Genomic DNA, 1,153,433 nt, shown 5'->3' with positions numbered 1-1,153,433 from the left:
TATCTATGTAAAAATCATCCATGATTTCTATGTCCTGTGGCTCACAGAACTTAGAGTTGTTTTTCCTCTCACTGTCATCTATGCCCAGGGTTTGGTGGCAGTAATTTCTGCTTTGTATCCTTATCTAAATTATTTCTTCACTTTGGCTTTGTAAATATTTGACATGTATCACAACATCTTCCACCTATCCTCTGATTTCTATATTCCAAATTTCTGGCTGTACCATAAGATAGAAGCAAAGTGGCACTCATTCATTCAATCAGGAAAGAGAAACAATATCATGTCACTTATGTTTCCAATCAGCAGATCTCAGATTTCAAATTCTGAATATCAACTACTTTAAAGCAAATGAAAAGCAAAAACCATTGCTCACAGAAAATAATTTGAAATAATGACTACATTTGAGGACAAAAGAAATGTAATTGTCATGAGCAACTACATTAGCAACTAGAGGACCCAACCAAAATCAGGGTTCCATTGTGCTAGATGCTGCACAGACAACCAAAGGGCAAATTCTGGCACCACTGAATCAGAGATGGGTTTCAGAGATGAATACTTACTTCATCGAGATGCTTCAATGTTGATAAGCTTCACAATGAAGCAATTGCTAACAGTTATGCAGTAGCGATTGCCAATAAATATGCTTTATTGGAAGGCCAGTTGTCTAGGGTTACCATATTTCAACAATCAAAAAAGAGGACGGGAGGAGCCCCGCCCTAGCCCCGCCCCTGTCCTAGCCCCACCCCCGTCCTGTCCTAGCCCCGCCCCTTCCACTCCCTCCCACTTCCTGCCCCCTCAGAACCCCCAACCCTCCCCCCCACTCCTTGTCCCCTGACTGCCCCCCAGGACTCCACCCCCTCCCTAAGCCTCCCTGCCTCTTGTCCCCTGACTGCCTCCTCCTGAGACCTTCCCCACATCCTAACTGGCCCCCTAGGACCCTACCCCCCTACCTGTCCCCTGACTGCCCCAACCCTTATCCACACCCCCACCCCCTGACAGCCCCCCCCAGAACTCCTGACCCATCTAAACCCCTCTGCTCCCTGTCCCCTGACTGTCCCCTCCTGGGACCCCTGCTCCTAACTGCCCTCCAGAACCCCACCCCTACCTAAGCCTCCCTGTTCCTTATCCCCTAACTGCCCCTTCCTAAGACCCCTCTCCCGAACTGCCCCCCAGGACCCTACCCCCTACCTGTACCCTGACTGCCCAAAACCTTATCCACCCTCCCCCAGAAAGTCCGCCCCGAACTTTCCCCCCTCCCGCTCCTTGTCCCCTGACTGCCCCCTCCTGGGACCCCTGCTCCTAACTGCCCTCCAGAACCCCACCCCCTACCTAAGCCTTCCCATTCCTTGTCCCCTAACTGCCCCCTCCTGAGACCCCCCCACCTGTACCGACTGCCCAAAACCTTACACCCCCAACCCCCAGACAGCCCCCCCCCAAACTCCCTGACCCATTCAACCCTCCCCCCTGCTCCCTGTCTCTTGACTACCCCCCCCCGAACCTCCCTGCCGCTTCTCTGGCCCCCGGCCCCCTTACTGTGCTGCAGAGCAGCGCGCTCGGCAGCGGGGGAGGGCAGCAGGCTCGGAGCTCCAGACGAACGGCCGGCGATCTGTGAGTGCAGGGAGGGGGGGGGAGGGAGAGAGAGGAGGGGAGTGGTGTCAAGTTTCAGGAGGGAGGAGGGGGAAGTGCAAGCAGGGCTCTGGCTCTGGCTTTTGGAGCACCGGCTGCTTTGTAAGCGCGCGCACGCTCTGCATGGGAGGGGGGAGGAGGGGAAGTCCGGACATTGACAAATTCCCCCCGGACGCTATTTTTAACCCGAAAAAGCCGGACATGTCCGGGGGAATCCGGACGAATGGTAACCCTACAGTTGTCTACCATAAAGGAAGGTTTACAGCTCTGATGTCAAAGAAAGTAGAGCATGAGCTCAGTCATGAAGGAGGTTGAAAGATGAAATTTTGAGGGATCTAAAAACCCTAAATCCTCCCATATTGACTCTTGATGAAGGAAGAAGACTTGTAAAGGACCATTCAAGACGGAAGTCCATTCTACATCACACCACAGCTGCATTATAGCCAAGAGAAACTACTGCTGGGTATTCAATGGAATCAGGGCCTAACCCAAAGAACTTACTACCTAAATAAACAAGACAGTCAAATGGTGGGAGGGGAAATAGATAAAACTATTCATTGTGAAATATTCTTCCAGCTTTAATACATACACTGACATAAAGTCACCACAGTTATTTCATGTTCTACATAAAAAGAAAACCTGTAGAATCTCATATATCCATATGTGATAATTGTTGTAAATATTGACTTTAAAGAAGACTACTTTACTTGAGATTTCACTTTGCATACTTGTAACCAAAACCATTTCAGCGTTTGACAGAGACAATCTAGTGAACAAACATTTTCAAAGGGCATCAAAAGCAAATAATATTTTCAGTGATTTCTCGCAAGTTAATTTTATTAATAATTTTCAATTGTTTTTCTTTTGGGATAAGAGACCTTGAGAGACTAAGTTAAATTTGTAGTAAACTGATCTTGTGATTGGGCTACCATATGTAGCAAATCCATCTGAACATATTTCAAGAGCTTATTCTATAATCTGACTGGACTTCAGAGTTTTTATGGAGAAATATTATGCAAGCAGAGTGTAGAGTCCAATATTACATTAAATGCTTACATCATTATCCAGTGCTTTTAGGCAACAATAAGAAATAGGAGGCAAAGCAGAAAGTTACAAGCTGCATTTTATTGATCTTAGCTTGCTAGTTCAGTGGGTGTTAAATATCGCAGTGCAGAATCCATTTTACTGGACTCAGGTGGCAGTTACACTATTACTTTTCAAGGCAGTAATGAAAAACTCTGATTTAGCCATTGTCTGATATTAAAAATTATATTTGACTGCAGAGCTGGCATAATATAAATGTTCACTGGGTTTGCCAGAAACAAAGTGCACCAGCTCAAGATTTTGGTGTTAGTTCATGCTTTGTTATGTACATCTCTCTCCGACACTTGCTTGTCTTGACTGATACCAGGCCACATCCATACTTCAGCGAAAGTGGCATGGTATGACATGTAATCAGACTGGTTTTTTCAATGCTTTTAGACCAATTCAAGAAAAGATAATTACGATGAACTCTGTCACAGTCAGTCAGTGAACCGGCAAAAATATTGGTTTCTTATCAGAGCTACTCTTTAAATAAGGGTGGGAGGGATAGCTCAGTGGTTTGAGCATTGGCCTGCTAAACCCAGCATTGTGAGTTTAATCCTTGAGGGGGCCACTTAGGGATCTGGGGCAAAATCAGTATTTGGTCCTGCTAGTGAAGGCAGAGGGCTGGACTCAATGACCTTCCAGTTCTATGAGATAGGTATATCTCCATTTATTATTAAGAGTGGAGCAGGGGAACATTAGGGGACATTTCAGGGTGTTTTTTTTTTTTTTTAAAGAGAAGACTTTGCCTTCTAAGGGTGGCCTCTTCTACAAGTTTCACTGTATTGTATAATTCTGTCAGCAAAGCGTAAAGGAAAATATTCAGATTATTAACTATTCAAACCCATAGTCAAACTGTTATAATATTTGACTCCAGGAAAAAAACAGAACTTTTCAACATGCTTTAGCACTGAATTGCTATATAAAAAAAATAATTTATCCAAGATGTTTGTCAGGTGTGGAAAATGCAGAGCAAAGTTCACTAGTTACCCTAAGCTACAAGCAAAGCTAATGGCCCGTGTTCATGAACTTTCATGCCACAGTGAAAAATTATGATTTCTAACTAGAAAAGGTGAGATGACATGAGTGAATTTAGTATTGAAGAGTCTGAGCAGCATGCTCTGCCCTCCTACACCAGTATAATAGAAGCCTGCAGCATATAGGCACTTTTGTGGTCTAAAACAAGAATCTTGAAGGTAAAATTACCTTGATCTTGATAAACTGATGTAAGACATGGGGATGGGGGGGGGCTTAGGTAGCTCAGTGGCATTATCAGGTCACCTCTGAAGACCTGGGCTTAATTCGTGATTTAGGACACAAATTAAAATATGTTAGTGTCACACTCCTTGGGTCACTGACAGGAACCTCCTGCTGCTGTTAAATCTGCCGGGGCCCCTGCCCACATAAGTGAGAGTCTTATCAATACTAAACTGAGCCACAGAGTCTGTCTGCATTCAAAGGAGTTTGGGGCTCCTGGTTCCCCACTCCTCATGTCCTTTCAGAATAGTCCCCAATTCACTACCCCTGGGAAGGGTGGAGGGCTGTAGCGCAGAATGCTTAATGGCTCAATTTAGGGATTTGCCAAACCTTTCCTGTCTAGACAGTATACTGGGGCCAGCCACCTCTTTGAAGGCATGGGGAATTGGTGAATGACCTTCCTTAGGGCAGTTTCCCTGAATTTCTCCAGGAGTTCCTCTTGGGAGCTGTAGACCTACTGTCTGTTCCTTCCCAGAGCTGCTTACCAATTGCCTGGAACTTCCTGCTTTTAAATCCTTATTCCTCCCCTGTCAAGACTGGCATGGATGGAGAGGCAGGGCCAGTTTTGCCATAGCAGCTCTTTAACCTCTTTTTCTACACATCTCAGAACACTCCATCTCCCCCTCAGAATCAGGGTAAGAGTGAAAGAGTTGTGTGCAAGGGAAGTGTGATGAAGGGTACATTAGGGATGCCCCGGGAGCCTGTCAACTGACACTATGACCAGAACCCACAGTAGTTGTTCACATCCTTGTGGATGATAGACCAATAAAAATGGGCTGTACTTTGGTTGAAGGTTTTCCTTTCTCCCCAGGTGTCCTGTAGATCTGTCATGACTGGGACAGGGGTTATCTGACTTAGTGGTCGAAGCGGAAGGTGGGAGCCAAGAGGCAGGCTGGGTATGGATACCAGGAAACCAGAATCTGAGAGGCCAGAGAGCAGATCGAAAGTCAGGTGGCAGGCAGAGAGTCAGATTATGAGGAGATCAGAGTGTGAGACAGGCCAAAGGGTGGATTGGGAGTCAAGGTCAAGAGGAGGGCCAGGTTAGGACAGCAGGAGGTCAGAGTCAGGCAGTAGGAGCAGGTAGGACAAAGGAAGCAGTCCAAAGCAGGGAAAAACCCAGTTGCACAGACAACTTCCTGTTCATTTGCTTGGTTTAAATAGAAGCAGTCAACCAGTCAGAACCCTCAGGTTTTGCCAATTAGATCCCAGGACTGGAAATCATCTGCCAAGGTTGACTTCAAGTTGTGACAAGTGTTAGCAGCTCAGCAGGTGGTGGGTCTGAACATACTAATTCCTAAGAGCTCTCTAGACCAGGGTTTGAGACCTAAGGCTCCTGACAGCATGATACCTCACAGGTTAGCCCCACTACCTCCTTCCTATATATTGTGGGGACCAGAAATTAGGGCCTGACTTTGTTGATCTGTTTGTCTTGCTCAATGTGATGGATCCATTCACTCCAAAGATCAAAACAAGGCCACTGATTCAGTAGTTGGGGTTCCCACAGTTTGCCATTTTTATCAACATTTATTGGAGACCTGGCTAAGCAGGGGGTTGGCCCATTGTCCCCATACAAAGTCAGTACTTCAGGAAAGAATGTCACCTTCTATAAGGTTGTCAAGGCCTGAGAAGTTGGGTGGTGGGTTTCTGCACCCTGCAGAAACTTCCTCTGGGTCAGGTTATTAGCCTACCCCAACCAATTCACAATGGCCAGCTTTTGTCTCCAACTGCCTAGAGAGGTCATTTTTATGTTCTCCAGAAAGAACTACAAACCTCTAAGAAGTCCTTTAGGAGCCTCCAGTTGGTCTTCCCAGTGCATCTGACAGACTTCTGGATTTGTCTGAGAAAGTCCCTTCCTAGATTACTGCAGCTTCCCTGGGCCATTCCTCAACTCTGTTTCTTGGGGTCCTTGACACCCCTACATCTGACTCCAGAGTCCCACTTTGAGGTGGACTGTCTCCCCAACCCATCCAAGGTTCTGTTCAGTCAGGCCCTCCAGTTACCCATATACTACTTCCTGGTGTTGCTGGTGGGCAATCAGCAGTCATATAATTTTCCATGAGGCAGAACGCCTCCACCAGCATCCCTGTGAAATGCTTTAACACCCAGGCCTTTGCCCCAGAAGGTAGGATGTGAATGGATGATTCCACCAAAACAAATTCAGCTAGTCATATTCCTGTCCTGGCTTCTGGCATTAATCAGCACCAACATGATGTCTCAAGCACAGAGCCACCGCTCAGGGACGTGCTTCTGCAGGATACTTCTCCACTTGGAAGTGTCAGCAGTAGATTTCCACTGTAATATCCAAATAATCTAGGACAGACATTTTGACTTTCGGATAGTCCTGTGCAGCCATTGCATGTCATTCTTGATATATGCCTGGGCTTGTCCAATAAGGAAAGGAGCCATCAGGATGGACCCATGTTCCTGTGGCCACTAGGCTGCTTGAGCCACTTGTTCAAATATTACATGAAAGGGATTGGGGTCATTGTCCAGGCCCATTTCTTACCAATTTCACCAGTATGGATGGGGCTTCTGTCATTGGACTTGTCGGGCTCATTGGCATCCCCAGGGGTACTCTGGTTGTCTTTAAAAAAAAGAGACAAAATGTGTTGGACCATCTGCTGTTGTTGGTCTTGCTGTTATTTCCCTTCGCAGCTGTTGTTGTGGCATCTGTTCCTGCTGCTGCTTAGCTAATTGCTGTAGCAGCGGTTGTTGCTGTTGCTGCTGCTGCACGATTTGCTGCTGTTGATTTTCTGTCAGCCATTTCAGTAGCCTAAGTCCCTTTTGCTCAGACTGCCCATGAGTGTGAGTAACTTCTGTTCTATTCCCTCCCTCCCTTTACATCACACTTGATCGTATGCCCACATTCTCCACCATTTGTAAAACTCTTCAGGTCATTGATGGACACTTCCTACTATCTGGGCTCTGCTAAATCCACAGGGCACCCCTGCCCACATAAATGGGAGTCTTCTCAATACTAAAATGAGCCAAATAGTTTGAAGGAGATGGGGGTTCTTTCAGTACAGTCACAAATTCACTACCCTGGGATGAGTGGAGGGTTGTATCACAGAATGCTTTATAGCTCACCTTGGGGTTTGTCAAACCTTTCCTGCCCAGCCAGTACACTGGGGCCCACGGCCTCCTGGTAGGTGCAGGGAATTGGTGAATGACCTTGAAGGCAATTTCCCTGAGATTCTCCAGGAGTTCCTCTTGGGAGCTGTCCACTCTCCCACAGAGCTGCCCACCAACTGCCTTGAACTTTCTGCTTTCAAACCCTTATTCTTATCCCAACATGACTGACAGGATTAGAGGGGCGGGGCCAGCTTTGCCAACAACAGATCTTAACCCCTTTGTCACCAGTGGGGGGTTTATGCATCCCATCACAGTTGGTTTGATCATCTCCTCCATATCCCAAAACTACCACTGAATTGAGCATATCTGGCAGACTGTATTAAAGAAAAGGCCAGGACTGGAACAGCAGGGTTAGTACAGGTCAAAATTGAGGTGTTGATGTGACGAGATCGTGCAGTCACTGAAAGCATTAGATGTAATTCTTACCAGTGCTATTAGGTCACGATCTATAAAACCACTAAGCATTAATGCTCGTAATTGTATCAGATGTTTGGCTGCGTGTGTATTCTCTATGTGTGCTGTCCTGGCTCTGTGCAGACAGCTGGCATAACAGATCTCGATCGAACCACCCAATGACCACAAGATCTGTCAATTGGATCTTGTAGTCAATGGGATTAGGCTTAAAGCAAAATATGTACTCTCAGGTCCTTAGTCACTCTTTGGTAACTGACCTTCATTGTTTGCACAAAAGAAATGTTGTTTGTGTTTGTAGGTGGTATCGTTAGGACTTCAATTTCCAGAATCTCAGGACAAACATTAAAAATCATGATTTCCTCTCCCTAGCACTCTCTTCCCTTCTAGACCTCTTACCACCCATCTTCCTTCTGGCAAAGAGAAACATCAAGGAGGGTGATTTAATAATCTTATGTAATGTTTCTGTGCTAAACTTGTTCACATTCTCTTGCTATCTGTTATTTTGTAACTATTATTAAAAATGAGTAATGATTTACTATTTTTAAATCCATGGTTCTGATTCTACTGCCAATTGAAGTCGATTACCTTCCATGCGAGTAGGATCAGGCCCTACACTTGCATTTCTGGCAAAGGTTTTGCTCTTTAATGCACCAAAGGTCAAAGTACTCCAAGGAGAGGGACATGAGATGAATTTTCAATTATGTATATAGGAAGTGTTATGCAATATCAATATACAACTGCCTGCGAAAGTTCAATCAACTGACCTCCTATATGATTGGTGTGCTTATCTGTTGAAAGTCTGAAGGCAGATGGTTTGGCATTTTGTTTCCTTTGGTAAAAAACAAAATATATATATATTTATAAATATAAAATATATAATTAGTATCAGAGGGTCCTGTGGCACCTTTAAGACTAACAGAAGTATTGGGAGCATCAGCTTTCGTGGGTAAGAACCTCACTTCTTCAGATGCAAGTGAGGTTCTTACCCACGAAAGCTTATGCTCCCAATACTTCTGTTAGTCTTAAAGATGCCACAGGACCCTCTGTTGCTTTTTACAGATTCAGACTAACACGGCTACCCCTCTGATACTTGGTAATTAGTATGTGACAGTATTTTTGGTTATTTCTAAAAAGATGCTCTAAGAACACTTCAATGTGTTTTATGCTGTATATAGATAGCTAGATCCCAACTCTAGCCCTACAGGCAGACCCCTTAAAATCAATGACCTTTTCTTCCCTGGGGAGAAAGATGAGTTCTTAACTGGAAAGAGCGAGCTGGAAGAAAATCTTAGCGAATACAAGGCACTTTGTAGCTTTCATGTTGTTTCCAAGTTGAATTAAAGCCTGTAGTCTGGTTAGCTTACTTGAATTAAGAACACACTTTTGGGGACAAGGCCTTTGGGACTCTGCACAGAGGCAGGGGTCTACCAATGCAAATGCATTTGCAGAATTAGGCTCTTAAGCTCTGACTCTGCATTGAGATCCACACAGGTAAACCGGTGAGTTCAGGCACAACCCCACAGGAGTTAATGGGGCTTAATGTTTGAAGGGTCCCTATGCCTATGTGATCAATTTCAGAACTGGGGTTTAGGTTGTAAACATTTTAGGGCGGGATACTGTCTTCCGTGTCCAATACTATGCCAAGCACACTGTTGGCCCTTCAATAAATGGTATGATTAAGCAATATATTTAATACTAGATTGTTTTGGACAAAGACTAATGCTCCCATAACCTTTTAATCTAATATATATATTTAATTTACTAGAAGATAATTGTAAACTTATACCACTCCATTTATCATTTCTTTGATCTAATCTATAATCTTTCCTGCAGCCTTGGCCAATATTTCTGCTCAATTTACCTTTCACTTCAATTTTATTTGCTGGAAGAAAGATAATTTGACAATAATTTGATCTAAGTGGTTTTCTGCTTCCTGTCAATTACTGATCATGGTTTTCTGCCTAATTTAAATGAGTTATCAATTAAACTCATTATTTAATGCTTACCAGACAGTTCTGAACTCTCCATGTGGCTACTGCCACTTTAAATAATCCATTTAACATAAGATAATAGCACTATGTTGCTTTTGGGTACTTTGTAACATCGGCGTAGGTGTTATTTAAAATTAGATTTTTCATTTAGTTATCAAGGGAGACAGTGACTTCTTAATTGACAGTGATGAAATTTATGTATTCTGGAACTCTGACTGCAGAAAGTCATTGTGATTTTTTTAAATGACAGATACAAGTTTACCAGAATGTTGGGATAATGCAGAGTAAGATTATTAGCTAAAATATGCTGTTAAGAGATTGATTACTTCTTAATATCAGTATTACTTGGTTTCCAACCTACAAATATATAAATACAGCGTCACTGTTTATCAAATGACAGTTTCATCACATCTAGCAAAAGGTAAAGCAAAAGGTAAAAGCACATCCGGAGCCATGTTAAATTTTGTTTTAAAATCTGACGCCAGGTGAATGTCACATGGGTTAGGGTTTTGTTATAAACTTGAAGCGATCGTGGACCTTTCAAACAAACTTACTCTCTTCTACCACATGAACAACATACTAAGAACACCAAAGAGCTGCCACTTGCCCTACGGGGTGCAGGGGATGTCCTGTATTCTCCAACTGCCCTGAACATGCATAAGGGGTTATGGATCTTCTCTGTCCCAGCTCAATAAAACGAAGGACAGAAGGAAAGCCTCTCTGTTCTCACTACATGGTAAGGTACATTAGGCATGCTCTCTCTCAAAATAGACATGATGACATTAAAAATATGGCAGGATGCACTATTAAAATTAACATGAAAAGAGAACGGGTGAGTTATAGAGCCCTGTTTAAGCCCACAAAGTCAGGATTGACTAATTTAGCTTATTATTATGCATGATCAATTGAGTCAACAATAAACCATCCAAACACTGGGTAAAATGCAAAACAAGACCGTACACAAATATAGCTACTCATAGTAATTGTTGGGTTCAAACAAATAGGTCACTAAAAATAAAATGAAAAAAAAATCACTCATTCATCCAGACCATCTTAGCAACATTGGACAAGATTTTTAAGTTCCTATAAATGAAGCCCTCTCCCTTTCATTCATAATCAGGAATTTATTCCTAGGAAATATCAAAATGACTGTTGGTTGTTGATAAGAGCTGAGATTACTCAATTTGGACTGCTGTTGAGTGTCCTGATTTGAAATCCTACCAAGAGATATGTAATAATGTAAATATTGAAAACACGAGATCTTTATATTATTTACAAGTCAAATATTGTACTGTGAAATATGGATTCTAGACGACTCTTGAGACCTTTAACCATATTTGAGGAGTTGACCTAGGGGCAAGCTGGAACAAAACATTTAAATTTAAGGTATATACAATTTTGATTGAAAGAGATGTTCATAAGAAGACAACCCAGACAAAAAGATGGGAGAGGGATTTGGACAAATAAATTGATCTGGATGAGTCGGCCTCCCTGGGGAAGGGAATATACATCTCAATTTGTGTAGCTCCTAAAGAAGTTTAATAACTTTACAGTAGAACCTCAGAGTTACGAACACCTCAGGAATGGAGGTTGTTCGTAGCTCTGAACAAAATGTTATGGTTGTTCTTTCAAAAGTTTACAACTGAACTTTGACTTAATACAGCTTTGAAACTTTAGTATGCAGAAGAAAAATGATGCTTTCCTTTTTTTTTTTTTTTTTTTAGTAGTTTACGTTTAACACAGCACTGTACTGTATTTGCTTTCTTTTCTTTTTTTTTGGTCTCTGCTCCTGCCTGATTGCGTACTTCCAGTTCCAAAAGAGGTGTGTGGTTGACTGCTCAGTTCATAATTCTGGTGTTCTACTGTACTATACAGACTGCATTTGACTCCAATTATAATTCAACATATTTTTGCTCATAGGGAGGCGCTCTGTTGGAGAGATTGCAGGGAAAGGGGAACAAACTTGTATAAGTGGTGGTTGTGTCCAGCAGTTAGACAGTTTTGGAAGGAAATTAAAGAGATTCATCTTATGACAAAATGCAAGCTTCCTAGAGATCCCCCAACTTGCTTACTTAATGCTTCAGATAAGATCTACGCTTTACAGAGAATGCCAAATGAATTTCTTTTTTTATTATTGTTAGCAGCTAGACTTTGTACTGTTTAATAAAATTACTATATAGATGGCATATGACTACAGTTAAGATCCATCATATTTTTGCTAATAAGAAGGAGCTTTGTTGGAGAGATTGCACATTAGTGAAAAACTGTGAGTTCTCCTCCTTTGAAACTGTGGCATAGTAAAATATAGACTGTCCTTCTAACAGAAAAGCTTTCACATCAAGTATATTCACAAGGTAAGTGTCAAAAAAAGAGGATATGTATAAGTTTTGTCACTCTTTTTGGTGCACTCAGAGAAGTGCTCCCCAGCTAGAGAACCAAAATCTTTGACCAATCTTTGAATATTAACCTGATTCTGGATAAACAACATATAACATAGTAAGTTCAGGTAAAATTACAATACTTTAAGAAAAAAATTCCCCCAAAAAATACAAATGTAAGGAAGGTACCTCCAAGGTTTGCTGAAGAAGAAGAGTGACTGTTGACAGGAAGGGAGAAGGGCCAATTGGGAGGCTAAAGCACAGAGATGGGCTCAAGGCAGAGAGTTTGGCTCCAGACCCAAACTTTCCCATAGTTCAGAGACGTTCAGGGCTAGGTGTCAAGATCATGGGTGAAGATAAGACAGAACTAGTGGCAGGGGCTTGGGAGCAAGGAATCAAAGCCATGGGTCAAAGCAGGAGTCTGAAGGCAAGCCAAGGGTCAGAGCCAGAGATGGGGTCAGGAATTGTGCCAAGGGTCCAGGTATCAGGGTCAGTATTGCACTTGTGGGGTGACGGAAGGCCAATCAGGAGTCAGGATCCAAGTCAGAGACAAGGTCAATACCAGGAGTTCCAAAGCAAGGCAGTCATAGGATCCACATTGATGCCTGGACACTTGCTGGTATGCCCTATGGGCTTATATAGGATCAGGGAGCCAATCAGGAATCACTAAGATTGGTGTCAGTCAGATTACCTGAGGCAGAACTTCCCATGGCATGCAATCTAGGCAAATTGTGGGGCACAGGGAGTGGTCCAATTACAGCTGCTGCCGAGTAGCAGTGTGGGGATTTTGGTTGGCTGGTAGCCTCACAGGCCCGGATTCAAGTACTGCTGGTTCTTCCTGATTTATCTCACTAAATATATAGGGCCAGCCTCTGTGTTCAGATCTAAGTTCAGAACTGGATGTCCCCAAAGTTTGGGCGTGTTTAGATCCAGAGTTTTGGCTCATCTCTAGTGCCAACTTGACAAGAAGTCCGAGGGATGACATTTGCCTTCACCGTTCATATTGGGGTTCCCAATTGCTGAGATCACATTCACAATTAACCTCTAGCCCTGTGAGCTAAGCATGTGTGGGATCAAAGCTTAACCCAGATCTAATTACAACCAACAAAATATTGACTTACTGAAAAATGTGGTCTTTTCTACAGTTTTTAATATCTCATTATGATTTGACATGGATACTTCAGCTATGGAGAAATCATTCAGTAATGCTAAAACAGCATGAAATAGTACTAATCCAGGGAGATGTGTTATCTGGAAAGAATAAAGATACAATAGATACCCAGGTAAAAGTCTGCATTTTAATATCTTTCACATGGAGTCTCATCAAAAAATTCAATAATGCTCCAAATATTTCTTTGAGAATCAGAGTAGCATCTGTCCTTTTCTTTAGTATAGTTTTAAATGTTTAAAACTACATATGGCAATGCTAATAACAGGTCTAAAGGTAAATGTTGGACATTCATTACTCAGATGTGGAAGTGATTGCCTGGGGTTACCCCAAGTCTCTCCTTGTCTGCTATCCACTCTGTCATAGTAGCCATTGACGTGACAAAGACAAAAATGCAGCTAGAGAAGCAGATTACCTTTGCCTCTGTAGACCTGCCCTAATTTAGCAGGAAGAGAAAAAGACTGAGTTATCATAGGCACCACAGCACTTAGACGTTATACAGGTATATGGTTACTGCCACTGATATTGGTATAATCAGTGCCGTTGTTACATTTTCACATACTTTTATTGCTAATTGCACTATTCCCTTTTGCACATGTGTTTCAGGAAGATATTGGGTCAGATTCTGTTCTGAGTTAGTGGTAAAATTCTGGAGTAATTTTATTTACCCCCAATTTCCCTTATTAAAAATACTGAAGTACCCTGTGGCACTGATCCAAGATACTTGGAGAGGTTGGGGGGATGGGAGGTGTATGAAGGCCAAAAGTGGGGATTCAGGAAAGATTTATTTCAGGATAGGGTCCCCATTGAGTATGGGTTGTAGCTTCTTGATGATCTCCAAGCTCATCATCAGAAGCAAGCTCCCCTCAGACTAGGACGCACCAACTCAGAGTGGTACCAGACCCTGCTAGAAAAACAGTTCCAAAACCTGTAGACATAACAACCCCCACAACGCCCCCCTTTCAAGATCCATGGATCCTACACATGCCTATCACAACATATAGTTTATCTCATCTAGTGCACTAAATGTCCAAAAACTCTGTAGGTGAAACTAGACAATCACCATACTCTTGAATGAACTTGTGATGGAAAATTATAAGACAAAAACACCCCATCACCTGTGGGTGAACACTTTTCTCAAAGTGATCACTGTATATTCACCTATCAGCTCTCTTCCTCAAAGGAAACCTGCGCAACACTTTAAAAAGATGAGCCTCCTCAAGTGATCATAGACCACTACCAGGTAGCTTCATTGCCAAGTGACCTCTCCACTGGCAAACCAAGTTTTCCTGGATAGGAGCCAGACTTGTGTCTTGATGTGTTTGTTTTTGAATAGAGGCCCATCAACATTTAACCACCATATATTGTAACCGTTGGAATTTCAGTCCAACGTGGACATAAAAGACAACAGAGTAGGCAAAGGACTGCACATTCAAAATGGAGTTTGCAGGCTGATAAAGATACACAAAGAGCTCATATCTCACACAGAATTCATAAATTGTACAGATCCCCCAAATCACACAACCTAAAGATTCTCTTATCTATCTTGTAAATTCCAAAGGTAGAGTATAATGCTGCATATATTATATACCTTTGGAATTTACTATATAGATTATTCCGACAGCTGGTCAAAAATTTTCCAACGGAATCATTTTCTGTTGGGAAATTCCATTTTGTTGAAATCAAAACTTTCCACGAGAATGTGCTGACTTCAGTGAAATTTATTCTAAAAATGTTAGGGGTGGTTTCAAGATGTTTTTATTCAACTTCATTTTTAAAGTCAAGAGACAGAGTATCCTGGGTAAGCTGATCTTTGGCAAGATGTTTCTTTCTGAAGTTTGTTCTGGATTTCTCTGGGCTTAATGAAACAGACAGACAAAGTAACCAATTTATGATCAGCCATGATGCTATTTTAACACTGCAGTTGTCATTTACGTCTGTCAAAACCACACTTCAACATTTCACAAAACAAGTACATATGTATAGCCACAATCCTCTATTGCATGTGTTATGTTGGCAACATTTTTAATCTAGCAGTCAGTTTCAAATTGGTGCTGTAATTCCTACAGCAGAATGGCCACAGTACACTTTACCAAAACCTTTAATGCACAGTGCTGTATATTTCCTAATGACCTCTTCCTAAAGATTTGTTGAGCTGGCTGGTTGAAACACTGCCCAATGGACAGGCTGACATACTATGTAGTTGACTATTGGTGGACTTGTCCTTGGAGATGTGAAAAATCTCTCCAAGCCTTACCCCTTTGGGGTATGCATTACTCTTCTGCCAACATATTCGTAACAGTGTGAAATAGCTATTTACCAAAAGAAGAACCTGCAAGGAGGAGCAGAATAATGGAGGTCAGCCACCGGCCACCATTTGATGAATGCTTTGAAAGGGGTAAGGCTTGGAGAGATTTTTCACATCTCCAAGGACAAGTCCACCAATAGTCAACTACATAGTATGTCAGCCTGTCCATTGGGCAGTGTTTCAACCAGCCATTGCTGGTAACTATGTTTCCCTGGCAAAAAAAATCAATCTAGAATCTTTTGTGCTACGTTTTTATTCCAGGCCTGTGGAGCTGAGGGATTCATTACATATTGGCAATGTATCATCAGCCATTTTAGACAGAGTCACTTTCCTTGGAGCATCCGACCTATTTCCATTTGTGCTGCTGAAGACTGGCCATGTTCTTTCACATGCACAGCAACCTTTTCATTCTGGGGAGTTAACTTCTAATAACCATAAAGAGGGAACTGAGTGATTAAAAAGAGAAACTACTCCATCAGAAATGCTTTTGTTTCGGTCTTTTCAGCACTGAGGCTCTTTGTGTTAAAAGGCCCTGAAAACAAGTTCTGGTATTTTTCCTCTAAAATAGCATTTCAAAACTGGGAATACCATCTGTCCACCTTTAGACCCTCCTGCTGACTCCAGTGTAACAGATGGTACAAACAGCCTGGCTTATATTTGTTGGATCAATATAAGGGACAAAATACCCGCCAGATTGCTGATGACTTACATGTTGCATATTCTGGCAATAGATGGCTTAGCAACAGTGGCACTACCCTAAAGGGAAAATTACTGAGACAGATCATTTTCTGGGTTGTTTCAGTCAAACACTATAATGTGGTTTACATTTTTCCTTTTTGGCTTGGTGCATTTTCTTCCCTCCAAACCACATCTTCCTGCAGTTGAGATTACAGTAGGGTCAAGCCTCAATTCCTTCTGCTTTATCTCAGCTTCCTTCTATTGGACTCGGTATTTATTCTCCATCCCCAGAATGGATCTCATCTGCTACACTTTTAATCTTCTCTGTGACTCTATTTTGTGCAGACAGTTAGGAGCACACACTCAGTGATTCCCAGCCTCACTCATTCCTGACCCCACATTATTTCATCTAAGTATCTAAACAATAGACCTTGAATCCTTTCCTTGAGTCTATGTCATAGTGCTTGTGAAAGTGAAGCTGGGTTTTTCAGAGTGTTCAGGAATATAGCTGGCAGTTGAAAACACTATCCAGATTTAAGAATGCATCTTTCAGAGCTCAGGCAGGCTGATATCATTCCAGGAAAGTCAGAGATGTAACTGGTGAAAAGGAAGAACAGCAAAGGCGCATACGTTCTCACAAGTACTTTGCTGGCAGTGCATATTAATACAGCACAGAAGAAAAACATGGGAGAGACCAAGTTTCACCAATGACCAAACTAGAGCAATCACAGGAAAATAATGTGAGATACACCCATCTAACCCAGGGCTCAATCCTGCACAGTGTTGAGCACTGTCTGAAAGGTTGAGTGCTCTCAACTCTGATTAACTTCAAAGGGAGTTTGAGGTGTGTGGCAACCGATGGGACTGCATTCTTGATCAACATCCCCATTCTCGGTGCTCCAGAAGGTGGTAAAAAAGCCTCCCAATGTCCCTGAAACAAAATATTTCCGAAAACCTACATTTAACAATAATTTGCATTACAGTATGTCTGTCGACACATGCAAGAATTACCAGGGTTATATATCTAATCCTGGGGTGTCAGCCTTCAAGGTGTTCTCACACTCACACATACTGAAGTGGGCAGTGAACCCAAGACCTATATGAGAGAGACCACCTCTGATGTGGGGAACTGCCAGGCCATTGCTGCCTCTTCATTCCTGTATTGCAATGCAGTGGTATTGCAAGCTTCCTGCTGGTGACAGAGAATGCAGGGAACAGTGCAGCCCTGGATGGGGGCGGGGGGGGGGGACGGGGAGAGTGTGAATAGGAACATCGATACATACATACACACACACTTGTAGTGGCCATGAATAAATTTAGGCTTGTATTAGAAGGTGTCTAACCATCAGAGGAATGAGGTTCTGGAACAGCCTCACAACAGGAGGAATGGGGGCAAGCAACCTAACTTGTTTGAAAATGGAGCTTCATAAATCTGTGAACAGGATTATATAGAGGGGTTGCCTGTGATAGCAGGAACCAGATTCGATGATCCAGGACGTCCCTTTCAGTCCCATGTCCCTAGGTATCAGCAGCACAGGTGTTCTGAGGACAGCTTAGGGTGTGAAAAGAAAAAAAAGTAATAAATGGGTGATAGAGAGGTGGGAGAGAATGCAGGAAGAGAGCTAGATAGAACAGGAGAGAGAAGGCAGATGAGCTCCAGGGGAGAGAAAAGGAGAAGGGAGAACAGGGAAAGGAAGAGAACAGAGAGAAGTGATAAAAGAGAACTACAGACAGAACAGGGGAGAAGAAAGAAAAAAGTAGTAATGTGGGGGGGGGGGGGCAGAAAAGAAAAGCTATTAGACAAGAATGAAAAAATAAGACAGAGAAAAAGACACTAGAGAGAATGGACAAAAACAAATGAGATGCAGCAAACAAGACAGCACACGACAGAAGGACACATTTTGATGGTGGGGCAGGGACAGATGTCCCAATTGCCCCAGCAGAGAGGGGAGTTAATTGGACTTATTCTCCAAGATACTCTCCTGTCCAAGCACAGTGCCATCCCAAATTAAATCTATGGTGGGCAGTTGCTGATTAAAACATGTTTTCCCTCCAGTCTTTCCCCACTTGTTTCTTAAAATTAAAAATAAATGATTCTGCAATAGTGCCATGAGTGTGGTTCAATAGACACTAATCGAAGGGCCAACAGCATACTCATTGCCCAAAATGTTTAATTCTCCTCAACACTGTACAGTTTGCAGATGTATTTGTATTTTCTTTACCATTGTTTGATCCTGTTGACTTTGAGGAAGTCATTTGCAACAAGCAAGGGGGGAAATGTAATAGAAAGACCCTTCTCATCTTAATGAGCAGACTCCACCATCTGGACTTCCTGGACGATTCTGTGCTGTGACTTGTTATTTAGCTTAGACCAGACATCCAAAAAACAAATAAAAATATCAAGCCGAGAAGTTTCCTAGTAGTCTGAGCAGCTGTCCTGAATCATCACTGTGCAAGATGCTATAGTGAGCCCTGTCTGTGTGCTCAATAGATTGATCATATAGTCCAAGGGTTTGATTGTGCCATTTAGGCTCAACCCATGGAAGTTGTTACAAAGCTGCACAAGTCCATGGGGAACAGCACAAGCCATTCTGATTCATATCTGCCAGAACTCCTGGGTACCCAAGGGCAGAATGCCTTTTGGGGGGTGTAGCTTACCCTCCAATGTGACTGGCCAGCAGGCACGTAGGGGACATAGCTATGCCCTTCTCTTTCCTCATTCTGTCTGGATCACTATGGGTATGGCTCTATTTCAAGCTGGGGGCAGGTACTTCCCAGTTCAAGGAGACATACCCATGCTAGCTAGCTAGAATGTAGCCACGGTGTCAGGATAGGCTAGCCACGCCGAATGCAAGTCCCTCATAAATGCTAGGTACACAGTTCGGTGGCTAGCCCATCCCACAGCTTGCGCCACTGCAGCTATATTCAATTTGTAATAACATATAAGAACATAAGAACAGCCATACTGGGTCCATCTAGCCCAGTATCCTGTCTTCCGACAGTGGCCAATGACAGGTGCCCCGAGGAAATCAATGGAACAGGTAATCATCAAGTGATCCATCCCCTGTTGCCCATTCCCAGTGTCTGGCAAACAGAGGCTAGGGACACCACCCCTGCCCATCATGGCTAAATAGCCATTGATGGACCTACCTTCCATGAATTTATCTAGTTCTCTTTTGAACCCTGTTACAGTCTTGGCCTTCACAACATCCTCTGGCCACAGGTTGACTGTGTGTTGTGTGAAGAAATACTTCCTTTTGTTCATTTTAAACCTGCTGCCTATTCATTTCATTTGGTGACCCCTAGTTCTTGTGTTACAAAAAGGAGTAAATAACACTTCCTTATTTACTTTCTCCACACCAGATTTTATAGACCTCTATCATATCCCCCCTTAGTCATCTCATTTCCAAGCTGAAAAGTCCCAGTTTTATCAATCTCTCCTCATACAGAAGCTGTTCCATACCCTTAATCATTTTTGTTGCCCTTTCTGAATCTTTTCCAATTCCAATATATCTTTTTTTGAGATGAGGCGATCACATCTGCATGCAGTATTCAAGATGTGGGCATACCATGGATTTATATAGAGGCAATGTGATATTTTCTGTCTTATTATCTATCCCTTTCTTAACGATTCCCAATATTCCATTTGCTTTTTTGACCACCGCTGCACATTGAGTGGATGTTTTCAGAGAATTATCTGCAATGATGCCAAGATCTCTCTCGAGTGGTAACAGCTAATTTAGACCCCATCATTTTACATGATAGTTGAGGTTATGTTTTCCAATGTGCATTACTTTGCTTTTATCAACATTGAATTTCATCTGCCATTTTGTTGCCCAGTCACCCAGTTTTGAGAGATCCCTTTGTAGCTCTTCACAGTCTGCCGAGAACTTAATTATTTTGAGCAGTTTTGTTTCATCTGCAAATTTTGCCACCTCACTTTTTACAGCTCATTTATGAATATGTTGAATAGGACTGGGTCCCAGTACAGACCCCTGGGGGACACCACTACTTATCTCTCTCCATTCTGAAAACTCACCATTTATTCCTACCCTTTGTTTCCTATCTTTCAACCAGTTACCAGTCCATGAGAGGACCTTCCCTCTTATCCCATGAAAGCTTACTTTGCTTAAGAGCCTCTGGTGAAGGACCTTGTCAAAGGCTTTCTGAAAATCTAAAGTACACTATATGCACTGGTTCCCCCTTGTCCACATGCTTGTTTACCCCCTCAAAGAATTCTAGTGGTGAAGCATGATTTCCCTTTACAAAAACCATGTTGACTCTTCCCCAACAAATTATGTTCATCTATGTGTCTGACAATTCTGTTCTTTACTATAGTTTCAACCAATTTGCCCGGTACTGAAGTCAGGCTTACCGGCCTATAATTGCCGGGATCACCTCTGGAGCCCTTTTTAAAAGTTGGCATCACATTAGCTATCCTTAGGGTGACCAGACAGCAAGTGTGAAAAATCGGGACGGGGGTAGAGGGTAATAGGAGCTTATATAACAAAAAGATCCCAAAATTGGGACTGTCCCTATAAAATTGGGACATCTGGTCATTCTAACTATCCTCCAGTCATTTGGTACAGAAGCTCATTTAAATGATAGGTGAAAAACCAGTTAGTAGATCTGCAATTTCACATTTGAGCTCCTTCAGAACTCTTGGGTGAATACCATCTGGTCCTGGTTACTTATTACTGTTTAATTTATCAATCTGTTCCAAAACCTCATCTAATGACACCTCAAACTGGGACAGTTCCTGAGATGTCAGGCTCAGGTTTGGGAATCTCCCGCACATCCTCAGCTGTGAAGACCAATGCAAAGAATTCATTTTGGTTTCTCCAGAATTATTGTCCTTGAGTGCTCCTTTAGCATGTTGATCATCCAGTGGTCCCACTGGTTGTTTAGCAGGCTTCCTGCTTCTGATGTACTTAAAAAAAAATTGCTATTACTTTTTGAGTCTTTGGCTAGCTGTTCTTCAAATTTTTTTTTGATCTTCCTAATTATATTTTTACACTTCACTCACCAGAGTTCACCTTTCTATTTTCCTCACTAGGATTTAACTTCCACTTTTTAAAGGATGCCTTTTTGCCTCTTACTGCTTCTTTTACTTTGTTGTTTAGCCACGGTGGCATTTTTTGGTCCTCTTGCTAGGTTTTTTTATTTGGGGTATATATTTAAATTGAGCCTCTATTATGGTGTCTTTAAAAAGTTCCCATGCAGCTTGCAGGGATTTCACTTTTGGCACTGTATCTTTTAATTTCTCTTTAACTAACTTCCTCATTTTTCTGTAGTTCCCCTTTCTGACATTAAATGCTACCCTGTTGGGCTGCTGTGGTGTTATCCCCTCCACAGGGATTTTAAATTTAATTATATTATCGTCACTACATATATAGTATCGGTCCAGCTATATCCACTTCTTGGAATATAAGCACCTTTAGCATGCTAGCTTGATAAGACCTAGTTCCACTATGTGTCCTGGGAAACACACTCTCTGCTCCAAGTGTGGACATATGCTAGTTGCCCCCAGGCAAGTAGGGACAGAACACAGGGCTGCATTTGGGCCTGGCCCTTATGCAGACTATGAAAGTGGAGGAAGTTTCTTTTCCTCTGTGCAACCAGGGAAAGGCAGAATCTAATTGAGTTAGAGGGTGGGATTTGCTTTCAAAATTTTCTTGTGACTGGCTTTCACACTGGAGTAGGGCTTAGCTCTTGGATATCTGATAACTGGAGCTGGTTAAAAATTTTGATAGAACATTTTTCCTTTGGAAAATGCCAGTTAGTCAAAATCAGAACTGTCCCTGGGAACACAGAGATTTTGACAAAATTTCATAAAAAAAAAAAAAAAAAAAAAAGAAATGAAATGAAATGAAACTGTGATAGGGAGTTCAGAGGGTGAGATGGCCTAGTGATTAATGCACCCAACTTCCAGCCCTTTGCCTGTCGGGGCAGTAGAGGTACATATTCCTGAGCTTAAGCTGGGGGTCTTCAGCTTTCCACTTGCATTTGGGTCTAGGCCATTAAGGAGGTGTGGCAGGAGGACCCAACCCCTCCCCTCTCCAACAGTCCCAGCCCAGCAACACAGGTAGGGTCCTCCCTGAAGTGAGTCTAAGTTGCTTCCCTGGGCTACTTACTACCTATACATCCCTTCAGTTTGGGGTGTGACCTCTATAGTCCAAACAGTCAATCACCATACAACAAAAGAGTCCAAAGGAGCAGGGCCCTACAGGACCTATGAGTTCTCAAAGGGGGTGGTGGCTAGAGAAGGCATTGTCTGGGGGCCTTGCCTGCTCTGTGGTCACCTCTAAGGTTCAACCTTCTGACTGGCCTCTAGGAGAAGGATTCCTCTTTCCTACAGTCTGTCCACCACCGTTTGCCTGGGATTCTGAGCTCCCTTTTAACCCGCTCCTCCAGTTGGAGCAGTCAGCAGGCCTGCAGGGGCAGGGCTACCTGGACCCAGTATTGCCTTTCAACCCCTTCACTTCCAGTGTGGCGTTTGTATACCCCCATCACAGAAGCATATCAATAAAACTGAAATGTTCCATTTTTACCAAATTGAAACAGAACATTTCATGTTTGGGTTTCAAATTGACTTTGCTTCGTATTATAAATAATATAAAATTTAAAAAGTCAAAATCAGAACAAAATATTTCAGCTTTATCAAAACAAAGCATTTAGATAGACCAAACACTTTTTAAAAAAAAAAATTTTGCAAGGGAAATTTTTTGTTTGTTTGTTTTTGTTCTGATTAAGAATTAAAACAATTTAAAAATCATGGCATTTCCCATTAAATGGATATTCTGGTTCCCACACAGCTTTACTGATAACATTATTGATTGAGTACATCCAAATAGATATTGGCTTTCTGGGGAAGATTTCAGTGTTGCCAATTCTCACAATTTTGTGACAAGTCTCACGATCTCTGATGCTTGTTTTAAAACCCCGCCTACTGGAACCATGTGATCTAAAGAGAATCTCAGCTTTCATTTAATAAAAAGAGTAAATTTCTAGCCTTTGTGGTTGCAGAGCAAAGCTTGAAAAATTGACCCAAGTGCACCCAAAAAGCACAAAACCTGAAAAACAAATAACAAGAACCCAGAATTTATTGTTTTTAAAATGTCATGATTTTAAACCAATCTTATGGCTTTTTGTGACCTAACTCATGATTTTTGAATGCTTTGGGTTGGCAATAGTGTTAATTAGAGGTCATAACCCTGCCCAAGCTAGGAATGGGCAAAAGTGTTGATCCAGGCCAGGAAATAGATATTATAGTCCTACTCTCTAACAGTCTTTACACTCAGTTTTCAAGCCCAGGTGTATCACCACAGCTCCCTCCTTGCCATTTTGACATTCTGCAGTCTATGTCACACAAAAGCCTCCTAGCATAGCTGACAGCTTCTTCTCATTAGAGGTCTGCAATTGAAAACAATAGTAATTCTGTAGGCCACCATTACCATACACTGACAGCACTTTGAAGTGATATGTGCATGGCAGGGTGACCACCTTTGTTGGATGGAAATAAGGGAAAACCACATGAAAAATAAGGGACAATGCTTTATTTTAAGGGCATTTATAGGGAACTCTATTTCCCTTAGCTTATCATGTGTTTGTCTCTCAAGCATATATTTCTACTCCCCTCAAATATACAATTCAATTGCATAAGCTTCAATATAATGTTTAAAATGGTACTTATGATCAATTTTAATACATTTCAATAAATCTCAAAATAAGGGATGGGTGGTCACACTAAGGGACAAATCAATGAAGTAAGGGGCAGTCTCTTGAAATAAGGGACAGGTGATCATTGTGACACTCTGTACCTCAAAATAGCACTATGGAATCTCATATTCACCACCACGATATGATTATGATATGTTTTGTACAAAGCATGCCTTTGAGGTATCATTTAAATAGTCTTGTTCTGTTGAACATTGCCTTCCTGTTGAATTATGTGTGTTACCATTGTATCTGAAGTTATGAAGTTTTGCTATGTGTGTGTTACTGAAATATGTTGTGAAGTTGGGAGATGCCCACACCTGGCCTTTCACTGACAACAAAGGAGCAACTATCACTGGCCAGGCAGGCATTGATGGATCTTGCTAGCACCTGGAGAGAAAATATAAATGAGGGTCAATGATATCATCACTTGGCCTCTCTCCTCCCCCATCTCAACTCCTGGAAGATCATTTGGAAGACAAAGACTTTGAACTGGGGAAATTGGTCCCAGGCAGAGAAGGAAACTTCACCGGTGAAATAAGAATTGTAAACTGCCTGAAACATCCAAAGAGGTGAGAAACTACTTAATTCAAATCTTGCTTCAACTGTAGAATTTAGACTGTGATTTTATTTTTATTTCTTATGTAACCAACTTTGATATCTGTGCCTGCTACTTATAATCACTTAAAATCAATCTTTCTGAAGCTAATAAATCTGTCTTATATTTTATCTAAAATGGTGTGGTTTTGGTTGAAGTGCCTGGCGAATCTCAGCTGTTGTATGTCCACTACCCTTCATTGGAGTATCAAAGTAATTAAAGAGCTTGGACAGTACAGTGTAAGATTTCTGGAATGCAAGGCTGGGGTGATTTGCTGGTGCCTCTCTGTATAATTCATGAGTGGCTTAGAGAGCAGTTATTCAATTTAGCTGGGCCTGGGTCTCCACATGCTGATGGCTGAGTGAGCACAGTGCCTGGAGAGCTCTGCTGCTTGTCACTGGCATAGAATTGTGAGAGACAGCCCAGGCTGGAGAGTTAAGGGAGCACAGCAGTCCCACAGTTTCAGGTTTTACCCCGGCGATCCCATCAGAGTCACCCTAGAACATGGGCTCCTGCCCACATGGTGCCATGCGCTTAGTCAGCACTATCAGTCTCATTGTCATGTTCAAGGAAATAAAACTCAAAGACACACACCAAAAACATTTTATATGTATGGAATAGATGGTGTTAAGGATAAAATAAACGCAATCCATTCCAATTATATACTCAGTGATAATTAGGTTGTAATTTTTTTGTTTTGTGTTTGTATGGCACCTAGTACTATGCAGTTCTAGTCTGTGATTGGGGGTCTAAATGTTCCTGGAGTACAAATAAATAAATATTACACTCTATCTTCCCATTGACTTCAATATGAAACATGCACAAAACAGTGGCAGGATTAGGCCCTATGATAAATATTACTATGTCTGTTGGCTTCAGATACCTTTCCACCAATGAGTTTGAAACGAAGTCAGGTGTGTGGATAGGAGAAGACAGAATTCTGTAAAGCCAAAAAATAAATTTCTGAAATTATTTCACAGTAAAAAATGCTTATGTTCTTCCATTTTCTTCTTAAAGTCATTCTCTTGCTATTTAACAATGACCTGCAGTCTCTGTGCATGAAGCTTTAAACTTGAATTAAGACATTAGTTGGGGACTTCAATTAACCAGTATGGATTGTCTGCCCCTGGATCTGACCCCCTAGTAAAAATACTTTAAGGAAAAAAACACATCACATTGAGAAGGGGCTGCCCATTCAATCCCAAATGCCATCTGGGAACATAATGACTCAGTTCTTTCTGCCCTCACATTAATAGAGCAAGCTCACGTATTCTAAGAAGCACTTTAATTCCCTCTGATGTTTTCATTATGAATTCCTTTATGGCAGAACTCATTTGCAATAATGCATATGTAATTTTGGAAATGAAAAGGAAATTCTGTCACCTTCAGGACATTATTAACCTGCAGAAATGCTGAGCCACACATATAATTCAAAAGTGCTAGCACCAGCAAGCTCTCAAAACATTTAAAAAATAAAATGAGTAAATGAAATGAAATTATATGCAATAATTATTGCAAAATGCACTACAATGCTCTAAAAGAGAAGTTCCTTGAATTTAATAACTGTACAGGCTTTTGAAAGTTAGTTGTCTACACCATCTATATCCCTCCCCTTCCTCTCTTTCTTTACACCCCCATTATACTTTTCTTTGATTTACTGTGTTTATGATTGTCATAAACATACAGCAAAGGGTAGCATAAAATCCCTCTTTACCCTATAAAGGGTTAATTCCTCTTTTACCTGTAAAGGGTTAAGAAGCTCAGATAACCTGGTTGGCACCCGACCAAAAGGACCAATAAGGGGAGAAGATACTTTCAAATCTGTGGGGGAAGGTTCTTGTTTGTGTCTTTGCTTTGTTCTCTTGGAGTCAGCAAAGGAACCAGGGCAGGGTAAATACATCTCCCTAAGCCATATCTGGACTAAGCATCTAGTCTTGCAGAAATAGTAAGTAATAGCAAAGAAATGCGTTAGATTATCTTTTGTTTTAGCTTGTGAATTTTCCCTGTGCTAAGAGGGAGGTTTATCCCTGTTTTTGTAATTTTAAAGTTTTGCCTAGAAGGGAAATCCTCTGTGTTTGGAATCTTTTTGTTACCCTGTAAAGTTATCTTCCATCCTGATTTTACAGAGGTGATTCTTTTATCTTCTTTTTAAATAAACTTCTTTTAAGAACCTGATTGTTTTTCAGTGTCCTAAAGACCCAAGGGGGTTGATCTGTGCTCACTTTGTAACCAATTGGTTAGGATATTATTCTCAAGCCTCCCCAGGAAAGGGGGTGTAGGAGCTTGGGGGGATATTTTTGGGGGAGGTAGGACTCCAAGTGACCCTCCCTGAATGTTTGTTTAAATCACTTGGTGGTGGCAGCAATCAAGGACAAGGTGGAACTTGTGCCTTGGGAAAGTTTTAACCTAAGCTGGTAAAAATAAGCTTAGGGGGTCTTTCATGTGGGTCCCCACACCTGTACCCCAGAGTTCAGAGTGGGGAAGGAACCCTGACAATGGTCCATCAATTAGACTTGATATTTCTGGGCTGAACCATGAGAACTACTTTTACTAACATTTACCCATTTTGAGAGGCTCTCATGTATTTTGAAGCAAAAGATATGGTCAAAAATTATTTCTTGTTATGTAATGAGTCACTGACTCTGTGGTCTCTGGGCATGAATATGAAATAGTGCCTTAATGTCTCTTTGCAAAGGAATTGCTTATTGTATTTGGGTATGAGAGCGAGCCCTCGGGTTAAATTGTAGTTTTAGTAAAGAGGGATTTAGCCTGAAGGCAGTGGGCATGATTCCCCATTGCTTTGCAACTTAGTCATTTATATATGTGGAAAATGCTGCCAAATCAGGATTTTTCATTCACACCAATGGTTGCATTTTAGACCCATTTGAAACTAATGTCACTGATTAACAGGAAACAAAGCAGTAGAGAATCAAGCCAAAGCTCTTCAACTAACCAGAAGAGACAATGTTAAGGTCATTATTCTAATCTGTTGATAACATGCACACATTTGCTTTTCTTGGTGAAAATCAAGTGCATGCGTTATTCGGTGTCTTGAGGTGGCCCCTGTTCCACCAATAGGTGTTTATATATAAATAAGAATATAGGAATTGCCACAGTGGATCAGACATGTGGTCCATTTAGTCTAATATCCTGTCACTAACAGTGGTGAGCAGCAGACCTTTCAGAGGAAGGTGTAAGAAATTCCACAGCAGGAAAATGAAGGATAATCTGTCCCCCAATGAAAGGAAGAAATGTTAACCTAGAGGCCCAAGGTGTCAAACTGCTGCTTTTTGCCGTTGTATCAGTGTGAGCCAACTAGCTAGAGAGGGGGAAGTAGGTAAATAAGACTGAACAAAGAATAAAGGTTCTACTATTACTGCTGGAGCTGTTCAAGCAAAACAATATGGGGGAAAGCAAGCAGTCATCTTGACTGACCACATGCAAGCCTCCAGAAACAGCCTGTAGCATGCATCGAGGATCTATAACCAGCAGAGGGAGTTCAAGTGCAGCCATAGGAAGAATACTGCAACAGCCGGGGGAGAGAAAACAGGTGCAAACAGTGCACAGTAAAAACAAAAGGAAAAAAAGAATTTCCCTGTGGCTGAGATTATGTCCAGGGGCATGGATCCAACAACAATCCAACCTGATTGCCTTCTGTGATGAAATAACTGGCTCTGTGGATATGGTGAAAGCAGTGGATTTGATATATTTTGACTTTAGCAAAGCTTTTGATACGGTCTCCCACAGTATTCTTGCCAGCAAGTTAAAGAAGTATGGATTGGACGAATGGACTATAAGGTGGATAGAAAGCTAGCTAGATTGTCGGCCTCAATGGGTAGTGATCAACGGCTCGATGTCTAGTTGGCAGCCAGTATCAAGCGGAGTGGCCCAGGGGTCAGTCCTGGGGCTGGTTTTGTTCAACATCTTTATTAATGATCTGGATGATGGGATGAACTGCACCCTCAGTAAGTTAGCTGATGACACTAAGCTGGGGGGAGAGATAGATACGCTGGAGGGTAGGGATAGGGTCCAGAGTGACCTAGACAAATTGAAGGATTGGGCCAAAAGAAATCTGAGGTTCAACAAGGACAAGTGCAGAGTCCTGCACTTAGGAAGGAAGAATCCCATGCACCACTAAAGTCTGGGGACCGACTAGCTAAGGAGCAGTTCTGCAGAAAAGGACCTGGGGATTACAGTGGATGAGAAGCTGGATATGAGTCAGCAGTGTGCCCTTGTTGGCAAGAAGGCCAACGGCATACTGGGTTGTATTAGTAGGAGCATTGCCAGCAGATCGAGAGAAGTGATTATTCCCCTCTATTAGGCACTGGTGAGGCCACACCTGGAGTATTGCATCCAGTTTTGGTCCCCCACATTACAGAAGGGATGTGGGCAAACTGGAAAGAGTCCAGCGGAGGGCAACGAAAATGATTAGCAAGCTGAGTCACATGACTTACGAGGAAGGCTGAGGAAACTGGGGTTATTTTGTCTGCAGAAGAGAAGAGTGAGGGGGGATTTGATAGCAGCCTTCAATTACCTGAAGGGGGGTTCCAAAGAGGATGGAGCTAGGCTCTTCTCCATGGTGGCAGATGACAGAACAAGAAGCAATGGTCTCAAGTTGCAGTGGGGGAGATCCAGGTTGGATATTAAGAAACACTATTTCACTAGGAGGGTGGTGAAGCACTGGAAGGGGTACCTAGGGAGGTGGTGGAATCTCCATCATTAGAGGTTTTTAAGGCCCAGATGTCACAAAGCCCTGGCTGGGATGATTTAGTTGGTGTTGGTCCTGCTTTGAGCAGGTGCTTGGACTAGATGACCTCCTGAGGTCTCTTACAAACCCTAATCTTCTATGATTCTAAGAGAACAGTGAAATGGCAACTTCAGGCAATGTTGGTGAATTTCATGAAAACTATGAATCATGGGTGGTGAATCTTGAATGTTTGGGGCAATTTTTAGCTTGCAACTCCATTAAAACAAAGAGTTTTAACCAAAAGTGGTGGATCCAAAGGCATACAGGCTACTCCAACTGTGCCTGGAACGGCCAAGTACATCGACATTATTACAGCAATACAGGAACATATTTCTCCTACCCCACTGATGATAGTAGAACAATATCAGTTACATCAGTGACATCAGAAGAGTGGAAAGTTGGTAGCACCACTTGTTGCTACTCTAAGGAATTTTTCAGAGAAGTCTCCATTTCAACTAACATTATTTGTTTTTCCTAATGTGCACATAGACACATGCAATTCATTGTAATTTATTTATTGCTAGATAGTAAGTCTGTTATGAAAAGTGGTATTACCAAACATACAAGTATAACTCTTCACAGCAGATTTACTCAGCCCTGGCAAGCCTGGAGACAAATTAAGCCCTGGATGGGGGGTTGGGGGAGTCAGGGTGTCATAACTATAAAGGGAAGGGTAACAGCTGTCCTGTGTACAGTACTATAAAATCCCTCCTGGCCAGAGACTCCAAAATCCTTTTCCCTGTAAAGGGTTAAGAAGCTCAGGTAACCTGGCTGGCATCTGACCTAAAGGACCAATAAGGGGACAAGATACTTTCAAATCTTGGGGGGGGGAGGAAGGCTTTTGTTTGTGCTCTTTGTTTGGGAGTTCGTTCACTCTTGGGACCGAGAGGGACCAGACATCAGTCCAGGTTCTCCACATCTTTCTAAACAAGTCTCTCCTATTTCAAACTTGTAAGTAAATAGCCAGGCAAGGTGTCTTAGTTTTACTTTGTTTTCTCAACTTGTAAATGTACCTTTTACTAGAGTGTTTATCTTTGTTTGCTGTACTTTGAACCTAAGACTAGAGGGGAGTCCTCTGAGCTCTTTAAGTTTGATTACCCTGTAAAGTTATTTTCCATACTGATTTTACAGAGATGGTTTTTACCTTTTTCTTTAATTAAAAACCTTCTTATTACGAACCTGATTGATTTTTTCCTTGATTTAGATGCAAGGGGGTTGGATCTGTATTCACCAGGAGTTGGTGGGAGAAAGAAGGGGGGATGGTTAATTTCTCCTTGTTTTAAGATCCCAGGGGGGTTGGAACTGTATTCACCAGGAGTTGGTGGGAGGAAGGAGGGGAATGGTTAATTTCTCCTTGTTTTAAGATCCCAGGGGTTTGGATCTGTATTCACCAGGGAATTGGTAAAGGTCTCTCAAGGCTACCAGGGGAGGAAATTAGCCTTGGGATGGTGGCAGCAGACCAGAGCTAAGCTGGTAGGTTAAGCTTAGAAGTTTTCATGCAGGCCCCTACATTTGTACCCTAAAGTTCAAAGTGGGGATACAGCCTTGACACAGGGGAAGCAGCAAGGGGCTGGATCCTGAAACCTTGTGGTCAGAGCCCGAAGCCCTGCAGCTAAGGGACAGGGCCCAGGGACACACCCCGAAGCTGCACGGCCAGAGCCTGGAATCTGCCACCTCATCTCCAGAGTCCGGGGCTGTAGCCCAAACCCCCACCACCCCAGGGCTGGAGCCTAAAACTTGGGCATCAATGTTCCTGAAAAGGTGGGGAACTCACCAAGTACCTGTTCCTCCAGCATTGTGCCCCAGGTGTCTCCATAGTGGGGCAGGACCCAACCCCTGCTGGGGGCCCCAGCAACCAAGAAACCAACACCAAGGCGGTGCATCCAGGAGCAACAGGGAAGAGGGGCCCATTACTTTGTCCCCCTTCCCATCACAGCCCAGGAGGCTGTGGCTGCAAGAAAAGCCCCTGGTGGCCACATGCAGCCATGGTGCCTGCCTTTGAGAAATGCTGCATTAGGAGATGCCCTATGTGACCAATTTGTCTCTGGATTATGCAATGAACAGATCTGGATAAAGTTACTTACTGTATCAATGCTTACATTCCAAAAGGTTGAGGTGACCATTACCATGGAAACCAAAGAGCAGGAGTCTCTGGACTTTAACATGAATCAAGAAGTTCATCATCTAAACCAGTGAGACAGAGGACCACAGGAATGTAAGGAATTTTTGTGTGTCCATTATACACAAACTATGCACGCTGAGAAGGTTATTTGCAGGAAGTGCCAGAAGAAAGGACACATCACTGTGACCTGTCACACAGTTCAATGACCAGCAACATGGAGTAACCATACATCCAAGAAGACACCTATGAAGATTGAACCTGAGAAAGGACAGAAGTCAGGAATTCATAATGTGGAAAAAGACAATTATACTGTTCAAGACCTAGCTCTATATGGTGTTTTCAGAAGCTGGAGTCAGAGATGGCATCTGTGTCATACCCTTGCTTGAAGGAGTTCCAGCAAGAATGGAGATGGATACTGGAGCTGCTGCTTTACTGATTTCTGCATCTCCCTAGCACCAGATTTTGTCACAAATTCCTCTGGAAGAAACCTCTGGAAGAAACCATGCTATTGAAAACTTATACCAGAGAAAAGTTAGTTCCAAAAGGGATACGCCAGGTGAAAATTCAACTAGATGGAGAATCAGTCATTTTACCCTTGTATGTGATTGAAGGAAAGTATCCACCATTATTTGGAAGATCTTGGCTTGAGATGCCCAGGGTGAATTGGACCAAGATCATGATAATCACAAAGGCAACTCAAAATAGCCAAGAAATACTGGACAGACATTCCAAGGGTTTTTAAAAAGAACTTGGCCAGATAAGCAATGTGCTCACTAAGTCTGACAGTCAGCTGAAATATTGCAAATCCAGAGTCATGCCTTATAGTCGTAAGCCCCTGGTAGAAACTGATTTGGACCATTTTTGTGAACATCAGAGCCTTGTCACCAGTTTCACACAGTGAATGGGCTACATCCATTGTACCAGTGATCAAGAAGGATGGCTCAGTCCAAATATGTGGAGGTTTCAAAATGACACTGAATCCAGTTTTATGTGCACCAGTGTCCATTACCTCATATTGAATATATATGTTGCTTTTAGTGGGGGACAGTGTTTCAGTAAATTGGATTTATTTGCTCAATACATACCTAAAAATGGAGATTGATCTGATAACCAACAAATATCTCACAATCAACACACAAAGAGGCTTATTTTGTTATAACAGGTTGCCTTTCAGTATCACATTGGCACTGCCCTGTTCCTCAAAGCCATGGATGAGATTCTGAAGAGATTAGACTAGACTAGTGGTAGGCAACCTACGGGCTGCATGCGGCCCATCAGGGTAATCTGTTTGCAGCCACAAGACATTTTGCTGATGTTGACCGTCCGCAGGCGCATCTCCCAGTGGCCACGGTTCGTGGTTCCTGGCCAATGGGAGCTGCTGTGGGAAGTGGCGGGCTGCAGGGACATGCTGGCTGACACTTCCTGCAGCTCCCATTGGCCAGGAAGCGCGGCCACTGGGAGCTGCGGGGAGCCGTGCCTGCAGACAGTCAAAGTCAGCAAAATGTCTCACAGCCCGCAGTCAGATTACCCTGATGGGCTGCATGCGGCCCACGGGCCACAGATTGTCCATCATTGGACTAGATGGAGTTCAGTGCCATTTGGATGACATCCTTGTTACAGCAAAGTATCAAGATAATCTTCAAAGCTTGGTTGCTGCCTTGCAATGTTTGGAAGACCATGGACTGAGAATATATTAAAACAAAAGTGAGCATTTCAATTTTTCAGTTGAATACCTTGGGCATGTAATTAATGCCACAGGCTTAAGGAAATTGTCAGAGAAAGAGAAGGTGGTTCTTCAAGTGCCCCTGCAAGCGAACGTGTCACAATTATGTTCATTCTGAAGGCTGCTTAAATATTATGGTATATTTTTGCCCAATCTGGCTACAGTATTGGTATCTTTACATGAACTGTTACAAGCAAAGAAAACATGAAAATAGACTAGAGAGCGTGATTGTGCATTTAAAAAAAGCAAAGTAACTGTTGACATTGGCTGAAGTTCTTATACACTTTGATGCCTGACTACCATTGCAATTGGCTTGTGATGCTGCACACTATGTAGTGGGTGCAGTTCTTTCCCACATTTTTCCTGATGACATGGAGAAACCAATTGCCTTTGCTTCACAAATACTCACTGCCTCTGAGAAGAACTATGTGCAAACAGAGCAAGAAGTTCTCATTATCTTTGGAATTCAGAAATTCCATACCTATTTGTTTGGCAGACACTTTACCTTGCAGGCAGATCATTGACCGTTACTTTCAATTTTTGGACCAAAACATGGAATTCCATCATTAGCTGCTGCTCATGTGCAATGATGGGCATTGCTACTTTCAGCTCATTCCTCTACTATTCCATTCCATAAAGAGACTCAGCATGGCAATGCTGATGGACTGGCAGGCCTGTCTTGCCCAAGCTCCTGTCAGCCCAAAGAAACCTCAGACAAAGTGTTATATCTCAATGTGATGGATAGGTTACCCATAACTAACACAGACATCAACAAAAAAAACCTGCTCAGGGTGATGTGCTCTCTCTCTCATTGAGGGAATGGTTTTACAGGGCGAAGTGTTGGATCATAATCTCCACTTTACAGAATTCATCACATCACCATGAATTATCTGTGAATCATGGTTGCATCTAATGGGGAATCCGAGTGATCTTTCTGAAATCACTTCAATTTCCGGGTTTGGAAGTTCTTACCAAGATCATTTTGGCATTGTGCAGATGAAGACCATAGCCCAGAATCATGTCTGGGGATGGACAAAGTCATTGAGAGAAAGGCAAAGTGCTGTACTATATGTCATCAAAGTCAGCATGATCCTGGCCCACCTCACCTACATGCCTGGTCATGGCCTCAGACTCCTTGGACACATTCACATGGACTTTGCTGGACCTTTAGATAATTATGTTTTGGGTTGTATTCAATTCCTATTCAAAATGGCCAGAAGTTTTTGGAATGACCACTTGATAGCATTATACCTTGTTAGGTCAATTTGGCTTACTGTTACAGTTGATGACTGACAATGGACCTCAATTCTGTTCTGAAGAATTTCAGCAGTTCCTAGCTTCAAATGGAATTCAGCACATCTGCTCTGCTCCATACCAATGGACTAGCAGAATGCTTTGTACAAATGCTTAAGCATGCCTTAAGAGCTAACAAGTCTGTTTTGAGTCATCAGCAGAAATCGAACAATGTCTTGCTTGTGTACAGGAATACACTACATCTTACTACCCAGGAGTCACTTGCAAATCTTTTCTTGAAGTGATCTGTGTGTACCTGTTGGCACCTGCTATGTCCCAAGGTTGCCTTAGAAGAGCCAAATCTATGTAAAGTGATCAACAACGTTAGACTCGTCATCATTCTTTTCAAGTAGGAGACAACGTGGACTTGCAACTACAGTTGTGGAGTGAAATGGCTACCTGAAGAATTTATAAATGCACAGGACCTGTTTTGTTTATGGTAAAGCTATCCAATGGTGTTTTATAGAAATGACATATAGACCAGTTGCAGCCCTGACAAGTACTGGAGTCTGGGGATGTGCCCATAGGACTTCTGTTCCTCCAATCAAATCTCCTTCCATTACAACTCCTAATTTTGACAATTTGTTTACTCCTGGGGAAATTCTGCACCAAAATTTTAAAAATTCTGAGCGCAATATTTTCAAATTCTGCAAAATTCTGCATATTTTGTCAAAATAACATATCACACCAGTTTCAAAATAACAACATAATCACACCAGTTTCAATTATTTTTGGTAATTTATTTAAAAATACCTGTCAGCAAGTATGTCTAACAATACAGACAACAAAAAAGGTTTAAAAAAAATGTTTTTTGACAAATAATATGCCTAGTAAGGAATCTAATACAGAACTCTGAGTAATAATTCATTTAAACTAAATACAGAACCATATTTCCCATACCACCCCCTCCAGAAGCAGCACAAAGTGGGGGGGAGTCAGGGGTAACAGAGGAGCTGAGGGAGAGGGAAATAATTGCTGGGAAGGAGCCTGGGTGTGAACTTAGAGGGTTGTTGGGTGTGGTTGGGAAAAGTATGGAACAGGGTTTGGGGGGGGGGGTCAGGAAGGGAGGGTTAGGGAGCTTCCCTCATGCAGACCCTGGCTGACCCCTAGCCTTTCCTATTCAGTCATGTACATGTGTCCCTCCACCTTGACTCAGAAACCCACTCCCCCCATCCCCATGTGTCTCTTTGCCCCCACTCAGCCACTCCCTTGTCCCTATGTAGCCCTGTGCCTCTCTCTCCCCTGTGGCCCTTCCCCAGTGTGTCCTCCCCCAATAGCCCTTATGAGCCACTGTCTGACCCCACAGCACCTCGCGCTATCTGTCTCCCCATAGTGCCTGTCTCCTGACCTGGCCCTACAGCGCTGTGAAGACAACTCTGCAGGCTCTCTCTCTCTTCCCTAGCCGGCTGGGAGTGGCTGCTGTGTTCTACTGCCACAGTGCCCTCTGGTGGGGAAGAGGCAGAGCTGCAGCAACTTTTCAGCAGAAGTTTTTTTCTGCGCAAAAAATAAAAAATGTCTGCAGCTCATTAATTATGCATGCACACAGTGGCGCAGGATTCCCCCAGGAGTACTTGTTGGAAGAAACTTTGTTACCAGACCCAGTTGATTCTGTACCCCAATGTTCCCATTATCCAAGATACTACTGCACCATCATCACCACACTATCCCAAGAATGCAAAAACCAGTGTTTAGTTAGTGAGGTCCTAGTCCAGGGCAGAATAATCCTTTGCAATTTGACAGTCTGCTAGTCCACCCACAACTTTTAGTTAAGTTATACAGTGTTTTATGTTAGTCATGTAAATGATAATGTGTGTATATATTTGGGAAGTTTTTTAAAGTAGGGAGGAGACATGTAATGTCCTGTCCTTTTAAATGTTTGAGCACTCCTCAGTGCAAAGCCTCACCTTTGTGTTGGTTTCAGTTTTGCTGCTACAACAATAGAGTCTCCACAGCAGACAGCTATAATCCTATTAGCTCCCTCTAACTATCGATCCCCTTCTCTGCTGAGTCCAGCTATAACAATACCTTTCTGGTTCTGAATTTTACCTGGACCAACACAGTCCAATGGGGTGAGACAGAATCCTGAGACTAAGAATATGTTACCTGTCCTGACTGTTAATTAACAGTTTTAGCACACAAAAAATGCTGATTGGCTAACAATTGACGGGCAGGTTTGTGTAACAGTATCAGAGCCAGTTGTATTGTTACTGTTCTTTTGAACCCTTCTTTTCTTCCTGCTAAATAAATTCCTTGCCCTTTCTTGCTCTGTCTCAATATTTTTTTCTCTGATGCTGCTCTTTAGTTGTGCTTTAAATTTTACTCACTGGCAACTACTCTATGACAGCAGGCTTTTTTCTAAAGTGCACTTGCTTGTACCTGTCTCGGGGAGTTCCAGAGTGACCAAGGATCCTGTCCATTGGCTGCTGCAGTAACTCCAAGGAAGTGGACTAGCAACTGCCACCTGAAAGTGTCTTTGGAACTAATCCTCCCTATTCTTGAAATTGCTTGTAGTCATGATTTACTGGAAAGGTAACCAAGTGTGGGTACAGATGACTTCCCTAGCCTCGGAATCCATAGCCCAGTATGTATGGGGTTTCAGAATAATCAGTACAGCCATGAAGATCAACTGGCCCATGTCTAAGCCCACCTGGGATGTGTGTTGTCTCCAAATACATGAACTGGCACTGTGATGTCTCATATGGAGAAGTCAAAACCCACTTTAGAGGAACAGCAGTTAAGTTACAAAAGTGGGATGAGGCAACAAGACACAGAGAGGGGCACATGCAGACCAGCAAACAGTCAGAGAAAGTAGAGGCTGACCCTCTTTCCTCTCGTAATCTCAAGAATCAGCATCATCACTATTATTAATTATTTGTATTAACATAGCATCCAGGAGCCCTACCTATTGACTGTTTTGAAACTTTACTGTAGCCACAAAACAGGATAAAGCTTCTCCACCCCACCAACAGGTCTGATTCTCCATGGCCTCGCACCTTGCTTGGTCTTTTACCTGTGCAAAGTGGGTGTAAAATGCTATCATTTTGATTGAACAGAAGAATCAGACCTAAGATAAGTGTCACTTGGAGGGATCAGTTACTAAGGTAGTTCAGTCTCTGGTTCACTTGAACCTTGGTCTGTGCGGAGACTGCTTACAAGAGTGCCAGATCAGTACCAATGTGTTGTAGATAGCTATCCACTAGGAATTAAGATAACTATTCAAATAATTTCAGATAGTGCATATGAGTCACCACAATGTAAGGATTTTCACTCACTATTGACTCAATCTGAATTGAGGCTGGTGACTTAGAAGTCAAAGGCTCTGTTTTTGTTTATGTAACCCTTTTGCCAGGTGAAGTCATCAGCAACAGGGCCAGGTTCAATATCTAAGCAACACAAAACAGGCTCAAACTCCCACCCAGTAACCTGAGAAAATTACACACCACCCCCTGGGCTCCTCTAAGAGGCAATTCTTTCCCTCTCACAAGCACAGAGTCTGTGTGTAGAAAAGAAACTTTTTATTAAAAGGAGGGAAGTAACCTGGCATTAACTTGGGGAAACATTGCAATCAGGATTCATAAGCATAAAACCATGGGCAAAACACCCACCCCAGAGTATGTTGGGCAGTGTTTCTTTGGGTTCTTAAGTCCAACAACCAAAAGTTTCTTTAACGTGCTTCTCCCTCCACCACACCCCATTCACAGTTGTGTCCCTGGTCAGTGGAGACCCAGAGGGAAGAGAAGGCACCTTGCTCATTCCTCCAGCCACTCACTGCTCCACCAGCTGCTTGCTCCAGCTGCTCAGGGTCCCACCACTTACCACAGCTTTCATTGATTTCTGGTGTTAGTCAGGGAGCCTCTCTCATCAGAAACACCATCCCATAGCAGAACTAATGCTTAGACCTGGGCTTCAGTGATTTCAGTTCTACTGATCTGCAACACAAGACTCTCAACTGAGTCTTAATCAGCTCTGCTGTTACACAGTGGGTAGGGCAAAGGTCAAATGGAGTCTAGGATTCTTTGGCCAAGCCCACACCACCAGATACAAACACCCATCTCTATCCTCCCTACTGGGTTTTGGCACCCCTCGTCCCTGCTTAGCAAGCACAGTTCAGTTGAGAATGAACCCCTCAATCAGGGCATGCCAAGCACAGTTCTGCTGCCCTTGATTTACACAACAAGGATAACAAACCTTTATTACCCCTGCACCCAATAAGAAAGTGACTTGCAATCCAACATCCACCAAAAGTGATAATTTGGGCAAAGCAGCTCCATCCTGCTGCTCACCTAGGCAGAGTGGGTGTGTTCATGCAAACAAGGGGAGCTCCTGAAGTCCTCTTCCCCAGCTCATCACTAGATGTCAGGGAAGAGCTCATTCAGACCCTGCTTACATTTAAGAAATATTCAGAGCCTTCTGGCTCCATTTCCCCCACCTCCCACCCAATCTAAAAAATGTTATCCCTCTTTCCAATAGCATTTCTTGTCAGTGTCCGCTAAATAAATTATTGCATTTACCGTTAGGACTAGATTTGTGCTCCCCCACCCCTTCCTTCCTTTCAAGCACCAGCTTTAAACTGCTATGTCCTAGCTCTTTTTCCTGATATGAAATTGTAGTTTAGCTTTGACCATAACACTTGCTCATTTTGATATCTTCTTATGTTCTTTCCTCAAGTTCAGTCACTTATTAATCAGTCCATTCATTAAGGATCTTAGAGCCAACTGTGAAGTCAGCATTTTAAGGGTCAGTACATAGACACTTTAAAAGTTATTTATATAGAATATTCACTGCCAATTAGTTGCTTTAAGTGCTTGTGCTTTTAGTAAATAATGCTTTCTAGTAGTATGCTGCATCAAGGGGTACAAGATTTGCACAAATATGCCTTTTGATACATATAATTTATATTACACAGCTATAGGAAGTTGTACTTACTGGTAATGCAGTGGCTGTAGTACAGGAGAAAGTAGGATGCACAACAAATTACTGTCCATAAATGAAATGGAACTAATTATATTCAAGTTTCTGGTGGAGTGGAGATCACACAGTCCCTCATAGGCTATAACTAGCCTAATTTTGAACGCAATATTTTTCCCTTGTGCCTGCAAAGTCGCCTCCAACCCAGTGTTTTGGGTTGGGTTCCCGCTTCATCTCCCTAACCAGGGCTAAACCCTGGGATTTATTTCATTGCTGTTTTTGTTTCTTATTTATTGGGGGGATAGATTTTGTTTTGGGGGAAGGAGCAATGGGTTTGCCACTGATCTGCCATCATTTGTTGTTTTCTTCCTTATGGGCATCATAGGAGAAGTGGGCCTTGGAAACTAGTTTATTGACTAGATAAGGGAGGGCATTGCATGTAAAAGGGTGGTGTGCTGGGGGAAATAATGGAGGGGCAAGATCTTCCAAGTTTATATTTGCTTGGTGCCATTGGATCCGTGCAAAGAAAAAACTTAATCAAGAACTGGACCCATTTGTGTAGACATGCGTAGTAGTAAGGTCTGTAATCAGTTATTTGAACAGGAAAATTTAGGTGGTAAGAGTTAAAGTTTTGCGTTAAAAATGTGGGAAGTTGGAGACAATGCAGGGTGGTAGTTGGGGTGATATGTACTGTATCTGTTAAGGGGTATAAGGCTTCCAGGAAGCAGAAGGAAACACTGTGTCATTAGCATAGCAGGGGGACATAACAGTATGGAGTGCTGGCTGGAGGGAGGTGGAAATGGGAGCAGGGGTGTCTGATGGGATGAGGGAGACAGGATGGATGGCAGTGGAGGATGATGTTGAGCAGACAATAGAGGGTTTGCAGCAATCAGGGCTGGCTCTGGCTTTTTTGCCGCCCCAGGCAAAAAAGCCGCCGGCCGCCCGCCCCCAGGGAGGGCGGCCGGAGCCCCAGGGGGAGGGCGGCGGCCGGGGGGAGGGCGCCAGGGGGGAGGGCGGCCAGAGCACCGGGGGGAGGGCAGCGAGCCCGGCCGTGGCCCCGCTCTCCCTGGGGGCCGGAGCGCCGCGCCGCCCCCCTCCAGGTGCCGCCCCAAGCACAAGCTTGGTGGGCTGGTGCCTAGAGCCAGCCCTGGCAGCAATTGTAAGAGGGATGATACCTTTTGGGAGAAGCAGGGGAAGCTAGAAATATCAGGGAAGATGCGAGTCATGGGTAGGAGGTCATAGGAGGAGAGGAAAGAAGCTGGGAAATAAGCTCTATACCCCAGTGAATATTGAAAGCATTTCATCTGCAAAAATTAGTAAAATATTTTAACACTCCATGGATAATTCAGTTGTTCCGTGATTTATATTGTGCCAGATTTGCAGACTGATTGTGAGTAGTGTTCACAGCTGCCCAAGCACCTCCCACAGTAGGAGTCTCTGTGCTCCCTGTGTGGTGTATTGAGTGTTGGAATTGCAAGCTACCAATTTAAGAGTGGAGGGTTTTCCTTGCCCTCCGAGTAGACTAGCAGTCTCTGTAACAAAACATCATTGTGTCAGTCTGGAAAGAGCCAGCTTAAAGAAAGGTGGGGTGAGTTGTGCTTTGCTGCCTTGGGCACAGCCTGTTTCCTCTCTTTCTGTTATTGCAGTGTTTCCCAAACTTGGGATGCCGCTTGTTTAGGGAAAGCCCCTGGCGGGCCGGGCCGGTTTGTTTACCTGCCGCGTCCACAGGTCCGGCCGATCGTGGCTCCCACTGGCCATGGTTCACTGCTCCAGGCCAATGGGAGCTGCTGGAAGTGGCGCGGGCCGAGGGACGTACTGGCCGCCGCTTCCAGCGGCTCCCATTGGCCTGGAGCAGCGAACCGCGGCCAGTGGGAGCCGCGATCGGCCGGACCTGCAGACGCGGCAGGTAAACAAATCGGCCCACCAGAGGCTTTCCCTAAACAAGCGGAGTCCCAAGTTTGGGAAACACTGTGTTATTGGATTCTTGGGTGTTATCATTCTGAATTCTCAGCAATAAGGCAATTTTATACTGCCACCTTTCAGCAGGAGTATTTCTGTGGGTGTATGCAGTGAACATTACACCCAGGAGCACGGAGATTGCTTGCTCCTCCTCCCCAGAGGACCAAGTTACTGAAATAGGGACAGGGAGGAAGCAGGGCTGGCTCACCCAGGTGCAATCTACTAAATGCTAGTGGAAGTAGTAGATTACACACATCAAGTACATATATCAGTGGTCACCAAACTGTGGGGTACATGGAGGAACGTTCGGGAGTGGTGCACGGCAGGGTCTGGGCCAGCCCCATGGGGTGGAGAGGGAGCACCATGCTTCCAGGCCCATTCTGCCCCCAGACTAGCTCCACCTCCAGCCTAGCTTCTCTGCCAACCCCGTTCAGCCCACAGTCCTGCTCCACCTCCAGGCCTGGGACAGTCCCCATGGAGGGGAGGGAGGGCTATGCTTCCAACCGCCTCCACCCCCAACCCCATTCAGCCCCCAGTCCTCCTCCATCCCCAGGCCAGATCCATCCCCATCCCCAGTCCCACTCCACCTTCAACCATGCTCTGCCTGCAGCCCCAACTCTACTCCACCCCCTGCTCCATCCCCAGCCCAGCTCTGCCCTCATTCTCTCTCTGCTCCCAGCCCAGCTCTGCCCCCAGCTCCACCTTCAGCCCACACTCTTCTGCTGAGAAAGCTTTGGATGTCCAGTAATGGAGAGTGTGCATGGACAGATTCCATTACTGGTAAGGGGGGTGCAACTGGAAAAGTTTGCACACTACTGACAGAGCATATGGAGATATTATACCTGCTTAATGACAATATTTCCAGCACTCCTCCTAGGAGAGGGAGGCTCCAAACCATCCTCTTGACAGAGCAGGGGCCCCAATCTAGCCTTGGCAGCTAAATTCAATTATCAACAAGTGAAATACAAGGAGTTTAGTCCTGCTTCAAGAATACATCTGAAGGCAAATTTCAAGGTGGAGTTGCTACAGACACATCCATAATGAAGCACTTATCCAGCAGGCAAGCAACTACACACAAACAGCTGCTGCTTGTGACTGCAGAGCCCAAGCTGTAAACAGCACACAGCTTTCTTCATGGGGGGCTTACAATAAGTGCAGCAATTGGCTTTTTAGTTGGCGGGGGGGTGTCCTTTTTACATTATTCATAGCTGGAAATATCACTATTATAAAGGAATAAGTAGATCTAATCTAGGGTTACCATATTTTCATTTTAAAAAAGGAGGACACTCCACGGGGCCCGGGACCCAGGGCCCGCCCCAACTCCGCCCCGCCCCAACTCTGCCCCCTCCCCTGAATGCTCCGCCCCCTGCTCCTCCCCCTCCCCTGCTCCCCATGAATCAAATGTTCGCGGGAAGCCTGAAACAAACAGGGAGGCAACAGGTAAGCTGGGGCTGGGGCGGGGTGCGGCCGAGGGGCCCAGGCCAAGAGACTCTGGCCCCGGCGTTTCCCGCCTGGCTTGGCTCGGCTCGGGCCCTGGGGCGCCGGCCCCCGGCTGAGCACCGCCGTCCCCGGCTCCCGGCCCCCGGCCAAGCACCCCCAGCCCCCAGCCGAGCACCTCTGGCCCCGGGCCAGCACCAGCCCCCCGGCCCCCGGCTGAGCACCCCTGGGCCCGGGCCAGCGCCGGCCCCTGGCCCAACACCCCCGGCCGAGCACCGCCGGCCCCGGGCCACCGCCGGCCCCCGGCCCAACACCCCCGGCTGAGCACCGCTGGCCCCGGCCCCCGGCCGAGCACCCCCAGCCCCGGCCCGGCTCCCGGCCCCGCACCGCCGGCCCCAGCCAAGCACCCCCGGCTCCGCACTCCTGACCCCGGACCCCGGCCGAGCCCCACCGGGCCCTCCCTATTTTCCCGGACATGTCCGGCTTTTGGGGATTTCCCCCCGCACGGGGATTTGAGGCCCAAAAAGCCGGACATGTCCGGGAAAATCCAGACGTATGGTAACCCTATATCAGTAGCACATTCGCTGCTAGAACAAAAGGCTACCACAGGACAGTATGTAAAAAACTTGAGGCCGAAATTATTTGACAGCATCTCTTTCAGACAGGGTTCTGTTTTGTTTTTTTTAAGTTCAGCAGCTTAAGCATGTTTGCTATATACTGCCCATGTCATTTGGTAACTGTATTTCATGATCATTTCAGATCCATTAGGCGACTCAGAGTCAATTTACCAATTTCCTGTTTGACCAGTTGCATGACACAACTTCTTGGGACTTGTTTAAATAATTGGTGAAACCCGTTAAGGAGTTAATTATTTAAGGAAGAACACCTCTACATATGTATAGTGTTAAGTGCTTATTGTGTAGTGTTAGAAATCAGGTATTAAGCTAGCTAGTAGCATTTAACTGAGCTCATTTGGAGTAGGAGTTGGAGGTGAGTGGAGTAGAGTTAGCCAAGATTTCTGCTTGCATGACTGCTGAATATAATGCAAAGCAGTGAATATAATAAAGGCAGACTAGCCTGTAAGCTACACAGGTCAGCGCCCTCAAATTAAATAAGCAGAGTGAGGGGGTTTCAACTCTGCCAGTGCCCTGAGCTTCTTTGTAGGTGGGTGTAAGGCCTCACAGATCTATAACTCAGGTCTGTAGAGCTACCAGGCAGCTGGCATCTCCAGACTGCCACTCTACCTTCCCTTGGAGTGCTGTAGACTCTCCAGCCTTTTGGTCAGTTCATCCCCTCCCTACGGTGTTGTCTCTCAAGCAGCTCTTTAGTAGCTTTCAGGAATCATCTTTCTCCAGCCTGCTAACTCCTCTTGGGTAGATGCCCTGCCGCTTCTCAGCCCTTTAATCCTCCCGGCCATTGGGAGGCTTCCTATCAGCAGTGCCAGTTTTAACCCTTTGGTTGCTGGGACAGCCTGGAGTATATATTCCCCATGATTTTATAATATGTTTTTTCTATAATAAGCCTGGTGATTAGTTGTAATGGGGATGATAGTTTGAATATTACAACTATTATTCAGATCCTCTTATTAATAGAAGATGAGCAGACTTGGTCCTTAAATGTGTTCCAAAGACAAGAAGTTGGTGCGATACACTGAGCTGCACACAATCGAACAGATGTTAAGTATGGACTTCAGCAGAAACTCAGATTGAGAACACAGAAGCCTTTGATCAGCATATCAAAAGGCAATGATAATGAGTGTACTCGCTGCACTGCACTATACTTGATAACATCTGCTCCCTGGAAAGTCAAATCCATTAAGCAAAACCGCAACTGTAGTGCTAATTAAAACAAATGCTGTATAAGTAAGTGTCTCATTTTTTCCCCTGGTATATTAAACTAGTTCCAGTGCATCAGCAATTCTGCTCACAAGCATCTTAAGATTTCTTCTAATGGGTTGACCCAGGATTCTAGTAGTTAAATGTTGTTAAGCGTCTTGCACTCCAGGGCAGCTTGGGCTGGGCATGCTGCTGATACATTATGCTCAGTTTCAAGGCATGGGGGAGGAGAAAGGAGAAGAGCTGGAGGGGAAAAAATTCAGACAAATAGTTTATTCACCCCCAAAAAAAATAGTTTCAGTGAACCCAAACTATTTATAAATTTGACAAAAATTCACCAAAACAATATTTTGGGGACTTAGGTGCCAGAGGTGTAACAAACCTTGTGGATAGGGGGAAGTGGTAGATGTGGTATATCTTCACTTTAGTAAGGCTTTTGATACTATCTTGCATGACCCTCTCAAACAAGCTAGGGAAATACAACCTAGATGGAGCTACTATAAGGTGGAAGTATAACTGGTTGGAAAACCGTTCCCAGAGAGTAGTTATCAGTGGCTCACAATCATGCTGGAAGGGCATATTGAGTGGGGTCCTGCAGGGATCAGTTCTGGGTCTGGTGCTGTTCAATATCTTCATCAATTATTTTGATAATGGCATAGAGAGAACACTTATAAAGTTTCAGAGTAGCAGCCATGTTAGTCTGTATCCACAAAAAGAACAGGAGTACTTGTGGCACCTTAGAGACTAACAAATTTATTAGAGCATAAGCTTTCGTGGGCTACAGCCCACTTCTTTGGATGCATATTCTATATTCTATATCTATCCGAAGAAGTGGGCTGTAGCCCATGAAAGCTTATGCTCTAATAAATTTGTTAGTCTCTAAGGTGTCACAAGTACTCCTGTTCTTATAAAGTTTGTGGACGATACCAAGCTGGGAGGGGTTGCAAGTGCTTTGGAGAATAAAATTAAAATTCAAAATGGTTTGGACAAACTGGAGAAAAGATATGACGTAAATAGGATGAAATTAAATAAGGACAAATGCAAAGTTCTCCACTTAGGAAGGAACAATCAGTTGTACACATACAAAACAGGAAATGACTGCCTAGGAAGGAATACCGTGGAAAGGGATCTGGAAGTTCTAGCGGATCACAAGCTAAATGAGAGTCAACACTGTATCACTGTTGCAAAAAAAGCAAACATCATTCTGGAATGCATTAGTAGAAGTGTTGTAAGCAAGACACGAGAAGTAATTCTTCTTCTCTACTCTGCGCTGATTAGGCCTCAACTGGAGTATTGTGTCTAGTTGTGGGCACTACATTTCAGGAAAGATGTGGACGAACTGGAGAAAGTCCAAAAAAGAGCAACAAAAATTATTAAAAGGGTCTTGAAAATATGATCCATGAGGGAAGATTGAAAAAACCCAGTTTTTTCAGTCTGGAGAGGAGAAGACTGAGGCAGGACATAGCAGTTTTCAAATACATAAAAGGTTGTTACGAGGAGGAGGGAGAAAAATTGTTCTCCTTAACCTCCATGGATAGACAAGAAGCAATGGGCTTAAATTGGAGCAAGAGTGGTTTAGGTTGAAGATTAGGAAAAACTTCCTGTCAGGATGGTTAAGCACTGAAGTAAATTACCTAGGGAGGCTGTGGAATCTCCCTCATTGGAGATACCTGTCAGGGATGGTCTAGATAACATTTAGTCCTGCCATGAGTGCAGGGGACTGGACTAGACGACCTCACAAGGTCCCTTCCAGTGCTACGATTCTATGATTCACAAAATAGTCAGAGGAGGAGAAGTTGCTGTCTCTTTTACAACTGTTAGCCCAGAGCACTCACATGGGACATGAGACTGAACATCAATGCCCCTCTCTGCCTAATACGGAACAGGAATTTGAACTTGGGCAGCTGAATGCCATAGCTACTGGATACTGGGTATTCTGGGGGGAGAAGGGGTTGTTGAAAATGCTCCATTTTGTATAAAATACTTGACTAGTCATTGGTCTAAAGAATGATTTTATGGGCTGGTGAAGCAGGCATTCACCTGGCAAGTGGGAGACCCACATTTATGGCCCTGCTCCAATGACCATTTAATTTATACACATCTTATAAATATTTGGAAGTTGTATATTCATCCAAAACAATTTTACTGTTAACTCGTAATATTTAGTCTTATTTGGAGGTATTACCATTGATTTTCCTTGTCTTGACAATTGAAATTTCAGTATGGTATGTGCCCGGTCTTCCAACAGTTTCAGTGGCACTCACAGTGCTGAAGTTCAGGACCTTCAGCATGAATACAATGCACTGAGACAGTTCCCTCATGCTATTCTATGAAACTAATTTGTTCCTTAAGAACATAAGGATGGCCATACTGGGTCAGACCAAAGGTCCATCCAGCCCAGTATCCTGTCTGCCGACAGCGGCCAATGCCAGGTGGCCCAGAGAGAGTGAACCTAACAGGTAATGATCAAGTGATCTCTCTCCTGTCATCCATCTCCACCCTCTGACAAATAGAGGCTAGGGACACTATTCCTTACCCATCCTGGCTAATAGCCATTAATGGACTTAACCTCCATGAATTTATCTAGTTCTCTTTTAAACCCTGTTATAGTCCTAGCCTTCACAACCTCCTCAGGCAAGGAATTCCACAGGTTGACTGTATGCTGTGTGAAGAAGAACTTCATTTTTATTCGTTTTAAACCTTCTGCCCATTATTTCATTTGGTGGCCCCTAGTTCTTATATTATGGGAACAAGTAAATAACTTTTCCTTATTCACTTTCTCCATACCATTCATGATTTTATATACCTCTATCACATCCCCCCTTAGTCTTCTCTTTTCCAAGCTGAAAAGTTCTAGCCTCTAATCATATGAAATCCATTCCAAACCCCTAATCATTTTAGTTGCCCTTCTCTGAACCTTTTCTAATGCCAGTTATCTTTTTTGAGATGAGGAGACCACATCTGTACACAGTATTCAAGATGTGGGCATACCATGGATTTATATAAGAGCAATAAGATATTCTCCATCTTATTCTCTATCCCTTTTTTAATGATTCCTAACATCCTGTTTGCTTTTTTGACTGCCGCTGCACACTGCGTGGATGTCTTCAGAGAATTATCCATGATGACTCCAAGATCGCTTTCCTGATTAGTTGTAGCTAAATTATCCCCCATCATATTGTATGTATAGTTGGGGTTATTTTTTCCAGTGTGCATTACTTTACATTTATCCACATTAAATTTAATTTGCCATTTGGTTGCCCAATCATTTAGTTTTGTGAGATCTTTTTGAAGTTCTTCACAGTCTGCTTTGGTCTTAACTATCTTGAGCAGTTTGGTATGATCTGAAAACTTTGCCACCTCACTGTTTACCCCTTTCTCCAGATCATTTATGGATAAGTTAAATAGAATTGGTCCTAGGACTGACCCTCGGGGAACACTAGTTACCCCTCCCCATTCTGAAAATTTACCATTTATTCCTACCCTTCGTTCCCTGTCTTTTAACCAGTTCTCAATCCATGAAAGGATCTTCCCTCTTATCCCATGACAACTTAACTTACGTAAGAGCCTTTGGTGAGGGACTTGTCAAAGGCTTTCTGGAAATCCAAGTACACTATGTCGACTGGATCCCCCTTGTCCATGTTTGTTGACCCCCTCAAAGAACTCTAATAGATTAGTAAGACATGATTTCCCTTTACAGAAACCATGTTGACCTTTGCCCAACAATTTATGTTCTTCTATGTGTCTGACAATTTTATTCTTTACTATTGTTTCAACTAATTTGCCCGGTACTGACATTAGACTTACCAGTCTGTAATTGCCCGGATGTCTCTAGAGCCCTTTTTAAATATTGGCGTTACATTAGCTATCTTCCAATCATTGGGTACAGAACTATGTGCTGATGGAGGCTGTTTCTTTACTAAGATGGCTATGTCTTAAGTTAACATTTGTAGAGTTACTACACATATTCAAAAAAGAGAAGGATTCCTTCTACTCCTGTTTGAAATATGCATTCTCTCAATATGATACAAAACCAGTGAAATTCACTTCCCTCTTCACAATGAAATTGTGAGACAGGATATTTTGGAAGGGACACATGAAATTAAAATAAAAGGGGCAATTGCAATGGACATCTATTACAGAATCCCAGTACTGAATGAAATATTTTCGGACTATGTCTTGATCTTCTTGAACATACAGAATATGTTGCTTCTTGCATCTGAAGAAGTGAGGTTCTTAGCCATGAAAGCTTATGCTCCCAATACTTCTGTTAGTCTTAAAGGTGCCACAGGACCCTCTGTTGCTTTTTACAGATTCAGACTAACACGGCTACCCCGCTGATACAGAATAGTACACTTTTGGGCACGGGTGGCGGGCATCGCAGGCTGGGGAGACTGAACCTTATCCAGGCAGCAGAGAGGAGAAAGCAACCTGGATATGCTGTATCTATCCATCCATCCTGGGTTTCACCCCTGGACTGTAGTAAATCATTTAATTCAACAGCTCACAAAATCTTCCTTAAAAACAAAATTGGATGGTGTAGAATGATTGTCACTTATATTGAAAAGTGGCTGACAGATCATAAGGAATTACTATGTATTTATTTATACTGTGTTACCACCCAGAAGCCTCATTCAGGATTGAGGCCCCATCATGCTAAGTGCTGTGCACATACACAGAGAGAGAGAGAGAGAGAACGATGCAGTCTCTGCTGCAAGAAAAGGTAACGCATCTAGCTAGAGGCAGTTGTCCAAAAATATGTAAATTAAGTTTCAAATGTAAATTTTATACTTAGTTACAAATGAGGGGAAGAATATCAATGATTTTTGAAAGGTGGTAAGGGGAGATTAAATTTGTCAAGCAACGGTTTGATTCCTGTAAGACAATAATAGAAACAATTAAGAATAAAAAATGTATAAAACTATTTTTCAAAATGTACTTTAGAATGTGTGTGCTTGAAATTAAGACACATTTTAGATTATGGACACTTAAAACAAGGCTTTCAAGAGATATTATTGCTACTAACTTGATTCCAGAATTTCCATTTGTCCTTGTTGGCTGACTTCACACTCAATTCTTCACTTTCTAGTCTAGTTTCCTAATGATTTAAGTAACTTATGATGAAACCATAAGTTCTAAAGATCAAATATGCCATTTATTATAGTAGAAATGCTTTATATCTGGGTGATTGCTTTCTAATTGTTGCAAACAAGTTTCAGCTTTGAAAGCTTATTTTGAAATGGATTCATTGGTACTTAGATAAATTTTGCTCATTTAAAAAGATATGAGTTTGCGGATTATCTGGATAGCGTAACTTCAATAGTACACACCAGCATGGCACACCCAGTAAAGTATACGTCCAATAAAATGAAGGGAGAGCAGAAAAAAAATAAAAATCAAAACACTGAAGAAATTAAGCATAGCAGTTCTAATTCCCAATCTGCATTCTAAAGAAACTTTACAATAAGAACAAACTCCCCATAAAATAATACTAAACAGTAGTTTGCAAAATGGCCATGTGGAGGAGATCTGGATAAGACATGAAAAACAGCAGTATGAACACCACTAATTATTCATTTAGAGGCTGCAAATCAAGGCTTAGAAAATAAAAACTTCTCCTCAGGCTGCAGGATGAATTGGATTGACAGCAGAATAAAAAAAAAATGACATGGACAGCTCTGAAGCTGTCATTTCTGATTTAGCATTATGTATAATTATGATGAAACATTTTAAAAATATATATGTAGGCTTGAAGTCTTTGAATAATCACGTGTTCTCTAAAACTGGGTGACAACTATAGATGTATTTTTTTAAATCAGCTCTTATGGCTCTTATAAGTACTGTATCAACGATTTTTTTAAATTAGAAATTTTATTCAAAGCCCTTTCTCAAGCTATTACATGGAATTTAGAGGCATATGGAATTACAGAGTACAACAAAACAGACTATTACCTTATTTTAAGCTTACTATTTTAGAACTGCTACACTTCTGTCTCCTAACTTCACTGAAATCCATTATCGTCTCTTAGAGTAAAATTTTGCCTTCAGTTACGCCCATGCAGCTCAAATGAAGGCAAACATTTCTGAATGGTACAACTCGAGCTAAAATGAGACTCTTAAGCCATTGGAACTGTGGCTGAGTCAGAATTAACTGCAGGCAAAAACTTATTTAATTTGTCCTACAGTCAGGTAGTTATTGGTGCAATTAAGCAGATGTGTCTGTAAAGTAAAGCCAAGGAATATATACCAAATGGCCAAATTTATGCTTAGTGTAATTCCTTTGACTTCATTGGAATTATACCAGGCATAAATGGGGCCCAAAATCATCTGCTACACTTAGCACACAAATCCACTGCAGATGAGATTCCAAGCAGCCACCTCTCAAATCCCAATGCACTTTATCTTGATCTTCCTTTTGGATTGTTTTTTTTAATCTATAGCCCCACCCCTTTCCCACATATTAGACAATTTACACTCATTTATACCAATTTGTTGTAGAACTTACATCATTGTTCATGTCACCTCTGAACTTGCCTGACTTGCATCCTCTGGAGCCTGATAGATTTCAGTGGGCTGTAAATCAGAATATAAATTAGTTCATAGTTCACAATGGCTGAGCTAAGGAGATACAACATAGTTCTGTAAAAAAGGCTTTTGAGCTGAGAGATAATACTGTACAGCAGCAGAAAAAGCTCAAAGTTCTACTTTATACTGTGGTTTTGGTTTTAACTCTTCTCACAGCAAGAGCTCTTGTAGATTCACTGACTATTAAAAGCCCAATCACAGCTGGGCAGTGTCAGAGCAAAGTGGAGAAACTAATTATTCTCTTTTAAAGTGAGCTTATCGGAACTTAAAAGCTAAATTTGATAGCACTGGGCAAAAAAAATTCAGCTGAAATTTCCTGCCTACCCCCTCCCCCAAAAAAATAACAGATTCAGTGACATCTAAATATTTTGCACATTTATGCAGTTTTGTTGTAGCAATGTCACCCACCAACAGAAATTGGTCCAATACAAAATAATAATTAATAATAATATTTACCTCACCCATCTTTTCTCTCTTGCAAATTTATGTTGGTATCACCAAATTGTTAGTTTTGAAAAACACATTCCAAAAAGGTCCGTTTTGAAATTTTTGAAAGGAAACATTAAGATTTTTTGGTTCAAAACAACTTTTCACTTCAAATTTTCCTTTGATTCTAAAATTCAAAAATACTTAGAAATGCTCAAAAAAAAAATCAAACAAAAGTTTCATTTTGGGTCAAACATGATGTTTTATTTGACCCTAAATTAATTTTTAATTTTTTTTAAATTACCAGTGAAGCCAAAAAAAAAAACTTTAAAATTAAAAAGTTTAGTCCAACTCTAAAACTTGGTCAGTTCTTGGATAGGGACCTCCAAGTGGCACCGAAGTGCTCCAGGAAGTAGCATGGTTTAGTAAGTGGCACTTTTCCCTCCATTTCCACACTGAGCCACTGACCTTATTGCACTGGCGGCACTGTGCTGCTGAACATGTAGTCTTTCAGAGGAGGCATAAAAGTAAGGGCCTGACCATGTCTAGACATTAAGATTCATGTTTTTTTCCCTAAAAACTTGGATGTTAACCCCAATGTCCTGGCTAGATTACAACATGGGTGTGTGCATTTCTAAAACCTATCTAAAACTTCACCTGCAGTGTCAACGGGATATGTAATTGTATTTTACTCTATTCTAGATTTTTTTTTTTTTTTTTTTGCTGCTACACATTGTGAAACAGTTCCTAAGTTCCACCCTGGAGGTAGTTACATTGCAGTGTTGGTGACTTTATCTCATAGACGTAATTCACAGGGGGTACAGAGAGGTTTAAATAGGATCTCAAAGTTAATGTTTATAAAGACCTTAGATACAAAGGCCGCTACCAGAGCATGGTGTAGTATTATCAGTTTGATTATAAGGGCCCAGGCAAGACATGTGCATCCTGGAGATGGTGTTGATGGGGAAACTTTGGATTCCTCGACCTGGCGATGCTGTTCCAACAAGGATGACTTCTGGGAAGAGATGGGGGTCTGCCTAATCAAGAGGAGGAAAAGGCATCTTGCCAACCTAGTGAGGAGTGCTTTAAACTAGGTTCAAAGAGGGTAGATGATAAAAGCCTGTAGGTAGGTAGGTAGATAGATATTAAAAACAAAAACGCAACCTTAACAGAGAGCTAAATGTTGGGTGGGAGAAATGGAAAATTACTATACGAGCAACAAGACAGAAAATAGTGGGTGAATCTGCTCAACATTTTAGATGTCTATACACAAATGCAAGGAGTATTGGGAATAAACAAGAAAAACTGGGAGTATTAGCACAAACTAAATTATAATTTCATTGGCATCACAGAGACTTGATAAATCTCATGACTGGAATATTGGTATTGAGAGGTATAGCTTACTCAGTAAGGAAAGGCAGGGAGGAAAGGGAGGAGGTGTTGCATTGTACATGAAGAACAAACCCTTGTTCTGAGATCTATAAGTAGGCGAGTGGCAGACCAGTTGAAAGTCACTGGGTGAAGATAAAAGGAGGGGGGGGAAACAGGGGCTTTGTCATAGTAGGGGATCTTCCGTAGACCATAAAACTAGGAGGAGTTGGATGAGGCATTTCTAGAACTAAAAACTGAAATATCCAAAACAAGACCGAGTAATAATGGAGAACTTTAGCTACCCGGACATCTGCTGTAAAGGTAATACAGCAAAAGAAAAAAATGTCCACTATGTGCTTGCAATATATAAGGGATAACCTTTTGTTTCAGCAGGTGGAGGCAGTAACCACAGGGACAGCCATTTTAGACTTGATTCTGACTAGCAAGTAGGAATTGGTTGTGATTCTGAAGGCTGAGCCCAATTTGGGTGAAAGCCATCATGAATGGATAGATTTCATGACTCTAAGGAGAGAAAGGAGTAAGAGCAGCAGAATAAGGACAATGGACTTCAAAAAAAGGAGACTAAAAAAATTCATATAGAGATGGTAGGCAGGGTCCCAGGGTAAGAATATCAAAGGGAAAAGGGATTTCAGGAGAGCTGGAAGTTTCTCAAGAGACAATATTAAAGGCACTTTCCTTCCCGAGATGAAGGGAAGATAGGAAGAATAGTAATAGGCAAATATGGCTTCATCAGGAGTTTAATAACCTGAAAATCAAAAAGGAATCGAACAAAAAGTGGAAACATGGACAAACTGAAAGGTAAAGATAAATTGTAGCCAGATACTTAACACAATTAATATGAACAGCAAGGGGTAAGGATTGCAAGCCAAAATAGGGAAAGAACAGTGTGAGGTGGTATACGAACCCCACACTGGGCCCAAAGGAGTTAAAAGACAATACTGGGCCCAGGTACCCCGCCCCTCTGGGCCTGCTGAGCATGGTGTCTACTGGAGGAATAAGTTAAAAGGGAGCTAAGAAGCCCAGGCAACGGGTGGTGGATAGGCTACAGGAGAGGAATCATTCTTCAGAAAGCAAGACAGAGGGGCAAATCACAGAGCTTGTACAGTCAACAGGTAATGCTTTCTCTAGCCACCTCCCCCTCCCCCTCGAGCCAGCAGGTCCTGCAGGGCCCTGCTTCTTTGGGCTTTTTTTGTTGTTGTTATAGTCCAAACTGTCAATTACTTTACTACAAGGGCCATGTCCCAAACTGAAGCAACCTATTGGTAGAAAATAGCCCAGAGAGGTGAACTGGGGCTTACTGCAAAGAGGACCCTGCCTATGTTGCTTTCCACAGGGCCCTGGACTGGGACCTGGAGGAGAGGGAGGGCCCAAGACCCCCTACCACATCACTTAAGGGCCGAGGCCCAGATGCAGTTGGAAGGCTGAAGATTCCTGACAAAGTCAGGAACAGATATTGCTGCTGCCCTGACAAAAGGGCCAGAAGCCAAGTGCACCAACTACAAGGTTGTCCAGCCCTTCAATCCCCATATCACAGACAGGTTAAAGACTATTTAGGTAAGTTCCATGTATTCAAGTTAGCAAGGCCTGACAAAATTCATCCTACAGACTTACTGAAACAATCTTGGAACCATTAGTGATTATCTATGAGAATTCATGGAGGATGGGTGAAGTCCCAGAGGACTGGAAAAAGGGCAAACATGCCTATCTTCAAAAGGGGGAAAACGAGGACCTGAGGAATTACAAACATGTCAGCCTAACTTCAATACCTGGAAAGATACTGAAACAAATTATTAAGCAATCACTGTGTAAGCACTTAGAGGATAATAGGATTATCAAAGACAAAACACACCAAACCAAGCTAATTTCTTTCTTTAACACGCTTATTGGCCTACTGGATAATGGGGAAACATGATATATCTTGATTTTTAGTAACGCTTTTGACAAAATCCAATGTGAAATTCTCATAAGCAAACTAGGGAAAGGCTGTCTAGATGAAATTACTATGAGGTGGGTGCATAATTGGTTGAAAGTCCATACCAAAGAGTAGTTATCAATGTTTCGTTGTCAAAGTAGGGGGACCTATCTTGTGGCATCCTGCAGAGGTCTGTCGTGAATCCAGTACTATTCAATATTTCCATTAATGACTTAGATAATGGCGTGGAGAGTATGCTTACAAAACCGAGGATGGCACCAAGCTGGGAAGGGTTTCTAGAACTTTGGAGGAGAGGATTAGAATTCAAACTGAGCTTGGCCAATTAGAGAATTGGTCTAAAACAAACAAGATGGAATTCAATATAGACAAGTGCAAAAATACTACATTTAGGAATGAAAAAATCAAATCCACAAATACAAAATGGGGAGTAACTAGCTAGGCAGTTATTACTGCTGAAAAGGATCTGGGGTTACAGTGGATTACAAATTGAATGAGTCAACAATGTGATGCAGTTGTGTGGGGGGAAAAAGGCCAATATTCTTAGGTGTATTAACAGAAATCTTGCATGTAAGACGTGGGAAATAGTTTTCCCACTCTACTAGGCACAGGTGAGGCCTCAGCTGGAGTACTGTGTCCAGTTCTGGATGTCACACTAAGAAAGATGTGAACAAATTGGAGGGAGTCCAGAGGAGAGCCACAAAAGTGATAAAAGGTTTAGAGAAACTGACCTAAGAGGAAAGATTAAGGGAAATGGGCATGTTTATAATTATAAATGGAGATATCCCATCTCTGAGAACTGGAAGGGACCTTGAAAGGTCATCAAGTCCAGCCCCCTGCCTTCACTAGCAGGACCAAGTACTGATTTTGCGCCAGATCCTCAAGTGGCCCCCTCAAGGATTAAACTCACAACGCTAGGTTTAGCAGGCCAATGCTCAAACCACTGAGCTATCCCTCCCATGTTTAGTTTTGAGAAAAGATGACTGAGGAGGGACCTTATAGGAGTCTTATATAAGTACTTAAGAATGGCCATACTGGGTTGGACCATTGGTCCATCTAGCCCAGCATCCTGTCTTCTCACACTGACCACTGTCAGATGTTTCAAAGGGAATGAACAGAACAAGACAATTTATCAAGTGATCCATCCACTGTTGTCCACTCCCAGCTTCTGCCACTCAGAAGTTTAGGGACACCCTGGGAATGGGGTTGCAACCCTGACAATCTTGGCTAATAGCTATTGATGGACCTATCCTCCATGAACTTACCTAATTTTTTTTTGAACCCAGTTACACTTTTGGCCTTCACAACATCCCCTAGCAACATGTTCTACAGGTTGACTATGCATTGTGTTAAGAAGTACTTCCTTTTTTCGTTTATTTTAAACCTACTTCCTATTAATTTCATCAGGTGATCTCTGGTTCTTCTTATTTATGTGAAGGGATAAATAGCACTTCCTTATTCATTTTCTCCACACTATTCAGGATTTCATAAACTTCTGGCATAGCCCCCCTTAGTTGTCTCTTTTCTAAACTGAACAGTCCCAATCTTTTTATTCTCGCCTCAGATGGAAGCTGTTCTAGCCCTCTAATCATATTTGTTTCCCTTCTCTGCACCTTTTCCAATTCTAATATACCTTTTTTGAGCTGGAACAACCAAAACTGCACACTGTATTCAAGATGTGGCCCTACCATGGATTTATATAGTTGCATTATGCTAATTTTCGGTCTTACGTGAATATCATCTGTTCCTGGTGGCTTATTACTGTTTAATTTATCAATTTGTTCCGAACAGTCCTCTATTGACACTTCAGTCTAGGACAGTTCCTGAGATTTGTCACCTGAAAGAATGGCTCAGATGTGAGAATCTCTGTCATGCTGGAAAAAAAAAATTAAGCTTCTCTGCAAAGGCTGTGTATTCCTTTAGTGCTCCTTTTGCACCTTGATTGTCCAGTGGCCCCAGTGATTGCTATGCAAGGCTTCCTGCTTCTGATGGATTTACAAATATTGCTGTTAGTTTCTGTGAATTTTGCTAGTTGCTCTTCAAATTCTTTTTTGGCCTGCCTAATTATACTTTTACATTTGACTTCCCAGGTTTATATTTCTTCCTATTTTCCTCAGTAGGATATGACCTCCAATTTTTGAAAGATTTCTTTTTGTCTCTAGCCACCTCTTTTACTCTGTTTAGCCATATTGGTATTTTTTGGTCCCTTTACTGTTTTTCTTTAATTTCGGGTATACTTATAGTTGAAACTTTTTAAACAATACACTAATAGAAGTTTAAATGCATCTTGCAGGCATTTCACTATTGTGACTATTCCTTTTAATTTCCATTTAAGTAGCCGCTCATTTTTGTGTAGTTCCCTTTTTTGAAGTTAAATGCTACTGTGGTGGGTTTCTTTGGTACTTTTCCCCTTACAAGGATGTTAAATTTAACTACATTATGATGGTTACTATTACCAAGTGATTCAGCTATATTCACCTCTTGGACCAGATCCTGTTTGCCACACAGGGTTCCAGGACTAGCTGCTCCAAGTAGTAGTCATTAATGGTGTCTAGAAATTCTCTCTCTGCATCCCATCCTGAGGTGCAATGTTCCTAGTCACCACAGGGATAGTTGAGATCCCCCATTATTATTGGTTGTCTGTTTCCGTAGTCTCTGTAATCTCCCTGAGCATTTCATAATCACTCTCACCATCCTGGTCAGGTGGTTGTTAGAATAGCAGTAGGAATAGATTCATATTATTTCACCATGGAATTTCTGTCACCAGCATGTTAACCAGGGGCGGCTCTATGTATTTTGCCGCCACAAGCACGACAGTCAGGCGGCTTTAAGCGGCACGCCTGCGGGAGGTCCGCCGATCCTGCGGATTCGGTGTACCTGCCGCTGAATTGCTGCCGAAGCCGCGGGACCAGCGGACCTCCCCCAGTCATGCTGCCAAAGGCTCCCTGACTGCCACCCCCACAGCGACCAGTAGGCCGCCCCCTGCGGCTTGCCGCCCCAGGCACGCACTTGGTGCGCTGGTGCTGCCCTGGATGTTAACGAAGAATGGGTGACAGAGGAGATTCTGATTGCGCGGGGTATGTCTAATGAAATCTATTATGCTAATAGCTTATTTGACTCTAAATCACTGCAGTCAGCTGAGATCCTGGAATCCGGTGAGATCATGCAATGCTTCTGGAATCTAAGGAGGTCACCCTCTTCCACATTGAGAAGTCATTCCACTTGAGTATAAAGTTCGGTTCTGTTCTGAGCACTTTTCTCACCTATATGCAGTCTTATTTATACAGTTTAAATCCCGCCCCATTCTCTTCAAATTGGGTTCATACACCCTGTAGAAGTGGACAGAACAAAGTCTATGCACTAGGCCATTTTTTTTTAATGGATTTTTACCAAAAATTTCTTGGGTTTTATAGGTTTCAGAGTAGCAGCCGTGTTAGTCTGTATCCGCAAAAAGAAGAACAGGAGTACTTGTGGCACCTTAGAGACTAACAAATTTATTAGAAAAATCATCTTCTACTACATTGACTTACTTTGACAGAGAGCCCTGCATTTACACTTTGACTCATTTATTATTAACACAAACACATCAACCTAATGTAATGAATAGGGTTTTCTTAATGTAGTAATTTTCATGTACTGGAGTGGTCTAAAATTAGGATGAAAATTCGTAAAAATGAATAATAGCTTTTTATAAAACCCAAAAAGAAGAACAGGAGTACTTGTGGCACCTTAGAGACTAACAAATTTATTAGAGCATAAGCTTTCGTGGACTACAGCCAAAGTGGGCTGTAGTCCACGAAAGCTTATGCTCTAATAAATTTGTTAGTCTCTAAGGTGCCACAAGTACTCCTGTTCTTCTTTTTGGGTTTTATAAAAAGCTATTATTCATTTTTACGAATTTTCATCCTAATTTTAGACCACTCCAGTACATGAAAATTACTACATTAAGAAAACCCTATTCATTACATTAGGTTGATGTGTTTGTGTTAATAATAAATGAGTCAAAGTGTAAATGCAGGGCTCTCTGTCAAAGTAAGTCAATGTAGTAGAAGATGATTTTTTTTTTTAGGACTTGAGCACTAACGTACATGTGTGCCAGACCTGGCTCACAGCTCTGCAAGGAGAGGTTGTAGCTCAGTAACGTGCGCAGATCCCAGGGGAACTTCTCGAACCTGGGTCCAGACTCCAGAAGGAGAGATGGCAGCTCAGTAACCTGGGTGGCCCAGGTAACTGAGCTGCCATTTTTCCTTCTAGAGCAGGTTCAGAAGTGGATAAGGTGGAGGAGGCACCTTCTCCACTTCTGCTTCTGGGCCCGCTCCAGGCACAGTCTGCTTCAAAGAACCAGCACAAGGCCTGCTATTTATCAGGTAAGCCCTGGCAGAGAAAGGGAGATGGTTGCAGCACTTCCAAATTTTCCTGGAGGCAATTGGTATTGAAGAGAATCAGAATGGGTGCTACAGTGACATTGGAGATCTGCAATATGTTCCAATGGAAGCATGAAGAGGACTACCAACTGCTAGACAAAATATATATATATATATATATATATATATATATATATATATATATATATATATATATATATATATATATATATATATATGTCAGAAATTTCAAGAATACTTTGATCATGCAAAAAAAAAAAAAATAAGTCACTTGGGAGAGGGAGACATTTTCTTTATAAAGAAACCAAACTGTCAGGTTTGGTGACTGATCATTATGTTACAGAACGATATAACAAATCTAATGTGAATTTGAACTGTTAATAGATTAACTAAAAATTTAAAATTATTTTCTGATGGGTAACAAGCTGCAAAGATTGTGAAAAATGGACTTCACTTTGCATGACTAGTGAAAACTATGGTTCCCAAGCGAACATAAGAAGCGCAATGACTGAAGCATAAAGAGAAAACCAAGGTAAATAAGTGGCAGAGACCATATTACAACTACATTTATTTCAAGCCACTCACAGTATCATACCAAGATGTGCCACCAAAAAAGAAGTGGCTTATCATGCATGCCATTGAAAACAATCATTTCACTTAAATGTATTGCTGTGAGTTCAAACTGCAAAGAAATATGTGTAGCCCCGCTATTTTGGATGTTCCAGAGCAAAAGACCTGTTCTAACTCTGGGCTCTAACAGGCCTACCCCAACTGTGAGCTTAATTGATGAAAAGCGGATAAAGGTTCATGAATTGTCAGTGACCTATTTTAGATAAGGAGGAGACAGAAAGATCGAATAAATTTAAACACAGGATAACCTTGGGACTATGTTAAGATCATAACTGGTAAACAAGAGGGGTAAACAACCAGAAATCAATGGACCAGAATTGGTGCTTCAGAAATTAGACCTATTGGTAGGCAAAACAAAGAAAATGGATTGTTACATCCATCTTTCCTTTCTGGGGACCTTAAAAAAAAAAAAAAGACTTGGGAACACGGAGTGGGGGAGGATTTCCATTACCACTGTGACTGCCACTTCTAAGGGCTTTTTCATTGTGACACCCTGACCTTGGCACACAGTGGAAACACCTGGCTATCCCCCTGTGGAATCCTGCTCTGTCGTCCCCTTCCCATCCCCGACTGTCTTCCTCCTATCCTATCGCTCATCCTCTCAGGTTTGCGCCTGATCCGGAGACCAACTGCACAGCACTGGCATGAAGAAGTGAGATGGCCCATCCAACTCTGCATGGCCTCAGAGGGACCAGTGAGAGAGAGGAACCTAACCAGACAAACCAAATGACATCCTTGACCAGGGAGGTGAGCTGGAGTCCAGATTAACAGCTGCCATGGCCAACGTGCCAGCACAAAGCACATTCATGACTGATCAGCCACCCTGTATCCAGACAACAAAAGCATCAACAAAAGCTTACTTTCCCCACCATTTTCTATCCTCGCTCTTCTCCCCCTTGTGCCGGTCTGTTCTGTTAAATGCAGGAAAGTGGATATCATTCCCAACCCAAAAGTGAACAGCAGATCTAACCCTTTATTCACCACCAAGAAGGACTGCTTAGCAGTGTATGGGTAAGGAATGGTGTCCCTAGCCTCTGTTTATCAGAGGGTGGAGATGGATGGCAGGAGAGAGATCACTTGATCATTACCTGGTGGGTTCACTCCCTCTGGGGCACCTGGCATTGGCCACTGTCGGTAGACAGGATACTGGGCTGGCTGGACCTTTGGTCTGACCCAGTATGGCCATTCTTATGTTATCATAAAAACAGATTCTAACCAATGAGCTCTCGCTCTCTCTCTCTGAAAAGGGAACTTTGATAAGTTTTAATTAAGTTTGTTTTGCATAATCACTCAATTTGTTTCAACAGTTTTTGCCTAGTTTTGACTCTTCCTTTTGTGCATCTCAATCAATAAATTTCCAACCTGTGGCATGAATTTTCTCAAGTGTTTTCCGTGATACTAAGCAGGTCATGGTCTATGTACTCAAAGTCCAGAACCATCTTTAATTATTGTTCTACAGTGCCAGTGTCATGTTAGCATCTTTGACTCTCTGGCACATTTATTCCATCAAAATCGACACAGTGGAACCCTAAGATCCCAAAGGTCTGCCTACTCAGGTGTCTAAGACTTGAGCAGCCTGTGAGGAGTCTGATTGGCTTGGGAGAGCAACCAGCTGCAGTCCTGCACGTAGCTGGGACCGCCCAAACATTGGCAAAAATCAAAATTTTATCATGTAAAATTTAATATTTGTGGAAACTGCATTGTCAGTTGAAAGAACATTACCCATCAGCTATAGTTTTCAATATACAACACTACACCATTCTTACAAATGAGCAATGTCCTGGCTCCTTGTGTATGAATCTGTGAGCCTTTCAGGGGCTACCCCACGAAGGGAGTAAGGCTAGGGTGACCAGATGTCCCGATTTTATAGGGACAGTCCTGATTTTTGGGTCTCTCTCTTATATAGGCTCCTATTACCCCCCACCCCCTGTCCCGATTTTTCACATTTGCTGTCTGGTCACCCTAAATAAGGCACCCGATACTGCTTCAACTAAAGGAGCTCTCTTTTTGCTCAAGTGGTAGTCAGTGGTTTTGGAACTGAAGCACCAGGGTTCTAGTTCCAGCTTCCCAAAGAACCCTGTATATGAGTTTCCTAACTGCATCTGTCTGCATTCCATATTTATTACGACAGGCCAAAGTTTACTCTCAATATAATTCCCAGAAAATCTTGTAATCAGTTAATATTTTCATTCACTTCAAAAAAACAGTTAATATAAAATTTGATCTTGTATGAGCTCTGTGACAGCTCTAGCTTTGTGATTTAAAGCAGAGTTTTAGCATACCCGTTTCCCAAAGTCTTCTTGCTGTTGTATGATTTCTTTTGTTCTTGATCCAGTCAAAACAACACCCTTTGGATTCCAGAGCATAGTGGAGGTTGGGAAATATATTAAACTATTTTTAAACAAATGAAATACAGAAATATTTATATATATTTTGAAGGGACCTAACCTCATTTTTCCTACTTTCCAGAAACCCTCAATGATAGTGCAGTGTATAGAAATTGGGTAGTATCCTTTTAAATAATTTGTGAGCCCTCTAGTGGGCCTTATCATCTTCTATGTTTCAGAAGCCACCAGAGCCCTGCCAGAAAAGCAGTGTATATATGTAGCTAGGGCTTGCAAATTTTATGTAGTTTGTAAACAGTTATTTGGACTCTACTTTGCCCAGGTGGTCCCTTGATATTTTGCTTTGTGTGTAAAGCGAAGGACACAACACTTCTATTTGCTTGAAATAATGTTTAACCCCATGCTTTATGTCCAAAAATCCAAAGAAACAGAACTGCAGAAAGAAAATATTATATGTGGAAGTGCTTTTAAAGAAAAAAAGCTATGGTTTTCTGATGAGCTTAAAATCTAAAGACAGAGGGCATGGAGAAGAATATACACAGAGCCATCCCTAGGGTACAGCAAATTAGGGCAACTGCTTCAGGCCTCATGCTTTGGGGGGCTCCACGGACTGGCACGACTGGCCGGTGCGATCGGTTCCAAAAGTGACATTCATCTGTTCTGCCCCAGACCCCGCACCTCCCTAGCGATGGCCCGAGATATACAATTACACATGCGCGCTACATTAGAAGAACATAGTCAAGGTTACAAAGTCAAGCTCTCAAAAGTTAGGAAATCCCAGCACTAAAATTGCATATGCAACCTTATTTCAGTCCCCTTGAGTGTATGCATTATTATACAGTCTTTAAAATACAAATCCTAGCATTACAATTGTCTCCATGGAGGAGTTACAGGAGTTTCCTGCAGGATCTAAAGATCACTGGGGGGGAGGGAGAGGGAGGTAATTAATTGAAATCCCTAGGCAGGTGTCAAGTCTGAAGAAGCCTCATCTCCCTGGGTTAAAGTGTGTATACTAGTCTGATCTGGCTGGAGGAACCTGGCAAACAAAGAACTAAAAAAAAGGGATAAAAGTGACCAGCCTGGTGACAGCCTGGTACGCTAAGACCTGCAGATAAGCAGTTTGTTTTAAAGATATGTTCTCGCTAATGCTTTTGTTCTGTACAAATAATATTTTGCTTAATGAAGACTGGCTGGTCACAGGTTAGCCCTGTCATTGCCCGAGGAACAGGACAGCCAGTGGTGAACTAAATGCCAACTTACTAAATTCAGAGTAGTAGCCATGTTAGGTCTGTATCAGCAAAAAGAATGAGGAGTACTTGTGGCACCTTAGAGACTAACAAAAGCTTATGCTCAAATAGATGTGTCTCTAAGATGCCACAAGTACTCCTCGTTCTTTCAACTTACTAAAGTGACCACAGTGACTTGCCACCTAAATCCCTAGTCTAGAAGGAGAGTCTCAGGACTTTGCCCCAAAAAAGTTGATAGCTAGATGCCCAAGACTTGAGTGGGGAGCCCTCAGGGAGCCGACAAAGGGATCAGAAGTCCAATTATCTCAAGAACTGTGCTAGTCATTTAAAAACTTGGTAAAATACCATTCACAGTGGTACAGACTTTCAGATAATACAAATAAATGCTTTGAATTGCTAAATGAATATATTCCATTAATAAACGTACTGAATAGTATTCTACCGGCTGTCACACTGATGTACGTTGGATTGAAATGCTTTAATTACAGCCTTATCTTTTTCAGTAGGAAATTCAGATGTGTGAAATGAATCAGTGGTTCCAGCAGGGGGCTGGAGAAAGTAAAAGAAACAGAACTATAAGCTTGTACCATTTGGTTTTATATGGCATAAACCACTGAGCATTGACCTGGTGTAGTTATTTTACTACTGCTGCAATTCGAGAGAAAAAAAATAAATTTCAAGGTAATTGAACATTTAAGTATTTTTCAGGCAACATGCAGCTATTTACAGGAGCAGTTTGTCTGGGTATCACGGGGTTGTATATTTTTGTCTATTGGAATTGGGTTGTCTGCTTTTTTCAAACAAAGCACAAGTGGCTTGAGGGACCAGTTTAATTATTTTTGTATTTTATTTAACCAAATAGTCACAGTACTACTTAACAAAATTGCTAATTAGATCTTTTTTCCTTTGATGACAAATTTAGAGCATATCACTTGTCATTTTTCCTGTATTTATAGCAATATTGCTATTGTAGCTTGCCTATATACTGTAGGGCATGTTCTCAACAAACAAGACTCTTTGCACAAGGAAAATGAAGTAGTTGACAAGCATAAGAATGGTCTGTTTTATGGGTATTTTAATCATGCATCACATGAAAGTACAACTGCACAAGCATTTAAAAAAAAAAATCACTTGAAACTGAATGCCTGCCTGCTTTCAATCTCTAATTGCCACATATTTCCCTGCCTGAAAATTACGGAGGGCCACTGTATAAGGGCCAAATCCTCAGCTGGTGTAAATCAGTACAAGTCCAGATCTATGCCGATTTATAAGAGCTAAAGATCTGACCCAAATACTTTCTTCTGTAAAGAAAGAGGAGGGTGATAGCATCTTTGCCTTCCTCTCCCTTAACAGCAATCTGTTCTAATGCAAAGTTATTTTACTATAGCAGTAAAATGTTGGTATAAATGCAGAGCTCCTTCCATTTTAAACCAGCTTATTTTGCAAGGATGGAGGCAAAAAGTAAAGAAATCATATAAAGGAAATTAAAATTTCTGTTTTAGCTAGTGATACCTTGTTAAGGTTGCAGCACTGCAGTTGGCCAATTCCACCTGGAAGAAGGTGGCAGGTTTTCCACTCCAATCAGCATTGTTAGTTGCTAGGATGTTAAAGAAGAAAAATTCCAGGTAACTGCTATATATGAGTGTCTTTTATATAAGAGACACAATATGCAGGCAGAAGGGGTAAATGTGTGGTATTATCAGATAAATTGGAGAAAGAACATAAATGAATTATTCATGACAAAATGTAGTTGAACAATGGGTCTTCAAATTCATGTTGCTTTCTCCTATGGGTATAAAGAGATTAGTTTGTTTAAATGTGTGAAGTGTGGTTTCACAAGGTTTCTTAAGTAATTTTAAATACCTCTGCAACATTGGACTAAGGCAAATATTTCCCTTCAGAATGGTTCAGTGTTGAATCAATGGAGTTACGCTGATGAACCCTAGCTGAAAAGTTGCCTCACGTGCTCCTAAAAGATGTGGTTTATGATGCAATACCCAAGTGCAGTTTCAGCTACGGGTAGATAAAGTATTCTGTTTAATACCCAATCACTATGTTTTGATCATCACTCATAACAGGGCATCTTCTCATTAAACCCCTACAACATTAATGAACCAAATGCACAGAGGTTAACATAGACTTCCGTATTTTTGCCTCCAGGCATCATGAAAAGATCAAGCATCATTGTGTAAAAGCATGTGTGGGCAGCATGCCTTCTTCTAAGAGGATTCAGTGTCTGCATTTTCTTTCACCAAATGCCTTTTTCTCTATCTTTTCAGCACACCTCCTAAAAATAAATGTCTCCTGTTCATTATCCTGCTGTAAAAATGACAGTAATTCAGATTGTGACCGATATGGTCTTCATCAAAAATACAAGAGGACTTTCTGTATCAACTGCTTGTTATTACATGATGGTCTCAAGTGTATTAGAAGTTGCAAGTTTCATTTCTACAAATGTGATAAGTTCATTAAATATTCCAAAATTAAAATCCTCATACACAAGTCCTTCAATAGCCTCCTTTTCCCTTGATACTGCACACAATGTAGAAGACTTCAGAATAGCTCTTATTATAGCCTGTTTTCACACACACACACACACACACACACACACACACACCTTTCCAATACATTCTCCTGGGGGTAGATTTCAGCCCAAAAAGAGTCCGAAGAAAAAAAATCTTCAGTCCAATGCCATCCACTTCAATGGAGGTATGAACATCAAAGTCTATTTGGGAAATTTAAAATACTACAATTATTTAAAACAGACAGACAATGTCTTTAAAATAAACCCCAGAAAACTGCGGTTTTAAAAACCCTATTTATTGCCGCTAAGGCTGAATAGTAGAATTATGAAGTCAAATGCAAAAGTTAGGGTTCCAGCAACATCAACAACCAGTCTGGGGCCCATATGAATAAGTTTACAATCTTTGGCTTATACCAATCAATGTAATTCAAGGCAATGTGCCAGTTTACACCAACCAAGACTTGTGGCTATGGTGAGCAGTTGCTAGCTCAAGTGGTCTTGGGTGAGTCATTGCTCACCCATATGTAGTAAGGGAGTTGTAGTCTTGGCATAAACCAACCACTTTCAAAGATTCCAAGGACAGAAGGGACCATTGTGACCATCTAGTCTGAATAATAGAGGCCATAGAACTTCCCCAAAATAATTCCTAGAGCAGACCTTTTAGAAAAACATCCCATCTTGATCTAAAATTTGTAAGTGATAGAGAATCCACTACAACCCTTGGTAAACTGTTCCCAATGTTAATTGCTCTCACAGCTAAAAATTTACACCTAATATTACCAGTCTGAATTTGTCTAGCTTCAACTTCCAGCCATTGGTCAGTCAGTATTATATCTTTCTCTGCTAGACTGGAGAGCCCATTATTAAGTGTTTGTTCCTCATGTTGATACTTACAGACCAATCAACTCACACCTTAAACTTCTCTTCATTAATCTAACTAGATTTTGCTCCTTGAGTCTATCACTATAAAGCATATTTCTAATCCTTTAATCATTCTTGGGGCTCTTCTCTAAACTCTCTCCAATTAATCAACATCTTTCGTGAATTGTGGGCACCAGAACTGGACACCGTATTCCAGCAGTGATGGCACCAGTGCCAAACAGAGGTAAAATAGCCTCTCTGCTCCTACTTGAGATTCCCCTTTTATGCATCCCAGGATCTCATTAGCTCTTTTGGCCACTGTGAGCTCATGTTCAATTTATTATCCCCCACGATCCCCAAATCATTTTTCCAGAGTCACTGCATCCCAAGATAGAGTCCTGCATCCGGTAACAATTGCCTACATTCCTTGATCTATGCATTTACATTTAGCCATATTAAAAACACAGTTTGCTTGAACCCAGTTTACCAAGTGATCCAGATCACTCTGAATTAGTCACCTGTCCTCTTCATTATTTACCCTTCCCCCAATATTTGGGTCATCTGCAAACTGTTTTCTTCCACATCATTGTTAAAAATATTACATAGCATAGGGCTAAGCGCCAATCCCTGCTGGACCCCACTTGAAACACATCTGCTCAACAACAATTCCATTTCCACAACTATATTTTGAGACCTATAAATTAGCCAGTTTTTAATACATTGAATCTGTGTCATGTTAATTTTAGTTATTTTAATCAAAATGTCCCCTGATACCAAGCCAAACAATTTACAAAAGTCTATTATGTCAATACAGTTACCTTTATCAATCAAATTTGTAATCTCACTCAAAAATATATTGTATATCACAGGTTTCAGAGTAGCAGCCGTGTTAGTCTGTATCCGCAAAAAGAACAGGAGTACTTGTGGCACATTAGAGACTAACAAATTTGTTTGAGCATAAGCTTTCGTGGGCTACTTTCTACTTTCATGGAAGAAGTGGGCTGTAGCCCACGAAAGCGTATGCTCAAATACATTTGTTAGTCTCTAAGGTGCCACAAGTACTCCTGTTCTTTTTATTATATACCTCATTAGTTTGATGTGATCTATTTTCTATAAATCTATGTTGATTTGCATTAATTACATTACCCTCCTTTAATTCTTTATTAAATCAAGTCCCATGTGAGCCATTCCATTATCTTGCCCACGACTGATGTTTGGCTGACAGACCTATAATTACCCAGGTCATCCCATTTACCTTTTTTAAAAATTGGCACAACATTAGCTTTCTTCTTGTCTTCTGCAACTTCCCCAGTGCTCCAAGACTTATTGAAAATCAACATTAAAAGTCTAGTGGGTTCCTCAGCTAGCTCTTTTAATAGTCTTGGATGCAAGTTATCTAGACCTGCAGATTTTAAATGTCTTATATTAGCAGCTCCAGAGATAGACTCATAGACTTTAAGGTCAGAAGGGACCACTATGATCATCTGGTCTGACCCCCTGCATGCTGCAGGCCATAAAACCGTCCCTACCCCTTCCCTGGACTCTGCTGTTGAAGTCCCCAATCCTGTTTTTAGTGACTTCAATCGGCAGAGACCCTCCTGCTAGAGATCCCTGCCCCATACTGCGGAGGAAGGCGAAAAACCTCCAGAGGCTCAGCCAATCTGCCCTGGAGGAAAATTCCTTCCCGACCCCAAATGTGGCGATCAGTAAGACCCCGAGCATATAGGCAAGAGTCTCCAGCCCGACCCCGTTAGCCATTATACTATTTACCCACCATTGCTTGGCTTTCCTTGACTACTATGTTTTACCATTAAACCATTCCCTCCATAAACTTATCTAACTTTATCTTAAAACCAGACAGGTCCGTCGCCCCCACCGTTTCCCTCGGTAGGCCGTTCCAATATTTCACCCCTCTGACGGTCAGAAACCTTCGTCTAATTTCAAGTCAACTTCCCCACGGCCAGTTTGTATCCATTCGTTCTGGTATCCACGTTAGTACTAAGCTGGAATAATTCTTCTCCCTCCCTTGTATTAATCCCTCTAATATATTTAAAGATAGCAATCATATCCCCTCTCAGCCTTCGCTTTGTCAGACTAAACAACCCAAGCTCCTCTAGTCTCCTTTCGTACGACAGCTTTTCCATTCCTCTGATCATCCTAGTGGCCCTTCTCTGCACCCGTTCCAGTTTGAGTTCATCTTTTAAACATGGGAGACCAGAACTGCACACAGTACTCCAAATGAGGTCTCACCAGCGCCTTGTACAACGGAAGCAGGACCTCCTTATCCCTACTAGATATACCTCGCCTAATGCATCCCAAGACAGCATTGGCTTTTTTCACCGCCACGTCACATTGTCGACTCATAGTCATCCTGCGGTCTACAAGAACCCCTAGGTCCTTCTCCTCTTCCGTAACTTCTAACCAATGCGTCCCCATCTTGTAACTAAAATTGTTATTAGTCATCCCCAAATGCATCACCTTACACTTTTCACTATTAAATTTCATCTTATTTCTGATACTCCAATTCACAAGCTCATTCAAGTCTCTCTGCAGGATATCCCTGTCCTCCTCCGAATTTACAACGCCTCCCACCTTCGTATCATCCGCAAATTTTATCAGCCCACTCCTGCAATCGGTTCCGAGGTCAGTTATAAATAGATTAAATAAAATGGGTCCCAAAACCGAACCTTGAGGCACTCCACTAGTAACCTCCCTCCAACCTGACAGTTCACCCTTTAATACAACCCGCTGCATTCTCCCCAGTAACCAATTCCTTATCCACTTCTGGATTTTCATATCGATCCCCATGTTTTTCAGTTTAACCAATAATTCCTCATGGGGTACAGTATCAAACGCTTTACTGAAATCCAGGTATATTAGGTCCACCGCATTTCCCTTATCTAATAAATCCGTTACTTTCTCAAAGAAGGAGATCAGATTCGTTTGGCACGATCTGCCCTTCGTAAAACCATGTTGTAATTTATCGCAATTGCCACTACCCTCCAGGTCCTCCACTAGTTTCTCTTTCAGAATTTTCTCTAACACCTTGCACACTACAGATGTTAGACTAACAGGCCTGTAGTTACCCGGATCACTTTTTTTCCCTTTCTTGAAAATAGGAACCACATTAGCTATTCTCCAGTCTAACGGGACCACCCCCGAGTTTACAGATTCATTAAATATTATCGCTAACGGGCCTATTTCCCGCGCCAATTCCATCAATATTCTCGGATGTAGATCGTCCGGTCCTCCCGACTTAGCCCCATTAAGGCGTTCAAGTTTTGTTTCTACCTCGGATACGGTAATCCCCCATCCCGAGTGCCCCTCTATAGTGGTGCTAGTATCCCTAATACCTTCATTGGCCTCATTAAACACCGATGCAAAATATTCATTAAGATATTGCGCCATGCCTAGATTGTCTTTAATCTCCTCTCCGGCAATAGACTTCAGCGGTCCCACTTCTTCTTTCTTTGCTTTCTTCCTATTTATGTGGCTGTAAAACCTCTTACTATTGCTTTTAATTCCCCTCGCTAGGTCCAACTCTACACGGCCTTTGGCCTTTCTCACTCTATCTCTACATTCTCTGACTTCACTTAGGTACATTTCCTTACTGATCCCTCCCCTCTTCCACTCTTTAAACGCTTTCTGTTTTTTCCTAATCGCCCCTTTGAGTCGGTCGCTCATCCAGCTCGGTCTAAATCTCTTGCTTAGTAATCTTTTTCCCTTTTTTGGAATACAGGCCTCCGACAGCTCATGCATCTTTAACTTAAAGTAATCCCAGGCTTCTTCTGCTTTTAAATCCATTAATACGTTTGCCCAATCCACTTCCCTTACCAGTCCCCTTAGTTTGTTAAAATTGGCCTTTTTAAAATTATAAACCCTAGTCTTTGATTTAATTCTGTTACTCCTTCCATGTATTTTAAACCGAATTAGCTCATGATCACTGGAGCCCAAATTGTCCCCTACTACCACTTCCTCAACAAGGTCCTCACTACTTGCTAGAATCAAATCTAAAATGGCCTCCCCCCTCGTCGGTTCAGTTACCACTTGATGGAGGAATTGATCAGCAAGCACTTCTAGGAACATCTGAGCCCTGTTATTGCTACTAGCGTTTGTTCCCCAATCTATATCCGGGAAGTTAAAGTCCCCCATAATTACACAGTTTCTGTTAGTAATTACTTCTCTAAACACATTAAATAGTTCCTTATCCATATCCTGGGTCGATCCCGGCGGTCTATAGCACACTCCAAGCACTATCCCCGGAGAGGCTCTAGTAGTCCTATTACCCAGTGTGAGTATTGCCCAGACAGACTGTGTTATCTAATCCATCCACTATTATTTCTTTACAGTTTATTTCACTATTGACATACAAGGCCACCCCCCCACCTTTACCCTTGTTCCGGTCTTTCCTAAACAGCGCATACCCCTCCATACCTGTGTTCCAGTCGTGACTGCCATTCCACCACGTTTCCATTATTCCTACGATATCCGGTTTCAGTTCCTGGACCAAGAGCTCCAATTCCTCCATTTTGTTACCTAGGCTTCTGGCATTGGTGTATAAACACCCTAATGTATGTCGTTTAGCCCGTCTCCCATTAGCAGCACTATATGTTGCGGGCCTCCTTGTGTCCGTCCCCACTGTCCTTCCTATGTCCAATCTCATCTCCCCGGCTATGTCTCCTCTCCTTTTACTCACCTTTTCCATACTGGAATCTGGCGTGGAGATTAACTGTGCATCTCCCAACCGTCTCCCCAAACTTCCTAGTTTAAAGCTCTTTTGATTAGATGAGCCAACCTCCCTCCCAGAAGTCTATTTCCTTCCCTACTCAGGTGAAGCCCATCCCGCGAGAACAGGTGTCTGTCCCCGAAAGCCTCCCAGTGGCCATACATCCCAAAGCCCTCCTTATAGCACCACTCCCTTAGCCAACTATTTATTCTCACAATCCTATCAGCCCTTTGCTGCCCTTCCCTCGGAACGGGCAGAATCCCACTAAAGATAATCTGAGCCTCTATCTCCTTGAGCGTCTTCCCCAGCCTGGCATAATCTCCCCTGATCCTCTCTAATGAGAGCCTAGCCGTGTCATTCGTTCCCACATGAAGGATTATCAAGGGGTTCTTACCTGCTCCTTTTAGGATCCTTTTCAACCGCAGGTCCACATCACGTATCTTTGCGCCCGGGAGACAGCACACCCTTCTGTTCTCTGGGTCCGCCCTGGTCACAGGCCTGTCCAATCTCCTCAGTAAAGAGTCTCCAATCACATACACCTGCCGCCGCCTGGCAACAGTGCGATCTAGTAATCTAGTCTCTAATCCCTCTAGTCCTGACCTGTGCCTGTTCCTATCTTCCCTTATGCTCCCCCTTATGCCTTCCTGAATCCTCCCGGGGCCCAGAATTGGTGCTGTCTCCATCAACTCCTCCCCTCTCTCTCTTGGACTAGCTGCTCTTCTCTTCTTTCTCACCCTTCCACCTTCAGTCGCCACCTGCTGCCCCTCCACCTCGCTATCCAAACACTCGAACCTATTCCTGAGTTCTATTCCCCCCTCACTGGCCCTTCTTTTCCTTGGCCTACTTCTCACAGTCACATGCTTCCACCTCCCATGTTCTCCCCCCTCCATTCCCCTCTCACCGTCCTCTACCTCTGCCTCTACCTCCGCCACAGGGCATTCTCCTTCAGCCCCCCCTTGCCTTTCCTCCATCAGCTGCTCAAACCCCCGCCTAAACTCCACCAGGGTATCTACCTGCATCTGCAGCCCCTTAATCTTTTCCTCCAGTAACACTATCAGGCGACACTTCATACACACATACCTTTGTTCCAGGTCTCCTGCTAGGACTATATACATACCACAGCTCCCACATGTCGCCATCTGCATTCTGTCTGCTGCTGCTGCTTGGCTCATGGCTGCTGCGGTCTCTGCCCACGACACCTGGGGGAATGGAGCACAGAACGCACCGCGCCCTCCTGCCTCCCCCTGCAAACTCCCTCTCAAACTCCCCTGTTTGCTACCGCTGCTTGCAGCTGTACCGCTGCCTGGCTGGGCGGCCGCTTTTATGGGCCCCTTAATCAGCCAGGCCCCGCCCCCTACTCAGGGCTCGGCGTCCTTCCCAGCACCCAGCCCCTGCCGGCCCCTACAAACAAACACACAAGAACAACAAGGACAGATGCAAATACAGGTACCTTCTCCTCCAATGAGAACTCCCTCTCAAACTCCCCTGTTAGCCGCCCTGTTTGCTGCCGCTGATAGGAGTAGAATAGAAAGAGTGTATCACCACCATATGATGATCATCTTTATTTTCCCTAAATTACAGAACAGAAATATTCATTGATCACTTATAAATGATAATGCAGAAAAGACATAAGTCTACCATTTCCCTCTAGACATGAATCAGTATCACTCTCAGGATTCTTTTTGTTCCTAATATATTTGAAAAAGTCCTTTTTAATTGTCCTTACCTGTACCGGCCACAGACAACTTCTTCTGTCCCTTATCAATTTTCTGTAATTCCTAACCTCTGATTTACATTAATTACCATCAACTTCCCCCCCTCCCTTTTTTTTTTTTTTTTTTTTTTAATTTTTTACAGCTGCCTTTGTAACCTTTGGGTGGGCTAGAGTGCACTTCATTACCCTTCTCCAGTACCTAAAAAATAACCCAACTCCCTCAGAAAATTAGCTGGAGACCTAGAATTCAATCTCTAACAATTTTTTGCAAGGATTGCAGAGGGTCAACTTTCCCACATCCAAGTCCCAAAAGGAACTAAAGAAATAAATTTAATTAATAACTTTATAAAATATTATGATGAAGAAACATAATTAATAATTACGTAATGTTTACAATGTAACATGGCTATTTTATAATCCACTTACACAAATAAAGAAAATAAATTAAATCTAGACAGGTCAGTCCCCACAAAAACACAGTAAGAACAAACTCAGAGTTTCCAAAAGCTTAGGTTAAGTTCATCTGAGTCTCAGAGTCTTTGATCACCAAATCTATACAGTTTGCTGAGTCTAAAACAACATCTTCCCTCCACTTACTTGTAGGAATCTTCAGTTGGAATCCAGGTAGACTCTCATTGTTAGCCAGTTAACTATCTGATTAACTAACCACTCAGTTAAAGTATATAGATTTAAAAAAAAAAAACCTAACAAGAAAATACAAAACTGAGAATGGCAAAGTATAAATGACTCTTTCCCATACTACGTTTAAAGAAAAGTTTAACTCAGACTGGTTGAGACAATTTTTCTAAGACAGTTTGGCTAAAATCAAAATATTCAAAGTATACAATTAAAATAGAAGAAATTATTTTCCCTCCCCATTTTCCCTTTCTATAACTAACACTGCCCAGGCTTCCCTGTTAGAGGGTTAACAATATCACTAACCTGCTGCAAAATGCTTCAATTAGGGACAACAGCCAGCTTTCTACTCCTGGGCTCAGCTTTTCCCAACTCACACAGGGCACATGGCCCTTTGTAAAGCAACTGCCCTGACTGCTCACCTTCATGGAGTTAGCAACAGGGAACCTATAGGAGCAGACCCAAAACTACCACACCCAAAATCCAGAAGCTTCTGGATGTGGAAAGCTAAATCTGCCTAGCAACAATGACCCAGGCACAACTCACTCCAACCCCCACCCTTGGGTCTCTTAAAGAAATATTTCCCTATTAGGCACAAGGGTTACACCTTCACTTCCCCTCTAAATCAGGTTGGTTTTTTAACCAATATGTCCTTCTTCCTCAGCTGCAGGATTGTGGCTTTTTGAGCATCTAGTAGGGTGTTCTTAAATGATTGCCAATTATCACTCACATTTTCTCTGATTAAATTCTTTCACCCGGATGATTTGGCTCCTAATTGTTTTCAGCTTTATGAAATTGGCCCTATTAAAGCACCAATTATATACATAACTGGTCTGGATTTTATTCTGCTTGCACATTATAAATGTAATCAAGTCATGACTACTTGTACCTAAGCTACCATTAACTTTTAGTTCTGTGATCGGTTCCTCTTCACCTGTTAAGACAAGGTCAAATAAAGAATTCCCCTGTGTTGGCTGCAATATTTTTCGAGTTAGGAAACTCATCTATGATGTTTAGAAGTTCCAATGATATTTTAGTATTGGCGGCATGAGATTTTCAGCATATGTCACTCAAACTGAAGGCGCCCATCATCACAGCTTTTTTTCTTATACATTCGAGATAGGTGCCTAAGGAGGCAATTATCCTGTTCCCTAGTGTGATTTGATGGTCAATAGCAAACACCAACTAATATCTATCTTGTGCTTTATTTGTTAGGACACTGATCCATAAGCATTCAAGACCATTTTCTTCCAAGTTATCAGTGACTCAGAAATGCCATTTTTGACAGTGTACCACTTCCCCTCCTCTTTTGCCCACTCAGTCCTTCCTAAATAGGTTATAACCATTTATTTTAATATTCTAATCATGCATATCATCCCACCAGGTTTCAGTAATACCAACTAGCTCAAATTGATGATGATAAATGATCAATCCAATTCTTCTTGTTTGTTACCCAGCATTGATGTCTAGGTAAGGCTGCGTGTCTGTCATGGAAATCACAGACGTTACGGATTCTGAGTGACTCTGAGCCAGGAAGCCCCTTGGCCAGCAGCGGCAGCGGCGGTTTGGGTGTGTGGGAGGGGGCTCAGGGCTGGGGTAGGGTAGATGATTGGGGTGCAGGGTGGCACTTACCTGTGGGGGGTCCCCGGCTCCCACCAGCATAACCTTGCATTTCCTAGGCAGAGGAGCCAGGGGGTTTTGCATGCTACCCACGCCCACAGGCGCCACCCCGAAGCTTCCATTGGCTGTGGTTCCCAGCTGCCGCCCTGCAGCCAGAGACTCCACTGCCAGCCTCGTGCCTGGGGACTCCACTGCTGGCCCTGCGCCCAGGGTCCCGGCTGCTGACCCACGCCCAGCTCTGCTGCCACCCCACTCCCAGCTCTGCTGCTACTCTGTGTCCTTTGTTTCCTTGATTAATTTTGCTCTCAACAACTCGATTTTGTGCTGAGTATCTTCCCCCTTTTTATCCTCCCCTTTTGGAATTAATTGAACCCCCTTTTGATTACTGTAGCCAGCCTGTCACCAAGGAGATTGGTTCCCCTTCTACTGAAGTGGAGACTATACAAACTAGTCATCATTCTCTTTCCATAGAAGGTAGACCAATGTTCCACACCCTACACCACCTACCTAGCCAGCGTTTCACTTCCAGAATGTTCTGACTTCTGGCTTCCGTCACTCGAGGGTCAGGAAGGATCTCAGAGAAAATCTCTTGGACATGCTTCTTCTTCAGCATACTTCCAAGTTCCCTGAAGTCATCTATTATCTGTGAGATAACCCACATCACAGTATCACTGGGGCCAATATGAGCCATCACCAATGGATCCTGTCATGTTGACTTCAGAAGCCTGTCCAATCTTAAAGTGCCATCTCGTGTCTTGGCTCTGGGAATAAGCACACTGTTTTATAGTCTGTCTGTCCCTTGCAGAGTGTTCTTTTGATTCTTCTGAGTATTGAATCTCCGACAAAGGATTGTCTGTCTTCCTTGGACAGTTGGAGAATTATTTGCAGGGAAAGCTTTATTTTTCTTACATGTTGGGCAGAGCTATCATCCACACGTGTGTCCCAGGCATCTCTCCATTCCCTGGGACCTGCTGGATCTTGAGAGGTATCTTCCATAGTTCCCATGTTGAGGACTTGCTGTTGATTTTAAACTTCTAGCTGTCTGGAATTTCTTCTCTTCCCTCGGGTGGCCACAGCATTCCTATCCTCATTTGTCTCCAGCCATGTAGCATGTCACTGTGACCTCTTGCCTCTGCCAGTAATGAACCACCAGGACTCCTCTCTGACTTACTCTCTCTCCAAGTCCTTGGTGGCCAGTTCCATTCTTCCTTGAACCAGGGATATTGGTGTTTCCCAAACCTAGCTTTCTAGGACTTCCTCAGCTTCTCTGATTCTCAGTAGCATCTCAACTTGCCCCTCCAAAACAAGAATCTTTTCCTCCAGTACAGCTACCAACTTGCACTTCATGCACAGGAAATCCCTTCTGGATTTAGGTGGGAAAGAGAACATGGCACATCTGGTGCAGATCACCACCACTGTTCCATCTTGCTATCACGCATAGTGCTGTACCCGGAAGGAAGGCCTCTCACATGCCCTCTCTCTCAATTCCTTCTGAAATTCTCCTATTAGCTGCCTCTGTTCACAGCTCTAAAGCTCACCTAGCAAGTGACATTTTATACCAAGTCTTCCCTGCTTAGTTCAGCTCAGCTCCACCCCTCATCAACAGGAAGTGATTAAACACTCAGAGACTTCAGACAGCTGGGCATTGCACATATATGGTATTTTCTGTTCTGGTAAAATGTATACCTTAACGTATACAGACAGATTAATGTGCTGTTGGAACCTTGATTTTTTTCATTAGCTGAGTCTTGGCAATTTCAAACCATGCTATCTTTAATGTTGCATTTTGTTTGGAATGTTTCCATTTCTCACACACAAAACAAATCTTCCTCTACACATCAAGAGTAAAAACAAAGAGCAAAATAGATATGATTATCCCCCTCTTGGAACTGTTATATGAAGTGTTACCAAACTTCACACTCATCTGTTTTCAGTTGGCCTGCACTTGCTCAGAGCCTTTGATAGGGGTCATCATTTATACCTAGAGAGAAAAAACTAGCTCAGTTGTACAAAAAGGCTTCTCACTCCCATGCTTTAATTTGAACTTTTTCTCATCATAGATATATCTCCTTAGAAAGATATCCTCGGCCTAACCCAGCTGTAAGTGGTACCCAGGAATAAATAGATAAAAGTCACTTAAATTAGACCTTTATCTAGTGATACCAGCCAGTGTTTTCTGCATGAACGACCTCAGTAGGTGTACAAGGGCTGATGTAACAATCTTACCCTGGAAAGCTTTGTCAATGATCATTTAACTGAAATTGCTCCATGTTTAACAACCTGTTATTTTTATTATTATTATTTTAAGTTGTTTGTGAAGTATGCTAAAATAGGAGTATGACTGCTGTCCCCTGGGACGGTTGTGAGAATGTAGCATCTATTTCAAAGAGGCCAGCTATTGGATTATTGCAGTAATCCATAAATGGGACTACACCTGAAATGCATTCAGAAACTAAAGCAGTGACTAGAGCTGGTTGGAAAAATGTCAAATAAACTTCTTTTTGTCAGAATTTGCCAATTTGTTGAAACCAAAATGCTTCCAGGGACTATCAATTTGGACAAAACTCCACCAGAAACCAGGTAGGTTTCTGATAGAGCTATGCCTAACAGATAGGTTTCATACACTGCCTGGTTTCCTGCCAGTTCACTTGATGGGCTGCTGATAAGCCTGGGCTTCCAGGCTCCCAGATCCTCGGGAGGCTGGACTCCCGAGCTTTCAGGCTCTGAGGCCATCAGGTGGCCTGCCTCAGAGCTAGGGCTCAGTAGAGCTAGGCAGAGATCAATAATTGCATTTAATGGGGAATTTCTAAATTTTTGGTTTTTATTCCAAATCAAAACTAAATCAAATTTTGAAATCTCAAAACCCTCTGCAAAATGTAATTACTACTCTCTGCCCAGCCCTAGCAGCAACAAACGTGGCAGCCCACTGGTTAAAGAGTATAGCTCACCAGGAGCACATAACCCAGTGGTCCAGGAACTTCACTGGCTGACTGTTGGTTTTTGGACAGAATTTACAATTAGGTGCCCAACTGTTAGGCTCCAGCAGGGGGAGTTAAGTGATTTACTCACTTAGGCACCTAGGGGGCTTACAAAAGTGCCTACCTTCATTTTTAGGCACCTAATGACCTTTTTAAATCTGATGGCTGGTGGCCATTTGAGAGAATCCCTTTCCTTATGCCATACTCCAGCAGCTGAAGTCCAAGGCCGCCCGGGGGGTGGGGGGGCAAGTGGGGCAATTTGCCCCAGGCCCCGGGCCCCACAGGGGCCCCCACGAGAATGTCGGAGGTTCACCCCCTTGCCTCCGCCTTGCCCCATCCCCCAGCGCCTCAGCACGCCGCGTCCAGGAGCGGCCCTGGACAGCGCTGCAGTGGCGTGGCTCGGGCAGGGCCTGAGGTCCTCCCACTTGGAGCCGCGTGGTAAGGAGGCAGGGCTGTGAGCTCCGGGGGGGCCGAGCAGCAGGAGCTCCTGGATGCGGCACGCTGAGGCTCTGGGAGGAGCGGGTGTAAGCGGCATGGAAAGCCCCTCTGATCCGGGCACCCCCTGATCCCCAGCTCCAAGCCCAGTCCCTCTGAGCCAGGCACCCCCCAACCCCATCCCCATAACTGTGGGCTTGTGTTGTTGGGTGGGAATCCTTAATAGGGATTGTTTTTAAATAATTGTTCAGGCATCTAGAGTTGGGCATAACCCTAATTGTTTGGTATTTGAAACAAAAATCAAGTAAATATGCTAGTGATTAAAAATTTTGAATAAATATTCACATGGAGCATATACAGACGTTCAGAAAATGGTTTGACATTTGGTCTAACTGCTCATGCAATTTCCTCCAGCTGTGCATGCAACAATACTAGTAACTGGTGCATCTGCAAGTCCACTAATCCATACATATCATTCTAGAAAATGTACTGATCTACAGTTCTCCCCCATGTGAAATGTGAAGGAGCATAAATGAGGTGATGGCAAAAAAAAAGTGCAGTTACCAAGCTTCTTGGACTATTCCATAGGTTAAAAAAAATGAGGTGGAGGAGCCCTGGACCCAACCCATCCTCCTGGTATTATGCAGTGACAAGAGAAAGACAAGATTGGTGGAATTATTTGCTTTACTGATTTGGCACAATTTTGACTGAAGGGACTTGTGCATTCAGTGAGGTCAGCTCTGAGGGACAGCAATAGCTGGCAATTAAAAATGTGAAGGAAGGGGAATGGTTTTAAATGGAAACATCTGTGATGGATAAGTTGTGGATGTACTGAGGTTCCAGCACGTAACAGAGGCTGGGGCCTGTCTCCCACAGGTAGGAATAATAGGTCAAATTCATGCCTGCGGAAACTTCATTGACTTCAGGGGAGTTGTGCCAAGGATTACATTGGCTCAGTGAGTTAAGGAAAGGGGGGGAAAAGAGGATTTGCTTACCTTGTTTTGAGTGCCAAAAAACACACCGCTGCATGAAGGGGTGAGGAGTATGATGAAGTTTAAACAGCTCACAATGGGACTCTGGCCACACTAGGGAAGAGCAGGAGTGCTAGACTAATATTATCCCCAACAAGCAAGTGGGCAGGGAGAAGGAAGAGAGGGACAGGGAGTTAGAGGAACCCTTTTTCTGCATCCTCTCCTCACCAGCCAGAGTAGCTAGTAACATAAGAACATATTAGATCAGACCAATAGTCCATCTAGCCCAGTATCCTGTCTTCCCACAGTGGCCAATGCCAGGTGCTTCAGAGGGAATGACCAGAACAGGGTAATTATTGAGTCATTCGTCCCTTGGCAGTCAGAGGTTTAGGGACACCGCGGGAATGTAGTTGCATCCCTTACCATCTTGGCTAATAGCCATTGAGGACCCCAACCTCCATCAACTTATCTAATTCTTTTTTGAACCCAGTTACGCTTTTGGCCCTCACAACATCCCCTGACAACGTGTTCCACAGGTTGACTGAGTCTTGTGTGAAGAAGTACTTCCATTTGTTGGTTTTAAACCCGCTGCCTATTAATGTCATTGGGTAACCCCTGGTGAAGGGGTAAATAACACTTCCTTATTCACTTTCTTCACACCATTCATGATTTTATAGACGTCTATCATATCCCCCTTAGTCATCTCTTTTTCAAGCTGAAAAGTCCCAGTCTTTTTAATCTCTCCTCATATGAAAGTAGTTCCATACCCCTAATAGTTGTTGCCCTTGTCTATACCTTTTCCAATTCTAATATATCTTTTTTGCGATGGGGCAATCAGAACTGCACACAGTATTCAAGGTGTGGGGGTACCATGGATTTATATAGTGGCATTATGATATATTTTTTCTTATTATCTATCCCTTTCTTAATGGTCTAAATCTTAGCTTTTTTGACTGCCACTGCACAATGAACAGATGTTTTCAGATGACTATCCATGATGACTCCAAGATCTTTCTTGATCATCATTTTGTTGGGGAAATGTTTTTCTAATGTGCATTACTTTGCATTAATCAACATTCTATTTCATTTGCCATTTTGGGCCCAGTAACCCAGTTTTGTGAGATCCCTTTGTGACTCTTCACAGTCAGCTTTGGACTTACCTATCTTGAGTAATTTTGAATCATCTGCAAATTTTGCCACCTCACTGTTTACCCCTTTTTTCAGATCATTTATGGATATGTTGAACAGCACTGGTCCCAATACAGGTCCGTGGGGGACACCACTATTTACCGCTCTCCATTCTGAAAACTGATCATTTATTCATACCCTTTGTTTCCTCTCTTTTAACAAGTTAGTGATCCATGAGAGGATCTTCCCTCTTATCCCACAACTGCTTACTTTGCTTACAAGCCTTTGGTGAGAGACATGTCCACATGTTTGTTGACCTTCTCAACGAATTCTAATAGATGACAAAAGCCGGGGTGACTGTTCCCCAACAAATTGTGTTCATTTATGTGACTGGTATTTCTTTTCTTTACTAGATTCAACTAATTTGCCTGGTACAGAAGTTAGGCTTACTGGCCTGTACTGTAATTGCCAGGATCACCACTAAAATCTTTTAAAAAAATTGGTATCACATTAGCTATTCTCTAGTCAGCTGGAACAGAAGCTGATTTAAGTGATGTGTTACATACCACAGTTAGTAATTCTGGAATTTCATATTTTTCATATTTGAGTTCCTTGAGAACTCATATTTGGCTAATGGTTTCATATTTGAATACCTTCCCATGCAAGGGGAGAGTAAACCACTCCACCAAAAGAAGTGAAATAATTTACTTCTCCCTCAAACCCAGGATAGAATCATAGAATATCAAGGTTGGAAGGGACCTCAGGAGGTCATCTAGTCCAACCCCTGCTCAAAGCAGGACCAATCCCCAACTCCCCAACTAAATCATCCTAAAGCGGGGGAGAAATCATGACTGAGTCACAGTTAATTCTCTGGCCTGCTCTTGAAGCAGTACAACTATATTCCACGTCTGAGACACATTGTGAGGTTACAGTCTCTAGGCTATAATGTCTCACCCACCACTGCCAGTGCCCAACTGTACTAATCATTAGCCATTGCTCCATTCCTCAACCACAGCATCATAAGGTTAAAACAGACAAGGGAGAGTACTATATAAAGACAAGGTGCTGTGACCTGTTTAATACTTTGCTACTGGAGTGTCTTAAAATAAATGATGTAATCAAGCCATCTTTACTATACGCTATTTGAAAACAGAGGGAATCCATTTAAGGATTCCCTTAGGGTCAGGAATTACTCTATGAAGACATATAATGCTGTATTTGGTGGAAGGACTGGTATACAATAAAGTTTCTATCTTTAAAAATGTGTTGCCCCTTCAGGTCATGTATCTTGTTTGTCTTTGTTTTGGAGATTTGTTTTGTTGCTTTTTTATGTGAAGGGGTTGTTCTTCAGATCTGACGAGATCTGAAAAGCAATTTTTTTAATAAACGTTGGTTCCAAAATTAGTCTGAGGGTTCAGTTAACACCTACTAGCCTAGTACTTTGTGTTGAGAAATTCCATCTGGGGTAAGCAATAGGCACGAATGCCTTTGATTGCAGTTTGTGGGGAATGCTCAAAGTTGGGATAATCAACCTATTAGACATTAGGTTTACAGAATGGTAGAATGGGGACTTTAAGAAAGGGAGCTCAGAGAATCTACAGAGGATTCTATTTGAGGTTTAAGACAAAATGTCCAAGCCAAGGACACTGAAGAAGTGCAGGGAAGTGGCAAGGTGTCTGACATACTGGCAAGTCAAGAGTATAGAATGGAATGTAAGAAAGGAGAAAAGGACTGTCCCATGATGCAGCACCAGTGACAATTCACAGTGTGTCTGGAGACAGCACATCCCTGACATCTCGCTGCTAGAAGAAACAGCAAAGTTGACATGAAGTAGAATCCTGGCACCATGTGCCTGATCCAACTCCCATTAAAGGCAGTGGGAGGAATAGCTCTCCTACCAAATATGGTATATTTCACACAGTCCCACATCGTATTATTTGTGCATGCAAACAAATGACAATAGCTTCTCCCAGAAAGGAAGAGGATAAAAAAACAGTGTCAAAATCAGGTTGCTATGTGACATAGTAGTTGCCGCATGAGCGTCTGCCCTTATAGAAACACATTCAGGTCAGTGCCACAATTCGGGGATACCTTGTGAAGTAAGTGGCACAGATAGCAGTACATATGTCACATTTACCATGCAGGTTTAATAAAGTGGTTTTCATAGAGGTTGTACTTTGTTTTGAAGTTGTTCATTGAAGAGTTTAAATATGTACAGGGTGCCCAGGACTGTGAATCACATTGCTACCCTCCGGCCTCAAGCGAGAGGGAGAATTACTTCTGCTTAATGTGGCGTCATCTCCCTGACATCTCCAGTTAGCCACCCAAACAATCTGGGCTATGTCAGCTCTTACTTTGCCTTGTAGGTTAACAATAGGTGCATCCCAGTCCCTGACCCCTTTTGAAGTATCCCCCTATAGTATTCAGTCCTTACCCACTGAATACCCACAGTATTACCAGGAATGCTGTCCCCAAGGGAATAGTATACACACCAGCTTCAGTGCTTCAACTCAGGATCAGTTCCTTGTACAATACTACAGCACTGAGTTATATTTATAGTGAAAACAATTACAAATGTATTGTCAGAGATTAAGATTTAAGAGACAGTGAGTAATGACTCATAGACTTTTAGACAGAAGGGACCATCATGATCATCTAGTCTGATCTCCTGCACATTGCAAACTACAGAACCTCCTCAACCCACTCCTGTAATAGACGCATCACCTCTGGCTGAGTTACTGAAGTCCTCAAATCATAATTTAAAGACTTCAAGTTACAGAGAATTCACCATTAAAGATACCATTAAAGATAATGGAAATAGAAAGGCATGGTTCCTAGAGATTAAAGATAATGGAAAATCATGGCATGGTTCCTAGAGACTAAAGTTAACTTCTCAGCCCAAATGCCCTTTGCAGCATTTCCAACCAAGGCTGGTTGGGATCCTGTTTTCATGAATATAAATGTATTGTCCTTTTATATCCTGGGTGTCTTTTTTGCCTTCCCCTTAAATTCCCCATAGTTAATTGTCTGCCCCCAGAGACAGGATAAGCCCCTGTGGTTCAGTCTCCAGTGTCTTGTCTCCCTGTTGACTTTGTATGTAAATATGGCTTCCACTGGATGATTTTACAATGCTTAATTTACATGTGATCCAAGAAAAACAGGGAAATAAACATCCTTTGTCTGATCCCAGCCTGTTTGTCAACCCTGCCTTGATTCAGACTTTAGGACCATATTTTCATTATACAAACATAACTCAATGTGCAGTATCTGTCTATACAGTTCACAATGATATTAATGATCAGTGGGACCCTAGCTTTCATTTAAGCATTTAAGATCTCACATGAAATTCTTTATGGATAAATACTATGGAAGCAGTGTGCAGTGGGACCCTAGCTTTCATTTAAGCATTTAAGATCTCACATGAAATTCTTTATGGATAAATACTATGGAAGCAGTGTGCTAAGTTTAATGAATTTGTCAGGGCAGTTAGGAGTTACTGTTACAGAACAGTGAACCCTTTGCCAGCTGGCACCAATGGGCCTCTGTATCACAAATACATATATGGCAGATCAGATGGTTAGTGTCCACCCTGTCTACCCAGCCCCACCACCACCAATGTAATCATTTCCCCTTTAGATACTTCACAAAATTAGCAGAGCACACCCCTTAAACAAACAGTGTGTTGCTTGCAATGGTAAAAAGGGCTACCAAGTTAAGTTTTGCTGATACACTGATTTTATTATTAGCACTCCAAGCCTTACATTATATAGCTAAAATGCAAATTTAAAGGAAACAATTACCATAAGGATTCTGTTATTAAATGCAATCAACATTCAGTCAAATTAGCTTTATTGTAGGTTTCTATAAAGGCTAAAAGTTCAGAAAAGCTGCTTAGATATTGGTATTGAAATGAAGTGTGGCATCTATTCCAGCAGAATTTGAAAGTGACTGTAGAGGATCAGATGACGCAAGGATTTGGGAATTTGGATACAGCCTTTCGCCTCTCAGGTCATTGCAGTCTGATAGATGTTTCCGTCTGAGGGCTGCACAGTTGCCACACTTGTTAACAATCTCCATAGAGAGTCCAAAGAGTGAGTGGGAACAAAGACTATATTGATTTCCTAAAGGTGTTCCTCTTTCAGAACTGATTGCTGACATATTGCAGCCAGTTATAGGTGGAGGGATGATGTTGCAATACTTGAACAGTTGCTGCCTGTTCTGTCTATGTTCTCTAGCTAATTAGACTTCGTTCTCCAGGGCTGTCACAGGCAGGTACATTGTCTTTTTTTAAAAATTAGAATAAAAATCACGGCCATTCTTTACATTGCTTCAAAATTACACTATGCAAGTGTTGCTAGCATATGAAGGAACAGGCACTTCTGTATGCCTAATAGCAAGATGTCTTTCAACTTGTGTAGACCTAAAGCAGAATTTCTCCATGTTAAAATGAGGAAACCTAGCAGGAGAGATTAAAAAGCATCTATTTAGTAAGAAATACCAGGAGTCATCACCATCTGGCCAGATCCAATTATTATACAATCAAGGAATCTCCTGCTAGCAGCACGACAGGGAAAATTCTTAAGAGGGCCGCTCTTTACCATTTATAACTGCAGCAGGGAATAAGTATGATATATGATTGGCATTGTGCGCCAGATCCAGAAGTGCATACTTTGGTTTAGATACATTCATTATGCCAGGTCGAGAGAGATACATCTGTGTAGATTAACATACTTTAATGAAGAAAAACAGCAGATTTTTTTAGTTTGAGTAGGGTACATGAATCATACACAGCCAGGGCTGGTGCAAGGAAGTTTCACACCTTAGGCGAAACTTCCACCTTGCGCCCCCACCCCAAGCCCTGCAGCAGCTCCCCGCCCCCAACCCTGAGGCGCTCCCAGCCGCCCTGAGGCGCGCCCCCTGCGGCAGCTCCCCCCCGGGGGAGCCGTGTGGCAGCTCCCCACCCCAGCTCATCTCTGCTCCGCCTCTCCCCGAGCATGCTGCCCCCGCTCTAATTCTCCTCCCCTCCCAGGCTTGCGGCGCCAAACAGCTGATTAGCACCGCAAGCCTGGGAGGCGGGAGAAGTGGAGCAGCAACCGAGCACTCGGGGAGGGGGCGTAGGAACACTGTAAAAAAAAATTGGGGGCACCGCTTTTTGGCGCCCCCAAATCTTGGCGCCCTAGGCAACCGCCTAGTTTGCGTAAATGGTAGCACCAGCCCTGTACACAGCATTTTACCCCCTTTAAATTGATCACAAGAGCTCCTAATGCCAACTTTATTGTAAATTGTTTCTTTCAAACAGGAGGTGCTTCACTGTTTGTAGGAGTTTCCTCAAACAAACTTTAAAACATGAGTTGTGGCATGCTTGCCCTTCGACCCCATCCATTCCACGTGTATTTCAGAAACTCTTATTTTAATTCCATCCCATTAATATCAGACAAATTTTCATATGGAGCAGAATGGCTGCAAAAATACAGCGCTATGAAAATGTCTAGTTGTCAACATTTATCAGCATCTGGAGTGATAATTTTGGAAGCATAGGAACAGTAGACCCTCCTACTAACATATTTTCAGTGGCAGCTTGAGTGTGGATGGATAAGGAGAAAAGAATGACTGTTGCTCTTTACATTTCCAGAATATTTTTTATAAACTGAAGCTTGCAGAACAAAAAAGAAGAAGAAAGGCACAGTCCATCCCTATATATGATAACACATATCTCAAAACAACAGCTTATAGTGAAAGAGTCTCCTAGGAATAATTGTATTGGTACTACTACAAAACTGTAATAAACAGATTTGGAATAATTCATATTTTTTACATTAAGTGCTTCATCTAGCATCGTTTGATTGTGTCAACCTGATGTTGTAATTTGCTTAATAGATTTCATTCATTATGATATCAAGTTAAAAGCTTTCAAAGTTATAATCCTTTCCCATCTAGAAATACAGTGCCATGCACCCAACAGCAACCTTTCTAGCTATCATTCCTTCCCTCTCCAGACAGACATCACCTCTGCTGTAAAAGGCTGCTAGTATAGTAATACTGTTTCCTTCCCACTCATATAAACACTACATCTAGCAGCAGTGTTTTTGTCATAAGCTAATTGAATATGCAAAAAGCCAAAATTGCTTCAAATTGCCACCCCCATACTTTAACTGTTTCTTAAGGAGGCAAATTAAGGTCAAACAGATGAAATCCAGATGACTCAAAAGCAAATTGGAGCCAGAAGTATGACAGGTCATTGAATTTTAAATCCTCATCAGATTTTCCTAGAATTATAACAAGTTCTAGGAAAAGAGCTTGTTATAGTCAGTATGGTAGAATTTGATTTATATTACCAGCTGATATGCTAATAAATACAATTCAAAGGCTAAAATTTTCAAAAAACACCTGACTTAGGACCCTAAGTCTAATTGAAAATCAGCGGAACTTGGATGTTGTTGAAAATTTTGCCCAAAGTCTTTATTGGTGATCGATTTCATCATATCCTTGTGTGGTCCCCTGTATATCCACACTCTGCAGTTATAGCTGACTGGAGTTAGACTGCTCTTGGTCCCTGGGGATTCTACTGTGGAAAGATCTTTTTGCTCAAGATTTCTAAGTTGCCGAAGTCCCTTCCAAAAGCAGTTCACTGCAGTCGATTTGGAGACTACTGAAAGTTGTTATTTCAGTTAGCCTTTATTACTATTACACTTTTGTGTTCTTTCCCTTTGCTTTTATGTCTGCTGCACATCTGCTATAGGGTTTGACCTGCATTGTATTGCTATTTTAGCTTTTTTTTTCTTTAAATGTTTGGCAAAATTTTTATTGTAAAAGGCTTAGACACCATGCAATAGCCGCCTTGCTTGTGAAATATGAGGTGAGATATTATGTGGGAGAGCAATCGTAGGTTTGAAAACAGAATTGGACTCTGTTTCCTGGTAGTCTCCATTGGCCTAGGTAGGAGACATGATGTGGTGGGTAACTCATTCTCCTTTGGGAAGGATTATCATGGGCCCATTCATGTTTCTCCAAACCAATTGAAATGTCCTGAGAGATTGAGGATTGGTTCAATAATCTGGACTGCTGTTTGGGCCAGTTTTTTTTCCTGAACTGGTTCTGCCATCTCTGTGAGCCAGTCCTCAAACTAACAATTAAAAGGAATCCCAATAATATCCTTTGCTCACATTATGTTATTTGAAATTACAAACTATGGAGAGGAAAATGAAAATGCTTATCTCTGCCTCTACCTTCCTTAGACCAGGCACTCCTTCCTTATCACTTCCCTCTACAAGTATAGTAGGGCCTTAAAGAACAATAATTTAAAAAAAAGCACATCCTTCTCTTGCTAGGATTGAACATTCAGCTTTTCAGCCTCTTCCCACAAACTCTTTCTGCCCTTCACAAGACCTGGGCTAAATAGAAGCAAGTTGCTGTCTCTTCGCTACAGAGTCACACTGCTTTTGCACTTACATAATAGCCAAAGAAGTGTCACTTCTGCTGTCTCCAGACGACAGAGAAGAAGATGAATGGGATCAGGGTGAAATCTAGATGGGGTACGAAAAGAGAAGGATGGCATATGTCAAATAGGAAAAGGAGTGCAAAGACTTCAACATGGGTCAAGTAATGAAGTCTTGGGTATTTCCCTAAACTTTCTGAGATTCATGTGTGGGAGAAAAACAAAGAATCAAAGCCTTGATTGTTGGTTGGGAAAGGATTGCAAATACCAGAGCTGAGTGTCAAAGCTCTCAGAGATTACAGAGACTATCCGCTCAACAATCAATACATGTCTTGTTCTTCAGCAGCAGGGAAAGACAGAAAAAAATCAACTCTTATCCAGCTTCTCAGCACACATACAATTTCAGAAAATGCTACCCCTCAAAACGGGAAAATTATACTGAGAGAAATTATTTTTGATTCCACATTCCTTCTGTTAGCACAGTGTTTGAGTCTGACAGACAGCAGTAGCATGTTTGGACTAAAACACATATGTTAAATGGATCCCCAGAATCAATCCCCTATTCCATGTCACTGAGTAAGTCAAGGAGCAGAGCACACAGGTGAAATGTAGCTTAATCCTTCAGTATTTTCCCTCTTCTTTGGGAATTCTGGAATTCAAAGATATGGCAAATTGGGAGGTCAAAAATCTCAGAGTACAGCTGCCCTTCAAATAATTTGAAATCATGAGAAAAATGCTTTCACAAGCAACAGATCACATAGCTCAAGTAATTATTAATTGGAGATAGGAAAATGATTTAAAAAATATTCACATATTTCAATATATTTGTGTGTTATCCTCTTAACTGCATAAATTAGGTACATAAAAATATTGAATAACTTCCCTCTCTCTGTTTTGTAATATTTAAAATGTAAACTCTTTAGGGCAGGGAATTTGCCTTCTTGTGTTACTGGAAAGCACCTAGACATTGTGTACTGTATCCAAAACAAACACGTATGAAATAACAACAAAACTTGGGCCCTTAGGCCTTGTCTACACTACGAGAGTAGTTCGATTTTACTTAAATCGAATTTTTGGAATCGATATTGCAAAGTCGAACGTGTGTGTCCACACTAAGGACAGTAATTCGACTTTGTGAGTCCACACTAACGGGGAAAGCGTCGACATTGGAAGTGGTGCACTGTGGTCAGCTATCCCACAGTTCCCGGAGTCCCCGCTGCCCATTGGAATTCTGGGTGGAGCCGCAAATGCCTTCTGGGTAAAAAAAAGGTGTCCAGGGTGCTTTTGGGTAACTGTCGTCATCCGTCCATCACTCCCGCCCTCCCTCCCTGAAAGCGCCGGCGGGAAATCAGTTCGCGCACTTTTCTAGTCAGTGACAGCGCGGACGCCACAGCACTGCGAGCATGGAGCCTGCTGCAACCATCACTGCAGTTGTGGCCGCTCTCAACGCCTCGCAACTTATCATACACCTTTCCCTGAGGCAGATGCAGAAAAGTCAGGCGAGGAGGCTACGTCAACGCGGTGATGGCCTGAAGTCTGAGAGTAGCACAGACCTCTCAGAAAGCAGGGGACCCAGCGCCGAGAACATCACGGTGGCAATGGGTCATGTTGATGCCGTCGAAAGGAGATTCTGGGCACGGGAAACAAGCACTGAGTGGTGGGACCGCATAGTGCTGCAGGTCTGGGATGAATCCCAGTGGCTGCGAAACTTTCGCATGCGGAAGGGAACTTTCCTGGAACTTTGTGAGTTGCTGTCCCCTGCCCTGAAGCGCAATGACACCCGGATGCGAGCAGCCCTGACTGTCCAGAAGCGAGTGGCCATAGCCCTGTGGAAGCTTGCAACGCCAGACAGCTACCGGTCAGTCGCGAACCAGTTTGGGGTGGGCAAATCTACCGTGGGGGTTGTTGTGATGCAAGTAGCCAAGGCAATCGTTGATGTACTGCTGCCAAAGGTAGTGACCCTGGGAAACGTGGAGGCGATCATAGATGGCTTCGCAGCGATGGGATTCCCAAACTGCGGTGGGGCCATAGATGGAACTCACATCCCTATCCTGGCACCGGAACACCAGGCCAGCCAGTACATTAACAGAAAGGGCTACTTTTCCATGGTGCTGCAAGCACTGGTGGACCACAGGGGACGTTTTACCAACATCTACGTGGGATGGCCGGGCAAGGTTCATGATGCTCGTGTTTTCAGGAACTCTGGTCTGTTTAGACGGCTGCAGCAAGGTATTTACTTCCCGGACCACAAAATAACTCTTGGGGATGTGGAGATGCCTATAGTCATCCTCGGGGACCCAGCCTACCCGCTAATGCCCTGGCTCATGAAGCCCTATACTGGCGCCCTGGACACTGAAAAAGAACTCTTCAACTACCGGCTGAGCAAGTGCAGAATGGTGGTGGAGTGTGCTTTTGGCCGTCTCAAGGGGAGATGGAGAAGCTTACTGACTCGCTGTGATCTCAGCGAAACCAATATCCCCATTGTTATTGCAGCTTGCTGTGTGCTCCACAATCTCTGTGAGAGCAAGGGGGAGACCTTTATGGCGGGGTGGGAGGTTGAGGAAAATAGCCTGGCTGCTGATTACTCACAGCCAGACAGCCGGGCGATTAGAAGAGACCAGCGGGAAGCGCTGTGCATCCGGGAGGCTTTGAAAGCAAAGTTCCTGAGTGAGCAGGGTAACCTGTGACTTTAAAGTTTGTGTATTGAGAAGCTAAACCTGCCCCCATTTCTTTGCCCAGTTAATGTTGACTATCCTATCCAGTTACATACCCCCTTCACCCCACTTCCAACACACATTTCAAAATAAAAATAGTTCTACTTTGTTAAAGCACACCGTTTTCTTTAATACTGTATTCGCGGGAATTTTTTAAAACTGGGACGCAGACTGTGGTGCGGAGCGGGTGTACTGTAGTGGCGCGAATGCAGCTTCTAAACTCAAGGATTGACAGGCTCCGCTGCGGTGGGATGGTTGTTTCAACGGAGCCTGTCACCCCTCCTGATAGGGACTGTGTGTATGGGGGGGTCTATGTGACTTTGTGGCAGGGGGAGGACGGTTACAGATCCCCTGCTGTGTGGCTCTGTGATCCTGCCTAAGGACCGCCGCTTAAGATCTGTAACTGCCCTCCCCTGCCACAAAGTCACAGAGCAACCCACCCCCCACCACATAACATGAAAACAACCTCCCAGACTAACCAGGGTAACTAGTCACTGCATCACTGCACTATGTATGTGCCCTGCTGCTGTGCCTGCCCCCGACTATATACCCTGCCAAAGGTGACTGTCCTGTCGAATTACCAACCCCCTATCCCCCCCTCCTGCAAAAGAACATGATGGAAACAGTAGTTAACAGAAACGTATTTTTTATTATCAACCAAACATGGAACTGGGAAAGTGAAACTTGGACGGGGGCTTGTGTCAGGCGGGAAGGAAAGAACTTGTCAAATTTTGGGGAATGAGAGCCTTCTGCTGCTCGAGCTCTCTGCAGGGGTGGAGTGAGAGTTAGCAGGGACTCTGCCGCCTCTCCTTCTGTGCACTTTGGGTGAGGGGAGTATGGGACTTGGTGGCGGGGGAGGGCGGTTAGAGATGGACTGCAGCGGGGCTCTGTCCTCCTGCCTCCGTTCCTGCAGAACATCCACAAGGCGCCGGAGCGTGTCCGTTTGCTCCCTCATTAGTCCAAGCAGGGTTTGAGTCGCCTGCTGGTCTTCCTGACGCCACCTCTCCTCCCGATCCATGTTGGCTTGGTGCATTCGGGTCAAGTTCTCCCGCCACTGGGTCTGCTGTGCTGCCTGGGCTCTGGAGCAGGCTATAAGCTCCAAGAACATGTCCTCCCGTGTCCTCTTCTTCTTATGCCTAATCCGCGCTAGCCTCTGGGAGTGTGATGACAGGCTAGGTTGTGAGACAGTCGCAGATGGGGCTGTGGGAATGGGAAAAAGGGAGTGAATTCCTCAGAAAGATAAATGTAGTTGTGAACAAAGAACATAGTCTTTCTCTGTTAACAAGACCATGCACAGCACCTCTCACATGCGCACTCAGCACAAGGTCGAATTCTCGGCCTTCGCATTCAGTGCCTGGGGTCTTGCACAGCACATTTGAGAACCGTGTCAGGACAACGGAATTTCTGTTGCAGGCAGACATGGTAAGCCGTAGACTTGTGGCAGCTTAAAACTTTAATATTAGCAATGGCCTCATTTCACATTGAAATCAATGTCAGTCCCTGCTGCCAGCAATTCGGCAAGCAGGAAGTCTGCTCCTGTCCCACACCCTCGCGGCTGTCCCCGGGAACGATCCCTTTCGGCTGCCCCTCTCCCGCCTCCACCGCGTGGCTGCAAACCAGCGGTTACAGTTCTGTAAAGGAACGGCAAAGCAGTCCCAACACTAACATTCCCCTACCTCATTCAAAGCAGGTCATCATGAGCGACATCACCCTCATGAGGATCTCTGACAGCGAGAAAGAGAGAATGCTCCGGGAAAGCCTGCAAAGACCAGGGCCGTATGCCGCCATGCTGTGCAGAGCAATGATTCCAGAGTACTTGATAGTCTCGTGGCGTGGCAACGTGTCCTACTACGGAGGACCCAATAAGGCCGCTCTCCCCAAGAACCTAATGCAGCGGATTTCCAATTACCTCCAGGAGAGCTTCCTCGAGATGTCACAGGAGGATTTCTGCTCCATCCCCGGACATATAGACCGCATTTTACTGTAGCTGCTGTAGCAGTGACTAACCAGTAGAGCGGCTTGGGCAGGACAATCATGCAAAACCGGACATTGCTAGATTTTTTTTCAATAGTTGCACTGCCCATGACTGAACCGTTAAGCTAATCAAACTAATCATGAGAAACCCATTTTTTAAATTGTTAATATTCCTGTTCTGTTACAAATAAATGTTTAGATTTTTACAACACTTACTGGCTGATCCTTCCCCAGATTCTGTGTCCGGGGTAACGGCTGGGGAGGGTTGGTAGGGGATCTCTGTAAGGGTGATGAAGAGATCCTGGCTGTCGGGGAAATCAGCGTTGTGAGCGCTGTCGACTGCCTCGTCCTCCTCATCTCCTTCCTCATCTTCCCCGTCCGCTAACATGTCCGAGGATCCAGCCGTGGACACTATCCCATCCTCAGAGTCCACGGTCACTGGTGGGGTAGTGGTGGCGGCCGCACCGAGGATGGAATGCAGTGCCTCGTAGAAACGGGATGTCTGGGGATGGGATCCGGAGCGTCCGTTTGCCTCTTTGGTCTTCTGGTAGCCTTGTCTCAGCTCCTTGATTTTCACGCGGCACTGCGTTACATCCCGGCTGTATCCTCTCTCTGCCATGTCTTTAGAGATCTTCTCGTAGATCTTTGCATTCCGTCTTTTGGATCGCAGCTCGGAAAGCACGGACTCATCGCCCCACACAGCGATGAGATCCAAGACTTCCCGATCAGTCCATGCTGGGGCCCTCTTTCTATTCTGAGATTGCACGGCCATCACTGCTGGAGAGCTCTGCATCGTTGCCAGTGCTGCTGAGCTCGCCACGATGTCCAGACAGGAAATGAGATTCAAACTGGCCAGACAGGAAAAGGAATTCAAATTCAAATTTTCCCGGGGCTTTTCCTGTGTGGCAGTTCAGAGCATCCGAGCTCGTACTGCTGTCCAGAGCGTCAACAGAGTGGTGCACTGTGGGATAGCTCCCGGAGCTATTAGCGTCGATTTCCATCCACACCTAGCGTAATTCGACATGGCCATGTCGAATTTAGCGCTACTCCCCTCGTCGGGGAGGAGTACAGAAGTCGAATTAAAGAGACCTCTATGTCGAACTAAATACCTTTGCGGTGTGGACGGGTGCAGGGTTAATTCGATGTAACGGCGCTAACTTCGACATAAACGCCTAGTGTAGACCAGGCCTTAGAGGCCAGAGCTAATTACAACAATGCATTCTACTTTACTGTGGGGTGAAGATCAAGAACAGGGGGCTGCTCATTCTATGAGAAAAAATAGTGTTCAGAACCATTTTTCTCCATTGGAATTGATATGTCCCAGGTGGCAGGGTGCACAATTGATCTTTTGGTGCCTTCTGAAAAGGACCCTGCAGATCTGTCAGACACCCCTAATGGTATCCCTAGCTGGAAATCCTGCTGAACCGAACAGCAGCCGAAACTTTCGGGGGTTAATTCCCAGGTAGGGTTTGCAGTCAGTTCAGGAAGGTGGGGAGCTAGTGAAGTGCTGCTGAACCTATATGAGTTCAGTGCCTTAAAGGGAAGTAAGGTTACTCCCAGAGGTGAGGAGAAATGTAGTTATGTTGACCTGACCTGACCAGAAGAAAGGTGACAGGAAGCAAAGGAACTAACATATATTGTTTGTATGTTGTAGAGGTTTTGAGCTTACATAGAATATAAATTAGTAATTCTAGAGTTTAGTTTCCAAATCTACAATCTTTATAGAAACACATGATGTAACTAATCTGCAGCTAAATTATATTTCAATTTTTAAGTTTAAGTAAAATGTTTTGGGGGGTTTAAAAGACCTCCCCCTCTTTTACTTTGTAAGTCAAAGGAGACTTTTCTGCTGTGTGTTTTGCACCTGTCTGACACACTTTCACATGGAGTATGTGGAATATTTTAGACTAAAATATATATTGACACATTATAAAAAGTAGTTTTTTTTGTATAATGGAAAGTTTAACTCGACACATTATCTCAGTTCTACAAAGCTTTCATGCTCCCCAGAATCTCCATGGCCTCTGGTTGATGAGACAATATTGCAAACTAATTATACCTTGAAAATATTTATGTAATTTACTTAGAGGCAAAATCTGGAAAGATGACACAGAAGATAAAGAACTCATGGCTGGCATATTTGAAACTGTGTAATCCCCAACATCTCTTAAATCAATGGATAAGATTATTCAGCAATAAGAAATTCTCTAACAGCTGGGAGCTGTCTAAAAATACTGCATTTTCTTTGAGTGAACTGTCAAATTTGTAGAATTAATAAGACATGCTAGATGTATTTCTTTTAAGTCCTGGGCCAATTTAATAAACATTTGACACTGGTACTATTACCGGGTTTATTTTGTTTTACATTTGAGCTATTCTGAAGGAAGGCCTGTCTTGTGACTTTTCAGCTCATTGCAGTTCTTTACATTAATATCATGCAACTGACAGAAGGAACAAGAAACATTGGCTTTGCTTATTGCAGTTTGATGTTTCCTAGTCTCCATTGTTAGAGTAACAAACCTCAGTGTTTTGAAATTTGCATGCAATGGTTTATGGAATGTGGATCCTAACTGAATCCAAAACCTTGTTTGACTGCTTCTGCATAGATAGTTGTTTATCTTCCCTATTGCCATCTGTCATATTTTTGAGTCATAACATTTGGAGCCAGACTTGACTCCAAACTTTCCCAACCTTCACAGCTATTTGGATTCAGAATGCTTGCTCATGTTCCTGTGGAGTTCCGAATGCATAATGTGCTCACAGAATAATACTATGCCTGAAAAAGATTTTCAAATGAGCTTAACAAAGTCAAGTGCTCACATCCTAGTCAATGAGATTCGGAGTGTCTAAATCACTCAGACTCCTTTGAAAATCCCAACCGGGAAGCATAATGTGCATAAAAACAGTGCTACAGTCAGATGTTAGGCAAATATTTCCTTCTCATGCCTGGACATGATGATTAGTTCCTCCAGCACATCATCAGTTCCTTTACCATGTGTTGCTATAGCTGTGTTGGTCCCAGGATATTACTTCACCCGCCCTGTCTCTCTAAGTTCCTTCACCATGCCATTCATGTACATTTGCAATCCCTATTCAGCTGTTGTTTATCAAGACTAATGATGGGGTCCAGTCAGATACAAGAAAATAATTCCATGAAGGGTTTGCGTTGGCAGCCAGTTCTGGTTGAGGATAGCCTGTGAACCTCAAGATGGCGTTCTTTATTGGTTTAATGGCCAACGAGATACAGTCCCTAGAATAAACCATGAGGGTGAAGCAAAAATAAATATACATTGGTCTGAGGATAGTGGAGGAATTATAAAATCTTTCTTTATTTTACCACTATAGGCCTTAATTCAGAAAGCTAATTAAGCATGTGCCTGTCTTTAAGCATGTGTGGAGTCCACTGTCAGTGTCATCAGTACAACTGCTATACTTAAAGCGAGGCATATGCCTAAGCAGGGTCGGGCGCCAGGGTTTTGGCCGCCCCAAGCAGCCAAACAAAAAACAAAAAACAAAAAACAAAAAAGCCGCGATCGCAATTGTGATCACAATCTACAGCGGCAATTCGGCGGGAGGTCCAGGAGTGAGGGACCCTCTGCCAAATTGCCGCCGAACAGCTGGACGTGCCGCCCCTCTCGGAAGTGGCCGTCCCAAGCACCTGCTTGGTAAGCTGGTGCCTGGAGCCGGCCCTGTGCCTAAGTCACTATCTGTATAAGGGTCACACATATTCAGTGAAATGCACCAGTGCTCTGCCTGCAATTGGCCAGCATTGATGCACTGCTTCAAGCCTGTAAACATGGTGGCCTGAAGATATGATTGCTCTCTATAAATATATCAGAGGAATAAATACCAGGGAGGGAGAGGATTTATTTAAGCTCAGTACCAATGTGGACACAAGAACAAATGGATATAAACTGGCTACCAGGAAGTTTAGACTTGAAATTAGATGAAGGTTTCTAACCATCAGAGGAGTGAAGTTCTGGAACAGCCTTCCAAGGGGAGTAGTTGGAGCAAAAGACCTATCTGGCTTCAAGACTAAGCCTGATAAGTTTATGGAGGGGATGGTATAATGGGATAACCTAATTTTGGCAATTAATTCGTCTTTGACTACTAGCGGTAAATATGCCCAATGGCTTGTGATGCGATGTTAGATGGGGTGGGATCTGAGTTACTACAGAGAATTCTTTCCTGGCTGGTGAGTCTTGCCCACATGCTCAGGGTTTAGCTGATCACCATATTTGGGGTCGGGAAGGCATTTTCCTCCAGGGCAGATTGGCAGAAGCCCTGGGGGTTTTCACCTTCCTCTGCAGCGAGGGCACGGGTCACTTGCTGGAAGATTCTCTGCATCTTGAAGTCTTTAAACCATGATTTGAGGACTTCAATGTCTCAGACATAGGTTTGATACAGGAGTGGGTGCAGGGCCGGCGCAACCCAGCCTAGGGCGCTGCGATTTGGGGGGCAACCGCGGTGGTATTTCAAAAGCGGGACCTTTCGCCGCCTCTGTGGGGGGGCGACATTTCGGGGCTGGACCTTCTGCCGCCTAGGGTAGCGGAAAAGCTGGCGGCGCTCCTGAGTGGGTGGGTGAGATTCTGTGGCCTGCATTGTGCAGGAGGTCAGACTAGCTCGGGGGTGGGATAGCTCAGTGATTGGAGCATTGGCCTACTAAATCCAGGGTTGTGAGCTCAATCCTTGAAGAGGCCACTTAGGGATCTGGGGCAAAATCAGTAGTTGGTCCTGCTAGTGAAGGCAGGGGGCTGGACTCAATGACCTTTTGGGGTCCCTTCCAGTTCTATGAGATAGGTATGATCATAATGGTCCCTTCTGTTCTATGAAGAGTTCTCTATTGCCACCTGCTGGTGAAATGGGAGAAGAGCAGCCCAGGGCTGCTTTAAGGATAGCAGATGGGCATGGACTCGGGCTCCTTTGGGAAGGATGCACTCTTTTGGCATCTGTTGGAGAGCAAGGAGAATTTACTGAATGGGCCAGGCCTTATTTGCATTCTAGTTATGTGACATCTGGGGGCAGATTTAAAATGCAGTTAAATGTTGAGTTTGAGGGCAATAAAATTGTTTGTTGAGAAATACAAGGACAAGACATCAACACTGAGTGTGCCTGGGGTTACCCTGACTGAGACTGGCCCAGTTGGGTGAGGCAGCCTGGTCAGAGCTAAGGGACGGAGAGAGAGGAAAAAAGTTCCAACCTTCTGGTGAGAGTGCCTCTCTAGTGGTGAGCACTCTGCAAAGGGTCCTATACACCACTGGTACCTCTCTAAAGAACTGACTTGAGGCTGCTGCAGAATGGGGGATGGCCCAAAGCTGAGGGTGGCTCCAACGTCCCAGTGCTGAGCAGTATTGACAGTTTTGAGGCAAAGGATGGTGTGGAGCAGTGGTGGCTGGAGAAGAACTGAGGCATCCTGGGCAGAAGCCTACCTACATGACTCTGGTCTGGTGCAGACCTCACTACACAGCAATTAAAGATGAAATCACGCCAGCTGGCATAGGTGGTAGAGCCTGGAGGCAGCACTGACCTGCCAGCATCTTTGGACTTCTCCAACCCAGGATACCTAACAGTGAGTGGGGAACTGAGGAGGAGGGAAATGGCCAGATGCACCTGCCACTCACAGTTGCCAGGATGACTGAGGTTAGGACTATTGTTAAGATTCCCCTAGTGTGCAGAGTCTTACCTCATTGCATTTGTTGATTAACTACTGGTTTTCCCATGTTTATTCTGTTGACTCCTCCTTCCCTCCCAACTCCCCGAAATAGATTTCTCTTTGTTTTAAACCCCTCAACTCACTACTTGTGAATAGAGAAGAATTGCCCATTGGGGCACCTGTTACATAATAAGAACATAAGAATGGCCGTACCGGGTCAGACCAAAGGTCCATCTAGCCCAGTATCCTGTCTACCGACAGTGGCCAATGCCAGGTCCCCAGAGGGAGTGAACCTAACAGGCAATGATCAAGTGATCTCTCTCCTGCCATCCATCTCCCACCCTCCATAATGTGTTTGCCATGGTACTAAGCAGACAGAGGTCGCTGTATACCAAACTCTGGGTCCCGTTTAACACTGTTTAATATTGGACAGTGACTTGGTTATGTTAATAACTTTGGCCGATTTATTCCATCTAAATTAATAGAACACACCAAGGTGGTAGATATAGATTCCTAGATTTCTGGGTTGGGGCTCGAGTTACTTAAGACTTTAAGGAAAATCCTAGAAAACTGAACCCAGCCCTTTCTGCTGGTGCCAACACCTAGCAGAAGGGTTCCACTTAAACACCTTAAGATGGCATCAGCATGGATGTAAGCTGCAGAAGCAGCTGCTGCATCAAGGGAGAGACATGACAATGTCATTCTGTGGCCAGCTCAGTCTGTGTATACACAGCATGGAAGGGAGGGATGAGTCAACTGTGTGATCTCTTAAGTTTTAAATTAAAACTAAGAGCTCGTTAAATTGACACAAACGTTTTGTAAAACTCCCCCCACCCCGGGTGTATTTTTTGTCTTGCTCAAAATTTGAAATGTCAACAAAACAACTGAAGCATTGAATTTCGGCCAACTCTATTCCTAATCTGCCATATCTACTCGAAAAATGACAATTGTCTGGACGCAATCATGCAGAAATAAATCTAACAGCCTAACACTTCCAATCTCAATTTCTCTGTCTTTTTGGGGTCTATAATTTCAGTTTTCTAAAGATGTATTTTGTTAGCATGCACTGTAAAGAAATAGCGTGGGGAAAAACAGTATCATAGAAAAACAATAGGAGAAAAAAATCCCTGAAATATCTCATTTAACCTTCTTGATATCCTGAGAAGTTCTCCTAATGGTAGAAACAAAGGTGCTGACTTTCTGGTTTCCCTGGGGTGCTCGACCCCTGCTCTGCCCAGGTCCTGCCCCCACTGCACCTCTTCCCTCACCCTCACCCCGACTCTTCTTGCCTTGTTCCACCCCTGTGCTCCCCTCCAGCACCTCCTGAACGCCGCTGAACAGCTGATCACCAGCGGGTGGGAGGTTCTAAGGGGGAGGAGCTGATCTGTGGGGCCGCCGGTGGGTGCTGAGCACCCACTATTTTTTTCCTGTGGGTGCTCCAGCCCTGAAGCACCCACAGAGTCAGCGCCTATGGGTGGAAAGGGTTTGCAGCCAGATAGAGGGTTTAGTGCACAGATTAAAAGTTATCTGTAGTCTAGGGATCCTCAGGAAAACCAGCTCCAGACTTGTGAATCTTGGGCAAGACAAGCATCCCAGCTATGCCACAGCAGCATGGCTCATCCAGCTGGTTACCTGTGCAATAACGAGGCTGCTGTGTTCTAATGACATACATTATTGTTGATGTAAAAAGGCAGCATCGACCCAGATGGTAGGTTGAATTTTCAGAGCTTGTAATTAAAAAAACAAATACAAATCAAACTTAATCTGGAAGTTATTTACAGAGAATAAATATGGGGGAGGTTTTCAAAGGCACAAAAGGTAGGAATCAGGCCCTATTAAATTCACTGCCCTTTGAAGATCTTCCCTATTGAACCAAAACTGATCCTATTTTTCAAATAAAAGAAGAAAAACTGCTCTTGTGGCAATGTTTTTTACTCAGACCAAAGATAAACACACACTTTTTAAAAGTTCTTGAGTGTCTAGTTTCAGCTTCTGCCTAAACAGCAACACCTGGATATTTCTCAGAGTGGAAGATTTTTTCTAGGAATTTAGTGTTCTACCGGTATTTATCATAAAGCACAGAACAAATGTTGTTAACATTCACTTTGAGCAAAAGAACAGCTTCGATAGGGTCTTCACACATTCGACTTTTCTCTGCACTCCAAACACTGTTCATCACGCTCAGCACTTGTACCATGGCATTGCTAATTTCTGGTAAACACAGAACAAGTTCTTCTTGGTGCTGCAATACACCTTAAAGATTGAGAAGTTAATCATTGAAAAATGGCACTTTCAGGTGTCTCAAAAGTTGTTCTTTGGACACCAGGACATCCTAAGAAAAAGTGGAACTGACCTGGTAAAACCTGAAGATTAGAAATGTGAGCAACAAGGGTGATGTCGTGGTGGGAGTCTGCTATAGACCACCAGACCAGGGGGATTAGGCTTTCTTCCGGCAACTAACAGAAGTTACTAGATCATAGGCCCTGGTTCTCATCTTCAATCACCCCGATATCTGCTGGGAGAGCAATACAGTGGTGCACAGAAAATCCAGGAAGTTTTTGAAAAGTGTAGGGGATAATTTCCTGGTGCAAGTCCTGGAGGAACCAACTAAAGGCAGAGCTCTTCTTGACCTGCTGCTCACAAACAGGGAAGAATTAGTAGGGGAAGCAAAAGTGGATGGGAACCTGGGAGGCAGTGACCATGAGATGGTCAAGTTCAGGATCCTGACACAAGGAAGAAAGGAGAGCAGCAGAATACGTACCCTGGACTTCAGTAAAGCAGACTTTGACTCCCTCAGGGAACTGATGGGCAGGATCCCCTGGGAGAATAACATGAGGGGGAAAGGAGTCCAGGAGAGCTGGCTGTATTTTAAAGAATCCTTATTGAGGTTGCAGAAACAAATCATCCCGATGTGTAGAAAGAATAGTAAATATGGCAGGTGACCATCTTGGCTTGACAGTGAAATCCTTGCTGATCTTAAACATGAAAAAGAAGCTTACAAGAAGTGGAAGACTGGACAAATGACCAGGAAGGAGTATAAAAATATTGCTCGGGCATGCAGGAGTGAAATCAGGAAGGCCAAATCACACTTGGAGTTGCAGCTAGCAAGCAATGTTAAGAGTAACAAGAAGGGTTTCTTCAGGTATGTTAGCAACAAACTGAGAAAGTCAAGGAAAGTGCAGGCCCCTTACTGAATGAGGGAGGCAACCCAGTGACAGAGGATGTGGAAAAAGCTAATGTACTCTATGCTTTTTTTGCATTTGTCTTCACGAACAAGGTCAGTCCCCAGACTGCTGCACTGGGCAGCACAGCATAGGAAGGAGGTGACCAGCCCTCTGTGGAGAAAGAAGTGGTTCAGGACTATTTAGAAAAGCTGGACAAGCACAAGTCCATGGGGCCGGATGCGCTGCATCCAAGGATGCTAAAGGAGTTGGCGGATGTGATTGCAGAGCCATTGGCCACTATCTTTGAAAACTGGCGATCGGGGGAGGTCCCGGATGACTGGAAAAAGGCTAATGTAGTGCCCATCTTTTAAAAAGGGAAGAAAGAGGATCTGGGGAACTACAGGCCAAACAGCATCACCTCAGTCCCTGGAAAAATCATGGAGCAGGTCCTCAAGGAATCAATTCTGAAGCACTTAGAGGAGAGGAAAGTGATCAGGAACAGTCAGCACAGAGTCACCAAGGGCAAGTCATGCCTGACTAACCTAATTGTCTTCTATGATGGGATAACTGGCTCTGTGGATGAGGGGAAAGCAGTGGACATATTATTCCTTGACTTTAGCAAAGCTTTTGATACAGTCTCCCACAGTATTCTTCCAGCAAGTTAAAGAAATATGGGCTGGATGAATGGACTATAAGGTGGATAGAAAGCTGGCTAGATTGTCAGGCTCAATGGGTAGTGATCAATGGCTCCATGTCTAGTTGGCAGACGGTATCAAGCAGAGTGCCTCAAGGTTTGGTCCTAAGGCTGGTTTTGTTCAATATCTTCATTAATGATCTGGAGGATGGCGTGGACTGCACCCTCAGCAAGTTTGCAGATGACACTAAACTGGGAGGAGTGGTAGATACGCTGGAGGGTAGGGATAGGATACAGAGGGACCTAGACAAATTAGAGGATTGGGTCAAAAGAAATCTGATGAAGTTCAACAAGGACAAGTACAGAGTTCTGCACTTAGGACGGAAGAATCCCATGCACTGCTACAGACTAGGGACCGAATGGCTAGGCAGCAGTTCTACAGAAAAGGACCTAGCGGTTACAGTGGATGAGAAACTGGATATGAGTAAACAGTGTGCCCTTGTTGCCAAGAAGGCTAATGGCATTTTGGGCTGTATAAGTAGGAGCATTGCCAGCAGATCAAGGGACATGATCATTCCCTTCTATTCGACATTGGTGAGGCCTCATCTGGAGTATGTGTCCAGTTTTTGGCCCCACACTACAAGAAGGATGTGGAAAAATTGGAAAGAGGCCAGTGGAGGGCAACAAAAATGATTAGGGGGCCGGAGCACATGATTTATGGGGAGAGGCTGAGGGAACTGGGATTGTTTAGTCTGCAGAAGAGAAGAATGAGAGGGGATTTGATAACTGCTTTCATCTACCTAAAAGGGGGTTCTAGAGTGGGATGGGTCTAGACTGTTCTCAGTGGTAGCAAATGACAGAACAAGGAGTAATGGTCTCAAGGTGCAGTGGGGAAGGTTTAGGTTGGATATTAGGAAAAACTTTTTCACTAGGAGGGTGATAAGCACCAAATGGGTTACCTAGGGAGGTGGTGGAATCTCCTTCCTTAGAGGTTTTTAAGGTCAGGCTTGACAAATTATTGGCTGGAATTATTTAGTTGGGGATTGGTACTGCTTTAGCAGGGGGTTGGACTAGATGACCTGCTGAGATCCCTTCCAACTCTGATATTCTATGATTCTATGAAGAAGGGCTCTGCATAGCTCAAAAGCTTGTCTCTGTCACCAACAAAAGTTGGCCAATAACAGATATTACTTCACCAACCTTGTCTCCTTGGTAAAACTGGGGCATATGGTCACTTTAATAGAGGCCCCCAATGTGATTTTTCACAGCCACTTTTTAGAGTTGAACCTCACTTTGAACACTATTAGAAAACTAAAGATAGGCTCCAACTAAAACCTTTGGTGTTTTTGATAAAAACAGTACCTGGATCCAAACCATCCCTAATATTGCGAAATATAAACCTGGCCTCTTTGGATATGACGAGAGACCTGAGGCTGGGACTTAATGAAGCCCGCACTGAGCAGGAAGGCCAATTTCCTGCTAGACAAAGACTTTGGCTGTTATACTTAGTTTGTGTATTACTTTTATAAAAAAGGGCCATGTCGGTGTTCTACCTCCTGACAGATTTGAAGAAAGTCTTGTCTTGTAGCAAAAAAATGGCTTTCAGTTAATTGAAAATGGGAATTCTGGAGTTTTTCTAGTGCATTAGCACAGACTATATATGATTGTATCTGTTTTCTGTTTCTTAAAGCAGTGAGGGAAACATCAGTTGAGATTACAGAGATTAGATTGGTTAAAATGCATTATAGGGCACCAAAGATGAAATTTTGATTTCCCCTCACATCATATTGCACTCTGTTAGTCCAAGGAAACTACAAATATCCGTAATTAAAGTCTGCTTGGTGACATTTATGAGATTAAATATAGAAACATGAATTTAATGCTGGCACTGTGTTAGCAACAGCTCCTCAAATGACAGACATATACATCTCATTCTTAAGCTTTATAGTGCTGAGGTGTTCCTGGCCAGGGCCAGCACAACCCATTAGGTGACCTAGGCGGTCGCCTAGGGCACTACAATTTAGGGGGCGGCGACCACGGCGGTATTTCAGCGGCGGGACCTTCCGCCACCTAAGGCGGCAGAAAAGCTGGTGGCGCTCCTGTTCCTGGCACAACCTGCTCGTCACAGTTAAAAAAGAGAATTATCAGAGTGATATAAATAGGACCTCAATGGAAGGGAAGGGACCTGAATCAGTGCAGTTTTCTTTGTTACAATATGAAAAAAATCACCTAATAAATATTGCATTTCTGTAATAAGACGTGAGGAGAACACTAATGGGTCAATTCTGGATCCCTAATTAGGGTGAGTAGTGTGTGTTCACAAAAAAGAGTTTGACTGAAGGTGCGCACATATGCATCGGCCAGGTCCTTCCCTGGCCATGTCTCTCCCCTTTTCCCCCCGCCTGCCCCAAGCCACCTTTAAAGTAGGGTTTCTCCACTGTAGAGAGAGTTCTGCTGAAAAATTAATCCTACCCTGACTGGATTCTGCCAGGTCCTTCCCTCTCACGTAGGGCCTCATCCAAAGTCAGTGGGAGTCTTTCCAGTGACTTCTTCAATAGGCTTTCTATTAACCCCATAGGCCTTTGGGCCCAGAGACAGCACTCTGCAAAGTCTAGGGTATATTGGAATAAACTGATCCATAGAATGAAAACAGAACCCAAGAGACTTTGTATTGCACATTGTGTTCATATCATACATTTATTTCAGTGTTTGCTTTAAACAGTACATTAGAATTCAGATTTCTTAATTTATAAGGGACCATGACTATTAGCAGCTAGGATGGCTATGACCTTTAAGAAAATAGTACAGCAAATGTTACTGCCAAGAGCACACAGTTACTTTATGAACATAATCTTTAGGGAATAAAATAAAACAGGATCCTTACTTTAAGCGCTGTAAAAGGGCAACAAACACTGACCAGCACATTTTGTTCATATGAAAGATTCACATGTACTGAAAAACGCATGTTATGATGTGGCATAACTCATCTTACATATACTAGTGCTAGCTAACTACTGGAATGCAATGAGGAATCTTAAAGGAAATACTCTGTAGTTTCATCATAAAATGCTACAGCTCATGTCAAAGTTTGTATGGAATGAAAAAAATTAATATGAATGTTTTAACTGAAATTTAGTGTTTATGAAACTTGCTAGAAGCTAACATTTTCTATTTCTTCACAGGTCAGGTACTGAATAGGGAACAGGAGCACAAGTTTCCACCACACTGCCTTCTAAAATGCCCCCCACTCCTTGGCCTGCAGGGAATCTACTGTAAGAGATGGGTCATATACCTATGACATTTTCATATGACAATTTTCATATTCATTCAGTCCCTGGCCTCTCTGAAGTGGTTGCAAGCAGACATTCCAATTAGGATGACTGGATTTGTGATGTGTACATTGTTATGATATTGTGCAGGCAAGAACAAGGATCACACTGAAGTGTGCATGGAGTCAATGCAAGCCTGCTGCTTTATTAACTACCCAGAAATGGGGCTAGTCAGAAAAACTTTGATGGAACAGTTTTCCTTTTCAAATGCAGTTCTATCAAAATCGGAACACTTTGCAAAATCATGTCAATTTCACCATTTCATTTTAGAGAGAGAAAAAAAGGGTGGGGGGAAGCTCTGACAATGTCAGAATAACCCGTTTCTACATTATTGGAACTAAATGTTTTGATTTCTCCTTTTTAAACATCTTTGTTACAAAAAAATATTTTATATACTATATATTATAATATAAAACAAGTTGAAATTGCAATAAAATGTTTCAATTTTGTCAAAACTAAAAATTTAAATCAATCCAAAACACATTGGTCAGAATTTTATTTCATGGCAAATTCCAAATTTTTTGGATTTTATTCCTAATCAGAGCAAAACCAAGTTTCAACATCTCAGAAGCCTCTGAAATAGAATTTCCATTCTCTGCACCATTCTACCATAAGTAACATAGTAGGCTCCTCGCAGGTGTAGTGAGACCTACAGAAATAACTCTTACAGAAACTTTGGTGCAGCCACCTTCTGCGAGGTGCCTAATTCTTCAATAACTCCGTCCCTCTTTGCCGCTGTCATTAAGTGCCTTTGATGTCATTCTGTCCACACCTCCAACACAGCAGCTCGTCTGTGATAGGTCAGCCTGGCATCTCTTCAGGGAATACATTGCAGAAATTACTACATTTTCCAGGGATTTATAGGAGTCTGACTCTTTTTACCATAATTCCTTTAAGATCCTACAATCTGTTTCCAAACTTCACACAAACTATTGCTTCAGGAAGCAGTGCCAAAACTTCGGGGTAGGAAATTAGATCACAGTACAAGTGCAACACTTGAGTAGAGTGCGATGTGCAGACATGAGGTAGCTGGCCAGCATGGATGCACTGCTCACTTGCCCTTTACACCAGAGCTGTTCCATTAGTTCAGTTAGGAGCAGTATAATTCTCTACTACAGACATTTTAAATGGTCAAGGCCAGAGATTTGTATGCCCTAACTACTCTAGGAATTTCCCACTCTTGCTACTGCTGATTCAGCTCAACCAACAATAGCAACAGTGGAAGCATTACTGTAGACAAGATGCCATCAGCTACCAGTATTTAAAGCACCCTTGTCAAGTGGACCTGCTCTAAACTAGACCGCGTGGTGCTTAAAATGCCAGTACCCTCCTGGGGCCCTGGCTTCACTAGTCATCCCACTATTGTTATCGCTGGCAGGGTTGAATCAGAGCTGGCAATGACAACAAAAAAAGTCTCATGTAGACATGCTCAGAGATGGGGAACAGAGTGGTGACTGTGCATGTTTGAACAGAAGCAGTTAGACCTAGGTGAGGATAAAGGAAGAGCAGAGGGTTCTATATGTATGCACTGTCAGTAAGATAGTTTGTCCTTAGAAAAAGGTTTACTGTATCTTTTGTGATTACTAGAGCTGACCAAGAAACCAAAGATTTCCCCCAAGAAATATTGTATGAAAAAAAATTTTACTTCAAATTTTGGTTTTCCTGTGGAAAATTCCAAATCAAGGCAAAACAGAAGTTTTGGCTTGAATTGACACTTTGAAATGAAACAAATTTTTATTTCATTTCCATTTAGTGTCATTTCAGATTTTCTGTTTTTAAAAAACCCAACAAAATGGTATTTTATGTTGAAACTAAACCAAAAAAAAAAATCTCACTTCAAAATGTCAGTTTGAAACAAACTTTTGCTAGAAATTTCCTGTGGGAAAATTTTTAGTCAGAATTTACATTTTCCCACAAAAAAAACCTGGTTTCAACAAAACCATATTTTGGTGGGATAACTTTTCACATGACAAATTTAATTCGCTCCAGAATTTCATTGACCTCCATTATGCTATTTTTTCCTATGAAAACCCTCTTCTGCTAAATTTTAGGAAGAATATAAAAATTTTAAACAGATGGGTACTTTATTAATATAGTGCCTGGGTTCACTCATTTCTCTCATAACACAGAAATAATCCCCTTTAGTTTTATGCTACTTGACCACTGGAAATTATGTAGACAGACTATAATAATTACAAATTTCAGCCATTGAAATTAAGTATGTGGTTCTTTAAGACATAAAATATCCTTAAATTAGACCATACCCATGAAGTTTTGAGGGACTCTGAGGAGATGGTGTAAAATAAAGAGAGACTACAGTGACTGAAGTGCGGATTGGAGTCTGTGAAATGTACAAAATATTGCATTCTGCAGCGTACCTGGCATCTGAACACAAATGTGTGCGTCTGCTCACCACAGATTGTCGTAGCATAATGACATGGATTCTTTTTAAGCAATGGGAAGAGACTGTGATAAAAGATTTCCCTTATCAGCATTCATGTGTCTAATTACTTATTAAAAATTCTAGTTTGTAAACTCCAACTCTCTCACCAGAAATCACTGGCCATCTGTTGTTTTTAATGAGCTGCCAATGAAAACAATTTTGATCATTAATTGGACTTTAACATGTATATTTCTTACCAACTAACAAGTTAAGAATTCTGAGTCTTTGTCTATACATCATTGCTTATTCTTTGTATCTACATTAATCCAATTCACATATGAATTACTAAACATCTCAATCCCTCTAAATTATTCTCTTTTTCTCAGATTTGATCTTTTTTCTGTTCTCACATCCCTTCTCTAATTGCTGCCAATTCAGGGATTATTTTTAGGGAAGAACAAACAGTTTCTTTGAAAACAGCTTTGGATCACTAATGGAAGTATGTCCTAAGATGTGTAACCACTACTAACCTTCCCCACCTAAGAATGAGGAAATATAGGTGGATTTTCAGGCATATTCTGAAATGTTGGACTTCCTCAAAAAGAGGTTAGTATAATGGTATTAAATCTATATATTAACACTGGAGATAAGTACAATGTGTCACCGGGTATCTGTACCATGTATGAATGTTCTTGAGCAGCATGTATAGCATGACATTAATACTTTTATGAGATGTTCTACCCTTTATCTTCTCTTCAGAAGTAGTTTTCATCTTCGTATATGATAAAAAATTGGAATTACTGTCAGGATGTATGTAATTTTTGGTGCTTTTGCATAAAAAGGCCTGAAAGGGTTTGGCTTTGGTTGTTCTTGTTTTTCATTTTTAATAAAAAAGCACTTTTCCTGATTGATTTTTAATATTAGAAGCATTAGCTATATCAGTGGTCCGGGGTCCAGCAGTGGTCTACAGAACCCTTCCTGATAATCAGCAGAATGAAACATTTTGAGACCTAAACTCCTCCCCTTCTGTTTTCTGGAGGACTAGAGAACTGGAAAAGCAGTTCTCTCTATCCTCAATTGAAGGGGTGGACAAGCAAGACTTTAACCAGGAAAAACCTTTTTCCCAAGTGTGTCAAGAGTTTGAATTAACTAATTAGTACGGGGAAACCCATTCTACATAATGATAAAAATCCTTTCTTATCTCAGTTTTTCAGACTTCAATTTCTTGCCTCTTGTGGGATGAAATCCAGGTGCCGCTGAAGTTAAAGGGAGTTCTGCCATAGACTTTTATGAGGCCAGCATTTCATTTGCAGAATTGTGATTAGAGCTAGGGAAAGTTTCCAGCCAAAACATTTGGGGTGGGGTAGAAAATTTCAGATATGGGTCAATCAAAACACTTTGAAAGTTTGTGTCAATTTTGGTGAATTATTTTAGTCAAAAAACGAGTTTTTTTTCAGAAATGCCAACATTTTGACATTTGTGAAACAAACAGTTTTGACTTTTCTTTCTAGATCCACAAGGGGACTTAGGTGCCACTGGTATGCACAAAACCAAGCAGGTGGTGGGGTCCCCCTCTCCCCCCTCCCAGAGCCCAGTGATTAAGGCAGCCACCGGGTGGGGGAGACTCAAGTTTGAATCCCTCCTCTAGAACAGGCACTGGAACCCAGGTCTTCCCCCTCACCTTCCCCCACCCACTGGTTAGGCAAGTGACCCAATCATTGGGCCATAGGATGTAATGGGGTCATTCCTGACTCCTCCTCCATTTAGTGAATGCCAGTGGCACCTAAATCCCCTTATGACTCTAACCCTTTGCTTTTATTTTTTTTAAAGGATAAAAATGCCCCAGCACAAAACAAGACAGATATTCCACAGTGGGTCAAACAGTTCGTTTCATTTGATCCAAAACAATTTTTTCAACATTCAATTTGCCATAATTCCCCCAAAAGTTTTCCTAAAACATATTTTTAGATTTTTTTCAGAACTGCCAGTGAACTGAAAAATTAGTTATTCATACAGCTCTAGTCATAAGCCCACTTGTCATTCTGTCAATCCTAGAGGCCACCAACAAAAACAGACTAGGCAAGTCCTTATGAAACCAAAAATCAAACAACATTTGTTAAAAATGTTCAGGCTTTTCTATCCATGATCAAGAGAAAGAAAGTATAATCTGTAACGGTATATTGAGAACTACAATAAACTTTATTGATAAAGTACAAATTTCAAAAATATATGCTTCACAGGGCCGGCTCCAGGCACCAGCTTCTCAAGCAGGTGCTTGGGGCGGCCGCTCTGGAGAGGGGTGGCACATCCAGGTATTTGGCGGCAATTCGGGGGAGGGTCCCGCACTCCGCCTGGGAGTGAAGGACCTCCCGCCGAATTGCCGCCGCAGACCGCGATCCCAATCGCGGTTTTTTTTAGATCGCGATCACGGCTTTTTGTTTGTTTGTTTGTTTGTTTGTTTGTTTTGGCTGCTTGGGGCAGCCAAAACCCTGGAGCCGGCCCTGATGCTACAGAATGGAAGGCAGAAGAAGTCTGTACTGCATATGCGACAAATCATGCTCTCTTTAAGTCAATAGCAAACTCCCACTGACTTAAATGGAGCAGGATTGGCTTTATCTGTATACCTAATGCAAATGTCAATAGAAGAGGTGTGTGCATTGAAAATAGAATAAACCTACTAATCTACCTGACAGAAGGGTAAATAAATAACCTCCTTTTAATAAGATATCATGCCATGGGCAGCTGTATTAAATGTCAATCTATTCCATATTTGTATGGAATTCTATACTGAATTGCAAATTGTGTGCAATGTTGAGAATGCTACATTTTGACATAAGAAAAAATATTTTTCGGACAAAGATCGCTGTTTGATTAAAGTACATGGACTCCTAATGTTTGGCTCAGCAAGAAAATTCTTATCATGTACTTCAAAAATTGTTTAGCTAGACAGCTTGAACACTGATGTCACCAGTTCTTGACTATTGTTCAGCCATTGCTATTGAAAGCAAAACTATCTGAACTGTAGGAGTCTCCTAAAGACTTGTGTCTTCAAAGTTTCTTCTCCTGTATCCATTAACTCCTGCTCTAGTGCCTCACTCGTGTTATATTATGGTTCAATTTTAACCTACTAATTAAACAGATTAGAACAAACAAGTTATGTATCACACTGAAATAACACATACCTTTATGTTATTTCCTTTGTTTTATAAGTATTCAGTATGTTACACTTGTCTGTGTTACTTGCCTGCAGTAAATTTCAGGATATTACGTACAAAAAAAATTACTGTTTCCAAAGTATTTACTCAGACAATTCTGAAAAAGCCCTCAGGTTGATATGTTTAGTATTGCTGAGCAGGAAGCAGTTTTCCTATCCCATGAAACACTGTCAAGATTTCAAAAAGTTTTCCCATTCCACATCAGGACAAAACCAAGATCAAAACCTTTCAACATTTTTCATGAAGACCCAAAGAGAAAGAGAACAACCCCAGAATAAACAGTATATTTTTAGCAGTGAAGATATTTAACCATTGGAACAATTAACCAAGAGTCATGGTGGATTCTCCATCCCTGGCAATTTTTATATCAAGATTGGATATTTACCTCTCTGTGGGCAACTCTGAGCAGGGACGAGGGACCCCAACTCCAGGATACACTAACTCACTTATTACCCTTTTAACCCATAATTATGGCAATTCACTTAAACACATATACAATTTATTTACACCTAAACCATCTCTTTGGGAATTAAAGAACATGTCAAAGGATAAGCACAGCTTGGGTGAGGTTCAATGCAGCAGTCTCTAAAGTGCAATAAACTTTACCGTTACAAAAAATGTATGAGTCCAGTGTCCTCTTCCTGGACCTGCTGCTGTGATACTGCTGGTGTCGCTCCCCAAAGTTGGGTTTAGACTCTATGTGACAGAACCTGTTCTCCACCTACAGTTATGGCCCCCCTGAGCAGTGACGTCCCCCGCTGGGTCTGGCACTTCATGCCTTCCTGACTGGCGATGTCACCCTCTGAATCTGGCATTTCATGCCCCCTCGACAGACTTTGGGCATCCTGTTCCTCTCTCCCTGGACCAGCACACATGACCCTGCTGCAAGAGATGGAGACTCACCCTACCACTGTTGCTCTGATGCTGCTCCAGCGGCTACTCTGGCTCTGGGCTGCTGTGCATTCCCCAGCTCTGCTCTGGCAGCCCTAGCTCACATGGAGGACAGATCTGGGACTCTTGACACCCTCATTGGCCTGCCCACCCTGTGAAATCCTGATGACTTGGAGTGCTGGCCTCTAGACCTGTGAGTCCCCAGATTCTGACTCCTTCTCAGCCCTTCCACTTTCTCCTGGTAGTGGGAGAGGGGCAACGAAAAAAACAAACAAACACTAAACTTCAGCCAGGGGCCAACAGCCCCGTTGCACTCTCTTTCCCATTGAAAATTTTGCAGAAAATACTGATTTCTCACCAGACTATTACTGCAGATAACTGTTTCTAGAACAAACCCTGCTTTGTGCCAGTAGTACCTTATCGTGCAGGATATGCTCATTTTAGTTTCAGGACAGCAGGGTGAGAAATAGAGGCTTCTAGGAGTTCATAGTGGGGGTTCTTTGACATTCTGTTGGCTTTCGGTTTACAACTTGATAGAAAAATAGTTGATCTTTGTAATTCACAAAATTATCTTTATACAGCTTCAACTTTAATTTAGTTACACCCCTGCCTTTGTTGTATCACTGTTGTTTTGACTGTCCTCCATCTTTCTGAATTGCTTTTGAGGAGGAAAAAATTCAACTTAAAATTCCAACTTACTAATTAACTAAAGGATGTTACTGTATATAGACTGAGTGCTTCCAGTTTGGAACATTTCCCAAATAATCAATGTATTTCAGGAGTCCTGATTGGAATGGAAAATGGTTGTTGTAGTCAGCCTGTAGGGTCTTATTTTCAGAAATGCAGAGCACCTGCAACTCCATTTGCAGTCAATTCAAGCACCTCAGAAGATCAAGCCCTTGCTGTATCTCTATAATATCAGAGTCTAATAACATTTTTCTCATCTGGCTTAGTGTGTTCACAGGAGATATATTAAAGAAGAAGCTCTCAGACCAGAATGTTAGGAACATAGGATAGGTCCATCTAGTCCAGTATCTAGTCTTGGACAGTGGCCATCACCAGCGGCTTCAGAAGAAAGTGAAAAAAAACAATTTCAATAAAGTGATGTGAGGTAATCTGCCCCTCGTGAAGGTTTCATTCTAATTCCTAATAATTTTGGATCATTTTAAGATCTGAAAGATAAGCTTTTATCTGCATTCTATTATTCTTTTTGTTAGCATTAACTATTATAAGTCTGAGTATCAGAGGGGTAGCCTTGTTAGTCTGGATCTGTAAAAGCAGCAAAGAGTCCTGTGGCACCTTATAGACTAACAGACGTATTGGAGCATGAGCTTTCGTGGGTGAATACCCACTTCGTCGGATGCATCCGAAGAAGTGGGTATTCACCCACAAAAGCTCATGCTCCAATACATCTGTTAGTCTATAAGGTGCCACAGGACTCTTTACTATTATAACTCTGGATATTCTTGTTTCCCATATAAATGTTCAATCCCTTTTTGAATCTTCCTGGCCTCAATAACATCCTGTGGCAATGAGTTCCTCAGACTAATTATACATTGTGTGAAGAAAAGTATTTCCTTTTATCACTTTTGAATTTGCCATCTTACAATTTTATTGAATGTCCCCTTGTTCTTGTGTTACGATGCAGGGAGAACAAAAGCTGCTGATCTGCCTTCTCTATACCATTCATTATTTTAGAGATTTCCACCATCTCCCCTCTCATTCACCTATGATAAACAATTGTCATCTTTTCAGTCTCTTCATTTGAGAGATTGTCCATACCTGAAAGTATTCTCATCACCTTTCTCCGAACACTCTAATTCTGCAGTGTTGTTGTTGGGGTTTTTTGAGATGGGCTGACAGCACACAAATAAGGGTGTATAATGATTTGTATAATGACATAATATTTTCCATCTTGTTCCTAACGTGGTTGGTTTTTTGACCACAGAGACACACTGAATAGAGGCCTTCATTGAGCTATCTACTCTTTCCTGAGCTGATACAGTTCATTTGGAATCCTGGATGGTGCATAAGTAATTTACATTTTTCCTTCCAATGTGCATTACTTTTAATTTATTGGCACTGAACTTCATTTCCCATTGTATTGCCCACCCAGCTGGCTTTTCTAGGTCTCTCTGAAGTTCCTCACAGCCCTCGCTGGATATGACCAACCATAATAACTTTGTGTCATCTGCAAATTACTGACCTCCCTTTCCAGATCATTGATTATTAATGAACACCTGAACTAACATGGAACCTTGAGGCACCCCATCGTTAATCTTTTGCTATGACGGAAATTGACATGAGATGAAAGGTTAAGAGAAAAGAGGAGGTATCAGGGCGCTTTGGAAATAACTAGAATGTACAGCTTTAATAATTTTGATGATATTTTGGTGAGTGTTAAGTTATTTACATTTCAAAGACTGCCTTTAATAGAAGGCTTGGAAGGTGATACAAAAAGAATGTATGATCAGGACGGCCCAATTTGACAGAGGAATATCTAGTGAGCCCCACAGAGATCTGTGTGAGGTTCCCCCTTTATTCAATATTCCCACAAAGAAAAATATTCCTTAAACTTTCAAGTTGCTGAAGAGGAACACCTATCCAAAGCCATAAAAGCAAGTCAACCAAAGCAAGGAAATGTCCAGTTTAGATATCTCTGTAACATACCTCAGCTTGGATGTATAAACAGGGGAATATCAATTTAGAATGGAAAGGTTGTACTGACTCTATATTTGGTGCTCTTCAACCACTACCAGAATACTGGGTCCAGTTCTGGTGTCTACACATCAAGAAGGATGTTGGTAAATGAGAGAGGGTTCAGAGAAGAACCACAAGAATGATTTCAAAGATTGTAAAACATTTTATAGTTATAGAGTCAATGAACTCAATTTATTGAGCTGCACAAAGAGAAGGTTAAGGGGTGACTTAATCACAGTTTAGAAGTACCTACATGGAGAACAAAAATTTGATAATAGGCTCTTTTAACTAGCAATCAAAGGTCTAACAACATCCAATGGCTGAAAGTTGAAGCTAAACACATTCAGAGTGGAAATAAAGTGAGGATTTTTGATCACTGGAACCATTTACCAAGGATTGTGGTAGATTCTCCATCACTGGCAATTTTTAATTCAAGATTGGAATTTTTTGAAAGAAATATGCTCTAGTTCAAACAGGAGTTAATTCAGGGAAGTCCTATGACACAGGAGGTCAGACTAGAGGATCAATGTGTTCCTTTCTGGCCTTATAATATATGACTATATGAAATATAGCTTACTGAGAATTTTTTGTACATTTCTTTTCAATTTTTATCATTAACGTTTCTTCAAAAAAATGAATTTTCAGCCTATTTTGACTCCTTTGAGATGGTCACAAAACAGGAAATGTTATTTATTTTTTTCTGCAAAAGATTTCTCAGAATTTTGAAAATTCAGAAAATGTTTACCAGCTGTATACCAAACCCCACATATCACTTCCTCCTCTTTGAATAAGTCCCATACATTTTCATTATGTACAGCAATACAATATGCACACCATAGGTTTCTCAATTTCACAGAAACACAAAACCTTATCTCCAACCTCCTGCAACATTAACAGAGAGAGAGAGAGATGTGTGTTAGACATTCTTGCACCTCTGAAGGGCATAATGAATTATTTCTCCATGGGGAAATAGAAGGTTAGAGTTTATCATATTATCATTCAGGTCTTTGACTAATATTATTTTTGGGGTGCAGGAGGGGCAAGCCAGACTGCCTTACACCTCATTAACCAAGAGATTAACAAACAGGGGAGGGGAAAGATTAAAAAAAGAAGAGTTGCGTATATATAGCTTGGCACAGTGATGGCAAAAGAGAAAGGTGGAACAGGAGAAGAGTCTATAAACATCAGAAAGGAGCAACCACTGAGGAAAAGGAGAGTGGGAATGTGCCATCTCAGGAAGACATGAATTAAAAATAGGTCAAAAGATAAAAGTTTAAGAATACTTACCAAGTGGAATAGAGAGAGCGCATGAAGCAGTCACAAAATGACCACTTTAGGCTCCAGCTGCCAAATTTAAAGGGCCAACATGTTCTGCCCTGTCCTGTACACCCACAGAAAGACACCCAGGGGAAGTTTCCTATAAAAGGCAACTTTGCATTACAGAAGGTTAGTAAGGGCCGATAAGGTGGATACTGATATCCTTCTGCATTCAAACTATATTACAGGGAGGAGTTATTTAGTACAATAAAATTAGTCATAATAAGCTGACATTAAGCCAGGGAAAACTTTGGCTAAATATCAGAAAAAACATTCCTGTTAGCGAGGCCAATTCCATGGAATAATCTCCTGAGAGAAAGAGTGGAAGCCCCAATGGCACTTTTCAAACTAGACTGCGTGCAGTGAACTAACATTTTTACAGCAGGGAACAACTCTGTACTGGTGCAGAGAATGACAAGGTTGTCTAATAGATCTCTTCCAATGTTAAATTCTGTGATTAGATTCCTAGTGCCACAGCTTAAAACAGGATGTGCCCTAACATATCTGATACGCTCCAGAAAATTGATAATGGGCACACGTATCTAGTCAGAGATAGTTAATGTCATAACTTTTGTGTTGCTTATGCAGGCTGTAATTTACAAGCCAGATTGTATAGATGTGTAACACTGCTAAAGGGAATACTTTGGTTGAATCTGAAGGCAAATTAAGATTTCATTCTCTCTCAGCTCTGGGCCAGAACACTCCCCTGGGCTGTTGGCGAGCAGCATTCATTCCCTGCATCAATGAATATTTAATTTTATTTATACAAAACAGAACAGGTTCCACAGCAGAGACAGGGAGAGACTAACCCCAGAAATACCCCACAGGCCCGTGGTTAGGCCACACACTTAGGAGGTGGGAGACCTGCATTGGAGTCCTTGCTCCACATCAGGCAGAGTGGGGACATGAACCTGGGTCTTCCACTTCCTGGGTGAGTACACTGAGCACTGGGGAAATAAAGAGGACTCCTAATTTTTTGTAAGAAAGGGCTTAGGCACCTAACTCCAGAAAAGCGTTCACAGCTGTGAATCATGAGTGGAGTTAGGTGCCCAGCTCCCTTTGAGGGGCAGGGTTTAGGCCCCACCCCTCTCCTTGGTATTTCCTATTGGCTAACGTAGGCAGCTGTTCACTTTGTCTGCTGGTTTCTGTGAATCCCATTCTTAGATCCCTAACTGTCCCCATGCATTGTATAGGGAGCCTGGGTACCTGAACCAGGGCTGTGGATTCCACTAGGCAGCAGGGTCCCTAAAGTTACATTAAGAGAATATAAGTTATTACATTTCAATATAAACAAGAAACAAACTTCAAATTCTCTCTCTTTTCAAGACCCCGGCTAATTTTGCAAAGGAGACAACATGGTGACATTAAGATAGCCCAGTGAAATCAATATACAGCATCCTGCTTGGCCTTGCGTGTATGAATTGCTTTCATTTACAGTTTTAATTTCTTAGCAAAGGAGTCCTCCTAGGGCATTGCTAAAAGGAAAATCCACTCTTCAAGTCACTAAATCTATACCATTGCATTATTATAGACCTGTGTGGACACAAAATATCTCAAGAATGCTTTAGGGGATACGAGCTTCATTAGAAAGATAATCCACTTCAATATGATAAAACATAAGGTAGCTATTCTTTCTACCACAGCACAGATGAGGACTTTATTTTAAACCCATAGCAGATTGAATTTTTGCATGATGTTTTCTTTAAACTGCCTTGCTTAATCTAGAAATACATAAAAATACCCATCTGCCAGCTGTGCTAGTTTCAGCTGTAGCAAATTGATGATTAGTAGCCTCCTGACATAATTTTCTTCAAATGAAATAAAAATGACTGTCACAGGATTACAGCAGAGGGGAAAAATCCAAAGTTCATTATGTTTTGTCTTTTTTTATTTTACCCTTGAATTGTTTTGGTAATTAACAGGTGTGCTACAATTAAGTAGAATGCAAACATCAGTAGGGCAGATATTTAAAAGGCCATGTTTGCAAAGTTTCACACAAAAAACAGCACACCAACAACTCATTGTTAACATTTCAATCTAGTGAATTTGTAGGCAGATTCTGTTCTACTGCTACATAAAACGACTGGGCTCCATAGCAGGGTCTGGTCTCCTGATCCACAAGCTAGTGAAACAACAAAGAGTCTTTGTTGTTTTTGTAGATACAGACTAACACGGCTACCCCCTGATACTTGACAACAAGCTAGTGAAGTGTGTGTGTGACACATTAATGGTCCAATTCAGCCCCTGAATTTCAGTGAAGAGGCACCACTTACACTAGGGCTGATTTTGGTCCTCAGTTTGGAAGGGCACTTCAAGACTCCCCATTGTTGGTAGTGCTTGTTGAGTCACAGCAATGGATTGTCGATCCGCTTTTAAGGCAAGAGAGAAGGAGCATTCTTTTGTTTTCAAGGATTTACAGGTCCTTAAAATGTATCCATAGACCTAGTACAGCACAGGCAGTAGCAGTGCAGGCTTTCAGGTACACACGCGTGAACATACAACATACAACTGTAAATGTCCATTAGCAATAGCGCAGCCTCCATGCCTATTCAGTCCTTGGCCATTCTGCTAAGACTCCCAATAAAAGCACCAGTAGTGCTAACTCTGATGGTAGCTTTGTGATGTGGATGTTTGTCCATTAGGACTCAGGCCATTGGCTCATTTCACAAATCATCAAAAAATCATCGGCTAGTTTTTGGTTACTTATGCCATCGAACAGATCTGAGTCAGCAACCTTGAGCAGGAGCATAACAAGACAGAGAGTCTATCTCCTGAGGCATGCAGTAATCTGGGCAGAAGATCACTGAAATAACCTACTGCATTGTTGCTTTCAAAGGTACAGTTCCTACAGGTAACCTTTGATGTGACTGCTTTTTAGCACAGACCACACACACACAAAAAGAACATTAACTATATCCACTCTGAAAATTAAATGTGTGTCTTCATCAGGGCCCGTGCAAGGAAGTTTCGCGCCCTAGGCGAAACTTCCACCTTGCGCCCCCACCCCCAGCTAACCCCGCGGCAGCTAACCCAGCCCCCCACTCGGGGAGCCTGCCACCCCCCACCCCGCAGCAGCTACCCCCCCTCTGCAGCTAACCCCACCCGTGGAAGCTAACCCCGCCCGGGGAGCCCGCCTCCACGGCAGCTAACCCCGCCTGGGGAGACTCCCCCCCCCCCCAGCAGCTAACCCAGCCCCCCACCCAGGGAGCCCGCCTCCACGGCAGCTAACCCCACCCGGGGAGCCTGCCCCAGCTCACCTGAGCTCCGCTGAGCACGCCGGTGCCGCTCTAATTCTCCTCCCCTCCCAGGCTTGCGGCGCCAATTGGAGGAGACTTAGAGTGGAGATGATCTGGAGCGGGGATCAGTTCCCCTGTGCGCCCCCCCCCTTTACTGCAGGCGGCCTTCCCCGCGCCCCCCCGCCCCAGCTCACCTCCATTCCACCTCCTCGCCTGAGCGGGCTTTTAGGCGCCCCCAACCACTATGCGCCCTAGCTGGCCGCCTAGTTTGCCTAAATGGTTGCACCGGCCCTGGTCTTCATCCAGTACACAGAGATGCTTTTCTCCTTGTTATCTTCCCCCACCTTCAAAAACTGGCCATAGCTCTGTCCCAAACACATCAAGTTCCCTTTTGCCCAGGCCTGGCCACATGTTTTCAGGGGTGCTTTTACTGCGCTGTCTTCCTACACTGATCTTCCTCCTATGACTAAGAAAAACTAACGTGGCTCAGTGCTGACTAGCATATGTGCACTCACATATGATGATTTCAGCTCTGGGACTAGCATTTGTTGATTAACTTGTGCTGCAGACTCAAAAGAGGTATTAGAAGAAATCAAACCATAGGATCTCCTACTCCATCCATCTGTAACAATATTAGCAAAAGACTGGGCACAAGCAACTTGTCATGGTCTGTATAATCACACAGCTTCTCCTTCTAACCAGGTGGTGCCAGATACTGCCCTCTGCTATGTGGTGTGGGAGCAGAGTTACTGAAAAACCTGCACAAAGAGGTCGTGTAGTAAGGAAAGGTGGGTGCATAGAAGGTTTCCCCTTCTTCCCCGCCATGCAGTTGTCTCCAGTGAAATTGCAAGCTGAGCTCCACACAACCTGGGGCTGGTAAGCTGGATAGTGCTGTTCTGATGGAGCTTGTTTCCCTCTAAGCGCAGCAATATATTTAATAAATTACTGTTGCTCTTGCCGCAGTGGAGTTCCGGAGTCGACGGCAGAGCGATCGGGGATCGATTTTATCGCGTCTACACTAGACGCGATAAATCGATCCCCAATAGATCGATCACTACCCGTCAATCTGGCGGGTAGTGTAAATGTACCCTAAGGAGCAGAAAGTCTCTCTAAAGGACATTGAACCAGGTGACTGGTGTTGGAGGGGCTGCTCACCGAAGCTCATCAAGTTGAGAGTTGTGTTGCCAGTAGCAGTCATGCATGGGACCTGAGCCAGGAAAGTATGGTCAGGCTGAGAACCATGGCACTGAATGCTGTGGTTATTGTGAGTCTCTGCCTTCCATGGAAACTATCAGCTATCCCCCAACCATGGATAGTCTGCTCTGCTGCTAATCTCACTTCTAGAAGGTGAATGTCACAGTGTACCAGGTATATCCCAGATGCCTCAACAATCCCCTTTCATGCCTTCTCACACTTGAAGGGGAGCATACGGCCCCTAGTGAATAAGCCTCAATTAGGATGCATGAATGGGACCAGTAACACCTACAGTGTGCAGCATTATACACTGGTGGGCGAGGGGGGGAGAAAACTTGCAGATAGTGACACCCAAGGTTAAATAACCTGTAAAAACAAAGAAATAGATGGCATTCAGAGAAGACGGTTGAACCTGTTGTCCTTGCCAGGTCTGAGTCTTCTGCTTCATTGACTTGCATCTTTTCTCCTTTATCCTGCAGACAATTTTTTGTTCTTCATTTCTTTTATTACAATGTGGTTTCAAATCTGCAGTTTATTAAAATTATGCAAATCCCTCTTATTTAGACAACTAAAAGCTTGTGCAAAATGTACTCAGACACAGGGATGAATTCTGTCAAGGCAAAGGCAGTCTGCTGGGGGAAGGCTGCACAAACAAACAGGCAGGCACAGCAGGCCACAGAGGGCCAGAGCCCCAAAGCCTGTTGACACTCACTCAGGTGGAGGCTTGGCCAAAGTGTCTAAGGAAGGGGCTAAGCTAGGGCATCCTCTGAGCCTGGTTTATATAGAGCCCTCAGCTGAAATTAAAATGACTTTGCCCACTTGGAAGCATTTCCCTTGGGGTGCCCATGGATTAGGTGGCACAAGAAGGTGTAATTTTGACACTTTCTTTACCAATTTGGGTCAATCTGACCCAGTAACTATTAAAAGAAAGTTTTATCTATTCAGGGGTTCATTGCTCTAAATACAGCCATTAGTTATGATTTCCAAAAGTGACTAGGAAATTTGGGTGCCCAGCGTGAGACACCTTAAAGGGGCCTGGTTTTCAGACAGGAATGAGTATGCAGTGGCATTTCATTTTTAGCTTTTGCATTGGGAGAATAATCTGACATTTAATGTTGGTTTCTCTTCAATCGTTCAGTGTTTGGGCCCTAAGGAATGCATAATATTTGCTTAGACAACCCTGAGTTCGCAACCCAAAGTAAAAGGGCCAAAGCAAGTAAAGTTGCAGGATGCTAAAACCTGCTCAAACATATTCATGATGAATGAAGCCTCCTTGGGAATCCTGTTCCAGCTGAAGTCAATATGATTAACCCATACGAGTAAATTGATTAAAGGCCATACTGGTTAAAAAACTGACCTGGTTTAGAGGAGAAGTGAACACAGGCTACAAAAAAGTATTATATAAACACATGGAAGAAAGGGGAAGTTGATAGTAATGAATAAAAATCAGAAGCTAGAAAATTGTGGAAAATTGATGAGGGAAGCAAAGGGACAGTAGGAAAAATCTATGGCCAACAGAGATGAGGATAGTAAAGGAGTTTTTTAAGTTTAAACAAAAAGAATCCTAACAATGGTACTGGTTCATTACTAGATGGAAATGTTAGAATTATCAATAATAATACAGAAAAGACAGAAGTATTCAATAAATATTTCTGTTCTATCTTTGGAGTAAAAAAAAACAAATGATGTAATATTATCATATGATGATGACATTCTTTCCTTTCCACTAATGTCTTGGGAGGATGTTAAACAACAGCTACTAAAGTTCAAAGTTTTAAAAATCAGCGGCTCTTTTAATATTCTTCTATGCAAGTTTAGGAGCTTGCTGGACCATTAATGTTTATTTTCTATAAGTCTTTGACCACTGGGAAAGTTACATGAAACTGGAAGAAGGATAATGTTGTGGAAGTATTTTGAAAGGGTAAATGGGATGCCACAGGTCATTATAGGCCTGTCACTCTGACATCGATGACATTATCGGGCAAGATAATGAAACGGCTGATATGTGACTCAATAAAAATTTAAAGAAGGGAATATAATTATTGCCAATCAACATGGGTTTATGGAAAATAGATCCTGTCAAACTAACTTGATATTTTTATAAGACTACAAGTTTGGTTGATAAAGGTAATAGTGTTGATGTAATATAGTTAGACTTCTGGAAGACATTTGACTTGGTACTGCATGACATTTTGATTAAACAATTAGAATGATATAAAATTAATTTGGCACACAGTAAATAGATTACAACCTGGCTAACTGATAGGTCTCAAAATGTAATTGTAAATAGGAAATTATCATCTAGAGGGTCTGTTCTAGTGGGGTTCTGCAGAGATCAGTTCTTGGCCCTATGCTATTTAACATTTTTATCAATCACCTAGAAAAAATAAAATCACTGATAAAGTTTGTGGACAACACAAAAATTGGAGCAGTGGTAAATAATGAAGAGGACAGGTCACTGATCTGGATCGCTGGGGGCAAGAAAACTATGTTTTAATACCGTTAAGTGTAAATGAATACCTCTAGGAACAAAGAATGTAGGCCATATTTACAACATGGGGAACTCTATCTTGGGAAGCAGTGAATCTGAAAGAGATTTTGGGTTTGTGGTGGATAATCAGCCGAACATGAGTTCTCAGTGAGATGCTATGGCCAAAAGCGCTAATGTGACCTTTGGATGCAGAAACAAGGGAATCTCGAGTAAGAGTAGGGAGCTTATTTTACCTGAGTATTTGGCACTGATGCAATCACCACTGGGATACTGTGTCCAGTTCTGGTGTCCACAATTCAAGAAGGATACTGATAAATTGGAGAAGGTTCAGAGAAAAGATACAAGAATGTTTAAAGGATTATAAAACATGGCTTGAAGTGATAGACTCAAGGAGCTCAATTATTTAGCTTACCAAAAAAAATGCTAAAGGGTGATTTGGTCAATTTATGAATACCTACATGGAGCACAAATATTTTATAATGGGATCTTCACTCTAGCAGAGAAAAGTATAACATGATCCAGTGGCTGGAAGTTTTAGCTAGACAAACCAGACTGGAAATAAAGGCATACATTCTGAACCACTGGAACAATTTACAGAATGTTATGGTGGATTCTCCATCACTGGCACTTTTTAAATCAAGATTGGATGTTTTTCTTAAAAAGATCTGTTCTAGGAACTATTGGGGGCAGGGGGAGTTCTATGGCCGGTGCTATACAGGAGATCAGAGTAGGTGATCACAGTGGACCCTTCTGGCCTTGGAATCTATAAATTTATATTCAACAAGATTTGGCCCAGAATTTACACCATCCTGTCCATCTCTTTTTTAAGTATTATTGTTTCTCCTTATTATTGTTCTTCCCTATTTTAGTTCCCTTCTCATCTCCATGTTAATCTAGTAATTAAGCAATAGCATTGACCATTTAACGTATTAAAAATGTACAGTAAATAAAAATGCGAAAATATTAAGCTATATAATTGTTTAAATACATGTATATAATTATAGTGTACCTCCTAGGTAGCAAAAAAATGTACCAAATCTAATGTATAAGCTCTATTTATTTGTAAATCAACGTTTGAATGGTTATATCAACCAATGAGAATGTGTCTTTCTTTAGAAAATAACAGAAGTGCAAATGGAAGAGTTTATTAAAATCAATTGTTTAAATGAAGTCTTTCCATTTGGTGATTTAAATCAATCCACTCTGAAAGCAATAGGTATTGCCACCACCCACACTGTATCTTTCCTGTGGAAATGGTGTGGGGAAGGAAGAGGACTTGAATATCATGGCTATCAACTGGTACCTTCTATTATGATCATTAAATTTAGCTAAAAAATAAAGGTCACTATTGAGACCTGCACTAAGCTGATAGAATTTTACCTGTATTCTTCAGCCATATAATTCCTCTAGACTAGCTACGCTGTCCTGAGTATTTTGCCAGAATTTACATCCATTTCTCAAATTGCTGACCCTCTTAATGACCTGAAGCAAGTTCTAGTCATTGGAACTAACAGCAGGTCGATACAGGTATGTAACAGATATGTAACATATTCACTGTACACTTTTCATGCACAATGCATCCTGTTCTTGTATGGGGGAAGGTGGAGTATTGAGTTAGGAGGTAGTTTAGAAGGTAGTCAGTCCAATAATATTCATAGATTCATAGATTATAGGACTGGAAGGGACCTCGAGAGGTCATCGAGTCCAGTCCCCTGCCCGCATGGCAGGACCAAATACTGTCTAGACCATCCCTGATACACATTTATCTAACCCACTCTTAAATATCTCCAGAGACGGAGATTCCACAACCTCCCTAGGCAATTTGTTCCAGTGTTTAACCACCCTGACAGTTAGGAACTTTTTCCTAATGTCCAACCTAGACCTCCCTTGCTGCAGTTTAAACCCATTGTTTCTGGTTCTATCCTTAGAGGCTAAGGTGAACAAGTTCTCTCCCTCCTCCTTATGGCACCCTTTTAGATACCTGAAAACTGCTATCATGTCCCCTCTCAGTCTTCTCTTTTCCAAACTAAACAAACCCAGTTCTTTCAGCCTTCCTTCATAGGTCATGTTCTCAAGACCTTTAATCATTCTTGTTGCTCTTCTTTGGACCCTTTCCAATTTCTCCACATCTTTTTTAAAATGCGGCGCCCAGAACTGGACACAATACTCCAGCTGAGGCCTAACCAGAGCAGAGTAGAGCGGAAGAATGACTTCTCGTGTCTTGCTCACAACACACCTGTTAATGCATCCCAGAATCATGTTTGCTTTTTTTGCAACAGCATCACACTGTTGACTCATATTTAGCTTGTGGTCCACTATAACCCCTAGATCCCTTTCTGACGTACTCCTTCCTAGACAGTCTTTTCCCATTCTGTATGTGTGAAATTGATTTTTCCTTCCTAAGTGGAGCACTTTGCATTTGTCTTTGTTAAACTTCATCCTGTTTAACTCAGACCATTTCTCCAATTTGTCCAGATCATTTTGAATTATGACCCTGTCCTCCAAAGCAGTTGCAATCCCTCCCAGTTTGGTATCATCCGCAAACTTAATAAGCGTACTTTCTATGCCAATATCTAAGTCGTTGATGAAGATATTGAACAGAGCCGGTCCCAAAACAGACCCCTGCGGTACCCCACTCGTTATGCCTTTCCAGCAGGATTGGGAACCATTAATAACAACTCTCTGAGTACGGTTATCCAGCCAGTTATGCACCCACCTTACAGTAGCCCCATCTAATTTGTATTTGCCTAGTTTATCGATAAGAATATCATGCCAGACCGTATCAAATGCCTTACTAAAGTCTAGGTATACCACATCCACCGCTTCACCCTTATCCACAAGGCTTGTTATCCTATCAAAGAAAGCTATCAGATTGGTTTGACATGATTTGTTCTTCACAAATCCATGCTGGCTGTTCCCTATCACCTTACCACCTTCCAAGTGTTTGCAGATGATTTCCTTAATTACTTGCTCCATTATCTTCCCTGGCACAGAAGTTAAACTAACTGGTCTGTAGTTACCTGGGTTGTTTTTATTTCCCTTTTTATAGATGGGCACTATATTTGCCCTTTTCCAGTCTTCTGGAATCTCTCCCGTCTCCCATGACTTTCCAAAGATAATAGCTAGAGGCTCAGATACCTCCTCTATTAGCTCCTTGAGTATTCTAGGATGCATTTCATCAGGCCCGGGTGACTTGCAGGCATCTAACTTTTCTAAGTGATTTTTAACTTGTTCTTTTTTTATTTTATCCGCTAAACCTACCTCCTTCCCATTAGTATTCACTATGTTAGGCATTCCTTCAGACTTCTCGGTGAAGACCGAAACAAAGAAGTCATTAAGCATCTCTGCCATTTCCAAGTTTCCTGTTACTGTTTCTCCCTCTTCACTAAGCAGTGGGCCTACCCTGTCTTTGGTCTTCCTCTTGCTTCTAATGTATTGATAAAAAGTCTTCTTGTTTCCTTTTATTCCCGTAGCTAGTTTGAGCTCATTTTGAGCCTTTGCCGGAGTATTGTGTCCAGTTCTGGGCGCCGCATTTTAAAAAAGATGTGGAGAAATTGGAAAGGGTCCAAAGAAGAGCAACAAGAATGATTAAAGGTCTTGAGAACATGACCTATGAAGGAAGGCTGAAAGAATTGGGTTTGTTTAGTTTGGAAAAGAGAAGACTGAGAGGAGACATGATAGCAGTTTTCAGGTATCTAAAAGGGTGTCATAAGGAGGATGGAGAGAACTTGTTCACCTTAGCCTCTAAGGATAGAACCAGAAACAATGGGTTTAAACTGCAGCAAGGGAGGTCTAGGTTGGACATTAGGAAAAAGTTCCTAACTGTCAGGGTGGTTAAACACTGGAACAAATTGCCTAGGGAGGTTGTGGAATCTCCGTCTCTGGAGATATTTAAGAGTAGGTTAGATAAATGTCTATCAGGGATGGTCTAGACAGTATTTGGTCCTGCCATGCGGGCAGAGGACTAGACTCGATGACCTCTCGAGGTCCCTTCCAGTCCTATAATCTATGAATCTATGAATCTATGATTATTTGACACATTTCAAATTTTTTCTCTCCTTTTTTAATACTTGGACACCTATTCATTAGTCAAGATTGCTGAATAATTTCTGCAGGTAAGTCTTTGCCTATAACTTGTTCATGAGCAGTACATTGTAACATATGAAGTTTGTGCTTCTGAGACTGGACACATGGTCACATCTTGATTTTTTCAATCCAAAAAAGGAATTGGGTCAAAAACATCCACTTCACAAAAACATTCAACATTTGTGTTGATTGCAATGAGGAATGAAAAGAAGTTTCAAAACCTCAAAAGTTGTCATGAAATGTAATTGTCATTCTCTGATCAGCTCTAATTAAAGACCCACCTGTGGTCTAGTCTGTTCCCTCTCCCCCCCCCGACTCATTACAAGAAATCAGGCATTTTTCCTCCCTTCTTTTCTCTGCATCTCCCTCCTTCCACCTTATCATCTTTTTCCACATCCTGTGCTGCTCTTTTTTCAGAGCATTGGACCTGCAATGGCATCAAACCAGGTTCGTTGATTCATGCAAAATTGGCAGTCTCAATGGCTATTAAGTCAGGATTGCTGATCATGCCTGAGTCTGAGATCTAGCATTGAGGCTCTGTGCATCATAGTCTTCTGAGGAGTAGCTGTGGATATGCTAGCTATCTGATTGTTTGCTCTCTTGGTGTTGGTTCACATTTCTGATTTTTATTTCTTCCTTTTAAAAAGTGTGGTGGCAGATGGACAGTACTGTGTGTTGATCTCATTCAGTGGAGATAAGAGAGTGGGAAGACAGCAGATGCCAAGGAACAACTTATTTTTCCGGCACTAACAGGTACCGTTTAAAAGAACTAAAACCTCTTAACTTTTTTTAATAAATATATTGTATCGTTTTATGCAACCAGAAAAAAAGAGAAAAATGTCCAAAGCATCTTTACTGACAGTGAATTATTCAGAATTGTCCATGCCAGTTATATTTATCAATGCAGAGCGCCTACCATCTATCCATCTCTAGGAAGATTACATTACATTATTGATAGAACCTTCCACTAATACTTCCTGTACTATAATAAGTTTCAATTTTGAGTATCATATTTTCCCTGTATAAATCAACAATATCATAGTCATCAATTGTGACTTCACTAGCAGGTAAAAGTGAGTTCCCCTGCAGAATCTCTCTCCAGTCTAATGTGTAGCATCTTTACTCATTTGTCAATGACAAAACATGAAATAGCAGATGCCATGGTCTAGATGCCAGAATGATGCTATTCTCTCCATTGTTCTGTATTCATGATGTAATCAATAAGAACAAAATGTGTGCGGATGAATGCATTTTTAGATTTACTTTTGAGATAATCACAGGATGTGTGAACAATTCTGATTTAAGAAAATGTTTTTCTTTGTAAAAAAAAAAAAAAAGCAATATTTTAGTGACATAAATAATAATGCTTTAAAACTAATTTAGTTTGAATATGCTTTTACATTTGCATTTTTATATCATTATAACTAAGAGTCCAGTTATGACCTCAGATACAAGAAAAAAATACACCCATATATGTAGAAATAGATTTCAGTCCTATGAGGTTATTAGATTTAATGTCATGTTCTTTCTGTCTTGTCCTTCCTCCCCTATTAAGCTGAAGTTGATATAATGTAAGGGTTTGTGACTTATTCAGCCAGTTAATGATCAAACACTGTGTGAAGGCTGAACTATTTAACAAGTGTATATTTAATAAGAGTTTATTTGCAAATGTTAACACTGAAAAATCAACAACAATATCTGGATTTCAGAAGCAACTAAAAGCATATTTTTTGCCTTGAAATTGCTCAGTATAAATAAATCTGTTTCACATTCAGTAGAACCTCAGAGTTATAAACACCTCAGGAATGGAGGTTGTTCGTAACTCTGAAATGTTCATAACTCTGAACAAAATGTTATGATTGTTCTTTCAAAAGTTTACAACTGAACATTGACTTAATACAACTTTGAAACTTTACTATGTAGAAGAAAAATGCTGCTTTCCTTTTTTAGTAATTTATGTTTAACACAGTGCTGTACTGTATATGGGGTTTTGTTTGTTTGTTTGTTTTTTGTTGTTGTTTTTGTCCCTGCTACTACCTGATTGTGTACTTCCAGTTCCAAATGAGGTGTGTGGTTGACTGGTCAATTTGTAACTCTGGTGTTCGTAACTCTGAGGTTCTACTATACATAACAATTCAAGATTTTTAAACACAACCTGCAGCCAAAATGACATCTGGTGAAACGTGTTACTTAACCTTATAGAACAATGTCCTCTAGCAAAACATTGGGATGTATTAATCATTGCATATGTATCTTAAACTGAAAACTTACAAAAATAAGTACAAGTTTTCAGATAAAACACTGCAGGGTATATTAACACACTAAGCAATTCTCAAGTAATGTCAATACTACTTGTATAAGGTTACAGTTCAGATATATAACACTGTGATATCACTGGAGATATTTGACTTTTAAAATATTGTGCCATTTTGGTTTAGCTATCTCTACCTCCACACTGTTGTTGAATCTTTCACTTAGGGGAAATTTGCATACAATCCATGTAAACCTGGAAGATTTCCATGGACTTTAGTCCTACAATCAGGACTTTTCTTGGTGTACCCCATTTACACTTGCTAGTGTCCAAAATGACCTTGATGCAGAATGTGTTGCCTGGATCTCCAACACGTTCATTTAGGCCTCTGTTCAGCAAGATGTTTAATCGCATGCCTAGCTTTAAGCACATTAATATGCTTAATGTTGGGTACTTGCTTTAAGTACCTTGCTGTATTGGGTCCCTAAGAAGTATCTCTCTCCAGCATTTTTTTAATCTAAAAATTGAAATTGGAGTGAAAATAAACTTGATCATCTTTGTTTTCTAATAGTCCAGTCCCACTGTAAACATATCATGCAAGCATGGTCAATCATGAACCAGTCAACCCCCTCTAATCTTGCTACAACATAGTTTCATTGTTCTAATTTGCAACTGTCAGGTGAAGGAGATCAGTAGGTGACACTTGAGGAGTTCTCTTAGTTTAATTGTACTTTCTGAGGGCCAGACTGTGATACCCTTACTCGCTTTGAGTATAGTACCTTAACTCCTCAGATAGCTCCAGGAATAAGGTACTATTCATTGTGTATAAGGGTATCACAATATGGACCTGGAGGATTAGGATATGACCTCTTACCTGTTTCATAGATAAGGCTAGAAAGGACCACAATGATTATCTAGCCTGGCCTCCTGCATAACACAGGCCATAGAACTTCCCCCAAAAAATTCCCGTTTGAACTAGATTATGTCTTCTGGAAAAAAATATCAAATCTTGTTCTTAAAATGCCAGTGATGGAGAGACCACCACAACCCTTGGTAAATTATTCCAATGGTTAATCACCATCACTTAAGAATTTACACCTTATCTCCAGTTTGAATTTGTTTAACATCAATATCTAGCCATTGGATCTCTGTCTGCTAGAATGAAGAGCCAATTATCAAAGATTTGTTCCCCCCAAAGATCAGTCTATAAGATGTAGGCACTTATAGACTGATCAACTCACTCCTTATCTGTCTCTTTGTTAAAGACCCTGATGTAATCTTAGCTGCATGTCGTGCTAGGTAGACAAGGAGGGTGAGGTAATATCAGTTATTGGACCAACTTATGTTGGTAAGAGAGACAAGCTTTCAATGTGGTAGTTCCAGTAACCCGCATGTTAGAAAAATTTTGAATAATAGAATTCTGGTTTTATTTAGACTATAAGCTCTTTTGGGCAGGGAATATGTTTTATCTACATTCTGCAGGGCACCATGACCATTTAAGTTTTACAATATTATAAAAATAATTTTACTGAGACTATTTCACTAAAACATTGACTCAGGGATGAATTTAACCCAAACTTCATTTAGATCAGTGGAGTTATACCCAAGATGAAAGTGACCCAATTGTAAACATTTTCCCAATCTAAGATCCCTTTACTTTATTTGCATTGATTTCCTATATTTTGCAAAGTAGTGCACAGTTTGATACAAATATTATAAAAGATGAACCAGCATGGAGGATAAGCTTTAGTAGAGGAAAATAGTGGAAGCCATCTCTGGCAGTTAAAAATGAGGAAGCTAAATAATTGTTTCACCTCATGGGCAGTGAAAGTACTTGATTCAGATAACTGTCTAACGTCAGTGAAATTGGATTCAACATCTCTTCCAAGAAACAAGACAGTGGTAACTCTGCTGTAACACATGTTCTTAGACTGATCTCTGCAAGTTTGAAATAGGATATTGAGAATTGCCACATGTAAAGATAAATTATTTTTCAATCAGTCTTCTGTTTTCTATCACCTGTCTTAAGTAGGGGAACAAAAGCATTGGAGAGGGAAAGAGCTGCCTCATTTGAAATAAGCCTTTGCTTTGCTCTGTCTTGTATATGAGGGATTTAATCTGTTCCACTTAGGTTCTTATCGCATGCCTATCACAATGGTATCTGAGCACCATAAGATTAGAAATAATGGACATGCACATATTTTGGAACAGCTGGAGAAGAAGAGAGTAGTCAGGATCAACACAATGAATATATTGATTCTAAAAACTAATGTTGTGAACCAAAGTCCATTACTGGCAGTGGGAGATTCTCCACTGATTTCAGATCAGGCCTGAAGAGAATGATTGTAAGAATAAAAATGTTTTGCAAGACTCAAAGTACAACACAGGGAATCCAGTTTTGGATTGCTACTGTATTTTGATATATGAAGAATAATTGCACTTTACCGCTGAGTGTGGTTTTTAGAAAGAACAAACTGGTATGTCTGGGTACTGCTGTACTTTAATGAATAGAATCACATCTTCTCAGCTATGTCTCATGTGCCTATCAACTAGTTGAAAGTCCTCCTTTACCTCAAGAGCCTCAGCTTTTATAGTGGGGGGGGGGGAATCCCTGCTGACAGTGTGAGGTTATGAATGGCCATGTTATATAGCACCATTAAGTTCTCGGTGAATGTGTTCTCTTATTATAGTTATCTTTGTAACTTTTTTTCTTTTTAAGTGCATTTGAGAAACATTTAGATCTTTAAAGAGAATCTTCAGGCCCTATCATACTTATATTTGCAATATGAGAAAAATCAATGTGGATATTTATTTGTAGGAGACTGCAAAGGTTTGAGAATGCAGCTACATACACAAATAAGTCAGTGCTAACTGTCATTAGATACAATATATGATTTCACTGCAGAATTTCCCACCAGACTAACATGTAGCTTCTTTACCCATGGTCAATGAGCTCTGGATATGTGATGTCTGGTATCTGGGGAGTCAGAACATCTGAGCAGAGTGGTGGGGAGCAACTTGTCAAAACGGCTTTCCGTTAGAAAATGACATCTTGACAAAACCAATTTTTTTGTGAAATTGTGTCAGTTTTGACAATTTCCCACTACAAAATATTTTGAGATAAATATTTTTCCATTTCCAAAAACTGTTTTGATTCAGAATGAAAAATTTCAAAATATCCAAATTTGTTTCAACCATCTCTACATCTGAGGACTGCCTGCCCCTAAGTTCAGCCTGAGTGCATGGGGGACACCCTGAGATAGTTGATGTTTAATTTTGAGTTAAACATCAGAGAGCAATAGAAACAAGAAAGCCTTTATTTATCATTTATTCATCAACATACTTAAGCATGCACCTGACTTTAAGCATGGAAGGAGTCATGCTTAAATATCTTGTTGAATTAGAGTGTAATAATCCTCACTCGGGGTCTGGTTGGGGAGCGTGGCCTAGTGGTCACAGCCACAACCCCTGACTACCAAGGGGGTTGTGAGGAGAGAAGCCTGGTCCCTTCTACTCCACTGGGCTCCAACCCAGAGCCCTTTGGACTACCAATGGTCTGGCAACCAAGACTGCTTAAGGCTGTTCTCCCTGGGCCTTTTCCTCTCCCCCCGCCCTCCCCCGAGGGTCAGCTTAGTCCAAGACTTTCCCCTGTTGAGGAAGTCCAAACCAATATAAGTAAGAAGGGGTTACCAATGTCCAGGGTCCACTGGCTGGGAAGAGAGAGATACTTCCCTCTTTGATTGTCTCTGGAGTGGGTCCTCCCTTCCCTCAGGGAGAGCCCCTTTGAGCAGCTGTGTCAGAGCCTTTAAGCTTCCCTCTGCTCTGTGCTGCTGGAGCTGTTGGCAGCAGATCTCCTCACCTCCAGCTCTGCCACCCAAATGAGCTAATTCCCTGCCTTTTAATTCTTCCAGCAGATGGACCATTTGCTGCAGGTGTGGCAGGGCGAGGCTGGCTGAGTTCAAAATAATCTCTTAACCCCTTGTTGCCCTGTGTGGGGTTTGTACACCTCGTCATGTAAGGGTGATGAAAACTGTTTACATTAGATTATTAATACAGTAATATAAGTAAGGAGTGTGACGGGTTCAGTCACAGAGACCCCCTTGGGACTGTCATCTGACGTTCTGGAATTACCTCTGAGTCCATTTTCCCTGCCAGCTTGGGACTCCAGAACCCTGCTTTGTTGAGCCAGACACACTAGTCCACTGCAACACAGACCCAGGTCTGGTCCAGGCCCCAAAGCCTGCAGGCTTTACTGAGAATAGCTTAGCAGGTTACCTGCCTCCAGCACCCAGACACCCAGCTCCCAATGGGATCCAAACCTCAAATAAATCCGTTTTACTCTGTATAAAGCTTATACAGGGTAAACTCATAAATTGTCCGTCCTCTATCACACTGAGAGATATGCACAGCTGTTTGCTCCCCCAGGTATTAATCACTCACAAGTGATTTTATTAACTATAAAAAGTAGGATTTAAGTGGTTTCAAGTAATAACAGAACAAGTAAGCTATCAAGCAAAATAAAGCAAAAACACGCAAGTCTAAGCCTAATACAATAAGAAACTGATTACAGTTATATCTCACTCTCAGAGATGTTCCAATAAGCTTCTTTCGCAGACTAGACTCCTTCCTAGTCTGGGCCCAATCCTTTCCCCTGGTACAGTCCTTGTTAGCAGACATCTTAGGTGGAAACTAGGGGTGTTCTCATGACTGGGGACTGCAAAAAATGGCAGCCTCCTTTGTTCTCTTCCACCCCCTTTTATAGCTTTGGCACAAGGCGGGAATCTTTTGTCTCTCTGGATCCCCACCCCTCCTTCTAAATGGAAAAGCACCAGGTTTAAGATGGATTCCACCATTCTTCCTGGGCTGGCTTACACGAACACAGGAAGGCTTACAAGTAAACAGAGCCATTTACAACCAATTGTCCTAGTCAATGGGAGCCATCAAGATTGTTAACCACCATCAATGGCCCAAACTTTGCAAATTACAATAGGACCTCAGAGTTATACTTTATATTTCTACCTTCAGATACAAGAATGATACATACATACAAATATAATGAACACACTCAGTAGATTATAAGCTTTGTAATGATACCTTACAAGAGACCTTTTGCATAAAGCATATGCCAGTTACATCATATTTACACTCATACGCATATTTCCATAAAACATTATGGAGTGCAACATCACAAGGAGAATCTTATTCTATAAGGTGAAATTCACCCCATACAGAAAGCCACAGATCTCTGCAAAGATTAAACCAAAAGTATCACATCTAAAAGAGAGAACATTTTATAATGATAATTTTTCAATGCAATGACACATTTGCAGATTCTTCTTCAAGCTGACTATTTTTAATGTAAGGAATATTTACCCATCAAATGCGACAGGAAACAGAGTTTTAAAAATCCACAACTGATAATAGTATAGAACTTTGCCAAGAATGTCCTGGACTTGGTCCATCTTGTCTTCTGCTATTTAGTTTCCACTCTTCAAAACTGAGTTTAATTAACTTAATTTTAAAACAGCATTATACAGGTTTATTTGATTTCCTGCCTTTCTCTCTTGGCAAAAAAAAATTAAAAATGAACCAGCATTGATAAAGAGAGTATGTATATATAGTTGAAAAGAAAGCAGTACATCTGTCTCACTATATCACAATGGAATAATGCATGGCAGGCGGAAGAGTGGCCAATAAATAAAATATTAATTTGGACACAATGAAAAATGAGATAATAGTGAAGAAGGCAGCAATTTTACATAAATGAGTGTATTTCCCTAAACCCTCTTAAGGGATTTTAATCCCTCTTAGGGGATTCTGAGGAGAGGAAAGTGTTGAAGAATTTATTATTAAAGAGATATTTTTTATTTACACATCAGGAAGGGAGAAACCTTATAGATGGCAACAGGGCCGGCTCTGGCTTTTTGGCTGCCCCAAGCAAAAAAAAAAAAACACCCCGGCGCGGCCAGAGCCAGGGTGCAAGGGGACTCCCTGCGCTGCAGATGTGCCCCAACTAGCGGGGGGAGGGAGAGAGAGTGGGGGGGGAGAGAGAGAAGGGGGCGGCCACCTGGCCACACCGCCTGCTGGGAGGGCTCTGCGCCGCTCCGGTCGGCTGGGAGGGAAGGACGCAGGCTGCCCTGCCGGGGTTGCTGCAGGGCGTTCCTGTCCTCCATGCCATCGCCCCCTACAGGGCAGCCGGAGCGGAACACCACCAAAAAAAAAAAAAAAGCGGCCGTGCCGCCCTAGGATTGGGCGGAATGCCACCTCCTACAAGCTGCCGCCCCAAGCACCAGCTTGCTTGGCTGGTGCCTGGAGCCGGCCCTGGATGGCAAAAACCATTCAGGACCAGAAAACAAGAGGACTCAATCAATAACTAGGGTGAGATCTTCAATCAACATAGCTCCATTGTCTTCAGTATATTTACACCAGCTGATTATCTAGCCCCTAGTATATTGGTTTTAGTGGCAGGTGCTTACAAGATTAGAGGTCTTTAAAAATGTTCACCTTGCAAACCAGCCTGCAAACAAGTGATGGGGAAGTTAAGTAGATATTAGATTTTTATCTGCTTTTAAGAGGATCCTGTTCTGTAAATACAAAATTACTCAAGACAAAATGGTTGTAAGATAAACAATGCAGATTATCTGATTAGATAGCTCAAGTGATCCCATTAAAGCCTATAGCCAAGCATAGAGAAAAGAAGCTTTAATGGGTTTAACACAACATTAGAAGCAGAAGGTTCAATCCTGCAAGATGATCAACACCTTCAACTCCTATTAAAGGCAGCAAATTGAGAAAGCTTAGCAACTAGCAGGAAGATTGATTCCAGAAGGCAAAATTCTGCTCTCAGGTCTACTCAGCACCCTAAACTCAGATTTCATGCTCCCCACCTGCAGTCTTCAGTGGGAGTGTTGTGCATATAGGCAGATGAAAATATCAAAGGCTACGTATATGCTGTGAGCTAAGGGTTTGATTCCCCTCCTTATGTACACATATGCGTGCTAGTTCTCATCAAACTAGTGTGAGTATAATTAGCCATGTAGCCATGGTAGCATGGGTAGCAGCAGTTTCAAGCACATCTGTACTCAACACAGCGCAGTTGTGTCTCCTCTGCCAGTAGCCATCCTGCTACGGCTACACTGCTATTTATACTCAGGCTAGCTTGATGAAAGCTAGCGTGAGTATGCGTATGCAAGCAATGGAATCACACCCCTAGCTCATATTGTAGACATAGTCAAAGCTGAGGTCTGCTTGCTATTTTAGGTATTTCCAGGGCACAGTCACATCTAATACCTGCTAGGAGAATTTTGCCTTTACTAATGGATTCAACCTCAACACTACAGGCAGATGCACTCAGGGCTGGTCTACACTAGCCCTTTACAGAGCTGCGACATTCTCGCTCAAGGGTGAAAAAACACACTTGAGTGCAGCAAGTTTCAGCACTGTAAAGCACCAGTGTAGACAGTGCACCAGTGCTGGGAGCCGCACTCTGAGCACTGGTAGCTACTCCCCTCATGGAGGTGGGTTTTTTAGAGCTCTCTCCCAGTGCTGCACCGTGACTACACAGCCACGTTAAAGTGCTGCCGAGGCAGTTAAAAGAATTGCATATGAAGGAAACACACAAGCCCAGACCCTCAAAGGTAGTTAGGCACCCAAATACTTTTGAGGATCTGGGCCATCGTGGCAGAAACAATGATTGATAGCAACTGTGTGGAGGTCTAAATTGTCTTGCTTATATTGCTTGGGGCCAGGCTGTTCTAATCTTACCCAAGGAAATGGCATAGAAATTCTACTGCTCTACATTGCACCTGTCTGGCCATGGCCCCAAGGGCCCATTCAGCAGTTGGTGATCACTGGAGTAATACCCGGCCCCACACGTGAACCTCATTACATTCTTGAGTTTTAGCACCAAAGGAGCAGAGACGTGACGTGGGGCAGAGACAGCTCTACTGATAAATGTGAAAACATAACTCCTGAAAAGTGATGACCAACAGCTAATCTTGGTGACCAAAAAGGGAAAGAATAAGAGAATCAAGCTTATCTTGATTTTTAACTCATTCACCTGTAAAGGTAAAATGTGATACAAGAAAATTGAGAGTAAGAATGTACAGCATGAGGGAACAACAGTTAAAATTCTATTATTTACCCCTACCTTCTGAACACATTTATGCAGTGATGCTGCATTGTCAAAACTGGGGTTTATATGAAACCAGATAAATATGCATGGCTTTTTCTTTTCTGGTCATCAGATAAAACATAAGTTATAGCAAATAGCAGATCAGCTTGTTTTTAGACTATTAGGAGAGGAAATATACTCCCCAACTGAAATATAAATGCCAAGTTTTAGCAAAGAATGAATTTTACTAACAAGTAATAAACTCCAGAAAGAGGCAAATCAGCCCCCTCTCTATTTGATTTAAGATTATGTGTCTGGTGGCTGCTGATCATAATCTAAAATTTTCTTTTAATTGGTCCATTTATGCTTAGTTGTATTTTAACTTTATCTTTTGGGTTTTTTTTTTTTACAAGAAGTGTTTGCTGTTTAATGGTGTTTATTTTTTGTTCACATTTTGTTTAGCTAATCATCTGCAGTAGTCCATGCACCACTGAGACGTGCCTTTGCTTAGCTGCAGCAAATGGAGAAAAAAATATGTAACCCCCCCCTCCTGTTCACTGGCCCAGTATGAGGTTGTTCAAGATAGGGGAAGCTGCTTTGGAACTTTTTACAGAACTTTGGGAAACTGGGCCTGAGTCGCTTCTGTGTGCTCTGCGTTGTGTCAGTGTGTGTTCACCTCAGAACAGACCCACTGGGAACAAGGTTTTATTCTCTAAAGAACATGGAACAGGATTACAGTCCAGCAGCCTCCTCCCTGCTTGCCTGCTACGTGCTCCCAGCTCAGTCGGTGCTGAGACCTCCTGCTGGGGGGTGGGGGGAGCGCAGAGGGTACATCCTGGCAGGAACCAGGAAGTTCTCCCAACATGCCACAGTTTGTAGTCCACAACTTGTTGTTCCCAGAGCTGCTGTTGAAGCACACTGGACCTTGGACTACACTCTACCCACAATTATTGAAAGGGTGACCTTGTCTCTTTCCTTAGTCAAAAAGCTCGGGATGAATATCGCATGCCACCCCTTTTTTCAATGTTTCCAAGAGCTTCTTGCTGCATGTCACCCCACAGCAGTACTGGCCAAACCCCTGTCTCTGCTCCTCTTGCATCAGGCAGCCCACTCTTCCAAATCAAGCCGGACAGGTGCCCTTTGCTGTCTTGTTGAGTGCCAAGGAGCTGGTGAACTATCTCTGGGCACCTCTCCAATCTGGTCCCTCTCTGTCTGCCCTTCTCTAATCCAATTAGGTTCGTTCAGACTCTCCTCCATGATCCCCATGGTCTGGTCAGGCTCCTCCAGGTCAGAATATTGAGGATCTGAGTCAAAATGGTCTGGGTCTGGCAGCCTCTGCAAGACAGTACACCCCTTCCAGACATGCGTGGGTGGGTAGGGGAAGGTAGTAGGGGGGACATACATTTCTCCCCCTAGTGCAACTGAGTCAGCGTGGAGGGGAAAGTAGACTGTGTGCAGTATAGAGCTGATGCAGATTACTTCCCACCCTAGAGCAAGTGTCAGGAACCGTACTGAGATTCTCTGGGACACAAGCTGATTCTTGGTCAATTTCTAGAGCAGCACAGCTACGCACTGTCCCTTACTAAGGGCTTGTGGCTAAGCCATAATTTAGACTCGTATGATTCAAACCTGAACTACGTTAAGGCAGATTCTTTCAGAGACCATGTAACTGACACTCTGAACAAAGATAACCTATCTCTTGCCCTTTGATATAGGGATACAACCAAGTTGAATTCAATCAATCTTTTTTACAGTAAGCTGTAATTCATCACGCTCCAGCACTATGTGGAGCAGCCCTTGTCTACAGAGGTGAGAGGATGCCTGTTTGGCCATTCTGACACTAAAATTCTTCTCTAAAGAAGGTGATGATATTTTTAAATAAACTGATTTCTGTATTTATTCAAGAAATCATGAAAGTGATTTTTTTTAAAAGAATGAGTACAAGACTACTTAAAATCAGTGATGTACTTTTTTTCTGTTATTATTTATCTGTATTGCAGTAGTGCCTAGAGGTCCCAGGCTGGATCGAGGTCCTGCAATGCTGGGGGCTGTACAAACCCGTAGTAAATGTAGTAAGAGACATTGTCTTGCCTTCCTTTTCTTGCTGGAATAATTAATTCCATCAGTGACAAAAGGCAAGATTCTCATAAATTTATAGGGTCAGTGCTATCTTACTCCTTGAAAAACCGCATTCATTTAAACAAAATCCCCAGTGATTTCCAGAGCTTTCATATACAATTGTTTTTTTGCATGGATGGTTGGATAAGTGTGATACTGATAACAGGTGCATGTCCCGTGACGGTCTGGAACCTTATGCTTGTAAGTGCTGCATAGTGATGGTAAACCGGTAAAGCTAGGTGTGTTTGAGATAGAGGTGTGAGAAATATTTATAGGGAAATGCCAAACAACTCAAAAATTGTGTCCAGAAATAAAAAGAGGCTTAACGATAGCTAGCCTTAAAGCCATATTTTGGCACCTAAGTGCCTGCTCACCCAAAAGCTCCTACTGAACTCAGCAGGAGCTGCTAGAGGTTTAGCACTTTTTAAAACCAGGCCATGTTGTTAAGAAGCTAACTTTAGGCATCCATTTTTGAAAACCTTAATAACAGGTTAAAAAAATGGACTTTGTTATTCCCTCTCCAGAGATATGCTAATCTCAGAGTGTCCAAGAGTGCATTGCAACAAATGGCAAGGGAATGTGCTCAGTCAGACTGGCTTGATCCATGCGAGAAGATACAAACATCCTTGAGAACAGAACTCTAAGAGGGATGTCTGATGGAATCATGAAAGCAGTAGGTCCTTCAGCAAAGAGGACCACCCCATGTAAATCTCTTACTAGAGACATCATTGACAGAAACAAACAACATTATCACAAGCTCTATTAACAAGAAATCTCTTTCTGAGGCAGCGCTAACTGTGATCCTGAGGCACCAGACTATCAAAGACCTCAATATAGAATTATTTACAAATGATCTTAAAAATGCAATCACTTGTCTAGCACCAGGAAAGTCAACAGGGAAGGAAAGCATTCTTGCTGAAGTGTTGCAACAAGGAGAGGTTATGCTTAAACATCTCCACAATGTCTTGCTTGCCTTCTGGAGGGAAGGAGGAGTACCACAAGACATGAAGGATGCCAACATCGTAACATTGTATAAAAACAAAGGCGATTGGAGTGATTGCAACAACTGCAGAGGAATCTCTCCTCGGTGTTGCTGGCTAGGCTTTCACATGCATCATTCTCAAAAGACTGCAAGTTCTTGCTGAACATGTATACCCAGAAAGTCAGTGCAGCTTCCATTCCAGTAGATCAATTATCAACATGGTCTTCGCACTTATGGCAACTGCAAGAAAAGTGTCAAGGAAACAGGAAAAACCTCTTTATGTGGCCTTCATAATCTTACAAAGGCTTTTAGATCTGGTCAGCAGAAAGGGCCTTTTCCAGTTGCTAGAGAGAATTGGTCATCCCCGCAACCCCCAAGTTCTCCTCAGTCTGATTTGATCCTTCCATGATGACAAGTCAGCTACACTCCAGAATGATGGTGATCAGTCTGACAGCTTTGAAATCCATACTTGTGTTATACAGTGTTTTAGCACCAATACTCTTCAGTATATTCTTCTTTGTGCTGCTTCATCATGCTTTTCTCATCCAGTACCAAGGTTGTATATCTCCAAAATCAGATGGAAAACTTTTCAAAATTGCATATCTATGAGCAAAAAGTAAAAGCAACTACTTGCTGATAAGAGAACTTGTTTTTGACAATGACACGGTGCTCATTGCACACAATAAAGAGGAGTTTCTGCAATTTTCCAATAGCTTTGTTCTAGCTTGTGATCAATTTACATTAACAATCAGTCAAAAGAAGTCCATGATTTCAGTAGAAGGTGTGTTGACTGTACCAATATTTTTAATAGCTAGCACCATGCTAGAAGTTGTGCTCAAATTCTGCTATCTATGAGCAATGGTGTAAAACAAACTTGTCATCTAGAAATAAGTTAATTCTCTCATCAGAAAGGCAGCTACCAGTTTGACCAACTGACCAAGTGCCTTTAGGATAACAGGAAACTAACATTGAACACCAACAAGTGGGTCTACCAGATGTGCATTCTGAGCATGTTGCTGTATGGTGGCAAGACTGGACCACCTATAGCAGGCATAAGAGAAAGCTAAACACCTTCCACACTCATTGGCTTTACCGTATTTTAAATATGAATTGGGGATCAAAGTTCCTGATACCAAAAGCAAAACTGAGAAAGCAAAATTGCCAGGTCTAATCAGACATCTCCATTGGCCTGGTCATCTACACTGAATAGACAATGGATATATTGCAAAGGATCTTCTGTACAGACAATTTGTGGATGCTGCAAGGTCATTGGGCTGACCTAGGCTCAGGTTCAACAATGTTTGCAAGAGGGATCTGAACACATTCAACATCAACCCGACAAGCTGGGAAGATGCAGCTAGCAATAGGTCACACTGGAAAGCTTAATTGTGCCAGGAAGTCAAAGAGGCTGAAGAGTGGAAAGTGAAGAGAACAAAGAGAAAATGCACAAGGCCTCAAGCGCTAGTAGCATGCAGGCTTCATCTCTGACCCTGCCCCAAAGACTGTTGCTCAAGAATTTGACTTTTTAGATACTTGCAGTGCTTCAGCATGATACACAGTAATTGAACTGCTTTGGTGCTTACACCATCGTCTTTCGAGATGGACTATAGATACCTAAACATTAGCTTCTTTCCGAGAAAGGTTTTGCTAAGTATATTGAGTGAAAATGATATGGGCTGTCAACTAATTGCAGTTAACTCATGCCATTAACTCAAAAAAATTTATTGTGGTTAATATCACTGTTAAACAATACAATACCAATTAATTTATTAAATATTTTGGGTGTTTTTCTACATTTTCAAATATATTGATTTCAATTATAACACAGAATACAAAGTGTACAGTGCTCACTTTATATTATTTTTTATTACAAATACTTGCACTATAAAAGTGATAAAAGAAATGGTATTTTTCAATTCACCTCATAGAAGTACTGTAGTGCAATCTCTTTATGAGGAAAAATGCAACTTACAAATGCAGGTTTTTTTGTTACATAACTGCACTCAAAAACAAAACAATGTAAAACTTTAGAGCCTACAAGTCCTACTTCTTGTTCAGCCAATTGCTAAGAAAAACAAGTTTGTTTACAGGAGATAATGCTGCCCACTTCTTAATTACAGTGTAATCTGAATGTGAGAACAGGCGTTCTCATGGCACTGTTATAGCTGGCGTCACAAGATATTTATGTGCCAGATGCGCTAAAGATTCATATGCCTCTTCATGCTTCAATCATCATTCCGGAGGACATGCTTCCATGCTGATGATGCTTGTTTAAAAAAAAATGCATTAATTAAATTTGTGACTGAACTCCTTGGGGAAGAATTGTATGTCTCCTGCTCCATGGTTTTACCTGCATTCTGCCATATATTTCATGTTATAGCAGTCTTGGATGATGACCCAGCACATGTTGTTCATTTTAAGAACATTTTCACTGCAAATTTGACAAAATGCAAAGAAGATACCAATGTGAAATTTCTAAAGATAGCTACAGCACTCGACCCAAGATTTACGAATCTGAAGTGCTTTGCAAAATCTGAGAAGGACGGGGTGTGGATCATGCTTTCAGAAGACTTCAAAGAGCAACACTCTGATGCGGAAACTACAGAACCCAAACCACCGAAAAAGAAAATCAACCTTCTGCTGGTGGCATCTGACTCAGATGATGAAAATGAAAATGCATCGGTCTGCACTGCTTTGGATTGTTATCGAGCAGAACCTGTCATCAGCATGGACACATGTCCTCTGGAATGGTGATTGAAGCATCAAGGGATATATGAATCTTTAGCACATCCGGCATGTAAATATCTTGTGACGCCAACTACAACAGTGCCATGCAAATGCCTGTTCTCACTTTCAGGTGACATTGTAAACAAGAAGCGAGCAGCATTATCTCCTGCAAATGTGTCTGAGCAATTGGCTGAACAAAAAGTAGGACTGATTGGACTTGTAGGCCCTAACGTTTTACATTGTTTTATTTTTGAATGCAGAGGGTTTTTGTACATAAATCTACCTTTGTAAGTTCAACTTTCATAATAAAGAGACTGCACAACAGTACTTGTATTAGGTGAATTGAAAAAAACTATTTATTTTGTTTTTTATAGCGCAAATATTTGTAATAAAAAATAAATATAAAGAGAGCAATGTACACTTTGTATTCTGTGTTGTAATTGAAATCAATATATTTGAAAATGTAGAAAACATCAAAAAATATTTAAATAAATGGGAGTCTATTATTGCTTAACAGCACAATTAATTTTTTTATCACACGATTAATCATGATTAATTTTTTAATCACTTGACAGCCCTAAATATGACCCAATTTTGCAAGGAAACATCTTCATCTTAAAAACATTGAAGAAATCACTTCCCCCTTCCCCCCCCCCACTCTTTTCAATAGGAAAATAGTCAGTTTATAAAAAATTCACATTAAGAAGAGCGGCGAGTGAAATCATGCAATATAAAGCTGCACACGTTTTCAAATGAGATTTGAAACAGGGACACAGCCTTTGGATTTCACACAGTTTTAGTTAGAGGGTAGAAGTGACTTTTATCGTCAAAGAGACAAAATGAGTAACCAACGTTATTTGACAAACTTCTATTGGTGGAAGAGACAAGCTGTAGAGCTGCATGGAGTTCTCCTTCAGGCCTGGGACCACCAGAGCTGCAACACTTATCACACTAATTAATAAAAATGTAACAATGGCAACTTTCTCCTTGTGTATATAGGAATAAACCAACTGAATGGCTTTGCAGGGGGGCTTGTTTCAGTGTACTCTGTGAAGCACAATAGACACTGGTATGTAGTGAACCAGATAACCTCTAGATATATTGTACTGAATCTCTCACACACAAAGAAAAGCCAAAAAATAAATCACAGCTCTTATTTTTAGTTTCATCTTACACATTGTTTCTTTATAAAAAAGACCCTTACCACACACCAGTCATAAAGCAGCATCTAGGGATATGTTAGTTTGCTCTGAAGTGATGAATGGCTATTTCATAGGAAGGCTGGTTTGAGGTCCAGCAATCAATATAACAAGCACTAAGGTATGGTTCAGACAGCCACTCTGGCTCTTATCAGAGCTCGCAGACTATGATAACACAAAAACAATGATATCAGAGTAATAGCTGGCTGCCTCATCTTTCTTTAGTAGTGAATGCTGTCCTTCATCAGTGTCTCCACCTCATCAAGTGGTCATTTTAAGACTATGGTGGTAAGTACTCATCTTGTCTTTTACTTAAAGTGTACTGCAACAATTTTTTCTTAAAAGGATTTGCAGGAACAGAGCAAGAGGGATAAACTGTAGAACCCAATCTACTGAAATTGCTTCGAAATGGTTTAATACTACAGTGGCATCAAAGAAGTGGACTTTAAAATATTTCCTCCTGAGAACAAAGGAAAAAAATAGATGTAGCCAGAAGCCAAGGATAAACATAAGTGTTTTTTCAGTTTCCCCACCTTTCAAACAGGGATAACACTGCTCCCCTACCTTTGTAAAGTGCTTGGAGATCTACAGCTGGAAAAGTATTTATAAAAAGTATATTGTTATTATTAAGTATATTCTAAAAAGTGAAAGGCAACTGATGCTGTAAAACAAAAATATCTTCATAATAGAAAATTACACACAGCACTAAGAGAAGGACAAAAATCTAACTCAAAATAATGAAGGATTGTTCATTTTCCCCCTCTAGAGTTTCAGCATTCATGCAGCACAACCCTATTCCGTCCCCACACACAATCACTGACAGTTTTCCCCTTCCCACAGTTGCTTCCATCCTCTCCACAAAATCCCTGAAGCTTCCCCGGTCCAAATGTAGCTTCTCTACTTTGGCCAGCGGCCTGACCAGACAGCTCACTGCCCCGCCACAAAGTCACCATTAGAAGTCATGAGCCTGGTTTTGCCTTGATCGGTGCGTTCTGTGTTTATTTAATATGATGAATGTGAAGATTCTGTTCTATTTTCTGGTTCACCTTTCGCACTTGAACAATAGCCCTTGGTTTGTTTGTTCTGGAGAAACTGCTTATTTACAGATGGGGACACGCACCAGTAGAACAGTGCTTAGCAAAATGTGAGTCTAGGGCTATACTTATAAAGCTTCAGCTCATGCCAGGGATGTGGGTCTGGAGGAACCCACATGGTAGCAGGCCCAGAGGCATTCTGGTTGAGGAAGAAAACTCTGGTTGAGGGGGTGTAATCTCCCCTGTACCTCTCAGCTCTGCCAGTCAGTACACAATAGAAGTGGGGTTGTGAGCCTGTCCTCACACTGCCCTACCCCCTTTATTTACCCTAGTGGCAGAGCTAGACTCACACAGTCTTTGTGCTCTTTAGTAGACTTGCAGCATGCTCCTGTACAAGGCTGCCAGAGATGGGCCTAAGGCTCCTTGCATCCTCCCTCCTTCTACAGGGCCACCCAGCCAACAGGGTAGGGCTGACAGCAAAGCAAAGGTCCTGTCATGCTGCTGCACTGCACCACCAACACAGGTACATGGAGACTCATGTTGGGATCTCTGAATAGTCAGCGAATCTATGGGCAGCACTTGCAGAAGTGATTCCCTGTCCTCTTCTACCTGCCAGGTGGATCTGGCTGCAGATCTAGATATGTCATTGTGTTTCAGATCCACACATCCCAGCACATGGTAACAAACAGCCTGACTTTGGATTAGCTATCTTAAATATGTTTTTGTTACCTGGTGCCTTTTTGTGATCCCAAACAGACTGTTCTCTTTAGTTACCTCCTGTCAGGAATCAGAGCCTGCAGCAGAGCGAGGGCAGCCTCATCAGTGTAACTGGCCTGCAGCAGCTGCCTATTTAGCCACGCCACCTGACTGGCTGCAGAGGCCAACCGGCTAGCTCTGAAGCCAGCAGCAGCTCACTGGCTTCTCAACACTCCTGCCCACTATTTCGCCTGCTACCTTGTTCCTGCTGCTCCTGCCTTGCCTCTGTCCTGCCCCCGCCTTGAACCCCTTCTTGTCTGCTACCCTGCTCACTCCAATTCCTGGCTTCTGGTTTTGACCTTTGGCTCTGGCTCCTGACTACAGATTCCAGTTCAACCCTGGGCTGTGGTACCCAGTTTCTGCCTTCCGGTTTGACCCTTGGCTTTGGCTCCAGACAACTGATTACAGCTCTAACCCCAGCCACTAGGCCTGTTGCCCACTCTGGCCATAAGGCTAGACTACCCTCATCCCAGTCAGCTGACACCTCCCTTCCCTAGGTGTAGAGAGATTATATCATTTTTCTTGACACAAATAGACTCTGTGGCGCAGTTATATGTGTGATTAAATAACAGGGTTTGAAATAGTCCAGTACCAGGTGTAGTTATGGATCATGATACTAAATAGAAGGCCCAACCTAGCCAAATACCAAAACAGGCAAATATCACAGACTAGTGCAAGGTTGTCCATTGAAACCATATCATTGATACATAACACTTTTGTCCAATAGGACACACAACAACAGCATAACTAGTCTGCTTTCGTCAAACAAAAATAGAATTTATCCTATGGCTATTCCTATCACGTTTCGTAAACAAATATACAGGGTTTGTATTACCATCAAACATTGCCCAAAAGGATAAATCTGTGACTCCATAAACATAAACTAATGGTCACCGAAGGGCACTTCAGAACTATATAAGCCACATACCCAATCATAAAGGTAACAGGAAATTCCTATTTTTGATGATGTTGTCATGTAAATTTAGACACTGGTAAAGCAGGTGCCAGCTCTTGCCAAGGCTGTAGGTGTCTGTTGAGCACTGACGAATTCATAGCTGGAAACCAGAGCAGCTCACTTCTATGTTAGTATTGTTCAAGAGAGATGTTAGACTTGTAAGGATGTGTTTAGTCTCTATAAAATGCTTGGAAATTGAGGCATGCATTAATCTCACTTGTAATGTCTATTCCATGCTACAAGGTAAAATACCAATTTGTTTCATAATTGTAAAAATGCCTGCTCTGAATTTGTGAACTCAGATGGGAAGAGCTGGCTCTCCCCAGCCATCCAGGAGGTCTAGCAAAATTAATTGGGCCATTATAGGACTAAAGTTTTGTTAATTGCCCCATGGACCCATAGAGAAGTAGGTGTAGAAGGCCTTGTCCCATCAGTTTGAATGCTGGAGAAGGGAAATCAAAATGGCTAATGTGTAGATTTTTCATCTCTTTGCTGTTTGGACTCCTACAAGGGCTGGAGCTAAGAAACAGAAAGCAGAGATACCCAAGGTCAACCTGTTTTAAGCCCTAAAAAGACATTCAATGCTGACAGATTACTACATCTCTATCACCTGTTCGGATCACAGACAAACTCATTTGTGTATATATGCTTTCTTGCTTGCACCTGTAAATAACTCTCATATTTCTTTTTCCTAGTTAATAAACCTTTAGTTTATTGCAGGAGTAGCTACAGGCAGTGTCTTTGGTGTGACATCTAAGGCACAAATTGATCTGGGATAAGTGACTGGTCTTTTGGGACTGGAAGCAACCAGAATATTTTGTGATTTTTGTTGTAAGTGACCATTTATCACTGAGTCCAGCTTGCCTGGGTGGCAAGATAGGCTGGAGAGCCCAAGGGGACTGTCTGTGGCTCCCTGGTAAGACTGTTACAGTGATCTAGGAATTCACATTTGTTACTGGGTTGGTGAAATCTAATCTAAGTTTGTAGTATCTGCCCTGAGGTTGGCGCACTCGGTGGTGAGCTACTCCAGACAGCGTGACATAAGTATTCCCCACACATGCTGTCAGACAATGGTTCACAGACCAACAAGCTCAGTCAGCACTGCAATGAAGCATAAATATGTCATTGATGATCCACTAATTTTCATCTGTGTCGCTGGATGTTGTCTATATTGAAAGGTGACTCTTCAGACTTAGAGTCCTGATGTGAAGAACTTTGGTATTTTGTATTGTAGTTCAGAACGAGACATGTAGAAGCTCAAGTGAATATTTTACAAGCTGCCAACCCAATTTTGTGGGACCTTGGATGATATCTAACTACCCTCCAGGGAGTGTCTTCAATTAGTTTGCTCTACTTGATTGCTAAAGTTTAACATATGGTAAATCTATATGAGTCTCCACACCCGTAACTATCAAACTGCCTGTTTTCTTGCTAGCTGCAGAGGCTGTTAAAATCTTTTGCACAGGACAATTTTCACAAATTAAAAGACAATAGAATTTGTATAGGGCTGCTAAAGTAAATCCTGCTTTGGCCAGGCCATGCTACCTGTTTGAGATCCATTGAGGCAATGTGGCTAAACTGCACAAGTTCCAGCAATCTCCATCTGTATCACAGAGGCATCTGAGAAACCACTTTTTACATTTCTAGTGAGAGATGTCGATTTATTTGCTGCTTAGAGTGTCTCACATCTGCCCATAAATCCCACGTTCTCACGGAAGGATAGAGCCAGTTAGGACAGTGCAATAGAAACAGTGCCTTAGACAGTGTACTTCAAGTAAATATTCTGTACTTATGGGGAAAGTCAACTAAACTGCAACTAAGGATCTGCTGCTGTTTCTAGTTGCACAAACTGCAGTTTCTCAATTTCCAAGATTTTAAAGGTTCCTTTCTCTTGATCCACTGCACTTCCGCTGAAATGAACTGTTCATTTATGGCAATATTTTGCATGGCAGATTTCTAATACTATGTTCTTCTTGGGCTGGATCCAAAGCCTGTTGAAGTCAATGAAAGTGGCACCTATATATGGGAAAGGGAGCAGAATAGCAGATCTAAAGAGTGCATTTTGCGTTCAAATTTTATCCAGGTTCAGAAATAGTTGCCTCACTTGGTACTTGTAAAATTGCCTTGAATAGCCTGAGAGGTAGAATTAAATATTTAACATTCTTACACTTATTGTAGCTTTTTTAAAAAAACTAACACCAAAACTATTACTTCTTTACTCCTTGGTTGGCAGCAACAAAGCAAATGAATTAAGTGGGAGGGTGGAAAGCAATTCAGTAAAATGAGAAAGGTTTTAATCTTCTCAAATTGATTCTTTGATGTGGATAATTTTCAGGAGTGGGACCTTTTGTAGAGTAAAGGATCATGTGAAGTTTTATCCTTAGAGTAATCAAGCTTCGGTGAATCTTTTGAAGGAGAGAAAGTGTTAATAACAGCAAAGAGTGCAAAGCTGTTAGATCTGGAGGGCCAAGGTCTCCAGTGTATTGAAATAAGCAATGTGTGTCTGCAAATTGAAGCAAGGTAAAGGCAAACATTCCTAATGTACATTTCTTTAAGAGAAGATAAAGAGCATTGAATCAATAAATCACTGAAAAGATTGTTATTTTGTACAAGCTGAAGGTCGGCGCAGGTCATTCCCACTAACGCAAACAGATCTTGTTAATTTAATCCAACAGATTTGGCAGAGAAACTAAACAGGAATTTAATCAGCAGCAGAAGGTGGTGAACATTTCTGAAAATTGAACGATCATTGTACCAGACAGTAAACATCATTATACCGGGGTGGGAAAAGGAAAGGAAAAGTATCCCCCCTTTCATGCTCTTCATTAACTTAATCAAGCTCATAATAAATGATTAAAAACAAACTGTCTCCAGAAAAACACAAAACAATACATACAGGAGCAGCAAGGCAATAAATTAGGGCAACATTTATGCCAGCACTAAAATGCTCTCTTTACTATCCATTTCTTTTCTATTTTGCAGTTCTTTCCTTAAATTTGTCTCGCTGCAAAATGTAGGATCAGATGCATGATGTAATATTGCTATAACCCATGCTAGAAAGACATCAATTCGTTTTTTAACTTTTCTCAAGCCACAAAAAAAGGTGACAAATCAGACGCTTCCAGATGCTGACTAGCAAGTCAATGCCTTGATTGCTACAGCAATTGCCCCAGAAGGAAGTCTGGGATTTGAAGGGAAAGTGGTTGTTCAACACACTAGCTTTTTTGTTTTGGTTTGTTTATTTACAACACTGAAACTGCCACAAACCAACAGTGTTCTCATAATCTCTATCCCCGAAATGCTACTCCACAGACACTTCTACATTTTTTTCTTTCCTGTCCCACAAACTGAGTGAGGTATATTAAAAATTGCCAGTTTGTTGTGACATCATTTGTCAGAGAGATGAAATTTGAGACTTTTATTGTAGATGTAGGGAAAAAGACATATGGAACAATGTTCAACTCGCGTATTCTAGAAAGAGTTAAAGTCCAACTGTTCAGCATCTCCCATGTATATTTTTGATGGCAGATCCTCTCTGTGGTGAGAGATTAAATTATCTATCCATTAAATGGCATTTCAGAAATTGCTGAATTTACATTTGATACTAACCCAGTTCCAAATTGCCTACAGTGCTTTGGTCAAAACATTAATCTGACACATTAGAAAACAGACTATTTTTAGTCTGTAGAAGCAGAGAGCCTACCCTTTGCTACATTAGCGGATCAGCACACATTTAGGTGGTTTTGTTGTAGTTATTATTTAGATGAAAGCACTACCTTATAATACTTTTCCTGAATCCTTCAATAAGGAGCTCAGGCACTAGCTGAAATCTTCAGATTTTCCCCTCAATTACAATAAAGAGTGAAATTAGTAAAAGAAACCAAAGAAGAACAGTGTCAAACGTGTTCACTTGCTTTTGTAGGGTGAACAATTACCATAAACTGCAAATGTACACATCTGGATTAATCCTACATTCCTTGAACTCACACACCCACTGACTAAAGATCAGCATGAGCAATGCAGTTCTATAGGTTGCAACTCAAGTGCTTTCCTAGTTCAAGTTTATATGTGTTTCCATGAAGAAATGGTTAAGCCAGAGCCGAAAGGAAAAGAAACATTCTGAAATTGTTATGGAATGGAGTAGAAAGAGTGTTATCACCACCATATGCATAATCTGTTTTTCCCCAAATACAGAACAGTAATATTTATTTAACACTTATGACTTTTCTGCATTATTATTGATAATTCTACCATTTCTATCTAGTAATGAACTAATATAATTATTATGATTCTTTTTTTCCTAATATATTTTAAAGACTCTTTACTCCTTAGCTCTGCTGACTATTGATTTATTCCCAATTATCATTCACATTTTTCTGATTAAATTCTTCCTCACAGCTGATTTGGCTCATAATGGTTTTCAGCTTTCAGCTTAAAGCACCAATTATATCCTGTTTATTACTGGTCCAGATTTTAGTCTATTTCCACATTATAAATATGATCATGTCATGATCACTTGTACCTAGTGCTTCATTTGTGCCAGGGCTTGCCAGGGCTGACTCCTGGCACCTCTGGGCTTGCCGTGAAAGTAGTTATGAAAGTAAAAAAATTGCTTGAGCCACAGCATCTAATTACTTGAACTCTTTCGTTACAAATTAAGCTCTGTTTGTAGCTAAGGTACCACTAACTTTTAGTTCTGTAAAGACAAGGTCTAATATAGAATTCCCACATGTTAGTTCCTAACTTTTTGAGTTAAGAAACTGTCATCAGTAACATTTAGAAATTCCCAGGATGTTTTAGTACTGGCAGTGGAGACCTCCAGCATATGTCACTCAAATTGAAGGAGGCATAAACATACGATGAAGCAATCAGTCAGAAGGCACAAAGGGGAAACGAGTACTAAAGAAAAACTGCCATTACCACTGAAGTGGTTTTGTTTTAATTAACATGCATTCATTAGAGAATATTTACATATACAACATATACCGTATTACATTTACACTACATTTGCATCGGTAGCCCTAGAAAATGGGGCTAGAGAGGAATGTACTTTGCAATATCAAGAGTTAAAACAAGCAATTTGATCATTCAAACTAAATCCCTGGTTAAATGAAAACACACACAATGGTGAACAAAGATACCGTTGACATTTGATCAAGCAGTATGTAGCTTGGAGGACTTCAGAGATGGTTTGTTCCTCACTACAAGAGAAATTAGTAACAAAGGCCTTGTCTAGATTAGAAACTTCAATTATTTGTGATTTAGTCCATTGTTTTGCCCTGATTGAATCACCAACAATGCAGTGCATCCTTGAATCAGCTTAAATTTTGCCCAGAATTTCTAACCTTATTTGAGGGGTTGAGCTGTCAGAGATTATAGTTGTCTTAACTTGTGAACCTCCTTCAGTTCACCAACTAAGATACCCATGCTCTCTCCCTAAAGACTATGGGCACTTCCTGGCTTCCAGCTCCACTTCTCCCAAGGCATCCCCATCTGGCAAATCTGTCCGAGAATCTGATTCTGATAAACCATGGGATTTGCAGCTATCAAAGAACCTGTGTTTCACCAGCTGCTGGGAGAATTAGAAGTGGCCAGGAACATTTCAAGGGGACCATGGGCAAAAGGGACATTACTGAAGATATTAGGTAACCCACATCTTTCCCCACTATACTACTCAACTACCAAACCATAGGTGATTCACTAGCTGAGAACATGGGATGGATATTAGTAGAGGCACGAGGTATTTCAGAGGATGACAGCTCTCAGAGTGGACAGCCCACCATTTGTACCAGTGGAATGCATCCACACTGACACTCAGTGGATTGATTGAGTCTTAGTAGTTACAGGTTCAATGATTGCCCCTATAAACTCTGGGACTAACTTGCAATCATTGCCTTCTGGACAATCAGTTGTTGCACTTCCTGTGTAGATAGATGCAAGGTGCATCTCAATGAATTGGGTGGAAACACTTTTTACCATAGTAACTTCTCCAATGTAGCTGTGACTTTAAATTTAAACTGGGGTTTTCCAAAGGAGTCTAAGGGAGTTACGGATCTAGTTTCCACTGCATTGGAAGTTGGGTATCTAATTCCCTTACACTCCATTGGAAAATCCCAGCCTTAATTCAGGGTTGTGAGTTCAATCCTTGAGGGGGCCACTTAGGGATCTGGGGCAAAATCAGTACTTGGTCCTGCTAGTGAAGGCAGGGGGCTGGACTCAGGGGTCCCTTCTAGTTCTATGAGATAGGTATGTCTCAATACTTTGCTATCATGCCTTTCATTTCCACTTTTACTGGAACAATAGCATGTGTACAAATGAAAAATACTTTAACAAATCTGCTGCCACCTAGAAGTTCATGGTAACTCATCACATTGTACTGCTCACAACGGCCAAGTGACAGCTGGAATAGAATTCACATTTTTCTAGTCCAAAATAAAAAGGCACTTCCAAACTGAGCTCCAAGAAAATCTCCCTTGAGTGTCATAAGTTTAAGGGTTATGAAACGCAGCTTAGCAGTCCAGTAAAGGGCAACAGTACACTTAAATATTAGCCAATTCAGTATAGAAGGTTATACACTGCCCTGTTTACTGACAAAAGTTTGTCATAGGGAAGAAAAATTAGAAAGCTCAAATTTCAGATAAATGATCATACATAGATAAAAAAAATTGAGATCAGTGAAGAAGATATTTACACAGTCACAGCTTTTCACAAATATTTTAAAAGTGAATGAGATTTCCTAAATTAGCTTTTTGTACCCTTTGAAAATACTTTATCCTTAAATTGTAATAATTCTGTCAAATGCATTAGTGTTAAATTAGCTCTGCTCTAGGCGACTGTCAAAAAAGGTTCACTTTATGGTAAATTAGGCTTCCATACACCCCCCAAAAATTGTATTTCTTTGTTCTTGAACTGAAATGTTACTAAAATGCCTTAAAGTTCAAAACACTTTTGGGTGATAAATACTTTATATCTGATGATCTGTGAGAAAATGGGAAGTTGCTTAAAAAAAGTGATATAAAACAAACCCAACAAATTTGGGGGGGTATTTTTTTATATTGCTGATCTGTCATTTCTAGAATATTTGAAAGGTTTCAACATTTTATTTCTTTGAATCTGGCTTAGTAATAAATAGACAATATTAATCATTTTTAATGCAGTTTTATCCTATATCCCTCTCTTATGGATTTTTTTCTCAAAAATACTCCTAAATTTCAACAAATTATAGATACATTTTAAAATTATAGATACATTATTGTACAAACATTTCCAGACTGCAGATAATATTAGTTACAACACACACACTACATTTTACATCTTTTGTCCATCTTTTTTAGCTTATTCTCAACTATTCCTTATTTTTACCCATTCTGGTTTGTTTAATAATTTAGTTTCAGTGCTCATGACAGTGAATTTAGTGCTGGGTGATTTTCTTTGGTTCTAGAGACCTCTAGAAAGTCACTAATAATGCCTGATCAAATGCCCATTGAAGTCAATAGGAGTTCACATTTCAGTGGAAATTATTAGTTTTAGTAGTCTTTGGGTCAGACTTATAGAGAACAGCCACAGCATGGGCAACAATAGCACAAACTGCCACTTGTCCACCAGCATGACTCAGTCCCAACCTGGAGAGACCCAGGGCCGGCTCCAAGTTTTTTGCCGCCCCAAGCAAAAAAATTTCCTCACGCCACCCACTCGTCCCGCCCCAACTCCGCCCCTTTCCCGCCCCATTCCAACCCTTTCCCCAAATCCCCAGCCCCACCTCCTCCCCCAAGCACACCGCATTTCTCCTCCTAGCCCTGGGAGGGAGGAGGGAGAAGCGGAGCGGTGGCACGCTTGGGGGAGGAGGCGGAAGTGAGCTGGGGGGGAGCGGTTCCTCTCCTCCCCCCAGGGTTACTTCCTGCGGCCCTCCCCGCGCCCCCCACTGCTACAGCTCACCTCCACTCAGGGCCGGCTCCCGGCTTTTTGCACCCCAAGCAAAAAAAAAAAAAAGGAGCTGGAGTGCCGCCCCTTGGAAAGTGCCGCCCCAAACACATGCTTAGAGTGCTGGTGCCTAGAGCTGGCCCCGGAGGGACCCCATTTTGAGATACTCTGTCTCTATTCAGTCCTGGGCCTTTTGTTTATTTTCTCAGAGCCAGCGATATAGCTGTGGTTTTTCCTGGTATGTCTCACAAGTGAGTTTCTTCTTACAAATGACATGGAATTTATTTTAGCTTTATTTCCTGAAATAAAGAAAAACTACTGAAATAAGAAAAATTACAGAAATAATGAATTAACATGAAAATGAGCTTCTTCCCCTGATTTCTACAAAAGGCTCCCGTCCTGCTCCCATTGCTATTTTGAGGGAGTTTCCCCACTTGAATTGGGGAAGGGAGGCACTCAAAATTATGCCAGGCCCCTTATAGTGCAGCTAAAAATACAATGACCATGTCCCAAATAGCTTACAATCCAATGTCAGACAAAAGAGAGCAAGCACAGCAGAAGACTATGCAACTACCCACTTAATGAATGTGCATACCCTGGAAAGACCCTTTTCTAAATATATTAACAGAGTATCACTTCTTGTGGATGTTATGGTAGATGTGAATCTTGAGGAGGGATTGGATTAAGGAGAGGGTGATGGAATGCTCTCCTAGAACTGGTCCTCTGGGGCAGTGGTTCTCAAACAGGGGTACATGTACCCCTGGGGGTATACAGAGGTCTTCTAGAGGATATATCAACTCATCTAGATATTTGCCTAGTTTTACAACAAGCTACATAAAAAACGCTAGCAAAGTCAATACAAACTAAAATTTCATACAATGACTTGTTTATACTGCTCTAATACTATACACTGAAATGCAAGCACAATATTTATATTTCAATTGGTTTATTTTATAATTATATGGTAAAAATGAGAAAGTAAGCAATTTTGCAGTAATAGTGTGCAGTGACACTTGTATTTTTACGTCTGGTTTTGTAAGCAAGTAGTTTTTAAGTGAGGTGAAACTTGGGAGTACACAAGACAAATCAGACTCCTGAAAGGGGTACAGTAGTCTGGAAAGGTTGAGAGCCACTACTCTGGGGAATTACCTCCTGCTCATTCCTATCCCTCTGGAGCACACACAAGATAAGAGTCAAAGATACTTTTTGTAAAGCCTGATCGGCCTCTGCCCTGCTGATTTTATGCCTGGGGCTGATCCTTTACACAGCACCTAAGGACTTTGGGACACAGCCATCTTTGCACCCCCAACTTGCACTGTATGCTCTTTGGCCATCACCAGGGATCTGGTCCTTTTTATGATCTTCTTTAGTCCCCTGCCAGCATAGTTCCTAATTTGGGAAAAGCAGGACATCATTGAATAATCAGAGTTGACCTTACTAGGGTAAATAAATATCAAATACCCAGCTGGAAATGCACCTGAGTACACAGCACAGCAAATGTATTGTTAATAGTTGGTTATACAACTGTACATACTGAACACCAGCTAACACTTACAGTGGACATTTTTCAAAGTACTCTAGTCAGTAGAAACACCTACTACTGTTTTGTTTTTGCCAGGATTTAAGGAGACCTAGACAGCACAGCTCATGCATCATCTGTGATCTAAAGAGCCACTGGAGCTACAGCATGCTCTCCTTGTCTAGTAGAATCCCCTATACGGGGTGAAAGTGAACCAGTACGAGCCAGTACTGCGTACCGCTAAGAACCTGCACCAGCCCAAATGCAGCCCATATTAAAGCGCTGCCACGGCAGTGCTTTAATGTCCCTGCCCCTTTTGCCTCCCCTGTCGTCGGCCCTGCCGGTAGGGTCTGTACCAGAGAGCCACCAACAGGGAGGCAAAAGGGGCAGGGACATTAAAGCGCTGCCGTGGCAACACTTTAAGGACGGTCCTTTGCCGCAGCAGGACTTTAACGTTGCTGTGCCCACCCCCATCGGTGGCCCTACCAGCATGGCCACCAATGGGTGGGGACACAGCAACGTTAAAGTGCTGCCACGGCAAAGGACCCTGCAGTGCTTTAATGTCTCTGCCCCTTTTGCCCCCCCCTCTCGGCCGCTGATGGGCGGGGGGGAGCAAAGGGAGCAGTTGCCCCAGGACCGGAGATTTAAAAGGCCCCATGGCTCTGGACGCCGCTACACAGTGTCCAGAGCCCGGGGCCCTTTAAATCACCACTGGAGCCCCAGGTGGTGCAGGCCAGGCAGCCTGGAAGGGCTGGCTGGGGGATGCTGACCATCTGAACTCAGCAATACTCAAATGGGATCCCAAATGCCCTACTAAAGACTTTGTCCTCTTCCAGATGTAACAAACAAGTGATCTGTGTGGGACATGTATGTTTTCAATTTTGCACTTATCGTTAATTCTTCTACCAAACACTAAATTATATTCAATCTCAAATTTGTACTGCCTGAATTAAACAGTGTATTATATTAACAAAAATATTTCAGCTGCTACTTGTGATCCCTTTGTGGTATAATTACTGTTTCCCTAAAGGGGAAATTAATTGATCCTGTTAACAGAAGTATTTAGAAACAAATATATTTAAAAGTTCATGCATTCAACGTTCCTAATAATTCCCACAGAAGTTGGAGACATTAAAATACAGGACTGGACTGAGAACTGGGCCCAGTTAATTTCAGGATTGCAATACCCTCCATCCCCTGGTTTTATCAATTTGAACTCAACACTGTGGTGACCATGAGCATATGTTCAGGTGAACCTGGACCTCAGGGTGGAGGCCTCACCTTGATGAAGCCAACACCATCAACAGTGGGACTCAACAGTGACTACACAGGTCTTGCAAAGTTCATGATTCTGTATCTCTACATGAGTTTCTGCAGTTAAGTTTCTGGGGTGGGTTTTTTTTTATTCAAACCCTTCCTCCACTCCCAACCCAAAGGCATCAGACACAAAACTAGACCTTAAATATGCCAGGTCTATCTATTTGCATTTTCAAGCTTTGGTACATGCTGTCGATAAGGAACATATTGTTAAAAGAGCAGTTCTCACTTGATTCGCCATAAATATGTTGTAAACAAGTATCTATATATACAGGTAGAGACATTACAATGCACACCTTCTTGAAATAATTTTAGCTCTTTTAATTGGAAGCAAGATTACTATAAGCCAGCTAAAAAGGGTAAGGAAGGCAGATGCCACCAAAAACACACATGGGTCATCTTGATTCCAGTTAAAACGTGTAAAATTGCTTGAAAAAGGGTGCACGATATGGCATTCATACCTGATTGTCTATGCTTTATTAGCAGTGTTTGCATTACACTAATGCTTAAAAGATCCAATCAAGATTCAGGTGCTCTATAGACAAGTAAGAAAAAGACAATCTATGCCCTAGAAAACTCACCGTCCTGGTTTGTCTCAAGCTGAAACAGAATGACAAAACAAATAAACAGATGAGGTAACAGTGTTTTATGTGTTTTATACAATTAATTGTATTTTCAGCTTGCCACATGCCTAGCCAGCTTTCATCACACTGGTGATGTGCTTCAGCCACAAACTAGATCTCAGAATGAGTGAGATGTTTAAAACTAGACTGGGTAAAAACTTTAACCTTTAACCAGTTGCTTTCAGTGTATTCAACACCCTGAAAAAAGAATGGACTGGCAATCTCTGTCCTGGATCTGGCAATTGGATCCATACGGGCAGATCCTTGCATGCCTGTAGTGTCCCACTGATTTCAGTTAGGCTGTGTTGGTACAAGATACACTTTAGTTAGTGAGCCTGATTGCAGGCTCAGAGCCTGTGTCTGGAAATAAATTAGAGATGGGACTGAGGCACATGGTTTGGATCTGCATCATATTTTCGAATTTGGGGGTGCTCAGATTCAGGTTTTTGCTTCTATTCCATCTCTGGAATGACTGTCTCCAATCCAGATGAGGAACAGAGGTGTGAAAGGACAGGGAGCAAAGGGAAGAGGGGGGAAATGAAGATATGAGAAGGAAACGGAGGGCAAACGAGAAAAGAGAGAAACCGCAGCAACAAAGATGACAGAAAAGCAGAGAAAATCTAAAAATAGAAAGATAGAAGATTGAGAGAAGGAATGAACAAGAAAAGAAGTAGAAGAAAAGAATGAAAGTAAATACATGGAGGAGGAAACCGAAGAGATGGAGAATGGAAAGGAAGTGTGGAAAACAATTGGTTGAGATCATGCAGAGAGCCATCCCCATACAGAGGCATAGCAGTGGAGCAGTGGACAGGCTCCCCCAGGGCAGGGCAGCCACACATTGCCCCTCACTCTGGGCTGTGTCTAAATGGCAAAATTTACCTTTAGGTAATTAAAGTACATTTACAGCTCAGTGTGCATTTGCCCTTCTCCTTTTGCTACTGGGTCCTTGGTCTTTGCTAGTACATTTGAGTGTATGCAAGGTCAGTGAAGTTCTCTCCTTTCTTTCTATAACCTTTCTTTGGTTTATAGTTGCTTTGCTGTACTGTTCCTTTGATGTTCTTAGATGTAAAAATCCCACAGTAACATTTTACATGTCAGGGCACCTTTTGCTAGTGCAGATACCTCTCGGTTACACCAGCTATGGAGAGACCGATTACTGTCTCCTTTTCACACAGTTTACTATTATATCCAATATTTAACAAAGCCCAGCATTCCTTGATAGACAGCTCTTCAGTTTCCTTTTAATTTAACAGGCAGTACTTCAAAGGAGTCCTTTGAACCAGAAAAGGTGGATACACCTAACCCTTTTGCATACCTAAAAGGAAGTCAATGCTATGCATTCACCATACAGAATGCATTCTTCTCTGTTGTGAGCAAACACCTCTTTATGCCTATGGTCTTTCTGACTGCTAATCACTCTCCCTGCCTTTGTCTGAAGTGTTTTATTCAGGCTACTTTATTTTATCTGTACCTGGGTCATATTTAATCATGCTTTTGTTCTGGGTGTACTACATATTTAATTGTAAGGCCTCTGCTGTTCGCAGAGGTAGGCAGGCAGGCATGTCCCGTTCAATGAAATGAGGACAGTCAGAAGAGATGCCCACACACTCCAGAGACTTTTCTTTTGTTTGTTCCTATGTATTTGTTCTTGTCATCTAAAATCAAGGTCATTCTAATTGAAAGTACCTGTGTGCGCTGGTTGTATGGAAAAGCATAACACACACCAAGATCATCTGCAGTTTATCTATATCTAGTCTCTGCACCTGATGGCACTCAGTCTGTCAATGCTCTAAGGCTTTTATCATAACTAATTTCTATAAACCAAGTGCTGATCCTCCTTTACATAGAAGTAAGGGGCAAATAGGCCCATAATCCTGGATATGTGAAGTTCACACCAGCCTCACTGCCAAGTAGGGTCAAGCTAGTATATTCAGGATTGTGGAGCAGAGGATCCTGCGAGGAAGGGTGAAGTGCTCATGCCAATTCTATGTACGTTAGTCACTTTTCTGACAATAACTCCGGGCTTTTCAATGAAGCCCATCAGCACTTAGATACTACAGTGATTGGCTCTGTAGAAAAGCTGAAGTGAGACAAGTAGTCAGGCCCAGTGCACATTTAAAACATGATTTCCAGTTACCAATACCTTTTTAGAGATGAGCTAATGGCAGTGGATTTATCTGAATCCACTGGTGCTAGCAGGGGGTCTGGGAGGATGCCAAAGGTTAATGTCTTGAGGTCACCCTCTTAAGGTGAAAGCAGGCACCTCACTTACCTCCTCTGTCTTTCTCCTAGCAGTCACAACCCTGTGGTCTGGTTCTGGGGTACAGGGCAATGGGAGGTGGCGACATAAAGCAGTCCACACAAGAGAAAATATTTCCCTGACCCCCATCCTGGAGAGGGAAGCAGTCTCTCACGCTCTATAGGCAGTTGCATCATGATCATGGAACTGGAGCAGAGGACCCACAGAAGGACCGTTACAAACAGGACACCAGAAAAAAGACAATTAAGCTGAAATCAACTCAGTCACATGAGTTTAATGAAGTCCCACTTGTTCAACATTCAGTTTTATTCATTGCACATAAAACAGCAGTCTCAGGTCCCACTCCTCTGTGAGACCAAAAGTCAGAGCTTACTCCTTGGAGAATTTCAACCAAGAAAATCAGCCCAGTATTAATTTTTAGAATCCTTGCGGGCCCCCACCTTCTGCACTCAAAGTGCCAGAATCAGCCTTGACACCTGGGGTAGGCTAAACTGTGGTAAAAAGCCTGTATATAGTTGGAAACTGGTGGTGGGGACTTGATCACAAATAAAGAGCACAGGCATTGCACCAGCCTGAAGCCTCTCTAAGGAGGCTTATTCGACATTGGTGAGGCCTCATCTGGAATACTGTGTCCAGTTTTGGGCCCCACACTACAAGAAGGATGTGGAAAAATTGGAAAGAGTCCAGCGGAGGGCAACAAAAATGATTAGGGGTCTGGAGCACATGACTTATGAGGAGAGGCTGAGGGAACTGGGATTGTTTAGTCTCCAGAAGAGAAGAATGAGGGGGGATTTGATAGCAGCCTTCAACTACCTGAAGGGGGGTTCCAAAGAGGATGGAGCTCGGCTGTTCTCAGTGGTGGCAGACGACAGAACAAGGAGCAATGGTCTCAAGTTGCAGTGGGGGAGGTCCAGGTTGGATATCAGGAAAAACTATTTCACTAGGAGGGTGGTGAAACACTGGAATGCGTTACCTAGGGAGGTGGTGGAGTCTCCTTCCTTGGAGGTTTTTAAGGCCCGGCTTGACAAAGCCCTGGATGGGATGATTTAGCTGGGAATTGGTCCTGCTTTGAGCAGGGGGTTGGACTAGATGACCTCTTGAGGTCCCTTCCAACTCTGATATTCTATGATTCTATGATTCTATGAGAAGGGCTGAATCTGGAGGGGCGTGGTGTACACCCTGTTACATGTGGGGGCTTGTCCGGGATCTACAGAACCACCGCCAGGGCATGGCTACTTGAGGATGGAGGGAACCATGCAGTGGCTAGCTAAACAGCAAGAAGAGCTTCAGAAAACGCTGCAGGCCTTCCAGCCGTCCCACCAGGCGGAGTGGCTGGCCTTGCTTGCTTGGCAGGCCGAACAACAGAAGACCCTTCAGAACTTCATCAGGGAGCAGGCCAATGTACAGCAGCAGCTCCTGCACCAATTGGTGAGTCCCCCAGGCGGTGATGGCAGCCGCACGCCAGGGTTGGAACTCTGTAAGATGGGCCCTGACGCCTTCCTGTGTAGTTTGAGCAGGTGGCGACAGAAGCTGGATGGGACAAGGCGACCTTGGCCCTAAGACTGGCCCCCTATCTGGCTGGTGAGGCACAGGCTGCCTATATGGCCTTAGTGCAGTGGTTCTCAAACTTTTGTACTGATGACCCCTTTCACATAGCACGCCTCTGAGTGGGAACCTCGCCCACCCCCCTTATAAATTGAAAACACTTTTTTACATATTTAACACCATTATAAATGCTGGATGCAAAGCGGGGTTTGGGGTGGAGGCTGACAGCTCATGTCCCCCCATGTAATAACCTCATGACCCCCTGAGGGGTCCAGACCCCCAGTTTGGCCTGTTCATCCCTTAAGGCAGGGGTTCTCAAAGATTGATGCGGTGAAGGCAGCTGTCCTAGGCCTGGTCTACACTAGGGGGGGTGTCAATGTAAGATACACAACTTCAGCTATGGGAATACCATAGCTGAAGTCGAGATATCTTATACCGACTTACCTCCCATCCTCACGGTGCGAGATCGACGGCCGCGGCTCCCCCGTCGACTCCGCTACCGCCGCTCGCTCTGGTGGAGTTCCGGAGTCGACGGGGAGCGCGTTCGGGGATCGATATATCGCGTCTTAACGAGACACAATATATCAATTCCCGATAAATCAATCACTACCCGCCAATATGGAGGGTAGTCTGGACGTAGCCCTAGACTGGATGGGACTGTCTGCGGAAAAGTACAGACAGAAGTTTTGGGCGTCCCGGTAGACAGGGATTTTGCGGCCCCAAGCTTTTGCCCAGAAACCCACTGACTGGGCCACTTGGTGATTAAGGCCAGATACCCAGATGGTAGGAGAGATTATAGACAGGGTGATCCTGGAACAATTTGTGTAGGGCCTCCCGGAAAAAATGCGAGTCTGGGTCCAGTGGCACCAGCTGAATACGGTAGAGGCCGCGGTCAAATTGACCGAGGAATACACAGAGGCAGATGTTCCTCGAAAGGAGGATCGGACAGGTTGGGATCTGGACTCCCACAAACCCTCCAACCCCCTGGGAGAAGCCCACAGAAAAGAAAGGAGAACAAGGGAGCCCCTAGTCACCCAGGACAGTTGGTCTGCTGGCAATGTGGGCAGCCGGGACATAAACGCAGAGATTGCCCAGAAATGGAGTGTGGACTAGCTGAGGTTTGCAGTTGGACGACAGGTGGAGGGAGATAGCAGGGACAAGGACTGGCCACCATCCCCATGCGGGTGGGGAGGAAGCCCCAGAGGAACTTAGTGGACACTGCCTCGGCCCACTCCCTCATTCAGAGAGGGCTGGTGAAGCCCCAGTGGTTTATCCCCTGGGTAAGAATGATACTTGAGTGCATCCACAGGGATTGGAGGCCCTGCCCAGGAGGTCGGGGGCTGGTTTGCCTGGCAACCGGTGGGGGTGATAGAGGGGTTGCAGCACCCCGTAGGTGGGGAGTCCCGGCGATGCTTACCTGGGGCGGCTCCCAGGAAGCATCCGGCAGGTCCCTCTGGCTCCTAGGGTCAGATTGGGCGGGGGGGGGGGGGGAGCAGAGGGCTCTCTGCGTGCTGCCAGCGCCTGGAAGCCCGGTCCCGTTCCGCAGCTCCGGCAGCTCCCATTGGCGCTTTTCCCGGCCAATGGGAGCCACGGAGCTCGCACTTGTGGCAGGCGCAGCACGTGGAGACCTCTCGGCTGCCTCTGATCCTAGGAGCCGAGGGACCTGCTGCAGGAGGGGTGAGTAGGCGAGCGGGGCAGGGTAAAGAGGTGAGCAGTGAGCCAGCAGTGGGTGGGAGGGGTGAGTAGGCGAGTGGGGGGGAGTGGTGAAGAGGCGAGGGAGCCAGTGGCTGACTGGCGGGCGGGTGAGGAGGCAAGTGGCAGGCGGGGAGGGTGAAGAAGCGAGTGGGGGATGGTGAAGATGTGAGCAATGCAGGAGCAGCAGTGGGCGGGGAGGGTGAGGAGGCGGGCGGTGGGCGGGGAGGGTGAGGAGGGTGAGGAGGTGGGCAGCGAGGGAGCCAGTGGCTGGCTGGTGGGCAGGCGGGGAGGGTGAAGAGGGGAGCGGGGGGCGGTGAAGAGGCGAGCGGCGAGGGAGCCAGCAGGGGGTGGGAGGCTGAGGAGGTGGGCAGTGAGCCAGCGGCAGGCGGGGGGGGTGAAGAGGTGAGCAGTGAGGGAGCCAGTGACTGGCTGGCGGGCGTGTGAGGCGGGGAGAGCGAAGAGGCGAGCAGGGGGCGGTGAAGAGGCTAGCGGTGAGGGAGCCAGCAGAGGGCGGAAGGGTGGGAGGCAGGGAGGGTGAGGAGGCAGGCAGTGAGCCAGTGGCAGGCAGGGGGAGGTGAAAAGGCCAGCAGCGGGCAGCGGGGGTTGAAGAGGCAAGCGGCGAGGGAGCCAGCGGCAGGTGGGTGGGCAGGGGTGAGGAGGCAAGCGGTGAACCAGCGGCAGGCGGGGTTTCTCAGGGCAGGCATGGGGGTTTCTGGAAGGGGAGTGAGGAGGGGAGTGGCTGATTTTAAAGGGACAGTCCTGATATTTGGGGCTTTTTCTTATATACGTGCCTATTACCCCCCACCTCCTGTCCCAATTTTTCACACTTGCTATCTGGTCACTCTACCTGTATAGTTGGAAACTGTTGATGGGGACTTGATCACAAATAAAGAGCACAGGTTTTGCACCAGCCTGAAGTGTCTCTGAGTCTCTGAGAAGAGGGGGAGAAGGGCTAAATCTGGAGGGGCATGGCATACACCCCATTATAGGGCCCTATTGTGTTTATAGAAAGTCCAGCACAAACTGGGGGTCATGAGGTTATTATCTGGGGGATTGCAAGCTGTCAGCCTCCACCCAAACTCCACTTCACCTCCAGCATTTATAATAGTGTTAAATATAAAAAATACATTTTTAATTTATAAGGGGGGTCACACTCAGAGGCTTGCTGTGTGAAAGGGGTCACCACTACAAAAGTTTGAGAACCAGTGACATAGTGTCTTGTGTGGATATGTATGTGGGGGAGTTAGGCCCTTCCACTGTGACTGTCCTGGAGTCTTTAATTAAAGATTGTCATGTGATGAAACCTCCAGAAAAACATCCAATCAAAATTGGCAACCCCAGCTGTGACTACCCTCTATTTTTAGTGCCTAGCTCAGAAGGAGCTAGTGCGGGTATGTCTCCTTGAGCTGAGAATCATGCCCCCAGCTCGAAGTATAATAATAGCTACAGCAGGGGTCGGCAACCTTTCAGAAGTGGTGTGCTGAATCTTCATTTATTCACTCTAATTTAAGGTTTCGCGTGCCAGTAATACATTTTAACGTTTTTAGAAGGTCTCTTTCTATAAGTCTATAATATATAACTAAACAATTGTTGTATGTAAAGTAAACAAGGTTTTTAAAATGTTTAAGAAGCTTCATTTAAAACTAAATTAAAATGCAGAGCCCCCCAGACCGGTGGCCAGGACCCGGGCAGTGTGAGTGCCACTGAAAGTGAAACCCAGGTCTCCTGATTCCCAATTGTGGGCACCATTCCAGTAGACCACATTGTGGTGTGGGGGGTGATGCCGGCAGACCAGGTGCCAGTTCATGCCAAGGCCCCTAGGCCTCACTGAACACTGACAAATGCATAGGTGGAAACCAGTCTGGCTCACCTGTACAGTATTGTTAAAATCGGTATTAGATTTATAAAAATGTGTTTAGTGTTTAAACTGAAATGCTTGTCAGTTGTTGCATGTGTTAATCTTACTCATAATATCTGTATCCCACATTATAAGGTAAAATTAGGGTTACCATATGTCCTCTTTTTCCCGGACATGTCCGGCTTTTCGGCAGTCAAACCCCCGTTTTGGGGGAATTGCCAAAAAGCCAAACATGTCCGGGAAAATGGCAGCTCTGCTCCTCCCCGACTCTTCAGCTCTGTTTAAGAGCCGGGCTGCCCGAGCGCTACCGGCTTCGGGCAGCCCCCTTGCCTCCAGACCCCAGCCGCCGGGCGGGCACTTCCCCTCCCGGGCTCCGGCGGCGCAGGGTCCGGAGGCACGGGGGCTGCCCGAAGCTGGTAGCGCTCGGGCAGCCCAGCTCTTAAACAGAGCTGAAGAGTCGGGGAGGAGCAGTGCCGCCGCGGCTGGAGGCTCTGCTCCTCTTCGGCTCTGTTTAAGAGCCGGGCTGCCTGAGAGCTACCGGTTTCAGGCAGCCCCCGTGCCTCCAGACCCTGCACCGCCGGAGCCCGGGAGGGGAAGTGCCCGGCTGGGGGCGCAGGGTCTGGAGGCATAGGGGCTGCCCAAAGCCCAAGCGCTACCGGCTTCACGGTTTGCCGGGCAGCCTCCAGACCCTGCGCCCCCGGCTGGGCGCTTCCCCTCCCGGGCTCCAGCTGTGCTGGGGAAGCGCCGGCTGGGGGCGCAGGGTCTGGGGGCTGCCCGGCAAACCCTGAAGCTGGTAGCGCTGGGGCAGCCCTTTCCCCCTGGCTGGGAGTGGGAGGGAGGAGGGGGCGGAGTTAGGGCGGGGAAGGGGTGGAGTTGGGGCGGGGCTAGGGGTGGGGAAATGGGCGGGGCCAGGGCCCGTGGAGGGTCCTCTTTTTTTATTTATGAGATATGGTAACCCTAGTAAAATTTAAGTGTTTGCTCTGTAACTATAAAAGTATTCACTCGGAAACTGTAAACCCCCACAGTCAGGAGAGACGCATTACCGACTGCGAAATACTAGTTTACCACAAGAGAGGTCATCTATTCTCCAACAAAAGAAGGCCCATATATACCAGACAAGCCATTGTGGGACATCAGTGGACAAAAGACTTTGTTGATTGCTTCGTTCACAACAAAAAGCCATAAAACAGCTTCCCATCATTTTGCATGCAAGATATATGGGGCATATGACCACTACGAAGTTGGGCTTTTTCATTCTTAGATCTTGAGTGTTACAAGCCACAGCTGGTCACCACCTGAGACTAACAACCCCTTTCCTTGCTGTGGCTGAAAAGATTATTTACCCAGCACAATGGATGCTTTAAAACTCTGTATTCAAAGTCAAACACAGAGGCTGCCTAAGGACTTGGAAAGCCAATGCAACAGGGGGCAGCTCAGACTTAGTGCCTGGTGACGGCAGTGGTGGTGTGATTGGGCTCAGAAATTGCTGAGCTACTTTTTTAATCATAGCTTAGTGCTTGTGCAAATCACATCTGCAGCCAAGGCAGAGGACATTTTTTATCGCAGCACGTACCAAAGATTGGCTGTCAGGTAGTACCATATGCAGCACTAATACTAGAGAACAGATTTTAGTTTTAGGCAGATAAAATTTCAGCATTCCTGAGTTTTTATACTTTACTAACTTGTTGAGGTATATTTATTTCCTGTTAGCATCCTGCTGCTGTTATACAAACTCTTTGGATAGACAAACATGGCAGACTGTAAGGATGTTCAAATATTCTGGGCCTGATTCTCAGTTATAGTAAGATTCTCTTTTTATGCTATTCTACCAGTGTAAATGGCCTTAATGTGGGTGGAAAAAGAGCCCTGAAAATACTACCCCCACAGTGGCTGATATAGATCTAACATAAGGATTTAATGCCAGCCCTGTTCCCAGCCCCTCATGTAGAAGGTGGATTGGACACATGACTGGAGTGCACTGCACTACTGCTATTCTATGCTGCTCAAGGTCCTTGGAAAGCAGACCATAAATTAGGCTGCCTTAAATTACAATGGAGGTCGGGCAGGATCCTGCATGGCCTCACAATATAGGGAGCACAAAAGTGACTTAAAGCCACATTTGTCCCCTGTCTTTTCCTGCTCCATACTCAGGGAATCAGTTTCTTTATATCTGCAGTGATGGGATGTATATATCTATCATAGTTAGGTGATGAAAGGAGTAAAATCTGCAACAGGAGAAGCTGCCTTGGCCATCATTCACCTTCAGCTGGAGCTCATTAGCATCCTGTCATAAAAGTAGGATAGTTTAATGGCGGAAGACAGTGAGTTTCCAGAAAGGAAGAAGAGACCCCTTCTCCACCATAACCAAGCACACCCCTGAACTTTTCTGGGTCCTGAAGCAGAGGACAAGCGTTTGAGTGAACCTTGCTTGAGAGCATGTTTATCTATTCCACAGCGAGGCCTGAAATGCAGGGCAAATGCCTGACTGAGCCCTGCTAGAGGAGATTATACACTATGAAGCCTAGCCAAGCAAACGAAACCTCTCTTCATCCTCACCTGAAGTAGGTTAGATCCTGCTAGGCCATCAATCCTGTAAGACAGAGGCAAATGGTATGAGGTGTACAGAAACATGGGGGCCTGGGATGGCACATGGTGGAGGGGGATAGTGAACTGGGAGGAACATGGGCTGGATTAGGGTCTTGCAGTTGTGCTACCTGGTCTTGAAGTGGGGGAGAGGGCACTCTAGGTGTGTGTTGGGGGAGTTAAGGAGGCTTGGAAGCAGGTGCCAGGGATTGCAGGAGGCATGGATGAGACGGTAGGCGATTGGGTGGGGAATGGAGGGAAACACAGACTCTTACTGGTAAAGTTTAAATACTTTCCGTTTTCCAGCTTTTAAAAGTTTAAGTGGCTAAAGTTTATTTTGCCATCCACTTCCTACTACCCTTCTGCCCTATCCAGGTATAAAACTGTCCCATGCATCCTATTGACTTGATAAACCTACTAGAGAGAGCCCTGCTTTGGTAGGTGTTATGGTTCACACATAAGCTGTCCTGAGATCTCTCTCTGTAAACACTTCTTTCTAATGACAGGCTTGTGCCTCTCTGTAAGGTGTAGGTGCCAGGACCAGGGCATAGACAGTTTGACCTAATGGTGGTAGCTGAGCTGGGGTCTGAACATCAGGGACAGTAGTCGCTGAGCTGAAGTCAGAGGAATTGCAAGAGCCAGCTTCAGTAAGCAAGAGTTGGGGTTGTCAGGCTGGGGTCAGAGACCAGAGTTATTAGTATCCGCTGGAATCAGGAGGGAGGAATCAGGTCTGAGTCAGGCTGAAATCAGAGATAGTACCAAGCTGGAGTCGGAGTGAGGCTGGGACCAGAGCTCAGGAGACAAGGAAAAGTCTGTGTGGTTACCCAGACAACTTCCTGGGACAATTCCAGAGTTAAATATGGCACTTGGCCAATCAGAGCTGCAGGGTACTGTCACTCTGGCTCCCTTAGAAGGTACTTCGTGGGGCACCTACTCTCCATAGTGCTCCCTACCTGTAGCTCTGCGTGGCTGCCTGCTGGCACTGTCAGCTGCCCCAGGATCTACAGAACCACGCTCTAATGTGCAGACCCTTGCGCTCCATTCCATGATTCACCCATTTTTGACTGGACCACAAGATTACCTCACCCCTATTTCCCAACCATATTACCTTCAGCAAGTTTGGCCCCTGCAACAGAATTCTCTTCAGGAGCCAGGACCAGCTGGTGAACACATTGACAGGGAATAGCTTGTTCAAAATAGTATTATTTATGTATCCATGGGACCATCACAGAGAGAAAAGTGTTAAAAATTAGAAAAGCCTAAATGCATATTGTCTTACCTAAACTTAGCCTTTCCTTACCAGTAAGACACTTCCACTTAACGCAGGCTTCCTCCAAACACTCGGGTTCGGTGAGGAAGGTTGCAACTCTGCAACTGCTGCCTCTCTGAGTCTGACCTTCAGTTAGTGAGTATCTCCTCGGGACACAGGCTTTTATCCATTTCAAAGTCATCTGTTTGAAAGAGGCCACCTGAAGAGCTCCTAAGGTTTTGAGTGGGACTCCTGAACCTGACCAAACTGGTTTATGCCTTTTATCCAGAGGGGACAGAGAAAGCCATACAGGAGACTCCTGGTATTGTCCAGCTGAGAACCAGACAATTGAATTCTGTCCAACTATTGTTTAGATTGCTGCAGGTTTTAATCCTTGCTCACCTTTTAGCCAGCACTACAATAACTACTAAACCAACAAGTATACAAATAACATTCATAAAAATTAATGCAGATAATTCCCAACGTTCTTTACAAGAGGTCTCATCTGATCTGTCAGCACAGGGATTCCTCCTGCACCCTTTACACACCAATCCAATTTACACTTCTAGTGCTTGGTCAAAAACATCTTAGAAACTCCCAACAAAAAAAATCATCTTTAGAGTCCACTAGTTGCCTCGACATCTTTACAAAATTAAAGCTGCCCCCAGTGATCAATCTTGGAGATGTTTTAGGCAAGGATCTATACTTGCACATATATTTTGGTCATGCCCTATTGTTTCATGCTTTTGGGATGGCATTAGAACCAGAATTAACATGATTCTAGAGTTGTCACTTGACTTTTAGAGCAGATACATACTGTATGCAGCAAAGGGACGCTATTGCCTTGCCAAAAGGGATGGCTACATAAAGCTTTACTGGTTGCAGATTGTCAAATTTGCTACATAGGAACAGTAAATCCCCACCCAAGGCATGAAGACTGGCAGACCTGACTACAAAGAAAAGGAGCACATATAATAGATAGCAAGCTCCAGGAAACACTTGAGTCCATTTGGGACAGTTTCCTTGAATTGGTCAAGATCCCTCCCATAGGCCTACATGAAAGGTGGGAGATAAATCCATACTCTCCTTCCCCATCCCAGCTCCTTTTTGTCTCTTTCCCCCAGTCTTTCTTTCTTGACTTTAATTTCCTTTGTTGTTGCTGTTCACTATGTGTGATAAAAATCTGTGTGCTAGGGACATTGCTGTTAATATGTGAAAATCCAAGCACTGGGTAAATATCTTGCTCTTTTCTGATGTACAGCACTTTTGAACTTGTTTTATACAATGGCACCTAGAATTTATTTGGTTTGTTAAAAGACAACAGATTGAAAAGATTTAAGATATAAAAAAAAAAGTTGGCAAATCTCTGATACCAAGAGAGAGAAGTATACAAAGAATTTTTAATGAAAATACAACCCCAGAAGGATATGAACTCAATACCTTTGAAATACATGGCCGGCACTTTATCCGCTAGGATAAAAAGACTTTGGTTAACACTCATGGGAAGTTAAACATATTTTTTTGGCCACAGGGCCCAGATATCCATCTGTAAATTAAACAGAAATTGAAGCTTAACCTTAATCCCACAAAGTTTACAACTATTTATCCTGCCAAAACATACAGGTATATTTTGGGGAATATTAAGGGAGCAGAAGACTTGCTAGTGACTGATCAAAGGCCCAGAAGAGTCTGAAGTGATGTCAGACTCACACTTGGTAACTTTTGTACTCTCTTGTATGGCAGTGTGCAGTTTGAAAAGTCACTGGAAATTCTCTCATACAAGTAAGCACTGCTCTGCTTTGAATGTTAATTTTTCCTTTCTACGCCTTCAGGGCTCATCCTGCAGTCCTTACTCAGGCAAAATTCCTATTGGGGTCAATGGGAACTATCGGCGCACTGCGCCTCTCAAAATTATGCGAGATTACAATATGTTTAGCGAAGTATAATAAATGATAGTGATATAGACAAACAGGCCAATTTGTGTTTTTTACTTGTGTCTTCAGCTATTCATTTATTCCAGGTACGTGAATCTAACCATCAGTTAGGGCCTGCTTCTGAAAACACTAGCAGTCAATGAGAGTACTCGCTGTATTAAGTGCTGTGGAGCCCACTGAGGTCCATGAGAACCTTTCTAGTGTTGACTTGGGACCCAGGACCTCATCCTGGAAAGGATGAGACACAAACTTAGTTAATATAGTGTGTGTAAAATTGCTGTTAAATAATTGAGTGAAGCCCAGTATAGCTGAAATGCAAGTAGGGGAACAATTTGGATATTAATGTTAAAGTAGTTTGGTAACAAGCTAAGGCCCAGTTTAGCCTATGGTAGTTTAATAGTTTGAAGTGTTTTCGCCAAAGTAGCAAAGGAGTTAGCATGACTGTTTAATCTGAGGTTATAAACTATAGCAATATATTTCAATATGTAGCTTGCAATAAAAAAAGTACACCACAGAAGCACAAAATAATGGATTTGGGGGGATTTTTTTAGTATGTGTAACCATGAAGTCAACCACATTGGAAACAGTGGAAAATGTATTAACATAGTATTGGTATAAATAGCATATGTCAGCAATCAGAACCCTGAATATGGGTACCCGGAAATGGGTAAGAGAATAAGACCTAAGGGCGAAAACTGATGCATGAATGTTCACAAGTGGAACACCAGGAGTGATTGCATGGGCAGTAGCCCAAAATGTCAGCTCCTCTTGTGGTGTGCTCAACTGACTGTTTCTTCCATCTTTGTTTCTAATGGCCTGCATAAGGAATACATATACACAAGGTTGGAAGTATGTCAGTTCTTGAGGGACTGCTTTATCTTGTACCAGCCTAAAGCTGTAAGTATGCATGATCCAGGGGATTGTTTTGCTGTTTTTCAAACTCTTATTTTCCTATTATTTCAATTATATTTGCCTGTACTAAATAAAACTCAGAATCTCTGTGTGCACTTCACCAATCTCACTTTCTTAATTAACTCTAAGTAGTCACCTGAATAAGGAAACTGTTATTTGTGAACAATGTATTTGCATCCCAAACTAATCTGAGGCTACACTAGTGACTTCAGTGGACTTTGCATCAGGCCCTAACCCCAGCAGTACTGTGTTTGCACAATTGGGTCCTTAGCTTTTGCATATGAAGATAACTGGTTAAATTAATGTTCCCAAACAGTATAGAGTGGATAGCTGTATCTACTATGGTGGCTAAATGAGTCAGACTGAAGAGAGAGAAATTGAACAACTCCTGCTTTACATACAATGATTGATTAAGTGAGCTGACTACAGTGGCATTCACATGGTCACACATGAAAGATATATTTCTTTGACTCCTTAATTTCATGTGATTTTCCTCTGCTCCTGAGCCAGGGCCCCAGATGTCACGAGAGTGGTGTAACTGTCATGAAATTTTAAAAATAATAAATCTTGGGTTCTTTTTGTTGCCCTTCTGTTTTTCAAGCATGAAAGATTCATGTTTTCAAGCCTGTCTTTGCAACCATGAAGGCTAGAAACTTTTTTTTATTTTTTAATTAAAGCTGAGATTCTCACAAGACTCCAGGAGCTGGGGGGTCTGAGAAAAATCCCACATATCACAGGACTTAGGATAAAACTGCAAGAAGTAGCAACACTGTTATCTGTCATATTTCTGGAGGTGCCCTTCTCTATAGTTAGTAGAAGGTGCTTAATAGATCCCTTCTGAGGTCAAACATGCCTCTGCAAAACATGGACTAAGCTCTGTTTATTGTGAGTCCATATTATGCCATGTAAATGTTAGTGTTTAATGTTATTATCTGCTGTTTTATTTATATTGATTTGATAGTGCATAATAGAAACATAAGTTTTAAAAAATGAGGAAAACAGATTAGTATCATCAGCTGATCTTTTTATAACTATGGGCTACAATCAGATCCTCACAGACAGACATTTATGACTCAGATAGTCTCATGGGAGTCCAGGCTGTGTGTGGATCTGATTATAGTATCAAGGCCATAGGGTGAATCCTCACCCTAATCTGTTCCGCTTGTGCTTCAACCATTGCCTACTATGTGCAAACCTTTCTGGAAAAATAAAATGCCATGAGCAAAAGAAAATCAGCGCTTCTGATTCAATATTAGATCAGCTAACAGCCAGAGTTTCTATTCTGGAGGGTCTAATTGATCAAGCGGAAAAACTGAGGAAACAGCTAATAAGGGATGGTGTTATGGTTAATGAAAGTTATCTGCTTTCACTAATAAAATAACAAAGCATTACATTTCATTTATTTGGTTTTAAAAACAACAAACGATTGCCTCTATGAACCTTTAGAAATGCTTTCAGGAGCTGTGGGACCATTTAAAGTGGGAGGGCCATAGAACTGTCCACCTCCCCCCCCCAACCCTCCTCTTCCCCTCTCAGGTATCCCCTTCCCCAGCAGCCTGACTCCCCTGGCCCATGAGACCTTACATCCACTCCTTCCAAATTTGAGTGAGTGGCAGTGCAACCTGGCACATGGGATCTCAGTGCCACTCCAGTTTGGCCCCACCAAAAAGTAGTCAAGCCATGGCCCAGGTGTTTTCCCCCTCCCCCAGCTCCGCAGCCTATGCCTGAAATTAATTAAAAACAAAATGCAAAAGTAGTTACAGAGTCAAAACAGCAGCACATTTCTCCCTCATTGTCCCATACCAGTTCCTAGTCAGCACACATTATGAAGCAGAACCTTCCTCTTCTCACAAATTCCTACCAAACCAAACCAAAAATCCCTCCCTTTTCCATTGCCTCCACCTTTCCTAAGTATTCAGCCAAATAGAGAGACTTTTGTAGCATCCCCAGAAGATCAACTGACTCAGGCAATATCGGAGTCGGGGGTGGGAGGGGAAATGAATTCCAAAGCCAATGGGACCTCCTGGAGAATGTCCTGCCAACAGTCCCCTCTTTTATATCAAGCTTGAGTGCCTCCACTGACCTCAGGTATGTCAGTAGGACATGGGAGAATGTAGAAAAACAGATTCTGTGAAGAAAACACTAGTTACGGTGTAACAGGAGAATGCACAAGCTCCGTATCCAGCTGCTGCTGTCATGAGGCTCCAAATCCTTCGTTCTATAGGTTGAGAGTGACCCCTTCTACATAAAAAGATGTTTCCAAACCCCACAAAGGCAAATAACCCATCAAACAAGGTTGGGGCCCAACCTTCAAGGCCAAGGCTCCCCAGATGGGGACCATTGCAGCCCAAGGGGTGGGCAGCACTGGCTGAGGGAGGAGATGTAGACAGAGCATTCAGGGGACAGGGAATCAGTACATCCTAGTACAGAGCTCCCAGCACAACTTAAAACTGCCCTCTGCCTATGGAAACTATAAAGACGGGCAGGCAGCATTACCTACCTTCCCTTGGGATGAATCCCCCCCAACATAGGACCACAGGAGAATATAATTTATACCTCCTAACCCTGGCTCCGGTGAAATGTCTTTAAATCCTTGTTTCAGACTGATAAATGCTCCCAACATAAGCCTGGTTCAGAAGACAATGGGCAAGAAAATGTCCATCCTCAGAAGAGACCTGCCCACATTTCCATACAGAAGTGCTGAGCTAAGGCCCAGGTTAATCTTTAAGTTAGGGATGAGGCAATACAAGTCACTGCAGGGGGAAAGGAGTAGTCACAGTGGGCTGTCTGGGGAGAGAGGCTGAGGGATTTGGGAGGCTGGAAGAAGGGAAACTGGAAGACCAGTGGGTAGTCCGGTGATAGTAGTAAGATTATAACTGGGCACCCCCAAAATTGGTAACACAACATACATTGAATTATATTTTCAATACCTGGAATATCCAAAATGTCAAGTTCCAGGCCCCTGGCAATAACTGGCTGAACTCTGACTCCAGACTCCGAGTGTTCTCTGTAGTTCCCCAAGCAAACATCTGCACAAATAATCCTTCTGTGGAAAAAGGCAGCCTAAAGATGAAACACCAAATTTGCATTTTAATACCTTTAGCGCTTTTGTGACTATCCTGATTTTTGAAATTACATTTAAAACAGCAATAGAGAGGGAATAAAAAAACCATTAAAAGTATGTTAAATATGAAGACAATACCATATGCATTCTGTATTGCAATCACTTGTATAATCTTTCCTAATAAAAGGTCCTTACAGACCACTTAAAGAAATAGATATTGAAATAAGATTCTAAAGTCTCTTTACAGTGTTTTTATTTTTATATTCTCTCAGGAAACTTGCAGTATTTCTGGGAAAAAAAGCCATCAAGGTTGCAATGATGCAAATGAAAATAACTTCCTCTTCGTCCCAAGAGGTGCCTGAACGATTGGTATATTTACTTCTTTAGCTGGAACAAAACAACTTTCATTAATATTTCAACCTGCTGTTCTTGGGAACTTCAAAGAGCCACATCTTCAAAAGGGCATTCACATGTTTGCATGTGCACAGATGCAACTATGTATGTATGAAACCCTCCCAGAACTTTAGGAAAGGTGCCCCTACATGGTGCATTTCTACTGCCAAGATATTCAATACATTTACCCAGTGAAACATAATAATTATATATGGGTTGAACAGTTTTGCATTTTTGGAAAGTCCAAGTACCCACTCACTCATAAGCAGTGGATGCTTTGCTGTCTGTGCATTATGTACTGTGTCTGTCCACAGCAGTGATTCTCAACCTAGTTACCATTGTGGGCCACATCCAATACTACCTGTATGGCCCTGAATATGTCACATGGGCAGCAGCTGTGTGTTGATTGGCCCGCAAGCGGCCCATGGGCTCCGGGTTGAGAACCACTGATCCACAGCTACTGGTAGTGGTAGGATTCAGGCAGTTTGGACTACACACCATAGTCATACCACACCAGGCTGTGACCGCATCAGTTATCATAGCAGAGCAGGCTTGAGCTAGGACAGTACTTTGATAGGAAACCTTCAGAGAAAATCCACCATGGTCCAAATGTTCACAAATCAGTCCTCTCTCTGCCCCCCTTCCCCTGGCACAGCAGCAGGGGCACATCAGGGCTAAGTAGGGGCAGGGTGGTGACATTCCAGGGTGGAAAGAGAGCTTGACAACAGGCAGAGCTGGATTGCATTTCACTGAGCCTTAGCCAACAGAACATGTCTAGGTGACTGTTCTAGCCAGGGTAAGTTAGAATAATTATGTGGCTACTCTACCTTGTGCTGGGGGCTGGTTTGGCTGCTTGGGCATCTCAGGATCAGGGGAGCCTAAAGGAGCCTTAAGCCACCTTAGTCTCGCAATTGTACCCTACAATCTTTCAGGTGCTATTTGTCTCAGATGTATTTATTCTCTTGGCAAAAAGACACGCTTGTTTTCCACTTGAAAATTGTTTCTTCCATTAAACAATATGCTGCCTGTAGGTGTGTCAAATAAGAGAGATTCCTCAAGTAACAGTGCTCAAATGTCCGATGTCTACTTCTCACTGTCATTCATGTATACTTTGTGGTCTCTAAGTGCTTTCTTTCCACCAGCATAGCATTAATCATCCTGCCAGCTCCAGAATAATGTAACTAAACTTAGTTATTAAAATTCTGATAGTGAATTGTCATGTTATACAAAAAATATTCTTTAAGTACCAAAATTCATTTCAGAAATAAAAGCTCCTCAAAAGCTATTTTGTGATGAAACGCTGCAGCACTCCCAATTTCATTATGGATATATCCTTAACTACACCTATTCTTACTGTGGGGGTTTAATTGAAAATTGATTTCTCATAAAAAATATGGACTAGTTACATAAAAGGTTCCTTGGTGCACTAAACAATTAGTATGTTCAGGATAGCTCTTTCGAACAGCAGACTTCAACAGTGTCTTGATACATAAATCAGTGATACAGTCTAAAAACTAAGGATAGGAAGTGCTTTAAATGTTGTGCAGCTAAGTTGTTTTATATCTTGAAGAAAATGCATGTTACAGAGAATGCTGTGCTGTCACTTTAGAAATTGAATGTTCTTTTTGTCTGAGAGTTTACCCTCATCACACAGATTAAAAAAGAAGAAACTTTTTGATGGAAAGAAAGGTGAGGCCTACTTTAGGTTCTCAGCATGCACCCACATAGTGAGGCAACAGGGGCCAGAAGAAATTGGACAAAGTGCTCAGTAATTGTTTAAAGCATCATTAAATGTTAATAATGATGTTTGGGGGAAGTATGGAAGTCCCATTGGCAAGGGAGGAATCCAACTCAGATAAACTCTGCATGAAAGTATCTTTTTTTTTTTTTAATTATTAAATTATTGTAACTGGCAACTCTAAATTGTTCTTTTTCTATCCCCTTTTATGTTATTTTCTGGTTAAATGTTATTGGCTCCTAATTTCATTTTTTGCCCTCTTATAATGTAAAAGAGTTTCTGTGCAACTAATCTGAACATACTGTGAGCTCAACATGCACCGCTTACTGTTATTAGGTACTGCTGCAGATCAGGTCTGCTTTGGTGTAAGAGGGAAGGGGATGTTGTGTAAATGTTTTTTAGCTGTATTTGTTACATAATAGTTTTATATGGTTGTGCCAGTTTAAAATGGCTTGGGTTTTAGATTCATAGTTCTCTAGCAGTATAGAAATCGGCATAGCTTCATCATAGGGAAAACTAGAAAATATTCTCAGTATAGTTTGAGTGTGAAAGAAACACAGCATCAACTGCGCAAGAGGCCTGTTGAGAGCACATCAGAATCACAAGCTGAGTATCCATTTCTTCGCATACAGAAGGTGTGCGTGGGGAAGAGATTCAGGTTTCCAAAGATTCTGAACACTGATAGATGGAAACTTTAAAGGGAGCTGATGAAATGCTGAATAAATGGCTGTATTGTATCGTGATTTGTCCTCAGACAATTCAGTTGCTTATTAGGTTGATCATTTCCTGAGACTTTCAGCTACTGGTGCTGGCACTATAGGTGTGACAGCCAGGTGAACTTGGGTGCACTCCAAGGTAAAATATCTTGATCTGGAACTCGAACTGATCATGTTGTACGTTGAACTCTTTAATTGAAGGTGCAGTATTACATTGAGCCACTGGGTGCTCAGCCTTTTAGAAAATCCGGCCACTCATTTAGGATTTAGGAGCCTAACTTTAGGCTCCTGTTTTTGAAAATCTTTCTCTTACTATTTAAACAGAAGCTCAGGTGTCATCATCAGAACTGTAGGGACTATGATTTACAGGCAGATTTTCAAAGGTGCAGTGAGCAGTCAGGTACCTAATCCCCATTGAAATTCACTGGGATTTGTGCACCTAACTCCCTTAGGCTACTAAAAAACATCCCAGCCAACAGGGATAAAATGATCTTGAAGCACAGATGGAGATGGGATACTGGATGGGGAGAGCCAGGGTTCTGAGATGGTACTGAGCATTCTCTCTCTCGGGTGCTTGGCTGGCGGGTTCTTACTTACATGCTCAGTGTTTAACTGATCACCTTGTGTAGGGTCGGGAAGGAATATCCCCCCAGGTTAAATTGAAAGTGACCTTGGGGGGTGGGGGTTGCCCTTCCTCTGTAGTGAGTGGGTGCGGGTCACTTGTCCAGATTATCTGGGTCTATCTCACTGAATCATTTCCCTGCCATTGTGGGGGTCTTGGGCACAGGTGCTTCTTGGTCTCTCCTGGGCACAGAATAGTCTAGTCTCCTGTGGGCTGTGATACTTTGATCTAATTTCAGGTGTTGGTTGGTGTTGGTGGCCTGTGATATACAGGAGATCAGCTAGATGATCTGGTGGTCCTTCCTTCCATTAAACTCTATGACGCCTCCCTCACCCCAACAAATTCCCAGCATGTCTCTCCATGCCTCCAATACAGTGGCTCTCAACCTATTTACCATTGTGTGCTGCATATGCAGTTCTCTGTGTGTTTATGTGGGCCACATCCACAAAATATATATACTGCCTGCATGGCCTGAAAATGTCACATGGGTATAGGGGCTGACTCCATGGGTGCTTTGGGGCTGGAGCACCCGTGGACAAGAAATAGTGCGTGCTCAGCACCCACCAACCACAGCTGTTTGGCGGCGCTGCCAAACATCTGATCAGTGGCTACCACCAAACAGCTGTTTGGAGGCTCAGGGAGGGACTTGGGGGGAGGGACTTGCGGGGAGGGCAGAGAGCAGCAAGCAGGCAGGGGCCTCAGAGAAGCGGTGGAGGAGAGGCAGGCAGAGACAGAGAAAGGGCAGGGCCTCGGAGCAGAGCACCCCCGGGGGAAAACTAGAAGTCAGCACCTATATATATGGGCCACAGCTGTGTGCTGATTAGGCCGCAAGCGGCCCATGGGCTGCAGGTTGAGAACCACTGCTCCAATATATCCACTCATTCCCTCCCAAGACTCGCCTCTGTGCAGGAGCAAGCTCTATTGGGTTTATGCCAGTTGACACCTTCCCCTACGCCCATCCCAGCTTGTTAGTTAAAGCCAGAATCTGGCTCCTTTTCCTGCCTGAGCAACCCAGAGAAGATGAATCAGAAATGAGAATCTACCCCAAAAAGTACAAATGAAAAAGTGGTTACACAGGCTACACAAACTTACAAAGATTCTATCTTTCCCATATGTCATTCTATATAAACATTTCATGAAGATGTGCTTTGAATTTCTTCATTTCCTTCTACTGATTTCATCTGGACATCATTCTTCAGTCATTTGTAAATAATTTAATTTGCACAAATTAAGTAAGTAATTGCACATTTTATGAAAACTACACAGACATTCCAATTGGAATCATTGAGAAAAGGATAGATAAGACAGAAAATATCATATTGCCTCTATATAAATCCATGGTATGCCCACATCTTGAATACTGCGTGCAGATGTGTTCGGCCCATCTCAAAAAAGATATATTGGAATTGGAAACGGTTCAGAAAAGGGCAATAAAAATTATTAGGGGTATGGAACGGCTTTCATATGAGGAGAAATTAATAAGACTGGGACTTTTCAGTTTGGAAAAGAGACAACTAAGGGTAGATATGATATTGGTCTATAAAATCATGACTGGTGTGGAGAAAGTAAATAAGGAAGAATTATTTACTGCTTCTCATAAAACAAGGACTAGAGGTCACCAAATGAAATTAATAGGCAGCAGGTTTAAAACAAACAAAAGGAAGTATTTCTTTACACAACCCACAGTCAACCTGTGGAACCCTTTGCCAGAGGATGTTGTGAAGGCCAAGACTATAACAGGGTTAAAAAAGAACTAGATAAATCCATGGAGGATAGGTCCATCAATGGCTATTAGCCAGGATGGGCAGGGATGGTGTCCCTAGCCTCTGTTTGCCAGAATCTGGGAATGAGCGACAGGGAATGGATCATTTGATGATTACCTGTTCTGTTCATTCCCTCTGGGTAGGGTGACCAGACGTCCCGATTTTATCGGGACTGTCCCGATATTTGCTTGTTTGTCCCGCGTCCCGACCGATGTGCCTCCTTCCCCCATTGGCTCCCTCCCCAAATCCCCGCCCTGGCCCCGCCTCTTCCCAAGCACGTGGCATTCCTCCTCCCTCCCAGGCTTGCCGCTGTAATGGCGGCAAGCCTGGGAGGGAGGGGGTGGTGGTCGGCTTCCAGTTCCTGAAGCTGGTGAGTACAGGCACCGGGCGGGCAAGGGGGCTGTTCCCCCGGGAGGGAGATGGGGGACGCCGGGGCTCCGGACCTCGGCAGCAGCAGGGGAGAGTGGCTCGGGGCCGCACAAGTAGCTATGTAAAGTTTATCGGCTCGGGGTGGACTCCGGCCAGTCCTCACCCCTGTAGGGGGGTGGTGAGGAGCCGATTCCCCCCCTCCCCCTGGCTCCTCAGCTGAGCCCCCCCGTCTCCACCACCCCCTCCCTCCAGGCTTGCACCGGCATTACAGCTGCAAGCCTGGGAGGGAGGAGGAATGCCGCTCAGCTGAGGAGCCAGGACGAGGCGAGAGGGGGGACTCGGCTCCTTACCTGGCCTGTGGCGGCCAGTGAGACACGCTGGCGCAGGGCGGGGACGCTACCCCCCTACAGGGCAAGGCGAGGAGCCGGCCGGGGTCCCCCCCCCAGCCGATATTTACGTGGCCACTCACGCGGCCCTGAGCCGCTCTCCCCCGCCGCCGCTGGGGTCCAGAGCCCTGTACCTCTCCCACTCGGCTGCACTACAGCAGCTCCTTCCCCGCGGGGCGGCGGGACGCACCGCATGTGCCCGGGGACTGCTAATTCCCTCAGCACCTGCAAAACGGCTTTTTTTTTTTTTTTACTTTTTTTTTGGTGTTTTTTTTTTTTGCTCTCCCCCCCTCCCCCCCGTCCTGATATTTCATGTCAGTGATCTGGTCACCCTACCTCTGGGGCACCTGGCATTGGCATTGTCAGGAGACAGAATACTGGGCTAGATGGACCTTTGGTCTGACCCAATATGGCCGTTTTTATGCTGCATGAATAAAAAAATCTATAGTTTTGTATCTATGGAAAAACTAGAAATCCAAACCACAAAGGTAGCTCAATAGCTATTTCATTTCACCCAATTAGCATTTTCTACATTCAGAAAGAAATGTGGTCCAAGAAATCACACCTCTTGTTCATTTTCAATCAGCAGTTCGACTGGGGTTATTCTGGAATCCCATAGAGAAAATGAATTTCGTTAAATAATTGCACGGAAAACAGAGAAAACAAGAAAAGAGTTTCTCAATTCTCAGTGTTTGTGAAGTTGGAGGATTTACTCTTTGATGAGTTTGGGATCTAATCTGCCATCCATGACATGAGGCTAGCTACAAACATAGGTAACTGCTGCTAATTTTAATGGGAGTTCACCCACATAAATTGCCTAGATATCACTAAGAGGAAGAACCTCCTAAAGTGTAACATTATAATGAACTTGTAATGTTTATTTTTAACTTCCTATTCACACGAGGATATTTGTTATTTCCTTGAAACAAACACTCAATAGTGTCAATTGTATTAAATGTCTTTGAAGGAATTTCTGATTTGACAGTGAGTTGGTGAGTAGCATGGGATGAAGCTGAAGAAAAGAAAATTTAGCCTAGATACCAGGAATTATTTCCCAACAGACAGATCTATTATACTGTGGAACAGCTTCCCGAAGGAAACAGTGGAAGCCCCTTTGAGTGGATCATTTAAAACTGGCTGGGCAAAGTACTAAACAGAATAACACTGTACTGGTAAGTGATGGATGAGATTAACTTCAGAGTCTTTTTCATCTCTGGTTTCTATGGTATATATATTATTTTCTAATATTCATTATGTAAATATATTTTTCAGTGTGTGGTCCATCAAAAGATACTTGAAAGAATTTGAGTTAATTAAGGGGCTAGGGCCAGAAACAAACTTTGAAGGTTCACAAGAATGTTAGTTGAAAACATGTATTGTAGAGTTCATATTTCTGAAAGTCTAGAGGTGGAAGACATTTGAAAACGGAAGGAAGTCAAGGGCTGTTGTTAGTTTACACTTTCATTTTATTGTTGATTCTCAGGCAGCGCAAGGGTACTGAGAATAACAGAGAGGTTGTTTAGACCTGGAGTATATGAACTGGGAATGATGGATGAGCAATGCCTCCAGTGCTTCCGACTAGATAGGAAAGCCATCTTAAACCTCCATGACCTGTTCTCTGAATAGCAGGAGACTAGATCAAGACAAAGCCATTCCTCGTTTACAGAAAGTACTGCCTATCTGTTCTGTAGCAGGCTTTCACAAGCTAGTATAGTTACTTAAGAAAGTTAAGTGCATTAAGAGGTTTTACAGCAACATGAAACCAAACCAGGAACTTTTTAACAATAATATTCTTAGGCCACAGATGGATTTTTTTTTTAAATGTTCACTATTCAGAAGTACTTCTGTATATTTTCTGTGTATCTTGACTGCCACCTTTTGGTCAAAGGATATTGTTTTTAACAAGCACTTTTATTACAAAGAGATCTGACTTTCAGCACTCTAACAGGCAACAGTATATGCAATATGATAAAAATACAGTTTTACAGGATCAAAACTTTACAAAGATAAAATAGGAAAAGAAAAGGCACCAAAAAAGGACAGATGATAAAAAATAAATTGTTCTTGCTTTATCCTATATTCTTAATTCATAGACAGGTTCCTTACTGTTGATTCACACCCTTCTGAAATAATGAGATTAAAAATAGATGCATAAAGCTCCCATGGGTTTGTCACATTTGGAGCAGGAGTTCATTTGAGCTTTCCCCTTTAGAGCAATGTTTCCCTCTATTTTTTTTTTTTTTTTATAAATATGTTTTTTTCTGTGCTATCGTTTGCATTATTTGCTCTGTATACAGCACAATAGGATCCTGCTCCTTGATTGGGGTTCCTAGGCTTGCCTGCAGTACAAATAATACATTGTAATAATTGTTATTATTACGTTTATAATGTGATAGCATCAAAAAGCTGAGCAAGTTGGGGTTCCATTGTGCTAGGTGCTGTAGAGAGAGATAATAAACAATCATTCCTGACCAAAGAATATACAATTTCCAAAAATATCTAAACTCTTCTCAGTCCGAGAAACTTGTACCAATCAGCAGCATAGAAGGACTCCCCAGCAGCCAGAGAGCTGCAGGCAGCTCCCACATCTCCCTCCCATTAGTCACAGCTCAGGCAGCACATCATCAGAGACAGGGTTGGGCAGGCAGGGGTAATGGCTGCATGACCACCACATGCTCCAGTTATCTCCAGTTGGTGTATGGTTCTTAAGAGTCCCTCTCTAGCTGGCGCAAGTTAAAGCAGCCTCCAGGCTGTTCTACCCTGTGCTAGGGATGAGGCAGAGAATCAGGAGCTGTAACTAGCTCCCTGCCAGTCCTGTCCCCCAATCCTTCACTACCACCACTCACACAGTCTTCTGCCCCCAGCAGTCTCAATAGAAAATCTGCCCCATAAAGTCTAAATTGGTGTCATTTGTGTACTGAAGTGATGGAAGCAAGTGTAAGTTAAAGTAGGGGGCATGTTAGTTTAATGTCCACCTTATACATGGTAGAATATATGGCTGCTACATGACAAGACCCTCTGAATGCTGAAGGTAGTGCAGAATGTGACTGTTTACTTATTTAGCAGTGTATCACACACACAGCATCTGGTATCAGAGTTTTGTAATCTTGCCAGTGCCTCTCTGCATGAGTGCAAGGGGTTGATTTGAACCTAGAAAGCCCTGACAGAGGAAAGGCATTGCATGGAGAGGTAAAGGGGCAGTACAGTGCTGCTCCTGAGGGTGGGCCTATTACCCCTCGCTGCTGGCAACGGATACAAACTGAGATGCTGCAAATTTGCTTTTCTAGGGACACTTGTGCCCCAGTGCTGAAACTTCTGTGGCAGGCTTATTGTTTAGCACATGCCCCTAGTCTGCCCATCCGGGCAAGTGCAGCATTTGGCAGGCGCAAGTCAGGGGCAGATATTTGCGAAGTCTCAGTGGATACAACAGGTTTGATCCTGCGAGTGCAAACCCCCAAGTTAGAACTCTGACACTATTACCCATATTGTTTTGGAGAATTTGGGGTGCCGCTGCCCAGGATGTTCCTTTTATCTGAATAAACAGGGCTTCAGACTTCTAGGGTCAGAAAACTTGCAATAAACTCACTTTAAAATCTAGTTACACACTTTGTCAGAAATTCCTCTGGTTGCCCAAACTCTGCCATTTCTTGATGTAGATCACAGTATGTAGCTCTAACCTACTACTGAATGTGTTTGGTATATAAATGGTGTGTGAAAAGAATCAATGACTTTAAAATAAAACTATATAACCTCAATGGTAATATCAGTTCCCTCCAGTACTTATTTCAGCTTGCTGCCTCCTGCCTGTTGCTTCATGGTATGTTTATGCCTCCATTACAGAGTCCTTAATTACAGAGATTTTATTACTTAATTCAAAAAGTTTATTACTTCAGGAAGTAAAAAGCATTTAAAATAAGTGTGTAATGCTGTTCCACTTTACTCAGTTAGTTTATAAGGATATAAATGTTTTCTCTGTGCTTTTTGTCTTGCTGGCTATGGCTTAACCCATTTCTGTAAGTAAAACAAATGTAGATTTATAATAAAAACCCTAATAGGCAGGCCTTTTCTTTTGCAGTCTCATTCAATTCTGTGCCGTAGTTATATCAGTGACCACAAGCTGGGCTCACCTATGATATGTAGCTTCAGACAAGAGCTAGTCCCAAGCCTTGCACTGACCTTTCCTTCTGAGCTACACTTTTGGTGCATGAGTCTCCTCTCATTTAGGGCCAGATACAAAGTCCATTGAAGTCAGCCGAAAAACTCTCTCTGACTTCAATTACTTTCAACCAGGCTCTGACACCTGTGAAAACAATGTGCTGCTCTAGTGCAGTGGTTCTCAAACTAGGGCCGCCGCTTGTTCAGGGAAAGCCCCCGGCTGGCCGGTCTGGTTTGTTTACCTGCCGCGTCCGCAGGTTTGGCCAATCATGGCTCCCACTGGCCGCGGTTCACAGCTCCAGGCCAATGAGAATCATTACTCTAGTGTAAAACTGGTGTAAATGAGTGGAGAACTAGGCCCTTGTTTCTCTCTTGTTGGGCTGCTTAATCATAACTATGTAACACTTGGAGCATTCTCTTTAGGAAAATGAACACTCTTCATCATAGACAGTCAGCTGTGATGTAGAGTGAGTCTCCAAGATCAGGTGCTGTCGGCTCACCTATTGAAATACTCAAAATGGCAGCCTGGGTCGGGTGTGTTGAAGGCTGCATAGCCATAACTGGGGTCAAGCTGCAAAGCCAGGGCATGGAGCGATGACTATGCACTGGCATCACAGCTGATCAGAAAAAAAGAGAAATAGGAGGACAAAGGAAGAAGAGATGGCAAGAGAAGCTGAACAGTCGGAGTAGGGAGGTTATATTACTACGCGTGTGATTGCTATTGGAATACTGTGTCCAGTTCTGGTGTCAACAATTCAAGTATGATGTTAATAATTCCCAGCTGAGTAAAAGGTTACAGATCGGATCAGGAGATGAAATTAAGAGCAAAAGTAGAGAGCAGTTAACTTTTTTTTTCCCCCAAATAGGACAAAATACCTATCAAGTCTTCACCTAAAACTATATACATACTCTTCTAATATTACCACTCCTCATAAGTAATGTTCTGTAACTGGGAATGGGAGAGGGAATCCTCAAACTGAGGGGAGATGGTACACCTCTACCCCGATATAATGCAACCCGATAGAACACGAATTCAGATATAACGCGGTAAAGCAGCGCTCCGGGGGGGCGGGGCTGCGCACTCCGGTGGATCTAAGCAAGTTCAATAGAACGCAATTTCACCTATAACGCAGTAAGATTTTTTGGCTCCCGAGGACAGCATTATATCGAGGTAGAGGTGTATATGCGATTGCACATGGGAGGAGATGTGTTCACCAGAGAACCTCCCTATTAAGATGTGGTCTGCAGTGCACTATGAAATCTTGAGAACCCCTGCAGTAAATGAAAGAGGTATAAAATATTTAGAACCAGAGTATGGATTGGACTTCCTTCTAGGGATGAAAATGGAAAGTGGCTCTATTAAAGGTTGAAAGTAAAGTGAAGGGTATTATTATACAATACAATGAGACCAGGCTTAAATTAATGATTATGGCAGGCCAAATTTAAAGGACCTCAAAGGAAAGTTTTTCATTGTGGAATGTTTCAGTATCATACATTTACTAAATTTTCTGCCAGCTTAGCAAAGAATTTTAACAAGTGGTCAACTCCTGGGGCTAGATTTTGCTCTCACTTATACGTGGCTGAATCAGGAGTAATTCCAGCAAAATCACTGGTATGAAACAGGTATTAGCAAGATTGAGTCCGGCCCCTGGTCAGCACTGAACAATCTGTCATCGCCATCATTCACTTTTTTAAATTACTATATATAAGCCAAGCACTTCTAGTGTTTCAACCCAGTCTAATCTATTCTACACCACTGGCTCTAATCTATACCCAAAAGGCATTGTAGCTTCACTTATTATTTCTGATTACATATGTACCTACATTTTAGTGGAGGAGAGGAACTCTTATATAAGAAAACATTGTTTCTTTTTCTCTCCTGTGATTTCAGTTGTATCTTAATTTTTTCCTTATTATAATTGTATGCATATTTAACGTTGCTACAGTATGTGACTCATTTATGAAAACCATTGCCACTTATAAATTTTCTATGTAAACTTGAATTTGAAATGACTGTATTGCCTGAAGAATTTGTTCCATCGCCATTTTACCACGCTCTAGTGATCTGTGAAATACTTCATCTCCCTTCCTTTCAAAGGCATTGTATAAAGATGACCTGCTGCTCTTTCATAGGCTGAGATAATCAGAAAAAGGCAGCATTTATTTCTCCATCCCTAAAAGCCAGTGTACAAGAGATCTCAACTTCCTTCAGCCACCAACTCTTACCTCATCCCATTGAATCTTCTTTATTTTAAAAATAGTCATTTTGTCCCTCTCTATTTTCAGGCAAATCAAAGCTGTCATGTAATGCATGATGATGATGAGTCAATCATTGTCACTCCAACTATACACTATGGGCTAGATCCACAACGGGATTTAGGCACCTAACTGCCACTTTAGGCACTTAGTACAAAATTTAGATCCTCAAAACCCCAGTTTAGCTGACTCCTAACCCTGTAAGAATCTAAGTTTCTGCCTACAAAAGTCCCTAAGGAGCATCAAAATCTGCCACTGAGCATGTGCACATCTGCCTAAGTCCTGACGTCTGGTGCCTTCCTCAGGCCTAAGCCTGAGGGGGTCTTCAAACTAGGCGTTCCCCACAAATTTCACCTGTGGGGCCTGAACAGGCCTCACTCAAAACACAGCCACATCTAACCTTTATCCCAGTAGTTAGATCATTCACCCAGGATGTGGAACACCCAGGTTTAAATGCCCCTTCTGCATGATTTGTATCCTGTAACAAGATGAGCTGCCCCTTTAAGGACCAGGAAGCCCGGGCTGGCCAACTCTGTTTAATTATCTGCACCCTGCCACACTTTTGCTGAATGTAGAACTTAAAAAGAGAGGAAAGCTAGCAGTCAGGGAATGAGCTGAGTAGCTGAGTTCCAGGAGTGGAGCTAACTCCCATGGTGGGCCCCAAGGAGAGAGTCGGACTGGGGCCAGTGTTCCATGAGGACCCCAGGAGAGGTGAGAGGCTCAAGCCAGGAGAGGAGCAAGAGAGGCTCCAGTGATTTTTGTTTGTCATTTTGAGCTATACTGAGGGGCCCTGGGAACTGCTACTCTGGAACGAAGAGTGCGAATTTTGTTGAGTTCTGTGGTGAGTTGGAAGGAGTTTGCTGCTGGCCTGGGAGGAGCCAGGTAAAAGACCTTTGAAGAGGCCAGTTGGGAGAAGCCAGCTTAGGACCTGTCCAGTTACAACCAGACTCCAATACCCCAGAAGCGGATTGAACTTTTAAGTGACCTGGCTGGAGGGCTAAGCGATGGAAGACTCAAATGGAGATGACTAATAGGAGGCAACCAAGGGGAAGGCCGTGCAACCAGACACAAGGGGGTGCTCCCTCCCACACACACCAAGTGAGTTGCTTCTAGGAACATGGGGCTCAGAATGGGGAGGGACCTTATTAAAAACCCAGATCAGAGAAAAAGTGTCCCAACCACTGGGCTGTGGGATATTCTAGAGTGGGTCATCCCTCAATCTCTCCTACTGAAACTATTCCACTTTATATAAATAATTAAGCAGTCATGGGAACTTGGGTCTCCCACCTCCCAGAGAGTTCTTGAGCCACTGAGTTATAGAGTCGTTCTTACGTTTTCTCTGGTCCCATGAATATTTAATTATTTATACAAAGTGAAATGGATTCAACAGAAGAGATTGAGAGAATTCCACCCCTGTGGTGAAGACACTGTCCTGAGAGGTTGGAGATGTGTGTTCAAATCCCTGTTCCAAATCAGGCAGAGATGGGGATTTGAACATGAGTCTCCCACATCCTGTCTGAGTGCTCCAACCACTAACTACGGATTTGAAAGGGTCACCAATGCCACCATTTTTTGTGAGAAAGAGCTTAGGCATCTGTCATAACTATAAAGGGAAGGGTAACAGCTGTCCTGTGTACAGTACTGTAAAATCCCTCCTGGCCAGAGACTCCAAAATCCTTTTCCCTGTAAAGGGTTAAGAAGCTCAGGTAACCTGGCTGGCATCTGACCCAAAGGACCAATAAGGGGACAAGATACTTTCAAATCTTGGGGGGGGGGGAGGCTTTTGTTTGTGCTCTTTGTTTTGGGAAGTCGTTTGCTCTTGGGACTGAGAGGGACCAGACATCAATCCAGGTTCTCCACATCTTTCTAAACAAGTCTCTCATATTTCAAACTTGTAAGTAAACAGCCAGGCAAGGCGTTTTTATCTTTGTTTTCTCAACTTGTAAATGTAACTTTTACTAGAGTGTTTATCTCTGTCTGCTGTACTTTGAATCTGAGGCTAGAGGGGGGTCCTCTGAGCTCTTTAAGTTTGATTACCCTATAAAGTTATTTTCCATACTGATTTTACAGAGATGATTTTTACCTTTTTTCTTTAATTAAAAGTCTTCTTCTTAAGAACCTGATTGATTTTTTCCTCGTTTGTAGATCCAAGGGGGTTGGATCTGTATTCACCAGGAGTTGGTGGAAGGAAGGAGGGGGGATGGTTAATTTCTCCTTGTTTTAAGATCCAAGGGGGTTGGAACTGTATTCACCAGGAGTTGGTGGAAGGAAGGAGGGGGGATGGTTCATTTCTCCCTGCTTTAAGACCAAGGGGTTTGGATCTGTATTCACCAGGGAACTGGTGAAGAGTTTCTCAAGGCTACCCAGGGAAGGGAATTAGCTTTGGGATGGTGGCAGCGGACCAGATCTAAGCTGGTAGTTAAGCTTAGAAGTTTTCATGCAGGCCCCCACATTTGTACCCTAAAGTTCAGAGTGGGGAAGCAGCCTTGGCAGCATCTAACTCCAGAAGCGGTTTCTTGGCTGTGAATCCTGAACAGAAATAGGTACCTAGGTCCCTTTGAAGAGTAGGACTTCGGCAACACCCCTCTTCTCAGCATTTCCTTTTGGCTAGTTTAGGTGGCTTCTGCAATCAATGTGCTGGCTTCTGTTAATCCCTTACCCTAGGCATCTAACTCTCCCCGTGCATTGTATGAGGAGTCTGGAGACCTAACTCAGGGATGTGGATACCATTAAGTGGTAGAGCACTAAACATCAGACCTTGCAATGTTGAGCCCAAGTCCCCCTTTGTGGATATAGCCCAGTGGGCCAGATTCCACTATGTGTTCTGGACTCTTTGCAACATTCTAGTGGTACAAATCAGCCCCATCTAGCCAGCAGAGAATTTCTTTGGCATGAAGGGGCTCTCTGTTGGTGCACATCACCTACACCCAGCCCCAGCTCACCAGAGGAGGTGATGAAACATGGCTATCTCCAGCTGCAGATAGAATTGCCACTTGTCTCACTTTTCCCTGGGACAGTCCCTACCCTGAAAGGGCTGTCCCAAGCCCTCTCATGGTTGCATTGCAGAAGTGACAAAGCAGAATAGAGAGGAGACACAGGGTATGTCTACACTGGAGCTGTAGTGTAATTTCCAGCTCAGATAGACGTACCTGTGCTAGCTCTGTTTGAGCTTGCTCCCTAAAAGTAAGTGTAGCCGCAGCTATGCGGGCAGCTGGACACACTAACTACCCAAGTACAATCCTCTTCAAGACATAGGTACATACTTGGGTGGCTTGCACTGCTGTGGCTACACCACTATTTTTAGTGTGCTATATCAATCAGAGCTAGCACACATATGTCTACTTGAGCTGGAAATTACACCTTGAGCTCCAGTGTAGACATACACAGAATGAGCCTTCCCTATCCATATGCCTTTTGATCTAGGTGAACTGGACTGGGAGCCCAGAGTCCATAATTTCTGGTCTAATTGCATCCCTGATAGTGTTACTATTTCTGTGCACTTCCATGCCTTTATTACTCACTCACTCATTTTACAAATAAGGCAAATGAAAGATTGTGCACGTTCATTTCTGGCAGAGTGGGGAAGAGAACCCAGCTGTCTAATATGACAGAACCAAGTCTCACTTAGGGTATGTCTTCACTACCTGCCGGATCAGCAGGCAGTGATTGATCTAGCGGGGATCGATTTATCGCGTCTAGTCTAGACGCGATAAATTGACCCCCGCGCACTCTCCCATCGACTCCTGTACTTCACCGCCACGAGAGGCGCAGTTGGAGTCGACGGGGGTGCAGCAGCAGTCGACTCACCGCGGTGAAGATACCACGGTAAGTTGATCTAAGTACATCGACCTCAGCTACATTATTCATGTATGAATAGCTGAAATTGCGTAACTTAGTTTGATCCCCCAGTGTAGACCAGGGCTCAGGCACAATACCTTTCAGACTGAAAATGCTACACGTATGTGCCTGGGTGCCTTTCTGGTAGATTTTCTGTATCTGCTATGAGAAGTGGGCAAGCTTTTTGGCCCGAGGGCCACATTGGGATATGGAAATTGTATGGCAGGCCATGAATGCTCATGAAATTGGGGGTAGGAATGCAGAAGAAGGTGCAGGCTCCGACTGGGGGTGCGGAGCCAGAAATGAGGAGTTCAGAGTGCAGGAGGGGGCTCTGGGTTGGGGTGCGGGCTCTGGGGTGGGGCTAGGGAGTTGGGGTGCAGGAGTGGGCTCCAGGCTGGGACTGAGGGGTTCAGAGGGTGGGAGGGGGATCAGGGCTGGGGTACAGGGGAGGGGTGTGAGGGCTACAGCTGGGGGTGCAGGCTCTGGGGTGGGGCCGGGGATGAGGGTTTTGGGTTGCAGGAGGGTGGTCCGGGCTGGGATTGAAGGGTTCAGAGGGTGGGAGGGGGATGAGGGCTGTGGCAGGGGATTGGGGCACTGGTGGAGTCTCAGGGGTGCAGGCTCCAGGCAGCGCTTACCGCAAGCAGCTCCTGGAAGCATGTCCCTCCTCCGACTCTGAGGTGTGCTGCCCTGTCCACAGCTCCCCTGCAGCCGGGAACTGTGGCCAATGGGAGCTGCAGAGGTGGCGCCTGTGGACAGGGTAGAGCCACCTGCTGTGCTTCCACATATAACGTAGGAGCCAGAGGTGGTGGTCATGCCAGTTGTTTCCTGGGAGACGCGTGGAGCAGGGCAAGCACCCGACCCTGCTCCCTGGCTGGAGCTGAGGGACGGATTAGATGGTCTAATGGGCCAGATGTGGCCGCAGTTTACTCACCCCTGATAGATCACACTCCCCATCACAGCCAGGGACAGAACACAGGACCCTGACACTTGTCTCAAAACAGTTGTGTAACCCTCTGATAAATGTGTGTACATCCATATAAGGATAACACTATACTATTCCTACTAGTTACTTCTTTAGCTCAAGTGGTAGCAATCTGTGCTATTAATCTGCATGTCCTTGGTTCAAACACAGATAAAGAGCCAGTGGGGAAAAAATAGCATGTGATCATGTTATTAAAGACTCTACCATAATGCATATGCACAAAGGGGATTTTTTAAGGTTGCACAGGCAGTTTTAATTCCGGCATTTCCTAACCTTTCAGTACTGGACTGTGTAAACTTATCATTCTTTCACTATTTGATTTTTGGGTATTTTTGCATGTAATACACCCACCTTTGTCACCTCTTGTCCAGATTACAGTAATACAATATACCTGATCATGAAGCCATCAGCTCTTGGGAAACTCCAGCTATTACAGAATGTTGCATCTTCTTAGGAATATGTGATACTGCAAGCAAAGCAAACCTGTCTTCTACTCTCTACACTGGCTGCCATAGATCATTGAGTCAAATTCAAGGTTTCAGTTATTATCTTCAAGTCAAATCAGTATCTTAGATGTCTATAGACTAATGTGAGAAGTATGGGGAATAAGCAGGAAGAATTCGAAATGTTTGTAAAACATAACTATGACATAGTTGGCATCACAGAGACTTGGCGGGATGATATGCATGACTGGAATATTGGTATAGAAGGATACAGCTTGCTCAGGAAGGACAGGCAGAGGAAAAAGGGAGGAGGTGTTGCCTTGTATATTAAAAATGTACACACTTGGACTGAGGTTGAGATAGAAATAAGAGACAGACTTGTTGAAAGTCTCTGGGTAAGGATAAAAGGGGTAAAAAAAACAAGGCTGATGTCATGGTAGGGGTCTACTACAGACCACCAAACCAGGAAGAAGAGGTGGCTGAGGCTTTTTTTAAACAACTAACAAAATCATCCAAAGCACAGGACTTGGTGGTGATGGGGGACTTCAACTATGCAGACATCTGTTGGGGAAAATAACACAGCAAGGCACAGATTATCCAACAAATTCTTGGAATGTACTGGAGACAATTTTTTATTTCAGAAGGTTGAGAAAGCTAGTGGGGGAAGGCAGTTCTAGATTTCATTTTGACAAATAGGGAGGAACTGGTTGAGAATTTGAAAGTGGAAGGCAACTTGGGTGAAAGTGATCACGAAATGGTAGAGTTCATGATTCTACGGAATGGTAGGAGGGCGAACAGCACAATAAAGACAGTGGATTTCAAGAAGGCAGACTTTAGCAAACTCAGGGAGTTGATAGGTAAAATCCCATTGGAAGCAAGTCTAAGGGGGAAAACTATTGAAGACGGTTGGCAGTTTTTCAAAGAGACATTTTAAGGGCACAAGAGAAACCACTGCATAGGAAAGATAGGAAGTATGGCAAGAGACCACCCTGGCTTAACCAGGAGATCTTCAATGATCTAAAACTCAAAAAAGAGTCTTACAAAGTGGAAACTCGGTCAAATTACAAAGGATGAATATAAACAAATAAGTATGTAGGGACAAAATTAGAAAGGCCAATGCACAAAATGAGATCAAACTAGCTAGGGACATAAAAGAAAACAAGAAAACATTCTACAAATACATTAGAAGCAAGAGGAAAACCCAGGACAGAGTAGGCCCATTACTCAATGAGGGGGGAAAGACAATAACAGAAAAAGTGGAAGTAGCAGTGGTGCTTAATGACTTCTTTGTTTCGGTTTTCACCAAGAAAGTTGGTAGCTATTGGAGTCTAACATAGTGAATGCCAGTGAAAATGAGGTAGGATCAGAGGCTAAAATAGGGAAAGAACAAGTCAAAATTACTTAGACAAGTTAGATATCTTCAAATCACCAGGGCTTGATTAAATGCATCCTAGAATACTCAAGGAGCTGACTGAGGAGATATCTGAGCCATTAGCAATTATCTTTGAAAAGTCATGGAAGACGGGAGACATTCCAGAAGACCTGGAAAAGGAAAAATATAGTGCCCATCTATAAAAAGGGAAATAAGGACCAACCCGGGGTATTACAGACCAGTCAGCTTAACTTCTGGACCCGGAAAGATAATGTAGCAAATAATTAAGCAATCAATTTGCAAACACCTAGAAGATAATGAGGTGATAAATAACAGTCAGCATGGATATGTCAAGAACAAATCATGTCAAACCAACCTGATAGCTTTCTTTGACAGCCTTGTGGCTAGGGGGGAAATGGTAGATGTGGTATATCTTGACTTTAGTAAGGCTTTTGATACTGTTTCGCATGACCTTCTCATAAACAAACTAGGGAAATGCAACCTAGATGGAGCTAGTATAAGGTGGGTGCATAACTGGTTCCAAGAGAGTAGTTATCAGTGGTTCACAGTCATGCTGGAAGAGCATAACGAGTGGGGTCCCGCAGGGATTGGTTCTGGGTCCGGTTCTGTTCAATATCTTCATAAAGGATTTAGATAATGGCATAGAGAGTACACTTATAAAGTTTGCAGACGATACCAAGCTGGAAGGGGTTGCAAGTGCTTTGGAGGATAGGATTAAAATTCAAAATGATCTGGACAAACTGGAGAAATGATCTGAAGTAAATAGGATGAAATTCAATAAGGACAAATGCAAAGTACTCCACTTACGAAGGAACAATCAGTTGCACACATACAAAATGGGAAATGACTGCCTAGGAAGGAATACTGCAGAAAGGGATCTGGGGGTCATAGTGAATCACAAGGTAAATATGAGTCAACAGTGTAATGCTGTTGCAAAACAAAAGCAAACATCATTCTGGGATGTATTAGCAGGAGTATTGTAAGCATGACATGAGAAGTAATTTTTCCGCTCTACTCCGTGCTGATTAGGCCTCAACTGGAGTATTGTGTCCAGTTCTGGGCACCACATTTCAGGAAAGATGTGGACAAACTGGAGAAAGTCCGGAGAAGAGCAACAAAAATTATTAAAGATCTAGAAAATATGACCTATGAAGAAAGATTGAAAAAATTGGGTTTGTTTAGTCTGGAGAAGAGAAGACTGAGAGGGGACATGATAACAGTTTAGAAGTGCACAAAGGGTTGTTACAAGGAGGAGGAAGAAAAATTGTTCTTCTTAACCTCTGAGGACAGACAAGAAGCAATGGGCTTAAATTGCAGCAAGGGTGGTTTAGTTTGGACATTAGGAAAAACTTCCTAACTGTCAGAGTAGTTAAGCACTGAAATAAATTGCCTAGGGAGGTTGTGGAATCTCCATCATAGGGGATTTTTAAGAGCAGGTTGGACAAACACCTGACATGGATGGTATAGATAATACTTAGTACAGTCCCCTGCACTCAAGGCAGGACTAGATGACTTCTTGAGGTCTCTTCCAGTTCTATGATTCTGTGATTCAAAGCACTCTGGGCCCAGGATATCTAGAAGATTGCCTATTGCTCCACAACGAAGGCCCTGTCAAAAATTCTGCTCCTGAAGCTCATGAAACTTCCTACAATAAAAACAGGGCCCGCTCCAGGTTTTCTGCCGCCCCAGTGGCAAAAAAAAAAAAAAAAAAAGCCCGCGGCAGCGCAATCGCACCGCTCCACTCTTCGGTGGCAATTCGGCAGCAGGTCCTTTGTTCCAAGAGGGACTGAGGGACCAGCCGCTGAAGACCCGGATGTGCCGCCCCAAGAGTGGCCAGAGTGCCGCCCCTTGGTATTGGCTGCCCCAAGCACCTGCTTCTTTAGCTGGTGCCTAGAGCCATCCCTGAATAAAAATAAAACTCATCTGGAGGAGTCAGAGCTTTCTTGGGAGTTAGTCAAAGACTGTGAAACAAACTCCTGCAGGAACTAAGAGCTATCACAAACCTCATCACCTTCCCAGGGCCACACAGAGTGGGGGGGCAAGTGGGGCAATTTGCCCCAGGCCCCGGGCCCCGCATTGGCCCCCAAGAGAATTTCGGAGGCTCCCCCCCACCCCCACCTCCGCCTTTCCCCAACCCCCGGCACCTCAGCGCGCCGCGTCCAGGAGCGGCCCTGGACAGCGCTGCAGCAGCGTGGCTCAGGCGGGGCCTGAGGTCCTCCCGCTCGGAGCCACGTGGTAAGGGGGCGGTGCTGTGAGCTCCGGCGGGCCAAGTGGCAGGAGCTCCTGGACGCGGCTCGCTGAGACTCTGGGAGAGGGGGTAAGCGGCATGGTAAGCCCCTCAGAGCTGGGCACCCTCCAACCCACAGCTCTGAGCCCAGCCCCTCTGAGCCGGGCACTCCCCAACCCCCCCCCCCCAGCCCTGAATCCCAGCTCCGAGCCCAGCCCCTCTGAGCCAGGCACCCCCCGACCCAGAGCCCAGCTCCCCACCCAGCCCTGTGCAACAGTAGCGCCACCCCCAGGCAGCGACAGCCCATTGGCACCAACCATCACCATCACCCAGCAACAGCCCATTATGTAATTTCAAATGTATACATACCATTAAAGGATTTAATGTTTTTAAATAATGTATTTGGTGTATTTTCAAATTATTAAAAATTAATTTTTGAATGTATTTCACTGGTTATTTTTTACATTTCCAAATACATGTTACTACTTTTTTTTATGGAAGGGGCCCCCAAAATTGCTTTGCCCCAGGCCCCCTGAATCCTCTGGGCAGCCCTGCACCTTCCACTTCAAGAGCAAGGTGCATTTCTTCAACCTGTCCTTCTCTAATATAAACACCTAACAAAGAACATGGGGAAATAACGGCAACCCTAGCACCACTCTGCTGCACGTGTAATTTTCCCAGTGGAGAGAAGATGAGAGAACAAACCACATGTGACAGGTGATAGTCACCTCACTTAATGTTCAGATACTCTGGTGACAAGCGCCGTATAAGAACTTAGGTAGAATAAAATCCCCTTCCTAAATTAGCACCTCTTGGGAAACTGGATGCTTCAGCTCATTGCTAATGAGCTTGGCACCACTAGACCAGTCTGAATACAGTGAAGCTCATGTAGTGATTAGAAGTTTTTTTCCCCCCTCCAATCTAATGTCTGTTTGATGGCCTCTATATAAGATGAGTTTGGTGGGTCTCCATTCCAGCTCCCATATCACAAACTCACCATCACCCATCACACTATTTGGCAGACTCAGCGGAGAGGCCAAGAACTGCATGATCCATGAAGAATGAAGGACCCCTCCTACCTTGAGAGGTTCAGTTGCCACCTCTCAGATTAGAGTTGTGGTCTCACCTCATGCTTTTGGATACCCCTGATGCTAAAATATGGTGAAAATAGCAAGCCATTCCTAAACAGTGTAGTTTACCAGATAGCCCTAGCCAGGCAAGTTAGCAGAAGACAGGGGCAACAAACATTTTTAGAGTGGCTTCATAATTCCGGTACCTAAAGTCCTGTTTCCCTGACTCAATAGGAATCAAACAGCAGGAGACAGTTCCTTTCCCCCCATCCCACGTCTCTTTCAGCTAGCACTCTACCCAGAAGCACCCTTGCTTAGTTTTTCTCAGGATCATGCTACATGTGCATCTTTCACTGTCTTTGCTTGCTTGTTACCTTCACTATCTGCTGCTTCTCTCCTCCATCACAGAGGGGCTGGTCCCTTTAAGACCTGTGCATCTGGACTGATTACCTGCTGCCCAATAGGGTTACAGGAAGGCACCTGGACCTTGTAAAGGGGGACACAGCTGTTGCTAGCTGTTAGCAATTGCGGGCAGAAAATGTAGGGAGTAAGACAGTTCCTGAAAGGCCCTGAATCAGTAGGGAGAAGATATCAGGAGGGAAGGCCTGTGGAGAAGGCTAATCTTTAGGCTAGAGGTGCTGGGGGGAGAAGGAAGCTGTGTTCTTGGGGAGGAGGAGCTGGGCCTAGCTGAAAAGGGGATGAAGGCTTTCTAAGTTTGTTTTCTTTTGAAAGACTGTATAGGACTTAATAAATTGGACTCCAGAAAGGAAAATGTTTTGAATATCTGGCTTGCATGGACTTTTTAAGGGACTCTGAGTGGAAGGGAAACTGAGGCAGGTGCTCTTGAGCCAGGCTGGGCTAGAAGGGATTACTAGAGAGCAGGTACACCCTTTGACACCCCTGCATACAAACACACAGCTGTAATCAAATCAATCCTTCCACCCTGATGTTATTAGAATCCTGGGACACATCTTGGACTGCATGGTCTAGCCACTGCCCAGGTTTGCAAGCAGTCTAGCCCTTTGGTACTGGTTTTCCATTGTTTTACCTTTCACTAAACAAAAGGACACTTAATTGTTTCCTTGTTCAGCCTGAATGGAAGTTGGCTGTCATAATCAACAACTTCAATGAGATGGTATGATTATTACCTAACCCCCAGCTTAACAATATTAGTCATGTTATAAGTAACTTAGCAAATGTAGCCCAGATACCACTAAACTAGTCAATTAAGAATTTCTAATGAGAGTTTTGCCATTGATCTCTATGGAAGCATGACCGCCTTTGGACCTTAATATTTATATAATGACTGAGCCAGATCTCTACATATAACACTACCCTTAGCTGTCGCTGATTAAAGCAGTCTTGTGCTTCCCCTCATGTTCCTACCGCTAGATGTCACCCTGACAGAAATTTTTAAAGCGTGACAAAGAGCACGAAAGGAGAAGAAAATTATATCCACAGGCAATCTCTTATCTGCTGCCAGCCACATGGCACAGCGTGGACGAACTTGTGCTATGTAGATCTACACCAAATCAAAGGCGTGGAGTCAAGTACTTCGAATTAAACAACCAAATGAGGCTGAGTTACATTAGCAAACCTCCTCTAAACCCGAGTGCAGCCCGAGGCACAGGCGATTTACTCTGATAGCAAGTGCGAGAGGCGAATAACGTTTTGTATCAATGGCAGTAACTTCCCAAATGCCGATAAGATAATCCACAGTACTAGTGTGAACACAGTCCGGAGCTAGTGTTCTGAATGCATCTCCAAGGTGGGTCAACTTTGTCAGAATTGCCACAGGTAAAAGGGGCAAGATCAGGGCAGACTTTGGTCGTGAGGGTTACGTTAGTAGAGACAGGGCTGCAGAAGTGCTGTTTGTCAGCAAGAAGGAGACGGGTTTGGCTGGCAGCGGGGTTAGGGGAGGGAGCTCGGAATTGAATGTGCAATTGAGGTGAGGCATGTTATGCTCTCTATTTAGGCTGGGAAATTGGGGGGAGGGGGGAGTTAGGGCCCCAAACTGGCAGGATCTGGGGCGCTAGCTCCGGCTTTTTGTGCCACTGTTGCGCTAGGATGCAGTGGGATGTCTCGCCTTCGGTCTAAGCAGTACAATTTGCAGGGTGGGAGCCAAAAATATACCAGATCCATGGATTGGTGGTGGCACTGATATGCCAGGATGCGTTGGGCACTGAACGGCTTTGGGGTGAGAGGAGCAGCTACATGTGTCCCCTCTTCACACATTAGAATTTGAGGGTGGGGCCAAACGTGGTTGGATCCAGAAAACTCCAGCTGCCGGGTCCGGAGATTTCTGTACCGGGGCAGCATGGGCCTAGAGTTGTTTGGTGCAGAAGGCGCGGTGAAACCTGATCTCTAGTTAGCCCTAACAATTTGAGGGCTGTGTGGACGAAAATCAACAGGATTCTGGCAAATCCAGTTTTCACCCAGCCCCAGCGGAGACGAGGTGGAGCCGGATGGATGGATGCAGAAGGCGGAGCTGGAAGGAAGGAGGGAGGGACGATGGGCAGGCTGAAGTCTGGGCATCAGACTTGCAAGGTCGCGTGTGGGCTGCGCCAGCGCGCCTTGGAATCTCACCCTGTCCTGAGCCTGGAGACCTAAACCGAGGTAGAAAGTTTGTAAGTAACTTCAGTTTAATCTCTGCGTTTTCTAACAGCCCCGCGTTTTACGTTCACGCAGACAAATAGCAGCAATCGATTCGCTTTCTCCTGCCTTGCCCTGATTAATCAAATACTTACTGAGCCGAGCCACTGGTGGGCTCTCGGGAGATCCGTTACAACGGGAGCAGGAGGAGTCCTGGAGAGCAACCTCTAACTTCACTTCGCTCCGGAGTCCTCGCCCTCCCCCACTCCAGCGGCAAATTCAATTAGTACCTTCCTGCAACTGGTGACTCAGAAATCGCTGTAAGAACTAGTTTTACAGTCCACAAAGGGAGGGGAGTAAACCCCAGACTCAGGGTGACAAAGTCTTGTTTGGTTTAGTTTCCCAGGCTTTAATCTGAGCTGCCTGTACAGAAGTCGCCCGAGCCCTGGGGAAATGTTTCCAGACAAGGCTCCCGTTTGTAGTAAACAGCAGCTTATTCATATTTCCTGTGCCTGCGAGTCTGACTTCCACCCCGCTGGGTTGGTTGAGTGGAACAGACTTATGACTATTTCTGTGAAGACCAATGTTTGTTCACGGATTGTCATACATCCTCACCTGGGTCACTTTTTAGGGACAACGGCTCAAAACCTGGAGAAGATCTAATCCCATTCTGACTGTAGGGAGGAAACCCACAACAATACTTTAACTAGTCCAAATACTGTGTGTTTCTCAATAAATCTTCCACAAAGTTCAGAACGAAAGCTTTGTTAAATGCAAATGTGGAAAGTTCTTTTTTTAGAAACTGTGTGCATATGTCCAAACAATGCAGAGTTCTTTAAAAGAAAAACTTTTGGTTCTTGATACCTATGCTGTAATTTTGCAAATATAATAACAGGTTTTCAGATGTAACTCCCACAGTAGGTTCTAATCATGTTTATTATGTCTCTTCTCATAAGGCCAAGTCCTGCAGTCCTTACTCCGTAAATCTCCCATAGTCTTCATAGTAGCTTTTCCTGAGTGAGGGCTGCAGATTTTGGACCTTAGTTTATTTATTTAGCATAATTCTGAGTCAGCTTTTCATGTTACAAAATGGAATGGTCACATCAGAAGGAAAAATATCATTTAGTTTACCAGCTGAGCTCAAAGTGGACAGCAAACCTTGTATTCAACAGCGGGAGCTTGTCCCTTATAGTTTTAAATGATTTTATTGCTTCACTGTAGAAGGTGGGAAGTTGAGCTGACGTGCAGTGAGGAAAGGACTTACTACAACACTTTTTCATACAATAATAATTATGATCTACTTAGCCATAATTCTATTTAGCTATTTCCTCAACAGCTGGACTTTTAAATGTAATTTTCTTTGTCTCAGTGGGTGCACTGGTTGTGGCTGCTTCTTGCCAATTCATTTAGCATTTACCACAGAGTAGAATTATTAATGTCTCCTATTTTGGACCCTCCTAACCAATATCTTATTATTGGACATTCAGCAGATATTTTATTTCATTAATTCTGGCTCAAGAAAACAAGTGGATTTTCATGACCCATCCCCTATGATTCATTGTATGCAGCTCCACAGCTGAGACGTGTGTTGCATTGGATGAGAACATGCATTCATTCTCACAGTTTCTTTTTTCAGTGTTGCTTATTAGGAATGTTTTTATTTCCAGAAAACTGATAAATTGGCTTCTAATCATTACTTTTGCAACAACAGCTGTCATCCCAGCTGATAGCCATTATAGTGAATTTCACTCCATACTCCACAATATCACAAGCCTTTAATAGCAGGCAGGTATTGTTGGGATTCTCATCTCTAGAATGTGTAGTATCAGAATAAGAGCTGCATGTCTTAATGCATGAATATCACTTGCCCATCTATCTTTCCAATCCACATCATGCTCTTGGAAATCTGTGTGAAGTGGTACAAAAAAGGATTATTAGAATGGCAGCATTGAAACCAAGAGAAGATAGTGCTGCAGACCCTTTCCATTTTATCTCTTTCCCCAAACCTTGACCTCACTGTTATGGATTGACATGATCTTCGCAAGTCCATTCAACTTGCTCAGCTTTACCTATGCTGCCTTTAATGTCTCAGACAGAACTGAGTGGTCTCATGATCCTCATTCTGCCTAGGATCAGGAAAAAATGCAAGGAACTCCAGTTAGAGCCATGAGTGCCCCCAAGGAAGCATGCACCACTCTAAAGCCACAGTCTGAGTGTCACTTCCATAGGAGGCAAATGGTCCTGCAAACATATGGCAAATGAAAAATATGGTCATTTCTGCATTTCAGTAAAATAAGTGACAAAATTGCAGCAGTGCCTTTGAGCACTTGATGACTTACATCCTGTAGTTATTTTTCAGGGTTCCTCTGTAATGGAGAGCAGGATGGATCAGGATGAAGTTCAGAAACCGGAGCCTGGGAGAAATACGGGAAACCATAACGATTCGGTAACATCCATATAAAAAAAGCTCATATGCATCATGCAAATGTTTGATCTCGCACCTCGATTGTTCTAGAGAATTAACTGTTTCCATAACACGGGGATCTCATCAGCTCATCTTTAAGTCTTGTAACAATATTGTCATGAGGAGATAAAAAGATAAAGACATTTCATTCTGTGTAGTCAGAGACCATGCTTAAACACACAGTTTGGGCCAGTGGAGTAGCGGCACAGTTCAGAGCTACATAAGGAGTTTGAGTTGTGCTTACTAGCTGAACAAAGCCCAGTAGAAATTATTTTATTCCAGTAAGAAATCCCTGAACTCCCCCTTTAAAAGACAGTCTTTTTAAAGTAGTCATCTCACAATGAACATTATGTCTTCCTCACTGCCCCAAAAGAAAAGCACAAAAAAAATCTTTTCCAGCAGAAATTTGCCTCTGCAGGAGGAAGCTGAACTGGGAAGTGCTCTGCGACTGTGGGGCCTATTTCTGAACCTGCCTAAAGTCATGTATCTGGGCAGAGTTCCTCTGGGCCGTGTCCACTGGCTCCCTGGATGACTTTGAGAAGCAGTGGGCACAGTCCAGGGTTCTCTGCTCAGGGTCTGCCTCTGGCTCCCTGCTTTTAACCCTGTGACCCTCACTCCCTTGCCTGTTTTTTTTCATTTGTTCCCTCCCCCCCCCCCAAATCTTGATGCCTGGATCAAGTAGCTCCTCCCCTTAGGCTGGGGGGAAGGGCATTTAGATGTGGGCAGGCTTGTGCCAGCCCATCCCCCAGAGCCTCAGTAGGTGCTGAGTCACAGAACTAATTCCTTATCCTGAGGGTAGCTATCCCTTATCATTGAATTAGGCCTTTCAAACCACTTCTTCAAAAGGTTAGAACCTCTGGGCCAAGTTCACAGATGAATTTTAGTGCGTATAATTTACCCCATCTTCTGTCCTCTCCGCATGTATGTTACACAGTTCAGCCTGCCTCTGCTCACCCTCTAGAGCTGCTTACGGAATGTCTGCACTGCAATCCAAGATGCGATTGCAGCTCAGGCAGACGTAGCCGCGCTGGCTTTACTCACGCTGTCATTGCTAAAAGTATCAGTGTAGATGTGGCAGCATGGGCTAGTGATGGGAGTAGGTACTCAAGGACCCCAGCGGGCTTGTATATCCCGTGCTGAATCCTGAGCTGCTACGTCTACACTTATGTTTTTAGCCATGCTAGCTAGATTAAAGCTAGCATGGGTATGTCTACCTGAGCTAGAGTCACACCTCCGATTGCAGCGTAAGGTTACCCCTAGCCTGAGTGCATCTAATAGAGTCTGTCTTCACAGACAGACAAGCTGTGCTTTTACTGTGGCATAACTAGCATGTTAGCTGTCCTAGTGTAAAACCTACTGGAGACAAGGCATAAGGTAAACTAGGTCAAACCGCAGAGGAGGGCTGATTTCACCTCGCTGTCATGCAGTAACCATTGCGAGTACCTTGTCTCCACTTAGGATTTTACAGCGAGATTACTATGAACACTTGTTATCTCACTGTCAAAAACCCAAATACTATTCTGTCAGTGAAGACAAAGCCTTAGGGTATGCCTGCACTTCGAGCTGGGTGTGGAATTCCCAGCTCAACGAGACATACCCTCGCTAGCTCTGATGGAGCTAGCATGCTAAAAATAGAGTGTAGCTGTGGCGGCAGGAGGAGCTAGCTTCCCCAGGTATGTGCATGTGGTCTCGGACAGTTACATACTCAGGCTGGCTACCCTTCCTGCTGCTCAACCAATCCCTCACGCCACTGGGACTACCTTCTATTTTTAGCGTGCTTACTCAATCATAGCTAGCACAGGTATGTCTCCTTGAGCTGGAAATTACACTCCCAGCTTGAAGTGGAGACTCGCTCCCAATTACCAATGAGCTACATGCTGCCCCCTTTTGCACATCATCTCTGAATTGCCCCCTCTGACTTGTCATATGGAGCAGTTTGGTTCTTGAGAATGATGCTGGATGACAGCCCTGAACCTGCTTTGGGAGAATAGGCACTGACTCCATGGGTGCTCCGGGGCTGGAACACCCATGCTAAAAAATAGTGGGTGGTCAGCACCCACCAGCCAGCCGCCAGTCAGCTGCTCGGCGGGCCCCCTTCTCTCCCTGCTCTGCCTCTTCCCCCAGTGCCTGCTGCTGATCAGCTCTTCAGCGGCAGGCAGGAGGCGCTGGGGGGAAGGGGTCGGAGCAGGGTGGGAAGAGGTGGAGTGAAGGCAGGGCATGCTTGGGGGAGGGGGTGGAGAGGAGGCAGGAAGAGGCAGAGCAAGAGTGGGGCCATGGGGGAAGGAGCAGAGTGGGGGCAGGGACTCTGGGCGAAGCAGGGGTGAACCACCCACCCGGAAAGAAGAAAGTTAGCGCCTGTGTTTGGGAGTCCTCCAATGTCCTAATGTGAGGCAGATTTAGAACTTCCAAATTACAGTCGCTAATTATTTTTTCCCAAATCTAGTACAGAGACTTTTCTTCACTGAGTTCTGGACATATGTCAAGTTAGATGTCTTCAAACGGAACCATTTCTGCTTATTTGAAGCTTTATTTTATTTTTACAGGATTATGAAGGGAACACTCCTTTTGGATTGTGAAGAATAAATGCAATTCCTTACCCCCAGACAAACTTTTACCAGCATCCCATTATTGCATAGATATAAAAGGAAAACATAAATTCTAATCTGTTTCCCTCTCCAAGAGTTAATAACCACAGGACAATCTTTAAATTCACTGACTGTAATGCATGCTATAGTGTTATGCTGAAGTTCTGGCCTAATTCTGCTCCCACCAAAGTCAATGAGAGTTTTGTCACCAACTTCAGCAAGAGTCAATCAAGCCATGCCTACCTGGCAGAAGAAAATTAAATTTTGTAATTGAGATTATCTAATTTCACATCATTTGTGAAGGGGGAAATGAGGCAGAAAACTATTAGATCTTGTGTGTATCTGGTGAGGAAGAAGGGGACTCAAGCGTGGAGTGGGCTGATGTGTACTCCTAGCTCTCTGATTTCTACTGTCTGTGAACCATCAATCAAAAAAATTTCAATTTCTCCTGCAAATGCAGTTAAAATATCACTGGGTGACTAGAATGTTGTATTATACAATCTCTGGCTTCCATTGCCATGTGCGTTATTTGGGTTACATTATTAATCTGTGTCTTGAAATTTATTCCTCTTATCAGAAGAGGTCATAATGAAATCTTCTCTTGTGGTAGTTAACTTCCTGGAGTGAAAAATCTATTCAGAAGCCACCTTAGAGGATGAATAGGGAACCAGAAATCTAGATTTAAATTGCCTCAGCACAGATCAGCTAAGTACCTAAGTATTGGAGAGTTGAAACCTCACATGTTTGAGCTGTCTCGTCTTTGATAGCTATTATGTTACTGTTTTGTATAATGTAAGGGAAACATATGGTGAAAGGGCAATAATGCAGGAGTCTAACATGATTGATGGATTCTTTAATTTCCTCTTAAACTTGACATATTTTTTTTTCTTTTTATCCTTTTCAGAATACGGATTTGCAAGTCACCTACACCCACAAAGAGGTTGCGTTTTTTCATTTACATCAAACACATCATTTTGATGAGTTTGAATACCCTTCAGATCAATACTGCAAGCAAGATCTCTTCCCCAAATGGCACTTGCCACTGAAGATAGCATCTATAGCCTCATTGCTAATATTTATCTATACTTTTCTGAGAGATGTTGTCCACCCTTTTGTCACTACTAATGAAAACACTTTCTATAAAATTCCAATCCTGGTCATAAACAAAGTTTTACCAGTGGTTTCAATCACCCTTCTTGCACTGGTTTATTTACCAGGGATATTAGCTGCAGGTTTCCAGCTCCACTATGGGACCAAGTACAAACGATTTCCACAGTGGTTGAATGGGTGGATGTTATCAAGAAAGCAACTCGGCCTTCTCAGTTTTTTCTTTGCCTCAATGCATGCATGCTATAGTTTGTGCTACCCAATGAGGAGATCTTACAGATACAAGCTTTTGAACTGGGCGTACCAACAGGTATGATTGGGTCCAAATATCGAACTAAAACTTCTTTATTGACAGAGTTCTGATCTCACATCTACTCAACTCACGCAGAGAAGCCTGTGAGGAGAAAGATTTTCATTTGAATCTGAGCAGCTGCCACAAAGCTCTTTGTTTAAAAACCAATGGGCTGACCCACAAAGTATATATTGCTTCATTTAACAGGCCAGGGTATGTTAAAGTGAGAAAGCAGAATCTGATTGCTAAAGCCTGGAACTAAGAGTCCCGTCCTCCAGGTGTCAATCATGGGTCTGCCAATGAATCTGCATACTCTTGCTCAAGTCAGTTCCCCTGTGTGGGCTTGAGATTAGCCCTCCATAAAATAGCTACAATCATACCTGCCTCAGAGGTAATTTGTTGTTTGTAAAGTACTTTGAGATCCTCATCTGACTGTCTTCCTATCTATACAGCTCCTGTGCTAATCCCTGTGCCACCCTTTCCATGAGGCCCTGCCCTTGCCCCACCTCTTCCCACCTCTGCCCTGCCCATTCCAACCCCTTCCCCAAAGTCTCCGCCCCCTCCCTGCCCCCATTCCAACTCCTCCCCAAATCCCCAGCCCTGCCTCTTCCCCACCTCCTCCCCTGAGTGGGTGATGTTCCGCTCCTCCCCCCCCTCCCCGCCCCAGAGCATGCTAACGCCACCAAACAGCTGTTTGGCGACAGCCGGGCGGGAAACACTGGGAGTAGGCAGAGGAGTGGGGACACGACGTGCTGCGGGGGGGGGGGAAGAGGAAGAGGAGGTGGGGTGGGAGTGAGGGGAGCTTGGCTGCACTCACTAATTTTTCCCGGAGTCGGCTCCTATGAGCGTAGATGTGTTTGACTCAAAGAGGGTAGGGTGCTTTCAGCTTCTTGAGAATTCTGCACATGCACAAGCTCTTTGCTCCAGAATTTACAAAAAACTGGCCTGAATGGCCTGCTGGGAATTTCCCTGGCATTAGAGTAACCCCAGGTAGTGTAGTGCTGCTAAGCCACTCGCAGCCCACCCAGTATAGAGAGTGTCCTGGTGCCATGTCAGGCTAGAATGACTGTGACTGGAGCACACTGCATTGTGATGATCCCTACCTGATGCAATGGCCTCTTAAGGGCTGTTGCAGGCAGCCATAAATTAGAATAACGTGGAGGATCAAGGTCCTCTGAAGTCTAATCCTTTCCTCTGTACAGACCATTGTTTTCAGGGCAGCTCAGTGTAATTCTTAGAGCTAAATAGCTATCCTGGCAGGATAACAAAAAGTAATTGAGAATGCCTGCTGATTAGCCCCTTAAAATAGTCCAGGTTAATATATTTCCTGTTAGAATCTTCCAAATATGGTGTTTAGCTATAGGTAGAATTTTGTTTGTGAAAGAATAAAGATTCCCCTGCTGTGAAGTCAGGTTACGAAGGCTGCAGGAAAAGTCTCCTCTGGGTCAAGGCGTTTCTCAAGTCAGTAAACACTTCTCAATCTAGGTGATTTTCCTTCAGCATAGACTGATGCAACCTTTGTCATCAGAAGTAAATAACCTAACAGTTAAATGCAGAGACTCAGCTGTGTTCTCACTTGTAAGGCAAAAGCAAAAGAAAGAGAGTGAAAACAAAGTATTTCTCTTGGCTCATGGCTAAATGACTCTAATGTAAATAGCTACAATTCTTGGGAACAGCAAGGTCCTGTGTCAGTCTGTCACTTTAAATGTGATGTTATTTTGGCAGGTCAAGCAAAAAAAGGAAAATGCCTGGATTGAACATGATGTCTGGAGAATGGAGATTTATGTGTCTCTAGGGATTCTGGGACTAGCTCTGCTGGCCATACTGGCAGTAACATCAATTCCATCTGTCAGCCATTCTTTGACCTGGAGAGAGTTTCACTGTATTCAGGTACACATAAACATTACATGTGATCTGTGTGCTCTTGGAGGATTTTACATTATAAATTAAGATCAGCAGTAATAGCCTTTCTCTAAAATATCAGACCATACAGTGTTCATGGAAACCAGTCTGAAAATTTACTTGGTGTCCTTTGCCAATTGCTTTGCAACAAACATTCTACTTTATTTGGCAAAAAAAGATTGACATATGGATAGGCTACAGTGTTGTTGAGGATTAGAGATTGTTAATGACAAGGAGTATCCCCACACCTGTAGGACACTAGTTCAGAGGTCACCAACTTGACATTCTTGGTTATAAAAAATCAGATGGCTGTTCTATGACCTACTGCATGAGAAATGAGACTCTGGACTCAGTGCAGTCCATCACAAAAAACACCCCCACAATTTGCACCTTTGTTCGAGGCTTGATCATAAAGTCAGGTATTAGAAGGGTGTTAACATGAATACTTTTGAGTCCAGAACAGGATCAAGGTATGTTGGCAGGGCAGCGGAGATGCATTTGTACTGCCACATCCTAAATCAAACCATTAAGGCCAGATCCTTGGGACCAAGCCAACTTGCATTCAGTATAGGAGACAAGGTAGGGGGAAAGGCCGCCTTTCTGCTCCACTAATCCAGGGGCTGGCCACTGACAGTGATGGTCACTTTGGGATCATTCTATTGGCCAAGTATCATTGACATAAAAGGCATTTCAGAAATAACTTGGCCCATTCCTACTGGCCCAGACATGCCCTGATGTGCCTGAGCAGCACAAAGCAGATGGAAGAGAGGGCAAGGATCAGGTCCTTACCATAAACATAGGCTTTCACTCTTCCTCTCCAGCACAAAAGGTGTATTCAAAGCAAAGGAACCTAGTTGAAAAAGTAAGGGGTCAAATTCTGCTCATAGGGACACCCAATCAATCCTACATATGTACCAATCTCAGCATCCACATGTGCTTGCTTCAGCCACCTAGGCGTCAGTTTGAGGGGCTGGGGTTTTCCTCTAACTTACATTCTTATTAATTTTAAAAGACTCCCCTGAAGTCAGTGTAAAACTGGTTTAGGAGAGTGGTGAATCAGGCCCTGAGCACCTAAACATGAAAGTTTGATGACCTATTAAGCACTTTGCATTAGGTCATCAATGAGTATCTCCTGAGAGTGCTATGATGGGGGATCATATATACTGTAACTTGAGATGCAATCAGCTGTGGTGAAAATTCTCAGATGTATAGAGGGTAGCTGGGGGAAGATAGTGAAGAGGCGCCTCTACCTCACAATTTTGGCTATTCATATTAAAGTACTGGTATCCCTTTTTGACCCAACCAGTGAGCAAAGTTTCAGGCTCTAGAGGGTTGTTTTAGTAGAGGAGAAATCACAGATACTACAGTGTTTCTCTGATACAACTCTGTTAATTTCCAAAGAATGTACATAAAGTCCTGTTTCCCTGAACACAGCAGGAATCAAATAGCAGGAGACAGTTTTGTTTCTCAGTTCCAGCCAGCACTTAGCCCCAAAGCTCTCTCAAGGACACATTCCCAGACAGTGCTGGTTCTGGCTGTGCCCTTGGCCTTCTACTGCTTGTGTCTCAGCTTCTGTGTTGTTTTTTCTTCCCTCCTGCTTTTATCTCAGACACTCACATCTCCACTAAAACAATATCCAGTGAAACCCCTTCACCTATGTGGCTCTGTTTCTGACCTGTCTTGCATCTGCCTTTGTTTTGAGTGATGCTCGTAGTGTTTCAACATCTCAGTTCTCTAGAGGAGCTCAATAGCTTCTCATGCTGTCCTAAATGAAAGGGCAGCAGTTACGCCCACCTTCTTCTTCAACTAGGCGTCACCCAGCCCATACCAGCAGCAAGGTAAAGAAGTCCATCTAACCAGAAGAATAACACTAATATGCTAGATTAGTTTTGTAAACAAATAATTTATCAATCTGATTATGTGAAGGGATATCTAGAACCTGAAAGTGCAGTGTATGATTTCCCAGTGATTACTATGAAAAGTTACATTTAAAAAAAAAAAACAATTTTTGTTTTCTCGGTGTTGCTGCTAGTACTTTTTTCTCTTCGGGCCCGATCCTGAATTTCCTGAGCATCCTAAATCAAATCCAGATGTCAGTGGGAGTTATTTCTGCACTGAGCTCTTCTACAGTTATTAAATTGGGGTTGTTTTTTTGTTTGATGTTCCATGCTATGAAAAAAAAAAAACAGAAGTTCTTGACTGTAATAATTCGCTTTGCAAGAAATTAAAAAAAAATCTTACTTTGTACTTATAGAAATAAGAGGTGGAAAGACTTAACAAAACATCAAGTCACATCCATGCTCCTGCTAACGCAGGATAAAAATGGCATGTGGGGAACTAAACTGATATCAAGAATGGACCTATGTCTTCTGAGGAAAGTACGATTTGTATGTAGCACCATAGCCCACCCATCTCTCTTGACATCTCATTTATACTTCTGCTCTAGGGAAAAGTTGCAAAAATGTGCCCAAACTTTCTCCCATTAAAGTCGAGGAGAATTTTGCCACTACTTTGATGGGTTTAGGATTGAGCCCCTTAGTTACTGAATTAATGGTCTTTGATCTGATCTAAAGCCCAGTGACTTTTGTGGGTTATGCATCAAGCCCTTAGTGCTTACAACATCTGCCTAATAAAGTACATTTTTTACTGTTATTGGAAAAAAAATAAACTTGTGTTTTTTTCTCTTTCCAGAGCAAGATGGGGTATTTAGCTTTGCTGCTATGCACAATTCACGCATTGGTATTTGCCTGGAATAAATGGGTTGACGTAAACCAATTTGTGTGGTACACCCCCCCTACATTTATGATAGCCATTTTTCTTCCTATTATAGTCCTGCTTTGTAAAAGCGTCCTGCTTCTCCCATGCCTTAGGAAGAAGATCCAGAAGATCAGATGCGGTTGGGATGCTAACACAGAGATGAATAAAACACAGATGACTTCCAGACTGTAGATTGAATGAGTGTTTATCCTGCTGCCATGTATAGATTTAATGAGCTCTATGAAATGGTCACATGTTGGGTTTGTTTTTTTTTTTTGCATGCATTGGTTAAATACTTCTTTTGTATTTTTCATTTCCACTATTGTTTGGGGGTGTGGTATCTGTGTTCTTCTCTGACCTGATCTGGGCTAAGGGAGTACCCTTTACTGAGACAGTGGATTGAATTGGGGTCCTCAGGCATTCACTTATTTCTTTATTCTGAGTCTTATGCTGTTTAAAATCCAATTCTTCATTCCCATAAGTAATACTATCATCAGCCATAGGGAAAGGCAATCATAAATCAGTGCTTGATATGTTGATTACAGAAGGTCAATAAGATAACAATTTGAAAGAACCAGATCTGACTCTTATACTATAGAGGGTGTTTCCCAGTGCTTGCTATGTTTAAGGTAACATCTCACATTTTTTCCCCATTCCCTTTTTCCCCTCTTTTTTTATTTTTTTTTTTTCCTATTTGCTTCTTTCTTTCTTTCTTTCATGCTTTTGGCGGGAACAAGCACACACTTACACATGTGCTTAACTTAACTCACGTAAGTCCTCTCAGGGACTTCAGTGGGGCTGCTCACATGTAGGGTGACCAGATCACAACACTAAAATATCGGGACACATTGGGGGTGCCATCAGCCCAGCCCACAGTCCACCCCCGCTCCTCCCAGGCTCCGGCCCCACTCTGCCCCAGGTCCCACGCCCTTCCCGCTTGCCCCCCCCACCGTGCCCTTCCTCATCACCTGCTGGTTTGCTGCGTCCCTCCTCAGTCCCCCACCCACCGCTCACCTCCTCACCTAACCCGGCCGCCCGCCGCTTACTCGCTTCTTCACCCTCCCTGCCCACGCCTCCCCTCTTCACCCCCCCGCCCGCCACTCACCTCTCCGGCACCAACTTCCCCTCTGCCAGATGGGTGCTCGCCCACCACCCCGCCTCTTCCTGCCCAAGCATCCACCCTCGCTCCGCCCCCTTCCCCCAAGTCCCCGCCCTGCCCTGCTTCTTCTCCATCTCCTCCCCTGAGGGCGCCGCATCCCCGCCCTGCCTCCTTCCTCCTGGAAAGTGCTAAGTGCCGCGGTGGGAAGCGCTGGGAGGGGGGAAGGAGCAGGGATGTGGCACGCTGGGGGGAGAGAGGGAGGAGGAGGGGGGAGCTTGGCTGAAATTTTTCCCCATGGGTGCTCCAACCCTGGAACACCCACGGAGTCAGCACCACCCTCCCGCTCACCTCCTTACTGAATATCGGGACCAGGGCCGGCTCCAGGCACCAGCTAAAGAAGCAGGTGCTTGGGGCAGCCAATACCAGGGCAGCAGCAATTCGGTGGTGGGTCCCTCAGTCCCTCTCGGAGCAAAGGATCTGCCGCCAAATTGCCGTTGAAGAGTGGAGCGGCGCAATTGTGCTGCCGCAGCTTTTTTTTTTTTTTTTGCCGCTTGGGGCTGCAGAAAACCTGGAACCGGCCCTGATCGGGACAAATGGCGTCCTAATCGTACATTGATCGGACGCGGGACAAAGGGTTAGATATCGGGACATCTGGTCATCCTACTCACATGAGTAAAGTTAAGATCATGCATAAGTGTTTGCAGGATTGACCTTTACTCTGTACCCAAGGGTGATTTTATTTTTCAGTTAAGCCCTTTTAGACACTTCTGACCAAATAGGGTGGCGTGGGGGAGAAATGTCAGAGAATAAACAATGCTTTGAAACTTAGCATTGACATAGTCCTTATTGAGAATTTTGTTTAGATTGGGTGAGATCATTACTTTTTAAAATATGAAACCAACTCTGAATATACTTACTCTGCTTCTACTGAAATTTTAATCAAAGCTAATGAATCCTCACATTCTCTGTGATAGCAGCAGCTGATTGAATGATATTAGTTGAATAATTCACTTGACAAATGTCAGGATATTTTTCAAATAAATTATGCAGTGACTACTTTTTTCATTATTCACCCAGCGTTAGCTCCATCACTGCCACTCTCCTGTTTGGGCCGACTAGGGAGCCCAGAACTGGTGCTGATGATGCCAGGCTCCTGTTGGGACCAATGAAATAAGAGTTGTAATTGCTTCACTGGCCCACACACAACAGACACACAGCACGCACGTGGCAAAATGATCCCAAAAAACCCTCTACAAATCAGAAACAGGAGAAAATTGATGATTGGTAAAAAGGAATGGATCTAGTGTACATTATACATGGATCCAGTATACCTTAAAACTAATTAGTCCACTATACATTAATGGACCTAGCATACATAGCAAGACTAATGGACCAGTTAACGTTGCTGTAGGGACAGTATATTTTACATTTCCTGTCTTTTTGTAACTGTAGTCTACTACACTACTTAAATCTTGCATTAAGCATATTCATACGTTGCTTTAGTACAAAACATAAGGGAGTGGTTACCTCGATACTTCACTGACTAAAGAGAAAGTGGATAACACTGTTAGTGGCCATGACTGGTCTGTACTTGTGGTGTCTAAAACACAAATATATTTTAATATGTTCAGTGTTTCTAAACCCACTAGCCTCCTAGAATCTCATTGCCAAGCTGTCGTGTATAAAAGTCAGTAGTGCCAGATAGTGATGAATGTTGTCTAAGGAATTTAAACAAAGGACGCTAGTGTGCAATATGAGTCCAAGAACATTTCAGACTTATTTACTCTAGGAATAGGGCGCATGCAATTATCGGTACATTAACACTTGGAGTGCCATCACTAAAACAAATAAAATGAATGAGAGGATGTTATCATGGACATAGATTAGGAGCTACCAATGGCTCCTGGTATTTGTTTAATCAAAGTATTATCTGCACTCCATAGTAAGATGCTGTAAAATAGTTTACTAACAATGCTACAGAACTACACGAACCAGTTTACCAGATTAGATAACGGGTAGCAGAGTACTTTGAGTTCATCTCCTTCCTTTACTCAACAAACCAACTAGTATTTTTAATATAAAAAATGCTAATTTCCTCTCCCATTGTAGTGATGGGGGGTACGTGGAATCTAATTGCTTTTATATATTCAAGATGTAACCATAAAACCTGACCAAATTGAATGCCTAGGGCCAAGTTCAGTCATAGCACAGGTATAAATAGCAGTGTAGACAGTGAGACACAGCTTAGGTAAGTGGAGTGCCCTACATGCCTCACCCCCAGGCTATGTACCCTACACGGCTCTCTACTCACCCAAGCAGTCCCTCTCCTGGCTACACTGCTTTTTATAGTAGTGTAGTGTCCTCCTCCCTCCCTACTGGCGGAGACTTTCCCCACTGCAGTGAAAGACTGGGGCAGCAGGAAAAGGCTCCAGCAGCAGGAAAGGGAGTTACCGAAGCCTTTCACTGTGATGCGTAGCTACGCCTGTAGTGCCTGCCAAAAGTGTAGTCATAGACTTAGTAACACAGTGCAAGCCCCCCAGTGCACCATGTAATAGAAGGTAGTATTTGATCTTGAATGATTATCTATTAAACATCTTGTGCTCTTTGCAGGAGCAGCCCTGGTTTGCTTCTTCTTTAAAAGAATTTGGTTTGGAGCACTTTCCAGTTGTGTTGCATTCTGGATTAATTGTTTTACAGCTGACAGTGGAATCAGAACCTTTGACACAGAGTTGAAATAAACAGCTCTGAGGGTAACCAGGCATTGCGACACACAGATCTAAGCAGAACCTGACCCTTGATTGTTGAAAGCTACGGAGAGGAGATGGATTAAACGCATGCTTTAAAAAAGTCTTTTAAAGCAACCAGTGTGCTGTCTGTAAAAATGAAGAGCAACCTAATCATACAATTGTACACATGTAGTGAACAGAATTGCTCAGGGGATTAGTAATGGAGTTGAAAGCTTTTCACTTGTGTTATCTTAACCACACTTGAACTGGTAATGGTAAGCTCTATCAGTGCAAATTGGGGGTTTTCTTGTTCACACTTGGGGCTTGAACTGGTACAACTACATTAGTGACTGACTACAAAGTGAACTATCAATATAGACAAAGGGTTGCATTTTCAAATGCCTATGTGACATAAGCATCATCCACGAAAGCTTATGCTCCAATACATCTGTTAGTCTTAAAGGTGCCACAGGACTCTCTGTTGCTTTTTACAGATCCAGACTAACACGGCTACCCCTCTGATATGTGACTTAGAAGCCTAACTCCCATTTTTCAAAAGTGACTTAGGGCTAGATGCACGCTGGGATCTAGGTGTTGCAACACTCAGCATTACCACACTTAACTTTTAGGTACATACAAAATCATTGGGATTCACAAAGCCTAAGTTGAGTGCTCAGCCTTTCTAGGCAATGAATGGAGGAAGATAGGTGCCTAAGAATGTGATTCACAAAAGCCAGCATGCTAGGTGTCTCCCTGTCTAAGCTAGCCAATGGGAGGGGTGTGTTGTAAGCCACACCATTCTCCAGGAGTTCAATGCCTAACTCTGCGTGGGCTTCTCAGCTAGGAACCCACTTCTGGAGTGAAGCACCTATGGTATTTCTTGCAAGCAGCAGCTCCCTGCTTTTTAGTCCAGTGGTGAAGGTACCGATCTGAGATGTGGAAAACCCTGTAGTCAAGTCCTCCTGTTGTCTGAGAGAGAGAGAGAGAGGATTTGAATGGGAATCTGCTACCTCTCTGGTAAATGTCCTAATCACTGAGTTGTGGGATATTCCGAGGTGGAACTGCCTCAGTCTCTCCTGTGGAAGCTGTTCCACTGTGGAGAACTAGTTACAGAGTCATTGGCACAGGGGAACTGGATCCTGGTTCTTCCACATCCCGGGTGAGTGCTGGAACCACCAGGACTACAAGGTCCTTCTTGTGCAGGTTTGCACTCTCACTCTCTTTGGCCCAATCACTCTTTGTTTAGCCACAGTGGAACAGCTTCAACAGGAGAAATTGAGGAAGCCCCACCACACAATATCCCACAGCCCAGTGGTTAAAGCACTCACTGGAGAGGTAACAAATCTCTGTTCCAATCCCTTCTCTCTCTTAGGTGAGGGTGGACTTGAGGTGGAGGGTCTCCCACTGCCCAGGTGAGGACCATAAACTCTGGGCCAAAAGATATGAGGGAGGTCCTCCCCACCCAGCTTTTTTGTGTGGAATTAGGCAAAATTACAAAACCGGACCCTGCAGGCAGGTTAGATGGAGGAACACCTATCTTCCTCTGGTTTGTGAATTGCACTGGGGCTTTGGCATCCTAACTCCTATTTATTTCTTCATTATGCATGAAGAATACAGCATATCCTCCCCAAAATTACAACACTTAGGGCACAAGATGAATCTTCTGAGTCTTTACAAGTAAATGCATTAATTTGTTTCAGTTAAAATTAATTTTAAAACGGGTCTCAAGAAATTTAGCCCCCTGTGTCACACCATTTTTGTGTCTGCAATGATACTAGTATTGGAACAATACAAACCCTTCAAACTTGATTTCAATGGGAATTAGGTGCCTAAGCCCTTTGGAAAATCCCACTAGACACCTATCTGCTTGTTACATGCCTAAATACCTTTAAAATCTGGCCCTAAGTGTCTAAGCCATTTTAGAAAATGGGACCTATGCTCATAAGTCATTTTAGGTGCTTTTGAAATTTTTTCCAAGTCCTAAAAGTCATTCCTGAAGGGTCTTTGGTGATCCATAGGAAATTATCTTAGTGCAATTTCTGATGCACAGGTTCACATTACAAAGAGCACCAAAACACTTGGGACCACTGTTAGTAGAGAGGCCAATGATTGAATGGGCCTGAAAATTAAACTACTGTATCCATATTCTCCATGCCATCAAGAGTGATCCCTCCATTTCAGGTGTAATGTATATTAGTTGAGCAATGCAAGGGAACTTCTGTCCCTACTGTCCATATTCTGCAGATAAACAGACTAAAGGAGGACTTGCTCTGCAGGACATCAGACCAGGACATATCACAAGCACTACAGTCACTTCAGAAAGTGTTGAAGTAAATCCTTGAAAATGTGCATTTTTAATTATCTAGCTGTAATTTGTACAGCACTTCCGAGTTTATATTCATCCTTTTTAAAACAGTGGGGGAATTATCTTACATAAAACTACAGTTGGTATATCCTATTTTTAATCTCTAGGTTATAGCTTTGTAGAGGGTGAGACAGAATATAAAATGATTACAAGAGCTCTGAATCTGATTTTTCCAGCATGTATCCAGGTGCATTGTCAGTAAGCTACAATTAAGACCCACCTTAAGTATGTAAAGAAAATGAAGTTGTAGTGACAGTTTGTGTCTCTAATATATTATCACAAGGTGCGTTTGATATTCATATAGAGCAAGATTCTTAGCTGATGCAAATCAGAATAGCTCCACTGACTTCAATGTCTGAAATTGGTTGAAATCCTAGCTTAGGTTACAAGTATACATCAGTTTGATGGTTTCCGTCTATTGTAAAGGCAGAGGCTTATCTTTCTCACATCCCACCACATATACTGTGACATTTGAGCTCATCTGAGGGTTTGCTTTTTCTGACTGGCCAAAGGTAATAGCAGAAATGTACACTGGTAGCTGAAGTTTGCATAGCACCCATGAAAGCCATTCCTAGCTGTGGTCAGTTGCAACCCTTACGTTAATGAGCAACAAAGAAAAAACAAATTATAAACAGATTATTTCCTGGTTATTGTTTATTGTGCAAGATCCAGATTTTCTGTCTAACAGGAATCTTTAATTCAAAGGAGGGAAAGGATGATCCAGTGGTTAGGACATTGGCCTGGGACTCAGGATACCTTAGTTTAAGTTCCTCCTCTACCACAGTCTTCCTGGGAGACTTTGACTACCAGGGCCGGCTCCAGGGTTTTGGCCACCCCAAGCAGCCAAACAAAAACAAAAACAAAAACAAAAAGCCACGATCGTGATTGCGATCTGCAGCGGCAATTCAGCGGGAGGTCCTTTGCTCCGAGCAGGAGTGAGGGACCGTCCGCCGAATTGCCGCCGAACAGCTGGACGTGCCGCCCCTCTTCGAAGAGGCCGCCCCAAGCACCTGCTTGGTAAGCTGGTGCCTGGAGCCGGCCCTGTTGACTACATAACTTAATCTCTCTGGATGAGATTCACAAAGGTACTTAGGAGCCTAACTCCCATTCAGCTGTGTGACTCAGTTTCCCATTTGAAATATCAGACTAATAGCACGGCCTTACCTCACAGCAGTGTAATGAGGCTAAATACATTAGAGCTTGAGCGGTACTTGCAACAGTGATGGGAGTCATATGAATACCTTGGATAGACATTACATTACTTGGATAGAAAACATTACAGTATCTGATTCACTCACATGAGTGTTTTTTCTCCTGTTAGTACTATATATAATTCAATCCATACAATTATAACTAAAATCTGAATGCCACTTAGGCTCCCATGCATGTATTTCATTCAGTTTATATCCTTATGACTAGGGCCCTACCAAATTCACGGTCCATTTTGGTAATTTCACGGTCATAGGATTTTTAAAATTGTAAATTTTATTATTTCAGCTATTTAAATCTGTAATTTCACAGTGTTGTAATTTTAGGGGTACTGACCTATAAAGGAGTTGTGGGGAGGTTGTGGTACCTCTACCCTTACTTCTGCACTGCTGCTGGCGGTGGCACTGCCTTCAGAGCAGCTAGAGAGCAGAGGCTGCTGGCCGAGAGCCCAGCTCTGAAGGCAGAGCCGTCGTCAGTAGCAGCGCAGAAGTAAGGATGGCATGGTATGGTATTGCCACCCTTATTTCTGCACTGCTGCCTGCAGAGCTGGGCCCTCAGTCAGTAGCCACCACTCTCTGACTGCCCAGCTCTGAAGGCAACAGCGCAGAAGTAAGGTTGGCATAGTATGGTATTGCCACACTTACGTCTGTGCTGCTGCTGGTGGGGTGCTACCTTCAGAGCTGGGTGTCTGGCTAACAAATGCCGCTTTCCATCCTCCCAGATCTGAAGGCAGCTCAGAAATAAGGGTGGCAATATTGTGACCCCCCTAAAATAACCTTGTGACCCCCCTGCAACTCCCTTTTGGGTCAGGACCCCCAAGTTGAGAAAATCTGGTCTCCCCTGTGAAATCTTGCATCTGAAGAAGTGAAGTTCTTACCCACGAAAGCTTATGCTCCCAATACTTCTGTTAGTCTCAAAGGTGCCACAGGACCCTCTGTTGCTTCCTGTGAAATCTGTATAGTATAGAGTAAAAGCACACAAAAGAACAGATTTCACAGGGAGAGACCAGATTTCATGGTCCATGACACATTTTTCATGGCTGTGAATTTGGTAGGGCCCTACTTATGACATCTATCTACCTGATTTGTAGATATCAAGTGGACATGCAATTAGCTGTGTCTACAAAATTTCATGGAAAACACCAGAGGGCAGGTTGATGCCCCTTTAAAAATCAGACCTAAAATTCATTCATTAATTTCCCTGAAACCAAGTTTATTTATGTCTACTATATAAGAATTTTACACACATTTCTTCAACACTCTTGTTTTCTTCACTTATGGCTTGATCCCACTTCCAATGAAATCAAAGATAGCTTTTCCATTGACGTCAAAGAAGTAAGACCAAATCCTTTGCTTCTACAGCTGCCCCTGAATAGCAAATACTTCAATAGTGTTCTGTTTTTGAGTACATTAGGGCTTTTTAAATCCAAAGCTGGAGTTACTACTTTACCCCATTTCAATAGCAAGAGTGATATGATTGTGTTTTATTGCTTTGTTTATTATCCGGCGTCCTCAGTTTTTTACAAATCATCAGTCAAGGAATCCATAGAAAAAAAATATTAAAACAGATAGAAATGACTGACCTCAACATAATTGTGGGAATGACTGGCTTGGAAAATATTCTTAAAATGGTTTGTGCAGCTGATGACCTCACCTCTTATTTTCTCTTCTATTCTATTCTAAACATCCTTAGTTTTTCCACCACAATCCTTATCTTTGTTGCACCCACTCCTCTTTTATCCTTTTCTCTTATAGCCTTACCAACCCAATTTTTCTCTGCTCTCCCCTGTCCCCATTACCCACTTAGAAGCATTCATTCTCTTTTTCATCTCTTCCCTCTCTTCTTTCTGCCCATACCCTATTTATTTATTCAGTTGCATTTACTTTACCCAAGTCTTACTTCTGTAGTTCCCTCTGATTCTTTCCTCATAGCCTCTGTTTCCCATCTCCCAGGTTTTACATTTACATATTGTATTTACCACTGAAGATTAAGCTCCCAATTTGCCAAGTCAGCCTTCCACCAAGCAGTTGGTCTGTTTAGTTAGTGAGAGGAGGTCCTGTGTCCGTGATGCTGACTCAGGGGAGCCAGGGATTAGTGGATTTAACACAGAAGCAGCAGCAACTACAGTAAGAAAATTATGTATGGATCTACTACTGACTAGGCCAAGATCACTAGGTTCTCTTGGTGAAATCCTGGCCTTATTGAAGTCAATGGCAAAACTTCCATTGATTTTAATTGGGCTAGGATTTCACCCTCTGTGATTCCACTTAACTCATCTGTAAAATGTTTGTTATTATTATACTCGAATGAATGCTGTGGAGCTGAATTAATAAATATTTGTAAAATGCTTTGAGAGCCTCAAAATAAAGTTGTTCTACAGGGTCAGTACACAGTTGTGTCAATTTTTCAAAAATGAAATATTGTAGCTGCTTCCAATGCACCTGATACAACAGAAGAGGTTTTACCAGGAATGTTTTTGTGTATACTGTCCTTCAAGCAAGGAGGTAGAGGAAGCCCACCACCACCCCCGCGATCTAAAACTCAAAGTCATAGATCCTTCCTTGGATATGCACATGCAAGCCCAGTGAGGTCACTGGGATTACATCATTACTGAGAGGTGAATTTTTCCTTTAATTTCCTTTTTTGGTCTCAATATGAAAAAAGTGAAAAAGAAAAACTGGTGCTTGAAGTCTGTTTTGTTACACTGGAAGAACCAGAACTCACAGCCTTAGTCATGCATGAATTGTCATATTGGCTTCATCACTGGGATTATTCATCTGAACAAGAATTTCTCATATGAATATGTACTGCAGAGACTGGCCCTAATATTTGAAATGTGGGAAAACAATGACAAAAACTCAGCAGATGCTGGAACTTGAGGAAAGGACAAATGAGAAACATTGCTGTGTAAATGCAGGAAACTTATTTTGGATCTAAAATTTGGAGTACATTTGAGGAATGGTGAAATCTTTTCACAGTCCACTTACAGATCTTATCAGAAGAAATGTTCTGTGAGTCAGGGAATTCTTCTCTCACATCAACAATTTCCTCAAATCCTTGTATGGATAAAGAATAGGTTATTTCTGAAGCTTGGGAGAAATGAGTGATTGTTTTCCAGGGTAAATGGATTTATATACTCCTGAATATTGTTCATGCTTCACAAGCCTCTAAACATAAGCTGATTTCTCTTAAAATAGGTTGTTCTTATATTGGAGCAGATGTGGCTCTTTTGTTCCCTGATAAATCGTACAGAACATTGTTTTAAATGGGAAAAAATGTATTCTTTGATCACTGTTATACTAAATCATTTTAAGGTTTTGCTCCCCATGAAATGAAGGACAAAAAACCCAAATAAGGTATAGAAAGTGCATTAGATTCAGAAAAGCAATTATTAAGAACCTCAGTTTTACTCTCACTCCAGTATTGCTTTTTTATTGACTTTCTTTGGGCCTCATCCTGTAGTCCTTGCCAAGGCAAAATTCCCAGTAAAATCAATGGGATTTTTACCTAGATATGGGGGGACAACAGGATCAAGCTGTTTCTTGGCAATTATTCTCTTTTACAGTAAGCATGGTATTTCTGCTTTTTCTTAATGCATTTGTCTCTCCTTGGAAATATACTTTTCTGATATTTTGGATGGACTTTTCTGATGTTTGGATGTGACATAAAATACTTCTGTTTGGGCTTTGTATCACTAAATTCCTCAGTCCCAGCTGCTCCATACAAGTGGGTCTTTACATCCATGTAGAGCCCTATTGAAGTCAACAGGGCTGCACATGAGCACAAGGGTCCAGCTATGCAGAACAACTTGCAGGATCATGGCCTAGCTACTGTTGAAGCCTCAGTTTTCCAGTTTTTTGCAAATTTGCAGGGGCTTAATTTTCTGCTCATGGGTAGCCCCACTGAGCTCAGTGCATGTGTGTGTGTACAGTTAAGCACCTGCATAAGTATTTGCAGAATTGGGGTCAAAATTGGTATCCCATTTTGGATGTTCTGTTCCCCACATGTATATGTTTTCCTCTCATGGTTACCCCCGTGCTGTCAAACAGAGGGTATAGATGAATTGGTTTTCTTATTCTAGGAATGTTTCACTTAATTGATGTGCCAGTGTTATACTTAGATTAAATAAAAATATTAAAAATATACTAGCTGAGGGTGTAATGTGACAGTTATGGATATTCTACTTTTTGTCATATTTCTACATTTCCATGTCCATGCTGTTACAGACTACTTGATGTCTTCTTCTTCTTGTTCCCTTTCCACCTGCTCTTGTCAGTTGAATAGTTATTATTCTCAGCTCATAGTAGTTGCAAGACAGCCAGATTGCCTCTGCTGCTTCCCAAAGACACAAGTAGAATGAGGAAATCAGCAGAAGGATCCACTTAATATATACACAGCTTGTGATCTACAGCTTTTTGAACAAATTCAGACCCAGTGTGGGCAGCAAGAGAACTAGATACTTGCCCAGTAGGCTGGCCCTGGTATGGGCTGCAAGAGAGGTGCGGAAACCTGATCTGCTCCCTCTACCTGCTCTAGTGTTAAAGCATTTAGTAAAGTCTTCTTTCCCAGTGGAACAAGGGTACCCATACTGCACCTGGAACTCTGCATCTCTGTTTTTTGTTAAAAACCTGTCTAAAGGAACATTTTGCTCTGGATATAATGAGCTAAATTTTCAAAGCAAGCCAGGCAAATTTTCATCTGCAGTTCTGGATGCACAATCATTGTGGAAAGACTATAATTTTAGCATCTAATTTCTTGCTGGGTAGTTGCACATACCACTTGTGCCTGCAAATCATGTAGTTGGACACTGAAATTCTATTATTTGTGTCAAGAAACCATTCTGCATGCAAAAATTGTAGATGGAAATGAAGAGGTCACGTGAGGGCCTGTGTGTCTACCAAACGCTCAGATAGAGAGTGCAGGGATTGAAAACCTTTACTGCTTAAAGTTGAAACAGAAAAAGGAGCTCTCACCCTCCAGCAGAAAAGGAGGAGAAACTGTAGGGGAGCACTGTTTACTCAAGCCAGGGAGAGATCTCGCTCTCTCCACTCTTAGCAGAGGAGGAAGAACTGTGTTCTCCCTTTTTTTAACCCCAGATGAGATGAAAGGAGAAATTTTTGTCTTATCTCATCTCTGAATAATTAAAAGTGACCGGTAAAGGTTTAAAAAAAAAAAAAGTGGGGTAGGTGTGCCCTGTTTGCTTTTTTATAATGTACAAAGAGAGTTTGAAAGCTTCATTTGTTTATTTTAAGAATTTTTTTCTGCTTGTTTTTTATAGTAGAAATTTGGGTCTCATCTGGCCTGGAAGACTCTATAATGACTGAAGAACTAATGAAATGATGACATCACAAAAGAGTGAAATTGAAGCAATTGAGAGGTAAAAGGATTTTTTTAGTCAGACTGTTTAACACACTGGCCTGGATCCACAAAAGGACTTAGGCATTGTGACTTCTCATTAGCAAACTAGGGAAATGTGGTCTAAATGAAATTACTATATGGTTGGTGCATAACTGGTTGAAAGACCATACTCAGGATGTAGTTATCAATGTTTGCTGTCGAATTGGGGTGATGTATCTAGTAGGGTCCCAAAGGGGTCTGTCCTGGGTCTGGCATTATTCAATATTTTCATTAATGACTTGGATAACAGAGTGGAGAGTAGGCTTATAAAATCCGCTGATGGTACCAGGCTAGGTGGAGTTGCAAGCACTGTGGAGGACAGTATTAGAATTCAAAACAACCTTAGCAAATTGGAGAATTGGTCTGAAATTAACAAGATGAAATTCAATAAAGATAAGAACAAAGTACTACACTTGGGTAGGAAAATCAAATGCACAGATACAAAGTAGGGAATAACTGGCTATACAGTAGTACTGCTGAAAAGGATCTGGAAATTATAGTAGATCACAAATAGAATACTGTATATACTCGATCATAAGCTGGTTTTTATGACCCATTCATAAGCCGACCCTATAATTCAGGGGTCGGCAAACTTCGGCTCCCGGGCCATCAGGATAAGCCACTGGCGGGCCGAGATGGTTTGTTTACCTCAAGCGTCCACAGGCACAGAGGTAAATCTAAGTAAACAAAGTGTCCCGGTGCACCAGTGGCTTACCCTGATGGGCCGGGTGGGGGGAGAAGCTGGGGGTCAGGGGAGTAAGCCCTGTGACCACCCCCCACATGACCCCACCCCTAGCCCAGGACCCCCACATTCTCCCCATCCCATCCCTTCCCACCTTAGCTGAGGCAGGCCAGGTGAGGATGTCTCTGGCCTGGCCGGAGCTGCTCCGGCAGGTTGGGCAGCACGGCTGCAGCCTGCTCCGGTGGGCTGGGCCAGGCGGCATGGCCGCAGCTTGCTCCAGTGGGCCAGGCGGCACGGCCACAGCCCGCTCTGGGGTGCAGGGCTGAGTGGCACGGCTGCAGCTGCTTTGGAGGCTGTGGGGAGAGCAGCATGGCCAGCAGTGGAAAGACTCTGGCCCCGCCTCTTCCCTTCTCGGCTCTGCTGGCTGTGCTGCCTCTCCTTGCCCCCTCTGTTGGGGGGGGAGGGGCTGTGTCCCACCTCTCCCTCTCTATACCCGTTCATAAGCCGACCCCCTTCTCTGATGCTTCCCTTTTTTACTAAAAAAAATTCGGCTTATGAACAAATATATACGGTATGTCTACAAAGTGATGTAGTTGCAAAACAGACTAATATTATTCTGCGATGTATTAACAGGAGTGTCATGTGTAAGACATGGGTGGTAATTGTTCTGCTGTACTGGATACTGGTGAGGGCTCAGCTGGCATATTGTGTCTAGTGAGTCCAGAGGAGAGCAACAGAAATTATAAAAGGTTTAGAAAACCTGACCTTTGAGGAAAGGTTAAAAAAACAGAGCATGTTTAGACTTGAGAAACAAAAACTGAGGGGGGAATCTGATAACAGTCTTTATGTTAAGGGCTGTTATAAAGAGGATGGTGATCAGTTGTCCTGTGAAGGTACCGACAAGAGTTAAGGGCTTAATCTGCAGCAAGGAAGATTTAGTTAGACATTAGGAAAAACTTTCTAACTATATGGGCAGTTAAGCTCTGGAATAGGCTTCTAAGGGAAGTTGTGGAATCCATATTAGAGGTTTTTAGAACAGGTTAGAGTGACAAACACCTCTCGGGGCATGGTGTAGGTATACTTGGTCCTGCCCCAGCGAAGGGGACTGGATTTGATGACTTCTCAATGTCCTTTCCAGAGCTAACGTTTTTTTTGTTTTGTTTTTGTTTTTCAACCTATCAGGCCTTTTTTATCCACTATGAAGAATCAATAATGGGCACAAGTGCAATTTAAAAATAATCCTTTAACAGGCAGTCCTACTTTCCTTTACCAGGCAACCCTAAAGATGGTGGGGATCAGTTGGTGTGGAAGAGCCTGGTTTGGAGAGGCTGTATCTCTGTTGACCAGAACTCAAAACTGGCTGCCTTGAAAGCAGCACACCAAAAACTATTGTGTTTGATTTGTTACCCTGCTGGGAAGGGAAACTTTTTTGTGTTTGTTTTCACCACCCTGCCCAGGAGCTTTGTTTTCCCATGGCCAGAAGGAAAATCCAAAATTTCTCTTTCCCTTTGCCAACTGGGAGTTTCTTTGTTATAGTCCCTCCTTCCAAGGAAGAAATAAAAGTTTGTCTGGACCCTGTTTAAAAAAACAAACAAAAAAACCTTCCTGAAAGAAAAAAAGGTTCCTGTTTTCTTTACACTGACTGTTTAGTATTTTTTCCTTTAAAGTAACACCATCATTTTAAAACTCTTGTTTAAGGGCTTGTCTACATTTAAAATGCTACAGCAAGACAGCTGAAGTGCTTCAGTGTAGACACTACGTACCAGCGGGAGCAGCTATACCCAAAAAGGGGCAGCTAGGTCAACGGAAAAAATCTTCTGTTAATCTGGCACTGTCTACACAGGAATTTAGATCAGTTTATCCATGCCACTGTGGGGTGTGGATTTGTCACACACCTAACCGATGTAGTTAAACCAATCTAATTTTCTTGTCTAGACCAGGCCTAAATGTTTTACATGCTATTGTTACAGCTACACACTTTAAGGTTTATGTAATTGGACAGCTCTTGGTTTATTAAGTTTCACAGAATAGTCAGGGTCCAATTTTGCAATGAGCTTTGTGTGTGGACACACTGTTGCTCCCATGCACAGTTCACTGCAAAATCAGGACCTCCCTCTGCTTATGGGAGGGAACTGAACCCCATTCTCTTGAGTTACAAGATAGCACCCTAACTTCTGGGCCACCTTTCACCTCTTTCATTGTTTGAGTAGGTCTTTCACATAACAATGGGAGAGAGATTTAAAATATATATATATATGGAAATTGACACTGTAAATCCATAACAATCAGCAGGGAGACCTGCGGTCAGGTGTAGTACTTGAAACTACCTTTAACTCATTTTTTAAGATGACTAGATATCAAATTGATGGTGCCTTGTTAATGGGTTAGCAAATGGCTGTGACTCATCCTACAAGGCTATTTGAAAAGTTGTCATAATAGAGCTAAATTTCAGAAAATATATTCTATTCAGGGCCGGCTCCAGGCACCAGCTTCTCAAGCAGGTGCTTGGGGCGGCCGCTCCGGAGAGGGGCGGCAGGTCCAGGTATTCGGCGGCAATTCGGCAGACGGTCCCTCATTCCGCCAGGGAGCGAAGGACCTCCCGCCGAATTGCCGCCGCAGCTTTTTTTTGTTTTTTTGTTTTGGCTGCTTGGGGCGGCCAAAACCCTGGAGCCGGCCCTGATTCTATTACACAAATGATTGGATCATAGCCAGTTAATATAGTACAAGGAGAGTTAAAGGAATACAGTAAAAACAGGTTAAAGCAAAGGGTACTTGTACAGGTCAGCAGTTCAAGTACCCAAGAGATAAAAGTTCAGTGGTTCAAGGGTACTGAGGCCCACTCTTGTTTTCCTTGTTAATGAATGATCCTGTGAAGGTCACTTAAAACTTGTTTAATTGCCAACAACCAGAAAATGAAATCAGGGATACATATCAATATGAAAGAGCAAAGCAACTAAATTCACAACTGTGTTAGTAAGCTTGCCTTCTATTTATGCATTTGATATGTGCAATTAATTCTAGTAACATGTAAGATAATTAGATGAGAAAAAACAATGTAGCTGAGAGTACAGTAAATGACTTCAGTGGGAGTTTGCATGCATAAGGGCATACAAGATCAGGGCCTGAACTAGAACATCATGCAGTGCACAGACCAGAATGTGTGGGACTTAGAGAAGGCAAATTTAACCGGTGAACAATCATAAGGCAAAAAGCTGTGAAACAAGAGACAGCTGCAAATAAGATTTAGAGAGCAATACCTGAGCTGTCTGCTTAGAAAAAAAGAATTACTCTCCTTGCTACAGTATTTATCTAATGCAATATCCCCTAAAAGTTTGAATACGCTATGATAAGTATCACATTTTTTTTACTGTCATAGAACACATCTGAGGAGTAAAAAAATGCACAATACAGAAAAAATATCACAAGCATTCAGGTGTAGGATCTTCCTATGTATGTTGATATATTCTCAGTCTAAACTTTCGCTTCAAATAAGTTAAGTTTCTAGCCTGTGTGACTGTGATTAGCCTTCACCTTGTAAGCATATGCAGAGTTGTCATTTTGACAGGTGTGAATATCTCCCGTGACAAATTATGCCCATTTTAATGTAAATACTTTAAACAGCTAAGAGAATCCCAAGAACTAGCTGAAGCACCAGCTGCAATAAAACAGTATTAAAATATGTAAAGCTACTTATTTTGAGTTAGCATATAATTAAGAATAAATTTGTTGAATATTTGGAGCTGACATTTTAAAGACTCTAGATGTAGACTGCTATAGTTGAACTGGCTAAGGAAAAACAAACCAAGCATCTGAAAACATTCTGAACCCGTTCCAAACCAAAGGAGAACCATCTAGTAATTAAAACAGGGAATTAAAGGGCTGAATTTCTGGTCCTCACACTAAGTGGGGAAAATCATTTGGTGCCTGTTCCAAAGCCCATCTTTCCTTTGACTTCACTGAGTTCTAGATCAGGTAATAAGGTCCTGGGAGCTGAGAGTGCAGCAGCCTGGAGGATCAGGTTCTGAGTTTCTGTGCTTCAGTTTCCCCATATGCAAAATGGTTAGAAACATCTCCACCATGCACCGAGTTGTATTATTTAATGGTTGAAAAAGCTCTGAGTTTTTGTGATGAAAGGGTTTCTTAGATCTCTTTGCAAATCCCATATCATATTTGTTAGTATTCATGGGAACAAATGTTTGATGTGGTGATCAATATAACTCAGATTTTCTAAATAAAATAAATCCCTATACTCATGAACTACCCTGCAGTAAAAAATCACTCTATATAGTTAATTCATGAAAATATACACATTAAGAATTTCACTGAGCTGCCATAAGTAACTTTTTTTTTTAATCACTTATGTGTGTATTGGCTGTTTTCTGTTGGACCTAGTTGTGCCCATTTGTTGTTTAATCCCTGGCTGCTTTTGTAACATGCATGTTGAACACACAGAGCTAATAGCTGTCCTCTTTTACACTGATGTAACCATATTGCACAGATGTAATGGACAGAACTTGGCCCATAAATTAATATACATTAAAGGCCAAACTCTGCAGTTGTTACACAGGCAAACACCACATTGCCGTCAGTGGGGGATTCACCCAAGTAAGGCCTGCAGGTTTTGGCTCTTAGGCCTAGATCCTCAAAGGCGTTAGGCATCCAACTCCCACAGAAATCAAAGGGATTTAGGTGCCCAAATACCTTTCAGGACCAGTGCCTTAGAGTTTAGGTTTACTTTTTATAATAGTTCAGCCAAAGTGTGTGCTGACTTACACTTTATGTGACCCCAGTACAGGGAACAAATGAATCAAGGTACAATAATGTGACAGATATAAATTAAACCCAGGAGCCAAAATTCTCTGTGGGCACCCCCATCCAATCTGTGTGAAACCAGCGCGGGCTGCACTCAGTGCAGAATTCAGGCCTTTGGCGGGAATTTTTACCTCCTGATTTCCTACCATGCCACCGCTGACAATGGCTCAGTAAAGAAGAACAGGAATACTTGTGGCACCTTGGTAGATGTGCAGGTGAACGAGCCCCTGATGGTATGGCTGATGTGATTAGGTCCTATGATGATGTCACTTGAATAAATATGTGGACAGAGTTGGACTCTCAGAGTTGGTAAGACAACTCCCACCTGTTCATGCTCTCTGTATGTGTGTATATATCTCCTCAATATATTTTCCATTCTATGCATCCGAAGAAGTGGAAAATACAGTAGGAAGACACACACACACCATGAAAAAATGGGTGTTGCCAAGTGGGTTTTAGCCCACGAAAGCTTATGCTCTAATAAATTTGTTAGTCTCTAAGGTGCCACAAGTACCCCTCATTCTTTTTGCGGATACAGACTAACAGGCTGCTACTCTGAAATCGGTAAAGAAGCTGCATTTTTGAAACTAGTAACTAGAGGCCGGTGTGTCACACCGGCTCCTATTAAAGACAAATCAAGGCAAAAGCCGCTTCCTGCCGGGCCCAAATGCAGGGCCGAGTAGGAGGGGGGTTTCGAGTCACAGACAGCCCAGTGACCAGCCTCTGACGGTGAGCGGGGCTCTCTGGACCCGGGGTCTCGGATGTCTGTCCTCTGCATTAGCCGGGTCTCCGCGGCTGAGGAAGGGCTCCAGGCTTACAGACCACAAGGGGTTTGGGCTCAGGAGGAGTCACCGCTCCGGCGGAGAGGGAGGGCTGAAGTCCGGCCAGCAGCGACTGCTGCAGCCCCCTTGGCCTCCCTGCACACACACTGCTCCATCGCGCCGTGTCACTCCGCAGCCGCCCCCCGCCCTCTGCCTGTCGCGGCGGCTGTAGGAAGGAGCCGGAGCCGGGGCCGGGGCCGGGCCGGCCTGTGGTGAGCTCGGGCCCGGCCGCAGGGGGCGGGCTGGAGGAGCGGGAGAGGCGCCTCCCTCCACGGGCTGGGGACCGGAGTCCGGAGAGAGACGCGGCGCGGCTGCTGCGGGAGGCTCGTCCCGGGAGGTGAGCGGGTCCCGGGCGGGGCGGGAGGATGCATCCCCCCGCGCACGTCTCCGCGGTGGGCTGCACGGGGGAGAGGGGGGGTCTTCGGGCGAGCCTTGTCCTGACCGTGGGCCAGAGCCCTGCGGCCCCATTCATCCAGTGCCCCCTCTCCTCTCCATCGTCGGGCCGGGAGCATCCCGGGCTGGGCAGAGCAAGCGCCGGGGGGGCAGCGCCACAGACCTGCGCTGCTGGGGGCTTCAGCCCAGCGAGTGCGACTGGCTTCCAGCAACCCTTCAGCACAGCAGCGCCCTGCCAGGCCTGCTGTAGCTTGTCCCCCTACCCCCGAAGAAACGGCTAGGGGGGCGCATTCTGCACTGATCGTCAGCCTCTTTTTGCACGCACACCCTGCAGTTCAGTGGGGCACGCAGGGTGTAAAGTCAGCCCGGAACTGGACCCAGTGCATGTTATCGTGGGCAGGTCACATTTTGAAAAGCACCCCAAAGTCACTTTCAGTGTCAACTCTTGTCAGTGGGACTCCGGCTGGTAAGTGACTTTGGCGTGTTGGGAAATGTCCCCTGAGAAGGTAGGTACCAGGCCAAATTCTGCTCTGTTGCACATCAGTCATTTCTTCACTGACTTATTATGGTAGAAGCTAGAGGCCCCAACCAAGATCAGGGCCCCCATTGTGCTAGGCACTGTACAGATGAATAGTGAGAGATAGTCCCTGTCCCCAAAGAGTTTACAATCTAAAGAGACAAAGCATGGGAGAGGGGAGTGACCTAAATAGAGAAGTGACTTGTCCAAGGTCCTACAGTAGATCAACGGCAGAGGCAGGAATAGAATCTAGGGCTGGCCTACACGTAAAAATTAGGTCGACATAGTTACGTTGCTCAGGGATGTGAAAAATCCACTCCCCCCTGAACATCATCGCTGAGCCAACATAATCCCAGTGTAGTAGTTAGGGTTGATGGAAGAATGCTTCCATTGACCTAGCTAACATCACTCAGGGAGAGGGTGTACCTACAGCGACAGAAAAACCTCTTCTATTGGTGTAGGATGTGTCTACGCTACAGGTTTATGCCACCATACTAATTGCACCATAGCTATGCTGGTGCAGCCCCTATAGCGTAGACATAGGTTTCCTGGATCCCAGCCTAGTTCCCCAGCCTCTATGCCACATTGCCTTTCACATTACACCAGTGTAACTGAGAACAGACTTTGGCCCAGTTGTCTATGTGCAAGCTGGGAAACCACTGTGGATTCTTTTAAGATGAAAGGACTTAATTGTTAGAGAAGGTGTTTTAATTAATTACTTTACTTAAAAACAGGTTCATTGACTAGGAGCTTTTCTCTTTCTCATTTTTGCCTTTCAGTTTTTGACATTCTGTCTCATTTTTCTATGTTTCTATTGCTCTGTATTTTTTATTTTTTCTTCTCTTTCCCCTTATTTCTGTCTCTCTACCTTTCATCCTTTTGTGTTTCTTTCTTTTTACACGTTCCTAGAAGCTACAAGAGGAAAATTAAAAAGGAAACCATCATCTTGAAAAGCATATTTCTGACTGAAACATTTGTATTATCCGTAGTAAAAAGTAACACTCAAGATAACTATAAGTGAAATAAGTTGGCAAAAAACAAATATTTTTCACTTTTTTAGTTTGTGTACTTTGTCCATTTGACAACACTTTGTGTATAACCGGTTTCTCTTTTTCCCCTGTAAAGTCAGTCAGTCAGTGTCTCCCTGGCTGAACCAACCCTTATCAGCTTCAGTAGAGTAGCAGAATAAAATATTTATTTGATAGTATCCTGTTAACTATCAAATGACCTGTAGAACAGGGATTTAGAATTTACCATGCCAAACCATATCATTAGTCCATTAAGTCTGGCACATAGCGCCTTGCCCAAAAACAAACATAAGACCCCAAATGAACCAAAAACTAACCAACCAAAAATTCTATATTTAAGACACTTAGCTGGCTAGTTGTGCAGTGTAGAGAGATTCCTTCCTTCCTAATCTCCACAGGTGAATTATGACAGTGAAATATTATTAGGTGAAGCATGAGATATGTATTTACTTTCTCCTGATTGTATTGGCTCTGTCAGCACTGGTTCTCCACTTGTGAGGTAACTCCCTTCTCTTCATGTGTCAGTATAATAATGCCTACGTCTGTAATTTTCACTCCATATTTCTGAAGAAGTGGGTTTTGTACCCACGAAAGCTTATGCCCAAATAAATCTGTTAGGCTTTAAGGTGCCACCGGACTCCTTGTTGTTTTTGTGGTTACAAACTAACACAGCTACCCCCTGGTACTTTCTCTTGAGTGACTACACATTTTATTTTTTAAAATTCCATATAAAGATCCATCTGGCTGTCTTCCCAATTCTGCCAGTGCTGCGGAAAACAGGAAACCATTATTATGTATGGATGATTTTGAATGCTAGTTAATTTTGTGGAATTCTACTTGTATAACAGCTATGGGAGCTCCCTAAAGCCATCAAACCCTCTTGATCCTATCGCTTATTGGTAGCACCCAAGAAAACAGCTCAAGGAATGGTTTCAGAGCAGCAGCCATGTTCGTCTGAATCTAGCTCAAGGAATGTAGCTGTGGATGAAATAGTCCTTGTAAATTATTACTGGATGCCATAACCTTAGCTTAATGAGTATCTTAATACTTTGTACTCCACAACATTGCCTTAACGATATGTCAGTCTGTTTTTTTCCATGCTGTCTTCCAATCTGTAATTGTCAAAGCAGCTGGTGGTGGAATCTCTGAAGACAGCAATCTTGACATCACATCTGTTGAGTACTTGATTTGTGACATATGCCTTAACCTTACACAACAACGTCCCAGAGCACTCCAAAAGCAGACAATGTTGGATCAAAATTTCAGTGAAGTGCTGCTTGTATGTTAATAATGGGTTTTCACAAAGATAATCTTCCTTAGTTTGCAATGCAATTCAGCCACCAATATCCCCTCCTCCCAAATGCTAGTTGCAATGCAGTCACCTGCATCTCTTGATCCAGCATTTTTCAGTCCCATCCTAATTACTTGATCCTTGGTGCTTCCTAATACTTTCCTTAATTATCTGGCTTTTTTCCACATCCTTATTTCCATTCTCCCACTCACCAGGGGTCTCAGGAGCACAGGGTTTTGTCCCATGGTGGTTTTGCTACCGAAGAGTGTATGTGTCTATGGAATGAAAGTAGAATGGGCAAGTTGTCTTGCAGAGAAGCCATCACTGCATGTCCTTTCACAGCTCCCAGCTAGGGCCGGATGGGCATTTGCCTCTACTTGTGCTACCTGCTACTATAGCTGCAGTCAAAGTGAGGGGAGCATGGAAAGCGGAGATGTGTTCACACCCATCAGTCTCAAGGATGTTTGTGATCCAGGCAGTCACCAGCACTTCTCAGCATAACAATTGTCTTGGATTGTTCACTCGAGATTTTCAATACTGTTGTTAAATTTAAAATTGACTCAGGTGCATAGGCTTGAAGGAGATGCACTAAAATGAAGCTGTCACAGGTATTGCTCAGTAGCCTACAGGGACAGTTGAGTCAGTTCAATATATATATATATAGCTACAAAGGCAAGGATGCCTTTGAATGGTCTGTTTGAATGTTCCCTTTGTCATTAAGGGAGTCACCACAAGTAGTAACCATAGACCAATCCACAGCTATTGAGATGGGCCTTCTATACCACATAGAGGAAGCTGGAACAGTATTAGGTGAAAAAGGCCTGCTTAAATGATAACTAGTGTGGAACCTCTTTAAAAAAGAGTTATGGTCCCCTCTTTCATTAGAACAGTCTAGACCTTGCCCATACTGCTGCTTCCTAATGCAGTGAAAGAACCAGTCAGGATGGGGAAGGATAGTGTAATGGAGCACAATCCTGAACTGACAATGGTGTGCTCATATGGTGCCTTTTTGGAAGGAAACGGGCATAACTATATCTGCATAGACCTAAGAAGGTCAATGTAGCAATAAGGTAGAAAGGTATATTCTTCCCATCATAGAAGGTACAATCTCAGAGTGAAATGCTAAAAAGTGTCCATTCTCATTTGGGCATTCCAAAAAAAGTAGTCCATTCCATTTTTATGTGTACAGTATAACTTCCAGCCCCCATTTCCCACAAGAGAATAGACTGGTGGGGAGATGAAGTACAAATAGCTAAGGGTTTCAGAGTGGTAGCTGTGTTAGTCTGTATCAGCAAAAAAAACCGAATTTATTTGAGCGTAAACTTTCGTGGGCTAAAACCCACTTGGCAACACCCATTTTTTCATGGTGTGTGTGTGTGTCTTCCTACTGTATTTTCCACTGCATGCATCCGATGAAGTGGGTTTTAGCCCACGAAAGCTTATGCCCAAATAAATTTGTTAGTCCTCAAGGTGCCACAAGTACTCCTTGTTCTTTTTGCAAATGGCTAAGAGAATTCTTGAGCAAAAAGCCCATGTGTTAGTTCTCCTGACCATAGGGCAATCTTCATGTCAGGCACTGGAGTGAATCCACCTCAAGGTTTTTGGGTCCACATATCAGAGTGACATAGTTAATTTTGTAGGGAAATGTTTGTCCTTAGGGGCCCTGCTAAAAGGATATAAAACTGAGAGATTATTCAAGTGAATTCAACTGGACAATACCCTCTTCAAGTCCAAAAGATTTTCAGATCTGGATGAGTAGAGAAGTTGGTGTTTTGTCTAAATATGTTATTATTTGCTGTTAAATATTCTTGTTAAAGATTGCTCATCGGTGGGGAAAGGTAAGATGTGTACTGTTTCTTTAAATCTGTAACAGCTAGGTAGAGGGAGGTTTGTGAATGCTCTAAGTCAGTGATACTCAGACCTCAGTGGTTCAGGAGCCAAATTAGCAATCAACATTACCAAAGACCCACAGTAGTGTGAATTCACTGTTTCATTTACTATATATACATATAATTTTCACCAATTATTATTATTTTATCAACTATAATTGGTTAACAACATAGTAAAAGCATCCTGATTGGTTAATACCTTAAATTGGTTAATAATTACATCTTACATAATTTCATATGTGCTGCAAAAAGCTGCAGGAGACACATTAAAGAGACACTTGTGGCTCCCAAGCCTCAGTTTGAGTATCACTGCTCTAGGCAGAAGTTCTACACTGAAGGTAAGATAGAAGCTTTAGGGACAATACTGTTTTCCTCATTCTACTAAAGTTTCTTGTTCAGGGTTAGAAGAAAATGATTGTGATTTTTTTTTTTTTTTTTTTTTTTTGGCCGTTGTCACCTGACACTCATCATCTCTGAAAGATCAGGCCAAAACATGATGTTGAGAGCCAATGTAACCCTGCTTCAATGTTTCTTCCATTGTTACAGTGCTGAATGAAAGGGTAATACATAGAGCTGTAATGTTGAATCCTTTGGCTAGCCTTCTCATTCAGGGTAAGTAAAATATCATTAGTTAGTAAGAGGTTGTTTCTTTTTTTGTTAGATTTGAAGGGTGTAAGTGATATGATATTGCGCCTGGATTGCCGTACAACTAGATGTGATAGATTGAACAACAATACTGTTTCGCAATTCTTAGCTTGGCATGCACCCAGGACCAAGAATGATTTTGCAGATATTTTATCTGGATATAAGGTTGTAAGACACTGGCTTCAGAAAGTACAACTTGCCTAAACTGAGTTGTTGCATTTAGATTCATTAGCTAGATTTCATTCTTCTTTAGAAAAGTCTTAGACTGTAAGCTCTTTGTGGCAGGGGCTATCTTTGTTCTGTGTTTGGATAGAACCTAGCCCAATGGGGTCCTGGTCCATAACTAGGGCTCCTAGATATGGAGATATCAATACCATAATACCTGTGATACCTGTGATAATACCAATAATAACTATTTGTCTTGCACAGTGGAAAAAGAAATAGACGTATTAGGCTTCCAGGCTATTTAATTGTTTGTCTCTCTTGTCTTACAAATAGGCTACATTAGGTCCCCTGATTGTTCCAGTAGTACAATCATGAATGCTACTGTGAGATTTCATCATAAGTCAACACATGTAACAACTGTACTAATAACCAGGGGCGGCTCTATGTATTTTGCCGCCCCAAGCACGGCAGTGAGGCAGCCTTCGGCAGCATGCCTGCGGGAAGTCTGCCAGTCCCGCGCCTTTGGCGTACCCACCGCCGAATTGCCGCCGAGGCCGCGGGACCAGCGGACCTCCCACAGGCATGCCGCCGACGGCAGCTTGACTGTCACCCTCATGGCGACCGGCAGGCCGCCCCCTGCGGCTTGCCGCCACAGGCACGTGCTTGGTGCACTGGTGCCTGGAGCCGCCCCTGATAATAACATATTTCCACAAAGTTTTTGTACATAGCTCTCACGATAGTGATCCCAGAAAGAGTTATCATCCTAATTCTACAAAGGGTACAGAGTGATTAAGGTCAGCATTTTCAAACTTGTAAAAGCAGCAAAGAGTCCTGTGGCACCTTATAGACTAACAGACGTATTGGAGCATGAGCTTTCGTGGGTGAATACCCACTTCGTCGGATGCATGAAAGCTCATGCTCGAATAAGTCTGTTAGTCTATAAGGTGCCACAGGACTCTTTGCTGCTTTTACAGATCCAGACTAACATGGCTACCCCTCTGATTTTCAAACTTGTATCCCCCAAAGTCAGGAACTTAAAGCCATATTTAGGTGCCTGATTTTTCAGTGGGGGAGTCAACAGAATTCCTTGGAATTTACCCCAGAGTAACCTAGATCATGATGTGTAATCAAGAACAGAATATAGCCCATTGTCTCTCATTCATATGTGAAATCTCCCTTTGATCATTAAGCACTGGCCTCCTTGCGCTCTCCACTAAATCTCATAGGTGTTAGCCCAAAAGCCTTCTCCCCTACATTTTTTTTCCTATCTGGAACAGCATTCACATCTCTTCTGCATTGACTCCGCATCTTATTTCAAATACATTTGAAAATACATTTTTACTCTCTTGCCTGTACTTTTTAATTTCTTTCTTCTTTTCTCTCCATTGTTATTTATGTATGCAACCATATTACTTAACTGCTTAAAACATTTGTATTTCAGATTGTATCACTGTCACTATACAGATTAAAAGTGATTAGTGCATACTTTATAAAGAAGAGTAAATAGGTTAAATTAGACCCACCAAATTTGCTTTAGAGTGTGTTTTGATTACTCTAGTGTCTTGTAAAAATGTATAATGCTGCATATTTTCTTTTTGTTTTCTTTTAAAGGAAATCATTGTAAGCTTGGTGTCTTGAAAATATGGAATCAATCTCTATGATGGGAAGTCCTAAGAACCTCAATGAAACCTTCTTACCAAATGGTGTTAATGGTATCAAGGATGCCAGTAAGATCACAATAGGGATATTTGGAAGTGGAGACTTTGCCAAGTCCCTGACCATTAGGCTTATAAAATGTGGATATCATGTGGTCGTAGGAAGCAGAAACCCTAAATTTGCTGCTGAGTTCTTCCCACATGTGGTTGATGTTACTCACCATGAAGATGCTGTAGCAAAAACTAACATCATTTTTGTCGCCATACACAGAGAACATTATGCCTCTTTGTGGGACCTCAAGCATTTACTTATAGGTAAAATCCTTGTAGATGTTAGCAACAATATGAGGGTGAATCAGTATCCAGAATCCAATGCAGAGTATTTGGCCTCCCTGTTCCCAGATTCGCTGATTGTCAAAGGATTTAATGTCATCTCAGCCTGGGCACTGCAGTTAGGACCAAAGGATGCCAGCAGACAGGTATGCTTTGTGTTTGAGTTCATTTAGTGTGTGTGCAGAATGAAAACGCAGTAACTGTAATAACAGCAACTCCCTGGTATCAGCTGTCAGAACCAACACTTACTGTCTTTTTCCAAAAACATTATTTTTGTAATTTTTTCCCTAACACCAGAGGTGAAAGTAAGCTAGTATGGTCTGGTAGGGCATACCGGCAGGAGCCTGTACACAGCCGATCGTCCCGGCAGGGGGCAGCTTCCCTGGGCTGGCAATTTAAAAGGGGCCTGGGCTCCCGGCAGCTGCCCAAGCACCTGGCCCTTTAAATTGCCGCCAAAGCCCTGCTGCCAGAGCCTTGGGGCTCCTGGTCACTGCTACTGCTACAATGGGGCTCTGGTGGCGATTTAAAGGGCCCAGGGATTTAAAGGCCCCGCTCCTTCTGGTTGAGCCTTGCTGAGGTCCCCGGCCCAGCATACCGGTAAATCCCTTAAATTACTTTCGCCCCGCCTAACATCTAAACAAGGCTAGAAGCTGCGTTTCCTGCAGTGCTCTACTTTAGCTGTTAGTGATGGTATCAACTGTAGCAAGAGAAATTGTGGGAAATAAATTAATGATCTAATTTAAAACAATTTACTTTCAAGATGGCAGCTTGGATGTAACTAAAGGCATAGTTTGTTTTGTAGGCCTAGGTCTTCAACTGCCCTGAGCTCACACAGTTGACGTAAAGGAGGAAGGCAAAGGCAGCTCAAACCTACCTTTAGTCCTCCCCCAACCTTAGGGACCTTTCCACTAGCACAGGATCTCAAGAGCCCCTCATGCTCAGCTCCATCCCTAAATTGTCTCCCCAGAGTGCCTCCTGCGCAAAGTGGAGGAGCAGATAGGGGTTCAGCTGCTCGTTAAAGCCGCTTTAAGTTTTCTTTGCACTGCTGGAGTAGTGAAAAGGTGATTTTATAAGCAGGGGCAAAAATCTAGTCCTTGGAACCTTTGCTGGTTATGGTGCAACATGAGAAGTAACTAACCTAGCATGGCTCCCAGAGCCAAGGATGAGTTTCCAAATCTGGCATTTAGAAAACAACCATCTATTTATTTTTAAACTGAGTAAATTGATATGGAATCATATATAAAAAAATGGGACCCCCCTCACATACATCATTTTTACAGAGCCACTTTTCAAAGTGGAACTGTACTGTATGTCGTTATTTTATTAGACCTCAGTCAAGGTTGAACTCAAAGCTGATCATCAGTAGGTTAAAAAGATGATCAGATGCCCTGGTGATGGGCAAACTATATGACTGTAGGTAAAAAAGGAGCAAGATCTAGTACTTTGTTTAAATTGTGTAATAGCACTTTTTTTTTTTTTTTAAGTATAATGAAGTATCCCTTGGATCTTGCGTCTTTTTATTCCCCTTTAACATTCTGCTAAGCCATCTCTACTTTTTTCGGAACCTGAGCTGTCAAATGCAGCCCAAATTGTTGTACAAACTATGATTAGTTAAAAAACAGCGGTCAGGTGGGGTTCCTGCTTTTGTTTTTTGTTGTTGTTGCAGCTGTCCTGGTCCATTGGGCAAGTTTTCTATTAGGGCTGTCAATTAATCGCGGTTAACTCATGCAATTAACTCAAAAAATTAATCATGGTTACAAAAATGAATCGCAATTAATTGCAATTTTAATCACACTGTTAAACAATAGAATACCAATTGAAATTTATTAAATATTTTGGATGTTTTTCTACATTTTCAAACATTGATTTCAGTTACAACACAAAACACAAAGTGTACAGTGCTCACTTTATTATTTGTATTACAAATATTTGACCTCTAAAAATGATAAAAGTAGTAATATTTTTCAATTCATTTCATACAAGTACCGTAGTGAAATCTCTATCGTGAAAATGCAACTTACAAATGTAGGGTTTTTTTGTTTCATAACTGCATTCAAAACCAAAACAATGTAAAACTTTAGAACCTACAAGTCCACTCAGTCCTACTTCTTGCGCAGCCAATCACTAAGAGAAACAAGTTTGTTAACATTTATGTTAGATAATGCTTCCTGCTTCTTATTTACAATGTTACCTGAAAGTGAGAACAGACATTTGAATGGCACTTTTGTAGCCGGCGTTGTGAGGAATGTACGTGCCAGATATGCTAAACATTCGTATATCCCTTTATGCTTTGGCCACCATTCCAGGGACATGCTTCCATGCCGATGGCACTCGTTAAAAAAATAATGTGTTAATTAAATTTGTGACTGAACTCCTTTGGGGAGAATTGCATGTCTCCTGCTCTGTTTTTTTTATTCGCGTTCTTCCAAGTATTTCATGTTATAGCAGTCTCGGATGATGACCCAGCATGTTGTTCGTTTTAAGAACACTTTCACTGCAGATTTGACAAAATGCAAAGAAGGTACCATGTGAGATTTCAAAAGATAGCTACAGCACTCAACCCAAGATTTACGAATCTGAAGTGCTTTCCAAAATCTGAGAAGGACGGGGTGTGGATCATGTTTTCAGAAGTCTTAAAAGAGCAACACTCTGATGTGGAAACTACAGAACCTGAACCACCAAAAAAGAAAATCAACCTTCTGCTGGTGGCATCTGACTCAGATAATAAAAATGAACATATGTCGGTTCGCACTGCTTTGGATTGTTATTGAGCAGAACTCATCATCGGCATGGATGCATGTCCCCTGGAATGGTGGTTGAAGCATGAGGAGACATATGAATCTTTAGCACATTTGGCACGTAAATATCTTGCAGTGTCGGCTACAACAGTGCCATGTGAACACGTGTTCTCACTTTCAGGTGGCATTGTAAACAAGAAGCAGGAAGCATTATCTCCTGCAAATGTAAACAAACTTGTTTGTCTGAGTGATTGGCTGAACAAGAAGTAGAACCTAGTGGACTTGTAAACTCTAAAGTTTTACATTGTTTTATTTTTGAATGCAGTTATTTTTTTAACATAACTCTACATTTGTAAGTTCAACTTTCATGATAAAGAGATTGCACTATAGTACTTAAATAGTATTTTTCAATTCACTCAATATTTTATTTTTACAGTGCAAATATTTATAATAAAAATAAATATAAAGTGAGCACTGTACACTTTGTATTCTGTGTTTGTAATTGAAATCAATATATCTGAAAATGTGGAAAACATCCAAAAATATTATTATTAAATGATATTCTATTATTGTTTAACAGCATGATTAATCACAATTAATTTTTTTAATCAGGATTACTTTTTTAATTGCTTGACAGCCCTACTTTCTATATTTAAGTGGTTCATTCATTTTTAACATGATTTTAGCCATTGGCCCAAAGTTCATTCTAATCCTGTAGACATTTTAGTGTTGTGAATACCAGGCATCTTGAAACCAGTTTATATTAACTCAGATGATGTACAGTCTTTTTATTTGGTTACCTTGTTGTTTAATCATTTTTCATATTTCAATATTGACCTGAATTGTTCACAGGTTAATTTTTGTGGTTCAGTTGATGTGCTAGTGACAATGGCTAGTTTAGATCTTTGTACTGTGACATCTGCCTGGAGGCCTTGAAATTGTTGATTTCATCTTTAAAGGCATTTCTGTGACTAAAAAGAATTAATTTGACTTTTCCATCAGGTCTTTATATGCGGTAACAATGTTCAAGCTCGCCATCAAGTTATCGAACTTGCCCGACAGCTGAATTTTATTCCCATTGATTTGGGGGCATTGTCTTCTGCAAGGGAGATTGAAAACTTACCTCTGCGGCTGTTCACGTTGTGGAAAGGGCCGGTAGTAGTGGCTGTTAGTTTGGCCACCTTTTTCTTCATCTATTCTTTCATCAGAGATATAATACATCCATATGTGAGAAATCAGCAGAGCGACTTTTACAAGATTCCCATTGAGATTGTGAACAAGACTTTACCAGTTGTTGCTATTACTTTGTTGTCTCTGGTGTATTTATCAGGGCTCCTGGCGGCTGCTTATCAGCTTTATTATGGCACTAAGTATAGGCGACTTCCTCCCTGGCTGGAGAGTTGGTTGCAATGTAGGAAACAGCTGGGACTACTCAGTTTTTTCTTTGCTACCGTGCACGTGGCTTATAGTCTCTGCTTACCAATGAGGAGGTCTGAACGATACTTGTTTCTTAATATGGCTTATCAGCAGGTAAGGAACATACCATTTTTTATCTAATGACAGAAGAGAGAATCAGAATGCCTTGATTGTATTTATGTGACATATATCAGTGTCTTTGAATACCTTTTCAATGGAAAATCTTTGGGGCTACATTGTGACTGCCTATTGGTCAATAGGGAAAGAGGCTACAAGGAGCGCTCTACCTTGTGGCAAGCTTCAGATGGGGTCAACCACAATCAAGTCCCTCCAGTAGGGGGAGTCTAGCATTTGTTCCCTTTTTTATTCCCCACCGGGCATGAACATTACCCTAGAGAGGGTGGGGAAGAGGCAGGCCAATAGTAAAATCAGAAGAGCACTCTTCGTTTCTATCATCTTGGGATGTAAGGGCTGAATGATAATTCATAAGAAAGCTCAAAACATCTAGCAAGTTGTTTTCATCTCTCTAGTCCCAAAGGTTTTGGTGTGTGTATGTCATAAATGTAGATGTATGTTGTTGAAAAGGTTTTTACAGGTGGCAGCATTAATATACAAACTAGATTATACACAAGGACCACTCACTGCGTCACTGAAATGCAGACAGTTTTGGGTAGAGGTATGCCAGCTGTTTAATAGCATACCATAACACTACACAACCGTCTAGAACAGCAAAATCCTAAGCAAATATATGTTCCTTCTAGGGAAAATGAAGATGCTGTATCACTTCTCAAACTAGCGGTAAAAAAATATATTTTGTTTAGAAGAAATTCTTTGTTCCTCTACAGTTATTGGCAGGAGGCATTGACTCAGAGTTCTGAACAGCAGTTAGTATTTATATCCAAACAATCCTGGACAAAACAATCATCCTAGGCAGAAAGGTCTGCTTTTCCTAATCAAACTGTCAGTGAGGTGTCTGTTTGCCTCTTCTTCTACACTAGCATTTCATAAAGCAGGTTGGCCTTTCAGCATATGAAATCTGCAGAGCCAAGGGATGAGGCAGGAAGAAGCAGCAGCTAAGCAAATCAAGCCATAATAATGGAAAGAATAAAAGGGGATTGGATCAACAGTGTAGAAAGAAGGGTGAGCATGAAATATTGAAATCAGACAGCTGAAGAGCATGAATGAATCTATGACTGGCATTGTGACGGGGTCTGTCAGGTCATCTTTTCCCCTTGCAGGAGGGTTCAGTGTCTGACACTCCCCATTTAAGGAAAATCCACTCAGACTAGTGACCAGCAAGACAGTCCTCCAGAGGCTTAGAAGGGCTAGGAGGAAATACTGACCAATCAAGGCCCAGCAGGCCAATTAAGAAGGCTTGCCTCCTTTTGCTCATGAGCAAAGACTGGGACAGAGCAGGACCTCCTCAAGGTTCTCCCAGAACCTCGGCCAGAGCCTTGCCTTGAGCATATCAACAGAGCACTTGCATATGGGGGGAGTTTTTACTCTTTGTTTAAAGGCACAGACAGGCAAATCTTAAGTTGCTGTTTTGTTACTTGATTGTTCAGAGGCGCTCACGGCACAGGCTACCCTGCCCGAAGCTGGCAGCCAAATCTTGAAGACTTAGGTGGGAAGCGCCTGCAATATCACACATGGCCCTGATGTGGGGATTACAGTGCAGCTCTGCGTCCCACAGACATACACAAAATTCAGCCAGGAACCCTAATTGTTTAGGTTTACATACTTGTCAAAGGACCTGCTAGTACTTTTGTGAAGAAGTTCTCATATCTTCTATATTAATTTGAAAAATCTCACATGTCATCATCAATGGTGGCCCCTTGCAAGAACTGACATGTAATTACAGATTTGATAGACCCCAGGGAATTGGAAATTTGTGAGATCTAATTGAGTATACAAGTGACTTGACTGTTGAAGTGAATTGTTTCTTTCCTGTCATGAGGATGTCCAAGCTCATCCATCTTTTTTATGTCTTATGTTAATAACAGAAGAGACAGAGTAATTTAGGAGTCAGCACAAGGATTTGAAGCAATAGCAGGAAATAATGATAATTTATTTGTAAATTCAACAAAATAAAGAGAATTGCAGACCCACCCATTTTATAGTGTAGATCATAAATTGTTGATGCCTTAAAAAGTAGGTACTTTGTGTCGCAATGTGGAGAATCTCATCTGATTTCATGAGATAATTTCTATAAATAAGGAGTAGCTAGTACTTTAAGCTAATGCCTGTCCTTTTTCCACTGTTTCAACATATCTTTCAACCTAATATGCACCCAGAACCCACAGTGATGAAGCAAATAGCTTTTTCTCCAAGACATGAAGAAATCTCTAAAATATTTGACTACATTTTATATTTGTTTGTAATCTGTTTTCTTACAAAACTCAGACTGGAGACTATTACTCATCAAAAGAGCTTTTGTAAATAGTATTTAATATTCTGGAAAATAAAGGCCATCTTTTTTGCTGTCTCCTCAGGTTCATGCAAATGTGGAAAATTCTTGGAATGAGGAAGAAGTGTGGCGAATTGAAATGTATATCTCCTTTGGAATAATGAGTCTCGGCTTGCTTTCTTTGTTGGCAGTTACTTCCATCCCTTCAGTAAACAGTGCCTTAAACTGGAGGGAATTCAGTTTTATTCAGGTGTGTGTATGTGTGTTCTCTGGTTGTTTGTGTTAATAAGGGGTTTAATGGTTAATAAGAATGCATGGTCATTTTTATTTTGAACCACACTTTTGCTATAGGATGAAATAAGGTTTTTTTTCCCTCTCAATAGTAACTGTAAAAATGATACAACTTCTCACTCAACAGAGAGAGCCCCTCAGAGTTGGGCAGAAAATGATTTTCCTGTCCTCCTACTGTTTTCAGGAGTTAAAAATTTTCTCCTGTCTCAAATTGAGATGAGAAGTCAAAATCCTTAATATAACCTTATAACATAGGGTATAGATGTTAAGTGAGATTAATGCATGCAGCATGCTGCAAGCATTTCATAAAGTCTAAACACATTCTTATAACTCTAATATCTACTTAATAATACTAATACCCAGGTGAGCCAGACTGGTTTCCAGCTCTGCATTTGTCAGTATTCAGTGAAGCCTAAGGGCCTTCGCATGAGCTGGCACCTGGTCTGCCAGCATCACAGTGGGAACATGTCATGTTGTCCTTGTTGTCCTTCTTCCACTTCCATATACTTTATTTTTATTTGCGGTCCTCCGTACATCACAGCATATAGGGCCTTTGAAGGGCAAAGCATAGCTAGCTCCTAAATGCATTATACTCATGAAACTGGAAGTAAGAGACTGCATTTGCTATACATGTGGCATAAAGGAGACCTTTCATCCCCATCAGCAGACATTCCTGACTTGCAGAAGTCGCCATTTTAATAGTAATGCCACTGTCTGATGAGAGACAGACGGTGATGTCACTGGACCAACCCAGAACTGTCTGCCCTGAACTAGGAACTTCCATGCAGCAGCTGGGAAAATGCAGGCATGGCAGCCCAACATATGTGTAGATGACATAGAAGGATCAGAAAAACACTTAGGAATAAGCTGTGGTGAAGCACTTCATATACTTCCTGTGTGTAACACATCTTAAGTAGTACCGAAAGCTGATAGAGAAGCAAATAAACATAACCAGCAAGAAGCATTGAGACATACAAAAAGCACAAGTCCCAATTAATCACAGAAAGGTGTCAGCATGAAATGAAATTATTGTCACCTTTAAGCTGTGGTTATTGATTTGAAGTACTAATAGACATACGTCTGTTGCCAGGAGACATTCTGATAGAGCACATCTGAAAAGTGTGTATTTTGCTATAGTTTGGAGTGTATTAATGTAGGCCTTACTCAGAGTCCTGTCTGACTAAGGTCTGGTTTGTCCCATTTAGGGTGACCAGACAGCAAGTGTGAAAAATCGGGATGGGGGTGGGGGGTAATAGGAGCCTTGGTAAGAAAAAGCCCCAAATATCGGGACTGTCCCTATAAAATCGGGACATCTGGTCACCCTAGTCCCATTGTAATTACATTGCCTAGTTCATAATTCTGTCACTGTTGACTGATTCTTGCCTATGTAGACTCAGACACTTTAAGGTCAGAAGGGACCATCGTGGTCATCTAATCTGACCACCTGCACATTGCAGCCACAGAACCTCACCCACTGCTGAAATTTATCCAGCTCAATCTTGAAGCCGATTAGGATTTTTACCCCCACTGCTCCCCTTGAAAGGCTGTTCCAGAACTTCACTCCTCTGATGGTTAGAAACCTTTGCCTAATTTCGAGCTTAAACTTGTTGATGACCACTTTACATCCATTTGGTCTTGTGTCCATATTGGCGCTTAACTTAAATAACTCTTCTCCCTCCTTTGAGTGTATCCCTCTGCTGTATTTATAGAGAGCAATCATATCTCCTCACATGTAACACATATTGTCACTACTTTAATAATTAGGGCTCTAGAAGGGCTTTGTAAATTATAACCATTTTAAGGGGAGTGACATTGAACATTGCATTAGCTGCAGTTGTCAGAGGTGTTCTGTCTGTGGAGGAATTCCTCCTTCTCTCTCTTTGGGTTTCTGTCAAGGGAGGAATCTATAGGAAACCTCCAACAGTGGTTGCTGAAGAAATGTGTTGAATCAGCACTTCCCCCAACTGACCTGGCTCTTCCCCCTCCCTGAGAAGTGCTACCCCTTTCTTAGGTAATGAAGAGAGAAGCAAAGTTGTGGCCCTTTGCATTTCCATAAACTCACTACCAGGCAGACTTTCTCCTTCAGAAGTTCTCTGCCTGGAACTATGCTAGAGACGATGGTATGAACTAAATCTTCAGTTTAAAATAAAACAACAACAATTAGTCATAGGTGATTTGAGCCATACATCCAGTGTATGATTAGGAACTCCAGCAGCAAGTCATGCAATTGTAGCTTTTCCTTACCAAAGTTTCCAAATTTGGGCCTCAGGTTGTGGGAGTAGAAATGTGCATGCAGGCAAATCATTGTGTAATTGTTTTGTGGTCTTTGGAATGCCCTGGTATACCACAACTATTCCCACTGTAATAAAAATCAACTTGTTTCTAGTTATCACAGCTTATAAACTGTAATGAAATGCTGAGAGATGATTCAAGACGTCTGACTGGTGTACAGGACATTCCTCCTCTAGACATGCCCTCATGTGAAACTGCATCACACATTAAAGAGAATTTGGACAAATTGTCTTTTTAATTATCACCTTTGGTGTGCAATGGCAGTAATAATTGAAACACAGGTGTTTCCTTGGGATTAATGACCAACTAAATATAATGGTCTTTAGCTGTTTCTCAGGGCATTAAATGTTCCCTAGATACTCATTAATTCTTAGGAAACATCCTCTGCCTCAAGCCTTGTTTCATAATCACTGACCTTACAAGGGTTATTTTACCAAGGAAAATGAAGCTGGCATTCCACCACACATTAACAGTGATTAAGTTCAAATCTCATATAGAGTGCTTAGGCAGAGCCAGATAAAATACAGCTAATGCCCTTTTAGCACTATTTCTCCATCTACTGAAAGACAATATTATAAAGAAGGTTTGTACTTAATGATTATAATCCTGCCTGAAATCAGCAGGAGATGCAGAGTGGAATAAGGGCTGGTCAGCTCAGTATAGCTAGGGGAGTTGGTGCTGGAGTAGCATGACACTAGTTTTACTCCTGGATCTAGCAGAAGCATAGATTTTCCAAAGCAGTGGCTGCTGAAATTCTCACTTCTATCCTACAGATGAGGGTTCAGTGTAAGAACCTGCCAAGCTAGAGCCTGGTACTCAGGAGATTCTGGCTGATGCCTCTGCATCACCACTAGAGGTTTAGGTCAGGCATCCTGAAGAGGACCCTGCAAAGCTAAAGTCGAGAGGAAGTACCATCCTTCAGGGCCTGAGTGGCACCCCACAGCCCACTGACTGGCCAATACCAGTATATAAAACCAGGAAGCCATGATGAGGAGCTGTCTGAGCAACAACACAGACCACCTGTCTGCTTCTGACTCTCCTAATGACAGTCCTGAGACTCTGGCTTCTGACCCTGGTTTGTTCTTTCCCTGTCTCTCTGATTGCTATCTGTAACCTGGTGCCTGACCTGGTCTCCTGATAACATGACCTTGCCTGCCTCTTGATGCCTGACTCTTTTTGCCCTCTGACCTATCTTGGACTCTGACCTCCTGGCATTGGACGTGGACTGACTTCTGCTCTGACCACTAGGTCAGACCACCCATATCCTGTTTGTGACACTCAGCATCATTGCAGCTGCTCAGTTTCTGACCTCCCCCTTCTGAGAGCCGCACACTCACGCAAATGCGGTTTCTAGCTCACTTTGCTGAATTCACTTGGTTTCTAAGGGCTTGTGTAAATGGCAATTTACTGTATGGCAAGCCACAGTGTTAATCTACAGCACATCAGTTTGCTTCACAGTAACATCTTGTGTGGACACTGCTACAGTGCACTGAGAGTCCCGGAGTGCAGCTTGGCATACTTTAATTGCACTGTAGCAGTTTCCACATGGGATCTTACTGAGTGGCAAGCTGGTGTGCTGTAGATTCACACTGGGCCTTGCCAGTTGCCATGTAGACAAGCCCTAACTGAGTCAACTAGGCCACTTTTCAGGAGTATGTCATGTGTTTGTTATTGTGCTGTATCACACCTGAGTAACAATCAGAACAGTGCACAAGCCTAGACTATATGAAGAGCAGCCCTTTTCTATCTGGGCAGGTTTACTTGTGCAGAAGAGAGGAGATGAAGAGAGTAGTAAACTCAGAAGAAAACCCCATACTCCACTCCTTGTGTGACTGAAGTTTAATTGTTGTCAGGCTCTTCTGTTTTAGGTGAAACAGTAACATAATGTTCTGTCAAATCTTAGTCCTCTGATGGCATTTAAATAAAACTAAACTTTCTCTGCTTAAAGGATGAAAATTCTCTGTAAAGCATTTCATTATCACTGGCTTTCTCCAATAATTGTTATATAGTATTACCCATAGCTGAGCCTGCTGAAGAAATGAGCAGTCAGATTCACTAAGTTGTTCCATGTTTACACTGGTGTAACAGCACTGATTGCAAGGGAGTCACACCAGCATAGAACTGGAACAATGCAGTGGTGAGTCAGGCCCAAGCTTTTATTTGTCATCTGAATTTCTTTCCAGAATATCAGGCAAGATCCTGCGTATGCCAAATTATACCAAATAGTATCTGGCCTATGATGTTCAATTTTGGGGGGATTTTTGTTCTTGTTCTTTTTAACTAAATAGGTAGTACATCTAAAAAATGCCAACACAACTCTGGAAACCATTGTGTACACTGGAAAAAGTAATGCATAGAAAATAGCAGCTTGCTATATGCAAAAGTCTGTTACCTTCCTCAAAAGACTGACAGAAATATTTCCCTTTTTTGTGTCACTGAATCTTTTGCCCTTTTGTCCTTCAGGCTGTACTTTTCCTTAACGACAGGAGAGAGGTTAGGTTTCTACCTCTTTATTTGTACTGTAGTTAGAGAACAAAATATTGGTGGCCAGTTTTGATTATTCTTCCACTAAATCTTTCCCAACTGAGTGACACCTTACATCACTTTTGTGGTGAAGTGTTTCCTTTCATACGATAAACATCACAGTTAAAAGCATCGCTGCAGTCATTTTTAAGGTGGTTTGGGATTTCTAGAATGCAGGCTAATGCTTTTAACTTGGAGTCTGCATAATTGTTCTGTTGATGATGTGCTTGTTTTTACTTGGCTACACAGATTCTTAGGATTAGGTGTGGAGTGTAGCCCCTACACTCCAGATATCTGCATTAACTAGTTGTCAGGGAAGGGACATGATATTAAAATGAAAAGTTTTAAAGCACTCAATTCAAGAAATTAAGTTAAGCCAAAATTAAGATTACCTAAGCAACTTTACCTCTTGTGCATAAGCATAGAAATGTAGTAGATTTCCCCTCACGTGATCTTTTAAAAAGATACCATACAATTTTTTCTATAACTGTTTACACCTGTAACAGGCTGTTTTGTACTGCCCAATAAAGGGAGGCAACAAAAATTGTTTATACACAAAAGAATGGGGGTAAGGATCCCTATGGAAACCCTAATCACGTGTGTTTTATAAGGATGTCAAAAAAATTATAGTCTTTCAGAGGGAAAGAACAATCAATCATTTTTAAGTCAGCTATCATTACACAGCTGACTTAAAAATTAGGGGGAGGGATAGCTCAGTGGTTTGAGCATTGGCCTGCTAAACCCAGGGTTGTGAGTTCAGCCCTTGAGGGGGCCACCTAGGGAGCTGGGGCAAAATCAGTACTTAGTCCTGCTAGTGAAAGCAGGGGGCTGGACTCAATGACCTTTCAAGGTCCCTTCCAGTTCTAGGAGATGGGATATCTCCATTAACTTATTTATTTTTACATGCAACCTTAATTTCCTGACTACTGAGTGCTGAACTGGGCAGCTTTAATGTTCTTTTTGCTTAGGTTTTTGCAATGAATTTCCCATGGTTTTTTGAGCGATAGGAAGAAAAGGCAGAGCACCAGCATCTCATACTGGATTTTATCTGGGGAGTATCCAATTAATGGGTGTATGCTTGTGGTATCATCACCGTAAGGAGTGGTCCAAGTCTTGATTCCACCGTCTGACCAGTGGAGCTGGGCCATTGTGATGGGGAAGCAAGCAGCACCTTTTAGGGGTCTCACAGTTTACTCCTTTCTCCCTGTAGGAGCAATGATGTTCCTTTCCAGGGCTCCTCCTGCATAGCCACACTGCTCGATACTCATGGCTGAGCAAACCAGCCCTTTGTTCTCTCATGCGACACACGGATACCTGAATCTGATATCACAACACCAGTTTTACTTTTACATAACTCCATTAACTTCATTATTTACACCCCTGAAACTCAACTGACTGCCAGATTTTAGATTTTGACTAGTTTGTTTGCTTTACATGTTTGAGGACCTCTTAGCCTTTCAAAGTAGAGCAAGCATGCAGGCCTGTGGAAGCCAAGAGGGATGGGATGTAAATCAGGGTAGAATTTAGCCCTTAATTTTCAGCACATTACAATAATGAGTACATTGAGATTTTTTTAAATAAAATTTAACCTGGCTGAAATTTTAAAGGTATAGAAGGAGTGGCTGATAATGGGTCAGGTTTTAACTTCTGTTTCTTTTCCCTGTTTTTTTCCAAAGTCTACACTGGGATATGTTGCTCTGCTCGTAAGTACTTTCCATGTGTTAATTTATGGGTGGAAAAGAGCCTTTGAAGAAGAATACTACAGGTTTTATACACCACCAAACTTTGTTCTTGCCCTTGTTTTGCCTTCTATTGTAATTGTAGGTAAGATCATTTTACTCTTTCCATGTGTAAGCAGGAAACTGAGAAGAATCAGAAGAGGCTGGGAAAAAAGCCAAGTTATGGAAGAAAGAGGTGGGACTATTCCACATCTCTCACCAGAAAGGATTACGGTGATGTGATGATAGAATAGTGTCCATTAACACTATCGTTGTCACTGGGTTTTTTTTTGTTTGTTTGTTTTAAAACTTGTGTTTTTAGGAGTTTATATAACTCACGTGTAAAAGTTGCTATGGACTTGCTTGGCATATGGTACAGGCTCTCAGCCAAGGAATGAGCAATTTATTTTTCTTCAGAAATTTAAAAAAAAAAATCACTTACATTTTAAGTTACAAGACGGCAAACAATGTGAAATCAGGATTTTTTTTAATGCTTCTTTGCACAATTTGTATCACAAACATTGTGGTTTTATAATTAAAACCAAATGTTCCAGACAGCATTTCTTTGACTGATAGCATATGTTCCAGACAGTACTTTTTTTTATTAAAACCATCCTTTTTTAGTTAGTCAGTCCAGAATGTAGAGTAATAGATTTTAATGATTTAGGAAATAAACATGTTTTGAAACAGCTGAGATTAAATTTTTAATGGTTGAAATTATTTATTGCACATGTACATTACACATATTTGTGTAGCTCAACAAGGATTTTGAACCAAAACATGACTTGAATATAATAAAAAATGTGAGTTGCATTAAGGAATATGATTTCAAAGTGCTGCATATGGTTTTAGACATGTAATGTCCATTGACGTTAATGAGTCACGCAGTGAAAATCCAATCCAATACTTTGAAGGTGCAAGAAGGACTTATATAAATTTGTACAATCAACTAATGATCACTTTAAAAATAAAACATGCCAAAAATTATTTAAAAAAATTAAAGTTGGGAGAAATTTGCAATAAAAAAATTCAACTTTATGGGTGAAACTTCCAATATCTTAAGCACAATAGAGAACGACCATAATGTTAATGTTATCTGTGTGTTTCTGTGTTGGAGTTTCAGTTATGGCACATGAATTTGCCTCTCTTTCAACCTTAAGATCTTTTAATGTATTTTTGTTGCATAAATAATGTTCTATTTTTATATGAAACTTTTGTTTTTACCGCCAGCATCTGTGGGGAATGCTTTACTGTGAATTTTTAAGAAACAAAAACAAATATTGCTATACTTCAGCATTTTAACATGAGATGATGATCTCGTGAAATGGAAATTTCCCTCTAAAATTTGTAATTCTGGCTTTCTGAATGTTGTTTAGAATGATTTATCAATGACTCCTTTAGCATGTTTTGTTCTTCTTTAAGGAATAGGCCAAACTACTCATTTACACTCGTGCTGCTCCTATAGAAATCAGTGGAAGTTGTTCCCATGCATCAGAGTGCAGAATTTGGCTCTGCATCTCTACCTATTTTTGGAGTATTACAGCTCTGCTGTCTTTAATTGTTTTCTTTCCTCACATTTTTGCAATAATTTGCCATCATTATGATAAATATTTGCAATAGGACTCTGATCCATATAGTACTTGTGTATACTTAAGTTAAGTTCATGAGTAGTGCCATTGACTTTACTGTCTACATTTGTAATGAACCCTATACCCATGCAATATGTACTTAGAGCCAAATTCTGCTCCCACTTACATCAGCATAAATCCAAACTAACTCAGTGCCAATTGTTTTTAGTTTCATTACAAACTCAAGAACCCCAATCAGGTTTTTCAAGATTCATTACAGCCTCCAAGCCTTTCAAACAAACCTAGATCCATTTATGGTTTTGTCAGAATCACAAGAAATCTGCAGTTTTACATGGTTTCACCTGTGTTCTGCTTTACATATAGGGTTTGTTCAAACTCAAAACCCAGACTGAAACTCCAGGCAGAGGACTTTCTCAAAATGACACAACACAGAGTGAGATAAAGTGGGTTAGTTAATATCTTTTGTCTTTAGAAAGCTTGTCTCTCTTATCAACAGAATTTGGTCCAATAAAAGATATTACTTCATCCACCTTGTCTCCCTAATGCCATGGGACCGACACAACTACAACAATGCTGCATACAAAATTAAGTGTTTGCATGAACCTCTGCCAAGCTAAACAATCAGTATTGCTTGTCTCTAGCTCTCTTTACTATCCAGTGAAACCCCACCAAAAAAAATGGGGGTTAGACAAATGGGGGATTCAATCAATTTTCTTGACATATTTTGAAAAACATAAATTCATTTTGAAATAGTGGGGAGTTCCCAGTTTCTTGCAATTTTATTTATCCTCCTCATCCACCCCATTTTTAAATTGCCCCCTACTAGAAGCAGAAGGAGGAAAAATCCACTTCTCACCTTTTTTTTTTACGTGTTCCCCTTGTAAAGTTAAAAAGTTAAACTTTTAAAGCTTTTTTGTGTTTTTCCAATAGAAAAAAAAAGTTTAAAAATGAGAGAAAGCAGTCTGTTGCCTTTTTTGTTTTTAAACCGTTCTACCATATTTTTACTTGAGAAGAGGGGGAGAAAGTAAAATAGAAAAAAATCCAAAGAATCTTTTTTCTAAATGAAATTTTTAATTTTGTTTAGAATAAATCATTTAAAATTGATTAAATGAAAAAGGAGAAAAAGTAAAAAATTTCAAATGTATTGAAAACTTCATTTTCTTTCAAAATTTTTCACAAAAAGAACAACATTTCAAGAAGCTAATCTAAGTTTCTTTTTGCAAAATGCCTGTGTCGTGAACAGTCAGATGGATCATTCTGTACTATATGAGCACAGTTATTTTATTAGGTGAATAAAAGAGATACTATCAATATTATAGAAAGAAAGGGCATTACTAACTTTAAGGGAATAATGCTTTCAGGTAAATATGAACAAATGACAAATAGAACTTCCATTTACTGTGTTTGTGTGTGATTCACTCCAGTACAGAAAACTTTGCAAACCTCTCCACACCATTTAAAGTGAAGAAGGGATATACAGATGCCTCCAGACTGCACATAGGTGGATCCAGTGGCCTAAATTTCCTCTGTCGGGGGTGCAATTTGCCCTCATGCAAACAGGCAGCACAAGGCTCAGGGCCGGTGCTTCCACTAGGCGACCCTAGGCAGTTGCCTAGGGCAGCAGGATTTGGGGGACTGCATTTTGCCGCCCTTGGTGGAAATGCGGGGGGGGGGGGGGGGAGAGTCTTTCCGCTCCGGATCTTCGGCAGAAATTTGGCGGCGGGTCCTTCACTCGCTCCGGGATCCGCCACTGAAGTGCCCCGAAGACGCGGAGCCGAAGGACCCCTGCCGCCGACGACCCCAGGCTCCCTGAATGCTCAGAGGAGGAGCGCTGCTGCCTAGGGCGGCAAAAACCCTGGTGCCGCTCCTGACAAGGCCTATGCACTTAGGCCCATATCCTCAATGGTATTTAGCTGCTTAGTCCCCATTGAAATCATAGGAGTTAGGCGCCTAAATACTGTTGAGGATTTGGGCCTTATGCCCCAGTCCTGCAAACACACTTATGTACATAAGTATCTTTCCACACATATGTAATTCCATTGTCTTCAATAGAACTATTCACTTGCTCAGAGTTACTCATGCACATTGATGTATGCAGAAATGGGCCCTTGAATCCTGGTTTGGAGGCTTATGTTGGGTATAGACCTTGTGTTGTCCCCCTGCACAGCAGTGAATTTCCCCCATGTGTGCAGAGGGTCAGCAGCCACTATACCAAGCTGTAAAGAGGGGTACGTGGATTTTGTCACTTAGTGTCTTAGTTCCCCACACAAAACCCAATTACTGTGTTGGGAGGGATGAATTCTGCCCTAAGAGAATAGTATTTCTAACTTATATTGGAATGTATGACGTCCTGAAGACTCAGAATACAGTAAATGCCATGGAGCAAATTCTGCTCCCAGTTCTACTCCAGCAGCCCTATTGAAATCACTGAATTTCCATGGGTACAACTGAGCTAAAATTATTACTGATTGTGACTATTACTATTTCAATATTTAATATGTTTGTATTAATTTTATCATAATATATAGAAATGCCAACTAAAATTCATCTTCCCTAGAACTTTCCAGATCTTGTTTGATGTTTTAGGAATATTGCTGTAGTACTAATACAGTATTAATATTGTTGCATTATTAAAATACAGTAGCAACTGTGCATTGCCACCTTAGTCCATCTGTTTTGTGGTGTGTGATGCATTATATTTATCCTTATTCCTATGCAAAAAGAAATACTTAGTTCTAACAGGAAAAAATCATACAATGTAGTATGCTGCTTAACATCTGTAAAAAGTAATTAGATCATTTCATGATTAACTCATTTCAAGAATGTTTAAACTCATGGTAAATCTGGACCACGTGACGTTTCTTAAAATGTTGTCATGGATTGGTGGGGGGTTTTCAACCGTGTGTATGGGAAATAAATATGTGCTTTTTATTTTATGTGTCTTGAAAGTTGAAATATTGAATTATGAAGAAATAGCTTATATTTTTGGATCAACTAAATTAAGAAATTTTATGAAATATTTGTGCTATATATGTAATAGTGTACCCAGCTAGCCTATGTATTCATTTCTAACTGGAGTAACAAGCTGACTTGCTATTAAATCTTTTGTAATTTACTTTATTGTAAAGATTGATTCTATTTAGCAAGAATTCTGAAAGTAAAATGAAAAGGTCTTGCATGGCACATATTATGGATCAGATCCTGCCAATGTCTATTCATGTAAGAAATCTTTCTTAATGTGGTTAATCCCATTGATTTCTACGGAACTGTTTGCATAAGGACTTCTCCTGTGAGTCCAGATTTCCAGGATCAAGTTCTAAAGTCAAAATTCTCAATGTTGGTTGCCTACAGTTAGACATCTCCATTATTTAGGTGCCTAAATATAGATTTAGGTGCATAACTTCAACAACCAACTTTGAGAATGATATATTTTTATACAACATTGCATTCATCATTTATTGATTGTAGGGATATCCTATATATTATGTCCTATATAGTATGAAAACAACTGAATTCTCTTCCTTGCCACCAAGGGTGGCCAAACTTACTGACCTGCTGAGCTACATATGACAGTATTCAAAAGTTCGAGAGCTAGGTTGCGACTGCCAGGGCTCAGGGCTTCAACTTTGCTCCTGCTGAAGTCCTGATCCCCGGCCCTGAGCCACTGGACTCCCTCCCTACAGCTCCCAGCTGTTTGCTGCTGCCTGTCCACTCAGAGCTAATGCCTGGGATCTGCAGGGAGGGGCCACTGAGGGTAAGGAGAGGGTGCTGGGGGGACGTGACTCAAGCTGCTGGTGGGGGCAAACATTTAAGTTGTGCCCCCCCACTCTCAGCTGGCACCAGTCATCACTGGTAGAAGCCCCTAGTCCTACCACCCCACCACAAGGCAGAAGCCCTGAGCTCCCCCGCCCCACAGTCAGGTGGAGAATGGGAGGGAGTGGGAGGCTCCACGAGCCACACATTAACTGTAAAAGAGCCACAGTTTGGCCACCCCTGCCATATTTCATAATAACAAAATACCACTTAACATATAATGCAATATTGCACACATTCTATCAGTAAATGCACATTTCTCTGCAGTAAATAATTGGAATGACATTTTGGAACATGTTCTTTGTTTTCTGCAGATGATTATGGTATTTTTTAACCACAATTTATTATATAGTGCCATAAAAATATTTCATATTTGTGCTTAATTTCACAGTGTAATTCTGTTCAATATCGCTATTATATACAAAGTTGATAAAAATTACCTTGTTGAAATTTGATTTTTAATAGGTAAATTATTTTGAGATTCGGTTGTATTTTAAGTTCTTTATTTAGTTTGTGACAATGTTACATTTACAGTGTACTGGTGCCATGTCTGAATTTTGTTCCAACATTGTACAGCATGTGATGTGCCAACATGAGAACGTGCAACTGTATTTTCATTTGTTGGTAAATCACTTATAAAATATCTTGTACATGTTCAATGTGTAATTAGCTATAAATGCAGCCCTAATAGCATTAATGGGAAAGAACAGTTAAGGCAGCTGTTGTTTATTCCCGAGTTGCTATGAATTTCACAATGTATGAATAGAGTTAGGAACCTGAGTTCTTCTAAGTCTGATAAAAGCAAAAATCAGAAATATCATGCAAATAAATATTAGATAGATTGATTTCTTCAATATGATATTTTCAAGAGTTCAGGTGAATAGACTCAGTGGTAGTGGAGGCATATGAGTAGTGCTTTTCAAACAGTACTTCTCTGAGTACAAAAGTTTTGCCTTTATTGGATGTTCATCGTAGTTCTTATAAGTATTTCCTATAAATGTAATAAGTAACTTTCAAATTATCATATTTTATCACTACATGATGCTGCTTCAGTTAACTAGATTGCTACCTTTAAAATGAGTGACACGTTGAACGAATTTAAACAATGATCTCCATAATCTTTGTATACTGTTTCTCATGCCTTGCTTACAATGTTTCACAGTGAACATATTATGAGTCTCCTCTGTGCAATACTTACTTGACAGTCCTCTTTGTAGTTGTGTTCTCCAACTTTGTCAATTACTGTTTGTGTTGTCTATATGAACAGGGCTATTATAAATGACTGGCAGTGCTTTCACATATTTTTCCATAGAATCTGTTTTACACAAAGATCAATAAAAACTTAATATCAAATATTTTGACTTGTTCACATTTCAACTTATTTTTTTTTTATTTTGCCTTTCTTTAACATGCATTTGTGCTTTGATTAATATGTCCTCTAGTAGAGAGGGCATGGCTGTGGGGCTCATAAAAATGCTTCTGAAGAACAAATTTGTTTCCTCTGGAATGGGCTGGATGACAGCTATTTTTTAAAAAATACACTGCGGGAGGCTGCCCCATACCTTATTACAAGTATTCACGCCTCTTCTCTTCAAATTGCACAAACTGAACACTGTAATACTAGCAATATAGTCAGTACATTTTTCAGGAGCAAAATACAAACATTTGAGGCAAAATTGAGACTGCTTAATTTGTTTGTCAAGTGCTGGTGTTCTTCCTGTTTGGTTGTGGGTGTGAAAAAGCAGGAGTGTTTCAATGGGAAAATAAATGAATAGCTTTTCCTCTCCCTCACTCCTCTCGGGAAGCATTATATATGTTTCAAGGAAAATTATGACAAGAGAGGGAAAGAAAAATTATACATTGGAGTGATCCTGACACATTAAAGTCAGTAACTTAACTTCCATTGACATCAATGGAGTCACAATTTCACCTGTGCACAAATCAGTGAACTTGGCAAGTTTATATTAACTTGTATAACCTCCCCATGTTGCTGCTTTTCTGTAGAAGAGATCTGACAAATAATACAAAATCATCTCTTACAAACAATGAAACAGATGTCTGATATGTTCAATGTCCAAAATTACATTTTCACACCTCTTTCTACTTGTGCCCTGCCTGTCTCACTGATGAAAATTTCACCATTGGTGTCTGTTTTTCCCTAGTTTGTTCAACTCCCACACCATTTTCTCATACATTATAGTGATTGCTTTTATTTGTTATTTGCATCACAATAGCATCTAGGGGCCCCAACTGAGATCAGTGCCCCCTTGTGCTAGGTGCTGTACAAATACATAGCATGAGACAGTGCCTGCCCTGAAGAGCTTCCAGTCAAAGCAGACAAAGAGTGGGAAGGAAATAAAGGCGCGGAGAGGTAAAGTCACTTGCTCAGCAAGGTCAACAGTAGATTAGTAGCAGAGCTGGGCATAGACCTCTGGTGCCCTACCTATTAGCCTATACTGCCTCTCATTGCTTTATGTAATTTAAACTGAGCTCAGAAGAAAAACGCACTGAAATGTCTTCTCACTCAGAAAAGTTATGTGCAGTAACAACAGGAACCTCTCAGGGTCCACCTTTGTAAAGTATGTGGCATGTGGTGAATTAAAATTTTCTGATGCAAAACACTATAAAAAGGATAATTATTATCAATTTGCAGTGAAAGAGATGGCTCTACCATATAAGCCAGTTGTCTGGGATAGCAAATTTCATAAAATGTTTGTGTGGTTGACTGCAGGTTTGTAGAGGTTGATGTTTGCCTAGAGCAGCAGAACCTCTAGAGTCAGCCCTGTACAATGTTGCTTTCATCCCATGTAAAAAAGCTTGATTCATGAAGAAGTTGCAGTGAGAGCAAATGAATCCTGGCAGTGTGATCTTTGGAACACTCAACCAGTAAATGTCTCATGACCTAAGCTTATAATGTACAGAAAATGCTGCCCAATTTACATATGGTTTCCATACATTTGGAAGTCAAACCATACACAGTTAAAGCTGTAATATTCCGGTGTATTTTTGATCTATTTCTGAAATTCAGAAAGTTTAGTTCAGCATACAGAGCACAGGATTGACTGCCTGGACAACAGTCCAAAAAAATTCATATCATCAGATTTATCCAAGGTTAAATGAGTTGCAAACCTGTAAGCATTATCAAGATAATCTGTATGAGGAAAATATAGATAAAAATGTTCAATAAAAAAACAACCTTTGAGTTATAGCCCAAATCCCATATAATAGCTGAAGAATTCACAGTGCAGCTCAGGGATGAAGGGTGTAAAATTGGCCTTTGCATGCCTAAAGCCAGGTCCACTCTATTCCAGGTCACTCTCCTAGCATAATTTAGAGCAATCTCCAAGCTACGACTACCAAGGAGGGTCCCTTTGTCACCCTAACCCTAGCCTGGGATGCTTTAACTTTTCTAACCTTAACCCCGGCCTAGAGAGTCCTACCCTTTATAATCCTAACCCCAGCACAGGAAGCCTCAGAGGGTGGGGGCAGAAACTCCCTGTGAATGGGGGGGAGGCAGAGGAATGGGATGGGGAAGAGGGGAGTAGGGTTGCCAACCTTCCAGGATTGTCCTGGAGTCTCCAGGAATTAAAGATTAATCTTTAATTAAAGATTATGTCAAGTGATGAAATCTCCAAGAATTCATCCAACCAAAGTTGGCAACCCTAGAGGGGAAGTACTGAGACTTGGAGGGGTGTGGGGAAGCCAGCCTGAGAATTAGGGTTCTGGGAATTCCTACCTGCTCCCAGGCCTGTTCCAGCCCCTCTGGGTCCTGATCTCTGCTCCTCAGCCAATCCTGGGCCCTGGGGTGGCTCCTTCAGTCCATCCAGCTCCTGCTCTCACTTCTGGCCCTGCCTCTGGCCCTGGGCACGCACAAGTTTACATAGGGGCAGCCCCTACAATATTTCCATTGCAGGGCACTAGCACCTGCCACCCCCATTCTGCCACCCCTGGGAAACCCTACCTTTTTTAACTGTAACAAGGTGGCTTGCCCCTTTAAGGACCTTGTGGTACTCTGTTCCGTCCTTTTGGCCCACCTTGCTACACCTGTGCAGGATTAGATTTACAAGGAAGCAAGCCCACCAATGGGGGCTGGTGGGGGAAGTAGAGTAGACAAAGTGGTCTGTGGTAGGCAAGGAGCTGTCAGAAAGCAGGGCTTACAGCAGAGCCAGTCTCCGGTCAACCACGGGTATGTCTACATAGCAAAGAAGAACCCATGTCTGTCCCATGCCAGCTGACTCAGGCTTGCGGGACTCAGGCTGCAGGGCTGTTTCATTGCTGCGTAGACTTCTGGGCTCAGGGGACCCTCCCACCCCACAGGGTCCTAGAGCCCAGGCTCCAGGCCAAGGCTGGAAGTCTACACAGCAACAAAACAGCCCAGTGAGCCAAAGTTGGCTGGCACAGGCCAGCTGTGGGTTTTTCTTTGCTATGTAAACATACCCCTAATGAGCACAGCTGGCCTGTACTAGGCTGCCTGTTTGACTATACTGGCTGATTGGTTGCAAGAGTCAGCAGACCAGCTCTTAGGCCTAGCATCAGCAGTAGTTTGTCAGCTATTCAAAATATTTGCCTATAGTGGATTTAGCTCCTGCTTTGTTCTAGCCTTAGCCCCAAACCTGCCCCTACCTTGCCTCACTCCAAATAACCCAGTTCTGACCTCTGGCTCTCATTCTTGACCCTGGGTCTGACCCCGAGCTCTGATTCCTGGCTACCAACACCTGCTCTGACTGTTGGGCCTGACTTCTGCTCCAACTACCAGGTACAATTGCCCATGTCCTGATCACATGACAGGAGCCTAGCAGGAACTGATCAGGGATTAGAGCCTTGTGGAAAACCTTGGGTGTGCCAGCTCCTGGGCAGTGAGATTGAAGCCCAAGAACTAGAGCTGATGTTGGGACAGTTTATTGCAGCTGGGGCCACGCTGCAAAGAAGAGGAGACTAACACTGAGCCCACCTGGGCTGACGATTTGGTTGTTATGCTGTTTTTCCTCGGACTTTAAATGAGATCCTCAGGCCCCGAAAGACATTGGATTCTGCTATGTGGCCTGACCAGGGGGCCAAGTCACACCAATGGCCAGACTGAGCCAGAAAGGGCATAGGGAAACTGAGGCAAAGCTACTGAAATACCACTCTGGCCAGGAGGGGGCATGCTGGTGCAGCATCTCTGTAGCAAGGAGGTGGGACTTGTCTGGGATCTTTTGAACTCCCCTCCAAGAAAGGAGGAACCAAATGTAAATAAGGTAAAAGGACTGGACCCTGGATAGGGATACATGATTTAGGGTGTGTTTGGGGTGAATGCACTCTCTCTTTTCTATGGAGAGGAGGTAGCCCTTCCTTCTGAGAGTGTGAGAGGAGGTGGCCTCTCTCCTCAGAGTGAGGGGAAGTGACAGTTGGAGGAGAAGAGGGGAGATGGTTGAGGGATAGAGGCAGGCAGCAGAGAGCCTAAGGGAGAGAGATCAAGAGAAACAGAGTCTGTGAGTAAACTGAGAGAAGCAGGGTGAGGAGAGGGGGCAACCAGAAGGATGGAGGGAAGCCAGGACTCAGAGAAACCAAGAGTAAATTGAGAGACAGACTGAGCAGGACAGACATGTGCAGGAGAGGATCTCTTTAGTTTAAAGCTAGCTGGTCAAGTCAGTCCATAGTTGTTGGCATGTTTCTGAGTATCCATTCCTGTTTGTGCCTGAGCATTGGTTCTGGTCATCTATCATTGTCCCCGAGATCCAGAACAGGAGTACTGCCTTAGACAAAGGGATGTTTATTTGTTTGTCTGATGAGCATGGTCATCTGCAGAGACAATAAAGGTATATTTACATAAAAAGTAAACAAAGCTGTCAATGAAGCCAGTGTGGGGGAGAGCCTCTTGCACGGGTCTGAACTTCAAATGAAAAGTAATTGAATCAACTGACAGTATACAATATTGCTGTATTATAAAAGTGTATCAGGTAAAGTCTTTTCTGAAAGCTAATGACGCACTGGTGATTAATATCATTGTGAAATGTATGTATTAATGATATATGAGAAAAAATGGATACTCACTGATATTATGCTTTAAATTTTGTGACCAAACACAGGGAGAAACAGGTTTTTCCTCAGTCAGGAAGAAAGGTAGCACTATGGAAACAAAACAATGGAAACCCCATTTATATACAAATCAGCAGGGAGATGAGAAGTCCACAAGAACGGAAGAAGAGCATAAGGTTATCCTGAGTCTTGGGACAAAACAGTGAGTTTAGGAAGATATATGGAGAGAGAAGCAGCCATCCTGGCATCCATCACTGGATAGACACAAGGAGCCAGAGCTCTTTCAAGCTGAGAAAGATGGGTCAACCAAGGCGGTTAGAGTCTCTGGGAACTGAATATATGTGTCAAACCTGCTTAGACAAAGATCTTTCACCTAGGAAGACAAGGGAAGCCAGCAACTAGTACTTCTGTGGAAGGTTCTAACTGAGAGAAAGTTAGTCTTGGCTGGAAAGAAAAAGTAAGAAATCTACCTTGAACCAAGACTATAGCCAGGGCCGGCTGCAGGGTTTTGGCCGCCCCAAGCAGCCAAACAACAACCAAAAAAAAAGCTGCGATCGCGATCTGCGGTGGCAATTCAGCGGGAGGTCCTTCGCTCCGAGCAGGAGTGAGGGACTCTCCGCCAAATTGCCACCGAACAGCTGGACGTGCTGCCCCTCTCCAAAGTGGCTGCCCCAAGCACCTGCTTGGTAAGCTGGTGCCTGGAGCCGGCCCTGACTATAGCTTGTTGAATTAAGTCTTAGCCACTAGAAAGCATATTTTACTTTTATTTTCTTGTAACAGTTTTGTCTTTGTCCTTTTACTTAAACTCACTTAAAACCTAGCTTTTTTGTTAAATAAACTTTTTACTTTTATTCTAAATCAACCTGAACTGTGTTTGATTTGAAGTGATTATTAACTCCAGTTAAAGCAACAAGCTGCTGTGCATTTGTCTCTTTAAAGGAGATTTGCGGGGCATAGTGCAGTCTGTGCATTGTATGAGGTGAAGGAATGCAAGGGATGGATTGTAATTTATCTGGTGGGGAAGTATATGTAATGTGGAAGTGTGCATATGGTGCTTGGGTGATGGAGTGGTACAGTGTGCAGGGACCCAGCTGTACAGCAGGCTGAATACTACAAAAACATTGTTCAGTTCAACTATGTTTGGCCTATTTTAATGCATACACCCAAATGGATATGTTTACTAACGTTTGGAGAATATCTGTTCTCCATACAAATAACCACATTTGCATGGAAATAAGGGTATTCATGATGCACCATGAGGAATTCTGCTGCAGTCATCCAGTCAGGGACAGTACCAAGTAACTGAAGTGAATAACCACACAATAACCGAGTAATAGAAGTGAGCACATGGCAGACACCTAACAGACTGAACATTATTTGTCCAAATTATCTACCAAATAGTTAAAAATAAGGAAAATGAGAAAGAATCTGGATAAAGGCATGAAAAAATTCACAGACTGGAAAAAGAATTTAATTAATTGGATAGTTAATGAAAAATAAATAAGGCAACCAGTCCTATTAGTGCAGGTAGTGGAAAGGATTGTGTAGTGGAGTGTGCATGGCACAGTATGGCGGGAGGTTTGCCAAGAGTCAGGGCCCCAGCTCCATTATTGTGTGCAGGGGCTAGACTCCCGGATTCCAGAAAGTGTCAGGGAAAGTAGGGGGATGTTAGTGTGGGGGAGAGGGGAAATTTGGTATAGCATGTCCAGTTCTATTAGTGTATGTGGTCTAAAGGTTTTGGTAGAGGTGTGTGTAGTGTAGGAAATATACACAACAGAAGAGGTGTGTGTGTTGGGTGGGGGGTGTTGTAGTTTCAGAATCTATCAGAGCTTGTCTACAGAGTGTGGCCAACTGAGCTGCATTCTATTCCTGCCACTGGCCAACTGGGTGACCTTGTCTAAGTCCCGTCACCTCTGTGCCTCAGTTTCCCCATCTGTAAAACAGAGAAAATTATACTGACCTCCTTTCCACAGAGCATTGAGATCTGCTGATGAAAAGTATTATATAAGAGTTAGGTATTATTGTTACACCGGAACAGGTCCCCATGTTGACATTCTTATTTCAGAATAGCTACTGTCCTTTAAATTCACATATTAACTTAATCAGTAATAACTGTCAACTGTAGACAAGCCCTCTGAGAGTGTGCGGGGAGAGGTTGATGTGTAGAGGAAGCGGTGGGACACTGTGTGAGGGGATGCCATGTGTGGCTGGGGCATTGATCTGTAGCGGAGGCAGAGGAACAGGCTGTGTGAGGGGGACCATGTGTGGGCGGGGTGATGTGTAGGGGAGGCAGAGGGACACACTGTGAGGGGGTTGCCATGGCAGTGATATGTAGTGGAGGTGGAGGGACACAGTGTTACTCCTGAGGGCATTCTTCACCAAAAAAATTAAAAATTCTGCACCACAATTTTAAAAATTCTGCACACAATATTTTAAAATTCTGCAAAATTCTGCAAGTTTTATTTTTCAATAAATAAATGCACAGGCCACTGGCTGCACAAAGGTGGGAGATCACCCTGCAGCTCCCCCAACCCTCACCCCCAGGACACGGACTCAGTGATGAAGTTGCACCCTGACACAGCACAAGGCCTGGGCCTACCCCAGAAACACCCTGGGGCCCTGCCCCTCTGTGCCAGGGGTGGGGCAAACAGGTTCAACCAGGCAGTAACCAAGTGTGGGGGGATCCAGGTGTGGGGTGAGAGGATTCTATGTGGGACAATCTGGGTGCAGACAGCTCAGTGGGGGTTCTAGGTGTGCAGGGATCTGGATACACAGAGGCTCATGGGGGGGGGGCCGTTGTAGGTGCAATGGGACTCTGCAGAGGCTTCCAGGTGAAGGTGGTTGGGGTTCAGCAGAGGGGTCTGGGTGTGGGGGTCTCAGCAGTGGGGTCTGGGTGCTGAGGGAGTGGGGCTTGGTGGGGTGGAGGTCTGGATGCAGTTAGTTGGGGGTCAGTGGCATGGGGATGTGGGGGCTTAGGGGGATGCAGAGGGGTGGGGCTCAGGGTCAAGGTTTGAGTGCAGGGAGCTCAGTGGAGGTGGTCTGGGTGCAGGAGTGGGGGTCTAGAGGCAGGAGATCTGGGTGCAGGGGGCTCCAGATGCAGGTTTCAAGGTTCACTGGGGTGGGGTTTGGGTATGGAGGGCTAGGGGTATTCTGGGCATATGGGGTAGCTTGGCAGAGGTGTCTGGGCATGGGAGGTCGGAGGCAAGGTGGTGAGTGGATGGGAGAGCACCTCCCAGTACAGTGACCACTCCCCCTGCAGCTGAGGAGCACTGGGGGCAGGAACCAGGGGAGGATGCTGTACCTCCTGCAGCTGGGTGAGGTTTCTGGGAGTGGGTCTGACACAGCCCCAGCCACGCCTTGCAGGGGAAGGGGAAGAGGGACATGCTGTGAGGGGGGTTGAGGTGGAGAGATGCACTGTGAGGGAGAAGGCTACCCGGGAAGGGGTTGAGGTGTAGGGGGAGGCATTGTGAGCGAGAGGGTTGAGGTGGGGAGGGAAGTGCTGTGAGCGAGGGAATTGCCGGGGCGGGGGGGATGTGGCAGCCTTCCCCCCTCCCCCCAGTTCTCTCCCTGTGCCGGCCACTAGGGGGAGCTTTTGCTCTGATTTCCGCGAGTTCGAACGCGCCCTGGCAGCTGTTCGGACCCCCTGGGGCTGCCGTAGGCGGCTTCCCCCGCTGCCATGGGAACGGAGCCCGGCCTGTGTTGGTGCCCCGGCGCTGGAGCAGGGAGGTGGCGGCTGCTGCACGAGCCCTGCACTGACCCCGACGTTCACCGCATCGATGTCCTCGCCGGCCGGGTCCGAAGTCGCCCCGGCCCCATCCCCAGCCCTGTCCCATCTGGCCGGCAGGGAGAAGCGCAGGCCGAAGCTGGCCTCGGACAGTGACCTGCGGACCAGCCAGGTGGGCGCGACCCAGGGTGACCGGTGTAGCCCCAAAGTACGGGCAGAGAGAGGGCAGAGAGAGGGCAGTGGCTACAACGAAGGTTACTGGGCATGCTCAGTACACCCAAAGTAGCAAAACGGGAGCGGGAGCACTTTGTGGGGCTACACCGGCACCGACAGTGCGGTCCAGGGGAGCGGGCCGGGGGCGAAGCACGGTCACTGGGGGGAGGAGGAATGATCCGCTCAGCCCCCACCACCCCCCAGTCCCCTTCACTCCCCGCCCCCACCTCGTCTCCTGGGTGATGGTCCGTGCGCCCTGCTGCGTGCGGAGGCGCCTTTTGTAGCTGCCCTTAGGAAGCCCCTGCTAGCCCTGGCACCAGGACAGGGAGAACCGGCCGGTCTCGGGGCCTCTCCCCTTCCTCAGCTGTGAGTCCGCCCGCCTCTGCTGCTCCTCGCTTTCCCCCGCAGCAGCAGGAACCCGACCCGGCCCTGAACAGCAGCCGCGAGACCCCACCGCCATCTGCTGCGAGCTGCAGCACAGCCAAGGAAGGGGGTTGGCGGGGTGAGGGGGCTCTCGGTGGCGGAGAAAGACAGACAGACAGTACTGAATCCGTGTACAGTTGGTTCGTGTTTGGGGGGTTGTTGCTTGTTTTGACTGAATGAAAGCTCGGCTTTTGTACAAGGGGATGGCATTTGCCCACGGAAGGTTCCTGCTCGTCCCAAGTGGACTTTTCAATAAAAAAAAAAATCTAGTTCGTGTGGTTGTGATGAAGATTGAAGCACGTGTAAATTGGTTCAGTGCTGCATCTGGGTGTGTATCACCAAATCAATTCCCTGCCATTGTAGGGGCTTGTGGCACAGGCTAGTTTAGTCTCATAACAGCTGTGACATGTCAATTTAATCCAGGGGTAACTGGGTGGGGTTTCGTGGCCTGTGATGTGCAAATGGTCAGACTAGACTTTTTTTTTTTCTGGTCGTCTCTTCTGGCGTCAAACTCAATCAATACAAAAGGGGAAATGACTGCCTAGGAAGTAATATTGTGGAAAGGGATAGGTTGTGGAGGTGGTATGGGTAGAGGGAATGCAAATGGAAATCTGGAACTCCTATCCAGGCATTTATATAAATCAAAAGAAAACTCTATATTTTGAATTATTATTATTATTTATTATTATTATTGTAGCTTCGGAACCACTAGAGTCTCAGGGCTTGTCTTCACTGTGGGCTAAATCAGCACTGTTGCAATCAATGCAGCAGCGTCGATTTATCAGGTCTGGTGAAGATGGGAGAGCACTCTCCTGTCAACTTCAGTACTCTACCTCAACAAGCGTCAGAAGCTATATCGATGTGAGAGTGTCTTCCGTTGACATAGCACGGTGTAGACACCTCAGTAATGTAAATTAAATTATGTAACTAAAATTGCGTAACTTACATCAACTTATCCTGCAGTGTAGACAAGGCCTGAGTCTCATTATCTATGATATCCCTCACACCCCCCACTAGAACTATAGCCTCAAAGTTTAGGTCCTTATTTGTTCATATTTAACATTGTTCAATTTTAGCATTTTTAAATATTGAAAAAAATTAAGAGCTGTATTTGTTTGTGGTGTATTCAGTTGAAGTCTGTGGACCTTAATCGTGTCATCAAACTACTTGAAGATTCCAACTCGGTAAGTACAACATGAGGAAAAAGGCTTGTGATACATTTTATAAGGGTAATAATAAAATACATGTTACAATTAAATACACAAATAAAACTAAGATAGCCAGATATTGAGCCCCAGTGGTCAGGACTACAAATCCCCAAAGTGGAAGAATTATACTGGTAGAATTACAAATGAGTCTTTCTTTGAAGATATTCAGTGTCAAGGAGCAATGGTACCCATGAACATTTATGTTAAATATTCATTCATGTGCCTAAATATGGACTTTCACAAAAAAATGTTGCAAATGTGTAGATTATAGAATCCAGGTGGGCAAATGACACAGTGTTGGTGTGCAATTGACTGTCCAAGATGGCAACTTTAGATTGTGAAACCCAACACTAAGAAAGCAGTTACAACATCTAGAATTGTTTAAAGCTTGTCAGCATGCATGTAATTGCCCATATTAACTGCTAACATTTCTCTAGGGGCTTGAATTGGAGGAGAGAGAACATTTATAAAGCTCAGGAGTCAAGAACAAATGGGACTAAATAGACACACAGAAAAACAGTAGCAATTATAGCCTGGACCTCAAAAACTATTTTTGGTCTCTGTAGAAAGATTTGACAAATCAAATACACAAGAATTATAAAAGTTCCCTGTGACTGTAAAAGCATAATAATTTATAGTCTTTAAGCAACAGCTTCATGGAACATATCAAATTGATGATTAAAAAATCTAAGAAGAGCTAGTCTTTCTCTCTCTTTTCTTTATGATATACAGCTGAAAGAGTAAGCTGTGCATGATCTTCATAAAAATATTTTTTGTGAGATTGTGTGCTGCACCTCCAGGAGGCAAAGCACACATAGGTGCAACATGGGGAAGGAGGCCTTCAGATTCTGGGCTGGTGGGGTTGAAACAACTGCTGGTCTAATTTAGAGCAGCTCCTTGGCTACTCTAAATTAGCCTTGCCTAGTGGCAAAGGAGCCCAAAATGGCCACAGTGGAGTGTTGTACAGTGCCACTATTGACATGTCCTGACATACCCTTAGTCCCTTTTCCAGCACTGCCCCTTTACCAGGCCTATACAGTGCTGGCATTGAGAGATTCTTGGCTGCAAAAGGGGATTTTATGCAAGATATGGGAACTGTAGCAAAGGAGAGAATTTGGACGGTTCTAGAATCTGAACTTTATTAAAAAAACTGGTCGGTATCAAAAATGGTGCTTCAGAAGAATGGAAAAATTAGGGGCTTGTATGCAGGAGGGATCACCTCAGTAGGAGTACAGATAATGGGAACTGCAACTCCAGAGTGGAACTCTTGTCCATTTAATCCACTATCTTTCCAGTAGTAGTGGGCAGTGGTTAGGTGGACGAAGAGGACAAATACAATCTTGCTTGGCTCGTACCCATTCAGAGTGCTGCTGCAAAGCTCACCTTTCTAGCTCGTCACCTTGACCATGTAATTCCTCTCTTTGCATCCATCCACTGACTCTTTTCTTTATTGCATCAAACTTAAGCTGCCTGTTTTCATTTCTAAGGCCCATCAGGACTTATGCCTAACCAACTTAGTGCTTCTCATATGCTATCAAGTTGTCGACGCTCACCTCCAGTTGGCCAATGACACCAGTCTCCATCACCACATGTTAAATTTTCAAACAAGCTTTCTTCCACACTGCCCCATATGCTTTGTAGGCACTCTCCCTAAACATTTACAAAGCTACCTCATTATTCTCTTTCAAATCCCTCCTTAAAATTCTCCTTTGTATGATGCCCATCAAAAACTTGACAGTTGGTGTGTTGTGACTGCTGCCTATCGTACTGACCAAGAGTCCGAAACAGAAGCTGCCAGTGAAGGCAGACAAAGAACAACAGGCTGATGCATACACTACTTAATGTGGCATTAGACATTTTCATAACAACAATTTGTGATGCCTCAGATATAATACAACATTTCTGAATAAATCTATCCTGTGTCAATGCATCTTTAATTACATCAGTATGCCTAATTTTAAAATCAAAATGCCATGCCATACCATACTTTCATACAGGCACTATACCAATAGTGATGGCATACTGCTTCACTTATCAGACAACCCTATAGTGCTGTCAGATGCTTTAATCCAGTGAGCCCACATGTTCAACCAAAATATCCATTACTAAAAGACTCTGCAAGATTATAGGAATGTGTTCTGTGCATTTAAAAATATATAGTTAGATCAAAAAACTAATCCTGCTGCTGAACACTTTCAGAATTTCATAGTATCTTGTGCCTTTTTAATCTATTTTTCCACTTGCACTTGAACTCAAAAGGGAACAGAACAAGATCATTTAAGGTTTTAAAGGCACACTGCAATTTAAAGTTAAGGGTTTTTTTTCTTTTCTTTTTAAGAATGAGGAGGAGGAAAGACAGCTAGAAACTCTCAAGAAAGTGATGAAGCAGTATGAGACTGGGCTTGTATCCTTTTTTTTTTTCTCCTCCACGGAAACTACAGTTCAAATAAGATGTGGTATTTTATATTTTTTTAATATTTTTGACTTTTCAGCAAAGTGGCTTATCATTGGCTACATTTCACAGAGATGTATAGCTTTACCTGATAGCAGCAGTAGTTCACTCATAATTTAATCACTGGCTTAGAGAAGGCCTTCTATGCACACTTATCATTGCTAAGGTTGCTTGGATAAGAAATATTCTTTCGATGCTTGGGGCTACCTGCTTCAAAATAGAATAGAAAAATCTCAGTAAGCAATAACATAGAAAAATGTAGATAAAAGGCTATACAAACTTAAATGTAATTTCAGCTTTTACAGCTCAGCACAGATATGGTTTCTAAATGCTATATTGATTAATACTTAAGAAATGTGGATAAGAATAACAAGGACTAGTGGGCATAAGGTGACATTTAAATAAAACCAAACCCAGATTAATTAGCTGGACACTTTTTTTATATATAAACAGTACCAGTGGTATGTAACACATTTCTAGAAATGACAGGTGAGACTAGGTATAAAGATTACCTCACAAATGTGTATTTGGTTCACATTTTCAAACTTGAATGCCTAAAGTTAGGCATATAAACCCATATTTAGGCGTACTTTTCAGTGGTGTTTAGTGCCCACAACTCCCATTGATCTCACTGGGTAAGAAAGCTCAGGTGCTTCACACATTTGAAAATCAGGCCACTTATAGTTAGGGATTTATGTGCCTAATTTTTAGTTATCCAAATCTGACTGTGTTGGACTAGAGTATTTCTTTCTGAAAATAAAGTATATTACAATAAATAAGTTCTTTTTTTTTCTCATTCTCAGGAGTTCTAACAGTCTAATTTCCTTAATTATTGAACATTAAAAGCCTCTTAAGGATTTAGCACAAATATTTAAAATTCTTAACCTATGTGCAGAAAAAATTCAGGACCAAGAGGCTTTCATAGAGCCTACATGTGAAATTCTTAAATTATGCGGGTAAGTACATCAGTTTTAGTAATAAATAGCACTGAGGACTTATATAAGTGCTATACAAATGTTAAGTGATTTTTACAACACGCCTGTGAGATGAATAGGCATACACTGCTTCCCCTTCTTTCCCTTTTATAAACTGATTTTCTTTGTGTATGATTGCTGTAGACACAAAAAGACAGTTTTTAGTAGTTCAGTGACTGTAGAACTACCTATTGCTGCACTCAGGACTGTATTATAATTAACCCCTGGATACCAGAAAGCAGGATGCCCAGGTGTCTCATTGCCTGCAGTAGGATGTTCTGGGACTATTGGCCCCCAAGAGATTAAACAATAAATCTTGTTAAGGTGTGTTTTGTTGTTTCAAAATGTTCTCCCGGTGAGTTAAAAACCTGAGATGAAGCGAAGGGACCTTAATAACTTTAGGTAAGCTTTATGAAGTGATAAACTTTAGGTCAATTTATTGGGGAGGGGGTGGAATACAAAAACAATTTAAGGGTTTTGTTTTAGTTTTATCGATTTTAATCTACTTTAGAATTTAACGTTTAATTGTGAGGGCTTTTTAACATCTTCATTGCCATACTACTCTACATTATTTTCAAATCAGAATGAAGTGTCATTCATTTTATGTTTGTCCGTACTGTCCTTTTGGTTTGAAAATTGCAGCCATAATAATGATTATACAGAAGACTTCCCCTTAACTTTTTTGATCGCTCATTTTCAGCTGATAAATATAGCAGTGATACAACATTGCAACTGAACTTCTTACTTCTCTGAGCATAATTAATTGTGCTGCTTTGCTGCCCCACGGTGGTTAATGAGAGAATACATCATGAAGTTTTCAAGTTTCTTCTGTGTATGGCAGCAACATGATAAACTTTGCAGTGAAGGTGTAAGGTCCATGCAACATAGTATCAGTTCAAGTGAGAAGTACATTTTCACCTATTGTAGAGTTCAGAAATAATACTAGTTTCTGCAGTGAATGTATGGATATGGCTTTGGACCCCAGTTCTTTGCTTTAATTTTTGTCTGATAGGGATGTTTCCACACTTCAGTGCTTTTACAGGTGAGAAGGAGAAGCCAATAATTAGAGTAGGTGTTACTTGGAAGTTCCTTTTAGCAGCTGGTCCTGTCGTTCCTACAATTTTCCTCTCTTCCACCACTACCTTTATTTTTTTTTTTTGCTTATCTTGCTCACACTTCTTTCTTTCTCACCGTTTCTGTCTCTTTCTCCCCATTTGTCCCATTATTTTCTCTCTCCCTTCTTTTCTTATGGCTCTGCTGCTGATACCAACAGGGGATCTTTCCCTTTCCTAACCCCTCTCCAGAAAACCTACAGCAAAGCTGTGCATGCACTATGTCATGAACGGAGCATAACATCTGAATATTTAATTGAATATGAGGGCAATTTTAGAGCATGTATTTATTACATAAACTCTGTACTCATGGTATCTGAGTGAATTTATCTGAACAATACCCCAGTTTAAAGAGATAATCTGACTCCAAGTAGCCTAAATACAACTAATAGTTCTATTTTTCCACATTGCTAGCTGTCCTGCCTAGGGATCGGTTCCTTTTTCCCCATCTGTGGTGAGCATGTCTGTTCACAGCCTGCCTCTGGCATATGACTGATGTCACCCCAGTTACTGAGCTTAATCTTCCATACTTAAATGACATCTGTTTGCTGGGATTATTTCCTGGTTTACCAAATATGAATTACTACAATGATACCTGTAGGCATTTACTTCTACCAGCCAAAAAATGAGTTGCTAGACCATGAAAGTAAACATTTTGTTCTGGGATAAGTGTCTGCAAAGAATATACTTGAGGACAGTTTTTCCAAGACATCTTCAAGGAATTTCATAGGATAGAACATAAGATATTGATTTTTCTATCAGATGTTGGCACCAACATGAACATGTTTTGATTAATCTATTTTTTCTGCTGTGTTCTAAGGATAGTTATAATAACTTGCTTGTTCAATTTTTGCAGGTTACCATTTTTAAAGAAGAAATTATCTGATGAAGTAAACTACACCCCAGTTACTTTAGAATCAATTGCACAATTGGGTAAGTTAGATTGCTGTGCTGCAATGCCCTCCAGGATAATAAAAAGAACCACAATTATCTTCCCAGTTGTAGCTTAGAATTTATATGATTTTTGTTACTGTACATATAATTACAAGTTCTTGCTACCTCCTGAGTCAGTCAACATTCTGAATTTCCCAGCATTCAGAAGCATTTCTACTTTGCTATGAACTTCATCTGTGCAGCTGTCAGAATATTGGAGAATCCTAATTGGCTGATTAGCCAATGAGGTTTCTTTCTGCCTAGTGAGAGAGGCTACCCACCAGAGTTAGCCCAGGAGAGCTCAAGAAATAAACCAGTATTACTCCTGTAGCCTGATCCACTGGCTGATTTCATTTTGCTTTGAGTATCTTAACTATTATACTTGAGTTTTTCAAAGAACAACACCACCACAAGCTCTGTGGGTCAAAAGAGCATGGGGTCTTGACTATCCAATAGAGACGGGAATGAGAAGACGAATAGCAGGTCAGCAAGTGGGAAGACTTGAGCAATAGAGAGGTGGAGCAAAAGGCCATGTGTGACAGGTCAAACAAAAAGGAATATCCTTGGAACCTGGGAACAGAAAGTTCTCCTTCCTGGAGGTCTTTATTTTCATCTGTCCAAAGAGATAGCAAAGTAAACCCACAGTCTCTGTTTCAGACCCTCTTTGGTGGTGTCTGCCCCAGAACTTATTACGAAGTGGAGGATTACAAAATTAAAAGAGAAAGCAAGTCAGTTTAATTGGGCATGCTCCCCAAGAGAGACTATCTCCACAGCATGGATCTCTCCAGTTCTCTCCCTATTTTGTTGAAAAGGTATTTTTTGTATTTTCCCCTTATGCCATTGTGCCTCACCAGACACTAGGATCACTAATATGGCAACCATGCTGTCAGCTGCCATATTAGTAATCCTGCTTTCTTTGTTCTGAGAGAAACTGTCTGGAACCATTGAGTTGGCCTAATCCCTCACCACTCTGGAGAGGGGGGAGTTCCAGCCCACCTTACTCAGGGAACTCCGGACTCAGGCTGTAAAACAAAGAGCAACAGAATAGGCTTCTTTATAAACCCCAGGCCATTTTCCCAAAACCACTTCCTTCCCCTCTGTGGCAGTGAATCCTGTCTCAGGTATTTATAGTCAAACTTGGGATAAGTTAATACCGGCCCAAGATGGTTACCCTCATAAGGAGTGAACACAAATATATACAGGGTATAAACAGTAAGAAGGAACACACGTTACTCAGTGTAGTACAAGATAATATAAGTAGGAGGAATCATGACATTTTTTAAACTATTCTATCTTGTAAAAATTGCAAATCAGAATTTGTCTGTTTCCTACAGGTTACTTGATGAGGGTGCCAAGCTCTCAAGTGAGGATACAAATCTGTAAGTGTATCATTAGCTTTTACCATCCAGAGCCACCAGACAAACAGCTTGCAGGTAAAATACACAATTTTAAAGTTTTGCAAGAATGAAACAATGAAATGTATGTGATCGGCCATCTACTCTGAAATGGCTCTTTGCACTCAGCTCTGACTGCAGTTAAGAATTTTTATTTGCGCAGATAAATAAGTGCCATAATTACCTTAATTAAATAGACCACATTGGAGAATGTGCAATTAATATAATCTTCAATAGGAATGTATATATTGTCATTTAAAATATTAAAAATTAAAGTATCCATGTGTATGCACTGAATGTATCTGTCTAATCTGGCAATATATGCAAAATTAATTTAGTTAGACATTGTTTATTATAACATTTTGGGGGTGAAACAGTACAAATGATTGTGGGGAGAGCCACGAGGATTCTGAAACATGGAGGATACAGGAAAAAGGAGTGAATGGCTTTGGGGCTGGAAGTGGGGAAAAAATATAGAATTCTTGGTTTGGCCATATAATCTCTAGAGCGGAAGCATTGTCTCCTCCTCCTGGGTTTTATGATTTAGGAAGCTTACAGCAACTGGCCATTTCCTTGCCATGGTGGGGACCTCGGACACTGGTACCCCTTAATCCTCTACCAGTGCCACATAATAGTTTAGTCTCCTGTGGGCTTTAATACTTAGGTCTAATTATGGTTGTTGGGTTTGGTGCGTGGGTGCTGGGTGGTATAGGTGGCCTGTGACTGATATATAGGAGGTTGAAGTGGATTATCTGATGGTCCCACATGGCCTTTGACTCTGTGACTTTGGTCGCAGGCTAACCTGGCTTCTGTGGCCTACAAAGCTCAGGTTGGTGCTCTCACTCCAATTACAGGAATCTGGAAATGTCAAAGCAATCTGTTTTTAGTTTTTTAAAGTATTACTCCAAATTCTGCAAACACGTTTAACTTTACATAATTGAGTAGTTCCATTTACTTCAATAAGTGTTGAAATTCTTGGAGTTTTTGCCTTTCCTTTAGACTGGGGTTTAAATTGAGGTATGATCCTGTAAGATGCTGAGCACTCTGGCAAAGCAGCAAAAGGATCAAAGCACATGCTTAACCCTGCTGAAGTAAATGGAGCTACTCACGAGAGTGTTGACGCTTTGCTGGATCATGGCCAGAGTGCTCAATACTTAACAGGATTGAGCCCTTGGTCATTCACAGCAGACAAGACATTGCCGGCAGATGTGCTAATGGAAGAGGTCATCATTTCAAGTGGTTCCTCTGCCCATGAGGAAATGAAGGGATGTGTTTGACTAGCACTAAATAAGGGGAATTTTTACAAGAATCTCGTCTTTTAAAAAAAACAAAAATGGGCCTTTTCTCTAAAATATCATTTGTCTTTTAAAAATTGCTCAAACTTAACTTTCTGTTACCTGATAAGGTGGAACATAAGAATGTGAACTGCTCATCTCAGTACTTCTGTCCCCATCTACACTACAAAAAGAACCACAGTAGTGGTTTCTGTATGCATGGGCAAAGGAAAAAACACTGTTGGCAATTCAAATTTAGTCAACGTGACCTTGAGGAGTCATGTTAAGCAATGGGATTTAGTCATGCTGACTGATAGACAGATATGCTAATCATGAGCGGCAGCATGGTCCAGAGAATTAGGACACTGGACTGGGACTCAGGAGACTTGGGTTCTGTTCCATGTCTGCCACTGATTTTTTGTGTGACCTAGAGCAAGTCACTTCACTGTTCTGTGCCTCTGTTTCCTCTCACACCATTTGTCTGTTAGACTGCTAACTCTTCAAGCTAGGAACCAACTCTTACTATATGTTTGTATAGCACCTAACACAATGAGGTCTTGATCTTGGTTAAAAGTTTCACTTTAGATAATTTTCATTAAAATTACTGAAATTCACATTTCATCCATTTTTTGAAGAAAGCTAAATATTATATGTGATTATGCTTGTCTAAATAGTTATAATTTTCAACTATTGTACTTACAGGATTACACTCTACAAGTGCAAACTATAAGATACAGATGGCTGAATTGGGAGGTTTAGCAGAAACCCTAGTTTTGTCTCTAGCATTGGTTGAAAATCAACTTGCTGAGAAGTTATGGGTACTTAAAGCCCTACAGCATCTCTCCACATCTGGTTAGTATAGGATATTTTTTTAACAATCTCGTTATCTCAGATATGCTTTTCTTTATATACACCTAAAACCAACCTGCAGGGAGTTGATTATTCAGACTTTCTTAATTCCAGGAGTAAATTGTAAACTTATGATGAAAGCCCAAGCAGCCAGCAGAATCTGTTCTCATCTAAATGATGCCGATCCCTCTGGACAGCTACTGTTCCGTTCATCAGAAATCCTATGGAACTTATTAGAAAACATGTCAAAGGAAGAAATTGTTAATCAGCTCAGTAACTTGGAATGTATATAGTAAGTACAATCAAACATTATGTAAAGTAGTATTGCAATTTTGGAGCAATCTATGTAGTTCTAAAATAATATGTTGCTGGATTTTGGCATTTTGTTTGATACATGCTGAGAGACGAGACGAGGAATTCAGGTTATGCAGTTTAGCAGTAATTATTATGGGCCTGATCCTGCAGAAGGAAAGAACTGCAGAATCAGGCCTTAAATCAATGCAGTGCATTACTTTTTTTTAGCATTTCAGTATTATAAAATTAGTAGTAAATGATATGTTATAAAATACAAGACTGAGAACCAGATCCTCAGCTACATTGCTCCATTAATCAATGGAGTTGTGTTGACGTTCACTGAGGATTTGCCCTTCTGTTTTTAAAGGAAATATTTTAATCAGACAGCAAGATGCAGTTAAGCATACCTTTGCTTGAGTAAATAGACATCTCTTTATAAATTCAGTTTAACACCTGTAAAACAAAGATTTGTGCCAATGATAGCAGTTGATGCTTAAATTAGATAGTGGTACATATAAAATATCAATTTTGAAAAACCTTGGGAAGTTGTGGTGCTTGCAACTGCACATTAATCTAGACTGAAAAGTCTGACGTAGCAATGGGATTCATGTACTCAGGAGCTGCACATAAATAGAATACGAAAAGGAATATAAAACTCTGACTTTCATTTTCTTCTAAGTGCTTTGAAGGAAGTGTTTGTGAACTTACTCATGCATGGTTTCCGTCACTATGATCGCCAGCTAAGAAACGACCTCTTAGTAATAGCCACACTCATAGCTGAAAACCCTGGAGCACCAATGATTGTGAGTATTCATATTTTTGAGCCGTATAGGCTGGTGACATATTAACTACCCTGTTCTGTATGCACTGAATATAGTCCAAAGTTACCACTTTCTTGGGATTTGTTGTATTGTTAAATTCAGCCTATTCTTTCTCCCAGTTTTGGCTGTTCAGGGCTTTCCTTCCAGGAAGACTCTGTTTCTTTCTGTAGTTCCCTATGCCTCAGAGACACTCAAACCTTTAACACCGTTAGCTTCTGCCCAATAACATAAAGATGATTTGATAGTGAGAAAACAAAAATAACTGCAAAGCTTAACAGAAGGGTCCAGTTACAGGGAGCCTTATATTTAAAACTGTATTCATTGTTTGGAAAATCTAAGGAGTAAGTTTATTACCGTAAGTTGACTAAGAAGTGTGTGTGTAATTCATTACCCACATCTTCTGGAATATTTCATAGCTTTTACGAGAGAGCTGTACGGTTCCTTGTTTTAAATAAGCTAATATTCTTTTACTCTCTGTTTCATAGTTTTAGATTTAGAATTCTAAATAGTCATGACATAACGAATAATTCGTCAAACAAATTCCTGATTACATGAATCAGCTGGATGTTGTTTAGGGGCCTGGTCAGGCATGTTCTCCTTTTATGGAATTCATCTTTGCTTGAATAAGAGTTTCACATTAAGTTTCACACTTGAATAAGAGTTTCACACTTGCTGGATAACCCTTATAATTTGGAATTTAATTCACACTTCCTGTTTTCCCAGTAGCCATTTTAGAATGTCCATTGCACTTTTACAGTACCTTATTTCATGTCTGAAGTTTTCAGGGCCCAGATCCTCAAAGGTATTTATGTGCCTAACTGCCATTGATGTCAATGAAATTATGAACTATGACGTAATTAAAACATTTATTTTGTATGTCTGCTAGGAAAGTGGATTTACTAAGCAGTTAATACTATTAGCAACGTTTAGTGAAGGTAAGATGTCTTATTATTGCACATGTGAAATATAAGTGCTTTTTTCCTAATTATCATCTTTTGAATTTCTTGTTTAGCTTTAGTTGTAATTTGGCTATAATTTCCTTCCCAGTTAAAAGCCATAATCCTTTGGTAAAAGGTTTTAAGCTTACCTACAGTTATGAAGACTTTGAGCTGAAAAAATTGCTGTTTAACATGGTTGCAGTCTTAGCGAAAGATCTGTGTTCAGTACAGGTAAGTTGTACCCAAATTGGTTGTGTAAATAAATGAGGGTTATACTGATCATAGCAATATCCTTTACTATCCATGTCCATATGCTCTTCTGTAGGTGAATAATTAATAATCTTATGCCAGTACTTGGCCTCAGACCTCGTGCTGATGCTATACTGCAATATAAGGTGTCTATTTTTAGAGGTTTTGTAAATCTAGTCCAACACTAAAATAATTACCCATTCTGAAAAGCCAATGCTGAACATGACTCAAATGCAGATGTAGATTAGGACAAGCCAAGTTCATCACTGTTTCAGAAACCATGTTTACTGAATTGATGCAAAATATGAACAGTATGTGTCTTCACTGAACTATATTAAGCACTAGTTTCACTGTACCTGCTCCCATTGCCAACCGTAGGTAATTTTCCTAGTACAGACCAGTCCTGTCCTGGGCATTCTCTCCCTATTTCTGCAAATTTTGACAACCTGAAGGAGCCACTGGGCAGTGAATCAGTGAAACTGATCAGAGGCTTGCTGAGTGCCTATAGTAGCCAAGAACTACCATCAGTCAAGCTTGTCATTAGTTGCTACTCTGTCTTCCAACCACACACCTGTCTTTGAGCCTTTTATATCAGCATTACACCATACCACCACCATCACCAGCAACAGTCAAAACATCCCTGACACCCCATCAAACTTGTGATGCAGATCCGCCTACCCTCATAATGACTTCAATTTTATAATTATTATTATTGGTTGTATTATGGTAGCAGCTTGAGGTCCTGGTCCATAAGTGGGACTCCTTTGTGCTAGGGGCTGTGCAAACAAAGACCCAAAAGCAGTGCCTGCCCCTATGATTATTTATACCAGATGAGGATGTGGCCCAACGGCTTTATCCAAGAGACTAATTAAAAAAAAAAAAACAGTGTGGTGTTAATCACTGAATTAGAACAAACTCACTGAGGGCTTGATCCACTGACCATTGATACGAGGTGATGGTAAAGTGACTATTTATCATGCCCAGAGAGAGTCTGTATGTTGCCTAAACACTGAAGGGTACATTTGAAAAGTCTTAAGGAGGAAATTGCAAACAGTTGAGTTTAAAATTATTTTAAAAATTAGTTGACTCAGTCTCTTAGATTTTTTCATATTTACATGTGACATCTTTAAGCTATATCTGTACCTATTTATCTTTTGAATCTGCAGCTGCTAAATGAGGGAAAAGTGGTGCTGGCTTTGTTTCATTATGTCAAACCAAATGAAAAGCCTGGTGTACATGACTGGTCTGCTGCCCAATATGAAGAATTACAGCTTCATGCAATTGCTACGTTAGCTTCAGTAGCTCCATTGTTAGTGGATGACTATATGACCTGTCAAGGGAATACTCGTCTCCTTATGTTTCTAGAATGGTGTGTGGGCCAGGGTGAGTTGACTTTAGACATCTATCTCAATTATATATCATGGCCCTGAAAATACAACACAACTATTAGACTGAAAAACTGTAAAACTGATGAACATGGAATACAATTTTCAAAAATAGTTCATGTAGGAAATGTATCAGTTTTCTCATCAGTTTTTGAAAAACATAAATAAATAGGAATGAACTCTCATATTGAAGAAAGATGCTCTACAGTTTTCTACACAGCAGCTCATCCAATGCATTACTTTTTTTATTCCAGTTTTGGGTGTTTCCTGCACAGAAATAAGTAAATTTAATCAGATGAATATTTTATGGTACAGATAAATATTCACTTAATCTGGTAATCTCTGTCTTCCCTCTTTTTAAAGACACCATAATAGAGGCTCAACTTAAATGTATACCCCAAGTTAAAAAAACATAGTAAGAGAACCAAAAAAAGATAACTGTGGCTAAACAACAAAATAAAAGAAGCATTGAGAGGCAAAAAAGCATCCTTTAAAATGTGGATGTTAAATCCTAGTGAAGAAAATAGAAAGAAGCATAAACGCTGGCAAGTGAAGTGTAAAAATATAATTAGGCCAAAAAAGAATTTGAAGAACAGCAACCAAAGACTCAAAAAAGTAACAGCAAAAAAAAATTCAGTAAATCAGAAGCAGGAAGCCTGCTAAACAACCAGTGGGGCCACCAGTTGATCAAGATGCTAAAGGAGAACTCAAGGACGATAAGGCCATTGTGGAGAAACTAAATGAATTCTTTGCATCAGTCTTCACAGCTGAGGATGTGAGGGAGATTCCTAAACCTGAGCCATTCTTTTTAGGTGACAAATCTGAGGAACTGTCCCAGATTGAGGTGGTGCTAGAGGAGGTTTTGGAACAAATAGATAAACAGAAATAAGTCACCAGGAACAGATGGTATTCACCCAAGAGTTCTGAAGGAACTCAAATGTGAAATTGCAGAACTACTAACTGTAGTCTGTAAGTTATCATTTAAATGAGCTTCTGTACCAAATGACTGGAGGATAGCTAATATGATGCCAATTTTTAAAAAGATCTCCAGAGGTGATCCTGGCAATTACAGGCCGGTAAGCCCGACTTCAGTACCGGGCAAACTGGTTGAAACTATAGTAAATAACAAAATTGTCAGACACATAGATGAACTTAATTTGTTGGAAAAGAGTCAACATGGTTTTTGTAACGGGAAATCATGCCTCACCAATCTACTAGAATTCTTTGAGGGGGGTCAACAAGCATGTGGACAAGGGGGAACCAGTGCATATAGTGTACTTAGATTTTCAGAAAGCCTTTGACAAGGTCCCTCACCAAAGGTTCTTAAGCAAAGTAATCTGTCATGGGATAAGAGGGAAGGTCCTCTCAGGGATTGGCAACTGGTTAAAAGATAAGAAACAAAGGGTAGCAATAAATGGTCAGTTTTCAGAATGAAGAGAGGTAAATAGTGGTGTCCCCTAGGGGTCTATACTGAGCAAAGTGCTGTTCAACATATTCATAAATGATCTGGAAAAAGGGATAAACAGTGAGGTGGCAAAATTTGAAGATGCTACAAAACTACTCAAAATAGTTAAATCCAAAGCAGACTGCAAAGAGCTACAAAGGGATCTCACAAAACTGGGTGACTGGGCAACAAAATGGCAGATGAAATTCAATATTGATAAATGCATAGTAATGCACATTGGAAAACGTTATCCCAACTATACGTATAAAATGATCGAGTCTAAATTAGCTGTTGCCACTGAAGAAAGAGATCTTGGAGTCATCCACTCAATGTGCAGCAGCAGTCAAAAAAATTAACAGAATGTTGGGAATCATTAAGAAAGGGATAAATAATAAGACAGAAAATATAATATTGTCTCTATATAAATCCCTGGTATGCCCACATGTTGAATATTGGATGCAGATGTGGTCATCCCATCTCAAAAAAGATATATTGGAAAAGGTTCAGAAAAGGGCAACAAAAGTGATAAGGGGTATGGAATGGCTTCCGTATATGAGGCGAGATTAATAAGACTGGGACTTTTCAGCTTGGAAAAGAGACTGCTAAGGGGGGATATGATTGAGATCTATAAAATCATGACTGGTGTGGAGAAAGTTAATAAAGAAGTGTTATTTACTCCTCATAACACAAGAACTAGGGGTCACCAGATGAAATTAATAGGCAGCAGGTTTAAAACAAAGGGAAGTATTTCTTCACACAATGCACAGTCAACCTGTGGAACTCTTTGCCAGAGGATGTTGTGAAGGCCAAGACTGTAACAGGGTTCAAAACAGAATTAGATAAATTCATGGAGGATAGGTCCATAAATGGCTATTAGCCAGAATGGGCAGGGATGGTGTCCCTGACCTCTGTTTGCCAGAAGCTGGGAATGGGAGACAGGGAATGGATCATTTGATTATTACCTGTTCTGTTCATTCTCTCTGGGGAACCTGCCATTGGCCACTGTCAGAAGACAGGATACTGGGCTAGATGGACCTTTGGTCTGACCCAGTATGGCTGTTCTTATGTGTTTGTGTTCTTTTACTTATCCTACTGTTATACTCCTACAAAGCACACGAGATATTTTTTTTTTATAGGGGAAAAGGCAACACGCCGCATTTATTGAGAATACAGCAATTAGCATATGCTTTTTAGTTACATACACATACAGTCCTGCCAGTTGATGTTACAGTTACCAGTCCAGAGTCTGGATTAATTTAGTGGCCAGCCAGATTGGTTGCAGAGGGGAGCCGGGCTCTGTCGGTTGCAATTTGATGCTTTTGGAGCTGTTGGCAAGACAAACCCAAAGCCCCATGGCAAAGCACCCTTTTTTTATAGGGTTTTTGTTGTTGTTGTTGTTGTTGTTTTTTTTTAATTGAAATTTATGGATTTTGCTGTGTTAGTTTATGACCAGTTACTTTTTAATGGGTGTTATTTTTTGATGGCCTAAAACACCTTTGGGAGGGTTGTTTTGTTTAGTTTTGATATAATTAATTATTTTGTGTTCTAAGGTTGCCAGCCTTTACCTCAGGGTTGTTAGTTTGCCCCTTTTTAACCATGAATGCGCGCTGATGGTTTTTTGGCGTTTTTAAGGGTTTTTTAGTTTTTTTAGCTTGGGTTTTGTTTTGTTTTTTGGCCATTAACAATGGCCTTTACACTTTTTTTTTTTTTTTTTTTTTTGATACATGCACTTTTTATTTACATAAACAGTTTTTTACAGAGACCTTTAAAAGGTAACAAATAGCAGTGTTTTATGGCATTGTAAATTAATGTAACTAATGTAAAGGCATTGTAAATTAGTCTTTACTAAATTTTGCACCTATCTTTTCCTACATTGGGGCCTAGGCTTTTGAAATTTTTTAAATTTAATTAACATAGACACAGTCAAAATCCTGTCTGTTACTTGCAAGGCACGAATAAAAAGAAAATGGCTAATACTAGTATTCACTATTCTATTTATTTATTTTAATACCTTGTTTTACTATAAAACATACACTGTATATAACCAAAACATAACCAATTATATAGCACAGTACCCATGGTACAACACTATTGAAGCACAGATTCCACTGAAAAAAAACTAACCAGTAACTTATTGAGATAACTAAATTGTTGAAATAATGAAAAATACTCATTAAAAACACATTTGTTATGATAATAAAAAGTATAGTCTTAAGTATTTTAAGATTTCTTATTAGAAAATTATTTTTAAGCACAAAGCCTTTGTAATAAGGGATTAGTTACTTTGGTTTTGGTTTATCTGAAACCTGCAAAATAGCAGCTGAAAGCATAACTTTATTTTGAATCTACACTGAATTGCAAAAGCAGATTTTCATTTTGATTTATCCACAGATCCCTTCTTCGGTCAAGGTAACTGTTTCCATGGTGCAGGTGGTCGTGGCAACAAACTTGCTCAGATGCGCTACAGTCTGAGAGTCCTGAGACCTGTGGTGTCCCTTTGTGACGAAGCTGTGAACCTCGATCTTTGTGATCAGGGAGCAATTAACCAACTGTTGGGTAAAGCACAATTTATGTTGTGATATTTATCCACTATATAATGTGTTCTTCTGTTGAATATACTGTGTTTGGAATGTTGCACTTAAGTATACAAACTGGGAATATTATGTTCTGTAACTTCCTATTTTTACCTTCTAGCACATAAAATTATATGTGCTCCTTTTTTTATATTATAATATTGATGTACAATCAACATTGTGCCAAGTGGTACAGGTACTAGTTCATAGATATTAACACTTGAGTGTCATCATTAATTAACAGCTTTGACTCTTATGAAATACTTCCCTTTTTTCACTTAAAAAAGGAATTAATCTCTTTCATGAAACATTTCTGTCAAAGCATGGTCTCTTGATCAGTAAGACATATCCAGATTCCTCCATGTTCTTGCGCTTTAGTTTTTAATACATGTCCCCGACTGCTGAAAAATTTCAATATGTGAGGGCACGATTGGGGGGAAAAGTGAAAACAATGTAAAAATTAATTGATTTAATTTGTTTTAATGTTGTGACACTACAACACACACACACACACACACACACACACACACACACACACACACAAATAGAATACTTCTGTAAAGCCAAGGGATATAATTTGTAAAGTGCAAGCTGTCTAATTATTATTATTATCATTATTCTGGTAGCACCTAGGGAACCCTGTTATGGACCAGGGCCCCATTGTGCTTGGTACTGTACAAACACAGAACACAAAGATTGCTCAAACCTGCTCTGGAGGGTGGAGAGAGAGTAGTTTAGCATCCATCTTAATTCATTCTTTATCCTTTTTTGGTGAGAGTACTCACGAGGGTATGCAGACTCATAGGTCACTGAACAAGTATCCTATGATAACTTTTGACCAGAATTGACTGAACTGATCTGAATCCATGATTTAATAATAATATCTTTGTCTCATATAGCACTTTTTGTCAGTAAATCTCAAAGCACTTCACAGTTTAGGAGTGAAAGGTGTGGATCCCATTACTGTTTTGTATTCTCCGAACTCCCATATAATTTACATACATGATTATGGCCCTGATCCTTGTCTCCTGAAATCAATGGCAGAACTCCAGTTGACTTGGATAGGAGCAGGGTCAGAGACTGTGACCCTAATTCTCATTTACACGAAGACCATTTTAAAGCACTCTGGCAGAGAAAAGGGACCTTAAAATGAGCAGAAATGTAACTCTCACTCATTTTCACTGTCAGAGTGGTGTAAAGGGGCCTTAGTGTAAACGCAGAATCAGTGCCTACACTTAAGTCTTTTATCTGATAAATGTTGTGCCAGGAGAATAAGGGAGAGAAATGCAGAGTAAAGCTGCCCTGCTTCTGTCCCACTCTGCACCTTAGACCACTTCTTAGTCCAATATATCATACCTGCTATAATGTACTATTTATTATTTTTAATTTGTGTCAATTGTGAAATCATGAATTGTTTACAAAGTTCTTTTTGTTTTGTTTTGCTTTTTAAATAAAACTTCCAGGAGTGCAGCAGAACCAAAATTGGAGGAATCTAATGATGGCATGATGTGGAAGATAGGGAATGTCTTATAACAGAAATTCTATTTTGGAAAGAAATAAAGGGTTTAATGTCCTTCAGTGAAAATCTGGTCCCACTGAAGTCAATGGAAAAACACCCATTCATTGCAGTGAAGCCAGAATTTCACCCCTTATTTTGGATATCAAATTATGGAGCTTTAATTTATCCTGGGAGGGTACTTAAGTGGTCTTGTCTACTTGGTGAGTTATCTTGTGGCAAGCCGGGATGTGAATCTACAGCACACCAGCTTGCTGCACGCTAACTGGTTATATGGATACTACTGCAGCATGGTGATAGTCCTGGAGTGCTGCTTAGTATTCTGCTCTCCGTACACTAAGCTGTACTCTGGGACTTGCACTGCTCTGTATCCACATGGCAAGTTAGTGCACAGCAAGCTGGTGTACAGTAGTTTGCTGTGTGGACAAGCCTGTAGTTCCACTGGCTTTAGTCCATGGGGGTCAAGGTTACACAATCTACTCCTTAATTTTCATTGTTAGCAACTAATTTTCATTCAAGAGTACTACAGGTTGTGTGAGATCTTGTGTAGCTCAGTAGATATCTCTTGTATAGCACAGGTAGATTGTGTTAGACAATAGAGTACTTGCATTGGAAAATTTTATTTTAAAAATATCAGCAAAGGTAGTAACTGGATATAATTAGGTTTTCTGTGTAAAACAGGACACTCGTGTTTTTAATGTGTCTGTCATTCCAGATATCTTAAAGCATATAACAAACAAATCTAAAGAAAAAGAAGATGCCATTGTACTGGAAATTCAAACTGATATATTACTTATCTTGTCTACTCTCTGTGAAAATGATCTTCATAGAAAGGTAATCCTACTGCATTATTCTGTGAGAAAAGTCAAAATATATTTTTATTTAAATTACACTGCCATTTTCTTCAAAGGTAAGTATCATTTGTAGTTCACCACTCATGAATCAAAGGCTCTCTGACAACTAGTTTCAGTGATGTTGCATTTTACTTCCATCATCTTACTCATAGTCCTTTTGAGCAGTTGACCGAACCCTGCCATTACCATTTTGCATCATCTAAATCAAGGGATGAAAATATGTTTGTTGGGGTGAAGAAATAGTGAGATAGGAAGGACTTTTAGAATCAAAAACTGAAAATCTATTTTAGCACTAACAGTATAAGGAAAAATTTCTCCTCTAGTTCATGAGGAAGAACTAATACAGATACAAGGAACATGATTTAGTTTTTGTTTCTTTGAGATTTTGTGTGTATTTAGGAAAAATACAACTTTGATTAATGTCTTAACAGGAACTGTTTGGCTGTGAAGGAGTGGATATACTTATTCCATTCATGAAGATGGATCCAAATAAGTTATATAGTGGATTAGGTCATAATCGACTCCTTTTTAGCACATTAGACAGTTTGTGGTAAGTGTAGAATTATTTTAACAGTAATTGTTAAAAGGAAGTCTTGTATTTTATGTTTGTAAGGTTGTTACTCTTCTCTAGACATGAAGACCTTTCTCTCATTTAAAGTGCTTAAACGTTCATTATACTATTTGACTAAATCATAATAATAAAAATATTTTTGTACACAATTCATACTAGATCTGGGGCTCAATCCTTCGTCCTAGTTTCACCCATAGCAGACAGAAAGATGCCCTAAAAGAGCAGCTTAAGATTTCTCCTGTACCAGGAAAATTCTTGGATTGCACAAGCAATAGTTGACTCTAGGCCATCCACTTCCTCCTCCCACTCTTGACACAAGTGTCCTGTTGGGAGTAAGGAAGGGCCATTCCAAGGTGGGAGGTGGAGCATCTTGTGAACTCATCCTCAGTTGCCACACTGGGTACTAGTAGCATCTCTTGTACTGTGAGCTGTTTCTGCCCCCAAGCAACCCAGGATTGAGGTAGTAGAAAGGTGGCTTTGAGCTGTACTGAATGAAGATTGCATCACTGATATGCAAAGAAGTTCTTTAGGCACTGGTTTCAATCTTCAGATGATGCTGACCATGAATGTGGAGAAGTAAAAGTGTCTCTAAGGGTATGTTCACACTGGCAAGTTTCTGCACTACAAGTTGTACTACTTTTATTAAAACGCTGGAATTAAACCGCTGTTGCATGTCCACACTGTGCTCCTTGTGATGCTGGAGCTCATCCATATTAGCAGCTCTTGCAACAGCAAAGACAGCCGTGCATTGTGGTAGCTATCCCACTGTGCACCTGGTTGCAGGGTACTTTGGGAAGGGTTTGCAATGCCTCATGGTGCAGGCACAATGTCACATGATGCAGGTTTCCCAATCCCATTGTTCCATGGGCATCCTACTACATTGCCAGCTGCTTTTCTGAAGTTTGGGGGAGGAGGGAGAGAGAGTGTGTGTTTGTGGGGGAGGCAGATAGACTGTGTTTTGGGGGGCAGAGAGTGTGTCAGCATGCTGTCTTGTAAGTTCAGACAGAAACAGTACTTTGAAAGGGGAGGGGCGCATGTCTCCAGGGCATCCGAATTCAAAACAATGAGCAGAATGGTCACTTGAGGCATTATGGGAAAGTTCAGGAGGCCAGTGACTGCACAGAAAGCAATCTAGTGTTTACACTGGCAATTGAGCGCTGGAGCCTCTGCGCAAATAGCCTTACGACCCTCGTCAAGGTGGGGGCTTTTTGCAGCACTGCAACTGAGGAGTTTCTGCACGAAAAGTGGCTTGGCAGTGTGTACATATCTGCAGTTTGAGCGCAAAAAGCTGCTTTACTGCACAGAAACTTGCCAGTGTAGACAAGCGCTTAGTCTCCCCTGGTCCTGAGGCTGGCTGGGGCCCAAATGAGGTTGCTCTAACCTACAACAGCTGAAACAAACCTTACCAAAAAAAAAATCTGAAATATACTTAAAATTAGTGGCTTCTTCAATCATTTTTTAACAAGTATATTTATTTGTTCTGTTACAAGCAATGTAGAGTTAATATATGTAAACATCCTATGATATATATGATTTTTATGCAACACATTAAAGCAAATTATCTGCATGTTTACTAGGCTATTGTATAGCGTGAAAGGTGTTATTTTTAACATGGAAGTTATTTCCATTTAAGGTGCTGTGTCATGGGATGTTACATTGCAGAGGATTATTTTCTCGAAAAAGAGGGCATTTTTCTCCTTCTGGATTTGTTGGCAGTAGGTATTATTATTAGAGAATAACACTAGTACTAAAACATAGAAAAATAGCAACTTTTTCCTTTTTGTTACTGCTCCTCCTGAGAGTATCACATCAGTGTACCCCAGAACAGTTAATTCACTCGTTAAGTACACTCCAGGGTACATGCATATATCATACAAGTTTCTCCTTTTATCTTTGTTTTTTTAAAAAATATTTGACGGTGTTAATTTCACTAAAATTTATATTTTAATAGATTCTTCTATTTATAGGCTATTCACTTAGGTCCTGATTCAGGAAAGCATTTAAGCACATGCTTCAGTCTCATTGAAATCAATAGGGATACACTTAAGCATGCCCTTAAGTGTCTTGATGAATTAGGGACTTAAAAGGTACTTTATAGACACATGGCCAGCATTTTACTACTAGCAACCTAATGTACTCATACAAAACTTATGGGCCTTCCACATGCAAGTGCATGTGGAAGTTTTGTGAAAGTAATTTTGGTGACTAGTTTTGAACAGTTTGGTCCATAGGATTTCTCTGTTTTGGCTATGAAGATGGAATTTCTTTGTGTTCTAAACTACTTTCAACTCTTTTCCCTGGTCCTTGACAAAGTTAAAACAAAAGAACATATGCAACCTAATTCTTGGAATATTGGTTGAATTTTGTGACAATTCTAAAACTGCTTCTCACATCAACACCTGGAGAGGGAAAAAAGATCAGACTGCTGCTAGCCTTTTAATACATTTGTGGAAACAAGAGGAGTTGGAGCTGGGAGTCAAACATGATCAAGATGGAAGAATTGTTGGTAAGGGTTAGCAGACTTTAAACCATCTGTGTGCAGTTTCATTGAATAAAGTAGAAAATAAATTATTCTTCTAACAACTGAGTCCTTCAAATATAAATAAATTATAGTAACTCTCATTCCTATGTCAGTGCTTCTTCATCTGACCAACCTCAAAATGCCTACATATAAAGTTTAATGTATAAAACATTAATTTTGTTATATAGGTTTGCCACTAGGTGACATTTTCCTTCATTACCTGGCAAGAGAACTATCCTTAATATCCTCAACAGTCCATTCCTTTTTAATGATTGACAGTTGAACAGCTTCATTCTGCAGCTGTATATCATCTGTGTCCTTAAGGAGAGTTCTATGTCATATTTCAAAGTTTACTTGAAAGTGGTTTTCCTCTAATGCCGAGAGCTTCCTGCAAATAACTTATACAGATATAAAATGTGAAATAGCAAGAAAGGGAAAGTTTTATTGCCACAAGAAGTTATCAGTATTAATCAGCATTTCCTGGCCCAAATTCTGCCCTATCTCACACCAAATCAATGGAGCTATTCTAGGTTTGTATGGGTATACATAAAATGAGATGACTACCCCAGTTTTGGAGGTGACCAAGGATAAATAGTGAAATATACCAGTATATAGTGGTTGGCTAACATGAAGCCATATAACCTATTTTTAAAAAATTATAAAAGTTTAATAACGTGTAACCTGACACTTGTTAACTTTTTGTGTGTATGTGTGTGTTATGAAATTATTAGATGCAAAGAAACCTTTAGTTGGCAGCTTCCAAGAACAACAAGGAGTGATCCCAATGCCTGCCAACTGCCCCAGCATTGCTATCATGGAAGTGTCTGAAAACATGAGGGCAAAAATTTATTCTGTGTTATGCAAGCTAGGTAAGGAGTACACATTGCATCCCAATTTTCAAATTTGTCATTAATCTGAACTTCACCAGCAGCACAATATAGCCATTGCTATACATGCTTGACCTACATTCAGGTTAGATATCAGGAAAAACTTTCTAACCATAAGGGTAGATAAGTTCTGGAATAGGCTTCTAAGGGACATTGTGGAGTCCCCATCATTGGAAGCTCTTAAAAACAAGTTGACAAACACCTGTCAGGGATGTTCTAGCTTTACTTGGTCCTGCCACAGCGCAGGGGGTTGGACTTGATGACTTCCCAAGGTCCCTTCCATCCCTACATATCTATGATTCAGACAACATCTCCATATTGCTTCTGTAGTTCAGAACACCAGATGTGAGAAACAAATAGCATGGAAATGGATTATACAAAATTGGAAAGCTTTTTACAGCATTTAAAACTGTGTGGCATACCTCTCAATGAAGCCATGTCACATACTGGGTTTTTTTTGTCTGATATGGCAGATTCAAAAAATCTATTGTTAAGGCTTTTCCTTTCATGCCATGCTACATGTCACAAAATGCTTTAAAACTGTAAAATGATGTAAAACATACTCTAATAAATACATACTACAGTGTTGGGCTACAAGTATTTTGTGAATGTGAGATTTATAATGAGATTTGGGCAAATATAGTATCTGAACAATTCAAAATTATGTTAATTGGATATTATTATTGAAATTAAACATGCACAAAAGTGAGAATTCAATGTCCTAGTAGCTGTACCTTGCCTCCACCATCTCTGTTTACATTTATTCTTAGTAACATTTTATAAAATACTGGAGTCATTCTGTTTGCAAGGCTGAGTTCAGGAGTTAGAAGAGGCTCTCAGTACAAATCCCCGAAAGAAAGTACCAAAATCCCTGTAGTATGACTCTCCTCCTGTTGGCTACTTCTCAGCTAAACAGCTCTGCTCCTCCATGATTCATCACTTTACTGGAGCCACAGTATCATGCTTCTCAATAAGGAAGGAGTTAGCTACGTCTATCCCTTATGGCGGGGTGGCCAACCTGTGGCTCCGGAGCCACATGCAGCTCTTCAGAAGTTAATATGCGGCTCCTTGTGTAGGCACTGACTCTGGGGCTGGAGCTACAGGTGCCAACTTTCCAATGTGCCAGTGGTGCTCACTGCTCAACCCCTGGCTCTGCCACAAGCCCTGCCCCCACTCCATCCTTTCCCACCCCCTCCCCTGAGCCTGCTATGCCCTCACTCCCCCAGAGCTTCCTGCACGCCACGAAACAGATGATCGGCAGGTATGGGGACGGAGGGGGAGGTGCTGATCGGCAGCGCTGCTGATGGGCTGGGGGGCGGGAGCTGGTTGCTGATGTATTTCTTTGGCAATGTACATTGGTAAATTCTGACTCCTTCTCAGGCTCAGGTTGGCCACCCCTGCCTTATGGAATCTGATTTAGTTTAAATAGAGGAACATTTCCTTGCCATACAAGAATAGCAGAGACATAACACCAGCCATGGCAATACAGGTGATATGAAGGTTGTGTGGACACCCAGAAGTAAAGCATTAAAACAGAATGATTTAGTTATAGGGAAGTGGCTAGCTTATCGCCAGAAGCCAGTACAAGTAACTGACAGGATTAGAAGAGTGTTTGGTGAAGATACTGTACGCATTTGTGACAACACTTTTGCATTTGATAACAGTTTGTCACACTTAGTAAGTGCCATGGTGTATTGTCTTATATTTTAAGACAAATATAGGGGGAAGGATAGCTCAGTGGTTTAAGCATTGGCCTGCTAAACCCAGGGTTGAGTATTCAATCCTTGAGGGGGCCACTTAGGGAGCTGGGGCAAAAACCAGTATTTGGTCCTGCTAGTGAAGGCAGGGGGCTGGACTCAATGACCTTTCCAGTTCTAGGAGATAGGATATCTCCATTAATTTATTTTTGGGGGAGGGTTAGCTCAGTGGTTTGAGCAGTGGCCTGCTAAACCCAGGGTTGTGAGTTCAATCCTTAAGGGGGCCATTTAGGGAACTGGGATAAAAATCTGTCTGGGGATTGGTCCCCCTTTGAGCAGGGGGTTGGACTAAATGACCTCCTGAGGTCCCTTCCAACCCTGATATTCTATTCTGTGATGTCATTCATATCTAAATAATAATTAACAATACTTTTTTAGGCTTTGAAAATTTGCCTGGTTTGTCTGCTAAGGATTTTGTCACACTCGCTATCATACGTCGATATCTGGACTTTAAAGTGAGTATTTTTTTAAATGTTACTACTTTACCATCATTTGCACATACACAAAAAATACAAGAAAAATAAAAATGTATTACAGCTGAAGAACCCCTTAATAACTGCAATATATACAAGTTATAAATCAGATTTAACACACAACCCTCAAAAGTTTTTTCTGACTTACTCTTCTTGAGCACCCGTGCATGCGTGTGTGCGCACACACATTATGGCAACTTGTTATGGCCCCCTAATAAGGCAGTTTTGTACCACAAAAGATGGTGTGGCTGCAGATTTACATCCTGGTTCAACTCTCTGAAGACAAGCCCTGTGTAAGCATTCTGGAGAATAAAACTTAACAAAAAGGAGAGCGGGAGAGGATATGTGGATTATATTTATTTCTGAAAATACAAAATACAAGCCTTTTTTTAAAATAGTCTGTCTGGTTAACACAAAGGTCGGAGAAGTCTGGAGTGAAATATGTGCAGAACTAAAAGAAGAAACATTCAGACCAGTCACTCCTGATGAAGAAGCCTTGAAAGTTATTTCAGAGGCATCAGAAAATGTTGGAAAGATGGTTGCCACTCTCCAGACTGAAATGCTGGAAAGTCAACAGCACCAGGAACTCCAGGAGGAAGAAAAGGTTTATTCCAAGGTAAGACATGAAGTATTTTATTCAAGAAAAGCCCACTTACTTCAGTATAAATTATTTTGCTGACTATTTATATTAGTAAGATTCTCTTGTTTAACAGAGTTCAAAGTCACACCATATTTGCATTAAGGTATTCTCTTCAGATTTCATTAGCAGTTAAAGTGAAATATTTTTTAAAAACTTAATTTTATTTCTCAAGTATTATAATTTTGTCAATATTTAATTAGCACTATGTAAGAAACAACTGTGCAATGTATCAATGTAGAATCAAAATAGTAATCATACTGCTATGTTTGTTAGGTCTGTCTCTCGGCTTTTGCAGAAAAGGGAAGGGCAAGGTTATAATAATTGTAAAACAACCATTATAAATAGATCTCTTTCTCATAATGAAACTCTAAGGGCTGTATTTACACTTGCAGGGGTCCAGTTTTCCAAAATTGAGTTGAAACATGATTAGTGGTAAAACTGGTTCCAGTACAGTTTAATGTAGAGCGGGATGAATAATGGATTTTTTTGATTCACTGGCAGTTTTGGAAACAAGGGAGATGGGGGGAGAGAAGTCCTCTTGGGTCAGTGCATTGAAAAGTCCAAAAATATTTCACACTAAAATGAACTGAAATGGTTTGACATTACTGAAACAAAAAACTTCAAGTCAGAATGTTTCAGTAATGTCAAAACAAAACATTTCAGTTCAACCCAAAAAATTTAGTTTAGACTTTCATGCATTTTGGCAAAAGCAAGCAAAGGTTTCACAAAATGGTTGGAGGAGGTAAAGATGGAGGTGGTGCTTCCCTTATAAGCTTCAGCCCTGTGGCTAGGGCACTCATTTGAAGATAGGCTCTGAACCCAAGTCTCCCATTTCTCCCATCAGGCATAAGCAGGAACTGAACGCAGGTCTCCCACACCACAGGTGAATGTGCTACTCACTGGGCTAAAGCTTATAAGAGAGGCACCAGCACTAACCTATCTCTTCCTCTTTTGAGACTCTTTTGCTTGCTTACGTCAAAAGGCCTAAAAATGAAAATGATTTTTTTCAGATCATAGAATCATAGAACTGGAAGGGACCTCAAGAGGTCATCTAGTCCAGTCCCCTGCACTCAAGGCAGGACTAAGTATTATCTAGACCATCCCTGATAGGAGTTTGTCTAACCTGCTCTTAAAAATCCCCAATGATGGAGATTCCACAACCTCGCTAGGCAATTTATTCCAGTGCTTAACCACTCTGACTGTTAGGAAGTTTTTCCTAATGTCCAACCTAAACCGCCCTTGCTGCAATTTAAGCCCACTGCTTCTTGTCCTATGCTCAGAGGTTAAGAAGAATAATTTTTCTCCCTCCTCCTTGTAACAACCTTTTATGCACTTTTAAACTGTTATTATGTCCCCTCTCAGTCTTCTCTTCTCCAGACTAAACAAACCCAATTTTTTCAATCTTCCCTCATAGATCATGTTTTCTAGACCTTTAATCATTTTTGTTGCTCTTCTCTGGACTTTCTCCAATTTGTCCACATCTTTCCTGAAATGTGGTGCCCAGAACTGAACACAATACTCCAGTTGAGGCCTAATCAGCATGGAGTAAAGCGGAAGAATTACTTCTCGTGTCTTGCTTACAATACTCCTGCTAATACATTCCAAGATGATGTTTGCTTTTTTTGCAACAGCGTTACACTTGTGATCCACTATGACCCCCAGATCCCTTTCTGCAGTATTCCTTCCTAGGCAGTCATTTCCCATTTTGTATGTGTGCAACTGATTGTTCCTTCCTAAGTGGAGTACTTTGCATTTGTCCTTATTGAATTTCATCCTATTTACTTCAGCCCATTTCTCCAGTTTGTCCAGATCATTTTGAATTTTAATCCTATCTTCCAACGCACTTGCAACCCCTTCCAGCTTGGTATCGTCCTCAAACTTTATAAGTGTATTCTCTATGCCATTATCTAAATCATTGATGAAGATATTGAACAGAACCGGACCCAGAACCAATCTCTGCAGGACCCCACTCATTATGCCCTTCCAGCATGACTGTGAACCACTGATAACTACTCTCTGGGAACGATTTTCCAACCAGTTATGCACCCACCTTATAGTAGCTCCATCTAGGTTGCATTTCCCTAGTTTGTTTATGAGAAGGTCATGCGAGACAGTATCAAAAGCCTTACTAAAGTCAAGATATACCACATCTACCGCTTCCCCCACTGTCCACGAGGCTTGTTACCCTGTCAAAGAAAGCTATCTGGTTGGTTTGACACAATTTGTTCTTGACAAATCCATGCTGACTGTCATTTATCATCTTATTATCTTCTAGGTGTTTGCAAATTGATTGCTTAGTTATTTTCTCCTTTATCTTTCCGGGTACAGAAGTTAAGCTGACTGGTCTGTAAATCCCTGTGTGGTCCTTATTTCCCTTTTTATAGATGGGCACTATATTTGCCCTTTTCCAGTCTTCTAGACTGTCTCCCATCTTCCATGACTTTTCAAAGATAATTGCTAATGGCTCAGATATTGCCTCAGTCACCTCCCTGGATATTCTAGGATGCACTTCATCAGGCCCTGGTGATTTGAAGACATCTAACTTGTCTAAGTAATTTGACTTTTCTTTCCCTATTTTAGATCAAAACAAAACATTTCAATTCAACATTTCCGAAATATTTCAGCTTTTTCAGTTCAGTTGAAACCATGCAAATTCACAAATAGTTTCGGTCAACATGCAAACTGCTTTTTCTGATGAATAAACTGTTTTTACTGGGAAAAAAATTGGCCCAGTTCTAGTTTAAAGGGCCAGCTCAGATGTGCCAAAATTGTGTTGGAACTTTTCTTAAAGAAAATAATTCTAGGCCATTTAGGTAGGGGACTGTCTGTTTTACATTTCATCCATGAGCTATGGTAATGCAATGTTTAGGTTATAAATTGAAATAAATCGAGAAATTAAAAATTAAGCTAATCACAGTAAAATTAATTCCCCCAAACACCACATATAATGTAAAAGTTTTGATTACTAGATTGTTAAATCTAAATATGTATGTAGCTGTGAACATTCTAAAAAAATTCCAGGGACAGCTCTTCAAAGAAATTGGAGGTCTGGAGGCCACTAGAGCCCCAGTCCCCTAGAGCGTTTTGTGTCTATTCTGGCGGCTTTTAGAATTTTTGTTTTTAATAGACCTCTACCCTAGAACACTGTCCTCAGGAACCAAAAAATCTTACCATGTTATAGGTGAAACACGTTATATCGAACTTGCTTTGATCCGCTGGAGTGCGCAGCCCCGCCCCCCCCCCCCCCCCCCCGAAGCACTGCTTTACCGCATTATATCCGAATTCGTATTATATCAAGTCGTGTTGTATCGGGGTAGAGGTTTATGAATAGCTTAATTCAGGGCCTCAAAAGGGTTGGAACTGAATAAACATCCAAAAGTTAGGCTGCTTATCTGAACCTATGGCATCCCTAAGATCTGCCATCCCCATATAAGAACCTTCCCCAGAAGGCTTTCTCTATTTGCCATTGTTTTCTTCAAGAGAAGCAGTGCCCTGATACCCATCTGGTATGTTCAAGAAGAGGACAGCAGACATCCACCTGATTCCCTCACCATCAACACCTCCACAATCTCCATTTCTCTCTTCCTCTCTATTCCTGAGGTAGGGCAGATCTCTTCTCTTTTCTTCCTGCCATCTGGGATCGTGGCCCTGTTTTCTTCCTTTCCACTAGGAGGACATATAGCATCTTTTTCCCCCCTCTCAAGAAGGTCTTCCTATTCGTCTCCTAATTGTAATTCCCCCTCCATTTCATATCTGTTTCCTCCCACCACAACTGATTGCATCTCTGTTCCCTCTTCCATGCAGCTTTAAAGTAAATAGGATTTGTCAAGGCTCCTTCCCCACTCTGAACTTTAGGGTACAGATGTGGGCGCCTGCATGAAAACTTCTAAGCTTAACTACCAGCTTAGATCTGGTCCGCTGCCACCACTCCTAATGGGCTAACTCCCTTCCCTGGGTAGCCTTGAGAGACTCTTCCACCAACTCCCTGGTGAACACAGATCCAACCCCTTGGATCTTAAAACAAGGAGAAATTAACCATCCCCCCCCTCCTTTCTCCCGCCAACTCCTGGTGGATTCCGATCCAATCCCCTTGGATCTAAAAACAAGGAAAAATCAATCGGGTTATTAAAAAAGGCTTTTAATTAAAGAAAAAGGTCAAAATCATCTCTGTAAAATCAGGATGAAAAATACCAGTAACTTTACAGGGTAATCAAACTTAAAGAGCCCAGAGGAACCCCCTCTAGCCTTAGGTTCAAAGTTACAGCAAACAGAGGTAAACGCTCTAGCAAAAAGTACATTTACAAGTTGAGAAAACAAAGATAAAACTCACACGCCTTGCCTGGTTTTACTTACAAGTTTGAAATATGAGAGACTTGTTCAGAAAGATTTGGAGAGCATGGATTGATGTCTGGTCCCTCTTAGTCCCAAGAGCGAACTCCCCCCAAAACAAAGAGCACAAACAAAAGTCTTCCCCCCACCAAGATTTGAAAGTATCTTGTCCCCTTATTGGTCCTTTGGGTCAGGTGTCAGCCAGGTTACCTGAGCTTCTTAACCCTTTAGAGGTAAAAGGATTTTGGAGTCTCTGGCCAGGAGGGATTTTATAGTATTGTACACAGGAGGGCTGTTACCCTTCCCTTTATAGTTATGACAGGATTGAATGAAGGATTTCTCCTTTCTCAATCACAGAGTTGTCAGTTCTGCTTTCTGTGGCCCCTTCATCATCTTGAGGGGCAGTGAAGAGCTGGTTTGCCTGGTGATGTGGTGGTGATGTGCCTGGTCTTTATTTGGGAGTGAGAAAAGCACAACATTCGCTAGCAGTCTCCTCTAGTCAGTACTAGAGAAGCACTGATCCCTCTCATCCTTCCAGGCAAAGGAAAAGTGCTACATTAAGAATAGCCAGAGGGGAGGCCACAAAATCAGGGTAAATAGGTGGAAGCACTGTCCAAGTATCAGGAGCAAGGAATTCAATACAGTTAATGGAAATACAGTGTGTATTACATCTCCTCAAATCTCTTGTCACATTGTAGATTCAAGCTATCCATAAGCAGAGAGAAATGGTAAATAAATCCTGGGAAAATTTCTTAACTCGAACGTCAAATTATGAGGCTTTAAAGGTAAGAATTTGTGTGTGTGGGGGGGGGGGTTATATTGGCAATGTTGTTATATCATTGAACAATTCCAAGCAGTTTTATTCAGTATTGAATACCAGGATATTACTATAGAAATTACAGCTGGACTCAAATCTGGTTTAGTAATGCTCTAATAGTAAGTAAGGCTCAGTGGTTAGTACACTTCCCTAGTACTTGAGAGACCAGGCTTGGTTCTCTGCTCCATTACAGATTTATTGTGTGACCATGGGCAAGTCATTTATTCTGTCTGTACCTGAATTCCCCGCCTGTTAAATGGGGATAATAATACATCCCTAGGGGTATAGTGAAAATGAATACATTAAAGATTGTGAAGAACTTTTTGAGATCTGCTAATAAGAATTATATAATAGCTAGGGTGTATTATTTTTATTCATAAAACATAAAAGAAATGCTGTTCTTTACTGAAGACAAAGGCTTCTTGTCAGAGCCATGCAGTCACTAGTAACCCGACTGCTCCTCGATTTCCAGTCACAAAGTGGGGATGAGCACTCTCTCTGCAAGTACAATCATGCTCATGCACAAAAGCAGATACCAAAAAGAGAGGCTAAAACTGAAAATTTGGCCATCATTGTGTTTTTTTGATAATCCCTCCCTGGGTTTTTCCCACAGCAAGTATCTGAAGATAACTTGAGGCTTGCTAATGTGTTCTGATACCAAGATCACTTTTATGGTGTACAGTATTTGCATTTACATTTCAAAAAGGACATCCAGGGTAGAATCCAAAGTAGGACAACCAGATTAATTTGGGGACTGAAGGAAATTATTGACAATGAAATATGTCTATAGCCAAATCTGTTCATTCTTGAAAAGAGACACCTGAGGAAAAAAACTGGTCTTGGTATAAATGTACCAAGTACAGGCATATAGCAGAGATCTAGGCTGTGATCTTCTCGGTCTGTGTGGCAGGTGTAATCTGCAGTCATGAATTGAAACTAAGTGAAGAATAAAAGTTGACTATAAAGAGAGTTTTTTGTTTTGTTTTTTTAAAACCTCCAGACTTATTAGCTAGTGTGGGGGTTCCCAAACTTGGTTCGCGGCTTGTTCAGGGTAAGCCCCTGGCAGGCCATGAGATGCTTTGTTTACCTGCGGACACTCAAGTAAACAAAGCGTCTTGCAGCCCGCCAGGGGCGAACAAGCCGCAAACCAAGTTTGGGAACCCCTGAGCAATATCGTTCTGTTCAGTCAGGCTGGCTTGCTGCAGAGCCAATATCTATTCTGGGGAATGTCAGCCCACCATGCAAATCCAAAACACAAAAGAAAAACTTGCATGTTGGGAAGGTATTGATCAGCCTGGGACACCACAGCTCTCATGAGATTCCTGCCTCTTCTGCCCCTCAACTACTAATTCTAGGTCTGTCATGTCCCTTCTGACCCTTTTCTCAGCCTCTATTAATGCTTAACTTTTACAACACCCTATCTCTGAGGTAGTCCGTAGTGGGAAGAAGAGGGGGAGGGTGACCAGACATCCCAATTTTATCGGGACTGTCCTGATATTTTCTTTTTTGTCCCGCGTCCTGACCGATGTTCGGTCAGGACACTGGACAAAAAAGCAATTTTGCCCTCCGCTCCGGCGCTCACGCGCCCCCCACCCCGACTCCGCCCTCTCCTTCCCCCATTGGATCCCTCCATGGAGGGAGGAGGTTAGGAGGAGGGATGTGTGGAGGGGGGATGGAAGGAGGTGGGTTGGGCATCTACCAGGAGCACAGGAGGGCAAGGGAAAGTTGCCACGGCTGCCGGGGGCTAGCTGGGCATGTTCTGGGCTGCGTGCAGGCAGCAGCCGGGGCTGGCTCTGGCCCGGGTGGGCGGCGCGGACTGGGGGCGTGGGCCGCCAGAGACACACGGCGGAGAAGGGCTGCGGGGGCGAGACTTGTCCCAGGCAGGGCGGCCGGCGGACAGGGGTGAGGAGCCGGCCGGGGTCCCCTGAACCCATAAACTTCCTCGCCGCTGCCAGGGAGCTCTGCGCCTCTCCCACTTGGCTGCACTCCAGCGGCTCGCCCCGCTGGGAAGGAGCCGCTGGTGCGCAGCCGAGCAGGAGAGGTGCGGGGCTCCCCGCTGGTGGCGGGACGTGCCGCATGTGCCCAGGGTGGGCGGGGGGGCAGGAGGCTCTGAGGGGCCGGGAAAAGCCCCGGCTCCTGCCCGCTGCCCCGCCTGGAGCCCCGGGGAGCCCCTCGGAGACCGGCTGCTGCTGCGGCTCGGCTGTGCCAGCCCCGGCCCCCTGCACGCCCGCGCCACGCCGCCCCCGGGGTTCCCAGCTCCCATGCAGCGCCGCTGCCCCGCGGCCAGCCCCGGGCTCAGAGGCTCCTGCAGCCGCTTCCAGGGGAGAGACAGCTTTGTCCCTGCCCAGTCCTGCTATGGGGCTCTGCCTCCTTGTGCCCATCCAGCCTGTGTCCTGCCTGTGCCCTGCTGGAGCCGTACGCCCTCGCCCACCCGGACTTCTTTGCTTCCCAGCGCTTCCTCTCGGTCCCCCCCCCGATGCTCTCTTTATCCCCAGCCCTCTCTCCATCGGGGCCACCTTTTGCCCTGGGGTGGGCAGCGCGCGCGGCCGGGGCGCTGTGTACGATCCGGCAGTGCGGCTGGGGCCTGCGAAACTGCTTGCTTTTTTTTTTTTTTTTTGCTCTGCCACCATTTTTTTTTGCTCTGCCTCCCCCCCTTCCCCCACGTCCCTGTGATCTGGTCATCCTAGGGAGGGGGGAAGCTTGGCTGCCGCAGAACCAAGCTTCTGCCTCCTTCCCCCGCTGGGGAGAGTGGTGGACGGAGGGGCTGGGGGCCGGGACCACGGCAGGGAGCTGCGTGCCACTCAGAATCGGCTCGCGTGCCATGTTTGGCACGTGTGCCGTAGGTTGCCGACCCCTGGGCTACACTTACTCTGTTCTGTTTTTTTTTTTTTATCTCCTGGCTGAAATACCTAATTGTTTTGTTTTCCAACAGATTTTGATGAATGAGCTCATATTACAGACTTTACATTCTCATTATTCATACTTTCGTTAAAAGTAAATAGAAATTACCCTTCATGTTTTATTTTATAATACTAATTACATGTTCTCTGTCTGGTTGCATGTGGTGCGGTGCTGAGTCTCATAAAAATAACTCTTACTTTGCTAAATCTTTAGAAAGCAAAAAGACTTCAGGAAAAATCAATAGACGCTTCTAGATCAAAGTCAAGACCACAGAATGCAACGCTCCACTCAACTGAAATTAAAGGCCTGAATACGACAGTAAGTAAAGTTTCCAGGCATTCAGCTTAACTCACAATAACAAGCTAATAGAAATAAAATAGTGTAGTTTAGGCTCAAGAGTTAGTTAGTTAGTTTTTGTTTGTTTGTTTTTTAATGTTAAGCTCCCTGTCCGTTCCAGAAATGAGTTGATCTCAGTCTGTTCTATCTTTTGTCCAATCCCCTCTTTTCCCAAGCTGCTTTAAGAAATGTCCTTGATGACCAGACCCAAGCATGTGAGGTTAAAGTACTGTGCCTTTTTTAGCAGAAAGATGTCTATTATGAATGCACATGTTTTGATGCCTTTGATGCTTCAGAAAAGGGTTTTTATCACAAAGGCCTTTTCCAGCAGTGTGGCTTTTACTCCTTGAGCCTGCAAAGATCATGAAAGAGTCCTGAAAGCATTCTTGATGGAAGTTAGTCTTGTCTTTTAGGTAGATGTCTGCACAGAGCCCCACCCAGCATAGTTAGTAAGCACCACTTCTACCACTGTAACACATCCACAGGCATCAGGGAATTGAAATTGGTCAGAGAAGGTCTCTGTGATCTGAAGCTATTGTAAAGAAATTCAGGCATGTAGGCTCTATCATTTATGGGTCAATCAGGGTCCAGACACCCCAAGGGGAGCGTAGGGGTTTTGAACTCCTAAGAATAAGCACTTGAATCAACTGATGGTATACCATGTTATTGTGCATAAAAATATGCAAAGTAAAATCTTTTATGAATGCTTGCAATGTTCTGAACTCGATGGTCATTGACATATGTATAAAAACTGTGGTTACGAATCTTTGTATTGATGTGTATATACAATAGTATGTTCATGTCCAGTACTACAATTTCAAGTACACGTTATAGCAAGGAGGAGGAGATGGCAGCTCCTGCCAAGCCGGTTATTTTACACAAAATTAACTTCAAGTACCCATCCATTGCCCAGTTAGAAAAAAATCATTAGGAAATGAGAAAACACTGAAACAACTTGAAACGGAAAAGAAAACCCCAGACTTGGAAAACTAAGGACTTCTACGTGTAATGCTGACAGACCCCGGTCATCGGCGAGCAGGATAGAACCGGGGACATTTGGAGCTTAGTGCATGAGCCTCTACCGCATGAGCTAAAAGCCAACTGGCTGGTAGCTAAGGCTGTAGAGCAAACTCATTTTCTCTCTCTCTTAAGTGGTCTCAGTGCCACTAGATGGGACAGAACACCACACCCAAAAGGTGTGTGGGTTACATACACACTACCACTTATGTCGGTATATGTCACTCAGGGGTGTGAATAAGTCACCCCCCCTTAGTGACCCAAGTTACTCTGACCTAAGTGCCAGTGTGGACAGTGCTATGTCATCAGGAGAGCTTCTCCACTGACATAGCTACTGCCTCTCGCAGAGGTGGTTTTCTTATGCTGACAGGAGAGCTGTCTCCAGTTGGCATAGAGCGTCTTCGCCAGATGCTTTACAGCAGTGCACCTGCATCGGTGGGTCATTTCCCCTGTCATGAATCCCCATAACTTGAGAGAGGGGGGAAAAAACTGCAAACCCTTACAAAGGAAGGGATTGGAAGTGAAGGACATCCAAAAACTCAGGGCCAGCCTGTAGGCAGAGTGTGGTCTGTGGAAAGCTCAATTCTTTCTGTGACAGAGGGTATGCTGAGAAACTGTTCAGAGGCAATAAGTAACTTATATTAGAAAATGGAATTTAGCTAATATGGAAATGTAAAGCCTGAAGTTGCATCTTTGTTTGTTTTCTGTGTAACTTGTATGTGTTTGCTTTTTCTTCCTATTTCATCTTTGAATCTGATTTTTTTTTCTATCTGGGGGGTTACTTTTACACCAAGCAGGTATCTGTTGTGCAAACTGTGTGGAGTGTATGTGCCAAAGTGAACTGATAACTGGGAGCAAGTTTCACTACTTCAGGGATGAGGAACCAGAAGGGAAAAGTCTGAGCACCTGGTAGATAAAAATGCCTGGTAGACTGTTTTGGGGAGACTTGGAACTGGGAGGACTTTTGGGATCACTCTGCAAAGAGTAACTAGGCTGGTGGAATCCACAGCAAGACCTTTATGTTTGTAGGTTGGTTACTGGTGTCAGGGCTCTGAGCTATAGCAGCATATCATTAAGGCACCCAAGGTAGGAGGTCAGGCAGTGGCAGAATCCATAACATTGTATACAACCAGTTGATTCACTTGCTTAGTCTTTGGCATTCAGACCCCGTGTACTCCCCTTGTGCTGTCTGTACCTTGATATCACAGGAGGACTTCTATGAAAATTTTGGAGAGACCAGGACCTTGTGCCTCTGTCACTGGGAAGACCTGTGCAGCTCTTAATGACTTCAGTAAGGACTTCCTTTCCAGTTATCCATTCCTTCACAGATGTCCCATCTGATGTGGCTGAAGACAAAGTCTTTGGAAAATGAAAGTTCAAGTTTAATCCAGTCTTTTCCCTTCTCTTTATTACCTTATATGAGTGTGTGTGTACAATTACCTCTTCCTCAGAAGATTTCAGATGTTTTCAGGATCTTCTTGGGAGCATGACAAAGTCTCTGTGTCTTGAACTCTTGACAGTCCAGGAGAAGACTTGCTATCTAACATTTTGAAGTTGAGATGAAAAGAAGAAAATCGCCATTCCAGTCAGTGCCTCATGAAGGCAGCTCAGGGCTTCTGACTGACTTCTGTCTGCTTCTATACCTGTGGGGTCCTGTTGAGCAGAGAAGATGTAGCAAGTTCTTTTAATGTGGATCTTATTAAATTTTTTGGACATGTTGCCTTGAATTGTTCCAGCATCTGCAGAAAAATCAAGGAGAGATGAGTCCATGCTACAAAAAGAAAATAAATTTAGCAGTAGAACGTCATATTCATCGGCAACACTGCACATGAGAATTTCAAGTTACACACATTGCTGTCAATCTACAGATCGTATTTGTGGAACAAGAGTCTCTCTGCATCCAGATCCCTCCACTAGAATGTTCTCTGTATGTGAGGAGGGAGGAATCTAGGATGATTGTTGTAGAAGGCCAAATATGGTCTAAAGAGCTCCATATGTTGTTGGTTTGTTTGGTGGAGACTACAGTTAGTATCTGCCATTCAGACCTGAGACTTCTGAGCTTTCCCCTGAGGTCTCCAGTCCAGGATACAGGATTTGCCATTCCAGAGCTTTAACCTGTTCAGTTTAAAGATGGCTATTATAATGGAAAAACTGTGGGTCTCTAGAAGACCTAAAGATCAAAACAAATCTCATCTAGAAGCCACTCCACATCAAACTCTTATCCCGTCCTCCCTCTCCCTCCCCCCTACCCACACCAGGGATCCATTACAAAACATTGAATGTCTAATGTTTCTGAAGGCAATAGATGAGAGCGGTTAGAAGAGTATCAGAGAAACAGGTTCTAGTCTCCTTATTTCCTTATTCTCAAGGCATAATCAAGCCTGGTGGAGAGAGTTTGTGGGGGTGATATGATGCACTAACATATATAACTAGGGATTCTGGGAATCAGTTACAGAATTATCTTTGAATATAAACATTGGAAATACTGCTCTCACCCTCGTTTATAAACCAGCCTAAGGAAGCCAGTTGACCAATAAATTACAATCCACATGTTTACTTCTTCACTAAAATACTTGCAACACTGCAAATCCAAATAGCAGAATACATTGCACAACATCTTATTCTTCTAATGAGAACTTGATTTTCTTTTCTTACATGCTAAAGATCAGACATAAAGGCTGAGCAGCATAGTGCATCAAGAAGCTGTTCAACCTACATTATTAATAGAATAATTATGTATATTGTTTAAAGAGTATTTTGAGCGGAGCTAGGAAACCTTCATAATGCATCTCCAGCTTCTGAGTAGCATTTTGAAAAGACAGGGACTGTGATTTAACTCTCATTTCATTTTAAAGACTAATATGAATGTCAAGCCATTTGTTTTGTTTTCTAGATTGCATCTGGTCGCTTGGTAACTGTAGAAAGTACACCTTCTGAATTAACTGGAGGGCCTCTGGCTGACACAGACCTTGCTCTTAGAAAGCTCTCTGTTCGTGGAGGAGCCTTAAAAAAGATCAAAGGAGTTAAAGTGTTGGACCCATTCAAGAAAGATTCAGTATCTGTAAAGTAAACATTGTCCTGTACTGTTTCAGACAGTGCTTTGTATTTTTTAGTTAATATATTTCCAAACATCATTTGTAAGATATAATCTATTTGTATTTCTTTGATTAAATATCTAGAAGATCTTGATATTAATTATTATAGATGAAAATATATTTTTGCTTTACAAAAAATGAACATTCCAATGTTCATGAATAAAGAATTCCATGCAATATGTATTCCAGAGGTTCATTGATTCTGATCATTGAAGCCAGCTGTGCTAGGCTCAGTTTACCCTGACTCAATAGCTGGCTGGATGTCCCTCAGTTTCCCCTGTTGGTACCATAAAGTACACAAACTTCAGAAACCAGTTGTCAGCTTCCAGGTGCAGAGTGGCCCACTAACTCTCCCATGCAAGTGAAGATACTCTAGAATATCCTGCTCTTCCTAGATTTTTCAGGCCTCCACTGGTCTTATTCCATCAGTTCCTTCCCAGACAATTGCCCAAATTCCCTCTTGGCAGAGAATTGTGCCAGTCCCACCCGAGCTTCTTTCGAGAGACCTCCCTAGCCCCACTGGTCCCCTGCATGAGCAACAGTCCTTTTTATATAAGAACATAAGAAAGGCCGTACCAGGTCAGACCAAAGGTCCATCTAGCCCAGTATCCTGTCTACCGACAGTGGCCAATGTCAGGTGCCCCAGAGGGAGTGGACCAACAGACAATGATCAAGTGATCTCTCTCCTGCCATCCATCTCCATCCTCTGACAGACAGAGGCTAGGGACACCATTCCTTACCCGTCCTGGCTAATAGCCATTAATGGACTTAACCACCATGAATTTATCCAGTTCTCTTTTAAACTCTGTTATAGTCCTAGCCTTCACAACCTTCTCAGGTAAGGAGTTCCACAAGTTGACTGTGCGCTGCGTGAAGAAGAACTTTTTTATTTGTTTTAAACCTGTTGCCTATTAATTTCATTTGGTGACCCCTAGTTCTTGTATTATGGGAATAAGTAAATAACTTTTCCTTATCCACTTTCTCCACATCACTCATGATTTTATATACCTCTATCATATTCCCCCCTTAGTCTCCTCTTTTCCAAGCTGAAGAGTCCTAGCCTCTTTAATCTCTCCTCATATGGGACCCGTTCCAAACCCTTAATCATTTTAGTTGCCCTTTTCTGAACCTTTTCTAGTGCCAGTATATCTTTTTTGAGATGAGGAGACCACACCTGTACGCAGTATTCGAGATGAGGGCGTACCATTGATTTATATAAGGGCAATAATATATTCTCAATCTTATTCTCTATCCCCTTTTTAATGATTCCTAACATCCTGTTTGCTTTTTTGACCACCTCTGCACACTACGTGGACATTTTCAGAGAACTATCCACGATGACTCCAAGATCTTTTTCCTGACTTCTTGTAGCTAAATTAGCCCCCATCATATTGTATGTATAGTTGGGGTTATTTTTTCCAATGTGCAGTGGAAACAGCTCAGAGGCAGCATATGAGGTGACCTGAGCAAAGGCCAGTGTTTTGGGGCCCTAACCCCTTACACATCCAGGTCTCCTGTGCCACTGATTGACCTTGCAATTTGTAGCTATCACAACACTGCAGCATAAATTGCTTTAACGGTGTGTAGTGTCTGTCTTTCCCACCCACAGGGGAAATACAAACATTCACTGTGTAAAGGGGTAAAGGAAATTAGAAAAAAACGTGTTTACTTCTCTAGAACTTAACCACAAATTAGTCCCTTTGTAATTCCTAGGAAGAGGGTTTTTTCTGTGTGTGCTTTTCTTCACAATCCAGTGGTTGTGTTTTGAATGGAAAGAATTTATAAGGTGCTGTAGGCAAAAATGAAGACAGACATTTGTTGACATATCCTACTTTAATTCTATATAAAGAAGACTGCAAAGGAAAAAATGACAAAATCATGTACACAACACCATTAATTGTAATTAATCCTCTAAGACCTCTCCACCTTCCCTTGAAGTCAGTCACAGTTTCTCATATGGAGGGGCAGTAAGCATGGGCCCAAAATGTTACTTTGTAAAGCATGAAAGCTATCTATAATTTTAGTGAAGATCATTTCAGTTGAACCATGTCAATTTACAGCACCTGAGGGTCTGGCTCCTTGCTGGTTGTTGGTGTTTAACCTACATCTGGCTTGTTTAGTTTATGTTTATAAGATTTTTTTTTTTCCAAATTCCCCCTGCAGAAAATGTAGTCATGCTTTATTAAAGAAGCATTTCTTTGCTTTCTGTATGCAAGGGTGACAAGTATTTTAATCTTTGTGGAATTTATAAAGGAACTAAATGTAAGCAGCTCTGCCATTTCTGACATACTGTCACTGAGAAGGTAATAGAGACTGTACATCAGGCATAGTCAATAGGCAGACCATAGGCCAAATCCAGACTGCCAGATGCTTTCGAATAGACTGTGAAAGCTATTTACTTATTGTTATAATTATTACTGCAGTGTCAAAAGTGTTTCTCTGGCATCTGGACCTTAACTATACCTCAGTCAAGAAATTTGGACCTTGACAAAACATAATTGACTACCTCTGGTGTCTATGGTGTTAATTTAACAATGAGGTTACCCTTTCAATAGACTATCCGCTTAACACCTTGCATGTCAGTAAATGCCCTAAGCAACAGAGGGTCCTGTGGCACCTTTAAGACTAACAGAAGTATTGGAAGCATAAGCTTTCATGGGTAAGAACCTCACTTCTTCAGATGCAAGACATCCCTCCCAATACTTCTGTTAGTCTTAAAGGTGCCACAGGACCTTCTGTTGCTTTTTACAGATTCAGACTAACACGGCTACCTCTCTGATACTTGAGTAAATGCCCTGTTCAATCAATTCCTATTACTGTAATTCCATGACTCTTCATGCATGATGCTGACTCACAGAATGGCATGATATGTGAGTAGAAATCGAAGTGCTGGGTTAACAGAAAAGCATATTCCATTTTTCTTTTTTAAATAAATACTTGTATAGAAGAATTAAGGTTGCATTTGAAATTTATTATTTGCCTATGGCACTCATTACTGCTAGCTGCTGAGCACCTGCCAATTTTTCAAAATAGATATGTGTTTAAGATACATGTACCATTCTCAACTCCCACCAGTTAGCTGGGCAAAAGTTATGTTAATGCACACAGCCATCTCACCGACTTATTATTATTATTTTTTTTTAAACATAAGACCCTACCCAGTTGCATCTTCCATTGAGCCTGTATTCAAATGCCCTGCTGTATTGCTACTGTAGGAATTACCTACAGAAGCTCTTATTAGTTGCTCTCTTTGAGTGATTGTGCACATATACACCTGTGTGTGTGCCCAAGAGTTTTACCAGCAATACCACTAGGTAGCACATGCAGCCAGGTCCTCCCAGAGGTCCAGAGAGGCCTGGGTCACTTCTAGCTTTTGAGGCCCCTAGTGATAATAAAAATAAGAAATGATGACACATGAAAACAAAATAAGGCACCAAAAAAAGAGTGAGACATAATTTGAATATTTTTTAATTTAACAAATACTTTTCTAGCCTTTTTCTGTGCAAATGCACTAATTATTGGGGGGGGGGAAATCTAGCTTTCATGCAATGTCACAGTGGATATTAAGCATGGCGAGCCTGTTGCAAAATTCCTCTAGTCTACATATTTTTTAATAAAGTTTGTAATCCAATGGACACACAAAACAAAACTGCGCTGAGAAAACAGTTCCATAAATTAATAAGTGTTAGGGTAGGCGAGGAGGAGGGTAACAAGTCTTTGTACAAGTGTATAACACTTCCACATATTGTGAGACGAGGGACAAAGGAAGGTAATGTTTAAATGAAGCGCACTTACAAATGAGTGACAATACAAAGTCTGAGTATGAAAATAAGATTTTCTCTGAAAACACATTTTTGGCACAGATTAAAAAAAAATGTATGTTGTGGGGATTTGATTTTTTTAAAGTCAGTATTATATATATTTATATATATTATATATATATATTTATATATACACACACGCCCACTCAGTTCTGCATATCCCACCAGGAAGGAAAATAGCTCTCCCTTTGTTTTATTTTTTTCAGTGTAAACTGTACATCCCAGATGAAGAGAAGATGACTGCAGCAGAGGGAAGTGGAGGAGAGGAAGGGTCACATCCAGGAGAAAAAAAAAAAAAGATAATGTGTGAAATGATCCTTGACCCACAGATTTCAGCAGAAGTTCCCAGGTCCTGCGTTTAGTCCACAACGCATGTTAATGTGTGTCAAGACATCCATAACGTCACAGCATGTCTTCAACTGTGCAAAGGTCCAAGTCACTAATTTAGTGCAAAGGCAGTTCAGGTTCTTTTCTTTTTTGATAAAAAATATAGCCATCCTTTATTTTCCCCAAAAGGAGGCACAGAAACCCAATACCAGTCCGCCTGTTGAATGCATCAGTTGTCCATAACCTAAAGCAATATGTAAACATACAAGGTAGCAGAACCACTACCCAGCAACAGTTTGATCGAGGCCGGTTAGGGCAGGAGGCTGGTAGTCTGGCAGCATTTTCTTATGTCATTAATTTTTCTCTCTCTTTTTTGCTGCAGGGCCTTGGAAAAGTCAGTAACCAATAAACAGCTCATACCGATGCGATGACAATCATAAGGTGAGGAGAGATGTTGGAGATGCTGGCTAGGAGGTCTGGAGCTAGACGGGACAGGTGGCTTTCAGAGAATTCACAGGGTGGAAATATCTGCAGAACATAGGCAGGCTGATTAGAGCCGGGGTTGGGAACATTGATGATTCCTGCAGCTTGTTTAGCCTGCAGGTAGCTGATGAATGCAGCCTTAAGTGACTCAGTCTGATTCACTACATCTTCCTGGTCTCGTCCACAAGGCAAGGCCAGTAATAGGCAGTAATCACTCTCCACCATCATTCTGCGTGCCACACCCTCCAACTGCGAAGCCTCCAGCCGCATGCGCTGAGCAATTCGTAGTGGAGGTCCTCCTTCAGGTGCTGGCAGGGACCGGTGCGCCAGGACGTTGTTACCAGAGACAAAGTGGAGCTGAACTGCAGCTGTGTCATTCTTTAGAGCCAAAAGGCCCTGCCACACGATTGGGTATTTTGTTAGGAGCTGAACCATATCCACAGGTCTCTGAGAAACAGAGTGAGGAGATGGATCTTGTATGAGAGCAGACTGAGGTTCGGAGCGGGACAACGACAGCCCCGGTGGGGCCCCAGGGCCTGAAGTTGTAGGGATAAACAAAGATTGCTTCTGAACTGTCTGAGGCTGGTGTGGTGATGGAAGCTCCTGTTTCATTGAAATGGCAACAGGGGAAGGATAGGAAGTCTGGCCCGTATCTGCCTGTGCCCTCTGAAGATGTACATGAGGGTCTATCTGTGCTGCATGCCTATTTACAGTGGTGTGGTGGGTTTGTTCAGGTCCTGCTGCCTGTGACCCCTTGGAGTCCTGGGAAATCTGAGGAGTTTTGCTGCGCACCGGCTGACTGGGATGTGAGTGTTCACCTTCTGGCAGACCCTGAGATGGGGTCATACTCCGGGAAGGCAGACCAATTGGCGATGCTCCAGGGAACTGAGGATGACCAAGCTGGGCTGCTGTATGGTAATTTCTCATGTCGCCATACACAGATCTATAATCATGAAAGGAACTCCCTGCAGGATGCATGATCTGTACTCCATGAGGTACAACCACAGGTTGTGTCAAAGGCAGTCCAGGAAGCTGGCTGCTGGGAGGGACGCTGAGGAGCCGGGGCTCACTGTGGGGAGAGTGCGCCATTTTGACTTCAGAAGACTTGGACGCCTCTTTTCCAGGTTGTGGAGTCTTGCTGACTGGGGGAGTTTTCACAGACCCTTCTGGTGTTCTGGATTGTCTCGTTTCGGGGTAGTGGTCGCCGACTGCTGCCAAGTGTGGGTGCATCATCATCCTCACATCTCGAGGCACATTGTACTGGTCGAGTCTTATACCCGTAGCATGCATGCGATAATCTGTCTGCATTACTAACACGTCGGACTGTACAGGGGCTGACCCTCTACACACAGTATGATGGTAATGCATCTCATCTTCTGGGGGATGCTGAGAGGATAACGGAGGCATGACTATGTCTCTTATTGGAGCTGGCTGAGGTGTGCTGGATCTCTGCGGTCTAATTTCGATCTGGGATTGTAGAGCTGCTCTGGGAGAGTGGAGCGCTTCTGGGCGGATGCCATAGGGAATACCAGGCAAAGGAGGGGTGTTCATTCTCACTTCACCTTGTGACAGATGGCCCAGGGATACAGTCTGTGTGACACTATGAGGGGGCATTATAACAGATTGCTCAGGGTGCATACTGGATATGTATTGAGGCACAGGAATTCCTGGCGCCAGCATGACAGAGGTGTTACTAGATAAAGCTGGAGAGGAGGTACTGCCAGGATGACAAGCCCTTGGAAACGGAGAGGGAGAATGCCCACTTGTACGTGGGGAATGCGGCTCCTGTTTTGTAACCCCCAAATGAGAAATAGCCCGATCTGTTGGGGTGTTGGGTCCTGAGCTGACATGGTTTGCTTCTGCATGCATTTTACCAGACAGGGAAGGGTGATGAGGACTGACCCCAGGGCTCAAGTTTGATGGCTGAAGAGCCTTAGTCTCCACTTTCAGAGCAGTCAGATCCGGAAGTTTTTTGTTGGCGGAAGCTACACTTTGAGAGAGTACCATCTGGTTGTGAACTAGTACAGGTGGAGTGTTTACAGTCTGGGAGAGGACTTTAACAGGCCCTGACTGAGAAGCAGGAGTCTGGACAGAAAGGTGGCCTGATTCAGATTTCTCCAAGGTAGTGCGTTCTTGTTTAACGGAGGAGATCACAGGTGATGTATTGTAAGGTTGGGTTCCTAGTACCAAAGAATGGGTGGACACATTCCCATATCCTGTGGGAGTTTGAGAGCCTTTCGGTGCTGGCTGCGATGGAGTAATAGGTTCTTGTTTAATTTGTGACTTGGACACAGACTGCTGAAACTCTATATCAACAGCACTTGCTGGGGGAATCTGACTGATCTTTGCACTGATTCGTTGAGGGCCCTCTGTTTTCTGTCCTGAGTAACTCAAAAGTACAACACCCTCTGAAGTGTTTACTCGCAGACCTGGGCTGGATCCAGTTTCAGTTATAGATAGCAATATTTAGTGTAGTATAGTTATAGTATAGGTACCCTGTAGATTTTTTTATGAAAAAAATCCCCAGATTTCAAGCTATGTGCAATGTGAAAGATAGTGTTCCCTGTTGTAGATAGGCTCAACAGCTGCTTGATTTGCCTCACTGGGGGCTGTGTGAGGGACAAATGTCCTATTTGTACCTCCTTCCCACCATGACAAAAAAAACAGGGATTTCTGCCTCAAAGTTCACCTTATGAAAGAGGCGATGTGTCCTGCATTAGAACCAAACCACAACCAGAAGGCTGCAGATTCAGAGTCCATAAGGAGCTGCCCATGATTCCAAGCATAAGTTGGGGGAAAACCATCGTCACCATATTCGGAGATTTGATTAGCTTGCAAAAATACAGACCTGGGCTGGCATGTTATCCATCCACTTGTCCTAACAAGCGCTACACCTGTACTGCTAAAAGGTATGTCTACACTGCAACATAAGCCCAGGGTTAGTGGATGTGAGTCCATGGACCCAGGGTTTTTAAGCCCAGGGATTGAGCACCCACACTGCATATTGACACTAGCTTACTGGACACTAGCACACAGGAGCTCCAGCATCCACAGTGCAATATGCAGACCTGAGTCCAAACAACTATTTCCCAGGCTTCCTCGCGCCCTCCTGAAATGTGGTTGCTCTAGCCCTTTGTTCATCGTGCAGTGTCAGAAAACTTGACTGCTCACCCTGCACATTCCAGGAAGTTGTCACAGCCCACCAAGTTCCCAACAGATCCTGCCAAGCCATCTTTTGGGGCTGCATACTCTCAGCAACCAGAGCCAGCCACATGGAGGAGTTGCCAGTTGAAGAGTTTCTCTTGATTGGTCTTTAACTCCTGTGTCAGGAAACAGGCAGAGATTCCATGAGATGCTGGTGGATATTTCAGTGGCATCTTCTGACCCACCAAAGGTACCTGACAGAGCAACAGGAGGAAGAGGAGGATGACAATACAGATGTGGAAGCCTCAAACTGGCTGATGGTGCTCATGACTTTTGATATAGCCACTGATCCCCTGCTACTTAGACTGGTACTTCTGGAGCAGGGCCACAAGCACAGACCAGTGAGATCCCATCATCCTGCAGACCTGAGATGACCAGCAGTGGATCCAGAATTTTTGCATGAAGAAAGCTACATTTCTGGAGCTTTGTGAGCAGCTTGCCCCAACTTTGTGAGCAGCTTGCCCAGCATCATAGTGCATGAATGAGGAGATGGCCATATCGGTCCAAAAGAGGGTTGCTATAAGTGTTTGGAATGTGGCTACACCAACTGGCCTATTGCTAACCAGTTTGGTGTTGGAAAGTCAACTATGGGTAAAATGGTGGTGGAGGTTTCTCAGGCAATCAGGTGTGTGATTTACTCAGAAGTGGTGGGCGTAAACAATATCCCGGAAGTAATTGCTGGTTTTGAGAGAATGGGTTTTCCAAACTGCACCAGGACCACTGATGGGACCCATGTCTATAATTTGCCTTTCTCAGGGAGTAAATGAGTATATGCACCGCAAAGGGTACTACTCAATTATGATGCAGGCCATTGTGGACTACAGAGGCCAATTTATGGATGCCAACATGGGCTGCAGTGGAAAGGTTCATGATGCCAGGGTTTTCTGCTGATCAGGAGTCTATCTTCATGGACAGGTTGGGACACTATTCCCACCACATGACATTGTCGTAAATGGAGTTACTGTCCCCACTGTTATTCTGGGGGACTCCACAGATTGCCTTTTGCCCTAGTTTATGAAACTACAGCCTGATCTCAGAGCTCCTGGCAAAAGAAGGTTTAATTACACCCTCAGCAGTTGTAGAATGGTGACTGGATGTGTGTTTGGCGGATTGAAATCCCACTGTCACAGTCTATAAACCCATTTGGATTCCAGTGTCATCAAGGCTGTCTGCATTACTGTGACTTGCTGTGCTCTGCACCATCCTGGGGAAGCCAAAAGTGAGCCGTTTGCTCCTGAATGGGCCCAAGACCGTCATGGATTGTTGAACCAATACTCAACCAGAAATACACAGTATAAGATGTGATGTAGTGATGAAAATAAACTCTCTTAATAAAATAAAAGCCTTTATTTATCTTACAAAAATAACAATATTAAAGCATGGCCAGGCAGGCCAGCTGCCTTTAGAACATGGAACAGTAATAAACCAACACCACAACCAGTAATAAAACAGAGCATCAACCAAACTCTGAACACTGAAAACAGTCCCATCAATAAAATCCCCTAATTTTGCATGGCCCCTGGCATGTTCTCCTTTCCCTTTCTTCTGTGTTTAGCATGTTCTTGCCACCCCTGCACAGGTGTGGAGGCTTGCTCCCCAGACTACAAGGGGGAGGAGGTCAGCTTGGGGGTGGAAGTATGCTGAGGATGGGTTGGCCCTGTCCAGCTGTTTTTGAGTTCAGATTGCATCGGCCACCGAGCCATGGAATTGTTCAAAGTGTTCCTGGTATGCAATGCATGGTACAGCGGAGGGTGCTCTGCCTATGGTGCAGGAGGAGCAGGAGCCTACACGCTTGTGGCCGTTAGCAAAACCAGCCGCCCAAACAGGTCTTTCTGCTGGGCTCTGTCTTTCTCCTTCAACTAACATTCCTGTTCCAGGAACTGCGATACAAGTGTTTGTTCCCGCCCTGCAATTCTGTCCTCAGGCTCTGCTGCCTACCTGTACCTTTCCATTTGCCCCCTATTGGCCTTTCTGCTTGCCATGAATCCTTCTGTGTTTGGTATTGCACATGCTTGGCCTGTCCAGAATGTCAGCCATAAGTTCCTCCTGGAAACTCTTCCTCTTGGACCGCTACAGAGACCCAGACTTCTGCTGGCATGTGCTCAAGCCGCCAAGGTACAGCAGCCAGTAGAGGTGCCTGCCAGCAGACATAAAACAACAACATTGTCTCAGTGAATCACAAATAATTCAGTTCATGAGCACAAAAAAAAATCCTTATGGACGCTCAAGGACAAAAACTGATACTTTGTAAAACTGCACTTCAGTATATTGTGAGAGGAACTCTTCAGAACCTCGAAGCTCTGTGGCCATAACCAGGATAACTGCAGGGGGGAAAAGGTGAACAGAGAATGATAAGTGTCAAATCACAATTTTATTTAAAAATTGCAGACTGCCTTGGGCTTTGGGGAGGAGAGGTGGGCATGATGTACTATTCAAGCCTTCTCTGTCATTGCAAGCATTCCACATTTTGGAGGACATAACAATTATTGTGGTTCCTGAAAGGCAAAGAGAGAGGTTTTTTCCAAGCTGCCAGTGGCAGGCCAGCAATGTATGCTACCGAACTATTCAAACTTATTGTGACTGATTAGCACGTCTACAAGTGGAGTGGGCTCGTCAGCTATCAAGGTGGCCCTGGAAAAATACACCCTTCCCTGAAATATGACTACCTAGCTGGAGTTCTGCTATGGGTAAAGTTTGCAGCTATTAACACTCAGGATCAGGGCAAAACTCATGCTGGGATCAACATGATGCTGCGTTAGTATGGATTACCACCTCGCCACACCTTCCAGTACAGCCTTTGATGATTGCATACAAACCTACACATTTATACGGACACAAAGAACTCCACAACTACATCCCCCACCCCACCCCACCCCCACTTCTGGACTGCATACAAACCCCCAGCTGTATTTTGGACAAATTATTTCATTGCCCATGGACTACACCTTAGCTTAAATGGACTACATTTGCACATAGACTACATTTCAACCTGTCCCCGGACAGTTAACTATTTCCAGGTGGCCCTCTTACGCTGTTGTGTTAGTACAGAGCAGCATACTAACAGGGAAGGCAATATAAGCTTCTTATTTTTAACACACCAGCACATCTTAGCTCAAATGTGCAGTTTTCTAGTTAAACTTCATTTTAAACAATTGTTTCACAGTTTACATTTCCCAGTCTCCATTGAATTCCATGTAGTGGGTGGGTGGGACACCAAGTTGTCAGCATGCAAGCCGTCATTAATGGATACATTACTCACTGCTGCCTGCAACTTGTAATAACTTTTGCATTGGTTCATAACTTGGAAATCCATCTCATTCCTATATCAATAAAAAATAAACTTGGAGCCAGAAACTTACCAGGCTCGGGGGTAAGTTCTGTCTCTTCTATTTCTGCAGCTGGCTCTGTGGCAGACTGCACCTGGTGTGGGGAGCTCCTTCAGGTAAGCACCCAGGATCTGCTACAGCTGCTGTGGGGGCAAAGCCCCTTGGGGACTGGTTCCAGCAACAGAGTCATTGTGCTAGCCTGATCTGGCACATACAAGCTCCCTGCCAATCGTGTGTGTGTGTGTGTGTGTGCGCCCAGCTATCAACTATCTAATAACACATACATTAAATTCTCAGCCCATCTAGTACATTTCTATAAACCCGATATGTCAACTACCTAGAGAGGAGACGTTACCAGCACATCACTCTGGAGTCTTTACCACTCACTTTCCTCAAATACCCCTTCTTTAGGCAGGTTAGCAAGTTACTGAGTCTTTCAGGACATTTAATCTCCTGCTCTGATCTTCTCAGTATCAGCTTTTCACTAGAGTCTGAGTTGTTCTCTTGTTTCTTGACACTTTCCCCTTTGATGATAAATGATCAGTCAGTTGGGAAATGCAGGGCCACCCAGAGGATTCAGGGGGGCTGGGGCAAAGCAATTTCAGGGGCCCCTTCCATAAAAAAGTTGCAATACTATAGAATATTATATTCTCGTGGGGGTCCCTGCAGGGTCTGGGGCCTGGGGCAAATTGCCCCACTTGCCCCCTCCCCCCCCCCCCCCCCGGCAGCTCTGGGGAAATGCCAAAGTCCACATATTCTGTCAATGTTTTGGAACTTTCTGGGATGACTCTTAGATCCCTTCGCTTATGTCAAAATGTGTCCCCCGATCTGTCTGGACTACATAAGACCTCGGATGCAGCTGTTCTTCAATGGTATCCCTTTGGCCCCAAGTACTAGAGGTGTCATTCCTCAGGCTCACCCCATCTCTTGATTTAAGAGATGGGAGATCACGGGCCCTTTTGTCAAAATAATATTTCTGCTTCCACTTCTGATTTTCTTTCATTTTCCAGATGGTTTCATTGTTATGAGATTTCAGCAAGTAATCAGTAATTGGTAAATTAGATCTGATCCTTCTTCCCATTAACAGCTGAGCTGGAGAAAAGCCATTCTCCAGGGGTGTAGTTCCGTAAACCAATAAAGCTTTATACAAATTGCCCCCACTATCAAAATCTTTCTCATACAGTTCTTTACTGACCGAATAGACTTTTCCACAAGTCCATGTGATTGGGGGTCATTTGGACTTGATGTTTTGTGATGAAAATCCCAATCTATGGCAAATTGCCTAAAATCTGCACTGGAAAATTCCAGCCCATTATCACTAAAGACTTCATCTGGAATTCCATGTCTGGAGAAGATTCCCTTCATGCTCACTATTACTGACTTACTATTAGCACTGTGCAGTGGGCAAATTTCTGGATACAGAGAATAATAATCTGTGACTATTAAATAATCCTTTGATTGCCAGGTAAATAAGTCAGTGCCTACCTTCTCGTAAGTCCTTGTGGAACTGGATGAGGTCTCGGTGGCTCTGCCTGTTGCCATGGCTTGTATTTCAAGCATGTAAAGCCATTTCTTACCACATTAGTAATGTCATGATTGATCCATGGCCAATACAGCACCTCTCGTGCTCACTTATTTGCACTTCTCAATTCCCAAATGACCGTCATGGATCTTCTGTAGCATTTCTTTTTGGAGGCACACTTGAATTACAACCTTACTGCCCTTGAAAATCGTCCCATCTATCACAGTAAATTCATGTCTGCAGTTCCAATAGACTTATACTTGGATGGCAGGTACTTATTTTTCAGACCACCCTTTAATGATCGCTTCTTTAAGGATCCCCAATGATTCATCTTCCATTATTTCTCCTGCTATTTGTTGCAGTTTCCTGTTAGCTATGGGAATTGACTTTACAATCAGATCTACATAGGCTTGAATCTCTGTCTCTAAAGTCTTCTCGTAGTGGAAGTCACTGCTCTGGAAAGTGCATCTGCAGTGAATGTGAATTTACCGGGTGCGTAGGTCACAACCAAATCATACTTTTGCAGCTTTATCATTCTTTGAAGCCTTAAGGTACAGTCATTTAGCAGTTTGCTAAATAACACTATCAGGGGCTTGTGTCCAATTCAACTTCCACTATCTGGCTGTAAATATACTGATTGAATCTCTGACAGGCAAACAATATTCCTAAAAGCTCCTTCTCAATCTGTGCATATATGGTTTCTTCCTCAGTCAGTGATTTTGCATGCATATATCACTGGTTGCCAACAAGCCTCATGCTTCTGTAAAAACACTGCACCGAACCCAGACTGTGAAGCATCTGCTGAAATTTTAATAGGCCTTCCTGGTGCATAGACCTTTAACACTGGCTCTTGTATTAGTTGTTGTTTTAAACTTTCCCATGATTCCTCCTGTTCTGCACCTCAGCACCATTCACTTTTTATTCTCTAGGTGTAAAATGCTGTTTTGGTAGACTAGGTATGAATTTTCCAATAATTCACCAATACTCTTTCTCTCATCCCCCTCACCCACAGGTTGTCCAATCTTTTATCCTTCGTTCTCTCACACACTTCACTCAATGTCTTCCATCAGGCTTCTGTTTATGCTTAGAACAGCCTCCTCCAATCAACTTCATCCTTTTTGTCAATGTTCTTTGGCTAACTTGTCCTGACAATAAAGTCCCATTTGAATTGATTGTTTATACTATATTGTAAATTACTTGGGTCAAGAACTTGTTTGTGAAGTACTCCATGTACGAATAACAATACATGCCTTGGCATTATTGAACTTATTATAATTGTACCTTTGACTTGTTTTTAGCATATTAGTATAGTCAATATTATATAGTTTCTTAAGATATCAGAGACCACTTTGCATTGGGACAAGTGCATCAGAGTATAAAAAAATATTAGATTTGATCCTGCAAGGTGTTGAGTCCCTTCATCTCCAGTGGAAATCAATGAGAGTTGAGGACTCCCTGCACACTGCAGGATGGAGTCCCTTAAAATATGTATGGTGCATTGCAACTGTTGTTCAGTTCAAAAATAGTGCTGATATAAATGAGCATAAATGGTGACCTTATGAATGCATTTTACACCTGTGTAAATGAACTATAGTTAAAGTCACCTTTTTTATTCACTGAAAAACCCTGGATCAGTACTGGACTGTTTATATGGCCAAGTTAGAAAGCTCAGATAAACTGGGCTCTATAAGGCAAACAATTGATCCAGCTTTCTATCTTGGGTCTCTAAAGAAGCATACTCCAGCTATAGCCATTAAGCCAAAATGAGGATTGTAGTAAAAATTCAACTTTTGTTTTAGAAATAAACAAATTTATTTTGAAAGGTCTTGCTGATCTGATGCCTTGCAGCATCCTCAGCTAATTTTTTTAACGTAAGCATCGTTCACTGGCTTTCCAAGGGTATGTCTACACGGCAAGGGAAAACCCACGGCTGGCCCCTGCCAGTTGACCCCGGGCTCACAGGGCTCAAGCTGCAGTGCTGTTTCATTGCTGTGTAGGGACGGGCTGAAGCCTGATCTCTGGGACCCTCCCACCCTGCGGGGTCCTAGACCCAGCACAAGCGCACAAAGCAAATGAAACCACATGTATTAAGGCAAATGGATTGGGTCATATCTCACGCAGTTTGGAAGCAGTTCAAACTGAAGCAAATTCAGGATTGGTGCACATTGGAATCCAGACTGTAGTATGGCACATTTGCAAGAGCCTCTAGTGAGTCTCATCACTCACCCATTGTAAAGACCCTTTACAAATATACCCTAAGAATCGCTCCACCCCATTCTGCAGGTTACTCAACTGGTAACTGTGTCACACGTATGCTAGTTCTTTTCAGACTTAAGTCCCAGGGCTTGGGATATAGATAACAAAAAATATTACAGCCATTTTAAGAGTTTGTCCTTTTCAGGTGAGTAAAAGTTGACTTCAAGCAGTCTGGAGTTTTAAGACTTCACAAAAACATATCCTCCTTTGCACTCAGCATCTGGAGTGTTATCCTCTCCCAGCACAAGAAGGCCCATCAGCCCTTGTAAGAAGGTTATAAATTTTAAGGCAGTGATTGGGGATTTGGGGAAGCCTTCTGGACATTTTCCACTTTAATCAGGAGAATCTTGTCAAATTCCTAGCCCAGTGAAATCACACTTATTTTGCTTCTGCCCAGTAGTATTTTGAGGGCAGTGCTGATAGAAGTCAGAGCCAGCAGCAGCGCAGAACTGCAGAAGTAAGGGTGGCAATGCCATACAATGCCACCCTTACTTCTTCGCTGCTGGTGGTGGCAGTGCTGCCTTCAGAGCTGGGCACCTGGCCAGCAGCCGCCGCTCTCCAACAACCCAGCTCTGAAGGCAGTGCCACTGCTAGCAGCAGCAGAGAAATAAGGGTGGCAGTACCATACCATGCCACCCTTACTTCTGTGTAACATTTGACTTTTGCACCGGGAGGGGTGGCTACAAGGGGGCTAAGGCAAATTTTGGGATGGCTATAGCCCCCACCAGGCTGTCCCAGTGCCATCCCTGTAAAGGGCTAGACCTTGATTTAACATTCTGCCATAAGTCTCCAGGAGCAAAACAGAAAACAAGTGTCGACTTGGAGAACCACAGTTCATTACCAAGTTCCCCTTGCTTGGGAAGAGACTGATAGTCGGTTATTGCCCTCTCTTTGCCAGCTCTACTGTGCTGGTTGGTTTCTTGTAGTGGAGGCAAGACTCCATCCATTCTCCACTCCATGCCCATCTGCCTGAGGCTACTCTCCCACTATACTGCAACCTGCAATGCAAGTAGCCCACGTGTGGGATACGTTGCACCCCTTTTACTCTCACCTGTGTGCACAGGGCACATGCTAATCTTATACAAAATACGTAACTGTCCCTTTTTTATATTATATATGTACTGAATTTGTAACTAATCAACTACACAAATGGACAAGTACGAGACAGTGACTATTATTCAGTCCTTGTTGCATAGAAAAATATTTTAATTAAACTATAACCAAGACCAAGCAGTGATAAAACACAAACTTAGAGGCTGCGCAAGACACTACATCAAGCATAATCTCTCCCTTTGGGTTGATATTGGTACCTTTTTGCAGATCTTAAAACTGAAATCCATTTCATATGCAAGATACTGTATAAAATATGCTTGTTGCCATTTCACTCTGTTGTTTAATGTATAAAAATATATTGGGTTTCCATTGCAGTTAACATTTTAAAAAAGAATTATTTGAAAGATGAATGTCTACAAAAATATAACACTAGTTTAAACAGGTTTACCTGAGAGAACACAGATATTGACTCAAAATACATAAAGCATTCACACGTGCAGCGGGGGGGGAGGCAACCTTGGTACGTTTAAAGAAAGGGGAACATGTTGGTAACACACACCTGAAGTACTTATCAATTATCATGTGCTCGTACAACATAAAACAAAATCTCAAAACCCATCAAAGGAACAATGCTCATAAGCAGCTACAGTACAGGCTGTGCTTTTGACAAGCAGGCTCTTTTCCTTCAGTTTGATGTCATCTTGCTGAGGTATCTTCATTTTTCTCCCATTTTGGCTTAAAACTGATGTTTTGAGAAGACTGACCCTGCAAGATTAGAAAAGAGGGCTAGTTATTATCCTAGCAATCTGTTTAGGAATGCTAGGGTTATGTGATATCTTTTATTTTGGTCTATTCAATTTGTGTTTCATGTTCAATCTAAACTCTTTGCCACTGTAAAAAAAAATCTACTGGGGTTATATTACTTTGGGGCAAAGCTGTCTCTGCGGATTGGTTAATAAGATATAGAGCTGGTCATCGAGAGGCTGCCAGTTCAAATCCCCCCAAAAGCAACAGTGACCAGTGAATTTGTTACCATTTGGCGGTTCTCAGTGGCCAGGCGTCCATGTTACAAAAATAAGCCCTAATAGTATGTGTCAGTGGGAAGGATGAGACTTGAATGGACAGGGAATCTGGACAGGGAATCTCTCCTAGAGATAATTTCTCCAGGTCAGAGGTGAAGCATAATTGCTATGAAGATTTCACTGTTGCTATTTCTTTTACCTCTGTTCTGTGAATAAACAGAAGAATTCAGTCTCCAACCTTGTTAGTTTCACTTGATGAGCTTTTATGAGCACTAAATTCACACAGACCCTTTTAAGAAAAACCTTAGTAAAAATATAATAGCTTAAGAAAGTAATTATGGCCCAATTTGCCATGAATAGAGCACATAGTAGCGTTATATGGGCATATATGATCTAGCACAATCTGAACAACACACAAAATTCTCCAAAATTTGATGCACTATAAATGTAAAAGGAAAGAAGGATATCAATTATGATTAAAATGGCTTTGCAAAGGATTTGATAAAGAAAGATGGGCAGAAAACTAGAAATTATTATGTTGAGTTGTCTGAAAAATAGACAGTCGAAGGCTGGAACAATATTATGGCTTTAAAGGCTTGTATTTAATTGGTTAGTATTGTACATTAGAGTTACCTTGTGAGGTTCTCTGTGGGTATGTGGAAAAATAGTTGGGAGATAGTAACTGTCTTCTACCCATTCCATGGGACCTTGAAAGCACACAGTCTACATACATATCCCAGAAGTTCTGGGCTAAGTCATTGAAGAGTTCATTATGCTTGGCCTTTGGTGATTCTTTTAGGAACATCATGAAATCCCAGAGAGCAATGATAGCATCTGCTACCTTGAGTTTCTTCATTTCCACCAGCCTGTGAGAGGAGATCTCCCAGCAATGATGGTCAATCTCACCCAGGCTTCCAGGAGGTTCTTTCTGATATTCTGGATTGGCATAAACCAAATTCACTATCAATATACAGCCCAATTGAAGGTACCACCTTCTTCTACACACAGAGTCCATGATTCACACTGGTACCTAAAAGAAAGGACATAAAAACAATAGTAACTTTGCCCTTCTCTAATCCTTTCTCACATAACTTTAAAAGATATCCCTAAGATGATTTATGAACTGTGGTCATGCATAACACTTAACATTTATAGAGCACTTTTCATTTCCAAAGCAGTAGTATAAACATTAACCAATACCATATGCTTTACAATATGCTTGCAAAGCAGCTACGTATTATTAACTCCATTTCACAGATGGAACAATTGAGATAAAAAAGTTCAATGACTTGCCAATAGTCACAGACTATGTTGGCCTCAGAGCTGGTCTTAGAACTCAGGAGCTCCCATCTACCACTCCTGTGTTTAGACCACCCTGCCTCTCTGCTAGTGGTTCAATTATTAGTAGAGATGTAAAGAATTATAACACTCATGTTTAAAATTATTGTAATCAAGTATCAGGATTATAAACAATCTATGCTGCTGGCAGTTCTGTCAGTCACTAATCATTCCAATTCAGACTGGCAGTAACAGGGCAAAGAGTAGACTGTTGCACACAGAATGAGGCTTTCCAGCCATAACAGAGGGAAGAGTAAGTCCAAGGCTGTCTTCTTTTAGTATTGCATTGAAATTAAGCAAACACTTATTATAGTTTTTCTAACGTGTATGCATAAAATATTAGATATCTAGAGAGAGCAGAATGGGAGAGGCAAAGAGTAGCAACCCCACCAGTCATAATGAAAAGCCAAACACTACAGAGTATACAGCCATTGTGAGCTGATCTACACTGTGAAAATTCTGACCTGAAATTCTCCACGGGTGCAGCTCTATCTGACTACTTATGCTAAACCATCTGTTCCACCTTGTATTTAGCTGTGACACTGAGTACATTTCCCAGACCTGCAGAAGAGTTCTGTGTAGCTCAAAAGCTTGTCTCTCTCACCAACAGAAGTTGGTCCAATAAAAGATATCACCTCACTTACCTTGTCTTTCAGAACAGGGTTAGATTGCACAATGGTTAAAACACCTGAGCCTCTCTGTCCTATAGCTTCCACTATTGTTACCATTGACTGAGCTACACTGATGGAAAATTACAGGTCTGAAGTTTCTCCATGAAGACATACCTAAGAAAGCAGCTGGGAGATGAAAGCTGGGAGATGAAAGAGCTGGCGCCAGGATGTACCTTGTAAATAGGAAGAACACTGTTGATTTGTTTCAGTACATAATATCTTTGTTTCTGTGTCTTTTTAATTTTTAATTATTATTCAAATCCAAATGAAGCACACTTTAAAAGGAAATCTGTTCCACTGTGATGCAACTTGTATTTTAATTCAACAATTATTCTCCTCGACATCCACATATTCCCAGTGCTTGAATACAGGTGGAATAAAACGATTTGCACAGACCAAGTTAATTATGGCTTATTGGCCTAATCCAAATCTCATTGAAGTCAATGAGAGCCTTTCCATTTTTTTGACATGATAGGTCGTCTCTCCCCCAAGGTTTAGAGCCATCTCCTCTATTTGAACCCAAGAGTCACAGGCCTCAGAACCTTAACACGAAGTATAGGAAAACACCAATACGCAATGAAGTATATTAAATTGCTATTGTTGTTTCAGGGATATACAAACTGTTAACTGTCCAACCACTTGGGGAACAATTCGCATTCAGTCAAGAGAACCTTATTATTCCTCTGCTGACTGCCTGAAGAGGTCACACTCTCAAATTCTTCTAGCCTACTCTCACAATACAGGCAGATCTGCCGGCTGGAGTTTTTAAGGTTGAGCTGTTCATTATGTCTCTCCAGAGTAAACTTACACTATCGTGATTTGGATGACCCAGTAATTACACATGTCCATAAGAGCAGTGTCTTGGAAGAGCCCTTCATTGTAGTTCTCAAACAACAGTTGGGAGAAAGCAGATCTGTTTTCTATTTCCAGCACTGCCACAGACTTGCTATGTGACCTTGGGTAAGTCACAACCTAGCTGAGCCTCTTTTTTTTTTTTACTATCTCTATATAATACGGGTATAATAATATGAAGCTACTTTACAGGATTGTGAGAAGAACTAATGTTTTTAAAGCACTTTGCTAGCCTTACAGAAAGGCATTGCATGCTCAGTATTGTGATTATATCCAGTGATGAGATTGATTGTTTTAGGGTCAGAAGGTAACACCAGCTTCTTCTCTTGGAGAGCAGCGTGGCCCAGAATGCAACTTTGTCACTAATTGCCAAGTCCCAGGCACCAGCGTTAAGCACCAGCTAATTAACACTTGGAATGCAGCAGCCCAGGATGGCTTCAGCTGTGGCACCAAAAAGAAAAGTTTAAAAAGAAGTAAAAGACTGTGAGAACTTTCTCAAACCCAGCAGCAGCAATGGGACTGGCAAAACATCCTTTAGACGCTTCAGTTAAAACCATTATCCAACTTTTAGTTCTGAGGCAGGGATCATCTACATTGTCCCTGTTCTGTGCTCACTGTCCTTTAGCTGGTTGTACGTTTTTCTTAGCCCCTCCTCTCAACAGGCTGGGGGGAGTACAGATACATAAGGATACGAGACTGAGGAAAAAGATAGATGATAGTAAAGGTTTGAAAACCTTTTCCCTCATTTGGTATCTCACCTAAATTCCACCCTGCAGATTTATTTGTCACAGCATTTATAACCACACTTTTCACTGTAGTCAGATAGTCCCTTACCAATTCTCAAAGTAAAACCAGCAAAGAAGTATGTGTGCTACCAACTTTCAGAGGTATCAGGTAAGTACAAAATAGTGATTTGGGCCAAAGAAAGTTTTACACTGGGTCCCAGGAATTTGTTGTGTCTCCCAACTGGGTTTCCTTCCAACCAGAATAATTTTGTGAGCCAATAATAATAATAGTAACACAGCGTTTTTCAAAGTGCTGGCAACCAGTCCCTTATTCACCCTCACTACATAGGCTAGATAACCACTAATATATTGAATCTAATTCTGTTCTAAACCTTTTCTTTTTATCTATGGTTAAAGGTCAGTTGGTTATATCTTCTTCTGCACAGTAACATTTTGTAAGCATGTGATCAAGTTTCTCTGAATGTTTGTTCTTGCCTGTATTACTAGAAAGAAGTATTCAGTAAAACAGGGATGAAATTATGTATCTTCCTTACTTTCATTTCACTGGTGCAGTAAGGACATGTAAGTGCCTTGGTTATGAAGCAGTAAAACAGCAGCTTTGAAGTCACCACTGATTTTTATCATCTGCCAAAAGCAGAAAACAAAAATTACAAAAGTCAATTGCCATCTGAACCCCTGAACCAGGAGCAAACCCTAGAACAGCTCCTGACTGGGACTTGACAAGTCATGAGCTAACGACTGCCACTATTCAGCACAGGACAGCTAAGTTTCACAAAGGAAATAATTTAAGTAACGACGTGAAATACTTACAGGGATACTGTGGTGAGAGCAAAAACTCTATCCCGTGAAACACTAGGGATCAGCCACTTGTAGAAAAGGAAATAAAGTCCTGAACTGGCTGCTGGAGTCCAGTAGATTGAAGAAGCTGCTGCTCTAGGGAAATTGGAATTGCACTGCACAGAGCCTAGGAAGACACTGACACTGACAAAGCAGCAACAGCAGCAGCATTAACTCCAGCCAGTGGAAAAGGGGAGGAGAGGGGGCTATTGATCTGAAAGTCCCACCCCTATCTACATCACCTTCTCTGAGTCAATCTCGCCCAAGTCCCTGTCCCCTTGTCCCATTCAGAATGTGTGTATAAGGTGGGGCTGGAGATGGACAGAGGTACAAACTAAAAATGTAAGAAGTCACATTTCTCCAAAACATTAATGTGCACAAAGGCTCCCCCCTCAACACAAACTTCAACCTGCCAAGATAGTTTCAGTACTGCTGTCCCCCAGTCCCGTAGATAGATTCTGTCCTGTCCTGTGTTCCCAGTGTGAGGACAAGACATTTTAAAGTGTCACACTTCCCTGTTATCTGAGATCATCAGAAAAGTTACTGCTTTTCCTACTCATCCTCCAGGTTAGGGTGTTAATTTCTTATCCTACCTGTAATTTAGCTCCAGTCATTGTATAAAGCTAAGTTTTCATGGAAACACACCTCTTTAATGCACCCTCGACTATTCTGTATGCGCGCACACACACACACACACACACACACACACAACAAGGAGAGACTTCAAATGTATGGAAAATGGGTTTTTCACCTGGGACATAGAGGCCATATCAGGTTCCAATAGGAAATTCCCTGATTTGAGATTAATTTTCAGAGAGATTCCCTGAGTTGGGGGTAATTTTACAGTACTTTTAAAAGTCTCTAGTGTCTCCCTCTGGTAATTTAAATTCTTTTCTGTGTATCATTCAAAGGGATATTTACAATCTCATTTTCACTGGTACTTTACCACAGCCCTGAATCCACTCCAGAAAATTGGAGCAGAAACCAGTGCTGCGGGCACAGAACAAATGCACAAGTTTATACCGCACATGTAGCAGAGGGAAGCAAACCATCTACCCCCAGTTTGTAATTAATCATTTTTACTGTTGCTTTTGTTTCTTTACTAGTGGTACCTTCTTGCCCCAAAGAAAAGTTGGTTGATTTATTTTATAATAACTAATAAACATTTTTCACATTAAATATTTTGTAGGGTAGTGAGGATTTGCTGCAGTGGTTGTTTTAGTGTCTTCTATATTGCCTTCTGTTGCTATGCCCACTACGGAATAGTCAGAGTAGAGAAGAGGTTTGACTCACATGTGCATTTGAAAGCATTCCAGATCCTTAGCGGGAGGAGAGACTTCTGAAGCTTAAACTTTGTATTGGATCTTCTGACATGAGTCAAGGCTCTTAGCTCATACGACTACTGCAGCATGCATAACACAGGCCACGTAGTGTTCATAAAGATGTTAGAGTCATTGTCATAAAAGCAGAGGAGGCCGGGGCAGGAAATCAGCTTCTGCATCACTCAAAACAGGCAGTGTCACTGCGCAGCCAATGAAGGGGACGACACACACAGTAATCTTTGAGGGAGGCAAATGCTTTTCTCATCCCCCATCCCAGCATACTTAAAACTTTGAGTACTTCCATGCCACTTGTGGCGAGAAGGATTCTACTGGATTCTTTTTGTTTAGTTCTCTCTGCTATCCCAACAGATAACCTTATTAAAGGAGACATGGATTCTATTGCCAGCTCTGTTGTGGCCTTCCTGTGTGACTATGTGCAAGTCACATAATGATGCCCTAGTCTCCACATTAGTAATGTGAGGGCAATATTATCTTAACTCACAGGAGGGTTGTGAGGTTCAACTCATTAATGTCTGTAAAGTGCTTTGAGCTCTTTGGATGGAAGACACGTTGTTAGTGCAAAGCATTGTTGTTTCAGGTGTCCCTACGTCCATTCCTGCAGTCATATTACTTTTCACAAGCTTGTGACCCTCTTCCTCCCCACAATGCTTAACATTGCTGAGGCATTTTTAGTCTGCAAGTATTACATTATGTTTGTGCACTTACAGATGGAGCGGTAGGACAAGAGCACTGGCTATTTATTCTTGGACAGAGCTAGGCAGAATGAGCTGGACAACTGGGAGAACAGTCAACAGAACCCCGAGCAGAGAAGCCTCAGCTGCAGGAGTCGGCAGAGGAGTTGAACGTGCTGTTCTTCCACACCATTGGAACACCTTAAGAAGACGGGGTGAGGACACCTGCAGCGGCAGGTGTGATAAAGACAGGGCAGAGAGAAGGGAGAGGAGCTAAGAAAAGGACAAAATGAGCATGTAGAGAAGGAGGACAGAAGAATGGTGGAGGAGAGAAGGGGAAGTCATAATTAAGTTAATGTGTATAATAGGTAGAGCACCTGTGGTTTTTATGCAGCACAATATATGTGATAGTAAAAGCTTCTTCCCTATGGGCTATGTGCTGCACTGAGTGAGGGCCAAATCCCAGTCCAACTGAAGTCAATGGAAAACCCTCAGTATGCTGGCTTCTGGAGTCCCATGTTCAAATCCTGTCTTTGGTCACTGGTGAAAATGAATTTGGTGATGGCTTTTTCCAATTGCGTACAGCTTTTAAAACAGCTCCACCACAGACAGTTTCTTAAGAGAGCTCCCGAAGTATTGTTGCATGTGCATTGTCTGAGCTCTCTGAGGAAATTAATACTTCAAGCCAAAGTATTAGACCGTCACTTTCATAGGCACTAAGTTCTCCCACATGTTTTTAATAGTAAAACAACCAATAACAGCTTCCTCTTTTAAGCCCAGTTACTGTAAAGCATTTTACACCATAGGTAGTATTCAGATCTATTAACTAACCAAAATAAAGGTATTCTGGATTTCACTTGCTTGCTGGCTATTTAGAGATGAGCAAATTATTAAACAAGCTGTTCTAGGGAATCTAGTAGAAGGTAGTTCAAGGCTCTGAACTGGCAAGGTCCATGCTGCCTCATGGCCACAGCCCTGCACTTGAGAAAAATGCCATAGAATTGTAAATGATTACTGGTGAAGGTATTACTATTATGTGTCATCTGAAAGACAGCTCCTCCAGCACAGTTGCCTCCAACACCATGTTGGCACACTGGCTCAGTGAAGAATTAGAAAAAAGGTCCACCTACTGAAACACCAACACCTCTGCTTGCAGCATCTGCTTTTCTTTGAAGTCTTTCATCCAGGTACTATGCCAATCGGACTCTGCATAGTTTGTGAGATCTGGCAAAATCACTGCATAAGATTCTATTGGTGCAAGACACATGCCCTGCTCAATCTTGGATGATGTCAGATATATCTAACTTTCTAAATTATATCTGTTCTCTTCTTTAATCTGAGTCTCTGGCACAGCCGTCACCCAATAGATTAAGACCATAATTCGACTCATTCCATTTTTACAGATGCTACTTTATATAGGTGTGATGTTGCACTCCATACGTTTTATGGAAATATGCTTATGAGTGTGAATATGATGTATGGAATATCATACATATCAACTGGAATATCCATTATGCAAAAGGTCTCTTGTAAGGTATCATTACAAAGCCTATAATCTACAGAGTGTGTTCATCCTATTTATATGCATGTATCATTCTTGTGTCTGAAGCTAGAAATATAAAGTATAACTCTGAGGTCCTATTGTAATTATGCAAAGTGTGGGCCATTAATGGTGGCTTAGAATCTTGATGGCTCCCATTGACTAGGACAATTGGTTGTAAATGGTTTATTTACCTGCAAGCCTTCCTGTGTACGTGTAGGCCAGCCCAGGAAGAATGGAGGCTGGGGTCTCCCAAAACTTGTGACTCTGTCACATGATAGTGGGATCCATCTTAAATCTGGTACTTTTCCATTTAGAAGGCGGGGTGGGGACCCAGAGAGACAAAAGATTCCTGCCTGGTGCCAAAGCTATAAAAGGGGGTGGAACAGAACAGAGGAGGTTGCCTGTCATGAGAACACCGCTGCTTTCCACCTAAGATGTATGCTGGAACTAACAAGGACTGTACCGGGGAAAGGATTGGGTCCAGACTAGTAAGGAGTCTAGTCTGTGAAAGAAGCTTATTGGAACATCTCTGAGGGTGAGATTTTACATGTAAACAGTTTCTTAATGTATTAGGCTTAGACTTGCATGTTTTTGCTTTATTTTGCTTGGTGATTTATTTCGTTCTGTCTGCTATTACTTCAAACAACTTAAATCCTACTTTTTATACTTAATAAAATCACTTTTGTTCATTAATTAACCCAGAGTAAGTGATTAATACCTGGGGGAGCAAACAGCTGTGCATATCTCTCTATCAATGTTATAGAGGGCGGACAATTTATGAGTTTACCCTGTATAAGATTTATACAGAGTAAAATGGATTTATTTGGGGGTTTGATTCCATTGGGAACTGGATGTCTGGGTGCTGGAGATAGGAGACCTGCTGAGTAGTTTTTGGTTAAAATCTGCAGCTTTGGGGGCATGGACCAGACCTGAGGCTGTGTTGTAGCAGGCTAGCTTGTCTGGCTCAGCAAGGCAGGGTTCTGGAGTCCCAAACTTTGGCAGGGAAAACAGGCTCAGAGGTAATCTCAGCATGTCAGGTGACAGTCCTAAGGGGGGGGTCTCTGTGACTGAACCCATCACAATAGGCTTTTAGATATGAATAATAATGTATAGAGCACCATAGCATACACAGCGCTGATAGGGTATAAAATGAGCTGGATAATGAAGAGTCTCTGTGCCAGAGAACTTTCTGTCTCTAAAGGCATGATCTGAAAAAGAATACAATACAAGTATATAGTAAGACTTGTTCTTAGAATTTCAGAATATGCACTGATGAAATATGACAGGAGCCATGGTCTGTTTTTATGTGAAAATGTGATCAAACCGCTGTCATCAAAACAAGGTATACAATGCTAGACACACAAATCCAAATGTGCTTTGAAACTGATGATACTCAAAACAATTCTAGCTGTCTACTGACAGCCTTTAAAGCATTAGTAGAGGGACAATTATTTCCTTTGCCTCTAAAAGGTAAAAAGAACCTAATTGGGCCAAAATAGATATATGAAGAAAAACAGCCAGAGGATGGATATACAGTGACTTGATGTGAACCTATCACTGAGCTTTTTGAAGAATCAGTGAGCTTTTTGAAGAATTAAAAGAAGCAAAATCCACAAGAGATGCAATTACCTCTTGAAAGTCTAAAACAGTTTTAACAGCCAAAGATCTTAGTGTATTAGGGAGATTGACAAAGCCACCTACTAGTCATAATGATGAAACTCAAAACTATCTCCTCCATAATACCAAGTACACCTCTATCCCGAATATAATGCGGTAAAGCAGTGCTCCGAGGGGGGTGTGGCTGCGCTCTCTGGCAGATCAAAACAAGTAGGATATAACGCGGTTTCACCTATAACGCGGTAAGATTTTTTGGCTCCCGAGGACAGAGTTATATCGGGGTAGAGGTGTAAAAGGAAAGAGGAATCGACTGTATATAAAAGTAATCACTAATGATTATCTTAGATGTTCTTTCTAAATTTAGGATTAAATAGTATCTTTCAGGCTATATGTGGGCCTCGCTTGAAAATGTCTGCAGATCTCTGTGTTTCCAGAACCGTTCATTCTGTTTTAATTTTTTATTATAAAATTGTGCCACCTCTGTGGAGTCAGTTTCCATATCAGCATTTCTGTCATATGTGGTCTGTGTTTAACCTACACATATTGGCCATACCAAGATAGGTTTCTTTAAGAATTTTTTTGCCTACCATATACTTTTAATCTGCCTTTCTAATCCAGATTGCGTTTCCTAGTCATTCCTAGGTAGAGATAACAGATATGCATAAGGAGCCTATGTAGTGCTATCCACTGGCAATCTTATTTTTGAATCATAAATTATCTTTTAATTTTACCCCATACTATTTTTTGTTGTTGTTACCACTGAATTAGAAGTTACCAAATTGAGGGGGTAAACCCATGTTATGTTTGTTCATAGTACCAAATCCATTGGTACTATTTTGATCCTTTTGATTACTCTTGCTCAAACTTCTTTACATGAATATTTCCATGTGTATATAAAATTGTGCCACTCAATCACACAGCATCTAAGTAGGCACTAAGGGCCAGATTTTCAAAGGTATTTAGGCATCTGTAAATGCAGAGTCTTGTAGTACTCTCAAAAGCACTTAAGCAGGTTAGGTGCTTATCTCCCATTGATTTCAATAGAAGTTAGGTGCTTTCATAAATCCCACTAGGTGCCCATCTCATCTTCAGGTGCCTAAATACCTTTGAAAATCTGATTTAATGGGCCCAATTCAATGGCCATTGAAGTTAACAGAAAGGCTTCCATTTACTTCAATGGGCGTTGACATAGGCCCTAAATCAATTTTTCATTATATATTTAATACATTCATTCATTTTATTACCTACTCTCAACTTCTCTCTTGCCATATGATTTCTTAGCATAGTATTATATGCTCTTTTTTAACCCTAAAATCAGATCTTTCCAGAACAGCATCTATGGAAATTAGAATGCTAGGGAATGGGTTTTTCTTATGTAAGCTAACCCTCCCATAGAGAAGCGTAGGCTTTTGCTATTTCTAAGACCCTGTTTCCCCAATATCCTATCTAATTCCCTTAGGAAATTATTTATGTAAAAATTATTTGATAAGAAAATGACCCCCTCAAAAATATTTTAATTATTTTTTATATTAGAGGCATTTGCGCCTTGTGGCAGGAGACTACCCAGTCTTTCCTCCACCATTGGTCAAGTGCCATGTTTCTTGCTCCATTATAGTCTGTTTCCATAACAGTGACATTTTTCTCACTAGTTTTCTTACATGTCATCTGTTGTCCTCCTCTTTTCTGTCTTCCACCAAGTGGTATCCTGTCAAGTGCTTGTCTAGAAATACAGCTTGTTGATACTTGTACAAAATGTCCAAACCAGTTCAGCCTTTTTTTTTAATCATTGTTTCTATAGTCCAGTGGCAAGTCCTTTGTAACACCTCAGCATTGGTTACTTTATCCTGCCAGCAGACACCAAGTTATTCTTCTTCGCTGATGGAATGCATTACATTTCCTGTTGGGAGGATTCTAGCATTTGCCAAGTTTTTTATGTTTGTTTGTTTGCTTGTTTATTTGGGGGGTCTTGATTCGTTGGGTCTGAATGGAGTCTTCCACATTCAGTCCACCACATTTTGCATACTCCAAGAATACTAATATTGAGCAGTCATTTCTCTAACTACTTGACTCAGTTTCCCAGAGTCCTACATGGTTCAACATGCTCCAGCAGCACCCAACCCTACTTCTAGTTTTAGCTGTTAGGAGCTCTTGTTACAGGCAAGAAACTCCCTCATGGGTTTGGTGCACCCTCTTCATACCTCCATTTGAACTCGTTCTCGACTCGACTCCAAGAGCCTAACTGACAGAGAGGCTGGCTAATTGAGATAGACTGTTTTATCAGGGTTGTTTTTATAACTGACTTTTTTTTACAGGGACAGGACAGACTCATAACCATAGATCCATGGCTGGTCATTCAATATATTCAGAACGGTTCATATTATGTATGGGGTTCCCTCAGCCGCCACCACGGGACACACCTGGTAGCTTAGGATGTCTCCAAAATAAGAAAGGATTTGAAAGGTTAATTTTGAACCCTAACTCCCCTTCACACAATTATCTGCATTTGACAGGCAAGCCCTAAGAATTTATGAACTACTGCAAACTGCCCCCTGAAAACTAAGGCCCCTTCCTGCAATGGGCTGCACTCAGGTGGACCCCACCTTTAACTTCAGTGAAGCTCTGCACATGCACAGGGGTCTGCCTGCGGGGAGTTCAATTCAGGATTGGGACTTAATAATTGCATAGCATTGAAGGATAGAATTCTATAGCATTCTATCCAAGGATCTCAAAGCTTGCATCAAAGAATTAGTCTCTGGTGATAGAAGTAAGACTATCACATCTCTAAGGTATATTATCAACACAATTTTTATTCCAGTGTTTTTAGGGAGCATTTAAAAGTGAACTCCTTTTGGGAACTACAGAAGGTAGATGATGTCTCGTTCTCACACATGGACTCTCAAATACCATGCCATCTGGAGCCAAGACAGGAACTGGATGCTCCACACTGCTTGCTCCACACTGCTCTGTTTATGGAGTTTCCCCTGACATTAGGGGACATATTTCTCCTGAGATTCTTTCAGCAAGGAGGCTTAAAATAGTTTTAACTTGATAGTATTTTGCTCTCCCATCATGATATTTCTATTCTGTAGATCAGCCAGGAAGAGCTCCAAAGGGCCTAAATGGACTACTCACATGAGTATGGTTTTCCGGACTGGGCTGAAAGAAAGGAAATAATAGCACTTATATGTGACTATAACACCTTTTTATAACTGATCTGAATTAAGATAAAATAAAACATTTCTCTCTCAAATTCTTCCAAAATTAATAATGTTCTACTGCAGGGGTAGGCAACCTATGGCACTGATTTTCAGTGGCACTCACACTGCCCAAGTCCTGGCCACTGGTCCAGGGGGCTCTGCATTTTAATTTAATTTTAAAAGAAGCTTCTTAAACATTTTAAAAACCTTATTTACTTTACATACAACAATAGTTTAATTATATATTATAGACTTATAGAAAGAGACCTTCTAAAAACGTTAAAATGTATTACCGGCACGCGAAACTGTAAATTAGAGTGAATAAACGAAGACTCGGCACACCACTTCTGAAAGGTTTCAGACCCCTGTTCTACTGCATTAATTTTGAATGGCTCCACTGACTTTTTTTAATTGCCATGTTTCAGAGTAGCAGCCGTGTTAGTCTGTATCCGCAAAAAGAACAGGAGTACTTGTGGCACCTTAGAAACTAACAAATTTATTAGAACATAAGCTTTCGTGGACTACAGCCCACCGAAGAAGTGGGCTGTGGTCCACGAAAGCTTATGCTCTAATAAATTTGTTAGTCTCTAAGGTGCCACAAGTACTCCTGTTCTTTTTAATTGCCATATTAGTTGAAGTTGCTCCATCTAGTGGAGCTTTACCATATTGCAATGCACATGCAGGACACTGGTTAAATCCATTTTTTCTGTAAAATAAATATATTTTTTAAAAATGATCAATTTACATAAAGAGCATTTTAACATAATGCATCAATGTTTTAAAACTTTAGAAGCCCAAATGTTTTTGAATTAACTATTTTTGTCAAATTCAAAACATAATCTATGCCAAGTTCACCGCTTTGTACTGATGTGTTCTGGAAACTTTTAGAAAAGCAAGAGAAAAATAGAAAGTTGTGTTATTTGGACCATTCCATTTTTGTTCTAAAAGTAAATCTCTGATGTTAATTAAATCAGAAGCATTTCTTAACTTAAATAATGAACATCAATGATGGTTCTTGTCCATAATAAAAAAAAAACTGACTTGCGTATACAAACTGAATTACAGACAACCTGTATTGAAAGGGATTTAATACCCAGGTTGAAAGCAATTTAATACCTTGTTCTCATTAAAGTGATGATATAATTGTTGTCCAATCTACTAAACTGTTTCATGAAAGAATAGAAATAGGTAATAATTAGGATTTGATGTAGCAATTTTCCAGTTATCATGGACAGTGATGTGTGAGCACTTGAAAATGTAAGTAGAGTAGAAATAATAGGAATGGAAAAGTTCTGCAGTAGAAACTACAGAATATTAACCAATTAAATATAAATCAGTTTGAATTATTTTAAAGCTCTAATAGCCATATGCATGACTCCACAACTGAATTCTGTTGTATGATTACACATCTTGCTATTTTAAATCTGTTATGTAAGTGGGACTCACTGCACATAAAGAATTGAATCAATGGAATAGCAATAAACAGTGCATCACTGATTAGCAGTGTGTGACATCAAGGAAAAAAATGGTGGTGTTCTACAATCAATCTTGACACTTAGTATGCCCACTGTTTGGCACACCCACTGTATAACTCAACACCCAAATTAAATTAAAAGAAGATAACAACAGCATCAGTAAGTTGCTGGTGAAATTGGGTGGGTTTTTTAGCGTAATGATATAAATATTGTAAAAAGCAATGCAGTTGGTAAAGAAACCACCTAAACACCTTGGATGCTTTGAGGTGCATACCAGCAATCATAGCATCTCTCTTTTATTTTTCTTCTGTATTATAAAGACTTTGGCAGTGAAGACACCTAAACAATGGCTCATTTCAAAGGCAATGATGTAATAAGTAATCTAATTCTTGTTCTTCTTCTGAACTTGCTCAGTGCTGGAGCAGAACTAGTGCTAGAATCAATGGTGTTGATTCTAATGAGTACCATCAACACTCACTGACTTAAGGTGCATTTAAGATTCTAATTTTCCTGTGTTTCCCTTCTTTCACCTTCAGTGATGATTGATGTTATGGAACTGAATTAATGTGACCATTGGTAATATTTCTGGAGGAGGCTGTAGACATATTTACCTTCCAGTTGGAAGTCAATGGGAGTTGAGGGTGACCAGCATTTTATGATATAAGACCTGCTAGTAACCTCAGAGTGAGTGTCTTCAAGAACAAATATATTTATAGATTATGGTATTATCAATTGTCATGCTGACTCAAAACCCTGAAAACCAAGCAGTACTGAACTTGAAAGACGTAATGAGAATACTCATTAGGATGTATTGACGTACAAGTAAAGAACATGGACTATGATACTAGAAGAACAGGAGTACTTGTGGCACCTTAGAGACCATGATACTAGATTATTCATAACCATTAATGAAGGTACTTCCATTATGTACCTTGTGCAATGTGGTCTAACAATGTTCCCTTGCTGTTGTATTTACAAAAGAATATTTGCAAGTCCTACAGAAGACTCCAATATAATAAAGTAAAACATATGCAGCATTTGGAGGCGTTACGGCAACTATTAGCCAAACCCAGCTGTACAGTCGATGGGTAACAAACAAACTGCAGTAAAATCAGCAAATAATTATCAACATAATTAAAGGCTCTTCTCCATATTTTTTCATATATGTAAGTGAAAGACAATGGGCCAGAAAAATGGCTCAATTTTCAGGCATTCTAAAAATACTACTAAGTAAGTACTTGGATATAATGCTTAAGGATGAAAAGCACTGTATATTGTGGGTATTATGGAATCTCATTCAGAGTATTTTATTCATTCATTCATCATATCCAACAACAGAGATCAGGGACAGTCCGTCAAGATTTCTCCTGTGTCCCCATCAGCACAACAATCCAGCTGCAGAATAAGCACAGCCTAGTTTTATTTATTTATGTGTGAGCAGTTGAAAACCACAGGCCTGGAAGTCTAGAAGTCTGGATTCTATTATTGATTCTCCCTTAAACTTTTTTTTTTAAATAAAATATTAAATATAAATTATGGAAAAGGGTAGTTTAGTAAATACAAGAAAAGTTATATTACCCTAATTAACTTATCTTAGTGTAGAAAATATTTATAACTAGCTTTTTACATAAAGATATCACCCTAACTTCATTCTGTGATGAGAAAAATGAAAATTATAGGGAAAACACAAGGAGTCTGGTGGCACCTTAAAGACTAACAGATTTATTTGGGCATAAGCTTTCGTGGGTAAAAACCTCACTTCTTCGGATGACACAAACAGGAATTAAGTTATGTATTATATTAACCACTTTGAACACGTGGCTCCCAACTCTGAAGAGTCCTATGCCAAGAAAAGAGACAGAGAAAAACATAATGTTTAAAATGTTGTTAAAACTGTGGGAAGAAGATAGGATGGATCAAGAATTTATAATATGCTTTAGTGTCGGCGCTAGACATAAGCAGACTAAGCAATTGCTTAGGGCCTCCAGTAACTCAAGGGGGCCCCGTATTCACTTTTTATTATTATTAAAGCTACAAGTCGATCACAAAGGTCACAGATTCCATGATTTTACATGACCTCCATGAGTTCAGCTTCAGGCAGTGGGACTGGGGCTGTCAGCCCTGGGCAGCGGGGCTTCGGCTGTCAGTGTTGTGTATAGGAGGCCCCCAAAATATTCCTGCTTCGGGCCCCTAATGGGTTAGCACTGCCCCTGATGGGCTTTTAGCTTTTCACATCTAGGACAAATATAGTAGTAATCAGTACTTCCAACCATCAAAGTCAGGACCTATTAATATATTCACTGAAGACTGTCTTTGTGATGAAGAAACAGAAGCTTTCTATATATTTCTTTAGGGGGGAAATCTCCCACTGAACAATAGCACTGCTGCAGCTCTGGCAACGGTACCATATGTGTGAGTGAAAGCCTAGAGGCATTTTTATCACAACATTGGCTTGGTGGGCACAGGCTTTTTTACCGCCTTATCTAACCCTGCCTTGAGAAGATGATGGTCAAAACATCTGTGTCCTATCTATATGCCAGTGCTACCACTGCTGAAACTGTGCTGGTGGGAGATTTCCCAAAGACTAGTGTAAACATGGCCTGTACAGTGTGCTTGTCGCTGCTAGAAGCAGCCTGGCCCAGTTTCACTCATGGGAGCTATTGTTCTTTGGGCATAAGCTTTTGTGGGTAAAAAACCCACTTCTTCAGATGCATGGAGTCCATGCATCTGAAGAAGTGAGTTTTTTACCCACGAAAGCTTACACCCAAATAAGTCTTTTAGTCTTTTAAGGTGCCACCGGACTCCTTGTTGTTTTTGTGGATACAGACTAACACAGCTACCCTGATACTTGATTGTTCTTTGGGGGGATTTATGTTTAAATATGCTTCCCGGCTCTTTGAGCTCTGGTCAAGTGAAAAATTCTCTCTGCTGCTTGGGAGGAGGGATTTTGTGATCTGAGACAATTACACATTCCACCTTCCTTTTAACACTCTCGCCCACTGCCAGTGAGCAGCCAGGGGCGAACCCACACCATCCCGAGGGCTAAACACTTATTCCCCTTGTACCTCACTGTTCCTGCCCCACAGATCCCCTTCACACCGTCCCTCCCCGCCCCCCGTACACCCCGTCACGCTGACCCTTCGCCACTCCCCCCACCCCCCAGCGCACTATTCCGCCTGCCCATCTCCCCTCACTCCGGCAACATCCCCACCTCGCTCTGGGCCTATCCCTCTCTCCCCCCCCCCCCCCGTCCTCCTCACGCTGCCCCGCCCGCCCCTACGCACACACCGCCCCTCCCTCGGGGCGGGCTGAGCCGCCGCACGCGCCTCTCTACGTCACGACGTCAGCGGCTACGCTCGCGCGTCACCTCGCGTCCCTGCTTCTAGGCCCGGGCTGAGGGGCCCTGGCCAACATGGTGTGGGGGAGCCGCCCGCTGCTCCGGAAGGTCAGCGCGCCGCGAGCCCCGTGGCGGCCGCGGGGAGGGGACAGTCCCCGGCCGGAGTCTGGGGCGGAGCTCCCGTGTGAGCGGGGCTGGGGATGGCGAAGAGGCGCAGCCTCTGGCGGGGGAAGGGGTCTGGGCCGGCTGGCCACGCTCGCTCGCAGGGGGTCCCACGCCTTGCTCCCCCTTCCCCCGCTCGTTAGTAGCGCCCAGCCGGCTCCCGCCGTCCAGCCCAGGGCCTGGTTTGCTGGGGAGCCCCCAGAGCCTGCGGCCGGGCTTCGGTGGGCTCAGCGTTGCATTTACAAATCCTCCCGGCGCTGGGGCTAGGAGAGCAGGGCTGGCTAGGCGGCCTTGGCAAGCCGCCGCCAGTTCCTTCTCACAACCTGCCTGGAGCAGGGGAGGCAACTCAGGCGTTAGTTCCCTGCATTATTTTTTCACTGACACTTGGTATGATCATGCCATCTTGCCAGGGCTGGTGCTTGGGAGCTTAGTGTGTGAAAGGCAGGTGGGATAAATATGAAACACCAATTTAACACTTCTTATGTTGTTAGTATGGCAACTTTATAGATGATCTGAGAATCTATGTGAAAGGAGGAACTGGTGGAATGGGGTATCCTCGCTTGGGTGGAGAAGGAGGGAGAGGCGGTGATGTCTGGCTTGTAGCCAAAGAAAAAATTACCTTAAAGAGAATTAAAGACCGATTTCCCCAGAAACGCTTTGTAGCTGGAGCAGGAGCCAACAGTAGGTAAGGACGTATTATGTCCTGATTTATATTGTTGAACGTTTGTAACCTGAAAGAAAAATACCCCTTAAGACTTTTTAATGTCTAACTTTTTGTAGTGTTCCTGCACTGAAAGGTGAAAAGGGAACAGATTGTGAAGTTGATGTGCCTCTGGGAATTTCAGTTACTTCCTGTGATGGGAAACAGATTGGTAAGAACCTTTATTTTTCCTTTATTTTGAGATAGCAGAAAATAAGGCAGTTAGTGCACCCAGCAAACTTGGTGTGTCACTCTTCAGACCAAAGGCTCTTGTGAGATGGTTTATCTTTAAGACAAAATAGAAGGATTTATTGCTTATTGAGACAAATGTGGGGAGACAGAATCACATGTGGGAGACTTCTGATGTTAGAGGCTCCTTCCAAAAGCATAGTTATAATTCATTTTGTATCACCAAATAATAGTGCCAGGAACATGTTCTCACAACAAGATTTAAAGGCTGGAAGCCAGGTTGGTTTTACAGTGAGCCATTGAATTACTGCGTGACCTTGGAAAAGTTACTTGTCCACTTTGTACCTCAGTTATTTGAACTATAAAACTGGCTGAGTTTCAACATCTCTGGGATTACCTAAAATAATTATTTTTTTAAACTATTGAAAGTAACTACTGTATCTAGAACAGTGAAAAGAATTTCACAGATTCAGTGCAAGGCTCCTGAAATGGCCGTTTCTTAAACTATAACCTTGAAGTTAGAGAGCACTCTTCTTTTTGTAGTTTTCAGAGTTTTTATTTATTTATTTTTGGTTAAGTGTTAAGCAGGATTTAAGTATGATGTAGGTAATGTGACAGAATTCTCAAGTTTAAAGTATTTTTTGACTAACAAGCGATTATAGCCATGGCTAAAAATCTCAAAACTACTGATACGTGCAGCTTTTCTTGGTTTAACCCACATCCAACTACATGATACTTTTCAGTGGTCAACATCACCACATTGTAATACTTTGGGAGATATAGTATATTGAGCTTACATGCGATTAGTGTTGCTTTATATTTGGAATCATGTGCTTGTTAGTATCAACTACCATTTTGACCATACTGTGTATTCATTTTCTAGGGATAACTCCAAAGAGAAATTTCAGAGTAACAGCCGTGTTAGTCTGTATCCGCAAAAAGAAGAACAGGAGTACTTGTGGCACCTTAGAGACTAACAAATTTATTAGAGCATAAGCTTTCGTGGACTACAGCCCACTTCTTCGGATGCATATAGAATGGAACATATAATGAGGAGATATATATACACACATACAGAGAGCATAAACAGGTGGGAGTTGTCTTACCAACTCTGAGAGGCCAATTAATTAAGAGAAAGAAAAAAAAAAAACTTTTGAAGTGATAATCAAGCTAGCCGAGTACAGACAGTGTGATAAGAAGTGTGAGAGTACTTACAAGGGGAGATAGTCAACGTTTGTAATGGCTCAGCCATTCCCAGTCCTTATTCAAACCGGAGTTGATTGTGTCTAGTTTGCATATCAATTCTAGCTCTGTAGTCTCTCTTTGGAGTCTGTTTTTGAAGTTTTTCTGTTGTAATATAGCCACCCGCAGGTCTGTCACTGAATGACCAGACAGGTTAAAGTGTTCTCCCACTGGTTTTTGAGTATTTTGATTCCTGATGTCAGATTTGTGTCCATTAATTCTTTTGCGTAGAGACTGTCCGGTTTGGCCAATGTACATGGCAGAGGGGCATTGCTGGCACATGATGGCATAGATCACATTGGTAGATGTGCAGGTGAACGAGCCCCTGATGGTATGGCTGATGTGATTAGGTCCTATGATGATGTCACTTGAATAGATATGTGGACAGAGTTGGCATCGGGGTTTGTTACAAGGATAGGTTCCTGGGTTAGTGGTTTTGTTCAGTGATGTGTGGTTGCTGGTGAGTATTTGCTTTAGGTTGGGGGGTTGTCTGTAAGCGAGGACAGGTCTGTCTCCCAAGATCTGTGAGAGTAAAGGATCATCTTTCAGGATAGGTTGTAGATCTCTGATGATGCGCTGGAGAGGTTTTAGTTGGGGACTGAAGGTGACAGCTAGTGGTGTTCTGTTATTTTCTTTGTTGGGCCTGTCTTGTAGGAGGTGACTTCTGGGTACTCGTCTGGCTCTGTCAATCTGTTTTTTCACTTCAGCAGGTGGGTATTGTAGTTTTAAGAATGCTTGATAGAGATCTTGTAGGTGCTTGTCTCTATCCGAGGGATTGGAGCAAATGCGGTTATATCTTAGAGCTTGGCTGTAGACAATGGATTGTGTGGTGTGTCCTGGATGGAAGCTGGAGGCATGTAGGTAAGTGTAGCGGTCAGTAGGTTTCCGGTATAGGGTGGTATTGATGTGACCATCGCTTATTAGCACAGTAGTGTCCAGGAAATGGACCGCTTGTGTGGATTGATCTAGGCTGAGGTTGATGGTGGGATGGAAATTATTGAAATCATGGTGAAATTCCTCAAGGGCTTCTTTTCCATGGGTCCAGATGATGAAGATGTCATCAATGTAGCGCAAGTAGAGTAGGGGCGTTAGGGGACGAGAGCTAAGGAAGCGTTGTTCTAAGTCAGCCATAAAAATGTTGGCATATTGTGGGGCCATGCGGGTACCCATAGCAGTGCCGCTGACTTGAAGGTATATATTGTCCCCAAATGTGAAATAGTTGTGGGTGAGGACAAAATCACAAAGTTCAGCCACCAGGTTAGCTGTGACATTATCAGGGATACTGTTCCTGATAGCTTGTAGTCCATCTTTGTGTGGAATATTGGTGTAGAGGGCTTCTACGTCCATAGTGGCCAGGATGGTGTTTTCTGGAAGATCACCGATGGATTGTAGTTTCCTCAGGAAGTCAGTGGTGTCTCGAAGATAGCTGGGAGTGCTGGTAGCGTAGGGTCTTAGGACAGAGTCTACATAACCAGACAAGCCTGATGTTAGGGTGCCAATGCCAAACCGGACAGTCTCTACGCAAAAGAATTAATGGACACAAATCTGACATCAGGAATCAAAATACTCAAAAACCAGTGGGAGAACACTTTAACCTGTCTGGTCATTCAGTGACAGACCTGCGGGTGGCTATATTACAACAGAAAAACTTCAAAAACAGACTCCAAAGAGAGACTACAGAGCTAGAATTGATATGCAAACTAGACACAATCAACTCCGGTTTGAATAAGGACTGGGAATGGCTGAGCCATTACAAACGTTGACTATCTCCCCTTGTAAGTACTCTCACACTTCTTATCACACTGTCTGTACTCGGCTAGCTTGATTATCACTTCAAAAGTTTTTTTTTTTTTTTTTCTCTTAATTAATTGGCCTCTCAGAGTTGGTAAGACAACTCCCACCTGTTTATGCTCTCTGTATGTGTGTATATATATCTCCTCATTATATGTTCCATTCTATATGCATCCGAAGAAGTGGGCTGTAGTCCACGAAAGCTTATGCTCTAATAAATTTGTTAGTCTCTAAGGTGCCACAAGTACTCCTGTTCTTCTTTTTCCAAAGAGAAACTCTACCTAATGTAGTTATTCGGTGTTAGGAGTTGAAATATCTGACTCTTGACAAAGAGACATGCATCATGCCCATCAGTCCAAGGGGTTTATATAGAAACTAGTGGAAATCCTCCCCTCCTTTCATTGACAGCAGTTTTACTTGGTAATTGAGAATCTTAACTGTTGTACAACAGCTATATATTTTCTAACTAGTGATTTTATTTTTCAGGAGAACTTAATAAAGCAGGAGAGAGAATACTGGTAGCTCGTGGAGGTATTGGTGGCTGTTTGATTACAAATTTCTTGCCTTTGAAAGGCCAGATACAAACAGTTCATCTTGATTTGAAACTTATAGCAGATGTTGGTTTAGTTGGGTGAGTACTGGACTCTGTTATCTGTGAATTGAACATTTAGGAGTATAATTTAAAGTAATGCACTTCAAATGAGGTGGGAAGGGGAATACATGTGAATTGAATTCTATCCCTTTTTTAAAAATCTCATGACTGAGCCTCAAACTGCTACTTGATTTTTGCTGTTAAAATGAATTATCAGAATGAATTACTCATGGTTGGATGAATGCAGGGCCATTGGTCTGAATCCAGGTGAGGTGGTTGATGACATTACACGGCTGTTCAGTAGTATATGTGGGTACGTCTATACTTACCTCTGTGTCTGGCGGTAAGCAATCGATCTTCTGGGATCGATTTATCGCCTCTTATCTAGACGCGATAAATCGATCCCGGAAGTGCTCGCCTTCGACGCCGTTACTCCTGCTCCGCGAGAGGAGTACGCGGAGTCGACAGGGGAGCCTGCCTGCCATGTCTGGACCCGCGGTAAGTTTGAACTAAGATACTTCGACTTCGACTTCAGCTTCAGCTACGTTATTCACGTAGCTGAAGTTGCGTATCTTAGTTTTAAGTGGGGCGTTAGTGTGGACCAGGCCTGTTAAATGAATTGGGAATCTCCCCTAGTGGACTGGTAGCTGTATTGCAAAAATTACCATTACCAATGCAGTACTGGCACAAGTGGATCTCCTTAATATTTATTTTTTTGGCATCACTATTAAAACTAGATATGGAATCTGCTCTTTTAGAAAAGCATCCTTGCATATTGTTCAAGGTTTTCCATACTCCCCTAACTATGGCCCTTCAGTTTCATTTGCATTTAATCTGGTACTTTTCACTGCCATTGATTAAAAAAGAAACCAATTAAATATTTGTTTTCTTAGGAAATCTGAAGAAAAGCATCTAATGCACTAAAACCACGCAAACACTGTTTATTAAGAATTCATTAGGTTTTTTTCCCTATACCTTGTGCACAGTGAGTTACTGTTAACGTTTTTATGGGTGCATAATGAACAAAGTACTTCTAGATGGAAATGTGCAGATATGTTTACATTGGATGTTTGAAAACTTGAAAGTCAGGTTGATATTTTGCTAGCCATCTTCAAGGGTTGTGTTTCAAAACAGGGTCGCTTGGCTTCAGTCCTACAAACACTGCATGTGAGTAATTTTACGCATTCAAGGAGTCATACTGAGCTCAGTAAGATTCCTTATGTGTATAATTCTTTGCAGAGTTTTATATGTGAAAAATCTAAATATTAGATGGTTTGGACTGCCGCATGAATACCCATAGTTACTAATGCCACAAACTTTTTAAAATATTTTTCTCCTTACTTTCTTGAAGACATAAGAAGCTTGTCTTTGTTTTAATATTTGGGACATAAAAATTCCCTGACAAATTATGTATTGTGAATAACAGGAAGAAGAAGAATATATGTTAGTAGTCTGCATCTGTGCCACTTAGTATTCAGAGGCCATGTCTCTTTATACCAGGGGTCTCAAACACGCGGGCAACATGTGGCCCGCGGAGTTATTTCCTGCTGCAGCCAAGCTCCCCCTCCCCGCCGCCCCCTCAACTCACCGCGTCCCCTCTCCTCTGCCAACCTCCAGGCACTTCCCACCGCCAAACAGCTGTTTGGTGGCGCTTAGGCTTTCCAGGAGGGAGAGGGGGAGGAGGCGGAGAAGGGGTGGGGATTTGGGGAAGGGGTTGGAATAGGGGCAGGGAAGGGGTGGGAAGAGGCAGGGCAGGGGCAGGGCCTCATGAATGGGGTGGAGTGAGGCAGGGGCAGGGGGGCTTTTGTATCCTTACACATAGAGGTGTCAGTGATGTGGCCCTCAGGCCAATGTACTCATGTGGCGCTCGTGGCGATTTGAGTTTCAGATCCCTGCTTTATACTGCAAAATATCATATGGCACAGTAACTTATAAATGTATTTATTTCGGATGTGTGGCATTCAAGCACAAAAACTTAGAGAACAACTCATGATTCATAGTAGGCTTTTTATGAAGATCTAAAGAGATGTCCTTTTTTTTTTTTTTTATGTGAATTCTATTAAATGGATTTGCAGGTGTCTGTGTATACAAATGAAAACGCACTAGTTAGTTTCACTTGAGTTTCTGATCTGAGGTCAATTTCAGTTTTAGGCTGGCATGTTTTAACACAGTGCTACAATGTACTGTAGTGGAATGCATTTGTTTAAACTAGGACCATTGTTTAAAATTCTTATGCCAGATCTCTTGGTCTTAGGTTTTGTAAAAGCTGGGGGGGGGTTACAAATCCTAAATTTTGGTTCATATTTGAGCTGACAAGTTTTCATTAAAAATATAGAAAGAATCATTATTAATGAAGATTGTTTCCTAGCCAAAATTGTGAGTCAAACTCTGATATCCTGTTAGTGCCAGTACTTTGATCTTTTCTTTGAGTATGTTGCTTTTACTTCAGCATATACACAATAAAGTGCTTTGCTATTAGATCAGACCAAGAAATCTTATCCTCTTGAGAGAGGATCATCAGGTCTGGGTACAGACTGTGAGGTACAAGAAAGGTTGCAATTGAGCTTCAAAGAGAATACGTCGAGCCTTGATAGAAATAAAATACTTCCTTGAAGAAATGGAAGGAGTAACATTCTGAATTGTCTATATGACTTCTTCCATCATCAGAGAGCATTAAATTACCTTCATTAACTTTCCTATTATAAAAAAGTCATTGTTTCTTCCATTGTAAGGATGGTGAATTGACCTCAGATCAGAAATTCAAGTGAAACTAACTAGTGCATTTTCATTTGTATACACAGCATGGTGAATTCCTCAACCAATAATGCATTACTGGGTGATAAAGAAAAATGCCTCTGTGGGCTGGCAGACTGCAAGAACATAGTCCTATTTTTAATCGCAGTTCCATACTACCCCCCATAGATTCCTAACCTTCACACATTTTTGATCAGGTGACTTTTAATATCTATTTAGGAACTTGTTTATCATAGATTTAGTATTGTAGTGAAATATAGTGCAGTGTGATGGTCTGCAAATTTGACTTAAACCAAGATCCCTTATGAACTCCTCCTTCTATTGAGTGACTGGGAACTGTGTTCTGTTCCTGTGGCCATGTTTGAGGTTTGATTTGGAGTAAGGCACCTACCTGTGTTTTGTAATTCCATTTAATCATGGGTCAAATGAGATTAAAGGCACTAGAAATTCAAAATGGTTATTTTGAAAAGGGTTATTTCTAACTCTTAAGTGTGGGTCTGTTCTGTAAAGAATGTAAGGGGAAAATGGCACTTCCTAACCCGGAAGACCAGTTTGCTGTCTGTGTTCAGTTGTTGCTGCTTTCTTGTGTGAAAAAGGTTTTGGGAACATGGGAGGCATTGCTATAGTCAGCGCCTTGCATAATCAACTGAGATCTCGGAGCATGAAGTAGGGTGTGTGTGTGTTTGTTTGTTCTTCTGGTTCACTCATCAATAACAATACCTATCCCTTATACAGTGCCTTTCATCAGTAGATCTAAAAGCACGTCACAGCCTTTAATGGATGTATCCTCACAATACCCCTGGGACATAGGGAAGTAATATTATCCATCTTTTTCAGGGGGGAGATATGGTGCACAGAATCTGTGACTTGCCCAAGATCACACTGGAAATTTGTAAAATTAACAGAATTGTTAACTTAGTTCCAATTTCATGACCACCTGTAGAACTGTATTATCTTCAATCATGTACTTAGTTATATCTGTGCAACCCTGCAAAAGGCAGTAGTAGCAAAAGTGCAAATGAAGGTGGCATTTGACTTGTAGAATCTTCTATTATTAGAATGATACATGTACCAGAAAGAACACCACTTAAATTTCAGCTACCAGGCTGAGTTTGCAAGGCTATCAAATTGAAAATTAGAAAGATTTTTTTTCTAATGAGCAGTCGGGTATAAAAATCAGACACACAGAACCTCATAATGCCTTTTTAACTATGCCCCTTTGGAGAGTAGAATGTCACTTAAAGCTGTTACACATGAAATTCGTCACATTTTCAGCTATTTCATGCTCCGACCTCAGGAGCACTGTTGAGTTTACAGGGACGGATAACCTAATAATAATATAATGACATGGTCCAGTAAACTAAGTTTCCCTGTAAAGTCATAGATTCTAGGACTGGAAGGGACCTCGAGAGGTCATCGAGTCCAGTCCCCTGCCCGCATGGCAGGACCAAATACTGTCTAGACCATCCCTGATAGACATTTATCTAACGTACTCTTAAATATCTCCAGAGATGGAGATTCCACAACCTCCCTAGGCAATTTATTCCAGTGTTTAACCACCCTGACAGTTAGGAACTTTTTCCTAATGTCCAACCTAGACCTCCCTTGCTGCTGAACAATCAGTTCATCCCTGAAACCTTCAGAAAGTCTTTTTAATTTTTCTGCATTCTTCTGAACAGTTGTAATGGTTTTCAAAATGGTGAAAAAAGAAAGTTTGTATACAACATTTACTGTCTGAATTACAGAAACCTAGAGGTCCCAGCCAAGATTACATTTACAAAATTTGCAGATGACGATGCGGGGGGTGGGTTACAAGCACATTAGCGGACAGGATTAGAATTCAAAATGACCTTGATACACTGGAGAACTGGTCTGAAATGAACAAGATGAAACAACTTGAAAGAGACAAGTACAAAGTAGGTTTCAGAGTAGCAGCCCTGATAGACTGTATCCGCAAAAAGAACAGGAGTACTTGTGGCACCTTAGAGACTAACAAATATATTTGAGCATAAGCTTTCGTGGGCTACAGCCCACTTCTTCGGATGCATAGAATAGAAGAAGTGGGCTGTAGCCCACGAAAGCTTATGCTCAAATAAATTTGTTAGTCTCTAAGGTGCCACAAGTACTTCAAAGTACTATGCTTAGGAAGGAAAAACTAAATGTACAGATTCAAAACTGAGAATAACTAGATAGGCAGTGTTTTAGTGAATCTCAAATTGAATGAGTCGTCAATGTGATGCTGTTGCAAAAAAAAGGCAATGGGATATATTAGCAAGAGTGTTGTACATAAGACATGGAGGGTAACTGTTCTTGTATAGTCTGCACTGGCAAGGCCTCAGCTGGAATAGTGTCCTGTTTTGGACACCACACCTTAAGAAAGATGTGGACAAATTGGAGAGAATCCAGAGGAGAGCAACAAAAATGCCAAGAGGTTTAGAAAACATGAGGAAAGGTTTAAAGAACTGGGCCTGTTTCTTCTAGAGAAGAGAAGGCTGAAGGAGGCCTGGCAACAGTCTTGGAATATGTAAAAGGTTGTTATAAGGAGAGTGGTGATAAAATCTTCAAGTCCACCAAGGATAGGACAAGAAATAATTGACTTAATTTTCACCAAGGGAGATTTAGATTTGATTTCAGGATAAGCTTTCTAAGGATAATTAAGCACTGGAACAGGTTGCCTAGGAAATCCCCATGACTGGAAGTTTTTAAGAACAGGTTGGACAGACACCCATCAGGGATGGTCTAGGTATACTTAACGCTGCCTCAGCGAAGGGGAATGGACTAGAACACATCAAGAGGTCACTTGCAGCACTACATCTCTGAGGTCTAAGATCAGGGCCCCATTGCACTAGGCGCGGTGCAAGTACATACTAAGGCCTGGTCTACCCTACGGGGTTAGGTCGAATTTAGATGCGTTAGGTTGATTTAAAAATCAATGCGTCCACACAACCAACCCCGTTCCGTCGACCTAAAGGGCTCTTAAAATCGATTTCTGTACTCTTCCCCAGCAAGGGGTGTAGCACTAAAATTGACTTTGCTGGGTCGAATGTGGAGTAGTGCAGATGCAAATTGACGGTATTGGCCTCTGGGAGTCATCCCAGAGTGCTCCATTGTGACCGCTCTGGACAGCACTTTGAACTCCAATGCACTAGCCAGGTACACTGGAAAAGCCCCGAGAACTTTTTAATTTCATTTCCTGTTTGTTCAGTGTGGCGAACTCAGCAGCACAGGTGACCATGCAGTCCCCACAGAATTGTAGAGCGTATAATGTTTCTACGCTCCCCCTATCATCTCCATCCCTGAGGTTATCGCAGATTAGAAGGCAGGAAAAAATGCACTCATGGACATGATGAAGCATCTGTTGGAGCTGCAGAAAAGCCAACAAGACACAGACCCCTACTGCATCCACTGTATAACCGCCTCCCCTCCTCCCCATGTTCCATAACCTCCTCGCCCAGATGCCCAAGAATGGGGGGGACGGAGGAGAGGCTCCAGGCAGCCAGCCACTCCATTGCAGAGGATGGCCCAAGCAGCAGAAGGCTGTCATTCAAACAGTTGGATTTTTTTAGTGTGGCTACAATAAGCATTGTGGCCTTGTCCTTCCCTCGTCCCCCACCCCACCCGGGCTACCTTGTCCATTATCTAATTTTAAAAAAAAAAAAATTAATAAAGAGAATGCATGGTTTCAAAACAATAGTTACTTTATTTCGAAGGGGGGAGGGTGGTTGGCTCACAGGGAATTAAAATCAACAAAGGGGGTGGGTTTGCATCAAGGAGAAACCCACACAACTGTCACACTGAAGCCTGGCGAGTCATGAAACTGATTTTCAAAGCCCCTGATGCGCGGCACACCTTGCTGTACTCTTCTAATCGCCCTGGTGTCTGGCGCAAAACGATAGTCTGCCGTTGCTTTCATGGAGGGAGGGGCGACTGACGACATGTACCCAAAACCACCCGCGACAGTGTTTTTTCCTCATCAGGCATTGGGAGCTTAACCCAGAATTCCAATGTGCAGTGGAGACTGTGGGAACTGTGGGATAGCTATCTACAGTGCACCGCTCCGTAAGTCGATGCTAGCCATGATAGTGAGGACGCACTCTGCCGACTTAGTGTGGACATACGCAATCGACTGTATACAATCGATTTTGAAAAATCGACTTCTATAAAATCGACCTAATTTCATAGTGTAGACATACCCTAACAGACAGTTCCTGCCCCAAAGGGTTTATTAATTTGGGGGGAGGGGGAAGATGCCCACTTTAGATTGTCAGAAACAGAAAAATAATAGAATTATATATTGCCAGTGTTGTTCTTTTAACTCAGTAGTAACTCATATGCAAGTGTGACATAAATAGTTATTCATTGTGTAAATCTCAACTTTCCTTGTAGATTTCCAAATGCAGGAAAATCCTCTTTGCTAAGCAAGATTTCTCTTGCTAAACCTCAGATTGCAGATTATCCTTGTAAGTACAAACTGTATTATTTTTCATTGCTGTAACATTATTTGAGAACGTAAGCCTTTCCTATGGCTTGACTGAACAACTTTTAGAAAAGAACTGGAGAGTAGGAACTGCCTACAGTTGCTGGGCTACAGATGTTATCTCCCAAATATCATTACTCTCTTCGCCTTTATCTCAGTTCTTTCACACCTCATAAGAGACAGCAAGAAAGACAGGTGGCTTCCCTGGAGCACCATTATTGTGGCGCTCTGTTCCTGTTACAAAAGATTCATGTGAAAACAGAAGTAAGTTCTGTGGCACTAAGTCTAAAGCATGATAGAAGTAGTGAAGAGGCCACAACTATAGAGATTTGTTTTTAGTTGTTAGTTTTGTGAGCTCAGTGCCCTGGGAGGACAAAAAGCAAAAATTGAAACAGTAGCTGCTGTATGATCAACATGGTTAGGGGAGATAAAAGCAATGAGAGAAAAGTTAGTGGTGTTGGCCTAATTTTCAACAGTGGTCTTAATTTTCAAAAGAGGTTTGGTTGATATTTACTAGGATTCATATCTGTTACATTATACCATAGTATTTTCTGATGTAACTTCATAATGTCATTCATATAAATACATTATAATCAGGGCCGGCTCTAGGCACCAGCAAAACAAGCTGGTGCTTGGGGCGGCACATTTTTAGGGGCGGCATTCTGGCGCGGGCCATACTGCCCCTAAAAATGTGCCCCGGTCGCCCTAACTCACCTCCGCTGCTGCCGCTCGCGCACCACTGCTCGCCCTCCCTCCCAGGCTCTCAAACCCGGGAGGGAGGGGGAGATCCCGAGCAGCCACGGCGCGCGAAACAGCTGATTCGCGTGCCGCGGCCACTCAGGATCTCCCTCCTCCCCCCCTCCTAGGCTTGAGAGCCTGGGGGGAGGAGGAGGCAGGGCTGGGGATTTGGGGAAGGGGCAGAGTTGAGGTGGGGCCGGGGGTGGGGGTAAGAAAAAAACGGGGCGGGGGGGGGGCGGCCAAAATTGTTTTTGCTTGGGGCGGCAAAAATCCTAGAGCCGGCCCTGATTGTAATGGAAATGTTCCAAAGGAAGGCATAAGAGTACTTAGGTCCAATAGATAAGGAGAGGCATGAAGGTTTTATAATGTTAAGCACTGTATGTTAAAAGTGACTCTTTTCTTTCTTGTCCTGCCCATCCAGTCACAACATTAAAACCTGAACTGGGAAAGATCATGTATCCAGATTACAAGCAGGTTGGTATTGAAAAGCAATTTAATTTGTTATACATTTGGGTATAATAGCTAGTTAGATTCATGTCATTACAACCTTTCATCTTCTGCAATGGAGCTTAATCCTGAATCACACTTTCAAATATCTATATTTTCTTTGCTTAAGGATGTTACTGCAATATTTTCTACGCCAATAGTTAATGGCGCAAAAATGGAGAAAGTAAAGACGGTTCCCACTTCTGTTTCCCTTAACAGAGGGAACCAGTATTCTGTAGTAACCGACTAATAGTTTCACATCAAAATGTGATTAGCTTTCTTCTCCACCTTTTTTTCATATCTAACAAATGAGTTTCTCTAAGTTATTGAATATAGTGATAATAAAAAATACAGAAGTACCCAGTATTTAGCATGAAACAAAACTGCAACCTTTTTGTCATCAAAGGAAATCCCAAATGGTCAATGCCTTCTAGAACTAAAAAAAATTCTGGCTTGAGAGTTGCCAGCTTTTATCTCCAAACTTGAGTTGACTATGCAGTAATTTGGCATATAATAGGCTCATTTCTGTGATTAGGGGAGGCAGAAAATTGGATACCCATTTTGAATGAAAATCGTTATGAGTTTTAATGGCATTCCTTAGAAAACAGTAGAAACACGTGGGTTTCATTTGTTTTTATTGCCAAGTTAAGCATTTCAGTAACATTTTTGTCTGGTAATAGGTGCGTGTAAACATGTGTGATGTGACACAAATTGTGACAGAATTCACCTAGATTTAAAAAAACCCTCTGAATTTCAGCTTACTCAGGGGGTATTCTTATGAATAATTGTTCTGGAAATATGAAGAGCCACAGCTTCAAAATGCAAGGGAGACTTTTTAATGTGTAAATTTTTATAATGATTTAATCAGCATCTTAGGAAAAATACTCTTTACAAACCAGTGGATTAAGAGCTTCAGAGCCAGTTGTTCATCATCTGAGTAACAGAACACCCTTGTATTTTAGTTTCTTGTATATTACAAGAAACTATTACATTACGTTGATTTCATGTCACGTGTACTCCAAAGAGCAGGCAAAAAAAATTTACTATGTGTGCCTACTTCATTTTTCCCATCTCTCCACAATCTCCTTCTCTGGGCCTTAATTTTGCATTCTGATCTCAAACTTGTCAACTCAAGTTGGGTGTGAAGGTCCTGTTGAAGTAATTGGGATTGCACAAGATTCCCTGCCTCTGTGTTCTAATGCAGGATCAGACACCATGTTCATGTAGGACATTCACACATTTTGCTTTTTCAAGCTTGTATCTTTGATGTGTAAAAATATGAGACACACGCAGTACTGTGCTTGTCATTCCAAGATTAAAGATGCTCATCAAAGATTTCTGATGACTTAACCACAAGAGCAAAGTTCTAAGATGTTAAAAGAGGAAAAGTGTTTTTTTCCTTTCAGAAACAGGAATGAAGCAACTATCTTAGAGGACTCAGCAGTCCTCTAATCTTTTTATTTAAACTGCCATGAAATGACTGAAAAATTTAAATATTGTACTTCCTGTATCTACTGTTTCCCTGGCAACTGATATCAACAGGTCACTGGTAAAGGATTGGAAAAATTAAAATATATATTTTAGTAATTGATCACTTCATGCCTGCTCAAAAAATTATCTTGGTTAATTTAATATGAGCAAATATCTATCACGTCTATTTTCTTGTTGCCTACTTTCAACATAGCTTATATACAAATAGAATTAACTGGTGGTATAGTATGTTGGTATCCTGTGCACCCCCCACTCCCACTGACTTCACAACAGGGCTGAGCACCTTGCACGATCAAGCCCTAAATGCCACCAAAGGGGTATATGTAAATTTCTTGACTTTTTTTTTTAAATAGTAGAGTAAGTACCCTAGTGTTATCTACAAAAACATGTTTATATAATAAACTATCCCATTCATCTCTTGCATATTTTGTTGTTGGTTGTTAGAGAAATACAGGAAAAGCAGAGAATTTTGATTTTTCAGCTGCAACTATTAGGTTACAGGAAACAAAACTGAAGCAACCATGAAGCAAAAATTAAACTTTGTCCGGCTATATTTTGGTTGCTATTTGTTTTTAAAGGGTAATCTTATTTCTGATTGGTCCTACTACTACTTGTTTATTCATGGAAATTGTTAGTTTATAAACAGCTAAATACTGGGAATTGGCAATTTTAAACAGGTAACTAACTACAGTTGATTTTTAGTCCCTAGCGTATGGTTAAAATAGTTTATAAAATGGGCATTATCAAGTAAATAAATCTGTCAGGCCCAGATTTTCCAGGTGTACAGACCTTCATTTTGCCTGCACAAATTTGGACTAACTATCCTGCTAACTGAAAATCCCGTAGAATATTTGTACATCCCTGTAAGTCTCCCAGTATTGTGAATAGATAAGAACAAAAGTCTGCCCTTTCATGGACATGCACAAGCCCCAGTAGGAATTGTGCACACATCTAAAGGCAAAATGTGTCCCTGAATTTGGAGATTAAATTGGCAACTTTTAATAATTTTGAGAAGAAATCAAAACAAGATAGGCCTTTGCTGCAAATAACAGGATCTGTTTTTAATCACAAAAAGGAACTGATCTGCCAGGAATCAGTAACTTATTTTCAATGGCACATCCTCTACCAAATGGATAATTACATATCCCCAAGGATGACTTTTTTTTTCTAGTCTGTCAATTATTAGATACCAGCAACAGTTTATTTGCTTGTATAAGTAATTTGTTTTATTTGATAGGGAGGAAATGTAAAAGTAGAGTGTGATAGTGATATGCTAGTACCACCAAACTCCATCATACTAGAAAATAGATTTTTTTTTTTTTTCCTGTACATTCAACTTCCAGGGATTGTTTAGTATAGGTAGTTGAAACTCTGTAGCCTTTTAATGTATTTCCATGTCTTTTTAGACGGAGAATCCCAAAGCAGGGTTTGACATATTTAGCAAACACCTATTAGCCAGAGGCCAGTATAAAGGTGAGTGAGGGTGGTGTTCACCAGCAAGATATTGGGGCAACATCTTGATAGAAAACCTAGTCATCAGTTGCTGGGAAAAGGCAAGGGTGCAGGGATTCCTGCCAAGTGCTGGCCCTGGGCTCTTTGTCAGGTTTTCGTACTTTATATCAGCCTCTGGCTGTAGGTGTTGGATAGGTTTGAAGCCCTTAGCACTTTTATTTTTCTAGATTGCTGAGAACTAGTAAATATATACAGCAGAACCCCATTTATCTGATCTAATTGGGATTGGGCCAGATCAGATAATCAAAACTCAGGGGAAAACTGGAGAATGGGAAAGTGCAGTGCTGCAGCCCCATCTAGTGGCCACAAGAGAGATCACCTCCGTTTGGATTGACCAGCTACCATGGACAGCTGGATAATGGAGGGTCAGATAAACAGGGTTCTACTGTAGATGGCTGAGCACCAGTAATGCTGCTTCAGGAGAACAGCAGAAACTTATAGCCCGTTATTTGTCTGCTAAATCAGACTTCTGATGATAGGCTTTAAATGTTTTGCAGTTGCTTGTAAATATTGCCAATGAGCTGGTTCTTACCACTTAAATGACAACTCTCAGAAATAAGTAGCTATAAAATAAGATCCTCATAAAATAAGCATCCCCAGAATACTTTTCTGTTTGTTCTTATGTGTAAAGTCATTTGAGATGTTGATTTTTAAAAGTACTTTACCTTTTTTTCTGACATCTTCATTTATCTTCCTAGGTCTCAGTAGCCGACCTTCCAGGATTGATTGAAGGTGCACATGCAAACAAAGGAATGGGCCACAAATTCCTCAAGCATGTAGAAAGAACCAAACAGCTTCTCTTTGTAGTAAGTAAATATTATAATTTAAATAACCTGTTAACTTTAGTTTTTTATTCTGCTTAGCTTAGATTTTACTATCCTGAAAACCTAAATTCCTGAGACTTTTATTGCAGCTGGCTTTGGGAAAATATTTCCTTTATAATTGTCATGTATTATTTTACTCTAAATGCTGTTGTAAACCAATATAATTCTAATATAGTATTTAGACTAGAAATCTAACACAATGATGGGTATTATGCTGATGAAGGCCATAGAGATACCTAAATAGATCAACAGAGGGTTCTGAGGCACCTTTGAGACTAACAGAAGTATTGGGAGCATAAGCTTTCGTGGGTAAGAACCTCACTTCTTCAGAAGTGAGGTTCTTACCCACGAAAGCTTATGCTCCCAATACTTCTGTTAGTCTCAAAGGTGCCACAGGACCCTCTGTTGCTTTTTACAGATTCAGACTAACACGGCTACCCCTCTGATACTAAATAGATCAGAGGCTTTTATAAAGATTGCCTGTTACTCAACAGCCTGAAAAGGTTCCTAGCACAGCTCAGACATTAGATAGCCATTGTGCAACAAGATCCTCTTAAAACAGACCAAAACGCCATTCTTGGGCCTGGATATCTTGAAAAATGGGTGGTGGTCCTCTTCTCCCCCCGCCCACCCCCCAATGCTTTTTGTGTAACTTTATAATTCATTTTAGGTTGATATTTCTGGGTTTCGGCTATCTTCAAAAACTCGATTCAGAACAGCTTTTGAAACTATACTGCTTCTAACACAGGTAACTTCCTATCCTTTCAAATATTGACTCTAATACTGTCTACGTGAAGAAAGAATAGCTAAAACGTGTAAGATGACTGCTAGATTAGTAGATAAAGCTACTGAGGATCCAGTGTGGTTGGTTAATCCTTTTTGCTAGCAATCTTAAAAGGCTTGGAACTTTCTAGATGTATTTAAGGCAGATGACAAAACTTTAGACATAGCTGTGTCCTCATTAACTTCTGCTATATCTGTAAGGAAATGCTCCTGAAGGCCAAGCTGAGTGAAGAGCCAGAGCTCTTCAGTCCCCAGATCTAGCTGCCTTTTAGGAAATGGAAAACAGATCATCTGCTAAATCTCTGGCTTTTGCTCTGTCCAAACCATGAGGTAACTGAAGGTATGTGTATGCTACAGCAGCACAGCTATGGCACTACAGCTCTGCTGATGTAGTGCCATAAGTGTAGATGCTTTCTACATCAACAGGAAGGGGTTTTTCCATTGTTGCAGTTAGTCCACCTTTGTAAGAGGTAGTAGTTAGGTCAACCAAAGAATTCTTCTGTTGACCAAACTGCATCTACACCAGGAGTTAGGTCAACCTAACTATGGTGCTAAGGGTGTGAAACTTATTTCACAGCTTTGAACGACCTAGTCGATCTAATTTCTAAGAGTAGACTAGGCCTGAGTCTTAGGAGCTTGATGAGATATCAGTCTTCAACTTTGCAAAGCCCCATCGCCTTTTGGGGGCCATATGCAGATTCTCATGGCCTATCCTGCATTCTTCAATTATCCCCACTGACTAAACTCAACTCCATCTTCAAAATCTATTTCTTTTCAGTCACTTTCCCCCTCTACTGTTCTGTGACTTCCAATAATTTTTTTCCTGCTTATGTCAATGTACAGTCGTATGCTGTATGATTCACAGTTAGGGATGATACCTTTGATGTAATGACAAGATCTCTCATGGCATATAAAACTTAAAAATAATAAATTATACAACAATTCCACATCCTAAAAATGTTGTTGCCCTAAGCTTTGTCTCAGAGATTGTCTTCACAGCACAGTTAGCTTAAGTTATAACTCAAGTGTTATCCTTTACTCCACTCCTTTTCACGCTCAAATTAAGTGGTGCGTTAAGCTGAAGCTAGCTGGTTTATTGGGGGTAGGTTGAAGCTTGAGTGATGCTCAAGCTAATAATGCAGTGGGAATGCAACAGCTCAATTACAGCAACTTATCCTATCACTCTGTAACTCCAGTGGGCTTGTCTGTATGGTGCAATAGTGCACACTAGAGGGGTGTGAATTCTAATATGTACCAACGTGTTGCACACTTACTGGCCTGTCGATCCTGCTCGTGCGCACAGGCAGGGTCTATGTGGGTTAGTAAGCTTGCAACATATTGGTGTGCATTAGAATACCCTGTACCATGTAGACAAGCCCAGTTTTGAAGCTAGCTAGGCTAGCTTGAGTGCAGTAACTCAAGTGTACCAACTCAAGCTGTGAAGATAAGCCCTGAGAGATTTCTGACCAGTAACTTCAAAAAATTAGTAGATGCTTCTGTATATTATATCTGTTAATACAAATGTGAATAAAAAGAACAAATCTGTCATTCCACCGTACAAGAGAATGAATCGCAATGGTGCAGGCTGTGTACCTACAGTAAATGTCTTTAAATGAGTTGACATTCTCAGACTGTGTGAATACATCAACATTGAGCACATCAGTAGATTTCAGTGCTGTAGTGATTCTTCAGACAGTTAAACAAATGAAAGAGGAAAACATAAAACCAGAAAAATCTGTTTTGAAGTAAAAAAAATAATAATAATTTTTACAAAGGCAAATTAACTTTGTTTTAAGGAGCTAGAATTGTACAAAGAAGAGCTTTGGACAAAGCCCGCACTTCTTGCCGTTAATAAAATGGATTTGCCAAATGCACAAGAGAGCTTGAATGAACTTACGAAACAACTACAGAATCCTCAAGGTAAACTAACTTAATGCACAGTAGCTTCTTATTTGTAATAAGTAGATTGTAATTTACCTTTGTGAATATTTGTGGAAGTATCTGTTAGCTGATAATAAATATGTTGAACAATAGACTAAGCAGAGAGAGAGTCTTAAATTTTAGGTAAAAATGATTTGGAAAGTTTGAGGCCCCCCGTGTCCCTCTTTTTGGCTGCTTGCTCTATCTATTTTTAAACTCTAGGTTCCTGATTGACTTTAGCCAGGAGATCTCAAGTATTACAAAAAGATGGGTATTCACTAAACATTCTGTATGAAAACTTCATTTATAAAGGGTCAGCAGTTGCAAGGTGTGACCATGGTCACTAGAGGGGCCACACTGAGATTGCAGTTTGCCCTGATTGAGCAAAGAATGGGGCAGACAATCCCCAAAACTGGTGGTTATTCTAATTATTTGATTCACCAAGCTGGCAACAAAACAACTTCTACAGTTCCTTACTGGGTACATAAAAGCCCAAAACACAGCTCCCTTAAAGCAGTCCAGCCCTGGGCCTTCCACCCAGACAGTCTAGTCAAATATGGTGAGGATTACCTAAAATCTTTTTCACCATATCTAAAGTTCTACCAATCCCAAGAGATCAGACACTTTACCCACTAAGTCAATGACTATTTCAGATCTTACCCAAATACATGCTTACTGCCAATTCTTATTAACTAAACTAAGATTTATTCAAAAAAGAAAAGATCATTAGACCGATATGAGTAAAGGTCTTAGCTCAGTTTCATAGTAGAGATGGTAAGCTGCTGAGTTGCAAAAAGTTCTTTCGGAATCAGTACCATGGGTTATAATCCAATAGATAGTCCATGTACAGAGTCTGTATAAATTCTTCCATGAGAAATAGCAGGGTAATCAAGACTGGCGCAGGAGACCTCCATCTTGCAACTCAAGCTTTCCTGACCAAACTTAAGCAGATCTGAGATGACAGGATCAGGCCCTAGAGTTCTTTCATAGATCTCTGGCAGGCTACTGTAGCCTCTTGACACAGATAACACAGTGGGCATTCCTTGGGTGAAGAATAGGTAATATACATGGCTGCTTGGAAGTCCATTCCTATTTCCTATGTATAAACACTGCCATTAACTACCCAAAGGTTCACTAGTAGTTTATTACAAACTTCAAAGAGAAGTATAGACAATGATATTATTTACACCCAAGTTTCATCTAAATGTTAATATTCCATTTTGATCTCTGAATCAGTAGAACCTAGTAATAGAGAGGAAGAGAAATTTATCTGCAAGCTAATCTGGTTACATTGTTAACATCTAATAAGATATAGGTAAAAACAGATGCATACAATCAGTATCTTCTAATTCCCTAATGATATAAGTTTACGTTTCAAAGCTCTAGTCTATCTAACCTGGCTTTGTTAGCTATTTGTAAGGAATGGCTCTAATTACCATATATATATATATATGTATATATACTTTTCTAAAATGCCTTTAAAGGTGGAATTTGGCTAATTGAGCCTCCTGGTTGCTTAACCTTTTCTGGCTCAGTATCACATAAGGAAAGAAATGTATTCTTATAAATCTCTTCAGGGCAACATCCTGGGTCCACTGATGTCAATGGCGAAACTCCCATTGACTTCAGTGAGGCCAGGATTTCACCCTAAATCTGTTCAGGAGGCAATCATAACTTTGTCCAGTCAGCTGCTCTCTCAGTACTATAAACCCTACTATAAGAGTTTTAGCCCTGTTAGTTGTGGCATACATAGAATTGGGCAAAAGTACTAGTAAATAAACAGTTGTAATAATTCTGGGTTGGCAAGAAGATGTTGGAAATTGAATGAAGCTTATTAGGTAATCTAGTTAATCAATTACTGAAAAGTGAAGCTTAAAACTAGTCTGTTCCTACATTTAGGAGCCGTATCCTGGTAGTGAATAATAGTGTCTGCTGGTTTTGTTGTTCAAGTAGGCAAAAATCCCAGGACAGCAAGACTGAAGCTAAGATCTTCATCTGTGCCTAGTCCCTTTAGGCAGGGTATAAGGCTGGAGGAACAGCCTGGAAAATGCCTTAAAGCCCTGGTTCCGGGTAGGGGGAGAATTCTTCCAGCACAGGCACAGCGGAAGACAATAAGGTTGTCTTCTGAGGACCTCTTTCCAAGCCCTGTGGCATGGCGGTCATTATCAGGAGCAGAGCCGCAGTGCTGCAGAGATTTTGGGCAACCTTAAGTAGGCTGCTGTATCTTAGATCACGCACGTACCTGTACCTGTCTGAGTTACAGAGGAGTTGCTCTGGCATCCTGGAGCAGATCAGAATTCAAGAAGGGGTTCACACACCTCCCACCTCTGGGCTGAGAGTTCTGTGGTTGCCTCTGAGAGGTGCAGCCTATAATCTCAACCTAGGAGTGAAAGTGCACTATAATGCAAAAATAAAACTGCTATTGCAAGTATTTCTGTTCTAAAACTCTAAACTTTGGAATTTTTCAAAATTTGTTTTGAATTACTCCAGTTACAATATAAAAGGGTGTCAAGTATCAGAGGGGTAGCCGTGTTAGTCTGGATCTGTAAAAAGCAACAGAGTCTCCTGTGGCACCTTAAAGACTCACAGATGTATTGGAGCATAAGCTTTCATGGGTGAATATCCACTTTGTCAGATGTCATAAAAGGGTATTCTGTTTATTAGTTGAATTTTAGAAAATAGATGAAGTCCCAATTTGGTAAAGTTTTATGGATGCTTTATGGTATAAAGAAATGCTGTGTAATAACTATAAATATGCTCTGTTTCAGACTCTTTACATTTAGTGGAGAAAGAGCTGATTCCACAGAACATCATAAACTTTAAAGATATTATCCCTGTATCTGCACATACTGGAGAAGGAATAGAGGAACTAAAAACCTGTATAAGAAAATCACTAGATGAAGAAGCAGAGAAGGAGAATGAAGAATATCAGAAAGAGAAACTTCGTATTTTACAGACTTCAGAAGTATAACATAATTAAAGGAGGGAATCCGTTCTTGGATATTGGATCAATCTTTATGAACATCTGAGTGGATTCTAAATTTGTCTTTTGTCAAGAATACAGTCCTCATGAGATTGAACTCGACTTCATAGTTCTGACTCTATGCCACTATCAATTGAACCTTCTTGTTTTGAAAGCAAATCTGGAATCTTATCTGACACACATTGTAAGAAAGGGGCAATTTAAGAAAACTGTCTAAGAATGTGAAATGAATAATATGCAGATGTACAGTGAATTTTCTAAAACAAATACATAGTCTTTTATACAAGTGGGATTTTTTTTTTGTTCTTAAGCTTATAGGTATTCTTTATTTCTTACCTACACACACCAAAGCCTTAAAGGAGAGTGCTTGAAATTGGGATTTTGCTTGATAATAGACTGAGCATGTAAAATAGTGCATTGTCATGAAGAACATGGTACATTGTAGAAGAGCTTTAGTTTTTTTCTGAAACCCTTTTATCTTTAAAGACAAGTGCTAGGATAATCACTACACTTATGTGGCCATCAACAAACTGCCCAAATAGTTTCATATTTTTAGTCACTTTGACCATCTGTTTTGGAAGTAGAGATTGGTCAAATAAAAGTACTCACAGAACATCAAGTGCTAAATGGATCTAATATCTTTTTTTTTTTTTTTAATGCTTCTCAACATATATGAAATATAACCAGAATCATGTGGATCATTTGTTTGTTCTAGGCTTCCATTTTCCCCCCCACTGCATAAATTTTCTCTGGTCCCTTAGTGTAGGAGAGACAGGGAGCTTGTTATGCTTTGGTTCTATACTAGCTATCTCCCTAGTAGAGTGGAGAGCAACCTGGGTGCTGCTTTAAACTCTGCCAGCTGGTAAAAATCCCCCAGGGACTGCCTGTTGTGCTGCTGTAGGAGCTGGGCATTCTTTGCACCAGGGGAAACTTCCAACAGGGATGTGGGCATTCTCTAGTGCTTGGGGGCTGCGGTTGAGTGGAGCAGAGAATCTGGCCTGCACTCAAACATCACTTAGTATTTGGTTATCTTATGAATAGTGCCCTACCAAATTCACAGTCCATTTTGATCAGTTTCACAACTAGATGGTTTTAAAATTGGCCAATTTCATGTTTTCAGCTGTTTATGCCTGAAATTTCAAGGTATTGTAACTGTGGGGCTCCCAACCCAAAAGGTATCCAGAAGTGGGTTTGACTTTCTCTCCTCCTCACCCCCTCCTTCCCCTTGAGCTGCCATGCAAGGCAAGGAAAAGTCCTGTTCCTCCCCAGCCCACCGGGACTTGCAGCTCGGAGCCCCCTGGCTGGGCTGCTCCCAGCAGCAAGGGGGAGATCTGATTTCATGGTCTGACATGTTTTTCATGGCCCTGAAATTGGTAGGGCCCCACTTATGAATTGGTGGAAATCTGAATTGAGGCATAGGAGAGAGGCTGATGTGGGGGCATGGAAGAGCAGGGCCTACTACAGACCTGTCATTTTCATTTGTACTCTCACCTGCTGGGTTCTGCTGTCCTCTGCTCACAGAAGTAGAGGAAGGCGTGGGGCTAGAACTACCTTCATATGACAGAGGGGTAGAAGATTAAGTAAAAATGACCAAGATCTCATAAGTCCCAATTCACATCCCCTGTCTTAATTGTGATACACACTTCCTCCTTTTACTTAAAAGTGGGTAGGTCATGTATCTAAGCAAAGAGTGAGCATCCTATCTTGGGAAAGAACTGTGCATGGCTGAGAGGGAGTTGATGTTCCAAGTTTTGTATAATGAATGAACATTAAATGTTACTAAAAAGCAACTAGTACCCCATTGTACAATATGTCATCCACTTCAAAGATCTACTATAATGTTTCCAAAGGCAAAATTAATACCGGATTCATCAGACTTATTTTTATATTCTAGTAAAATCCTCTCTAAATTTAAAAGCAATTACTAGGAAGGAAGCCATAATTTACTCATTGTTATCCAATTCTTTTATACTGATGAACTTTTAATACTTCACTAATTGCATTTCCTCATTATTGGGCTAAATCAATGTTTTCAATGGGAGCTGAACACTGCAGCACAGACTTGCTGTTGTATTTACTTCACTGCAGGGTGCAGAATATTGTTTTACAAACAGACCTTGTAGCTTGTTCAGACATGACTGACTGGGACCCACACAAGGGCGTGAATGACGACTGCTCAAAGCCATATTCTGGTAAACCATTTAGACCTTATTTGTGATGTACAGTGGGATGTGACTGAGACCTTTAACACACACACACACACACACACACACACACCCCCGACTGCTTTTTTAATCACTGGGGAAGAAGGAGCTGCAAGGAGCATGACTAAAAATTGGATATTTGATCACCCATGTAATTCAACTAACGGCAGCATTTATGGGAATCTCTCGTAAGTGAAGGTTAACACCAAAACATCCATTATTTTATTGATCCCATTAAGGAAGGGTAAACATTTATCTTCTCTGAGGTTTAATTGACATTTTCAAATAAAGATCTTACGGGGTTTTGGTATCTCTTCGTTTCGATGCTAGTTTGGATGTTACTTTTACAGGCACCTGGATTCATTTAAAGTTTAAGTGCTATAAGAAGTTGAAACAGAAGCTGTAAATCATTTCTCAGTTCAGGTGACAAGACTTTTACCAGCCTCTCCAGCCGGAAGCATGGGAAGTGGTAGATTCCCCGGGAAGTGTGATCAGCTGATCATTTTTCCTTTCAGCATGCAGAAGGGGGAAAGAAGAGAAGAGAAGAGACATTAGGATAGCATGTTCAGGAGAGGGGAGACTGAGGGTATGGCTACACTGGCAGAGCTACAGTGCTGTAGCGAGACTGACGTAACCCGTGGTGTGGAGGCAGACTGAGGTGACTGAAGGGGTTTTCTGTCAGTGTAGGAATGCTATCTCTCCAAGCAATGGGAGCCAAGTTGATGGAAGTATTCTTCTTCCCTTGTTTTTTCTTTTGTTCCCTAATGCTAAATACAGATATAAGAAAGTCTTGGTGTTTGTATTCGCCTGAAAAAATAAACTACTCTCTGAAACGTGGAGGGGGAAAAGGGATTTTCAGCCTACATAACACAAGCTAAATAAGACCGAGGCACCACCTTGCTCACTTCCTGCATTTCTTCTCCCATCAGATTTCCAGCATGTAGTGATCTTTTAGACTTGCTGAATCTGCCCCAGGCAAACTTAGGTGGCCTACAAATGACCCACAGAACCCTTATTGGACCTATTCCATAAAAAGCCACTGGCCTGCTGGATGACCTTGAGCAAGTAACTTCAGTTTGCCATGCCTCAGTTTCTCCATCTATAAAATCAGGATAATGATCCTCTACTTCTTTGTAAAATGCTTTGAAATCTAGTGATGAAAAGAGATAGGTATTATACAATTCCTAGAAGAGAAGCTACTGTAAACTTCTTGGGAAAAGCAGCGCTGACAATTCCCATGATTTTACTGTGAGTTTTGTGATATTGTGGGTATGGTGGTGGTTTGTTGTTTTTTTTAAGCAGCAGTTTCTGGAGTTATGGGATTATGAGAATCTCAGCTTTTTTTTTCTTTTCTTTTTGTAAATTTCTATCCTCCTTGTGGTTGTGGTGTAATGCTTGAAAACTTAGCCTTTTGGACCTCGAGCACAAGGAAAATTTAAAAAACCCAAATGTATTATTTTTTACATTTAATGATTTTTAAGCCAAGCGCATCATTTTTGGAGACCTAACTCAAGATTTTTTATGTTGGGGGTTGGTGATGCTGAAAAAGACCTCTGAGAAGCATTTACAGTTATTTGTATAACTTTTGCATACAAATGTAGTTCCATTTTATCTCTGTTTTGTGTGTGTGCGTGTGTCTGTTACAGTCCTTACCTATTAGCAAAAGATGGTGATTGGCTGCAGGGCTTGATCACATTACACCACAGTGGCATGGCAGGAATAGGCTGTAGGAGCAGATTTTGAAGAATGTTGGATAGGAAATCGTTCCAAGAGGGAATCCTGGGAGTTGTAGTTTTGGAAACCGGGATAAATTATACATCAGGGGAGAAGCGGGACTACAATCCCAGAAGCCTTTGAGCATTTCTGGGAAAGGCCACGACTTCCTGAAAGGCTGAGGAAAAGGGAATAACAGCAACACCAGCCGCTCCTTAGTATTTGCAAATAACGAGTTGCGTGCGTAGGAAGGGGGTATGTGTGATTAGTAATGTTGCTTTACAGTCATTTACCCACAATGTTTTTTAGCCTTTTCTATTTAGGATCGGGTGGATTTCAGTGTTTATAGCTAATGAAAAACCATGATTGCATATCTGCAGGTGGGAGAGAAGCAGAATTGTAATGATGATCCCTTTTTATTTATATCTTTATAGCACGAAATGGGAGCTTAGTTGCCCAGATTTCCTGAGAGAACTGGGCTCTTTCCTTATTACTGGGTGTTCATGTTCAAATGTAATAAAAATGCGGTGTTGGGGGGAGGGGTGAATAATCAGCCTGAAGTTGTTTTGATGATAATTATGTCCTGATTCACAGTCTAACCCACGCAGTGCTGCCATTTGTAGGGGTTGGTCGTAGGCTGTTTAACAACAGTTCCTTCATCTTTTCATTAGTCACAAGAGGCACTTGCATTTGCTGTTTGTATACTCTGAAATCTGCTCAACTTTAGCCTGGGCTCTCAGTATTGCTACATTGCAAGATTCTAGGTTTCTTGTTGACTTTTAGTTTGTAGAATAAATTGTTTTGGTAAATGAGATTATACCTGTGATTGTTAATACTGTAATATATTCTAGCATTCACTGAAAGGTCTCTGGGTTAGTGAATTAGTGTGCTTGCTGTATTTTTAACCATAACTCAATGCACTTTTTGGATCAATTACCATAATAATTACACTTGACACAATCTTTTGAAAATGTTGTTGTAGTGTAGAATATTCCTGAAACCCACTAATTTGAGGCCTCTATCTATAAATCTGTGATCTGTGTTATATTAGGCTTCTCTAGATGTGACTTGTTTATAGGCTTTTGCAAAGTTGGGGCTGTGTAGTTGTATCTTTTCCTCTTTTAGCAAATCTGTGGCTGCATAGGCATAATTTATTCTACCCTCTAAGAACGTGCAGAGTTCCTGGGTGAATGAATACGGAGCTAGGACTTGGGAATAGAGTGGGTTATATAGTCATTGAATAATGTATCTGATAAAAATGCTATTATACATTAAAATAAAAATAAAAAAATGTATTTAAACATTCACCCACCTTGAGAGCTTACCAAATAATGTACTGATTAATGCTTTCTTCACTAAATATAAGCAATGAATAATTTTATCCATTGCTTAATCAGCTCTACTGAGGATGTTCTGTTCCAAAATACCTTTAAAATATGAGCCAAGAGAGAATCTCTTTTATTTATATATATATATATATATATATATATATATATAAAAAAACAGTGGTATTGAGTTTTATAGCTTCTGTGTGTCAGGCATAAAGGATGCCTTTGATCCCACACTTTAGCAGGTCTGACATTCCATCTACTAGGATGCAGTACTACACGTACATGCTAGCTAATACATTTCATGTTCCTCTTCCCCACAATTTAAAATTAGTTCTTAAGCAGGTGGGGTGCACAGCTGTTCAAGTCCAACAATTGTGCCCCATTGCTGCGCACAGGTGCTGCCTAGCCTACATATTGACTAGTGAGACTAGAACTCAAGATCTTCAACTCCAGGAAGAGAAGTCTCTACCATTTAGGGTAAAGCAAAATGTTCTGTAACTGTTAATAGTATTGTACCCACTTGTGCCCACAGGCTAAGCCTATATTGAAGTAAGGGACTGTTGTGTGTTTGACGTAGTTCATCCACTGACAAAGAATCTGCACGCCGGCTGGAGCACCAGAGCGGGGCCGCGCCACGTGGTCTGGCCCCCGACCCAGCGCCCCGGGCGGAGCGGGGCCAAGCCACTGGTCCAGCTCACAGGCTGGAAACAGCTTGCGGGCCATAGTTTGCCCACCCCTGTTCTAAGCACTGATCAGCAGAGCTCCTTTGAGAACCAAGAAATTGGGGGAGCAAGGCACCAAGGATGGGGATAAGGAAAGTCCGTGAGAGGATCTCACCCCGACTGGCTAAAGTCAAATTGGTAACCAAAAGCTGAGATAACTTGAAATGTATTTATCACTAGGAATGTAGATTCAAGGATCAGAATATCTCTGTGTCTGGGAACTTCCCCAGCAACACAGGTCTCTTCTGCTGAAGTACTCTCACATCAGGCTGGGGATTAAATATCCTCGGCACAAAAAGAGAGAGAGGGGCAGAGGCATAGGTGGTCCTGTAGGGAAAAACTCTAGGACTGGAGAAAGCTTAGGCTGAATGTAATGTTCCGTTGTTTTATTTAAGTTAACAATAAAGGCAACCCCAGGAAGGTGGCTTGCATTTTAAGCTGTGTGTTGGAGAAGGGCTGGCTCTTCCCTGCTTGCAGCCATTTCAGAATTTCTGTATTAATGCTGCAACTGAAATTACATGAAAGAAAACATACAATTGACATTTTCCTCATATGTTCTCTTTCCTAGATTCAAGAGCACATCTTTTCTGCTCCCAACAGTTGCCAGGGTTTCTCCTTATTTGAATACACCTTTTGGTGAGTATGTATTATCTGTCCTTATGCAAGCAGTTCACCTCTGAGCAATATTAGCAATTGAAGCCACATCCTGCCTAACAATATTTGCCACATAGGGCAAATTGCCACGGTCTGTGTGATTAGAGATAACTGCCTGTAGAGGGTCCGGACTCACCCCTGCAGCGCCTCCTGCTGGTCATCTCGGGAATTAGCTCTTCCAGCATCCTGGAGCACCCCCTGCAGGATGGTGATCCACCTGTCCTCTGGCCCCATGTCCCTCCCAGACCCCAGTGCTCTTGTATCTGGGGTGCTGCCCCTTGGCAGTACACCCCTCAGTACTAGGGTCTCCTCTCCCTGGGGGACCCCCACCCACTATCCCTATCTCACCTCAGAATAAAGTCACTGCCAATCACCAACTAGCCCCCGCTCCCTGGGGCAGTCTGCAGTATAGGCCACTCATCACTGGCAAGGAGGGTTTGTACCTGCTGCCTTGGCCTAGCTCTGGGCTGCCCTCTGCAACCCCCAGTATCCCTTGGCCTCCTACCAGGCTGGAGCACCCCAGCTCCTCAGCCTTTCCCCAGCCCTGCTCCACTACAGGTACCCTGTCTAACTCCCTGCAGCCAGGCCCTTCTCTCTCTGAAGGCAGAGAGAGACTGCTGAGTGCCTGGCTCCCAGCCTTCTTATACAGGCCAGCAGGGGCCTGACTGGGGTATGGCCCAGCTGTGGCTACTTCCCCAATCAGCCCAGTAGCTTTTCCCTTTGCCCCAGCTCTCTGACAGGGCTGTTTTAAACCCTTCCGGCAGGAGCGGGGTAACCACCCCACTACACTGCCTGACCCCACAAAGTGGAGGAGAGAAGTGAAGTCTTTAGTAACCAGAGAAAGAAAAGTGCTATTTCCATATCTCAGAGTGGTTTGACCTTCCCTCCATGAAGAGGAAAAAGATTCAACCTCTACACAATATGTACACTCCTTTCCCTGCCATTATTTGCATAATGAAGTGCATATTGACGTATGAGAACCCAGGTCCCTTGATTTTTGTGCCTGTTCTAAACACAAGACCATATTTCTTCCCATTTCACTTCCCTATTGTTGGAGAGCCAGAAGAGGCTGTGAGTAATCCAGTTGGGGAAAGCTTGGGTAGGTCACTTGGTGACAGTAAATTCTCTGAGAGTTGTCACTAGTATTTGTCCTGCCTGAATATTTGAACATGTGAAGAATAAAATCATTTTTATTCTAGATTTTTTTTTTCTGTGTTAAGGCTTTTGAATAAGTTGTGTAGCGTTCGTGAGAAGTTGCAGATTGAGAATCCTGGAGACCTCTCCCTAACTGCAGAACTGTAGCACGTGACAGATGCTAGTCATGTTGCACATTGCATTGCTGACAGATGCTCAGATACTGTTGTGAGGAATGCAGGATCAGACTCTGAAGAACAGAATGGCAAGTTTCAGCTTCTGCACACAGTACAAGAAGGACCACTCATAGAGATGGAGAGGATGGTTGACACTCGGTGCCAACTTAGTAAAGAGAACTTGTATAGCTCCATGGAACCCAAAGCTCATTTTTAGCAGTGCACCACAACACTAGAACTTAGAACAGGAAGGTGGGAGGGAAAGTACTGTATTCAGTTGAAATCACAAGAAGCTAAAGTGTAGTTACCTAAATTGAAAAATTGGTCAGCATATTTTAGCTAACAACCTTGCACATGTGGTAGGGGAGCCTAAATTACAACAAATGGTCGGGTCCTCAGTTTTACATCTCATCCAAAAGACTGGTCAGTCTTTGTCTTTTTTCTGCTGTAATGGACAATGAGGATACTGCTCGGTGCTCTCTGTTCTCTGGGATTTGGAGAGCCTCCAACTCCACTACGTGTCAAACTAGGCAGTGCTAGGACCCAGCCAGGTGAAGCTGCTCCCTGTGTTTAATCTCTAAGGGCCTGTCCCAGCTCTCACTGAAGTCAATCGAAGTTTTCCATTGATTGCAGTGGGAGCTGGATCAACTCCTGTGTAGGGAAGGTTTTACAATGAGGATTAGGCAGGGAGGCCTGAAGGATATATTAGTGGATGGCCATGGGGTAATTGGGAGAGAGTTTACAAGTACTTCTCTCCCTACACCACTCCCATGATGACATGGGCAGCCAGTTAGTCACTTATGTCTGATGCCATAATATCCCATGTTTCCGAACCTATTCCCTGTCTAGCCCCTCCTTCAGCTGCCAAACTCCTCCTGTTCCTTTTTTCCACCACCTGCAATAACAATAGGAAAGATATTTTGTAGCTACATCAGAATTTGTCACCCTTGGCATCTATCTAGTCTAGTTGATGGCTTTTCCTAGAGTCCATCCCCATGGCATATAGCATTCATCACCATAGTATCTGAATGATGGTTTACAGGCAAAATAGGTCCTTACAGAACCTTTACTGTATGTGTGTTGTGTCATCATGGCCACAACAGATTTGGAAATAACTACTGGGCCACTGTTTCCTTTAACATCATCATTAGCATATGAATAGAAACATGAATGTATAAGAGGTTGTTTACTACAGAAGGTGTGTTCTCTGTAATGTCCACAAGTAGCTGCAATTTCTACTAAAGTAGCATATGAAGCACGTATCCTTTAAAGAGGTTGTTAGCTGTTTCTCAAAACATTTCTCAGGAGCCTTGAATCATTTGTCTATTCCTAATTCTTGCACTCCAGGAAGATGATGTTAAAACATAATTTCAAAATAATCTGCTTCATGTTATAGCACTTGTATCCTGTTTACCATCTGCATTTCTACTAATCCCAAGCGTTGACAGCATAGCAAATGCTCTCTCTTCATTTAAACATACTGGATTGGCTGAAGTGATGGTTTATGAATCTGGAGAGGAGAGAAGGAGCACTGTACTGTGCTGGATTGTTTGGCTATACCATTCCCTCACAATGCCAGCTCTTTTGCAATTAGGAAAATGTACCCAGCTATCCAAATAAACCCTACAATGTCTCTGTTTCTCCTTCATGAGCTCACAATAGGACCAGATCTACCCTCTCTCCCTTTGTTCCTCGTCTCTGAGTTCCTTTGCATTTGGATATGCACTTAACAAATACAAATATTTAAAATGCACACAGAAAACATGTAAACACCATGTAAAACTAGGCTATAAAATGAATCTAAAAGAAATCCAGCCCAAATACACAACCATACAATATTAAAGCAAGTCTGGAGCAAGACAAATCCAATCACCACCAGGAAAACCATACCACAAAATATGTCAATTCTCTCTGAACTGCAATCCCACCTCGCAGGGTCCTAGAGCCCGGGCTCCAGACTGAGCCCAGAAGTCTACACAGCAGTGAAACAGCCCCGCAGCCTGAGTGTGAGTCAGCTGGCACAGGCCAGCCACGGGTGTCTTAAGCTGATCTAAGGCCCCACTGGTGTAGGAAGTATCCTAGAATGTCAGGGTTGGAAGGGAACTCAGGAGGTCATCTAGTCCAACCCCCTGCTCAAAGCAGGACCAATCAGATACGGTTGGGTAGAAAGGGATAGCTGGTGTGCAAAAAAAAAAAAAAAAAAGGAGATGGCACTCACAAAACAGCAAAAGGCCAGCCAATATAAATAGATCTTGTAGTATGGTCTAGAGGCAGCCAAAAACAGACTGAAGACTGATGTCCTCTGTCCATGTATCTGGTACAGCAGACAGAGTTACCCATGCGGTCCTAACCCTCACTAGAACTGGGCACAGAGTCACTGGCATAATTACATCTACCAGTATTCTATGGAAAAACTAGATACCTGTATGTTTCCCTTGGATCCTCAGGTATCTGAGGATGCTGAGAGGTGACCTGACCTCTCTGTCCTCATATGTTTTCTTTCCCTGCTTCCCAAGACCCTTAACTGCTTTTATAGTTTCTGTTATTGCAAAGAGATCTGCGGACAAAGTGGGTTAGCAGTTGACCTCTGATAAATCTTGAGCTTCTTCTGATCTCTTCTGGCAGGGAGTTCCATAGCCAGTGGCCCCACTGCTGAGAATGCCATCCCACCAGGGGACTTGTGTCTTATCATAGCGGCCTGACAGATATGCCCTTCTCAAGCTTGTCTGTTTTTCCACATTTGATCTCATAGTAAAGCTAAAATTACCTCCCAAATTTAGAAGCGTAAATGTATCTATTATTTCTTGGCCTCTTATATGCACTGATGCGGCTCGAAACATTTAGATTGAGGCATATGTTAAGTAAACTGTGGTACAGAGAAAGGGGCACCTTTGGGCTGTTTTACTCATGGGATAGTCCCGTTAACTCCCATCAGAGTGTTCCTCTGAGTAAGATGAGGAGGGTGTGGCCTACCCTCAGCTAGGTGTGCAGTGTATAAATGGTGCCTTTGTGGTAAGTGAGGGTATGTCTACACAACAACTAGACACCCGCGGCTGGCCTGTGCCAGCTGATTCGGGCATGCGGGGCTCGGGCTGCAGGGCTGTTGAGCTGTTTCAGTGCTGTGTAGACTTCTGGCTCAGTCTGGAGCCCAGGTTCTAGGACCCTGTGTGCTGGGAGTTCAGTACAGAGAGAACTGACATATATAACTTTTTAACAAGCAAGTCTAATTGCTTTTTTTGTACTTTACTATAAAACAAAAATACCACAGACAAAAGACTCACTTTTTTTTGCATCTGGTTAATTTGTTTGTATCTGCCTCAAATATGTGGTAGGAAGGTAACAAGTAATTGTATCTTGTGTGTGTTCAAAACCTCACTTTTTTAAAAAAAGGTAAGTTTGGATCAGGGTGGCCAACCTGTGGCTCCAGAGCCACATGTGGCTCTTCAGAAGTTAATATGCGGCTCCTTGCATAGGCGCCAACTCCGGGGCTGGAGCTACAGGTGCCTGCCCCCACTCCTCCCCTTCCCACCCCCTTTCCTGAGCCTGCCATGCCCTCGCTCCTCCCCCTCCACCCCAGAGCCTCCTGCACGCCATAAAACAACTGATGGGGAGGGAGGGAAGGCTGATCGGTGGGACTGTTAATTGTTTGTTCTTAATGCTTGACAGTTACTGACAGTAACTTATCAAAGGCTGAATCTCCATTGCCTTGCCCTTTGTGTCAATGCTTAGGCCTGTGCAAAATGTGTGTAAAAAGCTACTGAACCCAAATGGCAGTGTTTTACACCCACTTCGCACTCATTTTACACTAGTGTAAAAGATTCCACATGGTGCGTGGCTGTGGAGAAGCAGGTCCTGAAGTTTGCTCTTCTGCTATGTTAAAATGTTCCTTTTAAGACTCTTCCCTTCTAAACCCATCTCTTTTCATCACAGGGAGTGTTTTCTGTGGGCCAACATGGGCTGCCGGGATGTTCATGCAGCGACAGTACTGGCCTTCCTCAGTGGAACAGCCTCGGTAGCAGGCCTTTTTGCTGCAGTTTTACTTCCTAACTGGAGACTGATGAGGCTGCACACATTCAACAGAAATGAAAAGAATCTGACCGTTTACACTGGACTCTGGATTAAGTGTGCACGCTTTGATGGAAGCAGAGACTGTGTGATATATGACACAGAGTGGTACACAGCAGTCGATCAGCTGGATTTACGGGTTCTCCAATTTGCGCTTCCCTGTAGTATGCTAACTGCTGTCTCCGCTCTGCTGCTGTGTTTGATCGGCATGTGTAACACGGCCTTTGTGTCAAATGTACCAAACATCAAACTTGCTAAATGTCTTGTAAATAGTCCAGGCTGCCACCTTGTGGCTGGTCTGTTGTTTCTACTTGCATGTGCCATTTGTCTCACACCATCAATCTGGGTAATTTTTTATAACAACTACCTGAACAAAAAATATGAGCCAGTTTTTACCTTTGATATTTCAGTGTATATTACCATTGCCAGTGCAGGAGGCCTGTTTTTCACTTCAGTTCTGTTATTTCTGTGGTATTGTGCATGCAAAACCTTACCGTCCCCATTCTGGCAGCCTCTCTATTCCCATGCCTCGAGCATGCCTAGCTATGCCTCCCAGCCCTATTCTGCACGATCTCGGCTCTCTGCCATTGAAATTGACATTCCTGTTGTAACACATGCTTCTTAAAGAAAACAAAACGTGTTTCGAAAGCCAAATGTTTATTCTGGCTCAAACCTTGGAAATTGAAGGCCTGATTCTCTGCTGCTTTGCCTCATGTTTAATCATTTACACCTGTGCAAAGTGGATGTAATATATTCCCAAATCAGACTGTACAAGGTTGAAGACCATAGAGAATTGGGTCCACAATATTTTTAAGTCTGTTACTTTTTAATGTATTTCTGACCGATCTCTTCTTTGAATTTACTCCTAGAAAATATTGACTGCTGCTAATGCTGTAATGACATGCCATTGATCAAAAATAATTTTTACAGAGACCTTCTGGCACATCCACTCCTCCTCCTGCTTATTCAGACCAAAGGTGTTTTGAACTTCTTTACTGATTTGATGAGGTATTCCTAGGTCCCGATCCTGCAATAAGAATTATATAGGTAGACCCATTCCACTGTGCATTGCCCTACTAAAGACAATGGGGCTTTTTGTGGGGTTCCCATTGCAGGATGGCACACTCTGAAGAATGTGATCTGCCAGTTGGAGCAGGAGGATAAGTAGGAAATGGGCTACAAAGTCTTGCATGTATTTTGGGATGTGATCTCTGAAAACAGTATTTGACAAACTAATTAAGTCTTGTTACCATGTTCTTTGTTTTCCACTGTGCATAAACAAAACCCATCTGCTTATGAACTTCAAATGCAGCATTAGTGTCAAATTACCCTTTAATCTCAAAGTAAAAATCAGAGATTTTAAAAAAAAAAAACAGTTCAACTAATAGTTCTCAGTCCTATTGCAATGGCCTAGGCTAAATCTCAGAGGTTGGGATTTTTTCCCTGCTCTTCTTCAGTGCATTTTCATTCCATTCAGTGGATTTTGATAAATTATGAATCTCATCAGATTTTTCCATTTTATGATTTATTTAAAAATACCACTTGTAATTCAAACATTTTGGTTTAAAACTTGAATATTGTATTTTAAGGGGCGTCGTCATCGAGTAGTACAAGCCTAAAATGAAAACTGCTTTAGCATTATTCTGTTCTGGAGCAGAATGTCCTCCAGATTTCAAATGTATTGCATAAACCTTGAACAACTTTACAGAATATTGAACACTATTTGCTATATTATAAACAGGCTACAGGGAAGCAGATTGTAACCACATGGGGAAAGATTCATCATTCTGGATGTCTTAATGTATATATTAATGAAAACAAGCTTATGTATTTTCAAAGGTGATATTAATGGAAAGTTGTTTTTTTTTTTAAACAGTGGTTGTCAGGCTTTTCAGGCTATATTTTATTTATTTATAGATAAGGATTTCACCTTTCCAACCCTTGGCTTCAATATCTCTCCCCTATTCAATTGTTGTTGTTTTTTTGACCCAAGTTGGTTTCTAGGCTCCCTTTGAAGAGAAGTTTCCATCCCCCTAAAATGAGGTCCCTAGTCATCTGTAAGCTTCATAAGTAGACATATAAGCTAAGATTTTTCAAAGTTTAAGTGATTATAAACCCTAATTTGAGATACATTAAAGGACCCTGATTTTTCATGAAGTGCTAGCACACACCTTCTGAAAAATCAAGGTTTCTCAGGTTGGGTACTGAAAATTACTAGTCACATCTGAAAATCCTGGCCTTACACTGAAGTGTAATATTCTCAGTACAGACATTTCTGACTCACTGTGTTTCTGATATGTTCAAATCTTTTCATGTTTGAAATGTGGTTCCAGTCTGAAAAGTGACTTTGTGTTAGTGGCACTGTGGAGTTTGTGTATTTGTGTCTCATTTACTCCATAGCAAATTTGCTCCGTTCGCAATTTAAAAATGAAAAAAAAATTGTTTCTAATTCCTTGCCCTGTAAACATAAGCTGGGATCTCAGAGTCAAGCTGGGATCTTTCCTTCTCCATGTATTAGCACTAGTAATAAATATTCCACAGGGCAACTGATGCCCTCCCAGGATCTTTATTTCTGTTGTAGTGTGTTGAAAAGGAATGCCTCGACCTTATTTAGACCCCAGACTAAGTTTGCAGAGCAGGGAGTTAGAAAAGATATGGTCTTACTTTCAACCAGAGAACATTTTATATGGCATCATAATACACATGAACTCTATGGGGCCATTCCTATACAGTTATTTTTCAGAGAGGAACTATGCTTTAAGGTCATTTTCCTTGTCCTGCTACAGGTAATTGTAATATTTGTTTCTGCTGTGCATGCTGCTACCTGCTTAGTCCGGGTCACTACAGCAAAGGAAACACTGACTGGAGGCCCACCCCCATGGCCTTATTCTGAATGATTTGAGTTTGCCATTAAACGTTCCTGAGCCATGGCCAGTGTCTCTTCTGCCTCTAGAGACTGAACCTGCAAGGTGCCGAGCACTCTAGAGCGATGCTCAGTGCCTGCAACTCCCATTGACTTGACAAGGAATTGAGGGTGCTCAGCTTCTCTACACGATCAGCACCTTATAAGACTCTGGGCTCTTATTCTGTAAAGAGGATTTTCAATTGAAAGCAAATGCATCTGGTGATGTGTTCCGTATAGGTATCTTCTTAAATTGGTGGATTTTCTGATTTTTTGGCAGCTGTTTTGCATTTTGACTGATTTTCTGCACTATTTAGGCCTTATTAACATAAATTGCTGTTAAGCTGATAAAACCTTGCTCTGAAAATTGTACCTTTCTAAAACTCTGAGATGGGCCTGAGCTGTGATGCTTGTGGATCCCAAAGTTTCTGGGTTTCAATTCAGGCCATCTCTGTTAAAGATATTATGTTGCATCGTGTATAGTTCATAAATGCACTGCACGGTTATCTACTAAGGAGTGTTAATGTGAGTTGCAAAATATGTCCCAAGTGAAAATGATTTTGAGTGCTGTGCTGTATCTCTGTTTATGAAAATCTTGTATTTTTCCAAGTAGAATTCCAGTTTGACTTTCAGTAATGTTTAATTATGGTGGGGGTTCTTTTTATGTAAAACAGAAAATATGTATTTTTAATAAAATGTGTTTACATACAGATGTGGTTTATTTTTAGATTTTTTTTATATAGAAAAAAATTAAAATTGCACCATACACGTTAAAATACAAAACCTATTTACGTGATCTTCCATTGGTCATTGACTTTGTCAGAAAATCTTTGAACTTCTTTCATCGACTCCAAATGTATTACATCTAATGCATTCCTCAGATCCACTAATTTTGTAATTCTGTCCAAAAAAAATTCTGCCAGTTTTAACCTTTTATTAATTCCTTCTGCCTATTGTTGGCTCTGTCATAATCCAAAAGTTTGATATTTATTAGTATTTCCCCATGATTTTAAACAGAAAATTAGACTAAAAGAAATAATATGTGGGAGACAACTGACTTGGGATACCAGGAAGATTTCCTCATTGGAATGGTCTCAGTAGCAGGACTTTTTGCCACAGCTTTACTGGAGATAAATGTGACTGTTCACAATCATGGTGCTTTCTGGGGTTGCTTGTTCTGATTGATTCAGATGTGTAATACACAGGGATCAGTTTAAGAAAAAAGGCCCAGTCATCAGATTAATTCCTCACCTTTCCGTCCTGCCTGGAGTTTGTGGGGGGCTGTCACCAGCTCTACCTGACCTTTTCTTTCTGGTGGTAGCTCCCCATCTTCTAGCAGCTATCTCTGATTTTTCACAGCTTCCAGTGCGAGCAGGGCCAATTGTTGAGCCTGTGGCATCTCGCTTGCAGCCCGGGGCCCATGGTGATGACTGGGAAACTGGAATTAATGGCTGGTGCTGCAAATTGAGCAGGAGATAGCAAGCTTGGGCACCCAGAGTGTCTGGGGTTGCTGTTATTCCTAGCCTGCCAGTTAGGCTGGTAGCTGCACTTGAGCAGCTAGCTGGGCTTGTAGCTACTCTTGCATCAGTTACTGTTAGGCCATCAATTTTGTAATTCCTTCTGGCACATTAGTCCCAATTACTGACAGCCAAGGTGGCCCCTGCAGTATAACAAAACACCATAGTAACCTACAGGGTTAAGGAGATGTGGAACACAGGAGAACCAATAATCCTATGTCTGAAGCATAATCTGCCTATCATGTCCTACAAGACAAATCCGCTAAGGACTATGATTGTATTGAGGGCTCGGTGCTGCATCGTCTGGTGGTTCCCCTAAGAGCTGCTAGTCTGAGCATTGATCAAAGTAATATCTGCCAGGGACTAGACCTCCTCATGGTTGTCACACAAATGAGGTCAAAATCCCATTTCTTGTGCCAGATGTAGCTGGGCCTCAGTTCCTACCACTAACCGTCAGGGGCTTTTTGCCTTAATTCAAAAGTAAAACAGCTCAGAGAGGTCTCATTTATTAGGCTGTAGATAACATCAGAACAAAGATAGTCTGATGCAAAATGCCTCTGAGCTGGCTGGATAAACATACCAAACCATCTATAACCTACTAAGTAAAACCCGCAGCCCCAGGATTAGTTCACAGGTCACCCACGTAGATTCCCTGAGCTTCCTTTTGACAGCTTGTTTCCCTAGAGACTGCCTTCTCATTCTAAGGGCCTGTGTTAGCAATACTGCAGCATAGCTGCCTTTGTTATATAGTGACTCACATTCCCAACAGAATTCTAATTTTTCTCTCACAACTTTTCTGTGCTATGCAAGGAAGTCTCCTGGGTCTTACCTTCCGCACATCTCTCCAATGCCTGGATTTGTTACCAGATATTAACAATATCTCAGCAATATCTTCACTTTATTAGGGAAACTGGGATTTGGGGTGCATCAGAGGCATGAGGATCCCCAAAAGTTTGCGTGCTGCCTGTCACAGATACCACCACGTATTACTGGGTCTGCTTTGATATTATCATAAGCCGGTGTGAGATGTTTCATGTTTTCAGGGGCTGCCAAAGACATTTTTCACTCCTTCTGTGCTGGTGGTGCAAACGCTACTTCCAGAGTTACGTGTTCTAGTTCCTTGTATTTGGTTTTACTCTTTGTAACCCTCTGCTGTAGCGATAGAGAGCATTTGTTTATTACTGAGTTTATATTTTTCTGTTCACAAAATAAAAGTAAACAGTATGGAAGGACTCTGCGTTTCTTCTTGAGTAATTAAACTTCCATGTAAGGTTTCAGGTAGTTTTTTTGCTGCTAGTGTTATCTGTGTCTAAACCACTATAGCTCTTTTCTCTCTCTTATTCAAGGAGTTGGTATTTGACCTGAGGCCCCCCCAGATTGGCTAATTTTGAGTTATCACTTGGAGTTTGTGGTAAAACAAGATTGCTGCTGTTGTTTCTTTGTCCACTAATCTTCGCTTGGGCCCATTGAACCTTTTGTTGTTGTTGCTATTTACAGTTCACCCTCCATATTTTCCTCCCTGGCCTCCATCGTCTATCCTACCATGTGACCCTTGAAGCTATTTAACAGGAGATTTAGTTTCAATATCACTTTATCCTACAGAAGGGAGACACGAATGTATTCTCACCTACTTTCCCATTTTCTTTCATACAGATATTCTTCCCTCGCACTCATTCCCATCCCAATCTAATAAGTGACTTCTTATCAGAGGAGTAATGCCTCATTCTCTCCATCTAGGGATAAACTGCAAGTTTCAACTCAGGGTGTTCCCTTTGAATACTTTCACCGGGGTCAAGGTTTGTCCTCCCCATTCTCTTCCACTTTTACATCTCTGGAAGGAGCCAGGGTCAGCTTTCTTAACTTGCACAAGATGGCAATGGCTCTTGTTGGCCCCTGTAATCACAGCTCCTGCAAATGTGTGTTCCACAGTGTGCCCAATGTTGTATTCATTAGTACTATGTGCTCCCAAGGGTGGTCCAAGAAAACGGGGAGTCTAGAGAATCAGTTGGCTTCCTTGCCCCGCTTTTGCAGTGGGGGCAAAATAACCTAAGTGGTTTCAAGACTGAGCTTGATAAGTTTATGGAAGGGATGGTATGATGAGACTGCCGACAATGGCACGTAGCTGATCTGCGACTGCTAGTAGCAAATATCTCCAATGGCTTGTGATGGACACTAAATGGGGAGGGTTCTGAGTTATTACAGCTAATTCTTTCCCGGGTGTCTGGCTAGTGGGTCTTTCCCACATGCTAATGGTCTAACTCAGGGGTAGGCAACCTATGGCACGCGTGCCAAAGGCAGCACACGAGCTGATTTTCAGTGGCACTCACACTGCCCGGGTCCTGGCCACCGGTCCGGGGGTTCTGCATTTTAATTTAATTTTAAATGAAGCTTCTTAAACATTTAAAAAACCTTATTTACTTTACATACAACAATAGTTTAGTTATATATTATAGACTTATAGAAAGAGACCTTCTAAAGAAACCTTAAATTAGAGTGAATAAATGAAGACTCGGCACACCACTTCTGAAAGGTTGCCGACCCCTGGTCTAACTGATCACCATATTTGGGGTCAAGAAAGAATTTTCCCTGGGGTCAGATTGGCAGAGACGCTGGGAGGTTTCACCTTCCTCTGCAGCATGGGGCACTGGTCACTTGCAGGTTTAAACTAGTGTAAATGGTGAATTCTCTGTAACTTGAAGTCTTTAAATCATAATTTGAGGAGTTCAATAACTCAGCCAAAGGTTATGTGTCTATTGCAGGAGTGGGTGGGTGAGGTTCTGTGGCCTGCAATGTGCAGGAGGTCAGACTTAGATGATCATGATGGCCCCTTCTGACCTTAAAGTCTATGAGTCTTACAAATATAAGTTACATAGCTAAATTTTACTGATATTGTCTGCCTGGCACAGGTATCCAAATGGCATCTCTAAATTCTGAAAGTCCTATCATTGCAGAATCATGCCCCAAATACTGAATGGCAGTGTGGAATGCCACAGGAGCAGTTGTAATGCTGTTCCTTCTCAGGACAGTAGCTCTCCGTTTCAGGCAAGTCTGGTAGGATTGTACTGCTAAAGCTGAGAGCTAGTATCACGATCATAGACAAAAACATTTCTTTCTTTTTTTTTAACTTCTGCAGAAATGTGTGATATAGGCTACTACCATGGTCAGGACTCTAGATTAAATAGTCGAGTGATGGTCTCTGTGATGATTAATCCCATGTTCCTATATAAAATCATGAAATTTGTTTTGCACACGAGAAAACAATGCTAATGATTTTTCTGCTATGATCTGTGTATGTGTATGGAACTATGCTGTATAAAATGGCAGATAAATACTGTTTCTTGGCTGGATAAAAGTAATGCAGCCAGGTTTCCTGTTACAAAACTGTTCAGCAAAAGAACAAACCCAACCTTTCATCCAGGGATCTGGAAGCCTTAAAATCAGCATTTCATAATTAGACACACTGTCTGGGCAAGTTAAAAAATTTTCAGCAAGAATCACTGAGCCCTGTCTAGCATTTATCCACTCAGCATATACCATATCAGAAAATCCATTATCGTCCTGTATTTGAAATATTAGAGAGGACTAAATAGTAGCAGCTATTTATATGCTGCCAATTTTAACTGAAACATGAGTTTTAAAGCACTTGGCTTGTCATTTTAAGTTACATTATCATAACCATAAATCTCACCACAATATACTGTAATGTAATTGAGAGGTGAAATTCAATACAATGAACCATTCTGTTGAACAATGCACTTGGCAGTTGAAACTGACCTGCACCTTTTATTTCACTACTAAGCACTTTCTTTAGATCCTGTAGAAAATTCTTACCATGCCTTGTACGTGTGACAGGAGTTATAACAGCTAGCGGTCAAAAGTGTTCCCCAGCAGGTGGAGCACACCCTCTTGCTGATGAGGCAAAAAAATGCATTATTTTTATCTGCCTATTTGGCTCCAGGATCACTGTATAAATAATTAATTTTAAAAATCATATTTACTCAACAGATTCTAACTAACCTGTTGTAAATATAATGGGGCAAATTCATCTCTTGTTTAACTTCAGTGATTATAGCAGGGATGAATTTGTCACAGTAAGTTTATAGGAAAATTGTAAGTCCTATAATAAGATTACTTATATTAACTCCTCATTACACTCCAATATCCTGATCCCGCAAACACATACTCAATTGGACTGCTCCCAGATGTAAACCTTTGCAAGACTGTATCGTTCAGAATATCCAGATGACCACTATGCCGGTATGGACCTCTGTATTCACACCCTACACACTATTGTAATAATCTTGGTACAAAACATGCCTTGTGAGGGATCATTTGAAAATTAATAACTCACTGGTCAATAATATCATGATGAAATGTATGTAGCAACTTTAGATGTAAAGTTATGAATATACTGAAATCACGACAGAAGTGTGCTTACCAGACAAGTCTGGGGAGTTGGGTAAACCTGTTTCTCAAAGTTGGTGGGCAATCACCTATCAAGTGATTTGGTAAAGAAGGGGGCAGGAACAAACAGATCTGCATCTAGGAAACAACAGCATGGAACCTTTTTCACCACCAGACTCTTTGTCTCTGTCCTCACAGACAGAATTAACTTTATCTAGGGGTTACCCTCAGGAAAATGCATTTCCAAAGGGTGACCTAACTATAAAAGTGAGGGGCAAAAACACCCAAGATATCTCTCCCCATCCATCTCTCACCTTTTCACCTAAGAAGACAAAATAAACAGTTGTTGGACTTTGGGAGCAGATCCTGGCCTGAGAGCTTGGTCAACAATGTTACTTGAAACATGCAATAAGGGATTTCACCTTGAACCAAGTCTAGTTTGTTAAGTTTTAGTGCTAGGACGTGTTTTGTCTTTATTTCTCTTGTAAACACTTCTGACTTGAATGCCCTATACTTGTGCTCACTTAAAACCTATCTCCTTGTATTTAAATAAACTGGTTTTATTCTTTAATTAAAACCAATCCAGTGCTGTGAATTGTCTGGGTAACTCTATTTAAGGTATCAGAATGTCGTATATTGATCCCTTTAGATGGGCAATGGACCTAATATATCTTGACTGCCCAGAAGAGGGCTGGACAGAGCAGAACACACTTTTTGGGAGGAAATCCAGGACTAGGAGTGTGTTGGAGTCAACCTGCATGTAGTAACCAAGGCTGCTGGAAGCCAGAGTGTGGCCGGTGTGTTGCTGACAGGCTGCTGGGGTCAGAGTTGTTGGACCAGAGTTGTAGCTATACACAAACACTCAGGATGTGATCTGCATGCTGTTTGTGAAGAGCCCAGGTTGGAAGCTATGCAGCAAAGCATTGTGAGGCACCCCAGCATGCAGAGCAAGGGTGACATGCCCCTCACTGAATTGCACACTGGAATGTCATGTCCACCTCAAATTATTTGGATCCCCAATAAATATGTTAAAACCAAGAGTCCTTGTGGAAAGGTGGTTGTTATAGTAAGGCAGCAGAATGGGAATCAGGAGCTTTGGGTTCTAATCTCTGTTTTGCCAGAGACTTTCTGTGTGACCATGGGGAATCACATTAACTCCATGCTGCAGTTTCCCTGTTTGTAAAATGAGGTTATTAATACTTCTCAGTCACACAGGGATGTTGTAAGGTCCACTGTTAAAAATTACCACGTTAAAACTGCATCTTCTTACTCAGCAGAACTGTTCCTTGTGTGTATGCAGTCATATCTGCTGACCAAAGGCCCCAATTCAGCAAGATACTTAAGCATGTGAGTAGACTTATTGATTTCAGTGAGACTAATCATAGGCTTAAGTTAGGCACAAACTCAAGTTTCTTGGTGAATTGACACAGTAACAAAAAAAACCACCACACAGTCCTGTGAGCTCTGCAGAACCAGTATAGTAACAACAACAAAGACACAAAGAAGAGTAACCTGGATTCTAATCAAGTTAATGTGTTATTAACTGAATTGTTTACTAAAGTTCCGATCAGTTACACCCGAGGAAACCCACTGAAAGTGATGAGGTTACACACTATTACTAAGGGCATCAATTTGAAAATAACAAGGCTGCATAACTGAGGACATAACTTGACCTTTAGAACTTTATTACTGGTGGTAAAGCAGAAAAATGGAAAAACTTCCCCTTAACTCTCGGAGCACAGGCTGAGTTTACAGGGCTGACTATTATAAAAATCATATTACTTGTAATTACTTGTACTTGACAAGGAAATTATGAGAGATACTGAACTAGATCTGTTTAAAAACCTGAACATTTTCTGATGAAAATTTTTTTTGGCAGGAGAGGGTTGTTTGGTATTCAGCTTATCCTCTTCTTCAACCTTTTGCTGGTTCCAAATCATGTTTTGTGGGAAGGGATCATATCTCTTCATTCCATTTTACCCAGGATTTATAACATTAGAGGGAGTCGTTACCCAATCAGAAAATAAAAGATGATTCATTATTATAGCGATGGCTATTGTAACAGAATTACAGTAGCTGTTCATAAATTATATTTACGTTTTGTCTCCCAGTGGAATAAATAATAGATTAGAAGAGCCAAATTATTACAATATTTCCATATAACTTTCAAGCAATTCTTTTTCAAGTTTTCTGCCTCTGTCATAACTTGTTGCCCCATTTGAAAGCCATTTTCTTGAGGACTAATGTGCTAGAAGCAATTCAGGAGAAAGAATTGTAATCAAGTTGTAATCAGAAACGCAACATGTAAGAATTAGCTAGATGACTCCTGTTCTGCTTCAGACATAATTCAATACATGTAATGGAAACTCTAGCTACTGGATGCAAGTTTTGAGAAATTTCCAAGAACATGTTCCAAGTGATTCAAGAGTTTCAGATTCATTTGTACAGAATTTGTAAAACCTTGTGCTTTACTTCTAACCAAAGCAATATGTGACACATAGTGGACGTTAGTTTTTTTAAAGTCTAGCAAAGTTATTCCTGCTCATTTCCAATCTCAGTCTCTGTGGCCTAAACACCTTTGAGGACCTGGGCCTACGTCTTTCCTCTCCTTTCTCACAACCTATTTCTTCCATTTCATTCCTCACGATAAAGAAGGTGAACTTGTATATCTTCTCTTTCTCCTCACCCACCCTTCCATGTAGCTGTGGCAGTGTTGACAGCAAATCTCTCTTTGTTCTGTGTTTGTAAAGTGCCTACCACAATGGGGTCTACAATAATAATATTGTGCAACTTGAGCGTTCAAAATTCATGAGTTAGACCGCAAAAAACACAAGAATTTTGTTTTAAAAAGTCTTGGGTCCTTTTTATTTGTCTTCTGGTTTCTGAGCTTTGGGGTGCACTTGCTTCATGTATTCAAGCTTTTCTCCACAACCATGACAACTAGAATTTTTTTTATTTAAATGAAAGCTGGGGTTCTCATGTAATCACTTGATTCCAGCAGTTGGGGTTTTAAGAAAAGTACCAAATATTACAAGACTCCATATAAAATTACAAAAATTGGCAACACTCCTTCCCTTGCCTTCTCTTCCCTACTGCCCCCGCCCCTGTCCAAGTGTTAGTCTGAAAAGCCAGAAGGCCTAGCTGCTGGGTGTTTTACCAGAGTTGACTAGTAGAGAGCTCTCCTGCCGACAAAAAACTCCTCTCCTCCTCCCTCCCACCCCCCAGCAGCAGCAGGTTTGTCGGCAGGAGAGCTCTTTCTGTTCACACCGGCACTTTTCGTCGGTAAAACTTTTGTCATTCGGAAGTGTGGTTTTTTTAACACCCATGAACGACAAAAGTTTTGCCGATGAAATGCCAACATAGACGAAGCCTAATCTTCACTCTTTAATTCTGCCTAAGAATAGTCAGAGTGCCAACTAATGCACTCAGGCAACTGTCTCATGTTATTTTTAGGGTTGTCTTCTAAAACGTGGGAGCCAATTAGCTACAAGTTCCATACATCCCCAAAACTGGCTCTGATGACAAACCTTTGTAACATTCTGTATGTTCTGATGAACCTGTCCTTAGTTGCACCCAAGTTGAATCATATTTGCCAAAAAAAAAACCCAGCACAATCATTGGTTTCTGGTCATGTCCCCCAGGGTAGCTGGGATTTTGGATTGGTAAAAGCTGGGAAGCTTTAGAGGCAGCTGCTGCCAATCTCTGTTGCCTTCAATACTCTGATGGCCTGCAAACTGGGAGTGCTTCCCTGCAGAGAAATGGATGAGAGGGACAGCTAAGTTGGCAGCCTCACAAACCAGCCTTTTGCAATGGGAGCACCCTCAGACCCTTTCTCCAGTCCAACAAAGGATGTATCTTTCCAGCCCAATTAGGGTATGTCTTCACTGCCCTGGCAGTGCTTTAACGTGGCTGTGTGATCGCGGCACCGGCGCTGAGAGAGAGATAAAAAAACCCACCCTCACGAGGGGAGTAGCTCCCAGCGCTGGTGCACTGTCTATGTTGCCACTTTAAACTTGCATGGCTCAGGGGGGTGTTTTTTAACACCCCTGAGCGGGAAAGTTTCAGCACTGTAAAGTGGCAGTGTAGACAAGGCCTTAGTGTTACTCCTAGTTCGACTTCTGTCCACACACAAAAATCTCTAGCTCAAGTAAAAGTGGTGCTTTACACTCAAGCTAGTTGGTCCTTCACAGGGATTTGGGTTGAAGTTCGAGTGATGCAGACTGGCAGAAATTGAAGAGGTCACTTGAGAAAATGAGAACTCCCTGCCCCTTCCCTCCCACCCACCCACACCAGAAGAAAGGAGTACCCTGAGGGTGACTCTAATGGAATGCACAAGTTGCACATCCCTTCTGACTTCTGCTAGTTTAACCTAAAGACTACTGTTTCCTTGCTGTGTGATATAAGCACTTCACATGGGCCTCTTTCACTGCTGTATTGTATGTTGCTATCCAATATCTTTGATCAGTCTCTCTCACTATTATCAGGTTTCTCATTCCTAAAGAAAGTGCATATAATGTTTTCTTCCAGATGCATTATTTTGCATTATTCCAAGCTGCTTGTTTTCTAGTTGTGTTTTAACATGCCTAAGACCATTTTCTCCTCTCATTTTCTTTGTCGGACCAGTCTGTGATGGTCCTTCTCTCTTATGATCTATTATCCTATAGGCCCAATTTCAGAAACCCTCAGCTGAGACAACACAAAATCAGGCTTTCAGAATGAGATTCTTTATCTATGTTTAGAAAGGTGGGTTTGATACAGATCTAACTGCAACCCTATCTTTTGTCTATTGTCATTTATCAAGTTTTCAGGCCAGGTAAATATTACGCTTACAATGCTTATTCTAACCACCTTACTGGGTATTGCTCAAGTATGTAAGCTCAACAGAACTACCACCAAATGTCACCATAGTCTAAACCTCACTGAACTTTCATGAAATAATCGGGCAATGGATAACCAAGCCAAATCTTGTATAAATGTCAGTCTTCCAAATCTGCCCAGCCTACCTAAGAGGGAAGATGGCAAAAGATGACCTAAACTTTTCATACCACAAGTTCGTCCCAAGACACACAAATCCCACTCTTTCCCAAGTCCCAGGTGCAGAGGGCTCATTGGCAATTAATCACGTTTAAGCAGGTTTTCCCTATTCCTAGATTCTACAAAGAGATACTCTCCAATCCTGGGAGTGAAGAAACAGATAACTTATATAGTTAGTATACCCTCCCCCCCACACACCTCCTTAAGAAAAAAAATCCTATTTCACTATATTTTGTTTTCCCTCATTACCATTCTACCATTACTTTTTCCATATACTGCAGTCAAATTCATCTTCCTCTCCATTCGCTGCAGATCTGCTCTTACTCTACATCCCTTTTCACTCTTCAAACTCAACCTCTAGACACTCACTCTGGTGCACAAGGTCACAAGACTAACCTACTTTATACCAACAAAACATTGCTTGTGTAAAAATCAATATTCCACTATAGAAAGCAAAAAAATCCAACAACAGTGAAGTAAAGTAGACTGCTGTCTATATTTCCTTCCATTGGCAGGATTATTTCAAGATCAAGAAGCTTGGATGACTATACTTACTAAAAGAGCTCCGATACTCACGTAAATGCCTGTCACTATCTCAAAAATATAGCAAAATACCCAAACATAATTGAAATGCAGAAATACAATTCACTATTGCCCACTACCAGCAAACCAAGCAACTCAAATGAGCCTCTCCCTCCCAAAAAGATTTGTAACATGTGTTTGCTAACCCACCTTCGAAAAGTTACTTGTATTTTATTTTGCCTAAAGGAACCTTCCTATAAGTTTGGCCACTTACAAGGGTAATTAACATCTCTAGTCAATTTAACAGGTTCCTCTATTAAGATATTTAGGCCTCTGGACGTCCTTAGCTGCTTTAGTTGATACAGTTATATAGGAAGCACTTTGATTTATTCCCTCAACACAACTGAAGTGCCATAGCCCTGGTCTACACTACAAGTTTAGGTCAAATTTAGCAGCATTATATTGATTTAACCCTGCACCCATCCTCACGACGAAGCCATTTTTGTCGACTTAAAGGGCTCTTAAAATCAATTTCTGTATTCCTTCCCGACGAGGGGATTAGCGCTGAAATCGACCCTGTTGGGTCGAATTTGAGGTAGGGTGGATGCAATTCGACGGTATTGGCCTCCGGGAGCTATTCCAGAATGCTCCATTGTGACCACTCTGGACTGCACTCTCAACTCAGATGCACTGGCCAGATAGACAGGAAAAACCCAGCGAACTTTTGAATTTCATTTCCTGTTTGGCCAGCATAGCGAGCTGATCAGTACAGGTGACCATGGAGTCCCAGAATCGCAAAAGAGCTCCAGCATGGACCGAACGGGAGGTACTGGATCTGATCGCTGTATGGGGAGATGAATCCGTGCTATCCGAACTCCATTCCAAAAGACGAAATGCCGGAATATTTGAAAAAATCTCAAGGGCATGAAGGACACAGGTTATAACAGGGACCCGCAGCAGTGAAGCCTACCAAAGAACCAGAGAGACAAACGGCCGCTCCAGGTCAGAGCCCCAGACATGTCACTTCTATGATGAGCTGCATGCCATTCTAGGGGGTGCCCCTACAACTACCCCACCCGTGTGCTTCCCTCTTCCCCCACCCCTCCCAGCCTACCTTGGCAGTTATCCCATTTGTGTGATGAATTCATAAAGAATGCATGAATTTGAAATAACAATGACTTTATTGCTTCTGCAAGCGGAGATCAAAGGGGGGGAGGGGAGGGCGGTTGGCTTACAGGGAAATAGAGTGAACCAAGGGGGCAGGTTTTCATCAAGGAGAAACAAACAGAACTTTCACACCGTAGCCTGGCCAGTCATGAAACAGGTTTTCAAAGCTTCTCTGATGCACAGCGCGCCCTGCTGTGCTCTTTTAACCGCCCTGGTGTCTGGCTGTGTGTAATCAGCGGCCAGGCAATTTGCCTCAACCTCCCACCCTGCCATAAACATCTCCCCCTTACTCTCACAGATATTGTGGAGCACACAGCAAGCAGTAATTGCGATGGGAATATTGGTTTTGCTGAAGTCTAGCCAGGTCAGTAAACTGCGCTAGCGAGCTTTTAAACGTCCAAAGGCACATTCTTCCACCATTCTGCACTTGCTCAGCCTATAGTTGAACTGCTCCTTACTACTGTCCAGGCTTCATGAGCCAAGGGAGCAAGGGGTAGGCTGGGGTAGGTGCAACCGCACGGTGCTGCCGACTGGGAGAGCAGCCTGAGGCAGAAGCCTCCAGCTGGCATGATATTCCAGGCAGGATTGAATCTCCATTAGACGAAACTTAAATAAGAGAATGACCTGGAGTCATTCCCATTTTTGTCCGGGTGCCCCTGACCGACCTAACCGAGGTCGGCCAGGAGCACCCACGGGACGATGATGACGATGGCTAGCAGTCGTATTGTACCGTCTGCCATCCGCAAGGCAAGGCAAGGGGTTGCTGCTGTGTAGCACTGCAGTACCGCGTCTGCCAGCAGTACCCACGAGACATACGGTGACAGTGAGCTGAGCGGGCTCCATGCTCGCCGTGGTATGTTGTCTGCACTGGTAACCCAGGAAAAAAGGCGAGAAACGATTTTTTGCCATTGCTTTCACAGGGGGGGGGGGGCTGACGACATGTACCCAGAACCCCCCGCGACAATGTTTTTGCCCCATCGTGCACTGGGAGCTCAATCCAGAATTCCAATGGGCGGCGGAGACTGCGGGAACTGTGGGATAGCTACCACAGTGCAACGCTCCAGAAGTCTACGCTAGCCTTGGTACTGTGGACACAAACCTCCGACTTAATGCGCTTAGTGGGGACACACACAATCGACTGTATCAAATCGATTTCTAAAGAATCGACTTCTATTAAATCATCCTAATTTTGTAGTGTAGACATACCCTTAGAAACAGTTTTCATGTAATGTTTTGGGCTAACTTTTAGATATTCAAATAAGTTTTTTAAAAGAATATAGACTTAAGATTTTTTTAATTTACTCTCATTATGTAGTATATGATATCTATTTAGCTTGTCAAATAAGACTAAGAACCCTCCAGGTTACACACTGTACACAAAGAAAACATGTCTGATATTAAGAGGTTCTAACTAGGGGAAAAGGAACAACAATATCCAATGACAGGGGTTTACGTTAAAAAAACTCAGATTGGAATAAGGTGCTCCCGTGAAGGTAATTAACCATTGGAACAGGTTACCAAGGGATGCCGATGCTAGAGTTAGTAATGTAGTGGGGGTGCAATAGTTCCAGTTACAACAAATCAGCAGCTAATGTGATCACTCTGCTAAGCTAGTCATTCTGTGTAACTCCAGGGCCAGGGCTGGCTTTAGGCCGATTCCACAGATTTCCCTGAATTGGGCCCCGCCCCTAAGAGGGCCCCACGCCCAAGCCCTGGTACGGCATACCGGCAAGAGCCAGTGCACCGTACCAGGGTGGCCTGGCTTCCCCAGGGGGCAATTTAAAGGGCCTGGGGCTCCCAGCAGGGGAGCCACTTCCCCACGGCTCCCGTGGCTATTTAAAGGGCCGGGGCGGTAGAAGCAGGGGAGTCCCTGGCCCTTTAAATAGCCCTCAGAGCCCTGGGGTAGCGGGGGGGGGGGGGAGGGCTCCAGCTGCCTCTGCTGTCTCGTCCTTTAAATAGCCCCGAGAGCCCTGCCGCTTCCCCAGGGCTCCGGCAGCTATTTACAGGGTCGGGGCGGTGGAATAAATATCCCCGAGCCCCGGGCTGCTGCTGCTACCCCGGTGGGGGAGGGGGGAGGAGGGGGCACTTACTGTACAGGGTGGGCTGTACCCCCTGCCCCCGTACTCCCTGCCTGCAGCCAGCCCCTGCTGCACCCCTGCCTGCAGCCAGCCCTGCACCCCCTGTCCTGCCTGCAGCCAGCCCCGCACCCCCCGCCCTGTCTCCAGCCAGCCCCGCACCCTCTGCCCTGCCCGCAGCCAGCCCCTGCCGCACCCCCTGCCCGCACCATCCCTGCACCCCCTGTCCTGCCCACACCAGCCCCGCACCCCCTGCCCTGTCTCCAGCCAACCCCTGCCACACACTCCTGTGGTCTTGCCCGAAGCCAGACAGCCCCCCACACACCCCTGCCCGCACCAGCCTTGCACCCCCTGCCCTGCCCACACCAGCCCTGCACCCCCTGCCCTGTCTCCAGCCAACCCCCCTGCCTGCCGCACCCCCCTGCCTGAAGCCAGCCAGTCCTGCACTCCTCTGTCTCCAGCCCTGCCAAACCATGCCGTACCCCCCTGCGGCCCTGCCTGAAGCCAGCCAGCCCGCTGCCCACCCCACACTCCCCTGTCTCCAGCCAGCCCTGCACCCCTTGCCCTGCCTGCAGCCAGACCCTACCTCCAGTCAGCCCCTGCCCTGCCTCCAGGCAGCCCCATGTCCACTGGTGCCCTGCAGTTCCCAGGGCAGTAACTCTGCACACCTGCTTCAATGAGGGGGGCAGGGAGCAGCTGGGACCCACACATGTGCGCACCCTAGGGTGACCAGACAGCAAATGTGAAAAATCGGGACATGGGGTGCAGGCTAATAGGAGCCTATATAAGCAAAAGACCCAAAAATTGTGACTGTCCTTATAAAATCGGGATGTCTGGTCATCCTAGCACACCCCCAGGAGTGGTGAGAACCCACACATGTGAAACGGAGCTCATTTCTAGTTCAGGCCCATCTTTTTAAAAAAGAACTTTAGATAGGGTTAACATACATCCATATTTTCCCAGAGATGTCAGATTTTTGGTTCTTAAATCGCCGTCTGGGAAAATATGGACGTATGGTAACCCTATTGGTACAAAAAACACATACTGAGGCACATCCCTTAAATCAGAACTTTTTATACGGAACCGGTTGCTAAGAAATGAAAGGCTTTTTTTTATGTTTTTTTTTTTTTTTTTTTTTAGTTATCCCTGCTGGGGCCCCACCAAAAATGTTTGAATTGGGTCCCCGCACTTCCTAAAGCCGGCCCTGTCTAGAGCTGTTCTGAAGTGTGCGTTCACTCTCACTGGAGCTAGGTTAGCACCAGTGCAGTATTTTGTGTACTAACTCCAGCTAACTGTTTAAGCAAAGAGAAGCCCAAGGGGGCCAGGAGAGGTCACACCATGAAGGGCAAGGAGGAGAAGAAGAGGGGACTACAGGGCAAAGAGGATGGAAAGACAGACTGAGCCATCCTAGGGGCGGGAATGACATCAGGGGAAGACACACCACAGGGCAGGGAAAAGAGGACAGAGTGGAGCTCCGCTGCTTCCCAGACAGTCCCACGGGAGCCAGCCTGCAATGCGTTTTGGAGCAGCCGGGGTCGCACGGGCGGGCATCAGCCAGGCGAGCCCCGGGTTCTAGCCTAGCAGTCCCCCGGGGAACTGACGGGGGGCGAAAGCAGCAGAGCCGCGGGCCGCCGCTAGAGGCCGCTGGACCCGGCGTGGCCCGGCTCCGCGGCTGGCATTGCGCCTGCGCGGGAGGCGGCGGGCGGGGCCGCGGTTCCCGGCACGCCCTGAAAGGAGGCGGCGTGTGGGCCGCGGGCCCGTAGTCAGCAGAGTGCCCGGTCCGGCAGCGATGGACGCTATGCGGCTCTGCGCGCTCTGGCTGCCCGGCCTGACCCTCATCCGCCCGGGGTCGGGAACGGGCCCCGGAGACCCGACTGTGCCGGGTGAGGACGGGCGGGGCAGCAAGGGAGCTGAGCGGGGCTCGGGGGAGGGGGGCGCCCCGCCTTTAGGGGCGTGGGGGGCACCACGGCGCGCCCCGCAGTTAGGCTCTGGGGGCTGCGAGCGTCTGGGGCTGTGGGGGCGTTTGGACCGGGGGGCGCCGCGCGGTTGGGCTCTGGGGGGGGCACAGAGGTTGCTCCCCCCCCACATGCCTTGGTGCGCGTAGGGCCGGCAGTTTCCCCGCTCTCAGTAGCAGGCCGTTCTCCAGTCCGCCTGGTGCGCTGCACAGGCAGGGGAGACTCGAGTGCACTCGTGTACATTTCTAGTGTATGTGTAGACCTGCCCTAAAACTCCCTAGGGGCAGAGTTTTTCCCCAAGACGGGCCTGCTGTGACTCACCCAGAGTGAGGCACTTGACAAAAGCATAACAGAGAAACAGGAACTGGGTTGTCCTAGGGCTTTCTTTAACTCTTGCTGCAGTAACTGCCAGGCCAGGGTTTCAGATTATCTTCACACCTTGTCTACACTAGAAAATTAAATTGACCTAAATTAACTCACAGCTGGAGCTCCTCCAGGGCTGACAGTCTGAGCTCTGCTCTAGAAATTTATATGGATGCAATCTGCCCTGGCTTGGACTGTCAGCCCCTTGGAGGAGGAGTGGGGGGACATCTCCAGCTGTGAGCTCAGTGCAGGACTGACAGGGCTAGAGGTGGGAGGACTCCATCTGTCAGTACCTGCCACAGTTAAATTGGTGGAAGCACTCCTGGTTAGGATGCGTACTAATCAGTGCAGATGCATCTTAAGAAGTGGGTTTTTAGCCATGAGAGCTTATGCCCAAATAAATCTGTTAGTCTTTAAGGTGCCACCGGACTTCTCATTGTTTTTGTGGATACAGACTAACAGGGCTACCTGTCTGCTACTTGGCACCACTGACAGAGGGGGTGTAGTGTGAACATAAACCGCTGCAGCAATTACTGTGCTGGCTGTAGGTTGACCTAACTCATCTCAGCTTTTAGAGAGAGAGAGAGATCTCTATCATCTCATAGAACTGGAAGGGTTTAACTGTGTTGGTATAGTTAAAGTGGTAGAACCCACTAGTGTGGATGCAGTTATAGTGGTATAAGGATGCTAAATATCATGGTAGCTTAATCCTGTATGAGATTCATAGATTCCAAGGCCAGAAGGGTTCATTGTGCTCATCAAGTCTCAACTCTGGTATAACAGGCTGTAGAACTCCTCTAAAACGATTCCTAGGGCATATCTTTTAGGAAAAACAGCCTGTTTTGATTTTAAAATTGTCAATGATGGAGAATCCACCATGACCCATGGTAAATTGTTCCAGTGGTTAATTACTCACACTGTTAAAAAATTATTTCCCGGCTGAATTTGTCTAGTTTCAATTTCCTTTGTTATTCCTTTCTGCTAGGTTGAAGAGGACAGTATTAAATATTTGTTCCCCATGTAGATACTTATAGATTGTAATCAAGTCACTTCTCTTAGTTAAAATAAATAGAGTGAGTTCTTTGAGTCTCTGACTACATGGCATTTTTTCTAATCCCTCAATCATTGTCATGGTTCTTCTCTGAACCCTCTCCAATTTATCAACATTCTTCCTGAACTGTGGGCACCATAATTCGACACAATATTCCAGCAGCGATCACATTGTACCAACTATCCTCTCTACTCCTACTCAAGAGTCCCCCATTTATGCATCCCTGGGTCACGTTAACTCACTTGGCCACAGCAGCACAATGGGAGCTCATGTTCAGCTGATTATCCACCACAACCTTTGAATCTTTTTCAGTCACTTCTTCCCAGGATAGAGTCCCCCTTTCTGTAAGTGTGGACTACATTCTTTGTACCTGTATAAATCTACATTTAGCCATATTAAAATGCATATTGTTTGCTTGCACCCAATTTATCAAGCGATCCAGATCATTCTGAATCAAGGACTTGATGTCTTTATTATTTACCACTACTTATCAGGCACCTTTATACTGATGCAACTGTTTCCATGCAAGGTTGTACTGATATAACTATTAGAGTTAAAAAAAATCACAACCCTACCTGAAATAGCCAACCCAATACAAAAACTGTGTAGAAAAGGCAAGTTTTGATTTTTAATATGTGTTAAAAATATACCTCTTTTTCCTAGTAAAGATAAAGCCTTAGAATCTTGAAATTTTTTGGATACATTGTCAACTTGAAATCCAGTTGTGTTAAAAAGACTTGAAAGTAGCTTCCAAGTACTAGACTGGCTTCTGAATCTGCCTACCAATATTTGGTTTTGATTGCATTTTCCTATATTTAAAAATGTTTTGTTCTCTCTCCCATGTTGGTGTTTGAAAGACCAACACAAACCGGGAAGGGAAAGCTGTACCTGACTGCAAAGCAAATAGTGAAAACTGCTGTAAGCTGTGCTGTAAAGTGCACAGAGTAAAACAAAATGAAAATTAGAAAATATATTTCTCCAATTTTTCACTTCTAGTAATCTTAGGTGTTGTAACAACAATCAATAAAATATTTTAAAATGTCGTCATTTTTTTCCTGTGGTAATTTTGATCGTACAGAATAGGGCATCTGGTGTAGTGGAGTGTTTATAAATTGTGAACTGCTACATAGTAAGAGGAGTATACTCTGATTGTGGAATTTTTAATATTTGGCATTTAGAGCTTTTATAATTCTAAAGAAATCATTGGTTCTGTTATTCAGGCCCCAATCCTTTAAAGAGCATGCAAGGTTTTAGGTTATCTGCCAAATCTTCTCGAGGGCCTGTGAAATTTCACTGAGTTGAACTGGTCCTGCACCCTATTTACTTTCTTGATGTAGTTTTTGTGGGTTTTTGCTTCCTTTGTACTTTGAATGACTTCCATTATAGAAGGTCATCCATTTAAAAGAAAATTTAAAAATCCCTGCTATTCCCATACCTTTTTGACAATACCAGTGCACTGAATGAACCAATTTCCTGAACTTAATTTAGAAACTTGTTTTCTAGCTCTGATCATTGTGAGTGTTTTTTTGCCCATGTGGCATAACATTACTGAAAACTTAAATTTACAGAGTTAAGGAATATTTGCTATAGGCTTTATGAATTTTTCTAAATTTTTATTTGTTTTTTGCTTGAGGTTGGTGTACTGGCCATCCGAAGAAGTGGGCTGTAGCCCATGAAAGTTTATGCTCTGATAAATTTGTTAGTCTCTAAGGTGCCACAAGTACTCCTGTTCTTTTTGCGGATACAGACTAACACGGCTGCTACTCTGAAACCTATTAGAATTTGAGTTTCTTCATTGAATTGGCTACTTGATACAATGTGAACTAATCGGGGGGCAAGGGAGAGAGGGGTTAAATTTATTTACTTAATTTATTAATCTGAATATGCTAGTAAATAAAGCACGAATTTGTTATATGCTAAGAATTAATGTCAAAGCAGCAGGACAATGAATTATGAAATGTAGTAGTTTAAATATCTTCTAGATGTTTTGGAAAAAGAAACATTAAGTAAGCTTTGACAATTTTTGTAGACTTAAAAAATTTCTTATCTATTTATGACTAATGGATGGCTGTGTAAAAGTAGAACTACATACCTGACTAAAAGTCATTACCATCTGATGACTTGCTATATGTTGCCATGCCTGTTTCTAGTGGATAGGTATCCGCACACAAAAAATTGCAATTGGAATGCCTTTTGGCAGAGTAGCTAGAAAATCAAGGATTGGTTGGGTGAGTAGACTGAACTATAAACATGGTCCATTGAGGTCAGGACTGAGGCACCTCATTGGGCCGGTGAGAAGAAGCTATTCTATCTGTGCTGTGGATGAAGGACCAGACTCCAGGGCTGTCAGGATGGCTTTTCACAAACATTAACCTCTAAACTTTTTCTGTAATGATTAAAACAAGTTGCATCCTGTTACCTGCTGCTGAAAAATAGCTACTAGTTATGACTGTAATCCTCCTCCGGCAATATGAACAACAATGGGTTTTCTGTGCTTGAAGATACTTTTTTCATTGTAAAACCTAACTAAAATCTAGATTAACACTTCCTATATCATGTGGCTTTTAAAACATCCCTTAACAGTTCTTGTTGAGTTTTTTGCTAAGTAATTTGGTCTCCTGTCTTCAGAAAGTTTTTTCCTCTTAGAATGAGAACATGCCTGTCATGAGGCTTTATTTTTGAAACCTTTTAAAAAAGTTCTTGAGTCTTTTTATGGAAAGGAAGAAAATTTGGTACTAAATCCGGATTAGGCATTGCTTGGCTTCTGCTTCCAAAGCTGCAGAGCTCAGAGTTTCCTTCAAATTGAACTGCAAGAGATTTAGAATTTCAGCAAAGATGTAGGCAGGCTCAAAACTCATGGGTCACGGGTTAAGTCTTTCGTAATCATCTTAGAACAGTCCTCTTTCGCTGATCTTCCTTTTGCAAATTAGAGCCAGGCATGGGCATAACTTTTTTCCTAAACAGTGTGGAGGTGAAATTGAGTGTTCAGTGTCATTTTACTTGTTAAAATACTAGTGGAAATGAAAGCTTTGATTTAAAATAAAGATGCGAACTCACCATTCCTTCTTTGCATGTATTTGGTAGATGAGATTACATTTTTGTGTATACATGCTGTGATTAAAAAGTTATATTATTTGACACTATTGATTAAAAAAAAGTTTATAACTTTGATTTTCTTTTTTTCTAGGATGCTCTAATTTCTCCTTCAAGTCCTGTGAAGACTGTCTAAAAAATGTTTCAGTAAGTTTTGTCATCTTTTTACTATTTTGGGGTCAGAGAATCTGGTGATGCTTACGTTTAATGAGATGATGCTGAAATGTCTTACTACAGCTAACTCCTTAGCTGTGCTTCACAGGCTCAGAGGGGAGTGGGGAAGGAGATAGCAAAACAGTATAAGTCATTAGAAAGAGTCATGCTGTCTGGAGTGGTTCATGGCTGTGTGCCTACCTTGGAGCAGACTGTCAAAAGCAGTGCAGACACCCCAAACTGGTGATATGTTTTATAATTAGCTTTTACCAACACAGGAACAATTGCAAACTCCTGGATCACTATATCGGTCTTGTTGTAGAGTCAGACAGTCCCCTTAGGCTCTCCAGTCTGTCTTGCCACCCAGGCAAGCTGGACTTAGTGATAAATGGTCACTTAATATATCACAAAATATTCAGGTTGCTTCCAGTCCCAAGAGACCAGTTACTTATTCCAGATCACTTGGTACCCTAGATCTTACATCAAAGTCACTGCCTGTAGCCAGTCCTGTAATAAACTATCTAAAGATTTATTAACTAGGAAAAAGTTATTTACAGGTTAAAGCAAACAAACATACAGTAACTCCTCACTTAACGTTGTAGTTATGTTCCTGAAAAATGCAACTTTAAGTGAAACGATGTTAAACGAATCCAGTTTTCCCATACGATTTAATGTAAATGCGGGGGGGGGTTAGATTCCAAGGAAATCTTTTGGGGGCAGACAAAAGGCATTATATACTGTACAGTACTGAACTGTACTGTGGTGAGGAGGTGCCCCTGGCTTACCCCTGGGGCTCAGGGATGAGGGTGCGGGGTCTGGGAGAGAGTTAGGGTGCGGGAGGGCGCTCAGGGTGGGGTGCTTCTCTCCAGCTGGCTTTGAAGGGGAAAGCGCCGCTTCTCTCTGGCCACTGACTGCGCAGCTTCCCCTGCTCCTCCTGAGTCCTCCAGCGCATGCTCACATGGCCTCATTCCGAAAGGGGCTTTAGGACTGCAGGCCGTGGCCCCCTTAGCCCAGGGCCCTGCAGCCCCTAAAGCCCCTGTGTTCTGGGTGGCCCTGCCTGTTTGGACAGGGGGAGGGGTAGCTTCCCCGCTTGATCCCTTCCTCCCTTCCAGAAATTCCTAAGCGGAGGCGGGGAAAGCACTGGAAGGGAGGGGGAGGAGGCAGAGAAGAGGAACCTGTGCAATACTCCCTTGTAAAAACCAGTATGTTTCCCTAATAGAGCAGTGACGTAACTTCGAAACAACGTTAAGCGGGAGGACATTAAGTGAGGAGTTACTGTATACACAAATGAGTTGCAATCTAAATCCTAAAAGTGAGAGTTGTAGTGATCTGTCAATTCACAATGTGTTTCCGCAAATCCAGGGATAACCCTGGAGAATCTCTTGGTTCAGTTTAGAGTCTCTGGCCCTGTGAGAATGCAAACAGCAAAGACATGAAAATTCTCTTGTGACCCTCTTTTATCTTCTACATTTGGTCTTCCAGTATAGGAAATGAGCTCCTTTGCAAGTTGCATTTCCAAGATTCAATAAGGCCATTCACCTATTCTTTGTGTTGCAATGTTCCTTAATGGCCTGTTTAATCTGGATAAGTTTCCTGAATGGGTGGGGGAATGATTCCCATGCCTGGGTTCACAAGCCCAGAGCAAACGTTTTCGAAGTTATAAAGCAAAGTTAACATATTTCCTTATAGCAGGGAAAACAGACATTGCAAGTGAGATTACTGCAGTAACTTACAAGCATTTTATAGAGCCTAAACACTAAATACATTATTATAAGACTAATACTTATTTTGAACAATACTAACATATAGGTGAGCTGGTTTGGTTGCCAGCTATGAGTTTGTCAGTTCTTAGCTAAAGCTTTGAGCTTTGTCCAGAGTTGGCACTTGATTTGCCAGCATCATGTAAAGCATTACTTGTTCATCCAGCTAATGAAAAAGTAGAAATTATTGTAAAACATTTTTTCACTAAGAAAAAATAGTCTTGTTCTCCCACATATGTTACTTTGTTGTAATGGGTCATTTCATTTAGTACTGATTAGCCTTGTGACAGCAGATTTTAAAACAATAAGGTGAAATATGCTGATTCTCTCTGTACTGGGATAGTTGCTCACTGTGTGTGCTGTTAGCCCTCCACTAGCTCAACATGAGACTAGCAAAGCAATAAAGAAGGGTGCTCATAATCTTTGAAGTAGAAGACAGGAGAAGGTAAATGTGAGTCATCTAGGATGAGCTTGTAACTATTGATGAATTCACTTATCACTGACTTGGCTATGTGTAGGAAGCTTTTTTAGCATTTTCTCTTTGAATAGATGCTACTTGTAAGTACTAAAATGTTGGCATCACACACACACACACACACACACACACACACCATACGCACTTTCCATTAACACAAGTGAGAACTACTCAGGTGCACTGAGAAGAAAATAAATCCACAGGGGTGTGCTGAAGATACCAAGAGAAATGTAGATATGTTATCTTCAAAATCTATCAAACTATTGACCGTGTATATACTTCCTTTGATGACAGAATGATGGATGATGCAGTGAGACTGCCTTAATATCATCAGGGCTGACCTTGGAGAGATGAGGTTAGACTTGACTGAGTCGATTCACATAAAAATAATATAAAAGGCAGGAAGAACTAAACCATTAGCATCTATGTATGTAATGTAAAGGCATTAGATCACTGGAAATGATTTTTTTTAATTGTTGAAGTAGAAAAATACCCACCTGCTCATTTTGGTAGTAAAATAGATGACAGCAGAAAATGAAAATAAGCATTTGGGGAATAGACGATAAAAATTTCTACTAAATCTTAGGGCTGGGCTTCACTACACAGTAATTATCAGTGTCTACATTACAGCCTTCCTCCCACCGATGTAAGTGCCCTACTACACTGACATAATAACTCCACCTTCACAAGAGGTATAAGGCTTATGTTGGTGCTGTTAGGGTGATGCAGTGTCTGTGTGGTCATCTGGTACATTGGCTGTCTTGTCAGTTTCACAACAGGAGCTGTGAAATTGACAACGCCTGGCAGCTGCCCTCTGCTTCCCTGGAGAGCTGGGTGGCTGGACCCTGCTCCTGGCTTGGAGCTGGGGTGAGAAGCCTGGTGGCAGGGACCCCCACACCCAGCCAGTAGCCTGATAGGGAGCAGGTTAGGGGCGCGCCAAGAAGCCAAGGCAGCTGGACCCCACTCTCCTGGGGCGATAAGCCGTGCCCCCCCCCCCCCCCCCCAGTAACAAGCGAGAGGGACAGTGATGGTTTTTCTCCCCCCACCCACCCACCCCAGCAGGCATGCAGGCCCAGCTCCCCTCCTGCAGTGATTTATATCTCTGAGGCTGCTTCGAGCTCGAACCCAGAGTGGCTTCTGCTGGCAGGGAATGAGGAGCGTGGTGAGGGAGGAGCCCAGCCCGCCCGGAGCCTGTGTGGCAGCCAGGCTGTTGCCAGGGAGCTGAGAGACCAGGCTCTCAGCTCCCCACACTGCCCCTCTTAGGTCGGGGGAAGTGCTCCTGGTGAGTATGCTCACCACCGATCCAAGGAGTGTAGTGTGGATGTGCATCCAGTAATTACTGCGGTGGGTGAGAGTCGACCTAATATAGCTTGACTTAGTGCTTGGTTTAGTTTTTTACCATCCCTACTATATAGGTCAGAATGTTCAAACTTCTGGCACCTAAATAAGTGGTCTCATCTTCGGAGGTTCTGGAACAGTTGCAGCTTCCATTGTGAGTACTCTGCATTTTAGAAATCAGGCCACTTTTATTTAGGTGCCTAATGTAGACTTCAGGTGCCTTATTTTAGGTACCACATCTGAAAAATTATGGCCTGAGCCCTTAAATCTTGTAACTGAACATTCTGTATTGACTTCTGAAAAGAGAGCTTAATGGCATTCTTTTTGTTGTCGTTATAACATTACCAGTTATGTTATCTGCTGAACACTGTACCTCTTGACGGACCATCTGTAGGATGTCTGGCATTGGATGCAGTCAAAAAGAGGCTTCTGTTCTTCCTGTTTGTACGCATGCATGGTGCCTTGATGGTGACTGGAACAAGAAGCTCCAAAACAAGAGACGTAATACAAACAAGACTACTTAACATTGCATATTAAAATCTTTCGCCTGGGTGTGTATATATTGCCTCTTTCTCTGTTTTTAAAAAAGCCTAATTTTTTTTCTAGACATTTGAGAAAATTGGATTTTTTTTAATTGGCTCTTTACCATTCCCCTCATACCTTGTTTTGGCCAGAATTAGTCCTTAAAGTTTATTACTAAAATCAATTTCAGACATACTATCAAAAATAGAAAAAACTAAAAATAAAGCAAATTGACACTAATAAATTACACACAGCTTTTTAAAACGGCAGTGACTTATGAGTGACAGAGATTCGTCCCATGCATGCTGTAACGCTAATTATAGAAGATCGCGGAAGCAGCATTTTGTTGCATTCATGAGACTAAGAATTGTTCTACTTTGATAGTACTCCAGGGGGGATTCTGTATCAAAAAATTAAAAATTCTGCAAAATTCTACATATTTTATTTGTCAAAATAATGCAATATAATCGTATCAGTTTCAGTTGTTTTGGTAATTTATTTAAACTACAATACAGAAAAAAGTTACAATAACTATTCAGCATTTCCTAAACACATGAAACTTAAGTTACAAATACTTGGTAATTAATACCCTACATTCCAGTTATTATCCTGGATTTTCATTTAAATTACATTACAGAATGCCAAACAGCGCCAAAAATACCCAAACTGGAATGTCATTTCAAATTGCTCAGACTTTCACACATGAGTTATACAGTTTTGCTAATCATTGTCCTGGACCTGGCTGTGTTTGTGTTGGGAAGTGTTTGCTTCCGATTGTTCTGACCTTTTATTGACTGCTTTGTAAATGTTTTATTTGCCCTCAAGTCTCTTTTTTTTTAATGGGTAAGTAAAATAATTCCTGAGCTGTAATCTAACCCCATTGTGCCACTTTGGCACAGGAAAAAAGTGCGAAAACACATAGATCTTCCTAGCTGATTCACCTACTGTCATTTATAAGGCTTTACATCACTCTGGCAATGTAGGGGCCTTAAAACTTTTATAGGTTTTATGCTCCTTGGGGAATTGATTGAGAACGGGAACAGTTAACTAACAATAGGAACATTAACAATATCACTACACATTTCTGCCTTGAGAAAGAGCCTTCTTCCTGCATAATTAAAAAGACCTACAGCGCTGCCGCCGTGCCCCCACCCCCCCAGTAACAAGCGAGAGGGACAGTGATGGTTTTTCTCCCCCCACCCACCCACCCCAGCAGGCATGCAGGCCCAGCTCCCCTCCTGCAGTGATTTATATCTCTGAGGCTGCTTCGAGCTCGCTGGAATAGACGTGCTGCCTGGGAAGAGGTGTCTTCTCTCTCTCTCTCTCTCTCTCTTCCCCCCACTCCCCCGATTTCTTTTGAATTTTTCTGTGTGGAGAGCACAGAAATATGTGGGAAATATAAATTCTGCACCCGGGGATTCTGTCAGGAGTCTAATAAGATATTATCCTGATAATGAGTACTGCCTCATGCCACAAGCTCACTTAGACATCATGTAAGATCCAGAGTCTGTACTAACAGATTCCAATGTAAACTTGGGTCCTATAATATCAAAATACAGTGCAAACTATGATGATAATCTCTGCCTAAATAGACAGCAAAATATTTTCAATTGTAGACTGTCATGAATTTGAGAATCTAAGTTAGACAAGTGTTTCATAATACTAGTAAAATTTGCTTGTCTTGTAGCTTTCTTTTAAAAAAAAAAAATAGCTGTAGTAAGGCAGTTCCTGTTTTGATATCAAGAATAAATCTGCTAAAGAGCGCAGGGTAAAATAAGAAAATTCTATCTCGTACCAAATCTTCTGCCCTTGAGGCTACATGCATTAACAGTTACATAGGCAGTCTCCAGAAAGTGCTAAAGTTGACCTTTCCACACTATTACTTGCAGCCAGCAGCAGTTTAGCAGTGGCTCTAATTATCAGTCAAGCAGATATTATGCTGGCTGTTCTTCATATATTCATACAGTTTATCTTGCATATTATAAGAAATAGTTCAGCCAACACCAACAAGCACCATCTAACATCTTTGTATAAAATTGATCCTATAAAGATATTCATTTTGGGGAAATTAAAGCATTCTGTTTGTTTAGATGTTCTTAGTAAAGTGAAAAGCAACAGAGGGTCCTGTGGCACCTTTAAGACTAACAGAAGTATTGGGAGCGTAAGCTTTCGTGGGTAAGAACCTCACTTCTTCAGATTTCAGAGTAGCAGCCGTGTTAGTCTGTATCCGCAAAAAGAAGAACAGGAGTACTTGTGGCACCTTAGAGACTAACAAATTTATTAGAGCATAAGCTTTCGTGGACTACAGCCCACTTCTTCAGATGCATATAGAATGGAACATATATTGCATATTCTATATGCATCCGAAGAAGTGGGCTGTAGTCCACGAAAGCTTATGCTCTAATAAATTTGTTAGTCTCTAAGGTGCCACAAGTACTCCTGTTCTTCTTTTTACTTCTTCAGATGCAAGTAATGGAAATTTCCAGAGGCAGGTATAAATCAGTATGGAGATAACGAGGTTAGCTCAATCAGGGAGGGTGAGGTGCTCTGCTAGCAGTTGAGGTGTGAACACCAAGGGAGGAGAAACTGCTTCTGTAGTTGGATTAGCCATTCACAGTCTTTGTTTAATCCTGATCTGATGGTGTCAAATTTGCAAATGAACTGGAGCTCAGCAGTTTCTCTTTGGAGTCTGGTCCTGAAGTTATTTGCTGTAAGATGGCTTCCTTTACATCTGCTATTCTGTGGCCAGGGAGGTTGAAGTGTTCTCCTACAGGACCCTGGAAGAATTCCACCATGATTTCAACAGCTTCCACCCCACCATCAACCTCAGCCTGGACCAATCTACATGGGAGGTCCACTTCCTAGACACCACAGTACAAATAAGCAATGGCCACATTAACACCACCCTATACCGAAAACCCACCGACCGCTACACCTACCTTCATGCCTCCAGCTTCCACCCCAGACATGGCACACGATCCATCATCTACAGCCAAGCGCTGAGGTACAACCGCATCTGCTCCAACCCCTCAGACAGAGACCAACACCTACAAGATCTTCACCAAGCATTCTCAAAACTACGATACCCACACAAGGAAATAAGGAAACAAATCAACAGAGCCAGACGTGTACCCAGAAGCCTACTGCTACAAGACAGGCCCAAAAAAGAAACCAACAGAACTCCACTGGCCATCACCTACAGTCCTCAGCTTAAACGTCTCCAACGCATCATCAGTTATCTACAACCTATCCTGGACAATGATCCCTCACTTTCACAAACCTTGGGAGGCAGGCCAGTCCTCACCCACAGACAACCCGCCAACCTTAAGCATATTCTCACCAGCAACCACACACCGCACCATAACAACTCTAACTCAGGAACCAACCCATGCAACAAACCTCGATGCCAACTCTGCCCACATATCTACACCAGCGACACCATCACAGGACCTAACCAGATCAGCCACAACATCATCTGCTCATTCACCTGCACGTCCACCAATGTTATATATGCCATCATACGTCAGCAATGCCCCTCTGCTATGTACATTGGCCAAACTGGACAGTCACTACATAAAAGGATAAATGGACACAAGTCAGATATCAGGAATGGCAATATACAAAAACTTGTAGGAGAACACTTCAACCTCCCTGGCCACACAATAGCAGATGTAAAGGTAGCCATCTTACAGCAAAAAAACTTCAGGACCAGACTCCAAAGAGAAACTGCTGAGCTCCAGTTCATTTGCAAATTTGACACCATCAGATCAGGATTAAACAAAGACTGTGAATGGCTATCCAACTACAGAAACAGTTTCTCCTCCCTTGGTGTTCACACCTCAACTGCTAGCAGAGCACCTCACCCTCCCTGATTAAACTAACCTCGTTATCTCCAGACTGATTTATACCTGCCTCTGGAAATTTCCATTACTTGCATCTGAAGAAGTGAGGTTCTTACCCACGAAAGCTTATGCTCCCAATACTTCTGTTAGTCTTAAAGGTGCCACAGGACCCTCTGTTGCTGTTTACAGATTCAGACTAACACGGCTACCCCTCTGATACTTAGTAAAGTGAAGTGCCTGTCTTTTCAGAAAGATTATTTGAACCAAAGCAACATGCACCACAAGCTACAAGTAATGAATTGCTCTTCCCCCACCTGCAAGAGAATGATTATCTCATTGATGTCAGAACTTTATTTTCTGCATGTGGCTTTCTAACATGACTCCTGTAAAGAGAAACAAAACATCATACTCTGCAAAATAGATCATGGTTCTAAGAGCTATTTTCTTGGTGGTACAAGTGGATCACTAATAGTTTCTAGATGAAATCTCTTCCTGCAGTGAGTAGGTCCTATTAAAACGTGATCTGGAAAGGGCTCCTAGTAAAACTCCATTCTACATTTCTTCATTGATTCATTTGTGGGGTGAAGGAATTCTGAATTAGTGTCAATATTCTATTCCCAGATAAAAATTAAAGTAGAATTAAGGCTGAGTACAAATCAGTACTTTAAGAGGAAAAAACTTTATAGCCATGTTGGAATTACAGCAATTCCACAAAATTCAGAATTGAGGTAAAATTTTAAAAAAATCTAAACACATTAAGGTATTGAAATGCACAGTTAAGGCACCCAAACAATCTTAACTGTGCCCCATAGCAACACTATTCAATAACCATACAATTATGATTAGAGCTTAATGGTATTTGTAATTAAAAAATAATAGCAGGAATATATAGGAGAGGTGCAACATCGCTTTAAGAAAGGAAAGGAGTACTATAGACACAATAATATTTGCAGTGAGACATTTGAAATTATGATAAAAGGAGGGCATAACTGCTATTCAGTATCTAATGATGTTGAGAAAGCATATGAGTTGGTTCTGCAGAAGCTGGTATTTGGAATATTGAAGGGAGAGGGACTTAAGGAAGGGGAGATAATGGAGCTGTCTTGAAGGTCAAGAGCTCAGGTGGTAACAATATATGGAATTTCGGAAAGTTTTAAGGTGATGGGATTGAGTCAGTGAGTCCACTTTTCTTCATCCTAGTTAAGGAGTTAATTAGTAGGAGAACCAAGCCCGTGGGGAGACAGAAAACTAACACATGCTGACGATCTGGCCCTTTTGTCTGACAGCAAAGAGTAATTGGTAAATAAGGTATCAGAATGGGCATCTGTGTTTGAAGGTGTTAACAAAAACTGAAGTTGTGCATGTAGGGAAGGTAGAAGAAGAGCTCTTGAATAAAGTTTCAGGAGAGAAGCTGAATCATAAGAGAATTTGTGTACTTGGGAAATAAATAAATAAATAAATTAATGGAGATATCCCATCTCCTAGAACTGGAAGGGACCTTGAAAGGTCATCAAGTCCAGCCCCCTGCCTTCATTAGCAGGACCAAGTACTGATTTTGCCCCAGATCCCCCAAGTGGCCCCCTCAAGGATTGAACTCACAACCCTGGGTTTAGCAGGCCAATGCTCAAACCACTGAGCTATCCCTCCCCCTTTAGTGCCTTTGGAAAGAGATCTAGAGAATTGAAAAGAAGAACCCATTGTGCAGGGTGGCAGTGAAAAAGGTGCCAGGAATACTGTGGGTAGAGCCCTGTGCAGATACAAAATTTCTGTCTGTGGATGTCTGCGGATATAAAGCGGATGTCCGCTGAGTAGCAGGGCTCCAGCGACAACAAGCAAGACAAGCAGGGCCATAGCCAGCGACTGGGCCAGGAATCTCAGCGACAAAAGCAGCAGTATGTCAGGCTGCCACTCGCACAAGCCAGCACCTAGCCTGGGCAGCTCTTCTGGCATGGCTGTACTGCCCCAACCCTGCCCACTGTGATGGGCACCAGGCTCACCGGTAGCTGTCCTTGGTCACACTAGTGGCTGTAAATGGCTCACACGCTCCCGGACAGGAAACGTGCACATCTGCGTGGAAGGGATGCTTTGACCAGGGACTGTTGCCAGATGGCTCTTACCATAGCCCGGCTATGGCTCTTTGGCCCCTGAGGCCCTGGCCCCCACCTAGGTTGGAAGCTGGAGCAGGTTGGGATAAGTATCATGTGGTCCCTCTACTTGTCCTGGGTGGGAGACCAAGGAGGCAGAGACACAGGACGGGCTGCTCTCAGGCGCCCCCCTCCAGCCAGCTGGAGTGGCCCAGCTCCCCGGCCGGGCTCTGGCTTGGCTATGGGGCAAGGCCTCATACTCTCTCCTCCCCCCCCCCCCCCCCCCCGCCACTCCCCACCACCACTTTTAGGAAGAATCCGTCTCCCCAGTCTAGTCTCTTGTGGGTCTCATTTACTTTGATCTCATTTTCTGTTGTTGGGTTTAGTGTGTGAGTAGTGGTGTTAGCCTGTGATTTGCAGCAGGTTAGACTAGATGCTCTAGTGATCTGTTCTGGCCTTGAATTCTACGACTCTGACTCAAATTGACAAATTACTTAAATATTAGATCATTCAGTACTTGAAGAGTAAGTGCTACAATTATGGGGAGGATATACTTTTTTAATATTTAACACCATTATTTGAAAGTTTTTTTCTAAGTATGAATTCAGTTTAGCCCCAACTATAGAACTGCAACCAGGGCTTCCATAATTCATATAGGGCTTCATTCTTCAAGGTCACAGGACACAGCATTTATACTCACTTAATCTGAAATTCTGTCTATGGACTGTAGTATTGGTCAGTAGTTGTAATTGCTGTCTGATGGTCAGTAGTTGTAATATGTCTTCGTTTCTCTCCTGTGCAGTGCCTTTGGTGTAATACAAACAACACGTGTATGGACTATCCTGTGAGAAGTATTCTTCCATCATCTTCACTGTGTCCACTCTACAGTGCTCGATGGGGTGTTTGCTGGAGTAGGTACTAATAGTAATTTTAATAAACAGATGTAATTACTTGTAATTCAGACTATAGTAAGCTAATATTGATTTTATTCCAGAATTAAGTTGACTGCCATGTAGTATTTATGATTTAGAATATGTTCCACCCAAGGAGCATCATCTTAGGTGGGATTCACAAATGTACACGGCCGGAGATCCTCAGGAGCAGCCTTTTCAGGTACAGAGTAGGGGCAGTCTGCCTTAGTAAGCACATCAGCACCTTGACACTCAGAGGGGTTGTTCTTCCAACTCTACAGGAGGTAGGATGATGTGTGTGCCCTTCTTCACCTTGGGTGAAGGGAGTCAGTATGGTAGAAGCATGTTGCTGCTCTCATGGCTGCCTCCTCAGCATGCACAGACAACTATGATGGCAGCAGAGAACTGGTACTATACCAGTACCTCCATTGGAATAAATGCAGATGGGAAGTTCAAGAGCATATGAGAGTGGCTCAGGCTGAGGATGGAGGTGTGTGGGCGGTGGATGCTGAAGAGATGCAGTTGAGGTTAAAAACAAATGGGGAGGGGCTGATGAGTGGAATGGCATCACTGCTTATTTCCTTACTTTTTACAGTTTGTTTTGACAAATTATGCAGTCTAGCAACTTTAATTCACAAATTAGTTTTGTGTCTGAATAATGTAAGGATTGTGACTCCTATGGCTTGTCATTGTGAGAAGCTGTATGTTCGGATGTTCTTGGTGCTATACAAATAGAAAGGAAGTGATGATCCCTGCCATGAATTCACAACCAAAATGGACCAACAAGAATCACTTGTGTGCTTTAGGAGACATCGGGGTGGCTTGAATTTTAGATCAGATTTTAATCATGATTTAAATCAGCAAGCAGGAAATCTTGATTTAAGACGGGGTGGGCAAACTACAGCTGTTAAGCTGGCCTGTGAGCCGCACAACGCAGCTCAGCCCCACTCCGTCCGGGGTGCTGGGTCTGGGTCTGGGACCACACCACATGGTTTGGCCCCGCTCCAGTGTTCCAGCCAGGGCGCAGGGTCGGGGGCTCAGGGCCGGCTCCAGGCACCAGCCTACCAAGCATGTGCTTGGGGCGGCACCTGGAGGGGGGCGCTCTGGCCGGTCGGGGAGAGTGGGGCCCTGGCCGGGCTCGCCGCCCTCCCCTGCCGCGCTCCCGGGTGGGGGGCAGCGGGAGGCTTTTTTGCCTGGGGCGGCAAAAAAGCCAGAGCCGGCCCTGCGGGGACCGCACCACACGGCTCCTGGAAGCCACAGCATGGCCCCGCTCCGGCTCCTATGTGCTCTAATGGGAGCTGCAGGGGTGGTGTCTGTGGATTGGGCAGTGTGCAGAGCTGCCTGGCTGCGCCTCTGCGTAGGAGCCAGAGAAAGGACATGCCACTGCTTCTGGGAGCCACTTGAGGGAAGCGCTGCTCGGAGCCTGCACCCCTGAGCCTCTCCCCATGCCCCAACCCCTGCCCCATCCCTGATACCCCTCCTGCTCTCCAAACCCCTCGATTCCAGCCCAGAGCATCCTCCTGCACCCCGAACTCCTCATCCCTAGCCCCATCGCAGATCCCACACCCCCTCCCACATCCCAACCCCAATTTTGTGAGCATTCATGGTCCTCCATACAATTTCTATTCCCCGATGTGACCCTCAGGCCAAAAAGTTTGCCCACCCCTGATTTAAGACCTATTTTAATTGTTTTGCATTTGTACTTTTTAAGTTATTTTCCTAAGGAATAGCTGATTCTCATTGATTGATAGCCATTAAAACATGTTGCTTTACAGGTAAATATAGCCTGCACACCAGAGTTGGTGCTTTTTTTTCCTCTGAGGATACACTATATACAGTAACTCCTCGCTTAACATTGTAGTTATGTTCCTGAAAAATCCAACTTTAAGCAAATCCAATTTCCCCTTACGAATTAATGCAAATTGGGGGATTAGGTTCCAAGGAAATTTTTTTCACCAGACAAGATATATATTTACATACATATATACACACACAGCAAAATAAGTATAAATTCAATTGATGTTCCTTTTACACTCATCTTCTAGAATCCTAGAATATCAGACCAGGCCACGGCCCCCTCCCCTAACTGGCCCTGATACAATTTCCAAAACCCGATGCAGCCCTCAGGCCAAAAAGTTTGCCCGCCCGTTATAGTCCATTCATCCAGCCCATACTTCAACTTGCTGGCAAGAATACTGTGGGAGACCATATCAAAGGCTTTGCTAAAGTCAAGGAATAACACGTCCACTGCTTTCCCCTCATCCACAGAGCCAGTTATCTCATCATAGAAGGCAATTAGGTTAGTCAGGCATGACTTGCCCTTGGTGAACCATGCTGACAGTTCCTGATCACTTTCCTTGCTTTATGAATGGCATAAAGTAGGGAGATCAGGAACTTTACTTCTCCTGGCCGTCATTCAAAAAGAGGATATTTAATGAAATTGAAGATGAGAAATTCAAAACCGACAAAAGGAAATAATTTACACACAGCTTGTAATTAGACTGTGGAACTCATTGCCACAGAAAGTCACTGAGGCTAAGAATTTAGCAAATTCAGAAAGGATTGAATGTTTATATGTATATCCAGAATTGTCATTAATTATAAAATTTTTTGACAGGCTATTGAATCTCATGCTTCAGGGCAAGCAAATCTCTAATTGTTAGAGACCAGAATAAGATCTAATGGGGGGCATATTACCCCACATCTACCACTGCAGGGGTCTTAAACCTTCCTCTGAAGCATCTGGTGCTGGCCACTGTTGGTGCTGGATTAGACAAGGTGTGACAATGTCTGATTCAATATGGCAATTCCTATGTTACTAAAAATCTCTACTTTCTGTAGCAGGAGTCTTGCCTTTTTAAGATCCCTTTCACAGGTGCCACAACACGGATTAAATCTTGCAGTGGAATGTCAAACTAAGGAATACATTTGAGAATGCAGTGTCTTGAAAAAATTGTCATGGTTCTACATAATGTTACAGAACCTTGTCATTTAATGCCCTAATAACAAATCCATCATTGTAAACTTCTGGCCTTTGATGTGAAGGAATAGAATGAACACATCTGTGAGCTGCATTGGAGATCTGTTGCAGCAAGCAGTTGTGGTGAGGAAAGGGGATAAAATAAGGGATGAGATCTGGGAGAGTTTAAATAAAAAAAAAAAAAAATCCTTGCCTCTAACACCTGTTCTCCCTTTCATCTCTAAGATAATTGAATGCACAGTCCACCACTACTGTCTAGAGTTCCTCTCCTCCAATTCCATTCCTAATCCTCTCCAATCCATTTTTTGTCTTTTGCATTCCATTGAAGCAGCTTTCATCAAAGCTTCTAATGACCTCTTCCCTGGCCAAAACTCAAAACAGATGGATGAGGCCAGGATTTAACCATGCATGTTGTTGACTCTAAGGCCTGGTCTACACTAGGGGAGAGGGATTGATCTAAGATACGCAACTTCAGCTATGAGAATAGCCTAGCTGAAGTCGATGTATCTTAGCTCGACTTAGAATCACTTACTTCGCGTCCTCGCATCGACGGCCGCCGCTCCCCCCATCGACTCCGCTTCCGCCTCTCGCTGTGGTGAAGTTCTGGAGTCGACGGCAGAGCGATCAGGGATCGATTTATCGCGTCTACACCAGATGCAATAAATCTATCCCCGATAGATCGATCACTACCCGCCGATCCGGCAGGTAGTGGAGACGTACCCTAATGGTTCATAGCTTAATAAAAAAAATCTATGCTCTGAAAATGTCTGGGACATCTGTATACTGGTTGTAAATTGCCCAGTTATGCATAAACACCCTATAGCTCTGTAACTGAGAAAATCATAGTGCATGAAGAAAAATTGGGAGAGAATGTCCATTGCCATGTCAAAATCTGAGATGAAGATGTGTTCTTATATACGAGAGTAGAATGGACAGTTTAAAAGGAGAGGGCTAACAAAGGGTTTAAAAAGCAACCTGATCTCATTAGTCTGGTGAATATTTTTTTCTGTGAGTGACAGTGGCAGAGTTCTTATGTGAAACTGTACAAGGTGTTGCTTTAGCAGCTATTCTACTACAACTCCTTTAAGAGTACTGCATAAAGAAACCAAAGATGAAACTGAGAATGAACAAAATGTTCATCAGAGGAAGCAGGGAGAAAACAAATTCAAATGACCACTGCTCAAGTCTTAAAAGTTGTTTAATTTTATTTATTTATTTTATTTAACAGTGAACTTTGAGGCCTTCATCATTGCCATAGCTATAATAGCAGGACTCATCCTGCTGTCCATTGCTGTCTGTTGCTGTTACTGCTGCTACTGCAGAAGGCGTTCTAGGGGGTAAATATATTTTTCTTTTATTAGCTTTGTTGGTCCTACAATACATAATCTCCAATAGTTTTACTAGAAATTTAATTTGGAAGTAAAACAAATTTGGTATTTTTTTGGTTAAGAGATGTAAACATATTTATTTACCCCACTCTGGTATTCTTTAATCACATCTTCCTGGTAAGAAAGTAAAATGAAAAGAGTGTGTACACACTTATTTTTATATATATTTTAAAAATCGCATGTAGAGTATGTATGGTGTATTTAAAACTTAGCAATCATCTTAACAGGAATTTTTTCCGAAGATTGATATAAAATAAATGGTTTTTTTACGTAGCTTTAATATTTAATTATACAAAATGTGGCATGTAACTATTAGAGTAGGTAGTTGAATCAAAGCACGTTAGATGGCAAATTAAATTAGCTCTACATTTACACTTTGAGTTAATATTCATTCTGCACTGAAACAGATTCATGGTAGCGGCTACAGTATCCATTGAGGACAGGCTGCGGTTACAAGATCAATTAGTTTTCTTCATTTCACATGTTTTAAATGATTGTATTATGTCTTCTGAGATCAGATGTCTTCTGCACAAAGTTCATTTTTTAAAAAAAATAAACAAATACCACATCCTGAGTCTGCTGCCTGCCAGGGTAGATAAAAAACAATCATTTTTAAAAAATAAAAATAAAATCTGATTGTTTAAATTGAGATTTTTTTTGTTCTTTTAAAAAAATCTGTTTAAAATGAGCCTGTCTTAAATTCAGATTTATCTTAAGGCGTAAACATACTATAATTTAGTTGTAAATTTGAAACATGTTTTGATAAGAGACGTTTGTATATCCAAAACAGTTAAGGCTGTTTTTGTTTTAATAAAATTTAAATGCTGTTTTGTGTTTAATTAAAATTCAGTTACTATTCTAATGCAGTTTGACACAAATCATGAGCAAAAAGTTATCTAGTAAATAAGCAATATATCACTCATCATTTTCTAACATACTAAAATGTACAGCTAATAAGAATCTGGAAATATTAAATCATATAATTGCTTAAATAAAAGTATGTGGTTATAGTGTACCCTCCTAGGGAATAAAAAGGTGTACCAAATCTAGTGTAAAAGCCCTATTGAGTTGTAAATCAACATGTTTTAATGGTTATATCAACCAATGAGAATGCATCTTTCTTTAGAAAATAACTAGAGTATACCTGGAAAAGCTGATTAAAATCAGTAATTTAAATTGACGTTTCCACTTGGTGATTTAGATCACGATTAAATCAGTCTACCCTGTTGTGTGGTGTGGTTTTTGGAACCTTTTTATTTAGCTAAATCAAGCCCCCAAGATTAATGGTGGTGGTAGCAGGGTCTAGTGTGAGACAAGCTGCCTAACTAAGCTGGAGAAGGTCCTGGATTAAGAGCTCAAAAGCAATGAGTCTGTGAATGGCCTTTCATGTGCCATATAGGCATCCTTGGTCACTTGGCTTTGAATGAATGAATGAAGCCACTTAGTTTATTTGTACTGATCCTGAATGGTGAAATGCTCATACCATATAATTCCACTAGAGGGGTATATGCCCACAAGCTCATCAAATTCAGTTAGTGTCTTGAAATTTAAGCTCGTGTAAGTTATGTATATTTTTATGCAGTTCAGTCTTTGATTAAAAATTAAAGGTTTTGCAGATCATGAAACGTTTTATTATTTAAATCCAAAATATAATCTTATAATTACATTTAAAATAGAAATGCGTGAAGTTCATTAGTGAATACCATGTACCATAAAATAAATGTTTCAACTCTGATAGCTTTATGAATAATGCAGCTCTACTTACAATACAGGATAGAGTATTTTAGCTACAAGCAGTATGACCGAGTTGCTAGTATTAATAACACTGGTAGCACTAAATATTTCCATTTGAAACTAAATTAATTGTTCTGTTTCCGTTTCTACAAATAATCATTTCCTTTTAAAGGTGCACATGAAAAGTTCATGAGTGGCAAATTAAATATTTGAGTTTACAGCTAATAGAGCAAAGAGTTTCTTCTACGGCTAGTTCATGCCTGAACAAAAATGGGCCAGAAAGAGGAATAAAACTAGCATCTATCCTGTATTAACCAAGCAACATCTCAATATAGTTTAGTGTCCAGGCACCTGAGCCTGCTTCAGGGTATTTCAGCTAGCAGTCAGGAGACTCTCTCAGGAATCAGTTGTCAGAGATGCTATTTTCCTTTAATTTACACAAATGTCATGATCATAGTAGAGAGAGATACCTTTTTGCTCAAAGGCTTTGAGGATGCCTAAACTAGTTTGAAAAAAGTTCCAAGTTTTACAAAATTAAACATTCCTAAGATCTTGGAGGGTTTCTGAAGTTCACTTGTTGCCACAGGTTTAAATCTTTAATTGTTTATCATCCTTGAAAGGGATCCAATAATCAAGCAGTAACTTATTTGATTTGCATATGGGATGACAGCAATAGTGTTTTTTTTAAATGGCAGTGCATAATCCTAACTGAGACACCTTCTGGAAAAGTGTGTTCATTGGGGCAGCACAGGTGTCCTCTTGTGGCACTGCATATTTGGAGTGGGCTTATAAAGGCAGTGCAGTCTCAACCAGCTCTAGTCCTTTATTTCCTCAATTGCCATAGGGATTGGGACTTTCTCTCCATATCTGGAAGAATTTCTAAGGTTCTGTACACCAAATATCCTATCCTCTTGTTTGTTGTTTTTTGTTAGTTGCTTTAGAATTTTTTTAGATATTACTCGATTTGTGCCATTGTACTGTTCTTTTCTCAGTTTTGGTCCCTATGCCAATGAAATAGAACTGATCTGTAGCTACCAAGAAGGAAGATATAAAAAATATAGATTTAAGTTGTGTGTCATTCCCATCTGTGTTCCCAGAGAAGGCTACACGTGCCTGTTTGTTCTTTTGGATGGAAACGGATCTTCCCAAACTGCTGCATTGTGCAAGTCTTCAACACATCAGGCCCATGCTGATAGGCGACGGAGGCTCTGAGCCTTTCTCAGAATAAGCTTTCTTGGCCTCTCATATCCATCCCCTCCACCTAAGGAATGGAGTTAGACCTCTTGATTTCAGTGCCAAGCACATCAAGGATGGCTCCTGTGAAAGAGAAATCTCTGCCAGATAGGTTATAACATCATACTACTCTCCCAGAACAACGAGAACCATCAAGTGAATCCGCCTATATGGCTGAAGCCCATCTAACAGAGGGAGAAGAAAAGGAGAATGATTGCATCTCTCTCCAGTATCCCCTCCCTACAGACACACTCCTCTGCCCCTTCTGCTATCTGGTCCGAGGATTCCAGTACATTGGCGGCCTCAGCAGACATCTCGAGAATCCATAGCAAGCGGATCGCCTTTCGATTTTTTCCTTCTGCAACCTGCCTTTTGAGACACAGAAGAAATGTAAGTCTCAGCAAGTCACCTGCAAAGGACATCTTGAACTGGAAGAGTCCAACTCTGCCAGTCTATGTTGCCGCCACCCTATCTCTGCTCCGAAGGCAGAAACACCACATGCTACAGCTCAAGCTTCCGACTCCCCAAACACTCCAGCTACTGCATCCCAACCAACTCCCCTAGAGCCACAGCATGAAAAGGTGGTCCAACCATCTACTGAGGGAAGGACTATCCCTGCCCCTGGGACCACCCAACTGAAGACACTATATTGGTTCCAAGTTGTGAGTCTAGCAGTGCCAGGACTTCATTTGTTCTAAAATCATGTTTAGTATTTGTGTCCTGTTTCTCATAAAGTTCCTGTCAGTGTGAGACTTTCTTGATTCTGGGGGCTTCCCTGCCAAAGAATGCATCTCTTCCTAAACAGGCAGCTATTGTTACTCAGGTACATAGAATCTCTTCAGTCCTGAAGAGTCTTGGTCCTGATCAGAAATCCCCTCTATAGTGCTTCCCTTGGCACCAAAGAAGCCTGCATTAGAACATGAAGCTATCAGTATGGGACCAATTTCAAGTGGCACTTTGTTTTGAGGCATCATCAGTACCACGCTCAGCTGTGATCCAGAACAAGGGCAAGAAAAGCATGTTGAGGAGGTTTCCATGGGTGTCTACACTACAGTTGAGAGCAAACCTCCCAGCCCATGTAGACAGACTCACACTAGCAGGCTAAAAATAACTGTGGCTGTTGTGGAATCAGTGGAGGCTTAGAATAGTCATCTGAGTTCAAGTATCAGAGGGGTAGCCGTGTTAGTCTGAATCTGTAAAAAGCAACAGAGGGTCCTGTGGCACCTTTGAGACTAACAGAAGTATTGGGAGCATAAGCTTTTGTGGGTAAGAACCTCACTTCTTCAGATGCAAGAAGTGAGGTTCTTACCCACGAAAGCTTATGCTCCCAATACTTCTGTTAGTCTCAAAGGTGCCACAGGACCCTCTGTTGCTTTTTATCTGAGTTCAAGTTCACCCTACCTGCTAGGTCTAAGCTAGCCCAAGCCTTCACCAGTGTAGCATTGTCACACAGCTATCATTAGCGTGGTAATGCAAGCCCTGAGAGCACAAGTCTGTCTACCCAGCCTGGGAACCTTACTTTTGGCTGCAGCATAGACATCTCATATTATGGAGCTTGACTGCCCCAGAAGAGAGAGAAGCAACCACCATCACCTTCAGCCAATGAGCACTCAGGAACATTAATCCCTGCACCGTTGGTGCCAATGGCTCCTCTGTCTCTATTCACGCCACAGGTTCCAAGACTCCCAAACCTTCTCCTAGTATCTTTTCAGTTGGCTAGCATTGTTAGCATCTTGCACCAGACGTTTTGCTGCTTCCATGTTCTTCAGAGCTAAAGGTTCATGAAATTAATGGCATATGCCAATATATTGCTTCTTCCTGAACTTGTCAGTCCGCTGAAATACTAAAGTATAATGGTTGCTTCTAGTTTAGTTGACTTCTTTGATAAGCTTAACTGAGAACTTCCCTTGAGAGTGGTTTGAAGCAGGAAAATACTTTTAAATTCCAATGCTGTCCAATAATAAATACTGTACATTCCAAGTTCTAGAGAGGGATGTCATAGCTGTTCGGGAGTCTGTATATTTTGGAACAGAAACATGAGTTGGGACTATTATGTAGTGCCTCCTAGCATTTCTGATAAACCAGTTTTACAAAAGGCTGTGCAAGATTTAGAGGCTTCTGTTGTATCTCATATTTCAGCCACAGTAGGTTCATTCTGAAGTTACTCCGAAGACAGAGGATATTTAAACAGATGCTGAAATCTGGTCAGGTTCACAAAAGGTCAATTTATTGATTATCTCCAATTTAATCTTCTGCAATTAAAAAAAAAATACTTGTTTTGTGTTTTTCTCTCTTCCCTTTCTATGAGAGAGGCCCACATAAATAGGGGAAATAGAAATTGACTGCATGGAAAAGGATCCACCTACATGGTGCGCAAAAAAAAAAAAAAAGCTGAGGCAGCAAGTCTCGGAGCCTTGGCCAACTGACTTGGGCTTGCGCTACATTGCTAAGAATAGCTGTGCAGACGTTCAGGCTTAGAGCCCAAGCTGTAGCGCAAGACCTGTGAGCCCAAGTCAGTTGACCCATGCTCGGAGACTTGCTGCTGAGGGGGGTTATTTTGGCTGTGTAAGATGTACCCAAAACATACACCTTTTAAAACATTTCCACTGTAATCACTTTTAGTATTCTTGGATGATACTTGTAACAATAGTAAGTTTTTAAAACAACTATATGGAAATGTGACTTGACAGTTGATTGTGTCCTTTAATGAACTGCTGAATTCAGACTGCCCCTTCTGATCTATGTATGGCACGTCATAGATGCAACATAGGTATGTATCATATGTATGTATGGCACATATATGTTGTGACTTGCTGTGATTATCTTGTTCTAGCCACTGGATGTCACTGTTGCGCCACTTAAGTGCTGATGTAAGTGCACATATATGGTGCTGTTCGTCTTCACAGCTCAACCAACACATGTTGAGACTTATCAATATTTCTGATTAACACTTCTCCAGATCATGCATTCAGTTTTGGGAGATAATTAATATGTGGAGAAATGTGACAAAAGCATACATTTATTAATTTTTTATGTTCAAAGGAGTTGGGATAAATTAAGTCAGTGGTGAATAACTAAAAGAAAAATAAAATATCTTTTGACTGGCATTGGCTTCAAATGTTTTGTAGTTCGTATATGGTATACACAGATTTAGTTGGTAAAGTGTGCAAGTACTGCAAAACCAAAAATACTTCTAGTGTAAAGGGAAAATGCTACCAATTTGTCGGTTGTGAATTAAACCACGTAACGGAGTCAAGTACAACTGTAAAGACTGTAAATCAGGGCCGATTAAAGCATTTTCTGAAAAATGACCAACAGGCTTTTTTCAAGCACAGAAAAACTCTCGATTTCTCTCCCCCTCCCCCTGCCACCCAATCTTTCTAGTATACCAGATGAAGAGGAGGAAAGGCTTGCCAGAGATCGAGAGGAGAGACGAATGCAATCTCTTCAGCGGTGAGTTTTGGAAATATTGCGTTTAATAACCATACACTTCTTGGTAGAATTTTTATTACGCAAGTAGTAACCTTAGTTCCTAGGGAATAAAGTATATATTAAACCAGGGGTAGGCAACCTATGGCATGCATGCCAAAGGCGGCACGTGAGCTGATTTTCAGTGGCACTCACACTGCCCGGGTCCTGGCCACCGGTCCGGGGGTTCTCTGCATTTTAATTTTAAATTAAGCTTTTTAAACATTTTAAAAACCTTATTTACTTTACATACAACAATAGTTTAGTTAGACTTATAGAAAGAGACCTTCTAAAAACGTTAAAATGTATTACTGGCACACAAAACCTTAAATTAGAGTGAATAAATGAAGACTCGGCACACCACTTCTGAAAGGTTGCCGACCCCTGTATTAAACAAACAGTCCAAAACCCAGAGCCATCTAAGCAGGCAGGGTCAATGGAGAGAATATTAACAGGAAAGTATTAGCACAGACATTGTAACGATATTTATGATTCTGACTAAGACAGTGCAACTTCAAATACTGGATAGAGCCAGCGTACGTTCCTTTCCATTGGTTAAACTGGTGTGCTCTTTACTTCAGGGATTCAAGGTTGTACTACTTGGGAAAAGACAGAGTTCAAACAAAACCACAGGAAAGCTCGTACTTAACCAACACTTGTGATCTGGAAATTGCTTACCGGCAGTTTTGCACAGTTAAAATAAAGATCAAGAAATGGAATTTAACATTCCCGCATATTGACAGGTTTCAGAGTAGCAGCTGTGTTAGTCTGTATCCGCAAAAAGAACAGGAGTACTTGTGGCACCTTAAAGACTAACAATTTATTAGAGCATAAGCTTTCATGAGCTACATTCCACTTCTTTGGATGCATGAACAGGTGGGAGTTGTCTTACCAACTCTGAGAAGCCAATTAAGTAAGGGGGGAAAAAAACTCTCACACTTCTTATCAACCTGTCTGTACTGGGCTATCTTGATTATAATTTCAAAAGTTTTTTTTTTTCTCTTACCAACTCTGAGAAGCCAATTAAGTAAGACAATTCCCACCTGTTCATGGTGTGTGTGTGTGTGTATCTCCTCAATATATGTTCCATTCAATGCATCCGAAGAAGTGGGATGTAGCCCATGAAAGCTTATGCTCAAATAAATGTGTTAGTCTCTAAGGTGCCACAAGTACTCCTGTTCCTGTTCCTGCATATGTTAACGCATGTGGATTTTGTTTTTCTGGTTAAATGTATAGTTTAATTTAGTGGATGTTAAACATTACTATAAAATATATGGCCAACTTAACATTGCTGTAGCAACCTAAGCTGAATTTCTGGCTTTATTTTAACTGTGCAGCCTTACACAGCAAGATTATCTTTTTGCATTCATGTCCTCCTTTTGGGGCTTGAGGGGGATGACTTGTGTTTTTTTTTGTAAGGCTTGAAGATCACACTCCACTGAGGGGAATAGGGACAGGAAGGGGCAGAGGTAAGACACTTCCTAGTCAAGACAGGGTCACACAGATGGTTTGAAAATGTGTTGGTTGATGTATTTTTAAGCATGACTTAAAATGTGTATACACTTGTTGCAAACACCTTTAAAATGCATTGGCTGGCCACGGTCTACATTGGGTGCAAACTTGTATTTAATAAAATGTTAGCTAAGATGCTAACTTAGCATCTCAGGAATAGTTTCCTTGACTCATCCATGCAAAAAAGAATGAGTGGTCAGCTAGGAAAAAACATTCACATATAGTCATATTTGAGCATTTTACACAGGTAGCCACTGATTTCTGGGGAGTGGTCATGTAACTGACCAGGGCAATTCTAGCCCCTATTTTAGAGGTGTTTTCAGTAAGTAAATAGCCATTTATTTTTCAGTTAATCCTTCATTTTTAACTCATGGCTAAGGGTGGAAAGGGCTGGGATACAGTAGCACTGCTAGAGCCAATGCTTCCCTCTCCCATTCATTGATAGGGAATGTGCACCCTTTCAGTGTAAGTGCTTTAGCAAAACAGATCCCAACTTCTGTACCTTTCATATTGGGCTGGGAAAATATGCAGTGATGTCACGGGAAAATGAGTCAGGCTGTGCTTAAAGAGCTTTACAACCTTTTTTTTTTTAAATCAAATTTCCTTGTGGACTTAATCCAAAATGAGCATTGTTTATATTTATATGACAGGTGTCAAAGTTGGCTTGATCTGTTTCAAAAGTTCTACAAAAATTTATTGTAGAAAAGGTGTATTTGTCAGGATTGATTCATGACATTCAATTTATAACTGATCACTTAACTCATGCAATCAATCATTTTGGTTTCATAATTAGCCTAAAGAAAACTGAAGTACTATACCAACCTGTGTTGGGTGATGTGCATGTCTAACAGTTAATAAGATCTGTGACGCTCTTTTCAAGTCCATGGAGAAGTTGTGCTGTCTATGGAGTATGCGGTCACAGAATGCCACAATTATTGAGGTTCTATGACACTTCCCAGGGCTGTGGAGCACCTCGCTACCATCTGCTCTTAGCATGAAGAAGCCTTGTCTGTGCCTGCCTGGGTCCCTAACACACACCCTGTCCACATGCAGCCTACACAGATCCCTCATGCAGGCCAGCAGTAGGCACAGTCCAACCCCTGAGTTCTTTGTCCATCCCCCTGAGTGTCAAGCCCCTTAACCACATGACACTCCCAGAATTAGCAGATCCTCTTCTTATTACAGATTATAGCTTGCTAGTTACATCTTAGAACACAGCTTTGCTTAACACCCAGTGCTTAGATTTGTTTATATAGAAAGCAAATATGTTTATTTAACAAAGAACAGATCAAATGATAGTAAACAGAAATATTGGAAATCAAGAGTGACTCATACAATAAAATCATAACATGTAGTGTAGAGACTATATATAACTAACAATATGCCCTTTTGTCTGTCCCACATGTAAGCATTTTTGCAGTTCTCACGTTGGTCTGAACTTACATATGTTCACCTATAGTATTTGCTGAATCCTTGTACATTGACGTCACTGTGAGACTCTGTCATTATCCAGTTAAGATTTAGGGTATCTCCATGTAAATGAAACTACTAAGGATGAATAAAATAGAAAGTTTTTGATTGTCTTATGGCATGATTCAGGCAATTTATGTGCCTTGTTTAAACAATGCAACCTTAACCTTGAATTCACTGGGTTTCTAACTTTTTTAAAAAACACTTCTTTTTTTTAAAAAAAAAAAGTTGATATGCAGTTAAATCACTGTGTGCCTGCAGACTTAACTGCACAGTCTTGGGCGGGGGGAAGGATTTACTTCAGTATTTTTTAATGCTCCTAGGTTTGGTTGGAGAGGAATTATTCTTGCAAACTGTAGGAGGCTCGCAGTAAGGGCATCTTTATCTAGCAGACCTTAAGAAGTCTGGGGGTGGGTGCAGGGAAAGGAATCAGTATTCACTTGATCAACTGGCAACAAAGTTCCCTGTTAATTGCAGTACCTGTCCACTCTCCTGTTGAGGAGACTGATGCTGCAGATCATTTAAGGTCCTGAAAAAGGGAGTCCCTCTTTTCTATACCTCTGTAGGCCCTTAGCATCATCTTCTATAGAACCTAGAAGGTGTATAGAACCTAGAAGCTTTCTTTCAGCTTCTAATAGCTGATGGTAGAGGCATAGGAAGAAGGGTAGATGGAAAATACTGTCAGGAGGCTTGGGGTTCAGCAGACCTGGGGAAAAACTGGCCTGTGTCCTAGTGCTCTCGGCCCACTGTGTAGGGGGTTCCTGGGAGGTGAAGACTTCCTCCTGGCTCCCTGTGATCTACTCCCTGGTGCCCCCCTCCATGAGCTTTAGGGCTCTTTCTACATGGGAAAACTGAGTGGCAAAATTATACTGATGTAATTATACCACTATAGCTATACTAGTACAGCTCCCTGTGTGGATGTTCTTGTTCTGGAATAAGAATGTCTCCATGGAGAGTTATACTTGCATAGCTGTAGTGGTATAATTATGAGGTAAATTCTCCCTTGTAGTCAAGCCCTTGGTAGGATTTTCAGCCCCCTGGCAGCCTCAGAAAGTTTCTTAGGACCCATTTGTAAGCCTTAATATATTCATCAGGGTTCCCTGGGTCTCACTCTCCTCCCACCCACTCCTACAAAAAAAGCATTAATGGACTCCTTCTCTCCCTACCCACCTGCATGTAGCAGACGTGTTTTGGGAATTAACAAGCCTACTAAGGCTTGTGGAGGTTCAATGGTGGTACCCAGTGAACCTACTAAGGTGTGAGAGATCAAAGAGCTTCTTAAGACTAGCAGTTTTGTTGTTGGTTCTTCCCTTCTGGGTTCTTGATCTTCCCCCATCCTGTGGAAAATCTACTCTGAATTTCCTAAGGTCGTCAGGAGCAGGGCTGACTTCCTGTGGGCCTCAGAAGGTGGAGGTTGGTGTTTGAAAATTGGGACCTTGGTGGTTGGCCAAAGATTTGGGATGCATTCTAGCCTCTGGAGAACTGGCCCCGGGCCACAGCAAGTCTGAGCCAGTTCTGGTGACCCCATTAAAATGGGTCACAACCCACTTTGGGGTCCTGACCCACAGTTTGAGAACTGCTGCACTACAGCAACTGCAGTTAGCCAGCAAACTGTTTAGCCCAGATGAAGACTTTAGCTCCCTGCTTCCTCAAAATCTACAAGATGAGTCCCAAGGCTCTCAAATGCCCTTCCCAGAAGAGGTCAGAAAGTACCCGTACTATCCTCTGGTCACTCAAGATGCAGATTCTCACTATAACATTCCCCACATAATTTGAAAATCTGATGTGTTCAAAATTACCATTCCATTGTTGGATTGAGTATTGACTACCCTTCTGGACTTTTTTCCCCACTGCGCCTTTATAATCCGCATGCAGTGCTTAGATACTATGGCAATACGCACTTCTAGAGCTATTGGTTGATAGAAACCAGGCTGAGAGAGAAGCACTGCTGAGGTTTTTTTTATTGTAATAGGTCAGATAAGACCCCTAGTTTTTATGCACTTGAGATGCTAGGCTGCTATAGTGTTTGTAAGATTTATTACTTGGTGCAATATCTCCTAGAATCCCACACAGATAGTTTTTGCTCCGGTTCTTGAGAGAGCAGTGTGCCTGATCTGGTAGTAAGTAAGTTGATAGCAAGATGACCGCCAGCAGTTGGAAGGGAGGGGAGGGGAGAGGAGAGCAGTGGCTGAGGGAACAGATGTAGAGTGAAAATCAACTATTGGACAAATCCAAACAGGAGGATTTATATAAGCTGCCCGCTACCTTTGCAAAAAGGCATTTTAAAAATGTACTTCTAGTATTGTTTCTGTAAATGTCCCAAACTAGAATGGGACGCTTCTATGATTGCCGAGGTGTACACTGTTAACAAACTGAGCTGATTATTCAGTACTTTTTAGACTAACTTCCATAATTCAGGGGGGAAAAAGTATAAAGGCTTATTTCTTAAAATCTGATCATACTGTGATGTTTCTACTGATCTTCCCCTGTGCAGCTTTGGTTAAATCTGCCTTGTGCTTCATTTTATTTTGAGAACATCTTCTTCTAAAATTAAGTTATTCACCACTACATGTTGCAGTGGGAGGATCATTTTGGGAAGATTTTCAGTGTTCTCAAATAAGTAGACTCCTTGTCCCTTGCTTACAGGAAATTATATACTAACTTGAGCTTAATGGGGCAAACTATGTTCCTTATATGCCTGATCTCTGAAAATTTACCTAAAATGTAATTCTGCTGGGCAACCCTGCAATAAGATATTTAGGAATCTAGGGTTCTCCTCTATGAAGTATGTGTATGTTGCAGTATATTTCCACTTGCTTATTCTGCGCAGTTCTAGAAGGAATGAGTGCATTCCAATTTGAGAACAGCAGAGGAACAGTATGCAGTCTTATATCCACAAATGAAAACATAGCTGATGGGCTTAATTTTAGTTCTGGCATCCTGGAACTACTTCAGGACTTGCTACCCAGAATACCTTTAGGTTTATATGCTGTGTGGTCTTCCATAGTTAATCATGTCCATAAATATAGGTTTAATGTGGTATGGGTGTGGTATTACATACTCTAAAAAGGAGGGGGGGTATTATTGTGATGCTTTTCAAGAGACCTCATCTTGGCAGGATCAGAGATAATACATTATGCTGCCATCACAGATGTCTCCTCTGCATAGAACCATGGAAAAGCATTGTCATTAACTCTGGATGCAACTGCTTAGTTGTTTTTTTGTGTGTTTGTTTTTTTTGGCTGGTTGTAATGTGCATTGCCAGAGGGTGGGAGGAATATTTAGTTCATTAACATGATTTTATATCAAGTGGAGAAAGTTTGAGGATGTGAAAGACATCTACTTACTAGTACGCTCTGTTTTGCCATAGGGATAACAAGCAATGGGACTAGCTTTTATTAACGGCATCTCTGAGGAATATAACTGGGTAAATTATTAGTGGAAGAGGGAGATGCAGATCTGACACTATTAATAGTAATTATTGGAAAACTTAAAACTGACAGGGATAACGTCAACCTTGCTGTCTTTTAATACAGTGCATCAGCTTCCAAATTTGACTCTGTAATGATTCCTCTAACTGGTATACAAATTCTGTAATTTTACCAGAAGCACATCATTTTAGATCTGACACTTGAAAAAAATTACAGTTAAGATACTTAAAATGGCTGGGCAAAGGGGGACCCACGCAGCCCCCTCCAGAACCTCCCAACTAGAACTAGGTTGTCATAGGGGTTTCTTTAACTCTCTGCTCCTGGAGAATCTTGTTTTGTTGTCTTTATTGTTGACATACTTTGCTGACAGGTATTTTGAAAGAAATTACCAAAATAATTGAAACTGGAGTGATTATATTGTGTCATTTTCACAAATAAAATGCAGAATTTTAAAATATTGTGCACAAAATTTTTAATTTTGGGGAGGCAGAATTACCCCAGGGTAAAATTTAGGTGCGGCACTGTTGTTCTTTCCCTTTATTGGCTTTAGCTGTTCCCTCAGATACAATTTTTTCATAAATGGCTGTTTAGATCGGCAGAGGCAGTTGGAAATGCAGCATCCCTTAAAGTGGTTGTCATCTTAATTAGTTCGATGTAGCCTACCTTAGTTTTACCACCTTTTCGTGGTGGTGGTTGCTGCTGCTGCTTGGGAGGGTATGGAGATGGCTTTGCAAAAGAGAAGATTAGTGTTCGAAGCCTTTTCAAATATCCAAAAAAAAAAAATCTTTGGAGTTACATCCACCAGTCTTAAACTTTTCCTGTAGAGTTTCTAAAGAGCTTTTCTGGTTCTAATATAACTTATTGTGTGGAAGAAATGTTATTTCTGAAGCTTAGTGTTTAAAGAAAAAATGCTCTTATATTCAGTACCAGCTATTGTGTGGTCCCAACATTCTCAGTGCCCAGAATAGCTTGACTAAGATGTATAGTACACATGACATTTCTTGGGGTATCGTACACTGCACTTGCAGACAGCTTAGACTTGATTGACTTATGATTGAATTATTATGAATACTTAAGTCACAAAAGTTAGCAAGATAAAAAAGGCCTATTAAACCAAGTCCACCACCCATTCATAAAGGTCTTTCAATTATATATTCAGGAAGTGGTTGTTTGAAAAGGTTGGTGTCTGTTAGAATAAAGTGGCAGGGCTAATGGTTCTAGTTACCTCTTATTATCACAGGCAAGAAGCTTTATCACTGAATCCTGAAGAGTTCTGACAAATTGAAGAATAATGCAGGCATAAATAGTTGTGGTTAGAGCAGGAGAAAGGCAGACAGGACTTCAGAGTTCTTAATTATAAATGGTAAAGATAAATGGATGTTATATGGTGTCTGCCCGAGTTCTGTCTTGAGCTTTGTGTGGTCTTGTCTCTTTTCCCATATGTAATGTGGGGATATTACGTGCTTGCTATCCTCATGGGAGGTTATAAAACTAGTATAGGGTTTTGAAGATGTAAATAGTGTAGTGCTAAACAGTAGTATCTAGTTTTAATATGGTGACTTTTGGTGTATTGACAAATTTCAGATTTACAGAAATCCACTATAAGATACCATGTTAATAAGGTTGCCAACTGTCTAATCGCACAAACCCAAACACCCTTGCCGTGCCTCCAGCCCCCCTTGCCCAAGGCCACACCCCTGCCCTGCCCCCTCTCCGAGGGCCCCCTCCCTCCGTCGCTCACTCTCCCCCACTCTCACTCACCTTAACTGGGCTGGAGCACAGGGTTGGGGTGCGGGATGGGGCATGGGCTCTGAGCTGCGGGATGGGGCCAAGGGATTCGGAGTATGCGAGGGGCTCTGGGTTGATCCTGGGTCAGGGGGTTGGGATGTGGGAGAGGGCTCAGGGTGCGGGATCTGGGAAAGAGTTTGGGTGCGGGAGGGGGTTCTGACCTGAGGCAGAGGGTTTGGGATGCAGGCTCTGGGGGGGGTGGGGGGGGCTCAGGGCTGAGGCAGGGGGTTGGGGTGTGGGAAGGAGTTTCAGTACGGAAGGAGGCTGGGTCAGCAGGTTGAGGTGCCGGAGGGGGTGCAGGCTGCGGCTGGGTGGCACTTACCTCGGCTGGCTCCCGGAAGTGGCAGCATGTCTGGGAATGCCTCTAGGCTCGTGGGCAGCCAGACAGCTCTGCATGCCGCCCCTGCCTGCCAGCACTGCCCCTGCAGCTCCTGTTGGCCGGGAACAGGGAACTGCGGCCAATGGGAGCTGAGGAGTCAGCACTTGGAGTGGGGGCAGCACACACAGACCCCCTGGCTGAGCCGCCTCCTATGTCACTTCTTCCGGGAGTGGCACAGAGCCAGGTCAGGTATGGAACCTTCCTTAGCCCCCACTGCACCACCAGACTTTTAGTGGCCTAAAATTTCCCAAATTGGCTTCAGTAGCCTCTGAGAGATTAAGCCTGATTCTGGGAGACTCCCAGCCAAGCCAGGAGGGTTGGCAACCCTACATGTTAATATTGTGTATTGACTTCATCATACAGGGGGTCCCTGGTATACATCTCCCCATTATCCTTCGTTTCGCATATCTGTTGCTCATCAGTAGGGAATGTGTTCCGGTTCCCCTCGGTCCTGATATACATATCCATTGCTTCTCCTTTTGCATGGCTTTTCTTTGGGTGCTTCACCCAGCATTCAGGAGGCACAGGGAGGAGGAGGAGCGGGGACAGGACATACTCGAAGGAGGGGGCGGAACTGGGCAGGAAGAGGCGGGACAGAGGTGGGTGGGGCGGACCATTATTTCTTATGGGAAAAAATTCCCCGATATTCATTGTTTCAGTATCCATCGCCCTTTTCAGGAACACAACCCCAACGTATATCATGACCCACTGTAACTGTTAGTCTGTGTAGCAGTGGCTAACAAGCTGTACAAACCACTAAAATAGTGAGGAATATAAATGTTTCTCCTACTTGGAGATGTTTAGATTGCATATTTACTGCAGGCTTAATGTTTGTGAGGGGAATTGTAGTTGTTAAACAGAGCAGATGGCCAGCAGTGTTACTATCATTCTGGAGGCATATCTAGTTATTTACAGCTCAAATGTTGGTTTAAAAACAGGCAACTGTTTTGTCATAATGGTACAGAATACATAAATGCATTCTGTAAGTCATTGATGTATCATAAAAGCAAGTACTGAACTCAGAAAGGAATGAGCTAAAAGACCATTAAGCAGGTTAAAAACAGATGATTCAAAAAGTTAAGTTTAAAATTAAGCTCCTTTTTAGTGAGCTTAACTTTAAAGGCTAGACAACTTTAAACACTGGTTATGAACAGTCACCATAACCATTGGTTATGTGTCAAGATTCCTAAATACATGCTTAAATTAGAGTTAAAAAGTACATTTAGCTGTATGCCTACACCTGCTTCTGCTGAATGGATAGTGATCTTTGAATGGGTAGCAATCCAGTATTTCATTTTCTCCATCATTTAGTGTATAGTTCCATGTCTTATTTACTGCAGACCATTAAAACCCTGCTCTGAATATAGTAATATTAATTTGTGGGTTTTTTAATAGCAATGCTTCACAAATATTAATCTTCCTAACACCCTTATGAGGTAAGGTGATAGCCCTATTTAGGCACAGAGATTAAAGTCAAGTGTCCAGTAAATTGGATGCCCAATTTGGGATGCCATGGGCCTGATATTTTCCAGAGTATTCAGCATTTCATAATGCTTTATGTTCAGAGCAGAGCTCCAATGGATTTCAGTTGAAGCTGAGTGCTCAGCATTTCTGCGTATTATGTCCCAGGTGTCTAGAGGTGATCACTCAGAAAATGAAGAACATACAATTTGTGACCACTGGTGAAAAGTTTAATTTGTGACTTGCCCAGCATCACATAGGAACTCTGGCAGAGACATGGATAGAATCCAGATTTCCTGGGTAGCATTCAATTGTTTTAACCATGTGATCAGCCTTTCTTCTTCCTGCAGTCCCTTGCTTCATTTGCTGCACACCTTTGAGTATGCACAACAAATGAGGTAGGGGTTGAACAGACAACAATGTAATTCACTATATAACACTGATTCATTCCCTAGGCACTGGCTATCCTTTGCACTGAATGAGTCAGGGGTCCTGTGGGAAAAAATATGTGATTATGTAATTAAAACCTATAGTATAATGAATACACATAATATTACTCCTAAGGGTATTCTGTACCTAAAAATTCTGTGCACAATATTTTAAAATTCCGCAAGTTTTCTCAATAAATAAATGCAGAGGCTCTGTGGCAGTGGGGAGCACAGGCTGTACAAAAGTGAGAGATCACCCTGCAGCCTCCCCTCCCCCAAGACACTGACTCAGTGGTGAGGCTGCACCTGACCCTGACCCAGCATAAGGGCTGGGCCTGCCCCAGAAACACCCTGGGGGCCTGCGCCAGGCGCACCAGGTGTGGGGCAGACTGGCTCAACCGTGCATGATCCGAGTGTGACTCAGTGTGGAGGGATCCAGGTGTGGGGTGAGAGGATTCTGTGTGCAGGCATCTCACTGTGGGGTCTAGGTGTAGGGAGATCTGGATGCACAGAAGCTCGTTGGGGGCGGCGGTTCCAGGTGCAGGAGCAATAGGACTCTGCAGGGGCTTCCAGGTGAAAGTGGTTGGGGCTCAGCAGAGGGGTCTGGGTGTGGGGGGGATCTCAGCAGAGGCATCTGGGTGCTGGGGGAGTGGGGCTTGGTGGGGTGGAGGTCTGAGTGCAGTTGGGGGTCCATGGCGTGGGGGTCTGGATGTGAGGGCTCAGGGGGGTGGAGCTCATCAGGGTGGGAGTTTGATTGTAGGGAGCTCTGGGGGGGGTGGTCTGGGTGCAGGGGTTGAAGTTCAGTGGGGTTTGGGTATGGAGGGCTGGGGGAGTTCTGGGTGTACGGGGTGAGGCTTGATGGGGGTGTCTGGGTATGGGAGGTCCAGATGCATGGGGGCTGGGCAGATGGGGGTGCAGCTTCCCATACAGTGACTGCTTCCCCATCAACTGAGGAGCAATGGGGGCAGGAAGCAGGGGAGGATGCTGAAACTTCTTTCCTTCTATCCCTGTCCTCCCCAGCTTGTCTTCACTACAGGGGTAAGTTGATCTAAGTTGCACTATTCCAGCTATGTGAATAATGTAGCTGGAGTCGACGTAGCTTACGTGGATTTACCGTGGTGTCTTCACTATGCTGCATCGACAGGAGACACCCTCTGATCGCCTTACCTTACTCTTCTCGGGAGCTGGAGTACCAGAGTCAACTAGAGAGCGCTGTGCTTCAATTGCAGCAGCGAAGATCTCCCCAGTAGTGAAGACAAACCCTCAGTCCTCATACCTCTAATCTCCCTTGTCATCCTTCTTTTTCCCTCCCCCAAACTTTTCATGCTTCTGCATTCAAGTTAGACTAACTTCTTTTCCATGCTGTCTGGGCCCCAGCAGTCAGATCAGTCAATCTCCTGCTTTCAGTCCCAGTGCTTGGCACCTCAGCGATACCAAGCTTCCAGGAGGAGCAATGGCAGGGAAAAGTCTGGTTGACACACAGGAACTTTATGGCAGTGGAGTATGCTCAGTGCAGAAGGAATCTTTGGTGAATTTGGCTGTCAAGCTGCAACAAGCCTCTGAGCATGTGTGAACTGCTTGGGTGGATTGTGAAAGGGATAGCAAAAAGCGCACACCTGGAGCTAGGACAACTCCCGTTTGCCAGATTTCTAGTCTCAGTTCCAAAGTATTGAGGCGCTAGACCTTTTTAGTGAAACAGTTGTAAGAATCTGTTAAGAATGGCAAAATAATGTATATTCCCCTAAATTTGTTCTCAGACATGGCAAAATCATTTCCACCCAAACTCCTCCCAGTCGTCTTCCACACTCCACCTTAGAAAAATCAGCCAGAGACAGACGGCTAGCATGCAGAATCTCCGCTTGAATGGTTAGATTGGTAATGTTACTGGCAACCGAAAACAGGGCCTTATAATTGAAGCTGTTAGGCAGTGTTAACTAGTGACTACCAGTGCTACCTATGATGTCATAATATTTTTACTATGTCTCCTTTTTTTATTACATTCTAATGTTTTTTTTTTGCTTTTTTGACTGCTGCACATTAAGATGTCTTCACTTAATGCCTAACAAACTGACAAAGTTAGCCTCAAAACATTGCTAGGACACAAGGGGTAGAGGATAGGAGAGCTGATATGTTCTGTCTTACAGATGGGGAAATTGACAGAGGTTTGACTTGTCACATAGGAAGTCATAGGTAGAGCCAGGAATCTGATCTGCTGATTCTCTGTTAATTTGTTTGCCACAGCCGGCCTGCCTTGTCTCTTCGCTATACTTTCCTCTATGTAAAAGTCTGACTTCGAAGTTTAAAAAGTGGTATGTTGACTTTAAGGCAATGTCTGTAATTGTAGATTCCAGTGCTCAGTTCAGTCTTGATACTGAGTACAAGAATCAGAGTTCTCTCAGCACACTGGTTCATCAACCCCTTGTATATTAGCAGTTAACAAACCAGTATCTTCCTGCTCCTCCATACGAATATTGCTGAAGGAGAAAGATTAGCAATAGCACAATGGTACCAGCATCAGAGTCGCAAGACATTTTTTGTGGTTACTTCTGAAATGTTAAATTTCAGTTTAGTTTATGTTAAAGGAAAGTGCAGTAAACAGAAATATTACTGTACCCTAGTAGTGTATTTTGTTGTTTAAAAAAAAAGTTAATCAGAGCATTTTTTTCAAACAAATTAGAAAAGCATTCTTCCACTAGAATATAAAAAAAAGCTGCCAAAGTTACTCCTTTTGCAAAGTTGATGGTATAGTTTAGACAACTATATTTTCATTTACTCATTGTAATGTGTAACTAAATAATAATGCTAATATAAAATTTCTTCTCCTTGTAGATTTGTGATATTAAATTAGCATTCTGCAACATGCAGTCTATGAATTTTACAACTATATTCCCTGCTGGGCAGCATAGTGACATTTATGAGAGAGTTCCCTGGATGTAATTAAGGCAGTGTATTTTCAGTTTCCTTGCTTGTCGATATGATCCTAATTGATGGCTTGATTTGTTAATAGGGAGTTATAGTGAGTTTTAGAACTGGGAGCTGTAAGCTTTAGAAATGATTTTAGAAAGTTATAATTATTGCAGGATTCTTAAAAACAAAATAAAAACCCTGGTCCATTTGGACCCAAATGCAATTGTTATACCTTGCTTATAAAATGTCTTGAAACAGCCTAAAATATAAACATGTTCCTGATATTTATTAATCTTTGCAGGAAACATGAAAGAAAAATGAAACAGGATGAGATACGCAAGAAATATGGTATGTATGCTAATCTTACTGTAATGTCTGAATAAAGTTTTTTCTTCTCTGTTCACACTATTTAAATAGGCATATTCCCGTCATATTGGTAATGAATATGGACCCTTTCACCTCAGGATCTTGAGTCCAGGTTAATAGTGATGAAAAGTCACTACCATTTGACTGTTCAGTGGCCTAAGTAAAGTAGACTGGCTGGCCTTAGTCCAGTTTCATGTGGGTGATAATTAGAATCCTTATTAGCATTCACAGCAGGAAAACCAGGATTAAGTGGAGGTTTTGGAGCCTGAAGTACTTTCATTCCTGCAGTTAGTTGTTTCAAAATAGATTTGTGGCACAATAGTGAGAATGGGGAAGTATGAGGGAGCTTTGCACTACCGTTGCCTGTGTTGTGCCTCTTACTGGAGAACTTCATTATTCAGAGCTGTCAATCTTAGCCCTTTTTAATTTGGTCTGTTCGTGGGGCTACTAATGCCGTGTATTCAAATATGTATGATAAAAAGATATACTGTGTTTTTTATCATGTAAATTACACTAGTATCAAATATAGTGATTCTGTATTTAGAGCTCTGACCAGCCACTCAAAACCATTTTAATTTCCAGTCTCTTGTTAAACTGATTGGCAGGAGCTGGGAATGTCTTCATCATTCTGCACCAAGTCTACTGGCATATGCAGGAGTGTTTTAGATGAGCACTAAAGGGATTTTCATGGATCAAGGAAGCTTGCAATAACATGGGCTCCTTAGTGAACCTTAAGAGTAGGAGAAGGGAAAATTGTTACAGATACTGTGCAACTTTTAAGTGTGTATATAATTCACAAATTTTGATTCTGTAACAGTGTACAACATCACTGACCTTGGCCTTCAAACTTCTGTTTCATTTTAAAATGTTTGAATTATATGGGGGTAAATAAAAAAACTTGAATCAGTGCATTTTGTTTTAAGATTGTTTTCTCCCGCTCCCCCCCCATGGTGCTTGTTTTTCTATAGACTTGATGGGTTCAGTCCTTTGGGGTACTGAGCTTCCTGTAATATCCAATAAAGCGCTCAGCACTGAAGTCAGTGGGACTTCTCCAGTGCTTGAAGTTGAGCATTTGCTTAAATGCTTTGCTGGATCTTGTCAGAATGCTCAGTGGCTTGCAGGATTGAGCCCTATAATCATTTGCGTTGGCTATAAATCTACCAAATTCACTTGCAGATACATTCTTCAATCACATGCATGTCTGTGTCACCCTGCTCCCACTGAAGTCAATAGTTCTGTCACTGACTTCAGTGGGAGCCTGTTCCAGCCCCCCAGTGTGCAAGCGTAAGTCTTGACTTCTAATAAAATCATTAGATATACCCATATTTGCACACACAACTTGTTTACAGGGCAATTGCCACACAATAGTTTAACAATTAGATTTGAAAACTTCAAAAGTTAACTTTTTTATGAAATTGATTTATTTGCAAGGTGTAAGTTTCATCGCATTTTGAGACGACACTTATTTACGTTATCAACGCAAATGCAGTTTCTCATAATGAATAGATTGTTTGATAGAGGCACCAAACTGGATTATGAAGATGTGTGTGGTTGAATAGGAAATGGTTGAAAGGAGAGAGATGTTATACCTTTTTAAAAAAAAAAAAAAAAAATCCTCAAGCAACATCAAATGACTCCTAATATATTAAACTTATTCTGAAATAAATTAATCGAAAATAGTTCAGTTTGAGAAATAAAGTACAAATGCTAATTCTCATCTTTGAATTACTAATTCTCATTTTTAAATATGATTATAAAAATAATTAAATGAGACCTAAGACAGGTCCTCAGCACAGCCTTGAATCTTCTGCATCTGTCTTCATTTTTAGCTGTCTAGTAAATAGTCTGATAAAAATTGCTGCAGAAAATTATGGAGGCACTAGATTATTTTACGCTGCCTCTTACACATTGCAGAGGGGATTCACTGTTAAGTAGGCAAAGATGAGTGGCAGAATGACAATGGCTTTGTTAACCTGACTCTCTAAATTAAGATGATCATGCCTGAAATGTCAGTCCTTGGTTGGCTTTAAGGAAATGCCTTTTTCCCATTTCACCCACTAGCTTTTCTTACCCCATTTAAATGGTAATTACACATTTATAATGCATTGCAAGTGTCGCTCACTTCAGCCATAGTCCTTTAGGAGCACTGGAAGCAATAGAGCTTTAGTAATGGGGAATATTCATTTTGAATTGTTTTTGTTGCAAAATTTGTCACTATTTTTCATTTGCTTGCATATATGAATGCAGTATGATTATTCAAATTATACATTGATGGTTTAACAACCTTTAAAACAGAATTTAGAGTATTTTCCAGCTTGTGTAACATACAAAGAAACGAGGATTTAATTGCCCCCATATTTGCTGCTATTGTACATTTGATATAGCATCGGTAAGGCCTGGTTTACACGAGGGTGGGAAGGGGGAAGGGGATCAATCTAAATTACGCAACTTCAGCTATGTAAATAACGTAGCTGAAGTGGATGTACTTAGATCTGCTCACCGCAGTGAAGACACTGCGGTGAGTCGACAGCTGATGCTCGCCCGTCAACATCACCTGCGCCTCTCACTCCGGTGGAGTACTGGAGTCGATGGGAGAGCGCTTGGTGGTTGATTTATCATGTCTAGACTAGACGCAATAAGTCGACCCCTGCTGGATTGATCTGGCGGGTAGTATAGACAAACCCTTAGATGCTGCTTTACTGTCTGCACTTTCCACTACCACCAAGCAAAAATCCAAAGAGGCCTACCTCTCCAAGTTGATAAAGAATGTCCTTTGTCTTCCGTTACACACAATGATTACCCTTCATGATTTTGGGATTTCACACTCCTTGTTTCCTCTTAAATTGTGCAAAGACACTTGATAGTCATTCTAACGCTGCATAAGCCTATTTCTATACTTTGATTTTACATAAGACATTTATGTTCAAAAGTTTATCACAATAAATAGTTATACTGTCCTAGATGGGTATATTTTCCTTTAACCTTCTGTAGTGTTCTGAATGCAAAACAGTTGAACTCTTCTAAATCATTATTTTACAAATTTTGTAATACTTATTTGTATTAGCTTGTAACTTAGGAGTTGAGATATAATATGAAATTTAAGGAAGAAAACCTGTTTAATGGGGGAGAAAAGTATGCCTACAGTGAGAAAAGAGGATGGGGAAATATGTATCACTTCCTCCCAGACCCAATCTAGTACAATTAGTTTTCAGTGTGTATACTCTGAAGTATGGCTCAAACCCCATGTTTGGACTGTATTTGTAAAAGGTTAGGATCCCAGTATAAAATGTTAACCCAACATATAGCATAAGTGAACACTATAGAGACAGGTATTTAGACATTTTCGTTTGTCTTTCCCAGTTCCCATATGTTGAGGCCTTGTACTTTCACTCTGTCTGAAGAAAGATGCTTGAATCTGACAACTTTTAAGGTATCCAAGAGCCCTTAAGTAAAGTTGAGTAAGCCAACTAACAAATCAAAATGGTTGCAAAGTATTAAGCCAAAATAATGAACTATGACAAAAACAAATGGAGCAATCTGCTTGTGGTTTTTACAAGCCTGTTTCCTCATGACCAAATTCAGAAGTGACCTGAGTCAACCCTTACAATGAGCTTCAGGAGACTTATCTAACAAGTCTGTGCTCTGAACTTCAAAGTCCAAACCAAAGGTTATCAAAAGGAAAACCACCACAAGGAGAGAAGCAGCCTTGTGCCTAGCTCAAGACAGTGGGTGAGCTCTAGCTAAATTCAGCTACCTGATGACTTCCTGCTCCAGATCCTTCCACTTTTGAACCACAACATCCAAGATGTGGCAGCTGGCTCTAGCATGTCACCAGACCGACAATTTTGCCCGTCTTATTGGTGGTTCCCCAGATCCTTTTTGCCCATCCATCACGTATGTAAAGTCTCCTTCTCCATGAAGAGCCAATACTAGCAACTCACTGCTGTCCCCTGGTCTCTGTTTCTAGTGGTGATCTCAATCTGCATTCTCAGATAAGAAAAGGAAAAAACTAAAAATGTTGGTGTATGAGGTATGGCAGATAGGGATGGGATGAATAAAAACAAAGGGGAGGTATATAAGTAGGGCCCTAACAAATTCACAGACCATTTTGGTAAATTTCATGGTCATAGGATTTAAAAAATCTTAAATTTTACAGTTTCAGATATTTAAATACCTGAAAGGGGGTTTCAAAGAGGATGGATCTAGACTGTTCTCAGGGGTAGCAGATGACAGAACAAGAAGCAATAGTGTCAAATTGCAGTGGGGGAGGTTTAGTTTGGATATTAGGATAAACTTTTTCACTAGGAGGGTGGTGAAGCACTGGAATGGGTTATCTAGGGAGGTGGTGGAATCTCCCTCCTTAGAAGTTTTTAAGGTTAGGCTTGACAAAGCCGTGGCTGGGATGATTTAGTTGGGGATTGGTCCTGCTTTGCGCAGGGGGCTGGACTAGATGACCGCCTGAGGTCCCTTCCAACCCTGATATTCTATGATTCTGAATCTGAAATTTCAGTGTTTCACAGTGCGGGGTCCCGATACAAAAAGAGGCCAGGGGGCAGAGGGGTCGGTTTTGCCACCCTCACTTCTGTGCTGCTGCTGGTGGTGCCACTGCCTTCAGACTGGCCAGCTGCCCAGCTCTGAAGGCAGCGGCGCCACTAGCAGCAGTGCAGAAGTGAGGGAGGCCCGGTATGTCATTACCACCCTTACTTTTGTGCCAGCGCCAATAGCAGTGCATAAATAAGCATGGCAATACCATACCACCCTTACTTCTGCACTGCTGCTTCTGACCATGCTGCCTTCAGAGCTGGGCTCCTGGCCCACAGCTGCGGAGCTTCCTGCAGCTGGGGAGATTCCTGGAGGTAGGTCTTATTCAGCCTCTGGGTGCCCTTGCAGGGGAAGAAGTCTGATCCCTTCCCACCCTGACCAGGACTAGCAGCTGGAGTCCAGAACATGGTAGGAGCCCCTGTCTGGGACATCCCAACCTTGCCCCTCCTCAGTTGTGGAGGGGTGCAGGGAGTTACACGGCACCCCATGACCACAGCATCCTGGGCAGTCACCCACCCATAAGGCTGGCCTTGCCACCCAAAAGTGATGAATGCCCCCATAACATGCCACCTTCACTTCTGTGCTGCTGCTGGTGGCACTGCTTTCAAAGCTGGGTGCATGACCGAAAGCTGCTGCTCTCCAGCCACTCAGCTCTGAAGGCAGCACAGAAGTGAGTGTGGCAATACGGTAACACCCCTACAATAGCCAGATTTCACAGGGGAGACCAGATTTCATGGTTCATGATGGGTTTTTCACAGCTGTGAATTTGGTAGGGCCCTACATATAAGGTATCTTATGACACTTTACTCATCCTGGGAAGGAAGGCCTACTGTTTCCTCTCTGCATTCCTTGTCTCCTGGAGGATAGGGTAAATGAAAATTCCTTCACTCATTTCAGGAGCCTTTGTTCTTGGTGCTGTGAAATTAAAATTTCTCCCTGTAATCTGGCAGGCTTGTGATCTGTAATACCTACACTGGAGTGACCTATAGGTTTAGGTCTGAAATATTTAGATACCCTAATATTTAGTATCCCTTTTAGGATAAAAGGAAACTTGTTGAAATTAAAACAAATGAAAACTAGGTTAAAATATTAATAACTTGTGGAAATTACACTATGATATTAAGCCTAATAGTTTAGTAAAATTAAAACAAATATCACTATGAAAAGCATCTGCAGTAATGCTAGATAGGACAAAATTACATATGCTGTAATGTATGAGGAGTAATGGTCTAAACGATCAGTGGCTGGGGTTAGAAGGATACTTCCCCTGTGCAGCATTATTTGGTTAAGTGCATTATAGGGGTTTCATACCTTCCCCTGAAGGATTTGGCATGTTGGAGACAGAATACCACGTCTATTAATTCTTGATAGCAGTGGTGACTGGAGCTATTCTGTGCTGCTTTTAGAATTATCATGTAAAGTATGTATTTTAAACCAATCTTATGAAAGGCAGGTGTTAATTAGAACTTTGCCCGGCAAGGTTTAACACAGAGGCATAAAATAAAGGAAGTGTGTGAATTCCTTTCAGGGGAAAAATACATTTTCACAGTGTTCATTTTTAGTTGCAGCAATTGTCACATCTAGATTCCCACTGGTTAGGGCAACTAGTCAAGATGGGAACCTTTTTGATTAGCACAAGATTCTTTTTTTTATGAAGGCTTCAAAGGATTTTATTTGATCAGAAAGACCCTTTCATCCAAAAATTCATTTTGTCACTGATTCTGTATTCACCGTAAGAAAAGGCTTTAGAAGTTAGGTTCTCGGAATTCTGTGTGCAATCTAATCAGTGCAGAGAATTTATAGTCTTAGTGACCAGTGTAGTAAAATAAATGTTCATATCTAGTATTGCTACTTAGCTTTACACAATATTTAGCTATATAAAATTATTTAATTTATTCTTAAATAGCTACTGCCAAGACAGGTTTATATCCAGAATGTAAAAAATACCTCTCTACATTCAATATGTCATTCATTTAAGTTTTTTTCCATGTTTGCATATGGATATGATAATATCCATAATTTACTCCCTTGCTTGAATTGCCAAGGATATACTATAGCATTGCATATAATTCTACTGATAGATTTTACATATAATAAGGTAAGTTGTTTACTGGAGTATAGAAACTTCCAGAGGGATTACTGATGTAAAAAAATAAATAAATAGGCACACTCATATTATAAAGCCATGCACATTACTTTGAGTGCGTGCATATGGGAGTGTTACATTTTACTGATTCACTGTCAAGCTGCCAAAATTGATGATGATTAACCCCAATGAATTAATGAAAATTCTATTCCTTCTGAATCCAGTTTCAGAATATACATTATTGTATAGTAAGATACATCTGTCATACTTGTTTATGGAAAACTTCTGTCACTTAAATTGATCTAAAAGATTGAGCTGTTTTCTGATACTGGTTTAAGATAAAAGGCTATAAAATAAGTTATACACAAGAAGTATACAAGAGTGATCTTTCGTTTTGTCCAGGATTTAATCAGAGAATTTGAAAACATTTAGTTTTAATTCGTAAATAATAGGGACGTCCATCAAATTCACTAGATCTCATACATTCCTACCATTTATAAGAGACTGTTTTGCGTATTGCAAATAAAGCTTTGAATTATCAATGATTCAAGTAATGTCCTATCATAGCTTTGAATCATATCAATGATTCAAGTAATTGTAAGATTTATTTTATTTTACTAACACCTATAAATCATATTATTACATTGTAAACATCTGTACAGTGTAAATACTTGCATATCTGAGAGTTTTTGTGGTCCTAGAAATAAATGAGGTAAATACTCCTCTCCATGTATGCATATTTTTTCTCTAATCTAAATGAGTTACCTTCAGGCATTAGGGAACCCTAAAGGAATGGTGGTTTTCATCACATTTCAGCCTACTGTAAATCCCAAGCTTTCTATTGACAGGGCTTGAAAATGCATTGGCTATTAGCCAGTGAAGCTGGCTAATATTGTCTTGCCCAGCAGTTGGATATCTTACTCACTGCACTCTGCTTAAACTGTACCTGTGATCAGTGCTTCATGCCCCTGTTTGCTTTTTTGCATTAAACAGAGCAGTGAATGCTCAGCACCTAGACATTGAAACACGTGTGTACGCACCCTCTCCTCCTCGTGAATAAAGATCTGCTGGGACACAATGTGGAGGTTGGGAATGAATGGTACAGTCTTCTTTCCTCTTCCCCTTCCTTGGCACTGAGTGTTGGGAAGAGGGGAATGTGGTCAGGAGCTTTACCCCATCAACCTATTTCCCTGCCACCTGCCCAAGACAAAGCAGCTAGGGAAAGTGGTGCTCCAGGTTTTCCAGGCATTACTTGACAAAGCCAATATGAAGAATGTCAAAAGCCCTTCTGTTCCTTCACAGCCAGGGTCTGTCACTGGACCCCTCTGGGCCCCTTTATCCTCAGTATGCACTTCTGGTTAGTGGATGTCTGGTAAGTTTCTCAAGGTCTTGTTGAAAATTACCACTATATGGAACGGTGATTATTGCTGAACTAAGCTTTACAGAAGATGTTCACCGATACAATATCTTTGCAGTGCTTTCTATGGCAATATTCTGGTTACATTAAAAATATTTGATAAAAGCACACACTGTGACCTCGATTAGGTAATACCTTTATTCTTGTCCCCAGTAGTTTCCGTGAGTTTGCAGGTGATCTGTATTTGTCCTTAGAGGACATTGGCTGGTGTCACAGAACTACTGCGTATCACTGATTGAACTTGACAGGTTTTTGCTCAAGAGTGAAACACAATTAAGCCAGCATGATGACCTCCCACCTTTTTGAAAAGATGGGCCTCTTACAGCAAAAATGAATTTATTGGCAGAGCAGTTTGAAACTGTTTCTGCTTAGCCATCTCCACATCTAATCTTTGATAAAGTAAAGAATTGGCAAATAGCTACAGTATCCTTCACAAGTGAGAAATACTGTTTCTCCTTAATGACTTTTCATGAAGAAATCTCTCTCGTTTTTGTTTTACTCTTCATGTGACGTTCATGACTTGGTTGAGAAATAAAATGACTTGAGTTTATTTCTAATGTACTACTATAGATGTGCAGTTGTATTTTATACCTTAAGACTAGGGTCCATTTTTTAAAATTCTGTATTTGTACAGCACCTAGCAGAATTCCTGGTCCATGACTAGGGCTCCTATACGCTATGGTAATGCAAATAATTAATACATGCTGTCCTCTTTCTCCAGGTCTCCTTCAGGATTCTGATCATCCTTACAGTAGATTTGAGAATGAATGAAAACAGACACTGTTGAATCTCCTCATCGAAAGCTAAGATTCCAGGATAAATGAGCACTTTTTTATTTTGCTTTTCAGCGGTCTTCAGGCTGCTTTTTTTTTTTTTGCAAGTTTTCAGACAGTAAAAATAAGTGCACAAATATCTACTAAAATACGTATATTTTAAATCTGGCATATTTACCTTTTAGAGCTAAATTTTTATGAACACTTTTGGTTTTTGAAATGTTTGCCAATTGTGCTCTCATTAAATGTGAAATGTCACCTTTCCTTTTCTAATAAATCTTTTCTTTGGAATCTGATTTAAATAGTTAGCTTCCTAATCATGTAATATCTTAGCTCACCTTTCTCTTAAAAAAAAAAAAAAAAAAAAAAAAAAAAAAAAAATTCCTCTGTTCCCATTTTCCTAAATAAAGATTTTCTTTCTAAATCTGTTGTATGCATATAAGTGGTGGCAAGAGTAAAGGAAGTGCTTGACACTGCAGAAATATGGTATTGATGTTGACAAGAAATAATTACAGCATACAAATTCTTTAGTATCAAAATAGTATGTATAGTATTTTAAAGATGCAAAATGTGATTTTTTTTTTTTTGGTGTAGCATAATCTGATGTAATAGAAATGCTCGTATATTACCAGGCTGTGTCCTTGGTGTGGAGAAAAAAGTCTTGAGTTAGTAAAACGGGCACAGAATCTTTTTGAAATTCATGCAAAATCTGAATATACATTTGTATATAAGCTTGAGAGGTAATATCAGGCTGTTTAAAACACTTTCTTCCATGAACAGTTCTCTAAATTAAAAATACTGCATAATGCCAAGATAGCATCAGTTTAACAGTATAATGATTTCATATTTTTTACCTTTGAGTTTTTTGTGGGAAATGTTCATAATGCATTGAGTTCTGTCATCTTCCTGGTTTGGTGAATTTTTGTTTTTTTTTCCCCCCTTTTCTCACACAAATGCCTTCATTGAGCATTTTAAATAACTTGCTGACATGATGCAGCATGAAGAGGTTCATTCTTTTTTTCCTCCTTCATATTTAATGTGAATTTCCAATTCTATATAGTTGGAATTTACTGTGTACTATCTTCTGCTGAATAAATTTACAGTACTGAAGGCATTTGTATATTATTTTTATCAACCTTGCTAGAGGAGAACTCTAACTAGACCTCTTGAATTCAGCTATCCATTGTTTTTCTTCCTAAAGAGGGCTTCTGTGAATAAAAAACATATTTAAGGAAATGATCAAATGTAGGGTTTGAGTAGGGAAAAGGAATGCAATTTGGCTTTCTCTGGTCCTCTGACAAAGAAAATCTAACACCATGTACATACAATATGAAGTGGATATTGCCTTAGTATGGTCAGGTGAATTGCCATTCTTTGCAGTATCAAAATGCTTGCATATACTTAAGCTATTAGTAATTAGATTCTATCACTCATCTCAAACTAGTTTCCATTTTTGTTCTTTGTTGAGAATATTTTTCCTCAACAGATGTTTATAAAAACAAGCAACTGCGGTTCTTGGATCCCCAGTATAATTGAAGACTTAATGTAATTCTGGAATAGTTTTTTTATTTGCTTGGAACTCCTGAAACTAGCACAATGGACTGAGCACTGTTTGCTATGTTTCTTGAACTGTCTACTGTTCTCAAGTCTAAAGTACTATTCATATGTCTGTCTGAAGAAGAATATGTGATAAGAGTGAGTTGATAGCGTGGAAGTAAAGCATGGTGACTTTCCCAGGAGATGCCTTCGGTAAAAATGATGGAGGTCTGCCCGACATCTCTCAACTCAAATAGTGACATTCATGACTTAATAGAAAAGCATTTTTCTGCACCTGCTATGATATGTGAAAAGCTGTCATGTACTTGAACAAAAGGGGAAAAGCTGTCAGTATGACTTTTAAGGAATTTGTATTGGGTGAAGAAGCAAAATATTTTGAGCATATGGAATTAGTATTTTTTGCTCATGTTACGGTTTTAAATATAGGGTTGGTAGAACTGTTATCTTTCCATTAAACATACTGGTTTTGTAGCTCTTTTGCCAAAATTGCAGGCACTAAGAAAGTATCTATTGGAAACTATATAATCAGTGTCTTAGCACATATTGTGTATGAACCTTTTTCAGTGTGAAACAGTAAATGGGGCATAGGAAAATGTAAAGTGTAAACAAATTCTCGTAACACTTCAGACTGAAAGTTTAGCATTCTATAATCCTGCTTCTATTGAAACCAAAGGTAAACTTTTACTGAATTCAGTATTGGACTGCAGTATCTCAACCATCTACTACAAAATGTGAAATAACTCTTGATGAACTTCTCAAAATACTTGCAGTTTGGGGATGTATGTGCCTTATTTCTCAGCAGTTTGTCCTGAATTTGGTGTTTTCAGTTGTGACCCATGGAGGCACGATTACAATTACTTACATAAAAAAATGCTGGTTTTGTCTTAGGCCAAAGGTTGACACTCCTTGAATTTTAATGTAGCTCCTAGTAATTGAATGCAATAGCATTAGACAGATGTAATGTAACATCTTTCTTTGTCAGTGCTCAGGTGTGTGCTAGACTCCTTTGTTCATTTTCAATAATGAGATTCCCTTCCCCCACATTCTGTGGACAAAGAAAACACAATGATAGTATAAATAAACAAATCTAAAGGGAAAAAAGTAACCACACCTATGTCTGATAAACCAAGTGCACATTGTTGATATTTCTTACTACAGATTTGCACAGTAAATATCCTCCCCTTCACTTAAACTGGTTTCCTTCATTCTGTCTGTTTTCCGTTTTACTTCAGCAGATATTGTCAGTTTTAGGACTAAAGCTTAAAAAGAGGAGGTACTATTTTAAAAAAAAATCCTAAAATGTTCTCATTTCTTTAATAAAAGAAACACTTTTCAGAGTTAAACTTCTTAAATAACCATATTAGGAATAATAGGGACTGGGCTAATTTCATTTCCCAAGCAAAGTGAAAATAATAACTTGTATTGTCCTGCCAGATTCTTTTTAAATCAACCCTCACACTAAGGAGAGTAAGGGATACTTAAATAGTTATCTATGTAAAGTGTGCTGCTTACTCTTTAGAAGACAAATCTATGACTAAGGGTGTGACACTGACTTTTAAAAGTTTAAAACCTCACACTGCAGTATACATGTATGTCTTTGCATATCTGAATGGATGAATCTCCTTGCTCGTTTTAAGCATGCACAGTAGCTGTCTTGCATTAGTGATCTATGTCCTCATTACTCTCCTTCAGCACCCCCTCCCCCAATTCAGTCATTCCAGCAAACTGTCTGACTTGTTACTCCAGGTGAACACTGAAGCTTTCCTCTTCACAAAACTGCCTTACAGAGTCAAATGGGGTAGCGCATATTGCATCTGTGTACATTCCCATTACCAAAAAAGTGCAACTTACTGCACTTCAGCATTAAGTGACCATCAACTAGCTTTTTTGGCAAAGATCAATAGGAGCAAGTTAACCTCCCTAGATGAGAGGGTAGTGGGTGAGAGTGACTATATCCTTCCTTTGAGCATGTATTCTGAACTGCTGGGTCTATTTTACCTTACCCCTTATTCTACAGCTGCTACTGTAACTGTTTGTTTGGCACTTTGTCATAAACTAGAGTATTGTGTTGAATTAGAATGTTTAGTAGAATTGTCTGTCTTCCATCTGGCCTCATTGTGGATAATTATACCTAATAGTTGTAGACTAGGAAGTAAAAATATAATGGTAGTGGTATATATTTCCAGTAGAGGAGGCAGAGCTATGAGGGAAAATACAGTTAGAAATAATAAATGCTCCTCATTGCCCTAAATTTTTTCACTATCCATTTTCCATCACTTCCATGGAACATGTCAGTCTTAGAAAAGAGACAAACATTGTGGGGAAAGGTGGCTTGTGTGAAATAGCAATAAGAAACATGTTGAAAGAAAACAAATGTCAAAAGAGACCTGTATTTCTAATGGGTAAGCAAAGCCAGTTTGTAATTGCTTGGTTGGATACAATGTTCAAGAACAGTTCATTGGTGTGGGGGAAAAATATAACCCTATAATGCCAAGCTCTAAAGGTACTGGTGTAAGTGCTAGTTATGTAAGCAGAAGTTGCCTAAGGTTAGAGTGAGCTTTCCAAGATATTGTAAAAGCCAAAATAGAATGAAGAATTTGCTTATTTGGACTAGTTGTTTTGCTTTTTAGAATGCATAAGCTTTTCTGAAATGCATGTGGACTTCAGGGAGAGAGAATATTTAGCATAATTTAAGTGAGACATATGAAAATCTGAGCCTTTAGAACAATACATATTTCAGTAGAAGTGCTTTTCTCCTGCACAGGGACTTTCACAGATTTAAGTATACAGAATAAAATTAATAAAGCAATAACACTAGACTAGCAGAAACAAAATGTAATCATAGAAGCATACTCTCCATCCCTTCACCTAGTCTCCACCTCCCTCTCCCGAAATGCTTGCGGAGGGAAAAATGGATTTTGCAACCTGCTCTGAAATCTAAGAAATCCTAGATGTGGAGGAAAGGGACAAAACCCAGAAAGGTAGTCCCCTCATGAACATGTTATCTTGCCTCTGCTCACCTTATTTAAAGAAAGGGACTGCACCGGTTTCAAAATTGGCTGGGGGTGGGATGGGGGGAAGAGAACTAGCTCCCAAGAAGGAGCTTTGTAAGTTTTTAAAAACAGCACCTTAAATTCCACGTTATTGAAACAAAGTTTAAAATAAGATTCTACATTAGCCAGTTACTTTCCTCTGCATCATCTGTGGAGAAGGAACCAAGCTGATTTGAAAATATTTTTGAGATGCTGTGATAGGGTTAGTGTTAAAAGTGTATCATGGGGTATGTTTGGGGACAAAAACTAAAAGAACATATGCTGCTGGGTACATGTAGACACAGACTTGGACTTCTGGATGGAAGCTCCACCCAGACTGCCCATACAGAAATTTGTGGGGTTGAATTTTTAAGACTCCTCAGTTGGCTTCTGGGGGAGAAGGAACAGGATCTCAGCAAGTTGGAAAGCTAGACTGTAGTGAGGGAAAGTATTGCCAAGTTCTTCTAAAACTAGGCTGTCCTTAATGCAGTAAAAAAGTTACTGAATGCTTTGGTCTTATTTGTTTTCTTGGGCTAAATAAAAGTTTGTTTAATTTTCAAACCTTGAAGTCAGAGGCATAGTCAATCACTAGGGTTTGAAGAGATCTGTAGGGCCTTCAAAATAAAGTTAAGAAAAGCAGCCAAGATAACCTGATATTTACAGTGAAGTGCCTGAGAGGAAGATTAGAGGGTTAAAAAAGGCTATTCCAGCCACTCAGATACCAGTGTTGAATAAAGGGTGTGTCCAGGAAGAGGCAGGTTATGAAACCATCTCTTTAAACTGTTTGTGGTTTTTGGACAAGATACTGTGATTAGCATTCTCTTCTCCCATCCAGAAACATTCAGTACAGAGCACATTATTGCAGAATCTGCCACAAAGCAAGGCTACAGACGTTATCTAAAGGCTGACTCCACACCCTCCTTTGTTCTTTTCTTCCTCTCCTTGAAGCATGGAACCCTGCTTTCATATTCTAATTATAGTTTTTATGGCCTTACAAGTGTCTCAACACCAGGAAAAGAGAGAGACTCCCAAGTAGAAGGATGGTAAGAAGGAACTCTGCCGTTGTGCATTGAAGAATGCTACATGCTCTACCCACTCTCTTGCTACAGGCTCAGTATCCCCTTTTGCAGTGGCTCTTTTCCAAGATGGTCCATGTGAGCAAAAGTCCCAGGATTACTCCCCAAACCGGGTTTTCTGTTATGACATTGCATAGCACTATCCACTCTGACAGGGTTTCCCCAATGTTCCTTTACCCAAGATCAGAAAAAGAATTTGGGCCTTCCCTAAAGGACCATCTGAAAAAATATTACCGTAATACATAATTCATTTTGAAAGCCTATGTTAAGGCTGTGGCTAAGGAAGTCTGTTCATTTTTTATTTATTTCTTGTCATTTTCTCTTTGGACTGAGCATGAGAAGCATCGTCCATTAAATAGTATTCCATATTGCCTATCAAATCCTGAACTCAATTTGCCAATTCTAAGCAGAAAAGGAGAGCCTTTTTCTTTCTTTGCATAGATTTTGATTGTCTCCTCCATGAAGCCCAGCCTCCCAGTTTGAGAATCTGCATTATGCCTTTAGGTAGGGGGGAGGGTGTGTGTGTACGTACGCGTGTGCCCATGTACATTCACATGTTTCAAGTGCACTTGACTTCAGCATTAATTGGCAAATATACCAATCACTTCCCTTCCCACCTCAATGTGTTCTTTAATGTTCTGTATTTCATTTACACGTTTAAATGTTTCTTGTAGTCAGTGAATTAAAACTGATAGTCATGGACTTGCTATGTAATCCAAATCTACTGAAATGTAATAATTTAATGAACACTTTGTGACCTGGTGGATGAGGGGAAGTTATGGTATGTTGGGTTATAAGATTTCCTGTATGAATGCATTGGTTTAGCTTACTGAGGGTTGTGGAATGAACAAACAGGGAGAAGACAATAGCCCCAGATAAAGATACCCCAGTGCACACTTGGAAGACAAATGGCAAACCTGTCAGCTTTGAGGACCTTGCATGCTGTCTCCAATAAGTTGCGAGCCGTGGTCTGACAAAGCTGAAAACTAACATCACAGAGCTACAACCAGTTAAAGTGAGTTGGTCTCAGAGAGAAGGGGGGTGATCAAGAGGACTAAGCAGCTCTAAAAAGGACTTCCTCCCCCAGACTGAGAAATGGTCTGAGAGTTAAGGGAACTGACTGTCAGCCAAACCCTGGAAGTCTCCGGGCAGCATGGTGCTGGTTGCTGGGGTCTATAGGAAACTGAGACCATCTGTATCATGCAGAAGACAGATACCTGGCGAGTTAGATGCATCTAGTCTGTTTTTCTGTGAAGTGCTTTTGTTCTAACAAATAATTTTAAAAGGCCACTGGATACCACTGTCACTACTCCAGGAGGAGTAAGGTCAGGATGGAGTTGCAGGGTCAGGAAACACATTAGACCTGCTGAGGCAATGAGGGTTGATAGGCCCTGGCTGCAGTCCCATATATGTGAAAGGAAACTTGTATGATTCCATCCTGAGAGACCACCTGACTGTTAGAGGACTGAGGGGGGTGCTCTCAAAAAAGCCAAGGAGAGGTTAGAATTGCAGTTAGCCCAGGAATTGTGACAACATTGCTGTGAAGATGCACATTCACTAAGGGCTATCAAACATTTCCTAACATTGTTTGCTGGGCTTTCAGCTGATAGGCAGCCTCTTACCTGGATGGGATGATATGGCAAACCAAGAAAACTTCTGTCCCTACGTGCCCTGTGAATGACTTTATCCTCTTCCTCTAATAACAGAAAATGTGCAAGTGGCAGAGGTGCCTAATGACTTCTTTGTTTCGGTTTTCCCCAAGAAGGCTGTTGGTGATTGGACATCTAACATAGCAAATGCCAGTGAAAATGAGGTAGCATTAGAGGCTAGAATAGGGAAAGAACAAGTTAAAAATTATTTGGACAAATTAGATGTCTTCAAGTCCCCAGGGCCTGATGGTATGCATCCTAGAATACTCAAGGAGCTGAGTGAGGAGATTTCTGAGCCATTAGCGATTATCTTTAAAAAGTCATGGAAGACTGGAAAAGGACAAATATAGTGCCCCTTGATAAAAAGGGAAATAAGGACAATCCAGGGAATTACAAACTAGTCAGCTTAACTTCTGTACCTGGAAATATAATTGAGCAAATAATTAAGAAATCAATTTGCAAACATCTAGAAATGATAAGGTGATAAGTAACAGTCAACATGGATTTGTCAAGAACAAATCATGTCAAACCAACATGATAGCTTTCTTTGATAGGGTGGGAAGCGGTAGAGATGGTATATCTTTATTTTAGTAAGGCTTTTGATGCTGCCTCGCATGACTGTCTCATAAACAAACTAGGGAAATGCAACCTAGATGGAGCTACTCTAAGGTGGGTGCAAAACTGGTGGGAAAACCATTCCCAGAGAGTAATTATCAGTGGTTCACAGTCATGCTGGAAGGACATAGTGAATGAGGTCCTACAGGAATCAGTTCTGGGTCGGGTTCTGTTCAATATCTTCATCAATGATTTAGATAATGGCATACAGCGTACACTTACAAAGTTTGCAGATGATACCAAGCTGGAAGGGGTTGCAAGTGCTTTGAGGATAGGATTAAAATTCAAAATGATCTGGACAAACTGGAGAAATGGGCTGAAGTAAATAGGATGACATTTAATAAGGACAAATGCAAAGAACTCCATTTAGGAAGGAACAATCAGTTGCACACACACAAAATGGGAAATGACTGCCTGGGAAAGAGTATTGTGGAAAGGGATCTGGGGGTCATAGTGGACCACAAGCTAAATACGAGTCAACAGTGTTAACGCTGTTGCAAAAAAAGCAAACATCATTCTGGGATGTATTAGCAGGAGTATTGTAAGCAAGACACGAGAAGTAATTCTTCCGCTTTACTCCATGCTGATTAGGCCTCAACTGGAGTATTGTGTCCAGTTCTGGGCAGCACATTTCAGGAAAGATGTGGACAAAGTTGAGAGAGTTCAGAGAAGGGTGACAAAAATTATTAAAGGTCTAAAAAACATGACGTATGAGGGAAGATGGAAAAAATTGGGTTTGTTTAGTCTGGAAAAGAAGACTGAGGGGGGGACATACTTGAAAACTGTTACATAAAAGGTTACAAGAAAGAGGGAGAAAAATTGTTTTTCTTAACCTCTGAGGATAGGACAAGAAGCAGCGGGCTTAAATTGCAGCAAGGGAGGCTTAGGTTGAACATTAGGAAAAACTTCCTAACTACTGTATCAGGGTGGTTAAGTACTAGAATAAATTGCCTAGGGAGGTTGTGGAATCTCCATCACTGGAGATTTTTAAGAGCAGGTTAGGCAAACACCTGTCAGGAATGGTCTAGAAAATATGTAGTCTTGCCATGAGTGGAGGGGACTGGACTAGATGACCTCTCAAGGTCCCTTCCAGTCCCATGATTCTGTGATTCCTGTATCTTACTTTGTGTTAAAACATACAGATTCAGCGCTTGCTTGGTTCTCAAAGTGACTTTGCTTGGTCTAATGCCTATTTATCTGCCAAGCAAGTACTTGACTCCAAGTGACACCACAAAAATTTTGCCCTCTGTTGCCTTTTCTGTTGAGAGATAATTTCCATATCAGCAAGAGAAAAGTCAGCGCAACAATATATGCTGATGGTTCTGACATTCAGTCATGAGAATGATAAACTTGTTAAACTGCTGTAATTCATCAGATCTAGACTTACCTTCAATCTTAGTCCTTATTCCCTTATGCACTCAACTGGAAACGACCACCATTAGAAGTCCTTTTATAAATTTTACAATGAGAAGAAGTGGAGTTTTCAATTGTAGCTTTTTTATACCTCAGTAATCAGATCTCCTATTTATAGAGATCTGTCCAAAGAGTTAGCTGTTCAACCTACAGGACATCTAATATGACAAACTACACAAAAGTATAATAGTGGATGACAATATCCCCTTGAAAGGATAGGCCAAAAAAAAAAAGGCCTTGATCTTGCAAAGTACTGAGTGCCCACTACATCTATTTGGGACAGTGGGAGTTTAGGATGTGCCCTTCAGGACTGGGTCATAATAAAAAAAATTACGGCTCTAAACCACAGCCAAAATACTAACCTGTAACTAAGCTTTGGAAAAAATGTTTTCTTCCATCTCCAGCTGTTTATTGTACATCCCCCTCACTCTTGCCCATCTCCCAAAAACCATCGTTTTACCCTTCCCATTCTTTCCTTTAATGTACAATTGGCTCTCTGCCTGTATTTACCAAGCCTAGACTCCATCACTCCTCCACCCCTCAATTGTTCTTTCCCTTTCCAAGCTGATCCTGTGTTCTTCCCTCAGACTCCACCACTCAGATATTTCAAATCTATTCTCACAGTAGATTTAGAAGTGGGCTGGCTGCTCTATTCAAATTTCTCACATGTAGGGATGTTCTTGGGTCAAAAGCAGCCCCAGAATGACCTGGAGAAGCCCTGGAGCCTGAGAGCTTAGCGAGAGTAGAGTACCTTTCTACAATCTTAAAATTTCCCATTCCATTTGCAAACTTCACCTCTCCTCATCTTCCTTCTCTTCCAGCCAGTCTTTACCACTTCCAACCCCTGGTTGACATTTTCAGCCTTCAGAGAGTGAACTCTCTCCCTGCACCTCATGTACTTTCCTTGCCAGCCTGTGTGTCTATAAGTAGTGTTTCCTACCCCCATTGGCAGGAAGACATTACCACAGTCATGGCAGAGAGCCACATTCACCACACAGGTGACTAAGGTGAGGATAAGTATGTATAGACACCTACAGGTGGAAAATGTAAGTGTGGAACTCCCCAATGCAACAGTGTCTATTGCCGACTCCATTAAGGTCAGTTGCTACTTAGTACAGATTGACACATCTTGTTTTATTTCTAGATTAAAGGGACTCCTGTTTGTGCTGTAATGAAACAGTTTGATACTTTGACACTGGGCATTGGGCTGGTCCTCTCACCTTGTTAGAGCATAAGGACTACTCAAACTTTCAATGACTGTTTTAAAAACTCTAGCAGGAGGTGGGGGAGGACAATATTGCAGCTGTGGGATGCAGGGAATACCCGGACACAAGCTTTTCTCTAGCCTCACCTAGGATGGTGGCTGGCATAAGAGCTTCTCTACTGGTACTGTGGTGGTGAAAGATTCTCCTGAGGCCAACTATGTTGACACTAGGGCTGCTTTGTTCTGGGGCTGCAATGCAAAGTAACCACGTTGCAGAATCTGTTGCTTAATCCTTAACTGCAAATTTCATGGCTTTATGGATTTCTCTGAAAACCTTAACATTTTAACATTGCTTTTTGTTGTGCAATTTCCTTAAAGTCATTGTAGCTACCTACCATGTATCTATGTAATTAGCATAAAAGTCCTAATAGCCTAATTAGAATGTGTAATGATATTCTAAAAATCCTTATTAAACGTTGTGAAGAAGTGTTTTTAAAGCCCTCACTAATAGTTGCAAGACATGGTAGAGGAGGGAGGGAGAAAAGATACATTAAGAAGTACCATGTAATAAATCTTTAACTGAACTTCAAAGAACTACCCGCAGTGTATGCATTTAATTGCTATATTTGGGAAATTAGCAGAATATAATGAATAATTTTTTAAAAATTATCGATAGAAGGCTATCAATTTCATTTTTCAGATTGGAACTTTAAATGAATGCATGAAAATTTAGGTCTTTACATATCACTTCCCCACAAGACATACTTTAAATACATTTAGATCCTTTATTGAATTTTATTAAGAGCAGACTTAATATAGGAGAAGGAGATATCTTTTACTTTCACTTGGGGAAGAATTCATAAAATGTCTCCAGTATTTTTATATCTCAGGGTTTGACATCTCAAATACTAGATTCCTATTTCTGAAGAATAAATCAAATGTTTAAAAACATTATATAGGGAGAATATTAAAAAATGAAATCTGACAGATGATACTTGCCTATAAATTAAGGAGAGTTTCACTTCTGTAACCTTGACAGTTTTCACCTTTCACCATTTTGTGTACTGTTTTGTCTCAGATTGAGAGAGAATATGCAGCTGAGTTTCAGTATTTAGTAGTAGTGTTTTAGTTATTTCTATAGAATGCACACTGTATTGGGGGTTCAAAGAGAGGTACAAAGACAGTCTCTGCCCAAAGGGTTTACAATCTATACAGAAAGCATAGGTAAAGCAGAAGAGCCCAAGTCATTCTGTGGAAAGTTCCAAATACAGTTTTAATTATGGTCCCTACAGGGATTGGTCAGTAAGACTGCTGAAAGCATGTGGTGAGAAACTTATCTTGAATCTGATATAGTTTTAACTTATGCATTAGTAAATGTCTTCTGTTTATTATTCTTGTAACCATTTCTAACTTTTATGCTTCTCATGGAGAAGGGGGCGATTTACATTGGTGGGTGTGACACTTTAGTGTAGACGCTTATTGCATTAGGTCAACGTAAGCTGCCTTATGTTGACCTAACTGTGGAGCGTAGACCAGACCTTCTCAGTCCCGTCCCGTCCCCCCCCCCCCCCCCCCCGAAAACCTCATTTGTCTTTAGCTGAAGCTAAACTGCATACCTTAGGTGTAAAGATATCTTTGTTATTACTACCTGGATCAAACTGAATGTTTTCATAAGCCTTCAGGACTTTTTATTCCTTTTATATCTCAAGTGATGGCTATTTCATCACAAAGACTGCATGTGTTAATAAGATAAGCCTTCCTTCAAAAATTTGGACTCACTCCAGTAGAGCACAAGCACCATCACTAGGGAGGCTGAGCTGGGGTACCAATTTACAGCCTCCTTTGACTTCAGCTCCTATTTTTATGAAACATTATTCATTAGTGTCTGCTTCTAGATCAAATTCCTGTTTTGTAAGGGCAGTTCTACGTGGGGCGATGGAACGGGGGGAGGGCAGTGCGGGCCACAACCCCCTCAATGGAAATATTGGAGGGGAGGAAACATACATCACCCCCAATATTTTCCTCCCCCACAATATCGTGCGGAGGCAAGAGTGGGACATGGCTGTGTTGCTGCCTGCACATGCATGCGTGGTGTGGGGAGACGGAGGCAAGAGTGGGACTCGGGAGCAACAGCCCCGGCCCCTGGGATTAGACCAGCCACTGGGGAGCAGGTAGGAGCAGCTCTAGTCTCCTCTCCATGTTTTCTTTCACTCAGCTGGCCATTGTGACTGCACTAGCCAGGGCTGCTGCACAGGAGTGACTAAGTTGCCTGGGAGAAGTCGTTGTTCATGTGACTCTCCAATGGCCGGACCAGCCAGTCTCACCTTCTAGCCGCTGCAGGACCTGGCAGAGACACGCAGCCTGGGGCACATGCACCAAACACAGGGATGCAGCGGGGGGATTGGGCATTGGCACCTGGTCAGCAGCCTGGGGTCTGTCTGGCTAACGTTTACACTGCGTTATAGCAATTATTCATTCCCAGCACAACCATGAGTACAGAAAAATAAAACCCTGCACCATTAAACATGCAGAGCACTACGGGAAGGATACCACCGCTCAAAACAAGGCTGACAATTTCTCATTTCTGTTCGTTTTTTAAAGTTCAATTGAGACTTGAAAGAAAGAAAAGCCCATCGTGACTTTAGGTGTAAAGTCTATTTTAGTAGCGGGAAGCCGTCTATGGTTGAAGCAATTATTTTAAGTGTCTGAGTATAGCTTTTAGAAAAGAAACCGGTCTTGAGGGGTTTACAGGCTTGGTATCTTAATATGGTGCTTAGTATGTTTAGACATACACTAAGGTGTATGTTCAGCATACACCTTAGTCGTCCTCCTCTTTCCTCCCCTTCATCCCCATTCAAAGCATGTTTCTGCAGCCTTTGGTTCTACAATCTCTTTTCAATTAACTCCGAGCTCCCACCTGCATCAAAGCTAACTTCGGGTTAATCACCATGAGCGGGATCTACATGTGCAGTACTTGAAGAAAGAACAGTTACTTTATAGTAACTGTAGTTCTTTGAGTTGTCTGGACACATAGATCGCATGACCTGCCCTCCTTTCCTACAGCTCAGAATTTTATAATATGGATTTTGGGCAGTGAAGGAACTAAGTGGTGGTTAAGGTCACTGCACTTTTTATGACCTTGGGGCCCGGGGATGGGGGAGCATGGACATGAAGAGTGCATGCGTGACCCCTGCCTGATGCTGCTAGTGAAAATGTGCTGAATTGTTTGGGTTTTGTAGTTTCAGTTTTTTGAGAAAAAACATAAAATTTCAACTGAAATGTGTGAAAATTTCCATATAATCAAAAATTCATTTTTGTTGAAAAAAATTTCAGCCAGTCCTAACTCAAGGTTAGAAAGCCCCCAACTGTTCCCCGTGGTAAGCAGCTTCTTTTTTCACCCCTTTATCATCTGCCTCATCCCAGTACATACCCACTCTTCTCTGTTTGAGACCCTTCTTTTTACTCAGCTGTTGCCATAATAGGGATGGGGGCCATTTGTGGGTACATGTGATAGAAATCAGCTTCCCAGGGGCCACCTCCATGTTCTTTTTAACGGTTGAGAAATCAAGCATGAAAAGTTCATAAAATGTGAGGTTGCTCCCTGGGACAGAGTTGCACCTGTGAGCCAGAGGAACTAATAGAGCAGGTGGGTCCAACGTCATAATGGATCGTATTGAGTCTATTTGGAATGGAGTAATAGGTGGGCTTAGTTTCCCTTCTCTGAGATCTTTGGGCTCTACATGCAATTAGAAAAGCCGCTTGTTGTGAGCTCAGGGAGATGCAGTGTTAGCAGTGACTGTTTAGAACCATATTTCTCAGAAGCACTTTTCTGAAAAACATTTTACTTAGGGAAGCATTCCTCTGAGCTTTTTTCCTTAGTAGAGGAACTTACTGATGCTATACCATTTTTGATGAGTCTTAAATATATATTCTGGTTTTGGCGGATTGGGAGTGCAGGGGGATTTGCACAAAATAAACACTTTAGCACATAACAGTCTTACCCTTGGGACTGCCTCTTACTATGCTCCCACTATATTAAGTTGGCCACATTGCACATTCTAACTGCTATCATATACATAAAGAAAAAAACATAAAGCATTAAGAGAACCTAGAATAGAAAATGCTACATGACTTCAATGGAGCTTTGCTAAGATATTCATATGTGATTGTTTTCTTCCCGATTTTAACACAGGCTTAAATTTTGGAAATTCCTGTCTTTTGAGTGCTTGATTTGTCAGCCTTAACATTCCATGAAAGCTATTTTTGTTTTCATTTACTTTCCCTGATTTGGGGGGTCTTTTTAGAATGGAAGAATAAGAAGTAAAAGTAAATCTGGGAGCTATTGAGCTTGGGGACCATACAGATTCCTCAGCCTTTGCCAGGTAAGCTTGTAAGTTCCTTGAACTGGAAGTATCTGGCTTGTGCCTATACGAAAGCACTTTAGCTAGATCAATTTATCTAAGCACTTTACCGTTGGCCTATGTTAAAGTGCTTAATGCTGGGCCTCCCGTGATGGGAATAATAAAATGCTGATCTAGCTGAAGCATTTTAGTCTTTGTACGTTTATTTAGTGTAAACATTTAAGTTCAATAAACGTATTTCTTAGCTAATTACCTCTACTAAATATAAATAAGTTTAGTATTTTAAGTTATATTTTTAGTCTTAGTCATGTAATAATCGCTTGAAATGTAATTAATAAAACCTTTGGAACAAAGGTAAATTATTAGAAAATTTTAGGAATATACTGTTTAAATACATGTTTTAAGTTTTAAATAAAGTAAACTGAACCAACTGTGTATTTTTTTAGGCCAAATACACGGCTGATGGAAGCAGGCATATCTCCCTAGTAATCAGTGGCTATGTGCATCTTCAGGACCACGATGAATCTGATCCAATATTTAATTAAACTAAGCCTTTTTGGTAATTAAATTTGGTAAGAGTGTTTGGACTATGTGAGGCTGGTCCTGAGAGATGCTGAGTGTGCGCCCCTTGAAGTTAATGGGGATTAGGTCCTGATTCTAGATGCCCTTGTCTGACAATCAGTACATCATATAGGCAGATCATACAGGGAATTTCAGAGTGAAGTTATAATGTCTTGTTCATAGTTTTTGAATGAATGAAGTAACATTTCATAATATCATCAATATATATATATATGTATTGGTTTAAATATAATGGGGAATCTCAACAATCAGGAACATAAGATACATAATTCTACTTTTCCTCGCAGATTTGAGTTTAGGCTGATGGGATATGGTACTTGATGTCATTAATTCTAATGTGAGTGCAATCTGCCCTGAATTTTTTCATTCGATTTTGTATGACTGACATTCTACAAAGATAACTTGCATTGTGACCTGTTTTTGATAGCACCACTTTGGGCTAAATTTTCACAGCATTGTGCTGAAGTGACTTTTCACAAGTCCTTTAATTAAACAGGTGTGCCTAGATTCAGTCACAGATTTAGAACAAATAGACTTTGGTTTTTCTTCTGAGTTTTACAAAGGGCCCCTTCTTTAATCATGTATGGAATTTATTATTTTAATAAATGTGGGGAATTTGGTTAGTGCCTATTTTCATACATGTTCAGGTGATGTCTATGTTGTGCAGCTTCTTCCTGCCCAATTTCTCTAAGATACAGCTTTTGCTCTCTATCCACACAGCTAAAACAGAAGTCCCAGGCCCTCTTCATCTCACATCTTGACAGCTGCAACTTCCTCCGCTCTGGCCTTGTCAAAAATGCCCTTTATATCTTTCAAAACGCTGCTGTAAAAATCACCTTCCCGGCTTGTCATGCTGACCCTTTCACCCTCCTCTTTGCCTCCCTCCACTAGCTCCCCACTCTCCATCTCCTCAAACACAGAACTACTTCTCTTCATTTTTAAGACCTTTCACAGTTTAGCTCTGTCTATCATCTCTGATACTCTGTTGAGCCATCAGCCCCTGCTTATGGGCTGCCAAAAGTGATGTCATCCTTTACTGCCTATCTGTTCAATTTTCCTTAAAAGGCCTCTCCACTTTCTCCCCTGATGTTAATGTTGCCTAGAAGGAGCTCCCCATAAAAATACACATAACCACTGTATTATCCACCTTAAAACTCACCTCTGCTATGATGCCTACAAAACACTCAACAACAGGTAGGTAGCTGGTTTGCTGTGCCTGCTGCTTATGACTCGTCTCACTGCTTATGTGTGCTACCTTGTCTGTTTTATCTACCTGTTGTGTCTCAGCAAATACTTCTAATGTAAGGTCTGTGGGACAGGGACCATCTCTTTGTTATCTGTGTGCACACCGGTTAGCACAGTGAGGCCCGGATCGCTCAGTGGAGCCTTTAGGTGCGACCACAATGCAAATAATAAATAACTTTCGTGACTCCTGTTACAGGGGGATTTTTCAGCACCGATTTGTGCCAGATACATTACGGACAAGTACAGAGCCTCATTCGATCTTCAGCGCCTCATTTGTGATTTTTGTGCTGCTTAATTTTGTGCGGTGTTTTGTTACCACAGTGATAGGAGCTATAAAAACCTTAAGACATCTTATCCAAGCCTTCCCCTGAGCAGAGATTGGCATGTGGTCTGAATGATTTTAAAATAGTTTAAGTACTGATTTTGTGATGGAGATGAATGTGAACTGCAGTAACTTGAGCAGACCACAAAATGTCTGTCCTAAAGAATGAAGTCCAGATTTTCAGGTGTGATAGGTGAGTAGTGTACTTGTCCACTCTGCCCTATAAGTTGTGGTTCTCATGACTGTAGCACCTGCGCATTGTGTATTACCCATTTTGTGTGAAATTCACCCCTCTGTAGGGGGCTGCTAGCATAAGACGTATGCACCCCTGGCATCACACATAGCCCTGTCAGGTCAGCTTCACGCTATGGGCCCAGTCCTGCAAGGTTCTGAGCACCCCCACTGGGAACTGAGCTGCTCACAGGATCCAGCGTTACATGCTTGTCTTCTAACATCCTTTCGAAAATACTTATGGTGCCTGTGGTTTAATATGATTTATTAAACAAAACAAAAACTCAAGAGCCCTTATGATATATCGGGTTATTCTCCAAATCACCCTTGCTTTTTTCAGACATCAGTGAATAGCTGTCATTTTAAAATTATCGTTGTATTGTCACATCCAGAATCAGTTGGGCTTTGAGTGTGCATGTACGAGCACATGCATGTGGATAACCACTTAGAATATACAAAGTGAGTACACTTCTGATGGCCAAGTAGCCAACTGTAGATGAATAGCAATGATCATACAGTAAACACCCATTATTCAATCTTTAGGATAAGCTGATATGATTCACACATGCTTTTTTAAGGCATTCAAATGGATCATCTCCTGACTGCTTCCAATTTTATCATCTTCATTATCAGAGTATTTGAGCATTTCAATGACCGTAGCACATTATACCACAATGGTTGAGGTAATTTCACTAGAAATACCATTTTCTCTTTTACAAGCCCTTTATCAGGACAGCACATGAAAATTAGCTGGTTAAAGGATTTTTCTCTTATTTCACAGGAATATTCAGCTTTAATGTAATGTTGCTAGGTAGCCAAGTAACCTTAAATTGGGAAGTATCTCAGCACACACATTCCTGCAAACCTAATATATTTATATTTGCTCAGCAGTGCCATTGAGATTACATAACTTTCACTGTAACATGTGATGTTAACACTTTGGGGCTACAGTTAAAGTGCTTCTGTTAACGCAGTAGTTTGAAGTGGGCAGATTTATGACAGTCATTCATTTTCCTTTACTGGCTACAGTTTTGTTTCTTGTCATGCTGTTTTCTCTTTGCCTTTGTCTCAGTCTAAATGAAAGAAGCTACACGTGCCTAGGTATGAAAGGGACAGCTGCATATTCCAGGAAAACAACCTCAAAGGGAATACAAATTATAACAGAGATGATAAGATTGTCTCTGAGTCTGAGGCTATTTAAGTTCCAATGCTCAAGTATACAGTAAACACAAAGTAAGATATAAGGGACTCATATACATTAGTTTGCAAAAGGACTGACCACTAGAGGGTACTGCAGAGAGACAAAAGTTCACATTGCTCAGACTGAGAGGTCACTGCTAAAGTGTGGTTTCTGCTAGCCCGGAAAACCAAACTGTCTTCTCGATCTTGTAGCCTTGTCTCATCCATGTGGAAACATAACACATCACCTACTAAGCCACAGCACAGGATCTAAATGAAGCTGTAATCAGGCTTGAGAGGATCTGAAATTAACTTCCTAGTTAGCGTCCTTGTTTGTGCTCCAATTATAAGCAGGGATGTACAATGCACAAACAAGATTCAGCCTCCTGGGTTAATAAATATCACTATTTCATAGCCGGGGCCAAACAAGGCTAAGACGGACACCTCTCCTCTGCTTTAAGAACACTTTTCCAGGACCAGATGCACTCACCTTCCACTACTGCCAAAGTTTCATTTTTGTCTCTAATGCATTTTGCTAGCAGAGCTTTAAGGTCATATCCCTGAGGCTACAGCTCAGTTTGTGCTATCGGAGCCCGGCCTTCTCTTCACAAAATGAACAGTCATCTTGGATTAAGTCCTACTAGAGGACACAGGGAAAGTGAGACTCTTAATAGGGGCTAGTAGTGCTTTCACATTGATCCTCATCCTGGGAGGGTCAGTCAAGGCTGGCAGCATTGCCAAATACCAGCTCCTGGCATCCAGCCCCGCTTTCCCCGCCCTGTGATCTTTCCAAGGTGAGCCAACTGGCCTAAAGGAGAATTTCCTCAGCAAGGGAGAAAGGAGATTTGTGACATTACATTGGACTGTCAGGTGGAGGCCCAAAAGCCTATGCCTTCTGCATCGGTAACCCTGTCCTGCTGGAGAGATATTTCCTACACACTCTCTCTCTCCCCACAATCCCCAGACAGCCCTCCTGCTAATCTTGAATAATCAGCCAGGTCTGAGTGTGCCTGTGTAACCACACACCTCCTGGGTGTGGTGTTCTGTCCCATCTAGTGGCACCAGACCACTTAGAGAGAGAGAGAGATTACTGAGTGCTCTACAGCCTTAACTAACAACCATATGGCTTTCAGATCATGCATTTAGCTCTAGAGGTCCCAGGCTCAATCCCACCCACCGAGGGTCATGGTTTATCAGGCTTTACACTTGCTCCCACAGCACAATGATCCATGCACACAGCACTGAGAGGCATTGGATCAACTAGTTCTTTTTGCTTGTTTATGCACAGTTCAAGTTTTGAAATTCAGCCTCTTGCTCCAGTGCAAATTCAAATAACCTGAGTCCATCTCCTTTCAGAGATCCCAAAGCAAAACCACGGGGGAAGGGGAGGGGAGAGATGGTACAGGCAGCACTGAGACTCCAGAGCATATAAAACTGTCCCCATGTACTTGGATGTCTGGCAAGTGACCTTTTCCCTACAACATCGGCAGTCATTCTGTGCACCCCAGATCGGAGACTAGGTGTTCATCATCTTCCTCTTTCCCTACTAGTAAGGAATAGTGTCTGCACTGTCTTGCAGATGGGATACTGACCCCACCATGCCCAGTACTGGTCTGGAGATGGTTTATATCAATCCCACAATCCCCATCAAATCGGTCATACTAAAATAAACCAACTGAAGACCCCAGTTATTTCCCCTCATAAATAACACAACTGATTTCTTACTTCAGCGCACAGCAGGCAGGCTGGCATTTCCCAGTCTCCAGCCCTGCAATACAAATCCCGGGATGGTTTGGCCAAAGGACTGATTTCTCACCGCGCTGGATAACCCTCCAGTTTGCAGAATGATTCGGAGTCACGCAATTGCAGGGACTGAGTTCGGGTGAATTCTTCCCTCAGAGCTGGCCAAGAAGCTGCTTGGGATAAGGACTATTTTTCTACCTGTTTTTTCCTCCTGTTCTGTCTTCAGGAGGTTGATTCTGGGCGTTGTGCTTTAAACAAGTTAAAACGGTGTAGACGCTTTTGGATACAGGGCGCAAAGGCAAATGCTGGGATTTACTGTACGTGTAACAATGCTGACGCTCTTTAGCATTGAGTGCACATCGGTAACTTCTTCGGGGCTGTAAATCCCTATGTTTAAATATGCAAAGCTGAGCAGAGAGCCCAGGCGCTACAGGAAAATAAACTGTCACCGGTGTAATAGCTGCAGCTCTGCGGTTTGTTAATTTCACACTTCCGCTTTATGGGTTTCCCGAGTTGGGCCATAGAAATGGGGGTGGGGGAGTATTGACATCATCAAAGTCAAGAAGGTGCTTGCAGGTTTCGGAGCTCAATGAGTTTTCTTCAGCTCTGGTGCTCTCGGAAACAGTAGGCGGGGAGTGGAGAGCGGGGAGACACAGACAAAGGCACTGAACGGTTCCACTTTTCTTTCCTTCCAGCAAAAACCACCAAGGAAGTGAGGAAGACCAAACGTTACCGTGCGTGCTTTACACCTTACTGCACCGCTTCCAGCGGCTCTTTCATCGGTGTCTGTGGAACGCTGCCGGTGGATTCTTCAGGGTGTCTGAGTCTAAGAGCACAGACCTGTCTACTTTCATTGGCACCATGCTACCGGCCCTAGGAGTCAGGCAGAACTCCCATTGATTTGAAACAACGGGGGGTTACCTGACTAGGGACTGCAGGATGCAATGCCCGGAGCAGACGATGCAAGATAAACAGAACTATAAGCTAACATCGCGCTATCTTTTTTCTTCTGTTTTCTTTTCAGTTTTTCTGTCCCTTTCCTAACGCAGTTCAGTGCTTTGTAAGAGCAACTAGTCTCTTGCGTCAATTGTTTTGTCCCAAACTAAGTCTTTAAGCACAAGACAATAGATCACACACGATCCCTCAAGTTTCAGGTAAACAAAGCATTACAGTCACTCTCTCGTGGGCTTTCTGTTCAGCAGCTGACTCGGGATTATTAACATTTCTGATCATATGCCTCCAAAAACAACACAGCCTCTCTCTCCTACCCACAACGAGCCTGTTTGGCAACTTTGGCACAAGGTCTTTTATGAGTAACAAGAGTAAAAGACACTGGAAATGTCAATGTATAAATTGGCACACTTTTAAGTCCTGATGCGGACACTGTTCAAAAGGAGAGGCTAATGCCTCAGAATTTCTTTTTTAAAAGTCAGTTCAAATCAAAATGTGGCCAAGATGAAAACTAGAATGATTTCCAGATAGACTGTAACTTGACTAGTATCAGGGGGTAGCCGTGTTAGTCTGTATCTACAAAAACAACAAAGAGTCTGCATCCGAAGAAGTGAGGTTTTTACTCACGAAAGCTTATGCCCAAATAAATCTGTTAGTCTTTAAGGTGCCACCAGACTCTTTGTTGTTTTTATAACTTGACTGTGTCACATGTGACTTAGACACCTACAGGATACACTACTGCAATGTGCTCTACCTGGATTTAGTTGTGCAGGGCCATTTGAAGATAGAGCTAGCGTAGAATGCAATTGCAGGGGGCTAATGAGCATGTTTATATCCTGCCTCTGTGCTCTTTCCTCTTCACTGTGCTCATCCATCTCTGGGTGAAACTGAATGGCTACTTGCAATACACAAAACCATACATTGCATTACATTAGCACCTAAAGACCTCAATCAGGGATCAGAGTCCAAATTGTGCTAGGAGCTGAGTGCACCAGAGGTGTCAAACTCATTATATGGAAAGGGTCAAATTCTACTTTTGGTTATGGTCCATGGATAACAGTATACATTTCCGTACTTCCCTCCATCCAGAGCAAGAATGCTTATTGATATCAATGGGAAGTTTGAATAGAGATCAAGGGTAAAATCTGGCATTTATCTAGTAACTAAACTTCTAGTTACTATTATTCATTGAGTACTTTACTGTCACATTCAGTATCACTCAGTGGAAAGTATGGCCACCTTGGCCTACTCCTATTTGCACCCTTTCTCCCTCTTCCTACCCCATGCTCACATCTCTGTTTCTGTCCCTTTTCCTTGTCTTTGTATCTCTCTTCCTCTCTTATCTTTGCATTTTCCTCTCTGCAACATTTCCCAGTTTCCATCCCCATTCTATCTGCTAATATGACCAGCAATTAAATCACTGACATTGAAGTGCTATTTTAGTTAGCACTCCAATGAAATTAACGGGGATAACAGAATTCATGCCTTTGAGACCTATTGTTTCAGGCTGTCCACAGGAATTGATTGGCATTACTAGTATACTTATGGTGCTGTAGTTATACCTGTACAACTTCCCATGTGTCGAGTCTGTTTTGGAATGACAGTGGGCATGTTTTTGTTTAGTTTATGTTGCTTCCATAAGCTAAACTGGAAAAAAAAAGCCGCTGTTATAATTACTGGTATAATTATTATTGGTGTAGTAAATTTCCCTGTGTAGATAAGCCCTCAGAAAGGCAACACTGCATAAGTTGTTTACTCTTGGGTCACATGTGGAAGGGTTTCTTCACAATCATGAGAGCTAAAGAAATGTACTTTTTAAAAGGAAAGTTAATATTCTCCACAATCTGTATATGCCATAGGGCCATACAAATACATCATGTGGGTCAGCTCTGACTGGTAGGCCATATACTCGACCCCTGTAGTGTATGTGCCTGTTGCAAAAGACAGTTCCTACCCCAAAGACTTGACAGTTGCAGATGATCTAGGCCCAAGTGCCTGTCCAGTGCTTTTTAAATTGAGTTAGCTAACATGATTTGAAACATTCCTTCACAGATGGAGTGGACACAATTTAATACCTGTAAAATTATGCTAGTTAGCCCTGTTATAACCCAGGTGTCAGGTGGTTCACCTTGACCAGACAATGTGTGTTAAAATACAACTTGCCCTGTCTACACTAGGGTTTAAAAAAGTGTTAACCTGTGTTAGCTAACATGTTTTGTGTGTGTTTTTAAAATACTCACCTCTTATTCTCGCCTAGAAATACCCTAAGGCCCAGTCTTGATTGGCCAAAAGAGATCATCATGTTAGCTCAACTGAGTTATCTTAACACGCTCAAGAAACTCTCAACACTCATTGAGGTTTAGACTAACACATTTGAAGCTGTGTTATCTGGCTGTGTTTTAAAATCTTGGGGCTGATGGTGAGCCATGTTTGGACTTCAAGAGTCAGTGTGCCTTGTCCATACTATCCTTTTAAACCATTAGTAAATAGATGTTAGGTAACAGTACCCCTTTAAACCTACGCTAGACAAGGTATACAAGATGCTCTTCTCCATCTTTGACTCCTACATCAATTGCATTTCTCCAGAATGCCTAGGTTAACTGTCCCAAGGGTGCAGCTGGTAGGAAGTGGAGACAAGGCATACTGGGTGGTGAGATCTCACTCTTTTACTCCAGCTAAGCCTCAGCCTCCTCTTTTGTGTAAACATTGCAAACCACTGCTGTTTGAAGTGAACTCTTGACTGCTTGGCATTCACTCTCCCCTGGCTTAAGTCTGCTTTGTGTATGTGCTCTAGATCACAGTGCAGTAGGGTGGTGCGGTGTATAGTAATCCTAATGAGTAATCGGTATTTGTTGCCCATTCAATCCCTACAGAATACATTCATGCGACAGTGATAATTAGTAGCAGGAGATCTACAAATTGTTTTGCCTTGGGTTTAATGTACAAATCAGTGATGTTCTGAATCTTTGACGGCATGAGCTGTGGTAAAAAGTGGGATCTCCCTTATGGTCTGCCCTGTTAAAGTCACTGGAAGGAAGATCAAACAAACAGCGGACAGACCAGAGGGCCCCGTCCATCCTCTTTTGTCCACAGCCTTCGGGGTGAGAAGAGCCACAGTCCTATGTAAGGTCTCTTAAATCCACTACCCCCTCTCCTCAGCACCAGCTCCTTGATGCAACCACCCTCCTGGACCCACCAACTCCCCCACCCAGCACCCTGATCACACCAACCCCCTCGCCCCCCGCAGCCACCAGCCTGGCCCCACCAACCACCCCCCTGCACCCATCAGCCTGGACCCCTAACCCCCCACTTTCTGCACCCTGGACCGCCCCCCCCCCAGACTGGACCCACCAGCCCCCCCTTGCATCCAGCAGCCTGGACCGACTAACCCCACCCCCTTGGTTGCAGCCATCAGCCTGCACCCCCCCTCCACAGCCTGGTCCCACCAACCCCCCCTCTTCTACACGCAGCAGGCTGGTCCCACCAACGCCCCCCCGCACCCAGCCGCCTGGACCCCAGCCCCGCCCTTGCCGGCCAGCACTCGCCCCCAAGGGCCACCGGGCCCCAGCCACGGCGCTCTCCCGGCCAATCAGCGAGGCGGGCGGGGGCGGAGCGGGGCGGGCAGGCGGGGGAGGGCGGCACAGCGGAGGCTGCTGGAGTTGCCGCTCGGCTCGGAGCTGGCGGGGACACGGCCGCTGCTGCTGCGCTAACCGGGGCGGGTCCGAGCAGCCGGCGGCACCCGGGCAGGGCTGCCCCCTTCCCCCGCGCGCCTCGGGACACCCCCAGCCGCTCCGTGCTGCTCTCCCCGGCTGCGCCCCACCAGGGCTGGCTCCGGAGCCCCGACGGGAGGCGATGAGCCTGCCCTGGGCACTACGTCGCGCTCCCTCCCCGGCGGTGTGAGCGGCGGTGGGGAAGGGGGGTCCCGCGGCGGGGGGCGCCGGGCGATCGGGCTCCTCCCTCCCCCTGCGCTTGGCCGGCGCCGCCGAGCTGTGTGCTATGCTGGACGCGCAGTCCGCCGAGAAAAGCAGCAGGATGAAAAAGTTGCGGAGAACTTTGTCGGAGAGTTTCAGCCGAATAGGTGAGTCGGGTCCCCAGCCGCCGCCTCTGCCCCCTGCACCGCCTGCCCCGGCGCCTCTGGGAACATCCTGGCATCCACGCGTGCTGCCCACGCCCACGGTGCACCCGTCCCCTTGGCAGGAGACATCTGGAGCGGGGGGTAGGGGTGCGATCACATCCCAGGGAGTTTAGCCTACTGGGGGCTGCTGGACTTGGCCTTTCATCCCTAAAGAGTCACAGCTGTGAACTCCAGCCCCTCCTTTTGTAATGAAACTAACCAGAGGGATGTATAGAGCTAATGTCTTTTATGGGATTAACTTCTGTTGGTGGAAGAGACCAACTTTGGAGCTACACAGAGTGCTTCTGGTTGCTCCAATAAAAGATATTACGCACCTTGTTTTTTTAACATCCTAGGACCAACAGGGCTACAACAACTGCCTACAAGGAGAGAGAGGTCTGACTAATAAGTGAGCAGACCTGGAAGGGGCTTGTGGGGTCAATCCAGGCCATTGGCATCACTTGTCTGTTTCCCTACAGTATTTGAGGACGTCTTGTAACACACGTGACAAAAGGAAGTGGCATGGAACTGGTAGAATTACTTTCTGACACCATCAGATTTAGTTATGAGTGTTAGCTTTCTTGTACCTCCTTGCCTCAGCCTACCTCATGCCATCTTTTCTCAGGCCTCTATCTCCTAATTTCTCTCTCCCTCTGCTTTAATTTTATCTCTGTAAATATATTATTTAGCTCTGCAAAGTAATTTGGGATGCAGTTTGTCTGACAGACACTAAACTGAAATTGTGCTGTATAAGTAAAGATTCTTTCTGCCTGTCTACCTACTTATCTAGTACCATTGTGCTTTACAAAACTGTTATACATTGTGTTTTACAAAACTGCAAAATTATAGCAGTGTTCCTTTAGATAACGTGTGTTCCTATAGATAATGTGTGTTCCTAGTGTCCCTATAGTGTGTTCCTATAGATAATGTTTGAAGACTAACAAAGATTTCTCAGTAGCTTCTGAAACTCAGATGCTACAGCATGAACCTGAAATTGAATTGACTGAAAATAAAATTAAAATTGACTAGTCTGCTTTCAGTGAGAAATCTAGACCAAAAAAAAAAAAAGCACATCTAGTAGAAAAGTAAATTACTTTTAATGTTGTTTACCTCTACAACAGGTAAAATGTTTATTAAAAAATACACCACCAGACAACATCCCCTTAAGGCTGAGGCATGAGGTCGGAAAGCAGATGATGATAGCTGAGCAGTGATGGTTAGGAGGCTAGACAAAAGAAGTCTGTCCGTCATCTCTTGCTGTTAAATCCTGTCATTCTCTTGCTGATGTAAAACGTGTTGAGATAGCATGTTATACTTCGTATTGCTGACCTTATCATCTCCTGGTATTACTATCCAATTTTCTTTTTGGCATCAGGTTGTTTTGCCTTAAAAATTATTTACTGATCTTCTTGGAACTCTTTGCCATTGTTCTCCACACTTTAATATTTTTCATTCAAATTGACATTTTATGTCTTTGGCACAATGCATAAAAACAACACAAGCACGTTGGGACAAAATTAGAAAGGCCAAGACACAAAACGTGATTAAACTAGCTTGGTGCATAAATGCCGAAAACATTTTACAAAGATGTTAGAGGCAAGAAGACGACCAAGGACAGGGTAGGTCCATTAATCAATAAGGAGGGAAAGACAATAACAGAAAACACAGCAATGACCAAGGGTTGAATGCTTTTTTTTGTTTTCACCAGAAAGGTTAGCAGTGATTGGACAACTGACATAGTGAACATCAGTGTTAATGGAGTAGGATCTGAGGCTACAATAGGGAAACAACAAATTAAGAGTTACTTAAGCATGTTGGGTGCCTTTAAGTAAGTAGGACCTGATAAAATACATCCTAGAATTCTTAAGGAACTGGCTGAAGAGATCTCTAAGCTGTTAGCAATTATTTTTGAGAGCTCATGGAGAACAGGAGAGATCCCAGAGGACTGGGAAAGGGTACTATATTTGCCCTTTTATAGAAAGGGGAATAAGGACAACCCCGGGGAATTGTAGACCTGTCAGCTTAACTTTGGTACCCTGAAGACAGTGGAGTAAATAATCAGTTTGTAAGAACCTAGAAGATAATAACTAACAGTCAACATGAATTTGTCAAGAACAAATCATGTCAAACCAACCTAATAGCTTTCTTTGACAGGATAACAAGGCTTCTGCATGGGGGGAAGCAGCAGATATGAGATATCTCGACTTTAGTAAGGTTTTTGATACTATCTCATATGATCTTCTCATAAACAAACTAGGGAAATATAGACTTGATGAACCTACTATAAAGTGGGTGCATAACTGGTTGGAAAACTGTACTCTGAGAGCAGTTATTAATAGTTCACAGTCAAGCTGGAAGGGCATATCCAGTGGGGTCGTGTAGAGCAGTGGCTCTGAACCTTTCCAGACTACTGTACCACTTTCAAGCGTCTGATTTGTCTCGTGTACCCCCAAGTTTCACCTCACTTAAAAACTACTTGCTTACAAAATCTGACATAAAAATACAGAAGTGTCACAGCACGCTATTACTGCAAAATTGCTTACTTTCTCATTTTTACCATATAATTATAAAATAAATCAATTGGAATATAAATATTGTACCTGCATTTCAATGTGTATATATAGCAGCATAAATAAGTCATTGTCTGTATTAAATTTTAGTTTGTACTGAATTTTCTAGCGCTTTTTATGTAGCCTGTTGTAAAACTAGACAAATAACTAGATGAGTTGATGTACCCCCTGGAAGGCCTCTGAGTATCCCGAGGTGTACACGTACCCCTGCTTGAGAACCATTGCTGTAGGGATCTGTCTGGGTCCAGTTCTATTCAATAAATAATTTGTATAATGGCATAGAAAGTACACTTAACAAAGTTTGCAGATGATATCAAATCGGGAGGGGTTGCAAGCGCTTTGGAGGACAGAATTAGAATACAAAATTATTTTGACAAACTGGAGAAATAGTCTGAAATAAATGGGATGAAATTCAATAAGGACAAATGCAAAGTACTAATTGATTGCACAAATACAAAATGGGAAATGACTGCCTAGGAAGGAGTACTGCAGAAAAAAGATCTGGGGGTTAAAATGGATCACAAACTAAATAGGAGTCAACATTGCAATACTGTTGCTAAAAAAGCAAACATCATTCTGGGATGTGTTAGCAGGAGTGTTGTAAGCAAGACAGGAGAAGTAGTAATTCTGCTCTACTCAGCCCTGATAAGGCCTCAGCTGGAGTACTGTGTCCAGTCCTGAGCATCACACTTCAGGAAAGATTGGAGAAAGTCCAAAGGGCAGCAACAAAAATGATTAAAGGTCTAGAAAACATGACCTCTGAAGAAAGCTGGGGAAAAAATGGGTTGGTTTATTCTGGCGAAGACATGACAACAGTCTTCAAGTACGTAAAAGGTTGCTATAAAGAGGAGGGTGATAAATTGTTCTTCTTAACCACTGAGGGTAAGAAAAGAAGCAATGGGCTTAAATTGCAGCAAGGCAATTCAGGTTAGACATTAGGAAAAACTAAGAGTAGTTAAGCACTGGAACAAATTACCTTGGGAGGTTGTGGAATCTCTGTTATTGGAGGTATTTAAGAACAGGTTAGGCAAACACCTGTCACGGATGGTCTAGATGAGCGGTTCTCAAACTATGGGGTGGGCCTTCCAAGGGACGTGCGAGCTGTATGCTTGTTGTTTTTTTTACGTTTTTTTTTTAAGAGCTCTGACTATCGGTCCTGGGTGGCTGGGGCTTATGCAGAAGGGCCATGCATAACCAGGAGGTGGGGATAAAGAGGATAGCCGGAGCCCTGCTGCCCTAGACTGACAACTGGAGCCCCGGCACCCAGGCTTGGGCTCTTCTCTCAACCCGACCCCAATCCCTCACCTGGAGGTGGCAGGGCTCTGGTTGTCACCTCTGGGGTGGCCAGGGCCGATGAGAGCGGGGGAAGCCGGTACAAATTACCGGGGCCCGGCTTCTCTCTCTTCCTCACCCCCCCCCCGCCCTCGGTCGGTCCTGTTTAGCTGGTCCGTCCTTGCTGGGGGGCCCGAAAATTTTTTTTCACCGGGGCCTGAACCAGCTCTCGGCGGCTCTGGGAGTGGCACCAGCAGCTCAGAAGCAAGGGTGGCCATGGGGCACGAAGTCTGCTGTGAAAAGTGATATTGACAAATATCACTTTTCACATTGCCTGCTGCTGGCGCATGCTTGCCTTCAGAGCTGGGCGCCTGGCCAGCAGCCGCTTCTCTCTGCTCTGTCTTGAGAGCTGGGTGTCGTTTACACCCCTCCCCCCAAGTACATATACCAAGTACAAACACAAAGAAGGGGGGCCCAATCAAATAAGTTTGAGAACCACTGGTCTAAATAATATTTAGTCTTGCGTCAATGCAGGGAACTGGACTAGATGACCTATCAAGGTCTCTTCCAGTCCTACGTTTCTGTGATTATTTTTGGTGTGGTGTCTAAATCAACTAGTATCTCATTTTAGTTCACACAAATAGCATAAAAGTAGTCATTGACTGCAGCCAAAGGGGGAGTAGTGCAGCTTGGGAGGCATGCAAAAGTGTCTTAATTTAAGCTATCTTTGTTCTCCCATAATTCAGAGCTGCTGAGCACTAGAATGGGCCCCTGGCTGCTCTAAATTACTCTGTTTGCCAATGGCCCTGAGCGGCAGCCTCGGATCACTGGGTGCAGACGCACCTAATTCCCCTTGTCATGCCTCTTACCCCGACTGTAGAGATGGGGGTAGGGTCAGAGCCATTATTCACTGTCCCACCAGAGGATTCCAACACAGTGGGCTGATCCCGTTGTGGCTGGCTATGCTAGTTTTAAAGTTTCTGTGTGCCAGTAGTGCAGTGGGAAGTGGCCTGAATGTAGGAGAGAATGTGGCAAGTAGTGTCCTCGTCATGTGAATCTACTACAGTTGCATCAAGAGGACGCTATACTGTGTACTGGTGGCGTAATTTTTGATGTATGTATGATAACAAGATTGACTAGTTCACCATTGCAAATCAACTCCTTACAAACCCTAATATTTAAGAACTGCAGGCTTTTAAGTGGAAGAAAGCATCTGAATTCAGACAACTTTCCTTTGTCTTCCTGTAACATTCATATTTATAAAGGAGAAAATGATGCCAGGATGAATGTTAAGTTCCAAGTTTGGAGCAAATATTTACATCCCCGAAATAAATCCTTGTCTCCACATATGAAAATAGTGTGTCCAGAGCTAGTAATATGCTTTTTTAAAAATAAAAAGCATAATTATGTATTCGGTGGACCTGTTTGATCAAGTAGATAATAGTTAAAATATATAACCATGGAAGTTTTGCTTTTTAAGAAACCAAGACTAAGTTTGGTTTTTTAAAATGAGTGTCTAAAGTTAGCCTCTTAAATAAAGCCCTGATCCTGCAAAGACTTAAGCACATGCTTAACTTAATGTATTGTGAGAAGTCCCATTGACTCCAAGTCTTTTGCAGGATCAGGGCCCAAGGAACCTAACTCCCAAAAGTTTTATTTCCACTGAAGTCTTCTGAACATCAGGCGGACGTGCTGTGACTTGAGTCCAAGCCCCGTCATTTTATAGTGTGATGCAGCTCAGGCTGTATACCCCGTCAGTCTGTTTGGTGAAGTATGGACATCTTAGCACAGCTGTGAGATCGGGCCCGGGTCCAGCAATTGTCACCACGGGTTAACAATGTAGTGCGGACAAATCCATTGAATCTGGTCCAGAGTTCACCGAATTCAGTAGAAAGACTCCAGTTGAGTTTATTGGGCTTTGGATCAGGCCTTAGTGAGGAGCTTAAATTTAGAACCTTTTGAGAAAAAAAAAAAAAAATCTTGGTCCAAATAAATTAAATGTACAAAGACCCAAGTCTACTAATAAAATGCTTTGGCAACAGTAATGGGTATTATAAGGACAGTGACTACTTGTATGTGCATTATCATACATTGATTCTTTGGGTTGGCATCAGCATTAGGGGCATGTGAGCTTACTCTAAAACCCAGGTCTTTCTTCGTGTAATGGTGACTTGAACTGTCACACATTTTATACCTGAATTACATCTGTTTTGGAGTTTACACTTACTGCTTTTCCATGTTCTTGAGTATAAGATATATTGCAACTTCATCTCTCCATTTCTCTTTCAGTAATAAATAAAAGGACCCTTTGGTTCCCTTGGGCTCTTTGACCTGGTTTTTGATGCAAAAGTTAAGTTCTGTTTACAGTAGCGCAGAGTGCTCCACAGGGTAGAAGTGCATTTAGGTAATTTTGTTGTTAAAATCCAATCCTTGCTAGTGAAATTGTTCCACATGCAGCAGGTCTGATGTTTTGGCCTTCTTCTAATCATGCCATTTATAGGAAAAACATTCTAATATACCAGCACGGGGTTTGGACATAGTCACTCCCATGTGACCCATGACCATACACAAAAAACCCCTCTATGTTTAAATAACTTTAACCAATGTACCAGGAAATTCAAAGTTTAAGACTTACATTCTTAACTCCTACTTTGAGGCTAGGGAGAGGAAAGCAAAACAGCTCTAGAAGGAGTAGGGTGACCAGATGTCCTGATTTTATAGGGACAGTCCAGGTACTTGGGGCTTTTTCTTACATAGGTGCCTATTACCCCCCACCCGCTGTCCCAATTTTTCACACTTGCTATCTGGTCACCCCAAGAAGGAGCTTTAACAGTTAGTTTAATGGCTTTTGTTGTTTGTGGCCTTACACCTTTTTCTGGCAATTTCCTAGTGAGATCAAACTGTTAATAACATATTCATGTTGCTCTAATCTGGGTTCTTTTTCATTCTGGAATCCTTCAGCTTCCCAAACATAGGCTGAATTCCTGGTGTGGCATGTGTATTCTAAAGAACATTTTTGATAGGTGAAAAGAACAGTCTTCCCTTTCTTGTTTTTCACTGTAGTTTCTTCATGGGCTCTGGATGGTATTTTTGGATAACAGGGTTAAATGTATAGTAGCACGGTGAGGGTAACTGTGTGAAAAATTATAAAATGTTTAAACTGTGTTTGAACTCAGGAGTTAATGACACATACCATAACCCACTAAAGCAGTGAAAGCATAATGTATAGTTGTTCTTAGAAAACCAGTATAATACTGAAAGCTTTTTTTCTTTAATAGATATTATTGGTATAGGGCTAACTACTCTCCAGAAACTAGTCACCAAACATAATAGTTTTCATACTATAAAGCCCTAATTCCCAGTTATCAGAGAGAGTTTGTCATATCAAACAGCCCTGGCTGATAAGAACTGTGTATATAAATCTGAGGTCCTCATTCACTGATTTTTGATGTTAGTATGCGTAACTGTTAATATTGTTAGCAGAGCCCCTTGAATCTTGGGGGGCAGGAGGGGATGTCTTCAAGATGTCTTTGTTTTTTCGATTGTATTGTTGTAGATGCACCACTATGACTTTGTGGTGCTTTGCAGTGTGCAAAATACATTAAACAGGGATCAGCTGTTGCTCAGAAGAAAAAATTTAAATATATTAATGCAAATATTTCATTTTTAGTGGTGATAGTAGTTATATAGAGACCCCGATCCTTGGGTGCGTCAGAGCTCTGCTTGGTGCACCTGGTAAGGGGTGGAGCCTTAAAACCATCTTTATGCTCCCCTGATCCTCAGGTCACATCCAGGGACAGCTTTAGACCCTGCACAAGTCAGAGCAGTCTCGGGAGCCAGTATGTGAGTTGGGATCATTGCAACACAGTGCTCTTCAGCCACTGCCTCTGGGGACTCTCAGCGGGTGGCATAGATCTGGCTATGCTGCCTTTCCCCACCCTCGGTAGCTGTGATCTGGCCCAGACTCTCTAGCGTACCCGCTTTAGAGTAATTATTTCGTTGTTCTGAAAAATGTCTAATGCCAAGTTGTCCTTCCCTCAACTTTCATCCTACAAGAACTGCCATTTGTAGTCTACTGGCGGACAATGTAGATCTGCGGTATATTGAAATGCATACTGTTTGTATGCTGAACTCCGTGTTCTTAAATCAGTTGCACAACTGCTAGTTGTTGTTCAGTGCAAAAATTCTGAATACGCTGCCTGGTCCATCTGAAATATCAGAAACATTCTACCAGGAGAAAGGACATCTTGGTTGTAAAATTTATTACAATTTTTTGGTAAGTGTATTTGTAATATTCTTCATGATATTCTAAGAAATGTAAATAGTTAAATAATGCTTAGTTTCCTTAAAGAAATAGATTTCTATTGACAGTTTTGTCGCTGTCTCTGGCTTGGCAAACTAATTTGACCCTCTATGAACAAAGTCGTAGTTCCTTGGTTTGATAAGGAAAAATGTGGAATCCACTTAAATTAATAGACTATACAGTATGCTAATCAGTTGTTTAAAAGAATCAAGTCAAATCATTGTGTCATTAGTATTTTAACATCATATGAGGATTGATGATTAAATATGTATCAAGATGAAATAACTGTGAGATGCATAAATTAATAATTAAAGGTGTGCTTAAAGTAGGGGGGTGAATCGCAAGGCATTGAGCCAGCTTACATAAGGTGGCATGCTCTAAAGCACTCTTACCAACGCTGCTATTCCCAAGTTGCCAACTTTCTAATTGCACAAAACCAAACACCCTTGGCCCGCCCCTTCCCTGAGGCCCCACGTCTGCCCTGCCCCTTCTCCAAGGCCCCCACTCACTTCATCCCCACCTCCCTCCGTCGCTCGCTCTCCCCCACCCTCACTCACTTTCACCAGGCTGGGGCAGGGGGTTGGGGTGTGGGTGGGGGGTGCGGGCCCTGGGGTGGGGCCAGAAATGGAGGGGGCTCTGGACTGGGGCAGGGGGTTGGATGTGGGAGGGTTCAAGGTGCGGGCTCCAGCCGGGCGACGCTTACTTCAGGCGGCTCCTAGAAGCCGCTGGCATGTCTGGCTCCTATGCAGAGGGGCCAGGGTGCTCTGCCTGCAGGCGCCATCCCCACGGCTTCCATTGGCTGCGGTTCCTGGCCAATGGGAGCTGCGGATCAGGCGCTTGGGGCTGGGGCAGCGTGCAGAGCCCCCTGGCTGCCCTTGTGCCTAGAAGCTGGACGTGCTCGCCACTTCCGGGAGGTGTGCGGAGCCAGGGCAGGTAGGGAGCCTGCCTTAGCACCGCTCCGTTGCCGACTGGACTTCTAGCAACCCGGTCAGCAGTGCTGACCGAAGCTGCCAGGATCCCTTTTTGACCAGGTGTTCCGGTTGAAAACCGGATGCCTGGCAACCCTAGGTCAGATAGCTATTTATTCATTAAAATTTCACTCTCAAACTGAGAATTGACAAGGGTTTTAGTTTTACTGGCTAAGAAAATCCTCATGTTTTGATTTCTCTGTATAACAATTCTTAAATATCCACTTCAGTCAAAGTTTAAAATACAATTAAAGGTAAAGACAAGCTAGAAAAATATCAAGACTACAGCATAACTAGGGTTGCCAGGTGTCTGGTTTTTGACTGAAACATCCGGTTGAAAGGGACCTTGGTGGCTTCAGTCAGCATTGCTGACTGAGCCGTTAAAAGTCTGGCTGGCAGAGCAGCAGGGCGAAGGCTGGCTCCCTGCCTGGCTCCGTGCAGCTCCTCGGAAGCAGCAATATGTCCCTTGGCTCCTAGGCAGAGGCTCAGCCAGGGGGCTCCGTGTACTTCCTCCCGTCCCAAGTGTTGGCTCTGCAGCTCTCGTTGGCTGCAGGTCCCAGCCAATGGGAGTTGTGGGGGCGGCGCACACCATCCTGGCTGTGCCTTCACCTTGGAGCCCAGGGACATGTCGCCGCTTCTGGGAAGCTGCCTGAAGTAAGCAATTCCCGGAGCCTGCACCTCTCACCCCCTTCCTGTTCCCCAGCCCTTAGTCCCCTTCTGCACCCAATCTCCCTCCTGGAGCCCGCACCCTCTCCTGTGCCCCAACCCCTTGTCCCAGCCTGGAGCCGCATCCTGCACCCCAAACCCCTCATCCCTGGCCCCACCACAGAGCCCACACTCGCAGCTGGAGCCCACACCCCAACCTCCTGCCCCAGCCCAGAGCCCCCTCCCGCACCCTGAACTCCTCATTTCTGGCCCTATCCTGGAACCCGCACCCCCAGCCGGAGCCTTCACCCACTCCTGCATCCCAATGTCCTGCCCCAGCCCAGTGAAAATGAGCAAGTGAGTGAGTGTGAGCGACAGAGGGAGGGAGGATGGAGTGAGCGGGGATGGGGCCTCGGGGAAGGGGCAGCACAGGGGCGGAGCCTTGGTTAAGGGTCGGGGCAAGGGTGTTTGTGTGATTAGAAAGTTGGCAACCCTAAGCATAATACAAGCAACATTATTAGTGTTGCTTGCCAGCCCATGATTCAGTTATGAGACTTGTAATATTTGGTGTTTTTGTTGAAGCCCCTGTACCTGTAATCCTGTGATTACATGAGAATTCAAATTCATTTTGTCAAGTTTTTCTCCACCGACTTTTTAAAAATATGACTAAAGTCCCCCCTGAAGGCTCAAAACCCAAAATTAAATTAAAAGAGCGGAAAGTGTGTGTGTGTGTGTGTGTGTGTGTGTGTGTATATATATATATATATATATATATATATGTGTGTGTGTATATAATTTTTTTTTCTCCTAATCTCATGGTTTTTTGGGTCCTGGCTCAAGATATTTGAACATGTGGTGTTGGCAGTTCTGCAATGTATAAACTTTTTGTCCATACTCCAGTCCTTATTTAATTACAATGAAAAAAAATATACCTGATACACAATGTACAGTGTACTCCCCAAACTACTCAGCAAAACACCAGAACTATTACTTAGTGTGAAATCTGGACAAGTTCTTGTTAATAAGATTAACATTTAAATGGCTCTTTTCAGGCTCTAAGTAAGACATGTTCCCTTCCCCAATGAGTTGCAATGTAAAGGCAAATAAAGGACAAGACCTCTGGGCCTTATTTGCATTAGGAAAAATGAGGCCAGTAATTCACCACCTGTGGTAGAAATGGTAGAAACTGTAGCACAGGCAAAACAGTGGCGGTGTATTCTGACACTGTAGTAGTAAAATGCCTGAGCCCTATCTAAGCTGAAGCTTCCGTTGTTGCTCCCTCTAATAGATGTCTACACTGGTGAAAATGTGACCCATACAAGACCCAAGAGGAGAGGATTTGAGGGAATGACTTTGAGGAAAGTGAGCGCTAAGTGGAGGAGGAGGAGAGGAAGATTGTTCCAGATGTTGGGGCCACATAACCTCTACAATTCTCACCATTCAACTGTTAACTGTAAACATATAAGCCAGTGTAAAAATACTCCAATCCAACAGTACTATGGCTTGGTTCATTTTAACTGTTCAGGGTAGTCACCAAAGAGCAAACTCATGGAGGTAGTGGTTTTTCATTAATTTCAGAACGCAGTTTCTGGATGATGTGACCACAATATGTGCATAACTTAAATATATCTGTTAGCCTGCAGGCTGATGTAATTCCAGTAGCGAACTGAAGAAATTAACTTTGTTTGTATTTCTGTACAGGTATCTAATAGGCTCAATAAAACGCTTCAAATGGATTAGCCTCTGTCAGAGCTGCAAAACTGCTCGCAACATTTTTTCCTCCTTGCCTCACTGCTTCACACTCCAAATCTCTCTTCTATCTTGACTTCACTTTAGTTGATAGTATATCTGCATGCAATAAACATTAACATAATATGTGAGATCTGTGCTGTCATCTTAATGTAAACCATAGAAGAGTATAATGATTGCTAGTCACAATGCATCCTCTGTTGTATTGGAAATGTTGAGTTCTATATGAACTGAATATATTATGGAGTATGTGATAGGTCTGGTTTACACATGGCTTTCTGCAGTTCAGTCAGACTCTCCTTGAAGTGTTTTCATGCTCAATAGGAATTAAAGTAAAAAAAAATGTAGACTCCTATTTTCCTTAACCTGAGAGGACAGCTTGATTTACATATTTATGAAAAATATTTCTCAGATACATGCTGTGCAATTCTACATTTAATTTACAGTTTGATATTTTGATTATAAAATTGTTATTCAGGCCAGTCTGTTCTTTCCTGTTACTACAGGAAACGTTTTTTTTCCTCTCTTTTTATTCACGGAGTTAATTATTTTATGTTCATTGAAATGCATGACATAATGATTTCTTTCTTTTTCTTTTTTTATAGCCTTAAAGAAAGAAGATAGCAGCCTTGATGAGGTAGGTTAAATATCTTTGTACCTTACTTAATCCAGATATGTTTAATTGCTACAGATTTCTCACTAAAGTTAAAAATAACTTTTGCTTTATCATATTAGTGTGCGTATGTGTACATGCATATAATCTGAGTATCTTTTCACCTCCCTAATGACTACCAGATGAGTTTTTTACAGAAGGCCTTGGGCTGAATGCTTGTTTCTATAAACCTATTTTATACAAAGTTTGCATTATGTTATGTAGAGAGAAAATGCTTTACAGAACTGAACCATTAGTGGTTTTTATTATAAACAGTAAATATATATTTCTATAAAAGATATAATCTGAATATCTTTTGAGGGAACCCGTCATACAGGACATGGTCCTGTTGGGTCCTTGTATTGGCTGAATAAATAGTATGCTCCGGTTAGACCTGAAGCTATGATTAATCCTGCTTTAGGAAACTATTTACAAATCAGTTTTTGTACAAGTGGCGGCACCAACACAGTAGAGCCAAATTGTGTAGGGTACAAAATATACAATATGATTTAAGACTCTGAATTTGCAAGACCAGTGCAGACATGTGGTGATTGGTGATGCTTTGCTTGTGGTGGAAATGGGGTTCAGACAGCGTGTTATCCTGGAGCACAGGATTTATTAGTGTGAGAAATTGCCGGTAATGTAATCTGTGATTATGCAAATCCCAAGTCATTTCCTTCTAACCACCTAAATGGAAGTAAATAGCAGCATCTCTTACTTTCCATGAAATAACCTTAAGTTTCTGGCTATTTCTGTATTCTATTCAGAGAGTAAGGACTTGGATAATAATGACCTTGGTACTGCATAGGTAGTGGTTATGTTTTTGGTTTGAACTGAAGGTACCACACTATACAATGGCCTGATCCAGAAAGAAATGAGCGAGGAAGCAGTAGGTGCTTGCCATTTCATTGGTTCAGACTTTATCTCCTCCTAAATCAGATAGGGCCAACATAGGTGCTGGAACTAGGAGTGCGGGGAGTAGGGTACTGGGCTGGGTATCTGCCACACCTGCCTGGAAGTGGTTTCCGTCATATACAGGGTTTACAGTTTGGTTCAATGGATCTCAGCACTATACAAATTGTTCCAGCAGCCCTGGGGCCAAATTTGTTTTGTCCAGTTTGTTCAGGCTTTGTACCCATGAATAAGAGTCTTAAATAGCTCTGAAGTAGAGGCAATGTAGGCAGGTCAAGCTTTGTTAGAACACTAAAGGAATCTCTAGCTTAGAGCCAAGGCTAAGATACGATAGTGTTTAGAACATGGCTCTGGCACAGATGGGTCCCATCCACAACAGCTGTCCAGTTAGTGTTAGAACGTGGATCACCTGTAAGTGAATTGCAGCTGTTTGCTGGTAAGTATGGTGGTTAAACTTGGGCTGTATCTATACAAGCTAGGGGTGTGATTCCCAGCTTGTGTAGACGTACTCTCACTAGCTCTCATCTGAGCTAGCAAAGCTAAACATACTAGCCTAGCTAAGGTAGCGTGGGCAGCAGTGATATGTGCTAACTGCCCTGTGCACAGACCTACCTGAACCTCTGGTTACGTACCTGGGGCTGCTAGCACATGTCACTGCTGCCCATGCTACTGCAGCTCCAGTACTGTTCTAAGGCCCGGCCTACACGGGGGGGCGGGGGGGCGGGAGGGGGTTTGCTCTAAGTTACGCAACTTCACGTAGCTGAAGTCGACGTACTTAGATCTACTCACCGCAGTGTCTTCACTTCTCTAAATGCAATAAATTGACCCTTGTCAATATTAGACGCGATAAATTGACCCCCGCTGGATTGATCGCTGCCCGCCAATCCAGTGGGTAGTTTAGACATACCCTTAGTGTGTTAGCTCAGATGAGAGCAAGTGCAAGAATGTCTGTGCAAGTTGGGAATCATTTCCCTAGCTTGTAGTATGGACATAGCCTGAGTCCTTCGGTTGTATTAGAAATCTGGCACATTTTGCTGCTTTGCTTCTGGTCTCTGTAGGAGGCTGAATTGTTTATAATAAAACTGACAGGATGTTCTTGTTGTTTTTAAATGCAATCCACGTAATAAAGAAGAACATGCTTTATTAATAACTTGCCTTAAACTAGATCTTGAATTTGGAAGGAATAAAATCCACCTGTTAAGTATGAAGCACTTTCAAAGCTTAAAGGAAAGCAAATTGCACATACCACCTGTGGAGGAGGCCTCATATACAGCTTGACAGTGTTTCTTATGTGTTTGGGTTTCCATTTGTACAAATGGGACTGTTTCTGCACATGCTCCGGGTGAATTCAGTGTGTATGTGGCAAGAGTAATATATTTTTTTAAAGAAGTCTTTAAGGGAGTCTGGCTGATCAGTAAAGATGCTCCCTGACTTACACAAGCGTTCCGTTCCGGAATGCCTTGCCTAACTCAAATTTTGCGTAAGTCGGGAACGTATTTCCGACAATTACGCTTTAAAAAATAAACAAACAAAAAAACCTTTCTAGCTTAAGGAATTTAGGGAACTTTTTCCATAAATGCGGATTTGCGTAAATCGGGTTTGCGTCACCCGGGAAGCATCTGTATATGGATTGCTGAAGTGTTAGCAAGAGAAGGCTCATGGGGAGGAAAATAAATGAGAATCTTTTCTTTTGTCCCCAAATACACACAGAAGAGATAGGTGTGACATAATTGTCAATACCTGTCCCCTCCTTATTTTTGGGTGACATTTTGCAAAAGAAAAGTGTGTGTATGTAGGTAATCATAGGACTGGAAGGTATCTTGAGAGGTCATCTAGTCCAGTCCCCTGCACTCATGGCAGGACTGTGTGTTATCTAGACCATCCCTGACAGATGTTTATCTAACCTGCTCTTGAAAATCTCCAGTGATGGAGATTCCACAACCTCCCTAGGCAATTTATTCCAGTGCTTAACCACCCTGACAGGAAGTTTTTCCTAATGTCCAACCTAAACCACCCTTGCTGCAATTTAAGCCCATTGCTTCTTGTTTTATCCTTAGAGGTTATGAGAACAATTTTTCTCCCTCCTGCTTGTAACAACTTTTTATGTACTTGAAAACCTGTCATCAGTTCTTGTTCTGTATTAACAGTTAATGACAGCAAAAAGTTTAAGTAATCCCCTTCAGGCTCATCACAACCGCTTCTATCAATTACCTAGCCTAAAATATAAATAAAAAGAAGGTATGTGGCACAGCCTAACGTAATTCCTCCTTTTGCTAACAACTTTCACTAAGGAGGTTAAAACAATTGTATTTCTGCATTTCAATTATGTTTGGGTATTTTGCTCTATTTTTGAGATCGTGAAAGGCATACGTTGAGTATTGGACCTCTTTTAGTGGGTGTAGTCATCCAAGCTTCTTGATCTTGAAATAATCCTGCCAATGGAAGGAAATATAGACAGCAGTCTACTTTACTTCACTGTTGGGTTTTTTTTTCTCTATATAGTGGAATATTGATTTTTACACATGAGCAATATTTTGTTGGTATAAAGTAGGTTAGTCTTGTGACCTTGTGCACCAGAATGAGTGTCTAGAGGTTGAGTTTGAAGAGTGAAAAGGGATGTAGTGTAAGAGCAGATCTGCAGCAAATGGAGAGGAAGATTAATTTGACTGCAGTATATGGAAAAAGTAATGGTAGAATGGTAATGAGGAAAACTATATAATTTCACAAAATATAGTGAAATAGGATTTTTTTTTAAAGTGACTTTTGACATAAGGAGCTGCCAAGGTTCCCTGGAAGAGAAGGGTTCTGATTGCATGGGGTATCTTTGTCCTTCCGGAGGGCAGCGTCTGGCTTATGGAAGTAGAAGCATCCCCATGCTCTCACTCTTAAGGAGGTGTGTATGTGTGTGTGGGGGTATACTAACTATACAAGTTATCTGTTTCTTCACTCCCAAGGTTGGAGAGTATCTCTTTGTAGAATCTAGGAATAGGGAACACCTGCTTAAATGTGATTAATTGCCAATGAGCCCTCTGCACCTGGGACCTAGGAAAGAGTGGGATTTCTGTGTCTTGGGAAGAACTTGTGATATGAAAAGTTTTGTCATCTTTTGCCATCTTAGGTAGGCTGGGCATATTTGGAAGACTGAAATTTATACAAAATTTGGCTTGGTTTTGCCTGATTATTTCATGCAAGTTCAGCGATTTTTAGATGATAGTGACATGTGGTGGTTGTTCTGTTGAGCCTACATACTTGAGCAATGCCCAGTAAGGTGGTTAGAATAAGCATTGTAAGTATAATATTTTCCTGGCCTGAAAACTTGGTAAATGACCATAGACAAAAGATAGGGACCCTTTGGAGCGGAGCTGGAGCATGGAGCAGCTCCAAAGCCCTGGATAGGGTTGCAGTTAGATCTGTATCAAACCCACCTTTCTAAACATAGATGAAGAATCTCATTCTGAAGGCCTGATTTTGTGTTGTCTCAGCTGAAGGTTGCTGAATCTGGGCCTATAGGATAATAGGTCATAAGAGAGGAGGATCGTCCCAAACTGGTCCGACCAAAAAAAAAAAAAAAAAAAAAAAAGGTCTTAGGCAGGTTAAAACACAAGTAGGAAACAAGCAGCTTGGAATAATGCAAAATAATGCATCTGGGGGAAAACATTATATGCACTTGCTTTAGAAACGAGAAGCCTGGTAATAGTGAGAGAGACTGATCAAAGATATTGGATAGCAACATACAATACAGCAGTGAAAGAGGCCCATGTGAAGTGCTTATATCACACAGCAAGGAAACAGTAGTCTCTGGGTTAAACTAGCAGAAGTCAGAAGGGATGTGCAATTGTGCATTCCATTAGAGTCACCCTCAGGGTGCTCCTTTCTTCTGGTGTGGGTGGGCGGGAAGGGCAGGGAGTCCTCATTTTTTCAAGTGACCTCTTCAATTTCTGCCAGGGGTTCTATGGGAAATAGGCTGAGGGGGACTTTCTTCCTCCCTCTCCCCACCCCCATAATTCTGGTAGTTATTCCCTCTCCTCCCCAGTCACCAGTACTTACCTTTAGGGCTGCACTGGCTCCCCAGTGGAGGAGAGTTTGGCAGCAACTCGTGCCGCCAGACTTATTGACAGTGGTTTCATGCGTCAGGGTTGGTAATCATTCTGGTGGGGTCTGAATCTGGCATTCTGCCTCTGTTGCTATCACTGTTCCTGGAGCTATTGTGATCAGTGGTGGGAATAGGTACTTGCATGATTGGTGTAACAACACCTGCAAATAATGTTGCATAAGTCATATCCATTCTAAAAGGTCATTTTCAGTGGCTTAAACTTTACAGTATGAGCTGAAATTTGACAGGTTCCCTTCTATGCCAAGAATGAATGTGTGTGTGTGTGTTTTGGCAAGTTTATCAAGAATGGTTCAGGTTTCATTGAGAGTGAAGGTGGTGGTAATGATGGTGGTAGGGAATCCTCTCCCCACTAGAACAGGTGTTGCAACCTTTTGTTTGATCAGCTGTTGTGGTTCAAGGCAGAAACTTGAAATGGTCTGTGTGCCATTTTGGTATTCTGGTGCAAGTTTTAAGGCCCGAAAAAAAGAGTTTGCACATTCTTACTCTGTTTTGTAATGCAGTTACATACTGATCTGCCAATATTCTGTCTGGTGTGTGGATAACTGGGAGATTCCTTTTCCTGTCCCTATGAGGAATATGTTGTATGTGGAAGACTCAGGCCTCTGAAAGATTTATGTCTTTTCAGGCTAAGGGACTAAGTGGAGTCATCGTAATACGTGCCTCGGTCTGGTGGTACAAGGGCTAATAACAAGAAGTGACCAGAGGACAAAAATTCCATTTCACGGTAAAAAGAAGAACAGGAGTACTTGTGGCACCTTAGAGACTAACAAATTTATTAGAGCATAAGCTTTCGTGGACTACAGCCCACTTCTTCGGATGCATTTCACGGTAGTTTTCAAGGTTTCAAAATGTGGCTTTATTCTGCATTGGAATGAAGCCAAAACCTTTTGAACATTTTTGTGACTATGGATTTGTTTCAATGTTGGTCTATTCAGATCAAGCCTGACCCTTTTTGGGAAGAGGTATATGGGTGTAATCTGGCGGTTTGGGCACTGGTTTGGAATGTGAGCGATCCAGGTTCAAGAGTGAGTCTGTCTGTCAAAAAACCTTCCCAGTGAAAACTTTGTCAAAACTGATAGATCCCTGGAAAAGTTTTTGTTTTGACATTTTATTTAATTGAAAATATGCTAACCAGCTCTACTAATAACTGAATTATTGGGATAAAATTAAAAAAAGTTTAAATTGAGGTTGACTATCAAGAAAAGTTTGATAGTGAGATCAATTAGGTCTTGACCTTCAAATATGTCCATTTGACTTAAGTAAAAGGCAGCTGATGAGTATACATTTGGGAGTTTTCAGGAAGTAGTCTTAAATTGTAACATAAGTGCATCGTTGTTGCGTGGGATTGGAGGATGCTGGCAGACGCAATGTAATAATGGAGTTATGTGTTTTAATTGTCATGTTATGTAACTATGTGTCAGATCACTTTTCAATCGTAAATTATGCTACAGAGCAAAATAGTTAATAGTCGATAATATGAATTTGTTCTTACTTTCTTACTTTAAATTTGTTGAATACAGGATGCCAGAAGGATTTGTATTATAAGATGGACATAAATGGTCTTAGCACAATTGTTGTTTGAAACCTTTGTTGAGAGGCTGCACTTGAATCAGTATAATTCACCCTATCTTATTTCAAAATGAACACATTATGGCAGGGGGCAATTAAAAAAGAAAGCTTCTTGAGTTTTATAAAATAGTAAATATTTAATACATCACTGGCCATTCTAAGAAATAAACTGTAAACATTTCTAAGTCATTTTGGTATGCTCTGGAGGAAGAGATCTCTTCTGACCCAGCAGTATACCCCACAAAAAATAAGGGAAAATTCTACTGTCATTGGATTTCTTTCTGGTTTTTATGTGTTTATTTGAGTAGCAGCTGAGCAGTGGAAATCAATCTGAATCCTTCCTTCTCATAGAGAGAGATCTTCTGGGGATCTGTCCAAGGAGATGAGATATTAACTCTGTAGCCTTCACTGTGAAAAGGCTGATGGATATGGGGATCTCAAAAGAACACTTCCAAATAGAACGTATTTCTAAGCCCACTTTCGTCATTTGTGTGTGTGCCTTAATTATGTTACCAATGCGCCTATTACTGTAGGTGAAACAAGAGCATGTGCACGCCACAGATGTGGACTTTGAATGTTGAGTGTTGGCTCTGTTGTTATTGTTGTGATGTACGCTTATGTAAACATCCTGGTTGTGCTGTGTCTCGCTGTCCTTCTCTTCCATCCTCTAGCTCTTTCTGTGTCTTTGAAATTCAGTTCCAGGTCTGTGAAATTTAATGGTGAGAAAGTGAAATGTTTAGATGATGGGTTAAAATGTTGACCTATCAGTCTTGTCAGAACCCATTTCAGTTGTTTAAGGTATAGTAACTTTCTCTATTCAATGAGGTGATTCACGCATTTCACATTCCGAGTTATTGTTGCTTAATTTAAATACTCATGATAGGCTAGGCTGAGGGTTTATTAACGAGGCTCTAGTATGCTGTTCTTTGATCCCTAATGCCGTTAGAATCCCCTGACAAGGGGGCAGGGCTAGGTCAGGGAGAGCTGGGATTTAAAAAGCTAGCTCCTAAGCAACAAGAGAAGCTAGCAAACAGGAGAGTTTTACGAGGGAGTTTAGAGAAGGCGCGTGGGAGGCAGATACGCCTAACATTGTTAGGGTAACAAACATAATCTAAACATAGGCCAACCCCTTGTCTCCTGCTCAACCCCTCCCAACTCCTCAAGAGTTTAAAAAAAAAAAAGGGGGGGGGGGGAGGCAGAAGTCCAGCAACACAGTGGGGACTATTCAGTTTATTGCTCTGAACGCAGCATGTACGATTACCTGCCATATGGGCAGGTTGCTTATGTATGCATTTGCTGCAAGCAACTCATGGGTCTCACAGCCTGAGTACAGATTCTTGAGACCAGAGTGGCTGAACTGGAGGAATTAAGGGAGACAAAGAGGTCCTTAGAGGAGACTTGCAGGGACACAGAAGTGCAGTCCTAGCCCAGTTTGACAACCTCTGTGCTGTTGAGGAGGATGAAGGTCTTGGGGAAGGAGAACATTAAACTGGAGTGGAGAGAAATTATCTCATAGTTGGGACACTTCTTCTGGGTGATGTCATGGTATCCTCTCCCACTGAGGATACCCATCTGAGGGACGGGGCCCCAGTTATTAGGAAGAGCCAGGTAATAGCAATAGGTAGTTGGGTTTGTGATGGCTGGGAGAACTGCCTGGTGAATTTCCTGCCTGATGTGAAGGTTGTGGACCTCTGGAAACCTCTAGATACACTTCCACCAAGTGCTGGGGAGGAGCTGGTGGTTGTGGTACATGTAGGTATCCATGACATGGTGAAAGGTAGGAGGCCAAATTTGGGCTGCTAGGTAAGTGATTAAAGTTCAGGACCTCCGTGGTAGCATTCTCTGAAATGCTTCCAGTTCCACACACACAGCCTGTTAGAGAGGCAGAACTGCATTAATGTGTGAATGAGACAATAGTGTTCAGAGGAGGGATTTAGGTTTATTAGGAACTCGAGAATTTTTTGGAAAAGAAGGTGCCTACACAGGAAGGATGGGCTTCACCTAGACCAAAATGGAACCGTTAGGCAAGGGATAGATAACAAGACAGAAAATATCATAGTGCCACTATATAAATCCATGTTACTCCCACAAACATAAATAAGTACTTCTGCACACAACACACTGTCAGCCTGTGGAACTTGTTGCCGGGAGATATTGCGAAGGCCAAAAGTATAACCGGGTTCAAAAGAATTAGGTAAGTTTCTGGAGGTAGGTTCATCAATGGCTATTAGCCAAGATAATCAGGCACAAAACCACATACTCTGGGTGCCCCCAGTCCTCATCCCGAAACTCAGACTGGATGATGGGATGGATCTCTCTTGATCATTGCCCAGATCTGTTAATTCCCTCTGAAGTATCTAGCACTGACCACTGTCCGAAGACAGGATAGTGGGTTAGATGGAGCATTGGTCGGACTTACTATGGCCAGTCTTATGTTCTTAATGTGAAAAAAAGTGACGGAAGATGAGATTTATGATCTAACAATCCTTTCAAAAACGCTTAGTAAGTGGTTAATATGATGTGTCCAGTGAGCATATGTGCTGTCTATATCCAATAATTAATATGGCTCTCCAAATATCAGCTACCTAACCAAAGAGATAAATTCCTCTATGGGATACAGATGTTTAAAAAAGTAATCTGAAGTCCCAGGGAATAAAAGAAAAGGAAACTGGCCCAACTTCACTAGCTATTCATTACTCCCAGGCCCAGAAAATGATCAGTTGTTAAAAACATAGAAGTACAATTCTTCTTACTCTAATCCGTTACACATACATGTACTTAAAATCTGTATATTTATGTATACAGTGTGTGTCTATATAAGCATATGCTTAAAAACCCGGGGACAGATTTACATTTATCCTTTGTTCTATTCACATTGGGTTGAAGAGATTTTTCTCTCACCAACAAAAACAGCATTTATCTCCTTACCGCTGCATTCTTCATTATGCAGAATTGCACAAAGCTGTGGTTCTACTTCAACAATTCTTTGCTCCCTAATTTCTCTCTTACCTATTGAAACTCCACATTCAGATTAAGGAAAGGATTGTGGACACAATGATCTTGAAATTGCGCCTGAACTTTACTTCACACCATTCTGGTAATCAGAAAGTAAATCCCATCCTGGAAATTCAGCAATTTCAGGAAACTTGCTTGAGGTCACTTCACTGTGATTAGTTAGGTCAAATGTATCCTTCATCATTTGAGATCTAGAGGATTTTCTTTCATCCAGAATATGTTGCAGGAAATATTTAGAGGCTAGGAGGCTTATTTTTGTTGCATATTATCTGTTAGCAACTGATGCAAATGGTATTTCTTCAAATGTTTATAGCATTTACTTTGCTGTTAGTGACTTCTGTGCAGGAATTCCACCTAAATTCTATCCATGCCCTGTCCTCTTTGTACTTTATCAGGGAGACATGAAGAATGACTGACATTTGCTGACATATATCTTTGTAAAATGTAGCATCTCTTTCCTGCACATACGCAAGTACCTTAGTGAAGTCCTTTCTTGACATGCACTTTTTCTAAATTATGTTGGTCTAGTTTCTCCAACCTTTTCTGTATCTTTGAAATCTGTAATCTCCTTATTATAGCTCTGTTTTGATTCCCCTTTCCTATTTTTCCCAATAAGATGTCCAGAACTGCTATATTCCAAATATTGTCTCCGCAGTTGTCAGTCAAATTGTGTCCATTAGTGGTCTTGCGTGGTGTGTGGTGGAGGTAACCACTCCCACGATAGAACAGTCTTGAACGCTCTCGTGAGCAAGCTAGGAAGTTTTAAAAAGTTCCATCGCTTTCTACATTGTTCTTTGGCCTCCCCAGTGACCGAAATGGCAGTCGTACACGTTGAAAGGCAAAAAAAAAAAAAAAAAAAAAAAAAAAAAATTTGCATTTCCTGGTATGAAATTTGAAAACATTGCAGTTATATACTTTTATTTATAGTTGTATTTTTATTATTATTGTACTTTGTCAGTGGTTCTCAAACTAGGGCTGCCGCTTGTTCAGGGAAAGCCCCTGGCAGGCCAGGCCAGTTTGTTTACCTGCTGCGTCCGCAGGTTTGGCTGATCGTGGCTCTCACTGGCCGTGGTTTGCCACTCCAGGCCAATGGGAGCTGCAGGAAGGGAGGCCAGCACTTCCCTTGGCCCGGGCCGCTTCCTGCAGCCCCTATTGGTCTAGAGCCGCGATCAGCTGACCCTGCGGACGTGCAGGTTAACAAACTGGCCCGGCCTGCCAGGGGCTTTCTCTGAACAAGCAGCGGCCCAAGTTTGAGAACCACTGTTTTATGTTGTACCATTATTCTTGTCTACTTATATTCATAATCAAAAATGAGAAGACTGTTAATACTTTATTGTAATTATATAATATAGCCCTGTAATTGGACAATTTTATGAATAGTTATTATGTATACAGAAATATGTATAATTTATTGCCTGTTGGTCTTTTAAATAAATAAATTTTTTTTTTATCAGTGTAAAAAAAAAATTTATTTTTGTTATGAAAATTTCACAGCTTCGCGCCCCCCTTGGAATTTCTTCACGGGCACCCAGGGGGTCGCCCCCCAGTTTGGGAACCAATGCTCTAACGGCAGACCTTATGGACTCCCCAAAGAAGTATTAGGGGGAGACGGAAACAGAGTAAAAAAGGAACTCCAAAGAATGGTATTAAAAATGCTTGGAAAAGCACAGCAAAGCTCTGTTAAATGCCAATGAAAGATTAAAAAATAGAACCCATTGGCTACCATTAAAAAAAAGTATCTAGTGGTTTTTTTTTTTTTTTTTTTTTAATCCTAAGGCAAAGAAAGCCCAAATCAAGGCAGCTGTTTCACAAGGATTATTGGTCCTGGCTAAAAGTGCTACTTTAAGGAATAAATGTAAAAGACATAAAAAGGAAATCAAAGATGTAGAGGAGGAAACAAACTAAATGGAAAAAATCCCTGAAAGGTCAGGGAGAAAACAGTGTCTGTTACCTATTTACATAACTCCAAAGTAAAGAGCAGCCACCCTTCAAGAACTGTATTTAATGAGTATAGCTTTGCAGGCAAAGTGTACTAAGTTTAAAAAATAAGTCCTAAAATCTTTTAAAAAAACAAACAGATACTTAAAAAGTTTGGCTTAAAAAGTCATTTAAAAATGTAGTTTTTTTTTAATAAAGTGAGAAATTAAAAAGCTTTTGCATAAATAAACATTGCAAAATTTGGAAGGAATATAGCAGTTGGGGGCTGTTAACATTTTTAAAAAGTGTGAAAAAGACTTGGTTTAATAATACTACCATATCTGGGGTTTTATAATTTGGTGCAGTCATGGCTGGTAAAACCCTTAGTTATAAAACAAATTATGCAAAGGGCAGCTGACTGATAGATGATGGCTGCCACCAGTATATACTTTTTTTCCCACAAAAAACCTTGACAGCTATTCTGAAGGAAATGCGCCCTTCCTAATAACTGTATCTGTAAATAATCAATTGTGCAGGTTGCTGCAGGTTCAAAAACAGTTTAGTTTAAATTATTGGACTATGGACAATTTAGTCAAAATCATCAAAAAAGAAATATGATTTGACTGCTTCCAAATTTATTAGTAGAAATGTAACCTGGGTACAGTTATGTAAAAATCTAATTAAGAACAATGTAAGGAGCATTAATAATCTCAGATTGTAAGAAAAAAGGAGAAAACACCTTCCAAGTTTAAAATAAAAAAAACAAAAACTATATAGTAAAGTTTTGTTGTTAATAAAAAAATTCTAAACTAAAAACTGATCCCAATTTAAAATTAAAACCTATTAAAATATTACACAAAAATGTTCAGTTTGTGTCATTACATTTTATCAATATGCATTTATACAAAATTCGTCCACTAAAATTTAATAAAATGTAATTAAGAACTGTTAAATAACTTTCTAAACAAAATATACTTTAAAATACATAAAACTGCCAACGTGGGGGGAGAAATGACACTTAAAAAAAGTGTAATAGAATTGGTACAAAAATTAAACTGTTCAAAATTAGTACCCGGTATGTTCTAAAACCGAGCTAACACAGAGATGCTGTGAGAACATAACCAAGCATTTCAGCAAAAGAACTGCATCCATTACATAAGCAAAGCTAAGAACTCATTAACAAAGGTTTGTTAACTGTGTATAATATACATAATACAGTCGATGATTGCCTGTTCTGTTCATTCCTTCTGAAGCACTTGACATTTCCCACTGTCTGAAGACATGTACTATAGACCAGATGTACTATTGATCTGACCCAGTATTGCTGTTCTTACGTAATGTTGTAATTGCTTTTAAAAAAGGATATTAAGTCAATGTGTTTTAATATCATATGTAGTATGTTAAAAAATACATGCTATACAAAATAAAAGCAGCCTTAAACATAAATAATAAATCTTGCTCTCTTTTATCACCATAAACAATTAAAAAATTAATACAAAAATATGACACCAGTTGGTGCATCATAATAATAAAAAACAAGGGTCCAATACCATAATGTTAAATGTAAAACCACAGCAGCCCATATGGTGTGTAAAAAAGTTTGTTTTTCCTCCACAAATACTTTATCAAGACAATGCAAGGTCTAAAAAGTTCCACACTCGTATTGTTGTTTGCTGGGGGACACTTGTGCAAATATATGTCTTCCAGATAGAATTGCCGGCTCATTCTGGGTTCATTCTGGTAATACAGACTCCAAATTGCACAGTGCAGTTGGGATGCTGGCAATGTAAAAACGATCTATGCTAATAATAAATATTATACGGTAGCCAAAAAGGACTGTTTCTAGTATAAACCCAGGCCTATGTTCTCTTTCACACCTGAATTTTCTATTGTAATCAATAAAAAAATACATATTTTGTACCAGTTTTTATAATGTAATTAAAATAAATACAAAGTTAAAATTAAAGGCAAAACAAGTTTATAACATAAAATTACACCCTAGTGGTCTATACCAAGGGAGGTGATCTTGCATCCTTAGTCTATACGAAGCATAGTATTAGTAGTGATTCTCAATGGACAAAATAACTGTGGTTAAGATAAGATGGGAATGTGAAGTTGAAGTAAACAGTAAGTTGTGCATGGACAGTGCGTGCTGTACAGGGATTGGATACCAAGCCAGTTCCAAAACCTGTAATGCTATCTATAGTAAATGTGATGTATGAAGTTATATAAGGGAAGAAGTTTTATGTAACTTTGGGATGCCTGGTATACCCTGTACCCACCCACTGCACTTGTGCCTGATCAACTGAAGTGTAGTTTGATTGTATGACAATAGAGGAACCTGACTGACAAGACTGGAGTTGAACTGCGTTCTTGGGGAGCTGTGTGGAAGAGATCTCAGGGGAACCCCAATACCTAGTAGTTCCAGTTTTTTAAGGACTGGTGCTCTAAACACTTACTACTGTGAATTGTCTCATAGAAAGACAGCAAGTCTTCTTTCCTTATAAGCACCTGATCCTGAAATTGTTCCATGCTTGGAGTTCATTGAAATCAATGGGAGTTCATGTGAACAACACTTGCAGGCTGAGACTGTAAGTGTCTACAGCGCACGTTATTCTCGCACGCCATGGGTTGTCATCAAGGACCGAACCTCGGAACTTCAGCACCTCAGTACAGGCTCTACCACTTGAGCTATAGAAGCAACTCCCTTAGTTGTTATCAATAATACTGTTTTCTGTGGAGGATTACCTGACTTGCTTAGCTTGGCTGTTCTGCATACACCTCTCTCACTGAGGTCCATTGAAATTGTGTGCATAATCAAAGCTAAACCTTGACCCCCTATTTTGGAAGTGGGACATACTTTTCCTACTGTTTCCATCTGTGGTGTTAATCTTTGTGACTAGAATCTTGCTAGTTTAGAAGTTCAAAGAATTGTGTTCATAATGTTGAAAATGAGGCATTTTGGCTGCTACTTGATGAGTCAGACTTGAGGATTTTTTAAAATTGAGGCATAATTATGAATGTTCTGTAACTCTCATGATTAAGAGCATCTTGCACAGTTTAAGAACAGGCACTCAGTTGCTTTAAACTTTGTTTTGGAAAAGAATGAGCATGAGCAACTCTAATGAATCTCTGGAGATTTGCTGCTGAATTAGCTAATTATGGTGTAACAGTTTTGCTGCTGAACTAGCTTATTATGGAGTAAAATACTAAAAATTTAATCCCAAAGCAGAGTATGCAAAAGCAGCTAAAGGGTCGTGAATTATCACCTTCCATATGTTGGCTTGATTTTTTTTGTAAGACTTTTCTGTCTCTCTGACAGAAGTTAGTAGCTGAGTTCAGTAATCAAAAAGCACTCCTTAGATGCATTCTGGCATTTCTAAACTGATGAATTTTGTTTTGCACCACTGAAGTCTATCGCAAAACTGTTACTGGCATTTCTGTTGTGCTATGGGCACATGGTGACTTTTTATGTTCTTTAAAGAAAAAGATGAGGAAGAAGAGGAAAAAACATCAGGCCCAACATCCCTGCCCTTACCTGTGCTATCAGCCCTCTTTCCTTTTTTTCCCACTATACCTGTCACTTTTTCACCTTCTCCAGAAAGAGTTTTAGGTGTTGCTTGAATTCAGTGACAAGAACAAACATGATGCAAAGCTATTGACTGTACTGTTGAACATATCTATATATTATGTTGTAATGTATTTAGCTAGATCAGGGCTCGGCAACGTTCGGCACGTGGCTCGCCACGGTAAGCATCCTAGGTTACCCTGGCGAGCCGCGTGCTGAACGTTGCCGACCCCTGAGCTAGACAGTGGCATCCACTTGTCATGTTTCTTTCATAAAATAAAGGCTCCAATGCTGCACTTGGATCTGCATGGGGGCCAGGGTCCACCCAGAAGAGATTGCGATGTTGATGCCTTAGTTTTTGATCTTCTGAAGACTAGAGTATATGCTTAGCTTTCCCTACTCTGAGTTGCCCCATTGACTTCAGAAGAACTACTCTGAGTATGTAAAGTTAAGCACCAATAGAACTACTCAGTACAGAAAGTTAAGCATGAACATAAATCTCTGTAGGTTCAGGGATTTGTAAAATGATGCTTAGAGCTTATCCTTTATCTTCTCACTATTAATCCAATCATTCACTGTTCAATTTAACACAAAGTATGTTGGTTGCTAAAAAGAATTTTAGCAAAGTCAGTTACAGTGCAGATGGAAAAGCTGGGTAATGATATGATACTGATGGTGTAAATGTTTTTGTGTCATAATAAGAAATCCCTTATCCATTACATAATTTTCTTTCAAATAGTCAATTATTTACTTTTGGGAGGAAACACATTTTTCTGGATAGCATTCTGTCCTACTTTATCTCAAATAAAGTTCACATATTTTGAGTTGCTCTATTTAGACGTTGCTTTCCTGTCAAACGATATTGTACCATTCAAGAGAAAGTATTACAGACTTCTTGAGGAGGAGAGTAGAGGAGTACAGGTGTACTTTCCCCCCCCATGTTGTTTCTGATGCGTAGGTGGAGTATAAACAAAATTTTGCTAACACTCATCTTTCAGACTACAGATTAAATGGAAAATTTCTTTTCTATTTATAGAGATTTATTAAGATGTTTATAAATGGCTGTGTACTTTTAAAAAGTACTTAAATAGTGCTGTAAATATTTGAAATACTGTTAAAAGCATTGGCTGTGAAAGAAATCTGTATAAAATACTTTCAAATCTAGTCTTTCAAATGGTAAATGAAAATTAGATATGAGCTTTTAGCTTGTTTTTAACCAATATCTCTTATTTTAAGAAATGAATATAAGTGCAGTGATAAGTCAATTGCAAACAATTCACTTTCGATACACTGGAAGGATGGTCAAGAACGTAGACTACTATCCAACAAACCCACTCAGTACTGTCCCCTTGCATCCTTTTCATACCATCCACACACCTGGATCATTAACAAAAAGCAATGCCCTGACATCCCCCCGCCCCCATGGTATTGACTTTGCTCTGTGTTGTGGCTTTGCCTCAGGCCCTGGGCATGGGGCAATGTGTACATGTGTTGCTCTAGAAGCAGACTGACCGCACCTTTAATTGGGAGGGTGGGGGGAAGGGGAAGGGATGCTGTCTGGCTTCACAGAGGAGAGGGAATAGTGCCTTTATGCCCAGGAGGGGGAAATGATGCTCAGAAGCTGCTGCAGAAAGGGGGAGTGGGTCACCATGGCAACACTGACTCCTCTGCAGGGACCTGAAGGGCTAGGGAGTTGAAAAGGGGCAAGCCTGGCAGGAAAAGCTCCTTTTCCCCAGAGCAGGTGGAGCAGCACCCACTCTCCCTCCCCTTGAGTGGCAAAATACCAGGTTTGGTCAGGACCTGCTGTGGGCATCATGCTAGCTGCTCTTTTCGGGGGGGGGGGGCGGGGGCACTGGGTGGGATTGGCCTAGGTGGAGTGGGAGTTTTTTCGCCTTCCCCACAGCAGGTTCCAGGGAGGTTTAGTTATGGTGAGTAGGGATAGGAGGTAGGCTATGATGTCATAACTCATTACGTGAGTGTGGGGTGGCTGTCCAGTGCAGGTACTCCAGAGGGAAGGGACACAGTGACCTGTTAAATGGATTGGTAAAGGACTTTAAAAAAAGAGATGTTGGTTAAAGGACTGGTAGGCGGGTGGAGTTGGGGGCAGGGAGCCAACCCCCCTTTCATATAGCCCACCTTAACCCTCATCGGGGGTGGGGGATGGTAAGGTCCCAGCCATGGGTTGGCTGGGGGCCCTGGATGGAAAAACGGCGGCTGGCGGAAGCCCCCCGGGTAGATATTGAATGAACATGGAGTTGCCTGCACTCTACACTTCTTTTTGTTTGTTAAATCCACCGTGTAGTCCCAGACATCTAATAATTAAGTTGCAGCTTGATTAAAACCATATCCAGTGTCTCCTGTCCTTTCTGTGTAGCTGGACAATGGGGACTGTATTGTGACTTGGTCCTAGTCTGTTCTCTGGTTCTCCCATTTGGTCACATTGGGATGTAACTTATGCCAGCCCCATACTTGGTGCAAATTACTTCCCTTGCATCCTGGCTAGCATGTTTGGAGAGGGAAAGCAAAGGCTCTGTCCAATTCCCCCAAAGGCTGATACTATCCATGACACAGTTAGCAAGTAGGAGGCTGTAAGTGTGTCAATGCGCCCTTATGCGCTCACATGGGTGTGTAGCAAAAGGCACAATCTGGCTCTGAGTGACCAGCAAACCTCTTCTAGTGTAAAGTAGGCCTAAGTAAGAGTAGCAGTAGAGAGAGGAATGAAGACAGGAAGAGAAAGATGGAATGTAGAGAAGGGAAAAATGGATGCGGATGCCTTCAGGGGAGGGGAAGCAACAGATACCTAATTATATTTAAATAGGACTCAAGATGCATAAATGCTCTTTTCCCCAAAGAACTTACAATAAAACACACCAACTAAGGGGTAGAAGAGCTGGTGATTGTTTTTTAAATCATGTGCATAATCTTCCTTTCCACCTTTTTAAAACCCTTAAATTAAATAATAGTGTTCTATAATCACAGTTCCCCTGCAATTTTTGTTGATTCATCCAATTTCTCTTTACCTTTTGTTGTTTGTTCAGGTTTTATTTAACCCTCTAATTATCCATTCCTTATAAGATTAACCCCTATTTACCAAGTTGGTTTTTGGGTATTGCTTGCAAATGGGACCATAGGGACAATTGCTTTAAGCTGTGGTTTGTTTTGTTTGTTTGTTGTTTTCTTGAAGTGTGGTTCTAGAGGCATTATTTTTTGTCTAGATAAATAAATGTCTGTTTCTTAGCAGATAAGTTTTTGGGGGAAGGGACTGACTTGCTATGTCTGAATATTACAGCTTGTTTTAGACAAATAAAATTAATACATAGTATAAAAATGGAGTGAGCAGTTACATTACTGTACATTGGGGAGTAGTGTCTTATAATCAGAAATTCCTACATTGTAGTTAAGTTGTAATTTTTTTTTTTTAACATCTATTTGGTGCCCTCAGTTTAGTATTTTTTATCATGATACATTTCCCCCCGTTAATGTCTTATATGTACTGTATTCTAGTAATTTATTACAGGCAATTGTGTGTTTGAAACAAAAAAAATTAACTTTCCTTGTGTCATGAACACTTGATGCGGTGAAGTTCACTTTCATTTCATGTCTGTGGCTGTGGTTTGAGTGTATTGTTATATTTATCTGAAAAGTGAACAGATTTTTTTATTATGGAAAACCATTTCTAGATGGGAGTATTATTGCTTTCCATATGCCATTTAAAATATTGATGGGGGCTGCATTAGAATCACGTACTGCAGAGATGGCTTTTTAATATATTGGTGCTATTTGCACGGCTATTGTTAAGTATCTGTCAGCATTTCCATTATAAATCAGCATTTGCTTGAGTTAATAACTCAGCTATACAAGTTTCAGAGTAGCAGCTATAAAAATTAGCTCCGACTAGAAATCTGGCACCAGTCTGAGAGGAAATTTTATATTCATTTAGAAAATACGGGAAGCAAGAAGGTATTTAGTTTTGCTATTTTTAATTTGTATTATGCAGCCCCCACCCAGAAAAGAAAATATTAAATGAATATTTGCTTTCTAAGTTTAAAAAAAAATTGTTTTGACTAAAGGCCTGACCAAATTTAAGCTAAGGGTATGAAACTAGTGCATTTGGGTAACTTATTTTTCTTTTAATAGTTTGTGTTTGTGATAAGAACTGTATGCACACTTGTATAGAACAAGCACAATTTCCTTTCACAAAAAATGTGATAGTTTTCAGCATGTGGCTGCATTGCAAATGCGGTACCCAGCGCTGGAGAGCTCTGCAGTAAGTGGAGTTAGTCTCATTGCCAAGAGAGTCTAGAATGGCTGCTAAAGAGCCATTGCTACTTATGGTGTAATTATTAATAATAGGGATTTTAAAAGTCCCTGCATAGCAACGTACTTAAACAGTGCATCTTACAAAGTGCTAAGCACATCCTCTGAAGTGCCAAGCCGCCTCAACTCCTGCCATTGAAATCAGCCATTTGGAGTTGCGGGGACTCAGGACCTCGGAGGATTGGCCCCTAATGGGGTGGGAATCTAAGTGAGGGGATTGATCTGCATATGCACAATAACTCCCAATATTAATGCATTCAGTGAGGATATATTTCTCCAGATCTCTGGATTAAGATGATGATGATGTCCTAAAATTCATGAGCCACGTCCTCAGCAGGTGTAAATTACAGTACGCTTCAACTGAACTATGACAATTTACATCATGTACCACACTGTCCTGCCATGGGAAATATCTTTCTCTTATTATTTTCAGACCTTACATCAGACACCACAACAGCAGGAAATTCCGCTTTTGAAAGCACTACATTAAAATAATCAGGATTAAACCTTCAAAGTACAGAATGCTTACATTTAATGATAAACCTCTGCTTTTGCTGTTTTGTGGGTATTAAAGTAGATTTCCAGAATTAGTTGACTAACACAGATTTTATGAAGGAAAATATATTTTGCTATTAATATCAAATGGGAAATAGTACCAAATAATATGTTTAACTGATAGCAAAATTGTTTTGGTAAACAATGTGTAATTGTTCTTTAATAATATTGTATATGCATTTTAACAGGAACAGTATATAATTTTAATGATTTATGGCAAAACCTATAACTGTAACAATATAGACACATGAATTTGCATTTGGAGATGACCATTGTATTCATATATCATGTTTTTCAAAAAGGTTTTGTGATGTGTTTATATTTTGAGATTTACTGGTATAATAATATGTATTTGAGTTAGATTTAAGGTTGTTGGATTGTGATGAACTAGGAAGTTCTCTTGTAATTTATAAGAATTACAGTCCAGAGCAGTGGTTCTCAAACTTTTTTTTTTCTGCGGACCACTTGAAAATTGCGGATCTCAGCGGACCACTTAATGATCTTTCCAAATGTTTGTACTGCTAGCTAACTGTTGTAAAGCGCTTTGGATAAAAGCGCTATATATACACAAAAGCCCCTTAAAAACAATTAATGTTTTTTTGTTCTACAAATAAAAGCACACAACTCATATTTTAATATCAGTAGACTTACCTTTCTAATGTGATGGATGTGCCCCCTCCCACCGTGGCACCCCCCGAGCTGGGGTTGGGAAGGAGGGGGTCTCTCCCCTGCCACAGAGCTGAGGCTGGGAAGGAGAGCCATCTCTCCCCAGCAGCCCGCAGCCCTGGAGCTGGGGAAGTCACCTTTTTCTCTGGCCGCCGCAGGCTCAGCCCTGCATGTCCCAAATTCCCCCCCCACCTCCTCTTCTCACCCCACTGCCCCCTCCCACCTACCCCATATTCCCCCCAAGGCCACCAACTCACCTTACATGTGTGTCTTCTCCACTGTCCAGGCACCTAATTAGTGGAGCCACACCTGCGCAGCTCCACTAATTAGGTAGGTGGCCCTTCATTCTTTTGTGTGCAGCCACCCTGGCATGCATCTTTAGAGGGAACTATCTGCGTACCACCTGAGTGGAGCTCATGGACCACTGGTGGTCCACGGACCACAGTTTTTGAGAACCACTGGTCCAGAGTCTGGGCAGTAGCCAGAGTGTGCTAACTTACTGAATGTTGGAAAAAGTATTACATCATAGTAAATTACAGTAGAACCTCAGAGTTATGAACACCAGAGTTACAAACTGACTAGTCAACCTCATTTGGGACCAGAAGTACACAGGCAGCAGCAGAGACAACCCCCCCACCCCCCCAAAAAAGAAGCAAATACTGTACAGAACAGTACTGTGTTAAAGGTAAACTACTTTTAAATTTTTTTAAACTTTCCTTTTTTTTTTTTTAAAGGTAAGTAAACAATTTCTGTGCTTATTTCATTTAAATTAGGATATTAAAAGCAGCATTTTTCTTCTGAATAGTAAAGTTTCAAAGCTGTGTTAAATCAACGTTCAGTTGTAAACTTTTGAAAGAACAACCATAACATTTTAGTATCAAAGGGGTAGCCATGTTAGTCTGGATCTGTAAAAGCAGCAAAGAGTCCTGTGGCATCTTATAGACTAACAGATGTATTGGAGCATGAGCTTTAGTGGGTGAATACCCACTTCATCGGATGCATTTTAGTCTTGCATGCATAACATTTTAGTCAGAGTTACGAACACCCAACATTCCCAAGGTGTTTGCAACTCTGAGGTTCTACTGCATCTGAGAGGTTGCATCTGAGATTACAACTTGGGTGTCTTGGTTTCACAGCCAAAGACCAGTAAGCCATAGTGAATTCCAGGCAAGCTATTGAACCTTTCTCTGTGCCTTAGTTACCTCAGGAAATGTGGATAATAATGCTTTGCATTTACCTAATGCTTTTTTGTCTGTAGAATACTTGTCGAAGTTGTGTAGCAATGTCACCTAGTTGGGGGTTACTGCTGTCTTCAGGTAGTGAGCTGTTCGGAGAGTGGTGAACTTGCTCAGAGCATCCTCCATCATTCTTTTAAATAGGGCAGAGTTTTCTGGGAAGTGGCGATAACTAACCCCTAGAGAGCTGTCCTAAACACAGGAGAAGCTTTGAGGAGCTTGTGTGGCTTGCAAGCAAGGAGGCTCCTTTCTCTTGTCCAAAGAGGTACTGATAGAGAGCTCTGTTGGTAAATTACTTGGTCAGGGTTGACTGGAGCTAAAGAGAGTTCATGATAAGTATCTGGATTACCTGCTTCCTATTGCAAAATGAAATTCAAAGACTCTGTTTCATGAATTTCACTTCTGTCGAGGTACTCCATTTGATCCCAGTTGTAAAGTATCTGGATGCTTCATAATCATTCTTGCAACACATCTTGGAGGTAGGGAAATATTATCCTCGCTTTGCAGATGGGGGCTGTGGCACAGAGTGATTGAGACTTGCATAAAGTCAAAGTTTGTGGCAGAGCTGGGAATGAACCCGAATCTGAGTCTCTGACTAGTGCCTTAATCACAAAACCACCCTTCCTCACTTAGTTGAAATGTTGAAAAGAAATCTCAGATTATGTAGACTTTAGTACCTGGGGAGGGGGATGGGGAGGAGATGGGGGGGGGGGGAGAACAGTGCAACATTTCAAAGAAATAGCAAAATTGAGGCATATAATGTGATTTAAAACATCGGAAATGACAGGTTGTTCAAGGAATCCGGGACTGTGACATCAAATTCTCTGACAACATTAATGTCGTTATGGCACAATCCCAAATGGGTAGGAGGAATGACTCCTTGAATTATTTTAACCTTGTCTATCAACCAAAGCCTGGATTCCCAAAGAGAGGTAATTCTCTTTTTTTAAGAATCACAATGGAGCTTGAGGGGTGAAGAGCAGGAATTCTCCTGTACCTCTAGATGGCTCCTTATTTCATGTGCATGACTGAATATTAAAATAGAGAATTTTCTTTCAAAAATTAATGAGAAAGAGGCATTGATTATGTTTGAAGGACCTTTTCCTGGACTGTCTTAACATAGTCATTAGTATTTTATGTTGCCTGTATTCACTATTAAACGGTTATGTATCATAGAGGTCATTAGACATATGGGTAACTTCCATTTAGTATCAATGGGAGTTACAAATTTCAAGGGGAGAAAAGACCCCACTCCCCCTTCGTAGATAGAAAAATTATTTTCATGCTGCCTAAAATCTAAACAAAAACAAGAGCTGGCTTCTATTTTAAAATCAATAGGAAAACAAGTGGATGTGCATATGACTACTATTCCTTGGTTATTCTAAAAGACATGGAAGGTCACAACTTCAGCAACATAAATGCTACAACAAAACCTGTTGCCAAATCCTACCAGCTGTGAAAATGCGATAAAGGGGGATGGTGACAACTTGTTGGGGAGAACTACCTGGTCTTCCCACCTCATCGAAGACCAATATATAAGCCTAAACCAGAAATGAAACCTAGCACAGGGTCTTGGTGTCAGTACCACCCCTGTTTTTTTACAGATAAATGGGGGCATATGTTTTGTTTTGCAAGACTCATGTCCACATCCCCTTTTCCATCTGATACAAGTGGCAGGTTTAAGAGCCATTTCTGACTGGCCATCAGTAGAAACTGAGTGACGGTGGTAAATTTGGACTCAAGTCTGAGCCCTCCCTAGTTCAAAGTGATTAAAGTAGAAGGATTTGATTTCCTGTCTTACAATGACTTCCTCTGGGCAGAAAATAAATTGTGAAGGAAGAAAACAAATATGTTATTAAAATGGGGAGTTTAACCTGATGATTTCATATTGATATATCTCACCATCTTTTCTCTCTCTCTCTCTCTCTCTCTCTCTCTCAACCCCTATTAGGACCAATCCTTTGAGAAGTGTCACTTTCTTCTATAGCTTCATGTAAATGGAATCTATAGTTTTCTCTGACTGTATTCAAAGCAGATTGTGTCAGTTTTTGGAGCAAGTGCATCCATAAAAAAATCAAATTTCAGGTCCACAAGCCAGTTGGATATTTGACAATCTGTACACGCACAAGCCTCCTTTGTTTGCATTGTCCAGGTCATTGGATCCAAGTACATATTTTAGTGAGCAATACTGTGGGTATTTGTATTTTCAAAGCAGTTTTGAAAATCAAGAGGAGAACACACTAGCGTTTCAGACTCCCCTGAACAAATTTATAATGCTGATGAAACTGGCCTATTTTGGCAATGCTCGCCAAATTCTACCCTAGCAGGTGCAAGTGAATCTAGTGCTGCTGGTTTTAAGCAGAATGAAGACCGACTAATTGTTCTTATGTGTGCTAATGCTGCAGGCTCGCATAAAATAAAACTTTTGGTGATTGGAAAATATAATTGTCCTAGAGCTTTCAAAGGTGTTGCACATTTACTTGTTTACAAAGCACAAGGTACTTCATGGATGGACAAAGACATTTTTTATGATTGGTTTCATCAAGTTTTTGTACCTGCAATGAAAGAACATTTTAGAAAAATAGGCTTAGCTGAAGATAGCGAAGCTATTCTTTTGCTAGGCAATTGTAGAGCTCACCCTTATGAAACACAGTTAGTGTCTGGTAATATTTTTACCATCTTCCTGCCTGCCAATGTTACTTCGTTGATTCAATCTATGGACTAGGGCATAATCCAGAAAATAAAATGTTATTACAGAAGAGATTTCCTGAGAAAGCTGAGCAATCATGAAGGCACCCTACAGGACTTTCAATCTCATTATAACATAAAAGATGAAATTTTTAATGTTGCTCATGCCTGTAATTCTGTTAAAAGTGAAACATTAAGGAGAGCTTGGAGAAAATTGTGGCCTAGTGTTATATTTGCAGAAGTGTCTTCTGATGAGGATGAATTTGAAGGCTTTAAAGTAAGAGTTGGAAAAAATACATTAGCACAAATTCTTGAAATGGTGAAGGATACTCCTTCACACCCAATGAACAAACTTCATGAAAGTGAGACAGAAGAGTGGATTGAAGTGACACATACTGTTACTGATACAGAAATAACAGAGAATGCTTTGAATCCTGAAAAGTCAAAGGACACTGATAAAGACAGTGAAGATGATTTTAGTGAAGAGGACAAAATAACTCTGGGAAAGGCTGCTTTAGCTTTTAATACAATAATTAAATTTTCAGAAAGGCAGCCATGTTATACTGCCCAGGAGGTTATGGAATTGCACATTCTGCACTCTACTTTTATGCAAAAGAGGCAGAAGACAATTAAGCAAGCCGATAACAGGGTTGTCATAGGATCAGTACAGATTCAGCCCAGTCTCCTACACCTTCTGCATCTACTGTACAATGATAATCGATGTTGATAATGATGACCCTGAAGCTCTGCAAGATCCTGAAGTGCCTTCTGAATCATCAAAGAAAGATTAAATTATGCTCAGTCTAGTTTTACTGTTAAGTGTATTTTTAGTGATCTGGGTGTATGCCATGCGCTGCCTATAGTGATATGTAGTGTCATAAGATAATGTACTGTCTAGAAAATGTTTCCTGTATACACCTAAATGCTTCAAGAAACCAACCACTCTGCAGTGCAGTACTACTACTGGATTGGTGAGCACCTGTATACTGTACTACTGTATTTTATACTTTTATTCATTTTATTGTATTCTAATTCTTTGAAAATTGGTATTCCATTGGTAAATATAACTCTTAGTTTACCAGAATATTTGATTAACCAGCACCCCTCAGGCTCCCAACCTTTGATAACAAAGGTTTTACTGTATCGAGCTCATTGCCTTTCTGAAGAATAAAGAAAAAAATTGGGAAAACTTGATATTTTTGTTTTTCCTCAGAAATAAGTGGAATTTGGAATCCTGTTTACCCTAATACAGTTTGTACTTTCCTAATCTGAAAATATTTGAAATGCCAAAATCATTTTACATATAGGTTGTTTTGAAGACAGTTCAGTCGCATAACCACTTTCTGTCTATATATTAGAGACTTCCTGAAACTCATTGTAGTCTTTCAAATCAAGCTGATCAACTGATTTGTCTCTATTATCTTAGATTCAAAGCGTAATATATTCAGGTAGCATCCTAAGATAAGATGCTTAGAGTGTTTTGAAAGGGTCTTCTGAGGTCTGTAACAGTCAATGCGAGGGAAAAGTAGTTAATGTTGATGATAAATTCCCTGTCCGTGGCCCTGTGTGCTGATTAGACAGCTAAGTAGAGCAGGCAAATGGTGCAATGAGACAAAAAAGAAGAAAACCTTGACATAGAGCACAGTTCTGCATTTTAGATGCTGAGGTGAATCCCAGTAAATAATCCTGAATGAGCTGCTCTTTGCTGGAGCTGTGTCAACCCATAGCAGCTGCTTGCTTTGACCTTAGAAACATTTATGCTTGATTGATTGGATAATAACATAGTTTTAGCATTGAGGTTGGAATATGTATTGAGCACCTGATAGAAATAAATTACAAATGTACACAGCTGCATGCTAGCGTCTGATATGAGCAGAGCTGAGATGAATGGGATATATTCAAATTGAGATTACAGGAGACATCCTTTTGCTAATAAAAGGGCAGACTGGTCACATTTATAGGAAGATGATACACAAACCTTAATTCAGTGGTAGGGTGACTACTGTTTTGCTATATTAATATGACTATGTTGGACTGATGACTAAATTTCAATGCTGAAATTTATGGGTCAGTTTTTCCCCACAGCTATAGATGCATACATGTGCTCTTGCAATCCTAATTTATGTGAACAGCTATTGCAATTGCATGTGTACTTGCTTTAATTTCACAAGTATATGACAAATTATAGATGCTAAAACTTGTAACCCACAACTTACTGTTATGTCCTCTCCAGATGATGTGAGACTGTTAAAACTATCTTAAAAAAACCAGGAGTACTTGTGGCACCTTAGAGACTAACAAATTTATTAGAGCATAAGCTTTCGTGGACTACAGTATGCATCCGAAGAAGTGGGCTGTAGTCCACGAAAGCTTATGCTCTAATAAATTTGTTAGTCTCTAAGGTGCCACAAGTACTCCTGTTCTTTTTGCGGATACAGACTAACACGGCTGCTACTCTGAAAACTATCTAAATAAACTACTACTTTAGCTCAAGTGGAGAGGCGCATGACTCTTCTAACCCTATGATTCTAAGGGACAGCAAGGGTCATCTAATCAAATCCTGCATTTTGGCAGGTGATTAGTTGTGTCCAGAGGTGAAAGTGAGCCAGTACGGCATACTGGTAAGAAGTGGCCATTGGTACTGGCCTGTACGCAGCTGACGTTAAAGCACTGCTGCAGCAGTGCTTTAACGTCACTGTCCCTTTTCACCCCCTCCCCTCTGGGAGCTGGGATCCCATACTGGTAAGTCTTTTATCTTACTTTCACTCCTGGTTGTGTCTAAGTCATCTAAGACAGATGGCTATCCAGCCTCCTTTTGAAATCCTCCAGTAAAGAAGGTTCCACAACCTCCTGAGGCGTCTGTTCCATTGTTCTACTGTTCTTACAGTTAGGACGTTTTTCTTGAGATTTAATCTAAATCAGCCATGCTGTAGTTTGAAGAACCCATTGCCTCTTGTCCTGCCTTCTGTGGCAAAAGAGAACAACTTTTCTCCATCTTTTTTTATGGCAGCCTTTTATGTATATGAAGACCACTATCCTGTTTTTCCCCCCCACCTAATCTCCTCTTTTCCAAACTAAATATACTCAGTTCCTTCTGCCATTACTTGTATGGCTTGCATTCCATTTGATCAGCTTTGTTGCTTGCCTCTGGATCCTTTCCAGTTTCTCTACATTCTATAGAAACATTGTAGACCAAAACTGGACACAGTACTCTAGCTGAGGCCTATCCAGTGCTGAGTAGAGTGGTACGATAATCTCCCATGACTTACATGCTATGCCTCTGTTAATGCAACCTAAAATTTCATTTCCTTTTTTTTTTCCCAAACAGCATTGCATTGCTGACTCATTTTGAGGCTGTGACCCACTACAACTCCCAGATTCTTCTCTCTAGTGCTGCTGCCAAGCCAGTTATCCCCCATTCTGTATTTGTGCATTTGTTTTTTCTTCCTTGAGTGTAGTACCTTACATTTGTCTTTGAATTTCATTTTGTTGCCTATAGCCTAGTTCTCCAGTGTATCAAGATCCCTCTGAATTTTAGCTTTATCCTCCAAAGTATTGGCAACCCTCCCTAGCTTTGTGTCATCTGCAAACTTGATCAGTATGCTCTCTATACCTACATCCATTAATAAAGATATTAAACAACACTGGACCCAGAACAGATCCCTGTGGAACCCCATTTGAGACCTCCCTTGAATCCGACCTCATTCCATTAATAGTTACTCTTTGTTTGGGGTTGTTTAACCAATTATGTATCCATTTAATGGTGGTTCTGTTGAGCCAGCATTTCTCCAGCATACTGATCAGAATGTTACGTGGGACTGTGCCAAAAGCCTTGCTGAAATCCAGATATATTATGTCCACCACATTTCCCCTATTTATCAAATCACTTACCTTGTCAAAGAAGGAAATCAAGTTGGTTTGGCATGATTTGTTCTTGGTAAATCCATGCTGCCTGCTAATAATTATCCCTTCATCCTCCTGGTATTTCTTATTCTGGAGGTCTTGGGTTCTATCCCCAGTGCTGAGCCATGGTGTCAGTCATTCAATTCTGTGGCCAGTCAGAAAACAAACTTCTCAATTTTGAAATCTCATCCTGCAGAGAAATTTATTTTTCATCCCCATTTCGGGGGACAGTCAAAACTTTGAGATTTTTTATGAAAAGAAATTCCATAAGACTTTGCTTTGGGTCAGTTGAAATGTTCTTCTTTTGATAAATTCAAAACACTTCATCTCATTTTCAACCATTTAAAATATTTATATGTGTATATATAAAAAGTAAACTTTGAAGCATATTTTTGTTTCAAAATGAAAAGTCAAGCTTTCTGTTCTGAATATGACAATGTTTTTCCATTATTTTCTAAATTAAATTTGTCAAAATCAATTTGATTTTATGAAATTTTGATTGTGTCAAATGGTATATTCTGATGGAAAACTATTTTGATGAAATGTTTTTGGATTAGTTTTGCTAATTAGTTGTGGAAATTGCATATAGAATTTAGGCCCACTAATGGCCAAATTTTTTTTTTGTTCTGCCCAGTGTGCTAAAATTTGCCTAATTATTGTATTTAATGACAGGTAGAAGCTTGGCAAACTCTCTTTTCAGTAAGGACCAGTAGGTTGTAATAAATGACACGCTATGGAGGCTTTCCCCATTCAGGTCCCTCTTGCCATCCCAGCGATATTGAAGGTGGGTTGTGTGCTACCTGGTAATCTTAGACTAACTTGCTGTTGTGTTTCATGGTGAAAGGCAGCAGCTTTGTCGAAAGTGTGTGTAGTGGTTTTAGAAATGTGTGTGTCCCATTTGTACTATCTCCGTGTGTGTCTCTGTCTCTGCATCTGTTTGCATACTAAGCCTGTGGAATCCTATATGCTACAACTAAAAAATAAAGTTGACTTAAAATTTCTCTCCCCTTTTGTCTGCTGTTTGTAATAAAAGACACAGCAAACTGAAGTCATGGAAGCTGTCTGTCAGGGTTGTCTTTGACACAAGCTACTTTAACAAAGCTAAGGAGTTAAGGATGCATTACTTACTCCTGGCACTTCATATAAATGGAAAATGATATTGGTTTGAGGGTTGTTGTAAGACATATCATTTTCCTTCTAGAAATCATCTACTAAATTTCCCTAGCCAGAGTCAGGGGCTTTGGGTCTGCATGATCGGGCTTTGCCCAACAGTTGAATTTCATGGAAAATAGTTTGTTCTGGATTTGACTTTTAAAAATAAATTGTTTTGATTCATCCCATTTTAGTTTATATAGATCAGTAAAATCAGAGTACAAACATGGGGTGCAGTTACCTAAATGGTGAGGGGAAAGAATGAGGAAGGCCTGGTGTAATCTTCCAGTCTCAGATTTATCATTTGACACTACTGAGTAATTTTCCAAAAAATTGTACACTAACAAAGCAATTCATTTAGGTATTCAAGGGATCAGTATTGCATTGTGTATAGTTTTCTTTTGATGTTACTGAGTTTGCATAATGCAATAATTTGGAATGAGCAGTACAATGTATTGCTGAGTATTTCTACAAAGGCTGAACACACTGTCAAGTGTGCAAGTAAACTATTTTTTTAAAATGCTGTAAATTAGCAATGTAGAGAGGATGGTGCAGTGATAAGGGTGCTAGTTTGGCCCTCGGGAGAATTAAGTTTGGTTCCTTGTTCCATTCCAGACTTCTTGTGTGAGCTTGGGCAAGTCACTTAGGGCCAGATTTATGAAAGGATTTAGGTGCCTAAAGGCACCAGTATTCACAAAATGGCTGCTGTCTAAACTTATCCGGCACCTATGTTTTCTTTGCAGAAGTTCCCTAGGGGCCAGCCTCTAGGCATGCATGCTGCTGCCTCACTCTAATCTGGCTACCTAAGCCCCAGCACAATCCTCAAAGCAGGGAAGATAGGCGTTCCCCCCACTTATCTCACCTACAGGGCCCAATCTGGTTGGTATGCTCAGAGCAAACACTTTTACTCTATCATGGCCCATTCAAATGATGTCTGGAGAAGGAGGCAGTGGTGCTTCCTCTTTTATAACTTATGGCCCCATGGTTAGAGCACTCACCTGGGATGTGGGAGACCCGGGTTCAATTCTCCCCTCTGCCTGATGAGAGGATTTGAACACGGGTCTTGCAAAAAAAGACTTAAGCGCCTGACTGCAGGAGCGGATTCTTAGCTGTGGGTCTCAAGCAAAGAGAAGTGCATCTCTGCAGCCCACATTTAGGCACCTAACTGTGAGAGGGGCGGGACTTGGGACATACATCTCTCATTGCTTTCTCCCATTTTCTAGTTTAAGCATCTCTCTGCCTAGCATGCTGTGTTTTTTGTGGATCCCATTCTTAGGCGCCTATCTCCCCCCTCAACTGATTGTATAGGGAGCCTTGGCACCTAACCCAGGCTTTGAGAATCCCAGTGATTTTCCTGGCACCTAAAATTTAGGTAGACCTATGTCCCTCTGTGAATCTGGCCCTTAGTTTCTTTGTGCCTCAGTTCCACATCTGTAAAATGGGATAACAATACTTTACTACCTCCCACGTCATGTGAGGATACATGCATTAAAGATTGTGAGGTGCTCGGATGTTGTGGTAATGGGGAGTATATACATACCTGAAAGAATATCAAATCTATTTTGTTCAGATAAAGATTAATACTATTCTAGTCTACACTATAATTAGACACCTGTGGCTGGCCTGTGCCAGCTGACTCAGGCTTGGGCTAATGGGCTGTTTAATTGCGGTTTAGACATTTGGGCTTTGGCTGGAGCCCGGGCTCTAGGAACCTGTGAAATGGGAGGGTCCTATAGCCCAGGCTCCAGTCTGTGCCCAGACGTCTACTCTGTAATTAAACAGCCCCTTAGCCTGAGCCCCATGAGCCCAAGTGAGCTGGCATGGGCCAGCCATGTGTGTCTAATTGCAGTGAAGACCTACCCAAGAAGCTTATCGTGCTTAAACAATTAAACTGATCTACTGAAAGCATATTGTTTTGTACTTCTAGGGTATCATGTATAATTATGATCTCAAATGTACTAAAAATACATTAAGTGTTTGTTTTAAATTTGTACAATCTATCCTTTGATGTAACTGTTACTATGTTCCTATTGCTAAGAAGAGTCAACAGCTATTAAAACGTTTGAAAATACGTTCGCTCATCAAAAGATTAAAGCTGCAATTCTGACCTCCTCCCTTCGTTTACTCATCCGATGGTTTCTCATTCATCTTCCATAGAGCATTGAGTGTGAATGTTCTGTCCAACTTTCTGATCCTTACATATTTAGAATGTAGAATTGTACTAGACATTCTTGTTCCACAAAATTATCAAATACCTGGGAGTGGAGGGGAGAAAAAGCAATTTTAGATGCAGATGGAAGTGAAGCTGTACAAAGATACTGGATTCATCAACCCCAACTGTGCACTGTATTTCCAAGACAGAATATGAAAGTTGTGAAAGTGGGGTTATCTACAGTGATATAGACAAATAATGGCTGCATATATTTGAATTAAAGGTAAGGAAGTATGTGGTGTCAAAACCAAACAACCTTAAAAATGAAATCCTCCCAGCTCAGCACCCAGTTCTGCAAATTCTTTTACTTAGTCTTGTGCATGCTGTAGTTGGCAGAAAATGTAAATGTGTGATTCTGCATCTGGGGAAAATACTCTGCTCCAGTGTCCATAATAGATAATGGAAGACTTGAACTCAGAATGTGGAGTTTTTGAAAAAGGATAGTGGTGCAGTCGGGTGCGAGACAAAGCAGGAATTCAGGCACTGTTTTTTGGTCAACTATTTTGAACTGGAAATTTGAGGATTGTACATAGATCAAAAGATAATTGACCTATCGCCGCCTCCAGGCATTTACAATGTAAAGATTATGTAATAAAAGCATGAAAGATTAGCATACAATTTTATTAGAAGAGATGTACATAGAACAAGAGCACTACCTAGGGTGGAAAAATTTTTGATTTCAAGAGCATAGTGAAGCACCACTTTCATAAAAACTATGGAAGGGAATGTGGGAATGTAAATAAAAATGGAGAAATGTACACAGATGTGGAAATGGGACACTTAATTTGCTTTCTGTTTATAACTAAAGGAAACTACTTATCCTATCAGCTATAAGAGATTTATGGTAAAGGACTGAAGAATGCTGGCGAGTTGGTGACTTAAGGGGAATTTTATAGGGATTTTATGTAGGAAGTATGCAGTTAGTCAGTTTGTATGTGTTCATCCATGCTTTTTTCAAGTTTCATGTCATGTTGGTTTTGCATTTCCTGAGATTTGCTTTTACTCTGGGATTAGAAATAATTCAAAAATTCAGAGCATAATTTAGTTCAAGCTACAAAACATGTGAAACAACAGAGTTTGGATGCTTGCCACCTAAAACAAAACATTCATGCAGGCTTTACTCTGAAGTTTTTGATCCAACTTTTCTTAAAGTTTCACAGATTTCTTGGTGAATTGGGACTGAGTTTTCAGGTTGCCAATAGACCCTGAGGCCAAGTAATTTTGGGCTGACTTTGAACTCATTGCAATTGTCACGCAGCTCTGGCCACATCCCATTATCTGAAAGCTTTATGGACCCAGATGCATTATGGACAATGGGTTTTGGGCGTGTAAATGTGTAATATACCAGTGTAATGTCACGTGGAGGCTGGATTGATGGTACTCGTGAAATCTGGTGAGTATATCTACTAAGTACATCTGTGTATATTTTTGTGTACAGATCGATGGTGCTAATGGGTACAAGATTAGAACTGAATTGTGTGTTGGAATTACTATTTAATTCTGTTGTTGTATAGCAATATGCATAAGATGTTCATATATTTTGTTTCCCTAGCAGGAAAAATACTTACATTACTTAGTATAACCTATTTTTCCACTTGTAATGGCCATTAACTGGAGTGTTAACTTTTTTTTTTAGCATTGTAGTTGGAATTATTTGGCTTTTGTGCAAGTGCTTGAATATGTATCTGACTGTATTCAATAATTCTCGGTGGAAATGTCTTTCCAATTTAAGCATCCCTTACAAAGATGACTGTAAAAACAAAAGTTTGCCTCTTCTGAAATATGCTTAAAACGCATTGAAGGGAGTAAAAAATGAATTTTGAAGAAGTTTGGAGTTAGGTATAATGAAATAGCCTATAAAACTCTTATCATGAAAGGCAGAAATATATTTAGGGCCCTGTACTGCTCTGAATGTGTTGTCAGTGGAAACTATGCCCACTGATCAAGGGTAGCATTTGAGGAATATTGTCTATCTCAGGGAAGTAATGATTTGCCATTTAATGTGTAGCTTTATCACCAGGTAGTATAATAGTTTTTATATGTTATGAAAGGGATATAATGGCTGGCGAATGTACACTTTTTTTCCTCAATAACAAGTTTACTATAGGTTTATATTTCATCTACAATACATACATTTGGTGACACAGTATGGTTAGTGACTTTAATAAGAATTAAAACATTAATGTGTGGATTATTTCCCCATAAATTTATGGTACAATACTACATTGCAATACTCTTAATTAAATCATATTCCAGTCCATGCTTTTGTAATTGAGATGTGGTCTTGTTATGTGGAAGCCTGATGTGCAAATGACCGTACTATCCTATGGCAGTTATTTTTATTTAAAAGCAGAAGGATTAGCAATAAAATTCCCTGCTGAAAATGAGCCACTCTTTGTGCTTCATAAAACATTTGTTTTCTCAGAGGCTAGTCCCCATCCCTCTCTGGTTTGTATTAAAATGTGGTCATGATGGCTGTTCAGCTGAGTGGTTCTCTTGTCCCCAGTGTCCCCTTGCCTGTTCATGAGATGACACTCAGTGGAGATAGAGCCTGGCCCCAGATAATGTATGAATTTGTAAAACATAGGCTGGAACTGATTTCAAGCACTTGACATCCTGTTTGATTAAGCTGTTTTTGTTAAGATTAGTGATTTTATGCCAGTCAATGATCAGATTATATTTTCTCATTCATTGGTGCTGCTGAAATGGACAGGGAATCAGCGAAGCCTGTTTGAGGAAGAAATCAGCACCATGTGGCTATGGAATTTGTTTCCTGTAAGCTGCATTGCGGTCATACTATCTCGGGTTATGGATGGGTCTTTTATGCAGCATAGTGAAATACAGTACATTCGTGCTGTGCTAAGGATTTAGCCAGTCTTGTCCAGTTTCATTATTGGACAGACTAATGCTATGTAATTTTTTAAAATAGATAATTCTCTGTTAAAATGCTTCATTTTTCTTCTAGTTCTGTTTTGTTGTAATAGTTCTCCACTTAGTTGAAATATTAAACTTTAGCAAAGGTAGCTATGCAATAAAAAAGTGCAATAGTATTTACAAGAGGAAGTCAGCCAGAAATGAATTTGTTTATGCTTTTTGGGTACTGATAAGGCTTTCTGATAGTTAATCTGATCTTCAACAAAATGAAGCAGTCTATTAAATTGTCTTCTGTCTTTTAAAAAGTAGTGACATAGTAAGCCATAAGGAATATGTAATGTATGGAAAGTTAAATTTAGTCAATTTGAAGAGCTCTGAATAATTGTATATAGGCAATCAGCAGAGAACTGTGAAATTTTGCTTTTGGTGTTTTTGCTTTTGGTATTAAGGATTGTGGCTTCTGGCCAATATTTTATGATAGAGTAAAGAAAGAGGCCCTCGTTTGCTTTACTTCTGTGAGCATGAACACTTGGCTAAGGAAAGTTAATGTTTATTTTAATCCTTTTACCCAAAAGGTGGACAGCAGTTCTGTTCTTTAGGTTGCTAAATAAGGACTGTTGTATTTGTGTTCTATAATGGCAAGAGGTTCAAGAACAGTACTTTTTAATTACGAACTTGAGTGGAGGTTCAATCAAGTTCGGCAGTAGATATTTGAAAATTTTAAAAAGTTAGTGTAAAATGAGAAAGGACTAATCAAAACTGAGCAAGCTGCTTCTACCAGGATATTATCATACATTTTTATAAGAATGTAGCATGTGCTTAACAAGTTTCCAGTAACACTCTGCCCATTTACTAGGCAATTCAAGGGTCCAATTCTGCAGCAATTATGCATGTGAGTAGCTTTACCTACATGAGTAATCCCACTGAAATCAAGAAATCTTTTTACCTGAATAAGTGTTTGTAAGATTGGGTCCTAGGTTAGGAAAGCCAAGAGGTACAGCGTATGACTCATTTTATGTTTAGAAAATTTTTGTTTTCATTGCTTATTTATTTAGAATAATAGTTTACTTTCAACAACCTCCAATCAAAAATCAATGTTCAGGAAGCCCTCCTTAGCTTTATGCCAGTACTCACATGTTCAGACAGCTTTAAGGCACCATCATACTGTGCATCGGTAAGGAAAGCAAACTCAACATTTAACCTCTTCCTTGTCCTGAATTGGAATTTCCTCATTTCATTTGCTGCAAGAAATGTCATGGTCCCTGAGTGCATATAGCAGGTCAAATATAAATGGTATATGGGACTGTGAAAAATTGGTGCAGCCAAATCTTTTCATGCTACATTAAAAAACAAAACCAGCCTGTAGTGAGGCGGTGTGGCCTCCTTCCGAGCCAGAGAAGAAGGGACCACTTTCTCGGTCTGGGTAGGGGGAGTCAGGCCAGACTCAACCCTCCCACCGGAAGTTGAGAGACTGGGCAGGAAGTACAAAAGGTGAAGCCCTTAGCTCAGTTGGAGCCGAGCCAGGGAAGGAGACAGACGTGCCTTGCTGGCTGCAGACTGCTGACCCTGCGACCAAGACAGATGGCGCCCAGGACCCGGAAAGGCCCGGAAGGACCGGGTGGGACTGCTGGTGGCTGAGTACCCCGACGAAGCAGAGGATCCTGAGACCAGGGAGCCTGATCTGGAACTCTCATAGGAAGTCGCCCAGGGAAACCAGACTTCAGTTAGGTGGTGTTTTGGCTTAACAGCTGGTCAGCGTGTTGTGGGAGGATCCTTGCTGACCCAGTGACAGGACACCCCACCACTGTTAGGGCCCTGGGCTGGGACGCAGTGGAGTCGAGTGGGCCTGCATCCCCCTGCCATTCTCATCCCTGGGGTGGCAGCCTTCCCAGCACAGACTGCTTGTTAGCTCTCCCCTACCTAAGAGTTAGAGCAGCGGTTCTCAAACTTTTGTACTGATGACCCCTTTCACATAGCAAGCCTCTGAGTGCGACCTCTCCTTATAAATTAAAAACACATTTTTATAAATTTAACACCATTATAAATGCTGGAGGAAAAGTGGGGTTGGGGTGGAGGCTGACAGCTCGCAATCCCCCATGTAATAACCTTGCGACCCCCTGAGGGGTTCCGACCCCCAGTTTGAAAACCCCTGGGTTAGAGCCCATAGACTGCTTTATTGTGCTGCCTAATTAATGGGCTGAGCTTAGACTGCTCATTAGCTCAGCCCTGCCTGAGGGCCTAGGGCCTGTTGACTGGGGTTCCACCATGTTAGGCGTGGACAATAACGCCCACTCTAATTTCCCTGACACTAGGCTGTGATTCCGGTGATGTAGTGAGAAACGATCGCGACACCACTACACAGCCTAATAAAAAATCCCAACTATTTCTTTACTGAACAAGTACAAAAAGTGTTTTGGGGTTCCTCCTATAGCTAGTAGGATTTTGGTCTTATGAACATGTCTTGATCTTGCAGTGGAACTTTGCATAGTAGATCCATTCTTCTAGTGAATCCCACTGTGAGATTGGGCCTATAAGGAGAGAGTACAATGAATGGAATAGGGGTATGTGTGTGTGTGTGTATGTATAGAGAGAGAGCCAAGGATTCTAAATTTTGGGAAAAGTTCTGATTGTTTTTAGTCTATAAACGGGTTCTTCATACATGGCAAACTGTGAAACTTCTGAAGTTGCAACAGTCTGTAAGCGGAGCTTTTCTGATTTCCATTGCCTTGTGCTGTATAATACTGTACAAGGGTGGAGGACAGAATATGCAAAAATGTCTATTGTGAGAAGAAGTGGGAGTTTCAGAAGATATAGTCAAGAGAACCGTCCTTGGTTCCAGTGGAGAATTTTCATTTAGGTGCAATTAACATAAAGGATGCTATCCCATTAGCTCAGAGGATGTTGCTTTCAGGCTTCTTTGAATGGAAATAATGCAATGCTATACTCGTAAGACTTGATTTGAAATCTTGTTTTAAGAAAAAACTGGGTCTTGATTTGCAGGAAGGTTTAACATAATTTGATTTGACAAAATTTATACAGAATTAACACCTACCTCCAATGAAACCTGCAAGTGACATTAAAAGGGATTTGGTGCAGTTTCATGATACCACACTGGGCATACCAGAATGTTAATGTTTTTGTAGATAATGGTGCTTTCAAACTAAACTGGCAAAACAAAGAATGGCAAACCATGTGAAGACACAATCCTCCTATCCCCTCAGAAGATGGAGGTCACTTGGGAAATAGTCCCACTGTGACCCTGCTTTTGACCTAGCTTTGTCTTAAGGGTGGGATTTTCAAATGTGTCTAAGTGGCTTAGGAGCATACATCCCCTACTGTCTCCAATGGCACTTGTGTTCCTAAGGGTATGTCTGCACTGCAAAACCATCTCCCCCCATTCCTTCCAGTCCACCCCTCGCGAGTTTCAGAGCTCAGGTCAATCTATTCGGACTTGTACTACGGGGCTAAAAAATAGCAGAAAAAATGCTCGGGCTGGTGCTTGAGATCAGAAACCCGGTGATGGGGGAGTGTCTCAGAACCAAGGCTCCAGGCCAAGCCCAAATGCCTACACTGCTGTTTTTAGCCCCATAGCAGGAGTTCCACAAGCCCGAGTGAGTTGACCTAGGCTCTGAGACTCGCTGCCTTGGGTCTTTTTTTTTTTTTTTTTTTTTTTTTTTGCGGGTCTTTTTTTAAGTGTAGATGTACCCTGAGATGTTTAAGCACTTTTGAAGCTCTCATCCTCAGACCCCCAATCCCCAAATTGGATTCAGGCCTATATTGACCTCAGTGGGGCTCTGTGCTGATGCCAGGGTCCTGATCTAGGTTGGGGGTCATGTTCTCTGTAATTGCCATCTTCTTTAAAGTATGTACTGAATAACCCATGTATTTATTTTATATAACTGTTCTTCACAGGTTTTTTTCTTTAAAATAGCTAATATGTGAAAATAGTTGAAAACCCAGCGACAAACGTGTTTTTATTTTTATACATATAATGCAGGTAATGCAACATTGTTTGACTGTTTCTATAAAGCATGTGTCTACTTTGCACAATGGAATGAAACCAGGCTGAGAGCACATAGCAAAGAGCTTGAAGTCTTTAAAATCATATATTAGATAACTGTGGGATGCAATGTTTACTACCACATATGGTTATTTATTTATTTATTTTTTAAAAAGTTGACTGCCCTAGTATCTCGCACAATCTTCTTGTTCTGTATTTTCATTTCCCTCCCTCCAACCCACCTTATAAGTGCTCACACAATCTCTCACTTCCCTCTCAAAATGCCTTTTGTCCTCCCCTCTCATCTCCACACATCTGGTCGTCCTGTTATTTTTTTCCCTCAGCTTGATAGTTTCATTTTTTAAAGCTACGTTCCACAAAGTACATAATTAAGCAATAAGACACAACAGGGCATGAATAGTATTGTGTTAATTGATGGAGTGAGAAAAACCAAAGGAAAACTACAGAGAGAAAATACCAGCTGGCACTTGATAGGTGTATAATTTGCAGTTCATTTAACGGGAAGCTAATCCATGGGGTGGAATTTTACATTTTAAAACGAGGGCAAAAGCAGTGCTACAATTGTATGTTGCCACTTAGATCTCTCTCTTTTTATTTAGAACTGGGCAGTATTGTTGCTGCTGCTCTTCACTGTTCTGGACAGTGATACTATCCTGTTGCCACCAGAGTAGCTCTTACACTACAGATGTATTGATTGCTGTGCAGAGGTAGATGTTCATTTCAAGGGAAGGTGTATTGCGATGTACTTACAGATATACGGTTAATCTGCTGATGAAAACTATGTCAATAATACAATTCTGTTGTAACCCAAAGAGACCAGAGCAGCTGACTGAGTGGTAGCAAATGCCAATGGTGGATACTGAATACAATCGGAAGCAAGCAGAGGAAGTACTTCCTAACCAGTGATTGTTTGGCAAAGATTATACAACTTTAAAAGTCTCTGCTTCCCTTTAATTGAAACCCTATAAAATAAAAGTGAATTTTGGTAAAGGATGGAAGTGAGCAAATATAAATTTTCCCTTTTGTAAAAGAGCAGAAGGGGAGCAGTGTGGGTCGGTGTTCAGAGCAAATGTTAAGAGCTGTCAGAGTGTGTAACAAATTCTACTGTTCCTATTGAGCCAATGAACTATGCTTCCTGTTCTTGAATGCCATCTACTGGTACTTTATCTAGTAACTATTTACATACATTCAGCTGTAGAGCACTCTTCTAACAGCAGAGGCAGCAAAACTATAATTATTTTGTGCAAATGGGCTGTATAATTGAAAATACTATAAAGTTCTGAATTGGTGTGTTCAGAACTTCTGTGTAGGCCAGTGCTGCTTGGGGTTTAGAACATAATTCTGGCAATGAAGTGCTCCATTTTGATTTATAAACCATAACTACAAATATTTCTGAAGTGACAAAGCTTATATGGAATACGTTTTCATAGAAATCATAGAACTGGAAGGGACCTCGAGAGGTCGTCTATTCCAGTCTCCTGCACTCAAGGCAGGACTAAGTATTATCTAGACCATCCCTGACAGGTGTTTGTCCAACCTGCTCTTAAAAATTCCCAATGATGGAGATTCCACATCCTCCCTAGACAATTTATTCCAGTGCTTAACCACTCTGACAGGTAGGAAGTTTTTCCTAATGTCAAACCTAACCCGCCTTTGCTGCAATTTAAGCCCATTTCTTCTTGTCCTATCCTCAGAGGTTAAGAATAATAATTTTTCTCCCTCCTCCTTGTAATAACCTTTTATGTACTTGAAAACTGTTATCATGTCCCCTCTGTCTTCTCTTCTCCAGACTAAACAAACCCAATTTTTTCAATCTTCCCTCATAGGTCATGTTTTCTAGACCTTTGATCATTTTTGTTGCTCTTCTCTGGACTTGTTCCAGTTTGTCCACATCTTTCCTGAAATGTGGTGCCCAGAAATGGACACACTACTCCAGTTGAGGCCTAATCAGCATGGAGTAGAGCGGAAGAATTACTTCTTGTGTCTTGCTTATGATACTCCTGCTAATACATCCCAGAATAATGTTTGCTTTTTTTGCAACAGCGTTGCACTGTTGACTCATTTAGCTTGTGATCCACTATGACCCCCAGATCCTTTTCCACCATACTCTTTTCTAGACAGTCATTTAGTTTAACATTTCCTTTTTATGTGTACAAAAATATTACTTTATTGCTGTTACAAGCTGAGAACATATACAAATAAAGGACTAGGAGGACTATTCATGGCAGACTATGTTGCCTCACCTCAGGCTCATCCCTTGTAGCTTGGCACTAACTTCCAGAAAATGCCCTTCCTTTGGCCATAACTGACTAACGAAATATGAAGTACAATAATTTCTTCATGCTCAAGGTATAAGTTATGTCAAGGTCAACATGGTATTTTGTCTCCTGTGTCTGGGTGATGTAAAACTTACCAAAGTTTGGGAGAAGGCATAGAAGTGAACAGGTCAGTGATCATCACTGTTTCCTTCCAGGCACCTTTCTATATTAACCTGCAAAAACAATTGTAAAGAATTAGTAATATGAAGGAAGAAGAATTAATTCATCCTAAGTGTTGGGTATTATGGTTACTTGAATGAATACCTAGGAAACTGGTACATAGATGTATGTTTTATATACATATTTTTATATTTATATATTCAATGAATAATGTTGTCCCTTTGGCCAACATATAGCTAAAATGTGGTCTTTGCAGGTGATTTTCATTTGGATGAGAAATAAGTGGCCTAGAGTCAAGTATGCATTAGTGTTAGTTTGTTTGTTTATAAAAATATACCCCTGTTTCCCTGAGTAGCAGACAGAGAAATCCCAGATAAGATACTCAAGCTTCTCTTCAAAGAAACAACTTTCTCCTTACTATTTCCTCTCACTCAAATTGCTTAATAGACAGCTTTGTTCCAGCCTGTGTTCGAAATGTGTAAAACCCCCTTAGCTCCACCCTCTGCTACTGGGCCACCTACCATTGAGAGATGAGCTTGGGTCATTCATGTCACAATATTTCCCAACAACTCCGGGTGGCTCCATGCCCTGTGTCCACTATTTCTCTAGAGAGAAACTCAACTTAATGGGCAAGGCATTATGTACATCTTTCACAACAGTATTTTATGTCGGGAGTGGTGCATTGGCTTCAGCATGGCTTTTCTCTTCTTGGGCTAAGTCCTACTCACCTTTCAGATTAATAAGCGAGAATAAGTAAAATTCTGTCCTCAGATATGCGTGTGTAGCTCCTATGGAAGTTAATGAGAATTGCATGTGGATATGTGTGGGCAGAACTTGGATCTATTTTCACAAATGCACTGCAACAATTTGCAACTTACTCTGCACATCACACATAAGCAGAAAAGTAGATTATTACAAAAACAATGATGATTCAGGGGACAGAGGAAATGTAAAGGGTGACGTAGACCTTAGTGAGATTTCTTTATAAAGATAAATAAATAATGAAAATTTGCTGAATTATCCTTTCAGTTAGGACTAAAGTGGAATTGTATTTCTTCAACAGCATTATAATCTTCTCTTTGGAACTTTAAAATATAGGCCTGTGTAATAAACAAGCAATAATAATAATTAAAAAAAACCTTGACTTCTTTTCTTTGTATAGCACCTGTTCTACCCACCTGTTCTTTTAAAAATGCTCTATTTTTCCTTCAGTTTCTTCCCTCTTCATTGGCATCAAAGTGACTTAAATTCAGACTGTTACAGAAATGGCTTCTCCCCCCTTTCCCCCCCCCCATGTGTAGCATCATATTTATGACTGGTGGTGGTTGGGTAACATGAGTTGTGACATGCCATGAACTTTTCTTGTACATACAGAAGTAGCAAGGCATGTTTACCCAGTGTTCTGACTCAGAATGCAAGTTCTGGTGCACAAATCCCACTGTAAATTTACATTACTGCAATGTGTATCTATATAAGTCAATAGGATTGTGAAAGCCATGGTTTTCACCATGGTGAGTCATAAAAGTTTTCTTCCTTTAATAGCCACTCTTCCTTAGTTACCATTATAAACTCTGGTCTAGTGGCTAGAGTGGTGGATAGTAAGTCTGAGTTCCTGGATACCAGTCCTGCCTCTGCCACTGACTTGTGTGACCCTAAGCAAATCACACATCCACTCTGTACTTAAATAAGAGGAGAAATAAAAACTTAACTGCTCTCTTTACATCTGTACAAAGGGGAAAATACAGTTATCCTAGGGGGCAACGTCAGACTTCATTCATTACTACCACTTCAGGTAACTTTTTCTCTCTCCCCCAAAAGAACAAAATAGCAGAAACCTCTTCCTTGCTTCAGAACACACACAGGCTCTAGTTTGACTTCTCCAATAATTCCCTACTATTATTAAAGTTCATTTGCCAGTTATGAATGTACCTTAACAGACTGTTTTATACTCCTTTTGCTAGCCTTAAGCTCCTCAGTATATTTACCAGTCTGTTACTCCTGAATGTCTGTATGCTACTTCAGCTTCTAAGTTCACAAGGTTAATTTGTCTTTTCCCCCCACCATCGATAGTATATTAGAGCACCTTTCAGTTTTAATGGGCTCTTACCAGTTTGCCCCAGAATTGTTCTGAAGACCTTCACATCTCCCTCTTGTTTTTGCCCATCCCTCAATTTTGCACTGGCCTCTGAACCCAGAAAAAGATCTGATTTTTATTTCTCCCATTGCTTAACAGCTTCCACTGCCACTAGAACAATCTCAAGCTTTATTGAAATGGCTCTTCTTTTTTTCAGGCAGTAGTGGTGACGGGAGTTCTTTCTTCCCTCTGTTCTCATGTGGTTCATTTTGTTTGGAATCACTTTCACCTTCTGGTTCCCATGCCTTTAACAATGTATGTGGTGTTTTTGTTCATAGCACTGTAGGGGAAATATTTACATCTCAAAGAAATGTATTTTTTCACTGAATTATTTAAAAAAACATAAAACTGTTTGTGCTCATATTAGGTTTTGAGCTTGATATTGTAAAAAAGGAAAAGCACATATGAACCCTCTCTCAAGTCATCGTATGTTGTTAAATCCATTCTAGGGCAGAAAAGTAGATTACAAAAAAAATGATGATTCAGGGGACAGAGGAAATGTAAAGGAAGCTACAGTCGTTAGCAGCATAGGTAACAGAAACTAAACAAGCTTAACCTGAGCAAATACAAAGTTACATGTATCTGTATCACATACATTCAATTATTTAATGAAAGAGGAGCCAATTGAGAAGCAGTAAAGTTGAAAGAGAGCTAGGCTGGTTGGATGGGCCACATACTATGTGAGTATACAATGTGACATGGCAACAAAAAACCAGTGATAGATCTTTGGGCGGCATACACAGACATCACATCACAAAGCAGACCTGGTGAGAGAACCTCTACAATACATTATTCCAGCTGGGAGCTCTAATACCTGAAAGTTTTTGACAAGTTGGAGGGAAGTAAGATGAGCAATAAAACCATTAAAAATCTGGAGGTAGGACTGTTAAATGACTGATTTTTCTGTTTATTGGCAATTGCAAAAAATTGAAAAAAAAATTTTCAGGTCAACTCAAACAAAACTTTTTCAAAAATTGCAGTGAATTGAAATGTAAAACAAATGTTTGTTTTGAGTCATATAGATATTTCAGTTGACCCAAAATGAAACATTGTTTTGCTTTTGGGTGATTCTGAATGCTTTTTAAAATTAAATTGAAGGAAGATTTTAAATGAAAGTTGTTTCAATTTGAAAAATTAAAATGTTTCATTTTGAATATGTCAACTAACCATCTAGACTTCAAAAAATGTTTGGGATTTTTTCAGCTGAAACAGTTTGGTGAAGCAATTATAAATTCATGAAATGTGTTGGTGTCACTGATTTTGTGCATTTTAAAATAAATAAATATCATTGAAAAATTTCACTCAGCACTAGCTGGAAGGATGGACTTATACTATAGGAAAAAAATATTAAGGGCCAGATCCCACAAACATCTGGGTTAGGTGCATACTGTTTGTGTCTACAGAAGTATGAGATTACCACTGTCTTTCCCTATATCCCGCCTGTGGTAACTGTGGCAAAATCTGACTCCTAATGGAGAGCATTGCATTTAAAGGTGTAAATATTCTGTAGGAAGAGGGATTCTTTATAGTTAAAGAATATAATTATTAGAGCGGGTGAGGAATTCCACTCCCTCCCCCAAATTTCAATGAAAATAAAAAGTCAGTTTCATCAATTTTTCACAAACTATTGACTTTCTGCAAAATATTGAAAACAGAAATATTTTGATTTGCAAGTGCCACCATGATACTCCTGGAAATTGTAGCTCAGGTGTCTCATGATTCCATCCTCCTCAGAAGGCTGGTTGGGCTCCCTGGTCTGACAATATGTCCCATGAGGTACTATGGCCTTCTCTCTTGATGAAGGAAAGCAGTGCAGCATTTGCAGAGCCATGGATATGGTGTGTTAGAGGAGATAAAATTCAGCTGAGGAGCCTGGCCATAGATGAGAATGGGGACATGAGGGAACTGAAGTACATGAGACACCACATTGGCATATCTACATCAAAATATGTTGTATTTTTGGACAAAACCAGAAAACTGTGTTTGGTTTTCAAGGGCTCATTTTTTTTCAGTGTAAAAATTTTCCCTCTAAGCTGTTTTGGGAGAAAATTGAGCTTTTCACTAAATATTTTTTTGCGCTAAAAGTGTTTGCTTTCTGTGGAAAATTTTGATTTTTTTTCACCAGCAATTGTAAACATGTGTCTTAGCTAAGAGATGAGATATAGGGAAGGCTAGATTTGCATAAGCACTTAATCATCTAACTTTTGACAGTCCCCCTAGGCACCTATCTGCATCTTTAGGAGCATACATACTTTTAAAAATCAGCCTCTAAATGTTTAAGTGTGAATGGAAAGGAGCAAGGTGGGTGAGGTAATCTCTTTTATTGGACCAACTTCTGTTGGTGAGAGAAAGTTAGATTAACAGAAATAAAAGAAATGAGGTTAAAAAGAGGTAAATTTAGCCTGAATGCCAAGAAAAACATGCCAACGTTGTGATGTATTAGTTTGTGGAATATCTCCCAAGGGATATGTGCAAGTCCTGTAATGTGACATGTAAACCTAGACTAGACAAAGCAGTAGAAAATACTTGCTTCTAATAATTTATTTTATACTATCTCTTTATTTTGGGCCTAAAAATTGACCAGAAGTGATGCTTTAAAAAAACCCAAAACTTATCTGGTTAGCCTCATTCTTCAAATTTCTGATTTAAATAGAAGTAATCCAGGAATATTATTTATGGCGATAATCTTTTTGTATATGGTTGTGGCATGGTGTGGGGTACCTTTTTTCCCTATTAGACTCTTCTTAGCTAATTCAGTTCAACAAGCATTTTACCAGAAAGCCACAGGAAAGAGGACCTGCAAACCAGTTGGTGATTTTAAATAAATAAATAAATTAGAAGTACTATCATACAGTTATTAAAGTGTGTGTGTGTGTGTGTGTATATATTTCTACCCTTTCTACACTTTATATTTTTTTATTTAGATGCAATTTTACATTTTAATGTGCTGAATTGAAATAATGAGTTGAAATAATGTAATGAGGCCCAGTTTCTATTTAAAAAAATTATTATTGTGGCACATTGTATAGCAACTTTCTATTGCTGCAAAAATATGTGTATAGTGCATTCATTTGAGATAAATTGAGTGTTTGGGTGCTTTACCAAGTAATACAGTGCTGTTGCTTTTTCTTTCAGAATTATAGATATATGCAAGACAAATGATTTTTTTCCCGTTGTAATTTACTGTTATAAAAATCTACTATACTCATACACCATAACTTCTAACTTTGATCAGTGCACATGTTTGCTAGAGGTTTTTCAGTTTTTGTGCATATCTTGTCCAGATTTTTAACTATTTTTGTTGAGGGTGATTCTGCAAACATTTTTAGTGGTGTTCTTCCTTGGTATTAGAGAGAGAATGAAATGGCCAGGAGGTTCCTTTTCCACTCTGATAACAATGGATAAATAACAGCATTCTACTTTGAATGGAAACTTTGCTTAGATAAATTTTAATTTTTAAAAGTAAAGTGTGACAAACATTTAGACTAAATCCTGGATTTTGATGGTGTTAATTGCATTTACACAAGTGTAAATAAGAGCAGAATTGCTCTCTGTACATATAGGAAGACACCTTAATTATATAAAGTGTTTAAAATCTTGTAGCATTTTTCCATGGTATAACATCTTAAATATTTGTGTGTGTACAAAAAAAAAAAAAAAAAAAGTCATAGCCTCTAGGAGTTGGTGTGATATTCAGCTTCAGAAGTAGAGAGAGTCATGGAAAAACGAGTGTAGGTCAGGTAGGGGAAAAACTGGTTCAGATAAATAAGGAACTGGCTATTTCTTTGCCTAGTATTCAGACTACACTGAATCTGAAACTGTTATGAGGTTTGGAGAACATTTGGTGCACACTATTAAAATAACTTTAGAAAATCTTCCTTTATCTGGATTGAGGAATGTAGGAATGGCAGTACTGAAAATACCAACGGTCTTCCCCGGCTCCAGCAATGGGCTGCAACATTATCCAAGGTCATAAACTGCTCCCTAGTGCACCTCACTTTGCAATACTGTACCAAGAAGACCTCCGCTGGTGATGAGTCTGTGCTCTGGAGCATGAAGATTGAGGCTCTTGCAGTTTTTATTCCAGTTAATTTAATACAGATGCTATTAATCATAACGTGTTCAGTCCCTTTTTGAATCTTGTGAAACTATTTGTTTCAATATATTCTGTGGCAGTGAGTTTCACAGGTCAATGGTATAATATATATATAAAGTTAATCCTTCATTTTGGCCATAAATATGCATTCATAGAAGACAATAGGAGTTTTGTCCTATGAGGAAGGACTATTATTTCTGACCTTGCTATGGCAGGAAGGACTGTGGATATATACTGGTAGTTCTTTTTCTCTGAACAAAAGTTTGAATAGTTCAGGTAAGCACCTAAAATTTGTGCATGCTTATCCAAGAACAACTGAGGTTCTCTCAATAGGAGCACATATGCAACAGTGTTAACTCTTAGCAGCTTGTTGATTTTTATCTGTGAAAATCTGTGGTGTACACTACTGGGTGTAAATTACCTCCTTGGCATGGGGACTGGATTTTCCAAGTCTTGGTCACTTTTGAACTTTCAGAAGTGCTGAGGATATAGGGCTAGTGTGAAAACTCTTATTTTTGAGGTTTGATGGGACGTGGGGTGGTGGTTGGGGGGCACAGAGGGGAATAAACAAAACCTATTTACATAGTAGACCAAGGTAAAGACTGAGGGCATGATTCTTTTCTCACATACATTTAAGTCAGTAGTAACTCCATTGAAGTAATTGGAATTACTTTTGGTGAGAGGAGAATCAGGCTCCAATATTGAGTGGAAATGTCAGGAAATCCTGGTTACCCTTAAGGTAGGATTGCTGTCAATTTATACAAGGACATCAACTTCCCAGCTGATTTATCAGACTTTAGAGAACACCATCTGGAGGAGAAATGGAGCATATCCTACCATTCCAGGAGAGCTGTAGTACCATACACTGAATAAATGCAAATGCTCAGCTGCTAAATTGATACATAAAGGGCTGACACATCAGCCCTCAATTTTTTCTCAGGGACCTTTTCAACAAAATGTCACCCTTTTTTGTGTATGGATGGCTGCTTTGCACAGAGAACAGCAACTAGGTTGAACTTGAAACTTTTCTATAGGAATATCTGTTTCTTCAGTGAACACTTGTGAATTTATCCAGCTATCGTGTTGTAAAAATGAAAACAATGCATCATGAGCCTTCTGGTAACACTAAACAAAATTCTCCAGGATGTGACAAATAAGGTCTGGGAGTCTTTGTCCCCAAAACTGCATGAAGCTCTTGGAAGATGCTTTACAAGCTGGAGCAGGTTAAAGAGGTAAAACCTAACTGCAAGTCCTCTTATCTGAAATGTCTGGAAGGACCATAGCCTCTGAATCTATAGGCCCATATGCAAGGGCAAAACTCTTTCTGAGTTCCCATATTCATTCATCCTGAAGAACCACTCTGTGATGCTTAGAGGGGGAAATGACCAAGTTCTACAGATAGGTGGTACGCCTCAACTCATCTGTTATCTGTAGACCTCAAAGTGCTTTACAAAGGAGGTAAGTATGTGGGAATACATTATATTTCATTTTGGATATGGGGCACAATAGGCTGACTTTTCCAAGTCTCGACACCAGAACTGGATGCAATGTTCCAGTAGTTGCTCATTAATGTCATGTACAGAGATAATACCTTCTCCTCACTCTTATTCAACATTCCCCTCAGTATAAAGCACTTTCAGCCCTTCAACCAATAAGTTACCTGAAGGCATTTCAATGTGGAGACCATCTTCTGAACATTTTAATACAATAATGGATAGAACATTTTGGGATCATATGTTCCAAAATTCTGGCTTCAAGCAGACAGGTCCTATGTTATTTTCTGTAAATATATCTAATCTAAATTGTTAATTCAGGACTATTTAAAAACTGTCATAAAGGGAAATCCACCTATCCATTATTCATACTACTCTTTTCTAATTTTTCATGTCTGTCTTATTTTTTGATTTTCTCCTTGTAGGCAATGAGGATTGCTAAGATTTGGTAATACAGAAGACTACAAATAGAATGAAATGGATATTAGGTTTTAGTTGAGAGTGGATTTTCCGGTATCAACAAGCATTCTACAACTTGAAGCTCTAACTCAAAAATACTGTGGGGCAAATGATGCCCCTTGTGTCACAGGCATGGAGATGCTTGAAGTCATCTAGACTGCTATGGATCATTTTCAAGTCAGGGATGCTAGGTGCTCATGCAGCATATTTACATGCCAGGTGCATGTAAATATGTACTGTACTGTCTGGCTGTGCTTTCTGAGGGCCCCTTCCATGTCCTAGTCAGAGAAAGACTTAGTTTATGATTAGGGGACCATATTTTCAAAACCAGGGCAGTTTTGTTGCAACTTCTTTTTATTTTTTGGAGGGAGTCACAAAATACTCAGCTAAATGTAGATGTAACCCCCTCACTACTGCCAGCTTGTCACTCAACCATGACCATACGCATATATGTTAGTGGAGGATTCTTCCCAAGGGTTAATGTTCTGAATGTGTTTATCGTAAAACACTGAATAAGGGTTGTTACCATTCACTTTGACTAAAAGAGCAGGTTTGATAGTGTCTAACATTCATTCATCTTTTCTCTGCGTTCCAAACCAACACGGTTCATCACATTGAAGGCTTGTTCCACTGGACTTCTTGTTCCCAGTAAATAGAGTAAATGCTACTCAGCAGGATGATATCCCTTGAACAAATGTTTTGCAGTTATAAAACAAATGTTTTGACTAATAAAATAAAAGTTAAGACACTTCCGGTGTCCCAAAGGAGTTTCGATGGCATTGTATGGAAAACTGACGTATGGCCATTTCATTCCTGCCCATACCATAACGAAAGGGTCTGCACTACACGAATCCACAGTCTCGGGAACTTCTGGAGCCTTGTGGCGGCAGAGTGGCTCTGCTGTCCATTTGTGGCCTAATCAGTGGAAAAGATTCTCTCCCCCTTCCTCTGAGGTAAGGCATTATGCTTGGGTGACTCATGCACAGAGTAGAATTTTGGTGCTGTAGGCACAAAAACCCAAAATGCTTTACATGTGGAGTAAAAAGACATGACTAGAATAGCTTATTTGTATGATGTATTTTTACTATTTGTAATTATACTGCACTAGTTATTGTTTTATTAGATTATTATAAAGCCATGTCCTGCTATTTTGACATTCTTATTCTGAGTATATGGAGAACGAATGTTCAAACATAAATCATATTTATTCATATAGGCTATTAAATATTGCACCTTACTGTGGAACACAGGCATACTGTACTCTTATAGTTGCCAACAATTACTCTAATGAAAATTATGGAGTGATATGATTTATATATTGGTGGGTATTCTAGCATGCTGTGAATGTATAACAGGGTCTTGTACATAGAAATCAAAGACCTAATAAACTGAATTAATATCTTGTTTCCTGCTCACATTCAGACAATAGGACACTCACTGCTTTTATAGAGTTTTCAATGGCAGTGATTTGCACTGAGATAAATGCTTCATTATGTAAGCACAGTTTGAAATTAGGCCACTTAAGTAAGCTGTCTGTTGGACAATCTGCTTAAAGTATATTGTCCACAATATTGTTGATACAAAAGAGAAAAGTGGTGTTCTGTGCTTAATGAATTATACAAAAACCCTGAGTTAAATTGTTTCAAGAAAGATGCTCTGGTGATCCTTTGGAGCAGAAAAAACACAGAACTGTTTAAAATGTAGCATAACACTTCAAGGAAAAATATTCTTTGCTGTAATATGTCTTATGCAGTCATATTAAATTAAGTATCTTTATCTTGTGGTTTCCTTAATGTTTGTCTCCCATCTCCTGCACTTTAGATCATATCACTTTAAAAATGATTAGAAAAAGCCCTCCCCAAAGTCAATATTTCATGTTTTGTGTTTTACGGTGGAGATTTTTATGGAATCTGAAATCCCTTTTGGCCAAGGACACCATTTTAAACACGTAACCTAAGGTCTCCTATTTTTCATTAGCCACTGTTCACTTCTGGTGGGTAGTTCAAAGTGTTGGTTTCAATGGGTAAAGCTCTGACTGGGTTAGGACTCTGCTGTCTGAGTCGTAACTGCTCCCTACGTTCTGTTTCAGGGATTATGATTCTCTGGGTTATTCTCATGCTCAGTTCCTGGGGGTAAGCTCTCTCTGGCTGGAAGGATGGCATCCTCGACAGAGGTCTCATGCCTGTTGAACTTAGTCTGTCCAGTTGTCCGTCAGAATCCAAGTTTGGTGAGCTACAGAGCATGGTCTAAGACCTATTTCTTTGATCAAGGTTTTGATCATTAGTATTAATAAGGAATGAGGCCTTTGTTACAGAGCAGCGGGTTTTGTTATGTTTTTGCCAAGAAAAGACATGGAAAACAGATTGTGTGCACAAAACCTAACCTGAAGTTCAAACTCATTGTGGAGCTAGTTGTTTAGACCAGATGACCCTGTATCCCCAGCCAGCTAAGCTAAGTTCTAGACTGCAACCATTAATATTGTCTGTCTATGAATTGGCTGAGTAAATCCTTTTCTGAAGTGACTGTTATAGTTGGTGTACAAATGTGACACGCTTTTGTTTTTCAGTGTCCATTTTTTCACCCTTCTAATGTACATAATTGCAATCTGGTTCATTGTTGTTGTTTAATTTCTAGCTGTAACTGCTAAATTGACAAGTGGAGATGTTAGAGGGACTACATTTCTGTCCCTCTTCTTTCGCGTAAAATTCAAAACTTCCCCCTTCACCTTCAGAACTCTGTAGAACATAATTGCCATTTATATTTCTCCTCCTTCCTTTCATTGCCTGAGCATCATTTCTATCGGCTTCTTCTATCTCCCTTTTCTGTTCTCAACTTTTTGCCATCCTTGCTGCTGCCCCCTTTTATTGGATTATTGTCCCTATTAATATATGACACAATCTCCTCTTTTCTCTCTCCAAACCTACATGTTGCCTATTTCATTCCAGCCAAAATTATCTGTCACTCTTTTTATATTGTATTATTGTGTGCTGCCCCAGATCATGTTTGTGCCCTTTTGGTTTTCCTGTCGTACCACCTTGTATTGACTTATGGGACTGTATAAATAAGAAATATAATTATAACACCCCTTTTGTGTTTCTGAGCAGTAGCAATAGGTTAGGTAAGTGTCAAGTCTCTGTGAAGTTGATATCTGCTCTGTGCACAAGAACAGATTAAACCACTGGGATACCGGCCATTTCACTGGGTAAAATGTAAACAGAGAATTCTAACTGTGCCAGCTGTGCAACTGAAAAGCAGCTGGAGCACTAGAGGAAAACATTTGGCAAGGCTGACGGATGGCAAAGGGGCCTGTGAGTCGCCCATGAATGTAAACATTTGGCTAGTTTAAATGATTAAGAGCAGTACTTCTGTAGCTTGCTTATTAACTGATTAGAAGAGACTGACGCTAGCTTTTTAACCCTCATCTTTGATATGGCAAGAAGAATCACATTGGTGCCTTCTGTCACACTGTCTTCAGCGACTCAAAAGCATGAGTACCAACCTCAGGAAGCAGGCCACAAAATCCCAAATCTATACTTCACCAACCAACTGCCAAGTCTAAACTCCTCAGGCACTATAACAGCCTTAACATGGAGTCAGAGACAGTCCCCTTGGGTACTCCAGTCTGTCTCACTACTCAGGTGAGCCTATCTTTGTGACAGATGGTCCCTTACACCAAGAATCACAGCATTATTCAGATTACCCCCAGTCCCAAAGGACCAGTCACTTACCCCAAGTCATTTGCACCTTAGATCTCACACCAGAATAACACTTGTAGCCAATCCTATAATAAACAATGTACAGAAGTATTAAATAGGATAAGGAAATGAGTTATTTACAAGGGTAAAGCAGGTAAACATAGATACACAACTGAGTTACAATCTTAAGTTTCAAAAGGTAATAGAAACTTCTATAATAAGCAAGCTCTATATGTCTAGGGCTAACCAAAGCTAAGCAGCTGGAGATCCCTTGCTTTATGCCTAGAAACCTTGCACCCTGGCGTCCAAGCAGCATAAAGACAGTTTCTTTTTGTTTAGGGGTTTCCCCTCTTCCCATGTGCTCTGAGCTGCAAACTCAGCTGATGGGAGGAATTCACTTGCATAACTCATCTTCATGGGGGAAAAGAGCAGAACAACAAAGTCTTTTGTCCACTTTAATGTTCCACAATAGTCTATCTGATGTCAATAGAGTTTTTCTGTTGGGCAGGACTTAACCCCTTTGGTTGCAGATCGGCACTGCATACTAGTTAATGCCTCTCTCCTGTCTGGTGATTTACATAGTTACACAGGCTTACGATAATAATACTCAAGTATTACCTTACAATATAGTATACAGATGTTATAAGTGAGGTTAACGCACGCAGCAACTCACAAGCGTGCAATAAAGTCTAAACACTAAATACATTCTTATTACTCTAATACCTATGTTAACAATACTAACACACAGATGAGCCAGAATGATTCTAGCTAGTCCTGAGTTTTCCCAAAAATGTGTATTCTGCACTGTTCAGAGATTAAAGGTCTGTTGCCCCTGTAAAGGGTTAATATTCACCAGTTTGCTATTTTTATCTGGAGTTAGCAAACAGTTCAGTTTAAACACAACACTGGATTAATTTAGATTAAAAATAAAACAAGTTTAACAGAGAGATTTTAAGTGAATACAAGTATAAGGTATTAAACTCAGAAATGGTAACAAGAGAAATAAAGATAAAACACTTTCTAGCAGTTCAAACTTAACAATCTAGACTTAGTTCAAGTTAAAATCCTTACCACAGGTTCCGAGCAACATGGCTGACCAAAGTCTCCGGTCAGGATCTCCCCCTCACTTCTATAGTCCAGTCACCATTTGAAAGGCATTTTTCTGAGGGTTACACATAGATAAAATTGATGCCAGATGTGAGGAAGGAGACCTGGGGTCTCATGGTGAAAGTGTTTCCATGTTATTGTTGGCTAAAATGCAGATGGATCTGTTCCTGCCCCCCACTTCGTTGCCAAAGAATGGCCACTTTGACACCTGGCTAGAGGAGTCATCTTGTCCTTTGTCTTTGAGGAATCAGTTTACCCCCCGCCCCCATCAGATTTGTCTGATAAACCCACTGTCATAATTTCAGTTTATGTTCATAACTCTTAATATGCATTTTGTATATAATAATTATTCTTGTAATGTATCAGTTTTTTTTTTAAATACCTCACAAGGTATATTTTGCACAGAGATTATTATAATAATGTTTAGGGTGTGAATATATGTGCTTTCAGTCACAGAGATGGAAATAAAGAAAAAAAGGGAGACTGGAAAAATGGGGAGAATATTTAAAAAAAGGGAGGGGATAAAGAGAAATCAAGGCATGCAGAGGTGTCTTAGGGAAGAAAAACTTTATTTATATAATTTGCCTTCCATTCATTGTATTTCTAGAGGGAGATGATTGCATAATTTCAAGCCCTGAACATAGTAAACCGTGGAAATAAAACAGGCACAAAGGAAATGACTGGAAAGTGCAAGGCACAGGGAAGGTGCTGCATTTTTCTTTATTCTCCTGACCTTGCTCTGTTTCATGTTCATAGTCAATCAGATCAAAGAAAGTGATCAAAATTTGTTCATGGATTTATATCTGAGCTTTCATTTTCTACAAGGTTAAATAGAAAACATGATTTTAAAGAATATTATATAAAACAGGTAAGGTAACTTTGAAGGATTTTTGCAGGCAAACCTCAACTCCTCTGGCTGGGTTCTTTTGTACAGGTGATTTGAAGTGCAGACCACATAATGCCATCTAAACCCACTGTCATATCCACTTAATTAAATCAGTGGAAAGAAACGAAGACCTAGCTTCTTGTGTTCAACATATGTCACACATGTGAATCGTTGTGCATCATCTCAACTGTATGTCCTCGTGGAGGATAATCCATGCCTATATCAGAAGAACAGCGATTCGGTGTTTGCCTTCAAAATGATGCACTCATTTGGGAGGCTTGGAGAAGAGTCCCATTCATAGAGTTACAGCTTGAAAGTGCCCATGGAAGGTGGGGCAGGGTAGGTATTATATGTGGGATGCTGAAAGCATGGTTGCTTATGGATCAGACCCCTCAAGTGTATGTGTGATAGCTGATTCAACCTATTGTTGTCTCGTTTCACTGATTGTCCTTTGTTGGAGCCTCAGTGCCGCCTCCTGGCTTCATGGAATAGCTAGGTAGTTGTCGATCAGTGTCAGAGCTGTGTTTTTGTACAGCTAATTAAGTTGCAACCAAAGTCATTTCATATTACAATCCTACAAAGGTTTGATTTTTCTTTTCCCCTAATAGCTCTCTCCTTCAATGTACTCAGGATAACTTAATTAAGATTACTTCACACAGAATCATAGAGCACTCCAACTAATTCTACATTTGACTATGCTTCATAATGTCAAAAGTGTTAATATTATAAATGGAACTAAGTCTGGTAACAGTAATTTCACTCTTTATTCCACTCCATTCTGTTTTATGAAGATGATTCATGTGAAATTGTTCAGCTTATTGTGCTGGACAATCTATAGAAAAACTTCTCTTCCTTTGGTAGGTAATTTTCTTTACATAATGTGTTAAGCACCCTATCGGAGCTTCTGTAAGTTTTAAATGATCTTTTTGCCCCAGTTTGGATCCTTTTGTTTTGCTGGTTATAAAAAGAAATTATTTAAAATAAAAATTCTAGAAGAATGTATCTACATAATCCTGTTTGTACTGAATCCTTTTCCTGAAGGAGGAAAACCCATTAATTCTTTGTCTTTGGAATAGTTTTTCTTGTTTGGCTGCAAGTGGTGGTTTGTTTGGATGAGAAATGGGAGGTTACAGTACATTTCTTTAGCAAAAGATGCCTCTAAACCTTGTTCCTTATATTTAGTTCTGGGGTTTTAGTTGGAAACCTTAAGTGTTTATTTATTTATTTATTTTTTTAATAAATGAAAATCAGTTATCAGCAAAACCTTACACATGAGTTGATTGGTAAACTGAAATTTCTGACAGGAAAAATGTCAAACAACAAAATCTGCCCAAAATAATTTTGGTTCCAAAATTTGAATTTTCCTGAGGAAAATCTTGAAATTAAAATTTTAGTTTTGAATTGACATAAATCAAAATATCTAGTTAACAATAAAATATTTGTTACAAAATTTTCTGGAGAAAATTCCAATTAAAAAAAATTAGTCTGACATTTCTCCATGAAAAAACTTGGGTTAGACAAAACCATATTGTTCAGTTGGAAAACTATGGACCAGCTCTACTTTGACATCACTGGATGAGGCACAGTTTTTTTAATTCACATTTTAAAACAAGTTGATTTCAGACCAGATTTTCAAAAAAGGTCCCCAGTTCAGCCACCATTAGTGCCTGTGCAAATAACTTATACGGGTAATTTTTGAACAGTGTTGCTTGGCATTTACAATAATTGTTGCCATCAAGTATTTGTGCATATAAATTTTGTGCCTTAATTAAGAGCCTTAATTATAATGTAGAATGATAGTGTCCAAAAATGTCAAGTGTAAAGCTTTTTCAAAAATATGGACTTGTTTCGTAAAAACTAGTAGATTTGGGCACAGAAAGGTAATTCCATTTCATGGAGGAGTTTCATACTTCAAAATTAATTTTCATTCCAATTTGGAACAAAGCCCAGAAATTCTCCATGAAAGGTAGGGTGACCAAACATCCTGTTTTTAAAGGGACAGTCTTGTATTTAAGTCCTCCTGCAGATGTCCTGACTTTTTCTTAATAGCAAGCAAATTGTCCTGTATTTTTTCTCTCCCACCCCAGCAGTATTGGTGGGTCCTCCTGTTGGCTGGATTCCTGCTCGCCAGCCCCCCGCCCACCAGCGGTGAGGGGCAGGGTCTAATGGCTGACGACGGAAGTGGGTGGGAAAAGCTGGTGGCGGAGCGAAAATGCAGCGTGCGGGGCCAGCTGCCTCCCTCTGCTGGTCCCTCTGCAGTGTATTCCCTGCTGCATGCTGGCTCTCGGCCAGCAGGGCCCTGCCCCGCTCCCCCGGTCCCATTTCCGGCTGGCTGCGAGCTGCGGTGGGTGCTGAGTGTGGGCAGGCGCCAGGCAGGAGCCGGTTACATGTCACCTCTGCTGCCCACCCATCGGCCCTTTACATGCTCCCCTTCTCTCTGTCCTCTCCCTGCTTTGCCCTTTCACCACCACCCCCAGTCCCACTACTCCTCTATATCACCCCCCGGTGGGGCGCGTCCTGCTCCCAGCGCTGTGCAGAGAACCAGCCGCTGGTCAGAGCGCTCAGCTCACCATCAGCCTGGCGTGCAGGCTCCTTCATTTCCCCCACTGCCCCCGGCTGGGCTGGTGCCCTGGGAAAGCCCAAGACCCTCTGGCCTGGAACACTTGCCAGGAGGAGCCAAGCCCTGCATGTGCCAAAGTCCTGCACAGCACTGGCATGGGGAAGCCTCTCTGCCGCTCAGCTAAGCTCTGGAGTGGTGGTGGGGGGAAGCAATTTCCAGCCTGTTCGTTTTCTGAACCCGCAGGCTCCACAGCAGCCCCCAGGGCTGGGGCTTAGCACGCTCTTCACCTGCCCTGCCCTGGGTCTTGCCCCCAGGGTGTACAGGGCTGCTCCATCCTCTAGGCACCCTCCCCTGCTGAGTCACCTCTCTGGCCTGGTTTGTTGATGCCCCTGCAGTCAGGTTCCCTGGGCCCTGGTGCACATTGCATCCTTAGGGCTTAACCCCTTCCTGCCCGTGCTGTAGCCAGGGGACAGGAGGCAGCTCGGTTATGTCAGTGGTCATCCGCAGCCTAGAGGTGTTAGCTACCTTTTGACGCTGTACGGGCAGGAAGGGACAAGCTGCTTCCAGCCACACAAGGGTTGAGGGGTGGGAAGAGATGAGCTCTGAAAAGACATAGGCCAGGTCATTCCTTCCCTCCATCCTCCTCCCCTGCGGCTGGAAGCAGCTCCTATCCCTTCTCTCCCACACAGTGCCAAAAAGGTGCTGCTGGCCGCATTCTGGTGTGAACCCTGGAGGAAATCTTACGGGGGGAGGGGGCATGTGACCCTCTTTGCCCTCCCTCCCCCATGTGTTGCCTTTGGAAGATGTGGTGCCAGGTTCTACGAGAGGCAGGTCCATCCCGGGGACCCAGCCTGGCATGGTGGGCAGAGGGTCGGTCAGTCACCGCCCCCTTCCCCCTCTCCCCCCCCAGTGTGAGAGAGGTGTATGGGAGTATGTGTGTCGCCTCTCCACGCGTGTGTTTTGGGGGGATAGGGGAGTGTGTTACCCCTCCCCCATGTGAACCCTAAAGCCTTAAAGATAAGAAGGTAAATAAAAAGAATCCGACTACGCAGTATTTCTTTCTAATAGGGGCTCAGTCAACTTGATGTTAATTTGAATGTTTGTACAGCATAGTTCTGATTAACTGCTGTTGAACTTGCTTGAATACGAGTAATTTTACCAGGTGTCTCGTATTCGGCATAGGTAAATATGGTCACCCTACAAATTACCAAGTTCTTGTGGCGAAATCCAATCAAACCAGTTATTCCAAATTCAGCTCGTTTATTGAACACCTACCTTCCAGCAGAACATCCTAGCCAAAGGTAAGCTGCTAGCTAGAATTCCTTTACAAGCCACCCTAGATGCTGCTGACACTGGAGCTTTCTCCATTTCCACAGCACTTGTCATGCCTTGGGCATCCTGGCTCAGGCTCTGTGGGTTCCTTAGGGAAGTCCAAAGTATCTTGATGGTTTGAAACTCTTTATTGAGACTACTGATGAATCACTGCACATTTTGAAAGACTCCAGGGCCCCTTGCAATCTCTTGGGACATATACACTTGCAAACAAAGCTATAATAGATCCCGTCCCATCCAGTTTTCTGGTTTCCGAAGACCTACTGAGCAGTCTAGAAAAAAAACAAGATTTCAATGAAAGAGACTAACCACTACATCTGATTCAATTACTCAACCATCCTCATCAAAACATCAATTTTGACAGATAGGTTGAGGGATCCTGGAACAAGCCTGTATTTCATATCTACAGCTGCAACAGCTTACCTGCCTTCCTTCCCTCCGTTTCTCATTTTCAAGAGGTGTGGGAGCATATTACATATGACAAATTGAAGTCGGAGGTTATAACATTGGGTTACTCCCATCATTTTATCTCTCTTGCCCCACCCCACCCTGCTCCCCCACTCCTCTTTAGGGACCCTTCTCAAATACTCGCTGAGACAGGAAATTGACTCCCTTCTACACTTAGGAGCCATAGCACCAGTTCCTGTTTGGCACAGGGGGAAGGGTTTTTACTCTGAATATGTCCTGGTCCCAAAAAAGAATGGAGGGTGGAGACCTATTCTAACTCTGACTCCTAAACAACATCGTGAAAGTGCAAAATTTCAGGATGGTGATTCTTGCGGCTGTAACACTACTGTTGGATCCAGGGGATTGTTTTTCAGCCCTCAGCCTTCAGGATGTGTATTTCCATATTGTGATTCAATCATCTCACCAGATTAATTTGATTTTTGGTTGGCTAAAACCACTTCTAGTAATGGGTACCGCTGTTCAGTTTTTCCTTGGCTCTGAGTAGGTTTTGGCAGTGGTTTGTGTATCTTCATCAAAATGTGATAAGTTTGATCATACTTCGATGATTGGGAAATCAAGGACAAGATTCCTTTCCTCAGGTTAGGTTTCCAGATCAACATTGAGAAGTTCATGTTGATTCCTGTACAGTACAGACCCATTTACACATGGATGTCGGGTGTCCAGCCGTCAGGACCGCGGATTAAGAGGGCCATGCTGAAATATTTTAAGATATCTATATATACATGTATAATTATCTAGGATTACATGCATATTCACAGCGTCCCAAATACTGCAGCCTATCTGTTAACGGCGCTTTGCAAGAATATAAATTCAAATGTGTAATCTAATAAAAACATTATTATTTTAACCCCTGGGTAGTAGTAACTTAGGACACTTAACCAGTATGGGGTGGGGGTGGCTCTGGCCCCTGGAAGGGGCGGGGCCTTAGGCAGAAGGGGCGGGGCTAGGGGTCAGCATCCCCCAGCTTCCAGGCCGCCTGGTCCATGCCGCCCAGAGTTCCCGTTGCGATTTCAAGGGCCTGGGGCTCTGGACACCACCACTGCTGCGGTAGTAGCGTCCGGAGCCCCGGGCCCTTTATAATCGCTGGCCCCGGAGCAGCTGCTCCCTTTACCCCCCCCCCACCCATTGGCGGGCGAGGGGGGGCAAAAGGGGCAGGGACCATAAATCACTGCAGGTTCCTTTGCTGAGACAGCGCTTTAACATTGCTTCCCCACCCCCTGCTTCGGCGGCGGCAGCGCTTTAATGTCCCTGCCCTTTTTACCTCCCCCGTCGGTGGCCCTGCTGGTAGGGTCCCTACTGGCGGGGGCGGGGGGGAGAGCAGCAATGTTAAAGCGCTGCCGTGGCAATGGACCATCCTTAAAGCGCTGCCGCGGCAGTGCTTTAACGTTGCTGCCCCTTCTCTCTCCCCGCCCCCTGTCAGCGGTAAAGGCATACAACATGTTTCCGCTCCACACTTTCTGTCGATTTCTGTGTCAGTGAGTTAGTGAACAAATCTGTAGCGCTGCGTAGCAAGTTCCTGTACTGTGTGTTAACGAGTCTCGCATGTTAAATAGGTACCACTGGGAGGCATGGCGCTACCGCGCATTAAGCGGATTTGTGCGTAAACGGGTCTCTACAGTACAAAGAATAAAATTAATAGGGGCATCCTTGGATGAAGCAACAGCCAGAGCTTACCTTCCCATGAATAGGCTTATAACTCTATCAAACCTCATTGCAAAAATTAAAAAAAGCCTCCAGACTTCGGCAAGGAATTGTCTTCAACTCTTGGGACATATGGCAGTGCATAGCTTTGTAACACATCATGCAAGGTTATGCCTTTGCTGCTTCCAGGGGTGGCTCAGGAAAATTTTCTCTGAACCAACAGAGTCTGGACAGATTGGTGTTGCTCCCTCGACAAGTGTGAGACTCCCTGAATTGGTGGAAGGACCCTCATATCATCTGTACAGGTGTCCTAGTTATCCAGCCTGCTCCAGCTATCACCATAATAACATACATTTTTGTTGAATTGGGAGCATCTAGAGACACTTATCATTCAAGGCAGATGGTCTATCTAACAAGCTAGTTTGCACATCAAACTTTTGGAGCAGAGGGCAGCCAAGAATGCCTGTATTCACTTTCTCCCAGTAATCAGAGACAAATCTACCAATATAATGTCTGACAGCATAGCTTGTATGTTTTACATGAATTGACAATGGTGGGGGGGAGGGAGACAAAGATCCCTTTTTCTTTGTGTCAAAGTGATGAAGCTATGGACTGCTCATTTCAGCAGTTACCTTCCAGGCATACAAGACACCACAGCCAATGCTTCTGCCAAGATTAGGAGTGGGAGTTACATTCCCAGACTCTCAATCACATTTTTCTGACCTGGGCACTTCCAGAGGTAGTTATTTTCACCACTATCACCAACAGGAAATGCAGACAGTTTTGTCTGAGGCGTGGTGGTGAACCCTTACTCACTGGGATTTGCCTTCCTTGTTCTGTGGATGAGGGACCCTCTGTATGCATTCTCTCTAATGGCTTTAGTATTAAAAGTGATGAACAATATCAAAGAAGAAAAAGCCAAGGTCATGCTAATAGTTCTAGGTTGCTCCAGACAGACTTGGTACCCTTATCTGATTCGCCTTGCTTTTGTCAGGCCACCAGTCTTCTGTCCATTCCCCATCTTCTAGATGCCAGTCAGACTCTCCATCCCAAACTGGGAATTCTTCGCCTCAAGACTTGGCTCCCTGATGGTTTGTGGAAATAGACTTCCTGTTACACAGTAGCAAAGGATCCACAGGGAATACTTATCGCCAGAAATGGAAGAGATCCACCCATTGGTGTGACCAGCAATCTCTCTCGTCCTTTCATTCTTCCTTCTAAGATGTTCATGACTACCTTCTGGAATTGGAAAAAGTCAGGATTATCTGAGAGTTCTATTAGAGTTCCCTTGGCAGCTATAACTGACTTTAATTCCTCACTTAAGGGATTCTCAGTGTGCACTTATCCCTTGACAGTGAGATATCAAGAGGTTGAGAAATTTTTTCCCTCAGACTAAATAACCCATTGTTGTTTGGAATCTAAATGTAGTATTTAAGTGTCCTATGAGACCTCCTTTCAAACCGTCTACCTGTTCCTTCCTTAACCTGTCCATGAAAACGGCCTCCTTGGTAGCCATCATCTCTGCCTGTAGAGTTGGGGAAATAAAGAGTCTGCCATTAAAGCCCCTCTTTACAGTATTCTTCAAGGACAAGATTTTGTTATATCCACATTCTAAATTCTTACCTGACATGTTGCCTTCATTTCACATCAGTCAAGTCATCCACCTCCCAATCTTTTTCCCCGAAACCACATCAGACCAGGGAAGGAGGCTGTCTTGTATACCTTGGACATAAGGATGGCATTAGCCTTCTATCTAGAAAGAACCAAGCCATTTAGGAAGTCTCCCAGACTGTTCATGTCAATTGTTGACACACCCAGAAGGTCCACAAACTCTACTCAGGAATTGTCCAGGTGGATTTCTGCATGTATTATTTTCTGATATGAATCTGCCGATTATACAACTTCTTCCTAGGGTGTTAGCTCATTCCACGGTGGCTTTCTCAGCCTCTGTGGCATTACTCAAACATAGCGAGGTTGTGGAGATTTGCAAGGCTGCAAATTGGACTTCAATATGTATCTTCTCCAACATTATGTAGTCGTCCATTCTTTTAAATTGGATGCTATGCTTGGGAATGCAGTCTTGTCTTCAGTCTTGCACACAGCTCTGAAGTGGAGCACCCATAGAGACATTTCTTGAAGAAGACTGAGAGGTTATTCACCTTGTGCAGTAACTGGAGTTCTTTGAGATGTGTTCTTATGGGTTCTTCACTACCTGCCTTCCTTTCCCTCTGCTTCAGAGTTTCTTCGGTGGGACTTTGTGGTGGAGAAGGAACTGAGGATGGGGCAAATAAAAAAAAAACCTTCAGTGGAAGCCGCATGGAGTGCATGCACACCTGAAGTGGAGCACATGTAGCAACACCCATCTTGAAGAACTCCAGTTACTGCACAAGATGAGTAACTAGTCCTTTGATTGTCCTTGCTCATTCTAGGAAATCTTTGAAAGAAGCATCTCAAGGAAGTTAGTATTTCTGGAGACAACCCCCTCCCACCCCCATTCTAAGAGTTGTTCCTTTGAAACTATGATAAAAGACAGTACTCCACTGTGCGTATATTCCAATGGCAGTATTCTGATTATGATATTTAGTGGGTTACTTCCTTTTCTTTTACCATTCAAATGGGGTGGGGGGAGAATTCAGCTTAATGCACTCAACAATAGAAACCAAACAATCAAAATGTAAATGCACTCTTAAATGTCACTCCTCAATAGATGGATTGGTAGCTAATCCTTTTCATACATTCTTCTGTATGCTACAGGGTGGGTATTGTCCCTAAACTGTATACAAGTGTGCTCAAAAGGCTGAGAATACCTCTCAAGTGTGTGGGCTTTGGCCAATAGTACATGGAGTACAGCAAAATCAATTAGAAGCCTTAAAAAAATGTGATAGACTGTGAGTTGTATTAAGCTACAATTTTATGGGAATATCAGGGATTTTTTTTTTTACTTTTATCAATGGGAAGGGAGTAGTGTGTTATACAATACACATAATGTGTTGTGGAAACTATTTTGAGGATCTAGAAAATGTATATTTATACTTTTGTTCTTGGAATGCTTTAGCTGTAGCTACGTATAAAGTAGTGTGGAAGTGGGTGCTAAAAAAATAGAGCATTCTTTTATAATCTCCCCACTCTTGAAGATGCCAGACATTTGCTGCACATAGTGGACCCCTGTACAGGTTTAAATTCTTACTGGTTTAAAATTAACACTGTGCTGAACATGAAGGTATATGTGTTTGGTCAAAACGCAGGCAAGAGGCTAATGTCTGATATATCTCTTACTGAAGATGACTAGAATATTCATTACGGGTTTGGCTTAGTTATTGCTATTCATATGCTCTCTGTCTGCGGAAAACTTTCTCACCAAGGTTGTGTTGCTACCACCTCGCTTAAAATATTTTGTGCTAGTAGCACCCCACCCCTCAAATCAATATATCTGTTTCTTACACTTGTGCTTACGTGCATAAAATGTATGGAACGGGACTAGTGTGTTGGTGATATAAAGTGCTGCAATAAGAATAGGAGTGATGATCTCCATTACGAGTCAGATGAGACCCTGAAGTCAAATGGGATGAGTTTCTATTTGTCTTCCTCTCAGACACCATTACACTTTGTAAATCAATTGGGTGTATTAATCATCACCCCTATTGCCAGTTCTTTGTGACTGAAGACAATATATTAAAAGTTACTGTTCTGACCGTCATTACTAATCATGACACAATACCTACGTTCAAATCAGTCAACACGGGAAACCTCACCCGGCCCGGACACGGAAAGGATTGACAGATTGATAGCTCTTATACGGTTGAGGTCTTTCATCTGCAGTTTGCAGTTCATCAGGGTTAAGCTAGACATCTGACACCATTTCACTGTTGTTGTTTTGATCCAGTGTTGAGCATTTTAGGAGGATGAGGAGTGCTTGGTGCTTTCCTCAGAGATTCAAAGCACAAATAGAAATAAATACAAATAATGATAAAAGTATCTTTGACATCTAATTTAAATGGACAAAAGGAAGAAAAGTCACATTTCCAATTTGAATCATGCTCTGTGATTAGGTACAGGTTTGCAATACTTAAACACGTTAGATTCCAAGTCCCAGATGTGTTGCCAACCTTAAAACTGCATTACATGCTGCTACAGACCCATTCAGACGATACAATGGCAACACAAAAAGTGTTACGTATTGTAATCTATTTTACTATAGAGAAGTGAATAGTTAATTAAGAGCATATAGGAAGTACTGTGTTAATTTGTGATATAGTTCCATAGACTTATATGGGTTGTATGTGTCTGTTCAAAGGCAGATGGCCATTACATCTTGATGTTGTCCGTTGTTTTTTAAAATATCATTTTAGATGCCTGCAGGGGTTGGTCACTTTTTTGCCTGAGCAAATAGAAAAATCTTTGAAAAAACAAGTGGTATAGTGTGTGTGCGTGCATGCATGCATGCACCCACCTACTGATCTAACAAAGCAGACAAACCTAATTTCAATTAACCATAATGCTCTTCTCCTATACCCATATGAAAAACAAATTTCCTGGCTCAGAATTATTGTGTAAAATTTCAATGTAATTTTTTACAGCTAAATTATAAACCTCTTGAAGAGTTGGGTTATAGCAGAAATACAGGCAGGCCACAGTATAGTTGCTATTGAAAAATGACCAAGCATTGGCATAAGATGATTACATTTCTTTGAGAGCTATCTGAGAGTATTATGATACATTTGCTCTTAAGTGTTCTAAAATTGTAGCATAAATGAATTCTTAGGATTTAATGTATTGGAAATGTTTCTATAGCAATGACTACTTCTTGATCAGTTGCAATTCAGCATTTAGTAAGATAAAATAATTTGTTAAAGTATTTGAATGCAACTATGTCTCCTATGCTCCCTTTTTACAAACAATCTTAAATAATAAGCAGTGGGTGAAAGAAAAGGTGCTTTTGTGTGGGAGGTTGAAAGGAGGGGGGAAGAAATGCTAAGCATATGGATGTATAAATATGGTCTGAAATGTGTATTTACTAGAAATATTTTTTAGTAATAATGGTCTGAAGCTAATGTTAAACCAAGGAAAATTCAGACTGTTTATTAGAAAACGTTAAAAGCCTAAGGACATTCATTCCATTGAGTGAAACACATTATGGAGTAAGTGAAGGAATTGCTGTTACTGGAGCTCATCAAATCAAACAGTTTAATATAATTTGTGTAGAAGGCCAGGGCTAAATAGAAACATCAAATCTTTGGTTTTGTGTTGAAAGCACTGGACTGGAACTCAGGAGATCTGGCTTTTGTTCCTGCTCTGCTACACAGTTCCCGTGCTGAGAGATCTTTGAAAAAAGTAAATAGCTGGCCTCAGTTTCCCATTTGTGTGTGTGAGAGAGATCATACTTCCCTATCTCATAGATATGTTGTGAGGGTAAATTCATTAATGTTAGCAAGGTGCTCAGACACTGTGGTGATAGAGGCCCTAGAAATACCTGGGTATATTGATACAAACATTGATTTTATAGATTTTTTTTTTTTTTTTTTTTTTTGGATGAGCCCAAAGTAAATTTACTTTCTTAAACTTGTGGCTTCTGGAAGTAGAACTGTGAGAAGCCTCTTGAGGGTCAGAAAATATTGTAACAAACTTGTGGCTTCTGGAAATAAGGTTTGAGAAGCCTCTTGAGGATCAGAAAATATTGTAACAAACTTCCTTGTTACAATAGGCTTTATGATTGTCCCTTTGCTACAGAAACATTGGGATAGGATTCTCCTACTCTAAAAGCACTGGCCCTTACTTCTCAGACTACAGAGAATCTGTTAGTTACAATCTGAGTTACTTTGCTACAAGCTCTACTCAGAATGCCATTTCATAATTATCTGGCAAAGCCATTTTCCCACAGTGAACGTTGCCAGCACTTGCACCTATGCACCCCCCGTACCTTCCTTCCTAGGGATGGGGTGGGAGAGAGATAAAAAGAATATTGGGTCAAAGTCTTTTGCTTTAGCATGTAGTTCTCTTGTTCTTAAGGATTTTTAGCATCCACACACTTATGAAAATGGTGTTAAGCTTGCATTCAAATATTTTTTTGCCCAGAAAGCATTCTTGTCCACATTTGAATATGCTAATTGTATGTAATTTGTGGTTCAGTGAATGCCAGTAGCACTTTAAACTCTTGCTGAAATCCAATGGAAATTACTATGGCAGGACACTACATATGACATCCATATTATCAACAAATGACTCTGTTATGACCTTTCTTGTTACAATGAATACTAAATTCATTAATAATGACAAAATGCTTATGTAGTGTTGTTAGAATACTATTATATTATGCCACGAGGAATTAAAGTTCTTGCATTGACAGGTCATTGCATGGGTGCAGTGTGGATGGAAAATATATTCTCAGTTTCAATTTTCAGCATCCTCTTGATTGCAGAAATAGGGTTTTTTTTGGTTCCTGTTTAACCATATAAAATTAAGTTATATTAGAAAATTGTTTTTGTCCGAGTAACCAATACCCTAACATATTCACTGAACTCAGCCACGTTTTGGCTGCCTGTTATAGGGCAGCCCAGTATTGTATCATTTGTAAGTAAACACGTGAAATTAACAGATTTGATGTACTATTAATATTTTGCTACTTTTCTCAGGGGAATACAAGTATGTTCATTTGTTGAGGGTGCAACATATTTCTACTTTTTATTAATAAAAACTTAATTCTTTTTTCTTTATTACATTAATACAAATTGATAGTATCTCCACATATGATCATGTTAACCAAAAAAGTTAAATGGTTTGCCAAAGAGGAAACTTCTGTATTTATGGCTTGATCCAAGTCCACTGAAATTGATTGCAGTCTTTCCATTGATTTCAGTGGGTTTGGATCAGGCTCTTATTGCTTCTATGATATTTGATGATGAACTGAAAATTCTACATCTGCAAGATGCTTACAGTTGAGAAATAAGAATTTGGTTTTATTGATCAGCATTGTACAGTGCCTTTTATTCCTTAGGTTTTCTGTACCTCTGCATGCGTTTTCATGTTTCGGTTTATCAATGCCACAGCTCTAGGTATGGCTTCAGCTAAAATAAACTCTAGTTTATTTGCTTTGTTTATGTCTATATGTTTATGCACATCTGAAATGTTCTGCTTAATGTGTATTTTATTGTAACTTCCTGGTTTAAATACATTGTGTATAAGATATTTGCTAATAGAATATTTAACCTAACATTAGGTTTCTCTGTCTCATATCGGCTATACAGAATATTAGGGTATGTTATGGAAATGTAGAAATGTTAATTCCTTTAATTCTTTTTATATCGTTTTGATGCAATGAATAGCCACATTTTGAGGCTCTGGTAAAAGAATAGCTGTTTGATAAAGGGCAATTCTAATGTTGTTTATATTACCTGGATGTGGAATGAAAAGCAGCAATTAAAAAATGTAAATGGATATTTCTGGAAAATTACCCCAGGGATGCATTTGATGGATATTGTTCCTAGACTGTGTGTAATGGAGGCATGTTACATAATTCAATATCTAATGGTAGTTTGCCCCCTGCACTCTCAAAAGTTGAGCTTGAGTTAGCTGAATAAAGGCAGATGTTTTAATATTGATTTAGCAAAAGCTTGAAGTATGTGATCATATCAAACATAATCTGCCAACTCTGACACCTGTATTCTCATCCTTGGAATTATACAAAGATGTAATCAATGCCCTTTTCTAGTAATCCCCTTCCACACACCTCACAAAACCTCAAAGCTCATGTAACTTTTAGAATTTCCATTGAGCTAGTGTAGGAAATGGCAGTGTCCAGCGCTTGCATAATATTCTGCATTATGGGGTTTGGAAGGCTGCCTCATTCATTGTGTGATAGATGCCTGCTAGTAAGATGGACTAGGAAAAATAGGATAATGATATTCTGATTACACTGGTGTAGACCAAGAATTTATTTCAGATGTTTGTATACACTTCTGACAGCTTTGCTAGTAATCATGTTTAAAAAGGCAACGTTAAGCTACACTTTACTTTTCAAAGATGGATTTGAATTAGTTGACCTTCATTTGCCAAATGTTTAAATATACAGCCAGTAAATAGGCCTGTCAAAAAAACATGATATGGGTCATTTAAGTTTTCGTGCTTGTTTAAAGCAGAAATATATCAACAGGGAAATGGATATAGACCTTTATCAGGGCAGGTATTATTCTAAGGGCATCCGTTCCTATATAGTGAGTGAAATCCTGGACTCCCCCTTTCTCCCCTTGTTCGATATCCTCTCCCCCATTCCTTTCCTCCTCATGTTCATGGAGGGTCAAAAATTTGACAGAGCTGCTGTAGTTCTGCTGCACAACAGGAGGGACTTGTTAGGAAGCAGAAGGGCCATGCAGTGAGGCTTGTTAGCCTGTGTGGGCCGTAAAGCCAAGCTCTCTCTAGTGGGTCATTCGCTGGGTACATGTGGGTGGACCAGGGAAATGGAGGCTGGAGTGATCTGTGGATCTATGAATTGCTCAGATACACTGCCCTAAAACCCCTCACAGGGAGGTGTAGCAGCCTGTCGTTACTACTTGCACTATAGCAGAAGCAGGTGCACAATCTTTTTTAAGAGTGAAATTTTGCTTATTCATTATGGGTGGAGCTAGTAGTCACCCTGTAGTTAAGGTTGCCTGCCCCTTATAATGGTAAGCTGTTCTCGCTTCTCTTTTTCTGTGTTGAACTTAAACCATTTATGCTGAAATTACCCATGATGAGTGTCTGCGTTGGGCTAATATATATATATATATATATATATATATATATATATATATATATATATATATATATATATATATATATATTTTTTAAAGCTTCAGTTAAAATGATTAAGCTGTTTCTGAAAACAAGATTAGGGAAAAATGTTGCTTTTCCCATGTTAAAAAAATTCTTACTGTTCCACTGAGAAATATTAACAGCCCCAGACTCAGGGCTTGAAATTTGGCAAGGCAATTGCTCTGGTGCCAGGGATATGCCTTTTGCCATCCCCATAAAATTTTTCCCGAAGTTGAGTTTCTGAAAAAGTTTTTGTTTGCACATGCTCAGTACAGACTTGTTAGAGCTTTGTAGCTAAAATGTAAGATTCCATGTTCACTGAGCATGCTCCAGCCACTCAGTCCCTACAGGTCAAACAGAGTGCGCATGTGCCAGCCCTACAGAGTGACTGAGCATGCTCCATCCACGATTGCAGCAGCCAAGGAGAACTTTTCCTGCAATTGCTCCTCTCGGGCCAGGGGGTGCTGTGGGTGCTCGTCACAGAATCAGAGAGCAGGGAGAGTATCCAGTGCCCTCAAAGTTCCCCCAAAGTTCCCCCTGCATGGAGAAGGAAGCATCTGACAGGAATGCAAAGAGATGGTGATGGGGGGCATGGGGAGAATAGGAGCAGGTGGGAAAAGGGGTTTCAGGATGTGGTGGGGGGGGCTGGGTGGGTCAGAGAGCAGCACAGGAATAGGGAGGGAAGCAGGAGCCAGGGTAGTTGGATAGAAGAAGGTGGGCAGGACCCAAGTGTGAAGGACAACTGTAAAAAAACACAGAAGGGGAGGGGGCAGGAGCTGGGGCACTGGGCAGAGAAGTCTAATCACTAGTGCTCACTCTCCTCCAGAAACAGGAATTGATCCCAGGAGTTCTGAGTCTCTACCTTCCTCTGCTATCAGCAAAAGCTGTGAAACCCACTAGCAGAGTGTGTGTCATCCACTTCTTGTGCTGGTCCACGTAAAGGATGACAACCTACTACTGCTACCACTTATTCCATTAACTCAAGTGATAGAAGGCGGTGCTATGGATCTAAAGGTCCAAACCCTGCTGACGACCCAAGCTGGTGTCAGTAGGTTTCCACATGTTAAAATTGGTTTTATTCATTTTTTAAAAGTAAGAAATTACATCCAAAAACACTAAATTGAATAAAATATTAAGGTTGCAAACAATGGTTTTGGACACGGTTTATCTGAATTACAATTTGATTGGCTGGCTAGACCTTGCTGGTTAAGCCCCAGCTGTGTATAGCATTCCAGTGGTGCTCAGCTGGATGTGACTAAAAATAACCTTCTATCCACTATGTTCAGTTGTCAGGGATGGCAGGCTGGGGTTATGGAAGTAGCTGGTAAGAACTGAAAAAGATCCTTCTCCTTTTATTAGAATAGTAAATAAAATATTGTTAAAATAGAAAAGGTTATAAGCTTTTAGCTGCGAAAACTTTGTGTCCCTTGCATCTACTAAATTCCTCTTCAGCTGGCTTACCTTCTATCTACCCCCCATTCTTCCACTGGGCATCCAGTGTTACCAACTCATGATTTTATTGTGCATCTCACTATATTTGGTATTTTTCTTAAAGCCCCAGCTCCTGTAATGAAGTGCTCATGTGAGAAGCAGTGTCTCGCTCTCATGATTGCATAGAAAAGGTTGAAAACATGACACAATGTATTTTTTTAGAATCATGATTTTTTAGCCAATCACTGTTGGGGCGGGGGGAGGGGAGTGCTGTGGTTAGTCAGCTAGTCTAGGATTTGGGAGGTTCCCTTCCCTGCCATGGACTCTGTGTGACCTTGGGCAAGTCACTTAGGCTGTCCATGCCTCAGGTTCCCATCTGTAAAATGGGGATAATAGTACTTCCTGACTTCACAGGGTTGAGATGAGGCAATCAGATACTTCAGTAATGGGGTCCATATAAGTCCCTAAAATAGACATGGGAGGTTTAAAAGTTAATTTAAGCCATTTGTAAGTGGTGGTGTGTGTGTTTTTATGTGTGGCCTCAGTGGAGTATTTAGATGGATTTTTATTCTTGCTAGTCTGACTTTTAGTGCCTCTAATTTTATCTGTTTAGTAACCAGCTTGCTTCCATTCATTCTTTTAAAATATTCCCACATCTTTCTTCATCTTATTATACACCCGAACTCTGAATGTAAAAAGCTGTAAAAGGATTACAGAATTCTTTATTGTGTCAGTCATTATTTGTCAAAATAATGGTTGGCCCCATGCATATGCCAGAACAACTCATGCATACATTTTCCCTCAAAGAAAGCCAAGGCTATTTGGGGATCACATCTCAAGAGCTATCCAACAGCATTTGCATTTCAGAAGTTATCAAACCCTTTCCTCAGCAGAACTTTTCAGTTGCATTTTCCCTGTAGCATTTCAATGGGCAAACTGCAGTTTATATGTTTTGATGAGATGGTTTTTTTTTTTTTGGCTCGTATCCTGAAAAGGGATCCTTAAGTGTAGCCTCTTGCTCCTCCCAAAAAGTAAGGGTCCTTGCATGTGGATCTCTTTGCAGGACTGGGCCCAATACTTGTATTGAGGCCATCTTAGAATTTGGAAGGGAAATGCTAAAGTAAAGCCTATTCAGCATTGTGTGGGAGGCACTTTCTCTGCTCTTTGGCAGGATAAGTGGCTTGTTGCTAAACTGGTGGTTGAAGACAGGATACTGTAATTTAACATTGGATTATATACTTAGTGTGAGAGAAACAGTAGTTATGGGAATGATATTGTACTTATTTCAAGCTAATGATGCATGTACAGCGACTATGGCTCCTAAGTGCTATGATGATACAAATAATAAATTATAATAATAATGAAGTTTTACATATAATTTCATTGTTTTTTAGGGATAGTTATACATATCTACAGTAGATAACACACCAAATTTTCCTTTTCTCATTCTCTTTTCACTGTTCAGTCCACTTGCCTTTCCCCTGTCATTCCTCAGCTGCTGTTCCAGTCCTCATTTATCCAAAGGGAAAGGAGAAAAGCAGTTCACTCATAAAATAAATAAATAATTCCTCTTTGAAACTCTCCTTTGTTTTGATGCTTACAAAAAAGCTTTCATAGATTTATTTAATAGATTTCAAGGCTGGAAGAGACCAATGATAATTTAATCTGGCCTCCTGTATAACACAGGCCATAGAACTTCCCCAAAATAATTCTTAGAGCATATATTTTAGAATCCAATCTTGATTTTAAAAATGGTCAGTGATAGAGAATCCACCACGGCCTTTGGTAAGTTGTTCCAATGGTTAAATACTCTCACCACTAACAAATATATATCTCATTTCTAGTCTGAATTTGTCTAGATTCAACTTCCAGCCTTTGGATCATGCTGTTATACCTTTCTCTGCTAGACTGAAGAGCCCATTATCAAATGTTTGTTTCCCATGTAAGTACTTATAGACTATAGTCAAATCATCCCTTAACCCTCTGTTTTGTTAAGCTAAGTAGACTGAGCTCCTTGAGTCTGTTACTATATGGCATGTTTTCAAGTAGTTTAATCTGTCTCGTGGCTCTTCTTTGAACCCTCTCCAGTGTATCTGAATCAGTGTTGAATTGTGGACATCAAGAACTGGATACAGTATTCCAGCAGTGGTCACACCAGTGACAGAAACAGAGCTAAAGTAACCTCTCTACTTCTACCCGAGATTCCCCTGTTAAGGCATCCAAGGATCTCATTAGCCCTTTTGGCTACAGTGTCACACTGGGAGCTCATGTTCAGCTAATTATCACCCACAACCCTCAAATCTGTTTGTCAGTGCTTTGAGTCAGGATAGAGGCCCCTCTTGTGTAAGTATGGCCTACGTTCTTGGTTACTAGAGATATATTTACATTTGACCATATTAAAACACACATTGTTTGCTTGGACCCAGCTTGGACTCAAGCAATCCAGATCACTTTGTATCAATGAGCGGTCCTCTTCATTATTTACTCCTCCTCCAGTTTTGTGTCATCTGCAAACTGTATTAGTGATGATTTTGTTCTCTTCTAGGTCACTGATAAAAATGTTGTTCAACATAGGGACAAGAACTGATCCTTTCAGGACTCCCCGACTCTTTCCCCCCCCGCCCGCCCCCAAGAAACACACCCATTCTGTGATGATTCTGCAGCCAGCCCTGGTTTGACAAAGATTTGGCCTCTGGTGTGGTGTGCTGAGCTGAGCACAGGCAGTTGGTGAAAATATTCCTGGGGGAGGCTGGGTGTGCAGAATGGGGGCAGGTCCCCAGGCCCATACAAGAGGAGTCCAGGCTCTGGGTTTGGTGTCAGGTTTTGCACTTGAAGAGTGGATTGCTGTCTTTACCCTGGTTGATGCAAAGAGATGGCTCTGAAGAGTGAGTTCACCCCACAGTGGTGCTTCTGTTGAGTGAGGCTGGGCCTGACTCCCCACTGCAGCCCGTTGGCTCTCATAGCTTGAAGGCTTGACCCAGTGAAAGACTTGATCCAAAACTCCTCATGAAGGCAATGTGATGTTAGTTTAAAAATTCTTGAAGATAAATATCTAGTTCTTATTTTAAGCGTCTGGCTTATAAGGTCTAATTTCTACTGTTTGAGATAATACTGTGAGGTCTGGAACACTTTTCTTTCATACTTGCTAAAAAAAATGGAAATATTTCTTAACACTAGCTGTTAAGGCTAGTTCTTAACAATGCCATGAAGCTGAGGTCAAACACAAGTCAGAGCAACTTGGCAGCAGAGTCCTGGTCATTTATTTGTCAGTGTTTTTAATGTTATGCGAAAGCGCACACAGTAAAATGTGGCCTACCAAAGGAGTAGGAGATGGGGCAACTCTTTTTGGGGTGGGTGGGTGGTGGGGGATGGCCCTGTGGCCTAGCAGAGCTGGGGGTGGGGGGGGGGAAGATAATCCTTGGTGCCCTGAAGGAGCCTATTTGGAGGAGGGAGGGCAGATGTATTAATCCCAATTGAGCTGAGCCGGTACCCTTGAAGCTCTGGCAGATGTGACCCGACCAGCTTGCACATGCCACTACTTCCCCAGTGTGTAGCCCTGGCCTCCTGCCAGTCCTAGTGGGGGGTTGTAATGCATGGAGGCAGGGAGCCCAGCCCTCTGGCAGACTGCAAGTCCCATGCAGGGTCCACAGTGTGTATATGTGCATGGGACAGCCGGGAGTGGAGCTGGCAAGCAGAGAGCATGCTGGGTCTATTTTTGAAGTGCTGGAGGAATGCTCTGGAGCGCTCCAGCAGCACTATGCTTGTGTGGCAGAGAAAGATTTGGGGAAGCTGAGCTGTCCAGAGCAGAGCTCTGGTAAATATTTTCAAATCCAGGGGGAGCCCCAGCGCCCCTTCTCACGGGCCTGAAGCCCCGAGCCCTGGCACCTTCCCCACACCATGTGGCTGAATCCCAGAGCTCCCCTGTCCTGGAGGGCAGAAGCTCCTAGCCCCACTACCCTGTTATAGGGCAGAACTCCCCTGCACCCAGCAGCTAGAGCCCCGAGGGCCTTCCCCTCACTGCTGCCATGGGCCCTGGAATTTTTACAGCATGTTGGAAGGGGGGCAGTATGGGGGACTCTGGGAAATAATTTCTGAGAATTTAAGCCCTGGTTGAGACCACTGCCTATCATGCTGACCAATGTTGTCAAACTGTTTCTTTGCGGGCCCCCGCCTGTCTGTATCCATCTATTGTCTCTTGTCTTATACTTAGATTGTAAGCTCTTTGGGGCCGGGAACGTCATCGTGTTCCGTTTGTACAGGACCTAACACCATGATGAGTGCTCCTGGGTGCTATGTGTGCCACTACTACTGATACCTGGATTAAATAAGTAGACATTTTAGCAACTGATAAATTCTAGATTCTTATGATGCAATTGTTCTCTGCATAAAGAGTAAGTTCCTTTTTTCAAAAACGTGAAATAATTTAGCATTGGGTCCCAATTTTGCACTGCCTTTGTGTTCGTAGAGATTAAAACCTTCAGTTCATGTTCTCTACCCGTTGTGAAGTCATTGCCCCGTTGTGGGAAGTGAGATAAAGTAACTTTTCCTCTCAACTTTTCTAAGATAAATCAAGAGCGGTGTACAGCATTGGATCAACCTAAGGAAATATACAGACTAATATTGTTTTTATAGCAAGGGTGAACCTATGGGGGTTCATTATATGTTGTTGTTTATGTAGCTTAAGGCGTTTTGTGGTGTGTGAAGATAATCTTGTATAAAACCAGTCTAAAATGAGATGGGGTACATTCTTTTGAAAGAATTTACAAAAGGGATTACTTGTGTGTGGATTGTAATGATCAAAGTTAGTATGTAAACACAAAGGCAGCTACACATCAGTATGGTGATATTGCTGTATCATATTTTAGCTGCATAGCAATTTGATATAATGCATATTTTTAGATTTTGAGCTTGGGAATTCTGAAATGTGTTCCTGAAAGATATTAGGGGTAGATAAGCATGTATTTCCTGTTTTGTGATGCAGGTTGAAGTATGTAGTCCTGCACAAAGGTTTCGAGGGGTGTCTGTGGGGCCATTAGGGTGACTGCATAGGGCTTCAGGTTATTCTTTGGTTACTTACTTATATCAGCATTTCTTATCTCCAAGGCCTAAAATAGCGAAGCTAAAATCTTACAGGCCTCAGCCTATAGGCCTTGCATTTTAGCTTTTCTTACTTAGATACCTAATACATAATTATTCCTTTTAACTACTGATCAATCTTCTACTTCTGTAATTCTACAACTTAACTCTATTTAGCATACAATGATTATATATGACATAACATGTTAGTTAATTATAACATCACATGATAAATGACCAATAAACTAAAAATATTGGCTGGGAACCTTTTTTCCAGCTTAGATGTTTGGAAATTAAAAACAAAACAGCCACGGCCGGCTCCAGGCACCAGCCGACCAAGCACCTGCTTCGGGTGGCACCTTCTAAGGGGTGGCCAATCTTGGGGTGGTGGGGCAGTGCTCCGTTTTTGTTTTGTTTTGTTTCAGCGGGGCGGCGTTCGGGAGTTTTTTTTGTTTTGGCGGGGCGGCGCTCGGGGGTATTTTTTTGTTTGTTTTGGTGAGGCGGTGTTTGGGGGAAGTTGTTACAGTGGGGTGGTGCTCGGGGCAGGCGGTTGTTACGGCGGGGCGGCGCTCGGTTTTTTTTGTTTTTGTTTTTTGCTTGGGGTGGCAAAGTTACAGCAGGCCCTGAAAACAGCAACAAAAAACCGACGCGATAGTCATCATTCTATGTAGTAGCAAAATCCTCCCTATTCAGGGTGAAATCCTGGCCCTGTTGAACTTAATGGGAGTTTACCTGTTAATGTAAGTGAAGCCAGGATTTCATCAGCAATCTTTCATCTATCTGCTCTATGGAACCTATTGAGTAATTTTTCCATGATTTGTAGAACCTTCATTTCTTACCAATTCTCATATGATAGAGAATGCTTACTTGGGTGAAAGAGAGATTGAGATTGTTTGCCAGGTTAATCGGGTGTCGTCATTCCTAGATATGAACAAATTGCACAAAGAGAGATCGTTCCAGTGGAGAGCTGATTTTGTTATATTGGGAGCACAGGTTATACTTTTTAAATTAAATGTTATGGTTAGATCTACAGTGTATAGTTTGTCTTTTTAGTGATTTCTTTAAAAAATTGAATGAATATCTCTTAAAAAAGACTTCTGTATTGTCTGGTTTTCCCTGTTGAATTAATATTGTGCTACACAACTAGATGCCTATTTTTAATGATTAAAACCACACTAACAGAATCTTCTTGAACAGTGGTTCTCAACCTATTTATCATTATGGGCCGCATATATGGGTGTGGGCAGGGATCCTGGACCCCAATGCTATGGAGCCGGCCGGCAGCCCTGACACCGAACCTGGACCGTGATCCTGTGGGGCAGACCCCGCACCCTGAGGGACTGGCCGGCAGCCTGGAACCTGCTGCGCAGCTTGGTGGCCTTTAGCACACAGCTGGGCCACGTGTGGCCTGCAGACCGAGAACCGCTGTTCTTGAATATATTTTTTTATCGCTCACTGTATATGATATTTAGGTAAGTCCTATAGGAAGCTCTGATCAGGCATACAGGTTTTTTTTTGTTTTTGTTTTTTGTTTTTTTTTGACAGAAGGACAGATAAGCAAACATTCTTAAGCTGTAAAGAGCTAACTCATTAAGGGGTAAATCCTGCCCTAATATCTGCAGCTATAGATGGCTCTGTAGTGAGAATCCATTTGGTTCAATGGCATGGGGAGAGGTAGGGTCGAATGCAAGGGGATCCATGTGAGAGGTGCCTACCCCCTGGGTTTCACAGAGCCCTGCTCCACATACACTAGTGTGAAAGGGAAGAGTTGGGGGTGGAGGAATCAGTGCAGACAGAGATAGTGTATCTATCCATGTATCCGGGCACAAACAAGGTGGAAGTCACTGCAGTCTGAAGACTACAGTAGCAGCAGCCAGGATAGCTATATGGTTTGAGGAAGAGGAATATCTCCTTTCCATTCCCTATGGAGCTCCCCTGCACTGTGGCACTATGCTAGTGGAGGGGATAGGTTTTTCCAATGGCTTTTTGTGGGGCTTTTGAAAATGGGGGTAAAATTGATCCTAAGAGCAAAAATAAGGCCTTAAATTCCTCCCATCATGCCAAAGTACAGTAGAGCCTCAAAGTTACGAACACCAGAGTTACGAACTAACTGGTCAACCACACATGCCATTTGGAACTGGAAGTACACAATGAGGCAATAGCAGAGACTACAGTACTGTGTTAAACGTAAACTATTAAAAATAAAGGGAAAGTTTAAAAAAAAAATTGACGAAGTAAGGAAACTGATTCTGTGCTTGTTTCATTTAAATTAAGGTGGTGAAAAGCAGCGTTTTTTTTCTGCATAAAAAGTTGCAAAGCTGTATTAAGTCAATGGTCAGTTGTAAACTTTTGAAAGAACATAATGTCTTGTTCAGGGTTACGAACATTTCAGAGTTTTGAACAACCTCCATTCCCAAGGTATTCTTAACTCTGAGGCTAGGTCTACACTACCCGCCTGAATCGGCGGGTAGGAATCGACCTCTCGGGGATCGATTTTATCGCGTCCCGTGGGGACGCGACAATCGATCCCCTAATCGATGCTCTTACTCCACCAGCGGAGGTGGGAGTAAGCGCCGTCGACAGGAAGCTGCGGAGGTCGATTTTGCCGCGGTCCTCACAGCGGGGTAAGTCGGCTGCGATATGTCGAATTCAGCTACGCTATTCACGTAGCTGAATTTGCGTATCTTAAATCGACTCCCCCCTGTAGTGTAGATGTAGCCTCAGATTCTACTGTAAGACCCCTCTTTTCATCAGATCACTCCATCTCAATCACACTCCTTCTTCCAAGACAGCCTGGGAAAATAGGGATTTAGTGCGCACACAAGGTGGATCAAATTCCAGAGTCCAGTGCTCTTTGTTGAAAATGCTCTTCTACCCCAGGTGAATGCAACTAAAGATAAAAGTGACTATCTCAAATGCTGTGATAAAACATGAGGAGGAAAAAAGTCTCTTTTTAAAGTGCAAAGGACCCAAATTATACAGGGCTTTATAGATCAAAACTGATACTTTGAATTGAACCCAGGAATTGATTAGAAGCCAGTGCAATCTCCAGCATATAAGAATGGCCCTACTGGGTCAGACCAAAGGTCCATCTAGCCCAGTATCCTGTCTTCCAACAGTGACCAATGCCAGGTGCCCCAGAGGGAATGAACAGAACAAGTAATCTCAAGTGATGCATTCCCTGTCGCTCATTCCCAGCTTCTGGCAAAGAGAGGCTAGGCACACCATCCCTGCCCATCCTGGCTAATAGCCATTGATGGACCTATCCTCCATGAATTTATCTAGTTCTTTTTTGAACCCTGTTATAGCCTTGACTTTCTCAACATCCTCTGGCAAAGAGTCCCATAGGTTGACTGTGCGTTGTGTGAAGAAATACTTCCTTTTGTTTGAAATTAATAGGCAGCAGGTTTAAAACATTTGGTGACCCCTAGTTCTTGTGTTATGAGAAGGAGTAAATAACACTTCCTTATTTACTGTCTCTGCACCAGTCATGATTTTATAGACCTCAATCATATTCCTCCTTAGTTGTCTCTTTTCCAAGCTGAAAAGTCCCAGTCTTATTAATCCTCCTCCTCCTCATATGGAAGCCATTCCACACCCCTAATCATTTTTGTTGTCCTTTTCTGAACCCTTTCCAATTCCAATATATTTTTTTTGAGATGGGGTGATCACATCTGCACGCAGTATTCAAGACGTGGGCGTACCATGGATTTATATAGAAGCAACATGATATTTCCTGTCTTATTATCTTTCCTTTTCTTAATGATTCCCAACATTCTGTTAGCTTTTTTAACTGCCACTGCACATTGAGGGGATGTTTTCAGAGAACTATCAACAATGACTCTAAGATCTCTTTCTTGAGTGGTAACAGCTAATTTAAAGCCCATAATTTTATATGTATAGTTGGGATTATGTTTTCCAATGTGCATTACTTTGCATTTATCAACAGGAAATTTCATCTGCCGTTTTGTTGCCCAGTCACCCAGTTTTGTAGCTCTTCACAGTCTGCCTGGGACTTAACTATCTTGAGTAGTTTTGTAGCATCTTCAAATTTTGCCACCTCACTGTTTACCCCTTTTTCCAGATCATTTATGAATATGTTGAATAGGACTGGTCCCAGTACAGACCTCTGGGGGACAACGCTATTAACCTCTTTCCATTCTGAAAATTGACCATTTATACCTACCCTTCGTTTCCTGTCTCTTAACCAGTTACCAGTCCATGAGAGGACTTTCCTTTTTATCCCATGACAGCTTACTTTGCTTAAGAGCCTTTGGTGAGGGACCTTGTCAAAGGCTTTCTAAAAATCTAAATACACTATATCCTCTGGATCCCCCTTGTCCACATGCTTGTTGATCCCCTCAAAGAATTCTAGTAGATTGATGAGGCATGATCTCTGGATTACAGCTGTGATATGTGCCCTGAGGGGCATACTGCTAAATAATCAGGGCTGTGTATTTCACCAGATGAAGTTTAAGTGGCTTTCTGATGTAGACAGAGTAGAGCACATTACAGTAATCCAGCAGTTCTCAAACTGTGGGTTGGGACCCCAAAATGGGTCATGATCCCATTTTAATGGGGTTACCAGGGCTGGCGTTAGACTTGCTGGGGTCCGGGACCAAAGCCCAAGCCCCACCGCCCAGGGCCAAAGCCGAAGTCCGAGGGCTTCAGGTTACAGGCCCCCCACCTGGGGCTGAAGACGTTGGGCTTCGGCTTTGGTTGCCCCACATGAGGCAATGGGGCTTGAACTTTGGCTCCCCCACTCAGGGTGGTGGGCCTCAGGCAAGCTTAGGCTTCGGTCCCCTCTCCTGGGGTCATGGGAGTAATTTTTGTTATCAGAAGGGGGTCACGGTGCAATGAAGTTTGACCCCCTGCAATAATCTAATCTGGAGGAGACCAAAGCATGGATAACTTGTTTGAAAGAGGGCAACCTTCTAACCAAACATACAAACATAGGTGGGGGAAAAAGCACTTTTGGCTATTGCTGATATATAACCATACGAGAACCACCAAGGAATCACTCATGCTCCAAAACTGGGAGGGGGTGTGTGTGTGTGTGTGTGTGTGTGTGTGTGTGTTTTTATAAATATAAAGGCAGGCCTTTTTCAACTCAAGAAGTAGATATTAATTCCTCCTTTTCTTCCCTTTCCCCTCTAGCATAAAACCTGTTTTAGCTGCCATCTTGCTCTCATCAGACTTACCAAATGTGACACAACTTGAGGCAAATGCATTTGACAGATGCATCATGAATTTCTACGGAACAGACAAAATATTACACATTTTTTGAGAGAGTTTTTTTCCCCCACAAACTCCCTTTAATATGGGGAAATGGGAACTGAGCTGCAAACTGAAAGGCCGTGAGTTTTAGTCCCATCTCTTTCACTGAGTGCTATTAATATTTCTATGCACTTCACAACCCTTATTTTTAACCAAGGTCTTAATTGCCTTCCTCAGGTAGGGGTATTTCGTTCACCTGTCTTACAATAAGGTAATTTAGAAGGTACACAAGTCACTATACGTAATGCTGGCAACAGGACCCCTGTTTCTAACATGACAGATCAAAGTGTAATTCCACTTTGCCACGCTGCCTTTCAGAAAAATTGTGCCAAGTTGTATGCTTATGTAACAGACACTAACACATTTTGGCTCTTTTCTCCTCCTAATCTCTTGATGATGTGTCAAGTCTTGAGTCTGCTACTGCTCAGAGCAATAGCAGTTGTTCTTTTTAATCAAGTGGTATTGTCTTATATTTTTACATGCAGAGATCCTGGGCTCAGGCCCTACAAATGACCCAACAGTGATATCTTTACATTTGCCTATATTATCTCTAACCATTACATTACACACTGTTTCTACAGCCCTGGATAGGATCCAGGAATCCTGATACCCAACAGCCGAGTGCTATTCAAGAAATACTTTGCTAATAGACTAGAAAACTGTTATATCTCCTTCTACGGGCTAGTCTGCAAAGGGGGATGTCAATATGTTTTCCCCACCAACTACTCCTGTAGCTGAAGTTGAAAAGGTCAGAACTATGGATCTGAAGATTGTGGGTTCAAACCTGCTGTCTGACCAATGGGTGGGTGGGGAATAAGAGTGAAGCGTTTAGAATAATTATAATTGTTGAAGTGATTTTTCTATTGCACAACATTGTATTTAGAAATAAATGTGGATATTGTGGAGATTTTGTTTTTATTGTATATTTAGTGTTTTTATTTTGGCTAATGGCAGCTGCCCCATTTAAGAACAGAGTTAGCCACTCCTTTGTAATGTGTATGAAGAGGACCGAGAGCAGTGTGTGGGCGATTTTGCCAGTGTTTTCAAACAGGGGCAAGGTCTGTCTGGATAACCTCCAAAAAGGCCAGTACTTAATGTAAAACTTATCTTTCCAGAAAGCAAGCCTCATTCTCAAAGGTCTAACATTAGCACTTAGGGAAGGTTGGATGCTGCTTGCTACCGCTAATGAGTGGCAGAGCCTGTCACCTGGAGGTCTTGAGTTTGAATTGTGCCCAGCAAGAATAATGGTTGTTCCCATCTAATAGATGTTTGGTGGCTCCTGTTTGGGATGAGTTTAGTGACTCATTTTCCAGCTTCTACATCACAAACTCAACATTTTTAAAAAAAGCTACAAAGAGTTTGGAATGAGTGTGATCTCTTAATTGCTTTATAAACACACAGCTGTTCATGGAGTATCAGATAAAATTTCCATACACTTGTGCTAAAACTGTTTAACCTGAACATTTACTATTTAGCTACAAATTGAAGGGTTAAAAATTGCTAGTTACGCTAACCATAACTCAGTAAATTTCTTCCAAAGCTGATCTTCTTGGACAGTGAAATAAAGATAATTGATTTGGTCTGTGAAAATGGTTTTGATTACACATATTAATCTTCTTCTGGAGATTTATGATGGCCAATATGGAAGAAGTGATTCAAACGATGAACACTTGTTTGAAGTTAGAATAGAGGCAGATCAAATGGTTTTGTAACGTGGATGCTGTTGGCTCTAAAACGTATAGCCTATTCCTAGCTTCTGACATCTACCTCACAGATGTGTGAAGATAATGTGACTTTAATTTTGTAACTACAGTAGCTTACATTGGTGCATAGAATCGTTTTAGTTTTAAAATTGCAGTTCTGAGAGTCTCTCTCAATTCCATTGAAATATGAAAAGAAGGCAGCTGGTGTGAAAATCAGAGCTTTCATGTGGATACCTTTAAAATGAGAAACGAGACAAGTGAAATCCAGAAAATGTCATTAAGAGACTAGAATTTCAATGTACAGCATATTTAAACTTGCTAAGGTGCTGAACATGAACCCTTCTTACTGTGCCAAGTTTCAGTTAATTCATAGCTGGACTTTCTTCTTTCAGCTACTCAAATGGTAGGGATATCTTTGAAATGGGATATAACTGGGATTAGTCCCAGCGTGAGAACAGTTGTAAGACTTGATGTAATTTGAAAATGTTCAGTGAGGTGACGTCTTGTCATTAGTAAGTATATTGGTCGATATTGAGATATTGCTCATCCTAAAGAAGCTGGGGTTTGTAATCTATATTTTTAACATTCTTTCATAACAATTATTGTCAATAAGAAAATAGTGAATCTTTGTATTTTTTGTTGATTACACAAAATGTTACCTATATGGCAAGTATGAAAATAATCAGTAAATTACATACTTTTAGAAGCTGTAGGTTGGAGAAGGTTGAGTGCTTTTGCTTAAAATTAATTGGCTACATGATCTTATACCTCTTGCTGGTGTCTTTCCATGAAGAGAACATACATTTAATTTTACTGTTGTTAGATGTCTTTGCAGCATTTCAGAAAATATATATATATATATATTTTTTTTGGACCAAGACATGATGCTTAAATATCTTTTACCCAAGGATTTTAGACTGCAGTGGTTTGCACTGAACTTTAGTTAATAACTGTCCTCATTCCAGTTCTGTCACTCTGATCCTTACCTGTTGAAACTGGTTTTGGCTCTCCCCAAGGAGAATAGGCTAGGAACATTAAGGCTCCTCACTCCGGCATTCTGTCTATGATCCTGAAGGGAAAGCTGTTAGGTGACTATTAAAATGGGCCTCCTTTCTCCTTTCCTAGGTGGGTAGGCTAACTCTGCGACCCAGACAGACCCTATGGTGAATTATTCAATCCCATTAATGAGACCGATACACCATGGTAGTATCATACAGGTGTATTAACAATCACCAAAGAGCATCCCGGTTTTTGTCACAGCATGATCTTACTTAACCTGCACATTTTTTAAAGATAACTGAATAAGATTGTTACATTATATAGATCTGAAAATTTCTAAGGACTAAAGTCAAACCTTAAAGTACTTTTATGGAGAGCTATAAAAACAGTACCTAGGGTTCTCTGGCACTATAACCTATGAATATAATTTCAAAAAGATTTGTATTGTCTTCTTACAAAACAAAATGCATTGGGCCATGCAGAATTGCTTCACAAACTGTGTAATACATTTTTTAATATTTGTAGTTAGTAGTTTCATAGTTATTTGGTGAAGTGAGTACTACAGTGAGTTGCACTTCACTTTACTTAAAAGTGTCACACAGAGAATTCAGGTGGTATGGTTGTGTTCAAATATTTGTGTAAGTGAAGTAAGTTTTACAGCATGGTGTATTCAGAATAACTTTCCCCACAATCAAATGAACAATATTCTGTTCATCTCTCCATTTGATAACTTCACTGCCTTTCTATGCATGTATCTACATCTCTTTGTCTCCTTTTTATTCTTATAGGTCAGTGTCTTAATTTATGTAATGTTACAATTGGAAACAACCAAGGAAATAAAATTTTTCAGTGGTCCCGAGATTAGGTCAGTCCAGTTGCTGTTCTGGCTATTTGGCGTATTAGGTGTTTGGCTGGACATCTGGTACAGTTTCACATGTCAGTAAACTTTTTAAACTGTTGAGTATATTATTCTTTATTCTGCTTGTAAAATTCCATCTGCAGTAGTCAAAGTAAAACAAGAAATTGGAGACTCTGATTCAATACATTGCCCTGACAATGTATCATTAGAAGCCAGTAGAAAGCAGGCTCTTACCCATATGGATGCAGAGGGACCATAACTGATTCAGATTTCTTTTTATTAGATTGAAGGAGAAAGAAATGGTAAATTTCCAAATCATGGAAGATAGGGTGGGAAGAGTAAAGACCAACTCAGCTCATATGATACAGAAAATGTATTATAAACTGAATCAGAGCTATATATAGTATGAACTCACAGAAGCACCTTACTGCCATTCTTTTCACTGTAATAATAAATTATGGATTTTATAGTTATCTGATTAACCATTAGAGCTGTCACATTATGTAGGCATCCATTTATCATTACAGCATTTTGTAAAATAACTACTTTTGTTTAGCCCAGAAAGCTCAGAAGATGTTATCCCCGCTATGAACTAACTCTGAAGTACACTTGAAAGTAATTCTCAATTTACAGGTAGCATTGTAGAACCTCCTGCTGGTATGATTATCTATCCAAAAGGTAGCATCATTTATGATGATGAGAGCGTAAAGGCTGTTGCACAATATTTTTAATCAATTTCCAAATAGTTTTTGGAAACCTAAACAATTTATTCATATATATATTGAAAATTGATAATAAAGTAGCATTAAATCAGAAAAAGATTCTTAAAACAATTGCGCACAGGGCTCATAAACTGCCAGGAACACCAGTTATGTAGGCTGATAAATTTCAGTTGTGACTGCAAACTTCATTTGCCTGTTAGTCCCACCTTTATTTGGCTTTCCAGTCCCACCTTTCGTCAATGGGCTAAAACAGTCTCTGTTACCACAGACAGCACCAAAATATGTTCTGTGCTAGTAGCCAAACTATGTTCAATCACAACTGAGGAATGGACGGTGAGAGTTAGCCCTCTTGTCAAAACAGCTCCCTTTGGCCTTGGCTACACTTACCAGGTAGTTCGACGGCTGGAAATCGAAGTTCTGGGTTCGACTTATCGCGTCTAGTCTGGACGCGATAAGTCGAACCCGGAAGTGCTTGCCGTCGACTGCGGTACTCCAGCTCGGCGAGAGGAGTACCGCGGAGTCGACGGGGGAGCCTGCCTGCCGCGTGTGGACCAAGGTAAGTTCGAACTAAGGTACTTCGACTTCAGCTACGTTATTCACGTAGCTCAAGTTGCGTACCTTAGTTCGAATTGGGGGGGGTAGTGTAGACCAAGCCTTTGTTAGTGTAAATACAACATAAGAACGGCCATACTGAGTCAAACCAGTGGTCCATCTAGCCCAGTCTCCTGTCTTCTGACAGTGACCAGTGCCAGGTGCTTCAGAGGGAATGTACAGACTGAGGGAATGTACAGACCAAGGTAATTATTGAATGAGCCCCATCCCTAGGTATCCACTCCCAGCTTCTGACTATCAGAGGCTAGGGACACCAAGAACATGGGGTTGCCTCCCTGACCATCTTGGCTACTAGTCTCCATGAATTTATCTAGTTCTTTTTTGAACCCAGTTATATTTTTGGCCTTCACAACTTCCCCTGACAATGAGTTCCACAGGTTGACTGTGTGTTGTGGGAAGAATTACTTCCTTATGTTTGTTTTAAATCTACTGTCTATTAATTTCATTGGGTGACCCCTAGTTCTTGTGTAAATAATACTTCCTTATTTACTTTCTCTACACTGTTCACGATTTTATAGACCTCTATCATATCCCCCCTTAGTCGTCTCTTTTCCAAGCTGAAAAGACCTAGGTTTTTAAATTTCTCCTCGTATGGAAGCAGTTCCATCCCTCTAATCATTTTTGTTGCCCTTCTCTATCTTTTCCAATTCTAATATCATTTTTGAGATGGGGTGACCAGCACTGCATGCGGTATTCAAGGTGTGGGCATACCATGGATTCATATAGGGGTATTATGATATTTTCTGTCTTCTTATCGATCCCTTTCCTAATGGTTCCTAACATTCCGTTAGCTTTTTTTGACTGCCGCTGTATATTGAACAGAAGTTTTCAGAGAACTATCCACAGTGACTTCAAGGTCTTCTTGAGTGACCACTAATTTAAAGCCCATTATTTTGTATGTTTAGTTAGGATTGTTTTCCAACATGCTTTACTTTGCATTTATCAACATTGAATTTCATTCAGCATTTTGTTGCCCAGTTGCCCAGTTTGGTGAAATCCCTCTGTAATTTTTTGCAGTCTGCTTTGGACTTAACTATCTTGAGTAAATTTATATCGTCTGCAAATTTTGCCACCTCACTGTTTACCCCTTTTTCCAGATCATTTATGAATATGTTGAACAGCACTGGTCCCAGTACAGATCCCCGGGGGACACCGTTATTTACCTCTCTTTAGTCTGAAAATGGACCATTCATTCCTACCCTTTGCTTCCTGTCTTTTTAACCAGTTACTGATCCATTAAAGCAGTGCTTCTCAAAGTTGGGCCACCGCTTGTTCAGGGAAAGCCCCTGGCGGGCCGGGCCGGTTTGTTTACCTGCCGCGTCCGCAGTTTTGGCGGATCACGGCTCCCACTGGCCGCGGTTCGCTGCTCCAGGCCAGTGGGGGCTGCAGGAAGCGGCGCAGGCCGAAGGATGTCCTGGCCGCCCTTCCCGCAGCCCCCATTGGCTTGGAGCGGCGAACTGCAGCTAGTGGGAGCCGCGATCAGCCGAACCTGCAGACGCGGCAGGTAAACAAACCGGCCCGGCCCGCCAGGGGCTTTCCCTGAACAAGCGGCGGACCGGCTTTGAGAACCACTGCATTAAAGGACCTGCCCTCTTATCCCATTACTGTTTACTTTGCTTAAGACCCTTTGGTGAGAGACCTTGTCAAAAGCTTTCTGAAACTCCAAATACACTATTATCCACTGGATCACCCTTGTCCATGTATTCGTTATCCCCCTCAAATAATTCTAAGAGATTGGTGAGGCATGATTTTCCTTTTAAAAAATCTGTTGACTCTTCCCCCAGTAAATTGTGTTCATCTATGTGGCTGATTATTCTGTTCTTTATTATAGTTTCAACCAATTTTCCTGGTACTGAAGTTAGGTTTACCAGCCTGTAATTGCCAGGATTGCCTCTGGAGCCTTTAAAAAAAATTGGTATATCATAAGCTATCTCCAGTCATTTGGTACAGAAGTTGATTTGAATGAAAAGATGCATATAGCATTTAGTAGTTCTGCAATTTCATATTTGAGTTCCTTCAGAACTCTTGGGTGATAACCATCTGGTCCTGGTGACTTATTACTGTTAAATAAATAATAAATTAATTTATAACCATTGTTTACACTGAGAAATCATAAAGTTGCCTGAAATAAGTGCTGGATCTGCCACTGGCAGACAATATAATGGCACCATTTCAACAAAATTTGCTTTTCAATTCCTTTCCCCTCCTTTTTCTTTCTGTTTGTGCCAGAGAAATACAATACGTGTAGAAATATGAATAAAAACTATAAAAATCAGTGGTTCTCAAAATTCAGTCCTCTCTTGCTTGTTCCATTTCACTCGTATTTCTTTTTTGATCTCTCATCTTTCTTTTTGTGTATCTCTAATTCTTGTTCTTTTTGCACTCCCTCTGGTTCATTTCTTCTATGCTAGTCCCAGTGGTGTGCTCTTTTTTCCTACTACCATTCTCTCCTTTCATCCCACCCTCTTTACTTCCTCAGACCAACCATTTTCTCCCTGATATTTCTCCTAATCAGTTTACTCTTGGCCTCCTCCATCTCTTTCCCTTCACCAGGCCAGAATTTTTGCAATCTCCTTCTCATTGCTCTCCGCGTCTTTCTCCCTGCCTCCCCTTTGTTTGTGTGGCATCCATCTCTTTTCTGGTCACTGGAACTGTAAATGGGTGATGTAACACAGGGGGTTTCTGAGGCTGTTTTTCAGACAGTTGGGTTGACCAGCTTTTCAGCAGGAGTTTTGTTTCCATGTTCAGTGTGCAAGGTGTAGAAATGCCTGTTTGACCATTGCTGGCCCTCTTTAACTGTCTGGTTTTTCTAGGTATGTATTCTCAGAATGTAGAGGTGTTATTCTGAGCTGTCCTGATCTTCTTCCGCTTGACTATGCTTTTGGGGCACTGAGGTCTCAGATCTTCATTAGAGGTTTTCATTTGTGTTTTTGCCAAGTCTTTTACCAGATATACCTGAAGGTGTGCACTGATAGCGTGGTAGGTGTCCTCTGTCAATGCTCCCCCCACCTTCTTATCTCTGCCCATTTCCTCAGTCAAGAACCCTGTGAAGCAAATTATTCATAGTCTACTGGATCAAAATCTTTAAATCTTAAATAGACTTACAGGACACAGATAAATATAGTGCATTTTTTCCCCCATAAATGTATGATTTCCAACCGCTATACTGACCTAGCATTTTTTTTTACCTACTTCTCTCATAACATAACTACTCTAGTTGCTGGGCTCTCATTTCCTTCGTGTCTAGTCAGGTTGTTTAGGAAAACATTTTCTGTGTCTTCTGCCAGGAGCTGAAGCTTTTCTTTCTTCACATAAAATGGTCCTGAAAGATGATCTGCTGCAAAGAAGACTAAGCTAACAAACTCAAAGGTGAACTGTAACATGGAATTGCTAACTGGGGTTAGGAAGTAGATGATGGAAAGAAAAACTTTTGAAGATCTTACTTCATGCTTTGAGCATCTTATGGAAATGGCATGACATCATTCAAGCTTTCTGCCTGTCATTGCAGGTGCTCGTGCCAGACAAGATTATTTAGCTCATTAATACATCTAGGCCTTTATTTAATAAGCACTTAACCGTATGTTAAGTCTCATTGACTTCAGTGGCATGTGGGCATATGTATGGAGTTCAGACATGTTCTTAAGCCTTTTCTTCAGATTGTGAATAGACTTGAGACTGTGTGCTACGTGCTTTGCTGAATTCAGTGGGACTTCATGGACTGTAAATCAGGGCTGCTTTCAGACTATTAGTTGTCCTACGTATTCTGTTGTTCTGTGTTAAGTTTTGCCCATACTCAGAGTGAAGCATTTGTACATGCATTAAGCCATCTAGGGTGAGCTGCATTTTAGCCTCTTCCTCTGGTTTCCTTCAGTTCCTTCCTTCAGTTTTGGCTTTCACCTATTGCTAATCCCTTTCCTCTGTCAGTCAATCCAGGATGCAGTTTCTTATCTCTGGCAGGGGAGATTTCCTTGAAGTCAGCACCAAGCACAGACCCATTGGCGGCCAGTAGGGGTTGCTATGAGAGCAGTGGATTCAGAGAAATTGGCATCCTATTTGAGATCCCATAGTCGATGTGCCTTGCCCATGCGGACCTCCTTTCCCGTGTACCACGCCCAGGCTCAGTAAGGCTCAGCAGTGAGTTCAGCCTAGATGCTCTGCTGCTTAGTTATTCTGTGATGAAAGTATTTTTATATATTCTTTATTATATGCTAAGGTTGATAATTATGAAGCTGTAATTGTTCATGTTTGGTAGTAACGTACTTTGGAGATGCTTAATTTGATATTTAATTTTTCCATGGTACATGGAAAAGGAGGTCGGCATAGGCAAGGCACATCAGCTATATATAAATACATTAAATTGAGCCATATTACCCCTAACATTCATTTCCAGATGCCCTTACATTATTGTTTTAATATCATTTGTCACTAGGAGGCTTACTGGTTTCCTTCAGTACTGGGGAAATAATTGAATTGGGCATGACTAGTTGCATTCTTTTGATTAAATGTTTTTTCTGTATTCCTATAAAACCATCATTAGCTATTTTGGCTCCAGTTCTACGTTCCGTTGAAACAGCACTACATTGCAAATCAATATCTTTTCAAAAAGACACTGCTGTAAATTGCCTAGACAGCATATGCATGGTTACTTTGGCTGCAATGCTGCTGCAGAGCCTGGGTAGTCTGCCTTCCTGGGAACTCCACAGGCAAGTCCATCCTATTTTTTAAAATACCTTTTCAGAATGAACATTATTGCTGATGAAATTTAGGCAGAGAATTATTCTGCTCTCTGTGTTCACCTGTAACTTTTTATATTACGCTCTACTGGGATTATCCTGCCTTTAGGGATTGCTTTGTTTTCTGCTTTAGATTTCCCCCTTTCTTAGCTGTAGTACAGCCGTACCATTTCAGCTTGTTAGTGCAGAAAGATGTGAATTCAGTTGCTGAATGAGCCGAGACTGACTGCAAACACTAACATTGCTAGAGATATGTTTAAGAGTTGCAGGTGAATCTGACCTGATCCTGACAACAGCAAAACGGTAAGATGGTGTTTGTTTAAAATATAGGATTAATTGAGTGCTGGGATCTCCTTTTAAACCGGAGCCCTAGTTATCACATGCTTCCAACTTGAGCAGGATTCATTCTGTGCATGTCAGTGGTGGGTTTTTTTGAACGCTGAAAGCCTAGACAGATGAATGTGGTGGTTAGCTCAGAATGCCACATGAGGCTTTTCAGCGTACAGCCTCGAGAGACTCCCTAAATATCGCTTTTGGTTTATAAATATCCGTAAAAAGGTAGGGAAAAGGTATGCTTTTTTTTTTTGCTACTGCTTTATTTATCTCCTAAACAGCCTTATTTATTATAGTATAAAGAGGACACTATAGACAATTTTGCTGGTGTATGCTTGGCTGACTGCCCTCTGGGACAAGTGAGTGAAGGACGTGACCAGCCACTTTTTCATTTCTGCAAACAAGTCTCTGTATCTGGATAGATCTGACTGGAATATATGTCTTTAGTAAATTAGAGATTTGCTTAATATAGGAAAATATACCATGTACCATCTTGAAATACGCTGACCTATGTCATATAGAATGTATCTTCTTGATTGGTTAGCCATTTGGTTGTTTTTTGTTTTCATGTTTATAAAGTAATGTAGTCATTGTCAGTGGTCGTTCTTGAATAGCTGAAGTAGAAGTGTATTGGCAGCATTTTAGATCTCAGTAGAATATTTCAGCATGTATGAAAGCTTGGGGCAGCAGCATGCTCATAAAAAAAACCCCAAAACCATTTACTCGGTCATGAGCAGTACAAGACACAAGGATAAGAACATAACCATACCATGGCATAGCAATTTGAAATATTATTGATGATATTAATTGACAGGTAATATTTTGAGTTCTGCATCAAGCCAGAGACTTACTTTTAACTGAAATTTAATTAAACTAAAACATTTTTCTGTTCTATAGTATATTTTAGTCAGTTGGGAAAGCAATGATACAGTAAAGAAATATATTTTTTACACTTAAATAATGTCAAAACCAGAATTTCATCTTAGCGGAAATGCATGTCTAACATTTGCATGTTGTATAAAGTAATGCAGGTAAAAATTAGTTGTAGAAATACAGTAGAGGGTGGCAAAATTAGTACAGTAGTAATTTGATAGTGAAGCATAGTATTAATATCTACTCGCTCTTTAGGTTTGTAGCAGATTATAATTAAGGGATATGTGTGGGTGGGGGTGTTCTTAGTGGGGGGGCAAGATAGGCATGCATCTTAGATTATTTTATAATTTATCTTATATCTTATTTATCTTAATTGTTCAGAGCTATTTTTCTAGGTGTGACTTTTTCTTAAATAAGTATATTCTTTAAGATTCTCTCCTCAATGCACTATATTATTACATGTGAATTAAATGTGAGTGATATAAACTACCTGTTACACACTGTGTTCAGACCCCAATTTACATTCTTATAGGTATCAGAGTCTTCTCTTTGGTCAGTTAGGATAATCTCAGGCATTTCTGTTCAAAGATGTTCTGTTCAAAATCAGCTACAAGCTGATTTTGACTGATATATTTTCCCTGACTTAAACTGTTACTCACCATTCTCAGCATAAGAAATACACCACAAGTTTCCTTTACCCTGTAATAGATCAAATGTTCTGACGATTTGTGTTTGCTTTCAGTTCGCTGAAGGAGTGAAAATCTAGAAACTCTAAAGAAGCGTTTGGATTTTTTTTTTCTTTGGGCAAATGGTAAAGGAGGATATATGTGGTGTAACAATTCACTGAATAAATGGCACTGTTTTTACATCTCCTAAACTTATCTGTCAGACTCAATGTTTAGAGACACAAGGTGGGTGCGGTAATACCTTTTATTGGACCAACTTCTGTTTGAGCGAGAATACAGGTTTTCAAGCGTACTTCACCCACCTTGTCTCTCCAATATCCTGGGACTGACATGGCTACAACAACATTGCGGACTTAGTGTTTTTCAGATTTCCTTAAAAAAAAGCTTTTTCTTTATCTTCTCAGATATGAAAATTAACACCAGCAATTCCGTTCAATGCATGTTACCCATCTGTAAATTTTTCTCCTCTTGGACTCTCAAGCTCTTACTCTGGAGATTAAGAATTAAATCAAGGACATTTTAGACCCTTTTTATATGAAAATCTTGGTGGTAGTTTTCTTTAAACTGTTGGTTAGTTAACATAGATTCCAAATTAACACAGACACAGGAGAAATCTGCAGAAAAGTTTAAAAACATAACTTGGGAAACGTACAAATATGTCTGACAAGCATCGGTTAAGGGAGAGAGACTGCTGAATGCTTCATAAAGATTATCTGCCTGTTCTTCAGAGTGTGGCTCCATTACATAGCTACAACACTATTTGTCACAGTATGAGATAAGCCTATATCTATTAGAGGGTACCTCTTCAGGTTCCCTCGTCACTCTGGCCTTATAATTATAAATTTTAGTTTATTGCTATATGGCCCAAAGGGTGTTAGGCACCTTCCAAACAAGTGAAAAGATGAGGTCTTTCCCCAAGTAGATTAAACTAAGGGGCTTCCTGACATGAGTCACTTTGTCATGCCAAGGCATTCCCTCTCCAGCCCACTTCCCATCACCCCAAATAATCACTTGTAAGCTTCTTGGAAAAGCCAGGACCATCTAGATCAATGGTTTTCAAACTTTTTTTTCTGACAATCCAGTTGAAGAAAATTGTTGATGCCCGCGACCCAATGGAGCTGGGGATGAGAGGTTTGGGGTGCGGGACTGGGCTCAGGGCTGGGGCATGGGGTTGGGGCATGGGCTTACCTCGGGGGCTGCCAGTCAGCAGCGCAGCGGGGGTGCTAAGGCAGGCTTCCTGACTGTCTTGGCACTGAGGATTGCGCTGCGCCCCAGAAGCGACCAGCAGCAGGTCCAGCCCCCCAGGCGGGGGTGTGCAAGCGGCTCTGTGCAGCTCTCGCTCACAGGTACTGCCCCCTCCCCCCCCCGCCAGCTCCCATTGGCCAGTTCCCGGCCAATAGGCGTGCGGAGCCGGTGCTTGGGACGGGGGCAGCGTGCGGTGCCCGTGGCCCTCCTACCTATGAGCCGCACCTGCTGCTGGCCGCTTCTGGGGCGCAGCGCGGTGTCAGAACAGGTAGGAACTAGCCTGCCTTAAGCGGGCAGCACTGCCGACTGAGCTGTTAAGTCCCATCGGCAGTGCTGACCAGAGCTGCCGCAACCCAGTGCCTTACATTCCGTGATCCCATACTGGATCGCCACCCACAGTTTGAAAACCACTGATCTAGATTATCAGAGGATAATGTTAATCTTCTAATTAGCTGAGGTAAGGATGGTAAAGAGAACTGTTTCCATAATACCATTATTTGTGGAAAAAGTGGGGATTTTTTCAGATTCTTCCTTGATTCCTCAGAATCCAGACAGAAAGAACTTGAAAAAGTTAGATCTTTAGATGATTTAAAATCTCCTAGAACACACCAGGAAGCATTCAGAAGACCTGAAAGTCAACAAGGAAAATACTCAGACAAGCATAGTCCCAGTTCACCTTGCTGGGTAAACCCTGATAAACTTGGGATTCTAAAAGTGTTTTTTCTGACAATGTCTCTAAGTTGAGGACTCCCCAGATAAAAGCAAAATCTGCATGAAGCTTCTTTGAAAGTAGACCTACAAGTTGCTTCCCATGAAAGTAAGTGTTCCCTGCCTTTAGAAGACTATTCTTGTTTCCCTGAGACCCCTGTAGAGAAGAGAATGGATAGTACTATAAAAATGCTTTTGATTACTCTGCAGTACAAATATCTGTAACCACTCACAGCCTTATTTGGCTCAGACACTGCTAGAAAGAGTCACACACTTTAGTGGAATCCACTCTTACAGGTATCATCAAGGAAATGATGCTCAGACAGCGAGCCTCCTGCATGGTGTAGCTTGCAGCACATTTTGCCTTTAGTCAACAGGTATGGTCAGTAGCAATCTGTCAAGCAGTCCCTGTGACAACATTATCTTAAGTCAGTTAGCTTTGCAGAATATAAGATGGTAACAATCCCTATCTAAAAATGTAGACTGTCTGGAATGCCTTGGACTGGTAGTCCAAAATAAAAGAAAAAGTCCTTGAGTACTTCTCAGACCATTTGTCAGACCACCTCTCCACTCAGCAAAGTTCTTGCAAGACAAGAAGGGATTGAGGTTGGGTTCCAGGCTATGCCATGCCTATTTTGTGAACTTGGTTTGATTAACAATTGTTCTCCTAAAAATTCCATTGAGTGCAGCTCCTACCATAATGGTTGATATTTCATCCAGATTGAACAATCTCTTACAAGACTTCTGGAAAGGAAAATGAGAGCATTAGATTTATCTAATGAAATCATAGGTACGTACTAAAGTCTGTAATGCTTAGGAGCTGCCCCCAAGGTCTATTACTGGATTTGGGGAAGATTTACCTGATTTTAAATTCTAAAGTCCAATGTATTTTGCTTTCTGAACTAAAATTCCTTTAGGTGAGGGTCTATATTATATTAGAAAGATGATGGAAGTCAGCATCTCTTTTCTTTTAGTGCAATAAGAGGAAGGTTCTCTATTAGAAAGTCAGTCAATTTCATTGATAGATTCCTGAGGGCTGTTTTATTGATTAGTACCCTGCTACTCTTCCCCCCCCCCCGCCCCCGATTCATATCCGAATAGTTTTTCCCCCTTGAAACATCAGCTTAGTCCTTTGTGTATTGTGAAAGGATTCTTTCAAATATATGGTTTCTCCTCCCTTTCTTTACCTTGTGGTAAATATCTAGCTTTTCATTCCCATTTTCTTGTACTGTATATATATTATTGTCTTTGGGACAAGTTTATCATAAATTTTCCAAGTTTCTATCTCCATTCTAGGTTAAGAAGGAAAGACAAAGCACACGTGGATATCACATAGGCTTAAAATATTATATTAGGGAAACTAAAGACATCAGATTATTTCTTTACAGAGATAGCTCAAGCCAGAATATTGATGCCTGCAAAACCATCCTCCGTATTGGAAGGGGAGGAAGTGTATGGCCCAATACTTGGCAGGCAGGAAGCTCTTTCCATACAAGGTAAAAATAATTCTGGAAGTGCAGTAATATTCTCTTGAATGGAGAGAAAAGCTTTTTTCTTTTCAGACTGTTGTCTTCAATCCATGCTTTCTCTTACCAATATAAACAAAATATTTCTGCCTCAGTAGAGGCTCCGAGTTCTAGAGTCAGTGAGATGGAGTACAAGTCTGACCTCAACTTTTTAGGTCTTTTGGTCTTTGATATTAAATTGTGGGATTCCTTTGAAGATCCTATCAGCTCTGCATTAACCTAGGAAAGTTGCAGAAGCAGGATAATTGTTAATTGGCTTTATTCATGGTGGCATGCTCCTCAGAATGTTATGAACCTTGATTATTTTGGTCAGTAGAGTTCAGCTTACTTCTTCTAAGCACAGTAAAACTTAGTAACTCCTTCTAATGACTGAGATCCATTGCAATCCTTCTGGAAAACTCTAAAACATGTAATAGAGATAAATGCCTACTGGTTTCATAGAAATCGGTAAGAATTACTTTAGCAATCTATAAAATATAATGCAAAATTATACCCCTTCCATAAGTTTTTGAACCATCCTGTATAATTCTTTAGCACAGGTATATTTTTCTCTATTAAATTATATAGGATGGTTTTAAAAAATCCTGTTAATAGCTGTCCTTTCCTATTAAATTCAAGAGGGAGATTACTTGTTGAGTCACAGGTCAGTAAAGTAACACAATAATAAAAACAAGCATAATGCACCACATTTTTTGAGAATTGTAGTTTAGTTTAACTTAATTTATTTCTACATTTACTACAGTAGCATACTAAGTATTAATGTTTAATTTGTAAAAATTGTACAAATGAGTTGTGTAATGAGGCTACTCTAAATTTTTAGTTTAAGAACTGGGAAGAAACAGCCAGTTTTTTTACAATATACACTATGTGTATGAAGTATGGGTTGGACAGGTTTGGTTGTACCATGTTGCTCAGTTGCACTTCTGAAAAATATGTATGAATTAGTGTATTTTGGTGGTGGGTAATGGCTGTGGAAGTATCATTTGGAGAGAGCAAAAAAGAGGTCCTGGAAAGAGCTAAAATGTGGTGGTGGTGGTTGGTTGGTACTTCTGCAGTCTGTGAAAGCCATTGAACAGCAACCTAAGCATTCTGAATTAGCAAAGCCCATTTGTTTTACTATGTAACTGAGTGACACCTGAAGTAATATAACTACAAGTGCAGTTACATTGCACCTGGATAAGATAAGGGACTCATAGGGAGAGCTGGGCAAAATATTTGCAATGAATCCGAGCTTCATTCAACACCCTTAGTTCTGAATTTTGTTACAGACTTAAACTAGATTTGAAGATTTGGGCTGATAAATTGTTTCATGCTGAAGCCGTGCAAAATGTGAACAATGTATTGGTTGAAAGATGGCGATTTTGACTGATTTGGCTTGACATTATGAGATTTGTTGGAAGGTAGAAAGAACTCTCTTAAAGCAAACTCAGGAGTTTGGGATGTGAACCTGCACAGGTTGCAGCCAAAGGTAATGTTCATATTAACCTCTGTAAAGAAAATCCACTTGAGTTCCTTGCAGTTGTAATTCTAGATTTTTCTCTAGAGTGGATTTTTAGCACTGTAATAAATTCACCATAATAAGTATTTCCAAAGAAACAATCTAAGAGGCAGCACTGTCTCCTACTCTTCTATTGAAATATATAATTTTATAGGAAATCAAACCATTTTTGAGCCTTTCACAGAAGTAATTTTATGTGGTTACAGCTATGCTTATTCATGATGAGCTCTCATATTACAGCCACTATCAGTTTGAAATCTTTCCTTTTTACATTTTTTATCTTAAAGAAAAAAGATATACTGTAGGGTTCATGATACTCGGCATAATCTCAGATCCTATGGTTTCATTATAACATCTAGCAGAATCCTTAGTTATGTGTGGGGGCCTGATGTGGTTGTGGGGAATTTTGCTTTTTTTTATTATTATTATTTTTTATTTTTTTAAGTGCAGTGCATCAGATACCGATAAACCAATTGTATTATGTTTTTTTTCCAGACAACTTTTTGCTTTGAAAGTTACCGCAAGGCCAACAGAAATATGCAGAAGCTTCTGGAAAATTCTTTTAAGAGTTTTTCATGCCAAATCTGAAGCATATTGCATTCAGGTCATTAATTTTACATCCCAAATTGTAGAGAACAATCACTTATTAAAAAAAATATATATATATACACACACGCACATGTGTGAGGCTCAAACACAAACATGGATACTTTTCTTTTAGTTATTTGTGCAGTTACAGCTGCACACTCAAACTTTGTGGCCACTTTATGATCAGAAGATGAATTTCCTAGTATGAAAACAGATCAAAAAGGCGGTGGTAGATGCCATTTCAAAGGAGCTAAGTTGGGGTAGAAAAGTCTCAGAACTCTGAATTGTGTTCAAAACTGATAATGAATGACTTTTTTAGTCCTTTTTCCATCCTAGCTTTTATGCAGTCTCTTTTAGCTATTTCAGAAACCCTCAGCAAAGTTCAATCATATCTTTTCCTAGTTCTTCAAGAGTCCACTTCAATGCCTTTTCTCTCTGTCTTTTTTTTTTTTTTAAGGTTATTTTCAGAATGCAGGCACCGTCTTTTTCCTACCAGAACATTCAAAGTTTCCTGATTGAATGTTCTGACTAAAATAGTCTCCTCTACTGGGATAGTTGTAATATTCCTCGAGGAGCTGTCTTCTCCCCTGTCTTCTTAGACATCTAATTGAAGTCATTTGGGAGAAAATTGTTAAGAAGCCATAGATGCACTTGCCAGTCATATGTATATGATGTCCACCTCTCATCTTCTTACCTGTGACCCAGTTAGCAACATTTCCTAGGTATCTTTCTGCTTTCCAAGATCAGTAACGGGATGAAAGGCAGTGACTAAAGCTGAACCTTGGCAAAATGGAGGTGATGTCTGCAGGAGTAGGGAAATACATGAAAGATATAACAAGTGCTATTTTCTCAACCTCCTTTGAAGGAGTCTGCCTCCAGCTTATCAAGTCAGTGCATACCCATGGGACCTTTACTCCTCATTCCTGACGGACATACATAGTGACGACCCTAAGAATGCTTTCTTCCATTTATGAAGCCGGAAGATTGGGTTCCAGCTATTAAACAAAGACCTGGCCACAATAGTCAGGCTGGACTATTGCAGTTCTCTGCAGCAAGAATGAGCACTCCAGCATTAAAAGAGCATCAGTTAATGTAGAGTAACACAGTGTGCTGCCTCAGCAACAGCTGCTGACAGCCCTGATGCTCAGCTCTCTACATTTGCTCCCCACAGAATATCTGGTCAAATCCAAGGTCTGAGTTTAATATTAAAGGGGCCTCCATGGAACTGCTCCAACGTAGCTTGGGGAGCGCTGCTTTCGTTGTGCCATTGACCTCCCTTCAAAGCTATGCTCCTGAGGAATTGTGAAGCTGCTGACCTCAGTGGTGAGAACCGGAGAGATGGCTTTCTTGGCAACAGAGCTAATGCTTTGGGAAACGTTATCAGAACAAGATATAAAATTCACTACATCTTCTTCGCTTTTCCATAATGGCAACTAAAAACATCAAAAAAGAGAGAGTGGAAGAGAAGGAGAATAAAGGGAAGGGAAGAAGGATGAGAGAGTAGTAGGAAAGGAAGTTGGCGGGGAGAAGGAGGAAATAAATAAGCAACATACCGTCAACTATTCTGGAGGAAGTAGAAAGAAAAATCAGACCATTAGACTATAGGAATCTTTGATTTTTTTCTTGGGAGGCACTCATGCCCTGATCCAAAGTCCGCTGAAGAGAATGGAAAGACCCACATTGATTTTAGCAGACCATATCAGGCTCTCAGAGCAGTGATGGTTGCCATCAGAACCTACTAGAGTTGGTTGAAAAACTTTAAAAACTTTTAAATGAAAAGAAGGGATGTATATTTTGCAAAACAGTTAGTGCAAATTCTTTCCATTATGTTACCAGTTCTGTGAACTACCTACAGAGATAGATAGTAATGCGCTTTCCACAGATCATTGATTAAGAGCTCTGGTTCTGAATGAAAACTTTTTGCTGAGAATATCCCTTTTTAATCCAGATTTGTATCTGACTGGGAGTGGGAGGGGGGTTATTTTCTATTATTAAATGACAAATTGAGCTTTAATCATAGTTTTCACTTGCTCAAGAACCTGTGTTGAGCAGAATCTTTGCCAAGTGATTGGTTGGTATTTTGGGGGGGCCCATCTATTGATTCTATCCCATCAATTGACATTGCAGTTACTGTGTGAACAATTTTGACCATATACAGTCTCTTAGGTATTTACTGAAAAGGACACAAGTAGGGAAAACAGAATCCTTTGTTTAGGAGATCTGCTTACTGAATCACCAGTTATCCTTTTTGCTGAGGAAATGCTTTGATGTTGTCAACACTAGGTTTTGGTGTTAGGTAACTAATAAGCCATAGGAGGGCTCTAACCTGTGGCCATGCTTTTATCCACATTTTCAATTGGGATTTGCCATTGGCCATAAAAATTAGGGCTACATGATTTTATGACTAAAGGGCCCAGTTCAGTGGGTGCTTCAGGAACAGGCATTAAACTAATCAAGTTGAGTATGTTTTGATCTTCTTGCTGCTCTGGACCAGAGGTACCTAATGATGATGGATGGAAAGGAATGAAGATGTATGCACAGTGGCTGGGATTTTCGCAGGAGCCTAAAGGAGTTTGGCACTCCAATCCCATTGAAAAGAATTGTGTACCTAATTGCCATTTATGCCTTTTAAAATCTTCCTGCATTGTGGTTATTTTCAGAATCCCAGCAAAAATAAGCACTGCCCTGTTAACACCCTTAAATGAAAGCATATCTGGGTGTTGGAGGAGCTACTGTATTTTTATATCTGTTCCTTTAACCATTTCATGATCATAAGAGAGGCTCGGAGGAGATAATATAAATCTTTAAACTTTGAAAGATTTATAATGAAATTAATAATTTAACTAATATAAAACTATTAATAATGCAATAATGGAAGGAAAACTGTGTAGAAATTTGAATCATATTTGCACATGTAGCCATCTGTTGGAGCAGGAGGTTGAGTAGACAACAGTTTTTTTTTTTTTTTTTTTTTTGGTTGGGAAATTATTTGAAAATACATTTTTTTTAATCCTTTATTTTTAAATGCTGTTACAGAGGAGAAAACAGACCTCCGATCTTAATGGGTCACTCAGCAATGGAGTATAGAAGCTCTCCCTTATATTTCTGTTTTTGTTATACATTTGCAGTGCTACTATACATGCAGTATGCACACTGCTGAACCAGCTTAATTCCATCTATTGAAACTACACATACTTTGAAATGAAGTTGAGGTACTGAGTTCTACATAATTTTAATAATACTTGGCACTTGTGAAGTTCAGTGCATTTTCAAAGTGCTTTACAAACATTATTTAAACCTTGCACCTGCTCTGAGAAATAAATATATTCTAATTTTATAAATGAGGATTCACAATTTGTCCAAGGCAAATAATGGGCACAGAGAGGAAACAAATTGAATAGCTGTCCTGTGCTTAGATTCAGTAGACAGCACTAATGTTCAGAGACTACATTAGCAGAGTAAATGTATTCATATCACTTATGTTGAAGTGATCCGTTTGATGAAGTGGGCATCCACCCACAAAAGCTTATGCTCCAATACATTTGTTAGGCTTTAAGGTGCCACAGGACTCTTTGTTGCTTTTTACAGATCCAGACTAACACGGCTACCCCTCTTATACTTAGGTTGAAAGCTTAGCCACCCCTGCCCCCCAAAAGACCTGAATATAGTATATGTAGCAAAAGGTTTCAGCAGTTGATTTGCTTGGCATGAGTGGGCCCTTCATTCTCCTGAATCAAGTGCTGAACACGTGCTGTTAATAGTTAGTTATATATGTACAAGTAAATTCTCTTAATGTTATAAACTTGTATATGAAAAGCTGTTGAAATCCAATATCATTAACACTACATTAGTATCGCTTAGAAAATTCCAAAAAATGACCGTTTCATAACAGATTTAATGAAGTAATTCTCAAACAAAATCTGTGGGAGGTAATCACTGAAACACAAAGAGGAGCCTAACAAATCTACCATGTCAGCAGCAACATAGTGATTATGGGCAGATTCGTTTCCTAACCTATTCCACAACTCCAATTCATGTACTAATGTAAAACTGATCCCCTTTCTAGAAGGCTGGTTTTATTAACAAAGAAAACAATAAGATAACAAAGATCAGCACAAAACCTGTTTCTCAGTTTGACTGATCCCGGTATTCCTACCTCAGGACTGCTCAGCTCACACACTGCTCAGCTCGCACACTGCATCCTCTCTCTCCCACGGAGGACCCATCCTACTTCCCTTACATATAGGTGGGATAATGAGCCACCTGTCTCTGTGATGCAGTAGAGTATGGATGGATGGAGTATTTCAGGTGAAAATGGAGTATTAATGTAAGAGCTTCCAGCTCAAAATTTCTTCTGTACAGCACCTCAGTTCTTATATTTGTAATCTTCCTGATGACAAAGACATTGGGTTTTAACAGCAGCCTTGATTTCAAAAAGAGAACCATCATTATTGGAGTAGGCTTTTGATATGGGGATCTGACAGGAAGATTGACAAAGAAGCTGCTTTAGGTTTGTTCTGTTACACCTGTGAAGGGATATGTACAATAAGGATTATATGATACTATCAGATCTCCACCACAAGTCTCCAAAATTTGTCTTTCCTTGTGCACTGGCTGATGGGAGGCTCTGCGAGGCTCTGCACCCTATTATTAGTGTTTTATTTAAATAGCACCTAGAATAAGATTTATCCCTGTAGTGAGCAGCTTACCATACGAATGCACAACATACAGACAAGGGAGTGGAGAAAGGAAGCAGCATAAAACTGTTTATTACTTTCAGAATCAAAATTCTCCTTCCCCCCCGACCTTATAATAACCTCAATTTGCTGCTTTGTAGTTACTTAACCCTTTTCTGTTGGCAATTATATTTTGTTCCCTTTGGCTTTCACTTAATAGTATTTTTTCTCTCTCGAAATTTTTCACCCAACCTCATTCCATCCCATGTTTCCCCTCATATCTTATCAACACACTTGCTGCCTACTTCCTCCCCATACCAATCAACTGTTTGTCTTTGACTTTCTTATTCTAGCACTAATAGTTTACTATCTGCTTATCCTTCACAAATGTCAGTGGCTTCTGTCGAACATCCCAGTAATTGTTCCTGCCTTGTTGCTCCACAAGGTGACTCCAACTTGCCTCCATGCCCTCCTCCCAACAGTTAGGCTCTCTTCTCCATATTAAACAATCTGCTGAGGCTGGTGCTGCTGCCATCACAGAGACTCCCGGGCCAGTGAATGTGTCCTCTTTTGCTGCCTTCCCGGCAACAATCTGCACTGCCACTGTTAGGGCTCTGGGCTGGGATGCGATGGAGTCAGGTGGGCCTGTGTCCCTCTACCCCCTGACACTACACCCCTGGGGTGGTAACCTCCCGACCTTTGGCCAGGAGGCCTGTTTGAGTCTACCCCCGCCTGAGCTCACGAGACTATATTGGGTGCTCATCCCCGATTGAGCCCTCAGACTGTTTGGGTGCTCACCCCTGCCTGAGCCTTAAGTGTTTGCTGCTCTGCTCTGCTTGAGGGCCTGGGCTTATAACTGCTGCAGCTCTGCCTTGAACACAGGCCAGAGCCCTAAATATTTGTTGTTCTGCCCCACCCAGAGGGATCCAGAACCCTTCTTCAGACTACTTGTAGCGGTCTGCCCCAGCCATCTGGCTGGGGGCTAAAGACTGTTGTGCTTCATCCCGCCCAGGAGGATGTAGCTCTCCCTCATAAGTCTGTCACTTGCGGTCTGCCAGTAGTGAGGGACCACTGCAATGCAATATAACTAAATGTGATACACTGTTTGCTAGTTGCTCCATTTCAGAGTGATGTGTTTAGTATTGGGATGACTGTTTAATCCTAAATGTACTTTTTTGTGTTAAAGCACATTGGAAAATAAAATACCTTTTCTAAAAGTAAGAAAAATTCAGGTCCAGATGGGAAACTTTGCAAATTAATACCTTCTGCTCTTGCAGCTATATAGACACTGTTCAGTGATACCTGTGATAGTATCAGGGATAAATACATCTGGGAAATCTGCAATTTAAATGCAAAATCTTGTATTTGGGGATATTTCTGATATTTCAAGAAATGATGTGATTCTTCTTTGAGTAATATCCCTGTGGGTGCTCCACTGTAGGTGTGTCTGCATCCGTGAGCTGCTGATCAGAGAACTCTGGTGGAAGTCAGTCCCGCATGTGCTGTTCCCCGTCTAGTTAGTGCGCATGGGTGACCCTCCTCAGTTCTTTCTCAACCACCCCGGCTAGAGACAGAGCTATAGCTGTCCATTCTTGGATCATTAACTCTTTTTAGAATTGCTAATTTTAGCTTCCCTTGAAGGTTTTTCTTTGTTACTTGGTTTGTATTTTTATTTGGCCATATTACGTGCCAGCAAAGGATATGGAATTTCTCTTTTCCCACCTGCCTCCCAAATTGATCATTGTGCATGCAGTTAACTCTAGGGGCCGCCAGCACCAATCCATCCCTTGTGACTGGTACTGGAAACATTTGGATCTGTTCGGCAGGAAGGCATATTCCTTAGCTACCCTCCAGTTCCACATAGCAAACTACCAAGCCTTGTTGGTAAAATATAACTACACAAAACTTGGTTTATTTATTGAGCAACTTCCTTATTCTCACAAGGGTTAATTCAAGGCCATAGTCAATGAGGGCTAAGTGGTGGCTAAAATGACCCTCCAGTCCATGCTAGATGCAGATGACATGGAGGCATGCTCAATTTCCATGGCCATTGTGATGAGACAGGCTTTGTGACTACAAACTACAGTGGAAGACCTTTCCTTTGAAGGGACGAAGTTATATGCTGAGAAGACCGTCGCATCCCTTCACATGTTGAAGAATTCTAGGGTAACTCTTTGATCCCTCTGGATTTATACTCCTGCCTATAAAAGGAAGTACAGCCCTCAGCCACTGTTCAAGCCCCGCTCATCACAATAAATATCTCAGTACTCGTTGCAGAGATCTTACGAGCCGCAGCGGAAGAAGCCTAGGTTCCCCAGGCGAAAGCAGTTAGTATCTCAACCAACTTCCTCTCAGTCCTCCACCTCGAAGTGGCAGTTTTGACAGGTTGGTCAAGGTACCCGTAGAACATTCTCCTTGCTGTCTCATGCTGGAAAACCCCACCCATCTCTTTGGAAACTGTCAGCTGTTCTGCAGCACCCAGGAACAGATAACCCCTAACAAATTGGTGCTGGAGATAATCCAGGATGGATACGCCATCCATGTCTCCTTCCTCCCCCTCCCAAAAATCCTTCCCCTTTCCTGTTCAAGGACGCTTCTCACAAGAGTCGATAGGCCAGGAGGTAAACCATCTCCTTGGTGTAGAGGCTATAGAGCCTATGCCTGGGCATCTAAGAGGCAAAGGCTTCTACTCTTGCTACTTCCTAATACCAAAGAAAAAGGGAGATTGGAGACCCCTATTGGACCTCAGAGTGTTCAACAGATCTATCAGAAGTTCCAAGATGGTCACCCTATCAATGATTATTCCTGCATTAGAGAAAGGAAACTTGGTTCTCGTCCCACAACCTCCAAGATGCGTATTTCTACATTTCCATCATACCAAGTCACAGACATTACCTCAGATTCATGCTAGGCCAAGACAACTACCAATCCAACTCCCTTTTGGCCTCTCATCAGCCCCCAGGATATTCTCCAAGGTCCTCTTGGTAGTGGTGGACCACTTACGCTCTCAGGGCATTATGATTTATCTTTGCCTTGATGATTACCTTCTCAGGGCACGTTCTTTCGCTGAAGCCCAGCGAGTCACCCAGACCATGCTGAATCTGTTCCAGAATCTGGGCCTACAAATTAATGTGTAAAAGTCGACACTTAACACCCATAAAAGACCAGAATTCATAGGAGCCGACCTTGACTCCATTCAGGTGAAGGCGCTCCTCCTTCATCACAGATTGCTCAGCCTCTCCACTCTGTTAGAGACAGTACAATCCAGCCCCCAGATTTCAGCCAGACACTGCCTCGAACTCCTGGGGCATATAGCCAAGGGCACATCAGTCATAACTCATGCCAGACTATGCATGAGATGCCTCCAAGCCTGGTTCAGTTCGATTTATAGGCCAAACAGAGACAGCATTAACAAATTATTATTGATGCCCACCAAAGTCAAGTAATCCTTGGACTGGTGGAAAGACCCAGTGAACGTACGTATGGAAATCCCATTTATTCGTCCTCCCCCATCGTTATTCCCAACTACCAATGCGTCCCTCAAAGGATGGGATGCACATCTCAATGGGCTCACGGTGCAGGGTAAATGGTCGCTATCCAAGACATGCCTTTACATCACCTGATCGAACTTAGAGTGATCAGAAATGCGTGTATTCTCCCGCTGATCAAAGACATGCACACAAAAGTCATGATGGACAATGTGGCCTGCATGTATTACATAAACCATCAAGGAGGTGCCAGATCACACTCCCTGTGCATGGAAGAACTAAAGCTATGGAACTGTGCATTTCCCACAATGTCTTAATATCAGTGGCCTTCTTGCCAGGAGTACACAACACAACGGCGGACAACCTCAGCCACAAGTTCCCACTCGACCATAATTGGGAAATAGATTTGATAGTCCTACACGACATATTCCAGAAATGTGGGATACTGACAGACCTGTTTGCTACTTACTGGAACAAGAAACGTCCTCAGTACTGCTCCAGAGTGGGGATTGGATGATACTCCATGGGGGACACACTCCTCCTCCGATGGGACAAGGGTCTTTTTTATGCTTTCCCCCCAGTCCCTCTAATTCTGAAAGTCCTCTTGAAAGTGAAAAGAGAGAAAGCAAACATACTGATTGCTCCCACCTGGCCCAAGCTGACATGGTACCCTTACCTGTCACAGCTGGCGCTATGTCCACTGATGACTCTTCCAATCATTCCATACGTGCTATCGCAGAATGAGGGATGCACTCTCCATCCCAACCTGTGGATTCTGGCACACACAGCCTGGCTGCTTCGTGATTCCAGCACATAATGACATCTTGCTCTTAAGAGGTACAGGGGGTGTTATTACACAGTTGGAAAGGTGCTACTTGTCATACCGACTTACACAAATGGAAGAGATGTCAAATCTGGTGTCAGCCCAAAGGCATCATCCTGTATGCAACCACACTATTGGTAATCCTGGACTATCTGTTGATTCTCAAGAAATTGGGTATCTATATCAGCTCGGTAAAGGTTCACTTAGCAGCAATTGCAACCTTCCACCAGCAGGTAGAAAGATACTCCATTTTTTCTCATCAGACCATGAAGAGGTTTCTCAAAGGCATAGCAAACCTCCTTCCCCAACCCAGACTTCCCATTCCTCAATGGGACCTCAATCTGGTGTTAAAAGGACTGACTAGTCCACCATTTGAACCCCAGGGCCACTTGTCCATTAACTCACCTTTCAGTGAAGATGGTGTTCCTGACCACCATTACCTCAGCAAGAAGGACAGGGGAGGTATGATAGCAGACCCCCTGCTTCACTGTGTTCTTCCCTGACAAAGTCACTCTTAAACCACGTCCAAAGTTCACTCCCAACGTGACTTCTGCTTTTCATATAAATCCGCTTATTCAGCTTCCAACCTTTTATCCTAAACCTCATAAGGATAATAGGGAAGGCATCCTCTATGTACGCTGGACATGAGGAGAGCCTTGGCCTTCTATTTGGACAGAACAAGAGCTTTCAGAAAATCTCCAAGACTTTTCTTCTCCATTGCAGATCAAAAGATAGTGATTTCAGCTCAAAGACTCTCCAAAAGGTCTCAAGCTGTCTCAAGCTCTGTTACAGATGTGTAATGGTGCATCCCTCCATCCTCAATATGCACACACTCTGAGATCGGTTTCTTCTTCCGTCGCCTTCCCTAAGGGTATTCCCATATCGGAAATCTCCAGAGCAGCTACCTGGGCATCTGCACATACCATTGCAGAACATTATGCTATCCTTGGGGACTCAGCATTGTGGCACCTAATCTGGCATCTGCAGCCATCATCTAGAACAGACTTGACTCTGAAACCCCAGCCTTCAGTAGTGGGCACTGCTCGGGAGTCACCTGCATTGGAGAACCCATAGGGACGCTACTGGAAGAAGAAGATGATGTGTATTAACAGTGGCTCTTTGAGATGTGTGTCCCTATGGGTTCTCCGTAACCTACCCTCCCCCCTCTACTTTGAAGTTCTAGTAGTTGACACTGTGGTAGAGAAGGAACTGAGGAGGGATTGCCCGTGTGCTCTGGTTAGCCTGATGGCAGGCAGGGAGCAGCGCTTGTGTGGGCTGGACAGACTGCTATTAAAGTTCTCCAATCAGCAACACAGGGATGCAGACTAACCTACAGTGGAGCATCCATAGGGACACAAAAGACCATTGTTACTGCACAAGGTAACTTCTTCTTGTTGTGATACTTCATGGGAGATGACCCTAAGTTCACAAATAAATATTTCATTATAATTCACTTGAGAAACTCTTTGGGTGTTTTACAAAATTAACTAATTAGTCTTTACAGTTTTATTTATGTAGCGGCATTATCATTGTCCCCATTTTACAAAGGAAGAACAAAAAAGAGCAAATGCCAGGGCTAGCAAAACTAATGCTGGTCCTAGATTTACCTATTGATTTAAAAAAACAACAAAAAAAAATAGTAAAATAAAAAATACAAATTAATGTTTTATAAACCCGGGGAAAAAGAATTTTCAGCACAGTACAGAAATTTACTGTGATTAAATTTGATTTACAGAGATTAAATGATTTTCCTCAAAGCTATTCAGTGATTTTTTTCCCCTCTGGTGAGAACAGAACTCAGATCCCCTAACTGTGTCCTGTGCTTTCATAGCCCCCATCCAGGAACAGGGTAGAAATAGGAAGCTTCAAAAGTTTCAATTTGGATAAACATCCAGTCCTTTGAGTGCTTATTCAAGTATTATCTGAACAATCCAAATCTTCAGGATCTACAAATTAGAATGGTAAATAGTTAACCAGAACCCATTTTACTCAGGCCAGTGATCAGAAATTTAAAGAGGAAGAAGCAACCAAATTGAGAAGACCATTTGGCTTAATTTCTTAAAACTTTGGGTTTATTGGAGGAGGAAAATGGGTTTACTTCAACTTTGTTTATAATATTACATGGGGGCAATCAAAACAGAATATGACCCGTTTTCCCAAAATGTGTACGATGTGTTTGTAGAACCTTATGGCAAATCTGATTTTGCGGCTGCTCGTGATGTTTAACCAGTGGCAGGTTAGCCACTGGGCCAACGGGGGCCCATGCCCAGGGACCATGGCCAATTGAGGGCCCCCCTGGAAAAATTGGCATCTCTTGTCAAAAGTTAAGTCTGATCCTTCAGATCTTGCTTACATGAGCAATTCTTACTGTGACCAGGTGTCTGATGGGCCACACTGAGAATGCTATACTCAGGTCAAACTGCAAGCAATAGAGCAAAGAGTCCCCCAAACCGGTAGGTTATTTTATAATTAGATTCACCAAGCCAGTAACAAAACAGCTTCTGCAATACCACACTGGTTACCAAAAAGCCAAATACAGTCTCCTTTAAGCATTCCAGCCTTTGATTCCATCTAGACAGCTCAATCTAATATAGTGAGAGGTTACTGAAAACCAGATTCACCATATGTGAGGTTTGCCAATCCCAAAGGACCAGACACTGATCCCCAGGTCAATATGGGTCTCAGATCTTACCCAATAATCATGGGGATGCCAATCCTTTAGTAACTAAAAGACTAAAGGCTTAATAATACAAGGAAAAAAGAAAGAAGAGAGTTGCAGTGGTTAAACGATCAATATACATACAGATATGTGTAAAGTCGTTAGGTCAGTTTCATAGCAAACATGGTAAGACTGCTGATTTGTTTAAATCTTTCTGGAATCAATTTAAAAGGTCCAATAGGCAGTCCAGGTATAGAATCTGTTCAAGTTCTTCCATGAGAATTCCGGGGTAAACCTGGAGACCTCACTCTTATCGCTTAGACCTTCTCTGTTGAAATTTAAGCAGACCTGAGATGTCAGGCTCAGGCCGGGGGTTTTCCTTTATAGCTCCCTAGCAAGTTGACCTCTTGTCACAGCAGGACCTCCTCCAGGGAAGAATAGGCAGTGCAGATTGTTGCTTTGAAGCTAATTTATTTCCTGTGCATACCCAGGTGTTTATAGTTGCATTTATTCACATAAGGCAATTAGCCAGTAATCATTTTAGCATAGATAATTAAATGGAAGACAGTATAGATGATGATAATAGTTTCCCGCAGTATCTTACAACTTTGATCTTAAGGTTAACTGAACCATCCGCATATATAATAGAAAACAATTAAGACGTGAAAGGACATTAGCATTTACAAGCTAATTTGGTTACATGTTAAACTTCTAACAGGATATAGGTAAACACAGACAAATACACTTAGCATCTCCCTTGATCTATTACTACAAATAAATGGGTTAATGATTGCTGGTCTAATACATCTCTTTGAAATTCACATACAAGTAGATTGTCTTGATTACTTTTTGTAGTAATTTTCCCTCTGCTGATACTCTCACCTTCTTGTCAACTGTTGGAAATGGCTGACGTTCACCTTGATTGCATTGGCCTCGTTAGCACAACAAAAGTAATTTTCCCTCTCTTGATATTCACCCCTTCTTGTCAACTGTTAAGAATAGGCCACTTCCACCTTAATTGAATTGGCCTTGTTAGCACTGACCCCCCACTTGGTAAGGCAACTCTCATCTTTTCATGTGCTGTAAATATATACTGCTTACTGTATTTTTCACTCCATGCATCTGATGAAGTGGGTTTTAGCCCACGAAAGCTTCTGCCCAAATAAATTTGTTAGTCTCTAAGGTGCCACATGGACTCCTCGTTGTTTTTGCTGATACAGACTAACATGGCTACGGCTCCGAAACCTGTCTTGTAACGGTGGAGTTTATCTCCTTTACGAAGTACCTAGATAGACAGGCAAAGTATAAAGGGGACATTCAGGACCATAATGGTATTAATTGAATGCATGGATTTCAAGGGTAATAGAATACTTAAAAAAAAAAAAGTTGTCACAGATATGGAGCTAGTTGTTGACTGAACATTATAGGCTGGATCCTCATTCCTACTAAGCATTCATCCTGTAAAGTGCTGAGCACTTAAGCACATGCTTATTTTTAAGCTCATACATGGTTCCATTGACTATAATTGGATTTTTCACTTGCTTAAAATTAAGCATATGCCTAAGTGCTTTGCTGAAGTGCATCCAGAGTGCTCAACACATTGAAGGATTGAGCCCTGACTGGCATTTGCCGTATTTCAGCATGGGGTAATCCCGAAGGGGTGGAAAGCTGGCTCCACACCAATGCCATGTCATATGCACTGGTATGTGAGGAGGTGTGGTCAGAGTTGATTGTGTTCCAGAGGTCTTGGTGGATGTAACAGCAAACTTGCAGGTCTGTAACAGCTGCCTAATTTCAATTAGAACAGTTCTGAGACTCCTCTAACTTGTGCTGGGGCCATCACCCAACTGTTCCTGGGATTGGAGGAGTGGACAAAAGAGTGCTGAAAAGCCACTTTTATGGTCCCCTGTTCCCTCCCCCAGTCTGCTGGGTACTGCTCTGTTGCAACCGAGTATTCAGTCCTATATGTTTCTGAACTGTGGATCAGCAGGTGTGCAAATCATAGGGAATAATCTGTTAGTTTCTATAGCTCTAAAATCTGGCAGACATTCAATGAAATGGTTCAATTTTAAGCACTTTTTTTCGTACTATCTGGCTCTGAGTGTAATAATTCTTCACATTTTATTGGAAAAATAACAAATTCAGCACACTAAAAGTATCATGGGGTTACCTTTTTAGTTTGTTTTAAATCTATGAAGTGTGCAGTAGCTAAATTAATATTGAGATTAGTTTGTTGAATGTTTTCGTTCACTACAGAAATCTACTCTCCTCCACTTGTCTCAAAAGTAAAGAAAAATGCACCAGGCAGACAGGTGCTGGAGCAAGATTATGATTCCTTTGCTAAGGATTTCAGGTGGCAGACACGTTCCTTTAATCCGTCCCCCTTTTCTCACCTCTTTTTTTTTTGTTCTCTTCCACACAAATCTCTCAATAGAGATTTGAAAACCGGGGGAAGTCCCAGGCTGAGGCATGTAGACCTTCCATTGTTTTTAATCCTTTTCTCCACTTGTTGTTTACCTTTTGGATGAATAAGCAATATGAAGGTTTTGAGAGCGCTGTTTTGAATCACTTCAATCAGCTGCTGGTTAAATCTCCTGAAAGGAAGTCTCCAGCAGGGGCCATGCCCAGTGGGACCTGCTAGAGGAGCCACAGTTAGCAAACTAGGAGACTGCCACACAAAGGTTCAGTATAAGTGTGGTTGAAGGAATGAGTAAGTGAGAGAGGTGAAGGAAGCCAAGCCTGTCACCTAAGGTGAGCACTCGCCCTAGCCTTGGTAAAGGCTACTGAATAAAAAAATCACTTTTAAAAGTTGACATTACTTATTGTTCATATTTAAATTGTAAAATGAAGAAAAATGACCATTCTGCTACTACATTAGTCTGAATGCTGATTCTGTTTTAATAGTTTAATACCATAACTGTGATATTGTTTGTTAGATCAAAGTTTCTGAAACTTTTTCAGAGTGAGGGGCTACACTTAATACACAGACTGTCTTGTGAACAACTTTCTCCCGTTTGCACTTACGTAATGTTTCTGTGGTCTTGTCTACACTTAGAAAAAGCCCTAATGTAGCAATTGGTAGCCAGCAATTAGTGTAGCTGCACCAGAGCTAACTCCTAAGGCATAGAAGGGCAAATTGGGACTTAAAACACATTTTGTCTATACTGAAGAATCTGCTCTGGTGCTGCTACACCAAATAATTGGAGCTATTTTTGAGTGTGAACTATAGCAAATGCTTATATGAAAAAGCAATACTGGAGAAGTGTGTGGATTTTAAGTTGTTTTTAATGTAATGGTGGTTTTGTATTACAGAAGCACCTAGAATTCCCAATTGAGATTCAAGCCCCATTGCACTGTGTTCATATATTCATAGGGCTGAAGACCAGCAGGGACTATTAGATCATCTAGTCTGTCTTACTGCATAACCATAAGCCAATACATTTCACTCAGTTACCCAGTATTCAGTCCAATAACCTGTGGCTGACTAAAGCATTTCTTCCAGAAAGGCATCCAATCCTGTTTTGAAGACATCAAGCACTGGAGAACGCACTACTTCCCTTGGTAGTTTTTCCAATGGTTACTTACTTGTACTGTTAAACGTTTGTACCTTATTTCTGATTTGAATTTGCCTGTCTTCAGCTTCCAGCCATTGGTCCTTGTTATATCTTTCTCCACTAGATTAAAGAGCCCTCTAATACCCAGTATTTTCTCCCTGTGAAGGTATTCATACGCTAATCAAGTCAATTCTCAATCTTCTGTTTGATAAACTAAACAAATTTGAGCCCTTAAGTCACTCACTGAAAGGAATTTTCTCTAGCCCTTGAATAATTTTTATGGCTTTCTTCTGCACATTCTCCAGTTTTTCAACATTCTTCTTAAAATATGGACATCAGAACTGGACATTATATTCTAGAATTGATCTCACCAATGCCATGTACAGAGCTAAAATTACCTTTCTACTTCTACTCATTATTTTCCTGTTTATACATCCAAGAACCGCATTGGCTGTTTTTACCCTAGGGTCACTCTAGTAGCTCCTGGTCAGTTGTTTATCCAGTGTGATCCTAAATCTTTTTCAGTCACCTGTTTTCCAGGATACAGTTCCCCGTTTTTCAGGTCTGGCCTCCATTCTTTGTTCCCAGATGTACAACTTTGCATGTTGGCTGTATTAAAACACATGTTGTTTGAACGGGCCCAGCTTACCAAGTGATCCATGTGACTGTCCTGTCTCTTATCATTATCTACCATTCCGCCAGTCTTAGTATCAGCAGTGATTAGGATTATGGTTCCTGTTTTACAGAGGGGAAATGGATGCACAGAGATTATATGACTTGCTCCTAAGATCACACAGGAATTCTGTGACAGTGCTGAAATTGAGCCCTCATCTTCTAAGACCCAGTCCAGTGTCTTACCCGTAAAATCATTCTTCCTCTGTAATGCAAATAAGCTGGTGGAAGTAAGGCAGCGGCCAGACAGCTCCAGACCACCAGCAAGTATGTCCCAGACCACTAAAGATCTACTGACCTCAGTTTGAGAACCTCTCAGTTAGATTACTTGGTCCAAAACCAGGTTTATATAGCGAGGCGTGTACTTGTGCCAGCCTTTTGAGTGGCCAAAATATAAGAATATATATGAAGAAATGACAAAAGTGTTTCTTATGCTATGTAAGGAAAAGACAGCTACTTTCAAATCTGAATTTTGTTTGAGTTTGTGTCACACTGTAGTGTGTGGTACAGTGCCAGGCATCTCTGCTGACCTCTTAGATAAAATGAAGGCTCTTTCCATACGCAGAGAAAAGACCCCCACTAAGCTATACTGGAAACTCGTATAGGCAATGGCTCAGTGCTGACATTTCAAACTTTAGACTTAGCAAAGGGTAGATTTTAGTCCTAAATTGGCTTTTTCTGACAATAGATGGGGAAGAAGGTATGTGTGTTGTTCAATCCACCTATTTGGTCAAAAAGCATCCCTTTTTAGAGTTCCATGAGGAAAACAGGTTAAACAGACGAACCACACCCTTTTGAAAATGGCAGAATTCTGGCATATTAAGTTATGAATAGAGGGTTCTGTGGGTCCCTCAAACGCTTAGTTAATTCAGATTCCAGAGAACTTCAGTATCCCATAGCTCATACTTACTTGATGTGCATGTATAACACTTATTAGTGTATTATGTGCCCAGGGAGGAGAAAATGTATCTAGTGCAGGGGTCGGCAACCTTTCAGAAGTGATGTGCAGAGTCTTCATTGATTCACTCTAATTTAAAGTTTTGCGTGCCAGTAATACATTTTAACATTTTTAGAAGGTCTCTTTCTATAAGTCTATAATATATAACTAAACTATTGCTGTATGTAAAGTAAATAAGGTTTTTAAAATGTTTAAGAAGCTTCATTTAAAATTAAATTAAAACGCAGAGCACCCTGGACTGGTGGCCAGGACTCGGGCAGTGCGAGTGCCACTGAAAATCAGCTTGCGTGCCGCCTTTCGCACGCGTGCCATAAGTTGCCTACCCCTGATCTAGTGCTATTAAACTTGCTAAAGAAATATTTTTTAAGAGTCTGTGAGTGGATTTTGACAGAACTAGTGAGTGATGTACTCTGTTCACAGTACAGGCAGAGCAGAGGCAGTAGCAGTCCAAGCTTGTCCATCTTCCCACAGCTTCTTCTCCTGGAAAGGGACACTTCTATGAGTATTGTTCAATCTGCATTTCCATTCATTCCCTGAGTTGCAGAGCCTCCAAGAAGGTGACCACTTGGAACAAATTTTGACAGTGGATTTTATGACATGGACATTTTACATAGGCCACCAGATGGTAATCTTTTTGGGTGGATTTTTACCTAGTCTAGATTCAAACTAGTGACCTAGAGGTGAAGGAGTGTCCTCTAAGACATCCTATTTGAAACTATTACTATCACTGCGTGGCACACAATACATGGCAGCACATCTGCTGCCTGTGTATTTTCTGTAGGTAATGTGTGCTTAACCCACATCACAGCCTGACACTGGGCAGTAGGTTCTTCAGCGTGACATGTAAACAAAACTCCATGTAAGGCAGATGCAGTAATCACAGCATCATTATGCTGAATTGTAAATATTTAAGCTTAATTGCTGACAGCTGATCTTTAACAATTTCATTAAGACAAGTATGTTTTAGAAGCCTTTTTATTATTTGTTTTTTGTTTTTCGTTCTTTAGTTTATAATATCTTGGAAGCTGGGATTTTTTTTTTCCCTTCACTGATTTTATTTTACCGGGAAAACATGAATGGCACCAAAATGTAACATTGCTGTTTAACCTCCGCTTTAGTTTGTGCATTTATTGTGTCAGAAGCATCTTGGGTTGTGCACCAGCATCACTGATTTCAGTGTATTTCTAGAAAGAGCAATATTTAGTGTATAAAGTGGTGTGTTTGTTTTTGGCTGGCATAGTGGTAGGGGGAACGGAAATACATTTTAAAAAGGGAAGCCCACTTAACTCCTAAACCATCCAGTTTATTATGTCTTTGTGGTAGTAACAACATTCCAAAGTTTAGTTATTAAGTCAAATTCTGCCCAAAAATGTGTGTATGGCTTAGGATGAACAGGCACTGCTCCTCATCTTTGGTACCAGAACAAGTTTTCAAAACAATGAAGTTTCAGTTGTTTGTCTTTTTAAATAAGAAATGAAACTTGTAATCCCTGTATTGGAATATCAGTCATGTACCTTTAATTAGAGTTAAACCTGTCTCTGGTAGTTCAGATAGTGCTGTACAGTGTGTGTAATATTTAATTATGAAGGTAATCTTTGGACCATTGTGTGTTCTTGGTGTTTATGGAAGAGTGTTGTGGTTTTCAAGAGTATGATTGGTTTGTTCTGTATTGTATCCTTTATTTCTGCATGAAGGCATTACTGTCAGTGAACAATCGAAGTAAATTGAATTTCAAGCAACCAAACCATGAATGGAACGGTGAAGAATGATTTGCTGTTGGAAAACGTTTGTTTGCATTGGTAACAGTTATAGCTATGAGGGAGGCACCCTGCACAAACACATCTCTAAAACTGATCCCTGGCATGACCCCCAATTTGTAATTCTTCAGCAAGTTTTCAAAGTATCATCAGTAAGAGCCCTGCAAATACTTACACACTTGCTTAACTGTACACATCTATAGTCCCACTGATACTAAATCAGTGTTGCCAACTCCAAACGTTTAAAAATCACAAGGTATTTCAAAAAAATGTTTTGGTTTCTTTTTCTGTGCCTTTGGGTTTTTGAGCTTTTAAAGTGTACTTGGATCCCATTTTCAAGTTTTTCTAAAAACAAGGGTCAGAAAATTAACCTTAAAAAAAAAAAAAAAAAAGCTGTGGCATAATTACATGAGTACAAGAACTGGGCATCAAGCAAAACCACAAATTTTGCAAGACTCATAGTAAAATCAGGAGCGCTGGCAACCTGTAATCACAATGGTGCTAACTGAGAGTGTAAAAGATACATATGTGCCTAAATGTTTGCAGGATCAGACCCTCCTGTCACAAACATAGGTAATATAGTTCAACCCTGTGGCAAGAACAAATGAGAACTCTGATCTTTGTGCTTTAGTGTGTCATCAGGCTGAGGTTTCTCATGTTTCAGTACTTGGGTATTGATTTACTAATTTGATTTTCTGGGGCATACGGTGGTGATGATAATGCTGCATAAGCATTATTTTTAAAAATACAATAATTATAAACTGGTATTGACTCTTTGCAGGGCAGCAAAAAGGAAGTATGTATGTAAACTGGTATCATTTATTTAAGTTTGCTCTCATCCAATTTTAAACAAATGGAAATCGATACTGGTTGCAGATACCAGTGACTGGATTGTAGGATGAAGTGGACTGGCGCTGTTATAAAGAATAGCCTGCAAAAGTTTAGATAAAATAGACCTCTATTGAGACATTTTTTTTTAATTTGTCATTTTACATGATTATACAAACTGTATGTTGCTTCCTCCTTTCTTGTCCTTTCTATCTTTTTTCTCTACCCTTTAAGTAATACATCTGATGTACCTATTTGTGTACATACCTATTGTGTGTTTGTATATATGTGTGTGTGTGTGTGTGTGTGTATATATATATATAGATATATATATAGATATAGATAGATAGTTTTATAAAATTTCAGTCTTTTAAAAAAAGTGTTCTTGTTACACTTGAGATTTCATCTTTTAATTGCAGGTGTATAAATTATATTCAGTGCATTTAATTTGTTTTCTTTCAGATATGTGTCACAAAGATGTCTACACGGAACTGCCAGGGAATGGACTCAGTGATCAAACCCCTGGACACAATTCCCGAGGACAAAAAAGTCAGAGTTCAGAGGACACAGAGCAGTTTTGATCCGTTTGAGAAACCAACTAGTCAAGTGAAGAGGGTCCATTCAGAGAACAATGCTTGCATTAACTTCAAAACTACATCAGCAGGGAAAGAATCTCCTAAAGTCAGACGACATTCTAGTCCAAGCTCTGTAAGTGCATCTGGCTATATTATCTATGTGATTACCAGTATCTACACCAAATGCATAAAATACAGTATATGTTTCTTACCTTTGTAAATGAAATTCAACACTTCTTAAAGCATTCCTCTCAGATTAAAACTAATGCATTTAAAAAAAATGCCTTTTACTGTTGCTACTAAAAATCTAAATTACATTTCACTGTTGTGTTTAATCTGACAATTCTCTCAGCTCTTGAGCAGTTAGTTTCACTTGTTTATGGACAGTTTATGGACTGTTTATGGACAGTGTCTAATCAATTTAACTTTTAGGGTCTCATCCTCAAGTACAATGCTGAAGTATTTGGATTGCTAACTTTGCAGGGGAATGTTTATTTCCAAAGAAAAGTTGTTTTCCTGGAACGTCAAACAAATGAACACAAAACTCCCAAAACAACGTAGACACATTTATTTTGGTCTTAAGTTTTCTAAAAGTATATTTCTATTAAACCTGAATGTTGGGCCAATTTTAATTTTTTTGTGTACCTTTTAAAATCCTCTTATTTTAAATGGAATATATAAGTGAAAATAAGGTTACTGTTTTCTGACAGAACCATGCTGCATGTGGAAAAAATGAAAGGATTTTTATCAATGCAGTATCATGTTTGTTTTCCTTATGTGGTGTAATATTTTGAAATTAGGTAGATAAATAAAATGCCATGTCTTTCATGAATAGTGCCCAGACAGATGTCCCACAAGAGACCGTAACAAATTATTGAAAAAATGTATCTTCTTTTTACTGTAGTAGGATAAATCCATAATAGTGTGACCTTTTGAGGTAAAGATTACAGATTCAAGGAGAATTCAAAGAACGCTTCAAAAGTTAGTTGCAATGAAAGTGATTTAAAAGGTTGATTGTCTTTTCTGCTGTCTTTTCTGGATCAGGCAGAATTTTGAGAAAATTCTGTTTCTATGAAGAAATGACAAAATTCTCTTTTCTAGAGCTGAGCTTTGTTTAACCCATGTGAATTTAACAGATAAGATATCATGCCCTTAGGAGGATGTCCTTTGTAGGAAAGGTTATATTTTAAAAGGAACTATCTTTAACAAAAATAAATTCGCTTTTCCATCATGGTGTCATGTTATACAGCCTCTGTCACAGAAGTCTCCCACATGATCCAAATCAATCCGTAAGAAAGAGTTCTTCATAGTGTCTGCTTAGTGACTATAGTCACCACCACCATCACATTGTTTAATGTTTTCAGGATAGAATGGAGCTTTATAGTTATTTCTTAGCCTCTTTGTTAATACAGTGTTTTTCTTGTATGGGTCAGTTTAGGCTCTTCACCTACAGTGTATCCAGTGCTCTAATCTGGTTATGTAAAATAAAAGGTAGGTTTATTTTCACACAATAGCATCAGTATTAAAAGAAAATGAACAAGTCATACAGGACACACAAAACCAATATCTGATAAATCAAGATGTAAAGTTTAACTTAATCCTGACTAAGGGCCCTGCCCTTCTCTGATTGAAGACAATGGCAAAATTATTCGCTGGGAGCAGCATTGGGCCTTAAGAAACTGCATGACTAAATAAACTCTCTTCTCAGAGATCCCACGTGGAGAAAGCGGTTTGTATATGAGAGAGAGGAAAAATCTGGTCCTTCAACTGCTATCCTAGACTAGCACCATCTCTTCATGACTTCTTTGGTGTAAATATTTCTTGGTTCAGAAGGATTTATGGACTCCCAGTTCTCATATAATCATAGGAATTAAAGATGGAAGAGCACTATGTGAACTTGAAGTCCATCTATCTGATGATTCCGGATTGTTTCTAAAATACATATTCTGTGTTTTGTTCTGTTTATGTCTGTTAGTTTCAAAAGTTGAAAGCAATGGGGACTTCAATGGGAGATGATTTGCCAGCCTAATGTTATTGCTAGGAAGCTTCGCCTAATATCAACCTAAATTTTCTGTTTCTTAACGTTTTCACATTTTCTCCCATATTAACCTCTTGTAGCTGTCTAAATAATGCCCATTCCTACTGAGTGTTTACAGCCCTCAAATATTTGTGGACTTCTACCATGTATTAGTTGTCGTCTAAATAACTTGATGGATATAAAGGTTAACATAGTTGTTCTTTATTAATCAGTTCCCTTGGCTTCCTAATAATTTTTTTCGCTAGTATTCTTTGAACTTCCTCCAGTTTATCAATATATTTCTGTTAATAAAGTGTTTAAAATTAACATTCAACCATATCAGAACTGTGAAATTATTCTTTTCAAGCACATCAAAGTTGCCCTGACCTTTTTTCTTCCCATCTCCTATCACATTGGAAATCTGCATCTAATTTGTTCACCACTATTAACCTTAAGTTTCTTTCAGCATTATTGTTTTTCAGGTATTTCCTGCTTACTAAATTTGTTTGAATCGTGTTTCCACAACTGTATTAGATTGCATTTTTCTAAGTCCCAAGTCATTTTGTCTAGACCCCTTTGTATTATTTCCACATGCATTTTGCCCAGATTGATTTTAGTACATGTTCATGTTTTCCAAGTACTCTGGGATGTTCTTTATGCGTACTTACTTTGACAGGCTTGTATTTCCTACTTGTTCAAACTTTTGTTCTTTATTTTCTTTCTAAAGACAGACTTTAAAAAGAAGTTCCAGTTTTTTAAAATAATAATAAAAAGCTCAGTATCGCCACCATTTTGGTTTCACATGTTTCCATTTATTAATAGACACCACTTCTCTCTAGTATGTCCTTCCTTCCCCAATTTTTATTTAGAAAATTCCCTTCCCTACCTTTTGACTAGCATTAACTCAGTCTCCCTTTTCCATTGCCTTTATTTCTACCTGCAAACAATTAGCTGATTCTGCTTATTATTGTTTGGCTGCCTCCCCCTCCACTTTTCTAATTTACAATTAAGAAAAAATCATATTTTTGAATAGTCCTTTCATGAAGTTACACTGATGGCTACTTCTTCTCTTTCAGAAGACATGTAATGTACTGTGCCTTATTTATGGAGTTTCCTAACAGTCCACATACTCTTTCCAAATTGGTAGATTTCAATGCTTTCTGCATTTTTTCTTTACTAATTAGGGTACCAATCCTGCAAGTGCATACACACAAGAAGTCTTAGTGATTTCAATGCGACTTTTAATGAATAAAGTAGGGCTGTTGATTAATCTCAGTCAACTCAAGCGGTTCAAAAAAATTAATCACAATTAATCGCAGTTTTAATTGCACCGTTAAACAATAGAATACCAATTGAAATTTATTAAATTTCTGGATGTTTTTCTACATTTTCAAATATATTGATTTCACTTAGAACATAGAATATGTGTACAGTGCTCACTTTATATTATTTTTATTACAAATATTTGCACTGTAAAAACAAAAAAATAGTATTTTTCAATTCATCTCATACAAGTACTGTAGTGCAATCTCTTTATCGTGGAAGTGCAATTTTTCAATGTAGATTTCTTTTGTTACATAACTTCACTCAAAAACAAAACAATGTAAAGCTTCAGAGCCTAGAAGTCCACTCAGTCCTACTTCTTGTTCAGCTAAGGCAAACAAGTCTGTTTACATTTACATTTACGGGAGAGAATGCTGCCCACTTCTTATTTACAATCTCACCTGAAAGTGAGAACAGATGTTCACATGGCACTTTTGTAGCTGGTATTGCAAGGTATTTCTGTGCCAGATATGGTAAACATTTGTGTGCTCCTTCATGTTTCGGCCACCATGCCAGAAGACATGCTTCCATGCTGATAACGGGTTCTGCTCGATAACGATCCAAAGCAGTATGGACCGAAGCATGTTCATTTTCATCAACTTTCTGCTGGAGGCATCTGACTCAGATGATGAAAATGAACATACTTCGGTCCGTACTTCTTTGGATTGTTATCGAGCAGAACCTGTTATCAGCATGGAAGCATGTCTTCTCGCATGGTGGTTGAAGCATTAAAGGACATATGAGTCTTTAGTGCATCTGGCACATAAATATCTTGCGATGCTGGCTACAACAGTGCCATGTGAACGACTGTTCTCACTTTCAGGTGACATTGTAGAAGAAGAAGCGGGCAGCTTTATTTCCTGCAAATGTAAACAAACTTGTTTGTCTGAGCGATTGACTGAACAAGAAGTAGGACAGAGTGGACTTGTAGGCTCTAAAGTTTTACATTTTTTTTAAACACTTTTTTTGCACATAATTCCACATTTGTAAGTTCAACTTTCTCGATAAAGAGATTGTACTACAGTACTTGTATGAGGTGAATTTAAAAATACTATTTCTTTTCTTTTTACAGTGCAAATATATGTAATAAAAATAAATATAAAGTGAGCACTGTGTACTGTGTGCAGTAATTGAAATCAATATATTTGAAAATGTAGAAAAGAGCCAAAATATTTAAATAAATGGTATTCTATTATTGTTTAACAGCACGATTAATCGCAATGAATTGTGATTAATTTTTTAATCGCTTGACAGCCCTAGAATAAAGTTAAGTACATGTGTAAGGATTTTTAGGATCAGATACTTGATTTCTTAATTTCCACAATCCTCTTTTCTTAACTCAAATAAACTTACATGCCTGCATCTATGAACCAATTTCTTATTATACTGCTTCCATATAGCTTTTGGTCACTTCTCTTGTTCTTGCCTATAGAGTTCCAAAAAAGACGCCTCACAAGATAAAAATAGTTTGTTACAATGGCTGCAACGCCAATGAAGAAACAAGAATGTGAATGGAGGGGAACAGTCTTTATGGAATGGGTAACTGTAGCCACTCTGCTTAGACTTGAGCCACATTTGGTCCTGATTGGCAAACCGCAAGGTCAAAATGGCTGCCAAGCCAGGGAGACTGTCTAGCAGCGCCCATCCAGGCCTAGATACATAGTTTGGACTGCAAGTCGCACTTCACCCCTGTAGAGAGTGTTAGATCTACCTCTGAGACACAGTCCAGGCAGTCTCTGCTGGAGAGTCTCTCTGTCCCAACCACACACTGAATCCAACATTTCTGTGGAATATTTATCCCTCCCTCTGTGACCCTAACAAATGTATCCCCTGAAAAGACTGACTGCCCCAAAGTTGTGGCATAACACTCAGCGACATTTGGAAACCTGAACGCAAATCTGGCTTGTCCCAAAGAGGGAGAGTGCAATGGTAAATCATACATTCAGCAATTAAATGCCAGCAAAACATCCCAAGGTTACAGACTGATTGCTTTCCCTAAGTCCTGTCCCCCTCCAGTGCATGGGTAGGATGAAAGGAAAATTTTGCTGTAGTAGCAAGAGAGGCCGAATGGCCCCTTTGCTGTTCCCCCAGCTCAGCCCAAGGGGAGAGGGCATGCACAGTTCCCTCCTTCCTGGCCAGTACAGGGGAGTTGCATCTTATGTGGGGGTTAGGTTCTGAAGTTAGTGTGTAAGGCGAAAATTGCGTATAGTCAAACGCTCATTGAGTGGAATGGTGAGTTGAATCGCATGCAGTACAGGTACAGTATTTAAATTATTTTTCTCTTTTTTTTTGTTTTATTTTGCCGAGCGCGTATAGTTAAAATCGCGTAAGTTAAATGCGCCTATGATGTGACTTCACTGTAAGAGGATTCCTTGAGCTGGAGGCTATGGTTGGTTGAAAGGGGGAAAGGAGCCACTGGCATGCATCCAGGGAAATCCCCAGCAAACTGCAACCCAGCTAGCCAGACACTGCTATGCTGCCTTGGGAGTGTGTCTGTCTGTCTGTGTCTGTCTCTCTGGGGCGAGAAGGGGCATGTGGGAGGTGGTAAAAAGGGAGGCTGAGCTGAATTCTCAAATATTTCCCACCTCTCAGTAGTCCAGGATAGTTTCTCCTCTGGCTTGTGTCCACTCAACTTGTATGTTATTTGGGAACATTCTGATGAGTGTTTGGCTGTCTTGTTACCCCAGGCATGTCTGCATGGATTCCCTAGGAGATGACAGGCTGTGGTTTTGAGTAACACGAGTTGATCTGGGTTTCTTTATCTTGTTTTCTTCTAGTCTTCGTGTTCTGTAACAGATATCCATTATCATTTCCTCTACTACTTATTCCTTGTATTTTTAGACAAAGAATCACTACCAGATTCCTGATTGTCAAATTATACCTTGCTGGGACTGTAAATACTTCTGGCATATAGATTACACCCATCTGAGTTGACATTTCAGTTATGAGAAGCACCCTGCCAAGTTTGTTATGCCCTCTAGGTCATAATCACTATAATTTTGTTTCAGTTCGAGTTCTCTCCTTTTTTTGGTAAGCCTCCATTTATGTACGGATTCTTTGATAGATGAGTAGTATCTTCATCTTTTGTTTAATAAAAATTTCCACTTTCTGCCTTGGTTAGTATTATGCAAATGCATGCCAAATCATTTGCATTAGGCAAAAATTCTCATTTCGCCTCTTTTCTACCATAGCTTAAAGCCTGTCTATGCCTTCACTTCTGTAGCACTCACCAAAAGAACGGTGAGCTTGTACACAAGGTACTCTGGCTATGACCCACCTTCTCTGATCATTTAATTCCAGTCTCCTATCAGTTCACACTCTAGAATATAGCGGTAACTCAAAAGATAACAAACATTCTCAACGTTTAACCACACCACTTCTTTACAGGACATCATTAGAATATTCTATGACTTTGGCCTCTAGTTCAATCAGTCTCAATAGCTGAAACAGCTACATCTCTACCGCTGTCCTCGGGAGCAAAAAAATCTTACCGCGTTATAGGTGAAACCACGTTATATCGAACTTGCTTTGATCCACCGGAGTGTGCAGCCCCGCCCCCCTGTGCAATGCTTTACAGCGTTATATCCGAATTCGTGTTATATCGGGTCACGTTATATTGGGGTAGAGGTGTATAGGGCAGCTTTGTGTTGCTGGGTGAAGAGCAAGTGGAGAATAATTGCTCAGCAAGTGGGATATTCTCCATGTACACACACTGCAACTTCTGTTACTGTTGTTGGGAGATAGTACACGGAGGATTTTGTGAAATCTGGGACTGTATGTTCCTGGGCACAGTTTCTGCCATTCAGAAATGAAATGATTTGCTGTTAAGCAGCTTGCCTCATTTAAATTAATGTTGCACCTCTCCACAGCTGCATAGGTAGGTTGCTAATTAGTTCTGTAGCATAAAGTGAGAAGTTGTTGCATGAATTGTTTTTTGTTTACTTACATGTTTAGACTTTAAAATCTTCTGACGGATGCAAACTCATTATGTAAAACTATGACCTTGTATTTTGTTTTATTTTCACACACTTATACACAGTAGCTGCTTTTTCGTTCTGGGAAGCACACTGCAGCTCCTGTGTAGACATACTGTTACCTAGATTAGAGGTCCCCGTATGTAGTTACAGAATTATTTATTTGGAAAGAAACTGAATTTTGTTATTGAATAAAATTCCTAGCAGAAGATATTGATGCTCTTTGATTAACACAGATTAATCACACAGGCATCAGGAATTCTAATCTTCTGCTACTCCTTTGGACATGACAAATCTGCATGTTAAAAGTATGCATGTAGCCAGCTAGGTAAATTCATTGCCCTACAGCTCAGGACAACCCGAAACCTTAATACAGACAAAACATAAAGGCCACTGTCAACTTGAAATGAATGGTCTGTTTCAGAAAATGAATTCAAAGTAGTCCAATAGTGCACCTTTCCAAGAGTGCCACTGCTAATTTATTTGGTTTTACAGTCAAATGCTTTTTAAAATATGGTGTTCTTTCCCCTGTAACAACTGGGTGAAAGACTCGTACAAATAGTGTGTAAAACTATATGGGAGAAACAATGAAAACCATTAAACAGAACAAATTGGAGGGAAAAGAAGGGTTTTATTTTTCTCTAATTGTTCAGTTATAGTAATATTAGGTGCTAATTGGAACAATAGATAAAACATTTTCATAGAGAGGGGTGTGATTTTTCAAGTTGGTGCTGTCCCTTTAATTATTCCAGTAACTTGGACAAGCTGCTGAGGTGCACATACAAATCTTGGCTGCAGTGAATGACCGGTGTATCTGACCTGATGCTGAAAATAAGAGTCCTCCTGCCTCAGGTTTCTTATAACCACCACTAATTAGCAGAAGAAAGCAGACCTGTCAGTTGTGGTATTCTAAGTTTCTTTGCTGGCTCCATTCAGCCTGTCACTTTCACGTACTGTATTTTGGAGCACATGCACATAGCTGATTCTCAGTGTATACCCTGCCCAAGTTGGAGTATGGAATACAATTGCCATTCACTGATACTTTCTTAGGATCTGAGGCACAATTTCAGATTGTGCACATTGGTCAGTTGAAGCATCCAGGATTGTAAAATGAAGTTCAGATCAGCAGTCTCGGGGACATACGCAATAACGCAATGTTTAATTTATATAATCTTGCTTTAAAAAGAAAATTTGAGTCCTATTTTATTGTTTGACAGCCGAATTTGGGATCCAGACTGTGTTTGGACAAGTGACCTTAATTATTTTTTTGTTATCCTACCATAAAGTATTATTTACTTGGATAGATATTAGGGCTGTCAAGTGATTAAAAAAAATAATTGTGCAATTAATCATGCTGTTAATAATAGAACACTATTTATATAAATATTTTTGGATGTTTTCCACATTTTCAAATATATTGATTTCAATTACAACACAGAATACAAAGTATACAGTGCTTACTTTGTATTTTTTAATTATAAATATTTGCACTGTAAAAATAGTATTTTTCAATTCACTTAATACAAGTACTGTAGTGGAATTATGAAAGTTGAATTTACAAATGTAGAATTTTGTGCAAAAAATAAAACAATGTAAAATTTTAGAGCCTGCAAGTACACTCCGTCCTACCTTGAAGTCTTTAAACCACGAGTTGAGGACTTCAATAGCTCAGACATAGGTTACGGCAGGGGTCGGCAACCTTTCAGAAGTGGTGTGCCGAGTCTTCATTTATTCACTGTAATTTAAGGTTTTGCGTGCCAGTAATACATTGTAACATTTTTAGAAGGTCTCTTTCTATAAGTCTATCATATATAACTAAACTATTGTTGTATATAAAGTAAACAAGGTTTTTAAAATGTTTAAGAAGCTTCATTTAAAATTAAATTAAAATGCCGAGCCCCCTGGACTGGTGGCCAGGACTAGTGGCAGTGTGAGTGCCACTGAAAATCAGCTCACGTGCTGACTTTGGCACGCATGCCATAGGTTGCCTACCCCTGGGTTAGGGGTTTGATACAGGAGTGTCTGGGTGATATTCTGTGGCCTGCGTTGTGCAGGAGGTCAGACTAGACGATCATAATGGTCCCTTCTGACTTTAAAGTTTATGATTATATGATTCTTATTCAGCCAATTGCTCAGACAAACAAGTTTTGTTTACATTTGCAGGCGATAATTCTGCCCGCTTCTTGTTTACAGTGTCACCTGGAAGTGTGAACAGTTGCTTGCATGGCACTGTTGTAGCCAGCGTTGAAAGATATTTACGTGCCAGATGCACTAAAGATTCATATGTCCCTTTGTGCTTTATCCACCATTTCAGAGAATGTGTCCATGTTATGTTCAATAACAATCGAAAGCTGTGCAGACCAAAGTATGTTCATTTTCATCATCTGAGTCAGATGCTACCAGCAAAAGGCTGATTTTCTTTTTTGGTGGTTTGGGTTCTATAGTTTCCACATCGGAGTGTTGCTCTTTTAAGACTTCTGAAAGCATGATCCACACTCTGTCCCGATCAGATTTTGGACGGCACTTCAGATTCTTAAATCTTGGGTTGAGTGCTGTATCTTTAGAAATCTCACATTGGTACCTTCTTTGCATTTTGTCAAATCTGCAGTGAAAATGTTCTTAAAATGAACAACATGCTGGGTCATCATCCGAGACTGCTATAACATGAAATAAATGGCAGAATGCAGGTAAAACAGAGCCGGAGACATACAATTCTCCTCCAAGGAGTACAGCCACAAATTTAATTAACACATTATTTTTTTTAACAAGTGTCGTCAGCATGGAAGCATGTCCTCTGGCATGTTGGCCAAAGCATGAAGGGGGATACGAATGGTTAGCATATCTGGCATGTAAATACGTTGCAATGCCAGCTACAAAAGTGTCAGGAGAACTCCTGTTCTCACTTTCAGGTGACATTGTAAATAAAACGTGGGCAGCATTATTGTTTACATTATCTAATGTAAACAAACTTGTTTGTCTTAGTGATTGGCTCAAGAAGAAGTAGGACTTAGTGGATTTATAGTTTAACATTGTTTTGTTTTTGAGTGCAGTTATGTAATAAAAAAAAAATCTACATTTGTAGGTTGCATTTTCACGACAGAGATTGCACTACAGTACTTGTATGAGGTGAATTGAAAAATACTATTTCATTTCTTTATCATTTTTACAGTGCAGATATTTGTAATAAAAATATAAAATGAGTACTGTACACTTTGTATTCTGTGTTGTAATTTAAATAAATATATTTGAAAATGTAGAAAAACATCCAAAATATTTAATAAATTGCAATTGGTATTCTATTGTTTAACAGTGTGATTAATTGCGATCAATTTTTTTAGTCATGATTAATTTTTTGGAATTAATTGCATGAGTTAATTGCGATTAATCGACAGCCCTAATAGATATTTAAGTGTTTTTCATGTTGCACTAGCTGGTGACTTTTTTAGGTTTACCTAATTACTTTGCTTTCCTAGAGCAACCTGTAATGTCTGTGTCATTGATCTGTTAATTACAATGCATTTCCAAAATGTAGGCGTATCTGTTTGTGTGCAGTGGTGTAGTAGCCATGTGAATCCCAAGATATTAGAGAGACAAGGTGGTTGAGGTAATATGTATGAGCTTTATCTCTGAGTAAGCTTGAAAGCTTGTCTCTCTCACCAGCAGAAGTTGGTCCAGTAAAAGATATTACCTCATCCACCTTGTCTCTGCATATCTAGTTCACAGATTAAATAACACTTACATTTAGTTATTAAAAAAAATCAAAATACTAATTTTCTGTCACCTTGTTGTTAATGGAAAATATTTTAATTGTGGTAGTTTATTCATATCAAATTAAGGTGCATAAACAATGTGTTATGACCCTCTGGAGAGTGTAGGGAGTGTTAACATGCAGCTCCATTGGCCCCCAGCAACCTCGCTCCCTCTGGGAAGCCCTGGCATCTGAGCTGCAGTCCCCTTACTGCTTTTGTCTTGCCCGCAGGCAGGCTTGTGGGGCTGCAGCCAGGGAAGGCACATCCCAGCACTTCGTTCCCTGACTGCTGCCTCGCAAACCTGCCTTCCGCTTGCTAGCAATTGCTGGATAATAGCAACTTTTTGCTGGTGACTGAGGGGTTGCTAATAAGCAGAATGTACTGTATTTAAAATGTTTAAGACTTTTCTGAATGTGGAAATCTCTTCCATGTGGGTAGTTTTCCATTTCATATTTCAGTCTGATTGTGTGATTTTGTTATAAAAAGAAATGCATGTAAAACTCATGAATGTAGAGCAGTGGTTAGTAAGGGCCAAAGGCTTAGCTCAAGCTGTTTGGGGCAAGGAACCTTCGGCTGTTCCTTGGCTGCTGATGCTAAATGCAACTTGAACCCTTTCCTACTTCTCTCATTCAGGTGGGTGTGGAGCACCTTTGTGGTCTTTCCATCCCATCAGTCCATCCTTCCTCGTATCCAACTGTGGTGGCTGGGGAACTTCAGAGTTTTGTGTGGGAGATGTCCCTTCCTGGCTGAATGTGAGACTTGGCCTGGATGGTAGTTCTGTAATGAGACATGGTGAGATGGTATGGTTTTTGATCCAAAGATCTTCCTACATACCTATCAGTGTTTGGGAAAGGAGAGGAAAAGAAACCCCTACAAAGACTGCCCGACTCCCTTGCAGGAGCTGAGTAGCAAGTATTCTTCGACCTTAACAGCCATAAATTTGTGCACATGGATGGGGATATGCCTAGTAGAACTTGGGGGTGGGGGTTTGGAGAGCTCATCGGCAACTGCAGTTTGGGCACAGGATTCTCTTTGTACCCCTCATGCGCCGAGCCCAACTGTACTCAAGACTGGTTGGCTCAGAGCACAGGAGGTTTGTAGGTTTGTTCATCTTTATGTGTCACTTACTGCCTCATAGCCAGCTGTGCTTCAGGTTTGATCCTAAGCTATTTAACTCTAACATGTAATAGGATCTGTTCTCTCCACAAATGAGTAACTCCCGAGAGTCTGTGTGTGGTTTGGTAATGAAAGCTTTATCAGGATCTCATTGGAAGATATTCTCTCCTATGATAGAGAATAGACCCTGAGTTGTTGTAAAGGACTATCTCTTGTCTTGTCCTTTACGTTCAGATTTTCCTTACAATGGATTTAGTATATAGCAAAACAGATGGATCTTCATTTTGGATTTTAAATAATTTACAATGGAACTGTGAACATAATATTTTTCCCTTGAGGATAATTTCATATTGAAGTTTAATATTCTGTTAAAAAAATCTATTTAAAACTTAGGCTCAGGAGTGTGATGGTAAAGTGTGACATTCACAAGCTGTTTTGCAGTTATGAAAAATGCATGAGAACGTAACCCACACAGCTTGTATAAGAATAGTCAGGTGGCTCTAGATGTAATTTTCCATTAAAGCTATCTTTACCAAATAATACACTGATGCTTGAGAATTTCTAAAAGCTGGTGTTCACAAGTCAGTATAATGCCAAGTCACACTATAGGATCCCAGATTAAATCTGCTAAATACCCTAAAGTGTATGTAAATGAAGTGTAGGGTTACCATACGTCCAGATTTTCCCGGACATGTCTGGCTTTTGGGGGTTCAAATCCCCGTCCGGGGGGAAATCCCCAAAAGCCGGGCATGTCCGGGAAAATCGGGAGGGAGGGAGGGCCCCGCCGGTGCCTCTTTCGCTGGGGTCGGCGGTGCGGGGCCGGGGCCGGGCCGGGATCGCGGGGCCGGGGGCATGGTGCCGGGCCGGGAGCCGGGCCGGGCCGGGATCGCGGGGCTGGGGGCATGGTGCCGGGCCGGGAGCCGGGCCGGGCACGCGGTGCCGGGCCGGGGGCCAGGGTCGGGGTCGGGAGCCGGTCCGGGGTCGCGGGGCCGGGGTCGGGAGCCGGTCCGGGGTCGCGGGGCCGGGAGCCGGTCCGGGGTCGCGCCCGCGGGGCCGGGAGCCGGGCCGGGCGCGGGGCCGGGGGGTGCGCCGGGCCGGCAGTGCTGGGCGGGCTGGGGGTGGTCGGCCGGAGGCCGGGGCCGGCATCCCAGGGCCCGAGCCGACCCAGGCTGGAGCCGCCGGGGGCCAGCCTGGGCCGTGCCTCCTCCCCCCACACTCCCCCTTACCTGCTTCAGGCTTCCCGCGAATCAAATGTTCGCAGGAAGCAGGGGAGGGGGCGGAGACTGTGGAGAGGGAGCGGAGTTGGAGGGGGGGGCATGGGCGGGGCTGGGGGCGGGGCCCTGTGGAGTGTCCTCCATTTGGAGGCACAAAATATGGTAACCCTAATGAAGTGGTCATTTGAAATTAGTTACAATGACCCTGCCAACACTCTTTTAAAACAGATTGTTCCACCTCCCACAAGTAGGGGGGATTCCAAAGAGGATGGAGTTAGGCTGTTCTCAGTGATGGCAGATGACAGAACAAGGAGCAATGGTCTCAAGTTGCAGTGGGAGAGGTCTAGGTTGGATATTAGGAAAAACTATTTCACTAGGAGAGATGGTGGAATCTCCATCCTTAGAGGTTTTTAAGGCCCGGCTTGACAATGATTTAGTTGGGATTGGTCCTGCTTTGAGCAAGGGTTTGGACTAGATGACCTCCTGTGGTCTCTTCCAACCCTAATCTATGATTCTATGATTCTAAGTTGTGTGTGTTGTTTTTTTTTTTTTTTCATTTCTTTCCACTGTCATTTCCCCTCATTTGGTATACTCTTTCCTCTCCCCTTGTTAATAGGATTCCTGTGCTCCATTGATTTGAAGGAGACTTACCTCATGTTTTCATAAATCCATCTAATCAAACTATTTTTTTCATATTAAGGGCCATTGTCATTGAGTGGCTTTACCCTTTGGCCTCACATTTGTACCTTCTGCAGTCTCCAACATAAGAATGGCCATACTGGGTCAGACCAAGGGTCCATCCAGCCCAGTATCCTGTCTACTGACAGTGGCCAATGCCAGGTGCCCCCCGAGGGAGTGAACCTAACTGGTAATGATCAAGTGATCTCTCTCCTACCATCCATCTCCACCCTCTGACAAACAGAGGCAAGGGACACCATCCTGGCTAATGGCCATTAATGGACTTAACCTCCATGAATTTATCTAGTTCTCTTTTAAACCCTGTTATAGTCCTAGCCTTCACAACCTCCTCAGGCAAGGAATTCCACAGGTTGACTGTGTGCTGTGTGAAGAAGAACTTCCTTTTATTTGTTTTAAACCTGTTGCCCATTAATTTCATTTGGTGGCCCCTAGTTCTTATATTATGGGAACAAGTAAATAATTTTTCCTTATTCACTTTCTCCACACCACTCATAATTTTATATACCTCTATCACATCCCCCTTAGTCTCCTCTTTTCTAAGCTAAAAAGTCCTAGCCTCTTTAATCTCTCCTCATATGGGACCCATTCCAAACCCCCTAATCATTTTAGTTGCCCTGCTCTGAACCTTTTCTAATGCCCGTATATATTTTTTTGAGATGAGGAGACCACATCTGTACACAGTATTCAAGATGTGGGCACACCATGGATTTATATAAGGGCAATAAGATATTCTCTGTCTTATTCTCTATCCCTTTTTCTAATGATTCCTAACATCCTGTTTGCTTTTTTGACTGAAAGAACCAAAAATGACTTTTTACACAGAACAGTCTCTTCTTGGAAGTTAGATGCTCTTTTCTATTGTCTGAATGCTTTATTTCCCTTCTTGGCCTCTTTAAAGTCAATACTACTTCGTTGAGTGCTTGCTCATGTCCATTCCATGCGAGGTGTGTGCGTGCCGTGTGTACAGTTGCTGGAGATTTTCCCCTCGGTGGTATCCATAGGACTGGTTCTAGGCCTTCTGGAGCCCCACGCATGTGCGCTGGTATAAGGGGCGCCGCCAAATCTGCACCCTTTCAGTTCCTTCTTATCACCCATGACGATTGCCTGGAATGATCCTGTTTGCTTTTACAAGTCTTCTTTCCCAGTGGTTTGGACTCTTTTTTTTTTTTTTTTTTGTCTTACATTAAATAGTTATTGTAGTTAGTGTATATAATAGCGTGAATAGTTGTCCCTGTCATCGAGGGACTTTTGCCCCAGGCTTTAAGCTGTGGCAAGCTGATGCTAGTGAGTGACCCATACTCTGGCTGTCTAAAGTGCCTTGGGGAAACTCATGTTAAAGAGAAATGCCAGATCTGTAGGGGCTTCAGACCACACACTCAAAAAGATAGACACATTTGTCTGAAGGCCTTACTCATGAAGGCAGCCCTCAGACCAGTCTCGTAGCTGAGCCACTCTGAATCGGTGCCAAGCACTTAGGTTTTTTCTGTGACGCACTCCACAGGCACCGTTCAAAAAGTGTAGGAAACAGCGCACCAAGAGAGGGCTCTCTCCAGTGCTGAAGAGGGACAAGCAGGGAGTGGCATTGAGACCCGGGCTGGGCCACTTGTCCTCCCCAGAGCCACTGTTGGCTCTGGTGACTGGTGCCATGTCCAGTCTGGGACCCACCTCTGACACCTGGGAGCAGTCGTGGGACCTCGTGCTTGTGGGCCCCTTAAACTCCAGCTGCAAAGGACCTGATGTCCCCCCTGATCCCACCGACCCTTCAAGGCCCCCTGCTAACCAAAGCAATGGGATAGAAGGGATCAAGGGGTGTGAGCTCCATTGCAGCACTGACCACTGTGGCATTGTTCAGGGGAAAACCCTCCATGGTCCCGATGCAGTGATCTCCGGCCCGTCAGTGGTTACCATTTCCCTGGCACTGCCTGGAGGTGGAAGCGGGTACTGTGCCGCCATAGTCTTCGAGGGAAGAATCCTATTTGGAGTCTGAAGGGGAATCCTTCTTTCCAACAAAGTCCAATCGGTGCCCAGCCTATGCACTGGACTTCGGTACTTGCCCCTTGGCCGGCGCATGGCCACTGGGCCACTGGCCAATGCAGTGGCAGTGTTGGAACCCATGGGGGTTTTGCCCAGTACAGGGTGCCCCTTCCCACCGCTCATACTTGGTGGTGTCTGAGAGGCGAGCCACTGTTTCTTCCCATCCAGTGCTGGACCCTGACTCTGGTGCTGTTTCTGGTACCAATGTCTGAGAAATGGCCCCAGTGGATGTGGTGCAGGTTGAGGAAGAGGAGGCAGCCCCTCCTTCAGTGCAGGCTTCTTCCTCGTCATCCTTGGATGAGGCAGTCGTAGGCCCTAGTAACCTGCTCTGCCAGATGACTTCAGGGCCCATCAAGAACTCCTGAAAAGGGTCACCACAAACTTGGGTCTGGAAGTCGAGGAGCTAAAGGAGTCTGCACACAACCTAGCTGACGTTCTGGTTGTAGCGGCTCCCTCCAGAAGCGAGGTTTGTAATGGGTCAACACCATTACCAATGCACAGCACTTCCCTTTGGCCTGTCCTTTGGCCGGTGGTAGCAGCCTTCCTCAGACGTCGAGGTGTCCATATCTACCTGTAGTTCGATGTCTGGCTGATCAAAGGCCACTGGCAGGTTCAGGTCCAGCACAGCATCAGTACAGTACAGGCCACCTTTCAGGTGCTGGGACTGTTGATAAACGAGTATAAGTCAACTTTGGTCCCGGTTCAGAGAATAGAGTTCTTTGGGGGCAGTGCTTGACTTGACCCAGGCCAAGGCCTACTTACCAGAGGCCAGATTCCGAGCTATGTCAGATCTGATCTCCAAGGTCACGACCCACTTGGGTTTGCCTCAAACTGTTGGGTCAGATGGCAGCATTCAACTATGTGGTGCAATATGCAAGGCTGTGTCTCAGACCCCTGCCAATGTGGCTAGGGTCAGTCTATTCCCTGAGCAGACACAACTTCAACTCAATACTCATGATTCCGCTGCTGGTCCTCCGTTTGCTGAGTTGGTGGAGAGACCCAGGTTCCTTAATGAAAAGAGTACCCTTTGCCGCCTTGCATCTGTTGGTAACTTTAGTTCTGGATGCGTCAGACCTGGATTAGGGAGCCCACCTCGACAATCTTAGGGAACTCAGAGCAGTATGTTTGGCTTGCCAGGTGTCCCTTCCCAGGTCTCAGGCAAGGTGGTACATGTCTTCACCTCGAGGCATGACATTTCCCCAGAGCCCAAAAAACACACTGGTGGATTGCCTCAGCAGGTCCTTTTCCTTTCGCTCTGAATGGTCTCTTCATCCGGAGGTCATCAGTGTCATCTTCCAGAAGTGGGGGCTCCCCAGGTGGACCTGCTCGCCACCGACAGAACAGGAAAACTGCAGGAAAGGCATCTGCACATCATTGACCAGATCTCTTGCTACCTCCTGGGCAAAGAAAAATCAAGTGTCATATTCAGGGGCTTGAGTGGTTGCCACCTAGATAAATGTATCTTCCGGATAATGAAAGATCTCTTTTAAAGCTTCTGCTTTTATTATCACATACCTAAGTCATAGGTCCTGTTAATAATTTTTTAAATTAGTTTTAAATGTGAACAGGAAAATGACTTCAGGCTAAATTCAACCCTCATATTAACATCATGAGTTTTTGTAGTACTATAATTTATTCTTGTGAGGGATTGAAATCAGCCTCCACACGTGTTCAAAATCACTTATATTCTGTCGTCATCCAAAATGCTTGCAGTTTCTTATCGTCATGTTCTGTTTTTGTGGCAGCTAATTTATCAAAAGAAACATGGTTTTGAACAAAAAAGAAAAATCATTTTTAAACATTTGAAAGCTGTGGACTGAATAAACTGTTTTAAGGTCTTTAGATTTTTTTATATACAGTACTATTAACTTTAAAAATGGTGGTGTTTGCTGTAACAATTAAAGGCTAATTTTAAATAGATGGGAATGAGTGGCCCTTCCTGTATTATAGGAAGATTTATAGGTATGGATTTTGCTCTTTAAAGTATTGCAGAAATAGACATATGAAACTGGATGTACTGAAAGGAGGGGAAAAAACCTCCCAATTTTGTGTATGCAGTAAAGTATTTAAATAGAAACATTTGGGATTTCAGAGTTTACATGGCATTTCAGATGATTTAGATTCCAAATTTATAATTTATAACAATTTTACAAAATTTAATATTAATAGAGATTGTTTTGATTCTTTAGAAGATCAACCTCTGCAGCCTTTTAAACCCAGACATTACAATACAAGGCTATTGAAATAAGAACCAGAAAATTAAACTGATTGGTATACTGTATTTTCCAATACGAGTGAAAGGTACCATGTGAAATTGTGAAATGTAAATTAGTGTACATTTTATTTTCATGTTTAATAATCAAAATTATTAACTGCTATCATCAGCAATTGGTGAATTTTTTCAAAGATTAATTGTGCTTGCGGTGTGTATTCTCAATATCACTTTTCAAAGTTTTTTGTGGTCTCTGAAATGTCTTGCAGATTAGTTTGCAAGTTTCATGCTAAAGTATCATAGCAGCAGTCTCTGGCAATTTGTGCTTGTGAAAGGTAATACAGGGAGTAACAGAACAACTTAAAGGGCCAGTTTTTAAAGATCTATAGGTATCGAAAGATGCAGATAGCAGCTTGTGAAAACACTACTAAGCACCAATATGCATCTTTAGGTGCCTGAACACCTGGCCTACAACATCCTACACTGTATTGCGGCTAGACACCCCAATAGGGTGTGACACTGCTAGGACTGCGTACACTTTGGTTCCACCTTTGGAAGTGGCAAGGATCACATTGGGTTCTGGATCAGCAAGTTATCCCACCCTGTGGTCCAGCTAGATCAGAGGGCCAAGATCCAATGCAGAGGCTTGTGCCTCTTCAGGAGGACTAAAAGGACACACTTTTGGCCAGATCAGAGGGTCAACCTGGGGTACTGAGACATCACGGTCTGCAAAGGGGAGAAGAGCTGCCAGGTCTTTCTGCTGGGTCTGGACAGATGGTGACTGAGTAGCTTTCTTGTTGCTTTGGGGTGGTTCTCTCTCAGCATGACCAGGCACTGGACCAACTGGGAGTTGTGACTGCACAGTATGGGAGACAAGGCCCATCCTGCTTCTGTGAAGCTGGAGTCTGTAGCCTAACAGCTGCTGATGCATGTGGCAGAAGTGCCCATCATGCAGAGGCAGTCAACACAGGCACCTCTCCTGCATAGTCAGTAGTGAGCTCTTCCTCTGGCCATCTTACTGGTCCTGCCCAATGCAAGCTCTTCTCATCCTCCGCCTACTCTCAGTGGGGATGCAGCAGGCTTCCAAGGGGGGGAGTGAATCAAATAGATATGATTTTAAACCAATATTTTTGACAGCTGGAATAGGGGGAAGTGAGTCTGTGGTTGAGGGAATAATTATTTGGTTTTATTGTAATGGATTACCTATCAGAGTCCTAAAGCAATAGTGATTCTTAAGACCTCTACGTTATGGCAACTGGCAGTATTACAAAACAAACAAAAAATCCTGAAACAACACAAGTAAATCTCAACATGAAAATAGGCAAACTACATACAAGAAAAGTATAACACAGTAAACCAGCATCATCATATCCGAACAATATGGAAATCTAGTGATGGAGGCACCTCAGAGGTGGGTGGTTTTTTGATAGTTTTGGAAAGCTACTACGTTGTAGATTACTTTCTCCCTCCCCTCAAACAAATACACATCTATGCCTGTTGGTAATGGCTCACTGGGAAGCAAGCTGATAGCAGACAAACCTTGTCTGATGGATCCTTCTCCTTCCAGTAATTACATTTTCATTTCAGTTAGGTTTTTGGTCCTTAATTTTTGTGTTTTTAGCCCCCCCACCCCCCATTCTCCTCTTCCCGCATTGGAAAAGGGGGAGTGGGGGGTAGAATAGTTTAAACATAATCTCACTTTCTCTCTCAATGTTTTTTCTCCTTTTGCATTGGTAAAATATAAGAGGAAGGGGGAGGGAGGAACCCAGAATGAATTCGGGACTGAAAATAAAAAACAGAAATTGAAAATTTCTGCAAAAACAAAAAGTGGTTTCTTTGACTAGAAATATTTATACCATGTTACACCCTCACGTATGCCATAATTATATATATTATACATATATACGTATATACTTCCACATATGTATCAGAGATGCATGTCTACAAAGAGACGCAAAGGATACATACGTAATTGTTTTCATAGACTATTGTACTGAAATAATGAAGATTGCGATAAACATTGTTTGGTATTCTCCTGCTGCGTAGGCTCTGTTAAACAAAATGAAGATAAACGGTGCAATTTTACAAGACAGAGCCCTCTGCATAATTTTCCTTATTTTCAGCACTTTCAAATTAATCATTTTCGAGTGTATTTTTAAAGGTGCAATATGAACCTCTACTCTTCACAGCTCTAGTTATTGTCAGTTTTGTTAGGGTTGTGTAAAAGCTTAGGTTATATTCCCAGCTGTTGCTAAAGCCAATGGGGGCTATGTCTGTTTGCACTAGCTGAAAATCTGACCCTGTGCTTTTTCACTGAACAAAGTACTGTAGTTAACTTGATTCAGTTATAGAAACCCAGGCAGCAGTCATTAAGAATAAAGATGATAAAAAACCATACTGCATACACATGCCATTAAAAGGCATGCTTTGATTGTGTATGCAAACCAAAGAATTTTAGGATCAATTCAGAAGTGAAATTCACTCTTAGAGGGCCCATTCCATAAGATATTTATATCTTCTGGGAGGTGCTCAGTGCCCTAAGTGCCACTGACAGTATTTTTTACACGTTTTCATCTAAGCAGACCTATGTGATTACCTTGCCTATTTTATAGAGCAGATTAGAATCTTGAATTACATTTATTAAAACTGATTGATTGGTTTAGCTGGAAATGATCCACTTCTGCATATAAAGTTTTGTAAGCCAAAAGTGGAACATAAGCCTCTTGTGACTAAGAACAAAATCCTTTTGATGGCTCCACTGATACAAGAATATGGTTGAAATAGGTAACCACAATCTGGAGTGTTGAATGACATTTATTTGAGCAGCCTATCAAACATTTTACATTAGCTCTGCTGGATTCTTGCAACCAATATTAAAAAAATTCAGACATAATCCCATCCGTTTCAGTAATGTCGTTTAGTCTTTCATGGTTGAATCAAAGCAGTTAATTTTGGTGTTAATGCTGAGAGTTCCATCCTTTATTTTTATTTAGCCTACAAGCCCCAAGTTTGGAAAAGCAGACTCTTACGAAAAACTGGAAAAACTAGGGGAAGGATCGTATGCCACAGTGTACAAAGGGAAAAGCAAGTAAGTGGATTTATTATTATTAAATATGGGGAAAGGGTTGGCAAATATTTTATATACATGGGTCACGATCCTGCAATTGGATGCAGAATCAATGCATTCATGTGCAATGCCATTGACTTAAGTGCTAGATCTTCTTGCACTGATCTGAGTGAAGGATTGTAACATAAGATATTATAGTACCTCTGTGCCAGGACATTTTAATATAGCTCTGCATTGTTACTTTCTTAAATAGGATCTCAGAATCTTGTACACTTTTATGTCAGTCAATGGGTTACTCCTTCAGTATTTTCTCAATATACACACGAAAAATCAATCCTTCCAAGTATTTCAGCTTGTTAGTTAGGAACCTTTAGAAAACTTTCCATCTAATTTGATGTCTTCTCAGTTGGTTAGAACAATGGTAAACAAATATTGTAGTTTTATTTTTTGTTGTTCTATAGTTTTTTGGGGCTGAGATAGCATAAGGTGACCTAACATAATTTTGCACTGTTGTCAGTTCATTCACAAAAGCAGATATAGAAACCCACCCTCAAAAATCAAGGTAATATTTATCCAGGTAATATTTATTCATTTATTTAAATATAAACTAATGCATGATATTTAAAGCAATAGCTGAGGAAAAGAATCTGCTTTGATTGTGAATAATGCTAAAAGCCTTTGAATTCAACCACTATAACCACATTCATTATTATTTGTTCCAGTTGATTTTTTGTCAGGGATCGTATCTTATCCTGAAGTAGTGCGTTAATTTATTGTAGTATGTATAAATGAATTTTAATACTACTATTAATAAAGCAGCTCCTTGAAGGGGCCTGGTACACTTGTGTATCTCTGAGAAGAACCTTATTCCATTGTGTCATAGAGAAAGGACACTTTGGGCTTGTCTATATAGAGCAGCAATGCACACTGAAAGTGTGATTTCTAAAATGTACCAACTAAAACAGCTAAATTTAATGCATGCTAGGGAACTTTTAGATCACTTCAACGGGGTCTACATAGATCAGTGTAGCATGCAACAGGCTGGTGTGCTTCAGAAATCACACCCCGCTAGTGAGCATTGCTACTCCATGCAACCAAGCCCCAGTGTTTCCCATCAGAGACGAGCCTCAGTTTCATTTAATTCAGATGACAGAATGACTACTGAAAGGAAGCAGATATGTTAACATAGTATGCCTAATTTAATGGAATATGTAGTACTGTAAATAGTGCAAAATTAATGTTGCAGTGAATGGATACATTTTTTTTTTTGGAGAGAATCAAAATGAGGCTGATGTCATCTCTCAATAGCTTTTAGACTAACAGGAACAAAAACGTTTGACTGGCTTGAGTAGCAAAGTCCATAGAATTATTTCTAAACATAAAATAAGTATGCACTTACTAAGTATATTCCTAGTGACATAATGCAAAGAGGAGACCCAGCTTTTTCTTCCCTATCAGGCAGTAGAAATTTTGCTGTATCCATTAAGTATTAGAAAGTGCATTAAGTATTAGGAAGTGCAATTACTCTATATTACTAACCAGACATATTTTCAGTAAATAGAATAAACTTACTTTTCTCTTGGGGTTCTATGAGTAATATAGGAAATCACATACGTTTCAGCCTTGTGGCTTATCACTCAAAATATCCAGTAAAATCACAGCCTTAAAATGAGTCTCTAACTAAAATTATACCATACAAATTGATTTCCAATTAATCTGACATGTTCCCTTAAATCCGTATAGCTGACCTAAAATTCATTTACAAAAATCTGATTCATTCAGTGATGTGCTGTGAATGTGTTTATAAACTCAGATTGGTTAGAAATATTATATTTGTTTTAATGGAATGGACCTGCAGATTTGTTATAAATACTTCATTGATTTTAATGGAGGCTGTACTGAACTTTTAACAAATCTTCATGGCTTTTCCATTGTAATCAACAGCAAATTAGTAATATATTTGAATTCCAGAATCCGTATCATGAATTTTAAACTGAACTTGTTAATAATAGGGCTGAGATAGCATAAGGTGACCTAACATAATTTTGCACTGTTGTCAGTTCATTCACAAAAGCAGATCTAGAAACTGACCCTCAAAAATCAAGGTAATATTTACCCATTTACCCAGTTCTAGTCTCTTGCTAGGGACAATCCATACTGATTCCTGCTCCAGTAACTTGATGCTTTATGGGTTGAACAACAAATTGACTTTGTGATGTATGCACATCCCACTTACACACCCCTAATTCAAGTTTGTTCCATTCCATGGTTTAAAAAAAGCAGTGCTGTAGCTCATGGACCTTTTAAAATCTGTGAAGAATCAGCTTCCCATCTGCTGTTTCATTTCAAAATCCAGTGTTTTTCCATTAGAAAAGAAGCCTGCCTGCTCTTTCATCTGTGTATCACGTTGCACTGTTTCACACATTCACATAAAAGGTGTTGGGGTTCCTGTCCCAGTGCCAATTTAAATTACTGTATGGGGTGTAAAGTGAATCTGTTCATGCCTATTTGAGAGATGAACTTTTTAAAGCTCCAGTTCAAGAAAAAGGGCTACATAAGTTAATGGAAGATAGGTCCATCAATGGCTATCAGTAGGGCCCTACCAATTTCACGGCCATGAAAAACATGTCATGGACCGTGAAATAAGACCTGCCCCGTGAAATCTGATCTCCCCGATATCAGCCGGGCTGGGATGGGACAGGACTTATCTTTTCCCTGCACAGCTGTTATGGGGAGAGATCAGACCCTCCCCCTCAGGCAGCACAGAAGCGAGGGTGTACCACTTCTGTGCTGCAGCAGCCCCAGAGCTGGGCTCTGCACTGCTTCCCCTGTGGCTCTTGCTGGAGCTTGGGGCTCCCTAGTTCTGAGGCTTCCGCCCCTGCCCACACACGACTCCTGCCGGGGCTCGGGGTGCCCGAGCTCTGGGGCTACAGATCCCTCTCCCACATGGCTTCTGCCTGGGCTGCTGCTCTCCTCCCCCCCACCCCCGCCCCACAGGTCCTGCCAGGGCTGGGGGCTGCCCAGGCTCCTGCCGGGGCTTGGAGCTTCCACCCCCTACAGCTCCTGCTCGGACTCTGGGCATTCGAGCTTGGGGCTGCTGCCCTCTTCCCTCCCCCCACACTGGTGGCACCTGCTGGGGTTGGGGGTGCCTGGACTCCAGTCAGGACTCGGAGCTTTCACCCCCCTGCGGCTCCTGCCTGGGCTCAGGGACCTGGGCTGGGGCTGCCACCCCCTGCAGCTCCAGCCCTTGGAGCTCCTGCCCAGTCTCAGTGGGCTTGGCTCAGGGCTGCTGGTCCTGGCCCCCATGGCTCCAGCCAGGGCTTAGGGCTTCCACCCTGTGGCTCCTGCCATGGCTGGGGCTCCCATTTTTCAAATTGTCCGAGGCCCATGAGCCCATGTGTTAATCCACCACTGGCCCTGACTAGCAGCTAGGAGCCCCCGGCAGTGGCACTCCAAGCAGCACTGGGGAGATTGGACCTACCTCCACCTCCAGGAGTCTGCTCCTGCACAGAAGTGAGTATGGCAATCCTGCAACCCCCCTACAAGAGCTTTAGGACCCCCCCACACACACACGATCCCCTTTTGGATCAGGGCCCCCACGGTTACTACACCATGAAATTTCAGATATAAACATCTGAAATCATGAAATTGACTAATTTTAAGAACCTATGGCTGTGAAATTGACCAAAGAGAGCTGTGAATTTGGTAGGGCCCTAGCCATTAGCCAAGATGGTCAAGGATACAACCCCAATCTTGTGCAACCCTATACCTCCGACTTCAGAAATCTGGAGGAGAAGATGGGAGGATCACTTCAACTCCTGTGTTCTGTACGCTCTGCCTGAAGCTCTGATACTGGTCACTGTTTGACACAGGATACTGGGCTAGATGGGCCATTGCTCTGACCCAGTTTGTCAGTTTTTTGGTTACCCGAAGACTAATGGAGCACATCTGATTCAAGAGACTGAAACTTGAGTGGCTGTTGTTAAAGGAGGATATTCATTTAATAGGCATCACAGAAACATGGTTGAAAGATGATGATCAATGGGACACAGTAATACCAAGGTACAAAATCTATAGGAATGACCGAGTATATCGTGCTGTAGGGGGAGTGCCACTATATGTGAAAGAAAGCATACAGTCAACTATAGTAAGAGCCTTAAATGAATCAAACTGTACAATAGAATCTCTGTGCTTGAATCATTAAAGTACAATAGGAATGTACTACCGACTAGCTGATCAGGATGGTGACCGTGACTGTGAAATGCTCAGGGAGATCAGAGAGAGTACAAAACCAGAAAACCCAACAATAATGGGGAATTTCAGTTATACCCAGATTGCCTGAAAATATGTCACCTCAGGCTGAGATGCAGAAATAAAATTTCTAGACACGTTAATGACTGCCTCTTGAAACAGCTAGTCGTGAAATCCATGAGGGGAGAAGAAATTCTCGATTTAGTCATAAGTGGAGCACAAGATCAAGTCCAAGAGGTGAATATAGCTGAACCACTCAGTAATAGTGACCATAGTGTAATTTAAATATAACATCCTTGTACGGGAGGAAAATGCCAAAGAAACCCACTACACTAGCATTTAACTTCAACAAGGGGAATTGCACAAAAAATGAGGAGGCTAGTTAAACAGAAACTAAAATAAACTGCCAAGAGTGAAATGTCTGCAAGCTGCATGGCAACTTTTTAAAAACACCATAATAGAAGCTCACACTATATGTATACCCTAAATTAAAACAACAATTAGAGGATTAAAAAAAAAACCCCACCACGGCTAAACTGAGTTAAAGAGGCAATTGGGGCAAAAAGACATCCTTTAAAAATTGGAAGTCAAATGCTAATAAGGAAAATAGAAAGGAGCATAAACTCTGGCAAGTCAAGTGTAAAAGTATAATGAGGAAGGCCAAAAAAGAATTTCAAGAGCAAATAGCAAGAGACTTACAAAATATTTTTTTTTTGCTATGGATTTTTAAGTCCATCAGAAGTGGGAAGAGTGCTAAACAATTAGTGGGGCCACTGGTGCTAAAGGAGCATCCAAGGGAGACAAGGTCATTGTGTCAATTATCAGGTCATTGTGGAGAAGCTAAATGAATTCTATGCATTGGCCTTCACTGCAAAGGATGTGAAGGCATTTCCTGCACCTAAGCCATTCTTTTCAGGTGACATATCTGAGGAACTGTCCCAGACTGAGGCGTCAGTAGAGGAGGTTTTGGAACAAATTGATAAATTAAGCAGTAATCGATTGTGAGGACAAGATGGTATTCACATAAGAATTTGGAAGGAACTCAGATATGAAATTTCAGAACACTAATTGTAGTATACCTCTACCCCGATATAACGTGACCCAATATAACATACAATGCGGTAAGATTTTTTTGGCTCCCAAGGACAGCGTTATATCGGGGTGGAGGTGTATGTAACCTTCGGCTTAAATCAGCCTCTGTATCAAATGACTGGCGGATAGCCAATGTGATGCTGATTTTTAAAAGGGCTCCAGAGGCAATCCTGGCATTACAGGCCAGTAAGCCTAACTTCAGTACCAGACAAACTGGTTGAAACTACAGGAAAGAACAGAATTATCAGATATGGAGATGAACATAGTGTGCTGGGGAAGAGTCAACATGGCTTTTGTAATGGGAAATCATTCTTCATCAGTCCATTAGTATTCACTGAGGGGGTCAACAAACATGTAGACAAGGGTGATCCAGTAGATATAGTATACTTGGGCTTTCAGAAGGCCGTTGACAAAGTTGCTTATCATAGGTTCTTAAGCAAAGTAAGCAGTCATGGGATAAGAGGGAAGGTCCTCTCATGGATCAATAACTGCTTAAAAGACAGGAAACAAAAGTAGGTATAAATGGTTAGCTTTCACAATGGAAAAAGATAAATAACAGGATCCTCCAAGAATCTGTACCGGGACCAGTGCTCTTTAACATATTCATAAATGATCTGGAAAAAGGGGTAAACAGTGAGGTGACAAAGTCTGTAGACAATACAAAATTACTCAAAATAGTTAAGTTCAAAGTAGACTGCAAAGAGTTACAAAGGGATCTCACAAAACTGGGTGACCGAGGAATAAAATGACAGATGAAATTCAATGTTGATAAATGCAAAGTAATGCACACTGGTAAACATAATCCCAACGATACTGTATCTTCATCAATGACTTAGATAATGACATAGGGTACACTTATAAAGTTTGTGGACGATACCAAACTGGGAGGGGTTGCAAGTGCTTTGGAGGATAGGATTAAAATTCAAAATAATCTGGAGAAACAGGCTGTAAATAGGATGAAATTCAATAAGGATAAATGCAATGTACTCTACTTAGGAAGGAATAATCAGTTACACGCATACAAAATGGGAAATGACTGCCTGGGAGGATTGCAGAAAGGGATCTGGGGATCATAGTAGATCACAAGCTAAATATGAGTCAACAGTGTAACACTGTTGCAAAAAAACAAACCTCATTCTGGGATGTATTAGCAGGCATGTTGTGAGCATGTTGTAAGCAAAACAAAACTTAATTCTTTCACTCTATTCTGCGCTGATTAGTCCTCAACTGGACTATTGTGTCCAGTTCTGTGTGCCACATTTCAGGACAAACTGAAGAAAGTCCAGAGAAGGGCAACAAAACTGATTAAAGGTCTAGAAAACATGACCTAGAAAAATTGGGTTTGTTTAGTTTGGAGAAGAGAAGACTGAGAGGGGACATAATAGTTTTCAAGTATGTAAAAGGTTGTTACAAGGAGCGGGAGATAAATTGACCTCTGAGGATAGGACAAGAAGCAATGGGCTTAAATTGCAGCAATGGCAGTTTAGTTTAGACATTAGGGAAAAACTTCCTGTCAGTCTGGTTAAACATTGGAATAAATTGCCTAGGGAGGTTGTGGAATCTTTGTCATTGGAGATTTTTAAGAGCGAGTTAGACAAACACCTGTCAGGGATGTTTAAAACAAACATAAGGAAGTACTTCTTCACACAAGGCACAGTCAGCCTGTCAGACTCGTTGACAGTGGATTTTGTGAAGGCCAAAAGTATAACTAGGTTAAAAAAAGTGTTGGACCTATCCTCTGTGAACTTCTCTATCAATGGCCATTAGCCAAGATGATCAGGAAGGCAACCCCATGCTCTGAGTGTCCCTAAACCTCTGACTGCTAGAAGCTGAGACTGGATGTTAGGAGAATGGATCGCTTGATAAATTGCCAGTTCTGTTCACTTTCTCTGAAGCATCTGGCACCAGCCATTGTTGGAAGACAGGAGACTGGGCTAGATGGACCATTGGTCTGACCCCATATGGCCATTCTTGTGCCCTTTTTTTTTAAAAAAAAGGGCAAGACAGTTTAACCACACTTGAAAATAAATTTAGTTGAGTTTTACGAACCTGAAGCTGAGGTTCTAGCGTGAAGCAAACTAATGCAGATCACCTTTCTCTGGTAAATTTTGTATTTGACATTGCGCTGTTGGCTCAAACGCTTTCTAAAGTGTATTATTCCAGCATCCAAGACCGTGCTAAGGACTTTACAGAGCAAATAGGAAGACACAGTTCTTTCTGCAATGAATTTATAATCTAAGAGCTGATATTGGAAAAATTACATACATACATACATAATGTTACACACATGAGGAGCCCCTGGATTACTCCCATGTATAAAACTTTTTCAAGATCAAGGCCTGCATTTTGTGGTGTGGGTGGCAAACATTAAGGAAAGGGGTCTGTGTGAAAAGGAGAGGGAGGAGAGAAAGATGACTCCCAGGTTATGGGTCCTGGCCACCGGGAGAATGACAGTGTTATCAATAATAACAGAAAGAGAAGGTTTAGGAGAAACATGGAGTTATAGCTACATTAACATTGCCCTTCCTTCCCATCCCACAAGTCATTAGTTTAGCTCAGTTAGCCATTACCTTACAGGCATGTACGACTTTACAAATGTTAAAACACTCTTTTCTTTGTGTTTAAGGTCACATTGTGCTGTTTTAATATCTCACCTTGATTGGGAACAGGTTTTGGGTTAAAGTGCTAATGCTGAAAATGATTTCCTCCATTTCTATGATGGCTAGTCTAGGTGCAGTTGATGACTAAGACCGCTATTCAGTGGGCTGGCAGATGCTCAGTGCATCCTTAAGTGAGCTATTTTGTAGTAAAATTTCAAAGCAAGTAATGTTCTGGTGGGCTTCAGCCACATGGCTTCCTCTAACTTTTAATAAGAGTTGTATGCCTAAATTGGCTAAACCCTTTGAAAACTTACATCCAAGGGAAACATGCAAGCTGCTCTTCTCTCAGCATTCCTTTGATAGCCGCTGAATAGCAGGTGCAATAGCTATGTCTTTGAATAATCATCTAACTGGATATGTACAATGTACCATGGTCGCCATCAAAAAGTTACTTATATCAACAGTAACCACATAATGGCAGTTGAGTTATCACACCACACCCTTCAGGGGTGGCTGTTGAAATGGAGCATGAACAATAACAACAACAAAAGGGGGGAACAGGATTTTTTTTTGGGGGGGGGAGATTGGGGAAATAATGTACACTATGTCAATTGACTCTTAAGGAAATTGGTGAAGATTATACTTTAAGTCCATCAGTAAGACCCAATCTAATATTGTAGGTAGTATTTGTTTTCTATTCTCCCATACTGCTCGTGGTACAGCTCCACAGCATTTTTCAGCAAACATGTCTTTAGCAAGAGGCTCAGAAATGCCAATTGTAATTAAAATGGGAACAAAGCCTATAGGTGTGACAGTATATTCATGTATATTGCTTCTCACACTGAGTTTTCAGATTGCTCTCTTGAGTAGAGTGAGTGCTGCTTATCTGTAAACAAAAAAGTCATGCAATTTTTTGCATCTCTACTCTCCATGCTGTTTTCATTTTGTTGTTGCTTGCTTCTTGATCCTTCCCCCACCAGTTCTTTCATGTTTTAAAAAATATAAAATTATCCCCACTTTTCAAGTCCTCTGTCAATATAAACATTTTTATTTTGAAACCAACTGCTTCTTGTCCCCCCCACTACCTTTTGAAAAACCTCCCCAAGTTGGGTATTCTCACCTGCCTCTTTTGCCATCTTTAGGAAAGTCCCAATCCTCTTTGCTCCCCTCCAATCCAACTACAGGCACCCCTGAGTCTCTTTTGTCACAATAAGAATGCCTAGGCCCAGTCAGTTTTCTTTCACTGAGCTACAGGTACTCTTGGAATCCCCTTTCATTGGATGGACCCCAGCTTTCAGGTTCTCAGTCGTTCATTAGACTTTGCACAGCCCTCCCCCCCACCCCTGCCCCATTTTCCAGTGTAAATCATTCTAATATCTATCCTCTCTATGGTCCCCATCCTGTAATGAGCTCTGTGTGAGTGGACCCTGCGCCCATGAGGAGCACTGCTGCTTTTATTGAGGTCCATTGAGGGGCACAGGGCCCACCCACATGGAGCTCATTGCAGGATTGTGGCTTACATGTTCTTCAGTGCAGCACCTGGGGGCAATAATCCAGGTCAAATTTTCTTCCCTGTTTTTTGCAGAAATGGAGTAAAATACAAGAAGTGCATTATTGCATCGTGTGTTAATATATTAAATATACTAAATACATTGTGGAACCACAAAACTTTAAAAACAAAAACTACTTGAACGCTGCAGACACATTGTTATCAATATACACCAATATACACCTCCCAAAAGCTTGAGATTTCAATTACAAATGGGTTTTCTGACCCTGCATGGGGTGGCTGGGATGCCATTATTAACACTGACAAAAGAGGAGCCCAGCATAAGATTCCTTAGACAACTACAAGTTTTCCAGCCTGCTGCAGCTCTGATTTAACAGTCAACCTTAGAATTTTTTAAGAAACGCAACATTCTGGGACAAATTCCTTCTTCTTATTATATGGAGAAAATTTGCTCAGATCGTAGTGAATTTAGTAGCTTGTGACCCTGTATTAAGGGGTTGGCTGAAGCAGCGTGGTTTGTTTGGCTTTTCAAGTTCCTTAGTTGTCATGTTTTGCCTTTCCAGAGTTAAAGCCCTTCGCTAATTTTGATCTTTAGTATAAGTTTTGGATTCATGAAGAGCTGAGCACTCAGCAGCTCCCTGACCCTCATCTATAAACTTCAGTGGGAGTTGCTGAAAGCATAGCATAACTGAAAATCAGGTCAGTTATTTTGTTAAATATGGGCTTAAGAGCCTAGTTTTAGTCACTATTTTTTTTCAACTTTTGCCTCTAGAGTATTTTACACTTTCCAAGTTTCCCCATGTTGCTTGTTAAAATGACCTCTTTTTCCCCTTTAAATTCTTGTCCTGATTCTAAAATGGTGAGGGGAATTTAATAAGAATAATAATCAAATCAAAGGCCAAGCTCACAATCTGCAAATCTACATACTGTATAAGAGCACAAAGTTAGCTAATACTATCCCTTCACTAAAATTTGTGGTAGCATGCATACTAAATCGGCAACCAGGGAAAGCTGTGCCCATATTTGTAATATAGAATTTACAGCAGGCTCAGTGAGGCCAAACCTTGCCTTCCTGCTAAAACACATTACTTCACTGCACATAGATAGGGCAGTAACTCAGCAAAATTAGGTTACGGGCTAGTTTGGATGACTGATATCTCCTTCCTTAACTAGGTACTGTTGATCCAAGGCTGCAAAGGATTGTGAGGCGCCTGTAAGGTATTTTTTTAGGAACAGAGGAGAGACAGAGACACAAGCTAGCTTGCTATTAAACTGGTTGACGTACCTACCTGCTTGGGAGGGCAATTATTTTCTGCAGAAATAGCAGAACAACCATTTGTTGCTCAACTGGCCTTTGCACAAATAGGTCAATATATTTCGCTGAGTTCATATGTTCGTCTTCACACTCAGAGCTGGAGATTCCTGTCCTGCACATTCACCACTTACTTTTTGTCTCTACTAGTAACTAACTTATTGTTTGCTGTATAAAGTCCTGTCTGGAAGCCTGCTTACCCCACATGTTGGCTGGAATCTAGCATCCCACTCCGAGTTGACTGTTGCTAAAAACAGCCTGTGATATAAGGCTAATAGATCTGCTGATAATACCATAGAAGTATGATGCAGGTGTCATCTCATTTCTGTGTGACTAATGTTGTGAACACTTGTCAGTTTTGCTTCTAATCAGCAAGGCTAAATTTACTGAAAACAGCAAAGGTGTGTTGTGTTTTGGCTGAAGAAAGCAAGGATCAGTAAGATTAAAGTGGATTCTGCAGGCAAGTTCACTTTCACCATCTTGTCTGTTTTATCTTCTCCTGATTCCTTCCCTGAGTTCCCTTTAGTGTTCAAGTACACTTTGCATTTCCTTAACTTCTGCTTAGTTCAGTTAGTATTAGATGCAACATAAGGAATATGGATACAATTTTCACAAGTGCTTAAGGCCCATTGACTGTCAGTGGAACTTTTTGAAAATATTACTGTTTGATTGTATTGGACTGAAAATACAGGTTAGCACAACAAATGCTTTCTCTGATATCATCCTTTGTAATCTACATACACCTCTACCTCGATATAACGCTGTCCTTGGGAGCCAAAAATCTTACCGCGTTATAGGTGAAACCGCATTATATTGAACTTGCTTTGATCCACCGGAGTGCGCAGCCCCCCCCCCCCCCGCGCCCCCCCCCCCCCCCCGAGCACTGCTTTACTGCGTTATATCCGAATTCGTGTTATATCAAGGTAAAGGTGTATATGGAAATTTTAGAAGAGGCCATCTTACTTTGAAAATGTGGCTCTGTTCTTGCTACTATTGACTCTTCTCCACTGTGAGGTAGATACACAATTTGTTGGGATGGATAAATGGGATCTTACTAGACCAGTGACAGGCACTCTGGTGCAACATTTCAGAGCTATAAATGACCCAGGAGCAGTGGATATAAAAGTGTCCCAGTCAAGCCCCTTGAAAGGTAGAAAGTTAGGTATGCTGCCCATTCTGCAGAAAATGCTTAGAGAGGACTTGGGGAGTAGCCTTACTTTGCTCTCTCTGTTGGCATACTTGTGACTGCTGTGGGTTTTCCTCCTCTGCTGTGCAGTCACCCTTCATGTACTAGATGGGGGATTCAAAGCCAAGTCTCCGAGCAACATGATCTGCATCTGCAGTTTGCTGTCCTGCCACACATCTCTGGATGTGCTTTGCGAAGAATCCCACTGGTATGGCTGTGGCTTCGGTATCTCTATCCTTTATACTTGCCCTTGCTTGTTGCTACTATTTAATTCACTTTACTAAAAGCACATCTGCCTATACCTCCATGTACACATAAAATATTATAAAAACATAGAACTCTATCAGATCAATCCAGAAAATCCTCCCCAACACGCTCACCATAAAATTCCTCCTCCTAAACCAACATGGCGAAAATCTATCCTAAATCCAGTTGAGGTGCACAACATCCTTAACTGTGTGAGGGGAAAACCTTGGCGAATAAATAGGCCTTGCAGAATGCCATTAAGATTAATAGATCTGAGCTCAGGATAAGGGGAGTAAGTTCTAGAGTCAAGGACCCTTGCAGAGAATTTTGTTTCTTATTTGATAGCTGATAGCTTGCGATCACACCGGCTTCACATCTACTGTGAGGAGAGAGGCAGTCTCTTGGGTAGCCAGGCCATTTTAGGTCTTAATAGGTCAAAGCCAATACCTTCTAATCTTCACCTGGCAATCAGCTGGGAGCAAGTGGTGAATTCGAAGTGTTACAGCATACATCTGTGTGAAATACCACTCAAATAGGCCAACCATCTTATTCTGCAGCAGCTGCAATTTCCAAGTGGTTTTAAGGTCTTATAACAATGAGGGACGTTTATACCAGGGGCGGTCAAACTTACTGACCCTCTGAGCTGCATACATTAATCTTCGAGAGCAGAAGTTCGAGAGCAGCGCCCAGGCAGGCACACTCCAAGAGGCTGAAGCCCCGAGACTCCCTCTCACCACTGGGCATAAACCAGAGGCAACATGTAGGGGAGGCAAGTGGGGTCACATCTGCCCCCTGATTTTTGCCAGACTTCTGACACCTGCTGTCGCTGGGCCCTCTCCCTGCATCACAGCTGCTGGAGCCAGCAAGCTGGGAGCTGTGGCTGTGGGGAGAAGTAGCAGCAAATGGTTGGGAACTGCAGGGAGCGGCTGCGGAGGGTAAGAGGAGGGTGTGACTCAAGCTTTGGGGAAGGCTAGGGTGACCAGATGTCCCGATTTTATAGGGACAGTCCCGATTTTTGGGTCTTTTTCTTATATAGGCTCCTATTACCCCCCACCCCCGTCCCGATTTTTTTACACTTGCTGTCTGGTCACTCTAGGGAAGGCTGAACCTTTGAATTTGCCCCTCCCCACTTTCAGCAGGCACCAGTCGTCTCTGGCAGAAGCCCCTAGCCCCACCACTTTGCTGCAGGGCAGAAACCCTGAGCTCCCCCCCAGTCTGGTAGATGGAGAATGGGGCAGCATGGGGGGCTCATCAAGCTGTACTTGAACTGTAAAAGAGCCGCATGTGGCTTGCGAGCCATGGTTTGGCCACCCCTAGCTTATACAGTCAACATGGCTTAACCATTGTCTGTATTTGTTTGTCTCACTATATCCCAGTACCCTCTGTGAACAACTAGCTGCCTATGTTATTTTTTCATATGTTCTGGGGACTGTGGCACTCAAACGATACATCATCTTCCCTATGCACACGGATATTCAGTCTGCTTTTCAATTTTGTGGTGATTGTTGGGGTTACTTGCTCTTCCTATTTTTGAGCTCATATTTTTCCTTGTGCATCTGCTGAATTCACATCATCCTTTTTCCTCCCAGGCTGCTTTCTTAGCTGTTGCTCTTGTAGGTTTTCACTGGCTCTTTTATGTGTGTGTTGTTGCAATTCCTGTGGGCTTTGGCAGCCTGCTGGGCATGCCGTGTCTTTCCTGTCACTCTTCCCAGCTAACCACACCCTCAGCTTTGATCCGCAGCTATGCAAGGTATAATTTTCACTTTACCAGCACAGTATTCTGCATCACAGTGACATGCTCCCCAGTGTCTACTTTACTTGCAGCAACTTAATTTACACATCTTCAACCCACTTTTCATGGCTTGTTCCTTTTAGCTTCGTTTTTGTATTTGGAATGTTCACCATGTTGATCAGGTACCTTTGTATCCCTTCTACCAGGTGAAGTTGGCAGCAGCAAAGGCCAGGTTCAACATCTAGGGGTTTCTCTGAACATTACAACACAGAACCAACTCGAGTGCCCACCCAGTAATCTGGGAAAATTTAACACCATCCCTGCATGTCTCTAAGAGACAGTACTCCCCACTCTCGAGTACTGAGTCTGAGAACTTTTATTAAAAGGGAAAGGGAACCAAGCCTTAGTTTAGGAAAACACCACAACCAATTAAAAAACAAGCGTTCATAAGCTGACCCGACCCCATAGTGTGTTAGGCAGTGCCCTTTGCCTCAGTTTCCCATCTTGTGATGGGAAAGTCCAACAAATGAATGTTCCTTTAAAAATCACATCATTCTCCTCTCCCTCCACTGCACCCTACTGACAGTTGGCTTTCCTGGGTCAGCAAAGACCCAGAGTTCACAGGTGCATTCATTTGGGTTCACCTCCCACTCTCTGGGGGCATGGTGAGAGAAGGGAGAAGTATCCAGCAATGACGCAGCTGCTGCTGCCGCTTCTGCAACTGACACAGTTGTCGTCGTTCACTCTGTCACCACCTGATGAGACTGACGCTGCTGCTGCCACCATTGTTCACGCGCAGTGATTGTATGCATCACAGTCTTCATTCCTATAATCAATTTCTCAAAATCCAAATGCATTGCTGAAACAAATAGTAAGAGTGTGTGTTTATGTATACGTGGCTAGATAGTGCGTGTGTGTGTCTGTGTGTGTATAAGCATCTGTATACAATGGCAATTGGCACACCATGTCTACTGTATTTCTATATATTGATAATAATGAGCACTTTTCATCTGTAACTCGCACAGCACTTGACAAAAGTGGATAAGCATTATTATCCCCATTGTACAGGTGAAGAAACCGAGGCACAGAATGATTGACTTGCCCAAAGTCATGGTGTGAGTCAGTGGTAGAGCTAGGACAGAAACCAGGTGTCTTGTGTCATAGTAATAAAAATAATAATGAAAATTTAATGGTAATAGGAAATATGTGCATGTTTGGGGGACAGAATAAACACTAAAGCCTTGTCTACATTGGCAGCAGGTTGTAGAGTACTGGCCATACACGGTGAAAGGCCGGCTGCATCCACTCTTTTCACTCTGGTGTGCAGCAGTGAAAGGCTGCAGCAAGGTGGAGGCAGAGGGAAAAGCCTCCTACAGCAGGGAGGCAGTGGGACACTACACTACTAAAATTAGTGATGTAAACGTGAGAGGCACTGCTTGAGCTTGGAATGCCCTGTACGGCGCTCTCTACTCTACTTGCCTAAGCCGTGTCTCACCATCTACACTGCTGTTTATATCTGTGCTGCTAGCTGGGTGTGTAATGTCTGTATTCTACACGCTGCCGTAAGGGTAGACACGCCTTACGGAATCCCTAAACTAGATGTCATTGTGCACCAATGCATTTTCCATTTGAGAATGACACAATACCTTCCAATAGGAGATCAAATGAGACATCAAGGTACAAAATTATAAAAGTTGTTACCCTTCTGCAGCCACACTTCCAGATATGCTTTGTGACCCTTCAGACTTAGTGGTTTCTGCAGGCTCCCAAGGGAGATAAAAGCATGGCAAGGAACACTGCCTTCTGTTCTTTCCTATGCTAGCTGTCCCAGTTTCATGCTGCTTTCCTCCCCTCTGCTCAGATAATGGGAAGAGAGTACCTAACCCATGGTCTTTACTTTCAGGAACAAATTTGTTCTTCGAGTGACTGCTCACGTGTATTCCACAATAGGTGTGTGTGCTCGCCATGTGCACTGGTGTCAGAAGTTTTTCCCCTAGCAGTACCCATAGGGAAGTGCCCCAGTGATCCCTAGAGTGGCACCTCCATGGCGCGGTATAAGGGGTACTGCGCATTCCCCCTACCCTCAGTTCCTTCTTGACGCCAGTAAAGGTGCTTCAGAACTGCTCTGCTCCAGGGCAAAGGGGGGCTCAGACCCATCTTGGACCTGTGAGGCCTGAACCAGTACATGGTGAAGCTCAAGTTCCTCATGGTCTCCCTGGCCTCCATCATCCCCTCCCTGGATCCCGGGGACTGGTATGTCGCCCTCGATCTGCAGGATGTGTACTTCCACATTCATATATTCAAGGGGCATAGACACTTCCTCCGTTTCACGGTGGGGCAGGAACACTACCAATTTATGGTCCTCCCATTTGCCCTGTCCACTGCCCCCAGGATATTCACGAAATGGACTTTGGGCCTGTTGGTAATCAGCACATACAACGCATAGAGTTTATCAGGGTGGTCCTGGACACCTCGTCGGCCAGAGCCTCCCTCCCACCGGACATGTTTGAGACCCTGAAGGGGCTCATCGACACGGTCACAAGGTTTCTGGTGACAACAGCCAGAGTGTGCCTCCAGCTCTTGGGTCACATGTCAGCATGCACATATGTGGTCCGTCATGCCAGAATCAAGATGAGGCCCCTCCAGCTCTGATTGGCCTCAGAGTTCTCTCAGGCCAGGAACAGGATGGACAAAGTCCTCATGGTGCCCGAGCCAGTGACCACCTCCCTACGGTGGTGGTCCTCCCTGAGAAACATGCTCCAAGGGGTCCCATTCAGGGGCAGGGTGTCCGACGACTTGAACCTGGGATGGGGGGACCCATATTGGGAACGTTCAGACCCAAGGTCTGTGGTCGGCTCAGGATCTGACCCTCCACATAAATGTCAAGGAGCTCAGAGTAGTACGGCTGGCGTGCATGGCCTTCTGCTTGCACCTGGAGCGCTGGGTGGTCAGGGTCCTCACGGACAACACGGCCTTGATGTTCTACATCAACAGGCAAGGCAGGGCCCGATCCTCTGCTCTCTGCCGCAAAGCCTGCAGGCTGTGGGACTTTTGTCTAGCCCACGACATCTGCCAGGTGCCTGGAACGTGCGGGCGGATCGCTTGAGCAGGGACTTCTTCTCTCAGCACGAGTGGTCTCTCCTTACCCAGAGGTGGTGCACAGACTTTTCTAAGTGTGAGGAACTCCCCAGATGGACCTGTTCGCGACTCGGCAGAACCGTTGCTGTCCCTGGTTCTACTCCAGGGGGGAGGGCTGGGACGGGGCGCTATCTCCAATGCCTTCCTCCTGTCTTGGTCAGGCCAGTTTCTCTGTCTTTCCCCCATTCCCGCTGATTGGCAAGGTCCTGGAAAAGATAAAGACAGATAAGGCCCCGGCATGGCCCAGTCAGCATTGGTACTGGACCCTCCCAGACCTGCTCTCCCAGGACCAGGGCAACCTCCTCCACCTCAAAGTGTGGCTGCTCAATGGTTAGGTAGGGAGGAAAGGACGTGCTCGGAAGGGGTTCAGCGCGTCCTCCTTGAAAGCAGCCGGCCCTCCACGCGCTGAGCCTACTTGGCAAAGTGGTCTTGGTTTTCCAGATGGGTGGATGAGCGGGGCATTTCCCTAGTGGCTGCCCTGATCCAGTTTATTCTGGATTACCTCCTCCACCTTAGAGCCCAGGACCTGGTGCCCTGATCAGTCAAGGTGCACCTGGTGCCCATATCCACCTTCCATCCACCAGTGCAGGGCCACATGGTATTCTCCCATGCTGTGACTGGCCAATTCCTTAAGGGGTTGGATTGCCTCTTCCCATATATTAGGTCCCCTGTCCTGCAGTGGGACCTAAACCTGGTGTTGGCTGTCTCACGGGCCCCTGTTTGAGCCGCTAGCCATGTGCTCCTGGTCATACCTCTCGTGGAATGTGGCCTTCCTGGTTGCGATCATGTAGGCGAGGCGGGTCTCAGAACTCAGGACCCTGACCTCTGAGCCCCCGTACATGGTGTTTCATAAAGATAAGGTCCAGCTCGGCCCACACCCTTCGTTCCTTCCAAAGGTGGTCTCCGCCTATCACATGGGTCAGGACATTTTTCTGCCGGTCCTCTGCCCCAAGCCCCATACATTCAGAGAGGAGCACCGCCTCCACACGCTGGATGTGAAACGGGCTCTGGCTTTCTACCTGGAGCAGACTAAGCCGTTCAGAAAGTCTTCGGAACTTTTCATTGCCTCGGCCGAGCACAGGAAAGCTCGGCCGATCTCCACTCAGTGGCTCTCCAACTGGATCACCTCGTGCATCTGTACCTGTTATGACCTGGCGGGAATCCCTCCGCTGCCAATTGTTAGGGCGCACTCGACTCAGGCGCAGGCCTCGTCGGTTGCCTTTTTGGCCCATGTTCCCATTCAGGACATTTGTAGGGCTGACACGTGGTCTTCAGTTCACATGTTCACCTCACATTATGCAGTTGTGTCTCAGACCAGGGAGGACACCGGGTTCGGAAGTGCCGTTCTCCATCCCGAGAGTTTGTGAACTTCTTCCCACCTCCAACAGATATAGCTTGAAATCACCTATTGTGGAATACACATGAGCAATCACTCGAAGAAGAAAAGAAAGTTACCTGTTCCGTAACTAGCGTTCTTTGAGATGTGTTGCTCTTGTCCATTCCACATCCCTCCCTCCTTCCTCTTGGTCGGAGTTGTCTGGCAAGAAGAAGCTGAGGGTAGGGAGAGCACGCAGTGCCCCTTATACTGCGCCATGGAGGCGCCACACCAGGGATCACTAGGGTGCTCCCCTATGGGTACTGCTAGAGGAAAAACTTCCGGCACTGGTGCACGTGGTGAGCATGCATACCTATTGTGGAATAGACATGAGCAACACATCTCGAACACCAGTTATGGAAAAGATAACTGTATTTTCTTTATCTCTGTGCATGCTCCATTTAAATATATTAATAGAATATTTGCCATTTCTAGAACAATAGGTGTCCCTATGACAAGTGACTTTTGTACCTCTTTTGAAGAGGATTTTTATTTAATCTTTTCTTGTACAAATAGTACATCTATTTCAAATAATCTGTTAATGTCTATTGGACATCTTTACTTTAAACATAATACTTAGTACCTAGTTACCATTGTGACTTACCCATGTAACGTGCATTTCACTGGTATAGCACAGAGCAAACTGCAAACAGAGCTGTTTTCTTAATTTTAGAAACTGCTCGTAATAATTCATATTCTTTCAATAGTCAAGTGTTAAAAAGAGAGCGGTTGAGTCCATGCACACACAGACATACACAGTATCTGTGCACATGTATAGAGGTATGTGTATGTATATATGTTTATATAAAATATGATTAGTTATGCTTAATGTAGTTTGTCTTGACAGGAGGGTGTGGATCTGGAGGTAAATATTCTTTCACTGTGTTCATACGTGCTTCTTACTCAAAAACAAGGGCTATAAAATTGTGCCTTCTTGCCTATGAACCTAAATTGTGAATTCTTTGAAGAATTGATGGATTTGTTCCCAGAGTCCCAGTTGTAATATTTTAGCTGTTCAAAAATGAATATTCTAAATCTACCATGTCTCTTGGAAGCCTTAGATCTTTTATCAAGCGTATCATAATAAACAGCCACTCTAGAAAATAGTCCCTAATTTATTACTTACTTCATTGATTTCTGCTTTTTTAAATAAAGCAACTAGGTACTTTTTTTTAGAGAGTTGCAGGTAAAAATATGAGAGTAGCTGAAAAGATATATTGGCAGGTTCACATTGTGCTATTGAATACTTATGGAAAAAATACATTGTTAGCAGAACTGGTAAAGTTATGAGTAATTCTTTTCTGGAAAAGAAATATATATAATCCATGTTTACACTGAACTTTCTCAAAGGTTTATGATTAAAAGAAATATTTCATTGAATGTGAGATCATATTACTCCACAGAAGAAAATTTGAAGTGACTAAAATGATTACAGATTTACTTTTATAGCAGGTTTCCTTTCAAAGCAGAATGCTAGCAGAGCATGGCTTTATTAAGACTATTAACTCTGGCCTTTGAACATCTGTTTGTGAAGCTGCTATAACTACAGAATATGTTTTGTTGAATATGAGGGATTTATTTGGTTTTAGAAAAGTTTATATCTTTATGTAAATGAATAACTATGTATCTATTGCGAGTCAAATTTTTAATACAAATTAATTTTTCTGAGATATGAGAGTAATATCCGGAATTAGAGTACAGTACATATATATTAGTCTGTGCTTGCTAGAGCTTTGAACTAAGTTTCAACTCTAGCCAGCAATAAAATTCCTCACAAAATAAACAGATTGGAATCCTAGTGGTGGATTTTACATATTGAAGCCATTAAGGGTATTATATTTGAAACATTTATTACATTTAAATATAACTGAAGAACTTGTGACAATAAATAGTATTCATTCCATTCTTACCTTTTGTTCCCTAAACATGCATTTTCCATATTATGCCTGAAAAAACAATTAGCCCTCAATTGCTTTATATTCATTAGTATTAGATTTTGTTAATGATGCATGATTAGAGCATTGAATTGTTTCTAATCTCTTACATTTTCCCATAAACTCTCCTGTTTTCTCCATGTAATTCATTTGGGTTTTGTTGGCATTACAGTCGTTTTGGAAAGTGTGTAATGTATACATTGTATTAGGATTTTTTTAAAACATCTGGTTCAAATGGTCTGAAGCTCACTTATGTTTTTAAAATATACACAATTTATTATGTGCCATATACATTTACATAAACCCATAGTTCTTTAACACCTTTCATGCAAAGCACGCTGGAAACAGTTTACTAATTTTGGAATTTTATTGTAATTTTAAAACAGTAAACAAAAATGGTAATTGAATTTAGACTTTTTAAAATTCTCATGAGTCTAAATATTCTGTCCATCAGCTCCTAATGATAACTGGAGGGCCAGAGTGAACAAAGACCCTAGATGAGAATTAATTCAAATAATGTTTAGAGATAAGAAGCTCTGCAGCTTATCTCAAGGAATTTTTGGAGCTGGGGGAGAGAGCAAGCCTATTAGTTTAGAAAGGAATAAGACCGTGCAATGATTTTATAATCAATATTGTCTTTAATAGGAACCCATGAAGCAATTAGCAATGTGGATGGGAGATGCTGAGATAAGTGAAATACCCTTATCTTGATTGGGGAGAAAAGTGAGCATAGAGTTGCCTTATAAACAATCCTAGACGTCAGAAGATACAGCAATCTTGTCATGTTGTCAGGTTGCCTAAAGGTTCTCTACCTAGCAGTATTTCCTTCTTCTCTTTAATAATAATAATAATAATAATAGTTAATAATAATAAAATCCAATATTGAATATAATAACATAAGGGATAGAAGACACAGTCATAGAAGACAAAGATTAAGCCATTCATCCTGGTGTTATTGTAAAATATGATCTGATATCTTCCAAATAAATTCTTGAGCAGATTTTAATAGGTTGGGGAGCTAATTTTCAGCATGACAGTTTTCTTCAGTGTTGATTGTAAGGATTCTGTGATAGCCGCATCTGCACTTCTGACAAGGCATGACAAGGTTGAGATTGCCTCAGTGGGAACAGCTGGAAGAGGAAAATACATCAGTTATCACTGTTAACTGATGATAATTCACCTTCTATTGCCCCAAAATACGCACTTAAGGAAGAGAATGAACTAAAGTAAAAGAGCTCTTAGCAATCGAATAATTAACTGGAACAAGATCAGATTAAAAATTGTTTTTTGAAAGGGAAGAGACTGGTATCTTCAAGACAAAAACAGGATATTGCAGTCCCTGAGCAACCAAGCATTCAAGATGAGTTGAATCATTTCAATAGCATTAATAGTTGCCCAGAGCTCTGCTAAAGCAAATGACAAATATCCTACAAAATGCTAATGATAACTACATTTCTCCCCTCAACTGCCTCATCCATTGCAAATTAAGAACACTAAGATTCATCGATATTGATGTTATAGTTTTTCTACTTCCCTTGCCAGTCTATGGTAAAATTAATTGACTAGGTAGAAGAAAGACCAATAATCTCAGACTAAAAAGAAGAGCATAACCTATATAACACGACCCCTTCCTAACACTTCCTCTCCCTATTTACCAGTTGTTATCTCTTGTTACATTTCCCTCACTGCCCCATCTTCTCTACTCTACCAGTGACGCCAGCCTCAATATCTTATTTGTCTGCTTCTCCCGCTGACTTCCACATTGCCATCTAGACATGGAACACCTTTCCTGGCCTGGGTTTGTAAAACCCCTCCTGAACATTTTTCCTGCACCTTTCCTTTGTGTATTCAGATTTTAAACTCGTTAGACACCTGGTGCATTTTGTTACAACAATCTAAATATAAATAAATGTCAAACATTAATAAGTGGAACCCCGTAATTTATTCTCAGATGAATTTAGTGGGACGCACCCCACCCTTTGAAAAATGAGGCCTTTTTAAGGTGTCTTGAGTTTTGTATGTTTGTACAGTACCTAGCACAGTAGGGCCCAACCTAGTTGACACCTTTAGGCACTATTACAGTGTAAATGTTAAATACTACTAATAAATAGGAGAATAAAAATACAGTAGCAACCCTGTAATTAAATATTAAAAAATAAAGCCTGAGGGAGCAGCTGAATTGATCACTAGATTAGATGTCTGTGTCATCTTGCTGCAAGATTCAGAACAACTTATTTTAAGGCTCAGTGCAATAAGTTGCCTCCTCAGCTAGTGGAGTATGAACACTCTGTCAGTCTCCTGGGCTCTTCAGCTGTAAACTCTAATTCTTTTTATATTTTTAAAAAGAAATTGTAATAATAATCCCTTGTTTGCCAACTGCATCATACCATTTTAGGAATGCTACCCCCAACTATCCTTTTCATATTCTGGGAGTCTCTTAAAGTCCTAATGCAGGACTACACTTTTGAGGAGGAGGTTGTTGGAGGTGGTGTTGGTCATCTGAGTCCTTCACCTGGATAAACTATCTGAGCAGACTGGGCAGATTGGGGAGAAATTGTATTTAAATGCTAAATACTGGAAACTACTTCAGTTGAATAGAGCTGAAAAGAGAACAGACATCTGTTGTGAGGGTTGATCCATGGGAGCACATTATTTTAAACCTTATAAATGGGTGTCGTCATAATAAAAAAAACTAGTCTGGGCAGTGCACTCAAGAGTGTACTTTAGGGAACAATCCTGCTTTAGTGGGAAATGGACAGAATGACCTAACAGATATTTTCCACCTCAAATTTCCATGACTCTTGGAAGGTAATTATTGTGGGGCATAATTCAGGGAGAAGAGAAAAATAAATATAAAGATGGGTATACCATATGTGGAATGATTGATTGAAGTTCTGTTTGGATAAAATGATCAAAGAAATAAACCATATTTTTACAATGCTATGCTTTCTTTAAACAAAGCCTCCAGTTTAATGCTATAATAGAAAGGAAACAGAGGCTGACTCATAGAAAGCTGAAATCACTTCTTGGATTACATGAATGTGAATATTTAAAGCTGACATTATGGAGGCTATGAAGTGTTTCTTACTGTGCCATGAGTGAATCACTGACATTGACAGGGAGAAACTAAATAATACATGATGGGAAATAAGCCCTATTATTGAAATATTCATTTTTAATTAATTTTGTGTATGTTTCTTTTTTTTCTTCCTCTCCGCCTTCCTCCTCCATTCTCCCCCTCCCTCTCCCCCACCAGGGTAAATGGGAAGTTGGTGGCACTGAAGGTGATTAGATTACAAGAGGAGGAAGGAACTCCATTTACAGCTATCAGAGAAGGTATGCACTCATGTTTAATGATTATTCATTGTTTATTTTTTAATTGCATTGCGCTCACTCTCTCCAATACCATGCTATACTAAATAGCTTGAGATTTTAAATTATATGTTATGTTCCCTGTAGGAGGCAGCTTTGGTACTTTACAATGAAAACCTCCCTACAACGTGGGAGTTCATGTTAAATAAAACAAATCTGTGCCTCTGTGGTTTGGCTTGTCTGAGAACTGCTATTGGGTACAAGTGACATACTAAGTAGAGTGTGTGTGTGTGTGTGTGTGTGGGGGGGGGGGGGGTTGTCACTGGTATAATAAATATGTTGGGGAAGTTTTGCTTGTTGTGAAGCAGCACCTAAAATGAGTATGGATTTAACTTTTTGCTTATGTGAGGCCATGTTCCCTGAAAGATAGTCATATAGAACAATCTCTGCATTTTTTGACTGCGAGAGCCATAGTAGGTTCAGGGACAAATATAGCAAGCTCCTTAAAAACAGGGTGGCTGATTACCTTTTTAAAGAACTGACTGTTTATGGTTTTTGTCCCCCTCCCTCTCTGCCACCTCTAAGCCAGACAGTCTAGGAATGACTCTTTTCTAGCTGAGTGTCAAAGTTCTGTCATGCTTTCTGCTCCACTCCCTCTATCCTTTCTTATCAGCCCCCCCGGCTGCTCCCTGGTGACCGCTTCTGTAGCTGCGCTTGGCTGCCGCAAGCGCCTTTGCAGAAGTTGCTGCACATTCCTTGTTTAAATGGGCCTACTCTGTTGGTAAGTGCCAAAGATAGGGACTGGTGGTGAAATAAGAAACGTTTTACCTTCCGGTCACTGATTCAAATTCATCTCAGGGTATGGCTATAATACAAAGCTTTTAGCGACACGGTTGCCAGGTGTCTGGTTTTTGACCGGAACCCACCCAGTTGAAAACCCCCTTGGCAGCTCCGGTCAGCCCAGCTAATATTCATATAGTTTAAAGCAGGAAAACTTTCTAGCATCGAGAAGCCCACAAACAGCCTGGCTTGAAATACTAATACTCCAAGGCCCCTATCCAACAAAGCACTTAGTCATGTATAAGACTTAAAGTGTGAGCATTTGCCTGATTTCAATGGGACTTCCTGCATGCTTCAAATTATGTAAGTTCTTCTTTACTGGGACCTGATCCAAAGCCCATCTAAGTTAATAGGAATCTTTCCCTTGACTTGGGATCAAGGCACAACAGATTTTTCTTAAAAATATCCATGTCTTCTAGGCTGTGGAACCTCATATAGGGTTGTGGATGCCACATGGAAATCAATTTCTGTAGCTTTTGTGTGACATGGAAGCTGTGTATGGTTTGGGGTGGGGGAGAGGAGAGGGAAAAGTGTATTTTTTATTTTTTGGTGAACGTAAACTTTAGTTGAGAACCAGAAAAGGATAGAAAAATACACTGAAAAATGTAACTGAAGATAGTCTTTTCAGTATTGAGGCAGAACCGTACTAGGCATACATAGTTCTATGTATAGAAATAAAAATGGAAGGTAGAATAAATACTTTATATGGAACTCTTGGAGAGGCCTGATATACTTTAGACTAAAAAGTGATGAGGCTGGGAGGTGCTGAGCTACTTAAACCTGCTTGAAGAGTTTTTCTTTGTCTCCATCTGCTGATTAAAGGTGCAGCCCTACAATTTGGACTAGGAGATAGAAAGCTGCAATTTATAAATGAGGTCAAATTCTAACTTCAGTTTTTATTTGCATAGTAGTGTTGATCTAATCAAGCCAAAAATGTGTTTCATGAGCCAGAGAACTGCACGCAGGCATGCAAGTTATACACAGACTTCTTTCCAGAGCTTTTCATAATGTGGAAGCCAGACAGTTTTTATTCTTGCTGACTCATGCCCTATTTTCTAATTTTCCATCAGTGTATCAAATTCAGGCAAAAATCCAGGAATTTACAAATTTAAAACTGGAGTATATTATTTGTTTAACATCTCTCATGACTCATCATGCAGCTGTCGGGGGGGGGGGAATAAAATTCCTGCATTGTGTTCCTCCTGTTGGAGATGTTGTGTGATGCTAATTAAGGGGAAGTCACAGACTGAAATCTTGAGCAGTACTCATGCTGAGGGAATTTTGTAGTTGGCTTGTGTGTAGAGAAGCATATTGTTGCCATTGTGACAGCAACAGAATGAGACTCAAAGGAAAACAAAGCAACTGGGGAAAAGATTAAATTAAAAAATGCAGCAAAATAAAGCATTTGAAAACAATGTGATTGGGGGAAGAAAAATAAGTGAGGTTAGGAAAAAAGGGAAGGGAGCAAAGTAAAGAACAGTAAATATAACTGAGGAACAAAAAAATAAGCAGAACACCACAAAAGCAGAGAATAGTAATTATAAATTTTGTCATGTTCCTGAAAACTTCAGAGAAAACACTTTGCTGAGACTGAGAGTAATTTTGTCAATAGCATACATTTTCTGTACATCTTTTTCCCATTTCTGACTCAGAGGTACATTTGCATGAAAATAGGATCATGTCTACAAGAGCTCATATGTTCTTACTGTCTCGTTGCCTCTTGAAGTCATAGTGCCAAATTCAGAAGTGAGTCTAACTTGCAAGTTCTCCCTGCCCTGTCTTACGCTGCCTTAGCACTGCAGAGTTGCTTACTGACATGAAATTGCTGGGCCACTCCTTTAACCTACATCACCACCTTGACTACATGGCATGTGAATTACATAAACTCAGATTCTCTTCTACTAGCATACCAATGTGTAGATTTTATCACCTCTCTCATCCCCTCTGAATTTGGCCTAGAGTGTCCTGTTTCAAACATCAGTTGATCTGGGAATGATTTACTTAATGTATTTTCATATAAAGTCACTTTTATAAAAGCTGCTTTAGCCAATGTATATTTCCCTGTGTTAAATATGGCTCAAGTTTATTCAATATAGCAATCACTGTTGCTGTGTGGAAGTATTAATATCAGTAGGCATCTAAAAAAAGATCATATTAAAATCACTACAACCAATGTAATAATTCACCAGCTCAACCTTTATCTCATGTATAATACCCACTTAATTTCCTGTAATATGCTTAGCAGAACCTTTGATCTCCTAGATTGGCTGTTGAACTGTGTAATGGAAACTACAGTGCTTTTAGAAACAAACTTTTTCTTGATCATTCCACAATTTTACCTTACTTGATATCTGGGTAATTGAAATTCTTCATGATCGATATGAAGGCTTTTTTGTAGGTCTCTGTTCCCATGTATGTGTTTAGACAAACATTCTTAACCCTAATGACTAACTTTCTTTGTGAACTTAACTCATATACTATGAAGTTCCTTGCTTTGGCAGGCTCTTAAAATTATTTCATCTCCAGGCTGGCCATCTCTCATAGAATATGACATTGCTTGTCCTTTGTTTTCATATGTTATCCTCCCATATATCTATATATCTATTGACTTTGCTGTGTTTAACTTAATTGATTATTCTTAATTAAACACAATCCTGGTATTAATATCAAGTCACTTACTGTTCCTGAGATATGCCTTTTCAAACATCAAGGAATCAAATATATTTCATAAGAATTGCTTAAATGTTATCAATTTTTACAATTAAATCACTTCTTTTTAATCCTGAAAGTTGCATTTATCTGATTTTCACCTAGCTTTGGTTGCTCATTTTTTCTTTATTTTTAGTAATCCAATTTGTATAATTAGGACCCTAACAAATTCGTGGTCCATTTTTGTCAATTTCACGGTCATAGGATTTGAAAATAGTAAATTTCATTATTTCAACTATTTAAATCTGAAATTTCACAGTGTTGTAATTGTAAGGATCCTGACCCAAAAAAGGAGTTGGGGGTGTCATAAGGTTATTGTAAGGGGGGGTTGTGGTACTGCCAGCCTCACTTCTGCACTGCTGCTGGCGGCGGCGCTGCCTTCAGAGCTGGGCAGCTGGACCCCCAGTTTGAGAAATGCTGGTCTGCCCCATGAAATCTCTAGAGTATAGGGTAAAAGCACACAAAAGACCAGATTTTATGGGAGCAGACCAGATTTCATGGTTCATGAAGTGTTTTTCATGGCCGTGAATTTGATAGGGCCCTATATAATACATAATGTAGACCAGGAGTTCTCAAACTTCGTTGCACTGCGACCCCCTTCTGACAACAAAAATTACTACATGACCCCAGGAGAGAGGACCGAAGCCTGAGCTTGCCCAAGCCCCACTGCCCCAGGCAAGGAGGCCAAAGCCCAAGGGCTTCAGGCCCAGGAACGGGGCCTATAACCTGAGCCCCACTGCCCAGAGCTGAAGCCCTCAGGCTTCTGCCCCTGGTAGTGAGGCTCAAGCTTTGGCTTCGGCCCCAGACAGTGGGGCTTGGGCTTCAGCTCTGGCCCCAGGCTTCAGCAAGTCTAACCCAGTCCTGGTGACCCCATAAAAATGGGGTTGATACCCACTTTGGAGTCCCAACCCACAGTTTGAAAAACACTGATTTAGATGATAAATTCTACAGGGCAGGGACTGTATTTACCTGTTTGTATGTGTGTTTGTAGGCTGCATAGCATAATGGGACCCCAGTCCTGAATGGGACCCGGGGTTGCTACTGCATTACAAAACAGTAGTAATACTTTCGCACATGAGACGTGTCCTACCACTGACATTGCACTTCAAGATTCAATATGGGTAAGCATTTACCTAATGAACTTTTAACATAAGTACAATATGTATTTGGTACTGGTTACAGGTCTGAATAATTGTAGAACATTTTTTGATTTACACAAGAGGGCAGAGAACACATTCTATTGCAAATAGAAAGAAAAAATGTAAGACTTCGAATACACAGCTAGGTATTCAAATACATGGTCTCATTTATGACCCCTTCCACTCTTTCTTTAGTGGTGTATTATAGACGTCAACAATCTGATCTACTGGTGTGTTACAAAAGCTAAAAATAGCAAAAATATAATACAAAAATGTACTTCCTTTATAAAGAATTGGAATCTACATTTCATTGTTTCTTTTGTGTGAAGCTTTAGCTCATTTTCAGTCAAGAGGGTTAGAAACAATGGTACAAAATATTTCATTCTCATCCATAGAGTTCATGTGTCCTCCAAAAAATAAAAGTTTAAAAGCTTAGAGATTTCCAGGAGAATTGTCCAAGTCCCATATCATGCCACAAACCACACAAACTGCCTGTTCTTTGAACTTGCAAGGTTCAAGATTACAAAATAGCTCTCCATCAGACTTTTTTCTCTGGAGAATTGATGCCAAATAGCAACTAAACAGAAAACACACAGAAGATTAATAGTTCTTGGATTTCCTACAGAAATCAATGTATTATTTCATTGTATGTTCAGTCGGATACAAAATGAAAAACACAATTTTATAAAAATGATGGTTAAAATAGTAACAATCAATTTGTAAGTAACAGCCAGTATGAATTTTTTTCAATAACAAATCATGCCAAACCACAACCTAATTTCCTTCTTTGACAAGGTTACTGTCCCAAGGGATTGGGGTGGAGGAAAGCTATAGACACGATATATCTTGATTTTAGTAATGGTTTTGACACAGTCCCACATGACATTCTCATAAGCAAATGAGAGGAATGTGGTCTAGATGAAATTCCTATAAGATGCAAAGATAAGGGTGCAAAACTGGTTGAAAGAGTAGTTATTAATAGTTCGCTGTCAAACTGGGAGGATGTATCTAGTGAGGTACTACAGGGGTCTGTTCTGTATCCAGTACTATTCAATGTTTTCATTAATGACTTGGATAATGGAGTGAAAAATGTGCTTATAAAATGGGAGGCATTGTATGCACTTGGAAAAACAAGATTGGAATTAAAAATCACCTTGACAAATTGGAGTATTGGTCTGAAATCAATAAGATGAAATTCAGTAAAGACAAGTGCAAAGTTCTGCACTTAGGAAGGAAAAATCAAATGCACAACTACAAAATGGGGAATAACTATCTAGGCGGTAGTACTGCTGAAAAGGATCTGAGGATTGTAATAGAAAACAAATTGAATCTGAGTCAACACTGGGATTCAGTTATGAAAAAGGTCAATATCATTCTGTGGTACATTAACAGGAGTGTCGTATGTAAGACAGGAGGTAATTGTTCTGCTTTACTCAGCTCTGGTGAAGCCTCAGCTGGAGTATTGTGTCCAGTTTTGTGCACCACATCTTCCTTAAAGGATGGACAAATTGGAGAGATTCCAGAGGGGAGAAACAAAAATGATGAAAGGTTTAGAACACCTGACCATGAGAAAAGGTTAAAAAAACTGGGCATGTTTAGCCTTGAGCAAAGACGACTTGGGGGGGGGGGGGGGGACCTGGTAAACCTTTAATTTTTTTTAAGGGCTGGTATAAAGAGGATGATAATCAATTGCTCTCTATATCTACTGAAGGTAGAACAAGAAATAATTGGCATAAACTTCAGCAAGGGAGATTTAGGTTAGATATTAGGGGAAAACTTTCTAACTATAAGGATAGTTAAGCTCTGGAATATGCTTCCAAGAAGGGTTGTGGAATCCCCATCATTGGAGGTTTTAAAAAAAACAGTTTGGACAAATGCCAAACTAGGATGTCCTAAGTGTACTTTGTCCTGCCTCAGCGAAGGGGGCTGGACTAGATTACCTCTCGAGGTCTCTTCCAGCCCTACATTTCTATGATTCTATAAATCAGCCATATATGTACATTACCTATATATGGAGATATATACTGTTTACCCATGCTGTCTTGAAGAGAACCTCAGGAAATGATATTGGGGACTCATAAATTTCCTTTCTCATGAGACCGTGCTGAAACAATGCCCCAACATAGTATAGAAAGTACTGTGCTGTTACAGCTTTTGACTTCTGGCTGATTAATAAAACAGGGTCTTAACAACCTTTAGTTAGCAAAGATCTCATGGCACTGTTTGGAAGAGTAATGGTATTAGGCCTATTGTTCACTGGGCTGCTACCATTAATCATAGAAGTTAGAAATGGAAAATGAATTTGGTAATGCCGTCCATCTCCCTGACAATTCAGGATCGTTCATTACTGTTCATTCATGTTTAATTTCATCTTCTGTTTATAACCAGAGAGAGAAGTTTGTTTGGATCGCAGTTACTTGGAGCATGGGCATACCTTTGTTCTTTTTGTTTTTGTTTTGTCTTTCAATGTTTTTGGCAAATCAGAAAGTGGGAAAAGGTTTAGGTTGAATGAAATATTTTGTTTCACGCAAAATGAAGTATTTTATTTTCATTTCAAACTTTTTTGTTTTAAAATTATTTTTAATAACTTTGTCTTGAAATTTCCTTAAGTTTATTTCAAATTGAAACATTTGATTTGTCTTGAAATTTCCTTAAGTTTATTTCAAATTGAAACATTTGATTTGTCTTGAAATTTCCTTAAGTTTATTTCAAATTGAAACATTTGATTTGTCTTGAAATTTCCTCAAGTTTATTTCAAATTGAAACATTTGATTTTGAAAATGTTGAGAGGAAACATTTCAACTGTTTTGGCATTTTTTTAGGGTTTGTTCTGACCGAAACAAGTTGGTGAAATTCACACGAATTCAAGATATTTAGGTATTGTCGGATCTGCATTTTTACCTGGGGGGGGGGGGGGAGAGATTTGGTCAAAATGTTTTGCCCAACTCTCCCCTGCCGCCCATAATTTCTCCCAGCTGTACTTCCACCTCCCCCTTGCAGTTTTTGCAATATTTTCCCTTAATTTTGTTCTAAACCATGTGACTGAGAGAGGCTAGTGAAGTGACTGGCTGAAACAGGCAGATAATAAACCTAACAGTGTGTGTCTGGCCATCACTGAGGAAAATGCCTGCCTTTCTTGCTATCAGCTGGTCAACTAAGAGCTACATGGCTCCTTTCTGACTATGCTTCCAATCCTGCTTGGATGCATTGCATGAGGACATTATAGTATCATGTCACATGGTTTCAGCCTTTCCAAGCTATGCGGTGCTCTGTTTCCAATGTGCTGATGAAATGGTACAGCCCCTCTTCAGTTTGCTAGAAGCAGTGGAGAGTGAACAGAATCTGTTCACAGTCCTTTCCAGGCTTCTTGCTGTTCATAGGCCCAGTGCAGCATTCATGTTTGTCTCCACTCCAAGAGCATCTGTGATCTTTTGGATTCTTTGGGATGTGGATGTAAGATGATCATGACATTTCCCATTAGAAATCATAACCTGAATTTTAAACAAACTCAACTATGAACTGTCATCAGATCAGAGAGGCTCAGGTACATCAGATAGGTCTGAGCTGTATTTTTCTCCAGCTTCTCATAGCTAAATCTACTTCCCAGACTATGTATTCCCGTCCTCCCCCCCAGGATATCTTACCCACAGCTTGGCTAGAAAGTACATAGCTGTACCAATTTAATCTTTAACGCTTTTTAAAGTGAAAGCTGTGACCTTCCTTTGGCTTGATTTCTTGGGCTCAGTTCAAGAAAGACAAGCATGTGTTGAGACTTTCTTTAAATCTCCTTGAACTTCTTTTCAGGGGCCGGAAACTTCTCCTCATCCTCTGTCACTTTAAAATATGATAAGCCTTTTGCAGACAGCCCTGCTTCCTTTGGAGGAGATGTTCTGGTTTCTTTGACATGCATTTCGAATGTGCTGTATAAGGAATCTTGTGCTTGTTCCAAATGTAGCACGTTACAAATGCATTAACTCAGGACACCGTTAAGTCATCTGTCTCTCCTCCCTCTAGAATGCCAAATAGTCTCATGATTTTGGTCCAAATCAGAATCCCAAGGCTTTCTAGTTGATTTTTTAGTTCTCTGTTGTCTTACTGTAGCCATCTGTGTTGGACAAGTGTAACATTTTCTCCTATTCTCATTCAATATAGACATCTGAACTATTCCTTCAGCCTTGATTTTGTTGAAATGGCTTTCATTAGCCCTAAATTTGGCCTCATCTCCCCCACCCCCACCCAGTGCTGAACAGCATGGAGGGGAGAAAAAATGTGGAAAAGCTGCAGCTGCAGCCCATGGACCAGAAGGGCAGTTATGCAGGATGGTCCCTCCCTAGTGACCTGGCCATAAACCTCTTTGCTAAAGATGTGTGATCCATGATTGGCATGTGAATGTGGAAATGTGTGAGGGAACAGGCATTCTAAGCAATATTCAGATTTGCTCTTCTTGTATACTGGCTAAAGCCTACATAAAATTAGAGGACATGTCCATTCTGCTGAGATCAGCATTAGCTTTCCCCTCTGTGACCCAGCCTTCTTTTGAGGGACTAGAGCAGCAGTTCTCAAACTGTGGCTTGGGACCCCAGAGTGGGTCCGCCAGGGCTGGCTTACACTTGCTAGGGCTCGGGGCCGAAGCCAAAGCCCGAGCCCAACTGCCTGGGGCTGAAGCCAAAGCCCAAGGGTTTCACCCCTGACTGGTGGGGCTCAGGTTACAGGCCTCCTTCCAGGGGCTGAAGCCCTTGGGGCTTCAGCTTTACCCCCCGGCCCCTGACACCCAGGGTAGTGGGGCTTGGGCTTTGCCCCTTCCTCCCTTAGGGAGGTGGGTTCAGGCTTCAGTCCCCCCTTCTGGGGTCGTGAGGTAACTTTTGTTGTCAGAAGTGGGGTGCAGTGCAGTGAAGTTTGAGAACTCCTGGACTAGAGGGTGCAGGTGCTGGCAGGATGCTGATTGTAATGGAGATAAAAGCCAGCTATGCTGCTCTTACTTGGACTGGAAGGGAATGCTGAGGGAGAGACCTGATCACCACTCCAGGAATTCCTGTGGATCCATGGTCTATGTGAAAAAATTAGATCTTGACACCACCCAGTGTGCAAAGCTTCTAGTTTTGTGTAGTAGTGTCCTCTAATCTAAGGGGGCTTTCAAGTTAGTGTTCCTTTGCTATGTCTCTTATGTGTGAAAATAATAATCTGAGCAACAATATAATTAGCTCTCTGTTCAGAGCAGTGCTTGTGCACTGACTAGTATCAGAGGTAGTATTAATCTCTGTCAGAATCTCTTTGAATGCTTTTTTTGTTCTCCCAGTTTTGTACCCTGAGCCCCCAAGATATCTGAACAATATGGCAATTCAGCTTTTGCACCAGTTGACTTAGCTTTTAGCTTTTTCATGGGCCTTTTATGTACTTTAAAAGATAACAGGCAACAGTTGTGTCCCATCAGAACTGATTTGCGATTTATTAAATGCAGACAAATGTCAAAATAAGAGCACAAAAGAGAGGTCTCCTTTCCAGGTACAAACTCTCTAACTCCCATATTTAAAAAAAAAAAAAAAAAGTCATCTGTGGCTTCTGAATACTAAGCACAGCTGGAATTCTAAATTGCTGAAAAGAAGGCAGAAAACACTAATTTGTATGTAAATTTAAAATATTGTTGAGGAGCCTCCTTTTTCATTACCACAATGCACAGTGCGTGAAAGACTCTGGCAAATGAGATATTTATAAGGCACAGTATTCTGAATGATTTAGAGAGATGTGTTACTATTGTGCATCATATACATGTTAATGTGTATTAAAAAGTGGGTAATGTACATTAGGGTTACCATACGTCCGGATTTTCCCGGACATGTCCGGCTTTTGGGGGCTCAAATCCCCGTCCGGGGGGAAATCCCCAAAAGCCGGGCATGTCCGGGAAAATCGGGAGGGCTCGGTGGTGCTCGGCCGGGCCGGCGGTGCGGGGCCGGGGGCATGGTGCCGGGCCGGGAACCAGGGTCACAGTGCCGGGCCGGGCACGGGGCCGGAGGGAGAGCCGGGGGCGCGGTGCCGGGCCGGAAGCCGGGCCGGCGGGGAGCCGGTCAGCCGGGCCCGCGAGGAGCCGCGCCGGCGGGGAGCCGGTCAGCCGGGCCCGCGAGGAGCCGGGCCCGCGAGGAGCCGCGCCGGCGGGGAGCCGGTCAGCCGGGCCCGCGGGGAGCCGAGCCCGCGAGGAGCCGCGCCGGCGGGGAGCCGGTCAGCCGGGCCCGCGGGGAGCCGGGCCCGCGAGGAGCCGCGCCGGCGGGGAGCCGGTCAGCCGGGCCCGCGGGGAGCCGAGCCCGCGAGGACCCGCGCCGGCGGGGAGCCGGTCAGCCGGGCCCGCGGGGAGCCGAGCCCGCGGGGAGCCGCGCCGGCGGGGAGCCGGTCAGCCGGGCCCGCGGGGAGCCGAGCCCGCGGGGAGCCGGTCAGCCGGGCCCGCGGGGAGCCGAGCCCGCGAGGAGCCGGTCAGCCGAGCCCGCGAGGAGCCGGTCAGCCGGGCCGGCGGGGAGCCGGCAGTGCTGGGCGGGCCGGGGCCGGCACCCCAGGGCCCGAGCCGACCCAGGCTGGAGCCGCCGGGGGGCCAGCCTGGGCCGTGCCTCCTCCCCCCCACATCCCCCTTACCTGCTTCAGGCTTCCCGCGAATTAAATGTTCGCGGGAAGCAGGGGAGGGGGTGGGGTTGGGGCGGGGGTGTGGGCGGGGCTGGGGGCGGGGGCCGTGGAGTGTCCTCCATTTGGAGGCACAGAATATGGTAACCCTATGTACATGGCTAAATCCTTTTCTAAGGGTCACATACTAGCCTTTATTAACATGGAGAACACCTGATATCAAGGGGAGTTGGCGCATGTGGCTGCAGGGAAGTAAATGACACTTTCTGTCCTGCATATGAAAAACAATTTATAGCCAAACTGAGGTGGCAGCCACATACTAAGGTATCCAAAGGATAAAACCTTCCCCATGCTCAATTTGTTTACTTCTTAACTGCAGGCCTTATTTATAAAGAAATAACTGGAGTATTTTCATACATACTTTGCATTCTTGATCCAGAGAAGGCCTGTAATGAGTCTCCCTCATGCAAAATTCATACGTGAGTTGTTCAACGATGTGGTATGACACACTGAGCTCATCAGACATAGGTATAGCAATGAAGGCAAGTTGTGTGTATGTGTTATTGCTAGAGGACACAAAGAAGCATGTTTTAGCGCTTGCCTGTTGGTGTATTGTCATTTTGCTTTTGCATTCATTACAGAGCATGCAAACTACAACATTCTCCTTTAAAAACTTTACATAAAGTGGAACTAGTAACTTCTTTATATATAAGCAGAGTCTAGAGCAGGGGTGGGCAAACTTTTTGGCCCGAGGGCCACATCGGGGTTGCGAAACTGTATGGAGGGCTGGGTAGGGAAGGCAGTGCCTCCCCAAACAGCCTGTCCCCTGCCCCTTATGCGCTCCCTCCCACTTCCTGCCCCCTGACTGCCCCCCTCAGAACCTCCGACCCATCCAACCCCCTAGCTCCCTGTCCCCTAACTGCCCCCCAGGACCCCTTGCCCCAACCTCCCTGCTCCCCCCCTTACCATGCCGCTCAGAGCAGCAGGACTGGCAGCTGCGATGCCGGAGCCAGCCACGCCGCCGTGCTGCCCTGCAGGAGCTTGCAGCCGGGCGAGCTGAGACTGCGGGGGGGGAGGGGGGAGGGAGGGCAGGGGAGGGGAGAGGAAAGTGCGGGGGGGGGGGGCGCAGGGGCTAGCTTCCCTAGCCGGGAGCTCAGGGGCTGGGCAGGACAGTCCCGCAGGCTGTAGTTTGCCCACCTCTGGTCTAGAGTTGAGAAGAACACCACATGCTGAGTGCAGTAAATAATCCTGTTCCAAACCCAGGACACTATTCTATTTTAATACCTACATAAACCCCTCTTACATGAAAGGGAGAATAAATTTGCTTCACAGAAGAAGGGACTATGTTTTCCAGAATGAGGCTTTCGATAATCAGGAAGGCAGGAAATCCAGAAGCGCATAAGTCCGTTCCTGTTTCTCTTTTTTGGTTTTGCCACCATTTTTTTCCATCTTTTGGAGGTTCTTGTTTGCTTGTGTGACCTATTTTTTAATTTCAATATCCTTGAGATTGCAGTGTGGGCTGGTTCTCAAGTTTAAATAAAATGATTTGGATGGTGTTTGTGGTAGTCTGCTCCTTAGTCACTGTAATCATAGGATTTACAGCAACATGATGACACCATAGTGAAGTCAACACCACTAACTCATCCTGTCGGGAAGAAGCAGCCATTTATAGTTCAGACAGTGAAAAAGCTATAGGAAATAGATCTTCTCTCAAAGTCATGGCTAAACACTGCAGTTCTTCAGGGCCATAGATAGGGCTGGTCTTTTCCCTCTCTAGAGTTTTCCCACAGACTCAGGGTTGCTCGGGAAATATTTTAGTTTCACTTTCCCAGTTGCTGCTTTTGGACTATTGTCAGAGCTGCTTTCCTGGAGACCCTAGGAATGGTGTTGGAGAGAGGGCTACATAGAGTTAAATATGTGGTTCATATTGGTACCTATTCGTACAGCACAAAGAAAGTTGTTGCTTTCAGGCTTTACAACCAATCTGAAGAGTTACATTTTAAATTAGATAATGGTCTTATCAATCACTTTTTAGCAATGAAAATTAATATCCACATTATTTTAATAGGAATAAACACCATAAATCAAAGCAGTTAATTGATCACATTTCACATTTGAGATTGAAGGGAACTGGATAAGTCAGAGCTTAGTAACGGGATACCAGAGCCTTTCACTCTGGGTCACTGGTTTAAGTACAGCCCAGGTCAGTAGTGACTGAAAGTCATTAGTGTGGTGTACGCAGCACTAAACACTGTGGTGACTGTGCAGTTACTGCACTTCTAAGGTCTGGAACATATTTTGTGGCAGCAGTTGGCGCTGGAGCTGAATTGGAGACTAAACCCAAGAAGTGAGTGAAGCTGGTTGTGGCTTGTAAATAAGGACCCACTGACTAGGCTAATTGGATTCATGTTTCTTGTTCTGACTCAGTTAAATGGCTAGATAGTTCTTCCCCTCCCACTTCTGCCCCTTCTATATCCACACAAGGAGAGGATCATCCATGTGCAGATCTCCCCTTGTCCATGCAGCAGTGGGCTGAGCTCCCTTATCCAGAGCCAGTGAAACCCTCCGCATTGGTCCAGGATCTGTATGGGTGAAGGGGCAGGGGCAGAAGGGGCTATAAATCATTCCCTCCTCACCCCCTGTGGATCTTACCTGGAGTAGACACTAAGCCCCCAGGTTATATTATAGTTTGTGTGTATACCCTCACTCCAAGGACTCCTCTGGGGCTTTTGCAGTTGGGAGAGTTAAGTCCCTGGTAGTGGAACTCAGTGGAGCCACCCCACCAGAGAGAGGTGGGTAGGAGTGTCACCAGGACCCAGCATTGGTGTGGAAGCACAGGGTCTTTGCACAGATATTCCTGGTCTCCCTTAGATCCCCTAGGATCCACCAGGTTTGGGGAAAATCCTATGGCACTTTCCTGGGGGAGGCAAAACATGCCCTCAACTCTGGACTTATATTATTTGGGAAAAACTCTCTGGGAAAATCCTTTCAGAGATTTTCTCCCCAAGTCACTTTCCACAGCTTCTAACCTGAAAAGAAACAGTGACCCCACTAGTTACTGTAATAAATTAAAGCAGAGCTGGTTGAAAAATGTGAAAACAAACAAAAAAAAATTCACAATAAAATACATAAATAAAATTTGAAATTATTTTTGTTTGGGAGCATTAAAAATGAACCCATTCTACATTTTTTTCAAAAATGTTAATAGACGATCAAATTTTTTTGTTGACCAAAAATCTATATATTTCTATAACAAGACCTTTTAATAAAATTTTCTGTATAAATAATAAGCATGAAATTTTCCCAAAAAAAATTCAAAGCGTTGACAGATTTTTCACAACAAAATTCCTTTAGAAAAGGCTGTTTTTCAATGGAAAAACTTTCATTCAAAAATTTCACATAGTTCTGTTAAAGAAAATATTTGGATGATTGAATTTGGTGGCAGGTTGTACGAACTCAGTACTTAATGGATAGGTCATAAAAAAGCTTACAATTTATGCCCTTGTTGGCAATCAGGAGAGAGTATAGGGACTGAACGGGCATGGAGATTGAAATGCCTCCTCAATCTGAGAGAGAGTCCCCCTAAAGCAAGACTAAAACACATGGGTAAGGTGGCATGAAGAACTTCTGACACTTCTCCAGGTAATCTAGGCTCCATATATTTATGGTCTTGAAGACTTTTTTCATTAGGCAATTAAATGTTTCTCAGGAAAATTTACTTTGGGTTGTGAACCGACATGGTTGAAATACTGGCTTCACAGCAAGATTCCTGAAAAGAATTAACATCTGAATCACTTGAGGCTCTGTTCATAAGACAGAGGCTTATTTACATAATCAAAAATGCATGATTTCACAAGGCAATGGAGAGGCCGAGGATTGTAGTTTTGATTCACAAACAAAATTCAAGCTATCAGTATTCATGTGTGCAGGCATGCTGCTGGCTTGCTGGCACAAATAAGGATAAATCCATATAAAGGCAGAAGAAAAGATTTGAGGGCAATGCATATTTTCCTTTCAAAGTCTGACCAAATAGTAGGGATCAAAGGGGCAGAATCCTCACTGCCCTGATTGTGGGTAAGGTTGGGGCACCTTCACAGCTGAGCTGTAGCTAAAGATTGGACGTCTTCCTTAAAGATATGCTCTAGCTCAATTGGAAGTACTGGGTAAAAGTCTATGGCAGCGACATATCCCACTGAAGTCCATGGCAAATGCAGGTGCTTGATAGCTTTGACAATCAGGACTTTTTTGTTTTTGTTTTTTTGCTTTACAGTGAACTTAAGAAGAACATGAGGGTGTCTCCTTTAGCATGCATAACAAGGTTGAGATAATATAGGCTCCAGACCCAGAAGGAGCTCTGTGCAGAGGAATTGCTGTACCAGGCAGATCTCATTGTGAAATTGGAACTACAGTTATTACAGTATCCAGATTCTTTGAAACTGAAAGAGACAATTTGTGCTTCAGTTTTATTTTCACTACAAGATAAGCGCACTGCATTATTCCTCTATAAACTATCTTAAAAGAAAATCTTTTTTTTCCAGACTTTAAAATAATATTTTCATGCAGGTAGGTAACAAGGCAGTGAAAGTATGATTTCAATATAGAAAATACAGGTGCTATAGCGCATTCACCTTTCTCTCTGAACAGCAACAGTATTTACAGTTTAACTTCATAGACGCATTAAGCATGTTGACCCACAGTATTTTGGAAAGCATTTATGAAGACTCGGCGAATCCTCGTGGTGAAAAGAGGAAGAAAATTCAGAAGCAATTTTAATATTTTAAAATATTGTTAGGTTAAGCTTCCCTATATAGAATCATGGAAATGTAGGGCTGGAAGGGACCTTGATCCTGTCTCAGGTTGATTCCTCAAGTATATCTAAACCATCCCTGACCGGTGTTTATCCAGCCTTTTCTTAAAAACCTCTGATGATGGGGGTTCTTCCTTCGAAGCCTATTCCAGAGCTTAACTATCCTGATAGAAAGATTTTCCTAATATTTAACTTAAACCTCCCTTGCTGCAGATTGTCAGTTATTTGTTCTCCTAGCATAAATGGACATGGAGAACAATTGATCACCATCCTCTTTACAACAGCCCTTAACATATTTGAAGATTGTTATCAGGTCTCCCTTCAGTCTTCTTTTCTCAAGACTAAACATGCCCAGCTTTTTTTATCTTTCTTCATAAGTCAGGTTTTCTAAATGTTTTATCATTTTTGTTGCTCTCCTCTGGACACTCTCTCTCTCTCTCTCTCTCTCTCTCTCTAATTTCTTCACATTTTTGCTAAAGTGTGGTGCCCAGAATTGGACACAGTACTCCAGATGAGTCCAAACCAGTGCTGAGTATAATGGGACAATTATCTCCTAGCTCTTACTTACAACACTCCTGTTAATATACCTCTAATGATATTAGCCATTTTTACAATTGTATCACCTTGTTGACGCATATTCAATTTGAGATCCACTATAACCCCCACATATTTTTCAGCAGTACTAGCGGCTAGCCAGATATTTCCCATTTTTGTAATTGTGTATTTGATTTTTCCTTCCTAAGTGTTGTACTTTGCGCTTGTCTTTATTGAATTTCATCATCTTGAATTCAGACCAATTCTCCAATTTGTCAAGGTCATTTTGAATTCTAATCTCCTCCTCCAAAGTGCTTGCAACTCCTCCCTTCTTAGTGTAATCCACAGATTTTATAAGCATATTTTCTACTCCATTATGCAAGTCATTAATGAAAATATCGAATAATAACAGACCTAGAATTGATGGCTGTGGGATCTAACTAGATACATTCCTGCTGTTTGACAGCAAATCACCTGATAACTGCTCTTTGAGTATGGTCTTTCAACCAGTTGTGTACCCACCTTATAATTATATCTAGATGACATTTCCCTAGTTTGCTCATGAGACAGTAATGTTGCTCTGTATCAAAAGCCTTGCTTAAAATCAAGATATATCACATCTATTCTTTCTGGTCCCCGACCCCATCCACTAGGCCAGTAATCCTGTCAAATAAGGCAATTAGGTTGGTTTGGCATGATTTGTTCTTGAGATATCCATGCTGGTTATTACATATAACTTTGTTACCCTCTAGGTGCTTAGAAATTGATTGGTTAATAATTTGTTCCAGTATCTTTCCAGGTATTGAAGTTAGGATAACTGGTCTATAACTGCTCAGGTCCTCTTAGTACCTATCTTTTAAAAAGGGAGCATTGTTTGCCCTTTTCCAGTCCTCTGGGATCTCACCCATCCTTCATGAGTTCTCAAAGATAATTGCCAACAGTTCTGAGATTGCTTCAGCTTGCTCCTTAAGTACCCTAGGATGAATTTCATCAGCCCCTGTTGACTTATCTAAATATTCTTTAACCTGTTGTTTCCCTATTTTGGCTTGTGTTCCTCCCCTCTTGTTAATGTTAATATTATGTTAAATATCTGGCCACTATTAACCTTTTACTGAAGACTGAAGAAAATAGGTATTAAACATCTAAGCCATCTTGATGTCATCTGTTATTAGCCCTCCTTCCTTGCTAAGTAGAGAAGCTACACTTTCCTTTATCGCTCTCTGGCTCCTAATGAATTTAAAGAACTTTTTCTTGGCTTTTATGTCCCTTGCTAGATGTAATTCATTTTGTGCCGTAGCCTTTCTGATTTTGTCTCTGTATACTTGTGCTAGTCTTTTGTACTCCTTCTTAGCAATCCATCGATGTTTCTACTTTCTGTAGGATTTGATTTTCGATAATTAAACTCTTGATGCAGCCATATTGGCCTCTTATTATCTTTTTCTATCTTTCCTTTGGCTTGGGATAGTTTGCGGTTATGCTGTTAATATTGTCTCTTTGAGAAACTACCAGGTCCCCTGTGAACTCCCTTTTCCTTTAGATTTTCTTCCTATGTGATCTTACCTACCAGGTCTCTGATTTAAAAAAAGCAAATTTTGAAGTCCATTGTTCTTTTTTGCTATCACTCCTTTCTTTCCTTAGATCCATCAAATCTGTCATTTCATGATCACTTTCACCCAGATTGCCATTGACCTTCAGATTTGCACCCAATTCCTCCTAGTTAGTCAAAATCTAGTCTAAAATGACTGCCTCCTCCCCCCTCCACCCCCCAGGTTACATCTTCCACTTTCTGAATCAAGAAGTTGTCCTCAATACATTTCAAGAACTTATTGGATGTTTTTTGTTTTGTCGTATTAGTTTTTCAACAGTTGTCTGGGTAGGTTGTCTCCCATTACTGCCAGATCTTGTATTTTTGGTATTTCTGTGGTTAGTTCTAGAAATGCCTCATCCACTACCTCCTCCTGGTTTGGTGGTCTATAGTATACCCCTGCCATGATATCGCCCCTGTTTCTCCCTCTTTGTCTTCACTGGTCTGCTACTCGCTTCCTTCTGGACTTCAGAACAAGTATGTATATTCTTGATGTATAAGGTAACCTCCTTTCTTTTATCCTGTCACTCCTGAGCAAGCTGTAGTCCTCTATGCCAATATTCCAGTCATGAGACTTATCCTGGGAAGTTTCTTTGATGCCAAGTAAGTCATAATTTGCTGATGTACTAATTCCAGTTCTTCCAATACTTCGTTATTCTCCATATGCCTTGCATTTGTGTGTTGACATCTAAAATGGTGAGCAGATTCCTCCACTGATTTCCCTCTTGCTGCTTCTATGACTGTATTATCATTTTCTGTCTCTCCCCTCTTCCTCATCTAGCCTTCTGTTAGGGTTGTTTTTTTCATGCATTTATGTGGGATTGTGTCACTTGCTCCCTTTGAAAGTAGTTTAAAGCCCTTCTCACTAGGGTGGTGACTTGGTGCACAAAGATGCTCTTCCCCTTCTTGGTCAGGTGAACTCACATTTCTTCACAGTAGAGCTTCTTCCGTCAATACCATCTGCGCAGTTTGATTTGGTTAATATTACCCACCCAAAAACTAAATTAACACTTCACTAATACAGATACTAAGTTCTTAGAAATATTTTAGAAAATTGTAAGTTCCTTTAAAAATTATTTTGTAAACCAAATAATACTGATATTTTAGTGGGGAGAAAATAGAACTAAATGCTGATTTTTATGATAAATGTGCAAGCACACTATGTAATTAATATACTAATTACAATTTAATTTCCTTTCTGTTCATGTGCCTTAAAATTGTTTTTAATATTGATATTATATTCCTTTTATTTATAAGTATGTAAAACCAGTCATTTAAGGGCTCTGAGCATCTTAAATGTGAGCATCTTAAAGTCACTATTTAGGCCCTGATTCAGCAAAGTAATTGAGCTCATGCCTAGCTTTACACGTGCAAGTAGTCTTGTTGAAGTCAATTACATCTTTTTAATTTTGGATGTGTGAAATTACACTAGTTACTTTGACAGAAATTGCCCCTGTGTCACACATGGGAGAATGAGATTCTTCAAGTGTACCCTGCTACTGTATTCTAAACGTGAAATAAGGGGCAAGATATGTGTGCAAGCATGTGCTTGTACTCCTTTTGGAGTTGCAAACTGTAACTTTTCTTAGAGAACCTGGCAAAATAAGAAATTTGCAAGGTAATGAGCCTTCGAAATATTGTGAGTGATACAATGGGAGAACCATATCTCATGATTGGTTGATATTAGTCATGTGCTGAATGGTGGTGCTTGATCTCAACAGAAGCTATCACCATCTTGAGGTTCTTGAATCTCATTATCTGGAAACTTTCTCAACACACTTTGCTTTAATCAGCCTTTTCGTACTAACTTTTAAAGCATGTTCTGCAAAAATATTTCAAGATACCATTGAAGGTCACTCAACACATTCACAGTCTCTCCAGTTAGTGTGAGGGCATCTTAATCTATGGGAAAACCCTGCTAGAACATGATGCAGCCCTTAAAGCTGGTTGCCAGTGATTTGCTGCACATCACCTCATCCTGAATAAATCAAAGTATGACCTCAACAAAGCCACTGAATTTTATGGGTTCACTTTCTCTGCCAGGGGAACACAACCCTGACATAAAAAAGGTCATAGCAATTAAGACAGCAACAAGTACTCACAGATGCTAATGAAGTTCTGTCCTCTGTCGGCATGACTAACTACTGTGCATGCTACATCAGAGACTTCTCAACAATAATTGTGCCTCCTCAGGAACTTATTAAACAAGGAATATCACATTCTGTTCCAATACATGTCAGAAAGCTTTGGATAAAAATCAAGGGAACTGATTATATTCCACGACAATAGTGCATTTCAGTCCAGATCTGTATATTGAAATAGTGGGTGGTCCTAGCACCATGGGATCTCATGCTCACTGAACATGCATCCAGGTCCATATGATTGTCTTAGAAAGCAGACATCTGATACCAATGGAACAAAAATACTCACAACCTGAAAAGGAAACGTTAGCCATGGAACAGGCCTATGAATGTTACCATTTACATGTATGTGGGGCTCCATTCCCCATTGTGGTAGTAAGTCAGGCACTTCAGTAGACCCATCAGAAAGCTGCTACCCCAGCTTGTGAGGATACTTACAGCTGCCAGTCTGATAACATTCAAAATAAACATGCTGAAGGCCTTCAGAGACAAACACCTCAGTCTGAAGTTTTTACCAAATTTCCCAGAAAAAATGTACACTGGTACAAAATGCAATGTGCAAAATATCAAGAATAATAGTTTCTTTTAAAAAAAAATTATGGAGGGATTGAACATTGGATTTACATTGAACAGCTACCTTCATCCTTAACTGCAGAATGAATACCACCACTTCGTAAAAGGAAGAATTAATATTGTACAAATATGCAATATTTTGTGTGTCCCCAGGTTGTTTATAAAGAGGTAAACAGAATGGGGGCACTTGCAAGTGCGGGACATGGTGCAGGCATGATCGACAGCAGTTGGTATGTGAGGAAAAAAAGTGGAAGGGAAATACTACTGAGTAGGGAAACAGGGAGCAGAAGTGAGATGCTAACGGGAGGGAATGGAAAGAAGGGAGTTCAGGGTGGGAGGAAACAAGCCAGAATGGAGACTGCAGAAAATGGGCAGCTTGAAAGCCAGCAGAGAGAGGCAGGGGTTGGGGATGAACAGAGCTGGGCAGCAGAGGGGGCATCCTGGAAACAGTTTAGAGAGGTAGGAAAGAAGCCAGAAGGGGAAAAAGGGTGCCAGCGCTTGGAAAGAGATGAGAAACTGAGAGCATACTAGGGAAAGAGAAGGGAAACACAGCTGGCAGCTGGTGGAGGTGGAACTGGTAGAAGACTGGGAAAGAAACTCATTAGTCAGGGAGGGGACGAGGGAGAAGAGCAGAAAAGGCAAGTGCTAACTAGTGGCGGATTGGAAGAAGAAAAGAGTCACTAGAGGAATTCTGCTGTGCAAGTAGGCAAATGAGGCATGCTACAGTTTTGCCAATTTTTGCAGTTGTATCTTAATTATCATGATATTTGGCGTCTTTTTCTTGTGGGCCCAGCTCCTGGCATCAAACACTTACATGAATGTCTCACCTTTCAATGTAACACCCCCTCCCCCCCAATTTTTTTTAGTCCTCATGGTTGCAGAGTAAAGCTTGAAAGCATGACATGTGTACCCTACAATAGAGCTGGTTGGAAAAATAAAATGATTAAAGTTTCCTGTTGGAAAATGAGATTTTGCTGAAAATGAAACCTTTCCAAATGGTAGCAATTTCTATGAAAATTTGTTTTGATTTTTTCCCTCTCATTTTGGAAAAAAATCATTTAAAAATGTGTTGAAAAATAAAAAAAAATGTTTCAAAACAATTTAATTTGAAATTTGAGATTATAGATTTTTAGACTGTATATTTTATGACATGTTAGTGCATAACATGACTTGGCATGACATGGCATATTACTGCATGGCATATGTCAGCCGTAGCAGTGCGCATGGCATGGCATGGCAAATCTTCAATGTGTGCGATTGGTGCCAATCTGAATTTAGTTTGAAATAATGTCCAGGTGAAGAAATGTTACCATTAGGGAAACTTCAGGTTTACAAAGGTACCTTCCAAAACCTAGAATAAATCCAAATCAATCTGATTGATCCAAAATTTGGATTTTAGTTGGTGTAGAGACAGTGAAAATTTCCTAAATTATAGGAACAGAATTTTAGTAAGTTTGTTAACATAAGAAAGTCTGTGAAAGAACATTTCTGATTTTACCAGTAATCTGAGTAGGCCAGTGCCCCTGATCTCATTAACAGTGAGCAATGAAAGAGAAACTAGCTGTCCTAAAAGTTTAAGGGCTCAAATGGAATATTTAATAGCACCTCTTTCTTGCCCTATGATTACTAGCAAAAATGAACAGCCTACAGTCTTGAATTGTCAGCCTAGTGCTTTTAAATAAATTTGGGTGCTTCATTAGTGCACTGTAGATCAAAACCCAATCTTTTGTTTACAATTCTGGAGAAACATAAATAGAAGCACACACATTTTCTTACCACCGAGCAATAGAATGCTTTAAAGCAGACCAATAAAACCATGGTATTTTGTAACCTAAAACCTTGGCTTAGGAATCAATATTGTTCAAATGCAATTTCATTTCATCTCTAGGGCATCCTGAAGCCTTTATGAGAAACATGATTAGCCTTTTTTACCTCATAGGTGTAATATAAAGTAGAGATGGACCATTTTAAAAAAAATGGGTTCTGTGACACTAAAAGGTTCAGGGATATATCTTCTTTCGAGGAGTCTGCTTGTTATATAGAGTATTTTTCATTGTGTATTTCATCTCTAAAATTTTGAGTACTACTTAAAAAAAAATATTTATTTAGACCTGTATGTCTGTCAGCCCTATGGCTCTTGAGTAGCTTACATTTAAAACGCAGTCCATTTTAAATCAGTGAAGTACAACAGTGCTCTCTGCTTGTTAACATTTAAAAAAAAAATCCCTCATGTCACATGTCTGTCAAAAGCCTTCTTAAACAAATCCACTGAATATTTTTAATCAAACAGATGATGTATTATACCCACACTTGTGAAAACCACATCAAGGGATCCAAAAAAACCAATCCTGATTGGGATCCCATTGTGCTAGGCACTGTACATGCATGTAATAAGAGACAGTCCTGGTTCCAAGGTGCTTCATCTAAAAGTTGGCAGTCTATTTGAATTCTTCCTCAGCTTGATTTTTGTAAGTGCAAAGGAACTCTTCTGTGAAATTTTTACTGGGGACTCATTGATTCATCTACATGAAACAAACCTGGTAATCTTTCATTCTCCTGTGTCTTTGAAATAGAAAGCTGAAATTCTAAAGAAGTGTATTGATCTAGGTGTGCTGCAGTTTCCCTTCTCCCAAATGTCCCACCTTCTTGAAGCCTTTCTTCCTGTTTCCAGGGCCCTTTCTCCTCCAAATCTCATGTGTGCCTCCTTCTCCCTCATTCCCTGTTCTTCTTCCATCCCATTCACTTGCTGTCTTCTGAACCCCCAACTGCTGAAACTAGTGCTTCCTCCCCAGTCAGCCTCATCAATGGGTGTGTTAACACTGGATCCAAATGCTCCTTTAGCAATAATGCCTGCTTACTAGAACTGGTTGGGAAATCTTGATGAAACCAAAGAAGTTTAAATTGAAAAAATTCTTCAAAAATGTTTCACCTGTCAAATCTCCGTCCCCCCCCAAAAAACTAAACTTTTTTTGGGGGGGAAAGGGCAAATCTTCCATTTTCCAAAAAGCCATTTTACATTAAATTCCAATGGAAACATTTTAAACCAGATTTACTTTTTTAAACCACCTTTTGTGACCAGGATTCTATTTTTTGTGTGCATTTCACTGGGATTCTCAATATCTCTTTCACTCAGTGTGATATATTTTCTTGACCGAGCATTTTGATTCACTGAATAAATAGAAAATCTAGCATACAAAGGGAGTTTCTTTTTTAAAAGAATATGTTCTGGATATATTGCATTATTTGTAGAAGAAAGTTATGAAATACAGAACTAGGATTGAATAATCATTGCATTCATGGCTCTCTTTGTGATTAAACCCATTGAGACTGATTTTCGATTGATGTGGACACAGCAGCAAAATAAGGATAGACAGGTGCATGAAATTAAGCAGCAGGCCCCAGCTTTTACTAAACTTTAGCACAGGAGAGGCGTACTACCTGCCCATACTCTCCTATACCAGGCATTTAATTGGTTCCAGTGCTCCTTACCATATAACCTGTAACTCAGGGTAGGCTCTCCTCAGTCTAGCCCCCAGGACTCAGCTCTCTCGGAGTCCTAGCACCCTCCCCTCTCACATGGTCCCAGAGCCCAGGCTCCAGCCAAATCCTAAATGTCTGCAGTTTTATAGCACGACAGCCTGAGTCCTGAGACTGACTCAGCTGCCATGGGCCTGCTGCAGGTGTTTTATTGCAGTGTAGGCATACCCAGAGAGTGCAGAAACTTGGGGACCTCAGCCCACAAAGTCTCACCAAATCCCAGTTTTTTTACCTCTGAGAACTGTTCATTTTATCCTTTTAACCACACTGGAAACCAGCCACAAGTTGTGATGAATTAACAGTTCACCCCAAGTACATCAAATACACCTCTACCTCGATATAACGTGACCGGATATAACACGAATTCGGATATAACACGGTCAAGTAGTGCTCCGGGGGGGCAGGGCTGTGCACTCCGGTGGATCAAAGCAAGTTCGATATAAGGCAGTTTCATCTATAACGTGGTGAGATTTTTTGGCTCCTGAGGACAGCGTTATATCGAGGTAGAGGTGTAGATCCTAAGTGCATCCCTATTTTACGCACTGTGGCTTGAAGGTGCCACAAGGAAGGTTAAAAAAAAAAACTCCCTGGTCCTCTGACAATTGGTCTATGCTAGAAAAAATTCCTTCTTGACGCCCACATGGGCGATTGGCTAGAAGAGATTTACTGCGTCTGTCAGGTCAGGTTCCCATTCCTAGTTCATGGTGGCTTGGGTGGAGCTGCTGGAATGGAGCCAAGAGAGGCTCCTCATGGTCCCCACTCCAGGCTAAATCCTGTGAACTGTGGAATACTGGCCAATCAGTACCCTTCCCTCCCTCCCCCCAGCTGGCCAATGGGTGCTAGACATTTCCAGTGGGGAGGAACTGCCTGGTATCCCTCACTGACTGTCCCCTCCCTCACTGCTGGGACTGTCCCTCTTGACAAGTTTCCCCACTTGTTGGGGCAGGTGGGAGGCATTTTTGCTGAGCATCAACAGTTCTCATTGACTTCAAACGCAGTTTTGAGTGTTCAACATACGTGGGACTGTTCCCAGTATTTCCCGTTGTTAGATTACTTTTTCAATTACTTATAACTTTGCAAAGCTTTAACTATTCAAGCTGAAATTATCTATGCTGGGTGTCTGCATCAAATGGATCTTTTTGGAAAATTTCAGCTAAAACACCCATTTGTGAGAATAAGGTGAGGGAAAAATACGTTGAATGAGACAGAGTCCTATGAGGAAAATAGTATGTGAACATTTAATTTAAAGACAGTATGGTAATTAGAGTTGAGTGGATAATGGATTTGTTGTTGTTCAGTTGAGAAAAAAAATTGTTTAGTTTCAGGTTGAGTGAAACATTTTGTTCAATCTGAAACAATGTTTCATTTCAAGAATTTTAAATCTTTTATTATAAAATTGCAGTAAAATTCAAAATATAGGCATGCCTAATCAAAAAAATCAAAATGTTTCATTTAAAAAAATATCTAAAAGGAACACTTCAGATTTTCTGTTTTTTTTTTTTTTTTTTATTTTGTTTTTTCTTACTGAAGCAATTCAGCAAATTTGACCCACATCCACAAATTGTTTTGGTTAACCCAAATCACCATTTTTCAACAACAAAAAATTGTGCACAAAAAATTTCACCCAGCTCTAATCATAATGCATATGCACAAGGATGCCAAATAAAGGTTGCACAGGCGATCTTAATTCTGGCATTGCCTAACTTTTGAGTGCTTGACTTTGCTACATCAGTAATGTTCTTTTAACTTAGTTATTGTGTGTAATTATAAATTTATTAATGAATAATAGATGCGTTGCAATTCATAATACAGGTATAGTAATCCGAGCTACAGTACAGTTCTAATTCTTCATACTTGTAATTATCACTACTTGAAGCTTAACTTAATACCTGAATTACTTATTGTAGTTTTAGAATATTGGTCATTAATCACATGGTAGTTATACTGTGATTACTCTGCAGTTATACTTTTTGATATATGTAATTATATCAAAATTGTATAATTAGAAGTTTAACATCATGGTTGAATTACCAGATTTTGAAGTAAAGCATTTTTCCTATTCTAGATAAAGAAAAGAATGTTAAGATAGAATTAATGTTGAGAGTTCATATCAGCAAATTAAGGATAACCGAGTTTACCAAGCTGTTGTAATTATCCTGAAACAATCATTGCTCATGAAATTCAGAGTTAAGGTTTAAAAATCCTAAACATATTAAGGAAATGCATCATTAAGGCATGCTGTGGTGCCTTAACACTGTCTCTTAGTGATGCCATAAGGAAAAAAAATCTCATGTCGTGTGGTCTAGTGTCTTATTCTCAGCTTTGCCACTGAGTTACTGCGTGGCCTTGAGCAAGTCACTTCAGCCCAGATCCTCAGCATTGCAATGCCTAACCCCTCGGCAGCCTTCCATCTAGTGGAATCCTCGGCCCATGCCAGGCACCCAAGCTCCCTGTGCAACGCATGGAAACAGGCACCTAAGAAAGGGATGCTCAGAAGCCAGAAAGCTGAGCAGGAGCTGCCTAAAGTAGCCAGTAGTGAAATGCTGAAGAGAGAGGTGGGGAGAGGGGCTGGAAGATAAGAGGCTCAGTCATCCAAGCCGCTAACCTGGTGTGCCTGCCTTGCAAGTGATAGATAGGAACCTCCCTCCTTTCAGGATGCTCAGCTGCAAACCCTCTCCTGGAGTTAAGTGGCTTACCTGGCTTAGGTGCCTAGGTAGCCTATGCACTGACAGCTGAAATTGTTTCCTGGTCAATACCTTTCTCACATTCATCCTACTTTTCCCTCTGCGCCTGGCCGTCTTTTGGGCAGGTGGTGTGGTGTCACCCTGCCACACCCCAGCTATCAGTGTCCTCCTGCCATGGGGTCTGACAGTAATCAGGATTTAGGCATGCTCAGATACAGGATTGGGCCCCATTGGTGAAAGAGAGATTCCACCCCCCCCCCCATCACCAATTTGAATTGCACTTCAAGGCCTCTGGGACTTCAGCCAGGGCTCCAAGCTGCTTGGTAACTGTGCAGTAGCATCAGGGCTTAGACCTAGGCTTGCCAACTTTCTACTCACACAAAACCGAACACCTCTGTCTGCCCCCTGCCCTGCCCCTTCTCCGAGGCCCCGCCCCTGCTCATTCCATTCCCCCCTCGCTCTGTTGTTCGCTCTACCCACCCTCACTCACTCGCTTATATTTTACCGGGCTGGGGCAGGGGGTTAGGGTGAGGGTTCCGGCTGGGGATGCGGGCTCTTGGGTGGGACCAGGGATGAGGGATTTAAGGTGCGGGAGGGAGCTCTGGGCTAGGGGGTGGAGCTGAGGGCTTCAGAGTATGGGAGGAGGCTCAGGGATGAGGCAGGGGGTTGGAGTGTGGGAGGGGGTAAGGACTCTGGCCAGGGGATGTGGGTTCCGGAGTGGGGCCAGAAATGCAGGGGCTCAGGGTGTGGGGTGGGGCTCTGGGCTGGGGCAGGAGGTTAGGGTGTGGGGGGGCGTGAGGGCTCTGGGCTGGGGATGAGGGATTTGTGGTGTAGGAGAGTGCTCCGGGCTGGGACCGAGGGGTTCGGAGGGCAGGAGGGGGATCAGGGCTGGGACAAGGGGTTGGGGCATGGGAGGGGGTCAGAGGTGCATGCTTCCGGTAGCGCTTATCTCAAGCAGCTCCTGGAAGCAGCAGCATGTCCCCTCCCCCGGCTCCTATGTGGAGCCGCGGCCAGGCAGCTCTGCATGCTACCCTGTCTGCAGGCGCCATCCCCGCAGCTCCCATTGGCCGTGGTTCCTGGACAATGGGAGCAGCAGAGACATCGGTTGGGGAGGGGGCAGCGTGTGGAGCCCTCTGGTTGTGCCTACACATGGGAGCTGGAGGGGAGACATGCCACTGCTTCCGGGAGCCATGTGGCACGCGGAGCCAGAGCAGGCAGGGAGTCTGCCTTAGCCCTGTTACGCCGTCGACCGAACTTTTAACAGCACAGTTGGTGGTGCTGACTGGAGCCGCCAAGGTCCCTTTTCAACCGGGTGTTGAAAACCAGACACCTGGCAACCCCACTTAGGCTGCTTTGTGAATGTGGACTGGTAGAAACTCAGGGGAGAGGCGAAGCTGAGCATCAACTTTGAAAATGTCAGTGGTGCCTAAATGGTGGACTTTAGGCACCTGAGTACCCTTGAGGGTCTGGGACTTCATCTCTTTATGCCTCTGTTGACCCTCTCTCCATTTGTGTATTTTGATTGCAAATTTTTTGGTGCAGGGACTCTCTGACTATGTGATTGTGCAGTGCCTAGACTAACGAGGTTCCCATAATAATGAATCTGTAAAAATACATTTTATCTAATCTGGGATCACAACCCCTAAAATGTCATCATTGTAATGGAATGATTGTTGCATGGCATCACTGCAAGGGCAGAATAAAGTTTGTTTGAAGGGGAAAAGATTTTTAATATCTGCATACAGCAGACGAGGCCTTGGTTATTATATATGGCATGTCATCATTTTATTTAAAAAAAGACATCAGGTGTTACTGGGGTATGCGGGCAGATCCATTTGACGTATTTTCGCACGTTGTCTGGACTTGTTTTAATTGCGTTATGGTTCAAATTGACTTTTAATGTGAAGTTATGTTAATATTTTGGTTGGGAACATGAGACTAGGCACAGAATACAGTATTAAGAAAATGAGTTGAAGATGTCGAGAGTTTTTTACATGTTGAAGTAGGAGACAGAAATTACTAGCTTACATGAACTAAATCTCTTCTAAGCCTCACTTTCTTACTGCCTTGTTACTGTCAGCTGTGGGTGTCAACACTGTGAAGCTGAGACATTCCTTCAGCTTATCTTTCCTATTCTAGTATCTCCTTATCTTCCTCAGAGGGCCAGCTGCTTTTAAAGTAAGCATAAACATTGTTTTGCCATTTCTTTGCTTGGGGGAAAATTTTAGAAGCCAGCTATAAAATTAAACCAAATTGCTCACAAGGCTTAAATATGCACGTGGTCATCTAGGCAGTGACATGGTCTTATAATGCTTTATTGTCATCTTTAAATAGAACTTTGAAATCTTGTAACAATGCATATTTTGTTGGTTAGAAGGTTCTGCAGTGTTAGCGAAAGGTGATATACAATATATATTGCATGGTTCATATCTATTGTCTTTTCTCTTCTTTCCGCTTACATGTAATTTCTACTAATGCTGATGATAGATGGTATGAACTACTATGATTAATGACAAATAAATGACAGGATGAGGACCCAGGCATGACCCAGAGATCACACAGAACATCAGAGTGAGCAAAAAGGCTGCTGGATGGCATGTCTGCCCCTCGTGTTATGACAGATGAGCCTGACTACTGATGGAATGGTTTCCTTTTATATTGAAGGAATACTTGTGATATATTAAGATAATAGGATTTGTGAGGAAGGAGGAGAATACTAGCAGAAAGGTGGCAGTAATTTATGGTGCAGTACCACAAGGGTTTACCATGATAATCTACACCAGGGGTCAGCAACCTTTCAGAAGTGGTGTGCCGAGTCTTCATTTATTCACTGTAATTTAAGGTTTTGCATACCAGTAATACATTTTAACGTTTTTAGACGGTCTCTTTCTATAAGTCTATAATATATAACTAAACTATTGTTGTATGTAAAGTAAATAGGTTTTAAAAATGTTTAAGAAGCTTCATTTAAAATTAAATTAAAATGCAGAGCCCCCGGGACAGGTGTCCAGGACCCAGGCAGTGTGAGTGCCACTGAAAATCAGCTCGTGTGCCGCCTTTGGCACGCATGCCATAGGTTGCCTACCCTTGATCTACACCATGTCAAGCTTTACAGTGGATCATAATTAGAAGTTATTCGCAGCACAAATATATATTACTAAATTGTAGCGTGTGTTAAATACAAACAACCCTATATTAATGCAGCATTAAGACTGTACAATTGAAATGCTGAAATCACAAGATGCAGAAGTTAAGGTATGTACAGACACTTGGCCTTGCAGTGGAATATTTCTGTTTTCCTAGTTAGAACATATCTTGATAAAACATACCAAGAATTGCAGGAGAGAGATATCAGAGCCGTCTCCTTGGCTGGTGATGCAGTTCCTGTTTCTGTCAGTCACTTCTTCTCTGCCCTGTGACTGGCAGCTAGCTTTGTGCTGCCACTCCTCTGCTCTCCTGCCAGCCCATCCTATTTTTTCTATAACCTCTTTTTTCATGGGGGCGGGGATTAGAATAGAACTCAGTACAATTTGAAATCAGTTTTATAATGGCATTTTCAATATTGTTTCCTATCCCATTCTTTATATAGCCTAATGTTTTGTTTGCTTTTTTATTGTTATTGCACATAGAACAGATGTTTACATCAGGCTGTCTACAATGACCAGTGGGGCTTTCTTGAGTAGATACAGTTAATTTTGAACTCAGTATGAGTAGCTGAGATGATCACTTCCGATGTGCATCACCTTGAACCTGCAACGTTGCATTTCACCTGCAGCGATGCTGCCTATTCATCATAGTTTGGTTAGGTCCCTTTGGAGTTCCTTACGCTCCTCTGTAATGTTGGCTAATTTAAATAATTTATCAGCTGCAAATTTGTCACCCTGCCTACTTACCTGACCTTATCTCTTATTGCATGGTCAGAGGGCCCAATTTTCTGTTTTCTGCTTGTATCACCGCCATCTCTATGCTTTCTTCCATGCCATTTCCTGCGCCTGGAACACGCTTACCCAGCTGGTCTACAAGGCCATTTCTTTTTCCTCAGCCAAATGCTCCCAGAATACAGTGACATGTACAAGACAATAGTTAGGGCCCTACCAAATTCACGGTGCATTTTGGTCAATTTTATGGTAATTGGATTTTAAAAACCATAAATTTAATTATTCCAGCTATTTAAATCTGAAATTTCACAGTGTTGTAACTGTAGGGGTCCTGGCCCAAAAAAGAGTTGTGGGGCGGGGGATTGCACAGTTATTGCAGGGGCGGTTGTGGTATTGCTACCCTTACTTCTGCACTGTTGTTGGTGGCAGTGCAGCCTTTAGAGCTGGGCAGCTGGAGAGTAGCAGTTGCTGGCTGGCATCCCAGCTCTGAAGGCAGAGCTGCCACCGCCAGCAGCAGCGCAGAAGTAAGAGTGGCATGGTATTGCCACCCTTACTTGTTCGCTGTTGTCTGCAGAGCTGGACTCTCAGTCAGCAGCTGCTACTCTCCAGCCACCCAGCTCTGAAGGCAGCAGCGAAGAAGTACGGGTGGCATGGTATGGTATTGCCATACTTACTTCTGCATTGCTGCTGGCGGAGCACTGCCTTCAGAGCTGGGCGTCCAGCCAACCGTCACCACTCTCCGGCCGCCCAGCTCTGAAGGCAGCAGCACAGAAGTAAGAGTGGCATGGTATGGTATTGCTGCTGATGGGGTGCTGCTGCTCTCTGGCTGCCCAGCTCTGAAGTCAGCACAGAAGTAAGGGTGGCAATACTGCGATTCCCCTAAAATAACCTTGCGACCCCCCCCCCCGCATCTCCCTTTTAGGTCAGGAATAGGATCCACAGTTTGAGAAACGCTGGTCTCTTCTTCCCCACCCCCCATGAATTCTGTATAGTATAGGTTAAAAGCACACAAAAGACCAGATTTCACCGGCGGGGGAGACCAGATTTCACAGTCCGTGATGTGTTTTTCATGGCCATGAATTTGGTAAGGCATAAGCAATAGCTAACTACGTTGTCCATTTACTGAACTAATCTAGAAAAGGAAAACTTTACTCCCACATGCCTTTATGCCAAGGGCAATATCCTTCCCTGAGTAACTCTTCAATCTTGTTGATGTCCCTGCTAGACTTCCCCCCAACTCTTCCCTACTTTCTTATTTGCCTCATTTTGTCATAGCTGAAATTAGTTTGTAAGTTCCTTGAGAAAGGGATCTTGCCATTTTGTTTTGATTTTGAAGCACCTAGCACAGTTGGATGATGGAAAAAAATATAATGCATGTCTCCTCGTTAGCTGGACAGAAGTTGTTTGTGGTGCTTGAGATTTCCTGGCTTTCCTTTTTTTTCCCCCTGCGACAGTAGCAAATGTTCTATACCAAGGTTCTAGTGTTTTGAAAGTTAATTGCTAATTATTTAAAACTCCACCTGTCTTAAAGCTATTTGTTAGTAAATGTATTATTCATGCTGTAACTATATTTCATTTAAAACACTAACAAATCCTGATCTTTTCATATTCCTAGTTCATATTATACTTCTTTCAATAGCAAACTAAAACATCATTTGTCTAATTTTCACTATGTAACTTTTAAAAATTGTAATTTTAGTAAATATTATTGATGGAATTATTTTCTGATTTGTTTTTCATCACCACTACCTTTCTCTGACCTCTAAATCATTCCACAGGAGACAAAATGATGTCACGTTCATTGCAGCCTTTGTTAGTAAAAAGGCATATTGGACCTCACCCACACCTACAAATGAAATTGACATGATCCTTGAAAGGTTTCTGTTTCACTCCCTTCTTAAAAAATAGCAAAATGTATGCCACAAGCCTTTTTTCCTGCAGCCTGAAGTACATGCTGACACAAATAATATCACAGTGCCTTTCATACAGTACTTTTGCTTGTGGAGATGCCTCAGTAAGAAATATAATAAAGTAATTTTTTTTCTAGGGAAATGTATCTTTATATAGAATTCTTAATTTGTTAGTAGGACAGTGAAATATGCTTGTAGTTAACTGGGTTATTGTGAATCTCAGTTATGCCCATTCCTTTCCTGCCAAGACCACCCTGGATACCTATAGCAAATACAAAAATGTACTTATCTACAAAAAGAAATCCATTAGAGAGAGAGAGAGAGAGAGAAGCTAAGTGATCTCTTGTCACAGTTTGACACATCAGGGGCAAAATCCTGACCCCACTGAATTTGATAACAAAAGTCCCTTTGACTTCAGTGGATACAGATTTTTCTACAAGTGTTTAACCCCATTATTACTTTGTTCTGTGTCTGTGTGTGTGTGTATACATACACTACCCACATATGTATACACACGTATAGATATCTTACACAAAAACTACATTAAAAACATTAGTAAGGTTGTAAAGTTAAGGACTCAAAAGTTTAAATGACAGTATTAAATTGATCTGTGCAACTCCTCCTCCATATGTTGCCCCCCTCTCCAGACATCTGGCTCTTGTCTCTTCTGCATTTGAATCAGGCAGCTTCCTCCTCCATGAGGCCTGGCTCAGGAGGGAGATCACTGACCTTCCAGGAAGGACAGGTGTCTGGATGAGACATAGCAGGCAGCAGCTCAGAGCTGCAATTGCAGGGGAAAGCCCTGCTCTGCCCTGTGCTGGAACATGTCCATTGCAGATGGAATCTTTGGGGAATTTAGCTGCTAAAGTCTAAGAACTTTTTACTGCACATGTACAAACTGTGATTTTTCAATGGCTGTCAACTTGGCCAACTTTGGGCAGATTTACATGGGGTGCCAAAAGGTACAACCATGACACAAAGGCCAAATTTTGACTTTCCATTCCAAATCATGGTGGTCCTAATGGCATTCAAAGGAAAAGTCACCAGAATTTTGTAACATGGGCAAAACAATGTATTTTTCCCTAGCATCATTCTTGGAAATTGCTGAACGGTTTTGGCTGAAATTTCTCCAAAAAAATTCCACCAGGAGGCAGACACCCAGCATGGAAAACTTCAGCCAAAACAGTTAGTTTGACAAAGTTATTAAACAACTGAAAACAGGGTTTTATAATGGTAAGGCTTGAAATATCTTAAGTGGTGCTACCAGCCCCACCTATAATATACACACACAGAGCTCTGAAAAGTACTAAAGGTGCTAAACACGTGATGTGTGAAAGTATGACAAGAAATGACATAGTTGTTTACTGTATGCAGGGGAATATTTATACTTTACATCACTGACCGCTTCTTAAATGCTGAAATAGAATATGGAGACAAGCTATGACTGGTTACAACTAGATAGATGTGGCACATAAGATCTTTCTGTTGCATTTTGACTCTTTAATATGTGAATGACACTTCATTCTTTATTTAACCTTCAGTCTGTACCTGTAGACAATCTGAAAGGATAGTAAATACCATACATAATTAATACAGCTATATAAAAATCCAGCTAATGGCTGAATGTAACTCATTCTAGTTAACATATCAACAGTTTTCCATTTTCCTTGTAATAAGTGCTTTATACACATTAACCAAGTAATGCTGTCAACACATTATCCCAATGTTACAGATGGATAAACTGAGGCACAGATGTGCTATGATCTTGGGCATGTCATAACCTAACAGTGGTAAAGCCAGGAGTAAAACCCAAGATTCCTGACTCCTATTCTTTCTTTCCTATAATACATAGTGCCTGTTTTAAGAATACACTGCATTACCAAGTGGCCTCCGCACATAGGGACTTCACACAAATGTGCATGCTAAAATATTGAACCACAACTTCATTAAGCATATTGAGTCTAACCATGCAGTTAATCACATCTAATGTGATTCTATTTTTCTTCAGCAAAATAACTTATTGTACCCACCAATGAAGCACCAGCAAATACTGTTTTCAAAGGCAATTCTGGCCTTCTACTATCTTGTTACTCCTCTCTGACTCTTTTTACAGGAAGATTTAAGATGAGAGCCACTTTAACTTGGAAGAGGGAGTCACTAGGATGAATTGTCTCTGAACAGACCAACCCTAACATTTCCCAGCAGGAACTTTCCCCACAACTACTACTCCTTGAAATTAAAATTATCTATGGGTCAACAAAGTTGTGTGTTGGTTTTGAAGAACCTTGTTGTTTGGGTTTTTTGTTTTCCAGACCAAACCCACTGTGGGTTCCAGTCTACTCAGTCCACCTGAGTTTGGTGGGGGGTGGAGTTTCAGAGAAAAGTTTTTGGTTTTGGCCCAGCACTGGTAAAAACACAGTTTGAAGTTCAGATGAAGCTACCTTGTCTTAAGGCTTCATTCACTAAATGCTTACATGTCTTTCCATCTTAATTAAGGTAGTATGATATATACATAAAGTAACACACACACATAATTGTTTGTCACAGCTCTCAAAACACTATTGCCCGTGATCTCCATTACCCATTTTGCATTAGAGGCATAAAATGTACAAGGAACCCCAATCCAACATAGAGATTTCTAGTTTATGTACTGTAAGTGTGCAAATGTAGAGACTTTAGCCCTTACCAGTGGCTCACGCATGAGCATTATTGAACTCATTGTAGATTACAGAAAGTAGTGATTTGTGATAATTTTAACTACTGCTTTATCTCATTGCCTGACTCCCAAGTGAGTCTTTTAATTTTGGGAATTTATCCTGTCTGAGAATGAATAAAAACATTTAATAGAGAACAAGCACCTATGCATCCAACCAAATGTAGTAATATTTAGCCCAAATACTGATTTTTTTTAAAGACTCGTGCTAGCATGCCTGCTGAAGACTCATTGGGGAAATGATTTAAAAATGCTGCCATCTGTTTACCTTACATTTGATGTGAGGATAAAAATCTTAGTATCAAAGTAATATTACATCATTAGTTTTCCAGAATAAATGCTAAGTATACTGTACATATTGGTATATTCCCTGCTGCTGTTATGGTTTCTTGAAGTGCTATCTCAACAATATTTTAGTCTTCTTTCCCCAAAAAACATGTTTAGTGTGACATTGGTAGGTGATGATGACTAGATTTGGTTGACAATCTGTAGGAGAATATTTTGTTCTAGCTGTAACAGTAGCAGCAGCACCTGACTCCTTGTGGAACTCCAACAGCAACTGTATTGGCAGCTTCAAAATTGAATTTAGGTCTGTCACAGAGACCTATGCTGTTTCATTCTCTAGTCTTCCTGCCTTTAGATGCTACTTATTTCGTCCCATCTTTGAATTTAGTGGAGTTTTTGCAGTTCTATCCACTCTGAACAAGAACTTACACAAAATGCCTTGTGAGATTTCAACAGCAGTTATTTGTGACCATTTGTTTTGAAAGGAGATGTTTCTAAATGTCTTCATACTCTAGATTATGCATGCCACTTAAAAAACAAGGATTTTTTTTTGGCGGGCGGTAGAAGAAGGGGGAAATGCAGTCCACTTATTAAATCACACATGTTTAGCCTATGGGTCAAGAAATGTTTTGTGTTGTCTCTTGGTATAGTTTTCAAAAACAATAGGCAGAATTTGTCTCCCATATTGCTTCCATTAGTTACATTAATGTAAATGCAGAGCAACTCCATTGATTGCATCTGTTACCCTGGATTTACACCAATGTAACTTATGGCAGAACTGATTTTTGGTTTCCACAATATAAAAATATTACATATGTAATGACAGTCGAGAAGGATTTTTCTTTCCATGTATATTAAACTACTCTATTATTTACTTCTTTCTGTGGGACTAATATGGGAGGCAAAGAACCCATAGCAGCCATTTTGTAATTCTTGTGGCCTGTGGTAGATATTGAAGATCCAGAAAAAAACAGTCAGATAAGGGAGAGAATTAGCTATTACAGATGATAAATGAGAGGCAGGAGTAAGGGGGTATGTGTAGGAGGAGAGACTGTACAAAAACCTGAGGGTGTGTTGCTTGCAATGTACTGTTTAAGCTTTAATGACCCATTTAGAGGTTTTAACAATGAAGTAATAGCCATCTAGAGGAGGTAGCCTGAACAGTGAAGACTGAGAGAGGTTATAAATACTATTTCAGCATGTAGCTCTACTAAGCTTGTGTCAGGATATTTTTAATGCGTCCCTCTGTATGGGGAGAGTGGGATGGTGAGTTGAAAAGGGGTGAGGGCTTTATGTAGTATCACGTTCTGTCTGCTGTTCACATCTTTCCATTAAAAAAAAAAAGTGTGTGTATTTAGTTGGCTTTTACCCTACAACTTGAACACAATTATAGTCCTCCTTAAGGTTATAAACTGAGACAATTATTAAAATTGTGTTATGATCTTCCTTGCTTCCTTTCCTCTTTCCAAAACAGCCTGTTCCACTTACCCTGGTTCCTTGTTGAATGATAGCTGTTACTAAAGATAAACTGGTTAATGGAGTTTCTTACTACCTGTTTACCTCCTCTGAGCTCCATGTCAGCTCCTCTCTTTTTGATACATTCCACCTCTGTGTTTGTTCCTTGATAGCCGGGTCAGTCAGGACTCATCTCCGAGAAAAATTCCAATTTGGTTTTGGCTCCCAATGGCCAAAAATTTCTCCCTCCAGGTACTATAGATCTTCTAGTGATACCCCAGTAAAAGCATAATGAACGGGTAAGAATTAGCTAATGTCCGGAGGGATAAAGAAATGCTAGAGTTTTTAAAATATTCCTATATTAGTGTTATTAGCTGTTCACTGATCAGGTGACTGCCTGAAGTGTTTATCTCCTTTAGGTGATTGTTAACTTACTGTCATAAGGTGGCCCTGCCTAGAGCACCCTCCTGTGACAGGCCATGGCATGAGAGGTGCGCCTACCTCAGTTTCCCTTTGAGTCTCCCGAAATTGTGGAAATAGTTTTTCTGAATATATATATCCCTTGAGGGGTTAATTTATTATAAAAGTCCCACAAACAAGTCCCATAACCATAATCCAGAAACTGCATCAAGTAGAGCACTTCTGCTCCTCACCACATTCTGGTTATAAACTGCAGTGCAGCCTCTGTGCCCCTCACCATGCCCTGGCTCTGAGAGCCAGCAGGCATCTCCCTCTGCTGCTCTCAGCTTTCAGTCCTCACCAGCCTCTCTGGCCATGGCTCTGTGGCACTGGAAGGATAGCAGGCCAGCCCATCCACTGGCCTCCTGATAATTCTGTCCTCTTTCCAGGAATGGTCTGCAGATAGCTTTCTGCAGGTTTGCTTGGAGTGCTCCTCCAGGCTCTTGACTCTGGCAGTCTTAACTCACCAGCTTTCTTCTCTCACTGGATCTCCCCTTCCCTCTGATTGTCCCTCATCTTTTATAGACCCAGGTGCTGCCCCCGCTCTCTTAATTGGCCAAAGTACCTGTTGTGGAACAGGGGTGCTGGACCTACTTAATTTACTGGGACCAGCCACCCTGTGACACGCACCAGTAACAGCTTTAATTTGGCCTTTTATACTGAAATTGTGAGATTGAACATTCCTGATATCAAGCAGTAGTAAAAGCTACAGGAATAGGGGGGACTAAAGGAGAGGAAATCTCAGCCATGATCCTTTGTGGCATTCCCCCAACTGTTCTATCAAGAGAAGGGGTTTGCCTCATCTTTGGTCAATGAGCCTGGGATCCAGCCTTCAAGTTCCACAAATCCTGTAGGAGTCACCTGAGGCCAAAGTCATCTATGTGGATCACTGGCTCTGGATCCTTGGTGTGTCCCTATCCCATCATCCTCCACTTCCTCACACATAGCTCCAGTAGGGGGGTGCTAGCTGGGACAGCCAAACAAGAATCCTTAAATGGAGTGGGGGCGAGTTGCACATTGCAATGGAGTTGTTGCCCAGGGCTGTATTACATTTTCAGGGGTAATCCCTAGAGGGCCAGTTTGGGAGACAATGTGTGCATGCCTCCGCTCAAAGCATGGCTGTCCATTCCTGATCTCCTGGGTGAGTCCCAACCCTTCAGAGTGCACTCTACTCTGTTCCATGGAAGTGTTTGAGTCTCTTCTGTGCATGGGAAAGAGGGATGCCCACATGCAGATGATGTTGGGCACAATCTGGTGCTTCATTTTTTTCCAAAACAACAGGGAAGAGGGGAAGAGGAAAAATTAGTCACGGTAAATGACTACCGAGACATACCATATATTTCTATGTGTAATATACTCCATGATGATAACTGGTATTAATCCTTCTCAGATGTATGCATGACGAGGCACCAATGACATGTTGACATTGGTAACAACACATGGCTTGTCATATCATATTGCTTAGCTATGGCATATTTTGTGGAACATTAAATATACAAGTTAATTATTCATTGTGAAGCAAGCATTAAATATGCATTGCAGTGCAAAATAATTTTTTTTGTGGGGAATCTTCTGCAGATTCAGTAGACAAAGATTTCTGTCACTATTCTAAAACCCTGATGTTAATAAGAAATATGAATTGATAACATTTATAAAAAGATATGAAAACACTGCTTAACTTATTTTTTTATTGTCACTGACTAATACAAATAGTTAATTCCCACAAATCTGAATGTGTATGGGGGGAAGTTATCAAAGTGCTATGTACAGAATATATGATTGCCTTTGGTTAGAAAGCTCCTTTTGTGTTTTGCCTATGAAAGGGAAATGTCATTTTGAAAAATGTTCAGATCTTATCTGAGATAAATCTTATGTGAGATACAAAAAGATTTTAGATTATAAAATCAACATAAACATTTGATAGGCTAGAAGGTAATGGTTTGAGTCACTCAGTGGAGACCACTCATATGAAACCCCTGTTATTTCTGCCTCAGAGCAGGGTTGAGTTTGACTGGCAAAATGGAGAAGACAACATTGAGAGAAGGATGGCTTTATCCTCATTAGTGCTGTGAGAATAAATGATTTTTCATTTCACTGTCTGGGCTTTATCCTCATTAGTGCTGTGAGAATAAATGATTTTTCATTTCACTGGCTGTGCTGAAAACTGGGGGATGGAAGGTCATTTTGGGTAGACCCAAGACAAAAAGAAATCATATTTTTCAGCAAACCAAAAAGTTAAAAACAAATACAAAACAAAACAAAAAAACACACACAAAAAAACCACTTCGGGCTGAACAAAATATTTTGCTTTGTTATGAACATTTTTTTATTAATAAAATTGAAATAAATTTCAAAACAAAGTCATTCATATTGAAAAATTTAAACCCAAAAATGCAGGTTTGGGTCAACCAAGACATTTCACAAATTTAAATTTCCTGAATTGTTTTCATATATATATAAACCTTTTTAAAAAAAACTAGAAAAAAACTGAAATGTTTCACTTAAACATTTTCAAAGTGAACCGTTTTGTTTTTGTCCGGATTTATTTTTAGTTTTTTTTGACCAGTGAATTTGACACAAATTTGTGAAATATTTTGGTTGATTCAAATCTGTACTTTTGGAGTGAAAAGTTTTGCCCCAAAATTTTGCCTAACCCTAATCTTGAGACATGCGGAAGGATGAAATTGAGGGCATTTTAGCACCCCTCAGGACAAAGCCATTGATGGCCAGCCAGCGAATGAAATCTGGAGAGTGACTGATTTACCATCCTAATCATTTTAAAAACAAATGGGCTAATCCTTCACTATAAAATATTTATTTCTTGTGGAAGTAATATGTTCTTTATAATGTGTACATTTTGCTTTGCAGCTTCTCTTTTGAAAGGACTGAAACATGCTAACATTGTGCTGCTTCATGACATCATTCACACCAAGGAGACATTGACACTTGTGTTTGAATATGTGGTAAGTAAAATTAATTTAATGTGCTAGGTAAGCTCAGAAGAATTTAATTTTTGTTGGTAAATGTTGATTTATCGTACATGCACAAAGCGACAAAAGTGATTCCATCTATGATTATTAAAATTTACAGATAGGCAACATAAGAAAAATGCTGCTTAAGAACTTCAGAGTTTGATTGAAAGATATTTACTTTGTATATTTTGACATGGGATTTTGACAATTTGTGTTATAATGATTATAAGTTATAATGTTTTGAATCTCAATATCTGCTGTCGAGAAATAATTCTGACCTCCCTCTTACAGCCAGCAACTGTGAAAATTTAAATTGATCAAAATAAAAACATTTCTTTTTGAGTTTTTTATCCATTGAAATTACGAAAAAATAAAAATAGAATTCTGCCAAGCCTAGTTTTAGTGAATGATCCAAAGCCCATTGAAGTAAATGGAAAAACTCTCATTAACTTCAGTGGGATTTGGAACAGGCACATGATAACCCATTGCTCTCTCCATAAGAGTGACTGTTATAAAAGGAGCTGTTTTGTAATGGAATATCTTGAAACTGGAAAGCTTGCTACAATAGCCCTGTGTCTGAGGCAGTTAAGTGGCTGTAAGAACACTTCAGGTCACTGTAATGTTAAACTGACTTTTCAGCTGGCTTATTTAATGTGTGTCCTGGGCCTGGCCTATTTATGAGAACATTTTCTTTAGTGTCAGGATAGATGGTAATTAAAAAATGGTTAAGGAGAGCAAATAGGATTAAAATGCTCCACAGGTAATATCTACATCAAATGAATGTGACAAGTGAAAATGACTTTTGTTGTGACTAGCCAGTGCATGGTTTCTGAAAGGACCTTCATTAGTAAGCAGTGCCAGTAAGGAAGGTCTGATGCATACAATTTAGGCTTCATAGATTTATTTTCCCCCCGACTGATGTTTCAGCTATTAATTAAAACTTCAATTTGCATAGTACACAGTGTAACGATCTAATTGTGTTCAGAGTATTACTTTCCCAAATCTTGGGCTTGAACTCCTAATTAATCTTTCTACATTTTCCTAAGACAGACATATGGTACTGGTGTAGAACTACTTCAGCATTTAGCTGTGGAATCATGCAGTGTACCATCATAATTAACCTCCCAATTTTCACAGATGGATCTAAGAACATGTAATTTATATAAAACAAATGAGTCTAGAGGAGTTTTGACTTGACAGATATTCTATTAATTGTACTGTAGTCAATAAGGCTCTGCATTTTTTGCATTACTAGTTTGGTTTTTTTTTAAACTTTGACTAATTTTACAATAAAATTAATATGGATTGGATTAATACTTAAGACAGCATAGTTGCTTTTCCTCCTCTTCTCAGTAGCATCCCTTAATTTTTACAAGATGAAGTACACTGTTTATCATCTGGAGAAGACGTTCACCTCATTTGTTTGCATGTAAATGATATATTTTAATAATGTGGTTATTTGGCTACAGAAGACTAGTGCAGAGCAGCTGCATACATCACTGTTTCCCTACATCAGGTGTAGAGACATCAACACAAACCTGATTGCTTTTGTTTAATCAATTGTTCCAGTGTGTCTAACTTATAAACTGAATCGGCATTAAAAAAGTCTTGACATCTAATATTATGTAACAGACAGTGGAGATATATTTGTATAATTTTACATGAATACAGTTTTGCAATCTTATGTCAACTACTGTTTAGATCTATTGAGTAGTGCTGGCTGAGAAATGAAAAATGTTTTCCATGAGAAATTTCATGGGATTTGTTGCCTTTTTTTGTCTATTTCAAACATCTGGCTTTTCCCAACCATCTCTAATATTTACACCTCCCCCATATTGAGTTAAAAATGCTTAGGCCCTTATCCTGCAAAAAAATTTATGACACACTTGCTTAATTTCGTGCCTGCGAGCAGTCCCATTGAACTCGTAAATGATTTCTGAACTGGGGCCTTAAGGCTGAAACCTATGAGGTGCTGAGTACTTTCAACTCCCATTAACTCATTAGAAGTTGAGGGTGCTCAGGACCTTGCAAGACTGAGGCCATTTCAGTTTCCAAGTTATAATACTCAAAAGTAATTGGTAAAGATATGAGGAAATAACTTCAATAACCATTATGGGTCCTTTTGCAGCAGTGAAATTCAACAATATTGTATATATATATAAATAAAATGCAAGTTAAGAATCTAAAATGCCCAACATCTCAAACACCTACATCTGAGTTTAACTTGATGCATGTGAGTGATCCCACTGAAGGCATTGGACTACTTTTGAGTAAAGTTAAACATGTCCATAAGTATTTGCAGGACCGAGGCCTAAAGAACTTACAGGAGGTTCATGTTTGCTTTAGTTCCTACCTATTGCTGATTTTATAATATGTTGCTGCTCTAAAAGTGAACTATTATTATTATAGTCTCACTAATGACAATTTCAAACTTAATAAAAATCTTTTGAGATGGAGTAATTAAATAAGTGATGAATGGTTAGTGATCTGAAAGAGTGTTCAGCAAATAGAGCCAGGAGGTCGTCAGTTTGGTGATGATTCCATAGATAATCTAAAGTATGCCATCGGTATTAATTTATCAGGGCTATCCAATTTCAGAGCTGACCGTGAAAGAGTAGAATGGAGTTTAGTTTCATGTAGCATCCTTCAGACTCAAAGTATTACAAAATGCTTTACAGTAATGAGTTAGAAACGGATAGTATAGTGACTGGATAGGCAAATGTGACCTCCTTTATGTGCTCAGCAATAGCTCAAATTGGAAGTTGCTTTATTGGAATCTTGTCTGTCCACATAGTCACTTGATTGATTTTATATATATGTCCCCCCTCACCCGCCCCCACATTTTTTAACTTCCACTGATGGCCACCAGAATCAGAAAGGAGGGTCCTTGTTTTGACAACTCATCTGACAGAAACACCTCCTCTGGTACCACAATGAAATGTCCGCTTTGCATACAAAGCAAAGTCCTGGTGTGATATTTGACCCCACATCCTTCAGTCCCAGGAGAGAGATGTACCATCTGAATGACAGAACTAATGTCAGTCTTGGATAATATATACTGTAGTTTAATAGTAGGGCATAATTCTTGGCATGCTTTGGCGATTATTACATCGACTAATTATTCATGAATAATTGAACATTATTCAAGCTCTGCTGAACACAAGACTAAAGAGAAAAATTTAAATTTATAACTGATTGACTGAAAGGCACCTGCTATTCCCTGAATAGATTGGAATATTTGGACTCCCTGGAACCATTGTTTCAAATTGTGGTAGGATTGACTCAGTCTTTCATCTTTCTGTGGCAGGTAAATTTGGTACCATGTAGTTAGCTGCATTGGGTTCTGTTACAGAAGTCCCTAAAAATAAAAGTCCGATGCACTCTGTGTGAATGTTGCAGTTGATGTCAAATTTTTTAAGATTTGGGTCCTTGATTAAATATTTGCCCTTCCTGCAGTGCAGTATGTTGTGTTCTGGGTGGCTGATACCCTCCCTCCTCATTAGTTGGTTCCTTTTCGCCTGTAGGATAGTATGTATGTTTGCTTCTCAGTTTTGTTAGTGTAATTTTGTTGAGGCCATTTGTAAATAACATTAATACAATTTCTCCAAAATCAAATGAAAAATATTTAGTCTCACCTTTAATAGTGGAATTATCTTCTATTTTTGTCTCCACTTGTCCTGAAAATGCACTTTGTGGCTTGTGAGACTGCAGACAAAAACCTATTCACCAGCACACTCCAGTAGAGGAGCATGTAAAGGCCCTATTCAGAAGATGGTATTACCTTGTGGGGTGTATCAGCTACAGAAAGGTGCATAAGCCACCTTCACACTGAGCCAACTTAGAGGAAGTGATGAGGGTTGCGGTTGAGAGATGAAGCAGAGCTCCTTGAAGAAGGTTTCACATCTGCGTTTACTAAACTTGGCGCTAGTTGGAATTATTAGTTCTTCATTTGTCTTTTTAGAAGGAAGACAAATTTATCCATAAACATTAAACTAATTTCAGAAATCTACAGTAAACATTGGTACAAGCTTAGTACAATGAGATCTCTAAACAGTAATGAGATTTGTAGTATGACACATAATTATGCAAATATATTATCAATAACTGAACTAGTTATGTCCTTCTATGCATGGCATATGAAAAATGAATATATGTAGTAATACTTTTCATTATGCTTTTAATATTTATGAACAAGAATTGAAATGAGAACAGATATGTGATAATTGAAAGCATGATTCTTAGTGAGGAATAATTATATTCTTCTTCGAGTGCTTGCTCATATCTATTCCAGTTAGGGGGGTGTGTGCACCGCGTGCACAGCTGTCAGTAACTTTTCCCTAGCATCTACCCATTGGGCCGGCTGTGGAGCCCCCTGGAGTGGTGCCGGTATGGCACTCTATATACCACCCTGTCGGCCCGACCCCCCTTCATTTCCTTCTTACTGCCAGTGACGGTTGTTGGAACAGTGGTCTCTTGCTTGCAAGTGTCCCCCTAATCCCTAGCTCTTTTGCTAATCTCTGTATATAGTTACCCATTGTTAGTTAATAGTTCTTAGTTGTTAATTGTAATCTTTAATGGTTGGGGGGGCTTCCCCTCCAACACGCGTCCCGCAGGGCCTCAGGGCATGCCGTCTCAGGGCTTCAAACCTTGTAGTTCCTGTGCTAAGCCTATGCCCACAGGCGACCCCCACGACTCCTGCCTCCGGTGTCTAGGAGAAACCCATCAATCAGACAAGTGCAAGATCTGCAATGCTTTCAAGCCTCGCACCAGGAAGGAGAGGGATGTATGCCTAAAGCAACTCCTTATGGAGTCAGACCTCTGTCCGCAGCAGGACCCAGTCCCGAGCGCCTCAGTGCGGAGCGCTCCTCCTGTGGTGCCGAGAAAGGACTCGGCATGCCAACCCAGGAGCTGCCGGTCCTCCGGGCCGCAGAAGCTCTCTCCCTGGCACTGCTCTCACTCACCGGCTGTCCTGTAAGAAACAGGCCAAGGGGAAGTCCTCCCAGCGGCCTGCCATGGACACTGCACCTCCGGAAGGGGACGGTGCAGGGAACGGGCCTATGGCCGACAGACCCTCGGGCCGGGGACAATCATTGAGGGCCCCTGTCTCCCCAGGAAGTCCCGTGCTCCTGGACTCACCGCGGCTGCATGTGGGGGAGGTCATGATGCCTTCCACTCCGTACACCTTCGAAGCCGATAGGGAGCTCATTGAGATGATGACACCCAAGTCTCTGACTACGAGGCCTCAACTCCTTCGAGGCACGGCACCGTCCAGAGGCAAGCCGGCCATATTTGGCTCATCTGCCCCCCGACCAGGATCTCCGCGCCGCTCTGAGTCCCGGCGTCGCACCTATGCCCCGTACTGATCTGACTCGCAGCACTGGTCTCGCAGCCCTGACCCTCGGAGCCGCTCCCGCTCGAGGTGGTCGTCGGTGGATAGGTTGTGGTCCTGCTCGAGGTCCAGGTCCCACTCTGTGACCTCGCGGCGCCGCTCTCAGCACCGGACTCAGCCTGCACCTTCCAGGCCTTGCTCGACGGACTGGCACCCACTCTATGCAGCAGTACCGCTCTACATCCCGGCACCGTGCTCTATTCCAGCACCACTCTATCTAGTGGCACCGCTCCTGCTCCCGGCACTGCTCCTGCTCACAGCGCCGTCAGAGCAGGATGCCTCTTTGGTGCGGTCTCACTCTGCTCCCCCTTAGCTGTCCCACTCAAGATCGCCCTCCCTCAGATCAGGCAGGGCATCAAGGGTGACTGAGGCACCCAGATCAGGGCTGGGGAGCCTAAGGCAGGACGCTTCGGCACCCCAATGGCAGCCCCGGTGGCAATTCTGGGAGTACCATCAGGCCCAGGGTGCCCCTCCTGGCAACCCTCTGCCTTCCTGTTCAGGATCTTGCCTCCCAGAGGCAACCCTCAGCTGCCCACCACAAAACCCGGACCCAGTCCCACATCCGCCTGTGGAGACTACACTTGGTGCTTGTGAGGACCCAGTCCCTCAGGATCAAGAGGCCGCCACAGAACCGGTCCTGCTGGTGGCTTCTTCCTCGTCGTCCCCTGACGAAGCGGTGGTGGGCACTTCCACGTCTGGACCACCACCCATGGACCTACAGGGCCCTGCAGGAACTCTTCTGACGGGTGGCCCTGAATATGAACCTCCAGGAGGAGGAAGTGGTTGAAGAGGACCACCCTATAGTGGACATCCTGGCACCAGAGGGGCCCTTTAGGGTAGGATTACCCATTATAAAGACAATTCAGTCCAAGGCCAAAACTACTTGGCAAATGCCTGCCTCCATTCCCCCTACAGCCAAAGGGGCTGAGCGTAAATACTTTGTTCCCACTAAGGGATTTGAGTATCTCTTCACCCACTCTCCCCCATGCTCTCTTGTGGTGGAGGCGGTGAATGAAAAGGAGAGGCAGGGTCAGCAAGCCCCCGCACCCAAATCAGCTTGTGATCCTGAGCAGATACAACTATAACTCATGGTCCTTAATCTTAAAATTTAAAGAGCTTCTCCCTTTTTAGTCACGAGCGGAGTTGGGGGCCATTTCTGAAGAGGACAGAGCTGTTGCCTGGTCTTCCCTCCAAGGCTCCCTGGATGCCGCGGACTTGGCGGTGCGTACTCTGGCATCCGGGATTGCAATGAGGTGCAATGCCTGGCTCCAATCCTCTGGTCTTCCCCCGGAGGTTCGGCAGACAATACAGGAGCTTCCCTTTCATGGCCAGGGCCTATTTGCTGAACAAACGAATTCCAGATTGCATAGCCTAAAGGACTCCTGGAACACTATTATGTCCCTCGGCATGAACACTCCGGCGACCCAAAGGAAGCCCTTTAAACCGCAAACCACCCAGCAGTGATCTTTCTTCCCTAGGCCCAGACAGAACTTCTCCTGTAGGAGAAATAGATATAGTTGTTGCAAGCCGTTGCGCCCTCCCTCTGGGTAGGGCCGGGGCAACCCAAACCTCCTCTGGGCCCTAAGTGCCCTTTTTGAAGGTGTGCATGAGGATGGATTACCAGTCCACAACCCGGCTATTCATCCTCCTTTCCTGAACTGTCTATCCCGCTTCTACCAGGCATGGTCCCTTATTACGTCGGACACTCCGCACGGTAGAGGTGGGATATTCTATCCACTTCTGCTCCTTCCCACCCTCCCATCCCCCTCGCCCGTTCCTCTTCAGGGGCCCCTCTTACGAGCAACTTCTAGTCCAGGAGGTCCAGGCTCTCCTCACTCTAGGAGCAGTGGAGGAGGTCCCTCAGGAGCTCAAAGGCAAGGGTTTCCACTCCCGATACTTTCTCATCCCCAAAGTGAAGGGGGGCCTCAGGCCCATTCTGGACCTGCGTGAGCTCAACAAGTTCATAGCTTGAAGTTCCTCATGGTCTCCCCGAGCACAGTCATCCCTTCCCTAGACCCAGGAGACTGGTACGCCACCCTCGATATGAAAGACGCTTATTTTCACATATCTATCACCCCGTCTCACAGATGGTTCCTCTGCTTTGTGGTGAACAAGGTGCATTATCAGTTCATGGCCCTCCCATTCGGGCTGTGCACAGCGCCTCGCGTCTTCACCAAATGTATGGCGGTTGTAGCAGCTTTTCTTTACCGCCACCACGTGCATGTCTACCCTTACCTGGATGATTGGCTCCTTTGGGGCCGCTCCCGTCAGTAGGTGGAATTGCAGGTGCAAATAGAGACACACTCGAATGTTTAGGTATCATTCTCAATGTCAACAAATCCATACTCACCCCAACTCAAAGAATAGAGTTTATCGGAGCAGTTCTGGATGCAAATCAAGCGAGAGCATTCCTGCCAGAGATGCGTCACCTGGCCCTCTCACAGATAATCAGCACCCTTTGCAGCTTCCCCACCACCACGGTGAGGCAGTGTCTCAGTCTTCTAGGCCATATGGCATCCTTCACTTATGTGGCTCAACATGCCAGGTTACGGCTCAGGCCCTTACACAGACACGAGCCATGCTTGCATCGCCTGGGCCACGACAGCCTGGGCATCCCGCGGTACACCCTCGATTCCCTATGGTGGTGGCTGGATCTCTGCATGGTAAGTGCCGGGGTTCCTTTTCACCCTCCCCAACCCACTTTGACGTTGGTCACAGACACGTCCGCGTTGGGTTGGGGAGCGCATCTCAGAAGCCTGACAACTCAGGGCTTATGACAGGTAGAGGATCTGGCTCTACATATCAACGTCAAAGAACTCAGGGCAATCCACCTCGCCTGCCAAGCTTTTCTGTCTCGTTTGCAGAGCCACTGCATAGCGATCTTGACTAACAATGCCATGGCCATGGCCAACAATACCATGGCCAAACAGGCAAGGTGGAGCCCGATCGTCTTCTGTCAGGAAGCCCTCCTATTGTGGGAATTCTGTCTAGCCCACTCCATCATTCTCCAGGCCTCAGACCTGCCGGGCATTCAGAACGTGCTGGCGGACAGCCTGAGCACACGTTTCCTTATGCACGAGTGGTCGATTCACCCGGACATCATCCACTCCATCTTCCGCAGTTGGGGGCTTCCCCGAATCGACCTGTTCGCCACGTGGGCCAACAGGAAGTGCCCAACCTTTTGCTCCTTCAGAAGCCACAGTCCAGGCTTGATCGCAGATGCGTTCATGCTTCCATGGTCCGGTCAGCTGCTCTACGCCTTCCCGCCATTCCCACTCATCCACAAGGTGCTTCTCAAAGTCCACAGGGACAAGGCGGACATCATACTGGTGGCTTGGCCTCGCCAGTGCTGGTACCCCACCCTCATGGATTTATCGGTCCAGGCACCAATACGGCTACCTCTCACTACCGACCTCATTACACAGAACCACAGTCACCTCCTTCACTCAGGTGAACCAGGCAGAGCTTGCCTGTTTGGATGAACCAGGCAGAGCTTGCCTGTTTGGATCCGGTGAGACAAGTGCTTCTGGAGAGCAGCAAGCCATCTACTAGAGTCACATACAGGGTGAAGTGGAAGAGGTTCTCTAGCTGGTGCGCCCAAAGGCAGGTGCTCCCCCTCCAGGGCCCCATCCTTGTATCCTGGACTATCTTGTGTACCTGAAAGACCAGTGTCTGGCATTTGGTTCTCTCAAGGTCCACCTCACGGTCATCTCGGTGTTTCACCCAGGTGATTCTGGGCGAACGGTGTTCACACACCTCATCGTGGGACATTTCCTGAAAGGTCTGGAAAAGATACATCCCCACCAGTGAAGCCCCGTATTCTGGCCTGGGACCTCAATCTAGTCCTCTCCCGCCTCATGGGCCCTCCCTTCAAGCTGTTAGCTTCTTGTTCACTCCTCTACCTCTCTTGGAAGGTTGCCTTTCTGGTGGCTATCACATCAGCATGACGCGTGTCTGAACTATGGGCCCTCATCTCTGAGCCTCCGTGCACTACCTTTCATAAAGACAAGGTGCAACTTAGACCTCATCCAGCTTTCCTTCCCAAGGTGGTGTCCCGCTTCCATGTTAGCCAGGACATCTTCTTGCCAGTCTTCTATCCAAAACCACACAACAGCCCTCGCGAACAACAGCTGCACTCACTGGATGGCAGGAGGGCACTCGCTTTCTATATCGACCACACAAAGCCGTTCCGCAAGACAACCCAGTTGTTCGTTGCTATAGCGGAGCAGATGAAAGGTTTACCAGCCTCTTCCCAGCGGATTTCCTCCTGGATTACGGCATGTATCTGTGCTTGTTATGATTTGGCGAAGGTCCCTCTACCTGCCATCACAGCTCACTCCAGGAGGGAGCAGGCCTCGTTGGCAGCCTTCATGGCCCATGTACCTTTACAGGAGATCTGCAGGGCTGCAACGTGGTCTTCAGTGCATACTTTCACGTTGCCCTAGGCCATCGTCCACCAATCTAGGGATGATGAGGCCTTCAGCAGAGCGGTACTTCGGTTGGCAATACCTTGACTCCGACCCCACCTCCGAGGTAAGGCGTGGGAGTTACCTAACTCGAATTGATAAGAGCAAGCACTCTAAGAAGAAAAAACGGTTACTCACCCTTTTTGTAACTGTTGTTCTTCGAGATGTGTTGCTCATATCTATTCCATTCCCCCCCATCTTCCCCTCTGTCGGAGTAGCCGGCAAGAAGGAACTGAAGTGGGGTTGGGCTGTCAGGGTCGTATAAAGAGCGTCATACTGGTGCCACTCCACGGGGCTCCACAGCCGGCCCGACAGGTAGCTGCTAGGGAAAAGTTTCCGACAGCGGCGCGCGCACACGCCTAACTGGAATAGATATAAGCAACACATCTCAAAGAACAACAGTTACAAAAAGGGTGAGTAACCTTTTTTTTATGCCTCAACTATGCTATTAATAGTGTGTTTAAAAAAAAAAAAAAAAAAAAGCCAGACTAACGTGACTATATAATTTTAAACCAAGGATTTTCAATTTACCTTGCCTATTTTATTCTTTGTGTGTCTTATTTTTTAAAATTACTTCCCATTAAAGATATAAGTTAATTCTCATTGGTTGATTACAAGACCCAAAATATAGTTTGCTTAAGCAAAGAATTGGCTTAATAAATTGCATTCATTCCTATTTTTTGCACTTTGTCCTATGGCAGAAATAGGTGAATGTTTTTTGTTTGACATAAACACAGTTTGATAATAAATACAGCTATATAGTTTGTTACAATTAAGAGCCACAGTCCTGAATTTTAAAAAATGATTAGTGACTGGGTGCCCATCTTGAGACACCTTAAAGGGGCCTGATTTAAGAAAATACTGAGCACCTGCTGTCTGAATATCAGGTCTCTTTAAGATTTTTCAAGTCGTTTTTGATAACTTAGATCAAAATGCTTTTGACCTGTTTGTCAGAAGAGTTGAATTATGCTAGTTGAAAATAAAGAGATAATTAAAAACGTTGATATGTAATAAAATCTGCATTAGTGAACCAAATTCTTTTACATTTATCTGTGCCCCTTAGGGTCCCAGACTACTATGCAAACTATATACAGGGGTCACTCATCTGCCTCTTGTGTCTGAAATCTCAGGAGGGGAAGAGGAGCTGGTGGTAAAGTAGGGTGAGTCTCCTTCCCTTCTCCCTTTGAAAGGAAGAAGGAACAAGAAATGTGGGTCTCTCTCCTTTATGGGAGAGGGAAAATTAGTGGGAAGAGAGATCTTTTAGTACAGGAGTGAAAAGTAGATAGGAGATTCCTGCTTTGGACCCATTTTCCTCCCCTGTCAGTGGCTGCTCCTGCTTCACTGTCAGTAAAGACTTGAGAAACCCAGAAACTCTCCAGCCAGACACCAGCTACTCCTGCTGCTCCACCTCAGATTGCCTGTTTAGTGAGTCCTTCCTTCACCAGCCAGAAAGGAGGGGGAGAGCTGAGGGAGCAGGGTTCCCCCAAGTCTGGGAAAGGGGTGAAGCGAGGAGCTCTCCATTTGCTTTTACCAGGGGAGGAGAGAGCTGCTTTTCCCATTTCTTTTACCCATGGGTCCCAAGGTCTCTGCATAGAGGAGCAACATTTACATTGGACCACACAATGAAAAAGCCAATAGAACATGGGTGGAGGAGCAGAGGGAGAGGAAATCCTATAGATGGAGAACAGGCGATAAGGGAATACTGCTCTAGGGAGAGCATTGTTTTTCAAATGAGTAGATATGAGACCAGGTCCTGCTAAAGCTGGAGTGCAGTTTGGTGATGAAAACAACACTAGCTTGAGGAAGTGAGATTTCTGCAGGGATTTCTGAAGGAGAAAAAGGAAATTTGCTTGGCACACAAGGAGGACAAGGGAGTTATAGACATAGGAGTCAGAAGGAAGGAACGAAGACATGAATGTGAAAAGTAGACAGTGTCTGAGAGAGAGAGAAGATTAGCTGGGCATATTGAAGGGTTTCCATAGAATTAGAGGGAGGGGTAATGATGCTACTTAGGAGGGCATTCAATCCTGGCCCCGCCAGACAAACTTTGTGGAATTTCAATGGGTTTTTCTGCTGCTTTTTTTTAATTTCCCTCACAACTGAAATTGGATGGACTGACCCAAACATTAATAAATGATGAATATATGTTTTAACAAATGGTTAATCAATTATGATAGTGCAACAGATCAATAAATTGCATGTAACTATGGATTATAACCATTTATAACACCTTCCACTGATATTCCTATAATCATAATACATTGCTTATCTCTGTATCATGCTTTACATCTATTGATCCTTTTATAAACTCTGTATAAATGTTAAGTTTGACCAAAAAAATCTCAGCATTCAAGGACAGATAGTTTTTGAGTCAAATAGGTAAATGAAATCTTTAGAAATGAGTGAGCTGCCCTGTCTGTTGATAAATCTCACTGGAAATATTTTAATTACTTAAAGATGATACATTTTTATAATTTAGTTCCCATCTATCAAAATGATTAATTATATGTTTAACTTTAAGCACATCAGTAGCCCCATTAAAGTGAATGGGATTATTCTTATGCCTAAAGTGAAGCATGTGCATAAGTACTTTGCTGGATCAGGGCCTAAATGAGAAATTTGTGCTTTCCATGGATAACAATTACTTTAAAATACTCTTTATTTAAACAAATACTTTTAAAACGTATGTTTAAAATTTCTAAAACATTGTCCTGAAGAGTTTGTCTTCAATTGCAAATCTGCCATAAATATTATCCTGGCTGCGTCCCACACAGCATTCATCTTTTTAGTTTCAGTAATAAGCCAGTATTGCCTAACTCTTTTTGTCTAAATTAAAAACTGACCTAATATTTCAACTGTTAATAAAATGTAAAGATTATCCAATTTCATTAAAAATTTTCAGTGATTTTTTTAATAATGTGGGTTGCTACTATTGTTTAGTTCAGGGGACCCTTAAAATGAGAAGCTGTCTCTAATTTGGTACAGAATTAAAGTCTGAGTCAATTTTTTTAATTGAATGGGCCTCTTGGAAGCAAAAGAAAGGGGAAATTATTTTCCAACAAAAAGCTTATCATGTTTCTAAATCTTCTTAATTACATATTTCTTAACTCCCCCCCCGCCCCCCAAATCATTGCCTGTACTTTATCTTTCCTGAAAACAGGCAGTTTCTCTAGATTAGCCTATATGCAGCCTTTCACATTCAGTTTAATCAGATTGACAGTACATTTATATAAGAAATATTTTGAAAACAAATGTCTGATAAAAAGAGTCAATTCCAGTTACCTTTGCTTTGTGCCTCTGAATGTAACCATTCTACAGTTTTAAAAAGTCATTAAGAAGCCCAACTGGAAATGACACAATTAAAATTTCAGTAACAATTAGTGCAGCCAATATTTAAAAGAAAACTTTGTTCTCTCTTTTCATATTTTTTCATTTCTTCTATTTTGTGCAGAAAGGAGATAGGCTGCAAATTCCACATTTGTTCCCTTGGCTCCCTTGAAGTCTAGAACTCAAAGCATGTGTTCTTGCAAAGTTTGCATCAACCTTGTGGGGGAATCCCACTGACTGTCGAGACCAAGTTGCCTGAGAGTCAAATGTCTGCTTGGCCAGTTCAGAGGGCTGTCTAGGAATGAAATGTGCAGGCCTTGTTCTCCATTTAAATACCCACCTATAAAAAGTATTTGCATGACTCTGTCCCTCCCTGCTCTGAAGAATCCAAGTGTTTCTGATGTTGACAGGTCCAACTCTTATGGAGAAGAATCTGAGGGATGTGGTCAAGGTCTATTATAGGGGGTCGCCTAGTAGTGACTTGCATAGTCTTTACTTCAGGAGTTTCATTATAACAACTTCTTGTTTGAAACTTTCTCAGAAATTCTCCTTTGGGGCTGAAACTTTTCATGCTTGCTGCCTACCCAAAGGTACAGATTTCTTCCTTGCAACTTCTAAAGATTTGTGAAGCTATAAAGATACAGTTTTTGCTCTAGAATAGGTTAATGCTCTTTTTAGTGCACACAACACAAAAGCAGATGAATTTTTCAATTTGACCTTTTATAAGTGGCTAATCCTCATAGAGGGCTAATTACTTTGTTATAATATTTTGTAAAATAAAAAAATAAATTTGTATTCTAAGCATTTAATAAAGACATGGGAGATTCCCAACAAGTGTAAATTGTTATAAGACCACTGACTTCAAGGAACATAGGCCTAAGAAAATTTACATAAGCTGAGGATCTGCCTCTTTGTTCTAAGCATGCCAGGTATAAAGTCTTTTTCTAATATTTTGCAATATGATGCTAACTGTCTAACTGAAATAACATAGTTGGTATCTATGTACTTTCTTTAACTAATATTTCTTCATAATAGGCCTGTATCACGGCAGTGACCTTTATATGAGGATCTCAAAGCACTTGAGGAGTAGTGACTTTACCTTCCCAACACCTCTCAAGTGGTGTTACAGATGAGACCGAGATATAATATAGTAGTAGTAGTAGTAGTAGTCCCATTTTACAGATGGGGAAAATATGGCAAAGAGAGATTAAGTGGTTTGAATGATGGTGTAGAACAAGCCTGTGGCAGAGCTAAAATCCTTAAGGGTCTGAGTTTGAGATGGTGAGTAGCTTTAACTGCAATTGAAGTCAATGCTCAGCACCTCTGAAAATTAGGCCCTAAATGGTTAGGCCCTGTAACTGCAGTGTTGACTCTCCTTGAATGTAATGCAGGTTAAAGGCGCTTCAGGCCACTAATGGGAGTGGTGGGGCAATTCCCAGCTTCTGTAGACATACCCGTGCTAAATCTGCTCGAGCTTGTCATTGTTGTTGTCTTTCTTGTCACTTCCCTATTGGGGGTTGGCAACTCTTCTAGCCTTCTTCAAAAACTTTGTGATGTACACCTGGCTGTTGTGCAAATTGGTCTTCCTAAGGTCTGCTGATGAACCAATTCTTTGACTTCTCCCTTGATCATCTTCCATCCATGATCATTGTAAGGGCCATCCTACCAATATAACTCCCAAGTCTGTGCTGGATATGCCCATACCAACATAGCCTAGCCTCCCTCAACTTATCTTTAATTGGGGGCAACCAGCATTAGGCCTCTTCATTACCTCATTTTGTTTCCTATCCAGAGTGTCCAACCATTTGACCATCTCAACAACTTCATTTCCGTAGTAGAAAGCATACTGATTTCTTTTCTTGCAGCTAACCAACTCTCTGTTCCATTCGTTAGGATGAGTCAAATTACAGTTTTATATTTCTACCTTTTAACTTTATTGGCGGCTTTTTATCACAGAGAACTGGGGTCAGAACAACATCACTTAGAAGGGCACCATTGTCAGCAACCACTGATCCTCAGTATTTAAATTCTTTCACGCTTCTTAGCTCTCCTGTGCCTATAATATTTTGTATGGGGTAGATCATCCTCCCTCAGTTATCAAAGCCTCAGTCTTACCATCATTCACTCTAAATACCCCCAGTTCAGAACTGTGTTGCCACTGTTCAAAGTTGTTTTGCAGGGTCTCTCAATCTTCCTCACATATCAGTAAGTCAGGGTGGGCAAACTTTTTGTCCAAGGGCCACATTGGGGAATAGAAATTATATGGCAGGCCATGAATGCTCACAAAATTGGGGTGGGGGTGCGGACTCTGGTGTGGGGCTGGAGATGAGGAGTTTGGGGTATAGGAGGGTGCTCTGGGCTGGGACTGAGGGATTTGGAGGGAAGGAGGGGGATCAGGGCTGGGGTGCGGGAAGGGGTGCAGGTTCTAGCTGGGGGTATGGGCTCTGGGGTGGGGGTGGGGTTGGGGATGAGAGGTTTGGGGTGCAGGAAGGTGCTCTGGGCTGGAATCGAGGGGTTTGGAGAGCGGGAGGGGGATCAGGGCTGGGGCAAGGGATTGGGGCATGGGGAGAGGCTCAGGGGTGCAGGCTCTGAGTGGTGCTTCCTCAAGCGGCTCCCGGAAGCAGTGGCATGTCCCTTCTCTGGCTCCTACCCGGAGGCATAGTCATGTGGCTCTGCATACTGCCCCATCCACAGACACCGCCCCTGCAGCTCCCATTGGAGCGCGTAGGAGCTGGAGTGAGGCCATGCTGCGGCTTCCGAGAGCTGCGCGGTGCAGCCCCCGACCCAGTGCCTTGGCTCAAAGAGGAATGGTGAGGTTTGATTAATCAATGTTTATAAAATGCTTTGTGATCCTCAGGTGTAAATTGCTACCAAAGTATAAAGTGGTAGGTGCTTTATGGCATCCTTTCACTTTGTCTGCTGTTCCTGGGGGTGGGAGTTTGGGGAAGAAACAAGGAAACTAAAATATTAAAACATATGTTGCTCTAACCTTGTTTGTTATTTAAAACACTCAAAACTTAGGAAGTGAATAAGCTACAGTTCTCTTACCAATATAAGTATATTGGGCATATGCAATGTCTTCTATTCCTCTTTCTTTATAAATGTTTAATTTAATGCTATTTATTATTGTTTATATTGTAGGAGGAGCAGTTTGGCTGAGTTTATATTGCTATTGAGAACCTTACATTTTCCTCTCCTTACATTTGAAATACACTTGAAATTGCATTATTATAAGTTTAGGTATCTCAATTGTTTTATTTTAAATTTTAATGTGGTGTTTGTTCACACACATTAGCTACATGTTTCCAAGCAAAAGTATGTGGACATAAATGTCTCTGGAGGAGATGGAGGATGGGTGAGGTGCAGAGATATGGAGAGGAGGGGATTTATGTCCGTCAGGAAAGTGCAAGAGTAAGCCATGGACTCCCCTGTTGCTTCCCCAATTCTATGGAACGTGTATTTTGGAGTTTACATCCAGGAACTCCCTCCACAAAAATGGTTCAGCCTTCTCTGAAAGTAGTCTATGTCTGTGGCACAAATCCAGGAGTTCTCCATGTACGTAAAGGAAACTTTGCGTTAATTAATAACCAAAAATTTTTTCCTTAAAGAACCACCAAACCCATGAGAAAATCACATATCAGTGGCACATCTGTTTGCTTTACAGAACACTTGGTTAGACTTGGTGCATAAATTATGTGCTTTTTTCCTTCTATACAGTATCACTCATGTGTTTCTGAGTAAATTTGTCCTTGTTGCTAGTTTGTGGGAATTCCAAGACACTAGAGACATCTATTAGCAAAATTGTTTTCAAAGATGTGGTGTTTCTTTCTTTCTTTTTTAAATCCCTCATGTATGTTCTTCTCCTTGACCCCTTGCTGCTTCAGCCCTGCTGTTCCTGTTGCCACCCCTTCTCTGTCTGAAGATTGCATGAGTATCACTTTGTGAAATAGCTTGCAGGAGGATTCTTTCTTACTGTGGTGAACCTCTTCCTTTCCAATATAAGGGAATAGAGAACATCATTGTACAAATATTTCCATTGCTTTCCATGGTGCAGCGTTCTATGACATTTTAGAAGCTTCAGAAATTTCAAAAGTGATGACTAAAACTGTACTAAAACAATCAACAGATTACTTTATAGATTCCATTTAAATAAAATTAACTTTCCTGTGATCTTTTATAACCTCCATTTTAAATGTTATTGCAGCTATCAATGTTTTTGGTAAACTGTATTGTCAGTTTAAGAATTTGTTAATGAAAATGGGAAACTATTTCAGTTAGTAAAACTGCTAGGGCATAAATAATGTGTGCACTCTTTTTAACAGGAAAGAATGGCTTGAAACAGTCTTGCTGCCTCAGTGAAACAATACAATCTGTCTGCTGCATGATGTCATTGCCAGAAGCCAAATAGTACAGTTTTTGTTTTAATGGAAGAGCTCTTTCACATTGCTGGTTTTACATGATGGGAATGTGGTTGGAAATACTTCCTTTTCCATTCACAAGCCCCGGGCTGTCCAGGCATTTCAGTTTCAGAAATGACAGCTGAAACCAATTAGGCAGAATTATGGAACAGCAAAGTCACATGTAGCTTTATCATGATTGAGGAAGAGGAGAGAGAGATATTATACTGCATGGGGAATAGAAATGACTAATCAAATTAGGAGAATACTATATTAGTAAAATTATTATAGAAAGGCTTGTGAGAGAGAGTTCATTTTCTGTAACTTACTATATCTTTAGGGAGAGATTTCCTAGCCTTTCTGTGTGAGCTGTTGCATGTTTGATAGTAGATTCTCAAATATCTCTAAACTGGCTAAAGTCAAAAGGCAAAATATTTGATTTTAAAATAAGTCACGAAAGCATGTCCTTGGACATCTGTACTTTGTGGCTTACTCATCTATTCATAATTTGAATCCTTGTTGCAAGGTAGGGGAGGACCTAAATTTTTAACCCTTGTTTCTGATTTTATGTCTTTACATATTCCCTCTTCATCAGAAGTAGATTACAGTTTACATAAACTTTTCTCTGTCTGATTATTTCTCTCTCTACAATTGCTTGTGCGCACACATGTCTGCAGATGTACATCGTGGTTTTACTGAATAAGAATCACCTGTCACATTCTGCAACACATTTCAAGCAAAAACCAATTAATTACGTTATGAAATATTGACCCATGAGTTATTTGCATAAATAATTTAAATTTGTTGTGGCAGTTTACAGAGAAAAATAACAAAACAAATAATGATAGTCCAAGTACGGCTTTTTAATCCTATATCCTTATCCTTTAATCCTATATTTCTTGTGCCAAATCCTGCTCTTTGTTAATCCCATGTAATTTTGCTGCCTTTGAGATGTTCTCAAAGACTCCAAGGTATTGTCTTGGGCAAGTCATTTAATCTGTCTCTTTCCAGTTATAAAATGGGGGGTGTTCACCTCTTTTCATTAAGGTTTGAAAAGTGTTTTGAGACCCTAGAAGGGAATGCATCATAGAAAAATTATTATTCAGTATTGCTTGACTGTGTGTAAATTAAGGTGGAATTTGATCCATGGTGTCCATGGGATATTAGTTTTAAAAAACAAAACAGATTTCTAGTACATTGGATGCTAAGACTACAGGATAAAACAGTGTTATATTGTAAAATGTCTTGGGGCTGTATCTCAAATTGCTATACAGAATTAGATAATATAACAGAGCTAAATAATAGCGTGCACAGACTGAAAACGGAAGGTATAGAAGTGACAAAGCATGGAATTGTGTGTGCATTCACTGAGTCCCTGACAGAGCAGAACAGTAACTGGTAACACCTACCTGCTTCTTTCTTTTAATACAGAACAACATCTTATATGGGGGACAGGCTGCTTTCCCATGCCTGGTGATGTTGGAGACTGCTAGTTAGTATCCCATTAGAGCAAACTTTTGAAGTTTGTCCAAAAATGGGAGTTGTTTTTGTTTTTCTTTCCATTGTTTGGGTGAAGAGGTATTAGAGGTTTCCGTGTGTCTGGAATTGTGAAAGGGGGAGATGAACATTTGAGGGCCTGTGCTGCTCTCATAGCAAAGCGTGGACCTCTGGGTTCTCTGCCATAGCATGCATCACTGCTAGCATGGAATTTCAGTGCAGACAAATGCAACCAATCAATTTTCATGCCTGAAAGAGAGAACCATGGATGTAGAACACAACACTACCAGTTGTTCTGGCTGTAGAATCTGGAAGGAAGATTAGCAACTGTAACTAAAATCACAATTATAGATGTCATTTGTGTTCTGAGAAACTATACAGAGTACTAACTGAAAGATAAATGGAGAATGTGATCATCCTCACAACTGGCTACAACCAAAGGGAAATAACTGTATCAAGACCTACATCCCAGATATTTATAGGTTCTTTGGTGCTTAGTAGGGTGACCAGATGTCACGATTTTATAGGGACAGTCCCGATATTTGGGGCTTTTTTTTTTATATGGGCTCCTCTTACCCTCCACCCGCATCCCGATTTTTCACACTTGCTGTCTGGTCACCCTAGTGCTTAGTATCTTGGAGAACTTGTTCAAGAGGTCTTCCTTAAAGAAAGAAAGATGTTGTTCTGATGTGGAAGTTCCTAGGCAGCCAGGAGGGTTGCCTGGAGTAGATATTGGACAGTTGGTGGATCAGGGACAGTGGAGTAGTTGGAGTAGCTTAAGAGATCTCTCTATCTGCAGTTTGTTGGTGTTTGGATAGGACGTGGAGTGGATGGAACTGGAGTGACTGTTGGTGCTTCCTCCCTGCAAGGATCTGCAGGACTACAGCCTGGGTCTGCAGAGTCTGGGGCAGCTGACATTCCCACGTTGCCGCTGGGAGGCCACATAGAACCATGTCTAAGAAGCACCATGGAGAAGATGCGCTGCAGGACGTACCATCTAAAGGGTCCAGAGTAACAGCACGCTGCAGCCTTTTGATTGGCTCATGCTCACTATTTACCCCTGAAGGGTGCCCCAGGAAGTTGTCTGGGTAACCATGCTGACCTCTGGCTTGCTGTGATTCCAGACCTCACTTTGCTTTCTGGTCTCTGACCCCCATGTCAGACTCTGACCCTGACTCTTGCTTCCTAATTCCATCCTGGTAACTACCTCTCTCTGATCTCTGGTCTCTGACCCCGGCCTGACTCTGACCCTGGCTCTTGCCTATTGATCCTGGCTCTAGCAATTACTCTGATCCCTGTGTGCTGACTACCTCCTTGTGACCGTCCTTTACTTCATAACACTAGCCCCCTGTGACCATTAGGCTAGATGGCCTACACCCTACATCTCTTACACTTTCTCCTCTGTTGGCTGACTGCAAGCCAGATGTGGAGAGCAGGGAGGGATGGAGGAGTCAATAAGGTTCTCTGCTCATCCTGTGCCATGCTATCCTCAGTGGCTAGAAGGCTGAACTGCAGGGGAAATCCAGGTTGCCTGAACTGCAGCCCTGTTAGGTATGAGAATCCACAGTGATGTGGGCAGGTGTGACAGGGCTGTCAAATGCATGTATGTCTATAATATACATGGTATAGGGCAATGCTCATCTCTCATCATGCGTTTTTAAAAAGGAAATTTCAGTGAGGTTTTTGTCAAAAAAATTTGACTAAGACTTCTATCAAAAACACTGGAAATTGTCTTTATTCAAAAATTCACATTAAAGTTAAACAAGATAAAATTTTATTCCATGGAGGTTGACGTTCTTCTGCTATAATAGGAGAGAGATTGAGAGGAACAAACTTATTCCACACCAACTGGAAAAGAAACATTTACCTCATTGCAGGAATGATGTTTCAGATGTTTTGCCAAAAGGCATTATATGTTTGTGCTAGAGTTAGTGCTCAAGCAATATCAATCTCTCAACACCTAAAAGGTGACAAAGGTGACTTTATATCAACATCAAGGAAGCATAATCATCAATCAATGAAACAGAATCTTGAGTGTTCAATGTAGTAATGAATTGTTAAGAGTGATTAGCTAGTTCTTGCTATGGTCCCAGAAGATTTGCAGGGACAGATGGGGGAGCCAATACTGAAGTGGATTTTAGAGCTGGAAAAAATGAAAGTAAAAGGATCACATTTAACGTATAAACCTCTGTGCAGAATACAATTTAACTAACTCTCACTAACAGTGACGGGTTGGGTTGCCAACCCCGCAGGATTGTCGTGCAGTCTCCAGGAATTAAACATTAATTTTTAATTAACGACTAAGTCATGTGATGAAACCTCCAGGAATACGTCCAACCAAAATTGGCATCCCTACTGATGGGGGAAGTAAATGCATGAGCTAACCTTTTATTTTCTTTGTTAGACTATTCAGTGATATGTTAACTACAGTATAAATTAAACCAATAAACATTACTCTTCGTAGCCTGTGTTTGGGAGGAAATTGCTTATAGCTTCATGCCCATTTGAATAGTTCCCCTTCCTTTTCCCTGTGAGAGAGAGAGAGACACACACACACACACACACACCCTCCCCCCCCCCCTAGAAATTTCCACTACACACAGAATATTTGCTGTCTTTAGGCCGCAGCATAGTTTCTTAAAGAAACATGCTAATGCCCAGCCAACTGAATTTATGCATCTTTTAGCATGCATTAAAGAAATAATGTTTTAAATGATATATTTACATTTTTACCAATTTCAAAATACTTTCAGCAAATTTTATTTAGTCCCACATTAATTTTCTAATATTGGCACACTGGAGAAGGGTTGTGAGAATATAGGATAGCTTAGATGTGGAAGCAAGAAGGCAACAAAGTATGGAGTGGCTATTACTTATATTAATTTGAATCCTATCTGGAGGAAATGTTAGTGGGTAGGTATATAGTAGGCTTCTGAATGAACATATAAGAAAGGTTCCTAGTGTAGTATGGGTAGTAAAATAAGACCCAAGAAACTATCCTGGCTTGGGGAAGAAAACTTATATCCAAGACTCTCACCTGGATCACTGCTTAGACCCAACTGGCCTGTCCCTGCATGCAATGCATACATTGACAACTATCTTGTGCAGGAATACTAGGTGATTTTTTCCCCCCAGATGCAATCCAAGTTCCCGAATGGAAAGATCAATTCCAGTGTGTTGACAGTTATACCAACTGATACTTTTTCTTTCAGTCCTGACTGTAATTTCAGAAGTTACATTGTGGGTACGGCGCAGAGAATCAAAATGCCACCTTACTTGACAAAGTTTGTGTACTGGCCAGAGCCAAAAGAAATGTGAAGGGAAAAAATGGGGGGAAATTTAAAGAAGAGAGTGTTTTCAAATGTTTCCTAAGAATTTATATAGAGAATTCAGTTGTCTTCTGGAGAGTTATTGTGGTAAATTCAGAGACTATGTTAAATCATTAAAGTGAGAAACTGATTATAATTCTGTTGTAAGTGTAAACCTCAACACATCTTCACTATGAATCTGCTTCTGATGTCTCTAATAATCATCCACACATGTACACACGTGCGTGTTGCCATGTTTCATCATATCTTTTTTTTTTTGTACCGAACAATATTCAGCAATCTGTTCTACAGCTATTTTAATTTTTATAAATAATCCTGGGCCAGAATTCTGCTTGACTTACTCACATGAAACATTGATTCCAAATGTGTTTTATATAAATAGCGTGAGCAGGATTTGCGATGTTATTCTTATATGATTTCCCCCACCTCATGATGTTACCTATAGGGCATTGATGGTAATATGGAGTCTTATAAGTTAAGAGATGACCTATTGTGTATGCTAGATTGAGATGTAAATTAATAAATTAACCATGTACAGGAGAGATGAGAAGGAAACTAGATACAATTTAGTTCTTATAAATAGCCTTATGAGTCAAGTTATAGAGGTGCTTAATAAGAATGGAGCCTGGAGGTAAAGACCTGGTATAACTGAGAAAATATGTGTTCTACTTCCATTTGCTCTGTCCAGAGAAAACAGTGACTTTGAAGTGGAAGAATATTAATCTGTTGTAGTCATGGGGATATTAATACAGTTTTTTCCCCTTTGACTTTTTCCAGCACACTGATTTATGTCAGTACATGGACAAACATCCTGGAGGACTTCATCCAGACAATGTGAAGGTAAGAGTTAAAAGGACACTTTCAAACAGAATATAGTAACAGTAAACTTGTGTTGAAGGTAGGGTGAAATATTTCATTGAAGCTTTTCTCCTTGGTAGATAAAGGAAAATTAGTGGCCGAGTTAATTTTATTGATGTTGCATTTTTTTCTTCTTTTTAAATGAAAATGCAATTGTAATTTAAACACTCCCACAACAGAACAATGGGAACAGTGTAAATAGATGGTGAGCCAAAATTAATGTATAAATATTGTTTTAATGTGGTAGAACACACTTTGCTTGCTTGCTTTGAAGATAAGAAATAGTGCCCTCCCCCAACCCCCAAAAGACCCTTGACTGAAATATTTTGAACTATCAGGGACAAAGCCTCAGCTAGTGTAAATCAGTATAGATTCATTGACTAATCAATGCTATATTGATTCATAGCAGCTGAATATTTTGTCCATAATGCTTTTTAAAAATAAATGCAGTATAAAAACTTTCAACTGTCATTTTTATCGAGTAGTTTTAAGACATAACTTTATTTTATTTTTGTTTATAGAAAGTCAGATATTGAGTATCACACAGTATGCATCAAAAGATGGATATTTGTATTATTTGGGCTTAATGAAAAGGCGGGGAAGAATGATCTTCTGACATTTCGATTCAGTCACCTTCTAGGAAGTCAGCCAAACTATTTTAGCATAAAACAGAAGCCAATCAGACATGCAAAGTATGTCTTACTTGTACAGACCACCCAGGTAATATTTGTTGAACTTGTTTTGTGCTTTGACACTGTTCCCATTGTTCTGCTGCTGTGGAAATTTTTAAATCCCCACTTACTATGCTGAGAATTTTACTCCAGCATTTGGCTTTTTAAAAGGGGGTGAGGGGAAGAGAGGGAAATAGAAGAGCTCATGAAAAAAAGTAAAGATTTTCCCATGGAAAATTCAAAAGGTGTTTTTAAAAGAGTAAAAATAAAAGATTTTTTAAAAAAGGAAAGAATCTGATTATTTAAATGTATGAGGTACAGTGGTGATCACAGTAGTATAATGGTCATTTGATTAATTGTCCCTTGTTTCCACTAAAATTACCATCTACAGTACATAATTGTAGCTCAATGTCTGTGTGGATCATAATAGCTTTTTAAAGGATGAAATCTTCCTTTATTGTGCTTTTGGTATTTTCATATGACAAATATAAAGTGATTCTTATTGAAACTATGCTCTGTGCATGCTACAACAGTACGCATGTTTTAAGCATTGTTGTGATACGTGGTTGTGGTGCAAATACTTTTCTCTGTACACACAGGCAACTTATGTAGCAACCATGTTAAGGATTTATGTTTAATTTAGACAACCTACCAGCCAACTACCAGGAGCCATTTTTTGTTGGTGCTGCTGGCTCTGTCACACTTGCTGCATAAGTGTGGGGTGGGGGAGGAGGGCCTACTTCACATCCCAAAGACCCTTCAGGGCTTTAGGGGTGTAGTGGTCCTGCCTGGTGGCCTTATGAAGATACCAGAGAGGAGAGTGGGCCTCCAAAGCACTGGGGTGTGGGGCTCAAACTTTTCCTGTCACGCCCCGCCCCCTTAACAGTAGCAGAATCTGTCCACTTCTTCTCCCCCACCCCCCATTACTGCATAGCTGAGACTTCCTCAGCAGTGGAGCTTGGGTTGAAGGCAGAGCTGGGAGCGGAAGTGGGGATGGGGGAGGAGCTGGGGCTAGAGGTGGAGCTGGTCTGGGGACGGATAGGAGGGTGGAGCTGGACCTGGAGGTGAAGCAGGACTGGGGGATGAATGGGTTGGAGGTGGAGCTGGCCTGAGGGTGGAGTGGGGGTGGAAGCCCCAGCCCCACCATATGCCCCGCCCCCCGAATGTTCCTCTGTGCCCCTCTAAGGGGATGTGCCTCACACTTTGAGAACCACTGCTCTTAGTAAAGATGGGAGGGATTGTGTGTAGCAGAGGGTTGCTACCATCCATAGTTTTAGGTACTTTGGGTAAGTATCCAGATTCTGAAATGTTTAAGGTTCCACATCACTAGGTCTATATGTAATTTTTGTTAAAGTGGTTAATATTGCTTTGAAAAATGCTTTTGTATTTACTTTCCCTGTGTGGAAGCTGGCTTACATTATGCTCTCCAATGGGGTTGACAGACAACGGGGTGTATGATTTAGTATGGATGCCCAGACCACTTCTGGAGGTGGCTCCAAAGGTCATACATTCTTGGCATTTTCTGTCACCACCTGCCATTGTGTATGTCTAGGTCTGTATCTCTCTCCTTTCTGTTTTCTCTCCAAAATTGACAACGCGATGGTTGTCGTAGTTCTTTGGCAAATTTCAAATGTGTGGCATTTTGAAATCTTGACATTTTGAGCTAGAAGTGGATTTCACAAACTACTCTGTGAGAATATTTTGAAATTTCAGGCAATTTTGATGACTCATAAAACAATATGAAACACATTGGTAGTAAATGTTGAGTGAAATTTGGCATCCCCCCCTCCTCCCCAGGTGCTGCAATCTCTTAGAGAAACATTCTTCAGCTAGAAAATAAGCCGCATCATTTCCTCCTAGAACTATAGTTATCATTTCATGTGTCTCTTACAAGTAGCTGGGCTGCAGTAACTTTATTCCCTGCAGATTCTCTCTCCTTGCTACTCTCTCAGTACTAATTCTGTGAGCATGTTCTTGAGCTGTCTCAGTCATTATTAAACAATGAATTAAATACGCCTATTTATTTTGCAAAGTGTTACAGATTCTTTAACTTTCAGCTGGACAACCATCTGACATAAGCCAAAAAGACTTCCAAAGTCCTTTCAATTCATGAGAGAGACTCCCCTTGACATCAGTGGGCATTGGATCAGGCCATTAATGTCTCATCTGAAGGACAGAGGAAATCTTTGGAATCAAATAAGCCTAATAATAGTCTCTCCATTTTTTCTTCAATGTATCTTTCCTGTATGTATCCTTATGCCCACAATGGTAAATGGGTTAAATAAAAGAAATAAGGGGAAATGTCCACATATATGTACGTGTGTGTGTGTGTGTGTGTGTGTTTAATATAGGGTTACCATACGTCCGGATTTTCCCGGACATGTCCGGCTTTTTGGGCTCCAAATCCCCGTCCGGGGGGAAATCCCAAAAAGCCGGACATGTCCGGGAAAATGGGGACATGCGGGGCCGGCGGTGCTGGGCCGGGCCGGCGGTGCGGTGCCGAGTCGGGGGCCGGGCCGGGGACCGGCAGTGCTGGGCGGGCCGGGGGTGCTCGGCCGGGGGCCCGGGGGCCGGGCCGGGGACCGGCAGTGCTGGGTGGGCCCCAGGGCCCGAGCCGACCCAGGCTGGAGACACCGGGGGGGCCAGACTGGGCCGCGCCTCCTCCCCCCCACAACCCCTTACCTGCTTCAGGCTTCCCGCGAATCAAATGTTCGCGGGAAGCAGGGGAGGGGACGGAGTTGGGGCGGGGACTTTGGGGAAGGGGCGGAGTTGGGGCGGGGCGTGGGTGGGGCTGGGGGCGGGGCCGGGGCCCTGTGGAGTGTCCGCCTTTTGGAGGATCAAAATATGGTAACCCTAGCTGAGCTCATCACTGGCCAGGGTGTGCATGGCCTTTCTGTGCTTTGCATGTCTACTCCAATTCCCGAACTCCAGTTGTATTGCGAGGAGACCCTATACAATAGCTGAGGCAGCATCAGAATTAGCCCATTCATATAGCTCCTGGTTGAGCTTCCAACTTTCAGACATGTTTCAAGGCTGCTCAGCTGTTTCTCCAGTTTTGCTGCATACTTTGGCTGGGCTGGGAGAGAACGTAGCACCATCCCTTTAAGCCCTGCTGCTAGTGCTTCTCTTGCAGTAGAACTTCAAAGGAAAACTGCTGGTTACCCTGTGTCAGGGATCAGGGCGTGGATGGTGTTGCCTCATGGTTGGAAGAGGGGTTGGTAGCCTGGAATAGGTCTCCGGGGGCCAGATGCTGGAGCCAAGGGTCAGAGCTGAGGTCACAAATCAGAGCCGCAGGTCGGAACTGAATTACCTGGAGTGAGGCAAGGCAGGGGCATGCCTGGGAACAAGCAGGCACAAGGGTTATTGCAGCCGTGGGCAAATGCTTTGAATAGCCAGCATCCCGCTGCTGGTCTTAAGAGCAGGTCTGTGTTGATCCCCTCAGCCAGTTGCACGAATTGGTCAATCAGGAGAACTCAGTTGGGGTCCAGCTGTGCTCCTAAGACTGCCTGCAGGTAAGCTAGCAGGTAAGGAGTCTAACTGCAAGCCCAAACTCCTGACACCCTGCCAGCCTAGTCACAACATTCAGCAATGCTGAAGAAGCAGCTGGACAGCTTTGAAATGTGTCCTTGAGTAGGGAGTGAAACTAGGAGCTGCATTTAGATTCTTTAGTTGATGTAAGAACTCTAGTTCAGGAAGTGTGTTAGGGGAAAGAAAAGCAGAGGGGGAGGAGGGGCAGTTTAAAACTGGCCAGCTTTCTCTCCTAGCTGACCTCCTGATTCCAGCAGCCCCTCACGGGACACTTTTTAAACTCTCTTTTCCATGTAAAAAAACCCATAAAACTAATTTTTTGTGTATTTAATATTCCCAGTTTAGTTTCCCTAGCAAGAGGGAGATGAAAATGGCCCAAAGGACACAAACAGTAGAAAAACTAGGCTCATGGAAAGTAAGAGAGGAGGTTGTGCAAGCAAAAAAGACACCTGAAAGAAGGAAAAGGTTAACAAACGATTTTACAAGAAATCTAGTCAGAATTGCCTGAAGTGGGTGTTTATATTCCTTCCTTCCACTGTCAAGTACTTTCCATGGTGGAAGGAAATATTGCAAAAATCCTTCCCCAGATCAGTTTTTAAAATATAATTTCAAATTAAGCAATGATACTCTAGTAACGGTAAGCCATGCTAGACTGTCTGGGCTACACTCTGATAGTAAACTATAGATGCTTTCCCAAGGTGGTTGAAGGCATTCAACTTTCAGCTTTGTTCTTGAAGTGTATACCCATAGCCTACATTCCAGTGTAATTAGCAATAAGCTACTATACATATGTAAATATATATAATTTTTTTCTGCAGAATACTATACAATATATTTCCTGTGAAATAACATTTATACTAAATGCAATGACTTCTGGTACCAGTCACTGCACAGAGTATGTGGAAACAAAGGCATCCTTAATTAATATTTTGGTGTCAATGGGACATCCCAGCCTAATTATGAATCCTCTTTATTCCTTATTTGCCAGCTGAAGACAATGCAGTTGCCTAGGGTTTTATCTTAGGAACAAAATTACAAGTGGAATAAAATCAACACATGTACTACTAGTGTCGTCTTGGGTATTGCCTTTGACGTATTGCCTTTCCTCGTGGTTGTATTGATACTATTTCTTGTCATTTAAACACATTTAAAATAGTGGTAATGTTTTGCTTACTCTTGTATGCAAGGATAAAGAGGAAGATCTCAAAATAATCTACATTGTAAAAACCTTGGGACATCATATTTAAACGAAGACAAAAAGGATTGCTTCCCAAACTATTAGAGAGAGAGAGAGAGAGAGAGAGAGAGAGTGTGTGTGTGTGTGTGTGTGTGTGTGTGTGTGTGTGTGTGTAAATATTTCAAAATCTCTCTCTCCTGGGCCCAAATCTCAAAATTTGCATTTTAGACCCTTTGAGATGCAGGGTTGCTTGGATGTTGGATTTTAGTTTGGGACTGGTACATTATTTTATATTCTAGCTGATGCACCCCATTTCCCTGATTAGTGTAAATGTGAGTGTCAATGAACCAAATACGTTTAGATGCCTTGTAGTGGCCTGAGGAGCAGGGCCGGCTCCAGGCACCAGCTGAGCAAGCTGGTGCTTGGGGCGGCAGATTGTTGAAGGCGGCATTCTGCCCAATCCTAGGGTGGCACGGCCGCTTTTTGTTTTTGTTGTTTTTTGTTTTTGTTCTTGTTCCGCTCCAGCCGCCCTTGGGGCGGCCAAAAAGCCAGAGCCGGCCCTGCTGAGGAGCCAAATGTTGAACCCCAGATACTCCAAACACTAGGCCCTATAGAATCTTCACTTGGTGGGTTCTCAGTAAATACTCATGTTCACATTTGGTAACAAGTAAGCTTCTACCAAAGCTGTCAATAAAGAAAATATAAGTATATGAGATACAAACTCTTAACTAGATGTATGGGTGGTAGGAGGAAAGGTAATTATTAACTGAGACTCTAGGGAGCGGTTTAATAGGAATGGGCAAGCTCAGAGTTTCTTCAACCTGGTACCAAAGATGCTCTTTCAAGTCCACTGGAGAGAGAGAAGTTTTAAGCCGTTGGCCTCACATGTCTGGGATTGGCTTTGCTTTTGATGTGGGATGTTGCCTGGTAATTAGAGATGGTTGTGATTATTTTTCCCTGTGAAAAATGTTGACAAAAACTATTTTTTTTTTGCTTTCATCAAATGTTTTTCCTCTTAAAAAAAAAATGAGGTTATTGTCAAAAACAAAAAATACAGATTGATTTTTTTTAATGAAAATTTCAGTTCAATCAAAAAGGAATTTTCTATTGCAAAACATGTTTCAGCCACCTCTACTGGTATTCCATGTCATCTCCCTCCTATCTCAGTCCAAATGTGATCAACATCTTCACTTTCTGCATTCACCTGTTTGCTGAAGCCTTTTCCACAGCCCCACCTTTTCCCTTCCTTGTGGCCCTCTGCTCTTCCTGCTTCCCCCTTCCCCATCCAAAAAATATCCAGCATGACAAAACAGGCAGGCTGATAGGACCCCGTTTGATTGAAAAGGGATGGAAGGAGCAGCTCACTCCCTCCACCATCTAATACTACTGCTCTGACTTCCTCCTTCTTCTGTGTAGCCTTTCTCTCCACAGCATTTTGGACAAATGCAGAGCATCAGTGCCCCAAGGCAGAGCTTTAGGTGCAGGGAGAATCAATCTTCCCCCAGCAATCCATTAAGACTGCATCTAGTATCTGAAAGTGGCCCGGTTTACAGTCCGGTCTGTCTCTGTCATTACCATGTTATATGAGCACCACACATTTATTTCATTTGCACAACATCCTTGGAGGACTGAGCACAGGGAGAGGGCAACTGAGTCTGTGGCAAAGCGGAGAATTTAATTAAGATCTCCTGTTTCCCAGGACAGCAACCTAAACTCTGCAAAAGATTGCAGGATTCAGGTTGCAGCAAGAAAACTGCATCTGGTTTTATTTTTAAAATACAAAAATAGGTGAACTGGAATGTGAGGGAGGGCTTTGAAGTAATAGGTATTAGTGAAATATGGAGGAATGACAAAACTCTGTGGGATACTGTAATATTTGTGTGTGTGTAACTATTCAGGAGAACGGATTAGATTATAGAGATAGTAGGTGAGAAATATAACTGAAAGATTGCATAGAATCTAATGAGATAAAAATTTGAGTGGAGAGAACCGTGCAGTGGAAGGTGTATGAGTACAAATCCCAAATAATAAGATTATGAATATATTAAACGTAGGCTTATACTACTGGCCTCCAAAAAAGGAAGTACAGAATAATGCTGAGAATGTTGAAATATATATACAATAAATGGTGTGTGCTCTTATTAAAAAAAATCTCATCTTCATGCTGTCGCTTAATCGTCACTTGCAGAATTCATTTATTGCCTCCCATACTCCTCCATCATGAACATTATCCCTTAACTAATGGTTATAGTTTTTAAAGTAATATCTATTCTTGACAAATGGATAATTTCAGGAGCTAATGACCAATCTGGAAATTAACAACCCGAGTCAAAGCCTTAGGGTATTTGTCTTATAAATATTTATATTTGCAAAAGGAATAAGTGAACTGATTTCTCCTTTAGAATAATCTGGAGCACAAAGCATAGGGAAGCATTTAGAATATAGGAATAGTTAGTTAACCTCTTCTATGTTTAACCAAATGTGGCTTATTATCTTTGAAATATGACTTCTGAAAATAATCCAATAATACAGACTTACCCGGTGGCTGTTACTAAACAGAAACTGCCATTGGTTAATAATACTGAGTTACAATATGTATTCATTACTAAAAAATAACAGCGAGGGAGTGTCCTATAAAGTATGTTTTTATCACGTTGTGTTATGTTATTTATTTACTCTGGAAAAAATGATCAGCAGGTAAGAGAGGAAAAAAGAAACCATCTTTACTCTGGCTCCACCAATCCAGAGTTGAGGGGTTGCCCCCTATCAGGATGACTGACAAGCAGTAGCAATCAGAAAGTGTCCAGAATTTTGGCACTTTTGTAGAAACTTCCCATGGTAGTTCATCATCTAGATGAACAGGAGTTTAGATGACTAAACCATGACAAAGTGTCGGGCGATGGTGGGTTTGCCTCATGCATCTAGATGAGAATATATCTTGTCTTACTTATCCTATTGAGTCGCCATAGTTTGGCTGAAAAGACGTTTTTAGATTAAAATATCTACGTGTCATGATTGCTCTTCTTATTTTCCCAGATCAGGTTTTGTAACAAAATAAAACTAGTATATTACTTGTGAAATATCTGTCACGTTCACTGAAATTAGTGGTGCTGTTGGTGTAAATATTTTAATAGATATGCCAAATAGGAAGATGTGTAGTTTAATATGGTTGAAGTTGCTGTTTTTCATTCCTCATTCAGAGAACAAGCAGGTGTAAAACAGACAGAATAATGTCATGCCAAATTAAGGTAGTCTTTTACAGATAGCATTGAGAATTGATTTTTAAATGAGACTTTCTAGTGATCAGACGTTAACTATGTCATCAGGATTTCACTCTACTTTCTATTAGCTTTGCCACTTAGACAGTAATGATTTAATCCCATGCACAAAAGTGAACATTAAATGCAAAACCTTTATTAATGTATTAAGAAACATGCGAGTTTCATGAAGTTTCTAGAATATGTTGTGAGACTGGAGAAATGTATGCAAAAACATTCACTGAACATATGTATTTTGATACATTTATGCTTCAGCTAAAATAAAGAAATATATTCAAGATGAAAAGAAAAAAATACATCCTCAGAAATAGTGATCTTAGAACTGATTATGTATTACAATACGAGCCACTCTTGAACTATTTCAGCATGCAAGTACATCAGCGAGATGAAAGGTAGAAGGGAGAGTTTTTAATCTCAATGGTTCTGGAAAAGGAAATGAAAAGAATCTTTCACCTATTGAATATCAGCTACTAAGTCACCATGTTATATTAACTGATCAGAAAGGAGTATCATCAAGCTCAGTTAATTATGCGCACTGTCCTTCATTACAAATGACTTTAGCATGTAGGTGGGAGATGTACTGATGAGAGAAATCAAATATAGAACTTGGCTAGTTAACACTTTCTGAGCTGTTTTCACTACAGTTCTGCTACAGGCAAGTGTAAAATTTCTGTATATTTTTAGAATCTGGATGAGATTTTCATTCCAGTGGGTACATTGTTGAATAGTTCTGTGTGAAATTGACTTCAATGGGACTTTTTCTGTGTGTAAGGAATGCAAGAGCAGGCTCTAAGCCTCTAAGAATGTGGTTTTGATAAGAATATCTTCAAACCCTGCTTTTTAGAGAAGCCTGTCCAATAGGTTCTGGGAAATTAAGACAGGTCCAGCTTTTACTGAAATAAAGCTTATTATGATAGTGGAGATCATGCTAACTCTGGCTAATATTTTTAGTCAGATAAAATCCTTTGTTCTTTGGGATGCAAGTCCATGTCAAGTCAACACTTTGTTCTTGAAGTTTCTTCTCCTGACTGTTGAGATGAGAGCCTATAAAGCTTTGACCTAAAAAAGCACAATAAATCTCCAGGATACTGTTAGAAATGAAATGTTACATTTTATCTCATGGTGGTTATTATGATGGGGGAGAAAAAAGAATAACAAAACTACAATGGTAAGAGAGATTGCACTTGATCAGCTTTGGACTTGCTAACAGAGGTCGCACATAGACATTTGTCATTGCTTCTGCTTAATGGCAATTCATAAGATCAAATAGAATTTTTTAACATTATGTTAATGTTTTATTTAAAAAAAAAACCTAACCAAGTATGACATATGGTCATGTTTATTTTACTAGCTATATGAGACTGTTGTATGTGTTGCCCCCTTCCACTCACCCGCCTAATTAACCAAAAATTAATCCGAGGTTACAGTATCCTCTGGATCATAGGAGAAATAGACTGGTTTCAAACATGAGGCATCTCGGGTTTCATTACTGGTATTTTTAGATTTGATTGCCTATTAAGACTGAATATGGATTGATTCACGTTGAATACACAAAGGAGAATTCGAATGATTAAGTAACACACCACAGGTACACTTTTTGATAGGCATCACATGAGTAGCATCTATGTTATCAAGGAAGATAAAGCTTATGCTCTGTGTGTGTAAGTCAAGTCAACTCTGGTAATGCTGAATTATGATTTAAGACAAGACATTCTGCTACAGATCTGCACGCTAATCCAGCCGTACTCTAATCTTTGTCCATTGAGTGCAAGGTCCATCTTAGGTGCTCAGCTCCATGTGAACTCCCATGCTGTGGATAAAGTGAGGCTAGGATTTGGACGTGTGTGTGTGTGTGTGTGTGTGTGTGTGTGTGTGCTGTAGAATGAAAGCTTCTACCTAGCTCTCTGCGTACACATTCAAGGCCAGATCATCCCCTTCTGCAGTAAAACACACAGGAGGGGGTTCTGATACAGATCCCTCCATGTCATCTCATCCAGAGAAAGACCTCCCATTCCCTTAGAAAGGACTGCAGGGCTAGCCTGTAAACCGGGCAAATCCTTTGAGCATCTGCACCAGCTCTGGCCTCTGGTAGTCTCCTGAGGCATTGCAAGGCCCAAGTCTTCTTGGGTTCCTCCCCCCTTCCCCCCCCCCCCCCCCCCCCCGCAAGATGGTCTGTGGAAAAGGTAATGGAGCCTCATGTTGTCTGGAGAATCTATGTGGGTCTGGAGAGGGATGATGTGCATTCCTGCACCCCCTGTAGAGCAAACTTCTTCCACATCAACCTGTCCAGCCTCTACCCCTCCCATGACCATGTACCCTGAACCCAGTAAACTTCATCTGTGGGGTCTGGAGGCAGGGACCAGTTCTGTGGAGGCAGCTGAGATCTGCACATGGACAGCCTGTTGTGATGGCTTGATGCAAGCCCATTGAAGTTGATGAGAATCTTCCCATTGTCTTCTATGAGCTTTGGATCAGGCCTTGTTTGTGAACACTGGGGAGAATGGTCCAGACCTTACATGGAGAGCCGCGATATCTGGTTTTGTCTCTCGTAGATGTTAACATTTTGTGCTTCTTTCCCTTATATTTTAAACATGGCTAACACCTTTTAATATATCTGAAAATATGTGGCCTGCATGCAGCCCCCTCTTGAAAAACAGCTACTCTGATTAAAGTGCAGACAGTATAACTGTAATCGCAAGAATGTGCTTCTTTCACGGCTGTATTAAATAAGCAAAGGTCTCAAATGCCACGTTTCAAACTTTGTAACTGGATGCTTTTAAAGATTATTGATCATCATCATGTAACATCATGTTGTTTCTTTCCAGAGACCGACAGCTAAAAAAATTACTTCAATGGAGCCTACTTCTGTTCTCCTTCTCTTGCCACTTTCTGCCACTCCTCTAACCTATTCATTCACCATCATAATGTTTCAAAATGACCAAAACCTCAGTTCTTGCTAATTATACGCTACATGCACAGCGTGATGTCATAGTCTCATAATCACAGGTTGACAGTCCTGCAGCCTGGTTTATTTGATACCACTTTTTGTTTTACTAATAACATGTCAGGAAAAGTCCCACTTATTGTCTGTCTGTAATTCTCCCCCCCACCCCCCTTCACCCACATACACAGCTCGAACCTTCTACCCATTGATGTCAATAAGAGATTTGTCATTGACTGCAGCAGGAGTGTTAATAGGGCCATAGTGTCCACAGAACTTGACTTGTTTACCTTTTTTTGGACAGAACAACTTAAGCACATAGAGTTGTAGGGTCCCCTCTGCTTATACAGGTGGAAGAGAGCTGAATGTGCTGGCAGAGCTAGGAGGAGTCTGTGGTTCAGCTGCATACTCTCACTCTGCCTCAGAGTCCCTCCCACAAACCACCAGGTTGAGGCTCCGTGACCGTTAGAATTGGGCATATTGCAGGTGGGAGAGGATAAAGCCAGAGGGATGACCACTATAAGAGGCACATAGTCCTCTCAACCTAGTTGATATCTGATCAGAAATTTAGGTGAGAGTTAATGGTTATCCACGTGGCACGAATTCCACATCAGGGCTTCTGCTCCCCCTGGGTGAGGGTCTTGTGGAGACGGGTTCAGAAGGAGGTGGAAAGGGCCAGTGGCATAAAGGCATGTGGTGAAGCTTTGCTGCCAATTTTCCATGATACAGGGTTTTCTGTGTCTAGGGCTCTATTTTGAAGTCTTTCCTCAGGCCAAGATTACAAAACTCTTCCCTTCAGGAAAGAAGGGAAAAAATGCAACATGGTTCACCTTATAAAGTTTCTAATGGGCTTTTTTTCTCCCATTTTTCCCCTCCCCCTATGGTAGAGGACAATTAAGATCATAGTAACCTATGCAAGAAAATTAATTAGCTTCATCATGGAAGTTATCACGAAATCTACATGTTTGATGGCTGAATAAAGCTGAGTTTTTGTTTCCAACTCTGTTCTCAGAGATCCTGTCATTCATTATATTTAGTTCATTATGAAATTGTATTGTTTTGTTTTCCTACTTGGACATAGCACATAAGATCATTTTGATCCTTAGCCTTAAAAGCAGTTTAACTAAAGTATTATTTATGAATTCTCGGTATCATAGTGTTCTAATAATCTGAAATGCTTGTGGTTTCTTTGCACACTTAAAATCCATCTTTGTGGTCAAATACCTCTTGGATGATTGAGCAAACTGGCCCTATTTCATATTTTTCTATTATCAAATGGCTTCCCAATAATTTTTTAATACATAGTCTAAATTCTAAGGCTACAATGAAAGCCAATTTTATTTCCTGCCCTAAAAATAGTTTTTATGTACCACAAGTTCTATGCTCATTACAATTCACAAAGGAATTAGTATGTTACTTATCACTTTCCTGCTGTTTGTTCTTTTTCTTTTCTTTTCTTTTCTTTTCTTTTCTTTTCTTTTCTTTTCTTTTCTTTTCTTTTCTTTTCTTTTTAACAGTATACTGCTCTTACGTTTCCTCAGCACATTGTTAAGCTGAACCTGGGCAAGAAGCTGATTGATATGGCTCTTTGTGCCCTCACTAAATAGCAAAACATACAGTATATTGTGTCTGCACTTGGGGGGAAAATGGAATGTAATTAAATCTGTTTCAACTTGAGTAATGTGACATTTCTGTTCCTTTCATGTCAGACTTTATTCTCTTCTATAATCAGATTTCATAACCTCATTTATTATGTTTTCTCATTTGAATAGTCTTTAAATAAATGTAAGGGTTGTGTTGCTAGCTAACTAGTGACTATTAATGTGCCTATGTTGACTTTTTCCAAATCTTTTGGGTTTGGTGGTATGGATCCCCCAGGCTTGCAGGAGGGCATCTTTATTTGCCAGGTACTTGAACCTCACACATCTAAAATACAGGGGACTGCGCTGTTTCCTTATAGGAACCAGAATATTTGTTCCAATAAATATAATACCAGGAAGAGCCTGTGTACAAGCAGACAGAGCTTTTTTTAAAAAGTGCATGCATAGGCAACCTCTGTGAAATCAGCATTCAACAAAACAGATATTTGTTAATACAAAGGGTAAGATTTGCCATCCTTTTGTGGCAGTGCCTAGCAGAAGAGGCATGAAAATCTGAAAACAAAAAAAATCTAGCTCTTTTTCATAAGAGCAAATTGCACAACTGTACAAAAGAAAAACTAAACACACTAAAGCATTTGTAGAGTCTGTTGGACATTTAAAAGGGGCACTGGCAAGGAGTGTCAAATTCAACCTAACTTAAAGACCTTTTAGTGTGTGGAAAATAGTCTCAATTTCAATGAAAACTGTGTTATTGTTTTTTTTTAAATAAAAAACTCAGCCAACTCCTATAAACCTTTTGGGAGGAAACCCTATCTGCATCATATTTGCAAATCATTTTGGACAACCAGAGATCGTTGTTTATACCCTAATATTTTGTTTGTTTTAGCTCCCCTATCCCATTCCCTGGCCCTGTCTCCCCCCTACACTGTTGTTTCCTATAATTAGTACAGATACACATCTGTCTCCAGACTATCACCTAATCACTAAGGCCATATGGATAAATGGAATATAATTGCAATTTGGTAGAAACTGAGTGTTCTGCTTGTAAAAGTATTGTTCTTGTGTTGTTTTAAATCAGGTAAATTCAACGTTTGATACGGTGGGGTTTGTGGATTGGAGATGGTTTTCTGCAAAATATATTCCTTATTTTTACATTTGAAACCTTTTTAAAAAAATTGGATCAGGGGGCAATTATACGATGGTGGAGCCATGAGAAATTGTTACCATAAAATACAAATGCCCTGCAGATTGTATAGAAATCTGGCTCATTACATACAAATATTAACAGAGGTCATTTTTTTTTGTCCCCCTCTTTTTCAGTTATTTTTATTTCAGTTGCTGCGAGGACTGTCTTACATCCACCAACGTTACATTTTGCACAGGGACCTGAAACCACAGAACCTTCTGATCAGTGACACGGGGGAATTAAAGCTGGCAGACTTTGGTAGGAAAGCAGTTAATTAAAAGTCTATTTTATAATGTTCTGGGAATGGCAGACAGATGGTTTCATTGATTTTCCTGTTCCTAGACACACCTACTTTATTGCAGATAATTGTAATTTTTTCTCTAGAGCTAAGAAATTGATTATGGTCGACATAATACTTGATTAAAAGGAGTGAGTGGAAAATAAATAAATACTCCAAATCCTACTAGAAAGGGATGATAACACTGAAAGGAGTTCTGTTCTCGTTATCTCCATAACTTAAGATTTAGGATTTAGAAGAGAACCTTTGAAAAGGTCTAAGGACGTACAGGTCATGTCTAGTGGACAATCATTTGTGTGTTTAGTCATGGGGACATAAAGATCTGGAAGTAAGATTTAACTTTCATGAAATGACCAATGATTGAATGAGGCTTGAGGAAATAAGAAATCCGTAATGTTCTTCCTGATGATTAGAAGAAACAAGGATTATATGGACTGTTTTCAGTATCCATTGTTGATCCCCTTTGTAAAGCATCTAGGTATAAGACATTGTTCACCCCTTCCTTGTAAGGATGTCCCTTCTCAACACTTCCTTGAAAACCCTCCTTTTCTAGCAGTTATTGTAGCAGTGCCTCTTCCTCTAAAGGATAGTGCCAGTGTGGATGTGGAAAATGGTAATGCTTTTCTTGGGGTTTGTCCGCACTTACAGCGGCGCAGCTGCACTTAGTGAAGATGCTACCGTCGCTGCTGGGAGAGCTTCTCCTGTCAGTGTAGGTGCTCCACCTCCACACGTAGACACAGCGCTCTCTACACAGGGCTGGCTCCAGCTTTTCTGCTGCCCCAAGCACAGAAAAAAAAAAAAGAGTGGCGGCACTTCGGCAGCAGCTCAATCACGCCGCTTCTTCTGCGGCAGTTCAGCGGTGGGTCCTCCCTCTCTTTCTCTTCGGTGGCAGCTCAAAGAGGAAGAGAGGGAATGAGGGACCCACCACCGAAGACCCGGATGTGCCGCCCCGATACTGGACGGAGTGACGCCCCTTTGAATTGGCCACCCCAAGCACCCGCTTCCTACGCGGATGCCTGGAGCCAGCCCCGTCTCTGCACCATGGGTTAGGTTGGTATAACTACATTGCTCAGGGGTATGGATTTTCTATACCCCTGAGTGACGTAGTTATACCAACATAAGTTCCTAGTGTGGACCAAGTCTTGGTGACTTTAAAAAAACACTTTGTTTTATCAAGTGTAAGCTTCCAAATGCTGACAGAGTGCTTGAGGAGTTTCGCATCTTACTCTGGACCAGATTCTCAGCTAAGGAAAATCAGCATAACTCAGTCCATTTCAATAGTACCACATCAGCTTATGCCAGATGAGAGTGTGGCCCATCAGCTTCTTGAGGTGCCTTTTTGTTTTTTGTTTTTAAAAAAGCCCACCCTATACTCTCGGCTTCCCATTCTATTTACCAAGTGTAGTGAGGGTGCCTTACATGCTAATTGACAATTTCACTAGTAATTTAGTGGTGATTTTGTCTGTAATTAAAGTTACTGTGAGTAACAGCTGTGTGCGCGCTTATGTGCTGGGGAAAGAAATCGAGCTTCATATGATCACAGTTCACATAAATTTGATTAGTCTGTAGATTGTGAAGCAGCTTAAAGAAACACTATCTGAAACCAGTCATGTATAGCCTTGCTCACCATTTTCTGTTGCTATTTTTTAATACTTGGAAGATGCTACAAGATTTGAACAAGAAATGTTTTTTTAAAAGAAAATTCAAAGACTTCTGCTCTCCGGGGTGATATATTGTAGAATAAAATTCCATTTCTTAGAGAAATTCATGAAACATAGGGGGATCATTAGGTATTTATGCTTGCAGTGAAATATACATTAGTGCTCTGATGAAATATATGCAGTTTAAGGTGACTTATTTTCTTGGTTGAAATCGCTCGTTTTGCCATATCTGTTAAATATATAGAGATCCAAGGATGATATGAAAGTAACTTGAGTTATAGTCTTATAAGAATCTAAACACCTCAAGGGTAGAGTTGACAAAATAGCTGATTTATTGGTTCAGTAGCCAAACTGAAAATCAGAAAAAAAAAAAATTGTTAGTTTTGAACTAAAAAAGTATGATGTTTTGTTTTTCTTCACAAAATGAAAAATCATAAATATATTGTTCTGGCGGAATGAAATTTTCTGAATTTTCAAAAAAAAAATTTTTTTTGGCTAAAACTATTTACTGAATTTGACTTAAAATCATAAATAGTTTTGATATCTTGAACAATACATTTTTTGGCAAATTTACTACATTTTTTAGAGATGACAATAGGAAATCCAGCTGTAGTTTCAAACTTCTGGCTTTCATAGAATCATAGAATATCAGGGTTGGAAGGGACCTCAGGAGGTCATCTAGTCCAACCCCCAGCTCAAAGCAGGACCAATTCCCAACTAAATCATCCCAGCCAGGGCTTTGTCAAGCCGGGCCTTAAAAACCTCCAAGGAAGGAGATTCCACCACCTCCCTAGGTAACGCATTCCAGTGCTTCACCACCCTTCTAGTGAAATAGTGTTTCCTAATATCCAACCTAGACCGCCCCCACTGCAACTTGAGACCTTTGCTCCTTGTTCTGTCATCTGCCACCACTGAGAACAGCCGAGCTCCATCCTCTTTGGAACCCCCCTTCAGGTAGTTGAATGCAGCTATCAAATCCCCCCTCATTCTTCTCTTCTGGAGACTAAACAATCCCAGTTCCCTCAGCCTCTCCTCATAAGTCAAATGTTCCAGACCCCTAATCATTTTTTGTTGCCCTCCGCTGGACTCTTTCCAATTTTTCCACATCCTTCTTGTAGTGTGGGGCCCAAAACTGGACACCGTACTCCAGATGTACTTTGTAGTTATTACTTTGATTATGAGCTCTGTGGGGCAAGGACTGCCTTTCACATATCTCTGTACAGTGCCTAGCACAATAGTGTCCTGGTCTATGACTGTGACTGTAATACAAATAGATAATTTATAGTTCTCATCTGAAAAGAACCTTTGTTAGGTCGGGGCAGGGGTTTAAATAAAAATGAAAAATTATAAGAGATGTAAAAATTGCTTCAGTTCATGGCCGGTGGGAATCAGCTTAAGTTTTAGCTGAGCCTAATGAAATTCTTTCCCGTTTATGAAGTCACTGCACATCCTACTTGTCCAGTTTGACAGGCATAGATCTGCCAGAATGGTTGGCGTGAACTGATTATACATGTCTCATTGTAACACACAGAACATAATCCTCCAAAAACTTTCCTAAACATCAGGGATAGAACATATGGACATTTAAAAAAAAGAAAGTGTCAGCAATGTGTGCTGAATTCTGCAATAGCCTGTAAATTCCCCTTGCATACACTAGACTAGGTCTAGGTTACACCATCCTCCTTGGGGTAGAGAGCAAGCAAATAAGTTATCAAAATTTAAAAAATTCACCACCTCTGGTAAGTACCTCATTGAACTGGAAACACAAAATCACAAGAGACACTTCCCAGTTTCTGGCAGGCCACTTGAACACTTCTAGGTTACATTGTCTGATGTCATGGTTTGCACAGAGTAGAAGAGTAGATGAGACATTCCTTGTTTTCACTATGTTACCAGCCTTCACCCCCTCAGGTAAGGAAATGCCCAAATTACATATTTCTGGTGAGATCCTGGCCCCAGTGCAGTCCACAGCAAAACTTCCATTGATTTCAGTGGGGCCAGCGTTTCACCTCTTTGTGTTGACAAGAAATCTAGACTCGCGTGTAAGGCTTGATTACAGTGTTACTTTGAAAGCGCACAGTCCATAAATGAAGAACAGGTAGCAATAGTACACATAAAAGAAAAAGCCCTTACAATATTCAGTGCCCATATTTCTGTTGCAGTATGATGGTGTCAGGGAGAATTTTTAATCCCTTATGCTTGTCTTGATTAACCAAAAAAATCTATGGAATCCTCTATAACTGACAAACTGAGAGAAGATTTTTTTTTTTTTTTTGAGTTATTTTTTCCCTCATGGCTCATGACCTTGTGAAATGGAAAACCAGACGGGTTAAATTTCCTTCCAGAAAATCAAGATGAAAAATTAAAAACTATGAGGTAAAGAGCTGGAGGGTTATGACCCCTTTCACTGACGGCATGGGAAATGAGAAGACAAATATCCCTCTCTTTTTATAATACGATGCAATTATACAAAATAAATGACACTCTTCTACCAAAGACATAAAATGAAACCTTTTTGCTGTTGGAGCTCTAGCTCCCGCAGGCTACTTCTTCTCTAGAAGGTTCTTGGGAGGGAAATTTGTGTAAATTATATTTGGGATTAATGACAGTACATTAGGGTGCCTCTCTCTTTCTCTCTCTTTTTTTTTTAATAAAGATTGAAGAGAAGCCGAGGAGAAATGAGCTTGTGTCAGAGACAGGATTGACTTTGCCATTGCAATAAATATAAAATCTTAGACTAACGGCCTTTCAGTCCCAGAAGAGAAGACCTTCAGAGTCTGGTTTCATAAGTTTACAAAAATCAACAGTGCAGCCCTAGTTTTTAATTCAGTCTCAGTTTTCTGTTATTCCCTCAGCCTAAGATATCAAATACTCAGAAGTTGGCTTTGGTAGATCATTGTTCTTGGATAAACATGCTGAAGGAAAAGCATTCCTGCTTGCTAGTGCATCACATTGCAGCGGAGATGGAATCTTTGAGTAACTATAGGCACAACCCCTTTTTTTTAAACTGTGTAGAGAGTTCCCAGATGTTGATACTCTTATGTGTGTGTCATTCTTCAAAGCAAAGAAGTAACCAAAGGAGGTTTGCTTTTTTATTGTGCCTATTGAAAGAGCATTTATGAGAAGAGAGACCCAGCAATCAAAGGAAAAGGGAGAACAGACCACAGACTGTATCAAATTAAAAATTGATAAAGTATAAAAAATTGCTTTCATGACATTGTATGAGGTGGAAGAATATGTCTAGAATAATTGTTGCTACACAAAGTAGACAAGAAGAAAACTCCACTTTTTCTTTCTATTCTAAATCTAATGTAAATTCTAGGGAAAATTAAAATATGCTAGGAGTTTTTCCTGTGAAATGATTAAATAAGAGCAATAATTAATTTTGATCTTGTGTGTGAATTTGATTTAAAGTTTTTTTTTCCCCCCAAACTGTCCTCTAAGTAGAAGCAAGGTGCTAAACCTTTAATGAATAGAGCTATTTTCAATTACAAATTGAAAAGAATACAGTCATTTGTTTTAAGCTACCCACCATTCAAAGAAGTCAAACTTCCTGGCTAATTTCCTTTGGCCTCAGTTCACAATTTTTTCACTCAGCTATTTGTATATCTTAAGCCTCCTGTATTTGCAGATACGTTTGTTTAGCCTTTATACAGGATTGCTTTTGGTATGTTGAAAAACTGATCAGTTTTGTTTGGTGATGTCATTCTGCAGAAGTTTTGAAAGCTGCAGTATTTCTCAGAATAAACATATTTATCTTAACTATAGACCGTGTCAAATGATTGTGCAATATCTCATAGAAGCACATACTAGAAGATATAACCCTAAAAATGGCATACTTTCCCCTCCAGAAGTACATATGATCAGATTTTTCGCCTAGTCAGTAAGTGCATGATTTATATTGTTCATTATATGGACACTTTATGAAACCCTTCACTTTTGCTGTATATTAGAGCAACATAACAATAATGATATCATTTCAGTTACCATTAAGTTTCAAATTAATATAGGAAAGTGTCTCCTCATAGACTTTCACTAGAAAACAGTGCTTCAAAGACTTTTGAAGGAAATAAGGATTGAAGTATTGCAGACAATTTCTTGTTCAATTTTCATGTAGAAGACATAGGGTGGGTTTTTCAAAAGTGCTCAGCATTGGGCAAACACTCCCTCTGAATTGACTTTAATGGGGGGAGAATTAGGCAATTCTGAGCACTTTGGAAAATCTGATTCCTAGATTTCAAGGATTCAGCTAATCTATTCTATCAAGGTTTTCCTACCATGCCTATTACCATAGTATCTGCTGACCAGCTGATTAGAGCCCTACTAGTTTCATATTTTATGTTTGGTCCTACTCTGTCAGCTAGAAAGCAAAGATCCAGATGAGGGGTTGGGGTATTACAGGGAAAATGAGTGTTCTGTAACCTTAAACCAAATCACATATGTGCCAGTTACATACTGACTTAAATTACAGTATAGAGAGCTCTCAATTTTTAAAAGCTATTATTTACTAATGGTGTTATACGTGTAAAAGTGGTTAAAATGAGGAAAGAATCTGTACCAGTATGCCCCAAAATATGTAGTAACGTAAAATTGCCCAATGAAAAATTAAAAGCATGCACAGAGCCTTTGAGAATAGGCACGCTGCCCTCAGCTGTCAGTGTATTGAAAATCCCATCCAGCATGGGTGTAGAAAACAGTGAAAGTGTAGCTTTAGCTTGGACTCATATAACTTTATCAATTTGTGTGGTTGTGAGAGAAATTAGCCAAAATATTAGTGGGGCTGTTGTCCTACTATATCAATAGATTGATATATCTATGCCACCAGGAATTCAATTTCACGTGTTTGCTGGCTGACGAAGCTTCCCTGGGACCAGCTTTCCTGGCTGTCTTTTTCCTTTTAGACATGCAGCGCCAGGGAACAGCAATTACTTGTGCTGATAGGATTCTGATGAAGAGACCTACAGATGAGAGAAGTTGGAGGGTCCTGAAGCGTGGGCTGTATTTTGGATTGTGCAATTACTGTAGAGTACAGATGCCTGCTGTGTAGTCATTGCTTGTAATTGACACTTCATTCTCTTTAGTATGTACACTGACTTTTACAAGTTATTTTAGGCCCTGGCTGCAGGCACAACAGCTGATTATTATTATTTTTGTCTGCAAGATAGTGTGTGGCTATGAACATCTAAGCATTTGAGAAAGAGGGACTGTAAAATATAAATACAAAATACAATATTGAAATAGGAAAAACAGACCAGAACAATAAAATATTGCCAGCTTTATTCTAATTGTCAAAGATGGAGAAATATCTAGTGCTGTGGATTTTTGAGATTACATATTAAAGGGAGATTTTGTTTAAAGTTGCATGCTCTTCTCTTAAATTTGAAATATCACAGTTAGAAATGTCAGCTTTGAACAGTCCTCTTGGGAGTCCGAGCTATGTGTGATTACTCCAAAGAATATGAGTATTGGTGGTCAGAAACTCAGTATTTGTCCCTGAAGTTCTTAGGACTGATCATTATATGAATACTGGTGGTCAGAAACTCAGTAATTGTCCCTGAAGTTCTTGGGACTGATCATTGTCTTCTGTGGGAGTGGATTTTGGAGAAAGAAATCTGCACAAGGAGATCTTCATGGAAATTTTCCTGAATTCTTCATTGGGAGGTGAAATTTCCCCAGAAATTTTTCACTCAAACCCTTTGGGTCTCTCTGGGTCTGTGAAGATGTATGGGAACCTGTAGGAGGCCTGGGTCATCTGCATGGAGGAGGTCCTGTTTTAAGTTTTCAGGGGTTTATTAATGATCAATAAAAGAAAAGTTTTCAAATAAATATGATTAAACCTTGAGAACGTCTTTAAAGACATAGAGGTTGATTAATAATAGCATGAGCTAAAAGGTTTGGGGGTTGTGAGAGTTATACTCAATGGAGAAGCAGTTTAAAAACTGGATGCTGTACATAGACTAAGAACGTTTCTGTGAATTTTCATAGAGATTTTTATTGTGGAGAGCATGTGCTTGGAAATGTCACAAGGGACCAGAGTAGTACCATGTAGTTTACTGTTAAAATGAGAAGCTATGTTATTTAACCTAAGAAAATAGTTTTTTTCTTCTCAATAAACATTCCCAGAAGGAATTAGTCTTTATAGGAAATTGTATATGATCCCCAGATAATGGATTCTGTAAATGTGCATAGACACCATACGCTGTTATGCTTTACTGTGTCAATGGCCCACAGAGTATCAGTTCTTTAAGATAGTGATACAAGAGATCATCCTGGTGCCCAAGAACCTGTTACATTTGGTGGTCGACGATATAGAGACAATAAGGTTGTTTTGCTGAGTTCCACTGAGTGTGTGTAATAGCTTTAATGTCTCCAAAGGATTGCTTATGATCTTTGTGCTTAGAATTATGACAACTCTGAGGGTTCTTCTCTCCCCTCGTTATGTTTCTTCAACAATATTTCACTCCTCCTCTTTGCATCTATCATAATTCCTTTGGAAGAATAAGTATTGTCAGGCTCTATTGACAACCTACGTGTTGTGTTGAATTTTTGTTGTTAGATGATGATGATGATGATTGGGTGGGGGAGGAAGGACAACATATGCATGAATTATAGTGCCTCTTTCTCCCCATTGTGGGTTATTACAGGACAGGGAATGGAAGCTGAGGTGTTCAATGTCTGTTTTGCTTCAGTCTTCGCTACAGAGGTAAATTGTGACTGGATATTTAACACAGTTAATATTAACAAGAGGGAAGAAACACAAGCCAAAGTAGGAAAAACAGGGTAAGGAATATTTAAATAAATTAGATGTATTCAAGTCGTCTGGGCCTGATGCAGTTCCCCCCAGGGTTCTTAAGGAACTAGCTGAAGCAATCTCAGAAACATTAGTGATTTATCTTTGAGAGCTCATGGAGGATGGGTGAGGTCCCAGAGTACTGAGAGAGAGCAAACATAGTACCTGTTTTTAAAAAGGAGAACAAAGAGGACTTGAGAAATTATAGCCCAGTCAGCCGAACTTTGATACCTGGAAAGATACTGGAAAAAATTATTAACCAATCAATTTATAAGCACCTAGAGGTTATAAGTAATAGTCAACATGGATTTGTTAGATCATGTCAATCCTAATTTCCTTCTTTGACAGGGTTACTGGCCTAGTGGATAGGGGGAAGTGGTAGATGTGATATTTCTTAATTTTAGTAAGGCTTTTGACACAGTCCCAACATGACATTCTTATAAGCAAAACTGGGGAAATGTGGTGTAGGTGAAATTACTATAAGGTGGGTACAAAACTGGTTGAAAGACTGTACTCAAAGAGTAGTTATCAATGATTCGCTGTCAACTGGGAGAGCATACAAGTGGGGCCCTACAGGGATCAGTCCTAAATCCAGTACTTTTCAGCATTCTCAATAGTGACTTGGATAATGGAGTGGAGAGTATGGTTATAAAATTTGTGGGTGACACCAAACTGGGAGGGGTTGTAAGCACTTCGGAGGACAGAAACAGAATTCAAAATGACCTCGATAACTTGGAGAATTGGTCTGAAATCAACAAGATGAAATTTACTAAAGGCAAGTGCAAAATACTACTCTTTGGAAGGAAAAATCAAACGCATAACTACAAAATGGGGAGTAACTGGCTAGGTGGCAGTACTGCTGAAAAGGAGGTGGGGGTTATAGTGGATCACAAATTAAATATGAATCAACAATGTGATGCAGTTGTGAAAAAGACTAATATCGTTCTGGTGTGTGTTACTAGATGCCTTATATAAGGCATGGGTGGTAACTGTCCCACTCTACTCTGCATCAGTGAGGCCTCGGCTGGAGTATAGAATCCAGTTCTGGGTATCACACTTTAAGAAAGATGTGGACAAATTGGAGAGAGTCCAGAGAACAACAACAAAATGAAAGTTTCAGAAAAGGAAAGAAACTGGACATGTTGAGTCAAGAGAAAAAGAAAACTGAGGGGGGAGACCTGATAAGTCTTCAGATATGTTAAGGGTTGTTACAAAAAGAGGACGGTGATCAATTGTTCTCCATGTTCACTGAAGGTAGGACAAGAAGTAATCAGCTTAATGTATATCAAGGGAGATTTTGATTAGATATTAGGAAAAACTTTCCAACTATAGGGTAGTTAAGCACTGGAATAGGCTTCCAAGAGAGGTTGTGGAATCACCATCATTGGAGGTTTTTAAGAACAGGTTGAAGAAACACATGTTAGGGATGGTCTATGTACACTTGGTCCTGCTTCAGTGTAGGGGGCTGGACTTAGCGCAGACTTCTCAAGGTCCCCTCCAGCCCTACATTTCTGTGATTCTATGGCCTCTTGTGCACTGCAAAAAGTTAGTGAGAATTCCCCATTCTCTAGAACCAGCTGGGGAATAAGGAGGCCACAGTTGAGGAACCAACTTGGTTAATAGGACCCCAAACCCCAGTGTCTTGTGGGGTGGGAGTGAACTTGCTGGCGGTAAAGGCTGTGCAGGTAGAGGGCCAGGGAGGCTTGGAAGGTTGGCATGCTGGTCAGATACTTTTCCAGGGCAACAGAGCGGCGAGGAAAATGCTTTTTTATCCTCTGATTTGGGCAGACTTGGGCTGAGATTACTGCTGGGGAGTGGCTTCTTTCCCCAGGATATTCTTTCTGGTGTTTTTCAGCATCTACATATAACCACTAGGTGAACTGGTCAGATGACATGGACTCAAGTGATAGCAAGATGCAATTTACAAACAGCTCTACCTTTCCTTCACCATATATAATCACACCACTAACACCAAGGTGGCCCAGTGCTTGTGTTACTGTGGTTCAAAACCCAAAGCTCTTGGTAACTATTGCTCTTGGTGAGGTGGTGGCGGGAAATAAATCCGTGGAAACATGGCCATCCAACTGAGAAGTGGGTGGCACAAACAGTACAATACAAGAGTGCGTTCACTTAAAGCTGCACTTTATTTTAGTCTCAAGCACTTACACATAATCAATAATTACCGAAGTCTGGAGCAGTCTTTGAGTGGTACGACAACAGCCATCCGATTGGCCCGTCTTTCAGCTGCTGTTGGGGCTCCTATTATGTGTCCCTGAAGTGTCTCTGCTTATTTATTGGGTTAGAGTAACAATAATCTGTCAATTAAAAAAAACTTGTCAACCAAACAACTTCAAAGTTTAAGCAAGAGGTCTCCTGAAACCATTAATTAGACAGATGTGTTTTTGCAGAGTCCTCGTGCCTTGAGGGCCCTAATAAACACATCCCAAAGGGCAGATATAGATAAGCTTCCTGTTTTTCCAAAACATATACCTCATCAATTTCAACAGAGATCTTATCAGGAAGGACACAGGGTCGGCTCCGCCTTCAACCCCCTCGCCTCCTGACTTCTTGCTTAGGTGTGCTAAGGCTGTTGCAGAGGCCTGCTAAGACCTACTGATTTAGTTGCTTTTGGCCATAAGCATGATAATCAATATTCCAATTATCAGTAATGTTCCAGGCATTTTGTTGGTCTGCCAAAATGACCCTGTGCACTTGGATGAGATCAGCTTATGGATAAAGAACAGCTGACTGAAGCTGAACCAGAGCAGAGGTGATGCTGGGTGTTCACAGGAAAGTATTTTGAGGAGTTTGCAGCCACGGTGCAGTCTTTGACTGAAGGTTCACATCTACAATTGGTCAGTTCAGTCCATAGTCTGAATGTACTTTTGGGTTCTTCACAGACACTGAGCTCTGACATCACAATGGTGCGAGTGATGCTTTCTACTATCTTTGGCTGGCTTGGAGACTGTCCCATCCTAGTGGGTAAAGACCCGGTCTCACTTATCATGCCTTTGTCACCTCTAGGCTGGACTACAGCAATGCAGTATATCTCAGAATGAAACCTTCAGTACTTAGTAAACTCAAACTGATACAAAATACTGCAGTGCATCTCCTCAGCGACAGAGGCTTCATGATCACATCACACCTGACCTCCACTCTCTACACTGGTTACCATAGAATTTCAAATCATGTTTAAAGTCTTAGTCCTTATCTTCAAAGTGCTCCATGGCCTGGGCCCAGGATACCTAAAAGACAGTTTACAGCTCCAAGATGAAGACTGTGGTTGACAGCACTCCCTAGCACAGTGGAACTCTCAACAATAAGAGTTAAGTTCATCCGTGTGGGAGACAGAACCTTCTCGGGGGTGGAATGAACTCTCCCAGAAACTAAGGGCTATCTCAAATCTCACTACTTTCTGCTGCAGGTGCAAGGATGATTTCTTTGTCCTTTCCTTTTCCAATATAAGCATATAGCAACATGTGTATATATAAAATAAAAAAATCGTACTAAAACAAGACATTCCACTCCACACACTTCTTGCTTTGGGCAGAGGATGAGAGAACAAACAGCATGTGATAGACGTGTAGTCACATTGCTTAATGCATTATTGGAAGGTGCTCAGATACTAGGGTAATGAGCGCAATATAAAATTGTACGTAGAACAGAATACAGTTGGCAGCATATGCTTGCCATACTGCCCACAAGAGACGTGGTGGAAAAGGAGAAAAGACAGGAGTGTATGGGTGGTATCAAAGTTTCCAATGACTAGCGCATATACTATTGTCAGTGCCACGGGAGGGTCTGATATCCTGCCATGATGTCAGACATTGTCCATTGAGGCCTGTCTGACCCATAATGTGTGCGGTAATTGGGGGCTGAGGAGGGCAGCGGAGGGAAAGGGGGTGGATGTGATGGAGGAGTTGTTAGTCCAATATCTTTGCTGACACCTCTTATTCTAATCGGTCTAGCTTATGTGATTGCCATAGTAAACCTTAGTCTTAATCATTTCTTAGATCTGGTAGTGATATTGATTTTTCAAGCAGGCTTACGAAAACTGCCATTGTGACTTTAGATGCTGAAAGAGCATCTGACAGACTCAAGTGGGGATTCATGTTAGTTCTATGGCATGGAATTGGAATTGGAAAATACTTTACTAACTGGATACAAAGTCTTTGTGGAAACCCTGAGGCTGTATTTTGCTCAGCTAAGGTCATATCTGTTAATGCCTTTCCCTTCAACAGAGTACAAGACAAAACTGCTAACCAAGTTAGCCATTGTGTTACATTTTTGACAGTTTGCACTGACTGCTTTTTGAAGGTGTTGAAATTAAACTTTTCAGAAAATTCTCCTCTGCTGATATAAGTAATGCACACTTCATAATGTACTTCTTTTACCATAGGTAAACTCAGCGTGATTCTTAGCCTGAACAAGGTTACTCACTTACAAGTAAAATACAGCCACCTCAGTGGTGCACTGTGGCAGCCAATCTATGCCAATAAGTAGCTAGAGATGGGAATGACTCACCAAATATGTCTCTAATTAAAAGTATATGGGGGAAATGTAGAGCCCAATCGAACTCCATTGATTTTTAGTTGGACTAGTGTTGAGCCTTTAGGTAGGAGAAATGTACTATAATTATCTAGTTGGTATTTGGTCAGGATACCCTTTCACATGCAAAAAATGAACTTTTAATTACTTGGATTTAGGTTTGATCCAAACTACAGCACCTTTGCCCTTGGTCAGCAGTAATTACCTACAGAATGACCAACACCACTTTCTTCAGAGCCTGACGTTGACCAGGTCCAAGATCCTTCCTAGTTTGAGAGCTCAAGAAATTGCAGAGTGAAGTGTACAACATCCCTTGTTATAAGACAGGCCTATCCATTGCATTGAACTGTGAGAGTATTTAAAATATTGTACCTTCTTTCTTAAGTTTCTTAAAATTCAGCATTGGGTGCTTCTGGTATGGTTACGGCGACAAAATACCACATGCACCTAGTAAGACAAGAAGCCAGTAAAGGATTTAAGGAAGAGTGAAGTGCTCAGACCAGTGGGAGAAGAATTATAACTAAAGCAGTGGCATTTTGGGGAAGCTAGAAGTAAGGTTTTATTAGTTGGTAAAATTACACCCCAAACATAATGAAACAGCTTAAAAATAAAAACAAAACACAGAGAAATATCTTAATGTACTTTTTTCCCATCCCTCTTGTGAAATGTTCTTCTGTTTTTAAAAATTTAATTTATAGCCTGATTTTTCAGAGGTGCTGAGCACCTGCAAGTCCCATTAACTTCAGTGAGAGCCGTGGTTGCTCAGCTCCTTTGAAAAGTGGGTCATTAATGTCGATCTCTTCAGTGATATAATTTGCCTCTGGCCTGAAAAATGTCAAACTGCTCCCACCAATGAGCTCGTGTACTTAGTATCCTAGGGGCCTGGCAATGAAGCTTTTGAATCAAGGTCTCTTGTTTGACTTCCATGATGCTCTCAACTCCTTGTCATCCTGCTGTGATTAAGTTTTGTTTAATGAGCCTTTATTTAAATGAGCCTTTAACAAAACACTGTATTATATAACAGACAATTTATGCAACAATTTAAAATCATTATACAGTGAATAAAATGAAATGCATTAATAATTATGCAGATTTGTTATGCAGAAAAATACATAAACTACATGGAAATTAAAGAATATATTAAAGGGAAAATAGTATGGATTAAAGAAAAAAGTTTAATAATGAAAACAAAGATATTGAGGTGCAAGGGGAAAGATTATTAACAGGAAGTGATTAAATAGAATAAACTTATGTTAGATCTATTTAATATGAAATAATTACATTTTTCTGACTGAATTTTTAAAAAAGACTGAATTAAAAATGCAGTCAATAACCTATTATATTTTTCTTTAAAAGATTTAAAACAAAACTTTTAATTTAATATAAAAGTGTTTTCACAACTTTACATAGGTAATTATTTAATGTATATAGTATTTAATGAGTTTTTTAAATTTTCATTGTTACTGAAGGATACAATCTCCTCTTGATATGTTAGGGTTTATTCTACATGCACAACTCTCCTATTAATGCAAATACGAGCAATTCATGAAGATCTACCTGCATTAAGGTGAGAATATTCTGTTTCCTCTGCAGCAGTTGGCCTTCTGAATACCCAAAAGATGTCGGGAACCATTTATAATAGTAATACTTAGCACTTACCTAGTGATTTGAATTTTCAGTGTTGTATAAACATTAACCCCACATCACCCTTAATGTATGTTAGAAATAGGGAAACTATGATACAAAGGTTAAGTGAAAGGGTATCCATATTAAGAGCTGGGATTAGAACTTGACAGTTCTTGGTTCCCTAAGACCTGCAGACAGCACTTTTCTCTATTAGCAGGTTCTTACTTTCTGTATTGAGAGAAAAAAAACATTAATTGAATCAGTCTTGCTTTAGAGCAGACAAAAAAAATGAGGTTTTAAGGTTCCTGGAGAGATTTATGTATTTAAGGACATTTCCAGAGATTTAATGGGTTCTATAATAGCTTTGGCTCCATCTATAACAATACCCAGGCCATGTGTTAATGAACATTTTCATTTACTGTATTTCTAATCCTCCCCTAAAGTCTGTGTATTTCTAAGAACCTGATTTATTTAGCTGTTGAGTTAGGTGGTCTGTAATGAGGAAAAAGGGTAGAACAAATTTAAATGATTGCTGTTGAGCATGAAAGCTGCAACAACAATGCAATATCATGCATCACAAGGCAAAATAAAGTTTTAAAACAGTACTGTCCATAATCAATAGCACTTGCATTTACAGCACAGGTAGAGTTTTACATGGATAACTGCATTATTCAGGGGGAGAGGAACTTTATGCTAAATTGAAGGTTTTCTGGCGGGTACGCCTTGGACCAGATTCTCAGCTGTTACAAATCAAAGTTGTTAGTCTGAAGTTGATGTAACAACAACACGAGTTTACCCCAGTTGGGGCTTTGGCCCCATCTATCCATTTGCCAGCTGCAGTAATTCCTTTTTTTGTGACCATGAAGATGCTCTCTTTTTGTGAAGATTTTTAGAACTATAAATAGCTTATTTTTCCTTAGTCTCTAACTTTTATTACAATACTGTTAAATTAGACTTTGCTGGTGTGGGTAGGTTTGATTGTGGAAGCCAATACTGAACAAGAGGAACCAGAACAGAACAACTTTGGGGTGTTATTTATACTGACAATGTTGATGTAGTAAAGATGCTTAAGTCATCTATTAAGGAAGCTGAAAATGTGCTGCAGCTGCTAAACTATCTGTAGACCTCAAAGAAAAAGACCGTTGCCCACTCTAGCACAAGTCTGAGCTTATATTTTTTATGACAGCTCTTTAAAACTATGGCAGTTCTCTGCCCAGGCTGTCTTGTAATACTCTTGAACGTTACAAATCTTGCCATATAGGTTGTCTACTCTAGATAACATGTGAGGATAAATAAATTGTCAGATTGTGACTTTTAAGTTTGAACTATTCAAAATGCATTCAGCCATGTAAATTTTCCTTGCGACTCTGTTTGCTGTCACTGCTTCTACATACCTTTTTGGGTTATTATTTTAACCAACCCATTGACGCAAGAATTTTGACATACAGTTATGTTAATTTGTTTTGCAAAACTCCATAAGTGTGCAGAGCTTTAGGTGCTTAAATAAGTAATAGTTTAAATAAAGTTTTGAACGTTCAAAATTTTATATTGAAGTGGCCCTCAATATTTGTGTATTTTGGCATGTTGAGCTTACTAGTCTGAGTGTTTTGATTGCTACTATACTAAATTTGTCAGAGGTGGGTTCTCCCAGTGACCTACTGGAGTTATTGCTTCAAGAAATGACAGTTCAGTAGGTGAAAGGTGGCTTTCTTTCAGTGGTAATAGATATTCAACTCAGCATGGATGCCAAATTCAGTTCTAATGGAAGTCTATGCATCTCCCTAGATTTCATTGGCACCGCATCTACTTAAAACACGGCTAAATTTGGATCTGTGTCTTTAAGTGTTCGTTGCCCTAGAAGATTCTACTGTGGTCCATTCAGAATTTTCATATCGCTTCATTGCACATAGGTACTGTAGCGGGAGGTTTGATTCTTAACAGTGGATTTCCAGGTATTTATTGGTGTAAGGCACAATCTTAATATTCTTCTAGTATAATTATTTTATATCAAAAGTCCTCTCTTCATTTATTTTCTATGATAGAAGTTTCTGTTGCAGAACTGTATTATGATCTGATTGGATAGCTCTGAAGGAATATGGATACATGATTACTGGTGTAAAGCCAAATAATACTCGAGGTCTGTACATATAGGAATGTAAACTTTCACCTAAAACTTTGCCTTCAAGTTGTATGATTTAACTAATTTAGGATGACATACATTAACTGGATTTTGAGGAAGAATTCACTTGAGCAGGTGGATCTGAGGACTCGGGAGGTTCCTCTCACATTGTGTCATTCTCAAGAAGCAATGTATTGGTACATTTGCCATTTTTGCTCTTTAAAGCAAAACAAAAAAATGTTTAAAATGTCTCTAATGGTATACATATTAAAGTTAAGTCATGTGCAGTAATTGTCATTCTTAGATGTGTTCGGCAAGCCTACAAAAGAAAGCAGGGACATGTAGAATTAAGTGCTGAATTTGAGAATTACAGTGGTGTAGTTCCATTGTCTTTCAGTGCAGTCACCTGTGATTTAAACTAGTGTGAGAACAGAATCAGGCCGACTGACCGGTGGAGTGCTATTACCATGGAGATTAGTATGGTAGTATGTATAAATTGTGCTGGAGTGCCTAGGCACTGTGGGTGAGATTCTGGGCTACTCTTCAAAGAGATTTAACACACAACTCATAGCCCAGGGAAGATGGGGGTCAAAAGACAGCTTTAAGTCATCATTGTGCCTTCTTGATCCTGGGCTGCTCCAGAGGCTGGAAAGGCCCCAGGGATAACTGAGGGTATGTCTGCGCTGCAATCAGAAGTGTGATTGCAGTAGGCGTAGACAGACCTTGATCTAGCTTTGATCTAGCTAGCTTGAATAACAATAACAGTGAAGCCATGGCAGCATGGGTTAGCTACTCAAGTACATATCCAGATGAGCTTGTGCAGCCTGTACCGTCACCCAGGCTGCCATGACTTCTTTGCCATTATTATTCAAGCTAGCTAGATCAAAGCTAGCTCAGCTATGTCTACATGTGCTGCCGTCATGTCTCTGATTGCAGTGTAGACATAACTTAGATAGGTTCCTTAGGGATGTCTAAAGGTAAGTCAGCCTCCACGGGCGGCCCTGTGGGCTGCAACACTGCCCATAAACTCTGCAGCACTGTGTGCCCTTCCCCTAACAGGCACTTCAGCCTATGCAATGGATTTTAAGGTCACTTTTTGCCACTCCAGCCCATTTACATGGTGTAATGAGGTGAGGGTGAAGATCTCACCCAACGTGTGGGAGGGAAATGAAAGCTCCCTTCTTTTATCTTTCCCACCAGAAAGTAACTTTGTTTTGTGGCCGATAGTTACAGGGCTACCTACGTAGTAGAAAGCTTGTGAAAATGAGTTCTCCACTTGATACACTGCATTCTGTGTAGATGGATTACTCTACTCTATGTAATTCTGCCTATAAACTGCTAGAACCTACAACTCACAGGCACATGTGCTGAATTCTGTGTAAGAATGGGTTTCAGACACACAAAATAATCCAATCCTGCACAGAAACACAAGTAAATAGCAATTTCTTGTATGAAGTGCAAACTCCACTGTCAACATATTCAAATTATAGATAAGCAGATCCATTTATAGATAAATATTTGTATTTGGATGTTAATATCCCCCTGTCCCCACCCCCAATTAAAAATGAATCTGCTTCCCTGGACAACCCTACCATAGTCTTATTTACTAAACTACCTATCACACTGCTCCTGGGGTTACATCCGTTCCTCAGCAAATTTACAGGCACTTGACCATGCTCTTAACTTACCATAATTTAAAATATTTCCTTTCTTGCAAATTCCCCAAATCTTACTACTTATTTAGAAATGATTGAATATTAGAATCTTAATGCCCCCCTGGAATGAGTTGCTTTTCAGGGTAATGTCCCAGTAGGGAGCAAGGAGGGCATTTGATTGACTATTGCTAATGAATGTGATGGACATTATCTGGCCTGTGTGGCAGCATCATGTCAACAGCAGCTTTGCAGGGACATATGGAGACTAGGGCTGGCTAATGAGGGAAACAGGATTATAAACATTAAAGAATGAAAACTGGTGTAAGGATATAAAACTATACAACTGAAACTTCTTCCTAATTTATCTCTCTTACATGTCTCACTTCTGATATCATTCCCATCACCATGGAATCTGAGTGCATTACAAAGAGAGGTTCTTCACAATTGGCCCATGTAATGAAATGATGTAATGAAAAGCTGTGATGGAAGGATATAAAATATGAACTATTACTAACCCAATTTACCAGTTTACAGTATCTAAAGGGCTAGCTTCTGTTTTTTGTTCCAGCCCCTTTGCAGCAGCACAAAATAGCTGGAAATTTTTTAGATGATCTGCCCAGCTGAGAATTTCCAGCATAGGGGACCTCATGTCTGGCACAGAGCTTGTGTAGCTGCCCTGTCCCCACCCTTCCCACTTGAACTGGCATAAGCAGTAGGTCTGGTTATACACTCTGGCTATGCTCGGCTGGCCCATAAGACTGTCACCATCTGGTGTAAGTTAGAGTTAATTTGTAGTAGGATTGAGGGTGTAGCGGTCTGCTCTGATTCTAGGGGATCTGTAAGTGGCTGTCTCTCAGCCCTCTTCGCTCTTAGCTTTGCTGCTGTGTACCGTAATAAATTGTTCTTCATATTTTGTGTTTTAAACTCTTCAGATATTTATGGACTATCATAGTATCCCCATCATAGGCATCGCTTAGTCAAACTATACATATGTAGCTCTTGTAGTCTGTCCACATAAGTCAATTCCTCTGGCACACCTGGATCGTTTTCACTTCTCTGTCCTGAACCTCCCTCCAATTTGTCAATATCTTTCCAATAATGTGATTCTCAGAAATTAGAGAAATATTGTGCAAGTGTGGTTGCTTCAGAGCTGCATCAATATGCTCTATTTACCTTTCTTCTCTTCAATGTGATGTTTGTGCATGCATCTGAAAATTCTACTAATCATTGTTAAAGTCTTACCACATTCCAAACTCATGTCTAACTTGGTATCCAGTGTCACCCCTAATTCTCATTCAGTGTAGCTGCTTCCCAGGTTTCTCCATCTCATTGAGAATATGTTTCAGATTATTTTCCCTAGATACATTAGCTTTCATTTTTCCAAGATAAATAGTTTTCTACCCATGTTTCTTTAGATCCTTTTGTAACATTTTCTTCGCTGTTTGCAGCTCCTCCCAATGTAGAACCATCTGTACAGTGAATGTTGTTACTCTTTGTGTTTACCTTAATAGCGTAGCAGTATAAATAAGTAATTCTAATATATTTTCACTTTTTGAAAAGTGGTGTGTTCATGCTGTGATGCTGTTGGCATCAGAGGTCATTATTTTCATATAGAATATTTGCATGACAATAAAGTGAGGTTCATTAAATAAGAAGCCAGAAACTGGAAAGCAAGATTTAAATCAGTCCACTGTTAAAGTATTGTGTGCACATATACTGTATTCATCATTCCAGTTTCTTCATTAATGCTGATATGATAGGATGTTATCATTGATGTGGAATTGCATAGAAACACTAAGTACTGTGAGGTTGTGTTTACATTCTTGGTGCAGATGTTTATTTTTGCTGCCTACACCATTTTTTCCTGTTTCCAGAATGAGACAGACAGTATGAACATATTAAGACTGATTCATAAGAAGAAATATTTTCTCATTTCTTGGAAAGTGTAACATTTTATATTATGTTCATTTCCACGTGACAGATGTTCAGTTGAAATGGCAATTATTAGTTGTGCTCCCCTCTACTAATGGGAAAAGAATGAATTTAGTAATTGCGATATTCTGTTCAACCCCACTAGGCTTTTTCTACAAATGACAAAAGAATTTTAAACTGAGAAGCAAAATTAGCTTTAAAGCTAAGATGGCTTTGCAGTTTCAGTGAGTTGATGGGATCCCCAGCATTCCCTCAACAACTGGTCTGTTTATGTGATCCCACTTCTATATTGTCTAGCATCACTTTGTTGCTAGATGCAGTTTGATTGGCTGGGTGTAGAGAGGTTATTGGGGTTTTTTAAAAGTGGCTTTGGAGGGGGACAGAGATTCCTTTCTATGATTGCAAAGACTGCTCACCTTTGCAGCTCACTTCTCACAGGTCATGCCTGCCATGTAGACAGTTGGGTTCCATCTCCAGACTAGCGTGCCACTGTCTTCTACCTCTCGATAATTGATCCGCAGACTCTAACTTGGATGTCCAGTCATAGTTCGAGTATGTTGGTAATAGTCATGAGGGGAACTGCTTGGTAATGTATTAGCTGTCTCTAGTGATGGGTAGTTCTTGCAGTAGAACTGGAAGGGAACAGAAAAGTAGGTGTTGGCTAGCTAAATATTAACTCCATTTACTGGAGTTAGGCTGAAGAGAAACATTCAAACCTGTATACCTGTGGCTAGATCAGAACTGTAACATCAGGCATTGCAGTTGGTTATCTTCCTTGAGGGGTGGGGGATGTAGCTCGTAATACATAGACTAGAGTGACAGGTACAGCTGTAAGTTGAGTCATTCTAGAAGGACCTTGGTAGCCCTAAGTAAGTTGTGATCAGATAAATAGAGAAGGATCTAGGAACCAAAGTAAAGTTTTGAACTGTAATCACTGTCTACTGGGATAGACATTTGGTTCATGTTTTACTGAAATAGTGATCATTTTTCTGCCATTTTTTAATTTGTATTGTGTTCTCTTCTCATTCAGGCATTTCCTGGGTAAATGTGCCACTCAAATGAGTGATCGAGAAGTGAGCGCCATTGGTTTGGTTAACTGAAATAGATCGTTATAATCCACAATTTGATAATTTTATTTATTTTATAATTTGAATAAGAATTATGTATTTACAAGCCAATTATGCCAAACTACCAGAATCTACTAAAGAATTAAACAGATTGCTAAAAAAAAGGAGACCTCAAAGGGCTGCGAGAAAAGGGAAAACAACAATAAGATCCCCTTTGTTTCCTATTTTCATCTCATGCTGCTAGAACCCATCTGTTTGTATCTAAGTCAAGATGAGGTGCATATTAACACTGAAATAGAAGAGAAAACATACCGATGCACATGTCTGTCTTAATTTAAACAAATAATTATGTGGGGTTTAGTATGTGTGTATTTATATAGAGTTTGATTTGTTTTTCCAGACTCTGGGTAAGTCCATGTTTGTGCACCTGCATATTTTCCCTCCTTTACCCACACATGGTAGATTTGGACACAGAGTTGGCTAGATAGCTATCACATAGCTAGAGGAGATATCCAATAGATATTTGTGCCACACATCTAGCAGTCTGCTCACAAAGTGGGTATAAGTCATTGTCTCCTTTCAACTGTAAATACAGTACAAAAATATTAAGTGATAAGGTGATGTGTGTGTTTGTCAATAAAAGAGATTAGGGAAACTCAGACACTGTTTTCCTGAGCCTGAGGTGCAAGATAAGGCCCCACAAAGGGAGAAAATTATATTAACTAAACAGTGAAATATCTTCATATATTTAAGACATTTTTTTACACAGAGCATGTGGCAGCCTGAGTTTTTGGGTGGTAAAAACTAAAATATACTGGGATCCGAATGGGCCTTTGTGTTGAATGCTCATCCATGGTTGTAAAATATTCTTGAATCTGTAATTTAGTAAGAAACGTTTAAAGAAAATTGTACCTTTTCTCATGATACTGGTAAATTATATCATGTAAAATATTAGAATGTAATGCATCATTGTTTTATTTAGTTTCAACTAAATGTACATATAAGTAACATTCAATACACAGAGTAGTACACATCTCTTTGAACAATTATACAAAAGTTCCACAGTGGGTTTGATGCAATCTGATTTCTAGTAACTGTGCCTTATGGTTGTCTCATTACTTTAAGAATAGGACAATAGCAGCAGGGTGTCTGTATTGGTGACCTTTTATCTGTCCAAAAGCACAGGAACTGAAAGATACTTCACTGAACTATCATGAAGTTATCATTGTGTATCTTCAGGTCAAAAGTGTATAAGCAGCAGTATGCAAATATTGTTTTTTCACCTGGTGATCTCTTCCATTTACCTTTTGACTTTTTATTCGCATTAAGATGAGAAGTTTTGATGATCAACCTTAAGCTGTCTTTTTCAAAAGAGATTGTCTCTTCCTGTAGTGTAACCATGGAAACAGACAAGGAACCCTTAAAGAAACTGATCGAACATGCTGTGCTAATTAATCCTACCCTACATTTTCCTTCAGCTGAAAGATGCAGTTAAATAAATTTTGCATGAGTAAGCATATTTGGATGCACAAATGGTATAAAATATGTAACAATTTATTTTCAGAAGGATATTTGAAAAACTGATAACTGTCATTTATTCATATCTGGTGCATCAAAATAAGAAATACTGTCTTGTTAGTTTCTCATATTTTTGATGATTTTATATTTAAATAAAATGTAAATATTTCTAAAGGACAAAGATATTCTTTCATGCCTTGAGACAATCCAAAGTGCATGCACTCAGTTTGAATATATGAATCTAAATGTGCATAAGTTACACCTCCAGTTTCACTTGCATTTTGGCCAGTTAGTTGCCTAACTGGTCTACATACACAATGAGGAAAATTCAGGCCATCATTTCAAACACAAAAACATCCTTGAGCCCATTCAGTTCCACTTTGCTGCACTGAAGTTGCTAAACACTAACACAAAAGCGACCTCAACACATTTTAGGATACATAGTTTTCTCATACTCCAAGCCTCCGTTCATCATTTTTCCTTTCAGCAGTGAAAGCAACCCACTCAGACAACTGTCTGTCTCAGAAGCCAGATACAGTAGCTAACCTTGTTTTATGGTGGTTGGGGGATCAGGAGCAGATTTAAGGATAAGGGATGAGTTGCCAAACAAGCTGGATTAGGAGAGAGGACCAAAGGTGGCATTCTGAAGAAGTGGCATGTAGAAAAATCTGCTGTATGTTTAGTTAAAGTTCAGGTATCAGTGGGGAGGAGATATGGCGGCAGTAGAGGCAACAAGAAACAGTAAAGGCAGACCAGAGGAGCTGATCCGGGGTGGCAGGTGAGAAGCTGCAGCTGAACTGGACAGCACAGGGAAAGCTCTAAGTGCCAGCCAGAAAAAGGTGGCAGACAGTAGAGTAATGAATATTTTCTAAATCCAGGTAATCTTGAACCACCTACTTAAATCTGAACTGAGAATAGTTTCTTTTATTTTCTCTACCTTAGTTCAGGGAGCACATTTTCTGTTTGGCAAGAGGGGCTCATTCTGGCAGGATGGATTTTCCTCCGCCTCCACTCCTCTTCCTCCCCCCCCCCCCTATTATAGTACCGCCTTGTTTTTTCTCCCTAAATTGTCTGGATGTCTCTTCAACTCTCTTTAAATGTAGGAGTATGGGGGTTTCCATATGTTTCCCTCTCTTCCACACTGGCATCTAGCTGAGATCCTCCACACCTCAATCTGACTAGAATCTGCCTCCCTTTAGTCATGTGGGATATAAGTAAAAATAGCTCTTCAAACCAATTCAGACTCTTAACTGCTCATTCATGCTAGGAACAAAATTATCAATCTTAATTACTGTACAAGTATCCACTGTCTGTGATCTTCTGAAAGCATAAACCTGTAGTCACAACCAAGGGCTCTGTGGGTGGCTTAGCTTCTGCAAGGTGTGCAATGTATGTTTCCCAAGAAACTCTTGCCAACATGGAATTCAGTGCAAGAGAAGATACTGGGCTGATTTGTAGCCAGGGAGACCAGATGAAAAAATGTCAGAACATGTAAAACTGAACAAAGAATGATTATTAATGTCTGAAATGTTTTTGTTTTTTAAATTCTGGTGTGCTAGTTAGACTATCCTCCCACACATGTCTAATCTGTATAATCAGTAGATAACCCAATCTCTACACACAATTTGCCAGCGTTACTATGGTAATATAGTCACTGGGATTAATTGTTCTTAAATCACTTCTCCAGTGTATTAAGTATAAAAGTGCAAATGTGCTTTGCTTCAACTTGCACAACTTCAGGCATGCAGTCCTTAATTTTCATTTTTGGTTTTAAAAATATTTATTGCTGCTCCAGAGAAGATTCTGGTCTTCAATTACATGTGAACTCTCATAGATTTCTCTTGCAGTTTGTAATCTTTCACTAAATGAATGTGTTTTGGCTCTCTCTAAAGATTTCAGTGAGGTAGCAGAACTGATAGTGACCTTCTGTTTTAATAATTTCATTGTCTTGTGGAAGGAAGTTAACGTCCCTTCTCTTTGCAGGTGAAAATCCAACACTGTGTACTCCTGGTTCCCATTACTTGAATGTGCTCAGTATCCCCCAACTTCTGGGGTTGTGAGGACAGCAGTTTTTAGAATACCAGAACATGACTGCAGAAAAGCAATCAGGAGTGGATTGTGCAGGGAAGTTCTACCTCCTTGTGGTGCAGGCACTTATCCTAGCCTTGAAAGTGCCCATGTCCCTGAATCATGGTCCCTTGCTTGTGAGAAGGGTTAGAAGAAGTTCTCTGTGAGCATACAGTGATCACTCCTAAAAAATTGCAAGTTTTACCTTAGATAAATTATAGTTACCTTAGTACTAGCAGTATGCCTTGGACGCCCATATATTTTTATAGAGTGAGTGGCAATTGCTAAGGTAATATTATTTAGCTGTCTCAGGGAATTGGCAAGATTTAAGAATGGCCATAGTAAATGCTACTCTTTCAATAAATTGTGGATTGGAAGGTTTCATTCGAGAGAAAAGAGTCTTTCCTGCTCCCAGATCTTCCAGGAACTGAGTTCCCTTACTCTATAGTGCTCATCTTCTGGGAGTTGGGGGAATAAAGCTTTTTGCACATGCAATTTCTTGATTTATATGCACAATGTTAGTAATTATGGATGCAACTGTGGATGTACATTTTTGAGTATTCTTTGTAAATGGATATAGTCCTCTACGGTTTTAAAATCTGACTCTGAATATGTAGACTAAGGGAGGTGAGGCAGCTCTGGAAATTCCCGTTGTAGTGCTGTTGGCACTGGATTTTCCTTGCTTTTATTTTTTTATTATTATAATAACCTTTCAATTCAATGGTATTATTATCAGTGCTGAAAAGTGATGAGTTGAAAGATGAATGGTGTAGGAAATGGCAACCCTTTCTTTTATTTGTCTTGCATACAGGAATACCAGAATATATGCTTGAAATTTCAAATATTTTTTCAGTGTATTTTTTCCTTATGTGAATATAAGCTAAACCTGTCACAGGAGTCATTAATTCCCTGTAAGAATCCACCTGTTGTCTGGAGTTGTGTTGTCATGCTGGGTTTGTTCTTCCTCGCTTTGAATAATTGACCTTTAGGGATTTATCTGATTTACTTTTGAATACTGTGTTTTCAGAAAGCTAAATAAATGCTAAAGATAAAATTCCAGATGATGAGATTATTCCCACACCAGATTTTTTATATAAAAGATAAATAAAAATTTAAGACACTTCAGTGGTTATAGTTATCCAAGACTTGTCTTATTGTTCTTTCAAAATAACAACAAATCTGTTTAGCTATGAACTAAATGATAGAGCTTATTATGTTCCTTCACTAATTAACTTACTCCTAGGCCAGAAGAAACAAAAAGCAGTCTTGCATGCAACACACATCCAGGTTCATATGACGCACACTGCCTTTAAGATCTTAACTGTACACTTCTTTGTTCTCTTTATGCTTATTGCGTTTTTATTATATTTATTCTCCAGGTCTTGCAAGAGCCAAATCAGTCCCCAGCCACACATACTCTAATGAAGTGGTTACCCTGTGGTACAGACCCCCAGATGTCCTTTTGGGCTCAACAGAATACTCCACCTGCCTTGACATGTGGTAAGAATAGCATCCTTATACAGGATAATCCATCTAGTTGCTTTGGCTTTGACTTAGTGTAGACAAATATGTGCTAAGATTAATGGTGTAGCATAGATTTGTCTGTGTGTACTAATCCTTGTGGATCCTCCCAGATCCTACTTCCTGAGAGCAGCCCCCTGCCTTCATATCCAGTACTTTACAGCGGGTATCCAGTAATGATACATGACTAGCATGAACAATAACAAAGAAGCAATTTAATTAGTATTCATATCTTTTGTGGTCTTAATCTGAAATTTTGTTTTAGAGAAGGTAGATTTTATCTCCTAATAAACAACAGGGAAAGGGGGAAGCGCCATAATTCGAGATACAAACAATACAATACAGTTTAACAACAGTAGAACAGCAATAATTATTGTTACAAATCTGTGGCCAGTTAGGACCTTGCATTTGTCACTGTGCTGCTCGCCCATTGTATCCACTCAGAACTTCACAGCAATGGTAGACACTTGATGCATCCGAAGAAGTGGGCTGTAGTCCACGAAAGCTTATGCTCTAATAAATTTGTTAGTCTCTAAGGTGCCACAAGTACTCCTGTTCTTCTTTTTGCGGTTAAAAGACCGGAAGCAAAGGGTAGGAATTAATGGTAAATTCTCAGAATGGAGAGTGGTAACTAGTGGTGTTCCCCAAGGGTCAGTGCTCGGACCAATGCTATTCAACTTATTTATAAATGATCTGGAGAAAGGAGTAAACAGTGAGGTAGCAAAGTTTGCAGATGATAATAAACTGCTCAAGATAGTTAAGACCAAAGCAGACTGTGATGAACTTCAAAAAGATCTCATAAAACTAAGAGATTGGGCAACAAAATGGCAAATGAAATTTAATGTGGATAAATGTAAAGTAATGCACATTGGAAAAAATAACTCCAACTATACATACAGAATGATGGGGGCTAATTTAGCTACAAGAAGTCAGGAAAAAGATCTTGGAGTCATCGTGGATAGTTCTCTGAAGATGTCCGCGCAGTGTGCAGAGGCGGTCAAAAGAGCAAACAGGATGTTAGGGATCATTAAAAAGGGGATAGAGAATAAGACTGAGAATATATTATTGCCCTTATATAAATCGATGGTACGCCCACATCTCGAATACTGCGTACAGATGTGGTCTCCTCATCTAAAAAAAGATATACTGGCACTAGAAAAGGTTCAGAAAAGGGCAACTAAAATGATTAGGGGTTTGGAACGGGTCCCATATGAGGAGAGATTAAAGAGTCTAGGACTCTTCAGCTTGGAAAAGAGGAGACTAAGTGGGGAAATGATAGAGGTATATAAAATCATGAGTGATGTGGAGAAAGTGGATAAGGAAAAGTTATTTACTTATTCCCATAATACAAGAACTAGGGGTCACCAAATGAAATTAATAGGCAGCAGGTTTAAAACAAATAAAAGGAAGTTCTTCTTCACACAGCGCGCAGTCAGCTTGTGGAACTCCTTACCTGAGAAGGTTGTGAAGGTTAGGACTATAACAGCATTTAAAAGAGAACTGGATAAATTCATGGTGGTTAAGTCCATTAATGGCTATTAGCCAGGATAGGTAAGGAATGGTGTCCCTAACCTCTGTTTGTCAGAGGATGGAGATGAATGTCAGGAGAGAGATCACTTGATCATTGTCTGTCTGTTGGTCCACTCCCTCTGGGGCACCTGGCATTGGCCACTGTCGGTAGACAGGATACTGGGCTAGATGGACCTTTGGTCTGACCCAGTACGTTCTTATGTTCTAGATATAAAACCCAGAGTCTTCTGTTACAAAAAGCACTGCCCTGGTATTTGGTCAAAATATACCTTAGCTATCAGTAGTATGTTAGCATATGATACCCAGTTGACTGCGTGGTGCCTTGGAGAGACAAAGTAGTGTTCTGAATTTTTAAATTTTGTGTGTGTGTGTGTGTGTGCGCGCCAAAAATGTTTTTTGAAGACCAAAACTTCTTTGGTTCTTGGTTTTTCACTGAAAACTGAAACATTTCCACAGGATTTTATTAAAGCAAAATATTTTGGAAATTCCTGACAAAAAATTTGCATTTTTGACTAGTTCTATTAGCAAATATTTTACTTAAAAAGACACAGAATGTTCATCTGAACTGTGCAGAGTTCCTGTGCCAAACTGGGAGACCAAATTAAACCATAAATTTGCAACAGAGATATTGTAGATTTACTATAAAGGCAACCTGGGTATCTTTGGTATTTCCTCTCCTACAAGAATGTTAAATTTAATTACATTATGGTGCCTATTACCGAGTGGTTCAGCTACATTCACCTCTTGGACAAGATCCTGTGTGCTACTTAGAACTAAATCAAGAATTGCCTCTCTTATTGTGGTTTCCAGGATTAGCTGGTTCAAGAAGCAACCGTTAATGGTGTCTAGAAATTTTATCTCTGCATCCCATTCCATATCCTAGAGAGAGAGAGAGAGAGAGAGCACTCTAATAAATACCAAGTCCAGGAAGGACCTAACCAATGTAATCATATTCCATGTCTGGATCTCAGCGGTGAGGCAAGGGTGCTTGCTGGAGGGCACAAAAAGAAAATGTCTTAAATAACAGACATAAAATATTGACATCCTCTAGTGGCAGGACCTTTAACACAGGCCCAAAAGAGATCCAGGGTGCCCATGGAGAAAGCTTTGTTCCAAATGAAAAATGAGGCAGCACTGACTGTACCTATCAAAGCTATGAATCCAGTGCACTGGCAAATATTTCTTTTCTGATACTGAGCAATCACAGGATCAGAATGTTATTCAGAGCACACAGTTCACTCAGATGGCACATGAGAGGACTGAACAGTGAGGTCCCCCCGCTTCCTCCTCCCCCTCCCCCCCATACTCTCCGGTTTATATTCAGGCAATGCAGGAGATATTACATGTTGAAAATATTTGTATTAACTTGGTACATCTAACAGTAAGGCATGTTGAAGAACAGATAGTATGGGAGCTCTTTTACAGCAGCAGCATATTGTTGGGCCACAATTAAATTAAGACTAAGTAAGGATTTCCCAGAATGAAGAGACAGCGAGAATCTTTGCTTATATCAGATGCCAAGATAATTCATTACCAACAAGTGTGTCTGTGTGTGTTTGTTGACATTAACGTCCATATACAATTATTAGTGTTACGTCCTTATGTTAAATACTGTGTGCCTTCTGTGTCCTGATTCATCACATACATCTTCATTACAAAAGCAGGCAGTCACTTTATTGAAATATTTAAATAGTATTGAGAGAAAATACACATCTGTTTTTTCCATTTAGAAAAAAGATCATAGGGCACTGACTTTAGCCATGATAAACTACATTTAATTGGGGTTCCCAAGGAATTGAACATGGATCTGCTATTGAGTAGAAGACCAGCTGTATGAGAGGAGTGCAACTATTAACCACTGGACAGTGACTGGGAAGCAGGTGGCAGTGACTGTGGGCTATTTTTACGCTTCATTTGCCATAGTAGGGCATTAGGATAGTAACTAAAAGCTAATGATCCACATACAGTATTACATTTTCCAGTTTTCTGTTTAAATAGCCACTGGCAGTAAAAGAATATTAATGAAGACATACATACATCAATGGTGTCAGCTAGTGATGGAAATCAATACAATGTGCGTTGTGATTTACTGCTGTCAGCATATGATACTGTGGCATTGTGTGAACATATTATGCAACCTGAGACTGCATCACGGAGTTATGATAGCCTTGGATATGCTTTTTTTTCTTGATGAGGATTTACTGGTAGGTAAAAGTACCAGTTAGCACTGCCTTTGGTATAAATTTTTTTAATCCTTGGATTTTACAGTCCTTTGAAAATCAGTGCAGGGGAAATAATCTTTAAACTTCTAAACCTAGAGGTTTTATAAAACACTAAAAACCATATATAGGTAATATAAAAATGTAAAAAACCTGATATACTTACCTGTTTTGCTTGTTTCTTACAAGAAGAACTGAGTTTTAGTAGCTGAGATTCTGCATTTAAGCAAGTTATTAATGGCTTTTTGATTCTTACAATGTCAGCAGTGCTACATCTGTTTTTTAAAAGCTGGAAGTCACTATGGATATTTTATTTTAACACGTAGCTGGCTATAATCTATATTTGCCAAACAGCTGGCAACTGTTATATTTTATCCATACTACAGATTTCTTTGTTTTAAAAGATACAATGAATGCCTGACAGGATATGAACGGTTAGTCACAATTCAGGTAAAATAAGCAACGTGCCAATTTTTCATGAATTAACATTAACTATGTTTATCACTGTGGAAGAAATCACTTATAACTTTGTCTGTCAAATATAATGCAATTGCATATTAGATCACCATTATCTTCATTACATCTCTGCCTTCAGATTTACATTAATTTATTTAACTTTGTAGCAGCTGGGATGACAGTGATCTCAGTGCTGATCTCAGTTTAAAGAAAAGTATTTGTCTCGAGCTTTATATCTTACGTATGCACAATCTGTTCTCCCCTCTCCTCCCAGGTACAATGATCCCTATTTTACTATTGTAATCTGTTCTCCCATTATTGGAAAGCAGAACTGAGTATTTACCATAATCCTATGTCTGCTTTCATGAATACTTGTCCAATCCAGACTTATGACAACAATTAAGATAGTATATAAAAATGGTCTTCTCTAGGACACAGGTGCATTAAATTATCTATTTACACAGGGGACAAGGCAGAGGCATCTTTATTCTACATTCTACATAAAACAGTTTTCAATGAAAGAGTCTGAGGCTAGTAATCCCAGTACACTGGGAAGCACTAGTTGTTTGAGGCCCGAAAGAGAGAGACAACAGCAGAGAAAATTGCTTCTTTTGCCCTTGATGCTCTCTATCATAACAAGTTCTACTCCAGAGAAATGCTAATCCTTAAGAGGTCAGGATGCTGTGATAACCATCAAGATATTATTAATTAAACTTCCGGAGAAGACACTGACAATGAGCAGCTTTATCAGATGAATTAATCTGTGATTGGAAAATCTCCCGGGGTCAGGTTCACGTGAGAAGCCTCTTTTGTTCTTAGCTGTTGGAAAGACATTCAATTTTAGTTTCCTGTTCCTGAAGAATATTGTCTTTAGTTTGGAATTACACATTTACCAGATCTATCAACAAAGGTGTGTCAACTTTAGAGATGTTTTATACATAGCAGAGAATTCAGTTTTGAAATCTCCTTATTACACAAAAGAAACTTAAAAACAAAAATTTCCTAAGAATAGGAAACATACTTTCAATAGGAAAGTTTTGCTGGGCAAATGCTGCTCAATTTAAAATGACATTCACCTCAGTTGTGCTTGAGCCCTTCTGTGTTCTGTTTCTCAGAATCTGAGCAATCGAGTTTACTTACACAGATGTACACACAAAGTGATTTTGCAAACGGGGTACATTATTTGGAATGGAACAGTGCAGCAGGGGGAGGGGAACCAGAAAACCACTCTTCAGAGCCTTAGTTTTTTGGCAGTTAAATGAGCCAGAAAAGAACTTGATCACACCCTTCAGAACTAAAATTTTACCTCATGAAAAACTGAATTTTTGACTAAATGAACTTTGTTTTGTGAAATTTAAAATTTTTCATCAACAAAATGTCATTTTGTTGAAAAGTCCAAATATTTTTATTGGGATGTATTCCCCCGTGGGAGTTGTGGTTTGGTTGCCTCCTATCCCCATTCACCTACAAAGGGCCAGTCTCCTTGGCTGGAAAACATTGCCCATGATGCACAACAGCCAGATGTTACTGTCTCCCCTCTCCAAGAGGGGAGGCAATCACAGGAGATGTAGTCTGACCCGGGAGCACAGCCCATAGAAGAGAATGGAAGCATGAGGCACCCAAGTGACAACGGCCATAAGCAACTGCAGCAACATTTCTGAATCAAAATGTTTTGGAATTTGATTGAAATTTTTCACCATTTTTAAAAAAAAACACCTCCTTTTCTGACCAGTTTTATTAATTAATACCATCATATATGAGCATGCAGTTGTTTTGAATAAACATAGAATCAGAATAATAAATGTATGGCTGGAAGGGTCCTTGTCACAGGGTCTACTCACTGCTAGGGGCTCCTCCTCCTGGCCACTCTGGGGAGCAGCTTTTTCCAGGTCCAACACCCCCTTCCACAGCTCACTGCATGCCCTGCTGTCTCTCTCTTGCTCTCTGTGATTCAAGGTGCTCTGTCTTCGTGGGTTGGCCCTCTGGCGAGGTCACTATAGTCCTCCCCTTCCAGGGTATCAAAGTCTTTCCTTACAAATTGTCTCAGGCAGTCTTCTCATTCTCTGCTCTGATGGTGCCACTTTTCCAGTGGCTGGTAGGGGAATCCAGCCTCTACTCCAGGTTCCAGCCGGGTGACCCTCTAAGCAGCAGGTAAGGTTTGCACCTAAACCTTGCTGTGTTTTCCCTGAGCCCTTCCTACACTTCGCCCTCCTGCCCCCAGCAGGGTTTGCCAGCTTAAACTGCCTCTCCCAGGGAGTAACTGCAGAATAAATTCTATGGCCCCAAACACACCTCCCTTCCCCCACAGAATAACTGCAGACCAATTCCCTGCAACCCCCGTCTGCTACCAGCTCCCTGGCTTTATAGAAGCCCTGCCTGTTCCTGCACACATGAACTTCCCCTAATTAGGGTTTTCCTCTCAGCCTAACTATACCCCAGCTTGCAGCCTAATAGGTTAATTGGGTCTCTATGGCCTACATTAACCCCATTCAGGGTGAGTGAGGGGAACACGCCCCATCAGAGTCCTCAAGATGTAAATTAGTCCAGCTCCCTGCATAGAGGAAGGACCAAGTATATGTAGACCATTTTTGACTGGTGTCTGGAAGTTTTTAAGAACAGGTTAGATGATGGGGATTCCACAATCTCCCTGAGAAGCCTATTCCAGTGGTTAACTACCTTATAGTTAAAAAGCTTTTCCTAATAACTAACTTAAATCTTCATTGCTTCAGATTAAGCTGATGATTTCTTGTCCTACCTTCAGTGGACATAGAGAACAATTGATCACCATCCTCTTTATAACAGCCCTTAATACATTTGAAGACTGTTATGAGGTCCTTCCCCAGTCATCTTTTCTCAAGACTAAACATGCCCAGTTTTCTTAACCTTTCCTCATAGCTCATGTTTTCTAAACCTTTTATCATTTGTGTTGCTCTTCTCTGGATTCTCTCCAATTTGTCCACATCTTTCTTAAAGTATGATGCCCAGAGCTGGACACATTACTTTAGCTGAAGCCTCCCCAGCGCTGAATACAGCAGGACAATTACCTCTTCTGTCTTATGTATAACACTGCTGTTAATACATCCCAGAATATTAGCCCCCCCCCTTTTATTTTGCAACTGCTTCTCATTGTTGACTCATATTCAATGTGTGATTCACTATAACTCCCAGATCCGTTTCAGCAGTACTACCACCTCGCCAGCTTTTTCCCTATTTTATAGTTGTGGATTTCATTATTCCTTCCTAATGGCGCATTTTAGACAGTTGACAAGAAGGTGTGAGGATACTTAATGTGGGGAAATAGATTCAATATGTATAATGACCCAGCAACTCCCAGTCTCTATTCAAACCCAAGTTAATGGTATTCAAGTTACTCCTAGTCCCAAAGGACCAGTCACTTACCCCAGGTCATTTTGTGCCTTAGATCTCACACCAAAGACAATGCTTGAAGCCAATCCTATAGTAAACTATCTAAGGATTTATTAACTAAGAAAAGAAATGAGTTATTACAACGTTAAAGCAGGCAAGAATATGTACACAAATGAGCTACAGTCTATGGTTCCAAAAGGTGAAAGAACTGTAGTAATCTATCAGCTCTGAATATCTTTTAGGGCTAACCCAGGTTGACCCTGGGGATCTCTGTTTCTGTTTCATAGCTCTGGCCCTGTGAGAGTCCAGACAACAAAAGAGATGAAAACTTTCCTTGTCAGATAGGGATAACTCAGTGGTTTGAGCATTGGCCTGCTAAACCCAGGGTTGTGAGTTCAATCCTTGAGGGAGCCATTTAGGGATCTGGGTTAAAAATCTGCCTGGGGATTGGTCCTGCTTTGAGCAGGAGGTTGGACTAGATGACCTCCTGAGGTCCCTTCCAACCCTGATATTCTATGATTCTATGATTTTTATTTCCTTCTTCCAGACTTCAAGCCCATGGGATGAGCCCTTTTGCATGTAGCCTCTTCATGGTAGTAAGGAGTAATTAACAAAGTCTTTGTATTGTGATGTCCCACAATGGCTCATTTAGTTTTGATAGGCCGCCTTGATGGGCAGGAAACAATCCCTCCTGACTGGGTTCACAGTTTTAGAGCAAACATTTTTTTACAGTTACAAAGCAAAACCTTTAATATTACCTTATAATATATGATACAGATATTATAAGTGAGCTTAATTCATGTAGCAACTTACAAGCATTTCATAAAGTCTAAACACATCGTTATAAGTCAAATACCCATCTAAGCCATACTAACACACAGGTGAAACAGACTGGTTTCCAGCAATGAATTTGTCAGTGCTTGGCTGAGGCCTAAAGCTTTGTCAAGAACTGGCACCTAGATTCCCAGCATTGCAGACACCATCTGTGAAGCCATGCATTTCATCTCCAAGACAAATGTGTCCTGGCCTGCACCATCACACTTCAGGAAAAACTGTGCAACTTTGTGTGTAGAACAGTCCCTTGCCGAGCTTCCTCTGGGTCAGTGCAGCTCTGGACTGCTCTTACCTGGCTCAAAGTTAAATACCATAGTTTGGCAGCTGTTAAATTATTTACTGCAAATTATTCACTCACCTTTAATAAACATCCATCTGCTGAAACCAGTGATATTTAGTTTTCTTTAGGGTTCAGTCATGTGACACAATCCTGCAAGGTATTAGACCCCTCAGTGGAAGGTGAGTGTTTTCAGCTCCTTGGAGATCATGCCTATAGACAACAGGGGTGAAATCCTGGACTCATTAAAGTCAATGGTGGTTTTACCATTGATTTCAGTGAGACCCAGATTTCATCCTGGAAATTTCAGTCAGAGAACCAGATTCCATGAATCAGGAGTAGTTAAAAGCAACACTTCCTTGCAGGTGCAGGCTTATTAGTGAAGGTTAAACATTATTTGTCCGTTATGATTCCTTATTCAGAGATGTATTATACATCCACATATTGTCTTGAGACAAGGCCTTTCCTGGGGGTAAAAATTGGTGTATACAATTTCCAATTTAGTAAAGTAGCTGAAACAAAATCCTGTTAAATTGTCCTTACTTCACTATTAATCCTGAGCATGTACTTTTTTTGAAGTGCAACCCGTTGTTTCGAGTTTCTGTAGTCTTTACCTTTGGTATTAGTAAAGCATTCAGTACTCCAATATTGCCTCTTGGTGGTGATGGAGAAAATACTAAGCAGATATTATACTAAAAAAGCACTGTCACTTTTGGAAAACTGGCACAAAATCCGAGTTGCATGAATTATTCCTCTTGTGATTTTTATAAATGTTAAGTAATTTTATCAGAAGTATTAAAGTGATCATTTAGTGCTTCAAAATATGTCTCCTCCCAGAGAGCCAAATCTTGCAATCTGAAGTCAAGCTTCATGGCCAGATGTAGATCTCCTGGGTCTTCAAAATCTGAATATTGATTCTGCAGTGACATGATGCTGAATATGGTCTCTTGTTAGCAAATTAATGCAACAGAAAAGCTGTTCATTCAGCAAATAATATTCAGTGTTTGTTATAATAAAGTTCCCCAATTGTCCACGCAAACTTTAAAATCTGCATTTAAATAAAACAACAAAAATCAGTATGAAAACAATTTGTTAATAAAAAATGGCTCTGCAGTCACTTATATGGCCCTCTTCAGAAGTAAAAAGAAAACACACCTCAACAACTTTAATGGATATGAATAATCTTTGTAAGTTTTTAGGTAAAGTGTCACATAAAAGAGATATTGCTAAGGCTTTATAAATTCATATCCAGATTGATTGTAATTTGAATTTGTACATTATGTCAAATGTTGTATAGAGAGAAGACTGCAGAATTAAAACAAAAATTAATTTCTTAAAAAATTGTACAATGGCAACCAAACAAGTTATTTTTTACGAGCTGCGGCTCTTGGCCTACAAATGCTCTGCATAAAAATGGAATTTCTGTAGTCACCTCAGCTTCTCATTAAATAGTCATTTGTTATCTAAATTCAAATTTCAGAGTAACCCATTGAGCTACAGCATGAACTCTTCCTTTATATTACTCTGTGTAGTATGGTGACAGATATAACCCTAGGAAATTAGGTTGGACAATATTAGATGGATGGCCACATATGGTATCATCAGTACATCAATAGGCTTAGTCATGCTTATTGTTGTTAGAGGGTAAGTCACACATTTCAACATTCAATGGCTGTCATTTAAGTTTCAGTCATGTTTGCTTTGCAAGGTTATCCCATTTTGTTCTATTTCAAAGATTCCTGAATCAAGTATCCAAAAGCGCAACAATTCAGTTTGCAAATTAGAATTCAGACCTCCACCAAAGGGTGTAGGAAATGCTAAATCAAATTATTTAACTATTGCCAAAGTTCTTCAATGTGACACACACACTTTCTCAAACACTATGCCTGAAAATGTCACTCACATAGACACTATAGGGTATGTATGTATGTGTACAAATAATATATAAATAAATAATGGGGTGGGTATAGAGTGACGGGGAGAGACAATAAAAGCAAAGTTACTTCTTGAAATATGAAATATGTTCTGATTAACCTCGTATCATAGAAGCTAGAGATGGGAGAGATCTGTTAGCTCATCTTGTTCAACTGCCGCTTAACGCAAGATAAGATAGTTCCATGCAAAATATACTTAAGTGTTTCATCCAGACTAGTTTTATGTGACTTGAGCAGTGGACCTTCCATTCCTTTGGGAGGTTATTGCACAGTATAATTGACCTCAGTGTTAGGCAGTTTTCCTTAACACTCACCCTAAATGTTCTGTTTCTTAATTGCATCTCATTACTTCTACCCTCTTTGGTATATATTCAGTTTTGCGGACCAGTGAAATCCAAAGCAATTCCTTGTCCTCTTTGTTTTTCATACTTGTACAGAGTCATCCTATTCCCCTCCCACCCACCCCATTCATTGTTTTACCCAATAATAATATATTCAGTTTTTATCTTTTCCTTACAAGTAAGTTTTTCCAGTAATATAATAGTTTTTGTTGCTCTGCTAAGAATCCTTCCCCCCCCCCCCCCCCAGTTTGTTGATACATTCCTGTTTTGGGATGCCTGAAAATGTACACAGACTTAGTGGTTGCAAAGAGATTTGGTGTCTGTGCTCATACAACACAAACACATTTTGGTTTTGCTTTAAAAAAAATGTTTTTGGCTATCATATTGTGTACTGATACTCAGTTTCCTATTTGCTATGGTCTGTTGAAGTCAATGGGAAAACTCCTATTGACTTGCATGAGCTCCATTACCCCAAGATCCTTATTTAGCATTATGGCTTTCCACATATTTTCCTTCTATTGTATATCTGTATTTTAGTTTATTTTTTCTAAGATGTGTTTTCTTACCTTTTCCCAGGAGGAATCTTATTTAGTTATTTCCCGCCCATATTTCTGTCCTCTCTAAGGGCTCAATCCTGCAATACGCTGGGTGAATGGGACTGCGCTTGTGCTTAAAATTAAACATGAACTTAAGTGCTTGAGTAGGTTGTAGCCAGAATGCTTAGCAGCCTCAAGACGGAGCCCTATATGTCTCTTTATTTTTCTCATCAGTGATGTTTAACAACACCTCCCAGTGTAGCCTTATTTGTTAAGGGATAAAAAACACATTTGTTAAATTATTCCAGATGATAAAAAAAAATATGGTGTCAAATAATATCTAAAATAGTCCTTGTAGCACTTATGACATTGCACTATATTAATAATTAATTTACAGATCTTCATCCAATTTTCAGTTCATACCTGAGTCAATTGCTATTAAATATGCAAGTAAGATTTTGAGAGGCAATAGATAAAATTCTTTGCTAAAATCTTCATCTTCTATTGTATTTCAAATACAAACATGCATGAAGTGCTTGTCTGTAGATACCAGTACATGCTCTTAAAATTTTAAACTAATTTAATCTAATGTCTGTTGTCTGATTGCAAAAAGAGAACTCTACTCCTCTGTCCTCCAGATCAAATTCAGGTTTTTTTCTTATCTTGAGTAAACAACTCCTGTCCAGAATTCTGCATTTCTCCTTGCCTGAGATCTAAATACTGTTTATAAGTATTTGACGAAGATATATTGTGCCTAATGATGCGTTAACCAGAGTAAATGATGAGTGGCAGTTTAATCAATCCAGTACCTTCAGTAACCAACAAGGGCATATGGAACATAATTTTTTATTCTCCTTCTTTTCAAACTGACTGAATACAACTAGGGATGGATCTGAACTGTGTCCGTTCTTTTCCTTTATTCTCTAGAGGTAAAGGAAAATCTTTGCATAAGGTATTCAATCTTTGAGAATTAGAATCAGAAAATAATGGTGTATTATAAAAGCTTTCTTTTTGAATAAATCTGCTCATATCCTGTTGCCTTTAAAATAAAATTATTGCATTATTAAGTAGTGGCCTATCCATTCTGAACTTAGTAAAGAATGTGATCTCTGCTGGTGATCTTTACCGAGTGGTATTCAGTGAGACATTCCCTCGCTTAACTGAAAACATGCAATCTGTTTTCATTAGGAGACTTTCTTCCAGACACACTTTTCACAGTATACACAGACACCTAAAATTAAATGCTGCTCCCTAAATAAATAATCAGCATCAGGAATAAGAAAAAAACAATATTTAATGATTATATTCCAAACACTTGACTTCTAAGAACAAAGTTAAATTAAAGGTTAAGATTGGGACTTCCAAAGATGACTATAGGACACAATTTGGATTTGAAAGGAATGGTAGTAACATGGTTAAATCCTCTAGTTGCCTTTGAGAAAGCTTAACGCATATGTAAAATATGTATAACTCCACATAAAGCTGTTGGAGTGACAGATTTTGTTAAAATGATCTTTCGTGTGCATGTGCATAAATGAGTGTGTATATCTATATTGCATATATGTAATGTGTGTGCATGGACAAGAATAAGTACATTTAGAAAAAAATGTAATTGAAATAAACACAATTAAAATGTTCTATCAAATCATGCATCCCACTGATACCTAAGAGGGTTTTTAGCTTTTGAACATCAAATCTTGGAGAAGATGCAAATCCCCCTTGGAGCACAGGGAAGAGAAGCAGATGAGGGGCTGTAGCTTTCCCTGGGTATGCACAAATGCCTGAACCAACTGACAAAGCCAGACCCTGGGGAACTACAGAAGCTTGTCTCAGTCTGAGATATTTTCTCTGCTGCTGCACCTCTTCCTCCTGCAACCAATCCACATCTTTTTCAAAGCTGCTGTGGGGCCTGACTTAAGATGCCCAAGGTTTTGACCCTAGGTGAATGGATCCTTTTTATATATTATCAGTGTGACACCTAAGCAGAAATAGTTTCTTGAAAAAATGTTTGAAAAAGAGACATATCTAAAGGTCTGGATTGGTTTTCAACACATTCATCCATTCCAGTTGTCATGATGTTGTAATACTGGTGATAGAGACAAGTGTTTAATGTATTCATTATTTAATCTCAAGAAAATCTAATATTGTTTACTTTTTTTTTTTTTTTTAATAGGGGAGTGGGTTGTATCTTTGTAGAAATGATTCAAGGAGTTGCTGCTTTTCCTGGAATGAAAGACATTCAAGACCAACTTGAAAGAATATTTCTGGTGAGTTCTTTTTTTCTGGATTAATATGTATATACATAATATGCTACCTTACAAATGTGAGTAATAAAATGTGGCTATTGAAACCCAGGGAGCTATTCTATTTGCAGTGTTTACTTTTCTCTGTAGGAGCACAGGTGTCAAACAACCAGCCTCAAGCCAGATCCAATCTGCCGGGATACATTTTTGAGACTTGCATGACTTATTCAGATTCTGCAGAATCCAAGCTTTCATTTAAAAAAGATGTTTCTAGCTCTCCTGGCTAGAAAAGCTTCCAAATGCGAATCCAGTAAAAAAAGGTGCTGTGTTGCTATGCTGAATCTGCAAGCAGTCTAAAATAATGACTCAGAGATGCCCCCGTTAATATTATTGTGCTATTTTAACATTAACATTAATGCTTTTATTGATGATTATTTTATGTGATGGAATAGGCATGGTGTGGGAGTGAAGCCCATGAAGGTTGGGTGAGAATTGAGGTTTACTGCAGGGATGGAAATGCAGAAGGAATACAAAGACTGAGAAGGAACACAAGGATGGCAGAAATAGTGGTGATAAAGTTTGTGTGTGTTTCCCACTGACTGATGCTTTATTCGACAATAAAGTACTTAACAAATAATAACTGACAGAGCAGAAAGAAGTGCAGTACTCAACTCCCACCACTGCAGCCTGATTGGTCCATTCAGGAGCTGCATGGACAGCTCTTTGGCTTAATGGCACCTCCACAATTGGGAAGTCCAGTTCACAGTGTTCCTCTGAGGATCTGCTACCATTCGTGCCTGTTTTCTTTCCCCACCAGCCCTCACTCTCGGGTTGTTTTGTGATTTTTCCTGTTTCTACTGCTAGATTTCCCATTTTGCTCTGGGTTTTGGCCAGTTTCCTTTTAAGAGGCTAGGAAGAATGTCGTTCACTTCACAGATCAGTAGTAAGCTAGGTGAGTTTTTTCTCCTTCAGAGCCCTCGGGAGCTTTGCAGTTGTTTAGCAGGTGCCCAGTGCAGATTAACGGAGGTGGCCAATACAGTCCCAAATGCTGGCCTGGTTGGCTTCTGATTGGACCATTGTTGTTTGTTATGTGACAAGCAAGGGAGGCCTCAGAAAGAAGCACCTTTCACCCCAGCCCTAGCACAAAAAAGGGGAATCTGGGGCTTGCTTGGCCCTGATGCCTGGGTGGATTTAGCAGGAGGGGCTGAGTGGTAGCCTTCTCTGAAAGATTGCTCTGGCTTTACAGCCATTTGTTTGTGAGCTGCACTAGATTTATCCTTCCAGTTTAGCTTGTGTGGGAAAGAGCTGCCTGGCATTTCCTCTCCTCGTTTGGTTTCATCATAGCTAGTAAAAGGTATGGCCTTCCTCTAACCAAACCTGTGTGGTGTTCTATTCACTGTGATGCCTGGGCAATTAATATTTGACACCTGCTGTACTGAGGTATGGTTCAGCTCTGAAAATTGGCTCTAAGAATGGCAGCGTAGAGCTCCTTGTTTGTTTGTCCCTTAATGATTTCTACATCACAGTTTCTCAGTCTTGGAGCAAAACATGCTTTTTCTAAATGTCAGAGCTGCAAACTCAACGTAGGATGTGAAAGTCACATTATGTTCTTTCTTCCTTGTCAAAACACCTGCGCAGCTAGACCCACTGCAACGTAAAGGACTAAACTGCTTCTGTGCTGTATGTGAGCAGGGTCTGAATGAGCTCTCCCCTGACATCTAGTGATGAGCTGGGAGAAAAGACTTCAGGAGCAGATTGGGTTTGCATAGACACACCTACTTTGCCTAGGTGCCCAGGAGATGGAGCCGCTTTGCCAAAATGATCGATTTTGGGCTAATTTTGGATTACAAATCACTCTAGTATTTGAATGCAGGGGTAATGAAATGCTGTTATCCTTATTGTATGGTAAAGGACAGCAGAACTGTGCTTAGCATGCCCTGATTGAATGGGACACCCTAAACTGAACCTCACTTGCTAAGCAGGGGACAGGAGATGCCAACTCCCAGTGAAGAGAAGGTGGGAATAGGTTTCCCTACTTGGTCGAGTGGACTCTGCCTAAATAGTCCTAGATGCTATTTTGATCTGTTGCTCTCCAGCGTTTTATGGCAGAGCTGATTAGACTCAATTGAGAGTCCTTGTTTTCTGGTTGGTGATTCCTAGAGTCGAGATCACTGTAGAGCAGATTTAGGGGCTAAGCCTTAGACTTTGTGTGAGGACAGTAGAAGACACCACAGAGATTGCATTGGCTGTGAGGCTCCCTGCTGAAATCACTAAGTGCTGGTTTAAGTGATGGAACCTCAGAAAGTGGCAGGAGCAGTGGCAGCAGAGGCATTGCTCAAACTCCAGCCCCCTCCCCAGTGGTGGGAGGTGAACCCACGTGAATGCACCTCAGCACTCTGGGTATTCACTAACTGTGAGTGGGGTGCAGTAGAGGGAGTGGGGAGCGAAGTGTTACAGGGAAAAGTCACAACACAATACAAATGTGTTCCTGCAAGATGGGAAACTGAGACAAAGGACACTATCCAATACACTGTGGGGTCAGGTTTGCTTAGGGTTACATGCTTTTTAAATGTGGTTGTGATATTTTCCCAAATTAATGCTGAGTTCTCTTTCCCTTTTCATAAGAGTTTTCTTTTGTTATACACACTCAGTGCTTGTGAGTGGGAAAGTATTGCCTCTTAGAGGCGCCCAGGGTGGTGTTAAGTTTTCCCAGATTACTGGGTGGGGGCTCAAACTGGTCCTGTTTTGTATTAAGAGGAACCTCAAGATATTGAGCCTGGCCCTTGTTGCTGATGTCTACACCTGGCAGAAAGGTTGCATGTATTTAATTGTAATGTCTTGTCAACCAACTTCTGTTTAATACACTAGCAAGTATTGGGTAATTTTAAAAGCTCTGCTTTATTAAATGTGTGCACTACTCATTGGAAGTGTGGAATGTAATTCCACCTCCTTTTTTTCCTCTCCTCTCCTGTTTTACAAACAGGTGAGACTTTTAAACATGGATCATGTTAAACACATACTCAGATTTTTGAACGTATTATTGATATTGTACAATAATGTATTTTGTTGAAATTAAAAGACTTAAAAAGATAAATTATTGCTGCGTTTGACAGGGTCAGTACAAGCATGTATATATCTGTAGAATTTTTGAAACATTATGGTCATTCTCAAGCTGATTTTTTGTTTTTGTTTTTTTGTTTAGGGGGGGGGGGCGGAGGAAGGCTTGTTTGGTAAAATACCAAAATCTACCGACCACCATATACATTAATGGCCTTCCAAATTTAGTTTAGAAGCAAAATGTTTTAAATTGTAGCTGCAAATAACAAGTTCAGCCTTTCAAATAACTGGGGATAATTTTTGACCTGGTTTCTTTAGGTCAGACTGATCTTGTACAAACTTTAAAAGAATAAAAAGAAGCTTTTGGACTGAGACTTTTATGGCATGTGGTTAACCAGAGTTAATTCTTAAATCCTAATTAAAATCCCCTTAAAATAGGGGTTTGTAAAGGAAACTTCTAGCCATCCGTAATTAAAGTGCCTCTCTAATATACCGTTTTCATAATTAAGAATTTAAGAAGTTATCTATTTAAAAGTTAAAAAACAAGGGATTATTCTTGTTCCCTTTGTTTCTGAAAAGAAGGATTAAATTCATTCATTCTCCAGTGAATTGTGTACACTAAGGTGGTTAATAACTTTGAAGTGCAAAATTAATCAGGTTGCTATTTAAGATAACTAATACAATTAACTCCCACATACTGAGTCCTTATAACAGCTATGAAATACAGATCAGCCAGCCAAAGTCGGCTTTTCTTCAGAGACAAAGTGGTGAAGTAATAATGGCTGTCCCTGCCCCAGAGAGCCAGCAACGAGCTCATATACATCAAGCACAGGCACGGTGGTGCCAGCGTCCCCCGCACGGGAGACCTGTGCGACATCGCGGTCGTCACGCACGCCTTTCGCCTCCTGACATGCCTGGACTCCAAGGTGAAGAACGTCACAACGACTGCCCTGCACGCCGCCACCGAGAAACGAATCGGCAGACCTCCCTCCGACCGAGATGTGGCCACCTTTCTGAGCGGCTCCCTGGACGGCGAATTTGCCCGGGACAGGGGCGATCTCGCCTCACTGTGGTCCCGCGCCCGCAACGCCACGCGCTGACTGGGGAAGCGACTGGGCTGCTGCTGGGAATGGTGCGAAGAACGGCAGGAGCTGGGAGTCCTGATACTGTGGATCGGAATGGAGGACAACACCATCGTCACCCCCGGAGCCAGAGGCGTGCTGGAGAGATCTCTGAAGGTCGCCGTCCATGTGCTCTACGTGGACACCCTGAAGAAAAAAACGGACCAGGGTAAGGCCTTCGAGGTGACCAGCAAGTGGGATTCCAGCAACCACTTCCTCCCCACGGGCAGCTTCACCCGGTTCGCTGACTGGCGGTTCATACACCGCGCCCGGCTGAATTGCGTCCCCCTCAATGGAGCCATCCGCCATGGGAACCGGGACAAACGCTGCAGGAAGTGCGGGTACGTCGCCGAAACCCTGCCCCACGTCCTATGCTGCTGCAAGCCTCATGCCGGAGCCTGGCAGCTGCGCCACAACGCCGTCCAGGACCACCTAGTGAAGGCCATCGACCCGCGCCTGGGAGAGGTCACCGTCAACCGCGCTGTCCTAGGCACCGACAGCCCGCTGCGCCCAGACATCATCATCACGGACGAGGTTGGAAAAAGATCATCCTGGTCGACGTAACGATTCCATTCGAGAACAGGACCCTGGCCTTCCGTGAAGCCCGAGCCCGCAAGCTCGAAAAAGCCCCCCTGGCTGACACCCTGCAGTCAAAGGGCTACGAGGTGCACACCAACGCTCTGCTCGTTGGGGCCCTGGGTGCCTGAGACCCATGTAACAAACGTGTGCTGAGGACCTGTGGGGTAGGCCGTCATTACACGCGGCTCATGAGATGCCTAATGGTCTCGGACACTATCCGTTGGTCTTGGGACATCTACACAGAGCACATCACTGGCCACCGCCAATACCAGGAGTGAACCGGGGAGACCTCGTGCACCCACAAGGGGGAAGAGACCTATAAACCCCCCCGCTGGACTTTATCCCCTGAGCCCTGAACCCACCGAACCTAACTGAATCCCACCACGTGAGGGTCACCCCATCCCCATTACCCAGCCCACTTACTTATACCCATGAGTGTCTCTACTTTCTGTATGAGTGATGGACCCTCACCACTTGTCGGCTGTATCTTGGTCCTGCCCACCGTTTACCCCCCCCCCCATTGGGGACATTGCAATCTGTATATATTATGTGTGCTGCCCAACACCAAAATACTAACATCCCCCTATACGCTGTATGTTACCCCCAATGACCAATAACTGACGCTTCAAATTTTCTGTATCGTTTATTTTTCAAATATTATCTAATAATCTTTTATTGGATCAACGTCTGTTGGTGGGAGAGAATTTTAGTTCACATTTTTCACTTCTTCAACAGTGGATGGTTTCATGAAATATTGTGGTGTTCTGAAAGCAGATATACAATACAATATGCCATTCCCATTGATCCTTTAGTTCTGCAGTGTTCTGAGGTCAGGTATTTTAAAACATACCTCTTGCAATATAAAAAAAAAAATACATCAGTAAGATTCATTACTCTATACCAGGAGTTGAAATATGATTGAATTTCTTTCTCTTACAAACTGTTGTATTTTGGAAGGAAAGGCACTGATTAATATTTAGGAATAATATTTAGGACAACTAAATTTAATGTAATGTGAACAGACTGAGCCTGTGAACAGCAGTTCCATGTACTTCTCAATAGCTGGCTCTAAATCTATTTTCCATTATTATGTAAATGTAATTAAAATACATGGTACCTTAATTTTCTACAGATTATCAAGTGCACAATAAAGAGCATATTCTCTAAGTGCTCTTCCATTTCTCCTCCTTATCAAGAGTAGAATACATCCCCAAACCTGTCTTTCTGTTCATTTATGCTTATGTATTAGTTGTTTGCATTTATCAGGGGTTTAATGAAACTGCTATATTTAATGGACTAGGAAAGGAGGTTGAACTTCTAATTACACTTCATGCATTGTTCTGTTCATTGATTTTCCTTTTGGTTGTTTTTTAACAAGAGTGCTTCATTTGGACTATTTTTACATATTATGCTTATTTTAAACAACTTCAGGAACCAAAGTTAAGTCCTTTGCTAAGTAATACTGTAGCAGGGCTGCACACTGGCAGGGGTGCATAAACTTGGATTTAATTTCAGATTGGGGCCTGATTTAGTAGTAATCAATATACTGTGAACTGAAAGTTGCAAATTACCATTTTAAAGTACACATGATTTGTGCCCCGGTTATCAGTTTATGGTGGATTTGTTTTACTCATTCAGACACTAGAACGTATGGAGAATTTTGCTTAAAGAACTGTATGCTTATTAAGTAAAATGGAGGAGTACTTGTCACGGAGCCACAAGTTCAGTGCTACGCCCTAGCTTTGGAAGAGTTTCAAGGAGGACCCCTTCAGTGTGCCAGACCCTCCTCGGTATCTCACTCCTCCTCCAGCATAAGCCATGCTGCTTCACCATCTCAGACTGAACCTTCGGGCCTTCCGCACTCCTGTTTCACACCGTGAGTTCTGTTCAGTAAGTCCCACTGAGACAGACCCCTAAGGGAGACTCATACAATCTTAGGGAGCAATGCACCTCCGAAAGCATCCACAGCTAGAGTTTTCAAACAGTAGGGTTTATTAGTCTATTGGAACACAGCATAGGAAGTCCTTAGTTAGCATAGAGAAATGAAGGTTACAGCATAGTCCCTTCTGGGTAACCAGAGCCCAGCCAAGCATTGTTCACACTCTGTCTCCCTGTCTATCTGATCTCCTTTGTCGGACTCCCAGGTGTGTGCCCTGACTGCTTCCCACATACTTCAACCTCATACCCTCCTTCCCACAGTCCTTAGCGCCCAAGCTGGGAAGATGCGGCTCAGCCCCCCTGCTGAGAGATGACAAAGTCTATCTCTCTCTGGGTCATTTTTGTTGCTAGGTGTCAATGTCCTGATGATTGGATTTGCCATTGTCTTCTCAGATGCTCCACTCATATGGGAATTAAGGCCCAGACAGCTAGGTGACATTCATCTCAGTGTCTTAGCCTGCCCCGAGAGCAGACAGAGTATGCTAACTAGGTAACAATTGATGCATATAGGGGAAACTGAGGAACATGCGGGTTTCATAAAAATAGTACAAAAAATTCCCACTTCATCACAGAACTCAACCACAAAGATCGTCTCAGTGTTTCCATTTGCAAAAAGAGCTTATGTTCAACAAACGTCTCAGCTGCTATGTAGAGTTTTGATTTAGTCAGTGGACTGTTACTACTTTACTCTCACTTTCTCATCCCTACATATCAGTAACTTGAGAACTCTCTCAAAGCAAACACTTCACCAAAAAGGGTGCAGATAGGTGCACATGTGCTTTTGACTCTTTAATATTCTAATCCTATAAGATATAGTCAACCAGTCCTCAACCTTGGAGCATGAACTGAATTCCTGCAGTCATCAGGATTTCCTCCTTTCCCCTGATGTGCAGCACTGCACAATTGGCTAAGTGCATCATGATTTTTTTTTATTTTGCCTGTCTCTGAGGCATTACATACTGGCCTACGCTAAGTGCAAGATACTAGACTTGTTGCATGAGTAGTCTGATCTGGTATGGCAAATCCAACATTCCTATATATTCACGTAATACACACACAAGAACGTATGGAGCTTAGTCAGCTACTGAAGGATTCTCCAAGCAGAGGGGGAGCTTCAAGTGGCATTCAGTCAGCAAAGAAACAACTCCTTGGGCTTTTGGGAATCATTATAAATTAGCTTAAGACTGCATAAAATTACAGTGAGAAGTAGCATGGCATCTAGACAGCCCAGGAACAGTGGTGTACAAAGGGTAAACTGTGCATTCCCTCTCCTAAGCTGCACTGAAAGATCAGGCCTGGATAGCTTAATATCTATGGGTACGTCTACATTACCCGCTGGATCGGCAGGTAGTGATCGATCCCCGATCGCTCTGCCGTTGACTCCGGAACTCCACCACAGCAAGAGGCGGAAGTGGAGTCGACGGGGGAGCAGCGGCCGTTGATCTCGCGCCGCGAGGACGTGAAGTAAGTGATTTAAGTCGATCTAAAGTATGTCGACTTCAGCTATGCTATTCTCATAGCTGACGTTGCGTATCTTAGATCGATTTCCCCTCCCCTCCCCCCAGAGTAGACCAGGCCTATGTTTCCACCATCAGCATTCATATGCCTAAACTAGACCAGGTTTGACTCCTGTGCTATCTGTTCTGGGCCAGTTTTGTTTTTTTGTTAGAGGGAGAAGTAGCTAGGTGTAGTTTTTGCCTTTATCTCACTAAACCAAGATTCTGGGAGTTACTAGAGAGCAGAAGGAATTTGCCCCATGTTCTTAAATCTTCTTTTTTGGAAAATAAGCAACATGTGAACTGCACTTTTTTAGCCTTTGTGCTACACTCAGAGTGTGGCTACACTGCTGCCATGGTGTGATTGTAGCTCAGGTAGGCATACCTGCACTAGTTTTAATCTAAATAGCGTGGCTGAAAATAGCAGTGAAGTTGTGCAAGCCCATCTGGAGCCCTGGGTACATACTCATGTTGCTGGACCACACAGGGGTCTGTGCCACAGCATCTTCACTGATGTTTTTATCTCTGCTAGCTGGATTAAGGCTAGCATGGGTATGCCTAGCTGAGCTGCAATCACACCTCTGATTTCAGTGCAGACGTACTCTCAGAACTATTTTCCACCATAGGGATGATACAAAGACAGGTCTTCTGATACTGTACAGATTCCCTGCACAAGCAGGGTAGCAACAATCAAAATGCTGCTCTGACTATAAATGCAGACTCACTGTGCGGATGTGGCTGTGGAATGAATAAACTGGCTTGTTCATGACAGTTCAGGTAATATGACACAGCTGGGAAGCTAGTTCACAGCCAGAACCCCCTCTCTTCACTGATATGCACGCCACAAAGTACTGTGAACCCCTCCCTGATTTTGAATGATAATACTCTGCTGTGTTCCAGCATGCATGATATTAAAAATAATAATGAAAAGGAAACTATACCCATTTTGTTCATCCCAGAAGCATGAGCCCAAAAGATGATGCAAAAAAAAATCATAAATTTCTGCATGTATTTTTAATGCAAGACTTGTCCTGTGTTTGAAATTTCAGTGCTGGATATGAAAAATAGTATTTTCCTTTAGAATAGCATGAAATTTGAGTGGGTGTTGGAGTGTGTGTGTGTGTGTGTGTGTGTATTTGGTCAGAAGTGAGTAAGATTTGTTCTTTATATAACGAATTGCAAGGAGTATGTCACCTGTGTAATCTTGCGTACTAGCCTTTGCACTGAGACCTTAATGTTAACAGGCATCTGTGAAGCCATTGAGCTATCTCATTGTGGTTCCACATCTTCATATCAATGATATCATATGAAGCCTGGAATAACTTTTTTCAGCAGACCTGGCGCTCATTCAGTCAAGTGTTGGGCCAGAAATATCTCTCGTCGTAACACATTGTGCTAAGAACACCTCTTTTGGAGCAATAATGCTGAATCCAATGGGTGAATATTTTATCTATTATTTGTTTGAAGCTTGCCTATATAATGCACACTGTTTGCCCAACTTCATCAAAGTCTCCTCTTTCCTCACTACTTTTAATGCATGCTTTTCTACTGCTCCAAAAAACTTTGGTTCCCAAATACAGCTTGTTTGGATCAGGTGGAACACATTTGGTTGTGAGGCAGAAGTTGGATTTAGGTTTTGACCTTGTGTGTTTCTGCGAGGGACTCTGAGGAGGAAGTTACTCTTCTCTTTGAGCTTCTACTCCTTGATAATACACATCCTCGTAAAATCTTTAGACTCTTATTCTTTATTTTGGATACAAATATATCATTTAAAACCAAACAGAATAGAATATATTATAGAAAATAACCATGTACTGGCAAGGATGTAGACTAGATAATCTAAGAGAGTGTTCTTTTTCTAATGTCTGTAATCAAAGGATAGTTTTTTTTAAGAGGATAAAGAGATGCATTTGGAAGTTGGTAATATGGGCAGTTGTTTTGTGTATGTGTCTTTTGAAACTCTTCTTCTTGGTGCTTAGGTCTAAATAATAAAATTTCAGGAACTGAGAAAATAGTCAAGGCTGGCATTGATTTCTCTTCCCTTGAATATGTTTCATCTCTTGTAAGTTGCTTTTGATTTGTGGATTTTGCTTTTTGCACCTCTTTCTCTCTGAGGTACTGAATATTTAGAAGGAGAATGCCTCTAATCCCTTTCAGTGGGCAGCTTCCCTCTTAATCTTATATAGTACAGAGGACAAGAAGACGGAACATGAATAGGAGGGGCTCTCCCCCTCCCAGGGGAACATACAGTTTTCCCTGAAGGGCTGTGTTCTCTTTCCCCTTCTCCCTCTAACAACTTCCCTCCTCCTCATGAGAACAAAAAACAATTTTCAAGAGTAACCAAAACTATAATTAAAAAGGAACCAGAAAGTTGAGCTCTCCTCCCCACATTATGTAAGTAGAATGAATAAAAAATAAGTAATATACTGTATCAGCCATAGAGTGTGCATAAAATACACCATTTTTATTTTTAGAATTAGCGATAAAAAAAGGCGAATAGCTGCCCTTTCAGTTACTTTCTCTGATTGCAGAACAGCTATTGAAGAAATCACAGCACCCCAACCGCTGCATAACTAGTGACGTCAATAGGAATAGCATGCATGTCGTTGGGCTTTTCATTATCATAGAGCTGTTGTGTTCACCATTGTTCAATACACTACTATAGATCCAGGTTAGTGATATCCTGGGCCAGATCCTGCACCTTTGGAGATACAGTTGCTTAACTTAAAAAAAAAATTCAGTTGATTTCTGCACCCTTACAGTGGCAGCAGATCTTACACCAGGCTTGTCCTTTGATTGTTTGAGTGATCTTTGCTGCTGACTTGGCTGCGTGCAGGGTTTATGGATCAGCACGTCTGCCAAATGTAGTCAGTGTTTACCTTAAACATCTCCATGACAGTGATAAAATTATGTGGCCGTGCAATTTTAGTAGTGAAAGGACAGACAGCATTGTGCACATTCAAGGCCATGTGATACCATCAGATCCACACTGGGGGTCTTCAAAATTTTTGGCTATTTTATTTCTTTGTGCCTGACAATGGCTCTGACTCCAAATGGGGCTTCAGTAATAGGAAACAAATTGTGTTTTGGTATCTCCTTGTTCCACCCTCCACCTCTGCCCTACCCTGTGCTCCATCTCAAAAAGAGAATTGCATGTTTGTTTCTGTTTATGGCAGCCCCTAAAAGAAGGTATTGCCTGACCCAGTGTGGGAGATATTAGCCAGTACCACACTAACCTGTATGTATATCAGGTGAAACAGGAAGACCTTTAGCATGTCTAGTGAGTGAGAGTTAATATCTGCTAAGTAGAGTATCTTGTTCTTAGCATGTTTATATGTATAGCCACTGCCTAATTGTTTAGCTCCAGTGTAGCTTACAAAGAGTCCAGTTTTGTAATGGGTGTTAGTCCTATACAGACATGCAAAAAAGACCCCGTGTTTTTTAACAATGAAGATGAACTGATAACATGTTAAAAGTGAACTGATAATGTGTTAAAAGTGAACTGAAATGCAGATCAAAAATTGTTTGCGATCCCAGTTCATTAGCGGATGCATGTGTAGACATGCCCACCACAAAGAAAGGACCTGACCCTATAGCCCTCACTCATGGGTCTCATTGAATTCAGTGGGATACTTGCAAGAGTAGGGATGCAAGACTAAGCTCCGGTACGCTGTACTGTCCTAGTTTTTGCTTGACTTGAGTTCAGCCATTTGATGTTTTAATATGTTTTGCTGCAACTTTTGCAGTTATATTGCCAGCACCTCAAACACTGCAGGAAGCTGAATTCTTTCCAGGGCTCTGAGTGTTTGCGATGTGCCCAAACCCAGTAAGAAAAGCACAAAATTATGAATGAGGCAGGAAAAAAGGATGAGCCAATTTGTTTTAAATGAATTTTTGTCATTTAAAAATTTTTCACACTCCATTAAGGATTTTGAAAGTTAAACAGTATTATTCGTTAAAGCATTTCAGTTCACTTTTGCCTCTGACGCTATATCATGATTATTATCCACTATTGCCCAAGACATACCCATTTTTCCTTCTAACAGAGAAAGATTTTGAATGGTATTAACCTGTATGCCATGTTAAAAAAGATATGTCCATCCTCACTATGCCAGTGTAATTGTCTCCTGTGTTGTCATCACCATATGTTAAGTCAATACAATACTGACCAACCAAGCTAGTAAGAGGCTTATAAGTAGTCATCCTTGACTACTTATTAAGGAAATTTGCCCAGGCATCCCTGGAAAGGGGAATGAAATAAAAGCAGACAAGTCAGAGTACCTCCGATACATACGAGGAAGACATGAATGAAACTAAAACTAAACCTGCAGACTTAATACACCTGCAGTATACTTCCAACTTTGTCATAAGGTGGGAAAAGCCAGGCTGCTACTAATTCCAAACCTTGTTCCAAACGAAAAATATACCAAGTAGTATATGATGAAAAGTGACCAGGAAAGCTCTGAGCCAGCAGCATGAGGAAGTAAAAAGTTAAAAAATAAATTAATCCTTGACACTCTTCCTGGCACTCAAGCTAGCCAATCTCCCAGCCTAATGTGCCACTATTTTGGTATCTCCTCACACAAAGGTACCAATTTGTGCTCTGGGATGTCATTTTCATCCAGCCCCTGATTGTCAGAGAAACCCAAAGCGTGACTGTTACTTCAGAGACTTGGCTCATTGTCATGGATGGCAGGGCAAAAAATGAACCCTGTGAAAAGTGATTTTCTATCCACAAAAGAAAACAAATGAAATTGAAGTTCAATGGAAAACTACGGACTTTTCGTTTTCTTTGGAAGTGCATATGTTTATCTCATATCTGCCATATTTTACTTGCTGAAAGAAAACTATGCTATAATTATAAAGCAATATTGTTTCACTTCCAGGTTTGACTGTTGCATCTAAGGAAATGATTACAGGCTGCATTTTAAAACACGGAGGTAGGGATAAAATCAGTGTAGCTCCATTGATTTACACTCGCTGAATATCTTTGCATGCAGAGTTTTTGTGAGCTGTTTTCTGTTCATACAGATGATGGAATTTACATGTGTTATACCCATCATTTGTGTGCGCAGGTGACATTGCACAAAAATGTAGGAGCAAGTGATTTGTGCACATTGAAATGGAGGCTCAGTAGGGCATTTGAACATAAGTGTTTGTTCGTAATTACGCAAAAGCCAACAATGGCCTTGTGTTACAGTGAAACACTGTTGTGATATACAAGTTATATGTGCTTTTCCTTAATCCAGCAATAAAATATGGTTTTATTTGTTAATAGAATTTTCAAAAATAGTTTTCCATCTTTTTTCTTTTATTTAAAAAAAGGAACAAAGCATAATACAGTGGAAACTTTCCACACCTTCTGTTTTGCTTGAATCTCAGTTGCAATTCTAATGCTAGCAGCGTAGGCAGAGCACCAGAGTGAATGCTAAAATTGTTGTTTGTCATTAGACAATTTTAGATGATGATTTTGGAGACAAATTATGAAAATAAGAGAGAAATTTCACATCTATTTGCACAAGATTCCTGAAGTCCTTCAAGATTGATTAACTTAATTTCACCACATTTCACACTTTCAGCGCAAAGGTCTCAGTACCATCACGTAGGCCCCAATTCAGGAATGCATCACTATTCAGTACAATCAATAGGAGCTATGTACTTGCTATGAGTTAAGCAATCACTGAAGTGCTGTCTTGAATAGGGATGCACTTAAATAGATGTGTAAGTGTTTCCTGAATCAGTGCCGTGGAGTTTAAAAAACGTAGGGCTCTATTCTGCAAGGTGCTGAACACTTTCTGTAAAATGGAGTGTCTCCCACTCAGCGGCATTGATCTCAGCACCTTTCAAGACAAAAACATCAGATGATCTTAGAGAATTCTAGTATTGAAGAGCCAATATTTAATCCAGTTTGATTAGTTCATCTGCATTTCTGGTTCATTAAAGGAAAACAGTTAAATAGCTTGGATGTTAAATTTGACCTATTTTGGAAAATTTTATAACATTCTCCTCTATATTTAAATTTACATTTTAAGGTTGTACCACATAATCACCAAGTATTCATAATAAAAGTAAATAATCATGCATAAACAATGGCTATTAAGTATTGTGATACTTTTGCTCTTTACAGCAGGGCCAAGCAAAAAATAAGGAGAAGGAACACGTTAACAAACAAATCTTTTCACCATCTTTTTACTGTAATAAGATAAAAGTTACAACTAAAAGAGCCGTGTTAAGTTTAAGCTGCATTGAAGACTTCAGAAAAATCAACACTTGCCAAATGGAAGAGGATAAAATCTGTAGAGGAAAGATATGTTCATGTTTGTAAGGGGTACAAAGCAAAAATTTGGAGGGTAAGAAAAGTACTTAGCACTTTCATGTTCATATCAGAGTGATTGGTGCTGGAACCCAGCATGCCAAAATTTAGGGTGTTGTGATTAACTCTTGTTCATTGGTTTCTTCCTTTCCTACTCTTTTGAGTGCTCGTAATCTCTGATTATCTGGAATAAAGGGCTGGGGCCTTATGAAAACTGTTTCTTGGTGGGCAGTTGCAGGGAGTAAATGTCTCTGTTTTACATTATTTGCTCTAACAATGGGCAGCTGCCGCAGTAGAACAGTATTTTGGCTGTCACTGTCTATTTCCAAATACTTGTAATAAAGAAAGTTTACTGCATGTACTGTTTTTCAGAGAGTAGGTTGATCAGAATTATTCACTGTGCATTTTCTGTGCAAAACACAATTCAAATAGCTGTTGCAGAAAATTCCAAAATGTGTCACTGAGAGATGAAACAGATGACTGCATGAGGCAAATTGTTACAGAATAGTGTGTCATGATCTTGTAGTACAAAGGGCCATGTATTCTCATAAATGAGGATGGCATTGATGGTAATCATATCCAGAGGAGAAATCAAAGGAAATGTTCTTTTTAAGTGGTCATTTGTTGTACTGAAAAAGTACAGTTACATTTTTATAACTTTGTCAACTGAAAAACCAGTTGGCATCCAAGACTTAAAGGGGACACGCTTTCAATTTGAATGCACCTTACTGTATGCTAAAGATTGCCATAATGTTTTTACAACCTCATATTATGCAAATATTCTGTAGGTGATCTGACTCGGGGTGGAGGGGGGGGGGAGAACCTTTACATGTGTGTTGCAGGCTGGCCCTATGCTCTTCTCATCAGTCTGTTGTGAGTGGACCCAGTCACTGGATCCCATGCTCTTCAAAGCCACCTGAGTCTGGACCAAGTTTAGTTACTGTTTCTAGCTTTGACTCTCTTGGACACACAGTCAGACTTGCACCCCTTGTCTGTGTTCTTTCTGGGCATGTGGGACTCTGCAGTCCAGCTGCCCTAGACCCTGAAACCAATGCCTCAGGCATCCCAATGCACCAAGTCACTTGCACACGCTTCCCCAGAGCTCAGCTGTGGCTGTGGGCACTCTGGGCTTGTAGTTTAACCCCTTCGGGGACAGTGTGGCAGAAAAAGAAGGAACGCAGGCTGAGCAAAAAAATGTCTGCACCACACAATCTTTACTCTTAAAGCATGCAGGAGTTACGGATCTTTGCAAATAAGGTCCTGAGATGCGCACTCTCCTACACTGGTCTCAACTCCTTCTGTGAATCTGAGGTTTGTCTGCACTTCAGGCTGGGCAGAGTCCCTCCTGCCCTCCCTCTCCTGCACGTGTAGATTACAAATGGTGATGATCAGCCCCTCTCTCACATCAGCCCTGCACTCTTAAATAGAGTCTCTGGCAGGTGCACAATAGAAACTTTTGCCGGCATGGCAATGTCAGTTGGGGCGGTAAAGTTTTTGTGACATTTATATATTGGCAAAAGCCCTAGTGTTGATACCGTTATCCCAGCCAAAAAGTGCTTTTTTCCACATGTAGCTTATTTCGCTGGTATAAACAATAAAGGGAAAAGCACTTTATTGCCAGCCCCACTAAAAGAGTTTGCTGGGATGGCTATACAGGCAAATCTTTCCTAGTGTAGACTAGGGTTCTGCTCATTATCATCTGCTCAACTGAAAAACTCTAGTCACCTCCCCCAGCCATGTGGCTTTCCCACCTCTTAGAATCCTCATTATAAAATGGCTGCTCACCCTGTTTCGGGTAGTTGGATTATTTTATGAATCTTTTGTAAAGGGAAATAGAATTATTACCACACAAGTGGATTAATGGGTCCTCTTATAAAGAGAAGTCATTCAAGAGATCCTTGGTAAAGGATATTGTTGTCCTCCTACTATATACTCTGCATGCACAGAATTCATGTCCCCCACAGATTTCTTTGCTTCCCCATAGAAAAATGACTTTCTGACAGGGAAGCAAAGAGAAGCTGCTAGAGCGGTCATGCACCATTTCCTAGCTCACAGGTACATCATTTCAGGCACCCAGAGCAGCTGGTGGAGAGGTCAATCACCACAGGGCTGGGGACAGCCCAGCCAGTGGCTCCTACCCTGAGCCAGGATCAGCTCCTAGTCCTGGCTGGACTGGAGGCAGGGGAGGACAGGATTTCCTCTTCCCCTGCAAGGAGTGGCTGGGGGTGTATCAGACCCACCCGAGAAATCTCCCCCAGCTGCAGGAAGCTTAACATCCTCCCCTGCTTTCTGCGCCCGTTGCTCCTCAGCTGCGGGGCGAGGGGTCACTGTATGGGGAGCTGCTCTCCCATCCGCCCAACCCCCATGCATCTGGACCTCCCATACCCAGAAACCCCCATCAAACCTCACCCCATACACCCAGAACCTCCCTAGCTCTCCATACCCGAACCCCACCCCACTGAACCTAATCCCCTGCCTCTGAAGCCCCCTGCACCCAGGTCCCCTGCCACTGGACCCCCACCCCTGCACCCAGACTACCCCTCACTGAGTTCCCTGCACCCAACCCCCCACCCTGATGAGGCCCACCCCCCCTTCACCACCCTCATCCCCCACATCCAGACCCCCATGCCAATGACCCTTGATTAGCTGCACCCACCCCACCAAGCCCCACTTCCTCAGCACCCAGACCCCTCCGCTGAGCCCCAACCACTTTCACCTGGAAGCCCCTGCAGAGTCCCATTGCACTTGCACCTGGAACCCCCCTCCCAAGGAGCCTCTCTGCATCCAGATCTCCCCAAACCTAGACCCCCCACTGAGCTGCCTGCACCCAGATTGTCCCAAACAGAATCCTTTAACACCACACCTGGATCCCCCCACACTTGGATCTTGCCTGGTTGAGCCTGCCTGCCCCATGCCTGGTGCACCTGGTGTAGAGAGGCAGGGGCTCAGGGTGTTTCTGGGGCAGGCCCAGGTCTTGTGCTGTGTCAGGGTTGGGTGCAACCTCACCACTGAGTCCGTGTCATGGGAGTGGGGGGAGGGGAAGCGGGCTGCAGGGTGATCTCCCACCTTTGTGCAGCTAGTGGCCTGTGGTCTCCTCATCTCAAAAAAGATATACTGGCACTAGAAAAGGTTCAGAAAAGGGCAACTAAAATGATAAGGGTTTGGAACAGGTCCCATATGAGGAGAAATTAAAGAGTCTAGGACTCTTCAGCTTGGAAAAGAGGAGACTAAGGAGGGATAAGATAGAGGTATATAAAATCATGAGTGATGTGGAGAAAGTGGATAAGGAAAAGTTATTTACTTATTCCCATAATACAAGAACTAGGGGTCATCAAATGAAATTAATAGGCAGCAGGTTTAAAACAAATACAAGGAAGTTCTTCTTCACGCAGCGCACAGTCAACTTGTGGAACTCCTTACCTGAGAAGGTTGTGAAGGCTAGGACTATAACAGAGTTTAAAAGAGAACTGGATGAATTCATGTTGGTTAAGTCCATTAATGGCTGTTAGCCAGGATGGGTAAGGAATGGTGTCCCTAGCCTCTGTCTGTCAGAGGATGGAGATGGATGGCAGGAGAGAGATCACTTGATCATTGCCTGTTAGGTTCACTCCCTCTGGGGCACCTGGCATTGGATACTGGGCTAGATGGACCTTTGGTCTGACCTGATACGGCCTTTCTTATGTTCTGTGCTCCCCACTGCCTTTACTAACTTTATCTGGCCTGCAGAATTTTAAAATATCGTAAATAAAACCAGAAGTTTTAATTTTTTGGTGAAGAATTTTTAATATTTTTGGCATAGAATGCCCCCAGGAGTATCTTCCTTCATAGTAGAATTCACTATATCGTAACCTATTTCCATAATGTACAATTTTTAAATCAACTTTAAATATTTTTTCTGTAGAATAGAATTGTTTTACAACTGTTATTAATTAGCCAGCCTTAGCACAAAAAAAGAAAGCAAAGCTTACAAATGTGTTCACCTTCCAGAAGGGTTAAAATACTGGTCATTTATTTCGTCCTTTCCTTTGACTGCCTGTAATTCAAAGCTTGCTGCTGCTGCTTTGTGTGCATCTGCGTGGGTATTTAGTTGCACTTATTAAGCAGACATCCTAACTGTGTAGCCATTAAGGAGCCCATGACACTTTGTATGAGAGCAGAGATGGTTAGCTTCAGCCTTTTGACCAAATTCCAACTTGGATAGTACTCTCCTCACTTAAATACCTCCTGCATTTTCAATGAGATCCTGTTCTTTCTTTCCTGTCCCAAACTGTGTAGTAGCATTGCTGTGAGCTTGTTCCTCATAGGAGCAGTGCCAGTGGGGTGCTTTTTCACTCCTGCGTAACACATTTCATTGCAGGCTGCTACAGGTTGGTCACTGATGCACAAATGCAGAGAAGGCAGTGTGTAAAGCCAGAATAAGTTAAGTGCCCCTATCCTGAGGTATTAAAGTTTTCATAAAGTCCCTGTGTGGTATTACTCCATACTGCATGTCATTGGATAAGCGTAAATAGCTAAAAACCTAAAACAGCCACAAGTACCTACTTAATGTGCTTTCTGCTTTGTTACCAGAAGTATTAGGAGGCAACCTTTTCTTTGGAACCAGAATACCACAACTGCTCTTGTTGTTAGTACTCATCCACTTAGTCTTCTCTCACTTCTTGTTGATCAGAATATACTTGTTTGACACTTCCATGGTATTACTGCTATTGCTGCCTTTTATTAATAATGATATCCTAATAATAATCTCCCACTGTTAATTCTTCCTTTCTCCTATAGTCCAAGATCAACTGTGACCACACTAAAGTTAGACTTACTGAAAGTTTTTGTTCTCTCTTTAATAACTCTTAGCCACAGTTATCTTTGTTTCACCAGTAGCATTTCCCATCCTACTAATTCATTGAAGTCTTTGAAATGCAGCTCTCCAGTACTTCTGTTGTAATAGCAACAATGTTTGTAATAAAGGAATTAACATAATCAGTACACAAATCTAAAGCAGAGCTGTGCAAGCCTTCCAGCATTCTGTGGGCTTTCCCATTGGGCTGTATCACAAGCCATACATGTGTAAATGATTTGCCCTTACACAAATATAAACTCACAGTCAGTGTCCCTTGAAAAACTGTAGGCGTTGCCTGTGAGTTCATGAGAATTTGAAAGAGTTCTTTGCAGACCAGAAGTGGGCCATTGCCCATTTTGTGGATTGTCAGTTGTGGGATTTATAACTGAAGAGGAAAGAAGCATGCTGAGGGGGAGTAGAAAGAGAAAATTACTCATAAATAATACACTTCACTTTGCACAAACATACTTTTTGTTTTACAAATGTAATTATTAGCTGGTACTTTGCTATTAAGTTCTGGGGTTTTTTGGTATCAAGTATTTCTGGAGGGATAGATTCTCTCTAGAGAGAGATTTATAGGTTTAAGTTTGTAACATTGTATTTCACAGGGTGGCTAGCTGAGGAGTATCATACATTTTTCCAGATTACATTTTTAATTAAGGTCTATATGCCAACCTGTAAAGTTAAGGCTGTATTGATTCCCCCTTATTCCTCAGTTGGAAATTCCACTATGGTGAAGGGAGTTCAATAGATTGTGTACAAAGAAGGCTCTTAGGTAGTAATAAAACTTGTAGCTAGTAAAGCTACTGTTGCATTCAGCATCACTCAGTGGGAAAAATTGTATAGGTCACCTCTAAGACCATGGCAATTTTTCCCATTGTTTCTCTCCCCTCCCCACATCTTTGTGCATCTCCTTTCTTCCTCTCTCACTATATTTCTCCTCTTTATTGTTTCAGCAGCTCCACACTTTTTGTTTTGGTTTCATTCCTGTTACCCCACTCATCCCACCATTCCTGTTACCCCACTCACCACGCCATTCCTGTTACCCCACTCATCCTGCCATTACCGTAGTCCAGGCCCCCTACACAATTCCCTTTAGGCAGTGGATCCTCTTCTGCCAATTGTCCCCAGGCCCCCACTGGTCCTCTCTCCAGCTGCCATCTGTGCCCAGCTCCCTGCTATGCTGCACTGAGTGCAGAAGTAACTGGGAAGAGAAGAAGCGTGACCACAAGCACTGGAGAGGGTGTGCGGAGGGAAGGGACATTGCTCCTGACACACTTTTTAAATAGGGGGGCCATATCCCCCACTTTTTACAACCTGAACACAACCTGGGAGGGAGCGCATGGTGGCCCAGCCAGCATCCAGACTCTGCTTTATGCCACAGGCAGCTGCCGGCCAGGTCCCAGTGTGTGTCATGATGCTTCTGGGCCCATGGGGTGGCTCCTCTGGGTGCCAGTAATTGGCTGGGTCTAGGTCACGGGATGAGCCCATCACCTGAGGGCAAGGGCCTCACCAGGAGGGAGGCTTAGATAAGGAGCAGGAGGCAGGGGCTTCAGGACATTTGGGCTAGGGGTGTCTCCCTGGATCCCACACTTTTGCAGTCCTTCCAGCACCAGTGAGCATGAGGGGAGAGTGTTTAGCAGGCACTAGCAGCTTCAGGGAAAGTATCTCCTTTTCTCTCAATCCCCCCTTCTGAGCAGCGTGTGATGAACAGGTGCTCAGAATCTGCTGATGATCTAAGTGTAAATACCTAGATAGCCCTACAAAGAGCTTGCCTAACATGCTGGGTTATGTCTACACTGCACTTGTGACCGAGCCCCCCAAACCAAATCCACAGATTTGTGTTAGTGGGGCTAGCCAGGGCCGGTGCAAGGCCGGGCCACCTTGCGCTCCGCCCTGAGGCAGCTCCCTGCCCCCGCCCCTCTGCCCTGAGGTGCCCTCCCCACGGCAGCTCCCCCCCGTTTGCCCTGAGGCGCCCCCCCCGTAGCAGCTCTGCCCCCCCCCAGGAGCCATGCGACAGCTCCCCACCCCAGCTCAACTCTGCTCCGCCTCCTCCCCGAGCACGCCGCCCCTGCTCTCATTCTCCCCCTCTCCCAGGCTTGCAGCGCCAAACAGCTGATTGGCGCTGAAAGCCTGGGAGGCGGGAGAAGTGGAGCAGCAACTGCGCTCGAGGAGGGGGCATAGGAACGCTGTAAAAAAAAAAATTGGGGGCACCACTTTTTGGGGCCCCCAAATCTTGGTGCCCTAAGCAACCGCCTAGTTTGCCTTAACGGTAGCACCGTTAGGGGCTAGCACACTAAAAATGGCTGTGTAAACACTGTGACTCAGACTGGAGCTCTGGCTCTCAAGCCTAGGGCGGAGATGAGTGTGTGTTGGGCTTGGGGACATGGGGAGGGGGACTTGAGAGCCTGAGCTCCACAGTTATCGTTTACACAGCTATTTTTCGTGCTAGTGTGAGTCCCACTAACACAGATCTGTGGACCAATTGATTTACTTTATAATTATAAGGTGAAAATAAGCATTTTTTCAGTAATAGTGTTCTGTGACACTTTTGTATTTTTATGTCTGTTTTTGTAAGCAAGTAGTTTTTAAGTGACGTGAAACTTGGGAGTATGTGAGACAAATCAGACTCCTGAAAGGGGTACAGTAGTCTAGAAAGGTTGAGGTTAGGGGACAAAGAAGGCACGCTTTCCTCAGTTCCTCTGACCCAGAACATGTAAGAGCTCAGCAGTCACAGGTGAAGTTACTGACTGTGCTAATGTCAAAGAAAACAAATCTGTTCACTGAAGCTGTCAGTGCAGCTGCTCTTCCAATTGAACTTCATCTGCATTCCTGTCAGCTTTTACCCTGATGTACTTGAAAGCAAAATGAAAATCTCTAATCACCTCCAGGGTTGTTTTTGTTTTTTATAATAAAATACAATTACTGGTAAGAAGCAATAAAATGCTAGACAAATCTTTCTTAAAGCACAGTGACCAAAATGGCGAGTAAAGTGCTGTAATGCACTGGACTGGCTCAAAACATGGGTTCAGGTCAAGGTACTATTTGTCTGTTCCTGACCTTGGGCAGTTCACACAGGGCCTGGTTCAGTTCCCCGGACAGTCACTGGCAGTCTTTCCATTGGCTCTGATAGGCTTTGGGTAAGACTCAGAATCAACCTGTGCCTGGGTCCCCTACCTGTAAAATGCTGATGATACTTTCCTACATAGGATCTCATGAGGATGTTCAAAAATCCCAGCTTCTTTCTGAAGAGCCTGCGCCGCTCAAACACAGATGGGTTGAGTCACAGATTTTTTTAAGAGGTGCCCTTGACACAACCCAGAGTCTGTCCACTCTGTTAGTCTGCTCCATTCAGGAAAGGTATTCAAGCTCACAAGAGTCCTGCTTTCTAAATATCCTAATGTAGCTGTTCTATCTGAATTAGCTTTACCGTGAGCAGTGCACTGAGATTCAGCTGTAGGAAGCACATGTGAAGCAGGGTAAATTGAGATAACTGCAGTTATAGGAGTTGGACTTCTAAAGAGTTGTTTGAATCAGGGATTCTGGTTAGGCCCATTGTAGGAATCAGCAGGATATCTAGACATGTAAGAATACTGCACAAATATCCACCCTCTCTCCCTGCACACACACAATTGGAGCTCTGTTATTGATGCATTGGCCATTTTAAAAATACTGTAGCACTGTTATATCTTGGACCATACATTCTCTAAACAGCAAAGGCAACATGTACTGTGGGTTCAGGAGGCCAGACATTGAATAAATGACCTTTTATTTATTTATTTAAAAAAAAGACAAAGGCCCTAATGCTTCAGTTTGCTCCATGTGGGCACAGGGATCAGCTCGCGTGGCTCTTAATGCAAGTTCAAGACCTTAGTTGGAAAAATAACCAAAACTTCTAACAATGGATCTGATTCTAGTATTGTGCTGTACTATGAAAGTTGAGTACCAGGCTTAATATATTTGCTTAAAAAGTGAGAAAAGAATTAGTCTTGATACCAGTCATTTTTTTGCACCGGGAACTCAGCAATACAGTGAGCCCATTTGTAGTATGGCAACAGACTACTGTACCATGCCTCCTTTGCATTGCAAATGTATCTCTATCAAGTAATGAGGTTCTGTTGTGCTGTGCGTGTGCTATTCCCTGTGTAGAAGGAATGGCAAATGTTAGTGTACTGTCATAATGAGAGGCACTTATTCCGTTCGTGTCTTTTAACTAAGCACCAGGCCAGAAACAAAGTGTTTCCAGCGTCCAAGAAGTACAGTATATCTCACTACTTTGGAGTGGGATTTTGCTTTGGTAAATGTTGTGTATATATATTTATATGCAAACTAAAAACCCAGAGCTAGATCCTCGTGTGGTGTAAATTGGCATAGCTCCACTGCCTTTAATGGTACTGTGCAGATTTTATACCAGCCAAGGATCTGGCTGAAAACATGCTTGTTTTTGTTTTAAAAACTTAAGAGCAATACTGTAATGGAGAAAAGTAATTTTATTTAATCTTAAAATATTTCCTTACTGTTTTTATCATATTAAGGTATATAAACTTGGTCAAATTTATTACAGGGTTTGAGAAGTGATGGTAGCTTTAAATGTCATGATGAAATGGTATGTTTCATCCTATGCCAATGAGATTGACACTGTGATGTTCAGTAGGAATTTGTGTGTATGTGATCTATGCCAACTTTGTGGTCTTCAAAAATGGCTCTGATACAAAAACAGCTTTGCTGTTTTGATATGCCAGCATTTCCAGAAAGACCCACATTGTATATCCCCCCAGCCGCACCAAGTTCCAACCAGCTGGCTGCCTGAGCCAGCACAGCAGGGCTTGCGAAAGCCTCGTGCGGGTCTTAGGCTTTAACTTGTGTTCAGTTGAATTAAAATCAATGGGAAAATTGGTAAGAAATCATAGAAGGCCCAGTCCAGGAGAGAGGCACCGCCTGTACCTGCTTGGGCAAGGGTATTCCGTATACTACACTGGCTGTGCAAACAGGATGGCAGACTCCCAATTGCAAAGGCATACTTCTCCCTCTCTACATTGTAAACCAGGGCAGATGTTAAAAGGCATCAAGGTCTGACAACAATTGTGCCTGTCAAGGAGGGACCCATTAGGTGGAAGATGAGAAAGTTCCCGGTCCTCCGAAAGAAAGACCGAAACAGTCCTTATCACTCTCCAATAAATGGCTAAGAGCTGAGGTACCCCAGCTGTAGCAATCAAGATCAGTGACCTCCATCCACTCTTCAGCAGCTGCGGTTTGAGTCTCCTCACTTAGCTGTAAGGCTTGATTTTGTTTTTAATGAAAACCAGGCAGTCTCTCTAATTTGACAGCCTTGGGGCAGCAATATACTGGCAACTCCAACAGGCTGAGCCAGCCCAGCATGGAGATGGGGAAGATAAATCTGTCCAGGATAGGGGATAGATCTCTTCGGCGTGAGTTTTCTCTCTCCATTCTATGCCAGCTGTACAACTCCCAAGTGTGCAGAGGTTTCTGGGTTATTTTTGTGACTGGGAACAGCAGGCTGACTTTTGTTCCACCCACGATCAGCCTGCTGTGGAGCTCCTGCAGCTTGGACAGCTCAGAAAGCCAGAGAGATATTGGCCTGACTAGGGCTCTAGGATTTTAGGTTACTACCCTATCCCACGTCTGACATTTAATTGGTTTATAGATGTCAGGGAGCATCCCGAAGCTAATGAATTCTCTTGCTACTTATTTGACTGGATGCCCCCTTGCACATTTCCCATTACAATCGGATTGTACAGAGTACCTTGTTCATAAGTGATCTGAATAGATATGAAGAGACATTCTAGGTGGGAGTTAGAGAGGGAGAATGTTTCTGCACAAAGGAAAACCTACCAGGGACTTCAAGATTAATACCATTTAATTCTGAGCATTTGCTTCACAGCTGCCTTTTTCTATAGTGAAAATTATACAAAATAGGCTGGGCTTTGATTTCTTTTCAATTTTGATTGAATTATGGGCATATTATTTTTAAAAATGCAGCTCACTGACAGCTACTGCTGCAAATACATAAAGAAATAAATCCTAGGGCTTGCTTCTGTAACAACTCCATGCACAAATCTCTCACCCAACTGAGCAGTTAGGAATGCAGATGAATCAAGCATTATCAGGGCTGCAGTGTGACTCAGGATTTCACATCCTGCTCCGGTGCAATCTATAGGCTGCTTTTCTTCCACTGAGTTCCATAAAATATTAGCCCAGGGACATATTCAGCACGTAGGCTGAGTAGCCAGACGGGGCAGCTGCGTGGAAATGAACAAGGAATCATCTTGAGACACTAGAGTAATGTGGCCGTGTAAGTGCTGCACCAAGACAGATTGTCCCCTCCAGGCCACAAGCAATTGCAGCTGTGGAGCAATTCCACAGTCGTTACTGAAGTCGCCCTGAATTCCAGTAAGATAATCACTTGCTTCCCCCATTTGGTTCCACCCCACTCTGGCTGACCTACTCCCCATCTCTTGGGCACTGCTGTGCAGGAAGCTTGGGTGGAGCTGGACTCCATATTTGTAGGGGGTATGTGCCCCATGCAGCCTCCCTCCCCTATCCTCTTACTCCCGCTCAACAGAATTGCTCCAGGCTCTCTGACCGTGGGCCCTCCAAGTGGTGGTTTCAATTACCTCTAAACAAAAAGAATTGTGAATTTAGTTGTACTATCGAAGTGCTACACGTGGGGCAGAGCCAGTGATGAGAGAAATTCCAAACATTTGGTGTGGGCAAATACCTAAAAGTAATGAGAACCATTTCAGCTCTACAAAAGTAGGCATGAAATTACATGTTAAATAGGTTTCCTGATAAGATTTCTTTTACTTCCCACTTCCACTCAGGCCAGCAGTACAGCAAGAACAGTTTTCTTACCCTACTTTGCACTTCTTATTTTGGTCCTGGTCAGAACTAAGCAGCATAAATGAGAGTAAAAGACTAATATTAAAAACAAAAACCAAGTTCAACTTGTGTTTTGTTCAAGTTTTGTGGAAAGGTCAATACTAACTTTATCTGGCTTGCTTTTCTCATCTTGACTGGCTTGTCACTTTGATCATATTTGAAATAGATTTGATAATAAAACACTCTTCATGGATGAAAGTAGGCATTTTTCTCTGACATAATGGAATGTAAAAATGCTACGTAGTGCCTGAAAGAGTTTTTTATTTTACACACACTCGATTCTGCTTTTATTGATTTCCCCACTCTACGCAGAACAAAATGTACTCTCGCAACTTGAACATTTCATGCAGCACTATCACTTACCTGCACAGCAGAAAAGAACTTGCTTAGTAGGGTGCTTTATTTGTTGGTAAACATGTTTTTCCTTCTTTCACAGTCTCTGCATTGGACTTGTGGATGCTGTGGACATTATTCTTCTGTCACTTGAAGTTATATCTTATTGTTTTGGCCAGAGCTGGTAGAAAAATGTCAAACTTCCATTTTTTTTTATGGAAGAGACCATTTTTCATGAAAAGCAAACAAAAAAAGTGCAAAAAATTCAGCCTGTTTTTCAAAAGCTCTTGTTTTCTCTTACTAAATCTGGGCTCTAAGTTAAATCTGCCCAGTGGTTTAGATTTGAATGTCTGAACTTCACATTGAAATGTATATTCTATCGCACATTTACCTACTGCATGTGATGAAATGGTGACTGCTGGATTTTTGTTTCCTCTGTTATTTTAGATCAGTTGTAAATGTTCAAATGATCAGGATAGAATAGTGTAACAATATAAATCTAGCAATAACAGGAACCTGATTTATAAATAAAAATAAAAAAACTGAATTTAAATTAAATGTCTCCGATCTTGACTCAGCTCTTCAAAAAGATTGTTTTTATTTCTTTCATTTGCAGGATGAGCATATCTCATTCCAGTGCAATGAGTCTGTAGTCTGTGTATTTCTAATATGAGGAATCTCTTCTCTCACCTTTTTTCCTTTCCTGTTTTTAAAAGAGATGAAAATTTTGATGGAGGTCAGTGGTTGGACAAGAAGAGGGGGAAGTTGTTGTTTTATTGTATGTATTACAGTAGCATCTAGAGGCCACAAAGGAGATCAGCACCTCACTGTGCTAGTTGCTATAAAAACACATAATAAGAGACAGTTGCTACCCCAAAGAGTTACACTGTAAACAAAAGACAGACTAAGGATGAGAGAAAGGAAATATTATTATCCCAATTTCATAGATGAGGAACTGAAGTACAGAGGGAATAAATGACTTGCCCAGGATTGTACGGGAAGTTTGTGGCAGAGCTGGGAATTGAACACAGATCTCCTCAGTCCCAGTCCTGTGCCTTAGCCAGTAAGTGATCCTTTCTCATTTTCACTTTTGATTTGGTTAGTTTGCTGGTCAAAGATTGTATGGAATTGCTGCAGTTTAGTTAGAATGCAATGAAGCTTTGATAACAGTATTTTAAGTTACCTGATGGGCAGCTAGAACAACGGGTAGATGCTCCTTTCATTGTGTATAAGTCCAAATAAATAAATGGCTATATGTATGTTTGCCAAACTAGCTAGGAATCCCAGAACATTTAGTATCTTCCAAAAGCTAGAATCTGTTTGCCCCATCGCTGATAGATGTGGAAGTGTGTAATGCAGAATAATCGATTTATTGCCCCTCAAGGAAACTGAACTGCTGAGCTCCTGGTGTGAAAACAATGACTGGTATCAAGACAATTCCATTTCTCTTTCTCTCTTTTGAATATTAAGTCTGACAATTAACTGTCATGCATCATGCCCTGCAGAATAAGACAAGGAAGCATAGATGCAATTGTCAGTCATCCGACTTTGAGCCAATATGTGCAATATACTGATAGTCACTACATCTGTCTTTTTAATTTTTTTCTACAAAAAAAAGACTAAATGTGAAGATGAAGAAAGCTGCTGATGGTCCCCTATTGCTATATACCTCTCCTGCTCACTGACATCGGAAGCCAGGCACTACAATGAAATTGGCCCACCATGGTGAAGATGGCAATTATTTCGCTCAGGGCGAACACTCTTGAGAAGAACTTTGTAGCATTTTGATCCACAGAACAGTTTTTGCCTTGTCAGGTTGTCCTTTCCTCCTTTGTTGATGGCTGATTTTGAAAGCTTCCACCCACCTTCCCTGTAAGCGGAAAAGGTTTTGGCAAGTGACCTCGCAGCACAGAAGGAATGACAAGGAGATATCAAATAAACTTCTTCTCTTCAGCAGACCAGAAGGGAATTTCATCAGCAAAAGAGGAGGCCACGTGAGCAGTTTTTGCTGTAAGGCAGTCTGGATTTGATGGCCTTATGCTTAGGGCAGGTCTACCCAAAGCTGGGATCGACGCTCTGAGATCGATCCACCGTGGGCGATTTAGCGGGTCTAGTAAAGACCCATCAAATCGACTGCAGATCACTCTCCAGTTGACCCCTGTACTCTATCTCTGATGAGAAGAGTAAGGTAAGTGGATGAGAGATTTTCTCCTGTCGACTCCCCGTGGTGAAGACCCCGTGGTAACTTGACCTAAGGTACGTCGACTCCAGCTACATTATTCAGGTAGCTGGAGTTGCATAGTGTAGGTCGACTTATCGCGGCAGTATAGACATAGCCTTAGCAACCAATCTACAGGCAGTCAGAGTAGCTTTTCTGACTGGGAAAATCCTTCTCTGAAAACAAAATGGTGAGCGCCCACGGAGCTCATCAGACTTCTGAGCTTTAAAAGCCAGCACTGCTGGCCCTCCTCTTCCTACTTTTAAATCCCTCCCCCTGCCCGGATGCCACAGTGCTGCTTGACTTCCTCTTCCACTGGGGTACTAGGCAGGAACTGGCTGACAATTGTCCAGTTTTCAGCTAAATGAAACATTTTGTGAAATGTCTGCTTCCTGCAGAAAATACTGACTTTTTATCAAAACACGATCAGCCAAAAAACTTCAGATGAGAAGAAAACAAAAAGATTTTGAAATACCATTGTGGTGCCTTATGGGAGTTGGGTTCCGGTGCCTCATGCCCCCATTCTCCTCTCTGGTTTTGTTGTCCAGACAGACATAGTCTCCCATGATGCTCCACAGCCAAGGATTCTCATGATATACCGTGTGGTGGATCAGCTAGTGGGGAGACCATATTCGAAATCTTCTTGATGATTTTTTTGGGGGGAAAAAAGTATGAAATTAAATTTTTCTAAATGAAAAATGAATGAATTTTTGACCATTTTCCCCACACGTTTTTTTGAAAGGTCCAATTTTTTTTTTGGCGGGCGGGGGAGCAACAAAAACAAAACCTCTCAAACACCTCTTAGTTCAAAAAATTATCTGCTCTGAGGACTGTTTGAATGGATTTGCTTTAATGTTTATCCATCAAGAGTTGAACCAATACATAAAGAGTCTAAAAGAGAATACGGTAAACAGCCAGGAGTTCATAGAGCCTGTCTTTATTAAAGTGTAACTCATCGGCCTTCTGGTCTTGCTCACACTCCTGCCTTGTCATTGCAAACTTCTGGATCTGCTTCTGGCTGGATGGCCTTTTTGAGGTGGTGGCGGTGGCGGCAACCTCAAACCAATGCCTTTCTTGAGGAGTACCAGGAATTCTTATACCAAATATTAAGGAAATTGTACATAATCAGATATTAAAGCACTGTACTCTAAGAGTTCTATTTTTAATAGGATAAAGCTTTGTATATTCTGCAATTGAGGTGAATCTGCTGGCCCATTACTGAGTACCCTACCACTTCAGAAAGAGCTGGAGGGAAGGAATTGAGCCAAGGGTCATGCCCAAAGGGACTCAGATCAGCTAGGCAAACTGTGTTACCAGAGTGGCCATTATGCAACATTATGTAATTATTTTAGCTCTCTGAAGAAAATATAGGACAATATGACTCATTATGTTGACAATGTTATGCTGTTCACCAGCTATGATGACCCTAAAATAAAGGTCGGCTTGGATACCAGGGAGTGCATTAGTGAGATCTTTGTAAAACTAATTTTAAAAAGCAAAGCAAAAGTTTCTTTTCCAACTCAAAAAGTCAAACCAGTTACAGTAAAAACCCTTTATTTCCTAAGCTGCGTTAGCTATTTTAAGTGTTTTATTACTGAGCCTGTTGTTTAATATGACAGTGGGCACCAGGAGTTTACTCCTTCAAATAGGTGTATCAAGCATGAGCATAAAGACCAACTTTCCTTAGGGTAAGTCCTCACTGCAGTTAGCCTGGGTGATCAGCACCCAGGTCGCAGCACCCCAATTAGCTAGCCCAGGGTAGGAGCAGCTATGCTTCAAAATCCTACCCAAGTTATTGCGTTCTCGCTGGTGCTGTGTGCCCATGCGTGGCACTAGGTCTAGAACTGGTTAGGAATTTTTTGACAGAACCCTTTTTCATCAGAAAATGTAGAATCGTCAAAACCAAAACTTTTCACAGGAATGTATCAGTTTTGACAAAATTTTCATTGGGAAGGATTCTCAGGATGGAACTTTTGAGTGAGAGAGAGACAGACAGACAGACATGTGCACTACGACCTCCCACCCTCCCCACCCCAAATGGCCAATAGTCCATTGGATAAGGTACTTACTTGGCATGTTGGAGACCCAAGTTCAAGTCCTTAGTATGAACCAGCAAAAGCCTCAGGTGAGTGTCCGAACCTCTGGGCTATTGGCTTTCCTGGGGTGAGTCTGGTTTTGCTTGTTTGTTTTTTGTTGGGTGAGTGGGTGGATGAGAAAATATTTGAAAGGTCCATTTCAAATGCAGAAAGGGAAAAATTGTTGAAATCTTGAAAATTTTCCTGGGACAGGAAAGCCATTTTCTGCATGACTCAGACTTCTAGGGGTGCATCCCCTGGTTCTTTGTGCTGCCATAAGATGAGCCATTTTATGATTCTTCCCAGTGAATTATGGGTGAACTCGTCTGGACACACACAGTTAATTGTGAGAAGGCATTGGAGGACTATCACCACTCAAGTGATTTTCAACCTGGATTCGTGCTACGAAGTGAACGTACGGAAAGGTGGAACATAAGCTGGAACCCACATGCCCAGCCGTGCCTGCTAGCCTGGTCAGAGAGCGCTACTAACCCCAGTGTGTGGATGGGAGGAGGATTAGGACCAATACTGGTGTAAAAGCATGAATCAACTCTGCAGTGAAGACATACCCTTAGAGATAAAACTGCATTTCCCTTGCCTGACCCCTACATTCAACACGCTAACCAAGTATTAGCTATGTGGAGTGTGCCACTGCTAGGGACAATATGCGGCCATCTTACAGTACCCTCTTTTTCAGTAAATTGGCTAAGATAAATACTTCCATATCCCTTACTGCATAGCACTGGCTTTCCCACAGAAATCCCTCTTTAAACCATCCCTGACATGATGCTTAGGCAGTGAACAGGAAGTTTATTCCTCCTTATTATGCCAAGTAGGATTGTTTCGCTGTTACTTTGTCCTTCTTGTTGGTCATTTATCTTTACCTGTTGTATTTTCTCATATGTTTAGACTGTAAGCTCTCTGGGACAAGCACTGTGTCTTTGTACCATTCATAGAACAATGGGGTCCTGATCTCTGATTGTGTCCAATAGGTGCTACCACCCGATAAATAATAATCCACGTGATGGAATACCCCAGTTGCCTTTGACAGAAGAGGCACTGTTGACAACAGAAAAAGTGATGTAGAGAGTTTGGGTCCTACCATGGGCAGAACTTATTTTGTAGCTGGCTCCCAATAGAATATATAGACAGAAAATGAATAGGAAGATAGGGGGAGGAATTGGTCACAGTTTAGTGTGAAAAGTGCTCACACAGCAAAGCCTTTTGTGTTGGTTCCTGTGTCATTTTGGAAACCAAAGTTACTTCCTTGTTTCTCTTATTCTGGTCCCTATGTTACCTCAGCACAGCAAACCTTCTTAATGTTAGGTTAAGATTTTAGGTTTCAGATTTCATGAACTAACTTTGATTTCTACCTGTAAAGTGCAGAAAAGGTGCTAGACACTAGAACTGTGGCTCACTCTCAGCCTAATTTTGCCCTTCTTTCTTTATATTGCTGCTACTGACTGAACGAGAGTGTGTATGTGTCGTATATACAGTGGACGTCAATCTCATGTCAAATATTGGACAGTTAATAAAATACTGATAATGTAAGATGGTCTTATTGAGAGGTCCTGAATAATTTTCCTTTATTGATAAAGTTACTTGGAGGGGTTGTTCATTGAATTGCTGAGGCGTGCTGTAAAATACACAACGTTTTCAAGCACACTTACCGCTTCACTTGGAAGAGCTGGAAAAAATTATTTGTTTTTAATCCACTGGCTCCCTCTGCTGGTATGACAGAATTATAGTGTATGGTTGCTGGTTAGAAGAACTGATTATACAGAGCTAGAGGCAAGAGAAGAAAATGTCTCTGCAAAGAATTGTATGAAACTTTTACTTGATCATGACACAAGTGAATCAGGGGCACTTCCTGGCTCCTCACCCTTTGCTTTAGCACTACACACACACAAACACACTCCTTCAGTCAATAAGAGTAATGAACATAAAGAAGAAAGGGGAAATTAGGCTGTGAATGAACCACAGTTCTAGTGCACAGCACCTCTTATTCAAACAGGAATTAAACACTGGTTTTGAAATATTGAAAATGTTTTATAAACATTAACTACAAATAAAACTTTAATGCAATCACCAGGATGTCTGTACATACCGTAACTGAGTAGTCATATGATCTTATTACTCTTGCCCTTCACTCCCTGCTCCCCATTGTTTATTTTCACTGGTTGTGTCACATTTTAAATGCTTTATTTGTTTACTGCAGCGTTTCCCAAACTTGGGACGCCGCTTGTTTAGGGAAAGCCCCTGTCGGGCCGGGCCAGTTTGTTTACCTGCCGCGTCCGCAGGTCCGGCCAATCGCGACTCCCACTGGCCGCGGTTCGCTGCTCCAGGCCAATGGGAGCTGCTGGAAGTGGCGGCCAGTATGTCCCTCAGCCCGCGCCACTTCCAGCAGCTCCCATTGGCCTGGAGCGGCAAACCGTGGCCAGTGGGAGCCGCGATTGGCCGGACCTGCGGACGCGGCAGGTAAACAAACCGTCCTGGCCCGACAAGGGCTTTCCCTAAACAAGCAGCGTCCCAAGTTTGGGAAACACTGGTTTACTGTATTTGTTTGGATTACTATGCATCTACCTAAAAGGAGCACCTTTTAGTTAGAAAACTCTTCAGCAAAAGAGTGATGCCTTTGCGTTTGTACTGTAAATCACTCAGCAAACTTGGATGATTTTTTAAATATAATTAATCATAGAGTTAAAGCTTGCAGCACAGCTTGTAGGTAAGTATTATTGTATCCATTTCACAGATAGGAAAACTGAGGCACAGAGAGGTTATGTTACTTGCTGAAGGTCAGAAAGCAAAGCAGCAGCAGAGCCAGAGTTCTGAAACCTCAGCTCTAAGCTAACATGCACAGGCCCCTGCCAATGCTCTGGTTGATCTTACATAAATTTAATTTTCATAATAAACATCACAGATTGCTCAGGCCATTCCAGCACTCAATACATAGATATATTATGGCAGACACAGTAAAAAAGATTTTAAAACCCCTCCATAGCAGTCATTAAAAACAATGAAATCTCCTCAGCCAAGCCCATCCCCAAATGCCTCAGAGAAAAGATAGGCTTTGCAGCCTGCCTTGAAGCTTAACAAAAGTGGTTCTGCTGCGCCAAGGGAGGGGAGTGAATTCCAGAGCTGAGGACCCCTCATAGGGACCCATTGCCAACAGCTCCCTCTTTTTTACATGGAGGGGGCTCCTCCTTGAGTGCCTCTGCTGACCTCAGTTGTGCCAAAAGAGACAGGGAAAGAGGCAGTCTCTCAGGCAACCAGGTCCCACCCCATAAAGGTTAAAACAGGTAGGTTAAAACAACCCTTTTGATTCCACACAGAAACTCAATAGTAGCCAGTGCAGTTCCTCAAGCACAGATGTGAAATGTCTTTCAGGGTGCAATTGCACGTAGTAAACCAGGAGCTGTGTGCTGAGTTCCAAGTGGTCTCAGTGTGTGACCCCAAATAGAGTGCATTACAGTAATCCAGTTTTGAGGTGATAAGGCCTGGATATCTCTAGCAAGGTGAACGTTGGGAAGGAAAGGTCATGTTCTTCTCAGAAGGTACAGGTGGGAAGGAGTGTTCTTGGTCATAGGCATAAGAATCCAGTTCTACCTAAGAAATCTTCTATGCTGCATAGCATCTCTGCTATAAGAAACTACCAGCATCCTTTTTAAGTTACTCAGAGGGAATCTTTTTGTTCCCCTCTAATTTGCATTATAGCATTTTTTGCTCACCTGGAGTTGCAAGAGCTTGTTGCCCACTCTCACCATCATCTTTACTTCTTATTTACTCTTTTACCAGTGATTTTTTTATCACTACCTCCTTCCTGAATAATCAATAAAACAGAGGAATGCTAGAATTCACCCTCCTCAGATTTGCTTTTGCTTTGAGACATGACTGCTTGCACTCATTTGTACTAAAGAAGAACGCGCAGGAACAAAACTGTTAGAGATAGATTTATGAATGAGTTTTGGAAACTGACTTTTCATAAGTAGAATGTTCATTCATATGCATTTACCTGATTTCCAATATGAATTTAAATTCCAGTGATAATTTTAAATATGTTTAATAAATGTAGCCCGTAGAGATAATATAAATTGGTATTTTTTAATGATCAGTTCATTATAAATCAGATTTTAAAGCCACTGGTTATAATATTAATGTTACTGTAGAAAGTAGTTACTGTGAACAACAAATAGGAATCCCAATTATTTAAGATTGTACAAATTAAAATTTAAGCTACCTTCCTAATCATATATTTCAATTTTTAACTACTCTAGAATACAATGTCATCCATCCCAAGGCATCAGGCACCCTGGGCACTCTTTTAAAAACACTCCAGTAAAGAAACAGACCTACCACTACACCAAACTCAAATACCCTTATAAAACAGATGAGTTAACATTTCATTTAAGCCTGCCCACATTGTTCCCCTGCCTCCACACACACACACCCCACTACCCAGCCCTACCTGTTACCCATCTCCTTACAGATTACAGAGAAAAGCTGGGTCTGGGATTCTTCACCAGGCCCCAGCCATTGTGCCCAATGCAACCTTCATGTGTGGAGGTCTTTGTTTAGCTAGATGGAAGATAACGGTGTTGCCCCTTTAAGGACTTCTTACAAGGGGTGGCGAGGAGAGGGAAAGTTTACAGGGATAGACAAGAAGGGCAGGAAGCAGTTGGGGCCAAGTCAGAAGGTCATTACACTGCCCTTCCTGCTAACTGGAAGGGGGGGGATTTATACCCCATGCAGCTGTAGAGAGACCCTGATTTATCAGGATTGGGCTGGCAGCACCAACCCAGGAACTTGGCAAAGGGACCGAGTTCCCTCTTGACCCGCTGTAAGCATTATGCAAGTTGCCCTTTGCCTTGGGGGTTGGGAGGGAATTTATCCCTCACCCTCAGATTGGCCAAGGCAGAATGTTTTTTTTCCACCTTCCCCACAGCTGATCTGGGACCCATTGGGGTGATGTAGGGGATTGGGTTATAATGTTGCAACTTAGTACATAAAACTTGTTATTGATGTCCAGTGCACGTACTCAGTATGGAAAGGATACAGTTATCGGATAAAATGGATTGGAAAAGGATTTGAAGGAAAGTATCCCTTAAGGAAGCAGAGTAAGGGTGTTTGGAGCTCCTATGTCGTGTACAGCGGGAAGCTGTCCTTTTCTTAATCCCTTTTAGCCCCCTTTCAGGGAACTGAGGAAGAGGGTTTGGTGCTCCTGCATCTGGATCAGCAGAAAACCAAATCCTCTCCTTCCTGCACTGTACAATTTGTTCCTGGGTACTTCCAGGTATTATAAGTGAATAAAGTTGTGGCCTAATTAAACCACATTCATTCCCCTTCCTCCCTTCCCGTCTTTCTTCAGCCAGCTGGACAATTGTGCTTTGACTTAATTAAATTAACACAGTGGTCCCTTCTGACCTTAAAGATGTAGAGTGAAATCCCCACTGAAATCAATGACATACATCCTATTGACTATTTTTAGTATAATTTTTATGAGTGACACTGTTAAAATTTCACAAAAACTAAATGAAAAGTTCTAGAGTTTTTGGTGACTGAATTAGCAAAGTTGAGTGAAAAATTGCACATTGTTTTTGACTTTGTGAAAAATGTTACTTCAGATTTTTCTCCTGCTGAATCCCCAGGGTTGCAGCGATGCTGCATTGGCAGTGAGATGCTCTCACTAAGAGGGTGAAATAGTTTACGTTGTGTCATAGATGCTGTGGAGTTTACTACATGTCAACGGGGGCAGGGGGGAGTAGTCTTAATTCATTGCTGCCTTGCACCTTTTGTATTCATTTACACCAGTGCAAAGTAGATGTAAATTGCTACCATTCTGAGTTGATAGCATTTCAAACCCACTTTGCACTAGTGTAAATGACTACACAAGGCAATGGTGAAACAGGTTGTGTGTGTGCAAAAGACTCACATTTCAGGATATATGTAGTGCTGAAACTGTGGATGTGGTGCTCTCTGGGATGTACCCCAAACTTAACTGTTTCATTTTCTACAGACAAATGTGTGTGAAACATACATGCTGTAGCAGTGGTGAGGGCTGCTGCACAATCCCCTGGGTAAAGCATGCAAGTGAGAATAAACCACATGTGAGTCACATCACTTAATACGCTGGTGGAAGACGCTCAGATATTATGATAAGGGCAGTGTAAGAACCAGCACCAAAGAGAATAGAAGCAGAAGCTGTTCTGTGGTTTGCTGTCTCCACAGTCTTTCCGTTTTTATGAGCTCTAAATTCATGTAAAATTAAGGCCAATCTTTTTAAGTTCTTGTTCCTACTGCATTCTTAGGAGTCTGGTTCACCATCTGTGTACATCAGTGGTTCTCAAACTTTTATACTGGTGACCCCTTTCACATAGCAAGCCTCTGAGTGCGACCCCCTTATAAATTAAAAACATTTTTAAATATATTCAACACCATTATAAATCCTGGAGGCAAAGCGGGGTTTGGGGTGAAGGCTGACAGCTCACGACCTCCTATGTAATAACCTTGCAACCCCCTGAGGGGTCCTGACCCCCAGTTTGAGAACCCCTGGTGTACATCTGCTATGCTACGTAGCAGTTAGCAAGCTCTTGGAGTTGAAAATAGTTTAACTTGTATATGCCCATTCAGTTTGTTTAGGATTACAAAGATCTAAATTTCCATTGAGCTCAGAGGCCTAGTCTGGGCCATTTCTGCTTTCTGTGATGTACAAATAGGTTGACATTTGTCAGTGAAATGTCAGTTTTAATATATGTATTGTCTGATAGAGTCCAGTGGTTCTCAAACTTCATTGCATCGTGACCCTCTTCTGACAACAAAAATTACTACCCGACCACAAGAGGGGGGACCAAAGACCGAGCCCACCTGAGCCCCGCCGCTCGAGCCCCACTGCCCCGGGTGGAGTGGGGGAGGGGCGTGGGCAAAGCTGAAGCCCAAGGGCTTCTGCTCTGGGCAGGGGGCATGTAACCTTGGGCTTGGGCTTCTGGCTTGCTGGGGCCCAGGGCCAACACCAGCCTTGAGAACCCCATTAAAATGTGGTCACAACCCACAGTTTGAGAACCCCTGTGATAGTCCAATTTACTGACAAGGGGTAAAAGACTGGGAGTCAGGGCTCCTGTGTCTGATTTCTGATTTTGCCACTGACTTGTTATGTGACCGTGGGTAAGTCAATTAACTTTTTTCTTCCTTAATTAAGCTTAATTACAGTTAGTATTGTAAAGTGCTTTGAGGTCTGTAGAAGAATGGCTCTATATAAGAGCCAAGTATTACCAGTGCTAAAATTAAAGAGGTCTTTTTTTCTTTTGCTAACAGGTACTTGGAACACCAAATGAAGATACATGGCCTGGAGTCCATTCTTTACCCCATTTCAAGCCAGGTAGGTTTAAACAACAAGTAATCAAGATTTCATTCTTTCCAGGAAAACACATTAAAAATCTTACGTGCTAGCTGACAGAAGGGTTTTGAGACAATGCTCCTACGTTTTGGCACATTTACTTACTTACTAATGGACTTCTGCAACATTGTTTCAAAATAATCCGAATAGTTTTGCAGGATAGTGGATGCATTGTAAGCATACTGCAGTGCATTCATTTTAGCATTTTAGCATTTCACATGTCACTATGTTAGTTGGCTTTTGACTTTTAGCCATAACTTCCCTTTGTAGCACATTAATATGACATTTTGCACAACTACAACATGTTGCACAACAATCTTACATTTCCTGTGAGTGGAAGGGTGATGAAGGTCAGTATTATTGGTCAACAGGTGCAATATTTATTAATTATAATGTACTGAAAGGGGGAACCAAAGTGATAGGATAAGGTATCCTGGAAGCTGAAGACGGAAACGCATCGTATTCCTCTGCCACTGTTTAGTTTACTGTATTATCTAACACTTTCTGCAGTCTAGTTTTAAATGGCCAAACTGATGGTGCTTCTGCTACTACTGTTGGAAATCTTTCCATAGTCGAATAGATTTAACCATTAGGAAGTTTCCCTTGATACTAAGCAAACACCAGTAGGTAACCCTTATAAGCCAGGATGCAACCAAAATAATGATGTTTTATCTGTTCCACAAGCAGACTTCTATTTTAAAGTTAACCTATAAATTGCACCATTTAGGCTGGAAGTAGGTACCAAAGTTTACTGCTCTGTAAGGGAATCCAGATTCTACTCAGGTGAGGTCATAATTAAGTTAACAAGTTTGCAGGATTGGGGCTGACATTGGGGGAAAGAAAGGTCTTTTGGATGATGTCAGCTTATCATAGAATACTATAGGAACCCTTCAATAATAGCACACAACTATTTAATAAATCTGGAAGGGTTTTATCCTAACACTTTCTAGATTAAAAAAAGATTTTCTCTAAAATCCAAAAACAATTGTGTGTCAATTTAAATCTTATTAAAGAAAACACTATTTTCAGAAAAGTTCCAAAGACATTTGTTGTTTAATATTGGAAGTGGATAAACAGGACATGTTTTTGGCTTTGGTGGTGCTGTATTTTTGTCACCAAAAAAAAAAAAAAAGGGGGGGGGGAGTTGAATAAAATGTTTTGAACAGTAGATGGCAGTCAAGAAACTTTCTCTTTAGAGAATGGCTTAGAAATGCATCAAGCAGTGAGGGTTTGTTCTATCAGTTTTTGCAAAGGGACATTGGGAAATAAATTGACAGCTGGCATTTAGTGAAATGTAACAGAGGCATATTATTTTTAAAATGACCATTGTGTTGGATTTGTTTTTGTTTCCTCTCTTATAGAGCATGAATTTTGCCAGCTCTGAACACATATCAATCATAAAAATGCAGTAATGAGGGAAAAAAGATAAATGCAACGTGGTCAATGGTCACTCAACACTTTCCCCATTTCCTTAAGGGTGCATAGAGTGCTCTTTGTTCTTTCAGCCTTTCTCCACCCCTGTGAAGTATGCAGATTTTCAAGCCAAAATCATTATTATCCTGGCTGATAACTGTTTTCATCTGTATGGGGCCTGTTGCTGCAAGGTGCTGAGCACCCTTAATTCCCATCCACTTACATGGGGGTTGAGAGACTTCTGCCCCTCCCTATGGGGAAAAGGTCCTTTTTGCTGCAAGTGTATGCTTAGCTCTTTAGTGCGCATGGTATTCTTGGCAAAATGATGAACATGTGAAATAAGCCCTTCTAATATGTTACAAAGATGCATAGGTTTTGGTTTATTCAACAGTAGGGATGAAATTTGCCTCACCTGCGTAAAGCCTGGGCTTTATTCTGGTGAAATGCAGAATGACTGGGGAAGCAAAATCCAACACCTACAGCATAGGGGTTGGGCATGAAGCAAGCCTTGCATCATATCAAGTACTGCATCCTACAGGTTGGGCTGGAATAACACCACTTTTTTGCTAGGGACATTGGCTCTGGTTAGGAATGTATAACATGGCCCTTTCACTATCCAAAAAGCTGCCCCTCATGCTGACCTCCGTGTGGCCATCAGGGAAACCTCCCCGGAGAGCCCAGGAGTTGCATAGTCTCTTTTGCAGATGCTCAACCAGCCCCTTACCCTTCCTGTAGTGCTTAGATGGACCCTCTGCTCTTGGATGAATTACACCCTATAAGAGATTTTGCGAGTGAACTTGACTGAAAGAATTTTCTGAGTAACCTTGTACTAGCAGAAGCAGGGTTAATGCTTTATTTTAACACTTCTCAGATTTATAATTTTGAAATGGCTTAGTCTCTTTGTTTCCTTAGTCCCAGAGTACAATATAGTGAACCTGAAATGGTCTTGCCAAATTTGAATTGATTCCATCTGTGTCCAAGACTTATGAGTTTATTGTATTTAAAAATAGAAAGCATGGAATATATTTTCTTTTTCCAACAGTTTGTTCAGCACTCCTTAGTCAGGCAAAATTTCTGTGTGTGTTGAGCAGAGCCCTAAGAAAGTAACATCCCCATCTAAACATAAATATATGAACTGTAATTTAAGCCTAGCAGTTGCAAACAGTAAGGACAACAAATTATTTGAAAGGAAAGAAGTGCAAGAAGAGCATTAATGATTAGAACATTAGCATCTGCTCAAGGCAGACTTTGATGTTATAAGCTTAGCTGCTTAAAAGCATAAAACAATGGAATTTGAGCAGAAGGTATCAGTAATAAATAGTGACTGTAGTAAAAAAAAATTCTGGCAACTTAATTAAATATCTGTGGAGCTGGAAAAAAAACAAGCAGAGTTTAAACAGAATTTCATTTTATTTGTTGTCTGCATTCAGGTATAAGTAACTAATTTTTTTCCCTGTGGTTCAGTAAAACACGGTCACTGCCTCAGGGAGCTAATCACAATTTACTAGGGAGAGACAAGTAACATCTGAAAAACACTGCTTTCGATGTTATGGGTTGCTACTTCTCCATTACAGTGTCCATAGGCCTAATTGCCATGTATTGAAGTTAGCAAAAGCAATGATGTCCGGGATATTCTGTTGAGATTGGTCAGTAGAGAGAGAATGATATCCTAAAATGTGAATAAACTTCTCTCAGGCTGAATGATGGAGTCCACTTCATATGCCAAACAGAGAGAGCTCTAAATTAGCCAGCTGTTTTGTTTCTGGGTCTCTCTGTCTATAAATGGGAAAGTAAAAATTGTGTATCATTTATTTCACCCCTGAAGAAGGCCACTCAAATATAGATGGTTTTCCTGCCTTTTTTTATCAGCCTGCAATGAAAGGATATGCACTAGCCCTTTGTTCCTTTGAGATAGCATTGTATCATCCAAATCATGAAAGCAGTTTGAAAGTTGTCTGCTGTGTTATCCCCTATTGTTCCTCAGCCGTACCCTCCACCAAAACCATCCTGTTTGTGTTTGCAAATACTTTTGTCCCGTCTAGTAAATCACCTACTGGGTTGATTGTCAACACTGTTTTTCGTCTAAATACTTAATTTTAAAAATACAAAATAGACCAAATGGAAGACAGCTGCCTTCCTAACTCAGTTCCAAAATTTTGTAATCCTGATTCTCTTATAGTATCTCCCTGTGCTCAAATGTCATCTCTTCCAGCCTGGTAATGTAAGCCAATATGGACATGTGTGAGCACTGTTGTAAAGAAATGATCCATGCTCAAATGAGCAAGATGTTCAGGGAAATGAAAGTAAAAACAATTATTATTATTATTATTGGAGTAGAGCCTAGAGGTCTTGAGTATTTGGGGGCTCCATGGGTGCTGAGCACTGTACAACGTATAGTAAATGATGACAGTGACCTAATGAAATCTGGGTTGGTGCATACGTATTTACTATGGAGCAGGTTATGGCTTTGCCACTAGGCCTGAGTAAGGGGCAATGTGTAGGTGTGTTGCCCGGGAACAGACCCATTACTTCCTCCTCCGTGTCAGCTCAGTGGTGCTGGCTCGTGTGTTTGGGAGGATGGAGGCATGGGTCTGCCTCTTCCTGTGCAACTGAATGGGAGAGGGAGTAGCAGTCCCAAGGAAGCTGCTTTCCCACTCACATTATGACCTGTGATATAGGTAACTCATGTGGGGCAGGAGGCACATCTGACGTCCCCTTACTTCCCTGCATGGGCACATCCTAGTAATCTAGTTCAGTATCTGTTTTTAACAGATATTCATTTTAATAATCTTTAAGCGTAGTTTATTCCCAGCGCACCCATACACCCCGTACAAAAGAGAGCAGCCGCTTTAAAAACATCCGTGCTACATTAAGGTGAAATGTGAACTTATTCCCTTCATTGTTTTAAGTTAAAGCTAATGTTACTAAGTAAACGGGTACATCCCTCACTTCCTGCACATTCCTTTATTTCCACTCATCATCTTTTCTTTATAAAAAGGTCTGCTAATATTTCATGGCATGACCCCATCTAGGAAAACATTTTGAGCATTGCTGAGGCAATGGCTTTCCACCAGCGTAGAATGAAGAGGGATTGTCTTTTGATACAAATTGGTGTATTCTATTATTATGAGAATGTGCTAATACAGGGGTAGGCAACCTATGGCACAGGTGCAGAAGGTGGCTCGCGAGCTGATTTTCAGTGGCACTCACACTGCCTGGGCCCTGGCCACTGGTCCGGGGGCTCTGCATTTTATTTAATTTTAAATGAAGCTTCTTAAACATTTAAAAAACCTTATTTACTTTACATACAACGATAGTTTAGTTATATATTATAGACTTATAGAAAGAGACCTTCTAACAATATTATAATGTATTACTGGCACGCAAAACCTTAAATTAGAGTGAATGAATGAAGACTAGGCACACCACTTCTGAAAGGTTGCCGACCCCTGTGCTAATAGCTGGACAAATGCTTTTCTATTGGCCCTACTAAGACAACTTCTCTCCTGGCACAGATTGTCTCTGATGTAGAAGAAAAACTAGCAAGCTTCATGCAACTTGTTTTGGGGCCACCTACTGACAATTGGGGTTTAATGCACAGAAGTTCTGGGTATTTTGATCTATACCTGACCCCAAAGAAGTAGGTCAGCGATTATCTGAGGAAGGAAAGATTCCATCCTAAAAGAACATAAGAATGGTCATACTAGGTCAGACCAATGGTTCATCTATCCCAGTGTCCTGTCTTTTGACAGTGGCCAGTGCCAGATGCTTCAGAGGGAATGAACAGAACTGGGCAATTAGTGAGTGATCCATCCCCTGTCATACAGTCCCAGCTTCTGACATCAGAAGTTTAGGGACATCTTGGGCATGGGGTTATGTCCCTGACCATCTTGGCTAATCCCCAGTGGCGGACCTATCCTCCATGAACTTGTCTAATTCTTTTTTGAACCTAGTGAAATTTTTGTCCTTCATAACATCCCCTGGCAAAGAGTTCCACAGGGAGGACTGTGTGTTGTATGAAGAAGTACTTCTCTGTCAGTTTTAAACTTGCTGCGTATTAATTTCATTGGGTGACCCCTGATTCTTGTGTTATGTGAAGGGGTAAATAACACTTCCTTATTCACTTCCTCCACACCATTCATGATTTTACAGACCTCTATCATATCTCCCCCGTAGTCATCTTTTTTCTTAGATGAACAATCTCAGTATTTTTAATCTGTCTTCATATGGAAGCTTCTGTATATCCCTAATCATTTTTGTTGCCTTTCTCTGTACTTTCTCCAGTTTTAAGATATCTCTTTTGAGATGGAGTAACCATGCAGTATTCAAGGTGTGGGAGTATTATGAATGTATATAGTGCCATTATAATATTTTCTTTCTTATTATCTATCGCTTTCCTAATGGTTCCTAACATTCTGTTAGCTTTTTTGACTGCTGTTGCACATTTAGCAGATATTTTCAGAGAACTATCCACAATGACTCCAAAATCTCCTCCTTGAGTAGTAACAGGTAATTTAGACACCATCATTTGGTGTGTATAATTGCGATTATTATTTTCCAATTTGCATTGCTTTGCATTTATCAATGTTAAATTTAATATTCTATTTTGTTGCCCATATGTCCTGCTGATGATTTTTCATGAGCCAAATGCAGAAACAGTCAGAGATATGTATGAGACACAAGGAATTGGGTATATAAAATTCTTTATGGGACTCTGCTTTAATCACTTACTATTGTAAATCTCATCTGAAATTGAGCCGCTATCCAGAGTCTTAGCATTTCCTGCTCTATCAGAGCTTATCCCATCCTCACAGATGCAGTGAAAGAAATCTTCCATCTGATGCCAGATCAGAGAAGACTACCAGCTTCTCAGGCAATATCAGTAATTGGGCCTATGTCTCTGGTTCCAGAGACTGGGTTAGGCTGTCTGAACTCTAATCCTTCCTTTCACTCCAGCTTCTCTTCTCTCCTGGATTCACAGACCTAACTAGTGAGTCGAAGAACTTTGCTTGGAGACTCGCCTAGCTAGTTTTATTATTTTTTCTTATCAGCCTTTTGAAATGGTCCCAGTCCTGCTGTCTGGGTTAATGCCTCAAAATGCCGTTGCTGGGCAATTACCAGATCAACAGTGCTGCCAACCCCAAAAGTTCAAAAATCATGAGTCAACCCCGCCCCCCCCCAAAAAATCATGAGGTTTTTAAAGATTATATTGTGTTTTTTGTCTGTTTTTATTTTTTTTATTCCCCTTCCCTCTCCTCTCTGGCACCCCATTAAACGCCCCCCCCCCCCCCCCCCGGTGTGTGTGTGTGTTCTCCCATTATATAGCGAAAGGTGGTTTGGCCACTGCTGGAGCTGTCAACACACACACACTTTTCTGCACCCCCCCAATTAATCCTGTCCCCACATCAATTCTTCCCTGCCATCTGCCTGTGCTCTAGCTCCCACACCAGTTCTGCTCCACCCACCCTGTCTCACCTCTGCTCCTCCTGCAGCTCTAGGGGATCTTCACCCCCTTCTGCCCCTTCCCTTGACATTGCAGAGAGGGAGATGGGAGGGAGGAGAAGATACCCTGCTGCTCCCAGAAGCGGACTGGGGAGGAGGGAGAATGGTGTCCACTCCTTAGAAGCCTCTCAAGGCAATCTGCCTCCCTAGGGAAAACTTTAGTGTGCCCCCATCCCATTGCTTAGAACAGAGGTTCTCAACTGGGGAAGCATGCCTCCCTTAGGGGTGGGATGGGGAACCAAGCCTCATGGTTCAGTAGTTATGGCAGAGGTGTGGGGGGGGGCACAGTGGTTTCGTGTGGCAGCCCTTGCCACCCGCTGCTGCTGCCTAGTTTGCCTATAGCGGGAGCAGCCCCTGCTGCTCCTGACAGGAGTAGGAGAGAGAACTCTGTCTCCTGCAACAGCACTGATTGTCTGCCCTTCCCCAGGAGGCAGGAGAGTGGGGAAGGCAGCCAATCAGAGGGAGTATTCTCCCAGCCATGGCTGAAATTCATGAGAGGACTGGAGATTCTAATGTCATTGTGATACTGGCTCCAGTCCCAGCTGAAATCCTAGCACTCACAGAAAAAAATAAGAGTTTGCAACGCTGAATCATGCTGTTGCTGTTCAGCCAACTACACTTTCCGCTGGCATTGCTGAGAGGCCGGTTGCCACTGGTGCAGATGGGCCCACAGCATCTGTAATATAATCGCTTACAACTAATTCTACAGTTCCTGGTCTGGAGCATGATATAGAAGGATCGGCCATGGAGAAGAATCTGTGCCTCCTGATGGGGGAAGCAAGCATGTGAACATTACTGAAGGACAGCACCATCTTATTTACGCTCACTAGAGGGGACTAGAAAATTGTGTTCTGTTGCACCATCCTTAACATTGCTTGATAAGACAATGAGGTTGCATTTCTGTATCTTGAATATGACCAAACAATTTTCAGTGACAAGCAGGAGCTTGACTTTACATTAATTTCTTTGTAGGTTACTGGGCTTATGTCCTACAAAATGATATAGCCATCACTAAAGAATCCTGAGGTATTTTAAGATGCAACTGATGGTTTAGAAAACTGGATTAGATGTTGAGACTTCTGATTTATAGACATATTGTATATTTTTAGAAGAAGGGATTGTCAAGGCTAAAGCCCCACTCTAGCACTTCGAGTGCAGAAGGTGGGGGCCCACAAAGATTCTAAAAATTAATACTGGTCACTCCAGGCTTGTATTAAACTCCCAAGGTTACAGCTTTTCTCTGACCTTGGATGGGTAGATGCCGCCACCACCACTGAAGTGCAAAACCCCTTTGATAACTCAGGAAGGTGCACTTGGGAATTCCTTCCTGTGGGATACCCTCAACCCTTTCACCCACCCCCATCCCCTCCGGGGAAGAGCTGAGAAAGAAAAACAAAGGAAAGGAAATCAGCTGTTGCCACCAGCTAATTGAACAATATTTGCACAAACCTCTTAAGACACAAAAATCCAATTCTGTTCTTAAAGAAGGTAAATTTTATTAATTAAAAAAAAGAAGAAAATATGTCTGGGAACTTAGGCTTTTGCTAGATTTAAAAAAAAATCTACAAGGATTAAGCATCATGAATAGCTCTCTTGAGGTCCATCTTAAAGGTTACAAGCAAAACAAAAGCATCTGGGGTTAGCACAGAGGAATCCACACGCCATAAAGAAATAAAAGGGATAAACCTAATCGCGTCTTCCTGGACGTTTCCTGTTCTACTTACTTATCTGGGGTTTTAGATGAGTAGTTTCTAGGTATGATACTGATGATTTTTCATACCTGGCCCAAGCTTCTCACAGTATAACTGCTCCCTGTCTGCCTCTCCCGAAGACCAACAGACAGACAAAAGGGGAGTCTTGTTTCAATTTTAAAAAGTTCTAGCCTTCCCATTGGCTCTTTTGGCCAGGTGCCCACTCACTTCCTTTTACCTATGCATAGCAGTGAGACTTTTTAACCCGTTACCAGTAGAACAATTAGAGAACAGCTACTAAGAGGGATTTTATAGCTGCTGGCTGGGTGTCCATAAAAGGAAGCTCCCGCCTCCTCCCCCTCACTCCCACATTTATCACAGGGATGTTAGAATTGCAAGGTAATGATTTTTTCATAGTATTTTAAACTCCTGTACTAGCATTTCTATCCATGTTGCTATGGCCTAGTTACAAAAAATCTTATACAAGAGAAGAATTAATGTTTCCCTTGTATGCATAGCCATCATCACTAGAGGTTAGTATGAATGGAGGCACCCTACCCACCCACGAATGGACCTTCTTCATAGAGAGAGAGAAGCAGCAGCCACATCCAGTAATTAAAAAAGACATCTCTTAAATGTTGCTTAGACTGTTAGTCTCACAAAGTTACCGTAACACACAAGCAAATGTATGTAATGATTTTTGAAGGGTTAGTTGATGAATTGAGCTACAGTATAAATGCTTTTATACATTTCTTCGGCCTCATAGAATGTCCGCAATTTAGAGAGCGCATCACTGGGTATTTACAGGTAGTAAGTAGATATTCATAATCCACTCTGACTTCAGAACTCAGGAGATCTAAGAATGAGGGTTCACATGATTAGGGAATGCTCACATGCAGCGGAGCACTAGCTCTTCTGTAGTTAAAGTTAAGACCAGCTTTCTGTTTAAACCATGATTCTTCTAACTGCTCTACAGTCCATTCAGTTACTCGGATTGCCTTGAAATTTGGTGTGACTCATGGGGGCTCAGGGTTTGGTCCGTGACCAAATTTGGGATCATTTGACCAAGGGGTTCCTGAGATACAACCCTTCCCACCACATCCCAAAAAACCCTGCTTTTCTTAAAGTTGTTGACATATTTTGACAATGTTTTTTTGCCCAGACCTGGGGATCAAACTATGGTTCTGATCCTGGCACAAGGGTCTTACTTGTGTAAGGGTTACCCCAGAGAATGCATGGCACCCACTAGCCCCTTGGGAGAACAAAATTCAGAATGTTATTAGCAAAAGAAGTTGTTATTCTCCAATTAGGCTCACACCTAAGGGCTAGTCTACACCTTTAACATGTCTTGTGTGGTTGCGGTGCAGCGCTGGGAGAGAGCTCTTCCAGTGCTCTAAAAAAGCCATTTCAATGAGGGGCGTAGCTCCCAGTGCTGGGGCACTGTTTACACTGGCACTTTACAGCACTGCAACTTGCTGCGCTCAGGGGGGTGTTTTTTCACCCCTCTGAGTGAGAAAGTTGCAGCACTGTTAATTGCCAGTGTAGACAAGCCCTAAAACTCTAACACAAACCATATTACACTGAGCATGTGCAGAGAGCGACATTTCTAGTGGAAAGCTTCCACTGCAGCTGCAGGGGATGAGTAATATGCTTTTGAACCTGAACCAGCCCAGCCAGTGTAAGTTCAAGTCCAACCCAAGGCAAAAATCTGGAAAAGCTTTGAAGGCATGTTGCTAAAATCTTTCTGTAAAGTGCCTTTTAATGGGGGGTGGAACGTAATCAAAGTATTTGTGAAAAAAAAATAGACATGTGAATGGTTGCTGGGATGGAAGGGCATTAGGGGGCATGGTAATGGGGGAGAGGGAATTATGGGGATGGGTGGGAGAGGAGGTGGAGGACTCAGATTAGGTAGGGGGAGGAACACTGGGAAGGGCACATGAGGGTAAGTGGCAGGGATACTGGAGGAGAATAAGAGGCGTCTGTCAGACCCACATTCTCCCCTCCTGTGTGTGGGCCAGGATTGGAGGGAGAGGGGGGGCTGAATCCCTCTCCTTACTATCGTGTGTGTATGCGTGCCAGGATCTGGGGCCTTCTGTCCTTCTGGGGGTGGGTCTGAGCCTCTCTCTCTGCCTCCCATGCGATCTGAGATCTGGGAGTGCCTGCTGTTCTGGGAGTGCTGGAGTCCCTCTCCCTACCCTCTCATGTGAGCCAAGGTATGGGGAACCCCTGCCACTCTGGGTGGAGAGCTGAGAACAGGCATACTGGAAGCATGCACCAAGGGCACCTTGATGCATATCAGGCTCGCCAGCATAGGGTGTGTGTGTGGGGGGGGGGAGGGGAATGGGCACACCCACTGACATGAATAGTGCAGTTCACAAGTCTCAGAGCTTTTGTTTCACACTCATGCAACCCATAAGAGGATAACACACATGTACCCACACACTGCCCTGGACTGAACAGGAGCTCCCTACACTCGTACACAGCCTGCTCCACAGAAAGAACACTACAGCTACTACATTTACAACTCCTTCAACCCCCTATTACAGCCCCTTCACCCTTAGGATACCACCAGACACTATACTTTCACTTGCTGTTCATTAAACTCAGCTATATTCATCTCCCACCTGCTGACAGGACCCCGGCAAGAAGACCCCGTGCCTTGCTATTGACACAACCTGCACAGCAGTGATGAAATGAGGTATACTTGATCTCCCAGGATACACATGCACGTCTTTCCTTGGATCACACACATAGTGGTCAGGGAGAGGGGCTCACACACACCCAGAGAGCCACAGCCTCCCAGATCACCCCATATCAAAATCATAGCTCTTCCAAGCTGCTCCAGTTTATTCCTCCACTGCTCAATGCAGCTAACACAGTGAACACAGCTGAAGTGAATGCAGATAATTCCCAATGGCTCTTGCCAGCTTCAGGGAGGCTGAGGTAAGGTATACATCTCCCCGCACCACTAACTTCTTCTAGTGATGGTCCCTATCTGGATTCCAAACGTGGGTGTGCATGCGTGCCATGCACCGGGGCCGGAACTGTTTGTAGTAGTGTCTGTTGACCCGCAGAAGAAACTGAAGATGCAGTTGGTTTGCCCTGCCCTTTATCACCTGGGACAGAAGCACAAGGCAAACCAGGGTGCATGCGCGAACCAATGGACAGTACTTTCAAATTCTCTGACTCCACGATGAAAATGCATAATCCGCAGTGGAATACCGATAGGGAACACACATCTCAAAGAACCTCCAGTGATAGGTAAGCAACCTCCACTTTGGAGGGGACTGAAGGGCGCAGGTATAGTACCCAAAATTATTTTAACCTCCGTTTGAAAAAATTGAATAATTATCATGTTGACAGTTTTCCTTTAATAATGTGGATGGGATAGCTGCCAGTTATAACTGGCCCACACAATTACTGAATCATTATCTAACTTAGCCCAGTGACAAACATTTTCAATCTTGACAGTTAAAATTTGCACACCCCAAATTTAGTGATTGAGTCTGTGATTTGGTACACATTCAAATAGGAAAGATCCAAGCCTTAATTGGTGTACATGAGGGAACTAATGAGCAAAAGTGAGGCTTTATCCCATCTTTCTGACTTTCTCTTTTCCACTTCCCTGATTCAATTCCCAGTGCAATTTAGAGACTGGCAGAGAAGGCAGATTATTGTTGTATTGTGCTAACGTACTTTACTGGTAAGACAGTATGGGGTAACATAGAAATGGGTTATTCATAACCTGCCCATAAGTCCAAAAGTGCCCTCCTTACATAGGCTTCAATTCAGGAAAGCACTTAAGTATATGTCCTTACCTTTAATCATTGACTTCAATGGGACTTGAGCACGTAAGTGCCTTCCTGAATCAGGGACGATATGTTTTCCTTATCTCCATCAGCAAATCTTCACTGAAGAGATGAATTCATTATTTTAAGTGAGAGAATCATCTTATCCTGGGGCAGGTCTGATTCCTAATAATATGGTTAAGTCAGTTTGAGACCAACAAGGCAGAGCTTGAATCACATGACTGTCATGTAGCTCTGAGTACTACTGCTGGAGTGCAGTAAAAAGCCCTAATTGTAAATTCTTGGTTGCTATAATACTTGAGGATTCGGATGGACTGCATGATTCACTTGTCTTTTCTACCTTTAGATGACATAATAGCAATATATATGTTAAAATCTCAAGTATGAAAGTGGTATGCTATAGAATAGTCACAAATACAATACATTATTGTTTTTCAGTATTAAAAATGTATTTACTTTGAAAGTATAGAAAGCACACTTTATAGATGCCTGTTTACTAATCTGTTCAAAATATTACTGTGATAAATGTTTAAATATTTGCATTGAAACAAATCACATTTGGTTTTAAGTAGAGAAGAACAGTAATCAAGAAATGCACATTAAACTAGCATGATTTTATTAATAATAAGAAAAATGCCTTGAAAATAAGAACATAAGAAAGGCCTTACCGGGTCAGACCAAAGGTCCATCTAGCCCAGTATCCTGTCTACCGACAAAAGCAACAGAGGGTCCTGTGGCACCTTTAAGACTAACAGAAGTATTGGGAGCATAAGCTTTCGTGGGTAAGAACCTCACTTCTTCAGATGCAAGTCTGAAGAAAGCTTATGCTCCCAATACTTCTGTTAGTCTTAAAGGTGCCACAGGACCCTCTGTTGCTTTTTACAGATTCAGACTAACACGGCTACCCCTCTGATACTGTCTACCGACAGTAGCCAATGCCAGGTGCCCCAAAGGGAGTGAACCTAACAGGCAATGATCAAGTGATCGCTCTCCTGCCATCTATCTCCACCCTCTGACAGACAGAGGCTAGGGACCCCATTCCTTACCTGTCCTGGCTAATAGCCATTAATGGACTTAACCACCATGAATTTATCCAATTCTCTTTTAAACTCTGTTATAGTCCTAGCCTTCACAACCTCCTCAGGTAAGGAGTTCCACAAGTTGACTGTGCGCTGCGTGAAGAAGAACTTCCTTTTATTTGTTTTAAACCTGCTGCCTATTAATAAACCTGCTGCCTATTAAACTCCTTGCATTTTAAGTGGTATAGTTTAGAGAAGCTGATTATCAATACTGCTGAAAATAAAGCTAACAAAATCAAAATTCAATCCACTTTAATTCTTTGCATAGCTTCCCCCCCCCCCCCCCCGTTCTAGATTTTCTTCAAGGCAAATAAATGGTACAGGTATAATAGCTCATGTATTTTCTGACTGATGAAAGAAAAAAAAACTCGTTTTATGTTACTTAAAATGCAAGTACTTATTTTTTCAATTCTCATAGCAGACCAGTGGTTCCTTCAGCGGTCTGCTAATAAGCTCACTAGTGAGTTCTGCTGAAATTCTCTTCTGTTTGAACCTGTCCTTGATGCAAGGCTGTCAGAAAGAGCCTGTTTATCAAGCATATAATGTTTGCAGTGGAGAGCACTTAGGTATATGTGTGAGCACGTGTGTGTGTGTGTGTGTGTGTATAGGCACATAAAGCCACCTACTCACTCTTATTCTGTTTGTTAGCTTTTTAAATCCTAATAATAATCTACAGGCTGTAGAAGGATAAAATAGTTTATTTTTCTTTCTGGTGAGAAATATTGATATCATGTATCTGCTTTTGCTAGTAAGATAGCCACACAGTATAACTATACAGAGCTCTGATCTGTTTACATAGCACTTAGTTATGAACAGACCATTTCATTAGTTGAGAGTTTTTACTACCTAGAACCTGTTTTCAGAAGCAAATCTTAAACACGTTTTAATGTCTGTGCAATTTACAGAAAATCTGAAGTCACTCATTTGTTTCATGTGGTAGAACATCATCTTCAACTAGTGAAATACAAAGCTTGTATGAAAATCCAGCTTAACAATGAGACATGCTTCTGATGATGGTGATCATTGTACATTTAGCATAGTAATTCAGAGAAAATCAAGTTTATTTTGCTCAATTTAATTATAAAGGTTTTTCAGATAACACTGGTTCCCTTTAAAATTAGTAATTTTCATATTCAACGCAGCACTATTTTAGTTTTAAATTCCACGCAAATTTAATATACTTGCCTACCACTGTGTTCTTACACAAAATAAATTAATGTAGAGAAATTTAAAATTATCTAAAAGGATTTGATTCCCTAATAACTGTAGTTACTATTTGAGTCAGTGACTCAAACCAAGTCATAATAAATATGCACTTTCAGTCCCACTACTTAACAGGATTTCTTTTTAATTACATGTTGATGAAAGTAAGAAGTACCTTCATTCTACCGCTCATACAGTCTTCTTGGCAGTAGCGTGCATACTTCAGAGTATGCTTTCTCATAGAATCATGGATAAGATTAGGGTTGGAAGAGACCTGAGGAGGTCATCTAGTCCAACCCCTGCTTAAAGCATGACCAACCCCAACTAAATCATACCAGCCAGGGCTTTGTCAAGCCAGGCCTTAAAAACCTCTCAAGATGGAGATTCCACCACCTCCTTAGGTAACCCCATTCTAGTGCTTCACCACCCTCCTAGTGAAATAGTTTTTCCTAATATCCAACCTAGACCACCTCCACTACAACTTGAGACCATTGCTCCTTGTTCTGTCTTCTGCCACCACTGGGAACAGCCTAGCTCCATCCTCTTTGGAACCCCGCTTCAGGTAGTTGAAGGCTGCTATCAAATCCTCCTCACTCTTCTCTTCTGCAGACTAAATAAGCCCAGTTCCCTCAGACTTGCTTCATAAGTCATGTTCCCCAGCCCCCTAATAATTTTCATTTCCCTCCACTGGACTGTCTCCAATTTGTCCACATCCTTTCTGGATGCAATACGCCAGATGTGGCCTCACCAGTGCCGAATAGAGGGGAATAATCACTTCCCTCTATCTACTGGCAGTGCTCCTACTAATGCAGCCCAATATGCCATTAGCCTTCTTGACAACAAGAGCACACTGTTGACTCATATCCAGCTTCTCATCCACTGTAATCCCCAGGTCCTTTTCTGCTGAACTGCTGCTTAGCCAGTCAGTCCCCAGCCTGTAGCAGTGCATGGGATTCTTCCATCGTAAGTGCAGGACTCTGCACTTGTCCTTGTTGAACCTCATCAGATTTCTTTTGGCCCAATCCTCCAATTTGTCTAGGCCACACTGGACCCTATCCCTACCCTCCAGCATATCTACCTCTCCTCCCAGTTTAGTGTCATCCGCGAACTTGCTGGTGGTGCAATCCATCCCATCATCCAGATCATTAATGAAAATTTTGAACAAAACCAGCCCCAGGACAGACCCCTGGGGCACTCTGCTTGATACTGGCTGCCAACTAGACATTGAGCCTTTGATCACTACCTGTTGAGCCTGACAATCTAGCCAGCTTTCTATCCACCTTATAGTCCATTCATCCAATCCATACTTCTTTAACTTGCTGGCAAGAATACTGTGGGAGACCGTATCAAAAGCTTTGCTAAAGTCAAGGTATATTACATCCACTGCTTTCCCCATATCCACAGAGCCAGTTATCTCATCATAGAAGGCAGTCAGGTTGGTCAGGCACGACTTGCCTTTGGTGAATCCATGTTGACTGTTCCTGATCACCTTCCTCTCCTCCAGTGTTTCAAAATGGATTCCTTGAGGACCTGCTCCATGATTTTTCCAGGGACCCAGGTGAGGCTGACCAGTCTGTAGGTCCCTGGATTCTTTTTTTAAAGATGGGCACTATATTTGCCCTTTTCCAATCGTCTGGGACCTCCCCCGATCACCACGAGTTTTCAAAGATAATGGCCAATGACTCTGCAATCACATCAGCCAACTCCCTCAGCACCCTTGGATGCATTGCATCCGGCCCCATGGACTTGTGTATATCCAGCTTTTCTAAATAGTCCTTAACCTTTTCCTTCACCACTGAGGGCTGCTGACCTCCTCCCCATACTGTGCGGTCCAGTGCAGCAGTCTGGGAGTTGACCATGTCTGTGAAGACCAAGGCAAAAAAAGCATTGAGTACTTCAGCTTTTTCCACATCATCTGTCACTAGGTTACCTCCCCCATTCAATAAGGGTCTCACACTTTCCCTGATCACCTCTGTGTTGCTAACATACCTGTAGAAACCCTTCTTGTTACCCTTTACATCCCCTGCTAGCTGCAACTCCAATTGCACTTTGGCCTTCCTGATTACACCTCTGCATGCTCAAGCAATATTTTTTTATATTCCTCCCTAATCATCTGTCCAAGTTTCCACTTCTTGTAAGCTTCCTTTTTGTTTTTAAGCTCACTGAAAATTTCTCTGTTAAGCCAAGCTGGTCGCCTCCCATATTTGCTATTCTTTCTGCACATCGGGATGGCTTGTTCCTGCGCCCTCAATAAGGCTTCTTTAAAATACAGCCAGCTCTCCTGGACTCCTTTCCCCCTTATATTAGCCTCCCAAGGGATCCTGCCCATCAGTTCCCTGAGGGAGTCAAAGTCTGCTTTTCTGAAGTCCAGGGTCTGTATTCTACTGCTTTCCTTTCTGCCTTTTGTCAGGATCCTGAACTCACTGCTGCCCAGGTTGCCACCCACTTCTACTACCAATTCCTCCCTGTTTGTGAGCAGCAGGTCAAGAGGAGTATGGCTCCTAGTTGGTTCCTCCAACACTTGCACCAGGAAGTTGTCCCCAATACTCTCCAAAAACTTCCTGAATTGTCTGTGCACTGCTGTATTGCTCTCCCAGCAGATGTCAGGGTGATTGAAGTCCCCCATGAGAACCAGGGCCTGTGATCTGGAAACTTCTGTTATGTTCCAAAGAAAGCCTTGTCTACCTCATCCTCTTGGCCTGGTGGTCTATAGCAGATGCCCACCACAACATCATCCTTGTTGCTCTTGCCTTTAAACTTAACCCAAAGACTTTCATCAGGCTTTTTCTCCAGTTTAATGGTGCTCTGAACAATAATACTGCTCTTACATACAGTGTAACTCCTCCACCTTTTCTCCCCTGCCTGTCCTTCCTGAACAGTTTATACCCATCCATGGGAGTGCTCCAGTCATGTGAGTTACCCCACCAAGTCTCTGTTATTCCAATCACATCATAGTTCCTTGACTGTGCCAGGACTTCCAATTCTTCCTGCTTGTTTCTCAGGCTTCTTGCATTTGTGTTCAAGCACCTAAGATAATTAGCCGATTGCCCTACTTTCTCAGTATGAATCAGGAGGCATCCCCTGTTGCACCCTCTTCCTTGTGTTTCCTCCCGGTATCCCACTTCTCCAGTCACTTCAGGGCTTAGGTCTCCAGCCCTGGCGAACCTAGTTTAAAGCCCTCTCACTAGGTTAGCAAGCCTGTCTGCAAAGATGCTCTTACCTCTCTTCATCAGGTGGATCCCATCTCTTCCTAGCAATCCTTCTTCCTGGAACAACATCCCATGGTCGAAGAATCCAAAGCCTTTTCTCCTATGCCACCTGCGTAAACACACATATATTTCCACAATTTAATGGTCCCTACCTGGGCCTATTCCTTCAATGGGGAGGATGGATGAAAACAAGACTTACACCTCAGATTCCTTTATCCTTCTTCCCAGAGCCACATAGTCTGCAGTGACCCGCTCAAGGTCATTCTTGGCAGTATCATTGGTGCCCACCCACATGGAGAAGTAGGAAGGGTAGTAGTCTGAGGGCTTGATCAGTCTCGGCGGACACTCCATCACATCCTGAATTCCTCCAAGCAAGCAGCACACTTCTCGAGTTTCCCAGTCTGGACGGCAGATGGATGACTCCATCCCCCTTAGGAGGGAATCTCCAACCACTATCACCCATCTCTTGGAAGTGGTGGTCGTGGAACCGCCATCACTAGGATAATGCATCCCATGCCTTCTTGTCGATAGGGTTGCCTTCTGTTCCCTTCCTCAGAGGACTCTTACAAACCATTCTCCACCCTAGTATCTGTACAGAGAGACTGAAAACTGTTTCTTACCTCTATCTGCATTGGGGGTACATGGGTTCTCCTCTTTCGTCTTCTGGAGTCACATGCTGCCAATTTTCTTCCCTGTTCTTCACTGCCCTCTGATTCTTCAGCATGCTGTGCCTGCAGTACCAAACACTGACTTCTATCCAGAAAGTCAATGCAGGGTTGATACTTGGGTCTGTAGTCCTTTAACCTTCTCTTCCAATATGGAGACCAGCTTTCACTTCATACAGACAAAGTTGCTTTTGTCCTCTGGGAGAAAGACAAACATGGCACATCCTGTGCAGGTCACAAAAGCTGATCGCTCACTTTTCCTATTGTCTTCCTTCTAAGAGCCTATTCAGATGTTGTATTTACTGCCCACAGAAGCCTGAAAGGCAAAAACTCTGTGGGAATCCTTCCCCTCCCCCCAACTCCCAGGCAGATTCCCTCTGTTTGCCTCTCCTCTGATCACCACTCACTCAGTTCGCAATTGGCTGCTTTTTTCTAAGGCTGCTGGCTTGAAGCAGTTGCCCTGGCTCAAAGCCTTCCCTCCAATCAACCACTCAGTGCCCACCTGGAACAAAGCACTCCCAATTAACACTTTTCAATCAAACAATCACACGGTCAAACAGTCCCTGCAACTAGTACCAGTCAAACAAATGGTCACAGCAGACAGACACTCCTCTATTCACCCTACCAGCTCACAACACAGCCCCCACCCATCCCCCCTTGTAATGCAGCACTCACCTTAGCTCCTCTGGGACTGTTCCCAGGCAAACTCCCTCTGTTTACCTCTCCTCTGTTCACTGCACCAGTATGATTTGTTCACAGTAGTGTCTAGTCCTGTCCGCCTTATAGTTCTACGAGAGAAGTAGCATGTAGGTGGATTTTGGCTAGTGAGGTTTGGTTTCTCCCATAAATTCTGACTCTCTCATTATAGGTGGCAAATTTATGTTTTCTTTCATCATAGCCCTTCTCCTCCATAGTGTAACAATGAGCTATTGGCTTATACCGTTCCTCAATAAATCAGGTTCTTCAAGTGCTTGCTCATGTTGATGCATTTTCAGTTTCATCCTGATTCATTTTTCCCATACCAGGAGTTCTCAACCTTTTACATACGGGGACTTCCCCCCCCATGATGATCTTTCTCCCATTTCTACCTGGGATTCCTGTCCATTTAGCAATATGGCAAGAAAAGGGAAATTGTGACCTCCTGGTCTACAGGTTGAGAACCCTTGCCTTATACAGTTCACATGCTCTCACCATTAGACATTTATTTTCTAACAATCTCCAAATAAATTCAGGAAGAGATGTTACATCTCCAACATTCCTACTTAGATTCTTGACTAAATTTGTTATTTTGTCGGGATGAGATATTTGTTTTATATTTATATATTCTTTAAATTATTAACCTAGAAAAAGATGAGCTAACCTAAAAAAATGTGTGGATTTTATGATGGAAGGAGGGAAGGTGGTGGTTAGCCCCAGAACCATTTGGTTCTCACAAGACAGACTTAAGAGAAGATAATACCTACTTCATATGCTTTGCACTTATAGATCTCAAAGTGATTTACAGAGGAAGTAAATATCATCTCAGCTTTTACTTGGATAGATTTTTATGTGGAGCTGTTCTGAAATAATGTATGGTCTAAAGTACGGGTACTCTTCCCGGGCTGGAGAGATGGAAACCTTTCTATCTTTCTTTATGGCTAAATTGTGGGGGTAGTTAAAAAAACTTATGAAAAGGGGGCACCAATGATTTTATATATTGTAATATTCTGGCATATGGTGAAATTGTTGTCCTACTGAAGTGATGTAAACACTTCTGTTGATTTTCAGTATGGCAGTAGCATGGAAAAAGTTAAGAATAACTGGTTTGAATTTATGAATTTGGTGACTGATGGCACTGAGACAATGGAAGCTGCTGAAGGAAAGGAATTTATATCTGGAATGTTATCTGGGAATTTAAATTTCACCCAGTGGTCTAGATAAATAGTATTGGCAGGCTGTTTGTTTAATAGTGCAGATTCATCATTAATATATTTATTCTTTAGTTTATTAACCAAGTAAAAGTTGGTTTAACCTAAAAAGGTCTCTTTATATGTGGGGATAAAGGGGTTATAGATTTTATGGATTTGAGAAAATATTGGAAGGAGAAACTACTTTTCTGGAGCTACTCTTTGAAGCTGGCTGAGGTGAGCATTAGTATGAGGCTCTGGTTAGAGTAGGCATATCAAGAGTTTACAAATATCTTTCCGTGTTTAATATCTTTCCTTGTTTACCTAGAGATTTTATAAAGTAATATGTAAGGCTTCTTGGACTGGAAGGGAGAGTGTTAATAGGCTGATCCACTCTGGGGGATTTTGAATATCAATTAGGGGAAGCAGAAATATAATCATGCTGCATAGTAATAGAGTTTGAAAATCCTTCTTTTTCAAAGATGAGGGTTAGTATTTCTCCCTTCTTCCTACAGGGATTGTTTTGCCAGATAAATGTGGTGCAGACAGGATTTCTTTAAGGAGAGGTTTAGAACAGAGCGGGAGGCTGTATATAAAGGAAGCATGAATTTCAGTAATATAGTCATTTTGGTTTTACTCTTCCTTCCTAACAACATCAGGGCAAGATTTATCAATTTCTTTGTCACATTTCATTTGGTATAACAATGGTTTATCGTTTTGTAGTGCAACCAAAATAGGTCTTCTGGACATTAAGGCCAGGATTTTCAAAGCAGCTTAAGGGAGTTAGGTGCCTAATCATCATTTGGATTTGTGCATCTAGCTTCAATAGGCCTTTTTGAAAATCCCATCTTACATTTTTTTGGTCTTTTAAAGATGCAGAATTAATTGTAAGAGGGTGGTTAAGTGTCAGTATGTTTCCTCTTTAGTTTAAGGTTAGCACTTTTGTTAACTTTATGATGTGCTGAAATGTTTAATGATTCCTACAATTTTTTTTTTTTTTTTGGTAGTATGGAGTGGGATTACTGGACACATAGTACAATGTTGCCAATGTGGAGTTCTGATGATGGGTTCTGTTATTGACTTGAATTCTTTTGGTTACAGAGCATGAAGATTTTTTTTAACATTGTTTTATTACCCAGTATCAGTTGTATGCTCACACTAAGTAAGTAAAACCAAGTATTGAATCCTAGTGCACAAAGATGCACCAGTATTCCTTAAGGGCAGGATCAATAAAATATGCATCAGTATTCTGTACCAGGGAAGCCTGCACTGTGCTACTGGTCGGTCTAATCTAATCTATCTAGTCATTCATACTGCACTCATTACCATGGTTCAGTTTGCACAAACCTGTGCAAGAGCGCAAAAAAGATTTGGGGGGAAGGGGACTGTCCAAAAATGTGCACAGCTTTGCACAGGCTTCAGTATTATTTAATATAACTTATTTACACTTGATTTGTGTTTACAAGCCAAACTATCCCAAATCCACTGTTTTGATGTAGCACACATCCCCAAGTGCTTGGGTCACACAGTTTGGATCCACCAACATGGGAACAGTCATTGCAGTTGTTCACGACTAGAACTGACCAAAGGGCAACAATTCCATTTCACAGCAATTTTCAAGGTTTTGCCTTTTTTTTTCATTCTTCATTCAGAGCAAAGTTCTTCATCCCAGATCACTCTGATTCAGAGCAGGGACTTTTGCCTGGATCTCCCACATCCCAGACCAGTGACTCCCTCTCTTTGTGATGGAAGTGTCATTGAAACAGATACGTCTCTGCTAAACTTTCCAGCTTTTACAAAACTGCATATTTTGGTGTAATTTTATTACAATGTTCTGACCAACTCTATTCACAATCTCTTGTGTTGGAACCCCCCTCACGTGATGGATGGGTGTCTCGTCAGCCTCCCAGGTGCCATGCTGGAGCATGTTGTTGCTACATCTCCATTTTTCTCTCATTTTTTTCTGACCCTTTCTCTGTCTCCTTCCCTTCCTTCCTGCACTGCCCCCCCCCCACCCATCTTATATTTTTCTATTTCTTTGAGTGCTTTCCTGTTTTGTCACCCTCCCCCTTTTTCCACACTCACTAGAAGGCTACATGTTGCCCAGTTTGGGTGGTCCACTGGTGTCTCCATCGAGCTAAATGAGAAAATTACCATTAACTTCAGTAGAGCCAAGATCTCATCTCAAGACAACAGTGGATGAGCCATTAAGTGATGGGCTTGGTTTAAGACAAATTATAATGCTACTTTCTCTATTAATTTGTCATCACATTCCCATTGCTGAGATTATATCTGTTCACTTAATACATAACACATAATTAAGTCCTGGGTTTTTACACCTGTTATGTCTTTTTTTATATCAGATTATGGACACTGTCTCTCACTACTTCACCGCTCCGTTATCTGGCATGTAATAATGGTTCTGAGTACACCTCTACCCCGATATAACGCTGTCCTCGGGAGCCAAAAAATCTTACCGCGTGATAGGTGAAACCACGTTATATTGAACTTGCTTTGATCCGCCGGACTGCGAAGCTCCACCCCTCCAGAGCACTGCTTTACCACATTATATCCGAATTTGTGTTGTATCGGATCACGTTATATCCGGGTAGATGTGTACTTGCATAGTGTGCTTCATTGAGAGGTCTAGCATTCTTTTTCTCTCTTTGTAATGTTAGTTACATTATTTTTAGTACATACTGTACAGTATGTAATGAAGATTTATATAAAAGGAGAATTCAGAATTTTCTGTGGTGTTATTCTGTATGCCTCAGAAGAGTATTTATTTATTTATTTAATTACAGTATATGCATAGAGAACTGAAGTGGAAACTTTGTACAATTATGTAAAAAGCAACAGAGGGTCCTGTGGCACCTTTGAGACTAACAGAAGTATTGGGAGCATAAGCTTCCGTGGGTAAGAACCTCACTTCTTCAGATGCAAGTAATGGAAATCTCCAGAGGCAGGTATAAATCAGTCTGGAGATAACGAGGTTAGTTCAATCAGGGAAGGTGAGGTGCTCTGCTAGCAGTTGAGGTGTGAACACCAAGGGAGGAGAAACTGCTTCTGTAGTTGGATAGCCATTCACAGTCTTTGTTTAATCCTGATCTGATGGTGTCAAATTTGCAAATGAACTGGAGCTCAGCAGTTTCTCTTTGGAGTCTGGTCCTGAAGTTTTTTTGCTGTAAGATGGCTACCTTTACATCTGCTATTGTATGGTGCCACAGGACCCTCTGTTGCTTTTTACAGATTCAGACTAACACGGCTACCCCTCTGATACAATTATGTACTCACTTATTTCTCACTTCTCTACTATTCTTCTTTCCTTCCTTAACCCCTGCTGGTGTGCCTCCACTGCAGTACCAGAACAGGATAGAAATAGGTGAAAAATCACCCTGCAGGTTTAAATTAATTGCTCTCTCTGTTACGCTACAAACTAGTGAGTGCCTTAGATAATGTGCTATGAATTTTCTTCAATTTAACCATAATTGGAATGGGAAGATTCTGTAATTACTGAAGTTCTTGGTAGTTTACTAATTTTTTTATTAGAATAGAGGAGCATAAAAACATTCAGCATTGTAGTGTTTCATATTACTACCACTCATGTATATCATCAGTAATTTTATGGTATTTTTATCCGGGAATAATCACACAAAAGTTTTCACTCTTTTATGACTTTCATAATAGTTTGCCAGTCAAAAAATTCTATTTTATGAGGTACATTTGTAGAGGAACAAACTTTTTTATTACTAGAGTATTCAAATCCTATCACTTTTTATCTTGTGCATCTGAGAGTTGATTTTTTTCCAATTTTCAAATAAAAATATTAAAATAATAAATCAAAATAACATAAATACAGAGAGATGAATGGTTCTTATGGATCCAGCTTAAGAGTTCTTCTAGTTTGTGGAGAAACTGTAAAAAGGGTGCCTTGCTCAACAGATCTGCTTTTTGAATATTTAGAAGTCTCCTTTCTTTGCTGACTAAAGTACATTTTTCCTAGATTTTACTCCTGTACTACTGCAGTAGTACAGTCAACTAGGTGCTGCTCTAGCTCATGTTTCAGCTACAGAATTATTAACTATGATTCACTTGCAAAATCTTTATTGTTGGTGATGCACAAATTAGAAGAAGCCATCTTGACTTTCTAATCCTTGGGTTGGTCTATAACATGGCCTTAAAAAGCTCTACTGACAAAACTACGTTTGTTAGGGATGTGTTGTTTTTTTTTTCAAGGTAGCTATGCCAGTAAAATCGTTGGTGTAGACACAAGTTATGCTGGTATTAAGATGCATTATATTGGTATAGCTTATTTTGGTTCCTAAACTAGAATAAGCTATTTCAATATAAGGCACCTTTATACTGGTATAACTGCATCTAAACTAGGAGTGTTTCACTGCTCTAACTATGCTGAAAAAAATCCTATGGTTCCATTTTTACCAAGTTACTTTGCTGAGGTGAGCTGCATTTTAATTCCACCCAGCTGTTTTTATTGATTACATGCCGCTCATTCTGGTCATGTATTTTGTTGCAACTTTAAAGAAAAATATTGTCATTGACAGTTGGATTTTCCTATTGTGTTGTCTGTCACCATGTACATTGTTGTCAGAGTTGCCAGTAGTTATGGGACAAGGTTACTTATACAAATAAAGAACAATTCAACTAATTTTAAGTTGCTCCTGAAAACCAAAGGTTGCTTTCATTTTGTTATTTCTGATGGTGTGATCGATTCAGTACAAAAAAATTGCTGTAACTTCATGGTCCTGTGCTATGTGCAGCACTTGCAGAAAATAAAGTCCCCTTTTAAAGGGTCTTTAAAGTTTTAGTGGAAATCTAGGTAGCATCTCATTGAGCGCATAATGTTGGGCAGTTCTATCCAAACTACTTAACACGACACAGCAGTAGGAGAGTTGGCCTATTACAGCATCCCATGTTTACAGTGTGGTGTAGTTTGTGATTTGAAGGTATTTATCAAGCATGTCTGTTGTTAACTGGGACACACTTTGCTCCTGTTCAGAAGAGCAACACAATGCCTAGCCCCAATGTTCTTCCTAAAATCCTAGCCTAGCCAGAAGATGTCCTACTGCAGAGGAACCATAGGACAATAGGTCTGCTCCTTATCCCTGCACTAGCCAGGGCAATATTTACAGCTAAAACTTAGTTTGTGTGTGTGGGTAAAGAAATGTGCCAACACTATATTTGCAGAGTTTTGGTTAAGTTTATGGATCTTTTAGCATGCGGACTTTCATATGACCAGCATAGCTCTCAGCTGCCCCCAACATTAACATGAATCTGGGCTCATTTCACTTATTATTACAAATTTTTTACATGGGAAATGTGGAGTCATGACAGCAAGGTTACGGAGAATGTTATTTATGATAAAGGAAAAATAGGGCCTGATTCTTATTTACACTGAAAACCACTCTGGCAATATAACATGGCTTTAAGTGTATGTAAAGTGGCTTTTGTGTAGATGACAATCAGTCCCATAATGTGTCCATTATTTAAAGTTATTTTCCCCTTCTTCTCACTTTGTTCTTTTTCCCAGATTTGCCATATGGGAGAAATGATAACCGTCATTAGTTAAAATGCTTTTTACATGTTTTTAATATAATTAAACAAGATAATTGAATGTCTTTCTTTTTGTTACAGAACGCTTTACACAGTACAGCTCTAAAAACCTTAGACAAGCATGGAATAAGTAAGTTTTGTTTTGTTTTAATTTACTCTGCATTCTTTGACTTTCTATCCATATGGTCTATCTCATGCTGTGACGTTACCATAGCTAATTTACAATGCTTTTTGCTTCTTTGTCATTACATAGCAACATAGAATCACCCACTCCTGCATTTATCAGTTCTCAACTTTCTTTACATTACCAGTGTTCAAATGAAGCCCCAGCTTCAACTCAAATACTATTTGACACCATTTAACCCAAATAATGTTGTGTGGAATCAAATGGAAAGATTAAAATTTGACTTCATCTTTGTCATTTGGGTGTGCTATGTACATTTCTGTAACAGAAATACTTATGTGGCTCTTCGGACCATATTTTACTCAGGGGAGGAATTCTGCACCAAAAAATTAAAAATGTTGCTGCACTATTTTAAAATTCTGCATATTTTATTTGTCAAAATAACACAATATAATCACGGCAGTTTCAGTTATTTTGGTAATTTATTTCAAAATACCTGTCAACAAATATGTCTGTAACAATACAGACAGCAAAAAAGATTCTGGAGATGGTTTTGGCAAATAGATTCCTTACTAGACATATTAATACAGGAAAGATTAATGAGACAGGGACTTTTTAGTTTGGAAAAGAGATGACTAAGGGGGGATATGATTAAGGTCTATAAAATCATGATTGGTGTAGAGAAAGTAAATAAAGAAGTGTTATTTACTCCTTCTCATAACACAAGAACTAGGGGTCACCAAATGAAATTAATGGACAGCAGGTTTAAAACAAACAAAAGGAAGTGTTTCTTCAAACAACGCACAGTCATCCTGTGGAATTCTTTGCCAGGGGATGTTGTGAAGGCCAGGATTATAACAGGGTTCAAAAAAGAATTAGAAAAATGAATGGAGGATAGGTCCATCAATGGCTATTAGCAAGATGGGCAGGGATGGTGTCCCTAGCTTCAGTTTGCCAGAGCCTGGGAGTGGGCAGCCAGGGATGGATCACTTAGTGATTGCCTGTTCTGTTCATTCCCTCTGGGGCACCTGACATACTGTGATAGATGGACCTTTGGTCTGACCCAATGTGGCCATGTTCCTCACTGTCAGGGTGGTAAAGCACTGGAACAAATTACCTAGGGAGGTTGTGGAATCTCCCTCATTGGAGGTTTTTAAGAACAGGTTAGACAAACACCTGTCAGGAATGGTAGATAATCCTTAGTCCTGCCTCAATGAAGGAGACTGGACTAGATGACCTATCAAGGTCCCTTCCACTCCTACATTTCTATGATATTGTGTCTCCTTCCCTCTCCTACCCCCCAGTGTGCGAGACAACATGTGCCACCCCTTGCTTGGGGTTTGAGGTAATGCCATGATTTAGCCCACAGAAAGATCACATCCACTGGCTGGGGTAAACCTAGGCTTTCCCAGGTAACTACTGTCTCAATTCATGTTTTGGGACTGTTGGTAGCTATGTATCAGACAGACAGCAATAGCACTGTTGTACTCCCAGAGTAGTAGCCCCACTCTGGGATGAATGTATTGTGATAGATTCAGACCAGTTGGGAAGAGCAGAGTAGTAGAAGGGGGGAGATATACTGGCCACTGGATAAGCAGTTTTCTGTTCCCTGAGTGACCAGAGCAGGGGCTGCTCCAGGCTAATAGACCACCTGACTCCAATTAACCTGCTAAGAGTCAGGTGAGGCAGTTAAGCACCTGACTCTAATTAAGGCCCCTCTGATGCTATAAAAGGGCTCACTCTGTCAAGCCAGGGGGAGCCAGAGGAGAGGGAGTGTGTGCGAGGAACTGGGAGCAAGAGGTGTGCAAGAAGCTGAGAGTGAGTAGGCGTACTGCTGGAGGACTGAGAAGTACCAGCATTATCAGACATCAGGAGGAAGGTCCGGTGGTGAGGACAAAGAAGGTGTTGGGAGGAGGCCATGGGGAAGTAGCCCAGGGAGTTGTAGCTGTCGTGCAACTGTACCAGGAGGCACTCTAGACAGCTGCAGTATACAGGGCCCTGGGCTGGAACTCGGAGTAGAGGGCGGGCCCAGGTTCCCCCCAAACCTCCCAACTCCTGATCAAACACAGGAGGAATTGACCTGGACTGTAGCTTCTACCAGAGGGGAAGGTCTCTGGACTGTTTCCTAACCCACAGGGTGAATCTGTGAAGCGAGCAAATCCACCAATAAGCGCAGGACCCACCAAGGTAGAGGAGGAACTTTGTCACAGTATGGGTATATATAAAACAAACTTGCTTGCATGTTTTTTGGGGCAGGACTCTTGTCTTCTTGCCTGTTTTACTAGTACCTCACGCGATGGAGCCCTGATCAATACTTGGGCCTTTGGACCCTGTCATGATACAAATAATAATAATTTCATTTGAATTGAAAACATGACACTGTGTGAGCAACATATTTTCTTCAAGCTTATTGTGTGTTGGTTTTGTTTGTTACCGAATATATTGTTTGTTTAAAATAAAACGGTGGTCTGAGAATTGACACACAGAACATGATTCCATCACAGTCTGATGCAAATAAAACCAGAGCTTCCTCATTTATAAGGAACCTCTTCAAAAATATGTACACGTTTTCTACGCTCCATGAATAAAGGATTTGCAAATTTTCAGCATAAATGAGGGGATTGAAAGACTGAAAGCAATGACAATGCTTGCAGTAGAATTCAGTGCTTCATATGTCAGGCTCTAATATAATAGGAAATATTTTGTTCTCAAAATTATGTATCATTTACATTTGAAATGTGTAAAGGATTTTCTCCTTTTCTAGTGTAAATCTCTATTAGTGTGCAGTATTAGAGTGTTGCTGGATAGTACTGCTGTAGTTAAGGATGTATCAATATTTCCATTATAGACATAATATTCTCAAGGATTTATAATTCAGCTATAAAATTAACATTAAAAATCCTCATCGAGTGATTCAGCCTAGAAAGTATGCCTTTATTTATTAACACATTTTGAAGAACATGTTTTCTAATCTAAGAGAGCATTTTTTAAATAATTCAGTTTTCTTTTTTTCAGTATTTTTTGCATTCATGATACCAAAATGGGCTGATCTGTTTAAACCAAATTTGCAGGCTAGTCAGAATGAGGATTAGACCCTCCCAGTGTTTAAAAACTGAGCAGATGAAAATAAGGTTATACTGTTGGGTTTTTTTAGAGTAGTTTGAATATACAGATTTGTTTTGATACTGTTAATAGTTAGTTACTGTGAACCTCTTAATGGCTCTGGAGGATCAGTGTCAAAGGATGTCTAAGGCCCTGATTCTGCAAAGATTTACGCGTGTGCGTAACTGTAAGTAATGTAAGTAGTCCCATTAATTTCAATGGAACTACTCATGTTATTTAAAATTAATGGGTGTTGTGTGTGGGTGGCCTGTGATATACAGGAGGTCAGACTCGATGATCTGGTGGTCTCTTCGGACCTTAAATTCTAGGACTGCAAGTCTTTGCAGGATTGGGGCCTAACTGGGAAATATTTTTGAAAGCTTCTCGGCTCTGATACTATGGAACCACTGTACGGGATTAGGGCAGCTCCTAAAGCATGTATAATAGGAGATTTATTTAAAATACTTAGCTATATATTTTTTTAAATATTAAATCTACTTTAAACTGACAGAAAAGCATGCCCTGCTCTTGATCTACAGCTTGGGCAACCCATAAATATCTATGTTCACAAGCTGCAGTGAGTGCTCCTGTCTCTGCTGGTCAATGTCAGGGAGGAATAGGACCATGGTGCCCCCAGTACTTACTCCTTTCCTCCTCACCCCATGGGTTTGCAAACACAGACAGATGCACTCAAGTTTATCTAGCATAAATATTTATATGACCCCCATTACTATACTATCTGAGCCCCTCACCGTCTTTAACATAGTTAGCCTGACAAAATCCCTGTGAGCTAGAGAAGTGACGCTATTCCCATTTTACCAATGAGGAAATGAGGCACAGAGAGATTAAGCTCAGTTATCAAATCACGCAGGAAATCTGTTCCAAGAGCAGGGAATTGAACCCATGTTCCCAAGCCTCAAGGTAACATCCCGACCACTTCCTCGTAGTCTGTGTGTGGCAGGACCCCAAAGCCTGAGTGTGTGCATGGCTCAGGAGATTTCTCACTCTCCACTTTCCTTTTTCAGACTGCACAGGACTAAGGATAATGCAACCCCTTTTCTTGTTTGTATACATGAGCTGCTGATGACAGGAGTTAAAACCTGAGTTTATAAACGTCTTTAAGAAGGCTTATATCTAAATATACAATGATTAGGGGCCTTCTTGATCTGCAATTTCACAGAAATCATGAAATATGGGATTGTTTGCAAAATTAACCTTCAAAATAAAAATGTGTTATTTATAAAATATGCTGCAAAACTTCTGTGATTACCACAATGCAAAAACAGCTGTGATATCATGTGCTATCACTCCAATCGTCATAGTGGATAGTTGATTGAGAGTGCCTGTCAAGTTGCATGACGTATACTAAAGTGAACACAACAGTCATTACAGTAGATCATTGATTGAGAGTGTGTCAACATTTATGATAAGTGAGAGTGACAGTCATCAGGTTGAGTGAAAGGATGGCTGACGAAGCAAAAAAAAAAAAATCCAGCTTTGGATTGTGTGGAGAATCTTGCAGACAGTGGTAAATTGTTTTGTTCATCTTGCAACGTGACTCTGGATTTGTTCAGAAAAAACCACAATCGATCACCATTTTGAGGCCGAATTGCATATTGAACGAAAAGCATGTGCAAAGGCTACAGGTCAGAACAAAAAACCAGCAACAGTGTCCACGATGTTTAAAACAACTGAAAGTCATTTCGCAAAAGGAGAAGCTACAATGGAGCTAGTGGATGCCTGTCACTGCTGCCAACATACTATTAGAAAAAATAGATAATCCAAAACTAAGCGAGTACTTTAAAAAGCATGTACCAAATGCTGGCAGTTTCTCATGTGCAAACAAACTTGTACAACTTCACAAGTATTATAATTTATTTTTATTTATTTAGCAGACTCCCTTGTCCAAGGTGACTACAGAGGTAACAGTAGTACAGTACAATACTTGTTGTGTGTATATATATATATATATATACTGTCTGAACACATCCACAAAATTTGCTATTTATACTGTGACCAACCCATGAAAAATGTGTGATTTCTCGGCGATTTAAGTAGACCCCTAATAATGACAGTGAATGAATTTAAGTGAGGACAGTCCACTAAGGAGAATGGCATTCTGCTTACAAACTTTCACGGTATCCCCAGGTGTGAGGCAGGCTCTTTTACAGAAAACAGAGGCAAGAAAAGAGAAAACATTATAGATAATATACTGAGAGTGATGGTAATCAATCACATATTAGTTACTCCAGCCACAAGAGACACAAATCTTAAAGCCAGACTAGAAAAGATAGAGCAATGACTGACACAGCTTGATATCTCTCTACCTAACCAGTTTAGCTGAAAACAGCTGCACAAAATAAAGCAATATATAATAAATAACTTTAAAATATTTTACATTTTAAAATATTGACTAGAACCAATGGAAAATCATACCAGAGCCAAGAATATCGGAGTTATTGGACTACTCAAAGGGCAGAGAAGATAAACTCAACTGGCTTATTATGTGAAAAATCAGATCCCTGAAGCTCGTAAGCTAGATGTAACAATAGACCGATTTTACTTTTGAGAGGTCTTTTGGAGAAACAAAGAAGTAACAGTGAATGAGTACTTTGGTTAAGGTGTCCATTAAAGAGATAGAGAACATGGTACTTATGGAATCATACACATGGTACTTAAAATGCAAGATGGGCATTAGAAAATTACTCTGAGCTCTGCAGTTCCTTGGCTGGGGCTTTCAAGCATCTAAGGCAGTCTGGCAGCCAACTCACATCGGTTTCAGTTCCATCTGATATTAACTTCCACCTGCACTGCACATGTTACTCTACTGGGGGTCCAGTTACAAGATGAGTCTCCTCAACTCATTTAAAACATGGTTTGTTTTTTAAGTATAGAGGGATCTGAACTGTGTTTTATCTTTGGTCCTGCACTGTTCAGTTCAGGTATGTCTGCACTGTGCCTTCAGAAAACATTATAAAACTCACTGTTTCAGATTACAATAGCTTTCCCACAACAGTAAACCCTTACAGAGTAATGAGGAGAGAGAGTGAATTGTCTCTGTGTATATTTCAAAGAAGGATCTGTAAGGTGCTCACACATTATGGTGATGAGGAAAAATGTAGATAGTCCCCTGCACACCTGTTCTTTCCTATCATATTAAAATTAATGTAACTACTTCGCCAATGTGATAGAATTTACTTTATGGCACCTTAGCCTCACAACACAGGTCAACTGCTGGACATTTCTGCTTCAAACAAGATCTTTTATAATGGCAGGGGCTGAAGTCTTCCAGACTTATATCTGGCAAAGTTTAAGGGTAGGACTCAAGGGACAGATTCTCACATTTTTAAAACATTAGTCAGTGAAAACCTTCTGAAGAAGCAAGGGTGAGGGACCAGAAAAAGATTCAGAAGCCAAATATTGAATATATGGGATTTTCAGACTTGATTAGTTAACAGTTTACAGTTCAAAATGTTTTTTAGAAAAACATATTCCCTAATGGGCTATTTAGTTTAAAAGACAAAATGTGATTACTTCTTGACTTTTATTTTTGCTTTTCCCCATAATTATGCAATATTCATCCATATTAAAATCTGCAGCCACCACTTTTTTTTAATTCAAGCTCTCAAGCATATAAGCATAGGCAGTTTATTTTGTTATCACAGGTAAAACGTCTCTTTCTTTGGGTACCAATTTATTGGCTCAATCCATGTGACGGTGAGTTAAAGCTGAATCTGAGCTAAGGATCCATTGTGCTTTTCCTGGGATGGAATATATGTGTAAGAAAAAACTGCTTTATATAAATAAGTATATCCCTTCTGCAGATCTACCAAGGTAGTCCTGTCGGCTATCAGTAGGGCGTAAGCATGATGGTATCTATGGCGGGAAATAACTTGAAAAGATTTTGGAAAATGTTCTTTATTGGAGACGTGTGACTCTATTGATATCATTTGTTGACTTGCTTCTTTTGCATGTTTTTTTTTATTTCTGCAAAAATCAGTAAAAAGTTATTTATTAAATTCTCCTGTTTAACTTCTTGGTTGATAAAGGGCTTGTCCATGAGGAACAATCGATAACCTGTGAAGTGGTTGGAAGTGTATTATTACCTACACCGGATATTAGTACTGTGTGAGTCAAGGAATGATGATCATTTACTGTATGACAAAAAAGGGCAAATTGTATTTTTTTTAAATAAATTCTGTTATGCTTGATGTCACTAAAGTTCACACTTTACAGTGCTACATTACTGTAGGTGTTTACTGTTAACATTTCAGTGCACAATGCTTATATGACCTGTAGTAATGTTTAGGGTATGTCGGAAACATTAGAAAAATGCTGTCGACACTAGGAGGAGCACTTGTGTTGACACAGCATAAATCACTTTTTTTTTTTTCCTTTTTTTCCATCATTTTTGTCCTAAGGGCTTTTATATCATTATTTTGGCATTAAATACTTTTTGTTCAGGCTTTAACTAATTTTTGTCGATTCAGTTTCATACGTTTTTCATAAATTAATGGATTGGATCTTATTTTCATATAGACTAAGGCCTCTTTACATTGCTCTGACAGTGTAAAAGGCACCCACGTCAGGTGCCTTTTACATCATTCTGCCGGCGTAAAGGGCCTGAGTGCAAATGAGAATCGGACCCATTACATCCACAGCCCAACTCAGCAGCATCAGAGATCTACAGTTGGAAAGCAGTGTATAAATACTTGGTGGTGGTGTTATGAATTATATTATATAGAAATAAGTGATTGATAAGACCTATTTAGATTCTATAATCTATCCCTTGTGCCAAAGCTTAAAGTTTATTTTGAGGGTTTCCTCCGTTCTAATTCTAAATGTTTCAAGTGATGAGACATTTATCGCTTCTTTTGGGAGATTATTCCACAATCTGACAGTGAGGTCTCTTAGAATATATATATATATATCCTGATATTCAACCACAATTTCACTTTGCTCTGTTATATCTTATTATTCCTAGTTATACCCCCTTACACTACCTTTGACTATTCCTTCCCTATGCGATATTCACACACTTTAGGTAATGAAGACCACTATGGTATACCTCCTTAGACATCATTTAACCATAAGTATTTCTCCACTTTTTAAAAACTATTTTCTAGTACTAATAACTTAAATGCAATAGTATTGATACAATCTTCTACCTGTCCCATCTATGATGCCTCTGCAAGTACAACCCAAAACCATTCTGGCTTTTTTCCCCTGCCTTATAGCCTTGCATGCTTATATCCAGTTCAAGTATCAGAGGGGTAGCCGTGATAGTCTGTATCCACAAAAACAACGAGGAGTCCAGTGGCATCTTAAAGACTAACAGATTTATTTGGGCATAAGCTTTCTTGGGTAAAAAAAAAAAACCCACTTCTTCAGTTCACTCTCTGTTATTGGACTAGATTCTGTGGGTATTAATGCTCTCCTAGTATCTCCGTTCCACTGAATATCTGGGTTTGGGATTATTTACCCATAGATGTGGTTGTCTGCAGTTTTCCATGCTGAATCCTTCCCATATAATGTTTTCTTCCCATAAATTTCATTTTTATAAATCCCTTTGTATTAATTCTCTGTCTTCATTGGTATTTGCAACACCTCCTAATTTAGTATCTGTGAACTGAATTAATGTGCTGTTTATTAATGAACTGGTCTAAGGGATAAAGATGTTAAATAAAACTGGGGCTAACACTAATCCCTGTGGCACACAGCTGGATGCTTCCCCTCCGACTCTGTACATGGCCAATTATCATTACCCTTTGTTTATGGCCTGTCAGCCAGTTTTCAGTCCATGTGACAGTGCTTATATCCAAGATAATGTGAATTTATCTTTAGAGCAAGGTTTTGTGAGACACTGATTCAAATGCTTAAAGTCCAGATATATTACATCTACTACATTATGCTGATCCATGAATATTTAAGTCCATTTTAAAAAGTGATCAAATTGTCTAATATGTTTTGCTTTTCTGTTTTTCATCTATTTATTGTCATCCACTTACAATTTTTTTCTCTTAATGTCGATTCCATTTATTTTACTAAGGTTTGAAATTAGAATTGCCAGCAAAAAATTGCCAAGATTGCCCTCACTTTTTTTTTTTTTTTAAATGATTGGCTCTGAATTTGCTTTTCTACCAAAATCCTGTTATGATCAAGTCCTTCATGACTTTTGAAAAGTACTTAGCATTAGTTTGGTGAATCCATTAAGTAATTCCTTGAGGCCTTGATGTGAATATCACACAGATATGTTAGTTAGTATTTATTCTATGTTTTCGATTGTGAATTTTCCAATACATATGCTCTTTAATAATGTTTTTCATTACTTTCTTATTGACTCTAGATTAACATATTTGAAAAGTAAAGAAAAGAAGTAAAGAGTCTCTTTTAAAGCTACATCAGTTGTTCCTACCTTCTTCTATGCTTCCCCCTGATACGGTGGTGTTATACTAATTTCCCAAAATAATGCTTTTTTTTTTGGTAGTTTGTTATTTGAGTATTTTTGTTGTCTAAGAAATTGTTTCCCCTTATGAATTCTAGTTCATTGTCACTAGCGCCAAACTTTCCTATTACTCTATTCTCACATTCTTAATTAATTCCTCTTTTTAAAAGGCAAAATCCAGGATGGCTTTTGCACTGGCTAAAATCTCTCCTTTCTAGATCATGACTTTGTCTACAACATTCTGTCTCTCTGAGACATATTTAGATGCACTTGTTTGAGCAATTCATGTCCCCCTATGAGCACAGGCTGGGCTGTGGTTTAGAAAGCTGTCATATTGAGAGTCTGATTTCATTTTGTGTGGACAACAAGGCCAAGATTTTCAAAAATGTCTACCAAAAATTAGCCACCTGAAAAAGGGTAGGCTGATTTTCAATAGTGCTGATCATCCAGCAGCCTCTATTGATGTCATTGGGATGGGATTTATATTTTCTTTTGCCCATCATAGTATATTCTAGAACAATTTTCTTCAACTCCCACGTTTCTTTGTTTCTCATCTTTACTTATCACCTCACTGGTGGATATCAACTTGGAAGGGAGTAGTGTCAGTGCAGTCAGCTAATAAACAACCTTGCAGATAAGTATGATCATCTCTGTAACTAGGATGAGGTCAGTCTGAAAAGCCTCATGATGTTGCAGTTCTGTCAGCCAAAGATCTGTGGGCAATCGCTAGCTTTTGGAGGTGGTGTCAGGCACCATAACAATCAAAGGCTTTGGGGTGCTTGACCACATCAAAGCACATCTTGGCCTTTGATAAATATTTATAACTGATCTTTATGATAGTTTGGTCAGGGTTCTTCAGTCTTCTTTTAACTGCCAGTTTTAATAAAATGAAATGACCCTTAAACTGCCTCTTTTTCCTCATTTAGCCTCTCTATTCCAGAAGCTCTTGTGATCATATTCCAAGAATCTTTTGCAAATCATACCAAAAGAGAAAAAAAATTAAATGTAGATTTTCTTCTTCTGCCTCCACATATCTGGCTATTGTTCCTTCAAGCCTCAACTTCCTAGGTCTCTGGGTCCTGTGGCATAGGACTTAAGGCAATAAATTAATGCTACTTAAAGCAAGAAAAGAGTTCTTGTTGTTTTGCACAGCATTAATATCAAACTATGGTCTATTTCAAACTTTAAAACACATGTATTAGATTAACAGTTTTGCTAAATAGATTAAATGAAGCCTTCAGACAAATCATTCTTAGAAAGTGCAAAGATATAGTTTGAAAGTTTAGAAGAGATGTTGCCTGTGGGTGGATTAGTTGCTCTAAACCCAGGTGTGTATGTTCAGCGTCCACTTGACCTGGTTGTCAAAATGGGCAGACATAAGGTAATTATTCTTGCCATTGCCTTAAAACTGGAGGATAGATTATATATCTTCAGCAATACGCTGTGAATAAAGAGACTATGTGTTGCATTGGTGCACCTGTTATTGCTGGAGGGCAGAGAGGCAAGTGTTTCCAAAGGGAACTGACCTTTTTCTTTTAGGCATTGAGTCAATTCCATATCCTAAGGCATAAATTCTGTGTTAAAATTATTATATCCCTCCTGGTATCGGTCTTAACAATAGACTTCACTTTGGCTCTTAATGGAAAGCCCATAAAATTCCTTTAAAAATTAAGCCTTTGTAGGGGAAAAAATTGTCTAATTTTGAAAGGAGTTACTAGGTCAGTTAAGTTGATCACAATAAATTCTAATTTAAATTTAGAATAAAATGCTTTAGCGGAATATCTATCTAATGAGTTGCCAATCAAAGCATTGATACATAAATGGCATTATCATCAGTAAGTGAATAGAAATGTTAATTCACAAAAAGTTCTGCTGCATTATTATAAACAGTTATAAATAGTACAACGTATCCACTGTCTGCTAGTACCTCAGCAGTGTTTACTCCCACAAGACTTGATTTACAAACAGTGCCAAATAAGAACTTTCCTTTAAATTATTCACATTTCATAATAATTGATCTTTCAGAGTTCTAGCACTGGAGAATATTTGATCATAAATTCAGTGAAATCAGCCTCCGTCTTTGTGATGTTTGTCCAGTTAAATCCTTCAGAGAATAAACCAATAAAGATGCCAGCTGTGTTTATTTTATAATGGCTGCTGTTGTATGCGAGCAGGTTTGAAATAAAAATAAAGAAAATTTCTAATTTTTCAGATTCGATATGTGAATCCTTAATCCGACTTTGGACTTTTTAAATGAAAACAGACAAATGCACCCTTAAAATATTCTTGCAAATCCAGTGCTTACTTTTGTTTGGATACCTAGAATCAGACTGGAACTATTGTTGAGATCATGGCCCGAGCTGACAAAAGCTAGGGCGATCAGTGTAAAAACTTCTCTCTCATGATGATATGACTTAAGAAGGGTCTGTCATTTCAGTCTTCCTTTTGAATCGCCTCCTTTAGTCATATTGTATCACAGCCTTAAAGCTATATTTTCTCTATTAGAGGTGGTACTTCATGAGAGTGCCCCAGTATTGCCAGCCCCAAGCACCCCAAAATCATGAGTTAGGCCCCAAAATATCATGAAGGTTGGCTTAAACATCCATGAGATTTTTAACAAGTAATAATTTGGGGGAGGGGGGTTATTTGCCATATTTTCGAGCCTCTGGGGTACAACTCAAGTCACATTTTAAAGCTTTATTCTGCAACCATGAGGGATAGAAACTTTTTTTTTTAAATAAAAGTTGAGATTTTCATCTAATCACTTGATTCGAGGAGCTGGGGCTTGAAGAAAAACATCCAAGGTGAAAATCTGGCCCCCACTGAATTAAATTGCAAAACTCCCATTGTCTTCAGTGGGGCTAAGATTTCACCCCAAATATAATTAAACTCATGATAAAATTGTGAGAGTTGACAACACTTCAGATGTTAATGTCAGCACTTTCCATTATTAACCCATTTGCCTAGGATGTTTAATTTTTTTCCCATGAAGTGCTAAGCACCCACAGCCCTCATGGACTTCAGCTAGAGTTGTGGGTGCTCAACAGTTCTGAAAAACAGGTCCCAGGATGCTCAGCTGCTTGGGACAGGGCATGGTTCTGCTGGGATCTGTCTGTTTTATCTAATATGTTGATCACAGTAGTACACAGTTGCCAACTCCCGCAGCATATTCTGGAAAAGGAAATAGGATTCTTACATCCTGGATCTCTGTGTTATCAGAAATATATGCAGCTAAAAATATTTAAAATGGGGTTTCTGTAGCACTAGAGTTAGAGCAGAAATGTCCATCAAGACAAATTTTCAGGTTTACTCTGCTGTTTAATAAGTGCTGTATAAGACTGTGGTGTAACACATTTGCAAAATCCTGTGACAAGACCAAAACTTCTCTCAAAGACCTTTGAATTTTATAGGAAAACTTCAGTCCAAAGAAATCTGCAGTATCCTACTTAATGAATTCCAATAAGGACTTCTTACCTTACTTGTTTAAATTCAAAATGATCCACAAAGGAGGCCCACGTTGTCAGCATACTGATGCGGAATGCTGAGAGTTTTTAATGCAAATCAGTGGAAACTTGCAGCAGGGAGTGTGTGATCCCATAAGCAGGATCAAGCTTTTATTTGTACCATCAATAACCCGGAGATGGTTTTCCTGTTTAGTGACATCTATTGTGGGAAGGCAGCCCTTTCGCCATCCAGCAAGTACAGGAAGTCTTCCACAGCAGCACAGCTCTTTTTACAACCATGCCGTTAAGTTGCACCTGTGTTTTCCAAAGTGTTCTCACAACCTGCCTGCATGCAGAATGAGACACCAGTATTACCATTATTTATATGACAGTAGTGAGATTTGGGCCACATTGTGCTAGGCACAGAGCGAGCAAACAGTGAGAGAGAGTCCCTGCCCCAAGAGTTCTGATGGCTGACCAAGGCACAGAGAGACTGAGACATCCCCAAAGTTAGAGTCCTGTGCAGATACAAAATTTGTATCCGCATCAGATCTGCGACCCGCAAACATGGCTCCCGGATATAAAGCGGATATCTGCAGATTTGCCGGGCTCTACTCAAAGTCACACAGCAGGCCAGCAGTAGAGCGGTTGTAGAAGCCATGCCTCCTCACTCCTAGTCCAGTGGCCCATCCACTGGACCACGCAGCCTAGCTTTATGGTGGCAGTGCAGATAGTGCCACTGGGTAAGCCTTTTTCCCAGTTTGCAGTGTTAGTTATTATAAGCCTGCCTTTATTTGTACCATGATGTAGCCTTACAACTGTTTAAAATAGAGAGATTAGAACTTCGGTATGAAAACAACAACAAAGAAGTTGGTGGGACGTAAGCAGAGCACTGATCATTGTGATTTCCCAGTAAAACCAATTGTTGGGAGAGCAGAGTTAGCAGTACTGTCATGCTGCTGGACGTGGGATCTGTGCCCGTGCCACATACTGTAATAGCCCACTTCTAGCCATGGTTTTAATAATCATCCCTAACCATAGTGACTCTGCAAGCTGTATAAATGGGAATGCTGTGGTAGCAGCAGAAATGGACACTGAAACATTGTTTACAGAGCAGTACATCCACCCACACACACCAAGTTGAGTATCTTGTGGATAATTAATTGCTAACAGATATGGGCACTTACACTACATTCTTACTCCCACTTTTTTACTTACTTCTTACTTGGTGGAATGGAATTTCCCCATTTTCCTCCTTTTCTATCATTGTTAACATCACTATCCTCCATCACTCAGGCCTCCGGTCTTGGGTTATTTTAAACTCTGCCCTCTTCTTGTCCCACACATCCAGGTTGCATTTAAATCCTGCAGCTTCTTCCTTCTCAGCATCCATTCTCTTCTTTCCATCCCCGCACCAAATCTCCCATTCAAGCCCTCACTAGATCTCGCTTTGATTACTGCAGTATTTCCCTCGCTGACCTCCCAAGCATGCACATTGCACCCCTCCAGCCATACAAAATGCAGTCTCTGAACTCCACTTCCTTGCCTGTTGATCTGATCATGTAACTTTCCTCATTGGGACCCTACACTGGCTCCGCATTTACTACCCCATCACATTTAAGCGTTGCATCACCGCATTCAAAGTTCTGCATAACTCTGCCCCTTCCTACTTAGCCTCCATTGTCAGGTTTTGAATTGCCTCTCACCATCTCTGTTCTGCCCATGCGCTCAAGCTTCTCAGCTTCTCCCACAGTCACCTCTATTCCTTCTCCCCTGTGGCCTCCAGTGCATGGGACTACTTCTGTGAGCTCATCCACACAACCCCTTTTGAACACCCATACTGCATTCAGTGAATCAAGTTGACTTGTTTATAAATTATATATATTTGTATACTGTTCACAGTCCTTTATTCTCCTAACCTCTCTCCACTTGTCTGTCCTTCCAGCTGGGGCTGACTTCCTTGATGGTTTGAAAAACTTCTACCAGTTGGGCAACTAGATTTTCAAAAGTGCTCCATACCCAGAAGTTCCCATTGTGACTCTTACAGACAGATTTACAAGTAACATCACACACCCAACATGCTGATCTCTTTTGAAAATCTGTCCAGTTATTTTGGTGCCTAAATAGGAGCTGAGGTGTGCGTTTGCTTGTTTGTTTGTTGTTGGTTTTCTGGAGAGTCTGGCTCCAAAGGTGGCTCAGCTCTTTTGAAAATCTGGCCCATAAATGGGCACCACCATAAATAACGTTTTTGTTGTTTTTTAAATAGCCAAAACTGGGACATGTCTAGATACTCAGCTTTGATTTCCCACGTAGATCTGCCTACTTCTTTCATACTATGATGACTGTTAGAGATGTGCAAAAGTAGTTGAAGATTGTCATAGACAGTTTTTTTGAGTCATCTGGTGTCCTCACCCTGACTCATGAATAAGATGCAAGTAAAAACACCAACCACCCAATAATTAATTGGTCCTAAATGATAACAAATATACAGAACTGATATTTTACTTATTCATTTCCAAACTGCTCATATTTTAAAGGCTTAAGCAAAAGAGAAATAAATCTCAGTAAAGTAAATGTAACTAATAAAAACTCTTCGGAAATGCAAAGATTTGAATGTGGCATTCAATGCTGCACCTTCTTTATAACACCACCAAGTTCAATGGGAAGCCACATTCATCTCTGCTCAAGCCACGCACTAAACTATAACCATTGTTCCCTCCTTCCTCAAAGCTGCCTACATCTGGGAAAGTCCCCTTTATCCACTCTACCATGCTCTCATGCTTTGCCCCTTCAAATATCTTCTGGGATTCACACTACTTCCAGAAGGCCTATTAAAATCCTAATCATCTTCTCAAACTAACAGCATCATTAAAGATTATGGACTGGATTCTCCGGTCTGCCAAGCTTGCTTTTTGCTGTTTATGCAGCCAAAGTGAGCTTGAACCTATTGGAAGATGCCACAGGAGGATTCACCAATGTAAGGGGGAAGAAGGGTGTGTCAGACAGGTGGGGGGATGGTGCGGTGGAGAAGGGTGTGTGGCAGAGAACCCCTTGCTGCTCTAACTTCCAATTGGGCCAAGTAGCTGAGAATCCAGGAGCTGCAACCGGATTTTTGTGGCATAGTGGAGAATGAGGCGTGCGTGTGTGTGTATATATATGTATATATGTATGTATGTGAGTGCATATATAATCTTGAAATACCTTAAGATCTATCAACATAATCTTGCAGTGTAATTCTTAGCCCTCCTTCTCCCACATTGATTGTTGCAATTCATCAAGTCACTGTTGGGTCTTAGTTTATACTCCAATTCAGCAAAGATTTTGCATGCTTCACTTATGCAAGTGTGTAGTCTCATTGAGTTCAGTAGACTCACATTCATAAAGTTAGGCATACGCTTAAGTCTTACAGCGTTGGTTTCTTACTTTGTAAGCTTTCTGGAGTGAAGGCATTCTCTCTCTCCAAATCCCTATCCATATTTAAGGGGCTGTATAAATAATACAAAGTGCACGCTTCATCTTGCCATACCCATAAAACTTTTTTCATTAGTTTGAAAAACATACAATAATAAAAAATCAGACCAGTCTGACATTTTAGGGAGGGAAAGGAGGAGGGGATAAGTAGCTGTCTCCAAGTGTTTGACAGATGTGAGGTCCCTGCAGGACAGATCTGTAGGTTAACTGTGATAAATGGTCTTGGCTTCAGTGACTAAAGAGAGGTCACCCTTTTCAGGGCACTCCCTGCATTCTGAAATCTTTGCAGCAAATTCTTGTTGGAGTACTGAACAAACAAACCAGTTCTTATTTACACTGTAGTGAAATTAAGACTTTTCAAATGAAAGATGTTAAAATATGAGACAAGAAGGCTGAAATTTATGAGAGAGTACTAATGTTTCTTTACTGGGACATGGATGCTTTTAGATTTCAAAAGACAATAGGTCCAAAAAGGCAGCTGTATTTTCTTTTACAGTCGTTTAATAGGGAGAACTTTGTTTGCAACCCCAGCAGCTGCACCCAGTGACAAACTCAAAACCCAAAGTTCTCCATCTCACATACTCTAGGGCTCTCTCTCTCTGCTTCTGCTACGATTCCTTTAGAGAGTAACAATGCAGGGTGCTAAGAGAGAGAGAGAGAAACCTACAGAGCCTTGACTGCATGATGTGCCAAAGGTTTATTTCAGCTACTCCTGTGGTGTTTTTTTTTTTTTTATTTTTTTTATTCTCTCTCTCTCTCTGTTTCTCTCTTTCTTGTTACCCCTGGCGTATGTCCAGTCAGTGAGGAAATAAATATGTGAAGAAAGAATGCTATGGAATGTTAACTGCACTGGCGTATTTTCTTCCTTTTATCATGCCCCAAGATTCAGTGAAGTTGATATAAATTCACCATGCCTTCTTTTAAAAAGCATAACAGAGAGGCATTCTTCCTGTAAGAGTCAGACTGTAAAAGGTGATTTTTCTTTCACTCAGTTTGGTTTAAGCCTGTAAAAAGCATTAAGTGAAAAATCTGATATATTTGTTAGGGCATTTATTGCATTACTAACTTATATTTTCAATTCCCAGTGAAAGGTTTATAGAGAACATAAACCTTGAAGAGTTTTTGCTCAGGATTAAAGAGACATTTCCCCCCTTTTCTGGTGAAATAATAGCCTATAAAATTATGGCTTTTTTAGTAATTATTTTTAGCTGTATTTATTTTCAGCTTGCTGAGCTGCATGAAGAAGACCTTTTAAAAGCACTATCCTTATGAGAAGATTCATGCCTTTTAAAGGTTTTCAAAGGAATATAAAGCTTCTGATTAAATGTAGCCACCAAGTTGTAGTTTTTATTAATTACATTTACCGCAAGGAAAGACCTTCCAATAAACTATAAATCTAACATATTTTGAAATCTTTTGTAATGGCGTAAGTAATCTATTATATGTTTGCCATAATGAATATCTTTAATATTGGACTAACTGGTATGCTGAAAGAAGATAACTGATTGATGGTGAAAAGAAGTAATTGCTAAAATCTTTCTGGGGAAAAATGGTAAGGGGAGCTATGATTAAAATTTCTTGGGAAATACTTTTCCCAGGAAAAATTTTTACTCAAAGAAATTGATGAAAATTACAAACAAGGAAATATAAAATGAACCTTAAAGCTGACCTATGAATACTTTTACATCTCTGTGTTCAAACAGTTTGTCACAATTTTAAACAAGAGAAGAACAAGACACTCAAAATAATGTCCTTGAGTTGATTTTTTTTTTAAATCAGCAATTCTACAATTACTGTATGTGTCCTAAATAGCATTGGGAGTAAGTGGGTCATCTGACATATACTATACTTGCATTTAAAGCTACCTCCTTTTATTTTTTCCTAGTTCATAACACCAAATTCAATGGCTCTCACTCCATGTGATGCCTCAGCATGCATTATGCTGGTAAGATCATATGCAGGACACAATACTGCATTGGGCTTTTTAACTTTCACATAGCCTTATTCCATATCCCAACGGGCATATAACCTGATGACTTTTAATGTAGATAAACTGTGCAATATTGTAAAATAAGAGCATTATGTCTATAACTTGGCAGTAGTTTGCACTGGATTTATGTGGAAGGTGTGATAGCCCCAGCATAGTTTATTCTGTGGCATCAAATAGAGCAAGAGCCAATGGATGTGGATGTCAGGACCTAGAAAGAAGAAAAATAAGGCAAGTTTAAGTCAGTCATATGCAAAATGGCTCTCTTTAAGCTCTGTGTTCAAAGCTCAGATCAGCCAAGTTTATAATAAATGGCCTGCACTTCTGTAGTGCTGTCCATCTGAAGATCTTACAATGCTGTATAAACTTTAAAGGAATTAGTCCATCAGGGCACCATAGGTGAACATACTATCTTCACTTTTTTGCTGAGGAAATTGATGCAGAGGTAGATCAAGGCCCCAGTCCAACAAAGCACCTAGAAACATACTCACGTTTAAGCATATGTAGATTTATTGAACTCAATAGAAATATTCATGTGCTTAAAGTTAAGCATGTGTTCAATTGTGTTCCTGGATTGGGTCCTGTAGCAGAGCTGAGAAGGAAATGCAGATCTCCTCACGCATGGTCCATGTATTGAAGATTGTCCTTTCTCCCATTTATTCCTCATTCTCAATAATGATTATTAAACAACGCTGTGGATGACCCAGGTGATAACGTACTAGTTTGGTCAGTGGTCCAAACTATGTTGTAGCCAAGTTTTAAAAAATACTTTAGCTTAAGTAGACAGCCAGTTGTAGGGAGGAGCTATACTGTTTCCATCCCCATGGGAAAGTAAACAATGTAAATGACATTGATTCAGGAGGAGGCAAGGCAGATCTTTCATCCTAGGCATTGCAAGGAACATTATGCAGCTATACTGAGTATACACCATGCTAAGCTATAGCTCAGGCCTAGTGCAGACAGAGCCATACAGGATGAGAAATTGGCTCCAGTGGAAACCTAGCATGCGTTTTAGCCTGATTGTGTCCTGGCCATGTCCACACAGGCATTTTATAACCTGGTTGTCTACAACTGAGCTTAATAACCACTATTGACCTCAGTTGTTTTGAGTGTGTAGAATGGTTCATATTTGGTGCATTCAGCAGCACCTAGTGCTAAATCTTCTGGACTAAAGCATTACTGAGCCTCCTGTTCCATATTTTTGTTTTTTTTTAAATCCTCAAACCAGGCTACTGGAGAAAAAAGATTATGGTCTTGATTCTACATTCCCATAAAGTTTAGAAACTGGTATTAACAAATATATATCGGCCAGTAGATTTTAGCCTTAAAAATACCTACGAGAATGTTTTGAACAAGATACACTAATTAGCACAAATGTTTTCATAAGTAATGTAGTTGTGTCCCTCTTGTTGGTGCTTTCATTTGCCACATTTCCTTTTTTTTATCATGACACAGTATTCATCTTGGCTTTTTCTCCAATTAGCAGCAGCTGTATGGCTGTTCAGGGAGAATTAGTTCAAATAGGTCAGACTTATTACCTTGTTTGACTGCACTAAATCAGCTCACCTACGTGGTTTGTCTAAATAGGGCTTTTGCCTTCTTGAACGCCTACATGAGTGGCAATACCAAGAAATCAAATACTTACACTTATAACAATGTACAGATACCACAGGAAAAATTATCATTGATGTTTGTCATGGCTTTTATTTTAATGATAAAGATTTAGCCACCTTTCCAATACTTTAATAAACAAGGATAATGATGCTTGACTATTCAAGTTTAGTTAAAAGGTACTGAGCTAACTAACCTGTAATCTTTAACCAATAATCTTTTCTTTCATACACCTTTATGGAAATAGTGGAAACCTTGTAAAGAGTCACTTTATTTTGTGATCTGGCAAAACAAATCAACAGACAATGAGGGTAGCACTGCCTTAACAGTTCTTTTTACAGTGTATGCCTCCTTTAGGAATTCATTTGGTCTTTGATTTATACTATTTTCTTTCCTTGCAAATCTTTATTTCAGGGGAGTATATCATCTTACACAGGCAGCAGGCTAGGCTGGGGTAGACTGACTAGGCGATGTAAAATATTTTCTTCAATAGTTGTAGATGTTTGTCACAATATTTAGGTTTTATGCTTTTATCGGCATTAAAAGTTAAAAGCATCCAACATGGAGAGCAGTACTAGTTTGGTCTTCATTATGGTGATTTCATCACAGTAATGATAATGGGCTAAATTCATCCCTGATGGGATTCAGTTGACTCTAGTGGATTTACAGTAGGGATTAAAAGGGCCCAGTATTTTATATCTACACAGTAAAATTATATACTTTGAAGCATAGGAATGGTTTCATTGAAGTCAATGGGAGCCCTAGGCATGCAAATGAGCGCACAAAATGGGCTACAATATTTGGTAAATGCTGATGTTACTCAAATTAGGCCTTACCCTGACCTGCAAAGACTGGCGCACACGCTTAACTTTATACATGCGCGTACTCCTAGTGAAGTCTCTCAGATGCTCAGAAATACAGAACTACTTCAACTTGTGTTAGGATTCTAGAAAAAAATGTGTATTTCAGTTGGCTCTCATTCAAACCCATTCCCTTCAAATTTATTTGGCCATGTTTTATCCAGTAAGAAAATTCTATTCCTGGGAAAAGAAAGCCAAAGCATTACTAAGGACCCAGTCCTGCAAAGACTTATGCAACTGCTTAACTTTACCCAGATTAGACTGCTCAGCAATAGGGTTCACAACATAGCCAAATAAATTTGAAAGAAATTGGTTTGAATAATATCCATCTTAAATATATCTTAATCTGCACCGTTGGTACAGGTTTAAATAGTTTTCTTGTGTATGAAGATGTCATTTTGACTGTCTGCACTTCAAATCTGTTAAATATAAGCCTTTCCAGAAAGAGCTGTACCTGCTATAGAATATTGTAATGTTTTGTGTAGCAAAAAAAGCACTGTATTTCTCAGAAATACAAATACGCGTATCTTTGACTGAAGACTGAATGGCTTGACAAATAAAACATTAACTATCACACCTAAAATTGGCACCGTTTTATATCAGCACTCAGGAATGGCCTAAAAGGAAAAGGAAGGAAATGCATTTTTGTCTCTGTCATTTACTGTATAGGAGTCCTGTGAGTTAAAACCACTAGTTGGGTGGTGTGGCAAAAATCATGGTACAATTGTTTACTCTTTTTAGTAACGTTTTGGATTTATAGTGTAATACAGGCTTCAGCACTATGGGACATTTACCTTTCATATTTATTCCATTTATAACATTTAAACTTTAGACTCAACAAAATGAGGTGGTTTTTCTGCTTATAACTTGTTTTGGTGAGAATATCCAATGCTTTAGGTTAGAAGTGTTGTAGAGTATAGGTCTCATGGTTAAAGCACTGGGCAGATATTCAGGAGATTTTTTGGTTCAGTTCCAGCTCTGCCGTATACTTGCTGTGTGACTCTGAGTCACTTAGGCAGGGATGTTTAAAGGCACTTTCAATGGGCATTGGCACTACCTGCCCTTCATGCTTTGAAAATATCCCCCTTAATCTCTCTGTACCTCAATTCTCCAGCCTTAAAATGTGGATAATACATCTTTTCTCCTTTGCCTTGTCTGTTTAGATTGCAAGCTGTTTGGGGCAATGACTGTCTTTTGCTATGTCTTTATACAGGACCTCACACAAAGAGACCTTGATAACAGTTGAGGCCTTTCGGCATTAGTGCAATATGAGTAATGAAGTAATAATTATAGTATTTCCTTGCATACTCAAAAGGAGGCAGATCTGGAATTTTCAAAGGGGATTAAGGGAGTTAGGTGCCTTAAAAGAAACAAATTAGAAGTATGCCATGAGAGTTGTACTGTCAAATTACAGTTTGATTTGGAAATTGTAAACACAAAACAAAATCTGTTTACCTTGGGGAAGTATTCACCTCATTTGCTGTCAAAAATGCATAGACAGGACTAATCTTTGTTTGTTTTAAATACCCACGTCTTAATTATTAATGTGAATTTAAACCCCGCTCTTCATTTCATTTAACAAGCAAAGCACCCTGAGTTCAGAAGTTCACTGCACATGCCTGAATCTTTTGTTTTTTTTCCTCAAAAGCTTAAACCAAACTTCAGTGATCCTAGTCATGTTCTGCTTGACCAAATACTGACCTGCCTTTGCAATAGAAAGAAATGTAAACCTGTTTTCTGAAATTAAATCAAATTCTTGTAATCCAGTGAGATTCAATTCTAGTCCTAGTCATAACTTTAAAGTGAAATAAACTAAAATGGTATTTGTTTTGCTGTGCTAAGGAGATGTGTATACTTGGAGCTTTTATTTTTCAGGGAGCAGGTATTTTTGTAAATATTCACAATTTAGTTCTTTTTAAAAATCTTTCCATTGCTGCTTGTGCCAGCACTTTCATATAATTTAATGGTCAATGCTAAAGGCTTCACTGTACTTGGCTGTATGCAGCATTTTCTATTGAAATTATGTATGCTGCCATGACCAGTAACCATTCCAAAGTGATTAGTGTGACAGTAAGTGAAGCATGAATATTGAGACTTGCCATATCTTGCATGCCAAGTTACTATATGGCCCAACTGCTGTGAGACAAAACATGCTATTATGTCTTGGATACAAAGCCATATTGTATGAAATTCCACCCTATCACCATATAGAAAGAGGTGTATTTAGGAATGGAAAAGTTTTTTCTTTTGATTTTTTAAAAAAACTTTTCTACAGTATATAGCACCTATATACAGGACTCAATCAGAAAATCCAATTCTCCCCTCTCCCCCCATATTAAGGAATACAATCTGAAATGTATATCAGATAAATTTAACTAATTTCTAGAGGAACTTTAAAAGAGGATATTTGTAAAAAGTTACCAATATTATGTATTAAATTAGTTGCACCAACAAGTTCTCATGTAGTAGATGTGTTCATAGTATATGAACATGCAGTATATTTTTAATAACTTGGAGAATGACTTGCTTTAAACAAGTCTCAGGACTTCACATGCATATTTCCTTTTGCAATGTCCAGCTATTCTCCATAAATGATCTTTGCAAAAGACAAATTTCCTGGAGAAGAATTTCTGCACTTCCAACCTACATAAACAAAAATAGAACTTTTACATAGATTTAAAGGTATGTTCTAGCTCAATTAGAGGTAATGGGCTTGATGCGGGAATTAATGGGTGATCTTCAGTAGTATGTTTTATGTAGGCAGGCAGACTAGATGATCGTAATGGTCTCTTCAGGCCTTAAAATCTATGAATGCCAGAGAGTATAGTAGTACTAATAACTTAGTTTCTGGAAACTTCAAAGCAACATAAAAACAGCTGATCCTCACAACACCCCTCTAAATACTATAAGGGGTAAGTAACCATTATAGTCAGAGTAGGTCAAACTATTCATTGCAAACTTTTTATTCAGTGAGTTTAGTCCTTTTTTTCTGTTCACCAATTTTCTGTCAACAGGTCCCAATTTTTACTAATTTATTTGCCTGTTCAGAATTGTTTGGCTAGTTGATAAGACTGTATTAGAGCTATTGATGGTTTGCATAGTATTTGTACTGAGTATTGTGTTGATTATTTGATATTTGGAATTTTTCTTGATTGGTCATCTAAGTCAGCTAGTATTGTTTTTGTTCCCTGACAGGATGGTCTTGGCTTTATAAACTACTTCCACGCAAAATATATTTCATTTTGTTGGGAAACTTAATTTGTTTCTTAGTTAAACAAATCTTGGCTATGGGCCAGATACCCATTTTCCACCAACATTCATGCAGTCATAATTTTGCATGTTCAAATGTATTCAAGAAAGCAAACAAAAATAGGATGCTAACGTATTTAAATCAAAATTTTTATTCAGAATTCACAAAAAATGCTTTTTTTCACATTTTGCCTTGTTCTTATCATCCTCATTTTACAAATCTAGAAAATGAAGGTCAGAGAAGTTAAAGACTTTTTTTTACATTTGAGTAATGTTTAAGGAATAGCTAGCATGGATTTGTCAAGAACAAATCATGCCAAACCAACCAAATTTCCTTCTATGACAGGGTAGCTGGCCTAGTGGATGGGGGGAAGCAGTAAATGTGATGTATCTTGATTTTAGTAAGGCTTTTGACACAGTCCCACTTGACAGTCTCATAAACAAACAGCTACAAACTACTACAAGATGGAACTACTATAAGGTGGGTGTACAACTGGTTGAAAGACACATCCATGTATTCCATGTAAGTGTTTGCTTGGCCAGCACGCTGAAGTTGGAGAACTTTGTCTAGCAGTACCCGTAATATTCATCACCAAGTTATATATCTACCAGTGTTCATCACTAAGCCACATTCAACCCCAGATGAGCAGCGTCTTCACACGTTGCATACCAAGCTGTCTTTTTACCAGATAAGACTAAATCTTTCCATTCTTCATCTCGTCTGTTTCATATGCGGACTGGGTTAAGGGGCAAGAGATCTCTTCGCAAATGATCTCCCAGTGAATAACTTCAGGGAACATGACAGCATATGAAGTAGCTCAGACTGCTCCTCCTCAAAGGGTACGAGCTCATTCCACAAGGGCCCTGGCAACGTTGATGGCATTTCTAATTGACATTCCTATATTGGATATTTGCAGGGCTGTCACTTGATCCTCTGTACATACATTTACAGACCACTATGCCATTACTACTGCATCCAGATCAGATGCAAACTTTGGGAAGGCAATCCTTCAGTCTTTGTTCAAATAGATTCTGAGCTAAGTTCCCTCTAAGGTGCATAGTCGTGCAGCTGCCTATTAAGCGCTGCACAGGCACTCAGGGCTATGGTGGGGAGAGACATCTCTCCCCGCCAGCCCAGCCCCGGACCTCCTGCAGCCAGGGGAGAGGTGCCTATCCTGCAGTCCCAACCCAGCCCCGGACCTGCCACCCCTATGGGTACTGCTAGGCTAAGCTATCTGGTTTCAGTACACTGGGTGCGCGCACACCTACATGAAAAACACATCTGCATCACATCTTGAAGAACAAACATTACAATACAGATAACTAACCATTTTTTATCAATGGTTCTCTGTCAAACTGGGAGGACATATCTAGTGGGATCCCACATGGGTCAGTCCTCGGTCCAGTACTAGTCAATATTTTCATTAATGACCTATGAGGAAAGATTAATAAAATCTGGCACGTTTAGTTCTGAGAAAGAAAGAATGAGAGGGGACCTGATAGTCTCAAATATGTTAAGGGCTGTTATAAAGACGATGGTGATCAGTTGTTCTCTATGTCCACTGAAGGCAGGACAAGAAGCAATTGGCTTAATCTGGAGCAAGGGAGATTTAGGTTAGACATTAGGAAAAACTTTCTCACTACCAGGGTAGTTAAGACCTGGAATAGGCTTCAAACGGACGTTGTGGAATCCCCACCATCCGGTTTTTAAGAATAAGTTGGACACACTACCTGTATACTTAGTTCTGTCACAGCACAAGGGGCTGGACTTGATAACTTCTCAAGGTCACTTTCAGCCCTATATTTCAATGATTCTATGATACAGGTAATGAAATACGTGGCCTGACGTTCAAAGGTTCTAGACACCCACAGCTCTCACTGAAAATCAGGACTCTCTTATTTTGGTTCCTAAATATGGAGGCATTTGAAAACTTTGCCCTAAATGACTTGCCTGAGTCCAGGTGGGTGAGGTAATATCTTTTATTGGACCAATTTCTGCTGGTGAGAGAGGCAAGCTTCCTTCTGCAGAGCTCTGTGTAAGCTCGAAAGATTGTCTCTCTCACTAGCAGAAGTTGGTCCAATAAAAGATATTAACTCACCCACCTTGTCTCTCTAATATCCTGGGACCAACATGGCTACAATAACATTGCCCGAGGCCACACAGTTCCTGACTTCCAGTGCCATATGCAGTCCAGTCCTTGCTAGCTCCAAGTAATCACTGGTTCATGAGAAGTTTAGGTGTGCCCACATGAATGTGATTTTTCCCAGACTTTATCTGCCCCCTTGTAACTAGCGGTATGTGTACTGACATTTACCAGTGTCCTGGTTTGTAAAGCACTTTCTTGTAAATGTCATGAAAAGCCAAATAAAACAATTGTTTAAGAAACCTGGAATTAATCCTCTGGCAAAGCTTGGGCTATGGTGAATAACTGACAATGCCCATATTGCACCACAAACTGAAAAAGGAAAAGATGTAGCAAAATGACACTGAAAAGTACCTTTTGCATTTTAAATATATTTACCCTAGAATAGCAATAAAAAAACAAGTCCTGCAAATTTCTTCAAATAATAACTGGCTAGGATTAATGGCTTGAGTTTGTCAACTCTTTTCAGTCAATTGTTGATACCCAGGAATTCTCTGGACAAATATCCTATCTGTTCGCAAGAATGGAGCAGGTAGGCTCATTAGAGGAAAATCCCTATAATGCACACAGATGTCATAGATCCAAAACGCAATGAATATCACATTGGATCATTATCAATAGCAGCATATCTGGCATATGTCAGCCCATAATTTAAATGTATTAATTACTTGTATTTATTAGAGTCTGCTGAAGTCTTAAAGGGAAAGTGTAAAGTCACCCCAGAAAGGAATCATTGTGTTCCTCTTGTAAGGAATGTGTCATTTTGGTTAGAGTAGCTTTAAGTGATGTTTGTGGCTCTCATAAGCATAGTGAACACTGTACTGTAACTCCGAGTGTTGTAAGAGTGGGCAGAAGTTGAGTCTTTATGAAGTCTGTAACAGAGATGTTCTCTGTGGTGTATCCGATATTCATTGTAACCTGCATATGATGTTCGGCTCTCTGGTTACCTCTAAGTGTGACTGTTATAAACTGTTGAACCTAAAACCACTGTTACAAGAGCCTGAGAATAAAAAGAGGGACTCTCTCTTATACGTCATCTTGCTTCTTGAGTGATATTCCAGAAAATCAGCTTGAGACAAACCAGGGGAAAGACTAACTGACCTCATGTCAAAATTCTATTAAACTAAATTTGGATGAAACTCTGTAGGCTTCAGGGTTTTATGGGCAGATAATGGTATCTATTTCAAACTCTTCGAAAGTTTGGCCTGCTTATCTAATATCCTTATTTGTCAACCCATGAATTGCAAAGTGGAGGCATTTTAAATTATAGGTGTTCTGACTTCGTTGGCTGAAAACAGATCTTTAGTTAACAAAGTGTGCTGGGATTTATAAAATGAAATGATGATGAAGATATATTCAGTGTGTGCAGGATCCAACATTTTTTCTTTTGGAACACTTTTTTACCAAAACCAGAGTTTGGAAAAGTTTACCAGTCTCCCAAAGAACTTCTGGACCAGACAGACTAGAAGATAACAGCTAGGATTTCATGTTTTTAGATGGTATAAGCCATTTGTTTCTAGGTGCATTAGTTCTCAAGTTAGCAGCATGTTCAAGTGAAATAGGGATGGGAAAAGCAAAATGGTAATCGTAGTTACGTGCTTTTCCTCCTGTGGTAACTAAAGCTTTTATGATATATATGTTATGATATATACATGTTCTGGTGATTCATAAGATACCGACTACAGAAATTTCACCCTTAGTCTAAGGAGTATGTTTTTGGCATTGGTCTAGCACTGAGTATAGAAAATCCTGGAACCAGTGTAATTTTCAGTCCCTGAATCTTCAGTGATGCGAGATTCTGCATTTTTAACTATACTGAATCCAGCTGATATTAGTAAAGAGAGTAACTAGCTTGTACGTAGATATGTTTGTTTTAATTCTCCTTGCTTGTGTTTCAGGCTAAGCTATGTGAATCACGCAGAGGATCTGGCCTCCAAACTACTTCAGTGTTTCCCAAAGAACAGATTGTCAGCACAGGCAGCCCTGAGCCACGAATATTTCAGTGATCTGCCCCCACGGCTATGGGAGCTAACTGATAGTGAGTATGACAGAACCTCTGAGCTGAATAAAAGCAAGGAAATCAGTATATAGATATATATATTTGAGCGAAATTCTGTAGTTCAAATTGCATAGTTTGCTTGACACAGGAAAAAATGGATTCTCCTTTGCTATCTCTACTCTGCAGTCTGCAGCTAGCTATCTTTGTATTTGATTATGTGTGCAGCCAAGAGAATTATCTGAATTGTCATAAAGCAGAAGGAAAAAAATACAATTTACATATTTAGTGCTTTTCACATCATAACATACAGTATTTTTTAACTAGCTGCAGCACACAGGATAAAAATCCAGCAATGTTTGATTCTCAGACACTGTATCTGTTATAACAATAATGCTTTAAAAAGACTTGGCATTCAGAAGACTGAGGAACACAAAGTAGACAATTGGTTAATTTGCTGAATTGAAATGTATGAGAAGAAAACTTCATTTTATTAACTGAGAATGCTTTCAGTATTCACACACAGCTCTTTTGTTTCTCCTATTAAACAAAACACATTCCAGTTGTCTTGGCAAAAATGTTCCATCCAGCACAAATGCTGTCAATTGCTTTTTAAATATTTGTGAAGTACTTATACCACAGATTTCCTCATCTTTTTCCAGAATAATAAATGTTACCACTATGAATTCTGGCAAACCCATGCTTACAATACATAAGGGTATTTTTGATCCAGAGATTGTTTTGTTACCATAAATAGGTTTCACATGGGAATCTTATTTGTGATTTTTATTTAAATAAATTCTTGCACTCTAACCATAGAAATTGTTTTCAGTTTTCAAACACAAGTACCTTAATAGGAGATCCAAATCTAATATCCAGAGACTTAAATCATCATGTGGTCATGTAACAATGGCATTTATGTGCCTACGCAAGGTGATTTGAGCAATAAAATATGAGATTTGGACATCAATGTTTGAAAAACTGGGCTCAGGATGCAAATATTAGTCAACAGTAGATTTTTTTTTTTATTTTTTTTTTTTTGTTTACTTCACTTTTAGTAAGTCAACTTTCCCTCTTCCAAGTTTTTAGTTGTTCTGTCTCTAACAGATAACTGCACTGGATCTCATATTAGGCAGCTCTGTAAACTGGCACTCAAGGTACCCTGCTCCATAGGGGTACCTGCTTTTGGGACTAACCCCCATTTTGGAGAATTGGAGATAAAAATCCTTGTCACTAATTATAGGTTATATTCTCCAATTCACCTGCAGTGCTGATAGATTTTCAGTTCTTCTGTTAACACTAGATCCAGGACTCTCACCCTCCTACCCAGACCTCTTTCCAATGCACCCATTCTTAAGCTAATGAGGCTGTAAGGAAGTCTGTCTTTGCTGAAAGTATGATGCAAAGAGATTCATTAGTTCATGGCTAATCAAACATCAAACATGCCAGTTTAATTATCCCTTTCCCACTAAATGGAAAACAAAAATCAATCTGCATTGGTGACATCTCAATCCTGTCTGACTGTACAATTTAGTCTAGCCAGGATTTTGATAGTCTATGAATTCTGATTTCTCTAGTAGTACTTTTCTGTTAATATGGACTTATTACCCACTTGCCACTTAGTTTATCAGTCAGTGGTTAAATCCAGTTCTATCAGTGAAGTAAATGCCTACACATTATCACTCTGCAGCAGGCTGCCAACAGAGACAGTCTTGTCCTAGTCATTAACAAGCACAATGTATGCAGAACACCAGAGGGGAATTAAAACCACAAAAAATACCTCAGGGTGGTATTTTTAATATGAGAATTTAATTTGTAATTTCACAGATTAAGAATTTTGGCTGCATTAATCCTTTTATCAGCTCACAGCAGGTTATTTGCAGAAGCATAACCATAAGGCGATATTCATTGGCAGAAACACGTCTTTGCATAACGTTAAACATCAGGAGCAGTGAAACCTTTTGAAGGGGGGAGAATAAAGATGAAAAATCATTATATTTTAAAGCAAGGTTCTGTTAAATGCCTCCAGTAAAATTTTTGAGTTACAGATATACTCTTTCTGTGTCTAGTAGATAATCATTATGAAGCATAAATCCAGATGCAAGAAAGGACAATCCGAGTATCAAATACTACAATCATTTCTATTTAGTACAACTTGGATATACTTGTAAACATATTTACAAAACAAAGAAGTCATATATTTGGAGACTTTGGAAAATGTTTACTTTGTAGTGAAATGACTAGTTTTGGTGACCTCATTTGTCTGAGTTAATACTTTATCCAGGTGTCTGGACAGATTTCCTATTTATACTTTATTTTAGTTTAAATTTTTGGATAAATGCAACAGTATTTAGCACACAATACAGTCAACAGCCTTCCAATCAAAACACCACAAGGCCATTTTCGGAGTCCATGTTACAGATAGTCCTCTTCATGGAACGTACATTATACTGCAAAGTCCACATGCAAAATTGAAATCTTTAAACTAAAAAGTCTGTGAAGAATCACAATTGTGTGAGAGGGGAAAGGAATCCCTACCACTAGAAGGAATTTTGACGGAAACACTTTTCCATCAGAAATTGGAGTTTCATCTGAATCAAAACATTATGTGGAAAAGTGTAGTTTCAATGAACTTTTTATAGAATAAGTGTCAACAAATCATATCAACATTTTAACTTTTATGATATAATTTTAACATAGAATTTATACTTTATTGTAATGTTTTGCTATAACTGAAACAAACCATTTTGACGTTTTTGAAATGAAATGATTCAACATTATTTCATTGAAATATTATGATGTTTTGAAATGTGAACTTTTTGGAATTGACATTCCATGAGAAATGTTGACTTTTTGTTGTGATTCAGAATGAAAAAAGTTTTGGATGGGATGGGAATTCCATTTTCCAACTAACTCTACCTAACCTACACTGCAATCTTCACTTTCAGTGTATAAAATTTCAAAAAAGACATAGGAATAGTGAATTTTATAATGCTGTTACAAAATTCATCCAAAAAGGGAACAGTTCAGCTGACTAGAAGTGTAAAGAACAAATGAACTTGAACAATGATGCTTTGAGACCAACCTAATCATTCCACGCTGGGTTACTCTGGAAATACAGTACAATACCTGAGATATCACAGTCTTCCAAGAACCCCAGACTTGAGCTGTAATATAGAAACTAAATACTTGTACTAACTATGCCAGATTTCATTTTCCATAAAGTAATTTCCCTCACTCTTTCCTACTTAAATAAGCTCATAAGCATTTCCATGCATAAATATATGCAAGTAATTTATAACACACCTTCTTATTTTAAAAAAGACCACAGAAACACCCAAAATAAATTTTAGTATGAGTACTATACAACAGAGATAATAATTACAAGACTATGTATTATAATAGTGAAATACAATCTCCATAAAATAAATACAGTAGCTGAATCTTTTAAATGTACAAAAATAATGTGGTGACCCTAACACCTATTAGCTGCACTAGTATCCATTGGACAAAAAAAACGATGAAGGTTTTTAGTGAGTATAAAGACTCATAATTTCATTTAATTTTATACAACCAATTGTAATATAACCTCTAAATGTGCACCTGTAATTTTGTTCTCTCAATCTCACAGGGGCACATAATAGATTTTTTTTATGCCTAATAGCCTAATACACAGGTGCTAATGCTTGCAAAAAAGAAAGAATCCAGTCTGAGGGATTCTAATTGGAACTAGCAAAAAGAACAGGAGTACTTGTGGCACCTTAGAGACTAACAAATTTATTAGAGCATAAGCTTTCGTGGGCTACATCCCACTTCTTCGGATGCATAGAATGGAACATATATTGAGGAGATATATATACACACATACAGAGAGCATGAACAGGTGGGAGTTGTCTTACCTTACAGACAGGTTGATAAGAAGTGTGAGAATACTTACAAGGGGAGATAGATTCAATGTTTGTAATGGCTCAGCCATTCCCAGTCCTTATTCAATCCTAAATTGATTGTATCTAGTTTGCATATCAATTCCAGCTCAGCAGTCTCTTGTTGGAGTCTGTTTTTGAAGTTTTTCTGTTGTAAGATAGCCACCCGCAGGTCTGTCATTGAATAACCAGACAGGTTAAAGTGTTCTCCCACTGTTTTTTGAGTATTATGATTCCTGAGTTCAGATTTGTGTCCATTAATTCTTTTGCGTAGAGACTGTCTGGTTTGGCCAATGTACATGGCAGAGGGGCATTGCTGGCATATATCACATTGGTAGATGTGCAGGTGAACGAGCCCCTGATGGTATGGAGAACACTTTAACCTGTCTGGTCATTCAATGACAGACCTGCGGGTGGCTATCTTACAACAGAAAAACTTCAAAAACAGACTCCAACAAGAGACTGCTGAGCTGGAATTGATATGCAAACTAGATACAATCAACTCAGGATTGAATAAGGACTGGGAATGGCTGAGCCATTACAAACATTGAATCTATCTCCCCTTGTAAGTATTCTCACACTTCTTATCAACCTGTCTGTAAGGTAAGACAACTCCCACCTGTTCATGCTCTCTGTATGTGTGTATATATATCTCCTCAATATATGTTCCATTCTATGCATCCGAAGAAGTGGGCTGTAGCCCACGAAAGCTTATGCTCTAATAAATTTGTTAGTCTCTAAGGTGCCACAAGTACTCCTGTTCTTTTTGCGGATACAGACTAACACGGCTGCTACTCTGAAACCTGTAATTGGAACTAGGTTTCCTGATCATCATTGTGAACCCTTCACCATTTGTATTTTGACATTCATCATTAATATTATCATGGCCATTAATAATTAGTTCCATACACAAACTTTCCTGCCATCACCTTGCAAGCTTGATACAGATTTCTCCAGTGGCTCAGCTACAGATCTGATAGAGTGGACCTGCATTATGTAGAGATATTTGGTTTGCTTTTAAATATTAAATATTTTAAATATTTTTAAACCACTTTAATGGTCTCTAACACTGTGGTTCTGTTCTGTTCTTTTGCAATGGAGGGAAGGCAAATGCAGAGGCTCAGTTCCACAGGCAGCAGAGTTTTGAAGCTGGAAGACATGAAGTCAAATTATTGAATGTCCTGTCTTATTTTTAGAAATTCTGGTACATTTCTAAAGGTTACACAGGAGAAACTTCAAAAGTAATAGGAAAAAATGAATCACAGATGGGACCAGAGTGAGCAAAAACAAAAAATCCCAAAAAAATCTGAAAACACAACTCTTTATAAGATGTCTGACAATGTTGTATGCTCACATAACAACCTCCCCCATAAATAATCCTACTTCCTTCCCACTGAAGATTTTTAAAAATAATTTAGAAGTAGCACAAAGCTTATTCCTTATTTCAATGTCTGCCACAGCATTTAGCTGAATCTTTTTAAAGCAATACATTTATCATAAAACAAAATAATTAAGATTCTGAATTGTCACTTTTTCCACAGTGTCTTCTATTTTTACGGTACCGAATGTAAGATTACAACTAGAGGTTGGAGAAAGCATGAGAGTCTTTGGGAAAAACAATAGTTATGGCAAAGGTCTATCAAACAGCAAGCACTGAGGAGAATACTTAGACTCACTACGGAGAATGCAGGTAAGAATGCTTATCAGAAAGAATTTCTTTGAATACAGCATTGGATTAAATTGTGCTTTAGAGGTGCAAAAAAAAAAAACAACTTAAAAAAATTAAAAAAAGGAATTAAGTGCATGTGTGTAAATCTGAGCTTGGATTTTGCATGAGAGGGGCCTGGTCTACACTGGGGGGGGAGGGATCAACCAAGGATATGCAACTGCAGCTACGAGAATAGCATAGCTGAAGTTGACGCATCTTAGTTCGACTTACCTCGCGTACTCACGGCATGGGGTCGATTGCTGCGGCTCCCCTGTCGACTTTGCTTCCACCTCTCACCGAGCTGGAGTTCAGCAGTCGACAGGAGAGCGATCGGGGATCAATTTATCGCGTCTACACTATACGCGATAAATCAATCCCCGATAGATCGATCGCTACCCGCCGATCCGGTGGGTAGTGTAGACGTACCCTAAGATAGTTGTTAGTCCCAGACAAACTGAAGAGGTGGGCTGAAATATTGTGACTGACATGTTAGGAAAGTTGCAGAAGCCAATAGGAAACTCCTTGCTGATATAGCCAACAGCGGTCATTACAAGCTGGTACCTAGAGGGAGTAACTGACTTCTGGTGAGGTATTGACGAAAGTAGGCATTTCACGTCGTTTTTGCTATTAGATATGGGTTGAGAGACTAGTGATGAGTTCAGTAAGACTAAGAATCCTATCCAGAGTTTACCACGATGGCAATGCCCTTGATGGAGGGAATGATCTTGGCTGGCTCCTGTGAATAAATCTCCTTTTTTACCATTATCCCTTTGGTCTTGCATGGATTCAGTTTGAGCCCACAGCTCTTCAATCATAAGATCTAAAACATATTTCAGTGTTGAAATGCTGCTTGTTATGGCATCAGACTTTCTAACAGCATTGTGGAGATCTGTATGTTTTTGGGCTGTAGGGGATGTCTGCCATGTTGTCAGAGTAGGTTAAAATAGGTGGATGCCTGTTATATATTTTGTATGGACCTACTAATTACTTTTTGTCTGTTTGCATTATTACTACATTATAGGCTTAGCAGGGCTTTCCTCCCTTTGACACACACTCTTTTAGACCACCAACATCCCCTTTTCCACTTGCACCTCCTAGGATGTCTTTTGTGCCTGTAATATCTAAATGCAGTTAGACATCTTCTTTTCATAGCGACATCTGGGATGTATCAGCAGGAGTGTTGTAAGCAAGACACGAGAAGTAATTCTTCCACTCTACTCCACACTGATAAGGCCTCAACTGGAGTAGTATGTCCAGTTCTGGGTGCCACATTTCAGGAAAGATATGAACATATAGGAGAAAGTCAGGAGGAGAGAAACAAAAATTATTAAAGGTCTAGAAAACATGAACTGTGAAGAAAGATTGGAAAAACTGGGTTTGTTTAGTCTGGAGAAGAGAAGACTAAGAGACATATAACAGTTTCCAAGGACATAAAAGATTGTTACAAGGAGGAGGGTGAAAAATTGTTCCCCTTAACCTCTGAGGATAGGGCAAGAAGCAATGGGGATTAAACTGCAGCAAGGGGAGGTTTAGGTGGACATTAGGAAAAACTTCCTAACTGATAGGGTGGCTAAGCACTGGAACAAATTGCCAAGGGAGATTGTGGAATCTTCATCTCTGGAGGTTTTTAAGAACAGGTTACACAAACACCTGTCAGGGATGGTCTAGTTATTACTTAGTCCTGTCTTGAGTGCAGGGGACTGGACTAGATGAACTATTGAAGTCCCTTCTAGTCCTACAGTTCTTTGATTCTATTATCAGCACAATTTAGGCAACAATTACATTTATTTTCTTACTAATTTATGGAGCACCCAAAGCATATCTCATATTGGCCTTATGTCACTTCAAAATTTAGTCCATTGTTTAAAAGAATTGTCTTTTGAAAGAGGCATTACTCTTGCACTTTTCTGTTTGCAGGTTAAAATATATTTTACTGCTTAATATTGTTGACATCAATAAATTAGCAGGGACCTACTGGGAAGTGAGGTAAACTGTAACGTTACTGTATCACCCACTATAAAATTAGCCCAATGTATATTATAATCTCATATTCATACTGTTAATATTCTTTGTGAAAAATAAACAAATCTTGTTAGCTATGTGTATATGTCGCATTATCAGATACACACCCCAAATAAATTCTAACTGCAGTCTCTACCATTATAAAATTATGTTCAATTCTATTTTGTAAAAACCTGTAATGTTAAGAGAGTGGTTTCCAGGGTAAACAGTGACTGTTGAAAACTGACGCGATCAGATTTCAGTTCTGGCAATCTGTCCCAGTTATTGCACATGCTCTTCTCCAACAAAGCATTTAAGACTTTCTAATGTCAGAAATGAGACCGCCTCAGAGCAGTCTGTTTACATCTTTATTGACAAGCTAAAGCCCTACTTTTTTCCTGGAGCTGTGCCCCAGCAGACATGTCTTCAGCCTTGCCTGTTTCAACATGATATATCACCCATCTAAAATAAATTTAGAATGTCCCCATCTGTGGTGAATACCTTTTGTTTGGAAGCTTATGTACAGAATCTCATTTCTGTTGCCTCCAAACAAGAATTTACACAGAATTCGCAATATAAGTTCATATGTGAAAGTAAGCTGTTAAAATAATGGGAAGAAGGAAATTTTGCTCATTCTTCAATACCTATATGAACAGAATTAGGTGGTTTCTTTTTCCATACCAAAACAGATACAGTGGGCCAAATACAGCCCTAGAAAAAGAAAGAGCCTGTGTATATATATATGTGTGTGTGTGTGTGTGTGCGTGTATGTATGTACGATGAGGTTGCTACTCCCGAACAATATCTTACATATGTTCAGAACAGCATCTTTCATTCCATAGGATCCCAATGCACTTTCAAATTGATTATTATTTATTTGTACTGTAATAGCACTTGGGGGTCCCAATCATGGATCAGACCCCTGTTGCGCTAAGTGCTGTACAAACACAGAACAAAAGGATGAGCCCTTTCCTAGAGAGTTTACAATCTAAGTATAATACAAGGCACAACAGGTGAACACAGCCAACTGGGAGGAAATGGTAACAAAGGCAAACTTGCCCTAATCCCTGGGCTATAGGGTAGGCTGGATGGGTATAAAAAGAAGTGACTCTCTAGACCAGTAATAGGGCCCTCAGTTGGGAGGACTGAGACCCAAGTTTATGGCCCTGTTCCAATGACTCTTGAACAATATCCGTGACGTGTGCATATACATGATGGTTTTCAAAAGTCTGAGGTAGGTATGTACAAAAGACATGCACACTTTTGAAAATTTGGGTGTAAGTTAGTTTGCTGGCAGCACTGTGATCTCATGAATGAATCTGGAAATCTTAAAATTCAAATTCAGGTCTTCTGACACTGACCTGCTCTGTAACTCTGGGAAATGCATTTAACCTATTTGTGCCTTCAATTCTCCATCTCTAAAATGCAGATAATAGTACTAGCCTACCTTTCCCATAGGGCTCTTGCAAGAATTGAGTAGGCTAGTGTCTGTGCAGATGTCTGAAAATATAAAAGGGCTATATAAGTAGTATTATTAGGAGCACAGAGGAGTAGAAAGCAGCACTTTGAAAGAATAGTAAATGTCTCTCCTCGTCTCCAGATCTACTTTCTTCCATAGACCCTGGAGCAGAATTGGAAGTTTTCAGGGTATATAAACTGAGAAGGGGTGAAAGGGATTGAGATGTTTGAGAGATTTTTCTGCCACTAATGAAGCAAAATAAAAAGGAAATGAGAGCAAAGTAGGCAGGAGTACAGATGCTTTTATGCTTATTCAGAGGTCTGTCTGTGTTTGCAGAGAGTCTGAAACAATCTCTGAGGTTTGAATTACCTTCTTTGTTTCTATGGGCACTGCCTTAGAAGCTAATGATGATCCTAAAATGTACAATATATAAAATATTTTTCTGCTCATCAACCATCTAAAAAGAAGAAATATTTTTAAATTGTTTGTCTCCCTAAAACTACTGAGTTATAACTAAGCAGGGTTGGTTCTGCCATTCAGCTGGATTTGTTACTGATGAATCTTGGCTTGTTTTCTTCTTTGAAGAGTGATAGAAAATGGCAAAGAAAAATGATGTAAAATTCCCCAGAATGCACAAATACCCCTCAAACCAGGCCCAGAAGCTTGGTTGACCGACTTTGGGGGGAGGGGGAGAATGTGTTCTCCTTCTCCTCAGTGATTGCTCCCTTGGCTCCTCTATGTACCTCTGACTCCACAGTTACTCTTCCTCAGAAATCTCCTGCTAACCACACCTGAGAAATTAATGCAAGGAACAGAGGTGTTAGCAGGGGCTGGGAAGGGATTCGCAGCATCCCAGAGAGGCACTATTATCCTTGGAGTACAGCAGTGGTAATGCTGCCTGCCTGCTACATAGCTGCCAACCATCCCAAAACAATGGTGAGAGAGCAGTTTTTTAAAACTTAGGCTACCTCACCAGATATGAACTCTTAACACCTACAAATGTGATCTCCCTGTGGACTAAATTATGGCATTGCCATGAACCCAAAGCAGGGAGTGGCACGTTGTCCTGCTGCTCCTGGCGCGCACTGGACAGACAGCATACATCCCCTGGAACACCAGCACAGTAAATCATCAAAGACCAACTTGAAGATTGTTCACTAATGAGGGGAAAATAGTAAATATCAAATAATGAGCCCCATATCAGTACTCCTGGAGAAATTCTGCGCCAAAAAAAATAAAAATTCTGTGCACAATATTTTTAAAAACTTCAAAATTCTGCATATTTTAATTGTCAAAATAACATAATATAATCATGTCAGTTTCAATTATTTTGGTAATTTATTTCAAAATACCTGTCAGCAAATATGTCTTTAACAATACAGACAACAAAAAAGATTCAGGAAATGTTTTTTGACCAATAGATTAAGCATATTAATGCAGAACTCTAAGAAATAAGTCATTTAAGCTACAATACAGAAATGTATTTCCCGCACCCCTCAGAGGCAGTGCAAAGCCTTGGGGGAGTCAAGGGTAATGGAGGAGCGGAGGGAGAGAGAAGCAATTGCTGAGAAGGAGCCTGGGTGTGAACTTGAAGGGTTGTTGGGTGTGGGTGGGAGAAATATGGAACAGGGTGGGGATTTTTGGAGGGGAGTTGAGAGATTGTTAGGGAGTTGGGGAGCCTCTCTCATGCAGATCCTGACAGACCCTTAGGGTTTTTTTGTTTGGCTTCTTGGGGCGGCCAAAACCCTGGAGCCGGCCCTGTCCTCATCTGACCCCACTGGCAAGGCACTGTGGGGAAGGCAGCTTCTTTCCCTCCCTCTCCATAGCTGGCTGAGCCAGCTGCCCTCTCCTCTGAAGCCAAAGCAGCCCTGGCAGACGAAAGGTGTAATTGCAGTGCCTTCCCTGCAGAATGAATTTTCTGCTGGAAGAAAAAATCTGCAGGGGACATGAATTCTGCACATGTGCAGTGGCATAGAATTTCACTGGGAGTAATATCAGGGAAAAGTCTTTGTTGCCTGTGAGTAGAACTCTATGATAAAAGCTCTTGACTACAACCAAACATAATGTTTTAGGAGGGTTCATGAGAAAGCAAAATATCTTTCTTTCATGTCTAATATTTTTCTTCATTTTTTTTAAATGGGCAATAAACATGTCAATACCTATAAAACAAAAACTGGTGGTTGCACACAGCTCTGCCATTCCAGCTTCTATAATAACCAGACTGGGCCACAAAAAACTCCAGAGCCATGTTTGTCCTTTGGCCAGTAAAAATTATGGCCAGAACTTGTTCCTCCAGTAAAGGGTAAATCAAATTGTAAATTGAAAAGACAAAACATTATCTCTTATCAAATTGTATGATATGTTCTATATAGTAATTCATATCCTGAGTTCCGATTGGCTGGACAAAGACAAAGATGTGTTTCTGACCAATTATTGTGTGCCTCCTAGAGCCAGCAGGGACAATTTAATTCAGGATGGTAACGCCATATGCTTTTAAAGTATTTAACCTGTATTACCATAATGAGATCCCCCTGGCTTTATAAATCTCCTTGACAATTCACTGGAACAAAACAAAAAGTGGTCTTTATTTGTATTGCTTCTCCACAGGCACATGCATACAAGCAATTCTGAATTTCAATTGCAGGATGCTGAATTCTTTCTTCTACGTCCATTTAAGCCAGCAAGTGACATAAATCCAGCCAATCAGAAAGGCTATATCCTCATTCAGGTCAGCTCAGCTGTGTGAAACAAAATAAAGCTTAATGGACAACAGTTCCTAGTAGAATGGCAAAAACTGCTAATTGCTAAAAAAGATATCCAAAAACACAAAAATGTTTTGTAAAAATGCTTCTCTCCAATCTAGTAGCTTGTTTTTATGTCTGGTGAGAAGTGTATTACAGATCAAGCCAAATATGTTCATTTTCAATTTTCTTCTTCTCCTTAGCATTTACAAAATGTGTAAGATACCCTCTTCAGCACTGCTGTATAGGAACATCATTTTTGAAAGCTTTTCTTTAACTCGAGCTGTGGGGAAGCTATAGTCCAGCAGTGTATGAGTCAGTCTGTTTTGAAAAGTCTTTCTAATTCATCATCACCTTGCTTTTCTCTACCCTCTGTGTCCCATCACTGCTAAATCGCTCTGGAAAGCTATATACTGTGGTTCTAATTCCTGTTCTGAGCAGCATCAGGAGATAAAACTATAGTAATTATAATGAAGTAGGGTCTGCATGAAAGGGAATTCCTGGGCTGAGTTACTTTACTAGCTAACTTGACTTTGATTCTGTAGTTGTTTATTTAATCAAAAGCTGAAAGCCCCACATAGAATTTTATCCTTTCCAGAATTTCTAAGATCAATGTAAAACAAAGTCTTTGTAGAAAAAATAACACTGAAGTGTAACACCACAGTAGATGGAACCATTTTAAAGATAAAGGTTTTTTTTTTAGAGTTGGATTCAAATAGTTGTATAAAAGCACTCGTGGTGCACCAACTGAAAAGATGGAAGCCTACATACTAAAGATGGGGGTGTTTAAAGTCCTAATTTTTCTTGCATCTCTCACTACCAAATTATGTTTATACATGAATGTTGAGGGCCATTTTAATTATTTAACTGAAAATACTGGATTTGCATAAATTGTCTTTAGTGAAAGGGCTAATAAGATGCAGTTGTATTGGGCAGCTGAAAGCAATTTGGGTTTGAGTCCAGAAATAGTACTAACTGGAATTGAAATCGTGGCATTAATTTTGTAAAACATTAAATTAATAGTGAGTACACAAAGAGAACTGCAGGATCCTAGAGGTTTTTGTGTCTTTTTTTACCATTTTTAGTGCCGTAATTTTAGAAGGTTAGTAAAATAATGGTTTTATGGGGCTATTCCTACTGTGTTTTAGTTAGCATCAAAGGATAAGGCCGTCACGCTGATGGAAAACACCCTAAATGATATGCACGTAGCAATTTGTCCAAGAAAGCCACAGGATTGGACTATATTCTCATCTTGAAGCTATTTTGTTCTAATTTGTGTAAAATGGAAGTTATAGACCAAACTCTGCCTTCAAGCCCACCATGCAAACACATCAAATGCAATGAGACCAGTATGTCCAGCATGCATATGCTCAGAGGGTGAAATTTTCATCCATCATGTAGCAGGTCAGCACTAGGCTATCTTTCAGTCTCATGTAGGATTTGTGCTAGCCAACTGCAGATGGAGCAGCGGCCAAGGGGACCTATATGCCACGGAAAGGCTTTCCATATCAGCCCTATGTACTCAGTGTTACTTAAGCACATGTTTAAGTGCTTTCTGAATTGTGTCCAAAGTGTATTCTACTCTAACATGGATTTTGTTATTGCTGGTCATATTTACTACAAGAAACACTGGAGTACACAACTCCCTTGGATTTCGGGGATCAAATCCTCATTTGGAGTTGGAAATCCACTGACATGAAATTATGCAAAGTGAGCCATTCACTTAAAGAATCCATTTAAAAATCCACACTTGGTGGGAGCCTCTCACATGGTCTCATTGAGCCATTCAAACACTGGACCCAGTGGGCCAATCAGGTCCATTCATGAAAGGCCAGGAAAGCACATACTCCTCTACATGTAAGAAATAGACCCTGAGCAGAAGCAGCAGTTCAAATAAAATGGTTCAGAGTAGCAGCAAAGGTATAAGATAGCTATTCGTATGACATGTGGCACAGGTTGCACAAAGAGGGCAAAAATGTTTTTATTTTTTTTAAAGTCCTGAACTACATTGGAAGAGGGGGCAGAAGAGATTTTTGGGGAAGAGAATTTCTGATTAAAATAACATGAAAAGGGCTTCCCAAACTGTGGGCAGGATTCTGAGGCAAGTGCTTAGTAGTAGTGCAAGATGCTTCTTTAAAAGGCCCACTGGGGCAGGGAAGGGGTTGAGGATGAAGGAAAAGGGGCAAGGAGGAAGACCGAATGGGAGACTGTGATCACACTTTGGCTTGTTACCTAGACCAGTGCTTCTCAAGCTATCTGATGTGGGGGACCAGCAATTTTTTTTTTCAATGTGCCAGGGATCGGTGCCATATTATTATTCTATTCAACGCTCTTATGAGGAAACTTGCCACGGACCGGCAGCCGATGGCTCATGGACCGGCACCGGTCCGCGGACCACCACTTTGAGAAGCACTGACCTAGATCACTTGCCATGACCAGCTTTTGAAATATGCCAGGCTACGGTCTATAAATTCTGTATTGTGATTGTATATTCTGTATTATTCTTTGTTGGAACTTGTAGTTGCATATTTGTAGGTGTATTTTTTGAGTTGCATTGTTTCACAGTCAGGTCAGCTACACAGCCGCCAGATGAGGAAGGAAGTATCACTAATATTAAAGTTGAACCTGCGTCAAGGGAAAATAGCATTTTTTTTCTACCTTTGTATAGTCTGATGCTTATGTTTTAGTTCACTTCTGATAATTTACCCTTAAGCATTTTTAGCTGTAGTTTTAAGCAATTTTCACTGTATAGGATTCTAATTTAGCAATCTCAGATAATGCAGTTAATCTCTGAAGATATTGATGGTATTTTCAGTAACACAAATGCTCAGCTAACACTGTTTATCCATCTTTTCATTTCATGTTTGTTTGTTCTTGAATTTGGGATACAGAAGATGGAATCTTGTGTGCCCCAAATGCACTGTATTGTATTATTAATATTAGAATAGCAACCGATTCCCACTAGACAGTCTTTGTGGTCCGCTCATGCTCTAAGAAGTGTCTAGGCATAAAAGGCTGTTTGAGTTGAAGTGGGCTGATAGTCTGGGATGACATTTGAATGCATAGAGGACAATGTCTAAATGACAATGACTGGAAGAGAAGCAAAAGAAGCTCTAAACTATCCTATTCTCTCATGGACGGTCACCTCTCCTTTAGGATTATTTTGTCACATGATTCCTCAGTTAGGCTTTGTCTATGGGGAAAAAGTGGAACCACTGAAGGGGAGAAACTTAGGTTCCCAGACAAAGAAGAAGCTTCTAGTGCTGACACATGGCCTGTAACCTATAGAGACCGCAAATCTAATAAGAGTCATTGCCTGTAAGGCATAATTTGCAGTGTTCAGAATTAATAAAACATTTTACCTTTAGCAAAATCATAAAACAAAAATCTATTTCAGTAAACTCCTCTGAACGGTATGCACTGGGATGGTTTCTATGAATAAGTGGTTTCAAGAGCTTTGTATCAATATTTCAGTTGCATAGTTTATGGTGGTAGACTGTGAAACAAAGAAACTAAACCCCCCCAGAGCCAAATTCTGTTCTTGGATAAGTACATGCAACACCCACTGAAGTTAATGGGAATTGAGTGTGCTCAGCTGTGGGCAGAATTGGGCCATGAATGCAGTAATATTTTTAAGAGTCAATTGATCAAATTGCATGAGTTTACGCTGCCCCATAATTTACAGTTTAGTCTGACTTTTGTTCCCGTGGCTGCATGTCATTAAAATAATCTTAAAGGTCTCAGGGGAAAAAGCAGACTAATTCAGAATAAAATATTAAAATCTCCAATACCTTGGCACAACAGAGGAGGATTACACTGAAGCAGTGTCATCTTCTTCTTCAGAAGTGGAGGTTTAAGATTTATAGTTCCATAATTTTGTGGTGGTGTTATAAATGACTAATGTTGTTTTAATATAATTTTGACTACATACATGTCTTGATTTTTTTAATTGTGGATTATCATTTTTATGTAATGGTAGAGAACTATTAATTATATACTATAATTGTTGCAAATATATCTGTTGACATAATTGCTATAAATGGGAGGAACAATATCATTAGAATGTGCCGAATATTATTACATGTGTTGTAATGGTATAAAGACAATATATAATGTTGTTGTATAATCCCTTAATAAATGTTTTGAATTTGTTATTACATAAAATATGTACTACATTACTTAGTATAACACTGTAACTGCTTAGTTTATGTATTTTTTTCCTAAATCTGTTATTTCAGTCTGAACTATCCACTACTGAACTTGATCTGGAACAAATTTAATGTTAAAATTCTATAAGAGCAAAAAAAAATTAAACCGGTCTCCTAATACATTTGAATAATTCAAGAGTTAGCTAATCTATCACACTGTAAAATGAACTAAAGCAAAACAAATCACTCATTGTCATAACTGCTATGCTTGGTTTCAACCCACAAAACTTGATATAGATTATGTTCAAATTATATTTGTTGTTTACAAATGTTTGTGCCTAAAAACAGAGGTGTAAATATTGCCAGCATTTAAATTAGGTTTTAAAATACTAATTATGGCTTACACATGACCAAAAAAAATTAATAATTCCTGGGTGCAGATATTCATTTAATAAGTTTACAGCCCCTAGTTAATTCTGAAAAGAACGTCATTTGGCAGAGCAGAATTATGCGGGTCACATATTGGTGGTGGCAGAGGAAATGCATATATTTTCTATTTATATGATAAAATTTACTTGTGTTCTTTAGAAAATGGCACATCTCAGAGGTCTTGCTCTCAAAATGATCTCAGGATGGAAAGAAATCAGTAATTACAGAGCTAGGCATTCAATTCTGCCCTAATTTTCCCACCAGTTTTTCAGTGTTTCAGCTGCCTCAGAGACATAAAGTATTCTCATTAGGTAGCTGCAGAGGCAGCTCGCTTGCCTACTCCCTCATTCTCTCGCTAGCTTTTTCTTTCTTTCTTTTTTTTCCCCCTGCCTTGGGAGTGACTGTGAAGATCATTTGTTGGAATGATTGGCAGGTTAGAGGATTCGATCAGATGAGTTCCTCTTAGTGCGGGTCAAAAAGGCTAGTTAGCAGGAGCTGTCGAAAAATGCCAGCAGCATTCGAAATGGGAAATGTCATGACTTCGAGGCAGGGGGTGCCACCTGGAACAGAAAGCCCCCAGCTCATTAGCAAGTTACAGGATGCAAGCTTAACTGGAGGGAGCAGAGGAGGAAAGATAATACCCAATAGGGAAAATTATTGTGAAGTGGAATTGATTTCATGTATAATTTGTTTATCACTACCGGGGACAAATGCTGTCCTCCTGACATGTGCGGAGGAGTGTGGACTATGAATGAAGCAATTTAGCATAATCTCCAGGTTGAGCTCTGGATTTAAAGAATGCAAACTTCTTTCTTCCTTGCTATGGAAATGATCAGGTCAGGTTGTATTAATTAAACCTGACATACTCTCAAATGGTTTATCTGGGCAATTGTAGCAGTTCGGCAGAACCCGGTAGATAGAGAATACATTTATTATAAACATGGTATGGTATGGTTTTGGGTTTTTGGACACAAAGATTTATCTTTTTTAAGCTACTGTTGTGAAAAATCTGTCTCAATGGCAGACTGCATTATAACGCAGCTCATGTTTATCTTTGGTTAGTCATACTGGATAAAATCAGAATACACTTTCAGTTTCACAATATAATTTCATTTCCAGAAAATCCCTTAGAAAATAAAGATTTTTTTGAAAATTATGGTTTAAAAATTTTTATGTTTTTTCATTTAAAATTAAATCTAAATGAAAAACTGCAAGGTCTCCTGGCTACCTTTGACTTATAGGATGCATATATTAAGTCTCAGCCATACAAAATACTCAGTGTTGTTTGAGACATTCTGTGACTGAAAATTGCAGGCAGAACCTTCGTCACAGGGAGTTAAATTAACCTGGGCTATTAATGCTATTAGCCATTGATTGTTTCATCATTCTGTATCTGAGTGTATAAGAAATATTGCATGACAGGGAAAATTAAATTGCATAGGTAACATTTTTGAAAAATGATGGTACATTGAACTATGAGAAAATAATATTGCACATGCCATTGCCTACACTTCTGCTCAACCCTGCACCTATTGGCTTACATGGGCATGGAATTGGATCGTTTATCAAAAACGACTTGGAGTCACTAATACCATTTTAGACTGAGTAAACTTGGTTTAAAAGCAGCAATCTGTCTTTGAATAACTTATATTGCAAGGTATATCTTCTCTTGACAAGGAATGTGATCTCATTTATCTTAAACACACGTATCTAGCAAGTTTGCTTGTTGTTGCAAGTCATGTACAGCACTGCTTAATTTTTTTTTTTTTAATTCTGAGGTATGTTTGCTTAGTATTAAGACTCTTCACGTGTATCTTTTCAACATTTCTCTGACTTGAGCTTTCCTTTTTTATATACTTTAGCAAGTTTTTTTCCATGACAGTAATGAAATAGCCATGTCTTGTTTTATCAACTAACCACAAGCTGTTGGATTTCCCTTCCTAAAACGAATGTGAATCAGGATGTATTTCTTTAAAAGACTTTTGTAACAAAAATATTGGTCAAAAAACTCTGCAGATGGATGATTTCTATTTTGCGTTCTGCATAAAAAGCTTAGCATTAAGCTATGTTCCCACTCTGTCTGTCTGTTTGTCAGACAGATGAGTTAATACAGCACTGTAAACACAGGCATCTTCTAGTTCTCAGATGATTACTTTAGTGCAAAGTTTTCCTCTCTGGTCCACACTGTGGCAACCAGTTCCAGTACTCATGCCTATATCCCCGTACATGCATATATCTCAGATCTGTGCCTGTACAATAAGGAGAGCAGAATATTGGAATCGAGATCCGCTGTGCAGACCTAAAGGGAGAATTTTGCCAATGTTGTGTAATTCTGTAAATTCCCTATAGTAGGAGTTCTCAACCTTTTCTTTTGGAGCCCCCACCTTTCCCCCATGGCCCAGCATTGGGGGGCCCTCCGGGCTTCAGCTGCGGGCTTGACTCCGGGCTTCACCTGTGGGAGGGCTTCTGCTCTGTGGGGCAGGATGGGGGGGGGAATCTTGAAGCATTTGCCCTGCAGGGCAGGGGGCTTCGGGCTTCTGCCCCTTGTGGCAGGGGAGCAGCTTGGGGCTTTAGCCCCGTGGGGCTGGAAAGCTCCAGCCTTCAGGCCTGTGGGGCAGCTTCTTCCAGGGCTCAGGGCTTCAGCAGGAGCAGGGCTGAAGTCTCGAGCCCTGGTAAGTGCCCCATGGGGCTGAAGCCCTGAGATGTCCCTCCCTGCAGGGCAGAAGCTCCAAGCCCCACCACGCTGCTGCGGGCTGAAGCTCCACATTTTTCTCCCCTCCCCCTCCTACGGCCTGGTAGGCAGAGAATGTGGGGGGTGTTGCGGGCTGTACTTTAACTGTAAAAGAGCCACATGTGGCTTGTGAACCACAGTTTAGTCACTCCTGATCTATAACCTACTAACCTCTCCTCCTCCCCTAGGACAGCAGAGGTGTTAATGGGCCACTTCAACTTGAAATGTCCCTTGAAATATGTGCTAACTACTTATGCTAAACAATTTGATCCACCTTGTATTTAGCTCCTTGAATGGTGACAGGTTTCAGAGTGGTAGCCATGTTATCTGTATCAGCAAAAAGAACAGGAGTACTTGTGGCACCTTAGAGCATAAGCTTTCATGGGCTAAAGCCCACTTCATCAGATGCATGCAGTGGAAAATACAGTAGGAAGGGGGGTGTGTGTGCGCGCGCACACACACACACAAACACACCATGAAAAAAATGGGTGTTGCTATACCAACTCTAACAAGACTGATCAATTAAGGTGGGCTAGTATCATGTTCTTTATCACCCACCTTGTCTCTGTGATAGAAAATAACCAGCAGAGGAAAACCATGGCTGACTAAACCATTCCAGTTCTTTCGGCATGTGTGTAAAACAGCAGAACAAGAACAAGCTGCCATCATTTGTATTTGAAAATGCTGTTGTCAAGATGCCCCGCACAAGTGGAAGCCTGAATCGGCGGGTAGAAATCAACCTCTCGGGGATCAATTTATCGTGTCCCATTGGGACGCGACAATCGATCCCTGAATCGACGCTCTTACTCCACCAGCGGAGGTGGGAGTAAGCGCTGTCGACGGGAAGCCGCAGAGGTCGATTTTACCGCCGTCCCTACAGCGGGGTAAGTCGGCTGCGATACGTCGAATTCAGCTACGGTATTCGCGTAGCTGAATTTGCGTATCTTAAATCGACCCCCCCCTGTAGTGTAGATGTAGCCTAAGCAGGCCTGGATCAGAAACCAACCTAGGGCTTTTCTAGAGCAGGGGTTCTCAACCTTTTACTTTCAGAGGACCCCTTCCCCTCTGATATGCTATAGAAACTCCGGGGCCTGGGATGATGGAACATTCAGACTTCAGCTGTGGGGGGAGGGCTCCGGCTTGAGCCACAGAGGGGCTTCTGCCTCGCAGGACAGGGTGAAGTGGGGGTCGAGGCTTTTGCCCCACAGGGCAGGGAGCTTCGAGCTTCTGCCCCATGGGGCGGCTTCTACCCGGGTGCCAGGGCTTCAGCCCCACCTGGCAGCTTCTGCTGGGGCTTGGGGATCTAGGGCTCAGGGCTTTAGACCCCCAGGGTGGCTTCTTCCAGGGCTCAGGGAACTGGGGCTCTTCTGCCCAGCATGGTGCCAGGGCTTGGGACTCTGAGTGGCCTTGCTTCGCAGCCCCCCAGTGAGCCTCTGAGCCCCAGTTAAGAACCGCTGCCCTACAGGATAACACTATTTTTTTAATGAATAAAAAATTTAAAGTCTATTTGAAAGAGTTCATGATGCATCATCATTGTATGAAAACCTATTTTGTTACTTTGCTTAGATATTTAAATGTTAGGGAGTCTGAATAAAATACATAACATTACTTATTTGGGGGTGGGAGCGGAGCTAGAATGTTAGAATTTTGTCAGGGAAGGAGAAAAGCCATTTGGGAAATAGGCAGGTGCATTAACTGTCGGGACAGATTTAAGGCTAAAGACCCAGAAAGCATATAAACCTGTGGAAGTACGCTATGAGAGTAGGGCACTTTATGTGGCACATGTATGAGTATCAGGGTGATTAGAGACACTCTTTGCATCTTGCAAGAGCTGGACAGGCAGGAGGATGAAAGACATGGGAGCTAGAGATGGAAAAGCCTTTACCTGGGCCATGACCAGGGACCAAAAAATTCATTTACCATCCTACTGAAAATGGAATTTCCCAGGTCCCTCACAGTATCTCCCACGAGTCGAAGGTTGGACTAGTAAGCAAAAGTAGCCCAGCCAGTATCTTCTGAACCACACCACAAAATTCAGCCATAAATCCCTTTAATTTTACCAGAATTTTTCTCCTTCAGAGAAGGCTGGAATCTGCTGAGGTCCTGGCTTGAGAGTGTCAATTGCGAGATTCTGTTACAAGAGGTCCTGTCTTGCAATGGCCCAGCCAGTGCTGCTAAGTTAACATCATCTTGGTTCCTAGACGCTACCACAAATAAATAATAGTAATAATAAGGAAAGGGTTGGTGATCCACTTCTTTTGCCCCTCTGGGTCACAGGAAGATAGTCTTGCAGTTGGGTCTGAAGCTCCCACAACTGCTGATTTATCTATTCTTAATTATTCCTAATTGACTCCTTGGTAGCCCAGTGAGGACGGAAACAAAGAATGTTACGTACTTGTCCACATATTTCCACATATTCGTTTTTAAATTTCTGAGCCGTCTTTGGAAATTGACACCATTCATTTCATGAAGTGACCCAGCTTTCTGAATCACCCCTCAGACAGAAATGAGCTCCAACAAAGACTGAACAGCACATGCAAAGCCACATATGCGACGTGTTGTGAGATTAAGCAGTGCCCTCCGAGCTTAGCGATGACAGCCAGCGTCCAATACAGTGACTCATGGTCTGTGTGCACAAGCACTTGCACTTTGTTTCATTTGTGTTATACTGTTTTGTATACAGTAAACCCAGTCCATGCTCATAAATGCAGTATGGTCTAGGGCAGGGGTTCTCACAACAAAATTTTTGGTGGCCTCAGAGTGCAGCCACCAACTTTTAGTGGTGGCCACTCTGACAATTTTTCCTAAAATATTTAATTAACTTTAGGAAAAACAAACAAATATACACATATACGTGTCCAAATCATTGTAATTTATGTAGGGTTTTTTTGCAGACTCAGTAATAAAAATAATGTACAGTTGTCCCTATTCTTTGCTGGACCTAAACAGAATAGAAACACAAATAAGGTGTCAAGTATCAGAGGGGTAGCCGTGTTAGTCTGGATCTGTAAAAAGCAACAAAGAGTCCTGTGGCACCTTATAGACTAACAGATGTATCGGAGCATAAGCTTTCGTGGGTGAATACCCAGTTCGTCAGATGCATGCACGAAAGCTTATGCTCCAATACATCTTTTAGTCTACAAATAAGGTGCTTTGCCTGTCTTGCTTTTTTTTTGGTTGATTTTATTTTATTTTTTTTTAAGATTTGCTAGCTAGTAAGTCTGCTATTGTGAAAAGTGATGTTTGTATATTTGTTAATGTCACTTTTCACACCAGACTTCCTCATCCCCAGCAAGCTGGGGGACAAATTAATTCCTGGATGGGGAGGTGGGTAAGGAGGCAGGAGGGTCAGGGGCAATGGGTACTGGATGGGGGGTGAAGGAGGCAACAGGGGTCAGGGCGATGGTGGAGGTGAGTCCAGGCCTGGAGCCTGGGGTCCTACTGCATGAGTGGGGGCTGGAGGATGCAGCGGGAGCCAGGTGCGGTTGGGGGGGGTGGGGAAGAGCCTGGGGCCAGAGCCTGAAGCCCTGTGGGTGGGGGAGAGAGCTTGCTGCCCACCTACCACCACAGGGCTGAAGCCCAAAGCCCAAGCCCCACCGCCCCCAGGAAGGTGGGGAACTCACACTGGTCGCCTGGCTCCTACAGTGTTTGTGGCTCCAGAAGGGGGCAGGGACCAACCCCTGCTGGTGACCCCAGGGGAGGGGCCACTGCTTTCCTCCCCACCCCTCAACCTCCACCCAGGAGCCTGTGGCTGCAAGAAAAGCCCCTGGTGGCCACATTTGAGAAATGCTGATCTAGGGGAATGTTTTCAAGCAGTGTTTGCAGTTTTTGATGGAAAATGTTTTAATCTGAATAATGTAACCATGTTCGAAATATAAGTCAATTGACCTCTCTGCATAAGTTTCTATGTGGTAACATAGGACTGGTTGAAAGGCTACAAAATTCCATTAACCAGAAATCCAGCAATGAACTGTTTCTACACTTTTCCCTCCAACTCCTTTCTTCACTTCTATTTTCTTCTTTTTAATCCTCTGTCCTTCCTTTTCCACACAACTGTCATTCACCAAGGGGCTGTGGCCAGTAGGTATCACTCCATTGTTGATCCATTTCAGGGGCTCTCCCCCACTTCCTCCTGGAGCATCAAATCCTGGCTGAAGGGGTTCGCTTTCTTTTGAGCATCTTGTAGGATGGTTTCCTTATCTTACTAAGGACAAGTCTACACTTAAAATGCTGAATCGGCACAGCTGTAGCACTTTAATGAAGACGTTGTATGCCAATGGGAGTGCTCTACCACCGGTGTAGTTAATCCACCTTCCCAAGAGGCAGTAACTATGCCGTCAGAAGAAGCTCTTTCACCGACATAGAGCTGTCTACATGAGGGTGCGATGGGGGGTTAGGTCAGTATAACTATATCGCTTATGGGTGTGGATTTTTCACACCCCTGAGCGACGTAGTTATACTGACATAGCTCTGTAGTGTAGACTAGCCCACAGGAGGTTCCTGAGCGTCATACATATGACCTCCAAATACCAATGTTAGGCACCCCTAATTGACTTCTTTATGGTGCCTTGGGTGATTATTAAGTTCTGCTCATAGTTCGCTTTACTAGATGCCATCCTTTATCTGACAGATAGAGTCCCCCAGAGCACAGACATTCACAAAATGCAGATAAACCAACAGAAGAGTAACTTGGCATTGGTGCAGTCAGTTTCCCACTCTGCTGTAGTCATCTCCAAAAGAATTAAGCCTCTGGCACAAAACAGGATAGAAAATCACCAGTCTGCAATCAACAGGGCCTGCCTCCAGACTATATCCAAATTCAAAAATTCTCTAGTTCTTTGGTGAGAGGGGGAATGTAAGAGAGAGTGTGCTGTGCTGAAGTGCTACCCTGAATACATTAATGCGGGAGGGTTTTTCAACACCTCGTTTTCTCCAGGATATATAAGAACCATTCCAATATGGAGAAAATAGGCCAGAACATACAGTCGCAAAGTGGAAATTTGTTATTATTCAAGGAGGAAGACTCATGAGGCAGTGGCATTGAATGCCCATTCTCACTTTGCAGAAAGAATGCACTTTTAGGCCATGCTCAGTTAAGTAGAATATGAGAGAAAGGAATATGTCACCATAATGATTCATATCAGTCTTGCAATTCACTTCAGGATAGTCTGGCCATGGGCATACTGGGCAGCATGCCAAGAGTCCATGCTTTAGCCCCGAGTTTTTTGTTTTAATTAGATCACCTGAATGTGGCACATTTCCTCAGGGCAGCTAGAAAGCTGAGACCTCTTCTGTGCTTTCAAGGGCTGGATTTGGATTCTCAACTTAGTTTTCCAGGGCTTCACTTCACAACCATTTAAAATCCTAAATTCAGCCTCTTTGTAACTCAATAATCAGTCATCTTCCTAGCAGCCACCAGGCCAGCTTATCTGATATCAGAAGTAGAAGCTTCTACCACTTAGCCACAGCATTGTTTGTTTCACCAGGACACAGTGGTTCTGAGAGCCCTAGAGGGTTTCACACCAAAGAAGATCAGTGTTCCACAGATTGCAGGACATAGTTGTCACCGTGTCTCAGTGGGTCACAACTGAGAATACGAGATTCAGGACAAACTGCTGAGAAATAGGACAGACACACCCCAAAACTGGTGGTTATTCTTCCATAAGATATACCAAACTATCAACAAAAGTAAACTTCATCTCACCACACTGGCTAACAAGAAGTCAGAAATGCAGTCTCCTTAGGTATCCCAGACCTTGTTCCAACACCCAGACATTAGACTTAATGATGAATGATTATTTAAAACCAATTTTATCAAACAAAGGGTTCTTCTGATCCCAAAGGACCAGCCACATACCCAGGTAAATATATGACTTAGATCTTAACCAACAATCATGCTGTTGCAAATCTTTTAGTATCTAATATCTAAAGGTTTATTTATAAGAGAAAAGAGATTAAATTGGTGAAAGGAATCAAATACATACAATAATTGCAAAGTTCTTGTATCAGGCTTGAGGTGGTGATGAAATAAATTGCTGGCTTGTTAAGTCTCTGGTTGTTTCCAAATGATTGGAAGGTCCTCAGTCCTTTGGTTAGAATGTGCCCATTAGTATAAGTCCATAGTCTAGAGATCAGAGCAGGAAAGAAGCAACATGGAGATGTTTTCAGAGCCTTTTATAGCTTCTGCCATGTGGAGGGAACTTCATTGTCCCAAACAAAGCCCCCAGCTCAATTAGTGGAAAAGTACAGGCATAAGGTGGATTTTAGTATCACATGAGCTGGTCACATGTAAAGTACCTTGTGGGAGTTAACACAGGAACAAAAAGAACAGGAGTACTTGTGGCACCTTAGAGACTAACAAATTTATTAGAGCATAAGCTTTTGTGGACTACAGCCCACTTCTTCGGATGCATATAGAGTGGAATAAATATTGAGGAGATATATATACACACATACAGAGAGCATAAACAGGTGGGAGTTGTCTTACCAACTCTGAGAGGCCAATTAAGTAAGAGACAAAAAACTTCTGAAGTGATAATCAAGATAGCCCAGTACAGACAGTTTGATAAGAAGTGTGAGAATACTTACAAGGGGAGATAGATTCAATGTTTGTAATGGCTCAGCCATTCCCAGTCCTTATTCAAACCTGAGTTGATTGTGTCTAGTTTGCATATCAATTCTAGCTCTGCAGTCTCTCCTTGGAGTCTGTTTTTGAAGTTTATCTGTTGTAATATAGCCACCCTCAGGTCTGTCATTAAATGACCAGACAGGTTAAAGTGTTCTCCCACTGGTTTTTGAGTATTATGATTCCTGATGTCAGATTTGTGTCCATTAATTCTTTTGCATAGAGACTGTCCGGTTTGGCCAATGTACATGGCAGAGGGGCATTGCTGGCACATGATGGCATATATCACATTGGTAGATGTGCAGGTGAACGAGCCCCTGATGGTATGGCTGATGTGATTAGGTCCTATGATGATGTCTCTTGAATAGATATGTGGACAGAGTTGGCATCGGGCTTTGTTACAAGGATAGGTTCCTGGGTCAGTGGTTTTGTTCAGTGATGTGTGGTTGCTGGTGAGTATTTGCTTTAGGTTGGGGGGTTGTCTGTAAGTGAGGACAGGCCTGTCCCCCAAGATTTGTGAGAGTAAAGGACCATCCCTCGGGATAGGCTGCAGATCCCCGATGATGCGCCGGAGAGGTTCCAGTTGGGGGCTGAAGGCGACAGCCAGTGGTGCCCTGCTACTCTCTTTGTTGGGCCTGTCTTGTAGGAGGTGACCTCTGGGTACCTGTCTGGCTCCGTCAATCCGCTTTTTCACTTCAGCAGGTGGGTATCGCAGTTTTAAGAATGCCTGATAGAGATCGTGCAGGTGCCCGTCTCTATCTGAGGGATTGGAGCAAACGCGGCCACATCCCAGAGCTTGGCTGCAGACAATGGACCACGCGGTGCGTCCAGGAACAAACACATTTGAAATACAGATATACAGCCAATATTCATAACTTCAGGTATGAACATGATGCATGCATACTAATAGGATAATCATATTCAGCAAATCATAACTTTTCCATTGACACCTCACATGACACACTGCACAAGATTTGTTGCAATTGTATAACAGTGGTAGCAACAATGATACACATGGTCATATTTTAAACATATAACGTCACAATAGTCCTCCCTTATTCTATCAGAATCCTAAATATAGGAAAGAGAAACTGTAGTGTACCTGGGGTTTCAGAAGGATGTTTGAAATATGCCTCAATGGAACAGAGTGATTTGGAAAATCTGATTCTTCTTCGAGTGATTGTTCACGTCCATTACACATTAGGTGTGCGCACGCCGCGTGCACGGACGTCGGAAACTTTTTCCCTTAGCGGCTCCCGTCGGGCCGGCGGGGCCCCCACCTTCCCACCAGAGCGGCGCCCCGCTCCAGGGTATATATATCCCTGCCGACCCGACCCCTCCAGTTCCTTCTTACCGTCCGTGGCGGCGTTGGAACAACTCTGTCTCTCGTCTGAGAGTGTCCCTGAGCACATTAGAGTTATCTAGCAGTTATCAGTTAGTTGTGTAGTGTTTAACCAGTAGTTAACGGCTCATTAGAGTACTTAAAGTTCCTGCTGGGGTTGTTTGTTCAGCCCCGGCACCGGCCCCGGGCGTTGGGGTATGCCACACGCCCAGGGTTTTAAGGCACGTGCCGCAGGCCCATGCCATTGAGCGACCCCCACGCTTCGTGTCTTCGTTGCCTGGGGGAGGCTCACCAGAAGGAGCGCTGCAAAATCTGCAAGGCCTTTAAGCCCAGAACTAAAAAAGAGAGGGACTTTCGCCTTAAGCAGCTGCTCATGGAGACGGCGTTACAGCCCTCCACTTCGACGGCACCGTCTGCCTCCGTGCGGAGCGCCCCGGCTTCGGTGCGGGAACCGGCGCCGGCGGGTCACCCGAAGACCGCGGCACCGACCCAGCGGGGAAGTGCACGACGCCGATCGTCTTCGCCGGCAAAAGTGAAGGGCCAACCTAAGGCCCGAGGCCGCTCCCCGCACAAGAAGGCGGCACCAGTAAAGACCTCGAGTGCCCCTAAGGCCGACACGGCCTCATCACGGACCCCGGTAGTGGCTCCGGCGCCGAAGGGCCCGTCGAGCCCTGGGATGAGCGCGTCGAGCGAGGATGCAGGGCTGGAGGAACTGGTGGAACAGCCCTCCACTCCGGACACGTTTGAGGCAGCTAAGGACCTCATTGCCTTGTCCGTCGAGGCCCCGGCACGCGCTGAAGGCGCCCCGCCTATGCTGCCGCGCAGAGGCAAGCCGGCGATGGTGCGCCCACCACGGTCGCCGTCTCGGCACCGTTCCAGGGACCGGTCCCGGTCGAGCTCCGCCTCGGTGGACTCCCGGTTGCCCCCGGCGCAAGAAGCACCGCAGCAGTCGGGCTTCAACAAACGGCCGGCACCGACTCAGCAACCAAGCACGAGTCGGCACCGCGAAGCATCGGCGGCTTGTTACCCGAGGCCGACCAGCCGTAGCCGTTCCCGGTCCCGCGATCACCGGTACCGTTCCAGGTCGACGAGGCGCCATTCCAGGTCCTGGTCGCGGAGGCGCTACTCCCCAATACCGGACCGGCACCGTCCCACGGCCCCACCGTGGCCTTCCAGGTCACCGTCCGTGGTCTCGGGGACTGACTCAGACCGATACGGCGGCTATGCCCGTAGGTCAGAAGCCAGCAGGGACTACGGTCAGTCACAATGGGGCCAGCCGAGCCAATGGCCATTCTGGACACCCTGGGCCTACCACCAACAAGAGCCCCCATCGGGAGCCTCGAGACCCGGGCCATCCCGGTACCGATCCCGCTCCCCGCGGCACCGTCCGCCATCGTATAGGGAGGCAACGGTCTCTAGACCACCGGAGCGGGAAGGAGTGGACTCGGCACCGAGTACGGTACCGTCCCAATCCCACGCGGCGGGTCAGGCCGCAGAGGAGCAATTGGCTGATGCCGGATTGCAGGACAATGAGGATGGGCAGAAGGCCCCGACCTCTTCCTCCTCGCCAGATGAGGCGGTAGCGGGCACACTGGTGTCCGGCCCTCCCCCGATTGACCATCGGGCACACCAAGACCTGCTTCGCCGGGTAGCCCTCAATCTGGGCTTGCAAGCGGAGGAGACCATAGAGCAGGACGACCGCATGGTCGATATCCTGAGCCCAGAGGGCCCCTCCAGAGTCGCTCTCCCGATTATACGGACAGTACAGTCCAACTATAAGACGGTGTGGCAAACAGTGCGCCAACTGCAAGGGGAGTGGAGAGGAAATACTTCACCCCATCTAGAGGGTTTGACTTCCTCTTTCTACATCCGTCCCCCTGTTCGCTGGTGGTCTCGGCGGTCAACGAAAGGGAGCTAAGAGATTGGACCTATTCGGGAGGAAAGTCTATTCATCGGGGGGCCTGCAACTGAGGATCGCCAATCAGCAGGCGACTCTAAACAGGCATAATTTTAACTCTTGGGCATCAGTCGCCAAGTTCAAGGAATCCCTCCCACCGGACGCGCATCCGGAGTTCACGGCCCTGGTGGACGAGGGAATGGCAGTGGCCAAGACCTCTTTACAGGCCGCACTGGACTCAGCCGACGCTGCGGCTAGAACAATCGCGTCGGGAGTCGTGATGAGGCGTTCGGCGTGGTTGCAGGCTTCAGGCCTCCCGCCGGAGGTGCAGACCACGCTGCAGGACCTCCCGTTTGAAGGTTCGGGCTTGTTTTCCGAGCAGACGGACGTCAGGCTACATAGCCTTAAGGACTCACGAGCGACCCTTAAGTCGTTGGGTATGCACACATCGGTAACGCAGCGTAAGCCCTTCAAACCCCAACCACCGCAAAGGCATTACCACCCTCGGCCCCGACACGAGCCTTACCGCCGTCGAGGCAGGGATAACAGGCGGAGACGTAACAATACGCCTAACCAGGGCCAGAATCACGGCCAGGGCAAGCCGCAGCCGGGAAATAAACCAGGCTTTTGAAGCTGCGCCCGAGGACAGCGTACCACTTCATATACCGGATCCTTCTTTGGGTTTCAAGGACCGTCTGTCCCAATTCTACCGGGCCTGGTCGCGCATAACATCGGACCGCTGGGTCCTGCGCACAGTGAAGGCGGGCTATACCCTCCAGTTTTCCTCGCCCCCTCCCTACCATCCCCTTTCCCCGTCCCTCTTCAGGGACCCTTCTCACGAGCAACTCCTCATACAGGAGGTACAGACCCTTCTCGCTGCAGGAGCAGTAGAAGAGGTCCCTCTGGACCTAAGGGGAAAAGGATTCTATTCCAGATACTTCCTGATCCCCAAGGCGAAAGGAGGCCTCCGTCCTATCTTGGACCTGCACGATCTAAACAGGTTTCTGATCAAAGCGCGCTTCCGTATGGTCTCCCTTGGAACTATTATCCCATCCCTGGATCCGGGGGATTGGTATGCTGCCCTCGATATGAAAGATGCCTATTTTCACATCGCAGTCAATCCGGCCCACAGGCGTTTTCTGCGCTTCGTTGTCGGACAGCGCCATTTCCAATTTACTGTCCTGCCCTTCGGCCTGGCGTCAGCTCCACGGGTGTTTACAAAGTGCATGTCCGTGGTAGCAGCCTTCCTTCGAAAAAGAAGGATGCGTGTGTTCCCATACCTGGACGATTGGCTACTCGCGGGCAGGTTGGAGGCCGAGGTCCGATCTCACGTGACGCTGGCCTTGCAGACGTTCGACAAGCTCGGCCTCCGGGTCAACGTGCCGAAATCCACGTTAATCCCCACACAGAGGCTGGACTTCATAGGTGCTACCCTGGACTCGGTAACCACGCGAGCGAGTTTACCAGAGGCACGGTTCATGTCAATTCACGGGGCCGTAAGCTCGGTCCAAAAATTTCCCACGACAACGGCAAGGTGTTGCATGCAGCTTCTGGGGCATATGGCAGCTTGCACGCACGTGGTCAGACATGCCCGGCTGAGACTCCGGCCTTTACAGTTGTGGTTCGCCCACACGCATCGCCCCAACAGAGACCCATTGGATCAAGTAGTCACGATCCCGAACCAGGTGCTCAGCTCACTACGCTGGTGGCTCGATCGCCAGCAGGTATGCGAAGGGATCCCCTTTGCTGCCCCACAACCCACTCTGACGTTAGTGACAGACGCATCAGACATAGGCTGGGGGGCGCACCTGGGGGAACTGCGGACCCAAGGGCTGTGGTCCGGAGAGGACAAGCTGCTTCACATCAATCTGAAGGAGCTAAGAGCGGTTAGCCTCGCCTGCCAGACCTTCCACGCCTTCCTAAAAGGTCACAGCGTGGCAGTCCTGATGGACAACACTACCGCCATGTTCTATATAAACAAGCAGGGCGGGTCCCGGTCTTCTCCCCTCTGTCGCGAGGCACTCCAATTATGGAACTTCTGTATAGCCCATGCAATACACCTCATCGCGACGTATCTTCCGGGAAATCAGATCGGCTTAGCAGACCGCCTCAGCCGATCCTATCGAATGCACGAATGGACACTGAGAGGAGACGTCCTGCATTCGATCTTCCGGAAGTGGGGGTTTCCCCGGGTGGATCTATTCGCCACCAGGGACAACAGCCAATGCCCTCAGTTCTGCTCGTTCCAGAACCTCAGCCCGGGATCATTAGCGGATGCTTTCATGATCCCATGGGGAGGGAGCCTAAAATATGCCTTCCCTCCATTTCCACTTATACACAAGGTTCTTCTCAAGACCCGCAGGGACAGGGCAACGATTATACTTATTGCCCCGGCCTGGCCTCGCCAGCATTGGTTCACGTCCCTGCTGGAACTGTTCGTAGCCGATCCAATCACCCTTCCCCTCCATCGCAACCTAGTCACGCAAGACAAAGGTCGCCTACTCCACCCGAACCTGTCTTCGCTTCATCTCATGGCATGGTATCTCTCTGGCTGAACGATGCAGAGCACAGGTGCTCTCACCAGGTTCAGCAAATCCTCCTTAATAGTAGGAAGCCCTCTACAAGGGCAACATACCTGGCGAAGTGGAAAAGGTTCTCCCACTGGTGTGAGCCTCAACGCATACAGCCTTTACAGGCCTCGGTTCCGTCCATCTTGGACTATTTACTGCACCTCAAGAATCAAGGGCTTGCGCCCGCCTCTATTAGAGTTCACTTAGCCGCTATTTCGGCTTTCCATCCGGGAGAGTTGGGAGTGTCAGTATTCTCCAACCCCACAGTGGCCAGATTCCTCAAGGGGCTGGAAAGGGTGTTTCCCTACTCACGCCCGCCGGTTCTGACATGGTCTCTGAACCTAGTCCTAAATAGACTCATGAGTCCTCCCTTTGAGCCCCTGGCCACTTGCTCCCTCACGCACCTCTCGTGGAAGGTGGTGTTTCTCGTGGCCATCACGTCGGCCAGAAGGGTATCAGAATTGAGGGCCCTCTCGTCGGAACCACCCTATATGGTGTTCCATAAAGATAAGGTGCAACTTAGGCCGCACCCCAAATTCCTCCCAAAGGTGGTGTCACAGTTTCACATGGGGCAAGACATTTGCCTCCCGGTGTTTTTCCCAAAACCCCATACGGACCCTCACCACCGCAGCCTACATACCCTGGATGTCCGAAGGGCGTTGGCATTTTACCTGGAGCGGACCAGGTCGTTCCGCAGAACACCCCAGCTGTTCATTGCGATTGCGGAACGTATGAAAGGCTTGCCTATCTCGACACAGCGCTTGTCAGCATGGATTGTGCATTGCATACGCACTTGTTATGAGCTCGCCAATGTTCCGGCCCCGGATATCCGGGCCCATTCGACTAGAGCCCAAGCATCCTCAATGGCCTACTTGGCGCAGGTCCCGATCCAGGAGATCTGTAAGGCAGCCACCTGGTCGTCCATACACACGTTCACAGCCCATTACGCGATCCATCATCAGACCAGAGAGGACGCGATGGTCGGCCGGGCTGTGTTACAGTCAGTTGTACCTTGACTCCTACCCTCCTCCAATGGTAAGCTTGGGAATCACCTAATGTGTAATGGACGTGAACAATCACTCGAAGAAGAAAGAACGGTTACTTACCTTCTGTAACTGTTGTTCTTCGAGATGTGTTGTTCACGTCCATTACACTTCCCACCCTCCTTCCCCTCTGTCGGAGTCTCCGGCAAGAAGGAACCGGAGGGGTCGGGTCGGCAGGGATTTATATACCCTGGAGCGGGGCGCCGCTCTGGCGGGAAGGTGGGGGCCCCGCCGGCCCGACGGGAGCCGCTAAGGGAAAAAGTTTCCGACGTCCGTGCACGCGGCGCGCGCACACCTAATGTGTAATGGACGTGAACAACACATCTCGAAGAACAACAGTTACAGAAGGTAAGTAACCGTTCTTTCTCTGTTTGTGAATTACTGTGGAAGACCGAGAACACAGGGAGATACTAACTCAATCTTGATATATGAGTGCATCAGAGAGGCATAAAGGTGCAGAACGGTGGTGCTGTGAGAGAACATACTGTCCCAGATGAGTCAAGACAGTGTAGGCAGGGAAACCATGAGCTCCATCGGATGAAGTCTCCAGAGCAGCTACCTAGTCTATTACTGTTGCTTATTTTATTCCCTTTTTAATTTTATGTATATAGTGCCAAAAATAGGTGCTTGCTGACATTCACAAAGCATTGTAACCTTGATCTCCAGGCATCTTTTAAAATAGCCTTTAGCAGAAGTTCACTTGCCATGGTGATACCCATCTGACGTGTTTCTCTGTCGTCATTCCACCACTCGCTCTATTCTTCTTCACTGTTGATCACTTACTACGTGTGCCACCCAAAGAACAGAAAATTCCTTTTTCATACCTGTCCTTTTCATCTCCAAGAAAAGTCATGCCTGCTGATCTTTTGGGCAAAGAATACTGTTTGGTTCTGTATGCTTTCGAAAACAAAATACCTTTCAGGCTCCTCAGTGGTCTATCACATAATAAATAGCAGTTGATCCTAATCTGTCAGCCTCTGTGGCTGGAGATATTTCTATGTGTACATAGTAATATAAAAATTCAGTCCTTTCACTAGTGAATTTTATTATGACCTACTTCACAAACCATTGACAGACTCAGACAGCAGGTTGAGGGCTGATCTCCTTTCCCTCTAGGTTCATCCAGATGTACTATTTTTAGTACTATTTTTAGTGGCCTTTGTCCAATCATCAGAAGTAACCCACCACATGTAAAGTAACAGCAGACATGATTCCTCTTAGCCCTGGTCTACACTACTGTTAGATCGACCTAAGGCACCTTACATCAACCTAATTATGTCAGTGTACACACTGCAGCCTTGCTCCCACCTATGTAAGTGCAATAATACACCGACATAGGTCTGGGCTACACTGTGGGAGGGATTGATCTAAGTTACTCAATTTCAGCAGGTTACTTACATTGGCTGTCATTCTTGTCAATTTCACAGTTCCGTGCTGGAGCTGTGAAATTGCCAAGAAAGTCTCACAGCTCGGGCTGTCATCCTGGTGATCGCTGGGTGGGGGCTCCAGCTAGAACCCGGCTGCCCCCGGGCTCTCAGAACCCTGCTCCCAGCTGGGCTGCTGCCTGGGCTCCCCACACCCAGCTCCCAGTGGAAGCACTCCTGGTGAGGACATGCAGCACTGACAGAAGGAGGGTAGTGTGGATGTGAACTACTGCAGTAATTACTGCAGTGGCTGTAAGTCGACCTAACATAGATTGACTTAAGTTTTTAGTGTAGACGTGCCCTGAGAGAAGTGAAGTTGATGGAGAAGACAATTTTTCCCTATAACCAAACAAAAAAATTTGATGGAGAATTTTATAATTAATTTCCTTATGGGGTGAAATCGAGGAAACCTACATATAGATATGATCCATTCCCTCTTCTCATTTGTGAAAGAGCAGAATTTTTTTTATGACTTTATCTTCACCAGAATATGTTTAGGAAAAGCCACATTTGTTTGTATAATGGAAATCTGATCTTTATCCAAAATGCAGCAATATGTGGGGTGATACGGACAAAAGGTTAGCAGCTGATGATAATCATGCCTATCTGGCTACAGAATCAGACTTCAGAGTAGCAGCCGTGTTAGTCTGTATCCGCAAAAAGAACAAGAGTACTTGTGGCACCTTAGAGACTAACAAATTTATTAGAGCATAAGCTTTCGTGGACTACAGCCCACTTCTTCGGATGCATCAGACTGTTACTATTAAGATTTCCAGCAACAAGATGACATTTTTTTTTAAATGAGTTTGCATGGCATTACAGGAAACACCCATTCACAAACTTACAGTACTGTAGGTATAAAGGTGAGAGAGAGGACTTTCAAAATGCATTTACTTAGCCAGTTCCCTGTCTTCACATTGAAAAGCTTCAAATATGTATGTTATTCCATCAAAGGATAGTTATACTTTAATATTTAAAGAGAGAGAGAGAGAAATTGGGGCAAAGGAGGAAGTATCACATGAGTATTGTAAATGCAGTATTCTCAGTATAAAAGTATAAGGGAATATTATTAAAAACAAAGAACTCCACCACCCATCAAGATATGAACATACCTAAAAAGAGTGACTCCGTGAATGTATTTTTGAAATCCTTGCCCTAATTCCACCCTTACCTCTTTTTTCTTTGTTTATAAACCTCACTTGTTGTTGTTGTGTCCGAGATCTAGACTGTAAATTCTTCAGATCACTGACCCATCTTTTTCTTGTTCTTTAAGTTCCTAGCACACTTTTGGGCTCTGTAAAAAGAACAGTATGAGTAAATGCAATGCTATGTTCTGCCAAGAGTTAATTTATCTGTTTATCTGTTGTTTACATTTTATTTGGCATAGCTGCTCAAATCGCAGTGAGTAAGCCCCAGAATGGTGGCCTCTCTCCAAAGGTCAGTGATGATTACTGGGTCCAAATACAAGCAGCAAAAGAGTAGAATATGAGGAACTACAGCATTTTGGTAATTCTGTTCCTTTTGGAGCTGGCCTACCCAGGGCTTCCAACAGGCAGCTGATAAGTTCCATACTTCTGAAAGATGGCAGAATTCCTGCAGAACATGAAGTATGTGAGGAGGAGGCTGCTGTCAGATCTTCTTACTTAATTTAAAACAACAACCAGATAAGTGCAGACCTGATGGCCAAATGCCTTTTAAGGTAAATAATCCCCATCAACTCCCCAAAATGTTCCACTTGAGCAGTGACATATCTATTCTGCATTTAGAAACAATTTTTTGCTTGCCTTACTCATGTGAGTAGCCCCACTGAAGTCAATGGAACTATTATTAGTGTATGTAAACTAAGCAAGATTTGCTCCCTAGTTTGTATGTTATTGGGAGGGATGAGGGGAGTGGGTTGGTTTTTTGCTTTTTTGTTTTGTTTGTCAGGGTGGGGATTATAAAGTGTGTGGTGCAGATAGGGGAAGCACAGGCATTTAAGTTATGCAGATTTAAAATACTGCATTACTTTGGAAGATTGTATGTTGGGCAGGTATGTATAAATTGACAAAGGGGAGATGTTTATGAAAACAGAAATCCAATTATCATCATATCTAAGGAATTGGAAATGTGTATTAATTACTCTCCTGTTCTGCAAATAGATTGGTCTAGCTATTCTGTATTAATCATGCTAGCTTCATTCTACTCATATCATTTTTCTTTGTTTATCCAAGTGAATAGCTCAGTCCCGCCATGGAGTCCAGTAATGTATGGCAATCTTTGCCTTTTGAACTGTCTACATCACAGTTTTTCTGCAGCTCCCTATCTCCACCTTCATTCCTTCTCTTTACTCTGAATGTTACCAAGGAGGAGACGACAAAAAAAAAGAAAAGAAAAAAATAAAACTGCTGTGGAAAAAAAAAAAAAGTTTAAAAGAAAACCTGAATGAATGCTTCACTTGTTGGCTTTTAGCACAATTACCATACCTTAGGAAATATGCAGGGAATAGTTAATTATGACTAAATGAGCTCCTTTTAGAGTCTATGGCAGGCCCCAGGATCCAACTGTCAGTGTTGTGAAAGATATTGAATTGGAAGGCTGGTCTCCCTGTCAGCCAGTAGGATGGTCTGCCTGAGTAAAATAGACAGTGAAAAGATAGCTGGTTTAGAGTAGCCTCAGACAAGGGAACCACGTACAGCATTTGCATACTTTTCCTGCAAAGGGGGTTTAATCCAAAGAAAGAAGGAGATTTCTGTATTGTCAGCCAAGGCTTTGTTCAGGGTGAAGAGTAGAAGGAAATCTGATGAAGGGGCCTTTCTGAAAGCCTCAGTCTCAGCCTTGAGGTTGTTCTAGTAAAGTTATGTACTTGTGGATTGTTTACACGCTATTGTCTGTTGAAGATCTTCTAAACTGAAAGGGCTCAAAGTATTCCCCTTTACTAGCACAAAAGCAGGGAATTTGTGTGGTAAAAATGACTTGCTCTGCAAACCTGAACAAGTTCCTTTTATTATGTGCACAAAATACCCCAAAGTTCCTTTTATTATGTGCAAAATTCCCTCATTTTCTTCAACCAAACTCATATACCACAAAATGTTTGCAGGCTAGAAAACAAGATCGAACCATACTCTACAAAATCTGAGGTAGCGAGTGAAACAGAGAGGCTTCAAAGTTAAGTGAATCAGTGTTCTCCCTCCCTTCCTCCTAGCATGGGTTAATAATTAACACGATATGCGATTTCCTGCCATCTCAAAATTACATTTTAAATTTAGATATAAACAACTGTAGAAATTGCACAACGTCAGGGATGGGGTTAGTGCTGAGGTACAGAATAGGCAATACAATAAGGACAGCATCTGAAAATATACTGGATTTTGTTATAAGACTATGGCTATCGCCTGAAAATTAACATTTTTATCCAGTATTATATTGTTTGTAATAAACAATATTACCTAATGTAGACTATGCTAGTTCAGAAATACTTTACAGAGTATGATGCAGTTTGTACTGTATTCAGATATGAAATCAGTGAGCATCTTTAGTTAGCTAAATTTCTGTGCAATTAAGTTTCAAGTGGCCATTATAAAGCAACATTGTATGTTCCACTATGATAGACAGATGAAGATGTTAAGATGATAAAAGCCAAATCAAAATGTCTTAAAAATACACCTGGAATTTTCTATAATATAGAAGTAAAGGGTGCTCTCTCTTAGTGCTTAATCTAATCCCAAGGACCAAGGGTAGGTGCATCCTCTAACAGCAATTTCCATTGTAGAACAGAATATACAGTTGTTTGTATGAGTATTTTTGTGTTCATTTGTTGTGCAACTGTCTAAAGTGATTCAATTATTATTCTTATGACTAAGCAGAAAAAAGACTGAAACTGTTTAATGTGATATAAAATATATGTTTATGGACAAATTCTGCCCTCAGATGTGTTGCAACTGCTTTGGTTTGAATAGGAGCTGTTTTGTGCTTATTCAAGAATAGAATTTGACCCTGGCACGTAGCTTTTGTATAGCCAATAACTACTTAGAAATTGGCCCAGCTCATTACTATGTCTATGCTGTTATATAAACTGTAGTGTTAGCAAGTCTTAACAGGGATGGAGTGTACAGCGTCAGAAGATTTCCTATCCATTGAGTGACAGAGCAACCCTAAAAAAGGGTGGTGCAGACCAGTGAACACGCATAGGATGGCCAGGAAATGCGCTGCATCAGGTCATTTCCTGAGCAGTCTCTGCCCCCTGGACTCCTCAATAAACCTGAATGTAATTTAGTATTGCTATCTCCTCCTCCCTGCAGAAACCCAGAAGGGGAGGGCAAACATTGGCAAAACCATCTGCTCCTCTGGGGTGATTCAGGGGGATCAGCTGGCACAAACTGGAGCAATTTACACCTGCATACATCAGCTTGGGTGAACATAGCTAATAGATGCCTGTAGGTACTTACATTTTTCTTATCAATGTAACTAGTGCAAATTAGGTATCCAAAGTACAACTTTGGTTATTTACCATAGAACATTCACTGCTGGAAAATACAGAATAACTCAATCCATCAAATATTTGTTGACAACGTATAAAGATCTATAGATGAACTAGAAGCCAACCAGTCTTAAGTGCAATACTCAATTTAAGCATCAAGTGATTTTTTTTCCATTTTTCACTCATAATTTTTCATTGCTTAGTTGGAAATGAAAACATCCTCCACTGCATTTCTTACGCAGTCAAGGAAACAAACGTGAATTTCTCATATGCGGGAGATCTTGTATATAACCTTGGTGGTTTTAAAAAAAAAAAATACAATGCTCAATACAATGTTGGGGAAACAAAGAAATGCAGTAATAAATATAACATATAGAAATTATTAGTCTTCAGAGAAGGTTTATTTAATCATCTAGTGGAAATAATTTAAAGAATAATATGGTCTTTCAGTGATAAAAAGGGATGCGCAGTTTAGTGGGCACTACTCCCTTTTACACCCATGCACAGATCAGGGGTGCATATGCCCCAAAATGAGCTCTAATATTAAGATGTATAGTTTGTAAAAGTAGAAAAGAGATGAAATCCCACATTTATGACCAGTATGTTCATTGACATGGATGTTTTCTACTTCTCATTGGATTCTTTTTGTTTTGAGGGAGATGTGAAATCTCCGATTATAAATCGTGTTTTGCTAGAAGTAGTAAACTCCCCCCATACCCTTTTGCATTTTTTCCTGTGAGAAGCGTGTCAGAATTTGGAGGAACTAAATATACTTCTTTGTTGCTGAGCTTGTCAAGCACAGCACTGTGTTCTCTTTCCCACCAGGAAGGTCAGACCACTGGGGGGCCATTCTATTTTCTGAAATGATCCCTACTGTCTGTCCATGCTGTCTGACAGATTGAAACAGTTGTCTGTGTCACTGTGCTTTCAATGCTTTTTTAAATGCCTCACTTTCCATGAAAGAGAGAAAATATGTGGGCAATGGGAAAAAATGTAAAAGGAACCACATTTTTTCCTATGTTGAAGTTTAAAAAATCATAGATTTCTCTCTTTAAAACATAAACTCTAATTTTGTGCTAAGATATTTACCAACTGATTTTAGTAAAGTTGCTCTTTAAAACAAAAAGAGAGAGAGAAGCCAGTGTCAACATGTTCTTCTTCTAAAGACCCATTTTAGAGTTAGGGCACTAAGATTATTAAATATACACTCTTTCAATAACAGAAGTGAAATAGTAGGTTTCCTTTGTTCACTTATATTTCAGTTTAATATATTTTGATCTGAGGTATGTATAAAGCCTGAAGAAATTAGTGCTGTTCTGAGGCTTCAATACTCTCCAGATAATTAAACTAATTAAATCTTTACCAACATTAACACAACTCCAGCATTCCTTGGACAGTGGTTAATTATTGCATGAACATGGCAAGCTTAAACTAAACAGATGAAAATAGAGTCCTGTGGAATGGGTATTGAGTTTATTCTTTATTCATCTTTTGATAAGGTTTAATTAAAACTGCCTCTCTCCATTGTGGTGAGAATGAATGTGCTTGTTTTCTTAGTGAAAGCCAAATTATTCACTTCAGCCATGGTTCAATAATCAAAGCCTTTGCAAAGTTTTGAGTTATATTGTCGCTGTGGCGATATAATTGCTGCAATTCTCTATGAAGGCTTTATCTTTTTATTACTTTCTTTTATTTACTTTTTAATTTCTTTAGAAAGAACACTATAGCATCCATTTTCTGATGCAGTGTTTTAATGTTTTCCAAGCATTGGTATATATTGAAAACAATGGGTTAGATGTTATAAAACACGCTTAAAATAAAAGTACTTTGTAATAATATTTTATGACAAAACATAAAAACCTTTCTTATAAATTTAAACAAAATCAGCAATCCTTTTAAGATAATAGTGTTGGGTATAATGTAAGTACATAGCAAAACCTATTCCAAGCTACAGTTGAATGAGAATATTAATAAAGGAATAGTCACATCTCTTTATAAGAGAGATGTAGGACTGGTATGATGATTCATCACACTAGTATACCAGCTAGTTATTCATTTTAAAGGCAAAATTGTTGAAAGAACCAATGCCAGCTCATAAGGTTAGAAACACTGTGTCTCTCCAACTTTGTAAAGTATTCCTGTCCTCCACAGCTACCTGACTCTGACAATGAATTGCAGATTTTAGGATCAGTGCTCTACTAGCGCACCCAAACTTTTAAAACAAACCTTTAGGACACCATCATGATAAAATTTTGAACTTTTGAGTACAAAAATATATTCCAATTGTTGAAAATTAGAAGCATAAAATGTTTGCGCAGATGTTCAAAGCCCACTAATGTGCAAGCAGACAAAGTGGCTAATCATAGGTGCAATCGGTATTTGCATTTTAAATTGGGAAGGCATTGGAATACTTAGGTGCATACTTTATAAGGTGTGGAAATGGGCTTCAACTTTTAAAATATGCAGCTCACAATGCAAACCCAAATTCATACATTCTAAACTGATGCTGCAGGTAGGAGATGGATGAATTAGCATTCACAACTGTCTATCACTATCATTTCATACAATTAATTAATTTGTTACCCCAAAATTGGTTAGTTCAATGGTGGCACTGTCATTCATGTCTAATTTTAATTTTTTGCCTGATCGTCATATTACTTTTTGTAATAGCTTCTTAGAAACATATCCTTCCCTGTTTGATTCCTCCTTTCTCATTTGGAAAACATTCATTGTTCCGTCTCAAATGGGTCAGAAGCCATATGATTTTGTGATGTGTTACGTCCATGTTATGATGATCTATTCAAAATTGGCATCAATATTTTCAACACAATTGAGAGAAGAAGACTTCTTTCATTTTTCTTTGTTTGTTGTTGGGCTTTCCTCCCAGTTTTTGTTTTTTGAGAGTGAATTTAGTTTATGAAAGTAAAGTACTAGAATCACTGGAGCATTGGTTAAAGCAAGGCACAATGTTGTTTAAAGACTATGGGTCAAATCCTGTTGAGAAAGTCTTAAATGTAGGAGAGGCCAGTCTGCGCAGAGTTTATTCACAAGTGCCAGCTTTAGAGTAATGCTAGGTGGTGGCTTTCTCTTCTGCAACATGGGAGATGCTTAGGGGACAGGGTGGAGGAGAATGATTGACACATGGCCAGTGAATACACAATTATGCAGATCCACTGGACAAACCCCTGTAAGTGGGGTAAGGGAGTACTTTAGCCACTGCTATAAACTATGGACATGTAGTAGCATGTTTTGTGCACTGGAGGAAAGGCATCCATTTCCCATCTGACCTGTTTAGCGACCTCCTGCTCATGGGCCATTTATTCAAGCTTTTCAGAATATGGCTTTCGCAAGCTTCCTCCCACAGGTCTGTTAATGCACCTCAGTCCTGCTGAGGTGGGAGCAGAGTCTCTTAGTTAATTTGTGCACTCTCCGGTGGATAGCTGTGTGGCACGGGAGCCCATATATGGCCGTGTGTATTTGAATGGTGTCTATTGTATTTTAATTTCTTGCCAACAGAGTAGCAGAATTTTTTAGAAACCACAGACCATTGTAAGAATGCTGAGTCACGTCATATCTGAGACCAAACGCTCCCGGCCAGATTCTTCAAAATAGAGCTTTCCTCTTTTATTAAATATATTGTTATTTGGCACAAAGAAAACATATTTAATAGAGCTATTATTTTATCTGATCAACTTTCCATTGCATTTTTCCTTTCAAAGCACTGGAAATCAATTATTCTAACAAATTAATATAATTACTAATTAATTATTTGAAGGGCTTTATTGTATTTTTGTATGAGAGTTCCACTATGCTAAATTTCTGTGTCTTCATTGCGAGTAGAAATTTTCCAGCATTTAGAACGAGTCATTTCTGGACCTCTTCTGTCAGTGTCTCCTTTTCGTACGAGGCTTTCTTATTTCAATGAGCATCCTCGCCTATTCAGTTATGTTAAAATTATTTTTATTGCATAATTTATTTTTAAATGGTGATTACAATCTTGAATCAGATAATTATGAAAAATCAAGCATCCAGGAAATTTAATGGCGTTTCTATCTGGAGATACTGAAAGAACTGCTTCCTCAAAAGATCATAATCTAATTTGAGTGGATGGGAAGATTTAAAAATACCTTCTTTAAAAGTGAAGAGAAGATTGTGGCAAGTTAATGAGTTAAACTCTTTGGGTTTTTAGATGATAGGCTATACTTCTCAGAACTCTGCACATGATTCCTATATAGGTCTCAATTCAATAAGATTCTTAAGAATGTGCATAAAGTTAAGAGCATGAGTAGTCCCAGTGAAACATTTTTTGTATTTATTATGCATTTTTTTTAAGTTGCTGCATTTCTTCACTTAAGTGAATAGTAGCTCCCTAAGATACAAATGGACATACTTGACCATCTACATTTTTTGCCTCTCACATATTAATTCAGGTCTAAAGTAATAAATCCTTTCACTAGTTCAAAAGATTTTCAACTGATGGGATTGTTTCATGTTTATTTGATTCAAATGGTTGTGTAAACAAAGTATAATTACTCTTCTTGCTTCTCCTTGATTTGGCATGAGTTGTATAGCTTTACAGGAGCAGTATTCTCTCTATAATTCTTAAACACCTAAATTTCATGTCCATAACAGCAGACCTATGTATAATTTACAGAGCCATAGCAAAAATATCTTACTGGTCTGTGTCAACTTGAAAGTGTTAACTTGCCTTCAGCCATAATCCTTACATTGCTGTAAGTAGTCACCTTCATAGTGTCAGCTACAAATCGATCCACTTCAGCTAAATCTGATGGGATTGCCCTTCCTACCTAGTAATTGTTCCAGTCTTCCTAGCCATTGTATTTGCTGTATATATGTCACCCTAATTATTTAATATTCTTGTGAAGTTCTTCATCTTCAATTCTAGATACCTGGTAAGTCATTCTCTTGTTTAAAGCTATTCTAATGCTTTGTTTAAGGTATTTGTCATATAGATATAAAGTCTTCACCTTTTTTTTTTTTTTATTTGGAGTTGTCATTAGTTTTGCTTTCTTTAGAAAGTGTTCTATATAATGTACAGATCCAACCTCTATATTATAATTATTATTTTTTAACATTCATACTGTGATAGTGGCTGAAGCAGGCTAAGTCCTATTGTGTACTGTACAGTCGCTTATTACACAACAATCCCTGCCATAAGGAGTTTACAATCTCTCAATCCCTGTTTCCATCTTGGCAGACTGCCATATTTGTACACATAGAATCAGCCACCTTGTTCAGATAAGTCATGGGATTCTTTCACACAGATTCTGTGACATTCAGATGTTCCAGTCACATAGTCATTTATAGGCATGGGTCTTGAGCAATTATTGATTTGCTGTATTATGTAAGGAGACATTCTAGCTACCTCAAGCAGACAAAATTTTTAAAATAGCAAGTATATTAAAAACATCATGCTCTGCGGAGAAAGATGTTAATACACTGTATTGGACAGTTCCATGAATGTTTACTTTTAATGTAATTTCACATTATTGTGATGACTGGAAACATTTTCATATACTGACAAAACTAACAAAAAATCTATTGAACTTCTTTTAGCTGTAATTATTTTGAAAACTTCAACAGAAAAATAAGCAGACAAAGCATTTTTTTCGTGGCAGGAAAGCATTGTATTTGAGTCCTCATCCAGTGAGGTAATTTTTTCCCCCCAAGAAATTTATTTTGTTATAATCTACATATTTCATAATGTGATAAATATCTCTACTTGATTTTTTTCTTACAGTGGTAAGCAGTAGAAAGTGAGAAGGCGACACTGTTTTCATTTGCACTTTGTGTGTTTTAATTCCCACTTACCTGATGTCGAGCAATCTCTAGGCAGAGCAAGTGTTAGCTTATCAAATTACCCATATTCAAATAAAAAGACAATTTATATGCCAGTTATTTTATGTAGTATTTGAATAGAAGTTCAGTAGTGCATTATTGTGAGTTCAAAGGGTAAAGCTGAATTTACAGTTTTGAGCAAGTGAAGCTAACTTAATGTGTTGCATAAAGGACCTCATATCTGAAACATGCTATTCCCCCATCTTCTCTATTTACCCCATGATGCCAGCCTCAACATATCAGTTGTCCACTTCTCTCATAAACTGTATCCACTCTTGTTTCACTGCACAGAATATCCTTCCTCCGCTGGACTGTACTTTCACAGGTTTTTGAATCGGTTAAAATGAAAGGTCTCACAAAACAGGAATTTATCTATATTTAACTCTTTTCTTGGTAGAGACATACTTTGGGGCCTTTTGCAGGCTTAATTTAATTGGCTTTGCTACCACAGTGCTGAATCCTCTACTTCCTCTGTTGTGTAGCTGCTCATAATGGAGTCAAAAGCTAAGCATACCAGACCAAAGGCAAAATATCATCTCTGCTCTTCCTGTAACCAACCTGTAGAGAGATGTTTATGAAAGATTGTGATTTGGAGATGCTCCCTGGTAAGGGACTGTGTTGTGAGTGTGGGAATTTGGAGATGTGCTCTGGAGGCAGGAGTTGGAAACACCGCATGGCTGTGTGCAGCAGTTCACCAAAGACATTCTCCAGTTTGTTTTATTAAAGTTTTATTCCTTTCTCATTCACCATTTGTTATTTAATGAACCCCGAGATTGTTAATCAACCTTTTCCAGTGAGCTCTATCCACCACATGTGAATCTCAGGACAATGGGAAGCCAAAAGGATGAAGCAAAAGGAGGAACACCATTAGGGGCAAGCAGGTGGGGTTCCCATGTATGCAAACAAATTATAGCTGCCAGGGCATCATACTCTTGCCCAGAGCAACAAACAAATCAGGCAATGTCCCCACCCATGTAGACAATGACAAGCAAGGTCCCATCACTCTCATCTAGGGGAACACTGACTGTGGTGAGCAGAGAAGGGCCCCAACCGCAAGGATGATGGAAAAGCCAGGTATCTCTTTCCTTGAGAATGCTGTCAGAGGCAAGCAGGCAAAGTCCTTGCACCTGCAGATGACAATGGAACTCTGAATCTGTGTGAATTGAATGTTGATAGGGCAAGGCCAGCCAGTAAGACTAGGCAAAACAGCCCTTCAAACCCAAGAAGAGAGCACATGCCTCAGATACGCTTAAGACTATCAGAGCTTGTAATAAGGGCACTTGGTTTTCAAACTCAGCAAGAGGAGAAATTACCCATAGGCAATATTTCTTTTGGAGATTTAAAAATGAAATGAGATCAATCAAATATTCTAATAGAAAAAGAGCAAAGGAACTTTCTCCAATGTGGACTCGATAGCAGCCGACACAAATGACTCCATAATTTCCTAGGAGGGGAACATTTTCCTCAGTGGTTACACACTCAAGAAGAGACAGTTGGGCCTTTTCATCCCCAGTATGATTTTCCAGAATCATTGTTGCTGTTTTGCAAAGCATTTAGAAAGATTGCTGCCTGCAAAGACAAGTAAGGTCCCCTTCTGATGAAGATGTCATTCCCTTATGGTATACTCACTTAGGTAATCCACTAGTTCTGTGATAACATGCAGGGATCTGTGACTTAAACCACCAAACCTGGATGTCTTAACCACATAGCCAGCTTCCATAGTGATAAGCAATTCAATGAGAAAGAAAGGAAGAGTTTTGCGGGAAGCCACAGTCTAAGTATCCAAAGAGACCAGATTAGTCACAGGACATCCTGATACAGAAGGCCATGCAATAACTGCCTGATAAACCTGAGTACAAATTTCAACCTTTCAGACAAATGGGTATTTGAAATAATATCCAGCAGCTATGTTCTGGAGGTCGCCTGGAATCTGTCAAGATGGTTCCATCAGTTCTCAAGACCAAGAGATCCCCAGAAATCTGAAGACATTCCACTTTCCATACATCAACCTGAGACAGCAGTCATTAAGCCTGTTGTCTCTTGTGGTGTTCCTTTGGGATGTACTCAATCTTTTTCATCGTCCCCAAGAAATGGGACAATCTAAGTGAAGAATCAAACCTCAAAGCACTAATCAAGTAAGTCAATTAAATACCTTCAGTACTTGGAGACCCTTTCACCAATCATCACAGCTTTGTATCTCAGGGGATTATGCAGCCTTAACTTGAAGGAAACACATTCAGATCTCAATCCAACTGGGACATAAAAAAGACATAGAAGCTCATATGCCAATTCTTCACAAGGAAGACTTCAGCAAGAAATCTTAGGAACCACTTGAGTTCTTAGGAGTAGTTGGTGGGTGAATTCTAGTATTGTACACAGGAAATCAACTTCTAAACCATAATGCCTACACATTTCCTGAGAGTGAAACACCTATCCCTATGTACAAAATCATAACATGTATTGTTTTGAACAAAATAAATTTCCAGTTGAGAACTAAATGTGAAGCAAATCTCTGCAATTGCAGTTTGATGGAGCATTTCTTTTTGATGTGGCTAGGGGAAGAAGGACCACATAAAATCTTTTATTTCTCCTTTCTTGAACTTTTGGGAAATGTTATAATTTGAGGTAATTAATACAAAAAAACCAAACCCAGATGAGTTGAAAATATTCTGTATATATAAAATGGTGGGGGAAAAAACCCAAATCAGATTCTGGGCACTCTGTAATGGGTTTTCCAAAAGGTTGATCTATTGTCTGAAGCTAGTATGCAGTGCAACATTACACTTATTGCCAGTGTGGGCAGCAGGCATTTTCCTATCTGCTGCTCTATATGTGCTATTGACAGCTTGTTGGCACATGGATAGACTTCAAAAATTTGTAAATAATTTTAAACGTCTTAGAGTCCTGGATTCTAAGCAACTTTCTGAATTTTTGGCGTCCTTTACTGAATAGCCTTTTGCCCTAGGGGTTAAGTGTTGGTCTTTCGACTCCACAGCACTATCTTATGCCAGCTTGTAGGGGTAGTTAAATAAATAAATAAATAAATAAATAAGGTACATGCCCCATTGTCAGTTGTGACTGCTACAGAAGGAGATATGAGAAATAAAATGGTAAAATTCCAAGGATGAATGGGCATCTTCCAGCCTCAGCAGTGAGACAGCAACGTCTTTCTTTGAAGAAAAAGTGGATTTTATAACAGAGGAAGAAAGAGCCTAAAGATGTGGATCCAAATTCATCCCCTGTTCTAAATCCCACTGGCTTCATAAGACCCAGGGCTTTTTGAAAATGACTTGAATTGAATAAGTGGGTCCTTGGACCCTATGCAGTACTTCCCTAAATCCCCATGGACATAAGTGGTAGTTCTGCCTCAGATAAAGGCTGTTTTATGGGTCATAAATTGCTGTTGCTTAATATTACTTATTATTTATTTACTACCAAAAAGTTTGCCAGCTTTTAAGTGTTCCCCAGTTGGACTTTGAAGGTAACATATCACTGAGTTAGGTTCACGTTTCACACTGCTATTGTTTGTCTGAAAATAATTTTCTGCAAGGACAGGTTATCAGACAACAGAGCTTTATGAACGTTCACACGGAGAATGCTCTCTTCACAATAGAACATCGCTAATTTTAACAATTTTAGATTTTGTAGAAATTATTTTAAGTGTTGAAATTTGCCATAATTGTGGAGTCCAGATTTTGTAAAACATACTGGGTTTTCTATTGCCCCAGTAATGTGTATCTGGAGTCTTGCTGCACAGAGGATATGTGGTGGGTTTGTGAATTTTGTTAGAAATTGAGATGGAGATATTGAGCATGTATCAGTGGGTTTCGTATTATGGCCTTTGCCCCCTGATTGTACTACCGTTACAAACATATTGGGTTAAAGCATGCCTCGTAAAATCTCAGTTCCAATCTACTATGTAGATGGGGCCATAACTGTGTTATTGAACTATGAGAGAGCCTTACATAAGTCTACAGTTCAGGAATGTTAAGATATGAGGTTTGGGGGCTTATTCAAATCTAAGGCTTGGGCTAAGGCTTTAACATGGTTCAGGAAAGCAGCTAAAATACTATGTACCATACAATACAAAATTAAAACCTTGCTTTAACTGGGCCAGGGGACAATTATATTGTAAATAAGTTTCCTGATGTTGTTGTAATTGTAGAGCAGACTCTTAAACTAAAATTCTGTCATTTTAGCCAGTAACCCCTTATCTAATCCTTCTTGTAACTAATTAATTAATCTCAACTACTGATACTATAAAAATATTATCCAGGAAATTTAGCAGTTTAAACCCTGTCTGTCACTTACATTTACCCACAACTTAATGTTAAAATCTGTTCTTTTTAAAGTAATAGTAAAACTTTAGGATGCTAAACACTATACAATCAGTAATGATTTAGGACCTGTTGTAAACAGTTCAGTGTAGTATATCCTACACAACATTCAAAGGACAATCTTAAACAAGAAGAGGATTCATATCTGTGAGCTATATCAAAAGTATTTTTCTGATTCACTAATAGAAATAAATTTACAGCATGGAGCGTGGGGTTTATTCCCCCCCCCCCCCCCCCCCCGGCCCTGTTGTTCTGTTATGTGCATTTTGTTCCATACGTTTTTTTTTCTTCTTGTTGACCCTAGCGTAAAAATCTGTAATGAAAAAAATTGATTGACTCATGGAGCAGGGGATTGCAATGTCGTGATTTCACGCTCAGTTGTTGGCTAACAAGGCACCATAGTTTTTATTTAGTGAGGCCCAGTTGGAAAAGATGAAGAATTGTGTTAGGCCCAGCTGCCAAGGTTACAGAGCAAGCAGCTTAAAGGGCTTCAGGGTTCCAAGTGTGAAGGGAATTGTCTCTGCCCAGCAGGTAAGGAATAGATCTAGACAGAGTCTGTTGTGCACAAGATGCTGACTGACCTAAGCAATTCATAAATCCAAAAAATTACAACATTCTCCTCTCAGCAGTAAATGAAGCCGACACTCAGCTGTGTAATTAACCCTTTGAGTGTCATGTTTGCGGCACAACCTGCCTGAGAGCCAGTTAAAAAAACATTTGAGAATGCCTGTTTCTAAAATCCTTCCCTGTAATGTTCTGTAATGTTATACACATGCAATATAGATACTGTTGAGAATCTCTTCGAACAAATGGCAATTATACGTTACATATACCTTTTAAAGATTGATCTTCCTTGTTCTTATATTTCATGTTCAGCTTCTAATGTACCATAAGTCCTGTATATTTCCATTACATGCCACCTAAAATATATTCGGCAAAGGTGGCATTAGGTCTTCAGTCCTCAACCAACTCAAAGCCAGGCTGATCTGCTGCAGATTATAGCTGCCTGGAGACTCCCCTGATTTTTTTGCAGCTACCATAGGTCTCCAGCAATCATTCCAAAAGCCAGGTATTAGCTAGGGCACAGGAATGCCCCTGCCATGCCTCTTTTTACCCAGACATGCCCCCTACCCTTGGGCTAGGAATCAAAATATTCAGACTGAAGATAAACCAAATATGGAGTATCAGTCTCATTGTGAAAGAACAATGTACGTGTAAGGTTATGAAGTGTAGTCACATTAACAGCCTTAACTCTTAAGTGCCTGTCTTTGGTCAATTTTTGCCATAATATTAATTATTTACACTTTTTGTATTTGAGTTTTATTTTTTTAAACTCACTTTGTAATAAAACAATATGAAAATCCTTAAAGTGCAGTGAAGGCTGTGATAGCCCATCAAACTCTGCTTCTGCTTGCCTCCGCAAAGCCACTTCTGATGGGAAAAGGAGGAGAGCAGACCTCACCAGCATGATCCTGGAATTGACAGGTGCCTGCCATTTATAAATCCTATCAGCTAAATTTGTATGTAATGGCAGCTTTTTTTCCATATTGTGTAGTTTGTCTCCAATAAACTAGAACTATTCTGAAGAAAGTGCCCCAGTTTCTCGTGGGGGGGGGGGGCATGTCTGTAATACTCCAATTTAAAGAAAGTTTAAATATTATTTATTGAATGGGCAAGCAGGTTAGGAGCAAGAATAACTGAGAGGAAGAGAAATATTTGCCCTTCTAGTCCATCCACTGCCATTTGGAAAGTAAAATCAGAGAAACCTGGGCTGTGTATTCTAAGAAGCCTTTGAGTGAAAAAGCTCTTCCTGATATCTCATCTAATTTTCCTCCTCATAATTCATGTCCACAGATTGTACTATGATCTTATAATGAAACTAAGTGAATTCCCTATTTGCTGTGTGTGGCCCCTTTGTATATTTGTGCAATACCACTATTTACAAATCTTTCAAGCATGTATTTTTCTAAACCAAGCATATCCATTTTCTTAAGCCATTCCCCAGAGGGAGTGATTTCTATTCAGATACTATGTGTTTCTTGTGGGACACCCTCTGGACTTTTTCTAAGACTTGGAAATCTTTGTTAAACTTGGTGACCAGTATAATCCCCATATTTCATATGAGGCCTAACTGTTGTTTTGTATAATAGAAGTATTATCTCCCCTTGTCTTACATATAATTCCTCTGTTTATACATATCATTTTCTGTCATTGCCTTGAATATACTTTCTGCCTCCACACCTTCCTGGTATGATTCATTGTGGCCCAAGATACCTTTCTTCACATGTATTTTCTTTTATTATTAAGTTTACCTAGCTACAACTTTAACTTTTCAGAGGTACATTTAATGTGACATTCCTCCTCCCCTTCAGCCCCCCTCCGCCCCGTCTCATCTCCCAAAGGTCCCTGATCTATCAAGTGCATTTACTTGCTTACATTTCATTATCACCTACTGTTCACATTTATATTCATACATAATGTGTGAAACTTACTTGCAAATTCAGGACCTCTTTTTTCTATAATCTCCTTTTAAGATACACTGGCCAGGCTTTGCAGCCGACCCAAATAATATCGTAGTTACATCTTTTTACATGTCTACATGACTGTGCAAGTATTTTAAAAATACATATTCAAGCCATTCTGAAAAATCTGAAAAACTGCCAGCATTTTATTATACTAAGTGCTTGCCAAATTTCTCATTGAAACTACAGCTGCTTTTAAAAATTATACATACACACCAGATGCTTCCACAGCCAGTGACATTTGAATTTGTTTTGTACTCGTATCACTTAAAACCAGCTGAAGGAATTTTTCAAATATTTGTTTGGAAAGGTTTGCATTACAGCTGAGATTTTGCAAGGCAAGTTTCTGTTTCAGTGCCAAAGAGATTGTGTTTTTTCCTTAATTAAGTTGTTCCACATTTTCTACCTTTAAGGTTATGTGTTTGTATTTCATTATCACTTGTTATTCCAACTTGCATCTCATTTGAATCTTGCAAATCTGGCAGCCTCTTTCTATCTTGAATATAAACTAGTACTTAATTTCCCAAATCATCTGTTAGTGTTTAGCCTATTTTTAATACTATTTTCCTTAATGTAATGTTTATCCAGCTCTGTATTAAATCTACATGCACCTTACTTTCCCCACAAATCTTGTTGGATCACAATGACCTTGTTGCTTTTGTTTGATTTACTTTCCTCATGCAGCTTCCATCCTGATTTGCTGTTTTACTTTTTCTAAGAACGCCTCCCAATTTGGTGAAGAATAACTGGAAAGGAAGGAAGTAATACAAGATTTATGGAGTGAAAAGTACACTGGTTCGTTTAAAAGAAAAAAAAGTGTAGTTGGTTTCTGTCAGCAAAAAAGAAGCTTCTAGCACACAGTAAATTTATTCTATCAACCATAAGGAAGGCTGGGAAACATATAGACTGTAACCAAACAATGCACAATGTGCACAGCTTCCCAGTAAATTATGCTTATTATTTGCATATGGAAAAATTTGGAAATTATCAGACCCTGCCATTCAGTTACATTGCCAGTTGTTTTCATGCTTGGCAAGATTTTGGGATTGTTGTTTTCTTTTTCCTGACATACTCTTTTTCATTTGTTTATTGTCCCCACTTTTGCCTATCCTTCCACATCCCCTACGCTCCATGATTTTACAGTAGACTTGAATAATACACTACGTGCTGAAAATAAATCTCTTGTACTAAATTCCAGGAGTTTCAGAGGTGGTCTGAATCCCAGATCCATCTGTCAAATAGTTTCTGTCTTTATAATTGGCCAAACAAACCAAAATCCCAAATCCAAGTAAACTCTAACTTTGTGGTGTTTGAAATCGAGCTCTGAATTGTGCTGCTTGAGTGTATCCCTACTTGCACATAACTTAAAATAGTCCATGGGGCAGATTAATGCTTAATTCACCATAATATGTTAACACAAACCGTGGTATAGGTCCCCAGTGGCATAAGACCACCAGGGGAGGTTGCTGCACTTGCTGGGAACTGCTCAACTGCTGAGTGTGCTAATTCAGTCGTTTTTCCATACTGCTCCTGATGGCTGAGCTCCTCTAAAGTCCCCACCAGAATTCAAAACTTTCCTCTAATCACCCTTCAAGACAGAAAACTCAAGGGAGAAAACAGCAGCATAACTGCCTACTTTCTACTGAGGTGAAAAAGTAATTTTGCACCTCTCATGGATTCATATATTCTAAGGCTAGAAGGAACTCTTGTGATCATGTTTTCTGATTTCCTGTATAACACAGACCATAGAACGTCCCCAAAATAATTCCTTGAGCACATCTTTTAGAAAAACGTCCAATCTTGATTTAAAATTGTCGATGGAGAATGCATCATAACCCTTGGTAAATTGTTCCAATGATTAATTATTCTCACCATTAAAAATTTATGCCTTATTTCCATTCTGAATTTGTCTAGTTTCTACTTCTAGCCATTGGATCATATTATACCTTTCTCTAGAGCTGGATCTTTTGAAATGGACCTTACTTTCTCTAGAGTCAGGGACTTCTTCCAGAGCCTGCTTTTCTGAATATAGATGCAGATCTGCAATGAATAAATAGACATACAAACAATCTATGAAATATACAGATAAAAGGAGTGATCTTGCTTCTATTGAAGTCACAGCAAGAGCAAGCCCAAAATGTAATGGCCCATTCCAACTGTCCTCATCCTCATTCCAGTGAACTGTGCTCCATGGAGGCCCCTTCCACACAGCCATAGGATCAGATCAGAAGATGGGTAAAAAGCAAGCAGTGATGGATTTGCAACTACACAGATCTACCAACCATTCTTCCACCCCTTCCGTACAGAGAGTAGCAGCCATACAGCAGACACAAGAGGAAGTCTGTATCCTCCCACATCCATGTGGACCTCACCTGCACATGTTTACATCCTCAGGCTTTGAAACACGGAATAGAATCTGGGCATGTATCTTTTTTCCATCTGCATACAGTAATTCTTCACATGTGCTACAGTATTTCGATATTACACATTTTGCTGTTATAGTATATTTCTCCTGACAGTCTACCTGGAAAAATGGCAAGACACATGCAATTATGCCTCTATATTAAATTAAATGAGAAAAGAACTCAAGAGAAAAGTAAGGCCTAGTAAATTATCATCTTTATGAAGGCAGGTTACCTTTTTAACCCTAATAGGAATAAAGGTGCAGGGTTAAAATATTTGCTGTATCGAATGTAGCCAGAGCAAGAACAAAGTAGGTGTATAAGATCCGTGCTGTCTAGAACCATCATGTAAAGATTAAGTATTTAAACTACACACTTCAAGGCTGCCATAAAGAATGGGCAGTCATGTTGAATTTCAGCAATCTTACCCATAAAAAATCTTTTATCTGGACATTTTTAATATTTGTGAACATTTTATTTAATATTCAGCAAACCTATGCTGGCAGCAGGAACAGTATATTCAGTAAGTTTGTGCTTTGCATTAAGGGTGTAATGCAAGATTGATCTTGCGGTCATTTGGCTATGGAAGCGACGGTAAATGGAAAACATCACAGTTTTGACAAATATTTTCTGGCACCTTCATATTGTTGTTAACTAAAAACATAAAATTTTGGTTTAGTGTCATGCCTGCTGAAAACTATAAGCTATACCTAACGACTAACACTAGGGTTGATTTCACTGGGGAGGGGGGAAACGTGGGAACTAAGAAATTTCTCTTTATTTCTCAACTATTTTTCTGTCACAAGGCACCAAAGTTAGACTGGGATCTCTCCCTTGCCACTTAATCTTAATCTTTATGCATGATAAGCCTGCCAAAAAAGGGTAGAGAATTGAAAATGTCATTTTGAGTCATCTTTAAATCAAATTTTCCTCCAGGTATACTACTACTACCATCCCCACTATAGTGCTTTCACAAGCAACAAGTTCTGAGGTGGGAAAAGAGGGTTTTGAGAGTAATACAAATAAAAGATGGTTCCTCTGAGAAAACAACTATCTTCCCCCGCCTTCCCTACACAGACAGACTGCCTTCGTAATACACTTTGGGCCCAATTTTTTAAAAGGTCTCAACTCTACCTCCTATTTTTCCCCTACAGTTTAGCAAATGAAGTTAAAAATAGGTGCAATTTTGCAGGATATCCTTTAGGGACTGTCTTTTAAATGCTGGCTTTCTTTTGTGCATCTGCAATTTGCAAGCTCAGCTTAGTGCACACAACCCATAAATATTTGTGAATGCAAGTGTGATTCCTCTATACACACTCAAGCGAGCATGCTAAAAATAGCAGTGTGGCTTCAGCAGCAGAGGCTCAGGTTAGCTGCCCAAGAACAATCCTGCCCAAGCCCCTGGGTAAGTACTCTGAGTCTAGTGGCTAGTCCAAGCCTCAGCCTGTGCCTCTTGAAACACACTGCTAGTTTTAGGCATTTGCTCCAGCAGACCTCGTGCATGTATGTCTACCTGAGCTGGGAATCAGAATCACACATCCTAGCTGCTGAGTAGATGTCTGAGCACTTGACTAGGCAAGCCAGTCTGATAAATGTGTAAGTGACCTAAATTGTACGTGCAGTGATTTGCACATGCAGTGGTAATAATTGGACATCAAACTACCTAATTTGTGAGCACAAATACACAATGCTCAGTTGTTACTAATTTCACTGGCAAAATTGGGCTATCACAGGTAATCAAAGCATGGTGTGCATAGAACACTCTAACTATATGTACTACATTTCCTAGTTTCTACAAAGTAGCAAACACACATTCTTTTAATTAAAAGATTGTTGTGTTTTACTGCCCAAAAACAAAACCTACAGGAAACTTGGTGAGAACAAATTATATCTTGTGCTTAGACATTTCCCAGTCATTATTATCGAGGAATAAATGTTAGTAACCCAGGCTGCAGTTCATAAAGAAAAACAATTATAAGATCAGTAGAAAAATGATTACAACTAGACCCCAGGAAATATAGTAAACACAAGTACACTCAAAACTAGCTTCAGATAACTACACTACTTGTAAATTAATCTGTTCTGTCTGGAGTTTAAAATACCCTTTTTGATAAATGTGGTTTCTGAGCATTTAACTGCAGTTGTGCACTGTCGCTGAAGTAATCTGTCCACTTTTTTAAATAAACACCTTTAGAGTCTCAAGATTTATGGCATTGTTCATTAAACAAGCATTTTTGTGGCTCTTCCGGCATATCATATTCCCAACACCAAATCCTATTTCCAAGCCTTCAGTTTCTACAACTTTCTCTTCTCTCTCCACCTCAACCTCAACCCTCCCCCAATCCATCCAAAATGCTGCCACCAGAGCCATCTTCCTGTCCCTTCAGACCACATCCATTTCCTCCTTCATTTCTTATACTGGCGTCTCCTTACCTCCTACAGTACATTCAAGATCTTTATTCTCCATTTCAAGGCCCTGCAAAATTAGGCCGCTACTTAACTCTCCGCTGTACGGTGTGTACAAATCACACTTGGAGTTGCAGCTAGCAAGAGAAGTTAGGAGTTACAAGAAGGGTTTCTTCCGGTATGTTAGCAGCAAGAAGAAAGTCAAGGAAAGTGTGGGCCCCTTGCTGAATGAGGGAGACAACCTAGTGACCGAGGATGTGGAAAAAGCTAATGTACTCAAAGCTTTTTTTGCCTCTGTCTTCACGAACAAGGTCAGCTCCCAGACTACTACACTGGGCAGCAAAGCATGGGGAGGAGGTGACCAACCCTCTGTGGAGAAAGAAGTTGTTCAGGACTATTTAGAAAAGCTGGACAAGCACAAGTCCATGGGACCAAATGCGCTGCATCCGAGGGTGCTAAACAAGTTGGCGGATGTGATTGCAGAGCCATTGGCCATTATCTTTGAAAACTCATGGCGATCGGGGGAAGTCCCGGATGACTGGAAAAAGGCTAATGTAGTGGGAAGGAGGATCCGGGAAACTACAGGCCAGTCAGCCTCACCTCAGTCTCTGGAAAAATCATGGAACAGGTCCTCAAGGAATCAATTCTGAAGCACTTAGAGGAGAGGAAAGTGATCAGGAACAGTCAACATGGATTCACCAAGGGCAAGTCATGCCTGACTAACCTAATTGCCTTCTATGACGAGATAACTGGCTCTGTGGGTGAGGGGAAAGCAGTGGACGTGTTATTCCTTGACTTTAGCAAAGCTTTTGATACGGTCTCCCACAGTATTCTTGCCGGCAAGTTAAAGAAGTATGGGCTGGATGAATGGACTATAAGGTGGATAGAAAGCTGGCTAGATCATCGGGCTCAACGGGTAGTGATCAATGGCTCCATGTCTAGTTGGCAGCTGGTATCAAGTGGAGTGCCCCAAGAGTCGGCCCTGGGGCCGGTTTTGTTCAATATCTTCATTAATGATCTGCAGGATGGTGTGGACTGCACCCTCAGCAAGTTTGCAGATGACACTAAACTGGGAGGAGTGGTAGATATGCTGGTGGGTAGTGATAGGATACAGAGGGACCTAGACAAATTAGAGGACTGGGCCAAAAGAAATCTGATGAGGTTCAACAAGGACAAGTGCAGAGTCCTGCCCTTAGGACGGAAGAATCCCATGTACTGCTACAGACTAGAGACCAATGGCTAGGCAGCAGTTCTGCAGAAAAGGACCTAGGGGTTACAGTGGACAAGAAGCTGGATAGTCAACAGTGTGCCCTTGTTGCCAAGAAGGTTAATGGAATTTTGGGCTGTATAAGTAGGGGCATTGCCAGCAGATCGAGGGACGTGATTATTCCCCTCTATTCGACATTGGTGAGGCCTCATCTGGAGTACTGTGTCCAGGTTTGGGCCCCACACTACAAGAAGGATGTGGAAAAATTGGGAAGAGTCCTGGGGAGAGCAACAAAAATGATTAGGGGGCTGGAGCACATGACTTATGAGGCGAGACTGAGGGAACTGGGATTGTTTAGTCTGCAGAAGAGAAGAATGAGGGGGGATTTGATAGCTGCTTTCAACTACCTGAAAAGGGGGTTCCAAAGAGGATGGATCTAGACTGTTCTCAGTGGTACCAGATGACAGAACAAGGAGTAATGGTCTCAATGGTTGCAGTGAGGGGGGTTTAGGTTGGATATTAGGAAAAACTTTTTCACTAGGAGGGTGGTGAAGCACTGGAATGGGTTACCTAGGGAGGTGGTGGAATCTCCTTCCTTAGAGGTTTTTAAGGTCAGGCTTGACAAAGCCCGGGCTGGGATGATTTAGTTGGGGATTGGTCCTGCTTTGAGCAGGGGGTTGGTCTAGATGACCTCCTGAGGTCCCTTCCAACCCTGATATTCTATAATCCTGTACATTTATGTGCAATCATCATGTGATAAATGGATGAAACAAGTGGAAAGCTAGACAGGATTGATTTTTAAAAATATGGAACACTTAAGACAAATAAAGGTAGATGTCCATGTACACTGATACGCTTAACCTGGATATCAGGAATGTCTCTACTGAAACCAAAGGTGTTACTCTGATCTAAAAAGAGGGTTAGTAAGAGAGGACTCAAGCCCATAAACTGCAGTGTATCAGTTCATTGATCAACTCCTAACTAACTAAAGTATAAAGCAACAGAGGGTCCTGTGGCACCTTAGAGACTAACAGAAGTATTGGGAGCATAAGCTTTCGTGGGTAAGAACCTCACTTCTTCAGATGCAGATGCACTTCTTGCATCTGAAGAAGTGAGGTTCTTACCCACGAAAGCTTATGCTCCCAATACTTCTGTTAGTCTCTAAGGTGCCACAGGACCCTCTGTTGCTTTTTACAGATTCAGACTAACACGGCTACCCCTCTGATACTTAACTAAAGTATGTTTCTTTCACAGAGGTATTGGTTGGATATTATCAATAGCATAATCAACTGTGAATCCATAGAGACATCTGATTCATAAGTTTAGTGGCTACATTTTTAAACTTGTTGAAAAGTGGAAAAATATATTTTGGTTTAGTAGTGTTTCTTGATTCATTGTACTCATCTAAAAATCTCTGTCATTAGCACAAAAATAGCAAAGCTCAGCAAGAATTTCCAACAGTCATAGTCTATATAGTAAAGGTATTTAGATTTGGTGTTAGATAATGATTCATTCGTACCATCTCTATTTCTGATCCATTATCTGCATCATTCTTCAATGCCTTTATTTCTTAAACAAAAGAAGAAAGGTCCCCCTGAACCCACGTTCTTACATACCTAAAGAATCTGAGTCAAGTTTGTAAAACATCATGTCAGACCCTTTATAGTCACAGTACCCCTGGTGATCCAAGGTTGGGGGAATCTAAAAAACAAAACAGTAGAGAGGAAATAGACATCAATTTGCCATAGATACATGTACAGTGAGGAAGATATTTTTATTTAAAAGAGAGACAGCTGAGAAATAGTTATTTGATCCCTGCTGCTTGAGGGACAGTAGGGAAAGAGGTATTTTTGTGATCACTCTTCAGTGATCCCTATGCGGCTTGGTTCCAACAGTCACAACAAAACCCAAGATTGTTATAACAACATTGCAATAGGCCAGAGTTATGTTGCAAGCATTATGCACAGTTGTACCTAGCATACACATTCTGTTTGATTGCTTACAGATCCATGTCATTTAGTTTGTGAAAACATGCTTTATCTAACTGAAAAGAACTTGCACAATAAATAGGACACATTTAATAGCTATAGACCACATTCTGACATCCTTACTCATGTTGCATAGTACCTTGCTTTGCAAGCATTATTTATTATTACCATCAACAACATTGTTGAACTATAATGAGATATAGTATTCTCCCCAGTAATTGTGCATTTGTTCTGTAGTACATATCTATATACTATATACTTAGTTAGAAGTTGATCAGTGCACAGAGGACAGGGCAGTTTTTAGAAGAGCATGTGCACTCATTTTAGGCATACAGATACGCCAAAGCATGTGCAGGAATTTCCCTGCTTAAACTGTACTTGTGTAAATGGGCTTGCATACTTGTGTATGTGTGTTCTTATGAAAATGTACTGCTGTATATAGAATGCATATTGGTGTGGCTTCATCAACAATCATTTTGGGTGACCTACATCATTTATTTGTGACTATGCCATTTGTGAATAATACAACCATTCCAAATTAATGTTGCTAAAACTTTTATATCTCATCCCACCATCATGTATTCTGTATATTATACATATTTTAATGAAAAACTATTTTAGAAATGTTTTAGAGATTTTTACAAACAAATTTCATGACTTTTTCTTGTCTCTCTCCACTTTAAAGCCAGGTGACATGAATCCAGTTGTGTCAGGGAGAGAGAAAAATTAAATCTAATAAAGGTGAAATACCTCCAAAATGCTTTTCTCCACTTAAAAAATGTCAGTTTTATGGTCTAATAGATGTAAGTGTTGGCACAATTTTGAAGTGGGGAATCTCTGCTAACCAGTTGCATGAGAAGGCCCTGTTTCTAGTCCTTCAGAAATGTGATATATCTGGTTTTAAAGCCAAAGTGTTTTTACATATAGAAATGCTATTTCTAGTCCAGGACTAGATTTCTTTTTTAAGGGAGTCATCTCCCACTTTTCCAGCCTGAAGGGAAACTCTGTCACTACAAGGCCTCCCTGCAGCCTTAATTTTCTTACCGACACATTGTCTTTGTCAAAGCAGATGACACAAAATGGGGAGAAGGGGAATACAGAGGAGTGAAAGCAGAAGGAAAATTTGAAATGGATTTTTTTTTTAGTTATGCTTAAGGACTTTCCAGGAAAGTTCCTGGTATTTACATGAACTCGTGTGGAAGTTCTTAACCAGAGATTCCCTTATTAATTTTGGAAAATAACTTATAGGTTTTTTGTATATTTATTTTGAAAATGAGTAATATACAAACTATAAAATTGTATTACCTGGATTTGCCATATGCCTCTAACAACATGTAAATAATGACTTGTAATAGTATTCGTTTACCAGCCAAATAGAATAATTATAAGCAGGGCTTGCTCCCGTATATAATGATTGAAAAGTTCTTAATTTTAGTAATGTCAATGTCTAGCCTTATCAATGAGAACATTATTTTGGCAATTAGTCATTGAAATGTTTTTAGTAAATCGTTAGTGTTCATGGAAGATAAATTTGATCATACTGGGCCACTGAAGTTTTCTTAAAAAAAAAACAAACTTATATACAGCATTACCACTAGAAGCTTACCCACGCTGCCCTACCAATGTATTCTGTGTCTACGGACTACAGGCAGGAGTGAAAGAGTAGCTGAGTTTTGATGATCCAATTAATCCTTGACTTCTCTTGAGATTATCAACCAAGGTGTCAAATTGTGTTGATAGTACCTGCCCACTATAACTGGACAAATTACTGAATGTTCACCACATTCAAACATTGTCACCTGAAATGAACGTCTGTATATCCTTACCAATCCACTGAGCCATTCATTCTTCTTGTAAGTTTGGCTATTTCTTTTATGGAACTTTCTTTCGATATATTGTTTTTTCCTTTACAGTATAGCTGATGTAATTATAATGCTTCTGGAATTACATTAGGGGCCTTCTGGACTGCATGTTTTGGTTATGTAGTAGGCTGATCTACCCAAAGGAAAAATTGGCATACTACCCAGGAAAAGAGAAATAACCAACTGTTCTGTGCATGGTGGAGTTACAGAAATAATTGGGGAAGCGGGGAATTCATGCATATGAATTGCATGCCTTCCATGCACCGTAATTTTGATCATCCCCTGCAGGTACCACACAAACCATGATAAACATTAGAGCCATAGTGTTAGATTAAAGCCTGTTTGCAGCCCTCCTAGAGGGAAGCAATGCACCCGTGGGCCTTGATGGCTTTAAAATAAACTTTGAGTTGGAAAGTGAGGTTGGTGAGAACATTATTCACAAATAATTGTGACATTTTTCACCAATTTGTTTTGTGTGATTTTTGCACCCCTTTCCTCACTACTTCCACTTTGGAATTTAAATTTCTCACTAAAGTTCAGGGGATTGAAAATTATTCAAAATGAAGAATGCAAAAACTTGAAAAGCTGCTTTCTCATGAAAATGTAGAGCCCATTGTGGTATTCCCCATCTCTCCTCTGAAGCCACAAGGGCTGGAGGAATGGCACAGGACTGCAAGCCGTGGGATCCTGAATTCTTTTCCCAACACCTGCAACCACATGGCCTTGATCTTTTGCATTTGTACAGACATTTACAATCATCAGTTAAGTTTCTGAGGGGTGGACTGAAATACAGAGGGGTTTCATGACTTACGCTGACTTGCTCTCTGACTTTGGAAATGTTGTTTAAGTTGCTGCTGTTATTTATTTGTATTATTGTACACTGTTGACCTTTTGATACTGAATGAGAGATGATAGGTAGGGGGGTTAAGATATGATAAAGAAGGGGAGCCAGTGGAGAGATGCAAAGAGAGTGGTGACATGTTCAAAGTGACAAGCTAGAAAAATAATCTTTGCAGCAGCATTCTGAATGAATATGAGCAGAGCAAGATCATATTTGTCAAGGTCAGAGAATAGGATATTGCAGTATTCGCCACATGAGATGATCAGAGTTTTAACTATCTGGATGGATAGGAAAGGCTGTAAATTAGAGGTGTTGCATAGAAAAAATCTGCAAGACTTAAACGTAGGGCTGGTCCACACTAAGCCCCCAGTTCGAACTAAGATACGCAACTTCAGCTATGTGAATAACGTAGCTGAAGTCGAAGTATCTTAGTTCGAACTTAAAGGTACTTACCGCGGGTCCACACACGGCAGGCAGGCTCCCCTGTCGACTCCGCCTACTCCTCTCGCTGAGCAAGATTACTGGCGTCGATGGCGAGCACTTCCGGGATCGATTTATCGCGTTGACGCCGGTAATCCTGCTCTGCAAGACAAGACGCGATAAATCGATCCCAGAATATCGATTGCTTGCCGCCGAACCAGTGGGTAAGTATAGACGTACCCATAGCCTTGATGTGAGGACCTTGAGAAACGTCTGAGTTGAAGATGACAGCGAGGTTAAGGCAGGGTGGTGGTGTCACACACAATGATCGAGAAAAGAAGTAGGAAGGAAGGCTTGTGTGGGGAAGATTCGGAGCACTGTTTTAGCCATGTTGAGTTTGAGCTGATAGATAGCCATTCAAAAGGAGATATAAGAGTTACAGGCTGAAACTTTTGTTTGGCTAGAAAGAGACAGGTGTGTGAATTGTCCACATAGGCCTGGTAGTTGAATTTGTATTTGCGGGTGAGGTTATCCAGAGGTAAAGTATACAGGGAGATGAGAAGGGGATCCCTGAGCAACTGTCACAGAAAGCTCTAATCTCAATATTCCCCATCTGTAAAATGGAAGCAACTATATTTACTTATTTACTTTCTACATAAGTGGAAAGCATCTGGGGGTTATAGTGGATCACAAATTTACCATGAGCCAACAATGTGCAGTTGTGAAAAAAGTGAATAAATTCTGGGGTGTATTAGCAGAAGTATTGTGTGTAAGACATGGGAGGTAATTGCCCCACTCAGTTCAGCATTGGTGAGATCTCAGCTGGAATACTGTGTCCAGTTATGGATGCCACTCTTTGGGAAAGATGTGGACAACCTGGAAAGAGTCCAGAGGAGAGCAACAAAAATGATAAAAGGTTTAGAAAATCTGACCTATGAGAGAGGTTAAAAAACTGGGCATGTTTAGTCTTGAGAAAAGATTGGGGGGGGGGCACCTAATACATCTTCAAATATATTAAGGGCTGTTAGAAACAATTGATGGTGATCAATTGATCTCCAAATCTACTAATGGTAGGACAAGAAGTAATCTGCTTAATCTGTAGAAAGGAGATTTAGGTTAAATATTAGGGAAACCTCTCTAATTATAAGGATACTTAAGTACTGGAATAGGCTTCCAAGGGAGGTTATAGAATCCTCATCTTCAGAGATTTTTAAGAACAGATTAAACAAACTCTGTCAGGGATGGTCTAGCTATGCTTGGTCTTGCCTCAGTGCACTAGGCTAGACTTAGATGACTTCTTGAGGTCCCTTTCAGCCTTACATTTCTATGATTCTATGATTATTGAGGTCAGTCAGTGACAGAAGTGGGAATGGAATTTAGACCTTCTTGTAACATGGGCCTGTATTTATTTCTCTAGATCACCCTTGCAAAATATCCTCCTTGCCCAGCGTGAATAGGAAGCTTTATTCAGAATCTAAGCTTTCATCCAGGGGAAACATTTTTAAAAAACCCAACCCCTCACCTACTTTTTTCTAGCTCTTATGGCATAAGAACACCCTCTATCCATGAACCACTTGCAGCTGCTAGTCAGTGAATGGAGGGATGACCAAGATGGAATATGGAGGATGAATGGGGGTGAATTGGGATGTACAGTAAAAGTTTTTTTATCCAGTATGTTGGGAGAAGGGGGGGTACTGACAAGTTAAAAATGCTTGTTAACTAAGAGGGAGGGAGTTTGGATGCAGGACTGGGGGTTGGGGTACTGGAGGGGTTTTTGAGCATGGGCTCTGGGAGGGAGTTTGGGTGCAGGAGGGGGCTCAGGCAGGGGGTTGGGAGCGGGTGTGGGAGTGGGTGCAGGGTGCTGGATCTGGGGGCCACTCACCTTGGGCAGCTCCCCACAAATTGCGACCTGTCCCGGGCTCTGGCTGCTCCTAGGTGGAGGCGTGGCAGGCCGAGCTGCCCGCTGCCTCCACCTGCAGGTGCCAACCCTGCAGCTTCCATTGGCCATGGTTCTCAGCCAATGGGAGCTGCGCAGCTGGCACTCAGGGCGGGTAGTGTGCAGAGCCACCTGCCGCGCCTCCACCTAGGAACAGCCAGAGCCTAGGACAGGTCGCCAGTTGCAGGGAGCCATCCAAGGTAAGCAGTCCCCGGATTGGGGGCCCTGTGCCACCAGCCCCTTCCCACACCCAAACTCCCTCCCAGTGCCTACGCTTCACACCCCCTCCCAGGCCCCAACCAGACTATAAACCAGCATTTCAATTAAGATCAGAAATGCTGGTTTATAGAGCTTTCCGGTTGGTGAAGTGCCAGATAAAACAGCTTTTATTGCATGTCCAAGATGAGGCGTTTGATGGAGTGGGACATGATCATTATTGTTGTGAGAAACACCTGGGGGGGGGGAGTTGTGTGAGAAAGGGCATGTGGCATGAACCCTGTGAGTATGCAAGAGATCAGAGTTTGTGTGTGAAAGAGAACATGTAGGGGATGTGATTGCATCCATCCATTCAAATGTGAGAGTGCATGTGACCAGGAGCATGTGGGTGGGAGTGAGTACAGGTGGTTATATGGGGGTTGGTAACATGTGTTGGTGTTTTTGGTAAGGCTGGGCTAGTAGATTATTTTTCAACTAGGCTGGTAAATTTTCTTGAGGAATTTGCAAGATTCCTGTTGACCAATTGGTCTAGAGCTCCTTCAGCTTTTCTTTTCTTTTCTTTTTTTATTCCCAGCTGTCCAGACTGTGGAATATACGTTGCTGTGGGAAAATACTGAAATTTCCTAAAACTGCTCAAATATCACCATTTTTTATCTTAAAATTAGACAAATTCAGTTGGTTAAAACCCTTTCCCAGTGTATACTTTGCCTAATACTACTCCTGCCCATGGTCACCCGAGGTGGGAGTTTCTGCTTCTATATTGCCCATTAGGGAGATCTTTGTCACAAACATTCCAGAGCTCGGCCAACGAAAATCCTGTGCTCTACTGTCCATTTAATTTCTTCATATCAGATACCCACTCTATATTTTGTTTTGCCAAGGGACACATTTTTGCTCAGTTGGCTCTACAATAGGTGTCCAGATACTGTCGTGATGGGGGAATACATGTGTCTAGATGAAGGGGCTTGATTCCAAAGAGCCTGATACAGAATTCATGTAAGAAAAACCCTGTGTCTCCATCCCTGGGAGTGGGAAGGCTTGGGCAAGTAAATAATGTGCAAATCAGCACTATGTGGTTTTGTTCAAATAGGATTTACCCTCTTAGGATAAGGAACAGCCTGAGCGGCTGCCTATCCTAGGACATTTAAGGGCCGTTCGTGGGCCAGCAGTCACAGAGGCAGTTTTAAGGCGAGACAGATCCTTAGGATGATGCAGCTACTGATTTCATACATTTGAAGTTTATCGAGGAGATATTAAACCACATTATGGGAAAGCATTGAAGTACATCTATTAGAACTAATACGTCTAAATTTACATCCATAGAATTCAGTAAATGTAAACATCTGGTTCCTATACTTAATATTTATTTAACTTCTGCAGTCTAATTGAAAACAATTGCTTGAACAACAAGTGCTTGATGTTTTCAGTGTCTGACATGAAGAATTTATGAAACGCGGTTCTCAGTCAACACATTTATGTGATGTGTATACAGTCGACATGTCTTTGCAAACAATGAATCCATCTGTTTAAAAGACAATGTGAAATTTTATGTTAAACTGTGGTCTGCTACACACATGTCCATTTTCCTGCTACTTTCGTTGAACACAGAACACAGTGAAATGTATTGTACAACTTACCAGTTTGATTTCACTTTGATAGACATGAAGTGACCTTATATACACACTCCAATGTACTCTAATCTGTGGTCTCCCAGCTCCCACTCTGCAGGAATTCTGAGATGTTGATGGAACCCTGTGATTTAACAGAGCAGCTGCACTGACCCTTCACCCTTCACACTGGTTCTGACAGCTGCCTGCCATGTGTAGAGGAAACCTCACAGACTAAAATCTCTTGTCATAAAGTAAAGATCTTTAGATAAACATGCAGGTCTGATCATGCTACTACTTTAAAATTAAATATTTTAAAAGCTGAACTTTCTGTATGTCAGTGAAAGAATGGCATTTATATACACAAGATGTACTGTACAGCAAAAATGCAATGTAATGTTCCTCTTTCCTTTAAAAGAAGGTCATGCTAAACAACTCAAGTTGTTATAAACCTAAATAAACTTGCATACCAAATGTGATTAATCTGTCTCCTAGAACTCGTTAAGATAGCTAAACAAGGCTCATCAGGTTTTGCTAGTTTGTTAAAATGTAGTGTCATAATAAAGTTAGGTAAGAAATAGCTTAGCCTTCCAACATTTCCTGCATCAAGTGGCAGATGGTGTTTGTTTCTAAGTACTACTAGTGGTAACTTTTATCCACACATTAGATTTCTTTTATCAGGCTTTTTTTCTTGGAAGAGAAAAATGAAGTGTTTAAAATGTAAGTATAAACCAAAATATAAATTTGCTTTAAAAATCCCTATTATTAGTTAAAATACCAGGCTGCATTATACTTCTGAATCATTCTGTTCACATACAGTACCCAGAGTTATATCCTTGCTAATGTTTTCCTGCTGAGCTACCATCATCTTTTGTCTAGCTGTCATAGTATTAAATTGATATACCTTCCACATTTGGGTAGAGGTCATTATCCTGTTGCCTAGTTGCATTGCCTCTGCTGAGCAGGTTAACTGCTTGAAGTCTTTTATCTAGATAAATGTTTCACCAGCACTTTTGCTCCATGATGACACAAACTGTTCCTCGGAGGTCAAATACAGTTGAATTAGCAATGCTCTGATAACTTGGTCCCTGTATTTTCACAGACAGATGCATACCAAAGGGAATAAGGTTTTCAACTTCATACCGGGAATAAAAATAATGATAAAATGGTAACTTAAGAATTGTTTCCCGCAACTACTTGCTTTTCTTCTTTGAAAGAACATATCATTATTGAACATTACAAATTGGCTTATTAAAAGAAAAGCATTTTGCAAAGAGATATGACATCTATCCAGTAGACTTACGGAGTAGCCACTTCTACAAATAATATTTTAACACTGTTTTTGTAACTTAGAGTTATCATGTTTTAAAGGTGTTAGCTAACTTTATAGATGTCTTCTTTTTAAGTGAAAACTAAACTGTTTAGGAATGTGTTGAGATTTTCAGCCATTTCCTGGAAGTATCTTCGATACAGTTATTCTGAGGATGAGTCCTATTTGGAGACAAAAGTAACAAATGAGAAAATGATCTAAAGTGTAGTCCAATGATACTCAGACTATGGCTCTCGAACCGCAAGTAGCTCTTTAATGTGAGCTGCGGCTCTTTGCAGCACACAATATCAAAACACTGTGTGATTTAGTTATTAACCAATCTGAGAATCAGGATACTTTTACTATGTTATTAATCAATTAAGTTATTTACTTATTTGCTGTGAGAATAATGTGTGTGTATATATAAACTAAATATTTCCCCAGTTATTCACACTACTGTGGTTCTTTTGAGTAATGTTGATTGCTAATTTGGCTCCTGAACCACTGAGGTTTGAGTATCCCTTGTGTAGTCATTCTGACAATTCCCTGACAGGCTCTAGAACCAGGTTTTTATAAGTGTTTAGGCACCTAACTCCCATTGATTTCATGCTTTGATTTCAGTGGGAGTTAGGTGCCTAGATACCTTTATAAACCTGGCCCTGGGTGACATGTTTATTCCAAAGGCAGACTATTAATTATATTAAATAAAACAACTAATGTAAGAGCCTGTTAAAATCCATTTTGAGGGTGCAGAAGGTTTCAAGAAATAAAATACAACTACTGTATATATCTTTAACAACAGCAACAAAAATAGAAAAGAAAAAAACACTGACGCTTAATACTAGCTTTAGTAACCAATCAAACTATATCAGCTAATTTTTTTAACGTAGATGCAATTTATGATTCTATAGTTTGCTGGGCTTTGGAGCGGAGCGCGGAGCTGGAGCGCGGAGCAGCTCCGGAGCAGTGGAGCTGCAGGTTTTTGCCTGGAGCTGGAGCGGAGCCAGAGCACAGCTCCAAAGCCCTGAATTGACACATTCGGTTTTTAAAAAATAAAAGCAATAAACGCAAAGGCAATTGAATGTATTTATGGGTCCTAATCCAACATTTATTGAAATTAATATGTAGACTTCCATTGACTTCAATGGGCATTGGATTGGCTCCAGAATACCAACAAATATTATTAATGCTCTGATTTTGCACTGAAAGAAAATCATATCTGTTCATTCCCTGTTCATATAGGTACCAATTCAGGATAGCTCTTAGGCACATACATCTCTACCCTGATATAACGTGATCCGATAGAACACGAATTTGGGTATAATGCAGTAAAGCAGTGCTCCGGGGAGGCGGGGCTGCGCACTCTGGTGGATCAAAGCAAGTTTGATATAACGCGGTTTCACCTATAATGCAGTACGATTTTTTTTTTTGGCTCCCGAGGGCAGCGTTATATCGGGGTAGAGGTGTATTTAAAATTAAGTATGTGCTGAAGTCAATAAAATTAAGTGCAGTTTTTCAGAAAAAAAGTTCTCATACTTGCATTTGGATAGCTATATAAATCTGTATAACTAGATTTTTGCCTTGCTACTTACAATGTAAATTGAAATGAATCTCAGAACTTCAGATATATCACTTTTTTTTGACAACAGAGTCAGGGAAGAAGAGATTAAAGACATATTAGAAAAAGACATTGGCTCTTTCCATCTTATATAACTAAACTAGGAAATTGCCCTGAAAAAATATTGGAAATTTATTCTCTGTTTGTGTTTCCTTCCTTGGAACAGATTTTCTTATGTCACATACAAATAATGATTTTGAAAGGCAGTGTTTCTGGAGACATTTGTTGCCAAAATACAGGAAAGTTCTTGTTCTGCTGCCCACATTTTTGTAGAAGAAAAACATACTGTGAGTTGAGTCTGATGATGATGAAATTTTGCATAGATGGAGACTTTGGAAGGTTATATGGCCACATTCACTGTTGGCATAATTGACACTGAGGTCAATGGAGGAGTTTGCGTTACTGAATTTCACTGTCAAAAAAAAAAAAGAGGAACTGAAAGGAATTGGGAGATGGGTTGATAAAGCCTGACGAAGACTTTAATTCTTCCGGTTAATTGTGATTCAGAATGGAGAATTTTGAGGTATATAGGCACTGATCCAATTTTATCACTAAAGTTAATGGGTATCTCCTCTAGCCTCCATTTACTTCACTGGGAATTGGACTGGGCCCAGCAACGGGGATTAGGGGGTTCTTCAGAGCGATTGTGATCTGACAATGTAGCTAGGGCACTTTTATTTTCCAGTATGAGCAATTGTATTAGCTCTGTCATGTCTGTGTAGCTTGATTCTCATAGAGGAGAATCTACTGCTTTGGTACCAAACAGAAAATATGATCCAAGGGTGCCACTAGGATTAAATTTCTATATAGTGTGTGAATTTATTTAGAATATACTATATGCCATTAGCTGCTTCAGCCTAAAGAAATGTCTATTGGATGCCTATTTAGCAGCATGGTTTCAGTTTTTCAAAAGTCTCCATGTAACCTTTTAATCTAACTCTTGTCTTTGACTTTTCACACATTATATATTTAACCCCTCTTTGCAGATATATAGCGTTAAGTGCTTTAGAAATCCCAGTTTACTGCCTCATGGGATTAAATAGAATTATAATATTCTCAGTTTATCTATATTCATTTTTGCAGTCCATTTATATCTAATAAAGACATTGCCTAGATCATATTTCTCTCAAAACTTTAACTCCTGAAAATAACTTTATGCAGTGAAATCATAATAATAAAAAAAAAGAAAACCATTGCATATTGCTCTTAAATATTAGCTTTAAATATTAGCTTTCCAGGCCTGGTGGGTTTACATTCTCCAAGTAAACACCACCTTTGAGGTTCACACTGCAAAGCTCTAATTTTTACTTGACTTGTGAGGAGATTTAATCAAACTACAGGATATATAATTCAAAGCAAAAATGTAGTTAAGAAAAATACTTTTTCAGTAGGCAGAGAGCAGCTTGTTTTCATTAATTTTATGAAAAATGTTGTTTTCTTTGGCTGAAAACTTAAATTCATAAGAAAAGAGAAGATTTATGGGGCAGTCCATAAATTGACACGGGTTTTGTATCACAAAGTTGTTATAGCAATGGCTGCTAGAATCCCTATAGCTAAAGGTTTATTAGTGTTCCTTTATAAGCCCCTATTTTCAGGCCAAGTTTTTACTCCGAAATTAGCTCTGAGCTAAATACTGTGATACAAAGTATCAGCCTGGGGAGTGAATATGTATATACTATGTGTGCATATTTAATGTCTATTGGAGTAAAATTGAATTAATGATGGCACTTTAGCCTTCTATTTATATATGTCATATGTTTATTGTCATTGTGCCTTATCTAGGCATATGGCAAGCTATCAAACATTCCCTGAAAAGGAATGGAGAAGAAGGTAAGAGTAAAAGGCATAGTCTTTTTTTGTAGTAGTAATTCTGCAAGGTGTAGAACAACCCCTGTAGGTTATTGTGTCTGCTTAAATTCTCAGTTGTGAATTGGACGTGCTTAGATTCCCGCACTTGTGGTTAGAATGGATATAAGTAGATCTAGGGGAGAATAAGGGGGTTTATTGTAAAGAGGTTTAACTTTCACCATCTATGCATCACTTTTAAATTTGACGTCCAAATTCAGCTTTAACTTTGTATTCTTTGACCTCTATGTGTTTAACCTAAATAATCTAAATGTTGTATTAACTTAGTTTACTGTATCAAATTACATTATTATATTATTGTAATTATAAATTATCTAAATATCTCTTTAAATAGATCTGTGGTTCAGAAGAACAGTAGTGAAACAAATACTTTAACAGAATGTCTTTTTTCCATAACGTCAGAGAGAGTGTCCACTTGTTTAATATCATGGTAAACAGATAAGTTCATGGTTCAGTGTTTAAGCCTCTGAGCTGTCTTCCCAGGGTTGCCAAGCATTTTACATACTCAACAGGAAACTAACTAGTACAAAGAACAGGCCAGAATACAATGCCCATATGCAATGCCTTTAAGTTTTAGAAGGCATATGCTAGATACAGTTTTAAAGTTCTCAATCCGTTTCATACTGTATAAGCAACAAGTGCTCATCTTACTTTGTCAAATTAAACAATGACATGAATGCTGGAATATTTTCTCTATAGCCTTGTACTATAAAAATAGTTGTTTCTTTCACCTGAAAATTTGCAAGTTGTTAATCTATATAAAACAAGTTTTCAGCGTAGTATCCCATTTTTCTTATAATGTTATTCATGATGATTGTGACTAAATGGAAAGATAATTAATTAACTGGCTCTTTTTAGTGTTATTACATCAAAAAAACTATATTAAAAGAACATTATTAAGCTGCAAAGTCAAATGCTAACAAATTAGGCAATGCAAGAACTAAGGTTGCCTATGCATAGGGCTAGAAGGGTCCACAAAGGTCTACGTGTAGTCTAACCCTTGCCAAGCTGCGGGATTTGTTGTCTAAACCATCCAAGACAGATGGCTGTCCAGCCTCCTTTTGAAAACCTCCAATGAAGGAGCTTCCACAACATCCCTAGGTGTCTGTTCCATTGTCCTACTGTTCTTACAGTTAGGAAGTTTTTCTTGAGATTTAATCTAGATCTGTTATGCTGTAGTTTTGAATCCATTGCCTCTTGGCCTGCCCTCTATGGCAAGAGAGAACAACTTTTCTCCATCTTTTTTATGGCAGCCTTTCAAGTTTTAGAAGATCATGCCCCCCCTCCCCGACCCCCATCTCCTGTTTTCCAAACTAAGCATACCAAGTTCTTTTAGCCTTTGCTCCTATGGCTTGCATTTCATCCCTTTGATCATCTTTGTCACTCGTCTCTGGATCCTTTCCAGTTTCCAACATCCTTTCTATACATTGGTGACTAAAATTGGACACAGTACTCTAGCTGAGGCTAACCAGCACCAAGTAGAGAGGTACTGTCAATCTCGAGACTTGTATGCTATGCTTCTGCTAATACAACCTAAAATTGCATTTGCTATTTTTTGCAACAGCATCAATTGGTGACTCATGTTGAGGTTGTAATCCACCATAACTCCCAGATCCTTCTCAGCAGTGCTGCTGCCAAACCAGTTAGCCCCCATTCTGTATTTGTGCATTTGGTTTTATTTCCCTAAGTGTAGCACCTTACATTTGTCTTTGTTGAATTTTGTTGTTGTTGTTGTCTATAGCCCAGTTCTCCAATTTATCAAGCTCCTTCTGAATTTTAGCTCTATCCTCCAAAGTGTTGGCAACTCTCCCCAGCTTTGTGTCATCTGCAAATTTGATCAGTATGCTCTCTATTCCAGATCATTAATAAAGATGTTAAACAACACTGGACCCAGAACAGATCCCGGTGGAACCCCAATGGAAACCTCCCTCCAATCTGATAACATTCCATTAATAGTTACTCTTTGTTTGCTGTTGCTTAACCAATTCTGTATCCACTTAATGGTAGTGACTCAGGAATAATGGGTTCTTCCAGAGTCTGGAGAGGGGTATGCTCAAATGGTTATAGGTTGAGAATACCAGGGCATAAGAGACTAAGTTCTTCTGCCCCGTCCCCACCCCTTCCCTGGCTCCTCCCTCTGTTTCTTCCCCTACCCACGCAAATCCCCTTCAGAGCTAGGCTGAGTCCTAGGAGTTAAGATAAAAAAGGGCCAATCCTGAATATTGGCTATTTGGCATGGAGTCCATTTTTAACATTGCACTGGATCTAAGTAAATGTCTGCAGTTTGTGTGTGTGTACACGTACTTGTGTGTGTGTGTGTGTGTGTGTGTTTGTTTGTTTGTGGGAGGTTCTCTGCCTCCCCACCCCCAGTAAAGTAAAAAGTTAATAAAGTTGTAGCTTTCTATTTCAAAATGTTTCTTTATGTCTGTGTTTCATTCTCCCACAAGTCCTGATCAAAAATCGGATGACTCAGAACATGGCAAATTCCAGATCTTCTAGTTTAACCACTATTAATCACTTGACATTGCATTTAGAGCTAGTTTGCACAAGACGTATGCAAAGCACAGAGCCTCACTCGCATGCTGGCTTGACTGCCAGGAATTTCCTCCTCTTGCCTCCTCACTCATTAATATTTAATAGCAAGTCAGGAGGGGCGGAATTGGATTAGCAGAGTGGGTGGCACCTTAATTACTGCTGACCTGCTGAGTTGATACAAGGCTGCCTCCTTTGATAGGCAGTTTCAGCTAGTTTAGTGTGATGACATATGAGCCTTGAAGGTAGGAATTCATTTTCATATTGCAGCAGTTTCTGGTGTGATCAGTAGTATTTCTGTGCTGCCCAGATTGTCTGGTTCCTCCTGCTCTGATCACCTGATTGCTGCCTCATTGTGCCCCATTTCAATCATACCTGCTCACTTGGTTGTGGTACCCTCATGCTGCCTTGTTCACCTGTTGACTGCCCAGTTTGCCCTGAGCTATTCTGTTAACCTGTAACTCCCAACCCAGAAGCATGTTGAGAGTCAACAGTCAGAACACCTGTGTGAACTTCAGAATCCTCTTGTCTTTCTGGGGCCTCTGAAATCAGCAAAATCGAAGAAGAGAAAGCAAACCCTCACTTTGTCTTCTCACGGTCAGCAATGCATATAGAAATTGCTTATATTTAAAAATAAATAGTGTAGAACCTACATTGTGTTTTAATTACAAGTTTAACAACCTCACTGATAGATTTTTACAAAGGTCAAATGAAAAATTAGCTACTTGAGATTAGCCAAAATGTCACTGGAGTGTCAATGTTTCTGAAATTTCCCAGGATAGAATATCAGTCTCCTCCTTGACAGTGGTGACTGTTTTATTTTTGCATAAACAGGAGCTCTGGTGCCCTAGGTTAAAACCTTTGCTAAAGAAACACACCCAGCTTTAGTCAATTTTGTAAAATGAGTTAAAGTTCTTTAGGATACTACATTGCCCCTGTCCCTCTGCCATTTTTAGTGGGTTTACAGTAATATATCCTATTTTAAAAGTCTCTTTCTCTTCCCCTGTTACTGTTGATATATGAAAGACACCACAGGGAAAACAATGAAAATAACTATATACAAAGTCCTGACATACACAAGGCACAGATGAGAAAAAACATTTTTCTCTAATCTCTTTGGACTACTGTAACTTTACTGTAGGAGGTGTTTGTATCAATAGTAGGTAAAAAGTTCTCTCAAGCAGGATTTGTAGGCTGTTGCTATCCCTTTAAACTGTTTGTTTTACTTTTCAGTCTTTCATTTTGAAAGTGTCTTTTTTTTCAAGGCACACTTCACTTTGGGGTTTTGCTTTGGTGCGGAGGCAATGTACTGGCGCAGGAAAATTGTTGTTGCTTATTGTTCAGAGCATACACCCCAATCCTGTGAAATGTGAAAAATAGAAGCTATTTCTTCCCATTAATTCCTGTTATCACACTATATACAAGACTGCAAACCAGGGTTGAGATACTATAGCAAGGAAAGACACACAATACAGCATTCCTGGAGCAATCATGCATGGCACCAGGAAATACAGCACTTACAGTGTATGAAGAGGTGAATAAAAGTAGAGCCCAGCAGCGGGACTGGGATCCCGCAGGTCCTGCTGCCATAATCGCAGGAGCAGGTAAAATGTACTTTGTTGCGGGTGGAATTGGATGGGCAAAAAATGAAACTGCGGTAATTTGCGGGAAAACACTAAATCTCTTGTCAGTTTGTCATAAATCGAATTTCAGAAATGTAAAGCAAGTTTTTTTTCTTTTTTTTTTTTAGATGTTTTAGTACTTAAATTTAAGCAAGGGATAGAAGGAGATTTGATATCTATTATAATAGGGGTTAAAGAAGTTTTTACATGGTTAAGCAAGATTTGTTTTATTCTTTTGGTGGTAAAAATTGTGTCTGAATTCCGTTAATCCATATCATTATATTAACTGACTGTTTTTTTGGCGGGGGGGGGGGGGGGGGGCGGAAGGATTAGTAGGTTGGGGGAATCTTGCAGGATTTGTGGGACCTAAGTTTTTTGCAGGTGGGAGTGGGATAAAAATGCAAGAAACAATGTGGGAGTGAGATTAAAAATATAGCCCTGCACAGGGTTCTAGTGAGTAGGTCCTCAAGGCACCATGCTCACAAGGCTACATCACTACTTTTGTGCAGCTTAGTCTGCAAAGTGGGAAGGGAGTTGTATTGCAGATGATACATTTATCTTGCTTTCTTCCACCAACCTATGATTTACTGGGGGGATTGTAACTCATCAGTGTCAGGTTCAGAGGAGAGTCATGGAATAGGAAGGTGCAATCTATCAAAGAATTATCACCCCAGAACAGATGTGATATCACCTTCTAGCTGATAATTACTGTAGTGCATCTGTTAGTATCACTATTTACACAGCAATCCATGGTGTTGGCAGGATTTGGTTCTAAAATATGCAGAACATTACATCTTTTATAATACTTCAAATGTAAAGTTCCTGCAGTGGAAGAAAGACTGGATCAGTTCCCCTGCTTCATTGGCAAATTCTTTGCCACTGCAGATTCTAGGACCAGGAAAAACCACTTGTCACATACAAATTACAAAGAGGTGTCTTTACTTGTCTCTGTTCTTCATAGGTGAGATATCGTTAGTTAATCGTTTAATTTTTTTTATCTTTTGGCTATAGAAACTGTTACTGTAATCCTTCAAACCCAGAATATACTTGATTTCCTGATGAAGTTAAAGAAGAGGCCAAATATTTTGAGGGCACAATAGATATATCCACAAAGCCTGCATTTCCAGTTGCAAGCCTATGCTTGAAAATGCAAAATGGGTGATTGTGTGCAAAAGCGCACACAAATGCACAATTACCTGTAAACACAAGTCTAGATTTCTGAACTCATTTCCCCTTTCTTTAAAAATCTGACTCCAGAAAGTCTAATGTCTATAGAAATCACAACAAATTATCCTGGTTTTATTTTTACTATCTCTCCTTCCTTCTCTGTCTCCCCCCTATTTTATCCTCATCCTTTTCAATGTTTTTTTTAGAGACCAGCTACACTTTATATGAATCATAAAACAAGTGCAAGTTAACCAAGTGGATTGAACAGTAGTTGCCATAAACAAATGGGTAATTATGAGGACTACAGCATTATTCTGTAATAATGCTAGAGAAGTTTCAGATTGAGAAAATCCATCATAAATGAATTTATACGCCCACCCATATTTTTTTAATTAAAATCATCCATGACTCCTTGCTGTAGCTTTGACTACTAAGTACTTACAAATAGCCTTATTAGACAGGTTTGTTTTTTTCACAGCTGTAAAAATACATATTTTGCCACATGATTGCTTTTTATTTTATTTATTTAAATAGACTTAGGTAAAGATACAGTTTATATGGAAGGTTAAATGGTCAAAATCCTATTTAATTAACTTATACCCACTTGGGAAACAGCCAAGGTAAAGGAATGCAGTGAAAGTAAGCTTCAAATAATATTAAATCTTTGAAAAAGAACGAACCACCTTTGGTGAAAGACTTTTCTGTTCTTAACCTTGTGTCATTTAAACTATTTAAATGAGCCATGCAAAACCTTACATTTAATATATAATAGAGCTTCAAAAGAAAGATTATTTTTTTCTTGGCAGTTACAAGAAAACTGATGCGATGCCACTGAAAGAAAAGGTTATAGTTACCTATTTGACCATAGTTCCCACTCTTATGTACCAACCATAGGTATAGGTAATGCCTGATCTAACATCTATTATTTTTGTTCAAGGTGAGGAACATATAAAGTGTATTACAGAACTGGATACAAATATGGACTAAGATTTTCAAAAGCAATTAGTGGTTTTGAGTGCTTAGCTTGAGACACCTTTAAAAAATGTCTTGGTTTTCAGAGAGTGTCTGCTCCACAATTTCTGAAAATCAGGCCTCTATAAGGTTCTCAAGCTGGGCACCCAAAATCACTGGTCATATCTGACCATGGGCATGAAAAGTGTTCCTACCTTAGACAGAACATTTACTTCTCATAGGAAATCAAACTTCCAGGCTCACTCTTTCCGTCTCCACTAGTGCAAGTTAGAGGCCCCCCATTGCAATTCTGCAATATGTTCCTCTGCTGCAGTTCTACAGTGTCAGAGTTCCGCATGACTTTCTACGAAAGACCAGGGCTGGGAGGGATAGAACAGGCATCCCACAGAATTTCAGTCAGAAACCCAAATAGGCATTAATGCTACTTCAAGCAGCATTGCTTCCCTCAGGTGTTACAACTGCACAGCCATGTGGGGACCCAGCTAATGAAAGTACAGTAGGTAGCATGGAGGGGGCAAACTCCCACGCAGAACCAGGGCTTTCTTTCCTTGTAGATTCTCAGTCTCTGCTGGGTTGGGAGACTATAACCCCAGCTTCAGAAGGTCAACTTCAAGCTTTTCTGATCTCTATGTCCCTCTTCTGTGGTGTGCTCTGTGGGACTGGACGGTATAGCCCTATGTACTATAATGGTACTGGGAAACATTCTAAAATGTAAAGTATATCTGTTACTTAAAGCTGCCATTTAATCTCATGTACCTTGTGATTCAGCTTGTGAGGTTTCCAGTCTATTTAATTTTATATTAATTATTCATTTGCAATGCTGCTCTATAGGATTTATTTTAATTTATGTGACTACTTTGGCATGATGTTCAATCTCTGAAAAGCCAGACCACCAAATAGAGTTGGATAACCTGATGGATCTTAAAAAATACCAGCTTTCAACTAGAAGGGTTCTTTGCTATCCAGGATGCAACTGTAATGATGTCTCTTCTCTTAAGCTAAAAACAAAAGCTCTCATAACTCAGCATTCCAGATTAATTAAGAATTCCTTACTGGTCTCAAAAGTATTCTCCCTTTTGGAGAGACATACTAGAGAAAACATTTATCAGAAGCAGAAATATGGATGAAAAATGAATTTTTCTTAGGCTTCTACTTCCTGTCTCTTATTTCTTTCTCTTTCCTCCCCCTAAATACACATTCCCCACATCAAAATATTTACAAAGGTAGCTAGAACCAAAACTGGCTCCAGAGACTGATAAAGTGTTTTAAAGACCCTGATAATGATAGATAAACTCGTACTGTCACTTTTTGTCATGTATAGTATTTGAATCTGTTGAATTATGCTTATTTAAAATATTTTCAGTACTTCTTGGAGCTATCTTTAAGTCCCGAATAGTTCTTGTTGATTTTGTTTAAATGAGCCAGCAGATTGTCCATGCCATTCCTTAGACCAGTGATACTCAGACCTCAACTTATGCCCAAATAAATCTGTTTAGTCTTTAAGGTGACACTGGACTCCTTGTTGTTTTTGTGGATACAGACTAACACGGCTACCCCCTGTTACTTCAGATCTCAGTGGTTCAGAAGCCAAATTAGCGATAAACATTACCCAAAAGAGCCAGAGGAGTGTGAATTCATTGTTTTGTTTAATATTTATATATATACTAATAGCAAAATGACTGACCAAGTATTCTGCAATTGGTTAATAACATACTAAAAGCATCCTGATTGTTTAATAACTTAGATTGGTTAATAATTAAATCACACAGTGTTTTTAACATCATGTGTGCTGCAAAGAGCCGCAGGGGAGACATTAAAAAGCCACTTGCGGCTCCCAGTTGTCAGTTGATGTATCACTGCCTTAGACCCTCCTGCAGATCCTTCCCACCAATTGCATCTGGATTTAGACACAAGCTCCCCTTGATTATTTTGCACCAGAAGTCTTATATGTATTCTAAGAACATTGATTAATCACATAGCAGAACTGAATATATTGATCATGTGTATGTGAAATGCCATATTTTAACTACCTATGAGATACTGTAGCTTCATATAATGTGGCCCCTAAACTTCTTTTCAAAGGAGGTGGATGCTAACAGCTCATTTAGCATGCAGTCAACCTATATTTCATTTTACACAGTAGATTGTGAAACCTTTCCTCCAGCAGTGTACAACCTTGGCAGCACTGCAGACTCTACTGGCAACTTCCCTGGAACCAAAAGGCCACACTAATTTGCATATAAATTTGCAGAGGATTTTAATCAGATATAAATGTGCATTCATGTTTTAGCAGACTGCTGTTTATATACATTTCATTTCACAGAACACAGAGACAAAATATGCTTGAGGGCAGTGAGGGGAAGTATCAATAGGAAAACCAGAACTTTTTCTCTGTGCTGATGTCTTTTATCTGTGTGGTGACCACAAACATTACTGCATGTAGCTTTGAGTCTTTTAGCCAGTTGTGATGTTTCAGTTCAGAGGCAGACAAAGAGCGTGTTCACAAATATAAGTACTTCCAAAGACGCTTACACAATTCCAGTGTTGTGTAACGCTGGATATCAGTCAGCTGACAGGCATTTATAGAAATTCAGTAAGTTTCATTCATGAAATTTGGATTGAGGCATGAATACTCAATCTGTTCACCTTGAACTTTGGCCTTACAGTGTAAGGTTTACCCCAGTGGTGGGCAACCTGCAGCCCACCTGCTGCATGCAGCCCATCAGGGTAATCTGATTGCGGGCCGCGAGACATTTTGCTGACGTTAACCGTCCGGCCAATGGAAGCTGCGGGAAGCGGCAGCAAACACAACCCTGCAGCCCACCACTTCCCGCAGCTCTTATTGGCTGGGAATGGCAAACTGCAGGCACTGGGAGCTGCGGGGGGGGGGGGCTGTGCCTGTGGACAGTCACGGTAAACAAAATGTCTCGCGACCCGCAATCAGATTACCTTGATGGGCTGCAGGTTGCCCACCACTGGCTTACACTGTTCATTTGCAGTTGGAAATTAGATTGCAGAGAACTTAAACATTTTTCTGGCCCTTTGAAAGTCTCTGAATTGTTGATTAAATGAATCTTGAAGCTTCTTGATCCCTTAACCACACAACTGTTATACTCCGACTTCTTGAGTAATTGTTGGCAAGTCAGGAAAATGAGAGAAGCCATTCCACTGAACCAGTCTGTAAACAAAACAAAATTTCCATCTACTGCATAGGTCGTCAGTCCCCTCTTGCTCTCTGCAATCCTGAAGCATGTACAAAATGGCTGTCTTTATTAGGCAATGGCCTATTATAAGAGACCATCCCAAAATATCCTCGAACCTTTTGAGTTCAGTTCTGCTCCTTGTTTATTAGTAGCCCTTCTCCATTATGCAACCAATTTTTGCCCCTAAGGAATCAGTTAAGGCAGATTTCACTATATTTCTGAGTATCTGAAAAGAATTAGTTGTTTGTGAGTCAGGAAGTCAGACTTGCAGAAAGTGGAGGCCTGCAGCAAGTGATGAACTATGAGAAATTATTTTTGTTGAAGAGTGAGTCTGTTAAAGCTCCCTCAGCCGGTTGTTCCTTCTAAAGCTCCCAGTCCCTCCCACCATTCTGTTTGGCTTATCTACTGCACCTAGAAATTCTCCCATCTGCTCGCTCATATATATTCCACACCTCCAGAGAGAGGTTCAACCCAGGAGCAGCCAAAGCACTTTAGGCAGTACACCACTGACCTAATAGGTCTTTCCTGTTTGTGTTCTATTAGATCCAACCACTTCTGATTAGCATGATCCAACAGAAAAGGCTTTTTTTTTTAATCCACCTTGGCTTTTAAGTCATTCTAATGAAGCATCAGCATTAATAGCATGTTGATATAAATGTGGGCAGCTCACATCTTTTATTATTATTTATTTGTTTTACAGTAATACATAGATGCCCACGCTGAAATCAGGCACTGCCCTAGTATATCTGGTAAAGAGAATTAAGTCTTACACCTTGCCTATACCCCCATCCTAGAGCAATGGTTGTGGTTGTCTGATCACAAATCTAGGAAGACAACATTGCATCAGTTTATATGTAGATGGTTCCCTTTGGCAGGTTTTCTTTGCAAACATAAGAGTTAGAGACCTAATTTCTGCAGTACTGAGGAGACTGCCACCAAGCAGATGGCAAGAAAAAGTGTGGCAAGCTCTTTGGAAGCCGTACCCGTTATGTTCCTTAGTTTTACTACACAACTGTGGGGATAAATGTCTGAGTGAGTTTTTACCCACTGATCTTATTGGGCCCAACCTCAGATGTGACAAGTCAATAAATCATTGTAAGTGTCATGCCTGGGGGCTGACGGTCAGAGCTGAAACAGGAAAAACAAAGAGGAGGATGGAAGAAGTTGTAAAAATTTGGGTCATCATTGTCTGGTTTGAAAAGCACATTCTAGTGAAAGAAGAGGCACCGATATTTCTGTAGGCTTGATGTGTTCCAAAATCTTGGTGTCTGAGCTATTAAGCTTCTTTCTTTTTTAAAATAAGGTTCATATGGCTCTCCTTGCAAACTATATTGAACTCACTAAGACTACTATTTTTGTACTACTTCTGTCTGAAGTATTAACTTTCCCAGAGCTCACTTGTAGAGGACTCTATTTTATTCTCAAAGACTGGAAGAGGTATAGTAGATTCCTTCCTGGCCATTTTTTATGTGAAGCCTTATTCAAATGGTAATTGAAAAAGGCTTTGTGGACTTTGTTCTCTACTCAAAGAAAAAAAAATACAGCTGTGGCCAGTTTGGGGGTAGTAGAGAATTTTTGCTGAAAGACTCAGAAAAAACTAGCTTGGAAGTTACCACAGCCACCCAAAGGTTAAAAGATCAACTGCAAACTATGTTACCAAATATTAGTGAAAACAAAAACAGTGACTAAAATGCTAATTCATTTTTGTTTAGTCCAGTAACAAATGTGCAAGAGTTAGTTAAAATATTTTGAGAGATCTGTGTACAAGGTATTCTGTAATTGAGTATCGAGTGCAAAAATGCCCTGAGTGTGTTGTTCTAAGAGATTCTTTATATTACTATAGCACCTAGATGTCCCAGTTAGGTATCAAACCTCCATTATAATAGGTATTGTACAGCATCAAGCTACAACATCTGGATTCAGATTTCTGACAATCTAAAGTTAAAGGACATCTAGGACTTTGATTTGGACTATTATAATGACAGGTTCAAAATTCATAGTCAGATCTGGGTTAGGATTTCAAACACATACTCCAAAGTTTGCTGCTGTTCAGATCCAGGATTTTTGCCTCATTATTATTGTTATATAATGTGAGCGCCTGGAGGTCACAAGTAACATAAGGACTTCATTGTGTTAGGTACTGTATACCACACAGTAAGAGGTAGTTCCTACCCCAGTGAGTTTATAATCTAACCAAACAAAACAGACACACACAGAAGTGAAATGACTTGCCCAAGATCATGCATCTATTCAGTGGCAGAGTCAAGAATAGAACCAGGTCTTTTGAGTCCCAATCTAGTGCCCTGTCCACTGCAGCATACTAATAGGCCAATCATCCTTGGTGGCTAGGGTTGCCAGGCGTCTGGTTTTCAACCGGGCAAGGATGTTCATTTTTTTGTGATTAGAAAGGTGGCTATCTGCTATTTTCTTAAATGCATTGATATTTGTATACTCATGTTAGTACTCTTATTTTTTTCTGGTTGCGTTTACTACTACTTATCTGGCAATTCATTTACAGGGTCTTTTAGTTGTAAATAAAACAAAATCTTGATCCTGCAATGATCTCCATTCAGGTGCTTGAATGCGGGACTTTGTGTGGGAGCAGGAAGTATCCCAGGCAAAGTTCTTTGCAGGATCAGGAACTAAGAAAAACAGACACTGCCTACATTTTAAACCTACGTGGTTTAAAATATGCAGCAATATTTTTCTATTTGGGACTGAAATCAGAGAGACTCATTGTGAATTAGCAAATGAACACAATAAAGAAGTAAGACACAGTATATAAGAGTAAATAAAATGCCTCAGAAAACATTTTACTTATTTGACTTTGATGATATTTAATAGCATATGAGTAAATTTTCTGTATAACACTGGCTGATCACTAGCTCCTCAGTTTGTTTCCAGCTTGATAAACTGCAATTAAAGACAGCTAAAAATAAATATAAATTGATCTGGAAGGGATGAGGCCTGTGTGACAGAATAGGAGGAGATACCATCTGTATTAAAGTGTGGTCCATCTTATGAAAAAGGCTGAGAGTCACTGCCCTAGTGTATCTGGTAAAGGGAATTAAATCTTACACCTTGCCTATACACACAACTTGCGCCAATTTAGCTAAAATCTCTTTTAAAATCAATTTATTTAAACTGTTGCAAAATCCTGCATAGACCCTCTTAAACCAACTTGAGAGTGTCCACACAGGAGTTGGCACCAATTTAATTAAATTCGAGACAGCTTTAAACTGGTGCAAGTTTGTGTATAGACAAGGTCTTGGAAATAAGAGACCTCATTTCTGCACAGTTCTAATATATCTAGCTGAGAGGTGGTGAGAGACTGCCATTTTTTGTTTGAATTATGGGATGTGTGAGCTAGAGAATTGAACAATAAAGTCTGCTGTAAAATACTTCCTGTGAACATTGCCAGTTTGGAAAAATCACAGTTTATTTCTAGAGTCAAATAATCTATTTTAAAATAAATTTTTAATCCCGGCTTTAAGACGTGTCTCCCCAGTGCATTTCGGGAGAATGGAGTAACTGGATAAAACTAAAGCCCAGGAGAAATCAGTTTTGAGTAGCCATATACTTAGCCCCAGTGAATAGTATTCCTCAACAAACCAGCTGTATGGTTTAGCCTATGGAAGAGAAGCCTACAAATGAGCTAGAATCAGTACTGAAATAATCACTTATTTTACCTCTGAGCTAATGCCACTGAAGATATGTAAAGAAACCTAACAGGCGGCTGTCTGTACTGATCCTGGCCTGTGGAGAAATAGAAGGCTTACGCTAACAATACTGCAAATAATGTTTTTCATATAATATAACAATAGTATTTTTCAAACTTACCGCAATGTAAATCTATTTGAGAAACAAAGTACCTTGTAATATATAAAAATTGTATTTTTTTAAATATGTATTTATATAAATGTCTGTTTATGTATGTATGTTATGCATACACGTACTTATACATGCTATGTATATATATGTGTGTGCATATAGACACAGAGTTTAAATAATGTATGTATATGTACCTATATTTGAGGGGGGTGAAGCGTTTATAAGAGGCTGTCCTGATTTAATTTCTCTGTTTGCTTGTATTCAGCACTTAAGGGCTTATACATTCAGTTTGCTCAAAAGAGTGATGAAGTACTTCTTGCTTATGCCTCAAATCAGAAATGCATGAAGTGCAGCTGCAGAGATAATACATTCTCCCCAAAGGCTTTGGCTGAGCAAATTAGGTGTCAATGGGGTGCCTGCGCAGGCAGTACTCTCTCTAATTAGTCTCTTGAGCCTAGTTGGTGGCGGGTATATGATGATCTAATCAATTGGTCTGTGTCTGATGGTACGTGTAAAAATCCTACCAGGCAGAGCTGTCTCCCACAGGTCACTCACCTGCACAGCAGGAATGCTCATTTTCATTTTTCATCTCTTCCATCACATGATGCTGACAGTTGGTTTTAAGAAAACTGAATCCAAAAAAAAATCTAGTTCATAGGGCATGTGGGTCAGAATAAAGCTGCATTATGGGTATTGGTGATCCAATTAATTAACATTTATAGCAAAGAGCTGTATGTAGATATTACCGGAATACAAATTTTCTCGATAATATATTTATTTTAATGGCTTCACTAGTACAGAGATGAATAAAAAATAAACAAGAAAGAAATGTATTATCAGTTAATATTATACACTTTTATGGAGCAATAGCTGGGTATATTAATATGGGGAGGGGACCATTATTGATGGTCTTAAATTGCCAGTATATTTCACCTTCCAGGAAATGCAGTATCCCCCAGTTACCTGGTTGCATTTGTGTTTACAACCGTATTTCATAGGAATGAACTGTCTAAAGTGGTGCTAAATAGAACTGCATCCGGTGTGTGCTTTGCATGTTAAGGACTCTGCAGGAGCACAGCTCCACCCCTTTTTATAATTTGCTCCCTAATTAATAGCACCTTGAGAAGGCTACTGAGGCTGCCAAAAGTAGCCTGTAAGGGAACCAGAGAGAAATATTTTTTAGAGGGAAGAACTGTCCTTTTATAAATTAAAAAAAAAGAAAATCTTCAGGAAGTGTCGGCCTCTTAGTCACCCCTCCCTTGCCCGAGGCTTTGAGACTTAGAATTAACATTTAAAATACAAAGCTTTTGTATCCTTTAATAGTGTTGCTATTACATCAACAGCTGCAATATTATACAGTTATTCATTGCTTATTTTTAAGCTGGATTAATAAATTGTCTGACAAAACAGGGTGTATGCAGCAGAGAATTTCATACAGTTACAATTACATACGATTACGTTGCTTGATTTGCATCATTAAATATTTCAGATGCATCATTAACTTGCTTATAATCTTTTATTATTTTAATAGAGACATTATGAAAATCTAAACTGCCTCATCCTGCAGTGCAAAAATAAATGTTCATTTTTAAGGCAGTCTGTTACATGTCAGAAGGCATTTTAAGGAGATCTGAAAGAGCCCTTGTTTGCTCTTGGGAAATCATAAGTTGTAAATATTCCATTTTACAGCTTATGCTTTTATAAGCAAAGCTGTGACCAGGGGCCATACACACGATCTGCAAAGTCACTAAGCAAAACTTTGATTTGTATGATCAGAAAAAAAAATAGGAAATTTTAGTGAGGATTTTTCTAAAATAGATCGCTCTTTTTTTACATGCAAAAGCAGAATTGCTAAGGAGCTTGGGAATTGTGCTGTGGTATCGTGTAGAGAATCCTGGTTCAGGAACAGCCTTGGGTCTTAGATGTTTCGTGCTTGAAGGGTGGGGACCACATTGCTCTTCAGTAACCCTTTCGGAATGCCTGAATCCCAACCTGAAAGCCAAAGGAAAGGTGTCTCAGAAGCAGTCAGCGCTGGGGATGGGAGAACTACACTAGAACAGTTAAGGGGGTTCTTATTCAGAGCCACAGCAGAGAAACAAAGGACCCTCGATAGAAATCTTTGAACATTACTCCACATGTTAATCACCACTGTCGGTCCTTATTTCATCTTGTAACCAAAATGATGCTGTCAGTGTTTCCCAGCATGTAAAATGGCAGCTCCTGCTGTTTAGTGTCATAAATCATTTGTGCTAGCATAAGAGCATAAGAATGGCCATATTGGGTCAGACCAATGCTCCATCTAGCTCAGTATCCCGTCTTCCGACAGTGGCTGGTGCCAGATGCTTCAGAGGGAATGAACAGAACAGGGCAATTAGCAAGAGACCAATTCCCTATCTCCCAATCCCAGCTTCTGGCAGTCAGAGGCTTTGGGACACCCAGAGCATGGGGCTGCATCCTTGACCTATCCTCCATGAACTTATCTAATTCTTTTTTGAACGCAGTTATACTTTTGGCCTTCACAACATCCGCTGGCAACAAGTTCCACGGGATGACTGTGCACTGTGTGAAGAAATACTTCCTTATGTTTGTTTTAAATCTGCTGCCTATTAATTCCATTGGGTGACCCCTGGTTCTTGTGTTCTCCACAACTGCTGGCCTGATTCTGTGAAGTGCTGAACATCTGTTTGTGACTGGAGAGTGCTTGGCATGACACAGGAGGCATGTAGCACCTCACAGATCTTGGCCCTTCATTAGAGAGTTGTCTGTGTCTGATCAGTTTTACATGGAGAGCCAAAGCTTGGAGAATTTAGGCATTTTGCAACTGGAAAATGTGTCACTGGGAAAGTTTTTTGTTTGTTCACTGTGGCAAAGAGCAGTTTGTGCCCTTAATGGAAACTTCTTTCTCTGTCCTTCTGTTACAAATGCCAGAGACTCAAGTTTTGTTATCCCAGATCTGGTTAATTTGAAAAGCAACATCTGGACAGGGTCTTGTCTTATGTCCCAATCATTTTGCCAATCGTATTGGATGATGTTTGCTTTGCTTGTTTTACCAAGTACTAGGACTCCAGCATTATGTGCTTACCCTTATAGTCTGGCCAGCTGTTCTCTGCCTGCAATGACATTTTTTTAAGCAGCACAGGGATCAGCAAGGCAACCAGACCAAAGTTAGGGGTGCAGAATATAAACCCAAGCTGCAAGAGACCCATCTATCCCCACTGAACATTGAACGGGATCCAGGATCTATAAATCTTCCTGTTTTTCAGTTGCTTCCTTAGAGGATGGTGGGGGTTTCCACTAAGCAGTGTTAGTTTAGGAAAACTTGGAATTTGGGGGATATTATCAAAATGTCACCATTGAGCACTAGTGAAATTTTAACCCCCAAAATATTGCACTTTTGGGGGGGGGGGGGGGCTAAACTTACATAAGTGTCAACTAGAGAGGTCATCTTCAATATGGTCTTTGAAACCAGAGATACTGAGGCATCAACCATAACCAGCAGCCAACGGAAGAGTGGGATTTTCATGTGGATGCCAGGAGTGAAGTGTTGGTAGGCATCCAACATGAATCACAAAGGCAATTGGAAAACAACCCACATAGGACTCAAGAAATGGTTGAACAAACTCCAAGAGGCCATAAGACACTAACTGCCACACACCACTCATAATGTGTTCTTGTTGATCTAGTTCAGGTGCTGTGTAGTTTTAATGGAGAGGGAGAGGAGCACTCAGGGACTGTGATAATGAGCCTGGCATGGGCGGAGAGAGAGAAATTGCAAAAGGTGGAAATTGTTTAAGCTACTTCTGATGAAAAAAAGCAATTAAAGTCTTACGCTGGAAGCTGCAGTTTGCATTAGTTTTTCAGGTGATTGTTTCATTGTTTCTTTCCTGGTGTTGAAACGTGGTCCTTATAGACTGCAGTCAGTGGCGCCTGCCATTTGATTTGTGTAGTTTTAGGAGGTGCTAATACCAACAGAGCTCTAAGTCTGACAAATATTTTTACGTAACTGCCTTTTTAAGTGCTGTTTTCTTGTATATGTGAATCTATCCTTGCAATTGCACTTAAAAGTGTAACAAGTGCCCATAGTTCAAATCTCATCTTTTGGAAAAAACCTGTTGTTTTAAAAACAATATCTGTATTTCGAACCTGTCTTTAGGTAATTACAGAATTCCCGATCTTCATCAGCAAAGAGCTTGTACAAAAATCTATTTGGAGATATTTAAAGGTTAAAAGTGCTAGTGACAAAACTTAAATCCTTCCAGTGGATCTGATCCTTACAGCCCTTACTCAGTTATAACTCCTATTACAGTCAATGAGATTTTTATTTAAGTACTTCAGGATCATGCCCTACGAGTCCTCAATCTGTTTGGCTGGCCCCAAATAAATAGCAGAATGATCATAAGCCATCTTATCAGAATCAGTAACTGGGAGTGAGTTTGATGAAATGGAAATCATTGGCATGATTTAAAGATAAAACTAGGGAAATGATTACAACATACATATGCTAGAAAAGCACCAGAATAAAAATTAGTGTTTTGTGTTCCTGGGTGTTTATCATTACCAGGTGGAGTTTACAGAGCTATCTGCTATATATACCTATGTATAAGCAAACTCCTTTTTTGGGCAAAGTCTGAGGGTATCTGTTTATTAGGTAGATCAGCCTCAGCTGTCCAGCCCTCTATTAGGAGAAGAGAAAGGTCATTAGTGCAACTGCTGGGTGCAGTCAGGGCCGGCTCCAGCTTTTTTGCCACCCCAAGTGGCGAAGCAACAAAAACAAAACAAAAAGATAAAGCCAACCGGCGGCACTTTGGTGGCAGCTCAAAGAGGAAGAGAGGGACTGAGGGACCTGCTGCTGAATTGCCGCCGAAGACCCAGATGTGCCGCCCCTTTCCATTGGCCGCCCCAAGCACCTGCTTCCTTCGCTGGTGCCTGGAGCCGGCCCTGGGTGCAGTACAGGATGAGCAGCAAGGAAAGGGAGCAGACATAGCTTATAAGCTCCAAATGCTATACTAATAAGCAGCAGGTTCCTCTTTACATGCCTAGGGTGTGAGCATCTCCTGCAGAGGCAGCTGTCTGGTATGACGTATACCTGTGTATACACTCCAGTTGAATGCGTTGGTGCTCATGGACCCTCTGAAGAGTAGGCCACTTTTATGTAGCTCCCTTAGTAAGGACTTAGGCTCCTCAGTTTAGGCACCCAATTGGAAAATGCTGGCTTCAGGGCAGTGGTCCCCAAACTGTGGGGCGTGCCCCCTTTGGGGGACGTGGAGGAACATTCGGAGAGGCATGTGCAGTGGGGCCTGGGCCAGTCCTTATGGGGGGCGGGGAGAGAGCGCCACCCAGCACTATTCTGCTCCCAGCAGTGCTCCATCTCTGGCCTCGCCCCCAGCCGCAGCTCTGCTCTCAACCCAGGGTTCCAGCCCCAGCTGAGGCTCCACTCCTGACCGCCTCCCGGAATTTCAATTAGGCCATGGCCCCGCTCCAAGCCCCAGCCCCAGCTCCTGACAGCGGCTCCCTTGGAGGCGTGGCCGATTCCATTATGGGTAAGGTGGGGTGCGACAGAAAAAGTTTGGGGACCACTGCTTTAGGTTTGCTGCTTTGTTGAGACACCTCATCTAAGTATGTTTTGGGTTTGTGGTATTTTGGTCAGAGTGGGAGCAATAAAGTAGGCTGGCTTTGGCAAACATATTTTTTAGGTTCAGAAATCATAAAATGATGCAGGTCATAAGACTGCTTATAATTTCTCTTTTTTCCATACAGGATTACGCTCACCACTCTTCAGGAGGGAAACAGAACCTAATGAGGGGACCAATGATTTGAAGGAACCGTGGCCCTGTCTCCTTTTTCTCTCTCTGGTGGATTTCATTCAAAAGAAAACTGAAGCTGGCAAGACCCAGTTTTTCCCTGCAATTTACTTAAAACCTTGCACGCATTTGGATACCTTGTGATTTCAGAGAACTATGTGAAGATTTAGCTTTTGCTTACTGGTACATGGGATGTACTCTTTTCAGCCTTTTGTGTTTGATTTTGTTTGATTTTCCACTGCAGCACAGCGTCTTTGTAAAAAATTTTATGCTTACACCAGCAAGGTCTTAAATACGTTAAGACAACACATTTGGTGTTCACACTTGTTCAGTAATGTCTGTACATAAAAGTCAATAGTGGCATAAAAATGTGTGTTTTCTTTGAGAGTTGGGCATATTTTTCAACCAGTAGGGAGGCTATTTCTAGCTAGAACAAGCCCAAGTCCTCAGATTGACTGACAAGTACAGTATCTTGCCATTATTTCTAAAGTGGATTTTTACCTCTTCAGAATGTTCACATCCATTTTTTAAAAAAACCTGGAAATAATTGCATGTTTATTTAGAACTCAGAATTTGGTTATTCTACATAGGCTGCATAGCATGCCACTTTACAAAGTAGGCCTGCAATGAAGAAAAAATGACAGGACATACTATACTAACAGATACAGTCATGAATTCCTTACCCTTTGCTAATATAGATTTTTAAATATGTTTTATAAGTCTTGGCTCCACCTTTACTTACTTTTTCCACACCCTATTTAACTTCTGGAATATTTTCTGAAAAAGAAAACAGAAAGAGCATGAAACAGAATTGAGTTTACTTTAGGACAGACACTAGGGTGCAGAAACCGTATTTGCTGAATGAGCCACTAAAACTACCTTTGTTGTTTTGCTTCTTAGAAAGCAAAATGAAAAGTCACCCTGATCTAAAATGTTTGCTGTTCCACACCAAAGCACTTTCACTTATTTTCCTCAAACATTTTAATCTGATTGGAGGACGCCACCAGCTACTGTGTATTTAAGTTCTTTTTTGACTGAATCTCTCAAATGCAAACTTGGCAAACAGTGCAGTCATGTCATTTTTAAAAAGGAGACCTCTGCTCCCCTGGACTGGGGAGGCAGGGCTTGAGGGGAACTTGTGGAATATGACCCCCCTAATGTACGAAACTTTTAATTCAGAGAGACTGGGAATGGGGCAAATCTGCTGTTGAGTTATAATGGTGCTTGAACAGAAGGACTTGTTAGGCTATTTTATTCAAAACGTAAAGTTCCTTTGCTTCCTGGATGCATCAACTGCCAAAAAAACACACTGGTTTAGCATGTAATGTTTTGTTTGGAGGGAAGGGGGAAAAGAGTTGGGTTACCGCCCCTTTATTAAACTCTAGCAGTGTTTTTGTTGGGAACTAGGAAAGAACACCCAACAAGGCAAATCCTGGATTGTTCAAAAGCTCCCAGTAGAGGTTTCCTCTTATGAACTACAGTAAATATTGTTCTGTACATTCAAACACAGTTATGATGTGAAAATATACCCAATAGTTGCACAGTCATTAAAACCATATGTCCCCTGTGACATCTCTGTTGTTTAGAAACTTGTAAAAACTACATGAAAGCTACTTAAATCACAATCCTATTTTAAAACTTACTACAAATTCATTCTGGTACTTACAAGGACAGGAGGTGGAAAAAATAAGCAGCAAGCCCACTGAACTTTTCAAACTCATCACAAACTAAAATTGCCTTATGTCATTTGCTTTGAGTTACGTTTCATTTTATTTTTTAGAGAAAAATCTTTTGTACATTATCTTTGCTACTTAAATCATATGCAATCTGATGTTTAAAATTAGCTATTTTTTAAGAAAGGCTTTACTTCAAAAATCTGTAGAATTTTTGAAAATGTAACAAAGCTTTCAATTAGGAAAATAAGGGCAGTTTCTTAGACATATATCTTTTACTTTGGCAGCTTAAATAGGGAGGGTGAGCAATTATGTTGCTCCATGAAACATCTGGTGGTTTGATATAGAGAGTAATTCCCCAAACTGTTCCCTTCGGAGGGATACAAGTCTAGCACCTTACTTATCCATGGTAAATCAAGCATAGCATTTGCTTAAATCAAGTGTATATCCCTCTCTTCTCTCCCCCTTGTAAACAACCATTGAAATCGTTAATGTTATGGCCAAAATGTTCAAATTTGAGTGCCTGAAGTTGGGTATGTGAATTTAGATTTTGGTGCCTCAATAGAAAGTGACTCAATTTTCAAAGGGGCTGAGCACCTCTGAACTCCCAGTAGAGTTTTGGGAACTCAGCATTCCTGACAATCAGGTCACTTATTTACACACCTAACTTCAAACACCCAAGTTTGAACATTGTGGCCTGTGCTCATTAGCAGATTTATTATTCTCTTGCGGAAGTTCTGAAATGTGAGCGTTTCTGTCTTGGTGGATGGATAACTTTTATTCAGACAGCTGATGGGGTTGGAGTAAGACTTTGAAAAGGTTCACACAGGTTCCCAAACCCACTCAACAGCAGGTAGGGCTCTGAGTTCTAGTGCAACTGCAAACATCCGGCCAGGTGCCAACAAGCTCCCTAGCCCTGGATGGTTGTGATTGTACAGCCCTGCTCCCCCTCCCTCTCCTTCCAGCAGCCCCTACTTAGCGAGTTGTCACCCTGCAATACCCATCAACTAGGAACCCCAACTAAATATTGGATCTCTCTTTGGAAGGCCAAACAGTCCTCCTGCTGCAGCATCCTGAAACTGGGTGTTTCCTCCACTGCTCCCCTAAGAAGTGCTGGCTGGCCATTTTCCCTCTAAATACATTCCAGGAGGCACCGCACAGGTCCACTGCTGACCCCCAAATCTAAAAGGGTCTTCAGAGAAGCAAGAGGAGGCAAATTGGCTCTGGAAGAGAGGAGCAGGAGCTAGGAAAGAATCCTCCTCCTGCTGTCAGCCGCTGCATTCTGTTAGGTAGCACTTCACACTCCTGAGCCCTGGGTTAGCTGCTGAGTATTGGTAGGAATGGCCATTACTCCCTAGAGCACAATAGTTTGTGAAGCTATGGGACACTACCTGCCCCTAGTCAATAATACCATGGCTGGCAGCAACAGTGGGATAATTTCCCTTCTACCACCTTGCTGGTCCTTTGATGCTTCCTGATGTTGAGAGGAGGTGCTGGTTTTGCCTGAGGGAAGGGGGGCAGCTGTCTGGCATCCCTGAAAATCCAGGGGAGTGACAGTGGGCCAATAAAAGTGCAAAGGCATGTCCTAGCTCCATAAAGACATTAACAGTAGGTGGAGGGGAAAGGAGATGTGGTGATGGGGATGATCTGAGGGAAGGGAGGATTTCTTGGAAGTTCAGGTCCATAGAATGTAACCATATACGTTACCATCTCCAGCTGGCTTTGATCTTCAATCCTGCTGGGTTCAGTTCATCTGTCCCACATGAACCAGACCCAGCAGGGAGTTGCACAGCATTAGTCAGGACCCCTTAGCACTATGATAGTATCAACATTACATCACTGCATAGTCTCCTGGATTTGATGGTGGGTTTTTTTTCAGAAAAACATTGTTTAGGATAGCAAATCTGTTCATGCAGCATATGAAAACTCTATCTGCAATGCTGCAGCCACTGGGGGCTATTCTTGCCTTTGGTGTGAGGGAGAACTTTACACCGGGAACTCCCACTAATGCTAAAGAATGTTACAATAATCAATTGCCCACTGACTGGTGGGAGAAATACCACCTCAGTGTGTTCTTTGTAAGTGCACACATGACTAAACATGTTGTCAATTCTCTGTTATGCTTCTATACAAAATACTCATCTGTGAATATTATTGGTTTTGTAACCTTTGTTTATATAAAATGATGTGTAGGCTGTACATACTTGGGGGCAAACTATTGACATCCCATATAAATAGAAATATGTTGTTTTGCCACCTATAACAATAATCTCCCCTACCAACATAACTGTATGTTACTGCCTTGCATTTTTTTCACATAAGCAACAATAAAAGGATGCACAAAAAATCCCACCCAAAAAATGCTTTTGACAGTGCTGCATACAAAATCCCTACTCACCAACTTCATTTGGGCCTTTTGTATGATGCATTAAGAGGCATTCTTTTTAACAGGGGGTTGGTACATGAAAACAATGTTAATGTAATTTTATATATATATAAAAATTTATATATATATGTATAAAATACATACACATACTTCTGAGCAGCAGCATAGTAAGCAGTACAGTAAAATAAATGTGACATTTGTTACAATTTGTAATTTGTCTGTATTCTGAAAGATGTAATGGTTTGTCAGCTGTAACTGTTTTCTTGTAACATGATATTGAATAAAGTATAGCAGAATCTCTCTATTCTCCTTGGTGTTTGCTGTGTAGAACTACCATGCAGTACAAATTTCCTTGCGGATAAATGAAAAGCATAGTGCTTGTAAACATTTTTTAAAAACTTTTTGTTACGGCAACATTACAATAAATCATTCGCATACTTCACTGTACATTACTTATTCAGGATCAAGTAAATATTTAAAGAACATGACTAAAGATTCTGGCTGGGGAGCCCTGAGGAATATGCTAGAAAGGATGGCCAAATTTCTAAATTCTTATCCTGGTTTTGGTGCTTCTCTTGTGTACATACTTGCTGGGAGTCTTTTCCATTACAAGGACAGTGCATATTTTACTATACTATAATTCCAGAGGAGGAGGGGTCCCACATTTCCAATAATGTGCAATCCTGAGTCTAGCCGCTAACCATAAAAAAGATATTAATTTGTCATTCTGTTTAAAATGTAGATCTTTTACTGGAGCATTATGTAAGCAGGTCAGGGGATCCCTGGGAAGCTGGCATTTTGAAGTAAGAAGAATCTTTTTAATAATCACCACATGTGCAAATATGTTCCCCTTTCTCTGCAAACCCCTCCAATAGAGCCCCTCTCTACTAGCAAAAATATGATGGATCTCAACCGGAGTCAGAGGCCATCTATAGAAATTTTCTTTACGAGCTATACAAATTGAAAATAGCAACAGAGGGTCCTGTGGCACCTTTAAGACTAACAGAAGTATTGGGAGCATACGCTTTCGTGGGTAAGAACCTCACTTCTTCAGATGCAAGTATCTCAGTACTTCTGTTAGTCTTAAAGGTGCCACAGGACCCTCTGTTGCTTTTTACAGATTCAGACTAACACGGCTACCCCTCTGATAAATTGAAAATAATTATATTTTAAGGAATGGCAACTACAGCAAAAAGCACTCTGTAGACGATAAATTGAAGAGTCTTTAGACCCTGATTCAGCCAAGCATGTAAGCACATACTTAGTTTTAAGCACATAATGAAGCACGTCCCTATTCAGCAAACCACTTAAACACATGCTTAGACAAGCCTTTGAAATCAGTGGGATGTAAGCACATGCTTCATTTTAAAATGAAGCATGTGTTTAAATGCTTTGCTGAATTGTGGCTTTAGTGAAGTAAATTTTAAATATATAATTATTCTACTTTTAATTTCATGTTTCAGAATACTCTGCTGAATTCTGTATCAGGATAATAGTGCACAGAAGAGGTTATTTTAAAAAAAACAGGTGATACTATCAATATAGGGCAAACAAATATACAACAATAAATACAGTTGAAATTCTATCTATCTAGACTTAATATGATGTTAATTGTTTGGTTGGAGGGATGTTTGGGGTTTTTTATCATTTTGTTATGAACATAATAGACCTCTTCACAGTATGCTTTCCTTTAAAAAAACAGTGACCTATTTTTAAGTGGCAATAGGCTGTTTCCTAGCAAAAAAATTCTGAGCAAAAATGGGCCCATTTTTAGAGATGGTATTTATATTAAAAATATACCCAAGATATAGTTTTGCATGTGGTATGAAAATTACTATTGCATCAAACTGATGCATCAAACTCTGATGTGTTGCAAGCTCTCATGAAATGGAAGTGACAATTCTTGTGCAAAATTATTCAGAAAAAACACTGAATTTTTCCTAGCTTTATTAAGACACTTGGCCTGATTTACCACTACATTATTCCAATTTTACAACAATTGAAATCCAAGCTCATACTTGATTTTATCACCAATTCATCCAAGCTTTGAGAGGATTCTATGCAAGATTTAACTTAATGGTTGCAACTGCAGGTTTGGGTATTGGTTCATTTGTTTTCTGAGCACTTTAGCATGCAATCTGCAAACATTTATTCCTTGTACAGATGAGCCTTGACACTGTATCAAGACGTTCCTTATAATAATAATAATTCTCCAGAGGGGTCTTTCTTCCAGTTTTCTGCAGCCGTCATCTTGCTAGGCCCCACTTCAAGCCAAAGAATGCTAAATAGATGTAACATACTTTCACAGACATCAGTGCCCAGAAGTAGAGATGGTCGGAACATTTTTGACAAAATAAATATTTGCCAAAATATGCTGTTTCAATTAGGGGGAGAGGGGGAGGGAGAGAAACTTTTTAAAACCCTTTTAATAAAATCAGTACAGAAACACAGTAAAAAACAAGAAAATAAATTACAACTTCAAAAATAATTGCCCATCCCAGACAGTATAAAGTGCATTTCCAATAGCCACCACTGAATATATTGAGCCAAAGCACTTATAAGACTATAATACCTAAACTCCAGATGAAGGCATAAAACAATTACAAATCTAAAAGAACTGAAGAATATAGGCAACCCTAGTACCAAATACCTTACACCACCAACTTTTTTTAAATGGCCATCTTTGCTTGACCCAAAATAAAGTTTGCAAGGCTCTATTTGTGAACCTATACTTAAAAGTAAAAATAAATACAGTAGGAGAAAAATCAAGGGACAATAACCAAAAAATAGCCTGAATTAAAACAAATTATGGTAGTAACCTGGAACACGTAAGAACCATATGAAAAAAGTCTCCATGTCACAAAAAAAGGACATAACACAGACACTTTAAGAGTAAAATGATGCACAAACACATTCGTGGCAATAGCCCTAGGGAGATTTCCCATTGGAGATCACCCATCCGTTTTACAATTGGAGCTTGTATACAGTTCTCCAGGCTGAATGGCTGGAGTCCGTCACCAGACGCTGTCGTCTTGACATCATAGCAGGTTAATCACCAAGTGTTTGAAAATGATGAAGCTTTACCACAAGCATCCCTGTGGCCTAAGCTATGAAAAGTAAATTCAGATAAGCCATTGAAGGTAAACAAGTTGCCAGGCTTGTCAACATCCCAATCCGCAACAGGCAAGAAAATAGAAACATGAGGATAATTGGGAATGGCTCACTTGAGGAGACAACTGTCAAGTCTGGCAATGCTGCCCCGAGGCTGAGCTGATTCCACCGCTGCTAAAAACCAAGAAACCCAGCAACGGAATGAAACCTACCTTGGCAACCAAGATATCTCCCGCGACCTGGGTAAAATTAATAAACATCAATTAAATGAATCCGTTTTCTTGCACCTGCTGCAATAAGGGAAGAAACAAGACGCCGAGAAATAAGACTAGGAATCCTCACAGCAGGGCTATAAATATGGGGTTCAGCCAAAAAAAAAAAAAAGTTCCTAATCAAACCCCAAATCCCCTACCGGCTGAAGAGAAGCAACAGCTAGTTGCTTCCAAGGAACAGGATCATCCACAAACAGCTGCTGCGGAAACTGTAACTGAAAAGTAGCAACTCTGATCAAAAAATCAATGAGACCATGACACTCCCCACCCCCTCTGCTTTCACAACAGCCAAGTACAGAACACACTGCCTTAGCCAATGATGGCCAAAAGAACGTTCTAAAGGTTTTCTAGAAAACTTCGGAGAGGGATCCAAAACTATGCACTTATGCCACAACACAGAGGCAATTGCACTTTTAATGACTAACATCTGCCCTTGGAATGAGTGTCGAGGCAAACATCTCTTACACCTTTGCAACCTCCCCTCCAATTTTCCCATAACTCCAACCCAAAAAACCATCTGGTCCCAGCATAATGCCCAGTATCTTAAAGTCAGTTCAGCGCCACAATAGCCTCTTGGCAAAGTGGGAGGGGGAAGGAAATCACCCAAGCCCATAGCAGGAGGGTGTCATTCTGCCTTCAGTTTCTGCAAGCTGAGGAAGCCTTCTCAAAAGAGTGCTGATGTGCAGTCAAAATTTGGACATCACAATCATGATTAATAAACACAGTCATATCATAAGCATATCTGACAACTTTCACCAGAGTACAAGCTGGAAGAGGGAAAGGCCAGAAAGGCGCTTTCACAACGTGCATAACTGAGGTTTGATAGAAAAAGTATATAATAACCCAAAAAGGGAACAACCCTGTCTGATGCCCCTAAAGGCTGAAAAGGAGCTTCTCAAAACACCATTCACCTTCAGCACAAAGGACACAAAAAATAAAGACATGATCTACTCCAGGGGTCGGCAACCTTTGAGAAGTGGCGTGCCAAGTCTTCAGTAATTTAAGGTTTTGCGTGCCAGTAATAAATTTTACATTTACAGGGGCCCCCGACAGAACCCCAGACTGGCAGCGGGATGAGCGGGGCCGGCGGCCGGGACCCCAGACCAGCAGCGCAGGCGGCAGACAGAACCCCAGACCAGCATGCTGAGCCACTCAACCCGCTGCCGGTCTGGGGTTCTGTCTGCCGGCCCCGCTCAGCCTGTTTCATTCAGGCCGACAGCAGGCTGAGTGGGGCCAGGACCCCAGTTGGCAAGGGGCAGGCAGCCAGAACCCTATACCGGCAGTGGGCTGAGCGGGGGCGGCGGCAGGAACCACAGACCGGCGGCGGGCTACGCGGCTCAGCCAGCTGACGGTCTGGAGTTCCAGCTGCCAGCTCCTGCCAGCCAGGGTCCTGGCCATTGGCCCCGCTCAGCCCATGGCCAGCCTAGCATTTCATTCACCCAGGCAGGCAGGGGGCTGAGCGGGGTCGGCGGCCGGGACCCCGGCTGGCAGCAGCATGCCAGTAAAAATTGGCTCCCGTGCCACCTTTGGCACGCGTGCTGTAGGTTGCCGACCCCTGATCTACGTGATCGAAAGCCTTGTCTAGATCAAGGGAAATCAACCCAAACATTTTAAGGTTGAAATTACATCCCATGATAGGAAAATGTTATAAAAAATGGACCTGTTAGGAATGCGCTAGGTCTAATGAGAGCTTGGGGGGAGGGATAGCTCAGTGGTTTGAGCATTGGCCTGCTAAACCATTGGCCTGCTAAACTGTGAGTTCAGTCCTTGAGGGGGCCATTTAGGGATCTGGGGCAAAAATCAGTACTTGGTCCTGCTAGTGAAGGCAGGGGGGTAGACTCAATGACCTTTTGGGGTCCCTTCTAGTTCTATGAAATAGGTATATCTCCATATATTAATATTCACAGTTTTCATCTATTTGAGAAGGCCATTCAAAAAAGTTTTTAGTCTGAGCAAAGCAGGGCCACAAATCTCCAGTTTGTCACCTCTCCAAGGTCTCCCTTCTTAGGCAAGAAGAACCACTTGACAAGAACTGAGTGGCAATATCTTCTCTTTGATACACTCCTGAAAAACCTGGAGCGAGTCAGGCCCCAGAAGGGTCCAAAGGGCTTTGTAAAACTCAACAGGCAACCCATCAATACTAGGTGCCTTCCATGAAGCACAGCCATTTAGGGCAGAAGTCAATTTTGAGAGTGTCAGGTCTTGTTCAAGTCTGTCCACACTCAGCACTGAGTTCCTACCAAGATCCTCAAGGAGCCACTAAATCTCAGATGGCCACACATGCTTTGAGACATACAGGTCTGAGAAAAAAAATCATAGCAAAGTTCCTAATCCTCACAGGATCTGAATGTTCTTGGACCGATGACATCTTGAAGTGGCCAGTCATCTTCCACTCTGCGCATGTCTTTCCCAGGCTGAATTAAAACTGAGTAGGTGCATCCATTTGAGAACAGCCCTAAAATCAGGCCCTAGCCCGTGCATTCTGAACTTTGCTATCCAACAGGTCCCACAAGAGCTGGCTTTTATATTGCAAGCTCTCATACAATCCAGCATCATGAAATCCACCAGTGTCATGAAAGACTTTTTCAAGTTCCACAATCCCCAACGCTAACTCCTCCATACTCTAGCAAAGGCCCATGATTGTCTGCTGCACGTATTGCTGACAAAAAACATTTAATACTAACTTTACCCACCTCACACCATTGCCTCAAGGAGGGGAAATCATTCTTTGTGGCACCTCAGCCTTCCCAAAAATAACCGCCCTGTCCCCAGAGCCACTTGCTCATCACATGGCAACAAACACAAAAACAGCCTTGCTCACGCGGGAGGCATTTTCACCTCACATTTAGAATTTTCACCTTCCCCACAGCTAGCACACGCTCCTCCACAGAGGCAGACTTTGGAGGCAAAATCTTCAACCCATGGCCACAGATTAGACCCTGAGTAGCCATAACAAACTGAAGCCTCTGTCCCTCTGGGCTGAAAGAAATCCTGACCTTAAACCCACAACAGCTACAAAACTAAACAAACACACACACAAAAAAACCCCTCATGTCCCCAAAAGAGAGACTGGCAAAGCAACCCCACTCAGCCTCACAAACATGTGTGTGTTTGTGTGTTTGAGAGTGATGCATGCTCATACTCTATAGCCTCATGGTTAGAGCAGTGACCTGGGATGTGGGATATGGATATTGAAGGTCCCTGCTCTGCCTGATTCCAGAATGAGCTGGCAGGAAAAACTTAGCTCTGAATCAGGAAGAGTGGGTCTCCCTACATCTCAGGCCAGTGTCCTAACCACCAATGCTCAGGTTTTGAGCCAAAAATTGACATTTTGACACAATTCCATTCTTGTGAAAATGGTGTAAAGGTCTTGGTTTTGTTCTAATGCAGAATGAAAACAAATTTCAAAAGTTGCCACAACAGGAAATTGTCATCTTCCAGTCAGCTCTACCCGAAGGAGCTGCACAAAAACCACCCATGGCGCTACACACACTGACCCCAAGGTTGACATGTTTCCACTATAGTCATTGGCCCAGGGCAAGTTTGGGAAGACGTTACCATTTTAATCCCTTGCTTCGCCATGTTATTCATTAGTTGTTGTTCATGATTTACTACTCACTTTGCCGTTGTAAAATACCATAATATCCCTTGGCACCTGGTATTACCAGGTTATTCATTAGTTGGTGTTCATGGCTTACTACTCACTTGGCAGTTATAACGTCCCATAACAGCAAATACAAATGGAAACCAAGACTTATTATATTAGTTAAAAATGTAGGTTAAAATAACCACTGCCCATGTTCAGACTAAGCTGTTAATTGTACAATATGTTCCGTTCAGTGTTTGCATTTTCAAACACCTTTGGCTCAGTTCCATTGTGGCCATAATATTTTCTTCCCAAAACTAGCCTGCTGCTACAGCAAAGGAAAAGATGCCCTATCTGTAATAGCTGTTGCCTCCCCAGAGAAAAGAAAAACCAGAGGGAAGGTGTTTGAGCAACCTTGTGCCACTAGGTTAACACATACCGTTTCTGAATAATGGTTGTCATTGTAAATCTTTGCAGTGAGAACCCTACAGTGGCAGAACAGCCTGCTGCTACCAGTGGGTGGTGGTGTTATGGACATTAACTTTGAGAAGCTTATATAGCACAAGGGCTAGGATAAAGGATACAAAACAGGGAAAACCTGACAAGATTAAAAAAAAATCCAGGGCCAAGTATTTACTGTTCATTCCTCTTGTGAGAGGTGTTATATATTGTCTGCAGTGAGTCATGCTGAGAGCGAGCCAAGCACAATAATAGCTGAGATCAGCCTCACAGTCATTCCCCGCCAATGGTAGTTACTGAGTTAGTAGAATGTGATTCTAAAGTTGTCTTCTTTTTTCCCTCCTTCCCAGAGAGACCACCAATAATTGTTGGGGCCAGGCTGCATGGCTGTGTTGCTAGGCTAAGACCAAGCACGTTTATATTTTTAAATCAATTTTCAAAGGATCGATACAGTAATTCATATAAACGATGCAATATATAAAAGCATTCAGGGCCATAGAAGAAATTCCAGTAAAATAACATACTATTGAAGCCTAAAAGGCATACTGGTACCCCACTGAAACACTAGACTCTCAGGATCATGTGGAATCATGCATCCTCCGTGTGACATTGTGATGGTTCTTGGGGTACCCAGGACTGTGCATCACCTTGTTACTGTCTGCCTTTAGTGAGACAGAGTCTTGCCTGTGGTAGCTGGGTGCTAGTGTCCTATCACCAGCAGCTTTTCAAGCACTGGGTGATGACAGCCCTGTCTTTGATTTGCAGGTTAACTGTAGGTGCACTCCAGGTCCCGAGTCCCCTTGAATCATTCTCCTGGTCTGTCTTGGCCAAAATGGGACATATGGTCATCCTAACTGAACCTCAGTTGGAATGCAGACCAAGTAAACTCATATAACATAATAAAAAAAGATTTTTTTATCTGGGTAGTGATGTAGTAGTACATAAAAACAGCCCCTTTCTGTTGACCCTCCACATAAGAGGGCTGGCATTTTATAGGTACTTTTCCCAGCATGCCTTTCTGGGGGTTTGTCCCTTTAAATTGGACAGCCAATGCCCGTAGTCCTAAAATATCCATTTTGGAGGTAGCTGACTTGCTCACTTCTAGCTGGTAAGTATTCTGAATTCTTGTTGTTTTTCCTGTCTTGTTCCTGAGGAGATAGTATGTTCTAACAAGAAGAAACAATGTACAGAATAGTTGCACCAGAGTTGCACAGAGTTGCGGGAAAGAGAAATTGGTGAGTCCAGGGGTTGAAAGCTCTGTCTATTGCTCTCATGTGTGTATGTACACACACACACCCAACTTTCTCCCTTTCAGAAATCTGCCCAGAGAAAGATATTGCCAGATACAAGATTAATGTCAGTGTTTAAAATGCCCAAGGCAGAGGCACTGTTGTGGTTTTCATAGAGCATGTAACCTGGGTGGTGGGGAGCCCCAGGTTGGGAGCAGTCCCACATACGGTCAGTTATGCCCACGCACTTCACCTTTCCTCTAGCTCAAATAGATTCAGTGAGGAAGCACTGGTTTTTGAACAGAGGCAAGCTCTGGCTGCCCCTCAGACCCAGCTGGCTGGTTTGGTGCTGCCTGCTGTCTGCCCCACGATCCCTGCTGAGACCTCTGAGATGAGATACTAGGGAAAGGGAAGTGAGGGTATTGGATGGCTGAGTGCCTGTGTGGTGGGGGATGGGAGGTGGTAAGAATTCTCCTCTCTTGTCTGGCAGCCTTACCTGTTGGCTATTTTCCGTGCTTCAGAAACCAACTAACAGGCTACTGCCCCTGAATAATATTGTTATAGTGCTCCATGGCTGCTTATTTCCGGTCCTGACTTCTAAATTCCTCTCTTCTTCCCTCTGTGCGCTCTCCACACACGCACACACACTTTCAGTTGTAAGGATGGGAAAAAAATGGGGGGAAAAACAGAATGATTAAATGGAAAGTGAAGTCTTCTTACCAGATGGGCCTGCAGGGCTCCCGGAATGTGTTTGGACCACGTCGTCCAAGGCCCCGGATATGAGGGACCACATTAAATGGTATCCCAGTATGAAGAACAGCAGAGAGATAACACAGGGGGCTTTAAGCAATGTGGGATTCATTTCTCCAGCATTAGTAACACTATCTGGAGCCTCAGTTTCATATGCCAACATTTCTGTGGTAAGCTACAGTAAAAATGAAAGCATATTAGGTTTGTGTGGGATGGAGGTAGATTTGTAACTAAAACAAGCCCCAGTGCAGAGGAGTGTTGGAAGGAGAATCATGCTATGTAGGGAAAGTGGAAATACTCTTCCTTACTCTTAAAAAAAATAAAGTTTACTGGAGTTAAATCTGGTTTTGCCACATGCCATAAGTTATCTCAGCTAGTTATTAACTGTGTCTCAGTTCTTATGTATAAATCAAAATACAACCTTTGTTAAATAAAACCTCTGTATTTTCTTATCCAGTCTGTCTGATGTGCCTGTACCACATATAAAGTGACTTTCTTAACAGAAACCTGAAATGCCCTTCAGATCCTGAGCTCAATTAGCTATTGCCTCTGTAAATCTAGCTACTAAGCTAACTTCCCACCAAAATATGTTGACTCCAAGAATGCTTCATTAGAATGTGCCAGTGACAGAGAATGGGCACATGTATGTTCATTGGGCTTGCTTAATGTTGCTTTAGATGACATGTTTTGAGCAAACACACATTTAGTAGAATCTCTGCCAGGCTCAGAAGTTTTAGCAGACTCTCTGCCAGCTCAGACCCCAATGGTTCAATGTTCAGTGTCACTTTGGAAAGACTGCAACAATGTTGTTTCACAAGATGCGTGCAAAAGGTGACTAGAAAGAATCTAAAATTCAAGGAATGCACAAGAGATCTGTACTGCAAAGAAATTTTGAAAACCACCTAAGATTAGAAAAAGTGAAAGAGAGTAGGAGGGGGCATTTCTTTCATGTTTTTCCCCACTTTCTCTCCATCTTTTACTTTTTTTTTTCCTTTTTCCAGTGTGAGGGGAAGAAGAGAGAGAAAAGGGGGATCAGGAAGGAGGAACATATAAAAGAAAATATAACAAAAATATGTTTGATTTTCAAAAAAGAATAAAATTAAATTAAAAATTGTACATTTTTATTTCATTGTTTTGATTTTTATTATTGAAAAATAACATTTCCAGAAATGTTTTTGAACAAAATGAAAAATTCTCATGCCTTTTAAAAATTTTCACTGGGATTAATTTGGATTTTTCATAGAATGGCACATATGTTTACCAGTCATCTCCCACAGTTTCCCTTCTTAGTCATGACTCCAAGCTTTCAACTAAATATACTGCATGGTAAAAATAAGAGGAAATGTTATATTTAAATCAATCAGATAAAACCAGCTTTTTTACTGTATTGGGGTCCAAATCTGCCCCCAGATACATCTGTGGAAATTCCATTGCACTCAGTGGGAATTGTGCATGTATATGTGAAGACAGAATTGGGCCCAATGCGTTTAAATGACAATGCTAATGATTGCCTAGCAGAATAAAACATACAGATAATAATTCTCTTTGCAGTGTTGGTAAAGTAATAGACTCAACTATCATCCAGTAAAATATGAGACAATGGCTTCCATGAATTCAATAGACACTTAAAAGTACTTGAATATAACCCTGCTATTCAGGTATTATGCCCATATATTCTAACACTTCCAGATATGTAAATTATAGCAAAACCCAAAGGCCATCAACTGCCCTCAAATATTTCCATGCAATTCCTGTTAAAGTGACTTGGAGTTGTACTGGTATGTGACAATTTGAGACAGAATAAAAAAATGTAAAGGCCCAGTTGCCCCAGATCCTGATCTTTTTCTTAATTTCTTCCAAACAAGGAAGAAAAGATTCCAATATTGTCCTTTAAGGGTCCTTGGAGCTTGAGTTAGAAAAACAGTGTTAGGTGGGGTTATCTTAACTTGGACATTTACTACAAAGAGAGAAAGAGAGGTGCTATTTAGTATTTTCTCCTCCATCTCTACCTGCTTTATTTTTCTCATAGTTATTTTGATGACTTGATCATGGTCTACAAGTAACTACAAAGGGAAGAGATATCTGACCATAGATGATCGTTAATCTAACAGAAAAAAGCTGTAAAGCATTCCAATGTTTGAAGCTGAAGCAGACACATACAGACTAGAAAGAAGGTAAAATGAAGATAATTAACCAATGGAGCAACTTACCTAAGGATGTAGTAAGTTCACTATCAGTTGAAGTCTTTAAAAGAAGAATGGGGATGAAATCCTGGCTCTTCTGAAATAAATTGAAATAATCCCATTGACTTCAGTGGGGCCAGGATTTCATAGAAGCTATAGGTTTGATGCAGGAATCGCTTGGTGAACATCTATGCCCTGATCTATGCAAGAGGTCATACTAGATGATCATAATGTCCCTTTAGGCCTTCAAAACTATTAGTCTATTTAATGGTCCCACTTGTATTTGAGCTTTATTTCTTTAGAGAGTTTATACATTTTTGGGTGGTGTGGTATAGAGGTTTTATAGACGTGAGTTTGGGTTGCCCACATTATTCACAAGTGGTGATGTTTTGACACAGTCTACAGAAAACTATTTTAGAAATATTTTTTGAAAGTATTTTCAAATGTTATTGGTATCATTTCTCATATCTATTCACTTGTAAAACCCTCAGGTGTCTTAAGATACTGTGAGTCCAACTGTGAAATAATTCTCAGAAAAAGAAAAAATAAATTCTAAATGATAACCTAAAAAAACTTGTTTCTCACGACCTTTTAAAGCTAGAAATAGTATCCTAGTGAAACAATGGGAATCTTAACTTTCCATTAGTATAAAGATCCCGTTTGTAGTTCTGAAAAGTAGAGACAAGAAACTCCCTAAAGAAGCATGGGAACAAATCTACACTGACACACCCCTAGAGCCCAGACCAGGGGTATTCTATCTGCTACCCAAAATCCATAAACCTGGGAATCCTGGATGCAGGGCCGGCTCCAGGCACCAGCCCACAAAGCTTGTGCTTGGGGCGGCACCTGGAGGGGGGCGGCGCGGTGCTCCGGCTCCGGCCGCCGGGGAGAGCGGAGCCCCGGCTGGGCTCTTCGGCCTCCCCCCGGCACTCTGGCCGCCGGGGAGAGCGGAGCCCCGGCTGGCACTCCGCCCTCCCCCCGGCGCTCTGGCCACCACTCCGCCCTCCTCCCGGCGCTCTGGCCACCGGGGAGAGCGGAGCCCTGGCCGGCACTCCACCCTCCTCCCGGCGCTCTGGCCGCCGGGGAGAGCGGAGCCCCGGCCGGCACTCCACCCTCCTCCCGGCGCTCTGGCCGCCGGGGAGAGCGGAGCCACGGCGGGCTCACCGCCCTCCTCCCGGCGCTCTGGCTGCCGAGGAGAGCGGAGCCCCGGCCGGCACTCCGCCCTCCTCCCGGCGCTCTGGCCGCCGGCGAGAGCGGAGCCGCGGCCGGCACTCCGCCCTCCTCCCGGCGCTCTGGCCGCCGGGGAGAGCGGAGCCACGGCGGGCTCTCCGCCCTCCACCCGGCGCTCTGGCCACCATTCCGCCCTCCCCCCGGCGCTCTGGCCACCGGGGAGAGCGGAGCCGCGGCGGGCTCTCCACCCTCCCTCCGGAACTCTGGCCGCTGGGGAGAGCGGAGCCCCGGCCGGCACTCTGCCCTCCCCCCAGCGCTCTGGCCGCCACTCCGCCCTCCTCCCGGCGCTCTGGCCACGGGGGAGAGTGGAGCCGCGGCCAGCTCGCTGCCCTGCCCCCGGCGCTCTGGCCACTGGGGAGAGCGGAGCCGTGGCGGGCTTGCCACCCTCTTCCCGGCGCTCTGGCCACCGGGGAGAGCGGAGCCCCGGCCGGGCTCTCCGCCCTCCTCCCGGGGCTCCGGCCGACAGCGGAGCCGCGGCAGGCTCGCCGCCCTCCCCCCCGGCACTCTGGCCGGTTGGGGAGAGCGGCCTGCACCCGGGCTCGGTGCCCTCCCCTGCTGCGCTGGGGGGGGGGGCCGGCGGGAGGCTTTTTTGCCTGGGGTGGTAAAAAAGCCAGAGCCGGCCCTGCCTGGATGCCCCATCATCTCAGGCATTGGCACCCTGAGAGCAGGATTATCTGGCTATGTAGACTCTCTCCTCAGGCCCTACGCTACCAGCACTCCCAGATATCTTCGAGACACCACTGACTTCCTGAGGAAACTACAATCCATCGGTGATCTTCCAGAAAACACCATCCTAGCCACTATGGATGTAGAAGCTCTCTACACGAACATTCCACACAAAGATGGACTACATGCCGTCAGGAATAGAGTCCCTGATACTATCACGGCAAATCTGGTTGCTGAACTTTGTGACTTTGTCCTCACCCACAACTATTTCAGATTTGGGGACAATTTATACTTCAAGTCAGCGGGACTGCTATGGGTACCCGCATGGCCCCACAGTATGCCAACATTTTTATGGCTGACTTAGAACAACGCTTCCTCAGCTCTTGGCCCCTAACGCCCCTACTCTACTTACGCTACACTGATGACATCTTCATCATATGGACCCACAGGAAGGAGGCCCTTGAGGAATTCCACCAGGATTTCAACAATTTCCACCCCACAATCAACCTCAGCCTGGACCAGTCCACACAAGAAGTCCACTTCCTAGACACTACAGTGCTCATAAGCGATGGTCACATAAACACCACCCTATACCGGAAACCTACTGACCACTATACTTACCTACATGCCTCCAGCTTTCATCCAGACCACATCACACGATCCATTGTCTACAGCCAAGCTCTAAGATACGACTGCATTTGCTCCCATTCCTCAGACAGAGACAAACACCTACAGGATCTCTATAAAGCATTCTTAAAACTACAATACCCACCTGGTGAAGTGAAGAAACAGATTGACAGAACCAAAAGGGTACCCAGAAGTCACCTACTACAAGACAGGCCCAGCAAAGAAAGTAACAGAACACCACTAGCCGTCACCTACAGCCCCCAACTAAAACCTCTACTGCGCATCATCAAGGAGCTACAACCTATCCTGAAGGACGATCCCTCACTCTCACAGACCTTGGGAGACAGGCCAGTCCTCGCTTATAGACAGCCCCCCAACCTGAAGCAAATACTCACCAGGAACTACACACCACACAACTAAAACACCAACCCAGGAACCAAACCCTGCAACAAATCATGGTGCCAACTCTGTCCACATACCTATTCAAGGGACACCATCATAGGACCTAACCACATCAGCCACACCATCAGGGGCTCGTTCACCTGCACATCTACCAATGTAATATATGCCATCATGTGCCAGCAATGCCCCTCTGCCATGTACATTGGCCAAACTAGATCGTCTCTACGCAAAAGAATAAATGGACACAAATCTGACATCAGGAATTATAACATTCAAAAACCAGTAGGAGAACATTTCAATCTCCCTGGTCACTCAATATGAGACCTAAAAGTGGCAATTTTTCAACAAAAAAACTTCAAAAACAGACTCCAACATGAAACTGCAGAACTGGAATTAAATTGCAAACTGGACACCATCAAATTAGGCCTGAATAAAGACTGGGAGTGGTTGGGTCATTACAAAACCTAAACCTGATTTCCCCCATACTAATTTCCCTCTATTGTTACTCATACCTTCTTGTCAACTGTTTGAAATGGGCCACTTTCATTACCACTACAAAAGTTATTTTTCCTCCCTTGGTATCCTGCTGTTAATTGAATTGTCTCATTAGACTGACCTCACACTTGGTAAGGTAACTCCCATCTTTTTCATGTATTTATGTATTTCATGTATTTATACCTGCTACTGTATTTTCCACTCCATGCATCTGATGAAGTGGGTTCTAGCCCACGAAAGCTTATGCCCAAATAAATTTGTTAGTCTCTAAGGTGCCACAAGGCTCCTCATTGTATTTGCAAAATGATTATGGTCACTCTGAGACTTGAAGTTTGATGAAATGGAGGCTCCAGTATCATTTTAAGTAGTGGTGAATATTTCTCTGTAAACTAACTAATGTAAGTGTGATTGTTAGCACATTAAACTGAAGTGGATAAATATAATGTTCTGGCCCAAACAAGAAGTTTAGGAAGCATGTCAAATACAGAGAGATTCACTTTAAATAAAATAAAATGAAATTAGGTCCTATTTATTACAATATTATATGACAGTATGATGCTGCACTCATAACCTAGAAAACAAAGGAAGTTCTACATGGACACTCATTTTACTAAGGAGCAATTGCTGTCTATTTCTTTTTCCCTTAAAATTAGTCTGTTTCTTTTACTCTTGATAATGGTGCTGGTAGAGTCATAGGTGGTTCATTCAAAAAGAAAAAGAGTTGTGTTCCTGTTTGCTACAAGACAAATCCCATAGTGGTTCTCCTTTGATTACATGGGTCACACTATGGGGAATGAGACGCATATGCACACATATTTTCATATATTTTTATATTCTCCACATAACTTATGTTTCAATAAATTATGCAAAGAATTTGAAGCATTTTTCTAGATGCTCCACAGTTACTTTCTGCTATCAACATCAGCCTTACCAGGCTTCTTATCTTTGAGAATGGTGTCATAAAGACAATCATTGGCTGAGCAAAGCAAGGCCTTGCACTCAGCTCGATGGCATTTCTCTGTTAGTAACATGATAATTTTTGAACAATCAATGACAGGCTTTCTGTTGCTGGTGATCTGAAGCAATTTTGTTTCTTCCTACAAGAAAGGTCTATCATTTTACTTATGTTTCCATACAACACTCATTATCATGGTTTCAAATTACAAAAGCAAGTCAATCCGGTTATGTGCAGTCATTCTGATTTAGAAATCTATGTGCAATGTATGTGGTGCATCCATGAGGTGCCTAACAAGTTATTAATATGGCCCTTGGTTTTGTAAATTTGCACATCCATGCTAGCGATGTGCCTCTCCCAGCTCTTTACAGATGTTCACAATGTTATTTTCTTTCTCAAAGAAGGGCTAATGACATTTGTTTGAACAGTTCAGCTGTTTCCTCATCCTCTCTTTCTGTGCATTACTAGGATATTGCTCTGATTCTGAATGATGCTCTCTCCTGGGTGGGAGGGAGGTGGTGGGCTGACTTCATAGTCTCCTTGCATTTAGCAGCAAAGTATTTTACGTGATAAATGTCTAAACCCCATGAAAGCCTGGCTTTAATCTTCCCCTTTCAAAACGTTTATCGAACAATGTTACCAGCATATAGTCTTCTCGGTCAAACATTTCATGTGCTCTGTAATCTGCGGAAAAGTTAAGAATGTGTCTTTTGCCTGCATTTCTAAAAGCAGCAGTGGCTTTGCTTTAGTTTTCACTGTGAACTATAAACGTGTTCCTGGAAGATTTTTGGCTGAGAGAGCTTTCATTAGCATCAACTTCCCTCATGGTTCACGTGTAGGGTTACCATACGTCCGGATTTTCCCAGACATGTCCGGCTTTTTGGGCCTCAAATCCCCGTCCGGGAGGAAATCCCAAAAAGCCGGACATGTCTGGGAAAATAGGGAGGGAGGGCCCGGCGGTGCTCAGCCAGGGGCCGGGGGCCGGGGCCAGGGCCCAGCAGTGCTGGGGCCGGGGCCAGTGGTGCGGGGCCGGCGGTGCTCGGCCGGGGGCCGGGGGTGCTTGGCCAGGGCCGGTGGTGCTCGGCCGGGGGCCGGCGCCCCAGGGCCTGAGCCGAGCCGGGCCGGGCGGGAGACGCCGGGGCCAGAGCCTCTTGGCCTGGGCCGGCCGGCCGCCGGAGAGGAGCCTCTCGGCCGGACTGGGCCATGCTGTGCTGCGCCGCGCCCCGCCCCGCCCCAGCCCCACCTGCAGCCCTAGCCCCAGCTTACCTGCTGCCTCCCTGTTTCAGGCTTCCCGCGAACATTTGATTCGCGGGAAGCAGGGGAGAGGAGGGGCAGGGGGCAGAGCATTCAGCGCAGGGGGCAGAGTTGGGGCGGGGACTTTGGGGAAGGGGCGGGGAAGGGGCGGAGTTGAGGCGGGGCTGGGGGCAGGGAAGGGGCCCCGTGGAGTGTCCTCCTTTTTTAAAATTAAAATATGGTAACCCTATTCATGTGCAAACCATCCAGTGATCAGATTGCAATGGGTGGCCCTCAATATCTATTATTTGATTCCTTAGCTATTTCTGCACTGTTTCCTCCTGTTCAGAATATTGTAAATAGAGATGGACCTGAGCAACAAAGGTCAGATCTGGATTCTCAGCCTTCTTCAAAAAGTAGTGTCGTTCAGGTACGGGGGTTTGGCTTGGGCCCATTCCTGATCATAATTTACTGAAACCTGACCCAAACACTCACACCATAAAACCCACTAGTCCCACTGAGTTGTTGCCTCTTGCAGTAGAATTTTTGCATGCAAATTAGGGTTGTGCCATGGCCTATTCCTCAGAGCAGACCAGCTGATCTCCTGCAGACTGGGATTCTTGTTACAGCTCCTGCTGGAAGTGCAAACTCAGCTGGTGTGGTCTGTCTCCCTTTCTAACTTGCTTCTGACTGCACATCTCAAAGCACAGCAGAAGCTGGTGACTTGGCTCCTGGTCTCTTCAGACAACTGCAGCTTCAGAGAACCACAGGAGGTGTTTCCTGCAGCTCCAGCTCTCTGCCACTAGCACACCTCATCCTACAAATAGTGGAGCTGTGTGTCTCTTGCTCCCAAGGCTGCCTTTTGTCCTAATTGCTCTTTTTGCTGTTAATTTTGTTAGCTATTCAGCCATAGCCACAGATTCTGTGAAAGATAGGTAGCAGCTTCCTAAGGAGGTGTAGCTTTGCCATGTACAAAGCTCAAACAGGGATTGCCCTGTTTTCAGTTGGTGGAATCTGGTCCCACTGTTTTACTGACTATGCAGGGCTCATCACTGGTCCAGGGAACCCTCTTCCTTATCCTTAGTACAAATTCTTACATTGCTTCACCTCCAAAATGATCTCATCTCTGTCCCTTACAGCCAGAAGCCTGAAAAGTGGAAGTGCTTACTTGTGTTGTGGTGCTATGCTGTCACTTGAAAGAAATGCAATAAACTTTATTCACATTTATTAGATCATCCTAAATTCAGGGCAGCAATAAGCAGTTTCTTTCTTTAGTGTATTGGCTTCTTCGCTTCTGGTGCCTTCCATCCACCCTTTGTGAACTCTCTTGGTTCACTGCATTTTTCAGTTTGTAATGCAGCAATTTCTCTCCTTTATTTCATGCATTAGTGCATGTTAATTAACACACAAAGTTCTTCCCTGGTGATTTGTGCTAGAAAGTTCTACTTTGCACAGTCTATGCTAAGCATTCTCTGATTCTCTTTCTGACTTAATCAATCAGCAGATCAGATTGTCTACTATAGAATCCAATGTGCTGTTGGAAGAATGTATTGTTTAACACCCTACCTTACTGGTACTTGACCTGTGATCCTGTGTCTTGTCTTGATTTTTCTTGTCTATGTTAGCTCTTTAGGGCAGGGAATATCTCTGAACTCCAGGGGCTTGATTCTCTTCTCATTTGCTCCAGTGTAAAGCAGAAATAACTTCTTGCAATTAATGAAGTTACACTGGTGTAAAACTATTGTAAATAAGAGTAGAATCAAGCCCTATGTTTGTGAAGTCCCACGTGAATTCACACTACTAAAAGTTTATAATTTAGGATGTAAAGATATTATTTTTCAATAGTTAGAAAAAGGAGAGAAATTAAAATTTTGTTTGGGAGGCTCTGCGTCTGTGGAGGGCTTCTCCATCCAGTTTCTGTGTTCACTCCATTTCCTAATCTTTAATGTATCAAGTTTCAAGTTGCACTAGGTTTGAGTGTCCCATTTCAGCAAGGCTTAGCTAGTTGCTGATCATCTCCACTTTATTGCAAGCTCATTATACTACTTCTTGGAAAAACAACTTATTCCCTATGTCCCTGTCTGTCTCCTCTGCTTCTTTTTTCTCCCTTTCGTTAGAGAACCAGACACTGACATTCTTTCTGTACCTATTCTCTGTAACTCTTTCCCTTAGCCTCATCCTTTGCCTCTCACCGACCTCTGTCCCTCTCTGAAATGTCAGGTGAGAAATATCTTTCACCAACAGAAAGTGAACAAAACCTCCGGATCATTCTATGCACAATGCCTGCACATTGCAATTTTTCCCATTTTTACTGCAGGCGTGAACCTTGTAGTTTGTATTTAGGTACAGTACACAGATTTAACTCTGAGAAGAGAGAGAGATTGATGGGAGCACTTTACTTTTAACAACAATTTTCAGAGTGGTTAATTTGCTAACTACATCCACAGGAATTTTTATGTACCGAAAGACTTATTTTGTGATTGGAGGCCAATGGGGAGAGCAGTAAAACAGAAGCATCAATAGCACGATCTTCACATATTGGGCTAGCACTAACGTTGACAGCCTGGGGCCAAAAGAACTCAGCTAAAGGGTGTGCAATCCTGTTTGCTTGCTTGTTCTTTCTTTCATTTGAGTTTTCCAGGAAGATGCAGTAGAGGGAAAACAAATGCATCAGTAGTGAGATCATTGCTGATAAGGTAACCGCTTTTTTACGTTAGTGAGGGTGTCGGGAGGGTAAAGGGGGGCCACTGCTATTTGTGGTACCTCTCACCTGCATTTCTGGAGCCTGAGCCCAGAGTTCTGACCCATCAGTACTGAAAAATGTTAAATCCTCCCCCCCCCCACCAACACTTTTGCTATGGCTGTGATACAGGCAGAGAGTATGAGACGGAAAGAAAGAGAGCTCCTCATCTCTCACATCACAAGTGTGCTCAGCCCTGGTACAGTAACTATACTAAGAAAAAGGCATGTTGCAATTTAGAGTTGATTTACTGAAATGAGGTCTTTTTCTAGTGGGTTTTGACACTTGTACTGTAGTCTGTAGACTGTGCTGGGTTGGGTCTTTATTTTTCCTGGTGCTACTCACTTCATGATGTTGCCTGAGACTCAGACACAGGCAGACAGATCTGCTGAACACATGAATACTAAGGAAGTGGTTTCCTTAGTAACAATAACCATGTAACAGCTCTCAGAACTTTCTGCCCTTCCTTATGGGATTTTTTTGTTTATTTGTTTTCACTGGGTCAGATAGAGTAGACACCAAAATTGGAACCAGCTAAAAGCATCCAGTATCAGCTTACTTAAAGCAGGCGGAATGGAAAAATGTCTGTTGCATTTACAAATGGTGCCATGACTGAGTTTGCTATCTTAAAACAAAACAAAGCAAATCCTGCTGCCTTATATTTACTGCTGCTCAGTGTTATCTGACTAGACTACATTTCTCTTGTTAGAACCTCTTTTTTTGTTTTAGAAGCTTTTTGCCTTTTACAGTAACCATTGTTTTAGTAGATTAAGCGTAACTCTGACACAGCAAACTGTTAATGGAATGCACCATAGGGAGAGGAATACACTCACTAAGTGTGCGCAGTTAGTGCAGGACCTATTGCTATCTTCAAGACATGATGCTGAGCAGCATTTTGTGATAGTGGTGTGCTTCTACCATGAGAGAGACAGAGACGGAGAGACAAACAAAAATCCTGTCTGGCATACTTATGCTGTGGAAGAGGAAGGGGGCGGGCTCTTGCTGATTCACTGAGCAGTATTCCTCTAAGGAAGTTACAATACAGTTTTCAGCAGAGGGACTCTGATACTCACAGGAGGTACAATACACTGAATCAAGACAACTTTTCAGTCCATTTATCAAAAGGCTTACAACTCACTTCAAACCAGGTGAAGTGATTTGAAATACTACTCACAGAAATTAAATCCGCACCCCAACCCCTTCATTAAAAAGTTTAATCATTGGCTTTCAACAGCATTTGTTTGTGTGTTTTATAATGATAGCAGCCACATTTATGTCATTTAAAAAAAATTTTAAGATACCCTTTTTGCGGGGGAGGAGGGGTGAGAAGGAACAAAAATCGCCATATCTGTTACCTGTTTGGTACCCTATTAATCATTTAGCCTGGAATTTGTGACTGAACAAGCGAAAATGATTTTATCTATTACTAAAAGGAAAAAATTGATGATGCTAAACTGCAGTGAGTTTGAGCTATACTGCTGAAATAATAAAAATGTGAGATGATATTGCACACAATGATCTTGGTAGAGATCAACAGTGCTTTATTTTTCAAGATCTTTGAAAAAAGTGAAATCACAAAATTATCTCCAGATTGATATATGTAGCACTAGTCACAAATATTTACACCTAATATCGATTAGCAGATCCTAAGAGAGACTGAGCACTACCATCTACACTGACTTTAATAGCAGCTGTGGGTGCTCAACATGTCAGGATGAGGCCAAGAATGTCCCACTAAACTGTAATGCTATCAAGAACAGTGAGAGGACAGCTGTGAGAGAAGTAAAGGGAAGCCCCACAAACTTTTTTACCAGACTGAGATGAACTGGCTCAATACAGCAAACTGATTCACTTAGTCCCACTAAGACTGGACAAGCACTTTTTATTTCAACACCGCTGCAGAATTAACCATTGAGCATCTTTCTAATTATCACCTGTATAACCCTGTGAACATATGATGGGTACAATACCATCCTGCTATGAGAAATGATAAATCTGAGCTACATATATTTTAGACAATTATATCAAGGCCCTCTCTTGCAAGCTACCTGTGCGTGACATTCCCATTATCTGACTTTAATGTCAGACCCATGCACAGAAGGCTTGCAGAATCAGATGCTTTGTATGTTTCAAATCTTCAGATGATCTGGAAATATTCATGTAACAGAAAAATTAATTTATTGTTGCACAGTAATCTTTTGAGTTATAAAAAGTGAATAACACAACATATCAAAAGGACACAAAAACACACACCAACCATGATCTTGAAAATATTTACAGATGCATGGACTCAAAAGGGACTACCTGCATGTGTCAGTGTTTACAGGAACATGGCTGTATTCTGCAAGTGATATACCGTTTACCTGCATAATTGGCCAGATCCTAAGGCATTGTAGATAGGTCCTTAGCTGATGTAAATTGGCTATGCTAATTTACACCAGATGAGGATCTAGCTCAATATATTTATTCTCAGTTCTGTGAGAGAGATCCATAACCCTGGACAGACTGACCCAAGAACTGTAAATCACCAGTGCTGAATATTTTCAGTATTTATACAGTTCTGAAATATTGCAGAATATGGTTTCACATTAGTCTATATGAGTGTTACAGTTCAATAAGAACTGTAGGGTGGTCCATTACTGGTACAGAATAATACTTTGGTTTCTCATGATGGGTGGTTCTTTTGAATAGTATAAGGACCTTTTCTTATGAGATTAAGGAACGTCTCACCATAGAAGAGATATTTGTATCACTTTCCCCTTGTTTTTTAGCTTAAAAATGGACTATAAAAAGTTTACAGTAAATAGATACGGACTTCTTCTGCCTGTATCAATTCCCTAGTGTACTGAGTACGGCTTCAATTCTTTTGCCTTTGATGCTTTTAAAACCAGATTTTTTCCTCTCCAGAATAACCCTGTATGCCAGCCATAGTAAATACCAATTCCATTTCCATCCCATTATTTTTCTAATGAAGGGTTTGTCATGCAAAAGAAGATCTGAGGTGACTGTTTTCCATTATGCAAAGTATTCAGTTATAATAATGGCTTTAGGACAGTTTTATAAAGGTACCATGGAAAGAAATCACAAGTGAGTGCAATGAAATAGTAGATAAATCCCTTATATTTTTGCCCTCTCATTTAAAATTCAGGCCACAGAGGTCACCCTAATTTGCCACACATATTTTCTCTGACATTCCTAATCTGTGCATATAGTAAATATAAGAATTGGCAGCTTTCACTGAATAGACTTCTGTTAAGTGCTTATCAAAAGAAAAAAGACGAAAAAAGGGGCTGTAAAATACAGTCACATTTTGTACACCCTTAGCTTTCTCTTCTAAACTCACACTTATTAAAATCTACAGTCAATGGAATTTACCTTTTGAGCTCAAGTTGTTTCCATTCCGAACAAAGAAAAAATAGGCCAGCAAAGACAACCTGATATTTCTTAGAAATTCTCTTTACTTTTTTATGCCAAATCCCAAGGGGAAGGGCTCTCCAGAAAGAGAGTTTATTTTCTAAATCCTTTGAACACAAAGCTTTTACATTTTTAGGGCAAGATATTTTCTTAAACCATCTCACTAATTGTATTGCTGTATTAATACTTTTCTCAGAGGTGAATACACACACACACACACACACACACACTTGCTTAATTTCTGTTAGATATTTCAATTATTCCAGTGTACTAGTTTACATATAGAAAATACTGTGAAGTTAGGTCTTGGAAAGTACTTAATATATTTGCAGTTAGCGGCATAGTTCATTCTTTCTCTTCCTCACTCCATCCATATATATGCTGTGTACATAATATATACACATAGAGGATATATTTACTTCTTCACAGTGTAATTTAAAAAAAAACCCACACTTTTTTTACTCCTTATGAATATTTTAGAAACCTGCTGAACTGATTTAGTTGTATTAAATTTCTGTAGCCAGCAATCTTTTTTGACTGAAGAAACATAGCCACTTCATAACACTTCAAAGATAACAATCACATTTAAGCAGGAAGTAATATATATATATAACAACTGACATACAGTGACCTACTCAATCAACACTCTCAAAATACTTTACAATCCTTTATGAATTAAGTATCACAACATCCCTGTGAGATGGGCAAGTATTGTTAACCTTCTTTTATACGTGGCTAAATTAAGGCACAGAAAGTTGAGGTGACTTTGGCACACAGGCCAACATTTTCAAACCTGAGTGCCTAAAGTTAGACTCCTGAATCAGTAATTATATGAGCAAAATTCTTAAGTACTTCTTAAACTGCTGTCTGTGCCAGGCTGATTTTGAAGCAATTTTGAACTAGTCACAACTCAGTTTTGATGTGGAGTAACTTATGCATTTGAATGCCCTCAGAATGGACAGCCAGTTGACAGCCTTCTGGCTGTGCTTGTTCAATTTCAAAACCATTAACTCTACAATACTATACATCTGTAGATGGGATTAGATTCAAAACTGATATAAAGGGGACACGATAGTAAAATCTTATATATTGTGAAGTCTATGATTCCATATTCATTTATTTATTTAGATTCATGCAGGGAAAAGATAAGAACGCCTATCTACGGCTCTAGGCACTCCAGACAATTTTTAAAAAATACAAACATAATAGCTTCCTCCATAATTACTGCTCTATCAATGCCACCTATATCAACAATAGCTGTCAAGGAATAAAGGCTGAAAAATTCCCCAGCCCTATCATCACACCTCCTCCTGTTCCTTCCAAAGCCAGGGAAAATAGATGGGCTCTGCAACATGCTTTAAGAGTCAACAGGGTTGGACTATAGTGGACCAAGCTGGGCAGAAGGTAAGTCCAAGTTCCTTTGCCAATCTCAGCTATGGCAGTATGGCACAGGAAGCGACATTGTCCCTTAGGTAGGTAGGTCCCAGGCCAGCCCATTTAGGACTGGAAAGGTCAAAGCCAACATTTTAAATTCCACTGTAATCAGCAGCCAGTGCAGATAATAGAGCACTTAACACTTCACTTAAATCATATGATTTAAAAAGAGAGTGAAAATATATTGTAAATTATATGGTATTTGTAATGTATGTGATAAGCTACTATACCAGTAGGATGGAATAGTCTTATGGGTTACAAAATGGAACCCCGTAGCGTACACCCATCTACTTGGTAGAAAGTCTATAAAAACATCCAGCGTATATACATGACTAGTTGTCATGACTGGGGCTTGGGCAACCAGACTTTGTGGTCAGAGCAGTGGTCGGAGTCAGGAGTCGAGCTAAGAGCCAGGGGCAGGGATCAGGAACAGGTCAGGAAAGCAGGGTTCAGGAGCCGGGCGAAGAGGTGGGGTCCAATGTAACAGTCAGCCAGCAATTCACCCAGTTTCACAGACAACTTCCTGTGCCTCCTTCTGGCCTAAATGGTGCAGCCAGGCCAATTGTTGAGGCCAGGCACTTCTCCTATCAGGCCCCCATGAATGGTACTTCTGGTAGGGCGAGGATGCCATTAGCAACTCAGCCTACAAGTTACTATCAAACTGCTGGGTGATGGCCGGGATGTGAAGCCTTCCCAAGGACCCACAGATCCTCACACTAGTTCCCATATGGTAGCTGTATTGTCTTTGTAGAGTCTGTCAGTCGAGAATTGTTATTGAAGATGTCTTTACCTTCTCCTGGGAATATAAAGTGGGTGTCTGGTCAATGTAGAATATTTTTAGAGTTTGTGGATATGGGAGGATTAATATTATTTGAATGAAGTATCTTCTTGACCTCTGTGAGTTCTGCCCACTTTTGCTGGACACCACTGGAGTAATCTTATTTAATTATTATTATTAATTAACATTTATACTGTGGTAGCTCCTGGAATCCAGCCAGCTTGGGCCCGATTGTGCTAGGAACTGTTCAGCCTCATAGTAAATGACTGTCCCTGCCCCAAAGAGCTTACAATCTCAAATCTAATCTTGAAACATACAGTGTATTATCCCCATCCTTTAGGATCTTGATATGTCTTTCCTCTTCTAGGGTTCAAGCACTTTTCAATTTTGTCCTTCTGCATCAGTTCTTGAGGTCTTCCATTTTGTTAGACGGTAGTTTTATTTGTTCTGTCATTTCTGCCAATTGACTATTTGTTTCTCTTGGTTCAATGTTTATGATAGAGAATTTATCCTTCCATCTCTGAGACAGTTTCTTGTCCTTCTTCTCTTGTATAGTATTCATTTTTTTTCTAATTTAGTTTCTATTTGAACCATCAGCTTAGCAAACTCCATGTCCAAAACAATTGTATCATTAGAGGTAATTTTTGCTAGACTTTTTCTGACAATCAGTGAGGCTCATCATCAATGGTCTCTGACTCTTGTGGTGTATTTCCTTTCTTGAGATTCATTTTTTATTTGTTGGAGATATTCTGCATGGTATGACAAGCATCTGTCAAAAACTCTGTCAATGACATGTTCCTACCCCAGCCAACGGGCAAATCAGTATACTCTAATGCCAAGAAAAAAAGGGTGGAGGTGAAAGAGAGGAATAATTTTGTGGAAGAATAAATGGGAGCTACAACTGCAGTTGGCTTGCCCTGTCATGTACATCATGTAGAGCTGGTTGGGAAATGTTTTTTGTTCCCACAAGAACTCCAATGAAAATGTTTTGGTTTTGTATAAACTTTTCTTCAAAATTATTTGAGGTTTTCATTAAATAATTAACTGGTAAACTGTGTTACCAAGTTTGATATACATTTAAACTTCTATATACAATGATGTGGAACGGAGGCACAGAGAAAGACTATGGGCATGTCTACACAGCATTTTGGACCAAGCAGAGTGAGCCTCTCAGCCCAGGTCAACTGACTCGAGCTGGTGGGGCTGGTGCTAGTACTCTAAAAATAGCACATGGAAGTTGCAGGTCACGTGCACTCCCCTTCTTGTCTGTACAGCTAATTTTAGAGCACTAGCATGAGCCTCACTAGCCTGAGTCTGTCGCCCTGGGCTGGGAGACTCCCTCCTGTTTGATCCAATATGCAGTGTAGACATACCCCCAGTCTTTCTCTATGTCTCCATTCCACATCTGTAAAATGGGATAAAAGCAATGTCCTCACAGGGGTTTTCCAAGGTAAGTCCATTAAAGACTCTGAAGTGCTCAGGTACTATGGTAATGGGTGTCATATCTATGAATAATTTTGAACTGTGATTAATATTTCTGTCTGAAACTTCCTTTTATTAATTCTATAATATATTTGTACAGTTTGACAAATTTGTGTTTTGTTTAAAGTGCTAGAAACACCAGGTTAACTCCTTTACTCGTGTTTTTAGTGAAGCTTTGTAGTAACTGACTTCCGGGTAATATAATTTTACATATAAAAATTAAATGTTCAGGAATGTAGGCCTTTTTTTCCAAAAAATATTTTATCTGGACTGCAATTTATAACAATTTACAGTAGCACTGAAATATTTTTGTGGCAAGAGAATTAGGAATGCATATAAACAGTACACAGAGAAAAGACTGATAATTCAGGATTTTAAGACACTATGGTACAAGCAGTCATAGCATAACATTACTCGCTACCCCTAAAACTGAACTTAAAGGTCAATCTCCACTTGTTAGAACTGGCTTTGTTTAAAAAAAAAAGGATACTGCATTAGGCAGAAAAGGATTAATAAGCATTTAGATGCCCAGAAATGATGATTAGTGGAATACAGAACCGCTTGTCCTGTCCAAAACTGCCAGTTGTGCTAATGTGTATGTTTTCATGTTGTGATGAAAATTTCCATTTACTACCAAATCTGTATAATTTAGAACAAGTGGGACTATTGTTCAGGCTATAACAGCTTTTCCAAAAGTGTATGGATAGTGCTGTATCCATACATTCACACTGTCCCCTAATCCTAGTCTAAAAACCACTATTTATATGAACATTTTAATGGTAGAAATTCTTATTTTTAGTACAAACATAGTTGAAGTAACTTACTTAATTTCTCTATTTGTGCTAAATGGGGGTATAATTACACTGCTATGAGGCAACTGTAACTTTATTAATGGTCATAGAGTACTTCAAGAGCTCTCATGGAAGACACATTATACAAGTGCAAAGTATTATTTACTTATTAAAGTTACTAGTTTTCTTCTTGACCAAAATGTTGTGCTGCAAATCTTCAGTAAATAAGGCCTTACCTGTAGGAGACCTGTACTGCCATGCCTTTAGTGTGATCACTTATCAGCGTGAGTGCTTTTTATTGATTAAACTTAAATCAGCAAGGAATCAACTAAACCTAATCTATAAAAGGCACTCTGAAAGTGAAATCTGAGTGTCGACACAAGGGAAGGATTGCAATAATCTAACTAAATAAATGTCTAAATATATCTAGTTTAATATTGGCACACTTTTCTCAGGCAGACAAGGCCTAAGTCCCTTAAACCTAGAGGGGTACATTTCAATAGAAAAAGATACAGTGGAAGTAGCCAAGTGGCAATGGCAAAAACGATTAGGGTTCAGACATACATCCCATCTTTAGCATTCCAAGTGCATCATTGTCTCAACATTAGGCTTGCTCTGATATGGTTCTTTCAGTGTGTAGGTGCTAGAGGTTTGCATGGGAACCAAGAACCATGGGAATTTTTAAGGAATGAAATGACACTGGGATAACATCAGAATGAGGCTTGAGGTTTATGGATTCATGACAAGCCAAGGAATTTCCATTATGGATTGAATGCAATTGTGCAATTTCTATATTATGCAATCCGGAGGCAGCAGGTTTACCTTCTGCAGGAAGAGGATAAAAGTCCCCATTTATAGAGTTGCCAACTTTCTAACTCAACAAAACCGAACACCCTTGCCCCACCCCTTCTCTGAGGCCTTGCCCCACTCACTCCATCCCCACTCCCTCCATCGCTTGCTCTCCCCCACCCTCACTCACTCACTCATTTTCACCGGGTTGGGGAGGGTCCCTTTTCGACTGGGTGTTCAGTTGAAAACTGGACACCTGACAATCCTATGAAGCAATTCAGCTAACCCTTTCAGCCAACTTGGAGGCAGCACTAATAGAGTTCAGGGTGATCTGCGGCTACTCTCCCTTGCCAGAAGGAAAATATGGTACCTTTTAACTCTGAATCACACCTCCAGGCAAATGAATGCACAGAAAGATATATATATATATACTGTACTGTAGGTATCCTCACTGTAGGATAAAAGGGCAAAAGAGCACAATGGAGATCCTAGATGGTGCTCAAATAAATTCTATCCTGCAGTTACATGATAGAATATAATGCTTCTTAAGAAGCCTTTACTGCCTATGAGGTAATATTTTTATTAATGTTTAAAGATTTAAAAAACACAATATACCTTAATGGCTTGTCACAATCTACATTTTAAAAAGACAAAATGTATTTAAATAAGCTGCATTGTGAAAAGTACATAAATATATCCTTGTACAAGAGATTAATGGCTTTGTAGAAAGCCTCCTTTTCCACTTTATTTATTAACCATAAGGCCTTTAAAAGAAGATGCCATCTTTAACTTGTCTGTCCTACTGTCTAAATAGTGCAAGAGTCTCAGAGCAGTTAACAATATGCAATATTCTATACAACCTGAGAGCAAATGTGCTTCCAAAATTTTAACAAGAGGCTTCATCCAAAAACCTTCCACATTAGTTTGCACTACATGCAGTATATTTTTCACTCTATCTTTCTATCTGTCATCTAGATTCATATATAGTGCCTATCACCAGAGAGCCCCGAAAAATTAAAGAATGAATAAAGAGATATATTTCTCTCTCTCTCTCTCTCTCTCTCTCTCTTTCCTCTAGTCAGCAGGGATGGGACTTTACATTATTGTGGGATGACAACTGTAGGTCAAATAAATGGGCTTGATATTTTGCTCTAAAAGTGCTGAGGTTCATGGTCACCCATATATCTTCTTGGGAGTTGCAGATTTGGGGTCCAGCTGCTGCAATAGCTCCATCTTCTGAACAAGAGTTGCCTCCTGCAGTCATCTTGAGGTTGACACTGCCCTATAGAATACATCTGTCACAGAAAGTCACAACTGCTCGGGGTGAGGCAGTCCCTCGGGTCACTTGGGTCAATCCCATGTAAGGCTTTGAAGGTGAGAAGCAGAATCTTGAATTGGATCCAACATTCAACAGGAAGCCAGTGAAGAGAGCAGATCACTGGGATAAAGGCATCTCAGTGACCTGCATTGCTGAGCCAATAGTCTTCCATGCTGTGAACCAAACTGCAGTTTGGTTAACATCTGTAATTTCATACCCAAGTACAGAGACTTACAATTCATAGATTCATAGATTCTAGGACTAGAAGGGATCTCGAGAGGTCATCGAGTCCAGTCCCCTGCCCGCATGGCAGGACCAAATACTGTCTAGACCATCCCTGATAGACATTTATCTAACCTACTCTTAAATATCTCCAGAGATGGAGATTCCACAACCTCCCGAGGCAATTTATTCCAGTGTTTAACCACCCTGACAGTTAGGAACTTTTTCCTAATGTCCAACCTAGACCTCCCTTGCTGCAGTTTAAGCCCATTGCTTCTTGTTCTATCCTTAGAGGATAAAGTGAACAAGTTTTCTCCCTCCTCCTTATGACACCCTTTTAGATACCTGAAAACTGCTATCATGTCCCCCCTCAGTCTTCTCTTTTCCAAACTAAACAAACCCAATTCTTTCAGCCTTCCTTCATAGGTCATGTTCTCAAGACCTTTAATCATTCTTGTTGCTCTTCTCTGGACCCTTTCCAATTTCTCCACATCTTTCTTGAAATGCGGTGCCCAGAACTGGACACAATACTCCAGCTGAGGCCTAACCAAAGCAGAGTAGAGCGGAATAATGACTTCTCGTGTCTTGCTCACAACACACCTGTTAATACATCCCAGAATCATGTTTGCTTTTTTTGCAACAGCATCACACTGTTGACTCATATTTAGCTTGTGGTCCACTATAACCCCTAGATCCCTTTCTGCCGTACTCCTTCCTAGACAGTCTCTTCCCATTCTGTATGTGTGAAACTGATTTTTTCTTCCTAAGTGGAGCACTTTGCATTTGTCTTTGTTAAACTTCATCCTGTTTAACTCAGACCATTTCTCCAATTTGTCCAGATCATTTTGAATTATGACCCTGTCCTCCAAAGCAGTTGCAATCCCTCCCAGTTTGGTATCATCCGCAAACTTAATACGCGTACTTTCTATGCCTATATCTAAGTCGTTAATGAAGATATTGAACAGAGCCGGTCCCAAAACAGACCCCTGCGGAACCCCACTCGTTATGCCTTTCCAGCAGGATTGGGAACCATTAATAACAACTCTCTGAGTACGGTTATCCAGCCAGTTATGCACCCACCTTATAGTAGCCCCATCTAAATTGTATTTGCCTAGTTTATCGATAAGAATATCATGCGAGACCGTATCAAATGCCTTACTAAAGTCTAGGTATACCACATCCACAGCTTCTCCCTTATCCACAAGACTCGTTATCCTATCAAAGAAAGCTATCAGATTGGTTTGACATGATTTGTTCTTTACAAATCCATGCTGGCTGTTCCCTATCACCTTACCAACTTCCAAGTGTTTGCAGATGATTTCCTTAATTACTTGCTCCATTATCTTCCCTGGCACAGAAGTTAAACTAACTGGTCTGGAGTTTTCTGGGTTGTTTTTATTTCCCTTTTTATAGATGGGCACTATATTTGCCCTTTTCCAGTCTTCTGGAATCTCTCCCGTCTCCCATGATTTTCCAAAGATAATAGCTAGAGGCTCAGATACCTCCTCTATTAGCTCCTCGAGTATTCTAGGATGCATTTCATCAGGCCCTGGTGACTTGCAGGCATCTAACTTTTCTAAGTGATTTTTAACTTGTTCTTTTTTTATTTTATCTGCTAAACCTACCCCCTTCCCATTAGCATTCACTAGGTTAGGCATTCCTTCAGACTTCTCGGTGAAGACTGAAACAAAGAAGTCATTAAGCATCTCTGCCATTTCCAAGTTTCCTGTTACTGTTTCTCCCTCTTCACTAAGCAGTGGGCCTACCCTGTCTTTGGTCTTCCTCTTGCTTCTAATGTATTGATAAAAAGTCTTCTTGTTTCCCTTTATTTCTGTAGCTAGTTTGAGCTCATTTTGTGCCTTTGCCTTTCTAATCTTGCCCCTGCATTCCTGTGTTGTTTGCCTATATTCATCTTTTGTAATCTGTCCTAGTTTCCATTTTTTACATGACTCCTTTTTATTTTTAGATCAGCAAGATCTCGTGGTTAAGCCAAGGTGGTCTTTTGCCACATTTTCTATCTTTCCTAACCAGCGGAATAGCTTGCTTTTGGGCCCTTAATAGTGTCCCTTTGAAAAACTGCCAACTCTCCTCAGTTGTTTTTCCCCAATAATCAAGTCTGCAGGTAATGAATGAGTAGATCACCATGGCTACGTCTGAATTCAGCAGAGGATGATACAGTATCTTTACCATTCACAGATGGAAAAGGGAATTTTTCATGTTTGTGGCTACTGGGATATCCATAAGCAGATGAACACAGGCTATAGAATATCTTAATGATCTGAAGGCAGACACCCTCGTGCAGAATGCTGATACACAGGTGGTGAGTTCTTTAAAGTGCTTCCCTTTCTCCTCCTCACATACCCCTGGAGCAGTTTGCTGTGTGTGTAGGAACCATGTGGTGCATCCCCCATGTACTCCTAGAGATTCTGATGGGGACACAGAAGGAGAGTTCCGTTGGAAACAGCTGCCATGGGAATGGAGGGAACACCATGCCATGGCAGCTGTCTTAGTGTGCAGCAGCTGGGTCAGTAGCCAGCTTCAGAGAGAGCTGAACATTTTAACAAGTAGAGTCTGCCTTCCAATTTTAGGAAAAGCCTATGAAACAAATTTTTGTTCTCATTCTCATCTTGCCCACTTTTACCACACCACTATTATCGGAGCCAACCTGAAGATTTTGGAAAGGGTTAATAAGGAGGTTCTTTGAACTATACCCCAAACTTAAGTGACCCATCTTATAGAAACTGTGTGTTCAGCGGGTGAAGGACTCGTTAGAAGTGGAACCTAATAGCTCATTCCTTTCAGTTACCCTGGTCAGTTTACATCCATGTATACTGGTTTATTATTTTCAAGGCTATCTTTGCAAGGAAAAGGAGCAAAGATTTCTTTCTAAGTGAAAACTGAGATTCTCCTTTGTAGGGACCAAGGCTATTAACAGGCCCCTGACGTGTCCCCTCCAGGACAGCAGTGAATCTGACCTGGTCTCACGCTCTCCCATCAATCTACATACACAACGCTCACTAATGTTATTGGGAAATGCATGCATAAAAAGAACAAGACACACAACCTCTCATCCCCTGCCATGTATGTTCTGAGCAACAGTTCAGACATGATTCTGATCTGATGTAAATCAGGAGCAATTCCACTGAAATCAATGGATTTACACCAGTCCCAAAACCAGTGTGAGATCAAGAGCAGCCGTAACTGTGAATGTCTTGGTTTGTGTCACAACCTTACAAAGCTTTACTCGCTTACTTAGTGTCAATGAAATCAATAGATCTACTCTTGAGTGTAAGGATTGCAGATCAGGCCCTAAATCCAGCAAACGTGTGGGGGGGAGAAAACATAAGAAATTGGGTTGTTTTGAGGCACCGTATATAACTTTGATGCATTGTATATAATTTTAGAAGAATTAATTTAAGATGGGAAAATAAAAAGGAGAGAGAGAGAAATGCGCATGTTTTCCCTAAAACAAAATGAATCATGAGCTATAATTGCCCTTTTAAGAGTGGTGAGTTTTTCTTGTTCTCCAAAAAACTTGTTCCAGCACTAGAATGATTACAGTCCCAGCTTCTCTCTCATCCAATCACAGAACAGATCGGGAAGCACAGGCAACATAGGGCTTTAATTTACAAGGGATCATCTACATTTCTTCCAGAAGAACACAAAATCAAATAATAAGCCTGCATACTCAATATATATTGAGTTTAGTTTAAACTGCTCTATAAACATTATTAACTAGAAAAATTGTTGTGGGTATTGTGATGAAGAGACTTTCTATAGTGCGCTTTGAATGTGCTTAACAGTTCTTCTTGTGCCTACTTTAAGAATGAACTGTAAAAAGGATCTAACTTCCAGGAGAGCTCCTAAGAGACTGATATTTATTCCTGGCCCAAGTTACATGATATGGCGCAAGATTACAAAAGCGATCACATGGTAGGTTTTTCTCCCCAAATTAAGAGTAGATAAAACATAATTTCCACCAAAACTGACAACCACAAACTAATAACAAAATATATAAATAGAGGTATCTGGGGATAGATTTCAGGGCTAGATAACCCGAACCCCCTGACAGAAAAGAGGATTGTTCTGCATCTTTGATAACTACTGCCTCTAAACCTAAATGGTTTTCTGGTCACATGGCTTCATGTTCTCAGAACAACTCTTTATGCAGTGGCCTGTTTGGCTGCTGGGCGGGCAATCACATGGGCCTCATGTTCCCTATTCCTGGTGTTTTTCATTGCCAGCGACTGTGTGGACTTGTGCTATTTCTGTCAGTACAGGAGCACTGACAGTAGCGTTCTGGATCTCTCAAGAAACAGGGTCCAACTTAGGTTTTTTTTAGATGTCTTTTTTTCCTCCTATAGAAATGACCCTCAGACGTTGTCATGACATATGTCCTTGGTGCAGGTGACTATTACCTTGGCAGGTGGCTAGACACTTTCTGTTTGAAATCTCTCTTTTGCAATGGACATATCTGTCTGAGATTCTCTTTTCCAGTTTTCAGGCACATAAATCTTTTGGTACCTACCTCAGGGTTAACTGTCTTGGGCTCAAGAAGTTTGTTATATGTAGATTAAGGGTTTTGTTTTTCTACCTCTAAGTCTCTGAAATGGGAGCCTAATAAAACACTGAGGTGTGTTCTGATGATCCTACAATGATAGCTGTGGAATCATAGAATCAGTTACATTTTATTTTTTCACATTTTTTCTATTTGTACCTATCTTATTCTAACACGTGTGACTATAAATAGTAACGGCTTGACATGATGTGCTAAAATGAATATATCAAGGAGAATTACCAAAATAAGGCACTCGTGAACTGTGGCCCACAATCAGTTAGATTGTGGCCCAGAATCAGTTAATCAATTAGCTCACTTAGAACCCCATGGTGAGCCAATTGAGGTTTATAGTCCATATGTTGCTATTTGATGTAGATTTCATATCTTCAATGGACATGTTTATTCTGGTCCAAAATAGAACATCTCAGGGTGTATTGTTACTACAAGATAGAAAGTGAAGGTATGTCTACACTCCAATAAAACCCATGGTGCCAAGTCTCAGGGCGTGGGTCAGCTGACTCAGGCTTGGACTGCAGGGCTAAAAACACTCAGGCTAGAGCCCGGGCTTTGAGACCTTCCCCCCTCATAGTAGTTTCCAAATCCCTTTCATGTGCCACAGGAATGTATTATAGCCCTCCAATGCCCATAGGCCTGCCACATGCAGCAGAGTGATGGGTTTCACCCTTTCCTCTTTCTATGTAATGTCACTTGCTTCCAGAAAATTTTGAAAGCAATACAATCACTTCCTCCAGTTGTCTACCACATTTTCTTCCACACCAAAGGATGGCTTCATTTGCTCCATTTTTGCCAAAGATTCTTTTTCTTCTGACACCATGTAATAAAAGTGTGATATACAGTGCCTCGGTGTACAAATTGAAGATGGCATGATATACTGCAAGGCCTCAAAAGTTTAGGGAAAGAAAAATGGCAGTCCAACATATCAGAGCACTGGACTGGGAGTCAGGGCGACCTGGCTTCTGTTCCTGACTCCGCCACTGATTCACTGTGTGACTTTGGGCACACAGTAGTGATGGTAAGAAATGTATCTTATATCTTGTCTGACTTTGGGACAGTCAGTCAAACATGGGAATTTGAATTTCCACAGTGCAGAGGTATTCTTAGGATCCAGATACTCTATGTTTGTAAAACGTTTTGAGATTATCGGAGTCTAGTTTATTATTACTATTATTGAATTTCAGTGAGTAAAGTACATTTCCCATCTAGCTTTTACCATTTTTTTCTTTTAATAAATTGAGTATGCATTTTGAAATAGCCAACTTGACTTCCTCTGGCTCTGAGCACATGTAACTTAGACATATAGGAGGAAATGGCTATTCTTGGTAATTACTATATATACATTCACTCAACAAAACACACAATCTACAGAAGTAGTGTATATTTTAAAAAAACCTACCCCAAGGTATTTGTAAGTAAGGTGGCTTTAATCTTACACTGACCTAAAATAACCATCTAGGCAAGAAAAAACTGTTGTAATTATTACTTTTATATTTTAGGTTATTATAGTTTATTTATCCTAGAATGTACAAGTAACTCAACATTGACATAATAAGTACCCTTTGATACTTATTTTTATTTTGCAACTTTCAGAACACCATTAGTATATACTGAATGTAACTATCAGGGACCCTAATTTCAAAGGTTTGTTCCTCATTTTTGTGCCAAAAAAACCTGTTACACTAAACAAATTAAGGCGATACAAGTCTTACAAAGATGCTCAGTTACTAGTCATGGTTTTTAATTTACTTTACTCTCCACTGTCTGCAATTGCCTTTTGGAAGCCTGACAATTATATTGTCATCCCCCCCAATCCCTTTCTCCCCCACCCCTATGATTGTGCCCTGAGGCAAATATTGATTCCCACTCCCCAAAATCCCTGCTGCGTTTTGAATGGAGCTGAAAGTAACAGAGCTGCCTTTCCTTAAAGGGACACTGTCAAGACTGATGGACCCACAATGTAACATATATTAAGCAATTCAGTGTTTTGTACTGTATTGATTATGGGGAATTATCAATTCTTTCTAAAAAATGTCTGCAACATTCCTAAAATCCTAACTTTTCAGGAGGGAACCAGTCTTAGCTCTGCTTGCACAAACTGTCTTTCCATCCTGCTTTTTTGGTGTTGGTTTTTTGTCTGTTTTTCCATTCCTTTGAAGAAGCAGGGTATCACAATTTGCACAAATCTTCACAAGGAGAGAACAGGCAAGCAGAGCGGAGGGAGAACACAAATGCCCATTATAACAAAACCTGGTAGGTCCAGCCTTCCTCTTTGACAGATCTGTTAAGACAGCAAATGCATAGTTTTAAAGCATATTTCAAAGTTTCTGTGTTGTAGGTTGATGTTTTCCTCTTTACTTTCTGAAGACAGTGGTCAAATTAATCTCTGATATCTATGAACTCACACCAGAGATGAAGTTGAGCCTTTATATTTTTGAGGGTCCCTCACAAAATGGCTGGTTTAGGGTTTGGGGGGTTGTTTGGTGTGTGTGTGCTAGGAAGAGGTTATTTGCTTGTTTGGTTTACAAATAGACATTTAGAGTTTTACTTATGTACTTCACTGGCATAGTGTGTCAATTTAAAGTTTGCAAAGTGTGTTAAGACAATATCAACTTAGCACTATTATATTTATCAGACTCCAAAGAATCTCTTGCATCAGCTTACAATCTTTAAGTTTTTATTGTAAACTATGGAACAAACGTGTTTCCTAAATTGCAAACACTAAACTTAAACTTAGAAACATCTGTTCTGATCCTAGCCTTGACTCACCCTCTTTCATTAGTGTGAATTGCAGAATTTTTAACCATAAAAATGAAAAGCAATTGTCTGCCCTATTCTATTCATTATCCCCTCACAGCATATGGGGCTATTCTCCTCCCAAGCCTTCCTCTTTTTTCTTTTAAAGCAAAACCCATCAAGCCCGGCCTCCTTCACAGCGACCCCCCCGCCTCTGCTCCCTTTGTGCCTTGGACAGGCTGAAAAGCGGCGCTTGGGCGACCTAACCTCCTTCTGCGCCTGGAAGCTGAGTGAGATGTTGAGAGACGGTCCCTTCCGCAGGCAACTCAGGCGTCGGTTTCAAGGCTCCTCCCTTCTGGCGAACGGCAGACTGCGGGGCGCCTGGAAACCGGTCCGAGGGAGAGAGGCGAGGGGGAGCGCACTTGAGGGATTGACACAAATGGTCAGGCGGCGGCGGCGGCGGAGGCTGGAGCTGCAGCGGGGAGCCGCGCGCTGCCTCTCGCCACTCGGCTCTGCGGGGCAGTGAGGAGCGCTGGCAGGGCCGGGAGCGGGGCAGTTTCGGGGTGTCCCCCTCCCGCCGCCCTGCCCCCCTTCATGAGTCTCAAGTTTGATGCGGGCGCAGCAGAGGCGGCGGCGGGAGCCCGGCTGGGGCGGCAGCGGCGCCGAGGCAGGGGCCGGCGAAGTATGGCTGAGCAGCGGGCACCCCCGGGGGCGTCCGGGCACGGCCGGGAAGTTCGCGGCGGGGAGACGGCGGCGGGCGGCAGGAAGAAGAGCAGCAGCAGCCGCCCCAGCTGGTGTCTCCGGCTCCTGCTGCTGCTGTGGGCGGAGGCTCCGGTGCTGCCTGCCCGGGGCCAGCCCCAGCAGTACAACGGCGAGCGGGGCATCTCCATCCCGGACCATGGCTACTGCCAGCCCATCTCCATCCCGCTGTGCACGGACATCGCCTACAACCAGACCATCATGCCCAACCTGCTGGGCCACACCAACCAGGAGGACGCCGGGCTGGAGGTGCACCAGTTCTACCCGCTCGTCAAGGTGCAGTGCTCGGCCGAGCTCAAGTTCTTCCTGTGCTCCATGTACGCGCCCGTGTGCACGGTGCTGGAGCAGGCGCTGCCGCCCTGCCGCTCCCTGTGCGAGCGGGCGCGCCTGGGCTGCGAGGCGCTCATGAACAAGTTCGGCTTCCAGTGGCCCGACACGCTGCGCTGCGAGAAGTTCCCCGTGCACGGCGCCGGCGAGCTGTGCGTGGGGCAGAACACCTCCGAGCGCGGCACCCCCACGCCCTCGCTGCTGCCCGAGCTCTGGACCAGCAACCCCCAGCAGCGCGGCGCGGGGCCGGCGGGCGGCGAGCGGGGCGGCCGCTTCGCCTGCCCGCGGGCGCTCAAGGTGCCCTCCTACCTGAACTACCGCTTCCTCGGGGAGAAGGACTGCGGCGCCCCCTGCGAGCCCGGGCGCCTCTACGGGCTCATGTACTTCGGGCCCGAGGAGCTGCGCTTCTCCCGCACCTGGATCGGCATCTGGTCGGTGCTGTGCTGCGCCTCCACCCTCTTCACCGTGCTCACCTACCTGGTGGACATGAAGCGCTTCAGCTACCCGGAGCGGCCCATCATCTTCCTGTCGGGCTGCTACACCGCCGTGGCCGTGGCCTACGTCGCCGGCTTCCTGCTGGAGGAGCGGGTGGTCTGCAACGAGCGCTTCGCCGAGGACGGCGCCCGCACGGTGGCGCAGGGCACCAAGCGGGAGGGCTGCACCATCCTCTTCATGATGCTCTACTTCTTCGGCATGGCCAGCTCCATCTGGTGGGTCATCCTCTCCCTCACATGGTTCCTGGCCGCCGGCATGAAGTGGGGCCACGAGGCCATTGAGGCCAACTCGCAGTACTTCCACCTGGCCGCCTGGGCCGTGCCCGCCATCAAGACCATCACCATCCTGGCCCTGGGGCAGGTAGACGGCGACGTGCTCAGTGGCGTCTGCTTCGTGGGCATCAACAACGTGGACGCCCTGCGGGGCTTCGTGCTGGCCCCCTTGTTCGTGTACCTGTTCATCGGCACCTCCTTCCTGTTGGCCGGCTTCGTCTCCCTCTTCAGGATCAGGACCATCATGAAGCACGATGGCACCAAGACAGAGAAGCTGGAGAAGCTGATGGTGAGGATAGGGGTCTTCAGTGTCCTCTACACGGTGCCTGCCACCATAGTCATCGCCTGCTATTTTTATGAGCAAGCCTTTAGGGAACAGTGGGAAAGGAGCTGGGTTGCCCAGAGCTGTAAGAGCTATGCCATCCCCTGTCCCAATAACCACAGCAGCCACCACCATCCACCCATGAGCCCTGACTTCACTGTCTTCATGATCAAATATCTCATGACCTTAATCGTGGGCATCACCTCAGGCTTCTGGATCTGGTCGGGGAAAACACTCAATTCCTGGAGGAAGTTCTATACCAGGCTTACCAACAGCAAGCAAGGGGAAACCACAGTGTGAAACCCAACCCAGCCAGGCCGAGGGACACCCACCATCCCAACCAGAGAGGGCGGGTGAGGGACCAAACTCCACTGTATGCCCACAATTCCAATCAGGAATGGGGGGAGAGGCTGCCACAAATCCACTCTTGGAAAACTTTCCAGACTTCTAGCCATTTCCCCAGCCTGCAGGGAAGTGAGAGAAATTAGGCAGGTGGGGAAACTCCTGAGATGGGACAGTCTTTGCCTCCTGTGGGGAGTGAACTTTATGTGTGGTTGGGGGAGAGGGTTGTAAATAGCCTCTGTAAGATTTTGTAAGTATATTTGTATTTGTAAATTACAAAGATCTCTCACCTTTTTTATTTTTAGGACATTTTAACTCATTTGCAGATTTCCCCCACTGTTTTTAACTGGCATTGGATTTTATTTTTCATTTTAGTACAGGATGGAAAAATAAAAGCAACCAAAACAAACCACTCCTTTCATCCCAGCACAGGTTTTGTAATGGTTTTGCTTGGAGTTCAGTTGCATGAACAGCATGGCCTGGATTGAGGCTGCTAACCTTAATGCCCTAAGGTTCCTCCTGACACAGGCTGGGTCCTGATCCCAGCAAGCCTAAAAGATGGGTGGGAATAGGGAGGGGCACAAACACCTGACTTGATCCCTGCCCCGTATACCTGATGCATAACGGGGGGAGTCTTGCTACTTGCATCCTGAGGGGATGGAGGAGCAAGCAGCTTTACCTCACTTCTGTGACCTCTGCCATGGATGGGGGAGGGGAAGATGGTCTGACCCCTGCTGCCCAATACCAGACATGTCTAGTCCTTGCCATATATACCCAGGGAGATCTTATCCCAGCTACCTAACCTTTGAGGGAACAACCTCCTTAGCCCCACTCAGAGGTGCCTGATCAGGGGCAGAGCAGCAGACTAAACCTTTCTGTCAACACTTAGCATTAGGTGGGGGAACTGGCTGCCTTCTGCTTTTTTAAATTAATTTAATTGTACCATGTGTTTGTTTTGTCAGTGGTCAGGAGTGGAGGTCTAATACCAGCTGCACCTGTAGTATGTCTGATGGCTTAAGAGAGATAAGAGGGCATAGATAGCAACCTTTATTTTTAACCTGTATAATAAACTTAATTTTTTTTTTAATGCAAACCCAAGAGGGGATTGATCTGGCTAATCTTTCATCAGAAATGGGGTTATTGGCTGTTGCTGTCCCAAAAGTTTCACAGCGTATGGATGGAAGGAAGACTGAGGATAGTTATGTTAATTGTTGTGTGCTCAGTTTCTTGGCTATCTGCTTCCTTGATGGGTCAGCTTGTGTGTGGTATAACATTGTTTCTTCTGTCAATGAAACTGTTGAGGGAGAACTACCTGGAAGGCTGTGTTGAGGTACTTGATATTTACTTAGATTAATAGACTGCTCAATATAAACAGGGTCAGAAAATATGAGCTCAGTAAAAAGAGATTAATTGGAATGACACGCAGTATTCAGCTTTTTTATTAAATCTATAAATTGACTTTTCAGTTTGGAAATATTTAAAATATTAAAATGCTCCTGTATTAAAATGCTCCATTATGTACACATTGTGAGGGAGGGATGATTTATTCCACTATTAAAAACAACAACAACCAAGAAACAAAATACTTAATCTGATGGGATATGAGACCTTAAGGAAACTCTGATGTCCTTTCTAGTACCATAATTACATTGCATACTGTGAAGCATGGGTGCAATATGTCTATCTTTAAAAAATGTATGCTCCTGTGTTTTTTAAAGAGGGTTAAACAAGACACATCAAATGTAACTCTTCACCAATGCATTTTAATATTTAGTCCTCTGTATGAAAAACAGCAGAATGCTTCTCTCTCCTGATTGTATTTTTTTAAAGTTTTTATATAACAAGCGTCTGTATTTAGGTTCATAAATGTTATCTCTGGCTACCATACCCTGAAATGCAATGGTATTTGAATTTGGTATTCATTTATTTCTTTCATTATCACAAGATCATCTATATTTATAGAGGAATAGAAATTTATATATATTAAATACCATATTTTTAATTTCTCTTAAATAAATTGAGGTTTTGTACAAAATGAGTTTGTCCTTTTACATATGCCTCGCAGTAATTCAATATATACGTATTCATTATTTTCATATATTACAAGGTGTGGGTGGTTTTTTGTTTGTTTTTTAACTGCGTTCACAAGCTAGAATTCAGTGTAGGAATGCATTATATAGCTTGTTTTTAGGCCAGTCCAGATTAATCCTTCAAAGGAACTAATGTATACTGTTCAAGATCCTTGATAGGATATGGTTGATGGTGTGAAATCCAAGAAGAGATCTGCTATATGGCAGGAGAAGAAAGAAGCTTGCAGATTTTTTTTTTTTTTGCAAAGGAGAGGTTAAGTTGGAAAAACCCTTCTATATTTGCTATTTAAAAATTTGCCAGTTTCTCACTGCCAGAATCACATTCAAGCTGTTTCTAAAATATAAACAATTGTCTTCCTTGGAATATTTTAGTATGCAGCCCTTTTTGTTTTCTTGGAATCTTGACTGTTCAGTTAAACCAGAGCTGTAAAATATGTACATGAAAATATTTCCATTAGGGTTTTTGAAGAATTACATACATTCTAAGCTTTTTTCCAAAACATTTTTGTTATCGTCCAAAGTGCCTTTTTAGAGGTTTGGTTTTGGTAGGCATACTTGGATAATGGAGATTTTTGTTTCTGATGCTTTCCACTGTTATAAGGTAGCACTGTGTTTCATTATTCAGAATTGTAGGGGATATAAATTGTTTATAAAAAAATCAGGCAAAAATTAACATGCAGTATGAAGGAAGCAAGACTTAAAGATTAGAGGCAAAAATCTGCCCTTATAGACATGAGAGTAGAATTTAACCATAGGGCTTTTAATTTTATCATAAATGTACTATCCATTTTCTTAAGTATTGTCTTTTTTAAAAAATTCTCTGTTCTAGCAGTTAAAATTGTACTACTCAGCGTTCAGCTCTAATGGTCTAAAGCACAAACCATTCAACTTCATTTGACATGCAGGTCCTTTATGGTCAGGTGAATAATTACAACATTAGAGACATTTTGATCAGTTACCTTGAAACTGAATATTTGTTTATTCATTTATGCATTGCAGAAAATATGTTAGGGTTATAACAATTTTTAATAATGGAAATGTAGTTTCTATACAAAGTAACATTTTGCTAGTCTACACATTTGTGGTCTGCACACATTATAATTTGTACTTCCAAGATTTAAATATAGGTGTTTCACATTGCTCAGTCTTCATTATTTTTGCAGAATAGATTACAGTATATCATAAAATTAAATTGTTGGAGCAAGCCCATCTTATTCGTGCATCATTCTTGTTTTTGTTGTTTATTCATTTGCATGCTAATTTGCAAAATTCAATAATTTTCAATAGATTACATAGTCATTAGTGGGTGTTATCATAGTGCACAACTTTCTTCTTGCATTTTTCTTTGGCATACTTTTATTTGTCTACATATTTCAAATGCACCTATCGTGGTTTTTAGGACTTTTTGTAAAAGTCAAGTCTAAGTAGACTAAACAAATACGAAGGTGCCTTCTTTTGGACATATTAAAATAGTTTATGCTTCACCATAGTAAAAAAACTCCAAACATATCCAGTGTTTCATAGGTCAAGTGAATTTAGCTAGACATAGGATTTCTGACAATGCTATGTATAATTGGTATACCATATTTATGAGCAGACTGTATTGTATAAAAAGAAACAATGTTGCAAAATTCTACTTTGTGTCTTATAAAGAAGATAATATAACAAAAGCTTTGATACGGCAAAGTTTGACTGAGAGACTAAAGAATATTCGTAAAAGGCATTCTTTAATGAAACGCTATGCTCTTTCATTTAGAATGCCACTGATCTAAAATGAGCAGGCATATATAAATAAACATGTTTCTCTAGCTATTCTCTATAGAGGGCAATATCATGATAGCCTGGAGAACTGGGGATGCTAAACTAGAATTCATCCTTCTATAACAGTAGCACTATTTGTAAAGTAGCACACTTGCATTGTAGTTTCCGTAACAAATCCTATTTTTTCAGGGCTTTTAACTTGTTCACATAAATTATCCACAAAACTGCCAATTTATGAGACTATTTTAAAAGGCTAATTTTAAAAAACTGAAATGCTGCATTCTAATAGACCTAAATTCTAACTTAACATGGGGAGTGAACTTCTGTATATTTCTAGCTCAATATCTGCTATCATGTACAAGTGCAATTACAAATTCTTTCCATGTAAATGGTGAAGAGAATCCTCCCAAACTTTGTTTATAGTGTGGCCTTTTGACTTGGAAACTGAGGTAAGGCTGTTATTTCATCCTCCATTCACCCTCTAGTGCCCAGACATATAATTGCAGTATTCTTGGTGGCTAACATCACCTTGCGTGCTAAGATCTCTGCAGTACCTAAACAGGGACATGTAACAACATAATTCAGCCTCAACTATGAATATCCTGTTTTTAAAGATCCAGTTAGATTTGTACTATTTATTATTTGTACCATAATGAGTCCCAGCAACTTCAGTCCAGATCAAGGAAGGCCCTTCTGTGGTGAGCACTCTTCAAACAAAGAAAGATATGGGCTCTGCTACTAGGAGATCACGGTCTTAAAGCCTCTATCCTGCAAGCACTTATGTACATTAGATCCTGTGACTTCTTCTGTCTTCTGCTATGTTGGTACTGGCATGCAACACCCCAAATCTTAAATCTGTCAGACATACAGGTCACTAGCTGAGTTTGCAAGATATGCAATAATCCACACAAGAGAGGGAAGGACAGAGTTCTTTCTGTCTCAAAGATTGAATCCTTTGATGCTCTAAAAATGTTTACAGTGCAGAAGAGTGACGAGAGAAACATGTTTTCTAAAGTTCAGCAGTTTTAGCATGTTAACATTGTTTTTAAAATGAGTAAAGAGATAAAGGAAACAAATCCTGGTGACTTAATAAGTGGAGGCATTGTTATTCAAAGACATCTTATTAAAATGGCGCTAACAATTTATGAAGTCAGTGGGAGTTTAGGGTGGTTAGCATTTCGAGAGACTGGGTCCTTGATGTTTTGGGTTAGCCCAATAACTATCATATCAAGCAGGATAATATTGACAAGAGTGTCCTGTAAGTAAACAAAGAAAAAAAATCAACACTTAATTTCATGCAACTATAAACTGAATTTATGCTGTACATTTACTTAAAGCTGTGTCAGTTTGTCAGGTAATGTTAAATCTTCTTTAAAAGCTATCAAGTTATAAGCTAAGTGGCAAAATACTTGTATGGTTATCAGTAAGCAAGATTTGTGTGTTACTTACAAGTAAAGATCTCAATAAACTAGTAAAAAAACAGGCCTTAAATAATATAATAAGGTAATAATTCACCAAAGAAAAAGCAACATTTTGAGCGTTTCACTGTAGCCAATATTTTTAATTCTACAAAAGAAAAACATTACTGTTTTGTAATCCATGAACATTTCCCTGTTTCAGACCTCAACATATGTTTAAATTAATTTTCCAGTGCAACCACAGCAAGCTTTCTCCCACAGACCAGGGCTTGCCCCTGTTTTCATTTAAATCAGCTGTATCAGTAAATAAACTGCAGTCTTGTACTCTGGTCAGACAGCTCTTTATGAGCACCCACCAACATCACATACCGGAAAGCAATGCAATTTTATGACGATTCAGTCATCACTGAGGCTTGCACTCAGAAAACCCATAATATGTGCATTTAGTTACCATCCTCTAATCAGATGTTTTTTTCCAAAATACTTTAAGGTTTGGTTGCAATAAGAGGAAGTGAACAACATAATAGTGTAATTGCTATTGTGATTTTCCTTTGTGTATCTTTGTCATAATCATTATAATATAATTTAAAACATGTCTTTGCATATAAAGAGAATTAATGTAGAAAAATTTCCATTGCCAGCTAGCAAGAAAGATATTTCATGGTGGAAGACCTAAAATAACTTTTATGGCAATTTAACAAATCTGATGGCCCTAAGCAGTAAAATTAACTGTCTGCAGTAAATACATTAATAATGATGAACTGCAATGGCAAATAAGGCTGTATATCTCCTTCTTATTTTGATAGTATCACAAATCATGTGAGCTTTGCTCATGCTACCATGATGTTGTCAGTATCTCTTGGTGTGACTGAGAACAGTCTGTGGGTTTTTTCCAGAATTAGTACAGTTTTATTAAAATAAACCACACTTATACAATGCAGATCTTAGAAAAGGATATAATTTTATTGAAGGGTCTGCTGAGGACAAAGTCACAAGATGAACTCAAGTAGCCGAAATCCCTAAGCCTGGTGGTTCTTTATATTTTGTTATTGCATATTTCTTGCTTTTAAAATAGCACATACAGTTAGGATGTTGTACTTTATAACTGTTTACATTTTAAATTGCATGCCTTGTATGTTAGTCACAATACCATCTTAGTGAGACTAATATATTAGTGAGGCTAATATAACTGAGCGGTAACAACACCCCACTCACTTTTTATGTTGGTTTGTTCATATGAATGAGCATTGTTGTTTTGTTACAAGTTATTACTTATTTCCCTCCACCAAAGTGCATGGTGCTGTACAAACCTGTTGAAATCTGTGGAAGGGAAGAGTGCTTACCCCCTCAAGGGAAGGGTCCTCACAATCTTGCAGGTTCAGGCCTCTACATATGTGGAGTTGCAAATAGGAGGTGATAAGATCCTGTTTAAAACTCCTGGTCTTTACCCTTCCTTCTTCCGAACATAGGCCTAGCTGATCTGCTCCCCTGGCATTGGTAAAAGGAGCACATGCCACCAGAATTGGGAAGAGGGGCTCAGTGGTGTGCTTGTCCAGAGGAACTGTGGTGTTGGGGCTCCCATGTCCAGAAAAAGGTGGAGCCAGAGGAGCAGCTCCTGTTTGAGGTATTTTTGTTTCTGAGCACAGCAGAGGAGAAATCTCGGTAGCTAATACTGGCTTACACAGAACTAACACCCACTTCATGCCTCCTGGTCCCCCATGGAAGGGGACAGGCCAATGATCAGCTAGAAAGCTCTGTTAGCTGGTAGGAGAGGGGAATGTGAGGAGTATGAGGGAAAAGCCAGATCTTGCTGTGTTACAACCACCCTGAGATTAGAAATCCACTCCCCTCAAGAGAAAATGGGAAGGAAACTCTGTGATGAGCTTGGCTGAGTTTTCAGTTGATTTTTCCACAGGAGTGGGCATCAGGGTGAAATCCAGGCCCTATTGAAGTTAATAGTAAAGCTCCCATTGACTTCAATAGGGAAAACAAAACTTCTCTTGGGAAAACAAATCCCAGTGGCAGATCATTTCATTAAGCCCTAAAAGCACCTCTAATGTTACTCAGGTCCAATGTATTCAGAGTACATGGTTGTCTTCCAGTGGCAGATAATTTATCTAAGAATCTAGGAATCTTCAGTACCTCTCTCCTCCCACTCCCCACCAAAAAATGTAGTTCAGATTAGTTCCTCTGAAATTCTGTCTGTGGTAATACATGTTAAACGTTCATCCCAAGCCGTAATAACAACTTAGTTATTTCAGGGTTAGAGTTTTCTAAAGCAAAGCTGTACAACATATTTTAAACGAGGCTACTTTTGTTCCTTTATAACATACTGATGACCAGAACGTGTAGAGGGGCCCTTCTGTCATTGGCAACAGAGGGTCCTGTGGCACCTTTAAGACTAACAGAAGTATTGGGAGCATAAGCTTTCGTGGGTAAGAACCTCACTTCTTCAGATGCAAGTCACGAAAGCTTATGCTCCCAATACTTCTGTTAGTCTTAAAGGTGCCACAGGATCCTCTGTTGCTTTTTACAGATTCAGACTAACACGGCTACCCCTCTGATACCTTCTGTCATTGTGTGTTTTTTCCAGTTCTTTGTTTTCAAAAAATGCTATATTTTATACACCTTCAAAGCTGAGGCAGCCCCCCAAACCTCCTCCCAGTTCTGCAAATAGCCTTGCTTTCCAGTCAGTAACAAGACATATTGCTTCCCTGAAACCAGTTTGGAAACTGGGTGTGGGCAGCCTGCAAGAGGTAATAAAGGCAACATGACTTGTGGGATCAATTCCTCATGGTGACACCCATTTAAAATATTCATAGGAATTGATTCAGCCTGCAGGTGTTGCCCAAATGTTGTGCTGGAACCTATCCTCCCTTAGTGTAAATACAGTGTGAAGAGCCCAGTCTCATTAATCTCAGAAAGAGTTTTGCTGCTGACTTCAAGGGAAACTGGATCAGCCACAGCATGACTGGAAACATACACAAGTCTTTTTTTTATTAAGCATAATTAAAAATACAGCAAAACAAAAAATGGCTGAAAATTAATTAAAACCATCACTCTTCCATTTGAGTAATGGTGTGGCATGCTGGCTGTGTTTATGTGATGTTCTGAAGCAGCCAAGGTGCAGAAACTAGGAAAAGTTGTTGGGATGCTTAAGGGCCAGATTCTGTGTGTTGCTGAGTGCCCCCAATTCCCATTGACTTAGACAGGACTCACGGGAGCTTTCTGGGTGTGACTGTTGCCAGCCCCAAATGTTCAAAAATCCTGAGTCAGGCTCACCAAAAATCATGCTTTTGGCTTGAAAATCATGAGATTATGTAGAATGATAGATTTGGTGTTCTTTTCATTTGCCTTCTGCTTTCTGAGCCTTTAGGGTGTACTGGGGGAGGGGGTGTCACATTTTGAAGCTTCTTCACAGTCACAAGGGCTAGAAACTTACTTTTTCTTTAAGAATGAAGGCTGAAATCATCACATATCCACTTAATTCCAGGAGCTGGGGCTTTAAGGAAAACAATAATTAGATTCATAACAAAATCATGAGAGGTGGCAACACAAGTTACAAATCAATATGAACAATTATGCCAACAAGTGTGGTCATTATTAGGAGTTATTCAGCATCTTATAGACATAATACTGATCTCCCTTTTGTTTTTGCCTTGATTGGCTACTGGAAGGAAAGCAACGTGTAAGAGGGGGCAAGCCATCAATTATTTTTTCACTTCTTGTGCTGCCATTTTCACTATTCATATTGCAGGCTATATTCCCAGGTTGGTAAATTAAACAACAGAAAGGATTCACTTCTGTTTAAGTCGTTGAATCTTATTTTTAAAAAGGATTATTCACTTGCCATTAAGTTCCATTGATATGACCCTACAGCTGGTATTAATTCTCCAAGGGAGCTGGGTTTGCCAATGACCCATTTCACTTAAGGTTGTTCTTTTAAACAAATGAATTTATTGTTGACGAAACGTTCTAGATGTACAGAAATGTACCACTTCTACAAATGAAAGATAGGCATGAAATTTAAACTGCGTCACTCAGTCTCCTTGGTCTCTTTGATGAGACTGCTCCAACTGCAGCCAATTACGATGGTGGTTTTTGTGATATAGGCAGCTGTCCATTAGGCATGGGTATGAGACTATCATCTCCTGTCACATTCCACCAAATAGTAATTGGATTGGTGACAGATTTGAGTCGCTACCATTCTGGGGCAAATTTGAATGAGGCTCTGTACCCCATTACCCATCTCCTGAACTTCAGTCTCCTACTGCAAACTACATTAACCCTAGCAATACTGGGAACATTTGTGTCCTCACTGCTCTGCTGAGGGACTGAACGTGAGCTGACTTGTTTGCAGTCCTGAACTCTTTTCCCTTCCCTCACCACCATCCCCAAAGGAACCTCATCTCCCTTTCTACTTCTCTTTTACTTTCCCTATCCAAACACAGAGCCCTACCACAACCCTAATCCTTGCCTCTGATAAAAGTGGCTAGCTATTGAAATGAACTAAAATTGGAAATATACCTGTAGTTATAAGTATTCTATGAATGGCAGGTAAAAGAACTTTAATAGAGGGATGCTTTTGAAGTCCACTTGGCACTTGTGTTTTACCTAACATATGATTAATGAATTGCTATCATAACTGACAGAGATGTCCTGCTCCTCATAACAGTCTTGGGCCTTTGGCTCACTTGCAAAGCCAACACCAAAAAAAGAAAAAAAAAAAAAGAAAAAAAAGCATGCTAAGTTTCCTTAGGGCCCAACCAGAATGCTAAGAGTTTCTAAACTGAAACACCGCATCCCTGTTTGCAATACACCAGTGGTATGGTCACAATTGCATTGAAATTGAAGACAGTTTTGCCAATGATTTCAATGGAAGCTGAGAAAGGCCTACTGTAGCAAATCTCCACTTGATGATTAGGTGCTGGTGCCTCCCTCCTACTCTAACAGGCTTCTGATGTAATTCTAGAACTAGTCTTAATTAAAACTTTCTAGTTACAAAAAAGTAAGTTTGACAAAATTTTATTTCTCGTAGGTGCATGTCTTGCCATACCAGTGAGCTTGGTCCTGAGGCTACCTACTCACCCCTTTGGTATAACAACTGCCTTCTTAATCTGCTTGTACTGCATCTCTTTTGATGTCTCTGACTGAATGTGGGAGTCCCCTTCTCACTGGAGGAGAAATGATTTGTCAGTGGCCAACATAGGGGCTGGAACTAGGAGTGCTGGCTTGAAGTGGTCTCCATCATATATAGGGTTTACAGTTTGATGCAATGGCTCTCAGCACCCCCACTATACATATTGTTCCAGCGTCCCTGTTTGATGCTGCAGTGTGGCAAACTACATAGAAAAAAAATTAGCATCAGAACATAGGTTCTAATGTAACAGTTCCTATGAGTGTCCGCTCTAGTTTGTTCTCCTGTGTTTGATAGTGCCTGCCCTATATTAAATATTTAATGTACTCATGAAACACCTTGCCAATGATGCACATGCTGGGTATTTTCTTTCTGACCCCCACCTGATGATCTGCTCACCTTGAGACTTAATACTCCATCAGTCATGAATGCTAGTCCAATTCAGAGGGGTTGTTTTTTTTTTTGTTTCCTGTGTCTTCATGGAGTAGGAAAGGGGGCAGAGGGAAAGAGTGTTCACAATTTACTCTCCTTTTTCCATGAGCGTCTAGGCTCTAATTCCAGCTAGAATATTTGGTCTTGGCTCCAGTCTACTGAATCATTTCTTTAAATGCCTCCAACTCATGGAATGAGAATCACAGTTGCTTATAAATGTGGGTCCTCAAAGTGGCAACACAATGTGCTACCAGACTGGATTGTTTTTACTTCTGTTACTGGTCCAAATATACTTTCCAATCCAATAGCTGGCCAAAATTGTCAAACTCGTGTGACATACAGCAAAACTAAGGCTTTATAAGGTCACATCTATAGTAAGTAAGAAGTATTGCCGAACTCACTGCTTGTAACACTTTGAGCTTGTACATTAGTACAGTGCCACAGATGCTCCTGGTCTTTTTATAAGTATTGGTTGTAAGTTTGGTTGCTACAATGGGAGTGCAGATCTTTAACTCAGATCTAGCTGAACCGGTGCAACCAGTAATGGTTTCTTCCCAATGTCAACAGGAAGCCATAGGCATTTCTGGAAGCTGGGTATAAGCACACATTTTTAACAGTAAACCATTGAAAGAACATATCAAGGATTTGGTGGACTCTCCAACTCTCCATCACTTGGAGTCTTGAAATCAAGACTGATTGGCTTTCCGAAAGTTATGCTGTTAGTTATTGGGTTTGATGCAGGAATTACTGGGTGAACTACTAAGCTTTATTTTATATAGAATGTCAGACTCAATAATCACAGTGGTTCCTTCGATCTTAAAAATTTATCTATGAATTGCAGCTGCACTGGTTCATCTGACTCTCCTAATTCCACCCTGCAATGTGTTGCCTTATATTTGTGAACTATCCAAAAGATCCTGCTCCTAGAAGAAGTGATGGACATTATGGACTAAGTATACCAGGAGTCCCAGAATGCACTGATACAATAGTTTTGTGGATGCACCAACATGATGGTCAAAAACAGTGTTACTCTGTAGATACTTTGCTTAGCCTTTGCTTATCTTTGTAACAAACCATTTCATACAATCAATGTTCCTCTCTTGGTTTCTTCACATGGTATAGAAAGCAGTGAAGAGGTACATGTGTCTAACACGTAAATACAGTGCCAATTCATTAAGGAGAAAGAAATGGTGTTCTTCTAACATGCTTCTTCTTGTAGATAATTATTTTGAATGGCCATTAAAATTTATTGGCATATCCTGCTACATAAAATTATTCTTCACCTCATCCTTGAGTCTATTTCCCAGATCACTTTATTATTGCAAGTGTCTTAATAGCCACTGAAATGCCCAAAACAAGTTAACAATCTAACCAGTAAGTTAGAGGCTGCAATTTTTTAAATTCATTGAGAAATATTGGCAAAACTGCAGACATATGTTTCTGCTGCTAAAGCTTAGTCTTATCACAGTTTGAAAATGTGGAAAATCAATTATGTGCTTTGAATTATACTCCCTTTACTGCTATAAAAGAATTTCTTCATTCTTTCAGGGTAGTGAAGACTTTGTAACATCTACCACTAACAGGCTGTTAGGACTTTCTGCTAAATGAATACGCTGCAAGTAAACTAAACAGAAGGCCTGTGGAATGCTAAACATCCACTTTCTCTTCTGTTGTGGCTGTGCTGCAGCTTGGGAACCGTCAGCCTTGTTGCTACAACATCTGGACAACATTTGGGGTTGTCTCTCAAGTACACGGGTGTGCACCTCCGGTGAATTTTAACTTTCAACATCTCTCTGCCTCTAATCTATATTTAATGTTTCATGACTAGTAGTCAAAGAAATTTCAACTAAATATCAGGTTGGAATGAAAATGATCCTTGGGAAAACATTCATTTTCAGCATTCAACAGCCAAGTATCTGTGACAGAGATGGTCCCTAGAGATTTGTAGCCCATTCTCTTGCAGTAATAATAATTAAGACTCGTGATTACTGTGCCCACATAATCAAAGATCGCTTCATAAAATGTACTCCCTAAGGGGAAAAATTCTCTGTTCCTAACTGGATGTCAGTCATAGGGATCAGCACCCCCAGGGATGTCAAGTCTTTTGCTTGCCCTTTTCATTACAGTGTTGTTAGCATTGTGTTACTTCATATTCTTCTCAATGCAAATGAGTAGGTAATCATGTGTAAATCGTGCCCTCCAGAAGGCACATGTGGTGAGGGTTTTTTTCCCCCTCTTCTCCAAATCTACCACAGGGATTTCTCACATGGAACATAATTACATCTCTGCCATATGGGCTCATTTATATTCTATTACAGGTTAAGCTAATACGACTTAGAACTATGCTAAAAATATCTCAAAGCGTTATGAGCACTGTCAAAACACTTGTCATTTCTTCCTTGCCTGTTTGATTGCTAGTGACTTTATATTTATTTAGAAATCTATAGAGCTAAGAAACTGTAGTAAAACAAAATAAGGTCAGTTTTATGGTGGCCAGTCTGCAATGAAGATTGTAATTCTCTGCAATGTTTTGCTCTTTTGATTTGAGGCAAATGGATCAGATGTGAGAAAACCGAAAAGCCTCTGAGCCACATTTACCTGACTTGTCTCCCTCCTAGAATGTAGGTTTCCCAGGAGGCACACAATCCAGATTTCAGATGTGTAGTTTTGTCATTATCAAAATATATCAGGTCGGTGTTTGATGTAATCGTCTTCTAGTGTATGGCTTCTGATGGCACAAACAATGAATTAGATATTGGTAAGTGATGTAGACACGATGGCCTGGTCTACACTATGACTTTAATTCGGATTTAGCCACGTTAAATCGAATTAACCCTGCACCCGTCCACACAACGAAGCCATTTATTTAGAAATAAAGGGCTCTTAAAATCGATTTCTGTACTCCACCCCGACGAGCGGAGTAGCACCAAAATCGATATTGTCATTTCGAATTAGGGTTAGTGTGGCCGCAATTCGATGGTATTGGCCTCCGGGAGCTGTTCCACAGTGCACCATTGTGACCGCTCTGGACAGCAATCTGAACTCGGATGCATTGGCCAGGTAGACAGGAAAAGCCCCGCGAACATTTGAATTTCATTTCCTGTTTGCCCAGCGTGGAGAGCACAGGTGACCACAGATAGCTCAGCTCATCAGCACAGGTAACCATGCAGGCCGATAATCGAAAAAGAGCACCAGCATGGACCGTACGGGAGGTACTGGATCTGATCGCTATATGGGGAGAGGATTCAGTGCTAGCAGAACTTCGTTCGAAAAGACGAAATGCCAAAACTTTTGAAAAAATTTCCAAGGGCATGATGGAGAGAGGCCACAATAGGGGCTCAGATCAGTGCCACGTGAAAGCCAAGAAGCTCAGACAAGCCTATCAAAATACAAAGGAGGCAAACGGTCGCTCCAGATCAGAGCTGTGGACATGCCGCTTCTACGCCGATCTGCATGCAGTTCTAGGGGGAGCCGCCACCACTATCCCACCTCTGACCATGGAGTCCGAGGCGGGGATAATCTCATCAGCTACATCTGAGGATTCTGCGGATGGGGAAGAGGAGGAGGAGGACGACGAGTTTGTGGAGAGCACACAGCACTCCGTTCTCCCCAACAGCCAGGATCTTTTTCTCAGCCTGACTGAAGTACCCTCCCAACCCTCCCAAGCCAGTAGCCAAGACCATGACCCCATGGAAGGGACCTCAGGTGAGTTTACCTTTTAAAATACAAAACTTGTTTTAAAAGCAAGCGTTTTTTAATGATTACTTTGCCCTGAGGACTTGGGATGCATTCACGGCCAGTACAGCTACTGGAAAAGTCTGTTAACATGTCTGGGGATGGAGTGGAAATCCTCCAGGGACATCTCCATGAAGCTCTCCTGGAGGTACTCCAAAAGCCTTGCCACAAGGTTTCTGGGCAGTGCAGCCTTATTCCGTCCTCCATGGTAGGACACTTGACCATGCCATGCTTGCAGCAAGTAATCTGGTATCATTGCCTGACAAAGCCTGGCAGCGTATGGTCCCGGTGTTTGCTGGCATTCAAGCAACATCCGTTCTTTATCTCGCTGTGTAATCCTCAGGAGAGTGATATCGCTCATGGTAACCTGGTTGAAATACGGGAATTTAATTAAGGGGACAGAGGTGGCCGTTCCTACTGGGCTGTTTGCTTGTGGCTGAAAAAAAAATCCTTCCCTGCAGTTAGCAAAGCGCGGGGGGGGGGGGGGAGGTGGCCCTGAGCTTTTCGCGTTTGGCTAGCAGGGAACTTCCCTGTTACCAGCCACGCGGTGGGGGGAGGGGTACAGCGATCATCCCAGATAATTCATGGCGGGGGGAGAGACGGGGGGTTAGTTTGGTTTCTGTAGGGATCTTCCCTGATACCAGCCACGCGGTGGGGGGAGGGATAAAGCGATCATCCCAGAGAATTGGATGGGGGGGTTAGTTTGTTTTCTGCTGCTGAAGGTTAACAGGAAAACCGCAGCAGTCAACGGACTTTGCTTGGTATCTGGGAAAGGAGGGCGCAGAAGCCGAAAGACAATGGCTTACCATGGCCGCATGCAAGCTGAATTCTGTTGCCCGGACCTGCATCTGTGATCTCTAACACCAAAGTCATAGGCACTCAATATTAAGATGGAAAATGCGACCTTGTACTGAAATCACATGTGCTACGTAATGTGAATAGTGGTGTTCACCATGAAAGAGTATAAGCATTGTTCTGTAAAATGTATCATTTTAAAAATTTCTCTCCTTTTTTTCAACCCTCCCTCCAGCAGCTGCAAATTTTTCAAGCCTCCCTCCTCCGTCCCGAAGGCTATCTCAAATAAGGCGGCGGAGAAAGAGGACGCGAGACGAGATGTTCACGGAAATAATGGAATGCACCCGCAATGAAAGAGCTCATTTGAATGAGTGGAAGGACACGGTATCTAAATTTAGGAAAGATGCCAGTGAACGTGAGGTCATGAGGGATGCTCGAGATGAGAGGTGGCAGGCTGCAACACTGGGGCTGCTGCGTGATCAAATGGACATGCTCTGGCATCTGGTGGAGCTTCAGGAACGGCAGCAGGATAACAGACTGCTGCTGCAGCCGCTGTATAACCTCCCTCCCCCCTCACCATGTTCCATATCCTCCTCACCCAGACATGTAAGAACACGGGGGGGGCGGGGGGAGGCTCCATGCACCCTCCCACTCCACCCCAGTGGACAGCCCAACCAAAAGGCTGTCATTATATTGAATTTTTTCAGTGGCCTTTTACTTCCCTCCTATCCTCCTCCCAAACCTCACCCAGATTACCTTGTCGGTTCTCTCCCTATGTTTATAATCAATTAATAAAGAATAGTTTTAAATGATAGTGACTTTATTTCCTTTGAAAGCAAGTTGGGGGAAGGGGGAGGGTGGGTTCCTTACAGAGAATGAGTCAATAAAGGGGGCGGGTTTTCATGAAGGAGAAACAAACAGAAATTTCACACTGTAGCCTGGCCAGTCATGAAACTGGTTTTTAAAGCTTCTCTGATGCACAGCGCTTCCTGGTGTGCTCTTCTAATCGCCCTGGTGTCTGGCTGCACGTAATCAGCAGCCAGGCGATTTGCCTCAGCCTCCCATCCCGCCATAAAAAAGGTCTCCCCCTTACTTTCACAGAGATTGTGGAGCACACAGCAAGCAGAAATAACAATGGGGATATTGGTTTGGCTGAGGTCTGAGCAAGTCAGTAACGATCGCCAGCGACCTTTTAAACAGCCAAATGCACATTCTACCACCATTCTGCACTTGCTCAGCCTGTAGTTGAACAGCTCCTGACTCCTGTCCAGGCTGCCTGTGTATGGCTTCATGAGCCATGGCATTAAGGGGTAGGCTGGGTCCCCAAGAATAACTATTGGCATTTCAACATCCCCAACGGTTATTTTCTGGTCTGGGAAGTAAGTCCCTTGCTGCAGCCGTTTAAACAGATTAGTGTTCCTGAAGACGCGAGCGTCATGAACCCTTCCCGGCCAGCCCACGTTGATGTTGGTGAAACGTCCCTTGTGAACCACAAGTGCTTGCAGCACCGTTGAAAAGTACTCCTTGCGGTTTATGTACTGGGTACCCTGGTGCTCCAGTGCCAAGATAGGGATATGGGTTCCATCTATCGCCCCCACCACAGTTAGGGAATCCCATTGCAGCAAAGCCATCCACTATGACCTGCACATTTCCCAGAGTCACTACCTTTTGTAGCAGCACCTCAGTGATTGCTTTGGCTACTTGCATCACAGCAGCCCCCACAGTAGATTTGCCCACTCCAAATTGATTCCCGACTGACCAGTAGCTGTCTGGCGTTGCAAACTTCCACAGGGCTATCGCCACTTGCTTCTCAACTGTGAGGGCTGCTCTCATCTTGGTATTCTGGCGCTTCAGGGCAGGGGAAAGCAAGTCACAAAGTTCCAAGAAAGTGCCCTCACGCATGCGAAAGTTTCACAGCCACTGGGAATCGTCCCACACCTGCAACACTATGTGGTCCCACCAGTCTGTGCTTGTTTCCCGGGCCCAGAATCGGCATTCCATGGCTATAACCTGCCCCATTAACAGCATGATCTCCAAAGCACCGGGTCCTGCAGTTTGATAGAATTCCATGTCCATATCCTCATCACTCTCGCCGCCGCGCTGCCGTAGCCTACTCCTCGCTGCCTGGTATTGCAGGTTCTGGTTCAGCATAAACTGCAGAATAATGCGTGAGGTGTTTACAATGTTCATGACTGCAGTCTTGAGCTGAACGGGCTCCATGCTTGCCGTGGTATGGCGTCTGCACTGTTCACCCAGGAAAAAGGCGTGAAACGGTTGTCTGCCATTGCTTCCCTGGAGAGGGGGGAGGATATACCCAGAACCACCTGCGACAATGTTTTTGGCCCCATCAGGCATTGAGATCTCAACCCAGAATTCCAATGGGTGGAGGAGACTGCAGGAACTATGGGATAGCTATGGGATAGCTACCCACAGTGCAGTGCTCCAGAAATCGACGCTATCCCCGGTACATGGATGCACACCACCGAATTAATGTGCTTAGTGTGGACGCATATATTCGACTTTATACAATCTGTTTCCAAAATTCGAATTATATAAATTCGGATTAATCCCGTAGTGTAGACATACCCTCCATCACAGCAACATTTTCCAGAGACATCAAACACATCCATCCATCATCTAGATGATAAAGAGGGCAGATGTCAGGTTCTTTGTTCTTGAGCATCACAGGGGCAGGATGGGGAGCTCAAGAAGCCCCAGTGGTAATGATGTAAGTTAAACTGCCCATGACCATAACTTATCCTGATGTAACAGGATTCGTATGGTAGTCCTATGGGGCATGCGGGAGCTAATCCGGCGAGACTAGGGGATACAGATATGAGTTGTCTATCTGCCAGAAAATGTACAATCAATCCAAAATATAGACCCGTACTACCCGTTGCCATTGTTCCTTAGAAAGGTTGTGTCTGATGTAAGGTCTGAGAGGTTCAGAAGAGAGGAATCTTGACTTTAGCCAGTGCTTTTTTGATGTGGCTTTGAGAAGTAAGCTGCTTTGATAGTTGGCTGCATACAGTAATGCACTCAGGCCCTTGCCCTCATACCCAATTGCTGCGGGAGCAATGCCAGCAAGGACTGTAAGGTTAGAACTGGAGTTGTCCAGGTTGCACCAGTAATGATTCTAAGAGCAGAGTTGATAGTTGAATCCAAGTTGCACAGTGATTGCTGGAGCCCCATGCTGCCACATAGTATTCAACAGCTGCAATAATTTGGGCATTGATAAATGTCCATAAGGTTTTCTCACTAGTGCCCCATGAGTTGCCAGCAAGCCTGCAGAGGAGGGTGACTCTCAACTGGATTTTAGCACTTATCTCCTCAATGCATTGTCAAGGACAGAGCGTGATCAAGCTTTGTCTCCAAATAAGTAGGGGACTGGTCAGAAACAATATGCTGATCATTCAGAAGGACCTGCAGCTGTTGATGAACTAACTGGTTGGCAAGATGGATCCCAATTACTTGGTCTTGACAGAGAAATAGCCACAATTTAGGAACAGTAAAAATACATCTAACCTACTTGCCCACATAAGAAAACTATTATACAAGTAATAATAGTAGTTTTTGTAAAGTGCTGCGTTAATGTAGGGAGAGGGCAATTATAAATACATATATATAATTTCATGATCAATATTACTTATTCTGTTTTCCAAAATTACTATGCCACTTAATAGTGCACCATTTTGCTATTTATTTATTTAAACATATCCGAAGCTTTTTATACTACATAAAAACATATTGCCTTGTTTATTTCTAAAAATTATGCCACAGAGGTCTATAGGTGAACTTCTTGCCCCATTGAAATTACTGGGAATTTTTCTTATTGATACCAATAGGTCCAGGATTTCACCCCATACATTTTACCAGCTTTCATTAAACTATAAGCATAATGGGCCTGAATCTGAGCTCATACTGGCTTCATGCCACTGACTTCACTAGAGTTACTCCTCATCTACACCAGTATATGTGTAGGAAAAAACTCTTGAGTGCCGGGGATTGGACTAGATGACCTCTTGAGGTCCCTTCCACTTCTATGATTCTATGTAAGATAAGAATCTATCCCATAATTTTGCTTTTAAAGGTAAATCCCGTTCTTCAAGCCAAACTTAAGTAGAAAGGAGGGAGCCTCATAAGTGACGACAATAGAAGGAATCTTCCTTCCACATTCCTAGTCTGAGTCTGCAGTAGTAGTCCCACCACTCTTGCAGTCCAGCTAGACAGGGGCAATGACTGGTGCATTATAGTGAAAGAACCACCGTTCCTCCCCCACCACCATGTTCTTCCTTCAAAACCTGCTTCATCCTTAATCTTGCTGTGCCAGAAGAGCCCTCCCTGCCTGACTCCTTGCTGCCTGTGACCCTCCCGGGGCTTCCTGCCAGCTCTCAGTCCAGGGCAGGGCCTCCTCTCTCAACATAGTGTGTCTGCAGGTCCTGGGGAAGGGGCAGGAGGCTGGACCAGAGCCCCTGCCCCTGGGTTCCACTGGCAATGGTGTGCCCCAGGGGGTGGGGACACGGGCCGGGGCTGCTCTTGAGCAAAATACTTAATTGTGGCGTGCTAAGAACCCTAAACTGCCATTGACTTCAAATAACTCCTGAACTTACACTCAATGGAAGATGAGGGTGCTCGGTCCCTTGCACAACTGGCAGAAGCCACAGCATTTTCAGTCATGGTGGAGCATTCAAAGCTGCGGCCAGCTGTGGATACGGACAGAAACATGTTCAACAACTGTGTATTTATTACAGAAAGGGCATTTTTTTCAAGCCAAATATAAGTTTTTTACTTGAGGGAAAGTATTTTTTCCAGGCTTGACTCTTCTTGGAGACAGCATTGAGGTGAAAGCTAATGACAGCTCCTATCCTGGGGTGGGAGAAAGGCATCAAGGAAAAGAAGAGCTGAGTTGGACAATTTCTGTTCCAGCAAGGCAGCTGTTGGAGAACAGTGAAACAAAACAAAACACTCAGAGCTGCTTTGCAGAAGCCATTTTAACACAATTTTTCTTTCATTTTTCAAAGATGTTTGATGATTGAACATGTTGATTTCGTCTGCAGTCTGTAGGGTTCATCTTGTAAAAGCAGTCTGTGTGTCAGCCCCCAGCAACATCTCTCCCACCCTCCACACACCTATCTAGAGTGCTTTCTTATTCTTGAGGTAAAAATTATGAACAAGTATTGTAAGTGGTGAATATTTAATATTAGTGAGTGGAGTGTGGGAAAAGGCTGTTTGAAGGCGAGGTGGTATCATTCCATAGGGTGTATTTATCAGGAAATAAATACACAGAATAGAAACAAATGCATTTAACATAGAGCAACCTCATAAAACATCCATGGCTATAAACTGAGAAAGGATGAATGTCAACATATCTTTGATATTTCTAGACACCTCATTTTACTAAATGTAGTGTAGGAGGAAACTGGTTTTCATTTACATTTGAAAATTTGTGTGGTTTGCTTAAGTTGGTCAGTATTTGTTCCTATTTATTGATAGTTACAGTCTTGTCTTTCACATTATAAGGCGAGCTTGAGCTATTCCTATTTCTAGGGCCACATTTTGAATTTTGAGCACCAAAATTAAATATATCTTTGAATAATGAAACTGTGGAAGCAGCTTTTGCTATTTGGGTTCTATACACTCCAATTCTCCAACTTCTCATATGGAAGTTCTTCACCGGATTGGCATCTGTGTGAAAATTAATATCCAAATTGGTATTGAATGATTCATCTCCAAGATATAAATTTGAGCTCAGGATTAAGCTTGGGCCTTCATCGATTATTGCATTGTTGTCATGTTAGCCATTATTGCTAGACAAATCTGAAAACCTTTGCTGTATAATGTGATCTGCTCACTACTAATAACCAGCTCTGTGAAATGCCAGGCAAATAATTACAATCATCAGTTTGGCTAACATGCAGTGTCTGAGTTTCAAATTGGGATGAGTGATCTCTGTTTTAGAGCCTGTGCAAATCAATTCAGGATATCATGTGTACTGTTCATTAGATGCCAAATGGAATAATAAAGATAATACTTAGCAGTACTGTACATTTTTACATAAACAAATTTGACAACAACCGTATGTATGAGGTGGGAACATTAGTGTTAAATTCCCTTGTCCTACAGATTGCTTATAGACGAAAATATTTTCTTAAACTAAAGAAAAATTTCAGTCAGAGCTTGGCAGTGGAGCCCTGTCTCATGTTTGTGAGCACTTACTGACAGGAGTAGTCCCACTGCAACTAATAATCCTACTCCTCTTCTGGCAGAGAAGGTCTGACAGCCTCCTTTTGGGACAGAGACACTGCTGCTTTTCTGTGAAAAGCTCCTGCACATTCTTTCAGGTGAAACCCTCCCTCTAGCGTTTTCCTTGTCAAGGAGGGAATAGCAAGAAAAAACTCTGAAGCATCTATGTGGGTGCCTCTGCATAAGCCTCTGTGAGCGAGTGGGTACAGACGTACGTTAGCAGGGGCAGAGAGATAATGGGTATCGTGGCTGTGTGGGTGGAAGGCAAAGACATGGAATATGTGGAAGGGGAGAGAAATAGCATGATGAGGGATGGAGAGGCCTACTACAAAGTTTCACCTGGCTCCATCCAGCAATCGCTATGATAGGATGACAGATTTTTGTTTAAAACTGGGAATCTGACAATAAAAAACAGAACTTATTGAAATGGAACTATATGCCACTGACCCTAACAAGTTTAAAATTAAAGTGGAAGCAGCTTAGTAAACTTACTCCACTCTACAGGCCCAGTTTTCTTCTGACTGCTCATCTTTGCCTTTGATGTCATTGCATTGAGATTGCTGTGCCACACCACTTTCTCGTTCACCGTGTAACCCTTCTGCCAGGTGTTTAATGGCCAATAAATGGGTCAGGTTCAATATACGTAGAGTCCCTCTTGACATATAACTAAACTGACTTGAGCCCCCATGCAGATACGTAGGAAAACTAAATGCACCCTCCCTTGGTGCCCTTAACAGGCAGAACTTCCCCAGTCACAAGCACTCCAAGAGTGTGTACAACCAAGGAAATATTTGTTAGGGGAAGCAAACAGTCATAAACTTGGGAAAACCCATCAACAGAATATATATGCAAATAGAGTAACCTTCCCTCCCACCCCCCAGTAACTTTGACAGTAATCCATCTAATTCCCTTCCCACCTACCGGTAAGAATGTCCCACACATAACAGTCTCTTGACCACATCCCCAAAACCCACTCATGGTTGGGATCAACAAGTAGCAGTAGCCCAAATATCTTTTTGCACGTCTGTCTCCAGTGCCCAGGGAACTGCTTGTGTGTTCCTGCCTGGTGGCACCACCACCTACCCCAGTTTAGTGATTCAGCTTTATGAAGATGCTGAGCAGGAAGGGTCTCACCAGAGTTCACTCAGTTCTACCGCTGACCTTAGCCTCATCTCTCTATCATCTCTCACTGTGAAGTCCTCTGCACTGTCTATTGCAGCAAAATCTTGGCTCTACATCATCGCTCACAGCAAAGTCCTCAATGTGCATTATTGCTTGAGCTTCTCTGGGAGCCCACTACCCTGCAAAATCCAAGTTCACGTATAGTTATGATGACCTACCAAGTTTCGCTAGAGGAATTTGTGAATAGATAGCCAAAGCAAATGACATTTTGTATGGCAGCATGTTTCCCTTTTCACCAATAGAGGGAGCAGAAACTTCTTTTCCCCTCTGGAGCTTCTAGCTGTTAGGGTTTACATTGAGAGATGAGCAAAGTTTTTTGGATAAATCTTTTTTCTGCTGAAAAATACAGATTCAGGTTGACCAAAACATTTTGTGAATTCACTGAATTGTTTTGGTCAAAAAAATTCAAACTATTCATTTTGACATTTTTAAATGAAATGTTTAGATTTTTTAATTTGAAATGACTTTGTTTTGAATTTTACGTCTATTTTATTTCAAAAGTTAAAAAAAACCTCAAACTAAATGAAACTTGTTGTTTATGGACAAATAAAATGTTTCCTTCAACCCAAAATGAAATCTTTTTGACTTTTTTGGTTGGCCAAAATTTAATTTTTTGTTTGTTTGTTTCATGTCAACCTGAAATGAATTTGTTTTTTAAGTTTATTTCTTGGCTGGCTCATGAACTGAAATCAGTTATTTGCACAGTTCTACTTATATGAGTATACCTAATAAGTTTTTTTCCTTCAGAAAATTCATATGCATTTTGGACTACATGCATGAGCACAAGGCAAGGAGTATTCAAAAGCGACATAGCAAGTTTAAACTAGCATGTTTTGTCTTCAAAACCCAAGTGCGAAGGATGGACTCACCACTAGAGTGCCTCCTTGTGGCCAGGCATGGAGTAGCAGCTCCTTTCTCTGTTCACCCCCTGCCAGCAGGCACTCCTGGGCTCACATTTAAGTCTTTTGGGGTAACAATGCCCAGACTCAAAGGAACAAAGACTCTTTCATCCTCCCCAGAATCAATCCTCTGCATGCTCTTGGCCCCTCTCCCAGGCAGCTCAGAGTTCTTTCTCCCTCTGTTACAGAGCACTGCTGCCCAGGGTTTTCATCCTGGAGGGCCACTGTCTCCCAAGCCACAGATCCTAAGGGCGGTTTCCCTGGAGTGTCTCTTCTCCCAGGCCTGTTTTAGAAGTCTCCTTCTCCCCAGCTTGTACTCTCCCTTCAGGGACAGTCCCAGACTATGAACACCTTCATGTAGGACCATCTGTGGTTCCTTTCCCCTTTAGTCTGGGCCTTCCTACAGAGCCCAGATTGCCTAACCATGGCCCTCCATCAGTGCTTAACTCCCTTTTTCAAAGCCCTTACCCAGGCCTGCCTTCATTTCAGGGCCCACTGCCCAGGGATTTTCCCTTCCCTTACAGCCCAGCTTTCCAGACCTTTTTCCAATGCTTCCTCTCCCCCAAGGCCCAATTTCCCCCTGGGTCACCACTGTCTCCTGAAGCCCTCCCTTATAGTAGCCACCCATTCCTCTCCAGCTGGGTCTCATCCCAGATTGGGCCTGGTCCCTCCAGGTATAATTGGATTCACTTATTGATCTTATTGAGCTCCTCTTAACCTTTAAGTGCTGGTGGGGTGGGGGTGGGGGTGGGGAGAGGGAGGGCTCCACCCCAGCACATCAAGATATTCTTAAAATCTGGGGGACCGTCTTCTGAAAAAAGAAAACAAAAGCCTGCTTCTGTGGAAATGTGCTCCAAAACAACAGGGATGAGGGAAGGGATCCTCAGCCCCAATTATGTTTCAGGCACCGGGTGCCCATATAGCCACCCCACTACTGGGAGTGTGATGGTGAGCTGCAGAGATGCCCCACTACTCCCCTATGTGGGATTTTGACCATGTAGACCCACTGGCCATTCCCTTGATTGTGGGTGACATACCTGCTCTCCTCCTCCCTGTCCATAGCTGCTGTGGATGTCACATCAAAATGTGCAAAGGGTATTTTGCTGCTTTCTATACCACAGTATGGAGGAAAACACAAAGTTGCCTAGAGGATTTGGACACCCAATTCCCATTAAAATCTCAGAAATGGTTTCTGATCTCTGTCATACTGATGTCAAGCAGGAGCATTTAAAGGCATTGTGGTTGCTCCAGTGTAAAATTGATGTGAGGTCAAAATTGGGCCCATCGATTCCATTTGGCGCTTAGATGACCATGCAAAAGCTCTCAGGCCCTGGCCCTGTGTTTGTACATAAATTTACCCTTGAGCTGTACGAATCCTACCTATTGAATACATTGACTTCATTAAAACACCATTTAAAAACTAACGTTATTCATGGTTATTACCTGTGGAACCCTTTGGACGGGATAATAAATATCTTGTGAAATGTCATAGGCTGTTCCTGAATTTACCCTTGTAGCTACATTATACACATTCAGAGATGATAGTTAATGAAACACTTTATTATAATATTCCTGATTTAAGTCTATAATTAATCACTGATGTAGATACATTTAGGAATAAGCTATTTAACATATTTCAAAATGTTGTTATAATGATGAAATCTTATGACATGGAAACTCCCATTAGGCAATGTGAATGTCAAATATACATTGCTTAAAATTATGTAGCATAAAACATATATTTCGGATCACTGTCAGAGAGAGGATGGAAATCTATAAACCAAACCCAGAGTCATCACAGTATCAGAGTCTTAATTTTGAGCTTGCAAGTACTTGAGGGCAGTTGTGTTTGGAGACCGAATGCTTGTTTCCCTTTGGCTTTCAATGTGTGAAAAGTAGGATTTTTTTCCTCCTGGCCATATATAGAAGCAGAGTTAAAATATGCCATGCTATGAACTTCCTTTGGGAGGACAGAATACCAGGCAGTGTTAGATAAATATTTTAAAGGAATTCCTCTCAGAAAGGAGATATGTGTTCTGGTTTTGTCGGAAAGGATGGAACTTCTAGTTAATACATAGGCATGGGAGTTGGGTGATCTGAATTCTGTTCTTAGTTGTAATACAGACTTCCTATGTGACCTTTGACACATCACTTACCCTCTCTATGCTGCAGATTCCCCATCTGTAAAATAACAGTGGCAATGCTTAATTAGCTGTTTAATTGCTTAATGTTTCTAAAGCTATTTACAAGCCTCTGATGAAAGATGTTACAAAAATGAAAAATATTATATTACTGCATATATTTATATAATAAAGATATACATATTATTACAATTACACTAAAAGAACATTATGAATGTTGCAAAGTCAAGTACTCAAAATGCCAGAATTAAAGCTGCCTATGCAACCTACAGGGGGGTCTACAGAAAGGTCTCCTTTATTACACAACCCTGACTCAGCCCCAGATAGGTCCATCCTATGCACTGAGTAAGGCAGGGTTCTGGGGGAAAATAGTATATGCTCCTGTAATTAAAGCCTGTATCATAACACATATTCACAAGGAAGATGAATTAAGGTAACAAGGGCAAATGGACATGGAACACTTCAGTCCAGATGATTAAAATATGCAAAGTTGTGTAAACCGTACTCCTGTTCTTTTTGCGGATACAGACTAACATGGCTGCTACTCTGAAACCTGTCATTATGCAAGAGATAGCTCAGTTTTGAGCATTGGCCTACTAAACCCAAGGTTGTGAGTTCAATCCTTAAGGGGGCCATTTAGGGAACAGGGTAAAAATCTGTCTGGGGTTCGGTCCTGCTTTGAGCAGAGGGTTGGACTAGATGACCTTCCAACCCTGATATTCTATGATTCTAAAGCCATTGACATTACAAGCAGAAGAAACTGAAAAGAGTCTCTTACAATGGGAAGTACTGGACAACTTTATTAATAGGCAGTGCTACCAGCCCTGCCTAAAATAATATTATCTAAATTTACTATGTTGAGTGTTCTGTTTCTCCTCTTACCAAATTACTAGACGTTATCCCAATCCAGAAAGCAATGAGACTGAGACTTCATCAGAACTATGACAGGATAAACTATTTGATTTGAATAATTAATGTGATGAATTTAGCCCCTTTCTCTGATCTAGAGCTATCTTGCTTTTTTTTTTTTTTTTACATTATTTTACTGGCTTATGGCCTAGACATCACTCATGAAGTATTCCCAGTGACTACTTCTCTGACTAGTCACTGTTCAGAATTCATTCTTTGCACTTTGTGATTGGCCTCTGTTCTAAGATGCATGGTACTGGATTTTCAAAATAGCTCACTGTCCAAAATCAGGACCAGATTTTTCAAGAGCTGTTTCCATGTTTTAGGCACCGAAACGTGGCTGAATTTTAAAAAGAACTGCACATATTGGGTGTACTATGGGTACTGAGCTCTTCTGAAAATCTGCCCCTTATGTAGGAATCTACATGAGAGCTGAGCTCTTTTGAATATCTGGCCCATGGTGTTTTCTCTGAGTGGATGACTCCCAAACCCCCAAAAAGCTTTTTGAAGAGCCACTGGGGAATACATGTTTGCATGAATAGGCAGAACACTTTTCTCATTCAACAACTGTTCTTGCAAACAAAATTCCTCTTGCATGAATGTTCAGAAGAAGAGGATAGAAGGGGTCATGAATACTGACAAAGCGAGTTTGCATCTTTTATTCGGCCAAATATTTGCAATCTCAGAAAATAACTGGCCACGCCCTGGTTCCTGCTGTGGCTGCTTGGTGCTAGTCAAACCTAAATGTCCAGCCTAAACCTCCCTTGCTGCAATTTAAGCTCATTGCTTCTTGTCCTATCCTCAGAGGTTAAGAAGAACAATTTTTCGCCCTCCTCCTTATAACAACCTTTTATGTACTTGAAAACTGTTACCATGTTCCCCCTCAGTCTTCTCTTCTCCAGACTAAAAAAAAAACATTTTTTTCAATCTTTCCTCAGAGATCATATTTTCTAGACCTTTAGTCATTTTTGTTGCTCTCCTCTGGTCTTTCTCCAATTTGTTCACATCTTTCCTGAAATGTGGTGCCCAGAACTGGACACAATAGTTCAGTTGAGGCCTAATCAGCCCAGAGTAGAGTGGAAAGAGGGGAGTAGAGTGGCTAGCCACCCCAAATAAATATCCTAGGGCACGTACTCAGGGTAGCTACCTCATCCTTCAACTCATGCTGCCACAGCTACTCTCTATTTTTAGTGTGATAGCTCAATCATAGCTAGCACGAGTTTGTCTCCTCACAGTGGGAATCACACCCCCAGCTCAAAGTGTAGACATACCCTTCGGGAATGGCTTATACCCTGAAGCATGAAGGTCCGTTCGGTTTATAATTTTTTTGTCCCAACTAATGTAACTATGGCTGTTTTCACTAACCATCTAAATGTCAAATCTTTATTTTGACGCCTGCTAAGCTCTTGGCCTGTAGACTAATCAGAAATTATTATTGAGTTTCTGCAGTGCAAAGGTCACTTTAAAATAGCAGAAATGGAATGCACCATCAGAGTAGAAAGGCTGACACATTTGGTGTGTAGGCAGGTGCGACCAGCACAGCAAGCTTTACACTTAAGCATTTTCTATGTCTTTTTGATTCAGAGCTTTGGTATCAAAGGTGCCATGTAATTAAATGTAATAATCATTTGTACTTCTCTGGTATGTTACAAACATTAATGAATTATGCCTCAGTACACCTCCGAGAAGTAAGGAAATTACCCCTCTTTCACAGGCATAGAAAAGGAGGCACAGACAGGAGAAGGGCCTTGCTTCTAGTCACATCAAAAGTCTGTGAGAAAACTGCACAGAACCCAGAGCCGAGTCACAGTTCTGTATCTGACCATCCTCCCTGTTTGTTGTCACAGAAGTTTGTTGCACATGCAGAGAGGAAGACCAAGGGAGTCTTAACAGAACAAAAAGAAAATGTCCAGCCAAGAAAACTGATAGCACAATGAAGCTCATGATAATGCGCTCAATATCTTCTCCCTGTCGTTGTAGTTGGAAGATTGGGATCAGCAGCCTGAGTCCAAATCACATTAAAATATCTCTAAAAAAACAATATTTAGCACCCTGCCCAGAGGACCTCTCCCCTCATCTTTTCAAGGGTTTTCTGTCTTTGATCAACTCTTTTAAGCTGTTTTTGCCTTCAAAAGCTGCCAGGCAAGGAGAGCCCATTCTGAAGGTAAATTCAGTGGGTAGAACTCCTACTGACTTCAACAGCAGTTGCACCCACTTACACTGGGGCTGAATTTGGTCCTAACACAATGATCCAGGAGTCTCCCAGCTGTTATTATTTACTTAGGATGGGGCAGTAAACAAGTTGTGCATGGGACGCAAAGACATAACACTGTTTGCCAGAGGTACCAACACTTGGTTTCACAGTAGAGTTGAGGTAAGGCCTGGGGAGACTTTTTTTAAAAATGTCATTGAGTCTATCACTGTTTATGAGCAACAGAATACCACTGTCTCAGTGCAGCTAAATTAGAATAGAATATAGCAGGGCTTAATTTGTGCCAGCACTTCCCAGAGCTGAGCCCTGGCACCTCTAGGCTTGGCAGTTATTAGTCATGGCATCTCTGGGCTCGCTGCATCAGTTATGAATGTAAAAAAATTGCTTGAGTACTGGCACCTCTTTTGTTACAAATTAAGTACTAGACTATAGTGATGGCTGGTTGTGGGAGGCTAGGTGTGTAATGAATCAATAAACTGTCCTTTTATCTCTTGCCACCCAAGTTCAAATCCTGGCTCAGGTTACAATTAAAAATGAGTTTTTAGTTGAGCCATCCACCTTTCTGTCCCCAAACCACTGCTTGATTGGCAATGTGCACTAATCTTAAACAAATGCCTCTGCCTTTTTCTGGACCATACATGGGTTGTCAAGTTCCTTGTCAAAAGTGTAAATATTATTTCAACTGTTCATCTTTCACTTTCTGAGAAATTATAAAAGCTCTGGAGCCACCTCTCTATTGCCCATCCGTGGCATGTCTGACACTGATAGAGAAAAATCTAAGTTTATTTACTTTTTGAGAAGCTCAGTAACCTTTCCTGCACTTTAGAGTTGCAAATATTTCACTAGCCAGTGAGAGCTTGCATGCTTAAAGCCTTTAAAAAAATCTCATAAAACATTGAACTACCCATCTTTATACAGTCTTCTCAGGAAATCTCTGCAAAGCCTTTTGTAACTGAAAATGTATTATGGCTTTTTCAAGGCACTGTGGGAAACAATTTCACATATTTTTTTAGATATTTAGAAAAATCACCTTGTGAAATGCCAGTTTCCAAATGAGAATGTTCTGAGGACTGTGTGACTAGCCCTCTGAAATGTATAAGCAGAATTTGTTTTTAATATCTTACCCTTAATTCCATAACTATTCAGGTCCTTTTTAATGATGATGTAACATTACTCCGAAGCTCATTAAGGAAAGTATCAGACGGGTAGCCGTGTTAGTCTTATAAAGAGTCTTATAGACTACCAGACGTATTGGAGCATAAGCTTTTGTGGGTGAATCCCCACTTCGGGGATTCACCCACAAAAGTTTATGCTCCAATACGTCTGTTAGTCTATAAGGTGCCACAGGACTCTTTTTCGCTTATTAAGGAAAGTGCAATTCACTAGAAATACTCACAATACAAATGGTTTGAGGAAGTGACTTTACAGGTAGGCTTTGATTCTTCACCACCTTGTGTCATCACTTATGCCAGTGAAAAGTGGGTGTAAAATGCTGCAGAATCAAAATGGTAGCATTGTACAACTGTTTGGCACTCTCACAGCACAGGTATAAAGGACTACACAAGGTGCAAGGTAATGGAGAATCTGGACCACACAGTATGTTTACCAAGACATCAAATTGCAATCAACACTGAGGTAACCAAAGTATAAACGGCTACTGAAAGAAACAGAAACTATACTATGCTGTCATTATTATAGACAGTATTGTATTCACTTGGTAAGGAGCTTGGATAGTGATTCTGAAGCAATGGCTCATGGCCCAGCAGCTAATTTTGTATTGGTCATCAAGCCTTAAGATGACAATGACTTTCAGTCACTGCTAACTTGAGCTGGATTTGAGCTGGTCACTTAGGGGTGAAAGACACTGCATTTTCTTTTAGTCCTCATGCCATTTACTAATAGATATTCTATTTTATTCTTTTTAAGTTCTCATGCTTCATGCACCAGTGTGACAGTTGAATGCCTTTCAATAGCTCAGTAAATAACATGACTAGCATTTGTCATATATGGTTTTTTTCCTTCTCTCCCTCTTCTTTTGGGGGGTAACTGCATGTGGAAATTTTTTGTTTGTTTGTTTTGGCATTGATGTATGATGTGCTGTTTTTTGTTTTTATTAGAGAAGGCCAGGTCTTTTCAGGGTGCTTCATTTGTCCAAATCTTTCTTCGATGGACATTTGAGCAGTGTCAATGAGTGAGCAAAAAAGCTCCCTCTTGAATTTTTCTTCCAAGCTTCCCATCACCTCATCTCTGCCCTTGTAACCAAACTTCTTCCAATGAATACGAGTTTCCTTGAAGACAGGCTCGACTACTAAATTTTCTGCCATTTCTTTGGGAGCCGTGATGGCATCTTCAAATCCGTTGTCTCTGTAGGCCACAACGAAATCAAGGCAGCTTCCCATCAAAGTAGTAGTGGTCGCAATGTCCAGCGACTGAGTTTGTAAGGCCTTGCTTATAACGTTTACTTGGAACCGGATATTATGCCAAACCTCAAATGAGACCAGAAATTTGAAGTCAGTGATTTGGTTTGCCAGGCTTTGCACCTCGTGTCGGATTCTGGCCTCAGCTTTACTCGATTGCATCAGTTTAATCAGAGCATCATAAACCTCAGTCACTTGTTACCTCACTGGCCTTATGCTGTCAATGTGCACTCCCAGTGATTGTCACTCAGTGACTTCATGGTCAGATTTGTAATGTTGTCTGTGAAGATCTTCCTCCTAATAGTTAATGCTGAAATGAGGACATATATCCTTTGCAGTGCTCTGAAGAGAGATATTGAATCTAAAGAAGATGATGCTGCATCTGACACAACCAGGCTGAGGGAATGGCAGCTACAAGGCACGAAGAAAGCTCTTGGTTTCAGCACAAGGATCCTTGCTTGGATGCCACCATTTCTTCCCTTCATGTTCACGCCTTTGTCATAGCCTTGGCTGTGGCAGTCCTGAAGCTTCATTTTACTCTCATTCAAAACAGTTCTGTTAGGTCTTTTCCAGTAACGTCATCCACGGACTAGAAACAGATAAAGTGTTCCTTGGATACAGCCATCCTCATCGTTAACAAATCTTACTGTAAATGACATCTTTTTACTGTGACTAATGTCGGGAGTACAGTCCATTATTATGGCATAGTACTTCACTTTGCTAAGCTGCATCATTATGTTATCAAGCACCTTCCTTACCATAAGGTCAGTCAATTCATTTTGAATTGTTTTGCTGCAGTAATGGTCCATAGCTGCTTTATGAACTACTCGACATAGGTGCTCTTGTATGACATCATCATATTTCCCAAGGAGTGCCACCAAACCGAGGAAATTACTGTTAAGTTCAGTGAACAACTTATCCAAGGAGCCCCAGAAAGCCAAATTATTCTTTGCAAGGGAGAGGGTAATTGAGATCAGATGCTCAAGCACGTTCCTCCAATGTTGGGTTTCTACATTAAGAATGCGCTGGTTTTCTGCATCTGTGCATTTATGCAGCTTGAGCCTGGACTCAACCTCCATTCATTTGGAGTAGACTGTGAAACAGCCAGGTGAATTTTCATGTTGCTTCAAAGCACCAGCTAAGTTATGCCAGTGATTGTACCCAGAAAGCGCAGGCAATGATTTGGCACTTTTGTCAAATATTTTGCAACAAAACCAGAACATTTTGTCAGTTGATTTCAAGTACACTAGACAATGCTGATTCAGTTTCTCATCACTCTCGAGCACCCTTTCACAGTGTGATTTTGAGAAGCGTTGCTTCTATTTATTTACTGGAAATGTCATATCCTTGATTTTGCCCAGCCCATTCAAAACTGTGCAATCAATATTGGCAGAGTTTAGACTCGCCTGCCATACAGCAGGATCTGATGTATCGATTTGTGGTGTGCAATTTTTCTCATTGCTGTTTCTGTCATCATGCAAGGCTGATTCTTCTTTATTGTTTCTCTCCTTTTCATGTAAACCAGATTTTTCTTTGTCATTACTCTCCTTTTCTTTTGAGCCACATTCTTCTTTATCATCACTCTCCTTTATGCCGCCAGGAAAACTGGACAATTCTCAATCATTTTCCTCACATTTCTATTTCTTATCTTCAGGTAAATTTGCTAATTCCTTAGTAATAGGACTTCCATCATTTATGCTTCGCTCCTCAATTTCTTCGGCACTGGGATGATCGCTACTGCTTAAAGCCCAGTCTATGTTGTTCTGTTTCAGATATTTTCCCACCAAATTTGCTCCTTGCTGCAAACTAGATTGCAATGAGCTTTTTGCTTTCTATACTGAGCTCCTGAAGGCTTTTTCGGGGGCATCTTTTATTTTCTATGGGGGAAAATGGTATTAGGGAGAGCAAAAGTCTATGTTCTGCAGTCTTAGAAAGTCATCAAACAGCATGTGTTAAGTACGGCAACAGAAGTAACGGTATTTCTTTTATATTTTTACATTGATATGGGTTTAATAGATATCTCTAGCGTCTCATTAAATATATCCTTTATTAATTGCTACTTACACTCTTCAAGTCTTAAAACACAAGTACGCTTTCACAATTACACAATAAAGTAAGGTTCACAATATCACAGCTGAGCTCTCACTTCACTTCACTTCATTCTTATATCTCACTGACTGAATGGCGACAATCCACCCCTTATATATCCACAAGGGCATGACTGACAACATTCTAGGAGGTTCAAGCAAAATGTAGTTCTCAAAGTCTGGAAGGTTCCATGAGATTCTACAAAGGTCCAGAACATTCTAAGAGGTTAGTGAAAAATGAATCCAATACAGAATACCGGAAACATTTTATTTCAAACATTCTATTTTCCCTTTTGTTGCTAACCACAAAAACAGCATCCTAAGCCCGGTGCCCCCCAAGCCCAACACCCTAGACAGTCGCCTGGGTCACCTGCCCCTAAATCTGACCCTGTAAATACACACATTCCACATGCACATACTTCAGCCTAACTATTAATATCCCATGTAAGGATGGGCCAAAAATCTGCCCTGTTACACTGAACACCCATGCAACCTTACAAGTTTAACTGAGGATAGAATTTGTCCCTGTCTATTTGTTCTTTATTGTCATCATGTACTACATCAATGTGGTTAAATATAGGCCCATTAAAAAAATTAATTCAAAATTAATTTATTTAAAAAAAATAAAATCTCTTAAAAGAGATTAGTGAGTTTTATCTTTTGAATAAATTCATACTACAATGGGTATAATTTCAAGATACCTCTTCCTGGGCTTAATTCATTGGTGGGGTAAGAGGGCATCCAAAAGATGGGAAGGCCACTTACACCTTGACTCCATCTACTGTTAACTATGCAATTGTGCAAAATGCATATAAATTGAGAGACACGGCTTCTGAGGAGGGTAATTAGATATAAAGTCAATAGGGGTTTGTGCCCAGCTGAAAGTGGGCATGGTTTATGCAAAAGAGGTGTACACTCAGTGGTGAGCTGGAACAGGTTCGCACTGGTTCACAAGAATCGGTTGTTAAATTTAGAAGCTGGTGTAGAACCGGTTCCTAAAGGGGCGGGAGGGTGAGCAAATTCCAGTCAGCGGGCCACATCTGGCCTGCGGGACCATCCTGCCCGGCCCGCCTGAGCTCCCAGCTGGGGAGGCTCCCCCGGCCCCTCCACCATTCCCCCCCCTCGCAGAGCCCCAGCATGCCGCGCTGCCAGTACCAGCGCTCTGGGCAGCTCTGCAGCTCCTGCCGCTTTGAGCGGCATGGTAAGGGGGTGGGGCTTGGAGCTCCAGCGGCCACGCTGCATCCTTACACAGCAGCATGGTAAGGGGGCCGGGCTGGGGCTGGGAGGAGGGGTTGGATAAGGGGCAGGGAGCAGTTGGAGGGGGCAGAGACTGTGGGGGGGGCGGTCAGGGGACAGGGAATGGGGGGGGAGTTGGGTAGGTGTGGGAGTTCCGGGGGTTTGTCGGGGTGGTGGTGGATGGGGTCGGGGCAGTCAGGGGACAGGGAGCGGGGCGAGTTGGGTAGGGGGTGGGGTCCTGGGGGGCAGTTAGGATGGGGGGTCTCGGGAGGGAGTGGTCAGGGGACAAGGAGCGGGGGGGTTGATGGGTTGCGGGTTCTGAGGGGGGCAGTCAGGGGCAGGACGTGGGTTGGGGTTGGATGGGGAGGGGAGACAGGCACGTGGGGCTTGTACTCACCGTGTGGTTCCCTACCGGGTCTTCGGTGGCACTTCGGCGGTCCTTCACTCGCTCCAGGTGAAGTACCTGCCGCCAAAATGCCGCTAAAACCCGGAGCGAGTGAAGACCGCCCCCGCCGTCAAAGTGCCGCTGAGGACCCGGTAGGGAACTGGTTCTTAGGATTTTGGGAGCTCATCACTGTGTGCACCTATCTTGTGGATGAAACATGTAACAATCCTTTAAGCTAAAGCGGCGTCAAACAAGTCAAAAATAGGTGTACTAAGTGATGTACACTATCATGTATCAGTGATTTCTGGGGGTTTTATTTGTTAATTATATTTGCCACAATGTGTTACATAAAATGTAAACCTGTTCTCTCAGGCTAGATGATTTGTTTCAGGTTAAGGAAAATAGCAAAAGAGGGAGAGAAAAATAAGTTTCTGACCTGACAAAGAGAAACTTAACAACCAGACTCATTTCAACATTCTGCATCTAAACTGAAACACAAGGCCACAGCTGCCACAGCAGCAGGAAAAGCGACTCACCAACATTGAAAGGTTCAGTAACAGAAAACAGAATGATGGCATCTCTTTACAGTTCCATACATAGCTACTTACCCCCTACCATGCAGGTGGGCTTCTTTTTTATATTGCCTTTCCTAGATGGCCTCCTTTGGGCTCTGCTTTCTCCTTGTGCTTCACTGAGACCTTGTTTGATGCCTGTTCAACAACAGCCAATCTTTTGTCCTTCATCAGGGCCTCACTTGCTTTATATCTGTGGGGAGCAGTTGATGCAGTTATCTCCCACAGCATATACAACTCCAGTACCCTGCAGCTCATGTGGTTGTATTTGAATTCCTGGATAAACCACATAGGCCCATGAACTGACATGTAAGTAGGATTACAGGCTGTTGGGCCTGTCTCCTAGATCAGGAAGGACTGAACCCAGAGTCTGAATCAGACCCTTTCCTCAGGGTACAGTTTCTTAATTAAAAACAAAGAAAAGCCAAACCTCACAACAAAGCTATTCCCTTAGCCACAGCCATGTACTTAAGTATTTTAAAGTACAGACTTGTACGTAAGTACTTTAAATATTCTGTACTCAGTACTTGTGCTTAAGTAACTTTTAAAGAACAAGTCACTTTTTAAAAATCTGCAAGTACTTTTTCAAAATATTTTTTTGAAACAATCACATCCCTCCCAACTGTCCCAGCAGGGCCGGCTCTAGGCACCAGCAAAACAAGCTGGTGCTTGGGGCGGCACATTTTTAGGAGCGGCATGGCCGGCGCCAGAATGCCGCCCCTAAAAATGTGCCCCAGCCGCCGTAGCTCACCTCCGCTGCTGCTGCCATGGCGCGCGAAACAGCTGAGTCGCGCGCCACGGCGGCTCGGGGTCTCCCCCTCCCTCCCAGGCTCTCAAACCTGGGAGGGGGGGGAGACTCCGAGTGGCCGTGGCGCGGCGCCGCTTCTCCCCCTCCCTCCTAGGCTTGAGAGCCTGGGGGGAGGAGGCAGGGCTGGGGATTTGGGGAAGGGGCGGAGTTGAGGCAGGGCCAGGGGTGGGGTAATTAAATAGGGGGGGGGGGGCGGCCAAAATTGTTTTTGCTTTGGGCGGCAAAAATCCTAGAGCCGGCCCTGTGTCCCAGATTATGGTTTGCTCCCAGAACCCACTGTCCTGGCTGCAGAGTTCCAGGACCTGAGTTCTGGCTGCCAGGGCTTTTCTGTGTTTTATTGATTGGTAGAAAATTTGAAGGAGGGACTTAGAAAACAGTTCATGCATATTTTGACCTTTGATGCATCTGTGAATAACAGAAGTCCAAAGTCATTCGTCGCCACTTCTGCATCACACCCATTTTTTTAAGTTGCACTGGCAGCAGAATCAGGATCAGAGAAAATTTGGAGAGGAACTTTTTTTTTTTTTAAACAAGATCTGGTTTGTTGTGACAACCTACCGAAGCATATAGATCAAGCTACACCATCCAAAGCTGCCACTAATTTCTATGGCTTTGATAACCAGAAGGCATCTGCAGATGATGCCAACTTAAAACTTGTTGGGATGCAACTCCTCCATGATCCATCGCATGAACTGAATCAACTGCAAAGATATCCAGCAGTTGTTAGGTTATTCATCAAATGTAACAGCACACTGCCAAGCTCTTCTCGCATGGAAATACTATTCAGTAGTGATTCTCACACAAAGGAACCATCTTGAGGATGAAATGTTTGAGATTATGCTGTTGAAGAAAAATGCCCCTTTCATGTTATGATATGTTGTCTGTACATACTTTCATGTGTGTGAGTGTATATATGTGAGAAAGGAAACTTTTAAATTTATTTACATTTATAAGCAATTGTTTTTTATTGTTATTCAATGCTTATTTGTGTATATGAATAAAATTTCATTGTTGTTATTTTTCTTTCTCTTCCATTGCAGGTTTGTATTATTTAGGTAGTTATGCATGTATTGCCCTGACAATTGCAGGGAATATGGGAGTTGAAAGTACTAGTACTTGTGCTTTTACTTATAAATACATAAGTACTATTTCCACTGGATACTTGTACGTGTACTTATAAGTACTTCTGTAATGGTATACTTGGCACTTATGGAGTCCTTTTTATCAGTACTTACAGTAACACTGCTCGGCCAACAGGAGCTGCAGGAGGCCAGAAACCTTTCATGCTGCGTCTGTCTGGGTATATCTATACTGCAATTAGACACTCGTGGCTGGCCCCTGACAGCTGACACGGGCTCATAAGGCTGTTTAATTGTAGCCTAGATGTTAGGCTCAGACTGGAGCCCAAGTTCTATGACCCCGTGAAGGGGAGGTCTGAGAGCTCAGGCTGCAGCCCAATCCTTAACATGTACACTGCAATTAAACAGCCCCTTAGCCTGAGCCCCACGCGCCTGAGTCAGCTGGCATGGGCCAGCCGCGGGTGTCTAACTGCAGTGTAGCCATACAGTGTCTGCTCCAGCACCACACACAAAAGCTAGCCTTGCTCCTCTGGCTCTCCTCCAGGTGAGCTCTCTCAGCCCCTTATAGATCGAGCCGTTGCCACCTGGTCCTAGGCCACCTGGTTGCCAAAAGGGCAGATCACCCTCTTAGAGGGATGGACACACTGTGCCTTTTCCTCTCTTCTCAGCAGTAGATAATGCCTATGTTATTTTGTGGGCATGCCCCTTGCTACAACAGAGAGCAACAAGTCTCTGCTTGCATTCACACCTGTCAATCACACAATGTACAGAACGGAGGTGATCATTACATTAAGGTAGGATCTATAGCCCCCAACTAAGATTGAGGCCCCATTATGCTAGGCTGTGCCCAAACACAGTACAAAAAAAGATGGTTCCTGCGCTTGTGAGTTTACAGAATAAGTATACCACAAGAGACAACAGGAGAATACAACAAATAGACAGGAAGCACAAGGTAACTGCAAGGCAATTACTAGTGAAACGAAGATGTGACTGCTTGTCTTCTCACACTCCCTGCTGGCTGTGTCTTTCTGACTGCATCATTCCCATTTTGATCTCTACTCTTTTTGGATGTAACTTGACCCTTCTCAGGCTTGGTCTACACTAAACCCCCAAATCGAACTAAGGTACGCAACTTCAGCTACGTGAATAACGTAGCTGAAGTCGACATACCTTAGTTCGAACTTACCCCCGTCCAGACCCGGCAGGCAGGCTCCCCCGTCGACTCCGCGTACTCCTCGCGGCGAGCAGGATTACCGGAGTCGCCGGGGAGCACTTCTGAGTTCGATTTATCGCGTCCAGACTAGACGCGATAAATCGAACCCAGAAGTTCGATTGCCTGCCGCCGAACCAGCGCGGTAAGTATAGACAAGCCCTTAGTCAGATTTACACCCATTTTATACTTTAGCTGCAGAAAGGAGCTTAGCAATGCATAATTCTCTGGAAAGAAAATACATTTTTCTATTTTTCAGTGTAATGCTGATTATCTGACTTCCACTCAACAGAAACACTTGGTTAACCAAAGGACAGCCATCTCCCTGGACAGTGATGTGTTCCATTCAGAATAGACCTTATTTCTCCTAAGGATTTATATGTCTCCATTGCCCTGCGGTATGAATTTTGTAGACAATACTGCTAACACCCCGATAGTCCTGCAGAGGTACTTAGAGATAAGCTGCCAAAGAACATTTTACTGTATTAATGTAATGGCATGTGCATTTGCTTGACTCGAGCTCACATAATCCATCAAAATCTTCATCAGTAGAAAAGGTTGAATCAGACTCCCTGATAGAAATGTCATTCCTTCTGTTGTTTCCATGATAAATCAACCATTACATTGCAAGAAGTTCACAGCCCTTTATTTTACAAGGCACTTGGTGAATGTGTTGCACTTGTGATTTAATAGCAGGGGTTAGAGAAAAACATCATTCAGTGAGGAGCTGGGCTTAGCTCTAAACTTCAGCTTGTTGGTCTGTGAGGCATTGGTGCAGGAGGCAGAGAGGACTGGAAGAAAGGAAAAGGTCTTGGGAATAATTAAAGGGGATGTGAAGAGCACCATACCTTAAACAAATTTTTAATTTCCTGGGGTTGTAGCATGCAGAGCTGCAGTGATTCCGGGCAGTACTGGAGCTCATAGGGCAGCCCAGGGAGGTTGCCATACATTAGTCAGGCCCAGAATAGTGTCTAAATTATGCCCGGGAATCTCCAATCCCTAGAGCAGCACAAAATTAGGAGGGAAGTAAGTGGTATAAAGCCACCTTAGCTCCTCATCTCTGCCCAGAATGTGAGCTCTAAGGGCCAGGCTTCATGGGGACGCTCAGGAAAGTGAAGTTGAATTAACTGAAAGTATGAATTTAATGCCCATGAGTTAAAGTGCTTTATACGCCTGCATGGACACTGTCATTCAGAAGTAAAGTGACAGTTTGTTTTAGCTTAATGCCCTTTGGAAGGATTAAAGAGCTGCAGTACAGAATCCAACCCCAGATCCCCTGAGTCTAATTCACCCAGACATTTAAATGGGGTCTAGGCCCAGGAGTTGGTGTTTGGATTTGGACTAGGCTGAATCAAATCTGAATCCGTGCTAGTGTTCAGATACAGATTTGATGGTGCTGAAATCCTGCAAGTTGCTGAAAGAGCAGAAATCTCACAAAAGCATCAGATGACATCAGTATCATCAGATCAGTTGTTCTCATGAAATTGCCACCAACTTGGGTCAAAATCTCACAAAATGGTCTCATGAGAACTTCACCACATCCTAACCAAAACAATAAAAATAGGCTTCTTCCTGGGACAAAAACCAAAGGGACAGGTTTAGATATAGTGTTTCAATTTCAAACAGTCCCCAGAATTCAAAGGGGTTCAGAGTTGAAATTCCAGTTTTGGCCCAACTAACTGATGCAGATAGTTTCTAAAGTGTAATTGGGTGGCAATATTAATCTCTCTTTATCTGAATATTCTAATCAGTTTCTTCTAGTTTTATTCTTATCACAGTAATATTGGCGTGCCTTCTAGAAGTGCATTAAGGAAAGGAGGTTATTTCACATGCAACAGTCTGATGTGGACACCTCTGCTAGTTGAAGCTGGATTGTACTGCACTTATGTGTGCATTTTATAACTTCTGGAGTGTGTTTTTTGTAGCTAACTAAATTTGGACAAGTATTTGGGAAGAAAAGAGGTCATTAGGTCTGTTTAATTCACTGCTCCCATCACACTCAGCTCAGCATACCCTCACCTGCCTGTCTGTGAAACAAACCTGCATATGGAATTTCACAATATAATTTATTAGCAACTATATTTAATTGTTTAGTTTAGGGAACAAACTTCTCATAGAGAACCTTAGGCTAGGGTTTTCCAACTAATGTCAATGTAAGTTATAATTCTTACATTTGAAGCGCCTGCTGCTATATGTCAGTCATCGGCTAAATTGTTTACTTTGTGCCACAGTGCTGCTTGGAGCCACTGAAGTCAGTTACCCAATCCATCAGTGATGTCAGATCTGAATCTTTTCACTGCTGTCTCCTGAAGCAAAGTGCAAAGAAGTCCAATTACAATTATATTGGGCATTCTGGTGAACAATTTCCCACTCCCGCTTACTTCAGTTAAATCATTTTGGGGTTACACTCTCAAAGTGGAGCTCAAGAATGTGGGACAAGAAGGCTGTTTGTGTACCTGACACGATGTCCATCTTTTAAGACCGGGGTTGGCTCCAGGCATCAGTGAAGGAAGCAGGTGCCTGAGGTGGCCAATAGAAAGGGGCAGCAGTCCGTCCGTTGTTGGGGCGGCACATCCGGGTCTGCGGCAGCAATTTGGCGGCGGGTCCTTCACTCCTTCTTCGGCGGCACTTTGGCGGCCGCTCAATCGGATTTTTCTTTTTTTCTTTTTTTTTTTGCTTCGCTGCTGCTTGGGGCAGCAAAAAAGCTGGAGCCGGCCCCATTTAAGACATACTACTAAACGGCTTGATTGTAAGTAGGAAGAACAGGCAAGACCATACGCATATTCAAGAATATAGTGTGAATGGGAGGGAGAAATGGAGAATCAAAACAGCAGCTGCAATAGAAACTTTTTTAAAGTTGCCACCAAAACAGGGTGAGTCAGAGTCTTTTGTGGGATTTTTGTTTATTTCATTAATATGGTTTCCTGTTCTGTTGACATAAAAGCACACTCCACTTTAGCAGAGGGACCAGGGTCAATGGCTCTACACAAATGCAGAATAAGCCTTCTAAAAAGTCATGTGGTTTCTGTGAAATCGTTGAATATAGTGTCACAGAACCTCTCTTTGTCAGTGCTGCATGAAGTCTGGCACCATCAGCCACTGACATCACTGCCTTGCTCTACCATTACGCTACAAGGAAGCCAAGAAAACATGAAATTTGATAATCAAAATAGCAGCTCAGTTTATTCCTGGTGCAACTCTTACTTTCGGGATTAATTTGAACTACTCTGCCTGTTGAGAGACATAATGGAGATTGTGCCTAAGGAGGTCGTGGAAGCTCCGTCACTGGTGGTTTTCAAAAGGAGGCTGGATAGCTCTCTGTCTTGGATGGTTTAGACACAAGAAATACTGACAGGGGGTTAGACTAGATGACCCTTTGGGTACCTTGTCACCCTATGACTCTACAATTGTACTGTACTGATTTTTGCATATATGCATTTCTGAGGTTGCTCTCTAGTGCCTATCCCACAGAGAGGTTATGGGATCTATTACTACTACTATTACCATCTAAAAGTTCTTCCTTAGGCTCAAATGTCAGGGACTAGACGAAGGGTTCCAGTCCCGGACTCCTCTATATAAACATTATTTATTTATTAATTGTGGCTGTGGTCCAAAGATATGAATTGCTTTAGTTTACATGAGGTAGCACACACACACACACACACACACACACACACTGCACCAAGTAGCTACATTACAATTGTAAAGCTAGCACAAACTATTTTATAGACTCATAGACATTAAGGTCAGAAGGGACCATTATGATCATCTGGTCTGACCCCCTGCATGCTGCAGGCCGCAAGACCCTTCCCTGGACTCTACCGTTGAAGTCCCCAATCCTGTGTTTTAGTGACTTCAATCGGCTGAGACCCTCCTGCTAGTGATCCCTGCCCCATGCTGCGGAGGAAGGCGAAAAACCTCCAGAGGCTCAGCCAATCTACCCTGGAGGAAAATTCCTTCCCGACCCCAAATATGGCGATCAGTAATACCCCGAGCATATAGGCAAGAGTCTCTAGCCTGACCCTTGTTGGCCATTATGCTGTTCATGTACCATTGCTTGGTTTTCCTTGGCTACTATGTTTTATCATTAAACCATTCCCTCCATAAACTCATCCAACTTAATCTTAAAACCAGACAGGTCCGTCGCCCCCACCGTTTCCCTCGGAAGGCCGTTCCAATATTTCACCCCTCTGATGGTCAGAAACCTTCGTCTAATTTCAAGCCTAAACTTCCCCCCGGCCAGTTTGTATCCATTCGTTCTCGTGTCCACATTAGTACTAAACTGGAATAATTCCTCTCCCTCCCTTGTATTAACCCCTCTGATATATTTAAACATAGCAATCATATCCCCCCTCAGCCTTCGCTTTGTCAGACTAAACAACCCAAGCTCCTCTAATCTCTTTTCATACGACAGGTTTTCCATTCCTCTGATCATCTTAGTCGCCCTTCTCTGCATCCGTTCCAGTTTGAGTTCATCTTTTTTAAACATGGGAGACCAGAACTGCACACAGTACTCCAAATGAGGTCTCACCAGCGCCTTATACAACGGAAGCAGGACCTCCCTATCTCTACTAGATATACCTCGCCTAATACATCCCAAGACCGCATTGGCTTTTTTCACCGCCACGTCACATTGCCGACTCATAGTCATCCTGCGGTCCACAAGGACCCCTAGGTCCTTCTCCTCTTCCGTTACTTCTAACCAATGCGTCCCCATCTTGTAACTAAAATTGTTATTATTCGTCCCCAAGTGCATCACCTTACACTTTTTACTATTAAATTTCATCCTATTTCTGATACTCCAATTCGCAAGCTCATTCAAGTCTCCCTGCAGAGTATCCCTATCCTCCTCCGAGTTTGCAACTCCTCCCACCTTCGTATCATCCGCAAACTTTATCAGCCCACTCTTGCAATCGGTCCCGAGGTCAGTTATAAATAGATTAAATAAGATGGGTCCCAAAACCGAACCTTGAGGCACTCCACTAGTAACCTCCCTCCAACCCGACAATTCACCCTTTAATACGACCCGCTGCATTCTCCCCATTAACCAATTCCCTATCCACCTCTGGATTTTCATATCGATCCCCATGTTTTTCATTTTAACCAATAGTTCCTCATGGGGTACTGTATCAAACGCTTTACTGAAATCCAGGTATATTAGGTCCACCGCATTTCCCTTATCTAATAAGTCCGTTACTTTCTCAAAGAAGGAGATCAGATTCGTTTGGCACGATCTGCCCTTCGTAAAACCATGCTGTAATTTATCGCATTTGCCATTAACTTCAAGGTCCTCAACTAGTTTCTCTTTCAGAATCTTCTCCAGCACCTTGCACACTACTGATGTTAAACTAACAGGCCTATAGTTACCCGGGTCACTTTTTTTCCCTTTCTTGAAAATAGGAACCACATTGGCTATTCTCCAGTCTAACGGGACTACCCCCGAGTTTACAGATTCATTAAATATAGTCGCTAATGGGCCTGCTATTTCCCGCGCCAATTCCTTCAATATTCTCGGATGAAGATCGTCCGGTCCACCCGACTTAGTCCCATTAAGGCGTTCTAGTTTTGTTTCTACCTCGGATGCGGTAATCCCCCATCCCGTATGCCCCTCTGTAACGGTGCTAGTATCCCTAATACCTTCATTGGCCTCATTAAACACTGATGCAAAATATTCATTGAGATATTGCGCCATGCCTAGATTATCTTTAATCTCCTCTCCGGCTATAGTCTTCAGCGGTCCCACTTCTTCTTTCTTTGCTTTCTTCCTATTTATGTGGCTGTAAAACCTCTTACTATTACTTTTAATTCCCCTCGCTAAGTCCAACTCTTCCTGGCCTTTGGCCTTTCTCACTCTATCTCTACATTCTCTGACTTCGCTAAGGTAAGTTTCCTTACTGATCCCTCCCCTCTTCCACTCTTTGTACGCTTTCTGTTTTTTCCTAATCGCCCCTTTCAGCCGGTCGCTCATCCAGCTCGGTCTAAGTCTCTTGCTTAGTAATCTTTTTCCCTTTTTGGGGATACAGGCCTCTGACAGCTCTTGCATCTTTAACTTAAAGTAATCCCAGGCTTCTTCTGCCTTTAGGTCCCTTAATACGTTTGCCCAATCCACTTCCCTTACCAGTCCCCTTAATTTGTTAAAATTGGCCTTTTTAAAATTATAAACCCTAGTCTTTGACTTAATTCTGGTACTCTTTCCATTTAGTTTAAAGCGAATTAGCTCATGATCACTGGAGCCCAAGTTGTCCCCCACTACCACTTCCTCAACAAGGTCCTCACTACTTACCAGAATCAAATCTAAAATGGCCTCCCCCCTCGTCGGCTCAGCTACCACTTGATAAAGGAATTGATCCGCAAGCACATCTAGGAACATCTGAGCCCTATTATTGCTACTAGCGTTTGTTCCCCAGTCTATATCCGGGAAGTTAAAGTCCCCCATAATTACACAGTTTCTATTAGTATTTACCTCCCTTAATACATTAAACAATTCCTTATCCATATCCTGGGTCGATCCCGGCGGTCTATAGCACACCCCAAGCACTATCCCCGGAGAGGCTCTAGTAGTACTTTTACCCAGCTTGAGTATTGCCCAGACGGACTCTGTATTATCTATTCCATCCACTATTATTTCTTTACAGCTTATTTCACTATTGACATACAATGCCACCCCCCCACCTTTACCTTTATCCCGGTCTTTCCTAAACAGCGCATACCCCTCCATACCTGCGTTCCAGTCGTGACTGCCATTCCACCACGTTTCAGTTATTCCTACGATATCCGGTTTCAATTCTCGGACCAAGAGCTCCAATTCCTCCATTTTATTACCTAGGCTTCTCGCATTGGTGTACAAACAGCCTAATGTATGTCGTTTAGCCTGTCTCCCATTACTAGCACTGTATGTTGCGGGCCTCTTTGTGTTCGTCCCCCCTGTCCCTCCTATGTCCAATCTCATCTCCCCGGCTATGTCTCCTCTTATTACACTCAGCTTTCCAATACCGGAAACTGGCGTGGAGATTAACTGTGCATCTCCCAACCATCTCCCCAAACTTCCTAGTTTAAAGCTCTTTTGATAAGATGAGCCAGCCTCCCTCCCAGAAGTCTATTTCCTTCCCTACTCAGGTGAAGCCCATCCCGCGAGAACAGGTGTCTGTCCCCGAAAGCCTCCCAGTGGCCATACATCCCAAAGCCCTCCTTATAGCACCACTCCCTTAGCCAACTATTTATCCTCAAAATCCTATCAGCCCTTTGCTGCCCTTCCCTCGGAACAGGCAGAATCCCACTAAAGATAACCTGAGCCTCTATCTCCTTGAGAGTCTTCCCCAGCCTGGCATAATCTCCCTTGACTCTCTCTAACGAGAACCTAGCCGTGTCATTCGTTCCTACATGAAGGATTATCAAGGGGTTCTTACCTGCTCCTTTTAGGATCCTTTTCAACCGCAGGTCCACATCGCGTATCTTTGCACCCGGTAGACAGCACACCCTTCTGTTCTCCGGGTCCGCCCTGGTCACAGGCCTGTCCAGTCTCCTCAGTAAAGAGTCTCCAATTACATACACCTGCCGTCGCCTGGCAACAGTGCGATCTAGTAATCTAGTCTCCGATCCCTCTAGTCCTGACCTGTGTCTGCTCCTATCTTCCCTTATGCTCCCCCTTATGCCTTCCTGTATCCTCTGGTGGCCCATAATTGGTGCTGTCTCCATCAACTCCTCCCCCCTCTCTCTCGGACTAGCAGCTCTCCTCTTCTTCCTCACCCTCCCACCTTCAGTCACCACCTGCTGCCCCTCTACCTCGTTCTCCAAACACTCAAACCTATTTCTGAGTTCTATTCCCCCCTCACTGGCCCTCCTTTTCCTTGGCTTACTTCTCACAGTCACATGCTTCCACTTCCCTGGATCTCCTCCTTCCATTCCCCTCTCGCGGTCATCTACTACTGCCTCCTCCTGCACCCTAGCGCCTTCCCCTTCAGCCCCGCCTTGCCCATCCTCCATCAGCTGCTCAAACCCCCGCCTAAACTCCACCAGGGTATCTACCTGCATCTCCAGCCCCTTAATCTTTTCCTCCAGTAACACTATAAGGCGACACTTCATACACACATACCTTTGTTCCGGGTCTCCTGCTAGGACTATATACATACCACAGCTTCCACATGCAGCCATCTGCATTCTGTCTGCTGCTGCTGCTTGGCTCATGGCTGCTGCAGTCTCTGCCCACAGCACCTGGGGACACAGAGCACACGGCGCACCCCGCCCTCCTGCCTCCAATGAGAACTCCCTCTCAAACTCCCCTGTTAGCCGCCCTGTTGGCTGCCGCTGCTCGCAGCTGTACCGCTGCCTGGCTGGGCGGCCGCTTTTATGGGCCCCTTGATCAGCCAAGCCCCGCCCCCTGCTCAGGGCTCGGCGTCCGTCCCAGCACCCAGCCCCTGCCGGCCCCTACAAACAAACAAACAAACACACAAGAACACACAAGAACACCCAGGACAGATGCAAATACAGATGCAAATACAGGTACCTTCTCCTCCAATGAGAACTCCCTCTCAAACTCCCCTGTTAGCCGCCCTGTTGGCTGCCGCTGCTCGCAGCTGTACCGCTGCCTGGCTGGGCGGCCGCTTTTATGGGCCCCTTGATCAGCCAAGCCCCGCCCCCTGCTCAGGGCTCGGCGTCTGTCCCAGCACCCAGCCCCTGCCGGCCCCTACAAACAAACAAACAAACACACAAGAACACCCAAGAACACCCAGGACAGATGCAAATACAGATGCAAATACAGGTACCTTCTCCTCCAATGAGAACTCCCTCTCAAACTCCCCTGTTAGCCGCACTTCATCGGTAAACTTTGTGGTATGGTGGAGGTTCACTGAAATCCCATCCCCTCACATTGCTGAGTCTTCCTTAGTGATAAAGGACATACTCTGCATTCATCTTCCCTCTTTCCTGCATCAGGGGATTCCTCCCTCTGCTAGATACAGAATTTCTAGAGCCGTTTTTACCTCACTAGCCCTTTAACCTGGCATTATGGGGCCAGAGCAGGGATGAGTATCCGGCTCTGGCTCTGTCACTGACCTGCCATGTGACCTTGGTCAAGTCACTTCCCCTCTCTCTGTTTCCCCTCCCGCCCTTTGTCTGTCTTGTCCAGTTGAGTCCTACAGGGAGGCAAGGAAAGTCTCTCACACCAGTGACAAGCACCAGGGGTCCCCAGTATTGACTGAGGCCTCTAGGAGTTACTGTAATGGAAATAATTTCTCTCTTTCTCCCTTTAACAACAAAGCTGATGATGTCACTGTATGGAACACAAACAGTCCCTCCTAGAGATAAAGCAGCTGTGCAGACTGTTACGCAGAAAGGGAGGAAAATGTTTACAAATGTTGAGTGACAAGTTGAAAGAGAATGAAAACAGAAAACTTTCAGTGGTTTGGTTTATTTTGCTGTTCAAAACTGTGAACTTTCACCTCAATGTGCCAGATTCCCTGCAGTCTGCATTCCAGACCAAGTTCCATGCCTAATTACGTGTGAACTTATTTGCAGGACTGTTACTTTCCTGTTTCTGGGAGGCTTTTCTGTTAAAAGTATATTTTTAATGGCTGAAATTTAATATTTCCTAATTATGTCACTTGCTAGTTCTTCAGTATTCCTGCCTGCATGACTGGTTTTATTTTTCTCCCACTGGAGAAAAACCCTTTGCTTTCAGTTAAAGTGTTGCCCAAGGAAGGATGACGACGACTCTGGTCCTTTTTTTGCACTTTGAGCAGAGCTATTCATTGTGACAATAGCTGGTCAAAGTTTGTCCTTTTTTGAGAATGAAAGTGTTTGTGAAAAAACATCTTAACTAATCATTTTGTTTTTCAAAAAAATGTCAATTTAAAAATAATTTATAAAGCCCTTTTGGGTTGTTTTGTAAAAATGTATTTCTGATTATGATTTTTTTTGTTTCCGTTTTTTTGGGAGGCAGGTCATATTTCTGGTTTTGCTTTGTCAACTCAGCCACATGGTGCAATATTTTTCAATTCAAAATTCTAAAATATCTTAAATAATAAATATTAAAAATATTGTTTTAAAATTTGATGGAGAATTTAGAAAATGAAAAATCAAATTATTTTGTAAAACAATGGAACAGAAATTATATTAGCCAAAATTTCTGTGATGCATTTTTCTATTTCTAAAACAGCTCTGATTGTGATGTACCCTAAGACTGCCTCTTGAATTGTCTTTCTTCCATCTTTTTTGAAGAAGTCTGCCTAAAGGAAATGAAATAAACAAAATTAGCTGTATGCTTCTTATATTACACCTCTACCCCGATATAATGTAGTCGTGGAGAGCCAAAAATCCCTACTGCGTTATAGCTGAAACCCCATTATATCGGGGTAGCAGCGACAGGGCTCCGGCGGTGATTTAAAGTGCTCTGGGTTCCGGCCGCTGCAGGGAGCTTGGGCCCTTTAAATCGCCGGCAGAACCCTGCTGCCGCAGCCCCAGGGCAAGGGTGGCAGGGCTCCAGTGGTGTTTTAAAGGGCCCGGGGCTCCCCACAGCAGCCGGAGTCCCGGACCCTTTAAAGCACTGCCCGAGCCCCACGGCCGCTGCCCCGGGATAGCAGCAGCAGGGCTCCAGCAGTGATTTAAAGGGCCCGGGGCTCCCTGCAGCAGCCGGAGCCCCGGACCCTTTAAAGCGCCGCCGGAGCCTCGCTGCTACTGCGCTACACGCGAACCCGTGTTATATCGGGTCATAGAATCATAGAATATCAGAGTTGGAAGGGACCTCAAGAGGTCATCTAGTCCAACCCCCTGCTCAAAGCAGGACCAATTCCCAGCTAAATCATCCCAGCCAGGGCTTTGTCAAGCCGGGCCTTAAAAACCTCCAAGGAAGGAGACTCCACCACCTCCCTAGGTAACGCATTCCAGTGTTTCACCACCCTCCTAGTGAAATAGTTTTTCCTGATATCCAACCTGGACCTCCCCCACTGCAACTTGAGACCATTGCTCCTTGTTCTGTCGGTCGCATTATAGCGGGGTAGAGGTATTCTTATTTATGTTCTATGGTGGAAATAGAAATGTAACTAATTCTTGCTAGTCTTTCTAATTACTTATGCTCAGATCCTCAAAGGTGGTTGTTAGGTGGTACCTATCTCCTGCTGATTTCAATATGAGTTAGATGCCTAAATATCTTTGAGGAACTGGGCCTTAGATTGTAAGCTTTTTGGGGTACTATCTTTTTGTTCTGTGTTTGTATAGTGCCTAGCATAATAGAATGCTGGTCCAGGACTGAAGCTCCTGTGTCCTACCACAATACAAATAATATTAAATAATACAGTTGTCAAATTGTTGCTATGATCCTAGGATCTGTAACTTTGTCTCCTTTCCTTTTCCTAATGGTCAGAGGACTTACTTCCTCTGTCTTCTACCATTAAATCACTGGTTGAGGAAGTACTGTTCTCTGCCCTTGTTTATTAAGGGATGGAGGCTAATTTAATGACTAGAAGCCTCAGGAGTAAGGGACAGGGGTTGAAAGTGGGTTTTTGTCTGCTCTGACATCCTATTTTGCTACCTTGGTAACTGTGTGTGTCATAAGTCTTCCCTGTCCCCAAAGAAGCCATCTTCTTCTGTTGTTTTGAGGACCACAATATAGCCTGGAGCAGTTCTCTTTATATCCCTGTCTGAGTTCCTAAAGAGAAATTCCTTGGGGGAGGGAGACTGGCTTGTGAGCTCTCCCTGAAGTTGGATCTACTATGGCACTTTGATTTGGTTTTCCTGAAGTTGGTGTCCCCCAGTGAGTGTTACATATACTTGAAATTCCAGAACACGCTAAACCCTTTCTCTAAACTCCCTGCATTTCCTTATTCACTACCTCACCACTGACCTGATTTGAAGAGACTGTTCTATGGAAAGAAGGATAATTCAACCCATTCAGTTTGCTGAAACTACTAACAAGGTGAATGGCAAAGACAATGATTTGGCAGCAGCTTCATCTGTCTGCATAAACCGTGCAGACTCCTTTTCACTGATCCTACCATCTTCCTACTTACAGTTGTAAAATCAGCCTAGTTGTGCTACTAATCCAGAAAGGCAGCTGGAATTTTCAGCTGTATCCTGTCAAATGTCATGTTATGATCACATTGGATTATATGATAATTGCAGGGTAAATCTTTTAATAAGATATTTAAAACATACTGACACAAACAAATGCATAGCAATTTCTGAGTATCAGACAAGAAGCCAGTACTGAGTTTTTCAACCTGCTTTGCTGGAAGAACAACAGGTACCAATGGGTCAGCAAATCTACGCTGTCAGTGTTGCACAGTTATTTAATCCCACAGATTTAGATCTTAGTGGAAAAGAACTAGGCCTGTTAAATCCACTTGGCTCTTTTTCTTAACACTGAAGTTGAGCATGGAAGAGACCTGCCATTTCAGGATTATTCTCCAGGGTACGTTTTCCAATGTACATCATTCACCTTTGTCTATTTTCTGGGAAGACCTATCTATTTTGCCTTCACTGAATACACATTTTCAGTGTTAAAACTTATTGGCAGCCATATCTTAAAAAGATACTTTTGGTAATAAAGATACATGTTAGAAAGTGAGAAAAAACACTCATTTACTTACTTTTCCCACTGGAAATAACTGGAGAAAAGTGTTTGTTTTTTTGTTTGTTTGTTTGTTTGTTTTTGAAGGGACAGAGAGAGAAGACATTTTCTTGCACTTCTAAAGATTTTTTTTCCTTTGGAAAGTATGAAAAAAGTTTTAAAATGAGAAAAGATGACACACTGTCTCATTTTTTAAACTTATTTTTACTTTTCTACTGGGGAAAAAAGTCAAGGTGAGAGTGTTCCCCACCACACACATACTTTCTCTCATTGTTTACTATTGAGATGGAAAAATGTGGAAATAGAAGGGAAGAAGAGAGAGACAGAAAAAAACCCAAAAATTTGGAATATCTTTTCCAAACAAAATATCCTTTTCCAATTTAAAAAAAATTGATTTTTTCTGTTAAAAAAGAAACATTTCCAACAACATAAAATCTTTTTAAAAACCCATAGCCCTTCCAGCGCTTTTCATCAGTAAATTCAAAGCACTTAAAGAGTCCAGTATAATTATCCTTAAAAAACCTTACAGTTATGACTACCTGTACTTTATAATCTATTACGTAAATCTCTGTTCATCAATTGCTAATATCCCTTAGTCTATGGGCCTGATTTACAGATTGGTTTAAATTGGGAGTAACTCCAGTGAAGTCAGTGAAGTTACATGGGAACAAAAGCATTGTGACAGAGAGGTATTAACAATGGAATTTTCAAAGCATGTTATTGTCATGTTCACAGCATACACCCAGAGATGTTAGATAAAAACAGACTACTCTTGCTGGTAAGTTGCAACAGACCACTACTTTTATTCTTAGACCTGGTCTACACTGACGGGGGGCGGGGAGAGGGGATCGATCTAAGTTACGCAACTTCAGCTACGTGAATAACATAGCTGAAGTCAACATACTTGGATCAACTTACCATGGTGTCTTCACTGCGGTGAGTCGACTGTTGCCGCTCCCCCGTCGACTCTTCTTGCGCCTCTCGCTGAGCTGGAGTACAGGAGTCGACGGAAGAGGACTCAGGGATCGATTTATCGCGTCTAGACTAGATGCGATAAATTGACCCCCGCTGGAGTGATTGCTGCCTGCTGATCCGGCGGGTAGTGAAGACATACCCTTAGACTCCAGAACCAATAAACAGACAGCAGGCTGCTCCCTTGTTGGGGTGAGTTGTGCCTCTCTGACTTACGTAGAAGCTGGGGCTGGGTCTTTCTGGGCTGACTAGGATTGTAGCCCACTAGTCTGCAAACATGACATGGAAGCCACCCACCCACGCATGCTCCTAAAGTGATGGTTTTCTATTCCAGCACAATACTCAATACACCACAATTAGGAACCAAAATTGGGAGCTACACCTACCTGGCTAAACTGCGTAAGAAACAATAATCTAAGGAATTTTCAAAAGGGTGATATAAGTGGAGAGAAGGCCCCTTTGAGCACTGGATTGCGTATGCCCCATATTTGTGTGTTGTGGGCCTGATCAAGGGATAGGCAGCCAACCGGATCAGGGCTTCTATGTTTATTACCTAATTTTTAGACTAGTTTCTCTCAGTTTGTAAATGCAAACAGTTTCCTGTAATCAGTTTTATCACCTATTTTTTATGATCTCCTTTTATGTATAAAGGTGGCAACACTCTCACAGGAGAGCCTCTCTTGTAGCTCCTGAGCCAGTTCTGAGACTCCAAAGATGCTTGTGAGACACTTTTGTATTTACAAGAGGTATAAGGAATGCCTAGTGATAAAATTATTCCTATCCACACGTATACTATATGCCTGAGGATTTAATGGTTAGAAAAGTGCATCTCACAATCTTTGGATGAGAAAACTGCAACATAGGCTGTTCTACAACCCTTACTATTCACCAGAGACTTATTCACAATGGTTAATACATCATTCCTATCCACACACTGAGAAAACTATTCTCAAATTGTTTACAATGGTCTAAAAATGTAAGTTATAATCTTTATTTTTATTGCCCCATGTGTAAGTTACCCTCAAAGTAAGAATCCTCGTGTGCCATAAACAGGAATTGCAGAAATGTAGGTATGGAAGGGACCTCGAGAAGTCAAAGCATTTTCAAAGCATGTTATTGTTATGCTCACAGTAAACACACAGAGAAGTTAGATAAAAACATGACCTCGCTGTTTGGTTGTGCTCAATAAAATGTTGTATAATTTTTTTTAAAAGATCAGAAACTTATTTTTAACACGCATTAGCCCCATTTAGTCAGTTTTGATCGCTGTAGCCTGCTGGGTCAGTAGTAAGGTGACTGCAACCTATCCAAAAACCTTTTCTTGGTCAAATCTTACAAAATACATAAAACAATACTTAATTTGGATAGTTTCCTAAGTAACTGTTAATGACAGAGGAAGGATTCTAGTTTTTACGGCCATTTAGAGAGCTACACTTCTACCCCAATATAACGTGACCCAATATAACATGAATTCTGATATAACGCAGTAAAGCTGCGCACTCCGGTGGATCAAAGCAAGTTCAATAAAATGCGGTTTCACCTATCATACAGTAAGATTTTTTGGCTCCTGAGGACAGCGTTATATCGGGGTAGAGGTGTATTTTAGTTCAGCACATACACTGAGTTTACAATTACTGCACTGGTGCTGGAACTAGGGGGGCTGATGCATGCCCTGGCTTGAACTAGTAGTAACAATCCAAATGCATAGTTTCTGCCTCCAGCATCCCTACTATAAAAATTGTTCCAGCACCACTGACTTATTGGTTCCAAATACCTGTGGTCTAGTCACGTATTTCAGTCTGTTCGTTGTTTAGTTCAAATAATCTAGCCATAAACTCCTCCCAGCACAGAACACATAATATAGATCTATTTCACAGTACTCAGAACTGAGAGCAAACAGACAAAGGTAAGCAATTGCACTTAATCTGTAACATTGTAACACTAAGACTGTGAGCTGTCAGCCATGCTGTTAACACTATTTAAATAGATTTTCAATTTTCATAAATTTTTCATACATTTTTTCTTGTGCATATGTACACCCCATCCCATCCCCTCGCACGCACACTCAAGAGTCTTCATAGCTGAGTTGTCTATTCCTCCCAAACCAGAAGTGAACCCAAAAGGTTTTAAAACAAAAATCAAAAAACAAACAAACAAAGCAAAAAAGCCCCAAACAACTTTGGATACCTTTAAAAATATTTTGAACTTTCACACACCTCTGCACTTCCAGCTTTTTGGCCAGTGCTGGGATACTATTAAAAAAAAAGAAAAGCATGCTGGTCGTTGGCCTGGCTAGAAGTAAAAGGTACTAGTTATTGTATTAGACACCCAGTTCTTTTCATCCTGGTGAGATTTTGATATTTCTAGTAAGGTTTGGATAAGTATTTCCATACTGCAATCTGAACCAAACCTCCAACCTCACCAATCCTGTGTATGGGGCAGAGGGAAAAATAGTGGTGGGGATTAAGTAGAAAAAAGTGAAAGAAATAGAAAAATTGTTTTACAATTACTTTTACTTCATTATGGTATCCACATAAACTTTATTTCCTTCTTCCTTACTTCCAGGCCTTGGATCAGACCCTTAAATGACTCCAACCTGGCACTGATGGTTATTTAATTTTTATTTCCCAACAGTTTTTCATTTTGGTTTTATTATTAAATCTATACTTACTTTGTGTCCTTAAGAGCCAAATATATGGATCTAGTTGCTTTTGTTGTTCTGACTGACATAGAATGAATCTTGCTTGATACTATGTAGCTGAGCTCTGCAGGTTAATTTGTATGCATATTGTTCCCAATTATTATTATTATTCCCTTATTTTGTTCTGAAGAAATTCACTATTCATTCAGTCTAGAATTACACCAAGGCTTTTTGATGCCATTCAATTTAATAAACATCAGAACCAGCCTAGGAAACAATGACAGAAGGTAAATCCCTTGAAAATGAAAATATCATAGCTGAGTTAGTTGCTGCTTCTGCTAGGGTTAGTAGGTTGTTATGCTTTGTATAAGAATTGCATTGGGATAATAATATTTTCTACTTGCTTATCCATTTTTCATCAGACAAATCAGGCAAGAAGGGCCATATCAGACAGATCTGTGATAGTCGCTGCTTTTCTGTCTTGTAGCTGGAAGGGAAAGATGAGATGCATTTTTAAACTTGAGAAAAGGGGTCACCGTTAGAGGGAAAAACTGAAAGGAAGTGAAAAACCTTGACTATAAACAGCTATCCCCTAGAGCAGGTGGCAAGAACACCGTCCTGATAATCACTGAGTTTTCTGAGTAGTGAAGGAACAGTTACCGTTGAAAGGAGAGAAACAGGTGAGAAACGGCAGAGTACTCTACCTATCTACGATTATAGCAGCGGAATGAGTCGTTGTTATAGAAATGTATAGTGGAGTGTCCTTTCATGGCTGCCAACACAGACTGAATCCAGTCTTGACCAGGATGACAACATTCATTTTGATTGAATAGCTGTCCAGACTTTTAAATGAAATGCACATGACGCTATTAGCACGGTTCGTTGTTGAGCCTGGCTGCACCACAGTCCTGCCATGGGTTTGGCAGCAACCTGGTAGTTTTGAGAATGGAAATCCACATTTGAATGGGGATAGTTTAATATTTAATAATTTTGTCTTATTGTAGGTCAGATATCTATTATTTTTATTTATAAAAGTGTTAAACAAAATATCAGGGGGTAGCCGGGTTAGTCTGTATCTACAAAAACAACAAGGAGTCTGGTGGCACCTTAAACACTAACAGATTTATTTGGGCATAAGCTTTCATGGGTAAAAACCTCACTTCTTCAGATGCACAAAAGCTTATGCCCAAATAAATCTGTTAGTCTTTAAGGTGCCACCAGACTCCTTGTTGTTTTTAAACAAAATAGTACCTATCTTAAAACCCTAGGCCCTTTAGACATAAAATTACAACAAGCAAGAGATCCAGCAGGTAAAAGTTAACAAGCCCCAAACCAAAAAGTTAGCTCAGAACAAACACTGCCACAAGCCCCTTTCCTCATATAAGCCCCACCCCCTATCAAGTTCTTTTCTATTCAGAACTCTTGACACACAGAAATGCTTTGCAGTCCTGAAAGTCAATTTTAGGTTCATTGGCTGAGAAATATGCAAGTTGTTTCCCCAAGATCTGACTGAATGTGCTTTAAATATTTAGTGCTGACGAACTTCTATTGCTGCCACGCTGCCACATTTCAAGGCCTTTGTCCACATAATAAATAGTGTTTCTTATTATGTACATTTTGGCTTGCCCTAATTTATTAAAGTCAGTGGAGTGACACAAGGTGGCCTGTTATCTTGTGAAGACAAATACATGGCTCTGGGGGATACTGAGAGATGGACAAAGATGGGCAGAATTTTTGTACAAGATCAGAAACCCCATGTAAAACAGTCTGTTGAGCAGTTAGGGGATGGTTTCAGAGCATACTTCCTAGCTGAAAGATTTTGGAGCTTTGCTTCCATTCTGTTGGGCGTTGAAGAAGGATGAGAATGACTCAAGACTTTTGTTCTTTCATTTATTTTGCGTATCACGCCCAGACCCCACGTGTATCCTTCCTCAACGTAAAATTGATTATACAAACATGGCTGTGGGTGGCCTCCATCTCAGAAGTGAACACGTGGTTTTGCCAAGATCTGTTTCTTCCCATCACAGGACCTAACCCATCAGAGAAATGCAGCTGTAGTACGTTTTGGGAATGTAGAAATAGGAATAATCAGTGAATCCAACTGAGAGTTATAAATGGGAAGGATCTGTAGAAGAACTACATTGAGTATATTTTCCCTTCAGTGATCTTGAGCATTTCCTTTGTAAGCATGTTGCACTGTCCCACCAGCTCTGCTCATGCTCTAGTCTCCAGAGCTCGAGCAGTAGCTTGTTGTGCCCATCAATACCTCACCTGGATGGAGCAAACAGGCAGAGAGAAGGGACACCATCAGATGTGCATACCCTGTTCAAGCTCACAAAGAAACCCAACGGCACTTCTAGCATTGCCTAGCAGAGTAAATAATTGTATTTAATATTTCGGCCATCATTTTGGAGAACAGACAGATTTAAAGGGATCAGAAGAGTGATGAGATTTTAAGGTACATTTTATCTGTGAAGCCCTTCCTTGGCTCTCCCCTCCCTAGGCGAGCCAGCTCCAGCCGAAATGTTACCTCCAAAGTGCTGTCTATACAGCTATATTTTAAGAGCTAGTGCAAACCCTGTTCTGTTGACCCAGGCTGGAGGCTAGCTCTTGTGGGCTCCAAAGTGCTGTGTAGATATACCCTTTAAGACATCTAATGTCTGCTGAGGATGTTTTCACTAACTTTCTGTGCTTTAAAGTCCTGTGCAGGGAAATGTTTAATTAACTCATCTGATGCTTTTTGTTTATGGAGGAAAATGCTGGTAAGGTCTTTTCAAATTAATTATAACTTTGTGCATGTGTCTCTCTCTGAGTTTTGATTGTCTTCCTGCTTCTTTTTCGATTGGACATTGCTCAAGATGATTATTTTGTGGTTTCCCAGTTAGCTGCTTTGTACGGGTGTGGTGGCCTTTTGGTAGTAAAGCATTTTGATTATTGCATTGCCAAGGGTAAACGAATGCATCGTATTTATTTTTCAATTTATGTTGCACAGCAGTCTAGATTAAACTGAGGTTTGGGTGTAGGAAAACATTACAGGATGATTCTCTCTCCTAGTTGATCACCTAACTGCTGTGTTTCTAAAGCAGAACTGTATGTTTATATAGTGTCTAGCCACAGCCAATACCTCATCAGCAAGTTACCAAATATTTTGGAAAAAAGTATTCCCTTCTACAGTGCTCACTCATCTATGATGGTGTATTTTATTGGTTTTGGTTCTCTTTTGTAGGCTCCCTTTGAAGAGTGTTGAATTAGGATATGAGACTCTTCTCAGCAAATCCAGAAGTGTTTGAAAAAAATGCCAGTTTTGGCAAAGGTGGTTTTGTTTGTTTTTTTTAAGTAAAAACTTGCCTGTTACTAATTTCCTTTTGTTTTCTTCTTGCTTTCCAAAGAAAAGTCTCTAAGCAGTAGAACTATACAATGTTGTGCAAACCTGACCAGACCAATGAAATCACAGTGTAGACTTTAATAAGGGGGGGGGGGGGGAGAAGGGGAAGAATTCATGAGACCTACAGTAAAGGGAATTATTAATCTGTAGAAATGTGACTTGTATTACTCTATGGGGCTCTGGGAAAAACTGATTTCACATGTTATGTGTCTTTTAAAGCTTCAAATATAGCATGTTGGCAATAGGAATGGGTGTGGAAACCTACATTTGTATGGCATGTGAACACTTTGATCTCTTAAGAAGACAGATGTCAAAAAAATTAAGTTAGATTTGGAAAAAATGCAAACTCATAAGAGAATCAAAATTAAAGACCGAAACTCATGTCTTTTGGTTTAATGGTGAGACTTGGCACCAACATCTCTGGGCACGTCTGAAAGGAGAACTCTGATGATTGACTCAATATGCAGCTTAGAAACTGCCTTCAATATAAATTGTATCTGAGTACATTTTGAGAGCCAAACTCCAGAAGTGCCTGGGAGAATATTAATATTTCTCTGCAGTGATGGTTTGAATCAATATTTGAGTCCATAAGCAAGGAAAGACATTGTGACACAGTTATTTATTTAAGTAAAACAAGTAAAAGCAGAGGACATGCTGTGCTAACACAGGCTACTTCCTGAATTGCTGTGAAATAGCATGCAGGACTTTGCCAAATTTAAATGACATGGTAACTCCACTAAAAACAATGCTACTAGTAGGGGTGGTTCCAAAACAAGGATTCTGTTTTGTGAAAAAAAATTAAGGTTTCAACCTTGTTTTTGGTCTACATTGGAATGAAAATGAGACCTTTCAACATTTTTCATGGAGGAAAAAACAAAACAGAGAGAAAGACCTCAGACTAGCCAATAGTCTGAGTGGTTAAAGCATTCGCCTGTGGGAGGCCCAGGTTCAAGAACTTGATCTGCCTGATTTGGTGCATATAAAGCCAGTCTCTCTGGTTCTCTCTCTGGCCCAATGATATTTAATTATTTATAGAAAGTGGAACAGCCCCAACAGGAGAGATCAGGTATGTCTATATTAAAAAAAAAAACAACCCACTGCAGAGAGTCTCAGTGGGTCAGCTGACTCAGGCTCCTGCTATGAGGCTAACCATAGAAGCGCAAACACAATGAGGAGTTCTTGTGGCACCTTAGAGACTAATACATTTATTTGGGCATAAGCTTTCGTGGGCTAGAACCCACTTCATCAGATGCATGGAATGGAAAATAAAGTAGCAGGTATAAAAAGCACATGAAAAGATGGGACTTGCTTTACCAAATGGGAGGTCAGTCTAACGAGACAATTCAATTAACAGCAGGATACCAAGGGAGGAAAAATAACTTTTGTAGTAGTAATGAGAGTGGCCCATTTCAAACAGTTGACAAGAAGGTGTGAGTAACAGTAGCGGGAAATGAGTATGGGGGAAATTAGGTTTTGTAATGACCCATCCATTCCCAGTCTTTATTCGGGCCTAATTTGATGGTGTCCAGTTTGCAAATTAATTCCAGTTCTGCAGCTTCATGTTGGAGTCTGTGGGGCCATGTGGGTAGCAGTCCTGCAGAGCTGAAGGTATAAATTGTCCCCAAATCTGAAATAGTTGTGGGTGAGGACAAAGTCACAAAATTCAGCCACCAGGTTTGCTGTGATAGTATCGGGGATGCTATACCTGATGGCTTGTAGTCCATCTTTGTGTGGAATGTTCGTGTAGAGAGCTTCTACATCCATAGTGGCTAGGATGGTGTTTTCTGGAAGATCACCAATGGATTGTAGTTTCCTCAGGAAGTCAGTGGTGTCCCAAAGATAGCTGGGAGTGCTGGTAGCGTAGGGCCTGAGGAGAGAGTCTTCATAGCCAGATAATCCTGCTCTCAGGGTGCCAATGCCTGAGATGATGGGGCGTCCAGGATTCTAAGCTTTGTGGATTTGGGGTAGCAGATAGATTACCTCTGGTTGGGGCTCTAGAGTTGTGCCAATGTAGATTTGTTTCTGTGCTTCTTCAGGGAGGTTCTTGAGCAGATGGTGTAGTTTCTTTTGGTAATTCTCAGTGAGGTCAGAGGGTAATGGCCTATAGAATGTGGTGTTAGAGAGTTGTCTCAAAGCATAGACATTCCTGCTTGGCTGGAGCCTGGGCTCTGAAACCCAGCCAGGGGGGTGCGTCTCAGAGCCCGGGCTCCACCCTGTGCCGGAACTTTTATTTTAGCAGCATAGCATGAGCCCCACAAGCAGACTCAGTTGACTCGGAGACTTGCTGCCACAGGGTTAGTGGTGGTTAGTTTTTGCAATGGAGATGTACACATTAACTGACTGTGTTGCCTGATGGGTGAGACAGTCACTGGGATGTGTGGGTGTAAGTTCTTGTTCAGGAAGAGCAGGGACTTGACCCTCGCTCTCCCCCAGGTGAGTGCCCTAACCACCAGGTGTTGGGTACTTTGGAGTTGAATCAAGGAACATTGATGAATCAGGATTTTCCATTGGATAAGCATTTTGTCAAAAGAGTCCTGACTGGCTCTACTAAGTATATGGAAAATCCAGATTTTTGGATCTAGAGCAACAATTCATCATTTGGGCATCTCTATAAATGGAAGAACTCCAAAATCAAATCCAAACACCCTGCAATTTTGTACCATTCAATGTCAGAAGCATGGCTGGGAAGGCAGAAGTTTTCTATGATTGGGGCTGATTAAGCTGGTAAAGGAAAGGCAGGGGAGCCCTTAAGTGGCAGAGGAGGTGGATAATGGAGACAAAGGGGAGACCTGCAGAAGGAGTGTGGGAGTGGAGGCAGAAGAACTCTGGGAAGAAGACAAGGAAATAGAGGAGCCATTGGAGGGTTTGGAGAATCGGGGTACTTGTTTCGTTTTCTGTAATCTCGTGAATATATCACTGGACAGCACTTTAAAAAAAAGAATTAATCATTAATAGATTTGGTGACTTGAGTAATGACCTTTGGATGAGTTTGATAAATGAGCTAAATTAGTCTTTCATTTATAAGTTTTTCAGAGTTTTGGGAAAAGGTAGTAATGAGCCTCTCATAGCATCCTACTTTATTCATAGAATTATTATTAAATATGTAGTTATGGTGGCCCAAAAGCACTAGTCAGATATTTCCCTCTGTGCTAGAACACATACTATTAGATTAAGCACAATGGGTGAAATCGTGGCCCTAACACAGTCAATGGGAAAAATCCAGGGGTGAAAGTAACTTAAAGGACTTACTGGTACGCCGGAATCCTGAGCGGGGGCGGGACCTCATCAGGAAGAGGCATGGCCTCAACCGGAAAAGGCGGGGCCTTTCAAGATTTATAAGCCCTGGGGCTCTGGCTGTGGCTGGGAGCCCCAGGGCCTTTAAATCACCTGGAGCTACCAGGGGCGAATTAAAGCTGCCGCAGAGCTCCGGGCCCTTTAAATCACTGCGAGAGCCCTGCCGCCGCTATCCCAGGGTGGCAGGGCTTGAGTGGGGATTTAAAGGGCCTGGTGCTCCTACCACTGTGGGGAGCCCTGGGCCCTTTAAATTGCCTCCAGAATCCTGCTGCCTCTGCGGTAGCGGTGGCAGGGCTCTGGCGGTGATTTAAAGGGCCTGGGGCTCCGGCCGCTGCGGGGAGCCCTGAGCCCTTTAAAGCGCCGCCAGAACCTGGCTGCCACAGCTCCGGCAGTGATTTAGAGGGCCCGGGGCTCCCCACAGCGGCTGGAGCCCTGGGCCCTTTAAATCACTGTCGGAGAAGCCGGTCCAGTCCAGCTCTTGCTGGTACGCCATACTGGACCGGACTGGCTTACTTTCACCTCTAGAAAACTCTCACTGACTTCAATGGGGTCAGGATTTTACATAACTAGAAAGTAGAGAGAAACAAATCTAGGAACAGAACATCCCCAATTTCTTCAAAAGTTCAGCTGTGGATTCAAATTTGTAGCTGACCCACTCTCTATAGTAATCAGAGCCAAAACTCCAGATCCAAACACCAAGGAACTCTGGGAAAGTTCAGCTCTGGCTCTGAATTTTGCAGCCTCCCCCCAATCTCTGTGAAGGAACTAAACCAAAATCTTGGTCCAAGCACCCCACAAAATTTGAGAAAGTTCATATCCAGATTTGAATTTTGTTGCATAGGCCCATTTCTGATGATGTAGAGGAAACACAATACACACAAGGGCAACATACTGGATGTTTTGTAGCAGAAGCATTGCCTGTAGCACACCATGTGCCTTTCTTCTCTGTCTTTCTTGTTCTTCTTTCCACATCCCTCTTTCTCCATTTCAGAATGACTTGGAAGAGTTGCATAGGATGCTTACTATGAAACAAATCTTTTATGAGAACAGACTTTTTTGTAGTTTTCCTTCCATTTATTTTTGGTGAGTTATACCCACACAAAACCTCTTTGTTTGATAAGATTTTTTTTTTAAAACTTCGGGAGTCTGATAGCTGACTTCAAAAGGCAAAAAGTCACTTCAATTCCTTAGAACAGTTCCCAGCTGACAAAATAAATAAGAAAAACCAACCTTAATATAGCTCAGGGATCGGCAACCTTTGGCATGTGGCTCGCCAGGATAAGTACCCTGGCAAGCCGGGTTGGTTTGTTTACCTGCCGCGTCCGCAGGTTTGGCCGATCGCGGCTCCCACTGGCCGCAGTTTGCTGCTCCAGGCCAATGGGAGCTGTGGGAAGCGGCGCAGGCTGAGGGATGTGCTGGCTGCCGCTTCCCGCAGGACACGGCAGGTAAACAAACCGGCCCGCCCCGCCAGGGTGCTTTCCCTGGCAAGCTGCGTGCCAAAGGTTGCCGATCCCTGATATAGCTGTTCATAATAGGACACTAGTTAAGGCCCCCAAATATTTTCTACATGATCATTTCAGGAACAATGTGGATGATGCGATGACTGAAGAAATCATTCTTTACGATGCAGAACACATGGGAAATCTAGATAAGGCATTAAAGGAAAGAAATATGCACCACACAGTAGCTTTACCATGTGATGCATGGAAAGAACAACAGCATGATGGGTTTGTGGCAAAGGGCTGCCACTAAACTAGAGGCAAGATTATAAACAACTTTAGAACAATGATTTATCAAACTATGCTCATCCTAAACCCAGACAGAAGTCATCGTCGCTGATGAAGTTCTGCATTGAATTCAATAGCTGGTCATGGCCAGGAGAATCTCTTAGGCTTGGTCTACACTACCCCCCCTAATTCGAACTAAGGTACGCAACTTCAGCTACGTGAATAACGTAGCTGAAGTCGAAGTACCTTAGTTCGAACTTACCTTGGTCCACACGCGGCAGGCAGGCTCCCCCGTCGACTCCGCGGTACTCCTCTCGCCGAGCTGGAGTACCGCAGTCGACGGCAAGCACTTCCGGGTTCGACTTATCGCGTCCAGACTAGACGCGATAAGTCGAACCCAGAACTTCGATTTCCAGCCGTCGAACTAGCTGGTAAGTGTAGCCAAGGCCTTAGATGGTTTGAATGTTACACAAATACTTGGTTTATTTCCTATTAAATTAGTATATCTTGGTCGAGCGTACCTGGTAAAACCACAATGCAGTCCTCTTTCCTGTTCCAAAGAATAGCATTGTCTTCCCCACAAGTTACGTATTGATCTTGCTCTCGCTAGCATAGAAGTCAGTGAAAGTTTTGCCATTGACTTCAATCTTTGCAAGATTATCCGTAGTGTGTGCAGCAGTCTTGCTGTTTGTTGAAACAAAAGCTGATTTATTTATCTTTCTAAGTACGTGTACTGTGCTCAGCACTGCGGTGTCTGTATACTGTGGATTAAGCTATCAGGATTGTCTATCAGAAAACATACATTTGACATCCCATAATAATTCCCCATTTACTCACATATACTATACTGTAGCCTATGAAGAAAAGTCTTCAAAACCTCAAAGTCCTAAATATAAATAAACCGCAAGTTTATATGGTGATAGTGTTTGAAAATATGCACTCTATTCACATTAATTCTTTTTAGGTTTATCCCTAAGAGACGTTTTGCATTAAATATACACGAAGCTTTAGCTATAACCTTTTCCAAGACCAGCTATAACAGCTCTATTTGTGCATTTTCTGTGTGGGTACTGATACCTCTTATTCACAAGCAACTCACAGGCTGTCATAGTAATATTCATGATTCCTAGATTAAGTTTGAATCCTTTGTGACAATGCATGTTTTGCATTCAGATTATTCTAGGGGAACTCTGAAGATGGCAGCTGCAAGATATTTGTACATATTCAGAGGAATACATGGAGGGGTGTGGTTTTTTTTTATTGCTACCGTAGGATTGCTCATCTTCATTGCTCAGGTCCATAATATGTTTTGCTTAATGGTAAAGTGTTTGTCACGGAACAGGGTTTTTAAAATGCATTTCTATCTGTCAGATCTGACAGGTCTCACAGCAGCATGCTTTAATTTATCTTGCTTGAAAGCACAAAAAGATTACACTGTGTGTTGAAATGTTAACAAGGTCATATCATATAGACAGTAGCTCACTGCACTTTTCTTCCTTGTATTGCTCCTGGTAGGCTTTATTCCATGTCATGCATAAATAATATTACTCAGGAGAGAGAGTCAGTGTACTTTATATTACTGAAGCTAATATACTATAGAGACAGGCTGAACTTCTGGAGGGAGCATCTGTTCATGTCACTTACCAAATTACTGGTACCTAGCCCTCAGACAGACATGTACAATAGATGAATGCATGTATTCATGAATATAAAATTACTTTGTTTTGGGCCACGGCTGCAGTACCCAGGTTGAGATAGCTTTCATATAAATGAGGTCTGGGAAATCAGTTTCTGGCATCATGCAGCTGATTATTGTAAGACTATTTGCAAGTGTTTGACTAACTGTATAGGACTAAGTGTGAGAAGGCCCCAAAAGAGATAAACTGAGAACAGTTTGCATACCATGGAAATATTCACCTCCTAAAGTTTCAATCAGTGGAAATCCTGGGGGAAAGTCAGAAATAGCCCATTTTCATTTAGCACAATTCTACAGTTTTATAGTTAACATGCTAGTATCTTGCCTGAACGGCTACCCTGGAGGATTCCTGTGTGGAACTCCTTTTGATGTCACCTTCTCCTCAGGCTTGATTCCTTCTAGGGTTTCCAGTTCAGGGCTACTCATGCAACTAGTTCTCTCTGTCCCAAACCCAAGATCGCTCTGCCTACACAGCTCAGCCCTGAAGCCTGCTTTCTTCAGATAGAGAAGTATGTTTTTATGCTTACTGTTATTGGTAGGTGTTATGGTGAGGGATCAGCTTTAGCCCGTCTCCAGGATGGATCAGCATCCCCTTCCTGATTTCAAAGGTAAATGAAAGAAAAACAAAATCTAAAATGGATCCCTAGGCATTTGCTTGGGGATCTGTGCTACATGGTTTCTTTATCTGGTATTTTCATTACCTTTTACAGTTGTTTTGCAGAGATGCAAACATGCAATAAAATCACACAGTGCTAAAGCTTAGGTCAAAACCCCAGTAAACATTGCATGACACATATTCCAATTCCACAATGCAATGAACAGCACCGTTGGTTAATTACAAGTAGATTGGGAAGAGGTAAGTTTCCATTTTCTCCATTAGCAATGGAGAAAAAAAGCAAGTTCTGTATTATCACTCTTGCTGGTCATACAAATGCTATTTGGTCAGTCCATCTTTGCATAGATAGGCAGTTACTGATTTTGTTTTACTCCATAATCCTGGGGGAAAGAGGTAATCTAAAACTGATCCATGCTTCACAATTAGCAATGTGTTTTATTTTGCTGCAATGAAGAGTTGGTCTTGTTTTGGGTTTCTTGGTTTTTGGTTAAAAAAATCAATCCCAACTAATATGTCTCTGTCTAATGTTCCTTGTGCAGATATCCTGACTTTGGAGTGCATCATTAGAAGGAGAGTGCACTAAAATTATGGTCTGCCATTCCTGCCCTCACCTCTCAGTCCCCATCTTGCCATTTCTGGTAAAGGAAAGGCGAATAAAAAAAGTATCTCCCTCCTGTGGGGGGTGAGGCCATTAGGTGTTGTAAATGTTATAAAACTGCTGTTCACTGGGGAGGGAGGGACCTTCCCACAGCATTTCATGTCCTCTCCATGACCATTTGGACTGCGCCATAGAGGGAGTATCAGTCAGGCTTGTCTCACTGAAAAGCAAACTAGTCCAATTTGTTTATAGATTAATTTCTGTTGCACATGAAATTCTGCTATTTCAAAATTTGTTTTTATCCTGAAAAAGACAAAAAGTCAAAATATAGAAAAATTTGTGGAATGAAAAGTTCTGAAAAAGTGTCTAAATTTTCAGACAAAATCTCTAGTTTCACAACACCAACATTTTCAACTTTGACAATGGTTGCCATTTCCAATACTTCCAAATGTCAGTGTTGCTTTGAAAACATGCGTCACTTCAAATTTTCCTATATAAAAATTGGAAACTTGTTGAAATTGATATTTTCCTGTGATATTCTTGTATTTAAAATTTTGTTTTAGTTTTGTTGGGAAAACGTTCAGCTGAAAAATTTTGACCAGCTCTAATTTCTAATCTAGTTCCCTGTCTGCTTCTCACACATTACTAGGATGATACTATGTTTGAGCTGCAAACAATATCAGAGAACGCTTTCTCCTTTAAAAATAGACTATCTTCATTAAACCTGCAAAATTCACAGAAATCTATCTACTGATGTTAAGTTTGGTAATAGCATGTTTTATAAAACCTAAAGTTTGGCCTAACTTGTCCCTTGAAAGAGTAATAACGATCCCATCCTGTTTTCTTCTGGATAGTAGTTCAAGAGCCTTCAAAAGAGATTAAAGTGGGCACAGGGGGAAATGTGTGGGCTTCACACTTATCAGTGAATCCCAAGAAACAAATGACAACATGTTTTGAGGTTTGTGCAATAAGAAATGTAAGCACAAGCCATAATTTGGGCACATATGCACATGAAAGGATAGCAAAGTATGCTAATCAGCAGCACACATCTGCTAGCTGCAGTCATACCATTGAGATCCTTGGTCTTTCTTGCTTACTTTGGGCTTTTGATTGTGTGTTTTGCTACACCATAGCATTTTAACACCTTAGTCAAATAATCACACACTAGGCAGTCTGCCATTTGGTCTGAGAAATGAAACTAAATACTAAAAGTGTGGACCATGTCTATTATATGACAAATGCCATTAGACTTCTATATAAGCTCTTATTTTTGTGCGTCCTCTAAAATTCCACACATATGTAACACGGACAGACCCCTGTCGTCAGCGGGCGGAATCAAACCTGGGACCTCTGGAGCTTAGTGCATGAGCCTCTTCTGCATGAGCTAAAAGACCTATCGCTCTTAGCTAAGGCTGTAGAGAAGACTCATTAATCTCTCTCTCTAAGTGGTCTTGGTGCCACTACATGGGACAGAACACCACACCCAGGAGGTGTGTGGGCTACATATACCCTTTGTATGCAGTGTTGCTGTAGCCATGTCAGTCCCAGGATATTAGAAAGACCAGGTAGGCAATGTATAATAATAATAAAATAATTAATGGAGATCTCCCATCTCTGGAAGGGACCTTGAAAGGTCATTGAGTCCAGCCCCCTGCCTTCACTAGCAGGACCAGGTACTGATTTTGCCTCAGATCCCTAAGTGCCCCCTCAAGGATTGAACTCACAACCCTGGGTTTAGTAGGCCAATGCTCAAACCACTGAGCTACCCCTCCCCCCAATGAGATAAGCTTCCAAATTTACACAGTGGAAGCCTGTAGACGAGCTCTATGTAAGCTCAAAAGTTTGTCTTGCTCACCAATAGACATTGGTCCAAAAAAATATATTACCTCACCTACCTTGTCTCATGCATATCCTTCGGCACATATAAACTCACATCTGCAGAGCAAATTTTTTTTATCACAAGTTGCAGAGCTAAGCCTCAGGTTTGAGCAAACAAATACAGATTTGCACACATGCAGTTTAGAGGCTTAGCTGAAGATATGGTCTGAAGTTCCAAACCTACTTATTTGAAGTAATTAGGCAGCAGCTGATTGGTTGTAAAGCTGCTCACACCCATCGCAGGCAGCACACTGATATAGGTTGTGGGTGGCAGAGTATGCTATGAGCTAAGCAGTCATGGGAAAGAGGAAAGATCCTCTCATGGATCAGTTACTGGTTCCAAAGAAACACCACATTACAAAATTGTCCTGCCGGATGCCCAGTTACAAAGCTATTGTATCATCAGGACCAACTCTGGCAGGTTGATCATATCCTGAAGACATGACACTGGTTGCAGCAGCTTAACCTTGTCACCGCAGTTACATACACAGTCATGTCCTACAGAGTAGAGATACGGTGCAGCCAACTGACCCCCAAAGAAATATATGCTAATGGAAAAACAAAATACAATTTATACAGGGGGGCCAGGCTCACCTATATAGTCCTGCTGCTTTGCACCATTAACTCAGATCCGTTAAATTGGCATTTCAGCTGCCACGTATCATGGGAATGACACAAAATAACTGATGTGCACAATAAATCTGAGCCTTTATTATGCTTTAGGAGCATAGAAATCTTCATATATGGAATGACAAATATTTTTAGTTAATTACAAAATACTAGACTAGAGCTCTCACATCGAATAAAGTTTTTTTCCTACTCAGAACATTTAGGGAAAACTTACAATTGGACTATGCAAAAGAGAAAAGAGAAAGGTTACTCCCTAGTCCTGGATGGTCTCAGAATGAACGATGTCATGCTTAACAAATTCCAGCAATACAGTTCCAGGGCTAACAAAAACTATCAAACCAGGGTGGGCCTCTGAAATGTTAACATACTGAAGAAATTCTTTCTCTAGCTGGACTCCTACAAACCATTAAATATTTAGACACAAAAAAGTCCCCCTCCCCCCAGCTACATAGCAACCCTATAGCTTTAAATATTAAAAACAATAGCACTTCAAAGTATTCTAAACAAGTGCAATAGTTCATTGGCACCAGATAATACTTGTCTTCACTTGCTGATATGGTAGAAAAAATACTTTTATTACAAAAACAAAGACAGACTACTGAGGAATGCACACTCCCTGGATTCTTTCCTAGCATAGAATGGAGAAGAGCAATATCATGCTTATTTCTCTGTCTTTTCATGGTAGTATCGAAATGCACAGATAAAGCAAAGCAAAGGGACATGCACTGATGATAGGAAACATTTGTGGTTATTGGCATAGGGCATATGTTATTGGGATATTTAATGCCAGATCCTCGGCTGGAGTAAGTCACCATAGCTGCAGTAAACACCATGGATCGCAATTTTCCAAAACACAGTAAAAAAGAAAAAAATTCCCAGGTAGAGCTGTTTTAATAACGTAAGCCAAAACAAAATAAACAACAAAAAAACTAAACCAAAAAATATGCAAAGTGTTGTGAATTAAAGGTAGGCAATTCAAAGTTAGTGGGTGAATCTCCTGACTTGATAGAGTTTGTTTGGCAATCTCATCAGCATCATGATGACTAGATGATGCTCCCAGTTTGTAAGGTAACAACTCTCTCCTGAATAAAGTGGTGCAGATATTTGCAGGAAATAAACTCTGAGGTTAAAGGACAAAGTTTAATAGCCCAGGATATGGTTAGCACTGAGTTCAAAGGAAGAACCCTCAAAAGTAAGAACCAAGGGCAGGAGCACAGCCTTACCACATACTCCACATCCTTTGCTACCAATCTATCATCAGAACTATCCAACTTAAATCCCTAGACTTTATTTTTGCTGACTGGCTGTTTGTTCTGATCGCTTCTTGTCCCTATCTAACTCTCCTATGTTTCTCTCGTCTCCCTTCCTATTTGCTCTTCCATCTCTTCTGCCACCTCCAACTTCACACTCTCCATTTTTATTTCTTTCATTCTTTGTTCCTGCAGACTCATGAGATCCATGAAAATCTCAATTATTTAAGAATAGATAAAAACATTAGAATGCAGTTCTATTGTGAAAAGTGACTACATACAAGTTGCAACTCCTTCTCAGCTGATGGGCTTCCGGTGTATATTTAATGCCAGATTTGCTGATTTAGTGACAAAACCCCAACATTTTATTGCTTTTTACCCATTAGCACTGAAGAGCCAACACCGCTAAAAGATAAGGTGGATTGTATGCCTTTTAGTAAACAATTCTGCTGATAAACAAAGTTCTAATCAGTGACATCTCTACAAACCTACTGAAAGCAATGTGGTTGCGCAAGCAAAGAGGTTACGTACACATCACTGAAGGCAAAATTTGAAAAATTGAATTTGGAATTGCATGGTTTAACTGAGAGCCTAATCTAGCCTGCAGAGACTTTATTAATGGTGATGATACTGAGATGGAAAAGAGCCCATCTTGACTGTAGAAATCCAGGTTGACTTTATGGGGCTGGTAGTTGGAACAGCCCCACACAAGTAAAAAGGGTTGTGTGTGCAGAACACATTTGATCTAGAAGTCACGGAGAAAACTGATCAGAACCACCGTGTGATGGGCATGGTAAAATCTGAAACTGTCTCTACCTCACAGGGCTTAAGTAGGCAGACAAAGAGTAGAGGAGAAACAGAGACACAGGGAGGTTAAGTGACTTGCTCCAGAGAACAAAGATTAGTGGCAGAGCTAGAATTAGCATCCAGATCACCCAAGTACCAGTCCAGTGCCCTATCAACTAGATCACACTGCCTCCCAAAATCTGTCCTGTGTAAAATGGGTAGAAGAGTATCTAATACCAGGAATGCTGTGAAAGTTATTTGCTGTAATATTTGTGAGGTACTTTAGGATAAGAGATGCTACATACTGTAAGTGTAAAGAATAATTAATGAAAATATAGGAAAAAACTTTCAGTTTAAAAATGATAAGCCAAATTTTAGCACCAACTAACCCCTTTCTCCCTGGCTTGCATATAACACGTCTCATGTGGTGACAATATGACACTCCGGATACTGCAGAAGTCACATCACTGAAGCATCCAACCTTTCCTGATTCAGGAACGACGGGATGACATTTGCACATATAGCGCTGCAAGATATGAGCGCAGAGCCAGTTCGGAAATATTGTTAGCTAGGCCTCATTAATAAAATAAGGTTAATGATTTATTCATATCCAGGACAAGGAGACACTAATGTAGGGTAGTTACATTAGTGAGGAGTAGATGCTTTGGAAAAAAAGCAACACTAACAGAAATTGTCTCTGGCTGTTTTGGTGTTTTGTATGAAGCAGGGGGGATTTTTTCATGACCAAATCAGTAATTAAAGGACACAAAATTCCCTTTTCCATATACTAAGAGAGGAACTGGGAAATTCGTTAGCTTAGTATAGAAATACATTATCACTTGTGTGCTTGAATGACTCGCTCAGTCTCTTCACACTCACTTTCCAGATGCCTGGAACTTGCCCCTGTAATTATGAACCCAGACATTATTTCTGTGAAAAACGTTATAAATCAGAGCTGAAAAAGACTATCTGAAATGATTTCCATTTAAGTCCTCTTAACTTTACACCTGGAATGGCATGGAATACCATATAAATTGTGCCCCTTCAGAACTAAATAGAAACCCTTTCAAATATCATTCACATTTCTCAGTGAAGAGAATGAATGGACCCTATTCTCCCACTTCAAGAAAGCTAGATGTGCTTGGAATAAAACAAAAAAGCCATATGCTTTAAAATTACCTTGTTTGGTAGCAAAGCAGCAATTTATTTTGTTTTGATTTCTGTTTGGTTGGTTTGGCAGCAGCTGGTGTCCTAATGCAGAACAAGATTATGTCCCTTCAAAAGAAAGTGAAGTTTTGTTTCTGCTAATAAAAGACCCACCCCCGACAGTTGCAACCTCCACCTTTATTTACAGGAATAGAATAATTGGGAATGTGGCTTAAAACTACCTTTTTTCCTTCTCTCAGATTTTGTATTGAGCACCACTCAGCCGGACTGAGAATTTAGTTCATGAAGTGAAGACCCAATCTAAATTTTGCAAACATGGGGGAGTGTTCTGAACTGGGATTTTGGCCTGTTACTAATTATTGTTCCCATCAGCTCATGCTATGAAAATATACCTTTTTACAGAGGGCCTGATTCTGATCTCACTCCTGATTTTCAGTGGCAGATTATTGCAAGGGATCAAGACGCCCATGGCCAGGGGCCCTGGCCAATTTGGTGGCCCCCACAGGAGCGCCAAAGCCTGGGTAGAAGGTGAGAGGGCCACCAGCACTGGAACTATTGCCCTGCCCTTTGCCCGTCCTCTTCCTCCTGGGGCCCTGGGCCCCGGCCAGGCCAGAAGCTGGAGCTGGGCCATGGTAAGAGCCACCCAGGGGGCCCAGGTCACTGTGGGGAGCCCTGAACCCACCACCTACTTTGGTCAGCGGCCCCAAGAGCAGCCCCTGGCCCATGTCCCTGCCCCTGGGCTCCCTGGGTGGCATGGCTCTTACTACTGGTCTGGCTGCTGGGCCTCGGGGGGAGAGGAGGAGAAGGGGTGGGGCCCTGTGGTGAGTGGGATGGGGGGGCTAAAAGTTCTTTGTGCCCAGGGCCTCAATAAATCTTAATCTGCCTCTACTGATTTTACACAAGTGTAAATTTCTCCACTGACGTTACACTGGTCAGAACCAGGCCTTAACACTGTAGAGGGGCTAACCATTTCATTTCTTAATACACCGTATTATTGAATGTTGTATATTATCTGAACTGACATTTAAATATCTTGAATTGCTTATAATCTAGGCATTTGATTGTGGTTATCTCTTAGCTAAGGAAAGCGTTTATGTTCAGCATCAGATCACAACCCTCTCTGCTTATATGATTTTCTTTTAATCAGACAATAGCGGACAGGGAACTACATTAAAGTACTGGAAGTGGGGGGGGGGGGAAAGAATGCAAGGAATTTCCCAGTTAAATATATAAAACATTATGGAAATCCAGCAGAACAACAGGCAATATGGTGTGCCTTCTGACTACACTTCAGAAGCATTGTGAATTTGCCAGCCTCTGCTGGTAGGTCTTATACATTTTGGCTGTGATTTTTAAGAAGGCCTCAGCTGGTATTCCAGTGTTGCATCTGCAAAAGTTTATGGGCACAAATAGCAGCACTTTATAGCTTTCAGAGTGCTGGGATTTACAGGTCATTAATATCTATGTGTTGTAAACACACACTCAGTTATCTGCACCCACAAACTTGTTCCTGCAATTTCTTTGGAAGCAAATATCAGAGACTTCATTTAAAAAAATCAGGCTAGTTGTTGTTTTAAAAAGTTTAAATTAGTTAAGTCATGTTTTCTAAGTGTCTTGTTCATCATCATTTAATATATTTACATATCAAGATATATTCATCACTGAATGTATTTCTCTCACTCAACCTGCTCATCTTATTTGTAAGACACATATACAGTTTGTAAACACAGAAACATATTTGCAAAGTGAAATTAGGCAAAGTATTTGCAAAGCAGAATTTATTAATGTAATTATTTCATAATGTTAATTCAAAAATGTTCAACTATCGCAGATGCTCAGTACATGCTTCTTGGGCCACACTGAGATCTAGTGTACATGAGGAAACTATCACCCGTTGACTTCAAAGCATTCAGACCCACTTATGCCAGGGCTGAAGTTGGTGTTACAAGTTCAGTGTCAAAGCTCTGTTCGGTCATTAGAATGATACTCCATTCCATCCGCTGGTTTTAGACACATTTTGAGGGTACAGACTCAAATGGGGAAATTCACTTTTGCTGACTCAGAGAGTGGCATGTTGTGTATACCAACACCAGCCTGACCTGCTGCACATCAAGAGCGATTCATCTGAGAGAAAGCTGCGATTGCAAGTAAGGCCAGCTTTAAACTCTTCCAGGAGCTCCACTGGTCACCCACACATAGAGATGGTTACTCTTACAAGAACCTGGAGAGACGGCTGTCATGTTGGTGGACACTCTTATATAGCTCAGAAGAAGCTGAAGGGATGTGTGGAATCAGCTCATTCCCTACACTTCTGGCTGTGCTCATCTCCCTAATCAGCATCATCTGCTATTAACTGCAGTCCTTACTCCTTGCCAAACAGGAGGAGGAGGAAACTCTGAGCCACTACAGCCCCTTCATAATGAACTTTCCACCAACGCAGAGAACTCAGCCCAGCATCTGTAAAAGCTCACTATTTATGTGTTGGGTGCTTGTTTTATTTAAATAACTGCCACAGTAGGTCAATTTTATTTACATGAGATTAAACAAAAATCTACTTTTAGGCTGAGACTTGACAAGTTTCAGCCCTAACCAAATTCTTACCACTGAGTTGTATAAGTGCTGGGAGTTTATAATAGGAACGTTAATAGACATTCAGCTTCTATACAGTGATGCTACCTGGTAGCGTTAGAGGAAAGATCAGCTAAACATCACACGAATGAAAAATGCTGCCGCATTGGTGAAAACGAGCTAGTTACAAAACAATGCAAGAAGAATCCAGACAGAAGACTGAAGCTAGGAGACATCTATTTTTAGACTTTCAGTTTATAAAGGAGAGCAAAGGAACCTAGAGGGGAAAACAGTGTCAACAGTTCACACAAAGTCTCTTTTTATGTTGGGGAAAAGCCAAGAGAGACTGAAACTATGAAGGGATTTAAGAGTAGACACAATAAAGGCAGCCACAATCTATACCTGTTACACAGAAGGTCACTTCTAGGAGGTTTTGATGTAGTGATAGTTGAAAAATATGTTCATTTTTGCCCAAAGGCAGAGGCTGGCATGGTAGCTTGGGGACCACAATGGTAATTGTTCCTAAGAAGGAAAAGAAAATGTTCCATAAAGTTCCCATTGCCTTTAAAGGGGCAAAACATCTGAAGTGCTCTTCAGTGCTAAGTTCAGCTGAAGGAACCCTTTCACGTGGTGCTATTTTAATTAGTAGGTGATACTGTAATCAATGGAAATTGTTACAGAGAGGAGTGACTTGGCGGTTGGGTGCAAACCAAAACTAGTATAAACCAAATTTTTTAAAAACAAAAAATACAGTTTGTCTCTAATATCCAGAGCATTTTTAAAATCACATGCTGAAAAGGTGGATGCTGGGGGAAAGAGGCATGTAAAGATTTTTCCATGGGGCTGGCCTGTAGCATTATTTTGCTTCATTGTCGATTAATATAATTGGACTATATGTGTGTGTGTGTGTATATATATATATATTAATGGGTCCCTGAATAAGTCTTACTTCTTTTTCTCTTTCTGATTTTTATATATATCTATATATATATACACACACACACACACACACATATATATATATATATATATATATAAATATATATATATATATATATATGTATGTATAAATCAGAAAGAGAAAAAGAAGTAAGACTTATTCAGGGACCCATTAATTTCTTAAGGATAAAGGGTTTGAAGGTTCAAAGGCTTTGTTGAAGCTTATTTTAAATTTAAAATTTCTATTGCCCAGGGATTGATTACCATTCTTGCTTTAGCTTTGTCAAACAATAAGTTGATCCACATCCTTTCAAAATGTTATGGTACTGTACTTACTGTATTCAGTTACTTCTATAATGAGGACTATCTTATACATCCTCTCAAGGACAGTAATTTCACAAGAAAGTCTAGACTGAATTTCCAAAACCCTAGCACCAAAAGTATTGTATTTCATGGCACAGTATCTTTGGAATACTGTAATAATTTCTGTATGCTTCTAGTCTTCTTTTGGAAAATTAACATCTATTTCAAGGTGCACCCAATACATTCACATCTGTAATATAAGTTACAAAATCTTGTCACGGCAAGCTGAGACTTCTATTTTCCTGCTAAACTCTTGTTTTGTTATCTCGTCATCTATAACACATTTCTGCTGTCCAGTATGTAGCACAATTGGATCCTTGGTTAGTGGTTCCCAGGCACTACTGTACAGTAAATAAATCAATGTACTCCTTACGTTTATTGTGTATAATTTATTATTTTGGGTTTTTTAAAACTAAAATGGTCAGTTGTGAAAAACTGGAAGTTTTAGGGTTGTGGATTTTTCAATGAAAAAAATATTTTATCTAGACCAATTTTTTTGTGAAAAATTGAGACTAATAAATCTGAATGATAAGTCATTGGCATCAGGAGGAAGAGGGGAAGATCTGCTAGGAGAAAGGTCTTAGAGAACTTTCAACTTGTCCCAGCCCCACAACATGGAGCAAGGTGTCTGCAATGTGGCCAGACAATGAAGTGGGAGGGAGCACCACTTGGGGATAGCTACTCTATGAAAATACCTCTTCATAGAGCCATGTATATGATTCTGTGGTATGTTGTATATAAGATGAGGACATACAAAAACAACATCTCCCACAAAAGCCTGTGGTCAGAGTCTCTGTCTCGTTTAATTGCCTGAGTACCAAGATCTGACCACAACCTTCTCAAATAAGATAATGTACATAATAAGTGTCAATGTGACACGAGACATTCCCCCAACTCCCCACAGCCGTATACAATGAGAATTGCAAAGCCTCAATGATTTGTTCAGGCATGTCTGTTTATAAGATGTACATCTTGCAATAAATGACCAGAAACAATTCATATGACTTAGGTGACCAGTTTTGTATTAGATGATCAGTTCAATTCACAGATAACCCATATGCAATGGCTCATTTAAACAATTTGATTAAAAGTTTTAAATATATGAACAAATTTGGGGAACTCATGACTGGTCTGTAAATGCTTCATTATCTGAAAACCCCAACCCCTCAGACTCCCACACCAAAATACTTCCCATTCAAAACAACTCAGGACTCTTGCGTGCACACACATTTCATGTTAGGGCTCGTCTACACATGGAGTTTTTCCTTATTGAGAGTGTCCACAAATGGAGTTAATCAGGGGCATCTCTATGATTAGACAAGCCTGTAGATCAGTGGTTCCCAAACTGTAGGTCAGAACCCTAGATAGGGTCTTGCCATCAGCAGATGGCACTGCGACAATCCCTACCATTTGACTCCACACAGTGAGACCTCAAATGTACAGCATGTGTGAGGTTACACTGTGCGGAGGATGCAATTTTGCTGTCCAAAATGGCATTCTCCGTGCCGTTGGGATCCCAACAGGAAAGACTTAATTAAAATGGGATTGTGCCCCAGAAAAGTTTGGGAACTCCTCTTTTAGCTTCTCTCCCCCTCAGAATCACACACTTCACACCTATTTTTCCACTCATACCAGGACAACACCCCCAATCACTCACTATGCTTTCCCCCTCACAAATGCAAAATTTTACCCCTCCACCTCACCACATCCAATGCTCCCAAGCAGCTGCTCTTCAAATCTGCAACAGCTTCCTCATATCCCTTTCTCCCAGTCAAGCTTCCCCAAAGCTGTAGGAGCTGTCTCAGTGCTTCATTTTGATTTGGGGTTCAAGTCTTCCCTGATGGCAGATCCCTCACCTCTCCTGGCTGCTCATTGGAGTACCACTTCACCATCTACATGGAGAGGCCAAGGATTTTGCTCTTTCCTCCCCCCCAGTTTAGAGCCACCCCCTACCGGAGCATCTGTGATCTTTGCCTTTTCCTGGGAGAGTATTATATTTTTGGGCCACTCTTAGGACTGGGCAGGATGGGGAGAAGAGGTTAGCGCTGACCAGGGCCATCTCTAGCTATTCTGGGGCCCTACGCAGCACCCCTGCGGGGTGTGTGTGTGTGGGGCCCCAAGCCTCCGCAGGGGTGGGTGGGGCTGGCTTGGAGGACAGGAGGGAAACCACCCCCCAGCACTCACCGGTGAGTGCAGGCCTGGCCCTGCTGCAGTCCTCAGGGGAGTGGGGGCAGGGCTGGGGTGGAGCAGGGGTGGGAAAAGGTGGGGCTGGGATGGAGCAGGGGTGGGAAGAGGTGGGGCTGGGGCGGGGGTGGGAAGAGGTGGGGCAGGGCAGAGTGGGGGCGGGGCTGGGGCGGAGCAGGGGTGGAGGCCCTGGGGAAGAGGCAGAGCAGAGGCTGGAACAGCACGCAGCTGCACAGGGCACTAGGAAATTTGGTGCCCCAAATTTCCTGGTGCCTTACGCAGCTGCATACTTTGTGTATGGGTAAGGACGGCCTTGGCACTGACCATGGGAAGAGGCTACAAGGTGACAGAGGAAGGCAGGAAGGAGGATCTGATTTTGCCAGCTTGGGGGAGTGAACAGGAAGTAGCCCTTACCCAGGAGAATGGGAGCCCAGAGAGGCTACTGATCTTACTTGCCCTAACCATAGTTTCAGGATAGCTGGTCATTTAGAGGCAGAATAGAGGGAGCTCCCTCTACATTTTCATCTATCCCACGATGTGAGGATGATGTCTGCCAAAGGGGTTCATTGGTTAGTTTTTAAGTGGCTGAGGAGCCCAATTCATGCCCTGCAGATTTTCCCACAGAAGTGACAGGTGTAATCTTGGAAGAGATAGTTATTGGCTGGACTGTTGTGCCCTTTTTTTCCTCCTTTGTCACTTCTCTGACTTATGAGCACGTCTGTTCTCCTCAAAGTGAGCTGTGGCTTGGTGTATGGTGTGGCACCACTGTGTTCTGTTCTGTGCCGAGTCCTCCCAGTTTGTTGGGTTGATGCCTCCCTTTTTAAGATGTACTTTCAGTATATCTTTGAAGTGCTTCCACTGCGAGCCCTTAAGTCTTTCCTGACATAGCTGAGAGAAGAGTACCTGCTTTGGGAGCTGAGTGTCAGGCACACATACACAGTGGCCAGCCCAGCAGAGTAGGTGTTTCATGACCTATGCTTCTGCTGATGTTGGCTGCAGAGAGAACACTCTTGTTGGTGCGTCGGTCTTCCCACCTGATCCTGAGAATCCTCCCAAGGCAGCGCTGTTGGAGCCACCCCAGATGCTTGAGATGTCGTCCATAGGTTACCCAGGTCTCACACCCATAGAGAAGAGTGGGGATGACAACTGCCTTGTAAACCAATATCTTGGTGCCTGTTTGCAGATCCCTATCATGGAAAACTCGAAAAAACTTGAGTAGTCTTCCAAAGGATGTGCCTGGCACAGCAGATCCTGTATTCAATTTCTGTATCAATGCTGGCTGTTTGGGAGAGGTGGCTACCAAGGTATGGAAAATGGTCCACATTTTCCAGGGGTTCTCTGCTGATGGTGATTTGTGGAGTATGAAGAGTAGTCTGTGCAGGTGAGGGCTGGTAGAGTACCTTGGTTTGACTGATGTTGAGAGAGAGAGAGAGAGAGAGAGAGAGACCCAGGCTGTGACAGGCATCTGCAAAAAGGTTTAGGGTACTTTGCAGGTCGGCCTCTGTGTTCACGAGAATGACGCAGTCATCTGCACATTGATCATTGATGCCAATTCTTGTGATCTTAGATTTTCTTTGGAAACATCAGAGATTAAGTTGACCATCTATAAGATACTTGTCCCCATTCCATCAGGAAGGCGGTCACGGATGAGAATCAGGATCACGGCAAGGGAAATGGAGAAGAATGTTGGAGCAAATGACACAGCCCTGCTTGACACAAGTGCGAATGATGCTACAGGCCCAACTGCATAACAGAAGAAATAGCTTTCACTGACTAGCAGCTATCAACTAGAGCTGATCAGGGATTTTGACAATTTTTGTTGTTGAAAAATGCTGATTTGTTGAAACAGACAGTTTGTGAAACCGGGTCAGCTTAGACAAATTTTCCAACACAATGTCATAAGAGTTTCAAAATTGTAGAAACATGGTTTCAAAATAAAAATTCCTGTTTCAAGTGACTTTTCTTGTTGACATTTTAGCTAATTGGGCCGAAAAAAAAAGTTAAAAATTGAAGTCAAATCAAAACATTTCAAAACTGTCAAAACAAAAAAGTTTTTAGATTAACCCAAAATGACCCAATACCTCGTCTCCTCCCACCCACTCCAAAAAATCTGTTTTTCAGCTTGCAAATATGAAATTGACTTTCTGGCCTGATTCAAGACAGGAAAACATTTTGAACTTGCATAAAGTTTCACAGCCTGGGAAGGATTTTCCTGCTCACTTCTGGCAGCACCACACTTATTCTTGATTCATTTTAAAGTTTTGTTTGCAGCCATAAAAAGGCTAAAAACTGCTTTTAAAAAAAAATTGAAAGCTTAGGTTCTGCAGAAGCTGTTGGCAGTGTTTATATTCATTGTCACAGTTTCCTCCTCACTAAGAGAAAGAAGCAAGTGGAATTTTTCAAAGCTCATTTAGATGGATTAGATAGGACAAGCGCACTACTCACTGTAATAGTAGTCCCTTCTGGCCTTACAAGCTATGAAAAAACTCCACACAGTATTACAAGTTGGTTGCAAAACATTCGGAACAGGCTAATTTAATGTTCAAGGTAAATCACATTTTGATCTACTAACCAGGTAATTACTTCTTTAAACAAACTTTCCTTCTGCACCCTCCCCAAGGATATTAGCAGTACCTTCCCCACAGAATCAGACAAAAATAAGTGATATAAAGAAGTGACATCCTGCCTTGCCCTTTGTTGATATTTCAGAAGTCGGAGAGTATCCCACAGTGCTTTCTAATCCCTAGGTGGCCACAGCAATAAAGACAAATAGCTCAGCTCACCTGATTAGAGTCAGATAGGCCCCACAGGAGACTCAAATAGAGTTTGGGGTTTTTTTAGTGGCGAGAATAAAAAAAGACAGCATCACTGCGTGTGCTAGGTGCATCTTTCTCCCTCCCCACAGCAATAATTTTGTCCTATAAACCTAATTGGGATAAACTTCTGGGATTATCTATCTCAGAAGCAAGCTATGGTCTTGACAGATTGGTCATCTGTTTTACAACATTTGATGAGAGTTGGTCTAGTTTATTATTTATATAGTGCCATACAGGTGCACACAGGCCTTGCCCCAAGTAGTTTACAAGCTAAATTGATTATATACACAACGAAAGAGTGACAGACTAGAGTGGAGTATTGGTGCGTGAAGGACAGAAGGAAGGGGCTATTGGCCCTGGAGAGTGTGTTTTCCTACCGAGAATGGCTAGAGCGTGTATTTAATATCATTATGAGCTGGGTGAAAGCTGAATTAAAACCTCATTCAAAGTAATGTGTGAATGCACCCTTCATGTAAGATAGTTGTAAGAAACACATAAGGAACATCTCTAAAAAACAAGGCCTAACAGAGCTCACTCAGGAGTTTCTGGATTGTGTGGCTGGAGGGGCTTTTTGCTAAGTATTGGAGGGTTGATGGGGATGGGGGGCAGTGAGGGAAGACAGAAGAAGAAAGGAAGAGAGACAGCCTGGATGGGGCAGCTGAAAGTATGGTGGCTGACCTTGGAAGAAGCCTGGAGAGGATTTTGGGCCAGGGGTGCCGGCTGAAGAGAGAGTTCCTGGTGCTGTGAGGAAAATAAGCTGTTTCTTCCTATTTAATTCCTCCTGAATTCAGAGGGACACAGGACATTGTACATTCTTACTTGCAACATCTATTTTTCAGAGCCTACATAAGGGCATTTTAACTACATTGTGATATGTGTCCCAGTCTGAACATTCTCTTTGGTAATCAATATAATAACTAGAAAAAATGCAGTTTACAGCATATGGAACTTCAGTTTGGGAGGACTTGCATTGCCTCCATGCAAACAGCTTTTACATTTTTTAAACACTTAAGAAGAAGATGAAACATAAGAATAGCCATACTGGGTCAGACCAAAGGTCCTGCTAGCCCACTATCCTTTCTTCCCACAGTGACCAATGCCTGGTGCTTCAGAGGGAATGAACAGAACAGGTAATTACTAAGTGATCCATCCCCTGTCGCCCATTCCCAGCTTTTGGTAAACAGAGGATAGGGACAGCATCCCAGCCCATCCTGGCTAATAGCCACTGGTGGACCTATCCTCCATGAACTTATCTAGTTCTTTTTTGAACCCTGTTATAGTCTTGGCCTTCAGAACATCCTCTGGCAAAGAGTGCCACAGGTTGACTGTGGGTTGTGTGAAGAAATACTTTTTTTTGTTGGTTTAAACCTGCTGTCTATTAATTTCATTTGGTGACCCCCTAGTTCTTGTGTTTTGAGAAGAAGTAAATAACACTTCCTTATTTACTGTCTCTGCACCAGTCATAATTTGATAGACTTCTATCATATCCCCCTTAGTTGTCTCTTCTCCACGCTGAAAAGTCCCAGACTTATTAATCTCTCCTCATATGGAAGCTGTTCCATACCCCTAATCATTTTTGTTGCCCTTTTCTGTACCTTTTCCAATATATCTTTTCTGAGACGTGGCAGCCAGAACTCCATGCACTATTCAAGGTACGGACATATCATGGATTTATATTTCCTATTGAGACCTCAATCTGGAACAGTTCCTCAGATCTGTCACCTAAAAAGAATGGCTCAGGTGTGGGAATCTCCCTTAATCCTCTGCAGTGAAGACCAATGCAAAGAATTCATTTAGCTTCTCCGCAATGGCCTTGTCTCCCCTGAGTGCTCCTTTAGCACCTCAAGCATCCAGTGGCCCTACTGATCCTTTTGCAGGTTTCCTGCTTTTGATGTACTACAAATATTTTTGCTGTTGGTTTTGAGTCTTTTGCTAGTTGCTCTTCAAATTCTTTTTCAGCCTGCCTAATTATATTTTTACACCTGATTTGCCAGAGTTTATGCTATTTTCCTCAGTAGGATTTGACTTCCAATTTTTAAAAGATGCCTTTTTGCCTCTAACGGCCTCTTTTACTCTGTTGTTTAGCCATGATGGGCATTTTTTTCGTCCTCTTACCTCCAAATTAAAAAAAGATATGCATTAATTTGAATCTCTATTATGGTGTTTTTAAACAGTTTCTATGCAGCTTGCAGGCATTTCACTTGTGACCGTTCCTTTTCATTTCCATTTAACCAGCTTCCTCATTTGTGTGTAGTTCCCCTTTCTGAAAGGAAATGCTGCTGCAGTGGACTTCTTTGGTATTTCCCTCCACCAAAGATGTTAAATTTTATTATATTATGGTTGCTATTACAAGTGGTTCAGCTATATGTACCTCTTGGACCACATCCTGGGCTCCACTTAGGACTAAGTCAAGAATTACCTCTCCTCTTCTGCATTCCGGGACTAGATGCTCCAAGAAGCAGTCATTTTCAGTTAGGGTTACAGGCAGAAAAAATGTGTTCTTGGTGCTACAAGCAAAAGAAGCTATTTCCTGCTATTTGATTCTTTCTGCATTCAGAGACACAGGACTTTGCACATTCTTTGTAAATAAACAAAACTGAATCGAAGAGAATATCTGACTGCCATCCATTTCTCCTCCTAACTGAAACAATCTACTAGACCCCAGATTTTTGGCTAGCTGCTCAGGTCAAAAAGGGCAACAACATCTCACCAATCTTGTTGGTTGGAACTGGACCTAGTTAAGCAATTTTGTTTAAGCAATTAGATCTTCACAGAAAGTTTCTGGGAAGAGATTATTTTGAACTAGAATTTGATTGATGATAGTTGTTTGGTTGACTGAATTAGAAGTGTAGGTGCAGTCAGAAAAGGAACTATGCAAAAAATGGCACCTTCGTTCTCAACAGATCTGCTCCCTCTGCATGTTCTGAAGCATACCTGTTTACATCAGTGACAAAATTAAGCTTTTACTAGTTTCTATTCCTGTTAGCTTTATTAGCCAACATAGCTAGAGGAGGGTGAACTGGATTCTATTCTGGCTCTCATCACAAAAGAATTGTTAACTAAGGGCTTGTCTATGGGGGGAGGAGGGGCGCTTGATTTCTAAAAGTACACTAATTTGCTGTGCATTAATTGGTCAGTGTAGACCCTGCTAGTGTGCTTCAATGTAATTCTGTTTGAATCAGTACTCTATTAAAGCACGCTAGAGAACCTATAGTGTGCACAAGTAGGATCTATGTGGACCAATTAGTGAGCAACACGTGAGTGTCCTTTAGAAATCATACCCCTTAGAGTACGATACCCCACTGTGTACTTATGCCCCAGGTGGTTGAAGAGTCTGTTATTGATGGTGATGCAGGAGCAGGAGAGAACTCTTCTTGACTTTCAGATCCTAGGGTGAATTTGCAAGGCTATCTGAGTAAAAAAATTTTTTTTTACTCAGACTCAGCAGCTCTGATCTGGAGTCACTAAGAGAATTTTTTTTACACAACCTCTTTTCAGGAAAGAACAGTTTAACATGGAATAATTATATTTTAAAAAGATAAAAACTATAGCCTGGGGCCTCTCAAAGTCCTCTGCTTGTGCATATGTCCTCTGATTATGTCAGACCAGTGGCCAACCTAACCTATTGGGTTAATTTTGGCAAGAACCCGTATGTCACACTTCAAAGGAAGGTACAACTCCCCTGCAAAGTCTATTTAACCAATTAGACAACATAAAAGCAGGGTGTAGATTGTAACTCACTGTAGTATAATTTTTAAACTCAGTTACAATGTATTCCCCTCAAGAAAGTGGGCGGGAGGAAGCAGGAAGGAAAGGAGTAGGTAGAACAATAGCAGAGTAAACTGCACCCTGAAAGTGGTGAAGTAACAGGGTTGATCACCCCAGGTGCTGAGCCCTCTGACCCTGCGCCAGTAAAGCACATAACTCATAATTAACTTTAAACATGGGCATAGTCTCATTGATTTAGCTGGAGCTACACATGCTTGAGTTGCCATTTTTTCCTGGAACTCCTTCTGCAGCCAGGCAGTTATGTGCTGCCTCTTACAGGTGGGTGTAAAGGTTCAATCAGCTTTCCTTATGGAATAGCTTTGCCTCATGCAAATAATGAAGCACACAAATGTAATAGCAAAAGTGATGTCTCCTTTAGTTTCTTCTTGCATCTAAATCAAAACCAGAAAAAAATATAAGCTCTAAAATGGGCTCCCATGCTCACTTCAGTAAAATACATTGTAAAAATCATCCTCAGAACAACCAAATGCAGCACTTGGCTATATAAGAGAGGTTTAGTACTGATGTAGTTCTAAAGCCAGATGTGTTTTATAAGATTGCTGAAAAAGCACAGTAACTGGGCAACCTTCTAAGTAACCCCTCACAGCCAGAGGTCACTCTGCAGTACCCAACCACCAATTCCTCCCCGTTTCAGCATCCCACAGGTCCTTACATACTGGCCCGCCAAGCCTCAACCCCAGTTCAGTCACTCTCTCCCTTTACATAGAGCAGGGGTCTCAAAGTCCCAGCCTGTGGGCCATCTGCGGCCCAAGAACCTCCCCACTGCGCCCCGCGGAGGAGAGACACAGGCAGACATGCTGCTGGCAATGTCTGCTGCAGGTGCTGCCCCCTGCAGCTCCCATTGGCTGGGGGAGAGGGACAGAGATACCATCATTAGTTGCCCGGCAGAGTTAGCCATGGAGGCAGCGGCACTTTTTTCCACAATGAATATAAACAAGTCAAAATACCAAACACAACTATCTGATGCACAACTTGCTGCAATCCTCAAGGTTTCAATTGCTCAGTCACTGAGGCCAAACATCAGCAAACTGACAGAACTGAAGCATTGCCAGGTGCCTGGCAAACACTAAAAACTCTCTGGCAGGCGAAGAATTGTATAAAGTTGTATGACAGTTTTATTATTTCTAAGAAATTTGAAATAAAAAATACAATATAAACATTTTCTTTTCTGAACACCATCTTTGGTGACATTATTGGCCCACTGGGAGGATTTGAGGACTGGCCCTAGCCCTAAGGTAAATTGAGTTTGAGACCCCTGACATAGAGAGTCCCCAGCCCCTCTTCCCAGAACTAGGTCCCAGTTCAAAGTCCCTCAGGCTTTATTGGGCTGAAGCTCAGCCTTTTTCAACCCTCTGGCTTTTAGTCCCCCAAACGCTTCTCCCAATTAATCTGTAGTAGGAGCTAGGCCTAGGACTCCCAGGCCTTACCAGGCTAGAGCTTAGCTCTCTGGTTCTAGCTTCCAGGCCCAAACCCATCTTCAGTCAGGGACTCTACTAGGAGCTTCCTGCTTCACTGCAGCTCCTTTGGTTTCTGGATCTTCCCTACAGAAATCTTTCATAGAATATCAGGGTCGGAAGGGACCTCAGGAGATCATCTAGTCCAACCCACTGCTCAAAGCAGGACCAATCCCCAGACAGATTTTTACCCCAGTTCCCTAAATGGCCCCCTCAAGGATTGAACTCACAACCCTTGGTTTAGCAGGCCTATCCTCAAACCACTGAATTATCCCTCCACCCCCCCCCATCTCCCTCCTAACACCTGACACCCCCTCTTGTACCCTTCTGCTGCTCTTTATAGGGAACTCACCAAGATCTTCTCCATGAATGATGACTCAGTCTGTAATCAGGGCTGGCTAGCTCCAGCCCTTAAGGGGTGAGCCACCCTGTTACAAGCACCAACTGTGATCTCCACCAGTCTAAACATTTTAATGACTTTTGGATAAACCTCTGTAGTTAAATAGTTAAATTGCCAAATGCTCCATAAAACAAATATGCAAACAATTTTCTTGTTAATCATCTATCATGAACAGAAGTACACAGCTGCAGATATAATTGCTGTTTCATCAGGGCTGGCTATTTTATTTACATAATTCCCTTACTGATCTTAATGTAGATTTTTTTTTTTTTTTGACAGAGAAAGACACTAACATAATGTCTCACTAAATGCAGCAAGTTAAAGAGACGGTTCTGGTCACAGCTGCTGGATAACCATAGTGATTCCTTTTGATGTATTTTTAAAAAATTCTTAAAGATTTCTGTGTATATAACTATACATATATGCATATTTGTGCATGCGTAATTATACTTAAATTGTATATGTGGCATAGGTGTAGGAATATATGTGTTAAGATATTCAAATTAAGAGCTGTACAAGTGCAGAAAATAGCTTTAAATGAGCAAGAAAGATAAAACATGACCAATAAAATATAAATCAGTATTTTTTTCTTTGATTCTGTACACTATTTATGATTAAAGAGAATATCAGCTGCAGATGAATTAAAACTATAGGAATTAATATGCTTTTCCAGAAAAGCATATTAATTGCCTTTTTTAAAAATTCCAATTAAAAATGGAATAATTCACCTTGAAGTTAAAATGATAGAAAAAATTATTGACAGCTTTCTGATTTTATTATTTGTTTACTTAATCTCTAGAGAGGTGATAAAATTATAAAAATTTAATACTTAAATTAAAGCTATTATAACTCCAGGGATAGCCTTAGCAAAGAAAATAACCGAGATACCCATGGTCATCCTTGTCCTTTTTCTTTAATTGATTGTGAACTTCATGTATTTACTGGGTATTCATTGTATTTGTTTTACATCAACACAATATAAAAAGAGCAAGAAATTACAGTGTGTGGTCTGTGGGCCACCTACCCCAGATTCAGGAACGAAAGGTGGGAACGTTTTCTACAAAAATGTCATGGCACATTCTTAAGTTTGGGAGATTTCACAATCTGCCTTAATAGTAGATTGTAGCTCACAGACATGTTTCCAACTTCAGGAAGTGACCCTGTGGAAAGCATTAATCAGGTTGTTATAGGAATGGATGCTCCTGCCTGGGTTGGGGGTGTGTTCCGTGTTAATAATACAAGGAAGCTGCAAAAAGATTGAACTCCAGGGGAGAACTACCTGAATTTCAGCAATATTGTTGATTAACCTAGAAAGGTATTTTCTTCTTCTATGTAGGTCCAAACTCTGTTGACGCTTAAAAGGAAAAGCACACTCCTTCCCAGCCGCCATGCTGTCGTAGTAATTTATTTCTGATTCCCAAAGGCTCTTTGTTATCTTTTTTTTTATTTAATTGAACTTGTGAAAGGTGCCAGAAGACTTCATCTTCCAGAGCTACCCTTCCATTTCTTCAAACAAAAGGTATAACATGGGCAGACTCTGTTCTCCTCTCTACCCTACTAATGTCCCTCAGCCCTGATCAGAGGGACCATTGTAGGTTTGAGATTAGTGCAGTCTCCATGCCCAATTAGTCTTTGGACCTCTGCTGGAACTGCCAGCAAGGGTGCCAGTTAGTATCAATCTTGACAGTGTCTTTTGTAATGTCTGCTAGAACTGGATGGAGACCCCCAATTTATTTCATATACTCTGCTGAACAGCCTTCAGGTAGTATTGGCTTTCAGTCATTGTCCCTGAGCTGAATGTGAAAGAGTGATGAACAAAAGGGTATAAGGTTCTGTATCCTATTTTGGCCCTTTCACATACCTCTCTAAAATGCCTGTCACAATAGTATATGTGTATGTATTTTATATATATATAGTTATATTGAAAAACAACTACATTAAAAGAGCATTAAGGTTGCAAAGTCAAGGACTCAAAAGTACCAGTATTAAGCTGCAATCTTAATTCAGCCCCTTTGTACTCTTTCACCTTACCATGTGAATTTGCTCTTTTTTATCTACCTGTAAGAAAAATTAAGGAGTTTTTACAAAATAAATATCATAAACAATTTTCATCTTATTTATTTTAAAAAAGTAAAACATTTTTGAACTGCTGGTCCAAATATATTTATTATTCTTACTTTAACATAGAAAGCCAGTCATGGTTAATTAAAAAATATTCTTTGTATTGTTACCTGTATCTGGATTTCAATAAACAAACAAACAAATATGAAAAAAGTTAAACACAAGTTAATCATACGCGCTCATCAGCACTTAATAGAAAATAGGTATAATTAATTCACGTGGTTTTTCTAATAAAGTCAGTGTGATTTTTGGCACTGCATTTCTTCAGCCAATTTTTCGTAGTTGGGAGAGTAGGATGATATTCCCGTTCATAAGCAATCATCAAGATGGGCATCTGTAAACTAAGATCTGTATTTTGATTTTATGATGCTCATTGTTGAAAACAGAACTTCGCATAGATAAGTGGAACCAAAATAAGATTTTATTTTGTATGCTACATTTTTTAAGGCAGGAAACTTTTTTCGGTCAACCAGATTCCAAAAGTTTTCATCTGTTGCGCAGGATTTTAGAACAATATCATTTTGAAGGTCCAAAATCTCCAGTTCCACTTCTTCTGTTCTTACTTGAATGAAACTCACAATTGATGTAGCCATTTCTGTTACCTCTATTTGGCAAGTAAAAGGATTCACAAGAAAGGCAACTACAGGCTCAATGATGGTGAACTGTTGAAATCTCTTTTCAAATTGTTCCAGAAGTGTTTGAATGTGGATAACAAATGGTGATGGGTTAAAATCACTGTCACATACCATTTTCTTCATACTTGGGAAATGTACGAGAGACTTTGTCTTCATATGTGACATCCACAAGATCAGTTTTACTTTGAATGATTTTACAGAACCTATCATTTGAGCCACATGTTTGTCTTTTCCCTGGAGCTCAAGATTTAAAACGTTCAATTTGTCAGTGATGTCGGCAAGAAAAGCCAGCAAGAAAAGCCATTAACCAGCTGGAGTCTTCTAGTTGCTCGAAGTTCTGATTTGTGGACTTCAGAAATTCTTTGATCTCTTCAATTAGTCTTAAAAAACGTGCAAGAACTTTACCTTTGCTCAGCCATCGTACTTCTGTGTGCAAGATAAGATCAGATTGTTTATCATCAACATCTTCCAACAGGGCCTTAAAAAGTCGGTGTTGCAAAGGTTTCGCTCAAATAGAGTTAATTATTTTAATAACGACATTCATGACATGTTGAAAAGAAAGAACTTTGACGCACAAAGCTTCTTGGTGGATGATGCAATGATAAGACATAAAGTTTGGAAAGGATTCATTCTTCTTCCAGAGTGCAATGAATCTATTGGCGCTGCCCATCATTGCTGGTGCCCCATCAGTGGTGATCGCAGACAGCTTGTGTAGTGGCATACTAATTGATGTTGTGTATGATTTAAATAAATTATAGATGTCCTCACCCTTTGTTCGCCCTTTTATAGGCAATACTTTTAGTAACTCTTCTTTTACGGTGAAGTCACTAAATACCATCCTCACCATAACTGCCAACTGTGCTGTATCCGATATATCTGTCAACTCATCGAACTGCAGTGAAAACCAGTCACATATTTCCAAGTCATCCTTTAGCTGAGTTTTCATGTCGCTTGAAATTGCATGTATCCTCCTCGTAACTGTGTTGTCTGATAACTGTGAGCCTTGTATTGCTGACAAAATCTCACTCTTGTTAGATAATCCTTGAAACAGGCAATCAGCACCAGTCAAAAATGCTTCCTTCAACAATTCACCATCTTGAAAGGGTTTTTTCTTCTTTGCGAGCAGATGAGCAATTTTAAAGGAAGCAAAACTTTTAGACTTTACCACTTGTCTAGTGAAAACAGATTGCTGGGCAGATAGGTTTGATTTGAGTTGATTAGTTTTCTTCTTTCTCAACTCAGATTTAAGTGAATGGCTAATGTCAAAAGAGCTGTGATTAGTTTGGAAATGGCGTTCAACATTATGTTTTTTCGGCACTGCAACAGTACCACCACACAATAAGCAAACACATTTCCCTTTATTTTCGATAAAACAATAGGATTCTTCCCACTCTGCGTTGAAATAATACGTACATTGTCTTTTATTTGAACCACTCATTTTGGGGCAAAATGTTAAAAAAATAATAAATCACAAAGCATGAGAAAACAACAGTATCAGTGCATTGGAAGAATACTCACATAATATACGGAAACACGGGTCACTGACATTCCATTACAGGTGCAAGCAGAAAAAAAAAGCGGCGATACATGAGTGACAAGAGGTTGAAACCAACAGCATGCGCATGAGACAGCCTACATCTGTACTATCATGATACTACTAAACCTGGTAGGTTGTTCCGGTGAATGAAAATGAGACCAGTTTGCACTGGGCAATGCAGAGAGAAGCCGGAGAGAAGCCACAGCCCCGCGCCTGCCAGGGACAGAGAACATCTGTCCCCATCAGGCGTGGGCCACGGCACTACTTTTCACACCTTGGCACTAGGCGGGGGCACATAAATGCCCCGGCGGGCAGTATGGCGCCCGCGGGTACTGCATTGGGGACCACTGCTGTAAGATATTTAGGTGCCTAACTCCCTCCTTAGGCACCAAACTTGAGGATCTGTGCCCAGGTTACTCAAGTTTAGCACCCAAAAATAAAAACACACATTTAATAGCCATCTCTGAAAAGTCTGGCATAAGTGACTTGCCCAGCATCACACAGGAGCGCTGTGTCAGAGGCCAGGACAGAATCCATTCTTCCAGGGTGATATTTAACATCCCTAATCATGAGACCATCCTCTCTCTTCCTGCAGTCCCACCGCTAAACACCAGTTATAGGAAATAATTATTTATAAAATATACTGCTACATGCTGAGGCTCTAACGTTTGAGAGTTGGCAGTCTGATCACAGATTACATTCCTGAGTTTCCTGCTGCCACACCAAGTCAGGTCCTTCCTGAAACCTGATCCTCTTTCTCCAGTTCCACTCATCATACTACACTGTCCCCCTCTTCAACTATTTTCCCCATGGCTGTCCCCTTCTCCTTCTTCTCCCATCTCCTTATGGTCCTGCCTTTCCTTCTCTAATCCTGCCTCTTCGAACCTGTTTCAGTTTACCTTTCTCCTACTCCCATCCCAATCTAGATCACCCATCCTGTCCCTTTCCCCACTCTGCTCCTCATAGCTCTGTATTCAAGTCCAACTGCTCCCTCCTCCTCTCGGCTGCTTGGGCACCAGAGTGGGGAGCATTGAAAACACTGAAGAGTCAGTCTCCCTGCTGTCAGCCCTGGTAGTTTGAAGGAACAATGGAGGACAAGTCCTGTTTCCGGGCTGGAGTACGCATAGTGAGCTCTGTGGGGGTGATGGAGCATGCCCACTGCAAACAAAGTGTGGAGAATTTCACTGCCACTTTGTAAACACACTTCTACTGAGCATGTTCAAATGGTGATTTTTCAGAGGTTTATAATTCGACTAAATTGGAGTGGATATTCATGGGAATATCAAAAGGCACCTCTGTGACATCAGGTTGACCCGCTTGCCAAAGTTCAAGCCCCTACTCCATAGCATGGCATTTCTAGAGCTTCTGAATGGAAAGTACAAAAAATTTTTGACATAGGCAAAACAATGTATTTCCCCTTACTTCATTCTCAGGAACAGTTGAACTATTTTTTGTTGAAATAAAAATAAACAAACAAATTTTAAAAAAGAATGCACCTGAGGCAGACACCCAGCACAGAAATTCTCTGCTCAAATGCTAAAATTTGGCAAAGTTGTAAGTAACTGAAAATAGGCTGTATAATGGATAGTGTTTGGCAACCTTAACCAAAGGATCACTGCCATCTCTGAATATAATAAAACGTATGAGAGAGAGAGAGAGCACATATTCCCAGAACCATCCAACCCCACAGGTATTTTATGATTAAAAATTAGAAAATTTCTGGAGCAATTCCCCCAAACCAACCTCCCACCTACAGTCAGCCTTGTTTATAGTCTTGACTGACAAACGTTTTTTCTTTTCTTCTTGATAAAATAATTATTTTGGCCTGGTGGATATTCTTTTTGGTTTGAGCAAGAATAGTATACACCTGAACTATCTTATCCTCTCTCTTCTTCAGCCATTGGGCCAAATTCTGTTCTTAATTACACCCATGGAGCCGCACTCATGTCGGCTTTGAGGCACATCATAGAATTTAGCACATTGTGATTTAAACCCTGCTGCCATAGAAAGCCCCCCTGCCCTTCAAAGAAAGGCCTGACCTCTTCTGAGCATGCTCTTTAGACCACAGGTTTTAGCAGGTAGATTCTAAGGATTCTGTTATGAGGCATGGGGGGGGGGGCAGGGTATGGAGTAGAAGATGAGTGCCAAGCTATAGTGTGGATGAAGTATGTAATTAAAAAAAATCTTCCTTAGGAGAGAAAATCAGCTAAAAGATTGTAATACTCCATGTATTTTATATGTCAGCAAGGCAAACACCCATCTAGTTTAATAATCTCAGTCATCCAATACAAGGTATTCCTGCATTCTAAACCCTTATTTAAACCAAAGAAAAATTAGATATTTAGATGGAATTGTATAGCGTGTCACTATGTATTTACATACATCTTGCAAGTATCTACATATACTTTAGCTATTCTTTGTGGGTTGATTGGTTATCTCATTCCTTTAAGATGAACAAAACACTTTCCTTTGTCTTATTCAAATTAATAATTATAATCACCCAAAAGCAAAAGCAGGGCCTATTATTGCTTAGCAACAAGACCACATATAGCAGTTAGCAGGATTTTACTGATTAGTAACAGTGGATAACAGTAAAAGATTTCATTTTCCACTGAGAGGTCTATTCCAAAGTTTCTTTATGGTTCACATTTCAGCATAAATGTGATACATTTGGACAGGACAGTTAAACAAATTGGTTATGTCTCTTTTGTCTGGTCCAATTGTTCTCATGATCTTAAAACTGTCTAGACTAATACGAACTGACTGCTGATACAGATGATCTGCTGTAGACGTTCCTGCTGCTGGATTCAGCCAGCAAGCTACTCTCAATTTCAGCAAATGCTTTTGTGCTTTTAAGTTAATGGAAACTTCATTAACTGGTATGTCAGCTACACAGTGTTGTAACATGCCATGTTACAAACTTAATATTCCATCACCATTTTTGATTCATGTAATGCCATGTATGAAAGGAAGCCTCCAGTCCAGCACAGAGTGGTTTGTATCTCACACTGCATTTGCCTCATCTTACTCAATCACATTAGTTCAGCTGGAGGGGGAGAAAATGTTAAGAGTGCCCACCTCCCCTTCAGAACATATGTATAATGGCAGCGGACCAGCTCCATTGGATTCAATAGACTTTTATCCATTTTCACCAGCAGACAATGTGGCTCCACTATTGTAAGTTTATAGAGAAGACACAGTGATTGTGCTATTACAGTGCCAGATCTAATGATCTATGTAACATTCCATTGATGAAAACGGTTATTGCAAGATTTCACAGCACCTCTTGTAAGAGATCTTGTGACATTCCCCATATGACACAGTGATGCTTCTGAAATACTATAGGCCAGATTCTCACCTGGTGTAAATGAGAATAACTCCATTCAGTCCAATGGAGATATGCCAAATTCCCCACCTGAGGATGTGGCCCTATTCATTGACAATGTTGTGTCATGTCAAATCTCATGAACAATTACAAATTTTGTATTACTTTAGCATGACTCTGGTCCTCTCATTGTCTTGGGGATGGAACTTCACGTGTTAGGACAGGAAAAAGGTAGTGATACTTCTGTTATAGGGGAATCAAAATCCTGGCTGAATCTGTGTCACCATGCCTCAGTGGGTCACAGCTGAAGATGCCAAATTCATGATGAACTGCTGAGAAACAGGGCAGATGCACCCCAAACTGGTGGTTATTCTATTATTAGATATACCAATCCAGAAACAAAAGTAAACTTCTGTCTCACCACACTGGCTAACCAGAAGTCCAAGCTGCAGTCTCCTTAGGCATCCCAGCCCTTGTTTCCCCACCCAGACACTAGACTTTATGATGAGTGGTTACTGAAAACCAATTTTATCAAAGTGCCATTCTAATTCCAAGAGATCAGCCACATAGTCAAGTCAATATATAACTTAGATCTCACCCAATAGTCATGCTGTTGCTAATCCTTTAGTATCTAATATCTAAAGGTTTATTTATAAAAGAAAAGAAACAGGAGAGAATTAAAATGGTCACAAAGAAATCATATACATATAATCATGGCAAAGTTCTTGGATCAGGTCTGTAGCAGTGATATTACAGACTGTTGGATTGTACAGTCTCTGATAACTTCCAAAAGATTGGAAGGTCCTCAGTCCATTGATTGGGTTGCTCCTTTTAGTGTAAATCCATAGTCCCCATGCGGGCAGGGGACTGGACTCGATGACCTCTCGAGGTCCCTTCCAGTCCTATAATCTATGAAAGAGGCAAAATGTAGATGCTGCCAGGGTCTTTTATACCTTTTCCCATGTGGAGGGACTGCTCTCAGTCTTAGTTTGTGGAATATTATAGGCACAAGATGGAGGCCAGGGTCACATGAGCTTGTCACACTTTGATGACTCATAGGAGCAGCCATTACCCATATTTTGGCAGGGACAAACTTCTTCTATAACCCATTGTGAGAGCTAAGTATTCTTTAGTAGGCCATCAACTTGAATAGTTCATTCACACTGTGCTGGCCAGACCGGATGTAAATTTTCTTTTGGGCATTACCCCAGGAGCAAACATGTTTGAAATACTGTTATATAGTCAATATTAATAACTTTAGATACAATGATGATATATGCATACAAACTGGATAATCATACTTGATGTATTGTAACTTTTCCATTGATACATGATATACTTTGTGTAAGATTTGTTGCAATTGTCTAACAGTGGCAATATCAATTATATAAATGGTTATGTTCCAATCATAGAACATCACAGCCTACCTATATTATTCCATTCAACGCTTACATCGGGATGATCAGTGTATAACAAATAAACAAACAGAAAAAGAATAAAGTCTGAAAAGATACAATGGAATGTAAATTATGAATAAAACAAAAGACAATAGGAAGGTGGGGTCACGGAGTTCTGAATTTCCCAGAGCTTATTTCTTACATCCTTTGTTTTCAGTTTTCTACCTGGAACTCCCCCATCTAGAGTCCTAAGGCTTGTGAGGCCAGAGAGGAATAGGTGGCATATAATTCTAATCTATGTATATCAGACACAGGCCTCGCTCCATGTCTCATCAGCCAATGGTCTTTATAGTAAAAAGGAGAGACCTCTTTCTGCTCAACCCAGTACATAAGAAAATGAAATTACTCGCATTGCCCGGCAGGGGAAATTCCCAATGTACCACAAGGCCCCTTGCTGTCACAGGTCATATCATTCCAGGACCCGGTTACCAGCTTCAGCCAATGAGCACTTGGAACTGCTGAGGAGTGAGAGTGCAAAGTTGCCCTTTGCACTGCTCAACTCTGGGATCTGCTCTGCCCAGGTTGGTCTACCAGCACAGGTCTAAGGTGCTGGTTTGGGAGCTGGAGATCACTGGGGTCCAGGAAAGCCCTGCCAATGCCCCTTCCTTTGGCCACATCGCCTCCATCAGCAGCAGAGAAAAGGATGATGTAAGAGCTACTGTAGCAGCTCTATGCCTCCCGAGGGATTCCCCTCCACAGGTGAGACATTTTGAGGCCTGTATCTACTAGACTTTGGATTGCTTTGTGCCGGTGGACTTGTACGTAGCAGACAGAATGTGGCCCAGGATGGGGTCCAATATGTATACCTCCAGATGGCATGTATGCCTTTCAGTTACACATCTTCTCCCTCTACCATCCCTAGGCAGTCACCTGTATATGGAAAAGTTGTATCTTTTGCTCTTTAAACAACAACCATAAATTGAAGGAACCACGTGGGCACATGGGGTTCAAATAACCATGTTCTAACTCCATACAACACACAAGACATCACTACATATACACAATACATAAAACACAGAAGATTGTGAGGGCCACAAACTATTTAAAGGTATACTACCCACTTCCTATGCCCTAAAGGAACCAAAGCTCAGAAATGTATGGAAGGGGGTGGGAGAGACAAAGGGAATTAGGAGAGTAGGGGAGTATCACATTACTGGCCCACCTGTAAATGTGATTTTCTGCACCATTACTGAGAACGGGTGAACTGGTTCAGATAAGTAATCCCTGGAACCTTCTTCTAAAACTATAATGGTGCCAAAGACATTTTACTAGGTTAAAACAGTTATGTTAATTTTTGTTTTCTTTTGTTTTTGTTCCCCTCTGTGTTTCCTGCTTTTCGTTGGAAGCAGAAATACTGAAAGAGCACAGGAGAGGCTGTTAACTCTTGTGATACTGCCAGAATAGTCTTTGACAAAATGCTGGTAAGCTCCTGAGAAAAGACTGAGCTCACAAAGTTTGTGAGCAGATTGCCCTGTCATGAGGGTCAGATAAGGTTTGGACAAGTGCCCACACTTACAGATTCTTATCTGAACTAAACTGAACCTTTGAGCCAACCGTACCTTGTAACACTTGTTTCTCCATCGTGAACCTGTGACTTCTACCTACCTAGGTATTGTTCTTGCCATAATAGTATCTGAATGATTTCTTTGATATCTAAATAATATTTTAAAAGATCCAGCTGTGATAGTAAGATGTATTCATATTATTATAGGAAATTCAACAAAAGAGGACAATGATTTAATTGTTGAGAACTGTCTTCAGATAAGGGACCACAGGAAATCAATGTACTCTATAGCAATCGATAATAAACTGGTTCGTAGTCATTTTTAAAATTATTTTGGGCTTTTTTGTTTGTTTCTTTGTTTGTCTGTCCTCAGAATGGCTTACACTATCTATCCAGAGATGGTAAATTACATGCCTGGAGCAGTCATTTAACTTAGATTAATGTAGACAATTATTTTGTGTTATATAAATGTCAATTGATTATTAAGAACATAATTACTGAGACTGAAGAACTATGTAATAGTGACTGGGACTTCCAGTGGAATACTTAGTGCATGCTCATGGCATTAATCCTGCAGTGAGAGACACAGAGTGTTTTGTCTAGTAAAGCCCATTTAATGTTAGTTCATTTCAGTTCAGGTATGTTATTTCTCGTCTGCTTTCTCTATTTGTGACATTTAGTTTTGCTATTGAAGAGACAAATTAAAATTCCAGAATATTGTAAAGCTAGGTCAGGGCAGCACAATTGTTGTTGCTACTGCATATGTGAGAGTCCCAGGATTGCAGGCTCTAGGAACATTGTTCAGGCATAGCAAGGGGAAAGGAGCTTTTTGCATCACTCTCTAACATCTCTGGTTTCAACTGACATTCCATTTGTGCTCCACATCCTGATCCTTCAATGTGTGATTTTAAAGGAAAGAGTGTGGAGGGAGCAAATTGGAGGAATTTTTGAGGCCTTCAGGGGCATACAGAAGATATTCTGAAGGACAACAAAATGGTCTTCTGGCAACAGAGATGTAGTTCTGATGGTGAGGAGATGTAAAATCAGGGGTAACATTCTGCACTTCATTCATCTCTACTATACATACTCAGTCTTAGTCCCATTCAACACAAATGATTGCACAGGTGTCTCCTTCGTACAGTGAAAACTGAAGCTTGTGTGCTAGTAGAAGCCGACAGAGAAAACATTGGTGTTGGTAGCTGGCAACATTTATCTGATCTTGCTGCTCCAGAGAGGGCTGGGGACATGGGGAGGGAGAAAAGCCATGCCCATTTGGAGAGGCAGAATTTTACACAATATAAGCCTGATGAATAAATTATTTGTAACAAATAATTAAGCAATAATCCCCAAATCAGAAAGCCGTATTTTCTGAAGTGAAGCTTGACTTTACTTCACAGTTTTAGTAGAAAGTTACTGTTTTAACACAATTTTGAAGTCTATTCAAACTACATTTAAAAAAAAATATTCTTTATTTTATCATTTTACCGCTTCCACATTGTGCTTAGCTGTGCAATGGCTTTTATTACTATTATTCTAACTTAGTAAGGCCCAAAACAGCTATTTAATGCCTACTTTTCCTCATTTAAATTACTTAGCCAACAACCGCAGCATTGGACATACACTGTACATTCTTCCATCTATTTTTGGTGGCAGTGTCTGAAATGAAAAGGAAATGAGTGCCTTTCCCAAGTTGCTCTAAAGGGCTAAGAAGTAGTAAAAATTTGAACTCATTAATTTACTAAGAAAACATGAAATGGAAGTCTTAAAGGGGCCACCAATATTCTGTCACAAAGGCCAGAAATAAACCAGCTGGTGAATATGGAAACTTGGCTCTTATAAGGTGAAATTCAGTCCACCAGCATGAAGACCATGTAATTGGACTCTGTGAAGGTGGACCGCAGAGAGGTAAAGTTCCAGAGGAACTCCAGAGAGTTCCTCCTTCTCTCATTCTAGAGTTCAGGGCTGCTGCTTAACTCCCTCACAGCTTCTATCCTAGTCTATGGGATGGAATAGGAGCTTCAGCCCCTCTGTGCTGGCTGTGCAGGGCATTGGGGCCACATAAATGGATGAATCCTCTACTCTTTCCCTGGCCAGCCCTTCCAGACCACCTTCCAAGTGACCTGTGCCAGAGCCCTGTAAAAGCTGATTCTGCATCCTGCAGGGCATACACAGGTAGCTCCATGGAGTCATTCAGCTGGCTGACCCCTAAGTGGGATTCTTGCCTGGCCCTCCAAACTGGGGTTGGAATTCACTCACATGCCATTATTCATCCAAAGCTCTCAAAGCACTTTGCAAAGAATATTATCATGATCTCCCCATACCCCTACCTTTACCTACGAGGAAATGGAGACACACAGAGATCTGCTGCAGGCCAGATCTGGGAAGAAAATCCAGTTCTCCTAACTCCCAGTCCATTGTCCTATCCACTGGATCATGCTGCCTACTACATGGATTATTTAATGGCCGTAAGCACAGTTCAGAGATCGGAGGTATAGCACCAGCATTGGGCACTAGCTGAGGTAGGATTCACAGCTTCAGTTGGAATTAAAAAAAGAGCCAAGAGATATGAACAGCAGCTGAAAACACTGTGGGGATTACTCACCTGTCTGTCTGTGCAGTCTTAACCTGAGTTTAAATGACTCAAATACACATAGTTTACAATAAATAATAAATAAAACAAAAGAGAGCGAAAGAGAGAGCAGTGCAGACCGGCGCACAAAAACAATTAATGAATTATTCAGGTCCAGCCCATGACTCTGTACATTAATACATGAAATCTCTGACACCCCCCTCCCTACACGTAGGTTTTTAGTGCTTAACAATGCATTCTGGCATAAATAGGTCAAACACAGAACTCTGGAGCTTCTTTCACCATCTGAGTCTGTGCGGGTAGACTTTCTTTTCTTAATTATAAAATCTCAGAAATTGTGGGAAATGCAGAGGTACCTGAAATCCTATAAACAACATATACTGCAATAGGGTTTCTCAGGCGTTGTCATGTTCTGAACTCTGCAGCCAGCATCCATCAGACATTAATAATCAAGGGAGGGGGGCATTAAAGTAGAGAAAATATGGGAATAATACAAGAGCTAAGGGAACGAATAATGAATGCAAACATCCTTCACCTGAGATTGGGCCTGATCCTTCAGTCCCTGTGCAAATAAAACTCCCATTTTGGGATTATAAATCATGTCTAAGGTAGTTATAGGTAGCTTTACTTCACGACAGTTGGGACGTGGATTTGTGTAAATGCTACAGGACTAGGCCCGTTGGGATGATGGCATTTGTGATTTGACAAAAAATAAAAGCGACACCTTTTCAGCTTTGTGTTCCAGACATGATCCCTATTATCATATGGCATTCTGTGTTTGCTCTTTCAGAATGAAAGAGTAAATGTGTCTCAAGATAGCTTTAGGAATATCATGGGAAGAGAGTCAACAACAGTCACTAGTTCATTAGCTTTCAACTGGTCTTCAAGCCAAATCAAAGGAAGACAACCAAAGGATTTTTGTGTGATGGACATACAAACCAAAAGTCAATTACCTTGACTTGTGAAAAGTGTCTAAAGTAGTGGGGATTAAAGAAGCTTTTTAAAGGCTAGATTTAGAGACAGGAAGGTGAGGGAGCCTCCTAGAAATAATATGAAACCATAATCATTGATTAGGAAAAGACTTTGGCATTTCCTCCAGAAGGTACAGCTGGTTCAACACTCCTTGTGGAAATGTAGATATAACTCACTGTGATATGGTAATTAGTTCCAACACCTGGAACTTGATAAGCAGGTCATGAGAGGGATAGGGAACAGCTTCCTTGGAACAAGCAGAAGAAGGATGTGTCTGGGCTCAGCAGGGGCTGCCACACCTAAGGCATGAGATGAGCTCCCCATATATATAAGCAAAGTCAGTATCCTCCTTAAAACACTCCGTTGCTGTGATGCATGCAAAAAACTTGACAATGGTTAGGCAGCTTGTGTGCTGAGTCCACTGCCTATCATGTGACCTGCACTAGTTCATTGTTTCCTCTGCTCCCACCAGCACTCTAGTGAGCAGGTGTTGCAAAGCCCCAGTACTATGTTCCCAAATGGAGAAAGGGCAAGATGTAGCCTTTACTCAATATGATATAGTATGCCCACTTCGTATCTAATTCCCCCTCAGATCCACACATCCCTTTTGTTTGTACCCTTGCTGTGTTATTTCTCTGTATAGAGAATTTTCCAAAGCTCCTTTTATTCTGTTGCTGGCTTCCCAAACTAGATATGCCAGATATTAAAGCCATCAAAGCTTCATCACCTAGAGTCTAATCACTTGTTTTGCCCTTAATTGGGGAAACTGAGAACCCTAAAGATCCCTCTCATTTTCCTGTTTTTCTCCTGTTCCTCAATTTCAGAAATATCTGAGCTAATACTTATGTGAGGCAACGCCCTACTTGTGATCAAAACTGCAGGACAATTTTAATATTTCTGTTGCTTTATTTATTTTATTTATTTTAATTAATGACAGAAATGATGAAAGAAACATTTGGGTGCAGAACAGAGTTTCCTTGTGCCAGACTTCGAGTGTTGAAAATGGCTGTACAGCTGTTTTTCTGTTCAGACTTAGAGTTCTTTACACTGAATGAATAGAAACCCTGATTTTATTATTTAAATCCCTTTCTCTTACTGTAAGTAGTTCAAGAACTCCAAGTGACCAAATCTCACTGATAATATCAATTATCTGTGAAACAGAATACCCATTAACTAAACTCATTTAGGGCTTTGTGAAGCTATATTACATTATATTACACTGTACATATTTACCTGGCACCCTCAACTGATAGCTAAGGATTACTTAAGAACCACAGTGACAAAACCAGAATAACAAATGGCAAAGTTACATTATATGAAAGGGGAAAAGAGAATAAAAATCCTCCTCCCCTCCCCCTGCCTCAACTCCAAGTCTTAATTAAAGTACTAAACTTGATTCATACCAGTTCTGTGTACGGAAATTCTCCATGTTGACTGAAACTTGGCACATCCTTTTGATTTGGTTTTAGCAACTGCTTGTGTTTGGTTAAAACACTAGTGATTAAATCTTATAAAAAGAAGTAATTCTTTTAGTCACCATGAGACATTAGTCTGGGAAGAGAGTATGAATGGTGCCAAAGGAAAGAACAAAGAAATGCTGCATTATAAAATAGATCTTCCGCTTGATCCAACACAACCACAATCTCTACTGGGAGTGACCTTCTCAGAAAACTGCACCACTTTTAGCTAGAGATGGATCTGAGATGCAAAATTTGAATCCAGATTTTGAACACCACCAATATTTGGCAGAGTACAGATCTGGAGTTTAGGGTTGACCCATTACAGAAATAGTGTCCAATGGGGAGTATCTGTTTTCATACAAAATATGTATTTGCACAAGTTAAAGACAAATTATGTGGACCCATTCATGTTTATTAAGCAGGCAGACAGCAGCATTTGTACATTTTGCAGGCATGTTTTTGAAAACCAACTGAAAATGTGCCCCCAGCCCCTCAATGGTTTATCCATCAGTAAAATGGATATTGCCTTCAACCAAGTACTCTGTCCACTAGATCACATTGCCTCTCAAAATGAGGTGTGTGTCAGGAGTCACTGCAGATCTTTGAAGTTTGCAAAGGGTCACCGGACAAAGAACCTGTGTTCTTAATCTTGCATTGGTAACGGAGCCATAAATAATGTACGGTCGCTGCATTTTGATGTATTTGGTCTTTAGATGTTATTAAAATAGATTCATATAAAACTTGGGGGATGGAACCATTTCCAGTCATGTATTTTTGCTTTCATGCTCAGTGCAGATTCAGTGCTCATTTGTGAGAGCATCAAACTTGTGCCAAATCAACTTGAATGTCATTATTGCCTCCTTTTTTCCATAGCAAATTTAGTCTGAGGCAGATTCATTACAGTTTTTATTCTTCTGTGTAATAGGATGTGTGACACTATCCCTTGAATTAATGAAAACAGGTGTCTTTTTGTGTTTCTTTGCTCCTGTTTACCCTTTAGCAGCCTCCCCACCCACTTCTTTCTTTGAGCAGAGATCTGCTACTTCTTTGTTCATGAATAATGTGATACTTTCCAACTCAATTACTTCAGAGCATCAAAAGAGGTTTACGAGGAGTTGTGTATTGTCAAGTTACCTGAAGTGCACCACTCAATGGAAATACTTGTACATATTATCATCACTTTACATATTTTATAACCCCATCAACAGAAACAATAAGTGTAGAATTCAAAAAGCAAGTGAACAAAATGAATCATATTTTGTGTATTGAGTATAAATCTGTGGAAAATAACTTTGAAAGAGCATTTATGGTCCAAATAGAACAAAGTGCAAACATTTAATAGAGGTCTAAGATCTTTCCTTAGCTTTAATTCTCTTTTCTGTAAAACTGAGGAACTACCTGAGGATGGATACATATTCATGTTAGTGGGAATCTAGATAAGACATAGAAAAGTAAGGAGCTACAGTTTTGTAAGTGTTGTTTCATTATAGTGGAAAACACTGGATCAGAGACAAAGCTATAGAATGCTTAAAAAGAGACAGCTTAATGACAGAGTGTGAATCAGCAAAAAAGCTGAACACATTCAGTCACATCTGGTATTACCAGACAGGGTGATGTGGACATAATTTAACTAGATTTCAAAAAATATTTTATATTGTACAATCGCTCATGGAAGACTGAACTGAATAATCAACAAGTATGGTCTAAGAGGGTGAGCCACTTGAGCAGATAAAGAAATGTTTTGAGACAGAAAAATATAGTATTAATTAATGGAAACACCTCTGCACAGACAGGGATGACAAGCTCTGGGCCACAAGAAAAGACATTAGTTGCAATTTAATTTGTTGTATACAGAGATCACCATTAAAAAGTAATCACCTGTCAACAATTACAATTACCTCAATTGCCTCACAATGATAGCTGTATTGCCAGAATTTCCCCTTATACTTAGAGTAGGAAACAATGTAGAAACCTAGAAGTAACTATGGTATTCATTGTCAAATGTTGTCTTTTAACAATGACCACTATTTTCTACAGTAATTGCAATTTTGACCTTCTTATAATCATTTGTGATATTTTCCTATTCCTAGAATTGAGCTGTTGTCAATGTAATAATAATAATAATAATATGATAAATGCTTCCTTTATAATTTAAACCATTGTACTGGTGACCTGGAAGAAGTAACATTCAGTCAAGTAACAAACTGTAGGTATAAAATTGGGGAGAGAATAAAAAAATTAAAGCAAATTGTAAATGGATACTTTAAACATCAACCGGGGGTGGCAACTTTAAATGCTGGCCAGAGCTACCTATGAGCCCTAATTGGTAAATGAATACATTTCAAGCCAGCCTGTTCCCTCTCCTGTTTCCTGTTGCGCCTCTTCATTTCCTCCATGTCCTTACCACCATCATGGGCTCCAATCTTGGTTGAACTATCTGGAATGAACTGGACCCAGTGACGTTTCAGTGTTGACCACTATACATTGACTGTACAGTAGCATATTCTCAATCAAAACCAAACATATTAAAATGACCTTATATATTTTATAAAGTAATATGTCACTTTTCTCCTGAAATATCCAGATAATATAATGCAAACATTATAAGTAATATAAAGATTTCACCATATGGTCAAATGAATTTATCCTGAGTAAGGACTTGAGGGTTTGGCAACATGATTATCTCTATATCATTCTGAAGCTGTATGAAATGGAAAGGTGGAGGTCACTTGCCACCAGGAGGCATTGACCTCACCTAGAACTCATTGATTTGCAACAAAATGCATTACTCCAGAAAGTGGTGTGTGATCATCACCAACCAATGAAGCATCTTCTTTTTGCCTTTCTAAGGAAGACAAATCAATTCCAATTGAATAAGCTGTGGAAGAAGATGGTCAATGTCTCCCTTTGAGTCCAATTGATCCCCTTTGATCAATGGTGTTTTAACACCACAATCACTGAAGCACAGAGTAGTAAACACACATGCGTCACATTTGTAAATGAAAAACTACACTTTGTGAATGGAAATACAACATGGGATGAATAGCTTTAGAGGGCAGATGAAACATTTTGCTTCCGCTCCTTCCAAAATATGCCATTTCATAGGCTGGCATCAGAAGCACAATAGCTGAGTTTCCAGGCGGCTGACACTAACGCCGAGATTCTTGCCACAAGAAGAGTGGACTTCCTCACAGTCATTCCTTGCTTGGATTGCTGACGGTGTGGAATGATCTCATCCTTCTCTTCAATGCCACAGAGCCAGCAGCAGCAGATGATCAAGAAGAGCCCACCAAAATGAATGGGCACTGAGGGCTCTCAGCACCTCACGTGAGGCACTCCGAAGTTTGTAGGACTGGGTTCAGAACACAGCATTATCAATTCACCTACCATCTTTCAAAACATTCTGTATCTTCAGATACCATTAAAAGCATGACAATCCTATTGGCATACATGGTTTTTCATATGGTTCATATGGTTCCATATTCTATGAACATTCTAAGGTCTAGATTGTGCAGAGTGGCCCTGATTCAGTAAAACACTGTAAGCCTCCGATTAACAATCCCTTCCAGATTTCTCTGTTGCTTAAGGGAACACACAGGCCACACTATCCTTTTGGGACGGAATGCTGCAATCTGTTCCCCAGTGCACCTGACATGCAGAAGCCAGAGGAGAGGACATGTCACTTTTCGCCCACTTTGAAGTGATGTGTGCCTTCATGCCCTTGCACTTGTCCCTGACCTTTGTGCAGGGCATGAACGTGAGAAAGGCAGCTTGCCCCCTCCCTGTGCAGCCATGCAAGAGACAGGGATAATCTGACCCTAGGTATAGGGAAGTCACAAAGACTCCAGTTAAATTAATCTTGCCTACGCATTGCCACTGTCATTTTGCAATGGTAGTTCCTGTAGTTAATTGGAATTCCTTTAGAATACACCTGCTTTAAAAATGACAGCACCGAAGAATGTACAGATGCTTTTTAATAGTGCTATGACTATGGGGGAGATATTCAAAGGCACAAAGGGCAGTTAGGCCCCCATCTCCCGTGGAAAATCACTGGGAGTTAGGCACCCAGCTCCCCTGAGTGCCTTTGAAAATGTCCCCCATATACTATTCAGCTATCATAGCCATATTTATTGTTCACGTGCCAGGGCTAGAGAAGGTTAATTTGTAAATGGATTTGAATGGTCGGACCTTGCTCAGTTACAGTGACAGTTTAAAATAAGCAATGTATATTGCAGATGTCAAACAAAATCCCTTCACATCACTTACGCTGTAAATATTAGTAGCTATGATATAAATTACATTTAACATCCAATTACACTCAACTAAGTGCCTGATCTAATAGCAGAGAATTGAATGCATCATGCAGAGATTAAGTAGGCACATTTAGACTTTGTACTAATCCTTCTTGAAATCGGTCATGTTTTTTGAACTTTTGCTAGCTTTACGAGCTATATTAACACAAAAAAGATCCATTCATTTGCATTAGCTGATGCTGGGAATTTTGTTTCATTGCTTGTAGCTTCGATTAATTGTATTTTACTTATTTACTGTTAAAATCTTCACTGTAGAAGACCTTAAAATATTTTATAGCATGCATTGTTGGAAATTGTAATATAACTCTTTTGAATGTCAAAGCATTCCCCCTGAGCTATCAAAGTGGTCTGTCAATTTAGATACAAAAAAAATCTGAAATACTTAGGTTTTTATATTTGATAAACATTATATATTTATTCCTAGTAGGCATGTTAGAGACTATCAGTCGTCTAAAACTAAATCCACACACACTGAGGACAAACGGTGTTGAGCCTAAATATTACTGCACTGTATATTTTCCTGTATTAAGCTAATGCAGTAATCTTTAAAAGTGTTTCTTAAATATCCAGACAATAGATGCCCTTTCCATATGGTTTTAAGTTTCATACAAATACAGGTTGGATTGGAAACTGGCAGTTGGTTTGATTTATTTCTCTGTTTACCATTGCAGACAAGCCCACTGGATGTTATGAATGTGACATAATACGACTCAATTAAGGCTGAATAAAATAAATGGAACGAGTGACTCCCCGCAATTATATCCAAGTTCAATATGATATTGTAAGTTCAATCGGAAATATCCCTACTGTTTCAGTTACAACTGAAGACTTTTTAAAAAAAAAAGTATTGATAGACTATAAATCTGCAGTAGTTACTATTAGATGGAGCTATTTTTATATATTATGATCAGAACTTTCAAACCTGGGTGTTTAAAGTTAGGCATCTAAAACCATATTTAGGCATCTACATTTTGTCTAGGTGCCTGAATTGAGGCATATATATTTGAAAATTATGGCCTAACTATAGAATGCCATTGCTGTGCCTGGTGTTTTACAAATAACTAAAGAAGACTAGGTCCCAGCCACTAGGAGCATATAAATTAAGTAGAAGTAGAAGCCACATCACCTGAGAATTTTAAAGCTAGACTGGAAAAAGTACAAGAAAATATAGCACCGGAAACAATTCTGCATTGTCAGGAAGAAAGGATTAGATGATCTACAGCGGCTTTTTCAGCTTTAATCGATGTGGTTCTCCACATCAGAGTAAAGCAGTTGAAATGTATTATTTTTTCATTTGTTTTTATACTCTGAGCTCTCCCTTCCACATGATTCATTTAAGAATGTTTTCTCCATTTTGGCTACTTCAATGTAACTGAGCCAAAAATTAAATATATTTCTCCAGTGAATTAATTTCTACCTACTGCTGTGCTGTAATATATAATTAACATAAGATGAGATTTAATTATTTAATTACTACCCATAAAAGCAGATAAGTATTGTATGGCAAAAAATAAATAAGAGTTTTCACTTTTCGGTATCCTGTTTACCCCTCAAGAGTGACCTGATTCGTACAAGTTTGATATATACAGAGAGAGGAGTAAATATGTACTATGTACACAAGGGACATAGGGTAAAATAAAGAAATGGTTTGGCTGGACTATAATGTTGTGATCCCTTGAAACAAAGCTGTTTTTATAATGATGTGTGGTGACTAAAGAATACATTGAACCCAAGCAACTGCCAAATGTTATTCTACCATTTTGAACATTTTGCAGTATTCTCATTTTTCCTTTAGAAACTGCTGTTTCGAGATACTTGTAACTCAGTCACTCTGGATGAACTGTGACATACACGGACAAATATGAAAAAATACATGCTTACATTGAACAAGCAAAATTTGGTCCTAGGGGCACAAACAGCTAATTGCTGCTCTCAATGGGTTGCTTGTGATTTCTCTATGCTGGATCCAGTATAAGAAATAAATGACAAATTAATACCCTGTTTGATTGAGGGGGTGCTCTGAACAGTTCCCTGATTTCTTTACAGTCATACACAGAGATGATTCATTTTCCACGTGCACCGAGCAAAGCTTTCTCCTGATGACAAATGTTAATTGTGCTGAATTTTATCTGGGGGCAGGTTCAGCAGAGGCATTGAAACGTGTACTGGTTGCTGAAGACTGAGCTGAGTCAACAAAATTCATTGCATCCAAAGCATATTGGTATGTTGTTTTTTCAACCAAAGAGCCAAGAGGTGAAAAGCAAGTCCTTTTATCCAGCAAACCATCCAGTCATCTGAGCAATTACTTAGTTAAAGCAAATGATGTGCAGATACTGTAGGATGATAAACTTAAAAGTCAATTCATTAAAAAATACTATTCTCCTTCAAGAAATAATTTGTTTTTTGAAGTAAATTGAACATAAAGAGCAGGAAGGAAGAAGAAAAATGTGAAATTTTATCATATCATTTCAAGTTTGATTATGTCACAGAAAAAGTAAATGGCAATAGAGTATAAAGGAACCTAATCTATAAAGGAAGTGAAAAAGGTTAAAGAAGTCAACAGTAATTAAATGGTGATTGAAGCTGAAAGAAAATTGATCTGTGTTAGCTGAAGGCCATTCTTGCCTTTTGGGATGTTATGCATTGGTGAAGAGGGGAAAGAAAGGTTTTTACTGTTTTGATATGGAAATATATGTCACATCTTTTTAGCCTATGGCACTGTGACTCAAGACTGCAGTGAATTTCTGGTACACTGATTCTAGTGTCCTATACATGCTTGTGGGTATTGTGTAAAGATAAGATGCTCTAACAAAGCTTGGTGGGGTCAAAAGTCATGGGAGCTTCAACAGTTTGCATGCTGTTTTGTCTCAGGCAGGAAAGAAAAGCACATCGAAGCAACAGAATGTATATAGTGGTAAACACTAACACATCCATCTATAAGCTATGCCATATCCCGAACTCAGAGTGATGCAAAGATGCAGCTGGTCATTAAAATCTGGAAGTATGGTGTAATATTCTAGAGGGGTAAAGTCTGTAGTAGCCAGTTTGCTAATTGCTTAGATGTGGTGGCTTGTACCAATATGATTTAAATATCTACATACATTTAGTTTCAAAAGAAAGTTAAAAAATTAATGCCACTGCCCATTTCTTAGAAGCTTAGAGATTTAGGGTATCCCAGACTAAAATCTCACAAAAGATGAACATGAGAGTTAATAAAGGAACATATCCAGGGCGAGTGGTTGAGAGATTACTGTGATTTAGGTTTCTATCTGTGTATCTAAATCAATCAGCCTAGTGAAGTTTAACATGGATGCATTCTCCATAACCAAAATATTGACAAATGCCACTGAGAATGTTACTTTTCAGTTCATGCAAAAAGAATCACGTTTTCTAGAATTCTAATAATTTTGCAAAGACCTGTACCTCCCTCCAGATATTCATCTAGGGCTTGACGCTACGAGGTGTTCAATATTTCTTGTAAGGTTTGAAACACCCTCCACTCCCTCATCAACACATCACAGGTGATGCTCAGAACCTTGGTGGATCAGGCCAGTAGAGAGTTTAAACTGGATGACTGTTTATAGGTGGTACCTGTTGCTGAAGGAAACCAAACCATGTCATTGATTTAAATAATATGTAGCAACATTTATTGACTAGGGGCCAAATCTTGCAGTCCTTACTCAGTCATAATGTCCATTGAAATCAATAGGCGTTTTGAATGAGGAAGGGCTCAATGTGCCAGACTGCAGAATTTGACCCTAGCTATGTTGATTTGTCAAGAGCAGCAAATTAAAATGTGAAAAATCAAGTAATTTGCATTACTTAAAGAATAATAGACAACTACTAAATGTTCTTAGCTACAGTTTTTATAGGCTTTTTGTCACTAGAGAGAGTCGTAAATACATACAATTAATAACATTCATGTTAAAAAAGAAGTATTAATTCCTCCCTTGGTGAAGAATTAGGACAAATAAATAAAGCATGCCAACCTTTTCTCTCACAAAAATCTTATGGGAATATTTTCCATTCTGCAGTTTATGTGGCGCTAAATGCCTGCCATTGTCTAGTTCAAGCTTGTCAACTGCGACAAAAATAAGAATCATTTGAAGGGCCACTTCAACAAACAACTCTAAAAGAAAAGCTAATTTATTATAAAAAGGCATCTATATTTCTTGCAACCAACTTCTGAATGTAGAAAAATTGAGACATTTAAATCTGAATGAAGACCTTCCTGAATATTAGCAAGCATTTAGATTTTCACCAGTTAAGCTGGCATGTGTTCCGGAGAATTCCTTATGTCAGTCCTGATTGTCTTATGTCCTTATGTCTTAGTTGCAATTCTGGTCCATTCGTTCAAGCGTAAAATAGCATCTGTTGAATCAGTGGCTCAGTAAGTGGTATGGCTTTGGGCTTGTTCTAGTCAGAAGGTCATATACACTTCCAGTGCTTATATAAATATCATTTCACGTTATAATGGCACACTGATATCACCATTTATAACAGTCTTCATCAGTTATGTTTTATTGAAATATTGAATCTTATTGATCTACCCTGATCATGCAACACCTGTTCATGTTAGTGATCACTTATTCATATGAGTCATGCCACTGATTTCAATAAGCGTTCAGATAAGTGTGTAAGAGTTGCAGAGATAGGTCCTAAATCCATATCTAAATAAGTGTGCTATACAAACACTCAATCCAACTCCCGCAGGCTTCAATGAGAGTTGGACCCTTTATGCATTTCTAAAGTTCATGCAGACTTAAGTAAATGTGTAGACATGCTTTAGGACATTCACAGAGGTTTTTCCCTCCAATAGAAAAGGTGCTTTCCCTCATGTAACATGGTGAGTAATGAAGGCTGATGAAGCCATTTGGCTCAAATTAGAAATTAGCATCCTTTCACCTCTAGTTTGCTGGTTTAAATCCAAGTCAGAAGGTGACCAATTAAAGCTACAGGAACTGTTTAGAGTGAACAATTTATTCAATGAACTTTGTCAGTGGGGGCAATTTGCAAACAGAAAAGAGACTGTTTCACAAGAGAGAACCCAAGGACTGAATGGGCATGGAGAAGAAACTATTCTTTCATCCCAGGGCAAGATCCCTCCAGGTCAGGGTACAGGCACATTAGCAGAGTTGTGGTAACGCTTGTTCTGCAACTGTCTAAGTGTTACCTGTTCTGCATATAAATAGAAACAATATTCAGCCATAAGCTGAATATAGCTAGTATTTGTGCAGTATTTGGGGTTTTCACATTAAACCTTTCCCCTAAAAAGCAGGTCTAGTGTGCTTTGTTCATTAGAGATGTAGCTTGACATGTTTCCAACCAGCTTGGGCTGTGTTAGTGGAGCCCATCACATTCCTATCAGCCTACCCTCCTTTTATTAAACATAAAGCCTTTCTTCCTCCCTGGTCAGTACTGATAAATTGACCTCCCTGCAATACTAGCCTTTCAACATTTAGAAATAGGATTCTGGATGAATTCTGGTTGTAATATAGTCCCATGCTTAACACCTCTCTTCTCTGTGGCATTTCCCAACATCTGCACAATGGTGTATTTGAAGCCAGAAAGGGAAATTATTTCTTTTGTGCAAAATATAAATGTTTTGCTGTCATCTAATTGGGGCCACCATTGAACTGCAGCCCAGCAAACTCCAACTCCTGTTCATACACTGGTGATGGTTCCTTGCACCCTGATCCAACAAAGCACTTAGGCACATGCTTTACTTTAAGCACATAAATAATCCCATAGATTCCAAGTCAGTGAAACTACTCATGTGCTTAAAATTAAGCTCATGCCTAAGACTTTTTCTGGACTGGAACCATGGTTATCTTGAATTTTCATTTTGCATCATTCAGAAAATACATACTCTGACGTGTTGCTAATACAGGGCAGATTATATCACTCTCATTCGTGCTGAGTAGTACTTTACTCTGCAATAGTCTCATTGAAATCAATAGAACTGCTCAAGGAGGAAGATATTATTCACCATAGCTATGTTTGCTAAACTCTGAACCATAATTAATGGAGTGAATATTTATCAGCCAGACCATAAGGAGGACATTTTAGTTATGAAGCACAGGCCTGGTTGAGCTGTGTAAAAAAAATTATTCACAAATAAATTATTTGTTGATTGACAGAAACAAATAATGAATAATTTATTTAACAAATGTTTTCAGTCATCCTTAAAGCTGGGCGGGAATAGTGTAGGGAATTTGTTCATTCATAATTTACTCAGCAATTGATGGGTGGGGCGAGTAACAAATAAACTATTTACCATTATTATATGACCAGCTTGTCAGGAACGTGTGCATGACTACAGCTGCTATTGTGGTAACAAACAATGAAGCATGGATACAAGTTCATCATTATTAAGCAATAGCCAGTCTTAAGAGACAGCAACCAAAGCATACCCCAGGTATACATGTACGGTTCTGCCCTACTTTTATTAGTAGACCACCTCCATGAAAAAGTCAGTTCCTGGAACGTTCCGTTTAGACATGTTTTACTGTATAATTTTACTGGATAATTTTACATATTTCACTGTGTAATAACAGTAACATCATTGTAGTCAAGCAATCCACTGTTAATGGTTAATACTAATATATTAACAATAAAGGAGTTTAGTGCTTGTCACTCCCCATGCACCACCCTGAAAGTGCACTCCTACTGTAAGTGCCTTTGGAGAGCAATTGTGATCTGAAGAAATTCTTCATTCTTGAAAGAACTCTTTTTATTCTCAGTGGAACACTCTGGAATTTTACAGATCATCACAGAAAAAAAGTTTTTTGTTAATAGTTGGTGAAATAAGCCTAAGGAAAATGTGTACCTAATCCTATTAGCTGAGTTAATATAGAATTATTAAAAGCCTTGATACACAGGATTTAACACAATCTTTCTGGCAGGGTGTGATGTAATCTATTTTTGTTCCTCAGCTAGCAGATGGCTTACCTTTAAGTAATTTCCAATATGTTAGGAGATCAAAAGCCATCCTCATGCCACCGAGGCAGTAATCGTTCCTCTCTGCTGGGGGTTGCTTGGTACTGTGGTGGGGATATGCAAAGGCTGCTGGCATTTCCACACATAGAAGGCCGACATTTCTTCAGACTTTGAAGTTAATAATCCTTCAGAAGTTGAAAAACTGAGGGATTTTCAAAACGCTTTTAATGTTTTATATGCCATGTGCTAAAGTAAATATCTTAAAGGAATCATTGAAGGCTGATGCTAGGGAGTATTTACAACACCAAGCACTGTAGCCAAGTGCACCCTATTGCAGGGTGTAAAAGTACGCTGGTTTGCTGTGGTAATGGTATTCTTAGAAAGAAGAAAGCTCCGACTATGCTGTATGATCCACTGTCAAGAATGTTCTCATAAGCCTAATTCACCCAGAAAGGCTTGACTGCAGCTGTATCAGAAATACTATAAAGTAGACCTAAATGTGGCCTCAAAGTGCTCTACTTTTATATTCTTTTTTATTGTTGAAGCTGATTTATTGTGCTAATATGACTTTATTAAGAATTCTGTTTGATCATTTCCTCTCTGCAGCAAAATGTTTTGTTTTCCTACAGTCAGGAGACAGGTCTAAAACGTGTTTAATGGAGTTGTTTCAGACAATAAAGTGAACATGATTAGGATTGGTAGTGACACCCTCATTGATAGTATGCTTGTAAGTTTCCAATGCCGAAATATCTAAATGGCCTTGTATCTATATCCGTGTCTGCTTTAGCACATCATTTCAGTGTAGGCTGTTTTCGTTTCCCTCGTTGGATCAGTTACTCTTCAGCTGATGATTTTTTTTGGGGGGGGAAAGGGGTTATGAGGGAAGGGGGCTGGGGTGGGGGGAAGCATGTGACATAGAAAAAATTAATTAATAACATGATGAAGCACAGTAAATCTGATATGGGCCTTTCCCTTAAACCAGGGATTCTCAAACTTTTTTTTCACGGTGTGAACTACATCTTAATAGAGAAATGGTCTCATGGGCACCACTCTCCCATTTGTGATTGAGCATAACTTTTCTGTGTAACTACAGCTATTGTTTATGTTAAGCTATTTGTGACTCTCTTTTTAAATGATTCAGCATTTGGAAACAAAGTTAAGCAATATGATCTGACCATTATCTCTCTGCAGACCACAGTATGGGAACTCCTGCCTTAGACTGAGTAGTGCAAAGCATTTTAACAAAAACACCTCATTACAAAAGCAGCCCAGCTCTTTATCGGCTTTATAATATCTTGAATTTATATAGTACCTCTCATCCAAAGATCACATAGCACTTTGCACATGTTAATGAATGTCATAACATCCCTGTAAAGTAGCTAAATATTATTATTTTTGTTTTACAGAAGGAAGACTGCGGCACATAAAATTCTGTGGCAGAACCAAAGGAAATGACCATCTATCTCTCTCATGGCTTAAAGCAGCTAATGATCACTGGTAACTGGAATATTAGCTAGTAATCATTGGTCAGTGGACATCTGATGACTAGAAAGGGACTATGAGTTAATGTATGAAAGTAGGACAGAGATGACATTAGCAGTATCTCATGGCAGGCTGTGCTTATGCAACAGATAAGACCATGGCTATGAGGAGATAAATTGCTGTGATGATACACCAGTGAGAACAGAACTGTCTCTGTGCCATAGATAGCTTTAACATCTCTGTTAGGGGTACCGGATACTGGCAGAAGTTAGATGTTAATGAAGCTGGGCTGCCCAATGACCTTGCCCAGGAAGGAAAACTTTGAGAACATGAAGCAGCTAGCAAGATTATTGGGCTCTATTGATGGTTATTCAAATCAAATCTCCCAAATGATCACTTTGCAAGTCTTTTGCTTCACTGTGCTTCCTAAGGGATGTATTAATGACATCACTGAGGGGCAGGCCCAGGTGTTCTTCTCATGACTTCTCTCAATGCCCACATAGCCTCCTTCTGTGAGGCTGATCAAATTTTATATGGGGGTGAAGGCATGAGCACTTTGAAAGCAGATCATCACAGATTTCTTAAGGTGTTTGGGAACATAAACCACTCTCCTGCCACACTCAGAAACTGCCCTCTATTTGGCTCCTTTGCCTACTGGCCACTTATACACATGCCACCATTAGTAGAGCCCATGCAGCTGCATGGGAACATCCTGCTGCATCAGCTCTATAAGCCTCCTTATATCTGTCTTTGCTTTTCTTCCATTCTTAGCTCATTCTGTTGTTATCATCTGCCACCCACCACCACCATAATGTCTGGACCACATGTCTGCAACTGCTGACTCATTTTTTCCATCTCTTTATACCCCCCGTCTTCCCAAGGAGGAGCCAGTCCAACACCATGCTACGACCATCGCCTAAGAGAAGGTGTGACATTCTGTTCAGGACACCCAAAATGGTAAGGTATTGTGTTACCACTCTGCCCCAGCAAGTGAGAGCATTGCTGCTGCTAAGCTGTGTGTCAACTCTCTGACACACCAGCCTGTCTGCCTTGCCAGCAAAAGCCTGGAGAGAGTGACAGTCTAAACCTTGCCTTTCAGGTAATAATCAGTGAATTCCAGTGCCTGAGTTCCCCAGAGACTTCTCCCTGTAGTGTCCAGTCCCTCTCACTGTGATGCTCACAGAAACTATTAAGTTTGCTGCCTCCAAAGAGACAGCGTACACATCAGCCTGTTAGGTTAGCTGAAGACTCAAGGCTTGTCTACATGTACAGGGCTCCTGCCCTGATGGACAGGGAGAGAGCTGCGACCGCCCTCTGGTGGGCAGAATGGGGATACCCATGGCCATCCCGCCAGAAGCAGAGAGGCAGGGCAGGAACAGGAACTATAAAAGGCCGCCCTCTAGCTCAGTTGGGGAAGAGGTGTCAGAGGAGCAGAATGTCTCTCTCCCACTGCTGGAGCCCAGACCTGACAGAGGCAGCTACAATGCCAGAGACGCAGAAGGACTGCCAGAGCTGCCGGGCACCAGGGACCCCGAGATGCCGCTTGCTGTGTACCCGAGCGAGACCGACGACAACCCCAGACCCCATGGACTGAGACTGTAGGAAGGAGTCCAGGGAATCTGAATAGGGTTTTGCTGTGTGAATGATTGCAAGCCGGCCAGCGTGTTGCAGTCAGATATCCCCACTGACCCAGTGGCAGACCACTCCACCACTGTTAGGGCCCTGGGCTGGGATGCAGTGGAGCAGAAGGGCCTGCATCCCCCTACCATGCCACTGCCAGGGGTGGCAGCCTCCCCACTTTGTGGTCAGGAAGCCTGCATTGATCTGGCCCCCGCCTGAACTAAGGCACCCGATGGTTTGTTGATTCATCCACCAGAGAGCTAATCTCCCCTAGACTGCACGGTTGCTCTGCCTGACAGCAGGCCAGAGCCCTGTACCTGAACAGATTGCTGCCCTGCCCTGATTGAGGGCCCAGGCGAATAGACTCTCTACTGCTCTACCTAACTGACTGTAGGTCAGAGCCCCTATTGGATTACTGCCCTGCCTTGATTGAGGCCCCGGGGCAGATAGACTCATTGCAGTTCTCCCAGGCCACTGGCCAGAGCCATTAACTGTGTGTCGCCCCGCCCTAATTGAGGGCTCTGGGCCTATAGACTTATCGCTGCTCACCTGCCTGCAGGCCTGGGATGCTGTGAGTTAATTTTCCCCTGAACTGAAGCACTCTGGAAGTGTCGTAGTGAGGGGGAGTGGTCTCCTGTGCTGACAGATGGGGAGAGAGCCATGACCGCCTTACACTACATCAACAGGAGAGATTCCCCATCAGCATAGACACTCCACCTTCCTGAGAGGCAATAGCTGTGTTGATGGGAGAAGCTCCCACCACTGATATAGCTCTGTCTGCTCCAGGAGGTTCGTATAACTACATCGCTAAGAGGTGTGGATTTTCCACCCTCCTGTGCAATGTAATCATACCAATATAAGTTTGTAGTGTAGACCTGGGCTCACACTTCACTTTAATACACAGCACTGAGATGGTTTTGTAATAAAGTAAGAATATATTATTCTGTTCTTTATTAATAAAGAACAGAAATTTAAGTGATACTAAGCCAGGGGAATATAGACAGGTATGGTTATGAACAAAACAAAACAAAATACACTTTCCACTGACTAAAACTAAATTTTAGCAAGTCACAATCTTTACCTCAGCAGTTTTCATACTCACATTAAATTACCAGCACCTCTAACCATCCAGGCTAGGAGATCAAACTTTCACAGTCTCAGAAGATGCTGTACCCTATGCCTCCTATGTGATGGGTTAACTCAAATGGGTTTTTGCTCCCCTTATATAACCCAAAGTCCATTATCTCTGCCACAAGAGCCAGGAAGGCTTCCTGGGGTGGAGACTCTGATCCCTAGGGAGCTCATTAAGTTATTTCCTCTGTTGTTTGTTAACGTGATTTCTTTGTTTACCTTATATGTAAATGTACTTTCATGCACTGCCTCGACAACATATTTTAAGGATCTATTACCAGCACACATACATAACTCTTTATACATAATCTGTACATGCATCACACAATGAGATTCACGACCAGCATCTCACCAGTTTTTACATATCTCACTCGATACATTTTTATAGTACAACAACATTGTATACAATCAGCTACTTCAATTGCTTATTCTTTGAGGTTTGGACCCCTTTTCTCCCCCAGTGGTGTCTGATTGTCACAGAAGAGTCCTGAAAAAGAAACTGTGAGCTGCAAAGTGACCACTGGGGCTGCTGGGAAGTGTCCCACTTCCTGGGATCTATGGGATCAATGGAGAGGAAAATCTGTGAATTTCAGGTGAAGAAGATGAAAGGGGAAGAAGGCATTTGGGTAGCAATAGAAAGACCCAGATGTGTCAAACACAAGGTTTTGGGGGTGACTGAGACACACCGAGAAAGGAAGAAGAAATTTTTGGCAGCAGTTGAGGGAGACACTGGAGAGAATGGGAACATTTTGGGAGTGATGGAGGGAACAATGTCTAGCAAATGTTGTCCCTCCTTGTGCCTCATGTTTCAGAGGCTATTTTGCCTTATTGTCACTCATTTTGGGATCTGCCTCCAACACCGTGGTATTGGTGTAACTAGAATCAATAATCCAATTCCTGGCGACATCCCAGGGGATTCGTGTCCATATACCTTCATGAAACAGAAGATAGGAGATCTCTTTGCCCATTTTCTTCTGGACTCAAGTAAATGCAGAGACATTCTTTGTATGTTAAACTGTCACAGCAGGAGAACTGACTGTGACACTCTGTACCTCAAAGTAGCATCCTGAAACCCCACCACAGTCATATAATTATGACATGTACAAAGTATACTTGTGAAATATCATTTTAAAAGTCTTGAACATTAATATCCAGTTGGATTGTATGTACTATCATTGTATGTGAAGTTATGAAGTATTGCTATCTGTGCTACTGAAATATGTTGTGAGGTTGGGAGATGCCTACAGCCAGATTTTTGTCCTTACTGAAAGGAGCACCCATCACTGGCCAGATGAGCATTGATGGCCCATCAAAAAAGAATCCACTATCCTAGATGCTCCTTAGAGAAGGCACATATGCAATGGAGACTGCTTGACCAATGGGGACTGCCTAATCCCAACATCATAGCAAGGATCTTCCTAGAAACTGGAAGAAAGTATAAAAGAGGGGCAGTGACATCATCACTTGGCCTCTCCCCGCCCCCCATCTCAACACCTGGAAGAACGACTGGAAGATAAAGACTCTGAACTGGGGAAGATTGGTCCCAGGCTGGAAGTGGGTCCAGTCTGTGTACGGAGGAACTGTACCATCTGTTAGGGTGAGATACTGCTTGAGTCAAATCCTGCTTAGTCTGTTTAAGTTAGAATTTAGACTGCAAATTTATTTTTGTTTCTCAAGTAACCAACTCTTATCTCCATACCTGCTACTTATAATCACTTAATCTATCTTTCTGCAGTTAATAAATCTGCTTTATGCTTTTCCTAAAACAGTGTGTCTTTGGTTGAAGTGCCTGGAGAATCTCAGCTCAGACTACAAAGGCTAATGTGTATCCATTCCACACTGAGGGAGTGGCAAATTAAGCAATGAGCTTACACTGGTCAGGCTTCTGACCAGTGGAAGATGGTACAGTTCTGACGTGCAAGGCTGGGAAGCTGGGGGGAATTGGCTGAAGCCTCCCAATTGATGGTTCATGAGTTGCTGGGAGATCATTATTGTAACTCAATTGGGTGTGTCCCTGCCTGTGGATGGCTGTGTAAGTGCAGTACCTGCCAGAGGCCTGTAGCTTGACAGTTGCATCACAGTGTGAGGGACTGCCCAAGCTGGTGAGTTTGGAGGGCTCAGTGGTTCCACAGTTCCAGGTTGCACCCCGGGGACCCTATCACACTGACTCAAAGAAATGTTGGGGCAGGGCAGTGCCAGGGCGTCACAGTTTAAACAAAAATTATGCTAAAGCATGTCCAGAAATATAGCCTCAGTCCAGCTTAATCAAACTGAGGTTGCAATAAATGGAGCCATGTTTACAATACATTTACAGTCTCTGGAATCAACTTAATTTGCCTAAACATGAGTACAGAGATATACGGATCATCACATTCTCTATGCCAGGGTTCAAGAGCTGAGTACAAAAGAACAGAAAAGGAAGTGTGACAAGAACATTACTCATCCACCATCAGAAGAAATGTACAGTTCTGGGCTTACAGTATGCAATCTCTTCAGAGATGGTATCAAACAATAGCAAGTCCAATCAATTAACAGTGTGCTATAGAAACATACAGGAAGGAAGGGAGTCTTCCATTCCACTTTAGGAGTACCTCTCAGTATAATTGGGGGATATCAAATGAGAATTCCTTTCGTGGCACTTGTCTTGAAGAAATATTTGAGCACAGGGGAGTCCCTTTCAGATACAGTGCATGGGAAATCAAAAGTCTAAAGCCCCTGCAAGTTAACAATAGGTATCTCAGAAGGAACATGAATCTTGTAGTTATTAAAATTCTCCTCTCCAGTCTGCTCTTGGATTTCTATTTCACATCCTGTGCTCCTTCCATACCTAGACAGCATGTGTTCCTGCCATACACAAGCTGCACTGGATACAAAATCAAAGGGCTATGCCAAGTGGAAAAGAAAGGACAGAGTCCATCACAAGGGATAAAGGTGGTAAACAGCAAATATGAAGTATTCACCCCAGTTTAAAAAGAGCTTGTCCTCAAGTTCAGAACAAGTAACTCAGTGTCTAGGGTTCAAGTCCCTGTTTGAAAAACAGCTTGTAACAAACAGACATCTTAGAGATTATTCAAATATATACCTGCTGCATGGAATTTAAATTCAGTACCTAAAGCTTTAAAAAGGCTGACATATTAGCTAGAGCTAAAAGAAACAGCTCTCCTACCCTCACCAGTACATGGAACAATTATGCACAGAAATCACTTTGATATATATTCCAGTACAGGCCAATGGTACACTTACACACAAACCATTGCATCCTGAAGATTTCTGGACTTGAAGGGTTTGTCAAAATGAATACGAGATGAATTCTGTATATATAGAAAAAGCATAGCACAGCAGTGACTGCACAGCACTTTCTGTATTCCTACTGTGTACCAGGCAAAGATTTTTCAGTTCATACATCATTCACAACTTGCTACAGGGATTCCACAAAGCCAGTACATACCCTTTACACAAAGGAAGAAAAAAAAGAGAGAAAAGAATAGATTCAGGGAAGAAAAGATTCTGAAAGAATGTCTGCTGGATGAGTAGTAGTCAGTGTCAGGGCACTAACAAGACACAAAGCCTACCAAGAAGCAAAATAAATAAGTCAACAAGAATAGCGTTCCCACATTCTCAAGTCACTCTGAAATGTCCAGAGCATTTCAGTCTAAATTATTGTGAGGGAATGTCACTCCCTCACCAAATACAGGTGCCATGAGGAGAGGAACCAAAGGAGACAGCAAATCCTTCCTCCTCCCCTGCCTTGTGTACCCAGAAAATATATGTAGCGCCATTTGCACGATTTGGCATGTAAAGTACCAGTGAATGAAGGAAGGACGGATGCCTAGAGATGAGTGTTAGAGGTTAAATGCCACAAAACTTACTCATGGATATGTGATGGTTGCCATCTTGGCTGTGGATTGAGCTGAGGGCCTCCCTGTCACTGTTCAGGGCAAATGCAGCTGTATTTCCCCTTAGGCATCCAGCAAGGACACCTACTGTCAGGCTTCCAGATCCCCGGACATTGCCTTTCTGGGAGGAGACCCGCATCTCTATCCCTTCATACTGGATTTTTTCCCCCCACAGGCTACACTGTTCCCTGCCTACACTGTGTTATCCCCATCATAGACAGTTTGCCCAAGGACAACTGGTTGCTTTTCCTTCAGAGGTGGTTAACAAGTGTAATTGTTACAGTTATAAGGTGCCGCACAGGACATCATGGAAGCCTACTTTATTGTTAAGGTAAAAGCATTACAGAGAAAACATATTAAAAATTAATATAAGAACATACATGCATGATAATAAGCTTACCAGAATTAAACCCAACCCTCACATGGATTCTGGCAGGCACAGTCCTTCCAACCCACATCTAAGGGGGGTTTGGATTAAGAATTGTGGTTACAGGTCACCTCAGCACAAGCAACCAGTCCTTCTACCCTACCTTAAGAATTGGGACCCTCCATGAAGCAGGGATGCTGTTTGCTGGCTCATGAAGAAGGCCTTGTGCCAGTTTAAAACCAGGTTATTTATCCAAATAATCTTTCTTTATCTGCTGGTCCCTGGATAATCCAGTTTGAACTAGTATATGGATAGCTCTCCAGGGGAATGGCTTCAAAGGGCTGATAACGGAGGAAGTATATTAGCATCCCCCTGCTCCTAGAGGAGGTAATACAACGCACCAACAATGGTATTAACCCTAATTTGATAAACTTTAACTTAATTCCATAAGGTTTGTTCAGGATGTTACAGGATATTGTCAGTCTGTCACACTCCCATGCTCAAAGCATGAGCTTCTTACAGCTTGAGCTAAAGCTCTCTGACTGGGGTTCTAACTGACTCACATTCTCTGTGGATCAGGCTCAGAGGGGGGGGACCTAACACACAAACATACCCATCAGTGGTGCTATGAACAGGGCCTTAGTAGGAAGATACCATCTCTAATGGAAAATAATTCAGGAAGTTAAAAAGCAGGAGCAAGAAGGTGCAGGCATAACCTAGACCTGGATGATTTTCTGAGTTTAGCTGTTGTTTTGAGAAAGAAAAGAGCAAAACAAGTCTTTGCTGCCCAAATATCCGGTCTGAACCAAGTGAGAATCTACATGAAAGGTAGGTACACAGTAAATGAACAACCTCTATGCACACACTTGAACTAAATGCATGGATGAGAACTGATATTGCCATTAATATAATTGATGGCTGCTGCTAATCTCTACCTCCATATTCCTTCTTGCATAATCTTTCCTAAAGATTCTTAATCCAAATCTTAAAGAAACTGTTCACAGAAGAAGACTATTGAAGAACATTCAGTACATCTCTACCCCGATATAACGCTGTCCTCGGGAGCCAAAAAAATCTTACCGCGTTATTGGTGAAACCGAGTTATATCGAACTTGCTTTGATCCGCCGGAGTGCGCAGCCTCCCCTCCCCCCCGGAGCACTGCTTTACCGTGTTATATCCAAATTTGTGTTATATTGGGTCGCATTATATTAGAGTAGAGGTGTATTTATGGCAAGATATGGTATTTACATCACCACAGATACTGCATGTTGATCAGTGGTCAAAGAGTAGGTTATGTGTAATCTACAGCACACTAGGCAACACTGTTACATATTCCCAGGTCCAGCCCAGATGTGTTCTGGAAACGCACTGCACAGTGTGTTAAATGCTTTGGAAAAGGCTATGCTGCCATTTACCCACTGGTAATGGGTGGCTACACCTGTCTTATCTCCCTTTATAGATTATATCTAATAAAGGTGCTAACATACTCTTTGCAGAAAAAGTATTGGTTACACATGCATCATGGTTTATCCATTGTTTAAATGTACTCATTAGCAGGGATCCTAGAAATCTGTTTGACACAGAAAAACGCAGAATTTGCATTTTTACAGGGAATCTTTAGTTTTTACATTTTGTGAAAAACTAAAAACATATACAGCAACTCTTTACTTAAAGTCATCCAATGTTAAGTTGCTGATCAATTAGGGAACATGCTCGTTTAAAGTTGTGAAATGCTCCCTTCTAACATCTTTGGCAGCCGCCTGTTTTGTCCACTGCTTGCAGGAAGAGCAGCCCGTTGCAGCTAGCTGGTGGGTGGTTGGAACTAGGGTGGACCAGCAGCTCCCCTATCAGCTCCCCCTATCAGCTCCCTACTCCCCTAAATTCCCTGTGCAGCAGGTGTCCCTCCCCCCATTGCCATGTGCTGCTCCTGCCCTCTGCCTTGGAGCTGCTCCCAGAGACTCCTGCTTGCTGTATGGGGGGAGAGGGGAAAAGGGGGGCTGTCAGGGTCTCCTCCTCCCCTTTGCTCCTGCACCCCGCTTATCCCATCTTCCATAGAGCAGGGGGGACACACGATGGAGGGAGGGAGCTTCTAAGCCAGGGGTAGGCAACCTATGGCACACGTGCCGAAGGCGGCACGCGAGTTGATTTTCAGTGGCACTCACACTACCCGGGTCCTGGCCACTGGTCTGGGGGGCTCTGCATTTTAATGTAATTTTAAATGAAGCTTCTTAAACATTTTAAAAACCTTATTTACTTTACATACAACAATAGTTTAGTTATATTTTATAGACTTATAGAAAGAGACCTTCTCAAAACGTTAAAATCTATTACTGGCACACAAAACCTTAAATTGGAGTGAATAAATGAAGACTCGGCACACCACTTCTGAAAGGTTGCCAACCCCTGTTCTAGGCAGTAGCTTCTGTCTCAGGTCTCAGCAAGCTGATTTAATTAACAAGGCAGTGTACTTAAGCCTGGGGTCAATTACTTAAAGGGGAAATGTGCTTTTTTTTTTTAAACACACACAGGGTGCGTGCCTCTGTCTGCCCTGATTCGCTTAACATCATTTCACTTAAAGTCGCATTTTTCAGGAACATAAAACTACAACGTTAAGCAAGGAGTTCCTATATTAACTAAATGTTACTGAATGTACCAGTGTCACTTATTCAATGCATGCAACCTCCCCGGGGTTGATTTTGTGGTTGATTTTTGAATGAGTTTTAAATTGACATAGCTGAGCGTACTCCAATAAACTGCTTCCAGCGTATAGAGGTTACTCAATGGCAAATCAGTGTTCATGTTTTCATGCATCCCAAATTTCATGTCATGAGTAATTAAAATTTTGAAAACATGCTAAAACCAGGACTAATTCAGAAAGTGAGTAATGTTAATATACAAGCAATATTTGCTTTATTTTTTGTGCATTTTAAAAAAATCTTAAAATAGAGTATACATAGAAGTATTTGGAATATGTAAGAAATATAAATTGCAGTTCTATTAATTGTACTTTATTATAATGATTGATGGCACTGGTAGGCTTCAAACTTGCTTAAAAATTGTAAATATATCAATAAAACAGTGTGTCCAACTGATACCTATATATATTGTGGCTAGGGAAACTAAAATTCAGGATTTCATTTTAATCACTGAAAATGTGGATTTTTATGCTCTTTTATTGGAGATTTTTGGTTTTATTATCATGGAAAACTATGTTCATCAGTATTGCATATGTCATGTTGGGATGCAAATTATCTTCAGATATGAATACACGTCTTAGTGGAGAGCTAAATATTAGTATTACCCAGGATAGCATTTGGGCCCTGAAACAGAAAACTGGGATGTAGATTTAGTTCTGACTCTGGTTCTATGCTCCTCCAAAGTTCAGTGCCTTTTGGGAGGGCTCACAATTTTGGTTTAGCTGATTCTACTTCACTTTGGATCTAGGATAGTCACTTAAGCCAGTGGAAGGTGAATATAAATGGTTGTAAAAAGCTACCACATCATAATGATAGTGGTTTACTCTCATTTTACAGGCAGTAAGTGACTACATAAGACACAAAGCAGAATTGAGACCTACAGATTTAGGGGTTAACTTCAAAGTTTTGTATTTCTCAAAAATTTGCAGGTGTAAAGATTTGAGGTTTCGGTTGGATCTCTCTCTGCTTATTATAGTGATGTATTGCACTATAGCTGGCTAAATATCCAAGGGAGTTTTTCAGAAGAGAGACCCCAGATGTAGAATTTGTTTAACACTAACAGTACACAAGCTGGAGATGATTATTACATGGGGAGCTTTCAGATTCATACTGATGCCCCATTGATAAATATACACACATTAGTTTTTATACCATTCTGTTTACATGTTAATATATCAGTGACCATATCTGATTAAGTCCTGATTCCATATCCATATATGGATATCTGGGGAACCATAACTGGGTTTCAGATTGTTGACAAACTATTCGCATCAATACATTTTCCAGTGTTTCCAATATGTTAATACAGTTAACCCCATGGTCAGATATACTAAAAAATCCCACCCCCCATCCATTTTTAATCAGTTAAAGTTGTTCATTACATACTCCATATTGTAAAATATTGCTAAATCTATTGCTATTCTGTGATTAAGCAGTCATGTTCCTTTCTTTGCTTTAGACTATCAAAACTACTAACAGGCCTACTAGACCTCAGCTTATTGCTAAGCCTACCTTAGTTATTATACCATTTCTTACATTTCCCTACTCACACATCTTGTATTACAGCTTTAAAAGCTTCTATTTAACTATCTTAAAGCATATTAATATGACCTAGTATGATATATAATTTAATCTTGCACCCTAAGATCAAGTCAGGAGTTATAGGTCAACACTTGAAACTACTTGAATGCACTCTTTAAAAAGAACTGACTGGATTTCCAATTGACAGTGTGTCATCAAGATTAGACATTTTGTTTAGGTCAGGCTCCTAACAACCTAAAGATATTGTTTTGGATGTGACCCATCATATACAATAAACTAAAGCGAGCTATTTGTTTTCAAAGGTTAAATTCTGCCAATATTGGACAGGTGTATCAGGGAGGGAGAAGGCTGCAGCCAGCCCGTCAGCGCACCCACACTATACCAGAGCAGGAATGCTTCTTCTGCTTCTGCTTTGTGTACTAAGAAGAAATCTTAGCTACTATGACCTCTGGTGTTCCATGGCTCAAAGGGGACAGGATTTGTTTGGACACAACCAGGCCTCTGGCTCTCCTGTGCACATACTGAAGCCAGCAGCAGACACAGCGTGTGTATGAGTGCATTCTTCTCCCCTTTGGAATGATAAAAGCATGGCTTCCCAACCCCTGCACCAGCAGGAGAGCTCAGGAACCATCAGAAAAGCTGGCTCCATGCTGCTCCCTCTCCATGGGCCTGCTTAAAGCAAGAGTAGAATTTTGTCCTAAGGGATTGCAGACTGTTTTAGACTTGGTGAGAAAGAATGTGTTATTGATTGGATACCCTGAACATGTCACTTTCTTACTAACTTGATACTTTGCAGCTCTTTTATTTCTGCATTTGAAATCATATGGTTGCTACAACATCAATAAACGTTTGAGTCAAAATAAAGCCAATTCTGAAGGTTTCCAACAGAGTTCTCTTCTTCCAAAACCAGAAGCTAAATCATTTTTATGGCCATTATAAACTGTCTCTTTAGTTTCAATTGACTTTCACTGGAGGCACTGATGTCTAACAATCAGGTTACAGTGTTTCAGAAAGACATGTCCAGTAAGTGTGTAAATAACTGGAACCATTGGAGCAATTTTATATATACCAAAGATTGAGACTTCTATCCCAAATGACATTCATCCATCCTCAATGTTCTCTGCCATTGTTATTTTAAAAATAATGTTTAATCTGCTTGTTGGTTTTATAATCCATGGGAATTTTGTATTATTTGCTTGGGACTAAATCCTCCCCTGCCTTGTGACTATGCTTCATGACCGTTAGATCAAGCCAGAACTTGGGAAACGTTGTGAGATGACATTAAGTAGCACAGGCTTTGTTTATATAGTGCCTGATCCAGAACCATTTGAGTCAACTGGGAACTTTGTTATTGACTTCAGTAAGCAAAGGACCACGTCCTCAGTGAGGGACCAAGAGAGCCAAAGAGAGGTCCAGGGAGAGCCTTGTCTTGTCTGCATCAAGTAGCTTTGATACGAATCCTCTTTGTATTCATTATTGTTGAGTACTATCTCTTCTCTACCAAGAGCACTACAACATCTGGAACTGCTAGGAGAAGCACAGATGCTGCTCAGTGCATGTTTTTCTACAAAAAAGGTACTGGCTAGGGCTAGATCCCAACACTTAGGTGGGTGCATCACGTGGTAGAGTGAATAAAGCTCCTCCTCTCAGGGGCACAGAAACCTTTTGTGTGTTTTAGGGGGTTTGAGGTAAAATAATAGTTGTCGAATATTGTCTTTACACTATCTAATAACTGTAGCAGGGACAGTCCTTTGATAAATCAGTTTGCTCCCTTCAGTCCAGGAGGAGTACAGTCCTCTGATGGTCTTGGCCATTTGAAACCTGCCTCTTTCTCTCAGGGTATCAGCTAGCTCTTGGTAACTGGGGCTGGGTTGAAGGTCTCTCCTGCAGCAAGACCTTTCTTCCCTGTCTGGGAAATACCTGCTTGCTGAGCTATCTCCTCTTCTTGTGAAGAGGAATTCTCTGTGCATGGATGAAGCTCATCTGGCTGTGCTTCTCCTGTTCTTTCTAAGCCAGGCTAGCTGATTCCCTCCTTCTCTCATTCTCTGTGCACATGGACCTCTGAGCCCATCTCTCTAGGAATACCTGGGATAGGACCAGCCAGCAGCCACTCCTCTGGAGTAGAGTCAGATAGCCTCCTGATTGGCTCTTCTCTTCTTTCCTCCTCCACCCCACCTCTCCTGCATGAGCTCCATGTGTTCTTTTCACAAAGGGAAAGCAGAGGCCCGACAGCATGGAACCCATGATTCTTTGGCTGTGCTTTTTAGATTCATAGACTGTACAGCCAGAAAGGACCACTGAGATCCTCTAGTCTGACCTCCTGTCTAAAACAGGCCATAGGAGTTCCAGGAATTCATTCCTGTTTCAGCTAGAGCATGTTTTCTCACTCTTTTTTTAAATCATGACCCGCCTTAGCATTTTTATTTTACTTAACAGACCTCCAAGCTATGTCATGGACTGTTCCCAAATATCCTGGCAGTGCCCCAGCTTTAAATGATCTGGCAGCACCCTCACCTCTTTGCAATCACATGACCATGGCCCCGGCTAAAGGAGAGACTGGAGGAGTCAAGAAGGGGGGGCACATGGAAGGGATTCCCTGGGGGGTGGTGTTTCATGATATTTCAAAGTGGCTAAACAAGGATTCAAGAAAAATTCACAAGTCCCATCATTCAAAATCAGATAATGGAAATCATGGCCCTTATGGTTTTGAGGGATATTTTTGAGACAATTGCTGGAAAGTGGTATATAATTATGGTTGATGAAACCAGACTTCTCCAACAAAGAGAAAATGGTTTTATATCGGGATGAGGACATGAATGTTCATGAAAAGTTCATTGGATTGTTCCATTTACATCAGAGGTAATTGTATCAGTAATTATTGCATCTAAATCTTGGGATCAATAACTGTCACAGACATTGCTATGATGGTGCCACTAATATGGCAGACATGATAGCAGATGTAGCAACCAGACTGCAAGAAGAGGACCCATGCTCTGGGTTAGTAAAAATCTTAAGTATCATAAGAGATACTCTTGAAGCTGTTAATTAAATCACAAAATTAATTAACAAGTCTCCCAATCGAGATGCTATATTTCAGGACATAAAATATGAAGTCAGCAGGCATCCATGTCCCCTATTCAACTCTATTCAACTTATTCAGAAATGATCTGGAGAAAGGGGTAAACAGTGAGGTGGCAAAGTTTGCAGATGATACTAAACTGCTCAAGATAGTTAAGACCAAAGCAGAATGTGAAGAACTTCAAAAAGATCTCACAAAACTAAGTGATTGGGCAACAAAATGGCAAATGAAATTTAATGTGGATAAATGTAAAGTAATGCACATTGGAAAAAACACCAACTATACATACAATATGATGGGGGCTAATTTAGCTACAACTAATCAGGAAAGAGATTTGGAGTCATCCACACAGTGTGCAGAGGCAGTCAAAAAAGCAAACAGGATGTTAGGAATCATTTAAAAAGGGCTAGAGAATAAGACGGAGAATATCTTATTGCTCTTATATAAATCCATGGTATGCCCACATCTTGAATACTGCGTACAGATGTGATCTCCTCATCTCAAAAAAGATATACTGGCATTAGAAAAGGTTCAGAGAAGGGAAACTAAAATGATTAGGGGTTTGGCACGGTCCCATATGAGAAGAGATTAAAGAGGGTAGGACTTTTCAGCTTGGAAAAGAAGAGACTAAGGGGGGATCTGATACAGGGATATAAAATCATGAGTGGTGTGGAGAAAGTGAATAAGAAAAAGTTATTTACTTGTTCCCATAATATAAGAACTAGGGGCCACCAAATGAAATGAATGGACAGCAGGTTTAAAACAAATAAAAGGATGATGTTCTTCACACAGCGCACAGTCAACCTGTGGAACTCCTTGCCTGAGGAAGTTGTGAAGGCTAGGACTATTACAGGGTTTAAAAGAGACTAGATAAATTCATGGAGGTTAAGTCCATTAATGTCTATTAGCCAGGATGGCTAAGGAATGGTGTCCCTAGCCTCTGTTTGTCAGAGGGTGGAGATGAATGGCAGGAGAGAGATCACTTGATCATTACCGGTTAGGTTCACTCCCTCTGGGGCACCTGGCATTGACCGCTGTTGGCAGACAGGATGCTGGGCTGGATGGATCTTTGGTCTGACCCAGTATGGCCGTTCTTATGTTCTGTCCAACAAGTTTGACTCTTTGTGCAGAATCATTAGCTTCTGTTTCTGAGAACTAGCTTGCACTGTGTGCAACTTCAGAGGCTGTGAAGGTTGCAAGAAAAGTTCCTGAAATGAGAGCTCAAATTGATGGCAAAGTCGCTCAAATGGAAAAGCTGAACTTCCTTTTTGGTATAGAACTAGGTCAAAAAGTCCCCAACGTGGTGGACAATTTTTCCAAAACTCTGTAAGGGTCAGACATTTCAGCAACAAAAGGAAAATCTCTTCTGAAAATGACACCTCACTTCAGTCCATCTGATCAGATGAATGGGGTCCACAATGGGACAGTCTGTTAGGATCCTAGGCTGTGGGCACCCTGGATCTCTGACAGTCTCTAGTCACCACCAAGGGAGATGGGTGAAGCAGCATTTCGCCAATCCTGGAAGTCTTATGGGGCACTAAGGCCAGAAGCCACCTGGTTCACTCCTACTACCCGAGCCAGGAAGTGAGCTGGGTTGGCCATTTGAGCAACTGTGCCGACTCTCTGCTGCTGCCACCACTATCACATCTGACCCTGCTCTTGCCTGCCTCCTGCAATCTGCATCCACCCTATTCCTGAACCCTGCTCTGCTCCTCCCCTGCTCCTGGACTCCTGCCTCACCCCTGCCCTCCCTCCTAGCTCCCACCTTGCCTTTCTTCTGGTTCCTGTCCTTCTTGCCCCCCAACAATCCACCCCACTCTTCTTTCCCCAGTAGGTTTAGGTACAGATACAAGTCATTTGAGCAGCTGAACCTGCTGGGACAGTAGTTCAGGAACTATAGGAATTCAGTTGGACAAATACAAATATAACAGATTTATTTGAATTCAGCAGCATGAGTTCTAGAAATAAAACTAATATGAAGTATTACATTCTTTCTTGTGATGTTAACTGTTAAAAAGAGGTTCAGAGAGATGGATGTTGACCCAGAAGAAAGCTTAGGAGGTGCTTACAGGGGAAAGCTGTGCTACTCCTGTTCTTAATAAAATACATGGACCGATTGAAACTGACACTGCCTGCCTGCCTACTACTCTTATTTTCCTGGACTCCACTTCTTAACAAAATTCACATTTTTCCTCTGTGGGAACCCTTGCAATTTACTATCACCAGATAGCCAGAAAAATGCAGCCATAAGTAAGTCAATAAGCAATGACATCTGGGTGCAAGTATGCCATGTTTTGCTATGCCTCTTGCTACTGTATACAGTAACATGGCAACGACCAGAACTTCCCTTAGCATTCAGTCTAGGAGATAGCTGTTCACAGCACAGACACACCACTCAGAGCTTGATACAGGAGAATCGATTTGGCTGACAAAGAAACTTAAAGAGTTAAAGCAGCAAGTGTAGTATCAAGGATGACAAATCTTCCTTTTTTTGTCCCTGAGAATTAAGGAGCAGCATAATGAAGAAAAATGGGAATTTTACAGACAGGTAATCGCATGATAACAGATCTGTTATTTAATACCACCAAAGCTATTTCCAATAGTGTTAGGACTTGTCTGTGCCCACCAGTATCAGGTTCTGCTAATCAGCGATCTGTAAATGTGCATGGTTCATTAGGGCTCTGAGAACAGCTGTCAAGAGTCCGCTTGGGATCAGATTACAGGATATCATTAGCTAGGATTCCATGTCTCCTTTGAGGCTTTGTTAAGGCTAAGTCATAATTTTTTTCCAACTCTCTTGGAACCAGGAGAGCCAAAAAGACTAAAGGTTTTGTTTTACCTGCTTCTGTTGAATATCATTTTCATGTGTATTCAAAGGAAAAGCTGTAAATATAATGTTTCTTGTAAATGATGCTATAAAACACAAAATAGTTTCATGGCTCTTACATACACCTCTGTTCTGAACTTTACAGTTGAATTATTCTAGTGGCACAACTTACATCCACTTTAATCTCCTATAGCCTGTAAAATATGTAGAAATATATATTAAAACGCATTATAAATTCCATATGAAGCTCTTCAGTTTGCTTTTTTGCTCTTATCTGATGAAGTAGAAAATTGGCTTGGCCATTATTGCATGAGGTCCAGTGCTTCAAGACTGAGCATATTCATTCTAGCAAGGCACACCTAGGGATTTAACCATTGTAGGGATAGTTTTTCTTTAGAATCATAGAACCATTGGGTTAGAAAAGACAACAAATTCCTTTCACTACAATAAATAATACATCATATAAACACAGGAAGAAACAATGGCATTACCTTTTCTACTATTTTTAATGTTTTTTCCTCTTTTTTCTGTAATAAATATAAGAAAGTTAGAGCTGATTGAATAAAGAAAAACTGATAAATTATTTGCTAATCTGATGACAGACAGAAATGCAAAAATCTGACAATGGGTAGAAGTAAAAATCATCCAATACATTATTTGTTCAATATTATTTAACCATCTATTTGCTGAATATTATGTGACCAAGCCAGTCAAATACTGGAACAAAATTATTCATGAATCATACCCAGATTCATCTATCAAATTGTTCTGAGTGAATAATTATATCAGCTCTAAAGACAGAGTAGAACAGTCTAACAGACATAGTGCAGTCTATGACATGTGTACTAAGACAATACAGGCTATAACTGATGTTCACCTATTAGACAAATACAGCTATAGTATATAATAAAGGTCATAATACTATTAATATATAGGACCTTACCCTTCAGCATTTACTCATGTGAATAATCCCCATTGAAGGCTAGCTGCAGGATCAGATCCCTAATGCAGACTGCAAGATATAACCAAATACTAATGCAGATTATAGACATCTCTGTATAATACAGGTCCCAGCAATCTTGACATCATTAATAGCTAACACTTTTTATTGTTTTTTAAAATCTCTTTAGATCCTGCATTTTCAAACAGGGACAGCTAAACGTAGGCACATACTCCATATTTAGGCATCCAATTTAATGGCCTAATGGGGACCCCAATCCAACTCTCATAGAAATCAATGAAAAACCTTCAATCAGAACAGGATCGGGCCCTTTTCATTAACATCAGTAGGAGCTGTGTTCACTCATTACCTCTGGAAACTCACACCATTTATCCAGGTGCCTAAATATGCCCTTATGGACAAGTCCTATAGAATTTAATGGAAAATGATAAACTTTCGATAGGTTTGTAGAGCTAGCCTACAGAACTGAACAAAGAATTATATGCCTGATATAGAATCATAGGATGGTTGAAAAGAAAACAAAAGTTATAATTCACTATTAAGTTCTGTGGGGCTTTAGTGCATCTTGTACAGAATCCTATTAAATATCAGGGCTTAGACTGCATCCAGTTTCTTCACGATAATAGACTTTTCCATACAGCTGGATTTAGATGCCTCTCATTAAGTATCCAAAGTTTGAAAATTTTGGCCAGAGTATTTAGCTTTCCATAGGCTGACTCCAAAAGTTTTAATGTTCCTGATCTGGTGTGAATGCTAAATAATGAAAGCTAACAGAATTAACTACGGTTCTATCCACTGTGCCCTTGAAACGTATGGCTGAGAGTACAGTTTCAGTTTAGGATACAAAACCTCACCAGATTGCTTCTCCAAATAAACCATGTGTTGTGCATTCTTCATGTAATTTTTTTGGTGAAAGACAAGCAAAACAAAAATCATATTTTAAATAATTTCAGATGATTCTTCCTCCCTTTTTGCAAAATAAATAAATAATTAAATAAAAATCCAACAACATGAATCCTAAAGAATTAGAAGGTACAAGGGTCTCTATTCAACAGAACCCGCAACAAGGAAAGGGACAGAAACTTGCACAATGTTCCACAGCTACAGGCCATGGAAGTGAAAAGCTCATTACCCGCCCCCGCAACCCTCCGAGTTCCATTGCGGAATGGTGCATGGAAGTCACCTAGCATAGACCCCCCTCAGGACTGCAGACTCTATCCCCTTCTTCAGGACAGCAGATAGGCTCCCAGAAACCTCCTAGAGCTGTGTACAGCTTCAAAGAGTGCCTCTGAGGGGTCTGGCCTCCGCTTAGGATTCCCCTTTGTGGCTGCAGATTGCAGGATGCACTCCCCCAGCGGATGCTTCAGATTGTGTCATGCAGTGCATCTGGGGATACTGCTGTTTGTTTAATCAAGAGACCCAGGGCTGGGTTAAAGAATGAAGGTAAGATTCCCACACTGGCCTGAAGAGCCACCGATAAAGGACTGCTCCAGCTTTATCTGTGAATTTGTTTGCCATTTGTGGATTTAAGTCAGTTCTATAATTATATTTTAACACCAAATTTTCTTCAATGGTGTCTGCTTGGTGCAGTTCACAAGCTGCCAGTCCAGGGTAACAATTTAAAATGAGCAGAAAAATCAGTTTGAAACCACTTAATCAGTGAAGTATTATATTTTTTTTAAAAAAGAAAAACACTGGTGGGCAAATTGGTTTAGCTACATTATTTCACACATACTGCTGAGCCAGACGATTGGGGCTCAGGTTCTTGTGGATTTCTGTCAGCTGGAAATGTTACCACAACAATGAGAAGCAGATTCTAGGCCATAATGGGCAATGCCAAACTTCCATTCCATTTGGAACAGTTCAGCACAATTAGTGCTAAAGGAAATGCTCAGGACTGGAACAGCAGGGTGTTGCGTGGCAGGACTGGGTACATTTGCAGGGATGTATGGAGACTTTAGCACAGCTGTATGCCTGGAACAAGCTAATAGTTGCAGATTTTCAAGAGCACTAAAAAAAACTGACTACAAATATAAAGCTCTGTGGAAAAAGTGTCCTGGATTTTCTCCAGTAGGATCTCTCATCTGTTTGGATCTTATGAATACATTTGAACCATTTGCATGCTAACTTTCAAATAAAAAGGACAGCACTAATGAGAACTGTAATGGTGAATTATTCGAATTTACTGCCAAAGCAAAAAATTGGTTGTGGCCCTGGGTGAATGACGGAGAAAATCTGAATTTTTTTAAATAGCATTTGTGAAAATCGTATGTGTTTATCAATAGTTACCCAGCTCTAAAATCTGAATGAATAAAGACAAAGATCATAAAAGAATTTACTGGGGAAACTCTGAAAAGATCAATGCACTTCTACTATGATGATGATGATGATTATTAAACAAATGACAACAGATGAGACACCCAGGCTATTTCACAAAAGATCCAGAGGGTGACTGCTATTGAAATTCTGGACAGACCTCAGTTCTCAGCAGTGCTGCTGTGGTAGGATTAATATTGGAATCCACTGGCAGGACAAGTCACAGAAATGTGCTTGATGTATTTTTCAAGAGCATTCATTTTAATATAGAAATCTTTCTATCTGACATAGCATAGTGAGCAAGTGGTAATTAAAGGTAATCATTCAACTCATTTAGTGTACTTTTTTCCTTATTTCTCCCAACTGAATAACAGGGCTATTGTAAAGAGAATGTTGCTGTGCCCTAACTTTCTTTCAATAGAGCAAAAAGAAGGGACCTAACAAAATACTGTGATGAAAACAAAGCCACAGTTTAGAGCCTTTTCTTGCAGCTGTGGCCCAAATTATAGGAGATTTCCGCATACTTAACTCCAGCTCTAATTTACAGTAAAGAGATTTACTATGGGCATCTGGAAATGTGATTTTTTTCTTTCATCATATTGATTTATAGGACCGTAATTACAACAATCATGGTCTTCGGGGAAAAACTAGTTCTCCTGTTGCCTGTTTGGACTTGTTATTTTGTGCAACTCCTGTAGAGGGTTTCCTAAGCAGCCTGATGGCTCCACCCATCTCCCCTATTTTTTCTTCCTGGTTGCTCATGAGTCACAATTCCAAGGGGGCATGTGTCAGCAAGGAGGCATATTTGCCTTTGAAAAGGGGCAAACAAACAACAGTGGGCAGGAGCTTGGGTTGAAGGTTTCATTGGATGAATACAAAAATGTACCTGAACCAAAATCCAGAATCTAATTCGCATAGACTTTGAGTAGGAGAAGGGGATTGGACTCTAAGCCTGGATCAAAATAAAAATTACAAGGCAAATCACCTCAAAACAGTAAACACCGTAGCCCCTGTCCACAATGGGCTGGACCAAAAACCCAGACTGACTCCTCGCAGGACTTTGTAGGGTTTGAATTCTGGATCTACATTTTGCAGTGCGGGCCCATCTCCGGATAAGTGGAAGCAATGGTACACCACTGATCCAGCATTCATAGCAATAGTAAAAAGGGCTGATAAAAGAAGAGGAAACACCCCAGTGCTATTAAATTCCTAAAGAAGAGACTCAAGCTGCTACTTTGGAAGGGGCTAAGGAAGACTTTCAAGATGTCCCAGTCTTTTGCATCAGCTTGCCAGTCAGTTCTTTTCATCATCAAACTCAGCAAGGATCATTAACACAGTAACTGCTTCACCTTCACCCTTATAAAAATGTCCTATAAAAATCCTATTGAATTCTATAAAGATTCAGATCTGGAACAACCCCTTCTACTGTGAGCCTATAGTCTTTAAATCAAGGAAGACCATTATGAGGAATGACTTTTCTGGGATTATTTGGGGAAGCTATTTCAGAAATATGGGTAAGCATAAAATCTTAGCCACTTACGGTAAGTCTCCAGCTATGCTGTTTTTTGCTGCATTAGCCAACCATTAAAACGACTTATTTAAGTGAGTTCACACATTTGTAATGCAGTGTGAAAGGAGTATAGCTCCATTTACATTTTTAAAATGGTTCTCAAGTCTAAGGGCCTGATTCTCCCTGTGTTACTCCAGTTTTATGCCAGTATAACTCCATTGACCTCAACAGAATCACTCTGATGTAAAATTGGTGTAAGATAGAGGAGAATCAAGTAGCAGGTGTGGCAGTCATGGGGTATGAAGAACAGGATGAAGGATCAGGAGGTTTGCAGGGCAACGTAAAGTTCACTGTGATGGCTTTCCGACTGTGTCAGCTATTGGTAGCTGTTAGCCTGAAAAGCAGCAACTCTGGAGCAGGTGTGCTATTCAAGAACCCCACCTTGGCACTATTGCAGGGGAGGAATAAAAGGGTCTGCAGAAAGCTTTCATGGGGAGGTTCAGTGTCTATGGCTAACATGCACGGGACTCACAATCCTATTTGTCTTTGGACAGTCTTCTGGGCATACATCTAGGACCAGCCTGTCACAGTTTAGGGCAACTGCACCTGTATTACCCCCACCGTGGTCCACCAAGGGCACACACTCTGGGCTCACACTAGCCAGAAGACTAAAAACTGTGGCTCAAGAAGGGCACCTGAGGTAGAATACAGGTGAAGTTTACCTGAACTATGACAGACACCTCCAAAAACTTCCAGGACAGTCCTGATTTTTGAAGGCATCCCTCCATTCTCTACATTTGCAAATACATGAGAAACTGCTGTTTAAACTTGCTAAAATATATGCATTGTGAAGTGTATTTACAACAAATCCAAAGATTGTTGCTAAGACTTCAACAGTATTCTGTGCTCAAATATTTATTTATTGGGAGGATATTTGAAGGGGACTTTGTAAAAAGACTGTCAGAATAAATTTCTCTCCAACACAATAAAATAGCAAGAAACTGCTGCTTGCAGCTCAGAATATCTGTAACCCAAACGTTTGTACAGCCCCAAACTCCTGGCCATTTATCCCAGTTTGGGACATTTTGGAATGATCTTCATTGTGAGAGTTTTAGCTTCTTAAGGAGGGATTGGATCTGAACTCCTATAAGATAATGGAGCTTATCAATAAATATTAAATTGGATATGGTTATCCATTTGGCTGTTCTTCTGTCACAGAGGTGGGAGCACATGTTATGCCCAAGGGAATGTGACTAGCATGGTTTGATTATTTTCAGTATTTAAGAGAAATGTTGTTTTATTTCCTTTTTCTTGTGTAAAGAAAGCTACAGGCTTTTTCCTTTCAGTCCTCTGTTTATCACACAGCTCTGCACATAATCACATAGATAGCTCATCCACATGCAGGGTATATATTCATTCACCATGTGGTTCTGCAGTTCGTCAGAGAGTTTCACAGTTCATCACATGAAAGCTACATCTATATGTGTGGAGGTCATATAAGTACCAGCAGCAGTCTTTCTGCATTTTGCATATTTAAAACAGCATATTAAAGACTTTTCATATTATTACTGTTATTGTTAAATGTATTATTTCTATTACTGTGGCATCTAGATATGCCAGTCAATGATCAAAGTCCCATTGTATGATGTGCTACACACACACATGTTAGAAAAGGACAGTTTCTGCCCCCCAAAAACCTTTTACTGCATCATTCCCTCTCTTACAGGGCAGACATTTTGCAATAGCTTAATGATTTAAAGTTGTGGACACACATTTAGCAGAAAGGTATCTTATGGTATGAATGGAGCAAACCTATTGGTAATATAAAGCAGTTGTTAAAATATACAATTAAATCAGGCTAGTTATTACTGGCAGCCCCAATGACAGATGAGAGAAATGCTTGACTGAACAGGCCTTTGGTCAAACAACTAACTTTGCATAATTACACTGCATTAAGCAGCTAACCCCTGCTGAATGCATAAGAACATAACAATGGCCATCCTGGGTCAGACCAAAGATCCATCTAACCCAGTATCCTGTTTTCCGACAATGGTCAATGCCAGGTGCCCCAGAGGGAATGAACGGAGCAGGTAATCATCAAGTGATCCATTCTCAGTCACTCATTCCCAGCTTTTGGCAAACAGAGGCTAGGGACACCATCTCTGTCCATCCTGGCTAATATCCATTGATGGATCTATCCTCCATGAATGTATCTAGTTCTTTCTTGAATCCTGCAAGTGAGCAATACTGAGATTTAGAGTCAGTTTTTAAAGCCAGGGATCAGTATAATGATTTAGGCTGATCCCCTGCCACAATTTCTCCAGAGCCTGCTATATCCAGCCTAGCAACTTATAGTTGAACTAAAGTATACCTTTCAGGAAGAAATCCAGTCTTGATTTAGACTCCCAGTGATGGAGAATGGAGTTGGAGTCAATTTCCCGAAGTCCTGGAGTTTCTAGATGCTTTGTTGTGATGTCTGGGCTCCAGTGCCAACCAAAGATCTGATTCATTTTTGCTCTACACCTTTTGGAGTCATTTACACTGGTGCAAGGTAGGCATAAAATGCTTTCATTCTGCTTTGATAGGGTTTTGCACCTTTGTACTGGTGCTCACTTTGTACCGGTGTGAATGACTAAATATGGGCAGGGTAGCTGAATAGGGTCCCAGATAATACTTGGGGTATAATAGAACATGGCTATCTTTATTAGCTATCCACACCAACACTCAAAGGAGTAGTGAGATGTGCTAACAGGAGAATGAAGTGGCCAAAGATCCACTAAAGAACACAGTTTAGTCTGACTTTTTCCATTATTTTAGCTGCAAAAGTCCTTCCTGATATTTGCCCCACATGAACCATGATACCCACAGTCTAGGGCCCCGTCTAGATTCCTCACTGACAATGAACTCTTTCATAGCATTGACCACAAAAAATGTTTTCTACCATCTGTGTCTAGGTAGGGGATTGGGCCACATTCTCTCAGATGATAGGTTGGTCTCAGTCAAAACCACTTTCTGTTGCCTCCAGACCACAATACAATATACCTTGGCTGAAAGTACCACCATGCCTGAAATAGCTGTGACTGGGGCAGAATGTGATAGTTACCTGCATTGCTGAGGAGATGAGCTGAGAGCATATCACCCCTGCTTGCCCCACTGGCTCCCTAATGAATACTAAATCATGCTGAAGGTCTCAGTCCTTGTTTTCAATGGGATTGGGCCCATGATATCTAGAGGCCCGCTTCACCCTCAGAACCTCAACTGCTCTCAATACTGTGCTCCTCTGGAACAATGGAACCATCTTCCTCAGGGGAGATGCTCATGTATGCAGGAGACAGAACTTGCTCAGCAGCTGACATGAAACACTGGAATTCTTTACTGAAGGAACTGTGACCGCAAACCTCGCCACTCTCAGGTTCAAATGCAAAAGTAACTTTTGTCCCTGCTTTCCCACAAAGCAGCTCCTAACCTGTTAGCATTTACCTATGGATTAAAAGGTTACTTACTGTTGTGGAAAATGGAGAGGAAACTTAACTTTACTGTGTCACTATAAGCCATATTGTGTGTTTCCGCTCTGAAAGGTGCTCGTATGATGGGTGCTGTAGAAGAACCTGAATAGAACAGAATATGCTGCCAGCTCTGTTTGAAATTCTTTTTTTCCCAGTACGGTGGTTCTGCTTATGCTTGTCATTCTGTAGAAAGATATTATCCTTCATTTATTACAGATTAAAGTGGGAAGATAAGAATTTTTGTCTCTATGTGGGGGACTCGTCTAATGCTGTAGTTCAGTTCTGAGCTGGTGAGAACACAAGAAGGGTTATAGGATAAAATACTAGTGAACAATATAGAACAAGCCTGGTGAGATCCTCAGATGAACTGTTCTCTTTTCTAATCTCTATCTCAGAAGAAAAAAAGGCAGAAACAAGACTGGAAATAAGGTGTGTTTTTAACCGTGAGTGTAATTAACCAGTGGAACAACTTCCCATGGATTGTCACTTGAAGTCTTTAAATCAAGATTGAATGTCTTTCTACAATACTTACTGTAGCTCAAACAGAAGCTATGAGCTTGATAGTGAAATTCTGTGGTTATTCTATTCCTGTGCTATGCAGGAGATCAGATGAGATCATCCTAATGGTCCATTCTGGCCCTAAAATCGATGTAAGTTTGACTTTATTTGCTTTCAATCTTGTATTTGTTTTCTGATTAAATGAAGCAATACAGGAAAATTTTTAACAAACATTTCTGAAGTGTTAGTTTTTGACTTCTGCTGATAAATATTGTTAGGTCTCAAGCCCTTGTGACTAAAGTTGGCTCTCTTGGAGCACCTGGTATCGAAGGAACTACCTCCACATGAGCTGCACTAAACTTTGAAAATAAAAAATAGACACCTACTAGCTGGAACACTAAGACTATTAGCCAGAAGTAGACATAAATGTGGGGAGGTCCTTACAGAGATTCAGGGGCAATGCCCTGGTGAAAAGCCTGCCTCTCCAAAGCCACTATCCTCAGGCAATGGCAAGCGCAGAGATATTATCATATATCTACTGATCAGATAATGGGACTTTGCATGGAGCCTATTGCCATTCATTATCTTCCCAACCTGACTCTAAAACCACTGGTTATTTAGTGCACATCACATAAAGCAAATGAAAACTAATTACGATTACTCAATATAAAAACTACACCACTACCTCAATATAACGCGACCCGATAAAACACGAATTCGGATATAAGGCGGTAAAGCAGTGCTCCAGGGGGGCAGGACTGCGCATTCCAGTGGATCAAAGCAAGTTCAATATAATGCGGTTTTACCTATAACCCGGTAAGATTTTTTGGCTCCCGAGGACAGAGTTATATCGAGGTAGAGGTGTAATATCTAATGTTTTTTAAAAAAGCACATGGGGCCAGGTCCTCAGGTGGTATAAACTAACCTACCTCCAGTGACTTGAGATGGAGCTATATTCATTTGCACTGTCTGAATGTCTGAAGTTTATTCACTTGAACTACAGCTACCATAGAAACGGATTTCAAGAGAATTATAATGCAATCAAGGCTCTCTGTGAACCCTTTAATTGGTAATATATGCTGCTGTTTTGGTCTCTTTGATGTGGATAGATATTCCTGGAAAACTAGCCTACTAGATAGAAAGTAAAGATACTCAGCCATTAAAAGATCTGTTCCAGGTGACAGATTTTAGAGGTAACAGGATTTGTAGTCAACATTTCATCAATATTTCAAGCTGAACTCTGGAAGGATGGAAAATATTTTCCCCTTTGAGGAACTGGTGCTGTTCAGTGTGTCCTGTAGAGCAGACATGACAAGTCGGTGATTTTCGTTGTGCTTTCATTTTAAACTCTGATTGCATTAGAGGATCAAGTGGGTTAATGCCCTGGGTACTGGGATGTGTTTTATTTCTGGGTATTAATCCGTTCATCACCACTTAAGTTTTGTGCAGCATACAAAACAGATTAATTAAATACAGTTTTGCTTATAGTCACTCAGAAAAGAAGAAATGGTTCCAAACCAAAACTCTGCATCCAAGTGCCCCTAAATGTTTTGGGTATTTGAAATACAAACCCAGAGCTACATTTCATTTTTGTAAATAGTCCTTCTCTTTATAAGTTGAAATGAAATCCCCAATCCAAGCATACCTGAACACTAGGCTTATTTGAAATCCATTTCTCATTCTGAATCTTGTGCTTTGGGTCCATCTCTATGTAGGAGAAAATGCTTTTTATTCCTAACAGACATGATCAGCCCGCCGAATGAGCATGGCATATCGGACCTGCTTCGAATATAATTGTAGCTTGAGCTCCACAGCAAATGTTATAAAATTGTGAAGCTTGAAGTTGGGAAATAGATAACAGAAAATGGCACAACAGCAATACTGAACAGCTTAGAACAAATTAGTGCAGAGTAGAGTGAGGCAAATTATTTGTAGTGAACAATTTAATAATTTACCCTTTTTTCTGCATACAAGTTGTCTAGAAACACATGACAACTCCTTAAATTTGTTATTTTTTCCACTGTCATTCAACATTTTCTACAAGCACATTTGAGCCCATGGAATGTTCACAAACTGTTCACTAGGAGTACTAGAAGTTCAAGTTTTGAAATCTATCACATCAGTCACATAGGATTGTTTCTATTCCCTGATTAGCAAAATGTATTGTGCTTACCTGAAAATTGCCTTTCTTCATGTAATAAGATCCACAGGTCCATTCCAATGGGTACTTCAGCTTGCTTGCAGCTGGGGGGCAAAACCAGACCTATCAGCTACAAGTGAGAGAGGAGGAGAAAGACCTGGGTGTATTGGTTGATCACAGGATGCCTGAGCTGTCAATGTGATACGGCTAATGCAATCCTAGGATGCATCATGCGAGGTATTTCCAGTAGAGATAGTGAAGTGTTAGTATCGTTATACAAGGCACTGGTGAGACCTCATCTGGAATACTGTGTGCAATTTTGGTCTCCAATGTTTAAGAAAGATGAATTCAAACTAGAACAGGTGTAGAGAAGGGCTACTAGGATGGACAGAGGAAAGGAAAACTTACCTTACGAGAGGAGACTCAAGCACTTGGCTTGTTTAGCCTAACCAAAGAAGGCTGAGGGGAGATACAATTGCTCTCTATAAATACATCAGAGGGATAAATACCAGGGAGGGAGAGGAGTTATTTAAGTTAAGTACCAATGTGGACACAAGAACAAATGGATCAATGAGCTTAAGCTTGAAATTAGAGGAAGATTTCTAACCCTCAGAGGAGGGACATTCTGGAACAGCCTTCCAAGGGGAGCAGTGGGGACAAAAAACTTAACTGGCTTCAAGACTGTGCTTGATAAGTTTATAGAGAGGGTGGTGTGATGAGACTGTCTACAATGGCCTGTGGCCCATCTGCAGTTCCTAGTAGCAAATATCCCCTATGGCCAGAGATGGGAAACTTGATGGGGTGGGCTCTGAGTTACTACAGAGAATTCTTTCCCAGGTGTCTGGCTGGTGGTGTCATAACACTGGTCTACAGTTTCTGAGAAGTCATCTGCTTCAGAGATAAAATGTGCTATTTATTATGTATTTTGATGTGCTGGATTCAAATATGACAATTAAAACAACTGATTGGCTACTGTTTAAGATATTTAAGTTTTTACATTTTATGTCTATGTATATTGTGTAGATAGACTTTTAATCATAAATTGTAAACCTAGGTCTTTTCATGTGTTTATGGTTGCTTTACATGATAATATTTCACTTGTCCTGTTTATGTAACACTTTAAAAATTAGCAAAAGGTTCATATAAATAAAATTTATTATGAAACAAAAGGTAAAAAATGTATATAGTTTAGTCCTATTCAGTGTCTACTTGGCGCTTCTTGGCTTGTCTGTTGTATTCATTAAATGGAGCATCTCTTACCACTGTCCAGCAATAGTCTGCAAGCATTGATGGGCTCCATTTGCCCTGATAGCGTTTCTCCATTGTTACAATGTCCTGGTGAAATCCCTCGCCGTGCTCATCGCTTACTGCTCCGCAGTTTGGTGGAAAAAAATCTAGATGAGAGTGCAAAAAAATGTATCTTTAGTGACATGTTGCAACCAAGGCTTTTGTATGCTTTGCGGAGGTTTTCCACCAACAACCTGTAGTTGTCTGCCTTGTTGTTTCTGAGAAAATTTATTGCCACTAACTGGAAGGCTTTCCATGCCGTCTTTTCCTTGCCACGCAGTGCATGATCAAATGCATCATCTCGAAGAAGTTCATGAATCTGAGGACCAACAAAGACACCTTCCTTTATCTTAGCTTCACTTAACCTTGGAAATTTTCCACGGAGGTACCTGAAAGCTGCTTGTGTTTTGTCAATGGCCTTGACAAAGTTCTTCATCAGACCCAGCTTGATGTGTAAGGGTGGTAACAAAATCTTCCTTGATTCAACAAGTGGTGGATGCTGAACACTTTTCCTCCCAGGCTCCAATGACTGTCAGAGTGACCAATCTTTCTTGATGTAATGGGAATCTCTTGCATGACTATCCCATTTGCAGAGAAAACAGCAGTACTTTGTGTATCCAGTCTGCAGACCAAGCAAGAGAGCAATAACCTTCAAATCGCCACAAAGCTGCCACTGATGTTGGTCATAGTTTATGCATCTCAAAAATTGTTTCATGTTGTCATAGGTTTCCTTCAAAAGGACTGCATGACCAACTGGAATTGATGGCAAAACATTGCCATTATGCAGTAAAACAGCTTTAAGACTCATCTTTGATGAATCAATGAAAAGTCTCCACTCACCTGGATCGTGAATGATGTTGAGGGCTGCCATCACACCATCGATGTTGTTGCAGGCTACAAGATCACCTTCCATGAAGAAGAATGGGACAAGATCCTTTTGACGGTCACGGAACATGGAAACCCTAACATCACCTGCCAGGAGATTCCACTGCTGTAGTCTGGAGCCCAACAGCTCTGCCTTACTCTTGGGTAGTTCCAAATCCCTGACAAGGTCATTCAGTTCACCTTGTGTTATGAGGTGTGGTTCAGAGGAGGAGGATGGGAGAAAATATGGGTCCTGTGACATTGATGGTTCAGGACCAAAAGTTTCATCCTCTTCCTCATCTGACTCAAGTGAGAATGATTCTGGTGCATCAGGAATCGGCAGTCCTTCTCCGTGGGGTACTGGGCGTATAGCTGATGGAATGTTTGGATAATGCACAGTCCACTTTTTCTTCTTTGACACACTTTTCCCAACTGGAGGCACCATGCAGAAGTAACAATTGCTGGTATGATCTGTTGGCTCTCTCCAAATCATTGGCACTGCAAGAGGCATAGATTTTCTTTTCCTGTTCAACCACTGGCGAAGATTTGTTGCACAAGTGTTGCAGCATATGTGTGGGGCCCACCTCTTGTCCTGATCTCCAATTTTGCAGCAAAATAAAGGTGATAGGCTTTCTTAACCATAGTGGTTATACTGCGCTTTTGTGATGCAAAAGTCACTTCACCACAAACATAGCAGAAGTCATCTGCACTGTTCACACAAGTACGAGGCATCTCTGCTCACTTTGGCTAAACAGAAATGTGTCCCTTTGCAAAATCAAACACTGACAAATAAGAGAGCGCGACACTATGATTTCTAGAGCTGATAGGGCAATTTGTTCAGGAGAGTGATGTAAGCTCCGTTATGATTGCATCATCCATGACTTCTAGGAATAACATGATGCAATTCATATCGTGTATGATGCAATACCACCTTTAGATTGCATCATTCATTGTTTTGCCTAAAAAGCAAGTACTGTCCAAACCCCGTCATAGATTTATTCATAGATCCAGTCAAAGATGTATTTTAGTCATTTCTGGTTTAAATTGAGATCCCTTCCCTTTATAACTCACTCATCCTCCGCCATTCCCAAGTCAAGGGTCATATATACTGACCCAATAGCATATCTTGAAAACTAGAGCCAATCAACAATTTTAAGCATCATTTTCGTTCTCAGTGACCCAGAATTAGTAAAGTTTGACTACATTTATTTCAGAAGCATTTTGGCTGTAGAGCAATGTAACCAGCATGAGGGCAGTCAAACCTAGTAGTCAGAGTGGGAGTCAGGAGCCAGGCCAAGTCAGGTACCATGAGGTCAGAGTGCAAATAGAGAGTCAGATGTCAGGCAGGGTCAGGTGCCAGGTTACAGACATCAATCGAAGAGCAAAGCCAAGGACAAACCAGGGCCAGAAGCTGGAACTTAGGCTCTATCACAAGCAGAGTCTAAAGCAGAGACAGGGAGGCAGTCTGTATTGTTGCTCAGACAGTTTCCCATCATGGCTTCTTGGTTTAATACTGGTACCAGCCAATCAGTGGGCAGCAAGAGACTGCCACTCAGGTCCTGCTGGGCAGCCCGTCCTGTCAAGGCCAGCATCCCAGGGTCCTCCAATAGGAGTCTAGCCTAAGCCTCCAGTGGTAATGTGGCAACATCAGCAGTACAGAACCCCAACCCCCCACCCCCATGACCCCAGGTTCCAGTCCTGCAGGTTCTTATAGGTGGCTCTCCCTGACATGCTTAGAGTCAAACTGATACGTTCTTCCCAGTCATGACTTTCTCCCAGCTCAGATTGTCAGACCCCCTGGGATATTTTTTGCCTTCCTCTGCAGCATGGGCACAGGTCACTTGCAGGTTTAAACTAGGGTAAAGGTAAATTCTCTACAACTTGGAGTCTTAAATCATGATTTGAGGACTTCAGTAACTCAGCCAGAGGTTATGGGTCTATTACAGGAGTGGGTGGGTGAGGTTCTGTGACCTGCAATGTTCAGGAGGTCAGACTCGATAATCACAGTGGTCCCTTTTGACCTTAAAGTCTATGAGTCACTGGCAGCAAGAGAATGACCTGCCTCTGGAAGTTCCCTCCAGTTGAGATAATGTCTACAGCCAGGATAATTCAATTCTACTTTCCTAAATTACAAACTGAGTTAAAAGACCTTTGAGGAAAAAGAACAGTAATTTGCCCTACTGCAGAGTACCATTTTTCTCTAGCGTGGGCCACATCTATGGATCTTATTACTCATAGAAAGGCAATTTTCAGGTAAGCATAGATAAATGTTCCTATTCTTCTTCATACTAAGGACAACAAATCTGCTACAATGGGAGTTTCATATCCATGTGCCTCCATGGTGGGAAGCAGGATCATCATTTAAATATGGACACCCAAAATGAGACAGATTATAAATAAATAACGTCTCCATTTTCCCCAGGCACTAAGGTGCGGAGAAGACTTCTGCCAAAAAGAAGGGAATTACGATTGGTCACTCAGTTTTAGCCAATATCCTGAATGCAGTATTGTTGTAGCCATGTTGGTCCCAGGATATTTGGAGACAAAGGGGATGAGGTAATGTATGTTATTGGACCAACTTCTACTGGTGAGAGAGGTGAGCATTCAAGCTGAAAAACCAACACAAGTGGGTCCAATAAAAGATATTATTTCACCCACCTTGCCTCCCAATATCCTGAATGACCAATGTCCAGAACTTGGTGAATTTACATATTGATGATCTTGTGGCCATCTAACAAATCTCAATACAGGAGACATGACTGCTCTGCATTCAGATGATCAGTGCTGCTAAGGACTGGACTTTAATGCTCAACCAGAGGAGGACTATTTCTTGATTTTACTAAGGGGAGTGACTGTTGTGAGGACTAAATGTCTGAATTAAAAAGTACAATACTATGTCTCCTTAGAGAAAGCTTCCAACTTCAAATAAGAAACTCATGTGATTGGAGAGAGTAGCCCTAAGGAGGCCTACTCCAATGGATAATGGTAGCTCCTGCAGGGCTTCAATCTGCAAGGAACAGAATGAGATCCCAAGGTTGTGCTCTATGACCTTGTGGGATTGGAATAAAGTTGATGCTTGATGGAAGCATTTAATGTTGGGATCTATACAAAACTTCCTTTTACTGAACATGATGAGAACATTATAGTTAAGTTTGGAAGAATTAGATTTTTATTGGTAAATGTCGATAAATATCAATTTCACCATACACACATGGTGTCTGCCTCAGGCTGAATACTTTTGTAAAACTTCTGTCAAAACAGGTCAGCCATTTCTGAAACAAGGCTAGGGGAAAATTCATTGTTTTGCCCATGTTAAAAAATTGTAGTGACCTTTTCTTTGAGGAGCTGTACAGCCCACAAGGCTTTGGACCAGGGACTTAATCTGGTGGGGAGTATTCTTTAGGTTAGAGCTACCCTTTGTCTCTCCAATAATATCCACTCAGATTTGTCTAATTTATAAGCCTTTGAAAAATTGTAGTTTGCACATGCTCAGTAGGGATTTGCTGAAACTTTGCAGCTAAATTTTCCACAGATTCTGTTCGCACCAAGTCTAGCCCAGGGTTGAACAGAGCTTTCCCTGCAGTTGTGGCGGAGCTGTTGCAGACCAGGGTTAGGCACCTGAACTGAGAGCAGGGAGACTGTCTCTTATGTGTTCTCAATGACGCCCTGCTTGGCACAGGCAACATGGACAAGCAATTTGACTGTAGAGGTAACATGAGCCAGACCTGAGGGGAATTGGGAAGTAGATTGGGACAAGGAGCCTGGGCAGGGAGACTGGGACTGAAGACTGGTCGGGGAATGAGAAGGAAACTGGGACTGTGATTTGGTGGAGGAGACTCAGACTGACTGGGCAAGGAAAGTGGGACTGGGAGCCAGGGCAGAAACTAGCTTTGGGAGCCAAGTTGTGGGGGGGAGAGAGAAGAATCAAGGGAGGAAGATTGGGTCTGGGAGCCAGTGGGGATGAGGAACAAAGGTGGGAGAAGTGGGGGAAACTGGAGCTCAGGGTGGGGGAGAGAGACAGACTGGATGAGGAGCCAGAAGGGGATGAATTGGGATTGACTAAGCAAGGAGGCTGTGGACAATAAGCTGGGGAGTGTGAGGGAAACCGAGAATGGCTGGGCAAGGAGACTGGGACTTGAAGTGTGTAGGACAGTGGGATAGGGAATCCTGAGCAGGAGACTAGGAGCTGCTTGACAAGAAGGCTGGAACTGGGATGGAAAGACTGAGGAATGGAGACTAGGATTAGCTAGGTGAGAAGAATAGGACTGGGACAAGGAACCAGGGGTAGGAAAGAGACAGGACTCGGACAGTTTTGAGCAGAAGAGGTCAAGGTTGTGGGGAATGGGTAGAAGAGTCTGTGCCCAGTAAAGCACACTCCACTCCAGAGCCAGAAATGGAACCCAAGATTCCTGAGTCTCACCATTCCTCTGCCGTCAGCAAATATCTGTGAAACCCACAGGGAAAGTGTCCCATTCCTCTCTAGTGGTAGTCCACAAAGAGGATGACAACCTGCTGTTGCAATCAGTCACCTCATTAGCTTAAGTGGCAGAGGTCTATGTGATCTAAAGTTTCCTACTAGTGCTGAGCAGAGAAAAGTCATTCCATTTTGTGGAGGATTTTGATATTTTGAAATTTGATTTTGTTCTGATTCGGAAAGCAAACCAAACATTTTGAAATTCTCCATGAAAGTGAGTGGAGCTCCAGCTTCAGGGCAGCTCACCAGGTGGACGTTGTGAGAGCTTGGGCTGACAAGAATCCATAAGCCTAGGTGCCCCAGCCTTTGGCTACCAGGCTTTTGACTCTCCATCAAACCACCAGGAAGACTGGCAAGGGACTCCACAGCAGCTTGCCTGGCACATTGTTGAGGGCTGTGTGGGTGAGCTGGCAGGAGACCAGACATGAGATCTGCCTGGTTTCCATCTTCATCAAAATTTAACCAACTCCAAACATTTCAATCTTGACAAATCAGCAAATTCTCACTAAAAGAAAAAAAAATGTTCCATCTGAATATTTCTAACTGACTCTAGTTCCAAAGCTTCTGCTGACCCATGTGGATGTCAGTATGATGCAATTTCTGTTCTTTCAGTTTGCTTTGTTAAATATCTAGGAAATTGTGCACACACACACACACACACACACACTATGTTAAACGAGCATTATTAAGGTTGTGAAGTGAAGTACTCGGTTGTTAGAAAATGCCAGAATTTAGATTGCCTGTGCACCTTTAATTCTCCCCACTTTTGTGTATGCATTATGACTAGGGTTACCATATTTTGTGCCTCCTAATGGAGGACACTCCCGGGGGCCCTGGCCCTGCCCCCAGCCCCGCCCACGCCCCCTCCCCAACTCCGCCCCCTCCCAAAGTCTCCGCCCCCTCCCCTGCTTGAAGCCTGAAGCAGGTAAGGGGGACTGGGGGGGGGAGGAGGCGCGGCCCAGGCTGGCCCCCGGCGGCTCCAGCCTGGGTCGGCTCGGGCCCTGGCCGACCACCCCCGGCGCACCCCCCGGCTCCCAGCCCCGCGGGCCGGCTCCCGGCTCCCCGACCCCGGCCCGGCTCCCAGCCCCGCGGGCCGGCTCCCCGACCCCGGCCCGGCTCCCAGCCCCGCGGGCCGGCTCCCGGCTCCCAGCCCCGCGGGCCCGGCCCCCGGCTCCCAGCTCCCAGCCCCGCGGCTCGGCTCCCAGCCCCGCGGGCCCAGCCCGGCTCCCCGGCCCCGCGGGCCCAGCCCGGCCCGGCACTGCGACCCTGGCCCGGCCTGGCCCCCGGCCCGGCTCCCGGCCGGGCACCATGCCCCCGGCCCCGCACAAAGAGGCCCCGGCCGAGCCTCCCGATTTTCCCGGACATGCCCGGCTTTGGGGGATTTCCCCCCGGACGGGGATTTGAGCCCCCAAAAGCCGGACATGTCCGGGAAAATCCGGACGTATGGTAACCCTAATTATGACACAGTCTTTAATTACTTGATTACATACTACTTTACATTGAGGCAACACTCTCTCTCTCAAGAGCAAATGAAGCCCTGGGATACAGCTGGGAATTAGACAAACAAATAATTGAGCCAAAATATTACTCTACAAATTTGAAGTAAAGTTTGGAATTCTGAGAAAAGCTTTGCAGCAGGGAGGTCTGGATATGCCTGCCTGCTGCTGCGAGGGCAGAAAAAAAAATGGAGGGAACTTCAAAAGGTAGGTCATTCCCCTGCTGCCAGTGAGTGACAGGTCTGGTTCTGCCCCCAGGTTGCAAGCAGGCTGCAGTACCTATTGTAATAGATCTTTTGGCCTCTGCACAAAGAAGAAATAGATGGTTGTACCCTTTACATATAGTAGGAAAAACTGAATGTTTCTTAGCTTTTAATATCTAGGGAGAAAGAGGGAGCCCTTCAGGTTTAGCAAGAGATAAGCAAGCAAAGGGAATTCTAAGAAATGCTACACATTTTCCTTCCTTTTTTCCACAAGCACATTATATTCTGGCTACATAAATGGAACCCAGGGTTTAAAATAACTGGGTTCCTGCCTGACTGAGGGAGAAGGGCAGACACAAGAAGCAAGAGTCATTGTATGTTTACAGCACCCTTTACATTAAATATTTTCTTTTATCACCTTCACACACAAACAATCAATGTGTTTGCATCTACATGCATAGTTCTATTTGCAAAGTAAGATGGTCACATATCCTTATCCATATTATTTGACTAATTGCCTCAAATTCAATCTAAAATGGTGGTGTGAATAGAGCTATGCAGAAAGAGGGAATTGCATTTTGCAAAGGATTTCAAGATTTTGAAATCTGGCTTCATTCTGAAACAGAAAGAAAACCAAACTTTCAAAATTCTTCATGAAGGAAACTTTTTTAAAAATTATTTTGGGTCACCTGCAATGTTTCATTTTTATTTTGACATTTTATTTTGTATTATATTAATATATCATATTATTAAAACATAATACAAAAACTTTCAAAACAAAAGGTCTTTCCAACATGAAAAATTGAATCATTTCATTCTGAAACTGTCAAAACATCCTGCTTTGACATTGTTGGATCTTTTTTCCAGTTCTTTGCAAAATGAAATTCCAGCAAAACTGACCTGATTTTGCAAAAGCATTTCAATTAGGTTGGAATATGCAGTTCCATCAAAGTTTGTCACACCACCTCTCTGTAAGCATTTCTGGAGCAGACCAGTGCTCTTGCATGAACGTGTATTCATGCAACTTCATACATTTACATTTTAAAAAGGGTATGGTCACATACAGGCTGCCAGGAGAGTTAGTGAGGAGGCATGAGCTGCCATGCTTTCAATATGCTGATGACACCCAGCTTTAGATCTCCATTTCACCAGATACAGCCAGTACCTTTGAATGCTTAGCCCAGTGTCTGAGAGACAGTGGGGCATGGAATAGAACTAACTGGCCTGAACTTCAACCTGGTTAAGATTGATGTGATGCTGTTATGTTGGGGGAAAGCAACCAGAAGACATGTTGATGCTCCCCTTTAATAAATGGCAGGTATGCACCCTCAATCAATCAGGTGCAGTTTTGGATCCCAGTCAGGTTTTGGAACATCACATAGTAGCAGTATCCTGGAATGCTCTGCTCTGATTTTTACCTGTTATCTCCTATTTTGCTTTTAAATGTATGTCAAGAGTGCCCAGAGCTTCATAGGAGACAGCATCCAAATAAATAAATATTCAGCATCTAGATACCAGGTGATAGGAGTCATGGAAATATGCCACCACAGATTAGATAGATTACATGGAGAAATGAGATTCTCCCAAACATTTGTGCAAACAAAACCTGGCTTACACAAATGTTCATAGAAAGTCAATTTTGAAGGCTGCAGGTAAAATCAGATTTGATTTAGAATGCGTACAGAAAAAAACACATTCTTTGCCCAGCTCTAATACAGAATACACATTCACTGAAAATACAGGAGGACTGTGGGCAGGCAAAATGTAATTATGTACATTAGAATTTGGCCTGGACATCAGGTTTAGCATCTCTTTCTCTTATAAAAAATCAAGATTGTTTTGGAGCCTGAATCAAACCCACTGAAGTCAATAGGAATTTTTCCATTGTCTGCAATGGGCTTTGGATTAGACCCTTAATGACTACAAGTTGGTTCTTATATGTTTCATTTAAAAGACAGCACAGTGCCTTCTAAGACGGCCGTTGGTTCACTGGGTACTCAGAGGCGAGACAGCCACCAACACTCTTTCCATCAGCACCTACATCATCTCTGGAGTTCTCCACCCCAAGTGCTTGCCTGACCCTGCTTAGCAAATGAGAGCATGTAGGATCACAGCTTGAGATGATGTACAAAGGGAATACGAAGCAAGCAGTGAGTGTCACTCTGCAGTTCTCAGCTAAAGAACCTTGAAGTCAAGATATTTCATAAAAAAGTCCTCGTGTCTGTGAAAGGGTAAGCCATGTATCGTGCCGCTCTCTTGAGCTTCTTCCTACCATTATCCTGTGAGGATAAAATGTATAACTCAATGTATTGTCTTGATATATTATTGTAAGTGTTTATATGCTCTCTCATGTATGCTCTCTCTCTCACTATTTGTTCTCTAAATAACTCAATGTATTAGAGGGTTGCCATAACTACTGCAAGCCAAAGATGCAGCTACAAATTTCTCTATATGATGTGTGCACAGGCATATTACCTTGGAGAATTGCTCAATTAAATGTGATAACGAGGGCACATTGACATAGTTAAACACTCAGATGAATAAAAGAATTCACTTAGAGGTGCAGAAATATTTGGAGTCAGCTGTGTGTGAACAAGGGATATTTCTCACTCCATGCTTCTGGGAATGAGAGTGTCCATGCCTCAAAAATAAAATAAATAAATAAATATCCTCCACAAGATATAGGGTTGTTTTTGCTGCCTCAGATTAATGTGAAGTCAGCAGTTTGTAAGATGGAAACCCTAACTAAGAACAAATTACTGGCCAGTCTGAGAAATTAGGGAAAACAACATGGAAGTCTAGGAGCATCCATCTGCAAAATGAAGGAAAGATATAGCAAAAATATTGCTACTCACATCTGGGCACATTCCGTTACTTTAAAGTAGGGAGCTGGAGGCCACACTTGCTACAGAATGAAGGCAGCAGTTTGGCCTTAGTCTCTGTAAATTGTATAATCAGTGTAACAGGTCACTAACTCACCACCACAGCACCTCCTGTTGGTTGCTCCAGGAATTAGATCTGTCCTAACCATGGAGCGCCCTCTGCGGGTGGTGTCCCGCCCATTGCCTGCTCAGCTGTGCTGTCTGAGACCCTGTTGCTCCCTGGCTTGTGGCGTCCTCTTCTGGACACAGCCCTCCGGTTGTGCCCCATTCCATTCTCTCCCCTTCCGGGGGGGAGGGGGTATCTGCAGTCCTCAGTCTGCACCTGCCCTCGTGGCCAACTGCAGCCCCAAAGTCTAACTCCTTGCCTCAGGGGCAAGCCACAGTCTGTATCAGGCCATGCTCCTCCACAGCCATGTGCAGTGTAAGGGGGGAGGGGGGAGACCCAGACCCACCCACTACTCTGGGTCCCAACCCAGGGACCCTCTGGCAGCAAACATGTCCTGCCCTCCTTTTCTCCCCTCTACTGCTCACACTCCCTGGGCCACTTCCCCTTTGGCCCTTGCACCTTGTCCACCCTTTCTTTCAGGGGCCTCAACCTGGCAGGTATCAGGCTGGAGCTTTCCCTCTGCTCCCCCAAGCCTGCCCAGCACTGCTCTATCTAAGGTGCTATCCTTGGGAGCCAGTCCTCCTCCCTTTCTTGTCAGGAAGAGACTGCTGTCACTGCTGCTTCGCAGCCTTTATATAGGGCCCAGCCTGGCCCTGATTGGCTACCTTTCTGCCCTTCTCTGATTGGCTGGGTTTTGCACAGGTTCCCTCCAGCCTGCCCAGGGCCGGCTCCAGGCACCAGCCTGGCAAGCAGGTGCTTGGGGCGGCCGCTCCGGAGTGGGGCGGCATGTCCAGGTTATTCGGCGGCAATTCGGCAGACGGTCCCTCACTCCCGCTGGGAGCAAAGGATCTCCCGCCGAATTGCCACCGCAGATCGCGATCGTGGCTTTTTTTTTTTTTTGGCTGCTTGGGGCGGCCAAAACCCTGGAGCCGGCCCTGAGCCTGCCTTAACCCCTCCTCTGCCAAAGTGGGCAACTGCCCCACTACAATCAGGAAACATTATTAATAGCAGCATAGCCATGCCTGTAGCCCCCAATAAGATTGGTGCCCCATTATGTGAGGTACATTGAACATGCACATAGTGTGAGACCGTCCCTGCCCCACAGTGTTTTCAATTTAAACAGAGAAGATAGGCAATGGGTGAGAGAAAGAGAGTAGTATTATCCCTAACTTTACATATGGCGAACTGAGGCACAGAGATTAAGGCTGTTTAGCTGCGTAAGGATACACATAGGTTAGGTACCCAGGTGCTTTTGAAAATCCCAGTAGTGCCTACCTGAATCTTTAGCTGCTTTAATTTCTTTAAAAATCTGGCACTAAGAGACTTAGATAAGGTCAAACAGGGAATCCTGGCAGAGCTGATAACTAAACCCAACTCTTGGTTCTCAGTCCAGTACCTTAACCACAGGACCATCCTTCTCAGGTCTCTTAATTACCTCTTGACCCTTGCCTGATATCCTTACAAATATATATAGCTATCTTAGCTCTACAAGAGAACACTTTTTATCAATTGAATAAGCTTCTTTGTTCTCTCTTTGCAGCTTCCGCTTTTGGTGCTAGTGTAGACTTTTGCTTCTTTAAATAGAAATAAATGACATGGTTACAGAATACCTCATGCATCTCAAGATGCCTCTTTCCCTCTTCCTAATTGTCTAGACCCTTGTGGACTAGCAGAAGCAATGATCTTTGCTAGTTTGGAACTGCCCCTGCATCACTGAAGAATATGGAAGGTATAATTTTACTTCATTGCCACAATATCCTTATGCCTAGTTTTCCTACCATACTAGTTCCATATTCTATATGCAAAACAGACTACCAGGATATTGTAATTACAGTATTTGTATTTTATGACTTAGAGATAAATCAGACTGGACATAGAATTCTTTAATTACATAGAAATTAATCTAATTTAAATATGACAAAAAAGGAAGCAGCTTTGCTCCAGAAAATATGATAGTAAATGTAATAATAATAATAATTAGTAATAAATAACAGTATTGACATGTTTGATTATATGCATATTGATGGTTACATTATTGCAGTGTGTTGAGATGGAAGCTACTGGGGTTTGGGATTTGCAATATTCAATATATTGTCAATAATTTATATTGTAAAATGTCATTCAAGCAGGTTTACAAATGAAGCTCCCAGTCCTACTCCTGCTGACGTCACTGGGAGGTTTGCTGGGAACAGGATCGAGCCCAAAGATCGATGATTATCATGCAGATGATTATCATGCATCTTTTTTGGAAATCAAACCCAACAGAACTGTATGAAAATAAAATAGTTTGGTAATTCTCCTTTAAACGGACAAGCCTAGCTTTATGGGCCAGATTTCCTAAAGCTGTGGTACAGACCCATATTTCACTGTGGAATAAGGGACAGTATGTAGTTGCATTGTTACTGCCATAGGAGCTGAGCAGGGACCTGACTCAGAGAGGGGAGGCAAGCTATGCCAGTCATTTTCTCGGTACATATTACTTCCCTCTCTGGCCTGGCTCAGCTGCGCTGGCCAAGACTCCACCTCTTACCATCCATTCTCTGGCTACCTCAACTGGAGGGGGAGTAACTACTTTCCCATCCCCACACAGCTACTCATGATATGGGGAGCAAGCACAAGGGAAATATGGGCGTTATTCACAGCCCATTACTCCCCTGCCTGAGCACTATGGGACTGATCCTGACTTTCTGTGTGTCCAAAGCACCCAGTGAGAGTTTTGGGTGCAGAGGGAATGCTGGACCGAGCCCTACAATACTCACGTGTCATGGCTGCTGTGTCACTAGGGCTCACATATGGCAAAACAGTTTTTAATTACATAACAAGGAATTCATTTTCCATAGGGGCCCTGAGTTTCTGCTCTCACGGCCCAAAAATCACAGAGCCATATTTATTTTAACCTCTCCAAAATGAAACCCAATTCCAAAGTATGATGAGGAAGAAGGGGCACTACCACCTAAATGGCACTGTATAAATATCCAATGACATTTGAGGGCTTTTTGCAGGCTACCAAGATAGAGTTCAATCTGACTAGGCTGGATAGCAAAACCAGTAACTATTTAAAGCCCCAAAGAAAAAGAAATGAACTAGCCTGCTGATTTTTGTTTACTTTTAGCAGTTCTCTCAGACACGTCCCTCCTTTTCAGTACTTCACTTCCAGTCAGCCTCCCAAAATACTGATACTGCTGCTATTCAGGGACCTGCTAGAGTGGTAAGAACCGCTAGGACAGCAAGGCAAACAAGTATTAGACCAGTAGGCACTGAGGCTGTGTCAGAACAGGTGTGTTTTTAACTGCAGGATCATTAATGTGCAATAGCGATCTCACTGTAAAAACATAATGAATACAAGGCTCTGTAGTTTTACCACAAGGCAAATTAAGCAAGGCCAACATTGGGGGTGGGGGGGCGGGGCAGTGCTGAGCAAGCTTAGCTGCCTCACCTAAAAACTGGGATTGCCTTATCTCAGCACAGGATTTCACTGGGCAAGAACTATCATGCATTAGTTATCTCACTGTAAAAAAACACATTTGAATCCGGAAAGACAAAGCCTTGGATTGTTAGCTCTTCAATCTAGGAACTTGTCTTCCTGTTTGTGTGGATAGAGCCTAGCATTCTGTGGGTGCTACCAGAATACAAACGATACATAGTAGTAATAATTAGATTGTAAGTTTTTCCAGGCATAGATAGTGTCTTCCTATGTGGCTGATTTTTGATCCAGCCCGAAGTGGCAGATCAGGGGAGTAAAGAAGAGTAAAACTTCCTCCAACCTCTCCACAGGGCCATATTAGTATTCCCCTCATGTGCAGTTCAGTACTCATCCCCGCAAGCAGGTGGGCAAATGCAGGGCCAGGAGTAGCTGCCTCTGCCTCCACGCAACATGCCAGGCTGCCAGCAGAGCTGACCCAGCATGAGCAAGGGAAGTAATCTGCACCCAGCATAGGGCTACAGTAAGTTTCTTCTCCTGGAAACAAGGCGGGAGCAGTAAGGAATTGTGACTCCGAGTCACAGTTCCTATCCAGGGTTCTTCTGGGAGTCACACAGCTCTCACACCACATAGCTGTGCAAAATTGTGCAATCAGTTGTTAATATGAAGTTCTGTGCTAATTATTCCTCAGTGACTAGAAGAATTACAAGTGATAATACTCCGCAATTCTATAGCGCCTTTCTTGTAAGGATCATAAAATGTAATATATTTATCAAGTAAACTTCCCATTATTCCTGTGATGTATGAATTTATTATTCCCATTTTACAGATGAAGAAAATGCAGCACAAAGATTTTTCAAACATGGGTGCCAAAAGGTAGACACTGAACTTTAAATACTCACCTTTGAAAATTTTGCCCTAAAAGACTTTCCCAAGTTCACAGAATGAGCTAAAGGCAACACTTGGACTACAATCTAGGATTTCTGGTTTCCACTTCTGGGTTCAATTACTAACCCACACTCTCATCCTTGTCTCAGAAATTATATTATTATTCAAAACCGTAAGGGACATATTGTCAATGTAATGTCTACCCTAGAAATAATGTATTTTGCACTTTTATTTTGAAAAGTTTCTTTAAAGGTAAAAAAAGAATGCAAAGGTGCTGGTTTGGGGAGCCTATTCCTTCTATCTTTTTGGCATGACAGGATTCTTGTCTTGAGCAACATAATCTACAGAGAGTGGTTTTAGGGTTTAGTGAATCCTAAGGAAAGGAATGCATTCATTTAGATGGTTAAATCACTTTGGCACTAGTGTTCCTTGGTCCTTCAGTATGAAAAGCATATGAGTGCAATTTAATGAGCAGAGATTCCTAAACTTGTGTGTGGGAGGAAGGACTTAAAACTGAAGAAATTTAGTCTGTCCTCCAAAGTTTCATTGATTTCAGTTATTTCTAAATCATATCGGCAATTGCAAAAGCAGCATGAGAAACCAGTTTCTTGCAGTGTTTTTTGCCTGTGGTTACAGAGATTTAATTCCACAACTCATGAAGCTGCGTCAAACAGATTGCATAATATCTGGCTCTCTGTCATAGTCTTTTAAGTGTTACAATAGTTTCTGTTTGATTTATTTTTAACCTAAACCATTCCTTTTATAATCCTTAAAAACAAGCATGTGATACTGTCTGTTACTCAAGTGTAAAGAAGTGGCTTTGTTTTACACATTAACAATTGCCATCCATAAAACAGTGCCTGTTGTACAGATCCTCCTCAAACAATCAGCCCCCAAGGGGGGGGAAGGAGTGATAATTTGGAGTTAAGTAAAACCACACCTGTTGAATAAGATTTCCACATAGGGCCCTGAGCTCCCAGGATGACAAGCATCAATGCATCTGAAGTGTCCTCAATGTGAGTCTGCAAATCAGGCTTTGTACTGACCTGAGAGGATTGATTCTGAAATAGGGGAAGTGATACAGCAGTTATTAAAATCAGAAAGACTGAGAACTGAACTGAAAATAGAACTGTTTATGGTGTATTGATATAGAGGAAGGGCACTCAACTGAGACCCATATTGGCAACTTGTCAATCCAAAAGCCATGGCTAAATATGCATGTAATGGGACTACCCTTATCTTCAATATGGATATGTGGCTTTGTTGCAGTCGGAGTATTGCAGGTTGGAACATGTAGAATGCTCTAGCCACCCCTCTATATTAATGATTATACCAGCTGCAGGCCATGTTATAGAATTCTGTGACTTCATTTGCCTCCTCACACCACTTTAGAGCCAAGAGCCCGAATAGAAGAAGAAGTGATCCTCACAAGAGCTAAGGTTAAAAACCTATGGATTTCCACCAATACATGAGGTACTCAAAAAGGGAATTATGGCAGAGCATAGAAAGGTTTCATTGGAATTCATTTATCATGCTAGCAAGTAAAGAGAGAATAACTTAATACTACTGAATAGTGAAGTTAATGTAGCAATGACAGGAATGTTGCCTAGTATTCATCGCAGGGCCTGGCTCTTAAAAGTCCTGGGTTCTATTACTGGCTCTGCTGCTGACTTGCTGTGTGGCCTAGGCAAACCACTTTACCTTTCTGTTTATGTTTCAGGTTATCCAGCTGTAAAATTGGGCTAATAATACCTCTCTGCCACACAGAGGTGCTGTCAGGCTTAATTCACCAATGGTTGTAAAGTGCTTTTAGAACCTCACAAAAAAAGGTCTATGACAGTGTGAAGTATTACATAACCATTATGTAATCCCTTTAAAAGGGTAAAGACTTTATAAACACATGCGACAAAAAGAAAAGAGTGCTGGATTAGAAACAAAATGTGACATTTTTCCAGTACCTTAGGAAGATTTGTTTTCATTATGTCTAAAATCTAATTCATGTAATAACTGTTAAATATGTCTTGCTTGAAAAACTATGACGGGAATTCCTAATTGCTCTTCTGATTACCAAATTTCTTTATTTATGGAAAATCTGCACTTCATTTATATTGAATTTTCCTGTTAAGTTATCTACATAGTGTTTGTGCTGGTTTTATATGACTATAGAAATTCAGTAATTAACACAAGGGCTATTCATTAAATTCAGAATTATAGAAGTTGGAAATAGAAATGCCATGTATTCATTAAAATGCAAAAACAAACAAAATCCACTTTTTTATTTCTTGAGCCCAACCTATTGTAACATGTTTATACCACTGTGTGA

General features: G+C 41.6%; 10 protein-coding genes across 19 annotated transcripts; 8 read left to right on the top strand and 2 right to left on the bottom strand.

Moving 5' to 3' along the window:
- Positions 1 to 199,983: 199,983 nt before the first annotated feature.
- On the top strand, positions 199,984 to 213,334 carry STEAP1 (STEAP family member 1). 3 transcript variants are annotated; one of them, XM_054017149.1, is made up of 6 exons: positions 199,984 to 200,057; positions 200,718 to 200,916; positions 203,241 to 203,327; positions 206,835 to 207,347; positions 209,055 to 209,219; positions 211,923 to 213,334. In XM_054017149.1, exons 2-6 carry the CDS (start codon positions 200,755 to 200,757, stop codon positions 212,178 to 212,180), a joined length of 1,185 nt encoding a protein of 394 aa, XP_053873124.1. In that variant the 5' UTR covers positions 199,984 to 200,057; positions 200,718 to 200,754; the 3' UTR covers positions 212,181 to 213,334. The 3 variants fall into 3 exon arrangements, with proteins under 3 accessions (XP_053873124.1, XP_053873126.1, XP_053873125.1); XM_054017151.1 differs by lacking the exon at positions 199,984 to 200,057 and having other exon boundaries at positions 200,863 to 200,916; positions 203,230 to 203,327; positions 212,102 to 213,334; XM_054017150.1 differs by lacking the exon at positions 199,984 to 200,057 and having other exon boundaries at positions 200,863 to 200,916; positions 203,230 to 203,327.
- A 17,778-nt stretch (positions 213,335 to 231,112) lies between these two features.
- Positions 231,113 to 259,157, top strand: STEAP2 (STEAP2 metalloreductase). 3 transcript variants are annotated; one of them, XM_054020525.1, is made up of 6 exons: positions 231,114 to 231,436; positions 238,639 to 238,997; positions 239,085 to 239,161; positions 242,756 to 243,283; positions 245,662 to 245,826; positions 252,359 to 259,157. In XM_054020525.1, the coding sequence occupies exons 2-6, from the start codon at positions 238,670 to 238,672 to the stop codon at positions 252,641 to 252,643; spliced, it is 1,383 nt and encodes a 460-aa protein (XP_053876500.1). In that variant the 5' UTR covers positions 231,114 to 231,436; positions 238,639 to 238,669; the 3' UTR covers positions 252,644 to 259,157. The 3 variants fall into 3 exon arrangements, with proteins under 3 accessions (XP_053876501.1, XP_053876500.1, XP_053876499.1); XM_054020526.1 differs by having other exon boundaries at positions 231,113 to 231,436; positions 238,639 to 239,161; positions 252,541 to 259,157; XM_054020524.1 differs by having other exon boundaries at positions 231,115 to 231,436; positions 238,639 to 239,161.
- An 8,350-nt stretch (positions 259,158 to 267,507) lies between these two features.
- On the top strand, positions 267,508 to 307,953 carry CFAP69 (cilia and flagella associated protein 69). Its single transcript, XM_054020648.1, has 23 exons — positions 267,508 to 267,716; positions 269,311 to 269,364; positions 271,727 to 271,792; positions 272,687 to 272,796; positions 274,783 to 274,859; positions 276,194 to 276,292; positions 278,230 to 278,379; positions 278,491 to 278,668; positions 279,350 to 279,473; positions 280,378 to 280,426; positions 280,539 to 280,660; positions 281,845 to 282,061; positions 285,899 to 286,063; positions 288,312 to 288,430; positions 288,882 to 289,000; positions 290,655 to 290,736; positions 291,335 to 291,527; positions 292,274 to 292,411; positions 294,565 to 294,641; positions 295,078 to 295,275; positions 300,327 to 300,413; positions 303,560 to 303,664; positions 307,593 to 307,953. The coding sequence occupies exons 1-23, from the start codon at positions 267,597 to 267,599 to the stop codon at positions 307,767 to 307,769; spliced, it is 2,826 nt and encodes a 941-aa protein (XP_053876623.1). The 5' UTR covers positions 267,508 to 267,596; the 3' UTR covers positions 307,770 to 307,953.
- Positions 307,954 to 312,129: 4,176 nt separating this feature from the next.
- LOC128831332 (msx2-interacting protein-like) lies at positions 312,130 to 314,876 on the bottom strand (the record flags this gene model as incomplete). The annotated part of the gene is made up of 1 exon (XM_054017642.1): positions 312,130 to 314,876. A coding segment is annotated over one exon (2,520 nt), but the record flags the coding sequence as incomplete, so codon positions are not given.
- A 9,646-nt stretch (positions 314,877 to 324,522) lies between these two features.
- On the bottom strand, positions 324,523 to 325,823 carry FAM237B (family with sequence similarity 237 member B). Its single transcript, XM_054017728.1, has 2 exons — positions 325,442 to 325,823; positions 324,523 to 324,551 (listed from the first exon to the last, which is right to left on the bottom strand). Exons 1-2 carry the CDS (start codon positions 325,821 to 325,823, stop codon positions 324,523 to 324,525), a joined length of 411 nt encoding a protein of 136 aa, XP_053873703.1.
- A 16,610-nt stretch (positions 325,824 to 342,433) lies between these two features.
- On the top strand, positions 342,434 to 365,365 carry GTPBP10 (GTP binding protein 10). The gene is made up of 10 exons (XM_054020517.1): positions 342,434 to 342,543; positions 343,089 to 343,282; positions 343,378 to 343,469; positions 347,006 to 347,150; positions 354,252 to 354,325; positions 355,502 to 355,554; positions 359,268 to 359,375; positions 360,064 to 360,141; positions 361,973 to 362,096; positions 364,865 to 365,365. Exons 1-10 carry the CDS (start codon positions 342,511 to 342,513, stop codon positions 365,065 to 365,067), a joined length of 1,104 nt encoding a protein of 367 aa, XP_053876492.1. The 5' UTR covers positions 342,434 to 342,510; the 3' UTR covers positions 365,068 to 365,365.
- A 3,761-nt stretch (positions 365,366 to 369,126) lies between these two features.
- CLDN12 (claudin 12) lies at positions 369,127 to 380,690 on the top strand. 2 transcript variants are annotated; one of them, XM_054020515.1, is made up of 3 exons: positions 369,127 to 369,251; positions 371,618 to 371,685; positions 376,944 to 380,690. In XM_054020515.1, exon 3 carries the CDS (start codon positions 376,966 to 376,968, stop codon positions 377,701 to 377,703), a length of 738 nt encoding a protein of 245 aa, XP_053876490.1. In that variant the 5' UTR covers positions 369,127 to 369,251; positions 371,618 to 371,685; positions 376,944 to 376,965; the 3' UTR covers positions 377,704 to 380,690. The 2 variants fall into 2 exon arrangements, with proteins under 2 accessions (XP_053876490.1, XP_053876491.1); XM_054020516.1 differs by lacking the exon at positions 369,127 to 369,251 and adding an exon at positions 370,719 to 370,804.
- A 15,708-nt stretch (positions 380,691 to 396,398) lies between these two features.
- On the top strand, positions 396,399 to 446,719 carry LOC128832849 (pituitary tumor-transforming gene 1 protein-interacting protein-like). 2 transcript variants are annotated; one of them, XM_054020514.1, is made up of 8 exons: positions 396,399 to 396,582; positions 401,256 to 401,308; positions 412,138 to 412,246; positions 416,455 to 416,563; positions 422,966 to 423,034; positions 424,469 to 424,518; positions 436,727 to 436,773; positions 445,558 to 446,719. In XM_054020514.1, the coding sequence occupies exons 1-7, from the start codon at positions 396,489 to 396,491 to the stop codon at positions 436,744 to 436,746; spliced, it is 504 nt and encodes a 167-aa protein (XP_053876489.1). In that variant the 5' UTR covers positions 396,399 to 396,488; the 3' UTR covers positions 436,747 to 436,773; positions 445,558 to 446,719. The 2 variants fall into 2 exon arrangements, with proteins under 2 accessions (XP_053876489.1, XP_053876488.1); XM_054020513.1 differs by lacking the exon at positions 424,469 to 424,518 and having other exon boundaries at positions 396,401 to 396,582.
- A 23,721-nt stretch (positions 446,720 to 470,440) lies between these two features.
- On the top strand, positions 470,441 to 952,913 carry CDK14 (cyclin dependent kinase 14). Of its 4 annotated transcripts, XM_054020506.1 has the most exons (15): positions 470,441 to 470,847; positions 482,996 to 483,027; positions 601,600 to 601,845; positions 623,044 to 623,138; positions 646,750 to 646,829; positions 687,526 to 687,620; positions 710,812 to 710,874; positions 725,409 to 725,532; positions 751,935 to 752,055; positions 765,743 to 765,836; positions 803,985 to 804,048; positions 830,176 to 830,224; positions 858,429 to 858,568; positions 863,991 to 864,139; positions 948,507 to 952,913. In XM_054020506.1, the coding sequence occupies exons 1-14, from the start codon at positions 470,766 to 470,768 to the stop codon at positions 864,104 to 864,106; spliced, it is 1,401 nt and encodes a 466-aa protein (XP_053876481.1). In that variant the 5' UTR covers positions 470,441 to 470,765; the 3' UTR covers positions 864,107 to 864,139; positions 948,507 to 952,913. The 4 variants fall into 4 exon arrangements, with proteins under 4 accessions (XP_053876481.1, XP_053876482.1, XP_053876483.1 ...); XM_054020507.1 differs by lacking the exons at positions 470,441 to 470,847; positions 482,996 to 483,027 and adding an exon at positions 574,471 to 574,568; XM_054020508.1 differs by lacking the exons at positions 470,441 to 470,847; positions 482,996 to 483,027 and adding an exon at positions 574,762 to 574,823.
- A 37,668-nt stretch (positions 952,914 to 990,581) lies between these two features.
- On the top strand, positions 990,582 to 994,636 carry FZD1 (frizzled class receptor 1). Its single transcript, XM_054020505.1, has one exon. It carries the CDS (start codon positions 990,679 to 990,681, stop codon positions 992,557 to 992,559), a length of 1,881 nt encoding a protein of 626 aa, XP_053876480.1. The 5' UTR covers positions 990,582 to 990,678; the 3' UTR covers positions 992,560 to 994,636.
- The last annotated feature ends 158,797 nt before the right edge of the window (positions 994,637 to 1,153,433 follow it).

Source organism: Malaclemys terrapin, chromosome 2 (genome assembly GCF_027887155.1).
Source record: "Malaclemys terrapin pileata isolate rMalTer1 chromosome 2, rMalTer1.hap1, whole genome shotgun sequence".
Taxonomy (NCBI): Eukaryota; Metazoa; Chordata; order Testudines; family Emydidae; genus Malaclemys; species Malaclemys terrapin.
This window is presented reverse-complemented; position numbering and strand designations above follow the sequence as displayed.

Bases quoted from the DNA above. Each gene is read 5' to 3' on its own strand.
- GTPBP10 (XM_054020517.1), top strand. From the start codon at position 342,511: ATGGTGTGGGGGAGCCGCCCGCTGCTCCGGAAG. The intron at 343,283-343,377 runs GTAAGGACGTAT...AACTTTTTGTAG, and splicing joins GGAGCAGGAGCCAACAGTAG to TGTTCCTGCACTGAAAGGTG. The intron at 359,376-360,063 runs GTAAGTAAATAT...AATTCATTTTAG, and splicing joins CCAAACAGCTTCTCTTTGTA to GTTGATATTTCTGGGTTTCG.
- CDK14 (XM_054020506.1), top strand. From the start codon at position 470,766: ATGCTGGACGCGCAGTCCGCCGAGAAAAGCAGCAGGATGAAAAAGTTG. The intron at 765,837-803,984 runs GTGAGTTCTTTT...TTTTGCTAACAG, and splicing joins AACTTGAAAGAATATTTCTG to GTACTTGGAACACCAAATGA. The intron at 830,225-858,428 runs GTAAGTTTTGTT...CTTGTGTTTCAG, and splicing joins CTTAGACAAGCATGGAATAA to GCTAAGCTATGTGAATCACG.
- FZD1 (XM_054020505.1), top strand. From the start codon at position 990,679: ATGAGTCTCAAGTTTGATGCGGGCGCAGCAGAGGCGGCGGCGGGAGCC.
- STEAP1 (XM_054017149.1), top strand. From the start codon at position 200,755: ATGGATGGATGCAGAAGGCGGAGCTGGAAGGAAGGAGGGAGGGACGAT. The intron at 200,917-203,240 runs GTAAGTAACTTC...GTTATTTTTCAG, and splicing joins TAAACCGAGGTAGAAAGTTT to GGTTCCTCTGTAATGGAGAG. The intron at 203,328-206,834 runs GTAACATCCATA...TATCCTTTTCAG, and splicing joins CGGGAAACCATAACGATTCG to AATACGGATTTGCAAGTCAC.
- STEAP2 (XM_054020524.1), top strand. From the start codon at position 238,670: ATGGAATCAATCTCTATGATGGGAAGTCCTAAGAACCTCAATGAAACC. The intron at 239,162-242,755 runs GTATGCTTTGTG...CTTTTCCATCAG, and splicing joins CAAAGGATGCCAGCAGACAG to GTCTTTATATGCGGTAACAA. The intron at 245,827-252,358 runs GTGTGTGTATGT...TTTTTTCCAAAG, and splicing joins GGGAATTCAGTTTTATTCAG to TCTACACTGGGATATGTTGC.
- FAM237B (XM_054017728.1), bottom strand. From the start codon at position 325,823: ATGGACTCTGTGTGTAGAAGAAGGTGGTACCTTCAATTGGGCTGTATA. The intron at 324,552-325,441 runs GTAACTCTAATG...CTAATCTTGCAG, and splicing joins CCCACAGAGAACCTCACAAG to GGTCAGTCTTCTCAAAACAT.
- CFAP69 (XM_054020648.1), top strand. From the start codon at position 267,597: ATGTCCTCGCCGGCCGGGTCCGAAGTCGCCCCGGCCCCATCCCCAGCC. The intron at 276,293-278,229 runs GTAAAATACACA...TTGTACTTACAG, and splicing joins ACCAGACAAACAGCTTGCAG to GATTACACTCTACAAGTGCA. The intron at 279,474-280,377 runs GTGAGTATTCAT...TATGTCTGCTAG, and splicing joins ACCCTGGAGCACCAATGATT to GAAAGTGGATTTACTAAGCA.
- LOC128832849 (XM_054020513.1), top strand. From the start codon at position 396,489: ATGGACGCTATGCGGCTCTGCGCGCTCTGGCTGCCCGGCCTGACCCTC. The intron at 401,309-412,137 runs GTAAGTTTTGTC...TCTCCTGTGCAG, and splicing joins ACTGTCTAAAAAATGTTTCA to TGCCTTTGGTGTAATACAAA. The intron at 436,774-445,557 runs GTATGTATGCTA...CTCTTTCTCCAG, and splicing joins TGAGATACGCAAGAAATATG to GTCTCCTTCAGGATTCTGAT.
- CLDN12 (XM_054020515.1), top strand. From the start codon at position 376,966: ATGGGCTGCCGGGATGTTCATGCAGCGACAGTACTGGCCTTCCTCAGT.